Below are 1,153,433 nucleotides of genomic sequence, written 5' to 3' on the forward strand. Positions count from 1 at the left end.
CTTCTAAAGGTATTCTTAACATCTCTCTAATCGAGGCCAGCCTCAAGGTACTATTCAGGTGGTACTATGTTCCTTCCAGGCTGGCTAAGATATTCCCAGGTACTTCACCAACTTGTTTCAGAGGATGTGAATTGAAAGGCTCCATGATCCATATCTGGTGGTCTTGTCCTCGCATCCAAACATTCTGGCGTAAAGTATTCCGTGCGGTCAGTTCCCTGATGGAGGTTAGAATAACGCCGGACCCCAGCAATGCATTGTTCAATCATACCATACTGGACTTACTTAAAGTCTCTCAGATTTTGTCATTTTTCCTTCTACTAGGGGCCAAAATAACGATAGCCAAAGCCTGGAAGAAACATTCTGTCTCCTTCAAGATGTTTAGAAAGATGGTTACATGGATTATGGTGCAAGAGCAAATTGTAGCTAAACTGAATGACAAAACTGAGAGGTTTAGGACTATCTGGAAACCCTGGGCCACATTGTGTAATATTTCCCTTATACCTGGGGTACAGCCTGGTAGTATGGACTCCTGAAGCTCTTGGTAATGGATTAGCATACTCTCCACCCCCTCCCCCCCCACACGTTTTCTTCTTTCCCTCTTATTGTCACCTCCCTTGGTGAAGATTGACGCTACCCTCTTTGGCAGATTGGCAAGACAGCCGGCACATTTCAGGCAGGATATTTGCTCTAGGTGATAACCGGCATTCTGTCTCTACAATCATAGTTGACCATGGCACAAACCACATGGTGGGAGTGTGCGGCACCGAACACTGGTCTGCAGCAGGATCCCATTTGGGGTGCCTGGGGGCCTGAGAGCCGTGGGCTTTATCCAGTTATGTCCACAATTTAGAGGTGTTTTAAGTGCCACGGGTATAAGACTCTTAGAGCGGATTGCCAGCTCAAAGAAGGTTAAATGTGAATATCGCGTTCCAGGGTATAAACAGACCTGACTTTATTTTCTTACATTTTCTACACAATGGAAATGTTGATGATATATTTGTTATGACGCATTTATTCTTCTATTGTTGTGAAGAAAACTTTTAATAAAAATTATTCAGACAAAAAAAGCAAGCAACATAGAAATTCTACTGCCATATTTATTAGGGCAAAGAGCAATGTGCAAAGCACAAACCATAGCAACCATATGTTTAGTAACCTGACTTCATTAAAATAAAATCTGATTGATTAGAATGAAAAAAAAAAACACCACTGCTGTCTCACACTTGAGGATTTGTTGAATACAGCATCCCCTGCTGGACACTGTAGTTCCCCCTGCTGCCCCTAAAGTCACTACGGCACACAGTGGTGAGGTAGGGATCAGTAGGAGGAACCACAACACTCAACAGGGACACACTATCAAATACAACCGGAAGCACTCCTTGCTGAAAAGATAAGTAATAAGCTTCTTTTCCAGACAAAGGGTGAATTCTGAGTTACTATGCAGATGTAATATATTTTGATGGGATGAAGCTTTGGTACCTTCACTCAGAGAGGCTCTGAGGAACACAGAGAATGTGTGGATGGTGGCTCCAAGTGATGTTTAGGAATACAGTATATGTCCCGCAAAAACATTATTATTTTGTTTTGGTTAGAGAGATGTAGACTCCCTATCAAATTTTTACTGCTATCTGGGGTTAGAGAGATTTCCACCCACTTCCTGTCCTGGTGACAATGGTTTTACCAGTTAGAAAGTGAAGGAAAGTCTCAGACAGCAACATAGACAGAAATAAAATGATTTTTATAAGTAGGGTAGAGGAAGACCAGAATCCTTGTCATCTTTTTATTGCTGTCTGTGTCTCTGTTGTAGACTTTTGTAGACTTTCCATAACTTCCTGACAAAAGTCGTAATCCCTCCAGCTCTAACTAAAACTGAAAAAAATGTTTTAGCCAGAATTTACTGACACAACACTCAACATTTACTGCACAGCCAAGTTTATACTGGCATTTCCAATAGTTACAAAATTACAGTTATAGGTGCAAATTTCAGTATCTAGGCTACACACAAGTACAATATGCAATTAGCAATATTATTTAAGGTAGATATTAGGGCAAAAACATGTTTCTTATTTTATTTTGGCTATTGTAAGTAAGTAGCTCAGGGGCAGGACTCATAAGGGCAAGAAATTAGAGTACACATAAAATTGTCTCTCAAAGTGACACTGAGCAATGTGCAGCAGCACAGATGATGATGACACCTCATCAACATGACACGTCCCCTCCTGAGTCACAGTGACAGTCTCTCTCCAAGCCAGGTGGTCCCTTCAGCCTACTCCAGTGCAAACAGCACTGACAGTCCCACTCCTGGCTTGCCTTGCCCCCAACCTGCAGATTTGCATGCGAGGCTCCAGCCGCTCCATAGAGCTCCCTTGCACTATGACATCACACGACACGCTCAGATACTGCCTCTGCCAGATCCGCCCCCCCTGCTGGCACTGCCAAACACATTGTAGCAGATACTCAAATGGTCTCGTCCAGCTCCAGACTAGAACTGCGCTTGACGAGCGTCACAGACATATTTTTTACTGGCAAACTTTTCCTGTCACTGGCATTAACTTGCAGGAGAAAAGAGCACAGTTTTTACTGGCTGATAGTAAAAATACAGACGGTTGACAACACTGTTTGGGACAAGTCAAGATATCACAGACTACACATGTTAGCCCTTGTAAACACGGTCGGAGAATCCGTCGGAATGTGTCCGATCGGACCGTGTTGTCGGATAATCCGGCTGTGTGTAGTATGCATCGGACTGATTCCGTCGGAATATCCGTCGGACCAAGTTTTCCAACTTGCTGGAAATATTTTCCGACAAACTGGTTTGATCGGACATACTCCGATCATGTGTAGCCTACTCCAACGGACGAGGTGCCACACATGCTCACATTCAAATTCCGACACGGAAGTGCTCGTTCAGGTAAAACTACTGCTCGTAAGCGATATAGCACATTCGTCACGCTGCAATGTTAAAAATTCTTTCATCAAGCGCATTCTCTTGTTCTTTACAATGCTGCAAGAACAAACTTCTTTTGATGCTCATAGTCACACACACTTCTCCCGAACGTATTTCATTACTCTTTTTTAACCATTTCAGCAATACAATTTTAGTTTGCGTCACATCTACACAAATTTAGATTTTGTTTATTCTTTTTTGGATGCTTTTTTTTTTGGATTCCCTAAAAATCTCCTTTAAAGACAGTTTGCTCATTTATACTTTTTTTGGTGTGTAAACTTACCACAACAACATTATTCTATTTTTGATATTTTGTTTTTCTTTTTTTAATCTACAGGAGGTTGTTTAGTGTTGGTACCCCTTGTTATTTATTTCACTTTGTATTTTTGAAATGTACCTGCCTGCTCACAAATAAACTGGCCTTTTGGAAGGAAAACACATACGCAATTATTTCTTCAAACAAAAAAAATACCTTTGATTCGGTGTCAGTAACAGATAAAGAGGGAAGCAGCAATGTTGAAACTGGGGAGATTAGCGAAGCCTTTGGCCACCAGAGCACACATCAACTATTTTAACACAAAAATTGGTGGCCTGAGGAATACATGTCTGAGGGAGAGAAGTCTGGTCCTGAAGTCCAAGAAACCCGGAACAGCAGCAGATGACATCTATGTTCCCAGGCTGTGGTACTACAACAGGCTGCATCTTCTGTCAGACCAGACTGAACCCAGGTCATCACACTCTGGTCTTCCTTCCACGCTTCCTTCCAGGCTGTGGCTGTGGTGCTGGAGGTGTGGCAGAAGGAGGAGGAGGAGCAGGGGCATGGGCCAAATCACACAAGTGTGTTTCTGGTGTCATTTGGCCCAACAGACCCTTGTGGAGGGTGTGGAGAATAACCTCCTCACACAAGATCTGTTGCCCCTGCTCCATTTTATCAAGCTTGCACGCAACCATGGCGGCAAAGGCCTCTTGGTCGGTGGGTTTTGCTTGGAGTGCCGCAGAAGCCTCACCAATCAGCCTCAGGGCCGACTCCTCAACATTCCCCCCCTTTCTCGCCCTTTTGTGTGGAAGGCGGAGGGGAGGGACCTGGCATTCTGTGAGGCTCCTTTGGCTGCCCACCGCCTGGCTGCCGCTTACCCCCGCCTCCTCCTGGCTGCCACTTTCCACAGCCACCTCCTGGCTGCTGCATTCCACACCCTCCTGTTCCTGGCTGAGTTCTTCCTGTGTATGAAAAAGGGACATCGTTTTAGTTTTTGGTTCATCAAACACACACAATTTTCACATCAACACTGTTGCAAATTGTTAACCAATAGAAAAGACTATCATTCTGAGCCCAGCATTTTTCTTTCTTCTCCCCAAGGTTTTGGCCACTACTGTCTATTGATATGTGAAACACTTTCTAAACTCAGCAATTAGTGAGCAAAAATCAAGTTAACATCATTCATTTTGACTCCACAAATATGTACAACAATACTATACCTGGCTCAAGCTGGGCTCCTACAGTTCTTCCTGAGTGGAAGGCCCAGGTTGGGCGTCGGAAGACTCATCGAGTGTGGAATGGAGCATAGAAGGACGCATGGAAGGAAGAGTAGAGAGTGATTCCCTGACATCAGCCTGGTCTGCCAGAAAATGCATCCTGTCATAATACCACAGGGTGGGGACATAAACGTCATCTGCTGAAGATCCAGATTGCATGGACTTCATCACCTTGCTCCTCTCCCTCATATATGTACTCCTGAGGCTACCAATTTTCTTTTTTAAATATTTGACGTCTGCCCTGGGGACCACCGGCTTCACAAACTCAACCAGTTGCAACATTGCTGCCTGCCTCTTTTGTCTGTTACTATATAGTGGGTGTGTTGCTTGCCACAGGATGGGCATGTCTCTGTATTTATCGATGAACAGAGGGAGGAAGCTATGGTCATTGAAGCCGTCCATAATGTCTGCAAGACGCAACACAAGACAAACCCTAATGTCAGTCTAAACTCCACTAATGCAGGCCTCAATCTAGAAGCAGTGTAGCCTAGTGATGTACCAAGTTCAAAATGTTACCTTTGTTTGCACGTTCGTCGCGTCAGCTTCTCCCTCTGTTCACCGATCAGAAGGACGACACGCGCGTGTTGCATTTTATATACAGTGCGCATGAGTGAAACTCCACCCGCCCCTGACGTTCTTTCTAGACTATTCCCCGCCCCTTCACTTCCGGCGCAGTGGGGAGAGCACATGGCGGAGAGAACACAGGTGCGCACTAATAATAGTTCCACTAACGAGGAGGAGGGTGAGGAAAGCCCGGTGCCTGAAACGTCCCGATCCAGGAAGAGAAGATTTAAGGCCTCAAATATGTCTTTTGGAGAGATGTTGGAGCTGGTCGACATATTGAACAGGACCGACTATGATAGGAAGTATGGACCTTACCCAAACTCAAATATCAGAAAGGCCAAGATCATGAATAAAGTTGTGAAGAGTCTTCATAAGAATTTTGGGGTACACCGATCCATGGATCAACTGAGAAAACGCTGGTCAGACCCGAAACTAAGGGAGCACAAGCAGTACCTAAGGATCAAGCATGTTCTTAAAAAAAGTAAGTAGTTGTCGTGTGTTCATATGATTATTATTGCTTGCATCCTGCTCCATGTGCTTTGATTTCATGTTGTGCATTTTAAAATGGCCACTTTCAAGTTCATGGTTTCATTTGTTCGTAGGAAACATCGTTCTGCAGATAAGTATTCTAGCTGAACACAATGTCCTCAATAATGTTATGACCTTGAAGCTCGTCCAAAATAAACAATTGGACAACACTTCCAAACAATGTTTCATATTGTTAATTCTGCCCTCTGTGTGCTAATTCTTTATTTTTTCTAATTATCATAGGGGAGAGAAGACTCGGCAAGTATGAGGACACCAGGAACCACACCACTCCCAAAGAAGGCCGACTTCCTAAAGCAGAAACAGAGGAGCAGGAGGAGGAGGAAGGAGAGATCGTGGAGGTTGGGCAAATTGTCACCACAACAGGTGAGTGTCGGAGAACACAGCTTCCGGTAAGCTCATCAATGTATGTCACCATATTTTTATTACATAGTGTGTTTTTTTGCTTTGTTTTGTAGGTGATGTGGAAGAAGATTCCCGTTTTACCAGTGAAAGTGCCCAGATCCAGATTGGGGAGATAATGGGGTGCAATCGGGATTTGGAAAATATCCTGCAAAACATCAATGATGTTAAAAATAAAATGAAGAACATCATTGATATTTTGGGGGGAGTGTGAAACAACAAAAACTAGATAGGGTTTTATTTTTGCTATTTTAAATACAAAATGTTGTATTTCTTGAACTTACAAATTTGGAAGATGCACAGAGTGTTTAAACATGTGCTATCTCCCTTCATGGGGGATCAATGTACGTGTTTTGTGTACAGTGTCTGAGATGAAGGGGTTGCAGCCCCAAAGCATGTACATTGATCCCCCATGATGGGAGATAGCACATGTTGACACACTGTGTGCATCTTCCAAATTTGTTTTTTTCAGGGGTGACACCCCATGGAATGAAGGCAATATCAGCCCAGTTTGTACATACTCATGTCTGATATTGTCTTCACTTTTCAATGTTGAACTTTGTAAGTTCCTGTGTTCTGTATTTTAGAGTTTGATACATGCCTGTTTACCCAAAAACACCAAGTAAACCAAATTTTGACTAAACTCTGTTTTTAAAACACACAATTTCTTGGTTTGTTGTAAAATCCTTTTCGAAACGCACATGTGAATGTGCTTGGATTAAAAAGTTTAATTATCAACAATGTGTGGCTTCCTTTTTCATTGCACCAAAAATGTATTTGTAGTACAATTTTAGTTTGTGCTGAGAAGGAGTGTGATTTACTAAAGGCAACTCCACTTTGCACTCCAAGTGCAGTTTCAGGTGTACTTTTTCAGTGCACTTGTAGTGCATAGTGGATGTGCCTTTAGTAAAAAACACCCACAGTGAGGTGCAAATTTGGACAATCATGCCATTTTCCTGCCATGGTGCAGAAAATGAGCACAATTTTGGTCAGTAATGCACTACATACATTAGTTACAAAAACAAGGTGTGTGTGTAGCAGACCCACAACATAATAATATTATCTGAAGAAGAGTCCCCTCATCTCGCTCTGAACTTGGGTTTGCACTGTTGGTGAAAAAGGCACAACTTGAAAAAACATAAATATACCTAGGAGACACCTAAAACCAAGCCAAGCAGTAAATGAAGGAGTTTCAGATAAAAATGTATTCTTAAAATGCCGCTCAGACATTGTCTGCCATATCAATAGCCCCCCTACCCACAAAGTAGTCCATGTATTGTGTTCTAACCTCACGGGAACTTTGGGGGGGGGGGCAAGCCAGGATGAGCATGTTCAAGGCCCGTGAGGTTATCTTCATTTTCCAGCAATTCTGCTTCTTGTTGGCCAACTGAGACCGCATAGTTCACAGAAACTTTTTTCATACAATTGTGCAGAACACAGCACGCCAGCACTATGTGATTCAGTTTGTATTCCGCCATGTGAATAGGCATAAGAAAAAGGTGGAACCGGCTGGCCAGTACACCAAAAGTGTTCTCCACCACTCTTCAGGCTCTGGACAGGCGGAAATTAAAAATCCTCTGGTCTGGGGTGAGGGTCCTCATGGGGAAAGGCCGCATCAGATGGTTCGCCAGGGCAAATGCCTCATCCGCGACGAAGACGAACGGGAGTCCTTCCTGATTCTCCTCTGGGGGTGGCAAGCCCAGACTGCCACTCTGGAGACGCCAGTAGAACTCCGTCCGTGAGAACACTCCATCATCCGACATCTGTCCATTTTGCCCATTGTCCACATACAAAAAGTCATATGTCGCAGACACCACCGCCAACATCACAATACAATGAAACCCCTTATAATTATAATAGTACGACCCCGAGTTGGGTGGTGGGATGATGCGGACGTGCTTCCCATCTATTGCTCCTCCATAATTGGGAAAGTTCCAACGACTGGCAAAGTGGGAGGCCACAGTCTGCCATTCCTGTGGCGTTGAAGGACACTGTGGAGTGAAACAAGAACAAAAATTAGTAATTAGACAAATCAACATTGCAAGCAGATTAGACACCAACGTTTTTGGTCAAAATTAATATAACATTTTGGGAACTGAGTATTTAAAGCCTAAAGTCTAAGGTCCCCTTATGAGAGTCATCACCCCCCCCCCCCCATCCCTCCCGCACCCCCCATCCCCCCCATCTGATGGGCCCTTGCTAAAAAATGAGGGGGGGGTGGTTAGGACAGGTAACCCTCTCCACTTGATTGAGAGCTGAATGGCTAAATAATGTGTGCTACTTTGGGAAGCCCCTCCTTAGTTACACTATTGGCAGCCCACCGGACAGGTAAGATGTGTCATAATAACAAAAAGAAACCAAAATTTAAGCACTTTTTGACATTCTGCTATTACATATCCAGATAATTAATAGGTTAAAAAACAAAAAAAATAGCATTTGAAAGTATTGAGGCAGGCCCTTGCACTACATGCTTTGGCGAATTCATCCATAAATGTGAGCATCAAAAAGGTAGGTAGAGTGTGTATTGGGTTTGCTAAAGTCATCAGATAGAGGATTGCTATCAGCTGAGCTAGCAGCTGGGGGGAGGGGGGTTCTTAATGAGTTTGGCCCCAAAAAAATAAAATGTCACTCTGCATGAATTGAAGCATACACATCACATTTGTAGACATTTTAGGGGGTGTTTAGGGTACTACAGTACATAGGGTTGAGTGAGGTACAGTCTGCTATTCCTTAAGGACTGGTATAGGTCCACAATAGATAGGGTTGAGGTGCACTACTGCTGACTGCTGCCCTTCTGCTGCAGTAGTCCTTTATCAGTATAGGGACTGAGGTACAGCCTGCTAATCATTCACAACCTACTTGTTCCACAAAGGTCCTTATAAGGACTGGTAAGGTATAGGGTACTACAGTACATAGGGTTGAGTGAGGTACAGTCTGCTATTCCTTAAGGACTGGTATAGGTCCACAATACATAGGGTTGAGGTGCACTACTGCTGACTGCTGCCCTACTGCTGCAGTAGTCCTTTATCACTATAGGGACTGAGGTACAGTCTGCTAATCATTCACAACCTACTTGTTCCACAAAGGTCCTTATAAGGACTGGTAAGGTATAGGGTACTACAGTACATAGGGTTGAGTGAGGTACAGTCTGCTATTCCTTAAGGACTGGTATAGGTCCACAATACATAGGGTTGAGGTGCACTACTGCTGACTGCTGCCCTACTGCTGCAGTAGTCCTTTATCAGTATAGGGACTGAGGTACAGTCTGCTAATCATTCACAACCTACTTGTTCCACAAAGGTCCTTATAAGGACTGGTAAGGTACAGGGTACTACAGTACATAGGGTTGAGTGAGGTACAGTCTGCTATTCCTTAAGGACTGGTATAGGTCCACAATACATAGGGTTGAGGTGCACTACTGCTGACTGCTGCCCTTCTGATGCAGTAGTCCTTTATCAGTATAGGGACTGAGAGTTTTGTCACAGGGTCATTTAAAAAATGACAGGCAGAGGAAGAGGCAGGCCCTTCCGCAGGGGTGGTAGGGGTAGGGCAGGAGCAACAGGCTTGAGCCAAAGTGGGAAGTTGCAGAAGGTGTGTTCAATTACTTTAAAGGACGCACCAGACTTGGTTGAGTGGCTCACTCAGCCTTACTCTTCTGCACCCTCCTCATCCTCTCGATATGCACCCTCTTCTTCACTCTCTGCTATGTGCACCCCCAAAGACACTACCACCAACAACACCACCACCACCACCACCACATACCTTCTGCTTGAGTCACAGGAATTATTTTCCGATCCATATCAATTCAAGACATTTCTGATGCGCAGCCACTCTTGGTATCGGATCTGGAAGAGGAGGTAGCAACAACCGCTACTCAGCAGTCTGACGACAGTACCCAGATCAGCCCAAGGAGGAGGTTGGTCCCCGGTGTTGCTGCCTACTCCGAGATCTCTACTTACAGTGGTGGGGAAGGTAACGTCGATGATGACGTGTCTAGTGATGTCACGTGGGTGCCCACAAGAGAGGAAGAGGAGGGGAGTTCAGAGGGAGATATGGACCAGCAGATAGGGAGGAGAAGCAGGAATAACTTACATTGCACAGGAGGGACAAAGCAGACTGCAAATGTATCAGGAGCGAGTCATCGACCATGTACGGTAACATCTGGCGCTCCCAGGACACCGGCACATGGCTCCGCAGTGTGGACTTTTTTAACGTGTCCGCTGCTGACAATAGCGTTGCCATCTGCAATCTTTGCAGTCAACGCATTAGTCGCGGTAAGCCCAACACTCACCTAGGGACGACCGCCTTAAGAAGGCACATGAGCAGCCATCACCGAGCCCAGTGGGAGCAACGGAACACACAAAGCCACACTCCAGGCTCTCACCGTCCAGCCTCATCTTCTACTTCTCCTTCTCCTCTCTCCTCACAATTGTCCTCCACTCCACCTTCCATCACGCCAAGCTCACGTTTTTCTACAAAAAGGCAGGCTTCCGTGGGCCTAATGTTCGAGCGTAAAAAAATGATGACGCCGGATAACCCTCTTGCCCAACGGTTGACGGCTGGCTTGTCAGAACTCATAGCCTGCCAACTACTGCCATATAAACTGGTGGACTCGGAGGCCTTTCGAAAATTTGTGGCCATTGGAACACCACAATGGAAGGTCCCAGGAAGGAAGTATTTCTCACAGAAGGGCATCCCAGAGCTATATGACCATGTTCAGCGGCAAATGAATGTATCTCTGGCACACAGTGTCGGTGCCAAGATACATCTGACCACAGACACGTGGTCTAGCAAACACGGGCAGGGAAGGTACTTTTACTGCCCACTGGGTGAACCTTCTGACGGCCGTCAAGTACTACTCCATCCTCCTCCCTCTCCTCCTCGGCTGACTCCTCCTTTTCCGCTGCTAGCGTCTCTTCCGCTGCGCCGCCCAAGCTCCCCAGAACCTATTCGACATGCCAGGTGAGACGTTGCCATGCCGTGCTGCGTCTGTTGTGCCTGGAAGCCAAGAGCCACACTAGCCCGGCACTCCTTTCAGCTTTGCGTTCACAGGCAGATCAGTGGCTAACACGACTCAATTTGACAGTTGGTAAAGTGGTGTGTGACGATGGTGCCAATCTGCTTAGCGCATTGAAACAGGGCAAAATTACGCACGTGCCATGCATGGCACATGTCTTAAACTTGGTCGTGCAGCGATTCGTTGTCAAATACCCTGGGGTCCAGGACATCTTGCGGCAGGCAAGGAAAATCTCGGCCCATTTCAGAAGATCTTACACGGCCATGGCTCGCCTTGCTGACATTCAGCGGCGACACAATCTGCCGGTCAGACGTCTTATTTGCGATTGCCCGACGCGATGGAACTCAACCTTCTATATGCTTGATAGGCTGCTCCAGCAGAAACGTGCAGTTAACGTCTACCTGTATGAACTCTGCGGCAGAACAGGTTCTGGGGAGCTGGGTTTTTTTTCACCGCGCCAGTGGCTGCTCATGCGCGACGCATGCAGAATTCTGCGGCCATTTGAGGAGATCACCAAACTGGTCAGTCGCAGCCATGGCGCCATCAGTGACATGGTACCTTATGCCTTCTTTATGGAGCGTGCATTGCATCGTGTCATTGATCAAGCTGTGGAGGAGCAGGAGCGGGAAGATGAGGTAGTCGCAATGCTGGATGAATTCCCAGGGGGGGCTACTCTATCTGAGACAAGTGAACAACAGGAGTCTGAAGAGGAGTCAGAGGAGGATGGTGCCGGGGCGGATGAGGAGGAGCAAGAAGAGCATGCTTTAAACCTTTTTGGGATCCCTGTTGTTGTGCGTGGATGGGGAGAGGAGAATGAAGAGGACGACATTATCCTGGATGATGAGCAGGAGCCAGGTCACCACACCGCTTCCAGTTTAGTGCAAATGGGGGCCTTCATGCTCCAGTGTTTTAATAGGGACCCCCGTATAAAAAGCATAAGGGTCAAGGACCAGTACTGGGTGGCAACGTACTTAGACCCCCGGTACAAACACAAAATAGCGGAAATGTTACCGCCATCACAGAGGGCTGTCAGAATGGAGCACTTCCAGGCCTTGCTTCGAGAAATGCTGCATTCTGCTTTTGCGTGCGCTGGCAGAGGAGCAATTCCCACTCCCAGAGAAGGAGTTGCGGGTACCAATCCAACAGCGCCTGCAAGAAGAGGCCAGTTTGAAGATGTGTTGGTGACTTCGGATATGAGGTCATTCTTTCAGCCGACCCATCGACAGGTGTCATCCGGATCCAGCATCAGGGAACGTCTAGACCGTCAGGTGTCCGACTACATCGGGTTAACGGCCAATGTGGACGCTCTGAGGAGTGATGAACCCCTGGACTACTGGGTGGGCAGGCTTGACCTCTGGCCAGAGCTTGCCCAATTTGCAATCGAAATTGTTGGCTTGCCCCTCGTCCAGTGTCCTGTCCGAAAGGACGTTCAGCGCAGCAGGGGGGATCGTGACCGATAAGCGTACTCACCTAGCTCACGACAGTGTTAACTACCTCACATTTCTAAAAATGAATGAGGCATGGATCTCGGAGGAATTCAACACATGTGACCAGTAGACCATGTATATGTCTATAAACAATTTTTTTAATCAAGCACACAGACCTTCTTTCTTCATTTGGCTCACTTCCTTGTCCAAAAAAAGCACACCGTACTATATGCCCGTACCCTCCTGTTTGAAGAGGTTGAGCAGTGTCATATTTCTACTAGGGCTGCTTATTATGAGGGGCTCCCACCATCCCTGTGCTGTGCTGACTTCCTCCTGGGGCTGCTTATTATGAGGGGCTCCCACCATCCCTGTGCTGTGCTGACTTCCTCCTGGGGCTGTACCTCTGCTGTGCATATTATGAGGGCCTCCCACCATCCCTGTGCTATGCTCATTATGAGAGGCTCCCGCCATCCCTGTGCTGTGCTGACTTCCTCCTGGGGCTGCTTATTATGAGGGGCTCCCACCATCCCTGTGCTGTGCTGACTTCCTCCTGGGGCTGCTTATTATGAGGGGCTCCCACCATCCCTGTGCTGTGCTGACTTCCTCCTGGGGCTGTACCTCTGTTGTGCATATTATGAGGGGCTCCCACCATCCCTGTGCTATGCTCATTATGAGGGGCTCCCACCATCCCTGTGCTGTGCTGACTTCCTCCTGGGGCTGCTTATTATGAGGGGCTCCCACCATCCCTGTGCTGTGCTGACTTCCTCCTGGGGCTGCTTACTATGAGGGGCTCCCACCATCCCTGTCCTGTGCTGACTTCCTCCTGGGGCTGTACCTCTGCTGTGCATATTATGAGGGGCTCCCACCATCCCTGTGCTATGCTCATTATGAGGGGCTCCCACCATCCCTGTGCTGTGCTGACTTCCTCGAGGGGCTGCTTATTATGAGGGGCTCCCACCATCCCTGTGCTGTGCTGACTTCCTCCTGGGGCTGTACCTCTGCTGTGCATATTATGAGGGGCTCCCACCATCCCTGTGCTATGCTGACTTCCTCCTGGGGCTGCTTACGGTGCAGGTGTCAGTGCTGTATATCACGGTGCTGGTGTCCATGCTGTATATCACGGTGCTGGTGTGAATGCTTTATGTCACGCTGCTGATGTCAGTGCTCTCTATCACGGTGCCAGTGCTGTATATCACGGTGCTGGTGTCAGTGCTTTATGTCACGGTGCTGGTGTCAGATCACTCTATCACGGTGCAGGTGTCATTGCTGTATGTCACGCTGCTGATGTCAGAGCTCTCTATCACAGTGCTGCTGTCAGTGCTGTATATCACGGTGCTGGTGTTAGTGCTTTATGTCACGCTACTGATGTCAGTGCTCTCTATCACGGTGCTGGTGTCAGATCACTCTATCATGGTGCAGGTGTCATTGCTGTATGTCACGCTGCTAATGTCAGTGCTCTCTATCACGGTGCTGCTGTCAGTGCTGTATATCATAGTGCTGGTGTCAGTGCTTTATGTCACGCTGCTGATGTCAGTGCTCTCTATCACGGTGCTGGTGTCAGATCACTCTATCACAGTGCAGGTGTCATTGCTGTATGCCACGCTGCTGATGTCAGTGCTCTCTATCACGGTGCTGCTGTCAGTGCTGTATATCACGGTGCTGGTGTTAGTGCTTTATGTCACGCTGCTGATGTCAGTGCTCTCTATCATGGTGCTGGTGTCAGATCACTCTATCACGGTGCAGGTGTCATTGCTGTATGTCACGCTGCTGGTGATCATCTCCTGCACCCTCTTCTTTGCCTACCCTGACCTTCCCTCTCCTCCATTGCCTTCATGCGCTCCACAGTCCTGAATTGTCACAACAATTTCACATATAAAAAAAGAATGCTTGTAGTTGTCAATCCCAGATTCACCTCATACATGTGTTATGTCATTGGCCATGTGGTGGGACTATGTTTGCACAGCTAGTAATTATTTTGTGGCTGCAAATTTGACCTGTAGGTTTGCAAAATTCGCCTCCCATTGAAGTCAATGGGGCCTGCCGCGAACGTTACGGTTCGCGAACTATCGGCCGCGTTCGCGAAACGTCCCGTCGGAAGTTCGTCCATCACTACTGACAAAAGACATTGGTAAGTGAATAGACTATTGTTTTATGGGCCAAGAAGAGCATGGTGGGGAAGTTAGTGAGGCAAATATGCATGAGGACAAAGGGGCAGAGTATATTAATTAGAGCATATTGCAATGATGGTAATTAGGGAATGAGGAAAGAAATGCAAGACATTAGCAATCATGAAATACATAGAATGTGATGTTAAAGCGGGAGTCCACCGGGACTCCGCATTTTTTTTTTTTTAAAAGCCAGCAGCTACAAATACTGCAGCTGCTGACTTTTAAAATAGTGACACTTACCTGTCCAGCGCGCCCGCGATGTCGGCACCCGAAGCCGATCGCTAGGTCAACTGTCGGGTCCTGCCACCGCCATCTTGGGTATGGGAATCAGGAAATGGAGCCTTTCGGCTTCATTTCCCGGTTCCCTACTGCGCATGCGCGAGCCGTGCGGCGCAATCCAGACGGTCCCCGCTGCCTCTGGGAACTGTGTGTTTCCCAGCAGGCAGCGGGGCACTTGCGCAAAGGGGCGGGCAGTTGCGGAAAGGGGCGTAATCTACGCCCCTTTCCGCAGACAGCTATCCCGGAAGTGGGTGCAGTTACCTGGATTATCCAGGTAACTGCACCCCCCTCCCCCCTGAAAGGTGCCAATTGTGGCGCCGGAGGGGGGGGGATTCCGATGAGCGGAGGTCCATTTTAGGGTGGACCTCCGCTTTAAAGGATAAAACTTACCTTCATAGTCCTTCTGCAGGACCTGAATGATGGCAGAACAGGTCTCTGGAATAATGATCCCCAGAGCCTTGGGGGAGATGCCTGTAGAGAACTTGAGGTCCTGAAGGCTTCTCCCAGTCGCCAAGTAGTGCAACGTGGTGATGAGCCTCTGCTCCGGAGTGATGGCTTGCCGCATGCAGGTATCCTGCCTGGTAATTTAAGGGGTCAGCAAAGCCAGCAGACAGTGAAAAACGGGGTCCGTCATCCGGAGATAATTCCTGAAATCATCAGGATTATTCTCGCGGATCTCACGGAGCAAAGTCATGTGCGAGAACTGATCACGCTGGCGCAACCAATTCTTGGTCCACAAACGCCTCCCCTCCCTGTTCATGGACCGGGCTTGTGTCAAAGTAAGAACCCCAACACGAAGCCCCTGCACAGCATAAACTCTATGACGAGTATGTAGACGAAACATGGTTTGAAAACGGTCGGCTCGTCAGAACGGACACCAGAAAGCACCGATAAACAGCAAGGCCCGAAAGAACGACCTGAATAGCAGAAGCAAGCAGACAATAAGAAATGCCTTTCAAAGCGTACTATACCAAGATATAGTCCACAATGATCAACAAATACTTACTGACTGCACGCACTGATTATCAGATACGCAAAGACAAGCACAAACCGAAGAGCAGTAGCGATCTGAATCACAAATCTAAAAAGCGCGAATCGTCTCTCACCAAACTTCTACTAACACAAGATCAGCAGAAGGAGCCCAAAGGGTGCCGGACGTGGTGCTGAACTTCCCTTTTCTAGTCCCGCCCTACACGGCTTACGTCACCGCGTTCTTGGCAACCGCAAAATCCGACAACTGGGTCCGACCGTGTGTATGCAACAGTTTCGGACACAATCTGTCGGAAAAAATCCGACCGTGTGTACGGGGGCTTAGATTGGCAGTACAGCTTATTGCAATCAAGCTTCATTGGCTGTCACCAATGGCTTTTACTCTCATTGTCTGGTCTAGGAAATACCATAAGTTGATATAATGTGAAATTCAGGCATTTATCCCCACTGTATTTAAAAATACATTTAATGTTTGTTTTTTTTATGAGCACATAACTGCATTAAATGGTGTTGTTTAAGTCTGCCTGCAGTTCAGTTTTCTGTACTATTTATTTTGTTATAGGCTCAGGGCTATGTTTATCATAAAGCCAAAAAAGGCATTTGCTTATGGCAGCACATTTTCTATAATGAAACACTTTTATTATAATTACAGTGTTTCTGCGTTAGGGTAAAAGAAAAATTCTTTCTGAATATTGTGGAATATTTCGGAATCGAACTGGGATGTTTGCTGGAAAATTCAGTGGGCTTTAACCAGGGCCTCTGAAGCTGTAAAATGAAGAATTTGTTCTTTCCCATCACAATCTTTCCCATGTTGCCCACAAAGCCGCATAAAGTGGCTCCTCTTCTCCGCTGTACACATTTTTCTCCTTTTTTTAAAGTTTATCTAATCGTCAAAATGTAAAAATAAATATTGATTTCCATGCTGTATTTCAATTACTTTTAACCTACTCCAATTAATTTAAACAATTTTAAAGTTTGTAAACTTACTTTGTGAAGATCCCTACACATTTACTTCCTTGAATTCTGTGACACATATTCACTGTACCCTGTAAGTAGGCACTGTTGACTCACACGATGTTGAAAAAAGGAGATTCAGGAGGCTGAGTCAGTTCAGTAATCACTGCATGCAGGCAGCAAGGTACCATGGGATATGTAGTTCTTAGAAATTGAGAGTAAACAACAGAGGAGAAGCTGAAAAGCATGCTGGAAATCCAGGAAGTTGTGGAAAGAGATGATCAGCAGACAGGCAGAACTCACAACAAGAAAGGAGATTTTTGAAGTAAGCTTATATCGGATTGTCAAAAATAACTTTTGTCTGTATTTTTGTTACAATGCTGATGTTATAAAATGAAAGTGCTGTCACCACATACATCCTGGTATCATGTCCCTTACACATGTCGTGAGCTTTCCATAACACTTTGTTACATTCGACTGCTATAGCTGCCCTTCGAAGGCCTTTTTTCCCAATTGAATTCAATGGGGTTTGGATCAATATCTTACAGCTTGATTTGTTCGGCCAAATTGCCTGCAAATTAAAGAGAGGCATGTCCAAGCAACCCTTATAATTACTTATTTCTTTACAATTTTTGGTGCATTGTTTTGAAAAAAAAAAGGAGCTGCTCAGTTTATGAAATAGAATTAATTATCACTTCTATCTATCACTCCTGCGCTTAATAAGAAAAATTCCTCAACGGAATCAAACAAGTCTCTCTGAATGTGTCTTCTTGTATGTTTAATTCATTAGACGCTTACCAGATTTTCTGACCCTTAGTGAATATGGGTTTAATAAAGGCTTAATCTTAAACAACCAATGTGTCTTCCCCATCATAATGATCTCAAAAGTAAAACCACAAAACAAAACTATATAGTGCAGTATCCTCAACTAACATCATAATTGAATAACTTATTGTGCTCACATACAGTATATACGTGATTACGTGCCACTCAACACCAAGTTCTGTGCAGTTTTCTTCACAGCCACATGTCTATATACTCTTACCAAATATCAAATCTTTAGCTAATTTATGTCTCAACTCCAGTCTTCTTCTATTTGGAAGATCCTATCATTCTTCCACTCCTTATACCATGTGAGACTCAAATATGAAAAACTCAGTAGTGTAATGTACAGTACATAAATACTGTACCTAGATATAGCGAAATGCAGATCAGTAAATTAAACGTTCCCCTAATTAAAATAAATTATCTAAAACTATCACAAAATATATATTAACACAAATAAAATGTCCATATATTGCAATCCTATGAAGAAAGTACTCCACCAATGTGCTGTGAAATTCTCAAAAATCCTCCTCTTAAAGCGGAGTTCCCCCCACTTTTAAGAGGTGGTCTTAAATGAAAGACCACCTCTCCACCACTCGTTTTTTGGATAGTTTAAAAAAAAAAATTCTTCTAACTTACCTTTTTATAAAATATAGCCTGTACTTCTGGTCAGCGGTGCAGCACGTCATATCCTCTTCTTTGGTGAGCCCCCCTCCCATGTCTTCTGGGACATGTGTGTGTCTCAGAAGACAGCTGGCCAGTCACAAAGCGATGAGCGACTCGTTCATGCGCAGTAGGAAATGGGCAGTGAAGCCGCAAGGCTCCATTGCCTGTTTCCCTTAATTCGAATGGCAGTGCCTGCAAATGATCCGATGGACGGATTGGCCTCGGGGATGCCGACATGGTGGGCTCCCTGGACAGGTAAGTATCCTTATTAAAAGTTAGCACCTACAGTGTTTTACAGCGTTGACTTTAAAAAAAATATTATAATAATTTGTAGGTGGGACAGCGCTTTAAGTGCAATCCATGTGATACATGCAACCAACCACCCAGTGCTCGTATTAAATTGTCACCTTAAGGTCAAGGGAATAATAACAAATCAAGGTCATATATATGCTTTTTGCCCCTGTATGGGCTAAACTTTACTCCGCCATTGGCTAAAGTTATCCCCTGGAAGTGCCGCACTCACAGGCAGATTGCATGTAAAAACAGAATAGGACCAATAGTGCTCTCTGTATAACACTCTTTTATTAAAAATGAACACTCACATTAAAAAAGCACTCAAAGTACTATAGATCAAGCATTTCCTAAAGACATGGGTACATCAACCATTCTCCTTCATGCCACAAAGCTTGAGGGCTTCCAGACCCCACTTAGAATTTCAGCTCCTAATAATTAATGAGTTTCATCAGTAGGCTACAACTAGTATAATATGTTAGGGCGGCACAGTGGTGTAGTGGTTAGCACTCTCACCTAGCAGTAAAAAGGGTGGCTGGTTCATATCCCAAACATGACACTACCTGCCTGGAGTTTGCATGTTCTCCCTGTGCCTGTGTGGGTTTCCTCCGGGCACTCCGGTTTCCTCCCACATTCCAAAGACATGCAGGTAGGTTAATTGGCTTCTGTCCAAAATTGGTCCTAGTATATGAATGGGGACCTTGGATTGTGGGCTCATTGAGAGTAGGGACCAATATGAGTGTACAATGTACAGGGATAGGGACAATTGTAGACACTCGCTCAGGTTGAACTAGATGGACTGGTGTCTTTATTCAACCTAACTAACTATGTAATTATGTTCCCAATAATATTTTCAAAAATGCTAAATTATATTCACATTTAATTGTACAACAAATGCAAACAAATGAAGTATTCACATCCAAAATCTAAAAAGTAACCATAGAGATTTTAATTTTTCATTAAAGTGCTTACAGTAGCAGAGAGGTACAAACTGGCATTATCCAAAATGGCGGGACAGGCACTTCTGGGTCCAGGGTACGTGCGACTGACGTCCCTACTGAATGTAAATATTCACCAACACACCAAGGATTTTCAATTGCGTCCAAACGTTTTTTATTGAAGAAAGATCACATTCAGAAACAGTGCAGTGCAATGTTTTTATATTTTGCATGTGAATACCTGTTTTGTATGCAACGAATACTCCATTGAAGCATATTATGTAGATCTAAGAAGTGAATATCATTGTGCTGTTTTAGCCCCGTGTTATGTGTGCAGAAGCTTGGGTAAGATATATTGATCATATATTGATCATGTGGGAAGGGTCACATTGAATTGAGCGAGAACAGGATTTTTGGTTTGCATTTGCATTATAACAATATATCTTAGATGTTGTAGTCATCTTCGTTTTCTTTTTCACAAATAACTCACTTCTTAGATGTTGTAGCTGCAAATAACTCACTTCTTTTTCTAGGCTAACAACTGTACTAAGCAGCATTGGCACCCCAGGACAGGGAGTGTGTTAGGTCTACATAACACTGTGTTAGGACCGCATATCTCCTCTCTTTCTTTTCCACAAGTTTATGAGTGAATCTAAAGCATTCTTTGATTGGATGAGGTGGAGAGGCGATGTCACACTCTCCACCTTGTCCAATCAGAGAACTTTTGCATTCATTAAGAAAATGCAAAGCACTCTCTGAATGGCACTCATGCTAAGCAGCTGACCTCCTGTGGTCAGAATACATCAGGCCAGCCGCTCAGCATAGGACACAGAAGCAAGTGGAGATCTTTGGAGTAGCGGTGTCTGCTTCAGGGATTTCCAGCTTTCAGGGGCATTGGCCAGGTATGGTGTATATATATAACATACCAATGCTTACTTGAGGTGATTGTAGCTGTATTAGTGCAATTGTGACAGAGAAAATTGAGTACTGTCCGTGATAATTTTTTTATTTGCACTTACATCATTTTTCATGGACTTCAGGGCGGAGGGGGCCCTTCTTCAAGGTCCAAGCAGTACTCAAATAAAAAAAGTATCCCGGACAGTACTCAATTTTATATATACCAATGCTTGGAATTGTTCTTTAAAGAGGATCTTCACCCTGGAAAGAAAAAAAAATAAAAGTCAGCATTTACAAAAATTGTAGCGTCTGACTTTTAATAAAGGATACTTACCTGTCCAGTGATCCAGCGTTCTCACCCAGGTATGTTTAGTCTTTTGGTCCCTTGTGGTGGCATGTTTACTGTAGGAAGCTAGAATTGACTCCTTCTCACTTCACAGCTAGCTTCCCACTGCATATGCGCAAGCCGTGCTGCACTTTGTGAATGGTCCCTCAGCCTCCTAGGACCTGTGACATGTCCCAGAAATCTGCAAGCAAAGAGGGAGGGGCGAACTATCAAAGCTAGGTACTCGCTCCCCCCACCCAAAAAAATATAATGTGCCAAATGTCAGATGTCCAAACCTGCAAAAACTAATTTCAGGGAGGTGGCAAGCTCATTTTTAGGGAGGTCACACTCCATGCCGAGACCCCCCCCCCCCCCATTCATAATAAAATACTATAATAAAATAATACTTTAAAAATAATTAATAATATAATGCCATAATAAAATAATACTTTAAAAGATAATGTTGTGTCACACTCACCAACAATGCACCCTCATGGTGCTCATTTGCAGCCTCATCAGTGCCAACAATGCAGCCTCACTGTGCCCATCTGCAGCCTCACTGTGCCCATCTGCAGCCTTACTATGCCAACAATGCAGCCTCACTGTGCCCATCTGTATCCTCATCAGTGCCCATCTTGAGCCTTGCTGTGCCCATCTGTATCCTCATCAATGCCCATCTACAGCCTCACTGTGCCCATCTGTATCTTCATCGGTGCCCATCTGCAGCCTCACTGTGCCCATCTGCAGCCTCACTGTGCCAACAATGCAGCCTCACTGTGCCCATCTGCAGCCTCACTGTGCCAACAATGCAGCCTCACTGGGCCCATCTGTATCCTCATCAGTGCCCATCGGCAGCCTCATTGTGTCCATCTGTATCCTCATCAGTGTCCATCTGCAGCCTCCCTGTGCCCACCTGCAGCCTCACTGTGCCCATCTGCAGCCTCACTTTGCCCATTTGCAGCCTCGCTGGGCCAATAATGCAGCCTCACTGTGCTCATCTGTATCCTCATCAGTGCCCATCTGCAGCCAGTACCTTGATTACACACAGCGGGTGTTTCTCGCTGTGTCATGCAGCTGCAGTCTTAACTGTTTGGGGGCCGTCCACTGTAACATAGCCCCGCCTCCTTATCCATGATATAAACGGCCAACTCAACACTGATACAATGCTGGGAAATTGAATCAGTGTTCCGTCTATTATGGATGAGGAGGTGGGGTTATGTTACAGTGGGCAGCCCCCGAACAGTTAAGACTGCATCGGCATGACACAGTGGGAGTCACCCGCTGTTTGTGATTACTCCAGGCTTAGTGGAGTGCATGCTCAGCTGGGAGATCGTGCCGTGCTCACGGGTGTCCGCGAGTCGCCTTCAAATGCAGGAGTATCTCGCGAGTCGCGGGAGTTTTGAGATGTCTGAAATGTGAAAGTGAAGTAAACATGGGGGAGGGGAATGACTTAAAGTGAAACTTTCCCTTTCAGGTGAAGTTCCATTTTACGCTTTTACCCGCGACAATCTAAAAAGCATACTAATATGTTTTCCAAAATTAAGTGAAGCCTTCTGTGGTGTGCAAGGCTTTCTGTTCCAGTAATGGAGCTCAATTTTCTATGTAAATACTTTCAGAGTGTCCATCAGGGTTTGTGCCCATCCATCTGTCCTTATCTGCCAATATCTTTAACTCTATGTCCAATGTGTGGTGTGTCTGTTCCAGTATGTGTGTGTCAATCTGTGTCTCTCAGGCAGCGGAGGGGGCTTTGACGTAATATAAGGAATAACTACACTCTGTCGCTAAATTATTAAGAATATTAGAATTCACCAAGGAGGCCAATTACCTTACAAATGCATTCAGCCTTTGGCCTTGTACATTTATGTGGACACTGACATGCTAACATACTTAGCAGAATTTATTAGCCTGTTAACTGCCTGACCTCACATACAGTTCCTATATTCTAAGTGTGCCAGGTCGGAGGGCAGAAAAAAAAGGCAGAAATTGTCAGACCTCACGTAACCTCTGACCCCCTGAAGCTGCAATGTAAGTGTCAGGTTTAAACTACAAAGTAAAATTAACTAAACGTATAATATAAAATATAATTCTTTTATAAATAAGTCTGCACACCAGGGGCGTTGCTAGGTCTACAAAAGATCTGGGGCTAGAGCCCATAGCAGCGTAGTAAAGAAAATCTTACGCTTGGGCGGACATACAACTGTATGTACAGTAATATACGTGTGTGTGTGTTTATATATCCCCAGAGAGCCCCCCACTTACATCAGGGTCCCCAGAGAGCCCCCCCCCTTATATCAGGGTCTCCAGAGAGTCTCCTTCTTACATCAGGGTCCCAAGAGAGCCCCCCACTTACATCAGGGTCCCCAGAGAACCCCCCCCTTACATCAGGGTCCCCAAAGAGTCTCCTCCTTACATCAGGGTCCCAAGAGAGCCCCCCACTTACATCAGGGTCCCCAGAGAGCCCCCCCTTACATCAGGGTCCCCTGAGAGCCTCCTCCTTACATCAGGGTCCCCAGAGAGCCCCCTCACTTACATCAGGGTTCCCAGAGAGCCCCCTTTAAATTGTGGTCCCCAGAGAGCCTCCCTCTTAAATAAAGGTCTCCAGGTCTCCAGGTCTCTGCCTTAAAATCAGGGTCCCCAGAGAGCCTAGCCCTTGCATCAGGTACCCCTGCAGAGACTCAGGGCTATGGGCCCTAAATTCGGGGCTATAGCCCCAAAAGCCATCCCCTAGCGACACCACTGCTGCACCCATTTAATATTCAAAGACTGGTTCTCTTTGAACTTTGGTACATGGTTCACATAACAATCCGGATTGCAATTGCAATTTTCAATGTGTATTAGGGCTCGTTCACACTAGCAGTTGAGGGTCAGTAAATCCCTGCGGTTGAGCTGTATTTTTACCACCCGCCACAGTTTCTCCTTTAGCCGCACAGGCAGCATCATGAATTATACCCGATTCTGCTTTAGATGGACTAGGGACACTGCAATACGGGGCTCACGGGGTTAACCACTTAAGGACCGAGCCTCTTTCTGAGATTTGTTGTTTCCAAGTTAAAAACTGTTTTTTTTTTTTTTGCTAGAAAATTACTTAGAACCCCCCAAACATTATACATTTTTTTTCAAACACCCTAGAAAATAAAAAAGCGGTCGTTGCAATACTTTCTGTCACATCGTATTTGCGCAGTGGCGTTACAAGCGGTCTTTTTTGAATAAAAAAATAAGAAACAGTAAAGTTAGCCTATTTTTTTTTATATTGTAAAAGATAATGTTACACCGAGTAAATTGATATCCAACATGTCATGCTTCAAAACTGCGCCCGCTTATGGAACGGTGACAAACTTTTACCCTTAAAAATCTCCGTAGGCAACGTTTAAAAAATTCTACAGGTTGCATGTTTTGAGTTACAGAGGAAGTCTAGGTCTAGAATTATTGCTCTCGCTCTAGCAATCGCCCCAATTCCTCACGTGTGTGGTTTGAATACCGCTTTCATATGAGGGCACTGCTCACATGTGCGTTCGCTTGTGCACGTGCTTAGCGATACGCTAACGTCACCTCGTGTTTGGGAACAGTTCCAGGAGAACGGGTCTGTCCGTATGCGTCCGGCCAGCGCAACAGACTCAAGGCTGATGATTTCTATATACACTGTAAGTGCAATTTTATTCTTTGGTTTTTAGTAATAAAGGGTTTTACACTATCTGGAGCTCTATTTCTCTTCTATGGTTTTGGTACATCTACCCTGAGCCCCTTTAAATTTATGGGAAGAATTTTTGGAAGCATTTTCTACAATCCTCATATTGAAGTGGTGGTATAAGGAGAGCATCGAGGACCCCTTTGGATTGGGAGACAACTATATATTCATATGCCTTCTGTGACACTCTGTAGTGGGGGGTCATGAATTTCCAGTAAGCGGCAAATTGAATTGTTCGGTGGTGGATCAAGCACTGTTCAACCGTGCCATATGGTGGTGGATTGAGCACGATTCATCTGTGGAGGACTTTATTCACATTTGATTTATTATACAAGAACTTTTCTGATAATTATATATAGACTTGCTGATTTATACACTGGGTGTTTTTAGAGTTTGTATTATTTCACATAGGGGTGTGCGGCTTGGTCCCATATTGTAAGGGGCAGGCAGCTGCTATGGTTTAGGATTGTAGCATTTATATGCACTTATCACCTATGGTTGGATCTTTATTAATTAATGTTTAGAGGCCGGTTAAAACCCATAATCTATTGTCACTTTATATTATTCACACATATTTTGGTGTATGTGGAATTTAGTGCAGCTTATATTTTTTTCTTTCGAGATGATAGAAAGGCAACCTTAACTCAAATACAGTAACCACTCACTAAAACCAAGGTATGCAGACTACATCTCTGAACGCACAAAACATCCAACTTTGAACCGGATGGGCTACAGCAGCAAAGACCACACCGGGTGCCACTCCTGTCAGCTAAGAACAGGAAACTGAGGCTACAATTCACACAGACTCATTGGACAATAGAAGATAAAAAAGTTGTCTGGTCTGATAAATCTCAATTTCAGCTACGACATTCAGATGGTAGGGTCAGAATTCACAATATAAAAGTATAGATCCATCCTGCCTTGTATCAATGCTTCAGGCTGGTGGTTTAATGGTGTGGGGAATGTTTTCTTGGCACACTTTGGGCCCCTTAGTAACAATTGAGTATTGTTTAAATGCCACAACCTACCTGAGTACTGTTGCTGATCATGTCCTTCCCTTTATGACTACAGTGTACCCATCTTCTGATGGCTCCTTCCAGTAGGATAATGTACCATGTCACAAAGCTCTAATCATCTTACCACTGGTTTCATGAACTTGACAATGAGGTCACTGTACTCCAAAGGCCTCCACAGTCACCAGATCTCATCCAATAGAGGACCTTTGGGGTGTGGTGGATTTGCGTAATGGATGTACAGCCAACAAATCTACAGCAACTGCGTGATGCTATCATGTCAATATGGACCAAAATCTCTGAGGAACGTTTCCAACACCTTATTGAATCTATGCCATGAAGAATGAGGGAAGTTCTGAAGCCATAAGGGGGTCCAACCTGGTACTAGCAAGGTGGGCCTAAAAAAGTGGCCCAGTAGTGTAAATTGATGATTGTTTGTTATTATTTATGTTCATATATACTGTATTTATCGGCGTATAACACACACTTTTTTCCCCTTAAAATAAGGTGGAAATCGTGGGTGCATGTTATATGCTGATCCCCACCTATCCCAGCTGATGTGAGGGGGAGAGGAGCCAGCGCCACTGAAATACACATAGCCGAGTGTACTGTGTACTGGGCTACGCTCGGCTCCTTTCGGCTCCGTTCTCAATCGTGCCCAGTCCTGACATTGGACCTGTGTTATGTCCATCATAGGAGCTGGGCTAAGGGGCGGGACTGGGCAGGACTGCGAGAGGAGCCGAGAGGAGCTAAGTACACAGGACACAGGCTCTGTGTATCTCAGTGGTGCTAATTTTAAAAACGATCAGGCTGCAATGAGACTGGGCCAGGCTGCAGATGGACACTGATCATTCTACAAAGATGGACAAGGCTGCAAATGGTCTCTGATCATTCTATAATGATGGACAAGGCTGCAGATGGACACTGGTCATTCTATAATGATGGACAAGGCTGCAGGTGTACACTGATCATTCTACAATGATGGACAAGGCTGCAGATTGACACTGATCATTCTACAATGATGGACAAGGCTGCAGATGGACACTGATCATTCTACAATGATGGTCAAGGCTGCAGATGGACACTGATCATTCTACAATGATGGACAAGGCTGCAGATGGACATTGATCATTCTACAATGATGGACAAGGCTGCAGATGGACACTGATCATTCTACAATGATGGTCAAGGCTGCAGATGGACACTGATCATTCTACAATGATGGACAAGGCTGCAGATGGACACTGATCATTCTACAATGATGGTCAAGGCTGCAGATGGACACTGATCATTCTACAATGATGGACAAGGCTGCAGAAGGACACTGATCATTCTACAATGATGGACAAGGCTGCAGATGGACAATGATAATTCTACAATGATGGTCAAGGCTGCAGAAGGACACTGATCATTCTACAATGATGGACAAGGCTGCAGATGGACACTGATCATTCTACAATGATGGACAAGGCTGCAGAAGGACACTGATCATTCTACAATGAAGGACAAGGCTGCAGAAGAACACTGATCATTCTACAATGATGGACAAGGCTGCAGAAGGACACTGATCATTCTACAATGATGGTCAAGGCTGCAGATGGACACTGATCATTCTACAATGATGGACAAGGCTGCAGATGGACATTGATCATTCTACAATGATGGACAAGGCTGCAGATGGACACTGATCATTCTACAATGATGGTCAAGGCTGCAGATGGACACTGATCATTCTACAATGATGGACAAGGCTGCAGATGGACACTGATCATTCTACAATGATGGTCAAGGCTGCAGATGGACACTGATCATTCTACAATGATGGACAAGGCTGCAGAAGGACACTGATCATTCTACAATGATGGACAAGGCTGCAGATGGACAATGATAATTCTACAATGATGGTCAAGGCTGCAGAAGGACACTGATCATTCTACAATGATGGACAAGGCTGCAGATGGACACTGATCATTCTACAATGATGGACAAGGCTGCAGAAGGACACTGATCATTCTACAATGAAGAACAAGGCTGCAGAAGAACACTGATCATTCTACAATGATGGACAAGGCTGCAGAAGGACACTGATCATTCTACAATGATGGTCAAGGCTGCAGATGGACACTGATCATTCTACAATGATGGTCAAGGCTGCAGATGGACACTGATCATTCTACAATGATGGACAAGGCTGCAGAAGGACACTGATAAGGTTGCATTGATGGGCATTTAAATGTAAGTTTTTCCTTAAACTTCCCTCCTAAAAGTTTTTTTCCTTAAAAGTCCCTCCTAAACTTGGGGTGCGTGTTATACGCCGGAGCATGTTATACGCTGATAAATCTGGTATATCGAATTATTTTTTATTTTTTTTGGCGCTGCACATTTCTTATTTCTTATGGTGTTATTAGGAGAGGTTGTACTGACCTTTTGCTGCTAGTTTCCAGTGATCTTCTAACGCTGACTTCTTTCTATATGCCATATGTTAACATGGATTTGTTAATATATTGCAGTACAAAGATGTGCCTGGGCCCTTAGAACATTAGAATTTAACCTTCAAGTTCTATAACTTTTATACATAATCTAGGCTTATGGATTTGTGCGTTTATATGGTCACAGAACCTTGATAACCCTGATGCCCTTATTATTTACAGCAGGGGATACTTTGTCCTATACTATGGAGGTTTACTGACAGGAGTTCTCTTCTAAATACCTTATAGTAGATGTGACCCTGCCTGTGAGGTCCAACATATATACAGTAAGTGGTCCTTGTCCTGGCAACATCATGTGCTCGTCCACAGTAACAAGCTGCTATATTAAGAATGCAGTGCTAGCAACTCACGATTAGATGACAAGCGTTTCCACTTGCAGGATAATAATGGCTATACCCATTCTTCAGGCACACACAGGCGAAGAGCCACTTGTCAATTCTGCTCTACATTCCACAAGCCTTCATAAAACCTCCTTGAAAATAAAAGTTGTCTCATATCATAGGAATTATGTATAGGACATCACTTAATGTCATTATAATGACACCATTAACTAGTATCAAACATGTTTCTCAACCCTCCGAAGGACTGCAATAAGCCTTTAAAATCTTAAGAGCCCGACATTTTATGAGTTTTCAAAAAACACGGAATGACTTAACCCTCTGCCTGCTTGATTGGTATGGCATTAAGTCATGTTCCAATGTGTTTTCTTCTTTCTCCCATAACAATTGTAGCTTTGTGTGCATATTTTTGGACTACCAGGACTTTATATACTATAGATCTGCCTTTAGTATACCCAAGGCAAACAGATACCAAGTTGCACAGGCATACATCAACTGCTCTACCTATCAAAAGGTTTGTAATTCACCTCTGGTAGTTTTGTCAGCTGGGCATCCCTGTCAGCTGGTATACTTGGGTGACCCCACTTTCCTCTTCTACTAGTAGGTGGTTGTCAACCTCTGAAATGAAAAAAATAGCAGAGCATATCTTTTTATAGTGTGTACTAGCCCCAATCCAAAGTTCTTATTGTGATTTCAGTCTGCTGTCTCCTTCCTCTGCTATCTGCATGAATCACTTCTGTTAGGTTATGCCGACTCCATGGGGACAGGGAGAGGAGCACCATTTTTTATTGAAGGTAAAAACAAGAAACCTCAACAGGATGCATCAGAAATAAATCTTCCCTCTGGATAAGGGGCGGCAATAGTGGTAGAGTAGCTCGCTGCTAAGGTAGGGACGCAGCCCCTTGCATCACACCATACAGAAAAAATCATAGGGCTACACAGTGTGTGTTAGTTTGGGGATGTTTAGGGGATTATTGATAAGTGAAAGCCAGGAACCAATTGATTCCTGTGAACAAAGGTTAGTTACTGAGGGCTCCAGATGGAGTTACCCCGAATACACAGGTGCCTAAGACCCTCGTAATGGATAAATATGAAATTGTGTGATAAACATTGAAAGCGTTTATAGATCTTAACTTGGGGGGGGGGGGGGGGGGTTGCAGTTAGTGGGGAATGCCTAGTCTCCGCATGATGGGCAGTTAAGTTGGTTGGAGCTGAGAGGTTTACATCTAGAAGAGAAGAGCTGAAAGGCAGAGGGAAGAGAGGAGAAGAGAAGGGGGGAGTTGAAAAAGAAGGGGAAGGTAGCTCAGGAGAAGGTGAAGGACAAGGTGGGAGCTCACCAGGAGGAGGGGGTGGAGATAGAGGTCTGGTCTCTATGGGTAAACAAAATGATAAATAAGCTTATTCAAGGTAGCAGTTAAGCGTTATCAAAGTCAGGAGGTAGGTAATGGTCGACCCAGGGTTTCCAAAGGCGTTCAAACTTTTTGACCCTGTCTAGGAGAACTGCTTCTATTTTGGAGTGAATCATGGCTCTGTTAACTCTATTCTTTGTTTCCAAGACAGTGAGGTGGGGGGTTTTCCAGGCTTTCACAATGGTTTGCTTTGCAGCAGTTGTAACCTGCAGGAGTAGTTTGAATTGGAGATTGTGGGGTTATAAGGGGGGGGGGGGGTTCTTATTGAGTAGGGCTATGGCTGGAACAGGGGAGCTGTGCATGTTTTCTTATGAGACTGTGTAGAGGGTAGAGTGTACATCTCCACTACTCAGGTCTCAGATTACAATCTGCTATCTTCTCTATGTAGTGTATGATATCAGGTCCAGGCCCCTGCCTTCTGATAATTAGAAATTATAAGTAAAATGTGTGTTTTAATAGGCTGGAGAGGAGAGAGGGAAGCAGCTGAACAGGTACAACTTACAGTAACCTGCAAAAGTATTCACCCCCTTGGCATTTTACCTATTTTGTTACATTACAGCCTTTAGTTCAATGTTTTTTTTATCTGAATTATATGTTATTGACCAGTTTATATAGAAAAATATATACATAAAACAATTTTTCAGAAATAAAAAACTGATAATTGGCATGTGCGTATGTATTCACCCAACTTTGTTATGAAGCCCATAATAAGCTCTGGTGCAACCAATTACCTTCAGAAGTCACATAATTAGTGAAATGATCTCCACCTGTGTGCAATCTAAGTGTCACATGATTTGTCATTAAATATACACACCTTTTTGAAAGGCCCCAGAGGCTGCACCATCTAAGCAAGAGGCACCACTAACCAAAAATGGCCGTGAAGTCCAAGAACCTTTCTTCATAACTGATATATTCCAGTCCATTTAATAGCTTTGTTGCCCTTCTCTGTACTCGCTTCATTTACAGTACATCCTTCCTGAGGGCTGGTGCCCAGAACTGGTCACCATACTCCAAGTGCGGCCAGACCAGAGTCTTGTAGAATGGGAGAATTTTCGCTTTATCTCTTGAATTCATCTCCTTTTTAATGCATGCCAATATTCTGTTTGCTTTGTTAGCAGCAGCTTGGCATTGCATGCCATTGCTGAGCCTATCATCTACTAGGACCCCCAGGTCCTTTTCCATCCTTGATTCCCCCAGAGGTTCTCCCCCCAGTGAGTAGATTGCATTCACATTTTTGCCACCAAAATGCATTATTTTACATTTTTCTACATTAATCCTCATTTGGGATGTAGTTGCCCAGCCCATTCATTTGTTCATATCTTCTTGCAAGGTTTCCATATCCTGCAGAGAAGTTATTGCCCTGCTTAGCTTAGTATTGTCTGCAAACACAGGGATTGAACTATTTACCCCATCCTCCAGGTCGTTTATGAACAAATGAAATAGGATTGATCCCAGGACAGAACCCCGAGGGATCCCACTTTCCACCCCTGCCCATTTCGAGGGACCCCATTTATCACCACCCTCTGAACTCACCCTTGTAGCCAGTTTTCAATCCATGAACTCACCCAATGGTCCATGCCAACGGACCCTATTTTGTACAGTAAACGTTTATGGGGAACTGTGTCAAATTTTTTTTGCAAAATCCAGATACACCAGGTCTACGGGCATTCCTTTATCTAGATGGCAGCTCACCTCCTCATAGAAGGTTAGTAGATTGGTTTGGCAAAAACGATTCTTCATGAATCCATGTTGATTACTGCTAATAAAATTGTTTTCATTACTAAAAATCCTGTATATAGTCCCTTATCATCCCCTTCAAGAGCTTGCATACTATTGATGTTAGGCTAACTGTTCTGTAATTCCCAGGATTGTGGCCCTTTTTTAAATATTGGTGCTACATTGGCTTTTCTCCAATCAGCTGGTTCTATTCCAGTCAGCATACTGTCAGTAAAATTTAGGAATAATGGTCTAGCAATTATTTGACTGAGTTCCCTAAGTACTCTCAGGTGCAAGCCATCTGGTCCCAGTGACTTATTAATGTTAAGCTTTCCAAGTCTATTTCTAATTCTGTCCTCTGTTAGCCATGAGGGTGCTTCCTGAGATGTGTCATGAGAATAAACACTGCAGTTTTGGTTACTGAAGCCCCCCGATTCCCTTGTAAAGACTGAGTAGAAGAATTAATTCAATATCTTCTCCATCTCTCCATCTTTAGTAACCAGATTCCCTTCATCATTCTTTATGGGGCCAATAAGGTCTGTCCTCCCTCTTTACTGTTTATATACTTAAAGAATTTCTTGAGATTTTTTTTGCTTTCTTATGCTATGACTTTAGTGTTGTATCTTAGCCACCCTAATTGCAACCTTACATTTCTTGTTGCATTCTTTGTAAAGTCTGAATGCTGATAATGATTCCTCAGCCTTGTATTTCTTGAAGGCCTTCTCCTTTTTTTTTATGCATTTTTACATTGGAATTAAGCCATCCAAGACTTTTGTTCGTTGGTTTAAATTTAATTCCTAATGGGATGCACTGGCTAATGCCCTTATTTACTATGCTCTTAAAGCAAACCCGCCTCTCCTCTGTGTTTTTTGTGTGTTCTGTTGTGTAGAGGATAGCAGAAAGCTAATGTAAAGACAGATTTAGGTGCTTTCACAAACTGTTAATTTAAATCTTTATTTTTTATTTTTTACTTATTACGTAATATTACTAGATTAAATTGTGATTTATCAATGCCAGCTTTGAAATAGTACCCACTCCACAGGTAAACTTTGTTTAACCACTTGCTTACTGGGCACTTTCAGTGCTGTCGCACTTTAAAATGACAATTGGGTACAGTCATACAACACTGTACCCAAATTACATTTTTAACTTTTTTTCCCCACAAATAGAGCTTTCTTTTGGTGGTATTGGATCACCTCTGCGGTTTTTATTTTTTGTTAAAAAATGTTAAAAAGACCGATTTAAAAATAAATAAATCATATTTTAAAAATAAAATCATATTTTTTTATATTTTGTTATAAAATTTAGCAAACAGGTAATTTTTCTACTTCATTGATGTACGCTGATGAGGCTGCACTGATGGGCACCGATGGGCTGCACTTATGGACACCAATAGGGCGGCACTGGTGGGCACTGATAGGTGGCACTGGTAGGGACTGATAGGCAGCATTGGTGGGCACTGATAGGTGGCACTGAGAGGTGACACTGCTGGTGGCACTAAAGGGTATTGATACGTGGCATTGGTGGGCACTGAGAAGTGGCACTGATAGCTGGCAGTGATGGGCACTGATGGGTGGCAGTGATGGGCACTGATGGGTGGCAGTGATAGGCACTGATGGATGGCAGTGATGGGAACTGATAGGTTAAACTGAAAGGCAGCACTGCTAGGTGGCACTGATGAGGCACTGATTGGCACCAATGGTGGGCATTGATAGGTGGCACTTGTGGGCATTGATAGGTGGCACATATGGGCACTGATAGGTGGCACTGGTAGGCACTGACAGGTGGCACTGATGGGTGGCACTGAAGGGCATTGATAGGTGGCATTGGTAGGCACTGATAAGGGGCACTGATAGGTGGCACTGATAGCTGGCAGGTGTGCACTGTGGGCAATGGCAGGTGGCACTTGCAGGCACAGAGGAGGAGGCCAATGTGCCTCCTTCCTCTTCGGGACCGATGTCCCTTGAGCATAAGCCGGTGATCGGCTTTATTTCTCCTCATGCTGTCAACGTGAGGAGAAAAAAAAGCAGATTACCGAGCTTTTGTTCATACACGTGATCAGCTGTTATTGGCTGACAGCTGATCACGTGGTAAGGGGCCGGAATCGGCCCAATACTCGGATTGGTGATCATCCGTGACTCGGTGATCACAACGCGCGCGGGGAGCGCGTAAAGGGGAGGACGTCCTATGACGGCCTCCCGGAAATTAAGGTCCGTGCTGTGGCTGTCATTCGGCAATAGCGCGGACCTCAAGTGGTTAAATTTCAATCCAGAATATGCATGTTTTCCTGGACTTTTAAATGACTCTATTATAGCATAGTTGTCTGATAATGTGAATGGGCAGCAGTGATTAAAATGCAATTTTCATTAGAGAATGTGGGCAACACAGGCACAGGCACTTCTCATTTTGTAAAACAAAAAAAAAACAACTGCTTTATTACAAGTTCTTAACATTTTCCATTCTAGAGATGCTAATTGAAGCCTTATGAACATTTTTCTAAAATGGAATGCTATGTGGGAGGGTCTGCCTTCATTATGCCCACCTGAATAGTCTTAGTGTTGTGATAAAGTGTGCTGCCTCTTCAATTTTTTTAGACCCCTTTCATTCGAACAATCTGATTGGGTCTACCTGTCCATTTTTCAGGTGGACCTGATTGGACCATCCATAGCTCTCTATGGAGCAGCGGACACCCGACGGTATCCGATCTGGGTCGCCAAAAAACGGATGGGCATTTGTTCCCCATCTGTCCGGTGCATTGGATCGGATGACAGTCGGATGGAAATGGATGGGTGGTCCGTTTCCATCCGACTGTCCCATAGAGGAGGTAAATAGAGGTAGGCCTCGGATAGTTAATGCATTTCAAAGATGTAGATGGGCACCATCATACTAATAATAATGGTCATCGAAGGAAATTAGAGAGTAAAATCCAGGTTGACACCTTCTCCTTCTGGGGTATTTTCTCCTTATTTTAATTCATTTCAGGTTAGTTTATTTTTAGGGCATCCGATCCTTTCAATTATCCACCTTCACCTTACCCCCCTCCTACTTCCTATTTCCTTTTCTCCTGTTCGGCCCCTTTCCACATCCTTTTTCCTCTCTTTATTCTTCCCCCCCCCTTTCCCCTCTCCTCTCCTCTCCTTCTCTCACCCCCCCCCCCCCTTTCCCCTCTCCTCTCCTTCTCTCTTTCCCTTTCCTTATTTCTTTCTCTTCGCATTCCCCTCCACTCCTTTTCACACTTTATTCTGGCACTTCCCACTTTGACCCTCTCTCCCCTCTATCCCCTTCTCTCCCCCTTTTTTTATTCCTATGGGGCGCACAGTAGGGGTGCAGTACAGTGAAATGTACGTCGGAGCGGGGATTCATCAATTCCGGGTCCCATATGTGACATTCAACTAACCAACTCATCCAGACCGAGGCGTGGATCGCACGTCGCCGAAAGCTTGATATACCCATCCCACATGCTGTAGACACCTTAGTGCCGAGATCGGCACAGTCACATGTGAGTGCAACTTTTGATACCATTTTTAACCATTTAAAAAAAAAAACAGTACTATATACCATAAGAGCTCTTATTTGTGTCTCTGGTGGAGTCTGTTCCCACACCCTCAGCCTATGCTTTAGAGAGATGTTTACCCAGGATCTATCTGGTTCATTCAAATAAAGCGCATTTTGACCTACCTTAAAAAGTGGTCAAACACCTCTAGTGAGTTGTCAGCTATCTCATGAGCACTCGTGGTGAAGCATTTATTTGAATATACATCAAACCAGAAGAATTTATATGTTTTTATGGTGTTGGGATTGTAACTTTGGACTGTAATAGTTTGCTATTTGCACATGGTTCACTTGCACCATTATTTATGTTGAACTATTTCATGTATGATGTTTTGTAGCGCCAACACCTTTACCTTTGTTTGTCCACAGTTGCATGATAGTTTACGTTTTTGGGTGTGTATTTGAGATGTGGAAAGAGAGATCAAATAAACACTTGGGGGTATAACATTTAATTAAGTAATGGCAGACACAGATAACACATGTAATAATATTAGAAAATGTAGCAAGAATACCTAACTAAAGATGCCGTTTCCGCCACGGGTCCCTCCATCTTATATGGCGTGGCGCAGATGACCAGATCAGATGCAGTTCTGAGATAAGACAATTATGACAAGTTCTAGCTGTAGGCTCGGTTCACACAGGGGCAACTTGTCCAGGCGACTTAGCCGCCTGACAAGTCGCGCTCCGTTCTGTACTATGGAACTGTTCTAATAGGAGCGACTCAAGTCGCTCCGCCTTAGAGAAAAGGTTCTTGTACTACTTCAGGCGACTTGCATTGACTTCTATACAGAAGTCGTTTTGCAAGTCGCCGCTGATCGTGTACAGGTTGCGGCGCTGCAAGTTGTGCCGCCCCTGTGTGAACCGAGCCGTAGTATATACATATTGAGTTGGTAGGATTTGAACAATACCTTCTAAGGAAGATAGCACATTCCTAAAAGGAAATTAGTGGGCTGGCTTGTCCATATAGTCAGTTTAAAATTACATTCCTATAGCATGAAGTCATCTAAGGAAACTGGACTTCTTAGATATTGTGAGAAAACTTTACCAAGGAAATATGAAATATGAAATGTCCCCATCATCTGCACGGGAGATTCACCCTCTGTATTTCTTCTGATGACCATTGAAAATGATGGGAAATCCAAAAGTTTACAGTTGTCATTTTCTTTTGAGTTTCTGGGTTGAGAAGTGAAGAAAAATCTCATATGTTACATAGAAAGCAGAAAAAACAAAACAAAAGCCAAAATAAAAATATAACTTAAAACAGAACTAAACTATCAACATTAGCATTAATGAATAGATAAGAAGATATTTTCTATTTACTTATTTTAAACTTTTTTCGTCAGTTGGGTTTCTGGTTTCTGGCCAAAATTATGTCATACATCCCATAAGTCTTCATGGGCATTTTTTTCTTTCATCTGGAGTAGGGGCTGTACCAGCCATGTGCACCTTTCTTGTCTGCCTGACTGAGCTAAGGCCAGATGAATTCCAGGAAGTAAATGCTACATAAATCATTCACCCTTAGGCCTGATTCACACCTATGCATTTTTAATGCTTTTTGCATTTTGCAGATTTGCACTACAGTCCATTTAACATGGTTTCCTATGGAACACGTTCTGTAATGCAAATCTGCAAAATGCAAAAAGCACTAAAAATGCATAGGTGTGAATCAGGCCTTACTCAAGATGGCTACAGCTAGCAATTTTTGTGATTTCTCAACAAAATAAAGCATGGAGACATGGATGGGTGATTTTGCTTTGAATATTAAAAACAAATTACATAGCATTTTAGGTTTGTGGTGCTTAGACACAGTTTAGTTCCAGTTTAAGGATCTGCTTTAAAAAAAATGTGACAAATATTCAATTTTCATCTGGCAAAACTGCTGTACACAGACAGCCAAGCTACTAGCCACATTTGTTTTGACAATTTTTTATTGAACCCAAAAATATTTTTACATTTTTCAATCACATAATGAAGTAAAGATAGGTGTAGCACTTTCCTAGTATAGGATTCTAAGTAGTGTTGGGTGAACAGTTCGGGGACACAGGGAACACCCGAATTGAAATCATTAATGTCAATGGATTTACATCGTTGGACACTGTTTTTTTATTTTTTAACCACTTCCCGACCGGCACACGCCGATGTACGTCGGCAGAATGGCACGGGCAGGCATATTGGCGTACAGATACGTACAATCTTTAATGCCGCCCTGCCATCGAGAGCGCTCTATCGGCGGCGCACTCGCGTGCTGGTCGGGAACCCCCGTGAGTCCGGTCGCGGGTCCTGCGGACTCGATCGCCGTGGGCATACCCGCAATCGTCTCACGGGGTGGCTGAACGGAGAGATGCCATTGTAAACAGCATCTCCCCGTTCTGCCTAGCAACAAGTGACGCTGATCTCTGCTCCATGTGATTGGAGCAGAGATCAGTGTTCACTAAAAGAAAGCCCAACTCCCCACAGTTAGTAACACGACCCTAGGAACACTTAACCCTTACACTGCCACCCACTGGTTAACCCCTTCACTGCCAGTGTCATTTACACAGGAATCACTGCATTTGTATAGCAGTGATTGCTGTATAAATGACAATGGTCCCAAAAATGTGTCAAAAATGTCCGATGTGTCCTCCATAATGTCGCAGTCACAATAAAAATCGCTGATCGCCGCCATTACTTGTAAAAAAAAATATTAATAAAAATGCCATAAAACTATCCCCTATTTTGTAAACGCTATAACTTTTGCGCAAACCAATCAATAATCGCTTATTGCGATTTTTTTACCAAAAATATGTAGAGAAAACCGTATCGGGCAAAACTGAGGGAAAAAAAAATGTTTATATATATTTTTGGGGATATTAATTATAACAAAAAGTAAAAAATAATGTGTTTTTTTCAAAATTGTCGCTCTACTTTTGTTTATAGCGCAAAAAAAAAAAACAGCAGGGGTGATCAAATACAACCAAAAGAAAGCTCTATTTGTGGGAAAAAAAGGATGTCAATTTTGTTTGGGCGCCACGTCGCACGACCGTGCAATTATCAGTTAAAGCGACGCAGTGCCGAATCGTAAAAAGTGGTCTGGTCTTTAGCCAGCAAAATGGTCCGGTCTGTAAGTGGTTAATAAAGGAATTGTCAAAAACTGTCTCTGTGTTTTTAATAATTTTTGACACTCATTCACATGGGGGTGGGGCATCTGGGATCTTTCAGATTCTGATAAGCCCCCCACCCACAGACCCCCACAAGCCCAGAGTTGTGCCGAAGTGACCCTTGTGGGCAAGGTGCTTTGGGGAGGGGTGCAGAGCTCCTCCATCCCAAAGTACCCCCCATGTTGGAGGCATGTGGCCTGGTATGGTTCAGGAGGGGGTGCTCACTTACCCCCCCTTTCCTGACCTGCCAGGCTGCGTGCTTGGATAAGAGTCTGGTATGGATTTTGGGGGGACCCCACATCATTATTTCTACATTTTGGCATAGGGTTCCCCTTAAAATCTATAACAGACCCGAAGGGGACTCCACACCATTTTTTTTTTCATGTGATTTGACTCTTTTTTTTTCTTTAGAAACCATTGCTGCAGCATGTTCTATACATGCTACAGATGTGCCTCATAACAGGCAGACTAAGGGGATCACCCCAGGCACTATACAGGGGGGTGTTCGATTCATCTCTAATTTTAAGTAAATCTAATTTTGGCTAATTTATCTTGCTTCAGCCAATCCCTGGAGAAGAGTGTTCAGAAGGGGTTTGGAAGTTACATAGTTATATAGTTATAATGTTAAAAAAAAGACACAAGTCCACCTAGTTCAACCAATAAAAAAATAAAATAAATACAATCCCACATACACAATCCTATACCCACAGTTGATCCAGAGGAAGAGGAAAAACCTCAGCAAAGCATGATCCAATTTGCTACAGAAGGGGAAAAAAATCCTTCCTGATCCCCCGAGAGGCAATCTGATTTTCCCTGGATCAACATAAATAAATGTTAGTACCCAGTTATATTATGTACATTTAGGAAAGAAATCAGGCCTTTTTTAAAGCAATCTACTGAACTGGGCAGAACCACCTCTGGAGGGAGTCTATTCCACATTTTCACAGCTCTTACTGTGAAGAAACCTTTCCGTATTTTGAGATTAATTCTCTTCTGCTCTAGACCTAAAGATTGTCCCCATGTCCTCTGTAAAGACCTTAAACTGAATAACTCAATACCAAGTTCACTATATGGACCCCTTATATATTTGTACATGTTGATCATATCCCCCTTTAATATCCTCTTCTGAAGAGAGAATACATAAATAATCTAATGCACCGAAGAGCTGGGTTCTTTCTTCCCAGGAGGGTTCCAGAGCCTTAGAGCCGGTTCACGCAGGGGCGACTCAGATCCGACTTCAGGTCACCCTAGTCGCCTCAGATAGGACAACATGTAAAAATCAATGTAAGTGAATGAGAGCCGTCTTAATGCACACTACTGAAGTCGCTCCGACTTCAGAAGAGGTTATGAAGTCCTCTGGGACTGTGACATCATAATGGGCGGGGACATCATCCGGTGATGTCCCTATATAAGTCGCCGCACGCCAAGTCCCTGCCATTGTGAGCGGAGGCAGCAACGAGGCAACATCTGAAGAGGAGAAGAGAAGAAGAGAAGAACAGAAGACGGCGACAGCGGCGACAGAAGACCGGGCCACCGCGTGTAAAAGAGCTAGAAGAAGGCGCGGTGGCCCGGCAAGAAGAACCGAAGAGGGGGACAAGACCCTCGAAGTCGGAAGAAGACCCACGGGTGGCGGCGAAGAAAGAGCTAGCAAAAGAGCAGGAGATAGCGGAGGAATCCAGCGAGAAGACCCCCGAAGACGGAAGACCCCTGGAGCTGTGCAAACTATTTTAACCCTTGTGTGTTGTGTTTTTTTTTTACTTTTTTTCACAGGTGAATGGGTAGGGGTACATTGTACCCCATACTCATTCACATAGGGTGGGGGGCCGGTATCCGTGGGCCCCCTTATTAAAGGGGGCTCCCGGATTCCGATAAGCCCCCCGCCCGCAGACCCCGACAACCAATGGCCAGGGTTGTAGGGAAGAGGCCCTTGTCCTCATCAACATGGGGACAAGGTGCTTTGGGGTGGGGGGGCCGTGTTGCCCCCCCTCCCCAAGGCACCCCCCATGTTGAGGGCACGCGGCCTGGTACGGCTCAGGAGGGGGGGCGCTCGCTCGTCCCCACCCCCTTTCCTGGCCGGCCGGGTAGCGTGCTCGGATAAGGGTCTGGTATGGATCTGGGGGGGACCCCCATGCCGTTTTTTTTGGCGTAGGGGGTTCCCCTTAGAATCCATACCAGACCTAAGGGCCTGGTATGCTCTCGGAGGGGGAACCCACGCCAAATTTTTTTCATAAATTTGGCATGGAGTTCCCCCTTCAGAGCTCATTCTCTGATTGGCCACGGCAAAAGTCGCCTGGCCTGGGGCGACTTAAAGTTGTGTTGTAAGTCGCCCCAGGTCGTGTCTAAGTCGTGTTCAAGTCGTCTCCAAGTTGCCTCACAAAGTCGTCCTGGAAGTCGTGTCGCCCCTGTGTGAACCGGCTGTGTAGCTGTTCTGGAGGCCTCAGTGGGGTCAGAGCTGAGGGTCAGGATAAACTGTGCTAGAAGCTGATTGTAGGACCTCAGTACTAGGGATCTGGTGGGAGAAGGACTGTCTCATTCCCCGGACTGTATCCATGGGAAGCTGAAAGATGGCAGCTGTTCTGGGGACTTCTGAGTAAAGACCATAAACTGATCCCTGTGATTGTGCAGTGTTCTGGAGATCTCACTGGGTACCAGCAGTTTCACATTGGCACAAGATAACCAGATGCCAAAGATAATTATTAAAGTCATAGACTTCATCTGTATGACTTTAAACTGCTCAAAGCCTGGCATTGCCAGCTATGAGACATTAGACTGTACAACACTCACAAATAAGGATTTAGTTAAGGATAACATTGTCCTCTAATTGGTATGTATTAATTGTTTTGGAGTACCCCATGCTCCAACCCCTTTCCTGTTGGAGTTTCTGCAAGCAATCTTAAAAAACATCCTGACTATGTTATTGGAGCTGGTGTGAATGGACTGGTGCTTGCGGTGGTACACATCCTCTGTACCTTTAGGCAAGAACCAGATAATACCAGTGGCCCCTACAGGGGTAGTGCTCCAGCCTCCATGGGTAATACAGTATATATATTTATTTAGTCTTTAATTGTGTTGTATATGTCAGTTTTTGTTTTGTAAGGTGCTCAAAATGCTTCATTGATCCTTCAAATCTATCCTGTGTGTATCCCCACTAGGTAGTCCATGGAGAAAATAATTAGTTGTAGATAACTTGTTTTATATGCAGAACAAAAAACGCTAAGTCTGTTCTGAAAATATACGATACTTTTATTTCTTTTATTAGAAGTCAATTTTTTCTTTAACAAAATGCATTGGCACTTTCGACAAATACAATAGCACCAGAAAATAATATAATCCTCCTCCATCCTTTCCAGTCAGTGGCAGATGTGTCAACTAAGGAAAGGCTTTTAATAAATCACCTTTAATGCCACTTTCCTCTGGCCATCCTGTCTTAGACCATCGTTGCAGCTGTTACAGTTTAATGTGCTGAACACGGTTCACCATATTAAATGTTTACTCACTGTATAATAGGGCTTGGATACAATGTCTTCTTCTTTTATTATGACTTCTTTGCGCAGCTCCTGTGCAAATACAGCCTGTCATTATTATGCTGAAGCATTGGCGAGCCATTTAGGGGATAGAGGTAACCATGATTTTGACGCCAATCATTTTATGAAAGCATTTTATTAGTATGTAAACACTTCCTAAAAGAAATAATGGGTCTGTTATTGCCAAACTCATTCTGAAAATGTTAGTTGCTTGACTGTTATGCTGAACCTCTGGTTTTAGTACTTTCCAAATGTAGCGCTACTCCCAAAGGAGCTGCAGGAATTTCTTGTCCAGGTCTTCCCAACTTTAGCCCTTCAGTAAGGCACACAACAGGCTTGTGCACTCTTTCTCCCAAAAAATTCTAGGGTTCTGTTGTTTTCTTGTTTTTGTTCGGGACACTTTTTTGCCAGTAGGCGGAGTTGTGTTATAATTAGGGGGTGGGCATGCGGTTATAGGTGTGGCATAGAAAAAGGTGAAAATGCGTCATGATTGTTATAGTGTCAGGATGATTGAAGCGAATTATTTCTATTATTACATTGTAATATGAAATGAAACCATTCAACTCACCATAATGCAGAATCAGTGGGAGCCATGAGCGCATCACTAGCCATGTTGCCTGCCACCAGATTCCATCAGGTGCCCCCAGCAGAGTCCCTCCTTAAATCAGGTGCCCCATCAGAGGTACCTTCCTCACATCTGTGTCCATCAGCGGAGCCCCTCCTTACATCTGTGTCTCCATCAGTCCTCCTTACATCTGTGTCTCCATCAGTCCTCCTAACATCTGGTGCCCCTCTGACATCCAGACTGTGCCCTCTGACATCCAGACTGCGCCCTCTGACATCCATACCAGCCCCTCCACATCCATACTAGCCCCCCCACATCCAGACTCTGACTGGCCCCCCTGACATCCACAGACTGGCCCCCAACATACACAGACTGGCCCCCGACATGCAAAGCCTGGCCCCCGACATACACAGACTGGCCCCCGACATCCAGACTGGGCCCTGACATCCAGACTGGCCCTCGACATCCACAGACTGGCCCCCACATCCGCAGACTGGCCCCCGACATACACAGACTGGCCCCTGACATCTCCTCTAGACGTGGCACGGCGTCGTTGCTGCGCGAAATGACTTTGAACTGCGGCGCCGCCCACTGACTTCACAGACACTGGCAGCGGGGGTGGGCAGCGCCGCAGCATCTCTATTGAAGACCAGCTTCTGGTCTCCGCCGGCCGCGGACCTCTAGTGGCCGGCGGCAAAAAACGCGACAAACCGAATTTCCCAGGACATTTCCCGGGACAAAATTAAATCGGGACAAATGTCCTAATCCCAGGAAATTCGGGACAGTTGGCAACTATGCCCCAAGAATGAGAACTATGTACAAATGAGGACTTACGGTAATCTCCTTTCTGCTTAGGTAGTAGTAGATCCAGTAGAGCAAAGTCCCTTCTCTTTAGTGGACAATATATGGACAGAGCTCTTCGGGACACCAACCAGTGTCACCATTAACAGATTCACATCCGACTATACTAGGCACTAGAGGGGTAGCTAGAGCACAAGGCCAGCAAGATCCATCAATGCCTGTGCTCACAAGGCCCAAGGACAGATTAATGCCTCCTTTTAATCTTCCAAGCAATGTCCTTCAGTGATACCAGACAGATCTGTGGCAGAAAGCTCCCCTCAGTCAGCTTCTTCTAAGCTCCAGAGTCTCTGCTTTCCTCCCTCAGGTCACCCACCTGAGGCCCCCACATGGCAGCCTGTGCCTGAGAGGGCAGCATGCCCCCTCAGGCTGGACTCCCCCACTTTGGGATAAGACCCAGTGCTCAGTGTGTTCATTGAATAAATACAGTCTCCAAACACGCCATCAGAGCCTGCCTCTCTAGGATAGGCTGGGGCTATATTCATATTCATGCTGCAATCTGCATAGCTTCACACCTACTAACTAGAAACTTCTCGTCTCCTGGATACTGAGGAAGCTATAGACCAGACTGGCAGAAGATGAGCACACTGAACAGACCTGACTAGCAGATTGCAGCTTCACTGATTACAGTGAGCAGAATATGCTTTTGCCTGTCAAACCAAATACAGCCACACTGACTACAGCGTGGCAACTACATTTGCCTATCAAAACACAACTAATACTACCATATCTAATCCTAGCATCTACCTAGGAGGGTGCCACACAAGTTACTGTCCCAGAACAAGTATTCAGATCGGAAAAGTCAGTAAATAGTCCGCATTTCTTTTCTTTCTGCATGCTCCAGGTCATTGATACCAATAATTGATGCAAGAGAATCAGCAATGATAAACTCTATTGTTCTCTCAGTAAAAGCCTTTCTTTAAAGAAAAAAACAACTTGTATTTAAAGTAAAATGCCAGACAAATATAAAAAATAATAGCCCATTAAAAGATAAAATAAAAAGCTTTTGCTGCTATACTCACATTCATTCAAGAGCTGATCCCTGCAATACCTATTTGCCACCACTAGATGTCATGGTCAGCATCATTGTGCCTACTTTCTCTTAGCTCAGATTGTCATGGCCTTCCCTCAGCCTGTGATTGGACAGTGAAGTAAAATTAGCATAGTGAGGAACTCATCTGTCTCCTCTGTTTTTTTGTTTGCACATGAACTCATTTGCTCCTTGTGCTGCTTCTCCCTCCCCTGGACTGAGCTCTGCTGTACATGCAAAAGGCTGTAATCAGGTGATATTTAGATACTTACTAATTACGTAAATACGTGCATGTATTAATAAAGATAGAACTAATATATTTTGTGTTGTTTATATCTAACTAGAATTTTGTTTTAAGATTATTTCTAGCCATTCTTTTGGCTGGAGTAAGGAAGGATTAGAACCCCTGTTTACAGTTTCATCAGACAGGAAGCAAAGAAAAATCTGCAGCAGAGATGTAGACAGCAACATAAAGCTGACAGGGGTTCTAGTCTTACGGTTGGTTACATTAAAAATGTGGCTCAACCGCGTGTTTTTTACATCTTTCAACTGCTAGTCCAAATGAGGCCTCAGTAAGGGAACATTTGACAGTGCTCCATATAGCAGAGGTTCAATTTTTTCCCATCCCTATCCAAAATTAAAAATGAAAGGGCTGGACGTATGCTTTAGAAGTTATGGGGGCGGCTATTACCATGTAGTGCGAGGGCCTGCCTGATTGCATACACATTGAAACTCCTAAGGTTTGACCTCATATTATATGGTTTTGGTAAATCTGAAGGAAAAACTCAGCAGACAATCTGATAGTGTGTACGGGGCTATAGGCAGATGCGGACTTTTGACTGTTTAATCTGTATATTTATTCAGTGTCATTGATACAGCCAGGCAATTCACTTTCTGAGAAGGAAGTCAGCAATGGCAGCCCATATTTCTCTTCTTACAGATTTCCTTCAAAGGAGAGTTCCAGAGGATATGCATATCACCAGGGAACGTTTATTACAGGCTGTACACATTTTTTTTTTTTTCTATGATTCTCTGCCCCAACAACGCATGCACGCCATTTTTCACATACGCAATGGGAACTTCCTCTAATAAAGAAGGGGATGGGGGAAGGATGACTCCGCATTGAGTTTAAAGGCAGCGATACTGTCCACCACTTATAGAAGCAGAACATAGCTTGAGGCAGACGTTACTGCTAGAGACCAAAATCTTTGCAGACTTTATTTATTTTTTTCTTCCTAACAACGCATCAAAAATCAGACATGAGTAAGTAACTTCATATTACATATTTATTACTGAACTTTTTCTTTCAACCTGAGGTTGTCTTTTAAATTTTGTAAGAAAAAGATTATATGGGAACCGTATCTTCCAGCATCCTGTTGGCGGCTCCCTGTTTCATCTTCTTTTCCTTCTATCCTCTCCCTGCTTCAGCAGAGTGCTATGCTTTGATGTGTGCTGTGCCACCTGCTGGCTGATGCTCAGTACTGCAGCACAGGTACACTGCAAATGGCTGACATCGCCTGGAATCAGTTTAAAGGCAGTGTGGCAGACTAAGGTGTGCGCAGCCTATTGCATTAGGGTGTGCACCGAAAAGCTCAAGCCCTCTCACTTTTGAGACTCTGGACAGTGAATGAATGGGAAGTGTTTTGTGCTGAGCAGCTTCCTGTTCATTCACAAATGGAAGCATTTTAAACACAGTTTACTATGCTTCAGTTATGAATGAACACAGTGAGTGATCAGTGCCAATCACGCATTGTGTATGTTTAGAAAAGGAAGGGCCTAGTAAATTACATATGTATTGGACCCTTCTTCTGCTCTCCATCCTGAAATGATACTTTGGACCCTTGTGATGTATGCTTTATGTTGTACATTACATAATCGCATAATACTGACCGATCTGTTCATTGTCTCAACAGTAGACTCCAACTGTGTTAATGATGTTCTGCTGGGATCAGTAGCCACAGGAATGGAAGCTGGACACTGATTTTGCTACACAACCAATGGGCCTATGGTCTGTGCCTGATGTGCTGGAGGAAGCTGAGGAGTGTGTACATAGACTGTACATAGGAAAGTTGTCCTTGAAGAGTTTGCTAAAGTCAAGTGGGCATCCCATAATAACCCCATCCAAGTTATCAAGACCCTAATAAAACACAAAAACAAAGCCGCTGGTCTGTTTCTTGACTCTACACATGATACATTTTTTGAAAACGTATAATAGATGTCTAAATTAATGTGTCCTGTTTTTTAAATAAGAATTTTGATCAGGTTGATTTTATGAACAGGTTTTTTTTTTTTTACATTTTATTGCTCTGTGATTTTAGAGTTATGTTTCTGTCATATGTTCTAGCTAAACCAGAAGCAGATATAAACTACCAGTTTTTCATTTACTAATCAGAAGGCTGGGGTTGGGCATGTGACACCATTGTATTCCTTAATTCAGCAGCTGATCTTATAATTTACAACCTGATTGTGCAATCTCTGATTGTACCAACCCCTATGGGTCAAGGAGTAAACAGACCCAAGGCTGTGTGATGGCAAGTCCCCAGAGGACATGTACATGACAGCCTGGGTCTACAGGAAGTGGGTCAATGATGCTGGCTGTCACCTAAACCAGAAGACGATTGGTACTGGACCTTAGTGAGGTCTGTCAGGGGACATACTTGCTTTGTACAGTCTCTGTAAATCTCCTTTAGATCTACAAACAACTTTGTAGTGAAAAGAACCTACCTTACTGAACCAGATTAATTAAGTAGGTCCTTACCTCACAAAGTATTAATAAATCTAAAGGAGATTTACATAGACTGTACAAAGCAAGTATGTCCCCAGACAGACCACACTTATGCCGCGTACACACGACCGGACTTTTCATCAGCAAAGGTCCGACGGAACGAATCAGCCGGACAATTTGATCGTGTGTGGGCTCCATTGGACCTTTGCTGTCCAAAAATCTGACGGACTTTAGAAATAGAACATGTTTCAAATTTTTTGGCTGGGGCAGCTATTGGCTACTGGCTATGAACTTCCTTATTCTAGTCCGGTCGTACTTCATCACGCTCAAATCTGTCGGACTTTGGTGTGATTGTGTGTGTCCAAGTCCGTTCGTTTGGAAAGTCCGACGGAACTCCGCCAAAAGTCCATCGGGAAGACCGTCCATCAAAAAGGTCGTGTGTACGCGGCATAAGGTTCAGTGCCAACCGTCTTCTGGTTTAGGTGACAGACAGCATCATTGGCCCACTTATTGTAGGCCCAGACTTTCATGTATATGCCCTCTGGGGTCATCACACAGCCTTGGTTCAGTTTACTCCTTGACCCATAGGGGCTGGTTTACTAAAGGGCTGTTCACTTTGCAAGAGAATTTTATCTTAGCTTAGTGAATGTGGTGAAAATTCACTTTACAGGGAATACCCAATCACATGCAAGGAATCTAAAAAAAATTATTTTTTCTTGCCCATGAGTGGATGATGGATGTCAGCAGAGCTTCACTACATTCATCAAGCTAAAGGAAAATTCCCTTGTTAAATGGACAATCTAGTTTCTTTTATAAATCAACCCCTCAGAGTTCTTGATCTGCAGCCTTCCTGACTACTTCCACAGAGATTCTGAAGATTTGAATGCAGAGCTGCACAAGAGCTAAGCAATTCTAAGCTAAGCCTAAGCAGAGGACATTCTGGAATGGCAGTCTATTGATTTACATTCTGAACTGGCCTGCAATGCTCCCAGGCTCCCAGTACGAATCAATGGCAGGACAGGCGGGTTTAAGCTTGTTTTAAAATGTGCCAACTACCTTTTGCTATTTTTAGCGCAAGGAAATAGGGTGGATGTAATAGGGAACTTTCCACATTTGAATGCAATGCATTATATTTGAATTGAGTGTGTGGAATATGGAGAACCTTTATGGAGTGGGCGAGTCTAACCAAACTACTAAATGGTTTTCTGTCATAACTGTTTTAGGATTACTGTAATAACAAAATACTGTTTTTTTATATGTCACGCTACCCCTGTAGGAGCCACTGGATAGGATGGGCCCTCTGTTCTTTGCCTCAACCTTCTTAAGAATGGTAGCCCCTCTCACGTACAATATCTGAAGACGGAATTACGAAACGCGTCAACCCATTGCAGTCAGACTCAGCAGGTGCCTCCCGGGACTCATCACGGAGATCGAGCAAAAGAAACGCCGGTCGGCGGTGAGGTAGACGCGGTGCTGTAGTAGATGACACGCTGATATGCTGATTTTTATAATATATAATGTAAGCGCAACTTATATGTGGGGGAGTTAACTTTTCAATAACAGGTATAACACTATATCAGCCTTTATGTGTATCCTTGCATGTGGTTGCCCTACGATGAGAACTTGACCATATTTGGAGGAGAGAGAGGTCGCAACTAAGAGAGCAGTATAAATAATATCCCCAGTAAAGCCTGAATGCATATAACCTTTGGTAAGCAGCCATCCACTGGAGAGTGCACAAGGTGAATACGGTGATGGTGTAGGACAGGGATATGCAATTAGTGGACCTCCAGCTGTTGCAGAACTGCAATTCCCATTAAGCATTGCAAGACTCTTAGAGCCACAAGCATGACAGCCAGAGGCAGAGGCATGATGGGACTTGTAGTTTAGCAACAGCTGGAGGTCCGCTAATTGCATATCCCTGGTGTAGGAGATCAGAATTGTTACCTTCACAAACTTCGCTGGACTGAATACTCCTCACATTTAAGCTTTGCCACTTATTTCCTCTACATATATGGACAGTGATATATACTTTTTATAGACTTAAAAAAAACGTTCTCTGGTGAATATAGGTGCTGTCTAATAGATCCTACATGCAAATGTAGGGACATATATTGCTTCTGCACAGTTTATTTGGTTTAATATTATCTGTAAACTGATTGTGGAGGAATACATAGAGGTATTAGACAGGAATTATCTCATATGTTGCTCTACTAATAAGCAATATTTTTTTATAGGAAGTGCTGTTAGTGTTTGGTTTTCAATCAGGCATTTTTTTAATAGATTTAATATATATTTACTTGTTTTAACTTTTTTTTTCAGTTGCTTTCTGGTTTCTGGCCTAGGTAAATAAAAGTATTCTTGTGCCATTTTTTTGTTTCATCTGGGGGAAGGCAGCAGGAGTTTTCATAGTTAAGCACATCCTCCTGCATGCATGCCTGAGCTAAGGGCAGGTGGATTCCACAAAGTAAATGCTACATGAAAAATCTGTTCTTACTCAAGATGGCCATGGCTAGAAATGCTAGGGGGATGTTTTTCAAAGTGAATTTTCAACTAAATAAAATGTGGAGACATTAATGGATGGGAGAATTTGGATTGAATAATAAAAATGAATTAAATAGCCTTTTCAGTTTGTGGAGCTCAGATAGAGCAGAGTTTTGCTTTAATGACTGCTTTAGTAAACATGCTCCTGATAGGGACCTGCCCCTCCTCCCTCCTTCTCCATTGAGAAGAATTGTTCTTTTGTACAGCATATAACCCAATCTCCAAATAGGGAAGAGGATGAATGAATCGCAAGATTCTCTCCCCATTCACAGATCACATTAGCAGTGTACACTAGGAAATATTTTTTTCTCAGTGGAGGAGGAGGAGCTTCACAGAAGATTCAGAGCTATTAACTATTGCGGCACTAGATGTTCAGCGACGGGAAGATGACGGAGCGTCCCTGCACAGAACATTTTTACAGGATCCAGCTGCCTGCACATTGTGGGACATACAGTACTTCTTTAGAAGTAAGTTAGGTCACTAAGGCTATAGAGAATCTTTTTTGTTTTTTTGCCAATCCTGAGCTTTAAAACACAAAATGTAAAAAAAGGAGATTTACAGTGCAACCGCCACAGTAAAAGTAGGACATTATGAACAGGAATAGGAAGTTGTACATTGTGGTTATAATGCAAAAGAGGTGGCATTGTGTTGTATTCATGAATTTGCAATGGCAGCAGATAGTGAGAATTACATCCAACATACAAAACAAGAAGCATGCTACTGTGCAGTTCCTTACATACAGTACAGAACAAATACTGAGAACTACACCCGACAAAAAGAAAACATGAAAAATAGTATCTGGCTTCAGTAGCACTTGGAATCTGGTCATGGGGCTTGGGGGGGGGGGGGGGGGCGGGAACTTAGATCTGGGAGGGCAAAGCCATGTGACACAAAATCTGAAGCCTGCAGTCATTCAGCAGCCCCCCCCCCCCAAACACACACACACACAGGGCTGAAATCACATTCCTATACACACAGTCTGTCAGTCTTCACAGGGTGTATCTGGCTTTTATGTTGTCCTCCTGACCTGTGAAATTCTCTGGTTGGAATGGCAGTGTGGTTGTAGTAGGCAGATACACCCTGTGCAGATCATGGCCAAACTGGCTGTGTTGTAAAGGAATGTGATTTCAGCCCTGCGGAGGAGGTACAGTATAGAGTACTGTAAGGAGCTCAGCAGCCAGGCATAGCATGCAGGGTGGTGGGTCTGGTCATGGGGCTTTTGGGGGGGGGGGCTTAGATCTGGGAGGGCAAAGCCATGTGACACAAAATCTGAAGCCTGCAGTCATTCAGCAGCCCCCCCCCCCAAACACACACACACACAGGGCTGAAATCACATTCCTATACACACAGTCTGTCAGTCTTCACAGGGTGTATCTGGCTTTTATGTTGTCCTCCTGACCTGTGAAATTCTCTGGTTGGAATGGCAGTGTGGTTGTAGTAGGCAGATACACCCTGTGCAGATCATGGCCAAACTGGCTGTGTTGTAAAGGAATGTGATTTCAGCCCTGCGGAGGAGGTACAGTATAGAGTACTGTAAGGAGCTCAGCAGCCAGGCATAGCATGCAGGGGTGGTGAGTCTGGTCATGGGGCTTTTGGGGGGGGCTTAGATCTGGGAGGGCAAAGCCATGTGACACAAAATCTGAAGCCTGCAGTCATTCAGCAGCCCCCCCCCCAAACACACACACACACAGGGCTGAAATCACATTCCTATACACACAGTCTGTCAGTCTTCACAGGGTGTATCTGGCTTTTATGTTGTCCTCCTGACCTGTGAAATTCTCTGGTTGGAATGGCAGTGTGGTTGTAGTAGGCAGATACACCCTGTGCAGATCATGGCCAAACTGGCTGTGTTGTAAAGGAATGTGATTTCAGCCCTGCGGAGGAGGTACAGTATAGAGTACTGTAAGGAGCTCAGCAGCCAGGCATAGCATGCAGGGGTGGTGGGTCTGGTCATGGGGCTTTTGGGGGGGGGCTTAGATCTGGGAGGGCAAAGCCATGTGACACAAAATCTGAAGCCTGCAGCCATTCAGCCCCCCCCCCCCCCAAAAGAGATGTTAAGGGATTTGTTTTAGCAATTTCTGTAGGTTTCTCTGTCGGTGTTGGCAGGTGTTGGGGGAAGGTCACCACCCGAAGGTGTGTGTTTTTTCCAGTTGTCAGGGAAGTGGGGTAAGTAGACTTCCCCGGTTGGGGGAGTACAGAGAATCCCAGCTGGTGACTAGGAGACACTGAGCAGTGTCATACCTCACCAGTGACATCAGTCCCATCGTGGCTACAGGATGGCACTCTCCTCCTCTTACCTCGCTGACCTTGGTTACCATTCCATGTTGTCAGCACACAGCACAGACACTTCCCCATCCTGGGCTGTTCTCACCTTGTGCTCCTCTCCATTCAGGAAATGGCTCACAGCTTCTCCCCAGCCAATGGGAACAGAGGGGTGTGGACTGTAGAAAGCAAAGTAGAAGCCCAGTACTGGAGCGTGGCTGTGGGGTCCTAGGGTAGATCGGAGCTGGATTTTGTGGAGGATATGATAATATGACAGGGAGCCTGCAGGGGCCCCCTGGAGCTAGGGGCAGGGTTGCAATTGTGACCCCTGCAACCCCTTATGCTACGCCCATGCTGTCAGAGCTAGGTTTGTTTGGAAGCAGTTGAGTCATCGGGGGACTAATGTCATCATTAAGAAGACCTGTCATCTGCACTGTGCTATTATATAATGGCTTGTCGGCCTCTTTTGAGTCTATGAAAGTGCTTTTAAAATAAATAAATACCTGTGTTAAAAAAAAAAACACTGAATAAAATGTGTAAAAAGCAATATTTAGGATTACCTCTGAAATAATGAGCTTCAAAGCAGTTCCTATCTGAGTATTGTAATTTATCAGTTTTACAGTTCAGTTTTCAGTTCAGTTTTCAGTCTCAGTTTAACAGTTTTGCGGCAGCAAGCCATTTTAGGGCTTACCATATTTGGTATCTATTTACTTTTTTTTATACTACTTTCTTTTTATTATATTTTTCTTTCTTTCATACATATAATACAAGTACAACGCCTCTCCAGAGGCTCATACAATTTGATCAAATACATACAGAAAAGGGAACATTCAACCTTGCCATTTTTGCCTCCCCTCATCAGTCGACGGAGCCGGGCAGACCCTCTATAGCTTATAGTAGCCCCTCCACTCTTTGCTCATCCCCCCTCGACTGATACTGGGAGCAAATCATTATGGAGCATATCAGGAAATAATCCCTTGCACAGGGATGGCGAACCAAAATTTATGTGCTGCACCTATCATATTTCCCTTCCCGCATTTAGTATCAACTCCCTCTTTTAAACCACCCCTCCCTGTTACCCCCTCCCACCTTCCCGTGCAACCTAAACTAGACTTCCCCGTCTATCACGTTATTAGTTGTTTTTAGAGACAAAAGGTAATTTTTAGAGACAAAAGGTAATGTTTATTAATGACCCACTCTCTACCACCTATTTTCCCATCCCAGTCCTCGCTAGATCCTACTCTCTCCTCACATTTTCTTTATAATCTCCCTTCACCTCTATAATGGGCACCCCATTTTATCCAGTCATGGCGTCCACATTTTTAAGAATTTATCCATTGTCTTCCATCTTGTAAATACTACTTTTTCCCTCCATACATTAGCATCCATCACCCTCCCCCATTCCCCCATTGTGGGGGGTTTTACAGATTAATTTTTGTGGTTGAAATAATCCTCTTATTACAGTGGTTTTGATATTTTTAGATATACTATTATCTTCTATTTTACCCAGCAGACATAATGTGACATCCATCTCCAGCTTGATCCCAAAGGTACTTTTAATTTCTTCGGGTATATCATTCCAATACCTAAATAGTTTTGGACACCTCCACATCAGGTGGACCAAATCCCCTATTCCGTGGCATCTTGGGCATTTATCATCAGCTCTATATCCATACCGGAAAAGTTTTTTGTGCAGGCAATACTGACACTTGGGAACTCATTTCCATTATCCTTTTCCATTGTTCTTCAGTAATTTTTACTCCCAAATCTACCTCCCATTATGTTTTTATTTTTAGCCAGTCACTTTCACTATTAACTATTTTGCCACTTATTTGTTCATATATCTCAGATATCAAACCTTTAGACAGACCGGCCTTAACTATTTTTTGTATGAGGGGGGTTCTACACCATTCTATTTTTGTTGTAACTTGAGCGCTCAGGGCGTGTCTGACTTGGAGATTCAGATAAAATGAGTGGTTTGGGACACCGTACTCCTCTCTCAGCTCAGCAAATGATTTGAGGGTACTCCCCCTATACAGTTGAGGGAGTTTTTTGATGCCACAAACCTACCATTTTTTTTATTTTACCCACGGGGATCAGCTCTGGGAGAAATGTATCACCTCAGATAGGGGCATCCTCAGATATCCCCTGATATCCCATGATTGTTTTAGCTGCCTGCCATACCTTAACCATCAATTTTAACGTAGGAAGTCCAGAGGAAAAGGAGTCTGCTTCCAAAGTCTCTACCAAATCACTATGCAAGGCTCCTTGCAGCATCAATCGTATATTTGCATTCCTGTCCTCTGCAATACTACCTCCCCTCAGATGTTGCAACTGGGCAGCCAAAAAATAGCTGCTTGTGTGTGGAACCGCCACTCCTCCTTCTTTTATAGGCAACTGCAATATCTGTAAGCCTATTCGTGCCTGTCCCTTCTTCCAGATCAATTCCCTAAACAGGGTTTAAATTTTCTTAAACCAGTCCATCCTAATCCAGACCGGGGAATTGTGTAACTGGTACAGCAATTGCGGCATCCAGATCATCTTAATCAAGTTAATTCTACCAGCAGATGACAGAGGGAGGCGGCTCCAGATATCACACTTACGTCTAAACCTAAACACCAAGGAGGGCGAGATTATCCTCTATATATTGGTTGGGGTCCTTTGTTAGCCATATCCTCAAATATTTTACCCTGTCCACCACCCTTAATTGCCCCGCCAAAGGTGGTACTGTCTGCATTGTGTCTACCGGCATCAAGGCAGATTTCTTCCAATTAATTGATAAGCCTGAGAATTGTCCGAAATCTTCTACAATACACATAGCTGTAGCAAGAGACAAATCCATATCTCCTAGAAATAACAAAATGTCATCTGCATAAAGTACGATTATTTCATCACCGGACTCTCTTTTAAATCCCTCTATCCCCCCTACTGCTCTAATCGCAATTGCTAATGGTTCTATTGCCAATGCAAACAGCAGGGGTGATAGGGGACATCCCTGTCATGTTCCCCTCTTAAGTGGTATCGGGTCAGAATAGCTGTTATTAACCCTTATCCTCGCCCTTGGAGTAGTATAGAGGGCCTTTATCCACCTCACAAAATTAGTTCCACACCCAAAAACCTCCAGAGCCCGCCACAGGTAGCTCCACTCAAGGCTGTCGAATGCCTTAGCAGCATCCAAGGCGACCACAGCTTGCGTTCCCCCACCTTGCATCGGGGTCTGGAGGTTAAGATATACTCACCTTATATTAATGTTGGTAGCTCTGTTAGGGATGAACCCTGATTGATCCGGGTGTATAATATTTTGTATATACTTGTTCAATCTGGCCGCCAATACTCTTGCCAGTATTTTAGCGTCCGTACATATTAATGATATTGGTCTGTAGGAAGAGGTCTCTAGTGGGTCTTTCCCCTCTTTTGGCAGCCGCTGACATTGAGGTAGACAACTTCCCCCCTGCGGCCACTTCTTCTAACATCTTAAGCATTTTCGGGAGCATTACCGCATTGTATCACCTATAGATTTCAGTGGGTAGACCATCAGGACCGGGGGAATTCTGATTTGCAATCCCGGCAACAGCAGAATATAGTTCCTCCAGGGTTATAGGGGAATCTAACTCACTTTTTTTCCTGTTCAGAGAAAGCAGGTACATTGATTCCTTCAAAGAAAATATCCATCTCTCTCGTCCTTTCTTCTGCTCTGGCTTTATATAAATTTGTGTAGTACTGTGTAAAAGCATCCAGAATTTCAGGAGTCCGAGAGGTAATCGCCCCTCAGGAGGCCTAATTGCTGCAATCACTGAAGGAGTGTTATTTGTCTTCACCAGCCGGAGAGCATGCGCCCTGCACCCTCACCCTCCGCGAAAGCAGATTGGCTCTGGAAAATTCATTTATTTTCAGCCTTCCTAGTAACAATGTTTTTATACTTTTGTTGACTTTTCAGCCGCCTATCTTGTTTTTCTGGAACTGGATCTTCTACATATTGTTTTTCAAGTTTTATAACTTCCTTCCCAAACTTATCCTCCCATTCCCTGGAGTTCCTTTTGATCTTTGCAACCTGCTGTATTATTAACCCCCTTAGAAAGGCCTTAAGAGTATCCCATATAATCCTGGCAGTAGTAGAGCCCTCATTTATTGTTACAAATTTCTTTAATTTCAATGTCATCTGTCCTGGTTCCCCTATTAATTCCAGCCAGAATGGACCTATACTCCATTCTCTCATGGGTTTTTGGCCCGTGAGCTGGGTTCTAACTATTAAAGGTGAATGGTCCGATACTCCCCTGGTTGCATACTCTATACTTCCTTTTTTCCACACAAATAGAGCTTTCTTTTAGGGTCCTTTCACACGGGGCGGATCAGTTCTGATCCGCCCCGTGGATGTCCGTTTGCTCAGCGGGGATCACTCCGCCGATCCCCGCTGAGCAGGGAGATGACAGGTCTGTCTCTGCACACTGCGCAGGGACGGACCTGTCACAGCGCCGCTCTCCCCTATGGGAGATCGGATGACGACGGACCGCAGTGCCCGTCGTCATCCGATCCGATCCGCAGACGGATGGAAAAATAGCTTTTTCCTCCGTCACACTTTTTCGGATCGGAGCGGGTCGGATGTCAGCGGACATGTCACCGCTGACATCCGACGCTCCATAGAGCTCTATGGAGCACCCGTTCAGGTCCGCCTGAAAAACTGACAGGCGGGCCTGAACGGCACGTCGGTGTGGAAGAGGCCTTAGGGGTATTTAATCACTAGTGGGTTTTTTATTTTTTTTGTGCTATAAATAAAATAAAACGTACATTTTGTGAAAAAAATGCCTTTTTCTTTGTTTCTGTCATAAATTTTTGCTAATTAGTAATTTTTCTTCATACATTTTGGCCAGAATTTATACTGCTACATATCTTTGGTAAAAATAACCCACATTAGTGTATATTATTTGGTCTTTGTGAAAGTTATAGAGTCTACAAACTATGGTGCCAATCGCTGAAAATTTATCACATCTGATCAGGCCTTCGGTACATCAGGTGTATCTCATTTCTTGAGACACTAACAAATCAGGAAAGTACAAATACCCCCCAAATGACCCCTTTTTACAAAGCAGACATTCCAAGGTATTAAGTAAGTAGCATGGTGAGTTTTTTAAAGTTGTAATTTTTTCCCACAATGCTTTGCAAAATGAAGGTTTTTTTTTTTATTATTTTTTTTTACAAAATTGTCATATTATCAGGTTATTTCTCACACACAGCATATGCATACAACAAATTACACCCCAAAATACATTCTGCTACTCTTCCCGAGTACGGCGATACCACATGTGTGAGACTTTTACACAGCCTGGCCACATACAGAGGCCCAACATTGATGTAGTACCTTGAGACGTTCTACGAGCAAAAACTACGCATCTCATTTCTCAACCACCTATTACATTTTTGAATGCCCTGGAGTACCAGGACAATGTAATTTCCCATAAAATGACCCCATTTTGGAAAGAAAACACCCCAATGTATAATCTTTGAGGCATAATGAGTCTTTTGAACGGTTCATTTTTTTCCAGAAGTTTTTGGAATATGTGGAAAAAAATGAAAACACATTTTTTTTTATACAAAGTTGTCAATTTATAAGATATTTCTAACACATAGCATGTATATAGCAAAAATTACACCCCAAAACACATTCTGCTACTCCTCCTGAGTATGGCGATACCACATGTGTAGGACTTTTACACAACCTGGCCACATAGAGAGGCCGAAAATTGAAGTAGTACGTTCAGGCGTTCTAGGAGCATAAATGACACATCTCATTTCATTCCTACCCATCACACTTTTGAAGGTCCTGGACAGTGAAATTACCCACAAAATGACCCCATTTTGGAAAGAAAACACCCCAACGTATATTCTATGAGACATGGGCTGCAAATAGGTACTCGGGTACTCTGATGGGCTAGAGATAGGTACTCTGGTACTCTGATGGCCTGGTGACAGGTACTCGGGTACTCTGATGGCCTGGTGACAGGTACACGGGTACTCTGATGGCCTGGTGACAGGTACTCGAGTACTCTGATGGCCTGGTGACAGGTACTCTGATGGCTTGGTGACTGGTATTTGGGTACTCTGAAGGGCAGTGACAGGTACTCAGGTACTCATATGGACTGTGACAGGTACTCGGGTACTATGATGAACTGTGACAGGTACTCAGGTACTCAGATGAACTGTGACAGGTACTCAGATGGACTGGGACAGGTACTCAGGTACTCAGATGAACTGTGACAGGTACTCCGGTACTCAGATGGACTGGGACAGGTACTCAGGTACTCAGATGGGCTGTGACAGGTACTCGGGTACTCTGATGGGCTGTGACAGGTACCCGGGTACTCGGATGAACCGTGACAGGTACTCGGGTACTTTGATGGGCTGTGACAGCTACTCGGGTACTTGGATGAACCGTGACAGGTACTTGGGTACTTTGATGGGCTGCGACAGGTACTCGTGTACTTTGATGGACCGTGACAGATACTCGGGTACCATGATCGACCGTGACAGGTACTCAGGTACCCTGATGGACTGTGACAGGTACTCGGGTACTCTGATGGACTGTGAAAGGTACTCGGGTACTCTGATGGACCATGACAGGTACTCGGGTACCCTGATGGACCGTGACAGGTACTCGGGTACTCTGATGGACCGTGACAGGTACTCGGGTACTCTGATGGAACGTGACAGGTACTCGGGTACTCTGATGGACCGTGACAGGTAGTCGGGTACTCTTATGTGCCGTGACAGGTACTCGGGTACTCTCATGGGCTGTAACAGATACTCGGGTACTCTGATGGACTGTGACAGGTACTCGGGTCTTCTGATGGACTGTGACAGGTATTCGGGTAGTCTGATGGGCTGGGACAGGTACTGAGATGAAACTGTGACAGGTACTCAGGTACTCAGATGGACTGGGACAGGTACTCAGATACTCCGATGGGCTGTGACAGGTATTCAAATACTCTGATGGACTGTAACAGGTACTCTGATGGACTGTGATTGACAGGTACTATGAGGGGTGGTGACAGGTCCTCTTTATTGGGGGGGCAATCAGTGTGATTGGTGTACACTGTAGGCAGTAACGAGATGTTACCGCAATCTCCTCCTCACACACGATCGTTGTGTGAGGAGGAGAACCCGGTAACATCTCGTTACCGCGGTTTGTTTACATTTTAGTGATCGGCTGTGAAAGGATCACAGTCGATCATGTGGGTGAAACAGCCGGCCAATGGCTGTTTACCAGCGTCAGTGACGAGCAGTGTTCCTGGGGAACACGCCGCCACCGACGTGCACGTGCAGCTTGCTCGCGTGCATGCGTCGTGCACAGTGGGGTGTGACCATCTGTGATCGGCTGTGACTTCATCACGGCCGATCACGTGGTAAACAGCCATAACCAATGGCTGTTCACCCCCTTCGGTGGCGAGCGGTGTCTCATGCCGCCACCGAAGAAACAGGGATGCGCGCGTACAATCGCGCGCATTCCCTGTTTAAACGGGAGGCCCTCATATGCGCTCAGGTGCGCCGCCTGGCCGTCATTTGACTGCCAGCAGTCAGAAAGTGGTTAAAGTGCCTCTGATTAACCCCAAACAAAGTTCAGCTGTTCTAGTAGATCTTTCCTGACAATTTCTTAGTCCCATCCTACAGCAAAAGCCATGGTCCGCAGAAATCTTCAGAGGGATCTCATTGTTAAAAGGTAACAGTCAGGAGAAGGGTACAAAAGAATTTCCAAGGCATTAGATATACCATGGAACACAGTGAAGACAGCCATCATCAAGTGGAGAAAATATGGCACAACAGTGACATTACCAAGAACTGAACGTCCTTCCAAAATTGATGAAAAGATGAGGAGAAAACTATTCAGGGAGGCTGCCAAGAGGCCTACAGCAACATTAAAGGCGCCACAGGAATATCTGGCAAGTACTGGCTGTGTGGTACATGTGACAACAATCTCCCATATTCTTCATATGTCTGGGCTATGGGGTAGATTGGCAAGACGGAAGCCTTTTCTTACGAAGAAAAACATCCAAGCCCAGCTAAATTTTGCAAAAACACATCTGAAGTCTCCCAAAAGCATGTGGGGAAATGTGTTATGGTCTGATGAAACCAAGTTTGAACTTTTGCAGGGCCAGATTAACATAGGGGCTATTGGAGCTGCAGCTCCAGGCCCCTTTCTCAAGATAGGCCCATTTGCCCAAAAAATAAAAAATAAAATAAAAAAAGAAATAAAAAAAAAAGAAAGAAGATTGACTTCGAGGATTGTAGCTCGGCGATCAGGAGCCACAGAGACCCCAAATTTAGGGGGTAGGTAGCTAAATACCCACTCCAGCACTGGTTAAAATATCGGGCTGCTATCATCTATGGTTCCGGAGATACGGGGCTCCTTGCACAGCCTGTCAGAAGCTACATACAGAGTGGCAGTATAAATACAAGCTGGAACACTCTGCAGCAGACGGAGAGGATGACCTCACAGTGCTTATAATAATTATTTGTATATTACTTATGATAATTAACCCCTCGCCACCCAGGCCCATTCTGAGACCTCTCTCCTACATGTAAAAATCATCATTTTTTATGCTAGAAAATTACTCAGAACCCTCAAGCATTATATATTGTTTTAGCAGAGACCCTATGGAATAAAATGGTGGTCTTTGCAACTTTTTATGTTACACGATATTTGCGCAGCAATTTTTCATTCTTTTCTTTGGGAAAGAAACTGTTTCATTCATTAAAAAAACACTAAAGTTAGCACAATTTTTTGTTGTGTACTAAGCGATGCTTTACATTTTTTTTTTTTTTTTTTTATTCTTTATTTACGGATTGCAGGTAATACAAAGATAAACTATAAAAGACATAGATCACTCAGTTTTCCAGTTTAACAAACGTACATAGTCAACCAACACTTTGAGGGGGGTCAGGGGAAACCTATCAGCTTGCGACAGCCGTGGCCCCAGCCGTGGCTAAACCATCACGTTTACTTAGTCAAATGTTCTGGCACCCCAGTGACCACTTAGAAATCAGGGCAAACCCTGGGGCGATGCCCCTCCAGGCCCAGGCCGAGGGGCTTCTGACATCAGTCCCTTCCAGTTTGTCCGGCAAAAAACAAAAAATAAAAAACTCAGCCGGGACCCCACCGAGGGTCACCAACTCCTGGCTGGGAAACCGAGGAAACAAAAAGGGCAGGTTCGTGCAATCACCTGGTATTTTAACTATATGGGGGAATTAGGGGACAGGGAAAAAAAAAAGGAAAAAAAGGGGGGGGGGGGCAAGAAGTGAGGAGAAGAGGATGGGGGTAGAAAGAGTGAAAGTTATGGGGGGTTAAGAGTGCTACGGATCAGATAGGAGAAAGTGAATCAGAGTGGAGTACGAGAAGGGATAGAAAGAAGGAGGACTCTGATGGACTCCCACGGCCGGGCCCCCCCCCCCCCCGTATACGTGCCAGAGCCTACAGATAGGATCTGTAAGCGTCGGAAAACCTGAACATGCTCCAGGGCAACCATCGAGCAGTGTGTTCTTCCTCCCTATCGCCCAGTGCCGAAGTGAGCTGTTCCATACGGCAGATGTCGCAAACTCTCGCAAACCAGTGAGACACCATTGGAGCGGCTTGGCTTTACATTTTTTTACAGGTTACATGTTTAGAGTTACAGAGGAGGTCTAGTGCTAGAATTATTTTTCTCGCTCTAACGATCGTGGCGTATGTAACCTGTGTGTATCTGGCTCTGATACTAACCAGTGCCTACCCAGGGACTGACTAGTATCTCTCCCCAGCCTGTCCCCACACACCCTCTCACCCGCTGATCTGTGAATGGGGCGATCACTCCCGCAGTGTTATTGTGTTCTGCCAGTGAATACAATGATTAGTGCTGCTAACTATAGCTGGCAGCACTAATTGTTTTGGGGAAAACCTGACAGGCTGGTTGTACTCAAGTCAGCTAATAGGTTGACTTGTGTAAAACCAGCTAGCCCATACATAAATCGACTATGGCTGGTCTCTGCTTAATTTGTGTCATTTCAATCCATGTCTGGTCCGCTTAACCACTACGCAGTCCCTAAACATCCTTCCACAAACCTTTACATTTTTCCTTCCCAGATTACTTCATCCTCCTCTCCTATACATAGTGCCCACTGTCATACTCTCCACACTTCTCTCCTATACATAGTGCCCACTGTCATACCCTCCATACTCCTCTCCTGTACATACTACTCACTGTCATACCCTCCACACTCCTCTCCTATACATAGTGCCCAATGTCATACCCTCTACACTCCTCTGCTGAGCATACTGCCCACTGTCATACCCCTCACACTCCTCTCCTGTACATAGTGCCTTCTGCCATACCCTCCACACTCCTCTCCTGTACATAGTGCCCACTATTAGACCCTCCACATTCCTCTCCCTCGCCTGCACATACTTCATACTTTTATACCATCCATACTCCTCCCCTATGCCTCTTGCCCACAAAAACTGTTCTTTAAAATTATACTGAATATCCTCAATGTTTCCAGCTCTAGAATGGGCACTTTTGTCAGTTCAACTAAAGGAAATCTCACAGTCCTCATATTTGTTCTTCCCCATTATTAGTACTTATTTAATTTTGTAATTACTATTGTGATGTATAGAGGAACACGGGGGATGTCAGCTACTCTAAATATAGCACTTGTAGAAAAAAGTGTCCCTGAAATTATTTTTCAAATGTTGACAACTCTGCACTTAGGCACTGCAAAAGGGCCACAGGGTAAGTAGGGGCCCCATGAGAGGCTCCTGTGATATTAAAGTAGTAGTAAACTTTTCTAACATTACTACTTTTTATAGGCCCTGGGGTAGGTTATGCCATAATGTACAAGTATGCCCAGCATATTAGCACATTAGGGTACACTTAAATTGTCAGACTGAGCCCTCCAGTGCTGTGCTGTGATCAATCCGGCGGGGCCCGGGCACTTCCATCTTCACCCGGTCTTCCTTCTGGGTTGCGTTGATGTCATTCCCACACATGCTCATGTGCATATTCTCTCTCTCTCTCTCTCTCCCTCTCTCTCTCTCTCTCTCATTGAATTTGTTATAACAAAAAATAGTTTGCATATTTATTTATTGTTCATAAAAGGCCCCACCAAAATCCTCAGCACCAGGCCCATGATGTTCTTAATCTGGCCCTGAACTTTTGGGCCATAATTCCAAAAGATATGCTTGGCGCAAAAACAACACTGCACATCACCAAAAGAATACCATACCCAGCATCAGCAGCATCATGCTTTGAGCTGGAACAGGGGCCTTAGTTGTAATGGATGTGATCATGAGTGTTATAAGTGAAATGCCTATTTCTGGTACTCTTATAGATAAAATGCTTATCTTTCACTATCAGCTATCAACCTTAATCATACTCAGTTAAGATGTCTGCCAGCTTCTCCCTTCATGTGGAACGAAACTGCAAGGGTTAAAAAGAGCAAAGTCAAAAAGAAGATTGCGCCTGTTTTTGGCACCATGAGACTACACCCAAGAGGAAGAAGGGGCTGAAAATAAGACCCTAAATAGCTACAATAGTCTGCTTTTCCCTTTTTAAGACATAACCCAGCTAAAAGGCTTATACTCCGTCACAATAGGTAGAGGGAATTATGAACAGTTCCAAATACCAGTCAATATTGGCACAAAATCTTCAGGCTTCTGCTAGAAAGCTGAACCTGTAGAGGAACTTCATCTTTCAGCATGACAACGACCCAAAGCATACATCCAAATCAAAAAAGGAATGGCTTCACAAGAAGAAGATTAACGTTTTGCAATGGCCCAGCCATAGCCCAGTCCTGAATCCCATTGAAAATCTGTGGGGTGATCTGAAAAGGGCTGTGCACAGGAGATGCCTTCACAATCTGACAGAATTGGAGTGTTTTTGCAAAGAAATGTGGGCAAATATTGCCAAGTCAAGATGTGCCATGCTGATAGACTCCAAAAAGACTGAGTGCTGTAATACAATCAATAGGTGCTTCAACAAAGTATTAGTTTAAGGGTGTGCACACTTATGCAACCATATTATTTTAATTGTTTTATCTTTACTTCCCTCCACCTAAAAGAGTTCAGTTCGTTTTTCAATTGAGCTATACAGTTTATAGGTTACATAGTTACATATTAATCAGGTTGAAACAAGACACAAGTACTACTCTACTTCAACCAAAAAAATAAATAATACAATACAATATACATCAGACTTTCCCTGGATCAACTTTACCTATATATGTTGGTAACCAGTTATATTATGTACATTTAAGGAAGAATTTAGGCCTTTTTTAAAGAAATCTACTGAACTTGCCAGAATCACCTCTGGAGGGAGTCTATTCCACATTTTCACAGCTCTTACTGTGAAGAAACCTTTCCGTATTTGGAGATGAAATCATTTTTTCTCTAGAGTGAAAGAGTGCCCCCTTGTTCTCTGTGATGACCTTAAAGTGAATAACTCAACACCAAGTTCACTATATGGACCCCTTATGTATTAGTACATGTTGATCATATCCACCCTTAATCTCTTCTTCTCAAGAGGGAATAGATTCAGTTCCTCTAATCTTTCCTCGTAGCTGAGCTCCTCCATGCCTCTTATCAGTTTGGTTGACCTTCTCTGGACTTTCTCCAGTTCCCCCATATCCTTTTTGAGAACCGGTGCACCAGCAGAGTATAGATAAAAGTTGGCAAAGATAATCAGGTAATGCAGAGTGTGTACATCCAGGTCGGCATGCAACAGGCAGCTTGAAACATCCAGGATGTACACACATCCTGCATGTGTGTACATCCAGGGCTGCCTGTTGCATGCCGCCCTGGATGTACACACTCTGCATTACCTGATTATCTTTGCCAACATTTATCTGTACTCTGCTGGTGTATACACTGAGCTAGGTTCTCTTACCTTCCCAGTTGTGAGAGCTTGTCACCACGGCAGCCTATGACACCATTGATTCCACAATACTATTATGGCAACAAACTGGCTTATTTGACAACAGGCACATCTCTGTATATTTTGCCAATCATTGATTGTACTATATTCGCACCCCCTGCTGGTTTTCATTGGTATTAATGCTTGGCTGCCTATGTACATATGAGATATAATATATGCCTTTGAAAAAGGACGGCTGGTCTGAAACATGTCGGCATCTTTCTCCAAAGCTACTTAAGTCACAAGTTTATTGTTCATACCATCAATAACCGGCTTCCTAACTTTTTTATGTATTGCCATTATATGTTTATATACGTTTTTATATGTACGCAATATATATATTTTTTTGGTGAATAATAAATTGATTATACTATACCTGTTTACAGCTTGGTATTTCTAAATATCCCTAGGGGTACTGGCTGTGTGATTCGCACTAGGCCAATCAATTTTTGCAACTCAGGTGGAAGAATCTGTCCATGGGACAACTATTAGTTGTGCACTCCTTAAATCTGGCCTTTATGGAAGAGTGGCCATTGAAAGAAACCCATAAAAAGTCCAGTTTTCAGTTTGCAAGAAGCCATGTGGGGGACACAGCAAGCATGTGGAAGAAGGTGCTTTGGTCAGAGGAGACCAAAATTGAATTTCTTGACCTAAAAGCATAACGCTGTGTGTGGAAGAAAACTAACACTGCACATCACCCTGAACAAACCATCCCCACCGTCAAACATGATGGTGGCAGCATCATGTTGTAGGAATTCTTTTCTTCAGTAGAGACAGCGAAGCTGGTCAGAGTTGATGTGAAGATGGATGGCACCAAATACAATCTTAACATTTTTGAAAACCATTTATCATTTTCCTTCCACTACACAATTATGTGCCACTTTGCATTGGTCTATCACTGGGATCTCCAAACTATAGCCCTCCAGCTGTTGCAGAACTACATGTCCCACGAGGCATTGTAAAACTCTGGCATTCACGGACACGACTAGGCATGATGGGAAATGTAGTTCCTAAACAACTTGAGGGCCGTAGTTTGGAGACCTCTGATCTATCACATAAAATCCCGATAAAATACATTTACGTTTTTAGTTGTAACATGACAAAATGTGGAAAATTTCAAGGAGTATGAATACTTTTTCAAGACAATGTATACACACACACACGTGTTTGAGCTTTAGGGTGCACACGCCAATCAAATAGGCTGTTCACTCCTATGTACTCGACATAGTCTTATTTTTTACATTTAGCCCAAAATAAAGTTACGTTTATTGTGTTTGTGTGAACTACAATTTGTTTTAAAGGTTATCTCCATATTTAGCAACATGTTACATGTTACACTTGTACTTAGGGTGTAAGATATAACATGTTGCTAAGCAACCCAATATTTACCCCCCCCCCCCCCGCGTGCGCAAGTTCCATTTTCCTGCACACCACTGTCACATTTAAAATTGATGCGGCTATGCACAGCCGTGTCCTTCATTATATTCTGTATCTGTAATGAATATAATTCAAGACTTGTAGTTCTCAATGGACTATGAGTACGCTGATCAGTGATCACTCATAGTCCATTGACACTTTCTGCAGCTCAGTAAAAGCCTTTTCACACTGGGCATCGGCGGTAAAATTCTGCTATTTTTAGCGGCGCTTTACCATCGTTTTTTTGCCGCCATTCAGCCACTTTCGTCTGGACTACACGTTGATTTCAATGGGCAGGGGAACTTTAGGAGTGGTGAGTTCACCGCTCGTAATGCGCTCCAAAGAGGCTGCTGGCAGGACTTTTTCTGACGCCTTGCCAGCGCACCGCTCCAGTGTGAAAACCTTCGGATTGGAGTGAATGGAGCCGCTGTTTCAGCGTTCGTTGCATTTTTTACGTTAAAGCGCCTGCAAAAGCGCATTCGTATGAAAGGGGTCTAACAGAGAACACAAACAGAAGTACAAGCGGAGAGATATAGGCAGTGTCTTCATGAGCCTGACATTGCACCCCTGATCCACTGGTTGCGGATGCAATACTTTGCAGGCAAAAACATGTGCATTTCTTATTTTTTGTTAAAGCTAACCCGAGCCTTTAATGCAATTTTTATGAATGGTTGTGCAAATATTGTGCAAAATAAATATTTCCAATTACATAATTTCATTTTACAGGTTCTCTGCTGTATTCAATATATAATGCATAGGTCAGTAAATGGCAGACAAAGTGACAGTCCTGTCTGGACCACGGCCATACCACTGCCACAGCTGGGTGCCCTCTTCCAGGTCTACGTCTGGCCACAGATGTCATCATCACAGCAGATTGGGGTGGTAGGTGCTGCAGATCGGGACAGAGAGCGGGAGCCTTTTCATATTAACAAGTCGGGTAATCACCCACTTGTTAACCTAATAACTTGAGCAGCTCTTTCCCTCCATCCAGATCTGTAGCTCCTCTCTGCCCTACTGATAGGATGACATTGGTGGCTTGTCGGGAGACCCGGGACAGGATACTCCAGAATGATTAGTGCCTCGGTCCTGCCAAAGGTAGCGTAGGACTGCACAGGGGAGGCTTGCATTAAAAGGGCCCCTGTGGTGTGTTAAGGGCCACTGTGATGTATTATAAAGGGGCACTGTGATGTGTTATGGGGCCGCTGTGTTATAAAGGGGCAACGTGATGTGTAAAGGGGCACTACAATGTAAAAGGGGGACTGTGTACACTAATGTAAAGAGGGAACTGTGATGTAAAGGACACTGCCATGTAAAGGGGCACTGCCATATAATGAGAGGCTGTGATGCAAAGGGGAACTGAAAACACTGTGGGATAGCTTTAAAGAGGAGACCGTGATGTAAAGGGGACTACGATGTGAAAGGTAGGCTGGAGACAATAATGTACTGGGGGGACCGTGATGTGTTATAGCACTAACATGATTCAGACCTCTACCGGAAGGGATTTTTTTACCCCAGACCTCTGTAAATTTTAATTCAAGACCCCTGATATAATGTTTTGTATTTGAAGTAACTTTCAGGCCAAAAATGCAAGTTTCAAGATGTGTGTTTGAAAAAAAGAACTTTTTTGCATATTTTTCAGGAAGGAAACAAGCAGAGGAAGGAGGAAGGTTGATATTTTTTGCAATCATTTTTAATCATGACATCTTCTTACAATAAAGTAGAATTTACAATATGTTTAAACAACATTATATGAACAATTTAATCAATGTTTCATGTAAAAAAAACATTAATCTAATTAATGTGAATAATTAAAAATTATCTTAATTTTTTATTTATTTTTTATTTCAGAGTTTTATTTTCAATTGTGTTTGGCAGCTTCTCAAGAGGTTTCCATTTCGGTTTTTCACTCTTCTACTCTGAAAAGGAGGGAGGTTTAAAAACCTGTGCACTGTCATATATACCTAAATGGCCAACACACCATGTTGTAATGTCAATACATATTCCTGCACTTTGGTCTATATAGAACTACACTGGTGATGCTCACTTTCAGCTATCTCATTTATGTATACGAGTATACTCTTCCCATCCATCATTTATAAAATAGGTATTCCCACTGCAACAGAAAGACAGTTACAAATATGGATGGATCTCACCTGTCTGATCTGGGGGTGCAGTAAAACAATTGGGGAGCATGCTATGAACACACCTTTGTTTTCTCCTCTCCAGCTAGCTCTCTCTATTTTCCTTCTCTCCAGGTCTCTCTGCTGCCAGTGGCTGTGTGTGAGTCACTGACAGTCTGCCATACAGTGTGACAGAAGTGCAGGGAACCACCATACCATGAATCACAACCCAGACATTGTTTCAAGAATGAACAGGACATGTTAGTTCCCTAAATCTCCATGTGGCTGTGACACAAATGCATTAGTCCAGTGTTTCCCAACCTTTCCTTTTTTTCAGTCACAGGACCCTTTAAAGTATGCAAAATCACAAGGCACCCCAGTCCTGAACTTTATTTATTGGACTGGAGGATACTGACATCTGCACTGGACAATGATGTCATCCTCCTTCACATCAGAGCCCCCTTTACATTAGAGTTCCCTCATCACACCAGTGACCCCTTTCACATTAGAATCCCTCCCCATGAAATTAGACTCCCGACATTCACACCAGAATCCACCCTTCACATCAGAGCACCACCCCCCTCCCCCTTTCAAACTGGAGTCCCCTCATCACACCAGAATCCCCTCATTACATTGGAATTCCCATTCACACCCTTCTTATTAGAGCCCCATCATATCCTAGTTAGCCTCCATCAGATTAGAGTCTCCCTTTACAACATGGCCCTCAGTCCCTCCTTCACAAATATAGTCCTACCTTTAAATTTTCATTGCAGTTGTAACTTCAGTTCAGAAATGGGAAGAGGGGCAGGTCTTCCTCTTATGAATACCTCTCCGGATCAATGTCACCCATCTCTATGGTGCTGGCCATTGGCTCCTCACCATGGAAATAAATGATGTGGTGCAGGTGAGAGGGGCAGGGACCCAGGCAATGCCCCCTAGCCCCTCCACTTTATAATACTGACTTCACTTTTCCTAGGGGGGACACAACTTTAAACCTTAGAGGACACTAAACCATATCCTTATTCTCCAAAATGAATCCATACATATCTACTACTGAATGGTCCCATAACCTATTTTTCATTAAATCATTTCTTACTGTGTTTTCCTTGTGACATCCTCCACGAGCTCCCAAACCTCTCTCTTTTATCCCCTCAATGTTAGTTGTGGTCATGTGCTCTGCAAAGTTCATCTCGGAAGCAAACAAGAATGGGTGGCTATATTCCTACATACAAGTGTTGCCAACCATCAGTATTTTTTCTGGCAGCCAGTAAAAAATGGGCACTTTTCTCCTGCCAGTAAATGCCAGTGACAGGAAAAGGCTGCCAGTAAAAAATATGGACGTGACACTCATGCACAGTTCCAGTCTGGAGCTGGCCAAGACCATTCAGGTGCCTGCTATAGTGTGTTCAGGCAGTGCCTGCTGGGGGGGGGGGGGGGGGTCTGGCAGAGGTGGTGCCTGAGTATGATGTCATTGGGCAAGGGAGCCAAGTGGAGCTGCCAGAGCAAGGCAAGCCAGGAGCAGGACTGTCAGTGCTGTTTGGACTGGAGTGGACTGAAGGGACCACCTGGCATGGAGAGAGACTGTCCCTGTGACGAAGGAGGGAGCGTGGCACATTGATATCAGTGTCACTGTAAGAGTCAATTTCATGAATGTGTGCCCACCCATTCTAATTTCTTGCCCTCCTGAGTCCTGTCCCTGAGCTACTTACTATATCTAAAATAAAATAAGAAATTTGTTTTTTACCTTAATATCTACTTTAAATCACATTGCTAATTGCATTTTGTACTTGTTTGTAGCAAATTTCAATCTAGTAGGTTGGCAAATTTCAATATACAGTGAGACCAAGGAGAATGAACACAGGAAGTCAGATTACAGCAACAAAATAAAAAGAAATGGATTTGGAGGATCCTGGGAGCAATAAGAGGGGCTTTTGTGAGTTAAAAATATATTTGTGAAAGGAATTGCCTTTTTTTAAAACCGGTTTAGTGTCACTTTAATGGTGACAAATTGCCTTTATCAGCTGCAGACTGACACTGACTCATTTACACTTCAGTCCTGGGAAACTTTCACTTGCCCCATTTACCTAGACTATATACAGTAGCTGCAGCAACAGCAGAAACACAGCCCTGTAGTGTGAGGGAGAGCCAAGCAGACAGTGGACTTTTGTGGCTCCTAGTTGTGTGAGGACATCTCTGTGTTCCCTGCACTTGTCTCAACATGAATACGCCTACTGTTATTTCACATGAGTTCATTGATTAACTGTTTCATCTTGCTTGAACTAATTCCATTTCTCACTAAAATTAATTAGCATCCTGTTAAGCAGGACTTCTGTACAGTGGATGAACTCTAATGACTTTTCCTAGTAAAATCAGCAGCCAGAACAATGTATTGTTATATAATGCACACTTTGCTTAATGCACCAAGATACATTTACTGTATAAGTGCCAGCTTGGCAACCCGGGATCTCCTTATATAAATGTATACTTACATTCTGCTATTTGGGCAAATTAAGCACCTTAAACTCCAATCTTATCTATCTAAAGGTTTAATGCTTAAAAGGGTAATGGCTCATTTATGGTATATATTGAAACACCTTATTTTCCCTATCTGAATTGCTAACATCTGCCTGCTTTATATGTCTGCTTTATTAGGATATAGATTTGAAATAAACTTTACTGGCAAATGCAAATAGAAGGCTCAGTGGAAATGCTATATCTGAGACAGATATATTGAGCAAAGCTTTTCTTTTTTATAATTCAGTGAGTGGCTGAGCAGTGGCTGAGATGGAGAGGTAAGTCAAGAAGACTGGAGGATGGGGAGAAAGAGAAGGAAGGAGAGAGAGGGAGAGGGAGAGGGAGAGGGAGAGGGAGAGGGAGAGGGAGAGGGAGAGAGAGAGAGAGAGAGAGAGAGAGAGAGAGAGAATGGAATAGAGGAAAATAGAGAGGGAGAGATTAAAGAAAGGAGAGCAAGAAGAGAGAGAACAAGGAGGTAGAATATGAAGGAGCAATAGAGAGGAGAAGATAGGAAAGCAATGAGAAAATATAAAGGGGTGCAGTGTATGAAGATTGCTGAGCATTACAGAGACCAATAATTATTGAATCCGGTTAGGGCTCATCTGCACCTGGATTTTACTGTATGACACAGAAGGGACATTTCTGAAACGACTCAGATTAAAAAAAATAGACACTAGACAATTTAGAATGCAATGAAAAGTTACAGTCCCATTTAGAAGTTTACAACAAGCTAGTGTTCCCCAATTATATGAAATTTAGATGACCTGTTGCCAGCAGCTAATAAATGTGAGATTAGGTTTTTATAGTAGTAACCTCCATGTTTTATAACATTCTTGTTTGAAGTTTTTTCTTTTCAAAAAGAAAGCACCCTATGGCATCCCCTATAAGAAATAATAGCGCAATGCCAAGATGCAGGCTGGTATAAATATGGGAGCAGTTAACTTTAATATCTTTAAAGAAGGAAAAAACATATATTTTACCTCTTCCAGTCTGAAAGGTTGACTCTGCATATATGGGCTCCGATGCAACACCTAATATTAAAAATAATGTATGGTTGTATCACTGATATGTGAACCACACTTGGAAAATGAAAAACTTGGTGTAGATAAAAGGATTGAATTTTCAGGAAAGTTCACTTCTGACCAAACAGTGATATAAGGAGAAGAGAAGGAGATGTGAAAAGCAAGAGGCAAAGCTGACTGAACTGATCTGTACAAAGCAAGCAGATACACCCAGGATTGCACTAACCCTGTTGATCAAGAATAAAGCACATCTCAGATCTTTAACTTGCCTGAAATAAGTAATGTGATGCTCATAAATTCTAAATTCTGATTTATCCAAGATCACATATCCCTCTGGTCAAGATTTAAACAGGTTGGCTTTTCAAAGATTTGGCAATAAAAACCCTAAGGCTGTGTGTGTGTGTGTGTGTTTATATCCTCCTAAAAGGGTAAGGAATGACTGTGACATGAGTATCAACAGTGTGAAGTGAGAAATAAATGCTAAAGAATACACAGGTTCTTAAAACAACAAGTGAGTTTGAGATGGGAAAAAAGGGACAACTGTGAAAAAGGGGTGCTAGAAGGGGGGCTCACTAACATGAATGAAAGCTATAAGATTGAAAAGCTTTTTAGACAGAATAATAGGAACTGATCAAAGTAGCATAGAATATACAATGCATGAATAGGGTAAGGAAAAGATTAAGGTTACAAGTAGTGGAAAGGGTCAGAAATCGGAATATGAGTTAATAGGGAAGGGAAGAAGAAAGCGAGGAAAAAACTAAAAGCAAGATAGAAAGAGAGAGAGAAAAAAAAAGAAAGAAAGAAAGAAAGAAAGAAAGAAAGAAAGAAAGAAAGAAAGAAAGAAAGAAAGAGAATTAGCATGAAGGTAGGAAGGAAGTAAGGGAGAAAGAGAAAAGGAAGGAAGGAAGGAAGGAAGGAAGGAAGGAAGGAAGGAATGAATGAGGGAAGGAAGATAAGACAGATAGATACAAATGTAATAGATGAAAAACAGGGAGAGAAATATCCTAAAACAGGGAGAGGAGATGGATAGAGAGGCGAATGCATGGCAAAAGAACTGGAAAGAAGACAAACAATTGGAGGGAATACAGAAGAAGAATGAGGGTGAGGCAAAAAGAGAGAAAGATAGAGTAGGGAGAACACAGGGAGAGAACATGAATAAAAAGTGGGAAGGGGAAGAGAGAGAGGGAGTAAGTGGAGTATGGAAGGAAAGGGGAAAGGGAGGGAGAGCTAGACAAGAGAGGAGACTGGAGACTAGAGAGGAGTAGTCCAGTAATATAGAGCCAGTATAGGCAAGTATTCAAAAGAGTTTTGGTAGAAATAGAGGGAATGGAGAGTAAATAGAGTAGGGGGCTGTCCAGACACCTGTAAAGACCCAGACAGTACATGAACCTTACACCAGGAAGAAAGAAAGAAAGAGGGAGAGTCTGCAGGACAAATCATAAAACAATGAGCAGAAGAAAAAAATAGAGGAACAAAATGCATGAAAAAAGCATGTGCAACCATTAATAAAACTGGAAGAAAGGTAGTGGCGAAACGCACAGCAGTAAAAATAAGTTTATGGGGAAAAAAAAGGAAAATTTATAGAAAATTAAAACATTAGCTTCAAAAGGCAAAAAACAAGTTTGGAAACCAGTGACATAAAAAAAAAAAAGCATAGCACATAGAATGTCTCCATGAAAGTGTTTCTTATGATACAGCTACAACAGGGGTAAAATAGAGAGAAAGTAGTGCATGTAGATGTAGAGAAGAAGTAATGATGAAGAAGACAGAGAGATGAGAATTGCAGTGAGCCATTAATAACCAGGGAGCGGGTGGTGTGGATAAATCACAGTGGGTCTGTAGTGGGAAAGCTTGGTTAAAGGGGCAGTGGGTGGAGGGACGATGTTCACACTGCAGATCTATTTGCTCATCATCATCATCATCTCTCAGCTCTTTGGCAAACACTTTGACTAGGAGCCCCTATGCTTTAACTTCACATTACGCCCCACTGAATCAACATGCTGTTTAAGTTACACCTCCTTCCCTTCTTTCTCCAGGACTCCCCGCAATAACCCCTGAACAGCCACCAAGAATGTGCTCCATCACCCCCTCCGACAAAGAATGTGCTTCTACCTAACTGCCACTGCAAACGCTCTCCATCCCAGCTCCTGTGCACAGCTGCCTGCAGTCCAGGAGAGCCGGGGGTGCCGGCGGCAGCTCTCCATCATCAGCACTGCCTCTGAATTAATCACCTTGCATTGAATGAAGCTTTGAGGTCCTTTGCTTGACGCAGTGAGGAAACTGCTGCGGCTCTTTTCTCAGGCCAGCCCTTGGATCTGTCTATAGAAGGCAGCCCTTCTCCCCTGTGCTGGAATTCTCCGCTGTCCTGAAGAGACCTGATCGCCAAGGCAAGAGGAGCCCCAATGTTTCAGGCAAGGTAAGTGACATCCTCTCCTTCCCCCGGAGCTCCCTTCCCTTGCCGCAGTAGACTGTAGAATGTGGCCGGCAATAGACCAATGCGAGCTTAGGCTATGGATCACCCTTGCAGCTTGGCTGGATGACTGTCTTTGGATTATAGAAATGCCAGTGATGCTATTGCTCTAATGTGGGAAAAAAAGCTGCTAGAGTTCAGAGCACAGCTAAGCTTCTGTTCAGGCAGCGAGGGGGTTAATTTCCAGCTCCAGATGTGATAGGAGCCGGGCTGGCTGGGGGGGGGGGGGGGGGACAGGACTGATGGAGGGGATCTGTAGACTCAACAGCCCAACTCCTAGATCGCCAATCCCAGGGATCGGTGAGTTCTGGGATGCTTGCAGTGCATTGGGGTTGTGATCAGCAGAAAGCTAGTAATAGGGACGTAACCTACCTGATCGCTAGAAGACTAGTAGTAGGGTTCTCTGGCTGGTCAATGGTCAATGGCATTGGCTGTCTAGAGGGTTAATATGGCTGATCACTAGTAGTAGGGTTCTCAGATCACAAGAAGACTAATAGTAGGGTTAACTGTCTAGAGGGTTAATCTGGCTAATCACTACAAGTAGTAGGGTTCACTGGCTGGTCACTAGTAGACTAGGATTTGCGGTCTAGGGGGTCAATCTGGCGGATCACTGGAAGACTAGTAGTAGATGGGTCTGGTTGATCACAAGAAGACTAGTAGTAGAGTTGGCTATCTAGAGGATTAATCTGGCTGATCACTAGCAGTAGGGTTCTCTAGCTGGTCACTAGTAGACTAACATTATGATTTTCTGTCTAGAGAATTAATCTGACTGATCCCTAGAATACTAGTAGTAGGGTTCTATAGATTATCACCAGAAGACTAGCAGTAGAGTTGTCTGTCTAGAGGGTTAATCTGGCTGATCATTGAAAGACTAGCAAACGGGTTCTCTAGCTGATCACCGGCAGACTAACAGTAGGGTTGGCTTCCCAGAGGGTTAATCTGGCTGATCACTAGGAGAAGACTAGTAGTAGGGTTGTCTAGCTGATCACCAGAAGACAAACAGTAGAGTTTGCTGTCTAGGGGGTTAATCTATCTGATCATTAAAGGACTGGTAGCAAGGTTGACTGTCCAAAGGGTTATCTGGCTGATCACTAATAGAAGACTAGTAGGGTTGGCCGTCCGGAGGGTTAATCCGACTGATTACTAGGAGAAGACTAGTATTAGGGTAGGTAGCCCAGAGGGGTTAACTGGCTGATAACTAGGAGAAGACTAGTAGCGGGGTTGCCTGTCCAGAGGGTTAATCTGGCTGATAACTAGTAGAAAACTAGTAGTAGGGTTAGGCTGTCATAGGGTTTATTTTTCTGATCACTAGTAGAGGACTAGTAGGGTTGGCTGTCCTGAGGATTAACCCGACTGATCACTACTAGAAGACTAGCAGTAGGGTTAAGCTGTCTATAGGGTTTATGTGTCTGATCACTTGTAGAAGACTAATAGTAGAGATGGCTGTCCAGAGAGAGGGTTAATCTGGCTGATCACTAACAGAAGGCTAGTAGTAGGATTGGCTGTCTAAAGGGTTAACCTGGCTGATCACTAGTTTAAGACTAGTAGTAGGGCTGGCTGTCCTGAAGGTTTATGTGGCTGATCACTAGTAGAAGACTAGCTGTCCTGAAGGTTTATGTGGCTGATCACTAGTAGAAGACTAGCTGTCCTGAAGGTTTATGTGGCTGTTCACTAGTAGAAGACTAGTAGTAGGGTTGGCTGTCTATAGGGTTAATCTGGCTTTGAAATGGCTAAGAACTAAGACTATTCCTGCGCAGAGGCTCCTTCCCTTTGACTTGCCTTCTTCTCCTCTATTAATAAATGGCCGGGGTCTAGTCTGTAAAACAGATTGATGGGCAGCCTCGTAAAACTTTAACACGTAGCCATCATTTACCAAACCCCATCCGTCATTAGACTGACAGGCAAGGCGGTGGACTTTTGGCTGGGTGTCAGGGAAGGGAAGCGGTGGGGGGTAGTAGTTGAATGCCTAGTGTGTACCCTTGTGTCTTTTTTCTTTTCCTCCTGAAGAGGGATCCTGTGACTGTTGTGTGATTCCGGTTGTCCCGGGTGAATTGGTGGAGCTGGCGATGTCCTGAAGGTGGCAGAGGAGGTTTCAGCACCATCGGATGGCGGACAGCTCCCGGCTCCACTAGGGATCGCAGCCCGGAGTCGTCAATCCCATCCCCGGAGCTGTCCAGCAACGTCTCTCCCCATGACAAGCACTGCAAGGAGCTTTCCACTCGCCTATCCTCAGCTGGACTTTAATCAGGTATAGAATCTATATACCTCTCTATACATAGCTATACACTGCTGTACATGCCTACAGTGCTAATGCAATGCCATGTCTATAATATTAACCTAAGCAGCATGCATTGACTTTCAAGGCTCCATTTCCCATGCTCCTAGTCCATTTTACAAATTGTATTTTTTTTCTTTTCTAGCAGCAACGGTTCTATATATAGCTCTTGCCTTAAAACCAGCTCAGTGATATCTAGCCACTAGGAGGGTTAATACAACTGTTGCAATTTAGAATCTACGCATTTTCATTGTCTGATCCAAAGCTGTGAGATAGAGAGATCTGAGATGCCTGTAGGCTGAAGCTCATCTTTATATGTTTTTTTTTTTTTTTTCTTCTTCTTCAAAGCAATGAGAAAGGCTGTCTATACTGTGCCAGTCTAGCCAGCCTTAATTTTTTTTTTTTTTTTTTTTTTTTTAGTTTTTGTTTTTAATACAGATTAAGCTGTTTGCTGATCAGTTTAGAACTTGTCGAAAATGAGTAATGGCCTTGATTGCATGCAGTCCTCTAGAGAATGAAATCCGCCGCCTGCTGATCCTGAATACTAAGCTTTGCCTGGTTTTATTCACCCTTTATTGGAAATAAAGAGATTCGGCTTGGTTTAATTTGCTCTGTTAATTTCCACTGTCAGATATGTCTTGTTATATCTCATTAAAGGGACATAAAGTACAGTCCATTGTGGAGGACTTAGAGTAAGGGGAATGCAATGCTCAATAAAGTAGATAAAACGGTAGCACTTTGTACTGTTAAAGTTCTTTGGAAAGTAAAGCACAGCTGATATAGTGAATTGTGTCGTTTCCTTATAATGTATTGCTCCATTATATTTTACCCTTCAAGCATTTGGGGAGATGCTGGTGGGCTCAATCATGCACCAATATCCTATACCTCTTGGGACTCCAGTAGTAAGATCTCTGCACATGGGTTTCTATAGCTGCCCACCCTCCAGTTACAAGAAGTCTCACTCTGCTTGCTTTTCAATTATTTTGTGCTATGGAGGAAGCAGAAGCAGTAGAAAACATTCTCCATCTACAGCATGGAGAGTGAGACTTTATACTGGAGTGAAAAACTTGGAATTCCAGGATGGAGTTTTGCATACTGAGGTTCCTGAGAGATATGAGAAGTTAAAGAATGATCCAAGCCATCAAAACTCATCTGTATCTAAAATAGAAGATCTTGGTGCACTGGACCTTTCAGAACAATTTTGCTGCAACGCATTAAATGGTATTGATTTTAAAATATCAGTACATGCTAGAATATAATTTTTTAGATGTTATCTAGTTACTGTGATATATGTTTTATTTATGTATAGAGGGCACCCATGTTACAAAATTGGTGCCATGGCCAAGAATTTATTATGATATGGTAAGCCAGTTGGCCTTAGTATACTTCGGTACTGACTGTTAGGATTTTGCATGTCATTTGCCATTATATGCTTCATATATTCCTTTCAAATGCTGTCTACTTGACATATTTGACCCATAGCTCATATGAGTGCTGGACTTACCCTACACGCATGTCATATTTTGACACACAGTAAGTGGAAGCTTAAACACAGCAGACTGTTCTGTCACTTTAATAAGTATACCCTGTGGAACCTAGGATGTCACTTTAATAAATTAAATGGAGCGTGGTATTGTTGCTTTAACAAATCTGTCCAATGAAGCATATCAACACGGACTGCACTGTGGCAAATTGAACACAATATCACTTTAACGGATTTGATGGGCAAGGTGTGTTGTATATTCTTAGTAATGATTAGATGCGTCGTGGGGTCAGTGTAGAGTCACAGCCTTAACAGTCCAATGCACCAACTTTCAGTTAATAAATCCCACAAACTCAATCTATATGTTGATATATCTTCAGTGACAGTGACTTTTCAAATTCTCTAGTTATTTGCTGCCATCCAAAATAAGACCAAGAGTCAACAGGGGTTACTTTGATCACCCGGTGATTAAATTTGGCCTTGGTCGATGATGGGGAACTGATGGTGATGTCACACGTGAGGTCATTATGGAATTCCCCTCTAGGCAAAGGGTTTCCCGTGGATACCCAAGCACTCATTAATTCCCATTCCTTGATGGATCCAAACATACTGGTGGTATCCACTTTGAGGAGACTTTAAAACCGTTCACAGTTTTCAAATATTTCTTTCTGATGAAAGCCATTTAGTTTTACTATGGCAAGCTAATTTTAGCAATAAGCCTTAATTCCTTTTTTGATTATAACTCTTATTAAGCATTGGTATTAATTAAAATCCTCATTCTCTCAAAATTCCGTTCAGTCATTTTTTAATCGCCTTGCCATTACCACGCAGTATAAGCACATAAAATGATTTGCTTGCCAATGTGTCGATTGGAAGGATTCATTTCACAATGAAGAAGTGAACCAGATATACAGCGATGATGCGCATATGTCTGGTGTACAATTTTTGCGTGTGTGTTTCATTTACTTATTTGGGGTTTAGGTCGCAAAGGAGATTTCAGTATCATCCACTTGATGCATTGCAGCCACAATTAGAATGACAGATGCTGCTGTAGCTTCCATTCGAGTAAAAAAATTAATGATAGGCACGGGAACAAAATAGCTTGCCAATCAGAAAGACCATTGTTTAGCGGCAAATTCAGTTGCCAAAGCATCCTGATTGCATTTTAATGAAGCGAAAATAATATCTCACATGCCTTGGGCAGCCACAACCCATTGCAACATGAAGAGCAGGTTAATGTAAGGGGAGAGGGGGAATACAACATATGATTATGTTGACTCTACAGGAGGGAATTGAACATGTGGTCAAAGATTAATGACCTATTCTACATTGAACACTTGTCCTTGCTATCTCCCATCCATTGCATTGTTAGTTTGAATTCTCTAATTAATCTAGTTATGTCTCCTTTGTTCTGGATAATTTAAGTAATTTGCTGATATTTGGGCAGCGGTGACATCCCAGGTAATCTCCACTGCTTGTAGGAATGGAGTTGAACACAGCAGGTAGACTCCCTTCTTTAATGGCACTTTTAATTTGTGAAACATAACGCAGGTACAGCTCCATGCTCCTGTTTGCTTTTCTTCTCAAAATGTCACATCTAACAGCTTGCCACCTGCTCATCAGAAATAGGGATGTGATAATTATGCAAGGATTCAAAGAAACTGTCTCCCGACCGCTCTGCGCTTGGATTGTTGAACATCACCTCTTAACATAAAGAATTTAATTTAGTTCTGGATTGTGCTGCGTTTCTGTTGCTTACTACAGCGACAACTCTCAGTGAATATATTGTTAGTAAATGAAATTTAGCCTTTTTATGTTAGACAAAAAGAGAAGGTGATAAATAACTTGAAATTACACACCTCCAGTGCGTACTGGAGTACAACACTTGTACACAATGTCCTCTGGCATTACAAGCTCTCAGATGGCTCAGAAAAGACCTCCACCATCAAACAGCAACTGTGCATATTGGGATAATCTGAATTGAATATAGATCTAGTACTGTCTGACCAACCATCTTTTTTCTATTATTATCTATGAGCTGATAGAAGCATTGTCTCTCTGTTAGCGATCATGCGGATTTAAAAAGATCAAAGTTGAGTCCTGATCATCCAAATCAATTCCCTCCTATGGAAATCTGAAAATACTCTTTCACAAAAAGAACGCTAAACTGAAAGAGAAGACCTAATTTCATTCACACAAAGCCAATGGGTCTGTAGTTTTCCTATATCTTTGGAAGTTTCCTAAATTAGACGTTGGAGATGTTTACTTTGTATTAACATTTTTTCTATGTGAATTGTATTATGTTAATGAACAGTTATAAGTTAAGGCAAGACTAAATGGGGTGTCCTTAAATGATATTACGGCACAGAAAATTAAATGTGCATAATGAATTATCTTTTCCAACAAAGGAAAGTTTAAAATGTTCCTAAAGAATAACAAACTTCTTAAATTGTAACCGATAGGAAAAAGAAAGCACCTCCAGGTTCTGGATCACTTAGTGTTCCACATGAACAACCTAGGAGCCATATAACTTGGGGAATTCTGATATGCAAATTCTGACCTGCTCCTGTGGTCAATAACCAAGCTTCACCCACCCCACCTTCTGCACTGTATCATTGATTGACCCATCACCAGTAATATGGGCAATCTCACTTTCCAATAATGAGGTGCAGAAGGTGCAAGGGGATGGAACCAGGCAATTGACAATGGGAGGAGAATGACAATTTCATGCTAGTGTGCCCAGGGATTCAAGCAATACTGAAGGCAACTGGAGGTGCCAGCTATATCTCAGCACGTTTAACCAGTTTCAGGTTTGCATTGATGTTAAATAATGTACATAGTATATGAACTTTAATTTAAAGCTGAACACGACAAACACGTCTTTTATTTTCTTTTTTGCCGTAGCTATGAAACTGCGTAACTGTTTTTTGTTTTTTTTTCAAACAAGACAACTTACGCTTTATGTTTACTTCTATTTAAAATGTATGTTATGTGATTTAGTATTAGTTAAGACCAGACTTACTATAAAATAATAACATAATAATATAATATATAATTAAACAATACCTTTAATTTAGTAAATCTAAATTAAATGTTTGTATGTGTAAAAAAAAATCAGAATAGCATTTATAGATACATATTTTTGACTGTATTCTTGGATGTACTTTAAAGCCAAGAAGAACTAGGTGGCAGCACAAAGTTGTCTTGCTCACTAGTGATCCCACATGGGTCCTCCATTAGCTTGAAATGGCAGCTAACATAATATTCATTGCCAATAGTAATGTAAAATACCTAATTTTCACCTTAAATTTAGGAAACTTTGCACACATATTTACAAATCTTAATAGGAGGATATATTATTTAGACCTACGGGTTCTTTTAACAGAAGCCAGATCTATGGTTTCTTTAAAGGAAATTTACAAAATAAGGCTGTACACATTTATTTTTTTCTCTCTTTATAACTCATTTAATATCATATAGCTGCACGATGTCTGAAGTAAGCGACAATCCAACCGAAGTGACAATATATGCAGTGTGGATCATTTGACTTATCTTTTTATAGTACTTAGCTTGGTGTAAAACTTACTGTGTTGGTGTTTTAAACTGCTCCCAGTTTGCTAGTGCCTGTTATTGTTTCAGCATCCCCTCAATAATTACTGTCTTTGATATTCATTATTCATGAACACTGATCAATATAATGACATCGCTCTCTCCTTCTTTCCAGATAGTCATGTTAACAAGTTGGAAAATTCTTAATGGCAGTAATAGTATTTGCACAATAAGGAGGGGGTTGGGAATGTAATCCATCAGTAGAACTGCACAATAGGGACATCGGTGCTAAATGTTTAATTCCTGAACAGTGCTTTTCCTGGAGCTTGTTGTCTTTTTCTGTTGGTTTGCAGAATTTATTTTCTTGTAGGGACTCTGTATATAACTATTTTGGTGCCCGCATAAGCTGTAGTAGTGCAATGTACGCTAAGCTGTTGACGGCTTGTTGTCTCAGATGGCATTCCTACGTATTGACTATGTGACAAACTAAGTTCAGCACTTTGTCACTGCTCGCTGTTGTAGCAAACAGTATCATGTGCATTGTGAAACGTATGTCTGATATACATGATACATTTGTTCTCGCCATCAAGGGTTAGTGCCGATAGTTTTCTGTTTAGGGCTCCTGATAACAACAGGTAATGTGCACACAGTAGCTGCTCAATGTTTTACTAAGCAAGTAAATATCCCCTACACACGCCACTAGCCCCTGATCCTCCTCTGTCTGAACATTTAACATATAACCTGCCTCTTAGCCCTTGTACACACGATCGAACATTCCGACAACAAAATCCGTCTGATTTCTTTTCCAATTAATTTTGTCCGAAACTGGTGTTGCATACACACGGTCGGACAAAGTTGTCGGAAAATCCAATTGTTCAGAACATGATGACATTCTTATATTACAACAGGACTACGTTCAGGCTAGTAGCCAATTGCTTTGATCTCGTAATTTGATCTGAGCATGCGTGGCACTTTGTCCGATCGGAGTTCTCTAAAAATGATCGGATCATGTTGTGGGAAAATTTTATATCCAGCTCTCATAACTTGTTGGTCGGACATTCCAACGGAAAAAGTCTGATGTAGGCCACACACGGTCGGATTATACGACAACATAGTCCGATCGGACCTTTTCCGTCGGAATTTCCAGCCGTGTGTACAGGGGCTAAGAGAAACCCATAATACTTAAAACACCCAAGCCTTAAATACTAATCCCTAAACCTATCTGTAAACACTTGAAAGTCTAAAACCCTAACACTTTAACCCATAACACCTAATCTCTCCCCTAACACTTAACCCATAAAGTGACCCTTAAACACTCAACTTCCTCCCAACAATTGTTTTCTAAAGTCCTGAGCCTAAAACTGAATCTATCCCATAAACTACACCCTGTATCTAATTAAGACTTATTCTGCTCTATACTTACCTCATCTTGCATCAGGAATTTCTGCGCTGATATTCTTTTATTCCTGAGCCGAAAGTCTGAAGGGCCATTGAATAAGATGGATATATATGAACTTTATTTTATGCCAAAACATATGTCATTTTGTTCAACTATTGTTATGATCCAGACATCCCCATGAGACAGCATAGCCAGGTTGGCAACCTTATTTTCTTCTTCTTTCACCACCCCAGCTTGTGAATGGACAAAGAAAGAGCAGCAGCTCACTAATGAGGTCACCCCTGTGATCCTTAATAACGAACAGTACTGTACATTGAACTAGAGTCTGACTGACTTCAACTGGTGTTCTTCTTCTTTCAGCCAGAGTTCAGTTGTGCAGTTGTGCAGGCAATAAAAGGTGGCTAATATAAAGGAAGAATGAGATATTATTTAAAAAATACATTTAAATAATTTTAATTTTAATAATCAAAGCTGGATTGAAAGTAGATTTTTTTTATATCTGTTTAAAGCTTTGCTTTAATGCTTCTGTCACTCTAATCTTAGATGTAAAGCATATGTAAGTGCAATCAAACTCTATGACAGTCATTTTCATCCGGGGGTTCCATGAAACCCTGGATTTCCTCATACGGTTACTAGGGGTTCCCTAGAGTTGTGGTTGATTGATCTCCAACTTGATGCTGTCTGCATAGTGCTGGGGCCAAGGCCACATGGCAGAGTTGGCTACAATGATCTATTTTAAGCTGTCTATATGGCTTAAGAAGGGCATTCTTCCCAATGGCCACCACCGTAAGGGGTGTGTTTCCCAGTGACCCACAAACAAATATGTTTTAGCAGGGGTTCCCTGGAACCTAAAAATTATTTTAATTGTTCCTCGGGGATAAAAAGGATGAGAAAACCTGCTCTAATCCATTAATCAAATATGCATATTATTTTCGTTGGAAGAGGCTTTTTATGCTCTTGTCTTAAGCTTGCATCTGGTTACTAATGTGAAACAACATCCAAAACGTTCTTTCTAGTCTAGGATAGATTAAGGAAGTGTTAGAACCTCTGTCAAGTTTTTATGGTTTATGAAATCCCTCTCTGGGTAGGTTTTCTTGTCCCAAAGATACAACAGGAAAGGAAAGGCAATCTTCCCAAAATAAGGAGAACCCCCACCTGTAAAGCTTTCACTCGAATGGGCATTCATGGTGGAGGATTTTATTTTCTGCTTCTCTTATGGTGACAGCTCTAAAATATTAGACTGCCCCTCACCTACTGTGAAAACAGTCACCAGGACAATAAGTGCATTTGAATCTTACTAAAAAAAAAGGACAGGTGTTGTTACACTTTCCCAGCCTTATCAAAACTAGAATTTTTTTTTTGGATGAAGCCCCATTTTAAAACCGGACTATAACCACCTTCTCTCCTGCATTGCAAAATCCCAGAGCTCCCCAGCAGCTGTTGACATCTTCAGCTCGGGTATTAATCCCCGGCTAAATGGGGAAAAAAATGTGGATCTGGTGCTGCTTTGACAAAGTGAATTGTAAACACATTTACACCCTTGAATTAAAGTGCTTATTAGTAGACAAAAAGTTGACAAGAGCTAAATTTACAAATTCATAACTGTGATGGTAATAGGTTCAAATATTATAGTTTATATATATGCAGTAATATCCTCTGAAGATTGTTATATGATATCACAAACATAAAAAAATCTTATGCAATTAGCGCCAATGTAATTTCAGCAGTTTAATAAATTCATGAACAAATACACATTCAAACAAAAAAGTGACAAGAGCTAAAAGTATATAAGAGTCCACTATAGTGCTATATAAAGTGCTTCAATATCAGTGCATAGTTTCACAAGGGCATGCAGTGTGCCGATGTCTCCACTTGTTATTTCCCTCCTTTACTGCACTTACCGAAAAGCTCTCCCCACAAGGGGGTAACCAGCATTCACAGCCCACAATGGCTGCTCCTCTCCACCAGCAGCCTCATACACATGTGGAAATGACAAAGAATGAGTCCTATTGTGTGAATCTGTATGTTAATTTATTAGAACTTATTTAGGAGTGCAGATATATGGTATTCAGTAATTACAAGCAGAAAAAAGAGGAAGTCTGGGCCGTGATGCGCTCCACGGATGGAAACCCAAAGTGACGCAATGATGCTGGAAGCGTCGCCCTATATGTTTCGTCAGAACAACGTCCTCAGGAGCGGCCTGCGGGAGTTTTATATATATTTACTATTTTTTAAGCACGTGAGTTCTACATTTAATAGCAAACCACTCTGTCAAAGCAGTACCATATCCACTTTCTATTCCCTATTTATCTTGATTTGACTATGGTTGTTCTTTCATATTGATCCCCAGTTGGTTTCATTGACTGAACTCCCACGGAATACGGGGGAGTTCAGTCATCTCAGCTTTGCAGAAATCGCCCACATAGTATGTCTATTCTGCATTAAAAGTTCTGTCTGTTTGCCATTAGTTCTTTGTTATGTTCCACTTCAAAGAGCAACAGGAAACAGTTCAACAGTATTAAAGTGGTTGTAAAGATTTTTCCGTTTTTCACCTTCATGCATTCTATGCATAAAGGTAAAAAAACCTTCTGTGTGCATCAGCTCTCCCAGCCCCCCTAATACTTACCTGAGCCCCCTCTATCCAGCAATAAGAGCCACGGCATTCCTGATTGGCTTTTGGCAGCAGCCATTGGCTCCTGCTGCTGTCAATCACAACCACTGAGCCTGTTAAGGAGATGAAGTGGGTGGAGCTGCGCTACGGCTCCATGTGTGAATGGACACACAGAGCTGTGGGTCGGGAGCGTGCCTGCTTGGCTGCTTGCTGTGTGGGCACTCGGTAGGAGGGACGGACCAGGAGTGCTGGCCTGGGACCCAAGAAGAGGAGGATCTGGGCTGCTTTGTGCAAAACAATTGCACAGAGCAGGTAAGTATAACATGTTTGTTATTTTAGAAAAAATGAAGCTTTAGTATTACTTTAAAATGAATGTAACCCCCCACATATACCCACTGAAGTGAACAACCTCAGATGATACACAGGGATGAAACATATCCCCCTACATAAGTTTTACATGTATATCTGCTGTTTTCACCTTTATATACTGTTTAGAAAGTGCATGTTGTGTTAGAATTTTCTCTTCCTGATTCCCCTGTAGGAGTGGATTATTGCTAGACACTGTGAGACAGCTGATTGGAGGAAAGGCACACAGCCCCTTCCCACACATGCAGAGCTGTGTGCTAATCTATTCATAGCAACCTCCCTCAACACACACTTCAGGCTCCCATCTCAGAGAGCTTGTCAAATGTTATGAGGCTGATAACAGAGGAGCGTAGCAGGACAAAGCTACGGGACATAGTGCTTTGAAGAGAGATAAAAAAACACTGCAGATATATGTGCCCAACTCTAATTTAATTAATCGGGTTTACATCCACTTTAAGGTCAGAAAGAATACTTTAAAAGTTTAGCATGATCTGAGTTTTATTATGGTTTTCTCTACTTTCAGTCAGAACTACATTCAGTTGCCATATAAGTAAGCTTTGTGCAACCTCCCTCTACTGGTCCAAATTAAGTGGGTAAAGGCTTGGCCAAGGTGTCCGTTTATGAAACTATAATCAGCTGTGATCCTGAAGTTCACCGCTGATCACAGTCCAATAACGGTTTATGAAACAGAGATGATCAGGGAAGAACATGCTATCCGCCGATGATCTCCACACAAAGTGAAGCTGTCATTAACTGACCTAGAATCGGCCAGTTTATGAAGCTGCAATATGAGCACTTGAATGGCGATCTGTGTCAGAATTCACCCTCCCCAACTCACCAGCTCAGAGGTGAAGAATCGGGGAGTGACTGGGGAAGGCCACTACCATGTCCCCCTGCCATGTTTATGTATATATATATATATATACAGGGCTTTTTCAGTGGGAACGTGGGGGAATGCAGTTCTGGCACCTCCAACACTGAATGTATGTAAAGGCAGTGGGTGCTGGGGTGTGCTGCAAGGGCTATTGATATTAGCTGCTGGGGGTATTGTCACTGGAGGGGATTTATTTTTTCTGGGGGTCTATTGTTGCTGGGGAGGTCTATTGCTGGTGATGGATTTATTGTTGCTGGGGGGGTCAGTTGTTGATGGGAGGGATCAATTGCTGAGGGAGGAGTCTATTGTTGCTGGCTGTGAGGAGATTTGTTGTTGCAGCCAGGGGTATATTGTTGCTGGGGGTTATATTCTTGGAAGCGGTCCATTGTTGCTTGAGGGATCTGTTGTTGATGGGGGGGGGGGGTCTATTGTTGCTGGCTACAGGGATCTATCTTACTAATTTTCTTGTTATCATTGACAAATTCCATACAAATTACTTAGCACCACAAAATGATGCTTGTTTCTGTATTCTCTAAAAGGGGTGATACTGGGAGGTGGATAGGGACTGGAACCATGGGACAGTGTTCGAAGGTGGGTAGGGGGCAGAGACAACTCTAAAAAAGGTAGTTCCGGCACCTATTCTCTGAGAAAAAAGCCCTGTGTATATATATATATATATATATATATATATATATATATATATATATATATTTATTTATAAATAAATATATTTTATATATATATATATATATATATATATATATATATATATATATATATATATATATATATATATATCCCGGGGAAGAAAGAAGATTTTTGACTTCCTCCTTCCTCGTTCAGACCCCCCCCCCCCCAAAGCCACTATCATGTTACCATGTCCCCTTGCCATGTTTATGTATATATACTGTACATATAATGTATGTTTGTGTATATATATATATATATATATATATAATGTGTGTGTATGTATATATAGTGTAGTGGGACAGATATTTTGTTATTAAGGTAGGCGGTCTCCTCCAGGAATGTCCGTGTACTGAGCGGTTATACAGTAATTTATCACTGCTTAATAAACAGACATCTCTGTGTTTTGGTGAATTTCTGGTACTTTATTCTGGTTAGTCTCATGAGATTCCAGTATCAGGGGCTGTTCTCCACTGTTTGAAGCATTTGTAGATCGCTTCACTCCTCCAAAGGAGAATCGATCTACACCGATTCATAAACTGGCATCCAGAGGAGAACAATCTCCACTGTGAATGCGGGAGAATGGAGCAGTGATCATTTTTCACTGCTTCATAAACGGACAGCTATGTGAGCTTAGATAAAGTGTGATACTCAAATCAATGGACATTCTGATCAGCATTTGCACGAACGCACAGTGCTAGCCATTCAGTCGGTTAGGTATTTAGCATCCAAAAAAGTTAGGTGGTGATGATAAATGTCAAAATGTCACTTGCATGCATAAGCATTGTGCAACCTCCCTCTCTTGCTCTAAAGCAGGGGTCTCAAACTGGTGGCCCATGAGGCACTACAAGGCTGACAGTTACAATCATGACTTCCACAGGCAGAGGTATGATGGGACTTGTAGTTTTGAAACAGCTGGAGGGCCACCAGTTTGAGACTCCTGCTCTAAAGTATGTGGGTAAATCCTATATGTAAGCTTAGAGAGAGAGTGGTGCTTAAATCAATGGGCATTCTGGTCTATATTTGCACAAATTCACCTTACTAGCCATTCAGGAGGTTGGGGATTTAGGATCTGGAACAGCTAGGTGCAGATGATGAATGTCAGAATGTCCCTTAGAACCTTGGAACATGCCGGATGTACTGTAAGATTAAATGCATACATTTTCTGCGTGAGTGCGGTGTACCTTTAAGTCAAATCAATGGATCAGACAGCGTCCCGGTTACTCTATCTCATTTCTAAGGAAGAAGTGGCTTAGGCTCAGCTCAGTTATGCTAAGTCACGTTTTTCCAATAGAACATGCGTTCGCTAGCAGCATGAAGTGCTCGTAAGGTGGCTTTACCTCTCTAGCTCAGAACTCAGTGCACTGCCACTTCTCCTTTCCCCAAGACATAAAAAAGGTGTTTTATCAGATTTTCAATTTCTAATATCAACAGGATTTCCCAGCTGGAGAGGCACAAAAAAAAAAAAAAAGAAATCCGGCTTTGAATGACCTTTGTACTAAGTCTCCTTTGGAGTAGAGTTTACTTGCCCTTTCTGTAATTATGCTGCTTAAGATCCACTTGTGGATATATTATTGGTTACAAGGGTTTGCCTGTCTCTGTTAGTTTGGTGTTCTTTGTTGCTTGTTTGCACTGTATTAAATATTTAGACCTTTGCAGTGGTGAATAAAGAGATCATTAATATAAATTGATTCCAGTGTTCCAGACGGAGGTTCTGCTGCCTCTATATAAATGGTATCTATTAGGCAAAGATGTAGAGTGAGCAGTTTGTAGATGTGAATGGTAAGTTATTGCAGACACTTACGATCCACGAATAGATGGCTCATTGTGAGTTTAATGTCTCTAGCCGGATGGAAGCAATGAACGTTGAGCTCCAAGATGTAAATTGTGTTGTATTGTATAGATATGTTTGTTTATTAGGTAGCGGGACATATTTGCTCAGGCTGAAAATGATTTGTTAAACTCTTATCAACCAACTGCATGGCTAGCTTATTAATGGGAAACTGCTATTTTCCTGCAAGTATTTCTAGGTAATTATTATAAAATAGATTTTATCTAAATTTTGTATTGTTGACATGGCATATATTTTGGCTATATTTCACATACAGACTCGTTGGTACATTTCAGACGGTGCAATCTCATTAGAAAATTTGTTCAACCAAACAAGATTCATAGTGAATCAGGTCCATGCACCATGATTAGAGGACCACCAAAAATGACTAATTTCCCAGTGGAGCTCCTCTGCTCTGTGAACTGGACACCATTTATTGGATGGTCCATCCTGGTGGACCTGCCATCAACTTGTTCTTCCTTTAAATGGGATCCAATGTGGTTCTTGCTTTATTTTAGTTACTGTGGGGTGGAATTACTTTTGCCTGTAATGGGGAATCCTAATAAGGACATTTCTTATTAGCAAAGGAGAGCATCTTGTTATATTTGCTCATTTGCTAAATGAATACTGTGAGAAAATCAATTGGTAAATAGACCACCTAGCTGAGATTTCTTGCATATTTGTGATGTCATATATTAATAGGGAAAATCCTTATTAGCAAAGGAGAACATCTTGTGATATTTGCTCGTTGGCTGACTTATGGAAGAAAATCAGCTACAGAATAAATCACCTAAAGAGTCTAGTGTTTTCATTGAAAGTCTATGTTCATAGTTCTGCTCTGGTATAAGTTCAGCAGTTAACCATTTTGTCGGTACTATACTACTGAATAGAAAGACAATATGGATATGTAATGGCTGCTTCTGTATAATTATATAAATAACGCTAAATTGCAGGCAAACGTATATATATATATATATATATATATATATATATATATATATATATATATATATAGAGATAGATAGATATATATAGATAGATAGATATAGATAGATATAGTATTGTGTTTTCTGTAGCATTCAGGACCATCCATCACTGAGGACAGATGAGGCAGAAAGGGACCCCATGTTTCAAGTGACTAGACCAAAGACACTGTCCAAAGCTTAAACTTGCTTAAGATCTTGGGGGGAAGGGGGTAGGAGGCAGGGTATATTGCTAGAGCTTATGTAAATCCTAGCAATATACTTCTCTCATTTGCTCACTGTTAAACAATACAATTCTAAGCATTTTTGTTATATCTGTTCATGTACTCATGTCAAAATTTCACAGCTACAGCCCATACAGCTGCATCATCCATTCACAGGGACCTGATGTCACCACATTTGCAGTCCATTGCTTACTTCCTCCATCCCCATAATAGAAGGTCCATACCTTCGTACAGACCTGGGGTTGAAGGTATATAGCGCATATCCTGTGTATTGCCCATGCGACACACTGATTGCAATTGCAATGCACTGCAGGTTTCAAGCAAGTTTTATATAAATGGACAGCTTTTAATTTCTTAATGTGGGTGCATTTATTGCATTTTCGCAAAAGGTGGACTATGCCTTTAATTATTTAACTATTAAAATGAAAACATGTGCAATTTTGATGGTAATGTATTTATACTATGTGAACAATTAATCAATCCCTGGCACACAACATACAACTTTATGCTCCTTTCACATAGGGATCCATGAGAAAATCCACTGCTGAAAAAGATTTGAACATTTGTGACATCTCCGTTCAGTTTTTTGTCCACACTTTGACAGCAGACTTTGATGGACCCATTTTGGATCTTTGAGCTGCGCACTTGTGTCAGTTTACATCTGGCTACCTCTGATCTATCATGTTAAGGTGAATTTAGGTATTTTTTCTGGAGATGAGTGGGCTTGGAAGTAGGCAGATATAAATGGTCATAAGTCAGTTTACATCTGCCTGCCCATAGACCTGCATAGATCTTCTGACCAGGTCCACCTGAAAAACTGGAAAGAGCAGAGGGATGGAGAAAGGGTTAATCTGTCCAAAAATTATATTTTTGTTACAAGTTGGAGACTGGTTGGGCTTCTGGCTTTTTATATCCCCTTGATGCCCCAGAAGCTGGATCTCCCTTGCCATCATTCTTTACTACATAGAAGGTTTAGCAGTTCTTGAACTCCTTTGCCTCTTCTAGCTCCTCCTGATGCATTATCTGTGTTAAAAAAAAAGAAGAAAATGCACTTCATACTGGCCAAAGCAGTTGTGAAGATCCAGTAGATCAAGTACAAAAGTCTTACCAATATAATACCTGACAGATATACATAATAATAAACTTTAGGCTCGGTTCACACAGTAGTCGGCACGACTTGCAGCGCCGCAACCTGCCGCGACCTGCACACGATCAGCGGCGACTTGCAAAACGACTTCTGTATAGAAGTCAATGCAAGTCGCCCGAAGTCACCGCAAAAGTAGTACAGGAACCTTTTTTCTAAGTCGGAGCGACTTGAGTCGCTCCTATTAGAACGGTTCCATAGTACAGAACGGAGCGCGACTTGTCAGGCGGCGAAGTCGCCTGGACAAGTCGCCCCTGTGTGAACCGAGCCTAAAGTGCCATGCTAAAATATAAACAAAATAAGGTATAGACATACTTTTTCAATAACTGTGAAATGAATCCAGTATGATAAAAAATAATAATAAATATATAGTCCCACAGATAAATATCAATGATCTGAGTAGTCCCAAAGTGAAAAAGTCAATCACTAAAGGGAATCTTGATCAATATAACTAGTTCATATTTCAGACACAACAACACCCTTGAGTGTACCACTACCTCAGTGTACAATAAAAACTCTTATCAAAGATAGTGGATTCTTTAACTAGGAAAGAGTCAAAAAGGCATTTGAATCTCAATGGTCACCAGTATGGGAGATGGACATCTTCTGAGTCACCGCCATATCCGTATAGGTGTCACATGTGCAAATGGAGATACCCCATGTGAACATGCAAAGAAGCCGGGGAAACCACATAGCGTAAAACTGTATATAATGTTTATTAAAAGCATGTACAGACTACTTAAAGTGGTTGTAAACCCTTACAACACACTTTGACCTACAGGTAAGCCTAGATTAAGGCTTACCTGTAGATCCAAGAAATATCTCCTAAACCTACACGGTTTAGGAGATATTTGCAGAAAAAGACAGGCACCTCTGTCTACGGCGCATGCACCATAGACAGCGGCGCTCAGGCGCAAAGAGCGCGGCACCTGTCAACGCCGATATGCTGCGCGTGGCGGCTCCTGTGCGCATGCGTGGGAGTGACGTCATCGCGGCTTCGCCGAATGACAGCGGCGGAGCGGCGAGACCCACCGAGAAGATGGATGCGCCGGACTACAGGGGACAGCGGTGACTTCGCTGGCTCCTGTGTCACGTAAGTGACACATAATGGGCTACTATGCGATGCATAGTAGTCCATTATGCTTTACCTTTGCAGGGAATGAAAGAGGGATGGGTTTACTTCCTCTTTAAAAATGTCATGGTACAAAGTGCTTAAATGAACAATCAATCCCTGGAGATAGGTAATTGTCAGGTAGTTTGTCTCTCCAGCATCACCTAGAAACGGAAACGTCAGGTTTAGGTAGACTGACCCTTTAAGTCCCCAGGAGGGGTTCACCCTCTCAAAAATTTGAAATGAAAGTTCCATTCTCTCCCTGGGTGAATTAATCATAATATATTTTTTCTATGTAGCTCTTACTGTGTTATAATATATTGTCAGCTGCACGATTGAACGATTGAAGTGAGAGCGCCATCTGAATGCTGGATTTTCATAATGGTCAAACTTCTCCGAGAACGAGAGCGCCGAAACAATAGGACTGATTAGTCTGGCAAAATTACATTGTGTCTTTTGTCTAGTGCTGTATTTATTCCTCTATAAATAAACAGAAACACACCAGAAAAGGGGTTCCAGATATAATGACACTTATTGATGTCATCTTGCTGTTGTATTACCAAACTGTCAACAGCAAGCTCAACTCCCCAAACAAGATATTACAGTTTTTATTAAAACCGTTGAATGATGCAACCCTCGCTTGGCTTTTCCCGTCAACAGTCCACCAGAACACAACAAGCAAGCGTCAGACTGGCTGACATTTTATTATGTGCTCAGGGATATTCTGCACTGCCCGTGGACTGAGGCGTAAAATACCATTTAAAGTATTTTTTATTTATTTTCATAACAAGTCCAAGTACTACAGAACGGAAAATCATGGAAGAATGACGCAGTCGCCTCCTTTCTGTTTATTTAGAATTTTTGTCATGTGTACAACAAACATCATAACCAAACCATGGCTTAAAGCTGAACTTTGGGAATTAGACAAGCTCTCCCCTTGCAGTAGACCTCCCCTTTCCTTGTACTGCAAGGGTTTAATGCTTATATAGTCTAGGGGTGCAGGGATAACTTATTACTTACCATATTTCTTGGTGCGGCAGGCTCCGGTGCTGTTTTCTCCTCCTTGAAGCTTCTGTTTTTAAGTGGTCCCTCTGTGTCATCAGGTAAAATTCAGGACTATAAACTCTGCATTGTACATGAAGGAGGTAAGAGTACCTTAGGGAGGCAGCAGTTATGGATGGGTCGCATAGATTTGAAGAGCCTACTTGAACCAGGAATAGGGTAAGTATTACACCGTGTCCCTGCAACTCCATACTCAACGAGGGGGCTAGAAGACCTCAATTATGAGGAATGGCTGCAAACACTAGACTTATTCTCTCTGGAGAAGAGACAATTAAGAGGAAATATGACCACAATATTCAAATCTAAATTGTGATTCTAGCATAGGGAGAAACATGATTCAGTGCTATTCAGTCTCAGGCCACTTTAGAAGATATGTGGCCACTCAAAGAAGTTGGATGAGATGCAGTTTAACCTTAACCCCTTTGTTCCAGTGCTTCCCGGCCCTTTAGGTGTTTCAGATGCCGGGAGGCAAGGTTTATGATCATGCGACTGCTGTGATTGGCTGTTGTCACAGTGGTCACATGATCAGAAAGCTCTCGATCACAAAAGCGATCGGGAGCTTTCCTTTAGCCACCAGTAACTGTGCAGGGAGCATGCAGGGCATGCACTCTTGGCACAGCTGTGTCTGCAAATTGATACACAAATATGCATCCTATTGCTGCCAGGGCCCACCCTCCGAGAGGCTACATATTTGCGTACTGTCTATGCCTAGGGTTTAAACAAGATAGGGGAGTTATTTACTGTTAAAGTGTTAAGGATGTGGAAATTTCTGTCACAGTTGGTAGTGTCGATAACTTAAAAAAAAAAAACTCTCAATATGCAGGGATATGGCAAATGGTAGAGACGTAAATACATTTATACACCCACACAGGTTAAACACAGTATGGATCTTTATTCAACCTTACCAACTATGTAACTATGTTACCCTTGCAGTGCAGGGATTACACTGCAGGGGTTGATTTGGTCTAATTCAGGGGTTTAAAGCTGAACTCCAGGCAGATATAAAATAGACCAATGAATGTGGTTATATATTTATTATATAAATAATGCAATATATTTTATATTAAACTGTATGTTTGACTTCAAGTCTCCTGTAGTATCTCTACAGCAACACTCAGACTGTGGGAGTGCAGTCCTGCATTCTCATATGCTAGCCAAATGCATGCTGACTGGAGCAGAGAGATGACTTCATCAGTCTGTTTCTTCTGCTTCTTTACTCTCCTATCAGAAGCTGGGGTAGGAAGGAAACCTAGATGTGTTGGCCTAATGCACATCTGTAAGGTTAAAAACATTTTTTACAGGAGATTGCAGACTGAAAATGTGGTAAAAAGCCTTGTTTTTGCATGGGCATTAATGCACGTTAACACCCGATCCCATGTCTGGCGATAATGCATTCTATTGGCCAAAGTTCTGGCCATTATAATGCATTAACACAAGAACGTGCCTAGCGTTAATGTGCACTAACATGCGTTAAGGAGCTTTTGAGCATTATTTAAGCTCTAAAGCCCCGTACACACGAGAGGACTTATGTCCGACAGACTTCCGAAGGAGTTCCGTCGGAGTTCTGCTGGAATTCCGACGGAGTTCTGCTGGAATTCCGACGGAGTTCTGACAGACTTTTCGGCTGAGCGGACTTGGCCACACACAATCACACTAAACTCCGACGGATTCGAACGTGATGACGTACGACTGGATTCGAATAAGGAAGTTCATAGCCAGTAGCCAATAGCTGCCCTAGCGTCGGTTTTAGTCCGTCGGAATAGCATACACACGAGCAAATTTTTCGAAGGGACCGGGTCCGGCGGAGTTCCTTCGGAAAAATTTGAAGCATGTTCCATATTCTAAAGTCCTTCGGACTTTGGCGAGTCAAAAGTCTGTTGCAGCCCACACACGATCGAATAGTCTGACGGACTCAGTCCGTCGGACTTTGGATGTTGAAAAGTCCGCTCGTGTGTACGGGGCATTAATCTCCTCTCCAAAATGCATGAGTGATTTTTTTTCTACCTTTAAACCATACCTCCCAACTGTCCCTCATTTGGAGGGACTGTCCCTGATTTGGAACAAAGTCCCTCTGTCCCTCATTCCTCCTCAGTTGTCCTTCATTTTCGTCTGATCTATATAATTGTGTAAAAAAAATTCACTATTTATCTTTCAAAAAGTGTTTCCCGGTGCAAAATCTTTCATCCAATTACTAAATTGCTGCATTTGTAAACCTCAAAAGCCAATATAAAGGAATAGTAGTGGTTAAAATAAAGCACATGTGGGTTTAACTAATATTTTTTTGTATAATTCTCCTTTAAGGGGGGAGTGGCAGGGGCATGTTCTATGCCTACATACACTTGCTAATAGGTGTCCCTCATTCCCATCTCAAAAAGTTGGGAGGTATGCTCTAAACGCCCTTTATACTAAACCCCTGCAAACTCCCTATAGTGTGCATGGACACATAGACCAACATGAAGGGTAGTTTACAGGCAGAGAAAAAAAGCTCAAACGCCTGAAGAAGCAGTTTTTTTGAGATGCAGCGTGCATGAGGCCTAAAAGTAGCAGAGAAAGTTCAGACCACCAGGCTGGCTATGCTGTCTGTTAGGTCTGTTAGGCAAATCTCTGGGCTGGATGGCCAGAATTACAAAACCTTTAGAAGGTAAAATAGCTCCTGATATGGAATACGCAGGGTACGTGAGAAGTGAAAAAAAATAAAAAAGGAAGAGACTATCTTTATGCAGTTCATGTACCACCAAAAAGTTTATTTCCAAAGAATGGGTTTATTAAACATTTTCTCATCTATATTATCAAAGCAAATGTTGATAATTTAACAAGCACCATATGCTGCTCTGTGTTCCTATTAACACCCGTCAAAGCAATAAAACTAAACATGGTAATAACACATGATTTATCCAAAATATAACGTACTAAAGAAAAAGTCATACTGGGCTGTGATTATTATGTGGACCTCATTGTTGTCACACTGGTTCTTGTAATTACAAATATACCTGTATGTTCCCTGGAGTTTGGTGCATATTTTGTTGTATACTCTAGGCTTTACTGTGAATTGTGCACTGCTATTTCCCAGCAATTACTAAATATTGCAGCTCTATATACTTCCTGGGGTGTAATGTGTTTCATGTCCATTTACTGTCAAGGCTTCGAGCTTACATTGCCTTGCTCAAAGGGTTAAGAACATGTTCTTTTGTGTCTAGGTGTTTATTTTAACTTTTTTCCTATATGCTGTTTGGAATCTTTTATTATGTTTGCCTGTATACTCTATGCCAGCATTTCTTAACCTTTTTAACATAGAGGAGCCCTTGAAATAACTTTAATGCCGCGTACACACGACCAGACTTTTCAACATCAAAAGTCTGATGGAATGATTCCGGCAGACTATTCGATCGTGTGTGGGCTGCAGCGGACTTTTGATTTGCAAAAGTCTGACAGACTTTAGAAATGGAACATTTTTCAAAATTTTCCACCAGAACTCCGCCGGACCCAGTTCCTACCGAGAAATCCGCTCGCGTGTGTGCTAGTCCGACGGACAAAAACCGATGCGAGGGCAGCTATTGGCTACTGGCTATGAACTTCCTTATTCTAGTCTGGTCGTACGTCATCACATTCGAATCCTTCGGACTTTGGTGTGATTGTGTGTGGCCAAGTCCGTTCATTCGGAAAGTCCGTCAGAACTCTGTCAGAACTCTGTCAGAACTCCGTCAGAACTCCGTCGAAAGTCTGTCGGACCTAAGTCTGGTCGTGTGTACGCGGCATTAGGTCTCAAGGAACTGCTAATCAATCTTTACTATGTCCAAAACTAACACAAAATTGCTCTTAGTTATACTTTTAGGTATAAGGATACAATAAAAAATAAAGAATGTGGTGTACTTAGGTTTCATAAACCAAGGGCTGCTGCATATGACTACATTATTTTCAGTAATAAAACAAAACACATCTTTTATATCAAGAAAATAAATGTAGACAGTGGAAATTGTGGTCCATGGAAAAGTGCCACCTTATGCCGCGTACACACGAGCGGACTTTTCAACATCCAAAGTCCGACGGACTGAGTCCGTCAGACTATTCGATCGTGTGTGGGCTGCAACGGACTTTTGACTCGCTAAAGTCCGAAGGACTTTAGAATATGGAACATGCTTCAAATTTTCCCGACGGAACTCCACCGGACCCGGTCCCTTCGAAAACTCCGCTCGTGTGTATGCTATTCCGACGGACTAAAACCGACGCTAGGGCAGCTATTGGCTACTGGCTATGAACTTCCATATTCGAATCCAGTCGTACGTCATCACGTTCGAATCCGTCGGAGTTTAGTGTGATTGTGTGTGGCCAAGTCCGCTCCGCCGAAAAGTCCGTCAGAACTCCGTCGGAACTCCGGCAGAACTCCGACGGAACTCCTTCGGAAGTCTGTCGGACATAAGTCCTCTCGTGTGTACGGGGCTTTACAGTTATGATCAGTGAAATGCTCCCTTACGTTTGTAGTCAGTGGGGAAGGGCACTCTTAGATCAGTGGTCAGTGTGGTAAGGATACATTGGTGGTCATTGGTAGAAGGTCATATATGAAATATTATTGCATTACCACGTAGTATATTGTTCTCTCTATTTAAATACTCTCAGTTCCCTTTACAGATGTTTATTAATTTATTAACTGCATACTTATTGACCGACCATATTTTAATTAAACACATTTTATTCAAATTTTATTTTTAGTTTATTTATTTTAATTTTATTCCTATACACTTTTATTCATATAATTTATTTGTATAGATTTTTTTTTTTTGTGATTTTTTTTGCGACCTTTCCGACTTTTTTTTGTGTGAATTATTGAAGGCAACTAACTACTTTAGGTTAGAATGATGATTTTAATAGATTAAGGATGAATTTCAGTAAAAATACTTATATATCATTTTAATATATCACATTTTATAATTTAAATAGTATAGGTAAACACTATTTCTATTTTTGATTAAATTTTATTAAAGTAAACATAATTAATGCATATAGACCTGTTCAAGACTTTTCTTAGGACGTTGTTGCTAAATATCAGGCCCTCCCCTCTTTGAATGTGTTTCTTGTTGTGAACTCCGTGCTCCTGGTCTGTCAAACGGTATTGGCTGTCCCGGGGGGGCTGGAGGGTTCATATAAAGACAGGCTAGAGGTGGTAAGAGCGTGACCTGAAGAAGGATTCCACGTCTCCAAACAACGTTTTTTGTTAGCTAAAGAGGAGACATCTCACTCACCTTGTGCTTCCTCTCTGGCCACGAGTGACGTCACGCAGCCTCGCCTGGACCATGCGCGTGCCCTACAGCAGACACAGCCTGACGAGACAAGGAAATAGAGTCTGCAGTGACTTCTCATACCATCCCCACTCTTTTCCTTGTATATTTCAGATTAAGTCCACCACCCAGTGGATCTTTGAGAGAGCTGCAGCACCTAGAGCAAGAGAACATTTTCTTTATAGACTGTGAACATTTGAGAGTTGGTTGTGGGGTCAGCGCTGACTCTGTTTTTTTTTTTTGTGATTGGTAGAAGGTCACCCTAATTGGTGGTTAGTGGGAACAATGCCCCTTTAGAGATAGTTGAACTCATGTTTAGGATCCATGGTTACGTATCTGAGACATATATATTGTTCATTGCTCAAGGAACCTCTAGTGACCTCTGAGGGAATCTTAGGGTTAGAGGGAACCCTGGTTGAGAAGGCTGCTGTACACTGTCTGGTGGTTTTTGTGTATATACTGTGCTTTCTGTATAATATATCCAGGTATTCAGTGACGCTATACTTTTTTGTGTCTATATACTCCCTCGGTGTAATGTATTAGCTTGTCCTTAGCTTGGGGTGCATTCAGTTTTCTTCAGGGATGCCTTGGCAAAGTGCCTAAAAATTGTAAAAAAAATTGTCCTAAAAAAGACAGCAGGTGGATCAAGCCTGCCTTTTAGTTACACAGTGCCACACGTGTTCATTGTACACCATCACAACCTTATAATCATCGGTGTCCTAACAACCAATGATGTCATCTGTTGATAAGGAGGAGGTCGGGCACCTGCATGGCATCCTTGTTTGCCCCTCCCCTGAACCTCTCCATCAGCACTGGGGCTACATTAGCTGAGTGCGGCAGAGAAACAGAGAGAAACAGAGAGAAGAGAAACACTGGAATGCTAGTCAGTACCAGTGTACAAAGGTGTATTTGCTTTGGAAGAATACATCACCTCCAACGTTGAGTGTCCAATGTATGTGGATGTTGCTGGGTTCTGTAAAACTGTTAGATTTGTTCTTTACATTTTAGAATGGGGTGCCTCAGGATTGTGCATGTTTATTAAAGTATGCCTTTACTAAAAAAAAGGTTGAGAAACACTGGTCCAGGAAACAGAGAATTAAATTATTCTTATGATGTAATAGTTGACCCCTTGCTGGCTTCATTGCAGTTTTCTGAATATAGGAGGCATGTATAACCAATTAAAGCTCTAAGTGGCAACCTGAGGACCCTTGAAATCATGTTCAGGTCTAGGGGATCCTAAGCAATACATTGGAGGTCAATGAGAAAAAATGCGAAAAAAACGCCCCTTACATTTGTTGTCAGTAGGAAGAATGCCCTCTGTATCCTTATACAGTGGTCAGAATTCACCCCTTTCAAACTGATAAAACAATTACATGCAGCTACCTTTGCCAGGTGGCATTGGCCCTGGAACTATGCAAACACTATAATATGGGAGGTCAGTCAGCCACATATCAAGGAACCCCTAGCAACTTCTAGTTGGAAATGGCTGGACAATGTGGTCTACTGACACCTAGAAACCAAGAACGAATCACAATATCAGCCAGTGAGGAATAATGATAAGTTACACTGTATGAAATGAATGACATTTTTACTAAAAATACTAAGAATGTTGTCCAATAATTTTATTGAAAAATTCCTCCCTTCATTTCAGTTTTCAATAGCTACAGGATGGTTCTGTATCAGTTTTCATACTAACATATCAGTCCTACATACATTAACCTGTTCTATAATACTTTCCCATCTACATAACAAAGACATTAAGGGCACCATATATAAACATTGGCCTTGAATGGGGTTGATAAGAATGTCTTACTCTTTCAGGCATCTCAGCCTGAGTCACAGTAGATAAAAATCTCAGGAAATGTCAAATACTCTCAAGAATTGACTTTAAAAAAGAAAAAAAAGAAGGTTGGTTTAAAGATAAGGTGACTTGGAGCTTTGTGTGTCTAAAAGTAAAACTACGCTAGAAATATGTTAATTACATTTTCTGGCTCATTGAATTTTATGGAAGTACATGAAAATGCACATTTTCATGCATTTTATCCATGCTTTTTTTTTTTCAAGCTGTTGTGGGCGAGCACATGACAGCTTGTCATCCCGTGTTTACAAGCACCTCCCATGGATACCCGCCACATGCTCAACCACAATGAAGACTGTGACAGTTGCTGAAACAGCGTAAAACCAGCCACATTGCCTCAACCCCATACACTGAAAACCAGGGAGCACATTCTCTCATATCATTGAAAGCGCAAACACACTATAATACACAAAAGCGAACATTTAAATAAACGCAGGAAAAAAATGCATTACAGTGGAAACAGAGAAATGTGAACAGGGTCTTGGAGTCTAATGACAGACGATATTTGAGGTTTGCCCAAGGCGAATCCCCTCTAGCCAAAATAAAGTTTAAACTCCACACAGTGAGAAATAATGGCATGTGTCTGCTTGTAGATTAAATTAGGTCATCTCAGAAAATGTTCTTTCGGTGAATGAAGCAACACTAGGTTACATGTAGGCAATACATAACCAGCTGTAATATCAGGAAATCAAGGTGCCGAATGGTTGATAAGTTAGAATTATAAACGGTTCTTTAGACACTTAATGTGAGGCCAAATAGTGTGTAAAATTGGCTAAATGATGGAATCCTCAAAGTGCATGCAAACTCCAACAGTTTACATCTCTTATTTGCTCTCTTTTGGTCTATTAGACCTTTACACGGGTGCATAATACAGCGTGCGCCCATGGACAGGTGTTTCGTGCATCCCTATGCAGGTAGTCCTAGAGATGCCAATTGGGATGCAGCGGCTGCACAGACACAGACCCTGTCCCAATTTGACATCTGTGCACGTCCCTGAATACAGACAGTGGGGGTTTGGGGACATGTACCTGCACCCACATGGATACCAAATTGGAGTAGTCGGTGACCATGTAGCCTCTGTCTTCAAATTGACAACACCTGTGCATCCCCGTGCGGGTAAACCTGGCCAGCCATGGGTGTGCACTTTAGCATACCACCCAACTTTTTGAGATGGGAACGAGGGACACCTATTAGCAAATGTATGTAGGCATAGGACGCCACCCCCCCTCCCCCCCGCCATGACCCCTTAAAGGAGAATTATACATTAAAAAAAAAACATTCGTTAACCCATAAGTGCTTTTTTTTTACTACTATTATTCCTTTATACTGGTTTTGAAATTTACAAATGTAGCAATAAGAAATTGTATGAAAGGTTTAGCACTGGGAAACACTTTTTGAAAGTTAAAAGTGCATTTTATATAAAACTATATAGATCAGACCAATTTGAGGGACAAATGAGGAGGAAAGAGGGACAAAGGGACATTGTCTCTCGAAATCAGGAACAGTTGGGAGCTATGACTTTAGTACGCCCCGTGTGAACAAGGCCTTAAATAAACCATAGAAGGTGTTTTTCTACATCAGTTTAAAAAAATGTGGAAAAAAATAGTTGATCCTTACAAAAACCTTGTAAGCTGCCCATGCCCTATACACTCTGCTTGGGCTGCACTGAAATCCCAGGTAGTGTTATTAGCCCTTCCCAGTTCACCTCTGTGAACTACAGAACACTTCCTCTATATTTTATGGAGGCCAGAGTGTCCCATAGCCCTATTCAGGACTGAGTATACTAGTGTGACAATGCTCCATAGATGCAGTACAGTGCATGAGCATTGTCACCCCATGACAGAAAGTTTCTTACTGGCAGGATCACCAGATGAAAATAAAGTAAAAATAGCCCGAGTAAAAGAGAAACCCAATGCAGCCACCACATCTAAGGACTGGTTCACTAATATATTAAGTTCTTTTTCTTCAAGATGTGAAGATCTGGAGATCTAGACCTAAATATGTTTAATGCTCTTTAATACATGACACCTACATATAACCAAATGCTATTAAGCGTTTTGGCAAAGATATCGGCAGTCCAAAAGTACCATTGTCCCAACCACACTCAGTAAGCCTTCCATATCACTTTCCAATTCAGGATTTTTCTATGTGTTGCTAGAACCTTATCAGAAAGTGAGATGTCAGGGAATGCAAAAACTCCAAAGCCAAGGTCATTAGCAGGCCATACATTGATCAAAATATGGATGGTTCAGTAGGGACCGGCTGAATTTAGATTCATGTATGGCCAGAGACATTGACAGAATTCAAACTACTGACCGACTTTTCTACAACCGGCCTGTTGGATTTTCCCCACTTGATCAGCATTGCATGTTATAGTCAGAATCATTGATCAGTGTATTCTGATGGTGGGAAAAAGTCTCCCCACTGTCAGAATAAAATATCTCAGTGGGGAGGACTCCCCTATCCACCACAAGCATATAGATGGAGGAATCTAATTCGTTTTTTTAGTTCAGCCCACTGGTTGAAAAAAAATGGACTTACCCATGGGCTTCTTTAATTTTATTCATCCAAACTCTGCCAAGGAATGATTATGTCATAGGCACAAGTACCTTTGCTATGCGTACCTAGTGGCTTTTGTTATTCAGATAAAAGTACCATACTCAATGACAGAGTCTCTTTATTCAACATGACACAGTGAGGTATGCTAAAATCACAATCATGTAGCCTATATAATACCAGAATGTTGCAAATACTCTTGAGCTCAGAATACCAGTATTGATGAAAATGTTGTATTAGCTCCTAATAATAATCTTCTTTATGCAGTAAAGACTTTCTTTTTATGACATTCGTACCAAGTATGGTAATATTGGCTGTAATAACTGTTTCTGGAACACAAGCATGAAGAGTTGCATAAAAAAAAAGTTTTTGATGACAGAATGAAACTGACTCCATTACAGCAAAGTAATCAATGCTATTGTTTCACTCTATACAGCTCATCAATGCAAAATGAACATGTTTCTCAAAAGCTATAGTATGTGTTACGCATTGCTATACATTACAAATGTTTCTTATAGAGAGCACATTAGATTTGCTGAAACATTTTGCTCTAGAGCTTAATTTCATCAATATTTCTCCTAGAGGCCTAACTATAAATGAGCAGGCCCCATTGTGGAAGCATGGTAGGGTCCTCAGAACCTTCAGGTCTCATCTTATAGTTAGCTCACCTCCAAGGTCTCTTCCCCTCTGCTAAACTGCAGTGTTCAGTATGGTACAATCATAAATCCATAGGTGGTGGGTGGGTGAGATTGTAAAAAAAAAAGTGGTATCACATCCAAGTATATGAAGGCAAAAAAGACAGAAATTGGAATGGGTGGATGTTACAGGTACCCAAGGATTACACAGAAATCACATAAAGTAAAGATGTGTCAGAAACCATGAAATCAGGCTGAGACAGAAGTACAGTTAAATCACACTTGTATAATAATAAAAGTAAAACGAACAAACGTAGTCAAAACATAGCCAAAGTTCAGTAACCGGAATGGATAGTGAGCCAAGCCAGAAGTCAGGGATCAATTTAGTGAAACAGCAAGCAGGATCTGGAGCCAGAAGGTATGTCAGCAAAGCAAGTCTTAAACAGGATCGCAGGAGATGTTTCTGTGATGCTGACCAAGGGGAAGGCAAAGCTCCTCTGTCTGGATGGCTTAAGTAGGCAGGAGTGACGAGCAGGATATCATCAACAGCTGAGTAACTGTGGAGAGATAGGAGCTAGCAATTAGCCATCAGGTGAGCGGCCATCTCAAAAAGGAAGGGCTGAGGCCTGCCCTGACAAGATGACAGTATTTATTGATACCACTGAAATAAAGATAGATAAAATACATTATTGCAAAAGTATAAGCTAGAGGAAAATATTCTCCTCCACATATAGGGATCCCCAATAAACAGCAGTATGTACCATACTAGACCCAACTGGGCACTGAAACCATATTGGCTGCAGTTCTTGGTATAAGGAAGCTGTTAGAAAGATCCAGGATTTCGCAACATGTTTCGCAGACTGAATTGCTTTTTCAGGAAGGTGGAAGGTTTGGAGAATGAATATCTAAGCCAACATATAAATACACTAATTACATTATAATGTGGCAAAAACATCTACTATATGGAGGCGCCACACACTATCAGCTCCATGTGTATCAAATAAAGAAAAACTGCCTCAGCTCCTCCTGAGACCATGCCCCTGAAAAATGTCACCCCTCTTCCTAGGCTTAGTCATAGAGAGACTAAGCCCCAGAGAAAGGGCGAAATGCATTAGAGCGAGTGGTCTCAGAAGGAGCTGAGGCTGAGGTCTCATTTCACTATTTGACACACATTGAGCTGATGGTGTGCGGTGCCTCTATATAGTATACCTCGTTAGGCATTTGATGTGCATTTTAGATGCCAGCAACCCCTTTGGTTATGGATTGTTTGAGCAGCATCTTTTGGTACTTAGAGGGGCACTCCAAAAAAGTCTTTACAGGTTGCAGTGACAAAACGGTCAATGATATATGCAATGAACAAATCATCATAGATCAGCGAGACTCATTAAAAGTTTAGCTGCCAGTGCCCCAACAAGATAGATTCACAGCGTGGGGTCACTCTGGGGTGGCGTTCAAGGGACACTAAAGAGGGAGAGAGGCCCCCATAAACAACGAGGGATGGGAGGGGGTATTGTGCAATACCAAACCAACATACGCAGATTTATTGTGAGATAATGTTATTTTATTCAGTACTGTACTTGCATTCTGATGCCTACTTACCAAGGTAACTTTGGCTATAGAACTACTGCAATGTATATCTAAATTCACATTTTTTTTTCTTTAGTTTTGAAAAGAGTGAGGAACATTTGAAACACCAGTTAGGTTTACTGATGGGATTTCGCTCAAGCTGTCTTGCGTACACACGGTCACCCAAATTTTGACCGTCAAGAATGCGGTTACGTACAACACGTACGATGGGACTAGAAAAAGGAAGTTCAATAGCCAGTAGCCAATAGCTTACATCTCATAGTTGAATCTGCGTGAGTTTTTGTGCATCGGAATTGCATACACGCGAACGGATTTTCGGATAGGAACTTTCTCCGACCGAAAAATTGAGAACATGCTCTCAATCTTTTGCTGGCCGAAATTTGGCCAGCAAAAGTCCAGTGGAGCATACACGATCGCATTTTCCAACCAAAAGCTATCATCGGTCTTTTGCTGACCGAGTTTCCCATCGTGTGTACGTGGCATAACTCTCTGCATATAACTTTGCAATTTAATGTACCACTGCAAGTATAGAGGGAGTTAATATTACCTTGTATAAAAAGATATATTTTTTGAATCCTCAATAAAAAATATTGTTACTGGGAAACACTACTGTAGTTACTAATCAGTTCATTTACATAACGCTAGCTTATATATGGGTCCCTCTATGCTCTCAGTAACCATTAATATATCATTTATAATGATATTCTTACGCATAACATCACCCTACACACCTCAATTATAACACCACATATTGTATGCAGAGGATATAATCCCTTTGGAGACACAGCATATATATCTCCACAGGTGAGGTGTACAGCACTCAGAGATGTTCTTGGCGCATGCAATCAGGCCCTCCCAAAGGTCACATATAGAAGAATAAGTCCGGAATTGCTGCACTTCGACTTTATTGAAAAAGAAATAATGATATACAAAATTAACAAGTAGCAAAATGTTCCATTACAACAGTTTCAGGCTGTAATCGTTCACAACCTTCCTCATGTAGAAACATACACAAATTGCAAACTTATTTCAATCCAAATATATAGTAATTTTATACCAGGAGCCAAATAGGCATTTTATTCACAATTAAAAAAAATAATTAGGGGTTATGTATATATGAGTGAGGGCTGAATGAGACGTTTTCACTCTCCACGGTCCTAAAGGTACGTACTTTCTGGTACATACTTTATCTATCAGCAAAAAATATACATATGGCTAATAAGTAAGTACATAAAAAATTCAGATACAAAAAGAAGAAAATGTTGGAAAAAAAAAAAGAAAAAATAAATATGTATATATTAGACATGTGCAGACTGAAATATTTTGTTTTCGGAATTTCGTTTTCGTCCGAAAAATAAATTTATTTAGTTACTCCTGAAATTCGTTTTTATTTATTTTGTTTCGTTAAAGAATGCATTCGTCCAAAAATCTAAAATAATTAAGGTCGAATCTGTCTTTGAAGGCTTATGGTGTCTGTTGAATGTTCTAAGAAGATTCGACGTAGCAGCGAAACTGTACGACCCCGCAATCGTACATTTCCGATCGAATGTTCCGCCTACAAGCTATAGAAGAATTCTAATGTATGACACTAGTAATAATTATATTTATTAATTATTATTACTAGTCAACTAATATTAGAATTCGTCTGTAGCCTATGGGTGGAGCATTTGACCATAAATGAACGATCGCGGCGACTGCTTCGTTGAATCTTCATGTCAAATCTTCATGTCAAATCTTTTCTCTCTATGTTGAATTTTTTCTCTCTATGTCGAATAGACATGTGCAGAGTAAAATATTTTGTTTCGGAATTTCGTTTTCGTCCGAAAACTTAATTTATTTAGTTACTCCCGAAATTCGTTTTTATTTATTTCGTTTTTCGTTCAAAAATTGCATTCGTCCGAAAATCCACATGAATTACGGTCGAATCTGTCTTTGAAGGCTTATGGTGTCTGTCGAATGTATAAAGAAGATTCGACGGAGCTAGTAGATAGCATACTTTGTGTGAACTTTAGAACCGTATTAAAGTCTATGGGACTCCAACGTTCAAAATCTAAAGTGCTAATTTTAAAGGCTAATTTGCAAGTTACTGTCCTAAAAAGTGTTTGGGGACCCGGGTCCTGCCCCAGGGGACATGTATCAATGCAAAAAAAAGTTTTAAAAACGGCCGTTTTTTCGGGAGCAGTGATTTTAATAATGATTAAAGTGAAACAATAAAAGTGTAATATTCCTTTAAATTTCGTAGGGGGGGGGGGGGTTGTCTATAGTATGCCTGTGAAGGGGCTCATGTTTCTGGTGCTTAGAACTGTCCCTGCACAAAGTGTCATTTATGCAGGAAAAAAAGTCCTTTAAAATCACTCCCAGCTATTATGAATTGTCGGCTTCGTAATACAGAGAACACTCATTGAAAGTCATTGATAAAAAAAAAAAAAATAAATTTAAAAAAAAGCGTGGGGGTCCCCCAAATTCAATTACCAGGCCCTTCAGGTCTGGTATGGATATTAAGGGGAACCCTGCCTCAAATTGAAGAAAAAATTTGACGTGGGGTTCCCCCTAAATATCCATAACCAGACCCTTCAGGTCTGGTATGGATATTAAGGGGAACCCCGCGTCAAATTAAAAAAAAAATTGACGTGGGGTTCCCCCTAAAAATCCATACCAGACCCTTTATCCGAGCACGCAACCTGGCAGGCCGCAGGAAAAGAGGGGGGACGAGAGAGCGGCCCCCCCTCCCTCCTGAACCGTACCAGGCCACATGCCCTCAACATTGGGAGGATGCTTTGGGGGTCTGTGACCCCTCAAAGCACCTTGTCCCCATGTTGATGAGGACAAGGGCCTCATCCCCACAACCGTGGCCGGTGGTTGTGGAGGTCTGCGGGCGGGGGGCTTATCAGAATCTGGAAGCCCCCTTTAACCAGGGGACCCCCAGATCCCGGCCCCCCCCCTGTTTGAAATGGTAAGGGGGTACAAAAGTACCCCTACCATTTCACAAAGAAAGTGTAAAAAGTGGTTAAATAAAACAAACACACTTTTGAAAAATTCCTTTATTAAAAATAAAAAAAATAAAAAAAAGATTCCAGCGGCGGTAATCCACTCTTGCTATCCAGCGACGGACGGTCATCTCTCCAGCGATGGCTCATCTCATCCAGCGCAGCGAATCCATCCTTCTTCTGTCTCCGTGGAGGAGACACTGCAGGCATTCCGGCAGCTTGACGTTTCTTATATACGGAGGGCGGGGCCACCCGTCACCTGACCCCGCCCCCTCTGACGCAAGGGGAAACCCGGGGTTCCCCGTGACGTATGGGTGACCCCGTCCCCCACTGATGTAACGGAAACCTGCCTGTGTTACAACAGAGGGGTGCGGGGTCACCCATACGTCACAGGGAACCCCGGGTTTCCCCTTGCGCCATCGCTGGAGAGATGACCGTCCGTCGCTGGATAGCAAGAGTGGATTACCGCCGCTGGAATCTTTTTTTTATTTTTTTATTTTTAATAAAGGAATTTTTCAAAAGTGTGTTTGTTTTATTTAACGATTTTTTACACTTTCTTTGTGAAATGGTAGGGGTACTTTTGTACCCCCTTACCATTTCAAACAGGGGGGGGCGGGATCTGGGGGTCCCCTTGTTAAAGGGGGCTTCCAGATTCTGATAAGCCCCCCGCCCGCAGACCTCCACAAACAACGGCCACGGTTGTGGGGGTGAGGCCCTTGTCCTCATCAACATGGGGACAAGGTGCTTTGAGGGGTCACAGACCCCCAAAGCATCCTCCCAATTTTGAGGGCATGTGGCCTGGTACGGTTCAGGAGGGAGGGGGGGCCGCTCTCTCGTCCACCCCTCTTTTCCTGCGGCCTGCCAGGTTGCGTGCTCGGATAAAGGGTCTGGTATGGATTTTTAGGGGGAACTCCACGTCAATTTTTTTTTTAATTTGACGCGGGGTTCCCCTTAATATCCATACCAGACCTGAAGGGTCTGGTTATGGATATTTAGGGGGAACCCCACATCAAATTTTTTCTTAAATTTGAGGCAGGGTTCCCCTTAATATCCATACCAGACCTGAAGGGCCTGGTAATTGAATTTGGGGGACCCCCACGCTTTTTTTTTTATTTATTTATTTATCAATGACTTTCAATGAGTGTTCTCTGTATTACGGAGCCGACAATTCATAATAGCTGCGAGTGATTTTAAAGGACTTTTTTTCCTGCATAAATGACACTTTGTGCAGGGACAGTTCTAAGCACCAGAAACATGAGCCCCTTCACAGGCATACTATGACAACCCCCCAGCTACGAAATTTAAAGGAATATTACACTTTTATTGTTTCACTTTAATCATTATTAAAATAACTGCTCCCCAAACACTTTTTAGGACAGTAACTTGCAGAATCTTTTCTCTCTGTCAAATCTTTTTTCTCTGTCGAATATTTTCTCTATATAATCTTGGACTAATAGAGGTAAGGTTAGGCACATTCGACCATAGGTTCTATAGACAGATTGTTATTGTCAGAGTCACGTCGAATCTCCTATTCTATATCGAACTGTTGTAACAATGAAAACGAAAATAAAGCATTTATTTATGTCGGATCTTTCGTTTTTCGGATTTTGTGCTTTCGTTATCGTTTGTCAAAACGAAAATAGCTGAAATTCGGACGAAAATGCATTCGGACGAAAACGAATGCACATGTCTAATGTCGAATCTTTTCTCTCTATGTCGAATAATCTTGGACTAATAGAGTTAGGTTGGGCACATTCAACCTTTTTTGCTATCGTCTCTATAATGTCAAATCTTTTTTCTCTATGTTGAATCTTTTCTCTCTATGTAGAATAATCTTGGACTAACAGACCTAAGGTTAGGCACATTTGACAACAGGTTCGATGGACGCAGATTGCTATTGTCAGCGTCATGTCGAATCTCCTATCTATATCGAACTGTTGTCACAATGAAAACAAAAATAAAGCATTTTTTTATGTCGGATCTTTTGGTTTTCTGATTCTGTTTGTTAAAACGATAACGAAAATACCGGAAATTCGGACGAAAAGGAATGCACATGTCTAGTATAAATCTGGATTGAAATACGTTTGTCATTTGTGTGTGTTCCTAACATTTTGCTACTTGTATATGTGTATATCATTTTTATTTTTCAATAAATTTGAAGTTTGACGTGCACGGTCGGGGCAGGGCGGTGCATGTGCAGCTCAGGAGGCGATCGGAAGGGCGGACCTGTCAAGAGACAGATCTGATTGCGGTCAGTTGTGCTAACAACGTAATTAGCTATGGGATATAACGCACAGGGAAGCACATTTATGGCATTTGCTATGCAGTAGCCGGATGTCCGGACACTGTGTGCTCTCTAAACCCCCTTTTTAAGGTAACAATCCAATTTAAACTTTTGAACTAACGTTTTAGCAGACATAGGAAGTTTGCTTATATATTGAATGCTCTTGGGTACATTCTAGATTATAACTGGCTGCTATATGAATGCAGATACCTACCTGAGCCAATCTCTGTTTATTATATAGATACTGGAGGCTTATATAGAAACTTCTCTGTCTGCATTTTGGATCCACATATCGCTCAGGTAATAACCCTGTGGCATTTTTTGCACTCTTTGCATTTTAGAAGTGACTAATAGGTCATGTATATTTATCAGTACTCTCTACATTAATTTTCAATTTCAGGCCTACCTTCCAATTGTTTGGCCTCAGTGCTCTTGTCTGTCCTGTCCTGGAGGTTCTCCTTTGGGAGGCGGAAGGCCTGTTATTCCTGGCTTCTCGATTTGTTTTTCCAATACAGGGGAAACTACCCTCTGGTGGGGTTACCTTATTTCTTTACGAGATACAGCTCTCCTTTTTCATGTTTTTAAATACAAATACGGAATATTTTATCTGTGACACCATCACAGTACATGTAAGTGCATCTAATATAATATATATAAAAAATAATGTTTGTTTACAAAGACATATATACTCTTTTGAAATAATGTGTATTGACAGTACATGTCTTTTGCAATGTCATAGATGTACATGTGTTCTCCTTGAAGAACACCCCTGAGGAAAAAATGTATCTGAAACGGGTGAAGGATCACATTTTAATGTGTGCTGCAATATCGTTGTCTATGTATACAGATTTGTATACATTCCAAAAAATATTTTTGATGTCTTAACCATCATGTTTTTAACATGCTTTGTTAAATAACTATTTTTGTTACACTTTAATTACGCTTCAATACTTTTTGTATAGATACCAATGCCTTTAAAGTCATTTTTGGGGATGCTCATTGTTTGTAACCATGCAAATCGTCTCAGCAGCTTGACACCCTTGTTGAGACCCTTGCAAAACACAATATCGTCTCTGTAATATCGTCTCTGCCAAAAAAAATACATAAATAAATAACCCATGCAAGTCACCACGCAAACTCGGCCCAGCAACCTGACACCTGTTGAGACCCTTGCAATCATGCAAAATCGTCTCAGCAGTCAGACACCTTTGTTAAGATCCTTGCAAAAAGCAACATCGTCTCTGCAATTGTCAAAAAAATGAATTCATTAATTAATAAATTTAAAAAAACCTTTGTCACTATGCAATCGGCAACCTGACACATGTTGAAGCCCTTGCAACCATGCAAAATCATCTCAGCAGCCTGACACCCTTGTTGAGACCCTTGTAAATGCAATACCATGTTGAGGGAATGTGGACTGGTGCAGTTCAGGAGGGGGGGGGGCCCTCTTTTCTTGCAGCCTGCCAGGTTGCGTGCTTGGATAAGGGACTGGTATGGATTTTGGGGGGACCCCTACACCATTATTTTTTTAAATTTGGCACAGGGTTTGCCTTAATTTCCATTCCAGAGCTGAAGGGCCTGGTATGGATTCTGGGGGGACTCCCGTGCAATTTTTTTTGTTTCGGGGTCCCCTTTAATATTCATACCAGATCCAAAGGAACATTTCATTTTTATTGTTTCACTTTAAGCATTATTAAAATCAGTGCTCCTGAAAAAACTTTCTTTTTTAAAACTTTTTTGCATTGATAAATGTCCCCTTGGGCAGGACCCGGGTCCCCAAACACTTTTTATGAGAATAATTAGCAAATAAGCCTTTAAAATTAGCACTTTTGATTTTTCATGTTAGTGTCCCATAGACTTTAATGGTGTTCCGCGGATTTTGAATTTGCCACAAACACCGCATATTGTTCAGTATTCCCCCCAAACGTCCAAACAACCAAAGTTTGGCCCAAACTTATGCTTAGGCCGAACCGTTCGCCCATCCTTAGCAAGCGCAATATCATCTCTGCAAACCCAACACCCATTGAGACTCTTGTAGTCATGCAATATTGTCTCAGCAGCCTGACACCCATTCAAACCCTTGCAGCCATACAAAATCGTCTCAGCAGCCTGACACTCATTTGAGACCCTTGCAAAAGGCAATATCCTCTCAGTAACCGCTCACTTGTCGAGACCCTTGTAACCATACAATATAATCTCAGCAGCCTCACAGTCACTGAGACCCTTGCAACCACGCAATATCGTCTCATAACAACCTCATACTTATCGAGACCCTTGCAACCACGCAATATTGTCTCAAACAACCTCATACTCATCGAGACCCTTGTAACCACACAATACCGTCTCAGTAACCTAACTGAGACCTTTGCCACTATGCAATATCATCTCAGCAAACCAGACTGAGACCCTTGCAGCCACGCAATGCTATCTCAAAACATACCTCATACTCATTGAGACCCTTGCAACCATGCAATATCGTCTCGACAAACCAGACTGAGACCCTTGCAACCACGCAATGTCATCTCAAAAACAAACCTTCATACTCATCGAGACCCCTGCAACTATGCAATATCGTCCCAGCAACCTGACACTCACTGATACCCTTGCAACCACAGGATATCTAAACGATGTCTAAAACACTTCATGGCACGCACCTACGTGCAAACCCGCATTCAAACTAACTTGCAAACACACCTCAGTGGCAGTGGCATAGAATGCATTAAGATAAAAAAAAAAACTTCTGTCTTCCTGGAGTTCAGCTAAAGTCATGTGAATAACAAGTCACCATTGTAAGCACCTCTGGTAGTATTACAGCTTGTCCGAAACACTGTCACTGTCACCTTCGCTTGACATAAAGACGTGAAATGTAAAAGGAAATAACTTAGTAAATACTTTTATATATACACGTATAATAACTAGAGCTGCACGATTAAGCGTCAAGAATCGTTATTGCTCTTCTGAAGCCACAGCTGTCAAAAGAAAGGAAGGAAAAAAACAGGCAGTCCGCCAAGAATCACAACATTCTTTAACAGTTGAACTAAGTATAAACATTGTAAGAATTTGCCAATGGAACAGACTTTGTGTGTACGTAAGAAAAGTTAGCCACTTAAACACTAAACCTTTTTGTTGGTTTCAAGTTAAAGCAGAGGTTCACACAAAAATTGAACCTCCGCTTTTCGGAACCCCCCCCCCCCCCCCCCCCCCGTGTCACATTTGACACCTTTCAGAGGGGATGGGGGTGCAGATACCTGTCTAAGATGTCTCAGGTATTTGCACCCACTTCCAGGCATAGACTCCCATAGGAGTCTATGCTTCTTCCTGTCCCATTGCGCTGTCTGCTGGGGAACACACAGGTCTCAGAGACAGCCCGAACCATTCTCATTGCGCTGCGCCACTTGCGCATGCCTAGTAGGGAACCGGGAAGTGAAGCCGCAACGCTTCACTTCCTGATTCCCTCACCAAGAATGACGCCGGCAGAAGCCGAGAGCTGAGAGATTGCTCGGCTTCAGCTGCCGACATCGCTGGACTCCAGTTAAGGTAAATTTCCATTTATTAAAAGTCAGCAGCTGTATTATTTGTAGCTGCTGGCTTTTAACCACTTCCCGACCAGCGCACGACGATGTACGTCGACAGAATGGCACGGGCAGGCATATTGGCGTACAGGTACGTCCAATATTCGATGCCGCCCTGCCATCGGGAGCGCGCCGTGAGTCCGGTCGCGATCGTCTCACGGAGCGGCCGAATGGAGGAAATGCTGTGTAAACAACATTTTTCCATTCTGCCTAGCAACTAGTGACGCTGATCTCTGCTCCATGTGATTGGAGCAGAGATCAGTGTACACTAAATGAAAGCCCAACCCCCCCACAGTTAGTAACACACCCCTAGGAACACTTAACCCCTACACTGCCACAGTAGAGTAAAAAATAATGTGTTTTTTTCAAAATTGTCGCTCTATTTTTGTTTATAGCGCAAAAAATAAAAACCGCAGGGGTGATCAAATACCACCAAAAGAAAGCTCTATTTGTGGGAAAAAAAGGACGTCAATTTTGTTTGGGAGCCACGTCGCACGACCGCGCAATTGTCAGTTAAAGCGACGCAGTGCCGAATCGCAAAAAGTGGTCTGGTCTTTGACCAGCAAATTGGTCCGGTCTGAAAGTGGTTAATTCATCTTTTTGAGCTCTTTAAAATCATTTTTTTTCTAGAAAATTACTTAAACCCCCCCAAACATTTTATATATATATATATATATATATATATATATATATATATATATATATATATATATATATACATTTTAGCAGAACATTTTATATATATATATATATATATATATATATATATATATATATATATTCTTTTTTTTTTTTTTTTTTTTTTTGTAGTAGAGATAAAATGGTGGTTGTTGCAATATTTTATGTCACACTGTATTTGTGCAGCGGTCTTTCAAATGTAATTTTTTTGGAAAAAATTACTTTAATGAATTAAAAGAAAAAAAAAAAACTAACCAGTAAAGTTAGCCCGATTTTTTTTTTGTATAATGTGAAAGATTTTATGTCGTGAGAATCGTGAGAGAATTGTAATTTTTTTACTCTAAGCAAAAGAATAGTGATTCTCATTTTGGCTAGAATCGTTCAGCTCTAATAATAACATATTATCCATATACAGCTATTAGAATACAATTTTCATGATAGTGTTTCTTTAACTACACACAGTTATCAGAATACAAAATTTTAATCAGATCTAATGACCCTAGCTAATATCTGATTAGTTCTTATAGGTTACAGTTTATGAATGCTCTTTGTACTCTATAATAAACCTTATAATTAGGACATTTGATAGAATAAGATCAAAGTGTTCAATATTCTGTATTCTTAAGAAAATCACCCCCCTGTGTACAGTCAGCTGGTGAGTAATACCTCTTTATCATTTTCCCACTGCGCGTTCTATGAATACCATTGTATAGCCAATGGCCATGGGATTGAATAGCGTCTATGTGAAAACTGATTAAAAAGAGACCTATGTTGACGTTTAGTGAATTCCAGGTCACATTCAGCATAGCGATAGCTGTCAGTTTCCTGGAAGGTGTCAGCTTGCAGTATATTTACATCTTATTTTGTGTGGAGGCCATTTCTCGAATGCTGACCCGCCACCTTTCAAGGTAACAGCTCCTTGTTACAATAAAATGCTAAGGGGTTTGCCCAAATCCGCATCCTTTAACTGCTGCCCTTAAGTGCGGTGCCACACAAAGGAGCGCTGGCCCTTGTGTGGCTGCAAGCTGGTAATTCTCACTTGCTAGGAAGTCGCTAACAATGCCTTGCTTCCAGAAATCTGGCGTGTTTCTGTACAGCTGACAATAGCCGATGCGTGAACATGACGTGCATAGAATAGAGAGGCGTTATTGAAATAGGGCAGTCAATGCAGGGCTGGTGTACTCATACTGCCCGCTTGCTATGCTGGTATGAAGCTGCTAACGGTATCATGAACAAACCACAGCAAATTCTAATCTCAGTGTTCTGTGTGAGTTTAAATAGCCAAAATGCCTTAAATAATTCTCTTTCATAACAATAATATAGGGAATGGATAGATTACACTTTGTTCCCTTGGTTTCCATTAATCATTTTTTAACAAATATTATGAATAGCGGTAAAAGGAGAGACTAGTGTCTATGACAGTTTGAATCACTGTATATCCGAATAGGCAATCGGTGTTAATTGATCCCCCAGGAGCATGCTCAGAGATGTAGTTCTGTAAATGGTATGTTGATTCATAGTCCAAGCAGGTCTTTTAGACTTCCTAAAATTTTAAGATATTTACAGTTCATTCTTTTATATTCTTGTTAAAGTTATTCTCTCTAGAGATGAGTGGAATGATTTTGTCATGGCTTTCACTCATGTAGCTGCTTAAAGTGTCACATCATAAAAAAAAAAAACGATCAATAGATAATGTATGACATTCTGTTCATACTCAGTCACTATAAAATTAGTTTTCTGTTTTCTGCAAAAAAATAAAATAAAATCAGGTTGCTCCTGCTGCTCTCTATCTCCCCCTTCTGTTCATGTCCCCAATTCAGCTAGGGATTTTGCAGCTGTAGTGGCAACTCTGTACATGCTCAGTTTACAGTGAGTTTCTATGCTGAACATGTTCTCTTCTATCACATCTGAGCAGCCCATGTGACTATAGTCACACATGTGGGCGTATACACAGTGGTAAATGACAGCCCACTCCCTCCCTCCTCCTCTATGCCCACTAACCAGCTCAATACAATGGGAGCGGGATATTACATGTAGATTAATGGAGACTTCAGGTGATTGTAAAGTCTTTTCTATTAAAATTACAAACTTTTTATGCTCTGTTATGTTATGTTATGCTCTGTGCAGTGGTTTTGTCCTTCTCTTCTCGGTTCCCTGGATGGAGCTCCTGGCCCCTCCCTCCTGGTGATTGCGGCTTGCTATGGGGGTACCCGAGCTGAGCTGGAGCTCTGTGTATCCACTCAGACATGGAGCTGTGATTCGGCCCCACCCCCTCTCCTGATTTGCTAACTGAGTTTGATTAACAGCAGCGGGAGCCTATGGTGCCACTGCTGTGCCTCGGCCAATCAGGATGGAGAGTCCTGGACTGCCAAGGCACTCGTGGACATTGCTGGATAGAGAGGGGGGCTCTGGTATGTATTGGGTGGGGTGGGCTGAGGGGGACTGCTGCACACAGAAGGCTTTTTATTTTAATGCATAGAAAAATCCTTCTGCCTTTACAGTCATTTTCACCTCCCTGTTATTCTAATGCCGCCTACACGTGACCGGTTTTCCCATCAGAATAAACTCAGACGGTCTTTCCAACGGAGTTCCGATGGAGTTCTGCTGAAACAGACTTGCCTACACATGATCACTCCAAAGTCCGTTTGTTTAGAACACGATGACGTATGACTGGACTAGAAAAGGGAAGTTCAATAGTCAGTAGCCAATAGCCGCCCTTGCGTCATTTTTGGTCTGTCGGAATAGCATAGAGACGAACAGTTTTCCCGATAGAATTGATTCCGTCGGAAAGATTTAAAACATGTTCTATTTCTAGGTCCGTCAGAATTAAAAAAAAAAAAAGTCAGATGAAGTGTACACATGATTGGAATATCCAATGAAATTATTCCGTCTGACATTTTCTGCTGGAAAGTCAGACCGTGTGTACACGGCATTAGACACAGGCTATGGTGGCAGAAATCCACCCACACCATGTTATTGCCAAAAAATAATAAAGATTTGATGTGAAATATATTTGTATGATCATTTAAAACAGTTTATTAATATTAATGATTTATTTTACTCCATATTTCAAAGGCTGTTTATTTTTTATTTTTGAGGATGTGACCAGCAGCAGAGAACTAGAAGCTCCTCCTGCTTATGTTCCCATGCAGACAGGCTGGGGAAGATCTGGGTCATGTGATAGCTTTATATTGATAAGGCAAAAGGTACTTAGATTTTTTTTTTTATAATAACCACTTCAGCCCCGGAAGATTTGGCTGCTGAATGACCAGGCTATTTTTTGCAATTCGGTACTGTGTCGTTTCAACTGACAATTGCGTGGTTGTGCAACGCTGAAACCAAACAAAATTGATGTCCTTTTTTTCCCACAAATAGAGCTTTCTTTAGGTGGTATTTGATCATCTCTGCGTTTTTTATTTTTTGCGTTATAAACAAAAAAAAGATGACAATTTAGAAAAAAATACAATACTTTGCACTTTTTGCTATAATACATATCCCCATTTTTTTTTTTTTTTTAAAAAGCTATTTATTTCTCAGATTAGGCCGATATGTATTCTTCTACATATTTTTAGTAATAAAAATAGCAATAAGTGTATATTGATTGGTTTGTGCAAAGGTTATAGGGGATAGATATATAGCATTTTTATTATTATTATTTTTTTTACTATTAATGGTGGCGATCTGCACTTTTTATTGGGACTGCGACATTTTGGTGGACACATTGGACTCTTTTGACACATTTTAGGACCATTAGCATTTATACAGAGATCAGTGCTATAAAAATGCACTGATTTAAAAAAAAAAAAAAAAAAATGCACTGATTACTGTGTAAATGTCACTGGCAGAGAAGGGGTTAACACTAGGGGTGATTAAGGGGTTAATTGTGATCCCTGTGTGTATTTCTAACTGTGGGGGAGGGGACTGACCTAGAGGAAATGACAGATCATGATTCCTAGCTATTAGAAACTCACAATCTGTCTCTCCTCAGAACAGAACAGGCATTTGGGTGTTTACACAAGTCCCTGTTCTGCCTCTCGTGCCCACGATCTCTTGTGACTGTCGACCATGAGCATCGGCACCCCTGCAGTACAGCAGCGTGCGTCTTCTATCCTGCTTAAGGGAGCCAACGTATAGCTACGAGGGCTCGCGGGAGTGTGCTGTCCTTCTGCAGTATAATGACGGCAGCTGGTCCTCAAGCGGTTAAAATAATTACTGTGCCATTATCCATATAAAGAAGTAGAAGGGATAATGTAAAGTAAAAAATCAAAGTAAAATTTGCTCATCTCCCCTTCAGGATTGCAATGTCCATCCCTAAAGCTTTACACTTTAAGCATAAAAGACTATTCCAAAGTAAAATATATGAGGACATGGGGGGATGGGTCTCTTCTGATATCCTCTCAAAAGGGTACTGTCCCCTCCACCCATGCACATGCAGATACATAAATAGGTGCCTCGGTTGGTTTGCTTTGATCTACAGCCTTTTTCAACCAAGGTTTCAAGGAACCCTAGGATTCCTCCATAGGTTTCTAAGGCTTCTTTGAGCAATGATCAAATTCTGCCTCTCAGATAAGTAACTACTGACAACTGTGATGTTTGGGGGGGGGGGGGGGGTTATTCGCAATGACCACAAATGTAACCACCTCCTGTCTGACTATAGCTGAACCTAATTTGCCGAGAGGGCATCCATAGACGTCCTCCTGTGCCCCTGCAGGGCGCTGCGGCACGCTCTGTGATCAGTGAGTCTATGAGACTCGGCTGATCACAGATCGGAGTAAGGGGTTGATCCCGACCCTTGCCACTGGATCAGCTGTCAGCCAATGACAGCTGATCATGTGATGTAAACAGAGCCAGTAATCGGTGAGGAGAAAAAAAAAGCAGCTATCATTTACTGATGTTTAAAACTTCAGCACAATGAAAAATAAAGGTGAAAAATAGAAAGAAATCATGTATTGTATAATATTTCATATCGGTTGTGATCCTTGTTGGGTAACTGCAATTCTACTTCAAATATCCATTTCTGAGAATGCATGAGCTGAAACGAAGATTGCTGAATGTCTTTTAGTGATTACAGTAAAGTAGGACTGTGTTTCTTTGTGATGTGTATTGAACAGAGTGAGTCACTGAATCACTTCCATCTCTGGCTTAATTACTCATGGCTGAGACAGGGGTGCTGCGAGGGTATAAGTCAGCAGTAGCAGGACAGCATTAAGACGCTGCTGGGTCCAATGAAAAGATCATGCGAGTGGACCTTATGCCTCATTTATTACATTTTCCTAATATATATAGTGGTTAATTTAGTAGGGTTAGAATATGTTATGGCTTAAAAAAAAAATCACAAATTAAATCGGAGATAAAATGTATATATATAGCATCTTCAGTGCCTGAAGTAAGATCACTGTGTGTGCTAAGGATGGTCACACATGGTCCAACAGCTGCAACAGCTGCAAAATAAATTAGCTAATTCCTACAGCATTAAGACACTGCAGGGTCCAATGAAAAGATCATGTAAGTGGACTTTGTGCCTCATTTATCACATTTTCCTAATATACATAGTGCTTCATTTAGTAGGGGAAGACTGTGTTAGGACTTTAAAAAAATCTAGAATTAGCAAAGATAAGATAAAATCTATAAAATACATCTTTACTGCTTGAGGTAAAATCACACTGAATGCCAGTGGCGGCTGGTGCTCAAAATGTTTGGGGGGGTTCGCAAACAAACTGAAAAATTCTGAAAAAAAAAAACATCAATTGCAGCCTCACTGTACCATCAATCTCAACCACTGTGCCCATCAATTGCCACCACTGTACAATCAAATGCAGCCACTGTGCCATCAAATACAGCCACTGTGCCATCAAATGCAGCCACTGTACCCTGTAGGCACTGTACAGTCACTCCAGGCTCTGTAAGAATACTTACAGTAATGCCGGGATCCACCCAGATGCCTGATATGCAGCTAGCACAGCCACTCAGCATGCCACTGAGAGCCTGAGCCAGCCACACCTGTCCCATCCCCAGCTCAGTGCTCCAGTGAGCTCTGGAAGAGAAGAGCAGAGGTTAAAGCTGCACAATTAATCATTAAAAAATCGGGATCTCGATTCACCCCCTCTGATGATCTCTCCTGCAGACGTTGCCGATTCTTTCATATAAACAAGTGGAGAAACTATCTGCTCACTCAGTTGTCAAAAGAAAACATTGGGCAGTCTGACAAGTTTTTTTAACTTGCAACATTGTAACTAAACTTCCCTCTTAGCCCTTGTACACACGGTCAGAGATTCCGAGGGCGGCACAGTGGTCTGAGGGCGGCACAGTGGTGTAGTGGTTAGCACTCTCACCTAGCAGTAAGAAGGGTCACTGGTTCAAATCCCAACCACGACACTACCTGCCTGGAGTTTGCATGTTCTCCCTTTGCCTGCGTGGGTTTCCTCCGGGTACTTCGGTTTCATCCCACAATCCAAAGACATGCAGGTAGGTTAATTGGCTTCTTTCAAAAATTGGCCCTAGTATATGAATGGGCACCTAGGATTGTGGGCTCCTTGAGGGTAGGGACAGAAATGAGTGTGTACAGGGATAGGGACAATTGTAGACACTCACTCAGGTTGGACTGGTGTCTTTATTCAACCTAACAAACTATGAAACTATGAATGTGTCCGATCGGACCGTTTTGTCGGATAGTCCGACTGTGTGTGGTCTACATCGGACTGTTTCCGTCAGAGTATCCGACGGACCAAGTTTTCCAACTTGTTGGAAAAATTTTCCGACAAAATGCTCCGATCGGACATACTCCAATCATGTGTAGAGAATTCCGATCGGACAAAGTGCCACGAGTGCGCAGATCAAATTCCTACACCAAAGCTATTGGCTACTAGCGTGAACGTAGTCCCGTCGTAACGAAATAACGTCATCACGTCGGATTTTCCAACAACTTTGTCCGACCGTGTGTATGCAACAGTTTCGGACAATATCCGTCCGACGGATTTGGTTGTCGGAATCTCCGACCGTGTGTACAAGGGCTAAGATCAAAGGGATATAACTTCTGTGTGCATAAATAATCCAGGCAGACTGCCAAGTTTTCAACAACGTGTAAACGCATGACGTTTAACCACTTTTTCTGACACTTCTTTCTTAAGTTAAAATCAACATTTTTTGCTAGAAAATTACTTGAAACCCCCAAACATTATATATATTTTAGCAGAGACCCAGGGAATAAAATGGCAATTGCTACAATATTTTATGTCACACTGTATTTGCCCAGCGGTCTTTCAAATGCAGTTTTTTGGGAAAAAATTCACTTCAATGAATAAAAAAAAAAACGATACAGTAAAGTTAGCCCAATTTTTTTTGTTTTAATGTGAAAGATGATGTTACGCCGTGAGAATCGTGAGAGAATCATGATCTATCTTCTAAGCAAAAAAATCGTGATTCTCATTTTAGCCAGGATCATAAAGCTCTAGCAGAGTGCAATGACTAATGCCGCATACACACGACTGGACTTTTTTGACAGCAAAGGTGGGACGGAACGAGTCCATCTGACAATTTTGATCGTGTGTGGGCTCCATCGGACCTTTGCTTGCCAAAAATTTAGTGGACTTTAGAAATAGAACATGTTTTAAATTTTCCCGCTGGAACTCTCCCGGACCGCAGGGCAGGGCAGCTATTGGCTACAGGCTATGAATTTCCTTATTCTAGTTTGGTCGAACGTCATCACGTTCGAATCTCGTCGAACTTTGGTGTGATTGTGTGTGTCCAAGTCCGTTCATTTAGAAAGTCCACTGGAACTCCGCTGAAAGTCCGTCGGAAAGACTGTCGGACCTAGTCCGTTGAAAAGTCCGGTCGTGTGTACACGGCATAACAGTCAATGCTCTCTCCTAAGAGAAGACCGAGATCTGAGTGATCAGCGGTCATGTGATCACTCTGTTCCCTAAGAGCCAATGTTTGGGGGTATTCTATTTGAGTGGTAACAGCCTTACCAAAATAATCCATCTTAATAATAGAAAAGATGAAGCTATGAATATTGGTAATGGTGAATGAATATTGGTGGTGAAATCAAACCTTCTTATGCACTAGCCATATGCATATTATCTTTATACATATCGACTAAACAAAAAAAAATGGCTGCTTTATCCTGATTGGTTGCCATGGACTGCATCCCTTTTGTTCTTTAGCCCTAATTTGTTTTATAGCAGCCACAATATATGAAAGACAGTATATTATCTTACCTATTACAACACCATTGCTTTTCTTAATGAGCCTTTTTTGAAACCTCCAAGAGAGAGATGGCTTCATTGTATAGAGCACTGGCACCTCTGACACTGAATTCTGGGCTTTGAGTTTGTTGAAGGGATAATTTATGCACTCAGTGGCTCAATATATTTCCTACCAGAGAACAGAGAATAGAAATAACAGCTTTCTAAGTTAAAAAAGGGAAAAAGGGACACCATCATAAAAAAATATGCTGCAAAAGTTCATTAGGGTTAATTAATATACATTTCTCAAATAGCTTGACTAGCTCTGCCTCCCTATTCCTAATAGGAGTGTGGGGTTGCTGGTGTGTCAGTCTACTTTTAAATATTGGGAATTCTTGTCTGAGTCTTAAGCCTGTGTCTATATGATGATGAGCTGGGAGAATTCTCTTCATTTTTAATGAGAAAATAGATCCCGATGCAAGAGGTGTAATTCGCTTTGCACAGAGGCAGTCACCATGCGCAGGGATCGATGACAGACACTCTGTGAATTTCAATAAGAGTCAAAAGTTAAAGTCGCTAAAAAAATCATAGTCAAGTTTTTTGACGGTTTAGGCTGATCAAAGCTCTTTGTCAGCAAGGATCAATATGTTTTGGAAGATACTGGGACTGCCTAAAAAATAAAAGACGGGGATATAAGTTTAATGTAAAAATGCATATATTGGGGGCAATTTACCTGCCAAAGGATTTTTATTTCTTTCCATCCAATTCTGAGATTATTAGAGCAATGCTACACAGCACAGCCCTGTATGACAGAGAAGGAGACCAGATTTCTTTCTTTTGTATATGTGTATCCACAATTTCTGATTGTGGCCCTGTTTACAGCCAGTCACTGGTCACCATTGCTGGGGAAGTGGGGTTATCGTTACAGCCTGGCACTGGGCACCTGCTGGGCAATGCTGATTGGGAGGTTATTTTTTACACCCAGCCGCTGATCACCAATGCTGGTTGGGAGGTTATTTTTTACACCCAACCGCTGATCACCAATGCTGGTTGGGAGGTTACTTTTTACACCCAGCCATTCACCACTAATGCTGGTTGGGAGGTTATTTTTTACACCCAGCCACTGATCACCAATGCTGATTGGGAGGTTATTTTTTACACCCAACCGCTGATCACCAATGCTGGTTGGGAGGTTACTTTTTACACCCAGCCATTCACCACTAATGCTGGTTGGGAGGCTATTTTTTACACCCAGCCACTGATCACCAATGCTGATTGGGAGGTTATTTTTTACACCCAACCGCTGATCACCAATGCTGGTTGGGAAGTTACTTTTTACACCCAGACACTCACCACCAGTGCTGGTTGGGAGGTTATTTTTTTACACCTAACCACTGACCACCAATGCTGGTTGGGAGGTTATTTTTTACATCCAGTCCCTGATCACCAATGCTGGTTGGGAGGTTATTTTTTACACCCAACCGATGATCACCAATGCTGGTTGGGAAGTTACTTTTTACACCCAACAACTGACCACCAATGCTGGTTGGGAGGTTATTTTGTACACCCAACCGATGATCACCAATGCTGGTTGGGAAGTTACTTTTTACACCCAACAACTGACCACCAATGCTGGTTGGGAGGTTATTTTTTACACCCAGCCAAAGACTACCAGCATTTCTGACCAAAGTTTATTGTCACAACAGTTGCTGGTTACTAAGTAAGTTCAGATTATTGCATTAAGTTCTCCTTTAAAATAGGAGGCTGAGAAGCATATGTTAGGCCCCTTACACACGGACAGACCGATCAGGTCCCCCTGTCAGTTTTTCAGGTGAACCTGATTTGACCATCCATTGCTCTCTATGGAGAGGCAGATGTCAACGTTGACACCGATCTGGTCTTGTCCGCTAAAAACAGACATTCCCCAACCATCTGTCGGATCGGATCAGATAATAGTCAGATGTAAATGGACAGGCAGTACGTTTCTAACTGGCAGTCCATAGAGGACTCCACCAGTGTGAAAAGGGACTAATGGAAGAGTTACATTTTTTTTTAATTATTGTACTGAGTGTTTTACATCTCTGTGGAACTCTTGCTTGTGGCACAGTAGTTACCCCGTTCCTGCCAGTTGTACGCATATATGACTCATATATATGGTGGCTAGGCGAGTGGGCTTTAACCCCTACGTGACACATATGCATCTGTGGGTAACAGCCCAGTCACTGTTTACTCTCAGCATAGTAACTAATATGTCCCAGATGGCTCCTGATGCATACTTGCAATCAGGAAATTCCAATCATGTGACCATTGTGACAGCTGATAACAGCGGTCACACAATTGGAAAGCATTTAGATCCGTTTAAAGGGCCAGAGAGCAGCAGAATGGGATAAAAGCATACTGTGTGGGTACAAGGACTGTGGAATATGTGTACTGTACATTTAACCATGCACTTTTTACCCCCTGCACGCATTTCGACCATTCTAATGCCTTGTACACATGGTTGGACATTCCGACTACAAAATCCATCTGCCTTTTTTCCAACGGACTTTGTCCGAAACTTGTGTTGCATACACACGGTTGGACAAATTTGTCGGAAAATCTGATCGTTCGGAAAGAGGTGACGTTCGTTACGTACGACGGACTACGTAGAGGCTAGGAGCCTTTGGTCTCGTAATCTAATCTGAGCATGCGTGGCACTTTGTCCGTCGGAATTCTCTACAAACGATCGGAAAAAGTCCGATCGGATTTTGTTGCCGGAAAATTTTAAGTCCGATTGACCCCACACACGATCGAATTTCCTGACAACATAATGCGATCAGACCTTTTTAGTTGGAAACTCCGTCCGTGTGTACAGGGCAGAAGCAATGCACACCATCCACAGCATAACAAATAAGATAATGTAAAAAAAAAAATAAATAAATAACCACATAAACATTTAATTATTATCCTATTAATTATTTATAGTGATAAGTTATAACGCACAATGAAGGTTCACTGAGAATTAAAGAACTATTTCCCTTTAATGCTATGATCAAAGCCAATTTGTAAAATATGTTAATTTTAGTATCAGCAAAAATGCAAACCTAAATAGACATATATAGACAATAATGAGTGAAAGTGCCTATTAGTTTGCAAGACAAGCCAAAGTCTGATTTCCCTGTAGACAAGCTCCTTATCACATATTATTAATGGTCATCATTAAATTTAGAACATTTTAGCTTCCCTGCTGTTTCACATGTGGAAATAGTGGAAAAGAACACCTATGGGAATCATTCAAAGAGTTCTTTCTGTAGAATAGTGCATTTCTGAAGTCTGGATAATCACTCATCCATGTGGTGGTTAACAAGGGGGCAGATTCCTTGGTTAGCATTTTTTTTTTTTTACTTTAAAAAAGGAATAAAATGACCTGCGACACGAAAAATGAGCACCCTGTCCCAGGATTGCTGCACTGGCATAGATGTCAAGGTTTTGAAATAATTGACGAGAACTCTTAACGTTAGAAGAAGTAGTCAACCTTAGGTCTTATCTCCCAACTGTTGGAGGGAATGTCCCTCTTTTTTCTAACCAAATCCCTATGTCCCTCCATCCGCCTTAGATTTCCCTCGTTTTTGTCTTATTTATAGACCTCTATTAAAATAATGCATTATTAAACTACTGAGGGTGTAAAACTACACTAAGCCTTTCATTCCACCTCTAAATTATTGCATTACAAAAAGTCGATATAATGTAATAACTCCCCTTAGGAATAATAAAGCATTCTGAATCTGCATTTAAATAGGGAAGAGTAATGGTAAAAAAGAAAATACTTTTAACCAACAATTTTTACTTTGTTCATTCTTCTTGATCTGTGTACATGGCGGCATGGCAGGGGTGTGTCCTTTGCCTGCATTCTTTGCGGTATAAGGGGTCCTTCTTTCTCATTTTGGAAGGTTGGGAGGTATACCTTATAGTTAATGCACAGTAACATCAAAAAGGGAAATGGTATGCTACGTTATGGTAAATTTGTAGAATTAAATTTAACCATATGCCGACCAGCGCACGACGATATACGTGGGCACAATGGCACGGCCGTCAAATGGACATACAGGTACGTCCCCATTGTGGCCGTGAACGTGGGTCCCATAGACTCGATGTCTGCCGGGTGCCTGCAATCGTGTCACGGAGTGGAAGAACGGGGAGATGCCTTTGTAAACAAGGCATTTCCCTGTTCTGCCTAGTGGTATGACAGAGATCACTGTTCCATGTCATCGGGAGGAGTTATCGCTGTCATGTGAGTACTAAGTAGCCCACCCCCCCTCACATTTAGAATCACTCCCTAGGACACACTTAACCCCTTGATTGCCCCCTAGTGTTTTACCCCTTCCCTGCCAGTGTCATTTACACAGTAATCAGTGCATTTTTATAGCACTGATCACTGCATAAATGACAATGGACCCAAAATAGTGTCAAAAGTGTTTGATGTGTCCACCATGTCACAATAAAAATCTCAGATTGCCGCCTTTACTAATAAAAAATAATAATAATAATATAAATGCCATAAAACTATCCCCTATTTTTACCAAAAATATGTAGAAGAATAAACTAAACTAAAGAAGAAAAAAATTCTTTTTTTTTTCAAAATTGTTGCTCTATATTTGTTTATAGCGCAAAAAATACCACCAAAAGAAAGCTCCATCTGTGGGAAAAAAAGGACGTCAATTTTGTCTTGGGTGCAACGTCACACGACCGCGCAATTATCAGTTAAAGTGATGCAGAAAGTGCTCTGATCAGGAAGGGGGGTAAAATCTTCCGGGGATAAAGTGGTTAACCTGGACTCAAGTCTACACAAATGATGTAGCTTTTTTAAGGCATATCCAAAGTACACAAAGGCATTGTGATAGTCAAAATGACCTTGCTGTAGCATACCTCCCAACATTTTGATATGGAAATGAAGGACACCTATTAGAAAAAGAATGTGGGTATAGGACACACCCCCTGCCACACCCCCTTAAAGGAGAATTATACAAAAAAAAGATTAGTTAAACCCACAAGTGTTTTTCTTCTTTTTTTTTTACTTTTTTTACTACTATTATTACAATTTAACATTGGCTTTTAAAATATACAAATGCAACAAATTAGAAAGGTACCTCTCTCTTCAGCTACCATTGCACTGTTTAGGTGGGTTGTTGGCAGGGGTGGATTGGGCTGGGGGGCAGGGTGGCAAATGCCCCCTGGGCCACTCTGATGCTGGGTAAAAAGGCTGTATTGATTGATGGGCACTGATCAGGCTGTACTGATGGGCACTGATCAGGCTGTATTGATGGGCACTGATCAGGCTGTACTGATGGGCACTGATCAGGCTGTACTGATGGGCACTGATTCAATGGGCCACATGACTGAACTTGCCCCCCAGGCCTAAGGTTGCCAGCCCTCCCCTGTCGGGGAGTAGTAAAAATGTGGATTAACTGCTTGTTTTTTGCCTGTTGGGAATGAGACTTCAGGAAAATATGAAATATGACATAATAATATGTTGCTTTGTCTTTTTGAGTAAGCAGGAGAAGCTTTAAGTTCTTTTCACATTCATTTTTTTAGTCTATTTACAGCCTGTTGTCAGAATCCTTGTTTACAGGTCCTGTAGCTCAAGCTGCAATTTAAAAGCAGAAGGGGAAGACTGATTAGCGGTGACTCATCAGTAATAGTAGCTCAGTCTGAACTTGAAAAAAAATTAAGGCAGTGAAGTAGGTTGTATTTGCTGTGTTGGCTGTATTCAGTTTGTCTGATTAAAACTTTACCAACTCCTAGCTCTCTGGGAATGCTCTTTGATGTATTAAATGCTTATTTGTAGAAAAGAAAAAACAAGAAAAAAAGGAAGTTGCGGAAAAAGTGAGAGAGAAAAAGAGAGGGAGGGAGAAATGAGTGACAGTCCGCATGTGGTGTATTAACACACATTATGCCATGTGATAACATGAGTTATGATGACGCAGTCACTTCATTTGAATGCACTGCCTAATGCACCAAAACACAACAAAAAGGTAAATGCACTATTTTTAAAGCATAGCCCGCCACAATGCAGGGTAGTGTGTCACTGTGCACTGTTTCTCAACTCCAGTCTTCAAGTACCCCCAACAGGTCATGTTTTCAGGTTTTCCCTCAGATGAAACAGCTGTGATAATTACTAAGGGAGTGAAACTGATCAAATCACCTGTGCAAAATAATGGAAATCCTGAAAACATGACCTGTTGGGGGTACTTGAGGATCGGAGGGGTTGTAAAGATTAGTTTTTTATTTTCTAAATAGGTTCCTTTAAGCTAGTGCATTGTTGGTTCACTTACCTTTTCCTTCGATTTCCCTTCTAAATGTTTTTTTTTTCTTTGTTTTCTTTGTCTGAATTTCTCACTTCCTGTTCCTCCTCAGTAAGCTGTTCAGTAAGCTGTTCTGGCTGACTAAACACCGCTCGGAGGATGGTGTGAAGTTTACTGAGGTGAAACAGGAAGTGAGAAATTCAGACAAAGAAAAAAAAACATTTAGAAGGGAAATCGAAGGAAAAGGTAAGTGAACCAACAATGCACTAGCTTAAAGGAACCTATTTAGAAAATAAAAAATGAAGCTTTACAACCCCCTTAAGATAAAAGCCTTCTGTGGGCAGCAGCCCCCCTTAGCCCCCTCGAGGTCCCTCTCTGTCCAGCGATGTCTTTGGGTGTTTCAGCCGTCCGATATTCTCCTTTCTGATTGGCTGAGACACAGCAGCGGCACCTCTGCTGTCAATCAAAGTCAGCTAGCAAATCACGGGAGAGAGGGGGCGGGGGTGGGGGTGGGTCTGACATCTGCTCTCTGTGGCTGTCATGGTGGTGGGCCGTCTTTAATATTGATTGGACCCTGGACAAAACTTTTCTTGCCCCCCCCCCCCCCCATGCAGTTTCGCTCTCCACCTGCTCTGAGACATACAATAAATAGCAGCTAGACTCATAATCATTTTATTGAATCAGATCAGGCAGCTATTGCCATTGGTTGCCAGAGATTACAGTATATCATTATGGTTCACTGACTGGTTGCTAGAGGTTACAGCACACAATATGGTTCACTGATTAGTTGCTAGATGTTACAGCACATGGTTTCTGCTTGTTGATTGGTTGCTAGAGATTACTGTGGATATGACCTCAAGGGGCATGATATACATGTAAACACAGGGTCTGCAGGTGAGTCATCTGTACAAAACAATAGGTCAGAGCTGGGCAGCATTAGTAGCAGCATTAGTAGCAGCACTTCACACTGAGATATCGGGACACAGCACAGGACTAAAACCTCAAGGGATGAGGGAATTTAAACCAGGATAAATGGCAAGTATGAGACAGCTGCTTTGGGCCCCACAACAATGGCAGGGCACAGGGCAGCTGCCCCTGTTATCCTGCCTTAAAAACGGCCCAGGTGGGCCATGATCTCTTTGTCAAGGAGGGATGTTAATGCGGACCTTCAGTCATTTTTTCATCTTTCCCTCTATTAAATCTTCTGCCCTTGTTGTTTTAACTTTGAATAGTAAAACATTTTTTTTCTGCCAGTAAATACCTAATACAGCCCACTTCATGTTTCTTGTCTCGTAAAAAGCCTAGGCTTATGACATCATGCACAGCTCTCTCTCTCACTCTCGTGAGCGTTTGCCAGGAAGGCAGGGGGGTGAGTCATAAGAGTGCCAATGAGAGCTGCAGAGCTGAAGGTGTGTCTGTGTAAATCCAGAAATTGAACAGGCAGCAGCTTCAGCTGCCCACAGTTAAAATGGTTGCAGCCAGACTCAGTGGAGGGAAATTTCTGCAGCATATTTGGCAAGTACAGGATCAAAGTATATATAAAATAATATGCAAAGTGGTTGGAGGGAAGCTTCAGAATGGCAAAGATGTTTTTATTACAAATTATGTGAGCAGACTGCAGTTCTTCTTTAAAGGGGTTGTAAAGACAATTATTTTTTTAAAATAACAAACATGTTATACCTACCTCCACTGTGCAGCTCGTTTTGCACAGAGTGGCCTCGAACTTGCTCTTCTGAGGTCCCTCAGTGGCTGTCTCAGCTCCTCCCCGCAAGAACTTACCACCTTCATGCGAGCTCTCTCACATGGTGGTTAATTCTTGCGGGCGCGCTTCTGTGATACGGGCCGCAGCTATAGCCGCTCACTGTATCACTCGGCCCCTCCGCCCCGGTGCACCGAATCATAGGATGTGATTGACAGCAGGGCGAGCCAATGGCTGCGCTGCTTTCAATCCATCCACTCTAGCCAATCAATGGCCAGGCTGAGCGGCAAAGAGGACATTGGGGGCGAGCGCAGTAGGTGAACGGGCTCAGGTAAGTAAAACGGGGGGCGGTATTGGGGCGGTATTGTTGGATGTTTTTTCACCTTAATGCATAGGATGCATTAGGCCTTTTTCACACGACCGATCCTTGTAGGTTCGCCTGTCAGTGTTTTAGGCGGACCTGAACGGATGCTCATAGACCTCTATGGAGCGTCGGATATCAGCGGTGACATGTCCGCTGACATCCGACCCGCTCCAATCCAAAAAAGTGTGACAGAGGAAAAACCTACTTTTCCATCCGTCTTCGGATCGGATCTGGTGACGACAGACTTTGCGGTCCGTCGTCATCCGATCTCCCATAGGGGAGATTGGCACTCTGATAGGTACGTCCGTGCACAGAGTGCAGAGATGGACCTGTCATCTTCCTGCTCAGCGGGGATCGACAGAGCTTTCCCCGCTGAGCAAGTGGATGTCCACGGGGCGGATCATCACAGATCCGTCCTGTGTGAAATAGGCCTTAAGGTGAAAAAAATGTGAACCTTTACAACCCCTTTAAGGCAGATCTAGCCAATCAGTAGCGCAACCTGACCTTGGTAAGAGAGAGCCCCTCTACCATCCATCTATTATGGCTGTGTTGGGGAAACTTGGAACCATTGATATTTTTAGCCTTAGTTTGGATACACATTATACTATTTTCTTGTGCAATTTTCCTTAAGATTTACCAAAACCATATAATATGAGGTCAAACCTAAACACTTTCAATTTGTATGCAATCGGGCAGGCCTTTGCACTACATAGTTGAAGGTAAATCTGGATGAAATTGAACAAAAAAGTTGTATAACGTGAAGCCAGCTTTAGTGTATTATTTCGCTCTTCTTTAAGTCGTACAACCAGCAACCGGATTATTGCCAAAGCTACTTCTTACAAATGACAGTTTACACGTATTGTAACCACCCTTGCTGACGTCTCCCTAATTGGTCCTACTGTGTATGAATTCTGAGTTCTGTCTTAATTAAATGTAATTTACAAAATGAAAAATGACCAATGGAGTATATTTCAGGTAGAAAATGTGGAAAAGGTGAGTTCTTATTACAATCATAAGCTAAAGAATACAGCACAGAGAGCGAACAAGCTCCCAAGCGGAATTGATTTTTGTCTTGTTGCAGGCTGTGTTCTTCATTAAACACTAGAGAGCACTTTCTGCAAAAAAAGCTTGGATGAATGGATAAAAGGGCTTGCTCCTGCCTACGTCAGCCAGCTAAAATCCATCCCTGCTGTATTTCATAAAACACATTTCCAGTGGTGACAGGAAGAGATGGACAGTGTGAGCCTTTCCAGGGCTTATAATCACAGCAACCCCATTCTGCATTATGGAGAATCAAATACTTGTTGATGGCAATAAAAATGCAAATCGCCGCGCGGATATTTTATAGCTGTTGCTGGTCATTTTTATCAAACGGCTGTTAGGGTATAGGAGGAAGAGTGAGTGTTGCAATTAACTCATTTAGCTTGCATTGGTAAAATTCCAATTCAGTAAAGAGGATGTTTTGCAAATAGTGAAGAAAATGAGGCATTTTTCTTCTATCTTAGCTAGTGAATTTAGATGTTTTTCTCTTTAAAGGCCAACTTCAGGAAACTTGAACGTTCTCCCTTGCAGTGGAGCTGCACCCGCATTACAAGAGTTAATGGTTTGTTTAGGTCTAGGAGGCATGGAAAAAATTTATGTTACCCAATTTTCTGCTTCTCCGCACTACTAGACCTGTTCATGTTGCATCTGGCCTGTAGAAGGAGCTGACGCTCCGAGCGCGTAGCCTCGTTCATCCAACCCTTCTCCCATGGTGTATCTCTGCTCCTTCTGATGTCATTTGCTTGCACTCCATGGCCGCCCAGACCGACTTCCTGGTGGCCACAGGACGTTTTGCAGCTTCTTCACATCTCTTCACATATCCGTGGACACTCGTTTTGGATGGCAGACCACACCACCCCATACAGATGAGCATAGGTGCACGCAGCCTATTGTATTAGGGTGTGCACCTCAAAGCTCCAACACATGCCTTTGTGACATATTAACCGCCCTCTTCCCCACTCATCATTCTAAAACAATGGGAGGAGCAGGTGAGCACACAGGAGGGACCTGGACAACAGAAAGAAGAGAAACTGGGACAAGAGGGGTGGCTTACATTGGTACCAATTCCCTGTATTTTCCTCCCATGGAAGCTGAAGAGGAGGAGAAGCCTACTTTCAGCTGCTGCAGAAGAAAATACAGATCAGTCCATTCATTTCCACTCCAGCTGCCTATCCTGTCCAGGTTCAGGAGGTCGGCAAGTAAGTATCGTGGCTTACCTGTCACCTGCCCACAATTGATGGGTTGACAACTCCAGGATTAGGGTGCACCCAGGGACACCTGGCACACAACTTGCACAAGCCTATGCAGATGAGCTTGCTTTTAATTAGTTTTTTGTAAGTGCATTACCTACCTTGCCAATAAATTTTATCTAATATACTACACTCAGGTGGCGCTTCCTGTGTCTCCCCTTCCTGATGTCCTGAAGTCCTGATGTCCTCCAATGCAGGGTAGATAGACCTATATTGGAAGTGAGGATGCCGAGGGGCAGTCCACCGTCAGAGTATGGAGGAGTGTTGTCTGCCGGGGTGCAGAGAATCGCTTTTAAAGTGCTTTTACTCTCCCCTAGACCAAAACAAGCAAATGACCCTTGAACAACCCCATTAAAAGGAGGAATTTTCATATTTGTCAGAATTGGGATTTATTATAATTTATTACAGATATTTGTATAGTGCCAACAATTTATGCAGCACTTAACATCTATATTGTAAATATTCATCAGTCTCTGCCCTCAAGGAGCTAATATGAGGTTCCTAACTCATATTCTTATATACACATACGAAAGCCAACTTAGACAGGAGCCAATTATCCTACCGGCATGTCTTTGGAGTTTGGGAGGAAATCCACACAGGAATAGGGAGAACATAAAAACTCCAGCCAGGTGGTGTCATGGTTGGGATTCAAACAGGTGACTTTAGTACGTGCAAGCATAGGTACTAACTACTTAGCTACTGTACTGCCCGCTTTATGGATACATTTAGCAATGTTCTGCACATTCTCCCAAACCAACCCTCTTCCTAGCCCCTTAAATACACTAAGCTATACCATATTGCCCACAGGTGTTTAACTTCTTCGACAGCTGCGGTCTCCTGGGTTGTCTACATCACAGCCAGTAAAGATATACTAATAAGCTGCCCATGCCGGCACGCTACCATAGACTTGAATGAAGCATTGCTCCTGTGGTATGAGTACATATTTCGATGTTCTCTGTGGAGAACAGTCAATTGCCACTGTTTGTACTGTTCATCCTACAGACAGGGATACAACACCATTATTAAAATGAACTCCTATGTACGTACCCTGATGATTTTGATTTCACAAAACCAGCATGAAGATTTGGGAAATTTACATTTATACCAAAGTCCACACAAGAAACCAGGGACCAATCAACTGCACATAATGCTTTTCCACATTGGGTAGTAATGGCAAAAACAATAAGGGGACTTTAAAAAGAACTGTTTTTGTGAATAATATCCAAAGTTGAAATAACTAAAGGCTAAGTGAGCACTACTTTGATCCAAAGCAATGAAAAGACCTCCCTTGGGAAGTCAGGAAGAGATTTTTATTCCTTCTGTGTGGCAAAATTGGAAACAGCTGCCCCTGCAGGACTGTTATGTCCTCTTCTAGACCAAAACTGCAGGACAGCAGTCTTTCTTTTAACATTTTTTTTACTATGCAATGATTATTTTCCTTGAACTCTTTGCAAGTTTTATGATAATAATAGTGATAGTAATAGTAATTGTAATAGTGTGTCCTGTTGGACAGTATACCTGATGACCACTTTTTTTCTTTATTGAAATTCCACAATGTTGCTTAATCCCTAACACCGTCATGTAACCGATTTGACTACACACTAAACATCACTACATACACTATATTGTCAAAAGTATTGTGACGCCTGCCTTCACACGCACATGAACTTTAACGGCATCCAAATCTTAGTCTGTAGGGTTCAGCCAGGCCTTCTGGTCCAAAATCAATGTCTGGCCTCACAAATGCACTTCTAGAAGAATGGTCAAACATTCCCATAGACACGCTCCTAAACCTTGTGGACAGCCTTCCCAGAAGAGTTGAAGCTGTTATAGCTGCAAAGGGTGGGCCAACTCAATATTGCACCCTACGGCTAAGCCTGAGATGCCATTAAAGTTCATGTGCATGTAAAGGCAAGCATCCCAATACGTTTGACAATATAGTGTATGTCCAGTGCCTGATACTGTAATGACAGCACTGTACAATACACTAGAGATGCCCCATCTTCTCAAAGTCCTGTTCTTTATCAATGGTAAATAATTCAATGTCATACAGGTGTTTTCATATTTATGGACTAACTGGTCTGTTGCATCCTTGCTTCTGCTATTGCTACAGCTTTCTCTATCTAATGACAGTTTAAAATATTTTAGCAGTTTGCATTTATGCTTTGCTGCATATGCAACACCCAGAAATATATTCATGAATGTGCAATGATTTGGTTTGACTAATAACTTTTCTTTAAGAACCAGGCATTCCATAATTCCTTTTACAAACCATAATCTGGCCATAGACAACTCAGATTTTTGCTGGTTCCTTCTGAATTGGCCACAATTTGAGAGATGGGTGGCCACCCAAGCACTACCTGGTGGAAACTATCAGCTGAATATATTGAATCCTATCAGATGCAATCACTGTTTGGCGCCACTACTGCATTAAGGCAGCTGAGGGTGCAGCAGATGCGTAATACAATAGCCAGTAGTGTAGATTCCTCCATTCACACTGTTAAGAGTGGGTATGGTTATCAATTCATTTTCATGTTTAGTCCACATGCTGAATGGGAGTACATGTCTGTGTATGACTAGCTTGAATAGCAATGTTCAAACAATTATTTATATTTTCTGGATTTCCTCTAATGTTTATGGCCATCTTTACACTCCATTGTGAATCCAACCATGTTTACTAGTGTTGCTTAATAATTGAGTTTTGTGATAGGCACCATTTCATTTGCTTCACAAAAGAATGTACATGAGAGACTATCACTCTAGTAAAATATTAATTGACCTACTTTCCTTCCTGCCATTGTACCCTCAGTGAGGTAAGAGCGCAAGTGGCCCATTACCACATCTGTTGGGTGAACTCCACAAGGCTGTCTAGTGATACCATGTATCTATGTGATCTTTAATGACAGTTGACACCACTAGCTTTTTTGCTGGCTACAATGGTACGTTAGGTCAGATTCCCCATCTTTACAGATCAGTTACAAAGGGCTGCTTAATTTACTGATCAGTGACAATTACTTCTGTCAATAGGAAAGACTACCTGGCAAGCAGAGCTCAGCAAGGACATTAACATCACAGTCATTACTTTGCATTTGAACAGTGCTGTTATCAGCAATTAACCAGGATGAGTTCATTTACTTTAGCATTTTTACTTGTGTGACGATTGTGCTGCAGTGTCAAATGGATTGAACCTGTTGAATTTCCAACATGTGCCTTTATTCTTCTGGGCACAAAAAGGTTAATGTCATGCAGGATGGATTTCACTGGTTGCAGATACAATGATCATCAAGTAATCTAATGACTGGATTAAATCCAATTCATGAATCACTGACCCATTACTATCTGGTAGAATCTAGGTGGATGGATGACTAACAGGCATAGATGTTCGATATTGGTCAGGAGGTAACCAGAGTTGTATTTATGTTAAGGCCATTATTGACTTTTGCCTATATCATGGGCAGCAATGTGACAGCATTTGTAGTAATTTATTTTTATTCTTGCCTTGTTTGGTCACCAGACAAGAGAAATAAATGACACTTGGGTGTACATTCAATATGAAGACCAGTCACAAGGCTATCTGTAATTCATAGCAAACCAGTACTTTGATGAATTGGGGTAATGTAACAGGTTTGTCTAGATCAGGGGCTGTAATGAGCACATACCGGTACTTACCCTCTATCACATACTTGGTGGAGAATGGGTAGATAAAGGGGCTTCTCTTGCACCTCCTGCCCAACATTTAAAAAGGTGGTGACATAGAGTGTGAGGTCATCGAGTAGAATGAGTGTCGGGGCTTGGAGGCAAAACTGGATCTGTGCTGTAGCCAGGTAAGGGGAACTGGAAGCTACAGATCACCAGCTAGAAACCGGACACTGAAACAGCTTGGTGCAAAAACAGGAGACAGAAGCAAGCCAAAAAACACCAACAACTGTGAAATGTGGTAGCAGAATCAGGAGGCAAGACAGTTCAGGATAAGATGTGGTGAACAGCTGGGCAGCGTGGTAGCAAAATTAGGAGGTAAGGGCAGAAACAAAGGATCAAGATAGCAACAAGCAAGTAACAACTGATCAGTAAGGCATAAGGCAGTAGTGAAGTCCAAAAGGGAAGGCCAGGTTATACACAGGAAGGCAGGATCAACACATCAGGTCACAGATAGGTAAGTATAAGCTGAAGACCATTCAGCAATTTATCTCTGCTGAGCATCAGTTTACATAAGCCACTGGGCACCAAAACCAGTGCCAAACATGTATGCTAATTCCTGTGAACGTGCATTCTAATTCCTGCAAGTGCGTACATACACGTGCCTGCACCTTCCTACTGTCGTACAGTATGTTTAGCTTTTCCCTTGTGCCTGGAAGTGTGGGCAGCATAGTGTGCATGCACATATTTTCATACTGGATTTCTACTGCCTCCAGGAATCCGGCATTCTTTAAACTCTCATTTGCTCACTGGAACCCCTGCCAAATCACTCTATAAGTTCCAACCCAAGCTATTGTTGGCTGTTGGCTGCCTGGTCATCAAATTCTATAATGTGGGAAGAGGAAAGCAGAGGAAAGCATCTCATGCATCTAAATATTCTCCAAAATCAGCAAGTGGATGGAGGCAGGGAGTAAGTGGAAGTACGTGCTTTTTGCCCTTCCTGCTACTAAAGAAACTGCTGCTTTGTGCCAAATTGAGGGTGGCTATAAAGCAGAACTCTGGAAGCTGTGCACAAAAAATGGCAAGTAGAGGAGCAAAGACTAGTCATCAGTATGTGCTTGTGGTCTACCTGCAACAAATCCCCCCCCCCCCCCATTACTTGCCTTCCATGCCTTGCACACTGTGGGTCTAATTTACTAAAAGCAAGTAGTCTGTTCACTTTGCAAAGTATGGTAAAACTTTACTTTCAAATGATTGGATAATGGAAGTCAGCAGAGCTTCACCACATTCATTAAACTCTGGGGAAAATTCCCCATGCAAAGTGAACAGCCTATTTGCCTTTAGAAAATTGCCTTTGTGTGGAGATGACTATCCTGGTAGGCACAGGATTTTGCTTCTTTATGTCTAACGCCGCATACACATGATTGGATTTTCCAATGGGAAATGTTGGATGTGAGCTTGTTGACGGTAAGTCAGTCCGTGTGTATGCTCCATCGGACAATTGTCGGACTTTCCGTCAACAAATGTTGGCTAGCATGTTCTCAAATTTTCCGCCAACAAATGTGAATTGTCGGACTTTCCGATCATGTGTACACAAGTTCGTCGGACAAAAGTCCAAAGTACGAACACGTATGCTCGGAATCAAGGACGAGCCGGATGCGGTTGGTCTTATAAAATTAGCATTCGTAATGGAGATATTACATGACTATTAAACTTCCTTTTTTTTATTTTTTATTTTTTTATTGGGGTTATCTTTTTACATACAAGCATAATACAGTATTTCTGAGGCAGATGTACACATATGCATACAGTTAAAGACACTTCTGTAAAGAAAGTGAACTAAATGGGGATGAGTAACAAGTGGGTCATATCTATTACAACTACAATTTCCTTTTTATCGGCTTGCCGTACGTCTTGCACATCACTACGTTCATAATTGTTGGCCAACATTTGAGTGACCGTGTGTATGCAAGACAAGTTGGAGCCAACATCCTTCGAACAAAATTTCATGGTTTTGATGTCGGAAAATCTGATCATGTGTACGAGGCTTAAGACTAGCAGCCAGAAGAATGATGCCTTAGATCTGATATTCATCTTTTAGGGTATTAGCACAGATAAGCCTGGACCCTCTAACACACCAGCATGTGCACTGCTAAATTTCAGGAGAAATTCCAGAAAAAAAGGGCATTTCTAAATTATCCCTGTAATATAAAAAAATCTTCAGTTGCACTTTTAGGAACAAACTGCTATGTCTGAAGGTTCTTATACACTAAAGTGGTATCTCTACATGTAAATATGACCTCATGCTCCAAAAATTCTGCCTTTGATGTTCATTATAATAATCATAATTAAGTTTAGTGGCATTATGTACAACTGCAAAGCAGCTCTACATATAGTTCTTCTGGGAAGGTTCCTCCATATTGTAGTAAACACCCTTTTCCATTCATTATCAGCCACTTTGGAATTTTATATAGACAGACAACAGTCATTGTGTGTAGCATTTTTCCAATATAGCTTTATAGTACAATGTAGTCATAGCATCAGGAAAACTACAGAGGGTCCTGTTTTTAGACTGTTTGAGAAAGAATGTTTGGATTTTTTTCCCTGTTTAGCCATCCTGAAGAGAATGTGTATTTTCAGTGGCCATATAATTTAACATAGTATTTTTGTGTTTACCTTAAGGCCAAATGCTCACGAGTAATTTTTGCTAGGGCGATCATCACCTATGATTGCCTCGTGATTAATTACTAGTGGTTAGCGATTGATTGCCACACATAGGTAACAATACATTGTAGCATGTAGTAGTGATTAGTCACTAATGATGGCACTATTCTCCATATTTGTGTGATCGATCGCTGCTACATGCAGTTGCATGTGTAGTGTTCGCTAGTGATTAATCATGGGTACTTTTAGTAGCCTAAGCTCACCCTATTGTCATTTTTGATGTGACAATTGCACTTTTTCATGCTTGCCCTTCCAATTTTTTCCAATCATAAATGCAAATGTTTGTACAGTAGTTTAGCCAACGGAGCGAGAAAACACATTTACAGTGACCATGGCTCTTTTATTTTTTGAGATATGATGCCAGGCAGTCACACAGTCAGAGACTTGCGTTGTGAGATGGTCCAGTTAAGCACTGCACAAGCATTGTGTAGCACTACAAATCCAGAAGCAGGGGGTGAGTAATGTAATATGGCTCTACCCATGTATGTATATATCTACAAATCATGCATAGAAACAAGGGGGATATTTACAAAAGGCAAATCCACGTTGCACTATTTTAAATACAAATGTTTGTAGTTAGCCACCAGAGTGAGAAAATGCATGTACAGTGACCATGGCTCTTTTAATTATTGAGATATGATACGATATGAGCTACACAGTCAGAGACTTGCATTGTGCAAAGACCAAGTTAAGCACAACCATTGTGTAGCACTACAAATCCGGAAGCAGGGTATGAGTATGTAATATGGCGGTACCCATGTATGTACTGTATATACAGTATATCTACAAATCATGCATAGGAACAAGGTGAATTTAAACCTTCACTTAAAGTGGTTATAAAGGCTAGTTTTTTTTTACCTTCATGCAATCTATGCATGAAGGTAAAAAACCTTAAGAGTGCAGCTCCCTCCTAATAGTTGCCTAAGCCCAGTCTCGATCCACCGAAGTGCACTAGACCTGAGGCTCTCCTGGGTCTCTCCCTCCTGACTGGCTGAGATGCAGCAGTGGGAGTCATTGGCGCCCACTGCTGTCAATCACAGCCAGTGAGGCGGGAGTGGGGCTGAGCCACGCTCTCTGTGTCTTACGGATGCAGAGAGCCAGCTCGGGATGGACCATGCACACATGAGTGCCCCCAAAGCAAGCGGCTTTCAGGACCCGAAAAGAGGAGGATTGGGGCTGCTCTGTCGAAAAACCACTGCACAAAGCGGGTAAGAATGACATGTTTTTTTTTTTGTTATGACATATTTGTTATTTTTCTTTTACAATCACTTTAAAAGTGAAAAAAATGTTTTTCAAATGTGCTAATCTGCTTCTCCTGTTCCTCCTCTAATATCTTTGGAAGTGTTTTTATTTTTTTGGTGTTGTGGGAGTGCGTACCTTTCCGCTCCTACTTCTGCAATTCTCACCTAGATGAGAATTACGGAGGTTTTGCTTGCCCCCCTCCACACCCAAAACCTCTTGGGACATGTCACATGTCATAGGAGGCTGCAGGACTACTCTGGCAGCTCAGTGAGCTCTCGCCTTTGTGCAGTGGGGAGCCGACTGGGGAGCAGGAAGTCACAGCTGGCTCCCACAGCCAAGATGGCGGCACCAGGCATCTGAAGACTGGTGAAAAACCGGCCCGGGTGAGCGCTCGACTCGTGGACTGGTGAGTGGCTGTTTATTAAAAGTCAGCAGCTACAGTATTTGTAGCTGCTGACTTTTAATATCTCACAATGAATACCTCTTGACCCCCCCTCCCAAGTTAAAGAGAGCTTTGACTGATGGGGGCATGGGCAGGTGCCAGACAAAGGAGATGATTGGTGAAAACATGGGGATGGGATGGGCCTGAGCTCAGGGAACGTGTGCCCCGGGGAATTCTGGGTCTTTCGGAAGAAGTGGATGGAAGAGCTGCCTACCCTCCTGCCCCTTTTTTCCTCGGTCACGGTATGTGACAACTTGCTGCAGTTTCTTGACCTTTGCCAGCATTTAAAGTTGCTGTAATGGGCTATGCCATTGAGGAAAAAAATTGGAAGTAGGCTGTCTGTCCAGCACTTATGGTAAGGACAGGCACCACTTCCCCCTTTTGGAATTCTTGCTCACAGTACGACTGTGACTGGCACTGGTTAAATGTGTTCACATTTAATAAAGCTGTGGCCTTGCCCTTTGCAACCTAATGGTTGTAAGTGTTTTATTTAATGGGGTAAAAGGGCAAGGGTGGTGGGGGATTTGATCCCTTCGTGTTACATTAATTTGTACCTAGGCCCATTGCGCCTCAGCAGTCACGACTGTGGTTCCTCTTTAACACATCAACACACACTGATGGCATTATTCACCCCAAGCAGATATTTCTCACATTTAAAAAAATAATTGGAATGCCTGTACTTTTCATCTATCCTCTATCCTCTGTTTTCCTATATCTTACATGCAGCATTCCTGCAGACAACACTCATCAAGCCAAGAGAGCTGTTTTCTAAATCCTATTAAATCATATATTTCTTTCCAAATGGCTGAACATTGAAGTCTCCAGGAAACGACATCTGGCAGCTACAGTCAGCCCATTATATGGTGGTGGAGCACTATAGGTCATACATGTGACACAGGTAGCATGACGCAAGTGACATAACCCTCTGCTCTACTTGGCCATCATGTCTGTAGCCCAGTCTACGCCACTGCTGATGGCTGCAGATGTTAAAAGCATGTTTACGATAACATCCAGAGAGATATTTTCATCTTGCAAGTAATAACCAGCTGCCTGCTCCATTCCTCGTTACTGTGTATGCTACTTAGAAGCACTGCAGTCAAATAGGATTTGACAGGCCTGGAACAATGCCAGCAACTTTAGCAATTCCTTTGTACATAGGAAGAGCATATAAAAATATGTAATATAGCAGATAACGTAGGTACTGGCTTTGTCCTCGCTTGTCCTATCCCTGTATCCACTTCATTACTCAAGGAGTCTAAATTTACGACAATGGTATATAAACTACAAGCATTTTCGTAGATGCACGTGTCATACCGTGTCTTACTGAATGCGAGTTTTACTCTTGAATTTTTCATCAGTCATGCTGTCTGTACAGTGCATACACATTATGTACGGTAGAATAAACACCGCTACTATATTTTAGCAGCTGCAGGAAGGATTAAAAGCATCTTTGATCAAAATAAGCCCACACGTGTCTCTGTCAATACCGCTGGATTTACATTCTTTATATCCACTATAAATACAAAAATATTTTATTCTTCTGATAGGTTTTACTTTCATTGAATGCAAATGTATTCACTGTAGGCACGTCTATTCAAATATGTTTGGTCAGTCTGAATTATTCAGATGTGATATTTTGAAGGTTGGTTGTATAGGCAGAGAGAAGAGGAGACCTGTGATGACAGCCGGGTCTCCAGCTGGGGGTTGAATAAGCTGGGAATGTTCTATTTATCTGTACTGATGTATCAGAAAGAGACCGACACCATGAGGTTGATTTACTAAAACTGAAGAGTATAAAATCTGATGCAGCTCTGTGCAGAAATCAGCTTCCAAGTTTTTTTTTTGGCAAAGCTTAATTGAACAAGCTGAATGGCTACCATGCACAGCTGCATCAGATTTTGCTCTCTCCAGTTTTATTAAATCAACCTACATGTGTACTGCTCAGTGGGGATGTTACAAAACATGGGCAGTGCAAGTGGAGTTCTACTCTAAAATCCAAATCCTTGTGCATTGGTACATTTAACTTGTTTTGTGGCCAAGCTATTCAAGTATTTACATATCCTTAACAAGCAATAAATTAACTTTAAATCAAGCCTTTACTGACTCCTGAAACTGCAGGTACTATGCAGCAATTCATTCTCAAATATTACAACTGAGGCACAGAAGAACCATCTAATTTCCCCTTGCTTCCTCTGGCAGACTGCAGCCTGCCAGTGCTCTTATTTAAACCAACTAGCAGCCTGCCAATGTTCTTAAGTAAACCAACAGCAGGTGTTGTAGACAACCAGCCAATGCCAGTACTTCCAAGTCTTTGTTGTGAACTTTGAGGATTAATTACTCCCCAATGCCCGCAACTTGAGGTCAGTGAGGGCTTGTAGACTGCTTGGTAAAAACAGGTGCACCCTAAAGGTTATCTTTGTCTACGGCTAATAATGCAGTTGTGTGTACCTAATGGCTAATTAAAATGCATACCGCCTCATATATTTCAGTTATGAAGCTGTCTTAAAAACCTCACAGTTCTTTTTTGGTACAATAGTCATAGTAAACCAAATCATTGTCACTCACCCTATTCTAAGTTTTGTATGAAGCAAATAGAAAATTCAGCCACAAAAATATGAATAAGTCATAAATGTATTGCAGGAGTATGGGATAACACATAATATTTTAGAGGAAGCAATGTTTTATGAAGGCATTGTTGGTCAACTTGGGATATATTATTATTCATTTTATTATACAGGACTGATATAGCGCCAACAGTTTGTGCAGAGCTTTACAATATATACAGGCATATCCCACTTTTAAGTACACAATGGGGATTATTTACTAAAGCTAGAAAGTGCAAAATCAGGCTCACTTCTGCATAGAAACGAATAAGCTTCTAACCCCAGCTTGTTCAATTAAGCTTTGGTAATAAAACCTGGAAGCTCATTGGTTTCTATGCAGAAGTGAGCCTGATTTTGCACTTTTCTAGCTTTAGTAAATAAACCCCATTGTGTACTTAAAGGTGGGGTATGCCTGTATGTGGAACACATGGTAATCTTTAATAGCACCACTGATATTCTACTTTATCATGCAACTCTAATATCCAGGGGCTAGATCCTTTTGAATGCAAGGGGCCTAAGGCATATTTAATTATACAATAGTCACAGGTTTTGGATCTTGAAAGAAAGAAAAGTGGGAATGTTGTTCTGTTGACCATTCCTAAGGCTTTATGTACTCTGCTGCTGGTAAACAGACGTTTAGGAGCAGTTAGGAGCATTTTTTTTCAGCTGCCCCTGAAACTCTCCTCTATGTGATCTTATCTGTACATGTACACAGAGTGGTTCATAGTCATTTCTAGGCACTTTTCTTTTCTATAACATAGAGAAAGGTTCATAGTTACATAGTTAGTCAGGTTGAAAAAAGACATAAGTCCATCCAGTTCAACCAATAAAAAAAAAGAAAATCATACAATCACACATACAGAATCCTTCACCCACAGTTGATAGAGGAAGGTGAAGCGGAGAAAATGCATTAAGATACAAAAACTTTTTAGCTTTAGTATCACTTTAACAGGCCAAAAAGGAACAAAAGTTCAATGTTAGGGATAACATACACTTTAATGTTTCCCCACATTTAAAAAAAAAAGGTTTGTTGTAGATATATTTAAGTCACAAAGTGTAACTTGCACACCTAGCACACCTATATATATATATATATATATATATATATATATATATATATATATATATATATATATATATATAATATTTTAATTAGAGATCATAGAGGAGAATATGGTTTATGATGTGATATGACTATAGGACGAGCCCTTAACTACTATTGCACCTTATACATAAAGTTCATTGTGAAGAAAACCTGCTGAAAAACACAGTTATAGAATTTTAAAACCATTCAAAAAAGATACAAATGATTCAAGGAATTAAAAAGCAGCCTGGCCTGTTTTAATACAGCTCCAAATAGAAGAGCGAAGGAAATCCAACAATTGGCAGGATATTACAGATGAAAAATTCATAATGTCCTGTCAGTTATATTCCTTCTACAGCCGGACTGTGATAGGAGGGTTTTTGATAACCATCTGGCTGGATCCACAATGTGAAAGTTAAACGTGTAATTTAAGGTTATGCAAAAGTCAAAATATAATGTATTGCTTAGGGAAAAAAAACCTCAGTGAGAAAAAGTGTGAACACTTGAAGTCTCAAAGACCTCGTAGCAACTTTACATGTCAGCATGAATAAATTCCTGGCATGTTACATTACACAGCAACAGTATAATTGTTAAACGATTGTACCTTTTCATAATTAAAAAGCAGTCCTTGAGCTCTTGTCCAGTGAATTTGCTTAGGCTGAGATTATGTTATCAGTTATCTGCAGGCAGGAAGGAGCATTTCCTCGGTCTCCTCTCCCACACTTATCAAAATGTGCATTTTACCTTTGTCATCACTTTACCATCATAAGTTTGTGGTATCTGTTTGAGACTCATCATTTAGAGATCATTTAGAATGTACTGACAGCTTCCTGTGATGGGGTGGCAATGATGCTGCACTGCTCCTGAATTCAGAGCAGAGTTGCCACTCTTATGTAGGCTGTTCCTGCTTGCACTATGGTGGGATGAAAATTTTTTGCTGGGATATCAGTATTGTCACTGCTGACTCGGCACCTGGACACTTCTTGTCCAGCCCACTGCTTTGCTGAAACCATCTCACTGTAGGCTGCAGTGTCTGGGAGGGGGAGCATGTGAGACACAAATAAAGTAAGATTTCGCTCAGTCATAAAAAGTAAAGGCAATATTTATTTTATTTTATGAGGCGTGTGCTTCACATAATACAGGAGGAGCCCTTAGCTAAACTTTAGGTTCCTATTAGTTGTCATATCCAAGCATTCTACCTGGAGATGTAAGTACCTACCCTGCCATGGTACTTCCCAGGCTCCACCTGCAAGAATAGGTGCCTACATATTGCAGGCACAGATCTTGCTATAGGAGTACAGCATACCTTCCAACTTTCTTAGATGGGAGCAAGGGACACCTATTAGTAAAAATATGTAGGCATAAGACAACCCCCTGCAACGTCCCCTTAACCGCTTCAATACAGAACACTTTTACCCCCTTCCTGTTGAGGCCAATTTTCAGCTTTCAGTGCTCTCACACTTTGAATGACAATTGCGCGGTTGTACAACACTGTACCCAAATTAAATGTATATAATTTTTTTCACACAAATAGAGCTTTCTTTTGGTGGTATTTATTCACAAACTAAAAAAGAACAAAAAAAAATTGAAAAATAAAGTTCTTCTTAGTTTCTGTCTGAAAATTTTGTAAATATGTAATTTTTCTTCTTCACTAATGTGCACTGATGAAGCTGCACCGATGAGCACTGATAGGCTGAACTTATGGGCACTGATGGGGAGGCGCTGAAGGGCTATGATAAGGTGGCACTGATGAGGAGGCAGTAATATGCAGCATTGATAGGCACTGATAGGTGACAATGATATGCAGCACTGATAAGCACTAATAGGTGGCACTGATGGGCACTGCTAGGTGGCACTTATGGGCAAAGATAGGCGGCACAGATAGGTGCCACTGATGGCAACTGATGGGCAGCACTGAGGAGCAGGCACTGATGGGCATTGAAAAGCAGCACTGACTGGCATTACTGATGGGCACAGATTGTCATCACTGATGGGCACAAATTGGCATCACTGATGGGCACTGTTGGGGCTGCATTGATAATCAGGTCTCCCCTGTGGGGAGATGCCGCTGATCAGCTCTCCTCTGTCAGTGTGAGGTGAGGAAAGCCGATACATGGCATTTCCGCATTTACATGTGATCAGCTGTGATTGGCCACAGCTGATCACATGGGTAAAGAAGCGCATCATCAGCTCTTTACTGAGATCCCAGTGTGGCGTGCCACCCAAGAGAGCGGCCCAGAACAAGAGAGGATCCCACCCACCGTAATTTGTCTATACGGCTGATGGGAGGTAATTAAAGGAGAATTATACAAAAAACAATTAACCCACGAGTGCTTTCTTTAACACTAGTATTCTATTATATTGGCTTTTGAAATTTACAATTGCAGCAATTTAGAAATTGGATGAAAGGTTTAGCACTGGGAAACACTTTTTGAACTGTAAATTGTGCATTTTATATAGATGAGACCAAAATGAGGGACAAATGAGGAGGAAAGAGAGACAGAGGGACTTTGTATCAAATCAGGGACAGTCCCTTGAAATTAGGTACTGTTGGGAGCAAGGGCAAAAGACTTTGCTCCCTGGAACATTTCCAGTACACTGCACACTGATCTCATGCAAAAAGCCCCCCATGGATTCTTCATATAACCTGCAAATCCTACGTGGCCAGAAGAACCTGCTTCATGCAGCAATTTCCTTCAGCAACCATCCACCAGTCAGCACCAGGCTACAAAATGTCTCCCCCTTGAAACTTTATGTCCTTGCAGAACTCTTCCAGCTTCCTGTTACATTGCCGTAAGCAAAATAATCAATCACATCTTTTTTTTTTTAAAACACATTGCCCATTATTTATTTAAAAAAAACATGTTAATATTTGCCTAGACTATCATGAACGTTTTAAGTTTTTTCAGATAGAATTATGTTCAGAGTAGTAGCAGTTTACCTGTTCAATTATATCAAAATGAACACCACATTTCCTGCTGTTTCTTATAATAATATGTAGTCCCGAGACACAGCAGGATATTTCCTATAGAATCATTTGTGTATAGATAACATGCACCATAGTAAACCTAGCATAGGATACCATTAAAGAAAAATATCTCTAAGGACAGAAATATAATTGAAGTGCAGATATTTTTTTAGAAGAAGCATTTTAAAGGAAAGCATTGTAAGCACTGTCTGCAAACACTGACAGATGTAAATCAAACCTGTTATCTATATAGTGTCTGAGCGCCGGAGCCGATTGAGGGCATTGCCTGAGAATTGATTGAACTTGTTTGTACAACCTGGCCAGGAACAACCTGATGGCAGGGCTGGCCATGCATGACTAAGCCCTTGTACACACGGTCGGACATTCCGACGGAAAATGTCAGATCGGACCGTGTTGTCGGATAATCCGACCGTGTGTGGTCTCCATCGGACTGTTTCCGTCGGAATATCCGATGGACCAAGTTTTCCAGCTTGGCTATAAAATTTTCCGACAACATGATCCGTTTGGACCTTGTCCGATCATGTGTAGAGAATTCCGATCGGACAAAGTGCCACGCATGCTCAGATCAAATTCCTACACCAAAGCTATTGGCTACTAGCCTGATGGTAGTCCCGTCATAATGAAATTATGTCACCACGTTCTGAACGATCGGATTTTCCGACAACTTTGTCCGACCGTGTGTATGCAGCAGTTTCGGACAAAATCCGACGGACAAAATGCAACGGATTTGGTTGTCGGAATGTCCGACCGTGTGTACAAGGGCTAAAGGATTAATCAACCTCAATATTTCGAACCCTTAAAATAATAGCATGGACTATGTGAAATTAGTTCAAACAGCCACAGCAGTCATTTTATTTACAGAATAAAAAAACAAAAACGCCCCGTTAACCTCCCTGGCCTAATGATTATGTCATGATTATGACATAATTGTATGATTACGATCAGAACCGCAGTTCCACCCTGCCCATCTGACATTCAGCCTCCAGTCCGGTAAAGACCTACACCTCCTCCACATTGAACTCACATTTTCTAACCCTGTTCTGACTTGTTCCTCCCCTTAGTCATGAAGACCCTCTTTGCTCTTCTCTAGGTCTCATTTTATGAGAATTTGAGCCAGTTCCTGATGAACCAGCTGAAATTCGCTACTGTATGTTGGTGGCCCTGTTGGCCCCCTTTTCGCCCAACATCCATCCATTGAAAAATCAAAGAAGTCTGGCAGACAATTTTGAGCCGAAAAGCAGCTTCGTCTAATCATATGTAGCAGTTGTTCAGGTGATCCGACTGCCAGAATACAATGGGCATAGTGGGAGATTTATCCTTCCGAAATATATAATGTGGATAGAAGAATCTGATCTTTTTTTTTCAGCCCGTGGGCTCTTATGAAAAGGAATGAACAGTGTATGGCCCACTTATGTCTCAGCCTAGCAATAGACAAGGGACTCCTCTAGATACAGTGGAGGTTACAGTTCAAATCTCAAAAATTGTATTTGCACAACCTTCAGTGCAATAAAGCAGTGTAACTCGTCAAAGTCTCATCCCTAGCCTCCTGGTTGGATAACGCAGGAGCAACAGCACACTTATGAGGTCATCCATGTGCTTTATCTTTCTGTAAGTATGTTTACAGTGTTAGACTCACAATATACCACAACACAATACGCATACCTCCCAACTGTGCCGGATTCGCCGGGACTGTCCGACGATTTGATCTAAGTCCCGGCATCCCAGAGAATCAAGGCTTTGTCCTGGCTCCAGTGGCTTGCCCGCAAGCACACACTAGCATGGGCACCAGTAACACCTGCCCTGCACCTTGTGCTGGTGTTTCGGGTTCCGCACTACTGTATATGTGTGACAGGCAGCTGGCTGCTGCACGCATATACAGTGCATGGCAGAGCAGCTCCTCCCAGTGGCGTACAGGGGGCGGTGGCCTCAGGTGCAACATCCAGAGGGGCGCAGAATTAGTCCCTCACGCGCCCTCCCTTCTCTCGAGCATGCTGTGTGGTGTGTCCTCACTTTAAAGCCCTTGGTGAACTTCACAGTTATGCTAATCCTGGCCTGGATTGTCAAGAATTGAAGTGCAAGCACTAGGAGAGAGGAGATCAATGCCACTGTGGGACAATGTACAGGCGAGGAGCAGAGCTCTTTACAATGCATGGCAGAACGGCTTGTGGCTTCTCCTTGGCTGTAATGCAGACATGTCATGCCCGGATCTATGGGGTGGGCTGCTCCTCCTTCAAGATTTCCCCTGTGCCCTCCCCCCAAATTTCCCCTGTTCCCTCCCCCCAGATTTCACCAGTGCCCTCCCCCCCAGACATCACCTGTGTCCTCCCCTCAGATTTTACCTGTGCCCTCTCCCCAGATTTCTCCAGTGCCCTCCCCCCCAGACTGCTCACCCATGGATAGTGTATCTGGCCGCTGAGAAAAGTGACAGCGGCTGTGCTCTGCCTCTCCTGTCATTACTGTGATCCTCCATATGGCAGGTGACACCGGATCCATAGATCTGACTGACATGGTGACCCTTGTACCCTTCCCTACGGACTCCTGTCTTCCCACCTAGTGACCCATGTACCCTTCTCTAATGACTTCTGTCCTCTGTCCTGCTGAACCCTGCATCCTTCCCTACTGTTTCCTGTCCTCTGTCTTGCTAACTCCTGTACCCTTCCCAACTGACTCCTGTCCTCTGCCCTGCTGATCCCTGTACCCTTCACTACTGACTCCTGTCCTCTGCCCTGTTGACCCCTGTACCCTTCACTGCTGACTCCTGTCCTCTGCCCTACTGACTCCTGTCCTCTGTGCTGATGACCCCTGCATCCTTCCCTACTGATTCCTGTCCTCTGTCCTGCTAACTCCTGTACTCTTCCCAAATGGCTCCTGTCCTCTGCCCTGCTGATCCCTGTACCCTTCCCTACTGACTCCTGTCCGCTGCCCTGTTGACCCCTGTATCCTTCCCTACTGACCCTCTGTCCTCGATTTTGCTGATCCCTGTCCTCTGCCCTTGTGACCCTTCTTCTCTGCCATACTTACCCCTGGGCCCTGCCCTGCTGACCCCTGTATAGGTACACGGAAGCCAAGGTTTTGTTTAACCACACTTCTTTAACCCCTCCCACTGTTAAGAGTTTGGTCACACCTACATTTTGCTGCATGCGTTGCAAATCACTTACTCCATTGGGTGTCCATCATTCTGAAGTTCAAAAGTTAGGAGGTATTAATATGTACCTAACTGACTCATTAAATAACTACCCTCCCTCTTAGAGGTGTACAGGGGATTAAAGGAAGCTAAAATAAATACATAATTCTGATACATATATGAGCTGTATTTAAAACTACACATTTAGAAATAATGCCTCCCCACAGAGACCACTCAATTATTCTGTTCTTAGCAATAGGCCTGATCACTGTTTTATGTACCCAAAATTCCACACAGATCTTTATGTGTGCTTGTGCTATAGGCAGGGCGTTTTTTAGTGGGAACACGGGGGACTAGTGCAATAGGCAGGGCTTTTTTTTAATGGGAACATGGGGGAATGCAGTTCCGTCACCTCCAGCACTGAATGTATGTGCCAAGGGTGCTGGGATGTGCTGGGGGATCTATTGGTGTTGTCTGCTGGGGACACTGCTGTCGCTAGGGAGAGCTGTTGTTGCTGGGAGCTCTATTTCTACTGGTGGGTGATCTATTGTTTCTGGGGGCTTCAATTGTTGATGGGAGAGATATATTGTTGAGGGAGATGTCTATTTGTTGCTGGCTGCTGGAGAGTCTATTGAAGCTGGATACTGGGAGATCTATTGTAGCTGGATACTAGGAGATCTATTGTAGATGGATACTGGGAGATCTATTGTAGCTGTACTGAATCTATTATTGCTTGGGTTTTTTTATGGGCATCTATTGTTACTGGGAAGATTTATTTTTGCGGGGGTGATTTATTGTTGCCGGAGGGGTCTATTGTTGCTGTGAGGGATCTATTTTTTCTGGCTGCATGGGACCTATTTCACTGCCATTAGCAAATTCTATGCAAACTAATTTGCACTAAAAAATTATACTTTTCTGTATTCTCTAGTTAAAGATGGAACCAAAGGATGGTGCTCGGAAGTGGGTAGGGGGCGGAGACAAGGGGTGACTCGGAAAGGGGGAGTACCTGTACCTAATCTCTGAGAAAAAAAGCTCTGACTATAGGTGTGGCTTAATGATCAGGATCCCATTGATAACCACCATTAATCAGCTAATCCTCCCAAGCCTGCATGGTAAAATACTGAGAGTTCTTCACTGTGTGGCCCTACATGGTGCTGCAATGTCCTAGATAGATCCTCTTCCTAGTGCACTGCTATTCATTCCTATGGATTTTTCATACTCATCATGGCCTCCAAGCTTCCATTTGAGAATAAGGACTCTTTCACACAAATGGCTGGGGGATGACGGAAAAACAGGAGACTGATCTTCTCGCCTGGCTGCCCACCTGAATGCTAATGTCACAGCATGACAGGGCTGTACACATGCCACAGCAATTTTAGCTCAGGGTGAAGAGTTTCACAGGTGGCACCACCTGTCAGCTCACCTACTGATATCTATAGGACCTCACCGTAACTGTCAGCCAAGTGCTTGGTTTGCAGTGGCAGCGTGGAACTGCCATGTAAAATACGTTTTAGACTTTGAACAAGTAATCTAGGTTGAAGCTACTAGTGTCCGGAGCTACAAATTAAAGGGGACGAATGAAAAAAAAAAAAACACACAAGGCAAAGGTAGGAAAGGGAAGGAGTAAAAGTTGTTCAGTTGTTTAAGGTTACTTTAGTTAAATGGTGTAATCTCTCTCTCTCTCTCTCTCTCTATATATATATATATATATATATATATATATATACACACACAAAATATATACAGCATATATAGGGTTCCTTTATAGCAGTATGTCATTCACCGACTACTTTCCCCAATTTCTTCCTATTTTATAGTATAATGAGCACTATTAAATTAGAGGTGTAAGGTGTCGTTTAAGTGCATTTCATATAAGAACATATGGTGTAGACGGATGATACAAGTGGTTATCTTGCCCTTTTCAAGTAACTAAAGTAACTAAAGAAGAAGATTGTAATAGATCCTAATACCCCTCTGCAGGCTGTCTATGGCACCATGGTCACGTACAGCGGCTGATTGCATGTAGTCTCCCTTTGCATTAAGATTGCTCTGAATACATTTGCTCTGATTACATCCGTTCATACAGCGAGCACAAGGACGGAGGGATGTAAGAACAGCAGGGTTCTCAATCCAAGGGACATCAAACAGGATCCATCCTAACAATTACTGTGCTGTCTCAGCATTCACGCTCTTAATGTGAATTGGCTACATGGTAATTAGGACAACTTACTGCAGTAACTATAGAATATTGCAATACAGAGCCCTGTAATTCATATTTATTCAGCCATATTAAAATTAAATGCTGACTACATTTGCCCGCAACCTATTTTGAAGGCACAGGAGTAGCACTTTTATATATTGTTTATTTTTTGTTTTTGGTCCAGAGCCAATTAATTGTAATGACATATTAGAGAAAGTTGGGTGTAGAATGCAATCTGGGTATTTGTAACGGCATTAACTGTTTTTCTAGTTAACATTGCAGCAAATTGTTAGCCAGTTGCCTGCAGACAGTTGGACTGATTTTGTGGTTTTCCTGGTTTATTTTTATCCATTAGTGATGAGAACGGATGGCATCAATAAGTGGCTGCCATGCACAACTGGGTTTATTAACCACTTGCTTACTGGGCACTTAAACCCCCCTCCTATCCAGACCAATTTTCAGCGCTGATGCATTTTGAATGACAATTACGTGGTCATACAACACTGTACCCAAATTAAATTTTTATAATTTTTTTCCCCCAAAGAGAGCTTTCTTTTGGTGGTATTTGATCATCCGTGTGATTTTTTTTTGTTAACAAAATGTAAAATTACCAAATTTTCTAAAAAATATATATTTCTTATTTTTTTATTTTGTTATAAAATTTTAAAATGGGTAATTTTTGTCCGTCATTTATGTACACTAATGAGGCGGCAGTGATAGGTATTAATGGGTGGCAGTGATGGGCATTGATGGGTGGCAGTGATAGGCAGCACTTCTAGGTGGCACTGATTGGTGGGCTTTGATAGGTGGGCATTGATAGGTGGCATTGATAGGTGGGCATTGATAGGTGGCACTTGTGGGCACTTTCAGATGGCATGAATGAGGCATAATTGTTTCGGGACCAATGTCTCTTTAAGATGAGCTGGTGATAGGCTTTTTTTTTTCTCCTCCACTGTCAGCGTGAGGAGAAAAAAAAGCAATCACCAAGCTTTTGTTTTGATCATGTGATCAGTTGTCATTGTCTGACAGCTGATCACATGGTAAGGGGCAGGGACCAGCCCCTTACTCGGATCAGTGATCACCCGAATCTCAGTGACTCTGTGATCACAGCTCGCTCCGCATGCACCCTATAGGGCGCGCGCAAGGAGCGTGCACAGGGCAGGCCGTCATATGACGGCCTCCCGGGAATTCACATCCACGCTGTGGCTGGCAATCAGCCATAGCGCGGTTGTCAAGTGGTTAATAAGGCTACGCAAATGACAAGAATTACATGAAGACTGTGGTAATCCACGGTAACCAATTTATTTTTATTGTAGTCAGGTCAGTGAAAGGTGAATTCTGATTGGTTGCTGTGGATTATTGTGGTTTATAATATATTTGCTCTAAAACTTTTCGGACAAATTTGAAGTTTTCATACATTAAGTTCCAATTATAAAGCTTCTTCATCCTTAAAACGGTATTAAACCTCAAAAACGAAAATGTAACGTATTTCAGCTTACCAATTCTTAGATGCGGTGGCTGCATTAGGCTTTTTTTTTTTTCATTGTTTTATATCAAGAGGACAGACCTGGGAACCAACATCTGGCTCCAAAAGACTGGCCTGTCTAACACTAGAGCAGATATTACTAGTGTGTGCGCACATTACTGTTTCAGGTAAATTGATTGCATAAAGGTCTACCACTGGTATATAGAACATTTTTTTATCAGTATTCTCCAGCTGCAACATGTAATTTTAAGCCTAGTGGACTAAATGTAATTTCACTGAATGTTATTAATGTAAAAGCAAGCATGGTTCTGCAATTTGTAGACAGCCCTTATATGATCTCTGTTCATAGGTTGAACTGGATTGACCTATGTCTTTACCTAACCATATCAACAATATGACCTGTCTGGCATTCCAAGCCTGGGCCTACATGGATTTTTTTGCTAATTCAGGCCTAACTGTTGTTGGAAGGCTGTGTACAAATTAAAAAGAAATTATTTCGGTTGGGAATTCCTTGTGGCTAGACACCAAGATATCTAGCAGATATTCTTGATCTGTTTCATGCTCTAGCCAATGATCATATATGAGCAAAGAAAGACTGAAGGAGAATAGGGAACTGGGTAACACAGCCATTTTGGATTCGCTATCCCTTCAATTGACATGGATGAGGAATGTAACAGCTGTGACCAATAGTTCTATTCCTACTGGTTTACTACATGGAACATGGAGCTTGTGCAAATTTGACTTCCCAGGCCTCTAAGCTGATGATTAGGTTGCCTTGTGGATGACTCAGCTCGGTATATAGGACGTAAAAAACTGCAAACTCCTCAAGAGAGGTGATCATTAGAGGGCCTCTAAACTAAAATTTACAAGTCAGTTTCCCTTACAATACCATGAATAGGCTATGCTCAGTGTCCATTTACTTTCTGTTCATTAAAGAGCAACACGCTTGTTTGGCTTTGGAACAGTAATGACAATAGACAGCTTGGAAGTTGAGAAAATGTTGACCAGAGAGGAGCTCAGGAGTGTTCCATTACTAGTCCAAACTAGACATGTGCAAAAGGAAAAAATTAGTTTAGTTTCGTTTCGTTTTAATTCGTTAATTCATTAATTTCGTTTAGTTATATTCGTTAACTTCCTTAAATTCGTTTTCGGATTTCGTTTCGTTTTCTACCGAATTCGAAAAATCGGCCACATTCGAAAATATTTCAACCAAATTCGAAAATATTTCTACAGGATTCTAAATGATTTCAACATGATTCGACATTATTTCAACCACATTCGAAAATATTTTGTGACCCGACTTTAGGGCCATGTATCTCGGGGTCACTTAGTGCTAGAAACTCCAAATTTGGATATGTTGTAGTGCTATTGTGTTTGCATACCAAATTTGGGGTTTCTAGCTATAAGTGACCCCGAGATATGTGGCCCCAAAATCGGGTCGCAAAATGTTATTAGTTATTAGAGCAGAGAATGACATTTTGCGACCCGATTTTGGGGCCACATATCTCGGGGTCACTTATAGCTAGAAACCCCAAATTTGGTATGCAAACACAATAGTACTAGCACTACAACATATACAAATTTGGAGTTTCTATCTCCAAGTGCCCCCGAGATACATGGCCCTAAAGTCGGGTCACAAAATATTTTCGAATGTGGTTGAAATAATGTCGAATCATGTTGAAATAATTTAGAATGCAGTTGAAATAATTTAGAATGCAGTTGAAATTATTTCGAATGCAGTTGAAATAATTTTGAATCATGTCGAATTCATTCAAATTCATTCGTTATATATCTTTCGTATTCGTTGTAATTTGTTATTTTTTTATTCGGACATTAGGATGCATCCGAATGTCCGAAAGATGCAAAATTCGGCCGAATTTCGATTCGTTACGAAACAAATTGCACAAGCCTAGTCCAAACCCAACTGGGCAATCCCACCAGGAAGCTGTCACTGGGGGCTGCCTATCATAAGTGGCTAAGGCTTTCCCCACCCAGCCGCTGTGCATTTACCCTTTGTATACTCTATGTGAGGCTGTAGGGATGTAGGGTGGGGAATGGCTCAGCTGATTATCATTGAGGGTTTATAGTTACAGCTTCCTAGCAGGATAGCTCAGACAGGTTTGGAATAGCATCTAAACATGCCTGAGCTCATCCATAATCTTGACAATGGGAGATGTTAAAGAAACCTCTGTTAAAAATGAGAGATTTGCATTGCTGATCTTCTTCTGAAAATGCTAGTGGCCTGGCTGTATTTTATGCCACTGACTGGGAACAAGCAAGCAAAGTAAAAGTGAGTCAAGTCAGAATTTCGAATCTGTTCCAGGTCCATAACTCAAAAAATAATGTAAGTTGAAAGGTCAGAATTAAGTGGTCAGCGTTAATGATGCAATAGCAACTTCCATTTTCCCCTTATTACAGATTTCCATTAAATAGCTAATTAAAGGTAAAATTAAAAAAATGCAGCTTCAATACACACTTTTTAGTTCTTTTCTGCCACTAGATTGTCATCTGGGTTGGATGACAACCTGTATCATTCAATTCACTTTCTCTGAGCCCATGCTATCATGACTTTGACTGGACAGTAAGGAGAAGCAGCAATGTGATGAGATAATCTTCCCATCACTGCATTGGCAGCACATGAACTCTTGTGCTGTACTTTCTTTTGCACTCTGAGCTCTGCTGTGTGATACTTTTAAAAAATCAAATAAAGTTTCATTGAGCCACCTCAATAAAGTACAAAAACTTACAGTACAGTTCCATCATACAATAGATAAAGGAAAATCACACTATTAAGGTTTACCATATTACATGACAGCAATTTTCACGAAGGTTATCAAAATGCAAATGTATATTATATATATATATATATATATATATATATATATATATATATATATATATATATATATATATATATATATATATATATATATATATATATATATATATATATATATATATATATATTATTTTTGCTATTTAACATTTTAATATTTATTACAATTCTCTTTTTTTTTTATCAGCCTTGTTGGGGTTGGCTTTGGTGATATATCAGGGTTCTAAACACCTGACATCTCCTTGTTGAGACAGGGAAAGGGACAGAGGACACAGATTCCCAGTCCCTTTCTCTGCAGCTTCAGCTGCACTGAAGATGAATGAACAGAGACACTGTTTACAATGCTCAGTTATGGATGGACAGTCAGTGATCACTGTTCATTTAGAAAAGGAAGGAGCTAGTAAATTACATATTTACCGGCTCCTTCCTCTGCTCTCCATCTTGACAGATCTGGGATGAGGGAAGGACCAGAGGAGGGCCCGGAGAGCCGGAGGAGCACACAGAGGACCCGAAGAGCCAGAGGAGGACCCGGAGGAGGACACCATGAGCCTGAGGAGGACAGGGGGAGCTGGAGGAGGACACAGATGACAATCAGGGTGAACGGTGCAGCAGTGGGGACAGTTATAGGCACTGATGCTTAATCCGATACCGGTGCTGTGGTGGGAGCAGTTATAAGCACCAATCCTCCAGTATAGCTTTCAATAAAGCAGCTGACAGCCGTGGAAGAGGAGAAGCGGCTGTCAGCTGCTTTATTGAAAGCTATACAAGGAGATTGGTGCTTATACCTGCCCCCACCGCTGCAACGGTATCAGATTAAGCATCGGAGCATTTGCATGAGTACAAGTACTCATGCAAATGCTCTGTATCAGCACTGATACTGATACAATTAGTATTGGTACAACCCTAAATTAGACATACCCCCCTCTACACAGATCATAGGGAAGGATGCACAGCTGAGGCTGTCAATCACATGTTGTGTGCTGGAGACCCCCTTCCCTGTTACCTGTAATTGTTTGGAGTCAGCACAGCCTGTCAGACATGATTCATGCAGATAGCAAAAGAACTAGACTGAAGACAGAAATCACACTTAGTGATTGTGATTGAGGCAAGTACACACTACCGAAGGATATGTTTTGTAAAAAAAAAAAAATTATTTCAGAGGTTTACAACCACTTTAAAAAGGATCTCCAGCCCCCCCCAAAAAACATAAATGTCAGCAGCTACTGTAGCTGCTGACTATTAATAAGAGGAAGCCTGGGAAGCCGGCTATAACTCCTTGCAGCTTCACAGTTGGCTTCCTACTGCTCATGAGCGAGTAGCGCTGCACGTTGTGAATTGACCCGCAGCCCCCTGGGACCTGTGACATGTCCCAAAAGGCTGCAAGCAAAGGGGGGAGGCTGAACTACCACTTGGATCACCTAGGCCATCAAAGCGCAAGTGGGCGCAAGTACCTATGAAAGATAGATACCCCCTCCCCCCCAAAAGTTAAAGAATGACACTTCCCCTTTTGGGTGAAGTTCCTCTTTAAGTACTTACACCGGTTGCGTTTAAAGAAAAATACAATTAATGATGGACTAGTGAATGCAGAGCTGCACGAATTTGTACCTTTTATATCTGCCTAGAATTTAGCTTTAACTATTTCTTTTAGCCAACCAGTGTCCATCTATAACTGAAATTTTTATTGCTATATCGAAAAGGCTTTTTAGCTACAATGCAACTATACATCTGCTAGATTTCAAAGATAGGGCAAATGACTCACTTGGCACCAGATGTATTATTCTGCTTAACTTTTTTCTTTTTGTCTGCTTACTTCAAAACACAACTACATTTTCTGATAGTGTTTTGAGAAATGTCTTGTGATGTTTCTAAAATTGGATTCTGTAAAGTTCAAGAGCTATAATGCAGGAAGGGTCTGAGGGCACTTTGTAGACTTCTCTAAGCCTCTGTGAGTAATGTTTAGCTAAATCTCATTGCTACAATAAAGAGAACTTGTTATCAGATATTGTGTTTAACCCTAGGTGGCAGTCCACTGAAAAGATCTGCTGACACATATGGAAACGCGTTAAATAATGTCATTTTTCCAAAGGTTGTCTATTGAATTATGTTATCACAGGACATGGACTGCAAACATGGAGCTACGGCTGTTTGATTGTATAGAGGTTGTTACTGGTATGAAATCTCATCTGTGTTTCGATGTCTCTGGACTGCATGCTCAATATACATAAATGTGCCAACCTGTAGTTAGATCATTGGCCATTAGAGTTCATTTTAGACTGGTTATACCAATATTTAGATTTGTGGTGCACCTTCAAAAGCAGACGTTGCACCAAAATCTCAAGATTAGCTTATATGTATACTGTGCTCCTCCATGCCAACCCCACTGCAAAAATAATTAAACAAAAGCTTTAGCGAAAAGTAAATACACAAATACACTTACTTTCTCCCAGCATCTGTCCTTGGTGCCTAGGTGAAGGTGACATCATGATTCTTTAGGTGGGATCCCAGAGAATGTTGAGTAGCCCAGATCTCAGGAATGTGTATAATGGTACGCAACAGAAGATAGGGTGCTACAACATTTTTCTATGTGTATATCAATTGTCAGACAATCCCTTCTATTGTTCAGCAGATGTAGTAAATGCCCATTTCCTACCCCCCAACATGGATCACACCAGTAGGTACAAACATTGTTATAGATCATTTTTCTGCCTTCCTCCTACATGCATCTAACATTTAACCTCTGCCCTTTAGCAATCTGTAGACTAACGCTCCTTAAACATGATGCACTGTGCTGTAGTAGCATTAATCACTACTCTGTTTTACAGCTTGACCATGCAGTCAGCAGTCTCTATTAATAAGAGTGATCCCTGATCATGAATGAATGAATGAATGAAATACTTGTATAGCGCACAATGCGAACTGAATCGCCTCAGCTATGACATGGTGATTGCATGGCTTTCTTTGTGAATATCTGCCAATTTATTGGAAACATCAGCAGGGTATTATAGGAGCACATTGAGCAAGTGTTAACCCTGAATGTTACTTGGGGGGAACCATTTTTACAGAGTAACCCCAGGCCAAGAAAGACTGTACATGGGGTAACCGCTAAAAAGGTTGGATTTAAGGATGGCAAAGCAGGGAGTGGATCTGTTGAACATCCGTTTGTCAGTCCTCCCAATTTTCATGTAAAACCAGAAGTGCTCTGAGCACTTCAGGGTTGACGACTGTCAGATTTCTCCCGCCAGTGGTCTGGGTATAGACAGACCCAGAACTGTCACTACCTGAATTGTTTGCAGGCAGAGCAGTGGAGACATTTGGGGTCTAATAGGCCCTTGGTGTTTCCATAAAAATTACCTGTCACATAAAATATACTATCACATAAGAGCTTGTCAGCCCTTTGGTGATAGTAACAAAGTAAAGTAAAAAAAAAATACAATCTAAATCATTAGATGACTGTAAAAGCTTTTAAAGTGTTAACTATGGACAATGTTGAGTATCATAATTTTTATTCAACACAGTCTCGTCTTTTAAATTTTACAAAAATAAAATGTGAATTATTTCGTGTTTGTGTGCACTAAATCTATTTTAAGTGTATTTTTTTATGAAAACATAGGTTTACAAATAGTTGTACTGATATCATGGGACATAAAAATTTGCCACTACCATCTACAAGTTCTACAGGTTCCCTACTTTCAGAAGAAATATGTTTTAGGTTTTTAAGTAATTTGCCAGCCTAAAATGCACATTTTAACATGCAACACATTTTAAATACAACTTTTTTCCATGTTTTTATGGGGGAACGTAACGCTAAGGGGGTAAACAAGCTTTTTATTAAAAGTTCATCAACTAAGTTCTGGATATCTTAATTAGGCAGAGAGGCAATGTGTCTTGTACCTACTGGAGTAAGTCTTGTTGGATAATTTTCCCTACTGGTCAGATTCATCTGCCAATCTTGATAGCCAAATCCTGTGAAAGATAAAGTGCTCGGCTGGTCAGTGTGTCTAGGTATAGTCAGCTTTAGATTTTGTGTTACTGCCGTCTACACATAAATGTTCATTTTTCATGGTGGTAATATGGTTAACTTATCAAAGACATTTGGACATTTGTATAGTGAAGTGCAGGTGGTAATAATGTACATTAGAGATGCAAGACTCCTCAGAATTATATTTCTATAGTAGACAATAGCGTTCATCGTCTATAAGTAGACATTATACATCTTTTGTGAAAAAGGAACGCAGCCAACACAAAACCCAAAACACACAAGACCAGTGCAATTACCAGAAAACTGATCACTTCAAATTGTGTACTATCTACATCCCCATTCCCCACCAGTCTTTCATTGCGTGCACAATTTTTCTCTTGGTTTGAAGATCCAAACATTTTTATTGATATATGAAGGAAGGATTACATTTTTGAACATAACACTGAATATGGATTCTTGGTTAGTTGGTTTGCCAGGATTACATAATGTTTTTCCCCCGGAATGCTTTTTTTAACCTGGCAGCTCCATTTTTTTCTAGTTGAACAATTGTGATAATAGGACACCCGTATATGGGGACATATGTACAATTGGAAAAGTATCTACAAGTGTTGAAACTAGTGCTTTTTAATATATATATATATATATATATATATATATATATATATATATATATATATATATGTATGTATATATATATATATATATATATATATATATGTATGTATATATATATATATATACACAGTATATGCTATTATTATTCTGTATTAATCTTTGTTGATATAATACTTGCTTTATACACTGTATATTTTTTTATGAGTGTGATCTTAATTTCACATTAAATGCCCCCTCTACCAATTTATCTTTTTGGTCTTTCAAAGAATGTTGGTATGTGGTGCATTGAAGCTTATTGTTAGCCCCATATGCCTTCTTTTTAATTTAAATTCATTTATTTGATCCACCAAGACCTCTCTTCCAGTATTTCACTGCTATTCACTAGTAAACTATAAAGACATCTTAGTAATTGGATTGCGTTAGTGCTAAGTAGACCTATAAACAGTGGCTTATCCGGCTTCTACCTGGCAGCATTTATGCATCTCGATAATAAAATAAAGTCTCCCACTAAATGACCAGATTAACCTATGTATTTATGGCCTAATTAAAATTTTCACAAAGTTTTACAGCGTCGAATGTGAAGTCAGTGCCATGCACAGTAGAAGAGAATATGTCTACGTTATCTTATATAAGGGAATTATGCAAGCGTCTTTACCTAAGATAATTAAGGAAGGCATAGTGGGAAATTAATTGAACAGCACCAGTCCATCTGTGGTCTGGTAGGACAGGATGGCCTACTGCTGAAGTGATCATCTGCATCTTAAGCCTGGAACTAAAAACAGAAATATGGACTTAAAAGAAAAGTTATAAAAAATCAAAAATCAAAAAAAAGGCTATTTACCATTTTCTCTCTATTGTTTTTATTTTTTTTTTCCAGCCAGGCTTTTTTGGGCTATTAGGTCCAAAGTAGTTGCCTACATATTTCTTTCAGTATAAGTGTTCTACTTGAACGTACAATATTTGTAACAACATCCCATACACGTCAGCTTACATTTGAAAGCAGGTTCACTTTTTCCATTTAAATGTAATGCATTTGGAGTATAGGTGGGGATAAAATGTTGCAAGTTTCCTACTGCATTGTACAAGAGGTAACAGCAGGAGGGATAACAGTAAACCAAGTCAATAATGTATCAGTGTACTCTACTGTCCAAACAGCAAGCTAGAGCATGTTCCTAACTAGGGATGAGGTTCAGGTTCACTGCTACTTTGAGTTTGTAATGATTCTTCGAGATTCACAAAAACTGTGAATCAGGAGATTTATTTGCAGGTTCACTGCCAGAAGCATGTAACAGCCTAAAATACATTTTCAGTTTTACCTTACTTGAGAATGACTCAGCCCCCTCTCCATAAAAGGAGGGGGGCTCTCAGCAGCCATATTGACAGTGTGTATTGAAGCTGTCTGGAATAGCTGACAATTCTGTGTGGGGATAGGTTCTCTTTTTTTATTTTATTTTTTATTTATTCAATTCTTTTATTTTGGCATTGGTACCCATGTCCCCATAGGTGTGCTCATAATCCAGTAGCTTGTGATTGACAATAGCTTGCTTGTTAGTCCCACAAATGGCCAGAATTGAATAATTTGATTTGTAGATTTACCCCATTCCCCAATGCCCCACCTCCCAGGAAATAGTTTTCATTTTGAAAAGAGTTAAAGAGGTTTTGAGAGGAAATAAAAAATGTTAGCTAGGGTAGACTGGGAAGGGAAAGTCCACCAATGGTCCAGTGACGACCGATGGGATTTGCTTTAATTTTGGAAAGATTTCCTCTCCTTTCCTGTTGAGTCTCCAGAGCATGAAATAAACATAAATCTTCCGAGTGAGACACAGGCAGCATAAACTAACCTGATTGGGTTTTTAAGCCTTCTATATGCCATCTAAAACAAAAAATGTTTTTCTTTTACATAAACTTTGAAACTTAATTCTGGGATAAGAAAACAATACTAAACAAGATTTGTATATTCTTATATACATCTCAGTGTATTTTGTGCATTTCATCCTAATCTTTACAGTTATTAAAGTATAACTAGAGGCAATTTTTTTTTTCTTTGATAGAGTAGTGAGGGATTAGAATCCCAGTCAGGTTTGTATTGCTGCCTGTGCCCCTTCTCTATCATTTCTCATCAGTTCTCATTATCATTGAAAGTGAAAGTAAAACAAAATACCAAATTTTGGGTTGTCCCCAAAAAAGTAAAGGGGAAATATTACAATGGGCACGCTAGTTCTGGTGACCTGAGGGTCCCCAAGGAATTCCCTTAATTTGCAGGGATTTCCTCTCACTTCCTCTTTGACTATGGGACAGAAAGTGAAGGAAAGTCTCCACAATGGGGCACAGATGGCGAAAAAAATCTCAAAGGCATCATTACCCCTCCCTTAATCTATTGAAAAAGAAAAAAAAAGTTTTACCTATAGTTCTACCTTAACGTTGCCTTTGTGCAGGAGCTTCCTGTAATAAAGACCTGTCACTGCTGCTCTGTCTCCTTGTGTAGAGTGACTGGTCTTGTCTCCACCCCCTGCTGTAGATTTTTGTCGGCAGCCTGTAGTGGGTGGAGCCTACTGCTTCCCTCCCACAGCTCTGCTTTTTGCACGGGCTATGTATAGAACAGTGGTGATGTCACTGCTATTTTTCAAAGTAATACATGGGTTTGCAATACATGATTCACACAAATTGGATCTATATTCTTTGTGGTTATTGAGGAATTTAAATATAAATTAACATTTCTGTGCTTAGAGTTCACCTTTAATACTTTTTCTTTTGTATGTTTATACCCTCGTGGGCCCGTACCTAACTACAAATTAGCTCTAAACTTTATGCTGGAGCACATCTGCTTCCCTAACCCCAAATACCTATCATTGCTTTACTGGTATTCCTCTTTTCCAAATGATCTAGAACCTCAGCCGGTAAAAAAAGTTAGGCAGCCTTCGGGGGGGGGGGGGGGTTTGGGGCACAAAATGCTTGTAAGAAGAGGATGCAATTCTGTTTAGATGTTAAAGGTCTGTTGAATCTGGTTGCAAGGAATTCTATCAAATTCAGAACGATGTAAATAATTGAGTGAACTTCCTTTTTTAGCACTGCTGCAGGATTTGATGGATATTCTTAGCAACTCGTTGATTGATTAAACTTGCTACCTTGAATTTTATTTTGAGTTAGTAAAAGCAGCAGACTTCAATTCATTAAATATACATAGGAAATTGCTATTTGACTTAAGGGGGTCACGTGTGATAGTCATTATTGCTTCATGCAGTTATTTGCTCAAAACATTTTTCTTAGTCATTTCATATGCTAAAAGACAATTGCAGTTACTAGCTATCTTTTTAATTATCTTTGGCTGGCCTGCATAGCCCAGGAATGTGGAGATCTGAGCCGTACTGTATATTTGTCACTCATGCCACAATGGGCTTGGAATAAATAGTGCTCGCCGTAAAGAAGTGATGTATCAGGAGGGAGGCATCAGTGCATGCTACAGGCGTTTGCAGAAAATAGGCGCCTCCAGCAAATAGAAATTGCAGGCGGCATTACTCAAATTCAACTCAAAGAGAATAGCGGAGCAGAGTGAACATAAACAGATCTTTCTGCTTCTTCACTGGAAATCATTGTCAGAATGAAATACTTAGCAGCCGTCTTGCCTTGTACATCTGTCTCTATCCAGTTGCATTCAACTAAATATGACTGTAACTGCATTATGCTTTAGACCTTTTTTTCCCTTTACATTTCATGCCTCTAAAATACACAATAAGGTTAAAGGTTTTTTTGATATCCAACTGTTACACTCAATCCCATTCAAATTGTTGTAGACTATGGGTCTATTCACACCACAGCACAATATGTTAAATTGTGTTTTGGTAATTTGTTTAAGTGCAGTTTTACAAACCCATTGCATTTTTTAAAAAAATGGCATGAAGAAGTCCTTTGTTACCAGCTCCTGTGAGGTCCTTTCATCCTTCCATATCATGCATTTATTTCAAATTATCTTAATACTGCCTATGCCAACCTTTCTCAGACTTTTTTTTAACAGGTTTTGTTCTTTCTCAGTCTTTTTACCTTAGGGGAACCCTAAAATTATTTTTAGGTATCAAGGAACCCTTGCTAAAACCAATTCATCTGGAAAAATCCCCCCTTAGCCCTTGTACACACGGTCGGACATTCCAACGGAAAATGTCCGATCGGACCGTGTTGTCGGATAATCCGACCGTGTGTGGGCTACATCGGATTGTTTCCATCGGAATATCCGACCGACAAAGTTTTAGAGTTTTAGAAATTTTCCGACCAACATGATCCAATCGGACTTTTTCCATTCCTTTGTAGAGAATTCCGATCGGACAAAGTGCCACGCATGCTCAGATCAAATTCCTAGACCAAAGCTATTGGCTACTAGCCTGAACGTAGTCCCGTCGTAATGAAATAACGTCATCACGTTACGAACAATTGGATTTTCCGACAACTTTGTCCGACCGTGTGTATGCAACACGAGTTTCAGACAAAATCCGTCGGACAAAATCCGACGGATTTTGTTGTCGGAATGTCCGACCGTGTGTACAAGGGCTTACAGTGATAGTCAGAATACCATGGGTAAAAAAGGTTATTGTTGCCACGCTGCTGGGTCAGACAAGTGGTGCTGGCCCCAGAATTAAGCAGCTTCCATGCACAAGAAAGCCCTAGCAACCACTGAAAGAACTCCAGTTGAGAATTGCAAGCTTATGCCAAAGATCATGCAGCATGGGGTGATCTTGCAATATGGTTATCTGCATATCTGTGTCTGTATCTTTATCTGTATCTATCCTATGCTGCTCATTTTGGCACAGCTCACTTTGTATGGTCCTGCACAAACCTTTTTCAGGAATTTACAGATGATGTACAGATTGTGAGAGAAAATATATTTCAGAAGACCAGGGCTTTTTTTTTTCAGGGGGAACTTGGTGTAACTCAGTTCCACCACCTCTGTCTCAGACCCTCTGCTCCCTGCCCACCACTATCACTTGTAAACACAGAAGTCCGGTTTCTGTGTTTACAAGTGACATCTCTGCACTCTGCATGTAATGCAATCCTGGTATTTAATGACCTTTAAGACCCACCTACTGTTCGTGAAAGTTGACTGACCACACCCACTATTTGATGTGATTTGGAGGGTGTGTGTAGGGAAGTGGTTTTGGGGGGTCGTGGTTGAGTTCCAGCACCTATTGTTTGAGAAAAAAAGCCCTACAGAAGACTATGGGGGCTATGTACTAAATGAAAATCCACTTTGCACTGCAAATGCACATGTAAAGTCGCTGTAGATCCGAGGGGAAAGTGTGAGGAAAATAGAAAAACAGCATTTTAGCTTGCACGTGATTGGATGATAAAATCAGCAGAGCTTCCACTCATTTCAGATATACCCCTTAGATTTAGAGTGACTGCACCTCCAAATGCACTTTCAGTGCAAAGTGGATTTGCCTTTCGTAAATAACCCCCAATGTCTTGGCTTTCAGTGCTTTGCGTTGCATTGACACACATTTAAGACACACTGGGGTTGATTTACTAAAACTGGAGAGTGTAAAATCCGATGCAGGTCTGCATGGTAGCCAATCAGCTTCTAACTTCAGCTTATTCAATTAAGCTTTTACAAAAAAAAAAAAAAAAAGGGAAGCTGATTGGTTTCATGCAGAGATGCACAAGATGTTGCACTCTCCAGTTTTAGTAAGTCAACCCCAGTGTGCTGAAAAAAATACAACTTGCTAACTTAAATAGTATTTAAGTATTGCAATGTGCTGATGGGAGGAACATTCCTTAGGAAATATTGCTTTTTACTGTACATGTATTGGGAATGCATCGGAAAGCAGGGATTTGGGAATACATTGAAAAATGCATCCCCGTGCATATGGTGTGAATATCAATTACATCTATATATTTTTCCCTGCAGCTGACACCCACCCTTTAATTGATGTGCCTCAAAACCCTTAACCCCCACAATCCCTCCTTCCCACCTAACTCTTAACTTTCCCAATGGTAGAATGCCCTTAACTTTGTATAGTATGTGCTGTCTCCTCTAGGAGCAGCAGCTTAGCTGTGCATTTATTCAAGGTGATGGTAATAGAGAGGATATTTGGATATGGTGAGGTAGCCCTATGTGTCCTCCAGGAGCAGGGGCTTGGTTGCAACCACAACCTTTGCTGTCCTTGTTCATACAACTCTACTACTTGTCATTGATACATAACAGGAAGAGGGGGGAAACATCCCAAACTCAAATTCAGACAGCAGTAAAAATCTAACAGAGGTTTAAAACCTTAAAGTGATAGTAAACACCACTTCCTTACTTGTACCTACAGGTACACATATAATAAATAACCTGTAGGTGCAAGAAATATCTCCTAAATGTGCACTGTTTAGGAGATTTTCACTACTTCTGCAGTGACGTCACTGGAGCATGGGCACTGCCGTCGGAAGGGACCACATGCCACCCCTTCAGAGCACTATTCTCTGGCGTGACATCATTATAGCTCAGTCATTCAAAGGGCCGGAGCCCCCAAATCCACAAAGGAAGACCAGGAGATAATGGAAGCTCTGTCATCGTAGGGTATTGTTTTATGGCAAGTCTTTTATAATGTGCTAGTATACATTGCACACTAGCACATTATGATATTAACCTTGCAGGGGAACATTTTTTTGTTGTTTGGACATTTTAAGTAAGTCAATGCCAATGAGTATTTATTTGCACCATAGTTACAGTACTTTTCTGCCTATACACGTCAATAGGAATGCAAAAGCAATTCACAGCAGGTTGATGAAGATTAGAGGGAAATCAAATGCAGGTCAGTAGGAGGTTAACTGCAGTTCATATGCACCTGTCAATGAGCTCTGATGTATGTATGAGACAGAGATGTGCGGTGAGGTGAGTGGCTGGTGAGACTGGCTAGTAAAAAAGCCAGATACACAGAGGTTACATACATCGGGAATGTTAGCGTGAAAGCAATAATTCTAGCACTAGATCTCCTCTGTAACTCTAAACATGTAACCTGTAAAGATTTTTAAAGCGTGGCTTATGGAGACTTTTAAGTACTGAAGTTTGGCGCCATTCCACGGGTTTGCGCAATTTTCAAGCATTACATGTTAGGTATCTATTTACTTGGCGTAACATCATCTTTCATGTTAAAAAAAAGTGTGTTTGAAAAATTGCCGTGCAAATACAGTGTAACATAAAAAGCAACGCGCACCATTTTATTCCCTAGAGCTTCTGCTAAAAAAATATATATATATAATATTTGGGGGTTCTGAGTAATTTTCTAGCAAAACAATTATGATTTTTACATGTAGGAGAGAAGTGTCAGAATTGGCCTGGCCTGGGGTTAATTACAATAAGTAAATAATATATAAACAATTATTATATATTATAGTAAAGGTCATTTACTATATTATCAAAAACTGTACTCAAGCAGGTAGCTTAACCGACAAATTACTGAACTTTGAAGTTATAATTTCAAACCAGTAAATAGATAAATAATAAATTATTATGTTATAATATATAGCATAATAATATATGATTTAGCTTGATTAACCTCCTTAGCGGTAATCCCGAGTCTGGCTCGGGTTGGGAATTTCATTACAATAGCGGTAACCCCGAGCCAGACTCGGGCTTGCACCGCTCGATGCAGGGGAGGACACAGGTAACGTCACTTACCTTGTCCCCTGGATCCAGCGATGTCCGCCGCGCTGTGTGATCGAGCCGTCCTGCGCTCGATTCACAGTGCCGAATGCCGCCGAGCTCCGTTCCCTGCGACGTTACGGCGCATGGGAGCGGAGAACGGCGGCAAATTCAAAAATGTAAAAAGACACAAAAGACACACAGCACTGTAATCTTACAGATTACAGTGCTGTAGTAAAAAATACACACCCCCTTTGTCCCTAGTGGTCTGTGCAATGCCCTGCATGCACTTTTATATTATAAATACTGTTTTTTACTGCTTGTAATTTGGAGATTGTCCATAGCAACCAAAACATGTCCCTTTTTCATCTTTTTTTGGATTTGATTACATTATTCAATAATTTTTATTATTCTTTATTATATTATAAACTTTATCATACCCGGGATGTCCGCTAGACTCTGGTTTGAAGAGATTTCAGAGCGTTATTCCTAAGAATTACAGGACTACAAAATAAAAGCCAGATTTCCATGCAAAATAATTGTACCGCTTTCAGCACCTTATTCCAGACTGAATCATACCGCCAGGGAGGTTAAAACAGTACCTTTTCAGCAGCAGCAGATTCTCATTCTCCCTCTTAACTGTGTGAGAAAAATATGGGATTGTGGGTAAATCTTATACCCATAAATGTATGATTTTTCCTTCTAGTTAAGAGGGCTGGTCTTTTAGACACGTGTCCCCTTCTATGACACTGCAGTGAGAGGACGGCCTCTACTGCAGCATTTTTATTGGACAGCTTGTTCCAATGGTGCTTTGCCTTTGGGCCAAGGCTCTAAGTTGTTCATTGAGCTCAGTGCTTCTGACAAGAAGTGAAGAGAGGCATTGTGAGCTCATCCTCTCAGGCTGCTGCAAACAGAGTGTGCCAGCTTGTATTAAAACTGGCCGCTCTGTATGTAGCTTCTGACAGGCTGCACAAGAAGCCCAGTATCTCTGGAACTATAGGTGGCAGAGCCCCAAATTTAGACCAGTGGTGGGGTAGGACTTCAGCTACCTACCCCCAAATGTGGGGTCTCTGTACCCCAAGTCGCCGAGCTATGACCCTCAAAACTCAATCGTTTTTTTTTTTTGTATATATAGGAAGGCCAGTATGGTGGCCTGAAATTATGGGAGTAGCCCGGAGGGTATTTAAGCAGACCACCCACACTGGTCTTTATTGGTTCCAGTGCATGATACCCATCCACCCATTCCCCTTCTTAGGGCACTTCTCTTAAAAACACTTTCTCTACAAAACCATCCACTCACTTATTTTGGGTATGTCCCCTTCTCTTGGCATACCATCCAGCAGACCAGGACACACTTTATGTTGTTAGTCTTGTGACGTGCTAGTGGTTCACATCTCTCCCGGACATAGGGCTCTGACCATAATATATATATATATATATATATATATATATATATATATATATATATATATATATATATAGATAGATATATATATATATATAGATAGATATATATATATATATATTATTATTATTATTATTTATTTTTTTATTTTTTTACTGCACCTCCCTGACAGGAGAACTAAGGTCTGAGTAAAGGTTGATCCCCTGTGTCGAACATATGTAAACTTTTCAATTTAGCAAACATGGCCATAAATGTAATATATTTGGATGAGCAGCTACATGAAAATTATTTCTGTCAACTCTCTTTTACATTTTAATGTTCATAAAATATTTAAAAACATGAATTTAGAAATGCAAAAATTGCCAACAAGCAAAAAAATCAAACTGAAATATTAGTTTTGATTGGATTTACATAACATGGTATATTTTTAAGTAGTTCGTTATTTAATAAAATTTGTTATTTGGCCCTCTGTAGTTTGGGGACTGCAGAATTTAATTGAAAAGTGTAAGATACAATTTGTAAACTAGCCGCTGATGATTTAACTCATCAGTAAAGTTACAAATAGGAAGACCTGAAGGTATAATGAACTACAAGTCGATTCCCCAAACTCTATTCCCCAAATGAGAAGCAGGTTTTCCCCTATGCCACGTACACACGATCAAACAATCCGGTGGAAAAGTCCGGCAAACTCAAGTCCGCCAAACAATCCCTGCGTGTGTAGCCTCCGGCATACTTTTTTGACCCGAAAGTACGGCGGACTTAGAATGCCGTGTTGCACACCAATCTTTCCGCCGGACTCGCATTTCGGCGGACAATCCGGCCGTGTGTATGCCAGTCCGCCGTACTTTTGAAATGAGCGGACTTTTCCCGCCCGGAGAAAAGTCCGCTGATTTCGAGCGGGTCTCCAGGTAGGCGGGGCCCGCGAAGGAGACGTCGCTGGCCCCGCCGCCTGGTATGGACTTAAAGGGCAACCCCAACGCCGAAAAAAATCGGCGTGGGGGTCCCCCCAAGTCCACAACAGACCCTTGTCCGAGCACACTACCCGGCCGGCCAGGAAAGGGGGGGCGAGCGAGCGCCCCCCCCCCTCCTGAGCCGTACCAGGCCGCGTGCCCTCAACATGGGGGGTGCCTTGGGGAGGGGGGCCGCGCGGCCCCCCACCCCAAAGCACCTTGTCCCCATGTTGATGAGGACAAGGGCCTCTTCCCGACAACCCTGGCCGTTGGTTGTCGGGGTCTGCGGGTGGGGGCTTATCGGAATCCGGGAGCCCCCTTTAATAAGGGGGCCCCCGGATACCGGCCCCCCACCCTATGTGAATGAGTATGGGGTACAATGTACCCCTACCCATTCACCTGTAAAATAAAAGTACAAAAAAAACACAACACACGAGATAAAATACTTTATTGCACAGCTCCGGGGGTCTTCCGTCTTCGGGGGTCTTCTCGCCGGACTCCTCCGCTATCTTCTTGTAGCTCTTTTGCTAGCGGAGTAGTCCGGCTTTCTTCCTCGCCGCCGGCCTCTTCTTCCGACTTCGGGGGTCTTGTCCCCCTCTTCGGTTCTTCTGCCGGGCCACCGCGCCTTCTTATAGCTCTTTTACAGGCGGTGGCCCGGTCTTCTGTTGCCGCCGCCGCCGCCTTCCGTTCTTCTTCTTCTCCAGGAGATGTTGACTCGACGATCTCTCCGGGCCGCAATGCCAGGGACGCGCTGCGCTGCCATTTATATAGGGACAAGGGGCGGTGTCACATGGCTTTATGTCACATGGGTTGGTGTCACATGGTGACCCCGCCCCCTTACGATGTCACAGTCCCCATGTGACATCAACCCATGTGACCAACCCATGTGACATAAAGCCATGTGACACCACCCCTTGTCCCTATATAAATGGCAGCGCAGCGCGTCCCTGGCATTGCGGCCGGAGAGATCGTCGAGTCAACATCTCCTGAAGAAGAAGAACGGAAGGCGGCGGCAGCGACAGAAGACCGGGCATAAGAACCGAAGAGGGGGACAAGACCCCCGAAGTCGGAAGAAGAGGCCGGCGGCGAGGAAGAAAGCCGGACTCCTCCGCTAGCAAAAGAGCTACAAGAAGATAGCAGAGGAGTCCGGCGAGAAGACCCCCGAAGACGGAAGACCCCCGGAGCTGTGCAATAAAGTATTTTATCTCGTGTGTTGTGTTTTTTTTTGTACTTTTATTTTACAGGTGAATGGGTAGAGGTACATTGTACCCCATACTCATTCACATAGGGTGGGGGGCCGGTATCTGGGGGCCCCTTATTAAAGGGGGCTCCCGGATTCCGATAAGCCCCCCGCCCGCAGACCCCGACAACCAACGGCCAGGGTTGTCGGGAAGAGGCCCTTGTCCTCATCAACATGGGGACAATGTGCTTTGGGGTGGGGGGGCCGCGCGGCCCCCCCTCCCCAAGGTACCCCCCATGTTGAGGGCACGCGGCCTGGTACGGCTCAGGAGGGGGGGGGCGCTCGCTCGCCCCCCTTTCCTGGCCGGCCGGGTAGCGTGCTCGGACAAGGGTCTGTTGTGGACTTTGGGGGGACCCCCACGCCAATTTTTTTCAGCGTTGGGGTTCCCCTTTAAGTCCATACCAGGTGGCGGGGCCAGCGACGTCTCCTTCGCGGGCCCCGCCTACCTGGAGACGCGCTCGAAATGAGCGGACTTTCCTCCGCGTGTGTGGGCGAGTCCGTTCATTTCAAAAGTAGGGCGGATAGTACGGCGGACTTAGTACGCCGTATTAGTCCGCTCAAAAAGTGCCGTGTGTGTGGGCAAGTAGCCCGTTCGGAAAGTCCGACGTACAGTCTGGCGGGAAGTCCGCCAGACTAAGTACGTTGGACATACCGCTACGTGTGTACGCGGCTTTAGACATGCAAGACTACAGTTTACTGACTGACTGATTGAATGCGTGTTCTGATTTTTTGTTAACCATACAGAGCACAGTTTATCAGTTTATCCTTTTTTTAGGCACTTCAGTAAGTACTGTGCATGTGTGTACACCCTGACTATCAACTGCCATTTAGTAGCTAGTTAGGGAATGTTCAGAAACCAAGGATGAAACAGGTCCAGTCATCATTAAGGATGCCAGCACTGAAAACACCTATCCTTGGTAATGAGCCCCACTTCATAACCAATAATATTTTGAGATTGCGGGTGGTATTTTCCAGTTATTATCTCCAATCCCTATCTCAGGTTCTTCTTAATTTTATACAGGTGATTTATTGTGTTGCTGCCTCATCTTTATATAGGCCATAGGAGAAATAAGAACTCATGTCACACCTAGGCACCCATTGAGATAACCCAATGTCCAATGACAGCAGGGATTCTACAATATGATCTTAGTTTTGGTCATGTTGTAGAAATAGAAATCTGATGCCGCGCACACACGATCGGAATTCTTGTCGGAAAAAGCTCTGATGGCTGTCTTGCCTACACACGGTCACATCAAATTCCAATCGGTTATAACGTGGTGACATACAACACGTATGACGGGACTAGAAAAAGGAAGTTCAAAAGTCAGTAGCCAATAGCTTCTGTCTCGTAGTTGAATCTGAGCATGCGTGATTTTTGGCGTGTCGGAATTGCATACACACGATCGGAATTACCGATAGAAAGTTTTTCCGTCTGGAAAATTGAAAACATGCTATCAATTTTTGGCTGGTGGAAATTCGGACAGCTAAATTCCGATGGAGCATACACATGGTCGCATTTTCCAATGAAAAGCTCTCATCGTTCATTTTCTGGCCGGAATTCCGATCGTGTGTATGCGGCATGAGGCTATCTTTTGTCTCCATCTAGACTTTACACACAATTTTCTTTGAGCATTTGACCCTTCCAAATCCACCCATTTGGGGTTCTAAATCTGTATAGATTTGCTTAAATCTGATTATTGGGGTGGAATTTGAGGAAATTTTGTCGAATTATGGATAGAGTGAAAATCCTGGTATCATGTGAATAAGGATCCTAAATCCTCCTCATTCTGTTAGGCTATTGTTGACTACACAACTTTGTGGTTGATAACTGGCCTGCTGCCTCCAATCCCAATGCCTTTGTATTGATTCCAAATGCAATGATCATCCTGGTGCATCAACAGAACTGTACGGTGATGGCCACACTGGCCAGCATGCTGTTTGGCTAATCGTTTTTGATAGGGCAGGTGGGTTTTGAGGATCTGTAAATACCCTGAAGATAAAGTAAACCAGTTAACATTACAAGTAATATAGAAGAGGTCTCTTCTACCGTAGACCTTGAACTGTGGTTTTAACCAGTTAACGAGCATCCGGATGTGCTTAACTAGGGTCAGCTAACAAAGTGAAGCTCCCTGCTTCCTTGAATGAATCCTAAAATAGTCTCAGTTAGCCAGTCCATTGTTTTCAATCAGGTAAACACTGACATATAGGGGGTTATTTACGAAAGGCAAATCCACTTTGCACTACAAGTGCAGTTGCAGTAGATCCGAGGGGGACATGCAAGGAAAATAGAAAACAGCATTTTAGCTTGCACATGATTGGATTATAAAATCAGCAGAGCTTCCCCTCATTTCAGATCTACCCCTCAGATTTACAGTGACTGCACTTCCAAGTGCACTTTCAGTGCAATTTCAAGTGCAGTTTGAAATTGTAGTTTGCACTTGTAGTACAAAGTGGATTTGCCTTTTGTAAATAACCCCCATAGACTTCTAATAAAGGCAAGGACCAGAAAGGCACAGTCATTGTGCAGCACTGCTAGGCGAACAGCAGAAAAATTTAAAAATGTGTGTGTGTGTATATATATATATATATATATATATGTATATATATATATATATATATATATATATATATATTCAATTTTTTAAATGTGGTTTGTAAAACATTTGTTGATGAAATAATTTAATTTTGTTTAAAATTATCATATTTACGTACAGGGCTTTTTTTCTCAGAAAATAGGTGGAACTCTTCCTTTTACCCTCTGTCTCCACCTCCTACCTACCTCCTATACCATTCCTTGGCTCCACCCCCCACCGACCTCCCAGTACTGCCCCTTTTAGAGAATACAGAATCAAGTAACAAATGTGGTACTAAATAATATGTATGGAATTTGTTAATGATAACAAGAAAAGCAGTAAAATTGATCCCATGCAGCCAGCAACAATAGATCCCCCCCAGCAACAATGGACCACCCGCAACAAAATACCTCCTCCCCCAGCAACAAAAGATCCCCATCAGCAATTACAGATCTCCCTGCAGCCAGCATCAATAGACTCTCCAGCAGCTAGAAACAATAGACCCCCCCCCCCCCCCAGTAACAATGAATCACCCACAACAAAATACAGATTTCCCCGCAGTTAGCATTACTAGATCCCTCCCAGCAACAAATGAACCCCAGCAACACAAAACCACCTCCAGCAACAGCATACCCCTCTCCCTCATCAGCAACAATAGACCTCCATAACAACAATAGACCCCGTCCCACAAAAATTGATCCCCATCCAGCAACAATAGATCCCCCATAAGCTAGCATCAATAGACCCTGAACCTCTTGCCATTACATACATTCAGTGCTGTAGGTTATGGAACTGCGTTCCCCTGTGTTCCTGCTGAAAAAAAAGCCCTGTTTTCGTATATATTACATATATATCAACATGCATACATTTAGACATTGTAGTGTCCCTTTTGCTGTTTTTCTTTTGTTACCAATTCTGAAAACATTTCCACAGTTAATCCCTTTCTGTGTCTGAATTGTTTATATTTTTTCAAGAAATCCACAGTTTAATCTTGGAAATGCACATGCTCCAAGCTGACTAGAAAATGATTCACTCATTTGTAAAAGCTGCTTGAAGGATCAGACTAATGTAAAACCAAAGTGCGTTAATAGCACTGATGTGTTTAATGGTTTAGCGGCCATAGAGTTGGAAAGTGCATTCACTCCACAGCGAAATGTCCCAGAACACTCACATGCAGCATGATATGATCACATACTGGCTTATTTATGTGATACATGTGAATATAAACATTAATGCATCCTTATAACATAGCTCTGCTGAGAGCCAGAGTAATAAAGACGAGGAATCTTCTCCCATAGCTCCAAATGCAACTGTACAATACTCTGTCATAGAAAGATTAGTATTTTTATGCTTCAACTGCAAGTGAACCTGTGAAGATAAAAGCCAAGGGATTTTCTGTTCAAGAACTACCTATACTTGGATAAAAGCAATGGGGATAACATATATCCTACTTGGTGATGCAGGTACCCAGATCCTCTTCCTTCACAGCCAGGTTTGGGGCAGTAGAGATCCTACAACTTGACACAATCTCAATGACTGAGTCAAGAGAAAAAAACAAAATAGTGGCGGCGGTATCAGTTTTTTCGTTTGATTTACTAGGTAGCAACTGCATTAGACTGATTAACATACACTGGGCACATGCCATCCATTAGTGACTTACCATTAACATTTTATCATGTTAAGTGCATGCATGCTAAGTATAGCACTAAAAAGTATTTATTACCTCTCACAGAGATCATAGTATTTTCCCTGACCAGTGGTGTAACTATAGCCATAGCAGCACACGTGGCTGCTATAGGGCCCGGAAGTGGGAGGGGGCCCCCATTTAGGGATTTTGTGGCAACAAATTCAGATAATCAGTGTGCCTGTAAAGATGACACAGATCCAGTACTATGTCATTAGCCATGATCCTTTCAAGCCTCCAATCTAGAAGAGCTGACTGTAAGGCAGGCCATAGATGGTGCAAATTGAAAAAAGAGATTGAAAAGCAAATTCACACAATTCCCCCATCAACACTCCCTCCTGCCGAGGCAGTGTCTTTTACCGGGGAGGTGAGAGCAGGCAGGAGAAGCCGTCCCTGCCAGGAGAAGGCAGTGTTTATTGTTAGTGGCTATAGCAAGCAAATCTGACAGGCTGGTTGTACCCATGTTGATCAATTGATCAACTTGGTACATTCAATGTTTCAAATCTCAGCTGTTTCCTGCCAAACCAGACAAGATTCGAACCATGTGTGGCCGGCCTTATATGCAAAATAGAGTCATTGGGATCATGCTAGTCACAATTCTCCATTTCTTACCCATCTGTAAGTAGATTTATTACCTTCAGAGCTTCTGATCATCCTTTGATTCCAACTGACACTGCCATGTGTCACACAGAGAGGTTGCTGTGAAGCCCCAGTAGCATTTTCTATGAAATGTGGATTTTGAATTGTGGTTACACACCTGTCCATGATAATACGGTCTTCTGCTTTTCCTCTGAAAGACTGTGCGATCTTTGTAGGCATCATCAAGAGTCACCATCTAAATCTTGGACTAAGATGTTGGCACAGAGATGACACAATAGGGTACATCCTAGTGCCTATGTGGTACTTGGTTGTGTCCACAAATATCTGGCATAGATCATCCCCACTGCTGCAGCCTCCCTCCCGGTAACTTGCTGCAAAATTTCAATAATATTGTCTGATCAATAGGATTGAGGAGACTGAATAAATTAGCATGCACCAAAATAATGCCATCTTATCCCAGGCAACTACTCACTTGACTGAAGCTAAAAGACAGCTTTTTTTCTTCTTTTTTTTTATAGTGTCTATTTTATTTTGTATGAGAACAAATTAAATTTGAAGAATGCCAGGTATGGAATTGTTTACATACCATATTTATCGACGTATAACACGCACATTCATTTTAAGAGGGAAGTTTCAGAAAAAAAACTTACATTTTTGTATTGGCGTATAACACGCACGCGCTATTTGCACCCGACTTTCATGGTGAAAAAGTGAGTGTTATATGCCAATAAATACAGTACTTACATTGGTCCAGCTTACCATAACTGTGGGATCCCTCTATCACTGTAAATCACTATAGTAGAGACTGCTACTCCAGTGTTCTTCCCTAGTTCAAATCTGGACAAATGTAATTATGTAAAATATTCCATACCTCGAATTCTTCTTTTGTACCAATGTTGCAGAGCCCTGTGCCACAGGACATACTGGAAAATGAATTAGGGTTGTGCAGGATGAACACTCAGATCCCACACACACACACAACATTCACACCTGCTCCTCACCTCTACATCAACAATATATAGAACACATGGACAATTTTCTCTAAGAGGACAACTCAGAAAGTACTTTCAAGAATGGCATTTTAGTCCTTTGTGCTTCAGGAGAGTCAAACCACAGTTGACATATCTTCTAGAATGCATAGGAGGCAGGCTCTCTTAGCCCTTGTACACGCGGTCGGACATTCTGACAACAAAATCCGTCGGATTTTGTCCGAAACTTGTGTTGCATACACACGGTCGGACAAAGTTGTCAGAAAATCCGATTGTAGGAAATGTGATGACGTTATTTCGTTACGACAGGACTACGTTCAGGCTAGTAGCCAATAGCTTTGGTCTAGGAATTTGATCTGAGCATGTGTGGCACTTTGTCCGATTGGAATTCTCTACACACAATCGGACAAAGTCCGATCGGATCATGTTGTCAGAAAGTTTTATAGCCCAACTCTAAAACTTTGTCCGTCTGTATTTTCCGATGGAAACAGTCCGATGGAGCCCACACACCGTTGGATTATCCGGCAACACGGTCCGAACGGACATTTTTCGTCTGAGTGTCCGTGTACAAGGGCTAACAGGATAGATAATTTTATCTGTTGGGAGGTTTGCATTCATTTGGCAGGACATCTAAAGACAGTAAAAGATAGACCTTTTTTGAAAATATTTACAGTATTGCTGCTGTATAAATGTCAGGAATTTATTTATAAAGACTTGTGAAGTTACTAAAAGGTCCTCTTTTAGAGGGCAATGCTCAGTGAGTGTTCTGTTGTTCCTTATAAAGATATTGTGGTAGGCAAATATTCTTTGGTGTTACTAAAGGCAGACGAACCATCAAATCTCCTTTAACATAAAGTAAAACCCTCCATGCAAGTGGTGTAATCAGATTTTATCCCCATTGATTTTTTTTCTCCTACTTTTAAAGTGTAACTTTAAGCAAAACCTTTTTTTTTTGTTCTAGATTTTAATAAAGTAGAAGCATGCTTAGATCCTTGGTTTTCTAAGTCTACAAAAAAAAACTACCTTTAATGTTGTTTTGTTTTTGATTCTCCAATTGAATTTCCCCAACCTCTCCAAAACTAAGGAAAAAACCTTTTTCTAGAGTACTCCTTTAACTATTTTAGGCTATTTTGTTCATCTGTTTTTAAGCACGGTCGTTGATAGTAAGAATCCCAAATGTAATTTAAAGAAACTCCTACAGTACGGCTGATTACTTGACCATCTGCTCATGGGTACGGTGTTCTCATTATGTATCGTTGGATGTCATGATGTCAGAGGAATGAATCATAGGTGTGAGCAGATGTAGAGCAGACCACTGATAATCCACCTAATTGTACATTGCTAATATCAGAAAATATACAACATGCGGGTAAAGTCAGAATTATTACAGTGTTTATGTTTGTCGATGTAAAAATAAAATGATATAGCTGGAGCATGTGTTAGACTTATTTATGCTGTATTAGCATAATGTATACATTAGCATTATATCTAAATCTTATTTACTGCTCATTTGTGCATTTATTGCTGAATTGGAACTAAACCCAATAAATTAGCTCTTTTATATAAATACTTAGGCATGTGTTTATATTTTATGGTTGTCAATAAATAGCTTAGTGGTTGCTAGGTTAGGACAACCTGGATCACCCGTGTGTCCAGTGGAGCGCCTAGAGTGTTTGGCACCCAGGGCGGATCCAATATCTGGCACCACCCCAGCTCTAAAAATTAAAAACACCCTCAAAAATGTGTAATGTTTTCAAGATTATTTATTGTGCAGATTTCACAGCCCCCATCACAGTGTCTCTTGCAGTCTGCCCCCCTCCCCCCCTCCCCCCCTCCCCCCCCCCCCCCCCCCCATCCCTGATCACAGTGGCCCCTTTTACTCTCTACCTTCCCTGCACAGTCCTGCCTCTGACATAAACAGATAGCTAATACTATTAGCAATGTGTTTAAGTTTAAGAAAGGGATTGCAGACATACTACAGGAGGTGGTTAGAGAATGGGGACATGATACAAGAGATGGTCAGAGACTGCAGACATGATACAGGAGATGGTCAGAGACTGCAGACATGATACAGGAGATGGTCAGAGACTGCAGACATGATACAGGAAATGGTCAGAGACTGAGGAAATGATACAAGCGATGATCGGAGACTACAGACATGATACAGGAGATGGTCAGAGACTGAAAAAATGATACAGGAGATGGTCATAGATGGTGGACATGATACAGGAGATGGTCAGAGACTGCAGACATGATACAGGAGATGGTCAGAGACTGCAGACATGATACAGGAGATGGTCAGATACTGAGGACATGATACAGGAGATGGTCAGAGACTGTAGCAATGATACAGGAAATGGTCAGAGACTGCAGACATGATACAAGAGATAGGCAGAGGAGGGCGTGGCCTACGCATGGCACTGAGCGAACATGTCTGAGGAGAGCTCCGTCCAACCATCGGCCTTAAACCCTCTAGCGATGCCATCTAAAGGGATAGCCTGATTACTTAATTGCACTAATAATATGCATAAATGAGCACTTGTATGTTGAAAATGACTTCCCCATAAGTAAGCTCTGGGGGGCCTCAATGGGAGCATGGCCTGGCGGGTTACTCAGGAGGTCTTAATCTGCTGTGCAGCTCCCAGGACACCTGTCATTTTTGGTATGGAGAACTTATAGTGTGGCACCACATCTGTGAGTCTACTGGTTCCTTGCAAAATATTATTTATTGAATAATGTTGTGCTTATGTACTTATTTATGCTCCAAACTGTTACAGAACATCTAGTTACTACCCAATGTCAGTGTAGAATGTTCATACTTTCTGGTTAGAAGAAAGGAATGTCTGCACATCCAGAACGCCTGATAGCCTTTTATTGATCGTAGGGATAACACCAAATACACCAACAATGGTGATGTAGACGCATTTCACACATACATCTTGTGTTTAATTATTACAATGATGAAAAAAAGCTATCAGGAGTCTGGATGTGCAGCCATTCCTTTCTTCTTTCCAAGTTTCCCACGGAAGTGGGCCGGGCTAGCACTCTACGAGACTCCCTCAGTCTCTCATCACACACCTTGAGCAGCGATTTCTTCTCTTGTATATTACTTTCTGGTATATGGCCAGTCTAAGGTGTTAAAGCCCAAAGTAGCCAGTGCAGCACTACTATCTGATATATTCTGCAGAATTTGAAAATCACCAAAACCATTCTAGGAGCTACACACATAAAACAGGGTATGACGTGGGAGGTCATTTCCCAGTTATGTACTGTATGCCAACCACAGGACTGTCCAAGCCATTTCTCCTGAGTAGTTGTGGCAGGTTGACAGACTTTTTATCCCTGAAGAAGTGAGTGTTTAAAGACCTCCAAAACATGTTATGAACAGATTTTTTGAGTGAATCAAAGAACAAAACCTAAAACATTTCGATGTTTGACATTGGCCAATCCTACACTTGACTTCATCTTCCAGTAAGGACCATGTGACAGCAGCAGGTCTGTAGCAACTACAAATCTCTCTGCTTATTTTCTTTGTCCATTTGTAGCTGGCTTCTGCTGATTGCAATGCTTATCTAGGCAGCCAGCTATGAATTGCTGGAGTGCCGCAATCACAAGCAGCTGCATTAGACAACATAAATAGCTACTAAAACCGGTGAATGCTGCAAAAAGTCAGTTGTTTGAGCTTGGAAAGAAGCTTGTTATTAGGTGAATATAGTGGCAGCTATTGCTGACCTCTCTTTTTAAAAATGCTAGTTTGCCAGACTATCATATTGAACCTCTTGCTTCAACTTTTTGAGTCCTTAACCTAGAAAAAAAATGCAAATAAGGACTTCTAGCCTTTGCTTGCCGTGTTTTTGTGACCCAGACAGTGATGCAGACAGAGGGTTAGTATAACAGCCACAGGGTCAGCATTTGCACAAAGGTCACTAAGGGCAGCCTCCATATTAATCTCATGACAAGTTTTCTATAACTTCCAACATGATGTTGGTGATATGCAAGGATTGTTTTACCTTTATCATTTAGTATAGCAAAGCCCCGGGCTGCCTTTGCCCTTTTAAAGAAAATCTAGCACAAAATGACTTCATGAAATCCTACCATGCATCATGTTGGATAATTTGTTGGGTGTACGTGTGCACTGTTATAGTTTGAGACAATCTGTGTAATGCCTGAGATGAGACAAAAGATGGAGAAGTAAGCATCATTTGCTTTATGAATTAGAGAGAGAGCTCTTATGTACAAAAATGTGCTAGGTATAATTTATCATTTTTCTGAATCCTTAAATAGTTTTTAAGCTACAACAAAATGTTCCTGTTAGCATCCTTGAGAGGAGAACAGAATAAGACACGCATGAGAGATATTGTCAGGAAATATGAATAAAGTAAACTTGTATTAAAAGAAATGTTGTTTGTCTATACTGAAATTTACCTGGAAAATATACTCATTAAAATCACACTTTAAATGGTAAATAAAGATGTTTTTTTTTGGATAGAGTTGGGAAGGGTGAGCTTCTCCGTCAGATTTTTATTGTTGTATCCCTGCCAGAAAGCTTTATTATATCCATATGTTCTGTGACCATCCGTCATTGAGTCTGAAAGGGAGGGAAAATCCAAAATGTTGGGTTGTCACCAGAATGAGAACAGAGGGGAACTCTTCCAATGAGAACAGTCTAAAAGAGGATTTCCTTTACTTTACTATATATAGTACTTTGTGTTTTGTCTCTGAGACAGGAAGTAAAGTCTTTCCAATGGACGCAAAAACAAAACAAAAAGAACTGACGGGGGTTTTAATTAATTATTGCCTTTTCTATCTAAGCCAAATGAAAAACATTGGTCTCTGATATATTATAAAGGGTATCTTAACCCAAAAGTACATTGTAAAAATGTATTATATTGCAGATTATCCTTTAAGGTAGTGGTTACGTTATTTTTTCTGACTTTTTCCACCTTTATTTTCACTTGGTGATCCTGTGAATAACACATTTCCCGTCTGTTTGTGGTTATACTCATTTCTCCATTGTATCTGTGGAAGGAGCCCCGATTGTCAATATAGACTAGATTTCAAGCATGCACCAATGAAAGGAATGAGAGACTAAATGATAAAAATTTCCAAATGAATTTACTTATTTGTACTAAAAACAGCCAATGTTTTGGAGGCCAGAAAACACTTCATCAACATGGATTGCTCAAGAAGTTACTGCTGGCTAGTAACTCTAGTCCAACGCTAGTTCTAGTCCATCAAGTAACTTTCCTACATACAGTAGATTCAAAGGAAAATCCCATTAAAGTTTCTCTGAAGATCTTATGAAGGGGGGAGGGGGGTTACAAAAATGGGGGGGGGCATTAGCCTTACAAAATTAAAGCTAATGCAGGCACCACATCGACAGACTGGTAAACTGCAATATATTACAGGTTTGTGTTTGGATTTAGATAACCTTTCAAAAGAATGAGATTTTTTTAATCTCCAGGCTTACGTATTGTTTTACTTTACGTCTTCATTTATTTAAATACAGACTTTATCATGCATAATGGCATCTCTAAATAATATTGATTTTCCATCACAAACTATTTTCAGATGAGATTTTTTTGAGATGGTTAAGACAAATAAATAACGTCTACTACTATTTTCCAACAGACTTGAAATAAGTATTGATCATGACATAATAGAGAATGGCTGTTTTGATCTCAGAATATTAGGCATGGGGACAAACCAACATACTTTATGGTACATTGCCTGTGGAATTCATGTGTTAACTGACAAGCACTGACAAGATATCTTTATATAGATTAAATAAAACATATGCTAAATAATTGTGACTAAGTGGGCCACTTAATCTAATTCTGCTTTGTGTCATTAATGGAACAATAACCCTAGACGGAAAGATTTTAAGGTAGTGCTCCCAGAGAATGATATGCTAAAATGCCTCTTCATATGCAAAAAAGAGACCTGTGGTTAATTGAATATGTAAATAAAAAATACCCAGAAGCCTTACTTATCTATATACAGTATCTCATATTTTTTTTTAAATATGTAGATTGAATTATAGGATGGTCTTCAGAAAATAGCAATTTAATATCTTTTCTGGTTCTTTATCATCTGAATGCATTGAATTCATGATAGGGAAAATGGCCGCCATGATATGGTCTCCAGCAAAATGGCTGTTTAATATCTTTCCTGGTCCTCTATCATCTGAATGCATTGAATTCGTCATAGGAAAAATGGCTGCCATGATATTATCAACACAGTCTACAACAAAATGGTGACTGCCACACTATAGCAGATAAATAGATTGATTTAAAAAAATACGGTTTCCCTGAGGAAGTCATGTGACATAACGTGTGGAGCAGGACTGGAGCGGATATCAGACTGGAAGTGACGTGTATTTACAATTTCATGTACTTTTTATTTTGCTTTGATGTAAGCATGTTATCGTCTTTTAAATAAATGGATTTAGTTTAAACACTTTACACTATTAGAGGCATATTGTCTATTTCATTCCCACATATGCAATTGGAGCCCTAGGAGCCTGGATCCTTGACTGTAGACAAAGGAGATACAGAGGAGGTCCTAGGAGGAAGGATCACTAGCCCCAGTTTGGAATTTGATCAAGGGCTCTTGATATGTGGTTATGAGGTGAGAGTTCTGTGAGGTGTTAGTGGAAGTACAAAGAATTTGTGGGAGTGTTCCATAAAAGGACTGATCACTGGTTACAATCTGTTACAATCTGAGCAGTTGATCCCTATCAGCTTATTGGACATTAGATGTTTGGATAGCAATCACTTTTGTTTTTTGGATTTTTTGATTATTTGTATTACATATATTTGAACACGTTCATATTGTACGTTTTATTCACTGATTATTATTCACTGAGGAATAGCGTAAGATCACTTACAAGTTTTTTTAATATGTGTACATTTAAAACAAGCAATCTACCCTGGGAATGCCTATCCAGGGCTCACTCTGGTTGCTTGGGATTGGTTACTTTACTTCCTTTATTTTCAATTTTTTATGTAACACAGTAACAATACTATAGCTTTGTTCATGTTTGACCTTAAGGGACAGTTAAAGAGAAGGTGAACACACCTAGCTGTATTCAGAGAATGAGCAGGTGATGTTATAGTTTTTGTAAAGGGTTCAAGAGTAAGAATCACCATACATGACTTTTTTTTCTAATGAGATGGATAGTTAAGTGTTTCTTAACCTTTTTTCAGTCAAGGCAGCCTTTAAAATGATGTACAATCTTGAAGTACCCCATTCTAAAATGTTAAAAAATTAAACTGATATTTTTATATAGCACAGAAACATCCACATGCGTAGGACACCGAATGTTGCAGGTGATTTATTCGTCCAAAGCAAACACCCCCTTTGCACTAGTGTTCCAATGTTTCTTTTCTCTCTCAGTTTCTCTCCCTGACTCTGCTAATGTGACCATAGTAATGGCAGAGAGGGGCAGAGGAGGGGCAAACAAGGATGCCGTGCAGGTGTCATTGGTTGTTAAGAGGCTGGCAGCTGAAAGGTTATAATGGTGCACAATGCAAACCTGTGGCTTTATGTAACCAGAAGGCAGGCTTGATCCACCCGTTGGCTTGTATACAATTTTTGGGCAATTTTTAGGAATTTTGCCAGGGGCACCACTGAAGAAACCTAAAGGCACCCTGGTTGAAAAGAGTTGGGATAGTATAATTCACCCTATTCTGCAGCTTATGATTGAATGACATTTTTCAACATTCCCATTCGATCAAATTTTATGGTTAGATCGTCTTCTTTTGAGTAGAAACTGCCATACATGGACCAGAGTTTGACCTGTCCTTGCTGAACTGGCTGAATTTCAATCCATGGTCAGCTTAAGTCTATGTCTTTGTGTTTGTTGTTCTCATTGAAACATCTACCTGTGTATGGCCTAATAGCAGAAACAGCCCTGTTCAAATGGTTATTAACCTATGCATAGTGAATAGTGAGGGTGCTGGTGAGTGCTGAGGAACATCTAGAAATCCAATGAGCCAGGTATAGTTCCAGTGTCAGTCAAGTGCTATGGGACACCAGGTATTTGCCTACTACATTTGGGCCAACCATGGCTGGCAAAAGTAGGCATGCATACTGTGCTAAACAGAGATGAGTAAAACTAAGAGTTTTAAGTTGCCTAAAATGACAGCAAAAATTGTGAGATTTTGGTAAAATGCTTTGGAGTCACAGTGGCTATTTAACAAAAACACCTCCCAAACTATTCCTGACTTGTACTGTGTCAAAAAAGCCTCTTATTAGCCTTATTATTATAATTCTATTTTTATAATTTTATATAAAGTGGCAGTACACAAATACCAATCAAATATACAAAATAAAAGCTGCAAACACAAACAAAAGAACACTTAAAATGTAAAAATGTAAAAAAACACCTTATTAGGGCTATGCTTGACTGCATTCTAAGCTGGTTGCAGAATGAATAGTATTTACAGAAAAGCTTTGCCATGCCATAACAATCAGCCTCAACAAACTTTAACAAATAAAAATCTTGTAATCATTAAAACTAAATTAAGTCGTTAATAGCGTTACAAAATAACCTATTATGAAGAATATGAAAAATAAATTAGAGAACAATATCCAGACTGGTCACTATGACAGTGAATATCTCATTTACATTAAAAATAAATAATACCCACTTTCTATTGATCTTCTATAACCTTTGGTATAGAGATATTTCGAAGCCATTACGTAGGTTACATCTAATTTCCCACACAGGAATTTTAATTAACGGCACTTAAGAATATGATAATTGAAAATATATGTGAGATTTAGAGAAATGTTTTAAACAAAGATGCAATTATACAAAAATGACTTCCTATAGTAGGCTATTTATGCATTCTTTTAGAGATGTGTTAAAGGGCAAGAACATACAAATGAGAACTTCATTTCAAAACAGAACATTTATTAACATGTATAGAAAAAAATCTTCTGATGTTCATTACAAATGAAGATAAGTGAGAGGAAGTTCTGGTCATGGGGATAGATAGAAATCTTCACAGGGAAGATTTCATATTCATTAACCCTTTAAAGGACAATGCAGGTACCTTCTGGTAAATTTATATGATATTATATTATATTGTACAAGGTTGTACCCAATATTTTAGACTTTTCTTACATTGCAGAATAGACACCACTCTTGGGTCTGATTTTTCATCTAGCGTCAAAAGTGGTTCCTAAGATACCTAAAGAGCAACCAGTCTCTTTGTGTGCCAGCTCCCCATTTAATTGCCCCCATAGCACACGCACACTCATTCCTCATTCACTTTAACAAATGGCCTTACTAGCTAATAGTGGACAAAGAAGGTGGCAGGGAATAGAGATTGCTGGGGACCATGGATTTGCTTTCACAACCCAGTTTTGGGTTCTTGAGTGCTCTGTATAAACATACCCGATTTTAGGTACATAAAGTTGTCTGCTCTAAAACATTAGTGTCAGTCTGATACCAATTACAATTTAGGCACTTACATTTAAGGAAATAACAATGTATCCACTTCAATACAGGGCATTTTCACCCCCTTCCTGCCCAGGCCAATTTTCAGTTTTCAGCGCTGTTGTAATTTGAATGACAATTGCGCGGTCAAGCAACACTGTACCCAAATTTAATTTTTATTATTTTTTCCCCACATATAGAGCTTTCTTTTGGTGGTAATTGATCCCCTGTGGTTTTTATGTTTTGTGCTATATACAAAAGAAGAGCGACAAGTTTGAAAAAAACTAATTTTTTATAATAAATATCCCAATTTTATTTTTAAAAAACTATTTTTTTCCTCAGTTTAGGCCGATTCTTATTCTTCTACATATTTTTGCAAAAAAAAATAAAAATAAGCTTATATTGATTGGTTTACGCAAAAGTTATAGTGTCTACAATATTGCGGATAGTTTCATAGCATTTTTATTTTTTATTTTTTACTAGTAATGGCGGGATCTGCGATTTTTATTGTGTCTGCAACATTGTGGCGGACATATTGGACACTTTCAACATCATTTTTGGACCATTCACATTTATACATACATCGGTGCTATAAAAATGCATTGTCAATGGCAGAGGAGGGGTTAACACTAGGGGGCGATCAAAGGTTTAACTGTGTTACCTAGGGAGCGATTCTAACTGTAGGGGGAGGGGACTCACAAGGGGAGGAGACCAATCGGTGTTCCTCTGTACACAGAACACATGATCGGTCTCCTCTCACCTGACAGGACGTGGATCTGTGTGTAACTAGGAAATCTCGGGTGCCGGGCACGCACATCGGCTCCCAAGTGACGCGGCAGCATGCGCGCACACCCCCAGGCAGCCGGGAAGCCCAGGATGTCATATGACACCCGTAAAGGATGGGAGATCCCTCTTGCGGATGTCATATGACTATGGGACTAGGGGCAGAACACAGAGCAGTGACTGTAAGTCAGGGCTGACTGAGATATGAGTGATCAGAGGTTCAAGGGCAAAATCAGCTTGCTTGATTTGGGATGTTCTTGTTAGTTGCTGTCGTCCCCCTGTTACAAATCTAGAGCCAGTGGATAGCATATAAAAACATCTGTTTGTGCATTATAGTCTTGTCTATCCACCAACCATCTGTTGGGCAGATCAGTCAGGAATTTCAACATACTATATACGGTATGATATGATTCAATATGATATATAAAGTGGTACAACAAAGTCGTTTTGTAAGTCATCATTACCCGAAGAAGTTTCTTGCATTAATCGCTATACTTTTTTTTTTTTACGTACTGGGATTAGAGAATTTCGCTGTGCATTAGCAAAACTGTCAGCGTGTTTGCAGGCAGCTAATGAAAAATTTTCTATTCTTTTTACATCTAACAAACACTACATTACATTTGGTGTGATCACAGATTCTTTCTGTGAACGTTTCTGAATTCAGTATTAATTATGCAGTACGAAAGCGTTTCCAAAATCTCTGATTTTTGAACAGTAAACTGCAACTATGAAATGTGAAATATTGAATTACTAAGCTAAGATACGCTTTTTTGTACCAGTTGTACAGCAGCCGTGGAGCCATGGAGAAAGATTATTATGGAGAGAATAAAGTAATAAATATGTGAGTGAATATTGTAAGCAAATCCTAAAGTGTTACTAAACCCAGAACCGGCATTCCCTATATCTGGTCTCACACAGTACACAGAACATGAAAATGCAATTGTTTTAGTAAATATATACTGATAAATACCTTTTATCATCAGCTGTATATAGCAATTACCAGGGTTGGCCCAAGACACTGGGCTGTCTGAGTCAAAGAATAAAATGCTAACACCCCCCCCCCCCTTCAGAAAAAAAAAATCACGCTCACCAAAAGGCCCCCACATCCATTATTTTATATCATAATAATTAAAACTAAAATTTCATTTATCAGGAAGCCAGATTTATATGCAAAAGCACCTTGTCTATATGCAAAATTATATGACATACCGTTATGTTCAATTCCAAAGGGCAGGCTAGGGCAGTATTTAGACAGGCTAGGGCAGTATATAGACAGGATAGGGCAGTATATAGACAGGCTAGGGTAGTATACAGACAGGCTACGGTAGTATATAAACAGGCTAGGGTAGTATATGGACAGGCTAAGGGGGTATAGATGCAGGCTGGGGTAGTATATACACAGGCTAGGGTAGTATATAGACAGGCTAGGGTAGTATATGGACAGGCTAAGGAGGTATAGGGGCAGGCTGGGGTAGTATATACACAGGCTAGGGTAGTATATAGGCTAGGACAGTATGGGGATGGGCTATGGTAATATAGGGGCAGGCGAAGTGGCCAGGGGGCAGCTGTCATCATGACACACAAAACTGCTAGAAAAAAATCTTGGTCGTCAATTTGCTGGGTAAATATAAAAGGAAGGGAGGTGGCTGTGGGTCAATTTGCTGTCCCTCTCAAAGTGCTGCCTGGGTCCAATGGACCCACTGGGACCCATGGTAGGGCCGGCCATGGCAATCTTCTGACTTCTATTAGTGTGTGCTGAGAGCTTGTAGGAGCAGTTTTCATTTCTCTCACAATTGTCCTATGAGGCTTCAAGACCCCTCACCCTCTGTCTGGACAGTGCTGATTGGATAACATGCACCCTCCCAAGAAAAAAAAAAAAACCCTCTAGCAATACACACCAAACTTTACACTCCATAGACTCTGCAAATATCAGTTTATTTTTTTGGAGTCTGTGGTAGAAGGGGAGGATCAGAGAAGACAGGATCAAACAGCCTTTTTACACAATGCGCAGGATTAACCTCTTTGGTTCCTCACTAAGGGGTATAACAAGCATGCTTTACTGCATACACAGACTGATTTTTACTGTTGTAGTTTTAGTAACACTTTAATCATTCACCTGAAATGACATATTTATTGTTAACATATATGAAAAAGAACCACTGCTCCGGGTGTATAAAGATCAGGCTGATTGGAGTATCTTGCAGAGTGCTAGCCCCGGCCCGCCTCCATGGGAAACTTGGAAAGAAGAAAGAAATGGCTGTACATCCAGAACTGTGAAACACGTCTACATGACCACAGTTTGGTATCTTTGGTGTTATCTTTGTGAAGCATAATAAAAGGCAATCAGAAGTTCTCGATGTGTAGGTGGGAGGAGGATGAGAATGAGAATGGGTGTTAGCAAGGTGGCAGTGAGGTGCCAGGTGTGATGAGGATTGCAGAGGGTAGGGTGTTAATAAAGTTGCAGTGGGGTGCCAGGTGGAAGGAGGATGAGAATGCCAGGGTGTAAGGTGTTAGCAAGATTGCAGTGGAGTGCCAGGTGTGAACATAAGGATGACAGGGGGTGTGTAGAGTGTTAGCAAAGTGGCAGTGGGGTGCCAGGTGTGATGAGGATGGCAGAGGGTAGGGTGTTAATAAAGTGGCAGTGGGGTGCCAGGTGTGATGAGGATGGCAGAGGGTAGGGTGTTAATAAAGTGGCAGTGGGGTGCCAGGTGGGATGAGGATGACAGGGGAGAAAGAGGAAAGGCGCAGAAAGAGAAGGAAGGATCACAAGTATGAAAAAAGAAAACACATTTTTGGCACAATCTGTATTATTTATGAATTTAGAAATTGGGAAATAAATGTATTTTTAAAAGTTTAGAAACATCTATCCCCCCATATGCAGGTCTGCAGGCTGTAACTGATGCTTGGAGAGGTCAAAACAGAACAGTGCAGTAGCACGTACAGTGGTTTTATCTCTTTTATGGGAATCACTGCCTCTTGAAATCCACTTTAGCCTATGTGCTCATATTGGTATGGGAGGCGGAGCCTCTATCAATCAAGATGTGACATCCCACCCACTGTGTTCTTTTTTAGTTACTGGGCTGTCATTTAGGATCCCAAATGTGTGATGTCAATATCATGTGACCTGAAAAGCTCAACTGAAACAGGAAATGTTCTCTCCGTCAATAGAGACCAAACTGAGCATGTGCAGCAGGACTACTCTGACTGTGTCTTATCTGGACTTGTGCAGAGTGACCATGCAGGAGGGGGAGGATCTGTGCATACAGGATCAAACAGCCCTATTACACAATGCAGAGGATTAATCACTTAAAGAGGAACTGCAGTCTGCTCACATAATGTGTAATAATATGGGATAGAGTAGAGAATGGATACAATTCTTGTCTGAGTTTATCTAACAGGTGCATGTAGAACCCTAAACTTTGGCTGGGGACAAATGGGACCCTCTTCCTTGAGGGATTCAACTCCTTTGCTTTGACTGTTAGGCATTAAAGTGTTACTAAACCCACAACAGTGAAATCAGTCTGTATATGCAGTAAGGCATGCTTGTTATACTCACTGTGGAACCTAAGGTGTTAATCCTCCACATTGTGTGAAAAGGCTGTTTGATCCTGTCTTCTTTGATCCTCCACTTCTTTTACTGTCCCCGATCCATCTGTTGGAGAGCCCTGGAGACACTCTGCACATGCTCAGTTTGGTGTGTATTGCTAGAGAGTTTTTATTTTTTATTTTGGGAGGGTGCATGTGAGATCAGCATTGAGATCATACTGCTATATCTTCTACTGATAGAAGTCACTGATAGAAGTCACAAGACTGCTATATACTGCTGATGAGAAAGGGTATTTAGCAGTTTATATTTACTAAAATAATTGTATTTCCATGTTCTGTGTACTGTGGGAGGCCAGATATAGTGAATGCAGGGTCCTGGAATGAGGAGATGAATGTTACATATTGGAGAAAAATATATGCTATGTGTGTTGTCTCTTACGTTGATTCCAAATTAAAAAAACATTTGAACGAGAAAATCCTTGTCAGACTTATTTAATTGCCTGTGACCTGTTGGGGAGATTTGCCTTTCTGTTCTGCCCTGGAGGCACAACAGGAAGTGAGAGGAAATTTCCACTGAATTAGGGGAAGTCCTCTCTTGGACACTAGTCACCAAAAAAAAAAAATGTTCCTTCTGGATAATTCTACATTCTATTCTTGTTCAAATGACTATAGCTATAACATTTATATAGAATATATAATATATATTCATATATAATATATACATATTCTATATATTCATATAGAATTTTTTATAACATTGTGCCAAAACAAATAGAGGGGTTGAATTTCCCAACTGGGTCACAGAGATAAACAAAAAAGGTTATAACCCTTCGCCATAACCCTCCCTTAACCAAACCTTTTGGTTTTGGAAATACTTTAAGTTCCAGTTCATACCAGTGTGTGGTGCGAGATCACATGTGATTCGCATCGCACTGTAGTGCAAATCACATGCGATGTCCATGCGATGCAATTTCAGCCATACAGAGACTATGACTGAATTTGCATCGCATTCAAACCAAAGTCGCATAGGACCCCTTTTTTGGTCCGCAACAGAATCGGATCTCATGGGTGTTCACACCCATGCGATCCGATTCATGTCTGAACTGTCAGTTTGCAAGTGCAATACGCAAGTTGAAATGGGGGTGGCATTCACATTGATTGACACTCCCCGCAGTTCGCATATGGCAATGTGAACTACCTTGCAAGTCGGGTGCGATGCGGGAAACCACAGTGGATTCGCAGGGTTCTCGCATTGCACAAGTATGAACCGGCACTGAAAAGCCATAGTCAGCTGTGATGAAACTTATAATTCGTAGGACACTGATTTTTTTTCTGTAAAATTCTCACTTTCCTGAACAATAAAATGTTGCCTACCAAGAGGATTCACCCACTGGCTCTTTTTATCTCTTGGGGCTCCGGTGATGTGATTCCCCTGCTATCTATTTATCCACCACCTTGGAATCCCACTACAGTGCAGAAAGTTTTACTAGTCTATTCTACATAATATCAACCAGCTATAACAACAACATAATTCAGCCCCTAACCATTAAAAGAGAAGTACAGGCATACCCCACTTTTAAGTACACGATGGGGTTTATTTACTAAAGCTGGAAAGTGTAAAATCAGGTTCACTTCTGCATAGAAACCAATGAGCTTCTAACCTCAGCTTGTTCAATTAAGCTTTGGTAATAAAACCTGAAAGCTCATTGGTTTCTATGCAGAAGTGAGCCTGATTTTGCACTTTCCAGCTTTAGTAAATAAAATCCATTGCATACTTAAAAGTGGGTTATGCCTGTATGGGTTTTTTTCAGATTCATTCCTAGCTGGATGCAGCATCGGTCCCCTGCCAGCTCTAACATTGAGAACCGAACGATCAAACACTGCCAATCGCTCGGTTCTCACAGCTCCCTGTGCAGAGAACTGGTGACGGTCAGTCAGCAGATCTCTGGTCTGCCCCGCACTCACTGGAGAGCTTGGCTGTGGAGGGGGCAGGGGCGGGAGCTGCCAGCTCAGGCCTCTGGCTGAGAGGCTGAGCCAAGTGTTGTTCCAGGCATGTGGAAGGATCCTGACCATATGGTCGCCATCCTTCCTGAGCCTGGACTGGCACTGTGGCGTCAGCCGACAGCAGGCTGAAGCCCGATGTCTGCTGAAAACTGGTCAGGGGAGTGCAAAATGAACTGCACTCCTGTTATCCACAGGTGACGTACAGCCAAACAAGCTTTGGCTGTACTTCTGCTTTAAATGTTTCAAAGTCCTTCAAGTAGGGTTGCCACCTCATTCCTTTAAAACCGAACACATATTCATTACACAGATTCTGTGGCTGATTAAGGTGGTAATTGAACTTGGTGCCTTATCTGCATTAAATTAGCCTCAGAACCTGTGTAATTCAGTAGTTTACATAATAGTTTGGGTTTAAAGGGATGAGGTAGCATCTCAACCTTCAATGTGCTGGATTTTTCTATCAGGTGCTCCTCAGTACACGTCCAAGAATTTACCATCTGGTAAGTGATTCCTTTGTCACTATCAGAGAGGCATCAGCCTAGGGCCAGAAAAGGGTCCACCTATATCACAAATCTGCTTCCTTGAAGGAAAAATCACTTTACAGTGAATCCATCAGAACCAGTTTTCACTTGTATTAGTCCAGCGCTATCACACACACACATTAGGCAATAACATAAAGAAAGAATAGTAAGACTCCTTGGAATCGATGTGAAAGATGGGTGGAACAGAACAGGATAGCGTTTCACATTGATCACCTCTGATGTCCATTGCAAATTTAGGAAGCAGGCTTTGAAACCTTGGTTTGAAAGTAACTTGGTTTGAGAGTGTTTTGCAAGGCAAGCAACATTTTTTAATACATTTTGACTTGATATACAAGTAATGTCTTCATATACAAGTAGAGTCACGTCACAACTGAGTATAAAAGAGAAGAGAGGTGCCTCTAAGTGTACCATCCTCCTCATCGCCATCAATGTCACCCCTTCCACTCTGCTCTCCCCGAGTGGTTCAAGTCTCGCTTTCAGATCGCTCTACTGCAAGGTAGTCTTCCCAGTCACGATAGCAGACTGACAGCGCTGAGAGCCGGCGGTGTGGAGGGTGTTCTATGTGGATAGCTTTACCCCAGATACCTACATACTTAGATGTACCTATTTTAATCATCAGCCATGTGAGTTGCTAAATGTTGTACCTTCATAAAATGTAACCATATTGCTAGACTTCGAGGTGCCTCTCTTATCTTTTATACTCTGTAGCTCCGGCTGGATTTTGCTTCCATTTGTGGATGGACATTTTATGGTTACACAACCCATCACATTGCTATAATCTTTTTATATGGACTATAAACTGAAGGAGTTATAAATAAATGGTTGTGGAACGAATCATCTGAGTTTCCATTATTTCTTATGGGGAAATTCACTTTGATATACAAGTGCTTTGGATTACAAGCATGTTTCTGGAACAAATTATGCTTGCAATCCAAGGTTTTATTGTATCAATTTTCCCTGAAGGAAAAAGCATGCATATTTTGGAGAATAACTAATATTCTGTGTAATAAATGATACCATAATTTGGGTGGCAGTGTCTCTTTAAGAAAAACAGCCAAGCTCTTTCCTCGGAAAATAAAATGAACAGAAAGAGAGATAATGTTTACAATCTGGAGGTTTATATAGCTGAAGGTTTGGAAATGTGCAATTATTTATAGATTCGGGTAAACAAAGCAACCCTATTTTCACAGGGTGTACAATCCAAGGAAGCATAACGAGGTTCATTAGGACCAGCGGATCTCATTATCCTTTCTTGCCTGATCCAACTCGCTTTTTGACAGCACAAATGGCTGATTTCTGCAACATTGGCTGGAGATAAAATGTAATAGTGATATCTAGAGATGGAGGTCTGAGAGATTAAGTTCAGAACGAATTGAAATGATAGCAAGATGGTTAGGCTGATGATATACCACACAGACTGATAAATGGCTTTGTACTCTGCTAGATGAAAACATACAAATAGAGCTTAGAAGGAGATCACAACAAGCTTAACCAGTGGCCAGAGGAGGGTTTGGAAGGTTCTAAAACTGTAAAGGAGAGAATCGAAATGTTACTGTGCCAGTATTATAACGTCTCTATTTTAGGAGCTATGCCAGATGGAAAAAGAAGAAAAAAACTGCTCTCGAGTATCATAATGGCCGTAATCTTCTTGTTAAATTTTATCTTTATGTGAGCAGCTTGTCCTTGGATTCATCACTGTCCTTTATGTTGTTTCGCTTTTTTTCCCTGAAGATTGAGACTCCCTTTTTTTTTTTCCCGAGAATCTGTCATTTTTTTGTCATTCAGAGCAAGGTCACAACAAAAGGAACACTTTTCCATCACCTTGTTGCTCTTGCCAGAGCTTTTGCAAATTTTCTTTGCTTACGGGTATGGCTGAGCATGTGACCCCCTCCCAGCGTGCCCCGAGTTGCCTATCACCAAGCCCAAATATTGTCACGTGAAGAAGGGGGTTCCATCATCGACCCTGCATAACCTCTAGGATTCTAAAGGGGTGTGGGGAAGGTTAATATAAGTCAGTTGTGTATTTTCTATCCATAATAAATGGCTCAGTGATGGAGTCTCATTAAAGGCAAAGATGGGCAAATTACTAAGTACACAGTCAAAATAAATAAATGGTAAAGCCAAATCTGGGACTAAGAAAAAAAACAACGAATCTTGCATTGGCAATTCTCCCACCCCACCCACCGCGCAAGGGGCTACATTCTCATTAGGTCTAAGGGTAGTGGAATAAGGTGTTACGTACCTTACTCCTCGCTATGGCAGGCCCCTGTGCTCCTATGAACAGTTCTTTGCCATTCTCATGTACAATGGGCTGCCAGCCTTGTATTGTACTTGACAATGTCGTTGTGTAACTAACCCCAAGAGCATCTTAGAAAAGAGGCTTGGGCGACCAATTGCACCGAATGAAGGAACCCTTCCAAAGTGAGAAGAAAGTAAAGATTCATCATACCTTGCAGAGCAGGGTTGGGGGTGCAACCCAAGAGTAGATTTTTTGGAATTCCCGAAGTTGACCTGTAGCCTCCCTGGTGGTATGATTATGTCAGATTTTCGCGTCTCAAAGCGGTACAATTATTTTGCATAGAAATTTGGCGTTTTATATTGTAGACCTGTAATTCTTAGCAATAACACGCTTAAATCTGTTCAAACAAGAATGTATTGCCGCGTACACAGGATCGTAAATTCAGCCAGCAAAATACAGATGATGTGATCGTAAATTCAGCCAGCAAAATACAGATGATGCCACGTACACACAACTGGACTTATCGATGGACTAGGTCCGACGGTCTTCTTGATGGACTTTCGGTGGAGTTCTGATGGACTGTCCGAATGAATGGACTTGGCCACACACAATCACACCAAAGTGAAACCGATGGATTCAAACGTGATGACGTACGACCGGACTAGAATAAGGAGGTTCATAGCCAGTAGCCAATAGCTTCCCTAGCGTTGGTATCGTCACAAACCTCAGTGGGATCGGGGCGCAATCACCCTTATTTGAAGCCTATTAAAGCCTCTGACTCTAATCACGTGCTTCAACCCCTCCCCCCCCCCCCCACCATTGGAATCCATAGTCCAACTCCCTGTATGTAGATCAGGGAGCCGGATGCATTTATGGGGGGGGGGGGGGGCTGGTGCCTGTTAGCCCCTAATGGATAGTCTGCCATTGGAGGATTTAGTTCCACTTTACAGCTCCATTTACTCTTGTGTGTTGTGGCAATGTGCACTAAAATACACATGTTAACGCACATTACCACAGTACAATGCATCTTATTTATGTGCATTTATTATGAATGGCAGCCCAAAGTATAGTAGAGCATTACGCACTGTAGCACACCACAACAAATGTCTCATGTATTGCGGTGCCCTGCATTTTTTTTTAAAAAGTATCATGCACATTTTTTCATCCATTATACATAGTTACATAGTAAGTGAGGTTGAAAAAAGACACAAGTCCATCAAGTCCAACTTATGCGTTTGATTATATGTCAGTATTACATTGTATATCCCTGTATTTTGTGGTCATTCAGGTGCTTATCTAATAGTTTCTTGAAACTATCGATGCTCCCAGCTGAGACCACCATCCGTGGAAGGGAATTCCACATCCTTGCCACTCTTACAATAAAGAACCCTCTACGTAGTTTAAGGTTAAACCTCTTTTCTTCTAATTTTAACGAGTGGCCACAAGTCTTGTTAAACTCCCTTCTGCGAAAACGTTTTATCCCTATTGTGGGGTCACCAGTGTGGTATTTGTATATTGAAATCATATCCCCTCTCAAGCGTCTCTTCTCCAGAGAGAATAAGTTCAGTGCTTGCAACCTCTCCTCATAGCTAATATCTTCCAGACCCTTTATTAGCTTTGTTGCCCTTCTTTGTGCTCGCTCCATTTCCAGTACATCCTTCCTGAGGACTGGTGTCCAAAACTGGACAGCATACTCCAGGTGCGGCCAGACCAGAGTCTTGTATAGCGGGAGAATTATCTCTTTATCTCTGGAGTTAATCCCTTTTTTAATGCATGCCAATATTTTGTTTGCTTTGTTAGCGTCAGCTTGCCATTGCATGTCATTGCTGAGCCTATAATCTACTAGGACCCCCAGGTCCTTTTCCATCCTAGATTCCCCCAGAGGTTCTCCCTCCAGTGTATATGGTTCATTAGCAGCTAATGCATGTTAATGCTTGTCATACCATGTGTTAATACGTGCATTATTGCAAAGCAACAGAAGGCATAAGCATGAATAGGGTCTAGGTCTTTACCTTCCTGTTCGCACCCACATGGTACATCTCTGGAGACTTAGACGGGGCAGTCTCTCCAGGGCTGACTGTAACCCTGGATGTACAATTCATAGGGTTACATCATTTTGTCTGAAGGTATGTTTGTGTGTACCGTATTTTTCCATTGTGCTTAGTGTGATTTTCCCAGTTTTGTACAGTTTAAGGCAGGCAGTCATAAAAACAATCACTTATGTTAGATCCACAGTATTCTTCTATTGTAGTGACTTTCTGTAACCTTCTACAAAACCAATGGCATTCTGCATTCCAAACATCCTTAAAGCATTGGTCAAGGGAAACAACAACCCTAACAAAGAAAGATTTTAAAGAGGTTGAATCAACTATTTTTTTATAGCACAGGAATAGGCACACAAGATTTATTGTTAATTCCTTTTGCATTCATCGGCTTTGTATGATACACTAGGCAAGCTTCAAAAAATGAGTATATTAAGTTCTGATAAATGTTGTTGATGCAGTCATGCTTACTCTTCGCATGTATTCCGGTCATGTTTAGTGATAATGAGTTACTGCCAACAAATACATTCTCGCTTGGTATCTAAATTGGGTTTTGCAGTTCCATGTAATCCTGAAGTATGTTTATTTGCTATCATAAGTTTCCATGTACGGCGGATCCATTCAAGGACTTTACCCCGTCTGCTCCTCTTTTATGCAAGAAAAGCAATCCTCTTACAGTGGAAAGACTCCCAAGCCCCCAACTATATTCATTTTGTTAAATGTGTTCTTCCAAGTTGAGCTTGTCTCAATTTGATAAAATATGGTGTTCTTGGTTAAAGCTGCACTCAATGCATAAAAATAAATCCGCCATTAAAATACACATAAGGGAGCTGCTTTTCTACAGAAGGATTTTCTGTCTATCTAGTCCTGAGATTTATATTGTCTTACCAGACTGTACAGCCATACAGGATGCCATCGCTTTCTCTGTTACATTTAAGGTTGCCACATGTCCGGGATTCACACGGACAGTTTGGGTTTGGAATCACATGTCCGGGTTTCAAAGTGCTTGAAACCCAGACATATTATTCAGACCGGACTTTGGCTTCCCAGCAGGGTTGCTGGCTGCTGTTGTCTAAGCTGATAGTGCCTGTTATGCCGCGTACACACGACCGGACTCTCTGGCAGAAAAGGGCCGACAGAATCATTCCGTCGGATATTACAATCGTGCGTGGGCTTCATCAAACTTTTTTCTTCAAAAACGAAATTGATTTCCATCTGGAAAACCGTTAGTCTGTATTCTTGTCCAACGGACCAAATACGATGCAAGGGCAGCTATTGGCTACTGGCCATTGAACTTCCTTTTCTAGGCTCGTCGTACGTCATCACATTCAAAACGAACGGACTTTGGTCCGTTCATGTGTGGGCAAGTGCGATTGGTCGGAACTCCGTCGGGAAGACCGTCAGACCTTTTCTGCCAGAAAGTCAGTCATGTGTACGCAGCATTACACTCTCTTTCACACTGCCCAAAGCTAATGCCTTGTACACACGGTCGGACTTTCCGACTGAAAATGTGCGATCGGAGCGTGGTGTCGGAAAATCTGATCGTGTTTGGGCTCCAACTGACTTTTTCCGTTGGAATTTCCGACCCACAAAGTTTGAGAGCTGGATCTAAAATTTTCCGACAACAAATCCCGATCGTGTGTAGACAAATCCGACGGACAAAGTGCCACACATGCTCAGAATAAATTACGAGACGAAAGCTATTGGCTACTGGCGCTTTATAGTCCCATTGTACGTCTTCTAACTCACCTCGTTCTGAACTATTGGATTTTCCAACAACTTTGTGCAACCGTGTGTATGCAAGACAAGTTTGGGCCAAAATCCATTGAAAAAATCTGAGGGATTTTGTCATCGGAATGTCCGACCGTGTGTACACCTGTACAGGCGATAGGATTTTCTGACAACGAAATACATGGGATTTTTCCCGACGGATGTTGGCTCAAACTTGTCTTGCATACACACAGTCACACAAAGTTGGTCGAAAATTCCAAACGTCAAGAACACGGTGACGTACAACATGTACGACGAGCCGAGAAAAATGAAGTTCAATAGCCAGTGCTGCTCTTCTGCTTGATTCTGAGCATGCGTGGAACTTTGTGCGTCGGAATTGTGTACACAGGATCAGAATTTCTGACAATGGATTTTGTTGTCGGAAAATTTGAGAACCAGATCTCAAATTTTGTGTGACGGAAATTCCTATGGAAAACGTGTAATGGAGCATACACACGGTAGGAAATTTCCGACAACAAGGTCCTATCCCACATTTTCAATCGGAAAATCCCATTGTGTGTACGGGGCATAACAATCGATTTTCCCTTCTTTTTTACCTGCTATTATTTATATACTGTATATAAGAACACATTTTGCATAGTGTACTTTATTTATATATCGTTTATTGAATGCACTACATATCCCTCAGGGGATACTTTGTATTTAGCTCTGCACTTATTTTGATTTTAGTCAGATGTAAAAGGGGAACTCTGCAGATTCAGATGTAAAAGGGAAACTCTGCAGATTCAGATGTAAAAGGGGAACTCTGTGGATTCAGATGTGAAAGGGGAACTCTGCAGATTCAGATGTAAAAGGGGAACTCTGCGGATTCAGATGTTAAAGGGGAATTCTGCAGATTCAGATGTAAAAGGGGAACTCTGCGGATTCAGATGTAAAAGGGGAACTCTGCGGATTCAGATGTTAAAGGGGAATTCTGCAGATTCAGATGTAAAAGGGGAACTCTGCGGATTCAGATGTAAAAGGGGAACTCTGCAATTTCAGATGTAAAAGGGGAACTCTGCGGATTCAGATGTAAAAGGGGAACTCTGCGGATTCAGATGTAAAAAGCAAACTCTGTGGACTATGATGTAAAGGGGGGCTCTTGTGATTAACTTAATATGATTAGAAGTGTTATTTAATTGCTAAATATATGCATAGTTTATACTATTAAAAAAAAAAATTGCTGTATGTCGCTAATGTGTTCGGGTTTTGACTTGAAGAAAAAGTGGCAACCCTAGTTACATTTCACAATGCAGTGGTGCCATTTCCCTACCTCTAGCATGTTGATTGGATGGAAAAGTGCAGCGGCAGACTGATGGGGTCATCTCTATGCTCACTCTACTCTCTCCTCCTATCAGCGTGTTCCTTGTTAGCAGATTTGCTTGCAGCACACCTTATTGGCTATCAATGCCCTTTACTTTCCCACTGTGAGCTTTTATACAGGGCACTGAAAGCGGCTGATACCAAGTTACAGTCAATTCAAGGGCTAGCACTAGCTGCATTCACAAATACATTGAATTATCTATTATTGAATACAGAGCTGCATTCTTTTACATTTGCCTAGAAATACAATTTAGCAGACGCTTTGGTTGACTATGTGCAATCTATAAACAGTTCTGCTGTTGATTTTTAGGATACTAAGGAGCTGAATGGAGGATGTTTGTGCTACGAGTAATGTGATATGAATGCATAAGTCAGATTTGTGCATTGATGTACTGCATACCAAAAAGCAGATAGAAAACGCTACAACCTATAAACTCTATTAGATGGGGATAAAGTGCCGATGCTTGTGCGCAAAGGCCAGAATGTAGATGTTCTAGGCTGCTGCAGACTTGTTAAAGGGGAACTAAACTCCAAAATATATTCACCTCAACCTTACCCTACTGTAGATCTCTCACACTGCCCGCTATTATCTTCTTCCCAGGTGCCGGGTTTTTAGCCTTTTGATTAACCAGTAGGGGATGACATTATTCAATGCATGGGTACAGGAGTTAGTCAGTCTGACACAGCCAGGGCGTGGCAGGAATGCATGCTGAATTGCACATGCAATTTTCTTGTTCCTGTGATGCTGGGGGCACGCTAAACATACAGTGTGCCCTAGATGTTAGGCAGAACAGGGCTGATCCCTTACAGTGGGAGTTTTTGGTCAGGACCTGGGGAAGCCACCACTGACATTTAACCACTTAAGGACAGAGCCTTGTTTTGAGATTTGGTGTTTACTGGTTTAAAACATTTTTTTTTTTGCTAGAAAATTACTTAGAACCTCCAAACATTATATATAGTTATTTTCTAACACCCTAGAGAATTAAAATGGCTGTCGTTGCAATACTTTCTGTCACACCGTATTTGCGCAGCGGTCTTACAATCTCACTTTTTTTGGGGAAAAGATACACTTTTTTGAATTAAACAAATAAAACATCAGTAAGGTTAGCCCAATTTTTTTTATATTGTAAATGATGATTTTATGCTGAGTAAATTGATACCCAACATGTCATGCTTCAAAATTGCGACCGCTCGTGGAATGGCGACAAACTTTTACCCTTAAAAATCTCCATAGGCGATGTTAAAAAAAAATCTACAGGTTGCTTGTTTTGAGTTACAGAGAAGGTCTAGGGCTAGAATTATTGCTCTCGCTCTAACAATCGTGGCGATACCTCACATGTGTGGTTTGAACACCGTTTACATATGCGGGTGCTACTCACGTATGCGTTCGTTTCTGCACACAAGCTGGGTGGGACCGGGTGCTTTAATTTTTTTTTATTATTATTTATTTTACTTTTTATTCTTTATTTTTACACTGTTCTTTTTAAACAAAAAAAAACACATTTGTGTCACTTTTATTCCTATTACAAGGAATGTAAACATCCCTTGTAATAGAAAAAAAGCATGGCAGGACTTCCTAAATTTGAGATCTGGGGTCAAAAAGACCTTATATTTACACTAAAATGCAATAAATAAAAGAAAAAAATGTCGTTTGAATTTTTTTTTTTTAAATGTCCCTTTAAGAGCTATGGGTTGAAGTAACATTTTGACATCGCTACCACCCTGCAATGGTATAGAGCCGGATGGGGGCCATCTTCCCCTCACTCAGCTCCATACCCCACAGGGAGAAGGATCTGATCTCCTCCGTCACTGCCGGGGGCTCCAGTAAATGGCGGGGGGGGGGGGGTTCTCACCCACCACCGATAAAAGTGATCTCACGGCAAATCCTTTTAGACCGCTGAAGAAGTGGATACCGGGATTATGGCATTAAACTGCTGCCTTAACAACAATATTCCTTGTCAAACAGCCGACGTATAACGACAGCGGGTGGTTGGCAAGTGGTTAAACTAAGCACCAATTCTGAAATCTGCATAGTATTTTTATTGCTACTGTGGCCCCTTGACTGCAAGGTACATGTTATTACAAAGGTGAACTTAGCCTTAAAGTGGTTGTAAACCCCATTCATGAAATCTGAGCTGGGCACATATATTGGCAGTATTTACTTATCTCTCTCCAAAGCCCTAAGTCCTGTGCCTTGCTGCTGCTCTGTTCTGCTGTTATCAGCATCATAAATTCTGACAAGCTCTCCCATACCGGAGATAAAAGCAGCAATTTGTGTTGGGGAGGAAACTTATAAATAGGTTAGCAGAGACCTAGTCTATTCATAATACAGCTCTGCAAATTTCTTTGTTCCTCTGCCTATGTGGAGGGGGGGGGGGTGCTTTTTCGCCAATTAGCTCACACACAGTGTATGCCCAGACTGCCCTCCCATTGCTAAAACAGGAAGAAATATTTGTAACACAATGTGCACTTTCTAAAGAATGTAGAAAGGCAAAGACTGTAGATTAGGGTTGCACCAATACCGATACTAGTATCAGTACTGGTGCCAATACCGAGCATTTGCCTGAGTACTTGTACTTGAGTCTTGCCTGTTTATATCTGTTCATATTTTTGTGAATTCAATACTCTTCTGTACCATTGTATTATAGTAACTTTTATAAAGCAAACCATAAATATAATAATAAAAAATAGACCAGATTTTAAGCACATGTAATTACTGGTTTTAAAAGCTGGCATTATTCTCTAAATATACCTATATAGAATTTAAAGAATTTTATTTTGTTAAAAAAAAAATGGAAAGAGTGACATGCTTTCATCAACAATGAGTCATTCTGTGCATTATATTGTGTCAGCTGGCAACGCGTTTTTAGTTTATTTGCATAGAGCAGTATTTTTTTTCTAACGACACCAACTGTCAATAGATGAAATGAGCTCTGCTCCACGGCTCCATATACACTATGAAGCTTCTCAGAGGGATCTCAAAATTACAAAGTAAAACAGCAAGCTATAATTCAAAAAACAAATTAAACTAATCGATCAATGCCTGTTAAATGCAGAGTATACCTGTAAGATCAATTTCTGTGTCATTTTCTCCAGTTCTGTGCTGAAGAACATATGTGTGCATATTGATGGCAGTCAATCAGAAAATAGAAATTGATGGGTTTAAACTGTATCTTGTCTATTATCAGGAGGCTTGTGAATATTTACTAGATAAGGCAGTGACAGCGCATCAAAGAGCGATGAGTGTGTTTATTCTCCAGTGGCGTAAACCATGTGGTTTTTCTAATTGAGTATATGGATACAATATGTCAACATTTTGAAAATAAAATGTTGAAAATGAGTCCACCAGTTGTTATCCCAATTCAATATTTGTCCAGTAATCCCTAGGGTAGCAGGGGACACTAGATTTATTGCTGCCATTAGGCACATGTATGTAGCTCATCAGGACAGCACAGCCATTAGAATTCGGTACCTGCTGTCTTTTTCTGTTCCCCTAAAGAGAACCTGTTGTCAGCAGGCCCTCAGTGTGCAAAAAAGTCATACTAAACACGCCCTGTTTCATTTACATTATCCCTTCTGTTTCTGTATGTGGATGATGGCACTGTAATTATCATAACCACTTGCTACCCACCATATAGCAAAATGATGGCGGCAAAGTTGTTTCAATATCCTGACCAGACGTATGACATAGCCAGGATATCAAGCCGCTGCGCGTACCCGGCAATCGGTGTTGCGGTGTGTCAGTCTGACACACCACAACACCTATTTAGGTGAAGAGTCTCTCATGGAGACTCTTTAGCACGTGATCAGCCGTGTCCAATTACAGCTGATCACGATGTAAACAGGAAGAGGTGTTGATTGGCTTTTCCTCACTCAGTGTCAGATGCGAGAAGAGGAGAGCCGATCGTCCGCTCCTCTGATGGGGGGGGGGTCTTTGCTGAATGATTATCAGTGCAGCCCCCCGAGGATGCCCACACTAGACCACCAGGGCCACCAGCGATGCCATTAGGACCACCAGGGATGTCACCACCAGGTATGCCACCTTAGACCACCAGGGATGCCAATCAGTGCCCACAATGGATGCCAATCAGTGCCTACAATGGGCATCACTGATTGGCAGGCGTTATTGTTTGGCACTGATTGGCATCCATCTATACCATCAATTAGTATACATCAGTGCCCATCCATGCTGCCTATCAGTGCCCATCCGTGCTACCTTTCAGTGCCCATCAGTGCCACCTATGTGTACCCATCAGTGCTGCATATCAGTGCACATCAGTATCCGCCTATCAGTGCCCCATATTAGTGCCCATCATCAGGGCTCATCAGTGCCACCTCATCAGTGCCACCTCAGCAGTGCCCATCAGTGCTGCCTTATCGGTTGCCGTCAGTGCAGCCCCATCAGTGCCCATCAGTGAAAGAGAAAACGTACTTATTTACAAAGTTTTGTAACAGAAACAAAAAAATTGGGGATTGCAGCAGATGGTAGCATCAAGCCAGAAGCTCTTTGGAGAGCTCACCACGTCCCCCAGCCCAGGCCCTATAAAGAGCATCGTGACACTGGATGCAGCAAAGTTGGAGGACAGCACCACAGAATTTTACAAGACCATTCTCATTCAGTAAAAGCTTTAAAGCAACCACTGTGAAACAGAATTTTCCAATAAGACGTAAAGCCCCATACACACTATCATATTTTCTGCAGATTTTTTCCTTCAGATTCACCAAAACCATGTAGTGTAAGGGCCTGCCTGATTGCATACACATTGAAACTCCTAAGGTTTGACCTCATATTACTGTATATGGTTTTGGTAAATCTGAAGGAAAAAATCAGCAGAAAATCTGATAGTGTGTATGGGGCTTTACGCTGCCTGCTCACTTGATTGCCTCTAATTTGCATCCATTTGAGCTGGTAGATAGAAGGAAGGTTTTGCCGTCACCAGTTGTTCAACCGCGTGCATGTTTTATGAGTGTACATAACTGCAGGAGATCAAATCACACAGAATATTATAGCCATTCACACCATAGCAGTAAATTACTGCAGAAAATCTGCCATTCAGAAGCCCATAGCATATCATCAGCCGGTGCTAAATGCTAAATATGTTATATGCAACATTTTAGATAAGAGAATAAGAAATGTACTTAACCTTGTTTGTTTGTTTGTTGGTTATGTAAATTTCTTAAAATTTTCAATAAAATCAGAATGAAAAGATAAAAGAATAAAAAAAAACAACGTTCACCAGTAACAGGACTCAAACACATACTTGGCAGCACAGTGTCTTAGTGGGTAACATGCCTGTCTTAGAGCTCTAAGGGTCCTTAACCACTTAAGGACTGAGCCTCTTTTTGAGATTTGTTGCTTCAATTTAAAACTGTTTTTTTTTGTTAGAAAATTACTTAAAACCCCTCAAACATTATACATTTTTTTTCTAACACCCTAGAGAATAAAATGGCGGTCGTTTCAATACATTCTGTCACACCGCATTTGCGCAGCGGTCTTACAAGCACATTTTTTTTGGAACAAATACACTTTTTTTAATTAAAAAAATAAGACAACAGTAAAGTTAGCCCATTTTTTTTATATTGTGAAAGATAATGTTACACCAAGTAAATTAATACCCAACATGTCATGCTTCAAAATTGTGCCCGCTCGTGGAATGGTGACAAACTTTTACCCTTAAAAATCTCCATAGGCGGCATTTAAAAAGTTCTACAGGTTGCATGCTACAGAGGAGGTCTAGGGCTAGAATGATTGCTCTCGCTCTATCGATCGCGGTGATAACTCACATGTGTGGTTTGAACACTGTTTTCATATGGGGGCGCTACTCACGTATGTGTTCGCTTCTGCACGTGAGCTCGGCGGGACGGGGCACATTTTTTTTTTTTTATTATTATTATTTATTTTACCTTTTATTTTTTATTTTTACACTGTTTAAAAAAAAATGTGTCACTTTTATTCCTATTACAAGGAATGTAAACATCCCTTGTAATGCCGAGTACACACGATTGGACTTTCCGTCAGACTAAGTCCGACAGATTTTCTGCGGATGGACTTTCTGAACGAATGGACTTGGCCACACACAAACGGACTAAATCTGTTCGAAAGTCTTTTCATTTTGAACGTGATGACATAAGAAACTTCAATAGCCAGTAGCCAATAGCATCCTTTGCGTCGTATTTGGTCAGTCGGACGAGCATAAAGACGAACGGTTTTCCCGATAGGAATTGAGTCCGTCGGACAGATTTGAAGCATGTTCTATTTCTAGGTCCGTCTGATTTTTTTAAATGAAAAATGATTGGATTAGCCCACACACGATCGGAATGTCCGATGGACTGATTCTGTCGTACCTAGTCTGCCAGAAAGTCCAATCGTGTGTACGCGGCATATTAGAAAAAAAGCATGGCAGGACCTCTTAAATATGAGATCTGGGGTCAAAAAGACCTCAGATCTCATATTTACACTAAAATGCAATAAAAAAAAAATCATTAAAAAAAAAAAAAAAAAAAAAAAAAAAAAAAAAAAGGCCCTTCCGCCCTGCTGCAAAGTTATGGAGACATGTGGGTGCCATCTTCTCTTCACTCATCTCCATACCCAGCAAGGGGTAACATCCGATCGCCTCCACCACGGCCTATGGCTCCGGTAAGCAGCGGAAGTCACTGGGAGCCCCTTTCCCGCTGCTGATAAAAGTGACCTTGCAACGAATCTGCCGCAGAGACCACTCTTATCGGAAAGCGGACCGCCGGCCAAAGAAGAAACCGGGGTTATGGCAGCTAGCTGCTGCCATAACAACAATATTCCTCTTAAAACTTAGGACTTATATTGGCGTGAGGCGGTCCGTAAGTGGTTAATTTGAAGCCCAACCAAGAAGCTACCTGCATAGGATTTGCATGTTCTCCTTGTCCTTGGGTGCATGGGCTTCCTTCCACATACCAAAGACATGCAGGTAGGTTAATTGGCTCCTGTTTAAATTGTCCCTAGTATGTGCATAAATGCGAAATAGGGACCTTAGATTGTAAGCTCTTCGAGGGCAGGGACTGATGTGAATGTACTTTTTGTAAATTGTTGGCATTATGTAAATACCCACGATAGGTAAATATTGAGGATGTACAGTTGTGGTCACATGAATGAAACGTATGATACATCATTCATATACCAGTGTGTGCATCAACCCTGGGAGTTAGGTCAGCAAGCACATGGGAGTTAGGACAACAAGCACATTTGTACTGGAGCCTGAGAATAGATAGTCCAGTCTAATATCAGTGGTGAGATTTTTAAAAAGCATAGATGATGGACTATAAAACACAAGCTTTGCTTTATTTTATTTCCTGACTCAATCATCATGTATTAACTATTATGCTTAAATTACAGAGGCGCATCATTAGTTCTCTGTTGACTGGTCTTCACTTTGCCTGCTTTCAGTATCACTACAATGTGGAACACATTGAGCAGAATACTTACATAAGGCTGAACACTATAAAAACGGAAAGCTTTGTCGAGGGGCTTTTAGTGTCTGGCATGGAATCCAGTTCTGGAACTAGAGACCGAGGCTGCTATTGTAGGTTAAGCTGGGATAAAACCATTGTGAGATAGCACTATTGTCTCCTGAATTCTGCTGGCGGCTTAATGGGAACAGTTCAGAGATCACAGGGCTCTTGGTGCAGTTTTTTTTTATTATTGCATTATTAGTTTTCGGGAAATGTGCCATCTTTATATGGGATTTGCTGGTTAAATATTTCAGCTTTTTAATTCTAAATTTTCTTTATGGCCAATATTTGAACTCTCAGTGCAAGCTGACTGTTGGGACCTCGACACTTTAAATGTCAGAATCCACTTGAAATATTAAGAGAGCTCTCAACGCATTTATTGTTTTGCTATAAGGTACATAGTGGTTTTAAAAAAAAAAAAGATCCAAACTACTACAAACTAAGATGATTTGAAGCCCAACTGAACATGTAGTTTAAAACAGAGCAAAAACATTCCAGGTGCATGGATACAAAGTTTTGGATTCCCCACACACTTTACAATCTGACTATACAGTCTTTGTACGATCAACCTAAGATTTAACAAAACTATGTATGATGGCCTACCTAAGCTGTCTGTTCAATTTGTATCCAATCAGGCATGGCCCTTGCACTACATAGTTGGTAGAGCTAAAGGATCTTGTATAACTAGATTGTACATGTATGGTGACTGTGAGCTTTACACTTGGTTTTCTGCAAAATGCAGCCACAACCTGAGTATAAATGTCTTATGCAGAGAATGACCTTTGCTCCCCGTGTGGAAGCTGTGGCCTCTCTGCAGAGGTCTGACCCCCTGCTGAGAGCTGCTGAGAGCTGCTGATTGGAGAATTCTATCTCTGACTTGGTAACAGGCTTGTCAAGCCCCTGCAGAGAGTCCACTGCTTTCACTCAGAGTTATTCCCCGTAAACGTGGTCAGAATTTCCGACAGAAAAAGTAAGACGGGAGCTTTTCATCATATAGTCTGTGTGTATGCCCCATCTGACTTTTTACGTCAAAAATCCTGACGGACCTAGAAAGAGAACATGTTCTATATTTTTCCAATGGAACTAATTCCTATCGGGAAAACTGCTCGTCTGTGTGCTGTTCCGATGTACCAAAAACTATGCATGCTCTGAAGCAAGTGTGAGACAAAAGCTATTGGCTACTGGCTATTGAACTTCCTTTTTCTAGTCCCATTGTACGTGTTGTACATCACTGCATTCTTGACGGTCGGAATTTGGTGTGATCGTGTGTACACAAGACAGCTTCAGCGGAATTCCGTCGGAAAAACCTTCAGAGTTTATTCCGATGGGAAAAATGGTCGTGTGTACAGGGCCTAAGGATCCTTCTTCACCATACTGGCAGGGAATAGGCTTGTCTCCTCATTGTGTGACAGCTTTCTAAAGAAAATCAACTGTAATGCCCCACACACACGATCGTACTTTCTGACAACAAAATTGTGGATTTTTGTTCAAAGGATGTTGTCTCCAACTTGTTTTGCATACACACGGTCACACAAATGTTGGTCAACAATTACCAAGGTGGTGATGTACATGCCGTACGTGATATCTCCATTACGAATGCTAGTTTTACAAGACTGAACGCTTCCAGCTCGTACTTGATTCCGAGCATGCGTCGGACTTGTGTGCACACGATCGGAAAGTCCGACAACAAAGTTTTGTTGGTGTAAAATTTGAGAACCTGCTAGCCAACATTTGTTGGTGGAAAGTCCGTCAACAAATGTTTGATGGAGCATACACACGGTCGGACTTTCAGCCAACAAGCTCACATCAAACATTTCCTGTCGGAAAGTCCGAATCGTGTGTACGGGGCATAAGACTTTCCATTTTAGTGTTTTTCAGCCAGCTCCTACAAGTTCATGGACATGTGTTTATGTTCATCGACCAATAGTGGGAGGTATTTAAGGTGGAAAATGAATGGGCTTAACTTCAGTTTTCATTAATGTCTGAAGCTGACAATGAAGCCCACCAGGTTCTGAGACCAGTGGTGGACAGTCACCAAAAAGTTATTTGTGCAAGATCAGTTGCCAGGCCCCATGCAATACTTATTCGCTGTGTATCACTTGAATGCTAGAAAAAAGTGAGCCATGTCCAGGTCTATGTGGCAAAAGGGATTGTGGCACCTATCTGACCAAGATCTGGCATAAACGGGCACTGAGTCCTATGGGACCTTTGTGTAGCTACGTAGTCTGCACAAATGGTGCATCTGCCACTGTTTGGGGCTATTGGGTCCTCTATAGAGCCCGTAGATTTAGGTGTGTTAATAAACTAGTACTAGCCCTTTTATCATTTAGAAGACAACTTTAAGAAATTTTGAAAAACCCAAAGTTAGCGTCTGAATCTGTAATTATATTTCTATGCATTCACATCTACTTCTGTTAAATTATAACTAAAGGCAAAACTTTTTTTTTTTTTTTTTTGGATAACGTGCAGAGGGATTTTAGTTTTTTTTGCTGTTTGTGCCCCGGTTAAGGACCTTCACCCTCTATATTTGTCCTGTTTACCATTATCATTGCAAGTGAAAGTAAAAGAAAATCCTATATTTTGGATGATCCCCAGAAAAGAAATAGAAGGGACATCTTTCAATGGGGCCACTAGCTCTTATGGTCTGGGGATCCCCAAGGAATTACCTTAATTTGCAGGGATTTCCTCTCATTTGCTGCTTGGCTATAGGACAAGAAGTGAAGGGAAATCACAATGGAATACAGATGGCGAAAAAAAAAATCTGACAGGGGTTATAACACTCCCTTGCTCTATTCAAAATTAGTTTTGCCTAAAGTTCTACTTTACGTATGCTAAACTTTCTATGCTACCTAAATTTCTTCATCCTCAGTTTCCCAAGCTTGAAATACGAGGCGGTACGATTTACTCTCTGTAACAAACCCATTGAGGCTGCAGGATAGTAAATGTGTCATTCATTCTTGTTCTTTTACTGTTCTAGCAGTGCAGGTACTTTCAATCTAAAGTAGATATATAGAATAGGGGTCATTGAGAGAACCAAGGGCTAGGCTCACAGAAGACTTTACAATTAGCTTTCAATAAAACTACTGAATTTTTTATAATTAAAATAATTGTAATTCTTGCACAATTTCAAGTAGAAAAGAATGTACAATATGTCCTTTAATAGGTGATTCTCCCTTTCAACCTGTACTAACAAAATGAGTGATTGAATATGATTGGTTACTTTAAGGGGGGAAAAAAAGCATAGGACTCAGATCATTAATATACTGTACGTGAGTTATTTGAATGCTCTTCATTACTTTTCCTCATAATACACAATTCACAAGCATAAATATCACTTAAGTGTTACTTTTTCTCAGGGCAAGGTTCCAGATCATGACCTTGGACCATGCCTGTGTCACCTGTGAGAAGGTGACAATGCAGGAGCAGAATTAAAAAACAGGAAGGAGCACTGTGACCCTGTAACAGGAAATGTCTGAACAATGAGCTTTATGGCAGGATCACAAGGTATCTTTCTAATGGAAGCTGAAGAAAACTCATTTTGAAACTACAAAAGCATGTTAAGCTAAAGGCAGACTAATGTGCAAAACCAAGTTGAACAGCCAAAGCAAATCCACCCAGAACAACAGAAGCTGCAAAGTCAATGTAAAACAAGGAAAACGTGCAAAGTCCAATCAGTGCAGTAAAGTGCAAATGTGAATGTACTGAATCTTCATCAAACAGTTCATATAAAAGGCATAAAGTGCATGTATAGAAAGTGATCGATTTCAGATTCCTCCAATCCAGTCAGCAGCAATCCATGGAGTGCCACACGTTTCCCCCAGCCTCTTACCTCCAAAGGAGACCCCTAGGATCAGAATGAGCCTGTAATCTGAAGGCAATGGTAAGCCAGCAGTCGATCGATCTCCTCTGATTGTCACATCACACGACGGATCTCTAGTGGGGAACTTCAAACTCAGCAGATGGGGGGAAGGCATGTAAAAAAGAAAAGCATCCCCATTGTGCAGTAGTTTAAAACAAATTGAATAGGTAAAAAAATATATATGCTTACATCAAAAGTATAGGTAAAACAGCCCTGAACACAGTACTTCCTAGTCTCGGCCGAGACAGGAAGTGATGACACCTGACTCCTCCTTGATGCGTTGCAACACTGCTCACGTGACTTCATCACATTCTATGTGATTGTTATCCATTCCTTGCACTTTATGTAAATACGTTGGCATTATATGCGATTTTATGCGTTTTTTCTCACTTTATGCGATTTTTGGTTAATTATTTTGCTTTGTGATTGCTATCCACTCCTATGCTTTTCTAGAGCATTATTGGTTACGTTTGATTATTGGTTTCTTTTATCATATGGATTTAGTCAGTCTGGTGATGTTACACTGCTGATTCTTTTGTTTATTTATTTTATTCAGCTTGACCACTCACCTTTCCTTACTGCAGTTAGCGCCACATATTTATTTTTATTTGATTACAATAGCATGTTAATGCTCCTAGGAAATTTAATATATTGGGTTTATTTATACTTTAAGTACGTTATCTTTATTTTACTGTTTATTTCTTTTTTTATCACCTGTCAACCAGCAGTTTAACTTTTACTGCTGGCTGGCGGGTCTTTTGTTCCCCCACAATGTGCCCGTACATTGCAGAGGGGCTTTGGGGTTTACAGGTGCGTGTGCGCACGCCACCTACTGCTCGTGCTGTGGTTGTTCACAACACAAGCTTGTCAGCAGGCTGTCAGCCAACATGGAGTGTCACCCATGTTTTTATTTGCAATAGATTTTTCTGTTATGTGTTATGTATTGATAAACTTTTGTACTATTTTATACAGTTGTTCATATATGTGAATTTATCCTCACTGCACTGTACCCGGATAGTCCATTTGCCCCTGTTTTCCTCTTGGGGAAACCTGGATGGGAACCAGGTTTCCAACCGCTTTATCTCCAAAATGAGGGACAAATGAGGAAAGAGGGACAGAAGGACTTTTTCCAAATCGGGGACAGCCCCTCGAAATCCGGGACAGTTGGGAGCTATGCTAAACTGTAGCCTGATAGCCATTGGCATATGGTTCCAGAGTGGTTAATAGAATACCAGTCCGATAACAAGGCCTCATGAACTGTAGGGACAATAAGGACTGAGCTGCACTGCCAGGTAGTTGACAGGCTAGAACCTATTCTGTACAGGAATGTGGTACCTACCACAGCAAAATGTGTGCCACCCCCAGCAGCCCTGCCATGTAAGGCCACAGCTTATGTTGACTATGCAGAAATTTGGCCCAGCATATAATGTGGGCCTGTTTAGATTAGAGTACTTGGCAAGTTTTGGAATGCTTAGATGACCGTTCCATTCCTACTCATGGAATGTCACTGGTGAATAAAGGCTAATATTGATTTCTCACCGAGAATGACTAGGGCTGTGCGGCCTACCAACGCTCATACTGGCTCACAGATATTTTCTTACACCCTAGTCCTTCTGACATATGTTCAGATCTGCCAGAAAGTCATGAATGACCTGCTTTCCCGTCATCCAGTTTTCATGAATTTCCCTTGTAATGCTATCAGATGTATTTTATTGGAGTCCCACACAAGGAAACATTGCAATAAACAATGTAAAGGGCAAAAACATTTGCAGCTGAGCAGTGCACTAAGATATCTATTATTTATCAGCCTAAACATTTCTTCTGTCTGTGTTTCTTTTTAAGTGGCTTGCCCATGGCCTTAAAAAGCAGACATTACACTTTGAATTATATTGTTATAAATCTTTTCTCTGACTAAACCTGACTCATGCTTGCAGTTACTATATTTATATACTCACAACGTTTTATGAACCAGCAGATATTCAGCTGGCAGGGAACTGCTGGGACTTGCAGTTACAGTATATGACAGATGAGAGTTCGTGGATTGTCTCTGTCTATTTAAAGTGGACCTCTCACTTGGTTACATAGGGGGTTATTTACTAAAGGAAAATCCACTTTGTACTGCAAGTGCACTTGGAAGTAAAGTCGCTGTAGAGCCGAGGGGGACATGCAAGGAAAATAAAAAACAGCATTTTAGCTTGCAAATGATTGGATGATAAAATCAGCAGAGCTTCCACTCATTTCAGATCTACCCCTTAGATTCAGAGTAACTGCACTTCCAAGTGCACTTGCAGTGCAAAGTGTATTTGCCTTTTGTAAATAACCCCCATAGTCTCACTGGTCAATTTATCAGGTGCACCTTGCTAGTAGCGGGTTACTTTCCTGTCTTTTCACTGGATGATAGTGATCATAGCAGAAGTTCAGTGTAAGAAACACACAGGAGAAAATGCATATTGACAAGGGGAGTGTAGAGGTGGGCGGGGAGTCTACTGACATCACGACTCCACCCACTGATCTCCAGACAACAGACCCACCCACAGAATCTGCAGTTTTCCGGATCTCATAACAGACAGAGGGGAGACATTTGACAGGTAAAGATATATGCAGGAGTCATGCATATCCTTATAGATAACCCCTATGGCTGTAGTTTAGAAAGGATGATATTGGGTTTACATCCACTTTAAGTCAGCTCACATATACTCACCGGATACTGTTATTAGGTACACCTTGCTAGTTCCAGATTGGACCCCCTTTTGCCTTCAGAACAGCCTCAATTCTTTGTGGCCTAGATTCAACAAGGTGTTTGAAATATTCCTCAGAGATTTTGTTCCATATTGACATGATAGCATCACGCAGTTGCTGCAGTTTTGATGATGCAAATCTTCCATTTCACTAAATCCCAAAGGTGCTCTATTGCAGTGGTTCTCAACCTCAGTCCTTAAGTACCCCCAACAGGCCATGTTTTGGGATCTTCTCATAGATAAGATAGCTGTCCAAAATTTTTCCAATCTTCTATTGTGCAATTTTTCCTGTTCTTAGCTGACAGGAGTGGTACCCCTGTATGGACTTCTGCTGCTGTAGACCATCTGCTTCAGGGTTAAAGGTGTTGTGTGTTCAGGGACCTGACCTCTGACATCAACATGGCATTTTCATCCACACAACTGATGCTCACTGGATATTTTTTTTTTTTTTTTTTGGACCATTCTCTGTAAAGATGGTTGTGCGTGAAAATCCCAGTAGATCAGCAGTTTTTGAAATACTCAAACCAACCCGTCTGGCACCAACAACCGTGCCACCTTCAAAGTCACTTAAATCCCCTTTCTTCCCCATTCGGATGCTCAGTTTGAACTTCAACAAGTCTGCAGTTGCTGCCATGTGATTGGCTGATTAGCAATCTGTGTTACCAAGCAATTGAAAAGGTGTACCTAAGAAAATGGTCAGGGAGTGTATATTTTAAAGTGGAAATCCAGATGCAGAAAAAAAAAGCCACCTTTTTCCTGCAAACTTCTAGCCAGGAGCTTCCTTTACGTCATCTGATGGCAGCAAGTGGGCATTCTTCCTGGACTGAGTGGTGTTCATGTAATGGTGTATGAATGCCACTCAGTCCTGGAGTAATGTGAACCCAGCCTGTGTGATGATGCACCCAGTAGGAGGCATGTAAATGACATGTAAATGACATGTAAATGACAGGGTGGAGTTACAGGAAATGCCATAACTATACTTTGAGCTCAGCTATTGTACTTCGCATTGCTTTAATAAATAAATGTTAAAGGCTTTCCTACTCCATGCTCTTTGCGTCCCATAAGTTGACTTTTGAAGGGATAATAAGTTTAAATGCGAAAATGGAGAGTATTTTGATTTCCATTTATGAAGAGTAGAGATTTTATTTTTATTTTGGGCCATCTGTGTTCCATTTGGGTGATTTTCCTTCACTTTCAGTCATGTAGATATAACAGCAAAAATTAGCCTAAAAGGACACCAAACAATCACCTACAGTGCCTTGCGAAAGTATTCGGCCCCCTTGAACTTTTCAACCTTTTGCCACATTTCAGGCTTCAAACATAAAGATATACAATTTTTATTTTTTGTGAAGAATCACCAACAAGTGGGACACAATTGTGAAGTGGAACGAAATCTATTGGATTTTTGAAACTTTTTTAACTAATAAAAAAATGAAAAGTGGGGTGTGCAAAATTATTCGGCCCCCTTGCGTTAATACTTTGTAGAGCCACCTTTTGCTGCGATTACAGTTGCAAGTCGCTTGGGGTATGTCTCTATCAGTTTTGCACATAAAGAGACTGGAATTCTTGCCCATTTTTCCTTGCAAAACAGCTCAAGCTCAGTGAGGTTGGATGGAGAGCGTTTGTGAACAGCAGTTTTCAGCTCTTTCCACAGATTCTTGATTGGATTCAGGTCTGGACTTTGACTTGGCCATTCTAACACCTGGATACGTTTATTTGTGAACCATTCCTTTGTAGATTTTGCTGTATGTTTGGGATCATTGTCTTGTTGGAAGATAAATCTTCGTCCCAGTTTCAGGTCTTTTGCAGACTCCAACAGGTTTTCATCCAGAATGGTCCTGTATTTGGCTGCATCCATCTTCCCCTCAATTTTAACCATCTTCCCTGTCCCTGCTGAAGAAAAGCAGGCCCAAACCATGATGCTGCCACCACCATGTTTGACAGTGGGGGTGGTGTGTTGAGGGTGATGAGCTGTGTTGCTTTTACGCCAAACATATCGTTTTGCATTGTGGGCAAAAAGTTTGATTTTGGTTTCATCTGACCAGAGCACCTTCTTCCACATGTTTGGTGTGTCTCCCAGGTGGCTTGTGGCAAACTTTTGACAAGACTTTTTATGGATATCTTTGAGAAATGGCTTTCTTCTTGCCACTCTTCCATAAAGGCCAGATTTGTGCAGTGTATGACTGATTGTTGTCCTATGGACAGACTCTCCCACCTCCGCTGTAGTTCTCTGCAGTTCATCCAGAGTGATCATGGGCCTCTTGGCTGCATCTTTGATCAGTCTTCTCCTTGTCTGAGCTGAAAGTTTAGAGGGACGGCCAGGTCTTGGTAGATTTGCAGTGGTCTGATACTCCTTCCATTTCAAAATGATCGCTTGCACAGTGCTCCTTGGGATGTTTAAAGCTTGGGAAATCTTTTTGTATCCAAATCCGGCTTTAAACTTCTCCACAACAGTATTACGGACCTGCCTGGTGTGTTCCTTGGTCTTCATGATGCTCTCTGCGCTTTCAACAGAACCCTGAGACTATCACAGAGCAGGTGCATTTATACAGAGACTTGATTACACACAGGTAGATTCTATTTATCACCATCAGTCATTTAGGACAACATTGGATCATTCAGAGATCCTCGCTGAACTTCTGGAGTGAGTTTGCTGCACTGAAAGTAAAGGGCCTTTTTTTAAAATTTTGCACGCACCACTTTTAAGTTTTTTATTTGCTAAAAAAGTTTAAAGTATCCAATAGATTTCGTTCCACTTCACAATTGTGTCCCACTTGTTGGTGATTCTTCACAAATAATTAAAATGATATATATTTATGTTTGAAGCCTAAAATGTGGCAAAAGGTTGAAAAGTTCAAGGGGGCCGAATACTTTCACAAGGCACTGTAAATAATCCAAAAGCCCTTTAATAAATACCACAAGTATGACAGGAATACAAAAGTCTGCCAATGTATTTCTGGGCCAAAAATCCCCCCCCCCCTTCCTCAGGGCTACAAATATAAAGGAAATTATAAAAAAATAAAAATCCATTTGAAAATAGTAATATATTAAAGTGATATTAAAGACAGTTTTCTATGGTTAAAATAATTGAGTAAAGCAATACATTAAAGAGGTTATACTTACCTGCTCTATGCAATAATATTGCACAGAGGGGCCTTTTACCTCTTCTTTCCCCCAGCTGGCGCAGTCCACTCTTTCTTCCTGCTGGTGCCCCTAAAGCATGGGTGCTAAACCTGTTGCCCTCCAGCTGTTGCAGAACTACATGACCCATCATGAGAGTCCCTTTGAGAGTCACGCTTGTAACTGTCACCCTTGCAATGTCCCATGGGACTTGTAGTTCCGCAACAGCTGGAGGGCCACAGTTTGAGCACCCATGCTTTAGGGGCACCAGCAGGAAGAAATAGTGGACTGCGCCCGGAAATGCATCAACGCATTTCTGGTTTTATGTACCAGTGACGCAACTTCCGGTATCCGTGGAACGCACACTGCAGATGCGAACCCGAAACACACTGATGCCTGTTTTCTCAAGCCGTCTCGTGAGTGGCAGTTGTTAAATGCTCAGTAATCCAGTGCCGGTAGTACTTCACTATGCTACTTTTTTCTCTTTTTCAAACATATATTTTCCTCCTCGGTCCGCATGAGTATTGTCTGGGGAAGCATTTCTGATTCTGGATCTATATACCACAACCCCATTAAGCTTTTCTGACCCCTGGACTGCAAAGCTGAGGGTCCATTAGTTCTGTGATTGGCTACAAAGTGTCGCTGAATTTGCGCTGAGGTCACCTCCAAATCGCCTTGTAATTTGGGTTGCCCCTCTGTGAACCAAGCCTTATATTGCGCTAGCGCTGTTAAATATTTGTACACTGCTTACATTTATAAAATACATTTAAGGATATAAAAATAATTCCAGAGTTGCATTATTTATTTATTTTTTTCCCATCTGCCTGGTTTTCAGCTTTAAATTATTTGAACATATTTCCATCATTTTACAAAGCTGAGTGGATAATGACGATTATAATGTTAAAAAGTTTTTTTCTTTGTGCAAGGTCAACTTTAAACACAATTATTTTGCATTTGCTGTGATGCAAAGTTTATATTTGCCTCAAGAAACTGATCAAATTAGACGTACGACAAGTTTTGATCTGCTTGCAGTCTGATCTTTACCATGATCATCCTTTTAACATCTTGACAATGCATAACTAATGAACACAATAGAGTTACAGCTCATTCAGGCAGGATATTATACAATGCCAAACACATTACAAGGAGAAGATGAAAAATCATTATTTAAAAAAAAAAAAAGAAAAAAAATGTAAAGGTATTTTACAAGACGTCTACCATGTTAACAGCTTCCAACCATTTGATCTAGATTAACACGTGAAGCCGGCAATCATTTGATATTTTTTTTACGACTCTGGCAAAAAGTTAACATTTCCACTACAGTAGGAAGTAAAGTCAGCGTTGTGTGCTTTTTATCTCGTATCAAAGATGGAGTGAGATGCATGTGGACATCAGGCTTTAATCATATTGATGTGCACAGCATTCAAGAAGCGGAGGAATCCAAAGGCTTTCACAGGCGTTAATGAGTAAAATGTGATTCTGCTGACGGTTTGGTGGAGAGCAAGGTAAAATCCATTATGGCTTGACAAAGGAAGTGTGACATTTCTTCTTTAGGGGATTTTTATGTCCACTAGTAATAATAGTAATAGGGCAGTTATCCGCAGTCAAAATGTCATTATTCTCCAATGTTAATACTCTGAGATGCGTTCAGAATATTTTTTTCTAGCTCCAATGTGAAGTGTTTATCAATTTCCTCAACTATCTGATGAAATGAAATGACAGGCATCCCCGGTGTGTATGTAGTCCAAGGCTAGAGTTTATCCATGTTACCATTCTTATTGTAGTCCCTAAGGGTGGGATCATGGTTAACCACTTAAACTGCGGAAGACTTTATCCCTTTCTTTTCAGTTATTTTTTTTATTAGAATATAGCGTTTTTATTAGAATATAGCATTTTTATTCCAATATAGCATTTTTATTAGAATATAGCATTTTTATTCCAATATAGCATTTTTATTAGAATATAGCATTTTTATTAGAATATAGTTTTTTTATTAGAATATAGCATTTTTATTAGAATATAGCATTGTCACATAAAGTACAACAGTAGCGTTGCATTTTTTTTTTTTTTTTCAATTTTTTTTTTTTATTAAAATAAAGCATTGTCAACAGTACAACAGTAGCATTGATTTTACCCCTTTTATAACCAGGGCATTTGCTATTCGGCACTATGCTGCTTTAACCTCCCTGGCGGTATGATTATTTCTGATTTTAGGTGCTGAAAGAGGTACAATTATTTTGCATGGAAATTTGGCGTTTTATATAGTAGTCCTGTAATTCTTAGGAATAACTCTCTTAAATCTGTTCAAACCAGAGTCTAGCAGACATCCCGGGTATGATAAAGTTTATAATATAATAAATAATAATAAAAATTATTCAATAATGTAATCCAAAAACACAGAAATTTGCTCATTTGCAGAATTGTCGCTGTCATTAGATTTAGTGTTTGATGACGAATTTCCCCACAAATCGCTATCGCTCAATTCTGCAAGTGATTATAATTTATTATCGCTGTTTTCTAGTTGGTCTAAAATCACTTTGGACATAAAGGGACACTTTTTGGTTGCTATGGGCAATCTCCAAATTCCAGGCAGAAAAAAACAGTATATATAATATAAAAGTGCATGCAGGGCACTGCACAGACCACTAGGGACAAAGGGGGTGTGTAATTTTTATACAGTACTGTAATCTGTAAGATTACAGTGCTGTGTGTGTTTTGTGTATTTTAACTTTTTTGAATTTGGCGCCGATCTCCACTCCCGTGCCCCATAACATCGCAGGGAACAAAGCTCGGCGGCACTCGGGCACTGTGTGAATCGAGCGGAGGACAGCTCGATCACACAGCGCGGAGGACATTGCTGGATCCAGGGGACAAGGTAAGTAACCTCTCCCTGTATCCAGCGATGCGATCCCGAGTCTGGCTCGGGGTTACCGCTTACGATAGTAAAATCCTAACCCGAGCCAGACTTGGGATCACCGCCAGGGAGGTTAACTGGTAATTACGCGGTCATGCAATGCTGTACCCAAAATAAATTTATATAATTTATTTCACACAAATAGAGAGCTTTCTTTTTGGTGGTGATCACCTCTGGGTTTTTTAGACTTACAAACTAAAAAGTTTGAAAGTTTGGGAAAAAAAAGACAAGAGGGGTTATTTACGAAAGGCAACTCCATTTTGCACTTGGAAGTGCAGTCGCGCTAAATCTAAAGAGTAGATCTGAAATGAGGGGAAGTTCTGCTGGTTTTATCATCCAATCATGTGCAAGCTAAAATGCTGTTTTTTATTTTGCTTGCGTGTCCCCCTCGGATCTACAGCAACTGCACTTCCAAGTGCACTTTCAGTGCAAAGTGGATTTTACTTTAGTAAATAACCTTTCAATGTTTTTTACTTTCTGCTATAAAACATATCCAATAAAAAAATGTAAACTCAAATTTAGGCCAAAATGTATTCTGCTACATATCTTTGGTAAAAAAAAAAAAATCCCAATAAGTGTATATTAATTGGATTGATTGAAAGTTAAAGCATCTCTAAATTATGGTATTTATACTGGAATGATTTTTTTAATATTTCTAAAGGCGGCGATCAGTGATTTATAATGGGACTGGCTAACTGACGCTGGGGGGAACTGACCAACTGCCACTAGCATCACCAATTGACACTTATGCCCCATACACACGGTCGGAAATTCCGACAGAAAAAGTCTGATCAGATTATGTTGTCGGAGAATCCGATCGAGTTTCTGATGGAAAAAGTTTGAGAGCAGGATCTAAAATTTTCCAACAACAAAATCCGATTGGACTTTTTCCGATCGTGTGTAGAGAATTCTGAGGCACAAAGTGCTACGCATGCTCAGAAAAAATTTGGAGATGAAAGCTATTGGCTACTGGCCTCTACAAAGTCCCGTCGTACGTTTTGTACGTCACCTCGATCCGAACAATTGGATTTTCCAACAACTTTTGCAAAAGTGTGTATGCAAGATAAGTTTCGGACAAAATCCGTCGGAAAAAATCAGATGGCTTTTGTGGTCGGAATGTCTGACCGTCTGTATGGGGCATAAGACAGTTATCAGTGTTAAAAATATGTACTGTCACTGACTGTACAAATGACACTGGTTGGGAAGAGGTTAACATTTAGGGGAAAAAAGCAACCAACTGCCTCTGAATGTCAGTTTACCAGCAGCAGTGTACATGAGGCCTTAGCGATGTGCCAGTTAGCACACCATCACTGTCAGAAGGGAGCTCTGTGTTATTTACCTACACAGAGCTCTCTTCTATCATTCGCTCAGCTGAGCAGCAAGTGCTAGCCATAAAACCGATTTATGGCTAGGACCCACTGATCGGCTTGTGCTGCAGCGAACAGCAGCAAATCCGGAGCGGAAGGCGCACCTATGCATCCCTACTTGGAAGAAGTGGATCACATAAATGTACGTGAGACGGTGCAGGGAGGCAGCTCTGCACACAGTATATCTGCGGTAGGTCGTCCCCAAGTGGTTCAAGTGTATCTAAACCTAAGAACAGAGATGTTATGTATTGCAGCTCAACAGTGTTTAAACAGAGCCCTAGCCAAAAATACCAAGATAAAAAAATGAACAGCCCATTTAAAAATTATTTTTGCTGCAAGGTTTACCTACAATGCAGAGATTTTAACTGAAGTACCCTTTTCTGCCACTAGATGTCCTCAGTCTGAGAGCCAACATCATTCAACCCATACCCCAGGTCTCACCCCAGCCCGTGACTGGACAGTGAAAGGAGAAGCAGCACAGTGAAGAGCTTATCATTCTCCTCTCTCCTCCTATCAGCATGCTTCTTGACAGCCGATGAACTGATAAGCTCCTTGTTCTGTTTCTTCTTCGCACACTGTAATGGTTGTGAAAGTCAACTTTACTGTACTAGAATCTCTTAACCCGATTTCACAGCACACTGAAAGCTTCTCACAATGTACGATGGAGGCTCAACATTACACCACAGCTTAATGTTTTCGGGAAGCTGTGTACAGCACCCTGCCAGCTCCTTCTAGCAGCCATAATCTGCCTGAATTGAATAGAGAAACAAAGATACCCAGTGATAATGTCACTGGATCTGAAATAAGGTGTGTAATAAAAAAATAAACATTTTAGTTCATATTTTTGAACAGGTTTATAGGTAAAGGAAGGAAGAACCAGGTTAGACAAAATATAAACAGATTAAACTTCAAATTCAAGAAGATGCAATTGCTTATTTCTGCTTTATCTGAGATTATTAGCCACTGCAAGACATTTTTTTAATGTTGAAATCTGCATTTTCTGCTATATAAATTTTCTGAAAGCAGAAGCCCTGTAGAATAAAATGGTGGCTGTTGAGATTTTTTTTTTTTATGTTGTATGATATTTGTGCAACTGTTTATCTTTACAGGTTAAATAAGATGCTAATTTTTTTTTAAATTTTTTTTTAACAAGAGCTTTTATTTAAATAGAAAATCCAACAATTGCAACAATATTTGCAATACATAAGAAATCATTAGGAGCAGGTTACAGTAACACTAAAATAACATTTAGTGCTCACAAACATACTGTATAAGAATACATTTTTAAAATTAAAATATAAAAGATGGGGTTGCATTGAATAAATAGATACCAAACATGTTAAGTTTTAAAATTGTGCACGCCCATGAAATAGCAAAAACCTGTCAGCCATACAGGGAACGATGCACAGCCTTTGATGCAGATATGCATCCATCCCTGTACATATGCAAACACTAGGATGTGCAGGAAGATCCATACAGCCACTGCATCTGTCAGTCTGTCTTTTATATTTAACAGGCTACTAGCTGCGGCTGTAAGGAATATCTGTGCCTCCCGGGTCCATAGGCATGGCCCATCTACATGTTGAAAGGGCCTCTGCACCCATGTTAACGAGCCCTTAAGCAGAGAGGTTTGGAGGACTACAGTGAAACACAGAGCTCCCTCTAGTGGGTAATCTTAAAATCTCTATATTTAATACAATTGCAAAATATGGAAGCGCAAACATGTAAACAGATTAACATTCAATCAAAAATTGCTTAAAGTGGTTCTAAGACCCCTTTCACATGGAGCCGCCTAGGGCATCAGTGGTTTACCGTCATTTTAGCAGCGCTATTTGGCCGCTAGCAGGGTGGTTTTAACCTCCCTCTAGTGGCCGAAAAGGGGTTAAATCTCACACAAAACACCGCCGGAGAGTCGTTTTGCTGGCAGTATCGCAGCGCTGCCCCATTTATTTCAATGGGGAGCAGCGGTGGAGGAGCGGTGAGTACACCGCTCCTTCACCACTCCAAAGAAGCTGCTGGCAGGAATTTTTGTGACACCCTGCCAGCACACCGCTCCAGTGTGAAAGCCCTCTGGCTTTCACACTGGAGTGACTGGAGCTGCTTTTTTCAGGCGCTATGCAGGCACTATTTTTAGCGATGTAGTGTGAAAGGGGTCTAAAGGCAGAAGGTTTTTTTATCTTATAATTAAAAAAGATAAAAAACCTTCTGTGTGCAGCAGACCCCTTCAGCCCCCCTAATATTTACCTGAGCCCCATTTCGATCCAGCGATGTTGCACGAGAGACTCGGCTGTCTAGGACTCTCTCTCCTGATTGGCTGAGACACAGCAGTGGGAGCCATTGGCACCCGCTGCTGTCAATCAAAGTCAGTGAGCCAATAAGGAGAGAGAGGGGGCGGGTCTGCATGGCTGCTCTGTGTGTTAATGGACACTCAGAGCAGCAGCTCAGCTCAGGTGCCTCCATAGCAAGCTGCTTGCTGTAGGGGCACTCAGCAGAAGGGAGGGGCCAGGAGCACCAGCAGGGGATGATCGGGCCTGCTCTGTGCACTGATCAGATAAATATGACATGTTTGTTATTTTAAAAAAAAAATACTTTAGTATCACTTTGAAGCAAACAGTGAAATAGAAGTTCAAGGTTCTCTCTGAACACTATAGAGTTGATTTACTAACACTAGATTGTGCAAAATCTTACAGCTCTGTATAGAAACCAATCAGCTTCCAGGTTTCATTGTCGGAGCTTAATTGAACAAGCTGTAGTTGGTAGCTGATTGGCTGCCATGTACAGCTGCACCAGATTTTGCACTCTCCAGTTTTAGTAAATGAACCCCAATATCTTCTCTTTAAATCCTTACCTTCACTTGACATGTGACAAAGAACAGATTAACAGGATTAAATAGTAAGCAGCATGCTGTCTAAAGTGTCAGCGTGCAGCTCTCTTTAAGCGTTTCACTCTCCCAATGAATCTTTCCAGCGTTGTCTGATAGATGGAAAGCATCATGGGGACCCAGCCTGAGGCTTCTACCAGAAACATGCAGATCTTCATGTGGATCAATAGCACCTGATTTCTTCCAAGGTTTAATCAATAAATACAAGGAATCATCTTATAGGCAAGTTTATTGCAACAGGAAAATGACAGGCTCAGCAGAGAACCACATTTTTTTTTTTATTATATACAATGTCGCCTTAAAGCGGGAGTCCGCGTTTTTTTTTTTTTTTTTAAAGCCAGCAGCTACAAATACTGCAGCTGCTGACTTTTAAAATAGTGACACTTACCTGTCCAGCGCGCCCGCGATGTCGGCACCCGAAGCCGATCTCTCGATCGTCTCTCGGGTGCTGCCGCCGCCATCTTGGGTATGGGAATCAGATAGTGGAGCCTTTCGGCTTCATTTCCCGGTTCCCTACTGCGCATGCGCGAGTCGCGCTGCGCAATGAGGATGGACCCGCTGCCTCTGGAATCTGTGTGTTTCCCAGCAGGCAGCGGGGGACTTTCGGAAAGGGGCGTAATCTACGCCCCTTTCCGCAGAGAGCTATCCCGGAAGTGGGTGCAGATACCTGTACTGTACAGGTACTTGCACCCCCCTCCCCCCTGAAAGGTGCCAATTGTGGCGCCGGAGGGGGGGAGGATTCCAATGAGCGGAAGGTCCACTTTAGGGTGGACCTCCGCTTTAAGGTGCCCATACACCAGGCTTTACTTCCTTTAAAGCAATTTTTGTTTCTTCATTTAAGCCCCTTTTCACATCGGGCTGATTTGACATGCGATTTGACATGTCAAATTGAACATCAAATCGCCGCCTTTTGCCGGCAACGGCACAGTCCAAATCAGTTTCGACACTGACTTTCCCAAAAGTAGATCCTGCACTACTTTTGGTGACTTCGGCAGTGATTTCAATAGACATCTACCGGCAGGAACCGGCACAGATGTCTCTGAAATCGCTCCCGAAGTCCAATTGAAATGCGGGTTTGAAATTCAGCTGAACTCGCATGATTTCAAACCCACCTTCAGTGTGAACCCAGGCTAAAACCTTCTATGAGCATTTTTGTTTCAAATTACTGCAGCAATTAGCTTGCAGAAAGGCGGTTGGTCCCTAGTCAAAACTGACCTTTGTATACCCCGCTTGCACATTTTTACCTACAAGTAAGCCTATAATGAGGCTTACCTGTAGGTAAAATGAATATCTCCTAAACCTGTATGGTTTAGGAGATATTCACCTTGCATGCAGCCCCCGACATCAGTGGTGCAGCGGATAGTGACGAAAATTCAGAGATCCTTGCCGGAAATCGAAGACTTACGTGTGCATGCTTAGGTGTGACGTCATCACTGCTCCGGCCACTCACAGTGCCGGAGCCACAAACCCGGAAGAAACGCTGAGGGAACATGTCAGCTCCCTCCGCTGTGACCGGGAGGTGGTGCGGGTGCTTCGTTCTACGGTAAGTATTCTATAATGAGCTAGTATGCATTATAATAATATATATAATAATAGCTACTTTTATAAATATTCGGCACATTTAGTGGCGTACACAAAAAGTAGGAGGCAGCTGTGCCCATGGCTGAGTATACATGTGTAAATGAGCAATGATGCATGCATGTATAAACATTTAAAGTAATTTGAAGAACTGAACGTATCTAAATGCTGTACGTATCTAACCGCATCTAAAAATGGATACTTTAGGTGCGTATTTTACTTTCTGCTAGCTCTGCCAGCAAGAACCTGCATTTGGTGCAGAAAATACACAAACAGTGGGGAAAATAATTATTTGATCCCCTGCAGATATTGTAAGTCTGCCCACTTACAAAGACATGAATGGTCTATAATTTGTTATCATAGGTGTATTTTAAATGATAGAGACAGAATATCAAGCAAAAATCCTGAAAAAAACACATAATACAAATGTTATGAATTGAGTTGCAGTTCAGTGAGTAAAATACGTATTTGATCCCCAAGCAAAATATGACTTAATACTTGGTGGAGAAACCCTTGTTGGCAAGAACAGAGGTAAGACATTCATTTGTAGTTGGTGACCAGGTTTGCACACATCTCAGGAGGGATTTTGGTCTACTCTTTTTTACAGATCTTCTCTAAATCCTTAAGGTTTCTTAGCTTTTGCTTGGCAACTCGAAATTTCAGCTCCCTTAATACATTTTCTATAGGATTAAGGTTTGGAGACTGGCTAGGCCATTACATGACCTTAATGTGCCTCTTCTTCAGCCACTCCTTTGTTGCCTTGGCAGTATGTTTTGGGTCATTATCATGCTGAAAGACCCACCCATGACCCACCTTCAGTGTTCTGGCTGAGGGAAGAAGGTTCTCGTCCAAGATTTTACAATACATGGCCCCATCCATTGGCCCCTCAATGGGCAAAGTCGGTCTGTACCTTTAGCAGAGAAACAGCCCCAGAGCATAATGTTTCCATCTCCGTGCTTAATTGTAGGGATGGTGTCCTTAGGGTCGTAGTCAGCATTTTTCTTCCTCCAAACACTTCCTCAAGAAGGCACATGTACAGTCATGCCAATGAACATCTTTACATTTTTGCATTTCATTAATGCAGCCTTTTTCAACCAGGATACCCAGGCATACTAGGGTGCCTTTAGGTTTCTTCAGGGGTGCCTTGGCAAAATGCCTAAAAATTGCCCCAAAACTGTATACAAGATAGTGGGGGAATAACGCCCGCCTTTTAATTACACAAAGCCACAGGTTTTCATTATGCACCATTAGAACCTTCCAGCCATTGGACCGCTGCACTGCATCCTTATGTACCCCTTCCCTGTCCCTCCCCATCAGCACTGGGGTAATTTTAGCTGAGTGAGGGAGAAGAGAAGCATTGGAATACTAGTAAGTGCCAGTGTGCTTTGGAAGAATAAATGACCTCTAACAGGTGTGTGGATGTTGTTTAGTTATGTAAACTTTTTAATTTAGTTTTTTTTTACATTTTAGAATGTCCCAATATTGTGTATAATTTTAAAGGGTGCCTTGACTGTAATAAGGTTGAGAAACACTGCATTAATGCACTTGCATTACCATGTGTTATGCAGCACCTTAATGTGTTGAGTTAAGGTAGCCTATTGAAAATATTAGTCTAACAATATTCCAAATCTTCCCAAACAATTTTAAACACAACGCACCACAATAAACTTTAATTGTCATGGGTTGTGGTGAGCTGCAAGCCATGTGTGTTGCCTAGTGTGTTTAATCCTAGTTATAAGGTCAGACTTGCCACCTTCCTTCCTGCTACAGCCAGTAGAACAACAGCTATGAAGGAGACGGCTGATTCATAGTTTCAGGTTGCCTTGGCTGTGAACACTTTCCTAAAACTAAGACCCCTTTCAAACTGGGATGGTTTTTAGGTGCTTTAGCGCTGGATATAGCCTCTACTAATTGCCTGAAACCCTCCTTCCATTCATTCCAGTGTGTCTTTTCTCACTGGGGCGGTGCGCTTGCTAGACGTTCCTAAAAGTCCTACGAACAGCAGGGTTGGGAGCACGGTATTTAGCGCTCCCAAAACGCCCTGCCCATTGGAATGGGAGGGGGGGTTAAAAACAGCCAAAAAGCAGCGCAAAAGTGCTGCTAAAACAAGCAGTGCTTTAGCGTGAACGGCCGGCGCTGTCATAGTGAAAGGGGTCTAAAGAAGATTGCCCCCCCTCCCCACCCATCCCTCTGCATTCCACTTGCTGTTGCTTTTCTTGTTAAAGTGCTCACAACCAGCACAAGCCACAGCTTGGATCAGCCGTCTCCTTCATAGCTGTTGTCAGATCAGAGGTGGGCAGGTCGGACCTCTAAACTATAGTTAGAAAGCACTTAGAAATAGGGGACAAATTACTATGTGTACTTCATCCCATAGGTGGCAGAACTGTAAAAAAATATTCAGTAAAACCTTGGATTGCAAGCATAATTTGTTCTGGAAGGATGCTTGCAATCCAAAGCACTTGTATATCAAAATAAATTACTCCATAAGAAATAATGGACTCAAATGATTCGTTCCACAACCATTTATTCATAAGTCCCTCAGTTTATAGTCCCTATAAAAAGATTATAGCAATGTGATAGGTTGTGTAACCATAAAATGTCCATCCACAAATGGAAGCCTCAACAAGGGATTAAAAGCAAAATCCAGCAGGAGCTACAGAGTATAAAAGAGAAGATAGGCGCCTCTAAGTGTAGCATTAAGGTTACATTTAATGAAGTTGCAACATTTAGCAACTCACACGGTTAATGATTAAAAGAGGCGCATCTAAGTATGCAGGCATCCAGAGTAAAGTGGATGCACAAAGTTCCACGGAGGTTCGTAAGCAAGCAGAAGAGCTGCACTGGCTATTGAACTTCATTTTTCTCGGCTCGTCGTATGTGTTGTACGTCACCACGTTCTTGACGTTCGCAATTTCCAACCAACTTTGTGTGACCGTGTGTATGCAAGACAAGTTTGAGCCAACATCCGTCTGAAAAAATCCATGGATTTTGTTGTCGGAATGTCCGAGTAATGTCCGATTGTGTGTAATAGGCATTAGTATGCAGGCATCTGGAGAGTCTGCAATCGTGACCGGGAAGAGTTCCTTGCAGTAGAGTGATCTGAAAGCGAGGCTTGAACCGCTCGTGGAGCTCAGCGAGGAAGGGACGACCCCAATAGCGGTGAGGAGGAAGACTGTCTATGTGGACAGCTTTACTCCGAATGCCTGCCTGTTTTAATCATCAAACAGGTCAGTTTCTAAATGCCGTACCTTCATTAAAAAGGAAACCATTTTACTATACTTAGAGGCACCTCTTTTCTCTTTTATACTCAGTTGTGACATGAAGCTACTTTTATATCGAGACACTGCTTGTATATCAAGTCAAAATTTATTAAAAAGTTTTGCTTGTCATGCAAAACGCTCTCAAACCAAGTTACTCTCAAACCAAGGTTTTACTGTATAACAATAGATCTTCTTTAATGAATTAGACAAATTATTTGCTACCAAAAAGTTCCACGTTTTTCATTCAATGGTAATGTATAAAGTATCATTGGAGAAGTTCTATTGTTCATTTGATACTCCTTTAACTTTCCTTGACTTCCTTCTTTGCCAAGCTTGATTAAACACTGCCTCTTTTTTTCCCGTACAACACATAATGACAAATAGAGAATCACATAATAGCGAGGCTGATAGAACCTTGGTTCTCCTGCACGGGATAATGTGAAACTTGTAACACATCGCTCTTGAGTTATGGACTGCCTTTAATATCTGCAAATGATTAATTTAAAAGCTTTCACTTCCCAATATTTCATCTTCCATCATTCACCTGCACTGGAATAAAAGAAATTACAGGACCCTTTATCCTGATGGCATTACAAATGTAATTTGCACTGCATTATGTAGCAATAATTTTCTAATCTGTCTTGTAAAATACCCAATAAAACTTAACCCCTTCATTAACTTCCTTTTCTTCAAGAGTGAACTTTAGACTGAGAGGCGAGTAATGGATTTTTAACACTTACCTTGGCCTTGTAGATGTAGCAGGGTCAATTTAGAAAATGTTAATCATAGGCAAAGTAGGACAGCTGAAAGGAGAATATCTTCTCACCGTTAAGGCATTAGTGTAGAGAGGATGACAACACTGTCATTGACTTTGCAACATCGTCACTGTTATTAGTGTCACTACTAACTGATTACTAGAGGAAGGCTCCCCAAGCACAAAATTAAAGTGAAACATCAGCCAATGTTTTCTGGTTTTAAACGGTGTAAGGAAATTGTTAGAATCTATGTCAGGTTATTATTGATGCCTGTGTCCCCACTGGGAAGATGTGTCCTTGCTACCTCTCCTGGAGTAATGAAAAATTCCAACTTTTGTGGCTTTCTACAGAAAATAGTTCCATATTGGGAAATTTCCCCCTCTATTCCTGTTTTGGTTCGGTTGGTTACAGTGGTAATATTTTATATCCACTGCTACGGCAGAGAAATGGAGCATGCTGATAGGGTGAGAGACCAGGGTGACTACTCATGAGCCTATTGCTTCTCAATGTCCAGTCACAGGCTGGGGGAGGAACAAAATCTGTAAGTGCTACTAAAATGCCGTAGAGAAAATTCAGGTCATTTGCATGCTAAGCAGGACTGTGCTGTATAAAAGGGCTGTGTATATCCTAGGATTAGATGGACAGAAATACAAATCATTTGGTTAAAATTATTGTAAACGATCACCTTGTAAAGCAATACATTCAATTTAAAATAGTTATGAAAGGCAGACTAATTGTGTATAGATATAAAAAACAAACAAAAAACAAACAAAAAAAAATTATAAATACCCTTTTCCCTTTTTTTTTTTATAAGTGGTTACATTCTCTCAGTTCTCAGCTGCATAGGAGCTGTGGAAGGAGAAGCAGCAGCACACTGAGATTCCCAGTGAAAGGCTGTGCAGGGAAGGCTTGTCAGGACAAATCTGATCATTAGAGGAAAACAAACTGAGTTCCCAGTATAGATAGAGAACCGACCACACTGTTCTCTACTACTTAATGTGGTCAGTTTTTAATAGGAAAGCACAGGGACTGGCAGAAACGCCAGAGATTTCATATAAAGGAAGCAATACAAAGAGAACCAGATACTTTCTCATACAAGTACATGGTACAGCAGGAGTATATCAGGAATATGAAATGTTGGGGTAACAAACTCATGTATTGGTTCTCATGTATGTATATACAGTATGTTTTTCATTTATGTGGTTAGCTGTTTGCCTGGAGTTCAGCTTTGATTTATTATTTTAAATAATAATAATGATGATGATGATGATAATAATAATAGCAACAACAATAATAATTATTGTTATAATTAATATTACTACTATCATTATTATTATTTTTCTTATTTTGTTTTACTTTTATTTTTTAAGAAAAGTATTATTTTCTAGGTGCACATTGAATGTCAGCTGTCACCGACATGACTTTATCAACAAAGCCATGTGATCACTATGTCAGCACTGACATGGTGATGGGGAGGACTTGTAAGTAAAAGTGAAACTACACCAGAAAAAAAAAAAAATCAGGACTCTTGCCCTGCCAGACAGGGATGTGCTGTGTAGCAAGGTTATGTCAATTTCAGAACTAGTGTCATGTACCTGACTGTGGAGCCTGAGATGACTAGGGTGGCCTCTTGAGCAATTCCCATCCAAGCACCCCTGCTAGTGGAGACAAGGAGGGACTACTAGGGCAATGGAAGGGCGCAGGTGCATGGAAGCTGTGGTAGTAAGCTGTAGGATGGAGGCACAGCAGTCCTTCCAGTGGTGGTATGCCATCTGATCGCAAACCTTGTTCAGTGGCAGCCAGGCAGACAGGTGTAGGGTTAGGTTCAAGGTCAGGAACAACCAAGTTGGTAATGTGCTGGTGGTGGGGTACCAAATCAGGAAGTAGTGACATAGTCAGAAATCTAAGGTGAGGCCTTTAATATAAGCAAGTAGCGAATATAACAGGCAGGAGTGATCCAAGAGAGGTGTCAGATGTAGCCAGGTCAGGAACAAGGTTAGCAGACTTGGATTAGAATCAGGAACACAGGAACCAAAGCTGAAGCACTGAGGCCAGGCAGGCCCTCAGTCTAAATAGGCTGCTGGGTGCCAGAATCTATGGATGTACGTGCACAACGCCCGCACCATGTGCATTCTAGCTCTTGTTCCTCTTGGACTTCTATGCTCATGACTCTGCATATGCGCATAAGAATGAGCATCTGCTGCACATGATCCCTGACAAATGGATTGACAGAAACACAAATCCTTTGGCAGGTAAAATTGATCCCTTATAAAGTAATACCTTGGGTTGCGAGCATAAATTGTTCCTAAAACATGCTTGTAATTCCAAGCACTCGTATATCAATGCAAATTTCCCCATAAGAAATAACGAAAATGTTAAACTTCTGATGATTCGTTCCACAGCCATTTATTCATATAAAAAAAAAGATTATGGCAATACAAAATATACTACAATTAGTGGTGGCTCGTCCATAGGGGGTGTCCCCCCTAATCCATGCGCCGGCCCCTAATCTATATGCAGGGTGCCAAACTCATGGATTCCAATGGGTATTTTTTTTATGAAGAAGAAGAAGAGCATGATTATAGCCCGAGGCACTAATTGGCTTCAAAAAAGGGTGTGCACCCAGTTGAGTGACAATAGCAAATTATTATTCGCTATTGTCTTTCTGATTCTCCTCCCAGCCAGTCAGGAAGTGGGTCCTAAGACCACACCTCCTGTTCATCCAGGAGGAGAAGCAACAGCCTGGGCTCTTCCTTCTCCCGGGCTCCACAAGGGGGGGTTGGGGTGGCGGTGGATCGTTGCCCCTTTCTTGTCTGTCTAACACTGGGGGGAGGGTGCTTGTGACAATTGCCACCTTCCCATCCATCTCCCTATTAATTTGACACCCCCCCCCAAAATATTTAGCATCAACTGCCACTGAGTACAGTATAAAGTGTATGGTGTATACAGTACGTGGTCAGAGGTCCGGGGGCAATACGAACAGTAGAAGGATAAAAGTTTTAATGTTAAAAAAAGTGGAATTACACTCATAATGTTAAAAACAATATCCCATGTTAAGGAGTCTGGTGTTCATCCATGTAAAGCCGCTGGTGAGTACAGTACTGTATGTGGCCAGAGGTCAGGGGGCCCGGGTGGTTCCGAGTGTCTCTGAGTTCTCCAGGATATGGTGGGAGCCACCAGCGCCCGCACCTCTGGCCACATACAGTACTGCATACACCAGCAGCGTTACATGGATGAGCACCAGACTCCTTAACGTGGGATATACATTGTGAGTGTAATTCCACTTTTTTTTTACATTAAAGCGGAGTTCTGCCAAAAAAAAAGATAATAATTAAAAGTCAGCAGCTACAAATATTGCACCTGCTGACTTTTAAAGTATGGACACTTACCTGTCCAGGGCGTCCATGATGTCCTCACCCAAAGCCGACCTGTCCCTTGGTTCCCGGGTGCAGGCGCCGGCATCTTCTGTAAGGGAATCAGGAAGTGAAGCCTTCACAGCCTGGTTCCCTACTGCGCATACGTGAGTCACGACTGGTCTCTGCTGTCTTCTGGGACCTGTGTGGGGGGTCCTGGACATGGCGTAGATCCCACAGATTCTGCGGCGATCTATCGCTGGAAGTGGGAGAAAATACCTGTATTACCTCCCCCCTGAAAGTTGCCAAATGTGACATCGGAGGGAGGGAAGAACCGGATAAACGGAAGTTCCAATTTTGGATGGAACTCCACTTTAAAATATAAACCTGTGATCCTTTTACTGCTCGTCTAAGACAGCGCTCGCATATCACGTTACAATTTAAAAAAGAGTTTTACTCGTTTTACAAAGCTCTCGTATACCGCAATGTGCCCGTATACCGCGTTGCTCGCAAACCAAGGCATTACTGTATTTTATCATACTTTGTAGCTGTTTGCCTGGAGCTCAGCTTGAAGAGATTCCTTTACCAGAGACCAGCAGTACACAGGAATCTATATAATAAGAGACACGCTGTATATTGTGTTTTAGCACTTGATGGCTCCCCATATGGCTCCATAAGAAATAATTGCTGTCCTAATTGCAAAAATAAAGACAAGGTACTCTTGAAGGTGCACTTCGAAAGGACAAGAAAATATCCTTATCTGACTCTATTGTTGTTGGGGAAGGAATATTCTCCTTCCTTATGCCAAGGAACAGTTTGAATCCCTCAGACAAGACAATTTCTTACCGCAGCAGATTTGGCTTACTTTAGCACAATAGCAATTTATAGTTAATAGACCAACCCGCTAGAGACTGTCGCTTAATTAAAACAGGGATAAAAAAAGGAAGATAAACCCATAAGTGAGGAATGTGATGTCATCCAGTGCTCAAACTCACATTGGCAAATGACTCCAAAAAAGAGTTCATTTACATGAAGCCATGTTAGCTTGCTTACCGTATAATGATGATTATATCATCAGATTAGAACAATAATTCAAGGCCAGATAATAGTGACCTAATGCATAGATGCTACTCTGCAGAAAAAATAAAAGCAATTCTCTTGCAATGACTACAGCAAGTTTAAAGAGAATATTATGGTATATATTTGTTTTCTTATTATGTTCATGTCTGGAAAATTCAATTTTAAGTCATATTTTTCTTTCTTCGTCAGGAAATACGAAATGTGTTTACCAGGCTAATGCTAACTGGTTTGCTTAAAGATGAACTGTAGTTAGCTTAAAAAAATTGTTTGGGTGCCTCCTCCCTTCCCATATAATAAGAGTCTAATGTTCCTTTCAGTCTATGGGGTAACAGAAAGGAATACATATCTTATTGCTCACTCCCTGGACAATCGGTGCTCTTCTCCACTCCCACTACAGCCCTAGAATGTGGGCAGGTCTTCAATCTCCTCACATACAATGATGCTGCAATATACAGGATGATGTATAGGCGGCACAGTGGTGTAGTGGTTAGCACTCTCGCCTAGCAGTAAGAAGGGTCGCTGGTTCGTAACCCAGCCCTGTTTGCATGTTCTCTCTGTGCCTGCGTGGGTTTCCTCCGGGTACTCCGGTTTCCTCCCACACTCCAAAGACATGCAGGTAGGTTAATTGGCTTCTGTCCAAAATTGGCCCTAGTATATGATTGGGGACCTTGGATTGTGGGCTCCTTGAGGGTAGGGACCAATGTGAGTGTGCAATGTACAGGGATACGGACAATTGTAGACACTAACTCAGGTAGAACTGGATGGACTGGTGTCTTTATTCAACCTTACTAACTATGTAACTATGTTGGCAAGGAAGCAGTTGTTCAACCAGAGAAGAAGAGCAATGGGAGAGAAGCCTGTGGGAGGGAAGAATAAAGTAAGTGTACCTCTGTATTACACCCCCTTTGACAAAGCAAACATTAGGTCCTTATTATATAAGAAGAGGGCACCTAAACTATTAAAGTGTTTCTAAACCCACAACAGTAAAATCAGACTGTATATGCAGTAAAGCATGCTTGTTATGTTCACTGTGGAACCTAAGGGGTTAATCCTCTGCATTGTGTAAAAACGCTGTTTGATCTTGTCTTCTCTGATCCTCCCCTTCTTCCATAGTCCTCAATCCATCTGCTGAAAGTGCAGAGCCTTGGGGACACTCTGCACATGATCAGTTTGGTGTGTATTGCTAGAACTTTTTTTGTTGTTTACATAGATCAATAGCTCATGCTTATATTGTGCATACATAAGGAGCCACTCATTTTACCTCCCACCTCTTCGCCTGCTTTGGGGGATTCAGCTTAAAGTAGGTTAGGGAAAGGAATTTGGGGGACTTTTTATCAAACCTGAACTTGTTCTTTAAGGATTAAGTGTTAAGTTCCATACCCTCTATCAGATTTTCTGCTGATTTTTTTCCTTCAGATTTACCAAAACCATATAATATGAGGTTGAACCTTAGGAGTTTCAATTTGTATGCAGTCAGGCAGGCCCTTGCACTACATGGTTTTGGTAAATCTGAAGACAAACATCAGCAGTAAATCTGATAGTGTGTATGGGGCTTTAGGGTCAAGTTAGGGGTTTATTTCCAGAATTAGGTTTAATAGGGAAAATTAAGTGTTAAAGTGATTCCAAAGGTTCCAATGTTTTTACCTAAGATAGAAAATACATTATACTTGCCTGCTCTGTGCAATAGTATTGCACAGAGCCACCCCAAACCTACTCTTCTAGGGTCCCTCACCAGCCCCGTTTACCCTGCTTTTTCTCCCTTCGCGACTATAACAAGTACGGGCGTGCTCCCAGGCCAGTACTTCCTGAGCAACATGATATCTTCATATATGAGCTGTAACGCAACTTTTTATTCCACATCTTATTTCTATCGAATGTGTGGTTTAAAAATGTGCCCATTCTTGTTCTCCTCCTGAGGCCTGCTACATTTTTTGTGTTCCCAGGCTAGGTCCCTAGGTACTCTGTCGTGAGAATGGTCCCATTGTGTGGAGAACTGGTCACCAGTAAAAAAGGCAAGCTTCAAACCCCTTAACTACCAGAGTCTCTGTCTCCCATGCCATGTCACCCACTTCCTGGCTGGTTGGCTGATAAAAGCACTGGGCGCAAGTATGATAATCATAAGCAATGGCAATATAGCCTCCTTAGGATAGCTTCTCTGCTCATTAGACCTTTTACTTCATTTTCTCTGACTTCTTTGGCCTCCTTAAATAAGCCCTGTTCTTTGATTTACCATGCATGCACCCCTTTAATGACTTCAGACCAGGCAGTTAAACCAGACAATCAAGTTATTTTACTAAAGTAATTGAAGGTAACAAAAGTACAGTTCTTCCAGACATCTCCAACACATTTCCCTGACAAATTTCTCTAAGTGCCCCTGTGATAGTACCCCATGAGGTAGTCAGTCATACCTTATTTAGCTGGTAATTGCAAAAGCCATTCAATTGTAAGGTCCATTACTGGCAGTAACCCCATAATTGACAGCAATAATCCACAAATAACCATAATCTGATAGTATAAGTCCATATCCTTTGGGCACCCAGACTAAGGCTCCCTCAGGGGGTGCTGAGCAGCAGAGTGGTGGCTACATCTTGACCTCTAGGAACTCTCTGAGACACAAGGAGCCCCTTATTTATATGATGTGACCAGGAAGGGGTGGTGTTCCTCTGAAAAGCATGGGAAAACCTGTCCAGCAGCATTACCCTTTCAGAACAACCAGCTTACATGCAGCCCTTATAACAACATGTACGGTGTAGAAGCATCCACCAGTACAAGTGTACGCACAAGCCGGAGGTATAACAATATAGGTTACTAAGACAGATAACACATTTAATTAGCTCAGTGCAGAAATACAGTTTGGTTTAAAAAAAAGTCAAAAGTGCGATGTACCAGGATGAGAACATCAACGCGCCCTACACCACAACGCACACTAGCTGCTAGGTTGTAACACAGAGGCTGGTGTGAATGGACCCTAAATGTAAACTGACAACATAAATTTAAAATTGGATCTTTATCTTCATTGGACACAAAGGGATATAATCCATCTGCTCATACCTGTACCATCATATCTTCGTATATGAGCCGTAACACATATTTTTAAATACACAACCTTTATGTCTTATTCCTATCGAACACATGGTTCAAAATGTGCCCACATCCACCTACATACAGCCCTTATAAGAAGAAGCACAGTATACAAGCAGCCGCCAGTAATAGTGTAGGCACAAGTCAGAGGTATAACGACATAGGTTACTAAGGCAGAAAACACATTTAATTAGCTCTGTGCAGGAAGGTGAAACGGAATATAAAAAAAGCACCACGCACATGAAAAACTTTGGTTCAACTGCGCTTTTGATTCCAGCTGGGATTCAAATATGCAGATGTCAGGATTTATTCAGCATTCACCTAAAAATTCGGAGGATATGATTTGGGTATTGCCTTGGTTACCGTCTCCAAGAATCTTGAGACTTCATTATTCAGCTTGGGGAAAAAGCAATACAGTTACGTCAAACAAAGTAGGCTAAAAGGAGACAATATTTACTGTGATTACCCCAAACACTGTCAGATTCTGTGAATGGAAACAAAGTGAATTCCTGAAAGTAACAATCATTCTGTCTTAGAAATGACTATTAGGTTATAATGGGCCTTGAAGTGTTGCATAAATGTGTATGGCATTATGGCTGATTTCACTGTGCAGCTGTATTGCTGCGTATAAATGCTTTTGTTAAAAACCATTAAAAACCACGCTCCAACTTTATTCTTTAGTCTTATAAGGCTGTTTCACCCCTCCTAGTCCCAAATGTCAAACTAAAGAGGATGGCTGATTACATATATTTCACCATACTTTCTGTTAAAATTGATGTGGTTTATAATGAGGTTTGCTTTTTCTAAAAATGGCAGTAATTAGTTTTAGGTTGAGTTGAACTTTAACAAAGAATAAAGTAAGTAAAACACATGAACTCTTTTGTATTGGGGAACTCTGCGGCATTAGTTACCTCTGAACAAGCACTTGTTTGATTTTCACCTCCATATAAAAGGTCACCTTTAATACTGTGCTCCCCAGCTCCACTTCTTTAGTTCCACTAACAGTCCAGAAAGCCCAGACAGGCAATCATTTCTACTTAGAGATGAGCGAATAATGGGTAATCAGTTACGCCAGTGATTCAATTCCATTATTAGTGAACTGGGAATAACAGATCCAAAGGATCATTTAGCAGTTCACTTCCAAGTAGCAGAGTGTGCATTGCCCACCACATCTAGACGTCTGGACCTCTAAGGCTTCTAATGCTTTCCCTGGGTGACATCACCGTCCTTATGAAGACAAACTATATTTATTATTATTTATTTATTTGTGATATATATCCAGTGTTCTTTGGTATGCTATATATTAAATACATTTCCTAAGTCCAGCCCTTCGACTACTGCCTCCTAAATTGTATGTAAAGTCAAAACCTAAGTTTGGAATGGTTAAGACCCTTGCCAGGCTAAGTCCCAGAGACACATTAGGAAAAAAAATATCTCTCCAAAGAATGGATATCTCTTCTAGGCCATTGTCATCAAAACAGATTTAGGCTCATTTCACGTGGGACGGACTCCACCAGGAGTTCCCTTGCTCAGCAGGGGATCTGTCCACTGATCACCACTGAACAGGCAGATGACAGGTCCATCGGAGCACACACAGACATAACCCATTCTCCTCTATAGGTGGTTGGATGTAAATACACCTGACTGCTATCCAATCTGATCTGTTGGATGGAAGGGGAATGGATTCCCATCTGTCTGTTTTTAGCAGATCGGATTTAATGTAAGCGGGTGTAAATAGACACATGTCCACTTACACCCGCCGCGCCACAGAGGAGAATGAAAGGACTGATTTGGTCTGCCTGAAAAATGGACAGGGGGACCCAATCAGACCACTAGTGTGAAAGAGGCCTAACACAGGAGTTCCCTTCACTTCCTGTTCCTGTAACAGTTCAAAAAGGTTTGTTTTTCCATCACTTTCTGAACCAGAGACAGTGGTCACCAGGACCAATAGTCAAGGTGAATCTTGCCAGCAGGGACACAAACAGCAATAGAAACCTGCCAAAGGTTCTCTTTCACACTCTGTATAAAACTTAAGAACAACATTTTGGCCTAACATACCCTTTAAACTGAATCTGTGAAGTGTGGTCAGATTTGGACTGTTTTGTTATGCAATATATAAATAGACATAGACAAAGACAAAATGGCCATATGTGCGGCAGCCCAGAGAGCTGATAGTCAGGGAGGGATGTAAACAATGTTTAGGCAGTGGCACAGATGCTGTCTACATATTGCTGATGTTTACATTCACACACTGGTCCTGAATAAGCCATTTACTAGGCAGCAATGCAGGGGCAGAATAATCTCAGCCTTCAGTTATCCAGAATCAGTCTTAAATCACACAGACATAAGCACATTTATGTCCATATGAGATGCACTATGAACCATTTTTACTCAGGAATCGGATCTTACTGCCTACTTTTCTGCCTTTCTGCTGTAAATGTAGATGCCCATGTGCATGAGGCCTAAGCTGTTGGTAACCGACTGAAACTCAACTCAAAAGTCTTTGTTGTGATCTTTGAGGTTATTTGAGAATTAATAATGTCACGTTAAATTCATCTAGAGAGGCCAAGGATGGGTTGTTCTGTGCTACTTGTTGAGAACATGTTTACTGTCCATAGTATGGGTACAGGTGCACTTTATGTCTAATTATTGTTCCATTGATGGAATAGAAAGCCTCTTGAGCCAGTAGTGATGGAGAATAAAGAGGGAATGGGACAGCCTCTAGAGCAAATTTCCTCAACTAGGGTTCCTTCAAAGGTTGTGAGGGGTTCCTTGACCAAGGAGCAATTTCTACTACTCAGATAAGTTACCACTGAAACCAATGATTTTTTTAGCTATCTGTAAGAGGGGAATTATTCCCACTGACCACAAATGTAAGTCAGAGTCTTCTTGTTGACCGTCACATTAATGTACAGTGAGCTGTAGATGCAGTAATTTGTAGCTGGGGTTATGTGAGACCTGAAAATTACTTCAAGGGTTCATACATTTAAAACAAAAGTTAAGAAAGGCTGCTGTAGAGTCAAAAAGTTTGATTAGCATGTAATTGCATTTCTCCATTTTTAATATATTAGCCCCAGTCCACATAAACCATGTAATACTTTGCATTTGTGCTTTTTCTGTGTGGGTGACAAGTCCTCTTTAGAAAAGCATAAAAATGTCAATAAATATTAAGAGGAAAGACACAGCATATCTCTCAATATTTCAATCAATACGACAAGCGCACCCTTCGAATCGTATCATTTTTATCTTCTGTCATTCCATGCTTTACCTTTTACCCAAATAGTGGATATATTTGTATAAGCCAAGAACTAAAAGGGGAATAGTTTAACGTAACACAGGCTTGAGAGTTTTAGCTATCGGTGCAATCCACAAAGCCCCACTGACCTTTGGAAAAATAGTAGATTGAGCAAGAGGAAGGAATCATTACAACATTTTGACAAGGTCTTTAATATTTAATGTCTTGCACAATAGAAGCAATGCTGGTGGTGAATGAACGGCTCAACTGCAGAAAATGTCACCCATACTTTAGCAGGAAAAAGAGCCGTGAACTTAGCATAATTAATGCTTGGCTTAGCCACTACCTGATTTCTTTTGTAGACTGAAAGCGGTTCTGTTATGTTTGTTTGGGAATCAATGCATGGTTTGAAAATAAAGATATGTTTAACTTTTCTGTAAATTTGTGAAACCTGTCAGCTTTAGGGCTCAAATTTTACACAAGCAATCACGCAATTAATGTCAAGAAGTAGCAATTTATTTTTAACATGTAAGTAGGGGCTTGTGAATGGCTAGTAAAGACGCCAAGAGCACAAGTCCCTGCCCCACTCCTTCTCCTACCAGAACAACAACCCACCTGCTTGAGGGTTTAACCCTCCACCATCTTGTGTCCATTAGACTTGTGCACAATGGGAAATTTAATTTAGTTTCAGTTCGTTGTCACTCGTAAGATACACAATTTCGTTCTGTTATATTCATTATGTTACGTTAATTTGTTTTTGGATAATTCGTTATTATTCATAGAGTGTTGATATTCATTATACAGAATCTCGAATCATGTCAAATTCATTTGTTATATCCGCTATAATTTCTTTCATATTAGTTGAAATTCGATATTTATATATGTATATATATTCGTGATAATGATTCTTAGCTTGGAAATTTGTTTGTTTATTGAATCTATTAACACACACAATGACAATATCTCTTCTCCTCTGCTCAAATACAATACAACACCCTTCTCACTCCGTTCTCAGGAATGCACTTTGCCAGTAATCCAACCTCCAGCACAAAATGAATCAGCTGATTGGACTGTAAGATTTACTTTGAGTTGACCTTTTGTTTCATTAGATCTTTAACGAATTACCGAATCACGTTGAATTCATTCGTTATATTCGTTATAATTTCTTTCATATTAGTTGAATTTCGTAATTTTTTTATTGGGACATTCGGATGCATCCGATTGTCCGAAAGATGCAAAATTTGGTCGAATTTCGTTTTGTTACAAAACAAATTGCACACATCTAGTGTCTATCTCCATGCCAGATGCCTCCTCATGACATTCCCAGCAGGTGACATTTACATCCCAAGGAAGGAATCTCCACATAGAAAGTTGGGATTGATGAACTTTACTTTTAGATGGCATTACAGACACATCACATAGACATACTTCTGGCGTCAATTGGCATCATTTTGTCAATCGCATATTGTGGATTAATTGCAACAGTCACTTGTGAAAGCAGCACATAGTACATCTTCGTAAGCCATCTTCTCTGCGGTCTCTCTCTTCCTGGGGTCACCAGTAGTCACTTAGAAGTCCTGGGTTGCCTTAGGCTTTCTGTGTCCAGCTCCCTGCTTTTTGCATATGGTCTTTCTGAGACAGGATCACTGCAATAACCTCTGATTTGGGTGCACTTCACCAGTCTCACTCCAGGGAACACTTGGCTTGGCCTAAGCAGCCTTTTGCAACCTGTCTTAGCCTCCACCACCAAAAGGGTTTGGGAAGTCTACAGCTGGTTCTTTTGGGTGCTGTTCTACCTCTCCCTGTCCTCCTGCCCTATTCAGGGCCTCCACTCACTGACTACATCTGCCTGACAATGGGGTCTCTGGCTCACATGCCCAACTGCACGAAGGCTCCTCCCAACATGGGCCTGACTCACCCATTACATCACTACAGGAGGGCTCTCACTAAAAGGAGCGTAGCACCTCATGACACTTCTCCTGTAACCAGACAGTATTCTGGCACAAAGCCACATAGTGGAAGACTAGCTAATTGCCCCTGCCTACAAACTGATTGAGCAAATTACACCCTATGGAGTAAGCTACACAAGTAGCATGCAGTAACATTTTATAGTTGTTATGCACACCTAATTGGTGCATGGTGTGATCACACGGTATTGATCCATACTGTATATCAGCTTACTCCATAGGAATCAATTTGTTCCATATGTTAGCAATGGGTTGCTACTCCTTGAAATTAATTGTGATTTTTATAGTGCTAGAGATTTTAGAAGCATACGCTTCTAAACATCTCCTGTGTAGCACTGACTTGTAAAATTAGTTAGCTGCATGTTGTCTTACCTATCAGTAATAAGGGATTAGGCAATTATGCACTGCATAAGTTTTTTAAACAGCAAAATGGTGGTTGCCTAATCACACTTTGTGGCTATTGTGCACAATAATGGCTGTGAACTGAGCCATTGTAAGATGCCTCAGTTCAGACAGTGTACAGAGCCAAACCAAGTCACAGTGTGACACAGACAAAGTGCACAGAGCCAACCAGAATAACTCTGTACCACATGATCCCTGGGATGACCAATTACAGTGATCACAAACGTAAACAGTGCAGTGTTTACATTAGGGAGCCAAACCCCTTCCTCTTACAATAAAAGAAAAAGGAACTAACATTTGAATGAATCAGATCAGCGAATCCCTAGGTTGTGGGAACATTTTTAACCCTTTCTCCACTTCCTTTCTTGTATATTGCCGTTGTCTCTGCAGTGACCTGTAGATTAACCCATTCACCTCCCTTATGCTTCACATCTGCACCTTAACTACTTCCCACCCGGCCAATGTACATATACGGCCGGGTGGGAGCTCTCTACTTCTGAGTGGACGTTCCTGAACGTCCATCAGAAGTAGGGGGATCGCGTGCGGGCGCAGCGGAACGATCCCGATGCGCCCGTGTCACCCGGACGCGGCGCATCTTGGATCGGCAGGAGGCCTCTGTGATTGGCCCTCCTGATCACATGATGGCCGTGTCCAATCACGGCCGTCATGTGATGTAAACAAACAGCCGGTTGTTAGGCAATCGGCTCCTCCTCTCCTCACACAGAAGTCATCGCTGAGGAGAGGAGAGCAGATCACTGCAGCCGGCTGATGATCAGTGAGTATGAGCTGTTTTTTATAGCTTTTTACTCACTGATCACCAGTCTAGTGTAAAACACACAACACACCACACAGTATAAACACAATGTCCCCACATTTGTCCCCAAAACACACGTCCCCAAAACACACATGTCCCCAAATAATAAAAACACATGTCCCTAATAATAAAAACATGACCCCCACATATGTCCCACTAAAATCACATGTCCCAATGATTATCTGTACACATATGTCCGTGATCACCTGCACACATATGTACATGATCATTTGTGTACATATGTCCGTGATCACACAAACCAATAATTATACAATTTACCAATATTTTTTTACCAAAGACATGTAGCAGAATATATTTTGGCTTAAATTTATGACAAAATTCGATTTTATTGGATTTCTTTTAAAATAGAAAGAAGAAAATATAGTTTTTTTTCCAAATTTCCGCTCTTTTGTCACTTATATCACAAAAAATAAAAAACAGAGTCGTTAATAAATAACACCAAAATAAAGCTCTATTTGTGCAAACATAATGATAACAATTTAATCTGGTTACAGCGTAGCATGACCACGCAATTGTCATTGAAATTGTGAGAATGCTGAAATCTGAAAATTGGGCTGGGAAGGAAGGGGGCGAAAGTGCCCTGTATTGTAGTGGTTAAATCCTTGCATCTCCAAACTTTTACTGTATGTGACCTGCACATTTTTCCCTTTGTGTATGAACTGTTCGTTTAGTGTGCCATTACCAAGATCCATGTTTTATCCTCCTAACTACCAGCATGTTTCTTTATTTGCAAAAAAATGAGGATTACCTTGGGTGTCTACTTTCCCAAAAGGGATGTTTTGGGGAGTTTTTATACCATGCTGCCAATTTTATTTGATGCGTTGTAACAGAATTGCTATTTTTTCCTTTATATAGTAAAACAATTAAAATAAAATCCCAGTGATTATTAAACACCACCAAAAGAAAGCTCTAATATAAATTTCATTTGGGTACCTGGTAATGAAGAGGTGTTACAGGCTAGTACTGAAGTGGTTAAAATAGACTGTGTATCATAGCCCCTAAGGGACACTATTATGCAAATGTAAAGTAACCTTACCCTGTCTTCATGTCTGTTTTAATTAAAGTCTATAATTACTGGTATAATCTATCATATAGATCTATATATGTGATTGCATGGTGTCTGCTTTCCTCCCACCCTCTCACTTCAGGACAGGTTTGCTGAAATATAAAAAATAATTTCTCAGTTGTTTATTAAATTGTGTTGGATTTTCATTACGCCAGCCAGCTATAGTTATAGGGGTACCCCTCTAGTGTATACAAAAATAAAAGCTCAGTTGCTATCATGGGCTTTCTTAGTCAGGTTAATCTCAGATGACATTATTTGTCTTTATGGCATTTGTAAAACGTGCTACTTGAAAAGGGACTTATCTTCAGTCAAGGTAACCCATCACATTGGCGTTCATTTTTTTTTTTCAGAAGCTTTAGAAACAAGTACAAAAGCGGCATCTGTAGTGAAAGAACACTTATCCTTTAAGAGCTGATGTGTATGTTGTGCGGAGAATACAAAAACTGTTCACTTCATTAAAAAGTCCAAGACTGTGATGAGCTCTCTGAAGCCTGCAGCCTTTTACACTGGTGGTTTTCCCAGTAATGCAAAAAAACACGTAATGCGTTGTGCATAAAGATTTCCATTGTCTGAAAAACAGTAGTTAAATTAGCAAGGAGCAATTCCAGGTTGCTTACATATCCATTAATGAGAAACCTCATTTGAACCCCCCCTGCTTACACATCTATTGGTAGGAAACAAGGAATCATTATGTGAACTTCTACAAGTGGTCAGCGTGCTGGAATCATTGCTGTTTATTACCATATTAATTGGGTTCTAATCCTTCCACACTCTATGCAAATCTGAAAAAAATTTTTTTGACCTAACATACACTTAAAGTGGTTATAAAAGCCTTTCTTAAAATAACAAACATGCTATACTTACCTACTTTGTGCAATGGAATTGCATAGAGCGGCCCCAAACCTCCTCTTCTGGAGTTCCCTGGTGGTGCCCTCGACTCCTTCTCTTATATAAATAAATAAATGAAGTTTAACTATGGCCTATGGGTCACCCACTCCGCGCCACCTCAATCCTACAGTGCAAGGAGGACTTTAGCTCTGGTGATACTACTGTAATCCTTCTCTTATATGTTTGCTACCATAGCAACCTGCTTGCTATGGGGGGGGCAGATGTGTGAGCTTGCTCTCGAGCCGGGATGTGTGCATCCATAGACACACACAGCATGACTGGGTCCCACCCCCACTTTCTTCTCACAACCATTGTCCCCCGCCGCTGCCACTATGTCCTGTGAATGAAGGAGAGAAGAGAGCTGGTACAGATAGACACAGAATTGGATCAACTGCTACTGGGACATTTATTACCCTAATGCAGGGAATGCATTAAAGTGGTTCTAAAGGCTGAAGGTTTTTTACTTTCATGCATTTTATACGTGAAGGTAAAAAACCTTCTGTGTGCAGCAAAAGAAATAATAATATTAATAATAATAATGCTTTGTGCATAATTTCCATTGACTAAAGAATAATAGTTAAATTAGCCCAGAACAGTTGCAGGTTATTAAAATACCCAGTAATAAGAAACCTCACCCGAACCTCCACTGACATGTCTATTGGCAGGAGACAAGGAACCCTTATGTGAGCTCTTACAAGTGGTCAGCTTGCTGGATTCATAGCTGTTGGTAACCACATAAATTAGGCCTGTTGATAGGCAGTGGAAGACAGCAGTATGACCTCATATTATATACAGTATACCATTAAAAATCAGACAGCAGGGAAATGTCAGATAATCTAGAAGTCAGAATAATGAAGGCTTTAATGTGATGTGTTATTTTTTAGGAATGCAAAATCTATCTCTTCCTATGTCTTAGTATTTACTCCATAAGCTTTTTAAAGTTATGTGTTAAAGTCAAGCTGACATATTTAAAGTTCATGCTACCCCTAAAATTATCCTTTTATAAATGTGTCTGTGTTTCCTTCTAAGTGTGTATAACTGTAGTCAAGTTTTATTTTTTACTTTTATTGGAAATATCAGATCATCCTGCCTGTCTGTCATCTTTGCTGTTTCAATTTGAGCACAGCAAAAACAGAAGCAGATCCATGCTGGCATGGTCAAAGCGTCTGTGTTGGAGTTACTACATTGTATCTCCGCAAGTGGTTTACTGGGGTCCTAGGCTGGGATAGGCAAGGTGTCTGTGAGCAGTCCTTGCAGGGTCCGTGGCCGCCGGTCAGCTTGACATGGCACTGCTCCCGATTTTTAACATTGGCATCTATGGAGAATCTTGGTCAGCTTGACATGGCACTGCTCCCGGTTTTTAACATTGGCGTCTATGGAAAATCTTGGTCAGGTTGACAAGGCACTGCTCCTGAATCATAAGTGACAGGGACGCCAAACTTGAGGAGCACCGAGAGGGGACCCAGGACTACAACATATCTAATTTTGGGGTTGGCCAGCTTGCCTAGGCAATCTACCATGTCATAGTCCTGTGTCCCCCTAATGTGTTCCCCAAGTTTGGTGTCCCTGTCACTTATGGTTCGGGAGCAGTGCCATGTCAAGCTGACCAAGATTTCCAATAGAACTAGTGTATTTACATCCATTGAGAAGTGAAAAATGGTATTGATTCACTCAAATATATTTTCATTTTACATACATGCTCTGGTCCCACTGTGTACTCAAAAGTCAGGTATGCATGTATATATTCTTTGCAGGGGGAGAGCCTGGAGTGTGGTGCAGGAAAACCTGGGGAAAATAAAGGTGCAAAGGTAGGAGTGAGAAGACTAAAGGAGGATCTATTCTATGGGGGACCTGCTGCCCTGGCCTGCTCAAAAGGGGGATCTATGGGGACCATGCTCTAAAGGGGAATCTACTGGGACCTTGGCCTGCTCTAAAGGGGGTTATATTGGCTAAATATATATATTCTTTGCAGGGAGAGCCTGGGGTACCTGATGGTGCAGGAAAAACTGGTAGCACAGGGAATATAGGTGAAAAGGTAAGATTAAAGGGGTCTCTGTGGGGACCCTGGTAAACCCTGCTAGTAGACAGAGTGTTTTTGATGGATTTCGTTTGAAATGTACCTTGGTGTTCTTCCCTAAGGTCTGTATTTTGGAAAATGTCCACAACAGCCTTGGTCTATGCCTATCCCTGGTCATGGCTGAAGCTATAAGCCTTAACCCCAGTATTTTGTTTTCAGCCAGTGGTTGGCTTTCTCATGAAAGCTCATTAGCCGCTGGATCGCTTTCAGAAGCGGCAGGAGTTGACGTCCTCCCTCTCCTTGTCGGTGTTTCTCTGGCCTACCATTTTTATCGGCGCACCCAAGAAACAATCTGACAGTTCGGCTGGCTGGTCACAGAGGAGATATTTGCCAGCACACCATGGATCAACGTAGTAGTGTCCAACGGATTGTTTATTGCATGATTACATCACAAGAACAGTGCAACGTTTCAGAGTCATGCAGGACCCCTTCGTCAGGCATGCCAAATTTTGTTGAAGAACGAATTTGGAACAAAACTAATTGCACATGGCTAGTTTGTATCTCTCTTTTTGCTGCCAACTTTCCAGGAGTGTTTAGAGCTACTCTTGGTCTGACCCAGTGTCCCATGGCATTCCATTGATATGGATCAAGTCACCTTATTGCAAGTGCACTCTAACATTTTTTTAAATTAAAATCTTTTTTTATCTTCACTATCCAGTGCACACTGTTTTCTGTTTCTCAGATTAGCCATTAGACATAGCAGCCCTACACCTATAGGCAGCAGACACAACGAAGTGGCATTTCCATGTGTAGTTATCATACACACATTTCTTTTTTCCCAATCATCACTTGAGATACAGTCATTTAATATAGTAATTATATAATATAAATTACTTAGTCTCAATTTACTAAGATATAACAATCATTGTTTGCCAACAGGCATGGTCTACCGCCCATCAATTGCCGCTACTATGCCCATCAAGAGCAGCCACTGTGCCCATCAAACGTAGCCACTGTGCCCATCAAACGCAGCCACTGTGCTCATCAAGCACAGCCACTGTGCCCATCAAGTGCAGCCACTGTGCCATCAAACGCAGCTACTGCACCCATTAATTGCTGCCAGTGTGCCCATTAATTGCCGCTACTGTGCCCCATCAAATGATGCCAGTGTCCCATCATTTGGCAATAGCAGCAATTGATGGGCACACTGGCAGAAATTGATGGGTGCAGTAGCTGCGTTTGATGGCACAGTGGCTGAACTTGATGGGCACAGTGGCTGTGCTTGATGGGCACAGTGGCTGCGTTTGATGGGCACAGTGGCTACGTTTGATGGGCACAGTGGCTAAGTTTTATGGGCACATCAATTGCCGCTACTGTGCACCATCAAATGCTGCCAGTGTTCCCATCAATTGCCGTTATGTGCCCCATCAAATGCTGCCAGTGTGCATTGCCCGGCACTTACCTGTCTCGCAACGGGTCAACGGCAGTGTCCTGCACGCTCCTGGATGTCTTGTTCCATCCTCTCTATCAGACGTCCTATCACAGCTCCTGACGTTTCAGCCAGGTAACAGACCTGAGCACCTTATTGGCTGAGAGGCGACTCAGTGTTAGCAAAGCGAATTCATTCGCTTTACTAGCACACAGCTGAGTGAAAAGTGAACGCACAGCATTGCGCCCACTGTTCACTTCTATTAATCTGTCTTAAAGGGAAGAATTTATTTATATATATTTCTTTTAACAAACAGTGAGCTATTTTATTTTCTAATCTTTAGCACATTATGCATTCTCGTTTCCCCCTCTACTGTGTCTTTCATCCGTCGTAGGCAATGCATTACTTGGTGAGATGATCGTGGATTCTCTATGATTCAGAATCAAAAAGCTTTCACTGAAAACACACTATGACAAATGCCTTCAGTTTTCTGTGAGGGAAATTAAAAATCCGTTCTTGGCATCAGAGAAATGGGATCAGGACTGAGGCACAGAACATACTTTAGAGCTCACAAAGGCAAGTCATTTTTAAAATCCTTGCAATAGAGGAGACACTTTAACCTCTGAGACCCAGGCTTGGTTTATGGAATGTCTGAGCTGGCTGCAATATGAGGTGGAAGCTAGAGAGCACTGACCCTGAGCTATTTACTGGGTGACCTCGGCATCCTCCATTGCTCTGATTTCCCTGGCTGGCTGGCTCAATAAGCCTGTAAATTTCACTCTACTCCCATACTGTCATGTTATTGTTGCACTCTGAATTCTACTTGCTGTCTGTTGGGCTACACCAAATGGAAATACATTGTACAAGTATGTAATTACTGTCTGCTTATACATGGACAAAAGGATAAAGGGTAAGGGTGGTGCATATATGGCTTGGGCAAAATTTATTAATGGATATTACTAATGTGGTCACAGTCCATAAAAATATTTCTAGTAAATATAGCTAATGATCTTGTTGAACAAAGGAATAATTTATAGAAACTTTGGTTTTAGTGCCTGTCTGGGCCAAATAAAGCTGTTGATTTTTAGGTAAAGGTTTTACTCCTTAACCACTTTCAGACCGGACCATTTTGCTGGTAAATGACCAGAGGTCTTTTTACACTTTGGCACTGCGCTGCTTTAACTGGTAATTGCGCGGTCATGCAATGTTGTACCCAAACAAAATTTGCGTCCTTTTCTTCCCACAAATAGAGCTTTCTTTTGATGGTATTTGATTGCCTCTGCGATTTTTATTTTTTGCGATATAAACGTAAAAAGACCGCAAATTTTGAAAAAAAATGATATTTTCTACTTTTTGTTATTAGAAAAATCCAATAAACTCAATTTTAGTCATACATTTAGGCCAAAATGTATTCAGCCACCTGTCTTTGGTAAAAAAAAAGTCAATAATTGTATATTTATTGGTTTGCGCAAAAGTTGTCACATCTACAAACTAAGGTACGTTTTCTGGAATTTACGCAGCTTTTAGTTTACGACTGCCTATCTCATTTCTTGAGGTGCTAAAATGGCAGGGCAGTACAAAACCCCCCCAAATGACCCCATTTTGGAAAGTAGACCCCCTAAGGAAATTGATAAGAGGCATGTTGAGCCCATTGAATATTTTATTTTTTTGCCTCAAGCGATTGAATAATGACAAAAAAAAAAATTTTTTTTTTTTTTTACACAAAGTTGTCACTAAATGATATATTGCTCACACATGCTATGGGCGTATGTGAAATGATACCCCAAAATAAATTCTGCTGCTTCTCCTGAGTATGGGGATACCACATATGTGGGACTTTTTGGGAGCCTAGCCGCGTACGGGGCCCCGAAAACCAAGCACCGCCTTCAGGCTTTCTAAGGGCGTAAATTTTTGAGTTCACTTCTCACTACCTATTACAGTTTTGAAGGCCATAAAATGCCAAGATGGCACAAAACCCCCACAAATGACCCCATTTTAGAAAGTAGACACCCCAAGCTATTTGCTGAGAGGCATGTTGAGTTCATGGAATATTTTATATTTTGCCACAAGTTGCGGGAAAATTACAAACTTTTTTTTTTTTTTTTTTTTTTTAACAAAGTTGTCACTAAATGATATATTGCTCATGCATGCCATGGGCATATGTGAAATGACACCCCAAAATAAATTCTGCTGCTTCTCCTGAGTACGAGGATACCACATATGTGGGACTTTTTGGGAGCCTAGCCGCGTACGGGGCCCCGAAAACCAAGCACCGCCTTCAGGCTTTCTAAGGGCGTAAATTTTTGAGTTCACTTCTCACTACCTATTACAGTTTTGAAGGCCATAAAATGCCAAGATGGCACAAAACCCCCACAAATGACCCCATTTTAGAAAGTAGACACCCCAAGCTATTTGCTGAGAGGCATGTTGAGTCCATGGAATATTTTATATTTTGCCACAAGTTGCGGGAAAATTACAAACTTTTTTTTTTTTTTTTTTTTTTTCACAAAGTTGTCACTAAATGATATATTGCTCACGCATGCCATGGGCATATGTGAAATGACACCCCAAAATAAATTCTGCTGCTTCTCCTGAGTATGGGGATACCACATATGTGGGACTTTTTGGGAGCCTAGCCGCGTACGGGGCCCCGAAAACCAAGCACCGCCTTCAGGCTTTCTAAGGGCGTTACAGTTTTGAAGGCCATAAAATGCCAAGATGGCACAAACCCCCCCCAAATGACCCCATTTTGGAAAGTAGACACCCCTAAATTTAGGGGTACACTAGTGAGACTAGGTAATAAATGGCGGGTGCCCTGAAACTATAAAAAAATAACTAACCAACCAGCGTCACCTGTAACAGTTATATGGTGATCACTGGTGAAAGGGTTAACTAGGGGGCAATTAGGGGGCTTTATGCGGTAGTATATGTGGGTCCCTGGCGCTATAAAAAGCTGCAGCGAACCTAAATACCTACCTGCCTAACTAGCGTCACCTGTGACACTAATACAGCGATCAGAAAAACGATCGCTTATTAGGCTGGGTTCACACTGGAGCGATGCGGGAACGCCACGAATGCGCGGCGGGTTCCCGCATCGCATGCCTCCCGGCGGCAGTTCACACTGCCCTATGCGAACTGCTGGGAGTGTCAGTGAAATGTTACTGACACCCCCAGATCAGTTCGCATATCGCAGTGCGATCTGCAAACTCGGATCGCATGGTGTGAACACCCATGCGATCCGATTCTGCTGCGGACCAAAAAAATGGTCCCGTGCGAATTTGCGGCGGGTGCGGCGAATGGCTGAACTCGAATCGCACAGAGATCGGATGTGATTTGCACTGCAGTGCGGTGCGAATCACATCCGTTCTCATAAACCGCTGCAATGTGAACCCAGCCTTAGTGACACTGGCGACGGGGGGTGATCACGGGGTTAAACCTTTATTGGGGGGGTTAGGGGGGTACCTTAGAACTAAAGGGGGCTAACCCTAACTGCCCTAACAGTTATTAGTCACAAATGACACCCGCCGGGTGATCAGGGGGTTAAACCTTTATTAGGTAATAAATGGCGGGTGCCCTGAAACTATAAAAAAATAACTAACCAACCAGCGTCACCTGTAACAGTTATATGGTGATCACTGGTGAAAGGGTTAACTAGGGGGCAATCAGGGGGCTTTATGCGGTAGTATATGGGGGTCCCTGGCGCTATAAAAAGCTGCGGCGAACCTAAATACCTACCTGCCTAACTAGCGTCACCTGTGACACTAATACGGCGATCAGAAAAATGATCGCTTATTAGGCTGGGTTCACACTGGAGCGATGCGGAAACGCCGCGAATCCGCGGCGGGTTCCCGCATCGCATGCCTCCCGGCGGCAGTTCACACTGCCCTATGCGAACTGCTGGGAGTGTCAGTGAAATGTTACTGACACCCCCAGATCAGTTCGCATATCGCAGTGCGATCTGCAAACTCAGATCGCATGGTGTGAACACCCATGCGATCCGATTCTGCTGCGGGCCAAAAAAAGGGTCCCGTGCGAATTTGCGGCGGGTGCGGCGGGTGCGGCGAATGGCTGAACTCGAATCGCACAGAGATCGGATGTGATTTGCACTGCAGTGCGGTGCGAATCACATTCGTTCTCATAAACCGCTGCAATGTGAACCCAGCCTTAGTGACACTGGCGACGGGGGGTGATCACGGGGTTAAACCTTTATTGGGGGGGTTAGGGGGGTACATTAGAACTAAAGGGGGCTAACTCTAACTGCCCTAACAGTTATTACAGTCACAAATGACACCAATGCAAAAAAAAAAAAAAAAAAAAAAAAATGACATTGGTGTCACTGTGACTGGGGGGCAGGGGTAATTGGGGGGGTGATCGGGGGGTAAAGGGGGGGTGTGAGTGTGCCTGGCATGTTCTACTGTGTGTGTAGAGTGTTGGTGCAACTTACTGATCCGCTCTCCTCCGTGTCGGAACGAAAAATACCGACACGGAGGAGAGAATACATCACTTCCTCTCCTGTGTTTACATTACAGGAGAGGAAGTGATGTCACCGGGGATTTCTATTCGTCGGGAGCGATCGCGAGGGGGTGGCCATGAATGAATGGCCGTCCCCTCGTCCGGGATCGCTCCCGTACGAATACCGACCGCCGCAGGCACCGGGCGGGGGCCCGATCGGGCCCCCGACCCGCGGGAGGCAAGGGACGTACATGTATGTCCTTATGCCTGCCCGTGCCATTGTACCGACGTACATCGGCGTGCGGCGGTCGGCAACTGGTTAAGACGATTGAGGGCGAGAATGACAATTAATCTTTCGCCACGGGAACACCCCCACATTTAAAAGGCTTACAAGAGAATGAGTTGAGGAACCTACCCCAAACGAGGCATAGCTTGTGTAGTACTGACGCGTTCCCAAAGGCTTTATACTGCTAGCTAATCATCTTGAAATATATCCCTACGGGCCTCTTGCCTCAAGCCACAGAGTGATGATCAATGGATGACTTAATGTTTTGTTCTGGATAAATGTTATGCTCACCTTCTTTTATTTTTTGTGTACGAACAAACGCTTCTATATCACTGTCAAGTAAGCTGTATTCTCGGTACTTTCAATAAAAATTTTCATGAAAAAAAATAAAATAAAGCTGTTGATTTTAGTAAGGCTTTGTGATAATTGTTAAATCAATGTCTTCCTGGCTGATCATGTTTGGTGAAAAGTCAGTCAGACATGCTGGGCTTTCATAAAGACAAGAATGTAATGATAGTGCCACACCACTGGTCCTTAGAGCCCAGAGTAGAAGTCCTTTAAGTCATAAGCAAGATGATATGGAACAAGAGAGACAATGTGTTTGGCTGTTTTGTTCTATATCATCATGTTTTAAATGAAATGACTTTTACTTTGAATTCTAAGGACCAGTGGTAGGCCATTATCATAACTTTCTTTGCATTAGGCCCAGTGAAGCCCTCAGTCAAATGAGAGCCCCCTAACCACTGGCAATGAGCTTTACCAACTGTGCCATTGATTCTGAATTAGCCCAGAATCCAGTGCCTTATACTCAGATCCTTCGACTGTTGGTTTCTCATTTGTTTTTTGGGGGTAGAGATCACGCTGGACTGACTTGTTCAGTCACTGTTGGTAGATAAGAAGTCAAAGGGGCAGATAAGATTTTTTTTTTTGCCCAGCCTCTGGGGGGCCTCTGAAGATCCAGCTGGCATTTGGACAATCACCGATTCGATCTATACGTCTCAGATAGACCATATCAAGATCCTTTCCCATTAATATTCATATATTTACATCTACTGGAAACAGGGTTCTCCTTTACACCCACTTTTTTCAATCAGATGTTAATTTTTCATGACTGATTTATCCTGCCCTTTTAACCACCTGTTATCCTGGAGTCTAAACTCTCATTTCAGCTCCACATCCAAACACTGTCCGAAGCTTGCCACCTCAACCTATGCAACATCTCAAAAATACGCCCCTTCCTAACCAATGACACCACAAAGCTCCTAATCCACTCCCTGGTCATCTCTTGCCTCCATTAATGCAGCTCCCTCCTCATTGAATTGCCTATACATAGGCTATCCCCCCCCCCCCCTCAGACCATCATGAATGCTGCTGCCAGACTTATCTACAGTACCTTACCAACCATTCATTGTCTGCTACTCCTCTCTGCCAATCCCTCCACTGGCTTCCTCTCAACCAACAAATTGAATTCAAAATACTATCTACAACTTACAAAGCCATCCACAACTACATCATTAACCTAGTCTCAAAATACCAACCAAATTGTTCTCTTCATTCCTCCCAAGACTTCCTGCTCTCTAGTTCCCTTGTCACCTCCTCCCATGCTCACCTCCAGTACTTCTCCCACGTCTCTTACATCCTGTGGAGCTCCCTACCATAATTTGTCCAACTACCTCCTACTCTGTCCACTTTTAGGCTATCTCTGATAACCCTTCTCTTTTCCTTCCTCCACCTAACTGTTCTTTTATTTTCTCCATCAGCGCATCTCCCACAGTTGTCACCCTTTGTTTCGCTTGAGGCTCCCTTTAAAATGATAAGCTCTAAAGAGCAGTGCCCATCAGTTCCTCCTGTATTAAATCATATGGTAACTGTACTGTCTGCCCTTATGTTGTAAAGAGCTGAGCAAACTGTTGGCACTATATAAATCCTGTATAATAATAAGATTAATAATCTGCAGATAAGGCTACTCAGTGAATAGACAAGTATTGTTTGCGCAGGATTTACTGTAGTGGGCATATATCCTGTAAACCCAAAAAATCTACTTCAAGATTGTACTTTCATATCCAGTGTGTATCCAATGTAGTGATCTTTATTTAATAGCATGAGATCTGATTGGTAGCTTTAGTTTGCCTAACTTTGCTATAGTAAGCATTACCAACTATATTTAAGTGAATGATACTCCCACTACTCACATTTTTTTCCCATAGATATCTACAAATGACATGTGTTACACCCAAAAGTATATCTAAACCCAAGAGCAAAAATATAATATATTTCAGCTTACAATCCCTAGATGTGGTGGCTGCATTCCTTTTAGTTTACTAGGCTTTACTTTAACCCAGTGATCTTGCCAGTAACGTGCTTCCTAGCCTCAATCTATCTATGGAGGATAAATGTTGTCATCCTGGGACGGCAAGTGTGTTAGGACTACAAAAAACCACCTTCTCATTTTGTTTTGTGTTCCTCTCAAATTGCTGCTGTAAGATTTTATTAAAGCAGAACTACACTTTCCTATCGTTTTTAGCCAAGGAAGCTGCCATCTTAGCCTCTCTTTTATCTCCAACTGCCATGATGCTGCACATTTGATCAGTTAGGACACCGGCCGTTTGATGGTTTGATAGTTGGTTGAGAGCACAAGCAAATGGGACAGCATGCACCGGAATGTAACTGTTTTTTGAAACTGTTAAATCGATGAGTTTAGTTCCACTTCCCTTCTGGGGTCATTCTTTTACATAGTGGTCTTTGTTCCCAGTGGTCCCTTTGTCTGTATTTGTGATCTGAGAAATGTTAGTGAGAAGGCTATTTCCTTGTGATTTGTTTATAGTGAAAGCAACAAAGTGCCATGGAACAATGTCAGAGTTGCACTGTAAGCTTTTGTGATCAGTAATACCTAATAAGGTTGATTTACCAAAGGCAAATAGGCTATTCACTTTGCAAGGGAACTTTCCTTGGGGCTTAGTGAATAAGGCAAAACTGTGTTGACTTCCATCATCCAATCATGTGCAAGCAAAAATGCTGTTTTTTTTTTCTTGCAAGTTATTGGGATCACTATGCAAAGCAAAATTTCCCCACATTTACTAAGATCTGGGGCAAATTCCCTTGCAAATTGAATAGTCTATTTGTTATTAGTAAATCAACCCCAGTATGTCAATTAATAATATGTATGTAGTGTAGAAATAACCCCTGAAGGAGCTGACAAATTTTGCAGGTCCCTGTAGCTGTGCTGTTGGTGATTTTCCTTGTCACCTCATCCAGACACTTACCAACCCGCTGACAGCAACAGACAGACCTCTCCATGAATCTTCTCTATGCTATTTCAGTGCCTCAGTTATCCAGGGGAAGAGGCTTGGGAATACAGGATACCTATAAATCACAGCAAAAATTCCCTCTCCTTAGTATTATCTTGTAGCATCTTTAACCTCTGCAGATTCAATAGATCATACGAACAGTTACCTTTAAATATCTTTGACTACTCTCACAGGCTAGTAATGGTCCTTTAAGCCCAAAGTGAAATACGTTGAAATAAGCAACTTCAACCTCACATTTTGATTCAAATGGCTACAGTGTGAAATTCAAATATATTGAACCAAGAATGGTCATTGTGTAATCTGTAGCTATAAAAGTATATTTATATGCCAATTCTGTATAGGTTGGAGGTAATACTCAGAGGTAGTAGAACAATCAATAGCCTTTAAATCATGGAGGTTTTCTGCAACTAATGAAAAATTAAAAAAATCTAAATACATTTCTTTATTCGTTACAAAAAAGTAAAACATATGTTAAACATATGAAATGTCATTGCTCTTTAATTTTTGATTCCCATATTACAATATGTATATATATATATATATATATAGACATATACAGTACATATATGTATTTTATCTGTGTATTTAACTTATTCCTCTACCCTAGATATAAGGAGTATTTTATGCCCTGTACGCACGACTGGACTTTCCAGCAGACTAGGTACGATGGACTTCCCGCCGGAATTCTGGCGGAGTTCCGACGGACTTTCTGAACGAACGGACTTGCCCACACATGACCGGACCTTCCGGCAGACTAGGTCCACCGGTCTTCCCGACGGAGTTCCGACGGACTTCCAAATGAACATACTTGCCCACACGCGGACTAAGGTCCGTTCATTTTGAACGGGATGTGTTATGATGGGACTAGAAAAGGAAGTCAATCTAACCGCTTTTATCAGCGAGATTGACACCTCGCAAGCCCCGTTGCCTGGTATGGATATTAAGGGGAAGCCTCTACGCTGAAAAAATGGCATGGGGATCCCCTGAAATCCATACCAGACCCTTATCTAAGCATGCATCTGGCCGGTCAGGAAAGGTCAGGAAAGGGGTGGAGATGAGCGAGCACCCCCCCTCCTGAGCCGTACCAGGTCGCATGCCCTCAACATGGGGGGTGGGTGCTTTGGGGAAGGGTCTCTTCCAACAACCCTGGCTGTTGGTTGTCGGGGTCTGCGAGGCGGGGGGGCTTATCGGAATCTGGGAGCCCCCTTTAATAAGGGGGCCCCCAGATCCCGGCCCCCCACCCTATATGAATAAGTATGGGGTACATCCTACTCCTACCCAATCACCTGGGGGAAAAGTGTCAGTAAAAGAACACACTACACAGGTTTTTAAAGTAGTTTATTAGCCAGCTCCGGGGGTCTTCTTCCGACTTCGGGGGTCTCTTCCGACTTCTCCGTGCTTTCTGGTTCTTCTCCCCCTCTTCTGGCCTCTTCTCCCGCTCTCTGGTTCTTCTGCTGGGCTCCTCCGCTATCTTCTGCTCTTTTGCCGCTCTTTTGCTAGCAGTGTGAGTATACCCCTCACATTTTTGTAAATATTTTATTATATATTTTCATGTGACAAAACTGAAGAAATCACACTTTGCTACAATGTAAAGTAGTGAGCGTACAGCTTGTATAACAGTGTCAATTTGCTGTCCCCTAAAAATAACTCAACACAGAGCTAATAATGTCCAAACCACTGGCAACAAAAGTGAGTACACCCTTAAGTGAAAATATCCAAATTGGGCCCAAATTGTCAATAGTTTGTGTGACCACCATTATTTTCCAGGACTGCATTAACCCTTTTGGGCATGGAGTTCGCCAGAGCTTCACGGGTTGCCACTGGAGCCCTCTTCCGCTCCTTCATGATGACCTCATGGAGTTGGTGGATTTTAGGGACCTTGTGTTCCTCCACCTTCCATTTGAGGATGTCCCACAGATGCTCGATAGGGTTTAGGTCTGGAGATATGTTTGACCAGTCTGTCACCTTTACCCTCAGCTTCTTTAGCAAGGCAGTGTTGAGTTTGGAGGTGTGTTTGGGGTCGTTATCATGTTGGAATACTGCCCTTCGGCTCAATCTCTGAAGGAAGGGCATCATGCTCTGCTTCAGTATGTCACAGTACAAGTTGGCATTCATGGCTCCCTCAAGGAACTGTAGCTCCCTAGTGTCGGCAGCACTCATGCAGCCCCAGACCATGACACTCCCACCACCATACTTGACAGTAAGCAAGACACACTTGTCTTTGTACTCCTCACCTGGTTGTCGCCACACACGCTTGACACCATTAGAACCAAATAAGTTTATATTGGTCTCATCAGACCACAGGACATGGTTCCAGCAATCCATGTCCTTAGTTTTCTTGTCTTCAGCAAACTGTTTGTGTTTTTTTGTGCATCATCTTTAGAAGAAGTTTCCTTCTGAGACGACAGCCATGCAGACCAATTTGATGCAGTGTGCGACATATGGTCTGAGCACTGACAGGCTGACCCCACACCCCTTTAACCTCTGCAGCAATGCTGGCAGCACTCATATGTCTATTTCCCAAAGACAACCTCTGGATATGACGCTGAGCACATGCACTTATCTTCTTTGGTCGACCATGGTGAGGCCTGTTCTGAGTGGAACCTGTCCTGTTAAACCGCTGTATGCTCTTGGCCACAGTGTTGCAGCTCAATCTTCTTACAGTCTAGGCCATCTTTATGAAGAGCAGGGTCTCAAACTGGCGGCCCTCAAGCTGTGGTGAAACTACAAGTCCCATGAGGCATTGCAAGGCTGACAGTTACAAGCATGACTCCCACAGGCAGAGGCATGATGGGACTTGTAGTTTCGCAACAGCTGGAGGGCCACCAGTTTGAGAACCCTGATGTAGAGCAACAATTCTTTTTTTCAGATCCTCAGAGAGTTCTTTGCCATGAGGTGCCATGTTGAACTTACAGTGACCAGTATGAGAGAGTGAGAGTGATAACACCAAATTTAACACACCCGTTCCCCATTCACACCTGAAGAGTCACATGACACTGGGGAGGGAAAATGGTTAATTTAGCCCAATTTGGATATTTTCACTTAGGGGTGTACTCACTTTTGTTGCCAGCGGTTTAGACATGACTGTGTGTTGAGTTATTTTGAGGTGACAGCAAATTTACACTATTACACAAGCTGTACACGCACTACTTTACATTGTAGCAAAGTGTCATTTGTTCCGTGTTATCACATGAAAAGATATAATAAAACATTTACAAAAATGTGAGGGGTGTACTCACTTTTGTGAGATACTGTATATATATATATATATATATATATATATATATATATATATATATATATATATATATATATATATATATATATATATATATATATATATATATATATATATATATATATATATATATATATATATATATTACAGCGCTGCATTCATATTTTTTTTAGATCTGCCTGGAGTTCAGCTTTAAGTGTAGCTTTTGCTTTTTCATACTTTGTTGAGTGTGTTTTATATAACTTATAGTTGTGGGTGCTTTCATGAGCCATATATATTGACATGCAGGGACGGTTGAGGCCTCTGTCCCAGCTTTTACAGTAATAGCCTCATTCGATACTTGCTACCAGACTGTGAATTGCTGATCCCACTTCATGTGGCCCCACTGAGTAAATGAGGTAAACGCAGTGATTAAATGGGATCTGCTGAAATCTGTCTAAAGTAGGATTAACAGCTAAGAACAACCAATGTCAGCAACAGGGTCAATCCTTGCACCAGAGTCAAACCTCCCCCCTTGCTCATCACAGGTTCCCTTAACACTGATACAGTGACAATTCTCAAAGAATATGTCCATGGGAAACACATATTCCGCATATCATTTCAGGCCTTTTAGGAATATGCTATCAATCAGCACTGAGCTTGGCTCACACTCTGCAAAAAGCAGAATAGATTGCGGCCATAACATGGCACACAACCAAATGTAAGACACCCTAAATTGTACTTTAGATTCGCTATGCGCCAGATTGCAGTATACTGAATTGTTATCAGCCATTTCAGACAAGGACTGGCTTATCCTCTAACAAATATTCATACATTGATATTTGTGAACGCTGTTGCAGTAGTTCATGGTATAAGGGTTTTGCAATTTATGAGAATGCTTTCTACATAAATTTGGACCAGCCAATCTACCCACTATGGTATTTGAAAAATATGGCCCTCAATATAATGCAGGGAACACAGTAACATGATATGTTAATGTATATATTTTAAGGCATGGTCCTTGAAAGGTGGCCTTATTGAAGAGTTTTGTACCTGTGGCACTCTCCTAGTTAGGTGCTAGGACAGATGGATACATTTTAGGGTTTGTTTTATTTTTATAGGTGAATTTAGTTGCCACACTGTAGTCATTGTGGCTGTAATGTTGGTTAAGGAAAAAGCATAGTGGCTCACTGTACTCAATGGGCTGCAATTGTTTAGTTAGGCCTGATCTGTGTGCGCTGCTACTGCTAGTCTGCTGCATGGCTTCCTCTATATCCAGGTAGCTTGAGAAGTTTCTGGATGATAGATGTGGAGCTATCCAGATAGCAGCATGAATATTGATAACGCCCTGGCCTATCCCAGAGAGACAGGCTCTGAAGGTGCGCTATTTTTTCTTAGAGCACACAGAGCTCTGAGTCTTGTCCCAGAGTGTAGGAGTCCAGCCTGAAGGGGTATGCTGCTGAGGTGGGCAACCTGAGGAATGCTGAGAACCAGGTGCTTTGAAGAAGCTGACTAAGGGGAGTTGTCTGCCATAGATTTGCCTGGTATCACTGGAGGGCATTGCTTGGAGGATTAGAAGTAGTGCATACCTTTAACAGTGTTGCTTACAGTATATTGGTAGTTTTTGCATTGTAAGAGGAGTGCTCCAGTTTGTGGAACATTACCTTTCTTTCTCCATAGAATATTCAAGGTTGGTCGGTAGAGTGGCACATCATTGCACTGTGATACCATGGGGCGTATTTTTATAGGGGCATGGTACTTGCAGTTTTGGCATGATTTCCCAGCAGGGTGCTCTGGGTGCCTTTAAATTACTAGATGTACCTGTGCTTGGTGTCAGGTGGCACAACAATTAACAGTTTTTGGGAGTTTTCTCCTCTGAGTCGTTATTGTGAGCCTGTTAATTTGTTCCAAAGTTTCAGTGCTGCCAGAGGGTTCTAGATGATCACTACAGTTATGTACATGTAGGCAGGTAGGATTCCCCCTTAAGGGTTGCTCCTCCTGGAGTTGCAGTGGTGACACAGGGTGCCCCTTTATAAGGTGAGAGGAGCCAAATTCATGGGCCTGAAATGCAGATCTTCTAAGAGAAGGCCTCTGTAGGATTGTTCCATGTGATCTCCCTTTCAGGCTGGCATACTACAGGGCAATAGCTAAATGAGAGGAATAGCTTGGATTCAAGTACCACAATGTTCCTCTTATGCTGACTGAACAATGCAAATATATAGTGTATGGTTTAAAAATTAGTTGTAATCCATGATGTGATCCGTGTCCAGAATTTGGACTGTTATATTCTGCTTTATTTTGCTGATTCAGAGCCAAGTAAAGAAGTTTTATTGCAACAAAGATCTTCTCTGTGATGATCTAATGGAGTAGATCATTGGGTGAATTGAGTTCTAAGCTTTGCTGTTTTAAACTTGGCCGGCTCTTGAGTGTGTGGTGATGGAGTTCTATGCCTGACGTTAAGAGAAAACCCTTGTTTACCATACGTCAGGTGGCCTGTGGCCTTGGGTGGTCAGCTGGATTTTTAGAGCTTCTGTCTGAATTATGTTTCAAACATGTACATGTGTGTGAGTATTCCAGGCGGAAAGGGGTTTAAAGGTGAAGTGACCAGAAGGATAGGGAGAAAAGCTCTAGAATGTAAGTGCACGTGACAGTATGTGATTTGGAATGAACACCTACAGGACTCCTCACAATCCTGTTTGTATAAGCAGAGCCCAGCTGCACTTGTTGGTCCACGTGGAAATAAACTAGTTCCCCTTTACATGTAGACACCTCAAAGTGGGAAGCACAAGGACACCAAAAACAGAAAGTTTGTTTTCACAAAAATGTTGCTAAAGTATTTTCTAAAATAAATTAGGATGTTATCATTTGGCCAAATAAATACCTATAATGCATCTTGAATGTATTTATGTTTTCATTATTTCTATTGGAATAAGGACTTTTGTACGCAAGGTTCGCGTTTTAAGCTTTCATCCTCTGATCTAAGCAAACCCATTCTACCAATTGCACTTATTGACTGCTTCCTCCAAACATTTTGTTTTCGATAGGACTTCTTTGGTGGTGAAGAAAGTTCTGTTGAGATGAAACATTGAGTTGTAGGGCTTATTAGACCATATTCTTTGTTCTAGTCTGACATACGAGTAGATGTCTCAAACTGTCTTTGATTCCTCCAATAATGAATACTGTGCTCCGGGGGCCCCAAGTCATATTTCTTTCATCCATAGCTAAGAGACTAGAACCGCAAGAAAATGAGATTCCCCCATTTGAATTACAAACTCCCTGCTTGCCTTTTTTTTAAAAAAAAGGCTGTGAGCTCCACCGCAGTCATAACAAATGATCTGCATCCCTCTCTGATCTTGACGTAGTTCTTCCTGCCGAAACCAAGAAAAAGAACGGTCACAGCAGGCAGACTTTCACAGATCATTAGGCACGAGTGTCCAACTTCACCAAGTCATCAACCCCAATCAAAGCATTTACAATACAAAAAGTTCTCTTTAATCATCCACAGGCTCTTCAGCTCTCTACGCTTTGGCATGCCCACTGTGAATTGATAAATCTCAATTGAAAGGGTAGATAAAGCCGACATAACACAAACAAGTGAATTATGCATTAATTATTGTGTATAGCCACCATCATGTCTCTGTTTGGGGATAAAGATGGCATTGCTTGAAGCAGATTTTCACAGGCTAAAACACTATAAGACTTGTTTGTATATAATTCCAAATGACGAAAAACAACGCCTACAGAGCAAGTTGATCTAGAAAGAAAAAATTATGAAAAAGACTTTAAAGAAAAAAGTAAAAACCCTTATTCACATCATGTCTAGGTCTTAACAACCTATTTTTTTAAAGTAATGCTTAAACTGTTTCCTGGATTTGTTGGCTTGCCCTTCATCTGCCAAACTTGTAACATTTATGGATAGTCTTTTAAAGATTTGGTAGATGCATGAGCAGGCAAATGGATCCTTGACTTTACTTACACTAGTTAATGAAAGCTCATTGAGTTCAACCTAGTTTAATGCTGTTCTAATGCAATTATTTGGCAAAGTGATGTATAGAAATGCTGGTCATACATGAGCAGATATTACATCACCTGTCATTTTCAGGAAATATTTGCCCATTTGCGGGCAGCCTAAAATTCAACTCAAATGCCTGGAGTTCAGAGGCGGATCCAGAGGGGGCAACAGGGCAATTTTCCCCCCAAGAAAATATTACTGACTCCAAGTCTCACACTCAGAATAAGCAGCAGCAGTGCCGAGACGCTTTTGCTGTTGCACCATTGCTGGCCTGCTCTCTACTGGCCACTGCACTGGTTGCTATTGCTTGCTGCCTGGCATCTAGCAACCAGTGACATCATGTCCGAGGAGGAGAGAGAGGCCCCAGCATTCAGAGTGGAGGAGGATTTAACTTCTTCCCCCCCACGCCTAGTGAATGATGGCTCCACCTATCTCCTCCCTCCATCTTCTCCAGCGTGACATGAGGGAAAGGAACTGCGCCAGCCAGCCTGCCAGGATTAGAGCAAAGCACGTCTGAAGAGTTGCCTGGGGACTTGTATGCTGCACCTGCCTGAGGTGGGGATGAGGCAGATAGTGGAAGAATTAAAATGACATTCATTATTATTATTATTTAGCATATTGTCATTATTTAGAGATTTAAACAAGGTTAGGACTGTATGAGACGTTAAATACAATTCTGTAAGCAACACCTTATTTTCTGGCATTGCCCCCCCCCCCCCCCCCCCTCCGAAACTAGACTCTGGATCCGCTCCTGTTGGAGTCATCTACCTCCCTGGTGGTATAATTAGTTCTGATTTTAGGTGCTGAAAGCGGTACAATTATTTTGCATGGAAATTTGGCGTTTTATATTGTAGGCCTGTAATTCTTAGGAATAACTCTCTTAAATCTGTTCAAACCAGAGTCTAGCAGACATCCCGGGCATGATAAAATTTATAATATAATAAATAATGATAATAATAATAAAAATTATTCAATAATGTAATCAAATCTAACACAGAAATTTGCTCATTTGCAGAATTGTAGCTGTCATTAGATTTAGTGTTTGATGACGGATCTCCCCACAAATCGCTATCGCTCAATTCTGCAAGTGATTCTAATTTATTATCACTGTTTTCTAGTTGGCCTAAAATCACTTGTGACATAAAGGGACAGTTTTTGGTTGCTATGGACAATCTTCAAATTTCAGGCAGAAAAAAACAGTATTTATAATATAAAAGTGAATGCAGGGCACTGCACAGACCACTAGGGACAAAGGGGATGTGTATTTTTCTTATACAGTACTGTAATCTGTAAGATTACAGTACTGTATGTGTATTGTGTGTTTTTACTTTTTTGAATTTGGCGCCGATCTCCGCTCCCGGGTGTCATAACGTCGCAGGGAATGGAGCGATGCGATCCCGAGTCTCACCGCTAGGGAGGTTAAAGTCCCAGGATCCACCAATATACCTGGCCAATGCCCCCATGTGACGTAGCTGTAATATTAAAGTAATAATATGCGTGCTAGAATAGTACCAAAAAGAAACATACTTCCTTCATATTAGGTAAATTACATTTAAGAGGGTGGGGATTTCCATCCCTTAAAGTGACAATAAACAACGCCCTTAATCACTAGAACCTCTCCTTTCCGTCTTACTTCAGTTTGTTTGCAACAAGCAGTGCATGTTTGTTGTGGTCATCAACAATGCTCTATGCACACTATATATCCCATAGTTCAGGAATGCCTAACCTATGACGCGTCTACAACACGTGTCTCGCGGAGCCCTCTGATGTGACCTGCGGCTTTAAACCAGGGAAGCGCATGTCCATGTTCTGGGATGGCGGGTCAATAAACCCAGATTGCGATCAACAGGTTGCTGACCTGCCATCCCAGAGCATTAGGCCGCGTACACACGGGCGGATTGTCTGCCCAACTTTTTCAGCGGACAGTCTGACGGACTAAGTCTTTCGGAATTTCCGTAATTTTGTCCGTCCAAACTTGGTTTCAGCGGACAGTCCGCTCGTGTGTAGGCAAGTTGGACGGACTAAGTATGGCGCATGCTCAGAAAGGATTTACACGCCGAAGGTTGCATTGCAGTGTATTGGACGTCGAATTTCTAGTCCCGTCGTAAGTGCTGTACACGTCATCGCGCAAGCTTTCAGCGGACTGTCTGTTCATCGTGTGTGGTCAAGTCCGTTCATTTAAAAGTTGGACGGACTGTCTGTCGGATTGTCTGACGAACTTAGTTGGGCAGACAATCCGCCCGTGTGTACGCGGCCTTAGAGTGCATGGAGCCGACAACAGCAGCGGAAGAAGCAGGAGGCCATGGAAGGAGCAGGAGCTGTATAAGCCGATATTTCTTCTGCAGCACCGACTCTTGTCCCAGGCAGGTTGGTACCAAGTGCATTCCGTCTGGGACCTTTTTAACAGCCTGGAGAATGATGTCAGCAGAAGCTGGAAAAGGAAAAGGTCAGCATAATAAACTATCCAACCACCAAATCATATTCACTGCACTTTGCAATGGACATATTAGTACTTATAAAAAGAGGGTTATTAGGCTGTTTTCATACTGATCTGCAGGTGCAGCGCTTTTCACCAGCAGCTTTCCTGTGGGTTAGTGGCACTGTGCCAAATACTTCTATTATATCCTGCAGGGTGGTGCGCTTTTTGAAAGTGCCCCGAAACTGCTGAATGCAGAAGTTTTCAGAAAGTTCACCACAACTGCAAGACATAATAGAAGTCTATGGCAAAGTGCAGCTAACTCGCAGGAAAGCTGCAGATGCACTGCGCTGCACCTGTGGTGTGAATAAACCACAGCACATTAGTGTGAAAGCAGCCTTATAGTGGGCTCAGGACAGTAAAGGCTCATTTACATTTTCGGTTTGGGGGGCAGTAAAACCCCATAATCATGGCCTGCAACAAGTTACCAGATTACTTAACTGGCCATCACTCTTTAAAAGGTTGAGCCCCTCTGCCATAGTCCATAGACCATAGTCCATCTCAGGAGAGAGCAAGAGGGAGGCTGTGTTCTTACGTACAGTCGTACTATGAAGGATAAAGTATCCACCACCTAATAGTAGGTCAGATTACAAAGAAAAGGAATTTGGAGATTGGCAAGAGAAGGTTGGCTGTCCCCTGACAAAGTGGGTTGTCACAAAACATGTAGGGCGGTTCCTTCCGTGCCACTGTCGGGCACCTATGTTGTTGTTTATGCTTTGACTTGAGATTGTGAGTATTGTACTATTTTAATAAACAAGTTATTTGGAAGATTTTGGGCTATGGTCTGGGGTTTATGTTTCTTTTGAGTGACACGTATGGTCCTTCTCTGGTGGTGTATTGGAGCCATGAAGTGAACTGGGTGCCGTCCATTGGAGGTTCAGATGATTATGTTGAGTATTGCTAGATGTATAAGCTTTAGTAACCTCTTATAATCTGGAGGTTAACGTTCTGGTAAGTGATTAGCATTGGTGGAGGTGATCATTCACAACTTAGTGCATCTTCAATACATATGATCACGGCATCAGTCTGCTTTTACACTTTTTGCAGTGGTTGGATTTTTCTTTTTTATTTATTTATTTGTTTCACACTTTCTGAAATTGAATGCATTTATTGATGTATGAATTTGTACACACAGAAGCACTTTATGATTTATGAATTTATTATGCTTGAATTTGTTTTGCACATGAGGACTATATATTATATATTTATAGCACATATCACTTTATAGGATTATTTAAAGAGACAGCACACTTATTTTGGTTTACAATAGAAGGATATTTTTTGAGTTAAGAATACATTTGTTTTTTTTTAACAGTGTCACCTTAGTGTTACAAAGCTAAAGTGGGATCCTACATGTAAAAGTTCAACTGCTACTAGTTTGCATATCTCTACAGAAGAGAGAAGAATTGGGCCTTGCATGCTTGTAGAGCTTCCAACATGTTAAAAAACCTCTATGCCCAAAATAACAAGTACCTTGGACAGCCCTATTACACCACAAGTAGCTCATAAACTGTGTCATTATCAAGCAATTTATTATGATGTAATTTACATATTAAATCTGATCTGTCAATTTCTGATGATTATTTGGTTATTCAGTAATGTGTTCTGGGCTAAGACGTCTGTTCATTTTGAATGGGCTGCCAACATACAACAATGGATTAAAAAAACGTGCATGACCCCCTTTTTTTAAACCACAGCATACCACAAAACACAGGATGTGTTGCGTGTTGAGTGTGTGTTACACTGTACTGTAGAATGCATTGGGGTGCCATTGAAAATGAATAAAGCAGGTGTATTGGTGCATTGCTGCAAGCATTTTCAAAGCACAGAGGTGTCAAAAGGGTCTTTAAAAGATTCTGAACTGTATTAAAACTACATTTACTGCAGGCTGCAGAGAAAGGGACCGGGGAAGCTCTGTCCTCAGTTTCTTTCTCTTTCTCAAAAGAGAGACATCAGGGGTCTGTTTATACCTTTGATATTTCACCAAAGCCCAATGACGGGGGTCATAAAAAAAATTGTAAAACATGTATAAAGAATTATATTGTAAAAGATTATTAAAAAATAATAAAAGTAAAAACACTACTGACCGTGCACTGCCCTATTGACACCAATCCTTGCTCTACTGACACCGTCCACTGCTCTGCTGATATTCACGCATGTGTGTTTGTGCTCTGGGGTGCACACCCTAATGCAATAGGCTGCACACACCAATGGATAGGTGTGCTAACTGGAGGAGTGGTCTTTCTCCAGGCATACCTGCCTTTAATTTATCCAATAATATATATGTGCCCCTACTATTAAGGCTCTCAAAATGTGCAGCATTAGGACTTCAGATAATATCAGGGTGCCCTGTCGCAGCTTATGCATGCATGTATTTGCAAATGTGTGCAAACTAAACCCCTATTTTTAACATGAACTGTTAGTCGAGACAAGGCTTCATATACACTAGCAGCAAATCAGATGAAGGTTCACTTTGCAAAGAATACCCAGTCACATGCAAAGAAAATAAAATAAAAAAACAGCATTTTTGCTTGCACATGATTGGATGATGGAAGTCAGCAGAGCTTCTGCTCATTTACTAAGCTCTGAAGCAACTGTACTTGCATAGTGAAACTGCACTTTGCAAAGTGCACAGTCTTTTTGTCTTTAGTAAATTAACCTCATTATGTCTTTATGGACCTTGTTTGTGCACTGGTGCACAGTCATGTTGGAACAGAAAAGGGCCACCCCCAAAAAGATGGGAGCATGAAATTGTCCAAAATGTCTTGGTATGCTGGCACCTTAAGAGTTCCTTTCACTGGAACGAAGGGGGCCAAGTCCAACCCTTGAAAAACAACCCCCCACCATAATTCCCCCTCCACCAAATGAATTGGACAAGTGCACAAAAGCAAGGGCCTGACCTCAACCCGATAAAACACCTTTGGGATGAATTAGAGTGGAGACTGTGAGCCAGCCAGGCCTCCTTGTCCAACATCAGTGCCTGACCTCACAAATGCACTTCTGGAAGAATGGTCAAACATTCTCATAGACACACTCCTAAACCTTGTGGACAGCCTTCTCAGAAAAGTTGAAGCTGTTATAGCTGCAAAGAGTGGGCCAACTCAATATTGACCCCTACAGACTAAGACTGGGATGCCATTAAAATTCATAGGCGTGAAAAGGCAGGTGTCCCAATACTTTTGGTAATATAGGGTATCGCTGTGTTAGAGATTTTACACTGGCTGGTCACAGAGTGAGAGACAACATATGGGGGTGTTATCTGCATGTAGAAGATGTTACACTGACTGGTCAAAGAGTGAGAGGTAGCAGCAAAGGGCTGAACTGTGTCGGACATGGGTACAACCAAGTGCATAAAAGCTTCTGCACAGGCATCAGAATAGACTTTACATGACTATGATCCCTAGACCTTATTCCTAAAAGTAAATATTGACCCTGGATAGCAGTGAAACACACAGGTTTTGGCCTTCTGGGGAGGGAGGCAGCACGTCAGTGGGAGAACTGTGGCCTCTTTGAGAAGTACTGTAATAAATACTGGTAGGTCTTACACTTACACATTACTAAGCATGCATGCATGTAACAGGCAAAAATACATTTGATTTTAGATATATCTAAAAGCAAAAAAAATAAAAAATCCCCCCATGTCTAAATTTTTTCATTATAACCTGACAAAGGCACAGCGTCATAAATCAGTGGTGTAAATGGACTGCCTTTGTGCCGTGCCTCGACCGAAATAGAACCCAATTGTCTGGCAGAAAACAAGTGAGCGACTAGTCCTTAGGAGATTGTGTGTGTGTGCCTGTATTATTTTTTAGTCTATCATACCAGTAATCCTTTTCATACAGTAACAGTGTCTATTCTGTGTCAGACAATGAATTCTCTCCAACATCTGAGATCCCTGATATAAAGAGAAAGAACAAAATACACAGTAGCAGATACCGTATAACAGCAAAACAAGCTCAATACTGGTTAACACTGAAAACAAAATACTACGGATTTTTTTTCTCTAACATCTTTATATCCTACCTGTTTTATACCTAAGTGACTACAATTTTCCTTATTTACAATGCTATGCTTACACCCATTTTCTTTAATACTTCTGCGCGTGTTGAAAGATTTTCCAATGTTTACAATAGCTGTCAAAGAAATGCTGATCTAACCCTGAAAACAACACGATGACAACCCAAAATTATATAATAGAAGCAAAATAAAGTATAAACTTCTCTATACAATTTATAAATCAAAACAGCTCAAAAGAAATTTGAGTATAAAAGCTTGAACTTTAATGTCACCACATTGACAACAGATATGCTGGTAAGGGGTAAGAGCAGCGTATGCAGAAGGATAACCCTATTAGTGTTCTACGGACTATTCATTGTCCAATCAGCAGAGGGTGTGCCCAAGTCTTTCTTTAATGATATACGTAGCTACATTGGAGGTATTAGACTTGTTGTGCATTCTGATAGGATTGGCTGGATCACAAGACTGGCAGCACAGCATTGAAAATCCTTTGGAAGGTAGAACTGTACCCATCAGGGCTGGTGCATAGATTTTTGACATCCTAGGCGAAACCTAATTTTGCTACCCCATCCTTGGCTCCCCACCTGGAGATTTTTTTTGGCGTCTTTCCACCTATTTCTTCTGCCTTGGTCCACTTCCTCACACCAGCCGTGGTCCGCTGGTATACAGACAGGCTAAGGTAGTATACAGACAGGCTAGGGTAGTATACAGACAGACTAGGGTAGTATACGGACAGGCTAGGGTAGTATACGGACAGGCTAGGGTAGTATACAGACAGTCTAGGGTAGAGGGGGTGGGAGAGGGGGGAAAGAGAGGGGGAAGTGAGAGAGAGAGAGAGTGGGGGTGAGAGAGAGAAGGGGTGTAAGTGGGGGTGAGAAGGAGGAGAGAGAGGGGGGGGGTGAGAGAGAGGGGTTGAGAGAGAGAGGTTGTGAGAGAAAGAGAGGGGGTGATAGAAAGACAGAGGGGGTGAGAGAGTAGGGAGGAGGGTGAGTTAGAGGGGAGGAGTGTGAGAGAGAGGGGAGGAGGGTGAGAGAGAGGAGAGGGGGTGAGAGAGAGAGAGGAGGAGGGTGAGAGAGGGGAGGAGGGTGAGAGAAGGGGAGAGGGTGAGAGAGAGGGGAGGAGGGTGAGAGGGTGCGGGGGTGATAGAGTGGGTGGGTGAGAGGGGGAGGGTGAGAGAGAGAGAGGGGTGGAGGGGGGTGAGAGAGGGAGGTGAGGGGGTGAGAAGGGGGGTAAGAGAGAGGGGGTGAGAGAGTGAGGGGGGGAGAGGGAGAGGGATGTCTGCAGCCCCCCCTCCTGTATCCCTCTGTCCCAGTCCGTGTCTGCAGGTAGGTATGGGATCCCCAGTACCTTTCTACCAGCAGTAGGGGACGTTCAATACCAACATCAGGCAGGGCCCGTTCTCATTCTGGTGATGATGGGGGCACTGTGCTGTGCTCCTTCCAGCGGATCCATTAGTATGATAGCAAGACTGTCCCTCCTGAGTAGCAGTCCCTGACTGCTTGTGTCCCCTGCATGTCCTCCTCTTCCGGGCCCTCTGTAGAGATCATGGTGCTCAGAGCTTGGTGCTGTCATCCTACCCACGCTCCAAGGCCTTAGCTGCCTGCTCCCCACCACCAGACCTGAACTCCATGAACCGATGGGTCAGTCTGCCCCTGCCCCCGTCTCTCGCTAAACACACACCGTGTGGAGTGGAGATGGATGCCCGGCCGCACACTGCCGCCACCGATCCTGCACTCCTGGAACCTTCCTTCCCATCCACGTAATGCTATGCTACTGGTGTCACCGCCAACTGACGTGCGCTGTAGGCTGGCGCCTACCTCATCTATAGGTAGCGCCGACCCTAGTACCCTTATAGGGAAGTCTGCTGTACTTCCCTGGATATGTACGTGGCTGGCTGAACTCAGAATAACCGGTAGTTTCCTGATGATATCATGCAAGAAGATGGCGACGCGGGACCGAGCAGGGGATAGAAGAGAAGCGGAAAACAGACAATGCTAGATCTGCTGGGTGGGTGAGTATGCAGGACTCATACAAGTAAGCACGGGTTAAAAAAATGAGGGGGGGGGGGGTGAAGATCCAATTTAAAATAGATTAAAACCCCAGCAATAAAATCTCCTAAACACTTTAACCAGTCAATATAATTTCAAAAGCTTTTTAAATCAGTAGCTTTTATTATTTTAATTAATGTCTAGTGATCTTCTCCTTGTTCAGGCACTTTCTGTTAAAAAAAAAAACACTGACAGGTCTCCTCTCTGCCCCCAGCCTGTGATTAGACAGTAAATGGGAAGCAGCAGACTGATTAGCTCATCTTTCTGTCACCATGCTCTCGACTTCTGTCACCATGGTCCTTGTGAACATTGAACGTGAATTACTCCACAGTGACTGCAGCTACACAGGGCACTGGAGACTTTTATTAAAAGATTTTTACTGCTTGTTATGAATGTTTAAATACTTAAATGTTTCACAGGTTCAAAGCTTTATTTTATAAAATGATTCTATACAATTTGTATAAAATATACACGTGACAAAAAATCTAGAACTGTCATTTTATATATAACAAATTGTACTATGATGTGAAGCAATCCATTCCAATCTATTTGTCTTGTAGATAGGTCAGTAAAGGTTTCTGATTGGTGGCAAGTGGTCACTGTATTTTGAATACTGATGTTTTCATTTCTGAATAAGCCTGTTTAATGTAAAGCTACGGAATTCAAACTGATCATAAACACAAGTGGGAGACACATGTGAAATGAGCAATAGTTACAAAAACCTATAAGCCTCTGAAATGATATGCAATCTTTGATATTTCCTGAGCTACCATGTTGAGCTCAGAGGCCTACCACCATGTGACAGATTTTATATTGAACTTTTTTTTTTATTTTTTTTATTACAGGTATTGATATATTGCGCCAACAATTTACACACCACTTTACATATATATTGTACATTCATATCAGTCCCTGCCCTCAGGGATTTTACAGTAAAAGGTCCCTACCACACATATACTAGGGCCAAATTAGACAGGAGTATGTATTTTGAGTGTGGGAGGAAACTGTAGTACTCAGAGGAAACCCACTCAGGTACAAGGAGACAGGCAGGTAGTGTCATTGTTTTGATTTGAACTGACAACCCTCGTGCTGCCAGTCAGAAGTGCTAACCACTTTGCCTGCCTGTGAGGGGTGTGGACAAGCTATACTTTACAAAAAAAAGTCATCGTTTGCATACACAGTAAAACCTTGGATTTCAAGCATAATTCGCTCTGGAAACATGCTTGTAGTCCAAAGCACTTGTATATAAGCAAATTTCCCCATAAGAAATAATAGAAACTCAAATGATTCATTCCACAACCATTTATTTATAAGTCCTTCAGTTTATAGTCCATATAAAAAGATTATAGCAATGTGATGGGTTGCGTAATTATGCGTAAATGTCCATCCACAAATGGAAGCCTCCACAAGGGGTTTGGAAGCAAAATCCAGCAGGAGCTACACAGTATAAAAGAGAAGTGAGGTTCCTCTAAGTGTAGCAATGTGGTTAAATCTAATGAAAGTACAACATTTAGCAACTCAGACAGTTGATGGTTAAAAGAGGCACATGGCACCCAGGGGAAAGCTGTCCACATAGACCATCCCCCGCACCGCTGGCTCTCACCACTGTCGGTCTGCAATCATGAACGGGAAGACTACCCTGCAGTAGAGCGATCTGAAAGCGTCTCTTGAACTGGCCATGGAGCACAGCGTGGAAGGGACAATGTCAATGGCGGTGAGGAGGATGGTCTATGTGGACAGCTTTACCCCAGATGCCTGCATACTTAGATGTGCCTGTTTTAATCATCAACCATGTGAGTTGCTAAATGTTGTACCTTCATTAAAAGCAACCATATTGCTAGACTTAGAGGTGCCTCTCTTCTCTTTTATACACAGTTGTGACATGACACTACTTGTATATCAAGACATCGCTTGTACATCAAGTCAAATTTTATTTTCAAATTTTGTCTTGCAAAACGCTCTCAAACCAAGTTACTCTCAAACCAAGGTTTTACTGTATATATTTAACTGCCTTGTCCTTAAATTTCAACCAATCTGTCCTCTCCACTCCTTCCAAGGCCTCCTGTTCTTTAGCTCCCTCATCATATCCCCCCATTCTTGTGTTCAGGACTTTTCTAGAGCATCTCCCATCTTCTGCAACTCTATACCCCATCCCATGTGATGATCTACTGTTTAGGCAAACCCTGAAAATAAATCTCTTCAAACAACCCTATCTTGCCTCTAGCAAACCACTGAATTTTACTTTCTCAAATAGCTCATCCCCACACAATTATTACCTTTTGTATCTCTTGCCCCCTTTAGATTGTAAGTGTTCAAACGTAGGGTCCTCCTAACTAGTGATGGACGAACTTCCGACGGGACGTTTCGCGAACGCGAAACGCGAACGGACACAAACGTTCGCGAAAACGACCGTTCGCCGCGGGCTCCATTGACTTCAATGGGAGGCGAATTTCGCAAACCTTTAGGTCGAATTTGCGGCCACGGGGTAATTATTAGGGGGTAGCACGTAGTCCCACCACCTGGACAATAGCATAATACATGTATGAGGTGAATTTGGGATCGATAACTACAAGCATTTTTTTTTTATTTGGGAAATTGTTCTGACAATTCAGGACTATGGAGCTAATGAAGGCAATGGAGGAGAGGGAAGGTCAGGGACCAGGGTAGGCAAACAAGAGGGTGCAGGAGATACAGAGCACTGACAGCAGCACCGTAATACAGAGCACTGACATCAGCACCGTGACATACAGCGCTGACAGCAGCTCCGTGACATACAGCGCTGACAGCAGCTCCGTGACATACAGCGCTGACAGCAGCTCCGTGACATACAGCGCTGACAGCAGCTCCGTGACATACAGCGCTGACAGCAGCTCCGTGACATACAGCGCTGACAGCAGCACCGTGACATACAGCGCTGACAGCAGCTCCGTGACATACAGCGCTGACAGCAGCTCCGTGACATACAGCGCTGACAGCAGCTCCGTGACATACAGCACTGACAGCAGCTCCGTGACATACAGCGCTGACAGCAGCTCCGTGACATACAGCGCTGACAGCAGCACCGTGACATACAGCGCTGACAGCAGCTCCGTGACATACAGCGCTGACAGCAGCTCCGTGACATACAGCGCTGACAGCAGCTCCGTGACATACAGCGCTGACAGCAGCTCCGTGACATACAGCGCTGACAGCAGCTCCGTGACATACAGCGCTGACAGCAGCTCCGTGACATACAGCGCTGACAGCAGCTCCGTGACATACAGCGCTGACAGCAGCTCCGTGACATACAGCGCTGACAGCAGCTCCGTGACATACAGCGCTGACAGCAGCTCCGTGACATACAGCGCTGACAGCAGCTCCGTGACATACAGCGCTGACAGCAGCTCCGTGACATACAGCGCTGACAGCAGCACCGTGACATACAGCGCTGACAGCAGCTCCGTGACATACAGCGCTGACAGCAGCTCCGTGACATACAGCGCTGACAGCAGCTCCGTGACATACAGCACTGACAGCAGCTCCGTGACATACAGCGCTGACAGCAGCTCCGTGACATACAGCGCTGACAGCAGCACCGTGACATACAGCGCTGACAGCAGCTCCGTGACATACAGCGCTGACAGCAGCTCCGTGACATACAGCGCTGACAGCAGCTCCGTGACATACAGCGCTGACAGCAGCTCCGTGACATACAGCGCTGACAGCAGCTCCGTGACATACAGCGCTGACAGCAGCTCCGTGACATACAGCGCTGACAGCAGCTCCGTGACATACAGCGCTGACAGCAGCTCCGTGACATACAGCGCTGACAGCAGCTCCGTGACATACAGCGCTGACAGCAGCTCCGTGACATACAGCGCTGACAGCAGCACCGTAAGCAGCCCCAGGAGGAAGTCAGCACAGCACAGGGATGGTGTGATCCCCTCATAATAAGAACCCCCAGGAGGAAGTCAGCACAGCACAGGGATGGTGGGAGCCCCTCATAATAAGAACACCCAGGAGGAAGTCAGCACAGCACAGGGATGGTGGGAACCCCTCATAATAAGCAGCCCCAGTAGAAATATGACACCGCTCAACCTCTTCAAAGAGGAGGGTAGGGGCATATAGTACGGTGTGCTTTTTTGGGTCAGGGAAGTGAGCCAAATGAATTAAGAAGGTCTGTGTGCTTGATTCCAAAAATTGTTTATAGACATATACATGGTCTACTGATCACATGTGTTGAATTCCTCCGAGATCCATGCCTCATTCATTTTTAGAAATGTGAGGTAGTTAACACTGTGGTGAGCTAGGCGAGTACGCTTATCGGTCACAATCCCCCCTGCTGCGCTGAACGTCCTTTCGGACAGGACACTGGATGAGGGGCAAGCCAACAGTTCGATTGCAAATTGGGCAAGCTCTGGCCAGAGGTCAAGCCTGCCCACCCAGTAGTCTAGGGGTTCATCACTCCTCAGAGCGTCCACATCGGCCGTTAACCCAATGTAGTCGGACACCTGACGGTCTAGGCGTTCCCTGATGCTGGATCCGGATGACACCTGTCGATGGGTCGGCTGAAAGAATGACCTCATATCCGAAGTCACCAACACATCTTCAAACCGGCCTCTTCTTGCAGGCGCTGTTGGATTGGTACCCGCAAATCCTTCTCTGGGAGTGGGAATTGCTCCTCTGCCAGCGCACGCAAAAGCAGAATGCAGCATTTCTCGAAGCAAGGCCTGGAAGTGCTGCATTCTGACAGCCCTCTGCGACGGCGGTAACATTTCCGCCATTTTGTGTTTGTACCGGGGGTCTAAGTACGTTGCCACCCAGTACTGGTCCTTGACCCTCATGCTTTTTATACGGGGGTCCCTATTAAAACACTGGAGCATGAAGGCCCCCATTTGCACTAAAGTGGAAGCGGTGTGGTGGCCTGGCTCCTGCTCATCATCCAGGATAATGTCGTCCTCTTCATTCTCCTCTCCCCATCCTCGCACAACAGGGATCCCAGAAAGGTTTAAAGCATGCTCTTCTTGCTCCTGCTCATCCGCCCCGGCACCATCCTCCTCTGACTCCTCATCAGACTCCTGTTGTTGACTTGTCTCAGATAGAGTAGCCCCCCCTGGGAATTCATCCAGCATTGCGACTTCCTCATCTTCCCGCTCCTGCTCCTCCACAGCCTGATCAATGACACGACGCAATGCACGCTCCAGAAAGAAGGCATAAGGTACCATGTCACTGATGGCGCCATGGCTGCGACTGACCAGTTTGGTGATCTCCTCAAATGGCCGCAGAAGTCTGCATGTGTCGCGCATGAGCAGCCACTGGCGCGGTGAAAAAAAACCCAGCTCCCCAGAACCGTTTCTTTCGCAGAGTTCATACAGGTAGACGTTAACTGCACGTTTCTGCTGGAGCAGCCTATCAAGCATATAGAAGGTTGAGTTCCATCGCGTCGGGCAATCGCAAATAAGACGTCTGACCGGCAGATGGTGTCGCCGCTGAATGTCAGCAAGGCGAGCCATGGCCGTGTAAGATCTTCTGAAATGGGCCGAGATTTTCCTTGCCTGCCGCAAGATGTCCTGGACCCCAGGGTATTTGACAAGGAATCGCTGCACGACCAAGTTTAAGACGTGTGCCATGCACGGCACGTGCGTGATTTTGCCCTGTTTCAATGCGCTAAGCAGATTGGCACCGTTGTCACACACCACTTTACCAACTGTCAAATTGAGCGGTGTTAGCCACTCATCTGCCTGTGAACGCAAAGCTGAAAGGAGTGCCGGGCCAGTGTGGCTCTTTGCTTCCAGGCACAACAGACGCAGCACGGCATGGCAACGTCTCACCTGGCATGTGGAATAGGTTCTGGGGAGCTTGGGCGGTGCAGTGGAAGAGACGCTAGCAGCGGAAAAGGAGGAGGCAGCTGAGGAGGAGAGGGAGGAGGATGGAGTAGGAGGAGGAGAAGAAGAGTCAGGCCTGCATGCAATCCGTGGCGGTAAAACCAAATCTACACGGGTGCCACGGGTTACATGCTTGACGGCCGTCAGAAGGTTCACCCAGTGGGCAGTAAAACTGATATACCTTCCCTGCCCGTGTTTGCTAGACCACGTGTCTGTGGTCAGATGTATCTTGGCACCGACACTGTGTGCCAGAGATACATTCACTTGCCGCTGAACATGGCCATATAGCTCTGGGATGCCCTTCTCTGAGAAATACTTCCTTCCTGGGACCTTCCATTGTGGTGTTCCAATGGCCACAAATTTGCGAAAGGCCTCCGAGTCCACCAGTTTATATGGCAGTAGTTGGCGGGCTATGAGTTCTGACAAGCCAGCCGCCAACCGTTGGGCAAGAGGGTTATCCGGCGTCATCATTTTTTTACGCTCAAACATTAGGCCCACGGAAGCCTGCCTTTTTGCAGAAAAATGTGAGCTTGGCGTGATGGAAGGTGGAGTGGAGGACAATTGTGAGGAGAGAGGAGAAGGAGAAGTAGAAGACGAGGCTGGACGGTGAGAGCCTGCAGTGTGGCTTTGTGTGTTCCGTTGCTCCCACTGGGCTCGGTGATGGCTGCTCATGTGCCTTCTTAAGGCGGTCGTCCCTAGGTGAGTATTGGGCTTACCGCGACTAACGCGTTGACTGCAAAGATTGCAGATGGCAACGCTATTGTCAGCAGCGGACACGTTAAAAAAAGCCCACACTGCGGAGCCATGTGCCGGTGTCCTGGGAGCGCCAGATGTGACCGTACATGGTCGATGACTCGCTCCTGATACATTTGCAGTCTGCTTTGTCCCTGCTGTGCAATGTAAGTCATTGCTGCTTCTCCTCCCTATCTGCTGGTCCATATCTCCCTCTGAACTCCCCTCCTCTTCCTCTCTTGTGGGCACCCACGTGACATCACTAGACACGTCATCATCAACGTCACCTTCCCCACCGCTATAAGTAGAGTAGGCAGCAACACCGGGGACCAACCTCCTCCTTGGGCTGATCTGGGTACTGGCGTCAGACTGCTGAGTAGCGCTTGTTGCTACCTCCTCTTCCTGATCCAATACCAAGAGTGGCTGCGCATCAGAAATGTCCTCTTGATATGGATCGGAAAATAATTCCAGTGACTCAAGCGGAAGGTATGTGGTGGTGGTGGTGGTGGTCGTGTTGTTGGTGGTAGTGTCTTTGGGGGTGCACATAGCAGAGAGTGAAGAAGAGGGTGCAGATCGAGAGGATGAGGAGGGTGCAGAAGAGTAAGGCTGAGCGAGCCACTCAACCAAGTCTGGTGCATCCTTTAAAGTAATTGAACGCACCTTCTGCAACTTCCCACTTTGGCTCAAGCCTGTTGCTCCTGCCCTACCCCTACCACCCCTGCGGAAGGGCCTGCCTCTTCCTCTGCATGTCATTTTTTAAATGACCCTGTGACAAAACTCTTAGTCCCTATACCGCTGAAGGACTGCTGCAGTATAGGTGAGCGGTCAGCAGTGGTGCACGTCAACCCTATCTATTGTGGACCTATAGCGGTCCTTACAGAACAGCAGACTGTACCGCACTCAAGCCTATGTACCGTAGCACCCTATACCAAGTTACCAGTCCTTATAAGAACTTTTGTGGACCAAGCAGGTTGTGTATTAGTGTTTAGCAGACTGTACGTCAGTCCCTATACCGCTGAAGGACTGCTGCAGTATAGGGCAGCGGTCAGCAGTGGTGCACGTCAACCCTATCTATTGTGGACCGATAGCGGTCCTTACAGAACAGCAGACTGTACCGCACTCAAGCCTATGTACCGTAGCACCCTATACCAAGTTACCAGTCCTTATAAGAACTTTTGTGGACCAAGCAGGTTGTGTATTAGTGTTTAGCAGACTGTACGTCAGTCCCTATACCGCTGAAGGACTGCTGCAGTATAGGGCAGCGGTCAGCAGTGGTGCACGTCAACCCTATCTATTGTGGACCGATAGCGGTCCTTACAGAACAGCAGACTGTACCGCACTCAAGCCTATGTACCGTAGCACCCTATACCAAGTTACCAGTCCTTATAAGAACTTTTGTGGAACAAGCAGGTTGTGTGTTAGTGATTAGCAGACTGTACGTCAGTCCCTATACCAATGAAGGACTGCTGCAGTATAGGGCAGCGGTCAGCAGTAGTGCACGGCAACCCTATGTATTGTGGACCGATAGCGGTCCTTACAGAACAGCAGACTGTACTGCACTCAGGCCTATGTACCGTAGCACCCTATACCAAGTTACCAGTCCTTATAAGAACTTTTGTGGACCAAGCAGGTTGTGTGTTAGTGTTTAGCAGACTGTGCGTCAGTCCCTATACCGCTGAAGGACTGCTGCAGTATAGGGCAGCGGTCAGCAGTAGTGCACGGCAACCCTATGTATTGTGGACCGATAGCGGTCCTTACAGAACAGCAGACTGTAACGCACTCAGGCCTATGTACCGTAGCACCCTATACCAAGTTACCAGTCCTTATAAGAACTTTTGTGGACCAAGCAGGTTGTGTGTTAGTGATTAGCAGACTGTACGTCAGTCCCTATACCAATGAAGGACTGCTGCAGTATAGGGCAGCGGTCAGCAGTAGTGCACGGCAACCCTATGTATTGTGGACCGATAGCGGTCCTTACAGAACAGCAGACTGTAACGCACTCAGGCCTATGTACCGTAGCACCCTATACCAAGTTACCAGTCCTTATAAAAACTTTTGTGGACCAAGCAGGTTGTGTGTTAGTGTTTAGCAGACTGTGCGTCAGTCCCTATACCGCTGAAGGACTGCTGCAGTATAGGGCAGCGGTCAGCAGTGGTGCACGTCAACCCTATCTATTGTGGACCGATAGCGGTCCTTACAGAACAGCAGACTGTACCGCACTCAAGCCTATGTACCGTAGCACCCTATACCAAGTTACCAGTCCTTATAAGAACTTTTGTGGACCAAGCAGGTTGTGTATTAGTGTTTAGCAGACTGTACGTCAGTCCCTATACCGCTGAAGGACTGCTGCAGTATAGGGCAGCGGTCAGCAGTGGTGCACGTCAACCCTATGTATTGTGGACCGATAGCGGTCCTTACAGAACAGCAGACTGTAACGCACTCAGGCCTATGTACCGTAGCACCCTATACCAAGTTACCAGTCCTTATAAGAACTTTTGTGGACCAAGCAGGTTGTGTGTTAGTGATTAGCAGACTGTACGTCAGTCCCTATACCAATGAAGGACTGCTGCAGTATAGGGCAGCGGTCAGCAGTAGTGCACGGCAACCCTATGTATTGTGGACCGATAGCGGTCCTTACAGAACAGCAGACTGTACTGCACTCAGGCCTATGTACCGTAGCACCCTATACCAAGTTACCAGTCCTTATAAAAACTTTTGTGGACCAAGCAGGTTGTGTGTTAGTGTTTAGCAGACTGTGCGTCAGTCCCTATACCGCTGAAGGACTGCTGCAGTATAGGGCAGCGGTCAGCAGTAGTGCACGGCAACCCTATGTATTGTGGACCGATAGCGGTCCTTACAGAACAGCAGACTGTAACGCACTCAGGCCTATGTACCGTAGCACCCTATACCAAGTTACCAGTCCTTATAAGAACTTTTGTGGACCAAGCAGGTTGTGTGTTAGTGATTAGCAGACTGTACGTCAGTCCCTATACCAATGAAGGACTGCTGCAGTATAGGGCAGCGGTCAGCAGTAGTGCACGGCAACCCTATGTATTGTGGACCGATAGCGGTCCTTACAGAACAGCAGACTGTACCGCACCCAAGCCTATGTACCGTAGCACCCTAGACAGACCAAGTTACCAGTCCTGATAAAGAGCTTTGTGGAACAAGTGAGTTGTGAATGATTAGCAGACTGCAGCAGAAGGGCAGCAGTCAAGTATAATATTCTTTCTATATTTGGAAGAAAGAATATTATACGTGTACAAGCCTATTACCGTACCACTGATACCAGTCCTGAAAAGAACCTTTGTGGAACTAATAGTAACAGCAAGTCTTTAAAATTATCCTCACTGCCTGACACACTGCTTCCTGCCTGTCCCTATACAAATTGGCAAAAAAGAGTAGGCTGGAACGATTAGCTGGAACAGCTCTTTTGTGGACCTGATAGTAACAGCTAATGATGATGATGATGATGATGATGAAGAAAGACTAATCTGGCTGAGCTGTCCCTAAAATAGCAGCATACAGCGCTCTGTCCCTTTATCTAAACTGACAAAAGAAACTCAGGCTGCTGACCTAACACCTATACCAGTCCTGAAAAGAACTTTTGTGTACCAAATAGCTAGCGTTTTCTCTGTCCCTACTCCACACAGGATCCTTTCCCTACAGTGACAGAAGAAAGAATGTAAAATGGCCACCGGATCGGGTGTATTTATAGGTTAGGGGGAATGTCCAAGTGTCCATGAGCTGTCATGTCTCAATTGGTTGTCCTGTAACACATGATAAACGTGTCACGAAAGGTTAAAGTTCTTGTATACATTAAACACGTAAGTCCGCCGGGGCGAACGACGGAAAAAGGCGTTCGAACCCGCGGACGGCGAAAGTCGGAAATTCGCCGCGAAACGACCGCCGGGCGAACCGTTCGGCCATCACTACTCCTAACCCTCTCGTCTTGAATTGCATTGAAACTGTACTTTTTACTTTTATTTTGTAAAATATTGTACAATCTGTTGGCGCTATATAAATCCTGTATAATAATAATATATAATGATTAGGCCCAAATAACAGGAGTGCCTAGGCACAGGAAGTATGCTGATACTTTTTAAAGGGATTGTTCACCTTTACCACAAAACTGCCTATGCGAATAAGGGGTGTCTGTAGATAAAAACAAACTGTGCAGCTCTGACTAAAGTTGAAAAAAAGCCCTTGCTATAGGTGTTGGCCATTTACATACCTTATGAAACCTGACTGGAATACTCCCAGGACGTTGCTAGGTGAGGCCTAGTCATTATTGCTCACCTTCACCATCACAAGACAAAGCATCAGGGAAGAGAAAGAGTATGTGAGCGGGTTTGAATCAGAGAAAGAGATCACTCCTGTGATGGTGAGGGTGAGCAGTAATGACTAGGCCTCACTTAGCAACGTCCTGGGAGTACTTAGCAACATCCTGGGAGTATTCCAGTCAGGCTTCATAAGGCATGTAACTGACCTACACCTATAGCAAGGGTATAATTAATCTTTAGTCAGAGCCTCAGTTTGTTTTAATCCACAAATACCCCTTACCATCATAGGCAGTTTTTTTGTAATTGTGAACTATCCTTTAAAGGAGGAACTCAAATGTAACACTTGTAGATGTTTCCTGTAACATAGCAATTCATTTTTTTAATGCAGAACCACTTTAAGCTCTTTTTTATTGTATATTTAGTTTGAATTGCTCACATTTGTGACAGGTTTACTTTAAGTAAATTTCAGCTCAGTTTTTCTTACCTTATGGACATCTGTTTGCTTACATATTTAGATAGAAATGATACAGGGCACAACAATAATCTTGTGTGCTTATGGAAAGTATAATCATGATAAAGCTGGTTATATCTCATAAAATCCAAAATGCAATATTTACAAATCGTATAAGTCCTGGAAATGTTTCTTCGGTAATGTGCTTTTCTTAAAATTGCATTTCATGCTCAAGGCACAAAAAAGGCCAAATAATTGTAACTCACTTTTTTTATATTTAAGTAGGTGATTTTTTTTTTGATGAGGAAAAGCAAGATTAGGATTGTGGTGTGAATTAGAATATATGATTTTATGATTAATAAGTGTTTTCTGACTCGAGGCGCAAGATGGCGGATGCATGATCTGTGGGCTCCAGTCCCGCTCTGTGTTCCGCAGCCCCTGCATAGCTACAACGCCAAAAAAACAGGGTAAGCTGCCAAGACCCCTCAGACCTCCTAGCGCTACATGGGCAAAATAGGGCACCAACGATCCTATTACAGAGCCACACAAACAAGTAATTGCCAGACCAGTGTTCCTAATTTTTACTGACAGTCTACTGACTGGAATGGTACCAGCTGATTGGAGAAAAGCCAATGTAGCACCATTATTTAAAAAGGGCCCAAAATACATCCCTGGGAATTAACTGAATTAATAGACTAACATCAATAGTATGTAAACTCTTGGAGGGATGATAAGGGACTATATACAAGATTTTAGTAATAAGAACGGTATCATTAGCAGTAATCAGCATGGATTCATGAAGAATCGTTCTTGCCAAACCAATATATTAACCTTCTATAAGAAGGTGAGTTGCCATCTAGATAAAGGAAGGCCCGTGGATGTGGTGTATCTGGATTTTGCCAAAGCATTTGACACAGTTCCCCATAAACGTTTATTGTACAAAATAAGGTCTGTTGGCATGGACCATAGGGTGAGTTCATGGTTTGAAAACTGGCTACAAGAGCGAGTTCAGAGGGTGGGGATAAATGGGGAGTACTCTGAATGGTCAGGGGTGGGTAGTGGGGTCCCCCAGGGTTTTGTGCTAGGACCAATCCTATTTAATTTGTTCATAAATGACCTGGAGGATGGGGTAAACAGTTCAATCTCTGCATTTGCAGACGATACTAAGCTAAGCAGGGCAATAACTTCTCCGCAGGATGTGGAAACCTTGCAAAAAGATCTGAACAAATTAATAGGGTGGGCAACTGCATGGCAAATGCGGTTCAGTGTAGAAAAATTTAAAATAATCCTCAGGAAGGATGTACAAAGAAGGGCAACAAAGCTAATAAAGGGTCTGGAGGATATTAGTTATGAGGAAAGGTTGCAAGCACTGAACTTATTCTCTCTGGAGAAGAGACGCTTGAGAGGGGATATGCTTTCAATATACAAATACTCTACTGGTGACCCCACAATAGGGATAAAACTTTTTTGCAGAAGGGAGTTTAACAAGACTCATGTAACTATGATGACTCCCAGCAGGTCAAGTATGTAGCCTGGTATGTTGAGAGCGCTGAGGCATGAAGTAGGCCCTCGGTCCCCTTCCTCGCACTGGTGTCCCCATTTTAGAAGAGCCGACGGAGGGCGTGGGGTGGCAGGTGAGAACTATTCATCTTCTGCAGGCATTGGTGGATGGCCTAGGCAATGGAGGAAGACAATCTCCTTTCTGCAGGTCTCGGAGAACATGAGTTCACTAAGTACCCTTGGGTGCAAGCCATCTGGTCCCAGTGATTTATTCATGTTAAGTTTCCCAAGTCTAATTTTAATTCTGTCCTCTGTTAACCAGGGAGGTGATTCCTGTGATGTGTCATGAGGATAAACACTGCAGTTTTAGTTACTGAAGCCCCCCGATTCCCTCATGAAGACTGAGGAGAAGAATAAATTCAATACCTTCACCATCTCCCCATCCTTTGTAACCAGATGTCCTTCCTCATTCTTTATGGGGCCAATATGGTCTGTCCTCCCTTTTTTACTGTTTACATACTTAAAGAATTTCTTAGGATTTTTTTTTTGCTCTCTTCCGCTATGTGTCTTTCCTATTCTATGTTAGCCATCCTTATTGCACCCTTACATTTCTTGTTCCATTCTTTTTAAAGTCTGAATGCCGATGATGATCCCTCAACCATGTATTTTTTGAAGGCCTTCTCCTTTGCTTTAATATGTATTTTTACATTGGAGTTAAGCCATCCAGGACTTTTGTTCGCCCTTTTAAATGTATTACCCAATGAGATGCATTGGCTAATGCCCTTATTTAATATGCTCTTAAAGCAAACCCATCTGTCCTCCGTGTTCTTTGTTCCTAAGATTTTATCCCAATTTATACCTTCTAGCAAGGCTCGTAGTTTAGGGAAGTAGGTTCTTTTGAAATTCAGTGTCTTTGTACTCCCCTTATGTTTGTTATTTGTGTGATTTATACTGAAGCCAATTAACTTGTGATACCTGTTACCTAAATTGCCCCATATTTCCACATCCGTGATCAGGTCTGTATTGTTGGTAATCAGTAGATCCAGTAACGCTTTATTTCTAGTTGGTGCGTCTACTATCTGACCCATAAAATTGTCCCGCAAGACATTTAGGAACTGGCGAGCCTTAGATGAATGCACAGTTCCCTCCACCCAGTCTATGTCTGGTTAAAATCCCCAATTATGATACCACTTCCCATCCTTGCTACTAATACAAATTGTGATAGGAGATCTGTCTCCCCTTTCTCCCTCAGGTTAGGGGGCCTATAGCATACTCCCAGGATTATTTTCCCCTTAGCTTCATCCCTTTGTAGCTCTACCCATAAGGATTCCACCCAAACCCCTCCTTACTACACCAGCTCTTCAGCCACTTGTTTACTTTCCTAATCTCCCTCTGCCTTTCTGGTGTGGCTCAATGTGCCGGTAGTATTCCTGAAAATACTACCTTGGCAGGTCCTTTTCCTCAATTTAGCTCCTAAGTCCCTAAAATCTTTCTTTTTGTCTCCTTTTTGTGCTTTTTCTTCCCACATGGGAATCCAACTCCCGACTTCTTCAAAGAACTGTTTCACCATTTTTTTCTTCTGTACCCATGGAGGCGCTTTGAACTGTTTTGAACAGTTTTTTTCTTTTTCTATTTGCTAATTTCTACAAAGTTCTGAGGAGTTCTAGGTTTGATAATGCTCGATGCAAAACACAGTGGCGGAACGTTCTGTCTTTCCCCTTCTTGTAGATCACTCCCCCACATGTCCTCTGGCTGCAGCCAAGGATTCCTGAGACGCGGATGCCTTACGGGCCTACATTGTGGAATTTAAGAAGCAAATCTTCACATGGTATGTTCAGGTCCACTTCATGATAATATTGCCTTCCCTTCTGCCAGCTAAAGTAATTCATAAAGTTGAACTGAACTCTAGAAGTTTAGTCAAGCAAGACAGGCAGAGGGCAAATGACTAGTCTCATGTATTGCCTATGGTATCCCTGCACTTACCAGTCCTTTGTTTGCACTGTGTCTCTGTGTGGAGGAGGCCTTTTTGGTGGGGAGTTGTTTCCTCAATTTCAGGCCCCTGCCAAGGAGAACAGTGAGAAGCACAGTAGTGACATCACCAAATCCTACTCCAAATATTCTAAGGCTAGCAGTAAGAGGAACCTTCGATCTCACACTGCAGATAAACAGATATGAGCCTGCGGAAGTGGGTGCCTAGGCACCATCACATATTGGGAAGTGCATTACTATTTTTTCAGGAGGAATTCCAGAGAAAAAAAGGTACATTTTCAGGGTACTGCTTAGGCACAGTTACAATTTCCACATATTCCCTAATACATAGCACATTTTCAATTTTATTCCAGTTTAAATGGATAACCTATGCCTGAGCCATAATATAGCCTTCTCCAAGGCATATTTCTACTGGCATTGATAGTATTGCATACAATGGTAGAAAGGGTCTAGGTCAGTGAGATAAGACAAATGTTTCCTTTCCTCTACTGACTACCAGAATCGTGGTGTCATGTACCTGACTGAGATGATGACAGAGGCCTCTTGCACAGTTCCCATCCAAACACCCCTGATAGTGGAGACAGGGACTGCTAGGGCAGGGGAAGGGTGCAGGTGCCAGGAAGTTGGTTTGGCAAACTTGAACTTGGAGATGCCAAGGTTGAAGCAAATTGAGAAGTCAGGTCAAAAGTCAAGTTTGGTAACAGCCAAGGTACACACAGAATCATTATCAAAATCAAGATCCGAGACAGACAGGGGTCGGCATTGTGATGGCAGCGAGATCCAAAATCAACAGGCAGAATATTAGTCAAAAATCGGTAACATGGATCAGTAGCAGACATAACAGGCAAAATGAATCCAAAGAAAAGTATCAGATGTAGCCAGCCAGCTCAGTAGGAAGGAAAGCAGGAGTACAGAAACCAGGGAACAGAGCTAGCGTTAAAAGAGAAGTGCGGGATGGTTTTTTTTTCTTTCAGAATCATACTTAGGTGGATGCAGCATTGGTCCGATGCTAAAATGTGTCCCCCGCTGGCTCTAACACTGAGAACCAAGCAATCAAACACCGCAGATTGCTCGGTTATTGGATCACTGTGCTGTGTGGAATGATAAAACAAAAAAAAATTCTTTCACCCATGGTTAGTGTTTGGCTGAAGCCATTTATTATCAATCAACTGTGTTTGCTCTTTTGAAGAGAGCCTGATTCGGCAGCTCCCGCCCCCTTGACAGCACAGGAGAAGTACAGCCAAAGAAGCGTTGGCTGTACTTCTCCTTTAATCCAACAATGAGGCTAGGTATACCTCAGTTTTAAATAGGCAGCCAGTCACCAGGATCTGTGGTAGAACCTGGGCACTTCACGCATTCTTGTCCTTGCACATCTTGTTAAACTAACATCACTGCATATGCACTTGCTGCACCAAAATGGGCACTTGCTACACAAGGTTCCTGACACCTGATGTGGTTACAAGTGGAGAGGGCCTTATTATGCCGCGTACACACGATCAGATTGTCCAGCGTACTTAGTCCACCGAAACGCATTTCAGCGGACAATTCGATCGTGTGTGGGCTTCAGCGGACTTTTCCAGCGTGAAGTCCGGCGGACTAAGAAAGTATTTTTGCACTCCAATCTTCCCGTCGGACTTGGGTTTCAGCGGACAATACGTTCGTCAGTATTCTAGTACGGCGGACTAAGAATGACGCATGCTCAGAAGTAAGTACGAAAAAGGAAGCTATTGGCTACTGGCTATTGAACTTCCTTTTTCTAGTCCCGTCGTACGTGCTGTACATCATTGTGCAAGCGAACGTCGGACTTTCTGTGTGTCCGTGTGTGGCCAAGTCCGTTCGGTAGAAAGTCCGCCGGATTATCCGCCGGATTGTATGTCGGACTAAGTACGCCAGACAATTCGATCGTGTGTACGCGGCATTAAAGTGACCATAGATATTAGAGAACTTTGGCAAATACAAGACATTCCCAATTTTCCAAACGTGCACATTCATTTCAGTGGATATTTGGACCTCTGAGAACTAACAACAGAAAAAAAACTGATCAGAATAAATAGAATCCATTTAGTTATATCAAATAAGACTTTTCATGACAATGCTTTTTGGAGATAAAATATTCAATGATGAAGTGGCATTATGGTGAATAGAGATTGGAATTTAACTCCAGTCTTATGTGATGGCTAAGGGAAAAAAAGACCATATGTAAGTTGAGTAAGTATCTGTAGTCTTTATATATACTAATAAGCAATAGGTGACAGTATTTTTTGCCATTACGTTTTAAATCTCCACCATTAGTCTCTGTCTGACTCATTTTAATCTCAAATCTCTTTAATAATTAATTGTAGCTAACATTCCATTTCCACGTTACACCAGGAAACAACCTTGTGACACCTTCTTAGAAAATACCTAAAAGATTTTATGTTAATTGCGTTCGTGTTTGTCTAATCAGAGATATCATTCCTTGCAAAAGATATTAAAACCTGCACCGAGATCAAATGGCAATTTTATCTTCTAATTTACATTAGTTGCAATTATACATTGTGTATATATAACTGCAATCTGTCAAGGTAATGTATCTGATTTAAAGAGCCATAAATATAATGAGGCCATACAAATATTGTATTCAGTGCTAAAGGCATGCACAAGCGGAGGACTTGACAGTTATATTCCAGTAAATTAGGAAAGAAAAGCTAGTGACATGTTTACCTTAGACTACATAAAATAATGTAATTGTTGGGAAACAGCATGAAGGTTTTATTTTCATGTTCGGATGACCTTTTTCTAATGTGTTAAAACATGGCTATGCTGCTAGACGCTGGAGGGATGATAGACTTTTAGATATAGTGGAATTCAGTACGAAAAATTGCTTCGCCTTTTCTGTATACACACCGGCTATAATAAAATAAATATTTAGAACATTCTGGTTTGGCTAATGTAATAAATCAAAGTTTTTTAATTCAGTTTTCCTTCAGTTTTTCTCCCTTCCAAAATGTTAGTACAATGCAATTTTATTCGGGTCAAACTGAATATTCACTTTTTTCAATTATAAAAATACAGTAAGACGTGCCAGACCAAAATTGGATAAAACAGTGCAAGATCATTTTAATTGTTGATTAAAAAAAGTAATATAAAAAAGTAGTATAAAAACAATCTACAACTAAAATGATATTGGACTTTTATTCTATTGTGGTTGGGCACTTCTTTTTGTATTTTTAGGATTTGAGCTACAGTTAAGTGCCCATCGAGGGTAGCCTTGCTGTGTAGAGCTGTTGGACTTGCTTGAAGTTTTCCTTCATCTGACTACATTTGCAAGTGTAAAAAATCTCAACGCCTCTTTGAGTATGTTGTTCTCGAGCACACAGTATACTGTTTTTTATGGCATTTTCAGTGCTCAGTAACATTATGAACAATAATGTACAGTAAATATTATAACTATATCACATACCATGAATTTAGCATTCCTGCATACCTCATCAATGAGACTGTATGCTCCTTTGTCCTTTTATTAGTAATCTATCTTGGTCAAATGAATGTCCAACACTTTGAAATTCCTCTGACAACTTTAACTTCACTTAGTGTTACTGCCTATCAAAATTATATGTTGGCTGTTGTTGGCTGTTGTTGGCTGTTGGGCAAATCTCTGGCATCAAAGCATGTAGCAGTTACATAAACCATGAGGATAGTTGCCAAAGTAATTGTACATTAAATCTTTATAGATAAGTATAATTTTTATGCACATTCCCACCCTCGCCTTCCACCAGTATTTATACTACATTACTTCAACACTAGATGCTTGTTGGTTTCCACCACAGTTTCTTTGGGATGGTGGTTTTTGGTACAATGACCTAAGCGGAAAGCAGCTTGTTCATAGGAAAAGTAATGAGGGAAAGTGCAACCTGTGGCCAGGTTATAGACATTGAAGTCTCCACTATGCTTTGTAGCTGAAGACCCAGCAGCCACCAGCACATAGGACATGTCATTCATTTAAGTATCATACCTGATTCTGATTAAAAAAAAAAAAAAACTTCAGCTTTAACAATGTATTTGGTTTAGATGACTTAGTGCTTCTTCTGTGAATTTTGAGAATGAATTGCTCTGCAGTGCCCAGGGCTACAGAGGGCATTTAGGACTTGTCTTTCCGGAAAGGTTTTATTTCTTAGTATTATAGACATGTTTGCAAAAAAAAAAAAGAATATCCTTTGTTAAAACCCAGCTGCTTGATGTTATTATTTTAAACACTGAATTTTAATCTCAAGCTGCCATATTAGCAATCCCCTTCAACTAAGAGGTGCCGTTTGTTTGTGAACCCTCCCATTTACAACACACACAAAAGGTTTTGTGTGTCATTTGAGGCCTAAATAAACCAGCTTTTTATCAGCTAAAACTTTGCTCAGCAGCTGCACTATATGGAAGCCTAATGAGAATTTTTCTTTCTTTTTTTTTTGTTCAGGCAGATGGCAAAATTGCTATTTTCTGTTACCTAATAAATACCATTAGCAAGCTAGAAAATGTTCAATCTCACCAAGTTTTTATTAAAAAAAAAACACTATTTACACATCGCCTCTTATCTGTCAAGAGATCAGGTCCAGAAAAGACAATTCCCAGCTGTCGGGTTTCAAAGCGCTGCCTTACGCCAACCGCTATGCAGCACCAGGGAGTTTGTGATTAGATAAATCTGCAGAATCTCTTCTGGTATTCAATTCTCACTCCATCTGATTGAAATAATAACAACTTGTACATATTTTGTGTGCCTTATCCTGAAATCTTCAGACCCTTAATGCAAATATCCGGCTGTGTGATGATTTTAATAACACCCTGTTTTGTTTTTCCTGCGTGCCAATGACAGTTGATGGCAAAATGTGACAGAAAATGCAGGAGAAGACTGATAGCTTCATGATGGTCCATGTCTGCCACATTTTGAAGGACAAAACTGTTTAGTCTAGAAATATGACCTAGGACATATTTTCTCAAAATGAATGTGTCTGGAAATATTTTTCCTTTTGTTAAGTGTTTAAAGGAAAAAAAAAAGTCACAGTCTGATTTAAAAGCAGAGGGGTATAAATAAATAACTCCTAAATTGTATCTAAATTACATCTACTTGTATCTAAACATACAATCATATTACTTTATTGGAAGAGGGAGAACAGCTGAGATACCCTGCACCAGACTTTTTCACCCTTATTACCCCAAGAGAACTCTTTAAGTAATCAACAGGAACCTCTGTTAAAAATATATCTGCAGCTAACTCATTAACATGATAAGTAAATTGTAAAATGTTTTCAACAAAAAGAGTAAAGAATGGGGCCCACCTAGAGTATCTGACAACCAGGTTAGATCATTTTAACACCTACCTGTTCTATATAGTTATTTTTAAGCAGTGGTCACGAAATGAAACAAATGATAACAATTGCTAAAACGCTGCAAACAATGAAACGTGTAGTGCCCCTCACATTGCTGGTCTTTGAACAAAATATATACTGTATCCTTACATTGGTTGTGGATAGGTTCACCCTTGCATTAGTGGTCAATGTCACAGTAGTACCCCTTAACAGTATAGAAGTGACTCCTTACACTAGTGGCCAGTGGGAAATTTGCTCCCATACATTGCTGGTTAGTATAGGTAGGATACTACTCAAGAAACCCCTAGCAAGCTCTGGAGGAACCATGGGGATCCACAAAACCATGTTTGAGAGAGGCTGCCCTACACCTTCGCAAAGTATGATACTGGTGATACTATCTCTCCTGCATGAGGCAGATAGACAGTGAGCAGCATGGTTGCTAGTATTAGCACCATTACCTTCAAATACTGAGGTCCTGAGTTTAATTATAGAAGTTCTGTGAGGTTTGTATGCTGCTTGTATGTTTGTGTAGATCTCCTGAGGATACTGTAGTGTTCAACAAAGAACAAAATAGTAAGAAGCTCTCATGTTTGAAGGTGTGGATAGTGTGGAAATATTTTGGTGGTGCATTGTCTACATTTCTCAAGGTACAAACACCAGTTGCCATAAACCCAAGTCAATATCATATTTAACTGACATAACCTGTAAGCACTATTATGGTCCCTTATTTTATATCACTCTAGGAGCTGCACCGAGTGTACTAGGTATACTCCTAGTCTACTGTGTATATATAAATATAAGTTCATGTGTCTGTGTTTCAGTGCTTGCAGTAGGGACATTGGATAGTAAGAAACTGAGGCAGGGAGTAATATGACCGTTGTGACACGTCAAGGTTTCTTAGCTCAATGGTAGCCTCAAAACCACGAGTTTACTATACGCCAGAAATAGTTTTCAGGGCTTTTCATGCCCACTTCTATTTAAACAGACATCAAAATTCACACAGGTATGTCTTTCCAAGTATCACTGCAAAAACATGCATTGAACCTCCTGGCTCTCTTGTGACAGATTTACTGCTCCAAGTACCTCTTTAGGTGCCCTACTGAACTCTAGTACCGTTGTTTGGTCCACTTGACCATGAAACACATCCCAGTGTTTATGCACAGATGCTGCACCTCAGCTCTGCATTTCCTTACTGCTTCCATGCTTCTTCTGTCCCACACAGACTTTCTCTCAGGCTCGGGCCCTTCTCTGTCCCAACCTGGACACCTTGATGCACAACAGCACCTCACATCGCTTTCTTTACACACACTGACCTCCCTCAGGAGGGTGGGTCTCTGAGCTCTAACTCTGGCTCTAATATAAATGCAGCACACACCTGTATCATTAATGTGCTTGTTTCCTCCAAAATCTGGCATAAAGCACCATTTTGCCCAGTGGCACGGGGTTACCCTGCTACACCGTGTATATCACATTGTGCTGCTAAACGAGTTTCAGCAATATAGATATATTTAATAACTGCAGAAAGAGACCAGAAAAGTTACATTTTCATCTTAAGAGTAGACCTTTTATTTACTGGGTAGAGATTATTTTTAGCTATAAGGTGAGGAAAAGGAGGCCTACAGGTTTAACCTCACATATTAATCTATCAGGTCTTCCTGCTTGAGTTTTCAATACACCATGGTCCGGCAGACACTAGGATGATACACTGAACAACACATCGTTCATGTCAGCTACTCTAGATAGGTGCAGTATCGCAGCTATTGTATAGCTACCTTCTGGATTCAGTTGACACATTAGGCTATGCTCCCGAATTGTACTAACACTAACTCTCTATGAAGAGGATGGTGCAACAGCTGCAGCCCCACTTTCTAGATGTGGAGAGTATATGGACCTACATGTGTCATAATGGGATTGAAAAGCAATGTACTGATTATTATGTATTGGCCAAAGAGATGAAAAATCTATCTTTGTATGGTTGGGTATAAACTGACCATAGACAGCAGATGGTCAATGGGCATTTACGCATTTACGGAGATGCTTGATGCATAAACTAGACTTGAAAGTACTCAAAAATATCTCAAATATAAAAAATCTAATATATATTGAATTACATTTCTAGAAGTGCATTTAATCAATAATAATAATAAGCTGGAAGGAAGCCAACTTGGCAGTCTTGCAACTGACATAACCACTGATTTTTTTCCTTCAACAGCCAAATAGATGCTTGTATTCAGCGAGCTATACCCAATGCTGGCTTTAGTATTCATGCCAAGTAGATCTAGCACCATTTGGGAGGGATGGGAAGCAATACATGACACATGACACCCAATCACCTAATATACCATATACTGTACATAATCATATAGGAACACATTTTATATAGTAACGTGTCTCACAATTTAGTGTCTGTCTAGTTTGGTGAAACACTGCAAAATTTAATGTGACTAAATGCTGTAAGCCATGACAATCTACCAGGACTTAATAAAAAGTAGTGAATAAAAATAAATCCCCCAATTCATCACACATCACTAAATATAAATCTTGTGAGTTTCAAGTACAAGTAAATAAATATAAAATACATCACTGCAATACGTGCACATTTATCCATGTCTTTTCAGAAAAATACTTCTTGACCTACCATAAATCAAGGGAGCTCTTAACTTAAAGGGATTGTAAAGGTTCCAGTTTCTTTTCATAAAAATATCAAACATGTCATACTTACCTGCCCTGTGCACAGAGCAGCCCCAATCCTCCCTTTTCTGGGGTGCCCCGCTTGCGCTCCAGGCCCCTCCCCTCCATCTGGTGCCCCCACATCCAAGCCTCTCCCCTCCATCAGGTGCCCCCACGGAGAGCCGCTTTATGCTGCGTCCATTGACACAGACAGCAGGAATGGCTCCTGCTGCTATCAATCTGTCCAATGATGAGAGAGACAGCGGCTGAAGCTGTTGGGCTCGTGCCCATCACTGGAACAGATCGGGCTCAGGTAAGTAAAAGAAGGGCTCTGGGGGGGACAGCTGCAGCAAAAAAGATAGTTCACCTCAATCTATTATGGTGAAAAACATTGAGACTTTACAACCCCTTTAAGCCAACCACTGATGGTTCGAATCTCAGCTAGTTCTGCAGGGACCGGCCAAGATTAGAACCATGTACTGTATGGGCAGTCTGAATGTACTTAAGTTAATCGATGGAGCCTGCTGGATTTTATATGACATTAATGTTAGTGGCTATTAGAGCTTACTGTGTTCTCCCGGCGGGGAGGCCTCCCCCCCGCTGGGAGATCACAATGGCCTCACATGAGTGATTCTCCCATCAACACAGACTGTGGTTGCAGAGAATAAAATCACTCCATCTATGGCCGGCTTTATTGCTTGAACTGAGAACTCTGTCTCTTCTTCCCAAGCAATTAATCAGCTCTGTGTTTGTTCTACCTTGCTGGACAACAGAACATGTTCCCCTTAGGCTATGCTGACTTATGCTATGTATCTGTAGTCCACCTGGAAAGACCCAGGCAGGGTTAATAAAACCATTTCAGTTTTCAGTTCAGTAGAGCAATTGTTGTCAGCTTACTAGAGGAAGTTAGGAGCTCACTGGATTTCTGGCAGAGTCAACAGATCATGTTGTGTGCTTGTAGCAGTTTTAAAGAGACAAAACATGGAAACATTTTCATGCACTGCAGAAAAATACTGAATATGTTTTTCTTCTTTGCCCAGTCGTACCTTAGACATAGGGGATTGTGAAGACCAATAAGCATATGAAAAGTGCAGTAAAGGTGACCAGGGCCGAGACAAAGGATGGGCAGAAGGGGCGGCTGCCCTGGGCACTGTGGGGTTATATGAGGTGGGGGGGCACCTCGAGGAGATTAGGGGGGGTATTTGTGTTGAGAGGGGGAGTTTGGAGAGTGATAGGGGATACAAATTGTTCTAGGAGGGGAAATTAGGGGTGTGCGCTAGGAGTGGTGATTTGGGTGGATTTGTGTTGGGATGGGGGTTGTGAGGATTTGTTGGGTTTGTGCTAGAAGAGGTAATATGGTAGAGGGGGAGAGAATTCGTCCTAGGAGGAGTTTTATTTTGGTGGGGGGGGGGGGGGGGGGTGGGGGATGTGTGCTAGTAGGAATGATTGGGGGGTATTTATGCTGGGAGTAGAATTTTGGGGGATATTTGTGCTAGGTGGTGGGATCGGGGGGGGACTTTGTGGTGGGAGGTGGGATTTGTGCTTGGAGGGTAAATTTGAGGGGTAGTAGATTTGTGCTAGGAAAGGTGATTTTTTTGTGGGGGGGGGGGGGTTTGTGCTGAAGGGATTCAGAGGGAGGGAGGATTTTACCTTGGAGGGGGGATAGGGGGTTCAGATTTGTACTGGCAGGGGGATAGGTGGCCATATGAGTCTTCTTGTCTTAGAACTCATTCTATATTGTGCATCACTGGGCGAGATTGAGGTGTATAAGGCACCCATTAATGGCTTAAGCTAGAGCTCCTAGTGGCCCCTTTTTTTTGGATTCATGCCATGGCTCCTAGTTAACAGTGTAATGTAACAGTGCTTCATTTTTCTTAGGATTCTGCACACATATGCATACAAAATATATACAATGCATACTGTAAATTTGTTTCACATGCATTTTAATGTACGTGACGGCACACAAATCATTCTCCTACATGGAAATTGCATACAGAAAACGCATCTAAAGCATATGTAAAATGCATTGGAAAAAGAATGCCTATTAAAACATAGAATTATTTATCATAGACATGTGAATGAGTCTCTATTTTATGACTGCTAGAAAATAAGTGGTTGCTTTGGCTTATCTTCCTTTAACGCACCTTCACCGATACAGTATCTGCCCTCTAATACTGAATAGGAGGTGGGACCCTCCACCTCCTTAATTTACAGTAAGTTATACAATACTAATATCTATGACAGTGTTTATTTTGCTGGGCATGTCTTCAATGTTAATGCAACGCTCTACTCAAATATTCTGTAGCACCCTCTCAAAAAGGTTGTTAAGTAAATGTAGTTCTTTTGAATCCTTCATAACGATTGTAGCAGCTATTGATTGCTTTGGGCTGATTTGGAAAGTTGCACCGGTATATCAGGATAGACAAAGTTATATAGCCCAGTCTGCACCTCTGCCAGGACAGGAACTCTGTGTCTGTACTGCAGAGGATACTTTTACCCAGGCACAGTTTAGAGAGGAGAGTACTGTTATTGTCGAATTATGCAGCCAGTGCCAAGCCTTCCCTCTACCAAAGAAGGATGCACATAGGACGTGGACTGCAAGGATTGTGGGAGATGTAGTTCTGGTAGATCAACTAGCTTGCTAAGCTGGAAAGATGAGCCAGAACATTTCTCAAGGCACTGGGGCAAAGAGGAGAGGTTGTTCCCTGCTGATTTGGGCTGAGGAGAAGAAATGTGGAGGTTGTTTTGAGAGGGCTGATTTCACCATTGGCTGCTAACAGACTGGTCACTGCTGTATCTGAGAGGGAGGGAGGCACAGACATCTTGTGGTATCTGGGACACACCATGGAAGTTGCTAGAGCTTGCTACCTGATCAAAGGGGGAAAAATTCTGTGCACACAGACCGACTGTGTTTTACTCAGTATATAGAGGGAGACTACCTGCTAACACAGGTAGTTGGTGAGAAGCTGCAGGCCAGATCCACCCTACACTTTGACAAAAAAAGGGACAGTGTTCCCTGCAAGTGCACCAGAGCCGGTGCTATTCTCAGTGTTTAACCTCTTGACGCCAGCGCTTCTTGGCCCTTTAAGAGGTTTATGTTGCCGGGAGGCGGTGCGTGGCTTAAGGTCATGTAACCTCCCTGATTGGCTGTCAGAACAGTCACGCGGTCCGAAAACTCCAGATCGCAATGAGCTTTCGGGAGCTTTCAGTTAGTCTACGGTAGCTGTGCTGGGAGTGCACAGCTCAGCACAAGTGCATAGGCAGCAATTACTGTAAATATGCAGCCCTTCGCCGCTAAGGACCAGTTGCATACTGACAGTGCCAAGAGGTTAAAAGGACCAGACTTTATCAGAACTTAAAGGAACCATAGTCACTGTCATCATCAGTGCTTAAAGGGACATTATCCTGAGTGCTCTGACAAAACAGCTGTGCTCCAATGAGCTGGTGAACAGTTAAGACTGCTGAATTAATAAGAGTTAAAATAAGAGTTGTAATTCTCCTAGGAATTGCCCCAGTATACGGTTTAGGGGAAGTTGCTCTGTTGCTTGACTTAAACAGTATATTTCTTTCTACTATTCACTTATTTGCAATGTATTTCTTTCTATTGTTTATCTTTTTGTTTTATCGTTGTTGTTTCATATCCCTTTTACTATGGGGTACTGCATATATAGTACCTCTGTAATAAATATTCCCCACCCAACCAGGTACTGTATGTCATAGTGCATGGTGCTATTTGGGAAGAGGAACAGGTGACCCAAACAATACAGTTGCACCTTTGGGCCTGAGCGCTACAACTGATTTTGACAACTTGACACATTTTTCCCATTTGTCCACCTGCTAATTCCCCAGTGAGCCTCCACAGGTGCCATTAGATTATTACCCAATCCAACTAAAAATGGTCAATCAAAAGACTGTTATCTATGGTCAATTTATGACAAAGAAATAGATCATAATAACACAAAAAGCTTTTTTTCAGAACATTGGCTGTATTTTGCTTTACGTTCTCTAACATGCTAATTGCTGCCATGTGAAAGAAATGTCCATATAAAAACTTGCCTGAAATGTCCCCTTAACAGAGACGTATGCTTAAATCATGTTATCTTGGCTTTCTGAGATAATTACAACAGTTTACCGCATCCCCCAATTGCTGCTATCTGACCTTCTCAAAAAGCCAATAACGAAGTTGTTACAATCAGAATGAAGTCTGGTGACTATTAATGAAGGTCAGAAGGGGGCAGAGTTGGCTGAAGAACAGGAGACATAGATGAGATGGCTTTTCTACACTGATTAGTAGTATATGGACAATTTGCTGAAAAATCTGTGTGCAGTACAATAAACCCTGACCATACTGCAGGCTTTCTGGCTTGTAAAGATTTGGTAGAAAATACAATCTGCATGAACACATGGGGAAGGGCCCAATGGGTATCTGATGCTGTCATCCGCACAGCAAAGTGGCATCAACAAGCTATGATCTAATAATTTAAAGATAATTATTGTTTGGAAATGCTGAAAAATGCTGCTTCCTACTTGTCTCTACTGTGGTCTGTGCCGGTGGAGCTCAGTAATAGCCACGTTGCCCATCGCAATTGTCTTAAACCACTTGCAGAGAAGAATAGATGTGCCAGCTCTAATACTGAGTGCACTGGGTCCAACTTTGGTGCCTGTGGTACAGTACAATAATATATAGATAGCCTGTACCACTAATGCAACAGTATAGTGTAGATTAAACTATTTAAAAAAAAAAGGAAGTTAGTACATCATGTCAGACTGCATTTTTATTTTTGTGTGTTTTTGAACCTTTTGAAGACTTGACTAAGACTTTTGGTCCAGCCTCTGCAGAACAACTAGATAAAGAGTGAGAAATCCCCTTTCTGAGGCTGAAAAAAAAAAAAAAAGACTGAAGCCCCATCAGAGGGTGAGGCTCCTGTACAATTCATGTACTATTCCCAATGCACCCATACCTAAAAAGTGTCTGTGTAAATGGATGCTGCAGCCACCACTGGCAGGAACCAAAGATAATAGTGAGAGAATATCACCAACACACCATGTATCTCCAGAACAGGTCCAAAGCTTTATTCGACATTCACATCATTATAGCAGAAACGACATTTTGGAACCTCACAAGACCCCTTCATCAGGCATGTGACGAAGGGGTCCTGTGAGGCTCCAAAACGTTGTTTCTGCTATAATGATGTGACCGCTGAATAAAACTTTGGACCCGTTCTGGAGATCCATTGTGTGCCATTCTATCGCCCCTGTACAATTGTCTGACATGTTGCTGGCACTGCCGTTAAAAGGACAGTCCAGATCAATTTTGGGTAGGTGTCAGAACTGTCTGATAGCTCTTTAAAAATTCCATACACAGCAGGGTTTCTACCAAACATTATAAAGCTGCCCATTATCACATCTCTCACATATTGTTAGGCTCACAATAATCTGGCCACAACCACATTTCTCAAATATAAAATTGCTATTTGTGAGATAGGGCAGTGCTGTTACTAAGATAGGTAATTATTTTTTAGTTAAGCCCTTAATGGTCTTATCCTCTACATTGCTTAATGTTTTGGACCATGTGTGACCAACTTATTATCATTGAAGCGCCCTAGCTGGCTTTAAAACCTCCCCACCAAAATTCCAAATTCTGCTTCCTGTCTTGAAAGTGGTTGTAGCACAGCAAGATGAGACTTACTGAAAAAATATAAAAAATCCATCAAGTATAGGGGTCTCCTAGTCTCCAGAGTTATGGGTCTCCTGACCTTAAAAATCACTTATCACATTGAGAAAAATTACATTACTGTTTCAAAATACATTTATTTTGCTAAATTAAAATGCAAAAAATGCATATTGTCTTACCTATGAAGCTGTAATGTGTCGACGTTATGCTAAATGTGTATGTAACATTTAATTTACAGACTGATTAACCCAAGTCCCTGTCTTCCTCGTTATTGCAATTTGCAACGCAAATCATTGCACTTTCACGATGCATTTCATAAATACAGATTAACAAATTAATTCTAGTAGTTGTCTTCTTACAAGGAATATGGATTTTACATCAGTGTAAGCTCCATCGTTATATATACACTGTCAACAATGTTTTGCTATCTTCATATATAATACAGAAGGGGTTAGAGAGGCCAAACACAATAGAATCACAAGTTTATGGGGTTAAATTATGGAATAGAACAAAGCACATAATACTTAATTACTAGTGTGGGCTTAATGAATTTATTTCAGTGAGTCAGCTAGTTTCCTCAGTGGCCTAACGCATCTCGTGTAACATTCTTCAATCCATTCTGATGATCTCATCAATGTGAACCATTTATGGACTACAAGATAGGCAGGTCTTTCACAGGGCTCCAAATCGATGACTAGATCTAATGAATAAGATATAGGAGGGAAGAGCAGAGGTTGCTGTTAAAAATTCAATGATCACTGATGGAAAAATATGTCAGTATGAGCAAATCAATACGTGTTTCATGCTATCATGAACACAGAGGATTGTTTTTTGTTCTCTGGTTTATTTATTTCATATCCATGCTTTTTCCTATTTATGCCCTACATGTATGGTTTTTGTTATATTTTTTTCTTTTTTTTTTTTTTAAATGTATTCCTTTAACTGCTTCAGCCTCAGAAGATTTTACCCCTTTCCTGACCAGAGCACTTTTTAAGTTGGTACTGCGTCGCTTTAACTGAATTGTGCGGTCCTGCAAAGTTGCACCCAAACAAAATTTGCATCCTTTCTTTCCCACAAATAGAGCTTTCTTTTGGTGGTATTTGATCACCTCTGCGGTTTTTATTTTTTGCTCTATAAACAAAAAACTAACAACAATTTTAAAAATATATATATATTTTTTACTTTTTGCTATAATAAATATCCCCAAAATGTTTTAAAAAAAACTAATTTCTTCATCAGTTTAGGTGAATATATATTCTTCTACATATTTTTGGTAAATAAAATCACAATAAGTGTATATCGATTGGTTTGTGCAAAAGTTATAGCGTCTACAAACTATGGGAAAGCTTTATAGCATTTTTATGGCATTTTCTTTTTTTACTAGTAATGGCGGTGATCTGCGATTTTTAGCAGTTCTACAACTTTGCGGTGGACAGATTGGACACTTTTGACACATTTTTGGGACCACTAACATTAATACAGTGATCAGAGCTATAAAAAGCATTGATTACTGTATAAATGTCACTGGTAGAGAAGGGGTTAAATGTGCTTCCTAGTTAGTGTTTATAACTGTATGTGGATAGGACTGCCTGGGGTAGGAGACATATCGTTGTTCCTACCTAGTAGGAACAAACAATATGTCTCCTCTCCCCTGACAGAACAGAGATTTGTGTTTACACACACAAATCCCCATGCTGGCTCTCGTGCACGCGAAAGTGGGTGACTGGCAGCGATCGTGCCTGACAGCCACGTGCTTTGGGTACCCTGGCGTGGTACACGTGTTGCACACACGTACCTCTGACGGCGCACGAGCACCTCCAGCGGCTCTTAAAGGGAACAACGTACCCATAAGTTGTTTTGCGCACGCGTGCCATTCTGCCAACGTATATTGGCTTATCAAGAGCCCCCTCTTTCTTATATACAGTATATACCTTGACTACTTTGACTACCATGCTGTCTTTATGGTGACTTACTCACATTGGGTCTGGATGGCTCCCTATTGGGAAGTTGGTCCTTTTATTTTAAGATTATGTGTACAAGACCATTGTCTGTTTACTGAATGTACCTACATTTTCCACCCGAAAGGCAGTGGCTTCACCTTGGCTTACTCATTTGCAACTCGATGGGCAACATACACATGCTATGAAATTCAGTGTACCCTATTGGGTGATATTACTCTATTAAGGATTTACCCCCTTCCTGACCAAGCCTTTTTTTGCTACACGGCACTGCGTTGCTTTAACTGACAATTGTGAGGACGTGCGATGTTGTACCCAAACAAAATTGATGTCCTTTTTTTTCCCCACAAATAGAGATTTCCTTTGGTGGTATTTGATCACCTCTGCGGTTTTTCTTTTTTTGTGCTATAAACAAAAAAACATCAACAATTTGGAGAAACAAAGCTATATTTTTTACTTTTTGCTATAGTAAATATCACCAAAAAATATATAAAAAACAAAAACAAATTTCTTCAACAGTTTAGGCTAATATGTATTCTTCTATATATTTTTGGTAAAAATAAATTGCAATAAACGTATATTGATTGGTTTGCGCACACGTTATCTCATCTACAAAATAGATTTATGGCATTTTTATTAAAAAAAAAGTTTTTTTACTAGTAGTCTATGATCTGTGATTTTTATTGTGACTGTGGCATTGCAGCGGACAGATTAGACACTTTTGACACTATTTTGAGACTATTGGCATTTATACTGCAATCAGTGCCATAAAAATGCACTGATTACTGTGTAAATGTCACTGGCTGGGAATGAGGTTAAACATTAGGGGGTGATCAAGGCCTTAACTGTGTTCCCTCAGCATGTTCTATTTGTAGGGGGGATGAGTTCACTAGAACACAGGACATAGATCGCTGCTTCCGATCACTGGGAGCAGCAGCTCCCTTTCATGTTGCTAGGCAGAACAGGGAAATGCCTTGTTTACATAAGCATCTCCCCGTTCTGCCTCTCTGTGCCACGATCGCAGGTCATTTGAGGACATTGAGTCCACGGGACGCATCTAGCCGTGGATGACGCAGCGACGTACAGGTACGTTGTTTTACACACTCATGCCACTTTGCTGACATATCTTTTATATGAGCTGGTTGGCAAGTGGTTAAGACATCCCTCAAACATTTAAATTATTTAAAGTTATTTAGAGGATTATGTATTTTCAACATTGTCCTTTAAATTGCATTAAAAAATCCTCTCCCTATTAAAATTGCATTTTTACAAAAGTTTGTATGCATGGGTATATGTCCCTCATGGCAATGCCCAGCTACATATGTCCTTTTTTCAATAATATCTTGCCTACTAAGCTACTTGGACCTCCAGGCTTAGACTTTAAAGGGGTTAGGCGCTAAATTTGGGGCTTCCAGACTTCCCAGTGGCAAACTCGGCTAGAACCATACCTGACCAGGTTAGCTCATCCAGAAATAAAGAGAACACAAACCAGGAGTTGGGAATAGCTTATACATACCAGATCATATATTTGATTGGTCTTCTCCCCATAAGCTGCTAAAAGCTAATATTTGATTGGCTGCACTTTTTTTAAATAAGCACATTGGTACTTAGTACTTGTTAGCTCTCATAAAGCAGACACATCTGTTGCATGCATTCATAAGATAAAATGACACTTATTTTTCTATGTAGCCTTCTTGACACTTTGCACTAGGTACTGTAATCTAGTTAAAAGCCAGGTATTGCAGGATCTTAGTGACGTGTTGCACTTTGACCAGAGGGTCCAAACTGTTTTTTGGAGTGATATTTCACTGCACAACGAGATCTAAGGCAAAAACAGCAGAGTTGGAGGCAGCTTTGAAGGGTGAAAGTAACATGATCTGAAACTTTAGCCCTCTTTACTGATATTAAATGTGTGGACTTGCAGTTGGATGTAATCAATAATTCATGTGGCTTTTATTCAATACCTGGGGTTGAACTTTAACTCTACAACCGACAGTTCAATTCACAACACAACTAGCTAGTGGCATTCTGCATCTGCTGTCTGTTTATGTGGAATACATGGAAGGTTCTAATAACAGAGGTTTTAAAGGCGGCTAGGCTTGACACCAGGGCATTGAAGCTTGAAAATATGGAAGCACAGTTTTCTTCCTGTGATACATGTAATCTACCTAGTGCATTCCATTTAGGCAAAGTATAGCCATTAAGGACACACACTTGGTAGGTGGATTTATAATGGAATAAAGAATAGAAAAACGCATATCCGAGAGTTAAAAGAGCTGCACACCCCAAATAATTGAAAAAAATTGAAGGATTCCCCCAAGGGTTTTTTAACAGCTAGATATTCTAGTCAAGAAAGTTTATATAGTTTATAATATTGTAAAATCAATATTGGACAAAATTAGTACAACAATGGAAAAAGGATTTAAAATATGAATTCTGGCTACAGGTGTATACAATCATGTTCCATTATAGCCGTCAATTATTATACAGTACAACTATCAATTGACAGTACATTACAAAAACGATATCCACACGAACATCCCAACGCGTTTCAACTTATTCAGTCATAGTCTTCTTCAGGGTTTTTTTTTGGGCTCTAAAAGATATCAAAACATCCATATGTGCAATACCTCATATTCTGTGAGCATTTGTGCATGTGCTATATTAGTAAATTGATAATTACAGCTCAGGGAATGGAACTCTACCCTATATATTCTAAGTGGCAGCTTTAGGTATCCCAGTGTTCTGATCCAGGAGCGCAGTGGTGGGACTACAAGGGCAGGCGGTTTTACTTGTTGACCATCAATTTTTTAAGTTTTGGTTCATAGACAATCAGTCTTGCTCTGAATATCAAAATGGAGTGGCATCTGAAATGTCCATTGGACATAGCAGAGATCATACAGGCTTTTGGATATTCCTGGGAGTGGACAGGATGATGTGACACAATCAGCATTTAACCTAAACATGCTGCTGTAGTAGAGTAATATTTGTTATCTTTATTTTATATGCATGTGATATGCATTATGCTTAAGGTAATCCCAATACCAGTTACAAATTTCCATATATTAAGAACTAGCAGTACAGCCACTTTACAAGTTCTCATTCACTCCTGTAGCTATAGACATTGTGAAGAACATCATTTTCAAAGTTTACAACAGAGGCAGTAAAATGCTAGTGCTTTTCCTGTTACCACAGAATCTTTGCAGCCTTTCAGTCCCCTAATGTACACATAGAGCCAGTGATTCTAAGCTGATGGAAACCACCTAAATCTGACTTCAGAGTCTTTGTTGTGATCTTTGAGGATGAATTATTTAACAACATAAGAAGCTAGAAAGGTCATGAATAACTTTTTTTACTACTCCTTTACTGCTTGTTAAAAATATGTGAATACTTTTATGTTCATAGTGCGGGCAACTTCTACTTTAAAGTTTGTGTATTTGCAATTTTAATTTAATGCAGTTTATTCTAAACTTGATTTTGATTCTTTTTCAGATAATGTCAAGTGATTTGGAGGGCCTGTTAGCAAAGGAAAGGAAAGAAACAGGTTAAAAAGGTAAAACAATATACTTTAAAGCTAATGTTAGCAAATAATGGTTTATGTGATTTTATGTGGCTTAAATAATAACATGGTGCGAAGAAATATGCAATGTTGTAAAATATATTGGTCTGTGAATTAACGTGTCATGAGCCTAATTGCTATTGTTAAATACTTACTACCGTATATATGTTGTATTATTGACTATAGTTCATTGTAGCATTTTTATGCTTCAATCTTAGGCTTAGGTTGTACCAGCAATCTTTTAGCTGGCAGGAATTCCTCAGCAACAGGATCTCCAAGTGAGCTAGGGGAACATTTGCCATCTCCTATGCTGTTGCCCAATTGCTGGCCAAACTAGGGAGGTGTCACTCCTGCAGTATTTAGCCAGAAAGGGAGTAACCCTCCAGAAGAGGGGACCCCTTGGATCCCTGAAGTAAGCAAGTGTCTTGGACTAAATACCTTTTTTTCAGAAACAGTTGGACTCAAAAAGACTGATTCAATTATATGGATGAGCTGAAATTCAACGTTAAACATGTAGATGCTCAAATCTAGGGGCTGGGAGTCTAGATTTAGCTTCTTTGGAGCCAGTTTGCACCATGCTATTAAACAGCCCATGTTTTGTTTTATAATATAACAAAATGTTCTCGTAGTATAGAGACATATGTATATTATTACATTTTTCAATGTGAGAATATACATTTATTTAGATATACATTTAATTTGAAAACTCATGTCTAATTTTCATTATGTTTAGAATTTTTTTTTCAAATGTAGACTGCATGTTGTCTCAGACTTTTGGTAAAGTCAAGCTTACTCAAATGCCACTATCTGAGCTCATTACAAATAGAAAACACATCTGGGATAGGATATGATTTACTATAGAGAGAATGCTCATCGGACAAAGACGTTTATCTTGAGCAGTCAGTCAGAAGCTTGTTATGAGTTTGGTCCCAAAACAATAGCAGCTTATAAAGAACTTTTTACTGAAGGGTGCCATTAATGGGTTATCCTTCTTACGATGTTAGTTCTCTGGTTATCATGCTGACCCAGAAGGATAAGGATTCCTGAGACTTCACTGACTTCCTGACTTGTATAGTTGTTCTGAGTATTGAAGTCAGAGAGTGAGCTTAAAGCAGGACCAAAGTCTGCAAATACTTACCTCCCCTGTAATGGCCCAATGTCTGCAAGGTCCCTCGCTGACTCCGGGACTCCTCTCCCCAGCTACTTGGTGGCAGGATGACATAACTCACATGCATGTGCAGGAATTCCGTCATCCCAGTACCACGGCAAAAGTGTAAACTGTTGCTCGGAGTACACTCTATATAACACTGCAAGCAGGTAGGTATGTTTTATTGCATGTATCGTCTGTGATAAATAGCCAGCTTGCTCGTAAGCTGTTCAATTCTTCTTTAAGAGCCAGGCAACTAGCATTTCCAGTAGGAAATCAGCAAGCACAAACCATATTCTTTTCAAGACAGGTTAACTTTAAAGCAAATTTAGAGCAAAGCAACAAGTTTGCTTTAACACTCCCCTTCCACAGGAAGCATATACTCACTTTTCCTTTATTTGCTTTAGTACCAGGAACCAAATGACATACCTGGAATCCCCAGGCATAGAGAAGCAAATGATTCCTCCATGTGATAGCACAGGGCCAGTCAGAACTGTTGCACAGGGAGTTCATAGCCCCATGTAACAAATGACTCTAGCGGCTTGTAGCCAACACAGGACTTTCTTTTCACTCCCAGTGGATGAACAGAGCAGCAGTGGAGTGAAAGGAATGGAAAGTGAATGCTATTGTCAATGAAGAAGCTAAAGGAAACCTTGCATGGGCAATTCACAGGTTCACAAGCTTTCTGTCTGTCATAAGGTGCTATTGGTCCTTCGCTTCATGCATAATGTAGTCAGTCTACCTAGTTTATAATAGCAAAACTGTTGTAGCCACTTTGGTTGTGAGTCTCTATTTTCCTTTTCTGATTGAACAGTGGCATACAATGTAGGGAAACCAATCTGTGCACTTGGGGTTGAACAGCATAAATGCTTAATAGATAGCTGTGGACAATTACTTTATTTATTTATTTCAGGAACTCGTATAGCGCCATCAATTTACTTTACATATACGTTGCACATTAGTCCCTACCCTGAGCTTACAATCTAAGGTCCCTGACTCCCATTCATACATACACATACTAGGGCCAATTTAGACAGGATCTAATTAACCTACCAACATGTCTTTGGAGTGTGGGAGGAAACCCAGGCAGGCAGAGGGAGAACATGCAAACTCCAGGCAAGTAGTGTCAAAATTGGGATTTGAACCAGTGACCCTTTTTGCTGCTAGACGAAAGTGCTATCCACTACACCACTGTGCCACCCAAACCACAGTGAATATCTATCTGGGCTAGATATTAACAGCAAGTATGATAATGCTGCATGATTCACAGATCTCTAAGGATCCGCTCAAGGTCCATAATGCCCTGGACACTTTCAGTGCAGAAGCAGGTATTACATCTCATTCACTTTGGAAGGTTCTCAAAGCATGTATCCAAAAAAGTGAAGACCGCATACCAAGATGTCTCACTGTAACACTATTTACTTTCAGCAACCTTGCATAGACTTTATTCATAGAAGGTACACACGTTTGCTTGTCATACTTGCTCTTAACAACTGACCCTAAAAGCATATAAGAAGGTATGGCAGGGGAGAGATGCAAATGTGGAGCCTGGTGGCATCATAAGAGAGTTTGATGTTGACAGGAATCTAAGGATAAGGGTTTTTCCAAAGGATGGTCCCTTTGATATTTTTTTCGTTATAGAAAGCAAGCATATGGCTATATCTGGTTATCACTATGCAAACTATATCTATTTATTTCACCTGAAGTAAACTCTGCAAAATGTTTTCCCTGCCTCACCATCTCAAGTCATGATTTAACTTTTCTCATTATTTCGTAAACCGTAAGCGACCTACTGTCTGCCCTCATCATTATTGCTAAGCGCACAGCTAAGAGTCACAGATAAAACACTTTAAATTCTTTAAACCTCTTCAGTCATAATTAGCACATTTTGAGCTGTAAATCATTTTTTATGTTTTTTTCTTTTATAACATCACCAGTATGTTCACCTGGATTTAAAATACAAGTGACCCTGTTCACTGCTGACCTATGTCTACAGAAGGCTATGGGTCTGAATTACTAGAAGGAAATATACAATTCTGGGGAGAAATTGCTGTGAAGAAAATTACAGTAGCAACCTTTCTCTGTGGTTTTACATTAACACTTGGATATGTATGCACCCGTAGAACACATTTTCTTAACTTATTAGTAGTTGTTAGTCATATTTAACTGGGCTTGTTGTGTAATATATAACAAGTTTTGCTGCTCATCCAAGCAGTTTGTTCAGTCTTAATGTATCAGGAATATACATTAGAATTTATAGTTACATAGGTAATGCTGTCAGCTTAATTCAATGACCATAGAATGTGTCAAGACAGATGTTTATTGTCCAAGAGCACGGAGATATAAAGTTTGTAAAAACACCTTGTCCCAAACATATAACCCAATGGCCATGGTGCCATGAAATTTGGAACCATTGTTAATTTTTTGAGTTATTCAGCTGAAGGTACGAATTGCCAGTGTGTGAAGGCGCACGTTGATTGTCCAAGAGCATGACAGGAGGTGGGAAAGTTTGTGGAAACACCCATTTCTAGTTACATAATCTAATCACCATGGTTCCCCAAAGTTTGGGACAATTGGTAATTGAGTTTTACAACTAAAGTTGCAAATTGTTGTTGCTGGGGAGAGATTTTAAAGCATCATTATATGTGGGTTATAAATGGTGCTGAAGGTCCTCTATCCTATTTAGGGATGGTTGTTCAAGTTTGATATCTATCAAGTCACTTGCCAACTGCTTGCTGTTAGTGTCCAAAATCTGCACCTCATTGCCCTTGTAAGAATGTCCCTTTCGCATAATAAGTCGTTTAATGCAACTAAGCATTACTAGTTATATATAATATAATAACTACTATGTAATTTTTTATTGTACATAAATGTGCTGCACGCCTTAACAAAATATATTAAAATTGCAAACAACAAATAATATTAGGAACTCATATAAAAATGTGTAAAAAATACAACGTGTAAGTCAAGCAAGATAAAACATGAAACAATAGCCCCTATCTCTTCTACTGACTGTACCAAGGACCTAGTTAAATAAGATCCTTCTCAGGATTTTTTTAAAGTTATCTGCTAAAGCCTGCATTCATGTTCAAGGCATATTCTGCATTCTCTTTTTGTACTATGCATGAAGCATGAACATTTTGATGTTTTTTTTGCGCTTTGAGTAGATAAGTAAAACATGCATTCAGATTCTGTATTTAAAGCACCATAATTAACTAATCAGGTATGAAAGGCACATGTGCCATACAAAGGACCAATTAAGTCTGCAAAATAGACAGCACTACATGAACAGTGAAATTCAGTTGACTTTATTCAGATGGTCTCACCATCTAATCCAACATTTCAAGACCTTTTAGGATCGTTTTTTAAACAGGACTCCAAAATATTATATTACCTGAATAAAAGCAATTGCTTTTGGTATTTACAGAGTGCTTTGTGTCTTGAGAAATTTGGCCTTGGGGCTTATGTAGGCACATTATTTTTATATGTGTAGGTGGATTTTTGTTTTCCATAATTTTTTTATTGAAAAAAAAAAAGGGGCAAACACGCAAGGGAAAAAATGGTGACTATGGCACAAAACATGGTACAGTATACAGGAAGTACAGATACATCACAAAAAAATAAAATATAATTGAACATAAGCACCTCTACCATCGGTGAACCTTGCATCATCAGCGAGTGATGGAAGAGAATGTGTTGGAGGATTTTTTCTATAAAAAAGCTAAAAAAAACATATGATATAACCTATGATCGAAAAATGTATAGTAGGTATTGATATTTATCATTACTGAAAGTATTTAAAGGCAGTATATGAAATTATTGCCAGCATGGCTATGGCACACAAGTACATTTTCATTGTGATACCCCTGCAAAACACACACTAAGTTTTTTTTTTTTTTACTTTTAGTTTTTAAGTCATCTTTAGTCAGAGTATTTTTTTTTTCTCAGAGAATAGGTGCAAATACTTCCTCACAAAATAACCCTTGTCTCTAACACCTACCCACCTCAGAGCAATGCCCTTGTCTCCAACTTCAACCCATCTCAGAGCACTGTCCTTTGTCTCCATCTCCAACCCACCTCAGAGCGCCATCCCTTGTCTCCAACTCCAACCCATCTCAGATCACCGTTCTTTGTCTCCAGCACCTGCCTACTTTCTAGTACCACCTCTTTTAGAGAATACAGAACCAAGTATAATTTTTGATGCTAAGTAATTTGTTTGGAATTTGCTAATGATAACAAGAAAGGCAGTAAAAGGCAGTAAGGATAACAATCATACCACGTAATGCAGCAACAATAGATGCCCCAGTAAATTAGACCCCCAGCAACAATAGATCCTCTCCAGCAACAATAGACCCCAGACGCCAGCAACACTAGACCCTTCCTTATTCCTCCTGCAACACTAGATCCCCAACAGAAATAATAGACCCCCAGCAAGACAACACTACTCCCCCCCTCCCCAGCCACAATAGATCCCTAGCAGCCAGCATTAATAGACCTTCCAGCAATGGCCCAATGCAGCGTTCCCGCTGAAGAAAAGACCCATCTGTAGATATATTAGTGCCCACCTAATGCAAAAAAATGTTCCTTCATGAAATTCTCTTGCAAAACAATTAACATATGTGTGTACAATACGGCAGTGGTTGTGTGCATCTCTGCGAACAATGCATTCTTAATAATATGAGAGAGAGTACCCTTTGGCTGTTCAATTGGGTTTGCATAGATGCAATGGCCATGTAGTGTTGGCTTTTGATATTTTGTTTCTACAGTATATGGGTTATCTGTGTGATCTATAAAGGCAAAATCCACTTCAGCAGCAGGTTCAATTAGATGCTACTACCACCTCTTATGCCTAGCTAAACAAAAAAACAGAAAAGATTACTCAATGTTGATTGTACAATAATTATATATATTTTTTAGGGCCTATGTTGATTGTTGCAGTCCATGTAAAACTAGCGTCAAAACTTGTAAGGGAGAGTTATAACCCTTGTCAGATTTTTCTACTATCTTAGTCCCATTAGTTGAGTTTTCTCTTGACTTCTTGTCCCATGGACAGAACAGGAAGTGAGAGGAAATCCCTCCACCAGGGTCACCAGAACTAATGTCTCCATTGGAAGATTTTCTCTCTATTCCTCCTCTAGTGGCAATACAACATTTGGGATTTTCTTTTACTTTCACGTTCTAATCCTTAAGATAGTGGTATAAGGGCACTGAGCGTGGATTTTTACAAGTTATTAAAGTGTGGACAAAGCTATTACTTGAGCACAATTGGCCTGTGTTCGGCAGCTCACCACAAAGACAAGGATCCCCCCAAGAGAAGTTATTCACCATAGCTGATGGATCCAAGAGTAATAGGTCAAAGAGCACACCAACTGAAAAATCCTTAGGAGTCCAAAGTCTTTATTTTTCATCTGGGTACTGGTTTCCTGTTCCTGTTGGCTGTCCTATGCCCTGTTTGTTGTAACCTGTTGAACAATAAAGACTTTGGACTCCTAAGAATTTTTCATCTGGTGCTCTTTTTGATCTATTACATTTAGGGTTCTGATCCTTGGTTGAGAAATTCTTGCTGCAGGGCTTTCTAGGACCCCCAGACACCAGGTGCATTATGACAATTCCAACTTTTGGAAAATCCAGCATTAAGGTACATGCAGTGTATGGATATACATAAATAAGAGGAACGTGCATTGTTATGTGGAATGCAGTGACACGTTTTTTGTTTCTGGGATGTTGCTTAGAGCTGTAACTCTGGGGTACTGAGTACTCCTGGGGTACCCTGCAGCAATAGACTTGCAAATCCTAGGCAGCAATCAGAACCTGGCAGTGGCACGTCTTCATTTGAAAGGTTATTTCTGGCGATTGGGAATAGCATCAAGTTTGCTTTAAAGAAGTCTGAGTAGTGCTCGCTAACCAATGGCCTTTCTCTTCTCTTTTCACGACCATGATCAAAAGCTATGATAATATATTCTTTTGCCGGAAGTTCACACAGTGTTCCAATTGACATTTTCCTTTCTGTCTGCCTATGACTCTTATTCCCGCCTATTATTCCTGCTTATGAGGATGCTGGTTTAAAGTGACTAAGTGAGCCGGCTTCACCTTTCAAGTGAGCTCCGTGCTTCAGAGAGCTTCATGCCAGACGGCTGCCTGCAATTTTATTTTCAGCTTTCTTGTGCCGCTGTGTTTTTTTTTTTTTTAACTGTGAAATGAATCCTGTGATATAATGAAAAACCTGTGTTTAATATTTCATACATTTCCCCTTGCAGAAGAGTCCTGTGAGACCAGGCTAAGGCTCTCGAGTCTGTATCTCTCATCTCTTCCAGTGCTTCAGCCATCAACAAATAAAATCATCTAGAGAAGAGCTTAGCTGTGAAACACCTTCACTTTTCATTATCAGCCCTGCTACTGCTATTTAAGGTAGCAGGAAACACGTGTGTTCCCTTAAAGGGGAACTTTAGTAAAATAAAAATTTTTTTATTATATCTTTATATAGAAATAAGATTTTTTAGGGTATGTAGACCCTAACAATGAACCTCTCTTATTTGCTTCTTACTGGACTACGAAAGTATTTTGTTATACTGAATATGTTTGATAAATGCCGAATCTTGGCCAAAATCTTGCAAGCTGATAAGTTCCTGTGCCCTTTGCCTGTGCATCATTATCAATTGTTCTCTAAGAGGACTACAGAAACCCACTCTCTATGTTATGGAAAGGACTACAGTATGATGTGTCTGTAGTCCTGTCCTAGGGTGACAACCATGGCTCCCTTCATAGATACAATGGATTGATGAGCATTGTCACCCTAGGGTATGAAGTGTGTTAGTGGCAGAATTGCCAATGGGAAAATAGATGAAGAAAGACTGTGATAAGGAAAATAATGCAGCCACCACATTTAAGGGCTTGTTCACACAATATGCTTTAGGCTTCGCTGGGCAGCCTTGCACAACACAGTTTCCTTGCATAAACAGGGCAATTTGCCTTGATTTCAGTGTCTACTGAAAAAAAGTAGGACATGCACTAGGACAGTACAATGCATCCCAGCCTGCTGCGGTAAATAAACAAATCAATAAAGTTGAAAAATTAAATATTTATGGTTTATAGGCACCTTTTTCTTTCACAGCGCACACCAGGGGCCACAGTATAGCGTGCACTGATGGCCGCTTGTCAAAATTCTTCCTGGTCAGCCCAGGCCCCCGTATATGCTCAGCATTCCTATTTATTTCTATGCACTTCCAAATACAAGCTCATCCAGAGGCTTCATTCAGATGAGTGCTGACACCCATCCATGCTGCATGCAGGCTCCCTTTGTGCCTGCATCTGCCCCTGACTACATGCAGACAATGCAGACACGTGGCTTCACAAACATAACTGCATATCAGAATTTGACATGTGTGTAGGAGCGAGTGCATGGTGTGAGCGCACACTGCTATGCATGTGTCTGGGAAAAAAATGTTTTACAAGAGGCTCTGTTATCTAGAAGGGTGAATGGGGGAGACTACTACTATGTAAGTGTAACTGCACCAAAGAAGCTTGTGAAAATGGTAAGTTTGGGCCAGAATCAGGTAAGCAAAGAGATCTACTGTATGTGGGTTTCTACATCGCTAGAGCTCCTGTGAAAAACACCAACTGCTCTGGCAAATGCTAGAAGTTCCTGATAGCTGTCTCAAGCCTATTTTTCACAAACATGCTTTGTCTGTATATCAGTGTAGCCAGGTGCTGGATACAGCAATATTGAGAAGTAGACATTGCCTTTTATTCCTCTCTCCCTCCACTGAGACACTAATGTTATGCAGGGGGAGATAAAGCCAAGCAAGCCCATAGATTTCTATGCAGCATGCTGAGACTCCTGGCAGTTGTAGTTTGAGATGACAGCCATATAATGGGATACATAGAATCCTTACACTGCAGATCCCAAAAGACACTGTGCAGTAGAGCAGTGGAGAACTGATTTTTTTTAATCTGCTTGGGAAAGTTCTCCCTCTTGCCAGTAAGGGAGTTAAAGAGAAAGCACCTCTGTCTGGATATTTGCCTGTTAGCGGGAAACTACAACAGCGAAGATCGTAGCCTGAGACTGGGAGTGAGGACACCTGGGGGTATGGTAGCACTGCCCACACCACAGCACCTGCACTGCTGCTGCAGAGAGACTGGAGCCTCCAATCACTCTCTGCCTCCCACTACTGAATACTGGAGGCTTTTGGGGAGGGATTGAGGGGGCTCCTTCTACACTGAGAGGTCACTACAGTATCCCGGGGACTGGTGAGGGGGCTAATCGTCCATTGCTGATACTGCTAGCAGGGACTAAGCCACTAGTAGCAGGACACCAAGTGTACTCATTCCATACTTCCCCCATACTGCACTCTATACCACACTTAATTCAAACCTAGACTGCACCTATACCTACCCTATACCACATTACACCAAACTGTTATGATATTTACCTTGGTAAATTGTGTTATTACCATTGTTAACCCATTTTATGGTACTCTAGTTGCCAAACATATTTGGTGACAATAAGTTTACTTTGCCTTTACTACCTGGTTTGTTGCCTGTGATAGTGATATAGCACTATTATTGGGTACCGAGTGTTACTTTCGGTGAATTCCTGTGATATTGTACATCTGTACACTCAACCTGGTGTATCAGAGGGGCTAAAGGTTCTTGAGAAGATCAAAGCAAAAAATAGAGGGCCCATACTATTCAGTGGCTCCTACATGGGTAGCGTTACACGAGCCTCTGCTTTTATGCTCCTTTATTACTAAACTGCAATTGTGATCAAACCCAGTCAGCAGGCTCCTGAAAACAAATTCTTTGTGTAAAGTGTAACTCATTTACATTACTTTTTTCTATCTAGAATATACTATCAGGGTAACAGCCAGAGTTGGTTTTCTAAAAGAGTCTATAGATCTGCTTATGCCTCGTACACAAAAAGGAAGTTCAATACCCAGTAGCCAATAGCTTCCATCTCGTAGTTGAATCTGAGCATGTGTGAGTTTTTGCGCGTCGGAATTGCATACACACAATCGGAATTTCCAAAGTTTTTCCCTCAGAAACATTGAGAACATGCTCTCAAATTTTTGTTGGCAGGAATTCGGCCAGCTAAATTCTGATGGAGCATACACACAGTCGCATTTAACAATGAAAATCTCTCATCTGTCTTTTGCTGGTCGAAATTCCTATCGTGTGTACGTGGCATTAGCGTTAGAGATGTGCATTTAAATACTTTAAATCTCTTCCCAAGTGTTCCAGTGCTTTAACACAGCTCGTTCACAGACAGCAATCAAATTCTAAACTCTCAAGGAAAGTTGTGAAAAGTGCTGTATGACTACTAGTTCAGTGGAACAGATGTATTACAGGAACGATGGCCAATCCGATTAACAAACCAGAACTACTACTCCCCTTCTCACTAGGCCTGTCCACTCAAAATTGCTCCTTTAAAATGAAATAATTCCTGAAGTTGTATAAGCATTGTAAAATCAGATTGTAATGCGTGGCCAGCTAGATGCTTCCTTTGTTTTTTGTTTGCTTTATTCAAATATCTGTATTGAAAGCAGTGACTCTCATTTGTTACTGAGGACTTGCAGGCATTCAGCTGGCCAGATCCCAAAAAATCAAAAGCCCAGGAGTGAATACAGTTTTCATTGTTCTAGTAATTATTTTGTAAACTGGAACTATAGAAACATTTTTTAAAAGTTAATAGTGCCTAAGCTGTGCCCTAAATATCGTTTTTTTCTGGGATTCCGCCAAATTCACATTCTTTTTTTTTTTCCTCCATTGAGCTATGGGTTGGGTTATTCCCACCCCTTAGCCTCCTCTTTGTTTGCATGAGCTTCTGACCCATAGCTCATTGGAGGAAAAGATGAGTGCAAGTTTAGAGTTTAGGTAGAGATGAGTTTGAAGAATTCCCAAAAACAGCATTGCATTTCATGGTAGGTGAGCGTGCCTAGACACTCCTGTTCTTCCTATTCTTATAGCCTTATATGTATTGTAAGTGTAAATGTCTTGGTATGCTGATGCCTTAAGAGTTCCTTTCACTGGAAATAAGTAGCCAAGCCCAACCCCTGAAAAACAACCCCACACCATAACCCCCCCTCCACCATATGATTTGGACCAGTGTACAAAGCAAGGTCCATAATGACATGGATAAGGGGTGGAGGAAATTGACTGACCTCCAGCCAATGAATAAGAGCAGAGACTGCGAGCCAGACCTTCTTGTACACATCAGTGCCTGACCTCACAAATGTGCTTCTAGAAGAATGGTCAAACATTCCCATAGACACACTAAATCTTGTGAACAGCCTTCCCAGAAGAGTTGAAGCTATTATATCTGAAAAGGGTGGGCCAACTCAGTGTCCCAATACTTTTGACAGAATAGTGTATGTGTATATATATATATATATATATATATATATATATATATATACAGTATCTCACAAAATCAACATACTGAAGCAGAGCTTGGAGACTGGGCTGCAGGGCAGTATTCCAACATGATGATGACCCCAAACACACCTCCAAGATGACCACTGCCTTGCTAAAGAAGCTGAGTGCAAAGGTGATGGACTGGCCAAGCATGTCTCCAGACCTAAACCCTATTGAGTATCTGTGGAGCATCCTCAAAAGGAAGATGGAGGAGTGTAAGGTCTCTAACATCCACCAGCTCCGTGATGTCATCATGGAGGAGTGGAAGAGGACTCCGGTGGCAACCTGTGAAGTTCTGGTGAACTCCATGCCCAAGAGGGTTAAGGCAGTGCTGGAAAATAATGGTGGCCACACAAAATATTGACACTTTGGGCCCAATTTGGACATTTTCACTTAGGGGTGTTCTCACTTTTGTTGCCAGCGGTTTAGACATTAATGGCTGTGTGTTGAGTTATTTTGAGCGCACAGCAAATTTACTCTGTTATACAAGCTGTACACTCACTACTTTACATTGTGGCAAAGAGTCATTTTTGCCATGTTGTCACATGAAAAGGTATAATAAAATATTTACAAAAATGTGAGGGATGTACTCACTTTTGTCAGATAATGTGTGTATATATATATATATATTTATATATTGCACACACACAAGCTGCCATAGGCAATACTGGTGACTAGAACTTTGCTCTCCATTCTGTGATCAAAAGGAATAATCTCTAAAGTTATCTCTAGCCATAATTTTCTATATTTCATGCACCCATTAATATATTGTAATCTTCCTTTTTTATAAATGAGCAGCTTTTTTGTTAATTTCAACAAAGAAAACATGATTGCATGTTTTGGCAAGACATAGGCTCTTCATACACACTAAAGTGTGCAACAATTATGTAGACATTCTTACACGGACACCTTTTACTCGGCTGTTTGCACCTGTTTTTAATCAGGGTTTACTTCCTCTTTGATTCCCTGCAAAGGTAAAGCATAATGGACTACTATGCATCGCATAGTAGTCCATTATGTGTCACTTACCTGACACAGGAGCCAGCGAAGTCACCGCTGTCCCCTGTAGTTCTGAGCGTCCATCTTCTTGGTGCTTCAGCGCTGTGATTCGCCGGAGCAGCGATGACGTCACTCCCGCGCATGTGCACGGGAACCGACACTCACGGCATGCGCCGTAGACAGCGGTGGCTGTCTTCAGGTAAATATCTCCTAAACCATATAGGTTTAGGAGATATTTATTGGACCTACAGGTAAGCCTTAATCTAGGCTTACCTGTAGGGCAAAGTGGTTTGTAAGGGTTTACAACCACTTTAAGTCAATGTGCTTTGCCAGTGCAAAGGCAATTGGCAGATGTGTTTGAATTTTGTTTTTGTTGCTGGTGTTTTGCACCCAGCTTTTTATGTTTAGAGGTTTAAAATGGTTTCACAGACAATTGCACATCGGTATTGCTACCTAAATAGGATCAATACTAATTTTGTCTTAAAAAAAAAAAAAAAAAAAAAAAGGTGTATGAAAATGACAACCCAGAGACCTCCGCCACGTCCAAATTCCAAGTATATTTCTGTTCATACCGACATTCAAAAAATAATGATTAAATGAGGTTTACATTTAAAATATCACATACACAGATGTAGCCTTGCTTACCTCAAATCACATGAAATGTCTCTTAACTAGCTGTGACAAAGTGAGAGCACTATACATACATATGTTCTTTAAAATAGTTCCCCACTGAGCGTAATGACTATGCTTGTGTAGGCTATCAGGGTTGAATATTATAGTATCTGAGACCAAAGAGAGAAAACAGCCCATCAAAATCAATCTAGCCTTCTATAATCTAGCTGTTTTCAGGGTTTTGAAGGGACAAGCTGCTATAATCATTATTATTAATGTTTATATTCTGAATAACATTTCTAGGCATTGTAGACCACACGGCCATACCAGTATCATCACATTATAACCCTTTTCACCAAAGACTAGCCTGTTGTTAAAAGACTTATCCCTCTCTGAAACGAAATAATTGTGGATGCACTACAGGGTTTGAGCAGTCGTGATTTATCTTGGTTACCAATTCAAATGTGAAGAACTACATAATTAAAGAGTACCTTACAAAATATGTTTTTGCCAAACTGAATATTGTTTGTCAGTCAATGAGATTGTTAAACAATATTCATTACCTATAGCTTCCTTTGTCAACCTGTTTTACTTCAAAGGAACACTTGCAATAATCTTAAGGGCTTAGGAACCCCCTGTTTAACTCAATTCATTGGGGGTCAGTGAAAAAGATGTTGCTAACGTTGGTGGCCAGTGGGAAAGTGGGAGACAGCTAAAAAGTTCATTGGTGTCTGGCAGCTGAGTGCGCCAAGAGGCATTGGCCCAAGAAGTATGCAAGCACCATTCAAATGGGAGGTATATTAGCCAAAGTTCAAGGAACCCCTAACAACCTCAGAAGGAACCCTAGGGTTCCACAGAATCCTGGTTGGCCCATATTGTCAGGTTACATTTGTACAAAAAGTATTAATTATATCCATTGGGATATGTTCAGGAGTTTTCTAGCAGTTATCTATTTGAAGGTGTTAATAAGGTCCAAAGGCACATTTTGGCTTCCCCAGAGAAACCCTTAAACTAAATTTCAGGTCTCAGGGAATCCCTGCTAAAATTACTTATTCAGGGGTCAGTGGCAAAAATGCCCCTTACATTGGTGGTCAGTGAAAACAATGCCCCCCTAAAGTGGTTGTCAAAATGCCACCCTTACCAACAGCTAAAAAGATCATTGGATTCATGCTGCTGGCTCTTCCAAGTGGCGTTGGACTCAGAACTATGCAGGCACTATCAGTTGAGAGGTCCCACAGCTCAAGGAACCCCTAACAACCTCAGAGGGAACCCTAGGGATAGAAAAAGAAAGCCATATTGGAAAGAATGGCATTTAAATGGCAATTCCTTGGATATGTCAAAATATATTACATACATGCATATTGAAGATAAAAATATATTTTATTTAAATTGGTATATAAAAGACCATACAAGACAATGAGAGCAAACAAAAGCCCATATACATATAAAAGATACATAAGTATTAAAAGCACCATTAAATATGTGAGAGCATAAGCCACATGGAATTTGCCAACATGTTTTGTGGCACTAGCTGCTTCTTCAGGGCTTCAAAAACCGTGTCTGGTTCAATATCTCAATACAGTGTATCAGATGTATTTGGGCTAAGGGGAGACTTCTATCAACGTTCCAACCAACTGATACCAGGTGCCTTTAAGAGACCAATTAGGTCCAGACTTCACAAAAGGTGTCTGCTCAATAACTAAAGGAGCATACAAAAATGAATGAACAAATAAGCTGGAAACAAATAGTGGACAATGGCACCACAAGTAGCAAAAGTTAATGTCTGGGTTTCCTGAGGACCCACTAATCCATAGTGGGTCCTAGGGTTATACAGAACCCTGGTTGAGAATGGGTGACCTACATTGTCAAGTTACATTTGTACAGGAAGTATTCATTGTATTCAATGGGAAATGTGCAAGAGTTTCCTGGCAATTATGTTATCTGTTTGAAGGTGCTAAGATGCTCTAAAGGCATAGGAAAACAACAGGCTGTGCATATAAGATCTGAATTTCTTGAACCTCTGGCAGCAACATCAGTGAAAGGAGAGGGTGGTAAGAAGAATTGACAGGCATGGACAGGCACTGTCAGCGTTATCACACATATTTTTAGCATTAGCTTCATACAGTGCCTGTACAGTAGAGCTCAGAGATGGGAAGGGAGAAGCAGAACACGGAGCCAATCAGCTAAGCAGCCATCATATACTCTATTTATTTAATGTGTGTATTTACAGTGCCTTGAAAAAGTATTCATACCCCTTGAAATTTTCCACATTTTGTCATGTCACGACCAAAAACGTAAATGTATTTTATTGGGATTTTATGTGATAGACCAACACAAAGTGGGACATAATTGCAATGTGGAAGGAAAATGGTTTACAAATAAATATCTAAAAAGTGTGGTGTGCATTTGTATTTCGCTCCCTTTACTCTGATACCCCTAACTAAAATCTAGTGGAAACAATTGCTTTCAGAAGTCAACTAATTAGTAAGCTGAGTCCACCTGTGTATAATTTAATCTCAGTATAAAAACAGCTGTTCTGTGAAGCCCTTGGAGGTTTGTTAGAGAATCTTAGTGAACAAACAGTATCATGAAGGCCAAGGAACACACCAGACAGGTCAGGGATAAAGTTGGAGAAGTTTAAAGCAGGGTTAGGTTATACAAAATATATGCCCAAGCTTTGAACATCTCACGGAGCACTGTTCAATTCATCATCCAGAAATGGAAAGAGTATGGCACAACTGCAAACCTACCAAGACATGGCCGTCCACCTAAACTGACAGGCCAGGCAAGGAGAGCATTAATAAGAGAATCAGCCAAGAGGCCCATGGTAACTCCGGAGGAGCTGCAGAGATCCACAGCTCAGGTGGGCGAAACTGTCCACAGAACAACTATTAGTCATTCACTCCACAAATTTGGCCTTTATGGAAGAGTGGCAAGAAGAAAGCCATTGTTGAAATAAACCATAAGAAGTCCTGTTTGCAGTTTGCGAGAAGCCATGTGGGGAACACAGCAAACATGTGAAAGAAGGTGCTCTGATCAGATGAGACCAAAATTTTACTTTTGGCCTAAAAGCAAAACACCATGTGTGGTGGAAAACTGCACATCACCCTGAACACACTATCCCCACTGTGAAACATGGTGGTGGCAGCATCATGTTGTGGGGATGCTTTTCTTCAGCAGGGACAGGGAAGCTGGTCAGAGTTGATGGGAAGATGGAAGGAGAAAAATAAAAGGGCAATCTTAGAAGAAAACCTATTAAGCCCCATACACACTATCAGATTTTCTGCTGATTTTTGCCTTCAGATCTACCAAAACCATGTAGTGCAAGGGCCTGCCTGCATACAAATTGAAACTCCTAAGGTTTAACCTGATTTTATATGGTTTTGGTAAATCTGAAGGAAAAAAAACAGCAGAAAATAGATAGTGTTTATGGAGCTTAAGAGTCAAAAAAAAAGATTTGAAACTGGGGTGGAGGTTCACCTTTCAGCAGGACAACGATCCTAAACATACAGCCAGAGCTACAATGGAATGGTTTAGATCAAAGCATATTCATGTGTTAGAATGGTCCAGTCAAAGTCCAGACCAAAATCCAATTGAGAATCTTTGGCAAGACTTGAAAAATGCTGTTCACAGACGCTCTCCATCCAATCTGACAGAACTTGAGCTATTTTGCAAAGACAAATGGGGAAAAGTATCCTATTCTTGATGTGCAAAGCTGGTAGAGGCATGCCCAAAAAGAGAAAGTTGGTTCTACAAAGTATTGACTCAAGGGGGAGGAATACAAATGCACGCTACACTTTTCACATATTTATTTGTAAAAAAATGTAAAAACCATTTATAATTTTCCATCCACTTCACAATTATGTGCCACTTTGTGTTGGTCTATCACATGAAATCCCAATAAAATACATTTACGTTTTTGGTTGTAACGTGACAAATGTGGAAAATTTGAAGGGCACTGTAGCTGTTTGCCTGGAGTTTGGCTATAACAACTTATTCAGTGCCTTTGATGGTCAGGTAATTTTGAAATTCCTTGCTTCATATGTTAGAATTGCATTGCTATCCTCGTAGTTCCTTATTCCCTCCATTGTAAATCTATATGTGATCAAAACTTTTAGCCGTTGTCCTGTGCTGTTATCATTCAATAACTTCTCATTGTAGCCAGCAGAGCAGATCCGTGACTTAGGTGAAGACTGCAATAAAACACATCTGCCTCTTGCAACACCGCAGCCAAATGTGTTGTCCCAGGATACAACTGTCTGTCTGATAGATAGTTTTCTCAACATAAGTGTGAAACAGACGGCCATGTTAGGATGCCAGAATGAATGACCTTTCTGGAGAAAAAAAGACCAGATTTACCATTTGTCTACTGGATACAACTGTAGATAAGTCAAATAAATGCAATTCGAATATGGAACAGCAAAACAGCTTAGCAATATAGCTCAGTAAAGTACGCTTTCCTTTCTTTTTTTTTTCTGGAATGAGCAGTCATCTATTGTAAACACTTAAAGTGGTTGTAAATCTCCGACATGAAATATGAACAAGAGATATCCCTTTATGGCGTGTACTTATCTTATTAAGAGCACTACGTGTCATTTCTGTCTGCTGCTTTGTTCCTCTGCTGTCTATATGAATCCTAGAATCACTTCTGAAAAAAAAAATCCTGATACCAAGAGGCGATGGGGAGGAGCTCCAGCACACAGCCTGTGATTGTCTGCCTTAGCTCTGTTCTTATGTGTTGTGTGAAGGGGGGTTGTGTCCCTTACCTCCAATCAGCTCTCAAAGCTCCCTTCACTGAGCTCTCCAGAGTATGACATCGGCTCTCTGTTCCTATGTGCTGTGTGAAGGGGGGGTATCCCTTACATCCAATCAGCTCTCAAAGCTCCCTTCACTGTGCTCCGCAGAGTATGACATCCAGGGCCATTTTTAAGGCAGGGCAAAAGGGGCAGCTGCCCTGGGCCCTGTCATTGTTGTGGGGCCCAAAGCAGTTGCCTCATACTTGCCAACTATCCCAGTTTAAATTCCCTCATCCCTTGATCCCTTTAGTCCTGTGCTGTGTCCCAATATCTCAGTGTGAAGTGCTGCTACTAATGCTGCCCAGCTCTGCCCTATTGTTGTGTACAGATGACTCACCTGCAGACCCTGTGTTTACATGTAAATTACCGGCATTCACATGTAAATAGCGGTGTCATTCATATGTAAAAAGCGGCGGCCGGCGGTATTGATATGTATATCATGCCCCCCGACGTCATATCCACAGTAATCTCTAGCAACCAATCAACAAGCAGAAATCATGTGCTGTAATCTCTAGCAACTAATCAGTGAGCCGAAATGTGTCCTGTAACCTCTAGCAACCAGTCAGTGAGCGGTAATGATACACTGTAACCTCTGGCAACCAATGGCAATAGCTGCCTGATCTAATTCAGTAAACTGATTTTGAGTCTAGCTGCTATTTATTGTATGTCTCAGAGCAAGTGGAGAGCGAAACTGCATGGGGGGGAGGGGCCCAAGAAAAGTTTTGCCCAGGGTCCAATCAATATTAAAGACGACCCTGATGACATCAGCTCTCTGTTCCTATGTGCTGTGTGGAGGGGGGTCTGCCCTTACCTCCAATCAGCTCTCAAAGCTCCCCTCACTGAGCTCTGCAGAGTATGGCATCAGCTCTCTGTTCCTATGTGCTGTGTGAAGGGGGGTCTGTCCCTTACATCCAATCAGCTCTCAAAGCTCCCCTCACTGAGCTCTGCAGAGTATGAGGTCAGCTCCCTGCCCCTTGTTTTCTGACAGCTCAGACAAGCTTTAAAAAATTCTGCACTTTGAATGGATGTAGAGAAGACTGCGGATAAACAGGTACAACAAATGTAGGAAGATTTGTTTCGTATTTGTGTATCGCCTGTGGCCAGTAAATTCACTGGGTATATATAAGGGTTTACAATCACCTAATCAACCAATTTATTAAAAACTCACGCTGATTCCCTATTGGACAACCTACATTATTGGACACCACTGATTTATGCACAGTCTGAAGCAGATAACAGAAAGTGGAGAACAGTTGGACATACGCGATGGAAGCTTTAGGATCTTTAGGTGCTATGGACAGACTTCTGTAGGCTAAAGAAAGTACATCGTGCTACGTATGCCATAGTGCCTTGTTGATTGGAGAGCATGATGAGAGACAGGCCTTTTAGGGTCCATTTACATGGGCATATGCATGAACGGAAGTACTTGGGTTAAGGCACATGTAAATGCACACAGCATTTAGACGTATACAACTTTTCTTTAATTCAAATGAATGGCTATCCAATTGGATGCTGGTGCCCCATGTGATTTTGTGGCCATTTTGGGTCAGGCAGAGTCTATTAAGGATTCTGTTGGGAGCAAACAAGAGAGAGTGGATACATTCCTACATACAGTGGGACCATGGAAAATGAATGTAGCCACCCTCTAACAGGAAGTCGAATTACAGCAGCAAAAAAAGGAATTTGTGGATTTGGAGGCTGAGAGCAATAGAAGGTTGTTTTTTTTAATTAAGAATACGTACTTGAATATATTTTTTTTTGTCTCACTTTAAGTGTTTGAAAACATTAAAAGGGAGTCAGCGCTGAAGAAAAGAAATGGGCAGCTTGCAATAGGTAAATATACAGTAGCCAAACAAACCCACAAAGAAAACAATGCAGGCTTAAAGCATGTGCTATCAACACAGCATTCATAATGTGCAAAAAGCACCCAAAATATAAAAACATGATAATAAAAAAATCATTGTGAATTAAGTCCAAATAGATTAGATAAATATCACTGCAAAGAAAGTGCCTTCCACCAGCTAATGATAACCTTTCAACCACGCACGAGCAACACAATTCAAATGCCAGAGGAAAGCAGCAACATGTGCATTTGTGTCAACAGGGTCTTTCACCTGTGAGCAACCAGCTTCATTCTCACAATGGGGGACACGCCACCCTGCAGTACTGCTTCTCACCACTCGGGACAGTCAGAAGGTTTGCTTGATATTGTCTGGGGAAAATGTGCTCACCACACAGAGCCACAGGCAGGGGACCACATATAATGTAGTATATTTATTAAAAAGTATAGATTCCACATAAAGTACAAGGCTTCATTCAAATGCCAGTAAAATGATTGTTGTGACAAATAAAACAGTGCACTTACAAAGAGAGCCGTGAGACGTTAGCGTATAGCCCCTGCCCCAACGCGTTTCATGCAAATGCACATCTTCAGGGGACACTAGTTTAAGGCTTTGATTGGCCTTGAAAAAAATGATCATTCCTGTGACTCAAAATGAAGCCAGGGACAACAATCTCTCAACCAACATTCTGAATTTTCCAACTCATTCCAACTCAAGATCATTTTTTACCTTGGATTCAATTCTACAAAATAGTTTGAAGGTGATTAAAACAGTGCTTAAAAATGATTAATAACCAATAGCTTGATTAAAACAATCATTTGTCAATTGATGAGATCAATACATGTATGGTCAGCATAGGAGCTACAAAGCCAAATTCAGAGCATGCCTCTAAATGAAATGAAGTCAATTTTCCCAGCTTGTCAAATTCCAATATCCTTGATACACGGCCACATGATTCATACCATTTCCAATATCCCCTTGCTATTTACTCTGAAATCAGTCCTATAGCACAGGCTCAGCAATACGCCAAGGCATATGTCTTCTGTATTTAACAATTTGTATGACAACACAACTTAACACAGCCACATGTATTTCCCGAGCAGATGGCTTGCCTGCACTGTATTGTGAGTAATTAGACTTTGATTTCCATTAAATTTAAGAGTACATTTGGAGCAAAATACAAAAAGATAAAAGGCCTCGTTATTATTGAAAGCCTGAAAGGAGCTGTATGCATTATGTGTCAATTTTGATCAAGAAATGTAGCAGAATATGAAAAGCTTATTCCAAGCTATGGGGAACTGACAATAGCCACTAACTGCACTATCCAAAATCACAATTTAATTGGCAAATAAACGAGAGCCATCGTGTAGGGAGAAGCGTAAATACTGGAGGATGATTATAATAATAATGGTATACAATGCATCTTCTCTATGCGTTCTCTGCTAATCAGCAGCAATGCAGGCTTTTCCGATTCCCTCGTTTTCACTGCTTTGAATATTAATGTCCACCTGTAACCATAGTCTATGTAAAGAGTCATTCTGTCATTTAGGTCTATGTCCTTACCATACGGGTGGATGCGGATGCACCAACTCCAAGGCCAGAAATAATTTATGCTCTTATTTTGCAATAGACCAGACTTATACACCATGAGTAGGATCGGATTTGTTACCAGGCATTTGTTACCAGGCAAATCAGGGTTCCATGGAACCCTAGAGGTTGCTAGAGGTTCCCTGAGCTATTGGAAAATGACCTCCCATCCGATGATGCCTGCATAGCTCTGGCAGAGCCAACAGCATGAACCCAATCATCTTTTTAGCTGTTTGTAAGGGTTGCATTCCGACCCCCACTTTAAGGAGGGCATTTTTTCCACTGACTATCAACGTAAGAGGCATTCCTGGCTCCTGAAAATTTTATTTTACCAGGGCATCCTGAGACCTGGAAATTATTTCAAAGGTTCCTCTGGGAAAGCCAAAATATTTTTAGTTTTTGGTTTTGGATAGAGCAGAGAATGATTAGAACCCACCAAGATTTTATTTTTGGTCTTGGGTAGAATAGGGAATAGTTAAAACCCCACTAAGATATAATTTTTTTGGTTTTGGAAAGAGTAGAAAACAGTAAGAAACCAATCAAGTTTTTTTTTTTTGTTTTTTTCGTTTTGTATAAAGGAGGGAATGGTTAGAAGCCCACCAAGATTATTAATTTTATTTTGTTTTGGATAAAAGTAAGGAAGGGTTAGAACCTTACTAGGATTGTTTTGCTGTTTGTATCTCCACTGGGAAGATTACCTATCGCTATCGTTCCTGGTAATCAGTGTCACCATAGCTTAAAGTGAGGGAAAAATCTAACATTTTGTGTTGTTATTGGAAATGGTGTCTTCTAATAAGAGAGTATTTTCTTTACTTTGTAGAAATCTCCTCTCACATTTTTTCAGAATTTTAGGAATGGAAGTAAAGGAAATTCTCCCCAGTGGGATGCACACAGCAAGAAAAAATTTTTTTTTTTTAGAGATTTTAACTATTTCTTACTCTATCCAAAGCTAAACAGACATATTATTTATTGTAATATTATTATTATTATTATTATTATTATGTATCTAGCGATTATTGCAGTTGGCCTTCCATAAAGCTAAGTTCCTTCTATTATTTTAGGGCTGGGAAAATTAAAGATTAATTCCTCGATTAATCATTAATTTTTTTAATCGATCAAAATTCTACTCACCTCTCCGCCGGCTTCCGGGTCTTCAGGGAGTTCCGTCGGAGATCCGGTGATGTCACGGATATCAACGTCATCGGACTCCTCCCCCCTTCCCCAAGTGCCTCCGTCTGCTAACGAAGGGAAGGGGGGAGGAGTCCAGTGACGTCAATGTCTGTGACGTCACCGGACAGCCTGGGCAGTGATGATAAATATGGATGTGGTTAACTGGAATCATTCAGTGAGCTGTAGGCAAATTTGATAACCTCCGTTTTTAACATTGTTGTAAAAAAAACAGCAAAATATAAACACTCTGGTATGTCTGCATGACTGGCTAAAGTGATGCTTACTTGCTTACTATAAAGTGACTGATAGTCAATTTACTAGATACGTTTTATAATTAAAGTTAAAATAACTTTCTACGTTTTTCTTAAAGTTTAATAATAAAAAAAAATGACTTACGTCAGTGCTACAGTTGGAATTTAAAACTTATTTGTGTGAACTGTGAAGTTAAGTCATGGATTGTGGAAACTAACTAGTGTCGGGTGATTGTATATAGTATATACCACATTTACCACTGACTAATGCAGAGTTGCAATGCAAAGAGATCAGCTAAAAGTAGTTGGATCTGTATGTGCGCTATAATCAATTGAAATTAGTCGATTAATCGATTTAAAAAAAAATCGATTAATCAAACACGAAAAATGTTAATCAGTAACAGCCCTATATTATTTTACACAGTACTGGAAATGAAAGGAAAGTTTTGATTGCTGAGGTGTCCACCTAAACAGCCTCTTTCTTTGGACACCTCAAGAAATGATATTGTTGTAGCTGAGTGGCCATTTATTTACCATGCTCAGATGCAGGTACAGGCCCCTTTAACTCCCTTTCTCACAACTCACTTGGTTCCTGGACATGCCCAGGGAAGATATATTTCTCACCTTCCCTCCCTCAGCAGTTTAGGGATGAAGCAGAGGTTGTTGGGAAAGTAATATGTAGCCAAGTGAGACGCTTTCCACTGTCAGAACCAGAGTGAGGGAAGCAAGGCCAAGTCCAACATCCTTCAGCTTCTCAGTACAGCCCACCTATGGTTAGGAACATCCAACTGCTACAAGAGTACTACAGTTCCAGTGGGGTTGTGCTTTGTCTTTGGCTGTTGGATCCCTCCAGCTGTTCACCTGTTCTGGACTGCACTGTGTGGAAGGCTGTCTACAGGAGTAATTGCACTTACCGTATATACTCGAGTATAAGCCGAGATTTTCAGCCTCTTTTTTGAGGCTGAAAGTGCCCCCTCGGCTTATACTCGAGTCACCGCTGTCTGACTGCTCGATCAGCGTATCGAGCAGACAGACGGCGGACATTAAAATTTAAAAGCCGCGCCTCCTTCTCCGCCTCCGCCTGTGATAGGCGGAACACTGAATTTCCCAGCAGTCAGTGTTCCACCTATCACGGACATCCGCTCATTCTCATACTACGGACGAGTATGAGAGGATGTCCGTGATAGGCGGAACACAGGCTGCTGGGAAATTGAGTGTTCCGCCTATCACAGGCGGAGGCGGAATTTTGAATTGTAGAATGGCCGCCGAGAAGAGCGGCGATCCATCGGCACGGCACGGGACGGAGGAGGCACGGCACGGGACGGAGGAGGCACGGGAAGGAGGAGGCACGGCACGGGACGGAGGAGGCACGGGACGGAGGAGGCACGGCACGGGTCGGAGGAGGCTCGGGACGACGGCGGCTCGGGACGGAGGCTTGGGACACAGGTAGGCTGGACACACACACAAGGCTGCACGGACACACACACACACACACACACACACACACACACACACACACACACGGCTGCACGGACACACACACACACACACACACACACACAGGGATGGATGGATGGATGGATGGATACACACACACACACACACAGGGATGGATGGATGGATGGATACACACACACACACACACACACACACAGGGATGGATGGATGGATGAATACACACACACACACACACACACAGGGATGGATGGATGGATGGATGGATACACACACAGGGATGGATGGACGGACACACACACAGGGATGGATGGACACACAGGGATGGACGGACACACACACAGGGATGGACAGCCATGTCTCACCCTCGGCTTATACACGAGTCAATAAGTTTTCCAGTTTTTTGGGGGTAAATTGGGGGCCTCGGCTTATATTCGGGTCGGCCTATACTCGAGTATATACGGTAGCTGTTCTGAACTTTTTAACTGAAATAGTATTTCCCAACTCTCTGTTGTTTCGTTTTATAAAGACTATGCTATGCAGTTACTCGTTATGCCCTGTACACACGGTCGGAAATTCCGATGGAAAAAGTACGATCGGATTATGTTGTTGGAAAATCCGATCGTGTGTGGGCTCTATCAGACTTTTTCCATCGGAATTTCCGACGCACAAAGTTTGAGAGCAGGATCTAAAATTTTCCGACAACAAAATCCGATGGCATAAATTCCGATCGTGTGTAGACAATTCCGACGAACAAAGAAGTGCCACAAATGCTCAGAATAAGCTAAGAGACGAAAGCTATTGGCTACTGGCCCGTTTATAGTCCCGACGGATGTGTTTGACGTCAACTCGTTCAGAACGATCGGATTTTCCGACCACTTTGTGCGACCGTGTGTATGCAACACAAGTTTCGGACAAAATCCATCGGAAATTTTTTTACGGATTTTGGGGTCGGAATGTCTGATCGTGTGTACAGGGCATAACTCTGACTGAGTCATAGTGATATTGCTATGAAGAGTCCATGTTTGTGCATCTTTTATTAAGGATTCAGCTTTTATTATTTGCAGTGTTTTTTTATTTATTTTTTGCTTTCTTCAATCTTTTTTGCAATGATTCTAACATTGCATCTGTTTAGTAAACTGCAAGTTACAGGTACTCTGTCTGATCATTCAGCACATTACCTATTCTTTTAATAAGTCAGGCTGCCTTAGGCACACATGATTTCATATGAGATCCACCATTTTTGCCAAAAGCCATGTTACTTGATCACTGCAACATACAGCCACAGGCAGCTGTCTACGGTAAAAGGAGAGATGTGATTAGACTATACCCCTGCCTGAACAAAAGACTGAAGATTAAAGTATATGTCTGGGCAACACAATACAATACATATAGGTTTTCCCATGGCTTGTCACTTTAAAATTGCTCCAAGTACAGAAAATTACCTCTTTCTCTGACAGAAATTAGGTGATACCCTAAATTCCTGCTTGAGCTGAAAATACAGTGTCTCTGCTGCATTAGGAATCTCAAACAGTGTTGTCGGTTTGGACTAGTTCTTTTACATTGGGCTACAAAATACCTTTTCCTTTCTCTCTATTTTCATAACATGGGAGGGGTAATGTTCTGCAGTCAATAGAGGCGAATTTGACAGGGCTAAAAAAGAGATTTCAGTGCAGCAGAAGCAGAATGCACAAGAGCTTAAGAGCTCACCAGATTTCTGATAGGATCAGCTGTCAAATTTCTATACTTAGTTACAGTCTTTGTAAAAGGATAAAATAGGGAGCAATCTGTACATATTGTAGAGATATGGTATGTTTTTATTTTTTGCCCCCACATATGACCTTTACACTTATGCTGACTAACCTGTGCAAGAAAGATGTATATTCTTACCTATTTTCAGCCCACTCACATGATCCAGCTCCCCTGTGTCAGCCAGTAGCAGCTGCAGGGGAGAGGAGGAAGCGCAGACCACAGAAGGACCATAGGAGCCTACACCCAGGGAGTAAGCAATTGAGCTTCAAATTTGTGGTTCAGTTATGTTGTGCAATAGTCATTGTGACTAAATTGTCATGCTGTAGACTTGTGTAGCTCTTGTTGTAGACTCACCACTGCAATGTTGCTCTTGCTTGAGACTTGCAAAGCAAATTTGCTACAAATTAGAAAAGTGCCAACTAGAACTTGTGCTTCAAGTGCTCTGCAAGTGTACAACTTGCCAGTGAAAATGTGCAGCAAGTTAACAAGACTAAAGCCTCGTAACACGATTGGATTTTCCGCAGACAAAGCTTTCGGCTTTACCGAAAGCCACCGAGAACGGCCGAGTGTGGCGAAAATAGCCAAGAATGGCTGAAAAAAGCCAAGAATGGCCCAAAATACATGTAAGCCGCTGAGAGCGGCAGAGAAATTTAGGAATGGCGGGGGATCAGCGATTTTCCCTTGATTTTAAGGGGAAAAAAGTGTGTGTTATACGCCGATAAATACGGTACTTTTTATGCAGGCAATTTATTCGGGAGAAATGGCTGGTGTTGGCGCTTCAGTCATCCATGGTGATTATGATGTCAGCATGATTGAAGCGCAATATTTATATTATTACATTTATATAAAATGAAATAGTCCAACTCACTATAATGCAGAATCAGTGGGAGCCCTGGGCGTGTCCCTTGCCACGTCACCTACCACAAGTTGCAGATTGTCACTTGCCACGTCGCCTGCCACGAATTGAAAATTGTCACTTGCCACATCGCCTGCCACACGTTGCGGATTGTCACTTGCCATGTTGCCTGCCACAACTTGAAGATTGTCCCTTGCCACACATTGCGAATTGGCACTTGCCACGCCGCCTGCCACACGTTGCGGATTGTCACTTGCCATGTTGCCTGCCACAACTTGAAGATTGTCCCTTGCCACACATTGCGAATTGGCACTTGCCACGCCGCCTGCCAAAAGTTGCAGAATATCACTTGCCACGTCACCTGCCACAAGTTGCAGATTGTCACTTGCCACGTTGCCTGCCACACATTGCGGATTGTCACTTGCCACGCCGCCTGCCAAAAGTTGCAGATTATCACTTTCCACGTCACCTGCCACAAGTTGCAGGTTGTCACTTGCCACATTGCCTGCCACACATTGCGGATTGTCACTTGCCACATGTTGCAGATTGTCACTTGCCACGTCGCCTGGCAGAGGTTGTGAATTGTCACTTGCCATGTCACCTGCCTCACGTTGCGTATTGTTATGTAATCTTTCTGCTGCCTGCAGCTGCCTGCACAGTGAGAGCGGAACTGCAGAGATGTAGGGCGGGCGCCAGGCAGTGAGAGATGATGGCCAGCCACCTGCTCACCCACTGATCCGCCGTGCTGCCATCCCTCTCACCCACCAAGCCGCCCACACTTTAACCCGTCTGCAGTGCTGCCTGCTCACTTACCCACAAAGATTTTTTTTGGGGGGGGGGGGGCAATTGCCCTGTTGCCCCCCCCCCCCGTATCCACCCCTGAACTGGACTAGAGTGCCCTGAGGATAGGTAATAGGCATCTTCCTTTACCGAGGTAGTTAGCATAGATGTTAGAATGGGGATGGGAGTGGTTTTAAGCTTTGTTAGTTCTAGCCTGGACTTCTGCTTTAAAGCACTGATTCCCGAGGGCCCATTAGCATGTGCAGTTCAGTCCAGCCCGGTCACCTTCCTATTTCTAATGTGTGGATGGTGAGCCCGATCCCCTCCATTGTGAGTAAACCTGACAAGGAACACTTTAGAGGCAGCATGCAAAAACCCGTCAGAGTGTTAATTATTTATCAAGAGAGATGAGTGAGATATGACTTCCTGAATTATTTCTAAAGATGCTGTATTAGATCTTGTCAAACTATCTTTCTTCCACAGATATGACAGCTGAGAGACGAGAGGGAATAAGCCTTTTTTTTTCTGAAACAATTTCATTGCCTTGGCTACAGGTTTTTGTCTTAAAAATACACCGTGTCCCCCAGGGGACAGTCTGTGATTGACAGGCTCAGAGCAATACTACGCTGCGCAGTAACAAGCTCTCCATTAAAAAATTAGTAGGTATAAAAGCCGGGATCTCGCTGTTTGTGTCTGCTGTCCGTACCTGGATTTTAAATAAATCTGTCCTACAGGAAGCACAATCACAGTGTTGCAGAATAGTTGGAAACAATATAGGTATTGCTATTGCTTTTTAAATTAATTGCGACATAAGCAAGTAATTAGGAACAAAAAAAATAAAAAATTCTTATGGGGTAGCTTTTCTTTTTTTATGCAATCAGAATTTGTTAACACTACTTGTAAATGATCTAATTTAAGGGTAAGTCCACCCAATAGTTATAAATGGAATCTGACGGATAGAATCAGTTTCTTGCTTTTTATTTGTCCAACCTGAAAATGTATCATCATTTGCATTTCTGTTGCTATCTACCTGGGGGTTTTGGGTGTTCTTATCCACCTTTGTGTGTTATGGCATCTCTTGTGTTTGTAAAAGCCCTTTTTTTTTTAATTAACCACTTAAGGACTGAGCCTCTTTCTGAAATTTGTTGTTTTTATTTATTTTTTTTGCTAGAAAATTACTTAGAACCCCCAAACATTATACATTTTTTTTCTAACACCATAGAGAATAAAATGGCGGTTGTTGCAATACTTTCTGTCACGGTCTTACAAGCACACTTTTTTTGGAAAAAATAATTTTTTTGAATTAAAAAATAAGACAATAGTAAAGTTAGCCCAATGTTTTTTTTAAATTGTGAAAGATAATGTTACGCTGAGTAAATTGATACCCAACATGTCACGCTTCCAAACTGCGCCCGCTCGTGGAATGGAGACAAACTTTTACCCTTAAAAATCTCCATAGGCGATGTTTAAAAAATTCTGCAGGTTGTATGTTTTTAGTTACAGAGGAGGTCTACGGAATTATTGCTCTCGCTCTACCATTCGCGGCAATATCTCACATGTGTGGTTTGAACACCATTTTCATGTGCGTTCGCTTCTGCGCACAAGCTCATCGGGACGGGGCGCATTTAAAAAAAATATATATATATATATATATATTATTTATTTTGCCTTTTATTTTTTATTTTTACACTGTTAAAAAAAAAAAATTGTCACTTTTCTTCCTATTACAAGGAATGTAATGAAAAAAAAAGCATGACAGCACCTCTTAAATATGAGATCTGGGGTCAAAAAGACCTTAGATTTCATATTTACACTAAACTGCAAAAAAAATAAAAAAAATAAATTGGCATGTAAAAAAAAATGGCCCTTTAAGAGCTGTGAGCGAACGTGACTTTTTGATGTTGCTTCCACCCTGCATTGTTATGGAGACGGTGGGGGTCATCTTCCCTTCACTCGTCTCCATACCTAACAAGAGACAGGATGTGATCGCCTGTGCCGCTGCTGATTGCTCCGGTAAGTGGAAGAGGGCTCCGAATCCGCCGCAGAGACCACATTTATCTTGTAACGGACAGCCCACTGAAGAAGAGGATACCAGGGTTATGGCAGCTTTCTGCTGCCATAACAACGATACCCTCCTACAAACACCTGCCGTAATACTGCGACGGGAGATCAGTAAGTGGTTAAAGTAATAAACATACAGATAATGAAGTACAGCGCTAGGTTATGCACAAAATGACCCTATGCATGAACAACGTATATAAAAAATACAAGTGTAAACAATAATATAAATGTGCAGTGTAGCCTAAAGCCGCGTACACACGAGAGGACTGTCCGTCCAACTTAGTCCGCCGAAACACAGCGGACAGTCCGCTCGTGTGTGGGCTTCAGCTGACTTTTTCAGCGTGCAGTCTGGCGGACTAAGTATTTCGGAATTTCCGTAATATTGTCCGTCCAACTTTGGTTTCAGCGGACAGTCCGCTCATGAGTAGGCTATTTGGACGGACTAAGTATGGCGCATGCTCAGAAAGGATTTACACGGCGAAAGGTTGCATTGCTGTGTATTGGACTTCCGATTTCTAGTCCCGTCGTACGTGCTGTACACGTCATCGCGCAAACTTTCAACGGACTGTTTGTTCATCGTGTGTGGTCAAGTCCGTTCATTCGAAAGTAGGACGGACTGTCTGTCGGATTGTCTGACGGACTAAGTTGGCCATACAGTCCTCTCGTGTGTACGCGGCCCCAGACATAAATGACATATGTCCAATAAGGTACAACTGTGCAGTACTATATACAATCAGAAAAAAGTGCAAAAAATGAGTGCAGTTCTATGCGACTATGTATAATAAAAGCCAGAATTGTATACAAAACGCACAAGCACGCCAAAAAAGCAATATAAATGAAAAAAAATTTATTGTTGATAACAAAAGTTCATATATTGCTGGAAACCAATAAAGTGACTTCAAGTGCAACATGAAACGTAGATCGGGTGCTCGACATCGTGATTTTCATCACCTTATTAAGATAAAAGGCTTACCAGAAAGCCTGCGACCTGCCTTACTCAGGAGGGTCAAACAGCGCTTAGAATCAAAGATTCGCTGATGGAAAACTCTGGCGTTACCCTCCGGAAAGATCCATAGACATCAGATGGAAGCCCAATGGTGTAAACAGCAAGAGATGATAATATGTTTGAGAAAAGAAGAAAAATACTCCAATAGTGTAGAGTGTCCTCCCAAGGCATTTTATTTAAAGAAAAAAGGGGGAATTGCAAAACATAAAAACTCCAATGTGGGTGTAAAAACACAGCAGTATTCCTTGCAAGGAAAAAAGACATACAAGTCTGTTTGAATCAAGTCGCGCATGCACATAACGTCTGTGTGTAGCGTCCCGACGATCGTTTCCCTGATGATGTCACATGTTTTTTTTAAATTTATATTGATTTTTCAGCTTGTGCGTAATTTGTATGCGATTCTGGCTTGTATTATACAGTCACGTAGAACTGCACTAATTGATTGCACTTTTTCTGATTGTATATAGTACTGTTTATCATATTATACTGCACAGTTGCACCTTATTGGACACTGCACATTTATATTATTGTTTTGCACTTGTATTTTTTTTATATACGTCATTTTGGTCATTTTGTGCATAACCTAGCGCTGCACTGCATTACTATCTGGTGCCCAATATCTGGTTTATAGTGTTCAGCTGCAGGTCATAAATTGGTCATTTTTATTATTGTATATCACTTAACATCAACAAGCCCAAATATAAATCTTTTACTTTTAAGTAATAAACATGTTATACTCACCTGCTCTGTCAAATGGTATTGCACAGAGCAGCACCAAATCTCCTTTTCTGGGGTCCCCTGCCAGAAATCTTGGCTCTTCCTCTTCTGTGTCTGCCCTCCACTTGCTATGGTGGCAGACGTATGGCCTAGATCCTAAACCAGGCTGTGTGGGTCAATTGACACACACAATGTGGCTCAGGCCCACTCCCCATCCCCCCACTGTCTGCTTACTGGATTTGACAGACAGCAGCAGGCGTCAATGGCTCCTGCTGCTCTCACCCAAGCTTGTGAGAGCAGGGAGGGAAGAGAGAAGACAGGAACAGTGCTGGATCGATATAGGATTCAAGAAAGGAGGGATTGGGGGGAAACAAACAGCAACATTTTTTTTAGCTTAATGCAGGGAATGCATTGAGGTTAAAAATAGTTTACTTTTAGAACTGCTTTAAACATCCAAGGGGGGAATTAGGACCACTCATAAGGTCACAACAGGGTGTGCAGACCCAAAAACTCAAGCCCATGAATCTATCAGAGTTATGAGAAAAAATCTTTTGGTTTAAAGTGTAAATCCACCTTTCAGAAAAAAAAAACAATGCCCTCCAGGTGATCTGTGCCAATTGCATAGATTCTACCAAACTTTGTTGCCGAGAAATCGTTTTTTTTTCTCCCTCACACTGCTGTAGACTGATACTGAATGAGATGGCCTAGTTTATTATTAATTAACTAATTGTTGTATTTATTATATGATTATAATAAAACTGGTGTATTATAATCATCTCAGTGTTCTGGTGAGTAAAGGTGCAGTGTCTGCATCCCCTTAGAAGTACATAACCCTTAGGGAGTATCTCACCAAAACTGAAATTGCAGGGATGCCTAAAATATGACTTGCATCTTTGTGCAGACTTCTGGGAAAATCAGTGAGCCAATCACATAAGCAGGAAATTACTTTTCTGGGGGGTTCCATATACCAATTGTGTACAGAAGGCTGCCAGGTCACCATAGCGCAATGGATTTTTGAGAATATTACAGCAGCAGATTGAATAGGAAAGGTAGCTGCTATATTATTTTTTGTTAGATTTTTTGCTATAAAAGGAAGGTTACCATTTACCTCTCCAGCATCTACCAAAAATAGAAATCAGTTTCAAGAACCTGTATAGTAATGGACCGATAAACCATTGATGGTGCACAAAATATTTGGAAAACTGATTTATGTAATTAGTAAAATAATCTATGTTGGAGGGTTTGAAAAATATAGAACTAGTTTGCCAGAAAAAAAAAAATGCAACATGTCGCACAAAGATCTATATACCAAATAAATAATGGTTCCAAAAATGGATTTGTTAATATTTAGCACAATAGAGGTGTGCAGTGTGTGCCTAGAGGATGATGGCGCAAGATAGCAAACCCTTATAAATGTATTGTACTGTGTTATGACTCCAGTTCACTTTTTCATAAAAAGTGAGACTGTGAACTACAGTGAGGGAAAAAAGTATCTGGTCCCCTGCTGGTTTTGTACATTTGCCCACTGACAAAGAAATGATTTCTATAAGTTTAATGGTAGGTTTATTTTAACAGTGAGAGACAGAATAACAACAAAAATATCCAGAAAAAAAACGCATTTCAGACAAGTTATAAAATGATTTGCATTTTAATGAGTGAAATAAGTATTTAATCCCCTATCAACCAGCAATATTTCTGGCTGCCAGGTGTCTTCTATACAGGTAACAAGCTGAGATTAGGAGCACTCTCTTAAAGGGAGTGCTTCTAATGTCAGATCGTTACCTGTATAAAAGACAGGTAACAATCCGACAGAAGTCCACAGAAGCAATCAATCAGTTTCCAATCTCTGCACCTTTGCCAAGACCAAAGAACTATCCAAGGATGTCAGGGATAAGATTGTAGACCAAGGGTCTCAAACTGGTGGCCCTCCAGCTGTTACAGAACTACAATTCCCATGAGGCATTGCAAGGCTGAGGGTTACAAGCAAGACTCCCCATAGACAGAGGCATGATGGGACTTGTAGTTCTGCAACAGCTGGAGGGCCGCCAGTTTGAGACCCCTGTTGTAGACCTACACAAGGCTGGAATGGGCTACAAGGCTATCGCCAAGCAACTTGGTGAGAGGGTAACAACAGTTGTTTTGATTATTCGCAAATGGAAGAAACACAAAATAACTGGAAATCTCGCTCGGTCTAGGACTCAATGCAAGATCTCATCTCGTGACCGTTCAGTGATCATGAGAACGGTGAGGAATCAGCCCAGAACTACACGGGAGAATCTTGTCAATGATCTCAAGGCAGCTGGGACCATAGTTACCAAGAAAACAATTGGTAACACGCTACACCATAAAATCCTGCAGCACCCGCAAGGTCCCATTGCTCAAGAAAGCACATGTACAGCCCTGTCTGAAGTTTTGCTAATTAACATTTTAATGATTAAGAGGAGAACTGGGTGAAAGTGTTGTGGTTAGATGAAACCAAAATTTAGCTCTTTGGCATCAACTCAACTTGCCATGTTTGGAGGGGGAGAAATGCTGCCTATGACACCATACCCACCGTCATACATGGAGGTGGAAACATTATGCTTTGGAGGTGTTTTTCTGCTAAGGGGACAGAACAACTTCACTGCATCAAAGGGAAGATGGACGAGGCCATGTACCATCAAATCTTGGATGAGAACCTCCTTCCCTCAGCCAAGGCATTGAAAATGGGTCGTGAATGGGTATTTCAGCATGATAATGACCCAAAACATAAGGCCAAGGAAACAAAAGAGTGGCTTAAAAAGTAGAACAGTAAGGTCCTGGAGTGGCCTAGCCAGTCTCCAGACCTTAATCTCATAGAAAATAGAGTTTAATTATCACCTTAATCAGCCACAGAACCTGTGTAATTAATATGTGTTCGGATTTAAAGGGATGAGGTGGCAACTCTAGATCTCTCACTGACTCTCAAGCTAACCATCTGGTCAGCTGAAATAAGCAAAGCTAAATATGGGGACATATAGAAATCATTAACACATATGCCTGCACTGTTACATGTTTAATGATTTAAGGATAAATATTTAGGTTATTCTATCAGTGCAATTGGGACTTGTCCTATATGAGTCTCTGGCTGTATGTCAGAAAGCCATAAAATCTCTCAACATTGCCTTTTTTTTATGGAGCGTGCTGACAGCTATTCCACATGCCAGTGACTATAATTTATATAGTATTACATTATAATAATAGGCCTAAACAGGAGATTTTTTTTTTATTATAAAGTCACTTGAGATTAACCCCTTGCTGACAAATGGCTCATTTAAAGCACTTGTAGCAGTGAGGTGCCATCATAAGTGCGATCTCAAGCTGCTGAGCAATTAAAAAATTCCCTTGTAGTTTTGGCCTTAGGCTGGCTGTAGACAGTCTCACTGAGAATAAAAGCCTGGCAGGTTTGGGGAAATCTTGTTACTTTAATTAATTTGGGAACTGCTGTAGTCCCAGATTCGGATTTATTAGTAATAGAAACCTGTTAACTCCTCTATTTAAAGCTAAAGTGCAGGTATGACAATTTTTACATACAATAGTTTAAATAACGGAAATAGAGAAGGAAAAACAAATGTGGTAAAGCAGAAGTTTAGGTATAGATATTTTTACATAGTTACATTAGACCAGCTTCAGCTTGGACAATACTATATAAGTATGTATGTGCAAAAAACCAGTGGGATCACCCTGGAAGCTAGAAATCACTGTAGTAGGCACCACTACTATAGTAATTGTCGCTAGCCTCTGGGTTCCGTACCGAATGGCTGCTCTGCTGCATCTCGGACAGAGGAGGTCACGCACTCAGCACTGGTGCCATTCACAGATCGCTTTGCATTTTCTAAATTAATGCACATTTAATTTTATGATTGAACTATGCGGACATCACAATCTCAACCTCAACCAAACAGAGAACGCTTTGCATTCATTGAGATTCAAAGCGATCTTTGAATGGCACCAGTGGCAATTGAGCATCCTTCTGTGTTCACAATGCAGCAAGACAGCCAGTTGGCAAGGGACCCAGGATGCCTACTACAGTGATTTTCAGCTTCCACAAGGTTGGCCGGCCAAGTATGGTACATACATACTTACATTGGTGCAAGCCTGACCAATGTAACTATTCAAAAATATCTATACCTAAACCTCGGCTTTAATTTTTTTAATTCTCTAACTCTTAGCCCTTGTACACATAGTCGGACATTCCGACGGAAAATGTCCGATCAGACCGTGTTGTTGGATAATCCGACTGTGTGTGGGCTCCATCGGACTGTTTCCGTTGGAATATCCCACCGACAACGTTTTAGAGCTGGGCTATAAAACTTTCCGACAACATGATCCGATCGGACTTTGTCCGATTGTGTGTAGAGAATTCCGATCAAAGTGCCACGCATGCTCAGATCAAATTCCTAGGCCAAAGCTATTGGCTACTAGCCTGAACGTAGTCCCATCGTAACGAAATAACATCATCACGTTACGTACGATTGAATTTTCCGACAACTTTGTCCGACCGTGTGTATGCAACACAAGTTTCGGACAAAATCCGAAGGATTTTGTTGTCGGAATGTCCGACCGTGTGTACAAGAGCTAACACATATGTTTTGTCTTCTCCAATTTCAATATATATATATATATATATATATATATATATATATATATATATATATATATATATTAAAGCTGAACTCCAGGCAGATAATATAAAAAGGGAAAATAAATTCTGCCCTATATTCATTGATAAATCATTAAATTTATTTTTGAATGAAGTTAGTGTAATGACCTGAATTTGTTCTAAATATCAGCCTTTTGTTATCCCCTGTACAGTAGTTCTCTGCTTCTCTGCCTGCAAAAGGGAAGGGCAGGACTGGCAGCCAATCAGGGGTCTTGCATGCAAATGTACTGACAAGGAACATGGTGATAGGGGGAGAGTGTATTGTGAACAGAAGGATGGCATTATTGGTTTGTGACTACTCTTTCAATGTCCAATCAGAATACTGGGGGTGAAGAGAGTCCACCTTTTTATTCCTAACTGTAAATTGTATCATCCACTTGGCTGTAATGAGTGAGAGGGCTATCTAAATTGTAGGACTGGATAGATGAAATACAAAGGAAAAATAGCTCTGAGATATACTGTATTGTCAAAAGTGTTGGGACGCCTGCCTTTACATGCACATGAACTTTAATGGCATCTTCCGTAGGGTTCAATATTGAGTCGGCCCAACCTTTGCAGCTATAACAGCTTCAACTCTTCCGGGAAGGCTGTCCACAAAGGTTAGGAGTGTGTCTATGGAAATGTTTGACCATTCTTCCAGAAGCGCATTGGTGAGGTCAGGCACTGATGTTAGACAAGAAGGCCTGGCTCGCAGTCTCCACTCTAATTCATCCCAAAGGTGTTCTATCAGGTTGAGGTCAGGACTGTGCAGGCCAGTCAAAAATCCTCCACCCCAAACTCACTCATCCATGTCTTTATGGACCTTGCTTTGTGCACAAAGTTGGGAGCATGAAATTGTCCAATTTGTCCAATTACGTCCTGAGAGTTCACTTCACTGGAACCAAGGGGCCAAGTCCAACCCTTGGAAAAACAACCCCACACCATAATCCCCCATCCACCAAATGATTTGGACCAGTGCACAAAGCCAGGTCCATAAAGACATGAAGGAGCGAGTTTGGGGTGGAGGAACTTGACTGGCCTGCACCTCAACCCAATAGAACACTTTTGGGATGATTTAGATTGGAGACTATGAGCCAGGTCTTCTTGTCCAACATCAGTACCTGACTTTACAAATGCACTTCTGGAAGAATGATCAAGCATTCCCATAGACACACTCCTAAACCTTGTGGACAGCCTCCCCAGAAGAGTTGAAGCTGTTAAAGTTGCAAAGGGTGGGTCAACTCAATATTGAAACCTACGGACTAAACCTGGCCATACATGGTCTAATTTAAAAAAAATTTTTTTTGAAAATCAGAAATTTTGTGCGTTTTGTGATCCAATTGTGCCACCATTGATTGCGACAATTGCCCTTCAATTTCACCTCCTGGTGCTACAGAAAAGAGTTTTCATGGCTGGGAATCTTTTCTTTCTGGGAATTTTCTTTTCTTGCACATGCGTAATTTCTTTTTCGAGTACATTTCTCACATGATTCTCTCATCATTGATTAGAAAATCGTTCACTTTTTTAAAAAAAATCCATCATGCCCTATTACTCAAATTCGATGGCTGCACGAAAATCGGCTGCTGCTGCAGCCCACTAATTGTGTGAAATGCAAACGAAAATTCAAAGATAAGATTTTGAAAAGAAAATTCTTTCGAAATTTGACCCATGTATGGCTTGCCTTAGACTGGGATAACATTATAGATCATGTGCGTGTAAAGGTAGGTGTACGAATACTTTTGACAATATAGTGTATGTATTGAGCTGTTCACCTGGGGTTCAGTTTCATATTTTATTTTTTACTTTGTTGTGTTGTTTTGGTCACAGTACTTTGTCAAATATTGCTGGTTGTCATGAGCAATCAACCCTCTCCGTGTACCGTCATGGCATGCTAACCTGCTTGTCGCTGCATATCATGTGTAGGCCTCAAGTATATATCAAATTTGATGTGACAGGTTTTTTATCAGCTTGGGGTTTGCCAGGTTTTTTTTCGGTGAACTGGACATTTTGCAGAAAATGCTCAGAGGTAAGGTATGGTGGGAGGAGAAGGCTCTTTGGAATTTAGGACACATGAAACAATCTCTCCTTTCTGAAGTTCAGTGTTCTGAGGAGTTAAAATATAGTTCTATAGAATATTAGGCAGACAGCATGCTTCCCCCAATAGCACATCCTAGCGTTGCCGCTAAACTAAGCAATCACATGACACAAGGGGTGGAGCGAGTACAAAAGGATGTTGTCATATAGGTGTGCCTAGGACACCATGATGTCGAAATATAGCCCTAGGTAGCTGCAGGAGTATGGGTATGGTTGAGGGGATTATTTGGTTACAGAGTTCGGTAAAGTGTATGTAAATCTTAAGGCTTCTTTTACACAGGCGGCTAGGGGGCAGTGAAAAACAGGTGGTTTAGCAGTTGTTTTACTGCCTCTCATCCACCTAAACCCTAACATACAGCCAAAGGGGGCTATACACATGCTATGGTGTCGCTTGTCAAATTCACTCATTCAAGTTAGTGGGGCTGTGCCACAACCATAAAGTGCTTGGCTCACAGTTTTGGCATGTTAGCAAAAGGAAAAAAAAGCACAAAATACAAGATATTCAGCAGGTGGCAGGGATCGCCTCCTATACACCTGTAAACCACTTCTTAGCCACTGTGTATAGCTTTGCGGGCATTGCTGCAGTGTGAAATTAGTCTAACAATGAAAGTCCCTTATTTGCTCCCTTTTGTTTGTTTTTTAAATATACAACTGAATATATAAACATTACCCATTAGTCATATCAGACATACAGAGCTGTCCTGTGCACACTTCCTGAGTCAAATTAGCTCCCTCAATTCTTATCTTGGACTATAGAATAGTTGACATCTTTATGAAGAGATTCATGAAAGTATGAGTAGTTTAGCAAATGACAAATGGGCAGGGCTGTCACCACTCAGTCCAGAAAATTGACATTTGTTGTCAGCTTACAACAGGACTTAAAATCAATTTCTGGCAGATCAACTTGTATTTTTCTCTACTTATAGGGCCCTTAAATTGATAATATATGGGCAAGTGTGCATCAGTTGCAAAGATGTACTGCACATGTTTTTTTTGTTTTTTGTTTTTTTGCATTTACATACACTTTACATTTAAAGAATAAGGATGCCAGTTTTGGCAAGTTACATGTTTTCAGTAAGACTCAGAGAGGGAGATTTACTAAAACTGGTGAATACAGAATCTGATGCAGCTGTGCATAGTAACCAATCAGCTTTCAAATTGTATTGTCAAAGCTTTATTGAGCAATCTGAAGTTAGAAGCTGATTGGATACTATGCACAGCTGCACCAGCTGTGTACTAGTTTTAGTAAATCTCTCACAGAATATGGTCATGTTGTGGCTGCATGGATAATTTTATCCAAACATGTCAAGGGTTATAGTTGTTCATCTAATCTGCAGTCTGTGCTTTTTTTAAATTAATAGAAAAAACACAGGCCTCGGCACATCTGGGCAATTGAGCCTGTGCAATGTAAATGCTGGCGTCATTGACAGCTGGAAAGCCCAGGCGCAGTTTACAGCCTTTCATAGACATGATTGGCTGTGGGCCGAAATGCTCGGGTATTCACCGGTGCTATTGTAAACACAAGTACAGCCAGCAGGCCTTTTGGAGATGAGAATGAGGGACACCTATTAGCAAAAGTAGGTAGGCATAGGCAGTCAAGGCAGACATAGCCTCCCCACCCCCACCACCAATTTTACACAACTATATGATGATCAATTGAAATGGAATCAGTATACAGAGGTTTACTTCTTCTGAGAGATATTAATGGATTATTCTAACCACCACGACCATCTTCATCCCTCTCAATAGCCATCTTCATCCATAAATTCCATCTCCAGTATCATCCTCATTCTATTTTACACTGTACCCAAGTCTTCCTCATCCCTGAATTCTTTAAAAAAAAATCTGTCCTCTTTCTCTCCAAATTGTAACCTCATCATCCACTTCAATCTCCATAGCCATCCTCATGATCTTCCTCATTCCTTTCATAATCGCCCCCATCATCCTCATCCCTCTCCAGAATGATCCTCATCTCTCTCCACATTGTAACTCCATCATTCTCATCATTCTCCATAACCATCTTCATCTCCAACTTCACTCTCCGTAATCACTCCCATTCATTCCTGCTTTGTAACTGATCATCCTCATCCTTGTATTCTCTATGTGCTCTTTCCTCTATTTCCTCTCTCTATCACCACATGATCCATCTTCATCCTCATGTCTCAAGCAGCCTCTATCCTTCCCTCGCTCCATAATCACCCATCATCCTCATCCTTTACATCATCATCTTCTTCGTCCCTGTAACCCCCCCTATTTCTTTATGACATAGGACACTCTCCTGAGGTCAGGGTATATGACCTGCACTGTGATGTAATCTATGGTATAAGATGTGTTCTTAGTACAGTCAGAGGAAGTAGCCCCCACAGCACACTTCCCTCTCTCCGTGTTGCTCTTTCCTGCACCAGAGAAGACAGGCTGGGTGTGACCACCTCCTATGCCACCCACAATCCTCTCCGAGTCCCAACCAATCAAAGATGTGATCCTAGGAGAAGGCTCCGCCTCAGGGGTGTACTCAGTAGGAGTGAGTCCCCAATGAGAGAGCGCTGATCTGACACGGAGGGGGGGGGGAATTAGGAAGTGGAATTTGTTTCCTCTGCCTGTATTCCTCTTTGACTGTGGCCACAGACATTCTTCTTGTGCGGCTGGGGCTGGCAGCTGGGATATCGTGTGGCACTTGTGGGTGTGCCGCAGCCTAAATGTGAGAGACTCCCGCACCTCACGGGAAACTTGGGATGTCTGTAAAGGACGCACACACCCCGCCGAGCCACCTTAAAGGAGAATTCTACAAAAAAAAAACAATAGTTAAACACACAAGTGTTTTTTTACCACTGCTATTCCTTTATATTGGGGTTTGAAATTTACAAATGCAGCAATTTAGAAATAGGGTGAAAGGTTTAGCACTGGGAAACACTTTTTGAAAGATAAAAAGTGCATTTTATATACAACTATATATATCAGACCAAAATGAGTGACAAATTAGGAGGAAAGAGTGACAGAGGGACATTGCTCCAAATCAGGGACAGTCCCTCCAAATCAGGGACAGTTGGGAGGTATGCATACCTTGCACTTAGGCGTGCCAGGTGGGGAAAAGACGCCAACATTTACATTGCATAGGCTCAGATGCCTGTGCACAAGAGGCCCTACGGTGTTGTGAAATCTACTAGTCCTGGACTAAGATTGACTTCTATGATGTTAGGTCACAGATTTGTAGGACCTAACAGGTCAAAAGGTGATGGTTGAGCAGAGATGACCAGGCTGAAGCAAGCAATAACAGATCGGTCCCCACTGTGCAATTAATTGTACACCTTGTTACAGTTGTGCTATAGTTAACATTCCATATATTACAATAATCTGACAAATTTCTAGTGTTTTGTCTTCATCCATACAGGCACATGCATACTTTCTGAAGGTAATACATGCTGTTAATGGCAGAGCCAGCAGAAGATTTTGTGTAAAATATGCGCCTAAACTACTCGCATTTAAGCCCCGTACACACGATCAGACTTTTCAACAACAAAACCGTGGAATTTTGTTCGAAGGATGTTGGCTCCAATTTGTCTGACATACACATGGTCACACAAATGTTGGCCAACAATTACAAACATAGTGACGTACAAGACGTATGTGATATCTCCATTACGAATGCTAGTTTTACAAGATCGAGTGCTTCTGGCTCATCCTTGATTCCGAGCATGCATGTTTGTACTTGTGTACACACGATCGGAAAGTCCGACAACACACATTTGTTGGCTGAAAATTTGATAGCATGCTAGACAACATTTGTTGGCGGAAAGTCCGACAACAAATGTCCGATGGAGCATACACATGGTCGGACTTAATGCCAGCAAGCTCACATCCAACATTTCCTGTTGAAAAATCTGATCGTGTGTATGGGGCATAGGATGCATACATTGTTTACATGAGTACCATTCTTCTAATGACTTTTTGAATATGTCACACATTGCCTGTAGACGCAGCTCTGTGTGTGACCCCATTGTTTCCTATACTGTTGTTTAGATGCATGCAAAACGAAATGCTATACATCTCTAAATGCTGCGTTTTAGATGCCCATGTGAATGAGCTCCTTAACACATGATATAAACTGTAAATGCTTTTGAAAACCCCTTAAATGAATGAAATTGCATTGTCTGGTTTAATTTTCCTCTCAGAGCAATCATGCAACACTGCTTATGTGTTAAATATAATCCTACTAAAGTGTGAGTGCTGATTCTTTTCTGAAGTGCAGTCAAGATATTATTGTTACTCTCTGGCTGCCTTCATATCCCTGTCTCATATATCAACATGGATAAATCAAAGTCACTACAGGTGGAATCTGAGATGATGGCTACCGGAGAGCTGCTGATTAGTGATTTTATATTTAAACCAATATAGGCAAAGCAGCAAGTTCACATAAAGCAGAGTTTCACTTTTCCTTGTATTCTTTTTATATAAATGCTCCTTCCCACCTCCTACCTTTTTTTTCACCAGCTGAATCTTCCTTCTAGGAAGCTCCAGCTGTCTGCATCTTCCTGGGATACTTACGCCACACATTCCAGGTAGGTTCCAGGCAAACTATACATTACTGTGCATGGGTCTGGTCAATCTATACTTTACTGTGCATGGACCTGGTCAATGTACACCACAATGTGCATGGACCTGGTCAATGTACACCACACTGTGCATGGACCTGATCAATGTACACCACACTGTGCATGGACCTGATCAATGTACACCACACTGTGCATGGACCTGGTCAATGTACACCACACTGTGCATGGACCTGGTCAATGTACACCACACTGTGCATGGACCTGGTCAATGTACACCACACTGTGCATGGACCTGGCCAATGTACACCATACTATGCATGGGTCTGGTCAATCTACACTAAACTGTGGGTGAACCTGGCCAATGTACACCAAACTGTACATGGGTCTGGTCCATCTACACCATATTGTGCAAGGGTTTGATCAATATATACCATACTGTGCATGGATCTGGTCAACCTACACCACACTATGCATGGGTCTGGTCAATCTACACCAGACTGTGCATGCAAACAGGAAGAGATAGTCAGCTCTCTGATGACGTAAATGAGAAGATGCTGGCATGAAGCAACAGAGTGGTGGAAAAAAAACAGGCAACAATGTATTGGCTGGGCTTGTGAGTGTGATTTTTGTTTGCAGAAGCCATCCGACAAATTTGGGGGGAAAGGAAAAAAAAATGGGGGAGAGATGTTTTTTTTTTTAAAGTATGTACAGAGTGTAAGGTTGGCTTTTTTTCTGTACCCCATTCCCCTTCACTTCCTGTCCTATAGGCACAACAGAAAGTGAAGGGACAAAAAGAAAAAAATGGTGGGATTTTTGAGGCACACCTTTCACAACAATATATTGTAAAATTACGAATATTTTATTGTACAATTCCATCAAAATTAAAAGAAAACGTCATGACATATTAAAATCAAACAAAGGCAATAAGAAAATATCCCAATTGTCATGTTCTATCACCCATCAGTCAATTAACATAATAGCACCTTGGTAGATAATACCACCCATGACTTTTTGAAGATTTGCCACATGACAGTTTAAGTTCTCTACAGATCTATGTTTTTTTTGGATAATATTCTGCTTCAGGAGCAAACAAAAAAGGAATAATTGCTTTTTAAACATCAAAAAAATAATGATTAATGTTCACACAATATTTGAGTATAGCAATCATGTCATGGCATCCTCATGCATTGGCTCAAAGTACCTGGTGATCCTCCAGAGAAATCGAAACCACCCAGCTTGAGTCGTCCAAAGAGGGGACCAAAATGGGGGACTAGGGGTTTACATAACTGGTCCCTCATTTTGGTTCCCTCTTTGGACCGAAGGCCGCCAAACCAGTACATTTCAATGATAGGTTGACGCAAAGAGGTTGATTTATTAATGACTGTAAACTTTGCAAAGTGCAGTTGCGGTTGCTCCACAGCTTAGTAAATGAGGTAAGGCTTCACTGTACAAAGAATACTCAATGGTGTGCAAGAAAAAAAAAAGAATTTTTGCTTACACATGATTGGATGATGGAAATCAGCAGAGCTTCTGCTCATTTACTAAGCTCTGGAGCAACTGCACTTGCAGAGTGCACAGTCTATTTGCCTTTATCAAATCAACCCCAAAGTGTGTACACCAGTGATCACCGCAGATAGTCGCTGGCTTTGTGGACAGCTATGAGTAGCTGCATCCACTGACAACCTGTCATTGAAGTGGCTTGGTGGCTGCAGCTAGTCCTCAGCTAGCCGCAGCTAGCCACTCACACCGGCCATAAACAAGAGTAGGACTCCTATAGCTGCCATTCTCACATTTTCACTGTGGCTAAATGCCCATGGTAGTGTAGCCTTTGAATGTTATTCCTCCTGAATACCACAAGTATGTGTGCATATAGTCCATAGTCCATCTTGGAGAGTGGCTATGTTCCCACGAACAGTGGAACAATGGAGAATGCATGTAGCCATCCACTAAAAATAAATCAGATCACAGCAGCTGCAAAATAAAGGTAATTTATAGATTCGGAGGAGGCTGAGAGTGACAGAAGGGACCTTTATAGTTAAGCATACATACCTGATTAGAATTTGTTTTCTTTAAAACAGATTTTAGTGTCACTTTAAGTTTGTTTTTCCTGTTGGGATTTGATAAATACAGAGGAGCAGTCTATGTGAAAATAATGTGATTTACGGTAAAGTAAAACATCGAAATGTTACACTGTACCTATGGTACTCTCGAGTCTAATCTTGTGCAACCCAGGCGCTCTTTAGAATGAGGGTCACACAGTAGCCATTTCAACCTGAAAGAGATTGAAAATAGATTTCTGTGGAAGAATGACATGAAAAGCAAAGAGTTTTCTAAGTGCTTTTGCTATCAAGGATCAGAAGAGGAACTCGTAAATCCTTCTAAACAATCTACAAGTTTCAGGAGGTTTTTTTTCAAGAAGGAATCACTGGCAGTTAAAGCCTTCTTGGCAGTATGGAAAGCTCCGGGGATTGCTAAAACAACTTCTCCTCCTGTCTTGTGAATTTCCTTTTTAGAGAACACCACTGGCAATACTGTGTTGACAAACACAAAGAGAATCTGTCACCATTGCAGACAGTCTCCAGCAGAGATGAGATTTTTCACTCCACAGTGGAAAACCCCTTTAAGACAACAGTTTATATGATGTGAAATCATTGTGTTCTTCTAATGCATCTGCTAGTTTATATATTGAAGAAACAGTGGGCTTTATGACTAAGGGCTTGTTCAAACCAACCATATTGTCTTGCGGTTTCCTGTGTTTGATAATGCAGGAAAAATGCACTGGATTTAGCAATACCTTCAACTTACATCCATTCCCAGCAGTAGGCAGTGGCCCATGCTGCTTTTTTGCCAATCAGTTGGAGCTGAACTCAGCCAGCTTTGAATAAAACGGGAAGGGTTAAAACCATTGTCCAGATTTATACTTATTTTACTTATATAGCAGGCCCGGTGTGTGGCTACGGAGGTACTGAGGGGTTGTCCTCCTTTCCCCTTCTCCCTCAAGGCCAAGTTGGAACTTCATTAGGAAACAGCTCCTTTACACATTGGAAGATTACGGTTTCTACAACCTTTTCCCATTTCCTTGTCCTATATTTTTGGAGTCTTCGTTTCCCTTTGTGCCTTTTTTACACGATATATGGGCTATACTACTGCCTTACCTCTGTAGAGACGCTTTTTTTCTCTCTGGCTATCCATAGGCAACAAAAAGATATAAGCTCCTGATGAAGCATTGTAGAGAATGCGTAACATGTAGAGCATCTCTGAGCTGAGTGGTCCATGATACACTGTCTGTATAAATTGTATTCTCTGTATTGATGGTTTCTTTTCTCCCCATGTTGGATGCATAAGGGAATATATGTAAAATGTGATGCATTTATATCATACTATACAGTGAAACTATTATGCTCTCAATGAGGCATTGAAAATCTGTTTGTTTTTAGAAATAACATTTGTTTAAAATTATTCTTTTTTATCTATATATATGCCTAAAAAGGCCATCATTTTCAACACTATTTGCTGTGTTTTCTAGTAAATCTAAATATCGGGACGTGGCATGTGTTTTATGCAATGTATCCTCAGGACCACCCTGTGGTAGATACATACCAAATTTCATTGTCCAGATTTGATTGCTGCCTGTGTCACCACAGAGCTGATTTTTGACCTCCCTTCCTGTTTTGTCTGATACCCACCACTTAGAAAGGAAGTGAGGAGGAACCTCCCTAGTGGCAGAAATAAAAGCCTCTGAGACGTTCTAATTCTTCCCCCAAAGTTGGCTGAAATTGGACTTAACATGGACCTGAGTTTGACTATGTGGTATAAAGCAATAGCTTCACTTTACTGCCCAGGCTCAAGGTCAGGGTGGGTAGTGGCGAGCATGGTCAGTGACCAGAGAATCTGGAATTCAGGAACACAGGAACTAACATGGATCAGGGCCTCAGACTAGGGAATGAACAGCTGGCTCTACATGTACTGAAATTCAATCCATTTATGGGAATTTCAATCCGTGTAGGCAGGGAGGTTGCATAAAAGTCAATATACCAATTGACTTGTACAGTCAACCTGTTGGGTTTTTGCCACTTGATCAGCACAGTCAGCAGTGCTGATCAGTGTATTCTGATGGCGGGGAAGTGTCCCCAATGTCAGGAAATAATAGCTCAGCAAGAAGAATTCCCTCATCCACATTAAGTGTGTGGATAGAGGAATCAAGTCAGTTTTTATTCTTTCAACCCATTGGTTAAAAGAAAAAAACTGACTCGTATATGGGCTACTTGAATAGTGAAGTTTTTTAAGGGGCTGGGTGATGAGTGACTGGCTGTAGTTGCCATATCAATCGCTATCTGGTGGAATCCAGCCTATACCTCCCTGTGCTGTGCATCAACAAGGTGGTAGAACCACAAATAGCATATTAGCTTTGTTGCTGATCTCTGACACTTTCGTGTAATAAAGCACCATTGATTATTTTGGGTACCTAGGCAATAGCTGAATAAAAGAAGAGTATGTTGGAAGTAACTTGGTTTCAGTACAACTATTAATCAGAAAGCCACACGTTCACTTTAAATAGCATGCATATACACAGGAGCATCAGAGGACAAGTTGGGATATGTAGGTCAAAACATATTTATGAAAAAAAATCCACATAAAATCCAGTGCATTGCAGAGATTAAAGGTTCACGCATTGATTGGGGTCTTAAACTGCAAGTCAGAATTTGTTTATTAAAAAGTCCACAGAAAATCCAACTCATTCCAGAGGTTGAAGGGTCCCCCTTTCATCAGGGGCTTTAAAAACAAACAAGCATGCAATGCTCAACAAAGATGACATTTGGACAAAGATGACATTTTTTATAAAATTCATTTTCAACTACACATCACGACATGTCCTCTGGTGCGCCTTGTGTTTGTATTACATTTGTTAAACCTAAAAATGCCATGGTTGGGGGTTCTTCGGCCCATGAGCATCCTATTTAGTTGTCAAATAATAATATCCTGTATGCTATGGGCTGTACTTTAAATAACCACAGCCAAATCAGCACCCAACGCCACCCAGCATACTTTACAGGTTTGCTTGAAGTCAGAAAATGGCGTCTCCATCAATATGCTTTACATTTTGATTAAGTCCTTCTAAAGATATGCGTATCGTAAAAGGCAAAACCATAAACTCTTTCCCTGATTAAACCAGGAACCCAAACTGTAATGATTTTTTATTGGCCTCATTTTCAGTCTGCCATATGAGATTTGATATTGTTTCCTATTAGGTAGAATATTTTTTTTTCATAAAAGTTTTTTGTATTATGACATCTGAAAACGTAAGTAAGCTATTTGCCAGCTACTACAGACTACATTAAAGAAATATGAATGATTGAAGTGAGCTTGAAAAGATTTAGCCATGCTTGTGAAAGTCAGAAAAGCTTATTCATGTTGCATAGAAAAAACAAAAAAATAGTGGGCTTTGTGGGAAAAAAAAGGCTTCAAACAGTCACATCTGGCACACATATTATACAGATGACCAGGGCTTTTTTTCAGCGGCAATGTGGGGGAACACAGTTCCGGCACCTCCAACACTGAATGTATGAATGTATGTAATGGCAGTGGGTGCTGGGGTGTGCTACAAGGTCTATTGATATTGATGCTGGTGAATCTATTGTCACTGGATAGGATCTATTTTTGCTGGGGGTCTATTTTTGCTGAGGAGGTCTATTGATGCTGGTGGAGGATCTATTGTTGCTGGGGGTAGGTCTAATGTTGCTGGGGGGTTCAGTTTTTGCTAAGTGGGATCCATTGCTGAGGGAGGGGTCTATTGATGCTGGCTGCTGGAGGGTCTATTGAGGCTGGCTGCGAGGAGATTTGTTGTTGCTGCCAAGGGGTCTATTGTTGCTGGGGGGGGGGGGGTATATTCTTGGAAGCGGTCCATTGTTACTTGAGGGATCTGTTGTTGATGGGGGTCTATTGTTTCTGGCTACAGGGATCTATCTTACTGTTTTTCTTGTTATCATTGACAAATTTCATACAAATTACTTAGTACCACAAAATGATACTTGGTTCTGTATTCTCTGAAAGGGGGTGATACTGAGAGGTGGGTAGGGACTGGAACCATGGGACAGTGTTCGAAGGTGGTTAGAGGGCACAGACAAGGGGTGACTGAAAAGAAAAGCCCTGCAGGTGACATTCCACATATGTACAGTATATATTATGTGCCTCTTTGACATGAATGAGTGAATATTCTGACACATGCTTAAAACAGGCAAAAAAGTTAGGAGAAAGCTGCAATAAGGAATGGGAGAGAAGTAATATTAATGCCTGGTCGGATGTGGTTGATATGCCATGGCTCATTTTACTCTTTGTTGTAACTTTTTTAGTGGCAGGATACACCTCCCAACTTTCTGAAATAAGAAAAAGGGACACATTTTATCACATAGTATGTAGGCAAAGGACCCCAACCTGTTACAGGGATCAGAATTAATATGCAAAAAATGATCAGTGAAACCCACAAGTAGATTGTCACCACTGCTTTTTCTTTATACTAGTCTCAACAACGGTAATAATATACTGCAGCATTTTTCAACCAAGGTTCCTCCAGAGGTTTCTAGGGTTTCTTGAGTAGTGCAGCACAAAGCCATTCCATAAAATCAGCAGTATAGGACCAGTAGATCTTCTCCCCCTGTTTCTCATGCGAGTAACTACTGACACCAATGATTATATTAGCTGTTTCTAATGGCAACATTCTTCCCACTGACCACCAATGTAACAGGGTATTCTTTTAAATTACCAGCAGGGTAAGGGGGTCCTTCTTCCATTGAACACTAAAGTGGTGTGGCTAGTATACAGTTTGTAGATATGCAGTTTTTTAGCAGGGGTTCCCTGACACCTGAAAATTATTTATTCTACAGTAAGAAGTAAAAAAAAAAAGAAAATTGTTTAAAAATAACAAACATGTTATACTTACCTGCTCTGTGCAGTGGATTTACATAGAGCAGCCCAGATCCTCCTCTTCTCAGGTCCCTCGCCAGCGTTCCTGGCCCCTCCCCCCTGCCGAGTCCCCCCACAGCAAGCAGCTTGCTATGGGGGCACCCTGGCTGAGCCGCTGCTCTGTGTGTCCATTCTGACATAGAACCGCAGCTCGGTCCTGACCCCTCTCTCTCCTTATTGGCTTACTGATTTTGATTGACAGCAGCAGGAGCCAATGGCGCAACACTTCTTTCTTAGCCAATGAGGAGGGAGAGTCCCAGACAGCCGAGACTCTTGTGCTACATTGCTGGATTGAGATGGGGCTCAGGTAAGTATTAGAGGGGCTGAGGGAAGCTGCTGCACACAGAACGTTTTTTATCTTAATGCATAGAATGCTTCAGGCTAAAAAAAATCTTTGGACTTTAAAATCACTTTATTTTAGAACCTAGTTGGAAGGTTTAGGGTATCAAATTTTGATAGTTAAATGGTACTTTTTTATAGCGGTCTATAAATTAGACCAAAAAGAAGAACAACTGAAGAGCAAAGAGGGAAAGAGGGATTTTGTTCCAAATGAGAGTCAGTCTCCACTTTGAAACAAAGCTGAAGCAAAACATTCAGGAGCCTTATGTGAGGTCATTTTCCTCTTTTAGGACCTTGGGTTCTATGCCCAGGTGCTCTAATATGTAAAGACATCATGGGTCAACTGTGGTGTGCACCTGATAGCCTCTCCCTCCTACCTCCTTGGCCTTGCTGTTGGCCAGTGAGGCTACTCTTCCTTATTGGACCAGTCCTAAAACGAAAAATAAGACCCCAGATGCCAAATGTCTGGTTACAGCACTGGAGTAGGTAAATATTTTCCATGTTAGGTTTGTTTTAGTCTAATAATGAACCGAGTGTACAACTACATTATTAGCAGATTAATCACAGCTCATATTATCCCATTGTTTTGCTGGGAACAAGAGATGCAGTCTCACATTTTGTCGACTAGTACCTAATAATGTTAGAATAATTTCTAAATAAAAAATGTAAAAATAAAAAAGGTCCATCTGCTGAGCTACTACACCTTGAACAGTGACATTGAGACTCCAGCCCAACATAATTACTGTAATGGTATTCTGTGAAAGCTACTGGCCTATTTTCAACCTTCATCCCATGGATGATTTCCTCTGCTTGTAGTCAGAGTCTTCAAGTGGGAAATGCGATACTCCTAAGAACCAAGGCCTGAGGTGTGCCTTGGCCTAGCTGGTCGGTATGCCTGAGAAGAGGGCATACCCTGAATGTAAGAATAAGAACAAAATACTATGAGAATGTATGAAACTGGGGAACGGGTGGGTGGGAACCCAGAAAACCTACCGACCCTGGCCCTGACGGAGGAGGAGGTTTAAATAGCCCTCTCAGGCTCCTCCTACAAATACAGGCTGGCCTGCGGCCAGCCTTCAACTTGTCGTTCAATCTGGGGAACCATTTAAACAACTTGTGATCACTCTAAAGTTTATTAATACATTTTACTTTCTCCTTATAATTTCATAAAAAATATAAGTTCTTAAAATGTGAACTCCATTCATCAAGGTTTCATTAATGATTTATAAAAATATGTTCTAAGGATTTTTTTTATTTCTTTTTATGAGTGAGTAAAATCCCCATAAAATTTCAAATCCACTCTACAAGGTCTGTGCCTCATGCAAAATTCAAATTAACACATTTTACTTTTTCCCTCACTTTGCCTATGATTAAATAAAAAATACACATTTATGGTATATGAAATTAATTATTAAAGTTACTATTAAAAATTTAAAAATGGCTCCCCCTTTACACACCGTTCTGGTACATGCGTTATATTAGGACATGTTTGAGCAATAATAAAGTAGATCTAAACTCTAACTGGACGACAATGGGCTTTATTTCTAAATCAGTTTATCTGACATTCACCAAACATTTACTGCAGGTAAATCTTCAAGGTTCGTGTGTTTTAAATGGCAGTAATTGGCTCACCATCGGTGAAGGGTTGGTAAAAGTAAAAATGATTGAAATAGTTGGCATCTCCAAAGCCATATAAATGTCTTTATTAGTTCACATGACAGTGAGTATAAAAAGGGTTAACGCGTTTCGGCAGGTAGCCTTGCTCACAGCTGTGAGCAAGGCTACCCGCCGAAACACGTTAGCCTTTTTTATACGTGCTGTCATGTGAACTAATAAAGTAATTTATATGGATTTGGAGTCGTCGGCTTTTTCACTCGCTTTGAGGCTATTATGATGGTTGGAGGACATCCGAGCCCGAGGATCCACTTGTGGATTCAATCACTGGTCTGAGAGTGGTTCTCCTGTTCTGAGCGCTGTACCTGTCTCTCATTCCCGTTGGTAAAAGTCACATTCACTTCTTTTTAAATATGGCCCTTAATGTGCTAAAGTACTGTGTATCATAAACTATTGCCATTTCCATTTTTTATCATTAAGATATAATTTTCACAGTTTTGCATCTCAGTACTGCTGATGTCCTACAGCCTATGTTAGCCATTTACTTTATACATGCACTCACTGTCGGCTGCTGATCAATTGGGTACCATCTTCCTGATATAAACGTCAACAATAAACCAGGTCTGCGCAATGTATGTCAGCACGGCTGCTTGTAGTTTCCACTAGGGGTCATTAGTTGCATGACAGAGTAACAACAGTGGAGCAAAACTGGGTAAAAGTTGTCACCCCAAAGGATATGCCTTTAACAAGGGCCTTAATAGCAAGAGCACCAGATATTCCCAAAAAACTTTTTAATTATACATTACATAGTTACATGTTTAATTGAGTATAACAAGAAATAAAGAGAAAGCCTCCATATACCGAAAGAAAAACCCCTAAAAAGCATGGCCCAATATGCTTCGGGGGGGGGGGGGGGCTTTCTCATCCTTGAAGGCAATCGGATATGATCATACAAAACAGGGAGTTGGTTTTGGGAGCCCAACCACTAGTATAAATAGATGAAGTGGTGCCACAATACACAATCTTGGTTGTTTATAACCAACAGAGCACACAACAAGAAGAAGTGATGTCGGTTGGATGGACCTAATATTGTGAGTACCACATGACCCAGCGGACCACATCCTGACATACTGTAATATACATATCCAACCAGTTTCCCACTGTATGAGCCACACTATCATAGAATCTTTTGCTCAGAGGTTTTTCCCATAGTCATTTCTACTTAGCCATATACCTTTTGGGATCAATGCTGCTGTAACTTCCTGTCGTTATTGATATTTAATAAACATTTTGAGGAGGTAACCTTTTGGGTGTTATACAGTTTCTTCTCTTCTTTTTGTTGTTAATCGGATATGATCACTTTGTACAAATATCTCATTGTCACCCTTAAAGGCAATCTGATATTTATACAAGATGATCATATCCTCCTAATCACTTACAATGAGAATACATTCAGTTCAGCTAATCTTTCCACATTGACAAGATCCTCCATGTTTCTTATCAGTATGGTTGCTCTTTCTATGCATCTTTAGCTCCTACATAAGGAATTTGCCACTGCCTTTTTTACTGTATGTGTCATTGACATGGTATTCTACTCTGCACCAAGACTAGGAATGGCCCAAGCATTAAATCCAACATTTAGAAAAAGTCCACCCACTGCCCTTATGTTAGTATACTCTATTGCACTCAGCATTTTGGGTGTCAAGACTACCTAAAAGATAGAAAAGGCATGTGAGTGATGACTAGAATGGAAAATAATATAGGGCAGTTAGACATCAGCCTTTAATGTTATAAATTGGCAACATGGCACTTGGTACCTATTATAGCCATGGGTTCACACCATGTGAGCAATTTACACCCTACAGACCCCATGCTACTTTATCAATCCTGTCTTAATAGATTTCTCCTTTAAAGTGTATTTAACCTCTAATGCGTCAACCAAATATTTTGTTAGTAGTTCCTGTAGTGTCAAAAAAAAAAATGTTTATGTTACACTTTAAATAAAAGCATGCCAGCAGAGTGTATTCATAGAAACTTAGTTTTAGGGTGACAACTCTTAGTTATTTCAGCTACAGAGTTGTCACACATTCTCAAGTTGGAAAACAAGCAGCCAACACACAGTGCACTAGCACCTTCTGCCGTAGTTATCGTACTAAACCTTATTTTAAGCTGCTGTTGGAGCAAGCACAGGCCTGCATTAGGCACACACAACAAGTCTACAGCCCTGGTTCTCATCCTGTGGCCCAGAAGCTCTTTGGCACTTTTTGTGTGGCCATTGGGGCCCCACAGACACTAATCTGTGTTTCCCCATGGCCCTATTATAATAGTGATTTTTAGCGTTTATTAAAGTCAGATAAATTGTATCACCATAGGGTGACACTGTGGATACACAGATAGACGTGAGCCAATGTCTTAACTATTGGGAAATATTTGTACATTTGTTGAAAATGGACTTTATAGCCACACCCATACACATCATATTTCTTAAAATATCGTTAAAAACAATGTGTGTATTCATATGATTAGGGATGAGCCCAATGTTCGAGTTGAACGTAAGTTCGACTCAAACATCAGGTGTTCGCCTGTTCAATGAACAGCGAACATTATGCGGTGTTTGCTTAAAATTCGAAAGCCGTGGAACACCGTCAAAATCTATGGGACATTAACATGAAAAACCTAAAGTGCTCAATTTAAAGGCTTATATGCAAGTTATTGCTATTAAAAATTTTTAAAAATTTGACGCAGGGTTCCCCTTAATTTCCATATCAGACCTGAAGTGCCTGGTATGGATTTTAGTTTTTGGTTCGGGGTTCCCCTAAATATTTATACCAGACCCAAGGGGCCTGGTAATGGACTGGGGGGGGGGGGGACCAATGCTGTTTTTTTCAATGAGTTTTATCTATATTGCTAAAACCCGGCAATTCATTACAGCCGCAATCAGTTTTAAATTACTTTTTAGCTTTATAAATGTCATTTTGCTGTGGTACTGTTCTAAACACGAGACAACATGCGCCACTTTACAGCCATACTAAGGACACCCCCCAGGCACGATATTTAAAGGAATATTTAATTTTTATTGTTGCACTTTAAGCATTATTAAAATCACTGCTCCAGAAAAAACAACAGTTTTTGAAACTTTTTTTGCATTGATACATGTCCCCTGGGGCAGGACCCAGGTCCCCAAACACTTTTAATGAGGCCGCGTACACACGCGCGGACTGTTCGCCCAACTTTGTCCGTCCAACAGTTTCGGCAAACAGTCCGCTCAAACTTAGCATGGACGGACATGGCCACACACGACGGACGAACAGTTTGCTGAAACCGTGCGCGATGACGTGAACGGCACGTACGACGGGACGAAAAATACGACGTCCTATACACTGCATTATAGCTTTCGGCGTGAAAATCCTTTCTGAGCATGCGCGCAACTTTGTTTGACGAACAAGCCTACACACGAGCGGACTGTTCGCTGAAACAAGGTTTCAGCGGACAGTTTTACGGAATTTCCGAAAAACCTTGTCCGTCCAACTGTCCGCTGAAAGCCCACACACGAGCGGACTGTCCGCCCAAACACTGTTCAGCGGACAAAGTTGGACGAACAGTCCGCCCGTGTGTACGCGGCCTGAGAATAACTTGCATATAAGCCTTTAAAATTAGCACTTTTGATTTTTCATGTTAGTGTCCCATAGATTTTAACGGTGATCGCATGTTCTTTCAAATTTTTTGCCTGTTCGCATGTTCTGGTGTGAACCGAACCAGGGGGGTGTTTGACTCATCCTTACATATGATTAATTGGAAAATCACATTCTGACAAATTGCCTACATAGCACTGACACCACCAATTACATCAATAGTACCATGTACAGGAATAAAGAGTATCCTGGAATGGACAAATGGTGTTCCAAGTATTTTAATGCTATTATGGTTTGAGTAAACCTACACTATGCCTCAACTATAATCACATCAAAATACTTGGAACACCATTTGTCCACTTCAGGACACTATTTATTCCTGTACATGGTACTATTGATGTAATTGGTGGTGTGAGTTTTATGTAGGCAACTTGTCAAAATGTGATTTTCCAAACAATTATATCTATACACACGTTGTTTTTAAGAATAATTAAATTAATGATATTTTTAAAAATATGATGTGTACGGGTGTGTCTATAAAATCAAGTTATTTTTACCAGCCTAATGTAATACGTCTCCAGCCTCTGTCTCCTGAAGCATGTCTCCAGTATCCAACAACTCCTATACTATGTTTTTAGTCCCTGACAGTCGCCTGCAACATGTCTGCAGTCTCTGATTATCTCTTGTATCATGTCTGCAATCTCTGATCATCTCTTGTATCATGTCCGCAGTCTCTGATTATCTCTTGTATCATGTCTGCAATCTCTGATTATCTCTTGTATCATGTCTGCAATCTCTGATCATCTCTTGTATCATGTCCGCAGTCTCTGACCATCTCTTGTATCATGTCCGCAGTCTCTGACCATCTCTTGTATCATGTCCGCAGTCTCTGACCATCTCTTGTATCATGTCCGCAGTCTCTGACCATCTCTTGTATCATGTCTGCAGTCTCTGACCATCTCTTGTATTGTATATGCAATCTCTGACCATCTCTTGTATTATGTCCTCTGTCTCTGACCATCTCTTGTATCATGTCTGTGATCTATGACCAGCTTTTGTATTATGTCTGTATGATGCCAGGGGCCACACTTGAGGCACCCCTATATCAAGAAAGTTGACCACCAGTGGCCTACAGGATATGCACATTTCAGGGATAAACACATGATCAAAGTATAGGGAAGCTGTATTTTTTTTAAAACAAAAAGATAATAAAAAAAGAAAAAGATAATAAATCAGGTTTTACTGTCATTGCTCTACAAAACACTCCTTTGTAAAAGTTTAGATCTGCTTCTAGTATAGCAATGCAAGCTTGCAGACTGCAGTAGAAATCACACACATCGGAAACATAAAGCACATACAAGACACACTATGACACTTCTATTTTTGCTCTCTTTGTTCTCAAGATCTTTACACACCTCTGCGTGTCATAAGCGTCTTTTCTGCATAATATCACCATTTACTCACATGGCTCTTATGGGGGTTTCTGCCGTGTGTCGGCAGTGTTTCAATAGCTGAGCATTGTTTTTGCATCTCCAGCAAGCAGCTTGAAAAACACATTAGCCGCCTGACCTGGTTTCAGCCAGGTGTGAAAATATTCCATGGCTTGGACTCAGTTCTACCTTTTTAATCCCAGGGAGGGCTGTAGAGACAGAGCATTGGACCCTCCAAAGGCAGGCAAGAACCAACAGCCTGGAGGCATAGAAAATGACACACAGGAAGTTGTAGGGTTGTACTCTTTGCCTTTACTTGTTATATTGGCAGCACATTACTTTTATATATATTCTATTATATTCTATATATTTTTTATTTTGCGCAAACCAATTCATATACACTTATTGCGATTTTTTTTACAAAATATATGTAAAAGAATACATATTGGCCTAAACTGATGAAGAAATGTTTTTTGTGGATATTTACTATAGCAAAACTAAAAAATATTGTGTTTTATTCAAAATTGTAAATTTTTTTTGTTTATAGCACACAAACTAAAAACCACAGAGGTGATCAAATACCAAAAAAAAAGCTCTATTTGTGTGAAAAAATGGACTTAAATTTTGTTTGGGTACAACGTCGCACGACCACGCAATTGTCAGTTAAAGCGACACAGTGACGTATCGCAAAAAATGGCCTGGTCGATAAAAGGGCAAATCCTTCCAGGGCTGAAGTGGTTTAAATAGAACTGAAAGGCAAACCATCTGTGTATAGATATAAAAAAAATATATACTGTAAATGCCTTTTTTTCCCCTTTTTTTAAGTGATCACATTCCCTCTGTTCTCAGCTGTATAAGTACACTGAGATTCCCAGTGAATGGCTGTGCTAAGGGGGTGTGTCAGGACAAGTCTGATCATTGGAGGAGAGCAGGCTAAGTTCCCAGCAGTATGTTGTTCTCCTGCTTAGTGTGGTCAGTTTTTAGTAAAAAAAGCAGAGGAACTGGCAGGAACCCCAAGAATTTTATATAAAGGAAGCAATACAAAAAAGAAGAGGGTACTTTACCTCCCCCTCTCCATCTATTTATATATATATCTGCTTCGCTCTATGATCACATAGAGAAAAGGTGTTCATGATACCTTTACCCTTAAGGCTGGGTTCACACAGGAGAACGCAGGAGTCCGGTGCGTCTCCACTTTCTGTTTCAGGTCCAATTTAAGCCCGAATTTTGGGCTGAATTCAGATCTGAAATGGACAAAAAGATGCACAGGACTCCTGTGCAATTCACACCGGAGCCATGGTGTGCATAGAGAGCAGGTCCCAATCTCCTTCTGTGCGAAACCCACATCCAATTAGCACTGGTGTGAACCCACCCTAAAGAGATAGTAAACTGCTGGAAAAAAAACAACAACCCTGCAAGACAATGGCATAATGTGCTAGTATGCATCACATACTAGTACATTATGGAATACTTACCTTAGAATGAAGCTAACAAAGCGACGCCCAGGCACCACTGAGGAGGCTGACATGTTCCACCGGCGTTTATTCCGGGTTCACAGCTCTATGTGATTGGTTGGAGCTGCGATGAAGTCACTCCCGTGCAAATTAGGAACATGGCCATAATGACCCTGTGATTACTGACCAACTCCTTTCAATTTCTTACTAGAAATAAACACATACAGTACATCTGCTAGATGCTTAATTCATCAGTTACTGTCATTTATATAGATTTAGAAGATCTAATGCTTCCAGTGAATGGGGAGTCATGGTGTTGATCTAAATGTTGAAGGCCTGGACAGATCAGAGGTTGAATATAATGATACAAATTGGTTTCCTGGTGTGTAATTCAGCTTACATATCTACTCACTTAGCACTTAAATAGGGAACCAGTAGTTAAAAAAAAAAAAATGATGTTAATTGAACACATAACAAATAAATGGGGTGTCATCCCAATTTGGCTGTAAAAGTAGAAATACCCTTTAAAAAGAGAGGACATCACATAGTAGATAAAAAAATATATTTCCTACAACAGCTTTTCTTTTCAAATTACTTTCAGTGGATTTGTGATTGTGTTTGTGTACACTCTTATTTAGAGATGAGTGGAGTGATTAGCGTTCTTGCTTTCACTGACATGTAGTTGAAATTAGCTTCAAATTTCACCATGCAGAGTGCTTAGGTAAAGTTTACTTGAGAAAAGAAATCGTGGCTTTATTTTCTAAGAAAGCGTTGGCATCACTGTGTCATGTCGGTGACAGCTGACATTCATTGGGGTGGATATACTAAAGGCAAATAGGCTGTTCACTTTGCAAGGGAAGTTCTGGTTTGCAAAGGAATTTTCCCTAGAGTTTAGTGAATGTGGTAAAATTTCATTTTACAAAGAATAACCAATGAAAAACAAAACAACATTTGATGATAATAGTCAGAAGAACTCTGCCACATTCACTACATTCTGCGGAAAACTCCCTTGCAAAGTGCAACGGTAATTTTCCTTTAGTAAAACAACCCCAATGTGCATCTAAGAAACAATACCTTTCTTAAAGAAGAACATACCCCTTGTAAAATAAAAAATTGGTAATTAAAGATTTAAAGAATATTTTAGCCCTTGTACACACGGTCGGACATTCTGACGGAAAAGGTCAGATCGGACCGCGTTAATAATCTGACCGTGTGTGGGCTCCATCTGACTTTTTCCATCGGAATGTCCGACCAACAAAGTTTGAGAGCTGGATATAAAATTTTCCGACAACATGATCCGATCGGACTTTGTAGAGAATTCCGATCTGACAAAGTGCCACACATGCTCAGATCAAATTACGAGACCAAAGCTATTGGCTACTAGCTGTAACGTAGTCCCGTTGCAACGAACGAACGTCATCACGTTATGAACGATCTGATTTTCCAACAACTTTGTCCGACCGTGTGTATGCAACACCAGTTTAGGACAAAATCCGTCTGAAAAAATCAGACGGATTTTGTTGTCGGAATGTCCGACCATGTGTACAAGGGCTTAAAGATAAACACCAGTGAGAGAGGTAAAAACAGATAAAATACATACAGTATGTGAGTGGAAATTTATCCTGCCCAAGGATTCGTGTTTCTACCTATCCAGTCCTGGAATGTACACAGCTCTGGAATCCAGTGTAGCCCTGTATAGCAGATATAAGACCTTAATTTTCTCTGTTGTAGTACATTAGTACCTACAGGTCTTGTCGCTCTCCAAGCCTGTGACTGGACATTAACTGAAGAAGTAGCACACTGTTGAGCCTATGGGGTAGATTTACTAAAGGCAAATAGACGATAGCAGTTGCTCCCTTCGCATTGCAAAGAATACCCAATCACATGCAAGGAAAAAAAAAATGTTTTTGCATGCACATGATTGTATAATCGAAATCAGCAGAACGTATGCTGACTTACTTATGGAGCTTATTTCAAAGTGCACAGTCTTTTTAACTTTTAGCAAATCAACCTCTATCTATCAGCCACTCAGCATGCTTCTTGTACTGCAGCAAAAAATAAAAAATACTTTGCCTATTGACTTAAATGCAAAAATTTACCAACATTTTGATATTTTGCAAGATCTTCCAATTTTCACTAACATTTTTGCAGACTTTCAATTCCTTCTCTGGTGGTATGCATTTTCTTAATTAAAACAGCAGTCACAAAGTTGTTACTAATCCTAAAGTACTTAATTGCTGACAGTCTATGGGGGTTATTTACTAAAGGCAAATCCACTTTGCACTACAAGTGCACTTGGAAGTGCAGTCAATGTAGATCCGAGGGGGTCATGCAAGGAAAATGAAAAAACACAATTTTTAGCTTGCATGTCATTGGATGATAAAATCAGCAGAGCTTCCCCTCATTTCAGATCTTCCTCTCAGATCTAAAGCGACTGCACTTCCAAGTGCACTTGTAGTGCAAAGTGGATTTGCCTTTAGTAAATCAACCCCTATGTGTTTAATGCCTTGGCTTCCTGGCCATATGTTGCTTATATTCACTCATCACTTGTTTCCAAATCTGAATACTCTTGCCAGATCCCGAAGTCTAAGGAGTGTTTCTATATTTATCTTTGTATTTCTGATATAAGGTATGAGCTCAGCTGTGAACTAGAGAAGGTACAAGTCAATGCCAGGAACTCAAGGGTCTCACTTTTCTGCATTTCGCCAAGACATTTGTCAGATATCTCAGTAAAGTGCCTCTTGACAAGTGATGTATTTTACACCGCGCACCTTGTCTGCCTATCTCTGCCTGTCTCTACTACACATTTAAGAAGTGCCAGGAGGCATTCTGCTGGCATGTTGACTCTTGAGAGCTGGTTAAAGAAGAATGTGAGTTCTAATACATTATAACCAGTAAAATATGACCCTGATGGGACATTTCTCTACTCCCTGACTGTTCTACTGCAAAAACAATGCATTGTGAGCAACAGACATCTTTAATGGTACTAATGTAGGCCATGCATAGTTATTATTGCAAACTTTATTGCAGATTCTTATCTCTCTCTCTTTTCCAAAAAGAAAATGCTTGCATGACCCTAGTAATACAAAAAACCTGACTCTAGTAACCCTATGAATGACAGAATCTGAAACCAATATACATGTATTCACCCACTATATTATATACAGTGCCTTGAAAACGTATTCATACCTCTTGAAGTCTTCTTGAATTCCACATTTTGTCATGTTACAACCAAAAACGTAAATGTATTTTATTAGGATTTTATGTGACTGACCAACACAAAGTGGCACATAAAAGTGGAAGGAAAATGCTAAATGGTTTTCTATTCTATTTTTTTTAAAGTAGTTGTTAACCCTCTGGGACCACTTTAACCTACAGGTAAGCCTAGATTAAGGCTTACCTGTAGGTGCAAGAAATATCTCCTAAACCTACACAGTTAAGGAGATATTTTACAAAAACCGGGCAACTGAGGATGTGGACGAGGGTCGCTTCGGGGGCTTCGATCTCAGGTAAGTTATTCATAATGAGCTAGTATGCTATGCATACTAGCTCATTATGACTTTGCCTTGCAGGGTGTATTTTTTTTCCAGGCTTTACTTCCTCTGTCAGTTTAGATGGACGGCCATCCATGTCTTGGTAGGTTTGCAGACAGTTGTGCCATACCCTTTCCATTTTCTAATTATGGATTGAACAATGGTCCATGAGATGTTAAAAGCTTGGGATATTTTTTTTATTATCTAACCCTGCTTTAAACTTCTCCTTATCCCTGACCTGGTGTGTTCCTTGGCTTCATGATGCTGTTTGTTCACTACAGTTCTCTAAGAAATCTCTGAGGGCTTCAAAGAACAGTTGTATTTACTTTTGAAGGCAATTGGTTCCACTAGATTTTAGTTAGGGGTATCAGAGCAAAGGGGGCTGAATATTAATGCAAACCACACCTTTCACATATTTATTTGTATAAAAAAAAAAATTGAAAAACATTTATCATTTTCCTTCCACTTCAAAATGATGTGCCACTTTGTGTTGGTCTATCACATTAAAATCCCAATAAAAGACATTTTAGTTTTCGGTTGTAACATGACAAAATTTAAAAAAGTTAGATATGAATACTTTTTCAAGGCACTGTATATACCCCCTCCAGCAGTGACAGGTCCAGTATGCTGTTGCCGCACTTTTTGCCAATTCCACCAACTCTACTCTCAATTCTGGGTCCTACAGCGATTGCATGGCCACAGACAATGTAACTCACATGTGCACCGGAGTTACAGAGTCCCTGGTACCTGGCTCTAATCTCAAAATGGGGTGCATGAGCCAGGCTGTACAGTGAATAGTGCATGTGCCATATAGTGTACATAGGTAAAAGTAATACTGTAGGTAACCTGCTAGGGGTATGGGGGAACAGTTTTCTTGGCAAATGAGACTGCGCATGTCACTTTTACCAAACAACTCTAGCTTCTTGCAGTGTATAAGGCTAGGGTCTCACTACTGCGTGTCAGGAATGACGGCAAAACTGTGCACTTTTCTGACACACACTAAAGCATGCCAAACCACATAGTGCTGCAGCAATATGCAGGTCGGTGTAGCAAGTTTTTAGAAAAGGGTCAATCGCATTAAGGGTACCCAATTAAAATAAATGGGCTGCCCTACATAATATACGCATGCAAGCGCGTTAATGTTAATTATTCTCCATGAGGGTTTATTTATAAGGAAAAACATCTTAGCTGGAGAAATTGTCCTGAGAAGGCGATCCGATTTTGACTTTCATATTCCAACGTTTTCCTCTTTTCATATTATCTTTGTATTCATTTTGAAGATTAGACCAACTATTCTTGTGGTTTGATTGTTTGCATTTGTAGTATAGCATCAATGTAATGCAAGCAGTTTAGAGAAAACACTGAACCAATCACATCAGTCCCAGCCCATGAGGAGCATATGGTTTACGTTCCCAATGGCAGTTCTTTTCTTTCACACTCTTTTTCTTACAACCCACACACATATGCACATCCTTGTGCCAACACATATGCTAGGTCAAAGACTTGACCCAGCAATACTTAGGGTAAACTTTTCATTACAGAAATGTTATAAATATGTAACATTAATAAGCAGCAAACATCAGGTGCCTGCACAAAGCCTTCCATGTCTTCTTAAACACCCTGGGCACAAAACTGAGGGTGCACAGTTATGTAAATAGTGACTTTAAGAAGCGAAGACAAGAGCCAGCTTTCCTCCCAAGCCTAATTTGGTACTTAAGCACAAAGGTTGTGCTCAGTACATGGATACAAGAGACTCCCAGCTAGTTCTTGATGTTATTTCCCAAAGTCTTTTTTTTTCATATAAGAACTCATTGGGTTTAAGAATTCTAGTGCATTCTGGAATACATTGAAAGTTTTCTGAAGGTGTCTGCTTTTTATTAATGTTGCTTTGCTACATTGATACTAAGAAATGTGTATGATATTTATTTTTTTGCAATAAGGTTTATGTAAATGCTTCATCTTTAGACATTATACAGTGGATACCAGGGGTGGACTGACCATTCAGGCAGCTGGGCACTGCCAGAGAGCCTGTGGTCAGTAGGGCCCCCGCCCTGCCCCCCCCCCCCCCCCATATCACCAGTTTCATGTGCTGAGAGAGCCAGTAGATGGAGCACAATTTAGCTGAGTTTTTTCTGAGGAGAGCCTCCAAAATTTCAGGAGGGTTTGTTGTGCAGGTATTGCAATAAACGGTTAAGGTGACAAGGAGGATAGAAGAGACAGTGAGTATGTATGTGTGTGCGTATGTCTGATCCTCCTCTTCTTCCTCTTCTTACACTTTCTCTGATATTTACAGAGCCAGTAGATAGACTGCACATGCTCAGTTTAATGTGTATTGCTAGAGAGTTTTTTGTTTTTTTGGGAGGGTGCATATGATCAGCACAGGGCCAATCAGCACTGTCCAGACATGTCCAGACAGACGATCAGTGCAGTATAAAAACTCCTCCTACAAGGTTTACTAAGAACAAAGTCACAAGGCTGCTATATACTGCTGATGAGAAAGGGTGTTAATCAGTTTATAGTTACTAAAATAATTGCATTTCCCTGTTCTGTGCACTGTAGAAGACCAGACATAGTGAATGAAGGGTCCTGGGTTTAGTAACACTGTAATTCTTTACCCTATGTTTATGTGGTGAGTTTACACGTTTGATTGTACAGACTCCGAGCTTGGATCAACACAGGGTTAAATGAATGGTCATAAATTATCTTCACATTTTCTGGACATACTGTACACAGAGTGCTAGGAGCTGGCTTAAATAGATATATATTTGCATCTTATAACAGAGGGTTATTTTTATTGAGTAGTAATTTTGTATGATATGTTGTATATATTAGCGGACAAACACAATAAATCTTTTTTTGATTATAGACATTGCTATTTGACCACTTCTCAGCCCCCAACCCCCCCTAACTTGCATCATCCCAAGGACACTTTATACATCCAGTTGATGGAGCTGTGGATGGGGGGGTCGGGGGGGTACAGGGATGAGCTGTGGATGGAAGGGATCCGAAGTGAGCTGTTGATTGGGGGTACTGAGGTGAACGTGGAATACAGAGGTGTACTGTGGATAGAGGCATGGTACAGAGGTGGACGGGGATACAGAGCTGAGCTGTGGATGGACGGGTACAGAGGTGAGCTGTGGATAGAGGTGGGTACAGAGGTGAACTGTGGATGAGGGTGCAGAGGTAAGAAAAGTGGTGTGCAGAGGTGACTAATAGATGGTTACTTTGGGGGAGGGGGGAGAATATGCAAGTACTGCCCCTTGTGCTGATTTTTTTTCTGTGCCATGTATGATAAAAACACTTCCCCTATCTCCTCTTCCCCCAATCATCCTGGACTCCCCTATCTCCTCTCCCTCCAATCATCCTGGACTCCCCTACCCCCCATCATACTGGACTCTCCTATCTCTTCCCCCAACCATCCTGGACTCCCCCATCCCATTATCATACCCGCCACACTCTTTTCTTGTACATACTGCCCATTAATGTACCCTCCACACTCCTCTCCTGTACATACTGCCCACTGTTATACCCTCCACACTCCTCTCCTGTACATACTGCCCATTACCATACCCTCCACACTCCTCTCCTGTACATACTGCCCATTACCATACCCCCCACACTTCTCTCCTGTACATACTGAATATTACCATACCCTCCACAATCCTCTCCTGTACATCCTGTACATACTGCCCACTGCCGTACCCTCTGCAATCCTCTCCTGTACATACTGCCCACTGCCATACCTTCTGAACTCCTCTCATGTACATACTGCCCATTACGATACCCTCCATGCCGCTCTCTTGTACATAATACCCATTGCCCAATACCCTACCCTCTGCACTCTTCTCCTATACATATTGCCCACTGTCATACCCTCTGCACTTCTCTCCTGTACATACTGCCCATTGTCATACCCTGCACACTCCTCTCCTGCACATACTGCCCACTGCCATACCCTCCGCACCCCTGTCCTGTACATACTGTCCACTGTCGTACCCTCCGTACTTCTCTTCTGTACATACTGAATGTGTTCTCAGTCCCTTTCTCTATCTCAAAAGTGAGACTTCAGGGGTCTATTTATACCCCCCCCCCCCCCCCCCCCAACAGTGGAAAAAATTTAAACAATTATTTAATTAAAATTCATTAAAATAAATGAATAAAAGTTTAAAATTGTCAAAAAAAAGTGTAAAAATGCCAGACTGAAATTTCTACACATACAAAAAAAAACTAACACCTGGTATAATTTAGCTACATTCACTGTCTGCCACAGGTCACCATCTCCTTGGTAGAGGCTCCAGTGCATTGCTTTGCTACTATGCACCACGGGTCACCATCTCCCTGGTAGAGGCTCCAATTAATTACTTTGAGAAGGGGTCCATAATGCTATTGAGGTGCAACTGCCCATGAGAAGCTCCTGGTACTTTTTTGGGTTCACCCGCTTTAAGTGTCTTGCCACTCTGCATGCCGCTGAGCTCAGTGCCCCTCTGCTTGGGCCTATCATATTAATGTAGCATCATAAAGATGGCTGCAATGTGGGGCCCCATGATCTCCAATTGCCCAGGGGCCACATGAATTGTCAGCCTGCCCCTTGTGGACACTATCATTTTTTCGTTTAGTGTCACGTCATTGCTTGTTTCATCCTTTTAGCATTTACACATAGAGAAAGCTACCATGGAGTTGACTTACTACTGATTAGTCAAATGAAATGTCATTTGATTGAGCTTTTACTAGCTACTTTTTCTTTACACTGACGGTTGGTTTAGAATACAAACGATAAAAGGGTGGGGGGGGACACATTATACAATGATAAAGACTTGGACAAGGACTTGAGTTGAAAATATTTGTTTTAACTACTCTCTGAAACCAGAGTTTGCTGTTAGGAAGCACAGGGAGGTAACTAGCAGCTGCTCTTCCATGTGTGTGTCTATAGCTTTTTTTTTGTGCTCCATCTCATGCTGTGCTGTTATATTACTCACTCACACCTGCAGCTCAACGACCCTTTTGGAATCTAAACTTGACTTTCAAAAATTGCTGGCTGACCGACATGTTTAATCAGGGAACCTCGAAGCAAGAAACTGTTAAAACCAAAGTAAACACACAACAAAAAGTCACGCAGGTTTGCGGCGAGACCGAAGAGAATCCGAACCCTCACCGAAGCAAACCGTTAACTCCTTCACTGCTGGAGTGGACATCAATGCATTATTTTGCAAGGCGTTGTAGGCCTCTCCAGCACTGAATGGGTTAAGCTACCCCGGTCACCACATTCTGAGGATTCGCAGGTTTTTTTTTTTATCATCATGTCCCTTATTCTTTTTTTGATCTCTGGCCTGTCTGTGGAGATCCTCGTTCCATTAACTCTGGCTGCCTGTAGTTCTCATCACTCTCCGTACAAGTGGGAGTTATTTGATGTGTCTGCAATCACTCACCAGGAAATTCTCTCACACCCTGTAGGACAATAAGAAGAGAGTTAATGCTGCGAAGGGTGAAGGACTTTTATTTAGACCTATGACAAACTACCCAATTATTTCAGACTCAGGCCTCCGTCCACTTGGAGCTGACAAGAGTGAATCATTTCTCCCTCAATGCTGAGGAAGTCATCATGTAACAAGTTATAGAACATCATGCAGATGCTGAATGATTCTTGAATGGAACGTCTCGCACTGGGATGCTGCAATCAGAAAGGAGCAAGTTCATCTTCCACTGGAATATAATTACAGACTGTTGCCGATGTGCAAAATAGTTCATCCGTCAATGTGATACCATCCTTTTGTATTAAGGAATGACTCCCAGTTTTATGGTTAACTGTGTAAAGTATGAACTTTGCTGAAGAACTCAACTGCTGAAAATCGGAAAAGATAACACTGTCTTCTACGCATTGCATGGTTATTTGGACCAAAGTCATATGACACTGACTATCCAGGAGACGATGACGCCATATTCATGCCCATCATGTCATAAGCAATCTCGTTTTGTCCTGTTCTTTTGCTCATAGCCCCTCCACCATACCACTATTGCCATCATGCCATATATAATGCTTGCTAAGCTAGTTACATATAATAATAATACAGCATGTTCTTTAGTAAAAGTTACAGGTAGGAAAACGTTGCATTAGATTACATGTATAGCACATTACAAACTACACAACAATACAAATCACTAAATGGCAATCTCAAATGTAGTTGGTAACTCCTATGTTATTGATTTTTTTAACATAAATTCCCCCTGTGAATTTAAAAAATAGTTATGTAAAGCCTGATTCTTACTGAATGTATTGGGAAATGTAGTTGAGATATCAGTGCTTCTGTTGTGAACATTGAAGAAGAATTTCTTCACAAAGCCTGCAGCTACCGAGGTAAATGGGGGCTTGTTTTAAAATACTTTTGCTATGTGCTCATAATGTATGTTAATACTTCAAGTACATAGTCTGAGCACAGGTTCATTTTAAAAAGTTTATTATAGAGATCTTTTTCTCTGGTCTAACACCCAAATCACAGCCATTATCCATGGATTGCTCCCTACTTGCAATTAATCTTTGAAAACCACTACTACCACAACCCAACCTGATTTGCAAACTGTTATTGCAAAAGAGACTGCCAAGCAGAAAGAGAATGCCCAGAAGGCCAACAATGAAACACCATTATGACAGAGACATTGCTACTAGGGAGACTACCTTTAAAGGTACTTACTTCAATTGCTCATTTCAAAGGTGTGCTCACATCTTTCACTGCAGAGCTATGCAGAGGACAACTGAGAGATAGCTCAGTTATGCTTCTCCATTCAATACTTAGACTTGTGAAATGTGATTATCAGTCACAGGGAATGCATGGGGGAGCCTCATAGACTGACCTTCAGCAGTTTCCTGGTAATGAAGCATATGATGGCATTTCTTCTGCATACACTTTGCAGTTTAAGGTATATATAAACACATTCACTAAAATCTTATATAAGCGTTATCGTATTCGTGGAATCTCAAAAGTTATTTTCAATATTTTTTAATCTGAAGCATTCATAAAAGTAATAGCTGGCAAAACTGCCATAAAGACACATGTTTAGCTATTTCCTGTTATAGGGTAAAAATCCTCTGCCCTTATCTCCCAATTGTGCTCCTGCATTGCCATTCAGTAACACACACTTTCAATAGACTTCAAGTAACTGTTTTTACATACATTGCACAGGCATGGTCCACTGTTGTCACTATAAGGGAACCCGCCCTGAAAAATACCATGCAGCCAGTGGATGCGAGAGGTGGTCAGTAACACTGAGATGCAACCAAAGATGCAAAAATAAGTAAAATCAAGATTTTTTGATGAACAATGCTTGAGCTAAGTAACTGACATTCACCAGAGTTTACATCTACTTCTAAGTAAATGTCACTCTAGAGAGTCTTTCTTCCGTCTGAACTAGACCCAGAAGTTTGACATAGCTCATATCTCAGACAACTGGAGAGAAAGACAAATGAGCCCTTGGTACAACTTTAATATTGAGGTTTCCATTAAAAAAATTGGTTAAATACAGTAAGAATTAAGCCTAAACACTAATAAAAAATCCTATACAAAGAGCTAAAACCCTCATACCCTGATCTTAAAATTCAAAGATCATAACTATACGCATAGTGTTATTTTCATACCATTAGAGGTTGTTTCTAAGTTAATAAAAAAATAAAAAAAAAATAAAAAAGCACTTTTATTTTTAAAAATAGGCCCACTCATTGGTATACTTGCCCCAGTTTCGACTATGTCGATCCTCCAATAGGGGACAAACAGATGTCAGTTGCGGATAAAAAAAAATAAAGCTCTCAAGGATGAGACCTGAATTTTTGTTCAAAAGAGCTTTTAGGTCTTTAACACACATACATGAGAATATGTTATTTTATATGTAATCAAGGTTATTATTCAAATTTACTGGCCCTTTAACATGAATATTTTACCCCCTGTACACATTGAGATGATTCAATAAATTTAATATTGAATAAGTAATCTGCAACAGTTGCACAAGTTCACATTACTTAAGACAGGGTCAAATAGGGCCCATCTCATGTTACTGGCGAGAGTGCAATTAGCTTGATCGAGCAAAAGAGAACTGTCAAAGAGCCTTAATTTGAGCATTCATCATGCTGCAACATCCCACGAGATGCTGGATATTCAGCCTTTTCAATAATGGTCAATTTACAGAAGACATGCTCTTTATTTTTCAAGGGAATATGCGGTTTTCAAAGATTTTTTCTTATTTTTTTTTTCTCTTCTATGAAATATATGTAAATGATCAGCTTTCAGAGTCAGTCCATCCAAATATGATATTTTAGTTTGCTGGAGTCCGGTTGGGTGAGTCAGTTCTCCTTCTTGTGTATCTTGGATACTCCAAAAACAAGATTGTCCTGTCATAATATCTGACCGTTCTTGTCTATCAGGGAGCCTTGGGGGTTCTCGCCAACCTTTGTGTGTTCTAGCACTTCTTTTTGCACTATCCATAGTTTATAATAACTAAGAATTATAAGAACTCACACTCTGGCATAGTTTACTTGGCTCAGTATACTTAGAGCTCATGAGACGGGTGATTAAAGAGAAGGGTAATTAAAGATTACCCGGCCTCCATGAACCTTACTTTCCTAATAAATAACAATAATAAAAGAAAAACAAAACAGATGACACAGTAATGGAGCATTAATTTCCATAGTATTCTCTAATTAACAAAACTGTATGAATAGCACAATTTACTGGCTTGGAGGCGATTGCACCATTGACCACAGATACAGCCATAATAAGGGATGCTGTACTTAATATGGGTCCCTACTCATTTTGCATTTTGACTAGAAAGAGTGCATTCAAGTACCTTACAACCTCATTATCTCTTATGCCTCTGATAAAAGCCCAAAAATCCAGGTTTACATAATGTTTACTTCACTACTCCTAATGTTAACTCTACTTCACTACTCCTCCAGACCACCCCTGAAGCTCCTCCTGATGCTTTTCAGCTCCGCCAATGACATAAGTGCCACCTCTTCAGACTTTGCTTCCTGAGCTGCTCAAGCTCTTTGTTTGCCAAATGCAATGTAAACCCAATAATGTAGACCCTGTTCCTATGCTTCTTGTCCTATGCTCTAGGACGATAAGAAGAAAAACCCAACTAGATTCCAATGGAGGGTTGAGTGGTAGTCTAAAACTATTATGCATTCTTACTGACAGTCAAAACATCATCTGAGGGTGACTGTCCTGGCAGTCCTTCTATTCTAGATCACAGTCTATTTTGGCTATGCAGAAATCAGACCCTGAGTGAATGGGGATTTCTACATGCAGCTGAACTGAAGATAAGGAGGAGGCACAATAGGTTCCAGCTTTTGCCCCTACTATTGCTCTTGCCATTGCCAGGGTATTGCCATAACTGCCTATGGGTTGACTGCATAGTGTAATGATTGCCTATTTTGTACCCCCATATTGTAACTGCCAAATATTATTGTGCTAGTTTGTTTGTAGCCATTTGTATTGTGAAGATTGCCAGTTTTTTGACTACCTATTGCCATGTCAGTACATGGTTGTTTAGAGCAGTGTTTCTCAAGCTTTTTTCCATCAGGATACCCTTTAAAATTCCATATAATCTTGAGGCTAAATTAAAAAAAACTAGACTAATAGTTTTGCATAATGTAGCAACATCCACATGCGTAGAACACCCAACATTAGAGGTGATTTATTCTTCCAAAGCAAATACACTTTTGCACACTGGTACTGATTAGTATTCCAATGTTTCTCTTCTACCTTGGTTTCTTCCTTCAATCAGCTAATGTGACTCAAGGAAAGGGGCAGGGGATGGGCAAATAAGGATGCTGTTCAGGTACTTGACTTCCTCCTTATCAATCGATGACATCATTGGTTGTTAGGACACCTAACCTGTGGCTTTGTGTAACTAATAGGCAGGCTTGATCCACCAGACTTGTATACAGGTTTTGGGCAATTTCTAGGTATTTTGCCAAGGCATCCCTGAAGAAACCTGAAGGCACCCCTGGTTGAAAAAGGCTGGTTTAGAGGACATATTACTATAATTTAATCCCCTGCAGGCCAGTCAAAACACACTGACATTATCCCTTTTTACCTATTCACCCCTTCAATTAAATCAACATAATCAATGTGACATTAAAACCATCAAAATGTTTATTATTTCAGTGATGGAATTTTTTTTATTTTTTTGGCAACAGCTCTAGTTCTCTTCTTTTAGTATTATCTGCAGCCTTTCTAGTCTGATGACATTTATCACCTACCAATGCCACCATCATTGTCCTCCTGGATCAAAATGTCTGCAAATAAATGACCTGCCTATAAGATTTTGCTTAAATCTGTCCTAAAAATGAGTTAATGGAGAGTAAGGGGAGGAAGACCTCTAATTGGCCATCATCTGACATGCTAAACATAAAGTAGCCAATAAAAATATGCATAATCACTGGTTTGGGGCTGGGGTCATTTAGGATGTGTGATAACATGAACACCTGAAGCCATTAAAACAAGCCTGTAGCTTCTGAGTGCAATAGAAAGAAAGGGTGAACGCATTGCAAATAGAACTCCTAATCTCTTTAAAGGAAAAAACGCTGCAGTTTATCTTTGTGTGAGATGGTGTAGGTGTTGGTGATTGCTTGTGCCTGGCTTGCAGTTCCCCAGACTCAGCAGTACAGGAAAAGTGAAATAGCCCAGGCCGCTTATTGCGATGACATCAGCAAGTCAAGACTATCATTAAAAGGAGGATTGATATGTGCATTATAAAAATGCTTCCCAGTTATCCAACGTGTGCACAGGAAGCAACTATCGGAGAATTCTCTGCAATCATCAGTAATTGGTAGCGTGTTAGAATTAGATAGGCGTTAGTTTAAAGCTAGTGTCACATTACGCCGCCTGTCCTGCGGACGTTCCCTTCTCAGGCTGACATGATGAATAAGATTCATGCATGTTATTTGGTTTTACCCAACTGTACCTTAGGTAATGTTACCTTCTAAGGAATTACCTTAGAATCTAGGTGAAAAGTGTCAAAATATTACAGCTTTTAAAGTAAAGTCAATGACAATGATTATGTAATGGCAAATATACACTGCTGCTTGTCTTGAATTTATCAACTTTATACTCAAAAACATCATACAAATAATGATAATTATAAAGTGTCTGTGTCTTGTTTATTACAAGATTGTAATGTCTGAATGTATTTTCCTGTTTTTCATTTATAAAAATATATTTTTTATATATATTATGTTTTCTTCATGTGGGTTTTTATTACATTATGTTATATACTATATCTGCATATGGGCAGCATTATAGCGGTTGTATACCCCGCTTTGACATTTTTACCTACAGGTAAGCCTATAATAAGGCTTACCTGTAGGTAAAATGAATATCCCCTAAACCTACACAGTTTAGGACAGGGGTCTTCAAACTATGGCCCTCCAGATGTTCAGGAACTACAATTCCCATCATGCCTAATCATGTCTGTGAATGTCAGAGTCTTACAATGCCTCATGGGATGTGTAGTTCCACAACAGCTGGATGGCCGTAGTTTGAGGATCCTTGGTTTAGGAGATATTCACCCTGCATGCAGCTGCTGCAGGCAGTGAAGTATGCGCAGTGAAGGACCGGCGAAGGTCTGGCGTAACGTTCCCGGAACTTGCTGGAACGCAGGAGTCAGTGTTGGTCATCTTTAAAAAAGTAATTAGTTAAGTTACAAATTACTTCTACCAAAAAGTAATTGCGTTAGTAACTCAATTACTACACTGGAAAAGTAATTAGATACTCAGCAAAGTAACTGTGACTTTTTTTAAATATTCAATAATGCAATTACAATCTATAACATCTTTAATATCAAATATCAAAGATGTTTATATTAACTGAAGAATAAAAACACTATATACAGTATTTTAGAACATTTGGTATTTATTTGAACCCAAATGTTGAGGGGGGTGGCAGCAGTGGTACTTGAGGGGTGGCAGCAGTTGTACTTGGAGGGATGGCAGCGGTGGTACTTGAGGGGGTGGCAGCGGTGGTACTTGGGGGGGTGGCAGCGGTGGTGTTGTACTTGGGGGGTGGCAGCGGTGGTACTTGGGGGGGTGGCAGTGGTGATGGTATACTTGGGAGGGGTGGCAGGCAGCGTGGTACTTGGGGGGTGCTGACAGCAGTGGTTGTGCCATCCTCTCCCACCGCCACCACCTCTGCCTCTTACTGATCCCATCCCCCACCACCACTGATCTCATCCCTACCCTATCCCCCCCATCACCTCTGTTGTAGAAGTGATGGTGTTCAGTAGGGATGGGATCAGTAAGAAGCAGAGGTGGTGGAGGACTAGGGATGGATCGGTTGCACTGCAATTCAAATCATCAGTCACTTACTTGAATGCCTCCAGGGATGCATTTCCTCATGGGGAGAGAGAGAGAGAGAGACCCTCCCCTTCACTCAATTGGTGTCAGCTGGTCAGCTGACTTAATTTTTCAGTGTCCGCCCCATCTCCCTACATTCTCTCTCTGGATAGGCGAGGCGGGATGGGGCGGTCCAGACAGTCTCTCTGAGTCTCAGCCTCTTCTCAGCTCAGCGGGCGAAAGCCCCCCTCCCCTCAGCAGAACGAATGGCCAGGCAGCGTGGCCACGGAGGGGCCTCCTGGGCGGTAGATGTAATTGAGGTAACTCTGACCAAGTAATGGGAACTGAGTTACCATGAGGGGAAGAGTAATCAGTTAGATTACTCCTTACCCTCTAAAGTAACTCCATTTATTTTCAAGTTACTTACATCACTGCGCAGGACTCTCGCATGCATGCACATTATGCCATTGACTTGAAGGGTTTAGTAGCGCTTTAATAATAAAGTGATTGTAAGGCTTCAAATTTTTTTTATTGAAATAACAAACATGTCATACTTAACTGCCTTGTGTAATGGTTTTGCATAGAGCAGTTTCGATCCTCCTCTTCTGGGGTCCCTGCCGTCACTCTTGACTCCTTCTCCTCGCGAGTGCCCCCATATTAAGTCGGTTTGGTCCTGAGCTGCCCTGTCTGCATCTGTCTGTCTGCATCTGTAGACACAGATAAGGCGTCTGGGCCCTCATTGCAGAATTTGGTTGACAGCAGCTGGAGCCAATGGCTAAAACCTAAGGCTTTGGAACCATTTTATTACTATATACTACATATATATATATATATATATATATATATATATATATATATATATATATATATATATATCAGTGATGGTCAACTTTCTTGATATGGTGGGCCCTTGACATCACTAAAGGGTCACACATTAAATCAGTGAATAGTCAATGTCAGGGACGACAGAAACACAAGGCCATAGTCAAAGTTATAGTCAAAGACTATTGACATGATGCAAGAGATGGTCATAAACTGCAGACTTGAAACAGAGATGGTCAGAGATTGTAGACATGGTATAAGAGAGTTTCAGAGACTGCACATATGATACAAGAGATGATCAGAGACTGCACACTTGCTGCAAGAGGCTGTCAAGGACTGTAAACATGCTAAAGGAGTTGTTGGAGACTGGGGAAATGCTTCTAGAGGCATATTGCATGAGACTACTAGAGATCACATATTTAAAATGGCAATTGGGAAACACAGAAAAGTGCCAGAGGGCCGCATGCCACCCCCGGGCTGTAGGTTGGTTGCCAGGGCTCTAGATTATTACCATTATACTTTGCAGTACTACACAAGTAGTAGGTTTTAATCTAACATCAATTTTAATCAAACATTTTTGTTTTGGATAAATTGTTTAATAGTTAATCATGGCAAAGCAAAAAAAAGTTTAATGTAATCCCCTCCTATCATCAATAGCCTATACTTTCCCTTTAAAGCTGAAGTCCATGCACACACAATTTGAAATTTAAATATAATCCACAATAACCACAATACTTTGTCTGCACCAAATGTCTTTGAAAGCCCTGTTTATACTTACAAGTAGCAGTGGCATCATGTTGTGCTGTGAATAGTCTGTGCAGAGGGCACAGCTGTGGGAGGGACCCGGCATGCCCCACCCACCACAGACTGCCTGCAGAAAACTACAGGGGGGCGGAGACAAGACCAGTCACCCTGCACATGGAGAGAGAACAGCAGTGACCGGTCTTTAATACAGGAAGCTCCTGCATAGAGGTAAAGTTTCACAGGGGGCTATACACAGATCTGGAAGAAATACACAAAGCAGAACATGAAGGTAGGACTATACATGACTCTTGTACTAAGTCAATATTTGCTTATCCCAGGGTTCAGCTTTATTAATCTAAAATGATTATTTATCTAAAGTTCACAATACCTTTAGAGCCCCCTTGCCCCCATGGTAATTGTATGCTCTGCCAGGGATCTGTAACTCACCATTGATAGTCTTTATACATTAACATTCTTGAGAGCTTATTGCAAATGTTTGTGTCACTGCACTATTCCCCATTCACAGGGAGAAGTAAAAGGTTCTAGCTAGCCATCGCTGTCAGAATCTCCAAAATTAGAGACCTTTTTTTTCAGTCCCATTACTCCCACTAATCGCCCCCTCTGCATAATGCAGACAATTATTGAGATTAAGCTGCGCAACAATTATGCTCTTTTAAACTCATGCCAGGACATCAAGCCAAAAGCTGCGGCACAGAAGAAACAGCACGACGGATAGTGAGCGGCACCAGGAGAATTTATGTGTGCTCTCGGCATGTGAAGTAGCCCTGACAGCGGCAAGAGTAAACATCGTGGTGTACTCTACCAGCACCTTCATAATGTTCTGCATTCTTAAAGCCTGTGGACATGCTAATTAAATGTGAAGCTTAGTTACATTACACAGAACCATTAGTTCTGCAAAAAAGGATGTTTTTCAGAAGTAGTCTTGCTGAGCAAACAATACACTCCCAGGGTTAAGTATGTATAGAAAATGTTAGAAGAACTCCACAATAAATAAAAAGGGGCAAAAGTCAGTTCAATCCTGAAACAATGTCTCTGAGTCTTATGCCGCTTACACACGATCGGACTATCCAGCGGACTTAGTCCGGCAAACAATCCAACGGACTTTGCAGCTGAGGTCCTCCAGACTTTCAAGCGAACGGACTTAGCCACACACGATCACTCAAAAAGTCTGGCGGATTTGTACGTGATGACGTAGAATAAGGAAGTTCATAGCCAGTAGCCAATAGCTGCCCTAGGGTCGGTTTTAGTCTGCCAGACTAGCAAACAGATGAATGGATTGTCCACTAAAAGCCGAGTCCGGCGGACAATTTTGAAGCAAGTCTTATTTCTAAGTCCGCCGGACTTTTGGGAAGAAAAAGTCCACTGGAGCCCACACACGATCGAATTGTCCGGCGGACCACTAAGTCCGCCGGATAGTCCGATCATGTGTACGTGACATAACTTAGAGTTCAGTGGTCAGGCTCGGTCTGAAATTCACCCTACTGATGCCTGAATGTATTAACAGTTCTGATTGGTTGTTATAGCTTAGATTACAAATTTAGCAATTTTATTGAATCGCTATATTTTTATATATATATATATATATATATATATATATATATATATATATTTTTTTTTTTTTTATATATATAAAAACCAGATGACCAGTGATGTCATGTGCGTTCCACGCCGGCCATCTTTCTGATGGCCACAGGAGGTACTTTCTGCCGATAAACATCCATTTGCAGCCCGACATCTCTGCAGCTTCATTCGGATTGGGAATTGAGGAATTTTCCACGGATCACTGATTAACAGATGAGGCCTTTTATGGTTGTTGTCTTGTAAGTGTAACTTAACGTTGTGTCATTAAAACATGCATTTTAATACTTCCCCTTTTTACCCTTTTCTTGCTTACTACAGAGCCAGCACTCTGAGGACAGTAGCCGCCTTTTTGATCAGCCATTATACTTTGCTTTTAACCCCTGAAATTCCAGATACCAGTCTAACCCTTGGACTGCCAGTTTGAGTACTATGGACTTAATACTTAGTCAGCTATAATTGTCCAATTACTGTATGCACATTTTGTATTTGCACTTACAGTTACTATCACATTTAATAGATCCCCCAGCAGCCAGCAACAATAGAGCCCTCCCTCAACAGCAGATCCCTTCCAGCTACCATTGACCCCCCCCCCCCATCAACATAAGACCCACCCTCAGCAGCAATAGAACCCCCACCAGCAACAATAGACCCTCCCACAAAAATAGATCCCCTTCCAGCAACAATTGATTTTCCAGTAGCCAGCATCAATAGAGCCTCCAGCATACCCCCCAGCACCCCTTGCCATTACATACATTCAGCGCTGGTGGTGCAGGAACTGCAATCCCACATGTTCCTGCTGAAAATTTATATATATATATATATATATATATATATATATATATCTTCTCAGAGAATAGGTGCAGGTACCCATCCTCCCCAGTCAACCCCCCACCCCCACCTCTGTCAACGTGTCACCTTCACACTCCCCCCATCCCCAGCTTACACCCCCAGTCCACAACCACCTCTGCATTCCCAACCACAACTTATCTTTCCCCCCTTCCTTTTGCAGCTCTCTCAACTGCAGTTGCATTAGAGCATTGCAGCCAACTCTGTTCTATTGGGCACAGCCCTAGAAAACTTCCTCTACCAGCTTCTGTGTTATGTGACAAGCTGCAGAGGAGAGGACTGCCAGAGGTTGCAAAAAAAATCCCTACATATATATATATATATATATATATATATATATATATATATATATATATATATATATATATATATTAATTTTTATTTATTTTTTTACATACATTTTTTTTTTTTTTATTGTAAATGGAATTTTCTTATAAAAAAAAAAAAAAGGAGAACCAGAGTGTCATAATTGAATTTTGAGGATTCTTTGAGAACACATAACTCTGCCTGTGCAAGAGTTTTGTTAGCTAAGTGCCAACTGACAATTTAGAAAGAGGCTGGTAGCCATTTTGCATTATTAAAATGAAGAAAATAAAACACAAGGTGTCTACAATTACATTTACTGAACAGAAAGGCCCTTTGTTACTAAGTACTTAACTGCGTGGACCTAAGCCTTCTGTATGCACAGTCCCCCTGTTTAGTGAGAGCATCACTGAGGCCTCTTAGGTGCTAACTCTAACAGAGAAAGTCAAAATCTGGAAAGGAAAACTGAGTTCAGAGGATCACGCAGAAAAGGTTTTTTCTGGCTCTTTATTTTACATTATTCGTACAACATCTCAAATGGACAAGGGGACAGCAGGTGCACAGGGCTGAAATCCAAAGTCAAGGATATCAAACCCATAATAAAGTAAAACCAAGATCACGGAAATACACACAAAAAAAAGACTTAATGACTTGGGTGATCTGCTCTTAGGTAGGGCACATTTCAAATGACTAATAGGTTCCCTTTGAAATGTGCAACGGGTAGAAACTGGCCCTGCACTTGCACAGTTACATAGTTAGTCAGGTTGAAAAAGACACAAGTCCATTTAGTTCCAATAATAGAAAAACAAATAAATAAATCAATAGAATAAAAAGAAACCCTCCATATACCAAATCCTATGCCTATAACTGATCTAGAAGAAGGCAAAAAAAACATAGAAAGCATGATCCAATTTTCTCTAGCAAGGGAAAAATACAATCCTTCCTGAACGCAATTGGATTTTTATACTTGGATTTGTATATTAATAGGTTGCAGCATGTCAGCAATCTATTGAAATGCTTTAACACTTTATACATATTGAACTACACTAAATTCAACTGCATCTGATGTGTGTTAGGATACAGAGGAGAGGAGGAGGATGCATTATATAGCAGGGAGAAGGGTTTGTAAACTATCATATGGAATCTACTCAGCCGTATTCCAATCTCTGTCTCTGTGCTAATCTTCTCTGTAAGCCTTTTAAGTTAGATGCTGCCTCTACATAGGTAAAGACAGGTCATTGTGCTGCACCAGAGTCTGTTCCAACATTCATAATGATATTAATGTCTCACTAAGCACCGATCACTTAGCTACGCTTGAGATGAGTGATCACCACTGTTCCATACCCAGCCAATGAGTGTTGTGAAAGTTTTCCTGAAGACCCTAAGGTAAAATTCCAAACCAGGAACAACCTGCTCCCAGCCCCCAGCCAAATGTTCAGATGTCTCTACATGGCAAGGAATTAGTTTAATCTCATCACCATTTCGTGTAACAGCGAGGACCCGGGGAGAGCACAAACATCTGTTCCCTTCTAAGCTGTCTTGTGTCAGTTTCATCCTTTACTTCAGAACCGCAGATCCGGTTAACTACTTGTTTACAGAAAAAAACTTGTCAAATTAGCACAGAACAAGATATCCTTAACTAGCTTCTGTTTGTAATGAAGGGCTTTATTTAAAGAGGAACTGTGTCTGGATAAAGGCAGGCAGAGGCAGAGGGCTAGCCAACAAATTTGCCTGTGGTCCCTGCAGCCGATCCTTCCCCCATAACTGATTTGCCATGCCTTGTTCTGCACAATGTCTCAGTGTGGAAGTAGTCAATTTTGTAGAGGCAGGGGTTTGCTTCCGTATGTCAGAGCCTCCAGCAAGAAGAACAGTAAGCAACACATTATTAATATCACAAAGTCTTACGTGAAACCTCAAAACTAGCATTCAGAGACAGCAGTGCCCTAGATCTCACATACAGATATAAAGCTAAGAGGCTGCAGGCACAGGAGTGCCTAGGCACACTCACATACCAGGAAATGCACTGCAATTTTTTGGGGGGAATACAGACAAAGGGTAGATTTTTGGGGTTATTGCTTACACACAAATTAACATTTCTAGATGTTCCCTTTAAAATAGCAGTTCTTCACATTTGCAAGCTCAGGTTAACTGTCTATTCTAATTTCATGTAAACATACCATTTTATAGAAGTTCCACCACTTTTGAAACAAAGAAACCTTGTTGCTATTGCTGTGTAATACTCAGCTAATACTCTTGGGGGTATGCTGTCCTGTATATATGTAAAGCTACAGTAAGATCACACCTTTTAGCAATTAAATGCTCAGAGAGAGAGAGAGAGAGAGAGAGAGAGAGAGAGAGAGAGAGAGAGAGAGGGAGCGACATTGGGGGGCAAGGCAATGCTGAGCAGGAGCCGCAAAATAGATTGAAGTTGATTTACTAAAGCTGAAGAGTGCAAAATATGGTGCAGCTGTGCATGTTAGCCAATCAGCTTCTAAATTATGCTGGTTCAATTAAGCTTTGACAAAAAAATCTGGAAGCTGATTGGTTTCTATGCAGAGCTGCTCCAGATTTTGCACTTTCCAGTTTAAGTACATCAACCCCATTGTGTCACCTTCTTGATTGAAAGATTGTGAAACAACAGATTTTTTCAAGGACACAACCTAAGCCATAAGTTCCTCCCATGACTGCTCTAAAGTAGCAACCAAATGAAACCTGACCCTGACCACGTTGTAACTATGTAATACTGCTGCAGTTGGCTGCCCAGTATTTCTGTTATAATTTATGTAGATTAATCAGTAGGGAATCACAAATACCGTAACATTAAAGAGGAACTTTACCCACCTTTATAATGTTGCTTGTGCATTTAAACCCATTTTTTCTTTTTTTTTTACTGGGTTATTCTCATTTACACTCACACCCCATATTCACATTCCCCCATGATTATACCCCAATGAATCCAGCGTTTTTCTGAAATAATCAGTTTCTGCACTTCTGCACAGTGAGTCCCACACTACCATCTTCCTTCCTTATGTCTTCCGGAGCTGTCTCTCCAGCCTCTGTCTCTGTCAGCCTCCTGATGATGCACTGCCAGGTCCATCCTTCTCCAGCCATTGTGTGGATGCCAATTCCTCCTGGAATATCTGATGTGGATATTCCAGGATACTGCAGGTGCAGAGTACATGTTACTCTTCCCCTCATTTGTTTACATGTCACTCTTCCCCTCATTTGTTTACATGCCACTCTTGCCTAGACAAGCATGGAGGCAGGGGGTGGGGTCAAGTGTAAAAGAAGAAAAAAGGTAAATACCCTCCAAAGAAGGCAGCTTTTAAAGTGGTTCTGAAGACTCAAGGTGTTTTACCTTCATGCAGTCTATGCGTGAAGGTTAAAAACCCTTCAGTATGCATCCCCCCACAGCAGCTTGCTATAGGGCACTTGGAGAAGAAGAGGAGCTGGAAGCGCAGGCGATGGGACCCAAGAAAAGGAGGATTAAGACTTCTCTGTGCAAAACCATTAAGCAGAGCAGGCAAGTATAACACATTTGTTATTTTTTTTTAAATAAACTTTTAATATCACTTTAAGGTTGTGGAGGGGGCACAGTGATGCAAAGTTTTTTTTTGTCTGACAGTCTGCTTTAAAGAATAAATCCATGCAGGGGTAAAAAATATCACAAAAAAAAAAAAAAATAAGCATATACAAATGTTACACAAGTCACATTGTAATCGAATGTTATTAAACTCACCTTTCCTTTTCAGTCTCCAGCCACTGTAATTTTCTGTAAATTGCAATGCAGTACAGCAACCTGGAGGTGTTCTGTACACAGATGGTGTATGGAATGCCCCCCCAAACATGTCATTTTTTGTTTGTGTGGTTGGCTTACTGATTACAGAAGTCTGCACTAAGATACAAATCAAATTTTGGGCATCCTCGTATCATCTGCAAAAAATATTTCAGTTCTTTAAGAACATGCAAATGTACAGATTCATTAAGGCATTATTTTTGATTAGTAGGTACTGCTTGGGAGGGGTTATATACTCCTTTCAATTCTTTACATGCCAGGTGGTCTTTATAAGGCAATATCTACACTTCTAATAAGTAAAGGTAACAGTTGTTAATTTTCTGCTCTAGTTTTTACACCCACCTTTTACACTACAGTCACTTAATTTAGCCCATGTTAAAATAGCAAGTTAGTGTTATGCAGTCTCTCTGTACAGAACGCATTAGCTAACATCGATTCTTCAGTGTAAAAGGTATATTTAGTGAGGCATTCCACCTATTGCAATATACTGTAAACTGTTGCTTAACCCTGTTGTCTAAAAATGACACAGAGGATTCAATGACAATTTGCCAGTGTTGCAAGACTCAGATTTTGTAGTAATGGGATTTAGTAATAACTCTGCAAGCCATTATTAAATGTGAGAAAGCATAGGTGCCAAGTGCTAATAGCTTAAAGGTAACCTGTCAGAACAGATATACAAGTGTTATCATTGCTGACTTGTTTTTTATAGATAGAAGCAATAGAGATGCCATGCTTATGTTATCCCATCACTACTTATTTAGTCTCTCACCTGGAACAAGTGTGCAACCAGTGAAGTATCAGGACAGCTGATATGCAGATGCGTGTTCCAGGTCAGGGACCCATCCCAGATAGCCCTGGTCCTTACTCTACCAACAAGTCAAAAATCTTTAGCCATTTGAAGATGAGATTCATCATTGATGCACAGAAGCCCAAACAAAATTCAGCTGCATCAATAAGCCTTGATTAAGCCCCTCCCTACCGCTTTTTTGTAAAATAAAAAAAAATGCGGGGATCTCGACACCTGTTTCTGAAACAAAAATAGCCCTCGGACAGGCAAGGAACTTGTTAATGATTGTGAACCTAGTCAGTTCATGAATGACTTGGTTCATAGACACAATGTACAGAGCCAATGTGAGTAGCTCTGTACCTTGTGATCACTGTGATGACCAATATTACAGTTTACTTCTAAGAGCCTGTCCTTCCCACTTACAATGGAGGGAGAAGAAGGAGGGGGAACTAATAAATCATTTCTTAGCTCCAAAGCAAAAGCAGCAGCAGATACAGGATGGGGGCTTGAATTTGGGATTTTTTTAATCCTTTCTCCTTCCCCAGAAAGTCTAAAGAGACCAGTGCTGACTGTATGTAGCACAAACTACTACTATAAATGTCTGTATCCTCAGCAGTCTTCAGGAGGTGAGATAAGAAGAATTAGATGTAATCAATCTAGACCAATGTATGTTTAAGTAAAAAAAATGTTCAGCTTTAACCCCCTCATCCCCATCCCCCCACTGTATGTGACCTGTAGATTAACAATTTAATTTCCTCCTCCCTCTGTGTATGACCTATGATGCTGCTGTATCTAGTACACTATTACAAGGCTGCATGTTTTAACCTCCACAGTGCCAACATGTTTCTTAATTTCCGAAAAATTTAGATCACCTAGAGATGTCTACTTTTGAAAAGGTCTTTCCAAGGGTGTTAGTACTGTCCTGGCATTTTTGTTTAGCTATGATTTATAACAGAAAGTAAGGGAACATTTTGTTTTTACTTTGCAAAAGTCTTTGGTCTATTTTCTTTATATAGTAAAAAAATAAAAGTTAAAGAAAAAATCCATTGGTTACTAAATGCCACCAAATAAATGGAACATCTGTCTAGAAAAAAATGATTTAGGATGCATAATTGTTGGTCAAACTATCAGAGCAATGAAGAATGGCCTGCAAGTTTAGGGCTATATACAGAAGTCGTTAATTTGGTGATAACTCTAAGTATGCCATCCATATTTACATCATTTTGTAAAGTATTTATTTATTTAACACTATAGCAGAATGAAATAGAAAATATGGTGATAACACTAATGGGATTGACATGTCACAGTCCTTTTTATGATCACTGTAGGAATTTTATGTTATAATCAGTATTATAATGCTAAAGAAGTTATTCTAAAGTCAAAAAAATAGTTGTGTCATTTACTGTTACATCTATAATATTAAAGTGACAAGTCTCTATTTTTTTCAAAGTAACTTTTGTGAAGTAACTGCATTTTGGTGTCGCTAATTTTTCTGACGTTGCAGTCAATATTATGGTGCCATAATAGTTATTGTGATGTCACGAAAAATTGTTTGATACTTTTGCCGAAATTTAGACGTGATCAAACATTTGCTGCTATGGCATTTTTTGTGATATCACTGTCAATATTATGATGCTAATGCAAGTATTGTGATGTTATAGATACTATATGATCTGATGTAGAAAAAGTTAGAATTTATACAATTATGTTTTAAACTTGTGAATAATAATTGGGGAGACACAACTTACTTGATAAGGTTTAGGTCTACTTCATACAGTTATTATAATATAGATTGTTGTTAAATTTGTCACAGCATTATACAGAGAGTTGTCATTCGTTTTCAACAAATGCTGAGAATTCTCTTGTTTGCTATGTTTTTATGTTGCATCTGGATTAATTTGTTAAAAAGTAAGTTCAGTATACAGAAAAGAAGTAATTATGAAAGGTACGGTAATCAAATCATTACAATAAGTATATTTACCAATGCAATGAACCACTGGAAAGCATCTACGTATTGTTCCATTTGGATGGGCTGAGGCATTTGACAAATGAATATTAACACCTGTCTAGTAAATGAAAGAACTATATTATGGTATTTAATGTTCCAGATTTGCCTGAATAATCCAGCCAGTAATCCTAAAATGTATTAGCATACTCCATTATATAGACTTTTTTTCCATCCACTGCATAACTGTCTTTATTCTGAACTACATCTGGTCTTTAGAGACGGGAGGGGAGTACACGTGTGATGCTGTAGTCTATAAAGCAGCACTAATAATATGTGAGACAAATACTGTATACTAATACAGAATTTACATTTTTATAGAAGTTTTACCTACGTACTGTCGCAAAAACCTAATATTCTATTTCCCTGCTTGGGGTCTGTGGAGACAGAATTTGTGTTTTGCTATGTGGCATTGTAAAAAGGATCATGTCATCAGGATCATTTTTGTAAGATAGAGGTAGTCTTAGTAGCATTGTGTGCCATGTTTAAAGATGCAAGCTTTTGGGACCCCTTAGAGCTATTCTTCAGGCATTAGAAACAAGCTTTTGGGACCCCTTAGATTCCTTCAGGCTTTAAATTTAACTTTTCAGGACCTCCTTATTGGCTAACTTAAGGTATTAAAGATGCAAGCTTTAGTGACCTCTTAGATCTTTTCCCTGGGCTTTAAAAGCAAATTTTCAGGATGTCCTTATTGTTCAAGTTGTTCAATATACAATCTTGTGGTCTTCCTCAGGTTTTAGAAGCAAGCTTTCAGGACCTATTTATTGGCTAACTCAAGCTATTAAAGATGCAAGTTTTCGAAGCCTCTTATATCTGTTTCTCAGGATTTTTAGGCAAGCTTTCGAGACTTTTTTATTGGCTAACTTAAGTTGTTAAATATACAATATTGTGGGAACCCTTAGATTTCTTCCATGGGTCTTAGAAGCAAGCTTTCAGGGCCTCTTTATTGGCTAACTCAAGGCTAAGTTCACCTTTTTTCTAACTTGCACTATGTACCATTATAGCATTAATGTACATATTTTGCAAAAATAAAACAGCTTTCCATTAATTATACACAGGCTTACCTCACTTTCTTCATAGCTGTTTAAACACACTACTCAACAGATCTTGTTAGCACACACCCTGCATCATGTACCCTCAGCTGGTCAACTCCTTATTTTATTGTGCAAAATAAGTGCATTAATGCTATATTGGTACAAAGGGGAACTGGAATTTAGAAGAAAAAAATGTGGACTTAGCCTTTAAATTGCAAGCTTTTTGCATAAGCTAGGTTTACAAAAGGAGGTAAGCCATTCAGGACCCCCAAAGTACATACATACTATTAATACCTTAGCTCAAAGGCTGGGTTACTCAGCCAGAATTGTATGGGTACCTCACTGGCTATGTGAGAGACCTCATTACATTGGGGGCAATGTTAGTATCTTCATAACACAGGGGACCCATGTTTTGTTAAGGTGCATTGCACTAAAAAGATTACAACAGTATCATCCTTTTTTTTTGGGGGGGGGGGGGGGAAGAATAATCTAAATATATTATTTTGATGACAAGTTTGCTTCAACTTAAACATTTTGTCCTTCACTCAAATCAAGTTAGGGTTTTTTGTCCTACACTGGTAACCTTTGTTTCTATGTGCTCCTATGCTTGCCAAAATTTTGTTCTCAGTAGTTTTAATTATAAAGGTAAAGTAGAACTTCACCACATTTTTTTTGTAGTTGACAAAGTGGCAGCTTTAGACCTTCCCATCCCCTCTGCACTTCAGATCAGTAATTACAGCATCCAGTGCAACATTAGTAAAATTTATGAATCCCATTCGATTCCCTGCTGAATTTGTGAAACTATAATTTCCAGTGTTCCCTGTGGAACTATGGACAAAATAACAAATGACAAATAATGCAGTTTTCCAATTGCATTAACAGTTTAAATCTGCTCTGTAACAGTTTTATGATCTGTTCATCCTACCCATAGACCTTTTGATTACCCAATTCCTTTAACAAGGACTCAACATTGTTCATTCTGCAGTAAAATCACTGCAGCATTATCACACTCTCATCACAATAATCTTGGACAGACATATTGTTTCAAATGGACACAAACAAAACAAATTAAAGCCCAACACTTTTTGAAAAATAAAAAATAAAAAAATCTAATGAATAGAAACTGATCACTGTATGAACCCCTGACAATGTTCTATGCCCTCTAACTATAATTGCCTGACAGCTTGGTCTGCATGTTAAAAAATATATAACAAACAAAAAAACAAAAACAAAAAACAATTCAATATTTTTTGCTGTACTGATCCTTTACGTAGGGTGTAACTTGTTATTTCAAAACTTGGATCGAACAAATCCAAAGAATTAGTTACTGTCCAGGTAATGAATAACAGAATATTATCTACATGATAACAGTGGTGACATTTTCTTTCTCTATCCTTTTTTACGGTGGAATTACTTATAAAATCTATTAAGAAATGTTTAATGGTAACCAGGCAGAAAAGATAATATTACATTTTTTTCTGCAGCCAAATATTGAGCGCTTGCTAGACATATATGGATAGGTGACAGACTCAAAGGCCTTCTCGGTGTCTAAATAAAGAAATAATTAATGAGAGTCTGAGATATTAGCATCCTGAATAAAATTTGTGGCTAATCTAATATTGTCAGTGTCCTGGCAGGTGGGAATAAATCTTATTTGTTCAAAAGAAATGAAAATTTTAATTGGCCATCCTGCTGCAGACATATCTAAAAAATGTTACAGTAAAACTAGAGTCTTTTTAATGAATTTTGGATACTAAGAGCTTAATGTAAGTAATTATTATTATACGGGATTTATAAAGCACCAACAGTTTGTGCAGTGCTTTACAACATGAGGGCAGAGAGTACACTTACAATACAAATTAATACAGGAGGGATCAGAGGTCCCTGCTCATTAGAGCTTACAATCTAGAAGGGAGGGGTATCTTACGAATGGGTTTTCATTTGTAAAAACCTTGTTTCTTTGGTTTGTAACTGGATGTAAGCCATATTTGCCATTGGCTGAGAGCGCTGGTTGGGAACTGTAGGGCAGACCTTTTTCGGTCATGCTCCATCGACAGAAGCTCGCTAAACGACTGCCTTCTGTCGGACCAGCACCAGTGCATACATGCCAAATGTTGGCCATTTTCTATTGAACTGGCCAATGCCGCCCGATATTCAGCCCATGTGTATTAGGCTTAACGGATGGAAAAGTTTTCCAACAGGGAGAACAAAATAGCAGATACTCAGTAGTTTTAAGGCCTTATGCATGCTGAACATTATAAAAACGCCAGTAGCGTTAGTTGTAGAAAACTATAGCTGTAGAATGAGTTTTGCAGCATTTTTGCAGTAGTGCTTTTCAGTGTTTGCGTCTTTTAATTTTTATTTTTTTTAGCAAGACTATGCTCCCACAAAAGCTTACGGCTCAAAAACTTTAATGAACGCAGATTAGCTATTTCTTTAAATGTTTTTCAGCTTTTTTCAGAGTTAGAGCATTTTTCCAGCTGAAAAACTTCTCTTAAAACGTAGTTGTGTGTTTTTTTCCAACCAGAAAATGCCTCTGCCAAAAAACGCTGATAACAGCCTATGTGTGCATGGGCACATAGAATAACATGCTGGGGAGTTTACTGGCTGCAGAAAAAAAGAGTGCAAGAGACATACTCAAACACAACATAAGGCTTCCAAAAATGTGGTCTATCAATCAATTAGAGATCTCAGTTAAATATGTTTTCACATATATGTGGACACTGCACAAACATATGAAGGTGATTTTGTACCCCTATGGGGACAGTGAATTCAATAAAATCTTGACAGAGGTTATAATCCTTCCCTGCATTATCTAAAACAAAAAGAAATGGCCTACAGTTGGGTTTTCTTTTCATAAGACTGGATGGAGTAGGGAAGAGTAAAAACCCATGTCACCTCTTCTGGTGTTGTGTCCAATTGGGGAAATGTTCTGGTACTTCTTGTCTTACAGACCCAGTTGTGAGGGAAACCTTCACAAAGTAGTCAGTTGTCACTGTGAAAGAAAAGATTTCTCCTCACCCCCTGTTCAGTGAAAAACCTCAAAATGTTGGATTTCTCATCTCTTCCTCTCCTGGTTGCAATGGTCATCAGGACATACTGAGAGGGCAGGAACACAAGTGGCAATTAAAATGTGATAGAGAAAACAGTTGTCTCTCCTATTTGTAAGTTTGTCAAATTGGTGTAACAGTCTTATAAGATACAGGCAGCTCTCTAGAATGTCCTGGCCATAGACCTTTAAAGAGTAAGTAAACCCTGATGGGTTTACTTTCTCTTTGATTCCCTGCAAAGGTAAAGCATAATGGACTACTATGCATCGCATAGTAGTCCATTATGTGTCACTTACCTGACACAGGAGCCAGCGAAGTCCCCACTGTCCCCTGTAGTTCCGAGCGTCCATCTTCTTGGTGGGTCTCGCTGCTCCGGCGCTGTGATTCGCCGGAGCAGCAATGACGTCACTCCCACGCATGTGCTTGGGAGCCGACACTCGCGGCATATCGCCGCGATCTGTGGCTTGCCCAGTGCGCCTGCGCGCCGCCGTCTACGGCGCATGCGTCGTAGACAGCGGTGGCTGTCTTCAGGTAAATATCTCCTAAACCGTATAGGTTTAGGAGATATTTCTTGGACCTACAGGTAAGCCTTAATCTAGGTTACCTGTAGGTCAAAGTGGTTTGTAAGGGTTTACAACCACTTTAATAAAGGAGAAGGGAGTACTGCTCTGTGCTTATGCACCTAGTTAATATTTAATAAAGTGTTGAGAAGACTTAAGTCATGTACAGAACATTCCTTTGGAATTTTTCAAAAGAGAAGAGGACGTCACAAGGTTTTATTATTCCATAGAAAGTTTACTAGTTGCAAAGTTCTTTCGTACATTTCAACACGTTTCAGGGTTTCAAAAGGCCTCCTTCATCAGTGCTTAAAGTGTATTTCCACCCTTGCAGCCAAATTGGGATAACACCTACTTTATAGTTGTTACACACAGACTTGAGTCATGTACAGAACATTCCTTTGGAATTTTTCAAAAGAGAAGAAGACTTCACAAGGTTTTATTATTCCATAGAAAGTTTAATAGTTGCAAAAATCTTTCGTAAATTTCAATACGTTTCAGGGTTTCAAAAGGCCTCCTTCATCAGGGCTTAAAGTGTATTTTCACTCTCGCAGCCAAATTGGGATAACACCTACTTTATATTTGTTACAAGTCCCCATTCAAATAGCAAAGGTTTAAAAAATGATGCTCTTTTCTAGAAAGTTCAACAAAGAAAATCCTACTAAACAATTATGATAGTTTATGATTGTCATAGTGGACTCTAGATTTAGAACATTCTGTCCTAATAACGGGTTATAGAATTAGAAGCTGGACTCCTGTATTATATGTTAATGGGGGATAGCTCAGTGTGTCCCCAAGTCTGTGTGGCAACTCTCACTATGAGATTGACCACAAATGCTTGCAATCTACTACAAATTCTACTCCTACAATTTCCTTTTTTCAATTTCCTTTAGATTTACCTTCAGCTATGTAGTACAAGGGCCTGCTTGATTGCATACTAATTGAAAGGTTTTAGGTTTGATCTCAGATTATATGAATTTGATAAATCTAAAGGAAAATTGTAGAAGACAATTTTATAATGTATGGCTAGCCTAAGATGCAACATCATTTTTTAACTTATGTTGTGTGAATAAGAACACATGACAAACATAAAATGAGTTTTTTTCAAATTTGACTGCAAATTTGGACTTTTAACTCAAATTGATCTGGATGCAAGATAATTAACGCAGAGGAACATACAAGCAGCAGTGATCAGTAACTTGAAAGCCTACTCTTAAGCAATAAAAATCTGACAGAGGTTTTACCCTTTTCATACCTTATTCAAAACTAGAAAGAAGTTTTACCTTGGCATTTACACTTTATACTTCTTTGGCTTTTCTTAGATATGTTTGCATGTAGATAACAGATATCTAAAAATGGCTATAGACTTTAGAGTTGGATCTTCCTTTCAAAGCAGATTAGAAGCTTATTAGACAAGAAAAGATTCAAACAGTTCATTAAACATTGTCAAGAGAATCAGCCAATTTAATTGCAGAGTCGGGCAAGGAGCACACAGAAATAATGCTAGAAAAAGATAACGTAAATGATAAAAGGGATCTTTCTAACACAGAATTATACCTGTTTGCTGTTTCACAATTTCTCCATTTATTTTATAGGTTTTTTTTTTAGAACACAACTGCTCACAGTCTTCAAGCACATCCAATCAATGTCTTCAGACAATATATCCAGATGGAGGTCATTGGTTAACAATTGCTCATACATAATTAACGTAATTAACATACAGGTGTTCGAATGATATAGTCTAAATTCCCTGCATGTGTTAACACCTATTTCATGTCAGTGGGCACCATTACAATTAAGTGATATTAGATTCCATTATGACCATGGAAAGGGTATATAACTCACAACATGATATAAAATGGAAAGTACTGCACCTCTTTACCCAACAAAAACATAAAATATTACAATTAGCAATCCTTGGATGTGGTGCTTACATTTGTTTTCATTTTTCAGGCTAAGAACATTTTTTTGAGCAAGAACAAAAAAATTACCTTTTGATTTGGTCAGAAAAGAAGTGCTTGTGTAACGGCTTATGAGCTAAACTGGAAGCAAAAATATTATTATCTTTCTTGATTAAACTACTACTCCCATCATCCCCAGGTGATAGAGATGAACAAAGGCAGATATATCTGAAGTCTAAATAAGGAAAATAACCTGCGCTAAGTTTCGTGATCTAAAATCAGTGATTATTGATTAATAAACAGTGGCACTCTCTGCATTGCACATCCCAATACTAAAAGATAATAATCAAAAAAATTGTGTTGTGCTGTCAATGTACTCAAACAAACATGTATTCAAATAATCAAAATCATGTAGGGCTCATACACTGATGAAAATAAAGTGTTATAAGTTCAAAAAGAATTTCATCCATATATACGTGTAAAGCTGTAAACATGTGCATTCATAAATTATATTATTCAATAAAGTGCCAAGTCGGGTATACAGATTGAATATTTTCAAATAAAGTGCCAATTATTCTGTGCAAAATATGAAAAAAAATCAAACGATGTTCATTTAAAATGACAAATATTCAAATGTGGCATAAAATTGCTAAAAGATATAGACAGAGGAATCCCAATTCCAAATACTGGATGCGTACCAGATGAGGAGACCCCAAACGAGGTCTATCCACGCATTAGTGGGTAAAACCCCCCTGGTGGTATGCAGGTAACACTCCCTTCACAGGACCCTTATGTTAGATGTGTCATCAAAAAGATCACCTGATAATACGTCCAGTTAGTTATCATTCATTAACCACTTGCCACCTGCCCCGCTGTCAAATGACAGCAGGGTGGTGCGGTTTTCGTTTTGGGTACATGTCACATGACATCACCCAAAACGGCAGCTCTCACGCACCCCAGAGGGCACACAGTGTGGTGATTGTAACAGCGCCGTGTTGTTAGGACACGGTGCGACCCTGATCTCTGTAAAGAGCTGCGTCTGCGGCTCTTTAACCATGTGATCGGCTTCGTCCAATCACAGCCGGTCACATGTAAACACGGAGATGCTGGTAATCGGTGCTCCTCCCCTCACACTGACAAGTGTGAGGAGAGGAGAGCCGATTAGTGGCATCTCCTCACAGAGGACATCTAGGCATGTAATCAGGGCACTCATTACAATAAAGCTTCCACAGTGCCAGAAGTGAGTGCCCACCAGTGACAGTAGTGAGTGCCCCCCAGTGCCAGCAAACAATGCCCACAAGTGCCAGCAATCAGTACCCATTAGTGATGCCAGTCAGTGCTGGCTATCACTGCTACCCATCAATACCTATCACTGCTGCCCATCAGTGCCATCCATGAGTGCCCATCAGTGCCAACTATCCATGTCACCTATCTGTGCCACCTATTTGTGCCCATCAGTGCCACCCACCAGTGCCCACCAGTGCTGCCTCTCAGTGCTCATCAGTGCACCTATGAGTGCCCATAAGTGTGGCATATTTGTGCCTCCTCATCAGTGCCACCTAATCAGTGCTCAATAAGAAAAGAATTTCAGCCTTTTTTTTTTATGAAAATATTTAAAAAACCTAGAAGTGATTAAATACGACCAAAAGAAAGCTCTATTTGTGCGAAGAAAATTATAAAAATGGCACATGGTTACAGGCAATTGTAATTCAAAGACAGAGCTGAAAGCTGAAAAATGGCCTGGGCAGGAAGGGGGTGTAAGTGCCCTGTATTGCGTGCCCCCTCCCCACCACCCCTCTCTCCACCCCCTTTTTGGGTATAAGAGCACACAGTGCATCGGTGCAATGCTTCCCGCTTCACGTATAACGTCATTAACGTCACGTGGAGTGTGAGTTTTTCCATCTGGTTGACACAGTAAGGGAATATGGGCGTCCTCTGTGGGCAGTATAGGCCATCCGCGTCGGAACGCCTCCCCGTCTGTGCCAGACCAGCGTGACGCGGTGGCGGATTGCGTGCACATGTGTGGTGCGGTTATATCTGGCCTTCCCTGACCCAGTCTTGACGCTACAACTTGTAGATGCCACATCATACCACTACATCCAACTTTCCTTTCATGGGACCTCAGGACGCCATCTTAAGGTTACTATATCCATTAACCTGACTACCAGTTATTTGCCCTCAACTATTTAGGGTGAATAACCTATATGACACTAGAATATTGTCCTTTCTAGATTTCCTCTGGCTGTCCCCATTGGTCCATTATCTGGTTCCATCAGAAATATCAGTCATTTTTGGTTTTATAATTTTGTACTTTTTCCGCAATATTGTTCAGATGACTTATGTACATAGATTAATTCATCAAATTTAATTACTTATTACTGTAGACCACTATGTGGCGCTTGGTTGTTATGCACTGTCATACCCGTGATGCCTGTATTGCATGCGTGCATACTTATGAGCGTGTGGATATTTGTAGGATTACATTCACTATAATGTTATTCCTTGTATGTGGTTCTATCTTTGAGATGTATTTTGCATTTTTTATGATTAATAATTATGTATTTCCATTCAGTTTACCATCACTATGTCTACAGCCTCCCAAAAATCCCTTTTCTAGTTTCTGTATTGAAGTACAGCAAGTAAAATGAATACATCAGGCATTCAGAAGTTATTGTCCTGCACCCCATGGGGCGTGCTGGCATCACCGTATGTCCTCCAACGTACGTTTCGTCTCAATAGATATCGTCACAGAGGCAATGGAGATTCAAGGTCTAGCCAGTAATGCGTGGCTAGACCTCATTTGGGGTCTCCTCATCTGGTACGCATCCATTCATTATTTAATATGGTGGAGCATGGACAAGGCATCACTTGGAGCACTTTTGGACTATAATTAAGTACGTGTGGAGCACCTGTGTCACCACCAGTATTTGGAATTAGGATTCCTCTGTCTATATCAGTGATGGCAAAATGTTTTATAACTACATTTCCCATGATGCTCATGCACTTTGCAGTGTAGTAGAGCATCATGGGAAATGTAATTCCAAAACATCTGAGGTGCCAAGGTCTATATCATTTACCAATTTTTGCCGCATTTGGTTGTCATTTTGAATGAACATTATTTGTTTTTTTTTTATGCTTTGCATAGAATAATTGTCACATTAATTGAAATTATTCAGTCTGTATACCTTACTTGGCACTTTATTGAATAATATATTTTATGAATAAACATGTTTACAGCCTTATACTATATGCATATTTGGATGAATTTATTTTCTGCACTTATAGAACTTTATTCTCATCAGTGTATGAGCACTACATGTTTTTGAATATATGTTTGAGTATATTTACAGGGCAACACGATTTTTTGGATTGTTATGTCTGAAGTCTAGCCTGGGTGCAACCATAGAGTTAGAGAGGCAGACCAAAAAAAGTCCAAGATTGTTGATAAATGCGTCATATAAAAACAACCAACACATTTTGGGAGCAACACACTCCCCTTTTATCAAGACTACAAGAATAATCAAAAAAACATAGTCATAGTGATGACAAATTGTGTCTAGATATGCATATAAATATATACAAGAAAATGCATATCTAGACATATTTTTCCATCACTATGATTATAAATTGTTTATTCTTGTAGCCCTGACAAAGGGTGAGTGTGTTGCCCCCTGAAATGCGTTGACTTTGATTTTCAACAGTTAAAATGATATTGGACTTTTTTATCCAATTTTGATCTGGCACTCCTTTCTGTATTTCTATGATTTGAGTTACTGTTGGGTGTCCACCAAGGGAAGCCTTGATGTGTGGGAGAAGCTTCATTAGTGAAATTGAGCTTGGTCAAAGTTGTCCCTCTTCTGGCAACATTTTAATCTCTAAAAGTTCCTTGCCCTTGTACACAAGGTCGGAAATTCCGACGGAAAATGTACGATCGGATCGTGTTGTTGGATAATCTGACCGTGTGTCGGCTTATCGGACTTTTTCCGTCGGAATGTCCGACCAACAAAGTTTGAGAGCTGGATATAAAATTTTCTGACAACATGATCCGATCGGACTTTGTCCGATTGTTTGTAGAGAATTCCGATCGGACAAAGTGCCACACATGCTCAGATCAAATTACGAGACCAAAGCTATTGGCTTCTAGCCTGAACGTAGTCCCACCGTAACGAACGAACGTCATCACGTTACGTACGATCGGATTTTCCAACAACTTTGTCCGATTGTGTGTATGCAACACCAGTTTCGGAAAAATCCGTCTGAAAAAATCTGACGGATTTTGTGGTCAGAATTTCCGACCATGTGTACGGGGGCTTTGAGTATGCAGTTCTGGGTGGCATCCATGGCGCCCTCCATACAATAGTTTATACAATTTTTGGTTTAGGAACGCAGTAAGGTTTACATTGGTCTCTAGTATTTTGGCATTTGGATTTATTGAGTGGTATGTAAGACTGAGCTGAGCTTCTAGCAAACTCAGTTCTCATTTTGTTTCCTTGTGGATAAAATTGATTATAGTCTACCTGGGAGCTTCCAGTGTCTGATATGAATGCAATGAAAGTAATACAAACCATTTTTTTTCCAACAAAATCATAAAGTGGTGGAACGTTTGCTGTCATCTGTCTGTCATTTACATCAATGCTGTTAAGGATGCAGGGTCTGTAGTGTCATATATGCTCAAAGTGAATTAAATTCATTTATGTAATGGTTTCACTAGTGCCCAGCATGCAACAAGACAGATCTATGTGTTTTCTTGACTGTCAATCTGTTTGATTGACAAAGGCATGGCGATGTAATTAGATTAATTAGTGACCCCTATCCTTCACATTGAGCAATTAAATTGAGAGAATTAGATAAGAGGGGTGTAAGGCAGTAGAGTTTTTTTTTTATATAATTATTTACAAACCATATACACATTTCTCACATTTTATTAACTTACTGAAAAAATCTTGAGTGACATGACGTAGTGAGAACATGAGGGTTCTTTCTCATGATCACTACCAGCAAAGCAGAACAAAGGTTATTTGACTTCTGTGTCAGGATCCCAGTGAACATATACATCTGTATACTGAAGCACTTTCCAGGTCTCTTTGACAAGAACATTGTTGCTAGCATGCATTTAAGGCTTAACTTCATGCAAACAGCTTAATACACATTTCATATATGTATGAGAACTATTTTAGTAGCCATTTTATTGTATTTTGCCAGTCTTGTGATAGGCACTCCTACCAGATAGCATATACAGGTTAGTGACCTCACTTTTAAACACAGCATTTAAAGTGTTACTAAACCCACAACAGTAAAATCAGACTGTATATGCATTAAAACATGCTTGTTATACCCACTGTGGAACTTAATGGGTTAATCCACTCCATTGTGTAAAAAGACAGTTTGATCCCGTCTTCTCTGAATCCCCCCCCCCCCTCTTCTACTGTCCCCAATCCATCTCCCGATAGTACAGAGCATCGGGGACACTCTGCACATGCTCAATTTAAAGCGTAGGGCTAGAGAGTTTTATTTTTTTGCTTTTTTTTGGGGAGAGTGCATGTTATCAGCACAGGGCCAATCAGCACTGTCCAGACAGAGGGTCAGGGGTCCTGCAGCCTCATAGGACAGTCAGAGTAGAATGAAAATTCCTCCTACAAGCTTTAACCAGACACTGATAGAATTTATAAGATTGCTATATACTGCTGATGAGAAAAGCTATTTAACAGTTTATATTTACTAAAACTATTGCATTTCCATGTTCTGTGTACTGTGGGAGACTACTGTCGTGGGTAAACCCACTATAATCTTGCGGTAATAAGCGCCCATTCAGCCTTTTGGTATAATGCATCCTTAAATAACCCATGTCTCCCCCTTTCCCCAGTAAACAGACATTACCACATTCTTACGTCCTCATCTCAGCACGACTGTCCATCCTGGGCAGTGGCTCTTGCTTTTATTCAAACACAAACAGGAAGCCACAAACTGGAAGTCCTGCCTCCAACAGCCAATTGCCTCCTACACAGGACGTGACCTCACAGGATATGACCAAATAAGGATATAACAACACAGAATGTGAATGTCAACACAGGGGAAATTAATTTATACAACAACCAATGTAACAATGACTAGGAGAGTCTTATGGGTGTGTCTGGGTGGGGGCAGCGTGTACAATCTCCCCCTGTCTCTGTAAGCTATTTTCAGCATGATCACAGGAAGAATGAGATCATGGACCACAATGATTCAAAGAATCCCTATCGTTTTTTTGTTTGTGAATCCTTATTCTGCGTTGTTCAGAGAACAAAGCATACCCGGACTATACTACTGTCTCTGTGGACGAGAGATTATCTGCAGGTGTATGCTCATGACACCACAAATATGTTGATCAGGCACATAGGGGTGACACAAGCGCACATCCACTAAACCCATAATGTCTTTGCAGAGTGAACACATCCCCCCCAGACGATTGTTCTGTGCATCGCACACGGGGCCTTTGCTGGCAGACATGTCCCAATTCCTCACACACTTCTCTACATCCCCAAGGAGCTTTCCACTACCAAACGGATCTCAACCAGCGTCAGTCTGCCCCAGTCAGCTCTTTAGATCGGGTTGTAGGAGTACTAACACTGGGAGACACTTATGACAATACATATTAAAATACATCTTCATAAAATTTCCACAACACTAGATATAGTGAATGCAGGGTCCTGGGGTTAGAACAACTTTAAAGAAATATTGAACACTCATTGGGTACATTTACAATAAAAGGATATCCTTTATTTGGCCTCAAACGTATATTTTAGGTGTAGATTTATATCTTGTGTGTCGCTTTCCCGAACTTCTAGTCAGGGAGCATGCGCTGTTCAAATCAGGTCATCTACAATTTGCATGCCTGCCCTATTCTTGTAAAAACCAACAGCAGAGAGTCAGTTGTCAATCTAAGCACTGGTGGTTGGAGCAGTGGTGAGACTTAGAAAGGACTTCTGTTCTGTGGCGAGACAGATCGTTTGCACCTACCTAATGGGGGCACACACGCCAGGGTGGCTATGCTGGGCATCCAGACAGAACCTGCAAGGCACTATAGGCACTAAAGATTTTTAAGCGCTCATAGGCTAGAGATGCCATTCACAACCTGGCTTCCTCCAGAGGTTGTTAGGACATCCTTGAGCTGTGACTGATTGACCTCCCATTTGATGGTGCCTACATAATTTCAGGTCCAGAGGCACTTGGCCGATCCAGTGGCACAACACCAATGATCTTTTTATTCTGTCTGCAAAGGTGGTATTGTGACCACCACTGTAATTGTGGCATTCTTTCCACTGACCACCAATGTAAGGAGCATTCTTCCCACTGACCCCTGATGAATTCATTTTAGCAGAGGTTCCCTGAGAACGTAAAAATATTTCAAGGGTTCCTCGTGGGTAAAAACGTTGAGAAAGGCTGGACTAGAAACATCATGTGTGATATGCTATTACATTCATGTTTCTTGTTCGAGGTTTTACCAACCCTTTCATAAATACAGCTTGGTTCACATCCTGCCCCCAGACAAAAATAACAAAAATGGGAACTTGTTCAAATGGTGATTGACAAGTGGAAAGCAGCAGAGCCCTCATTGGCTCATAGTGCTACTCTTCCGTCTCTCTCTCCTTGTGAGTGCTGCTGTGCAGAGGATTACAGTAGCATGATATCAGGTGAAAATATGTTATTTATGCTAGTTCTATCAAAAAAGAACTAACTTTGATAAATAGATATTTGCTTGTATGGTGTTTTTAAATATGAGCAGAGTCCTGCTTTAAACTACATATATGCATTTATTAAATTGCCATTGCTAACAACTTTGCATTATATTAACAGGAGAGTTAACCAGTGTGCTCACTAATTAAGACAAGGATAAAAATGCAGTAACCTACAGTATCTTTTCTCAAACTTAATGAAATATAGTATGTACCCCTTTTTAAAAGGTATTATTTATATGACCCTCCCCCATATTTTTCCAATTGATCCCTTATGGGGTTTTTTTCCCGTACATTCACATACTAGGGCCAATTTAGACAGGAGCCAATTAACCTACTAGCATGTCTTTGGAGTGTGGGATGAAACTGGTGTACCTAGAGGAAACCCAGGCAGGCCATGCAGGCTGCGTGCTGGTAGTGCTGTGGTTGGTATTGGGGTTCAAACCAACAGCTCTAATGCTGCCAGCTGGAAGTGCTAACCACCTGGCCACTGTCCTGCCCAGTTATTAGCAAGATTAATTGCTTTGCTTTGGGCAATATTTTTCATAAAGGGGTAAAAGTAGTGGTGGTGGGGGGGGGGGGGGGTTATTGCTATTTAGTCCCCTTTACAATGTTTATTAAAAGGTAAGGTTTACCTGAAACTTATTGAGTAATTTGCTCCGAGCTGTACATTTTTTTGTGTTATTATTGCCTTTTACAAAGAAAATTACTTTTGTTTGTGGTTTGAGCAACAATATTATGCTATTTTATATTATAGATGTTTGGTATCCAGTATACTGTAGTTTGTCGGTTGCTGGAATATATAGAATGTATGCATGAAAATGTACCGATTCATTCTGAAATGTGCTATTGATCAGCTGAAGAGTTCTACTTTGGCCTAATTCCCCGTTTTGCGGTGTTCTATCACTGTTAGAATTGCGTTGATTGCCGCAGTGGATAGCATGGGGTTAATGTGCTGAATGGACAGCTGATAAATTCAGAGACACAGCGGCATGTGGCCATGCCCTTGGACGAAGTCGTAATGACGAAACACGTCAGTAATGACGAAACATGTCCGGTGAACTGTTAGAACTGCGGCGATTGCTGCGGTGGATAGCATGGGGTTAGTGTGCTGAATGGACAGCTGATAAATTCAGAGACATAGTGCCATGTGGCCATGCCCTTGGACGAAGTCAAAATGACAAAACATGTCCGGTGAATATGGTAGCATTTAAATATACAATGCGTGCTTTTTACCTAAGTTTATAAGCGCAATTTGAAGGGGTGATTTTAGAATAAAAACATTTTGTTTGAATGGGCTTAGGCTATGTGGAGCTCTTGGATCCTGGTTCAAGCAACCCCCTTAGGGACGGATAGAGCAGAACTGTATAAATTAAGTCGTACGATATCCGGTGATTGGTGCATGAAATACAACAACTTATCAGGATTGTATAATTATTTATTATTATCATTTACTTATTTCCTGCACAGATTCACAGGGTGCCAGCTATCAAGTCTCATGTGGCTAACACATGAAAGCCGGTCATTAATTTAATTACCAACAGGAGCGCGGCTACCAGTGTTGGAATTTTCTCATGACATGATGTTTGATTTTATCTAATGCTAATGTATTGATATTAAAGATGCTACAAAATAAAAAATCCACCTGGGTCATAAAATTATTATTTAAACGTGTTAAACATTCTGGCGTTACACAGCAAACACAATTATTTATATACAAGCTTTTATAATAAATAACTTCTTTTAATGTTTACTAAATCTTTGGGCTGCATGGAAATGATGACAATTTGATGCATTTGTTGTACAAAATGTACTGGCACAGACAAGCTCCAATTAAAATGTAAAGCACCTAGATCATCTGAAGGATAATTATTAATGGTAATCTAGTATATAGATCAGTTTTTATAGCCGAATTGGGATTCGATCATTTAATCAGAGAGACAGAAGGATTCTCTTGAAGTATGGACACTACAGCTCATTTGAATGTACCACTGAATGGTCCCTAGACGTGAGCGTGTCTAAGTGATTGAAAACTCTACCTGTAACATCGCTCTTCCTTCCAAAGTCCCTTTACTGCAATATTGTCATATGCAAAGATCCTATTAACCTTATCACGGAAAGTGCAAACCAGCCATGGCACCTCACTAGAAATGGTACATTAACCACTTAAGAACCGGAATGATTTGCCCCCTTAGGCTCGATTCACATCTATGCATGTTGCTTTTGAGCGTTTTTGCAGTGCTTTTTGTGGTGCTAGTCACGTTTTTGGACACGCGTTTTTACCGCAATTTTGCCGCGTTTTGCATTTTGCGTTTTTTTTGTTTGTTTTTTTACACTGTGGTTGCTTAGCAACCAGCTATATACAGTGAAAAACGCAAATCGCGGCAAAAACACTGTGAAAAGGTGGTACTTGCGTTTTTGATGCGGGTTCATCGACTTCTATTACAGGCAAAACGCTGCATTTTGGATGAAAAATAGTCCACGACCCTTTCCAAAAACGCAGAGGCACAAAAATGCATTGATGTGAACATGTTCCTTAGTAACCCATGCTAAAAAAAATTCCCTGCATTTCTGCAAAATGCAAAATGCATCAAAAACGCGATAGTGTGAATCAAGCCTTAATGACCAGGCCATTTTTTGTGATATGGCACTGCGTCGCTTTAACTGACAATTGCGCGGTCATGTGGCGCTGTACCTAAACAAAATTGACGTCCTTTTTTTGCCCACAAATAGAGCTTTGTTTTGGTGGTATTTGATCACCTCTGCGGTTTTAATTTTTTGCACTATTAACAAAAAAAGCCGACACCTCTGTGGTTTTTATTTTTTGCACTATAAAAAAAAAATACAGACAATTGTGAAAAAAAAAAAAAAAAAAAAATATATATATATATATATATATATATATATATATATATATATATATATATATATATATTTTTTTTTTTTTTTTACTTTTTGCTATAATAAATATCCCTAAAAAGTAAAGAACAAATTTCTTTATCAGTTTAGGCCAATATGTATTCTACATATTTTTGGTAGAAAAAAAAAATCCCAATAAGTGTATATTGATTGGTTTGCACAAAAGTTAAAGGGGGTTATTTACGAAAAGGAAAATCCACTTTACACTGCAAGTGCACATGGAAGTAAAGTCGCTGTAGATCCGAGAGAGACATGCAAAAAAAATAAAAAACAGCATTTTAGCTTGCACATGATTGGATGATAAAATCAGCAGAGCTTCCACTCATTTCAGCTCTACCCCTTATATTTAGAGCGACTGCACTTCCAAGTGTACTCGCAGTGCATAGTGGATTCGCCTTTCGTAAATAACCCCCAAAGTGTCTACAAAATAGGGAATATATTTATGGCATTTTTATTATTATTATTATTTTTATTTTATTTTTACTAGTAATGGCGGGGATCAGCAATTTTTAGCGGGACTGCGACATTGCGGCAGATAGATCGGGCACTTTTGACACTTTTTTGGGACCATTGACATTTATATAGCGATCAGTGCTATTACTGGATAAATAATTCAAAAATACACATAATAGGGAGAATAACAACGCTGAGAATTTACAGAATATGTATATTACTGACTCAGCTTAATAGGTTGGGGTTCCCAAAGCTAAACAAAGTATACAGAAAAAAGGAAAAAAGCCAAGAAAGTTAGCAAAGGGGCTTCAGTATGGAACTCTCAGCTGTAGGAGTCCCATACTGAAGCCCCTTTGGCTTATTTCCTTTTCTCTGTATACTATATAAATGACACTGGCAGGGAAGGGGTAAAGTGTTCCCTAAAGAGTGTTCCCTAAAGAGTTTCTAACTGTGGGGGGATGGGACTGACTGGAGGAGGAGAGAGATGTCTGTTCCTGATCACTAGGAACAAACGATCTCACTGCACTCCCCTGACAGAACAGGGATCTTTTTTTTTAATTTGAAAGATCCCTGTTCTGGTTCTCTACAGCCTCAGCTGCACTGGACAGTGAATGAATGGGAATGAGCAGCTTCTTTTTAATTCACAACTTGAAGCATTATAAACAGTTGGCAGTGCTGCAGTGGGGCAAAGGGAGGACAGGGGTGGGGGGGGGGGGCGTGTTATCCTACAGCTTTTATTAATGGGTCTCATCCAGCTAATATTGGCAAGACTGGCCCGGCCACCCAGAGCACAGTGATGTGGAGGGTCAGTAGTAGAAGTCCCATGAGAAGCAGTAGTTCACTAGCCAGCCTCACTATCCACTTGTCCACCCAGCTTTCAGTGCCCGCTAAATCGAGCCAGCTGCACCCCACTCTCGAGGTCTAGCATGAATGGTCATGTTCAGGAGCTGGAGGTGCCACAACCAACACCTTGTGCACCTTCCCCTCTCCCCACCTTGTGCAGCTTCTCCATACGCCCTCCCCCCCCCGTACACCACCACCTTGTCCTCCTCAACACCCCCCACCTTGTGCAACTTCCTCACTTTCTATAGCTTTCCCATCCTCTTCCTCATCCTGTACACCCCCTGACACCCCCACCCTGTTCTTCCCCCACCTCACTTTATGCAACGTCCCCCTGCTCCTCCCTCCTTGTGCACCCCTTCCGCCTTTCCCCTTCTGCACCCCCTTCACCTTGTTCTCTCCCCTCCCCCCCCCACTTTGTGCACCATTGCCAACTTGTGCAGCATCTCCATTCCCCCTTGTTCCCCTTTACCTTGTGCAGACACATGGCCCCCAGAGTCTTAACCTTGTAGCTGTGGTGCCGACCCCTCCAGACACTGGTAGCATACACCCCAGTACATGCTGTGGTTTTCCAGCTCATGTCGATACAGGTGGAGATCTTTGAGGGACTCAATCTCCAGCTCACCTGGCCCTGGGCAGGCGGTACCAACGGTCCTCAGGGGTTGGGGAGAGCAGGGCCTTGAAGGAGTGATGGTGAGGTTGGTGTGGGGCAGGCATGGCTAGGGGGAAAACAGCACCCCTTTCTGGGATTTCTGGTAGCAGTGCCTCTCCCAATATCGCCCCCTCCCAGGAGTTTCAACCCTGTATATAAACCATATCATTAAAATCGCATATAAACTTTACCATGCTAATGTAATTTTCTAAATTATTTTAAGTCTCTTATATCTGCAACTTTCATCAAAGCAATACCTGGTGATCCTGCCATGAAGGTCCTTGTTCAGACACTTCCTGTTATGTGGTGACAACTGTCTCCCAACTGTGGTCCAGCAGTGCATGACCACAGAGATAAAACAAATCCTCTTACATAAGATGTACCTGTTTATTCGCAACCATTCAAAGTACACAAGTCAAAGGGTATTTCTCAGCTGTCAGGAGGCAGGGGCTGGGGATCTGATGCCACACTGCACAGCAGAGAGCTGAGTGTACTCTGAAATCTGAGTGGAGAGAATGGACATATCCCCCTTTACACATTCTCATAGAGAAACATGCACAGCTGAAGCTGTCAATCACCTCCTATATAGGCTGGGGGGGGGGGGGGGGCATCTCCCAGGATTGCCAATTGTTGGAAAAAACTGACAGAAGTGGCTCATACAGATGGTAGAAGAAGGAGAAAGCAAACGGGTCCCACACTTGAGTGTCATGGACTGAAGCAAGTACAAATTTATGAGGATGTGTTTTGGTTAATTGTTATTTCAGGGATTTACAACCACTTTAGGATAAATAACATTTTATTCAATTAGGTTAAATGCCTTTTTTTTTAATTAGACTGAAGTATTTGAACAAGTTACTAAAGAAATCAAATAAATCAAAATACAAGGTCTGTTTATTCTATAGACTCCTCCATACAAAAATACAACATTACACATTTTATTCTATTTTGTAAGGTTATTTAATGGCTCATTTTTACAAGGGATGCTAAAGAATAAGCAGAACTTGCATTTTGATAACAGGATCATTTTAACGGGATGAAAATGTAAAGCTTTTTTACTGAGCGGGAAATAAAATGACAAATGAAAATGAAATGCTTTCAGTGATAACAAAGCCCGGGGTCAGCGAGATCAAATCTGCAGCTTGTTTCAATTTTAAAACAGGAAGTAAATTGTGATCTAATAAAAATATAATTCTAGCATTCATGTAAATAAAAAAATTAGAATCCTGCATATCGTTTATAAAATCATAAAATTTAAGATGAATTTAAATAACATTATATAACATTGTTTTGTTTTCAGCTTTCAGTGCTGTCACACTTTGAATGACAATTGCACTGTACCCAAATACAATTTTTATCATTTTTTTCCCCACAAATAGAGATTTCTTTTGGTGATATTTTATCACCTCTGTGGTTTTTATTTTTTGTTAAAAGAATTGAAAAAGACAAAATTAAAAAAAAAAATTATATTTTTTTATATTTTGTTATAAAATTTTGCAAACAGGTATTTTTTCTCCTTCATTGATGTACGCTGAAGAGGCAGCAGTGATGGGCACTGATGGGTGGCAGTGATGGGCACTGATTGCTTACAATGATAGGCAGCACTGCTAGGTGGCACTGATTGGCACCACTGGTGGGCATTGATAGGTGGCACTCATGGGCATTGATAGGTGGCACTGGTGGGCACTGTGGGCACTGGCAGGTGACAATGACAGCTGGCACTGGCAGCGGGTACTGAATGTCACAGAGGAGGCAGATGTGCCTCCTTCCTGTTCGGGACCAATGTCCCTTTAACATGAGCTGGTGATCGGCTTTTTTTTCTCCTCACGCTGGCAGCATGAGGAGAAAAAAACGATCACAGAGCTTTTGTTTACATCATGTGATCAGATGTCAATGGCTGACAGCTGATCACATGGTAAGGGGCCGGGACCGGCCCCTTACTAGGATCGGTGATCAGCCGAGTCTCAGTGACTCGTGATCAGAGGGCGCTCCCCACGCGCCCTGCAGGGCGCATGCGGGGTGCGTGAACAGGGGAGGACATCCTATGATGGCCTCCCGGAAATTGAGGTCCGCGCTGTAGCCGTCATTCGGCTATGGCCCGGACCTCAAGTGGTTAATGTTGTGGCTGTATTTATTATCTTTTTTTAGGCTTTTTTCCATCTGTTTTAACCTGGTGATCTGTCCTGTAACACACCTCCTGTATTAGAGTGCCTACACTTTGGATGAAGGAGCACAGAGGGCACCTTTGAACAGAAGTATAATGTTAATTTGAGGGGGAGGGTAAAGTTAAATGTACTAGCAGACTTAAATACACTAAAAAATTGAAGCCAAACTCCAGTTAATTTTTAAGCAGTTACAGCAAGTTTTGTTCCTTCTAGGATAAATGTTTTTCATAAATGAATAAAAGCTGATCATTGTAAGCACCCTTTTTAGTGGTAAATGGTTTGTCTCAGACATTTAATTGCTACATCTGCAAAACAGCTTGTCTGCTGAAAAACACCAGGTGAAAATAAATGAAAGAAAGCCTAAAAACGAATGCAGTCATCACATCTAAGAACTGGTAAGCTGCATTATAGTAAATGTTTGATTTTGGATTTATTACTTCTTCGACCACTTGCTGACTGCAATATAGCCAAATGATGGCTATAGCTCAGTAGTTCAGTTCTGGGAGAGCATCATATGACTTCCTGCCAGAACCGCACCTGCTGTGGCATGCACCCGGAACGCTCTATGATCGCTGTGTCTTTCGAACACAGCTGATCATAGATTGGGGTAAAGAGCCAATTACAGCGGCTCTTTACCATGTGATCAGATGTGTCCAATCACAGCTGATTATGATTTAAACACACTTGCAGGTAACCATATAGTGTGAAAGGGGACATCCGCACTGATATTCATGGCACTGATCATTAGTGTCCTGATTTTCAGTGCAGCCCCAACAATGCCTATCAGGGCTGTCTGAGTGCTAATCAGTGCCCATGAATGATACTAATCAGTGTCCATTAGTGCTGCAAATCAGTGTCAATCAGTGCCCATCAGTGCTGTCAATCAGTGCCTCCTCATCAGTGCTGCCTATCAGTGCCCACCAGTGCCACCTATAAGTGCCCTTCAGTGCTGCCTATTAGTTCCCATTAGTGCCCATCAGTGCCACCTCATTAGTGCCCATCAGTGCCGCATCATCAGTGCCCATCACTGCAGCCTATCAGTGCCCATCAGTGCCACCTCATTAGTGCCTATCAGTGCCCATCAGTGCCATCCCATCAGTGCCACCTCATCAGTGCTCATCAGTGCAGCCTATCAGTGCCGCCTCATCAGTACCTATAAGTGCACCCTGATCAGCGCACGTCAGTGAAGGAGAAAAGGTACCTGTTTGCAAACTTTTATAACAGAAACTAAGAAAAACTTTTACAAAATTGTCCTTTTTTATTTCTTTAACAAAAAATAATAAACCCAGTGGTGATTATCACTTGGGGTACAAGTGCCCGGTAGGCAAGTGGTAAAGCGTATTTCCACTTTTCAGTAAAATTTGAGTAAAACCTCACTATACCTCCACTATGTTTTCCCATCCATACTGCATACCTAAAAAAAAATAAAAAAAATGTCTTCCCTTTTGAATGTTTCTAAGGAGAAGGTGTCATAGCGAATTCTAAGAATATCTGGACAGTCTCAAAGTGTCTTTATCCCCACACAGAGGGAGCTATGCCGCAATGGGAGGATGTTTTCTAAATGTTTAACCCTTTGTTAGGACAGTGTTCAAATCTAGTTTACAGCTGGTAATGAAGAACCCTGAACACCGTACAGACGGGGTTAATTTTTAGTACTGTTTTTGGTACTTTTTTCTCCCCTTCTAAATAGGGAGCATGTTCATTTTTTTACCCAAATAAAAAGGACTTAAGCAGCAATTTTGAAATATTATAAGTTCCGATGCGTTAATAGAAACAAGTAACAAATATAAAATAGGTGTTATTCCAATTTTGGCTGCGAAAATGGAAATACACTTTAAAGTATAACTGAAGGCAAAACTTTTTTTTTAGTTTTGGAAATAGTGGAGAGGCATTAGAGCACCTGTCAGGGTTTTAGTTATCTGTGTCCCTGTAAGGGAGATTCATCCTCTCTATTTGTTCCACTTACCGGTATTACTGAAGGTGAAAGTAAAGGAAAATCCTACATTTTGGGTTGACATAAGAACATTAATGCCCCCTACACACGGTAGGATTTTCCTATGGAAAATGTTCAATGGGAGCTTGTTGTCGAAAATTCTGACCATGTGTAGGCTTCATCACATATTTTCCATAGAAATTTCTGTCACACAAAATTTGAGATCTGGATCTCAAATTTTCCGACAACAAAATCCATTGTCGGAAATTCCAATTGTGTGTACACAATTCCGACGCACAAAGTTCTACACATGCTCAGAATCAAGCAGAAGAGCTGCACTGGCTATCGAACTTAATTTTCTTCAGCTCGTCGTACGTGTTGTACATCACCGCGTTCGTGATGTTCGGAATTTCTGACCAACTTTGTGTGACCGTGTGTATACAAGACAAGTTTGAGCCAACATCCGTTGGAAAAAAAAAACATGGATTTTGTCGGAAAATCCGATCGTGTGTACAAGGTTAGGTTCACACATGTCGACTGTGGTTTGCAGTCTGGAGTCCGGTGCGGTTTTGTTCACTGGTTTTACTTGAATGTATTACCTAAACCGGACCCACAAATTGCACAGGACCCCTTTCAGAAATGGACCACGGACAAGTGTGAACAGGCTCCATTGAAAGCTGGTCCGATTCACATGTTATGGAAATCAGAAGCAGTTAAAACCGCATCCAAATTGCATATATGGGAACCAAGCTTAATAGAGAGGAAATCTTCCAATGGGGACACTGGTTTCGATGACCCTGGATTCCATCACATTGGATGGATTTATTCTCATTTCCTGTTTTGGCTTTGGGGCTGGACCTGAAAGGAAATCACCCCAATGGGACACTGGTAGCAAAATTAAAATAACAAACTGACAGGGGTTATGACCCTCTCATACTCTATCCAAAATGAAGAAAAAAAGTTTTGCTGGCCCCCCCATGTACTTTTACTGCGGGGTGGTCACTTTGGTCAGAATCATGTACCTGTACGTGATTTTGCACTTCCGGGGCTGGGACGCGCACATGCCCCACCGGTAACCTGCTTCCAATGTAACTGGACACAGCGGTAGCCAATCAGCAGGTCTAGGGGATGTGATGTCTGCCAGGACCCGCCAATCGGGAGAAGGCAGAATGGCAAGCTGTTAGAGGGGGAGGTAGAGATCCTGTGTTTCTGCTAAACAGGAACACAGATCTCTGCCTTCCTCTAGTACAAGCAACCCCCACATAGCAAGCACTCCCTAGGAACCCATTTAACCCTTTGATCACCCCTGATGTTAACCCCTCCCGGCCAATGTCATTAGTACAGTGACAGTGCATATTTTTTAGCACTTATCACTGTATTAGTGTCACTGGTACCCAAAAAGTGTTGAAAGTTTTGGTTAGGTGTCCAATTTATCTGCTGCAATATCGCAGTCCTGCTATAAGTCACTGATCACCGTCATTTCTAGTCAAAAAAAAAATACATGAAAAATCCAATATCCCATAGTTTGTAGATGCTATAACTTTTGCGCAAACCAATCAATATATGCTTATTGTAAAAAATTTTACCAAAAATATATATTTTGACCTAAATTGATTTAAAAAAAATTGATTTTTTTTACATTTTTTTATTGGGTATGTTTTATAGCAGAAAGTGAAAAATACATATATATTTTTTTCAAAATTGTCAGTCTTTTTTTGTTTATAGCACAAAAAATAAAAACCACAGAGGTGATCAAATACCACAAAAAGAAAGCTCTATTTGTGGAGAAAAAAGGGACATACATTTTATTTGGGTACAGTGTCGCATGTATGCACAATTGTTAGTTGAAATAATGCAAATTCAAAAGGACCCATCTAGGAGCACTCTAGTATTTTCTCCTCTCACCATTTACAGTAGTTGTGACCAAATGAGCCCATTCTTGTTACAATTATAAGGCATATATCCCAACTGTCCCTGATTTAGAGCAATGTCCCTCTGTCCCTCATTCCTCCTCATTTGTCCCTCAATTTGGTCTGATCTATATAGATGTATAGGAAATGCACTTTTTATCTATCAAAAAGTGTTTTCCAGCGCTAAACCTTTCATCTGAATTCTAAATTGCTGCATTTGTAAATTCCAAAAGCCAATATAAAGGAATATTAGTGGTAAAAAAGCACTTGTGGGGTAAACCAATTTTATTTTTTTGTACAATTCTCCTTTAAGGGGTCTTGGTAAGGGGTGTGTCCTATGTCTGCATACGTTTGCTGATAGGTGTCCCTCATTCCCATCTCAAAAAGTTGGGAGGTGTGCATAAGGCCACACGTAAGTGAGCTTTACTTTATACCTATATTGAACATAATGCTGGGAAATGTATACAAGAGAATTTTTGAATTTTTCCAAATTTTCACAAGCTGCACCTTTATCTGCTTACACATTGTCAATGTAAAAATTAGGACAGCACAGTGGTGTAGTGGTGTAGTGGTGTAGTGGTCAGCACTTTTGCCTAGCAGCAATAGGGTTGCTGGTTCAAATCCCGACCAAGACCCCATCTGCCTGGAGTTTGCATGTTCTCCCTGTGCCTGCGTGGGTTTCCTCCCACACTCCAAAGACATGCTGGTAGGTTAAGTAGATCCTGTTGAAAAATTGGCCAAATATATGCATGTTTTATGTGTATGTGTTTGTAAGCTAGTTGGGACCCCATGGGGCAAAGGACCACACTATACTACAGATGGACACTGGCAGCAAAAGCGCCCTGAGGCAATTTAGTTTGCATAGGTAGCGCTATACAAGTCACTCATTCATTCATATATGAAGAATTACATTTCCAGATTTTCACATAAAAAGATGATGTCCTTTTAATCCTATAGCAGTGAATGCCCTTCTAACTCTCCCAAGCATTTACATACACAATATGAATTCAGTGCTTACACTTGGGGCTCCATTACCAGCTGCTGACAACCTTCAGCAAGCCATTTTGCATTCAGTACTTGGATAAACACCTCATTCGCCCATAAACATTCTACTATTGCTCTTGTTGGAATGTTGAATTGCGCTTGGAATGATCAAACTCTAGGTAATAAAAACGAGATGTTATCTTAATTGCAAGGAGGAAAAATCAGATGACTTATAGCAAATGTCATGCCTACGCAGTCTCGTATAATTGGTGCAATTGGGATTTACCAATCTGGAGTCAATAAGTATGGCTTATAAGAAGTTCATTAAACTTTGTCTTTGGACAATTACTGTTTGATAGAGCGTGTTCCTGCTGGAATTGTCACCAGGCATATGCACATTACAATAATACATGGAACCTGCTGATGGCCAATTATAGATCGGCATTCAGAGCTCCGCAGCCAGCGCAATAAACATGTGTTTACTTTCCAATATATGTCATCCATCTCACATCTATGTATTGTATTCCGATCAGCAATTCTTGGGAATATGCTGGATGGGGGGCAAGTCATTAAAAACTGGTACATCCCTTTAAGAACGTGAAACCACTTGAAAATAATAAGGTGACAGCTCAGCGTGCATAACAAGCAGTCAAATACAGCATGATGTCATTGGGATGTAACAACCAAACAAATGAAAGGACAATAATACCTATTGTTATTTTTTACATTTTATTCTAACAGTTCTATTAAGCATTCCTGTAAAGGAACTAATGTTATACAGAATAGTAGGCAATTTTCTATGGCCTGTAATGCATTTCACAAATGCAACATCTCTTGTGTCAAAGAGAACTGTTAGCCTTCATTTTTCTTTAATACATAGGTGAATGAGATTAATGTAATGTAAACCGATTTATTAATGTGTTTTAATATATTGCAATACTTGTTCCTATGAAGAATGTGTAATTATCTTCGCAACCTACGTGATCCTTTTTATCTCAGTGTTGATTGAAGACAATAGACTCTGTAGTGTTAATTGATAGGAACCATATGATCCAGGCTGGGAGCTGGGAAACATGCATTTTTATTTATGGCAAAAATAATAATAATGATAGATAAATATACAGTAGGTAAAGTGTGAATTTTAAAGAGTGATCCCCTTTAAAGCATAGGCCAAGGCAAAAAAACTAAACAAAAAACAACATATTTTGTACATTTCATACACTAAGATTTCTCAATGTTCTATCCCTTTTATATAAACACAGTAACAAAATGTAATATATTGAAGTGTAAAGTGATATTAAATACTAGTTGTTTTTTTATTTTATTATTAATATGAAGGAGATGTTATACTTACCTGCCAAGTGTAATGGTATTGCACAGAGCGGTCCAGCACCTCCTCTTCTGGAGTCACACCGGTGTTCTCCCCTCCTTTTCCTTACAAGTTTCCCCATAGCAAGCAATGTGCTTAGGGGGCTCCTGTGTGAGTATGCTCCTGAGCCAGCCTGTGCGCATCCATAGACACACACAATGTGGCTTGACCCTGCCCCCCAAACCCTTATTACAGGATTTGATTCCTCACAGGATTTGACTGGCAGCAGGATCCAATGGCTCTGGCTGCTCTCAGTCTGCTCTGCTCTGCAGATCGATGTGATTCTGGGATTCTGATGGGAACTCTAATGTAAGGGGATTTCTGATCACCAAAACCTCCACTTACATCAGAGTTTCAAGCATTTCACCTTAAATTAGGGTTCCCAAAGCCCCCCTTACATCAGAGTCCGCAGAGCACCCCTTCCATCTGGGTCTCCCTTACCTTTGTGTAGTGTACTCACTCGCTTGGAGACAGGGAACAGAAGGAGGGAGGAGGGAGACTTCAGTCACAGACATTGAATGGTGAACTCACTCACCCGAGAATGAAGGCTCAGGCACCTTTCTTCCATGATGTATCTGCTGATTGCTGAGCTTCAAACTTCCAGCCCACCCATCCCTGTGCTGAAGCCCAGAATGCCAGGCATTGGAGTGTGGGTGGGCAGACAGAGGGGTAGGGGTGGAAGTAGGAGGAGCAGATCAAGCCCTCTCTCCTCTCCTGTCCATGTATGGAGATGGAGCCCATGTGCACACCTATGCACTTGGCGTTTGTGGTACTTGGTTACTTGGGGAGCCACAGTTCATTCTGAATATTGTGTCCCGGTTTAAGGTGGTCTGAAACCACATGATTCAAAACCCAGACTGTCCGGGTTAAAGTGGTTGTAAACCCTTTATAACCACTTTAAACTACAGGCAAGCCTATAATTAGGCTTACCTGTAGCTGTACTGGATAGCTTCTAAATCTACACGGTTTAGGAGATATCACTGTATTTGCATGTGCCGACGTCATGCGGCACATGCGTACTTAAGCTGTGGTATGTAGGTGCCATTGCTTCAGTTGTACTGTGCCGTTCCCGTCGGCTCCCGCACATGCAAGGGAGTGATGTCATCGTGGATCCAGCCAATCACAGCGACGGAGCTGCGATAGTAACCTCCAGGATAGATGTCGCTGGCCGGAGGGGGAGATGAGGACGGCTGTGGGGGCTTCGTTCTTGTGTAAGTAATTCATAATGAGCTAGTATGCCATGCATACTAGCTCATTATGCCTTTATCCTGGTGGGTGTCTTTTTTTTTTCAGGAGGGTTTACATCCACTTTAATCCCGGACAGGTGGCAACCCTATATACTATCCATTTTGTAATTATTCTTTTTGTACATTGATTTTCCCAATTCTTGTTCCAAGCCATTTTATTTACTTTTCATTATGCTTTTTAATCAGTTGTCAAACAAAATGACCAATGAAAATTAATATAACACATTTTTTTCTGCTGTCTTCAGTGTTCATAAAACATGGGATCCATAAGAACAAATCAGAAACATGTTTCAATTTTAAAACATGAGTTAAAAATAGGACGGCTGTAAAAATATTATATTAACATTCATGTCGATAAAGAACTTAAAATACTGAATATTGTCACACTGTACTTCCTTAGGTATTTAAAATGTAAAATTGATTTAAAGCTGAAGTCTAGGCAGATATAGGCCGGGTTCACACCGCTGCGATGCGGGAACGCCGCGAATCCGCGGCGTTTTCCCGCATCGCATTACTCCCGCCGGCAGTTCACACTGCCCTATGCGGACGTCAATGATATGTTAATGACACCCCCAGATCCGTCCGCATATCACAGTGCGATCTGCCGACTCGCACAGGAATCGGATCGCATGGTGTGAACCCCCATGTGATCCGATTCTGTTGCGGACCAAAAAAAGGGTCCCGTGCGAGTTTGCTGCGGGAGCGATGCGAATTCAGCCATACTATCTGTATGGCTGTACTCGCATCGCTACGGAGATCGGATGTGATTTGCGGTGCGAATCACATCCGGATCTCCCCCCGCAGCAGTGTGAACCCAGCCATAAAAAGCACAAACAATGCAGCTCAGTAACCAGGTAACCAGTAATACCCATTAGACTTTCTCAACCTTTTCAACACAGAGGAACGCTTGAAATAGTTCTCCGGTCTTGGAGATCCCCTGCTAAAAATTAGAGCTCTACAACTCATGATACATTAGTGTGATGGTCAGTGGGAAGAATGGTCCTCACACTTGTGGTCATTGGGAAGAATTACCCCCTTACAGATAGCTAAAAAGATCAGTGGTGTCAGTGGGAGCTTATCTGAAAGAACCCCTAGCAACCTTTGGAGGAACCCTAGGGTTCCACGGAACCCTGGTTGAGAATCACTGCATTAAATGTATTTTTAAATGCAAGCAGGGTACGTAAATTAATTTGAATTTAGCATCACCATCTTGCAGTTTACTGTACGGCAGAGCTCGGGGAGAAGCAGCCCAGGAGCCAGTCCATTGTGCTGCAGTGCAAGAAGCAGGTGGAAGATAGAATGACAAAGAGATGAATTCTTCTGTGCAATGCTTCTTCTTTCACTGTCCAGTCACAGGGGGTTGATTTGAGGAGGAGACCTGTATGTGAAAGTGAAACTGCAGCAGTCAGAACTGTGCTGTGAGGTAGAGCTGTGTAAATATAACAGCTGGATGGACATGAATACAAATCCTTTAGCAAGTAAAACGAATCTCATGTATTTATTCAGTCTTTCTACTTAGCTGCTTGCCTGGGGTTTAGCTATAAACAGAAATATGTATATTACATATATAGCAGTATCCACTCATGTCACTTCTTCAAAATATAAATGCAAGAGTACACCTCCTGGTCTCACCTAAAAGCACCCACTCATAAGCTCATGCTGGTAATTATATTTAGTCATGCAATTCAACCTATGCAGCACACAGCTATGGGCAAAAAGCATTATTCATGTACATTGTACCACCTGGAGCAAATCGTCTCATTTCCATAACTCAGACATATGAACATACACTCTGAGGTCAGTTAAGTTATGAGGCAATTAACCTATCAGCATGTCTATACCTGGTGCGAGGAAGCCAATGTAAACAGAGTAAATCCATGCTAATGCGGGGATTAGGTACATACTACCTTGCACACATAGAATCCTGCTCTGAAGAACACAAATGATTGAGCACTACAGCTATAAGTCTAAGCTGAAGTTTTAGTCATTGCTGGAACAAGGTCCTCTACCTCTCAAGGTGAACATGCCAAAATGTACAAATGTGCTGTGATCGATCACAATGTATGGGAATGTTACTTTTTAACTTTGCTTTGTTTAAAGCAGAAGAAATTTTCATTTGGTATGTAGACCTACTGAAGGTCTCACCCAATAAATACACACGGGGAGCATGTGATTCACAGCCTACCCCAACAAACAAGAATTTCCCAGCACACTTACCAGCTAGCCTGCAAAAAGACCAACGTGACCCTCTCTAACAATTCACGTTAAAGTCAGAGGGTAGTTGCACACAATTGCAAATACCCTATATTGTCAAAAGTATCGGGGTGCCTGACTTTACACATGAACTTTAATGGCATCCTAGTCTTAGTCCGCAGGGTTCAATATTGAGTTGGCCCACCCTTTGCAGCTATAACAGCTTCTACTGTTCTGGGAAGGCTGTGCACAGGGTTTAGGAGCGTGTATGGGAATGTTTGACCGTTCTTCCAGAAGCGCATTTGTGAATTCAGGCACTGATGTTGGACAAGAAGGCCTAGCTTGCAGTCTAGGCTCTAATTTATCCCAAGGGTGTTCTATCAGGTTGAGGTCAGGACTCTGCGGGCCAGTCAAGTTCCTCCACCCTAAACTCGCTCATCCATATCTTTATGGGCCTTGCTTTGTGCACTGGTCCAAATCATTTGGAGGAGGAGTGATTATGGTGTGGGGTTGTTTTTCATGAGTTGGACTTGGCCTCTAAGTTCCATTGAAGGGAACTCTTAAGTCCTCAGCCTACCAAGACATTTCAAATAATTACATGCTCCCAACTTTGGGGGAACAGTTTGGGGATGACCCCTTCCTGTTCCAACATGACTGTGCACCAATGCACCAAGCAAGGTCCATAAAGACATGGATGAGTGAGTTTGGGGTGGAGGAATTTACTGACATTCCCATAGCCTCCCCAGAAGAGTTGAAGCTGCTATAGCTGCAAAGGGTGGGCCAACTCAATATTGAACACTACAAACTAAGACTATGCAAAGATGTGCGCGCAAAGACAGGCATCCCAATACTTTTGACAATATAGTGTATATGTGTAAACTGCAGTGCCCACATCAAGGCTCCTCTGTATACTCTGGCCCTAACTCTATAGTTTTCAGAGTCTCCAAGTTGGAGCACATATAGCAATGGCTAGATAAAGGGCAGGCTTGCCTGAAAGGAGCCTACTCCTTAGGGACATGTTGAACTCCCAGAGCACAGTGGCAACTAAGGGCATTTAGCATGTCCCTGCGCCAAACTGTGCAAACAAGAGACAACCGCCTAATCCATAATTAGCCTTAGCAGTAAGGTGCACATAGAAGGGCAACTAACAATTATCTTGTGTGTACATGCACACAGGTTCGTTTAATGTCGTTTTTAGGCAGTTGAGTTTAGAGGCCTTTTTTGGAAAGCAAAAAAATTAGTTCAGACACTAAGTTTAGAGGCATTTCAAGTGCCAAACGCTTCTAAATGCAACTAAACGCGGTAACTCGCATTTAGCCGCGTTTCGTTTACAGACATTTTTCATTTTTGCCTATTTTGAAAAAAAAAAAGGCCTAAATCTTGGTGAAGGAGCAAGGAATATTCAGCTGGTGGGACTGATATGTGCAAAACCCAGGTTAACTTTAAAGGCCTGTTACCCACCAAAACACATGCATTATGATCTAGTCTATGTTACACCAAGGTCCAACTTTCTGGTATTTGACACCCAACCAAATGTCTGTTTCCTGTCCCTGCATTACATTGTATTAATTCACAACACAATGCAGGGAGAACTCATGTTGTGTGTGTTTTATATTCCTGGTTCAGTCCTTTTAGACTATGGTGTTCACAGGAATTGGGGTGGCCATTTAAGCAGGTCTCTGGGTACAGTGCCTCATGACACTGCTGGATATAGGGTTGAAGCAGGGGAAACTTTGGTGGAGACGCCAAACCCTTTCCCACCTTGCTGCTGATCGGTCCCGACAGTCAAGTTGGTGTAGCTTGAGAGCCAGGAGCCTAAGCAGATTTCTGCATAGCCAACATAGGTTATGGCCTTCAGTGGCACACAGCCACCCATGCATAATCTTGCTGCTTGGATCTGTATATGTAGAACCAATCTGCTATCAAAATAGAGCCACAGTTTTTCCTGCAATTTTATTTCAGGTCCACTGGCACAAAGCAGGCAAACTCTCTCTTTCAGCCTCTTTAAACCAACTGTACCTTGGTAGCTATGATAGCTCATCCTGTTCAGGTGGTACGGTTGTTAATTAGCAAAGGGGGGTAGAAGGATGGGGCATACAACTTCTGGATTAGCAGGAAAGTATATATAAATGTAGCCCTGAGCCTCAGTGTTGTCACACAAAAAGTGGTGCTACCCAGAAGCCCATTCAAGGCATAATGTCATGCAGGGCCGATGCTACCACTAGGCAAACTAGCCAGCTGCCTAGGGTGCAATGTTGCCTTGGGGCACCGGGCCACTGGTGTTCCTACTCTTTTCTCTCTGTAGCAAGCAACTAAGTCTCAGTATCAGCAGGCAGAGGACTGTGTCTGTGCCCTATCTCCTGAATTAATAGAAGCAAGCAAACATTCATTGGTAGGCTGTATTGATGGGCGCTGGTGAGGCTGCATTTGATGGATGCTGGTGAGCCTGCAATTGATGGGTGCTTCATTAAAAAGGTGGGGTATACATGGCAGGGTAAAGGGGATGGAGTCAGGGGTGGAGCTAAGGGGGGCAGCAAAATGAGGTTTCGCCTAGGGTGTCAAAAATCCTTGCACCAGCCCTGATGTCATGTTCTTTTCATAAAAATAACACCCTACCTAAGGATACTATTTCTGTGCCCTTTTGGGTATCAGAAAGCAGGTGATCGTCTCCCATTCCATCCAGCAGGTAGTGGTCAGGCCTGGACACTATCAGCTAAAGAAAAGGGGAGAAGTCATTACCCTGTATAAGCTCCAACACTATCTAACACAAAGCTTACACAGGATTTAGACTCCCAGATCTGAAAGTGCGGTGGGTAAGTGCAGTAAGATAGGCATCAGTAGGTGGGGGGCATTTATTCCAAAGGAAACTGTAACTTTGCACTAAATGCGCAAAGTTAAAAAGCTTCTTTTTTTTAAAGTTCTATTTATTTAAATGTTAGTACAAGAAACAGTACAGTTCAATTGGTCAGTGAATAAAACAGGCGCTTCCTAGAACTAGAGTAAGCTCAACACTTACAATGCAACCAATGCAATACTTTGGTGCATGGCTGTCAATAGAGGTACAATAGTAGGATTACAAAGAGAACACATATATACAGTATGCAATTGTTCATGGGGGCAGGAAAACCACAGTCCAGACCTGACTCACAGAGGGGCCATTGAATGTAGTAGGTGAGCTGCTGAAGCCGTTTTATGAGAACGGGAGAAAATACCTAAAGTCCTGGGGGCACTGTTACAATGTGAAGAGAGAGGTGTTAAAACGATTATGTAGCTGGGTCTTAGGGGGTCCCAGTATACAGTAGCTGAATGAACTGTATACATTTCCATGCCCCCACCTTTGGAGACCCAAGTGGCCTGGAACTCTCTGTGTTGTGTTCATCAAGCAAACTAGGAACCCTGATAGCAAGCTCCGTTGCTTAGGGGATAAAGCAATGTGACCAAGATTAAGGCGGTAGGTTTTGTTATGGTCTTTTACTATACTAATTTCATAGACAAAAGATAAGAGCAGGCATTATCAAAAGCCCTTTACCTGAATGATTACACTCCTTTTCTAAAGCACCAGGCTGGGCATATTATGTTCTGAAATCTTTTTGCGTTGACAATGAAGCCTGCCTGACCATTACTGATAAGCCAGAATCTCCACGGGAAGATAAGTTATCCTGAAATTTCATTTCAACTTATGCTCCAAAAATCCAAAATCAGCAAGTGCATTTTCTCCTTATTTGGTGATATGAACAAATTATGAATAATGTACTCTGCTGTACCCTTACCTTGCAAATAACACTGAATGAGACAAAACATTCCTACTTTTGTGCATTTCTATTTACCTCTTATAACCTGGTATCTCTGCTGTGATGTACAGGGCTGCTTGTGCCCGACTAGTCTGAATTCAAAGATAGAAATGAAAATTATACTGCTAAAGGTACAGTATGCTCCATTCAAGCTTGGAATATCTGCATGTAAAGCAGAATGATATTATGCTGTGAACAACACCTACAGTATATAGTTATGGATGGTAGTATTGCTTATTTAAAATCATTGTAGCAACTTTGTCACTTTAAAAACAAATTCTAAAAAATAAACCCTACAAAAGAATTCTCCTAAAACTTAGGCTCGGTTCACACAGGGGCGACTTGTCCAGGCGACTTCGCCGCCTGACAAGTCACGACCCGTTCTGTACTATGGAACCGTTCTAATAGGAGCGACTCAAGTCGCTCCGACTTAGAAAAAAGGTTCCTGTACTACTTCGGGGCGACTTCAGGCGACTTGCATTGACTTCTATACAGAAGTCGTTTTGCAAGTCGCCGCTGATCGTGTGCAGGTCGCGGCACTGCAAGTTGTGCCGCCCCTGTGTGAACCGAGCCTTACCATTGGGTGGCGAAGCCTGTCTTCACTCTCTGGAATATTGACTATGAAACATTACAATGTACCAATAAACACGTAGTTTAAAAATTAAACAACTTTATTACAAAAATTCCATTAGAATATACATACATTGCTAAAAAAAGCATAATATACAAAAATACCCACTAGACATAAGTCACACCACCAATTACACCAAAGATATATCCTGAATGAGAGCATCCAAGGGGTAGCAGTTTAACAATATCCCAGCCATCAGGCTTGGTGTAGGTCGGTATGGCATGATGTAGCTACAAATTAATTTGCTTGCTTTGTATTTCACCTTATTCCACATTCTTAAACTGCAACCTACCATCTTCTCTGCAAGTTTGACTACTGGTGGTGTGAGAGATTGAAAGCGAAAGTAGGTAACATCAAAAAAGGATGGGACTGGGGAACCTACTTCTTGGACTGAGATGAGAAATCATGTAGTTGGGTGCATATGCTGTTCATTGCTGAGTGAACATATGGTTGTTGCATGTAGATCAATCCAGCTGACAGTGGCGAAGAAAGGAAACTACCTTCTACTGTATTTCCTACAGACTGATAGCATCCATCTTAGCCTAAACAAAGTCTACTTGAGCTTGAGCAACCATGCAACCAAAGACTAAAATAGCAGAACCCTGCAAAAAGATTACTAATACCTATTCAGCAAGCGATGACTCCAGGCTTTCCTCTCTCTTGCAAGACTGTGGCCGCCACTGGTGTCTGACACCTCCGAGTGTGTCAAATAGCATGTCCCATACTGTGTACTTTGTGGTTTCATCTTCCAGCTGTTATATCACAAATTTGTTACTCATAGGATTTTTAACTTTCATTTGCCCACTTGAATGAACATAATTTAGCAGCTGCCACTGACAGCAGCCTCCAGCAAATACTGCTATATTTTGCTGCTTAAGTTGCGGGTGGCGCAGTGGATAGGACTGGGAAGATATTAGTGGGGTTAGGAAGGAGTAAAAGGGGCCTGGAGCAGGGGGAAATAAAAAGATTTTGCAAAGAGTATAGATGCAGTGTGAGGCAGATTTTACAAGGTGGTGCAAACCGTAGCGCAGCCTATGGGTGCACTTTCATATCTAGGACCCATATGTACAAGCCTTTACGGACTTTACACTCTTAAGACTCATCGTTGGCAAATATAACATGATTGGTTAGATATTGATAAATTACCAAAGCTCTAAAATAAAGGGACTTTAGAAAAATGTACCAGGAAGATAATGGAAAACAGACAAAAAAATATGGAGACATTTTTGACACTTAGGCCGCGTACACACGGGCGGACTATCCGTCCAACTAAGTCCGTCAGACAATCCGACAGACAGTCCGTCCTACTTTTGAATGAACGGACTTGACCACACACGACGAACAGACAGTCCGCTGAAAGCTTGCGCGATGACGTGTACGGCACGTACGACGGGACTAGAAATACGACGTCCAATACACTGCAATGCAACCTTCGGCCGTGTAAATCCTTTCTGAGCATGCGCCATACTTAGTCCGTCGAACTAGCCTACTCACGAGCGGACTGTCCGCTAAAACCAAGTTTGGACGGACAATATTACGGAAATTCCGAAAGACTTAGTCCGCCAGACTGTCCGCTGAAAAAGTCAGCTGAAGCCCACACACGAGCGGATTGTCCGCTGAAACACGTTTCAGCGGACCAAGTCCGTCAGACAGTCCGCCCGTGTGTACGCGGCCTAGGGCCTCATTGCTGGTATCTTTTGGCATGGTTGTGTTAGTTTTCATTTAGTACAAAGGATCCTGATAGAGATCTGAGTAGTCAGCCAAGGAGATACTTTTAATGAAGGGAGGGTTAGTGCTAGATTTAGGGTTACAGGGTGGATTAGGGCTAGACTTACAGAGCAAGTTAGTATGAAAGAGCTTTTGATTGGGCCACGGAGTTATTGTCAAAAACAGTGCCAATTTTCTGACACCGAATACTTAAAGAGGAAGTAAACCCTAATGAGTTTACTTCCTCTTTGATTCCCTGCAAAGGTAAAGCATAATGGACTACTATGCATCGCATAGTAGTCCATTATGTGTCACTTACCTGAAACAGGAGCCAGCAAATTCACTGCTGTCCCCTGTAGTCCGGCGCATCCATCTTCTCAGTGGATCTCCTGCTCCGCCGCTGTCATTCGGCGAAGCCGCGATGACGTCACTCCCGCACGGGAGCCGCCACTCGCGGCATATCGCCGTTGACCGCGAGCCGCTGTCTACAGCGCTGTCTTTCGGCAAATATCTCCTAAACCGTGTAGGTTTAGGAGATATTTCTTGGACCTACAGGTAAGCCTTAATCTAGGCTTACCTGTAGGTCAAAGTTGGCTGTAAGGGTTTACAACCACTTTAAATTGGTTCTAAAACCTTAAGGATTTTTTTTTTTTACCATAAGGCATTCTATGCCTTTAACCTTTTGTGCTTCAGGATTGGGAGTTAAGGCTATATGCAAATTGAGAGAACTAGAGGGAGATGGAAGGTAGGTGGAATTCTGTATCCCAGCAGACAAGGCAAACAATGTTCAATGCTGGATGGAGTTTCAGTGTAGTAGAGGCACTGTGTTATCAGCTCATATTGGAAGATAGGAGCACAGCAGATCAACAGTTATTTTTCTTTGGTTGTAACATTTTGAAATAGGTAAAACTTGGGGAAATGTGCATGTAATGCAAAGATGTACTGATGTTTTATTTTATTTTACTCAGACATAGACTCTAAAGGGACACAGTCAATACAGAACAATTTATAGACCATTCACGTAATTTAAATTTTTGAAATTAGCACTTGTGGATGCTGTGCTTACTATAGCAATTCACATACCTTTTGTCAGTAACAGTGATGTCAGTTTCTACAACCTCTGACAAATCTGTCAGAGGCATTTTGTAGCAGAGACTTTTCCCCTCCTTGCCCTGACCTTATCAGGATGCCTGGTTGATGCCTGTGAAGCCCTCAGAACCTGAGGCCATGTATGCAGTAGTGTATTTAGATTTTGTGCTGCCCTAGGCCTGACTAAACCTGTGTACCCCATTAATTAAATATGACCCACCCCTTCCTGTCAAGGCCACACCCCTTGCTATTTAAGACCTGCCCTGAAATTTTCGAGTGGGGACACTAGTTCTGAGGGCCTGGGGGGGGGGGGGCAATGGATTCCCTTAATTTGCATAGATTTCCTCTCACTTCCTGTGTAGCTATGCGGCAGGAAGTGAAGGGAAATCTCTGCAATGGGACAGGGACGGTAAAAAATAAACTGACTGGGGCTATAACCCTCCCTTACTCTATCCAAAATGAAAAAAAAGTGTTGCCTATAGCTCTACTTTAAGCATACATTTCTTGGAGAGGACTAAGAAGATATAACCATGCCAATGGTTCAGCAGAAAACATATAGCACAGTGAAGAAGGTTTGTGGTCCCCCCCAACAGTTGTGGAATGCCGCTGGCTGGCTGCCTGCATACTGGAAGCAGTGTGGCTGCTTTATGGGGGTGTTTCGTCACATATGGCGACCCATCACATTTGGCTACCTGCTGGAATGCTCATGCGTGATGCAGCCATATGCGTTCCAACACTGTGGAGATCTGCGCTTGCTCAGAATTTTGTGCCCACACCCCTGAGTCCAGGTTCAAGCCCCACCATCCAAGTGGACATAGAGTTAGATTATAATTATGTCGAGCAAAGCAAGGCCGTGCCCTGAAGCATGGCAAGCGAAGCGAGCCTGCAAGGGGCCTTGTGTTGGAATGCATATGGCGGCGTCATGAATAAACACTCCAGCGGGTAGCAAAATGTGATGGGTAGCCGAATGTGACGTGACAGGGGCGTATAGACTAATTTGCCTCTCAGCCCAGTATGCCCCATAAGACTGGCGCTACACTAACAGTGTAGTGCAAGCCGGCAGTGACTCTTTCCATGCTGTCTCCCTGCAAACTGCTGCCCTAGGCCTGGGCCTTGTCGGCCTAGGCCAGGGTACAGTGTTGCATGTGTGGGCGAGTGCCTGTACATTATCAATGATGTCAGAGTTCTGACACAAAAAAAAGCTCTGCCTAAGCACTGCCGTCGCTTACAGAATACCAGAAGGTTCACAAGTAAGAAGAGGGAGAGAGTAGTGCAGGCTATCCAGTAAAGAAAGCTTCCAACACCCGCAGAAGGGTCAGAGCTTAAATAAAACTACAGAACTGTTACAAAAGCATGACCAATTGCTATATCAAGGAGAGCATTGGAAAGCACAAATTTTAAACAATTTATTAATGTAAGTAGCCAAAAAAATGTTAATTCATGACAGTGTCTCTTTAGGCCTCATTCACAAGGGCGCTGAGGCTTAACAATTCTGAAAGGGTCACATGTTTATGCAACTTGAGCTGCCAGGTGATGTGTGAAAGCACCAGACCAAAGGATAAAAGAGTACGAATTCATTTATTGGTTTAAATAAAAATAAAAAAACAGCCAACACATTTTGGGGGTCAGAAAAAACCCTTCATTAGAGCTTCAGTTGAAATAAGAACCTTGAATGGACTCAACAGAATTCCTTGCTTGATTGCTCACAGAAGTACTGCTGGCCAGAAACTCTCCTAATCCAGCAATTAGCTTCACTACATAGATTCACACAGGAAAGCCCTATTTTGAGTCCATTCAAACTTTTTTTTTTTCCCCAAATTAATTTGGACTCTTTCTATCCTTTGATCTGGCATTCCTTCCCTTGGTGCATGTTTTTCCTGGTAACCTGCTGCAGGGTAGTCCTCTCTGTTGTGAACAACCTAACATGAGCAAGTGAGCTCTTTGAATGTTTTTGTCCTCTCATTACTTTTCATGAACTCATATCAAAGTCCCAGCACCTCTTCAATATTTTTCATTGCAGGTGCTATTCTCAGGCAGCCCATGTGAGTGCATGGGGGACACAGCTGCTACGTGGGCACTGATGCACTTTTTAGGTTTACAGACATTTGTGTGCAGACAGTGTGCTTTCGGGTTGGATCACCCGTACCAGCATGCCGGTCAAATAAGGACGCGTGCCTGTGTCTATGCAGCCAGTGTCCTCATACACTTACAAGAGCGGCCTGCTTGTGTCACCTGTTGGCTGAAGTTGCATAAACACATTTCCCATTCACAATGTACTGGCCTCAGCACTGATGTGAATGAGGCTTTAATGTGCTTTTTTTGTGTAGGTTCTCATAAAAGACCACTCAAGCAAGTGTATGCAATAATATCAAATTGCTATTCCATTTCTTGTAGAATGACTGTAAAATGTACATCCCATTGTGTTAGCTCCTGGGCTGCTTCAGTCCCATTTAGAAGGCAGATCATAAATAATGCATCTCAGGAGCCAGCTTCCAAAAGATAACCATACTTCTTAAATCTTAAAGCTTATAATCATCCGATAAACAGTTTTGAAAATCTTTGGAGACAGCTGGCTATGCAGCACGGTGGAGATGTACAAGACATCTCCACTCTTAAAGATAAGGCCAATGATTTTCACGATGGGTAAAATACCACAGATGTATTTATGAATGCATCCGGAATAGGTTGAGGTAATGGAATCTTTCAGACTTACAGATATGAACTTTAATTTCAGTACAACGCTTTCACGGGTTGCATTTTGAAAGGGAATATAATGTATTATAGGGGATGATTGTGAAACCTGTGACTTTTTAGATATTCTGCATTGTGTTATGTGATTATTGCTGCAAAAATAAAGGAAGTAGGTTCTTCCAAAGACTTCGTGTCGTCGGATAATATACAGGGATACCACCAAGGTATAGAATCTGTTAAAGGGGCTTCTGTGAAGGAAGAGATAACTGGATATCACTTGACTTAAAGGCTCATCGACTGCTTCCCCACCCCTTTCCCTTTCGGTTGTGATACTGGATTTGTATAAAAACATTTAGAAGTTCCCGAAAAAAAAAATACATCCACGTAAAAGTACAACTGTGGCTAGGGTTTGGACATTCAAATATTTACAAACGTGATAGAAATAAACTCTGGAATCTGTGGCCAAAAATGCAGGCAAAAAGCAAAGGACTAGTCACCAGCATTGCATGCTGATATATTTTCTCAATTACCGACTTGCCATGCCTTGTTCTACACTGTGTCTCTGTGTGTGAAGGCGGCCATCTTGGTAGAGGCAGGGCTTTGCTTACTCATGCCAGAGCCTCCAGAAAGGAGAACAGTGAGCAGTACTGTAGTGGCATCATCAAATCTCACTCTAAATCTCCTAAGGCCAGCCATAAAAGGTGCAAATTTCTATCCTATACAGGTTGCACGAGAGAAATTCACACGATTCCCTCATCAACACAGACAGTGCTGACAGGGGACTTTCTCCTGCTGAAGCATTGCCTGCTCCCAGTGGGTGGGGGGGTGAGGCTGGTGAAGCTGGCCTCACTGAGGGAAGACATTGATCATTGGTAGCGGCGATAGCTGCTGCTAGCAATAATCATAAGAAAATCTTGCAGGCTGGTTGTACCTGATCGATCCATCAACTTGGTACATTCAGCCTGCCCATTATCTGTTCAAATCTCGGCTGGTTCTTGCTGAGATTCTAACCATGTATGGCCGGCCTAAGGCTAGCAGTCAGAGGCAGCAGTACCTTAAATCTCACACTGAAGATAAAAAACTATGAGGCTGTAGGCACATTTCCATATCATTGAGTGCAAATCTATTGTTTAGGAAAAATTCAGACAAGGGTAGTTTTTTTTTTTTTGAGGTTACTGTTTAGGCATAATTATATTTTTTAGGGCAGAGCCCTAGTTGATATCACCATCTCCCTCGTGTCCCGACGGAAGGGTTTTTTGGTTGTGTGCCAGCCAACACAGGTGTTTCATTTACTTACTTACTGTTGTAAGTGTATTTATCTGATAAACCCACCAAAGATTTTATACTATGTGGAGCCTCTCATTTAATTTTGGTACCCAATCTCCATTCAACTCACTGAGTAATATCGGAGGCATGGAGAAACCCATGAAATTCGGAGAAAGACCCCGGCTGGGTTTAAAGCCACAGGCGTACACCAATACCCTGTAACAAGGGGTCTACAGGAGCTGGTAAGCGGTTTCTACAGCTGCTGGTGGATTCACTGCAGTTTTGGTGATGGATGGATACTACTATTAGGGAGATTTGACCCGCTATCACATTACTTATGGACTTAATTTGCTCCGATGAATTTATTCACGTGGACTTTATAATTAGATTTTTATTACGATTCTTATGTATATTTATATTTTCTAAATGTTCCCTGTAAGAAAATCTTTTTTTTTTTAGATCAAGTCCACTTTAACAAACAGTGCATAATCTTCAAAGCAAGATTTTGCTGACCTCTGTAGCTGCAGGCACTGTGAAGTAATACATCCTCAAAGTTCACAGAAAAATGTATTTTTTATTTTCTCTCAGTAGCTCTTTTTTGCAGGCCTTCTCATCAGGTACACAGAACAAAGGTAGAACAGAGTGCTGAGACCAGACTTGAAGTATGGTAGAGCTTCTCTTGTGAATTTGGAGGACTAATCTCTCTAGTATTAGACATGACATGAGAGGTCAGTGTACAAATGTGCGGGATAAGGGAGGTGAATGGGTTAATATACAAATAGCTACCTACTGTTCCTGATTTTGAAGGACCATCCCTGATTTAGAACAAAGTCCCTCTTTCCTCCTCATTTGTCCCTCATTTTGATCTAATCTATATAGTTGTATATAAAATGCAATATTTAGCTTTCAGTGTTTCCCAGTGCTAAGCATTTCATCCAAATTCTAAATGGCTGCGTTTGTAAATTTTAAAAGCTGGTATAAAAGAATAGTAGGGGCATGGCAGGGGGTGTGTCCTTTGCCTACATACTTTTGCTAATAGGTGTCCCTCATTACAATCTCAAAAAGTTGGTATAGATATCAAAGGCGGTATATGTACAGGTCACTGCAGACAGGATGGAGCTGAGATACACAGGAGAGGAGGGTGTGGTGGTGAAGGGGTTCAAAACAATCCCACAACCTTGAATATCTGCTGCAGCTGATCTGGAAAGTGTCATTTATTTGTTAGTTCCTCATCCTTCCCCTTTCTCCATTGCAAGAGAAATGGGTGGGTGTAAACAGCAGCACTGTTTACATTTTGCGATTGCTGTGGTCATCACAGTGATCATAGGGTACAGAGCTGCTTGAATTGGCTCTGTACACTGTTTCTGTTACCATACCATGCAATGGCAGTTTTGTTCATGACACTAGCTGCCTGTGGGTGATTTATCCAGTGGCATTTATAAATGGTGCTGCAGTAATGAGTGCCCACTACTTTGCCATTCATAAATGAATTGCAGTAGATAAATGATTATTTACTCTATAGCAGTGGTGGCCATTTCATTAGGGGCACCACCCCCTAATCCACGCGCTTGGCCCCTAATCTACATGCAGGGTGCCAGACGCATGGATTTCAATGTTTTTTTTTCTTTGAAGCACATGATTAGAGACAGAGGCTCTAACTGGCTTAAGAAAAGGGTGGGCTCAGGGTGCAGAGCACTGCACCCTGAGCCCACCCAGTTGTGGGACAATAGCAAATTAATATTCCTTATTGTCTTCCTGATTATCTTCCCAGGCCAATCAGGAACCGGGTCCTAAAACCTGATTGGCTGAGAGGAGAAGCGACCATATTGGCTGCCAAGGAGGAGACGCAGTGGGAAGCTGCTGAGGAGGAGACGCAGAGGAAAGCTGTCGATGCTGCCCACAACCTAGATGGGTTAAGTGCATAGCTGGTGGGTGGACGGGCAAGCGACGGGGAGGGGGGGGGTTTGTGTGTTGTATTGTCAATCGACGGGGGGGGGGATTTTAACTGATGATCCAACCAACTGAACTGGGAGGTTTAACTGATTGACCGACCGAACAGACCGACCAAAATGGAGCACCAGCAAACTATCGTTTTTTTTAGCTACAGAGGTTAGTGAGTTTTTTTTTTTTTAACTGATTTACTGCTTGTTGAAAATATATAAATATTTTAATGTCATAGCCTGGCCACAGTTCCTTATTTTGGAGACCTTCATAAGGTTGGCTATAGTGAATAAAACACTATTTAGATTTAGGACTTTCAGATTTGAACACAGCTGCATACATGGTGCAGTTTTAGGTCTCATTCACACAAGGCAGATCCACTCAGTGGAGTCTGCCAGCTCAGCAGGAGATTGCTCCATTGATCTCCACAAGTCCACAGGTCCGTCTCTGCTCGCTGAGTGGGGAGGGGCTTGTCAGAGAGTGGCTGATTCCTGTGGAGATATCAGACAGCATGTCTGTTTTCATTGCCATACGTCTGATTTTAGCAGATCGGTTAGCAGACGGGTGTCAGTGGACACATCTCCACTGACATCCGTCTCCCCATAAGAGTCAATAGATGGCCCGTTCGGATCCATCTCGAAAACGGACAGGCAGATCCAAACGGGCTTGCAGTGTGAAATTGGCCTAAAGTGGCATTAAAGCTTTGTTTTTTTTAAATAACAAACATATTATACTTACATGCTTTGTGCAGTGGTCCTGCAGAGAGCAGCTCTGATCCATTTAATTTCGGATCCCCTGCTGGCACTCCTGGCCCCTCCCCCTCTAGCAGTGCCCCCAGAGAAAGCCGCTTACCCTGAACCGCTGTGTGCTTGCTCCCAAGCCGCTGCTCTATGCATCCATAACACATGTAGAGCCGCGGCTTGGCCCTGCGCCCTGTTCTCTCCTCATTGGCTCACTGGCTATGAGTCCTGGGACAGGTAAGGCTATCGTGAACATCTCTGGATCGGAGGGAGCTCAGATAAGGATGGGGGGGGGGGCTGAACACAGAAGGTTTTTCACCTTCAGCCTTTAGAACCACTTTAAGAGATGGAAGTCATCTGGTGACCATACATGTTTCGATAAATGATGACTTTCTTTTTGTCCCGATCGATCTCTTCTGATAAGAATAATCAATGTACAGCTCATTTAATTGATAAGCAAAATATTAGGGAATTTGATTTTGATTGACAGTTAAGATAGGACGTAACATCCATTTCCACTCTGTAATCTCATAATCTGATCAATGCAGATAAGTTTGTATTCATGAACAAAGTATGCCAGTGCTGCTGATTGATGGAAAACAATCAATAATATTCTGCCCTTGCCGAACATCTAAGTTTGATTGAATTAAATTGAATTTGAGTCTATAAAAATCATAAGGGAAGTTATGACTATTTGATTGTTTGTAGCTTTGATCATTTTAATCGTATCGCACTGGATCAGAAAAAATCAAAGCGTGTATGGCCACCATAACATACATTTTACTCTCACTTTTTCCACTAAGTTTATCACCTCTAAGTAGTATTGCTCTTTAAAACCAAGATGACATTTTAATATTTTAGGCACCTTTTAGGTAAAGGTGGTTAAAATCAATAGATGTTACAAGTGTTCCAGGAAAACTCAATTCTCAGCAGGTTAAGGATTTTTATGAGCAAGCAATGAGAACCCTCAAACTTAATGAAATTATACTTGATATAGCTTTTATAGTCTCTGCTGGCCTGTTACCGTGCCTCATAGCCAAGCATCTCCAACCGAACCTCCAGCTTCCCATCTTCTGTACTGTTGTTAAAAATTAAAGTGTAAAGAAAATCCTTCACTTTTGCCGTATTTATTTTCCTAATAGACCTTAGAGACTGCAGTGCGGAGCACAGATTGTTGCTCTCATAGAATGCTGCTGGTAGGTTTTATGGTAAGGTAAAAATGCTCTAAAATGAACAATATTTTTCATAAGTTCTCTATACAGTGATTATTTGCTCTTAAAGGGAACTATAGCTTTTATGATTTTTTTCTATGTATACCTCAAAGTGATCAGCCTCAAATGGTAATGTAGTTCCCGTGCTGTCTGCCCTCCTGCAGTATGGAGAGATCATAGCTGTCACTTTTCGATCTGCTCACCACTGCCGCAACCTGTCTTCTCCTGGGTTCCCGGAGTTCCTTTTCAGCCAATGGATGGGCCATGTGCAGGAGTTATGTCATTCCAGAACTTGGCAACATTCTCAACATTTTACAGATGCCAGGAGTGGGTTGGCAGTACACACGGCACTGTGCATCTGCTGCAAGAAGTGTTCAATAGAAAATATTGCTAAGAGATAGAAGAAAGGATTGTTATTTTAGCAATAGATATATGCAAATTCTCCTCTGCTAAAAACTCTATCTTATAGCATTTTTAAAAATTGTATTTCCTCTTTAAAGTGCATGTAAACCCTCACTATGTGCTTCCCCCAATGCACTATTGTGCATGTTTTTTCATATAATGCTAATAAGATCTTGGCAGTAATAACACAATAATCGATTTCTCAAGATTTTCTCCTATGTAAAACAACCCATTCAGATTAAAATAGAAATAAAAGGCAAAACATTTGTGTATAGACATTATAAATACATTTTCCCCTGTTCTTCTGCTTGGTGTGGCCAATTTTTAATGGGAAAGTAGAGGGAATATCGGGAACACCAGGGATTTCACACAAAGGAAGCAATAGAAACATAACAGAATACTTTTTCATACAAGTACATGGTACAGCAGTCACATACCAGGAATATGAAATGTTGGGTTTACATACATTTGAATGTAGATGTAAACACTCCCTATCCTAAACCCTCAATGTTGTACTTGTTATGCGTGCTAAAGTATAAAGTATTATTCTTCTTATTTTTACTAAGTTTATGTGTTTTGGATTCTAAATGCTTCCCGTGTTAAAGAGCCAGACTGCTGCTCCCATATAAAGTGCAGCAGTCTTGGTTCGCAGCTGTCCATTTCTCTCCCTGTACAATAATCCATTTAACAATGCTTATGCTTCGTGAGCAGCATTGTTGGATGGAGCTCTGTGCAGGAAGAGAGACCACTGGAGACCCGTACTGCTGAGCTCTGTGTGAGAGCAGTGGTCTGACTCTCCAGTGTGTTGCCGAACAAAAAGATTTTACATTTCAAAAACCATACTCTCGGTAAAAATAAAACATTAAAAAATACTATGTTCTTTACTTATTATACAGCCAGTTAACCCAAGATTCAGCTGGGCTTTAATGATATCTGGAGGCCAATTTTTAAAGCAGTGAATGTCACATTCACCCTAACATCCACATTTAATGCTTTATCAATATTCAGGAGAACTAATGGGGGACAGAGACAGAGCGTTGTCACCCTAAACTTGCATGATTAACCCCTTAGATCTGGCACCTGCTGGCCTTTTAAGGTTTTCAGAATGGCAGGAAGTGGACTCATGTGACTTCCCCCAATTAGTCACATAATTGGGAAGCTCTCGATCCCAAGCTGCCTACGAGAGCCTTCTGTTAGCCACTGGTAACTGTGCAGGGAAGGCGCAGGCTGTGCGCTCTCGGGCATGGCTCTAGCAGCACTATTACACGTCAAGGCCCAGCTGCTGAGAGGCCACATAATTGCACGTGCTTGGCGCATAGAGGTTCAGAACCAACATGGCAGGTATTATTTTAAGGAAAGCTTAAAATGTTAAAATATTGAAAATGACCTTTGAAATTACATTAAAATGTTAAATTGTATATGAGATCTTAGTGATTTGTCTACATATACTTTAATGTTAAGAAGTGTAAGCAAACTATTTTAAAACCTTGTTTAGATGTTTTGTATGTAATTGCATATATAAAGGATAGGTAATCTCATTACATTTAAAGCCTCTGCTTGCTGGTTGTGCCTTAATGATCCTCTTTTGTCACTGCAAGTCTTCCAGATAAGGTCTGATTGATTTATTATAACTGGAGAGTACAAAATCTGGTGCAGCTGTGCATAGTAGCCAATCGGCTTCTAACTTCAGCTCGTTCAAATAAGCTTTGACAAAAAAACCTGGAAGCTGATTGGTTTCTATTCTATGGTTTCTAGCTGCACCAGATTTTGCATGCTCCAGTTTTAGTAAATCTGTTTGAAAATGATACATTCTCTATAGTAGCCTTTCACTACTTTATTACGATGGGGGAATCCTTGAAAAGTTTTAATTTCTCAGGGAACCTCCTCTAAAACGTATTATATATACAGCTCACTTTACATTTGTATGATCAGTAGGTTGTAGAGTGTTTTATATAACAGAATAAAGAATGGAATGTACTTAATAAAATGATATTCGGTAATATATAATCATATAATATATAATAATCATATAATGTCTCTATAGAATCTTGGTTGAGAAAGTATTTTCTGTTGTCTCTAATGACATAAAAAGCCCATATTGCTTCCAGTAGAGACAATGTAATATTTTGCCTAGGCTTTAGGTCACGTAATGGCAATTGCAAAGAGAATTTTCTCATTCATGGCAAGAAAGTGGTACATTTTTGTTCATAATAGTTTCTGATATTAGTGATACTAATAGGTCATCTGCTCATTCACTTGAAGTGTGTGTTTTCATAATAGTTTATGGATTTATTTCCATCACACTCCTCCCTGCGTACTGCCTAGAATGTAGCCATGCCGTAGTATTGACCAATTGGTTAATTGGTTAATTGGTAATCAGTGTACCAGAAAGCATATGTCACCAGTACACCATGGATCCATTTAAAAGTCTAGAGCACTCCCCACCCTTCCGAGCTCAGTTCAACCTTTACCATTATTTTTTTCTTTTGATGTGCGATGATGGTCCTCACCAGTCTTTTCTCCCCTCTCCTTTCTTCCTTCTTCCCCATTCCTTTCTTTCCCTAGCCTTCTTTTTTCCATTATTTTCTTTTCTATTGTTATATAATTTGTACTTATCTATGTTTATGATGTTCCACGGCGCAAGCACTGCTGCAGGCGATAGCCACTTGGCCCACTTGCTGCCACTCTACTTTATTTGATATATCAGTCCTGTCATTGTTACGCTGTTTACACTACCAATAAAAATATTTTCAACCCTAAAAGTCTAGCGCAGCCTATCTCATCCTTTTCAACACAGGACAACCCTTGAAAAAACGTTCTGGTCTCGGGGAACCCCTGCTGATAAATACTATATCTACAGCTTGTGATGGCCATTGGAAAGTATATTCCTTAAATTGGTGGTCAGAGGGAAGAAACTTTATCTTACAGATAACTAAAAACATCATTGGTGTCAGTGGAAACTTACCTAAGAGGCAGATATTGGTAATTTCTCAAGGAACCTCAAGTAAGCTCTGGAGGAGCCCTAGGGTTCCACAGAGCCCTGGTTGAGAAAGGCTGGTCTAGAGTTTTATTCAAGCAATCACATCACATGAACTAATGTGCAATGTTCCGGAGTAATGCAAGACCCATTCATCATGCATGTAAAAATAACGTTTTTTATATAGGTTCACTTAGGAACCCACATATAATGGCAAAGCTCAGTAATAAATAGAAAATTGTTGAATGTTAATATAAAAGGTGCATTTACTTTGAATACCCAATCACGTGCAGGATAATTAAAATAAAAAGCAAAAAACAAACAAAAAAAAAACAGGAATTTTGCTAGTGCATGCTTGGGTGTTAAAAATGAACACATCTTCAACCTATTCACTGATGAACATCTTCCAGCTCTTCAGTAAATTAACCCCTCCCCAATGTATGGTTGGGGAAATGTAATGCCATGTACATCTAATAGTCAAGCAAATCAGTCAGATTATTATTGTAGAAGTCTTAACAAAGTACACATATTATTTTTGTCCCATCCTGTCTTAAAGTACCCCACCCTTCTACACGTGCACCGGTGTAATTGATTCCCATAGACCTCTATAGGACTTTTCCCCAAACATTTCTAGCCTACAAGGCTATGGGGATGAGACCACCTTACGTGCATCTCCATTCTAGAAATATATGGGGATCTACTGCACAGGTTTTGACAGTGCACATTTTTTAACATTGGGGTAAACCACGACCAATGGATTGAGGTAGAAGGGTAGGGGAAAGAATAAGCAATTTTTTTCTGAAAATGCATTTATCCTTTAAACAACGGCCGATCCACCAGGTCAGCACCCACATTATAATGGGCATCTATCTTCTAGCAGGAAATGACAGTGTACTGTACCGTGTAGCCACAGTTGATTCAGAAAGGACACAGCTTCTGAGAATTAAAATTCCTATAAGCACAGCACATGGATAGCATCAAACAATTTCACCCTGAAGAGCCTCTGAAATTTTCACAGCCCTACGAGCAGCAAATATAAAATAAAATGAATCATTGAGAATTCAGCAATAAATTGAATGAAAGCACAAGATTGATCTATTTGGCAAAGATAAGTCCATAGGCATGAAAGTCACTTGCTGCTAGAGATTGGTAAAGGGCATTTTACATATTAAGTGGCAAGAACAGCAGTGGGTCAACAAGAGAGATGCATAGGTATACATTTATGTATGGATACAATCATTATGCCATTTGATCTCTTCAGGTGAGTTAACTAAATTGCTGAGCACCGCGTTAAGCAATTTGGCTCTCGTAGTCTGTTCTTCCCATTTTAGAGAGCATTTGTCCCTTAGGTGTCAATTTAAATTTTATCCTGCAAAGACAGTAAATCATGCAATTAATCTAGCAATATTATTACAATATTATTTTTGAAAAGTGACAGGTTCAGCAATTCCGCACCACAGGAATATAAACCAAGTGTTTTCTGAAAATAAACAGCGGTTTAGATGATGTATTGCATTCAAAGAAACGGAATTCACTGCACAGGCAAAAATCATGCAGCTACCGAAACAGATGACCTGTATTATAGCAATCAATATCTTAAAGTGGAACTTCAGGCTAAACCTACAGTGAGGAAAAAAAAGCATTTGATATACTGCTGATTTTGTACATTTGCTCACTGACAAAGAAATGATCAGTCTATAAGTTATAAATTGATTTGCATTTTAACCACTTAAGCCCCGGACCATTTGGCTGGCCAAAGACCAGAGCATTTTTTGCAATTCGGCACTGCGTTGCTTTAACTGACAATTGCGCGGTCTTGCGATATGGCTCCCAAACAAAATTGACGTCCTTTTTTCCCACAAATAGAGCATTCTTTTGGTGGTATTTGATAACCTCTGTTTTTATGTTTTGCGCTATAAACAAAAAATAGCAACAATTTTGAAAAAACACTTTTTTTACTTTTTGCTGTAATAAATATTCACAAAAAATATAGAAAAAAAATATTTTTTTCTCTTAGTTTAGGCCGATACATTAGCTTCTACATATTTTTGGTTAAAAAAATCACAATAAGCGTTTATTGATTGGTTTGCACAAAAGGTATAGCGTCTACAAAATAGGGGATAGTTTTATAGCATTTTTAATTGATAATTTTTTTTTTACTAGTAATGGCGGCAATCAGCAATTTTTATCATGACTGCGACATTATGGTGGACATGTCAGACAATGTTGGCATGATTTTGGGACCATTCACATTTATACAGGGATCAGTGCAATTAAAAATGCATTGATTACTGTGTAAATATGACTGGCAGTGAATGGGTTAACCGATAAGTGGCGCTGTAGGGGTTGAGTGTGTCCTAGGGAGGGATTCTAACTGTGGGGGGGGGGGGGCTGTGTGTGACACTACACTGATCACTGCTCCCGATTACAGGGAGCTGTGATCAGTCACACTGTCATTGGGCAGAATGGGGAGATGCTTGCTTACATTAGTATCTCCCCGTTCTTCCTCACTGTGAGACGATCGTGGGTATCCCTACGGACATTGAGTCCGCGGGGGCCCGCAATCATGGTCACAGAGCTTCTGGTGCGTGCGCCACCCGCAAGCAGCCTCTTAAAGGGCAACATACAGGTACGTTAATCTGCCTGTACATGCCCTTCTGCCGCAGTATATCTGTGTAAGGCGACCAGGGATCGGTTAATGAGTGAAATAAGTATATGATCGGTTTACAAAACATGACTTAGTACTTGGTGGCAAAACTCTTGATGGTAATCACAGAGGTCAGATGTTTGTTACATTTTTGGGATTTTGGTCTCATCTGACCATAACACTTTCACCTGGTTCTCCTCTGAATCATTCAGATGTTCATTAGCAAACTTCAGACGGGCCTGTACATGTGCTTTCTTGAGCAGGGGGACCTTGTGGGCGCTGCAGGATTTCAGTCCTTCACTGTGTAGTGTGTTACCAATTGTTTTCTTGGTGACTATGATCCCAGCTGCCTTGAAATCATTGACAAGATTCTCCTGTGTAGTTCTGGGCTGATTCCTCACCGATCTCATGATCATTGAAACTCCATGAGGGGAGTTTTGCATGGAGCCCCAGACCGAGGGAAATTGACAGTTATTTTGTGTTTCTTACATTTGTGAATAATCGCAGCAAGTGTTGTCACCCTCTCACCAAGCTGCTTGGTGATGGTCTTGTAGCTCATTCCAGCCTTGTGTAGGTCTACAATCTTGTCCCTGACATCCTTGGACAGCTCTTATATTATATATTATTGCTACAACACCTCAAATGTGTTTTATTCCATTCCTTCTTTTTGGTCAACTCTTACTGAAAATCACACTGACGTTGTACTATTCTGTACTGATTGTCTATTTTTCTTGCTTTAATTCAATAAAAATTTTGAAACATAAAAATATTGAAACATAAAAACATTTAAAAGGGTAAAACACCATTTTCCTTTTAAAATTCTACTCAATTCTTGGCTGCATGAAACAAACATGGCTCCAAGAACAATTTACTTACATGTGTAGTAACTGTATGCATACAGTATCACTTTGTATTTAGCCTTTCAAGCCAGACCAAATATTTTTGGAATAGCCAAATAATTGCTCTAACAATAAATTATGTAAATTATACTCATTTGATGTCAGGTTTATGGAACTGTCTAGAACAACTTTTTTTTGTCACAGGCAGGTTTTTGTTATTGTTATGGGCTGAAAAGTGGAATATTTGGTGTAAGTGAAAACTATAAACCATAACACCTGTACTTATGTAATATGTGATATTTAAGGGAAAACTTACAGTGCCAACTTCTGGCATTGGATAAAACATGGCTGCTAAAGCATGAGATTGCACATTTTATGACTGGTAATTCTAGCTCCCCCGGATACCAGCCTCCAATAAAGGATACAGAGATACATGCCACTCAAAGCTGTTCCTACTTCACTCATTGCTGACACTACCACATACCACTAGTCAATAAGCAGTGAGAAATTACAATATCTGTTGGCTATGACCTTTAAAGTGACCCTAAACTCTGGGGGGGGGGGGCAGTTCAAGTATATATTCATAACTCAGAGAGTTCATTCCATTGCACTCAGCCTCCTCCAAATCTCCAAATTATGTATTTTTTGCTGTTGTAATCTGACTTCTTGTTCCTTGTACACGCGGTCGGACATTCCGACAACCAAATCCATTGGATTTTGTCCGACGGATTTTGTCCGACGGATTTTGTCCGAAACTGGTGTTGCATACACATGGTCGGACAAAGTTGTCGGAATATCTGATCATTCAGAACGTGATGACATTATTTCATTATGATGGGACTACGTTCAGGCTAGTAGCCAATAGCTTTGGTCTAGGAATTTGATCTGAGCATGCGTGGCACGTTGTCCAATCGGAATTCTCTACAAACGATTGGACATGTTGTCGGAAAATTTTACAGCCCAGCTCTAAAACTTTGTCGGTCGGATATTCCAATGGAAACAGTCTGATGGAGCCCACACACGGTCCGATTATCCGACAACGCGGTCCAATCGCAAATTTTCCGTCGGAATGTCCGACCGTGTGTACAAGGGCTTAGATTAGAGGATGGCTACATTTGTTCTCCATGGTCCCACTGTATGTAGGAACATAACCACCTCCTTTTGCTCGGTCCTAAGATGGACTATGAAGTATGGACCCCGGGGGTTTATAGTGTGCATATAACAGAGCACATCACCGCAAATAATGTACACTGCTCATTCCAAACAAAATTGAGTGAGTTGGAAAAAAAAGATTTCATGAAATATAGATTATGGTAGTAAGCAGTGGATGGTGTTTTTGGAGAATGAGTAGACTCTGTAGTGTCACTTTATGGTAGGTATACTGCCCATTGAGGGCAGAGCAAAAACTTTGATTTTTACCCTCTCCAGTAGTAGTATACACTTACATGTCCTTCACTTCTCCACTGGCTCGTTTAGTGCAGGGAATGGAAAAAAAAACCTGATACTTTGGGGTATGGAGTACAGGTAGTCCATAGACTAGACTAGTGTGCAATAAGACTCTAGTGACTCATAAATCACACTAGACTTTCCTTTTGTTCCTGGTGCCTGAAAGGAGCAGCAGGAGAGCAAAAGAAAGGTAAGTATGCCTGCAAAGGTCTGCATTTAAGTGAGCCTGGTGCTTTGTACTGTCTTGGCAAAGCACATATTCACTTTTTTATACTTGTATGTACAGGGCTTTTTTTTAGCTGGAACATGGTGGAAAGAGAATTGAGGAGAATGTGGAGGAGATCATTTTTGATAGTAAACTGGTCTGAACCCTTGGGGTAATGCCCCTATTCTCGGACAAAAAAAAACGGTGCATGTATAAAATATGGGTATGTGTTCATAAACCATAAGTGGTTCACAAATTTAATTTCTATAAAGATACAGGTATGCCTTTATTCCTAAAACCCGTTTGTCATCGATTTTTATTTATTTTGTCTTATTTTTCTACTATATTATATTTAATCATTTTCAGCTGTGATCTTCTTTGTTTAACCTATTCTTGATTGCAAAAAAGCTTCCATTAGAAAAATGTTCGCAGCACCGGACTTTGAAAAACATGCTTAACCATAATATATTACAAATGTAATTTTTCATTTTTTTTTCCCATTTAATTTTTTCTAGGCACTTTATGGAAAGCTTGCATATAATACGATGTTGGCAGCTGTCTTAATGCACTCTGAAAATGAAACATATTTAAGTACATAATATAGACAATTTCATAATGATAGCAAGCCTCATTTTGTGCTGTCATGTTGAATCACCATACCATTATTCTGCTGTTTGTGTTATTGATAAATTAGAGCAAGCACAGATCTCCTAGTAATATCTCCACACTATGGAAAGGTCATCAAATCTTTAAAGCAAGTGTTGTTAGCAAAGAAAATAATAGGTTTAAAGAAATATGCTTGTCTCCTTGGTAATCAATGAGGTAATATGAAAACACAATGTTGGTAGAATCATCTGCTTGCTTCTAAAGCTGACTATAGACCCTCTTGGTGAGAAAATGGTCATCCCGACAGTCTTGAAAACCTTGCCCAGTAATTGTCCCCCCTTGAGATAACCAGTGTTGATGCACCTGGCCATCCCTCCTTTCTCTCTGTTCTATTTACTATACATATACTATCACTTGATCTTAGTATACACGCATTAAACTCTTCTGGCCAATCAAAGTGCTTCCAAGTGGCCAGAACCTACCTGCATGTATGACCCCCCTTAAGGGTAATGGTCACCTTTAGACATCCTAAAGACTCCAATGTTAATTTTCTCTCACAGTAATTTATAATCCTAGCCCTATTTTACAAATCTTTTAGAAAGGTGCAGCCAGACATCCAAAATATTAAAATACACGATATTACCAAAAGTATTGGGACACCTGAATTAACATGCACATGAACTTTATTGGCTTCTTGGTCTTAGTCCATAGGGTTCATAATTGATTGGCCCACCCTTTGCAGCTATAATAGCTTCAACTCTTCTGGGAAGGCTGTCCACAAGGTTTAGGAGTGTGCCTATGGGAATGTTTGACCATTCCTCCAGAAGCGCATTTGTGAGGCCAGGCACTAATATTGGACGAGAAGGCCTGGCTTGTAGTCTCCACTCTAATTCATCCCAAAGGTGTTTTATCGGGTTGAGGTCAGGACTCTATGCAGCCCAAACTTGCTCATCTATGTCTATATGGACCTTGCTTTGTGCACTGGTCCTAATCATGTGGTGGAGGGGGATTATGGTGTGGGGTTGTTTTTCAGGGGTTGGACTTGGCCCCTTAGTTCTAGTGAAGGGAATTCTTAAGTTGTCAACATCCCATGTCATGCCCTCAACTTTGTGGGAACAGTTTGGGGATGGCCCCTTCCTGATCCAACATGACTGCACACCAGTGCACAGAGAAAGGTCCATAAAGACATGGATGAGTGAGTTTGGGGTGGGGGAACTTGACTGGCCTGCACAGAGTTCTGACCTCAACTGGATAGAACACCTTTGGGATGGATATCAGCAGACATTGAAAGCCAGGCCTTCTTGTCCAGATCAGTGCCTGACTTTCACAAATGCACTACTAGAAGAATGGTCAAGCATTCCCATAGACACACTCCTAAACCTTGTTGACAGCCCAGAAGAGTTGAAGCTGTTATAGCTGCAAAGGGTGGGCCAACTTGAAAATTGAACCCTACGGACTAATGCCCCGTACACACGGTCGATGAATCGGAGCTTGATGACCGACCATGTGTAGGCTCCATCGGACAGTTTCCATCGGCATTTCCCTTGCACAAAATTTGAGATCTGGTTCTCAAATTTTCCGACAACAAAATCCACTTGCGCAAATTCCAATCGTGTGTAGGCAATTCCAACGCACAAAGTGCCACGCATGCTCAGAATCAAGTAGAAGAGCAGCACTTTTTTTGTCGGAATGTCCGATCGTGTGTACACGGCACAAGACTGGGATGCAATTAAAGTTCATGTGCATGTAAAGGCAAGTGTCCCAATATTTTTGGTAATATAGTATATGCTCTAAAATCTACTGGAAGGGAGGAAGGAACAGCAGGAGCCTTCCTGAAGATTACCAAAAACTCTTTCATTCTAAGAAAGAGAGAGTATATGAATCTTTGCTCTTTATATTTTACTTTTGCAAATGATCATCAGCGAGAGTCTGAATATACAAATCTATAGACCAATGTCTCTGCCATCAGTTTGTTGGGGGTTATGTTCTTTTTTCAAAACCAAAACAAAATACATCTCCCACAAACAAAATAAATAGGGTGCCAATATTGCTAAATGAAAATAAAAATATTCCTTTAAAAAAATTGATGGGTGAAAATATATACTGCATATAAATACTTAAACCACTATGTGATAAATATTGGGGTTGATTTACTAAAATGGTAGCGTACAAAATCTGGTGCAGCTCTGCATAGAAACCAATCAGCTTCCAGGTTTTTTTTTTTTTTTTGCCAAAGCTTAATTCAAGAAGCTGAAGTTAGAAGCTGATTGGCCACCATACAGAGCTGCACCATATTTTGCATTCTCCGGCTTTAGTAAATCAACCACACAGTGTCCATAAACAAACTACAGGCATACCCCACTTTTAAGTACACAATCGGGCTTATTTACTAAAGCTGGATAGTGTAAAATCAGGCTCACTTCTGCATAGAAACCAATGAGCTTCTAACCCCAGCTTGTTCAATTAAGCTTTGGTAATAAAACCTGGAAGCTCATTGGTTTCTATGCATAAGTGAGCCTGATTTTGCACATTCCAGCTTTAGTAAATAAACCCCATTGTGTACTTAAAAGTGGGGTATGCCTGTAAAGTCCATTAATAAAAGTGCATTGTGTCTTCAATATACACCCTAACAATGAATCTGTGAGTGTGATGTTAAGCGCTACTGTCCGAATTCCCTTTATGCCGGCTTTTAAGCTATTTTTTCTTTTGAAATTGTTGAAAGTCAGCATTTATTTATTCCTTGCTAGCTGCCTGGTTGCTCATTAGTGTAGACTGGTTTTATGTATTTTCTTTTTATTACTTTAATAAAAAAAATGCTAATTTGGGCTATTTTTATTGTCCAGTATCCGGTGTTTTGGTATTTACTGAAATGTTTATATAAATTATTAATTAATTAATGATACGCTTTTGCTTAAAACTGCTTGCCTGTGTTGTCACAGTCCAATCGCATTACAAAGAATCTAGCATATAATTTAGCTTACTTGAAACCATGGAAAATTGGCTAAATAGATATTTAAAGAACAACTCTGATCTAATTAAAAAAACAACATTTTAAAATGGGAAGTTGTTGACATCACTAGCCAAATTGTTTAAGACTGTTACTCATTTCCCTGCAGTAGGAAATACAGTAAGTTATGCACACCTAGTAATCTGTGCTTATGGGACCTCATTTTGTACCTTATGCTGGTTTATAAAACAGTTCATGAAGGCCTCTTTTTCCCAGTTTAGGCCTACTCATTTATAACATTTTGAGGATTATTACATGCATGAGCAAATTAAATGCGTGCACATGTGCTTAACAGAGCTGTGGGACCCTATAAATGATAAGTATAATTTTACAGGCATCTAGTTGTTCTTAAAGTGGTTGTAAACCCTTACAAACCACTTTGACCTACAGGTAAGCCTAGATTAAGGCTTACCTGTAGGTCCAAGAAATATCTCCTAAACCTATACAGTTTAGGAGATATTTACCCGAAGACAGCCACCGCTGTCTACGGCGCATGCAGGCGCACTGGGCAGGCCGCAGATCGTGGCGATGCATAGTAGTCCATTATGCTTTACCTTTGCAGGGAATCAAAGAGGAAGTAAACCCATTAGGGTTTACTTCCTCTTTAAATTGCATTGGGATTATATTATGTGTCTACTTTGATGCTCCAGTGTTACTGAAAACAGCTATAGTGATGTACAATTGCAGTAACTCATATAGAACTGCCACCTTTAAGTCCAAGTGCTTCAAAAATAGAGGGCATGACTTATCTAAAATTGGCTTAGCTCAATAGGTGTGGTTAAAACAATGTAGTTTAGTCATAATTAGCATGGCAAAACCTGGACAGGTTTTTACTAATATTACTATAAACAAAATATTTTCATCTATCTGGAATTAAGGTAACTTTTGCAAAAGTTACAAAAAAGTTGGCAATTTTATTCCGTTTTACCTACACAGATATTAAAATTAAGTTTCTTGTACAAAGCATGGTTAGGTAATTTACAAAGTAATTTTAGGTTTTTATTTTTCTTATATATTTCTTACATGAAACAGGAATTAATGAAATCTACAAAAAAGAAGAAAAGAGATTACATAACGCCTTTCTTTTAGTAAATTGAAACGTTTATCATCTAGAGCTGTATAAATATAAGTTGCAACTAAACAGAACAATGAAGGATAGAGAAACAAACACTAAATAGAAATATGTAATTAAATATTCTGCAACTGCAAAACTTGAAATCAGATTTTTTTTTAATTACTTGCTAGGGGCAACCGCACATAATTGCTCTTGCCACTATATTGGAAATTTAATGTTATAAGGTTTTTATTTAATTTTAAAGCAAAGAGCAATGATGAGTTAGATATCAGTTTTTAGCAGCTTAGGCTAACCACAATACATGTAAGTATTTCCAAGATTGATGGGAGAAAGACATCGGCCTGTTTCTGAACAACACTAAAGCTTCTTCATATTGTATGACTTCCTCCATGAGAAAGAGCAGTGCATGCGATGTCTACGCCCTTGTACACACGGTCGGACATTCCTACAACAAAATCTGTCGGATTTTGTCCAACGGATTTTGTCCGAAACTGGTGTTGCATACACACGGTCGGACAAAGTTGTCGGAAAATCCGATCGTTCGTAACGTGATGACGTTATTTAGTTACGACGGGACTACGTTCAGGCTAGTAGCCAATAGCTGTGGTCTAGAAATTTGATCTGAGAATGTGTGGCACTTTGTCCGATCGAAATTCTCTACAAACGATCGGACAAAGTCCGATCAGATCATGTTGTCAGAAATTTTTTATATCTAGCTCTTAAACTTTGTTGGTTGGACATTCTTGTTCAATATTTTTATTGAAAATTTTCCATCAATATAACAAAACAATGAAGTAATAAATATCCCCAACCGGGAGCCAACATGGCCCTTCAGTAGGGTTTTGTTGGTCGGACATTCTGAGGGAAAAAGTCAGATGACGCCCACACACGGTCGGATTATCCAACAACATGGTCCGACCGCGTGTACAAGGGCTACCACCTATTTCACACCTTTCATTTTTAAGAGGAAAAGATTAGCTCTGTTGCACAGTCAACTGTGCTCATCAACAAGGACTCTTGCAGTCCCTCTTGCTACTTTCTCCTAAACACTGCATTGAGAACCAGATTTGGGCATTTTATGGCTTGCTTTAGTCCAACCTGTCCACTAAATGATAACTTGTGATATGAGCAGGCGGTGAGTCACTTCATTTTTTGCATATTGTCTTATTAGGTGAAGTCCCATTTGTCGTTTACAGACTGTAGATCACTGGTCTCCAAACTTTCTAAAGAAAGGGCCAGTTTACTGTCCTTCAGACTTTTAAGGGGGGGGGCAGACTGTGCACAGTGGCAGTAAAAAAAATCCTGATCTTTGGTATTAAGGTAGAAATAGTTGGTATCAGTGGGAGATATAGTGTCCCATTGTTGTTGTCAGTGGAAGGAATTATGCCCCATTGTTGGTGACAGTGGTAAGAATTATGCCCCATTGTTGGTGTCAGTAAATGGAGTGCTTGAGGTTCTGCTTAGCAAGTATTTTGTCAGAACTCTGCTGAAATACCACTGCTTTCACACAGAGAGCAAGGGTCCTTTACTACAGTATGCTGGCAGGGGACAGACCTTCCTACTCAGACTTTGGTAAGTGAGGTTTAAGGGCTCACAATAAAACTCAAAAAAACCCATAAAAGTGTATTCAGCCTAGTTTAATACCATAATGCTGTAGCATTCAGTAAACCCCAAAAACAAATCAAAAACTTGCTTTCAATTACCTGTGATCCAGCTTCAAAATAAATGCTGAAATATAGTTGCTATAGGTTATTTCATGCTAACATTCTTAGTAGAAGATTGTTAGGGTTCACCAGAAACCATTTAAAAGTGCTATATCACAGAAATACAACATGTTTTCTGCATATCCACTGACGGTGGTTAAAGGCCTAGGCCCATCTCTCCTGCTTGCTGAGGCTCACTTTTGGACATCTTCATTGGGAGATGAAGCAAACAGTTGCTGAAAAAAAAAAACTGAGCCATATTCTTGACCATACTCTAGACCAGCCTTTCTCAACCAGGGTACCTCCAAGGGTTACTATGAATTCCTTGAGTACTGAGCAATTTCTGACTCTCAAGAAACCTTTAACATCAGTGACCTTTTTAGCCATCTCTAAGAGGGACATACTGTTTACTGATCTCAAAAGCAAGAAGCATTGCTCCTGCTGACCACAAGTGTAATGATACCCTTCTACAACTGACCACCGTAAGTGGGTCCTTCTCCACTGACAACCAATGTAAGAGGGTCCTACTCCACTGACCACCAATGTAAAAAGGTCCTTCTCTACTGACAAGCAGCTTAAGGGGGCATCTCTCTGACTGACCATCAATGTAAGGGGGTCTGTCTTCACCCATCACTGGCCACCTTTGTATTAAAGTCCCTCCCCCATTGACTGCCGATATAAGGGGGCCCTTGTCCACTGTTTACCATTGAAAGGGGGCACTTTTCCCACTGACGATAATTGAATGGGCCCTTATCCACTGACCACCAGTGTAAGGGGTCAATTTTCTATAAACAATAAATGTAAGCGGATATTACTCCACTCACCAACAGGATAGGGAACCTTACATTTTCACTGTCTGTTTTCTTTACTGGTCATTAGTATTTCTTTATTTTTATTATCATTACTAATTCATTTGTCATATAGAACAGGATTGGGTATCAAATTTGGGAAGTATGTCACATTTCTTATTCTTTTTATACATTCTTATATCTACAACATACTGTTTGTGGTAATGCACCATGAGGTGTATATATTATAAATACTAGAATAGGCCTTCCTGAACATTATTTCATAGGTTCTTCTGTGAAAAAAAGGTTGAGAAAGGTTGCTGAAGACTGTGAGAGCTGATTAAAACTGGATGATATTTTCTTAAAGGATAACTCCACAAAAATATTGCAAATAAAAAAAAAAATATTATAGCATGTACAATTGCGACACAAGCCATATTGTAATTTTATGTTACAGAAATTACCTTTTCAATCTGTAACATTGTAATTTTCTGAAAATATTCAATGTGATATTGCTACCTGGTGTCCTGTACACAGTTAGTTTACGGAACAGCCCCAGGAAATGTAATTTCCTGCTTGTGTGATTGGCTCGCTGATTTTTCCAGAAGTCTGCATAAAGATATGATTTAGATGTCAGGAATCCTCAGCAACAAAAATGTAGTTTCTTGTGAGATGCTCCTAAAGAGTTAAGTATTTCTAAAGGAATGTAGACCCTGCCACTCTCCTCATTAGAACCCTGCAAATGCATCAGCTGATCAAAAATGAAAAAGTCACTCCCATTGAAAAAGTCACTCCTGCACAAGACATGACCTAACAAAGAGCTATTCCTTCAGAGCAGTAACAGGTAGGACTCTACAACAACACATGTTAAAATACTTGCAATGGTCACCCAGGGGGAATGTTTTTTTTCTCAACAAAAGTGGAGTTACTCTTTAACAGGAAAATTAACAGATATTAAAGATGCTGGAGGTGTCGTCTATGGGGAAATACTGGTGACGTAGTATCTTCCGGATGACTTCAGGTTTGCAATACAGAACAACTGGTAAAACACGTTTTATCACTTGTTGTGCCCCCTGTTCCCTCCCCCTCTAAAAATGTATCTGAGTTCTTTCTCGATCCAGCACTGTGCCCATTTGTATCTCTTCTCTCCCCTTTTCCTAGTCTCAAAAGAGACTCAGGCAGCAGTGAAAGCCATTGACACCTGCTGCTGTTAGTTAAATTATGTGAGAAGGGAGTGGGGGGGCGTGACCAAGCCACTCTGTGTGTGTCTATGGATTCACACAGCCTGGATCTGAAGTGTGCCCGCACATGTGCCCCTATAGCACAGAACTTGCTATGGGACACACGTGGGAGAGAAGGCGAGGAGAATGCTGGTAGGGGACTACAGAAGAGGAGGTAAGGGGCTGCTCTGTGCAATACCATATGCACAGAGCAGGTAAGTGTAACACTAGATATTTTAGTTTACAAATAAAATAGCCTTTACAACCGATTGAAATCAAGATAAAAAAATGTCCAATAAGTTTAAATAGTCTAGAAATATGTGCACTTGGAGCTTATTTTAATTGATTGTGAACTTCAGCAGCATTGAAGCAAAAGGTTCTTCACATCCATCTGCTTGGTGGATTGAGGCAATCAATAGCTAAAGTGAATAGGATGAATTCGGTAGTGGTTTAAAAAAAAAACGGAATGTCTCTGCTGGAGAAAGGCTCGTTTCTCAAAATTTGGTTACTTAAAGTACCAAGTCATGCAAATGCAGACTTGAGCTAATATATTATTGGTAGTTTGAGGAATCTTTTGAGCAATAGTCAACGTTCATAAAGGAGGCATGACCTTGGCCATGACGATAAATGATCAGGTATTTCAGGAGCAACAGTTTACATAAACCTAAACTCTTTTATATGTATAGCTAACAATCATATAAACAGTATAGTTCTATAAAACAATTTGGGAAATTTTGATATTAAAGAGACTTTAACAAAAAATAATTTTATAAGGTATAACGTTCAGGAACTTGGAAGTCCCTACACATACCTGCAGTAGCTTTCAATCAGAAAAAACCTTTGACACTTTCTGATAGCATTAAAGCTTGCTCACATCCTCCTCTCTCACATTTCCATTGACCAGTGAGGCAGTAGAACATATAGATCTTCTTCCCATCCCCCACAAAGTGAAAAAAGAAGCACCAAACTGAAAAGTCCATCTTTATGTGACTCTTCTCTCTTCTGCTTAGCATGCTGCTTACACTGCAGCACAACTGATAAGCTTGCTGTGCCATTTTCCCTCCCTCGGTCTGAGTTCTGTTGCACTATAGAGGGACTACAAGAGGCTGATACCAAGTCGAATGCAGGCTGTTACACTGCTTGCAATTAGGAAAAATGCATTTATTGACATAATGTAATTTTATTATTTATTGGTGTGTTAATGAATATATAGCTGCGTTAATTTATGTATTTTATATTTGCCTGGAGTTCGGCTTTAATCTGGTATTCCCATGCATTAAAGGGGTTATAACCCTATGGATCCTGTTCATGTGTCCCCCTTAGTGTGCTGACCACTGTAATTATGGCTGCTGATCAATGATACTGTGGTCTCCCCCTTCCTCCCTGCCTGTCAGCTCGGCAGTCTGTGTGTGAGCCATCTCCTCCCTACCCCCCTCCCTTTGGCTGCTTTGGCTGTAAAATCATGAATCCCTAAATCTGGAAGCCCCTCTTTTATTGAAAGATATACTGTGCAGTATGTGTGTCTTTAAAAAGTTATGCAGGGTAATACTTTATTTCAGAGTGCCGCTGTATGCTCACGTGACCTCCCGTCACTCCTCTCCTCTCCTCCAGGCTGACGTCAATGGGGAATCTCAACCCCTCCCATGGTAGTCCTTAGATCAGAGAAGCTGAACGTCGGGAGGTCACGTGTGCGCACAGAAGCGCTCTGAAATAAGGCATTTAGCTGCATAATTCAAAAATTTAAAAAAACAGATACTGCACAGTATATCTTTCTGTAACAGAGGGGCTTCTAGGAGTTGGAATTTGTGACTTTACAACCACTTAAAAAAAATGAAGGTTAGGTTTCTGAGCTTTCAGCTTCCCATCTGACTCTGTATATCCTTTAGGAATTGCCTTAGTACATCTGTATGAAATAAACCTCAAGCTAGTAAGGTAAAGTTTTATAAATGTAGATTGTGAATTAACCATTTTATCTGATATCACATAATGCTGGTCACACACATGGCAATTTTGGTAGTTGAATGAAAGAAGAATTACATGGAATTTAATAGTTTACATTAGACTATTAGAAATTCCTTTGAACTAACACTATAATGGTTTTAATCGATTTCTATAATGTGACCAAGTGCCATCCAAAATCGAAAGTAGATCTACTATGCACTGTGTGCAATGGCTAGTTGGCATCATGATTAGAAATTGTTTCACGTTACAAATAATATTACGGGGTCTAAACCTTATGGACCATTATTTTATTCCTCCAAATGGTGCATTTAACACAAAATGCACAAAAATACAAATAGCCCTCAACTTTTGTACATTTCGTGATTTTGTTCCTTGGCTGATATGTGACTTTAAATGAGTAATTTGTCTTCTCATGAGCAAATGGTCAGCAAAATGAATAAATTGGCATCACTGCTAAAGACTAATGACCTACTAATGTCTTACATTCCTCCACACACATCTTTTTCACCTTGTTATGTTAAGTAACAAGGGGTTACCTCCCCAAGTCTCCAGCCTCATTGTTAATGTTAATCTAGTTGTAAAATTCAGTGAGAAATGGATCAGTCACATATCCTACAGTGCATCCTATTCTTTATAGAGAAATATTTATATTCTGCATTTTAATGAATAAACATTTTTAGTTATTATTACTAAGTTTGCCTGCAAATCATTTTTTGACACGTAAATACTTATGTATTACTTGAATGATTATACTACAGATTATTGATTTAAATTTTAAGAGTATCTAAACCCAAGAGAAAAAATGTAATATAATGCAGTTTATTTGTCCATAAATGTGATGGCTACATTAGCTTTTTTTTCGCCTTTATTTTTACCTCTTAATCCAGCTAGTTATACATTTCCTGCCATAGCATGACAAAGATTTCCTTACTTTGCCTATGGAGTGGCAGTGTTGTTATCCTTGGATAGCGTCTGTTTTAAGACTACAGAACAACTACCACCCTTCTAACATACCATAGGAGGGAAGTGTTCTGTAGTCAATTGAGAAAACTGAAAATAATGAGAAGTCATAACAGTCAGCAGAAGCATGGAGCTCAGGAAGTTATCAGCTGACACGATTTCTGCCAGGATCAAGGGGTATTTGTTAGCACTTAGAGATATAACAACTTTTTTTCAATGGTATATTAAATGGACCAAAAGGGGAACAATACAGAAAAATCATTTTTAGTGTTTACATATAACTTTAATGGAAGGATAAGCCTTCTATAAAGTATTTTGTTTTGAATGGATAGGGTTCACACATCAAACCATTTCCTTCCTATATTTCTAATCTACCTGACCAAGGCTCGGGGGGGGCCTTCATGGTTTCTTGCACCGGGGCCCTGAAGGATGTAGTTATGCCTCTGGCATGTAATATTTTTCTATAAAGAGAGACAGGCCAGTTGAGCCCATAAGTGTTTAGGGAAGGCGTTAGATGATTCTGTCAGGGTCGTAGACATTAACAAAAATACAGCACAAGTTCAAACCCTCATTCCATTCAAAATTTAGGAAAATGTTGTGAGCAGAAGAATTTAACACTTTCATATATATTGTATGTCTAACTATACTAAAATGATCCCCAGCTTGATTCTGTTGCAAGCTTTAAAACCCCATAAAATGACACTTCACAGTCTGCTATGACGTTCTGGGCCATGCTTGTAACAGAATCAAGTTGGAAACTACCCAGGATGGAGACATGATTTCTGGGGAATTGCAGAGCCTACTCAACACATCTCGTGAGGTTATCAAAGATGACCTTTGTGGATAGAGTGCTGTTGCTCTGGTGCAAAAAACATTTGCAGCTCAGTCATTCCAAGATTTTTTTTTTAGGTGAAAAATTGGAACATTTTAGCAAAATACTTTGGGACAGGCACACATTTTCATGATTTTTTCATGATTTTTATGGTTCAATCAGCTTCAAATGGCACCTGAGAGTCTAACCTGTTCTACTACCAAACAATGGCACTTCCAAATGCTAGGAACATATTGCAGAATGAGAAACAAGGAAATCTGTATCCTAACTCTAGCATTTCATACAAATGGAAACAAAATGTTGAAATATTTTTCTAAACGTTTATTATTATTTCTTTAACTGGTTGTTGTTCTCTTTAAAGTGTTACTAAACCCCAAACTGTCAAATCAGTCTGTATATGCAGTAAAGCATGCTTGTTCTACTCACGGTGGAAACTAAGGGGTTAATCCTCTGCATTGTGTAAAAAGGCTGCTTGATCTTCTATGCTCAGATCCTCCCCTGGATATGGATAAAGGTACGTCCATGATATAGTGTTTGTAGAACATGCTGGGTTTTCAAAGAGAAAAGTCCAACACATAGATCAAGGGGTCAGACTGGCACCTCTAGTAGGAGAGAAGGAGGGCGTGTTTGATTTCCTACTTACATGTATGTAATCTGATAGTCACAACACGGGTTATTCAGGCAGGGCCATTGATGGCAAGTAGAGCCAGCCCTCCCATACCAGGCCCATCAGTTTAGCAGAGGACAGAGAGGAGACTCTTTACCTTTGGGTGCAGGCAGAGTAATCCCGCAACTCTCAGCAATTAAAGAAAAGTTCCCCGGGTCCCATCAGCTCACCTAGGGGCCTGAGGGTAGAGAGGTGACTCAATCATTTTTGGGTGCAGGGGTAGTAATCCTCTGTGTTGTGGCTTCCAACAATTAAATTGAAGTTTTGACTTTCCCTGGTAGATTGATATAGAAAAATAAGATAGACTTTTTATTTAATTGTCAGGAGCTTCACAGAGCCCCATGATTTCTAATGGCGACCCAGCTTTCAGTTTTATTGACAACATAGTAGCTGTTTTCTGAAAGCTTTCTGAATCCAGCCTCACCGTCCCACCAGCTGGCTTATATTTTTTTTATTCAATATTTATATCACAAATTGTAATTTAACTGGTTTGAAAGAAAAAAAATGTTTTCTTTTAAGTCTCAAACTAATTATTAGGAACACTATAAATTTGCTTTTGGAAAGAACTAAATGTGTGTTGACTTTAATTATAGTTATACCATAAATAGATTTATTATTTTTTATATCATACAGTTTTTAAACTCAACATTGCAATTGCTTAGAGGAAACACATAGCCTACATAGCCTATAGCCAGTTCAGGTAATCAATATCTACATTTCTGGTCTCTGCTGGCAGACTGACAAATGGAATTAAAATATATCTCCCACTTGCACTAAGTGATATGTCTACATCACATTCAGGAAATTCTTCATCTTGAAGAAATTAATGCAGAGGTATTTTTAAAACCCTCAGTAATGGCCACTGCCAAGCACTTATCCATTGCACATTTCCGCCCAATACTGTGTTTCTACCAATTCATAGACTGATTTTTACCTTCCATAACCAATACAAACAATCCTTCCTCTACCCGGCTGGGTAATTTAACAAGGTAGGTAAATAATTCAGCAAGGGAGCCTAATCTTATTCAGACATTTTTTAAGGAAGCTAAAAACCTATGTCAGATCTTTATTACTGTCTATATCCATATCATTTACATCTAAGATGCAGTAAATGAGCTTTATAGCAAGCCCTTACTGACCTCTGTAGCCACAGGAAATGTGGAGCAAATAATACTCAAAGCTCACATCAGAAGCACTAAAGTCATCCAAGTCATTCTCTCAGCAGCTCAGCTCCCCTTGCCCCTCAGCTCCCCACTTTCAACAGTAAAACAGGAGGGGCCTTCCAGTCCTTTCTTCTCTATTATAAACACATAGCAGGCCTTTTGGGAGAATGAAGCAAGAAGAGCTAAGCTGCTGAGAGAATGATTACGGTATCACTTTTGCTGTGATCTTTAGGGATGAACTGCTCCACAGTGCCTTCTGTTACAGAGGTCAGTGAGGGCTTTTAAATAAAATACTTAAATATACATTGGGGTTAATTTACTAAAACTGGGAAGTGCAAAATCTGGTTCAGCTGTGCATGTTAGCAAATCAGCTTCTAAATTTAGCTTGTTCAATAAAGTGTTATTAAACCCACAACAGTAGTCTGTATATGCAGTGAAGCATGCTTGCTATACTCACTGTAGAAATTAAAGCGGTGTTCCACTCAAAAATGGAACTTCCACTTTTACGGTTCCCCCCCCCTCCGGTGTCACATTTGACACCTTTCAGGGGGGAGGGGGGAGCAGATACCTGTCTAATACAGGTATTTTGCTCCCACTTCCAGGCATAGATACCCTAGCCACCTGTGGGTATCTACGTCACATTCCCCCCCCCCCCCTCGCTGTATTCCAGGAGAGACACGGGTCACAGAAAACAGTAGGGACCAGTGGGATAGCGCAGCGCGAGTCGCGCACGTGCAGTAGGGAACCGGCAAGAGGAGCCACTTCCTGATTCCCTTACCGAGAATGGCGGCAGCAGCAACCGACAGCTGAGGGATAGATCGGCTTCGGGTGCCGACATCGCGGGCATCCTGGACAAGTAAGTGTCCATATTTTAAAAGTCAGCAGCTGCAGTATTTGTAGCTCCTGACTTTGAAAAAAAAAACAAAAAAAAAGGAGGAACTATGCTTTAAGGTGTTAATCCTCTGCGTTGTTTTAAAAGGCTGTTTGATCCTGTCTTCTCTGATCCTCCTTTTCTTCCACCGTCCCCAATCCATCTCATGACAAGATAGAGCCTTTGGAGTCACTCTGCACATGCTCAGTTTTGTGTTGATTGCTAGAGAGTTTTTTTTTTGGGGGGGGGTGCATGTGATCAGCACAGGGCCAATCAGCACTGTCCAGGTTGACGATCAGGGGTCCTGCAGCCTCAAAGGACAGTCACAGGAGAATGGAGAATGAAATATCCTCCTACAAGCTTTAACGAGACACTGATAAAAGTCACAAGACTGCTATATACTAACGATGAGAAAAGGTATTTAGCAGTTTATATTTACTGAAATACTTGTATTTCCATGTTTTGTGTACTGTGGGAGACCAGATATATTGAAAGCAGGGCCCTGGGTTTAGTAATACTTTAAGAGTTGAGGGAAAATACATTTGGAAGCTGATTTTGCACGCTCCAGTTTTAGTAAATGAACCCCGTTGCCTGGATAAAGGTTCACTTTTGAGCCCAAAGTGGTGTAAACAGAGACCATAACTTTGTATTCAAACAGGCTACTTATTACTTAAAAAAAACAAAATGTTTGACTTTAAGGCCCCTTTCACACATGCGGACAGTATGTCCGTATTTCATCCATCCGTTTGCGGATGAAATACGGACATACATGCATCCCTATGGAATAGCAGGTGTCTGCGGATGAACATCCGCAGACACCCGCTATTGTCCGCCTCCGCTATGGTCCGATTCTGCAGACGGAGGAAAATCCAGTTTTTCTATCCGTCTGCAGAGCGGATCGGATGAACAGGGACAGACGATCCGTGCTCATCCGATCCCCATAGAGGAGAATGGAGAGCTGACAGGGCGGTCCCTGCACAGTGTGCGGAGACCGCCCTGTCCGCCGCTGGCTCAGCGGGGACAACGGAGCGATCCCCGCTGAGCGAGCGGATCATCACGGGGCGGATCATTACTGATCCGTCCCGTGTGAAAGGGGCCTAACACGACATGAAAAAAAGGAAGATCTAGGCTTTTTGCAGCACATCATTACTGAGATATTGTTATACATTTCACTAACTTTATTAAGCTGACTGAGCACTGTAGAGTAAATTGTTAGAATGTCATTGTTCATGCAGGTCTGCTTTAACCGATACACCAATACACTGGAGATTGGCTATTTACTATCTACCTTCAGTTGAAAACAAAATGGCAATGAATAATCTGTTTCCCACTGTCAAAGAGAATTTCCAGCTAAACTGAACAGCCGTCTGTCCAATTATCTGGCTCTAAGCTCATCTTTGCCCACACATACTTTATACAATATTTGCTGGAAACAGTTGGAATCTACTGAGTTGTGCAAAATGGGAGTCATCCAGCGGTGAATTATTATAGGGCAGAACGGACATTTGCAGGAGCTAAAACTCCAAGGGAAACCATGGAGATACTTAAAAGTTCAGCACTTTGTTGCTGTTTAAAACAAGCCATTTTGAGCTTTGCATGTCTGCACTTTTTTTTCCAGAAGGTGATTAGCAATGGTAGCATTTGTATTGCGTTATCTCATTGAACTGATGGGGTGGGCTCATAAACTGAAGCTAGCTTATTGCCCTGCAGCACAGTATATCTAAGCCCTAGAACAAAAATAAATATATTGCAGCTTTCTAGTCCTTAGATGTGGTGGCTGCATTCGTTTTCTTTTCTCCGTTTTTTCTCTTTGTTTTATCATGAGAATCCTGCTACTATCACACATCCAGACCTATGGTGAGTATTCTTACTCACTGTACTGTATATATGGAGCACCGGCATGTAAGCAGGGCCCTGTTTCACCGCCAGCAATGTTCATGTCAGCCAAGTGGACCTCCCATCTTTCTCCTGCAATGGGTATGTGGTTGAGTACCATACACCGCTAGAATGGAGGAACTCCACCATCTTGATTACTCACATGCTCCCAGCCAAAGGCCCACCTCTAGAAATAAAGGAAAGTCCATACAATTAGTGTTCTTAACGCTTTACTGTAATGTGAACACAGTGTAAGGTTCTTTCCCAATACAGAAGTATGCTTCTTCCTCTTTCTATCAGACATCAGCATTGCTGTATGGTCCAATGCAAATTTATGTGAGAATGTCAACCAGCACTTTCATTTTCCTAAGTTGTAGGTTCCCTTAGATGGATCGTCTTCTGGGGCCTACCCTGAAGGGCATACTCCCCCTAAAACTGTAACCTACTAAATGATGTTCTGCAGGATATCACTTCCCATCAACCTCTCTGCTCTAGTTCTTCCAGCCCAAGCTTATAAAGGAATAAGCTAGTCCAACCCATATCACCCACCCCAGGGGCGAGGTTTCCTTAAAAGGGTTACTAACCCCTGCATACAATATTTTCTCTACTGATTTGGAGTACAACCCCCCCCCCCCCATTTTACTCACCTCCATTACATGGAGTGTGACGTTCAACAATCCACTAAAGAGAACTGAGAAGGCTGTTTGTGAAAAAGGTTTGAGATATAATTTAAGAACACAAAACGGTACACAGTTAAGGACACTGGATTTCTGACAGGATCCATAGCCATTTTTCTGTAATTGCAGACAATGGCTGAAAGAAAAAACGAATACAGCCAACGCTTCTAAGAAATATATAACATTTTTGTTCTTGGGTTTTAATACACTTTAATTTTCTGATGATGCCTGTGTATTGTCATCTTTGCCAAAGAAAGTGGAATTGATCTATAAAACATGCATTTCAGGAGAAAGCTGTCAAACCCAAGGCAGACTTGTCTTAACCATGGGGTAGACATACAGGGGTTGATTGACTAAAGGCAAATAGACTCCAGAGTAGTAAATGAGCAGAATCTCCTGACTTCCATTATCCAATCAAGCAAGAATGCTGTTTATTTCAATTTTCCTTGCACTTACACATGGTTGGGTACCCTTTGCAAAGTGAAGCTTTACCTCATTTACTAAGCTCTGGAGCAACTGCACTTTATAAAGTCCACAGTCTATTTACCTTTAGTAAATCAACCCATAGACTCAACCCTGGAAATGTGAGTTGTGAAGAAAAGGGCTGACATTAACACATACATTCAGGGTTCTGTTTATCAATGTTTTCACCCAAGATTCACACATTTTTCTCATTTAAATGCATCGGGGGGGAATGGGTGAAACTTGGGTGACAGGTATTAAAACATTGACAAATAGCCCTTTAGTATTTAATAGAATTATGAAATAATGTGAACCTAGACCAGAGGGCTGACCATATAGACTGTGATCATATACTGGAAACGTGAAAATGTATTAATACATTCAAAAATGTTTTTTGTAGACACAGGTGTCCTGGTGGTGTAATGGAAAAAAAATGTAAATGATGCTGTCTAATTTCTGAAATCTGCAGCAAAATGTGAATAGAAAGTATCTTTACCAAATGTAAAGTGTATGCAGTACATATATTGAAGGATGTTATAAATGTAGCATCATGCATTTGTGTTTTCAGGATGCTCACTGTTTTTTTGGCTCTAGAGATACTTTTCCCATACATTTTATATGAAGAGCCTGCCAGTCATAGTACTGTGCAATGGGCTTCTTGTAGAAAGGTGACACCAATAATTTACTGCCTTGTAATGCAGGAGCAGTGTTGTCATCTGGCCATTTACATTCCTTTGGAGGGAGTACTGGATACAGATGCACAGCATGAACAAAAAAGAAAAGTTGGGAGAACCTTCAGATGGGGAGGTCCCAGAAAACAATGCGGCTACCAAGGCGGCCAAAGGCAGTGCTTGAGTCTGGGGATATCATACAAAAATGTTTTATTTAAAACATATTCAGGTAAAATTGAATGATACGCTAAAAAAACAATGAATGTGCACACTGGTAATTGTACTGCAAAATTGAAGTGTGCAGCTAACACAATAGATGAACAAACAAAGAAAGAGGAACTAACAAAACAGAGACAGGAAAAGGTGTAATATGTAATAAGATTATTTGCTTTATTGCCACAAGAAAGTGCATGTGCAGGTAATAGAAGAATAGAGATGAAGGAAAAGGATCATTACTAGGACAATTTAATCATTAGAGAAAAGGCTGCATATTCATCTCAGTGTTTAGGCCCTGGGGGATGAGAAATTTCAACGTGAAGATCCACCACTTCTCTTTTTATAGTAGAATGTGGTTGAAGTCTCCCCTCCTTGGTGGCAATTTGAGGATATATATATATATATATATATATATATATATAATATATATATGTGATATATATATATATATATATATATATATATATATATATATATATATATATATATATATATATATATATAATATATGTGATATATATATATATATATATATATATATATATATATATAAAATATAATCCACTTCACCTTTAGGCCACCCGTTTTGCCCTCATGGAATTCAGTAAAGTGTTTTGCTACAGGCCAATTTCGGGATCTCTCTTTATCTCTTTTATGATGTCACGTAGATGTTCTTCTATCCTAATTTTTAGTGATCTCTTGATTTTGCCAATATATGTATATATATCTTGGGGAAGGGCAGGTATACCTTGGGGCAAGAGCAGGTAATCATCTAAACAACCCTAGATGTCGAACAGTTTATTAAGTCCCTGATCTCATATTGGTTCTGTCCAGCAGCATCTGTGAAGACACTGGTCCTATCAACAAAGGAACACAGTTGGCATATCGTACAAGGGAACATTCCCTTGCTGTGAGGATATTCCGATAACCAAGAAGAGCATGGATGTTTTATAATCCTTGCGCTTTAATATCCCCTGGGGGCCATGCACACACAGTCCGCCCAATAGGACCCTTTTTCCTTGTTGCCTTTTTTGCTTCACCTTTTCATGTGGTTATTATCACCGGCGGTCCCTGTGTGCATGGTTATTTGGTGTCCGGACCTTGTTATTTATATTTTGTTAGTTCCTCTTTATTTGTTTGTCTATTGTGTTAGCTGCAAACTTAAATTTTGCAGTGTGCAACTTAACATACACTTTAATTGTTTTTTCAGTGTATCCTATTCAATTTTACCTGAATATTTATTAAATAAAACATTTTTGTATGATATCTCCAGACTCAAGCACTGCCTTTGGCCGCCTTGGTAGCCGCTTTGTTTTCCTTGTTTTCTCCATAGAGGTGTTATTAGTGGACCCGTCACCTTCTTTGTTTTTAGTGAAAAATACCAGAGAAGTATGGGACTTCAGGGAGCAGCAACATAACTGCAGTGGCAATGCACTTGGCCTTCTCCACAACCACAGCCCTGCAGTTATGGAAACGATCTGATAGGGGTTATGGGACTATGAAAAAGGGAAATTTGTTACAGAAAAATAAATGTGAAACCATTGCACCATTTTATTGAGACAGGCCTCCACAATACCCTGCACGGTCATATTAAGGCTGGGTTTACATATACTTCAAGTATAACTTCTCTTTCAAAAACAATGAAAATTGAACCCAGTTGCTTTTATAGTGAAGGCCCAAAAGTCAGAACTTGGTTTTCTTCCTTGTCTCAATACATTGATGATAGCATTTTCTCTCATACAAGATAAGGAGGAGGGAGGGGGTGACATTAATGATGCTACTGCTGTATCTATTAATGTACAGTATCTGTGGTTGCTTCTTTAAAAGGTGTTAGATGGGTGACATGCATCTCTCATGAACAGGGTTGGATTTCTGCATAACCAGCATAAGTTGTCACTTAAGGAGGAATAAGATGCCACTACTGATCCTCATTATTTTCCTGCATAGTTTGTGTAATTTTGACTGGGGTTTGCCGCTACTATGGGTTTGAGGCCATTCCTGCAGGTTTAAGATTCAGGTCCAGGCTAATGTTATGTGTAGATTGGGCTTGGAGAATTTTCTTTTTAAAACCACAATGCAGTCCATGGCCTTTGAACTATGCTTAAAAGGCCATAGGAGGTTTTGCATTAACCAGGAATTTTGAATTAACCAGAGGCCCTTTCTATATAAAAGGTGGTATTTGTTAAAAATGGTACTGTTTCTTAACAATATGCACAGCTTTAACCACTTAATAACCGCCCTATAGCCGAATGACGGCTACAGGGCGGTTTCTTAACTCTGGGAGGCCGTCATATGACGTCCTGCCAGAATTCCGCTCTCGCGCGCCCCCTGGGGCGCGCACTCGAGAGCATCCGTGACCGCCGGGTCCACAGGACCCGGCGCATCACTGATCACGGTAAACGGCCGCTCATAGCGGGCGTTTACCACGTGATCGCTCCGTCAAATGACGGAGTGATCACTTGTAAACAAACCTAACATGATGCCGCTTCCTCCCTCCCCCTCTCTGTACCGATCGGAACAGCGGAGGGGGAAGAGATCGGTGTCAGCAGCGATGTGGGCTGCATCTGCAGTGCCCACATCGCTGCTCACTGAAAATTAACCCCTCAATTCCCTGCAAATACTCTGCAATACCCTGCCATTACTCTACATTACTCTGCAATACCCTGCAATACTCTGCAATACCCTGCAATACTCTGCATTACTCTGCAATACTCTGCAATACTCTGCAATACTCTGCATTACTCTGCAATAACCTGCATTACTCTGCAATACTCTGCATTACTCTGCAATACTCTGCATTACTCTGCATTACTCTGCAATACTCTGCAATACTATGCATTACTCTGCAATACCCTGCAATACTCTGCATTACTCTGCATTACTCTGCAATACTCTGCATTACTCTGCATTACACTGCAATACTCTGCATTACACTGCAATACTCTGCAATACTCTGCATTACTCTGCATTACTCTGCATTACTCTGCAATACCCTGCAATACCCTGCAATACTCTGCAATACTCTGCAATACTCTGCAACACTCTGCAATACCCTGCAATGCTCTGCAACACCCGCCAATACCCTGCAACACTCTGCAATGCTCTGCAACACTCTGCAATGCTCTGCAACACCCACCAATACCCTGCGACACTCTGCAATGCTCTGCAACACCCGCCAATACCGTGCAACACTCTGCAATGCTCTGCAACACCCTCCAATATCCTGCAATGCTCTGTAACGCAATACTCTGCAACGCCATACTCTGAGATACCCAGCCATACTCTGAGATACCCAGCCATAGTCGGTGATACCCTGCAATACCCAGCCATAGACACCCCCCCCCCCCGCCGCCCTCCGGTGCTTCTACCGACTCGCCAATACGGTCAAATCCAGAATCTTTTTTTTTTTTTCAGGCTTCCCAGCTTAGAGATGAGATGCGGGGTCTTATTGACCCCATATCTCACTGTAAAGAGGACCTGTCATGCCATATTCCTATTACAAGGGATGTTTACATTCCTTGTAATAGGAATAAAAGTGATCAAAAAATTTATTTTTGGGGAAAAAAATGTCAAACTAAAATAAATAAAGTAAAATAAACAATACATTTTTTTTTTTTTTAAAGCGCCCCTGTCCCCATGTGCTCGCATGCAGAAGCGAACACATACGTAAGTCCCGCCCACATATGAAAACGGTGTTCAAACCACACATGTGAGGTATCGCTGCGAACGTTAGAGCGAGAGCAATAATTCTAGCCCTAGACCTCCTCTGTAACTCAAAACATATAACCAGTAAAAAAAAAATTAAATCGTCGCCTATGGGGATTTTTAAGTAGCGACGTTTGGCGCCATTCCACGAGCCTGTGCAATTTTGAAGAGTGACATGTTAGGTATCGATTTACTCGGTGTAACTTCATCTTTCACATTATGCAAAAATTGGGCTAACTTTACTGTGTTTTTTTTTTTAACCACAAAACTGTTTTTTTTTCCAAAAAAAAGCATTCAAAAATTGCTGCGCAAATACCTTGCGAGATAAAAAGTTGCAACAACCACCTTTGTATTCTCCAGGGTGTTTGCTAAAAAAACATATATAATGTTTTGGGATTCTATGTAATTTTCTAGCAAATAAATGATGATTTTTACATGTAGGAGAGAAATGTCAGAATTGTCCTGGGTGCTCCAGAACGCCTGATGGCGCTCCATGCATGTTGGGCCTCTGTATGTGGCCACACTGTGTAAAAGTCTCACACATGTGGTATCACCGTACTCGGGAGTAATAGCAGAATGTGTTTTGGGGTGTAATTTGTGGTATGCATATGCTGTGTGAGAAATAAACTGATAATATGACAATTTTGTGAAAAAAATAAAAAGTAAAAAAAATCTTGATTTTGCAAAGAATTGTGGGAAAAAATGACAACTTCAAAAAACTCATCATGCCTCTTACTAAATACCTTGGAATGTCTTCTTTCCAAAAAGGGGTCATTTGGGGGGTATTTGCACTTTTCTGACATGTTAGGGTCTCAAGAATTGAAATAGGCCGTCAGTACTTCAGGTGTGATCAATTTTCAGATATTGGCACCATAGCTTGTGGACTCTATAACTTTCACAAAGACCAAATAATATCCACCAATTTGTACTTATTTTTACCAAAGATATGTAGTGGTATAAATTTTGGCCAAAATTTATGAAGAAAAAATTACTAATCTGCTAAATTTTATAACAGAAACAAAGAAAAATTCATTTTTTTACAGAATTTTATGTATTTTTTCTTTTATAGCACAAAAAATAAAAAACCCAGCGGTGATTAAATACCACCAAAAGAAAGCTCCATTTGTGTGAAAAAAAGGACACAAATTTCATATAGGTCCAGTGTTGCATGACTGAGTAATTGTCATTCAAAATGTGAGAGCACCGAAAGCTGAAAATTGGTCTGGTTATTAAGGGTGTTTAAGTGCCCAGTGGTCAAGTGGTTAAGGATACCCCAAACATGTTGTTTAAAGTATTCTGTATTTTAAATGTTTCAAATGTTTCATGTTTTCTTTATTTTTTTCCCATTGGTATGTGTACCCCTTGGCATTCCCCTGCAACCCATGTCCTTTTTTGACAGCCATTTGCTTATAAGCACTAAACATCAGATCTTACTAACAATGTTTGAATCCTATAGAATTCAATGGAATTTACCACTGAGTTTTAGTTTGCCGAATTTCAAACAGATTTGCTGAATCTTTCTCAAATACAACGCAGGAAGATTCGCTCATTCCTAGTTATGATATTGTCACTGTGAAAATGAAAGCCTGTGTCAACTTTCTCTTAGGCTTGTACCGATAGGCAAATCCAATTTAATTTCAGTTGCTATCTATTTACATTTGATATTAGTTTAAGAAACGTTCAAATCTCACTGACAGGTACATTTGATCCTCAGACTACGTCCTACTGACCTGCATGTGATCTAATTCTTAGCTACATCAACCTGCTTCAAGCTATTTTTCCATCCTATATATTTATATAGGGAAATAGCTGTTCTAATGGGCCCAATGATAGCCTATGAATTGGAATATGATGGGTACGGGGCACAAAAAAGTTGGCCTGGGAGGGCAGGAAGCATACTGTAATTTATGCCACCAAGCATTAGCAGGGTACAATTCCATCATGCAGCTATGAGCTCAAACAAAGAGCATGAAGTAGAGCAGGGGTCTCAAACTGGCGGCCTCCAGCTGTTGCAAAACTACAAGTCCAATGAGGCATTGCAAAGCTGACAGTTACAAGCATGACTTTCACACGTAGAGGCATGATGGGACTTGTAGTTTCACAACAGCTGGAGGTCCACCAGTTTAAGACCCCTGAAGTAAAGTGCCTTTGTTTTATTTTGATCTACTTCAACACCAGTCGCTCTTTAAGGGCCCTTTCACATGGGTGGACCGATCGGGTCTGCCTGTAAGTCTTTCAGTCTTCTTTAATAAGCTGCAGGTGTTAACGTTGACACCCACTGACATCCAATCCTGTCCGCTAAAAACAAACTGATGGGGATCCATTCCTCATCCATCTGGCGGATCAGATGGCAGTCAGACATAAATGGACATGTGGTCCCTTTACATCCAACCGCTCATTGAGGAGAGTAGACTGTGCATAAGAGGAACGGCCACGGAGCAGCCATCTATCTTCTCAGTGGGGGGATCAATGGACAGATTCCACACTCAGCAGGCAGACTCCAACAGAGAGTAAGGGGCCTTAAGAGTTATATATATATATATATATATATATATATATATATATGAATATAATATCCCTAATATCCCCAAAAAACTAAGTTGAGCTCTGGGCTTCTTTTTACATGTATACCAATTTCTTCATCTCTACTGTGCTGAAAAAAAAGACCATTGTTAACAGAGCCCAATAGATCAAGCCCAGATTCACACAACTGAATGCTTCAAACTCATGACCAGATGGAAAACATGTGCAACATCTTCTCATTATTAATACCACCGTAAAATGCAGGACTGCTGTCGAAGGGTAAAGCAACAGGCATTCATCAAAATTAGAACTAGAGCCATGAGTCTGGTAGCAGTGGCTGTCCCTGTTTTAGAGCTGCAACTATGGGGGTTGATTTACTAAAGGCAAATAAACTGTGCAGTTGCTACAGAGCTTAGTAAATAAGGTAAAGGTTAACTTTGCAAAGAATACTCAATCACGTGCAAGGGAAAAAAAAGCATTTTTGCAAAGTGCACAGTCTATTTGCTCTTAGTAAATCAACCCCAATGTATGATGGGGTCCCATAGCAAAACAATTAAAGCGGAGTTCTGCGTAAAAAAAAAAATTTATGTCAGCAGCTACAAATACTGCAGCTGCTGACTTTTAATAATCGAACACTTACCTGTCACATGGTCCAGCAATGCGAGTGTATGAAGCCCTGCTTGTCTCCCCCCAGGGCTGGTGCAAGGATTTTTGACACCATAGTGTAAACCTCATTTTGCCACCCTATTGGCTCCACCCCTGGCTCCACCCCATTTGCCCATGTGACAAAATGCGCCACTTATACAGGAAGCATTGGCTCTGCTTCCTCTAGCACTGGCTTCAGTGCTGCGCTGCACCTGTAATTACACTACTGGTCGGACTGAGTTAGCTACATGCTGCAGCCTGCAGAGAAAGCAGATGTGGAGGGAAACCAGTGCCCGGGTGCCCCTAGGCATCAGTGCGCCCTAGGTGTCTGCCTAATTTGCCTAGTTGTAGCACCTGCCCAGTCTCCCCCTCCTCTCTGTGGCGCTGGCATTGTAACTGTGGATGTCTGGCTGCGGCTTCACAGCTGGGCACCCACTGCGCATGTGCGAGACGCATGCCGTGACTGGCCAGGCAATCGTCTGGGACCTGTGACGTGTCCCAGATGATTGCCGAGAGGAAGGGGGGGAGAGCTGATCTCCCTTCCGGTGCCGCTGTGCGCTGGGAGGAAGTGGGAGCTGGTACCCTCTGAAAAGAGAGTACCGGCTCCCGCCCAAAAAAATGACATGCTAAAATGCGGCATGCCAGGGTGTCACCTCCCTTAAAGCGGAAGTTCCATTTTTGGGTGGAACTCCGCTTTAAGGTGTCCTTTGTCTTTCTAAGCTCCAGCTTAAAAAAAGTCCTTTAGTAATACAGAGTACTAATTGTTTTGAGAGCAATCTTATAAAGGTTCCCATACTTTATATATGGCAATTTTACCCAAAAGCATTTTCCAATGCTAACTATGCAGTTCTGGACTCCATTTGCTTTGGGACCCCCAAAGCAGTCACATGGTCTTGTTTTCCTATAATTACACTGTAGCCTGTCACCAGCACTGTTACTCAATTAAATGAAAGCAATTCAAACTCCATTACAAGGCGACTGCATCTTTTTTCCTTCATCTATCCCCATTATGATGGCTTTTCTACATAATGGTGACATTTCATTTATTGTCAGTATACCCGAGCGTATATTAATAAGGGAAACTCTGCTGTTTTATTTATACTCTTCCCATGTTTGTTTAAATTAGCTTTTTAGAGGCACCTTTAGCATTATTAGCACACGATATTTAAATGCTACCCATTATTAATTTAATTATAAGTTAATTAAAGTGCCACAATTCATTTTCTTGGGCTTTTATCCTCGCTTTCAGCCAAGCCAGCATTATCTTGCTAAGTAACGGTACAGCTTTGCGATGATTACATGCCAGTCATTGCCAGCACTTGCACATACATCAGCAATAAGTCATATTCCTTTATTATTTCAAAGAGCTCTTTGAATCCCTTTGTATAATTGTCCTTTTTTTTTTTTTACCTGAGAATCTGCGTTTGTGCTGCAGAGAGCTTAGGAATGCTTTCTCTGATCAGATCTGCGATTTGTTCTCAATTTTAATTTTCTTTCTTTCTTTCTTTCTTTATATAATTTGTATATGTGTCTTTTTTCCATCTTAAAACATAAAAACGCCTTTAAGTGTTTTGAAAAGGTATAATCAGCAAGGTGAACGGTCCTAGAGAAAGAGAGGCTTGAGAATTGGAGTTTCGTCTTTTAGAAACTTAAAAAGTGAACTCCTATGAATATAAAAGACGCAAATTAATGCAACTTTGTATTAATTAATGGTTTAATTTTGTATTTCTTATGTAAGCAGTGTAAGTACCTAGATTTGATTTTAATCAACTTCTTGTAGTCCACTGTACAGAAAAACTCAGAATGAGAGAGGGAAAAGCAGCAGCTGTGCTGCAGTACTTAACGTGCTAACAAGGTGTGTTCTGAAAGCAGGACAGAGCAGAGTGACAGAGAAATGGGCTGATCAATATGCTGCTTCTCATAACACTGTCCAGTCACAGACAAGACCTGAATGTTTTACTTAAAGTGGAGTTCCGCTTAAAGTGGAGTCAACAGCTACAAATGCTGCAGCTGCTGACTTTTAAAATAAGGACACTTACCTGTCCAGGTCGCCCGCGATGTCCCCATCTGAAGCCGACCTGTCCCTTGGTTCCGGGTGGAGGTGCTGGCATCTTAAGTAAGGGAATCAGGAAGTGAAGCCTTGCAGCTTCACAGCCTGTATCCCTACTGTGCATGCGCGAGTCGCTCTGCGCATTTTGACTGGTCCCTGCTGTCTTCTGGGACCTGTGTGTCTCCAAGAAGATAGCGGGGGGGGCAGAGGAGGGGTCGGACATGTCGTAGATCGCCGCGGATACTGCAGCGATCTTTTGACGGAAGTGGGAGCAAATACCTGTATTAGGCAGGTATCTGCTCCCCCCTCTCCCCTGAAAAGTGCCAAATGTGACACCGGAAGGGGGGAGGAACCGGATAAGCGGAGGGTTCATTTCTGGATGGCACTCCGCTTTAAAGTAGTTTTAAATTAAAAAATTGCATACAGTATAATATATTATGCAGTCACTAGCATTACCCAAGCAGTCTTTGTTTTTCTGATTCCCCTCTGTAACTTTTTTTTGTACCTGTTGATTCTGCTGTTATTTTTGACTTTCTTTAACCACTTGCTTACTGGGCACTTTTAGCGCTGTCACACTTTGAATCTCAATTACGCGGTCATGTAGCAAACAGGTAATTTTTCTCCTTCAATGATGGGCACTGATGAGGTGGCATTGATGGGCACTTATAGGCTGCACTGATGGGCACTAATGAGGCAAAACTGATGAGAACTGTTAGGTGGTACTGATTGGCACTGATAGATGGCACTAATGGGAACTGATGAGGCAGCACTGGTTGGCACTGGCCATAAGGCACTGATGATGCTGCACTGATGGGTGGCACCAATAAGTGGCACTGATAGGCACTAATAGGTGTTACAGAGAGGGGGCACTGATAGGCAGCACTGATGGGCATTGATAAGCACTGGTAGGTGGCACTGATAGGCAGCATTGATAAGTGACACTGATGATGAGGCAGTGATGGGCACTGATTGGCAGCACTGATAGGTGGCACTGGTGGGCACTGATTACCAGTACTGATGGGCACTGATATATGGCACTGGTGGGCACTGATTATCAGCACTGGAGGGCACATAGTAGAGGCACTGGTGGACACTAAGGGGACCGATGTCCCTCTAAAAGAAACTGGTTAACGGCTTTCTTCTTTTCTTCACGCTGAAAGCGCGAAGAAGAAACAAAGCCAATAATCTGCTTCTGTTTACTTTCGCAATCAGTTGTCATTAGCTGACAGCTGATCACATGGTAAAGGGCTCGCTGTGATTGGCCTTTTACATCGATCAGTGATCAGCCAAGTTCCAAGGACTGGCGCCCCAGGGGAAGGCCGGCAGCGTGAGAACGGGAGGATGTACATGGACACCCTCCTGACATTTTAAGCCCACGCTGTAGCTGTCTTTCAGCTATAGAGCAAGCACTAAGTGGTTAACAGACCAAGTTGGGCAGCAAAAGTGCAAGTTAGAGGGGTGCTTACAATAGTCTGCTTTTATTTATTTAGTTACAACTTTGATCCCAAGATAAGAAATTCAAATTTGTAATTGTTTAATAAGTGTTAGCTGGAGTTCAGCTTTAATTTGTTAGCTGCATATGGAAAATCCATCTATAGCTACCAGTTCTTCTAACAGTACCCATCTGAAGCTGCTGTCTAAGCCCTTGTACACATTCGGTCGGAGATTCCGACGGAATGTGTCCTATCGGACCATTTTGTCGGATATTCCGACTGTGTGTGGTCTCCATCGGACTGTTTCCGTCGGAATATCCGACGGACCAACTTTTCCAACTTGCCGGTAAAATTTTCAGACAAAATGCTCCGATCGGACATACTCTGATCATGTGTAGCCTACTCCGACGGACAAAGTGCCACGCATGCTCAGATCAAATTCCTAGACCAAAGCTATTGGCTACTAGCCTGAACGTAGTCTCGTCGTAACGAAATAACGTCATCACGTTATGTACAATCGGATTTTCTGACAACTTTGTCCGACCGTGTGTATGCAACAGTTTCGGCCAAAATCCGTCGGACAAAATCCAACGGATTTGGTTGTCAGAATGTCCGACCGTGTGTACAAGGGCTAAGGGTTACTTTGTTGCTCCACCATAGATAGAGACACTGGGAAGTGTGTTACCGGGCAGATCATCAGTTTAAAATAAAGGATTAAAAAAATTAAGAGAAAATGAATGCAACCACCACATCGAAGGATTTGTAAGCTACAATATATTACATTAATGTTTCTGGGTTTAATACTGCTTTAACGGCAGAAGAGAAAAATGAGGTCTTAGACAGGGCTATGCTGTGGGCAGAGCTTTATAAATCTCAGGACTGGATGGAGAAAATACAAATCCTCTGGCAGGTAAAACATCTCATTTATATGTATTTCATCTTTGTATTTAGCTGTTTGCCTGGAGTTCAGCTTTAAATAGGATTTCACTTCCAAGAAGATTTTTGTTGTTCAAAGAGAAGTTTAAGGTATTAAAAAAATAGATCTAAGAGAACAGCAGGATATAAATCTCACTTATTGATCTGCTAATGTGATTTTTAAAATAAAAAATTACACCGTGGCTTTATTAGATTTGTTGAAACAAATATGAATTTATGATATAATAGCTTTTTGTTCTATATATTAGCATTTACATTCTGCTACATGTCATAGATCAACAAACCATAGATTGCCTAATCACGAGTTATCTGACTATACATTGACCCAATGCACATAGTTCTTTTTTTTTTCTCATCAGTTTGTTTTTCTCTTATTCAACTGGATCTTTATAAAAGAACTAAGAAGTAACACGTGGGAAAAATAATTTACTGTTGTCACCACTGCAGCTGGGCCCTGGAGAAGGGCCAAGCTGGGATCCCTCAGGCTTACAGTCATAGAATATATCTTTTATCAGAGACATGCTATTGTAGCTGTAAAGGCAGCCATATGCTGGCTAATATTGTTGCATGGTACAGCCAATTGTGAAATGATTTGTCCATAGTACATGAATGATTTCACTGAAAGATCACCGCTGGTTATATGATGCATTTATGTGCATTGGGAACATCAAGACTTGTATGTTCCAGCCAAGCATAAAATACTGCACATGCACTTAGCTACAACTAAGGCTATTGCCAAAACGCGTCAGCTTTGTTTTACTGTCACTCCGATGTACCAATAAACAGCACTTCAAGGATTACAGTGTTGCCGGCTCTTCTTACTACTTATTTTTTGGATGCAGTGCACTACAGCGTGTTACTGTGTGTTGGGGTGTGCTGAAAATGCATGAGCTTTGGAGATGTGGTTTGTTACTGCATTAAGGTGCCATTGAAAATGAATGGCTCCATGTGCTTTTCAGAGGAAGAGGTCAACAATGGCAGTCTTACTTTTTCACTCATGGTGGATTTATTTTGTCCAACATTTAGGCATTAGGTCATGTAATGCTTGAGGAAGGAGAGGATCATCCATTCTGAACTCTCATCCTCAGCAGACATAACATAACTAAATGTCTAGGCTTCTGGCTTTGTACTAGAAGAAAACTAGAACAGCATTCTTTCCCCCACCATGAAAAGGAAGTACACTATTTATAACCCAAAGTATGTGGGCTACCCTCCTAATTCCTGATTTCATGGGTTTCCAGTGAAGGGTACTGTTAGTTCCACAGCTTTTAAAGACATTTTAGACAATTGTGTATTTTAAACCTCGTAGCAAGTGATTGGGGAATGCAAAATTGTCAGGTGAACTTTCCCAATCATCAGTGTCCAGTGGAAATGTCTCTTCTCCCGGAGATGTTTCAAGACCTCTGTCACCTGTCACAAAAAACTGGGCAGGTTTGTTGCCCAAACCAGGGGTCCTGAGGCCTTCAAAATTGATGCCCTTGTGACGTAGTGGGATCAGTTCAACTTGATCTACGCTTTCCCTTGCTAAAATTCTTCCTTTGTCTGCTTAACATGATAGAGGTGAAAGGCATTCAGCTGATCCTCTTTTAACTAAACTGGCCCAATAGCATGTATTACTTTACAGACTCTCCCAGATCATCCACACCTTCTATCCCGGGTTTCATTCCACCATTCTGCTTCTCATTCTCACTCTACCTTTTTTTGGTCTTAACATCAATAACGTCAGGGGTACCATTATGGCCCTAGCCATTTTTCTTTTTGCCTCCCACTCCTTGGTAAAACTTTATGGCCAGGGTTTTGCACACATTGTTCTCCCTGTATGTTCCCTGGTGACACTGTGGGACCTCAACCTGGTTTTATGTTTTTTCAGAAACTGCCCTTTAAGCCTATCAGGGATATACTCATGTCTTCCCTCACTTACAAGGTTCAGTTCCTCATTGTTATCAGCTTTGTGATTAGTGTCTCAGAGTTAGCTACCCTATCCTGTAAGCCCTCGCTAGGATGAGGTTATCTTGTGGCCATCAACCTCCTTTCTTCCCAGGGTGGTTTCCTCCTTTTACTTTAACTAGGACATTGTTCCTTCCTCTCTGAGTCCTTCTTCAAAACATTCCAGGAAGCTTCTTCTCCACTGGGTGAATATGGTACACTCTGTGTGAATCTACCTCTCGTGTATAGCCTCTTCGGATTTTTTTTTTGTTATTCCTGAGGGTCCTCATTATTGCTTGCTACTAAACTGAGGCTTACTCAGAGTGGGAGGGCTGTCTTTACAGCTTTGTTTGCCTGTGTCTAATAACCTGAAGGTATCTGCATAACCCATAAACTAAGACCCTGTGCCTTGTAATATATTGTACTCCAAGAAAACGTTTTGACAGGAAGACCAAAAACTCTATTTTCTGACTGAATGGACACAACGTCCAATACTCTTAGACTTGTGCACAACGGAAAATTTAGTTTAGTTTCGGTTCGTTGTCATTCGTAAAATACATAATTTCGTTCTGTTATATTCGTTATGTTACCTTAATACGTTTTCGGATAATTCGTTATTATTCGTAGAGTGTTGAATTCATTCGTTCGTATTCGTTGAAATTCGATATTTATGTATGTATAGACATTCGTGATAATGATTCGTAGCTTGGAAAGTCGTTTGTTTATTGAATCTTTTAACACACACAATGACAACGCCTCTTCTCCTCGGCTCAAATACAATACAACACCCTTTTAACTCAGTTCTCAGGAATGCACTTTGCCAGTAATCCAACCTCCGGCACAAAATTAATTAGCTGATTGGACTATAAGATTTACTTTGAGCTGACCTTTTGTTTCATTAAATCTTTAAAGAATTACCGAATCATGTTGAATTCATTCGAATTCATTCGTTATATTTCTTTCGTATTAGTTGTTATTCATTATTTTTTTATTTGGACATTCGGATGCATCCGAATGTCCGAAAGATGCAAAATTCGTCCGAATTTTGATTCGTTACGAAACAAATTGCACAAGCCTAAATACTCTAAAATGTGTTGGGAAGCCTTTTTCAGAAGAATGGAAGCTATTAGAACCACAAAGGGCGGAGACTCTATATTAATGCCCATGGTTGTGGAGTAGAATGTCCAGCAAGCTCATATAGTTGTTATGGTCATATATCCACGAATTTTTGGCCATATAGTATATGTTATTACTCATTCATTCCAGATGACCTAAGATAACTCCCCATTAAAATATAAATACAGGTCCACTTTAAAAAGTAGGCTTGATCGGTGGGTGGTCTATGTACTCAGGGTTGTGCCGGGGGTAGATGTTTCTGTAAAATAAGCAAAAATGGTTTATCCATTATCTAGAAAACAGAGCATATATTTCCCCATGATATTAACACCGAAAAACAAATTAATGTCGCTCTGGCAGTTACTGTTGATATGTTGGGATGTGCAGCATACTGCTGTGGTGATATCCTCAAAGGCATTTATGTCATTAAAATTTATTTAAGGTCATTAAAATGTTGCATTCTGTTTAGCTCTATGTACAGTCTTTAAACTAACAAAAGGATTTAATGAAAATCAGTATGTAGTTTACACTTCTAGCATTATTCAAACAAAAATACTGTATACATGATTTTGCATACTACAAGGCTCTTTCAGAAACTGTAGCAGGGCAAAACAGTGAAGGTGCCAATGACAACCAATTAGATAGTATTTTTTTATTATTTCTTTTTTGTGTAAAACACTGCACTTAAAGGTCTATAAGGTGCTGTAGCATCTTTACACAAAACTATTTGGATGGTTATAAATGGTTATGATATAGATCTGAGACTACTGTTTTATTTTAAAGAGAACTATTATACCATGGGCAATGATAATAGTCTAAGGCCGGCCATACACCGTTTGAATCTCAACTGTTTCAGCAGTCAATAAGCTAATCAGTGTATTCTTACAGCAGCAGGAGCAATTTCCTCCATTCACCTAGCTTGTGTGGATGGAGAAATCTGTACGTTTTTTTTAGTTCAGCCTACCAAACAGTGTATCTACAGCTTTAGTTATCAGCTCTGAACACAGACAATTCAGGGGTCCTACAGGTTGACAATGGGCTGCCATTTCTACTTTGACACAAAGAGAATCCAATTAAATAACAACACACACTCCTATACTTGAGAGATAAGTATGCACATAATAACACTTGAGAATGAATATTCAAATGTATACAAATAGTAATTTATAACCAGTTCACTTTAATCTTGGAATGGAAGTTACATTTTACATAATCAAATGCCAAAACAAAATCTGTGGATTTTATACTTTGGTACAGTAGCAGCTAGTGATCACATTTTAGGCACTGAAGTTCTAGAATTTACACTGGTCACATGAGTGTTTAGACTATTTTTTTTATCATAAGTTCCATTTTTCTTTATTTTTAATCACTTCAGCCCCTGAAGATTTGGCTGCTAAATGACTGGGCCATTTTTTGCGATTCGGCACTGCGTTGTTTTAACTGACAATTGCGCTGCACCCAAACAAAATTATTTGAATCCTATTTTTCCCACAAATAGAGCTTTCTTTTGGTGGTATTTGATCGCCTCTGCGTTTTTTATTTTTTGCGCTATAAACAAAAAAAGCGTACATTTTTAAAAAACACAATATTTTGTACTTTTTGCTATAATATATATCCCCATTTTATTTTAATTTTTTTTAAAAGCTATTTTTTTCTCCGTTTGGGCCGATATGTATTCTTCTATATATTTTTGGTAAAAAAAGCATATGTTGATTGGTTCATGCAAAAGTTATAGCATCTACAAAATAGGGGATAGATTTATAGCGTTTTTATTATTATTATTCTTTTAAATAGTAGTGGCAGCAATCTATGATATTTTTTTTTTCCATAAATTTTATTGGGAATATGACATTACAATCACATTGAACATTGAACAGGTGTTTATGACAAGCAATACAGCTCGGAGTCAAGAAAATCTCCATTGTGAATTCATAAACCAATAATAACAGTGTTTAACAAACAATAAAACATGAACATTCTTGTTGATGTGAAGTGGTCAAGTCTTCTCAGGTTGTGGACCCATCACTATGGTGTCCGATTTCGGGCCATGAATAATTACGTCGATTATCTGGTAAGGTTGAGTGTTCCAGTGCTTCTAGGGTCAAATATACATTCAATGGTATCCTTGTTGGTATGGATCTTAGGTTATGGTAATATCATAATATGCAATAATTATGAAGTTATTCTGTGGTTAGGTAATATTCGCGATCTATGATTTTAATTGGGACTGTAACATTATGGCGGACACATCGGACACTTTTGACACATTTTTGGGACCATTGGCATTTATATAGCGATCAGTGCTATAGGAACACACTGATTACTGTAGAAATGTCACTGGCAAGAAAAGGGTTAACACTAGGGGGCGATCAAGGGGTTAACTGTGTTCCCTATATGTGTTCTAACTGTAGGGGGAGGGGACTGACCTAGAGGGGATGACAGATTGTGAATCCTAGCTATTAGGAACTCACGTTCTGTCTCTTCTCACAGAACAGAACAGGGATTTGTGTGTTTACACACACACGTCCCTGTTCTGCCTCCCGTGCCCGCGATCGCTCGTGGCTGACGGTCATCGTGACCATCAGCCACGAGCATCGGCACCCCCGCTGAGCATGCGTGCCTGCTATCCCAATCCCTATAGCTGCGACGGCTCGCAGAATCGTGCCGATCTGCTTCAGTAAAATGATGGCGGCTGGGCGGCAAGCGGTTAAAAAGTACATTCAAAAAGCAATGTGGAATATGTACATTTTTCAAAGACTATATATTTTCACATAAGAAAAGCAGACACTTATTTTACAGTAAATGTTTCTGTGCCAAATATTAGCGATTACACAGAATAAAAGGGGAAGTTACGTAGAAACTATCGTCAGGTTTAAAGTAAACCCCATACGATATATGTAAACCCAATTACTAAACTCTTTTATAAGTTTAACATGGTAAGGCTATGTTAAAAGTATATTTTAAGATACAAGAAGGGATTAAAAAAGGTGAAACAAGATTTTATAAAAAAAAAAAACACAAAAAAAACAAACACACACACAGTTGTTTATTATACACAGGGATTGGTTTACTAAAACTGGAGAGTAAAAAATCTGGTTCAGCTGTGCATGGTAGCCATAGTCAATCAGCTTCTAACTTCAGCTTCTTGAATTAGGCTTTGACAAAAAAAAAAAAAAAAAAGACACTGGTAGCTGATTGGTTTCTGTGCTAGTATAGGTATAGATGCTAGGGAGTAGGGATGAGCTCAGGCCTGTTCGCATGGAACACATGCAGAGCTGCCAGGAAGTCGGCGCAGTGCTGCGCTAATTACAGGCAGCAAGACATCGCCCAAACTCTGCAGCCGCACATTGGGGCAATGTCTCACTGCCTGTGATTAGTGCAGCACTGCACTGACTTCCTCTGCACGTGTTCCATGCGAACACGCCTGAGCTCATCCCTACTAGGGAGTAGTAATTATTGAGTTCCGTTTTTTAACTTCTGTTTGGAATCTTGTGAGCATAATGACATTAAAGTGGAAGTAAACCCTCCTATCATTTTCAGCCAAGGAAGCTGCCATCTTGACACCAGCCACTGGATGGTTTAACAGTCTGATTGAGAGCACAACAGGGGTGGACTGACAACTCATGGGGCCCCCAGACAATAGGAGATTATAGGGCCCCCCAGGCAATCTGACATTAGGGGGCCACACAGTATACACAAACACACACATACACACAGTATACAATCACACAGTATACACAGATATGTTTCTATTGGCTGAGAAGGTACTGGAGAGGTGGGGCAGCTATAATCTCTGGATTTTTAGACCAAAATGATGTCAGTAAGGGACATTTCAGAGACAGATCTAAAAAAAACACAGGTTTTGACATGCTGTCCCTGGTTTTACTGAGGCTGGCAACCCTGATGGGGCCCCCTAGTGGCATGGGGCCCTCGGGCAGTGCCCGAGTGGCCAAATGGTTAGTCCGCCCCTGGAGCACAACCAATGTGACAGTTACATTTCTGGCATGCCGGGAATGTAGCTGTTTTTTGAAACTGTTAATTTAATGAGTTTACTTCCACTTTAAAGGACATCTAGACTGGTGACCATTGGAGTTCTGTCTGCAGTGGTTTAATCGTCTTGGGTTGCTCTGCAAGTATTGGAGTCTAGGTCTTCCAGCATTTCCAGACAAAGGTCAACAGTCACAGTCTGCATATTTCTTTTAGTACAGGTTACCTTAAAAAATAAAAACATTTCACAGAGTATTATCAGAAAATCTCTGATGACGGAGAGAGGTACAGATGTTGCCACTGGCAAAAATAGTTTAGAACCACCGAGATAGAACCTTCAGCACAAGTGGAGTGAGCTGTAGAGATTAAGCATCCTCTGCGCGTTGTCAGTGAATCAACAATTGCACAATTTGATGAGAAGGTTAGGAAAATGTCATGATTGCCCTGCATAACTGTCTAATTTAGCTAAATAAACCCTCCCAGCAGTCGCTACCATTTAACTTGTCATAAAACACATCAGGTACTGGCATAGAAATCACAACAAACATTTGAAAGGATTATAATTTAATACGGTTACATGATACATTGAGAGCTTTGCCCTCTTGTCATTTCCCTGCATTGTGACATAGATCAGAACCCATGTTCCACTTATTGGATTATGAACCAATGTTCTTTGCAGGTGAGAAAGGAATCAAGCTTAGTAGATAAAATATCATATTATTCCATACAAAATGAGATGCAGGAGATATATGAGATGGCACATAATGTTAGATAAAGCTCATTCTGACATTGATTCTGACAAGTTGATATCATTACCTGTAGTCATATGAAAGGATCTAAAGTGTTTTCAAGTTTGTTTTTGCAAGTGAAGATCTTTTTTAAAATGGAGCTCCAGCCCCCCACCCCCCCAACAAAAGTCAGTAGCTACAAATACTATAGCTGCTGACTTTTAATATTAGAACCCTTACCTGTCCAGGGATCCCACAATGTCGGCATTGCAGATGGTTTTTCAACCGGCTCTCATAAGACTTCATGCCGGTTCCCTACTGCACGTGCACAAAGTGAATGGACCCGTAGCGGTGGAAGAAGGAGGGGGGCCAAACTTTCGGGGGACCTCGCCAAGGTGAGGTGTCCCGGAAGTGGGGAAGCGTGCCTGTCAAAAACAGGGACCAGCTCCCCCTCCCCCCTCCCTAAAAGGTGCCAGATGTGGCAGCGGAGGGAGGAGAAGCAAAGAAGCGGCGTTTCCCATTTTGGGTGGATCTCCACTTAAAGTCTTGTTTAAGGGTAATTTCACACAAAAAATGGCAAGTGGAACCTGGTGGGATGAATTGAGATGACTTAACCTCAGGTAACATTTTCTAGGTTACTCCAACAGGCAGAAGTCTCCATACCAGGGAGTAAATTACCTAGGAGTAATGAGTGCTCACCCTAACCTCCAACAACCTCCAACCCTCCTCCCCCCACAACCCCAATGTATGCACATTCCAGCATTTCATGATTTCTACAAAACTAAAAAAAAAATAATGCATTCTAGAGCCTCATACACACGATCGGACTTTGTGCAAACTTTTCTGTGGATTTTTGTACGAAGGGCGTCAGCCGAGAACTTGTATTGCATACACACGGCAGGACTTTTTCAGCCAACTTTCACCAAATCATGTGGTTTTTCTGCTCTTTACCGCCACCTTTGGTCAACTTCCGTATTGTTGTCTGATCTTTTGCATTGGTTCTGAGCATGCATGTTTGTACTTTGTACAAAAGGCCTATGGTTTTCTGTACACACAATCAGACTTTGCTCCATCGGACTTTTGTTGCCAGAAAGTTTGTCCGTTCGCACAGCCAACAAAAGTCTGATGAAAACCGAAAAAGTTTGTCCGATGAAGCGTACACACGGTCGGATGTTGCTCCAAAACAGCTAATTTGCACGTTTGTTGTCAAAAAGTCTGATCGTGTGTATGGGCCTTAAGAAAAGATTGCTACAATTGCAAGTCTGGCACATTCTAAAAGCCCATACACACGATCAGACTTTTTGACAACAAACATGCAAATTTGCCAAACCATGTTTTTTTATGGAGTTGGATTTGGGCACAGAGACACAGTCATGCTGAAACAGAAAAGGGCCTTTGCCACAAGGTCCCCTTCACTGGAAATATTTGAACTCCATATATTAGTTGTAATGATCAGATATCAATAAAGTTTTGCTCATAAATTGTATTTGGCCAGAAAGTTTGGGGTTGTCCATACACAAGCAAACAGCTTTTTTTTTTTTTTTTTTTATAAATTCTTTTTATTCAAGGTTTTTTTAAACATAGAAAAAGATACATACAAACATTGAACATAATACAAATTCAGCACTACAATTACCAGCACCAGTGTACAATGCAACTCTCATACCAAATAATAGCAGACATCAGAAATACTTCCATATTAAACCCTAGTAAAGGGGGGGAAAAAGGGGGAAGGGGGAGGACATATATAATGTTCAATCATTATATACAGTATGATATCCCCAAATAGCATTAGTAAAAGAGGTTATAGGTTTCCATCTAGGCTTACACAAGCCTCACTATCCGCCACATAGTTCATCTATTCACCAGGAGGCAATTCATCTGATGCAGTTGAATTGTCATCTATCCAGCCACCCCACACCTTTTTAAACGTATCTGGTACTCCTTTACTGAGATATGTAGCTTCATACAGCGGTAGAGCCTTGTTAATCAATGCCTTCCAGGCCATAAGGGTAGGAGCCAGTGGTTTCATCCACAATAAGATAATCACGTTTCAAGCATAGTACAGGAGCAATTTGAGTAGAGTACGGATCACATTTTTGGGTGCTAATATGTCCACCAAGCCCAACAAGCAAATTTCAATAGATGGTGCAATAGCAATTATAGTTACCGACCTAACACAGTCCATCACACCCACCCAGAACTGCTGTACGTGCAGGAAGAGCCAAAAAATCTGCAAAAAATCTGCTCCAGGTGCATCACACCTCCAGCAGTTCAAGGGGTGCGCTGGAAAAATCCTTGCTAATTTAGCAGGGGGTGTAGTATAACCTATGAAGAAACTTGAAATGTGTCAGGTGATCACGGGCCCACACCAGTCTGGCAAATGTGGTGCTCCAGACATCATCCCAGTCATCATTGTCAATCCAGCGTCCAGGCAGCATGACAGGATGCAAGAATATTTGTGAACAGTGCCTTATATATAGTAGATAAGGCTTTGGGTAGTTCCTTGTCCCTGAGTAGTCATTCCAGGTCCCCAGCCATTTAGGATGGAGGACCGAAACTGAGCCGAAAAAGCATGCCTGAATAGCAGAAAACAGAACAGGTGCGAGCTAGGGAGCTGGTGCTTACTTCTGAGCACATCAAACATCAATAACACCCCATTTCCAACCACATTTCCAACCACCGCACCCACTGTTTTAATCCCATATCTGGTCTAGACTATTGGATGTGGATAGGCAAAAAAATGGGATAAGCTTGGATTGTGCCACAGAGGAGTATAAGGTGACACTACTCCGTCCTGAAGTGTCTCCCTTCTAGTTAGGTCCCATGCTCTGATAACTGAGCACATTGACCCCCTCATGGGATAGGGGGCCCCTCTTCCCCTGTATAGTAGGTTAGATAGTGCCTCATATGAGCCAACCACTGCAGCCTCCAAAGTCACTGCAGCATCATCCTCATGGATCCTCATGGCCATCTATGTGCAAAAACCAAATGCCCCATGAAAAAATACCTAACAAAGTTAGGTACAACCAACCCCCCTTGTTTCCAGGCTGCTGTAGCACTTGCAATCTAATGCGTGCAGTCCCCCCACCCCAGAGGAAGTCTGTAATAACTATCAATGGACTGGAAAATAGTCTGAGGTATCCAAACCGGGGAATTCCTAAAGATGTAAAGGAATAGGGGCAGAAATTTAATTTTTAGCAAGTTTATTTTCCCAATCACGGACAATGGTAGGTTACGCCAGGCCTGTGTGCACAGCTTAAGCATCTGAACGATCAAAGTAACATTAAGGGGGATAAAGTCAAATACCAACTGGGTAATATGCAGACCCAGATATTTCACCTTATCCACCCACTGGAGTGGGCAGACTGTTGGGGCCCTAAGGGTTGGGGAGGGAACTTGCAATGGCAGAATTTGTGACTTACCCCAATTTACCTTAGGGCAGTGGTCAATGAGTGGTCATGATCCCCCAGGAAAAGCACCATATCATCCACGTATAGCACAGTTTTTTCCTCCAATACACTCACCCGTATTCCCAACACCCCAGAAGATGCACGCAGAGCTGCAGCTAAAGGCTCAGCCTGAAATATTTAACAAGAAACTATTTGTGCTTCTATAATTCATTTCATCACACCTCTAATTTCTGCAGTTTTGATTGAATTTCACAGCTAGGATGTAATAGTTGGTGCAAAAAAAGCTTCAGAAACCACTGTTGCGTATGGAACCATTAAACTAATAATTCCTTGTCTGTATTTTCTGGCAAATAGTTTTTTTAACTGGCAGGATTCAAAACAAATGCTTAGTTCCGATTTAGATTTTTGTTGTATAACATAATTTAATGTGACAAGATATCAGACTATTTGTAAAATTTCATTTTTTTTAAAGAAGCTTGTTGGAAAATAGTATTGGCAAATACATCTGTGTTAATTCTACAAGTAAATTGGTCCTCTAATCCAGTGTTTCTCAGCCTTTTTTCAGTCAAGGCACCCTTTAAAAATGATGGACAGTCTTGAGGCACTTCATTCTAAAATTTAAAAACTAACTCTAAAGCCGCGTACACACGTGGCGGACTGTCTGGCCAACTTAGTCCGTCAGACAATCCGACGGACAGTCCGTCATACTTTCGAATGAACGGACTTGCCCACACACGGCACTTTTTGAGCGGACTAATACGGCGGACTAAGTCCGCCATACTATCCGCCCTACTTTTGAAATGAACGGACTCGCCCACACACGCGGAGGAAAGTCCGCTCATTTCGAGCGCGTCTCCAGGTAGGCGGGGCCCACGAAGGAGACGTCGCTAGCCCCGCCGCCTGGTATGGACTTAAAGGGGAACCCCAACACCGGAAAAAATCGGCGTGGGGGTCCCCCCCAAGTCCACAACAGACCCTTGTCCAAGCACGCTACCCGGCCGGCCAGGAAAGGGGGGCGAGCGAGCGCCCCCCCTCCTGAGCCGTACCAGGCCGCGTGCCCTCAACATGGGGGGGTGCCTTGGGGAAGGGGGGGCCGCGCCCCCCCCTACCCCAAAGCACCTTGTCCCCATGTTGATGAGGACAAGGGCCTCTTCCCGACAACCCTGGCCGTTGGTTGTCGGGGTCTGCGGGCGGGGGGCTTATCGGAATCCGGGAGCCCCCTTTAATAAGGGGGCCCCCGGATACCGGCCCCCCACCCTATGTGAATGAGTATGGGGTACAATGTACCCCTACCCATTCACCTGTAAAATAAAAGTACCAAAAAAAACACAACACAGTCTTCGGGGGTCTTCTCGCCGGACTCCTCCGTTATCTTCTTGTAGCTCTTTTGCTAGCGGAGGAGTCCAGCTTTCTTCCTCGCCGCCGGCCTCTTCTCCCAACTTCGGGGGTCTTGTCCCCCTCTTCGGTTCTTCTGCCGGGCCACCGCGCCTTCTTATAGCTCTTTTACAGGCGGTGGCCCGGTCTTCTGTCGCCGCCGTCGCCGTCGCCGCCGCCTTCCGTTCTTCTTCTTCTTTTTCTTCTTCTCCAGGAGATGTTGCCTCGACGATCTCTCCGGCCGGAATGCCAGGGCCGCGCTCCGCTGCCACTTATATAGGGACAATGGGGCGGTGTCACATGGCTTTATGTCACATGGGTTGGTCACATGGTGACCCCGCCCCCTTACGATGTCATAGTCCCCATGTGACATCAACCCATGTGACCAACCCATGTGACATAAAGCCAGCGTGCTCGGACAAGGGTCTGTTGTGGACTTGGGGGGGACCCCCACGACGATTTTTTTCGGCGTTGGGGTTCCCCTTTAAGTCCATACCAGGCGGCGGGGCCAGCGACGTCTCCGTCGCGGGCCCCGCCTACCTGGATACCTGCTCGAAATGAGCGGACTTTTCTCCGGGCGGGAAAAGTCCGCTCATTTCAAAAGTACGGCGAACTGGCACACACACGGGCGGATTGTCCGCCGAAATGCGAGTCCAGCGGACAGTATTTCCAACATTCCGAAATACTTAGTCCGCCAGACTGCACACTGAAAAAGTCCGCTGAAGCCCACACACGAGCGGACTGTCCGCTGAAATGTGTTTCGGCGGACTAAGTAGGCCAGACAGTCCGCCCGTGTGTACGCGGCTTAATAGTTTTACATAATGCAGCAACATCCACACTAATAGGACACCCAATGTTATTCTTCTAAAGCAAATACACTTTTGCAAGCTAATACTGACTATTCCAATGTTTTTCACTGACACTCAGCTTATGTGACTCCAACGCTGATGGAGAGGGGCAGGGGAGGGTCAAACAAGGATGCTATGCAAGCGACTGACATCCTCCATATCAACTGATGATGCCAGTGTTTATTAGGATGCCGGCAGCTAGAAGGTTGTTATGGTGCACTATGAAAATCTGTGGCCTGTGTACCTAAAAGGCAGGCTTCATCTATTGCTTGTATACAATTTTTGGGGCATTTTGCAAAGGCACCCCTGAAGAAACCCCAAGGCACCCCAGGGTGCCTGAGCACCCTGGTTGAAAAAGGCTGCTCTAACCAGCAACAGAAATCTGGCGTCACTAGGGTTGGTGTCATACGGTGTAGTAAAAAAGGTGGCACCACCAACCCGCCCTCCCCCCTTCCTTGGTAACCTTCCACAGGGCTCTGTCCTGCTGCTGTGGATTCACAACAGGACAGGCAGTAGGGCACTGTAGGGCCATTTCACTCTCTCTATTATGTGGACACCTGTGCAGCCTGAGAGTTGTCACCATCCTCCTCTCCGCTTACTCGCCATACTCTCAAACTATAGGATTCCTGCACAAACGCTACCAGTGGCCATCTCTGATGCCCTTCATGAGCTATCATTACTTTTTACCAGGTCTAACAAACCCTACCTTCCTCAAATAGATAAATACACTTTTGCAAGATATTCTTGAGGACATTACCCATCAATCGCTGGATGCACCAGAGATATGCCCCAGATATGGGGCATATCTCCAATGGGTTATTAAAATTATTGACAGCTGTCCCACTTTATAGCTTCACTACCAAAGCCCTTGCCATTCCTCTGCTTACTTCACCCCATTTGAGCATTTATTCAATTCACAAGAGACTCCTACCCCCTGCCTCTCATATCTATAAAATACTCTTTCACACTGACTCTCCATTCTTTTCAACATACATTATATGTAAGTGCTTAGGAATATGACTTTTTATGAAAACGCATGGAAAAAAGTTACTGTTTTTATCTCTAAAGCACTAAAAATATACATGATTTTGTACATATGTTCAAGAGGAAACTTGATTGTGTTTATGCTTGTGGCCACTCGTGTACTCTGCAGGACTGGGAAGTCATTTAGACAGTTTGTTCCTGCAGAGTACAGGACACAACTAGCCAGCACAGAGGCAAGAATGACTCCTGTTGAAGCTGAGTCTACCATAGTCACTGCTAGAGCTATACAATCAACAAAGCATGCGTTTTCTGCTGATTATACAGCTCTAGTTGTCACTGAGTGAGGTACATGTCAGACCATGGCTGAGAGATCAATGGCCTTACACAGGGAACAGCAACCCTTCTGTGAAGCCTGCAGTCTAGTGGTGAAGGTTTCCAACTGGCACAGAGGATCCCTTATAAAAAAACAACAGTAACACACGTAGAAATCATAGATTTTTGGGAACATGCTTTTCCTGAAAGAACAGTTGAGCTTTAAAGTGTATTCCCAATTTTGCTGTCAAATTTGGGAAACCCCCACTATATGTTTGTCATGTATTCCCATTCAAATCATATCTAAAAGATATATTTCTTAGGGGAAGTTGTCATGGCAGACTGCAAACACTTCTGAACAAGTAAGTCTGTCCCGAAAAAAAAAAAAAAGCTTAGGACAGGTTTAGGACAGAGTTAAAATAGAATTCAGAAACTCAGTTCAAATTTAGTATACAACTGATAATGAAATCTACCAGCATAGTACAGACAGGGTTATTTATGGAAAATACAGAGAAATAAATAAGTATACACTGTTTTACCTACCAACGGTTTTGTAAATTTGTCCAGCTAGTATTTAATTTCATTGAAAGGGCAAGCCATAAAAAGCATCACAATGGTGGTTTCAAAACATCTGCTTTATAGTATAGAAACATTAGAATTAATAGCCCTGATGGAGGGAGCTTCTTTGGCCCAATAAACATGTTGTTTTTCACTTTTAATAAATTTTTATTGAAATTTTGTAAGATAGATAGCATAACCTGTACAAATGTATAAAACAGTAACCATCATGTCGAAGAATTCCAGAGAGTGTCCGTAAGTCATTAGGGACAACAAAGGTAGTTAAAAATATGTTGTTTTTCTAATATAAAGCATACTTTTTAAAAACACCAGTTGCTGCATCTCCAATTGTGGTGTTTTTCTTGACTTGCCTTTACAATGCAATAAACTTGAGAATCCTTTAGGTTTTTTATGTTTGATTCTTCATGCCAAGAGCTGCCTTGGGACAAAGACCCTTCCAAACTCGGGGGAATTAAACACCATTCTTTACACACTAGAGTCCTGTGATTCGGCACCAATAAATAAAGCATAGACCTAACTATTTGTTACTGCAGATAAACAATAAAGATTGGTTACCAACCATACTACCACCAGGCTGTGATGGAGAATAAAAGAGAAGCAGTACTCAGAAGTTACCACTTTCTACTTTCCAGGAAGAATGATGGGATTGTTATAGAACAATATTGCCACCACTCTATGGGGTTGATTTACTAAAGGAGACTGTGCACTTTATAGTACATAAACCACTACTACCCTTATAGTACAAAAGGCACATTTTTTTTTTTTAGGTTTCAGACAAAACCTGTTGGGTTTTTATTGCTGTCTTTCTTTGTCCCCATTAGGGAGATTCACGGAAAAGTGAAAGTAAAAAGAAATCCCAAATTTCAGAACAGGAAATCCCAGCAATTCAGGGGAAATATTCCAATGGGGACAACCAGGAATTCCCTCAATTTGGATGGTTTTCCACTCGCTCTCTTTTATAGCTATGGGACAGGAAGTTAAAGGAAATCTCTCCAATGGAGCAGATGGCAAAAAAATAAAAAAAATGCTTTTAGTTCTAGTGTGAATACATATATATATATTTAAAGAGATTGTAAACCTACGTGTTTTTTCACCTTAATGCATCCTATGGCAGTGACCGCCCCCCCCCCCCCCCCAGCCCCCTTGTTTTACTTACCTGAGCCCTAGAACTTGACCCACGGGGATGCTCTGTATTTCTGCCTGGGGTTCTCAGCTCTTGATTGGATAGATCGAAAGCAGCGCAGCATTTGGCTCCCACCAGGGGCATTGCTAGGTCTACAAAAGATCTGGGGCTAGAGCCCATAGCAGCGTAGTAAAGAAAGTCATACACTTGGGTGGGCATACACATGTATATACAGTAATATTTGTGTGTGTGTATATATAGATCCCCAGAGAGCCCCTCACTTACATCGGGGTCCCCAAAGAGCTCCCCCTTGCATCAGGGTCCCCAGAGAGCCCTCCACTTACATCAGGGTATCCAGAGAGCCCCCCCTTGCATCAGGGTTCCCAGAGAGCCCCCCTTACATTAGGGTCCCCAGAGAGCCTCCCCTTGCATTGGGGTCCCCAGAGAGCCCCCCACTTACATCAGGGTCCCCAGAGAGCCTCCCTCCCCTTGGGGACCCCTGTAGAGACTCAGGGCTAGGGGCCCCAGATTCTGGGCTATAGCCCCAAAAGCCACCCCTTAGCGATGCCACTGGCTCCCGCTGCTGTCAATCAAATCCAATGACACGGGGGTGGGGCCAAATCCTGCATTCGGCTTCTATGGACGTGGAATGCTGGATTCAGGTGCGCGCCACAAGGTAACCCCCATCCCCCGGAGATCTCCCAGGGGGTTATCTGATGTGGGGAGGAGCAGCAAGAGCTACTGAGGGATCCCAGAAGAGCAGGTTCGGGGGCCACTCTGTGCAAAACGAGCTGCACAGTGGAGGTAAGTATGATATGTTTGTTTTGTTTTTTAAAAAGAACCTTTGGTGTCACTTTAAGGCAACTTTGCGGTAACCTTGTTACATTGTTGTGTTTGAGCATGCCATAGTTTTCCAGACAGAGGTTTAGAACCTATTCCTGTTTTATGCAGTGATCGTAGGCCACATCTGCTGGGCTCGGGGCAATTTCCAATTTGTTCTTTTAATTAAAATGGCTTAGTATTTAGCCTAACAACAAGCCTATGCCTATCAAGCCTTATGCCTTGCGTCTCTTGTTCTGAATAGCATACCCATCATGTCCATATTATTTATTGTTAGCAGTCAAAAAAACAACCAAAGTCCATATGACGATATCAGACGAGGGGCTGGCGGTGGTTGTCATAGAAGAGATAATCAATTTCACTGAGTAAATGGTCATATTTCAATTTTTGAAGTGCACAGGCTCATTTAATAATCACATGTCATTCATTACCATGCGTTATCACCCTGTCTTGAGGATGGGTTGGATGGAATTCTATATTGCACATTCAACCTCCCTCATTAGACAGTGAAAACATCATTAAATTCAGACGCTTTCATTATTTTCCATATGTAGGTTGTAAGGTAACAGACTGTTTGCACTATTTTTACCAAGAAACATTTAATTTCATTTTCAGCTCAACAGCTGTGACTCATAAACATTATCCTATTGCCAAGGAGAGCGCTAATCTCAGGCCCCTCGTGGGTTAATGCGGGGTAATCTTCTTGTATATGTTCCTGAACTCTCCCTGGGTTCTTAAAGTTCTATAAATACCGTGGTTGTGTCACAAGTCAGGCAACGTAGGGAGCTACAGTATGTAAACATACATTAGCAAGAAAAGCTGTAATCCACTTAATAATATTGCTAATTGACCACACAGTAGTCGGCTGGATACGCCAGTGAAACCTTTTTTTTCTAATTTTCCAGTACTTTTTTTTTCTGCCTGCTTGATGCTAGTAATTTATCAAGAATTCAGATAAAAACTACCTAGTCATAAGCAGAGCTTCAGATCATTTATTTTATGTAAACATTTAGCCAAACATATGGACATAAGTTACCAAGCCCAGATAATTTAAAATTTGCTGTAATTAACATTGAGCTTGGGTAAGGTAAAGTGGAATATTATCTACTGTAATGTTAATAAACTTTGATCCTTAAAGCAGTCGTTTCCCCAGTATTTTTTTTTTAACCGCTTGCCAACCAGCCTCCATCATTATACTGCGACAGGTTGGCTCCCCTGGGCGAATCGCTGTAGGTATAGATCGAGCGCTATAAGAGCGATATCAATAGCGTGACGTTGGAGCCGATGCGCTTGGCCGGCGGCCACGATGGCCACCGGCCACCCGCGATCGCTCCACAGAGAGCAAGAACAGTTCTGACAGGGGAGTAGAGAGAGATCTGCTGTTCCTAGTGACCAGGAACAGCGATCTCTCTACTCCCAGTTAGTCCTCTCCCCCCACAGTTAGAAACACCTCCCTAGGGAGCACTTAACCCCTTGATTGCCCCTAGTGTTAACCCCTTCCCTGCCAGTGACATTTATACAGTAATCAGTGGCTTGTTTTAGCTCTGATCGCTGTATAGGTGTCAGTGGTCCCAAAAAAGTGTCAAAAGTGTCTGATCTGGCGCAGTCCCACTAAAAATCGCAGTCCCGCAAAAAATTTGCGTGTCCCATTTGTACCATTTATATTTTACAAACTGTTTAAATAAAGAGGAATCAATTATACTAATTCGTGTTTTGCTCTTCAGTGAGCCTCACTGTTTGGTCTCTTTCTATTTGAGACCTTTTTTCTTTGATATATAGTATTTTTTTTTGCAGTTGGAAAAGCCTATTTTTTTTTTTTTTCAAATCATCACATTGACCTGCTTTGTTTCATTATGTCGTTATTTTAAAGGTTTTTTTTTTCAAAAAATGTATAGTGTTTTAATTTATTTATATTTTCTTTATTCATTTCGGGAATAAAAACTTCCTATTTAAGGACATTTTTATTCTTAGCCAGATAATAATGAAAATTGTATGTTAAAGTATATTAATGTTCAAAAGTTAGGATCATTATATTCAGTTCTTCATTGTTTTTCAGTTATCTCTAGCCTACTCCTATTAATCTAAGTGAGTTTTAAGTTTGTAAACTTAATTTGTGAAGAACCCCATACATTTACTTTCTTGACATGTATCCACTATGCCCACTGGTGGTGTGTCACACATTTCTATGAGCTTGCCTTCTAAACTACAGAGATGCTGAGAGGAGGAGTCTCAGAAGGCAGAGTCAGTAGAGAAATCACTGCTTGCAGGCAGCAAGGTACTATGGGATATGTGGTCCTTAGAAATTGAAATTGATAAGGGGAGCTGCAAAGCATGCAGGGAATCCACAAAGTTGATGAAAGAGATGTCTATCCAAAAAGCTGAACTCATATCATGAAAGGAGATTTCTCAAGTAATATAGTTATAGTAATCTAGTAATTGGATTGTCAAAAATAACTATTGCTTGTATTGCTATTACCATGCTGATGTTATAAAATTAAAGTATATGCTGTGACCATAATTTTCCTTTTAAGATTTCTTCATTAAGACCAGCAGAAGGAGCTCTAGCCTATTTATTACCTCTTTATTTTAACTGCTCTTATGAGAAAAATCCTTTTTAACAGAACACAATAGATCAGGCTCAAGCCTACTAATACATCTGAATGATTCAAATGAGGACCACATTCCCCCTTCCTGCCTCTATAACTGCTCTATACAGACAGCCATAAAAATGTGCATTTAGAAAGAGAGAGCCAGAAGGCAAACATCTCCAACTCTGCTTTCTCTTTAGAAAGCCCAGAGTGCTTTGTAAAAGCTGTGTCATTGTAAAATACAAACCTAATACACATAGATATACAAACATTTTTCACATGATTCACATAATGTTTACCAAGGATTCACAATGGAATCAAGTTAGAAAAACATGTGAATCTTGGGTAAACATTGAATAAATCTTGCTTGAAAACATTTACAAATAGATCTCACAGTAAAAACAAAGATATAAATAATTGGTTTAAGTGCCGATTCACACAGAGGTGGCTTCAAAGTTGCCCAACTCTGAAGCTGCCCCGTACAGCTCGACTTCAGCACGGCTTGCAAAACAACTTCTATATAGAAGTCAATGCATGCCGCTCTGAAGTCGCTCCAAAGTAGTACAGGAACCTTTTTCTAAGTCAGAGCGACATGAGTCGCTCCTATTAGAACGGTTCCATTGTACAGAATGGAGCACGACTTGTCAGGCGGCTAAGTCACCTGACAGGTCGCCCCTAAAAATCATTTAAAAAAAAATTGGCCCAAATGCCAACTACAAAATATAAATGGGCCCTGTCAAGTCCCTACCATGTACCTTCCCTCCATTCCAGTGATGCAGCCTGCATCAATCTTTTTAGCATTCAACATTTCTGGATGTTGGATGCTTGTGTTCTTTACTGTCCGATGTTAGTTCCTTCCCTCTATCACTGCCATTATTACAGGACACAACAGTGAAGTAGGGGGTAATAGGAACAAATCATGATGCGTGGCTGTCGACACAGACATCCATGACACTTGAAAGTGTTCAATACTGTCAGAGGTTGTGGCACCAGAATGAAGGCAGGGCAGTACACAGGGCTACTGGAGAAGTGTAAATACGACCTCTACTTTTGCAGGGGAATGAATACTGATTTAATTTCTTTAGAGACCTGACAGGATCTCTTTAAATTTATTACTGGGACTATGCAAATTGAAAACATTTCTTTACACCAAAAGATAATTATGCCAGTTTCTATTTTAACCCCCTACCCACCAACATAACACATATATGTGGCCCCACTGCACTGGGCTTTTTTTTTCCATGGGGCTGCATATATGCACTCCCAGCACAGAGATCGGGGTTTCATCTAGAACCCTGGGCCCCATACTAAGGTTGGTGTAGTAGCCTCTGATTGGCTATCGCAGTGATCAGTCCATGTGAAGCCCGCCCCTGTGTTTCTCTCTCTCTGAGTGGAGAGAAAAGATACAATGTATCTTTCTCTTTCTGTGTACAAAAATACATGATAAAAAATAAAATAAAACATGGTTTGATCTAGGTTAGTGCCGGGGTAAGTGTTTGGGTCAAGGTCACGGTCAGGGTCAGTATATCTTGGGAAGGATTTATTTTTATTTTTTTTAATTAGCATCAGTGTCAGTTAGTGTGTTTTAGGTAGGACTATTGCTTCTAGGCTATACTACGGGTACAAACAACAAATAACATACAAATATGTGGTATTGCTTCCATCGTCAGGAGAAGGAGAATTTATTTTGGGTTACTCTTTGGTGGTAGCTTATGGCAGTTTCAACAAATATACAACTAAATTTAAAATTCTATAATAAAAAAAAAGAAATCAGGAGATATCCAGAACAATTTACTACCAAATAAAAGCCCAATTTATCCTGAAAAAAAACAAGGTATAATCCACCTGGATGCACAAAGTAGTTGTGATGATATGTACAGTTTCACTAACACATGTCAAAGTTGCAAAATTGTGCTTAGGCGTTAAGATTTTTTTTACCCTTACACATGAACTAGTCACCTAACATAGGAAACTAAGGCTACACAAATTAACTTATAGCGTCTTGTCCTTCAAGGACAGTTGAGAGTAACAAGTGACCGGACAGGTGAGAAGACCTTAAAGCTTGCTGTTCCCCCTGACAAACCAGCACCAGCCTTTTTAGTCATAGCTCCTTTTTCTCTTACTTCACATAAGCATAGCAGATATAAGCCGACACGTTCATGGAACTCCCTGCAGTGCTCTTCAGATTTTGTGCCTGGAGGCCAGTAGAATCATACGTGCACATCCATCCATCCTAAAGTCTGCAGCCAGCTTAACCTTGTATGGAAGATTAGGCACCAGCAAGTACTGATCTGTGCTTTCAACTTGTTAAATAACTGCTGCAGGACTCCCGGGAAACCATGACCTCTGGCAGCTGCACCATGCAGATTTTGAATTATAGGAAGTATATATTCAGAACCAACTCCACCACATCTCACAGCGTAATGCCAGACATCAACAACCTATGAAGAGGCACCTTGCATGGTAATGTGTAGTACAAGCTATTTAGTGTATCCTGCAACAGTGGATAGCATTGCTTGGTACCTAGTAATGCCCACCCATATTTTCTAAGATTAGTTTCCTGTGTCCATGTACCAGTGTTACTTTAAAGTGTAATCCAGCTAAAACTTTTTTCCCTTTTATCACTGTCTGAAGTCTTGTTGGAGAGATTGCTCCTCACTTTCTGTCTCATGAAAAAATTATCTCTCTAGGCTCTGTTTATACAGCCATCAAAAACATATGGTTTGGCTGCATTTTTGCTGGTTTCTGACCACCTTTGCATTGGTTTTACAATGTAAAATGGGGATTGGATAGAGCTGCACAAATGAATGTGTTTATGTTGCCTCACGTTGTGGCAATGCAATAAAGGAAATGCTGCCCACAATTATTAGGCATTGAAGCTTTGCAACTGTCTCCATCTACTTTTTTTTTTTAGAACCATACCTACCTAGGTGGATGCAGCATCTGTTCCCCACCAGCTCTAATGCTGAGAATCGAGCGATCAAACACTGCTCGGTTATCAGGGCTCCCTGAGCAGAGAGCTGGTGACAGGTGTCAGTCACCCCTGTCTGCCCTGCCCCCCTCCTCCCCCCGCACTCACTGGAGCTCTGGGCTGTAGAGGGGGCAGAGGTGGCCGGCTCAGGCTCTCTCAGCAGCTAACTAAGAGGCTGAGCCAGGTGCAGGTCCAGGTGGGCGGATCTTTCCAGAGCTTGGACTGGCTCTGTGATGTCAGCCAACAGCAGGCTTCAGCCCACTCTCTACAGAAAACGGGTCACAGGAGTGCAGAACAAATTGCATGCCTGTGATCTATAGAAGTACATAGAAGTGCAACCAAACTAACTTTGGCTGTACCTCTCCTATAAGAGCATCTTCAGCATGTTTATGGTGTGGTTGCAAAGTGTTAAAAAAACAGCACAGAGGGAGTTTAGGGAGCATTGTTTAAAACATCTTAAACGTGTGCAATACATGGCTTTTTTTCTCAGAAAATATGTGCAAGAACTCAACCACAACCACCCAACCCCCCCCCCCCCCCCCCCCACCCCACACACACACCATCTAAACCGCATCAAATAGTAGGTGTGGTCAAATTTCACCACTAACAGTGGGAGGGCCTTAAAGTGGTTGTAAACCCTTCCCCACAACTTTGTCCCATGTAAATCAGCATAAAAAACCCTAATGAGCACTGCTTGTAGATACCTCCTTACTTGCTTAGTATTGTTGTAATCCTTTTTGTTCTTTAGAATGACGTCACTGAGCATGCCCAGATCTGCCCTGATTTATGGCACACTCTCTATGTGCTTGTCTATCTGTTATCAGGACTTCCTACGGCACAACACTGATAAGCCAGGAGGCTGCATAATCATTCAGAGCTTCCTCCTACACACTGTGTGGCCATGTGACATCACATGCAGTTTAAAGCAGGGCATGGGACAGCATTACTGCAGTCTTATCAGCTGAAGCTGATAGGACTCACACAGACAAACAGTAGATAATCAGCTCAAGTAAATACTATGAAATAAAGCAATTCAGCTATGAACAAGGAAGCAGGGTTGCCATAGAAATGTTGGATTGAGAAGGAGGCTTGGTTAACAGTGCAGGAAGTGCTTAATGTAAGGGCAGAAATACACTCCACTGTGGACTCAGAAAACAATACTTAAGATGGCGCTGCCTTACCCTTGGAAACAAGTTTTTTAAAGTTTCTTTAAACAGTAAGCAATATGCAATTTGGGCTGGATTACAGTGACTATAGTTTGATAATTACTTATTATAATGAACTAAATGGAAAGAAGCATCAGAGTGGGAGAGCTTACTTCCTCTTTAAAGGGGCATTAAAGTGGAAGTAAACCCATGGATTTAAACAGTTAAAAAAAAAGGCATGCCGGGAATGCTAACTGCACATTGGCTGTGCTCTCAGCCAAACTATCAAACCATCCAATGGCTGGTGTCATAACTAATCACATGTGCAGCACCATAGCAGTTGAAGATTAAACAGAGGCAAAGATGGCAGCTTCCTTGGCTGAAAACGATAGGGGAGTTTACTTCCACTTTAAATACCAGGAGTGCAGAGTTCAGGAGTGCACTACTTGCAGAGTTTGGGGGTGCTTTATGTACGCAGTGCCAAGTTCTGGGGTGCGCTGCATATAGAGTGCCGAGTTCAGCATTCTTTGACAACTGCTCACCTCTGCATCTCCCATCCACATCTCACTTTCACCTCTCTTCAGGTCTGACCTCTGCATGCAACCTTCCCTCCTTCTTAAAAGCTCCACCATCTTCCACGTGTCTTATTTTTTTTTCTATATTAAACTGAAGCACCCAGCTAGTTCTAGTACCTCTCGCTGTAGGTGGCACCTCCTTGCTCGCTTGCAGATCATCTAGTGGGGGTGTCAGCATCCACAATAAACCCCGTGCTCTTGCATATCCCTTGATCCCATCCTGCACTCTGTAGATCTGTTGGAGACAAGCTATCACTGGTAAACATAGAAGACTTCTGTGTTTACCAATGATAGTGGTCAGCAGGAAGCAGAGGGCTTGAGCCAGAGGTAGTGGAACTGAGTTTCTACCAAGTTTCAGCTGAAAAAAAGCCCTGGTGCAATATATCTAAAATGTGAATCAATACTATAGGTGCACCTTCATACACTTAGCCGGGAAATGTGTTATTGAGGCTAAACATGAATGATCCCAAATACACTAATACCACGTACACACGATCGAAATTTCGGCCAGCAAAAGACAGATGAGAGCTTTTCATCGGAAAATGCGACCGTGTGTATGCTCCATCGGAATTTAGCTGGCTGAATTCCCGCCAGCAAAAATTTGAGAGCATGTTCTCAATTTTCCCGAAGGAAAAACTTTCTATCGGAAATTCCGATCGTGTGTATGCAATTACGACGTGCAAAAACTCACGCATGCTCAGATTCAACTATGAGGTGAAAGCTATTGGCTACTGGCTATTGAACTTCCTTTTTCTAGTCCCGTCGTACATGTTGTACATCACCACGTTCTTGATGGTCGGAATTTGGTGTGCCCATGTGTATGCAAGACAGCTTGAGTGAAATCTGGTCGGAATTCCGTCGGGAAAACCATTTTTTTCCGACTAAAATTCCAATCGTGTGCACGCGGCATAAGACAATCAATGAGCCAATCAAGTACTGTGCCCACTTACCCTATCTTATTCCTTAAAGGTTTCTTTTAACCAAAAACTAGACATTTTGTCATATGATGATTGCTGAAAGGGAGAAGCATCTGAGTTTCAACTTTGCACTTTCAAATGCCCTCCTCCCCAGTAACCTATACTTCCTCCCTTTCATTTGCCCACCAAGAGTAAAAGGAAAGCCATAGGCTACAAATCACTAGCATCATAGCTTACACAGAGTGTGTGATTGCACTTATTGGCCCATTGTTATCATATGGAGTGAGTACTGGTTGTATTCTTTGGCTCATGATGGTGAGCAGAGTGGTGGCAGAACTAAGGAAATAACCAGTACCGTATTTGCTCCATATGACAACAATGGGCTGCTGGAGATGGGGGGAATAAAGCAAACCAGTTGCCTTGTTCTGGATTTCCTATCTACCCTAACAGACATTTATAAAAATATTAAGCCCCCGTTAACCAAAACCCAGGTATCTGATTATATGATGTTTTGCTAAGGCGAAGGATCTTTAAACTCTAAAACAAAGCACTTCCAAAATATACTTAAACCATTACTGCACCAACCAGGTACATATACCTATTCTAACAGGCTTTTCCGCAGTAGTATCACAAAAGTAAAAGGGCTCTTTAATACAACAAACAAGATTACATTTTTATTTTTTAACACCTAACTAAAAAGGAAAGCCTAGACCTTCCATTTCTGCTTTCTTGTGATCTTCTTTTTCAAGCTGCATGCATGATGAAACAATTATTCCGTATCTGCTATTCCAAATGGCTGCTTTCATAAATTCTGATAGGATTCATGGAAATACACAGAAAGGTAGGATGAAATAAGAAAAAAATAAATAACAACGTCCTCGCAGCCATCCTCTATAAATCAGTGTATAACTCAATATGACATCCAAAGTAGCAATTTGATACTAAACAGAGTTAGAGCAGCCATCTTTTGAGGAATGATTGGTGTTTATTCAATTCCTGTGACATCTGCCCCCTCATCCTGATATCTGTTATGATATCAGCTTTGTCTCGGAGATGGTTGATTTTTATCCTCTCCTCTTGCCTCATTTGTCTTTAGCATTTATATTTATGCACTGCTTTCTCTTCTCTGTAATCTTCTCCACGGCCATGCAAGTGAAGAATTATTTTGATTTATTGCAGCGTTCCTGGGCTGCTTTGGCTTGCTGAAAGGTCCTCTTTTATGTATATTAAAAGGTCTGCTGGTTTTATATTTATTTTGGGTGTTAGAGAGCAACTAATTTAAAGGGATTTTCTGGTAGGCCTATAAATATATCAATAATAAATAATTTTAAAAACGTGACAGTTCCACCAGGACTTTTCTCTATTGTCATTCAGATTCGATAAGACCTACTTGGAGTTTCTTCTGCTGATGGTGGGTAGACTGAGCTCAGAGAAATATATGTAAGATCTATCGGCAAAATCTCATATAAGCTTTAATATATTAATGTGATCTTTAAAATATTTTGAAAATTTGCAGCTTTCTTTAAAATAAGACCTGGTGATCCACCATGAAGGTGGAGACAACTGCCTGTCTGTCATGGTTATGCAGTGATCTTCCTGTGTTTGCTTACCTTCCCTCATGTGTTCAGACTAAGAGGTCAGCCACTTCCACCTGGTGGTTTTTATAACCTCTCCTCTAAGCATGGCTCCACCCCAGGCCCTATCAGGGAGCCCTATGTTAACCTGTGCACTGCAGGCCCACAGTGCTGATCAACCATTGTGTATTCCTTTGTGTGTTAGCTTCCTGTTTCCTGCCATGTGCTCTGCTTCTGTTTTCCATTACCGACTTTGGCGTGTCTTGACTATGCCTGTTTGCCTGTGATCCTGACCTTTTGGCGTGTACCTGACTATTCTTGTCTGCTTGTGGCCCTGACCTTGGCTTTGTCCCTCACCATCCCTATCCTCCCGTTGCCTACTGTGGGTGTGAGCTGGGGGACCCTGGGGGTCGCGACCTGGAGTCAGTTGCAGCCAAGTCCATCCTCACCACTAGAGGCGCTGGTAAACACCTGCTGGCTCTTAGACTCCGCGCCCCAGGGAATCTTACGCTCTTACCCCAGTGGGATCTGTCCCCCGTCTGCAGCAGTCAGCCGTAGGGTCCACAACCTTGCGGTGCACTCCTGATCCCTACGGTGTGCACCTGTCACCTCGCCAAAAGGTGACCTGACACTGTCCCTGTCTCCATGTTGTGCTCCTGAGTTTTTCGCTCTATCATATCAGTTTAGAACAGGGATATGCAATTAGTGGACCTCCAGCTGTTGCAGAACTACAAGTCCCATGAGGCATAGCTTTACTCTGACAGCCACAAGCATGACACCCAGAGGCAGAGGCATGATGGGACTTGTAGTTTTGCAACAGCCGGAGGTCCGCTAATTGCATAACCCTGGTTTAGAATGTTGAATACAAGTTGCTGTTTCAGCACACATTACAGAGGTGTGGTCCAATATTGCCACATTAAGGAAGTCCCCTCTAAGAAGTGGCATGCAGCCATCACTGGAGTTCATTAGGCTAGGAAATGGCTACAAATGGACTGCAAGAGATTAGAAGCACTGAGATGCAAAAATGGTAAAAATTGGCGAAAATGATTTAATTAAAAGAATTACAATTGTTTTTATTTACGGTGCTTTAGCCAACTAAATAGCATTCTGTGTAGGCTTACAGATTTACAGATTATGACCATTGGGACCATCCCTGGGCTCTGATGGTCTCCCAGCAGAGATATACAAGAGATACAATTAATCCCTTCTTCCCTTTCTCTTAAATACTCTCATGCTGCTCTTAAATGTGGATGTCTCCCTCATTCAACGAATGAGGCAGTCATAGTAATAATCCCAAAACCTGGAAAGGACCCGTTGTTGCCCGATTCCTATAGGCCAATTTCTCTTCTTAATGCCGACATTAAGCTGTTGGCTAAGGTATTTGCAACCAGACTGGCAGGTGTAGTTTCTGGCCTGGTACATCTGGACCAATCGGGCTTTATACCAGCTAGATCCACAACCTTGAACATATGCAGGTTATTTCTGAATATTCAACTTCCAGTAGATAATCCAGGTAATAGAGCAACTGAGAGTCAGCAGCTCTCTAAACTGGGAGCTTGGAGAACCGAGCCAGCGGCGATGTTCAAACGCTCGGTTATCAGTGTAGAGGCGCCGGGGGACTGAAGCTGCATCCACCTAGGTAAGTATGATGGGGGAAAAACCTGAAAACCCATAATTCTCTTTTAAGTTTTTGCATCAAGTTTCTCAAGCCTTTGCATGTCTGAGCTTTATGTGATAATGCCTAAGCCCCTTCCCTTCATGACATTGTCGAAAACTATTAACTATCAAAAACACATGAACTACTCATTTCTGGTCTATGAACACTAATAATTAACCTATAGGGTTGACATACTTTATATCAAAAATAATTCTAAGACTACACATAACAATACAGTTAGGTCAATGGTATATATTTCATAGGATATTTGCCCATAGCCTATTTTTAGCCTATACTATTTTAATTAATTTACTTATTTTTAAAGTATTTCTTGTTCAATTTTTTTTTATTGAAATGGTACAAAGTTACAAAGACAGAACAGAAAAAAATTAAATAAAACAGAGGGGAATAGCCCCATACATCGATAAAGAGGAGTTACAGGTAACATATCAACAACAATAACAGGAGATGGTAAGCATGATCAATACAGGGTCTGTGATACAACAATAGTTCAATAATGTGGCAATGCGGGGTATGGATTAGGAAATTTTTTAGGAGTGCTTGAAATCTATGTGGGAAAAGAGCTCACAAGTATCCACAGGCAGCACCCTGGAATCAGGTTAAAACAAACTAGTAACAGTAGTAGATGGGGTCCGTGGGCAAGCAGGCAGCACTCCACTATGGGAGACTGAATGTGTTATGACAATTTGGGTGAACTGATTTATGGGGGAGATCACCCCTATGAGGGAAGGTACCATAGTTTCTTCAGAGAGAGAGGAGGAAAGGAAATGACAAGAAGAAGGAATGAGAGAATAGGTAAGGGGGAGAAAGTGGGAAAAGATGGGGAGTCACTGGGAGAAGGGGAAAGGTGGGGTCCGGTGCCAACAAACCTTTGAGTCCTGGAAGACAGAGTTAGGGGAGGAGGAGGATGTCGTCAAAGTCGTCAGGGTTACAAAACATGCTCATATTTGGAAACTTGTCAAGGACTACAGCTTCAACTTTGGCATGGATCATTGCCCTAGTGGCTCTGTGTTTGACTTCAAGAATATGTAGGCTGGGGAATTTCCAGACCTTTGCAATCATTTGCTTCACGGCTGCTTCACGGCAGTGGTAACCTGTAGGAGTAGTTTGAATTGAAGGTGAGATACCTCAGGGGGCTTTGTATTAAGTAGGGCGATAGAAGGAGCAGGCTCGATGGTCACGCCTGCTAGGGCAGAAATAATTTGAAAGATTTCACTCCAGAACTTTTGAGCTATAGGACAATGCCACCAGATGTGGAGATGGGTGCCTCTGTCTGTGCAGCCTCGAAAGCATATAGGTGGGTAAGATGGGAGGTATTAGAAATCCGAACAGGGACCAAGAACCAGCGCAATAGCACTTTTTAACTTGTTTCCGAGGCCACTACATTCTGGGAAGCCAACTTTGTGGCTTGCCATATATCTGACCAGTCTTTGGCCTCTAAATGGAGGTCCAAATCTGTTTCCCACTTGGTGACATAGGGGAGGGAAGCGTGAGCAGGGGGTATAATAGATGGGCATAGAGGAGGGAAATCAGTCCTCGTGCGTGGGGTTTGCAAGAGTCCTCGAAAGGAAGTCATATTGGGTAAAGATGGATCCATACGCAAACACAGGGTAAAGAAAAATTTGCGCTGAAGGAGGTGTAAAATTTCAGAATCAGGAAAACCTGACGCTTCGCATAGCATAGGAAACATTTTAAAAGTGTCAAGAGTGGTAAATGGGTGGGCACGAATGAGAACGGCGGTTGACCAATTATGGAAGGAGGAAGGTATGGACCAGGGTTGCGTAGATAGGACAGAAGGGGGTTATGAGGGGATTGGAGTTTGTATTTGAATTAGAGATTGTCCCATACCTGTAGGGAATGACTGTTTTGCAGTCTTTGGGGCAAAGCCAAAGTAAATTTGCAACTGAAAACGGGTCGCAATCAACTGATTCTAAAGCTACCCATAGAGGGATCTCGTATGTGGCATGATATTTGATGAGGTGGGCCAATTGAGCCACTTGGTAGTACTGAGCAAAGTGGGGTAGACCCAGTCTGCCCTGGAGTTTATGGAGATATACATACATAGATACATAGATATAGATTTATAGATATACGGGGTCTGATTTTGAACCATATATAGGTAAGGACTCTACACTGCAAAATACGTAGGAAGTTTTTTAAAGTATTTCTTTATAGATTTAAATCACCTGCTCCAAGAAAGATGTATAGTAACAGTATTGTTGGTAAACAAAGCCACGTGTCACTGAGTGGTTTGGAGCATGGTGATCTATGCCTTTGTTGGTAGATAAAGCTATTAAATTTGCGCAGCTGGTGGTGAAGGGATTTATTTATCAGAAAAGCTATTCATCATAACGTCAGCACCGGCATGGAGTTAATATGGCTCTGTTAGGAAAGTAATTACAAAACAAAGATTTAGGGTTACCATTGAAATTATCAGCACTGCATGAGCTAGGGGTGCAGCTAGGTTTAACATTAAAGTTAGTTGAGTCAGAGTAAGGCCCGGTTCACAACATCATTTTTGCATTACTGGTGCATTTCTGCATACACAGTTTTATGCGTTACAGCGCATTTTTTATGTATTTTTGATGTGTAGCGGTGTGCATTTTACCCTCTTTTTTGCATTTCAGTTCAGGACATTTGTGTTCCGGTGCATTTTTATGTGTTTTGGTGTGGGTTTTTTTTGTTGACTGCACTGGTGTGAACTAGAGACATTGGAATACATGGAAAAACACTGTGCATGCATTTTTCATGCAACTGGTGTGAACCAGCCCTAAGGGTTAGTTGAGTCAGAATTTGGGTTAGCACTAATGTTATCTTTAGAAATAGGCTGGGGTTGTTGTTTTTTTTAACCTGTTCTGACCATGTCACGCAGATATATTGCAGCACAATGGCTCTCCTGGGCGAAATCCCATAAGGGTATGTCCTACCCATTTTCGTCCACCAGAGGGAGCATGCGCGTGCCTGCTGCATGGCAGGGGGACCTGATGCGTGTGGCTGGTGGGCACGATAAACACACAAATCCCTGTGCTGTCAGAGGAGAGGAGCCATATCGTTTGTCGTTTGTCTCCTCTCCTAGTCAATCCTACCCTGATACAGTTATAACACACAATTAACCCCTTGATCATCCCCTAGTGTTAACCCCTTCCCTGCCAGTGACATTTACACAGTAATCAGAGCATTTTTATAGCACTGATCACTTTATAAATGCCAATGGTCCCAAAAAAGTGCAATTGTTGCAATGTCGCAGTACCGCTAAAAATCACAGATCACCACCATGACTAGTAAAAAATAAAAAAATTATAAAAATGCCATAAAAATGTCATAAATCTTTCCCATAGATTGCAGACACTATAACTTTTGCGCAAACCAATCAATATGTGCTTATTGCGATTTTTTTAACCAAAAATATGTAGAAGAATATATATTGGCTTAAACTGATGAAGACATTTTTTTTTTTTTATTGAGGATATTTAGTATAGCAAAAAGTAAAAAATAATACTGTAGAAAACATTGTCAAGTCATTGCATGACCCTGGTCTGTTCAGCATTTAGGACCCCCCCACCATGACCTTCCATAATCCAACTGAAGACACATGACACATGACAACAAATGACCAGACTGAAGACCCATAGAAGAAGGGTAGATATTTACAATGAAAGACAAAAAAACTATGTGGGGGTTCCCCAAAGTGGACGGGGGTACATGGTGGGGGAGTAACCTGGAATTGGGCTTTAACCCTTCCCTAGTCAATTCAGAACTGGAAAAAGCTATTCCTGGATGTCCACTTTGTCAGCTTAGAAGAAGGAGGACTAGGAGCCAAACAAAGCACTCAGTCTTTTTATTTCTTCAAATATGAATGACTGATAACAGCAATGAATTATGACAGAAGGATCTCTTTTTGGAACTCTTCTGGAGCTACTTTATGTTACCAGTTTGGAAATCAATGGAGGATGGCAGAAATCTTCTTTAAAGTCAATGGTCCCTTTTATCTAGTGCGTGTTTGGCTAGTAAAGAGAATTTCTATGGTGCATGTTCACATTTTGCTTGTAATTAACCCTCATTGTTGGGAAGCAAATCTAAATTTGGCACAGGCTCTGTAAGTCAGGATGTAGAGACAGTTGGTGACTAGTGATGGCCGAACGGTTCGCCCGGCGGTCGTTTCGCGGCGAATTTCCGACATTCGCGGTCCGCACGTTCGAACGCCTTTTTCCGTCGTTCGCCGCGGCGGACTTACGTGTTTAATGTATACAAGAACTTTAACCTTTGGTGACACGTTTATCATGTGATACAGGACAGCCAATTGAGACATGACAGCACATGGACACTTGTACATTCCCCCTAACCTATAAATACACCCGATCCGGTGGCCATTTTACATTCTTTCTTCTGTTACGATAGGGACAGGTTCCTGTGTGGAGTAGGGAGAGATAAACCACTAGCTATTTGGTACACAAAAGTTCTTTTCAGGACTGGTATAGGTGTTAGGTGTTGATAGGTTTGCTGTGCTGCTGATTCTTGCAGCAGCCTGAGTGTCTTTTGTTAGTTTAGAGAAAGGGAAAGGACGGTGTATGCTACAGGGACAGCCAGATTAGTCTTTCATCATCATCATCATCATCATCATCATTAGCTGTTACTATCAAGGTCCACAAAAGAGCTGTTCCAGTAACCACTAATCGTTCTCTTTTTTTGCCAATTTGTATAGGGACAGGAAGGAAGCAGTGTTGTCAGGCAGTGAGGGTAATTTTAAAGACTTGCTGTTATTATTAGTTCCACAAAGGTTCTTTTCAGGACTGGTATCAGTGGTACAGTAATAGGCTTGTACATGTATAATATTCTTTCTTCCAAATATAGAAAGGATATTATACTTGACTGCTGCCCTTCTGCTGCAGTCTGCTAAACATTCACAACTCACTTGTTCCACAAAAGTTCTTATAAGGACTGGTAACTTGGTATAGGGTGCTACGGTACATAGGCTTGAGTGCGGTACAGTCTGCTGTTCTGTAAGGACCGCTATCGGTCCACAATAGATAGGGTTGACGTGCACCACTGCTGACCGCTCACCTATACTGCAGCAGTCCTTCAGCGGTATAGGGACTGACGTACAGTCTGCTAATCACTAACACACAACCTGCTTGTTCCACAAAAGTTCTTATAAGGACTGGTAACTTGGTATAGGGTGCTACGGTACATAGGCTTGAGTGCGGTACAGTCTGCTGTTCTGTAAGGACCGCTATCGGTCCACAATAGATAGGGTTGACGTGCACCACTGCTGACCGCTGCCCTATACTGCAGCAGTCCTTCAGCGGTATAGGGACTGACGTACAGTCTGCTAATCACTAACACACAACCTGCTTGTTCCACAAAAGTTCTTATAAGGACTGGTAACTTGGTATAGGGTGCTACGGTACATAGGCTTGAGTGCGGTACAGTCTGCTGTTCTGTAAGGACCGCTATCGGTCCACAATAGATAGGGTTGACGTGCACCACTGCTGACCGCTGCCCTATACTGCAGCAGTCCTTCAGCGGTATAGGGACTGACGTACAGTCTGCTAAACACTAATACACAACCTGCTTGGTCCACAAAAGTTCTTATAAGGACTGGTAACTTGGTATAGGGTGCTACGGTACATAGGCTTGAGTGCGGTACAGTCTGCTGTTCTGTAAGGACCGCTATAGGTCCACAATAGATAGGGTTGACGTGCACCACTGCTGACCGCTCACCTATACTGCAGCAGTCCTTCAGCGGTATAGGGACTGACGTACAGTCTGCTAATCACTAACACACAACCTGCTTGTTCCACAAAAGTTCTTATAAGGACTGGTAACTTGGTATAGGGTGCTACGGTACATAGGCTTGAGTGCGGTACAGTCTGCTGTTCTGTAAGGACCGCTATCGGTCCACAATAGATAGGGTTGACGTGCACCACTGCTGACCGCTGCCCTATACTGCAGCAGTCCTTCAGCGGTATAGGGACTGACGTACAGTCTGCTAAACACTAATACACAACCTGCTTGGTCCACAAAAGTTCTTATAAGGACTGGTAACTTGGTATAGGGTGCTACGGTACATAGGCTTGAGTGCGGTACAGTCTGCTGTTCTGTAAGGACCGCTATCGGTCCACAATAGATAGGGTTGACGTGCACCACTGCTGACCGCTGCCCTATACTGCAGCAGTCCTTCAGCGGTATAGGGACTGACGTACAGTCTGCTAAACACTAACACACAACCTGCTTGGTCCACAAAAGTTCTTATAAGGACTGGTAACTTGGTATAGGGTGCTACGGTACATAGGCTTGAGTGCGGTACAGTCTGCTGTTCTGTAAGGACCGCTATAGGTCCACAATAGATAGGGTTGACGTGCACCACTGCTGACCGCTCACCTATACTGCAGCAGTCCTTCAGCGGTATAGGGACTGACGTACAGTCTGCTAATCACTAACACACAACCTGCTTGTTCCACAAAAGTTCTTATAAGGACTGGTAACTTGGTATAGGGTGCTACGGTACATAGGCTTGAGTGCGGTACAGTCTGCTGTTCTGTAAGGACCGCTATCGGTCCACAATAGATAGGGTTGACGTGCACCACTGCTGACCGCTGCCCTATACTGCAGCAGTCCTTCAGCGGTATAGGGACTGACGTACAGTCTGCTAAACACTAATACACAACCTGCTTGGTCCACAAAAGTTCTTATAAGGACTGGTAACTTGGTATAGGGTGCTACGGTACATAGGCTTGAGTGCGGTACAGTCTGCTGTTCTGTAAGGACCGCTATCGGTCCACAATAGATAGGGTTGACGTGCACCACTGCTGACCGCTGCCCTATACTGCAGCAGTCCTTCAGCGGTATAGGGACTGACGTACAGTCTGCTAAACACTAACACACAACCTGCTTGGTCCACAAAAGTTCTTATAAGGACTGGTAACTTGGTATAGGGTGCTACGGTACATAGGCTTGAGTGCGGTACAGTCTGCTGTTCTGTAAGGACCGCTATAGGTCCACAATAGATAGGGTTGACGTGCACCACTGCTGACCGCTCACCTATACTGCAGCAGTCCTTCAGCGGTATAGGGACTGACGTACAGTCTGCTAATCACTAACACACAACCTGCTTGTTCCACAAAAGTTCTTATAAGGACTGGTAACTTGGTATAGGGTGCTACGGTACATAGGCTTGAGTGCGGTACAGTCTGCTGTTCTGTAAGGACCGCTATCGGTCCACAATAGATAGGGTTGACGTGCACCACTGCTGACCGCTGCCCTATACTGCAGCAGTCCTTCAGCGGTATAGGGACTGACGTACAGTCTGCTAAACACTAATACACAACCTGCTTGGTCCACAAAAGTTCTTATAAGGACTGGTAACTTGGTATAGGGTGCTACGGTACATAGGCTTGAGTGCGGTACAGTCTGCTGTTCTGTAAGGACCGCTATCGGTCCACAATAGATAGGGTTGACGTGCACCACTGCTGACCGCTCACCTATACTGCAGCAGTCCTTCAGCGGTATAGGGACTGACGTACAGTCTGCTAATCACTAACACACAACCTGCTTGTTCCACAAAAGTTCTTATAAGGACTGGTAACTTGGTATAGGGTGCTACGGTACATAGGCTTGAGTGCGGTACAGTCTGCTGTTCTGTAAGGACCGCTATAGGTCCACAATAGATAGGGTTGACGTGCACCACTGCTGACCGCTGCCCTATACTGCAGCAGTCCTTCAGCGGTATAGGGACTGACGTACAGTCTGCTAATCACTAACACACAACCTGCTTGTTCCACAAAAGTTCTTATAAGGACTGGTAACTTGGTATAGGGTGCTACGGTACATAGGCTTGAGTGCGGTACAGTCTGCTGTTCTGTAAGGACCGCTATCGGTCCACAATAGATAGGGTTGACGTGCACCACTGCTGACCGCTGCCCTATACTGCAGCAGTCCTTCAGCGGTATAGGGACTGACGTACAGTCTGCTAAACACTAATACACAACCTGCTTGGTCCACAAAAGTTCTTATAAGGACTGGTAACTTGGTATAGGGTGCTACGGTACATAGGCTTGAGTGCGGTACAGTCTGCTGTTCTGTAAGGACCGCTATCGGTCCACAATAGATAGGGTTGACGTGCACCACTGCTGACCGCTGCCCTATACTGCAGCAGTCCTTCATCGGTATAGGGACTAAGAGTTTTGTCACAGGGTCATTTAAAAAATGACAGGCAGAGGAAGAGGCAGGCCCTTCCGCAGGGGTGGTAGGGGTAGGGCAGGAGCAACAGGCTTGAGCCAAAGTGGGAAGTTGCAGAAGGTGCGTTCAATTACTTTAAAGGATGCACCAGACTTGGTTGAGTGGCTCGCTCAGCCTTACTCTTCTGCACCCTCCTCATCCTCTCGATCTGCACCCTCTTCTTCACTCTCTGCTATGTGCACCCCCAAAGACACTACCACCAACAACACGACCACCACCACCACCACCACATACCTTCCGCTTGAGTCACTGGAATTATTTTCCGATCCATATCAAGAGGACATTTCTGATGCGCAGCCACTCTTGGTATTGGATCAGGAAGAGGAGGTAGCAACAAGCGCTACTCAGCAGTCTGACGCCAGTACCCAGATCAGCCCAAGGAGGAGGTTGGTCCCCGGTGTTGCTGCCTACTCCGAGATCTCTACTTATAGCGGTGGGGAAGGTGACGTTGATGATGACGTGTCTAGTGATGTCACGTGGGTGCCCACAAGAGAGGAAGAGGAGGGGAGTTCAGAGGGAGATATGGACCAGCAGATAGGGAGGAGAAGCAGCAATGACTTACATTGCACAGCAGGGACAAAGCAGACTGCAAATGTATCAGGAGCGAGTCATCGACCATGTACGGTCACATCTGGCGCTCCCAGGACACCGGCACATGGCTCCGCAGTGTGGGCTTTTTTTAACGTGTCCGCTGCTGACAATAGCGTTGCCATCTGCAATCTTTGCAGTCAACGCGTTAGTCGCGGTAAGCCCAATACTCACCTAGGGACGACCGCCTTAAGAAGGCACATGAGCAGCCATCACCGAGCCCAGTGGGAGCAACGGAACACACAAAGCCACACTGCAGGCTCTCACCGTCCAGCCTCGTCTTCTACTTCTCCTTCTCCTCTCTCCTCACAATTGTCCTCCACTCCACCTTCCATCACGCCAAGCTCACATTTTTCTGCAAAAAGGCAGGCTTCCGTGGGCCTAATGTTTGAGCGTAAAAAAATGATGACGCCGGATAACCCTCTTGCCCAACGGTTGGCGGCTGGCTTGTCAGAACTCATAGCCCGCCAACTACTGCCATATAAACTGGTGGACTCGGAGGCCTTTCGCAAATTTGTGGCCATTGGAACACCACAATGGAAGGTCCCAGGAAGGAAGTATTTCTCAGAGAAGGGCATCCCAGAGCTATATGGCCATGTTCAGCGGCAAGTGAATGTATCTCTGGCACACAGTGTCGGTGCCAAGATACATCTGACCACAGACACGTGGTCTAGCAAACACGGGCAGGGAAGGTATATCAGTTTTACTGCCCACTGGGTGAACCTTCTGACGGCCGTCAAGCATGTAACCCGTGGCACCCGTGTAGATTTGGTTTTACCGCCACGGATTGCATGCAGGCCTGACTCTTCTTCTCCTCCTCCTACTCCATCCTCCTCCCTCTCCTCCTCAGCTGCCTCCTCCTTTTCCGCTGCTAGCGTCTCTTCCACTGCACCGCCCAAGCTCCCCAGAACCTATTCCACATGCCAGGTGAGACGTTGCCATGCCGTGCTGCGTCTGTTGTGCCTGGAAGCAAAGAGCCACACTGGCCCGGCACTCCTTTCAGCTTTGCGTTCACAGGCAGATGAGTGGCTAACACCGCTCAATTTGACAGTTGGTAAAGTGGTGTGTGACAACGGTGCCAATCTGCTTAGCGCATTGAAACAGGGCAAAATCACGCACGTGCCGTGCATGGCACACGTCTTAAACTTGGTCGTGCAGCGATTCCTTGTCAAATACCCTGGGGTCCAGGACATCTTGCGGCAGGCAAGGAAAATCTCGGCCCATTTCAGAAGATCTTACACGGCCATGGCTCGCCTTGCTGACATTCAGCGGCGACACCATCTGCCGGTCAGACGTCTTATTTGCGATTGCCCGACGCGATGGAACTCAACCTTCTATATGCTTGATAGGCTGCTCCAGCAGAAACGTGCAGTTAACGTCTACCTGTATGAACTCTGCGAAAGAAACGGTTCTGGGGAGCTGGGTTTTTTTTCACCGCGCCAGTGGCTGCTCATGCGCGACACATGCAGACTTCTGCGGCCATTTGAGGAGATCACCAAACTGGTCAGTCGCAGCCATGGCGCCATCAGTGACATGGTACCTTATGCCTTCTTTCTGGAGCGTGCATTGCGTCGTGTCATTGATCAGGCTGTGGAGGAGCAGGAGCGGGAAGATGAGGAAGTCGCAATGCTGGATGAATTCCCAGGGGGGGCTACTCTATCTGAGACAAGTCAACAACAGGAGTCTGATGAGGAGTCAGAGGAGGATGGTGCCGGGGCGGATGAGCAGGAGCAAGAAGAGCATGCTTTAAACCTTTCTGGGATCCCTGTTGTGCGAGGATGGGGAGAGGAGAATGAAGAGGACGACATTATCCTGGATGATGAGCAGGAGCCAGGCCACCACACCGCTTCCACTTTAGTGCAAATGGGGGCCTTCATGCTCCAGTGTTTTAATAGGGACCCCCGTATAAAAAGCATGAGGGTCAAGGACCAGTACTGGGTGGCAACGTACTTAGACCCCCGGTACAAACACAAAATGGCGGAAATGTTACCGCCGTCGCAGAGGGCTGTCAGAATGCAGCACTTCCAGGCCTTGCTTCGAGAAATGCTGCATTCTGCTTTTGCGTGCGCTGGCAGAGGAGCAATTCCCACTCCCAGAGAAGGATTTGCGGGTACCAATCCAACAGCGCCTGCAAGAAGAGGCCGGTTTGAAGATGTGTTGGTGACTTCGGATATGAGGTCATTCTTTCAGCCGACCCATCGACAGGTGTCATCCGGATCCAGCATCAGGGAACGCCTAGACCGTCAGGTGTCCGACTACATTGGGTTAACGGCCGATGTAGACGCTCTGAGGAGTGATGAACCCCTAGACTACTGGGTGGGCAGGCTTGACCTCTGGCCAGAGCTTGCCCAATTTGCAATCGAACTGTTGGCTTGCCCCTCATCCAGTGTCCTGTCCGAAAGGACGTTCAGCGCAGCAGGGGGGATTGTGACCGATAAGCGTACTCGCCTAGCTCACCACAGTGTTAACTACCTCACATTTCTAAAAATGAATGAGGCATGGATCTCGGAGGAATTCAACACATGTGACCAGTAGACCATGTATATGTCTATAAACTATTTTTTTAATCAAGCACACAGACCTTCTTAATTCATTTGGCTCACTTCCTTGACCCAAAAAAGCACACCGTACTATATGCCCCTACCCTCCTCTTTGAAGAGGTTGAGCGGTGTCATATTTCTACTGGGGCTGCTTATGATATCCCTGTGCTGTGCTGACTTCCTCCTGGGGGTTCTTATTATGAAGGGATCACACTATCCCTGTGCTGTGCTGACTTCCTCCTGGGGGTTCTTATTATGAGGGGATCACACCATCCCTGTGCTGTGCTGACTTCCTCCTGGGGCTGCTTACGGTGCTGCTGTCAGCGCTGTATGTCACGGTGCTGCTGTCAGCGCTGTATGTCACGGTGCTGCTGTCAGCGCTGTATGTCACGGTGCTGCTGTCAGCGCTGTATGTCACGGTGCTGCTGTCAGCGCTGTATGTCACGGTGCTGCTGTCAGCGCTGTATGTCACGGTGCTGCTGTCAGTGCTCTGTATTACGGTGCTGCTGTCAGATGCCTCTATCACGGTGCATGTGTCATTCCGGTATGTCACGCTGCTGGTGATCATCTCCTGCACCCTCTTCTTTGCCTACCCTGGTCCCTGACCTTCCCTCTCCTCCATTGCCTTCATTAGCTCCATAGTCCTGAATTGTTAGAACAATTTCCCAAATAAAATAAAAATGCTTGTAGTTATCGATCCCAAATTCACCTCATACATGTATTATGTCATTGTCCAGATGGTGGGACTACGTTTTACCCCCTAATAATTACCACGTGGCCGCAAATTCGACATGAAGGTTTGCAAAGTTCGCCTCCCATTGAAGTCAATGGGGCCCGCGGCGAACGTTCGGTTTCGCGAACGTTTGGGTCCGTTCGCATTTCGCGTTCGCGAAACGTCCCGTCGGAAGTTCGTCCATCACTATTGGTGACAGCAATAAAGCAGCCAGATTCATGTTGTAAACCTGAAATTTAATTATGTGCTCTGAACACTAAAATGCTATATTTATATGTGATACCAAATGAGACTGCAATTCAGCACAGGCAACTAAACGAATCACTTTCATATTCTGTATCTCATCTAGGCTTAAATTACTTTAGCAGAGAGTAGTTAATTTATATGGGGAAAAGTGTTCTTTATGTGGATACAAGTGGTACCCTTAGAAAGGTGTATGCACAACTGTCGAAGGTACCAAATGTGTCTTCCTGACTGAAATGCTTCCCAGTAACGGATTTCTCTATAAAGAAGACAATGCTACCAATTATGTAACCTGGCAGTAATGTGCTGTTAGAACATACTTAAAGTAGAAGTATGGCCAGAGCTCTTTTGGCCATACTTCTCCTGTGGGTCACAGGAGAGCACCTAGATCTGCACTCCTGGAACCAGATTCCACCAACAGTGGGTCAAATTCTGACGGCTCATGCCACAGGGACAGTAGCTGGCTTAGCCTCTCAGTGCATTGCTGAGAGCCTGAGCCAGCTGCTCCTGGATACCCCACAGCCCAGAGCTCCAGTGAGTACTGAGCGGTCCCGAAAACCTAGCAATCAATGGTCTTTGATCACGTGTTTCTTGCTGTAGAGCCAGCAGGGGACAGCTGCAGCATCATATCGATGCTGAAGTCATTCAGGTGAGTATGAATGTTTGCTTTTTCTTTTTTCTTTTCCCACACTTCTCTTTCATGTATAGCTAAAGCCAAAACATTTTTAGATTTTGATAGAGGTGATGACGGATTAGAACCCCTGTCAGATCTTCATTGCTGCATTTATCTGTGCTTTGGAGATTCGCTCTCCTAATTTGCTCTAGCGATTATTGCCACCAAGACTATTAGTGAGTGAAAATCCAAAATGTTGCTTTTTGGCCAGAAGATGAAAGGAGGGAAAATGTTTTAGTAAGCACACTTGTTCAGATGCCAATTTCTGTGGCTGCACATTTGAACAGACTGAATATAATCGAAATCAGTGATTCCCAAATTATGCCCTGTACCAGATGTGGCCCTTCACTTGTCTTTAACTGGTCATTGTCATACTATTACTCCGAAGGTTTCCATTGATAGGCCACTGTTTCTTCCACTGAAAGCAAATATGGGGTATTAGTCCTTCCACCACATATCAATTTGCAAACTTCGAACCTACTTCCTTACTTTAGGTAATGATGGCAACTAGGTTTGAGTACATGGGTGTGGCCAAGCTGAGTTTCCTGCTAGATTGGGTGATTGCCACTGGGCAAACCAATCTGCTTGGTTAACTGATATGCCATATACCTTAGCCTTACTGGAAAGTATAATACTTCCATAATGGGGCAAAGATGTCCCATAGAGCAAGGAATTTCACCCTGAAAATCCCTCTGTATCTAAATAAATGTAGGATCCCCGTTAGATCATGCAGCTGATGGCTTTCCCAGCAAATTATTGATGGGTGCACAGGTTCAAATTTTCTAGATTGCCACCACCTACTGTATACTTAGCATGCTTTGTTTGCTGGCTACTTCAAGTTGCCTTTTCAAGACCTTGCTGTAAAAGGAAGACATGTTTTGCCTTCCTCTAAATGGGCTATTTTTGACTCTGGGTATATATAATGGTAGAAAATTGGGACAACCCCAAGGGATCCACATTGTAATATGCTGCAGTGGATTTATCTCCAGGTAGACTATCTTGAGCTGCTTCAAACCTGCTGCATAAAGCCTTTGGGGGTTATTTACTAAAGGCAAATCCACTTTGCACTACAATTGCAAACTATAAGTGCAGAGTGCACTTGAAATTGCACTGAAAGTGCACTTGCACGTGCAGTCCCTGTAGATCTGAGGGGGACACGCAAGCGAAATAAAAAACTGCATTTAAGCTTGCACATGATTGGATAATAAAATCAGCAGAGCTTCCCCTCATTTCAGATCTACCCCTCAGATTTACAGCAACTGCACTTCCAAGTGCACTTTCACTGCAATTTCAAGTGCACTTTGCACATGTAGTTTGCTTTTGTAGTGCAAACTGGATTTGCTTTTCGTAAATAACCCCCTTGTGTCGTTGGCAAGCTGTTCATTGTTGCAAAGTCAAGGTGCATGCATGCTAATCAGTATTGAATATAAGCGTAACACTCAGTACTTATCACCCCTCAGAGATCACAGTACTTCCCCTGACAAGACACTTTCTTCAATCCCCCAGATGTCTGGCATTGGAACTATTAAGGTTTTATCTAGGTTCAGCATCTCCTTCATTGATTGAGGTGCTGGCTTAGAGGTGACATCATGTACATCATGATAATACAACTCCTGGTGTCTTTGCAGTATCCTTTATGATCTGGGATGTGTATGCAAATGCTCCAACTAGATAAGGCCCCTACTGTGTCCTCTCACCTTGGCAGCTGCCAGAAAGTTATGTTACAAAAGTTATTACTGTGGAGACTGAGGAGATTCCCCCCTTCTGCTTGCAGCAAACCAATGACATAATTTTCCCTGGTTTCTGCACTCAGTTAAACAAAAACTTAACTGGAGGTGAAGGACATCTATTAAAGGATAAAAGGTACAGTTGTATTGGAATATTGTACTGTTGCTGTATATTGTGACATGTCAGAAATGTATTCATGTGGACTTGAGAAGTTACTGATGGGTTCGCTTTAAAATGAATCCATTAATAAAATGTATCCAGAAATAAAGTAATATGCCTGGAACTGCATGCACAGCATAGGTGGAGGGCAGGCATGACTGAGTTGCTGGGCAGCCTACAGTCAGGCAGTTAAAGAGGTTTGGCTTGAAAGTCTGGGTGGGCTTACTTAATTGGATGATCAAGGAGGGTAGGGTGTGGCTGGGGTATGGCACCAGTTGTCTAACAGAAGGTTGGGAGATGCTAATGGTTAGTGGGGGGCCAGGTCAGTGACTAAGACACTTGCCCGCCTTCCCTCCCCTCAGTTTTCTAAAGTTTGCAAGGGCCATTTTTCTCCTATGGTTGTTTTTCTTAAAGAGGCAATTGGTGCTGTAGGGTGGCTGTTTTTCAGGTTGTTCTTTGCATATTGGTTTGGTTTTGTCATAGCAGTAGGCAGGGCTCTTAGGTTTTTGAAAGTGAACATGGTCAAAAACAGTAGGTGAAGTGGAAAGGGTTGGGTCCATCTCGGTATGGGCGTACCTTCCCTACTCAGTGACGTCAATAAGGGGCTATTGGTCCTCGGGCTGCATCAGGTGGAAAACTTGCATTAAATTGTCCCTGAGCCAGTGTAACTGTGGCTGGAGGCTGACATATGAATGTGGTGGTTTTTACAGCCAATGCGATAGAGGAAAACATGCCTTTAATAACTTAAAGCTCAAGCAAAAGTCAGTTAGGTACATTATGGTTGAGATATATGTTGTTTACGCAGAATGGAATTAATATATTATTTTATTAGTCATGGTTTGTTAATAAAAGGCTGCTATGGACATTTAAATCCAAACTATGTGGTTGTTTCATTATTGGGGTTGTTGGGTGGTATGGATTAGAGAGGTAAGGTTATAGCAGCCGTAACATCAGCAATACCTCAGTCAAGTGAAACTAAATCAGTGACGGGCACAGAGCAGGCTTCTCTGGCTAACAAAGCAGCTCTTAGGCAGTAAGTGTAAAGCTTAAAGGCTTAGTTCACTTTTTTTTTAATTTCAGCTCCCCTATGAACCAGTATAGCATTAATGTACTTCTTTTGCAAAAATAAAACAGCTTTCCTTTAATTCTATACACGTTTACCTCACTATTTTCAAAGCTGTTTAAACACATTGCTTGATTGCTTCTGCCTTACTTCCTGGTCAGGCTTTAGGTCATAACACAGGAAGGAGTTGACCAGCTGATCTCATTAACACACACCTGCATCATCTACCCTCAGCTGGTCAACCCTTTTCTGTGCCGTGACCTAAAATCTGACCAGGAAGTAAGGCAGAAGTAATCGTGCAGTGTGTTTAACCCTTTCGCTGCCAGAACCGGTTTTACATTTTTTTTCACACATGTTTAAAAAATTATTTTAGGCCTGAAGATTACACAAAAGCCATAAATATTATATATTTTCTGAAAGCAGACATCCTAGAGAATAAAATAGTGGTAGTTGCAATGTTGTATGTCACAAGATATTACCACAAGGGTCTAGGGAACACAACATTTAAGTAAAAAACACACTAACATGATTTTAAGGCAAACAAACACAATAAATTACCCAATTTTTTGGTCAAATATAAAAGACGAGACTGCACAGAGTAAATAGATACCCAACATGCCAAACCTTAAATTTACGTGCACCTGTGAAATGGTGACAAACTTCAGTACCCTATACTTTCCATAGACGACATTTCAAAAGTCCCCTATAGGTATCCGTTTAATGTTATGGAGGAGGTCTGGTGTTAAAATTATTGCGGCATACGCTACGATATGTAACATGTGTATCGCAATCTAAGTTTTCATGTGTAGACGTCCTGACACATGCAATTACGTTTGTGCGGGTGTATATATGGGGATGGGGGGCTCAAAATTTTTGGTGGGGGTTTATGTGCTTGGGTGTAACTTAATTATTTTTTTTGCAAAAAAATTTTTTTTTACTTAACTTTTTTTTTCATCACATAGGAGACAAACAGTCCCCTATGTACTCGCTGATGGGCAAGCGCAGGGCGGTAAGGATGTCAGGGTGCGGCAGCGGGGGGGCAGTACTGGGGGGTGTGTGCGAACGAATTGGGCAGCAGCAGAGCCGCCCGAATGCTCTTAACTGACAGGCAGGAGTATGCCTATCAGTTTCACACACAATCCCGTTGGCTGCAGCATACGACATAAGGACCTGGCGGCGAAAGCTATAAAGAGAGTAAGGTAAACCTCTGTAGAATTAATGGAAAGCTGTTTTATTTTTTTTAAATAAGTACATTAGTGCTATATTGGTACATAGGGGAGCTGGAATTTAGAAAAAAAAAAGGTGAACTTAGCCTTTAAAAATGAGTACAGTTTCGCTTTATTGGAGTAATATGTTTTAAATACAGTTTTTGATCTCTGTGTGATTAACCTATAAGCCCTTGTACACACGGTCAGACATTCTGACAACCAAATCCATTTTGTCCGACGGATTTTGTCCGACAGATTTTGCCCGAAACTGTTGCATACACACGGTCGGACAAAGTTGTCGGAAAATCTGATCGTTCAAAACATGATGACGTTATTTCGTTATGACGGGACTACATTCAGGCTAGTAGCCAATAGCTTTGGTCTAGGAATTTGATCTGAGCATGCGTGGCACTTTGTCCGATTGGAATTCTCTACACTAAAACTTTGTTGGGTGGACAGTCCGTCGGAATGTCTGACCGTATGTACAAGGGCTAAGAGGTTATAAGCTGCAAACATTTGATGTCAACTGTTGCACCATGCTTTTGCATTTTTATATATTATATTTTAAACAACTGGATTATTGTTGATTCTAACTTGTGTGCTGAAATGTTTGGGTGTTTCTTTAGCACTGTAAGCTAAGCACAGAAACATATAAAAGATAAAGAAAAAAGAAAAATGTCATATCTATCTTTGGTATCTTCACTACAAAATTCCTCATAACTCACTTTGTAAGCCTTCTCCCTGCTATAGTGTATACCCTTATAAATGCAGTCATGAGAATTGAAGTCTATGTAAACATAATGTATTTACTCAGGGCTATGTACGTTCTTCGTCCTGTGTGTCAGGTATGTATCACATATTCATGACTGAAGTCATGAAACAGTATTGAAAAAATAATTTCTCAGTGGCAGCTGAGAAGGGCCTCCTGCATAGAAATACCTGAAAGGAAATTGTCTATTTAGACCATAGCAGTTCATTGCTTACCTATAACAAATGACAAGTGGGATGTCATTGATCATTGTACTCCCATATATTGTATGTATTTATACACATCCTGCTTAAAGCTGAACTCCAGACAGATATAAAAAATTTATATAGTTATGTATGCAGCTTGTTTCACCATGTTCTTTCTCAAATTGATTTGTGAACGGGAGGTTTTACTTTCTTTATAAAAATCTGGTGAATCTCAGTGTAATGAGAAAAGTTGCAGCATCTGTATTCCCTAATGGTAGAAACCAGGAAATTATATTTTGTGTATTCTTTTAACCAACTGTATAACGCCCTTGGATTTGTCAGGAACCATAAACCAAGTGGAGACAGAAAATGCAGTTAAAATCACACCTTTAATATAATAGCAAAAAATAACACAGTTCAGGAACGTAGTCAAAACTCAAGCCAGGGTTTGGATGCCAGAGCGGGTAATCAGATGAGCCGTGATCAGGAAGCCAGAAGTCAGCGTAGCAAGGAGAAAAAGCAGGAACAGGTATTGGAAGAGAAGTCAGCTAGGCCAAGTCATACACAGAAACACACTGGAGATCATAGACCACTCGAGGGCAGGGAGGAAATGAGAAAAGCTGTTTAAATAGCTAAAAGGTGCTGGCTGAAGGCTGGATTAATGAGGTGGATAATGGTAACCAGGTGACTCACTGTGGAAACATTGAGTAGTTGGTAATTAACTGACAGCTGAGCAGCCTCTGTGCACTAAAAAAAGAGCTGCTCTTAATAACAGGAGCCCAGCCCTGACAGGATTCCCATATTGCAAGCAAAGCAACCTAAAGTATTTCATTTGGTTGACCTATTCAGTTTTAGAAAATTACATTGTATATTGAAATATTACTATTACATTATCAGGATTTTTTCTTTAAATAATTCTCCCCTGAAAAATTGGCAATGCTTGATTCCTGGAGTTTGAGAACTATTAATATTGTTCATATGTTGTGCATCTGTTGTTCAGAGCAGAGCTAAAACAAGGTACACTTTATGACCAAAAATATGTGAAGACCCCTCCAAATAATTTAATTGGGGTGTTTATAGTGGTGTGTATGGTAAATTGAGCATGTCCAGGCTTGTGAAAATAATTTGGGGAAGCCTCTTTTCTTTTCCATTAAGACTGTACTCCCGTGCCGCCAGCTCTATAAAGACATGGTTTGACAAGTCCAGAGTGGGGAAAACGTAGATGTCCTTCAAAGAGCCCTTACGTCAACCCTATTGAAATCCTTTGACATAAATTGGAACACTGATTGCGAGCCAGGTTACGTCTTCCAACATCAGTACCTGACTGTACAAATGCTGTGTTGACTGAATGGTCACAAATTCCAACAGACAGTTCTAATTCTTGTGGAAAGCCTTCCCAGAAGAGTGGAGGCTGTTTTAGCCATAAAGAGCGAAGAGTATCTGCTACATTTTAATGCCCATGGTTTTGGACTGGGATATCTAAGAATCTCACGTAAGAGTGATGGTTAGGTGGCTATATGGTATAAGTGGCACCCCTCAGCATTCTTTTGACTCAGGAACATCTTCACAAAAACATTAGGCACTTGATTTAAAGAAAGAATTGATTTTGCCAATGTAATTGAGATGTGCAGTGTAATTCACATATACTTCAAAAGGTATATTTCTTTTTTATACTGAAACAAAGAATTATTTCTTCTATAAAGCAATGTCTTATCACGTTCAAATAAATCAGATGCTCTAGAGATCGGTAACCCACAACCAGTATGCCCTGTGATGTGGGTTAGAAAAAGCATATTAGAAAACAAACTCAGCTTTCCATAGAATTAGAAATCTGACACACCAGATAAATTTATGTCCAGAGCAAGTAACTGGAAAATTAACTTTCTATCTTAAATTCAATGAAACACCCATGCAGGCACCGGCTGCCGAAATAGAAGCATTGATGTTTAAAACATATGAGAGGCTTTAGACACTGGCACTCTTGTAATGTGAAATACCAAGGACAAACCAAAACGCAGATGCCTTTAAAATGCACATATCAGTAAATTATTCTCTTGCTTATGAAAATATTTGCATCATTGAATGTATAATGTAAGCGGTAATATACCATTCCAGAGCACGGCACTGAAATCAAACCCATTTCTTGTGCAGCGAGGGAAGTATTGCGTTTGCATATGACTGTTAATGTCTCCTTATAGTGTCAGGGGTTAGCCAATGAAATGAGCAATGTTAAATACAGACAGCCATACAGAATTGTTAATATCCCATTATGTATTAAGCTTGGTGATATGGATTTTATCCTTTCCCTTTTAGAATGGCAAGTGACAAAAAACAAGGAAGAAAATGATGGAGAGATGGAGGGAAAAATAGAAAGAAAATGGGAAGAAGAAAGAAAGAGAAAGGGATGGGGAGAGTGAGAGAGCATGGACAAGAGAGAGAAGAAGGAAAGGGGAAAGAAAAGGGCAAAAGAAAGGGGTGGTAGGAACAGAAAGGACAAACCAGAGCTGAAAAATTCATTATGGAGAAGCTATACAAGACAAAAAAAATACCAGCAAGGAATTGTAGGTTGCCTTTCTTCTCTGAGAAATGTCAAATACTGTACATCTGGGGCTACCATTGAAGACCTCCTTTTAAAAATTCATTTTGACTGGCTAGTATGCTGACCCCTTGGCATCAGGGTTTTCTGCGTCACAGACACAGAACATGTATGCTGATCAGTAAAGTCCACGAAGTGTCAAAAGTTCCTTATCTTCCTATTTGTTCTGGGCCAGTGTCTCAAATTATTGAAGCCAACAATTTGCATTTGCAGAATGAGAGGTTCACAGTGGCAGCTTCACTTGTTCTTGCAGTAAAGGGTTTCTTTATTTATATAAGGCTGACTGTGTACAGGAAACTGTTTAGTTACAGTGGGAGAGCAAGAGTGTTAGGCGAGCCAGCTGCTATGTTCCATATCGTGATTCATCTAAAACATCAATTTTATAAGTCGCATATGAACCACTGGACTTTACTGTATATTGTACTTTATGGAAGTGTGGTTCTGCTGATGATGTTCTCTCCACTCTAAGAACATTTCTAATCTTGTCAGTTTCCGACAGTGAATGACATGAGTCACTGATAACACAGCATCAGGCACCCAAAGATGCATCACTCTTCACATAGAAATTCAACACCTCCTGTAGATTTATGACAAGCCAGTGTTTTTTGTCTTGTAACTTTTCGAGGCTGACATTATGGTGAAGGTACCTATTGTAATTAATTTCAGTGGAGTAAAAGAAGAACCGAGGATAGTAGCAGATCCTATTTAGCTTCCAACAACCATGTTCATGGACATGCTCATGGAGTATAAATGTCTTAGCTTTCTTCCCAGGGAGGCCACACCTGATGAGGGAAAGGTAGCTGGGCATGTGAGCTGCAGCCAGGTGAGGGACCCCCCACTGTCAGAGCCAACACACAAGCAGTGGGTCCAAAGGCCAATAGCATGCAGCTTCTCTAGATGACCAAGTTACTGTGTGGAGCACTACCTTGATGTCATTCTAGTGGGGTGGAATTGTGTACCTCGGGAAATCTCTCCTGCCATTTGTTGGTTGGGTGCTGCATGGTGCATTGGAATATCACACTCACAGTACAATGCAAGAACATGTATTGAAATAATGCAGAAACAGTTCACAAATAAGCTGGTGGGAAGGTAGCCCAACCAGGAACACTCACAGTTCCACCAGCATGAAGACAGGAGAGTGCAGCCAAACTGACAGCTTGAGTAGAGAGTACAAGAATGTGGCCTGGCTGTCTTGTTAACAACAAGCAGATGTCCAGAGAAGTTGTGAGCGCTACGCTTTCCCTCTTTGTCAGGAACCTTTCCCTGACCCTAGTACTGTCCCTACCAGATAGGGTACCTATTCCTACTCTACCAACTCACAAATGCACATCAAACCTGAGAGCCAGGGCTTTTTTCCTAACCCAAGATGGCTGCCAGAGTCACATGGATTGGTAGCATCCAATTGGATTCTCCCAAGTGACCCAAGAAATCATAGAGGAACTTCCTGACTTCCTCTCCAACTGTAGTGGAGCTGCGGAAAAGCACCACCTGCAGTGGAGAAAATAAACCGCACCTGCCTACATATTAACCTGTGTTACTAGAGATAGCCTGGACCTTTCTGTAAGTGATCCTTTTTTGTTGTTACGGAACTCTGCGGTGCCGTGCTGGTTAAAACACTATGAACAAAAAAAAGTGAACCTTGAAATCATTGCACACAGGAAAAAGTGCACAATGGCACAGAATTATCAAACCTCCAAAGAGGAAGGGTCTCCGTCCCTGAACCACCAGGGTGCAAGGTTTCTTCTTTTCAGATCATATAAATCTTTTTTCCTGGAATGCTGGTTATGAGGATAATCACAACTGCATGTTTTCTGAACTTTTACTGAAATAGAAATAGTCATTCTCAGATAGACTCTCTGTTGTTATAGAGTCCTAAAGAGACTTTGCTATGCAGCCACATGGTACCATGTTTGAACCACAGAGACATTGCCCTGAAGTCCACGTTTGTACAGTTTTCATAATCAAACTGTGCAGTGCTTGCATATTCTTTACCATTGTCAATCTTTTTTTCCTTGTTCTGCAGTGTATGCATGTTTTTACCATCCTAAAGCTTTGCTCCTATTCTATTAACTGCACTTTTAATTACCCCAAGATTAGATGCAGTTAAATAAGACCTGCAAGTAAATGTTGAAAAGCACCATTTAGTTCACCCTTTTATTCCTTCAAAGGTTAATATGAAATAATTTTTACTTGACTGCTGAGGTGCAATGGCCCTAGGTATAAATGAATGTAACACCATGGGATCAAATCCCCCACCACCCTTGCCCCTTTACCCCATTAAATAAAACACTTATAACCATTAGGTTGCAAAGGGCAAGGACACAGCTTTATTAAATTCCAACACATAACATGTGAACACATTTAACCAGTGCCAGTCACATTTGTACTGTGAGCACTCAATACCAAAAGGGGGAAGTGGTGCCTGTCCTTACCATAAGTGCTGGACAGACAGCCTACTTCCAATTTTTTCATCAATGGCATAGCCCATTATACCAACTTTAAATGCTAGCAAGGTCAAGAAACCGCAGCTAGCTGTGACATACCATAACCGAGGAAAAAAGCTCTTCCATCCAATTCTTCCGAAAGACCCAGAATTCCCTGGGGCACATGTTCCCTGAGCTCAGGCCCATTCCATCCCCCCTGTTGCCACCAATCATCACCATCCACCCCTTTTTCCGGCATCTGGCCATGCCCCCATCAGGCAAGGCTCTCTTTCCCTAGGGGGGCTCAAGAGGCCTTCATTTTAAGTAATTTGTGGTTACATTGACCAGCTACCCAACAGCTAACAGGAAAAGGAGTTCAAGGTGAACTTTACAGGCAGGGGCTGGTGTAGTGGCACAAGAACAGCCAAATTTGAGGCTTTGAAAAGTGGTGTCACCCTTCTACTGCTGGGCCACAAAGCCCAGCAAGTCTAGGTGGATTATGTTACAGGTAAGCCATTACCTGTTTTTCTTTATATTCTGCCAGCTGCTTAGGAAAGAGTAAATAATATAAAACAAAGAGTTTTGTGAAAGTGATAATAAACCCAAAACTAAAAGGTTAATATATTGTAGCTTACAAGTCATTAGATGTGGTGACTGCATTTGTTTTCTTTTTTAGTTTTTTCCCCCTCTGCTTTCACCTAATGATTTGACCAATAATACATCCCCTGTATTAAATAAAGTGCCCCTGCCCTAGATGGAGTACAGGGGGTAGATACACTTGGACAGCAGCATTGTCAGTTTGGGGGAGATGGAGTTTTTGATGTACTAGCAGATTCAGATACACTAATACATTTATTTTGAGATAAAGGTTTTACATAAATAAAATTAATCATTGTAAGCATCCTTTCCAGTGTTGTATAATTTGCCTCAACTTTGTAACTGATACATTTAGCAAAATAGCTTGTTCTTTTGAAAAAAAAACAGACATACTGGCTGGATCACCAAATCAAAATAGAAGAAAGAAAGCCTAAAAAAGAAAACGAATGTAGCCATCACATCTAAGAATTGGTAAGCTGCAATATATTAAACATTTGCCTTTGGGTTTAATATCATTTGAAATCCTTACTTCTTACCAAAATAGGTGTTGTCCATCTGACCAACAGAAAGTTTGTAAATGCAGACTTCTAGTGAGTGTCTTATGTGGTGCACATGGTGGATGGAGAAATCCCCCCGCCAGGACATTGTATTCTGACAGTGGTACCTGCTACAGTCAGAATACACTGATCAGTGGCTGCAGCCATTGCTCAATGGAAAGTTTTCCAACACCTCCCTTCTGTAGCTTTCTGAAGGGTCGACACATATCGATCCACATTAGGTCACCCTCTGGCAGATGTAAACCCTTGAATGGTCCATCGCTTCCTAACCAGTCAATATGGATATACAGCAGTGGCGGCTGGTGCTCAACAATTTTTCGGGGGGACAGCAAACCAATGCCCCCCCAACCCCCCCCCCCCCCGCAGGATGGACGGGAAGCTGGAAGTCCTCCCTACCTTATTATGGGATGGCACGCCAATCTCCCCTGTCGGGTGGTTTGGGCTTCTCCTCCTCTCTTGACATGGGGCTTGGCTTTGAGGGAGCCGGAGCCCTGGACCGGCATGGACACCAGGGTCCTTCAGCACATGGCCTCCCAGATACAGACGGGGAACCTCTTATCCATGGTCCCGCCTTCCGGTCCTTCTTGGAGATCCCGGGGCCCCTGATCGATCCTCACCCCTCCGAGCCAGACCGGGACAGTGAAGAGTCCAAGTTGAAGTCCGAAATGTGCGACATGGAGCTGGCCGGTGTCTGGCCCTGCATCTCCTCCCTCTAGGCCCGTGATGGCAAACCTTGGCACCTCAGATGTTTTGAAACTACATTTACCATGATGCTCAGGCATTCTGCAGTGTAGTGGAGCATAATGGGAAATGTAGTTTCAAAACATCTGGGGTGCCAAGGTTCGCCATCACTGCTCTAGGCCAATAGGGTCATAGGACTTGCTTCCTGATTGCTCGAGAGGAGAATCAGTGTGAGAATAGCGAATATTTATTCGCTATTCTCACAAAACTGGGTGGGCTTGGAGCACAGTGCTTTTTTCAAGCGTATTAGAACCTTTGGCTCTAATCACGTGCTTCAAATCCCCCCATTGGAATCCATGCTCCAGTGTCCTGTATGTAGATCAGGGGGGTCGGATGCATGGATGGGGGAGGCGACCATGCACCCCTAATGGACGAGCCGCCACTGATATACAGTATATGCCATTTTTTTATGAATGATTTCATCTTTTCTGCACACGTTAAAGCATATCTAAGTCCAAGAAATGTTTTAATATATTGCAGCTTACCAGTCTTCAGCTGTGGTGGCTGCATTCGTTTTCTTTTTCAGACTAAGAATAAGTTCAACAAGAACAGAAAATACCTGTTGATCTTGCTAGAAATGCAATGACCATGTTTCTTCCTGTAAGCTGGACAGACAGCAAACAATGTAAACTACTATTCCTATCAGCCTTAAAGCAGAATTCCAGCCTCAAAAAGTTATTTTTTTTTAAAGTCAGCAGCTACAAATACTGTGGCTGCTGACTTTTAATAAGGACACTTACCTGTCCAGGGAGCCCACGATGTAGGCCCAGCCCTCCGAAGCCAATTCTGTCAAAGGAGTTCTGCCGATCAGATCTCATTCAGAGTTCTCAGTCAATGGCCATAATGTTCTGATGGGGAGCCGTCTCTCTGTTAGAACAGCAGGCGACTCTTGTTGTATGGTTAGTACAGCCACTCCTCCGGAGCTCTCAGTCTTTTATTGTTTGACACTGCTGGGTTGAACTAAAGAAAACTACTAATGTGCACTAGGCTTAAGCCCAGAAGGATGGTTCTTAGGTGGAAACAAGCAGGATATGGTGTCCCCAGCAATACAGTTGGTCAGATGAAATTATGTCATTGGTTTACAGCCCACGGTTTTTTATTTGGTTTCTCATACAGACCTGGAATGGGCTCCAGGAACCAGCACCTGGCATGCCTATACTGAGGAAATGAGACATAGAGAAGCTTGGGAGCAGTGGGATTAAACAATATTGTTTAACTGTACATATGATGCTTGTTCTGTGTTAGTGCATTCAAAAAGGCCTGAAGCCAGTGGTCAAGAACTGAAGCCAGTGGTCAAGAACTGAAGCCAGTGGTCAGACAACTAGTATTTTCTGCAGTCCCTTTATGTCTCTCATGACAAGTCACTCCAATCTAATCTACCCAGGGTGGAAAAACGTAATGAGATTTAGATGATAGCATAGAGGAAAATTATCAATGCATTGTCCCTTAGTACATTCACTGATTTGTGCTGCTTTCATGGTGTCATGAAATGATCTACAGTAGAGACTTCCCTCTGCAACCGAGACACGTAAAACTAACCTGAGACCAATATAATAAGCACTGGAGTCTGGAGCTCACTTATAGAAAATGGAGTATAGTGTAAATAGAGTTATTTTTCGTAGCAACCAACCACATTTTAGTGGATATCTGTGCTGGTACAACAAAAGTGCAGAATCGGAAAATTAGCTCTGGGCATTTTCACCTTTAATTTCTCCAGTTTTTATAAATCACCTTTTGTTGCTCAGATAAAACGTCCTCCTGGTACCTCAGAACTTTCCTAGTTATTAGACATGTGCAATTCGTTTCAGCCCAAATATAAATTCAACAAATTTTGGTTATTTGGAGATTCGTATGTATTCCGAACTTCTGAATGAAATAGTAATGAATTTCATTGAAATTAGTTTAATTTTGTTTCGTATGTTCATTTTCTAACCGAATGGGCCTGGAATAGATTGGAGGGGACCCCACGCAGGTTTTTTTCAGAATTTTCTATTGCCAGCATTCTTTTGTTTGCATTTCAGCTCTCAGTAGGGAAGCCCACTGACAGCTGATGAGCCATCGGTTGTTATGGACGCAGCAGCAAGCTTGCCGGCCGCCCCTTAACAACCAGCTATTCTTCACACAAAATTTGAATCGGTCGATCATTTTTCGACCGAATCGAATTGTTCCGAAAAATAGGAATTTTGGTAGAAAGTTAATGAACTTGATAAAATTTAATGAAATTAAACTAAATTAAACGAATTCCTAAATAAATCAACAAAACGAAATTAGTAACATACCTAATCTATTCAAAACAAAATAAACTAATTTTTCCATTCTACACGTCTGCTAGTTATAACTCTGTCCTGAGCCTCCCTGAGTCTTATATTTAAAGTGACACTAATCAATATCCTTATTCTCTATAAATAATCCATACACATCCACTACCTAATCACCCTGTAATCTATTTTTCATTAAATTATTTCCTATTGTATGTTTCTGCCTCTGTAAACTCCAGAACCCCTCCTGTTATCCCCCTCACTTCAGTTTGTTTAGAATGAGCAGTGCACATTGGTCATGTTCACTGTTCTATACACACTACACGTCCCATAGTCCCTAGTCCATCTTGGGAGAGAGCACGAGAGGGTGGCTACATTCCTACATACAATGGGACCACAGAGAGTGAATGTAGCCACCCGCTAACAGGAAGACATATCACAGCATCAAAAAAAAAAAGAATTGTGAGATTTGGAGGTGCCTGAGAGCAATAAAAGGGACTTTTATAAGTTAAGTATACATACAGTACTTGAGTAGAGTCACTTCAATCCTTTGCAAGCGCCCAACACATATGTGCAGCAGCAAAAGGGTGGACTTCGACATCCACATGCCACACATATGTTTCCCTAGGTCAGGGATCTGCAATTAGCGGACCTCCAGCTGTTTCAAAACTACAAGTCCCATCATGTCTCTGCCTCTGGGTTTCATGCTTGTGCCTGTCAGAGTCTTGCAGTGCCTCATGGGATTCGTAGTTCTGCAACAGCTGGAGGTCCGCTAATTGCATATCCCTGCCCTAGGTAGTCGATGTTTATGTACTGAAACACTCACTGTGCACTCTCAGCATAAAGACCGAGCTGTTTAAGACAGCTCTCAGTCCAGGATAAAGATCATAGCCGGCGGGGCGTGCTTCTGGTCATAAAAAAAAATAAAAGTTTGCTTGAAAAGGTATAGCAGTGTGCTGAGGGTTCATCCAGTATTTTTAGGGCTTCTGATCATGTGAACACTGTGTGAGTGGTCACATGATCACCGATCCTTCCCGTCCTCCCAGGCATTCCAAACTGTTACAGAAGGAGTAAATGTTTTCCATTGCCATCAATCACATTCCTGTTTCATGTATCCAATTCGTGCCTCAGTATTTAGCACTGTGGCCTTGCAATGCTGGGGTTTAGGTTTTATTTCTTGCCATGTTTTTTATTTTTTTATTTTACACCAGAGGTTTTGAATTCATTCCATGATCCAAAATCATAAAGTTAGATAAACTGTCTTAAAATTATTTGTATATCTGCGTCCCCTGGACACTCTCACCCCATACCAATGACCCAAATCTAACACACCCACCTTCCCGACAATCCAGGCCAGATTCTGTCCACCTTTAGGTCCGGCCTCTAATTTTGCAGTAACCCCCCCTCTCTCAGCCCCTCATTTAGTATATTTTTTTGAGTTCCTGCACATGCTCTGTAAATCAAAAAAGGGGTAATGCTGTGATCTCAGGATGAAGCCCAGGGCACTGCATCATCAGGACAGAGTGACTATCTGTGGGACTAGTCACAAAAGGCAATAGTTCAGTTTCCTTCTTTTTTTTTAAATGATCACATACCCTCTGTTCTCAGCTGCATTAAGGGCTTGGAGGCATGGGCGGCTAAGGAAGGAGAAACAACAGCACATTGGTTTTCCCAGTAAATGGCTGTGCAGGGGGGTGTCAGCACAAGTCCGATCATTGGAAGAGAGGAGCCTAAGTTCCCAGCACAGCCAGAAAACTGACTTAGCTGTGCTCTCATCCCTAGTGTGGTACATTTTTATTAGGAAAGCAGGGGGCTGGCAGGAACACCAGGTATTTCACCCAAAGGAAGCAATACAAAGTGAACATGATACTTTTTCATACAAGTACATGGTAGAACAGGCACATATCAGCAATATAAAATGTTGGGGTAACATATTCTTCATTAAAAAAAAGAAGCTGTCTGCTCCCCCCTAAAATCTTGCTTTGTTCATCTCAGGCCAGCAATATACAGTCCTACTTCTATTCACAAAGCTCTCTGCCACTACATTATTGTACATTCTAAATTAATAAGCGGTGGGGCTTAGCGTGTCTGCTGAAATGTAAGCTTACTTTTTAAATTCAGCTTTATTTTGTTGAAAGTCTGTAAATACATGTCAACCCCCTTCCATGCTAAAATGTACATTTACAGAACTTTTAAACACCTCTAATAATGGAGCTGAGTGCTGTTATTGTAATACGTCTTCTATAGAAAAGTCAGCACATTCTACAGCCATATTTAAGATCATTTAGAAAATTACCTTTATGGTTTTGTTAGTGTTTTGTGAATATGTTCTAGTAATGACAGTAATTATTATTTAGCGTTTAATATACTTAGTCAAGAAACGATAAATCCTGTCTGACGCAAGAGCCATAGGGAATGCACACCAAGCCATCAAACAATGGAAGATTAGAGTAATAAGCCAAACTATTGCCATATGAAGGAATGCTTATTGCCTACGCTAACTAAGGGGTTGTTGAAAAATGTGACTTGTCGCACTACATCTTTTTTTTATGTCAAATAAAACATTATGAAAGAATATACTAAATATAAACTCACGCTAGTGGTATACAAAACAACAGGAAAATAAAATAAAAGCAGCTGCCATACACAAGGTGCCAATCACTTGAAAAAATGCAAAAATATATAAATATGGCACTCGGAATCAAAATATACATGAAAAAGGAACAAACTGTATAAATATATTTGCTGAACAAAAACAAAGTCCAGATAAAGTGACCAAAAAAGTGCTCCAATCCAAAGTGAAGGAAATACAAGAAGTGCTTCAGAAAAATTCAGGTGTGCAACACCCCCTCATGTATCCCCACTCACTGGATCCAGATAACCCCCAGCTTTGCAGTCTGGGGGTCGCTTCAAACTTGGTAGTAATAGCAGGTGGATTAAACGCCAGATCATCAGATCAAAATTTCTTTTGTGAAGGTTCTCAGCCAGACAAACAGGTACCCCAAAAAATATAAAAAGGAACTGATAGTGAAGTACCATTAAAAAATATTTATTGCACAGGGGAATGGGTACTTAATTTAAAATCAGAACGGGCACAAACATGGAGCTGTAGATAGGAGAAACGCTGTTCTCAGCATGCGTTCCAGGAAACCGGAAGTGCGTTCCACAAGACGGGAAGTGCCATTACTAATGCCGGAAATTGTGTCAATGTGTTTCGCCCTCCCGCCGGACATCATTAAAGACCATCAGGTGGGAGGGCGAAACCCGTTGACGCATTGACCAAGTTTGAAGTGACTGCAAAACTGGGGGTCAACTGGATCCGGTGAGTGGGGACACATGAGGGGGTGTTGCGCACACCTGAATTTATTTGAAGCACTTTTTGTATTTCCTTCACCTTGGATTGGTTGTATTTATGCAATTTGTTCCTTTTTCACCTATATTATGATTGCGAGCGCCATATTTATATATTTTTGCCAATAAAATATTATGTTGACTCCTTTGAAAAGCATATTGATTCATGTGTTGTGTTGACTGTGGTCTTTTTGTGTTTTTTTTTATTTATTTGTTATATATATGTATAAGTATTGTATATGGATGTTTATGTATAAGAATTTGTAATAATGTGGAATGTTTTCTCTATATGTGAAAAATGTATTAATAAAAATAATTGAAACACAAAAAAAAAAAAAAACATTATGTTGCAGGCATATAAATTATTTGGTGCATATAGTAGAATGTGTAACAGTCTTGCCTAATCATCCTTTTGATGCACTTATGCACACTGCTATTGCGGCAAATATTGGCATCCTCATTTGCTGTACTATTTGTTTATTTAGTGCAGACTGTTGAACTTTTTGAGCACTTTTTGAGCAAAAAGTTAAACTTAGAAATTCTTTACAATTGCCTCATTAGTCTCATCTTTCATTTCAAATCCTTTGGCATCCAAAAAAACAAATCAGGTTTCTGTGTACCAAATATTAAAAATTGTTTATCTGCCCATACTGTACCTGTAAATCTTTTTGGTTTTCATTAAACTTTTTTTTAGATGTGTTTATTAAGGCAGTTAATGGGAATGTTGTGATGTACAATGTACTGTAACCACTAATAGCCAATAAAATTGCATTACTTCAACTAGTGTAAAATATAATATTTGATTGGTTGTTATGGTGTACTGCCTTATTGAATAAGCCCAATAGCATTCAGTCAAAAACAACAGAAAATATCATCTGTTTAATCAGTAAGGACCAACCCTTCTCAACCAATCAGAAATCTTTTATCTGATATGACAACAGTAGCCTTAAAGTGGTTGTAAACCCTTATATATACCCTGTGAAGTGACTGGCCTCAGGTGATACACAGAGATGAAACAAATCCTCCTACATAAGTTGTACCTGTCCATTTGCAGTCCTTACTTTTCTACATCTGTTCAAATTGCTGATTTTTAAAGCTTGTCTGAGAGTCCAGAAAAAAGGAGGCGGAGAGCTCAAGTTACACTCTGCAGCTCTGACAGCTGATTGGAGGGAGAGACACCCACCCCCCTCCCCACCCCTCCCCACCCCTCCACACAGCACACAGGAATAGAGCTGAGGATGTTAATCAGGTAGAAGTCCCTCCTCTGTCACCATTTTTTCTCTTGGTGGCAGGAAAACTGGTCAGAAGTAATTCATGCTGATAGCAGAGGAATGCAGCAGCAGACATGTCTGAGGTTCACAGCCACTTTAAGCATGATTGACTAGTTATTGACTGATGTGGATTACTGTACTCTGCACACCGTCAGTGCTCCTTTTATTGCCTTCCTCAATAAGTTTCTGTGCAGGATTGTCAAACCTACCTGTATGGCCAAAACGAGACACCCCCTCTTCCCTGAGTTCAGCTATTTCCAGTGAGGGGTCTTGGTAACACTACAGTATGCAAAGACATGTGAGACAATCGAGTGCTTCCAACCTAGTAGCAATAGTTTAGGGAAGGCTGCTTGCTGTTGCATCATGGCTGTGTCCTGTGCTCATGTTAACTTCATAAAGACATGCTTTGATGAGTTTGGTGTGGGAGTAACTCAAGTGACCTGCACTGAGCCTTGACCTTGATCTTACCAGACACCTGTGGAATGAATTGGACCACTAATTGCAGGAGAGGTCTTTTCTTTCAACATCAGTACATTTTTTTTTCAGGACAAGGAAAAAGTACAAAGAACCTACAGGGGGTTATTTACGAAAGGCAAATCCACTTTGCACTGCAAGTGAAAACTACAATTGCAAAGTGCAATTGAAATTACACTTGGAAATGCAGTCGCTGTAAATCTGAGGGCTAGATCTGAAATGAGGGGAAGCTCTGCTGATTATATCAACCTATCATGTGCAAGCTAAAATGCTGTTTTTTATTTTCCATGCATGCCCCCCTCAGATTTACCGTGACTGCACTTCCAAATGCACTTGTAGTGCAAAGTGGATTTTCCTTTCGTAAATAACTCCCACAGTAAGCCAAAAAGGCTGGAGTGTACAACATTGGCATACATATGGATATACATATGGATATAAAAGGAGCGGAAACAGGATCAAGAACAGAAAAAACAAGAATGTCATATACAGTACACAACTCACTTAAGATAGTATCAGATCAATAGCCAATGGACAGTTGATCCAAGTCCCATAAGCTGCCAGGGATGATATGACATAAGATAAACAAAAGAGAGCAAAAGCAATTCTGTCCATCAATGCCATAGTCGATGTCATATAACGCTGGAGTGGGTTCATTCTAGGGGATAGAAAAAAGGGGGGGATTGTTATGAGTCAAGGCTCACGGCCCACCAAAGAGATCCCAACTAAAAAGGCCACGATTTACCCTCCTTCTCCCCTGGGCCAGAGGATCAATACCTTTTTCTTGAATGGGCACACATTCCCTTCGGCACACTTCAAATTCTGATAGAGTGTGGGCTGTTATAATTTCAAAGGAGGGAAGGGTTACTCCTTATTAATGAACAATGCACAAAGGAGCTGTCACACAACTTTTTGTCAACTTTAATAAATTATGTAATCGTTATTATAATTTTTGATTAAAAGAGCCCGCAAATACATCATACCAATCCTTGTAGCAAAGACCAGAGTTGCCTGAATGGCAGAATAGGTCTTTACAACCCACTAAGCCACAATATGTTCTTGATTACTGTGCGGTTCTTCTTAATTTATGAATATCTTACTCAGACCCAGTTGTGTTGGCCTAAGAAACATTGCTTTCTGGCAAGTGGCATCTGATTAAGCTACCTCTCCAGCTTCTGATAAAGTCTGAGTTACACCTCAGAGGTTCTTCAGAAATGTGCCCTCAAACATGCTACTAGCACAAGTCCTTTATCTCTGACACCTGTCCTGGATCAAAACCAACTTCACAGATGTATAATTTAGTATTTTGAAGTGACTCCCTTCTAATATTAATCTCTTATCATTTTATACCCTTTGATATCTCCCTCCTGTCTTGCCAGTCCACCTGCGGTCCCAGTCATCTGATGTTTCTAGCTTTGACAGTTCCATCTGCCAGGTGTCTGATTAGCTGTTTTGATGTCTTATATTATGAATGCTGATTTTCTCTAGTTGCCCTTTATACCACTGTTTAATCCCCACTGCCCTGTGCTTTTTCCTCTTAGTGGTCCTCAGCAGGGAATAGCGATTATGATGTCCCTAAGTCTAGAGCACAGTTTGATATCCTAATTCCATGACGTGATTATATCTTTCTTGTTTTATTTTGTAGTTTGCATTCTGGATTTGGAGTTTGATCTGAGAAGGCTCTTAGGCTGTAGACTTCTCACAACAACAGGCCCTTAAATGAAGATTTTTATAACTGCCACAAGGAAACATAATTAAAAACTCAAGTACAAGTTTATAATACCCGCTAACAGAGCAACATAAACGAGGTAAACATCTTGACTTGTTTTGATTTTCCATGTATTGCTGCTGACTGCAATTAGGCAATATTATTGGCTCTGTAGATAAGTAGACAAGTTGCTATAAGCTTGAACACTTTCAGCATAAAATTACTAAAACCTAAAAGAAAAATAGAAAAATATAAGTTAAAAGCTTATTTCAAGGTTGTTATTTATATATATATATATATATATATATATATATTCTGTATATCTGTGTGTGTGTATGTGTGTATTTGTGTGTCTTACCTGCCTATATTATTTCATTTTGTTTGCCCTGTTTTCTGATTCAAACATTAAAGGGTCTAGGTAGCTATTAAAGAATCACTGTGCCAATATCTCAACATTAGCACAGCCATCATAAATAATCTCTGTAACGTACCTCCTATGTTTATATCAGCTCCATCTAGTGGCCATAATGCAGTATTTTCCTGAGATATCTCAATCAGAAAAATACTGTATTATGGCCACTAGATGGAGCTGATTATTATAGGGAATAAACATTTAGGACACATTAGAGAAATTATTTGCAATGGCTCTGTAAATGCTAGACATTTGCACAGCATTTTTTTTTAAATAAATAAATGAATCTCCATAGAGTCAACCTCTCCTGACCTCTCCTTTCTCTTCTGCAGTTATAGCTTGGTCAAGCACTGCCCTAGTCTTTAATTAGATAGTGAAGGGGCAGCAATGCACTGATTAAATCAGCCTTGTGCTATCATTTTATAAGCCAGCGCGCTCTGCACGTCCGTAAAGCCTGATTGGCTAAAGCTGACTACACATTATGGGTTTATAGGTTTACCAAAACCATATAAACACTTTCAATTTGTATGCAATCAGACAGGCCCTTGCACCACATAGTTGAAGGTAAATCTAAAGGAAATTGAACAAAAACAAATGTATAATGTGTAGCCAGCTTTACCATGTTGCCTTTTCCTCTTGTACACAGAACAAATTTCCAGTTTTCCATTCACAAAAGTCAGATTAGCTGGGAAGTTTCTTGGTTTGTGGTTGCTATGGGACATTTCACTCTGTACATTATTACTGTGCCCTCCTTATTGGAGATTACCCTGTACAGTAAAGGGTGCACTGAAATAAGTATGCTGGCACAGAGATATTTCCAGGAATAGTGAATGGGAACAATGTAAATGAGAAATGATGTTAAAGTTTATTTTTTTCTTCTTTCTAATACAAGGGCACCATGTTTTGTCTTCTTTTTTTACTATTCTTGTTTATCGGTGATTTCTAAAAGCTGGTTTGTTGTCTGTACTACTGTACTACTTCAGTCTTGGAACGGCAATAACTTAGCCCTAATTTACACTTGAGAGATTTTGCACATATTTTTGCTCCTAAGCCTACACATGACAATGCTAAGCAATAGGAATCCTAATTTTTTCAATACAGTATGTTCACATCTCTTTGCTCAGCCCCTCGAACCTCAGCACCCAAGGCTTGAAATATATGAGTTTTTTTGGAGCTTTGTAATATGTTTTTGGCCCCAAATACTTCAATACAATAAAAGTGCACAAAAATATAATCATGCTAAAACACGCGAAAATGCTTGAGTCGCAGATTCTAAAAGCATTTTTGTGCATTTTTTGCATAATTTAAATAGTTAAATTAGATAAATAGTTCTCCTGTTCACTCCTCCTCCTCCTTCATACATGCGCATGCAAGCTTACAAACACACACACACAAAAAAAAAAACAAGGCTGTACAAGCATAATGTAAATGCAGGTTTAATATTATTTATTGACCATCAGAGTTATTGGGGTCTCAACAAATAGATTTTTTAAAAGTAGAGTAAAAGAATTTGTGAATATAAATTATTATCCATATTTCGAACGTAACATTAAGAAAGCAAAGTTAAAATACACTCAATGGCCAGGCCAGGGATAAGGACCCCCACAAGTCTTAGCTTACACCAAGGAGAGACCCTTACTCTCAGCATAAGACTTGGAATTTAAAAACCACAATAGAAGCTACCTCGAGTATACCACAGAGAGCTAAACTAGTTGCTGTTTGTGATTTTAAACACCATTTTAGAGGATTTTTGTTAAAAAAAAAAAAAAGCCTGTATACGTGTTGACGAAGTGTGAAAGCAAGCTTAATATTGTTTATTTTGATTTTGACCATCATGGGATTTGGGGGATCTCAACAGATAGATTTTGTGAAAGTATAAAAAACATTTGTGACTACATATTTCCATGTTCAGACATTTTGAAATGAACAGGGCAAGTTAAAAAATTAAAATATACTGAATGGCCAGAACCAGGGATAAGGCCCCTCAAAAGTCTTAGCTTACACCATTTAAAGACCCTTATGCCACTTACACACAATCGGACTTTCCGGCAGACTTGGTCCGGTGGACCGTAATCCGTTGGACAATTCGATCGTGTGTGGGCTCCAGCAGACTTTTTTTCCCCAAAAGTCCGACACACCTAGAAATAAAACATGTTTCAAATCTATCCGACGGACTCAAGTCCGATGGACTAAAAAGCCTGAAAACTGTTCATCTGTGTGCTAGTCCGACGGACCAGACACGACGCAAAGGGCAGCTATTGGCTACTGGCTATTGAACTTCCTTGTTTAGTCCCGTTTACGTCATCCCGTTCAAAATGAATGGACTTTTGAACGGACTTAGTCTGGTCAAATGTGGCCAGGTCCATTCGTTCAGAAAGTCCGTCAGACCTCTGCCGAAAGTCCGTCTGGAAGACAGACGGACCTAGCCCATCGGAAAGTCTGGTCGCGTGTACGCGCCATAATTCTACGCTTAAGCCTTGGAATCTCTAAACTACGATAGAGTACCTGGAATATACTAAAGAGAGTTAAACTAGTTGCTGGTTGTGAATTTAAACATCAAAAAATAACAGATTTTGCTATTTGACATCATTTTTAGTGGATTTTTGTTGCATGACTGTAGAAAGTCTTTTGATCTTCAAGCTTTTTGCCTTTTTTTCTTATTGCTTCCTTCAGTAATCAATTACTTGCATGGTAATGGTTGTTTGTGCGTATGTTGGAGTGGTTGCTCATTGTAGCTCTTTATAAAATCAAACAGGTATGCCTTCCGTGAAAAGGCACTGATATATTTTTTCCAGCTCATTACTCTTTTCATGTTATTGCTTTTAATGTGGCAGGGTGATAACTATTAGACATGAATAAATCTTTAATATGATGATACATCATCTGTGATCTGTCAGTAGGAGAGATCTAGGGTAAATCTATATTAGTGTGCAACTACAGTACTCACATGTCATTAGGCGACAATGTGTATACAATATTTTACCAGACACGATTTTATGAAAATGGTGTACAATATGAACTCATTATGTTACTAGTATATTATGTCATTATTATCATTGTCATATTTTATATATCCCAATGAACTGTGCTCTATATATTGTTAACATTATGAACTTACTATGTCAATATTTTATCATGGTATTATTATTATTGTTATATTTTTAAATCAATAAACCAATGACTGCCAATTGCTGTATTGCAATGCTGTCATGGAATGCCCATAGTTCTATTATACGTAGTACCGCCCATCTTCATTTATATTGTGACATCTCCAGGGGTGTATGCTTCATATAAAGTCTCACCTTCCTTCTTTTTTATCAAATATGTATAAGCAGATAGAAGCAAATATAAAACAAATATGGAGATGCCCACTGTTGCCCTTCTTCTTAAAGTACAAGTGGTCTGGTTACTGTGCTGATTCTTCATTTTTTTCCAAGTCACCAACCTAGAACAAGTGTATCAGTCAGGTATTCTACAAGGAATTATATATAAGTGAAAAAAGTTGCGCTACTAGTAAATGTGAAAAAATGATCAATCAGCAGCTAGCATCAACAATGTAGTGAATTGTGTAATAAAATGAAAAATAAAAAATGCAGCGCTACAGGACGAAACAAATATGTGAAGATCCCAGGAGTCACCTCATGAACTAGTGCACTTGTATATTGGTGGTAGTCACTAATTCAGCACTCATCCCATGAGGTGACTCCTGGGATCTTCGCATATTTGTTTCTTCCTATAGTGCTGCATTTTTTATTTTTCCAAAAATTATATATGTTCTTGCCTGCAAAGCAAATGGGTCAGCATGATGGGCAATTAGTATTTGCAGAGTGGGAAGTCAACAACGGTAGGCTCCATGTTTTCAATGGGAAAGGTTTCCCTTCTTTTTGATCCCCCTTTAATGGGTATATAATAAAATAGTGATGATCAAGGCCAACAGGTTCCCTTGTTCTAGAGCAGTGTTTCTCAACTCCAGTCTTCAAGGTGCCCTAACAGGTCCTGTTTTCAGGATTTTCCTCAGACGAATTGGCTGTGGTAATTACTAAGGCAGTGAAACTGATCAAATCACCTGTGCAAAGTAATGGAAAGAATGAAAGCATGACCTGTTGAGTTGAGAAACACTGTTCTAGAGAACTAAAGTCATAGCAGTTTATTTATGCAAATGATTTAGTCTTAACAGGAAAATGTTAGCTGTTGTGTTGGATTTTCTGTGGATAAGGAAGAGTAGGCTGCCAATAATAATCATAATTCTGCAATGTTTCACTGTATATAGTTACACTTCTCACTGAACCCTCACAAGATTTCCTTTCCTGGCCAGTGGCCAGTGACATAAAGTATTCAGCTACATGGAGCACCATCAACTTCCCTTTGTCAGGCCTAATTTATAAAAATGAAAACCGTTTGGGGAAGTTTTGTGGATATTGTAGAAAATCTAGCACTTAGACTCAGGTATCCTTAAAAACACCTTAAAACATCCTTAGGAAACTGATAACCACCACAATCCACTTTTGTAAACAACTGGGCTCCAAAGTACATCAAAGTAGGTCCAATGGGGATTCAATACAAAACTATATTACCATTGTGTTATTGTCACATTTTCTGAACATGGGTCATCTAGAGCTTGATAGGAATTTTCTTCCGTTCTGGTGGTCTAAGCTGATTAACTCATTGATGAGCTGACTATAACAGGGGAACTCAGACATTTGTTCTTTCGGGTACTTTTGGAACCCCATAGACATAGGATGATAATCAGAAAATTTGACCACCACAACATTTTTACAGGGAACGGCAATGGCATAAATAATGTCATCCACATCGGATTAGTGGACATGATTATGGAATATGCAGGCAGTGTGCAGATGCCCCATGGTACAGTACAGGTCCTCTTTAAGAAAAAAACACTGACAATTGAATTAGAAATGCATCCTAACCCATTGATTCTTTCCCCAAAATTGGTCTCCCTGAAATAAAAAAAAAAAGATTCTCAATTTCCAACCAACCATTTCTGTCCACACCAGATGTCAATCGCTTAGCATCTATGATACCTTTATACTTATTGAATCAATTAGACTAGATATTCTTCTCTAGTACTCACCTTTACATCACATTTCTTTAAACACTTGTATTTCCTGCATGGTTAAAGAGAAGATTTGTGTGTCATTTGAAATAATGCGATGGCTGTAACTTAAATCTAATTGTTGCAGAAATGACAAATGCATTTAATTAGAAGATATTTATGGGGAAAGATGAAGCAGTTGCACTGTAATAATCCAGCAGGAAGAAGCCGTTTTCTACATTTCTTTCTGGCTTGAAATCATAATAATCAGATCTCTTTGAAGGTACACTCTAAACAGAATTAACAATGAAGACTTGACATGCATACAGCCACCCCCCTAGTACTTAAAGCTTTAGTTTAGTTCAAAATAAATAAAAAAATAAAAATTCTAAATAAATAAAAAAATCAGCACAAGCAATGATGGTAAGCAGTGTGTCCCTTGTTCTACTGGCTCCTGGTTTAGGTGAAATATTCTTCCTCTGAATCCCCCCCCCCCCCCCAAATCCCTACTGCTGTAATCTTTTGGTGCTGCAGGAGCCGAGGAACCTATCAACAAGAATGCCCATTATGCCTGCCCTTTACTCTCCTTTCTCCATCCGTAGAAGTCATACTAGAGCTTCTATGTATGAAAAATTATCTATGAATGGAGAGAAGACTGGCCTTTCATTCATCCACCCCTACTAGATCATTAGTGCAGTAAGGAGTTAATGGCCCTATTGTATTTCCCCTATGAGTGTGTCTCACTACGTCATATTATGTATCAAAGTTGGTCTCTGCCCTTCCAAAGTACAATACTGGTGTCCATAGCTCCCAACTGTCCCTGATTTCGAGGGACTGTCCCTGATTTCGAGGGACTGTCCCTGATTTCGAGGGACTGTCCCTGATTTCGAGGGACTGTCCCTGATTTCGAGGGACTGTCCCTGATTTGCAACAAAGTTCTTCTGTCCCTCTTTCCTCCTCATTTGTCCCTCATTCTGATCTATATAGTTGTATATAAAATGCACTATTTATCTTTCAAAAAGTGGTTCCCATTGCTTAACCTTTCATCCGATTTCTACATTGGTACATTTGCATATTTAAAAAGTCAGTACAAAGAAATAGTAGTGGTAAAAAAAAAAGCACTTCTGGGTTTAAATAATATTTTTTTGGGTTTTAAGGGGTGTGGCAGGAAGTGTGTCCTATGCCTACATACTTTTGCTAATGGGTGTCCCTCGTTCTTATCTCAAAAAGTTGTGAGGTATGCTGGTGTCTGAGCAGCAAGTTACTAGCCACCATCTTTGCTACATGGATGGCAGGTGGTGTCCCCAGGATTGTGCAAATACTTGCTGTTAGTATAAGTACTGCTCGTCCAGGATCTTCAGCAGAGGCTTCAGCAGGGATCAAGTTAATCTAGGTTTCCCACTTGTTGATTCTTTAAAAAGTGATTTGCAGTGGATAGTTTTTTTTTTACAGTGCACATAAGCAGCCACCATTATTCATTCAAAAGACGATCCTTTTTTATTTGCTTTTATTTTTTGCAAAGCAGTAATTTTCAATAGGGCTAATGTGCTGCAACCACGAGCCAAGTGTGCGGTAGACCCATTGATTTGAATAGGCACGTTTAATCATCAAGTGGGTAGAAGGAGGGGTAAATAGTAAAACCATGGCTCAATTGTAGGTTTTTGCCACCCCCTTGCTGCATGTGTGAATGTGGCCAAAGACAAAAGGAGCAGAGTTGTGAATTTCAGACTCCGGAGAGTTCCTGCTGTGTTTTTTTTTTTTTTTCAAATACAGGTTTACTATAAGGTTACACTCAATCTTTTAGATGACTGACATGATCTGTGAACCAGAAGAATATGACATGTTTTCAATATACAATATGTTGCTGTTTTCTTAAAGTGGAGGGCCACCCTGAAAAAAAAAATACATAAAAAATTAGAAAAAAAATCATTAAAAAAAAAATAAAAAAAAAATTTTTTTTTTACTTACCAGAAATGCCTGTTGCTAGGCACATCATCCTAATCTGCCTCTTCCTCCTCCGCGGAGATCTTCTTTCTTCTCTCCTCCGTGCGGCGTCTTCTGGGTAATGGGTCGTGCTGTTTTCTGGGAACTGTGTGTCCCAGAACACAGCGCGTCCCATTCACAAAGCGTTGCGCGACTCGTGCATGCGCAGTAGGAAACGGGCAGTGAAGCCGCAAGGCTCCACTGCCTGTTTGCCTTAGATCGAATGGCGGTGCCGGGACAGGTAAGTCGGCTTATTAAGTCAGCAGCTACAGTGTTTGCAGCTGCTGACTTTTAATTTATTTATTTTTTTAACCGGCCCTCCTCTTTAAGGATATTTTGAAATAACTTTATTTATCTTACAAGAGCGGTATGCATAAGAATGAGCCCTAAGAACTGAATATACACTACCTTTCTTAACTTTACATAGTGTATTGTAAGATAATTACATAATAAGGATATTATTTAACGCTTATTTCCCAAAATAGAACATGACTATTACAAACAAAGATTGTAAGCCACGAAACTTCAGAAAGTAGCAATTTGCCATCAAAAGGAAAGTACTTTAGTGTTTCTAATGGGAAAAAAATTATTTTTTTGTCAATGCTAAAAGGTTTGCTTTTATCTAACCTTTTGTAGATATTATAATAATGGTAAATTTTGGCTGTTGCTGAGCAACTGATAAACTTTTAAATAAGCACAGGGATATGATATTTGTAGCTTGTCATGCTCTTCTTTCTTTGTGTTTTCACTCTAATTAGGGAAGGTTACCAGTTGTGTTACTTCGGTATAGAGGGTGTGGGTCCTACAGCAAGATTTGTAGAGGGTCCCACAAACAGAGAAACCACTTGGTTAAAAATGTGAACTGTGAGCCCCTTATATACTAAAGAAGTCTTGTTTTAATACTTGTTAGGCTGAATCTGGCTTGTTTGTGTTCATACTTGAAACAGTCCGTGTTGGCAGCACACTGGAGAGCCTGACCGCTGCTCTTACACAGAGCACAGTAGTTTGGTTCTCTAGTGGTCCAACATGCCCCCATAAAGAGTACTACATACGTACTGCTAGTAGTACGTACTAGCTCCCAACTGTCCCTGATTTCGAGGGACTGTCCCCGATTTAGAACAAAGTCCCACTGTTCTTCTTTCCTTGTCCTTTGTCCCTTATTTTGGTCTGATCTATATAGTTGTTTATAAAATACACTAGTTGTTTTTCAAAAAGTGTTTCCCAGTGCTAAACCTTTCATCCAATTTCTAAATTGCATTTGTAAGTTTCAGAAGCCAATATAAAGGAATAGTAGTGGTAAAAAAAGCACTTGTAGGGTTTACCTAATCATTTTTTTCTGTTTAATTATCCTTTAAGAGCGTGACAGGGGGTCTGTCCTATGCCTACATACTTTTGCTAATAGGTGTCCATCCTTTACATCTAAAAAAGTTGAGAGGTATGTTATTAGACGCTACAATGCTGCTCTTAGAATGTATTTGATTGAAGTACTGTGCAGAGGCTGTGTTGGGCAGGCCATAGATGATTCATTTTTTTCATTCAAGCAGCGGGTTGAACGGAATAAAAAAAGAAGATGTGATTCAATGGAGCTATTGTATTCTGACAGCTGGTGGCACTTGTCAAGCGAAACCCAACAGGCTGGTTGTACAGAAATCGATTGAGAGATTGAGTTCAGGCACTTCCTGTGATGATGTGCCGTCCCTGTCCCCCAGCTTCTGCATTGCCACCCTGTCACATGGGTGACTTGGAACCTTTGCAACACATTATATACAGTATATTATATACTGTATACATTATATAACAGTACATTATATACAGTCATGGTCCACTGCTACTATCACAGGAAACCTGCCCTGGGAAATGCCATACAGTAATCACTGGAGGGAAACATGTAGTCATGAAGCTGCTGCAAACAGGCTGCAGGAGTTTAGCTGCACTGAATTGCAACAAAGACTAAAAATAGGTTAAAGTGTATCTAATGGTAATGCTTTTTTTTAGTTTTGGAATGGAGAATGGAAAAATGTTAGACCCTCTGTCAGGTTTCCCAGTTGGGGAGATTCAACCCTCTATTTGTACTGGCGATCATTGTCCCCAAGAAAAGAAATTGCAGTGAAATCCCAAATTTTTAAGATTTCTTCCTTATTCTTCTCCCGCGTCTTCATCTCATCTGCCCCATCTCCTTCTCCCTCTTCTTCTTCCGCTTTTCTTCTTTCTCCTGTCTTCTTTGTCCAGTGTTCTCCTTCCTCTGCTGCTGCTGACCCTCCTCTGATGCTTAGTCCCACTCCCGCCGCTGACCCTCCTCTGATGCTGTGTCCCGCTGATCTGTCTTCACCTATGTCAAGCATGTCCTAGATAACAAAGGGAGACCCCACCCCATTGTGACATCACAGACCCATCATGCCCCGGGCGGTGATGCCATGGGGAGGGGTCTCCGGATGATGTCATATGATGGCCACGCCCCCATCATTATCTAAGGCATTCTTGACATTGGCACGGACAGATCAGCGGGACGCAGCATTGGAGGAGGGTCGTTGGTGGGAGCGGGACTCAGCAGAGAGTTGTCAGCGGCAGAGAAATTATAACACCGGACAAAGAAGACAGGAGAAAGAAGAAGAGCGGAAGAAGAATCGGGAGAAGTAGAAGCCCGGAGGAGGAAGATGCGGGAGAAGATGGAGGAACAACAAAGGAATAAGCGGGAAAGAAGATATTTTTAATAAAAGACTTGTCAAAAACTGTGTACTGTATTTTTTCACACTACAGAACTTTTTTTTTGGTCAATGGGTAGGGGTACAATGTACTCATTCACATAGGGGAGGCCGGGATCTGGGGGCCCTGTTGTTAAAGGAGGTTTCCATATTCTGATAAGCCCCCCCACCCACAAACCCCGATAACCTCCAGGCAAGGGTTGTCGGGAGGAGGCCCTTGTCCCCGTCAACATGGGGGCATGGTGCTTTGGGGTGTTGAGGGTACGGCCTGGTATGGTTTGGGGGGAGTGCTCACCCCTGCCCCAAAGCACCCACCCCCCATGTTGAGGGTATGCGGCCTGGTATGGTTCGGGGGGGAGGTGCTTGCTCATCCCCTTTCTTTCCTGACCTGCCAGGCTGCATGCTCGGATAAGGGTCTGGCATGGATTTGGGGGGGACCCCACACAATTTTATTTTTAAATTTTGCCGAGAGGGATTCCCCTCTAAATGCATACTAGAACCAAGGGCCTTGAATGGACCTGGGGGGACCCCACGCTTTTTTTTCACAAATTTTAGTTTTTTAGCTGGTGTTTCAGCCGAAACTTTTTTTCTAAATTCGGCAGCTGCAACGCTTTTAATAAGGACACTTACCTGTCCAGGGAGCCGGTGATATCAGCCCACGGAGGCCGATCTGCCTATTGGATTGAGTGCAGGAGCCGCCATTCCAACTAAGGGAAACCGGAAGTGGAGCCATGCGGCTTCACTGTCGTTTTCTGACTGTGCATGCACGAGTCGCGCTGTGCTTTGTGAATGGCCATCTGTCTTCTGGGACACACACAGGTCCTAGAAGACAACAGGGGGCTTGCCGTACAAGAGGATGTGGTGTCCTCGGCCACGGCCCGACTGGAACGGAAGTACTCTTAGCACTTCCAAAAAAGGTAAGATAGAAATGAAAAAAATGTAAATATCCAAAAACGAGGAGTAGAGAGGTGGTCTTTTGTTTAAGACCACTGCTCAAAATTGGGTGGAACTCTGCTTTAATGCATAGAATGCATTAAGATAAAAAACCTTCTAACTTTACAACCACATTCATTTTGCACTGACAGCCGGTGCAGGTCACAAGGGCAGTGCGACTTGAATGCAGAACAGGAATCCGACAAATCCGACACGCAATGTGGCCTTCCTGCACAATGTTCTAGTGTAAAGTGGTCTTAAACAAGCACAAGTATTTTTAATTTTTATTTTTTCAAAATGTCAATGGGTTATGATAAACAAACGGTGGGTGTTAGTTTCTGGCAGTTACTTTTGATGGTATGTGGATGAAAAGTGGTGGAAAACGACCACATGTGGCCAGCTTTAAAGTTTGTGCTCACTGACTATACATTACAGTTTTTCTTTCATTTTAAAGAATAAAGAAAAAGGCATTTGCTTAAAAATGGAAAACGAGTCATTAGATCCACGTTATCGGCAATAAATGCCTGCGATAGTCCTAGCAGAGTCTGGAACAGCAGGTGTCAGATCAGAAAGACGGATCTAAAGCAAAGAGTCCTTTGTCACAATGAGAGCGTTGTTTCATTCATCTCCGCACACAGAAAACGCCGTCTCAGTCACTTTATCCTTTGCATTTTATCATAGAGTCCAACGTACACGTTGCATTTTTCCGGGTCACGTATGACCAAGGAACACCATCCTGGTATCACTTGTGTATCCATGGAAACAAACATGGTAAAAAAATGCTGGTAAAAGTCAGGAGCACAGCAGAGATGAAAGGGAGTGGAAAAAGAGAGCAACAGGAGTGACACACAGAGAGCCCGCAAGGAAATCGAGAGTGATGGAGATTCACAGAGCTGACATTTACCCAGAGACCCTTTCTCTGCTTCCCATAGCACAGTGTCATCGCTGTCACATCCAATACTGCCAGCATCCTCCTATACACAGGGGCAATTTCACATCATTTAAATGCAACATCCTCTAAGTGTCCAACATGAGACTTTCCTTGGTTTCAAGCAGATTGAAAATGAGCTATGCACTCAGGCATCTGAATCAGGAAATGTCATTGCTAACCATGCAGACAGAAAATCCCACAGTGCGTCTGCTAAGGTCCTTAGTTGTATTTATTTATTTATTTCGCATATCACCGTAGGATGAGCTGGAAAGGTCTAGACAGCCCTGGGCATTCGGTTATTGCAGCACTATATATATCATGATGAGTAGGATCACTCACCTAAATACACCGTAAGGCATTGTGGGCATCTAGTTCATTGAGGGAGATGAGGATCTGCAGGACAACCATCCCACAAATTTAGATAGTTAAATATAACCAGTATCACAGTTTTAAAGCTGAACTCCAAGCAAGTGGCTAAATAAACAGTTGGAGTATATTTATTTTCTTACAGGGACTTATATAGCGCCATCAATTTACGCAGCGATTTATATCTATATACTGTATATTGGACCTTCACATCAGTCCCTGTTCTCAAGGAGCTTATGATCTAAGGACCCTAACTCGCATTTGTTAACAGGTTGAACTAGCCAGATAGGTGCTGTCCCAACCGGGAGAGTTAATGTCTTTCCTAGTTCTTTTTTTTTGGCAGGTTCTTCTTTGGATCTGGGAGAGATAGTTGCAAGAGTAATTTAGGAGAGTTCAGGGATTGATGTTCGCCCTGAACACAGCAGCACAGGAGTATTCCTCTGAAGGGCTTACATCTGCACGAGGGTGCGTCTGGAGGACTAAAATTGCTGCACTTCACCTTTGCAGGTATGCCGGGGCAACACAAGCCTGTAGCTAGGAGTAGGGATGTAGGAAAGGCCATGTACTTGTATGTTGGACTTTGAAATGTCTTTTCTTAACCACTTGCTTACTGGGCACTTAAACCCCCTCCTGTCCAAACCAATTTTCAGCTTTCAGCGCTGATGTACTTTGAATGAAATTACGCAGTTATACAACACTGTACCCAAATTAAATTTTTATAATTTTTTCCCCACAAATAGAGCTTTCTTTTGGTGGTATTTGATTAAAAAAATAGAAAAATACCAAATTGAAAAAAAAAATGTTGTCATAAAATTTTGTCATAAAATTTAGCAAACAGGTAATTTTTCTCCTTCATTGATGTATGCTGGTGAGGCAGCACTGATGGGCACCGATAGGTGGCAGTGATGGGCACTGATGGGTGGATTACTAAAGACAGTGTAGCAGTATCCCGTGTTAAAGTAATACACTATTTTGGGTTCTCTTCTCTCTGCATGTCCGCGAATGGTGGAGTGAGTTCCAGATAAAGATGAAGGAAAAACGTTACACCGGTCATAGGCAGCAATGAGAATGTATGGATAAGATTGGAATGATTGTGGTTGAAAAGATATATTATCAATTGCAGAGCATATATGAAGTTATCAGCACACTATGTTATGATGTTATGAAGTTTTAAAGAGACTAGTGCACAAGAAATGAATTGCATCTGGCTGCAGGAACATTGGTTTTTTAAGTATCAATGAATTTGGTTTGATTAATTTGGTATTGTTTGTGTATTGGGCAATTAATCATTGAGTTATAGGGTTTTTTACATACAAAGGCACCTTATTATTCTATATGCAAACAATCAGAAGGGTTAAGTTTTGGGTAGTACTTTACCATCGTTTAAGCACTTATATCACTTTATATTTGTATGAAGTTTATGTAGTTAATCACGAGGATTAATTTGGATTGCACATATTTCCATGAACATAAGCACTTTATATGGATGAATTTGTTTTTTGCACATATCCTTATGCACGTAAGCACGTTATATTGGTATTATTATATATCAATTTATCACATGTATTAATTTTGTTTATTTATTATATGCACAGGGATATAATATTATATTTTGAAGATTCGGATCATTGTGAATTTATATTGAGTATAGACACAGGGATATTTGATTTGATCTAAATATGCAGGTTTGATTTTAGTGCACTAATATATTTTATTCGATTTAACTACTTTGAAGCTTGCTGAAGGTCTGCTAAAGCGTGTTGGAATATGATTTGAAGTGAAAACCATTCATATAAAGATCTGCTTCCTCAAACTACAGCTAAAGTGTGCTTTAAAGGCCTAATATATGTAAAACTTTCTAAATGCTTTGAAAATGCTCTGTAAAAATTGACTGTATGTGTTGCTTATAGAAACTGAAGCCCCTGTATAGAAAGCTTAGTTGATTTTGTGGATCTAGTATTACTATGAAACCACAGACCTGTGTCCAGGTATACCAAGAACCAATTGTAATCTATAGTCTTTATTTTTTATTTTTTTATCAAGGGATGTCTTATATCTGTTCCGCAAGTTAACCTAACTACAGTAAAACCTTGGTTTGAGAGTAACTTGCAAGACTAGCAAAATGTTTTAATACATTTTGACTTGCTATACAAGCGATGTAGTGTCGTGTCACAACTGAGTATAAAAGAGAGGCGCCTCTAAGTGTAGCAATATAGTTACATAGTTAGTAAGGCTGAATAAAGACACCAGTTCAGCCTGAGTGAGTGTCTACAATTGTCCCTATCCCTGTACATTGCACACTCACATCGGTCCCTACTCTCAAGGAGCCCACAATCCAAGGTCCCCATTCATATACTAGGGCCAATTGTTGGACAGAAGCCAATTAACCTACCTGCATGTCTTTGGAGTGTGGGAGGAAACCCACACAGGCACAGGGAGAACATGCAAACTCCAGGCAGTTAGTGTCATGGTTGGGATTTGAACCAGCGACCCTTTTTACTGCTAGGTGAGAGTGCTACACTTAGCCCTTGTACACACAGTCGGAAATTCCGACGGAAAAGGTCCGATCGGATTATATTGTCAGAAAATCCGATCGTGTGTGGGCTCTATCAGACAACAACAACAAAATCCGATCGGAATTTTTTCGATCGTTTGTAGAGAATTCCGATCGGACAAAGTGCCACGCATACTCAGATCAAATTAAGAGACACCCAAGCTATTGCCTACTAGCCGCAATGTAGTCCCGTCGCAACGAACGAAGGTCATCACGTCCCGAACGATCGGATTTTCCGACAACTTTGCCCGACCGTGTGTATGCAACACCAGTTTCGGACAAAATCCGTCAGAAAAAATCAGACGGATTTTGTTGTTGGAATGTCCGGCCGTGTGTACAAGGGCTTAGAGGCGCCTCTCTTCTCTTTTATACTCTGTAGCTCCTGCTGGATTTTGCTTCTAATCCCCTTGTGGAGGCTTCCATTTGTGGATGGACATTTTATGGTTACGCAACCAATCACATTGCTATAATCTTTTTATATGGACTATAAACTGAAGGACCGATGAATAAATGGTTGTGGAACAAATCATTTGACTTTCCATTATTTGTTATGGAAAATTTGCTTTGATATACAAGTGCTTTGGATTACAAGCATGTTTCCGGAACGAATTATGCTCGCATCCAAGGTTTTACTGTAAATGAATAAGTATGGTTTGGCAGAGACAAAAAAATAATAATAATAATGATGCTTTCCTTTTTCTCTTTCCTGTCACTGGATATCCCAGCATCCTTTTTTAAATATATTTGTTAACTTGCTTCCAGTGCTTAGGAGGGGGTTAATTGAGATTTGCTGAAAACCACAATTTGTGCAACTTTCTTGGACGCTTAAACTTAAACAGCCTCAGGAGCCCTGAGATGTATTGATCACAATTACATGATCTCGCTGAGCTTGAAGTAGATGACTCAATTGCAGTGTGTTTCAGGGCATACAAGGCACAGCCAGATACGAGGACGCTGCCTTTATTTTTTTTATTTTTTACAGTCATTTTTTTTCAAGGATTTTTCTTTTTACATTGTATTATTGTTTATTTCGCTTTGATTTATTGCAGCCTTTATATTTCTGAAAAATGTATAGATTTCTAGGAAATAGTGGACAGATACAAGAGTGCTGTTGGTGGAAAGCAGAACCGGTAGTTACGTTAATACAGAAATTGTCATTCAATCACAGTCAGTAATGCCTCTGTGAACAAAAGACTTCAGTCGTGTTCCTGGTTTGCTGTCAGTCATTTAGTGGAAGTGCTCCATTGAAAATCTCCTCCACTTAATAACCACTAGAACTATTTCTGGCAGAAGCAGAAACGTATCCATCCTATATGTCTTCATCTCTGCCTTGAAAGATACCCTTGTTCATCATTTGAATATAGTATTGTCTGTTTCTATTAGGGCTCATTCACACATGCTTTGACCTCTAAAGAGCAATTTGCGTTCGGATCGCTCTTCAAAGGGCATTTGGCAAGAAGTGAGGAGGCGTTATATCGCCTCCTCACTACGTGCTTTATCCCCTTGAACCCTACACTAGCACGCCTCAATTGCTTGCAGAGTGGCCCATTGTCTCAGAAGGGTTGCATATGGTAGGCACTGCACACCCCAATAATGACAAGGGGTCAGTGGCGGCTGGCGCTAAAAAAATTTGTCCGCACTTACTCTACAAACAGCGCCCTCCAGTGGTCACGGCCCCCATGATACCCAGCGCTGTGGCTTATGTGTTAACCCAATCTTCTTTTTGGGTTCTAAATCTTTAGCCTCCTGTCCTGATTGGCCAGGAGGGGAAGCCAGAAACTGATGGTGAATATTGATTCGCTAATATCACAAAGGGGGAGGGTTTGAGGCACAGTGCTCTGCACCCCAAGGACAACATAAAACAAGCCAATTAGAGCCTCAGGCTTCAATCACAAAAATGACATACCTAATAATGAATGAATGAATAAATGAAGGAATAATTTGTATAGCTCACAAAGCAAACTGAATCACATCAAGGCACTGTGCAGAGCTTTGTTGTCCAGCTTCTAGAAGAGGAAGGTCTTGAGTTTTTTCCTGAAGACCCGGAGGCTTTCTTCCAAGCGGATGTTGGTTGTTAAAGCGTTCCATAACCGTGGTCCCTGGACAGCGAAACTCCGTTCCCCCTTTGATTTGTACCGAGATTTGGGAACGAGGAGGAGGTTTTGGTTAGAGGATCGAAGACTACGGTTGGGCGTGTAGTGTTTTATTCTCGAATAGGTATTGAGGAGCCTATTAGTCTGGCTGCCCCACACATTGCACAGCCACACACATAGAACAATTGATTTTTAAATAAATGATAATATGACTAACATTTTTTAACTTTAAGATGTTAAAAAATTTTAGTCATATTATTAATTATTTAAAAATAAATAATTTTAATATTCGATTATGCAAACTGGGGGGGTGGATTATGCAAACTAGGGGTTGGTGTCCCTGCCCCCTTTATGGACTGATTGCCACTGCAGGGGGTATAATTCCTTCCGTGGCCATGAAGCAATGCATTTATAACGTGACATGAGTACACCCCAAAAAGCTGGGAATGACAGTTGGGGATGGGACAGACAGTAAGCTTACAGCTCAACTGCAGAGTTTTACCGCTCCCCAACTCTGAAGGGAATGTCAATGGGTATGTGTGTTAAAAGAAAAATGTGCACCATCATCCAAGACTTAATGAGATAAAGAGTTTTGGAAGTCTGGTCCCCAGCCAGAGCTTACAAAGAAAAAGAGGAACAAATGTAAAGAGGGATATAATTGATATATATATAAACAATCATATAAAATTTTGAAAAAGTTTATTAATACATAGTACATGACAAGAATTAATACATAGTACATGACAAGAAGTAGTAAATTAAAAACATAGGTGACTTGGTCATGGACAGTGTTTCTACTAGTTTCGCGGACTAGGCCACTTCATCAGGGAAAACATCTGTAATTTAATCGACACAAGATCAATAACAATATAGACAATCATATACAAAAATAATATATAAAAATACATACAGCTAAAACAATGTGAATTGTACAGGAGGGAAAAGAAAAAAAGGGGAGGGGTGTAAGGCTGCCTATCCAAGTCCTGGTGTGCACACGGCGTCACCAGTGGGGTCTCCCGCGGCAACTGGGGGAAAATGAACAATTCAAGGGGCTGGAATCTGGGTAGAATAGAGTACATAAGATGGATGAACCAAAAACTAAGTAACAAATGAAGGGAGAACACAGGAATGAAGGTGGAATGAATGAGGGTTGAGTGATGTGAAATAGTGAAAAGTTGTCAAGCAAAAAAGATGGTGATAAAATTATGAAAAATGTGTGAAAAAATATATATGAATGCAAACCAAACAACCAAACTAAATTGAAGTGAGAGACAAGAAAATTGTAATTGCACCACTGTGAAAGATGGAAAAACGGTAAAGAGGGATGAGAAGTGTCCCATTGGGGAGATTTTCCTTCACCTTTTGTCCTGTCCTCTAGACACAGCAGGAAATGAATAGAAATCCCTCTAATGTGAGGGAAATCCTCTTTTTGACCATTATCGCCAAAAAGTCCACCTAAGAATCACTTTTTATGTACATTGAATAAAGACAATATGGCCTTTTTACTAAAGGCAACTAGTCTGGGTATTTTCCAAGGGAAGTTGCTCTTTGCAAGTAAATTTTCTCCAGATCTTAGCAAATGTGGTGATAATTTACCTTGTTAAGAATACCCAATCACATGCAAAAAAAATAAAGAAAGAAAACAGCATATTTGCTTACACATGATTGAATGACGGAAATCAGCAGAACTTTGCCTTATTCACTAAGCACTGGCGGAAAAATTCCCTTGAAACGTGCAACTTTCCTTGCAAAGTGAGCAGTCGTTTGGCCTTTAGTAAATCAACCCCATTGTTTTCTTCTTTTTCCTTGGTAAAGGATACACTTAAAGGTTGATTTACTAATACTGTGCAAAATCTGGTGCAGTTGTGCATGGTAGCCAATCAGCTTCTAACTTCAGCTTGTTCAGTTAAGTTTTGACAAAAGAAACTGGAAGCTTGTTGGAAGGGGATCATGGGGTGGTGGTCATCCTCCTCCTCCATGTTTCCCTCAACATTGGGCTTCAAGCGAAGGTCACTTTAGAGCAGTGATTCTCAATCAGGTTTCTGTGGAACCCTAGGGTTCCTCCAAAGGATGCTAGGGGTTCCTTCAGCAATGGGCAATTTCTGCCTCTCAGATAAATTCCAACTGACTCCATTGATCTTTTTAGCTATCTGTAAGGAGGTAATTCTTCCCAATGACCACAAGTTTAAGGACCATTCTTACCACTAACCATCACACTATTGTATTATGAGTTAAAGATTTCTAATTTTTAGCAGGGGTTCCCCAAAACCAGAAAACGATTTCAAGGGTTCCTCTGTGTTGAAAAGGTTCAGAAAGGCTGCTTTAGAGGCTAGACACCTGTAACAGGATTGCTTTACTACACATGGGGTACCTTTACTTTGTGACATTTTCATCAATGCCCTGGGAAAAGACTAAGGCTGTCATGGAGGAATACTCAACCTTAAATGCCATTGGGGGACCCCAGAAGAAGATGATGATCAGGGACACTCTGTGCAAAATCAACTGCACAGTGGAGGTAAGTATGATATGTTTGTTTTTTGGTTTTTAAATGAGGGTTTACAACCCTTTAACAACAGGCTCCTTGCATCTTCTGTTATTCTAGGTAACCCTCTTGTGCTAATATCTTCCTAGCCCAAAGTACATCAGGGACCTGAACTATCGAATGGTGCTAGTTATTTTCATTATGGCCCTTTTAGTAACTTCAGACCAGTTGGGAACAAGGTTTCAAAAGCTTTACTGGTAAAAGTGTATAAAGAGATTTCAAAAGTCCAACATGCAGAAACATTATTCCTTCCTACGTCCCTAAGTCAGGCTAGTGCTGCCCGGCATATCTGCAAAGGTAGAGTCCATGTATAATACAGAGTTCATCAGTGGCATACTCCTGCAGCTGGTGCCCTCAAGTTTCTGATGACTTTTACATCATGGCAGTAGTAAGAGATATGCTTTTTCTCATCCCAGGTGCTGTTCTCTGACTCTTTCCCTCATGGGCACTGGGCCCTTAATCTCTGGGGAAACTCTCTTCTCTACCCACGTAGGCCCCCTCCTTCTTCTCTTTCCAGACCACTGTCCCACTTTTATAACACTGAATAAGTGGGTTGGACCCAGAGAAAAAACAGCCAAAACCAAAGAACCTGGAAAGTACTAGCTCCTACCCTCCCGTCCGGGACAGCACCTAACTGCTGTATAAATAGATGACTCCCGCACTGTCAAAAAATAAGAATATAAGAATGTGAAGACCTAGAGTGCACACCAGCAAACACCTGATAAACTGATCCTTGACACAAAGAAAGAGAAATTAATAAATAATGATGTTGCGCTGTGTAACCGTAGATACAAAAAGGGCAATAAATGTCAAAAAATGACATTACCATGTGAAAAAATAGCATAAAAGGTGTGCTAATAATAATTATAAAACATATAACATGAATCAACCAATTATTAAACAAGTAAAGCAAAGCAGTGACAAAGTCCATGTGCACAGCCAGGCAAATGAAATCCAAATTGTAGAAAATCAATGTGATCCTGAAAAAAGTCTGTGACAGTCTAAACGATTTTTTTACATACTAAGTGAATCCTTCCACCGTAAAAAATGGCAAATAGCCGGTGATGAGCAAATCTTCTGTGATGGCACCTGGGTGTGTGCAAGCCTCTCACCTTACAGGGTCTTCAGTAGTTCCCTCTTGATTTAATGACATACCATAATCTTTCTCTAAAGGTCTCAATATGCAGAGTTTATGCACAAAATAACAAAATTCCAATCGTGTGTACACAATTCCGAAGCACAAAATTTCACGCATGCTAGGAATCAAGCAGAAGAGCCACACTGGCTATTGAAATTCATTTTTCTCGGCACGTCGTACGTGTTGTACGTCACCGTGTTATTGACGTTCGTCATTTCCGGCAACATTTTGCGACCATGTGTATGCAAGACAAATTTGAGCCAACATCCATCAGAAACTAAATCCAGGATTTTGTTGTCGGAATGTCAGATCGTCTGTATGCAGCATACGTCTAGGTGAGTGTATCCCATCTTCAATAGCATCAGTCATGAATGTTCCTGTTATATTACCATTTCTTCACCACCCGTCCAGCTTGCTGAAGAGTAAAGTGGCCTGCTTGAAGCCTCATAGCTCTTTAGAACGTTCAAGGCAAGTTTACAGTGGACAGTGAAACCTTCTTCAATGCTGAATGCCAATGTGCTACAGAAACTTGCTGTTATTTGCCTTACAGTTGTGGAGAGGCAATTGAAATGCTGCCCGGTTTAGGAACATGTTCACTTTTACAATATCTGCCCCTAAAATTGTCCACATAATCTAAGACACCTTGTTTGTCCCTTCCCGTACCTGGTCCTACTCATTAGATCATTTTACCTCCACAGGCTAAGAATGACTTTTAAGCCTAAAAAATAACAGTTGCAGTCTCTATGGAAGAAATACACATTTTAATTTTCGGACACATTTAAGAATTCAGCAAACCGCCTGAGGGAGACATATATCAAAGCAGTAGAAGTGCTGTCACGAAAGGTCACACTGTGTAGTTCGAAGATGACAGACTCCAGGGAGAAATCCGGGGAAGTATTCTTTTGAAAGAAGAGTTTGTGTTTATGCTGAACCGGGTCCTGGATGAGTTAGTTGGGTATACAGCAGCACAGAAGATTAAAACACAATCAGTTATGGGTAAAGCAAGATAAGGGAAGTACAACTCTTTCATAGGTTATTCTGCAGAGTTGTTATAATTTAAGACTGAACATTCTTGCATAAAGCCTCTTTCACGGGGGGGGGGGGGGGGGGGGGGTGCACTACAGTGAACGGTCGTATTTGCCTGCACAGGAAGAAGAGGTACTCCGTGCATCTGTGTACAGACAGTGCCTTGCACGTCTATTGGGATGCAGTGGTAGCATAGACTGCTCCCAATTTGACATCTGTGCAGGTAGTCAAACTGTCTGTTTTCAGGGAGAGGCACCAACATGCAACACTCACCTAAATGTTAAAATAGAAGCAGTTGCTGTGTTTATGCAGCTGCTATGTCCCAATAGACGTGAATGGTATGGGACTGCCTACACCCGGATGCACAGAACGCATCCTGTACGGGCAAATACGGCCCTTCGCAAAGATGTATGCTTAAGTATGCCCTGTATGAATGAGGCTTAAGCTCACTTGTGACTGAATTTATTAATTGTTTTATTCTTTTTATTAAGTTTTATGTTAAATCACTTTTCTAAAAAGTATAAGTGGACTCTACTGTGTCCAGGGTAGATCAGAGCTCACCTCCATACCCCTTAGAGCTGGTGGCTGCTGGCCAGGAGACAAGGTGGGGCTTATTGCCCATCACGGGGGTCACATGATCGGAAAGCTTCCAATCACAAGCAGTGAACGGGAGCTTTCAGTTAACCACCGGTAATTGTTGGGAGTGTGCAGGGTGCACACTCTTGGCACAGCTCTATCGGTGCTATTTCATGCAAGACCCGGCCTTTGGGAGGCCTCAAATTTGCATGCACTCAGCGCAAAGAGGTTAACCTCTTACCCAAAACTGCACACAACTACACCTCCCTATAACGCCTAGAAAAAAACACACTACTCTCAATTAAATGGCCGAATCAACCTTTCATTGAACATAAGCTTATAAATAACAAAACATAGCAATAAACATATCAATCCAGGTAACCATAGTTGCAGGTCCTTGATAGTATATGCAGGTCCATATGACTAAAACTTTGTGTCTGTGGCACCAGTTAGCTAAGTTATGACTCCAGGCACCAAACACCTCCTTGGGGACTAACCCAGCTGACCTCAGACACCCACTGGTCTTACCACTAACCAATCACTATAAAATGTACCAACTAGAGGATGCCACACTTATGGTGGGTCCCCACTGTTTCACCAATAACACCAGATTTAGACGCCATCAAGGACTCCAAACCGCCAAAGAACAACAACAAAAGAAGTATAAGGCCCCATACACATGGTTGGACATTCTGACAACAAAATCCATTGGATTTTTCCAGACGGATGTTGGCTCAAACTTGTCTTGCATACACACGGTCACACAAAGTTGTCAGAAAATCTGATCATTTAGAACGTGGTGACATAGAACACGTACGACAGGACTATAAAGAGGGCAGTAGCCAATAGCTTTTGTCTCGTAATTTATTCTGAGCATGCGTGGCACTTTGTCGGTCGCAATTGTCTACACATGATTGGAATTTGCTGTCAAAATTTTTCAGATCCTGCTCTTAATTTTTGTGTGTCAGAAATTCAGACGGAAAAAGTCAGATGGAGCTCACACACGATCGGATTTTCCGACAACAAGATCCTATCTAACTTTTTCCATCGGAAAGTCCGACCGTGTGTACAGGGCATAATATCACTAACTGAAAAAATAGGGTGGGAGGGAGGGATGTTCTTCTGACGATTTCTTCTCTGCAGGTGAGCCTGAACCACTCCTCCCCAACACAATACTCTCCTGCTCCTCCTGCAGGTTGAAGTGATACTTTCCGGGAGAACACACTGATTATAGCTAGTGGCTGTTATAGCATGTACAATCTGATTGATCAACTTGGGTATATTCAGCCTACCCATACATGCTTCCTGCTGAACCGGCCGAGATTCAAACTGTCTATAGCCGGCTTAAGTGCGCTTTGTTTTAAAGAGCATTACCCAAACAAAACAATAAACATGAATTACTCCCTTTTTTCTTTGAACCTTCACCCTACCCAAAAAAGCAGCCCTCAGAGTCTGAAAACCAAAAACTCAAAATTAATTAAACTGGCCTGAATGATTGATGAGCATAAGGAAGAGGTATTTGTCAAGTTTATAAATGAAAACGATATGTACCTAATGTATCAAAGGTATGAGGGCACTGAAAAAGATTCAGTGGGGCTGATTTACTAAAGACAAATAGATTGTTAATTTTTCAACAAAAGTTTCACTTTGCAAGGGAATTTGCCCCAGACATTCGTGAATAAGGGTAAACTCTGCTGACATTCATCATCCAAACAGATGCTCTCTTTTTATATTCCTTGCATGTAATTGGGTATTCTTTGCAAAGTGAAACTTTACCACATCCACTAAGCTCTAGGGCAAACGCCTTTGCAAAGTACAACTTCCATTGCAAAGTGAACATCCTGTTTCCCGTTAGTAAATCCACCCTATTGCATGTAGTCTCTTAATCTGGAAGCAAGGTCATGTGCATGGTGCTCTTAGCTACCACTCAGAATCCTGATGCAGCCAGAGTCCTTATGGTCACAGTAAGACTCCAATCTAGTTGAAATGGTATTATTATTCAATAACTTACTTTACTTGTAATGAGATCTGTTCTCCGTAACCTAAGGTTCTCCTAAACGATGTATGTTTGCTCACACCTCTACCACATCATGCTGATTGATAACACAGTTCATGACAAGAATAAGCAGAGAAGGTTCTATTCATCATGGGAGTTGAATTTTTGCTCCTGATTCAAACATATTCAGTTATGACATATGGGAAGAAGGAATGGCCACTCACAGGAATATGAAGTATTGTATAGCAAGTCTATACTTGCATAATAGTGGATATAACATCCCAAGTAGCATGCATTTCTGCATCCAGCTGCAATGTTCTCCAGCATCTAACTAAACCGATATCTTAAAACACCAGTCAATTTTCCCCTAATACCCATCAGAATCCTTTAATACCAATTCATCTTTGTGGTTGTGTGACAATCCAGCTCCAGGCAAGTGATTTAGCCTGTCATATCACCGTAAGAGAAAGGCATTGTAAGAAATAAACCAAGAAAATGATCATTAGGGCATGATGTGCTGCTCTTTTACAGACAGACAGTTTACCTGGAAGTAAAAAATCATGTCCAATCCAAGCTGATATTTCCATATCAGGTGGTTGCTGGTATGCTGCAAACCATAGCGCTGCTGTGGATATCCATGCTTTTAAGCAGCAATATCTATAAAATTAGGATTAGAATTAGTGGTTCACCCCCCAGTGTCATATCCTATTACTATCTTGCCTGGCTTGGTTGAACAAAAAGGTCAGGCTTCTTCTGCTGGAGAATTTAGTTGGCAGAACTCAACAATCTCATTAAGATTTTACCAGGTAGGTAATTATTGGTGGAAAGGGGGGGGGGGAGGGGAGGACAGGTACTCAAGAAACCTAGAGAAATCTAAAATCTAATAACCTCTGTGCTGTAATAATATGGTCTTTGACCTACAATGTAAGTTCAGTGTGAACACAATACAGGCATACCCCACTTTTAAGTACACAGTGGGATTTATTTACTAAAGCTGGAAAGTGCAAAATCAGGCTCACTTCTGCATAGAACCCAAGCTTGTTCAATTAAGCTTTGGTAATAAAACCTGGAAGCTCATTGGTTTCTATGCAGAAGTGAGCCTTATTTTACACTTTCCAGCTTTAGTAAATAAACCCATTGTGTACTTAAACGTGGGGTATGCCTGTACTACTTTGGCAATTCTTCACTCTTCTGCCAACCATCTAATTCCAGAAGATGGTTTTCTGCATCACCCAAATCCAGTCAATAAAGACACTTGTGCTCTGTCCAAGTATTTCCTGTATTGACTGCTGAATATTATGCTTTGCTCCCAAATTTTATGCTTCTGCTCCCTGACTATGTCTACATGTCCACTGGACCATTTGCAGTCGACTGGAGCAGGGTTTGGAATGATGCTCTAAGGCCTCATGCACACTGGTTGTTTTTAACACTGCTATTGGGGGGTCTGGAATTTTTTGTTTTGCCTCTAAACAACCCTGTATGGTTGCCTATGTGTCCATGCACAGAGGAGTTAAGAGGCAGGGGCATTTAGAAGCAGAAAAGAACCCCCCTATGTCAGGAGTAGCAACGTATTGGCAGAAAAAATTATTGACGCACATAAACGCATCTAAATGTGCATTAAGGGGTTGTAAACCTTCATGTTTTTTTCACCTTAATGCATCCTATGCTTTATCCTCCCTGGCGGTATGATTATTTCATATTTTTGGTGCTGAAAGCGGTACCATTATTTTGCATGGAAATTTGGCGTGTTATATTGTAGGCCTGTAATTCTTAGGAATAACACCCTTACATCTGTCCAAACCAGAGTCTAGTAGACATCCCGGATATGATAACGTTTGAAAAACAAAATCATAAATTATAATATAATAAATAACTATCAATAATTATACCAAATAATAATATAATAATAAAAAAAAATATTCAATAATGTAATCAGATCAAAAACACTGAAATTTGCTCAGTTGCAGAATTGTCGCTGTCATTACTTTTCAGTGTTTGATGACGGATCTCCCCACAAATCGCTATCGCTTAATTCCTACGAGTGATTCTAATTTATTATCGCTGTTTTCTAGCTGGTCTATAACTGCTTTTGATGTAAAAGGGACGGGTTTTGGTTGCTATGGACAATCTCTAGTTTCCAGGCAGAAAGAACAGTATTTATAATATAAAACTACATACGGGGCACTGGAGAAACCACTAGGGACAAAAGGGATGTGAAATAATTACATACATACAATCTGTAAGATTACAGTACACTGTATGTATTGTGTGTGTTTCACTTTTTGGATCTGGTGCCGTTCTCCGTCCATGTGCGTCGCAATGCTCGCAGGAAACGGAGCCCGGCTCTGTGATGAATCGAGTGGAGGACGAGCCGCTCACACTGCGGGGAGACATCGCAGGATACTGGGGACAAGGTAAGTAAGCTCTTCCTGGATCCTGAGATGCGATCCTGAGGGATCGGGATTACCGCTTTTGGTTCTGAAATTTCACCCCAAGCCAGACTCGGGAATACCGCCAGGGAGGTTAAGGTGAAAAAACTTCTGGCAGTCACCCCCTGTTTTACTTACCTAAGCCCCTTCATCCCCTCGGTGGAGACGCGCTCTCCCTCTCTGTACGGGGTTCTCGGCTCTTGATTGGATAGATTGATAGCAACGCAGCCATTGGCTCCCACAGCTGTCAATCAAATCCAATGATGAGGGTGCCGGGGGGCAGGGCCGAGTCCGAAATTCACGTCCATGGATGTAAATGCTGGACTCGGGAGTGCGCCTGCAAGCTTACTCCCGGAGATGTGAGGAGGAGCCGCGAGAGGCGCCAAGGGATACCAGAAGACGATGATCAGGGCCAGGTTGTGCAATACGAGCTGCACAGTGGAGGTAAGTATGACATGTTTGTAAAATGTAAAATAAAAGACAAAGCTTTACAATCAGGGAAATTAATTAACACTGAAGTGCTTTATGCCTCCAAACATGCTACACGCGTTAACAAGCTTCAAGCAAGTTTCCTACCAAAACATCTCTGCCAGGAGATAAGGCATCTAGGAGAGATGGCCAAAGCATCCAGTGTGCAAGTGGCCTAAACCTTCTTTACTCACAGTATGCTATTGTAAGTCTTTCTCTTCACAGTTACATAAAAGATAATACAGAGAGAGGGAGCTTCTGTTTTCTTACTTAATTTTTCTTGCCTAGTCCTCCTGACCTACTCAAATTAAGCATGGCAAGGAGATTACGCACAAAAGTAACGTTTTAAAGTCTGTGGATGGATGGCAGACACCACAAAGAATTTATTTGGAACTTCACTCTCTCAATCAGCATTGATTATTTTTAATCCTCATGCTCTTAGCATTAGTAAATAGACGGTAAAGTATATCATATTTACTTGTTTTAAACTTTTTTTTCTACATTTCTTCAGTTACTTCCTGGTTTCTTGCCTAGTCAAATTATATCATACATCCTAGGAGTCTTCAGGAGGGGAGACGTTTACTCAGCAAGCTCTTCTGCATGCATGTCTGAGCTAAGGGCAAATGGATTCAAGTAACTGCTACATGACTCATTTGCCATTTCTCCAGATGGCCACGGCCAGAAATGCTAGGGTGTTGTTTTTCAAAGTGACTCTTGACAAAATATAGCATACAGACATGAATGGATGGGCGAGTTTGCTTTGAATATTAAAAATAATTAAACAGTCTTTTTTATGTTTGTGGTGCTCAGATGCAGTGAAGATCCACTTTAAACAACACCATGAAGAATTCTCTGCCTTAACCACTTCAATACCGGGCCTATTCTGGCACTTCTCTCCTACGTTTAAAAATCATAATTTTTTTGATAGAAAATTACACAGAACCCCCAAACATTATATATGTTTTTTTTTAGCAGACACCCTAAGGATAAAAATGGCGGTCATTGCAACTTTTTATCTTGCACAGTATTTGCCCAATCATTTTTCAAACGCCTTTTTTTTGGAAGAAAAATGGTTTCCTGAATTAAAAAATAACAAAACAGTAAAGTTAGCCCAATTTTTTTGTATAATGTGAAAGATGATGTTACGCCAAATAAATAGATATCTAACATGTTTAAAATTGCGCACACTCATAGAATGGCGCCAAACTTCGGTACTTAAAACCTCCATAGGCGACGCTTTGAAAATTTTTACAGGTTACCAGTTTAGAGTTACAGAGGAGGTCTAGTACTACAATTGTTGCACACGCTCTAACGCACGCAGCGATATCACACGTGTGGTTTGAATGGCGTTTACATATGTGGGTGGGACTTACTTGTGCGTTCCCTTCTGAATGCGAGCTACCGGTGACATGGGCGTTTTAACTTTTTTATTTTTTTTACTTAATTTTTTTTATTTTTGCACTTTTTAAAAGAAAACATTTTTTTTGATCACTTTTATTCCAATTACAAGGAATGTAAACATCCCTTGTAATAGGAATCTATGTGACAGGTCCTCTTTATGGAGAGATGCGAGGTCAGTAAGACCCCACATCTCTCCTCCAGGCTGGAAAGCATGAGATTGAGAAAAAAAATTCACAATCTCATGCTGACAGCCACGATCATGTCTTTGTTTATTTCCAGGGCCTCCGACGATCATAGAGATGATTGGTGACCATCTGGTCACCAGAAATCTCTATCGTCCTCATCCCGCGGCTGGGCGATTCTTTCTCAGGGTCCCCAATGGCACGGGAGAGTCTGGAGAAGCACCGCATGGGGGCGGGAGGGGGGGTCACCTATAAGAACAATCAAAGCGGTGGAACTGCCCGCTATGATCATTCTTATCATGCACAGAATCGCCTGCCAGAAAGCTTGATATCTAAATGATGCCTGTAGCTGTAGGCATCACTCAGATATTCCCACTCAATGTCAAGGGGCGTCAAATGACTCCTTAGTATTGAAGTGGTCAAACAATACTTTATTTTAATTTTTAATACAAGATGATAGTCCTGTAAAAGTTCTAGACAAAAAAAGCAGGGCTTGAAGACATTTGGCTTTGAGCAGGCGTATTTTTATAGACTGTAATATTTTTTTTTTTTCTTACAAGATTTTCTTCCTTGGCTATCTTAGCGTATCCAAATGAATAACTGGCATTATTCATTAACAAGTTCAGCAATTTCTTGAAGGAGAACTGTATTCTAATTAAAAAGCAAAGTATTTTTCCTTAAGCCCTATTACTTAAAGAGGAGTTCTGCCCCATCGTGAAAACATTAAAAGTTACCAGCTACAAACACTGTAGCTGCTGACTTTTAATATTAGTACTGTCACCACCATTCATATTAAGGGAAACAGGTCCCCATTTCCACCTCCCCCTGAAAGGTGCCAAATGTAGCACCGAGGGGGAGGGGGGAGGCACATAAGCTGAGGTTCCACTTTTTAAAGTGTTACTAAACCCAGGACCCTGCATTCACTATATCTGGTCTCCCACAGTACACAGAACATGGAAATGCAATTATTTTAGTAAATATATACTGCTAAATACCTTTTCTCATCAGCAGTATATAACAGCCTCGTGACTTCTATCACTGTCTGCTTAAAGCTTATAGGAGGAGTTTTCATTTTCCCCGATTGTCCTATGAGGCTGCATGACACCTGACCCTCTGTCTGGACAGTGCTAATTGGCCCTGCGCTGATCACATGTACCCTCCCAAGTAAAAAAAAAAACCTCTCCAGCAATACACACCAAACTAAGCATGTGCAGAGTGATTCCAAAGGCTCTGTCTTATGAGGAGATGGATTGGGGACAGCGTAAAAGGGAGGATCAGAGAAGACAGGATCAAACAGCCTTTTTACACAATGCGGTGGATTAACCCCTAAGGTTCCACAGCGAGTATAACAAGCATGCTTTACTGCATAAACAGACTGACTTTACTGTTGTGGGTTTAGTAACACTTTAACCACTTGCCGACCTCCACATGTACTTATACGTCAGCAGAATGGCACAGCTGGGCAAATGGGCATACAGGTAAGTCCTTTTGAATTTGCCACTGTGTGGTCACATGCACGCTGCCGGTGGCGCATGTGTGACCCTGCTGGGAGCTCCGTGAGTAGGATCGCGGGTCCCGCAAACTCAATCACTCCGGGAATACCCGCGAACATCTCACGGAGCCGAAGAACGGACAGATGCTAATGTAAACAAGCATTTCCCTGTTCTGCCTGTGATCAGGAGCTATGATCAGTGAAGTGTCAATCGTAGCCATGCCCCCCCCCCACAGTTAGAATCACTCCCCAGGACACACTTAACTCCTCCCTAGCCCCCTAGTGCTTAACCCCTTCACTGCCAGTGACATTTTTATAGTAATAAATGCAGTTTTTTAACATTGATCGCTGTATTAATGCCAATGGTCCCAAAAATGTGTCATAAATTGTCCGATGTGTCCGTCATAATGCTGCAGTTACGATAAAAATCGCAGATTGCCACCATTACTAGTAAAAAAAAAAAAAGATTCATAAAAATGCCATAAGACGAAACCCTTATTTTGTAGACGCTATAACTTTTGCGCAAGCCAATCAATAAACACTTATTGAAATATAAATCCTGTATAATAATAATAATAATAATATTTTTTACCAAAAATATGTAGAAGAATAGGTATCGGCCTAAACTGAGGGAAAAAAAAAATGTTATATATATTTTGGGGATATTTATTATAGCAATAAGTAAAAAATAATGCGTTTTTTTTTTTCAAAATTGTTGCTCTATTTTTGTTTATAGCACAAAAAATAAAACCAGAGGTGATCAAATACCAACAAAAGAAAGCTCTACTTGTAGGAAAAAAAGGACGTCAATTTTGTTTGGGAGCCAAGTCACACGACTGTGCAATTGTCAGTTAAAGCGTCACAGTGCCGAATCGCAAAAAGTGCTCTGGTCTTTGGCCAGCAAAATGGTCCGGGGCTTAAGTGGTTAAAATTGTCTTTTCCTTTCCAATGATTTTTTAATGAAGAGAAAATCTGACAGATAATAAGGTACTTAACAACACAGATACGAGTTCAATAACAGTGTTATAACATTAGGTTAAAACTGTCTTTTAACCGCATACATATTCTTTAAGGAACTCCCTGAATACGTATGATGTTATCTGGTCTAGATGGCCTCAGTCTATGATTTCGGTACCATGTCAACCAATGGGTACTGTGTACTTTGTAATACTGGATAATATATATATATATTTTTTTCGTGTTTCATTTACGTGAGCGGGGGTGGTGGAATGGCGGGGTTTATTGAAGGGGGGTGGTCTGGGGTTTGTTTTGTTTTTTGGGGGGGGTTTGGTTTGGTGTGATTTTCTATTTTTTTGGTTTTGTCTGTATCATGTCAATGTTGTTTTCATATAAAATAATAAAAAATATTTGATTAAAAAAAAAAAACGGTGTTTTCAAGGTTTTTATTTTAAAGGCATTAAAACGTCTTACAGTACCTATTTTTCCTTTATATAGTTTTTAAAGGTTAGCCTATTTGGTGGAGTTATTCTTCCACAGGCCATAGTTATAGGATGACAGTTCTCCTATTTCACATATAGTTTTTGTAACTTTGGTCTGGTTTGTATTCTGTAAGAAGATTCGTATTTTAAAAAATATATACTGAGTGCTGACCTTGTGTTCTAACAAAAGTCGTATGCAATGCCTCAGATGTGTGATAATGAAGGATATTCCAAAGAGCAGGATTGAATCGAAACCCGAATATGACATTAAGACAAGTCCAAAAGGTTAGGAATGGTGAGCCGCACTGATCTGCCTTTTCAATTTCTATGTCTGCATTGGAAAAATGTCAATTTCTGTCTCCCAGCTTGGCACAAACTAAAGCAGAAGCTCACATTTTAATTGGCGTGGGGCATTCTGGGTAATACCTGAGGCTGTCTTTAAAACTGATGTATAGAAAGTCAGACCTTCTTCAAAGGATAGAAGAGCATCTCATTTATCAAGCTCCCGCTGCGTGCCCGCTTTACTTCAGAGCCATCCTGTATAAAAACTATTGATCGGGATGGGAGAGCATGGGGGGGGGGGCTGTTTTGTCTCAGGTCAGTTTTCCGTAGCAGGTCTAATGAACAACTAAAAGTTCTTTTACATTTTAGACTCTCATCACCGGTTATTGCTGTCCAGCAGGAGCAAATATCGAACATCCCCAGTTTCTAATAGTTTTTTTCGCTTTCCCTTTGCAAATTTGTTGGTTGAATGTCTGTTGAGCTGCTAAAACAGTAGGGCCCCAACGTGAAGTGCTCCAACATCAATACAGCCGCCCTGAGTAGTTCCACTTGCTCTAAAGTCCTGCTTTTTCCCCTAATCAATGCTTTACTCAAGTTGAAAGAAACTCTATGTCCTAAAATCTGAACTATTCCATTACCAACAACTCTTTATTTGTTATGTCCTCTTTTTGTCTGTCTTGCCTTAATGAAACGTTTTTTTTTTTTTTTCTTTATAAAAAAGAAACCAGTTTTTTCCCTAAGTGCTAAAGTAATTTCTTCATTTGAAACGACTGCCTCAAAGGGGGCTTATATTAAGGCTGTCGCGAAAAGTTCATTATCTCTGATTTTCTGCTGTACTTCTGCAGGGCGGTATTTAGACTGTATGCAGCCCAAGGCCATAGCCAATAATTACTCTCCCAAAATGATTAATTGTGCAAGCGGCATACTCATTGTAAAATATCAATGCTTCCTTGCAACTTATTTTAAAAACAAAGTTCAAGCAAAATATAATAGTAATATATAGTAGATCTGAAGTGAAAAGCCTCAAATTTGTGTTTTTGTTTCCAGATTCCCCATTTGAAAAGGCTAAAAGGATACTGTGAAGACTAAACCTATTTTAACCTCTTGCTTACTGGGCACGTAAAGAGGAAGTAAACCCTGATGGGTTTTACTTCCTATTTTGTTCCCCGCAAGGCCTGCAAATGAAAAACATAATGGCTAGTATGCATCGCATACTAGCCTATTATATGACGCTTACCTGCAAACAAAGCCTGTGCTGTCCCCTGAGCAGGCCGCATCCATCTTTGTCCCTCTTTGTTCTGGGGCCGCGGACTCTGGCTCTGTGACTGGTCGGAGTCGGGTGACGTCATGCGTGCGGGAGACGTCAGTCATGGCAAATGCTGGGGGAAGAAACGGCGCGGTGGTCCGTTTCTTCATAGAGCATGCGCCGATGATGACATTGGCACACTACAAGTGAAATATCTCCTAAACGGCGCACATTTAGGGGATATTTACACTACCTATAGGTAAGCTTATTCTAGGCTATAGGTAAAAGTCACCAAAAAGGGTTTACAAGCACTTTAAACCCCCTTCCTGCCTAGGCCACTTTTCATCTTTCAGTGTTGTCATACTTTGCATGACAATTGTTTGGTCATGCAACATTGTACTCAAATGAAATTATTTGGTCCCCTGCAGATTTTGTAAGTTTACCCACTTACAAAGAAATGAAGGGTGTATCATTTTTGTCTTAGGTGTATTTTAAATGATAGAGACAGAATATCAACCAAAAATCCAGAGAAAAAACGCATAAAACAAATGCTATAAATTAATTTGCAGTTCAGTGAGTAAAGTAAGTATTTGATCCCCAAGCAAAGCATAACGTAGCTTAGTACTTGGTGGTGAAACCCATGTTGGCAAGCACAGAGGTAAGACATTTCTTGTAGTTGGGTATCAGGTTTGCACACATCTCAGGAGGGATTTTGGCCAACTCTTCTTTACAGATCTTCTCTAAATCCTTAAGGTTTCTTGGCTGTCACTTATCAACTCGAAGTTTAAGCTCCCTCCATACATTTTCTATAAGATTAAGTTCTGGAGACTGACTAGGCCACACCTTGACCTTAATTTGAGCCACTCCTTTGTTTCCTTGATGGTATGTTTTGGGTCATTGTCATGCTGGAAGACTCATCCATGACCCATCTTCAGTTTTCTGGGAAGAAGGTTCTCTTGCAAGATTGTACAATACATGAACCCGTCCATTGGCCCCTCAAGGCAGCAAAGTCGGCCTGTACCTTTAGCAGAGAAACAGCCCCAGAGCATAATGTTTCCACTGATTCCAATGTTTTGTAAGTGGGCAAGTGTACAAAATCTGCAGGGGATCAAATAATTATTTTCCCCACTGCATAGAGCAGATGTCTGTGGCCAGGATCCCAGGTGTTCTGGTCACTGGTGGCTTGCTCCCACCGTGAGTACATGCAGCGAGAGCAACATTGGATCAACAGCACATGTCACTTTATGTTGAACCACTAACAGACATTAATTATAGCTTTCTGGCATTTTATATTATTGTATTGTGAATGTTTACTGAACACAACTGTTATAGATGTTTTTTTATCTACCAATTAACTATAAAAGGGTATAACATCCTGAATGATCACATGTTCATTTTTTGAAACACGCGAAACATGCATTAGCACGTTTTTCCACATGTAGCGCCACATCCACTTGTTCCTTCTATTCTGACTTCTACCTTGGTAGCTGTTTTAGTGGCGGCAGCAGCTATAGAGATACATATCATTAGCTCCATACCACGGAACTACCCTTTCATTTTCTTAGATCTCCATTCTGCCAGGGGGGAATAAATTCCATCTTTTCCCCTAGTAAGAGCACCTCACACATTACAGTAAAACACTGGTTAGGTACACAGTTAACCCCTTGATCGCCCCCAATGTTTAACCTCTTCCAAGCCAGTGTCATTAGTACAGTTACAGTGCTTATTTTTAGCACTGATCACTGTATTAGTGTCACTGGTGCCCAAAATGTGTCAAAAGTGTCAGTTAGTGTCTGACTGTCTGCCGCAATATCGCAGTCCCAATGTGAGTCACTGATCACCACCAATACTAGTAAAAAATACAAATAAAAAATAAAATAAACTCAGCGCTCGTTTGAGGAGAGACCCTGGAGGTGTACACAGATCAAATAAATGTGATTAGTAAAGTCTCTCAATAGGAGGGACGAAGTCCATAGCAACAGTCTCTAAGATGAAGAGGGACAGGAATCCATGTACCAGCACTAAGGGCAGCCAGTGTGAAGAGCTAGAGGCAGTCTCTGCAATGCAACAAAGGAAAAGAAACACTGCACCTCTAAGTGCAGTACTGGAAAACCATTTAATAAGTCAAAAGTAAAACTACTCATAAAGGGAGCATAAACACAAGCATGATAGTAATCCTGCAGCAAAATCCAGAGGTGGTTTTCTCCTAAACGTCCGTGTCTCTGAAGTGCAGCTGACAGCTCGTGCAGGTGGATTCCAGCATTCGCAGCCTATGAGAACAGCAGGGAACACAGGGGCGATTGGAGATGATGTCGCTTCTGGGTGCAGGATGAGAGGAGGTGGCTTCACACTCGGAGCATGCTTGCTCCTTCCTCAGGCCAGGCCGGATTTTGCTGCAGGATTACTATCATACTTGTATTTATGCTCGCTTTGTGAGTAGTTTTACTTTTGACTTATTAAATGCTTTACCAATACTGCACTTAGAGGCACTGTGTTTCTTTTCCTTTAAAAAAAAAATATCCCATAGTTTGTAGACGCTATAACTTTTGTGCAAGCCAATCAATATACAATTATTGGGATTTTTACACAAAATATGTAGAAGAATACATATTGGCCTACATTGGTGAACAGATTTGATATTTTACATATTTTTATTGGATATTATTTTATAGCAGAAAGTAAAAAATATTGTTTTGTTTTTTTCAAAATTGTTAGTGTTTATTTGTTTATAGCGCACAAAATCAGAGGTGATCAAATACCAGCAAAAGAAAGCTCTATTTGTGGTGGGGGGGGGGGGGGGAGACATACATTTTATTTGGATACAGTATTGCATGATCGCGCAATTGTCAGTTAAAATACCGCAGTACCATATGGCCTGGTCATGAAGGGGGGTAACTCTTCCATAGGTCTAGTGGTTAAAATCTGGTCATAGGAGAAAAACAAATGCACATACAGAGAGCCCAAGTACTGTAACCAATATGAACACTCACATGGGTTAATCTTAGACTTCTGTTCCTTCCTTTGTGCTAAGGAAAAGTACAGCTTTAGAATGGTTTTACCATTCAAGGGACAAGCAAAGATTTAAATTGGTTGTTCGTTTAAGGGTGCTTTATTATTTATGCAAATATATGACTGTTTCACATGCTATCCTCTCAAATTATCAAAGGTCTCTTCCTTGATGTGTGCGAGTAAAAAGATCATTGGACCGTGTGATTTACCTGTCAGTTGTTCCCGGTTTTATGGATCATGGATTCATGATAAAGCACTGTTTAAATGGACTACTAGAGCAAGACTTTGCTTGTTCCTTTGATGGTAGCTGTGCACAGGGAACCCCGCTCAGGCCCTGATCCTGAAGAAGCTTCGGCTGTAAAGTGGCCTAATACTCAACAGCTCTACTGTTATGCATTATTGGGTTGATTTACTGAAGGCAAATAGATTGTGAACTCTGCAAGTGCAGTTGTTTCAGAGTGTATAAACGAGGTAAAGCTGTACTCTATTACATGTAAGTAATACAGAAATAGAAGGGACAATGTAAATGAAACAGTGTTTGTTTAGCATCACTTTAACTAAAGTTTTGCTTCTAGAGGTTGCCCACCAATAAGGGCTTGTTCACAACAGGTCTTCCTTACAATTTTTTTTCCTCTGGTGTCAGTTCACACAACTGTTGTAGTGGTGCAGTGTTGTGCACTGTAAAAAAAGTACTGTATGCCAGTGGCAGCTGTCGTTTTCTTTTTAGGGGGGGCAGCAGACACCACCCACCACGAGCAGCCAGTGGTGCCTGCCCCCTGCTGTTTGCTGGTCGGTCCGGCACTTACTCCATCTAGGTGGGTAGTGGGTGGCGGGCAGCGGCTCCTTGTCCATTGGCGACTTCCAGCATGTGGCTCCTCCCCTCCTCCTAGGCATCCAATAGGATTGTCTGTCCTTTAAGCCAATCGGGTGATGGGTGTCAAACCTCACTTTCTGATTGCCCGCGAAGAGGATCAGTGTTACAATAGCAAATTTTCATTCGCTGTTGTAACACACCTGGGTGCACCATGCATCATAAATATGAATGTTCAGTACAATACTATTTTCAACTTATTTATCCTGGTTACCATTTTATTGTTACTAATATCTTCTAGCTTATTTTATCCATTTTTGGTCTATATGCACTCACTCCACTTTTGTCTGCACATCATTGCTCTAGAATGGCTCCCTGTTAGTAATAGTGACACGAGTAGATCATGGCTGCACAATATATGGGGATTTATTAAAACTGGAACACGCAGAATCTGGTGCAACTGGGCATGGTAGACAATCAGCTTCTAACTTCAACTTGATCAATTAGGCTTAATTAGGCTTTCATAGCTCCCAACTGTCCCTGATTCTTCTTCATTTGTCCCTCATTTTGATCGGATCTATATAGTCGTGTATAAAATGCACTTTTTCGTTTTTAAAAGGTGTTTTTCTTTGATAAACCTTTCATTCAAATTGTAAATTGCTTCATTTGTACATTTAAAAAGCCAATATAAAGCAATAGTAGTGGTAAAAAAAAAAACACTTGTGGATTTAACTAATATTTTTTTTGTATAATCCTTCTTTAAGGGGGCATGGCAGGAGGTGTGTCCTATGGATACATACTTCTGCTGATAAAGGTCCCTTTTTCCCATCTCAAAATGTTGGGAGGTATGGGCTTTGACAAGAAAAGCTGATTGGTTTATATGTAGAGCTGCACCAGATTTTGCACGCTACGGTTTTAGTAAATCCCACCGTGTGAGAACGTGGGGCGAGAGGGGTCCCCCCCCAAAAATCCATACCAGACCCTTATCTGAGCACGCAGCCCGGCCGGTGAGGAAGGGGGTGGGGATGAGCGGGCGCGCCCCCTCCTGAACCGTAGCAGTCCGCATGCCCTCAACATGGGGGGGTGGGTACTTTGGGGAAGGGGGCCATTGTCCCCAAGTTGATGAGGACTAGGGCCTCCTCCCGAACAACCCTGGATGTTGGTTGTCGGGGTCTGCGGGTGGAGGGCTTATCGAAATCCAGGAGCCCCCTTTAATGAGGGGGCCCCCGGATTCTGGCCCCCCACCCTATGTGAATGAGTATGGGGTAGATCGTGCCTCTACCCATTTACCTGGGGGGGGGAAAAGCGTCAATAAAAACATACACTAGACAGGTTTTTAAATTAATTTATTAGGCAGGTCCGGGGGTCTTCTTCTGACTTCGGGGGTCTCTTCCGACTTCTCCGCTCTCTCCGGCCTCTTCTCCCAGTGTCCAGTTCTTCTCCTGCTCTCCGACCTCTTCTTCAGGTCTTCGGTTCTTCTGTCGGGCTCCTCCGCTATCTTCTGCTCTTTTGCCACTCTTTTGCTAGTGGTGGCCCGGCCTTCTCCGTCGTCTTGATCCCTCTTCTCTTTTTCCGATGTTGACACAACGCTCTCTCCTCCTGTAATGCCATGTGCGAGGTGCACAATTACTTATATAGGCACGGGGCGTGGTCATATGACGTCACAGTCCCATCATGCCCCGGGACTGTGACGAAAAAAAAAAAGCACTTTTGCTTGCACATGATTGGATGATGGAAGTTAGGAGAACTTCTGCTCATTTACTTATCTCTGGAGCAACTGCTCTTGCAGTTGTTTTGCCTTTAGTACATCGACCCCAAATTGTGTCCTTTTTGTCACTCCTTTTCTTCTACACTTTTTGCTTTAACTCTTTCCTACTGTATGAATATGTCTGCGTTGGATCTCCTGTCTTGGTGGCAATTGTCATTGAGACAAGGAGTGAGAAAATGATGGTATAAAACCTGACCGAGATTCCAACCTTTTCTGACCCTATTCAAAACTAGAATGGTTTTGGCTGGAGCTCTACTTTAACAGTTGACTGACTGATCATCATGCTTATTATCTGGAATTGCTATTTAAGATAAGATCAGCTGTCAAACCTACATGAATGCAGGATGTGAATTTGGTGTAAACTGGCTACCCAAAATAAAAAATAAATAAACTTTTTTTCATTACCCAAAGATCTTTAGTGCTTTGCAGAAATTCTGATTAAACTGCATTTTTTCTGTGAAACAATCATCCTTAGCTGCAGTAAATCAGCAGGTAGTGACAGGAAAGTAGAAAGGTAATAGTGCATTTTATATGGTTTGTGGTTCAGCGCCAGTGAAATTTTAACATGGGTATAAAATAAATGGATCAGAAAATAAAAAAATGCAATGGAGAAAATGAAGTCCAACAAAGAGATGTGTGCCATACAAGGTGAAGCTTCTAAGCTTTTGGCTGGAATACAATATAGTAATTGGCATAACAATATAACACAAAGTTAGTACACACACTTGGCCATCTGCTAGTACTAATTAACCACAACAACAGGCAACAAGTAAAAACAGTTATGGAACAGCTAATGGCCTACAGGAAATACGGAAAAGTCTGCTTAATTAGTTTGCCTTTATTCTTGGCTTTATATATTCCTCTGAAGCCTGATTTACAAAAGGTGATCAGAAAATTCATAAAATTACTTACCATCTCCAGCCAGTTTCAGGTAGGGTGGGGAGAGTTTAAAACATTGTTAGCTTTTTTGTTTCCATCTATGTGGACATTGATTGGAGATGGTGCTTTTCAGTCTTTTTCTCGCCCTTCTCTTAAAAGAAAGGTATGTTTTTTTTGTTTTATTAAGAATCATACTTACCTACAGTGCCTTGAAAAAGTATTCACACCCCTTGAAATTTTCCACATTTTGTAATGTTACAACAAAAACATACCGTATTTATCGGTGTATAACACGCGCCGGCGTATAACACGCACCCGAAGTTTAGGAGGGAATTTAAAAGAAAAAAACTTTTAGGAGGGAAGTTTAAGGAAAAAAACTTACATTTAAATGCCCATCAATGCAGCCTTATCAGTGTCATTTGCATCCTTGCACTGCAGCCTTGTCAGTCAGTCCATTGCAGCCTAGTCAGTCAGTCCATTGCAGCCTTGTCAGTCCGCCGTTTAAAAATGGCGCCACCGAGATACAGAGCGGATGTCCTGTGTATCTCGGAGGCTTTTGGATATTTTCGGCCACACTCTGCTGTTCTCGGCTATTTTCGGCCATTCTCGGCTATTTTCGGCCACACTCGGCTGTTCTCGGCGGCTTTCTGAAAACCGCCAAGAATGGCCGAGTGTGGCCGAAAATAGCCGAGAACAGCCGAATATGGCTGAGAACGGCCGAGTATGGCAGAAAGAGGTAGCAAAAGCAGGGGATCGGCGTATAACATACACCCCCGATTTCCCCCTGATTTTAGGGGGAAAAAAATGCGTGTTATACGCCGATAAATACGGTAAATGTATGTATATGTATGTATATGTATGTGTATGTATTAAATAGAGTCCACCTGTGTGTAATTTAATCTCACCCACCCCCACCAGAAATTATCCAGTGACAGTCACTGCGCGAGGACCGGGTAAGACGCCAGTCACTCGGCGTGAGACCGAAGGAAAGCTGACATGCAATGATGGACATGATTATTCATCTTTAGCACTTATCTTAGTTTGCTTGTGGGTAGTTTTTAAACTGGCTGAAATAAATGTATCTTATTTAATGAGATTACACTATTTGAAGCATTCTTCTTTTTTCATGGTAACCTGTATATACTAGTGAAAGGTGGAGATGCAATGATCTTGAGCACTGGGGAGCTGATTGATTAAAACAAGTAAATTTGCTGATCATTTATTTAAGAGGCGAATCCATCTGGTAAGTAAGACGGAGTCCCTGGGAGCGGTTGCACTACATAGTGGGTATCACAAGAGATTGGTGGCGGAAATTGTGGGAGCAATATCACTGAGGAGCAGGATTTTTCCATCACTAGTGTGGTGTTCTCTGGGCTTTATTATTGAAAGGACTATCATTATATGGACACTCAGATTAATGTATTTGAATTGATTGATTGATTGATCACAACGCTGCTTCACATTCAAATATTGGAGAATGTGCTGAATGTTGAGGCAATTTAAAGTAAACTTGTCATCACAGAACTATGAGACCATTGTTAACCTCTTACTAAAAATACTAATTGAAGGTTGTTATGTTGACCTATTGGATTCGGTACTTTCTGTGTCATTGACACAGAACAAGTAAGCAGCTCATGAAAGTCAGCAAAAAAATCTGAAGTCCTTAACTAAATATTCATTCTGGGTAAGTGACTCAGATTATTAAATTAAAGGATTAGCATGGCAGCCAGGTAACTTGAATGTGCAGAATAAGAAATCCACAATGGCAGCTTTAATTTTTGTCTTAAGGCCCATACACACTTTTTGACAACAAACATGCAAATTAGCTGTTTAAGGCAACGTCCGACCAAGCTTGTTTGGTATTCATTGGACTTTTGTTGGCTGTGCGAACGGACAAACTTTCCAGCAACAAAAATCTGATGGAGCAAAGTCCGATCGTGTGTACAGAAAACCATAGGACTTTTGTACAAAGTACAAATACTCATGTTCAGAACCAATGCAAAAGATCAGACAACAATATGGAAGTTGACCAAAGGTGGCGGTAAAGAGCAGAAAAAACACGTGATTTGGTGAAAGTTGGCTGAAAAAGTCCTGCTGTGTGTATGCAATACAAGTTCACGGCCAACGCTCTTTGTACAAAAATCCTCGGGAAAGTTTGTACAAAGTCCGATGGTGTGTATGAGGCTTTAGACTGGGAAAATAGGAAGGTAGGAGTGCCCAGTGTCCAAAGGAATACAAGTTTGGTGGAAGAAAAAAAAGGTGTTTATTGACAGTAGTGACAAGTACACCAGGTCAAAACTTTTTGGGGGAAAAGACTCCCCCTTCTTCAGGTCTACCAAACAAACACAAAATATATGCAAAGAACAGACATATAAAATCAAAGTGTAAAATTGCAAAAGTGCAAAAAGATCATGTCAAAACTGTAAATATGTTTTGATAATATAAAGAATATATTTACAGATTCAATATGATCTTTTTGGACTTTTGTAATTTTCCTTTTATACTTTGTTCTTATATATATCTGTTCTTTGCATATTTTTTGTGTTTATTTAATAGCCCCGAAGAAGGGGGAGTTCTTTCCCTCAGAACGCATTGGCTTGACGTACTTGTTGCTACTGTCAATAAACACCTTTTAATCTACCACCAAACTTATATTCCTTTGGACCCTGGCCACTCCTACCTTCCTTATTTTCTAGTCTACATGTGGGAATGACCATAAACCCGAACCAAAAAGGCGAGCAGCTCACACCCCAAAAAGGTTCACTGCAATTATCCAACATTGGGCACAACGTACTGGAGGAACTATCTCCACCCGTCCACATTTATCACCCATCCATGACTTGTGACTGAGCTAGTCAGTCTAGCACAAATTAGGTATTTTTGTCTCAGATAAGGTTTTCCAAATCCCTATTTTTAATGCTTTTGCTGATCTATAGCAAGTGTGCAAATCAGGAAGATCAGAGGATAACTAGATGCATCTCAATATTTTTTACTTTAGACACCTTCATGAATGAGGCACACTGGGGTTGATTTTCTGAAGGCAAAAAGACTTTGTACTTTACAAAGTGCAGTTGCCCCAGAGCTTAGTAAATGAGGTAAAGCTTCACTTTGCAAAGAGTACCCAATCACATAAAAGTAAAATAAAAACAGCATTTTTGCTTGCACATGATTGGATGATGGAAGTCAGCAGAGTTTCTGCTCATTTACTAAGCTCTGGAGCAATTGCACTTTACAAACTGTACATTATATTTCCCTTTAGTAAATCCACCCCATTGTGTTCTTTTCTATCTCCAATGCCAGACGCATTACCGGCGTGTTTCATTTTCCTGAAATTGTTGGCACTATTAGGTTACCTAATTTCTCCATCTAAAAAAAGTATAGTTTTTTTTTATACAGGGATCACCGGAAGCCCAAGCATAGAATAATCAGTGGAGATCCCAAAATTAGATATTTAAGCAGAGAAAGGGTGGCAACCAAGCAGAGGAGGGATTCGGGCTCAGAGGTGTTGAATCCTGTTGGCCGAGGAATTACTGCCATCAGTGGTTATACAAGGGATCTAGAGCAAAAAGGGATTGTGCAACCCTACTGTCTCAGCAATATACCTGTTATCCATATCAACCAGTCCTTTATGGACACTAAATTATGTGGGGCTATCGTTATTCCACTGATAAAGTACACAAACAGAAGTGATGGTTGTATCGCCACAGTTCCTAAGGTTCATTTAATTAGAAAAAAGCTGGTGGGAAGCATTAATTTAATTGAAAACAGCCAGAGAGATAAACAAACCATGGTTCAATAGCTGGTTGGACATGCTGCCCAATATTTTGTATACAATACAATTATCTGATGGACCTAAAGCAGCTTTCCCCAACTGCGTTCTCACTAGGAGTGAAGTTTTATACTGAACCTGTTTATCTGTCTAGCGAGACTTTGTGCGGCACCGAGCATTAGAAGTTTAAAAGAAAAATGTGCCTTGTTTTAATTTATCATTACATTTAAATGTGCTTTATTATGTAGACTTTAATAAGTTTGTGCATACTATTGTAAGAAAGTGCCATTTTGCATTACAGCCCGTTCACAACATTTGCGTTGGGTTGTGGTGGACAGCCATGCCCGCCACAGTTCTAATGCAAAAGACAATGCAATTTTAATTGAATGCTGTGAGATCAGTTCACACCATTGCATTGCGGTGGTGTGCAGTGTGTGCATACAATACTTTTTTTTTTTAATACAGTATGTTGCGACACAAGCTGCCACATCACAAAGTTGCTGCAGTAAATAAAATTCAATATAAGATCAAAGATAATCTGTTCTAGGGCAAAAATTTACAGAATAAAACTGCTACTCTACAATTGTGATACCAGTTATATAAAAATGCAAATTTACTTTAAAGTGGTTGTAAAGTGTGAAGGTTTTTTACCTTCATGCATTCTGTGTAAGTACAACCTAGAAAGATTCTATTTTGCCCTATATATATTCCAAGGCTGCTTTTCAAGTTTAAATCTGGCACTCCCTTTAAAGCTGAAGTTTAGTCAGAAAAAAGAAAAACATCTTCTCTACAGTTCTGATGGCCTAATTTACTCATAATAAAGTATGTCTCATGTTGTGCAGCCAACTGCACTTCTGGCGCTGAGGCAGTTAAACAGTATGTAAACACAACACTTCATATTTCTGATAAGTGCCTGCTGTACCATGTACTTGGTACCATGTACTTGTATGAAAAATGATCCTGTTCTCTTTGTATTGCTTCCTTTATGTGAAATCCTTGGTGTCCCTGCCGGTCCCTCTCATTGCTTATTAAACTGACCACACTAAGCATAAGAACACAGCATGGTCAGTTCTCTAGCTGCTGAAAACCCAGCCTGCTCTCCTCCAATGATCAGACTAGGAAGTTTAGTGTGCTCCTGTTTCTTTTCCCTTATCTCCTATGTAGCTGAGAGCAGAGGGAATGTGATCAATTATAAAAAAAAGGGGGGGGGGGCAAAAAAGTGTTTATAATGTTTTTTTATATCGATACCCAAATGTTTTGCCTTTAATTTCTATTTTACACTGAATGGGTTGTTTTACAAGGTGAGAGTTTACATATACTTTAAAGCGTTAGGAAACGGCTGGAATAATAAAAAAAATTGTGGCCCCCTGCAGGTTTAAGTCAGAATGTACTAGTAGGCACTGCATACTAGCACATTATGACAGACTTACCTGGACACAGAGCCCTCCAGGGCAGCGCTGTCCCAGCCCCCCGACGCTTCCATCTTCACCCAGTCTTCCTTCTGGGTTTGCAGACTCCATCTGTATGAATGGCCAAGGCTGGGATGATGTCACTCCCTTGTGCATGCCCTGGCTCCGCCACAGAGCTTTGAAGGTACGGCATTGGTACAGCTGACTTGCTTAAAGGGGAAGAACCTTTTGACTGAAAGCCACTATTTCCACTGGACTGCTTTCAGAACTACAATGATGTTTTACTAATGCACTTGTAGGTATCTCTGAACTGAATTGTGACAATCATGTGCTTCTACCATATATCTGATGGAATTGTAACTATTTTCTATTTGCCTCCAATGTTCTTTGTACCCTCCCTTACTCATACCTCCCAATTTTTGGAGATGGGAACAAGGGAGACCAATTAGCAAAAGTATTTAGGCATAGGACACACCTCCTGCCACGCCCCCTCGAAGGAGAATTATACAAAAAATAATTAATTAAATCCACAAGTGCTTTTTTTTTACCACTACTATTCCTTTTCGAAGTTTTTTATAACAATTTACAAATGCATCAATTTAGAAATTTTATGAAAGGTTTAGCACTGTGAAACATGTTTTGAAAGATAAAAATATACATTTTATATATAATTATATAGATCAGACCAAAATGAGGGACAAATGAGGAAGAAAAAGGAACAGAGGAACTTTGTTCCAAATCAGGGACAGTCCTTCAAAATCAGAGACAGCTGGGAGCTATGCTTAATGTATATCAGTTTGTTTTGTACAACCCTTTTATAACATAAAAAAAAAACATAAAAAAACACACAAAAAAACTAAAAACTCAGTAAAAACTTTGTAAAACAAAGACTGAGTTACATGCAGTGTGCACTATGAAAAAGCTTTTCTCAATAGAGAAGGAGGGAGGAGGGGGTGTCAGAAGCTTGCTCACTGCAGTTACACGGAAGAGTTAGAGCTTTTAAAGCGTTTGTTTCCCTAACACTTCATATTCCTAATATATGCCTTCTGTAGCCACTGAGATTGTGTGTAAAACTGATAGGCAGACTCCTGCCTATCAGGTGGATGTATTCAGATGGCTGTCCGATTGCCTCCACACACCCCCGGTACTGGGGCACCCTCTGCGTGTGCAACCCTGCCAAGTAGTCCAGGCTCCACTTGCCCATCTGCAGGCCAGGGACCAACATGGTGGGTGTCGGTGGGTGGAGGGGAAGGAGAAGAGCGGACACACTTCTTGTTGTGACCCGGAAAGCAACATGGATGACGTCACGTCCGGGTCAGGCTCTCAATGTTCCCAGCTAGCATAGGCAGGGGGGGACATATTGCAATGCGATCTACATTGCAATCCATTCAGTGGCACCAAGAGGAGATATGCAAGGTCTTTTGGAGTCTAAAAGACCCGGCATGTTTCATTAAAGAAAACCTGTTGCCTAAAAATTATCACTTAGCGGACTATTTGTTCCCTATGTAATAAAAAAAAGTGAAGCAAACACCCAGGCACATACAATCCCCCTGCAAAAATGTTTTGATGCCCCCTACCCCCACATACATGCAAGTACAAATGTAAACTCATGAGTCGGGGGTGCCTATGTGTGAAAACATCAATTACGATACATGTTACATATCACTGCACAGGCCTGGTTCACACATATGCGAATTGGATGTGGGTTTACCCTCATCCAATTCGCATGGCAGGAGAGTGTGACCGTCTCTTAATGAAGCCGGTTCAGACAGCTCCAGGGCGGCCGCGGTCCGCATTTAAAAACCGCTCTGCGCAGCTTTGGTTCCGGTTCAGGTGCAAATTCAGGCAAAAATTGATTGGCACCTAAATCGGTGAACAGAGATGCACCGGACCCCATGGTGTGAACTGTGGCCGCAGCATATGTGAATCCAGCCTTAAAGTGATATATAAGTGTTGGATAGGTACTATTAGGTTTAGTCCAATAGGTAATAATATCTCCTGGATGGTAGGATCCCTGATCCCAAATTCACAAACCATCCCTTATACTGAAGCCACTTTGAAGGGTTTCTTCACATAAGCAGGAAAAAACACATTGAATGTAATTTGCAAAGAATGGAGCAGGCAGAAACTAGAGCAGCTAGGCATGGCAACCAAACAGCTTTCTTGTTTTCATTTCAACGTTTAACTGAATAAGTTGAAGATAGATTGATTGGTTGCTATGCACAGCTTCTCCAAATTCTGTCTACTCCAATCTTAGTAAATTTCCCACACTGTTTTCAGTAGGTCCTGTTTTCTTTAATGAGTTAATGTCCTATATGCTGCATCTTGGGTGTATTGGCCAACTTTTTGCCACTTTGCTTACCCCCGAAATTCAAAAATGCCTCTGAATTTTTTTTTTTTAACTACAGAGAAAGTAGCTGCAGTAATACGACTGTTTGTATGACTTCCTAATGGCTACAGCAAGGGCATAGCCAGGAATGCAAGTTCAAGATCTATCAGAAGACTCTAAATAAGATATAAGAGGCCATCTCGCCACTGTCGCCAGCAGTCAAACAAACATGGAACATCAGCTTTAAGTGCTTTAGCTTTTGAAAGCAGTATGCTCTTGCAATGGAGCTCATTGTTATCAAAAGAAGTTCTGAACCACTCCACAGCTTTTTTTCCACAGAGTACTTGTAGGCCTACTCTTAGGGGTGTTTTATGAGGTAAGGGAAGTGGAAAAGTTCGACTTTCATAAACCATATTTACTTCTTTCGTTTGGCTTGTCTGATAACCTCTGGATATTTCTCCGGAATAATCCACCAGTATGTGTGGCATTATGTGAAGGAAGGGAGGGAGGCCTCACCCAAAGAGTTGCAGGGTATAGGTTAAGTTGAGGGTGGGATTGCAGTTGGAGGTCATAGATTATTATTCTAGTTTGATGCCACTGTGTGTGTGGAAAATATTGTGCACTTGATTGTTGTCTGTCAATTGATAAGGTTTGAATAAATGAAGCCAAGATGTCAAAATGTTTTCTTACCTATGTTTCTTTTTGTTAGAAGAAGTTCATTACCTATCCCATCTGAAATACATACAATAGCTTTTCTGTTTATCTATAGGTTCTAGCATAAAAAGGTCACATACAAGCAGTGGCGGCTGTCGATCGGTCGGTGGGCAGGGGGGTCTGGTGTACTTACCCCATCTATATGGTGCTTCACCGGCAGCTTCCCTTGCTCGGCAGCTGTGGGGGAAATGGCAGCAGTGACAGCTTTCCCTTCCTCTGCTCTCCACAGGCATTGGCGGCTTCTGTTTCCTCCCTCCTCCTCAGTGGCCAATCGGGAATAATCATTCGCTGTTGTAACACCTGGATGGGCTCATGGCGCAATGTGTTGCGCTCTGAGCCCACCCTATTTTGAAGCCTATTAGAGCCTATGGCTCCAATCAGGTGCTTCAAAAAACACCCCTGCCACTGTAACTCAGGTGCCCCGGCATCATGAAAGGGGCTGGACGCATGAATAGGGGGTGGCCGTGGCGGCTGTGGTTAGATTCATACTATGCAGGAATCTATCCATTATTCATATAGGGGGTGGCGTGGATAGAGGGGGTGGTGCCCAGATGCCCCTAATGGATGGGCCACCACTGCATACAGTGCTGAACATGAATAAAATCATACTGTGGCAGAGAAAACATCCTGTCTAGAAATGTTATATATATGTTATATACAAACATTTTATACAGGTGTGAAAAAATGCTGTAAATTAAAAATGCTTTCAGAAGTGTTAGTTGTATAGAGGTTGTGCTAAAAAATTCCACAAACTATGGGACATTTGGGTGGAATCCCCATCTACAAATGTAGACTCTCTAGATGACTAGAATATAGAATATACTCTGTATAGTAAATCACAAATTCTTAGTTAAAAGGACTTTGAACTCATGTTACATTAAATCGATAACTTTCTGGGTATCTAAATTCCGAGAGAGTATTTATTTTCATAGTGAGCTAGGCTCTGAAGATTAGTTGGGAAAATCATTGTTTCAGCCTTCATATGTGGTTCGAGCGTACCAAGTTTTTTATTGGTTATTTTTAGTTGTTTTTGTTTTAGTTATGTTCGTAGTTTGTATGTTCAAGCCTGGGTATGCCCAATAGGCTCTAGTTTGTACCTCATACTTGAAATTTTGCAATAAAAACTATTTTCAAAAAAGAAATAGAAGTGTTAATATTTTTTTTTCATCAATTAACAATATAGAAAGTAATTAAACAGAAGAGGAATTCAAATCAAATCAATATTTGGTGTGACCATCCTTTGCCTTCAAAGTATAATCAATTTTTCAATTCTTCTAGGTACACACAGTGCTTGGGCACACCGTTTTTGAAGTAACTCAGTAGGTAGATTGTTCGAAATATCTTGGAGAACTAACCACAGATCTTCTGTGGATGTAGGCCGCATCAAATTCTTTTATACCTTCATGTATATCCAGACAGACTCTATGATATTGAGACTCAACCTTATTGAGTCTATCGGGATTACAGGAAGAGACAGATGGATTTGAGACAGCCTACATCCACAGAAGATCTGTGGTTAGTTCTCCAAGATATATAGAACAACCTACCTGCCGAGTTCCTTCAAAAACTGTGTGCACAAGTACAGTGTGTACCTAGAAGAATTGATGCTGGTTTGAAGCCAAAGGGTAGTCACGCCAAATATTGATTTGATTTTTCTTCTGTTCGCTCACTTTGCATTTTGTAAAGTGATTAAAATAAACAATTAAAATATATATTTTTTAAAACTCTCCTACTTTACAGTATTTCTTCATACCTTTCTAAAACTTTGGACAGTACTGTATATATATATATATATATATATATATATATATATATATATATATATATATATATATATATATATATATGGGACATCTGCCTTTGCACGCACATGAACTTTAAGGCCGCGTACACACGCGGGGACTGTTCGCCCAACTTTGTCCGCTGAACAGTGTTTCGGCGGACAGTCCGCTCGTGTGTGGGCTTTCAGCGGACAGTTTCAGCGAACAGTCCGCTGAACAAGGTTTTTCGGAAATTCCGAAAAACTGTCCGCTGAAACTTTGTTTCAGCGAACAGTCCCCTCGTGTGTAGGCTTGTTCGTCAAACTAAGTTCCGCGCATGCTCAGAAAGGATTTACACGCCGAAAGTTATAATGCAGTGTATAGGACGTCGTATTTTTCGTCCCGTCGTACGTGCCGTTCACGTCATCGCGCACGGTTTCAGCAAACTGTTAGTTCTTCGTGTGTGGCCATGTCCGTCCATGCTAATTTTGAGCGGACTGTTTGCTGAAACTGTTTGACGGACAAAGTTGGGCGAACAGTCCCCGCGTGTGTACACGGCCTAATGACCCTAAAGGGGTGGAATTTTCATACCAAAAGCGGTAACCCCGAGCCAGACTCGGGACTGCATCGCTGGATCCAGGAGGAGGCTTACTTACCTTCTCCCTCGGATCCAGCGTTGTTTCCCCGCTGTATGAGCGAGCCGTGTCTCGCTCGATGCATCACATCGCCGATCTCCATTCCCTGCGAGCGTTGCGACGCACGGGGACGGAGATCGGCGCCAAATTCTAAAAGTGAAACAAACAGTATACATACAGTATAATGTAATCTTACAGATTACATTGCTGTATGTAATTATTTCACATCCCCGTTGTCCCTAGTGGTCTGCCCAGTGTCCTGCATGCAGTTTTATATAATAAAAACTGTTCTTTATGCCTGGAAACTGGAGATTGTCCATAGCAACCAAAACTGTCCCTTTACATCAAAAATGGTTTTAGACCAGCTAGAAAACAGCGATAATAAATTGTAATCACTCGCAGAATTGAGGGATAGCGATTTGTGGGGAGATCCGTCATCAAATATTGAAAAGTAATGACAGTGACAATTCTGCAACTGAGCATATTTCAGTGTTTTTGATTTGATTACATTATTGAATAATTTTTATTATTGTTATAATGTTATTTGGTATAATTATTTATAGTTATTTATTATATTATAATTTATTATTTCATTTTTCAAACTTTATTATACCCGGGATGTCTGCTAGACTCTGGTTTGGACAGATTTAGTTATTCCTAAGAATTGCAGGACTACAATATAAAACGCCAAATTTTCATGCAAAATAATGGTACCGCTTTTAGCACCTAAAATCCGAAATAATCGTACCGCCAGGGAGGTTAAAGGTGAGAAACTTGGGGATCTGCCCCAAAACTAGATATAAAGATTAACAATAAAAACATAGTAGAGAAAGAGGTTGAGAACCACTCAGCGTGCCTAACATAGGTTATGGTTAACTCTTGTTTAGATTTAGGTAAATATCCTAAGTGCTCCAGACAATGTTAAATATATCCAGTGTAATTTGTATCCTCGCTGTAAGATGCTCCATATGCCTCACCTTTTTAACTGAATTTAGTAGGTCAGACATAGTAGTGAGAGTTGTTTGTTTACATCTAGTGGTAATCAGGCAACACATTGCTGTAAGGATATATTGTATTTTTTTTCCCCACACCTCTTATAAGGCCCAGGGAGTGTGTCAATGGTTCAAGGGATTTCAAAGTCTCAGCCAGTTTTGAAAGTAGGGAGTTAACATTCTTCCAAAAGGGTGTGATACCTGAGCAGGTTCATAAGATATGATACAAAGTACCCACTTCCAAGTGACACCTCCAGCATAAGTCACTTACTGTGGAGTAGATAGAGTGCAGTAGCTCTGGGGTGTAATAGAAAATTGCAATCAAAATTTTGTATGCATTGTAAGTTGTGTTCCTGGAGCTCTTATGGGCCTGAGACCAATCTCGAAGGAAAGCTCATGTCCCAGCATGTGTTCCCATTTCAACATATAGGAATGTTTAGGAAACGGCTCTTCCAAGACTGTACTTAGCATTCTTGATATATATCAGAGAATAAAGCCTTCCTACATGGTCCTTCTGCCCATTTTGTCTTAAAGGGAGTGAGCTGGGTAAATGCAAGATCCTTCATAAGAGACTGGGCAAAATGTCAGATTTGATGATAACTGTAGAAAGATGAAAGAGAAAGGTCAGATTTGTCCTTGCAACAGCAAGAGCCTGTGTGTGTGTGGTCTACTAAATTTTTTAATCAAAACAAAAAGTTTGTTCTTTATGTCTGTATCACTGCATAGACTATCAGGGATATTTGGGGTACCTAAAAAGGAAGTCAGTAGTGATTTCATAGATTTTAGCCAAACTTTGTCCTAAGTGCTTCTCCATATGGATTTAGTAAATTCCATTGGAGCATGGAGAGCAGAATCTGAATCATACAGCCTGAGCTCCAAAGCAAAGAGTTTAGGTTGATGGGTTCCAGCCAAAATTTCTTAACTTCTGTCCAGTGATTACAATAGTGTTGCCCAAGAGGCTAAGGGGTTAATTTACTAAAGGCCAGTAGACTTTGCACATTGCAAGTGCAGTAGCCCCAGAATTTAGTAAATGAGATAAAGCTTCACTTTGCAAAGAATACCAAATCACATGCAAGAAAAATGAAAAAAAAAACAGCGATTTTGCTTGCACATGATTGGATGATGGAAGTTAGCAGAACTTCTGCTCATTTAATAAGCTCTGGAGCAACTGCTCTTGCAAAGTGCACAGTGTATTTGCCTTTAGTAAATCAACCCCTAAGTGTGTTGCATGTTTCACATAATACTATTTCAATATACCAGAAACTCCCAATCCCCCAGGGATCTTATGCCGCGTACTCACGGTCGGACTATCCGATGGGAAATGTTCGATGTGAGCTTGTTCTCAAATTTTCCGCCAACTTCACTTTGTTGTCGTAAATTCCGATCGTGTGTACACAAGTCTGTAGCACAAAAGTTCACGCATGCTCGGAATCAAGCAGAAGGAGCCACACTGGCTATTGAAATTTATTTTTCTTGGCTCGTCGTACGTCTTCTACGTCACCGTGTTCTCACATTCAGAATTTTGGGACAACATTTGTGTGACCCTGTGTTTGCAAGGCACGTTTGAGCCAACATCCTTTGGAAAAAAGTCCATAGTTTTGTTGGCAGAAAGTATGATCGTGTGTACGTGGCAGGTAAAGGGGCGGAGCATGTTTAAAACCCAACTATGGGTCCCCCACTTTGCTTGGAGCATCTGTTAAAGTAAAATAACAAATCGATATACAAACCTTTTTACTATTGGTCTAATCCCTCTTTGCCTCTTTTTTCTCTGGCAGTGAGTTTATCCTAAATGCTCCAAAAAGCCGAACCACGTGACATTGTCCTGGTCACTGCAGAATTCTCCTGTGACTCTAGGGAGCCTTGTCCCCTTGGGCTCACAGGAAGTGAACTGAATCACAATGTGCACCATTCAGGCCAGAAGAGGAGCAGAGCCACTTCACTTGGTTAATAAATCTGGGGGGGGGGGGGGGTTCAGTTTCAGAAATCAGGTAAGAATAGTGGAGCTGTTTTTTTTATTTATTTATTTTATTTTTAGAAGCCAGGGGAAGCCATACATTGATATTTTTCCTAAAATGTTATGGGCTTTACCACATCAGTTATGTGTGCTTAGAGCAGCATGACTTCTACATACAGCCCTGGGTCCCATCTACTGGGTATACAATTCATAAACATTTTGCCAAAATTACCATGAAGCGTGATCATAAACAGCATTCAGAGGCTTTATGGTGGCCGCACAGGCTTTGATTATTTATCTGATCGATGTGTGATTTGATCAAATCCGCAAACAGTCTAGTTTTCAAATTTCACTTCCGATCTATTTAGAGTCAATCTAAATAGGATTTGATTCAATTAAGTTTGTTGTCCAGGGTATAATTTTATAGATTTTTTTGCATCAGTGGGCAGCACTGACGTACTTTGGTCATGAATACAATAATCTTTTGATCAATCAAATTATGAGATAACATGGTGGAAACAAAGATGTGATCGATACCTTATAAATGCAAGTTAGAGTCATATCTTAACTATTGATTGAAATCCACTTCCCTGTTTACAGCATATTGATCAAAAGGGTTGTCGACTATAGATCAATTATTCCTAGACATCGTTAGGATAATCAATCAATCATTTATCAAAGTGTGTATGACCACCATTGCAATGATAGATGGCAGCATAAGGTAATATACAGTGGTGTGAAAAAGCGTTTGCCCCCTTCCTCATTTCCTGTTCCTTTGCATGTTTGTCACACTTAAGTGTTTCGGAACATCAAACCAATTTAAACAATAGTCAAGGACAACACAAGTAAACACAAAATGCAATTTGTAAATGAAGGTGTTTTTTATTAAAGGTGAAAAAAAATCCAAACCATCATGGCCCTGTGTGAAAAAGTGATTGCCCCCCTTGTTAAAACATACTATAACTGTGGTTGTCCACACCTGAGTTCAATTTCTCTAGCCACACCCAGGCCTGATTATTGCCACACCTGTTCACAATCAAGGCATCACTTAAATAGGAGCTGCTTGACACAGTAAGGTCCACCAGAAGATCCTTAAAAGCTACACATCATGCCGAGACCCAAAGAAATTCAGGAACAATTGAGAAAGAAAGTAATTGAGATCTATCAGTCTGGAAAGGGTTATAAAGCCATTTCCAAAGCTTTGGGAATCCAGCGAACCACAGTGAGAGCCATTATCCACAAATGGCGAAGACATGGAACAGTGGTGAACCTTCCCAGGAGTGGCCGGCCGCCCAAAATTACCCCAAGAGCGCAGCGACGACTCATCCAAGAGGTCACAAAAGACCCCACAACAACGTCCAAGGAACTGCAGGCCTCACTTGCCTCAGTTGAGGTCAGCGTTCATGCCTCCACCATCAGGAAAAGACTGGGCAAAAATGGCCTGCATGGCAGAGTTCCAAGGAGAAAACCACTGCTGAGCAAAAAGAACATCAAAGCTCGTCTCAATTTCTCCACAACACATCTTGATGATCCCCAAGACTTTTGGGACAACATTCTGTGGACCGATGAGACAAAAGTGGAACTCTTTGGAAGGTGTGTGTCCAAGTATATCTGGCGTAGAAGGAACACTGCATTTCATAAAAAGAACATTATACCAACAGTAAAATATGGTGGTGGTAGTGTGATGGTCTGGGGCTGTTTTGCTGCTTCAGGACCTGGAAGACTTGCCGTGATAAAAGGAACTATGAATTCTGCTGTCTACCAAGAGATCCTGAAGGAGAATGTCCGACCATCTGTTCGTGTACTCAAGCTGAAACGAACTTGGGTTCTGCAGCAGGACAATGATCCTAAGCACACCAGCAAGTCCACCACCGAATGGCTGAAGAAAAACAAAATGAAGACTTTGGAGTGGCCTAGCCAAAGTCCTGACCTGAATCCTATTGAGATGTTGTGGTATGACCTTAAAAAGGCCGTTCATGCTCGAAAACCCTCTAATGTAACTGAATTAGGACAATTCTGCAAAGATGAGTGGGCAGTTGTTGCTGCTAAGGGTGGCCCAACCAGTTATTAGGTTTTTCACTTTTTCACACAGGGCCATGATGGTTTGGATTTTTTTTCACCTTTAATAATAAACACCTTCATTTACAAATTGCATTTTGTGTTTACTTGTGTTGTCCTTGACTATTGTTTAAATTGGTTTGATGTTCCGAAACATTTAAGTGTGACAAACATGCAAAGGAACAGGAAATGAGGAAGGGGGCAAACACTTTTTCACACCACTGTATTGAAAAAATTTCCCCAGGCCTCAAAGTGCCAGAGCAGTCCTCCACTGAAATCTGTGTTCAGATTATCACTTAAAGTTGAAGTAAACACCCATGCATAATTTTTACCTACCCAGTGACGTCACTGGCAAATGCGCTCTTAAGGCTGGGTTCACACTGCTGCGGGGGGAGATCCGGATGTGATTCGCACCGCAAATCACATCTGATCTCCGTAGCGCTGCGAGTTCAGCCATACAGATAGTATGGCTGAACTCGCAGCGGTCCCGCAGCAAACTCGCACGGGACCCTTTTTTTCGTCCGCAACAGAATCGGATCGCATGGGCGTTCACACCATGCGATCCGATTCTTGTGCGAGTCGGCAGATCGCACTGCGATATGCGATCGGATCTGGGGGTGTCATTAACATATCATTGACACTCCCAGCCGTTCGCATAGGGCAGTGTGAACTGCCGGCGGGAGTGGTGCGATGCGGGAAAACGCCGCGGATTCGCGGCGTTCCCGCATCGCAGCGGTGTGAACCCGGCCTTAGGAACGGCCGCCCAGGCTATTCCTTCAAAGTCCTTTGCCATAAACGGCAGCTTCTGTGTGCTTGTGCCAGAATTACATCATTGCGGCTCCGGACACTCACACGAGTCCGGGAACCTGGAAGGAAGACCAGGTGAAGATGGAAGCGCCTTCAACGGCGACAGTGCATCACTGGAAGGCTTTGTTCTAAGGTAAGTTTCACATAATGTGCTAGTATGCAATGCATACTAGCACATTATGACATTGCCTTGCAGGTTGCAAAAAAACAAACAAAACCATAGCTGTTTTCTACCGCTTTAAGCTTTCTGAAAAAGCTGAACTTTCACATTGATGGTGAACAGACACTCCTCCTCTTAGCTCCTACAGGGTGGTACTTGGTGCCTGAACTACCTATTACCATCCTCCATCATTATGAATTAGAGATTGGCTTAGGAAGGGACAAGGTATCCTAATACCTAGGGCTATGCAAACACAAACTGCAAATTATGGTGGCATGAATGCTAACTGTAGTCTTAAAGTATAAAAAAAGGCAACACTTTATTTTTTGCCTTTGGATAAAGTGAAGAAGGATTAGAACTCTTGTCTGTTTTTTTTTTTTTTGCTGTCTTTGTCCCAGTTAGGGAGCTTCACCCACTTTATTTGCCCTGTTTACCATTATTACCGTGAGGAAAAATAACCCCAAATTCTGGGCTGTCATCAGAGCAGAAATTGAGGGGAATTCTTCTAATGGGAACACTAGTTCTAGGGACCCTGGGGGGAACCATAGATTTCCTCACTTTAGAGGGATTTCCTCCCACTTCCTGTTTCGGACAGGAAGTAAAAGGCAATCTCCCCAATGGAACACAGATGGCAAAAAAAAAACCTACAGGAGATATACTCAATCAAAAAATGGAAACTATTTTTTGTCTTTAACCACTTAGGGACCACCCACCGCAGTTTAACATCGGCTGTTTGAAGGAAGATATCGTTGTTTTGCCAGGAGCTGGCTGCCATAACGCTGGTATCCTCTTCTTCAGCGGGCGGTCCGATACAAGATAAAAGTAATCTCTGCTGCAACATCACTTTTATCGGCGGCGGGAGAGGGGCCCCCCTCCCGCCACGAACCAGTGCCCTCTGCCGCTTACTGGAGCTATCGCGTCTTGTCTCCTGTTAGGTATGGAGACGAGTGAGGGGAAGATGGCTCCCACCCTTCTCCATACAATTACTGGGCAGAAGCGACGTGTCAAGTCTCAGGTGTGAAGCTGTGCAAAGAGGAGTCCTGAGTAAGAGACAGCAGGGCAAACCAGGAACAGGGTCAGCAGCCAGGCCAGGGGTCATATACCAGGAAACAGTTTGAGAAGAGTACAGGAACAAGCAGGATCATCAACAGTGGACAGAGGATCGAGGAGTAATCAACCAAGCCGGAGTCAGAGCGAGGAGATAGACAGGATCACGTAGTCAAGGCAAAGGCAGAGGTTAAGCCAGGGGTTTCAGGGTATACAAGGCACAGGAACACAGGACACAACTGCAATGTCAGTGGCAATGCGTACTCTGCTTTGCAGGCATCATCCCATTACTGTTTTTTAGAGCCGGTGATTGGCTTTCCAGCAATAACAACCGATGCAACTAAAAGCCGCTCGGCTGTTATACCAGAGGAGCAGGAGGGGATGCCCTCCTCCCGCCGCCTCCCGACGCTCTTACAGGGGCTCCCGCTTCACTGGGAGCCCCGATCAACAATCCGCCGCTTCTGGCAGCTAGGGACAGACTGGAATGAAGCTGTAAGTGGCTTCATTCCAGTCTCCTGATTGTAAACACAGAAGCGACGTCATGACATCACTTCCCGTTTACTCGGCTGCCAATGGCGCCGGTTTAAAAAAAATATACAGTATTCAGAATCGCCGAAAATGGCAATCTGAATACTTTGAAGTGCAAAGGAGAGATTTGAGGTATTTTAGACCCCTGATCCCTCCATAAAGAGTACCTGTCACCACCTATTACTGTCACAAGGGATGTTTACATCTATTAAAATAAATCAAATAAATAAGAAAAAAAATTTTAAAGCGCCCTTGTCGCTGCAAGCTCGCGCAGCAAAGAAAACGCATACGGAAGTCGCGCCCGGATTTGTAAACGGTGTTCAAATACCACATGGTATTGCCGCGATCGTCAGAGCGAGCGCAATAATTCTAGTACTAGACCTCCTCTGTAACTCTAACCTGACAACCATAAAAACAATTTAAAGTGTCGCCTATGGAGATTTTTAGGTACCGTAGTTTGTCGTCATTGCGTGCAATTATAAAGCGTGACATGTTTGGTATCTATTTACTCGGCGTAACATCATCTTTCACATTATACAAAAAAAATTGGGCTAACTTTGCTGTTTCGTTTTTTTAAAATTCATGAAATTTTCCCTTTTCCCAAAAAGTTGCGTTTAAAACACCGCTGCACAAATATCGTGTGGCATAAAATATTGCAATAATCACCATTTTATTCTCTAGATTCTCTGCTAATATATATATATATATATATATATATATATATATATATATATATATATATATATATATATAATGTTTGGGGATTCTAAGTAATTTTCTAGCAAAAAATATGGATTTTAATGTGTAAACACCAAATGTCAAAAATAATCTTAGTCTTGAAAGGGCTAAAAAGGCCGGAGTGTGCACCTATAATTGTCACTGCGTGCTTCGGCGCACACAGACTGGCATGTGCGCGCATGCGCACGAGAACACGTCTGGCACAACCATGATGAGTACTGGCAGAATTGCCCACACCACTCCTATTTTCCTGACACGACGTCAAAACGTCACTTCTGCCCACAGTTCTTAAAGGGCCATTTTTTTAAATTATTTTTTTAAATGACATTTTTTTTTTCCATTGCTTTTTAGTGTAAATATAAGATCTCAGGTCTTTTTGACCTCAGATCTCATATTTAAGAGGTCCTGTCATGCTTTTTCTATTACAAGGGATGTTTACATTCCTTGTAATAGGAATAAAAGTGACACTTTTTTTTTTAAACTGTAAAAATAAAAGGTAAAATAGAAAAAAATAATTTAAATCCCCCCCCCCCCAACAGGCTCGCGAGCAGAAGTAGCACCCACATATGAAAACAGTGTTCAAACCACACATGTGAGGTATCACCGCGATCAGTAGAGTGAGAGCAATAATTCCAGCCATGGATCTAGCTCTAGACCTCTGTAACAAAAAACATGCAACCTGTAGAATTTTTTAAACATTGCCTATGGAGATTTTTAAGGGTAAAACTTTGTCGCCATTCCAGGAGCAGGCACAATTTTGAAGCGTAGCATGTTGGATATGAGGCATGATGAGTATGTTTACTCGGCGTAACATTATCTTTCACAATATATAAAACAATGTAGCTAACTTTACTGTTGCCTTATTTTTTAATTTAAAAAAAAATTATTTTTTCCCAAAAAAGTGCACTTGTAAGACCGCTGCACAAATACGGTGTGACAGAAAGTATTGCAACGGCCGCCATTTTATTTTCTAGGGTGTTAGAATTTTTTTTATAATGTTTGAGGGTTCTAAGTAATTTTCTAGCAAAAAAAAAACAGTTTTTAACTTGTAAATAACAAATGTCAGAAAGAGGCTCGGTCCTTAAATGGTTAATATATTTATTTCATGTTTTATTTTAATTTGTTTAATTTATTGTGTAATGCCTTGTTATAGGTTCACTTTACACAGTGTGAGCCTTTTTCTAACATTACAGATCTGCTGTACGATGGTATTTTTTTAAATAATCTCTTGCCATGTTGTTCCTGCGACTCCATATATTCAATAAGAATAAACCGTTATATGGTGCATTGAAGAGAATTTTGCTCTGCCGGTTCCATCCTCAATGACAAGTTCAACGAGGTATTCTGATACATAAGCTTCCCTGACACGAACCAGCATGCTCCAGATTTTTATGTGTGTTGGCTTGGATACAAAGTACTATAGACTGAGCCACACCGAGCATTGTGCCAGAGGATGAGACTTGTATATTCACTGTCAGAGATTAAAGTGGCACTACCTGATCCATCCAATTATTTGTTTTTCATTCTGCTTAACTCTTGTGTAACAGAGATTCTGCTTGTTTGCTTTTTTCTTCGAAGCTCATTCAACGTTTGTCTGCCTTTTTTTCCCCAAAGGAACCAGTGTTGTATATATGTATGCGCTAAGAGGAATTTCTCATTTTTTATCCATCACTCGGTTCCTTGCAAGGCCAAGATTGCAGCGTTCCTGGCGCCCTCTTTGTAATGTGCAAACATTCTACTTGAAAGGCGTAGAACATTTTCTGAGCTTATCCGATTTCCCTATGGGCCCTAAAACATCAGAACAGGTTTAGCCTTGTTTTCGAATACTATACATATATAATTGATTTCTATGTAGCTTTCATTTTGGAGAGGCTGTTTCGCGTATTTAACAGTTTGTTTATCAAAAGGCTTGGAGAATTTTCTGTGGTGGTGTTTATTGAAGTGCAATTTGGGTGCTTAATAAAAATGTTGGTGGCAGAATCAATTCTAGGAAAATAATGTTGCAATGTTCCATGTGATTTGGACAAAATGAAAATCAGAAATCGTTTTAGCAAAAAATAAATAAAAATACAGAAGAACCCAGATAGCAAGCAATTGAGCTGCAAGTTTTAAAATGACTTGCTAAGCTCTAGCTAGACTTGACAGGCTTCACATGTTTGTTGCACAACTGCAGCAAGTCGGCTTTGCATAACTCCAGACCAACATTCTTTGCAAACATTCTGCAAGTCTGCTGCAATTTCTGGATCAGTTATGTTGTGCTGTGACTGAATGTTCATGCTGTAGACTTGCAGAGCTCTTGCAGTAAACTCACCACTGCAACTTTGCTCTTGCTAGAGACAAATTTGCTATAAATTGGAACTAGAACTTGTGCTTCAAATGCTCTACAAGTGTACAACTTGCCAGTGAAAATGTATAGTAAGTTAACAAGACTTACAACTCAACACTGCCACAAATCTGTGGCAAGTTATCCTTGCTATCTGAGAGGAAGGTGACTGTTCTATGCAAATAGAACTGTATTTCTACCATTTAAATGATAAAGAATAACAAAAGCCAACAAAATGTGGTAAATTCCAGCTTACTATCTTTAGATGTGGTTGATGCAATGGTTTTCTTTTTATCAGGCTAAGAACATTCTTAGCAAATACAGAAAAGACCTACTGATCTTGCCAGAAATGTAGCGTCCTTCTCACTTTCTGTGAGCTGAAACAAAGAATATCTTCCTAGTTATCCTCTGTAAACCACCAATTGCCCTAACCCCCATATAATGGAGATGCAGACTTGTTTCCATAGCAGGAGAGCAGCCTAGGGTGACAACCATGGTTTCCCCCATTGATAAAGTGGTGGAGTGATGCAGCCCCCAATGGACAGGAAGTGTTTTATTTGCAGGATTACCAGGAGAAAAGAAAGCAAATAAAGATTGAAAAAAATTAAATAACAAATGAAGCTACCACACCGATAACTAGCAAGCTGCAATATATTGCATTTTTGGTTTTGAGTGTAAATACACTTAGGTTCTACTTATGAGAACACAAAAGCAGACCCAAAAGCTGCTTTTCACCTGTGCTCCGGCAGCCGCAGGTCCTCTGATGTCATTGTGCAAAACCTTTAGCCCTGCATTAGGAATGAGAACGCAGAGGGACAGCCCATTGCCACAGTGTAGGGGAGTAGAGGAGAGTAGTTGCTGGGAGGGGGTGTAAGATCAGGTAATTAAAACCACTGTTATCTGTCCCCTACATCTAAATGAGCCTTTAATCCTTTCAATGAGGTGGCAGCCCCACCGAAAGGCTATATTTTTACTTTGAAAATCATAAAAGCTTGTTACTGTAACAAAGTCAGCCTAAGGCCCCCATTCGCACTTGTGTACTTAAGCATATGACCATGCGAAAGGCCAACGTTTGCCTGTATGAAGTGCAAGCAGTCTCATTCATGTCAATTGGGAAGCAGCTACTGCTTTTAATTTGACATCCATGTAGGTGCAGACGCATGTCCACAAACTCAAACTGTCTGCTTTCAGGGACAAACTGGGAGCGGTAGTTGTGTCCGTGCAATATTTGCATCCTGTTTGACATGAAAAAGGGACTACCTGCACACAGATTAACCTGTGCATCCCATGCCGGCAAAATATGGCCTTCAAACAGGTGTACTCTTAAGTACACTAGTGTAAATGAGTCCTTAAAGTAATTGTTTATCAGCAAGGTCCCAGTTCTGCCACCTCCTAAAACCATGTCATGGGGTCTGCACTTATAATTGAAGAACATGAGTGAGACCCCATCATAATGACAAGGGATTTACAAGAAAACATTGGATCCCAAAGATTTATAAGATGTCACTGGATCATTCAACCTGCATCCAGTAGGCTTCAAGGAAATGGTTCACACCCGTGTATAATCCCTTTGTGAATGGTTAGGGGTAGTCATAACTATATTTAACCAGGAGGAGTGTTTGTTTAGGTTGAAGAGCTACTCAGAGAGGAGAATCCCTATTCTGAAGGCTCTCTGTGATATAGATATGACAGAACGCTTTATTTGAACCTTTTCCAAAACAACATGAAGCTTTTATGGAAACCACATCAGAACGAAAATAAAAAATCCAGGACAGACTGTGTTCCTCTCCATCCTAAATTATGGAATGCACCTTTAGGATCTTTCGTCCGAAACCTGTAATTCTGATGAAAAGACTATTGTTCTCAGTCTAGCATTTCATTCTATCCTCTCCCCATCCCTTTCTTTCATTTTACCTCAGCTCCCTCATGCCTGAGGCCCATCATTTTAATCTGTCGTTGGCTTCTCATTTGCCTTTTAATTTAATTACATTTTATGTCAGATGCATGATCGTAACCTGAAAGCACTAAACATTAACATTGGGCAATAAAATACAGCTTAAAAAGGATAGACACGTAGGAGAATAGGAATGCAAATAATTGGAAATGTTTGGAGCCATGACAGAGCGACTTAGCCATAACTGGCTTACATCAGTCCTGAGCCACAAATTAGATCTGTCTATACCACTTTATCTGCACTGAACTAATACAAGCTGGATTATGTAAGCCTTGCTGCTTTAGCCAGCTATCTAGAGCACTAGTTTTAAATCATGACCCAGTTTCTTTTCAAAGCCAATAACAAAGCTTAAGTGATAGTTATTTTGTATTGCCACTTTGCATGTCAGTAAAGAACTTTGATATATATTGTTTGAATGATTAAATCCCTGGAAATTGCCCTTCAGATGTTTCTCTATTGCTAACATACTACAGCTGCAGAACTAAAACTACCAGCAGCCTCTTGTGCAGAATCTGCAACCTGAGCATATTCAAATGTAACACCATGATATGTAAAGGAGATTTATAACAAATGTAATCTCCTCATACTCTATCCAGACCATTCATCCCCTTTGCAGCCACTGCTGAAAATGTTCTTCTGAGCCACACTTGTGGCTGGTCACATGAACAGATGGTAAAATAATCTCATTTGGATGTCTGGACTCTAAATGGTTAGCTGTACCTGAATGCCAGTTCCCTAATCCATTCAGATAAGAGCAAGTAACTAATGCCTAAGCATATGGCCACGTGGTTAACCACCATGGGAGTCTACAGCATCACATTGTGCAACACATTATTATTGTTATTGGACTTTTTCTTTTGATTATGTTTGTATGGGGAATAATGGTCAGGAATGGAAAGAGGGAAGCATATGTAATAAATCTCTTCCCCAAAGAAGAAATTTTGGAAGTAACTGCACACTTACCATCACTATACCACTGGGTGGTTATATTTCTTTTGCAAACCAAGGAAACCAACAGCACCCACAATATGACCTGTTGGTCATATTGTAGGTGCTGACCTACAGGTCATATGACCTGTAGGTCACTGCATGCATCCTCATATGACCTCCCAGCTCAGGACACCACACATTTCTCAGTATTACCTCCCTGCACAGAACACTTCACCTCCCAGTATGACCTAACAGGACAGGACACTTCATCTTCCAGTATGACCTACCAGCACAGGACACTACACCTCCAAGTATAAGCTCCCAGCACAAGACATTTCATATTCCAGCATGACCTACCAGCACATGAAACTAACCCTCCCAGAATCACCTCCCATCACAGGATGACCTTTCAAGGAAAACTTCGCCTTCCAGTATGACTTACCAGCACAGGACATTTTACCTCCCTGTATGAGCTACCAACACAGGACACTACACCTCACAGTATGACCTCTCAGCACAGGACATTTCACCTACCAGAATGACATCCCAGCACAGGGCACAATAGCTCCCAGGATGACCTACCAACATAGGTCACTACACCTCTCAGTATGACCTCCCAATACAGGACACTTCACCTCCCAGAATGACCTCTCATCACAAGTTACTACACTGATCTGATCTGAGGGTGCAATATAGAAAGTCAGGGGGCATAATGTCAACACTGTGTCACTGACAGTCTGTCACAGAGTGTCATGACCTGGGAAACACTAGTATGTATTAGACTGTAACTAGATTAGGGTCAATAAACCTGTCATACAAAAGCAAGAAGGCTATTCCTGGGAGCCTTGCTCATTAACCCGTAAGATGGGGGGAGAGGTACTTACCTCCATAATATGAGGAGGGTGATAATCTGCAGAACAACTATCAAAAAACAAAAAACAAAAAAGGTACAATACACATACCCTGTTGAGCAAGCTTCTCCAAAATATTTATTAGCTAAAACTGCATAAAAATATCAGCATCATGCCCAGAGATCCTAGTTTTATAGTTCTATACTAATTATGAGGGGGTGGCATTTTTAAAGAGAATGGGGCCTGCTTTCAAAATGTAAATAATGTAGACATGTATAGGATGTTCTTGCGTTTTATGCTACCCTTCACTGAGGACCAGTTTAAATCACTGTGTACATATTGCACCATGTTCTTATAAGATAGGATGCTTTAGCATTGTTTTGATTTCTCTCTTCCAGGTGTTGTCGATTTGGTATGTCTTCCTTGGCCAAGGAGACACAGGGATCTAGCCAGATAACAACACTAACCATTTGTTTATCGTTATGACTATATATATATATATATATATATATATATATATATATATATATATATATATATATATATATATATATATATATTTTTTTTTTTTTTTTTTTTTTTTTATGGTCAAAGCCCTTCAACCAGGATGGATGTGAACCACATAAACAGGCCACAAAACTTACAACATGAAATGGACCTGATGTGTGCCCTGGTCTACTGGTCAGTATACCAAAAAAAGGGGCATACCCAAAATAAGTAAAAGATGTTTGTGGAGATAAATTAATTGAGAAATGCCCTGAAAAAAGGGAATGGGAGAGAGGGTATCGTGCACAGGAACTGACAAAGACCACAGATGAGTGGGCTGCTTAAATACCTCCCGGTCTCCTCCCATAAATTCAGGCCACCATATTGGCCTTCTTATTTATGGTCGAAGACCTTCAACCAAGATGGAAGTGAACCACACAAACAAGCCACAAAGATTTACAACATGAAATGGTCCTGAAGTGTGCCCTGGTCTGCTGGTTGGTATACCAAAAAAGGGGGTAAAAACATGCAGATTGGGGTGAAAGTAGGCGGATTTCCACCTGCCTAATCTCTTGATGATATGGTCTTGAACCCTGTGCTGGGATGCTCCAATTCGGAAGAAGTGTCCAGAGTACTGACTGGGGTCGGGGCTAAGGTTGTGCAGGAGGATCCTGATGTGCTTGATGAACAGGCAACCACTCAAGGGGTTGGTTGGGAAAGGTAGTAGGGGACTTGAGTTTGACTGGATGGTTAGGAGCGACAGTAGGCACTATTGGACACCAGATGTTGTTTGTTTTGAATAGATGGATGTTTTGGATACTGCGAATGGAATGAAATGACTAAACATGAATCGGTGCATCGCTCAGGTGACTTGATTCAAACCGAGGTGAAAGGTATACAAAATAACAATGGATGCCATGACAGAGAAATTAATCAGTGTGCCGCGATTGCGTCTGACAGCGAACCGGATTGCGGGGCATGGTATGAGATGACATGACAAACTAGCCGGGATGAATTGGTGAGTCGCTGATGCACCTGGATTTGGAGCGGAGCCTGGATTTGGAGCGGAGTGTAGGGTAGCATGCAAACTATAACTGAAGTTATAGACAGTTTTATTTCTTTTCTTTTTTTGAAAATGGGCCGACTATGTGGCGTGTAACAACAAAGTACAAGAATGTACGAATGAAACCAATGATTAAACGGCTTGGTGTTTGTGCTCACAAACTGAGCCACGAGTTTGTGGTTTTGCATGAGGCAAAATAAGGCTGCATACGAAGACTTGACATATGACTCGTGAGTTCCGTAGCGGGGTCTCGGTGATAAGGGTTACCTGGCAAACAATGATGCATGAATTGAAGAAATTATATATGAATCCTACCTGCGACAGTAGAGCAAGACTTGATCTATGAAAAACCACAAACAGAGAAATGAAAGCCTCTGCAACTTACGAACACCGAATGAGTTGGAAGGGTTGGCCTTGTGACATAACGAATCACACACAGGAACCGACAAAGACCACAGATGGGTGGGCTGCTTAAATACCCCCCAGACTCCTCCCATAAATTCAGGCCACCATACTGGCCTTCTTATATATTAGATAGATAGTCAGGTAACAGTGTTATTACTTTGCTGCCTTTAAAGTGTAAATAACTATTCACACCTGACTATTCGTGTTTGATACTAATGCTTATTCATGTGATCCGCCACTAACATTTTGTTATACTGTTATACTGTTAACCTTTTCCCTGTTTCCCTACCCATCCCAGTTTTTGCCAGGACATCTGCTCTCAGGCTTGGGAGCTTAAATTGTTTTACAAACTCTGAGACGCAATTTCTTGGGCAGGGGGAGGATGTATCGCTCTGGGGTTTAGTCAGGGAGAGCCTCACCAAATTCCTTGTCAGGAGTAGCTACTGTAGATAGTTGTAAGAGATCCATTGATTTCTCCCTAAGTTTGGCCTTGTTGTACTTTTCTCTTCTGCCATTAGGTGGCCGGGCACTTGGTGGCATTAGATGTGAGAAGGACATTTCAAGGTCAAATTATGGGTATATGGGATATCTCAGTCAATGGGCAGGAGTTTTCTTGAATCCCTTAGCCTGCTGGGAGAACCTATATATTCAGGTGGAGTCAGGTGATCTCTGTTCTGTGCCACCTGGACAGCTGTCTGGGTGTACGGGTGCCGCACGCACCGGGCTGCTAGGCCGGGGGTTGGGCCTATCATGGGGTATCTGGCTGCCAGGCTGTGTGAGGGCCTATCTAGAAGTAAGAGGGCAGCACAGGGTTGGGACTTCAGCTTGTAGTCCAGCCAAAAGTGACTGTTCTGCCGGCTGGAGAACCTGTCGTGGTCGGAGGTAGAAGAGAATCTGTCACCACTAAGGGACCATCCACCATTACCAGGGACCACAGTGAGTAACTGAAGCAAGTACCAGAGCAATTTTCTGTCCGAACGGGCACAGTGGAGAATCGGGAAACTTCAGGCGGTGACCAAGTCAGGAACCCAACCAGCGCAGGTGACACTTGCAGAGCAGCCTTGTGTGTCAAGCCAGGGACTGAGCCAGTTAGCAGGGGTGAAGCTTGAAAAGTATCTAGAGTACCAAGCTAGGGACCCAGGAGGGAAGCGTGGGTGACGCTTGAGGGAGATACCACCGCAAAAGCATTGAGGAGCTCACAGGATTCAAAGTCAGTGAATCAGAGACCAGTGAGAGACTAGAAACTCAAGGGGCTGAAGAACTACAAGTAGAAGTTGTAGTGAAGCTGAGTGAACTGTTGAACTTTGTGTTAGGAACTGATAAATACTGTTTCCATAGGAGACAGCAATCCTGCACGTGCAGAAGTGGTGCCTTGCTGGGGCCTTTCCCTGTACGGCTGTCCTCCTATTGAAGTCTCTAAGTCTGCTGATTGAAATTGCAACTACTTAAAGCGGGGTTCCCATTTAAAAAAACAAACTAAAAGTCAGCAGCTACAAATACTGCAGCTGCTGACTTTTAATAATCGGACATTTACCTATCCCAGGGTACAGCAATGCGGGGGATCGAAGCCCCGCTCGTCTCCCCCTCCGTTTGACGGTGCCGGAATTGTAAATGTGGGCGCCCGGCTGGGGCTTCCCAGCCGGGCACCCATTTCGCTCGCCGTGATTGGCCGTGCAATCATCTGGGACCTGTCACATGTATAAAAAGGACTGGCACCCAATGACTTTCACCATCTTTGTACCCATTATGCCTCACAACCCACTACATATTGAAGGATGTCAGCTGTCTTTGGCCTTGAAAGTCCTCATTAGGCTGGAAGAGGTTAAAGACTTTTATACATAAAATCCAGTAAATCATTCAGTAAGAACATGTTCTGTCTGTCACGCTGCAATCCACTGAGCAATAAGATTGAAAAACACATAGGGGTCCATTTCTTAAAGCTTCTTTTATAGACCGAGTGACAGAAATAAGAAGCCTTGCTATTTACTTCTAGGGGACTTGTGTAAGCCTCGTAATATTGCTGAGAACTTCATATCCTTAGCCTAATAGGAGATAATGAAGAATTCTGATGAACAAGCACAGGGAGCTTAGCATCTGTCAGGCATATTTAAAGTATACTTTTGTCCATTACTAAGTTAGTAAATTGCTCCTGGGATCTTATACCAGACACTCACAGGTTCTTTCACTTGTAGAGTGTGCCAGTGAGCACCAGTATGTAAATAATGAGTTCAGCTAGTAGTTCAGTGTTTTGGCCCACCCTCCACAACTTCTATATGCTATTGGATAATGAAAGGAATCATCATATTAACCAACCAATAGTGAGGTGCCCTAGAGTGTGGGTCGGAATTCTGACATCTTGGATAAAGTTTGGTAATAGAGAATAGAAGCAGGGCTCCTAGGCCACTGTAGAAAACAGCTGAAACATGCATGCCGGCTTTGGTGGTTGCTATAACTTCCAATTTCACTCACAAACTTGATATTTCAATATATCCACTTCGGCCCCGGAAGATTTAGCTGCTCAATGACCAGGCCATTTTTTGCGATATGGCACTGTGTCGCTTTAACTGACAATTGCACTGTTGTGCGACTCTGTACCCAAACAAAATTGACATCCTTTTTTTCCACAAATAGAGCTTTCTTTTGGTGGTATTTGATTGCGGTTTTTATTTTTTGTGCTATAAACAAAAGAAGAGTGACAATTTTGAAAATAAAACAATGAGAGTTATGTAGGAAAGGCAAATCCACTTTGCACTGCAAGTGCATTTGGAAGTGCAGTTGCTGTAGATACAAAGGGGGCATGTAAGGAAAATAAAAAACAGTATTTTACCATGCACATGATTGGATGATAAAATCAGCAGAGCTTCCCCTCATTTCAGATCTACCCCTCAGATTTACAGCGACCGCACTTCCAAGTGCACTTGCAAAGCAAGTAAGTAAAGTAAAAGATATTGGGGGTTATTTACGAAAGGCAAATCCACTTTGCACCACAAGTGCAAACTACAAGTGCAAAGTGGAGTTGCCTTTCGTAAATAACCCCCAATATCTTTTACTTTTTGCTATAATAAATATCCCACATTTTTTCCTCAGTTTAGGCTGATATGTATTCTTGTACATATTTTTTTGGTAAAAAAAAATGCAATAAGCGTATATTGACTGGTTTGCACAAAAGTTATAGCATCTACAAAATAGGGGATAGATGTATGGCATTTTTATTATTTTTTTTTCTTACTAGTAATGGTGGCGATCTGCAATTTTAATCAGGACTGCGATATTGCGACGGACATATCAGACACTTTCTGCACATTTTTGGGACCACTGACAATTATACAGCGGATCAGTGCTAAAAAATTGCACTGATTACTGTCAGTCACTGGCAGGGAAGGAGTTAACACTAGGGAGCGATCAAGGGGTTAACTGTGTTCCCTCACTGTGTTCTAACTGTAGGGAGGATGGGACTGTCTAGGGGGAGAGAGAGATTTCTGTTCATACATCGTATGAACACACAATCTGTCTCTACTCCCCTGAGAGAACCGGGATCTGTGTTTACGCACACAGATCCCGGTTCTCGCTCTGTCACGAGCGATAGCGGGAGCCCGTCGGTCATCGCGCCTCCACCGGGCACTCGCATTGGCTCCGGGTACATGCTGCAGGCGTTTCCCCTAGTGGCCAAAAGGCAAAGCGACGTAAGGTAATGCCTTTTTCCCAGCCGTGCCTTTCTGCTGCAGTAAAACTGCAGCGGCTGGTCGGCAAGAGGTTAAAGTGTTTTTTTTTAGGTAGAAGCATCCACTTTTCTAATATATTACTTGCAGACTGTTGGAAGATTTCCCAGCTCTACCTGCTTGACATGGCTAATATGACGGACGAAAGGCCATCAGGGATGTTTTATTTATTTTATATTACAGAGTAATATCCAAAAGACTGAGACACCAAGCTTAAGGCACCGAGCCAAATTCAGGCAAGGAGGCTTCAACCCTTGACTTTCAGTTCATTATAAGAACCTCTGTGGTGATTTAGCTCACTAGCATCTGCCCAGAAACAATATATTAGTACTGGGTTGCATGTAGGTGATATACACAGTAAATCATAGCCACGCGATTTCAGTTTATTGAAGTATTAGGAGTATAATTTGATTAGTGATTATATATTAGGGCTTTGCATAATGTGCCTTGTTGCAAAAGACCTGGAGGAAATCAACAGATAGGCTGCTTTGAATAGTCCCTAAAAAAGAGTTAAAGGGTAAGAGAGAAAAAACAGTGATTGGTGGTGTAGGTCAAGTGGGAATGAGCCACATGAGTAGGACCTTCAGGGGCTGCTGGAAGTTCTTTTCAGAACAATAGACAAGGGAGATTAAGAAAGTTGTCCCACCTGCTCACCTTCATGTAATGTTAGTAATCGTATTGGTTTTCTAGTTGATTTTCACAGCAGCTTGCTGGGTTAGAGGGTCTTTGAGGGTCTGTAAAAAGGTGAAATGGTTATAAAGCAAGAGGGCTCATTTGGTGGTATGGGCTTGCCATGCTGGTGCCAGTTGTTTAATGGGGCTAGATCACCCTGGGTAATCCGAATTAGTCAATTTGGGCCTTTCCTCAAGCCAGTGGGTTGCAGCTGCAGATAAACCAATGGACCCTTATCGTAATTAGCAGTTGTTTTATGAATTATTTGGTATATATTAGTTTTGGTTATTGTAAATTGAAACTGTGAATTGATTTGTAATAAAATAAAGGTCCATTTAAACCTATATCGAGCAGTCTGTGTGTTTATAAAAAAATTCACAAAGAGAACGGAATTAACAAATTCATCAGTCAAGTGTATCTCTAGCTGTGTTTTTGTTGCTGTTGTGGTTGTTGTTGTAGTTCAACGTTTTGGATAGAGTAAGGAAGATTTACAACCCCGTCAATGTTTTTTCATTGTAGTAAGTATCCTAAACCCACAGCACTGCTCCAGACCCGCTCCCCTGTCCTGTCATGGATTGGTAGGATGCTAGCGGAAGGTTTTTCATGGTCTGCATCAAAATTAGGCAGATTTTTTGTTCTGGATACACTAAAAAAAGCTGGAGAAATATTCTGAAAAGAGGGCAAATCCTCTTAAACACATTACCAGATTTGATGTTAAGGTTTATTCTTAAAGTGTTTGTTAACCCCAAAAAATAGAGATCCTGGTCCCTTAACCACTTAAGGACCAGGCCTCTTTTTCAGACTTGGTGTTTACATGTTTAAAACAGTTTTTTTTTGCTAGAAAAATACTTAGAACCCCCAAACATTTTATATATTTTTTCTAACACCCTAGAGAATAAAATGGCGGTCATTGAAATACTTTTTTTCACACTGTATTTGCGCAGCGGTCTTACAAGGGCACTTTTTTGGGAAAAAATTTACTTTTTTGAATAAAAAAATAAGACAACAGTAAAATTAGCCCAATTTTTTTTACATTGTGAAAGATAATGGTACGCCGAGTAAATTGATACCCAACATGTCATGCTTCAAAATTGCGCCCGCTCGTGGAATGGCGTCAAACTTTTAGCCTCAAAAATCTCCATAAGCGACATTTAAAAAATTCTACAGGTTGCATTTTTTGCGTTACAGAGGAGGTCTAGGGCTAGAATTATTGCTCTCGCTCTACCGATTGCGGCAATACCTCACATGTGTGGTTTGACCACCATTTTCATATGCGGGCGCTACTCACGTATGCGCTCGCTTCTGTGCGCAAGCTCGTCGTGACGGGGTGTTTTTGAAAAACTTTTTTTTTTCTTATTTATTTTAATTTATTTAATTTATTTTTACACTGTTTTAAAAAAAAAAAAAATGGATCACTTTTATTCCTATTACAAGGAATGTAAACATCCCTTGTAATAGAAAAAAGCATGACAGGTCCTCTTAAATATGAGATCTGGGGTCAAAAAGTCCTCAGATCTCATATTTGGGCTAAAATGCAACAAAAAAAGAAAAAAAAAGAAAAAATGACATTTAAAAAAAATATACCTTTAAGAGGTATGGGCGGAAGTGACGTTTTGACGTCGCTTCTGCCCTCCTATGGTATAGAAACGAGTGGGGGCCATCTTAGCCTCACTCATCTCCATACCCAGCAAGGAAAAGGACCCGATCGCCTCCGCCGCTACCGACGGCTCCGTTAAGCGGCGGAAGATGCGGAAGGGCGGCGGGAGGGGGGGTGGCACCTCTCCCGCCGCCCGATAGCGTTGATCTCGTGGCAAATCCGCCGCAGAGACCACCGTCATCGTACAGCCGACCGGCACCTGAAGAGATGGATATCTCGGTTGTGGCAGCAGCTGCTGCCGTTACCGAGATATCCCTCTTCAAAAATAGGACGTACATCGGCGTGCGCTGGTCGGCAAGTGGTTAAAGCAGAATGTGCTGTGTAATCTGCCCCTCTCTAAACTGTAAAAAACCTGCCTGTTCCTGCCACTTCCTGTAGTCCCCCCTCTGCACTGATGAGCCCTGACCACCATAGTCAGCGTACATACCTTCGTCATCTGCAGCCCTGCTCTCAGCTTTCCTCTCTCCACCTCATCCCCTCCTCCCTGCCTGTCAGCTCTGTGTCCCTGTCTCTGTATCCGCCCCCCACCTCTATTAGTAAAATAAAAATAATAAATGCTCACTGCCAGCCCCTCTGTTATAGCCTGGTATGAGCGTGTGACCCCCCCCCCCCCCCCCCAGCTGACGTCATAGAGAGATCTCGTCCCTCCAGCAGAAGTCATCCATCAGAGCTGTATAGCGGGTGCAAATAACTTGACCGGCCTGAAAATAGCTTTAAACAGGAATTGACATGCCTAGTTTTTATAAAAGACCAATAATAGATCAATACAATGTGCTATGCCAGGCTCTAATAGAGGGGCTGGCATAGACTTAAATTAATGGGTTAACAAACACTTTAATCCCTGTTATGGTGGCAAATGTAGAATTGCACATTTCCCTTAAAGTGTTACTAAACCCACAGCAGTAAAATACGTCTGTATATGCAGCAAAGCATGCTTGTTATACTCACTATGGAACCTAAGGGGTTAATTCTGTACATTGTGTAAAAAGGCAGTTTGATCCTGTGTTCTCTGATCCTACCCTACTTCCACAGTCCCCAATCCATCTGCTGATAGAACAGAGCCTTGGGGCACTCTGCACATAGTTCCGTGTGTATTGCTAGATTTTTTTCTCTGGGAGGGTGTATGCGATCAGCACAGGATCAGCACTGTCTAGAAAGATGGTCAAGAGTCATGCAGCCTCAAAGGACAATCAGGGTAGAATGAAAGCTCCTCCTATAAGCTTTAACCAGACACTGATAGAAGTCACAAGACTGCTATATACTGCTGATGAGAAAAGGTATTTAGCAGTTCATATTTACTAAAATAATGTAATTTCCATGTTCTGTGTACTGTGGGAGACCAAATATAGTGAATGCAGGGTCCTGGGTTTAGTAACACTTTAGACTTTCTGATAATGGCCAATGGGGCAAAATAGATATGGTGAATTGTCCTTGTGGGGATGCAGACAGTAATAAAAGCCTGATAAAGGTTCTTACCCCCTCACCATTGCACCCAAAGCAAAAAAAAAAAATTTAAAATGTTGCACTTAAATATTGACATCTATTTTAGTACTCCTTTATAATTTATATCTGTTTTGCAACATAATTGAATGCCATATTGTGGCATTTTTTGTAGAACCAACTGAGACGGATATCGGTGGCACATAAACATCTACATGACCAGCTTGACCATCTTAATGAAAATTCATTTTTATATAATCGGTTGCCAGGAATTAGGAGGGGTATATTAGATTAACAGGGATTCTCATGCCTAGGGTGGAGCCTGGAATTCAGAAAATGTCCTTTATGAGTCAATGGGGGTTATTTACGAAAGGCAAATCTACTTTGCACTACAATTGCACTGCAAGTGCACTTGGAATTGCACTTGGAAGTGCAGTCACTCTAAATCTAAGGGGTAGATCTGAAATGAGTGGAAGCTCTGCCGATTTTATCATCCAATCATTTGCAAGCTAAAATGCTATTTTTTTTTATTTTCCTTGCATGTCCCCCTCAGATCTACAGCGTCTTTACTTCCAAGTGCACTTTCAGTGCAATTTCAAGTGCACTTGCAGTACAAAGTGGATTTGCCTTTAGTAAATAACCCCCAATGTCTAAATGGTTAGCCATTTTGCCTTGAAGCAATAGGGTCATTGTTGCAAATACAAAAAAGCAAACTGCCTACTTAGACTTTGTATGTTCTTCCTGTACTTGTATGGTTTTCTTCCAGGTACTCTGGTTCTCCACTATACTCTAATAACTTACTGGTAGGTTAATTATTATTATTATTATTATTACAGGTACTTATATAGCACCCTCAATTTACGCAGCGCTTTACTTATACTGTATATATTGTACATTCACATCAGTGCCCTCAAGGAGCTTACAATCTAAAGTTCCTATCTCACATTCATACATACATATACTAGGGCCAATTTAGACAGAAGCCAATGAACCTATCAGCATGTCTTTGGAGTGTGGAAGAAAACCGGAGTACTCAGAAGAAGCCCAAGCAGACACAGGGAGAACATGCAAACTCCAGGCAGGTAGCGCTGTGAGTGGGATTCGAACCCACAACCCTAGTGCTACTAGGCGGAAGTAACCAAGGCTCCTGTCTAAATTTGCCCTAGTATGTGTATGTATGAATGCGAGATAGGGACACTAGATTGTAAGCTCCTTGAGTGCAGGGACTGATGTGAATGTATAGCATATGAAGTACTACATAAATTGTCAACTCTATGTATGTCTGTAATAAATACATAATAATAAATACCCTGATCATGTACAATAGGGAGTAAACTATCCCATATATAATGCACAAAGTACCCCCCCCCCCCCCTCCTCCATCTTTGAAAGCAGCTTTTCTCTCCCTCCCTGTTTTTGTTAGAACAGCAGAGCAAAATCAATCTTCATTGACAATCACTGCATAACATTTCTCGTGTGGCTGTGGCCAATGCACCTGGAGCCGATCCCAAATGTCTCTCTGCGTATTAATGCCCCCTCGGCAGCTTTCGCAGGTCCTGCTTTCATCCGCAGGAGTCAAACTTTTCATTTCGGTTTGATGGATGGCCATGGATCCATGCCAGTGGGTGTGAGGAATGACAGAGCAGCAAAATATATTCACCATTGCCTTGCGCTTTTTGCCTTCTTCCATTTCTAATAACTATGAGAATCTACGCAAATAATTCACTCTTTATAGTACTGACTATGTACACAGCACTGCCCAAAAGCCTTTAAAATCTAATTGATGATGTCGGAGGCAGACTTCCTTACAGTCGCAAGAGGTTAGGAAATATTTTTCTGCAGAAATTTTAATGCTATTTTTGCTCTACTTTTTATGAGAAGAAAAAAAAAAAAGGTGCTCTGGCCAGCAACAACCAGGGGACACATTGATAGTAGTTGTTTCTGTAAATTGTAGTAAACGGTTATGTTACTTAAAAGAGTTCTTAGGGATTTTTAAAGCAGAACTAAATTGTATCTGAGCACCACATACTAAAAAAAAGCTATTTAATTCATTTTTAATATTCACAGTGAACTCCCCCATCTATCTATGTCTCCATGTTTTATTTTGTTGAGAAATCACTTCTTACATCACATCCCTCTAGCATTTCTAGTCAAGGTCATCTTGAGTAAGGGCAGATGACTTATGTAGCATTTACCTGCCCTTAGCTTAGACATGCATGCGTACCTCCCAACTGTCCCTGATTTAGACTGACTGTCCCTGATTTGGAGCAATGTCCCTCTCCCCCCCCTCATTTGTCCCTCATTTTGGTCTGATCTATATAGTTGTATATAAAATATACAACTATATAACGCTAAACCTTCCATCCAAATTCTAAATTGCTGCATTTGTAAATTTTTAAGTTCAATATAAAGGAACAGTAGTGGTAAAAAAAAAAGCACTTGTGGATTTAATTAACCTTTTTTTTGGTTAATTCTCCTTTAAGGGGGTGTGGCAGTGTCATCTCAAAATGTTGGGAGTTATGATGCATGTGTTCTGACAGATTAGGAAACATGTCAGTTCAGGTAACGGAAGTGGTGTTCCCTCAGTTGACTGACCAAAAATACTTACTGCACATGCGTTCCACCGCTAATAGGTTTCCTAATCTGACAGAACACTTTGAAAGGGAAATTGCTCTTTGCAAGGAGAATTTCCCCAGAGTTTAACCACTTTCAGACCGAACCAATTTGCTGGTCAAAGACCAGACCACTTTTTGCGATTCGGCACTGCGTCGCTTTAACTGACAATTGCGCGGTCATGTGACGTGGTTCCCAAACCAAATTGACGTCCTTTTTTTCCCACAAATAGAGCTTTCTTTTGGTGGTATTTGATCACCCCTGCGGTTTTTATTTTTTGCGCTATAAACAAAAATAGAGCGACAATTTTTGTTATAATAAATATCCCCCAAAAATATATAAAAAAACATTTTTTTGGACATTCCGACCGCAAAATCTGTTGGATTTTTTCAGATGGATTTTGTCCGAAACTTGTGTTGCATACACACGGTCAGACAAAGTTGTCGGAAAATCCGATCGTTCGGAATGCGGAGGCGTTCATAGCGTATGACGGGACAGCGTAGAGGCTAGTAGCCAATAGCTTTGGTCTCGTAATTTGATCTGAGCATGAGTGGCACTTTGTCCGTCGGAATTCTCTAGAAACGAATCGGAATAAGTCTGATCGGATTTTGTTGTCGGAAAATTTTAGATCCTGCTCTCAAACTTTTTTTCTGATGTAAAGAGTCCACACACAATCAGATTTTCCGACAATATAATCCGATCGGACCTTTTCCGTTTGAATTTCCGACCATGTGTACAGGGCATGACTCATTCATTTATGTGTGGAAATTTCAACTTGAACTCTGTGAACAGACTACTTTTAACAAAGCAACTAAGCAGATGGAGAAAAATATGTGAAAAGTAGTTCATAACGCCCCCTGCTGGCTTCATATGTAAATACTGACTATTCACAAGCAATATTTCATTTTACCTAACTGAAAAAAGATTAAAAATGAAACAAAATGTTTCTAGGCATTGCCATAATACATGAAGAGTATATATATATTTATAAAAAAAACATTGTACATTCCCTTTAGTGGAAGCTTTCCACATTAGGTGGGTAAAGAAAAAGACAAGGGGCTTGCATCTACAAAAGTAGCTATAATTTAGGAAAAAAAGGTGTAAAGGGAAAATAAGGCAGCTGTCCTTAGCACCTAGTTAGCTCTAGGCTTTCATTTTTGATTTCTCTTTAAACAATAAGCAAGGCATCTGACTGGTTAATATGGGCAATGGGCCTGTTTTGCAAATGACACCATATATCCAACCTAAACAATTTTCTATCTGCAAATGAATAATAATGGAGGTCGCATATGCTGCATGTATTAAGCATGTATGCGGTATGTATTAAATGTTTAATATACAGTAGCCGGAGGACACAGTAGTAATTATCATTACCTCCACTTTTTCCATGTAATGCAATCTATATTTTAATATATGTTGCAGCACACAAAAAAAAACACCATAAAATGCTCGTAATATGTTAATCCTGAATCATAAAATGTCCACTATTTATTGTACTTTTGTTACTTTGATCCTCTTTTGCTTGCTGAGAATCAGCTTGGCACGGCCTTTGTTGGCCCTTGTGGTGCCAGCTTTCAGCTGAGTTCCTGGTAATGCCAGTTTACGCTTCATATGCTGCCTTGCGCTGGTAAATAATCCAGTTTTATCGGTTGTATCAACATGATTGAAAGGCGCCAGGAGCTGCAGCTTTCCCACAACAGGGCACAGTTGGTGCTTTGTGAGATTTCCGCAGTCGGAGCTTCCCCTCAGCTGCTTCAAGTCAATGCCAGTTTATAATTCAGCTGTTCAACCCTTCCAGTTTAGGAATGCCATCAATTGCTGCTAAGGAGAAGTGAGAGCAGCTTCACAGCGGCACAATATGGGGATTGCCCCAGGTAATATTCCAATAAAGTAAGATTTCGTGCAGTGGTGCCCTTCTGCTTGGCAAGTGGGATTCTTGCAGAGGCATTCAAGGCTTGTTCCAGCTGCCTACCTTTCTGTCATCGTACCAAGGACGGCATCATCACTTAACTCTTTACTTATGGGAGCCTGAAAAATGTTTCTTCCATATAGCACATCTACAACATAAGTTGACGATCATATAATGGGTAGACTATGTTACAATTACTATTGTAAGCTGCATAATGAAAATACATATATAGGAGTTGTTTTAACTACCAAAGGACTTGTATTTCTGTATAGCCAGTTTGGAGAGTTATAACCAGTTTGGAGATTTATGCAACTCTACACTACAGTACAGCAAGCCTTCTGACCTGCCTTTCCCTACTACAATTGCTTACTTATGCCTTACTACACATACTTATGCCAAATTGGCTGTTGAATTTGCAAGTTAAGATATATTTTACAGGGAAATTTTCCTTAGAGCTTAATGATTGGTGAAAATCAGGTTAAAATAATAAAAATAATTTTTTTTATTTACACTTGATTGAATGATAGAAGTCAGCATAGCTTCACCTCATTCACTGCTTTTGGAGATTACTCCCTTGCAAAGTGCAGCTTCCCTTGCAAAGTAAACAGCCCATTTGTTCTTAGTAATCAATTCCAATGTGTCTTTCTGGGTAAAAACCCCACAATATAAAGCTTGGAAGAACAAAGAGCCTTTAAAAGTCCCCATATGTGCTCATAGTTGAAATGACATTGAAAGCGCTTGTTGATCATGCTGTTTCTCTATTGATTGACACACGATCGGAAATTCCACCAGCAAAAGTCCCATGAGGGCTTTTGGTCGGGAAATGCAATCGTGTGTATGCTCCATCAGAGATCGGAAAGATCGTAAAGATCGGAAATTCCGATCGTCTGTACAAATTCTGATGCTCAAAATTCTTACGCATGCTTGGAAACAATTCGACACATGCTGGGAAGAATTGAACTTAATTTTCTCGGCTCGTCGTAGTGTTGTACATCACCGCGTTCTTGATGGTCGAAAGTTCAGAGAACGTTTGTGTGACTGTGTGTATGCAAGACAGTTTGAGCGGAATCCCATCGGAATTCCGTCGGAAAAACCACCAGAGCTTTTTCCGACCAAAATTCAGTTTGTGTGTGTATTAGCGTTGTGTTTTGCTTGCATCTATCGGACAAGGTTACTTTGCGGTACAAGCAAGGAAGCTTAGACTTCTGCAGTGTACAAATGTGCTTTTACAGGAACAAAAATGCTGTACATACAAAATTATTATAACATTAGCAATAGAAATCAAGACTGACAGATATCTATAGCAAGATGTCTAGCAAATAAGCAGAAACTATGGCCTTTAGCAGTAGAAATACTATTAAAATGTACTTAACTCTGATTACTGTGTGTCCATGATCTCCATTGACAACTATGACTCAGGATTCTTCTTTAGGAGATCAGGTACTTTCTTCTTGGATGATTACAGATTGTCCTTCTTCTGGTTCTAATGCATGACGAAGTCCCTCATGTTTAAGGCATCATAAGTCCTTTTATATGTCAGATTATTTACCATAACAACCGACTAACAAGCATCTCTTTAGCTTTAGGCCCCTTTCACACTGCAGCAACTTAAAAGTCACACAATTTTACCACAATTTTGCCGCAATTTCAGAAAATGCCTATGTAAACTTGAGGTCTGTGGATCTCAACTCGCATGAAAGTCAGACCAAAGTAATACAGGGACTACTTTGAAATCAGCACGACTTAAAGTCACACATATATGAATGGTACTCAGTAGAAATCATGGGGAACTACTTGTCCTACAACTTTGCAGTCCCAAGTCACAGGACAAGTCGCACAAGTGTGAAAGGGGCCTTACGTTTGAGAGACACTGTCTTACCTGTTTACTATAGCTATAGAGACAATAGACTGTTAAAACTCTCAATTGAATACAACAATGGTATCTACGTTTCCATTGTATCCAACAGCATTTGTTTGAGAAGTTCTGTGTCTGTGAAACCAGAAAGCTGTTCCAGTCTTATAATAAAAAATCATATTTTATATGAAATGCAACACACATTGTCAGCATTCAGAAGCTTCCTGTCCCATTAAAGTGGAGTTCTGCTGGAAAAAAAAATATTAAAATCAGCAACTACAAATACTGCAGCTGCTGACTTTTAAAATAAGGACACTTACCTGTCCAGGGCACCTGCGATGTCCTCACCCGAAGGCGACCCATCCCTCGGCTCCCAGGTGGAGGTGCTGGCATCTTCAGTAAGGGAATCAGGAAGTGAAGTCTTGCGACTTCACAGCATGGTTCCCTAATGCGCATGCGTGAGTCGCACTGCTCATCCTGACTGGTCCCTGCTGTCTTCTGGGACCTATGTGTCTCCCAGAAGACAGAGGGGGTAAGGAGGAGGTGCTGGACATGGCGTAGAAGTAAGTGGGAGCAAATACCTGTATTAGACAGGTATCTGCTCCCCCCTGAAAGGCAGGGCCGCTGATAGGCCAGTACGACTGGCCCTGTTGTACTGGGCCCCGGCCAGCAGGGGGGCCCGGGCAACCTGAACAGAGACCTAATTAATGTTAAAAAAAATAATAATCCCCCAGCCACCTTGACTGAACACTATCTGTCTGCATACACCAAACCAACTGAACACTAGCCGTTCTTTTTACATTTTTTTTTTATGCCGATAGCTCAATATGCAGGGGGAGGGACTATTTTTTCTATTTCGGACACGGAAGAATGTCCTCTCCGCACCCGCTCCTCATGCTGGCTCAAGTTCCGGCCAGCGCGTCCTCTATATTGCCTTCCCTGGCGCGGAGTGATTCCTCCCCTTCTGCTCTGTTCTTCACTCGGACAGAGAAAAAGCAGAGAGACGAGCGGCGGTGGCGGAAGAAAAAAAAGAAAGGGCTTGATCTGGCATCTGACTCGCACTCCAGTCCAGACAGCAACCAGCAACAGGATGAAGGAGGAAGTGACTCCTGGGGCCCAGCTAACACAGAACACAGGTGTGTGCTTGTTTGGGGGGGTGGATTCAAGATCTACTACTACTGCAGCAGCATCTTTACATTATGCCATTGGCAACATGGTTGGCACTGTCTGCAGGTAGCACATGCATTATGGGCAATAACGCATGCGGCATGGGTGGCACCGTTACAGCAGAATATGGCATTGGCGTCATGGGTGGCACGGTCTCTGCAGGCAGCACATGCATTATGGGCCATAACACATGTGCTGCCTGCAGAGACAGTGCCGCCCATGCCGCCAATGCCATAATCTGCTGCAGACAGTGCCACCCATGACGCTAATGCCATAACGCATGTGCTGCCTGCAGAGACAGTGCCACCCATGCCATTATGCCATTGGCAGCATGAGTGGCACTGTCTACAGCACAATATGGCATGGGTGGCACTGTCTGCAGCACATTATGGCATTAGTGGCATGGGTGGCACTGTCTGCAGGTATCATGTGCTGCCTGCAGAGACCGTGCCACCCATGCCGCCAATGCCGTAATGTGCTGCAGACAGTGTAACCCATGCCGCCAATGCCATATTGTGCTGCAGACAGTGCCACCCATGCTGCGCATGCCATATTGTGTTGTAGACAGTGCCACCCATGCCGCAAATGCCGCAATGTGTAGCAGACAGTGTCACCCATGCCGCCAAAGCCATATTGTGCTGCAGACAGTGCCACCCATGCTGCCAATGGCACTTTGCCATCGGCGGCATGGGTGGCATTGTCTGAAGCACAATATGGCATTGATGGGCAGCATGGCATTGGTGCCACTGTCTGCAGCACAATATGGCATCTGGGGAAGGGCCAGGGATGGGGCTAAAGGAGGGACCAAGGGTGGAGCTAAAGGGGGGCCCCGTCAGGTAGGCTGTAGGGGGCCCCATGATTTCTATCAGCGGCCCTGCTGAAAGGTGCAAAATGCACCACTGGAGGGGGGGGGGGGGACTGGATATGCGGAAGTTCCATTTTTGGGCAGAACTCCACTTTAAGCTTTTCATGTATCAGATGCTTCATTCCTGTCATTCCTGAGGATGCTCCAACAGTGCCTTGTTGGGATTGGCTCCATACAGCTTATGTCACTTACAGGCCATGCTGTTGAGAGTGGGACATATTATCCAGAGGGTGAGAAGTCATGTGACCACAAAGACATCAAATAAAGGTATTTAGTCCCAGGAATGTCCCCGTTTTTTTTTTTTAAAGAATTGAACATAATATTTTTACACATTTATGGGGTTATTTCTTGTAAATTGCTTTTCCAACTACTTTAAAGTGTAAGTTCAGCTTTACAGAAAAAAAAATAAAAGGTGAACTAACACCCTACAGCCTCCCCACCCCATAGGTCCCTGTTGTACTTACCTCCATGGGTGATGAGCAGTCCCCTTCCCGATGATGCAGCAGTCCCGGGATTGGAAATATCCGCTCTTCTCCCCTTCTTTCTACAAGGATTCTGGATTGAATAAGAGTGATTCTGATTGGTCAGCGCTGGCACAGAGCATTTCTTTGATCCCTCCCAGAAACCTTGCAGAAAGAAGGGGGGGGGGGTTTAAAATACCTGGACCACTGCCTTAGCTGCTTGAGCACTGACAGCTGATCACCCATGGTGGTAAGTACAGCAGTGATTGGGTGGGGAGGAGGTAATGGGGAGGCTGTAGGGTATTAGTTTGCCTTTTCATATTTTTTTAGATAGTGAACTACTAACCCTTCAAGCAGTGTAGCTGGATCAGCTTCCTTAGTAAAGGAGCAACAATAGACTGATGCTCTCTGCTCTTTCTGAAATCAAATAAAATTCAAGTATTTACAGTAGTTGTCTTTAAAAAATATAAAAAAAATTGTTAATGATTTATTAAAAATACACAGCTGTGTTCATTGTTTTTTTACATTTTTAAAACATTTTTATATCTGCCTTGAGTTTAGATTTACAGTAAGCTACGCTGTATACTTTCCCTCTAGTGCTTCTAGGTCAAAAAGTGTTTTAGGGATGTGATTGTTCTGTGAAATAAAAGCTGCTTTCTTGTAAATATTAGCATAGAATGTATGAAAAGCCTAACTAAAACTATCGGTGAGCGTGCACAGTAGGAGGGGGTTGTTAATTACGCACCAAATGCAAAGTATCCCAGCCCTTTCTCTGTTAGAGCCAGGAGGAAATATAATTAAATACGTTAGTAAAACAACAGGTCTCAGCTGATTTTTGCAAATAATAGGCAAACCCCATGCCAACTGCAAGGTATGGAACAATTATTATTATTAATTATTCTTTTTTTACCCTAACGCATTCTCTGCATTAAGACAAAAAACTTCAGTATGCACCCCCCCCCCCCCGTCCCCCTTTATACTTATGTGAGCGTGATCTTTTGGTTCTCTGCCTCTTCATTGACTCAGACCCAGCAGCAGGCGCTGTCAATCAGAGTCAGTGGGGGGGGGGGGGCGTCTCTGAGCCACACTTTGTGTGTCTATGGACACACATAGCCAGCTCTAGATCAAGCCTGCAATGAATGCCCCCCATAGCAAGCAGCTTACCAGTGATGGGCACTCAGCAGGGGGAGGATCCAGGAGGGTCGGCAGGGGACCCGAGAAGAGAAGGATCAAAGCTGCTCTGTGCAAAACCATTACACAGAATAGGTAAGTTTGGCCAAAGTAGGTAAAACTTTTTTTTTGTTTGTTTGTTTTTTAACTTGAAGGGTTACAATCATGTTGGGTATAAACTTGCCTGTATGCCTGTTAAATTTAAATTTAATTTAAGTAAAATAAAAATCAGCAGAGCTTCCCCTCATGTCAGATCTCCCCCTCAGATCTTCAGCAATCTACAGCAACTGCATTTACAAGCGCACTTGCAGTGCACTTATAGTGCAAAATGGATTTGCCTTTAGTAAATAAACCCCAATGGCTGTACATAGCACTATGCATGTGTACATGTATGGGCATAAACATGTGTATGGGTGTACAACTCTGTATGCAGATTCATTGTTCCATGTAAGATCTTATTCAAGAGCTGTATACAGTAACTAAAAAAAGTTTTGAGTTTAAATACACTTGCAAAGACCAGGCATTCTTAAAGGGGAAGTCCACCCTAACACTAAAACCTACTTGCATCCATGATCTAAGACTAACCTATCTAACCCTGTAAAGAAGAAATCGGTATACATAACCTTTTTGTAGTCGATCTAGGCTGATCTCCATTGGTGGAAGCTCTGCAGAGGAGACAGCCAACACACAGCTGTGAAATTAATGGGAAGTGATGTCACCCATAGACTTTCTATGGGGCTTCCATTATCCGCTGCCTCTTCTGCACCCGCCTGCACAGTGAAGCCACCGCTGACAGCTCAGCGTGGGACCGGAGCGGCTTCAAAAAAGGTATGTAGAGTGATTTCTTCTTTACAGGGCTAGATAAGTTAGTCTTAAGCCGCGTACACACGGGCGGACTGTATGGCCAACTTAGTCCGTCAGACAATCCGACGGACAGTCCGTCCTACTTTCGAATGAACGGACTTGACCACACACGGATGCACAAACAGTCCGTTGAAAGTTTGCGCGATGACGTGTACAGCACGTACAACGGGACTAGAAATAGGAAGTCCAATACACAGCAATGCAACCTTTCGCCGTGTAAATCCTTTCTGAGCATGCGCCATTCTTAGTCCGTCGAACTAGCCTACTCACGAGCGGATTGTCCGCTGAAACCAAAGTACGACGGACAATATTACGGAAATTCCGAAATACTTAGTCCGCCAGACTGCACGCTGAAAAAGTCCGCTGAAGCCCACACACGAGCGGACTGTCCGCTGAAATGTGTTTCGACGGACTAAGTTGGCCAGACAGTCCGCCCGTGTGTACGCGGCTTTAGATTGTGGATGCCTGTAGATTTACCGATTTTAGTGTTAGGGTGGACTTCCCCTTTAAGTTTTCTGCAAATGTTACATGTCTATGCATCTGATAAAGTGTTTCATTCATACACAACTAACATGGGAGGTGCACAGTGCAAGGGGTCTTTATTTTCAGAAATATCAGCACAGACCTGTCATGACAGGTTCTTCTTAATTATCAGCATCTATTGGGTTGTCCAGAGCTGTAGTCAGTCTCGTGCTGACTGTCCCTTAAAGTAGATGCTTGCAAGCTTTCTGCGTTGCCGTTCGCTGATTATGTTAACATATAATAGCACAGTTTAAAATTATGCATATAAAGTGTATGCTTATCAAGGCCTGCAGGGTAACGACAGAAAAGTCCTTAAATAAACTGCATTACTGTGGCACTAAGTAGCTTGAACTATACATCAGCTTTAATCAGTTTCTGGTCTAATGCAGAGTAGTCAGTACTAAGCACAAGGTTGTTTTTGAAAGAAAGCTTCAGAAAAATAATTAACATTCCCAGAGTACACGCTGGGCTGCAGGACTTTGCCGTAATAACATTTTCTTCTACAGAACAGTAATATAAGGTGTTGTAGCCTCACCTGCTGCAGTTATATTATTTTACAGGGCTGAACTGCTCCCGCAATGTTTGTACAATGCAGCCAATGAAGTCTTGCTGTGCTTTGGCCAGTACGTTTTACCCGGGGCTGTAGAGACTGTTCTAAAAGAGTTCCTACTTCGTGATCACAGACATTGAAAAAGTTGGATTGAGGTTGTTATGAAAGTCAATATTTTATATTTTTTTCAGTAGAACAGTTAAAAATGACCAAAAAGTCAATGGTGCAACAAAGTTGGGTTTATTTAACATCCCAACCAGGGACGCCATGGCCATGGTTCCTATACCAGTGTTTGCAGTATATACAACAATCTACAGGTTATCAGTTTAAAGGTATGAAGAAAGTTTAAAGCTAGAATTATTCGTCTCACTATAATTTTTAAAGCAAAACCTCATACTGTATGTGTGCGAACCCTGTTTACATATATGCATAGGCAACCTATGTATGTGTTTGTCTCTGTGCAAAAGCTTGAGGAGGAGCTTTAAAAAAAAAGTTATTATTTATTTTATTGAAAAAAAATGTATACACTGTTTAAATTTGTTTTTTTCATAGGCCCCTTTCACACTCATTACTGATCCGTCCCGTGATGATCCGCTTGCTCAGCGGGGATCGTTCCGTCTGTCCCCGCTGAGCAGGCGGATAACAGGGCGGTCCCTGCACACTGTGCAGGGACCGCCCTGTCAGCTCTCTGCTCTCCTCTATGGGGGATCGGATGAATACGGACCGTCTGTCCGTGTTCATCCGATCTGCTCTGCAGACGGATAGAAAAATAGGATTTTCCTCCGTCTGCAGAATCGGACAATAGCGGAGGCGGACGATATCGGGCGGGCGAACATCCGCAGACACCCGCTATCCCATAAGAATGCATGTATGTCCGTATTTCATCTGCAAACGGATGGATGAAATACGGACATACTGTCCGCATGTGTGAAAGGGTCCTAACTCACTTTTATTGCTCCTCTGTCCTTGAAACCATAAGATAGAAAAGGAAAAAAAAAATTATTTCATGCCCCAACCCCCAAAACAAATTTGGTTACGTTTACATTTGCCCTAACCAGAAGTGCCAAAAATGCTTGTCACTTCAGGTCTCCTAGACCAGTAGTTCTCAACCTCAGTCCTCAAGTGCCCCCAACAAGCCATGTCTTCAGGTTTTCCTTTACTTTGCACAGCTGCTTTAAATCAATATCAGTGACATGGTATTGATAAGAACTATTTTATCTAAGGGAAGTTCCCAAAACATGGCCCGTTGGTGGTACTTGAAGACTGAGGTTGAGAACCACTGTCCTAGACCATAGAGAACATTGGAGATGATCTGGTCTCCGGTCATCTCTATTGTCATTGGCTGCAACCTCCGGATCAGATTCCGGGCTTCTGGTGCACTGGAAAACAAGGTTCGGCAGACGACCCCCTGCTTAAAAAAGTGATCCAGTGGCTAATCAGCTGCTCTGATATCTTTTATACGGTAGGGAATGACTGGCTGAAAATTTTGATACCGGGGTTATGGCTGACAGCTTCAGCCAAAACCCCATTATAACCACTTGAAGTCAATCACAAACATGTACTATGCGATTTGGTGGCAAGTGGATAATATCCTAGACCAAAACAGAGATTAAAAAAAAATGCAGAGTTGCGTATCTGAAAATGTTGTCAGGCCATAGATGCCAACTGTACCAGATTTGCCCCACATTTGAACCTTTGTCCTATTAATGCTGTGTCTGGACGGTGTACTTAGATCACTATTTGAGTCTCTGTGCATGTTTAGTAACACAATAGGGCATTCATTTCAATGGTTGGGGACTATGAGTGGGCAGTTACCACATAATTAGAGGAGGGGTTTGGGTAGGCCCCTTCAGTAGGTGAGTGGTCCTGGGCAAGCCCATTCATCACACGACAGGCCTGAGACAAGCCTATATATATATATATATATATATATATATATATATATATATATATATATCCATCATATATTTATATATACACTATACAATAATTTCAAGCTTAATAAGTAAAGACGATTCATCCTTTAAAATACTCCCCAGGCATTTCAGTAAAGGCAGTTAATAATTAATGTTTTGTCTTTCCTCACTATGATAGACCTCCTTATTGGTTTGAAAAGTGCCTGGGGATTGAAAAAAATTGATTTGATACCAGCCATTGCAATATCATTAAATGCATTAATAATTCAGCCACATTCTTAGAAATTAATATATGATCAAGTGACGCAGCAAAAACATCTCTTATGACACACTCTGCAGACAGAGAGTATTAGCAGCTAAGAGGGGATGTCAGTGAGATCTAAAATATCATCTTTTTGCCTTAATTTAAAAAAAAAAAAATATCCCGGTATATTAATATATGCCATATTAGGCTATATCATTTAGTAATAAGCTTTTTAAAATTAAAGCCGCAACTAGTTTTCCGCTTTTTAGCATTACAAGTTATTGCTTATTGCCAGAGGAGACAGCCTAGAGGTTTCCACTTTTGAAAGCAGAACACTTGCACAATCTATGCATTCATTACCTTTATGTACAGTTCCACAGGGAAGGACATACTGCCTGTAGAGCTAATGAAATGGGAGCCCAAAAATATAAAGGGGAAACCATGTTAAAGGCAAAGAGGTTAAGAATGCTGTGGCATTGCTAAATTCAACTGGGGTCCAATGTAAAAAATATAAGCCAAGCATACATGACTTTTGCTGATGGCCAATATTAACCACAACATCCACTAATAACACACATAACAAAACAAAAGCATTAAATCATTTTCTTATTACAAGAAGCATTGATAGATTTAGGGAATTGTGCAGATAGAGATAGTATTGATGTTGAGACATCTTATGATGTAACCCTATTAGTTATCATATAGATCTATCTATCCCATTGCAATAATTTGAATTCCGAAACCAGAATGCATACAAGAACTCAACATTTTTTTAAGAATCCCCAACTCTGCCGTATTGTTTAGATGTCAAAGGCTTCAAAGCCTCTATTGTCTATTGTGGTTCTGGCATTTGACAAAAGAAAATAACAGGGGAAGAGCATATAACCAGTAAGGTCAGGACATATGGAGGACTGTAAAATTCCTACACTTTCTGGCAGGCTTTGGAATTATGGCAGGATGACAAGTATGTATGTACATAAAAAAGCAATGAAAAGCCAGCGGTGCCTTAATTGTTTCTTTATACAATGCTATCTACATTTTTTGACAGCCTAGCTCTAAGAACAAATAGGCTACACTGGTTCTTTTAAGAAATTGATCACTGCCAGTGGACACTAATGAACTACAAACATAGAGATAAAAAAATAAAATGAACAAAGCAATTATGATGAAGAATGAGGTAAGTGCTAATGTTTACAAAAATTGAGTGTTGAAAATACTGGCAGATGCCGTGAAATCTTGACTAGGAAAACCATTGCTCCAGGATCTCATGGTGGGTAGTGCCTACATACCTGGTGACATAAAAGGATGACCATAGATTGACTGATCCTCTCCTTTATCAGAGATCACTTGGCATTTGGTCACCACAGGATCCAAGAGCAGAAGTTTGTTAAGCCAACATAACTATAGTATTGCTATTGTTATAAGGTATACTTAAGCAAGTGGATTAGGCAGAGGGTTTGGAGATGTTACTTTGCCAACAGGTTCACCTTAATGCACACAAAAAGAAATGACATTTTCGGAACTTTACCCAAACTCCTGCAATTTTTTTTATTTTTTTGGTTATCTGCTCAAATAAGCTTCCTAGAAATGATAAGAGCAGTCAGGCCCTGGATCAAAATGAGCCCATTGAAAACTGATGTGATTTTTCATTTCCTAGACGTTCGTAATTCTCTAGAACAGGCCTTAAAGGAATTTCCATGTTTATTATACGAACATTCATAACATTGTAATAGCCTTTTTATGCCGCCGTCCTGTTGGAGCGTGTTGAGCATTGTTCGGCTAATTGCATGCACCTGGTTGGGTGTTGCAAGAGAGGGGCCATTGGCACTCTCTGACATCATTTCATTACCAGAGAATAATAGACTCAATTGAACTCAACACATTCTTGCACTCAGCTATGAATAAATATTTCATACAATGAAAAAGAAAAATATTCATTGCTTCGAACAACTAACTATCAACATTGAGAGAAAAAACGTACGCAGGTCAATCTAGGAAATATACCAAAGAGCTAAATATTGAGAGTATAATAACGCACACAGGTCAATCTAGAATGCATTCAGCGAATTCTGTACAAAACAAAGCGGGTCTTCGTACCGTGTAACAAAAGTTTTTATATTTGCATTACTAGGCGCATGCTGGATTTTTTTTTAATGATAATTATTTTCACTTAGAGAAAATGCATTTTTTTTCTCTCTCTCCTTAGAAAACAATTATGTATTAGTTGCTTCTAATGGAGCTCCAGATTACCATAAAATACCAGTGGATGCTTTATTTTATTTTCGATTTTTAACAGTGGGAAATGTTATAATAGTGCCATTATTATCATAAGTGCTTTTTTTGTTTGTAGTGTTATTAATTCTGACGCTGTTGTTAATGAAATTGATACAAGCAGTCGGAGTATAGAAGAATTTAGAATGTAAGGAAAGGAGGTAGGGAACAACCGCGTGTGAATGGAAGACGTAGATTAGCACACTGCTTACATGGGAAGCTGTTTACACGACCCACAAATAGAGTGAAGTTCCCTTTATAGATCTTTATGATCAATGTACAGTAAGTATAAACTGCATGAAAAATCACGCTCAGTGTTATGGCTCAGTGCAATGAATTGCTGCAGCTGAAACTTTTATTCCAGGGTTCTGGAGAGAGGAAGGTCTCTGGAAGAGATACGGCACATGCACCAAAATTACACATGCTGGATAAGTGAACTTTAGTTTGTAAAGATGTCTACAAGGAGATAAGGTAAATATAATTATGTGCATAATACTGATTCCGTTCTAGATCCAGATCATCTACAAGGCAACCTACACAAGAGCCTAGGGCTTGGTTGATGTCTAGTAGACAGTAAATGTGTTTTGAGAAAGACCTTTGTCAATGAGACATTTCAAATAGACTTCTCTGTTCCTATTGTAATCTTTATCAATTTCACTGGAAGGGAATGGGGAACCCAAGTTGTCTTGCCTAGGGCCCATTCTACTGTAACTCACCTCTGTTCTATTCCCTCAGATCGAGGATCATGCACAGTTACTCACATCCCTTGCAATCTATAGATATGTATACAAGAAAAAACGCTTTAAAGGCAACACAAAGTCCCATCTATGAGGGTTTTTTTCTTGTGTGTGTATATATATATATATATATATATATATATATATATATATATATATATATTGCAGGGAGCCATAAGCTTCTGCTAAAAAACACTTTACTATATAGCTTAAACCAGGGTCGGCAACCCGACAATCACAATCTACCAGTTGATCATGGCCACGTCACTGGTAGATCATGCCCTTGACTTGACTACCCACCTTCCGCAGAGCCTCAAACACAGTGGAGTGATATAGAAGCACTGGGACTATTTATTTATTTGCACCGTGGAGAGATCGGGTAGCCGCATAAGCAGATGCTTCTTTTGTAGTTCTAGCTGCAGTTCCAGGTGGAGTGATATCAACTGCACTCCACCTCACTGTATCCTTGCAAAGGCAGGGATACAGAGATATGGGTGCAGTTGACAGCACTCTGCCTGGGACTGCAGCCAAATCCTTGCCAGAAGCAGCTGCAAGAGAGAAAATATAAGAGCTCCATGAACTGAAAACAATACCATCTATAACAGGGAAGACAACTATTATAGGGTGCTTAGGACAATAGGGACATTTGCGGGTCAGGGGAGGTAACACCCCAGTTGAGCTGCAGCAGGGATTATACTCCCTGTCACACTTAGCGGGTTTAGTAGCACCCTTCAAGCAATATCCATTCAATTAAATAGGGCAGCTCTGCAAGCGCCCTGCAACCTTGTGCAGTACAGCGAGCAAAGGGTTAAAATTGGCAGTGAGGAGGTGTTGTATCACCTCCTCACCCCCTTCTCATCAGCTCCTTTACCCCCTTGGACCCTGCACGAGCAAGTTGCAGGGCTCTTGCAGCGTGGCCCCATTAAATTGAATGGGTTGCAATCACCCGCCGAACGTGACAGGGGGTATAATTCCTGTGCCCAATGATCTTTGACTTCTCCCATGTTAATTAGGCAGATCTCCACCTCTCTAAGGTTGCCTACTCCACGGTTAAACAATTCATCTTGTATTTAAAGTCAAGCAGAGTGGGTCAATATCATCATATTAAAGTGTATGCATACTAAAAACTTTTTTTATAGTTTTGAAGTTTTGCAAAGAAGGGTTAAAATTAGGGCTGTGGAAATTAAATATTAATCCCTCGATTAATTGATACATTTTTTTGATCAAAATACTTCCGGCCGCGCCGCGCGGCCCCCCCTTCCCCAAGGCACCCCCCCATGTTGAGGGCACGCGGCCTGGTACGGCTCAGGAGGGGGGGCGCGCTCGCTCGCCCCCCTTTCCTGGCCGGCCGGGTAGCGTGCTCGGACAAGGGTCTGGTGTGGACTTTGGGGGAACCCCCACGCCGATTTTTTTCGGCGTTGGGGTTCCCCTTTAAGCCCATTCCAGGCGGCGGAGCCCGCGATGTCTCCTTCGCGGGCCCCGCCTACCTGTACACGCGCTCGAAATGGGCGGACTTTCCGAGCGGGAACAGTCCGCTCATTTCGAAAGTACAGCGGACAGGCCCACACACGGGCGGACTGTTCGCTCAAACACAGTTTCAGCGGACAGTTTTTCGGAATTTCCGAAAGACTTTGTCCGTCCAACTGTCCGCTGAAACTGTCCGCTGAAAGCCCACACACGAGCGGACTGTCCGCCCAAACACTGTTCAGCGGACAAGGTTGGGCAAACAGTCCGCCCGTGTGTACGCGGCCTTAGTTAAAATGCATGTCAGTAAATTTTTTCATGTGTACAATCGGGGAGTTTATAGTGTAATGTCACACATTATCTGAGGACAATTTTTGTAGAAACAGTTATCTGTAAAATAAAGAGTGCCGTCTCCCAGGTCCACCTGGGACCATGGATTTGAATTGGCTTCATACCCCATCACCAACAATGATGTTATTGAAGCCTTTGATAGTGGGATCTGGAATTTAGCCTTTTTGACCACTTATTATATAGGCCATTCAACATTTAATTGATTGATACAGAAGGCACAACTAATTTCCTTAGTTTTGCATTACTAAAAAGCAAATGAAAGGTTCTTTAGATACCTTCAAATTTGCCATGCACTTACTAGTCAACAGAAAGATACTGATCTTAGCATACACAAGACAGATCTCACTCGTGACACAAATACAAAAGGGCAAGAAGGATCTGATCTCTCAATTATATACTGCATTGCACACGTCAGTTATTACTGCTACCCTGCTACTGTTCAAAGCTAATGGTTGCAAAAAATGGGTCAGTTAACTGAAGAACTGAATGGGCAGAGGCACTTCAGTTCAATTTGTTGCTTTGCCCATCTCTAACTTATTTATCCCTAAAATATTTTAATAGCCAGTGAATGCTAGGATATGTGACCATGATTCCAAATCTCACTGGGAACATAAGTAACATTAGTTCCTGCCTCGAAACGTTGTTTATTGCTCAACTTAATGAGTCACTTAATTGCAGCAACGGTACAGCACTGATATTGCCTCTATATATAAAAAGATATGCATGTGTACATATTGTTCTTAGCGCGTTCAACAGAATTGTGGTGTGAAGCTAATTCCACAGCGGAGACAATTTACATGTCTTCACTGCAACATGCTGTGGCTTGTAGATTTTATAGTCAAGTTTGCATCTTTAGATTTGTAATGTAAATGAGAAATTGCACCGCTACGGTAATTGACTATATATGTTTATGCATGAATAGAGGGACACTTAGATGGATAAGTCCACGGGGGGTTATTTGCTATGGGCAGAATAAGTAGCCTGCAAATTGAATACATTTTTTTTGTAGAGATACAAGTTTGTTGCCACTATAGAGCAAAGTGACTATTTTGTACTAGTGGTACCCCCTTGCTGATGGTATGCGAGATGTGGGAACTGCAGAGTTGCAGGATCCATAGCCCTACACTTATTGGTTATTTATTAACCTGTCATTTGCTGGAAAATGTTGTGGGGGCATTTTTAATGCTGAACCAGGGAACTTGAATATTCACCCTTGTATATTTACCATTGGGTGCATATAAAAGAAGATTTACTTACCCAATTCTCCACTCCTCTACACTGATAGACTGGTCCCCACAGCATCTTTTTTCCCATGCTTCAGCAGACTAAGATCCTCTACCTTCATCAAGACCAATGAAGGATCAATACCCTTGCATTGAACATGATGACACAGACAGTGGCCGCCGGTGGTAATTTTCTTCGAGGGGGTGGCAAACAGTACCACCCCCCCCCCCCCCCCCACGTCGGTCCGCCAGCTGGTCGGTCGGGACAGGTGCACTTACCCCATCCATGTGGCGCTTTTCCTGGGCTCCCGGCGGTGGCACCTCCCATTCCCCTGCTCTCCTCTTTCCTCCCTCCTTGTCGGGCGTCTTCTCTTTTTGGCCAATCAGAAAATATTCCTCTTTTAATTGGTAGTGCCAGTTATCTCCTTATTTTTATCCATCTATGACACAAATCTGCAGTGGACTGGGAGGAAGTGGTTGTGCGGATGGCTGGCTATGCTTGCAGATTTGTGTCATAGATGGATAAAAACTGGAGATAACTGGCACTACCAATTAAAAGAGGAATATTCCCTGAACATGACCCTTGGAATTGTACAGAGCGGGGCCTGAGGCTAAGGGAGTTGGGCCGGTAAACATTTAAGAGAGTGGATTTACACGCACACTACCCCTGCAGGGGTGTGAGGATCCAGTGAGTAGGGACCCTTGTGGGGGAGCACTCGAGTCCCCTGGATATATCACGAGCACGAAAGTCACTTTATAAACTTGTGTTGGACTTTTTGTGCACATTAAGGATTATGTTTATGGACATAGTAGATTTTTGTTTTTTTGAGTATTTTTGAGGTGCTAAATATTATTATTATTTTTTACGGAGATTGTATACGTGCATCCGCATGATAGTCACAGTAGTGTTTGAATATATTGTATTGTATAGCACTTATGTGGTATGTCTTTTTAAAGTTTAAGCACTTTTTGCGCTTACACAGATACTTAGTTTAATATACAGCACAGCACTTGCACTTTTTTGTGGGTTTAGTTTTACACTATTACAAAATTTGATATATCTATAACCACACACTTTTTTCAATAAGCACATACATGCTTGTGTATGAATTTTGTGGTGTTTTTCATTGCATGTTAAACCCCCTCCAATTTTTTCCTATAATAGGCATACAGTTCTGTGCAGTATAATTAAAAATATCTAGGCTATAATAGCAATATATGCTCCCATATAATAGGTAGCACCATTGACCCCATCTTAGTACAGCCTGTTTATACAATGATCATGATCGATTTAACAAAAATATACATTTCTTACTGCATCTTTTCTGCCTCCTGTTGTGTCCATTGCCATCATGATTATGGGCATGTGACACCCAATCAAGATCTCTTCCTGGATTAGCTTTGGAGAGGTGCATGCACCTCTCGATCTCGCACATGCCGTAGTGCCGATTGTATTTAAAGTTGCCATAACTACAGGCGGTGACAGTGGAAGGTCCCACCCCGTTGTTTTTGCAACATTATAGTACTGCCCACAGACTCCTGGGAAATGATGACACATCATTTCCCAGGAGCAAAGGCAAGGGAGGAAGTGAAGAGGAGCTCCGTGGACCAAGAAGTGGCAGATTAGGAAGACTACATAGCAACAGGGCGATTCTTTTAAGTATAAAACATTTTTTTCCTCCAAATGTTTTTTAATAGGTTTAGAGGAGTCCGATTCTGAAAACAAAAAATATTAAGGGTGGAACTCTGCTTTAATGCACACAAACACAATATAATACCCATGTCTTTGGTAAAATATAAAAGATGGTGTTACGCTGCCTAAATAGATACCTAACATGTAACGCTTTAAATTGGTGCTCATGGAATGGCATCAAACTGCAGTATTTAAAAAATCTCCATAGGCAAAGCTTTAAAAGCCTTTACAGATTACCAGTTTAGAATTATGCCACTTATACTCGATCAGAATTTTGGTCGGAAAAAGCTCTGATGGTTTTCCCGACGGAATTCCAATGGGATTTCACTCAAGCTGTCTTGCCTACACACGGTCACACCAAATTCTGACTGTCAAGAATGAGGTAACGTACAACACTTACGATGGGACTAGAAAAAAGAAGTTCAATAGCCATTAGACAATAGCTTCCATCTCGTAGTTGAATATGAGCATGCGTGAGTTTTTGCACGTCGGAATTGCATACACACGATCAGAATTTCCAATAGAAACTTTTTCCATCTGAAAAATTGAGAATCTGCTCTCAATCTTTTGCTAGCGGAAATTCGGCCAGCAAAATTCCGATGGAGCATACACACGGTCGCATTTTCCAACGAAAAGCTCTCATCGGTCTTTTGCTGGCTGAAATTCCGACCGTGTGTACGTGGTATTAGTGTCTGGTGCTAGAGTTATTGTTCTCACCCTGGCGTTCATGGCAATACCTTCTTCTGTGTGGTGCGATTGATGTTGACATGTACAAGACCAAGCGTGCGTTCACCTTTGCGCTCAAGCATGGGGGGAACGTTTTTTTTGTTTTGTTTTTACACTGCTTCTTACTTTTTTTTATCACTTTTATGGCTGTTTACATTCCTTGTGACAGCAATAGGCAGTGACAGATACTTTTTATGGTGAGACCAGGGGTCTATAAGACCCCAGATGTCTCCTCTGCCCTTAAAAGCATCTGATCACACCAAGATCGGGGTGATCAGGTGCTTTCACAATTTAAAAATGTCCCTATTTACATTAGGGTAAACCACAAGTGATAAAATACCAGCTTCCTGTTTCCTATACCATAAGTGAATGCAAAGATCTAAGTATCAACAGAAAAGTAAGAGGACAGATGAACAGTAGGGAAAACAATAGAGGCAGAATCATAGTCAGGAAAGGTAAGGGGTCTCTAACCAATAATATAACCAGAGTGAGGTATAAAATAAAAGCAAAGTGAGGTCAGAAGCTAGCGAGGGTCAGTGCAGGCAGCATTCAGGATAAGGTCAGGCAAGAAAGTAAGGTCAGCAGCAGGTAATCAAATGAAACATACCCTACAATCAATGAATGAAGCTTTGTTACCAGTAGTGTTTACAGGGCAAAGGGTCCTGTGAAGTCCACAGCAATCACATTGTGTGCTCAAGGTATAAATGGCACGGTCGCATATGGCTTTTGCACCCATAGACATCTTGCCAGACGCCGATGGATGAGCGTCGTCTGATGCACTATTTCTTTCAAAGGAAATGCAGCAGACTGTTGGAGAAGAGCCAACTGTATGTGGCTGGTGCTGTAAATGCCATGTGACAACGTATAAATAATAAACAGGTAGCATATGTTGACAAAGCGTTGTGACAAGTAATACAGTAGCAACTGTTCCCACGGTGTAGATGATGACAGGAGTGACCATGATCATGAGGAGCAAGGTTTAGAGCCAGTGTAATGGATGCCAATTTAAGTGCTGCCTTAGGCAGATCAATTTCCGGATTCAGTGGAGCAAGGCATTGGTACTACACCTCTTATCCTTGTAGGAAAATTGCTGCCAAAGGTAAGACAAATAATACTATATGCAATGGTGTGATTAGTGGATGTGCCTATAGACAATGTCCGTTTCCTGTCATCCAAACATCTCATGCTTGGGGGTAACTGAAGGCACTGCTGACTAAGAGTTTCAAGAGAAATATTGATCAGACAGATTGGAAAAAATTTCTAGTCACAACAGTTTTTGGTCTTATGGCTAGTGTTGGACACTGGTCAAGCAGTGTCTCTCCTAGATGGCTTCTATCTTATGGTGACTGAACTAATGGTTACTAAAATGGAAATGGAACTAACGTTTAATGCATGGCAGCTAACTAGTGCTCATATATAGGGTCTGCATAAGCTTTCTTATTTCAGGCTCATTATCCTTATTTCAACCTGGTGATCTGAACAGTAACACACCACCATGCTTAGTGTACTGTATCTATGGAGGAGCAGAGTTACTTCTTAGGACCCTGAGGGTGTTATGACTACAGAATCCCCCCTCTCCTAATCTATTAAACATGATGGGGATGTGTTCTGTAATCCACAGAAGGGAACTGGGCAGAGCTGATAACCTCTTTGAATTTGATAGCAGTACAAGCAGGGTTGGGGCAAGGGTTGGGCAGGAGGGGTAGCTGCCATGGGCACTGTGGTATCATGTGAAGTGGGAGGGTGCCGTGAGGAGACTGGGGGGGTTGGGTTGGAAAGGGGAATTTGTGGGGTGGCAGGGTAAATTTGGGTATGTATGCTAGGAGTGGTGATTTGGGGGATTTGTGTTGGGAGAGGGAATGGGGGAAGAGGATTTGTGTTAGGAGGAGATTGGGGGGTTTGTGCTTGAAGAGATGATATGGTAGAGGGGGTGGGGGGATAATTGTGATAGGAGTGGAGGTGGGGGAGGGGGTGTTTGTGCTAGGAGGGGAAATTGGGGGGATTTGGAGTGGAAGAAGAGGATGTGTACTTGGAGGGGAAATTTTAGAGGTTGAGGATTTGTGCTAGGAGGGGTATTTTTTTTGGGGGGGGGGGGGTTGTGCTTACGGGATATGGGGGATGGGGGCTTAGATTTGTACTGGGAGGGGGATTTCAACAATGAGGCAGATTTGTACTGGGAGGAGGGAGAATTTATGCTTAGGAGATAATCAAGTAGATTAGTGCTCAGTTTTGAGCACTTGGGGGATATTTGCTGATACATAATGCTCATGCATCTTGGTGGGGGGGGGGGGGGGGCGCAGTTTGGCATGTTCATTGTTAGGGTTACCTACACTTTTATGCAGAGCAGAAGGTATACAGGGTAAAGGACCCACAGGCTTATGTCTTCTTACTGGTTGTTAAAGTGGTAGTAAACTCACATGCATAATTTGTACCTGTATCTTACCTATAGGTAAGGCTTACCTATAGGTAACTGTAAATATCTCCTAAACGTGTGTCATTTAGGAGATATTTACTATTAATGCAACCAGTGATGTCACCGGCGCATGTGCTTTGAAGGAATGGCCACCCGGACATAGGGGGTCTGTTTAAGCCCCTCTGAATGCCAGAGTTCCTGGCAGGAAAAAGCAGCTCTAAAAAACTCAGTAAAAGTATTGCACGTGCGTTTGGGTGCGTTTAGGCACGTCTATCATTTGAGCATTAATGCATTTGGCCAGCTTATTCATTTATTCTGGCCACTGGAATACATTAACGTTCAAACATTAGAGAAGTCTAGAGTATATATGTGCTCCACATTTTTTTCTGCTACTCGGCTCCTCCCCTGAAAACGCCTTTGGAGTTTTTTTTTTTTTTTCAGTTTTTTTTCGATTATTAATATGCCTGTAAACGCCTAGGTGTACATGGACACCTATACTAACATAGTAAAGTGATGAGAGTACCCGTGCTATGGTTGTGTGTTTCCAACTAACAATAAATTATATTGTATAAATGATAATGATGTTGCAATAAAAAATAATATATAACAATTCTAATTGAAGCTGCTGCTATCGTGTAAGGTCAAAGACCCCTTAATTGACAATAAACTAAATTAAACTTAGCGCTGCTTCTATATCAAACATTTGTACTATAATTAGTGAAAAGTTGATCCAGGGGGAATCCCATCCAGGATTACGTTTTGCATGCATGGATGAACTTTTCACTTATTATTGCACTATGATGAACTGGAGATTGCACAAGCACTTTATATATGTTTATTTAGTACACATGTTTGATATAGAAGCAGCGCTAATTGACATAGGCTAACATAGAAGTGCTTTTATAGACTGAAAACGCTCAATGCCCGTAACCAGGGCTGCTGTTAGAAATCACAGGCCTTATACAGCCTACTTGACAGGGACCCCTTCCACGTCTGAAAGGACATTGATTGATCAGCCCCTTTCTCTGCAGCCTCAGCTGCACAGATGAATAATAGGAAGCACTCTAAGCCCTTGCACACACGGTCGGAGATTCCGACGGAATGTGTCCGATCTGACCGTTTTGTCGAATATTACGACTGTGTGTGGTCTCCATCGTACTGTTTCCGTCGAAAGTATCCGACGGACTAAGTTTTCCAACTTGTTGGGAAAATTTTCCAACAAAATGCTCCGATCGGACATACTCTGATCATGTGTAGAGAATTCCGATCGGACAAAGTGCCACGCATGCTCAGATCAAATTCCTACACCAAAGCTATTGGCTACTAGCCTGAACGTAGTCCCGTCGTAACGAAATAACGTCATCACGTTCTGAACGACCGGATTTTCCGACAACTTTGTCCGACCGTGTGTATGCAACAGTTTCGGACAAAATCCGTCGGAAAAAATCCGACGGATTTGGTTGTCGGAATGTCCGACCATGTGTACAAGGGCTAAGGCTTCTAGCTCATTCATAAACTGAAGCCAGCATCGTAAACTGTGTTTACGATGCTTCAGTGATAAATGGAGAAAGGAGTGATTGGTATCAATCGCTCACTGTGTTCATTCAGGAAAATAAGGGACCAGTAAATGACATATTTATCAGCCCCTTCCCCTGCTCTCCATCCTGAAACATCCCCCTGTGTGCCCAAGGCAGCTACCTGTGGGAGAGGAGGGAAGCTGGCAGCGCTACTGGGGAAAGAGGCACACAGGGGGGCCTGGACAACTGCTAGAAGCACCCCTCTTGCAGTGCAGCCAGAGGGAAAAAAAGGATTAGAAGCTGGCAGCACTGCAGGGGGAAGCAGGCAAGGACGGTGTCTGCAATAAGACAGTACAGCTGGACCATCTACTCAGCAGGTGCCAAGACCCCCCCTTTTGAAATGATGTGGTGTGGGCCCAGTACAGGAGGATTGGCTGTACTGTCTTAGCAACTCTGCCTATAGCAGGGGCATTTTTTAAGCTCTCTGTGCATAAGGCCTTATACTTTTTTTATTTGCACTAGCAGTTCATTTTTAAAGACAAGCTTTTGGAGAACTACCCCCTTTCTCAAGGTCCAAGCTATAGAGTGTATCAGCTTGTCTTTAGCAGATAGCTGTTATGCCGCATACACACGAGTGGAATTTCAAACAGAAAAAGTCCTGCGTGAGCTTTTCATCGTATATTCCGATCATGTGTATGCCTCATCAGACTTTTTACGCCGAAAATTCTGACGGACCTAGAAAGAGAACTGACGGAACCAAATCCTAGCGGGAAAACCACTTGTCTGTATGCTGTTCCCGACAGACCAAAAACGACACATACTCTGAACCAAGTATGAGATGAAAGCTATTGGCTACCGGCTATTGAACTTCCTTTTTCTAGTCCCATCATACGTGTTATGTACGTTACAGCGTTCTTGACAGTCGGATTTTGGTGTGACTGTGTGTATGCAAGACAGTTTTCAGAAATCTTATGAGTTTATTCCGACGGAAAAAACGCTTGTTTGTACACGGCATTACTAGTACTGATAAATATAGTATCACAATACCTCTTATGCCGCATACACACGACCGGTTTTCCCATCAGAATAAACTCTGAAGGTTTTTCCAACGGAGTTCCTCTGAAACGGTCATGCGTACACACGATCACACCAAAGCCAATCGTTAAGAACGCGGTGACGTACAATACGTACAACAGGACTAGAAAAAGGAAGTTCAATAGCTAGTAGCCAATAACTGCAATAGCTTCAGAGCATGCGCCGTTTTTGTTCCGTCGGAACAGCATACAGACGAGCAGTTTTCCCAATAGGAATTGGTTCCGTTGGAAATATTTAAAACATGTTCTATTTCTAAGTCCGTCAGAACTTTCAGAAAAAAAGTCAGATGAAGCATACACATGATCGGAATATAGGATGAAAAGCTCCAGTCTGACTTTTGCTGTCGGACATTCCGCTCGTGTGCACGCCCATTCGATTGTAAGCTCTAAGGAGCAGGGCCCTCTGATTCCTACTGTATTAAAGTGTATTGTATTTGTACTCTCTACCCTCAAGTTGTAAAGTGCTACGTAAACTATTGGTGCTATGTAAATCCTGCATAATAATAATAGTACTCAGAATCATTGTAAAAACAGCTGTGTTGTCCTTTACACATTACTAACTGTAGCACATTTCTGACTCCAGCTGTTTAGTCTGGTGAACTCTCTATGGCTGCCTACATATTATTTGGAGGGGGGGGGGGTAAGAAATGAACACAGGCTTCACTCCCCAGCACTCGATGCACAAGGCATGCATTAAGCCAGAAGGCTCATTACAGACAGGAGCTCAGTGAAGCATCTACATTGTGCTACTTTACATTTTACTGATGGCAGCCTCTGATGCTCATTCACTGGTGTTTGTTACCCCATTGGAATGAAAGTCCATACAGTATATGTAGGGGATTTGTATCTACATCCAGCACCTGAGTGCACTCAACCTAAATTATTTAATGAAGGTTTCACATACACAAATTTAGCAAAAACAACTGAATATTTGACCAGTTTAATCTCTTAAAGCCCAACAGTTTTTTGTAAAGGGGAAGGAAAAAACCTTTGTCTTGTTTTATCGTGGACTCTGCATTAGGAAGATATATCCTCCCATACCATACCAATCATAGGGAATCAATAGGAAAAGACAAGATAGGCTTTCTCTCTGCTAGCAACACATATATGTTTATATATTCTTATATGTGTCTTTTATCATATCAAAAATGTTATCAATTTTTATATTGTAGACATATTACCGTCCTGTTGTAACCACATACCCCTAAAGAAGAGAACTATTATCGCAGACTCGAAACGCACTGGCTTATTTCTGTTGCTTTATCTTTTCAACAGAGTATTGGTTGTTTCTCAACTGTATTTTCAATATTGAATATCTTTGTATCTGCATCCTGAATTTTCTATGTATTGTATATCCAACTATTTTTTAACTTTTTCCAATAAACAACATTGTTTTTCTATAATTACGGGTTAATTTGTAGAGAAGTACTGCCCCTTCAAAGTTCCAATTAGAGGTAAATGTTTTTTATTGTTAAATGATGGCAACAAAAACACATTTATTTAGTAGAGTAGAGAAGGGAGTAAGAGAAGCCATTCTTAACCTTCTTAACATGGAAGAACACTTAATATAACCTTAAGGCTGGGTGCACACTATTTCACTTAGGATGCGGGTTCTCTGCATCCAATACGCAATAGCAGGAGATTTTGACTGGCTGTCTATGGAGTCGGTTCACACATCTCCACTGCAGGTCCGATGCAAATTTGCACAGGAGTTCTGCGTGTCTTTTGGTCTGTTTCAGGTCCGAATTTAGCCAAAGTTTCAGGCTGAAATCAGAGCTGAAACGGTGAACGGGGATGCTCGGACACCCCTGCTGTGAGCCGCATGTGAAGATAGTGGGAACCCAGCCTCAGGTCTCAGGAATTCCCTGCTAATAATTACTATAGCTATAGCTCATGATAAAATAGTGTAATCTGTAAGTTGTATTAAAGGAATAAGCAAAGAAATTAGGAAATGTTAGGTACTTAGCACATTTGACACCCAAGACTGCTCTATATGACAAAGTTATTTTCAGTAATACAGTAAAACCTTGGTTTGAGAGTAACTTGGTTTGAGAGTGTTTTGCAAGACAAGCAACATTGTTTCATAAATTTTGACTTGATATACAAGCCATGTCTTAATATACAAGTAGCATCAAATCACAAGTGAGTATAAAAGAGAAGAGAGACGCCTCTAAGTGTAGCAATATGGTTATATTTAATGAAGGTACAACATTTAGCAACTTACATGGTTGATGTTCACATAGAACATAGAACTCCGCACCATCGACGACATCCCTTACACACTGCGCTCCATGAGCAATTCAAGTCTCGCTTTCAGATCGCTCTACTGCAGGGTAGTCTTCCCGGTCACGATTGCAGACTGACAGCGGTAAGAGCCACCAGTGCGGAATATGGTCGATGTGGACAGCTTTACCCTGGATGCTTACATACTTAGATGTGCCTCTTTTAATCATTAAGCATGTGAGTTGCTCAATGTTTTACCTTCATTAAATATAACCATATTGCTACACTTTGAGGCACCTCTCTTCTTTTATACTCTGTAGCTTCTGCTGGATTTTGCTTCTAATCCCCTTGTGGAGGCTTCCTTTTGTGGATGGACATTTTATGGTTACTCACCCTATCACATTGCTATAATCTTTTTACATAGACTATAAACTGAAAGACCTATGAATAAATGTTTGTGGAACAAATCATCTGAATTTCCATTATTTCTTATGGGGAAACTTGCTTTGATATACAAGTGCTTTGGATTACAAGCATGTTTCTGGAACGAATTATGCTTGCAATCCAAGGTTTTACTGTATTAACCACTTGTCATCCGCAGGCCGTCATATGACAGCCTCGACTTTGCAGTGGTATATCTGAATGATGCCTGAGGCTACAGACATTATTCAGATATCGGCATTTTTAGCGATTCTCTACACCATTAGAATGATCATAGCGGCTGTTACACCGTGTGATTGTTCTTACGGGCGGCAAAAGGGGACGTCCCGGCGCCCTCCAGTGCTTCTACCAACTCACCGCAGCAATCGGTGAGTCGGACAGAGGATCCGCCGGCCCCGGATGTTGATCATAGAGTCTCTATGTTCGTTGGAGGCCTGCCGCTATGTTATGACGTCACGCCCGGCCTCTGCATTCAAAATACCGGTGCCGCCTCGGCCGGGAAGCAAGGATAGTTTTTTTTTTTTTTTTTTTTCCTTTGAGGCTTCCCAGCCCATATCTCCCTGTAAAGAAGTCCTGTCATGTCATATTCCTATTACAAGGGATGTTTGCATTCCTTGTAATAGGAATACAAGTGATAATTTTTAAATTTAGTTTTTTAAATGTGTTTGAAAAATGACTGCGCCATTGTATTCTCTAGGGTATCTGCTAAAAAAAATATATATATCACGTTTGGGGGTTCTTTGTAATTTTAGAGCAAATAAAATTATGATTTTTATATGTAGGAGTGAAGTGTCAGAATTGGCCTGGATGCGAAGTGGTTATTAAATGAAAGAAAAAATAATGATGTCCAAAAAAAGAGATTTAGACATTGAAAATGAAAGTGCTTCCTGACATTGGTGGTCAGTTGAGGAGTGCAGCCTTGTTATAATTGATAGCCTTTCATTGGTCAGTAAACTGCAACCTTTCTTTGGTGGTCAGTGAAATTTAACCTTACATAGGTTGTCAGTAGAAAGACACCCTCACCTATATGGTCGTTTAGAGCGTGAGTAACAGAATACATTGGTGGTCGGTGGAATGAATGCTCTTTAAATGTGTAGTTACTAGAAAGAATGTCCTTTTGCAAATAGCTACAGAGATTTTTGGTATCCTTGGTCATTGCTCAAGGAATCTCTAGCAAGCTCTGGAGGAGCACAGAACCCTGGTTAGAGCATCTGAGCATCTGTTTACATTGCTTTCTCTGCCTTCCTGTCTCATTGACACCCATACCATCTTGTTTCTTTTCCGGGTGTCACCTGAAAAGGAAATCTGTCCAAGCAGTGCACAGACAGTTATAAATACATATCTTAGAATTCTTACCCATTCTGTAAGAAGTTTTAATTAGAGTTCAGTTTTAAGACACATCTGCGTCTGCTACAAGCAAACAAAATGAGCTGAAAAACCTTGCAAAAATCTGAGTCTAATGTTTAATCAGATCGCTCCACACATATTATATCTAGTCACTATTAATGATACAATACAATGTTAACGTTTAGGGTCCAGTTATAGCCACTAAGGGCATGCAAATAGTTCCTGTACCAATTGCCCTCACATTTACAGTAACTGGCCAACTGTTAAGACAAAGCAGAGTGCCCAAGGGTATACACCTTTTAAAGTGAATGTCTATTACCAGAATTTACCCTCAGACTTTATTCTCTCTCTTTCTTTAGAGCCGGGTTCGCCAGCCCATCGATTGCAATCTACCTGTTGATCACAGGAAGCAGAATAGTAGATCACAATCAGGGCTGTGTCGATGCTTTCCTTTCCCCCAGCCTCCGCCACTTTCCTTTTACTAGCAGAGTGGAGTGAGAGGCAAAAGAGTGCTGTATGGAGGGCGGGAGCACCGCAGCTCCTTTAGTTAACTTTGCAAGTTAACCAGCAGGTGATTGGTTGCTAGGTGGTCCGAGCAACCAATCAGCAGCTTGTTAACATGAAAAAAGTTAGCTCTGGCAACTCCTACTCCCACCCTCCATCCAGCACTGTGTTGCCTCTCACTCTGCTCTGATGTACAGCCGCTGTAATGCAAGAAAGAGCTAAATTTACACCTCTTTAGGGCGGGGCGGGGGGGGGGGTAACAGCTATAGAGAGGCAGAGGACAGTGCTTTACTGGGGGGGGGGGCAGAGGACACTACTGTGGTGGGGGTGCAGAGAGCACTACTATGTGGGGGGAGGGGTGACAGAGGACACTGCTATAAGGGGTGGGGCAGAGAAAACTACTTTGGTGGGGGTGCATAGAGCACTACTGTGGGGGGGGGGTGGCAGCGGACACCTCTGTGGGGGGCAGATGACACTACTGTGGGGGGGTGGGTGCAGAAGACACTGCTATAGGGGGAAGCAGAGGACACTACTGCGGGTAGAGGATGACAGAGGACAGTGCTGTGTGGGGGAAGAGGACAGTGCTATACCAGGGAGGGCAGAGGGCACTACAGTGGGAGGGAGGTTTCAGCGGACACCACTGTTGGGGGGGTGCAGAAGACACTGCTATAGGGGGGAAGCAAAGGACACTACTGTGGGTAGGGGATGGCAGAGAACAGTGCTGTGTGGGGGCAGAGGACAGTGCTATACCAGGGATGGCAGAGGGCACTACAGTGGGAGGGGGGTTTCAGCGGACAGCACTGTTGGGGGGCATGGCAGAGGACATTCTATGGGGGGCAGATGACACTACTGTGGGTGGGGGGTGCAGAAGACACTGATGGGGGGAGCAGAAGACACTACTGTGGGTAGGGGATGGCAGAGGACACTTCTATGGGGGCAGAGGACACTACTGTGGGTGGGGGGGTTCAGAAGACACTGCTATGGGGGGGGGGAGAGCAGAGGACACTACTGTGGGTAGGGGATGGCAGAGGACAGTCCTGTGCAGGGGGGCAGAGGAAACTACTGTGGGGGGAGGGGGTGCAGAGGACAGTGCTATACCAGGAAGGGCATAGGACACTACAGTAGGAGGGGGGTTGCAGAGGACACTACCATGGGGGTGGGAGCCAAAGCAACTACAGTGTATAGTAGAGTGGTAGTGATACAGAGGACATTACTGTGGGGGGGGGGGGGGTATGTGAAAGAGGGCAGAGGACACCACAGTGGGGGGGGCAGAGAATACTACTGTGGGGGGGCAGAGGGCACTACTATGACACACTGTGTGCTTTTATAGGGGGGCTCTTCTTTTTAAACGCGACAACAATGCACAATCCCCCTGGGGATCTTTGTTTTCCTCCATGTTGTCCAGGTAGATCTCAATCTCAACCTGAAAGGTTGCCTACCCCTGCTTTAGGGCATGCCACAATATTACCCCCAAACCTCATTCTCCCTTTAGAAAGTGTTTCAGCATGATTTTTTTTTTTACCTTGTTCCTATGGCAAGAAAAAAACAAGTCAAATTCTTGCAGTTGCTGGGATCTTAGTTCCTAATCCCATAGGCCCACCACCAGAACCACATCTCCCAAGAGCCCTTTCCGTACACACAGTGTGTGGACAGGCCGTTAGAATTCAAGGCAGCAGCATTGTTTAACTGAGAAGGAACTTAATGCAAGCACATAGAGAGGGACAGTGAGGGGTGTGGATAGGTGGCGTTCTCCAGTCCAGGTAGAAGAACTGACAACGCTGCCTGTGATTCCAATGCAACAGAGCCGACAGGAGGCTAGGAGCATATTGGATTTCAGAGAAGTTCAACATGCATTTTTTTTTTAAACCCAAGGAAATGTTCATATATTGGAAAGATTTATCAAACATATGTTTTTTTTTTTTTTTCTTTAGCTCTGACACAAGATATAGAGATGTAGAGAAAATCTCCTACTCCGTGTAACACATGTGCCAGCTTGTGTGGATTTTTAAACCCGCCTTGCAGAAAGCTGACCCTAATACTTTATCAGACTCCTCCACACACGCTCATATCTCTTGTAGGATCTAAATGAAATACATGATGGTTTGCTCTTTGCTGAAGGATCTGATTACAGGGAGAAGGATCAATCGGCAGACGTGCTTATCAAGGTGCTAAGCTTTGTTAGAGCCTTCAGTCCTATCTCCGTATGTGGTTCAGCAGGGCACTCTAGTCAAGCCAAGCCCCCCGGAGTAACATAGAAAACATAGTTTTCTCCCTTTCCCCGCTCACAGCATAGAATGTGAAGTGTTAAAGGATAAATCTATGACGCAGCCACTTAAATCCAGTTGACTTGGGGACAGAATGCTGATGTTGTATCTAGAGAATAGAGCCATAGACAACGCTGACTCAGCAATTTGAGCAGATTATGCGAATGTGATCATTAGTAGGATTAATATACACTAAAATGTGTGCGCTGGTTTGGGTAATGCAAACAGGCTTTGTAATTGCTAGGAAACCCTTATGGGAAAATTGCAAAGAAAAAAATAACACTGGCCCCATTTTGTAATATTTACAAATACATTGCATAAATAGGCAAAATTTTCAGGAATTGTGCAGAGCAGAATAGTTATGAAAGCAGTTCTTGCCCACAGCATTTCGAAGCTAATAGAGGCGCACATACTATTGTCATATACGGTATTATTTGTGTGATGGCTGCAGGGAACTTCAAGTGTTTTATTCCTGGAATCCTGATGAGTAGGTCTTCTAACTACCCAGGTCTTCTAACTACGCGTCTCAAAGCATCAAGGGACTTTCCAAAGCTTCATGCTAAAGGTATGAAATGATCATTCACTTAATGAAGAATTCTAATGCTGTCCAATTATGAGTTGGAAAGAAAAATCTTCTATGGTAAACTGCATGCAAACCAATAATACTGTTTTACCTGCCAAAGGATTTGTATTCATGTTCATGCAGTCCTGAGATTTACAGAGCTCAGCGACACACACAGCACAGTCTTTTCTGAATGGGCAGAAGATCTATGTTTTTAGGGTGCTATTCACTAAAACTTACAGGTCATGTTCTATCCCAATCCTGACTGGACAGTGAAAAGAGAAGTAGCAGAGTGATGCATTAATCTCCTTGTCACTTTCCTCTCTTCTTCTACTAGCATGCTCCTTGTACTGCAGCGCAGCTTATTGGCTCATTGCGCTGTTTCTCCCTTTTGTGGTCTGATCTCAGCTGTATAGGGACCACAAGAGGCTGTTACCATGTATAATTCGAGTAAAAAAACAACAAAATACATTTAATGATGTATCAACATATTTTATCTACTATAGAGATGTGAGAAGTGTCTGTGCAGTGCCAGATCTTGACATAAAATGATAGTATGCACAGCACATTATGGCAGACTACTCCAGTGCTGATGAATCCTGATAGTTGCCTATGCTGCTATCCTCTACGCCGTTTTTTTCACATTTGATGGTTCCGTATCTGGTGCTGCTCCGTCCTTGGCTGTTGGGTGGCCACTGTTGATGTAACCACATACTATGAGGTTGATTCACTAAAACTAGAGAGTGTAAAATCTAGTGCAGCTGTGCATGGTAGCCAATCAGCTTCTAATTTCAGCTTGTTCAAGTAAAGCGATACTAAAGTCTCTTTTTTTTTCCTTTAAAAATAACAAACGTGTTATACTTACCTGCTCTGTGAAGTGGATTTGCAGTGCACAGAACAGCCTGGATCCTCCTCTTCTCAGGTCAGTCTTTAATGCTCCTGGCCCCTCCCTCCTGTCGAGTGCCCCTACAGCAAGCAGCATGCTATAGGGGCACCCAAGCCGAGCCGCAGCTCTCTCCTGATTGCCTGACTGACTGCAGCAGGAGCCAATGGCTGAGGCACTTGTGCAACATCGCTGGATAGAGTTGGGGGCCCAGGTAAGTATTAGGGGGGCTGAGGGGGGTTGTTACACACAGAAAGTTTTTTTTTTATCTTAATCCGTAGAATGCATTTATGTTTTCACAAAAAGAGTTGCACCAAATTTTGCACTCTCCAGTTTGAGTACCTCAACCATATTGTTTTGACACTTCTCCAAATTGTCCATGCATACACTGCACTGCACAGGTGCCATATGCAGTGAAAAAACAATAAAATATGCTAGGAGAATGGAAGGAATTTTTCAACAGAAGATATGTGTAAAATCTCCTTTAACAAAATGTTACCTCCTATCAATTTTGGGGGGGGGTTCTGGGCTGTATTTAGAAATGAATGTGCCCTAAGAACACCTGGATGGTGATGCCCTCTTGCACATGTTATATACAGTAAGTAAAACTAATACTAAAATATGCTTTTGGAGAAAGCATGCAGTTTGCCCACACACCTGTGCCCTCTCCTAGTCCTGGCACCGAATTATCACCTGCAGCTTGTGGTTTCAGATTAGCAATCAGGAAGCAATCAGCATGGTTCTTGATCATGTGATCACATGACAGTTAGCCATGGTGATCACATAAAGTTTGTTTACAACCAAACATTCTGGTTACAGCTGTCACTATGCTTCTTCTTTTTGGGGGGTTAATACTATTTGCAACTATTTGCAAGTTAGCGCTATATAAAAGAGGAAGATAAAAAAAGTGCAATACAACCAACCAGATTTAAGAATACTATAGTTAAAGTAGGAAATAGAAAGCCGGAAACCCATTTATCTGACTATGATGATTTTATTAATGCAGGTAGAATACAATAAATTCTGTAGTTTAAAGAACCAAATGTAACATTTTTGCAAATTATTGCAGTTTATTTCAAATTACTGTTTGTTTTATTAGGTTCTGTAAGCCAGAGAGTACAATAATAGACAATCACAATTTATCAATTTGATTTACGTTGAAACAAACAGTACACAGAATTAAATTTAGCAATGTTGGGAATTTTCCCCGTATTTATCACAGGACTTCTAATTTGCTTTTGCAGTTGCGTGACGGTCATGTATTTTTACCAGCTGAAAAGTGCAGATTGTTGGTTTCAAACATTTGTCTTTAATGCACATCTACGATTCTTATTAGGCTTATGGGGAAAAGCTTTTAAACTTAGTACAGTGTGCCTATATACACTAAATAAAATCCATATAACATATGAATAATATTACATGTTGTAGGAGAGGATATCTGAACATTAGCACTGTTCTTTTCAGTTTATAGAAGCCATTAAACACGTGACACTTGATAGATAGGACGCCTGGCTGTACATGGTTGTCTCCATAGCACAGCAGAAAGCACATTTGTGATCTCAGCCCTGTTTGCAGGATGGTCATTTCAGCATGAAACTTCGGATATATTATTATCGTAAAGTAAAAGAGTAAATGGCCTCTTTTGTGGCGCTAAATAATATGTTACTTCACATTAACTTCCCTGCAGGGTATAGGTATGAGCTGTTATTGAGAACTGGGCAGCTTATGGACATAAATTTAGCAGGAACAATATAAAGTGAAATAGTACGGCTTTGTGCTCACTGGTGGTAAAATAGATTAGACAACAGAAGGCAATAGCACATTAAAGGGCCAATCTAGCCAAAACTAAAATTTTGGCAGATGCTGGAGAATTACCATATTCATTGGCATATAACACGCACAGGCGTATAACACGCATCTTAATTTTAGGAGGGAAGTTTCAGGGGAATAAAGAACTTTGAAGCAAAATAAGGGTCAGTGCCCATCAATGCAGGCTCACCATTGCCCATCTACAGTCTCACCATTGCCCATCTGCAGCCTGATCAATATCATCTGCAGCTTCACAATTGCCCATCAATGCAGCTTGATCAATGCCCATCTGCAGCCTCACAATTGGCCATCAATGCTGTTTGATCAATGTCCATCTGCAGCTTCACAATTGCCCATCATTGCAGCTTGATCAATGCCCATCTGCAGCCTCACCATTGCCATGAATGCAGTCTGATCAATACCCATATGCAGACTCACCATTGCCATGAATGCAGCCTGATCAATGCCCATATAAAGTCTCACCATTGCCATGAATGCAGTCTGATCAATACCCATATGCAGACTCACCATTGCCATGAATGTAGCCTGATCAATGCTCATCTACAGCCTTACATCAGATTACTTTTGCCTCAGAGGGCACAGGGAGAGGGGCAGGATGAGCACCATCCGAATACATACAGCGAGAAGCTCTTGTTTACCCGGTGGCCTCTTTAATACAAATTCCCTCCTCCAGGAGATGGAACTTCCTATTACATAGGCCGCTGAGTAAACAGGAAATTCTCGCTGTATGTAATCTGATGGCGCTCGTCTCGCCCCCATCCTTGTTGCCTCCTAGGCAGCCCAAATTGCAGTATTGGTGTATACCATGTACACACTATTTGCACCGGATTTTCAGGCACTCATGGCACTCCTGTGGTTAGGTGGAGGAGAAATAGTTCCCAATCATAGATATTAGTGGATTAGTGGGAGGAATAGTACCCCCATTGTTGGTGTTAGTGGGAGCAATAGTGCCCCATTGTTGATGTCAGTGGGAAGGTTAGTGCCCCATTGTTGGTGTTAGTGGGAGGAGCAATGCTCCATTGTTGGTATCAGTGGGAGGAATAGTGCCCCATTATTAGTGTCAGTGGGAGGAATAGTCCCATATTGTTGGTGTCAGAGGAAGAATGTATGCTCCATTGTTGCTGTCAGAAGAAGGAAGAGTGTTCCAAGGGCAAGATAAAGGCAAGCAAAGGGCTGCAGTTTGGAGACCACTGGTATAGAAAAACCCTTATAACTAAAAACAAGTGAACACCTGAACATCGCAGCTGAGTTTGTTCCACAACCAAGTCCTAGCTTTTGTAGAGCCACCCCCGGAGCCACTGGTAATTTGGGCCTATTTCCCTCCACTCACAGCAGGCAAATCTAGGCACACTGCGTTTTTGGCATGCTTCCTTTTGCTCAAGAATTAGTCTGCACTTAGGCAGTATGGCAAGCTCCTAGGTGTCTTGCACAACATCCAGGTGCACTGCAGTGGATTGTAAAGTAAAACATCCCACAGTCACTTCTTAGCTGTGTAGCAGGAATAAGTACCTACACTTGCTCTTCTGGCTCTATCCAGACACTGACCCAGGCTTTCTCCAGAAGGTCCCCAGCTAAACCTAGCTGGAACCTCAATGCCTTCACAGGACTTCCTCTCTGTCTCTCCCTTTCCCTGCCCTAGGGGCAAAGCCCCCAGCACATGGGTCTCTTCCAAAAATCTGGACCCTGGAACTCTGTGCTCTGCTGCCAGGCCTCAGAATATTTATGGGCTCTTTCTCCACCTTCTAGGTACATCTAACCAGGGATTCTCCGAATACCCCTCAATATTCAGTCTATCAGCCCTCCCACTATACCTCTAGAAAACTCCAGAAGACGGGGGGGAGTAACAGAACAGTAGCCTGTGAGACACTGAACAGCCCCACACAATCAACCCCTGCTCCACGGTTTAAAGAGCAGCTAACTAAATTTGCCTAGCAGCCGACTGTCAACTAGAAGTGTGCTACACCTTCCACAAGATTATGGAGTATTTTGTACACATTTAGCCAAAAGATCATTTGTGAGGTCAGGTACTGATATTGGAGAAAAGGATGTGGATCACATTTGGTGTTCCAGGGCATTCCAAAGGTGTCCTTTAGGGTCTTTTCATATCAGAGTTGGTAGCTATTTCCAGCAAATCCCCAATGCATAGACAAGTCTAAATGTCTTGTTCCTATGTTGTCATGTATTATTTTCTTTTTTCAGAGAAGCAGGTTGTGACACAAAACACTGCAATGCAATGTCTCTGTATTCAATAGAACTCTATTGAAATGTGCATTTTTAGTAAGGTTCTGCAAAAAAAAGTAAATAGTGTGATATGTCAGAATCCATGCATTGGCACAGTGTCACATGGTGCACACCAGCGGCTTGTGATTGGGTCCTTAAAGTAATTGTAAAGTCAGAAGGTTTTTTATCTCTTTTTTTACCCCAAAAGCTTTATTTGAAGCAAAGGAATACAACAATTTGTATAAGTGGAGGAAACATTAGTGCATCATCACAACAGTTTATGCACTATTCTTTACAGAAATTGAAATGATAACAGTTAAACTGTGGTTTGAAATATCAAAGTTCTACATATTTCACATGTATAGTATTCTTTTTCTTTGAACATAAGTAAGCCTAGTAGATGGAACGCATGTGATGATAACCTAAAAAACTAGGAGATAGATGTTAAGTATATACATGTGTTAATAATTGCTGACCATTGAGGCAGTGTTTAGCGCAGGTATTTGTATCTAATGCCCCGTACACACGATCCGAATATCGTACGACCGATCGTACGACCGTTTTCGGATTAATAATCGCAAGTAGAAATTGAATAGCTAAATAAAGTCACGAAAATTCTCGTACGATACAAAAAAAAATCGTAAGTGATGGCATGTGTTGTAATGTATTTGTATTGTATTTTCGGACGACAACTATACTGACTAAACGAAAATCGTAACGATCTGGAATCGTACGAGGAAAATTTCCGTGCATGTCCGATCGAATAATATCGGTTGAACGGTCATGATCGGCTGTTGAAAGTAGTATACACACGATCCAAAAATCGTACGATCCTTCCTCGGACGACCGTTTTCATATGATATTCGGATCGTGTGTACAGGGCATAAGTAACTATTTAGGGGGCTCCTGTATCTAGACCTTATGAAATAGGGGTCTATCTTTGCCATAGGGAAAAGTACCCTTGTAGATGGGTATTTAGTTGTTAGGAAACTACATGGCAAGTATTTAACCACTTGCCGCTCGCCCTATAGGCAATTGACGGCTGCAAAGTGGTTTCATAATCCTGACCGGACGTCATATGACGTGATCAGGATTATGAGCCGCTGCGCGCCCCCGGGGGCGCGCATCGCGGCGATCGTTGTTGCAGGGTGTCAGTCTGACACCTGGCAACTACGATCTCGGTAAAGAGTCTCCGACGGAGACTCTTTACCACGTGATCAGCCGTGTCCAATCACAGCTGATCACAGTGTAAATGGGAAGAGCCGGTGATCGGCTTTCCCTCACTCGCGTCTGACAGACGCGAGTAGAGGAGAGCCGATCGGCTGCTCCTCTGACAGGGGGGGTCTGTGCTGATCGATTATCAGCACAGCCCCCCCGAGGATGCCCACACTGGACCACCAGGGACACCACCAGACCACCAGGGAAAAGGTAATCCTCCCGAGACCACCAGGGATGCCAGTCAGCACAATGGATGCCAATTAGTGCCCATAATGGATGCCAATCAGTGCCCACAATGGGCATCACTGATTGGCATGCATTATTGTTTGGCACTGATTGGCATCCATTACTATAGTATAACACCAATGCCGCCTATGAGTGCCCACCTGTGCCGCCTATGAGTGCCCACCTGTGCCGCCTATGAGTGCCCACCTGTGCCGCCTATGAGTGCCCACCCATGCCCATCTGTGCCGCCTATCCATGCCCATCTGTGCCGCCTATCCATGCCCATCTGTGCCGCCCATCTGTGCCGCCCACCCATGCCAATCCGTGCCAGCTATCAGTGCCAATTTGTGCCACCTATCAGTGTCCGTCCGTGTCGCCCATCCGTGTCGCCCATCCGTGTCGCCCATCCGTGTCGCCCATCAGTGCCGCCTATCAGTGCCGCCTATCAGTGCCACAGATCAGTGTCCATCAATGCCACCTCATCAGTGCCACTTCATTGGTGCCACATTGGTGCCCATCAGTGCCGCCTTATCAGTGCTCATCAGTGTAGCCCCATCAGTGCCCATCAGTGAAGGAGAAAACGTACTTATTTACAAAGTTTTGAAACTGAAACAAAAAAAATACATTTTTTTCTCCAAATTTTCGGTATTTTTTTATTTGTAGCGCAAAAAATAAAAACCGTAGAGGTGATCAAATACCACCAAAAGAAAGCTCTATTTGTGGGAAAAAAATGATAAAAATTTCATTTGGGTACAGTGTAGCATGACCGCGCAATTGTCATTCAAAGTGCAACAGCGCTGAAAGCTCAAAATTGGTCTGGGCAGGAAGGTGTTTAAGTGCCCTGTATTGAAGTGGTTAAAGAGTTTGTATGTATTAGGTAATAGAAGAGCTGAACGTTAGGGCCTGGTGTGACCAGGAAAATGATGACAGTGGGACAGGAATAAGGGAAACAAAGACTCCGCCTAAGGATGTCATAGATAATGCGGATAGGTTTAGGTTAAGAGTTGGGAAAACTCATCCGTGGTAACAAAGTGATGCCAACATGACCAACATTTTTTAAAGTTTGTTAAATTTGGACTGATTTTTCCTTGCCTGATGTACAAGCTCCTCCATTTCAGCATTTTTTTTATACGTTGAAGCCATTCTGTTATTGTTGTGGGTTTGGGATCCCGCCAACCGAATGGAATGCAAATTTTTGCTGAATTAACCATATGCATGGCTAAGGAGTGAAAGTATGCTTTTCCGGGTATTGATGAGTGTTGTAGCAAGAATTGTGCTGGAGTAATAATCTAAAGTATATGTCGTTATTTGTCTGGTAAGGCGGTGGACTTCCTTCCAGAAGGATTGAATTAATGAGCACCACCACCATATATGTAACAGTGATCCCTCGGCTTCCTTGCATTGCCAACAGTTGGACGAGACTGAAGGATGGATCTTGTGTTACTTAATGTGGGTCCTGTACTGCCTGGAGAAGATTTGAATTAAATGTATCTGTGTTGAAACATTAATTGTTCCCTTGTGAATGTATGTATAAATCTATTCTATTCCCATTCCTCCTTTGTGAGGTCCAAAGATAGCTCTTGCTCCCATTCATGGCTCACTTTATTAGATTTGGGATTATGGTCAGAAAACAGCATTAAGTATGCATCAGAAATTAAATGTCTTTGCGGTTCCTGTTTACTACATATTGCTTCAAATGGCATGCGTTAGCAGGACCATGTCGGGAGTAGTTTAGGATTGCTTAGGAAGTTTTTTTATCTCTATGCATTAAGATAAAAAGCCTTCTGTGTGCAGCAGCCCCCCTCAGCCCCCTAATACTTACCGGAGATCCATCTAGATCTAGCGATATTGCAGGAGTGTCTCGGCTGCCCGGGACTCCCCTCCTCATCGACTGAGGCAGCACGTGGTGCCATTGGCTCTTGCTGTTGTGAATCAACGTCAGTCAGCCATTGAGGAAAGAAAGGGGCACACAGAGCGGCTCTGGTGCCCCCATATCAAGCTTCTTGCTGTGGGGGGACTAAATAGGAGGGAGGGGCCAGGAGTATAGACAAGGGACACAAGAAGAGGAGGATCTAGGCTGCTCTGTGCAAAAACCAACTGCACAGAGGAGGTAAGTATGACTGGTTTGTTTTTAACAAAAAAAAAGACTTTAGTACAGGGGCGGACTGACCATTCGGGCACTCGAGCATTGCCCAAGGGCTCCATGCCACTAAGGGGCCCCATCAGGGTTGCCAGCCTCAATAAAACCAGGGACAGTATGTAAAAATCTGTGTTTTTTTTTTAAATTCCAAGATTATAGCTGCCCCCCCCCCTCTGGTAACTTTTCAGTGTGTGTATGTGTATTCTGTGTGTGCATACTGTGTGTGTATATTGTGTTTCTGTGTGTGTATACTGTATGTGTGTGTGTATATTGTGTGGCCCCATAATCTATTGCCTGGGGGCCCCATAATCTCCTATTGCCCGGGGGTCCCATAATCTCCTATTGCCCGGGGGCCCCATAATCTTCTCCTATTGCCCGGGGGCCCCATAATCTTCTCCTATTGCCCAGGGGCCCCATGATCTCCTATTGCCCGGGGGCCCCATGAGTTGTCAGTCCGCCCCTGCTTTAGTATGACTTTAACCACTTTCAGACCGGACCAATTTGCTGGTCAAAGACCAGACCACTTTTTGCGATTCAGCACTGCGTCGCTTTAACTGACAATTGCGCGGTCGTGCGACGTGGCTCCCAAACAAAATTGACGTCCTTTTTTTCCCACAAATAGAGCTTTCTTTTGGTGGTATTTGATCACCCCTGCGGTTTTTATTTTTTGCACTATAAACAAAAATAGAGCGGCAATTTTGTAAAAAAAGCATTATTTTTTACTTTTTGTTATAATAAATATCCCCCAAAAATATATAAAAAAACATTTTTTTCCCTCAGTTTAGGCCGATACGTATTCTTCTACATATTTTTGGTAAAAAAATCGCAATAAGCGATTATTGATTGGTTTGCGCAAAAGTTATAGCGTTTACAAAATAGGGATAATTTTATAGCATTTTTATTAATAATTTTTTATTATTTTTTTTTTACTAGTAATGGCGGCGATCAGCGATTTTTATTGTGACTGCGACATTATGGCGGACACATCGGACATTTTTGACACATTTTTGGGACCATTGTCATTTATACAGTAATCACTGCTATATAAATGCAGTGATTCCTGTGTAAATGACACTGGCAGTGAAGGGGTTAACCGGTGGGTGGCAGTGTAGGGGTTAAGTGTTCCTAGGGGCGTGTTACTAACTGTGGGGGGGTTGGGCTTTCATTTAGTGAACACTGATCTCTGCTCCAATCACATGGAGCAGAGATCAGCGTCACTAGTTGCTAGGCAGAATGGAGAAATGTTGTTAAAGCGGGAGTCTGCCGGGACTCCGCGTTTTTTTTTTTTTTTTAAAAGCCAGCAGCTACAAATACTGCAGCTGCTGACTTTTAAAATAGTGACACTTACCTGTCCAGCGCGCCTGCGATGTCGGCACCCGAAGCCGATCTCCCGATCGTCTCTCGGGTGCTGCCGCCGCCATCTTAGGTATGGGAATCAGGAAGTGGAGCCTTTCGGCTTCATTTCCCGACTCCCTACTGCGCATGCGCGAGTCGCGCTGCGCAATAAGGACGGTCCCCGCTGCCTCTGGGATCTGTGTGTTTCCCAGCAGGCAGCGGGGGACTTTCGGAAAGGGGCGTAATCTACGCCCCTTACCGCAGAGAGCTATCCCGGAAGTGGGTGCAGATACCTGTACTGTACAGGTACCTGCACCCCCCTCCCCCCTGAAAGGTGCCGGAGGGGGGGAGGGATCCGATGAACGGAAGGTCCACTTTAGGGTGGACCTCGGCTTTAAGGGGATGCCCACGGCGATCAAGTCCGCGGGTCCCGCGACCGTACTCACGGGGGTCCCGACCAGCGCGGGAGCACGCCGCCGGCGGCTCGCTCCCGATGGCAGGGCGGCAAATTTAAAGGGACGTACATGTACGCCCATTTGTCTGCCCGTGCCATTCTGTCTACGTACATCGTCGTGCGCTGGTCGGCAAGTGGTTAAGGTTAGGGCTCAGTGCAATGTTACTTCAGTTCTTCCCAAACTTATCAGATCATGTCTTTATGGACCTGACTTTGTGCACAGAGGCACAGTCATGATAGAACAGACAGTCTTTCCCTAAACTGTGGCTACAAGGTTGAAAGTGCACAATTGTCTAAAAATAATCTTTGGTATTGGTAATGCAACAGCATACATAGGATGTATTTTTTTTTCTTAATTTTGTCTTTGGTCTTGTGCCCTGTACACACGGTCGGACATTCCGACGACAAAATCCGTCTGATTTTTTCCGACAGATTTTGGCCCAATCTTGTCTTGCATACACACGGTCACATAAAGTTGTCGGAAAATCCGATCACTCAGAACGATTGTGACGTAGAACACGTACAACGGGACTATAAAAAAGGGCAGTAGCCAATAGCTTTCGTCTTGTAATTTATTCTGAGCATGCGTGGCACTTTTTCCGTCGGAATTCTCTACACGATCGGAATTTGTTGTCGGAAAATTTTAGATAATGCTCTCAAACTTTGTGTGTCGGAAATTCTGACGGAAAAAGTCAGATGGAGCCCACACACGATTGGATTTTCCGACAACAAGATCCAATCGCACATTTTCCGGCGGAAAGTCCGACCGTGTGTAAAGGGCATAACTGTTTCTTTTATTGTATTCATATACTGTACATCTGATTTTGATAAGGTTTTGAGGAGAATGTAATATCAATTTAATATTCGAAATATACTTTTAAAACAGGATAAGCAAGAGACAATTAAAATGTTTCTACTTTAGTTTTCTTTTTTTTTTCTTTTTATGTCATTATGCAAATATTTTACTAAATATAAATATATAGGAATAAAAAAATAGTACTGTCTATTGGAAACATTTGGATTCAACAATGTGGACGGTGTTCACATCATTTAGGCCATAAAGTATAGGTGTGGTGCAAACATTTGGATGTAGGCATTAACCGAGGGTTCTATTTATTTAAAGAAAGCTGCTTGGCCATTAAACTGCATGCCCATTTGTGTCGATTTGGACATAAACTAATGTTGCTTAGGCTAATTTCCCTTCAGAACAGGCAGCACAGTGGTGTAGTGGTTAGCACTCTCACCTAGAAGCAATAGGGTTGCTGGTTTACATCCCAACAACGACACCATCTGCCTGGAGTTTGCATGTTCTCCCTGTGCTTGTGTGGGTTTCCTCCCACACTCCAAAGACATGCAGGTAGGTTAATCAGATCCTGTCTATAAATTGTCCCTAGTGTATGTGTATGTATTTGTAAGCGCGGCGGGACCCTACGTGGTAAGACAGCTCTATATCAAGATGCAACTCAACAATTTATATATTTTTTATTTATTGAACAAATCAAGTTTACAAGAGCTAAGGTGTGTGAAAAACCCAAGGGGGGGGAGGGGGCGACTCTCTTTTTCACCATTTTTACAAATACAGGAAACATTAGCAAAAAAAGTAGAGGTAAACCATACTAATAATGTCAGTACATATGTAGTGACTGCATGTCTAAACAAGAAATAAACACCTTGGTAAACAAGAGAATACAATAATACGGGTAAACTGGATGGATCATTTCTAGTGAGCAAGAAAGGGGGGGATAAAGAGAAGATATAGGGGAGTACTAATATTTTGTTGTACGCAGTATTGAAAATACCACATTATGGCCATTAGATGGAGCTTAGGAGCATAGAAAACATACATCCTTGTAACAAGAAATAGAGCATAACAATTCTAGAGATCCTCATTGAAACTATGGCCTGGTAAATTATTCACAAACATTTCATTCCCAAAAAAAGTTTATGCTCAATAAAAGTATAGGAATGCTGGAGGGCTCTCAATGGGTTTGAGTGTCGATGTGGGGTGGATGGGGAATTTGAATAGGATTAGGGGTAGGATTAGGGGACTCTGCAGCAGACTTAGTTGGCCTGTTGGGGATGAGGCTTTTGGAGGGTGATGGGGTCTCTCCAGGAGGCTAAGAACTTTGCTATGGCACTGTAACTGGGGGGCTTTATAAGGGAATTGGGGCTTGGAGGTTCTGCAGCAGACTGAATGGAAACGTGAGTGGTTGGGGGGCATTGTGGAGTTGAGGAGCACTGTGGACAATCATAGGAGGTTGGAGGCACTATGGAAGCTAGCAGACACTGTGGTAGGTTAGAAGATCTGCAGCTGGCTGGAGGCCCAGGAAGAGAGAGGGCACAGTCGGCAGCCATCACGACCCAGTGGTTGAGAACCACTGCACTGGAGAGTATTAGAAAATAATTGTAACCACTAGCAAATCAATGTAACCTTTGTAGGCAATGAAACATTGGGAATATCCAAAGCTTGTTGCCTGCGAAGATTTGTAGCTCCCCAAAAGCTAGAGAGCCATGCTTCTTGCTTTATTTAAAAAATGAAGGTCAAGGCATTTCATTCGCACAGCCAATCAAATATATCTCAAACATATTGCAGTAGTGTACGTGAATTGGTTTGACCTATTCAGACAGCAATAATAAATTGTGCATCTCTGGTCACTAAAGGAATAATGCAAAAACAAATATAACCAAGCTGTCGCCCACTGCATTGCCGCTCTTCTTCATATCATATAGAACTTTTCGCAGCTGCTAAATCCCAGAGATCAAAGTTCACATCTTCTGCCTGACCCTTTTTCTTCTGCACAATAATAGAACGGGTATAATAGCGACAATAGTTACAACGGCTTCACACAAGAGGCATTAATTATAATAGGAAGTAACTCTTCTGTAGAGAATGTTGAAATTGTAGCTCTTACAGCACAGTGAAAAGAAAGAAAATCACTCACAAGCACATTTGAATGTCTCAAAAAGACTGAAGAATACTTAGAACTTGTAGAAACATACTATAAACTCAAGATTGCAATACAACTGAGGATTCTGGGTAATACTTTGCGCAGCTGCCAGTTTCAGGCCAAATGAAAGCCGCCGTGCCAAAAAACCTCAATAGAACACTTTTCATGCACAAAACTAAATATGTTTTGTTTATCACCAAGGCACGTAGTTATAAGGTGCCTGGGGACTTATGGAAGTATAATAAAATAAAGCAGAGCTTAGAGAGCTACAGTGTGTACAGCAAGTCATGACTACCAGTCAGAATCACCTTTTATTACTAAGCCTATGAAATGTTGAAAACTGATTTTGTATTGGTTGCTGAGGGATACAGCAGTGAATTAGGGAATTAAAAAATGTAAAGCTATTGGCAAGTGAAGTCATAGATTCCAATTTTTAATGCTTTACAAATTCGGAATCAGTTCTGTACAGCCACAGTGATGTTTTATTGTACTTAAGAACCACTTGTACTTTTCAAGGTCAGTCCACTCAGAACTGATGTTTCTGCATGTAGTTAATGGTGAATAGTTAAATTAATATTAAACTCTAAGCATTTTTTAAGCTTACCACATTGAGCACAATAAAATAAGCCTCCCTTGACCAGGTACAGTCTATTGAAGAGATGATGCATATAAGAGATGATTCCTTAGTGAAATATCATGCTATCTGGGGGAAATGGATGAAGGGGGAATATGGATATGTTGGACATATGATATCAAGGGTGGCCTAGCGCTATAGCGCAATGACATTATGACTAGGGACTCAAACATCGGGTTTTCACCTGTTCGCTGAACAGCGACCAATATGCTGTGTTCGCGGCAAATTTGAAACCCGCCGGAACACCATTAAAGTCTATGGGACACTAACATGAAAAATCAAAAGTGCTAATTTTAAAGGCTTATATGCAAGTTATTGTCATAAAAAGTGTTTGGGGACCCAGGTCCTGCCCCAGGGGACATTTATCAATGCAATTTTTTTTTTTTAAACTGAAGTTTTTTTTGGGAGCAGTGATTTTTTTAAATGCCTAAAGTGAAACAATAACATTTTAATATTTCCTTGAATATCTTGGCTGGGGGGTGCCTATAGTATGCCTGTAAAGTGGCGCATTTCTCCCGTGTTTAGAACAGTACAACAGCAAAAATAACATTACTAAAGGAAAAATTGTCATTTAAAACTGATTGCGGCTGTAATGAATTATCAGGTCTTGGCAACATAGAAAAAACAGACCTGAAGGGTCTGGTATGGATTTGGGGGGGGGGGAGGGGCTATGACATTTTTTTTTGAATCTGGTGCTGGGTTCACCTTAATTTCCATATCAGACCTGAAGGGCCTGGTATGGATTTTAGGGGGACCCTCACACAATTTCTTTTTAAATTTTGGTTCCCTTTAATATTCATACCAGACCCAAAGGGCCTGGTAATGGACTGAGGGGGGATCCCATGCTCTTTTTTCAATGAGTTTTATCTATATTGCTGAGACCCGACAATTCATTACTGCCGCAATCAGTTTTAAATGACAATTTTTCCTTTAGTAATGTCATTTTGCTGTGGTACTGTTCTAAACACAGGACAAATGCACCACTTTGCAGGCATACTATAGACACTTCCTAGGCATGATATTTAAAGGAATATTTCAATTTTATTGTTTCAATTTAAGCATTAAAAAAAAAAGTTTTTTAAAAATTTATTTGCATTGATACATGTTCCCTGATGCAGGATCCGTGTTCCCAAACACTTTTTATGACAATAACTTCCATATAAGCCTTTAAAATTAGCACTTTTGATTTTTCATGTTTGTGTCCTATAGACTTTAACAGTGTTCGTGTGTTCTGCCAAATTTTTTGCCTGTTCGCATGTTCTGCTGCGACCGAACAGGAGGGTGTTCAGCTCATCCCTAATTATGACACTTGGCGTATGTAGTGGATATGTTAGCTGGGATAGATTAGGGAAGGAACAAGATGGGGTCTCTGAGGGAGGAGGATAAGAGAGGGATATGATTTGATTGTTTTTTTGTTTTTTTGGGGGGTGGCTTGAGGGTAAAGGTTATCAGAGGATCTATGGGTTAAAGTTTTTATGGAATGTGATTTGATTATTAAAGTTGTGTGTGATATATAAAGAAAATTAATAAAAAAGAGAATATATACAAAAAAAATTAAATAAAATAAACCTTCCCCAGTAAACGATGGTAAATTCTTACCCAACACTTGCAGTTTACAACTTTCAACGCTGCTTCTCTGAACTTCTAGTCGTCACAGTGGACAGTGCATTCCCAAGCCAGTCAGCTTGGAGAAGGGAGGAGCAGGGGAGTGCCTTGCCGTCCTAGGCTACAGGATTGTGTGTTTCTATTGATGCACACAGTGTAATGTGACACAGTTCTATAAATTGCATGCAAGGGGGGCTCCATAGGTTCCTGCAAGTGAAAGGATCCACCCTGACACAGAAAACCCGGGCAAGAGGTTATGGCAGCAGCTGCCTGAAAGCAATAAAAAATACTGAAGGTTTAATATATATTTAACCATCTAAGGATTGCTTATCTCTCCTGAGGATCTCTGTTACCGGTATCTCTGCATTTGAGGTCTTAGGCCTGCATACCTACTGTCTTTTTTGTATACTTTAGACATTTTAAATTTTCCAGAAAGCAGCCTGATAAGAGGAAACACATCAAGGTGGTCCCATAGACTCTGTCTATAAATAAAGTAGCACTTTCTGTTGGATAGCAACTTCAGGGTTCACTTTTTACAATAACTGGCCTATGCAGGCAAAGGGCCCCAGTTGTTTCAAATACACTATGCTAGTTGCAAAAATATTGTTAAATGCAAATGCGTTACCTCTTTGCCTGTTCTGTCACCCATAACCCTGGGTGAAATACTCTGAATGTTTACATTCCTACTTCCTGACTTATTTCCAGGATATGGGCTACAACAAAATGGCCACTAAGCCTGCATCTCTGGGGAAAACTAAAGTGATATTCTCTTTAGTGGTCCTCAATGAAGGAGTCTCTGTGGCCATTTTGCTGTATGTCATATCCTGCAAAAAAGGGAGGATATAGGAATATAAAAATTGGGAGTATTTTGGCCATGCTTTATAGGTGACAGAAATAGCCTACAGGTATGGTATTTGCATCTAACAATATTTGTTTACAATGTATTCTAAACTACTGGGGCCCTTTGCTTACATGGACCAGTTTATGTAAAAATTTGAACTAAAGCCTAGTACACACAGGTCAAATGCCCACGTGTACTAGGGCTACATCGTCTGTTTCGATATAAACCTGCCAACTTTAGGCCTGTGTGTATGGCCACAGGTCCGACAGAAGCCAGCCATTTAGCCAGCTTTTGCGGTTTTTTTTTCTGTCAGTATTTTTTCGTTCAACCCATTGGGCTGAACGGAAAAAGGAAACTAGTTGTGTGTACCAGGCTTTAGGTTTTAAAATTTGTCAATAATTATAAAAAAATTAAATTGAGTTGCAATGTACCTCTGCTAGGGAAATGACATTACAGAAAGTATAAATTCCCTAGCACACGCACCCATATACTTCTTCTTTTCTGGGAGTGTGTAATTACACAATAATATCATGAGTGCAGTGCTTTCACATATAGTCCTTTTAATTGAATATTGCAAATCCTGAGTATGAAATCCAAGCCGTGCAGTTTTCACACACAAAGGGTGCAGTAGAGGTTCTCCACCAAGAGTACAGTACACACTGACCCTCACCCTCAGTAGTGGAAATTTAATATAATGGTCAAACACGTTCAATTAAGCCAATGCCAAACCACAAGATCCACAGGATCCACACTTTTACCAATGGAAAAAGGACCTCAACTCATGCAGGGTACAAAGATAAATAGAGGACTCTTCATTGTGCAGTATTACTGACATTCAAAAGGTTTATGAAAAATAATCCAATGTACTCACAAGCATAGGTATAAAACTCCATAAAAAGCTGCAAGAAAGTTTCAAACCATAAAGATGGTCGACTTCCACGGTGCGGCGACGCCACAGGACCAAGCTCCATCCAATGCGCTTCATCATATAGACGTTATCTGTACTGGTTGTTATTACAAATGCAGTGCAGGACTCTCCAAATACATACATTTATTAGAGCCCGGTGTTACCGTCGTTTTAGCGGAGCTTTTCGGCCGCTTGCGGTGTGCTTTTAACCCCACTAGCGGCCGAAAAAGGGTTAAATGCGCCCAAAAAGCGATGCTACCGAAGTGCTTTGTAGGCGCTTCGGCAGTGGTGCCCATCCATTTCAATGCCCCAAAGATGCTGCTTGCAGGACTTTTTCTAACGTCTTCAGTGTGAAAACACTTGGGCTTTCATGCTGGGGCTGCAGGGGAGGCGTTTTTCAGGTGATTTACAAGCGCTATTTTTAGCCCTTCAGCGCCTGAAAAATGCTTCAGTGTGAAAGGGGTCTTAAAAATATGTAAAGGAAATGTTGCAATGGAGTGTTGCAAAATGGCACTTGAGCGTCCTTCATTGGTACTGCAACGTCATTAACAGCCCCACCATTGGCCATAAGGAGGGCTTAGTTCAATTGTAAAGACATTGTTCTAAGTACATGTCAAGCATTATTTATGGAATGTGGTTAAATAATGTGTCTTTTGATAAAGAAGTTTATGAGCAGTAACTGGGTGCCATGGCTGCTTTCTTGTCTTTATTGTTTGTGAGGTTATTTGCAGATCTTTGTCAAATACCCAGTCACCTAATATCTAAGCATTTTGGTTATATATGAAAACAACATTATGTTAGTGATAAGATTAGAGACATTCCGGAGAGAAATAATGGTTTCAGTTACATAGAGCAGATTGACTTTCCTAGTTGCTACAGATACGCCAGTATCAAATAACATGGAATAAAGTCAATGAACAGTGAGTTTTATGAAGCATTGCTTTTATTATTGAGATAGCATTAGGGCATTTTCATTGTCAAGCAATATCCTGTTTGCTCAGTCTGCACACTAACGCAGTTACTCTTTACCGCGCTCATTTGACACGACTAACTGAGCCCAGAGCTCTGAAGGTCCAACAAAGGACAGGATATCCTGCATGCTGGCTTTTAGAGTCTAAGAAACAGAGCTCAAGATTATCAGGGCTTAAAGGACCCTTAGCAGTGTTCTTTGTCATAGTTGAAGGAAATATCATCATTTTTAGACATGTGCATTCGTTTACGCCCGAATGCATTTTCGTCCGAATTTCAGGTATTTTCGTTATCGCTTTGACAAACGATAACGAAAGCACAGAATCTGAAAAACAAAAGATCCGACATAAATAAATGCTTTATTTTCGTTTTGACACAGTTCAATACAGATAGGAGATTTGACGTGACTCTGACAATAACAATCTGTGTCTATTGAACTAGTATCATAATAGTCCATTCACACAGGAGCAACGCGACTTCCAGCGCGACTTTGGGAGGCAACTTGGACACGACTTGAGTATGAATCACAGTGCGACTTACAACGCGACTTTAATGTAAAAAAAAAAAACAGCATACCAGGCCCTTCAGGTCTGGTATGGATATTAAGGGGAACTCCGCACCAAAAAAATGGTGTGGGGGTCCCCCTCAAAATCCATACCAGGCCCTTCAGGTCTGGCATGAATTTTAAGGGGACCCCCGCCGCCGCCGCCGCCTTCTGTTCTTCTCTTCTTCTTCTTCAGATGTTGCCTCGTCGAGTCCTCCGCTCACAATGATGGGGACTGGGCACGCGGCGACTTATATAGGGACATCACCGGATGATGTCCCCGCCTATTATGATGTCACAGTCCCAGCATCCTCTGGGACTGTGACACCATAATGGGCGGGGACATCATCCAGCGATGTCCCTATATAAGTCGCCGCGCGCCCGGTCAGAGCCATTGTGAGCGGAGGATCCGACGAGGCAACATCTGAAGAGAAGAAGAGAAGAAGAGAAAAAGAGAAGAACAGAAGGCGGCGGCGGCAGCGGCGACAGAAGACCGGGCCACCGCCTGTAAAAGAGCTAAAGGAAGGCGCGGTGGCCCGGCAGAAGAACCGAAGAGGGGGACAAGACCCCCGAAGTCGGAAGAAGAGGGCGGCGGCGAGGAAGAAAGCCGGGCTCCTCCGCTAGTAAAAGAGCTACAAGAAGATAGCGGAGGAGTCCGGCGAGAAGACCCCCGAAGATAGAAGACCACTGGAACTGTGCAATAAACTATTTTATCTTGTGTGTTGTGTTTTTTTTTTACTTTATTTGTACATTGTACCCCATACTCATTCACATAGGGTGGGGGGCCGGTATCTGGGGCCCCCTTATTAAAGGGGGCTCCCGGATTCCGATAAGCCCCTTGCCCGCAGACCCCGACAACCAATGGCCAGGGTTGTCGGGAAGAGGCCCTTGTCCTCATCAACATGGGGACAAGGTGCTTTGGGGTGGGGGGGCCGCGCGGTGCCCCCTTCCCCAAGGCACCCCCCATGTTGAGGGCACGTGGCCTGGTACGGCTCAGGAGGGGGGGCGCTCGCTCGTCCCCCCCCTTTCCTGGCCGGCCGGGTAGCGTGCTCGGACAAGGGTCTGATGTGGACCTGGGGGGACTTTTTCGGCGTTGGGGTTCCCCTTTAAGTCCATACCAGGTGGCGGGGCCAGCGTCGTCTCCTTCGTGGGCCCCGCCTACCTGGAGACCCGCTCAAAATGAGCGTACTTTCCTCCGCGCGTGTGGGCGAGTCCGTTCATTTCAAAAGTAGCGCGGATAGTACGGCGGACTTAGTACACCGTATTAGTCTGATGAAAAAGTGCCGTGTGTGGGCAAGTAGCCCATTCGGAGAGTCCGAAGGACAGTCTGGCGGGAAGTCCCCCAGACTAAGTCCGTCGGATAGTCGGCTACGTGTGTACGCGGCATAAGTGAGTTTCGCTGCTCCGTCGAATCTTCTTTAAATATTCGACAGACAGCATAAGCCTTCAGTGACAGATTCGACCTTAATTAATTTGGATTTTCGGACGAATGCAATTTTTTTACGAAAAACGAAATAAATAAAAACAAATTTTGGGAGTAACTAAATATATGTATTTTTCAGACGAAAAACAAAATTCCGAAACTAAATATTTCAGTCTGCACATGTCTAATAATTTTCAGTAAAAATGGCAATTTTTCAAAGCACAGCATTCTTTCTGGCCAAATGCTTAAAAGATAATTTAAGGCCAAATGCAAAATAAAGTATACAAAATACAGATTGTGAGAGTATTTGCATTTAGCAGTGACTGGATAGGTCTGGTATGCTGTTTTACGATTAGGGATTAAAATAAGGGTTATGCAGAATTCCGACGGAATTCCGCTCAAGCTGTCTTGCCTACACACGGTCACGCGGTCTGAACTTTCAACTGTCAAGAACATGGTGACGTACAACACTACGACGAGCCGAGAAAATAAAGTTCAATACTTCCGAGCATGTGTTGAATTGTTTCCGAGCATGTGTAGGAATTTTGTGCGTCGGAATTTGTACAGATGATCGCAGAAAGGGGAGATGTAAACATGTAAACTATGTAAACAAGAACTATGTAAACAGTGCGGCTCCTTCTGCTTGATTCCAAACATTCGCAAACTTTTGTGCATCGGACTTGTGTACACACGATCGAGCTTTCCAACAACAACGTTTTGTTGGCGGAAAATTTGGGAAAATTTGGGAACCTGCTCTCAAACATCTGTTGGCGGAAAGTCCGGCAGCAAATGTTTGATGGAGCATACACATGGTCGGACTTTCTGACAACAAGCTCACATCCAACATTTCCCATCGGAAAATCCGACCATGTGTATGCCGCATTATAAGTATCCTCCCCACCCCCATCAAGTGGATGGTGAAAGGCGACAGTTATGCCCCGTACACACGAGAGGACTTATGTCCGACAGACTTCCAAAGGAGTTCCGCCGGAGTTCCGCCGGAGTTCCGACGGAGTTCTGACAGACTTTTCGGCCGAACAGACTTGGCCACACACGATCACACTAAACTCCGACGGATTCGAACGTGATGACGTACGACCTGACTCGAATAAGGAAGTTCATAGCCAGTAGCCAATAGCTGCCCTAGCGTCGGTTTTAGTCCGTCGGAGTAGCATACACACGAGCGGAGTTTTCGAAGGGGACCGGGTCCGGCGGAGTTCCTTCGGGAAAATTTGAAGCATGCTTCATTTCTAAAGTCCGTCAGACTTTGGCGAATCAAAAGTCCGTTGCAGCCCACACACGATCGGATAGTCTGACGGACTCGGTCCTTCGGACTTTGGATGTTGAAAAGTCCGCTCGTGTGTACGGGGCATTAGGCTCATCTCCCTGTCACTCTACATTTCTATCAGCATGCTCCTGCACTGTAGAACAACTAATTGGCTCTGTGTGCTGTTTTCCTCTTTACTAATTAGACCCCTTTCACACTGGGGCATTTTTCAGGCGTTTTTCAGGCACTTTAGCGTTAAAAAAGCACCTGTGAAGCGATTGAAAGAAGCCATCTGCAATCCCAATGTGAAAGCCCGAGTGCTTTAAGAGCCCTTTCACAATGTCAGTGCCCGAAAAACGCTGGTAAAGCACCGCTTTACCAGCATTTTTCGAGCGCTATAGGGGTGCTTTTAACCCCTGCTAGTGGCCAAATAAAGAGTTAAAAGCGGCAGGCGCTTCCCATTGATTTCAATGTGAAGGGGCGCTTTAGGAGCGGTGTATTCACAGATCCAAAAGCGCTGCAAAGAAGCTGCTTGCAGGACTTTTTTTGACGCCCTGCCAGCGCAGTGCCTCAGTGTGAAAGCACTCGGGCTTTTACATTGGGATTGCAGTTGCGGCTTCTTTCAGGCGCTTTACAGGCGTTTTTTTAAAGCTAAAGCGCCTGAAAAATGCCCCAGTGGGAAAGAGATCTCAGTGTGAAAGCACTCGGGCTTTTACATTGCGATTGCAGTTGCGGCTTCTTTCAAGCGCTTTACAGGCGCTTTTTTAATGCTAAAGCGCCTGAAAAACGCCCCAGGGGGAAAGGGGTCTTAATGCTTTGTTGTACAGGGACTGCAAAATACTACACTACTGACATTTAAAAAAAATTAAGGCTGTATTAACCACTTAAGGACCGGTAGAATTCTCCCCCTGAATGACCAGGCCATTTTTTTGAGATACGGCACTGCGTCGTTTTACAGTAACTGACAATTGCGCGGTCGTGCGAAGTTGTACCCACACAAAATTTTCATCCTACACAAAAAAAATTCCCCACAAATAGAGCTTTCTTTTGGTGGTATTTGATCACCTCTGCGGTTTTTATTTTTTGCACTATAAACAAAGAGCGTCCATTTTGAAAAAAACATTTTTTTGTTTGCTTTTTGCTATAATACATATCCCCAAAAAATATATAAAAAACAAATGTATTCATCAGTTTAGGCTGATATCGATTCTTCTACATCTCAATAGGCGTATATTGATTGGTTTGTGCAAAAGTTATCACGTCTACAAACTATGGGATAGATTTAGGGACTTTGTTTAATTGTTTTTCCTGTTAATGGAGGCGATCTGCGATTTTTAGCAGGACTGCAACATTGCGGCGGACAAATCTGACCTCACTTTTTGGGGACCAATGACATTATTACATTGATCAGTGCTATGAAAAAGGACTGATCAATGTAAAAATGACACTGGCAGGGAAGGGGTTAACACTAGGAGTGATCATGGGTTTAACTGTGTTCCCTAGATGTGTTCTAACTGTAGGGGGATGGGCTGCCTGGGACATGACAGAGATCACATTTCCCGTTCACTGGGAACAGTAGATCTCTGTCATGTCATCTGTCAGAATGGGGATCTACCTTGTTTACAAAGACAGATCCCCATTCTGCCTCTGTACTAGGCACGCTCATGCAGCCGGCGGTGGTGGTGCGCACCAGCCCGCAACTGCGCCTGCACGAGACGACATACAATGACGGCGATTCGCATAGAGGAGCCAACCTGCCGCAGTACAAGTCCTTAAGTGGATAATAAATACAAATCTGCATTCATTTTTACCTGTTGATTTGATCTGTGAGCTGAAATGAAAACACAAAATTCCTTATCTTTCTTTTGTTATCTACTAGTCCCATGAATCCACTGTTTAACCACTTGCTTACTGGGCACTTAAACCCCCCTCCTGTCCAGAACAATTTTCAGCCCTGATGCACTTTGAATGACAATTGCGTGGTCATACAACACTGTACCCAAACTTTTATAATTTTTTTCCCACAAATAGAGCTTTCTTTTGGTGGTATTTGATCACTTCTGCGGTGTTTATTTTTTGTTAAATTTTTTTAAAAAGACCGAATTTTTTTTTTAAAATATATTTTTTAATATTTTGTTATAATATTTTGCAAACAGGTAATTTTTCTCCTTCATTGATGTACGCTGATGAGGTGGCACTGATGGGCACCGATAGGTGGCAGTGAAGGTCACTGATGGGTGGCAATAATGGGCACTGATCAGCAGTGGTTGGTTACACTGCTAGGTGGCACTGATTGGCACCACTGGTGGGCATTGATAGGTGGCACTTGTGGGCATTGATAGGTAGCACTCATGGGCATTCATAGGTGGCAATGTGGGCACTGGCAGGTGGCAATGGCAGGTGGCACTGGCAGGGGGTACTGGTGGAACAGATGAGGCAGAATTGCCTCTTCCTCTTCGGGATCAATGTCCCTTGCACATAAGCTGGTGATCCTGACAGCGTGAGGAGAAAACAAAAAACTATTACCGAGCTTTTGTTTACATCATGTGATCAGCTGTCATTGGCTGACAGCTGAGCACATGGTAAGGGGCCGGGATAATTAAATCGTATGTGGTAAATGTATGGTTGAAAATTGTGATGTAAGTCTTATCTCTCTTATCTGTGATCACCCGAGTCACAGTGACTGAGTGATCACAACGCACGCGCGCAGGGTGCGGGCAAAGGGGAGGCCGTCAAATTCAGATCCATGCTGTGGCCGTCATTCGGCTATGTGGATGCCAAGAGGTTAATGGAGATGAACAAAGGCAGAAAAGAAGTCCAGTCTATGTGACAACCGTGGCTGCTTTCATAGATACAGTAAATAAATGAGTGTAGACACAATGGAACAGGAAGTGTGTTATTAGAAGGTTCAACAAAGGGGAAATTATTCAATGCAATCTATTCGATTGTGTTGTTTGTTTGTTTTTTGGGCTTAAAAAACACTTTAACTTAACTCTAAAAATTTCTTGAAACAAACTGGATGGGAAATTACTCCCCACACTCATTCTTGGACTTCAAAAATAAATGTCTTTATTTTTTAGTTAGTATTTTCCACATTTTATAACACGGGAAGAGACATATTTGTCAGTTACAAACAGAAAGTACAGAAAACAAAAGTAGCAACGCAGAGCAGATTCCCAGGTGAGTTACATTTCTAAAATATTTTTGATGCACTTAACCTCATATATTTACTAGCTGAAAAGTTGAAAGTTTCAAACAATACTGTACAATTACATTTCTTTCTAGTCTCCTAGGGAAAAACTTACAAATTTAGTGTGTGAAGTTTATATACACTTAATGAAAGCCATTTACTATAGAAATTACATTACAAGCTGCCGTAAAAGATCTCTAGACATCGATTTTTTGGATTTCTGTATATTAAAAGCCATTAAACATTATACACGTTGTAGATGGAATGCGATGCATTGTCTACTTTAAGACTTTAGGTCCGCTTTAAAGCAAACCTATATTTTTCGCATTCGCGATAAAGTAACAGGACCCCAGAATAGCAGATATGATAAGGAATTTATACATATCTTCATATTGCTCCACCACTCACCAAGCTACATATCCTAATTTTGTCGAAAGCAGCAGAAAAAAAGTTGATGCCCTCCCCCCCCATGTCCCAAAGTCCTGGAATTTTTTCCAGGCTACATTGGGTAATTGGGAAAGTAGTAAAGGTTTTTTTTAATACCTGCTGTCAGGTAAACCTATTACTTTGTACTGAATGCTCTGCACAAAGCAGGAAGATGATTATTTTATAAAGCCTTTTCAGCACTCTGGCCAGCTCCATAGCAACTATGTTGCCTTGCTTATTGCCCTTGTATATGACTAGTGTATATATTGGATGAATGTGCTTATTGTTTTAATAGCACATGTTTTGTATGTTTCAGTAAATGTGTTAGTTGGTATTCAGTGTTTAATATTATGCATACCTCCATTATTACTCGATCTACTCCATGTAATTCCTTTATATTTTCTTTAGAGAAGATTTGATTGATTTGCTGCATTTAACATTTACAGCATAACTTTTCTTTTTTTTACAAACGCAACATGTCAACCCCCCCCCCCCCCCCCAACTCACAGTAATGCCAGCCTGGCACACCAGTCACACAAGGCTACAATTGTTCTGGCTGCCAATCATGGTAATACTGCATTTTGAATGTCTGTTGGCACTTCTTTAAGGACCCAAAAGTGCGAAGGCTAGACCCTCCATCAACATTTCATTGCTGCTTGTGTTCCCCTTCATTCGGGTCTCAAGGACAATGCAACCAAGTCAGGATGTGACGGGACATCTCCCCAGGGTGCCACAGACATTATTATCCAAAGAAATTTTGCTAACAATTAAAAGATAATCTAGTCCCACAAACTTAAAAAGGGGTTTCTGATACCAACAAAGCAGCCCAACCACTGCTTCCAGCATTTTGAGATGCAGTCCATACATAAGTCCCATTAGGATGTAACGTTGGCTTCATGCTCCCCTATTACCTTGCCCATCCATTCCTTCCTCCTGCATATTCCCATTGGCTCATGAGGTATCTCCATCATAGGCCAATAAAAAAGGAACGAGTCCGTCTGACAATTCGATCGTGCGTGGGCTCCATCGGACCTTTGCTTGCCCAAAATCCAGCAGATTTTAGAAATAGAACATGTTTTAAATTTTCCCACCGGAACTCCCCCGGACAGAGAAATCCATTTGTGTGTATGCTAGTCTGACGGACAAAAACTGACGCTAGCGCAGCTATTGGCTACTGGCTATGAACTTCCTTATTCTAGTCTGGTCGTACGTCATTACGTTCGAATCCGTCGGACTTTGGTGTGATTGTGTGTGGCCAAGTCTGTTCATTCGCAAGTCCATCGGAACTCCGCCGAAAGTACGTCGGAAAGACCGTCGGAACTAGTCCGTTCAAAAAGTCCGCTTGTGTGTACGCAGCATTAGAGTTAGGAACAGGTTCTAACACTACCTGACTACATGTCGGTGGTCTGCCTATTATAACAGGTCATTGGGCAGCAAAGAATGCAGTGTATCAGAGTCTGCTGCAGGCATCTGTGCTAGGTACCTATAATGCCCCGTACACACGAGAGGACTTTTCAACATCCAAAGTCCGAAGGACCGAGTCCGTCAGACTATCCGATCGTGTGTGGGCTGCAACGGACTTTTGATTCGCCAAAGTCTGACGGACTTTAGAAATGAAGCATGCTTCAAATTTTCCCGAAGGAACTCCGCCGGACCCGGTCCCCTTCGAAAACTCCGCTCGTGTGTATGCTACTCCGACGGACTAAAACCGACGCTAGGGCAGCTATTGGCTACTGGCTATGAACTTCCTTATTCGAGTCAGGTCGTACGTCATCACGTTCGAATCCGTCGGAGTTTAGTGTGATCGTGTGTGGCCAAGTCCGTTCGGCCGAAAAGTCTGTCAGAACTCCGTCGGAACTCCGGCGGAACTCCGGCGGAACTCCTTTGGAAGTCTGTCGGACATAAGTCCTCTCGTGTGTACGGGGCATTAGAGCAGTCTTTTATGAATTTTGAAAAGTACAGCAATAAAGCTTTAAAAAAGGCCAAAAAGTTTCAACTTGTCTTTGTCTATGCTAGGAATAAAATGTAAAGTATCTCACTGAGTTAGGCTGACCATACACAGAGCAATTGTTTTTCCTGCAACCAGGTTGCAGAAAAGACATTTGCTCAATTCCCCTATCAACACAGACAGTGTTGATGTGGGAATCCCTCCTGCCAGGCCATTGTCTTCTGGCGGTTGGGCAAATCAAGCAGTCCCCACCAGGAGAAGACAGTGATTATTGCTAGTGGCTATAGCACCCGCTAGCGATAATCGCAGGTACAATCTGGCATGCTGGTTGTACCCCAGTTGATCTGTTGATCACCTTGGTACATTTAGCCTGCCCATACACAATTTGAGTCTCAGCTAGTTTCTGCTAAATCGTCTGAGATCCGAACCGTGTATGACCGGCCTTAGCCCATGATTCTCTGAGTCTGCACAAATATAGTTGTGAGATGTTTGCATACAATACTTTACCTTTAAGGCATTATTAACCACTTCAGCCCCAGAAGAATTTACCCCCTTCCTGACCAGATCACTTTTGCTCCCAAACAAAATTGACGTCCTTTTTTTCCCATAAATAAGGCTTTCTTTTGGTGGTATTTGATCACCCCTGCGGTTTTTATTTTTTGCGCTATAAACAAAAAAGAGCAACAATTGTGAAAAAAACGCATTCTTTTTTACATTTTGCTATAATCAATATCCCCCAAAAATATATAAAAAACGATTTCTTTCCTCAGTTTAGGCCGATATGTATTCTTCTACATATTTTTGGTAAAAAAAAATCACAATAAGCGATTGATTGGTTTGCACAAAAGTTATAGCATTTACAAAATAGGGTATAATTTTATCGCATTTTTATTAATATATATTTTTTTGTTAAATGGCGGCAATCAGCGATTTTAATCATGACTGCGACATTATGGCGGACAAATCTGACATTTTGACACATTTTTGGTACCATTGTCATTTATACAGCAATCAGTGCTATACAAATGCACTGATTCCTGTGTAAATTACACTGGTAGTGAAGGGGTTAACCACTAGGTGCCAGTGTAAGGGTTAAGTGTGTCCTGGGGAGTGTTTCTAACTGTGTGAGGCATGGCTGTGTGTGACACGTCACTAATCTCTGTTCCGATCACAGGGAGCAGAGATCAGTGACACTGTCACTAGGCTTGTTTACATTAGCATCTCCCCGTTCTTCCTCTCTGTGAGGCGATCATGGGTATCCCCATGGCAATTGAGTCCATGGGACCCGCGACCTGACTCACAGAGCTTGCCTCGGGCATGCGCGTGCACCCCCTGGCCATCTCTTAAAGGGCCACGTACAAGTACGTGATTCTGCCTGTACGAGCCCTTCTGCCGACGTATATCAGCGTGAGGCAGACGACAAGCCATTGAACCTCAAATGAAAAATGCAATATATTGCAGCTTAGCAATCATTAGATGTTTTCAATTTTAGGCCCTCTTCCTCTGTTTTTTACCTGGTGGCCCAGCCAGTAACAAGTGCCTACCCTCTTGATAAATGAGCACTGGGACACCTTTGGACAACACACTTTTTTGGGGAGGGGAAGTGTTAAATGTACTAGTAGATTTAGTTACGCTAACAAATTAAAGCTAAGTTCCAGCTCATGTTTTACAAGCAGTTACAGCATTTTTTTGGGGGGGGGGGGGGGATAATGGTTTTACATAAATAAATAAATAAATAAATAAAAGCTGATCATTGTAAGTGGTAAATGGTCATCCTACAACTGCAAGAGGGTTGTTCTTTTGAAAAACAACATACTCCAGATCACCAGGTGAAAATAGAAAAAAAGAAAGCCTAAAAAAAACAAATGCAGCCATCACATCTAATGCCGCGTACACACAATCAGAATTCTCATCGGAAAAAGCTCTGATGGTTTTCCCGACGGAATCCCGACGAAATTCCGCTCAAGCTGTCTTGCCTACACACGGTCACACCAAATTCCAATCATTTAGAACGCGGTGACGCACAACACGTATGACGGGACTAGAAAAAGGAATTTCAATAGAGAGTAGTCAATAGCTTCCGTCTCGTAGTTGAATCTCAGCATGCGTGATTTTTGTCGTGTCGGAATTGCATACACATGATAGGAATTTCCATATGGCGGAAATTCGGACAGCTAAATTCCGATGGAGCATACACACGGTCACATTTTCCGATGAAAAGCTCTCATTGGTCTTTTTCTGGCCGGAATTCCGATCGTGTGTGCGCGGCATAAGGGTTAGTAAGCTGCAGTATAATAAATATTTGGTGTTGGGTTTAATACAGTTTTATGAATGAAGGTTATTACATGTACCGTAGTTTAAACTGTTTTGGCACGCTATATTGCAATACGGTATTATATCCTTAAAGTGCATAAAAGTGTACTGATACATTCCAAGTAGCAGTCTGTATAGGAATCTATAGCTATACTGAGCAACTCACTGATGGATGAAATAGCTATGAATTCTCCATAAGACAAACGTCTATCCTATTGATTCACATTTTCCTCTTCCCTCCATAGCAGAAGATGCAATTATTCACAGATTCGAACTTTAATGGAGTTGACTAATGTAAATACAGTACAATTGTATCTACTGTTCCAAGCTATTTAACCTGGAACTGTGCTTAAAATGTAACTCCTTTAGAAATATTTCCCAAATAGAGTACTGGACTCACATCATCAGGTCGGACCCCATATTAATTCAGCGCTAGGCTTTGTTTGGAGGTAATTCTGTATAATCAGAGCTGAAAGTTGCATCTATTTAGTAGTCAAGTCAAAAGTCAAGATTATATATGCTGCATCCGGATATGGAATAGTTTAGTCTTTAAACCCAATCCCAAACTGTGATTTAGCTTTGCATATTAAAAACCGAGCTCCAGAAAACACCAATATTGGTAGTTGTGTACTACTTAATTTTTTATTTTATTTTTTAAATGCAACAAGTGTAAGCTTCTTAATTTAAAGCAGAATTAAACTCTCTCAAGTAACATTATCTATTGTTAATCCTTATGTTGCTAGCCTTATTAAATCGATAAGAAGATATCATATTTATTTGTTTTAATTTTTTTTTTTTTTTTTTTACGTTTATTCAGCTGCTTCCTGGTTTCCGGCCTAGGTCAAATGGGCATTTTGTTTTACTTTCTTCTGCAGGAGCGGAGGAGGGACTTTTGCCTCCTGCTTGCCTTGCATGCCTGAGCTAAGGGCAGATCGATCCCAGCAAGTAAATGCTACAAGAATCATCTTCCCTTACTAGGGTTGCCACCTTTCTAGGATTCACCTGGACAGTTTGGGTTTGGAATCATGTGTCTGGGTTTCAGACTGTCTGAGACCCGGACACATTATTTAGACTGGACTATGGCTTCCCAGCAGGATTGCTGGCTGCAGTTGTCTCAGCTGAGAGTGTCTGTTACACTCCTTCACACTGCCCAAAGCCAGCACCAACAACCTCATACAATCTGCATACAAATTTAAGCACTTAAGTCCTGGACCAGCTAAAGGACCAGGCCCCTTTTTGCGATTCGGCACTGAGTTGCTTTAACTGACAATTGCGCGGTTCTGCGACGTGGCTCCCAAACAAAATTGGCATCCTTTTTTCCCCACAAATAGAGCTTTCTTTTGGTGGTATTTGATCACCTCATTTGATTCCGCTATAAACAAAAATAGAGCGACAACTTAGAAAAAAATTCAATATTTTTTACTTTTTTCTATAATAAATATCCCCCAAAAATATATAAAAAACTTTATTTTTTTCCTCAGTTTAGGCCATATGTATTCTTCTACATATTATTGGTAAAAAAAATCGCAATAAGCGTTTATTGATTGGTTTGCGCAAAAGTTATAGCGTCTACAAAATAGGGGATAGTTTTATGGTATTTTTATTAATAATTCTTTTTTTACCAGTAGTGGCGGCGATCAGCGATTTTTATTGCGACATTATGGCGAACACGTCGGACAATTTTAACACATTTTTGGGACCATTGGCATTAATACAACGATCAGTGCGATTAAAAATGCATTGATTACTGGCAGTGAAGGGGTTAACACTAGGGAGCAGTGTAGGGGTTAAATGTGACCTAATTTGTGTTTTTTTTAACTGTAGGGGGCATGGCTTGGCATCACTGATCGTTGTTCCCTATGACAGGGAACAGACGATCAGTGACAAGCTCACTAGGAAGCACGGGGAGAGGTTTGCTTAGGCCGCGTACACACGCGGGGACTGTTCGGCCAACTTTGTCCGCTGAACAGTGTTTCGGCGGACAGTCCGCCCGTGTGTGGGCGTTCAGCGGACAGTTTCAGCGAACAGTCCGCTGAACAAGGTTTTTCGGAATTTCCGAAAAACTGTCCGCTGAAACCTTGTTTCAGCGAACAGTTCCCTCCTGTGTAGGCTTGTTCGACAAACTAAGTTCCGCGCATGCTCAGAAAGGATTTACACGCCGAAAGTTATAATGCAGTGTATAGGACGTCGTATTTTTCGTCCCGTCGTACGTGCCGTTCACGTCATCGCGCACGGTTTCAGCAAACTGTTCGTACGTCGTGTGTGGCCATGTCCGTCCATGCTAATTTTGAGCGGACTGTTTGCCGAAACTGTTTGACGGACAAAGTTGGCCGTACAGTCCCCGCGTGTGTACGCGGCCTTACACTTACCTCTCCCCGTTCTTCAGCTCTGCGGCCCAATCGTGGGACACCGGCTGCGATTGGGACCGTGGGTCCCGCGGCCACGATCACAGAGCTCAGGACCGGGTCGTGAGTGTGCCGGTGGCAGCATGTGCGCGACCCACGTCTGGGCTCTGAAAGGGCAACGTACCTGTACGTGCTTGTGCCCAGCCATGCCATTCTACTGACTATATCGGCGTGAGGCGGTCCTTAAGTGGTTAGACTCTTAAGGTTTGGCCTCATATTATATGCTATTGGTAAATCTGAAGACAGAAATCTACATAAAATCTAACAGTGTGTATAAACACACACTTCCCTGTAGTCCTAACACTGACCTACTTGAAACACTACTAACCTTACCACTAACCCTACCAACTTTCTTACAACCCTATCACTAAGCCTACAACTAACTCTTCCCTTAACCATAACACTAGCTCTTCTTAGCGCCAAGCCTACAACTAACTCTTCCTGTAACCATATCAGCAACCCTACCAATAACATTCCCTGCATTCCCAACACTAACCCTTTTAATACCACTAACAATAATCCTACCACTCACCTTTTATGCAGCCCTGTGTATGGAATCTGTATGACTGACCGTAATAAGAGGTTTATCCTGAGTAGGTCCATAAATGGTTTGTCATGGTCAGAGGATGGTAGATGGTGCATGTTGTTAAAGTGTGTAAGGTCCACAGAGATTAAACATGCATTAGATAGGGTTATTAATATAACTGGGATACAGTAAGGGTTTTGTTAGGGCTGCATAAAAGGCCAGTGGGATTATTGTTAGTGGCATTGAAAGAGTTAGTGTTGGGAATGCAGGGAATGCTATTGGTAGGGTTGCTGATATGGTCCATGGGAAGGGTTAGTTGTAGGTTGGTCTTAAGGTTATAGTAAGGGTTAGTGGTAGGGTCTCAAGTAGATCAGTGTTAGGACTATAGGGAGGTTTGGTTTAAGGGTTACAAGTAGGTTAGCGTTAGGATTACAGGGATGGTTATTGGTAGGGTTAGTGTTATGGTTAAGGAAAAAGTTAGTTGTAGGCTTAGTGTTAGGGTTATAAAAAGGTTGGTAGGGTTAGTGGTAGGGTTGGTAGAGTTTCTAGTAGGTCAGTGTTATGCAGGCCATACATGGTCGAATTTCAAACAAATTTTCTTTTCAAAATCAGAAAGTTCGTTTTTTTTTGTGATCCGATCATGCCACCATTGATTCGGCCGACCAAGCCTTCAATTTCACCTCATGTTGCTAGAGAAAAGAATTTTCGTGACCGGGAATCTTCTTTTCTCTCCGTAAATTTTCTTTTCTTATTACATTTCTTGCACGATTCTCTCATCATTGATTAGAATATCGTTCGTTTTTTCCAAAAATTTGATTTCTGCACGAAAATTGGCTGTTGCTGCAGCCTACTAATGGTGTGAAATTCATATGAAAATTCTTAGATACAATTTTCGAAAGAAAATTCTTTCGAAATTCGAACCGTGTATGGCCGGCATTAGGATTACAGGGGAGTTTAATATAAGGGTCACAAGTGGGTTAGTGTTAGGATTACGGGGATGGTTATTGGTAGGGTTAGTGTTATGGTTACAGGAAGGTTAGATAGCAGGGTTATGGCTACAGGGAACATCAGCGTGCAATATAGTCTTAGCCGTTGTACACACGGTCGGACATTCCGATGGAAAATGTCCGATCGGACCGTGTTGTCGCATAATCCGACTGTGTGTGGGCTCCATCGGACTGTTTCCGTTGCAATATCTGACGGACAAAGTTTTAGAGCTGGGCTATAAAACTTTCCGACAATATGATCCGATCAGACTTTGTCCGATTGTGTGTAGAGAATTCCGATCGGACAAAATGCCACGCATGCTCAGATCAAATTCCTAGACCAAAGCTATTGGCTACTAGCCTAAACGTAGTCCCATCGTAACGAAATAACGTTATCATGTTACGTACGATCGGATTTTCCAACAACTTTGTCCGACCATGTGTATGCAACACAGGTTTCGGACAAAATCCGTCAGACAAAATCCGACAGCTTTTGTTGTTGGAATGTCCGACCGTGTGTACAAGGGCTTAGGGTTACAGCGAGAGTTGGTGTTAAAATATAACTCAAGGCAAAACTTATTTTTTCATTTTGGATAGAGTAGAGATGTATCAGAACATCATTTAAACATCACGTCATTTAAAGTGAAAGTAAAAGAAAATCCAAAATTTTGGCTTGTCCCCAGAAGAGTAATAGAAGGAAATCTTCTAATGGAGATGCTAGTCCTGCTGACCAGGGGGTCCCCAAGAGATTCCCTTAATTTGCAGGGATTTCCTCTCACTTCCTGCGTTGGCTATTGGACAGAAAGTGAAGGTAAATCTCCCTAATGGGACAAAGAGGGCAAAAATAAACCTTACAGGGGTTATAACCCTTGTTCTAGCCAAGATGGAAAAAATGTTTTGCCTATAGTTCATGCACTGTCACTCCAAAATTGTTGATATCCATGCACAAATAGATTCTGGTATATCAAAATGCCTGAACATGTTGGGGTCACTGTGGTCTTGATGTTTTTAATAAGAAACAGCTGCTTTCCGCTTCCTCTACCCTTTAGAATTACCTTTTGCAACTGTCTCCAGAGCAGCAAATTACAAGCTTCCCCTTTGAAATCACCATACAGACTAGTTAAATTAAACATTTTTTTTTTTTTGTTTCTGCACATTCACTTGTTATAATAATATATTCTACTGATACATTATGCAGAACCACGTTCTAATCCTTGATAAATCCACAGCCAACAAGACATAAATGTAACAAAACACCCAAAAATAAAAAATTTTCTCTCTGTCTGCTAATCCTCTAGCATACGCAGTTTATGCACACTGGGACCGGATGGAGCGGTGACATTGATCCCAGAATCCTTTGAGAAAATCACTAGAGAACAAATTAATAGCATCCTGGTTATGTTTCTTCTTACAAGAACATGTTGCAAATAAAGTAAGAGAAAGACCTGCAGAACTTCAAACAAAACCGTCAAGCAAATTGGGTCCTTCAAAAAAAAAAAAAAAGAAGAAATGAAAAAGAATATGTTGTAGATAGTAAACCAATTAAGGGCAGAGTTTGTGCTGAATCTTTGTCTAGAAGGCACATTAAGAACATTCCATTTATCTGCTATATAGTTCCATCTATTAGTACTGCATGACTGGTAATGGTATAAACAGATCTCCTGTACGTATTAACTATATATTACCAAGACAGGTTGGATTGAATGCCAATATTATTATAGTATTATTGCCTTTTCTATTTAGAGATTGCCGTTGTGTTCATTGTTTTTTAAAATAAGGTATATAGTACACGCATGTATAATGATAACAATACAGGGCATATTGAATGAAGGTTCTAATTGTTAGATAGAGCTTACAGTTAAAGATCATAGTTTTTCCTTTGTGTATATTCTGGATACAATTTTTACCCCAGAGGTAGCACACCACCTCTATCCCTCTAGCACCAATCCTACCTATGAGGTTGATCCTTGTCTCCTCTCTATATCCTGGAGGAATCCTAAAACTCCATGAAAGCTCAAAGCTTTATACTAAGTGCTCCTAAAAATAAAACTTGTTCACTTTCTATAGAAGGCAAAATAACAGTTCTACATGCACAGTACACAGCCGTAATAATTTACTGATGTCTATATGTAGGATCTTTCTGGCAGAAAGATCCTTAGTAAAATGCTCCATAAAGACCATACATATACACATATAAACATGCATATGTGTGTACATGCAAAAAAAATGTTTTCATCCTCTCCAAGTTGCCAGTGTTGCAATACACGCTTGTATACGCACATATACACATGTATGTGTGTAAATTACTGCACTCAAACATAAACCTTTCTGTTTTTATTTTACAGCTGTAAACTAATTGCTGTATTAATGACATTTACACAACTGTGGGCATTGTTCCATAGACAACAATGCACCTGTGTCCAGAAAAAAAAAAAGAATATGGTGTTTTTTTTTTACCCGTGTGCAAGAAGCCTAATGCCACGTATACACGATCAGACTTTCCGGCAGACTTGGTCCGGTGCAATTCGTTCGTGTGTGGGCTTCAGTGGACTTTTTCTTCCCAAAAGTCTGGCAGACCTAGAAATAAGACTGGCTTCAAATTTGTCCGCCAGACTCAGCTTTTAGCGGACAATCCGTTTGTCTGTGTGCTAGTCCGATGGACTAAAACCGACTCTAGGGCAGCTATTGGCTACTGGCTATGAACTTCCTTATTCTGCATGATCACGTTCAAATCCGTCTGACTTTTGGAGTGATCATGTGTGGCCAAGTCCGTTCGTTTGAAAGTCCGGCGAACCTCAGCTGCAAAGTCCATTGGATTGTCCGCCGGACAAAGTTCGTCGAAAAGTCCAGTCGTGTGTATGCGGCATACGTGTTTTGCACTTTCATGAACTTTCTAATTCTTTGTTAGAGTCCCAGTGAAAGCTTGAAACTTACATTGGCAATGCATGTGACAGCATCTGAACCTGGTGATTGGCTGCTTGGCAGTGTAGTATGGGAGACAGTTAAGGGTACCTTTCATACCTGAAAGTACTGGGAATTTCTTGGGTGTCTGGAGGCAAACCAAGGAGGCAATGAAGTGCAGAACGGTAACTACAACTTGAGTAATGTGCCCACTTCTTGTATCACGGTGACGTGATTGTTTATGTTTTTTGGGATTGTATTCAATATGTGCAAAGAGCGATTACACAAATACTTATAATATTTAATTTATTATTTAATAATACCACTTATTAAACGTAATGACAAATACAGATAATATTAGAAAATTTAGCAATAATACTTAGCTAAAGATGCTGTTTCACCACAGAGTCCCCCCATGATGGCGTGGCCAGATAATCAGACAAATGCATGCCTAATGGCTGCTCTGTTATGAGATTAAGGTCTTACAAGTTTTGGCTATAGATGGTAATATAGAACTTGAATGTAAGGAACTGACCAACCATGAAGAAGAAAGTGGGCTCGGTCACATCCTATTCAGTTAACAATAACATTCATTTGAAATAAGGTAAATCCATGGTTATGTCCTTATATGGCCTCCCTAATCAAGATTTGGGGACTTAGGATTCATTCTACCACAATATTAATAAGGAAATATTTAATATGCAATTTCGAATTTGACTTTGCCTCCTATCTATTGGCATTATAGAAATTGCCTTTAGACATATTTTAGAAGTCACGTAATAATGATAATCCACATATCTCTCATGGCTGTTTTTTGTTAAGGTGCTGCAAGGAGACTATTAATATTCTATAAATGTATACCTTAAAATGGAACTGAATTCAAAAAGTAAAGAGTTGTTGAGTTATAGGGAATAGTGGTAATGGTGACAAAGCAGAAACAATTATCTTTTATGTGGAATTCCAGTTGAAAAATAACAGAGCCTGTTCTGGACACTTTGGTGTCTATAGCCTCGTAGCTGAATTTCTGCAGTGTAAGAAATAAGGCGTTTCTGCCTCTGACTGCTAGCCTCAGGAGATTTGAAGTGATATTGGATGATGTCACTGCTGTGCTGCTCACTGTTCTCCTTGCTGGAGGCTCTGACACAGGGAGACAATGCCTGGCCACTATCAAGATGGCTGACTCCACACAGAGACACAGTGTAGAAAAATATGCATTTTAACCAAAGTGGGTACCAAACAAAAGTTCCCAGAGTTCAAAATGGTATTCTATTGATTCTGCAAATGACAACAGAAAAAACACCAGGTATCAAACTCGTTTCGGGAGCTCAGCACTCCCCCTTCATCAGGACTCTAAAATATACTAAATATTTGTTGGAACAAGAGCAAAGCTCCTGGAAAACATAAATCCAAATTGAGAGGCTAATCTTTAAAAATGTGCCTTTGTCTTGCCTTTTTAAATATTAGCCACCTGATGAAAGGGGAGTGCTGAGTCCCCTGGTGTTTTTTCTTTTTTGTTTGTTTTCATTTGCGGAATCTATAAAATACCACTTTGAATTCTGGGAACTTTTATTTGGTGCTATCCTTGGTTGAAATGCATATGGACTTCCCAAATTGGGTGACCTCTGGTATGCCCCAGTTTTGTGGAGGGCTAGTGAACACAATCTATCTGGATTTATAAGGACTTCTCTCAATATATATCAGGGATTTGTAGCTAGTGCGTCATCTTCAGCTCTCTTTAGGACACCATATAACAAGGCATAGTAAGTCATTAATGGGGAAGAATCAGCAGCATGGAAATCATAGGTGATACTGGTAACTACTCCTTTGCTGGGGGGTCAATTGTAGCTGATAGGGATCTACAGTTGAGGAAGTTGAGAAAGGGGTCTATTGTTGCTGGCTGCTGGATGGTCAATTGATGCTGTCTGCTGGGTTGGATCTATCTTTGCTGGAGGTATTTTGCTGTGGGGGTCTTTTGTTGTTGGGAGAGATCTGTTGTTGCTGGAGGGTCTACTGTTGCTGGTTGCAGGGAATCTAGTTTACTGCTTTTATGACATGTGGTTCTGTATTCTCTAAAAGAGACAGCAGTGGGTGGTGGGTAGGGGTGGAACTATAGGACAGTGCTCAGAGGTAGGTAGACAGTGGAGACAAGGAGTGAAGGGGATGAGTATCTGCACCTTTTCTCTGAAAAAAAAGCCCTGATCATGCTTCATGTTTCTGCAGGCATACTAGTGAAACATTAATATTGACTAATTGTCCTGGGTTACTCTGTAAATTTCTCATTGTGCGATTAAACATCTATATTTGCTATTTTATATTTTCTATAGGAGGCAATGGCCTAATTCGCATCAAACATTTTGTAAAAGTAGCAGTGGCAACATTGGTAGAAGATGGGGGAAATGGCTCATGTTGAATAGTTGATATGATATATTCTATTTATGGTCTAGTTGTCCTTTAGCTGTAATGTCAAGAATAGCTCAAACCAAGTGTAACATGTAAAAAAACCCTCAATCCAACATATTGAAGTCAGCCACAAAATGGTATTGAAGTTAAGCAGATCCAGATGTTTATTCATCGTTTCAGATCCCAGAGGAGGTTTTGTCAGGAGTCACCAGTGAATCTTGGCATTGGCTCCTCAGGGAACTCAAAGCTCAGATATACATCTCTGTCTGTTTACATTTAATATCACTGTGCGGTTGCCCTTCGCTATATAGAATGTCTGCTTCATCATACAAGACTAGGAGAACTACTAATATGACTGCAGAACTGAAGGTGACTTGTGGAATTGTGTTTTTTTAATGACAGTCTTAAATTACTTATAAAATATATGTTTTTAATACTATTTTACAGTGGCATATTAATTTCCTAAATACAATATTTTTGGTCTCTTTCTTTGCCTATTTGCTTTCAATGTGCTGCATCCTTTGGGCCCATTCATTTATTCCCCTTGCTGATTGCCTTGGGTGATCTGTCGACAGATAGGGCACCAATGTCGACAAGCAAAATGACTGCTAAAATCTCACAGACCTGAATGTAACTACCAATTATGCATTGCCTAAGGAATATAATAATAAAACCGTAAATGTGATATTTCCCAAACATTTACTGCAGGGTGTACAGTATATTCCAGCTGCTTGTGTTACAGTGATTGATTCACCTGCCGTATATGTACTATAGGGATGAGCCGAACACCCCCCGGTTTGCACCAGAACCTTCAAACAGACCAAAAATTTGTACGAACTTTAGAACCCTATTAAAGTCTATGGGACTCGAACATTCAAAATCAAAAGTGCTAATTTTAAAGGCTAATATGCAAGATATGCAACAGACAACACCAGAAATAAGGGGTATCTTCAGGTGTATACTGTGCTGGAGGCACAAAACACCCACTTTAACTCCTGCAGATGCCTGTATTAGAGAACATCAGCAATAAAGGGTATATACAGGTGTATGCTGTGCTGTGCTGGAGGCACACAACATCCACTAATTCCTGTAGATGCCTGTATTAGAGAACACCAGCAATAAAGGGTAGATACAGGTGTATACTGTGCTGGAGGCACACAACACCCACTTTAACTCCTGCAGATACCTGAGAAAAGAACACACTGTCCCTGCCTATCTAGCTCATTCCCTGCATGCCAGAACACACTACACAAGGCCACCGCGCTGGCGGCCTTATATAGTGTGGGGCGTGTACTAAACCCCCTGAGCTATAATTGGTCACAGGCATCCTGCCTGTGGCCAATTATGGCTCTCCTCGCTGCCGGCGCTGTGATTGACCAAGCATGCGGGGTCACAGTGCATGCTTGGCCAACCATGAGCCAGCAATGCACTGCGATGGCGTAGTGCATTGTGGGCCACACAAATTTGGTGCGAACGGTCCACAAAATTCTGAATTCGATGAACGGCCGATGTTCGAGTCGAACACCGAGCTCATCCCTAATGTACTAATAAACCTCTAAGTGTATTAACCACAAAACATGATTATGTATGCTAAAAGCTTATGTTATAAATAATCAGGCTGGTCTTAGGTTACATGAAATCCTGGGTGACTCTAGTATGCAACCTTTTTTTTTTTAATCAGAAAGTAAAATTAAAAAAAAATTGTATGTTCCCCAAATTAGGATTAGTGTTTTTGGGCACACTTGAAAAACCTTCCCTTGCCACAATATCCCTGTCTAACTTCAACTCTGGACTAGATTTTGCTTCCATGAAAGCTGTAGTGAGCTGGGAGCTACATAAGTTAATGCATTGGGCTTCACTCCAATCATTTCTCATGGGTAGAGGATGAACATCTTTATTGGCCCCTTCTCTCATGGTCCCCAGTTAGTGGATGAACATTTTTATTGGTCACTCCTCTCATGGTCACCTCTAAGAGGATGAACCTAGGTCATTGCAAACAATAGTTGAGGTACAGTATGCAAACTACTGAACGTTTTTTACACAAGTTTAATAGATTTAGCCGACTCCTGGAAAAGTATGGAAAGTCATCATGAAACTAAGGAGCAACCTGTGGTTAGTATTGACTAAGGCAATGCTTGTAAAAAAGATAGCCCACTGTGTAGGCAACAAACCCTACCACACGTCTTCTTCTCAGTCATCAACAATTTTGCTGGTATGGCCATTGGCAAGCTGAAGGTCTCAAGGCTTAGTGAGAAATTTGTTTCATGTGGCCCTGAGATGACACCACCCGAGACGAAATTGTACCTTTCCAGATGGTAGAAATGACCCTGTTGGGAATGTATCATTTCTCCTGTATGTTGAGGAATCACACACAGATCATTGCGTTTTCTTCATTAGCCACTGGGGGAACTGGGAACTGTACATCTGCAATTTAACCAAATGCATGGTACACTTTCTAATCAATGCTTTAATCCATGCCTGGTGTTCTGGACAAATATCCTGGAAATGAATAGTTTGCTTAAAAAGGAATCCAGACATGAGAATGCTGTTACAGCATAATTTCCCCCTAGACAAGTTGATCATGTGACTTCCTGTGTCTTTTTTACTTTCACTGTCTTGTTCAGTTTTCATACAGAACAACAGAATGGCAAGCATAGTGTATGCAGTGCATTTTGCTAAATAGTTTTAATAAACAAGTACTGGAACAAAGCTACACAGTTGTGTTGCTTCGGGCCAAATTTTATTACAGTATGAATATTTTAGATGTAATATAAACACCAATAACGTCATGTTTATACAATATTCGTGATGCTTAACAATGATCCAGGAAAGCAGTCTTTGAAGCCAAACACACCATAAGTGCCGATTTGACACTTTAAAGAGCTACCAGCGATTATGTAAAATTTCCCTTTTTGCCCATAAGCCTATATATACATTTATTGAAAAACTGCAAAACAGAGCCTGCCAAAAAAGTCTTGCCCATAAGCCTATATATACATTTATTGAAAATGTATTGAAAAACTACAAAACAAAGCCTGCCAAAAAACAAACAATGATGCTACTTTTGTTAGCTTGTCTTTCAAAATCTTAGCACCCTAATCGTTGCTTCCCTAAATAACAATTACGGTAGACTGTTCTGGGAACAAGCCTGCTGAGAGATCTGACTTTACTGGTTGCATACTTGTTTTGAATTAGGGACTCGCTAAGTGATATAACAAATATTAAAATTAGCTTGCACTCCTAGGCCTCTTGCACAAACTCAGTGTTTTTAGGCATACAGGTAGTGGCATCACTTGTGGGGGGGGGCAGGGGGGGCAAAGACCCTCCGAAATAATCCTGTGCCCCCCATGTGCCCCCAATTAAATTAAACTGACATTGAGAGCATGGGCGTCCGCAACTCAGGGCCGATAATGGGCAGAAATGGGGATTATTTAACCATTTTCAGGTGCCGGAGGAGTGATCTACCACACTGCATCTCCTGACAAATTAAAGTCCCGGGCCTCTAATATATATCTATGCTGAGGCAGGCTAGGGCTTTAATTTAATTCTTGGGGACACAGTGCAATAGATCACTCCGCCGGCATCCGAAAGTGACCTGTATGTCCCATACCACGTTGCCCAGCTTGGTTCTCAAGAAGAAAAGACACCATTGGTCCCTGGCTCTCGGCTTCAGAAGAAGCACTGCACCCAATTCTTGGGCCCCAGATAGGAGAAGTTGGTCGGACCAGGCTTGGAGGGAGACAGGATTGCCACCTGTCTTGATTCCTTCCCCCCCGTGATGGCTCCCTGCAGCTCTGATAGCTTACCTCTGTCCTCTCCTTTCAGCAGGTGTGGGAAAGGGGGAGTTTGCCACTCAGCACAGAGCATTTCCCATTCATTCACTGTGAAATGCAGCTGAGGCTTCAGAGAAAGGGATTGGGGAGTCTGTCCTCTGTCCTTTTCTCTGTCTCAAAAGTGAGATATTAGGGGTCTGTTTAGACCCCTAATACTTCACCAAAGCCCCCAAACAGGGCTACCGGTCCCTCCATGAACCTGTGAGATATAGGTGTTACATCTTTAGATCTCAGGGGTTCATGCTGGGACTTGTAGTCCTTCAATTTTGGATGGCGTCACATCCAAAGATCTGAGGAGTTAATGCTGGAATGTGTAGTCTTTCATGTTTGTTTGGGGGATGTGCCCCCCAAAAAGTGAAAGACTACAGGTCCCAGCATGAACCATTTAGACCTGAGATGTGACCCGCCCCCCTCCCCTAATAGAGGGGGTAGGACTCAGGTAGGTCAGTGTAATATCAATGTAGTGGACAGGTAGGTCAGTGTATTGGTCAGCATAGGAATCAGGTAGGTCAGTGTAAGGGTCAGTGTAGGGATCATGTAGGTCAGTGTAGTGGAGAGGTAAGTCAGTGTAGCACAAGTCAGGTAGGATAGTGTAGTGGTCAGTGTATGAATCAGGTAGGTTGGTGTAGTGGAGAGGTAAATCAGTGTACTGTTCAGTGTAGGAATTAGGAAGATTAGTGTAGTGGAGAGGCAAGTCAGTGTAGTAGTCAGTGTAGGAATCAGGTAGGTCAGTGTAGGAATCAGGTAGGTCAGTGCAATGTTCAGTATAGAAATCAGGTAGGTCAGTGTAGGGGTCAGTGTAGGGATCAGGATAGACAGGTAGGTCAGTGTAGGAATCAGGTAGGTCAGTGCAATGGTCAGTATAGAAATCAGGTAGGTCAGTGTAGGGGTCAGTGTAGGGATCAGGATAGACAGGTAGGTCAGTGTAGGAATCAGGTAGGTCAGTGCAATGGTCAGTATAGAAATCAGGTAGGTCAGTGTAGGGGTCAGTGTAGGGATCAGGATAGACAGGTAGGTCAGTGTAGGAATCAGATAGGTCAGTGTAGTGGAGAATAAAACAAAGGTGAATTTGTAAAAAGACCTCTAGAGTGCATTCTATTCTTGATATATATATATATATATATATATATATATATATATAATTTTATAGTTGCCCCCCCCCTACTTTTGTCCCTGTCCTTCCATGTGTTCCCCCTAAATATGAAAGCTAGAGACGCCACTGCATACAGGAGGTGTTGTGTTGTCTAAATGCAGCCGATTGTTTTCAATGTGCCTATACACATATCAATGTATAGATGAGTAAAAAATAAATCTGAGTTGCTCGTTATTATTTTACATGCGTATGCTCAGAAAATTTTAATTTGAAAAGGTTAAAATTGCACTCTGGGAGCTAAAATTTACTACTCGTGTACGTGCATGCGCACAAATACCCACTAAATAAGCACAAGAAATTCCGTCCAGGTATACTGATGTTCAAACATCAGTACCATGTGCAAGTATCCAACTTTTGTAACTCTATCATGATGGGTTTCCATAATTTAAAACAGAAATTTAGACAAAACAAATATTGCTTAAATACAAAAGATGTGCATTCTTAGCCCTTGTACACACGATCGGAGATTCCGACAGAATGTGTCCGATCGGAGCGTTTTGTCGGATATTCTGACTGTGTGTGGTCTGCATTGGACTGTTTCCGTCGGAATATCCGTCGGACCAAATTTTCCAACTTGCCGGAAATATTTTCCGCCAAAATGCTCCGATCGGACATACTCCGATCATGTGTAGAGAATTCTGATCGGACAAAGTGCCAGGAATGCTCAGATCAAATTCCTACATCAAAGCTATTGGCAACTAGCCTGAACATAGTCCCATCGTAACGAAATTACGTCATCACATTCTGAAAGATCGGATTGTCCAACCATGTGTATGCAACAGTTTCGGACAAGATCCGTCTGACAAAATCCGACGGATTTGGTTGTCGGAATCTCCGACCGTGTGTACAAGGGCTAACTTGCGCCTTTGTCTATGTCCTCCAGATCTGTGCAGTAATCCAGAATGAAACAGCTCCTACACTATGCTTATATGTGGGAGTTTCCTATAATAAAGACTAGTCCCTGCAGTCGCTCTCTCCATGTGCAGGGTGACTGGTCTTGCATCCCTCTCCCTGTAGTTTTCTGCAGACAATATGTACTAGATGGTCCTACTGTGTCCTTCCTTATGCCTCGTACACACGGGCCAAATGTGGGGCAGCAGCTGGTGGTTCAACAGAAACCGGCCAACATTTGGCACATGTGTACTGCAGCTGGTTCTGTTGAAGGGTCATGAGCCTGAACATCCACAAAAGATAAAAAGTGTGAGCCAACTCAATATTAAACCCTACAGTCTAAGACTGGGATGCCATTAAAGTTCACGTGCGTGTAAAGGCAGGCGTCGTAATACTTTTGGTAATATAGTGTATATACAGTATATATACTGTATATATTTATCATAGTTATCATTTTTTCACACCAGTTGACATATTTTATCATATTGACATTGAATTTATCAACATGAAAATAATCTACTGTCAAAATAAGACCTCCAGTAGCCTAGGCATTTGGTCACATGATCTCTGTTGAAGTATTTTTTATTTGTATGGATTATTTGTTATGGTATGAATTATCAGTTCTTCATGTATTTATTTGTGGGTAGCGCTGTATGTTGCATTTAATATTTTTTCACCTATTGGCAGCCAGGATTAGCTCTGGTTTTGATTACAACTCGTCTTTAACCTGTTAAGAATGATATGTATGATATTATAAAATTGTACTCTTCATTAATTTTGTTGCTTTTATGTTATTTTGAATTAGTGTTCAAATGTTATTGATTTAAACCTTAAATTATCCTAAATTCTTTTTTTTTTTCAGCTCAAACTTCATGTACCAAGTTACTGAAGAAAAGTCCCTGAATTTTATACAAAATTGGAACATCGTTGTACTCTCTTCGTTGTTTGCCTTCAGCGACTTTGTGAATTTCTACAGTCTGAGCTTTCCACTTTAACGGTAAGTGGGGTTTCCTTAGGTCCCATTGCTCAGGGAGCTAAAAAATGCCATGAAGATTTAATTATCTTCTTTTGTTTCTGTTCTTCCTTTTACCCATCGTTTAGTATTTTTTTTTTTGTTAATTAAATATAAATCTTGGTTCCGGGAATTAACAGACATCATTTATTCATGGGTTACTTACATTTAAATTGGCTTTCCGACCTGACCCTCATTTGGAGTCTCTGATGGCTCTGAAAAAATCTGTGTTTTGGGACATTAAAATCATTTGATTTTGAGGCAATGGAAATTTGATGGTTTTATACTAAAATATGTGTCTCCGGTTACCATTTCTTTACTATCTGCAGGGCTTTGAAGTGAAGCTTTATTTTCCACTGAGCCTTAGTAGTTGTCATGGAAATTGCAAAACCAGTGATTAGTAGAGGCTGCTGGAATAAGGCCTAATATTCGCCTTTTTTGTTTAGGACTGGATGGACCATTGGAGGGTGTGATGGAAGTTATACACTTCATCTTAGATAAATATAATGCGTTTTGGATGGAATTCATAGCTTTGTTTAAACTTACACTCCAGTGAGACATGAACATTTCGCATTTGAACTCAGTACTAAGAGAATATAATTTTCTCCCTGCCACTCATCTTCTGCTCCTGGCCTTTCTACTCAATAAATCCTATTATTTATAAAAATTGATCTGAAATGGAGTCTAAACAAATGCAGGTCCCCATGGTCCCGGGTTTACACAACCAGTTGCAAATTTGAACAGTTTGATGGATTGCATCAAAATTTAGTGGAAGGGCTTGTGTAGATGGAAAAATGCAGCGTGCTTTCAGGTGCATGCAACTTGCATTTGAAATCAATTTGAGAGGCTTCTGAAATCCATTTGAATTCTTGCACAGGTGTTTTGACCTTCATGAGGCTTCCTTGTAAGCTATATCAGAGTGCTTTAGCCTTCATTGCAGGTAGAGTAAAGCAGTGCTGATGGAAACAAACGTCCCCGTACACAGGCCCTAACTGTAAATGAGTCTTTTTGACCTAAGCTGTATCTGCAACAAATTCAGTGAGCTATTATTCCTGTGATGTATACTTCCTGCACATATATTTATTCTGTGTGAATGGGGGCAAAATCAAATGTTCTTAGGTTATTTTCTCTCCAGGTCAAGTGTTATTCAGCCCCCGGAAGATTTTACCCCCTTCCTGACTAGAGTACTTTTTGCGATTCGGCACTGCGTCGCTTTAACTGGCAATTGCGCGGTTGTGCGATGTTGCACCCAAACAAAATGAATGATCTTTTCTTCCCACAAATAGAGCTTTCTTTTGGTGGTATTTGATCACCTCTGCTGTTTTTATTTTTTGCGCTATAAACAAAAAAAGCGTACATTTTGAAAAAAAAAGCAATATTTTTTACTTTTTCCTATAATAAATATCCCCCAAAAATATATATAAAAAAACGTTTTCCTCAGTTTAGGTCGATATGTATTCTTCTACATATTTTTGGTAAAAAGAAAATTGCAATAAGCATATATTGATTGGTGTGCGCAAAAATTCTAGCATCTACGAAATATATAACGTTTTATGGCATTTTTATTATTTTTTATTTTTAATTAGTAATGGCGGTTTCTATCGTGACTGTGACATTGCGCGGACAGATGGGACACTTTTGACACAATTTTTGGACCATTGTCATTTATACAGCGATCAGTGCTATAAAAAGGCGATTGTAACTATGGGGGATGAGCTTCAACTCACATGACAGCGATTACTGCATGTCGCAAGGCAGAACTGGGAAATGCCTTGTTTACATTTCCCCATTCTGCGGCTCCGTGACACGATCGCCAGGAGACCGGCGGACATCAAGTCCACCAGTCCTGCAGGCACGGTCACGCTGTACAAGGCGGTTGTATGTGTCTCCGGCAAGGGTCCTTACCCTTCTTACAGTCACATCTACATTTTATATTTAATAGGTGAACAAAATGAGCTGCGCTAAAAACAATGAAACTAGAAAATAATCAAACACCAAAAAACCTAATCAACCTATACCAATAGACGTAAAAACAGTATTAAATTGACAGAAAAATGTGATTAGTGAATAGTATACATGAATACTAACGTATCGTCATAAAGTGAATAAAATGTATACTAGACCTAAATTGACATTAATGTGAATATTACAAAGAAAACCCCCACAATAATTAATGTAGATTGACACAAAAAAAGAGTTATAATGTGTGCTAGATTTAAACGAATAATATTAACTAAAATAATATTCAAAAAACCATAAAAAGTTCATATGTGATGAAAAAAATATTATTTATATAGTCCCAAGATTAATATTGGTTCTTCAAACTTGACATAAAGGTGCAAAAATATCCACAAATGCGTGTATATAAAAACAAAAAAAATTTTTCAAAACAATCCTCCACCAGTGAGAAGAGGGGCCGCTTACCAGAGCTTTAGATCCCAGTGTTAGTGAGATCAGTAAGGCAACAGCACAGAGGTTTCTGGGTGAACCGTCACAGGCATCCCACCATCTCCATCTCCAATATGAAGCCTCCAATCAAGAAACGAAGGTGTCGTAGATTGCTGACACCACGCTGTCTCTATCTCCAATACGAAGCCTCCAGTCCGGGAACGAAGGTATCGTGGATCATATAAAAAATCAAAGACACTCGCATAGCGTAAAACCACTTGGTTTAATAAAGTAAAGTTTAAAAGATTTACACTCACATGCGTAAAGAAAAAACGATCATATAAAAACGAGCCGGCCGGACTCGTGTGCCGCCCGCACTTCCTGGTTGGGCGTAGAACGCGGAGACGTCAGAACGCCTCTGACGTCAGACGTTCTGACGTCTCCGCGTTCTACGCCCAACCAGGAAGTGCGGGCGGCACACGAGTCCGGCCGGCTCGTTTTTATATGATCGTTTTTTCTTTACGCATGTGAGTGTAAATCTTTTAAACTTTACTTTATTAAACCAAGTGGTTTTACGCTATGCGAGTGTCTTTGATTTTTTATATGATCCACGATACCTTCGTTCCCGGACTGGAGGCTTCGTATTGGAGATAGAGACAGCGTGGTGTCAGCAATCTACGACACCTTCGTTTCTTGATTGGAGGCTTCATATTGGAGATGGAGATGGTGGGATGCCTGTGACGGTTCACCCAGAAACCTCTGTGCTGTTGCCTTACTGATCTCACTAACACTGGGATCTAAAGCTCTGGTAAGCGGCCCCTCTTCTCACTGGTGGAGGATTGTTTTGAAAAATTTTTTTTGTTTTTATATACACGCATTTGTGGATATTTTTGCACCTTTATGTCAAGTTTGAAGAACCAATATTAATCTTGGGACTATATAAATAATATTTTTTTCATCACATATGAACTTTTTATGGTTTTTTGAATATTATTTTAGTTAATATTATTCGTTTAAATCTAGCACACATTATAACTCTTTTTTTGTGTCAATCTACATTAATTATTGTGGGGGTTTTCTTTGTAATATTCACATTAATGTCAATTTAGGTCTAGTATACATTTTATTCACTTTATGACGATACGTTAGTATTCATGTATACTATTCACTAATCACATTTTTCTGTCAATTTAATACTGTTTTTACGTCTATTGGTATAGGTTGATTAGGTTTTTTGGTGTTTGATTATTTTCTAGTTTCATTGTTTTTAGCGCAGCTCATTTTGTTCACCTATTTAGTTTGATATCGGAGTATTACGATTAGGGTTGCTGCTTATAGGTTGCTTTCTTTTGTTGTTTGAGTAGCGCGGTTTACCTTTTGTACTACATTTTATATTTGTCTTTTATTTGTTGTGCAATGAAATAGTCCAAAAATTGATTTTGTTCTCGGTGAAGCTTGGCATACCTGTGTTATTTAGTGTGGTTAATTTGTGTTGCTGTCTCTTTTTAATGCAGCATGTCGTTTTTGCATCAGCAGAGAGGAGACATGAACAATGAATAACAATGAGACCCACTTTAAAAATGCCCACAGTGTGTTTGAAGTGCCTTTAATTACTTTGCTTTGTGCTTTGACCATATGAGCACCTATCAAATGCAAATCATCTAAAACACACAATAAAACATAAGCTTGATGAAATGCAGGTGAAGGCATTTAGCTTCAACAAGGGAGAACAGATGCATTATAAAAGAAGTTGGGTTTTTCTGATGTTTTGATTGATAAATGCCAGTGTGTATATACCCTAAAGCCCCATACACACTATTAGATTTTCTGCATAACCATGCAAGGGCCTGCCCGATTGCATACAGATTGAAACTCTAAGCCCTTGTACACACGGTCGGATATTCCGACGGAATGTGTCAGATCGGACTGTTTTGTCGGATATTCCGACTGTGTGTGGTCTCCATCGGACTGTTTCCGTTGGAGTATCCGACGGACCAAGTTTTCCAACTGGTTGGTAAAATTTTTCCGACAAAATGCTCCGATCGGACATACTCCGATCATGTGTAGAGAATTCCGATCGAACAAAGTGGCACGCATGCTCAGATCAAATTCCTACATCAAAGCTATTGGCTACTAGCCTGAATGTAGTCCCATCGTAATGAATTAACGTCATCACGTTCTGAACGATCAGACTTTTCGACAACTTTGTCCGACCGTGTGTATGCAACAGTTTTAGACAAAATCCGTCGGACAAAATCCGACGGATTTGGTTGTCGGAATGTCTGACCGTTTGTACAAGGGCTTAGTTGGTAAATATTTTCCGACAAAATGCTCCGATCGGACATACTCCGATCATGTGTAGAGAATTCCGATCGGACAAAGTGCCACGCATGCTCAGATCAAATTCCTACACCAAAGCTATTGGCTACTAGCGTTAACGTAGTCCCGTCGTAACGAAATAACGCCATCACGTTCTGAACGATCGGATTTTCCGACAATTTTGTCCGACCGTGTGTATGCAACAGTTTCGGACAAAATCCGACGGATTTGGTTGTCGGAATGTCCGACCGTGTGTACAAGGGCTTAAAGTTTGACCTCATATTATATGCTTTTGGTTAATCTGAAGACAAAATTCTTCAGAAAATCTAATAGTGTGTATGGGGCATTACTGAGACGCATATTCCAAGAAAGAGATTTTGATTCAGCTGTGTCTGATGCTGTATCAATACCTGAGCAAGGTTTTAGCTAACACAAGGCAGAAGTGCTCTGGTCAAATCTGTTATTTTCCTAGGCAGCGGCTTATGAAAAAACCATAGCAATATTACATTGCAAATTGCCTTATATTCTCTGTAATTTCACCAGATACTTGTCTGCGGAGCCGCGCTCGGAATGCTGCATGACTTAGCTATTTTATCTCATTTGGGTTTTATTACATTCCGTAAGTAACTAACAGGCCTTTTCCTCCTCTCTCCCGGAGGTGGCTACTCTGGCAGAAGCATTGTAAATTACTTAGTCCAGTGCAAGATTATTGTCATAGAAAGGGTTGTAAAACTGATACAACAAATTAAGAAAAATTCATGTTGGCAGCACCGTTATAGAAAGTAGAGGGACCGGTGCATGGCTTCTCTGCCAATTTTATGTGATACGGGCCCACAGATGAGTTGGACACCAGCAAAACAGGCTGTTCCCTCTGCTGCTGCCAGCAAAGCTTTAGAAGGATATTGAGCAGCAATTTATCATAGGCTGTAGCTTAAACTGTGAGACTGGCAGCCGTTGTTTTATGAGCAATCCAGAGAGAGAATTGTTAGGGGACCACCTCTGCCACCAATGTATTGCTGTATTCGCACCCCTGCGTTTACTGTGCGTTTAACTACATTTACCAGTGCCTTATGAATTTAGCCTTAAAGGGGTTGTAAACCTTTTGATTTTTTTCACCTTAATGCATTGGATGCATTAAGGTGAAAAAACACCTGGCAGTGATCGGCTCCCCAGCCCCCCTGTTTTACTTACCTGAGCCCTGGAACTTGACCGGGCGGGGTCGTGCTGTCTCTCTGTCCAGTGTTCTCGGCTCTTGATTGGATAGATTGATAGCAGCGCAGCTATTGGCTCCCACTGCTGTCAATCAAATCCAATGATGCGGACACTGGGGGCTGGGCCAAGTCATACATTCGGTAGGGCTATGGACGCTGAATGCTGGACTCTGGCCCACAAGGTAACCTCCTCAGTAGAGCGCTTCTCCTAGGGGGTTATCTGATGTGGGGAGGAGCCGCGAGAGCCACCAGGGGACCCCAGAAGAGTAGGTTTGGGGCCACTTTGTGTAAAATGAGCTGCACAGTGGAGGTAAGTGTGATATGTTTGTTATTTAAAAAAAAAACGAAAAAAAAACTAGCCCTTACAGTCACTTTAAGTATGAACCATCTGATCGTTATTATCATTATACAGGATTTATATAGCACCAATAGTTTTACAGCGCTTTACACTATAAAGGGAGACAATAAAGCAACAATGCAATCCAATACAAGAGGGTTAGAAGGACCCTGCTCCTGTGAGCTTACAATCTAATAGGGAGTGACTGTTGAAACAAAAGGTAGTAACTGAGAGGGATGAGCCGAGAAGTTTTGGTTGTTAGCTGAAGGCAGAATATGCCTCCCTGAAGAGATGAGTTTTCAGGGATCGCCTAAAAGTGGACAGAGTAGGAGATAACCGGACAGATTGGGGTAGTGAGTTCCAGGGGATGGGAAAGGCTCTGAAGAAGTCCTGGAGATGAGCATGGGAGGAGGAAACAAGGCAGCTAGAGAGCAGGAGGTCATGGGAGGAGCGGAGAGGACGGTTTGGGTGATATTTGGAACTAAGTTTGGTGATGTAGTTTGGGGCAGAGTTGTAAATGGCTTTATATGTTATTGGCAGTGTTTGAATTTTTTTCATTGTCCAATGAGAAGCCAGTGGAGTTATTGGCAGAGAGGGGTGGCAAAAACTGAATGGGTGGTAAGGTGGATGCATCTGGCAGTGGCATTCTTGATAGACTGAAGAGGGGATAGCTTGGGGAGAGGTAGGCCAATGAGGAGGGAGTTACAATAGTCAAGGCAAGAGATAACAAGGGAGTGAATAAGTTGCTTAGTGGTTTTAACGGTTAAGAAGGGGCATATATTGGAGATCTTAAGTAGATGAAGTCTGCAAGATTTTTGGTCATTGATTGTATTTGGGGCTGAAAGGACAGGTCAGAGTCCAGGATTGCACCTAGCACTCTGGTATGAGGGGAGGGATTGATGCTTGTATTATTGATCTTGATGGAGAAGTTAGGGGAGGGGGCACAGGGCAGAGGAAAAATTATGAGCTCAGTTTTAGAAAGATTGCGTTTGAAGAAGTGGTGTGACATCCATGCTGATATGTCAGTTAATAAGTTAGTAATGCGAGAGGAGACTGAGGTTGGGTTCCCACTAGTGCAAATTGGATGTGGATTCCCTACATCCAATTTTACAATAGCAGGAAATTGTGACTGGCTCTCTATGGAGCTGGTTCACTTATCTCCACAGCGGGGCAGGAGCCCCGTGCGTCTTTGGTCCATTTCAGGTCCGAATTCAGAAAAAAATCTGGGCTGAAATTGCACCTGAAATGGTGAACGAGGACACACCAGACTCCTGCTGTGAGCCACTGCATTCTCATATGTGAACCCAGCCTTAAGGATTGAGGTGAGGTGTAGAGAGATAAAATTGTGTATCGTCAGCATAGAGAGGGTATTGGAGACCATGGGAGTTTATTAATTGACCAAGAGAAGAGGTGTAAGTGGAGAAGAAGAGGGGTCCGAGGACAGAACTTTGGGATACCCCTACAGAAAAAAGAAGTGTAGAGGAGGAAACTGATTTAAAGGAGTTGTAAACCCTTGTGGTTTTTCATTCTATGCATTAAGGTGAAAAACCTTCTGTACTTTTTCTTACCTGAGCCTGATCGTTCCAGTGACGGGGACCAGAACATGAGCTCCAGTCGCTGTCTCGGTTCCTCATTGGATAGATTGATAGCAGCAGGATCTAATTATCTTATTTCCCTCACAGTGTTGTTTTTTTTTTGTATTGTATTGCTGAGATGCATATTACAGATGAGAAACAGACAAGATTTAGCACTCCAGATGCTAGTGAGATATTTGTCATCAGCCAGGAGCATGGTTTTTGGTAAGAAACAAGGGGATTTTTGGAAACTTAAAGTAGAAATATGTGCAATTTGATTCTTACAGTGCACTGGAATGTAATCTGTTTGTCCGTTACACTGTATAAAAGAAGGCTGCACTCCAAAGATCTCCAACGATCTCAAGATCTTTATTAAACTGACAGTGCACAACCAGGTCCCTGCCTGACACACTTCTGTAATGTATTTCACCGATCTTAGAGAAAATCTCCATGATTAAGCCCAGAGGGGGGCAGGTCTCTCAGGCAGGGAATCAAACGTGCATTGTCAGTTCAGTAAAGAACTTGGAAGACATGACGTCACCGGAGTGTGTCCTTACTGTATATAGTGTGTGTACGGAGCGGGATCAGGCTTCAGCAGCAGCACCTGGCATGTTCGTGGTGAGCTATGACTTTGTTTTTTAATACACCATCAAAAAGTAGACCCAACCATATTTACTAAATTTTAGTCCTTTAGTTTCCAAGTGAAAAGTGCCACAAGCAGATTTTTTTTTGTCATGAAAAACAATTGTATTTCAGGAGTTTAGAGGGCCTACTTGATTGAGGCGTGTTACTGTTGAACTATGTGTGTACTGGACTGATAAATTTGGAGGGATCCTGACAGGTGTTAGTATGATCGCTTCACATGCCTTTTAAGGACAACCACCCATTATTTACACATAATGTAAATCAATCTAGCATTGACACCCCAAACCCCCCCCCCCCTCCCCACACACACACACACACTAAGCCCTTGTACACACGGTCGGGCATTCCGACCACAAAATCTATCAGATTTTTTCAGACGGATTTTGTCCGAAACTGGTGTTGCGTACACACGGTGGGACAAAGTTGTCGGAAAATTCGATCGTTTGGAACGTGATGACATTCATTCATTACGACAGGACTACATTCAGGCTAGTAGCCAATAGCTTTGGTCTTGTAATTTGATCTGAGCATGCTTGGCACTTTGTCCGATCGGAATTCTCTACAAAGGATCGGACAAAGTCCGATCGGATCATGTTGTCGGAAAATTTTATATCCAGCTCTCAAACTTTGTTGGTCGGACATTCCGACGGAAAAAGTCAGATGGAGCCCATAGATGGTTGGATTATCTGACAACACGGTCTGATCGGACATTTTGCATCGGAATGTCGGACCGTGTGTACAGGGGCTTACAGTGCCTTGCAAAAGTATTCCCCCTTGGCTTTTTACCTATTTTGTTACATTACAGCCTTGAGTTCAATGTTTGTTTTTTAATCTGACTTAAATGTGATGGATCAGAACACAATAGCCTAAGCTGGTGAAGTAAAATTAGAAAAATATATACATAAAACTATTTTTCAAGCATGCGCGTATGTATTCACCCCCTTTGTTATAAAGCCCAAAAAAATCTCTCGTGCAACCAATTACCTTCAGAATTCACATAATTAGTGAAGTGATGTGCAATCTAAGTGTCACATGATCTGTCATTACATATATACACCTTTTTTGAAAGGCCCCAGAGGCTGCAACACCTAAGCAAGAGGCACCACTAACCAAACACTGCCATGAAGACCAAGGAACTCTCCAAACAAGTAAGGGACAATGTTGTTGAGAAGTACAAGTCAGGGTTAGGTTATAAAAAATATCCAAATCTTTGATGATCCCTAGGAGCACCATCAAATCTATCATAACCAAATGGAAAGAACATGGCACAACAGCAAACCTGCCAAGAGACAGCCGCACATAAAAACTCACGGACCGGGCAAGGAGGGCAATAATCAGAGAGGCAGCACAGAGACCTAAGGTAACCCTGGAGGAGCTGCAGAGTTCCACAGCAGAGACTGGAGTATCTGTACATAGGATCACAAGTCGTTCTCTCCAGTCTCCATAGAGTTGGGCTTTATGGCAGAGTGGCCAGAAGAAAGACATTACTTTCAGCAAAGTACAAAATGGCACATTTTGAGTTTGCTAAAAGGCATGTGGAAGTCTTCCAAAATGTATGGAAGAAGGTGCTCTGGTCCAGTGAGACTAAAATTTAACTTTTCGGCCATCAAAGAAAATGCTATGTCTGGTGCAAACCCAACACATCACATCACCCAAAGAACACCATTCCAACAGTGAAACATGGTGGTGGTAGCATCATTGTGTGGGGATGTTTTTCAACAGTTGGGACTGGGAAACTGGTCAGAGTTGGGGGAAGATGGATGGTACTAAATACAGGGATATTCTTGAGCAAAACCTGTACCACTCTGTGTGTGATTTGAGGCTAGGACGGAGATTTACTTTCCAGCAGGACAATGACCCCAAACACATTGCTAACGAAACACTTGTGGCAAGTTCATAGAGACTTATCCAAAGTGGCTTGGAGCTATGATAGCCACAAAAGGTAGCTCTACAAAGTATTGACTTTAGGGGGGGTGAAAAGTTAAGCACATTGACTTTTTCTGCTATTTTATCCTATTAAAAAAATCTTCAAAGTTGTGGGCATGTTCTGTTAATTAAATGATGCAAATCCTCAAACAATCCATGTTAATTCCAGGTTGTGAGGCAACAAACCATGAAAAATGCCAAGGGGGTCAATACTTTTGCAAGGCACTGTAAGCACTGTACACATGAATGTTGGGAGACATCGGCCAGTCCAAAAAAAAAAAAAAAATGACAGAGATTTAGCCCATGTGTAGGGCACTTTGTTCCAAAAAAGCCAGCTGTCTGGCTGCTATTCTGTTCCAGGGATAAAGAATGGGGAAAACCTCCCTTAGTAGGGTCACAACCTGTGATAGAGACCCAAGCAATCTTAACCCTTCCGCATTCTATTCATTCTAAAACAAAATTAGTGAAGAAAAAGAAAGAAAAAAGGGGGACACATATGCTCATCCAAACTAGTCCTAATTGGGTTTCAGAAACATTTATATCACAGATTCTGACAACCTAGACTACAATTTTGAATACACCGTCCCCTGGAGATATTTTATCAATCAAAAAACTCCAGGGTGGCAATCCTCTGAGTATACAAACACATATAAACAAAAAGCGGGAAGGATTCCCAAAGGTACTCTTCGGAGAGGATAAACCAGTTTAAAGAACTAGATATTTTATTTCGTTATCCATCTTTAATTACTTATATAGAAAAATGTATTTAAAAAAAAAAAAAAAACCTCCAACACAAATAATTAAAATTAAGACAGAGAAAATCTTAATGAGACACCGATGTCCACCACAACCTGCTATACACAGTTCACATCCATCCCATACATACGAATCTACTCAAAGTGTTCTCATAATTTGAATTCCAGCTAGCCAGAAATTTCCGATTCTAGTGGGTAATAAAGTTTTTTGTGCACATAGTTAAGAGAGAGTTAGTTGATTCCGCTTAATAAAAGTACTTGTGCCTAATATAGTGTTGCTAATTTCCAAAAAGTAGCAAAGTGATGTAAACCAGGGAAGAAAGGGGAGAACGAAAGTTCATCCGTGGGGGGCTTTACCTCAAGGCCGTGATTGGAAAGTTATTCATGAAAACAGATCTTGGACTAATATATATAAAGGTAACGGTTTTGATAAAAAGAACTCTGAATAGACATCCCCTTAGTTAGGGGGACAGATACAGATCACTGTTTGACGTCCTGCTCTGGGTCCCTTGTTCCATTTACTTCAAGTCTGTTTGTGTGTAACCCAATCACTGCGATGATACAGTGTAGCAATAAATCATCAGTATGGATTCAACAAAAGTTCTGCTTCACACATCATGTATTTTTCTCAATCATTTGTCTCATGGACATATCCCAATAGCCTCCTCACACCATATAGGCAATACCGCACTTATCCAATCCAAGTCTCCCAGTCTGGCTTTAAGGATGTGTGTTCATGGAAATTCAGGGTGAGTAGAGATGGTCCGGTGTAGGGATGGACAAACCAGTGCTCACACTACAAGAGACAGCGTCTTGCTTCTTACTTACATGTTTCGCTTGTAACCAAGCTTCCTCAGAGCAACTTTGATTGGATAAGAGCAACTTGGATCTCTTTGCTACTTTTTGGAAATTAGCAACACTATATCTGGCACAAGCACTTTTATTAAGCGGAATCAACAAACTCTCTCTTAACTATGTGCACAAAAGACTTTATTACCCAGTAGAATCAGAAATTTTCGGCTAGATGGAATTCAAATTATAAGAACACTTTGAGTAGATTTGTATGTATGGGATGGATGTGAGCTGTGTATGGCAGATTGTGGTGGACACCGGTGTCTCATTAAGACTTTCTCTGTCTTGATTTTAATTATTTGTGTTGGAGGGGGGTTGTATATTTATAAATACATTTTTCTATATATGTAATTAAAGGTGGATAACTAAAAAAAAAAAATTGAGTTCTTTAAACCGGTTTATCCTCTCCGAAGGGTACCTTCGGGAATCCTTCCCGCTTTTTTTTTATAAAACAAAATTAGGTTGGACTTGGCCATTACAGGGGGTTGGGAGAAACCAAATAACACTCCTAAGGGGGCTTACAGTGGTCAGCTTTTATAGTCATATAGTTATTTTTTTTCCCAAAAAAATGGAGTTGGGATTCAATTTATTTGTATTTTACTAAAATTATATTTAAAGTTACATATCTATCTACTACTATTCTGTTCACATGGTGAAAACACTACTGTGGGATTTCACTGTAGATCGAAGATTGTTGTCACTGTGTTATAGAGAGTGCAAAAATCATGGATCTACTGGCAGGATCAACAGGTAATAAAAATAATGTTAGAGGGGACAAAGAGAAACAAAACTGCTATGTTAATGTTAGTGACAGGCTGCATCATACAGTATATGTCATTTTATATTTTGCTCGTAGCTATACTTTAATTGAGCCCCAATGGATGCAGGCCGTCCTCTGAGTGAGGTTGATCTGCATCCCAGTGTGATAAAGCCCTATGGTATTAGACGGTATTCACATTCCAGTATTGTTCATTGCAGCCCAGGACACAGCATGAAAGAGAGGTGGAGCAGCATGGAACCGTGAGTCGAGTGCCTGCAGACCGGAGCTGCTCTTTGATATCACTTTCTCATGCTAACCTATCCATTGGCTAATGTAACACTGCCAGCAGCAGCTTTAGAAATAAAATAACTATCTTATAAAGAAAAAGATCATTTACAATAGGCACGACCTAGGCTGAACTTGAACATGAATAATAGAGTGTTTTGACATCTCCACTGCAAATGCATAAGGATTTCGAAACTAGCTTAAAAAAATGCTGATCTCTTTTAAATCTGAAAACCTGTGAAATGTAATGCCTGTAATCCTTAGGAACCAAATATGTTCCCATCCGTGTTGAGGATTTTAAATGAAATATATATCAGCAATGAAAATGGAAATAAATCTATGAGTGGTTATGATAAAGCCAAAGAAGCATCTCTTCAAATCTGCAAGTTCTTTTCTTAAAAGAATGTGATTCCACGGAGGAAGGGCACCTTTCTGATTTGATCTGCATCAAATAGTTCCATCTTCTCAATTAAGAGTTGCTGTATTACGTTATTTAAGTAAATGTAAATCCAAAAAATAAAAATAAAAACAAGCTTGGTGCTATGTATCTCCCCAATCAATAAAATATCCCTACATGGGAATTTATAAAAGCCACCCCCCCTACTATTATTAGACCAAGATGCCCCTGATTCCCTATTTACTTGACCCTAAAACATATTCCTTCTACAACCTTAACCTGGCACTCTACCTAAGCCAAAACTCTAACATTACAGAGATTCTAAAAGAAAGAATAATAAAAAAAACACAAAATAAAAACAAGTCATACTTACCTGTTTTGTGCAAAGGTTTTGTACAGAGCATCCCTGATCCTCCTTTTCTTGGGTTCCCCCTCCCGCAGTCCTGGCTTCTCATCCCTGCTGAGTTCCCCAGTAGCAAGCTTTTTGCTAGGGCACTCGATCAGGCTCACTCCCGATTCTCACTATGTGTGTCCATTAACACACAGACTAATAAAACAAAGGGTTCGTCCCAGAACTTTAAATGAAGTGGCTACGGTTTCCATCAGTAAACAAAACAGTAGTAAATACAGTATATGGTTTATTCAAGTAAAATTGTTTACATGCATAGATATCACCAACAATTGCCGAATTAAAAAAGATACATAAACAAGGAATATTGATACATTGATGTAATAGCAGTCATAGTACACGGGCATCATACTACCCGACGTGTTTCGCCAGATCCAGCTCGCCCTTCAGGGGTGGATGTGTGTAACAATGTGCCACTGAGCTTGACCATGGCTACAGGTGTGCGGCTCCAAGATGGCGGCAGCAGGTGCCTCACCAGGGAGCTGAGGGGGCACAGTCCGATGGAACCCCACCAGGGGCCAAACGGGGAGCAGGCATGGATATAGTGATGTATCCCTAGAGACCTCGTTAGTCCATAAAGAGTATAGGCTGAGTATGGTGAATATCTTTAGTATAAGAGTAATAGATCACAGCAAGCAACCTGCACAGCTATGTGTGTCCTCAGCGAAGAGTGAGATATGGCTCGGCATTACCCTCCCCCTCTCCCCTTTGGCTCGCTGGCTGTGACTGACAGCATCAGTAGCCAGCGGCCCATGAGGACAGAAAGACCCTGGAGATCTGCTGTTCTCATGCCCATCGCTGGATTGGGATGGGGCTCAAGTAAGTATAAGGGGGGGGGGGGCTGGGGGAGAGATGCACACAGAAGGTTTTTTACTCTAATGCATAGAATGTATTCAGGTAAAAAACCTTAAGCCTTTAGAACCACTTTAACTTTTAACCCCTAACCTCACCCTTAAACGTTACCCTTACAGCTAAATTACAACCAAGCAAAAAACCCTCCCCAGGGTCTCCATCATCAGCTTTTAAAGTGTAACTATTGGAAAAATGAAAATCGGGACATATCACCAGCACTAACACAGCAGTTAGTTTGTCCTAATACTCCCTGTAACATATTTTATTAGTGGTTGATCCTGCCAGTAGATTCACTAACTGTACCAAGCCAAGCTGTCCAGGAAAATGGGCAGTTGCATTAATATGTCAATCAGCCAGAAGTGGGCATGGACGGCAGCAGATTGGATGAAAACACAGGGAGATCACCATCCTGCAGAAGCTGGAGTTGGTGATCACCCTATTGAAAAAAGCAAAATATCAGGTGGCAACAGGATTGTTACTTTCAGAATCAGCATCAGGTAAGAAACTATGCGAAAGACAACAAAAAATTTGCTTTATAAATGTGTCTTTTTTTGAGTGATGGCAAATGATCATCAGATGTATCTTGGAAAATTAATACTTTTTGTAGCAGCCACTTACTGCTGCTCCTCCTGAGATAAGCGATGCCCCAAGTGTACCCTTGAAATGCGTAGCCATGCCCACCTAGATTTTCTGGATCTGATGACATCACAGGATTTCTCTGAGCTGGTTATAGTCTAATACATTCTGTACTCTTTTGTATCTCAGAAATCTTATATATGTCTTTACATTTCTACATGTTAGTGGCCATTTTAAGTATTTTTTACAGATTTATAATACTACACTTAGCTGCACCCTCTCTTTCTTCATTGAAATGCTTTGAATATGAATTTCTAGTATGGATATTTTATACACACAGTAGTTACATTGCTCCAGCCTGGACCAATGTAACTATGTGTATACCATACCTGGCCAATGCCCTGGAAGTTGGAAAGACTCCACAACTCCAGTGATCTCCACTTGCTTCTGGGTCCTGTGCAGAGTGGTTTGCTCTGCTGTTTTCTGAACACGGGAGGTTGGCTGCTGGGCACAGATGCTATTCAGATATTGCTTTGCATTCTCTGAATAAATGCATAGTGTTCTCTGATTGGACAAGGTGGAGAGGCAGGGTAGTGATGTCACACTGTCCACCCTGTCCAGTCAGAGAATGCTTTGTTTTCATTCCAAAAATGCAGAAGCATTCTCTAATTGGCATCTGCGCCAAGTAGCGTTCAGAATGTAGCAAGAAGGCCGATAGCATATCAAGAGGAAATCCCCACATTCCACTGTAAGAGTGAGTGTGGGAAAGCAAGGGGGATTTTAAAGTGTCAAAAACAATATCAACTACTAGTATAGATTTAAAAAGATTTCTTAAAAATTTATTTATACAAAAAATATGAAAAAAAAAACATGTATGAGTTCACAATTACAATGACTTGAACAGTATATGGTCATTCTGAACAAACAATGTGTGAGGAAGAATTAATGGATCACGGATCAACGTATTTCGCCCTCACTAGTAGAGAAGGCTTCTTCAGGATCCAGCTTGCAATGTTGGCAGATATAATGAATAAAAGACAACATCATATTAATTATACAATAAAAAAAACAACCATACTATAGTTTATATATCAAAATGGTTAAAAATGACTGCTCTGTCTTGAGAATTATGTGAGAAAAAATTGGTGAATTACAGTGAAAATTGAAATAACTATGGAAAAACAGCTGCAACTTCCTGCGAGATGCACACATCAATCAACAACTTCCAATATCAAGTTGTGCTATTATATAGCGCAACTTGATATTGGAAGTTTTAGTTTATAGATGTATACATGTTCTCCCTCATTATCGCTGAAAAAGGTTTTCTGATGGGAACTGTTCAAAGAGGTGTGCCACATCCCAATAGGACATAGAAAAGGAGGAACCCCCTAGGGGTGCGACTATAGAGGCACTACCACATGAATAAAAAGTTGTAGAAAAAATAGAATACATTTATTGAAAATATCATACATAAAAAAATACATATATAGCACATAACCATGGATGCAATAGAATATACAGAAAGATTGCAAAGGAAAATGATACAACTTCCTTAACCCAATCCTTCCTCATTATCACTTGGGGTTTCCAAGTCTTTGCTTTGTAAATTGTATGATTTATGGCACTGAATGTTCTTTATTGTGGTTAACAGTTGATGTTTCACTTACATTGAAAGATAATGTACCATGTTTTTAGTATGCCTTTGTTGGGATCTTTTTCTTTCTGCATTGCTTGATGTAACCACCACACTGGCATACGAATCTGCTGATTTTTTTTCTTTTCCTACTAGTAAAATAATTTTGTAAAAAAATAAATAAAATAATACATATCAAAAAAAATAAAATTAGCAGCAAATATATTATTATTACATCTGCTGGTGAGTCATATCTGAACGGGGGGAGGAATAAAAAAAAGGGAGGGGGGGAATAAAGAGTGAACCATGCGGAGGACGATAATGGAGTCAAAATGTTGGGGGAAATCAGAGAAAGAAAGAAAAAACAATGGAGGAGCTAGTATATACAGTGGTGTGAAAAAGTGTTTGCCCCCTTCCTCATTTCCTGTTCCTTTGCATGTTTGTCACACTTAAGTGTTTCGGAACATCAAACCAATTTAAACAATAGTCAAGGACAACACAAGTAAACACAAAATGCAATTTGTAAATGAAGGTGTTTATTATTAAAGGTGAAAAAAAATCCAAACCATCATGGCCCTGTGTGAAAAAGTGATTGCCCCCTAAACCTAATAACTGGTTGGGCCACCCTTAGCAGCAACAACTGCAACCAAGCGTTTGCGATAACGTGCAATGAGGCTTTTACAGCGTCCTGGAGGAATTTTGGCCCACTCATCTTTGCAGAATTGTCCTAATTCAGTTACATTAGAGGGTTTTCGAGCATGAACGGCCTTTTTAAGGTCATACCACAACATCTCAATAGGATTCAGGTCAGGACTTTGGCTAGGCCACTCCAAAGTCTTAATTTTGTTTTTCTTCAGCCATTCGGTGGTGGACTTGCTAGTGTGTTTAGGATCATTGTCCTGCTGCAGAACCCAAGTTCGTTTCAGCTTGAGTACACGAACAGATGGTCGGACATTCTCCTTCAGGATCTCTTGGTAGACAGCAGAATTCATAGTTCCTTTTATCACGGCAAGTCTTCCAGGTCCTGAAGCAGCAAAACAGCCCCAGACCATCACACTACCACCACCATATTTTACTGTTGGTATAATGTTCTTTTTATGAAATGCAGTGTTCCTTCTACGCCAGATATACTTGGACACACACCTTCCAAAGAGTTCCACTTTTGTCTCATAGGTCCACAGAATGTTGTCCCAAAAGTCTTGGGGATCATCAAGATGTGTTGTGGAGAAATTGAGACGAGCTTTGATGTTCTTTTTGCTCAGCAGTGGTTTTCTCCTTGGAACTCTGCCATGCAGGACATTTTTGCCCAGTCTTTTCCTGATGGTGGAGGCATGAACGCTGACCTTAACTGAGGCAAGTGAGGCCTGCAGTTCCTTGGACGTTGTTGTGGGGTCTTTTGTGACCTCTTGGATGAGTCGTCGCTGCGCTCTTGGGGTAATTTTGGGCGGCCGGCCACTCCTGGGAAGGTTCACCACTGTTCCATGTCTTCGCCATTTGTGGATAATGGCTCTCACTGTGGTTCGCTGGATTCCCAAAGCTTTGGAAATGGCTTTATAACCCTTTCCAGACTGATAGATCTCAATTACTTTCTTTCTCAATTGTTCCTGAATTTCTTTGGGTCTCGGCATGATGTGTAGCTTTTAAGGATCTTCTGGTGGACCTTACTGTGTCAAGCAGCTCCTATTTAAGTGATGCCTTGATTGTGAACAGGTGTGGCAATAATCAGGCCTGGGTGTGGCTAGAGAAATTGAACTCAGGTGTGGACAACCACAGTTATAGTATGTTTTAACAAGGGGGCAATCACTTTTTCACACAGGGCCATGATGGTTTGGATTTTTTTTCACCTTTAATAATAAACACCTTCATTTACAAATTGCATTTTGTGTTTACTTGTGTTGTCCTTGACTATTGTTTAAATTGGTTTGATGTTCCGAAACACTTAAGTGTGACAAACATGCAAAGGAACAGGAAATGAGGAAGGGGGCAAACACTTTTTCACACCACTGTATATAGGAGAAAAGATTATATCAAGTACCTTATAAGATGATCAAATAAATATATATCAGCACATGCCATAAGCCTGACACAGGAGCGTCCAATCAAAAATATGTGTCCAAGATCATAATTCATGAATATTAAAAACAAGTAAAAAATGTTCTCACATAATTCTCAGGAGAGAGCAGTCATTTTTAACCATTTTGATATATATAAACTATAGCAGGGATATGCAATTAGCGAACCACCAGCTGTTGCAAAACTACAAGTCCCATCATGGCTCTGCCTCTGGGTGTCATGCTTGTGGCTGTCAGAGTCTTGCTATGCATCATGGGACTTGTAGTTCTGCAACAGCTGGAGGTCCGCTAATTCCATATGCCGGAACTATAGTATGGTTGTTGTTTTTTTTTATTGTATAATTAATATGATGTTTAATATGATGTTGTCTGTTAGTGATTAGATCTGCCAACATTGCAAACGGGATCCTGAAGAAGCCCTCTCTTCTAGTGTGGGCGAAACACGTTGATCCATGACAAAAAGGCTTATACCTTAGAGATCACTGGAATAGTGGGGCCTACGTTAGTGATTCCCAGCTTCCAAGGGCATCAGCCAGGTATGGTATATACAGTACATAGTTACCTTGGTCGAAGCTAGAGTACTATAACTATGTATAAAATATCCATACCTGGAATTCAACTTTATTATGTCTTGTACATGCATTTTTTTTCTGCGTTTAAAAATGCGTTTGACTGTGTTGTAAACAAGCCCTAAAAAAGAGATTTACAGCGGTTGTTTGCCACAACAAATGTTTAAAGTAACTATTCTTTCCATGAGAAATGAAAAACCAAATCCAAATTTTATCCATGTCACGGGGAATTTGTAGACACAGCTGTTTGCAGTTATCTACAGAACGCTTATATCAACACGATATTCTTTGTGTGCGTTTTTTTTTTCCATGGCAGCCAGCAGAATTTGTACACTTTAACTAGGCACAATGGTATCTCCAAGACTCTGCCCAAGTAAATAAACAGGAAAATACGATAACGTGATTATTTCTTTTGCCTTAGTTGCTTAGGATGCCACCCTTCTTTCCTTTATCGAACACAAAGTAGAGCATTAACATGAAGAAATCCGAAATTTTAGGGCTCTATTATGCTAAACCCTCCTGCGGTACTTTGGATCACAGATTTCAATTAGAATATCTTTTTAACCTTAGCAAATGGGTTACAGTAAAACATTCGTGACAGATTGAAATGCCATTTTAATGGACTCCAATCCTATAAAATTTACTTTTTAGCAGCTTTAAACATGAATTGTCGAGAACACAAACAGTATCTATAAAAAAAAAAAAAAGACTTTTTTTTTTTGTCTACCTGTCTGAGCGCTAGAGATATATAAATTAATAGCTGCTATTTGCTTTATATGAAGATAATAGCTTTGCTCTGTAAAGATTAATTTGGTATAACATTATTTCTGAGGATAAATGATTAAACATAAAAGATGGTCCGGTTATTGAAAGCGCTTTGTTTGCTTGTGTCAGATTTAAAGATGGCATTTGTAAAATTCCGTTTTTATGGGAGACGTTAAAGCCCATTGCTGAAAAATGCTAATGAAGGCGATGGAATGTTATGATTACGATCGGGATTTTTTGCTTTCATAAAACATGCGGCAGATTGAACACAGTTTCAAACTTCTGCTTTACAGTCTTAGACGGCTGTTGATGGGGAAAGTCCCTGTGGATTAAAGTACAAATACCAACAGCATCTAAAGAGGAACGTCGCTCTAAACAAAAGCCGCTCTGTGCTTTCTAATGGCACAGCTCTTTAGATCTTTATTATTATTATTATTATTATTATTATACAGGTTTTTTAGATCTTTAAATATAATCTGTTTTTTTTTTTACAATTTTTTTCCATTTCTAAATTTTGGGGGGCTACTGACATGGAAATGAGGTCTCCTAAGCCAGAGATCCAGGATGCTTTGTTGTCAGGGCTTGTCCTACTTTAAAGCTGAACTCCTGGCAAACAGCTAAATACACAGATGAAATACACACAGTAGAAGGGAGCTATTTTACATTCCAAAGAAATTGTATTTCCGTCTATCTAGTGCTGAGATTTAAGTAGCCCCGTCACTCAACACAGCGTAGAGGATGACACATCAGGTCTGCTGCAGTCAAAGGCATGCGCACAGGGTGTGCCAGGTGTGCCTGGGCATACCCTAATCCCTTGTGAGGTGCTGATTTCCCCTGCTTCTTGGCACCCCCTGGCTCTCCCCCTCCACAGTGCTAGCAGTTTCCTTCCTCTCCTCTCAGGCTGGCTTTTGCGGATGGATGTTTCAGGATGGAGAGCGGAATAAGGGGCTGGTAAATATTTAATTGATCATCCCCTTCCTTTTCTAAGTAAACACAGTCAGTGATCTACACCTATTACTCCTGTGTTCATTCTTAAAGCTGAGTTTCACCCAAAAGTGGAACTTCTACTTTAAGCCCTCCTCACCCCCTTACATGCCACATTTGGCATGTCTTTTTTTTGGGGGGGGGGGGGGGGGGGCTGGTGGGTACCTGGTTTTGACAGGTACTTCCTGTCGCACTTCCTCCTTCTGTATTTTGGCCACCTAGGCGACACCTCCTCTCCCCCCTAGGCGGCCCCTCCCTCTCTGCAATCTTGTGGGACAGACACGTCACAGGTCCCAGAAGATTGCCTGGCCACTAGGAGAGCGCATGCGTAGTGTGTGCCTGGCTGTGAAGCCGCAAGCTGTCACAGCCGGGCGCCAACAATTGCAATTATAGCGCAGTGGAGAGGACGGGAAGAGGAGCGAGGGTTCGGGCGGCCACATAGCTGCACCATGGCAAAGGTGAGTGTCTGTTTATTAAAAGTCAGCAGCTACACTTTTTTTTTCCTGGAGGCCAAGGAAGAAGCTAATGGAGCATGATCTGCACACCATTAGCTTCATTGAAAGACAGGTGAGACATCAAGAGTCTAAAAGACTCCTGATGTCTCAGTAAAGATAACTCTTTTCTCCCCTATGTGATATAAATAATGTTTTAGTGAAAGTAAAAAAAAGAACTTCAAACTCCCTCCAAAAAATGTGCACACACACACACCAACAGTCACAACCGTCAGAGGTGCCTACGTACAAAAGCATCACTTGATATACACATGTTACATATCACCAAGCATTCTGGAGTGAGCAATAATTTTAGAGCCACTATCCACAAGTAAAGTGGTTCTAAAAGCTTACCCAAGTCCGATTACATTTCAGCAATGTGCACAAGAGCGGCTACTCTCCCGGGTCTCTGCTTCCTCATTGGCTGAGAGCTACTGGCTCCCGCTGCTGTCAATCACAGCCAGTGAAGAGGGAACAGGGGCCGAGCACTGTCCTATGTGTCTTATTGACCCAGAGCGAGGCTCGGGAGCAAGCACGCTGGAACTTGGAGAAGAGGAGGAGCCAGAAGTACTGCCCTGGGGGACTTGTATCAATGTAAAAAAAAAAATGTAATCAGTGATTTTAATGATGCTTAAAGTAAAACAATAAAAATGAAAAATCCATTTAAATATAGTGCTTGGTGGGGGTCCCCTTAGTCTGTCTGTAAAATGGCGAATCTGTAGTGTGTATAAAACCTGCTGCAGCAAAACTGACATACAGTATATGAAGAAAAAAATGAAATCTAAATTGATTTTCCCGGCTGCAAACCATTGACGGCAATAAAAAAATGTTAAAAAAAACAGCATGGAGTCCCCACCAAAATCCATACCAGAACCTTATCTGAGCATGCATGGTGGGGAAGATCCCATGCAAATGAGTAACAATTTATGACAATTCATTTTTTTCTAATTTTTCTATTGTTGACAATGTTTTTCATTTCAGCTGTCAACGGGGAAGCCTGCTGACAGCTGATGACTCATCTGTTGTTAAGCTTACCCAAGCCCGATCACATTTCAGCAATGTTCACAAGAGCGGCTACTCTTCCCAACCCGCTGTTTAACCACTTCAGTCCCAGAAGGATTTGCTCCCTTCCTGACTAGGCCATCTTCAGGCTTGAAATGATTTGTTAAATACATGTGCAAAAAAAACTCAAAAATTGCTCTGGCAGCAAGAAGGTTTATTTTTTTCCTGTTATTTTTAGCATCGATGCTGGATTGTCACTCCGATACCAGTATGGATGGAATCCATGACTCGTGGTCTAGTGGTCAGGACAGTGACTCCGTGAACAGAACTAGCATATAGTACTCAGAGCCAGCTGCTTTCATCAGAGCATTGCAGGTGTTGTGCTTTGTGACAGATTTCCTTTTACTCTGAAGCATCAGGCCACAGCTTATCATTTACTGACATCTAATTCTGTTCCTCCGCAGTATATTTCCTGTGTGAAAATAGGATATTTCATCGGCGCTCGAGTCCTGTTTGGCAAGCGGCTATGTGGGAAGCCCAGCGCTGAGACTCTGTTCCGTAGGCCTTTTAAGTAGGTGGATCTGATTGATGTTGTGATTTCAGCTCTCCTGTCACCCACGAGATTACTTTTCAAAGAAGTCTTTTGTTCCTATCCATTTTGATAATTTTCAGCTGACTCTAATGTACCTAATTAAAGTCTGTGTTATCTGCTGCAAATCTTCCACTATTTTGAATATATATTAAAATTCAAATAATTGCCATTGTTAATGAAAAAAAAATATGATTTTTTTTTCTAATCAGATACTTCGGCATAATACAAGCAAACTCCTCTCGGCGTTTGAGTAGTGGCCTGGAAAAAAAAAATAATGTACAATTTACGACTTCTATAGAAGAGCGTAAAGTTGTTGGCACATTTAAAATTACTTTGTAATGTCATTTATATTATTACATTTGTATGAGGCTGATTAAAAAAGGAAGTTGGTATTCAGAAAATTTTCTGCAGGTACATTATTTGCTATTTAAAGCGGTAGTTAAAGTGTTTCTTAAGTCTGAAGGTTTTATACCTTCAAAACCTTCAGTATGCAGCTCCCCCATAGGCCCCCTAATGCTTACTTGAGCCAAAATATGATCCAGCAATGTGCATGAGAATGGTTGCTCTCGAAAGTAAATGATCGGTTTAGAAACAATCTACCCAAAGTTATGTTAGGGGTGTTTTGGTGGGACGTCCATTCATCCGGGAAAAGCCGGGCCACATAGCCGGACCTTTACCCTGGTTGTGTGGGTGTCTCTCCAGGACATCCCAATACAGACCGATTTATCCAACATAGTTGTATCTCTATGTCTAATTCTTTAATAGATGACATATTATTAATTTTCCTTTATGCAAATTATACCAGGTTTATTAATTGTTATGATTATATTCTTCGCATATATTTACTGATAAAAGATTCCCATATTACTCTCTATATGGTAACTGTACTATTGTTATTCCAAATTAATAACTGAGAAGTTCCTTTTATTCAAGTTTGTTAGCTCTATGCAATGTTAAAACTTGTATTATTAACATGTATTCATGTATATCATTCTCAATAAATTATTTTAAAAAGAAAGAGAATGGCTGCTCTCCCAGGTCTATGCCTCCTGATTGGCTGAGAGGCAGCCGCGGGTACCATTGGCTCCCACTGCTGTCAATCACAGCTCACAGCCAGTAAGAAGGGAGTGGGGACTAGCAGGTAAGTATACTGGCCAAGCCTGCGAACCCGAAAGGAAGACCAGGTGAAGATGGAAGCCCCAGAAGCAGTGACATCACACCATTGGAGGGCTTCATTTGAAACCTGTGTTTGTTATAATGTGCTACTATGCAATGCATTATTGCATAAACCTGCAGGGGGCACAGTTTTTTTTTTTTTCTAAGCCAGTTTACTACCGTTTTGATTTATGTTGACTCTTCTTTCTTTTTTGCTATTTTCTTGGTTATGTCCTGACCACCCACTTTTTTGCATTTTTTTGGGCTGCCATATGAGATCAGCACACATGTAGGTAAGGGAGTGTTAGGACACCCATTTCTCATATTGGGTGTAGGCGGTGACAAGGATGGCTTCTCTTCAGAGTGGGCTTTGACTGGGCAATCTCATGATATAAAGGTCATGTGAAAAGTATATAGGGGTGATGGCTGATAAAAGAAGAATATATATCCACCTGCACACAGTGTACTTCCTATACAAGAAATGTTTGCCTTTGGGAAATATGTTGTACGTGTATGTGCTTTTACTAGAGTGTGACTGCATACATCAATTCACTTGTATGACAGTTTGTACAGGTGTGGAGAAATGGACAGAATTTGGGTATATTTTTTCAAGCTCTCACTGTCCATGTGCATGAGGCCCAAAGCCTTGAAGGACCTTTAAGGACCCGTTCACAATGTTGTAGTGCATTGCATGAGCATTCATTCAAATGGGCTGGAAATACACCAAACTGCACTAAAAATCTGACATTTGTACTGCAATACAATTTTGGGGTAGTTTGGGTGCTTGGGTAGTTCATTACCGTGTGCTGCAATACAGGAGCTTTGCTAAGATGTGTTGGGGTGCTAATAAAGCACCCCTCCGGGACAAATATTGTAGTGTGTGTAGTAAGCTTTATTCTGGATAGTGTATTCCCGACAATGAATTACTCAACTTTTTGAATTGCTATCTTTATTCCTACTTCCATCACTTCCTGTCCCTCTGACTCTAGGCACTTATTCAGGAAGTGAAGGGAAATATCCTCAATGAGGAGGCAGAGAGCAAAATAAATTGAGATTTGAACCCATTTCCCAGAAACGAATCTTTTGCTGGAGGTGGGCTTCATCTAAGTCAGAAATACTTAAAATGCAAATGTACATGATAAAGGATAGATTTAAAAATACAAAAAAAAAAAAAAGAAAAAATATTGTATTCGGTTTTGACAACCCCATAACTAACTGCAGATATGTGGATTGTGTTATTGGGTGGAGCAAGCTTTGGTCAGGGATCAGTGGATCAGCAGTGGGAAGAGACCTATTAATTTGCATGCATGCTGGACAATGCAATGGTACTTTTTGCAAGACACCCCATGGCTGTCTGATGCTAAATTAGCGTTTATTGTAATTTTTTTTATTTATGTTATTTTTTTATGTAAATCTACTTTATATATTCTGTACACGTAAAAAAAAATAAAAAGGTGGGCAAATAAAAAGGTTCTGTAAACTCAGAATCTGTGGTGCAATGTTAAGGTGTTATAATGAGTGTAGATGCTAGACAGTGCCTGGCGCACAAGTCATTTATTTTTAGTACACTGCTTCCAAAAAACAAGTCGAAGTTATATTTTACCAACCAGAGCCTATTCTTCTTGCGAAGCTTGGACTCCTTCCAGCACAAAGGTAGAGGGAATTTAGCCTGTCAATACCCCGTAGATTATTTTTTTTAATAGCAGAATACCAATAAACAGGATTTATTTAAATTAAACGTTCTGTGCTGTAAATGTTTTCCCAAGGTATTGAAAATCCAATTTTCATTTTAACTCTTGTTTTAGGCTATTTCCACATCTGGTACAACCATATTTAATCAGTCTGTGACAGCTAACAGGGCAAGATTTGAATTGGGAGGTTGTCATGTGATCATTCTGTGCGGGGTAAAGTTGTTGGTGGATTCAATGGATAACATGGAATCAGAATTCATCCTACATTACATTATTAATATTGCTCTTTAAATGATTGGCCTCATTCAATGGAGAGCTTTTATTTCTAAAAAGTGGGGTTAGCATAGAAGCTTAGTGGTTAGCATTTCTGTCTTTCTGCACTAGGGTCATTGGGCTGAATCCCAGACACAACACTACCGCATGTTTGTATGTTCTCCCTGTGCTCTACCTGTAATTTGTTAGTGCTATAAATACCTGTAATACATAAAGTGGACCTCTCAGTAACTTTACATTAATCAATTCCTAACCTCACTGTATGCAGTAACAATATAGTTTTTTCACTAAAACTTTACCTTTCATTATTCAATGCACTTGAGGACCTTTCCACTGACATTGCCCAAGCCAGCCAACCCTTTTACTTGAAGCCCTTCAAAGATTTCAGTGGGGAACATGAGGAACAAAGGACAAGGGAAACCCCTGCTAAAAGTTGTGTGACACAAGCAAATTAATATTCCCTAATGTTTTCCTGCTTCTCCTCCCGGCCAATCAGAAAGTGGATCCTGAGACCCGATTGGCCTGGGGAAATCTAAGGACCCCCGGCCAATTGGGTCTCAGGGCCAACTTCCTGTTCAGCCAAGAGGGGAAGCAATGGCCCCGGATCTTTCTTCGGCAAGCTGGTGTGAGGAGCAGCAGACGAAGGGCCAGCAACAGCCATTTCGAGGAGCCCTACCCCGGATCCAACACCATTCATTTGAGGGTAAGGACACGGACCGCCTCCTTCCCGCCCGACCTGCCCGGAGCAGTTGTTTGGTGCCCCCCAAAATATTGGGCACCAGACGCCACTACTGTCCCTAGATTATGGTAAGTATTTTATATTACATTCCTAGAAAGCATCTAGACACTTCCCTTGACTAGTTTTAGCACATTGATTTCCGATAATGTTGATCGCTCAGGACTAATCATGGACTTAAACTGTGGATGGTGTTCCCAAAAGCAGAGGGCAATGCATTAGTTACCAGTATTGCCTGTGGTTCCCCTGTAGGTGATCTGCACCCTTTACATACCATGTCTTAGTCTGCATTGTGTCCCCGCATGGAAGCATGCATCTTTTGGTATAGAAACAGGGCTTTGCTTCCTCATGTCAGAGCTGCCCCCTTGATTACGGATAGTCTGATGGCTGGTGTAGAGTAATCAAGCAGCAGGGAGATCCTTGCACTGCAGTTTTCTATCCAGCAAGGAGAATGGGGAGCAACACAGGAGTAACATTACCAAATTGCATATTAAAGCTCGTGAGCCTAGCAGTCAGAGGCAGGAAGGCCTTAGATCATCTACTACACATACACAGCTAGGAGGCCTCAAGGCACAGGGAATGCAGTGTTCTTTTGAAGGCAGAATTATGACAAAGGGTCATTTTTCAGGCTACTACTTAGGCACAATTAACATTATTAGATTTTCCCCATGAGATAACAAATAGCCAGATTTTCATTTCAGGTCACTAGATGCTAAACAAAGGCAGCTAATATTTGGCACAGTTTTTGTCCCCCTGGCCATATATCAGCCCCCATGAGGAGGTTACCCTCTCACCCCAATCCCACCAAAGCTGATGATTCTGTCAGTCTCAAGAACTGAACCAGGCACCGGAGCTCTTTCCCTTAAAATCAATCCTTTTCGATGGTCTTTCAGCTGTAATTAATGTTCCCTGTATAATTAGATTGATTTTTTATGTACTGTGCAAGAGGAAGAGAATTTATGGACTAAATGCAGCAGGACAGATGCTGAGAATGCAAAGCTGTAGAGAACGAGCTTTCTAAGGGGGGTGCATGTAAGGGGCAGGGGCACCTTCCTCCGGCTTCGCATTGTCTGCCTCAGACATCTGTCTCTTCACTGGACTGTTCCTGCAATAGGGAAACCACAGAGAGATTGTTAGCCTGGAGGGTTAACAGACTATTACTTTTGGCAATTTTCTAGCTTTATATTATGCTTGCAAGTTTAAATCTGTTAGCTTGGGAAGCTTAGTCTGTTTTCTGTCTCATCTATTTTATGTCTTACAAGATTTAAAAAAAAGGAAATAATTGTTAAAGCTGTACTCCTAGGCACACCAACTTTCATTTAAACCAATTCCATATAAATCCACTTTGCAGACCAAGGTATTACATTGTAAAAGTGAAATGAAATATGAAGTACAATCTGTTAACGTGATGCCACATGTGATAGGAAAAATGTACAATACCTCTATAAAGATAGAGAAAGGAAGGACTTTAAAGGCTGCCACTCATAACCCCAATTCAAAGGGAAAAAAACACTAAAGTATGTCATATAGTAAAACAATATACAAAGTTTATTAAGCATACAGTAAAACATAAAAAAAAAAACTTTTAACATTCATATAGGAAGTTTGAAAACATCCCAGAAACATCCAAAAAACATCCCATACTGAACTCCTATATCCACCATAACTACAATGTCTAGCCCAGACATTTACATGTGGTACATGAATATTGACGCTCAAGTATTCAATGTGATATACAGGTATAAATGAACTGGATGAAGGAGGATTCAAACAAGGATCTTGATCTCTACGTGTTTTGCTAAAGTTAGCTTCCTCAGGAGGTCATTCAAGTGAAATGGAAGGGGGTTCAGGAGTGCTCACTCTAAGAGGTACAGACCAACCCAGGGGCTTATATAATGTAGCACCAGGACCACACACCAGGCTGTGGCCAAACCTCCCCAAAAAAAGGAAGAGGGTAGTATATCACTTTAAATTGAAAAGGTCACAATAGGCAGATAGTTTAATGCTCAGCTCAGGCCAGGGCTGGTCTTTTCTTTTACCCTATTTTTATTGAAAGTTTTCATAAAATGGATGTTACAAACAATCAAAAAGGACATTGTCCAGATTTTGTCAAAAGAAGGGTAGGAACATGGGAGCGTGGCTTAACATAGTCAATGTAAGTAATGCAAAAACAGTCAAATCAAGCTATATAAACATTAGGTAAAATTGATTACACAATGGGTCAATGACAATGATCATGCCCACGGCACTTCCGGACACCCCTAATAAGACCAAACTGTGTCCAGGTGGGGGCACACCCAGCCCCCCTCCTCCGATGCAGATCCATTTCCACCATATTATGATAGCATTTGCACAAAAAACATAAAGAAAGGTTTTCTAAGCAGAATTGTGAAATGAAAAAGAAGGGTTTTCAGATTGAAGAGGTTAGTCTAAGATTTCAAGTGTCAACATCCTAGTGTTGGGATCTGTAGGATAGAGACCTACAGTTGTGTATACCATTGAATTGAGATTCTCATACAATCATGGTATTAAGTAAGGAGTTGTCTTAGAGTCTCCAAGTGAAAGCCAAGACCTCTATGTTCTGTATAGGTTGGGTTGGATTTAGATTCTGTTTTTACTGTATTAGGGGATGAAACATGTGGGGGTAAAGATTAGAGAAGGGGTTAGGCATGTGAAAGTGGGGAGAGAAAGGAGGGCGAAGGAAGGGTTTTTTGGGGAGGGAGTACAAAAGGGTGGGGGGGTATGAGTGGCTAATTGAAGTCCACATCTTTTTCGAATAAGGTTGAAGGGGTAGAATGTAAAATAGAAAGAGAGTGGGAAAGAAGAAGTGAGAGGAGCTTCCCTACCTCTCAGGTATCTTTGGATAAAGGGTTCCAGTCACCAGTGCTGGTCTTATATCGATAAAGAGTCCAAACTTAGTGGAAAACGAGTCTCTGTGCACCAGTGACCATCTAAAAGAGTATTTGTCTAGGTGCGATCATGCAAAATCCCAAGATGTGGCTGAAAAACCTTGTAAAACTAGTGATGACATCATCACTTTGCAGTACATAGCCCGTGAAGAGAACAGAGTTGTGGGAGGGGGCACAGCATACTCCACCCACTTCAGGTTGCCTGCAGAAAACTACAGGGGGCGGATACAAGACAAGTTACACTGCACAAGAAGGAGCTGCTGTAACTGGCCTATATTAGAGGAAGTTCCTGCACAGAGGCAAAGTTTTATCCTGGATTACTGCCCATATCGCCCATATCTTGAAAAAATATATAAACGACATAAAAAATTCAAGTAAGAATACATGTACTGCTTGTATTCAGACATCATTTGCTTTTTCCTGGAGTTTAGTTTCAAGAGAAAACGGTACTCATGATGAAACTGTAATCTTACATAATAAGAAACAGTTTGTGTTGTTGTGTCTATGTGTGTGATAAAAAGGCACAGCACCCACATTGAATGTTGCAAATATTTTCTCAGTAGCTGGGAAGTATCGAAATAATGCAAAAAAAAAGCTGCTTATACACTAAATCAAATGCTTTGTCACTGAAATAAAATCAAATAAAAAATGCTTAGATCCTTAGGATATAAAAATCCTGCAATAAAGTGCTCCTAATGCCGGAGCACATTCTTGCGGTATGTGGATGGAGTACTAATTTTTCCCAGGATCCCTGGAGCATGCCTAGTCATTGGTGACTACTGGAAACTGAAGTTAAAGGTAAGTACCTTTTACTTTTTATTTTTCATACTTTCGCCTGAGTTTCTTTTTTTAAATCTGTGTGTAGGGGCTTCCCAATAAATGGACCTTTGCAACACTTAGCTAACTGAAACACACGCTTCATTCAACTCAAATTGAAGGGCAAACAGGTTTAGCTGAAATAACATAAATCTGCTTTTTCTGATCTCCCCTAGTTTTAGAAAGTGGAAAAACCAAATTAGTGGTACAAAGAAAAACTGTGTTGATAAGGCAAAAGTAATTAAGACCTGTAGGAGTCCAGCTAGTGCAAGTTGGCAAGGTTCTTGCCTATTAATGAAGCTAGATGGAATTCATAACCTAAACCTCAATATTCAGAGAAACCTGGTGCTGATCGTCTCCCCACCTCAGTCTTCAATAACCATGCTCACATTTCACAAATCACACTCCAAACCTATTTTTCAAAGTGTGCCACTGTTCAGTAGCAGTCTACATTGAATTTTATATTCACCGTATATTTTGCATAAAATTATATTTGGTAAAAAGAACTTGTCATCTAAGGAATACCAAGACCAAAAACTTGTCATCTAAGGAATTCCAAGACCAAATACCATTTTGTATCCTGATAAATATACAAACATTTACAATTTATACAGTGATTAGGGTCTGTAGTAGCTAATTAGTCACATTTTGACAATTCTCATTTCTCATAGTCACCAGTGGAGGTTTTGTTGTCATTGCTTGTGGGATAGTCATATCGTTATAGTTCTTTCACAGTGCAGTATGCAATACAGAACTCCAACTAAGTTTGTACTTGTGCCCCATAATGGCAATTCCTTTATATTTCCAGCTCTGGAGACACAACGAGAAGTGCGCACATCTCTCCAAAGTAAAGGCAGATATTACTAAAACAATTCTTCTGTTTAGAAGATCATCAGTTTCTGACTTGATGTCAATGGTCAAAGGGGCAAACCGAGATAGCGAATATTCTCGGCAGAGACATAGACAGCAATAACATCCTGGTAGAGGTTCTAACCCAGGGGTGCCCAACCTTTTGAAGAGCAAGGGCCACTTAAGCAACTTGGTAACCAGTCACGGGCCACAATGAGCAGAGCAGGTGGATGACAGGTCCATGCAGAGTGGACACGGACACAGCCCACTCTACTCCTATGGGTCCTCCGATCCAATCCGCCCTAACCGAAGGGGATTGGTCCCCTCTGTTTTTTGTTTTTTTAGTGAATCAGATTGGTGGTAGGCAGGTGTAAAAGGACACAAATCTGTTTACATCTACCATTTCCTAGAGGTGAATGGAGGGTTCGATTGAGTTGGACAGATTGTGTGAAAGGGGCCTTTCACACTAATACAGAGCAGTACACCTGTGTCTTTCCTGCGGGTTAGCTACACTTTGCCATAGACTTCTATTATATCCTGCAGGTGTGGTCTACTTTCTGAAAGCTCACCAAACCCGCAGGTAACAACAGAAGTCTATGGCTCAGTGCAGGTAACCTGAAGGTGCACTGCACCTGCGGATAAGTTTGAAAGCAGCCCAGTAACCACTGCGTAGATATGCCCATATATAACTGACCTATAATAACAGTGTTCCATTCAGGTATTGCCTGCTGTTGCTGTCCCTGGCAGAGTGCATTTGGTATCACTCCTCCTGTGGCAAGAGACGGCACTATACAGGAAGCATCAGCTTATACAGCTCTTCTCCACAGCTGCTTGCTTTGCCGGCTTCATTAACAACACAGATGCTCTGGGATGGTGGGTCTGCAACCCATGATCTGGGCTTGCCAATCTGCCATCCCACAGAAGGAGGTCGTGGGCCACATTAGAGGGCTCTGTGGGCCATATGTGGACCCCCGGGCCACTGGTTGGGCACCCCTGTTCTAACCCTTCCATACTAATGCAGAAAACAATGACAATATCCTTTAATTTGCAATGGATGCAAAAGGGCCAAAGAGAGTGAACAAGCAGCTGTACCTTCTTCCTGTTTTCAAATACCCATTTATAGCTGACAGTCCAGCATACTTAGATAAATCTATATAAATTTAAACTTTTTACCCCCATCAGAATAGATTGGACACTTGGCCTTAGGTCCTATCTGGAGATTTACAACATGCTGTAGTGGAAAGTGGATCCATCCAAGAAGGAAAAATGCCAGTAAAGAAGATAGGGAGGGACTGTCTAAAACTGCATTGCAGTTGAAGAATAAGGCTTGTTAAGGGAGTATTTCTAGGCAATGCAAGGTGAATATTCTGGCTACAGACGTTAGCTTAATATTTGTCTAGGGCCGGGTGCCCAACAGTAAGAGATTTAAGACTTTGGATATAAAACTGACATTTTAATGGAATAGAGAAGAGTATGTAGATTTTGCAATGGTGCAAGATTAACATCTGCAAAGGACTAGTACAGAAATCAAGGTTCTGAAAGACACAGATGTAGAAGACTGAAAAGAAGAGTTTATGCAATGCTGATGATTGCTGATGCATTGCAACCAGGAAACACTGCACCTCGCATATGTTGGTGTAATTAACAAATGTTTCCTCAATAACCGTTATGGCTCTGACCCCTCTATGGTTACCACTCTACACAACTCTAACTGTCTCCGTCATACAAGCATTTGACAGGTTTTTTCTTTACATCATTCTGATGTCCGTCGTGAGGACCTAAAATTGGGTCTCCAAAGGCACAGAGTGCCATGTCCTACTATCTACATGGAGACAGGGGAATTCTCCAAAAGTCTACCTAGATTGTTGGGTTTACCATTACACCTGGTTATTTGCCACTTCATCATTTTTATTCTATTTTTCAAAACACAACATATATCAAATGGCACTGTCAACTTACTGGATCATAAGGGTTCTCCCACCTCTCCTCTTATTTTCTTTTTTCCAATTGATACAGGGGAGCTTATACCTCCATAACCCACTTTGAGGACTATCATCTTACAGATGCTACTTAAAACAACTTTGCCACTGAAATAAAAAAAAAAATTATTTGTAAAGGAAGAGGTCTATTTACCTGTACCATCACAAGGGCATTTATACACCAGCTGGAGAATCTTCAGCATCTGACACACGTCTGGGTCCCAAACTGAGTTTTGTGATTCCATTCGCCAATCCCTGCTTCCCTATTACATCCTGTAAGTTTTGATTACAGTAAAAATTTGAGGCACGAGTTGTAGGACATGTAAGTGCATAAGAAGTCTTCTTTCAGAACATTTTTTCCTATGATAAATAATTTAACTTACAGGCATTGCCTTGTATATAGTGTTTGCTAGCAACACCAAGTTGGATATTTGTGGGTTGGGGTGTCCAACAGCATAACATAATTTCTTAAAATCCTTCCACCTCACTTTATTCTCTATGCTTCTTATAGATTAGTAAGAATCATTACATTGTCTTTTACATCTCTTCTTAGCAAATGTATACATGGAGTTGTATTCATTAAGGTATTAGAGGAAAAAATGTGCACTGTGGCCCATTGTGTTTTTGCATCCATTAAATAGGATAATGTTGTAGATCCAATTGTGTTACTATAGACCAAGATTTTTGGGGTAAACTGACTATAAATAGCTATCCATGTCAAATCTAAACACTTTCTAGATTAGCATATGTTGATAAAGCAATCAAATTCATCATAACCTAATTATTATGAGAGTTTGACAAACTGATAAGCTGCCATGGCAACCAATCAGATTGTATCAGCTTACAACAGGCAGATAATCATTTTTTTCCACATACTTATGAAACATTTAAAAATAGAGCATAAAGACTGACATAAAAATGACAGACATGTTGTCAAATATTCAGAGCAAGTCATTAGACAACAGCCTAATATATTGATACATTATGTATTTTTAATGGGGTTGTATGTATTAATTTTGCTCAAGACAGCCTACACGTAGTCTAAATAATTTCAGAGAAGTGGAGGGGGAGTAGACTGAAGAATAACTTTGGTTTAAATAATGCAGATTAAATTATTGTTATACTTTATTCGTATGGCACTAATGTGCTCAGCATAAGTTTAGATAGGGGTAAAATTGGGGTTTTTGGTGCTATCTTACTGCAAGAGTTATTGAAGTAGTCTTCCAGCACTTTAGTATACATAGATACCTGTGGGTATCAGATGTAGATACATCCTATTCACTGCCTCCTTTATCTGCTCCTTGCATGTGTTAGATAATTAATTTTCCATCTCAGCTCCAGTGTTTATGTACTATAGACTATAATCTTAGAACATCTAGTCTTAAATACAATGGTTTATGGTTAAATACAATGGTTTTCCAAATGTAAACAGATTTTTGGCAATGCACCTTCTACATATGGAATTACATATTTTAAATTTACCCAATTTATAAAGCATTAAAGTGGTTGTAAACCCTTACAAACCACTTTGACCTACAGGTAAGCCTAGATTAAGGCTTACCTGTAGGTCCAAGCAATATCTCCTAAACCTATATGGTTTAGGAGATATTTGCCCGAAAACGGGCACCGCTGTCTACGGCGCATGCGCCGTAGACAGTGGCGCGCAGGGGCACTGAGTGCGGCATTTCCAAGAATGGAATGCCGCGCATGTCGACTCCCGTGCGCGTGCGCGGGAGTGACGTCATCGCGGCTTCGCCGAGTGACAGCGGCGGAGCTGCGAGACGCCACCAGCAAGATGGATGCGGTGGACTACAGGGGACAGCGGCGACTTCGCTGGCTCCTGTGTCAGGTAAGTGCCCCATAATGGGCTACTATGCGATGCATAGTAGTCCATTATGCTTTGGCTTTGCAGGGAATGAAAGAGGAAGTAAACCAATCAGGGTTTACTTCCTCTTTAAAGTGTGCTATTTGTGCTAATAAACCCCTGCATACAGTATATCCTGCATTTTCAGTAGAAGTCGTGAAGTCATTCAGTAGAAAAGTCTTTGCAGGTCACACATGGCTATGTATCTAGTGAAATTGGCCCTAGATCCCCCACACGTTTGCTATAGCATCACACAAATTTAAAAAAACTGAGCAGATCTGTTATTACTATTTTAAGTGTAAATGGCTATTATGTGTATTATGAGGCTAGTTCCCTCTCCATCCCAATGTAGTTACCATATTTCCTGTTAGTTAATTACTACATTGATGGGTATCAGGAGGTAGTTGATCATGTCCCATAATGTACTAAGTGGCCTATTCACAAGTTACGATTGTCACAGGATGTATACAAACCCATTTCCAATGTCTAAGCTACCATTACTGGACTACTACAACAGCTTTAATGTTTTTATTTCAATTTAATTTAATTTTTTTAACATGTATTGCTGCTACAAATAGTGTTTATTGACAAAGTCAATGTAAGAACCTTTACAACATCGAATATGTTTACACAACAGTTTGGGGCGCCCTTGCCCTCCCTCGTGTGCCATAAACTGTTGTGCAATTATACTTAACTATCTCCTTTTTCAGGCAAGTTGTCTCTTATTGAAACCTCAGACAGAATACTCAGTAAATGATGACTCGTTCACTAATCTGTGTAAATTTGCAGCTTGAGCTACTGAATTTTGTAAACAACAGGATTTTTTCAGCAGGGAGTAAAGACATGGGGGGGGGGGGGGGAGAGAGAGATAGGCTGAGAGTGACACCTATTGACTGTCTGTAAATTAAATTTACTTTACTGATTGCATTTTTAATTCTGATAATAAAGAAAACTCAAAACCACTACAAATTTTTTTTAAATTCTGAGGAAATAGACTGAGATCACCTAATTCTGATAAACAGGCGGACAAACTAGTAGTAGCCCATTATGTGTCACTTACCTGGCACAAGAGCCCACAATGTCACTTACCTGACACAGGAGCCTATGATGTCACCGCTGTCCCCTCTTCCAAAAAGCATCCATCTTCCTTCCGGGTATCACTGCTGCGGCGCTGTGAGTGGCCGGAGCAGTGATGACGTCACTCCGGCGCATGCGTGCGGGAGCCATCAGTTACGGCATGTTAGCCTTCACTAACGGCAAGCTCAGTGCACTTGCGCCATTGTCTACGGCATGCATGCGCCATAGACATCAGTGCACGTTTTTTGTAAAATATCTCCTTAACCGCGTAGGTTAAGGAGATATTTCTTGCACCTTATTTAAAGTGGTTGTAAGCCTAGATTAAGGCTTACCTGTAGGTTAAAGTGGTCCCAGAGGGTGTACAACCACTTTAAATAAGGAATTCACAGGACTCTTATTACATTGTTAGCAAAGGTGAGAAACAATGAAAGCCATCTATCAAGCAGCAGACCAAGATAACACAAGGTAGGAGAGCAGAATTACAAGGAGTTCATTTAAACGTCCTTCTCTGCTCATATTTGAATTTTCAGGTTTGAATGGTTCCTCCCTTTAAGCTCCTACTTCACATATAACTTACATGGCATTTTGTGCACTAGTTTAATTTGCACTGAGGAACCCAAGACTTTGCAACTACCAGCTGAATGCTGATAAGAAGGGAATCCATGATTTAATGAGTGCACACGGTGTCTAGTACAATTGCACAAAGTCATAAATATTTATCTGCACTGCAGTTCCTTTAGAGTCATTCAATATGGAAGGTTCGCCTCCTGCGTGATTTACAGGCTCAGAAACAATATGTAAATGGAGCAATGGAAAAGCTCATTCTGTCATTTAACATCAAATGGAAATCACTTGCTTTTTGAACCTGTACACCCACTTACTTATCTGTGAGAAACCGAGGGTGGCCATCAGCGCAGAGCAGGGTTCTAGGAACGTTACAGCGTGCCAATCAGGAGACTCAATAGCTGCCACCTGTATCTCCAACATAATTCCAGGAGAGTTTTTTTCTTTTTTTTTTTTTTGTAGACTTTTCCTGAATTGCTTCTGCTGCTGATTTTTCAAATAACTGAAATCTCCTGCTATATCAGCAGTTAATGTATAATACGAACATTTTTATTCCATTGGCGTTCATTTTACATATCTATTGATCTCAGTAATGTGAAAATATGTAATGGCTCCAGTCAATTCCTGATTTAATGGGATGAATCACTTGCCAAGTGTTCACGTACATATTCAGCAGCACTTTTTCAGGATCTTCTGTCTGTGTGCTGGATAGGGATTTCCTGCAGGAGTCATCAGACTCCATTGTAATAAACCGATGGAGGGCTGGCCTCTTCTTTTTATTTAACCTACAAACACCGGGGGCCTATTCATATTTATGCATAGCATGTAATAAAGTTCACCTTTTGCTGCAATGCGTGGAGTTATGCCAAACCACGATGTCTTTTAGTAACATTCATTTTAAGTGGCACCCAGATACATATTAGAGTAGTGAGCAATGTACTCACACTGCAGCATACCACCGTGCACGTGCCAGGTGTTGTAGTGGGCTATGTAAAAGGGTCATGTCCAATTTTTCATGGGTAAGGGTGAGCATGCCTTAACACGCAATAAGGTATTGTATTATCACTCCTGCATTAATGTAACATATGATGTTAATAGGGCCATAAAACATTGGTGAAGCAAGGGTTATTTTTAGCTCTAGACAAACTATATGCCGGTATACAGCTGAAAAACATGTATAAAACCTTTGTATTATGACCTCAGCTCCCGAGATAGACATCTATTGCGGCCCCTTTGTTTTACAGTATCGCATAGGCTGAACTTGATACTGCATGTAAGTCATTTCGGGCTGGATAATTCTTCTCCTCCCAATTTTATTTCTCTTTCACAATTTGGGTTTATACCTAGATTACAACGATGCTCATACGCATTTTTTAAAGATATGCCCAGCATCCACTCCTGATGAGTGGAATGTATCCACGAAACACGTTGAGATTTATAGGTTGCAGTTCTGACCCCCTACAGGGCTTCGACAATATATGTACAAGTCTTGACTCTAACATACGATCTGATCATTTTATGTAAAGGTTTATTATATTACAGACCCTTTGACACGCTATATTATAGCTTATAATACGGTCAATTGTATGTATATTCTTTTATCTCCATGCATTTATTGATTCACTATGTATTTTTTTATATGAGGTAATGATTGATATATATCGATGGTAATAAACATGTGATTACTCTTTTATTTAGACTGTTAGTACTTGCCATTTAAAGTCCCAACCCTCTCCATTGTATTTGTATTTCTGTCCATACAGTCCACAGCTCTACCAGACAACAGAGCCAGTTGGTGAGCTTTATTTTCTCCACTGCAGTGTTACTAAACACACAACAGTAAAACCAGTCTTTGTATGCAGTAAAGCATGCTTGTTTTACTCACTTAGGAACCTAAAGGGTAATCATCTCCAATGTGTAAAAAGGCTGTTTGATCCTGTCTTCTCTGATCTTCCCCTTCTTCCACTGTCCCAAATTAATCTCCTGATAATACAAAGCCTTTGGAGTCACTCTGCACAGGCTCAGTTTAGTGTGTATTGCTAGCGAGTTGTTTTTTCTTGTGTGGGTTTATGTAATCAGCACAGAGCCAATCAGCACTGTTCAGACAGAGAGTCAGGGGTCATGCAGCCTCATAGGACAGTCAGAGGAGAATGAAACCTCCTCCTACAAGCTTTAACCAGAGACCGATAGAAGTCACAAGACTGCTTTTGCCAGCACGTCCCCCCCTCAGAAGTGAGTGAAAAATTAGAGGATCAGGAGGTCTTGGGGGCAACAATAAGAGTTAAAAAAACACAGCAAGAAATGATTTAATGAAAAATAGATTACAGAGCCATTAAGTAGTGGATGTGGATGGATTTTTATGGAAAATACGGCTCTTGTTCAGTGTAATTTTAATTGAAAATGTGTATAATTATTTTCACTGTGTGTTATTGCCCATACCAGCTGACATTTTAATTCAAGCCTGTAATTTCCTATACTGGCTGGCAAAATTAAAAAAAAAGGCAAAGAGCTGGAGAAATTTCTCCAGCCCTCTCTGCTCATCAACTACAATTCTTAATTCAGAATCCAGTGTTTCATATTTCAGGCACTGGGGAAGGATGTGACATGTGCTTCAGCAAATATAGAGTTTAGGCAGTTGTGAGAGAAAGGAGAAGTGACCACAAAGAGAAACAATTTAAAATTTCAGACTCAGATACCGTATATACTCGAGTATAGGTCGATCCGAATATAAGCCGAGGCCCCTAATTTACCACAAAAAACCGGGAAAACTTATTGACTCGTGTATAAGCCGAGGGTGAGACATGCAGCAGCTACTGTTACATCCCTGTGTCCCGTCCATCCCTGTGTCCCGTCCATGCCTGTGTCCCGTCCATGCGTCCATGCCTGTGTCCCGTCCATGCGTCCATGCCTGTGTCCCGTCCATGCCTGTGTCCCGTCCATGCGTCCATGCCTGTGTCCCGTCCATGCCTGTGTCCCGTCCATGCCTGTGTCCCGTCCCTCCCTGTGTCCATCGCAGCCTACCTGTCTCTTTGCCTTCTGCAGCCTCTGTGTGCCATGCCGCGCCGCGCCGCACCTCCTCATCTGACAGACGGCGGCCATTCCACTGTTCAAAAGCCGCGCCTCTCTGTCTGTGATAGGCGGAACACTCAATTTCCCAGCAGTCAGTGTTCCGCCTATCACGGACATCCTCTCATTCTCGTCCGTAGTATGAGAATGAGCGGATGTCCGTGATAGGCGGAACTCTGACTGCTGGGAAATTGATTGTTCCGCCAATCACAGACAGGGAGGCGCGGCTTTTGAATAGTGGAATGGTCGCCGATCTGCGTGACTCGAGTATAAGCCGAGGGGGCACTTTCAGCCTAAAAAAAAGGGGCTGAAAATCTCGGCTTATACTCGAGTATATACGGTATACAGTGCCTTGCAAAAGGATTCACCCCCTTGGCTTTTTACCTATTTTGTTACATTACAGCCTTTAGTTCAATGTCTTTTTTATCTGAATTATATGTGATGGATCAAAACACAATAGTCTAAGTGAAGTAAAATTAGAACAATATATACATAAAACTATTTTTCAGAAATAAAACATTTATAATTGGCATGTGCGTATGTATTCACCCCTTTTGTTATGAAGCCCATAAAAAGACTACCTTCAGAAGTCACATAATTAGTGAAATGATGTCCACCTGTGTGCAATCTAAGTGTCACATAATCTGTCATTACATATACACACCTTTTTCAGAGGCTGCAACACCTAAGCAAAAGGAACGACTAACCAAACACTGCCATGAAGACCAAGGAACTCTCCAAACAAGTAAGGGACACTGTTGTTGAGAAGTACAAGTCAGGGTTAGGTTATAAGATATATAAATCTTAGATGGTCCCTAGGAGCACCATCAAATCTATCACATTCAAATGGGAAGAACATGGCATAGCAGAAATCCTGCCAAGAGATGGCCACACACCAAAACTCATGGCACGGGCAACGAGGGCATTAATCAGAGAGGCAGCACAGAGACCTAAGGTAACCCTGGAGGACCTGCAGAGTTCCACAGCAGAGACTGGAGTATCTGTACATAGGACAGCAATAAGCTGTGAGCTCCATAGAGTTGGGCTTTATGGCAGAGTGGCCAGAAGAAAACCATTACTTTCAGCAAAAAACAAAATGGCTCATTTTGAGTTTGCGAAAAGGCACGTGGGAGACTCACAAAATGTATGGAGGAAGGTGCTCTGGTCTGATGAGACTAAAATTGAACTTTTTGGCCACCAAAAAAAACGCTATGTCTGGCGCAAACCCAACACATCACATCACCCAAAGAACACCATCCCCACAGTGAAACATGGTGGTGGCAGCATCATGCTGTGGGGATGTTTTTCAGCAGTCAGGACTGGGAAACTGATTTGAGGCTAGGACGGAGATTCACCTTCCAGCAGAACAATGAAATACACTGCTAAAGCAACACTTGAGTGGTTTAAGGGGAAACATGTAAATGTGTTGGAATGGCCTAGTCAAAGCCCAGACCTCAATCCAATAGAAAATCTGTGGTCAGACTTAAAGATTGCTGTTCACAAGCGCAAACTATCCAGTTTTACAAGGAGGAATGGGCAAAAATCCCAGTGGTAAAATGTGGCAAGCTCATAGAGACTTATCCAAAGCGACTAGGAGCTGTGATAGCCGCAAAAACGTGGCTCTACAAAGTATTGACTTTAGTTATGCACATTGACTTTATCTGTTATTTATTCCTATTTGTTGTTTGCTTCACAATAATAATAAAAAAAAAAATCATTTTCAAAGTTGTGGGCATGTTCAGTAAATTAAATGATGCAAATCCTCAAACAATCCATGTTAGCCCAGGTTGTGAGGCAACAAAACATGAAAAATGCCAAGAGGGGTGAATTCTTTTGCAAGGCACTGTATGCTCACAGTAATAATATTATGTAATATAAAAATAAAGTCCCTAAGCATTCTGAGCAAAAACATGGAAGAATAAAAGATTTTGTCATCTTCCAATTAAATGATCTATTACAATAATTTCACAGAACAAGGTTTCATAAAATTACCCATTGTGAGTAACGTACATTTAATTAATCTGCCAAATGAGTTTCAGCCATTCATTAAAATTTAAGCTGTCCAAAACAATTTCCCACAAAGCAGTGAGCTATTTCTTAGCATTCTGTGCATGCACCCTGCTATTAGTTTGGGGGTCAAACCAGACAGTACTCTGATCTGCAGGGTGAGGGTAACTTCACTTTGTTTTTGTATTTTAATTACAATATTTTTTTGCCATTTTGCATGTTTTTTTCCATGTGTTTAAGAGCAGTTTAACCACTTCAGCCCTGGAGGATTTGGCTGGCCAAAGACCAGAGCACCTTTTGAAATTCGGCACTGCGTCGCTTTAACCGACAATTGCGCAGGCGTGTGACATGGCTTCCAAACAAAATCGACATCCCTTTTTTTTTCCCACAAATAGCGCTTTCTTTTGGTGGTATTTGATCACCCCTGCGGGTTTTAATTTTTGCGCTATAAACAAAAAAATAGCGTCCATTTTGAAAAAAACACATTATTTTTTACTTTTTGCTATAATAAATATACCCAAAAAATATATAAAAAAAACATTTTTTTTCCGCAGTTTAGTCTGATATGTATTCTTCTACATGTTTTTGGTAAAAAAAAACAATAAGAGTTTATTGACTGGTTTGCGCAAAAGTTATTGTGTCTACAAAATAGGGGTTAGTTTTATGGCATTTTTATTAGTTTTTTTTTTTTTTGTTACTAGTAATGGCGGCGATCTGTGATTTTTATCATGACTGCGACATTATGTGGGACAGCTCAGACAATTTTGACACATTTTGGGGACCATTCCCATTTATACAGAGATCAGTGCAATTAAAATTGCATTGATTACTGTGTAAATGTGACTGGCAGTGAAGGGTTAGTTAACACTAGGTTGCGCTGTAGGGGTTAAGTGTATCCTAGGGAGTGATTCTAACTGTGGGGGGGAGGGGCTGTTTGTGACACGTTACTGATCACCGCTCCCAGTCACAGGGAGCGGTGATCAGTGACAGTGTCACTAGGCAGAACGGAGAGATGATCTCCGTGAGACAATTGCGGGTATCCCCATGGACATCGAGTCCACGGGACCCGCGATCTGACTCACGGAGCTCACGGCAGGCGCACGCCTGCTATGCAAGCCCTGCGAGATCACGTATACCGTGATTTTGCGCAGTAGAGTCAACCTGCCGCAGTGAAACTGCGGCGGATGGTCCACAAGTGGTTAAAAGCGCATTTCAAGCATTTTACATGTATATACAAGCTTCAAGCTATTTTTTTTCTTTAGCAAATGAATAGCACTAGGGAGAAGGGCTTAGAGGCTAATTCAATTCTTAGAGGCTAAATACACCTGAAACAAATATACAAAACGCTCCATTCTTGCATTTTCAGGCATTCCCATTCAGGTCTCTGGGGCTAAAAATGCCCAATTCTGCCTTCAAATGATCTCATGTAGCTTTAAGAGTACCAGCCCTAAAGCCACAAGTGTCATATGTGAACAGCCACTGTTGAGATACTTGGGCTTTGGGATTTTTGGCAGTACAATGGTGTAGTCGGTAGCACTTTCCCCTAGCAGGAAAAGGGGTCACTGGTTTGAACCCCAACCACGACACTATCTGCCTGGAGTTTGCATGTTCTCCCCATGCCTGCATGGGATTCCTCCTACACTCTAAAGACATGCTGGTAGGTAAATCGGATCCTGTCTAAATTGGCCCTAGTATGAATGTGTGTTAGGGACCTTAGGTTGTAAGCTTCTTAGTCTGTTAGGGACTGATGTGAATGTACAATGTATACAGTATCTCACAAAAGTGAGTACACCCCTCACATTTTTGAAAATATTTTATTCTATCTTTTCATGTGACAACACTGAAGAAATGACACTTGTCTACAATGTAAAGTAGCGAGTGTACAGCTTGTATAACAGTGTAAATTTGCTGTCCCTTCAAAATAACTCAACAGAATTGACTACACCCCTAACTGAAAATTTCCAACATTATTTTCCAGCACTGCCTTAACGCCCTTGGGCATGGAGTTCACCAGAGCTTCGCAGGTTGCTACTGGAGTCCTCTTCCACCCCTACATGAAGACATCATGGAGCTGGTGGATGTTAGAGACCTTGCGCTCCTCCACCTTCCGTTTGAGGATGCCCTACAGATGCTCAATAGGGTTTAGATCTGGAGACATGTTTGGCCAGTCCATCACCTTTACCCTCAGTTTCTTTAGTAAGGCAGACTTAGGCAGTGGTCCTCTTGAAGGTGTGTTTGGGGTCGTTATCATGTTGGAATACTGCCCTGCAGCCCAGTCTCTGAAGGGAGGGGATCATGCTTGGCATTAGTATGTCACAGTACACGTTTGCATTCATGGTTCCCTCAATGAACTGTAGCTCCTCAGTGCCGGCAGCACTCATGCAGCCCCAGACCATGACGCTCCCACCATCATGCTTGACTGTAGCCAAGACACACTTGTCTTTGTACTCCTCATCTGGTTGCCACCACACACGCTTGACACCATCTGAACCAAATAAGTTTATCTTGGTCTCATCAGACCACAGGACATGGTTCCAGTAATCCATGTCCTTAGTCTGCTTGTCTTCAGCAAATTGTTTGCGAGCTTACTTGTGCATCATCTTTAGAAGAGGCTTCCTTCTGGGATGACAGCCATGCAGACCAATTTTATGCATCCCTTTTTTTTCCCACAAATAGCGCTTTCTTTTGGTGGTATTTGATCACCCCTGCGGGTTTTAATTTTTGCGCTATAAACAAAAAAATAGCGTCCATTTTGAAAAAAACACATTATTTTTTACTTTTTGCTATAATAAATATACCCAAAAAATATATAAAAAAAACATTTTTTTTCCGCAGTTTAGTCTGATATGTATTCTTCTTCATATTTTTGGTAAAAAAAAACAATAAGAGTTTATTGACTGGTTTGCGCAAAAGTTATTGTGTCTACAAAATAGGGGTTAGTTTTATGGCATTTTTATTAGTTTTTTTTTTTTTTTACTAGTAATGGCGGCGATCTGTGATTTTTATCATGACTGCGACATTATGTGGGGCAGCTCAGACAATTTTGACACATTTTGGGGACCATTCCCATTTATACAGAGATCAGTGCAATTAAAATTGCATTGATTACTGTGTAAATGTGACTGGCAGTGAAGGGTTAGTTAACACTAGGTTGTGCTGTAGGGGTTAAGTGTATCCTAGGGAGTGATTCTAACTGTGGGGGGGAGGGGCTGTTTGTGACACGTTACTGATCACCGCTCCCAGTCACAGGGAGCGGTGATCAGTGACAGTGTCACTAGGCAGAACGGAGAGATGATCTCCGTGAGACAATTGCAGGTATCCCCATGGACATCGAGTCCACGGGACCCGCGTTGTGACTCACGGAGCTCACGGCAGGCGCACGCCTGCTATGCAAGCCCTGCGAGATCACGTAGTATTCCGTGATTTTGCGCAGTAGAGTCAACCTGCCGCAGTGAAACTGCGGCGGATGGTCCACAAGTGGTTAAAAGCGCATTTCAAGCATTTTACATGTATATACAAGCTTCAAGCTATTTTTTTTTCTTTAGCCAATGAATAGCACTAGGGAGAAGGGCTTAGAGGCTAATTCAATTCTTAGAGGCTAAATACACCTGAAACAAATATACAAAACGCTCCATTCTTGCATTTTCAGGCATTCCCATTCAGGTCTCTGGGGCTAAAAATGCCCAATTCTGCCTTCAAATGATCTCATGTAGCTTTAAGAGTACCAGCCCTAAAGCCACAAGTGTCATATGTGAACAGCCACTGTTGAGATACTTGGGCTTTGGGATTTTTGGCAGTACAATGGTGTAGTCGGTAGCACTTTCCCCTAGCAGGAAAAGGGGTCACTGGTTTGAACCCCAACCACGACACTATCTGCCTGGAGTTTGCATGTTCTCCCCATGCCTGCATGGGATTCCTCCTACACTCTAAAGACATGCTGGTAGGTAAATCGGATCCTGTCTAAATTGGCCCTAGTATGAATGTGTGTTAGGGACCTTAGGTTGTAAGCTTCTTAGTCTGTTAGGGACTGATGTGAATGTACAATGTATACAGTATCTCACAAAAGTGAGTACACCCCTCACATTTTTGAAAATATTTTATTCTATCTTTTCATGTGACAACACTGAAGAAATGACACTTGTCTACAATGTAAAGTAGCGAGTGTACAGCTTGTATAACAGTGTAAATTTGCTGTCCCTTCAAAATAACTCAACAGAATTGACTACACCCCTAACTGAAAATTTCCAACATTATTTTCCAGCACTGCCTTAACGCCCTTGGGCATGGAGTTCACCAGAGCTTCGCAGGTTGCTACTGGAGTCCTCTTCCACCCCTACATGAAGACATCATGGAGCTGGTGGATGTTAGAGACCTTGCGCTCCTCCACCTTCCGTTTGAGGATGCCCTACAGATGCTCAATAGGGTTTAGATCTGGAGACATGTTTGGCCAGTCCATCACCTTTACCCTCAGTTTCTTTAGTAAGGCAGACTTAGGCAGTGGTCCTCTTGAAGGTGTGTTTGGGGTCGTTATCATGTTGGAATACTGCCCTGCAGCCCAGTCTCTGAAGGGAGGGGATCATGCTTGGCATTAGTATGTCACAGTACACGTTTGCATTCATGGTTCCCTCAATGAACTGTAGCTCCTCAGTGCCGGCAGCACTCATGCAGCCCCAGACCATGACGCTCCCACCATCATGCTTGACTGTAGCCAAGACACACTTGTCTTTGTACTCCTCATCTGGTTGCCACCACACACGCTTGACACCATCTGAACCAAATAAGTTTATCTTGGTCTCATCAGACCACAGGACATGGTTCCAGTAATCCATGTCCTTAGTCTGCTTGTCTTCAGCAAATTGTTTGCGAGCTTACTTGTGCATCATCTTTAGAAGAGGCTTCCTTCTGGGATGACAGCCATGCAGACCAATTTTATACAGTGTGCGGCGTATGGTCTGAGCACTTACAGGCTGACCCCCCACCCCTTCAACCTTTGGAGCAATGCTGGCAGCACTCATACGTCTATTTCCCAAAGACAACCTCTGAATATGACGTTGAGCACATGCACTCAACTTCTTTGGTTGACCATGGTGAGGCCTGTTCTGAGTGGAGCCTGTCCTTTTTAACCACTGTATGGTCTTGGCCACCATGATGCAGCTTAGTTTCAGGCTCTTGGCAATCTTCTTATAGCCTAGACAATCTTTATGTAGAGCAACAATTCCTTTTTTCAGATCCTCAGTGAGTTCTTTACCATGAGGTGCCATGTTGAAGTTCCAGTGACCAGTATGAGAGAGAGTGAGAGCGATAATACCAACTTGAACACACCTGCTCCCCATTCACACCTGAGACCTTGTAACACTAATGAGTCATGTGACACCAGGGAGGGAAAATGGCTAATTGAGACCGTTTTGGACATTTTCACTTAAGGGTATACTCACTGCCAGCGGTTTAGACATTAATGGCTGTGTGTTGAGTTATTTTGAAGGGACAGCAAATTTACACTGTTATACAAGCTGTACACTCACTACTTTACATTGTAGCAAAGTGTCAAAAATGATAAAATATTGAACAAAATGTGAGGGGTGTACTCACTTTTGTGACATACTGTATGTAAAAGTGCTGCGTAAATTGACGGCGCTATATAAGTACCTGGAAAAAATAAAATGTTGAGAATTTTGGAGTTTCGAGCTACAAAACTATGAATGGGCACTGAAAGCTGTGTGAAAATATTGTTTCTATTTTGGGTTGCACTCAGATTGGCAGTTTTAATGAGACCCAGTTAAGGTGTACCCCCTCATAGTCTGGTTCCTTTGTGTGGTGTAAGTACTCTGAACCATGCCTGGAACCACCTGGACGAGGTTGTCTGGGGCATGGCTGATTTGTAATATAATACAAGAGTGCAAACCATGCCTGAGTCTAGAACTCTCCATAGATCATTGACCGCTCACAGAGCACAGAAGAAGGGGTCACTGTGGTCTGGCTGCCAGAGGTGATCATTTATGCATGCCTGGAAACTCTACTTTTCAAAAACCACATGATGTAATACAGCAGGAGATTGAGATGGGGGCAATTAAACTCAGACATGGTTTGGTTCAACCACGACTAGTGTGAGTACAAGTTAGATGTATGTTCCAGTCACAATAAAAACTGCAGCTTTGAAATGCATACAGAAAAACCCTACTTGGGCTTCAATTTTTCATCCAGACATTGTAGCAGTCCATCAGTTTGCCCCAGTTACTGTACTTCTGGCTGCTTGATAGGGGAACCCCATTTCAGGAACTCAAGTAGTCACACCTACACCACAAATCTGTATAGAATGGGTGACATAGGACCCAGATTGAGGTAAATTGAGAGAACATTCTGGCTTCATACAGCAGTAATATTTCCATTTAAATATTAGCGGTGCACTGAGTGATTTCATTTGTTGCCTGAAATAGCTTGTTTTAGTATCAGCCCATCCAAAACGGGTATTTTAGTCTTGGCTAGATGTTAGAGAGTTGAATCCTTTATCAGCTTATTACATACCTAACGCTCTGTTTTCCAACAAACAGCACCTGCTGTCATTTTGCAGATAGGGACCCTTCAGAGAATGGGAGGTTGACCAGTTTGCCCCCACTCACCCCAATGCCAGCCCTGTCTAAGGGACACATAGAAATTTCAGGATTAGAATTCCTAGCTCCACATACTTATAGGAGGATATACAGTATTGCAGTCTATTTTGTACACAGTCACATGCATTCTTTTAATTTGAATTATTTAGGAAATGACAGGAGGAATAAACGCTATAGGTGGTCAAAGACAAAGATCTTATTGGAGTCCCTAAGTGAGAAGCCAATAGAAAATGAAAGTTGAACTCCATGCAAACAACTCAATACATAGATAAAATACACATAAGGTCTGTTTTATCTACCAAACTATTTGTATTTTTTTCCATCAAATCCTGGGATTTATACAACTGTGCCATACCACATAGCCCTATCAGGCAGGACAGAAGACTTGATTCTTCTGCTGCGGTTAAGGAAGAGCTATCATTATATTTTTCACAGTTCTCTTCCCTATGGATCATTGTCCCATGTTGTTTGGTGCTTAACAACCCTAGCTATAGGTTTCAAACTGCATCCCTCCCCTATGCAAGAGAAGGCCAAAAAGTCTGCATGGCTGCACCCCAATGAAAAACTATTTCTTTATTAATGTAAATCCCTACTGCAAGGATAAAACCAGTAATGCGTTTCACACCATCGAGGTAGGTGCTTATTCATAGCTAATTTTTAAAGAAATAACAAAGACATATATATATTCACACAGACAAAGCCGTAGATTGGCTTGATTGAGTATCGTGTACACCCACTAAAGGTAATGCGCTATTCTAAATTAAGATTAAGGAGAGTCAGCTGGACTTCTCCTCCATATGGACATCAACTTAACTCCTTAAGAGAAACAATCACAAAAGAAACCCTAGTATTTGTCTGTAACAGACATATAACATAATGAAAACCTAAACTAGTGGAAAACATTCCACCTGAAAAATCAATTAAGAACAAAAAAGTCATTTTAAAAGCTTTCAATAAACGTGAACATATGTATACATATTCTTTGATAAAAGACCCGTGGAGTTTTTGGCAGAGATGCTTGTGTGTGCCTAGCATGCGAGTCTTCAAACATACATGTGCATAAGAAAAATTATAAAGATAAAATAAAAATGAAAAATTAATGTCACTCTCGCGCACACACAGGTGAGTGAAACAACCCTCAATGGTTGTTCTCTGTCAAAAACACCCACAAATTAAAAGAGATTCTTATCACACAGTACAGCAAAAGGCTGTTTTTGACCCCAAGACCAATGTAACCAGAGAAATATGTAGCCCAGAACCACAGTCATTATCATCATGACCGTGAATATGACTGACCCAATTGGATGTGGGTATGCATGTTAACTTTGTGCGGACACATAAAGCACATTTCAAAATACATATTTTTTGTATAAACACTAAAGATAGTGAGAGAGTAGAAAGACTTGGATAGACGTAGTTATTTAAAAAAAAAAAGGGTATCGGGAAACTATACAGTATCGCTGATCTTTAAACACCATCTGTCTCTCCATCTTATCCTGAATTCCCATAGAAAATGTATTCTCATAAATATCTGAGTTCAGGGTATTAGAATCTAAAATAAACAGACATAAAAATGGGAAGTATCCCATTCATGATTCATGCACCCCGGCTTCCTGGTATTGCATCCCTCCCCTCCTGCCATGAAGGATCCAACAACAGCCAGGAAGGAGATGGATGCTAAATAATGGCAGCTTGTCTCATTAAACTACTCAGAGCTGAAACAAGCTACTGTTATGAAGCATCTGTCTACTTCCTAGTTGTTGCCAGGTCAGCCATGGTAGGAGAGGGGGGGGGGGGGTGCAGGTAAAACCTTATAACTAGGGTTAAAAAGCACATAGCATCATGAAACAAAGTGCTAGAGAACTGTAAAAAAAAAAAAAAAAGATAGTTCTTTATGTTACCCTTATGCCCCATACACACGATCGGATTTTCCAACAACAAATATTGGATGTGAGCTTGTTGGCTGAAAGTCCGATCGTGTGTATGCTCCATCAAACATTTGCTGTTGGACTTTCCACCAACAAATGTTTGACAGCAGGTTCTCAAATTTTTCCGCCAACTAAACTTTGTTGTCTGAATTTCCGATCGTGTGTACACAAGTCCGATGCACAAAAGTTCACGCATGCTCGTAATAAAGCAGAAGGAGCCACACTGGCTATTGAACTTCCTTTTTCTCAGCTCGTCGTACGTCTTGTACATCACTGCGTTCCCACGTTCATAATTGTTGGCCAACATTTGTGTGACCATGTGTATGCAAGACAAATTGGAGCCAACATCCTTAAAAAAAAAAAAAAAAAAAATGGTTTTGTTGTCGGAAAATCCGATCATGTGTACAGGGCATAACAGGTCCTGTCCCTCCCCCAGTTTGTGACTGGACAGTAAAAGGAGAAGCAGAAGACTGATATCCTCATCATTTTTTGCCAGCTATCACAAGGGTCAAATAGTGCATGAGCACTGCAGCACAAATGGCTGTCTCGTTCTCATAAATACCTCCAAGACTCAACTTGTACATAGACTGCAAGAGACTGATATCAAGTTAACCCTAGGTACTATAGCTACCTTAACGGCAACCAACATGAAGCCATAACTGTGAAATACATTTCTTTATAGTTGTAAAAATGTGCATTTAGAGGGCAGAGAAGTCTTGCAACTCATGGTTTAGTACAGTAATAGCATCTTTACTGAATTGTCGTTTAATTTGAAACACAAACCCATACTGTCATCATGCTCTTCCTAAGACATAAGCATTCATTTACATATAGGAACCCACTGGCAATCTCCAACCTCCAACGCAAGCTTTTTCTCTAACACTTTTGTTTCCTTTTTATCCCTGGAAACAAAAGAAAAATGTTGATTGCGCTTCACCAAAGCATAATGACAACAATAATGAAAAGTGTTATTTGTAATTACCATAATTTCCTGTTCTTCCCGCCACTGGGGTTTGCTATGCTGTTTGCCTGCTCTAGATGAAGGAATGGACTGCTTTTTTTTTATTCTTTGGGCTCAGGCCCATTTTTCACCTGTTGCCCATTTGATGATGTCATCTAGGGTCTGCCAAAAGAGACATTTACCATTATAGAGAATTTAACAGAATTCCTTACTGGATAATGCATTGATCAACCAGCGTTTACACTAAAGAGCTCTCCCCCCTGTCACTGCATGTGCCACAAGATGAGCAGACAGCCACACTGGATTCATTGTTGCTTCCATCACAAAGTTGGCAGTCAGCTTCAGTTCATCTCTAATCAACTTTCATTCCATGTAAGCCCTTGTACACACGGTCGGACATTCCGGCGGAAAATGTCCGATCGGACCGCGTTGTCGGATAATCCGACCGTGTGTGGGCTTCATCTGACTTTTTCCATCGGAATGTCTGACCAACAAAGTTTGAGAGCTGGATATAAAATTTTCCGACAACATGATCCAATCGTACTTTGTCCGATCGTTTGTAGAGAATTCCGATCGGACAAAGTGCCACGCATGCTCAGATCAAATTACGAGACCAAAGCTATTGGCTACTAGCCTGAACGTAGTCCCGTCGTAACTAAATAACGTCATCACGTTACGAACGGTCAAATTTTCCGACAACTTGTTTTGTGTATGCAACACCAGTTTCGGACAAAATCCGTTGGAAAAAATTCATCAGATTTTGTTGTCAGAATGTCCGACCAGAATGTCCGACCATGTGTACAAGGGCTTACACATCAATGTTTCTTTAACAGTCCCTGGCTGATATTTTAAGGACTCTTACTACTGATATTATAGTGGTTCTAAAGTCTAAAGTTTTTTTTACAATACTGCATTAAGGTAAAAAATCTTTCAGTATATATTTTTGCCCCCTACCCCTAAACACTTACCTGTCTCCTCTGATCGATCCAACCCTGTGCTCTGCTGCATCTCTTCTCCCTTTACTTTCTGGTCTCACAGGAGACTCTGGCAGCAGAGGGAGCCATAGGCTCTTGCTCCTGTCAGTCAAATCCTATGAGGAGGGGGTGGGGAGCATGGCCAATCTGTCTATGGATGTACACAGCCTGGCTTTGGAGCGTGCCCACATGAGTGCCTTCATCACACAGGGCTTGCAATGGGGCACTAGCAGGGAAAAAAGAGAGAACAGACCTGCGGGGACCTCTAAAGAACAGGTAAGGGACTGCTCTGTGCAATATCGTTGCACAGAGCAGGTAAGCATAAACCTCTTTTTTATTTTCTTATTTAGAAAAAGATAAGCTTTGGTATCGCTTTAATGCCACTGAAGGTTTGCAAGCAAATCCTGAAGCTGAATAAATCTTCTTGACAATTGAATTGATACAGTGGTTCATTGCATCTATAAAGGGGAAGTATCTTCCAATAGGAAAGTGACATGTTATGCAAGACTCTAAAGCAACACATCCATGCCAAGGGAGGTTTCCTAGGGGGTGGAGTGTGCAGTGTGGATTGGGTGAAACTTGGAAAAGCGGTTTTGGAATCCCACCTTCTTTTTTGTTTATGCCCATTCATCTAGAATTATTTCTATTTTTTTAATATATATATATATATATATATATATATATATATATATATATATATATATATATATATATATATATATATGCATCGTATCTTAAATATCATTGGGAAGTTCAAGTTGATGTATTATTTCCTTAGCACTTTATGCAATGAGAGATGTGTTAGAAAAGGTCCCGAAATGCTGCAAAGGCTTATTATATTTGTGGATTTTGCATATGGAGACAATCAGAGAGCTCTTGTGTCCACATTAAAAATCTATTTTATCGCTGTAGTCACATTAAAATAATAGTGCTTTTTAGGAAACTTGTGCTCGAGAAATGCTTTAGTATTTTTCTTAGTCACTGATCCTAACCAAGAACAAGTATGCAAATTGAGTCTTTTGACTTCACATTGACTTTCTCAGTCTGCCTGCTTGTTCCAGGTCAGTGGCTCAAAGTAGTGAAGCCATGAATCGACTTTTCAGAAAGAGGTCAGTAAAGGCAGCCTACACATTTGTCTCCTATAAAATTACCAGTAACCTGAATCTATTGTAGTTTTACATTAAAGTCGAAGACTAACTTACTTATGCTCCTTCCTTACCTAATATCTTTCGCCAAAACTACCTGTGCACTTTAACAAGGGCTTTGTACTATAATAGTGTAAGGTATTTTCTGATTGGTTGTTGTGGATTACTGCATTATGCTCAATTTCTTAAGTTTGCATGTTTTTGTACCATATATAACCCATAGTATATCTCTATCTATCTATGTATCTATCTATATACTGTATGTATATATACACTCACTGACCACTTATTAGGTACACCTTGCTTTTACTGGATCGGACCCCCTTTTGCCTTCAGAGCTGCCTTAATTCTTATTGGCATAGATTCAACAAGGCGTTGGAAACATTCCTCAGAGATCTTGGTCCATATTTGAAAGATAGCATCACACAGTTGCTGGGGATTTGTTGGCTGCACATCCATGATGTGAATCTCCCATTCCACAACATCCCAAAGGTGCTTCTATTAGATTGAGATCCGGTGAATGTGGAGGCCATTGGAGTACAGTGATCTCATTTTCATGTTCAAGAAACCAGTTTGAGATGATTTGAGCTTTGTGACATTATCCTGCTGGAAGGAGCCATCAGAAGATGGGTACACTATAGTTATAAAGGGATGAACATGGTCAGCAGCAATACTCAGGTAGGTCGTGGGGCCCAAAGTGTGCCAAAAAAATATCAACCACACCATTACACCACCAGCCTGAACAATTGGCAAGATGGATCCATGCTTTCATGTTGTTTACGTCAAATTCTGAGCCTACCATCTGAATGTCGCTGCTGAAATCGAGACTCATCAGACCAGGCAGCTTTTTTCCAATCTTCTATTGCCCAATTTTGGTGAGCCTGTGCGAATTGTAGCCTCAGATTCCTGTTCTTAGCTGACAGGAGTGTCACCTGGTGTGGTCTTCTGCTGCTTTAGCCCATGTCCTTCAAGGTTCAGTGGGGGTTATTTATGAAAGTCAAATCCACTTGGCACTGAATGAGGGGAAACTCTGCTGATTTTATCATCCAATCATGTGCAAGCCGAAATGCTGTTTTTTATTTTCCTTGCACTGGACCTTGGATCTACAACGACTGCACGTCCAAGTGCACTTTCAGTGCAATTTCAAGTGCACTTTTCACTTGTAGTTTGCTCTTGTAGTGCAAAATGGATTTGCCTTTAGTAAATAGCCCCCAATGTGTCCTGCATTGAGAGATGGTATTCTGCATACCTTGGTTGTATCGAGTGGTTATTTGAGTTACGGTTGCCTTTCTATCATCTCAAACCAGTCTGCCCATTCTCCTCTGACCTGTGACATCAACAAGGCATTTTCGCCCACACAACTTCCGCTCACTGGATATTTTCTCTTTTTCAGACCATTCTCTGAAAACCCTAGAGAGGGTTGTGCGCAAAAATCCCAGGAGATCAGCAGTTTTGGAAATACTCAGACCAGCCCGTATAGCACCAACAACCATGGCCACTTAAATCCCTTTTCTTCCCCCTTTTGAACTTCAGGAAGTAGTCTTCACCATGTCTAGATGCCTAAATGGTTTCAGATGCTGCCATGTGATTGACTTATTAGCAATTTATGTTACCAAGAAATTAAACAGGTGTGCCTAATAAAGTGGCCGGTGATGGTATATCTTCAGTACGTCTTTTTATTTTGCTGAATTGCTGTATTTTAGTCAACATTGGATACCTTTCTGCAGTTAATACCTAAAGAAGATTCACTTCTTTAATATGTAATAAATTTGCTATCATTGTCATAGTACGGGGAATAAGATTGCCCCAAGTTTGTTAATGTGCTAAGAATGGTACGGAAGAGCGTATTCCACAGTCATCTTGCACTGTATTCAGGGCGCGTAGACTGTTTGTAAACCCACTTCACGTCCTCGGCCTGCGATTGCTCACAACCACATTAAAAACAGACTAGAGAAATAGCGAAGCAATTTATCTTGTGATTTATGCTGTGGTGGAGTCTGGAAAGAACGTTTCTCTATCACACAAAGGGTTATTTACGCCGAGAGAGGGAGGGAGGAAAATTGTCCAACGTATGCTGTACTCGTATTACAGGATTTAGGATTAGAGCGCTCGACATTTGGAACCAAATTCAAAGAGACAGATGTAGCCAAGTCTGGTTATTGAAATTGGGCTGGGAGTATTAAAGTCTCAAACTGGCTTGTCACGCCATATGGTCCTTTCTCTGGTCCCTTTAGCATTGCATGGGTTAAATGGAGAGCAGAACTACCCACCGTTTATTTGGTGCAGCTATTTGGTGGCCGCAAGGCTTTGTAACGTAACTAACTCACCTTTGTGTTTCTTTAATATATGTAATTTTACCTATTTTGGTTGCCCTTGTTTTTAAACTGCACCCCTAAAACATAAAATAAAAATTGTCACCGGTGTGCATTGGCCCAGTAGGTCAATGCATATGGTGACATTGATTTGAAGGGCTGCTGTTCAGGGTTCCTTGGTTGCACCTCTACCACTTTAGCATAATACACATGCCATAAAACATCACTGTTAGTGGCTTCATTGGTTCATAATCTTTTCTTTTCAATTTGTTCCCTATTACCGATCCAGGGGTTACCTGTAATGTCCAAAATAACAATTGTTCAAAATGTGCCACAAATAGTCAAACTCCTTCTAAAAAGCAATCCAAGGTTAAACATATTTAAAATCATACACAATATAGGAAGATGCTTAGCTATTTCCTAATTTTACAAGGATCATTTCTGGCAGAAGAGATATACAGGGGTTCAGTTACTAAAGGCAAATAGAATGTGCACTTTGCAAAGTGCAGTTGCATTCTGCAAGAGCATTTGCTCCAGAGCACAGTAAATGAGCAGAAGCTCTGCTGGCTTTCATCATTCAATCATGTGCAAGCAAAAAATGCTGTTTTCTTTTTCTTCTTGTATGTAATTGGATATTCTTTGCAAAGTGAAGATTTACATCATTTACTAAGCTCTGGAGCAACTGCACTTTACAAAGTGCACAGTCTATTTGCCGTTAGTAAATCAACCCAGATGAGTCTTTTGAACATGTAATTTTTTCCACAAGTTTTTGGAAAGTGTGGAAAGAAAATGAAAATATATATTTTTTTACTATATATATATATATATATATATATATATATATATATATATATATATATATATATAGTCAATTTATAGAATATTTCTAAAACATACATGTGTATAGCAAAAATTACACCCCAAAAAAAAAAATTATTCTGCTACTACTCCTGAGTATGGCGATACCACATGTGTGAGAGTTTTCCACAGTCTGCCCACATACAGAGGCCCAATATGCAGAGAGTACCATTAGGTGTTCTAAGAGCATACATTTCAAATCTGATTTGACTATGCATTACACTTTTGTGAGGCACTGATGGGTACTGTAGTGGCATGGATGTGGCATGGATGAGCACTGATGTGGCATGGATGAGTACCCATGTGGCATGAATGTGGCACGGGTGAGCAATGATGTGGCATGGATGAGTACTGATTTGGCAGAGATGAGCACTGATGTGGCTTGGATGTGTCACAAATGAGTATTGATGTGGCATGGATGAGTACTGATGTGGCATGGATTTGGCACTGATGATCACTTATGTGACACATCCATGCCACATCAGTGCTCATCTGTGCCAAATCAGTACTCATCCATGCCACATCAGTGCTCATCCGTGCCACATTCATGCCACATGGGTACTCATCCATGCCACATCAGTGCTCATCCATGCCACATCAGTTCTCATCTGTGCCACATTAGTGCTCATCCATGCCACATCCATGCCACTGATGCAACTGATGTGGCACGGATGTGGCATGGATGAGCACTGATGTGGAACGAATGTGGCACGTATGAGCACTGATGTTGCATGGATGAGGCACGGATGAGCACAGATGTGGCATGAATGGGCACTGATGTAGCATGGATTTGCTTTAATGAGGCATGGATGGGCACAGATGAGCATGAATGAGCCATGGATGAGCATGAATGAGCCATGGATAGGCATAATTGAGCATGGATGAGCCATGGATGGGCATATATGAGACACAGATGAGCCATGGTTGGACACAGATCAGCGCTGCACTTTAGATCCAGCCCACAGCACTGCTGCTCCAGCTCCCTACTTTCCTAACACACTGGTCTGATCAGTGTGAGGAGAGGGGAGGAGCCGAACGCTCCAGTTTGTTGATAAGTGATCACTCTATCATTGGACCGAGCGTTAACGTGGTAAAGGGCTGCTGTCATTGGCCCTTTACCCCGTTCCATGACGCGCCAGGTCTAGAGAACCCGACAGTCACGGACATTCCGGATTCTGGGAGCACGTCATTGTACGCTTACCCAGACTGCGCTGTAGCCATCATTAGGCTATGGCCTTTTCGGCAAGTGATTAATGTAATCTCAAACATTTTTTTTTTTATATTTTTAAATCTGCAGATTTCATTAAAATAATATCTGGTGAGCCTGCTATGAAGACCCTTGTCTGTTAAACGATGACGATGATCTCTCTCTCGGGTTGATTTACTAAAGGCAAATAGTTTCTCTCTGCAAGTGCAGTTGCTCTAGAGCTAAGTAAATTAAGTAAGGCTTCACTTTGCAAAGAGAACCCAATCCCATGCAAGGAAATAAAAAATAAAAAAATAAATTTTTGCTTCCACGAGATTGGATGATGGAAGTCAGCAGAGCTTCTGCTCATTTACTAAGCTCTGGAGCAAAGTGCACCATTTATTTGCCTTTAGTAAATCAACACTTTTGCCTTCTGGTTGTGCTCCTGTGTTGTCACCCTATCATACAGGTTTGCAATAGATACTACAATTAGCTGTTTTAACACAGATTACATAGGTATGGTCCACTGTTGTCACCATCAGGAAGGCAACCATCACTGACACGCAACCAGTGAGTGGGCTAAGATGCTGCAAGAGATCAGCAGTGGTATGATGCAACAAAGATAAGAAAAGAAAAAAAAGTAGAAAACAAGTACTTTAATTTTTTTTTAAATAACAATTGTTTATGATGCCACGGGGGTTATTTACAAAAGGCAAATCCACTTTGCACTGAAAGTGCACTTGAAAGTGCAGTCGCTCTAAATCTAAGGGGTAGATCTGAAATGAGTGGAAGCTCTGCTGATTGTATCATCCAATCATGTGCAAGCTAAAATGCTGTTTTTTATTTTACATTGTAGGGATTCCTCAAATGATACAGATCCGCCGACAACCGCCACCATGCCAAATTTGGGATAAACCCTTTAACCTCTTCCCGCCCGCCCTATAGCCGAATGACGGCTATAGAGCAGGCGCTTTCGTCCGGGAGGCCGTCCCTGGACGTCCTGGTGTTTACTTTCGCAATGCACGCCGATGCGGGCGCGCATCAGGGAAGTTCTGTGTTTGCCGTGTCCCCCAGAGACAGGCAAACACAGATCGCTGTAAATGGCCAATCATAGCGGCCGTTTACAGCGCGATCGGCGTGTCCAATGTAAGATGATCTCATATGTAAACATATGAGATCATCTCTCAGCGCCGCTCTCGCCTCCTCACACAGACAACGTGTGAGAGGGGAGAGATGAATGGCTGCAGCGGCCGTAAGTGGGAAAAAAAAGTTAATTAAAAAAAAGTGCCATCCGCCCCAGTGCCATCCTCCCCCAGTGCCATGCTCCCCCAGTGCCATCCACCCCAGTGCCATCCTGCCCCAGTGCCATCCTGCCCCAGTGCCATCCACCCCAATGCCATCCACCCCAGTGCTACCTGCCCCCAGTGCCACCTGTTAGTGCTATCTGTCCCCAGTGCCACCTGTTAGTGCTATCTGTCCCCAGTGCCACCTGTTGTCAGTGCCATTTGTCCCCAGTGCCATCTGTCATCAGTGCCACGTATAAGTGCCATCTGTCATTAGTGCCACGTGTTATCAGTGCCACATAGTGCCATATGTCATCAGTGCCACATATTAGTGCCATCTGTCATCAGTGCCACGTATCAGTGCCATCTGTCATCAGTGCCACCTGTCAGTGTCACGTGCCATCTGTTGTCAGTGTCATGTGTCATCAATGCCACTTATCAGTGCCATCTGTCATCAGTGTCACGCGTCATCGGTGCCACGTATTAGTTCCATCTGTCATCGGTGCCACGTATTAGTACCACGTATTAGTGCCATGTGTCATCAGTGCCACGTATTAGTGCCATGTGTCATCAGTGCCACATATTAGTGTCATGTGTCATCAGTGCCACGTATAAGTGCCACGTGTCATCAGTGCCACGTATAAGTGCCATCTGTCATCAGTACCACATATTAGTGCCATCTGTCATCAGTCCCAGGTGTCATCAGTGCCACGTATAAGTGTCATCATTGCCACGTATCAGTGCCATCTGTCATCAGTGTCACGTGTCATTGTCCTGGTGCTCCAGGGCCTTCAAAAGTGTAATAGGTAGTCAACAAGTTAGATGTGTAATTTATGCTCCTAGAACATGTGATGGCGCTCCCTGCATGTTGGGCCTCTCTATGTGGCCAGGCTGTGAAAAAGTCCCCCACATGTGGTATTGCAATACTCAGGAGGAGTAGCAGAATTTTTTTGGGGGTGTCATTTGTGGTATACACATACCATGTGAGAGAAATAACCTATTACAATGACAATTTTGTGGAAAAAAATAAAAAAAATGAAAAATCTTAATTTTGCAAAGAATTGTGGGAAAAAAATGACAACATCAAAACGCTCACCATGCCTCTTACTAAATGCCTTGGAATGTCTACTGTCTAAAAAGGGGTCATTTGGGGGGTATTTGTACTTTCCTGGCTTGTTCGGGTCACAAGAAGTGAGATAGGCCACCAGTACATCAGATGTGATCAATTTTGTGCGATTCGCACCACAGCTTGTAGACTCTCTAACTTTCACAAAGTCCAAATAATATCCACTAATTTGGGTTATTTTTACCAAAGACATGTAGCAGTATAAATTGTGGCCAAAATTTATGAAGAAAAATTAATAATTTGCATACTTTTGTCACAGAAACAAAGAAATATGCGTCTTTTTTTCAAGATTTTCGTTCTTTTTTCATTTATAGCGCAAAAAATAAAAACCCCAGAGGTGATCAAATACCACCAAAAAAAAGCTCTATTTGTGGGAAAAAAAGGACAAAAAATTTATTTGGGTACAGTGTTGCATGGCTGAGTAATTGTCATTCAAAATGTGAGAGCACCGAAAGCTGAAAATTGGTCTGGGCAGGAAGGGTGTTTAAGTGCCCAGTAAGCAAGTGGTTAAAAATTATTTCCAAATCCATAACAGCTCATTACAGCCTATGCCTGGCTTATACCCCCTCCCCTGGTCTACCCCCCTTCAACACACAATAGACCTTAGGTCCACATTACACTCCATCCTTTGATACTCCGTACTATACCATACTATACCATACCTTCACATAGACCTAAAAGACCTCCAGGATACTTGGAGGATCCATGCATAGATACCGTACCGTTGATTAGGGGCACGCCTTGAATTCAACACAAACTGACTATGTTTAACACTCCACAATACAAACATTTTGCCCCCGCCCACAGTTTTGATCCCCTTAGGGGTGATTTGGTTTTGTGGTTGCGTACCTCGGTTTACAGCCTAATAGTACTTGGAGCCCCGCTCATATATTGAACTCAACCCTTCATCACAGGGTCTTTCGAGACCACCATAATACTTATGATGCCATCGTTACTATCGCCTGCTGATAGACGCAGAAAAGTTCCACTATTAATGTTCCACAATAAAATCTCCAGTTATTGAAATCTACATTGTATCTTTATACCACTGTTACGGTTGTACTGTTTGATATATCTTGCACATTACCGCTTACCGTCTGTAATTTCTTTCTTCTTGCAATCTCTGTAATATTGAAAACTTTAATAAAATTTCATGGAAAAAAAAAAAGTGCTTGGTGGAGGGCTCCTTAAAAAATAACCCATATTTTTCTGCCCTTCAAATATCTAGAAACACAAAAAGGACATCTAGCAGGCCAATATGTCTTTCTTGATCATGGTTAACCTTGAAAGTATAGAAAAAAATTATCTTGGTCGCTCATGATAAAAAAGAAATGTTCTCCATATACATATAAATATAAATCATTATCTCTTGTTTGAGACAAAGCAGCGAGCCTGGTAGTCTGTGCATGGCAGCGTTTGCATACAAGATTCTCAGTAGGCTGGGATTGCTATCATAGACAAACCCTGTCATAATTATGGCAATATAACACAGCATTCTAGGATGGAGGCAACCTCGCTGCATACTGTAACATGGGGCCGCTTGTGCCTCATTAAGTGGCAGAATGCACGTCTAAAACCAAATAAAGCCAAACGTCTCTCCCCACGCATGTGACACGCTCAGCACAGACGACCTCCTCTCCCTAGCAGGGAATAAATCAACTGAGATGTACAGGCTGTGGTGAAGAGTAAAAATGAATGTAAATCTAAAGTACACGGGCTAGGAGAAAATATCTCTTCCAAATAGATATAGAGGCAATAGAAGAGCGATACGCTCCCAGAGGGGAAAAGGAATGGCCCCTTACTCAGTCTATTACTATTCCTATTGTTTCAGTCTGTTACAAAGCATCACTAATTAACCATGATTTGGATCATGTATGGTTAGTTATCAGCAGGGCTTTTTCTCTCAGAGAATAGGTGCAGGAACTCCACCCCCCTTTCTAAGTCACCCCTTGTCTCTGACCCCTACCCACCTCTGAGCACCATCCCTTGGTTCCACCACCTACCCACCTCCCAGTACCGCCCCTTTTAGAGAATACAGAACCAAGTATCGTTCTGTAGTGCTAAGAAGTAATTTGTATAGAATTTGTTAGCAGCAAAATAGATACCCCAGCAACAATAGACATCTCTCTCAACAGTAGATTCCTCTCAGCAACAACGGACCCCCCAGAAATATAAAACCCCCTTCCAGCAACAATACATCCTCCACCAGCAACAAAAGACCCCTGTGCAAAAATAGGACCTCACCAGCGTAGTTGCTATAGACTATAGATCCCCCAGCGGCAATCATCAATAGACCCTCCAGCACATCCCCAGCACCCCTTGCCATTACATAAATTTAGTGCTGGAGGTGCCAGAACTGCGTTCCCCCACGTTCCCCCTGAAAAAAAGCCCTGGTTATCAGTAAGGTTAATATGGATTTGTAGGGCTTTGGGGTTGATTTACTAAAGGCAAATAGACTGTGCACCAGGAATGTGCGGTGAGGTCAGGGGCTGGAGAGGTGCTGGCTAATACCAGAGCCAGATACACACAGGTTACATACACCGCGATCATTAGAGCGAGAACAATAATTCTAGCACTAGACCTCCTCAGTAACTCTAAACATGTAATCTGTAGAGAATTTTAAAGCGTCGCCTATGGATATTTTTAAGTACAGCGGAACCTTGGATTACAAGCATAATCCGTTCCAGGAGAATGCTTGTAATGCAAAGCACTCGCATATCAAAGCGAGTTTCCCCATAGAAGTCAGTGGAAGCGAAGATAATCCGTTCCACATTGACTTCTATTACATGCAATATCACATGTAGCCAGAGGTGGGGGTGGGGCACCGGAGAGCCTTGGAAATACTTGGGGAAATACTTGGGGACAGCTCGGAAAGCCTCGGAAACACTAGTGAACAGAGTATTTCCAAGTGTTTCCAAGTGTTTCCGAGTCATTATGAGTATTTCCGAATATCTCTTAACCATTCTGAGTGTCCCCGGCGCCCCCGTACCTCTGGCCAAATGCAGTACTGCACCACCCATTAGCTTGAATTCTGCTCATTTTGCAAGACAACACTCTGAGTGAGGCCGCGTACACACGCGCGGACTGTTCGCCCAACTTTGTCCGCTGAACAGTGTTTGGGCGGACAGTTCGCTCGTGTGTGGGCTTTCAGCGGACAGTTTCAGCGGACAGTTTGACGAACAAGGTTTTTCGGAAATTCCGTAAAACTGTCCGCTGAAACCTTGTTTGAGCGAACAGTCCGCCCGTGTGTAGGCTTGTTCGTCAAACTAAGTTCCGCGCATGCTCAGAAAGGATTTACACGCCGAAAGTTATAATGCAGTGTATAGGACGTCGTATTTTTCGTCCCGTCGTACGTGCCGTTCACGTCATCGCGCACGGTTTCAGCAAACTGTTCGTCCGTCGTGTGTGGCCATGTCCGTCCATGCTAAGTTTGAGCGGACTGTTTGCCGAAACTGTTTGACGGACAAAGTTGGGCGAACAGTCCCCGCGTGTGTACGCGGCCTCAGAATAAAAAAAAAAGTTGCTCATCTTTCAAACTGCTCCTTAACCGCGTTACTCGTAAACAAAGGTTCCACTGTCCTGAGGTTTGACACCATTCCACAAATATATGCATAATTTGAAATGGTGACCTGTTAGGTATCTATTTCCTTGGCATAACATCATCTTTCACATAATACAAAAAAATTGGGTTATCTTTAGTGTTTTTTATATTCATGAAAGTTTTCTTTAAAAAAAAAGTGTTTGAAAAATTGCTGCACAAATACCGTGTAACATAAAAAGTTGGCTACCAATTTATTCCCTAGGGTGTCTGCTAAAACAATATATATATAATGTTTGGGGGTTCTGCGTAATTTTCTAGCAAAAAAAATATGATTATTACATGTAGGAGAGAACTGTCAGAATTGGCCTGGGTGGTAAGGGGCTAATTACCATAACTAATATACAAATAATTATTATATATTGTTTTTAAGGTAATTTACTATATTTTTAAAAACTGTACTCAAGCAGTTGGCTTAACGGAGAAATTACCGAAGTTTGACGTTATAACTCAAACCAGTAATTTCACAGTAAATAGATAACATAATTTATTATGTTATAACATATAGCATATAAATATATGATTTATCTTTATTATAACAGTAGCAGATTCTCATTCTCCCTCTTAACTATGTGTGAAAAACATGAGATTGTGGGTAAATCTTATACCTTATATAGACACATGCCCCTTCTATGACACTGCAGCAAGAGTTGTGCCTCCACTGCAGCATTTTTATTGAACAGCTGGGGCTAATGGTACTTTACCAATGGTCCAAGACACCAAGCTGTCCATTGAGCTCAGTGCTTCTGACAATAAGTGAGGAGAGGCAACGTGAACTCATCTTCTCTGGCCACTCTTTATGTAGCTTCTGACAGGCTGTGCAAGGAGTCCCGTCTCTCTGGAACCATAGTTTGTAGGAACCGCACATTTTTGTCAGTGGTGGGGTAGGACTTAAGCTACCTACCCCCCATTTGAGGTCTCTGTGACCTTAGGTCGCTGAGCTACGGTCCTCGAAGCTCCTTTTTTTTTTATGTTCATGGCAAGTGAGGCACTGCCTCAGCTGTCTCCCCTGTCTGTATGTCCCTGCTATGCATGTGCAGTTGCCCCATAGCTTAGTAAATGAGGGGAAGCTCTTCTGACTTCCATCATCCATTCATGTGCAAGCAAACATGCTGTTTTTTTTTATTTTCCTTGCATGTGATTGGGTACTATTTGTAAAGTGAAGATTTAGCTCATTTAAAGGCATACCCCACTTTTAAGTACACAATGGGGTTTATTTATTAAAGCTGGAAAGTGCAAAATCAGGCTCACTTCTGCATAGAAACCAATGAGCTTCCAGGTTTTATTACCAAAGCTTAATTTAACAAGCTGGGGTTAGAAGCTCATTGATATCTATGCAGCAGTGATCCTGATTTTGCACTTCCCAGCTTTAGTAAATAAACTCCATTGTGTACTTAAAAGTGGTGTATGCCTGTACTAAGCTCTGGAGCAACTGTACTTGCAGAGTGCAATTGAACTTGCAAAAGTGCACAATCTATTTGCCTTTAGTAAATCAACCCCTTTGTGTCACTGGGGTTGATTTACTAAAGGCAAATAGATTGTGCACCTTGCAAGTGCAGTTACGCCAGGACTTAGTAAATGGGCTAAGGCTTCACTTTGCAAAGAATACCCAATCACATATAAGGAAAATAAGATAAAACAAAATTTTTGCTTGCACGTGATTGGATGATGGAAGTCAGAGAGCTTTTGCTCATTTACTAAGCACTGGAGCAACTGCCTTTAGTAAATCAACCCCACTGTCACTATAGTCAAACAGCAGTGGTAGTTTTTCCTGTATAACCAAGGAATGAAGACATGTTTTTGAATAAACCCCTTTGACTACATTGTACATTTTTAAAATCGGTTAATTGAAAGAGGTAGCATGGACTTCATTATTAATACATCAGTGAAACTCCAAAAATTGGCATGACCATACAGAAGGGGACATAGCCAACCAGCCCACAGGCTACATTAAAGATAACCTGGCAGTCTAGAAATGTTTAATCAAGAGCCAATCCTGTTGGCCCAAGATTTACAGCTTCATCCACACATGTCTCTCTGCAGCCAAAGTATGTACACCCCATCTTATAAAAGGCATCTCTGAAAAAATTGAAACTCAGAAAAAAAAGATTAAAGTTGATGTTTAGTTATGGTGATTTTTACATACATCCAGCTTGGACCAATGTTAGTATGTGCCAAACCTGTGGGATTTCCCTTGAGGCTGGATATCACTGTAGTAGGCATCACTATTACAGTGATTCCACTACCTTCTGAGTCCCAAGCCAAGCATCTGCCTTGCTGCTTAACGAACACAGAAAGTTTCTCACTCGGCATGGGCACCATTTAGAGAACACTCTACATTTTATCAATAATTGCAAAGTGTTTTTTCTTATTAAACAAAGTCGAGATCATGATATCACAGCCCCGCGTCTCCACCTTGTCCACTAAGAAAACACTTTGCATTAATTGAGAAATACTTTAAATGGCGCCTGTGCCTGTGTTCTGCTTAAAGCGGATATCCACCCATTTTTGAGAGGTGGTCTTAAATGAAAGACAGCCTCTCCACCCCTCATTTTTGGATATTATTTTAATTTTTCATTCTATAGTACCTTTTTATGAAGTACACCCTGTTACTCCAGATCTATCCAGTCTGTGCCACAAGACATCATATCCTTTTTGAGCAACAGCCCCCCCCCCACTGTCTCCTGGGACCTGTGTATGTCCCAGAAGACAGCTGGCCATTCACAAAGCGCTCTGTGACTTGCACAGTAGGAAATGGGCAGTGAAGCTGCAAGGCTCCACCGCGGCTTTCCCTTAGCTAGAATGGCAGCGTCTGCACCCGATCCGATGGACAGATCGGCCTCGGGGGGCGACATCGAGGGCTCCCTGGACAGGTAAGTGTCCTTATTAAAAGTCAGCAGCTACAGTGTTTATAGCTACTGACTTTAAAAAAAAAGAAATTGTGGGTGGAACGCCGCTTTAAGCAGGGCAGCCGCTCAGTAAGGGAATGGGAAGCTAGTGGAGATTATTGTAGTAGTGGTGACTACTACAGTGATTTTCAGCTTTCACAGAGCTCACACAGCTATGGCACATCCATACTTACATTGGTCCAAGCTGGTTGATTAGTGTAGGGACAAGTTCTCTGTCTGGCAGGTACAGCACTTAGTGACAGGGAAAGGTTCCAGAGGAGTAGGGAAAGCGCTGGGACTATGCCATCTCCATCTTGGAAGCCTCCCAGTTGAGTAGGACTGACCAGGCCGCATTCCTCATTGCAGAAGCTGTCACCATTGTTCCTAGCTACAGGACCACTCCTACTGACTCTGTAAAGGACTCCGGTAAAATATCCCTATCTAAACATCAGCCTTAAATTTACTACAATTAAATCCAAAATAAAGGTCTGAAGACCTGTAAAGAGAGACTGCACTGAAACCTGTTAAATTCAATTTGATTCCAAATTTTATATGCAATGTGCATTTCACATTAGCAAATTGTGCATGGTTTTCATTAGGTTCTATACTGGAGTACAGTACCTCGCCAGTTCCTTAATGCTATGCAATCTCCCTTTCTCAGGATGTTAAAGTGATTGTCACTAAAACTAAATACATGATTAGGCTGAAATTACTGTCCACAGGTCTGATAACAGAAGTTCATAGCATGGGAATCATAAGACTTCCTGAGCCACATGGACCTCTCTTGTTATTCTTTAGAGCAGCCTTTCTCAAACTTTTCAACACAGAGGAACCCTTGAAATAGTTCTCCGGTCTCGGGGAAGCCCTGCTAAAAATTAGAAATGTACAACTCATAATACAATAGTGTGATGGTCAGTTGGAAGAATGGTCTTTACATTTGTGGTCATTGGGAAGAATTACCTCCTTACAGATAGCTAAAAAGATTAATGGTGCCAGTGGGAACTTATCTGAGAGGCAGAAATTGCCCAATGCTGAAGGAACCCCTAGCAAACTTGGAGGGACCCTGGTTGAGAATCACTGCTTTAGAGAAACCTTTTTCAATGAGGGTACTGTGGCACACCCGGGTGCATTCTGGATTATTCAGGGATGCCTTGTAAAATGCCAGAAATTGGCAACAAGCCAGATAGGTGGATGAAGACTTATTTTTTTAACTTAAAGCCGCAGATTTTTGATGTGCAGCATTACAACCTTGGGCACTGTGCGAGCCACCTCTTGGCATCTTAACAGCTGATGCCATTGATTTATAAGGAGGACATCAGGCACCTGCAAAGCATCTTGTTTGCCCCTCCCCTTTAGCCCTGAGCTCACATTAGCTGGTTGATGGGAGGGCAAATGCTGAAACACTGGTCAGTACCAGTGTCCAAAGCTATATCTGCTATGTAAGAATAAATCCTCTCTAATGTAGGGTGACCTACATGTGTAGATACTGCTGCATTATGTAAAACGATTAATTACATTTTTCACATTTTCTAATGGGGTACCTCAAGACACTGCTTTAGACCACTGATTGCTGAATAATCACCCTGAAGAAAATCATGCAAACTCAATGCAAGTAAGTGACCACTGATTATGAAGGATTAAAGCTTATTCTAACCAAGAAAGCTCAGGGCTTACGACGAAAATCTAACACAAGTTAAATATAACCTTGGCAACAATACTCATTGGAATTAGAATGGATATATGGAAAAAAGCTGGAAGAGTGCCATCATACCAGGCTTCAATAGTAAAAAGAATGCACTTCAGAATTGTAGGCACAACAGACAATATGGACACTGGAACAAAAGCAGTATACAAAAATATTTTATTACATATCAAAAAAAAAGTTAAAATAAATACAATCATAAAATGAATAGAGGTTTGTGAATAATGCATCAGCAACACAATGATATTTGTTGCCAAAAGAACCTTGACCATGTAAAACACAATGTTGAGAGATCGGAAATGGATGTCTCAACATGTTTTACATGGTCAAGGTTCTTTTGGCAACCAATATCATCGTGTTGCTGATGCATTATTCACAACCCGCTATTCAATTTATGATTGTACTTTTGTAACCTTTTTTAATATGTAATAAAATATTGTTTTATATTGCTTTTGTTCAAGTGTCCATATGTCCATTGTAATTGGAGGGCACCAATATTTCCTAAGATGTCAGCACAACTACAAATCTGTTGTTAAGTTTTCTTACTTTCCCTTTGATGGAACCTGAATGCAATGGACATCACCTCCACTTGCCAATAAAATGTACAGTATCTCACAAAAGTGAGTACACCCCTCACATTTTTGTAAATATTTTATTATTTCTTTTCATGTGACAACGCTGAAGAAATTACACTTTGCTACAATGTAAAGTAGTATAACAGTGTAAATTTGCCGTCCCCTCAAAAATAACTCAAAACACAGTCATTAATGTCTAAACTGCTGGCAACAAAAGTGAGTATATTTTTTAGCACTGCCTTATCCCTCTTGGGCATGGAGTTCACCAGAGCTTCACAGGTTACCACTGGAGTCCTCTTCCACTCCTCCATGACAACATTACAGAGCTGGTGTATGTTAGACCTTGTGATCCTCCACCTTCATTTGAGGATACCCCACAGATGCTCAATAGGGTTTAGGTCTGGAGACATGCTTGGTCAGCCCATCACCTTTATCCTCAGCTTCTTTAGCAAGGCAGTGGTTGTCTTGGAGGTGTGTTTGGGGTTGTTATCATGTTGGAATACTGCCCTGCAGCCCAGTCTCTGAAGGGAGGGGATCATGCTCTGCTTCGGTATGTCACAGTACATGTTGGCATTCATAGTTCCCTCAATGAACTGTAGCTCCCCAGTTCCGGCAGCACTCATGCAGCCCTAGACCATGACACTCCCACCACCATGCAGGACTGTAGGCAAGACACACTTGTCTTTGTACTCCTCACCTGGTTGCCGCCACACATGCTTGACACCATCTGAACCAAATAAGTTGATCTTGGTCTCATCAGACCACAGGACATGGTTCCAGTAATCCATCTGCTTAGTCTACTTGTTTTCAGCAAACTGTTTGTGGGATTTCGTGTGCATAGTCTTTAGAAGAGGCTTCCTTCTGGGACAATAGCCATGCAGACCAATTTGATGCAGTGTGCGGCGTATGGTCTGAGCACTGACAGGCTGACCCCCCACCCCTACAACCTCTGCAGCAATGCTGGCAGCACTCATACGTCTATTTCCCAAAGACAACCTATGGATAGGACTCTGAGCACGTGCACTCAACTTCTTTGAGTGACCATGGTGAGGCCTGTTCTGAGTGGAGCCTGTCCTTTTTAACCACTGTATGGTCTTGGCCACCATGCTGCAGCTTAGTTTCAGGCTCTTGGCAATCTTCTTATAGCCTAGGCAATCTTTATGTAGAGCAACAATTCCTTTTTTCAGATCCTCAGAGAGTTCTTTACCATGAGGTGCCATGTTGAACTTCCAGTGACCAGTATGAGAAAGTGAGAGCGGTAACACCAAATTTAACACACCTGCTCCCCATTCACACCTGAGACCTTGTAACACTAATGAGTCACATGACACCGGAGAGGAAAAATGACTAATTGGACCCAATTTGGACATTTCACTTAGGAGTGTACTAACTTTTGTTGTCAGCGGGCTAAACATTGATGAGCTATTTTGAGGGGACAGAAAATGCACACTTTTATACAAGCTGTACACTCACTACTTTACATTGTAGCAAAGTTTAATTTCTTCAGTGTTGTCACGTGAAAAGATATAATAAAATATTTACAAACATGTGAGGGGTGTACTCACTTTTGTGGGATACTGTATATCTGTTATTATTGAGAATTAAATTCCTGATTCTTAACCAGTGATATATGTACTGCAGAGAGTCTTTGGAACTGCTTTTGCATAGCTAGTTCATTATTTATGAATGTTACTAGATAAAACTGTATATTATACACAACTGATTATTTAATTACATTTACATCCTATTAAATGTATAATTGTCAAGTAGTACTTGCGAATAGATATCTTACACTGGCGGTAGTCAGTAAATATAGCTTTTTTTTAAAGAAGAAAATGTTGCTGACTTGAGATTTACAGTACTGTACATGTACAGTAATGTAGTCGACAATGGTAAGTTCGAAATCTTCAATCTTTTCTGATTGGCTACAAAAAATCAAGAGAAGCCTGGAGGGTTAGGGCGGCAGGGCAAAATGGCAGTGAGAGGGGTTAAAATGAAGGGAGTGTAGCTGGCCAGGGTAGGGGATGGTCTAGTAAGTTTATTCCTGGGGGTAGGAGGGGCCAGGGTCTGGTGGTCAGTCTCTGGTCACCGGTTGAAGAAGGAGCTCCCACCCTCCCACCCTATTGTTTATGTTGTAGTGTATATATGTTCATTTGGGGGTAAGGGGTAGCGGTTGGGGATCTTTGGAGGCATTAGAAAGTAATACCAATATGGCATAAATGGGGAACCATCATGGTATGGGATCCTCGGTTGATGTCAGTTAACCAAGGTTTAACTGGCATTGGGAGATGGATATTAGCTTTGGAAGGTGCAGAGCGGTATTGTCCTTGAGTCAACGTGCTGCGAGTGGGGACTTTGTGTGGCCACACTGATACGAAGAAAATTTGGTCAGTGCCTTTAATGATCCTTAACATGGTTACGATGCATCTGGGAGAGTATTGTTTTAAATAAATGGTATGGTTAAGATATTAATAAAATGGCCGGTACGGCCAATTTACTTCAAAATGGGTGTCATCTGTTTATATAAGAGGGTGTGTAGGGTGTATGGTATTATAGGTAATAACCAGTTTACATCTGCCTTACCATAGTCATGGAATATGATGAAGCAGCCAGTTGACAAAAGGTTGACGCAAGTGGGTCAGTCTAGAGCGAGTTGACCTTTCCAAGTAAACATGGTGCATGTCTTTGAGTATCCCTGGGCTATAGTGAAAACACTGCTGTTTAAACATTTAGTCAAAGCAAGACAAAAACCAGATATCATTAATGTACGAACAACCATTTCCCAGAAAGATTTGAATTCAATTTGGTAAGTTAGTCACTCGATGAACAGTTACGTCTAACAGATGCATGATTCCTATATTTGGATACAGCGACAAAGAAAGCATTTACTTTCCACTACAAGCCAACAATAGCTCATGTAATAACATTTGGAATGACGAAGAGAACAAACACTCTTGCTTTTCTTTCCATACCTGAAACTTATAATAATCACCATATTATTATGATCTTGCTGTATGATTAATGTTCATTGTACATTGCATCCAATGACTCCGCTGGGTATTGTATGCATACAATATCACTGCTCCGCTGTGTATCCCAGATTTTGCAGAATTAACATTCAGCCGGAGCCGCTGTACATATCTGGAACGTCATATTATTCTCAGTCTCAGCCTATTCCCAGCCATGTCTTTGCATTTAGCTGGCATTGCCCTGCTTGCTTCATCCTTCAAGCACAACCATTAATATCAATTGTAAGCGCGTGATAGACGAAAGTCTGCTTATCAAAGAAAAACATAGAAATTCTAGTGAAATGGGTTTGAAAATGTGATTCCACTGGCTTCCTAGTTTTAATAAAGTAGTAAAGACATCATATTATGCCATAATGAATGCCATAGAAATTCCCTTATGCTTTTGCAGTATTATATTAGAATAATGGCATTCTTCCATTAATATTAGAGGAAAAACACACTGGAAGTGTGTAACAGTAATATGTAGTACATTTGCTGTTAGAATAAAGCTGGCTATACACTGATAGTTTTGTTTTGTCATTCAGCCTGTGGGCTTAAAGTGTTTGTAAACCTTCAATTTTTTTTTGTATAAAAATAACAAACATGCCTATACTTACCCTTATACAAAACCATTGCACAGAGCAGCCACGATCCTCTTCTTCTGGGGTCTCCCGCCGGGCACTCCAGGCCCCTCCTCTTCATCGGGTGCCTCCACAGAAAGCCGCTTTCCATGGGGGCACCCATACGGGATCACTCCCGAGTCCCGCTGCTGCATCCATTGACACAGACAGCGGAACTTGGCCCACCCTCCACATCACAGGATTTGATTGACAGCAGCGAGACCCAATGGCTCTTGCTGCTATCAGTCTGCCCAATGAGGAGAGCAGCAGCGGCTGGAGCCACAGCACTCATGCACATCGTTGGATCGAATCAGGCTTAGGTAAAAATAGAATAGAATGCATTAAGGTGAAAAACCTTAAGGCTTTACAACCACTTTAATGAAAGAAAACAAGGCAGGTCATACATTATACATCTTTTCTGTTCAACCAGCAGGTTGAATGAAAAAAAAAAAAGGTGCTGATTCCCCCATCTTTACATTCAATGTGGATGGGGGAGTCACTGCAGTTGTACTATTGTGTTCTCATGGTGGGGAGCAGTGGCGTTGCTAGGGGTGGCTTTTGGGGCTATAGGGGCAGGAGAGGCTCTCTTTGGACCCTGATGTAAGTGGGGGGCTTTCTGGGGACCCTGATACAGGGGGGAAACTCTCTGGGGACCCTGATTTAAGGGGGAGCCTCTCTGGGGACCTTGATTTAATGGGAGGATCACTAGAGAACCTGATTTAAGGGGGGCTCTCTGGGGACCCTGATTTAATGGGCAGGCTCTTTGGTGACCTTGATTTAAGGGGGAGGCTCTCTGGGGACCCTAATGTAAGGGGGCCCTCTAGGAACTCTGATGTAAGGGGGGGCTCTCTGGGGATCCTCATGTAAGGGGGGGCTCTCTGGGGATATAAACACACACACACATGTATTATATACATGTGTATGCCCACCCAAGTGTATGACTTTCTTTACTACGCTGCTATGGGCTCTAGCCCCAGATCTTTTGTAGACCTAGCAACGCCTCTGGTTGGGAGCCTTCCCCGCTGTGAGAACACAATGATCCATGTTGCTGGTTATAGCCGGTGGCAATGATCGAGCAAAAAAAAAGAAAAAAACGACAGGCTGGTTGTACCGTCAAGAGATCAATGTCTGTACAACCAGCCTGCCCGCAGATAGATTGAAATGCATCCAGTCCCTGCTGAACTGGATGTAATGAGGAAGAATTTAAGCATCCTACAGAAAGTGGCTCAGGGGCTCTTTATCTTTTGGGAAAAGCACCGTTATAGCACAAAGCATATTGATATGACAATGGACTGTTGGCACAGAAAATTCTGAGAAGTAGCAGCCATTATAGCTAATCGAATATACACTTTTCCTTTTTTTTTCGACAGAAATTATTTATTTCTAAAGAAATAGAACTTTAAGATTACATTGGTGTCAGACTTGCTCCCTGTGATATTTAGAAAAAGCACTTATCTCCAGCCAATCATGCACAAAAATATATTTTAAAATAATAATTGTTTTATTGCACACCAGGACATGGTGAGATAAAGCACACGCTTTTCTTCTCTTAGATCTCATTCTGTGCTTAACCTTTTGTGGCTGCAATCTAACTAATGAAAATAAGAGATGTCTTTGAAAACTAGCCCCATGCTGTATGAACTGCACTTAATATTTCCACTCCATAACAATCACCATAGGTGGAATTCATGAGAACAAAAGTGTAAGGTAATGAACTGATATCAGCCTTGTCTATGTATTATAAACAGTTCAGCTTATTTAAAGGAATCCATAGCCTTTTAAAACATACTGATGGGGTTAATGTAAATATTTACATTGATGGGTTTTATGCTATTACTGAATAGTCAATTCAATTTTTTTGTTTTGTTACAATAACATGTAAAAGAGGACAGCATCTTGGAAATTATCTTATCAATGTTAGAGTTTGTAAATCTTATTTTTTCACATATTTTTTTTCTATGTAGCCATGGTGTTGCAGCTACAGTAATAAACAATTTGCCAAATCAGCCCACTGCCAGACTTCATACATCACTTCCAGAGACAATAAACAGTCTTTTGCGAGTTTTGTTTTTGTTGTTTTATTGGGGGGTACACCTTGGATAGGGATAGGGATATGGGATGCCCATAGGATAAGTCATTGCCATCATATTTTTAGGATTTGGGTACACTCTGATAAAGTTAGAGTCAGAAAATTGAATGTGCAAATTGAATCTCCATGCAGACTGTTGCTCCTTCTCTGCTCAACCTCAGCAGACTATTACATCTAATGCCCCGTACACACGATTTGAAATTCTGCCAGCAGAACTCCAATGGGAGCTTTTTGTCAGAAAAGCAGAACTCCAGCCAGCAAAAGATTGAGAGCAGGTTCTTTATTTTTCGGTTGGGAAAAGTTCCTACCCCAAAATACATTCGTCTGTACAAATTTCGACGCTCAAAATTCCTACGCATGCTCGGAAACAATTCGACGCATGCTCGGAAGCATTGAACTTCATTTTCTCAGCTCGTTGTAGTGTTGTACGTCACCGCGTTCTTGGCGGTCGAAAGTTCAGAGAACTTTTGTGTGACCGTGTGTATGCAAGGCAAGCTTGAGCAGAATTTCATCAGAAAAACCATCCAATTTTTTCAGACGGAAAATTCGCTCATGTGTACGGGGTATAAGAGTTCTCTTACCATCACCGTGTGAAGGACAGAGACATCACTTTTGACTGTGTAAAAATGATGGTTTTAGATTTCTTTCACCTCCTGCCCAAAACGTATTTTCTCCTGTACAGACTTGGTTCCTCCTGCACAAAATTTGTAGTTATTAATTGAAGTATGTCACATCCTCTTCTGTTAGGTAATAGGGGCCCACTCTGAATAAGTCCCTTTACTGGCTCTGGTTGCTCGCTGCTACTAGACCTGAGGCCTGCAGAACCTCTCCTCGGAATCCTAGTATGTTAAAAGCATGTTTTTAGGAAATGGACTACTGTTCCCAGCCAGCCCAACTTGCAAATCATGTGCCCTCAGGCCACACTGACTTGACACAGATCCCCACAGTCTCTTCTCTGATTGAGGACTCCCCATCATGCACTGTGTGTTTCATAGAGACTCTGCTAATGACAGTGTAAAAGCAGAGTTCCCTCACAGACTCCTTGGCACCTCCAGCCCTCCACTGTGGTAACACTCACCGACCTTCCAACAGCCCTGAGTCCTTGATGAGGTACTTGACTGGACCATGCATACCAACAGCTTCACCTGCCCCTCTGCTCCAGGAGTTCCTTACCATCTGACCGTGTGGTAGAAGAGACATTGCCAATGACTGTGTAGAGGCAATGTTCCCTCACAGTTCTCCCTGGGCCTCCTCCTGCAATTGGCGCACCCCCCCCCCCAGATGGGCATGGCCTCCTACCGCTGCCTAACATGCAATTCCTCACTTCACTCAGCCGACTTCTCCCCCCAGTGGCATATCACCTCAGCTTATATATGAGACCTGCCCCCAGCAAATACTGATTGGGGATTGGTCAGGACTCACACACAAGCTGCCTACCACTTCAGTTCCAGGCCCAGCCCCTCTTCTAGAACATTCTCCCTAGAAGCAGGGGAGGCGCCTCAGAACTGAAGTGCAGGTGGACACACTCACTGCTACTTTGACCACTCCCAGCCCCCAGATCAAAACAGACAGGCCTAGCTTGCAGCATAGGCCTACCTTAATTTGCCTGTGCTGATATCCCTAGTAAAATAACCCTTACTAGCACCTATTTATTGGTAGAGGGTGCTACATTTATATGGTATGTTCATGGGGGGGCAGCCATATTTACTCATTACATAAGCAAGATCAACATCTTGTTTTTTAGTCCTATACATTAACTGTGTCTCTAGCTCCTTCTCACAATACACTATGGGTTGGCTAAAAAACAACAACAATGCACTGTTTTGTTGCTGATCTCTTATCTTAGACCCCTTTCACACTGAAGCATTTTTCAGGATCTAAATGGCTAAAAATTGCGTCTGTAAAGAGCCTGAAAAACGCCTCCCCTGCAGCCCTATCATGAGAGCACGAGTGCTTTCACACTGGAGTGGTACGCTTGCAGGACGTTAGAAAAAGTCATGCAAGCAGCATCTTGCGGTGCCCTGCCCATTGAAATGAATGGGCACCGCTGCTGAAGCTGCCTGCAAAACGCTTTGACAGCAGCTCTTTTCAGGAGCTATTAACCCTTTCCTCAGCAGGTAGCAGGAGTTAAAAGTGCCTCACTAGCGGCCGAATAGTGCTTCTAAAACAGCGGTAAAGCAACGCTAATGCTTCTACATTCTTGAAAGCTAGGAAATCCACCTCTCATAAAGTCTACCATCACCCTGGGGAAGTGTATTTCTCTTGGTGCGAGATAAGGAAATTCAACCCCAGGAAGTTCTTCATTGAATGAATCTTGTCTTTTCACAAGTCTGATCTGGATCAATGTTTGGCCTTGACTACCATCAAAGTTCAACCCTCAACAATAGCAATTCCTTTACAGAGACCGCTTGACTCTCACTCCTTGGTACAGGATGTTTGCTCACATTATTCATCCTGTACATTTCCAAGGACCTTCATGGGATCTCATCCTGGTTCTGTGGGTTTTTGAGAAACCGCCCTTTGAACCTAATAAGGATATTCCTCTGTTGAAACTTGCTCAAAAATTTGTCTTGCTCACCACCATCACTCCTGCTGGGTGAGCTTCTGAGTTGGTGACATTAACTTGTAAAGAACCTTTTCTTGTGTTACACATAGACAAGTTTTTTTTGGGACACAAGGCCTCTTTTTTTCCCAGGTGGTTCTTTTTATCCCAAGCAGGACAGAAGGAAATTTCCACCCATTGTCTGAATGTAGTGCTCACTGTTTAAGTTTATCTCTCATCTACAGCTCCCTTTAGACAGCCTGACTAGCTTGCCGTTCCTGAAAGTTTCTCAGTCTATTATCCCTAGATGAATACAACAGCTCATGATTCAAGCTTATGACCTCATGTCCAAGGCTCCACCTTTCCCTGTCAAAGCATATCTCACCAGATCAGTCAGTGCTTCTTTTTTGGACTCATTGCATCGGGTATCTGTTATTCAAATTGCAACGTTACCACATAGTCTTCTGTTTATACTTATAATACCTTTTTTCCAGGTGAACCTTTAGGCCTCAGCTGATGTTGGCATTGGCTGTAGGGCCCTTCAGGTGGCTCTATAGACTCTGTTGAGCTACCTCTATTAACCTGTTATATTTTTGTGTAACACAACCAACCCCTCAGTTGGACTATTTTTGGACATCCCAATGTATTTGAATACTTCATCCTGTGCCCTTTAATGTACATCTAGGAAAATAGGATATCTGACTTGAAGTACATTAAGTGTCCCTCCACTCTTTTCTTGTGATCTACTTCTAATTTTGCTTGCTACAAAACTAAGAAAGACTTGGAGTAGGAAGGGTTATACTGTGCTGTCCTTACAGATTTGTTTTGCCAATGTCAAATCCCATGAAGGTAGCAGCATAACCTAAAGTACCTGAATATTTCATCCTGTGTCCCTTAAATTAGAACTATGGGCAAAACTTTTTTTTTTTTCATTTTGAATAGAACAAGGGAGGGTTATAACCCCTGTCAGATATGTTTCAGATATGTTACATTGTGGAGATTTCCGTTTACTTCCTGTCCAGTAGCCTAACAGGAAGTAAGAATAAATCCGTGCAAATTAAGGGAATTCCTTGGGGACCCCCATGTCCCCATTGGAAAATTCCCTCTCTATTACTGTTCTGGGGAAGACCCAAAATTCAGGATTTTCTTTTACTTTCACTTTCATTGATAATGATAAACAGGACAAAGAGAGAGGGGGGATCTCCTTAACAGGGCACAGACAGCAATAAAAACTGACAGGGTTTCTAATCACTCTCCACTCTATCCAAGCTAAAAAAAAAGGTATGCCTTCAGCTATACTTTAATGTACTGCAAGAAAAGGATTTTAAGTTAAGTCAAAAATCCTCTTTACTTGCTAAAAAATAATACCTAGCTCCCCCTGCTATGTAATGCCAAGGAAGAGGCTGGAGAGTTACATATGTTTACTGTAATTAACATTGTCTTTACTGTGCTGGCAGCTTTTCATTATCAGATGTAAACTAAATAGGCACATTGTCATAACAAAGATTAAAAGCTCAAGGTTTGGTGATACAATGTATGTTAATACATTAAAAAAAACCTGTTCCTAGGTCTGTCTCCTAACCAGGGGCGGACTGACCACTCGGGAACTCAGGCACTGCCCGAGGGCTCCATGCCACTAAGGGGCCCCATCAGGGTTGCCAGCCTCAATAAAATCAGGGACAGTATGTAAACATCTGTGTTTTTAAAAAAAATCCCAAGATTATAGCTGCCCCGCCTCTCCAGTACCTTTTCAGCGTGTGTATGTGTATTCTGTGTGTCTATACTGTGTGTATATTGTGTGTCAATGTGTGTATACTGTATGTGTGTGTGTGTATACTGTGTGGCCCCATAATCTATTGCCTGGGGCCCCATAATCTCCTATTGCCTGGGGGCCCCATAATCTTATATTGCCCGGGGGCCCCATGAGTTGTCAGTCCGCCTCTGCTCCTAACTGCCCAATGCAAGCTTTTTTTTTAAACAATAGAAGCTATAGGACACTTTAAATTTATATGCAATCAGGCAGACCCTTGCACTTGCACCATATAGTTGAAGGTAAATCTAAAGCAAATAAAACAAGAAAATTGTATAATGTATAGCCAGCTTAACACATAATGCAGGAGTCCATCTTGGTCTTTAACCTTTTGTTGGGACAGACAATGCTCAAATCTGGTTTATAACTGTTAATGAGATGTGCCAGGACAGTACATACAAAGTTAATCATTGTATATATTAACCCCCTAACCATCTCACAAACATTACATACAAATGAGAAATAGGATTTTTCCAGCCTAGAGTTTTCAGAAATGAGCATACAAAAGGTAAGCAGCAATTTTTAAATATTTTAAGTTATGTTATGCGAATGAGAGAACATATAGCATATATAAAGTAGGTGTTATCCCAATTTGACTGCAAAAGTGGAAATACACATTAAGTCTCCGCTCCTTTCTGAATGAATTGGGGCAGTACCTAATTTCCTCCTTTCCTAATATTATGTTAGCAAATGGCATTTCATCAGCAGAAATCCTTCAGTCGATCTGATTCATTCCATTACGCAATAGGGGCAAAGAATAGTGGGGAAATGTGAAAGAAAAATCCTATATTTTATGATATTTTATTTCAAAGAATGAGACACTTCCATTATGTAAATCAGGCCCATAAGAAGTTTAAAAGTCTGGAAACCTCGTATTCCTTTATTTCATTAACATAAATACAAGAAAGAGAGTTAATAAGACAGACTGGAGTAATTCAGAGTGTTCTAAAAGCTGTTCCCATATAATTTAACAAGACGGGCGATTACGGATGGAGAATGTTGGGACGGCTGAACAGAAAGATCGCTGAGTCACCGGCTCACATAGACACCGTACGTCTGCCTAGATCAGTCTTAGATTACGTCATTATAATTATGAAAAGTTATGCATTGAAATCTATCAAAACGATCGGTTTCAGAAAGTAAAGCTACAAATCTGAATTTATCACTCACGGTGAACTGAAATGTGGCTGCTAGTACTTTCTGGACCCTACCCCTGGTTCCCACTGTTTGTTTCATTTTGTTTTTCTTAGTTAGATGAAGCTATAGCCCATTACAACACAGGTACCTAAGGCCCCTTAGTTGTGTGGCAAAATTTCAGTGTCCAGCTTGCATCAATCCTGTGGCTGCTGATCCCAGCACAACCTCCTCAGGCACCACCAACCCGCCCGGCTGCAGCCCTCCAGGCCAACTTCTCTCCATAGTCCTCCAGACTGACACCCACTGGCCCTCCCAGCTGACTCTCAGGAGATCTCCCAGATGTGCTGACCTGCTCCTGCTATCCTCTCTCCTTGCTCCCATGCCTCCCAGAAAGAGCCTCCTCTGTGTGTCCTGGTAGGAATGCTACAGCAATGGGGGCACTCTCAAGGGCCACCGTCAGCACTCCATCTCCATTTTCCACCGGCTGCCCCTCCCTGGCTTGACTCATGCCTATTTATGAGGTGGCTTGCCCCCTGCCAGCCCTTTACTGGGGATTGGTTGGGGGCAGCCAATGGGATATCCCAAGCAGCCCCTTCTAACCTCCACCCACTATGCCAGAACAGTCTCCAATGTTCCAGAGAACAGGGGGCGGTACCAGAGAAGCTGCTAGGATGAGTTGCCCAGCCCTGAGTCACTAAATATTTACCCACATTCATAGCCCAGGCTTTGCCCTGAGACAAAACAAATGTTTACCTATACTAACAAAAATCTACATTCTAGCACAAGGGGTGCTACATAAATAACAAACATGTTATACTTACCTGCTCTGTGCAATGATTTTGCACAGAGCAGCCTCAGTCCTCTCTTTCTTGGGTCCCCTGCTGGCGCTCTTGGCTCCTCCTCCCTGCTGAGTGCTGCCATAATAAGCCACTTGCTATTAGGGGCACTAGTGTGGCCTTGAACTCAATTAGCCGTGAATGACAGCAGCAGGAGCCCATGGCTGCTTCCTCTCTTATCCAGCCACTGCTCTCAGCCACAGAGCTGGATCAAGATCGGACTCAGGTAAATATAAATAGGAGAAGCTGCATACAAGAGGTTTTTTACTGTAAAGATTAGCGCTCTTCTGACAGGAGGAGGAGAGAGGAACACAGCGCACCTCCTCCTGGCTCTTCATCTATCTATCTCCAGCCTCCAGGCTGCCGTCTCCTTGTCCTAGCTGTAAGTGCAGGCAGGGGGAGGGGGCAGGGTGAAGGAACCCAGTGGTGGACATCCATGGGGGCAGAACTGAAATCAACCCACCCCCTACATTTGGCCTTCTGTGTCTCTCACTCAGCCTGAAAGCCAGCAGGAGGGAGAGGGGGAGAAACTGGCTTTGAGTTGCTGGGTGAGAGGCGATGTCATCCTTCGTTCTCTCCTCCACCGATCCTCCTGCTGTTTGGGCCCTCTGTGTTTCCGGGCCCCCTACAGGAGGACCGGTGGTCCCCCTTATCAGCGGTCCTGTGTATATACCATACTCTGCCAATATCGCTGAGTGTCTCCAGTGATCTCCGCTTGTTTCCGGGTCCTGTGCTGAGTTGCTGCTCTGCTGCATTCTGAACACAGGAGACTTGCCATTTGACATGGATGTCATTTAGAGAATACTTTGCATGTTCTGAGTGACGGCAAAGCATTCTTTGATTGGATGAGTTGCAGAGCATGATGTCATTGCCCTGCCTCTCCACCCAATCCAGTCAGATAATGATGGTTAAGCTCCGATGGGCAACAACCCTATGGTTAAGCTCTGGTGGACAGAGTAAAACATGTCAGGGGGCTTGGCTTTAGCACAGACTCATGAGCTGAAGCCATTTTCAGGTCTACACTAGGTTGGCTGGATGGGAGTGTGGCGCTTCTTTGATCTTATACAGTCAGATAACAATTTGCAGATTCATACCTTTCTGAATAAAGACAGACAGGCTCTTTGTTGCACAAGATGCATTCTATGCTTGTAATCTTCTTTAGAATGGACATTGGTGCGTGGATAAATAAACTCCCATACACATGAGTGAGAGTTACGTCATACAGTTCTGGTCAATCAAGGCACCCAGAAGAAGATAGGAGATGCTGGTATTGGCAAGGGAGTTCAACATATATAAATATACACTCGAGAAATAATCAGTATTCAAGGGTGAAGGGATGACTTTATATATATCTATAGAGAGAGAGAGAAAGAGTGCTAAATGTTTATCTAACAAACACAGGTTGAACTGGATGGACTGTTGTCTTTATTCAACCTCACCAACTATGTAACTATACACATACTATATATTTATATATACAATATACAGTGTATATATACACTGTATGGTCAAACGTATTGGGACACCTGTCTTTACACGCACATGAACTTTAATAGCTTCCCAATCTTATCATACAGACAATCAGATTGTTGGCCAAGAAAACCGTGGAATTTTCCCCGAAGGCTGTTAGTTCAAACTTGTCTTGCATACACACGGTCACACAAACAATTATGAACGTAGTGACTTACTAGACGTATTAATTGGTTTTTCATCTCTTTAGCGCCACCCTTTGTGCTCCTTCTGCTAATTTCGTGTTAGTAAAAGTTTGGTGAGTGTTGATTCACGCTTTTCTTTTCACGTTTTTCATTTAGCGCTTTTCAGTTCGCGTTTTTCATTTTGTGCTTTTCAGTTAGTCAACCAGACATGTTGCAGAATCGGAGGAGATAGCGGGTTATTTATTATTGGCCTTGGAGCTATTCCTTTGACATTCTTTTTTTGGTTAAATAATGATTTGATTTGGTATATTTTCTATATTTTTGGATGCATAGAATGCACTTTTTGGTAAAGTTCTATTGGCAGATAGGATGTCTATTTTTTTTTTAATGCACAATAAAAAAATTGTGGAGAATAATACTTGGCTATGTGTTTTACTTCAAATTACAGTTTGGAAGTAGGCAGTTACATTTAAAAAAAATACAATGTAAAATGAACAAGGGACACCAACATAGTTGTATCTTTGAAATTAAAAACTACGGGATAATGGTGTTGTGGTAAATAAAAAAATAAAAAAACATAATAATATTATTCATGATATCACTAGAAAAAAAAGCCTTTGACAATTTGTTTGCAATAACTCCATCAGTATCACCAGCAAAGCAGCTTCATTATTATTCCATTAAAGAAAAGATAATTGTGCGCTCCATTTGGAGATTTCATAATTTGCCATGTCACAAATGTTAATTCTCTATTACAAACGCTAGTTTACAAGACCGTCCACTTCTGCTTTCGAGCATGCGTGTTTGTACTTTGGACTTTTGTCCAACAGACTTGTGTGCACATGATTGGAAAATCTGACAACACACATTTGTTGGTGGAAAATTTGAATACATGCTAGCCAACATTTGTTGGCAGAAAGTTTGACAACAATTGCCAACAGCCTGACATCCAACATTTCCTGTTGATAAAACTGATCATGTGTACAGGGCTTTAGTCCGTAGGGTTCAATATTGAGTTGGCCCACCCTTTGCAGCTATGACAGCTTCCACTCTTCTAGGAAGGCTGCCCACAGAGGCTATTTAGGTGTGTTGACCACTATTGAACAAGAATTCCTGGCTTACATTCTCAGCTCTAATTCATCCCAAAGGTGTTCTATTGGGTTGAGGTCAGAACTGGCTCATCCATGTCTTTATGGACCTTGCTTTGTGCTTTGTGTTTTTCAGGAATTGGGCTTGGCCCCTTCGTTCCAGTGAAAGGAACTCTTAAGGCATCAGCATACCAAGATAATTTCTTACTCCCAACTTTGTGGGAATAATTTGGGGATGGCCCCTTCCTGTTCCAACATGACTGCACACCAGTCCACAAAGCAAGGTCCATAAAGACATGGATGAGTGAGTTTGGGGTGGAGGAACGTGACTGGCCTGCACAAAGTCCTGACCTCAACCTGATAGAACACCTTTGGGATGAATTAGATCTAACATCAGTGCTGGAGCTCACAAATGTGCTTCTTTTAGCCCTTGTACACACGATCGGAGAATCCGTCGGAATGTGTCCTATTAGACCGTGTTGTCGGATAATCCGACTGTGTGTGGTATGCATCGGACTGATTCCGTTGGAATATCTGTCGGACCCAATTTTCCAACTTGTTGGAAATATTTTCTGACCAACTGGTTTGATCGGACATACTCCGATCATGTGTAGAGAATTTTGATCGGACCAAGTGCCACGCATGCTCAGATCAAATTCCTACATCAAAGCTATTGGCTACTAGCCTGAATGTAGTCCCATCGTAACGAAATTACGTCATCACGTTCTGAAAGATCGGATTTTTCGACAACTTAGTCCGACCGTGTGTATGCAACAGTTTCGGACAAGGTCCGACGGACAAAATCCAACGGATTTGGTTGTCGAAATCTCCGACCGTGCGTACAGGGGCTAAGAATGGTCAAACATTCCCATAAACATACTCCTAAACCTTGTGGACAGCCTTCCCAGAAAAGTTGAAGCTGTTATAGCTGCAAAGGGTGGGCAAAGTCAATGCTGAACCCTACGGACAAAGATTGTGATGCTATTAAATTCATGTGCGTGTAAAGGCAGGTGTCCCATTACGATTTACAATATAGTGTATATATATAGATGTATGTGTATCTATCTATCTATCTATATATATATATATATATATATATATATATATATATATATATATATATATATATATATATATATATATATCAGCAATGCAGTAGGCATTGTTTGTGGTTTACCATTAAGACAATGAATAGAGACATCACTTATAATTTTCAGCCGTTTCCAACTTTTTCCTTTTTCGCCAAGCTTTATGCGAGGAAAGGTCAGCGGCATCAATCAGGTTTTATCAGCTCAACTACATCCAGCCTATTCCGTGAGCGAGTCAAAGAAAATATCTGCCCCAAAGACGGGCTTTCAGTCTGAGTTTGTTTCTAAATGGATTAAATGTGTTTACAGAGATTTCTCTGGCAAACACATCTAACGGAAGTAATTTAGCGGGGGTGACACCGCTGCAGGGAAGAGAGGGGCAGGTGGCTGCAAGAATGTTAATATTGAGTCTGTTTTCTGCATATAATTTGAATTTTGAGTTGTGATTTGCCATCAGAGTGAGAATGAGGTCTGCCTCTGTGGAACATATGTATATTAGAAGGCATTGTATGGTAAAAACATTAAAGAGAAACCCCAGCCTAGTATAAAATAAATCATTCAGTAGACAAAAAATATTATTAAATGTATTTTTAAATGTTTTCCTAATATTAATAGCTCACATTTATATAGTAGGTGCTCCCTGATGGCCAAAAATCAGCCTGCATTTGTCAGAATTAACACTGCAAGCCATGTACTCTGTTCCACTGCTGTCAGTCTAGTACAGTGATGGTGAACCTTGGAACCCCAGATGTTATGGAACTACATTTCCCATGATCCTATAACTACACTGCAGAGTGCATGAGTGAAGTAACCGATACAATAATTACTATTATATCTGTGTACTAATTTGTCTAGTCCCTATAGATTAGTTAGTCTATTAAAACTGAGCATATGTTACTGTTAATATCACAATAATACAAGGTTAGCTATGAAACCAAACACACGGTTTATGAGTAATCAAGTCTTATTTATTTCCCAAGGAAATAAGAAAGCTTACATAAAAGTATTAAAGGTAGTTACAATAATACATAGCTTACAATCAGAACACAATAAAAGAATATACTTAGCACATCCTATCGGCTGGCCTCCTGGTGTAATAAGAGGTCTGGGCCACATGGAGTTTAGGCCCAAGCCATCAGTCAGAGCAAGGTCCCAAGATGGCAGCGAGACAACCTCATAGCAAGGCTGTGCAGCGAAAAAAGACTGAGCTCTCTGAAACAATCCTTTTTTACAAAACTCACTCATTCAAACTCGCCCCATTGTCAGTCCTATTTGCTTTGAACCAATCAGTGTTCACATAACAACAATCCTCCTTATATTACTGACTGTCCTGCCATACTTGGCCTCTGAGGACAGTATTGCAGTCCGTGCGCCCTGGGCCATCTTTATCATCAATCTGTTTGAAGCTTCTGCACACAAGGTGGGCCAAAGGTAAGTCCTTTTGCTATGCAGATTCTGTTTGGGGCCACATTCCTCTGTACCTTTTAAAACTGTGGGACTGCAAGTGTCAGTATGGCTGATCTTGGTTGTAAAAACAGATGTGTAGAAACTTTAGAAATATAACATTAATTCATGTTGTATTCCAACAATGAACATCATGGGAAAAGTAGTTTCAAAACATCTGGGGTGCCAAGGTTCGCCATCACTGTTCTAGTATAATAAAGCACTGGTAACTGGGGGCAGGTTTTTATTTTGTGCTTATAAGAGTGATAGAGCACAGGGAGGACTGTAGAAGTGGGCTGATGTTCATTTACAGTCCAATGAGCCAGTTGGAGTCAAGATGCAATGTCTGGCTCTGTGGATGGCATCTCATGAATTGTATGCCTTGAATTCTAATTGTGTTTTTAGATATTTTGGTGAAGTTTAGCTTTCATAATTGAGTAACCACAAGCACATTTCTAAATTATAGAAAGTTGCCTGTGAGGCATCTACCTGCTACAAATTTATCACGGTAGAGTCAACTGTCTCCCTTCCTGTGTCCCAATATGTGCATTCTATTTATGCCCTCAGAAATATTATACATATGGGAGCATGACATAGCATGGACACATATCAGCGGGTCATGGCAAGTATCCTGATTTCCTTTCAAAACAGAACTCATTCCATGCTCTGGCTGTCTATTGTAGAATCCAGTTAGGTCATTAAAGCAATTATTTTTGCTGTTTTAGATTGTCCTTGTTGCTGGCCTTATTGGTCCGTGGCCTCACTTAAACTCTACTTGCCCTTATCTTGCTGTAACCCCTAGCTTTGCTTTTGGGTATCACAAGGCAAAAAGCCCAAGCACAATTGTTGACTATATGCTATGTCACCCTTTGTTACTTTCCATACTCTGTGATCTAGGCAGTTCCTGCCGCCTGTTGCTCCCATACTCAACTGAAATAAGTTTGGCCACCAAATATTTTTATTGATGCAGAAGACCAGACTTAGGGCATCCTACTTAGATCCCTCTCCTCCACTTGTCAGACTTGATTGTAGGCAGTGGTCAAATTGCTCCTATCCTTCCAGCTGTTGGAGAATATTCACCTTACCCAGATATCATAATTAGCAGTGAAATTCCTGGGGACACCTGAGCATGAAAGATCCAAAATGTGCCTGCAGGGGTGACCATAATATCTCAGTTAAGAGATGACCCTTGTGTTTCTGCTATCAATAAAAAAAGCTGCTATATAGTACATTCAAACTTTACCAGTTTTGCAGGTTATAGTCATTTATTTTTGAAGACACATGTGCCCCCATTTGCTCAGGCCTGAATGCAAACTACAAACGCTGGAGGAGATAATTAACTAGAATTCAATACTGTCATTGCAGGCTCTTGCTATTCGCAAATGTACTAACTGCACACTACCAAAAAACATATTAGGCTCCACTCATATAACACAAAACATGAATACTTTTATCAGTTTTCAGCCATGTACCAAACATGTTCTTCCATTTTTTGGGACCTGTAAATTGAGACTGTATTGATGGTGGTAATACTTCTGCTCATATTGAGAACCTACCATAAAAGATAATCATTAATTTGTTTACCTATATGGTCTTTATGTTATTTGGCAGAGTATGATGTTTAAAGAGGAAGTAAACCCTGATGGGTTGACTTCCTCTTTCATGCCCTGCAAAGGTAAAGCATAATGGACTACTATGCATTGCATAGTAGTCCATTATGTGTCACTTACCTGACACAGGAGCCAGCGATGTCACTGCTGTCCCCTGTAGTCCGGCACATCCATCTTCTCGGTGGATCTCGCCGTTCCGCCGCTGTCATTCGGCATGCGCACGGGAGCCGCCATGCGCGGCATATCGCTGTTGACGGTTCCCGCGCTCAGTGCACCTGCGCGCCGCTGTCTACGGCACATGCGCCGTAGACAGCGGTGCCTGTCTTTTGGCAAATATCTCCTAAACCGTGTAGGTTTAGGAGATATTTCTTGGACCTACAGGTAAGCCTTAATCTAGGCTTATCTGTAGGTCAAAGTGTGTTGTAAGGGTTTACAACCACTTTAACCTCCCTGGCGGTATGATTCAGTCTGGATTTAGGTGCTGAAAGCGGTATAATTATTTTGCATGGAAATTTGGCGTTTTATATTGTAGTCCTGTAATTCTTAGGAATAACTTTCTTAAATCTGTTCAAACCAGAGTCTAGCAGACATCCCGGGTATGATAAAGTTTATAATATAATAAAGAATAATAAAAATTATTCAATAATGTAATCAAATCCTAAAACACTGAAAAAGGGACACTTTTTGGTTGCTATGGACAATCTCCAAATTTCAGACAGAAAAAACAGTATTTATAATATAAAAGTGCATGCAGGGCACTGCACAGACCACTAGGGACAAAGGGGGTGTGTAATTTTTTTATACAGTACTGTAATCTGTAAGATTACAGTGCTGTGCGTGTTTTGTGTGTTTTTACTTTTTTGAATTTGCAGCCGTTCTCCGCTCCCGTACGCCGTAACGCCGCAGGGAACGGAGCTCGGCAGCATTCGGCACTGTGAATCGAGCGGAGGACAGCTTGCTCACACAGCACGGAGGACATCGCTGGATCCAGGGGACAAGGTAAGTAACTCTCCCTGTGTCCTCTCTGTATCCAGCGATGCGATCCCGAGTCTGGCTCGGGGTTACCGCTCCTGTCAGTAAAATCCCAACCCGAGCCAGACTCGGGATTACCGCTAGGGGGGTTAAAGCTGTGTTACCTATTGAGATTCATGGTTTATAAAAAGAATTCAAAGGGGGTTATTTGTGAAAGGTAAATCCACTTTGCACTGCAAGTGCACTTGGAAGAAAAGTTGCTGTAGATCCAAGGGGGACATGCAAGGAAAATAAAAAACATCATTTTAGCTTGCACATGATTGGATGATAAAATCAGCTTCATTTCAGATCTACCCCTTAGATTTAGAGCAACTGCACTTCCAGGTGCACTTTCGGTGCACTTTTAAGTGCACTTGCAGTACAAAGTGGAGTTACCTTTCGTAAACAACCCCAAACTGTCCTAAATTTTCTAAGGAGACACAAGAGCCAATGTGGTTGATTTACTAAAGGCAAATCCACTCTGCACTACAAGTGCACTTGGAAGTGCAGTCGCTGTAGATCTGAGGGGAAGCTCTGAAATTAGGGGAAGCTCTGCTGATTTTGACATCCAATCATGTACAAGCAAACATGCTGTTTTTTTATTTTTCTTGCATATCCCCCTCAGATCTACAGCGACTGCACGTCAAAGTGCACTTTCAGTGTAGTGCAAAGTGGATTTGACTTTAGTCAATAACCCCCAGTGACTTCTGCAGACTTCATGCTGAGATCGTTGAAAATGCCTAATAGTAATGCACCTAAATTAGTGTTTGAAGCTTCTGGTAAATCATCCACAGGAACATTATGCCTAACGATATTCATCAATCACTTAAACTCTGGATATTCAGCTGGGTTCTTGAGCAACTTATACACAGAGCTTAATTATTTCCTATATATTTCATCTTGCTCTAAGATACATTGGCTAAGAAACATTCAATTCTTCTATTTCAGAATGTTTATTCCATAGAGAAATGCAAAAGGTATGATTTGTGAGTAACCATTTAACTATCATTTTGAAGACCTAATGCAACTAGTTTCCAAAGTTGAATTGCCTGCAGAGGTCTCAGATGCATACAATTGTAAATATATGTGGAAGCCACATGTTAAGGTGCACTTGGGGTTCTGTTTTCCATAGGAACAGCAACTTTAGGACACAAAGGGGTTGATTTACTAAAGGCAAAAAGACTGCGCACTTTGCAAAGTGCAGTTGCACTCCACAGGAGCAGTTGCTCTAGAGCTTAGTAAATGAGTAGAAGCTCTGCTAAAAGCCATCATCCAATCACGTGCAAGCAAAAATACTGTTTTTTTAATTTTCCTTGCACGTGATTGGGTATTCTTTGTAAAGTGAAGTTTTACCTCAATTACTAAGCTCTGGTGCAACTTGCACTTTGCAAAGCACACAGGGGGTTATTTACGAAAGGCAAATCCACTTTGCACTACAAGTGCACTTGGAAGTGCAGTCACTGTAGATCTAAGGGGGACATGCAAGGAAAATAAAAAACATAATTTTATAATTTTAGCTTGCACATGATTGGATGATAAAATCAGCAGAGCTTCCCTTCATTTCAAATATTCCCCTCAGTTGCAGTGCATTTGTAGTGCAAAGTGGATTTGCCTTTCGTAAATAACCTCCTATGCCTATTTTCCTTTAGTAAATCGACCCCATAGAGCAGGGATATGCAATTAGCAGACCACCAGCTGTTGCAAAACTACAAGTCCCATCATGCCTCTGCCTCTGGGTGTCATGCTTGTGGCTGTCAGAGTCTTGCTATGCCTCATGGGACTTGTAGTTCTGCAACAGCTGGAGGTCCGATAATTGCATATGCCTGCCATAGAGCAAAGCACAGAGTAAAGGCAACTTTACTTGGAGGTCACCCCATCCACCTTAATGTAAACTTTTCAAGACAGAATCTTGAGGCCTCTGCTACTCACTTTATGAAAATAGTGATTACTTAGCTTTCTGTGTTTATTGAATTTTACAAGTTCTAGAGACCAATAACTTGAAGGCACTTGGGTATCAGGATGTTCAGGAGATATTACAAAGGTACAGTCAAATGCATATTCAAATCAGCATAGTAAAGTAGGTTTATGAATTGCAGGAGTTCTGATTTCCAGAGAGGAGAAGCTCAAGGGTACAATAGTGAGCAAAAAGAAAAAGATATATAGTGCCCACTGAGATGGTTACTTGACTTTTATGCTTATCATTGTCTTAGTTTCCTCTAGAATGTTAGTAACTGACTTGAAACAAGTACGCTGATCAGAAAAGTCTGAGCTATTTATCTGCAAAGTCTGGGCTGGTGACTCAAAGTATTGATGCAAGGGAATGAAAATTACAGCCAGACAATTAGAGTGTTTAAAGGGAGAGATCAGCAATGGATGCCAGCATGTCCCCATTCTTCTGACATTCTTCCTAAAGGGTAACTCCACTTTCATGGGGAAAAAAGCAAAAAATATATATATATATATATATATATATAGCATATACAATTGCGACACAAGTCATATTGTAATTGAATGTTAATAAAAATGACCTTTCCCCTTTCAATCTGCAGCTCTGTCATTTTCTGTGCAATGCAATATGGTTACCTGGAGGTGTTCTGTACACAGAATGTATACAGAGCGCCCCTCAGAAACATCATTTCCTGCTTGTGTGATTGACTCACTGATTTCCCCAGAAGGCACAGACAACCTTAAAAGCATCTTTAGAAGTTCTAGCGCAGCTTTTTTCAACCAGGGTGCCTTGAGGTTTCTTCAGGCGGTGCCTTGGCAAAATGGCTAAAAATTGCCCAAAAATTGAATACAAGATGGCGTGTGGATGAAGGCTGCCTTTTAGTTACACACATTAGGGGTTAATTTACTAAAGGCAAAAAGACTATGCACGTTGCAAACTGCAGTTGCTCCAGGGATTAGTAAATGAGCTGAAGCTCTGCTGATTTCCATCATCCAATCATGTGCAAGCAAAAATTCTGTTTATTTTTATTTTCCTTGAACGTGATTGGGTGACGTGCAAAGTGAAGCCTTACTTCATTTTACTAAGCTCTGGAGCAACAGAGGGCAACTTTGCAAAGTGCACAGTCCATTTGCCTTTAGTAAGTTAACCTCTAAGTCACAGGTTTTCATTGTGCACTTTAACAACCTTCTAGCTACCGGCGTCCTAAAGATAATGCCATGTAACTGATGATGCAGTTGGTCCTAAAGACCAATGGCATCATCAGTTGATATGGAGGATGTCAGTGACTTGCATAGCATCCTTGTTTGACCCCCCCCCTGCCCCTCTCCATCAGCGGTGAGGTCACATTAGCTGAGTGATGGAGAAACATTGGAAGACTAGTCAGTACCAGTGTGCAAAAGTGTATTTGTTTTGGAAGAATAAATCACCTCTAATGTTGGGTGTCCTACTTGAACTTGTAGATGTTGCTGCATTATGCAAAACTATTAGAATCATTTTTACATTTTAGAATGGGGTGCCTTGAGATTTTCCATAATTTTTAAAGGGTACCTTGACTGAAAAAAAAGTTGAGAAACCCTGGCCTAGCCTTTACTTACCATTTAAAACTATGCTATTAGTTTTCTCCTATTTAAGAGGATAGCCATCTCTTTCTATTCTAAGGCCGCGTACACACGGGCGGACTGTTCGCCCAACTTTGTCCGCTGAACAGTGTTTGGGCGGACAGTCCGCTCGTGTGTGGGCTTTCAGCGGACAGTTTCAGCGGACAGTTGGACGGACAAGGTTTTTCGGAATTTCGGAACAGCCCGCTCGTGTGTAGGCTTGTTCGTCAAACAAAGTTCCGCGCATGCTCAGAAAGGATTTTCACGCCGAAAGCTATAATGCAGTGTATAGGACGTCGTATTTTTCGTCCCGTCGTACGTGCTGTTCACGTCATCGCGCACGGTTTCAGCAAACTGTTCGTTCGTCGTGTGTGGGCATGTCCGTCCATGCTAATTTTGAGCGGACTGTTTGCTGAAACTGTTGGACGGACAAAGTTGGGCGAACAGTCCGCGCGTGTGTACGCGGCCTAAGATTAAGTATAATCTGCCCAATGAGGGACACACAGCAATGGAATCCTGGCATAGTTTTTTACTCATTCCTATTCAAGAATTTCCAGGTCTTGTAAGTAACAAAAGTGGTTGGTATTCACCCACCTGTGTCTAGGGGCGTACTAAGACCACATGTTGGCTTCTCATTATTGAGGTGATCGAATGTCATGTACAGTATATTTTCTATTTAGAAAGAAGGGGGCTTTCCAGTGTGGAAGTTCTGAGTGTGTTCAAAAAAGATGAAACCACCACTTATTGTCTGTAAGCCCCCGTACACACGGTCGGACATTCCAACAACCAAATCCATCAGATTTTTTCAGACGGATTTTGTCCGAAACTGGTGTTGCATACACGCGGTCGGACAAAGTTGGCAGAAAATCCGATCGTTCGAAACGTGATGACGTTATTTAGCTACGACGGGACTACTTTCAGGCTAGTAGCCAATAGCTTTGGTCTAGGAATTTGATCTGAGCATGCGTGGCACTTTGTCCAATCGGAATTCTCTACAAGCGATCGGACAAAGTCCGATTGGATCATGTTGTGGGAAAATTTTATATCCAGCTCTCAAACTTTGTTGGTCGGAAATTCCGACGGAAAAAGTCAGATGAAGCCCACACACGGTGGGATTATCCGACAACACGGTCCGATCGGACATTTTCTGTCGGAATGTCCGACCGTGTGTACAAGGGCTTAGACTCCTTAAAGAGACACTAATATTAGGAAGCATGTATTGTTATGACAGTGGGGGTTATTTACGAAAGGCAACTCCTTTTTGCACTACTACTTGTAGTGCAAAGTGGATTTGCCTTTCGTTAATAACCTCCTGTGTCTCTTTAAAATATTAATATTATGGATTTCTAAATTTTACCAGTACCTCCACCTCTAAATCCAGTCTTCACTCTCCTGCAAAGCTAGAAGCACTTGGACCTTCAGCATCCAGTACTGTCTACCGTCTGTACACTGTAATTCCACCCAGAGACCACTAGGTCACTAGTTTGACTCTGCAGGGCTTGATAGTATTTAGATGACAGTATATCTTTAAATAGATACAGTACATGCCAAATTTTATTTGGTAATTTCTTTTATATGGATGACTCTTTGTGAGTTTTTACTTTTTTATGTAACACACAAAAAAAGAAAATCAATCAGTCAATCAATTAGTCAATCAATATTACACTTTGATTATCCGTGCTCAGCAATTAACATTGAACTTTATGTCAAGAGGCATGTCAAACTAACAATACAGCTCAAAACCCTATTTGTAATAAATGCTTTTTGAGAAATAGACTCATTTTATATTCAGTGTCTCCTTATTGGGAAGTTTTTGCATTTTCTAAAGCATCGAGCCATCACTAATTACTGTCTGACATTTGCGTACTGACATTTAAAACATTGCTGCTTGTTAGATAAGTATGATATTATAAAGCAGGATAGTGAACTTCTCTAGTTTATAAATATGTTCTTTATCTATCTTATTCCCTAATATTTGTACAGGCTCTTGAAGGATGGACTGTGCCCAATACCATGTCAAAAAAAAAATATATATACTAATTGCTAATTGGTAGACTTACAGCAATATCTCTCAATTTTACTAGTGTAAAGTCAGCTGTGCATTGAAGCTGACTGAAATAAGAAGTTTATTTCAAATAAATTCAATTATGATGCCCTTCTGAAGCCTTTAAATATAGGGTTGAATTATGACTTGTGTGTGTATATATATATACATGCAAAATGCACTTGAAATTGTGCTGAAAGTGCACTTGGAAGTGCAGTCGTTGTAAATCTAATGCCGCATACACACGACCAGACTTTTCGAGGGACTAAGTCTGACAGACTTTCGACAGAGTTCTGACGGAGTTCTGACAGAGTTCTGACGGACTTTCCGAATGAACAGACTTGGCCACACACAATCACACCAAAGTCCGACGGATTTGAACGTGATGACGTATGACTTGACTAGAATAAGGAAGTTCATAGCCAGTAGCCAATAGCTGCCCTAGCTTCGGTTTTTGTCCGTCGGACTAGCATACACACGAGCGGATTTCTCAGTAGGAACTGGGTCCGGCAGAGTTCTGTTGGAAAAATTTGAAACATGTTCCATTTCTAAAGTCTGTCAGACTTTTGCAAATCAAAAGTCCGCTGCAGCCCACACACGTTCGAATAGTCTGCCGGAATCATTCCGTCAGACTTTTGATGTTGAAAAGTCTGGTCGTGTGTACGGGGCATAAGGGGTAGATCTGAAATGAGGCGAAGCTCTGCTGATTTTATCATCCAGTCATGTACAAGCTAAAATGCTGTTTTTTATTTTCCTTGCATGTCCCCCTCGGATCTACAGCGACTGCACTTCCAAGTGCACTTGCAGTGCAAAGTGGATTTGCCTTCAGAAAATACACCCCAGGGGTAAATTTCGAAAGGCAAATCCATTGTGCACTGCTAGTGCACATGGATGTGCAGTCACTGCAGATCTGAGGGGGACATGAAAGGAAAATAAAAAACAGCATTTTTGCTTGTACATGATTGGATGATAAAATCAGCAGAGCTTCCCCTCATTTCAGATCTTCCCCTCAGATCTACAGCGACTGCACTTCCAAGTACACTTTCAAGTGTACTTGCAGTGCACTTGTAGTACAGAGTGGATTTGCCTTTAGTAAATCAACCCCATAGGGGGTTGATTTACTAAAGGCAAATACACTTTGCACTACACTGAAAGTGCACTTGGAAGTGCAGTCGCAGTACGGTAGATCCAAGGGGACATGCTAGGAAAATAAAAAACAGCATTTCAGCTTGCACATGATTGGATGATAAAATCAGCAGAGCTTCCCCTCATTGCAGATCTACCCCTCCGATTTAGCGCGACTGCACTTCCAAGTGCACTTTCAGAGCAATTTCAAGTGAACTTTGCACTTGTAGTTTGCACTTGTAGTGCAAAGTGGATTTGCCTTTCATAAATAACCCTCGGTGTGACCACGAGAGGCGCAACAAGTCACCAGTTACATGGGGACAAGTGCTTTATCTTCTTTACCATTTAAATCATCAGATCACACATCGTAAATCTGCCTGGGGCTAAGAACAGTAGGCAACCAGATGTATTTCTTTCTTCGCCTCCTGATTTAAAAACTGAAAAAAAAAAAAATAATGTGTTTACAGCTCACCTCTCCTTCCCGAAAGGAACAGTGACATTCAGAGACACAAAGGAAGGGACTTCTTTTGTCAATCAAAAGCAGTATTTTACAAGCGTTCTAAGCTGTGAACACATGTAGGATACAAGCAAAGCTTTTTCATGGTCCATTGTGTTTAGTGGACAGGAGGGTTTTGTCCTGAGAATCCCAGGTATATTATTTACTAGAGCAGCTCTTGTGTTTATTAGAGAGTCTTGTTTCTTTGATTGCGTGTTACATGTAAAACCCTGCAGTGTAGCTGTTGTTTTGTTCCTACAGGTGAGCTAATGTTATTCTGTTGCAGTCTTACTACATAATAAGCTGAAAACAGGTTGCAGAAATTGTTTTTTTTGATACATGTTAACTTTTCTTGTGGGTACAAGACATTTAAACAACAGCTGCTCCTTAAATGCCCTTAACCAGTACTCCTTTAACTGCCATTGCCTAAATATTATACCGCGTACACACAGTCAGACTTTCCGATGGCAAACATGCGATCGGAGCTTGTTGTCGGAAATTCCGATCATGTGTAGGCTCCCTCGGACATTTTCCATCGGAATTTCCATCACACACAAAATTTGAGATCTGGTTCTCAAATTTTCCGACAACAAAATCCGTTGTCGGAAATTCCGATCGTGTGTACACAATTCCAACGCACAAAGTGCCACGCATGCTCGGAATTAAGCAGAAGAGCCACACTCGTTGTACATGTTGTGCGTCACCACGTTCTTGAGCAACTTTGTGTGACCATGTGTATGCAAGACAAGTTTGAGCCAACATCTGTCGGGAAAAATCCATGGATTTTGTTGTTGGAATGTCCGATCAATGTCCGCTCATGTGTACGGGGCATTACACTGCATATAAACAATACAGTTAAAGTAGAATTAAAGGCACAATCTTTTTTTTTCCATTTTGGAAAGGGAGGCTCATAACCCCTGTCTTTTTTTGTCATCTTTTTACCATTGGGGGGATTTCCCTTCACTTCCTGTCACATGTCCAAAGCAAGAAGTGAGAGGAAATCTCTGCATGGTAAGGTCATTTTTTTCCATTTTGGAAAGGGAGGCTCATAACCCCTATCTTTTTTGTCATCTGTGTCCCATTGGGGGGATTTCCCTTCACTTCCTGTCCCATGTCCAAAGCAGGAAGGGAGAGGAAATCTCTCCATGGTAAGGGATTTTTTTTTTCCATTTTGGAAAGGGAGGCTCATAACCCCTATCCTTTTTGTCATCTGTGTCCCATTGGGGGGATTTCCCTTCACTTCCTGTCACATGTCCAAAGCAGGAAGTGAGAGGAAATCTCTCCATGGTAAGGGAATTTTTTTTTCCATTTTGGAAAAGGAGGCTCATAACCCCTATCTTTTTTGTCATCTGTGTCCCATTGGGTGGGATTTCCCTTCACTTCCTGTCACATGTCCAAAGCAGGAAGAGATAGGAAATCTCTCCATGGTAAGGGATTTTTTTTTTCCATTTTGGAAAAGGAGGCTCATAACCCCTATCTTTTTTTGTCATCTGTGTCCCATTGGGAGGGATTTCCCTTCACTTCCTGTCACATGGCCAAAGCAGGAAGTGAGAGGAAATCTCTCCATGGTAAGGGAATCCCTAGTTGTCTCCGGGTTCCCCAAAATGACTGTCCCCATTGAAAAATGTCCTATTCCTGTTCTGGCAACATTTTTCTTTCGCTTTCGTTCTCGGTGATTATGGTAAGCAGGACAAATAGAGAGACTGGGGGGATTTTTCAAAACTGGAGCAGCTGTACGCGGCAACCAATCAGCTTCTAGCTTCAACTTGTTCAGTTAAATTTTGAAAATTAAAGATAGAAGCTGATTGGTTGCCATGCACAGCTGCTATAATTTCTGGCTACTCCAGTTTTGATAAATCCCTCTCAATGAAATGTGATGGGGGGCACCTGCAATGAAGGAGGAACTCAAATGTTATATGGGAGGACTCTGATGTAAGGGGGGAAGCCCGATATGAAGGTAAGGACTGTGATGTAAAGGGGATAGGATTCTAACTTTAACTTTATTCTTAACTATTTTTTACCTTTCACATTTTTTTAACTGTTCATATGTCAACTTTTTTAAATTTTTATTTGTTTTGTTGCAGTTGGCTACTGCAGAGAAACCACAGCAAACATAGAACAGTCATATCTACCAAAACCTCCAGAGCCAACCAAGTTCCCAACTCAGCCCCCCTCCACTCCTTTCTTCACCAAATCTCACTGTGCCTACTGCATTCTAAGTAATGTAAGTAAAAAAATTCACAGTTCGAAAAAAATACAACCTTGTACAGTCTGTAAATCTTACCTGTGTGCTGTGTACCTTTGTAAGATATTCTTCACCTTTGTAAGAAAGAAGCTTGCTTGCTTCCTTTCCTGCCATGGAACTAAAAGACAATCAGAGCTGCAGAAAATCCAAGTAAAATTGTTGCCTCTGCGTCCCCCAGAGGGAACTGCCTAAGATTGTCTACTACACTGTCCAGATCTAGCTTTTCTTTTGATCAAATTTTAATCCTTACTTTCAAGTAGAGTTGCACTGATACCTTTTTTTTTAATTTGGTGAGTACGAGTACTGATACTTGTGCTCATATACTCGCTCATATACTCGCCAATACTGGTTACCTTTGTGGTGCAATACGAGTCCATACAAACTGAATGGGCTCATATTGCATGGCAAAGAATCGCATATGATTTGAACAGTAATGCGGTCTGAATCACAGGCAGTTTCCCCCGCTGCTCTGTTCCTGTGTGAACCCAGGCTGAAGTCTCTATGACAATCCTGGGTTCACACAGGAATGGTGCAGGAAACTGCATGTGATTCAGACAGGAATCGCTCCGCATCTCTGTTCAAATCACATACAATTCTTTGCCATACAATTTGAACCCATTCGCACCACATTCCTGTTCAAACCGAGAAGAAATTGATTGCACACTCGAATCCAAAGGATGCTCTTCAATTTTCTTTATTGTCATAAGCCAGACACGTTTGCAATGATTAAAAACTGACGCGTTTCACACGAAAGAACCTGAAAAAGTTAATTCATGTGAAACGCATCAACTTATCATCCTTGCAAACTTGTCTGGCTTATCGCAATAAAGAAAATTCAACAGCATCCTTTGGATTCGAGTGTGCAATCAATTTCTTCTCTTCTTGATATTACTTACACTAATGAGCCGTGATTAGCCCCTTGGACCGGGGGTGTCCATTTTTTTGCCTGAAGCGGTGTGTGCACCCTTGTTTTGTTTCCTGTTCAAAATGCATGCGATTCTTTGAAGTGTGATTTGAGGCCATTCATTTTGTATAGGCTCAAATCACATCAAAAAGTTATTGGTATAGGTACTGACAAGTACTTGAGCACAAGTAGCGGTACTCGTACGCACTGATATAAAACATTTTTTTTATTGGTGCAACCCTACCTGAAGTTCTTCAAGGGATCAAAATTAGATTAAAAGAAGGGCTAGATCTGGTCAGTGCAGTATATTGTATTTAAAAAGAGCTGGATACATTCATAATTGTACAAAACATAACTGGATATCAAAATGTATAGGTAACAACAGAGATTGTTGATCAAGGGAATTTTCCATTGTTTTCAGGGGGGCTAATTGAAGCATGCTTTATAGGATGTTTTTTTGTCTTCCTCTGGATCAACTCCAAGCCCCTGTACACACGGTCGGAGATTTCCACAACCAAATCCGTCGGATTTTGTCCATCAGATTTAGTCTGACGGATTGTGTCTGAAACTGTTGCATACACACGGTCGGACTAAGTTGTCGAAAAATCCGATCTTTCAGAATGTGATGACGTAATTTCGTAACAATGGGACTAGATTCAGGCTAGTAGCCATAGCCAATAGCTTTGATGTAGGAATTTGATCTGAGCATGCGTGGCACTTGGTCCGATCAAAATTCTTTACACATGATCGGATTACGTCCGACCGTCCCAGTTGGTCGGGAAATATTTCCAACATGTCGGACGGAATCAGTCAGATGCATACCACACACAGTCGGATTATCTGACGTCACGGTCCGATAAGACACATTCCGACGGATTCTCCGACCGTGTGTACGTGGCATAAGTATACAATTCTGTATATGGAGGTTTTTTTGTTTATTTTTTGTTCTGTTTCTTGAATTAGATGGCCTTGTATCTTTTTTCAACCTAACTATGTAATTATGGGTGTAAACTCTCCTTTTGGACTGTAAATGTGCACTTAGTTCATAGGTGCTCACAGGGCTGCTGTTAGAAGTCACGGGGCCCCATCTGACAGGGCCCCCCCACCTCCAAAAATATCAAATGATATTTTCGCCATGGCTGCGATGCTATGCTTCTAAGCCATGGCAGAAATTACATAGATCCCGACTGTCCCTGATTTCAAGGGACTGTCCCTGATTTGGAGCAATGTCCCTCTGTCCCTCATTCCTCCTCATTTGTCCCTCATTTTGGTCTGATCTATAGAGTTTTTGTCTATCAAAAAGTGTTTTCCAGTGCTAAACTTTTCATCTGATTTCTAAATTGCTGCATTTGTAAGTTCTAAAAGCCAATATAAAGGAATAGTAGTGGTAAACAAAAAGCACTTGTGGGTTTAATCAATCTTGTTTTTTGTACACTTCTCCTTTAAGGGGGTGTGGTCAGGGGTGTGTCCTATCCTGCATACTTTTGCTGATAGGTGTCCCTCATTCCCATCTCAAAAAGTTGGGAGGTATGAAATTATACCCTTATCGATAAATACCTATTCAGTTGAATAGTGCTACATGCATGTGCAAAGCATGTAGTTGTGTTGTGCTAGTGTGGGGTTCAAGCAGGGGGTGAGGAGGCATATTAAAACATTTGAACACGTTCGTAATATTTTTAAAATACATTTTTAGAATTTAAATTTTTTTAGAATTGTATTTTTTATTTAGTGTTTGCATTTTTTTTAACTGTCCTGTTGGGTTGTAGGAGGCTTTGGTGAACTATTGGGGGGTCTAAACAGACCCCTGATGTCTCACATTTGAGATAAAGAAAGGGACTGAGGACAGAGATTCAGCAGTCCCTTGTTCTGCAGCCACAGCTACCATACCATACCATATATCCATACCTATATCCATACCTATATCCAACATTTTGAGATGGGAATGAGGGACACCTACTAGCAAATGTATGTAGGCATAAGACACGCCCCCTGCCACACCCCCTTAAAGCAGAATTAACCAAAAAAAGGTTAGGAATGTGAAGAGAAAAATTGACTTTTCAGGCACATATAATAAGATATCAAAAATTCTTTATTAATTCCCAATATAGAATATACACATCAAAATACAGATTAATTAGACAATACAAAATGAATAATAACGAAAAGAGAAATTTGAAGAATAAAGAGGACCCATTGATCAACCCAAAAAAGGGGTAAAGCTACTTAATTATGCTTCCTATGGGGTATTGGTATTGGAACAAGAAAACCTCCACTAGGGTGTGACATAAGTTGATGGGATGTTCATAGATCCTAATGATTAAAAGACAGATGGATGCTCGACATGTTTCGCGATTTACATATTATCGCTTCCTCAGGAGCGTCTGTTAAATTAAGAGAAAAAATGTTTTTGTTAAAAAACAAATACCAACAATATAGATATCACACATACAGTTTACAATATCAAAGTGCATTTTTGTATGCTTCTGATGTTCACTCACCACACTTAGTGTTTAACCACTAGAGATCCGCGCTATAGCCAAATGACGGCTAATGCGCAGACCTCCTTTGCCGGGACTACGTTTATTGACGTCGTCCCATGCACGAGCAGCCTGCGCGCCCCCTGAGGGGCGCGCGCGGCGCGCTCTGTAATCGGCGAGTCTACGAGACTCGCCTGATCACGGATCCGAGCAAGGGGTCGATCCCGACTCCTTACCACGTTATCAGCTGTCAGCCAATGACAGCTGATCATGTGATACAACGGAGCCGGTAATTGGCTATTTTCCCTCCTCGCGCTGATAGCGCGAGGAGAAAAAAAAAAGAGCCTATCACCGGCGGCCGTGATCGGGACATCAGTCCCGATCACGGCCAGCTTACCAGTGCCCACCTGCCCCCTGCCAGTGCCACCTCTGTAATAAAAAAGTGGCCCCCATTAGTGCCACCCATCAGTGCCCATAGTGCCACCCAGCAGTGCCCATAGTGCCACCCAGCAGTGCCCACAGTGCCACACATCAGTGCCCACAGTGCCACACAGCAGTGCCCACAATCTGCCTCAACAACGGTGCTGCACCCCAGTGCCACATATCCGTGCCCATCAGTGTCATCTACCAGTGCCCATCAGTGCCGCCCATCAGTGCCCAGCAGTGCCACCTATCAGAGCCACCTATCAGTGCCACCTATCAGTGCCCATCAGTCCCATCTATCAGTGGTTCCTATTAGTGCCACCCATCCGTGCCATCTTATCTGTGCCCATCTTTGCCCATCAGTGCCGCCTTATCTGTGCCCATCAGTACTGTTTTATCTGTGCCTATCGGTGCCACTTTATCTGTGCCTATCGGTGCCACTTTATCTGTGCCTATTATTCCCGCCTTAACTATGCCTATCAGTGCCCACCAGTGCAGCCTATCAGTGCCCACCAGTGCCGCCTCATCAGTGCACTTCAATGAAGGAGAAAAATGACCTGTTTGCAAAATTTTATAACAAACTATTAAACATGATTTTTTTTTTTTGCATCTTTTTTTGTTTGTTTAGCAAAAAATAAAACTCCCAGCTCTAATTAAATACCACCAAAAGAAAGCTCTATTTGTGGGAAAAAAATGATAAAAATTTCATTTGGGTACAGTGTTGTATGCCCGCGCAATTGTCATTCAAAGTGCATCAGCGCTGAAAGCTGAAAATTGGTCTGGGCATGAGGGGGGTTTAAGTGCCCAGTAAGCAAGTGGTTAAAATAGGCTCAAACTTGCCCAGCAGACACAATACTATCGCTACCACACCACAAGCCCTCCAGATGGACCAAAGGGGTGACCTCAAGGGACACGTGGGGATCCTCCAGAAAAAAGGTTAATTAAATCTACAAGTGCTTTTTTTTTAGCACTACTATTCCTTTATATTGGCTTTTGAAATTTACAAATGTATCAATTTAGAAATTGGATGAAAGGTTTAGCACTGGGAAACACTTTTTAAAAGATAAGAAGTGTATTTTATATACAACTATATAGATCAGACCGAAATGAGGGACAAATGAGGGGGGAAATAGGGACAGAGCGACATTGCTCCAAATCAGGGACAGTCCCTCGAAATCAGGGACAGTTGGGAGCTATGCTAGATCCACAAGTGTCAGCAATAAGGCAGTAGAGCCAGCCTTCCAGCTCAGCAGGTGCCTGGGCCCCCCCCCCCCCCTTTTGAACTGATGGGGCCCAAACTCAGTACGGGAGGGCTGGCTGTATTGCCTTATCAGCGGCCCTGGGTGCTGAACCTGTGCTGTTGCGGAACTACAACTCCCACCATGCCTCTGGCTTTGTGAATCATGCTTGTAACTGTCAGCAGTTTGCAGTGCCTCATGGGACTTGTAGTTCTGCAACAGTTGGAGGGCCACAGGTTGAGCACCCATTTTAGCTCCTTAATCTTTTGGATTGGTGCCTTTTTCTTTATATTCATACTTTGACTTACCGCAAAGAAAAATGTATGTGTGCAAAGGTTAAAGTGATACTAAACAGAGAAATGCTAATTGTAATAATTCATTCACATAAATCATATCATGCAACTGTATCTTGTGTGGATTTTTTTTTTTTTCAAAAAATCCTGCAGCACTGTTGTGTGGTCACATGATCTCTCCCCGTTCTTTAGCATCTGCAGGGAAAGATCTTTGGGAGGGGCTTCTATTACTGCAGTATGAGTCTGTGTCTGCACAGCCCTGATTGGTGCTGTGCCAGTCACATGACAAGAAAAACAGTTTCAGAAGAGCAGTTGAAATAAAAATATAATCATAGTGTTTTTTCCTTTTCTCGAATTCTAGGCTAATGAGTATAAAACAAAGACACATTCTTGCAAAATCTGCAGTAAACCACTTAATTCTGATCTCCGTAATCTGACAAAAGAACATTGTACTTTTTGTTTGATTAATCTTTTTAAGTGCCGTGAAATTTTAATCATAAATTTGTTGGTGCTAAAAGATAGTTTTTGTGTTTTTTTTTTTTTTTTTTTTTGCAATCTCTTTAAAAAGAAAAAAAAAAAGAACCTTATGCAAAAGCAAAAAAAAAAAAAAAGGCTTTAATTAAACAGAAAAATAACTTAGCAGGACTTTTCACTTGCCAAGCTGAGGTATTCTTAACAGCTTTGCCAGCTAAACACATAATGAGACCTCTGCTACAACTGATTTCTCCTCATTATTCAGTCAGTGAGAACTAATATATAGTTAGCCAATTAGTGTCAAATCGGTTCGAATTTATAGTCTTTTTTTTTTCTTGAACTCGAGTCTTTTCCTATTTGGTAGTCAATGTGTTACACGTCTGCTTTACAAAACAAAACAAAAAAAAGGCAACTGTTTTTTTCTTATCAGCTGATAGTCTATTTCCCCCGAAACCATTCATGTTTCACATTATGTACCTAAGAATTTCTTCTGACAAGTGCTTCCCACAGGAGCAGGTCCTTGACGTTACAGCAGCCATCTTGAGCTCTGAACCATGCATTCTATTACCTTGCAGTGTGCAACCGTCTCAGTCAGTGCAGCACAAAACATTGCAGCGCTAGCAAAAGACGCTCTATAGTAAGAGAACAAAAGACCAATACAAGAACCAACACAAATTCAAACAGACAGCATGAGTCAGTTTACTTTTTTTTTTTTCTTATTTTTTTTTTTTTTTTTTTGCAAAACGGTATTTTACCTTTCTCAGGCAGTGAGTAATTTCTTTAGAAGTCCCTGTAAAGAAAGAATTTGGCTTTTGATGAAATACAAAATAACTTGTTTCTTTTCTCATTGATGCAATTTAACCCAACAGCCTACTTTATGACAGCCGTATGTATTTTGATATGCCATATATAATAAAACCACATGTTCAAAGATTGCCTAAAATGTAACATAAAAGTGCGAGATTGAGATTATATATACACAGTGGAACCTTGGATTACGAGCATAATCCGTTCCAGGAGCATGCTTGTAATCCAAAGCACTCGCATATCAAAGCGAGTTTCCCCATAGAAGTCAATCAAAATGAAGATAATTAGTTCCGCATTTACTTCTATTGCATGCAATACCGCATGTGGCCAGAGGTGGGGGGGCACTGGAGAGCCTCAGAAACACTTGGGGACAGCTCAGCTGAACTCAGAAACCTTCGGAAAGGCTTGAAAACACTCGAGAACGGAGTATTTCCAAGTATTTCCAAATGACTTCAAATATTTCTGAATGGTTCCGAACCATGTCACCGGCGCCCCAGTACCTCTGGCCAAATGCGGTACTGCACACCCCATTGGCTTGAATCCTGCCCATTTTGCGATACAACGCCCGCAAACCGAGTCAGGATTTTAAAAAAGAGTTGCACGTCTTTCAAAATGCTCGTTAATCACGTTACTCGTAAACCAAGGTTCCACTGTATATATATATATATATATATATATATATATATATATATATATATATATATATATTATACTCACCTAGATGGCTGCAGCTGTCCCCTGCTGCCTCTACCCAGAGAACTGAGCGATCAAACACCGCTGATCGCTCAATCCTCCCCCTTCACTCTGAGCAGAGAGCCATGTCTTTCAGTTACCAGCTCTCTGCTCTGCTTCTTCAGCACACAGGGGGTGGGAGGGGACGGCTCAGCCTCTCAGCAGCTCTCTGAGAGGCTGAGCCAGCTGCTGGTTCAGGCTTCTGGGTGGATCCTGACTACATGGTCAGGATCTTTCCCAAGCCTGGACCGGCTGAGTGATGGATCACAGGAGTGCAGAATGAACTGCACTCCTGTGATCCAAGGGAGAAGTATAGCTTAAAAAAAATGTCTATACTTCTAATATGTTATAATGCACCAGTCATTTTTGAATTCATGCTTACATCTAGTCTGTTGGATGTTTTCAAAATCACAGAAGCCTCTATTTATTTGGACCCATGATGTACCTTCTCTGCACAACACAGTACATTGCTGGAAATCCTCTACATGGCACCTGTTTTGTACATGGGAAGACTTATGGATAAGTGGAGACTCTGAATACCACTTTCCTATGACCATAAAGAGTAAAGTCCCATACACACGATCAGAAATTCTGCCAGCAAAAGTCCAATGTGAGCTTTTGGTCATAAATTCCGACCGTGTGTATGCTCCATCTGACTTTTGCTGGCAGAATTCCAGCCAACAAAAGATTGAGAGCAGGCAGGGGCGGATTGACCATTCGGGCACTGCCCAAGGGCCCCATGCCACTAAGGGGCCCCATCAGGGTCAATAAAATCAGGGACAGTATGTAAAAATCAGTTTTTTTAAAAAAATCCCAAGATTATAGCTGCCCTGCCTCTCCAGTACCTCTTTCAATGTGTATATTCTGTGTGTGTATACTGTGTGTGTATATTGTGTGTCTGTGTGTGTATACTGTATATATGTGTGTGTATATACTGTGTAGCCCCATAATCTATTGCCTGGGGCCCTAAATCTCCTATTACTTGGGGGCCCCATAATATTCTATTGCCCGGGGGCCCCATAATCTCCTATTGCCCAGGGGCCCCATAATATTCTATTGCCTGGGGGCCCCATAATCTCCTATTGCCCGGGGGCCCCATGAGTTGTCAGGCCACCCCTGAGAGCAGGTTCTCTATTTTTCGGTCAGAAAAAGTTCCGATCAGAAATTCCAATCGTCTGTACAAATTCTGACGTGCAAAATTCCTACACATGCTCGGAAACAATTCGGACGCATGCTCGGAAGCATTGAACTTCATTTTCTCGGCTCATCGTAGTGTTGTACGTCACCGCGTTCTTGACGCTCAAAAATTCCGAGAACTTTTGTGTGACCGTGTGTATGCAAGCCAAGCTTGAGCAGAATTCCGTCGGAAAAACCATCCAAATTTTTTCATACAGAAAATCCGCTTCTGTGCGTGAGGCATAACTCCACTTTTGTTGAGAAAAAAATACAAGTGAGTGATCAATGTACAATATAATTTAATAAAGTTCAAAATAGCCGCTCCAGGCAAGTTTAAAAGAAACATCTTGCGAGAATGGTTCAAGGGTGCCCGTCTATACATGCACATAAAAGAAAAGTTCTGAAATTGCTGCACTTCTTTAAATCCTTGAGGAAGCGCTGCTACTAGCCTGAAACATGTCCCATCTGTTAAAACCCCCATGGTGTCTGTGATGTTTGTATGATATACAATAAAGGATTTTGAGGACTGCAGCGATTCCAGAGCTTTTCTTTGATAGGGATTTTAATAAACTTTGTCGATGATTTCTACCTTTTGTTGCCGTGAAGAAATAACTATTTATTTCACCAGAATGACTGCCTTCTGACTCTGAATGGGAGGGTCTGGTTCATCATAATCAGCTGATGAACTTTCTGTGTTCCAATGAGAAAAGCTGTAGTGTCTGCACCCTTTTACAGGTATTTCTCCCATGGGGAAGATCTTACCAAAACCTAAATTCCTATTACACAAGATATCAAAAATCTGACTTATATCTTAGTGCAGACTTCTGGTAAAATCAGTGAGCCACTCACACAAGCAGGAAATTGCATTTCCGGTTAGCCTTCTGTACAGAACACCTCCAGGTTGCCATATTGCACTGAATATTACAACAAAAAAAATAAACGACAACAGCTGCAGATTGAAGAGTGAAGGTAATTTTTACTATACCATTCTACCTGTCTTCTTTCGGGTTCCAGACTGCGGCCGTGTTCATTGGCTGTCACTAGATGACATCACGCCTGAGCATGCTCAGGAGTGCAGTCATCTCAGCACCTAGGAGCTGTGCTAGAATCTAAACTGAGCTGTGCTTATGCAGTTCAGTGTACATTTCAAAGAAGACTGTGAGTGGGCAGGTACGTTTATTTGATTGTAAATGTCATGCAATAAAGAGACTGCCTGCTTACAGTCTTTGAAAGCAGGAATTCAGTTCCAATGTAAGAGAAAAGTACCAATATTGCCACTAATACTTGACCATCAGGCTGTAGAGTCAGGCTCAGATGAAGTTAAGCTACTGTATATATTGAAATCAAAAACAAAAGTAGAGTGAAGTGGGACTTTGTATGTACCCCTGTAAGGTTTGCATGAAGGTATATACCACAAGGTAAAAATAGTTCAACTTTATTTTCCATATATCAATGGTTAAATTAGAACATTTTACAATTATAACAGGTTAAAATCACAGTTACTATTATTTGGTCCAGGATGTGCTGGTTCTGATGGGAAGGATCAAAACAGATGGCCTACATGTTTCGCGGGGAACCCCACTTCGTCAGGGCCTTAAAGTACCATGAATTTGGTGCAAATATTATAATAACCTATGAATGGAATATTGATAAGGTTATAAGTAATCACTAATAAATTTGGAAATGTATGGGGCATTCACACAGATGCCCAAATAGCATTGCAGTGCGATATAGCATAAAACTTGACAAATTAGTTGAACTCTATTTGTTTGATGTCCAACAATGTGTCAATAAACCAAGAGCGAAGCAAAGGAACAAATAGATCAATTAATGCCTATAGCTCAAAACTATATTAATATATTGTTCTTTCATCTGTATAATGTCGATGATACAGTCAGTCCAATGGGGATCACTTCCGCGTCCTCACCGGGAAAGCAGAGCAGACTCCTATGTAATGGTGATAAAAAGAGAAGGGAAAGGAGAAAAGAGGAAAGAAGGAAGGGTAGGCAGATAGAGAGAAGGAAAGAGGGAAGAGAGGAGGGGAAAAAGTAAAAGGAAGAAATGATAAATGAATAAAATAAATGAAAGGAGAGAAAAGGAAAAGGGGAAAATGGTGTATGTGTATGAATAAGAATGAATAAATAGGTGTATGTGGGTGAAAGTAGTATGGAGGGTGGAAGGGGAGAGAGAGGATTTGTAGGTATTATAGGGTCTTACCTTGCACTAGCAGGGAAACCAATGTGGAGTTTAAGATGTTCCATAAAAATATATATAGATATATATACTCTTGGTAGAGGATGGATTGAGTACTGTATATATTGAGTATATATTATTTTCATGAGTTAACGTGTACCAGCATAATATGTTAGGGCTAACATTTGCACAGATGTTTATGTCATATTCCACCCTTCATCCCTTGCTAACATACCACAGTAAGCTGCAAAACAAAACCATTAGGAGAAAAAAGTTGGGAAATTCACCTACCTTTCCCCTGACTTCTGCCTTGGTGAGAGTGATGTCTTCCTCCTTTCAGAGAGATTCTGGGCAATGTTAGGTAACCTAAATCTTGCAAGAAGAATAACCTGCACTATGGTGCAGATTCTTCTCACAGGATTTGGAGTACTCAGCATTCCCTGGGATCCTGTCCACAGGATGTGACATCACTCCCTGCACTATCAAACCCAAAGAAAATGTAAATATATTATTTAAAAACATTTTTTTTTTAGTTTTTTTTGTTTTAAAGTGGTTGTAAACCCTTTATAACCACTTTATACTACATGCAAGCCTATAATTAGGCTTACCTGTAGCTACACTGGATATCCTTGTATTTGCATGTGCCGCTGTCATCGGCACATGCGCATTTAAGCAAACTGAAGCAAAGGCACGTACGTGCCGGTGCTTCAGTTGTACTGTGCAGTTACCAGCGGCTCCTACTCGCATGTGTGGGAGTGACGTCATCACGGCTCCGGCCAATCACAGCGCTGGAGCAATGATACCCAGAGGTAACCCCCGGTTAAAGCGGTAAAAGAGAACCGCTGCAGGGGCTTCTGATCTCAGTTAAGTGATTCATAATGAGCTAGTATGCTATGTTTATTAGCTCATTATGCCTTTGTTTTGCAGGTTTGTTTGTTTGTTTTTTGGAATTTGTTTACATGGTTTACAACCACTTTAAGTTTAATGAAGTGTTTATAATACAAGGTCCACTTTAAATGTATTTTGAATTATTTCAGTTGCATGTAATCCCCTATACAGTATAATTTAGATTGGGAAAGGCAGGGGCATCACCAAGAGCCATTAACATGTCTTACATTATGATTTGTTAATGAAACACATACTGACAGAAGGAAAGCAGAGAGATCATCCCATCATTTTTTTGCTGCTCCTTTTCTGTTTAACCTAATGATAGGGGTGGGGAGGTGACACGGCTGTTTTGCCTAACTGCAGTAAAGAAAAACCCAATCACAAGCTTTGCTGTGTAGTAAGACTGTGTACATTTCAGGACTGGATGGACAGAAACACAAATTATTTGGCAGGTAAGACAGCTCCTACGTTTACATTTCAGCTGTTGCTTGGAGTTCAGCTTTAAAGTAGTTGAAGATTGGCTGACAATCTTATGTCTATGTGTAGCTGCATACAATGTCTGGTGGCAATTATAAAGGAGAATAATCATCCAGCGTCCCCTTCGTGTCATAGTGGCCCTTTACACATCACAACACCCCAATTTTATTGCAGCCATTGTCACATTCACATGTAGGTGTTTTGGCAGCCCACATTTGCGCAGGCACAGCAGCCCATTCATTTGAATAGGCTGCCATGCCTTTGTTTCCTGCAGAAAAAAGTGCATGCAGCATTTTAAAATTGCACTGGCCTTGAAATCCATTCTGCTTTTGCACCATGCGACTTACCTGCAGTTCCTGCACACTCAAACGCACAGTGTTTTTAAAAGTGGGGCCTAAAAATCTAAAAATGCAGCAAGTTTACCAATGCACGAACTGCAGGTAAGTCATATGTTGCAAAAGCAGAATGAACAGACAGTGTTGTATTTCACTGCTTGATGAGAATAGGTGTGCTGCATGCACATTTTTTTTCTGCAGGAAACGCAGGCATGGCAGCCCATTCAAATGAATAGGCTGCTGTGCCTGCGCAAATGTGGGCCGCCAAAACACCTACATGTGAACATAAGCCCATCAAGCAGTTAAAGAGGAAGTAAAGGTACTTTAAAAAAAAAAAAAATGCAACCTGCAAGGCAAAGGCATAATGAGCTAGTATGCATATACTAGCTCATTATGAATAACTTACCTGAGAACGAAGCCCCCAAAGCTGTCCTCCATCTTCACCGCTGCCAGTGACTTCCGGGTCTCGCTGCTCCGGCGCTGTGATTCGCCGGAGCCGCGATGACGTCACTCCCGTACATGCGCACAGGACCCGACACGAGCAGCATATCGCCGTGATCTGCGGCCTGCTCAATGCGCCTGCACGCCACTGTCTATGGCACATGCACCCTAGACAGCGGTGCCTGTCTTTTTGTAAATATCTCCTAAACCGTATAGGTTTAGGAGATATTTCTTGGACCTACAGGTAAGCCTTAATCTAGGCCTTAATCTAGACTTACCTGTAGGTGAAAGTGGTTTGTAAGGGTTTACAACCACTTTAAATACACTAATGTTATCTATGTGTTGTAATGCTGTGTGCTCGGTAATAAAAAGATACAGCTACAGCCTCACTCAGTAGCGGCTGGTGCTCAAAATTTTTAGGGGGGGGGGGGGCGCAAACATTTTTTCAAAATAAAATCATCAGTTGCAGCCACTGTGCCATCAAATGCTGCCACTGTGCCCATCAAACGCTGCCACTGTGCCCTCAAACGCTGCCACTGTGCTCCTCTAACGCTGCCACTGTGCCCATCAAACGCTGCCACTGTGCCCATCAAACACTGCCACTGTGCCCCCAAACGCTGCCACTGTGCCCAATAAACGCTGCCACTGTGCCATCAATTGGAGCCACTCTGCCAAATGCTGCCACTGTGCCCATTAAATGCTGCCACTGTGCCATCAAACATTGCCACTGTTCCCATCAAACGCTGCCAGTGTGCCCATTAAATTTTAAAACTTTCTAATCTTTTCCAGTTCTACACATGGGTGTACGGCGTGGGAGCTAGGGTTGAAAAAAAATACCTACCTTGTCCTTCTAGTTAGCTCAGCTCCGAAACCGCGCTGTGGTCTGACTCCTCCTACCAAGGCCTCTGCTCCCCTCCGAGTCAGATCATGTACACATGCTTGCAGGCAGCATAGCAAGGGGCGGGGCCAGAGCATCAGTGGAGCTCAAGGCCCCGCCCACCCGCGGCCGGTTCCTTGACACTGGAACTGCTTGCTGCACTGTGTGTGCGTGCTGCTGAGCTGATCCCAGCTGATGTCTGTCTGTGACAGTGTGAGATTTTCATTGCCGATTTGCAGGCAGCACATGGGCTTAAGGGGCATCTCTGCTTTGAGCCCCAAACAGTGAAAGGGCCCTGGGCAGCTGTCCAGTTTGCCTTGCAATAAAGATGGCCCTGCCCCACCATACAGTTCTGGTTGTGTTCTCTCTGCTCTCTATATCCTAAATGACATTTTCAGCAAGGAGAGTAAAACCCTGTTATAATTACTTATTTGAATTGTGGTGTCAACAATAACTCCTCTTTGATATGAAGTCTACAATAAAATCCTGGAGTCCCGCTTTAAGATTGTTTGTTTTAGGTTATTGCTAGTTCCTCTATTTTCACCACCACATGGCAGCTATTTTGTAAAATGATAAAATGTAGCTGGAAAGTTTACCTGCCAGCTGAAATCTATATTTGTCAGCAGTGTGTTCTCTTCCTGAGTTATCATCGGCAAACATATTGAGTCAAAGCATGCCGTCTGTGTGTTACACTGTAGAAGCTTCCCCGTCTGCTAATAACACATAAACAGTAACTAATCAATGATTTGTATCAATAAATTACACGTTTCCATTCATATTAAATATAAGACAGTTTTTGCATTTTGCATACGCTTTATTGGCAGCGACAGGAAACCTATGACGAATTATTTTCTCACTGAGTACAGTAACAAAATATATTTGCGCTTGCAAAAGAAAGATGTCTTATGATATTTGGAAATGACAAGCACAATTCCATTCAAAAATTGCAGCGTGCTAAAAAATGTTGATGTGAGCCACGATATGATAGATGGATGTGAGACCCTTTTGACTTTTGTCTTAACTGATTTTATATTAAAGATTCATTCCAAGTATGTTTTTTTTTTAGGTGCAGCAGGTACTCCCCCTTCCACCTCCAAGTATGTCCCTTGGTTCCACCCTCTACCCACCTCTGAGTATGTCCCTTGGTTCCACCCTCTACCCACCTCTGAGTATGTCCCTTGGTTCCACCCCCCTACCCACCTCCGAGTATGTCCCTTGGTTCCACCCCCTACCCACCTCCGAGTATGTCCCTTGGTTCCACCCCTACCCACCTCCGAGTATGTCCCTTGGTTCCACCCCCTACCCACCTCCGAGTATGTTCCTTGGTTCCACTCCCTACCCACCTTCGAGTATGTCCCTTGGTTCCACCCCCTAACCACCTCAGAGTATGTCCCTTGGTTCCACCCCCTACCCACCTCCGAGTATGTCCCTTGGTTCCACCCCTTCCCCCTCCAAGTATGTCCCTTGGTTCCACCCCCTACCCACCTCCGAGTATGTCCCTTGGTTCCACCCCTTCCCCCTCCAAGTATGTCCCTTGGTTCCACCCCCTACCCACCTCCGAGTATGATCCTTGGTTCCACCCCCTACCCACCTCCAAGTATGTCCCTTGGTTCCACCCCCTACCCGCCTCCAAGTATGTCCCTTGGTTCCACCCCCTACCCACCTCCAAGTATGTCCCTTGGTTCCACCCCCTACCTACCTTCTAGTACCGCCCCTTTCAGAGAATACAGAACAAGTATAGTTTTGCGGTGCTAAGTAATTTGTATGGAATTTGTTAATGGTAACAAGAAAAGCAGTAAAATAGATTCCCTGCAGCCAGCAACAGTTGAACTCTTCAGTAATATCCCCCCCAGCAACATTAAATCCACCAGCAACAAAATACCTACCAGCAACAATAGATCTCCTAGCAGCCAGCATCAATAGACCCACCTAGCAGCCAGTAAAAATAAACCACTCCTTCAACAGTAGGTGCCTCCCAGGAACAATTAACCCCCCAAGAATATAAGAACCCCCTTGCAACAGTAGATCCCCCACCAGCAACAATAGACCTGCCCAGCAACAATAGATCCCCCAGCAGCTGGCATTAATAGTACCTCCAGTACACCCCAGCACCCTTGCCAATACATACATTAGTGCTGGAGTTGGCGGAAATGCATTCCCCCACGTTCCCACTGGTTATATATGTATGTATACATATTCCACGAGTAATAGTTGTCCTTTGGACAGATTCTTCCACCTGAGCTGTGGATCTCTGCATCTCCTCCAGAGTTACAATGGGCCTCTTGGCTGCTTCTCTGATTAATGCTCTCCTTGCCTGGCCTGTCAGTTTAGGTGGACGGCCATGTCTTGGTAGGTTTGCAGTTGTGCCATACTCTTTCCATTTTTGGATGACGGATTGAACTGAGATTTTCAAAGCTTGGGATATTTTTTCATACGCTAACCCAGCTTTAAACTTCTCTACAATGTTCTCCCTGACCTGTCTGGTGTGCTCCTTGGCCTTCATGATGCTGTTTGTTCACTAAGGTTCTCTAAAAAATCTCTGAGGGTTTCACAGAACAGCTGTATTTTAGCTGAGATTAAATTACATACAGGTGAACTCTACTTATTAATTAGGTGAATTCTGAAGGCAACTGGTTCCACTAGATTTTAATTATGGGTATCAGAGTAAAGGGGGGCTGAATACAAATGCACGCCACACTTTTCACATATTTATTTGTAAAAAAAAAAAAAATTAAAACCATTTATCGTTTTCCTTCCACTTCCCAATTATGTGCCACTTTGTGTTGGTCTATCACATAAAATCCCAATAACATACATTTACGTTTTTGGTTGTACTATGACAAAATGTGGAAAATTTCAAGGGGCATGAATATTTTTTAAGGCGCTGTATATATGGGTTCTTTAATTTTTGCGCTATAAACAAAAATAGAGCGACAATTTTGAAAAAAACGCATTATTTTTTACTTTTTGTTATAATAAATATATAAAAAAAAATGTTTTCCCTCAGTTTAGGCCGATACGTATTCTTCTACATAATTTTGGTAAAAAAAATCGCAATAAGCGATTATTGATTGGTTTGCGCAAAAGTTATAGTGTTTACAAAATAGGGGATAGTTTTATGGCATTTTTATTAATCATTTTTTTTTACTAGTAATGGCGGTGATCAGCGATTTTTATTGTGACTGCAACATTATGGCGGACACATCGGACATTTTTGACACATTTTTGGGACCATTGTCATTTATACATCAATCACTGCTATATAAATGCAGTGATTCCTGTGTAAAGGACACTGGCAGTGAAGGGGTTAACCAGTGGGTGGCAGTGTAGGGGTTAAGTGTTCCTAGGGGTGTGTTACTAACTGTGGGGGGCTGGGCTTTCATTTAGTGAACACTGATCTCTGCTCCAATCATATGGAGCAGAGATCAGCGTCACTAGTTGCTAGGCAGAACGGGGAGATGCTGTTTACAACAGCATCTCTCCGTTCAGCCGCCCCGTGAGACGATCACGGGTATGCCACGGGACCCGCGATCGGACTCACGGGGGTCCCAACTGGCACGGCACCGGCAGGGCGGCAAATTTAAAGGGACGCACAGGTACGCCCATTTGCCTGCCCGTACCATTCTGCCGACGTACATCGGCGTGCACTGGTCGGGAACCGGTTAAGGCCATTCACACTGCCCTGCAACCCAAAATGCTACTGCCCGCACAGTATTTTCAGCTGCAGAGCCATGCGGCATGGGTGGTGTAATGCATGTTTTATCACAGCACACAGCTCCCTTTTTTTTGACAGAACTTTATATGAAGTATACAAAGTGACACTTCATTCATGTCACTACACATCAGCGTGGTGCGCTGTGCTTTCTTTGTAATGACACACGGGACCATGCAGAGTGCTGCGATATTATGAAAACATGTTGCCCAATATTGCATAGCACTGGAATGCAGTGTAACACTATGGGGTTGATTTACTAAAGGCAAATCCACTTTACACTACAAGTGCACTTGAAAGTGCAGTGGCTGTAGATCTGAGGGACAGACCTGAAAGTAGGGGAAGCTCTGCTGATTCTATCATCCAATCACATACAAGCAAAAATTTTGTTTTTTATTTTCCTTGCATGTCCCCCTCGGATCTACAGCGACTGCACTTCCAAGTGCATACCTCCCAACATTTTGAGATGGGAATGAGGGACACCTACTAGCAAATGCACATAGTAATAGGACACGCCTCCTGTCACACCCCCTTAAAGCAGAATTAACCAAGAAAAAGGGTTAATTAAATCCACAAGGGATTTTTTTTACCACTACTATTCCTTTATATTGGCTTTTAAAATTTACAAATGCAGTAATTAAAAATTTGGATGTAAGGTTTAGCACTGGGAAACACTTTTTGAAACATAAAAAGTGCTTTTTATATACAACTATATAGATCAAACCAAAATGAGGGGGGGAAGAGGGATGGAGGGCTATTTCTCCAAATCAGGGACAGTCCCTCGAAATCAAGGACAGTTGGGAGCTATACAGGTGCACTTGTAGTGCAAAGTGGATTTGCCTTTAGTAAATAAACCCACCATGTTCTGGTCTGAACCTGACACACAAAACTTTTTAGTTTTTTTTTTTACTGTTATACCCTGTTTCCCCCGAAAATAAGCCCTACCCTGAAACTAAGACCTACAAGGACTTTAACTAGGGCTTATTTGGGGGGTAGGGCTTATATTGCAGCCATTACGACAATCACGCTAGGTCTTATTTTCGGGGGAAACAGGGTAGTGTGAATGAACTCTTAATCAAAGTTTTTATTGTTACTTAGATTTCATCTTTACATTTACCACCGTGTTTTTTTTTGCAGCACTTCAGAATTTGTAGCATTAAACTAAACAAAATGAAATCTAGATGACAGTTCAATAATAAAACATTTTTTAGCAGTAAATAAAATGATGGAAGGAAAGCCATTGACTTATACATTCTGGACACACATCAAGCCCTGTATAAGCAACACGAACTGCAGACAATTATTTAAATATCCAGCTCAGAAATCTATGGGCAATTAAATAACTGCCACATTTGATAGCTGTTTCAGAGAGACGTTCAGTGAAGCAAGGAAAGTGAAACAAATGCCTGTAGAGCAAGTTAAAAGATCTTTCCAAACCTCCTTCATTTCGGAAGTACAAGTTAATTTATTTTTACAGAGTGGAAGCCATAGCAGGCCGAGCAAACTGCTGAGGATCCAGACAACATGCCGGGGCAGAATCTGGAGAAACAGACCCTTCTGTATAGGTCTGCTCATTCCGCCAGCATATAGATTTACTCAGGAGATGATGGAATTAGGCAGCGGCTGACATTGCTGCACATCGGATGTATAGTTCTGATTCCCAAGGCTGCCATTAAAGATATCATTTAGTGAAATGGGGTTTTCTTATTTAAAATAAAAAAGGCACTCAATCCTCTTCTTAACATTTGAGACAGTTTAATGAGATGTAAACCCTAACCATAGTAAATGTCATTAAAGCAGAACTACAGATACAACCCCCCTCTCCCCACAAACCCAGGGGGCTTGTAAAAGTTATGCTGGGCTTACAGGAAATAGGCAAAATGGCACGACTGCTGGAGCAAAGCCTGAGCACCTTTTTCTCCAGTACAAAGAGGGGAACTATGACTCACCATCTGATGACCGTACACATGATCTGAAATACCGCCAGCAAAGCCTGATGTGAGCTTTTGATCGGAAATTCCGGCCGTGTATGCTCCATCGGAATTTTGCTGGCGGGATTTGCGCCAACAAAAGATTGAGAGCAGGTTCTCTATTTTTCCAACGGAAAAAGTTCCAATTGGAAATTCTGATCGTCTGTAGCAATTCCGACGCGCAAAATTCCTACGCATGCTCGGAAACAATTCGACGCATGCTCGGAAACATTGAACTTCATTTTCTCAGCTCGTTGTAGTGTTGTACGTCATCGTGTTCTTTACGGTCGAAAGTCCAGAGAACTTTTGTGTGACCGTGTGTATACAAGCCAAGCTTGCGCGGAATTCCGTCGGAAAAATCTTGGTTGGTTTTTCTGACGGAATACTCTGATTGTGTGTACACGGCATAACAGTAGGAGAACTTCTCATGGGTCTATCACTCTCACCCTTTCATATCCTGATATTTAAAATTTCTCCCCTTATGCACCACCTTTGTATTGGTTTATCTACATTATGCTTATCCTTTTAGGTTTACCCCTTTTATTTCGATCTTTTTTTTTTTAAGGAAAAAAGTAACCCAAAGAAACAGCATTATACCTGTTTTATATTTCATTCTGTACATTTACCTTGTACTTGTTAATATTTTGTATTGTGTGTTTATTTTTTTCCCTTATTTTAACTATTTAAAAAGTAATGCATTTTATTGCATAACAAAATATATAAAAAATAGAAATAAAAGTGCAATTATATTTTAGATTTGCTAAAGCACTGAATACCATTAACAATAGCATTTCTAAAATAATGTTTTTTTTTTTTTTTCATGCTTTGTTGCACCTCTTTGCCATTTCTTCCTGTCTATTTTTTTATTTATGTATTCCAGTGATGGCTTCATCACATTTCCAGGGGTGGGCTTAAAGCAGAACTTTACCTTTAAAAAAAACTAAAAGTCAGAAGCTATAAATACTGTAGCTGCTAAATTGTAATAACTAGACACTTACCAGCCCATGCAGTCCAGTGCAGTGTCTTCCTCAGAGCCGATTCTTCATCAGGCTTTGCCTCTCTGGCTCTTGGCCTGCTGCCATCTTTGATATGGAAGCCGGCTGTCAATTCCTGAGATCTCACAGACAGCTCTCCACTGTGCATATGCAAGACATAGCAGTCATGTAGGACTGGTCTTGCAGCCTTCTGGGATGTGTGACGTGCCCCAGGAGGTTGAGCAGGGACAAGCTGTCACAGTAAGGTACCTACTCCCAGGAAAAAAAACACCATAAAAGTGAATCAAGGCTTGTCATAAACCCATATAGACCTCCAAAGGATCCCCATGAGGCTGCAGAGCTCTGCAGGCATGTGGCACAACTTTCAAATGCATGCACATTTCCTCATAGTGTGCCTTATTGAAGTACTGCAAAGTGCGGACAAATAATTGTTGATCCTGACAGAAGTCCATAGGGCTCCCTGCTTCCTGTAGTTGGCTTACAACACTGCCTCTGCTACACTTAAATTCAAAGCAGTGTGGTCAACCATGCATGAGTTCTCCTTGCTGGACTACTCTTTTCATAACTCCTGGTTTACATTCTCAGTACTTGCTCCCTTCCCACAATAGCTGTCAGCTTTTTTTCCCCCTCTCCTGCCATTTGAGTGCAACAGATGCCATGCTGTCAGCCCCCTATAGAAAGCAAGGTGCTCAGTAAATCTCTGGCATGATTACTAGGTATTTGTCTTTTTACAGCATTTTTAAAGAGACAAAACTTGTGATAAAGTGCACGTATTGAAGAGGTGTACTCCGTAACGAAAATTCGTATTATGTACGAATCCAAATTGAATTTCGGACACCAATTGCGAAATTCAAAATTAATTCTAATATGAAACAGAACAGAACTAAACAAAACACATTTATTGACGGCATACATGTCTAGCCATGACCAGTGTTGCCAACCTACCAAATTTAAATTTACTGGCACAACACCCAAAATATATTGGCACCACCAAGTTTTTACTGTTATTTCCTAAACTTAAAAAATTACAGTTTTAGGGGCAAGTTTCAGTATTTAGGCTACATACAGATACAATATGCAATTAGTAATGTGATTTAAAATAAATATTAAGGCAAAACACGTTTCTTATTTTATTTTTGATATAGTAAGTAAGTAGCTCAGGAATAGGACTCAGGAGGGCAAGAAATTGTCTTACTGTGAAACTGACAGCAGGTGCTCAGCACAGATGATAAGGACACCTCACCAACATGACACATCCCCTAGTAATAGTAACAAATATACACACAATGGAACCTTGTATTATGAGCATAATCCATTCCAGGAGAATGCTTGTGATCTAATGTACTCACATATCAAAGCGAGTTTCCCCATAGAAGTCAATGTATACGAAGATAATTCGTTCCACATTGACATCTATTGCATGCAGTACCGCATGTGGCCAGAGGTGGGGGGCGCCGGAGAGACTTGGAAATACTCGGAGACAGCTCGGATGCACTCGGAAATGCTTGGAAACACTCAGGAACAGAGTATTTTTGAGTGTTTCCCAGTATTTCCGAGTGTTTTCAAGTATTTTTGAACAGCTCCAAGCGCCTCTGGCCAAATGCGGTACTGCAAATAGAGAGGCTTGAATCCTGCTCGTTTTGCTAGACAACACTCCAAACTGAGTCAGGATTGGATTTAAAAAAAATAATTGCCCGTATTGCGAAACGTTTGTTAACCGCGTTACTTGCAATCTGAGGTTCCACTGTATTGTGAAATATAACCTAAAGATGTGAATAAAGGGCACCATAATGTGCCAGAATGTATCTGTCCTAATAGTAAACTTATTCTGCAAATACTTTCAGAGCCCCTTGAATTCCGGTGTATGGAAAGAGAAAGCGTGTCCCCCTCCCTGTTCTGAAAAGTACAAGTGTTTGGTGGAGGAGAAACCTATTGTCAGGCCCAAGTTCAGTCATGTGGGGTGTTGGATTACATATTTAAGCCTTTCTGACATTAACTGCACTTCTATAGTGGTCTGCCAGAATTATCAGAGATAGTTCTTACACCTTTGGGTGCCTACAGTTCTGCATTTACAGTATATCTTCTTTATGTTTCTTTTTAGTAAGCAGCAGGGGGGAAAATACACCCTTACATATACCGTAAGTAGAGAGGGAAAATAATTGCTATATAATAGACATCTTTGTACCATCCAACACGTAAATCATACAGTGGGCATCCATCATAAATCTCCCAAGATGAATTTTCTGTCTGACACCAACATACTGCATGGTAATCCATTTTTAATACAGTGCTAGAATGTATCCTATGGCCAGGAGACACGAGCAACCTTTCCATTTGAAATTCACTCTCATGAGTGCCACTTCTTTGTTTTATATTCATAAAAGATGCAGCCATTTGCAAAATTTCTGCATAAGAGAAAATTTCTGTCAAACCTTCTGGTCTCTTGATATTAAGGAACAACACAACCTGGGACAAAATGTGCTACTAAATGTACATGTTGTTAGGTTGTACTGTATATACTATACTTTTTTTTTCAGACATATCAGCAATACATTTTATAATTAATTTTGCAATTCTTTCATCTGGGTGAGTCCAGTATTGGAAACAAATACAAGCAATATTTGTCCTTCAGATTATTGTAGGCCAATATCTTATGTGTGGCAGTGCCTTTTCTGTCACACAATGAATCCAAAAGCAAAATGAAGACATTGCTAAATATGTATTTGTGAAAGTGAAAAGATGAACCAGGTGTAAGCCCAAAGGCATCATTTGGACTTAAGCCAGGACCTTTCTCCTCCAACCTCATCTAATGGCACTACTATCTATGACCTCTGCTTTTCTGATTCCTTCATCACATATATCTGGAATATGATAACCAATGAATCCCAGAACTATTTATTTCAGGTACTTATAGCACTTCCAATATATGCAGCGCTTGACATATATATACTGTACATTCACATTAGTCTCTGCCCTTAAGGAGCTTACAATCTAAGGTCCCTAACTTAGTGCCATGCATACACATATCAGGGTCAATTTAGAGAGGAGCCAATTAACTTACCAGCATGTCTTTGGAGTATGGGAAGAAACCAGAGTACCCAGAGGAAACCCACACACGCACAGGGAGAAAAAGCAAACGCCAGGCAGGAAGTGCCGTGGTTGGGATTTGGACTGACGACCCCAGTGCTGCCAGGCAGAACTGCTGACCCATTTGCTGCTGTGCTGCCCCACTTGGTAGCTGCATGTACTGGTGGGTAGATAAGTTCAATCTAGGGGACTACTACCTGTTTGAATAAGATTAACAGACAGAGAACAGAATCATGGGTATCGACTCACAACTTTGCATGCACTATAACGAGCATGCAGGTTGCTGTGGAAGGAGTTCTGTAATGCCTAAAGAAATTGTATATTACAACTGTCATTTCTTTAGCCATTACAGAACTCCTTTCACAGCAAACCACGTACTCGTTATAGTGCATGCCAAGTCATGACTTGATTCCCATGATTCAGTTTTTTATCTGTTAATCTTTACTCATGAACTTAGCTACGTGTCACTTGGGATATACAGAAATACCCATTAATTCTGGGATTCATTGGTTACCATATTCCAGATATTTCTGATGAATGAATCAGGATCGCAGAGGTCATACATTTAACCAGACCTAGGTTCCTAGGGCAACTGAAAGACTAAGTGACCCAGTGGATTGACACCTACCAGTACCCACTGGTGCCACTGATTAATTTGATTTCCAGTTTTTTACTTAAATCTTAAGCAGGGGCTTGTGCTCATGTGGAGTTCTGTGCTTTCCATGCTATGCCCCATGTCTTAAAGTTGCATGCAAAAATCCAGCTGGGACTTTCCTGCAATAGAAGACTGTTGAACTCTTCAGAATTAAAGACTTCTGTGAGTGTCAAAAGTCTGTTTTTCCTTCCACACACTGTGGTTGCAATCTCCAATCCAAATGTTGTGTCCTGAAATGATGTAGGGTTGTAAAAAGTAACTACAGTATGCGATGAGACACATTGGTATATGTTGAATGCTGAAGAGTCCAATGGAGGCTGCAGTATTGTAAATGAGGGGAAGTAGAAGACACTGGCCACTGGAAAGGTGAATATAATTCCCCTTCTATTGAAGGGGAGCTCTAGTTAGATTGTTATGGGACCAATGGGGTCACCATCTACAAATACATGAATTAATTACTTTTTTTTTACCATGCACATAACCCTATCATCTGATTTGTCATTCAGTGTTACATGATTTCATAGCTAGAAAAAGGTAACAAAACCTTTCAAAGCTTACAATTTCAGAGTATCGCTCTACTTCCTGCCTTCACTAGCTACTCCCAAGGAAGCTCCAGTACCTACCTTCTTTCTTCCTACAAGCTTACTTGACTACTGTACCTCCTACTCACTCCCATCAGATCAGGCATTCCCACTGTACATCTGATTTGAGCTTTCAACTCATGTAAGACCATACAATTATGAAGACATTATATATAATTACATTAGCTTAACTATATACACTGTATATATACAGTTATACATAATATATATATATATATATATATATATATACCTATATACCATATTACCAAAAATATTGGGAACACCTGCCTTTACACGCACATGAAATTTAATGGCATCCCAGTCTTAGTTTGTAGGGTTCAATATTGAGTTGGCCCACCTTTGCAGCTATAACAACTTCAACTCTTCTGGGAAGGCTGTCCACAAGGTTTAGGAGTGTGTCTATGGGAATGTTTGACCATTCTTGCAGAAGCGCATTTGTGAGGTCAGGCACTGGTGTTGGACAAGAAGGCCTGGCCCGCAGTCTAATTTATCACAAAGGTGTTTTATCTGGTTGAGGTCAGGACTGTGCAGGCCCATCAAGTTCCTCCACCTCAACTTCACTCATCCATGTCTTTATGGACCTTGCTCGGCATAGAATCAGTGTTTGTTATCACCTCCTCCACTCACTAATGCCACGTACACATGACCGTTTTTTCCATCAGAATAAACTCTGATGGTTTTTCCGACGGAGTTCCACTGAAACGGACTTGCCTACACACGATCACACCAAAGTCTGATCGCCTGGAATGCGGTGACGTACAATATGTACGCTGGGACTAGTAAAAGGAAGTCCAATAGTCAGTAGCCAATAGCTGCACATGCGTCGTTTTTGGTCCTTCGGCACAGCATACAGACGAACAGTTTTCCGATAGGAATTGATTCCGTCAGAAAGATTTAAAACATGTTCTATTTCTAGGTCCATCAGAATTTAAAAAAAAAAAAAAAAAAAGTCAGATGAGGCCCACATGATCGGAATATCCAATGAAAAGTTTCCGTCTGACTTTTTCTGCCGGAAAGTTCGACAATGTGTACACGGCATAACTGTTCTTCTAGTTGTTATCCTTCAATGGTTTTCTAACATTTAACGTAATCCAGAGTATATCTGACACAAATGCACAGTGTCGCTTTACACAATTAGGCTGTTGTCATTTGAGAAGAGGTATTCCTGGGATGGTATTACAAGCGTTTGCATCCAATCATTTCGAAATCTCCATAAATTACAATCCATTTAAATATCATGGACTATTTAATTTTCTCATCCCGCATGCAAAAGAATTCTTACATTCTTGATTAAATCTAGCCTGGCTGATTTATGAAAGGCCTGTGGCAGGCTCCCTTCATTTCCTCCAAGCCTGAGCTTTTTAATTATAATGAATTCATCCCATCTTTCTGTACTTTACACACTGTAATCTATCCCTGCTTCCTCCGCTGTAGACTTTATTAGAAGGAAAGCCGCCTGTTTATAATGCAGGTTGCAGAGGTGATCTTGCTACCCAAATCATATCAGGGCAGCCTTGCTCTCTGACACACCGTATGACTTACTGATGATACACTGAGAAGAACACTGATGGACTGGCTGACGCTGATATGAGGAGCTGTCTGTTTTGATCTTACTAGGCGCCTTGCTGAAAACAAAAGCTGAATATGTTGAAGAGACAGACCGTTCATAGCAACCAATCAGTTTCCTCGTTTTTTTTATATTTCAAGCGTACTACGGAAGAATGCTACAAAAATACTGAGTTCTTTCCGGTCATGGCTGCATTTCATTTTTATAATTCTCATTATTGTATGTTTCGATAGTTGATTACGAAACACAAAGGAAAATCTTTAGTTCTATGTAAGAATGAAAAGTGGTATTCTGGTTCTTACATGGTAGACCCTGGAGCTAGAACAGTTCAGCAGCAGCATGAAAAGGGGTCAGCTTAGAAATTAGTAGGTAGTCAAACAAACTGTGATCAAACCCGAACGAAGTCCAGTTTAACGCAGGATAATTACAGGTCAAGCAAAAGATCAAATCATCTCAACAAAGAAAAAAGCTAAGGGAATAGACTGGAGTGAAATCAAGGATCAAGCCATGGTCAAAACCAGAAGTCCACATACAATATGTCAGAGTCAAATTGTAGAGCAGGATGAGAGCTCGAAGAAAACCCTATGGTAGGCAGAATTCAAACAAGGTTGGACAAGAAAACTAATATATAACAGTAAATAACAAATTACATCACAGTTTGCTGATCAAACAAGGGGCAACCAGAGTCTAGGTACAGTGTTCTTCAGTAAGCCATTCGGAAAGCAAACAGCCAAAACTAGGTTAAAAGCTAAGACCCTAGGAAGGAAGGAATGAGCTACTAACTGGTGAAGCCACCAGGAACTTGTATGAAGTAGGTATATTTTTTACAACAGTACTAACAAGACTAATAAAACGTTTTTAAGTTTGACTAGAGTGTGGAAGAACTAAGATTGTATAGTAATAAGCTGAGCCTAGGCTGCATGATAATGCCACGCCACAGGTTTCTGATGCGTTTCATGCTATAAACAGCGCTTAAAATAAGCGCTGTTTATAGCGTGAAACGAGTCAGCTCCTTGTTCTAATTTTTTGCTTCCCTTTGCTGTGATGTTTTGTTCAACTTGGAGTTTTTGCATTTTTAAGAAATAAAGGCACTTTACTTTTTACTCAATCCGGAGTGCGGCTATCCAGAGTTTTGTTAAGTTTTTGTATACTTGGCTTATGCAATCAGCCTGCACCTGGAACCCCTACCTACTTGGAGAGTCAGTAGCCTGTTAGTGGATCGACCTGGAGCGGTGAAATCTCTGTTCTGTTTGTCGACTTTCTGGATCTTTTGCGTAGTTTTTGGTCCATCGGAATAGCATACAGACAAATGGTTTTCCCGATAGGAATTGATTCCATCGGAAAGATTTAAAACATGTTGTATTTCTAGGTCCGTCAGAATTTTTGAAGAATAAAGTCAGATGAAGCCCACACATGATTGGAATATCCGATGAAATGATTCCGGCAGATCTTTTCTGCCGGAAAGTCTGGTCGTGAGTACGGGGCATAAGTGTAATTTCTGTTTGCTGCTTCATTCCTCTGCTGTCAACATGAATCCTTTCTGACAAGTTTTCCTGACACCAAGAGAAAAAAGAGGGGAGCTCCAGCACATAGCCTGTGATTGACAGCATCATCTCTGTTCCTGTGCGCTGCGTGAAGGTGTGTCCCTTTTCTCCAATCAGCTCTCAGATCTCTCCTCACTGATCTCTACAGAGTGTAACTTCAGCTTTCCCTTTTTTTTTTTACAGTTTTATAAATTCTGGACTGTGAACAGCTGTAGAGAAAAGAATACTGCATATAAACAGGCACAACTTATGCAGCAGGATTTGTTTAATTTCTGTGTATCACCTGATGCCTGTCACTTCCCTGGGTATTTGTAAGGGTTTGCAACATATCAAAATGGCACTTTGTATTTTGACCTACTGAAGCCCCTTGACTGTCTAGTCCAGTGATGGCAAACTTTGGCACCCCAGATGTTTTGGAACTACATTTCCCATGATGCTCAGCTACACTGTAGAGTTCATGGGCATCATGGGAAATATAGTCCCAAAACATCGGGGATGCCAAGGTTCACCATCACTGGTCTAGTCCATTTTATTCAAAAGGTATTGCAGCAAAAGATGTTTTTTTTTTATTCTCTATGGGCTATTTATCTATTTATTTTCTTTATTTTTGAGCTTGAGTTCTGCTTTTAATACTCCAGACAAATTTAAAGAGTGAAAGGATTAGAAACCCCACCAGGTTTTTGATGCTGTCTGTGTCCTTATTGGCTGCTTATCTCTTATGCCGCGTACACACGATCGGAATTCCGGCCAGAAAAAGACCAATGAGAGCTTTTCATTGGAAAATGTGACTGTGTATGCTCCATCGGAATTTAGCAGTCCGAATTTCCGCCAGCCAAAAATTGATAGCATGTTCTCAATTTTTCAGACGGAAAAACTTTCTAAGTTCCGATCATGCCAAAAATCACGCATGCTCAGATTCAACTACAAGACGGAAGCAATTGGCTACTGGCTATTGAACTTCCTTTTTCAAGTCCCGTCGTATGTGTTGTACGCCACCGCGTTCTAAACGATTGGAATTTGGTGTGACCATGTGTAGGTAAGACAGCTAGAGCGGAATTCCGGTGGGAAAACCATCAGAGCTTTTTCTGACGAGAATTCCGATCGTGTGTATGCGGCATTACTAGTACAGAAAGTGAGTAGAACTTTCCCCAGTAGGGTTGCAGACAGAAATAAAAACTGTCAGCACCTTCCTATTCCGATAAAAAGTAGCAAAAATATTTTTTTTTGCTGGGTTTCAAGGGAATGTTACTTGCGTTTCATAAAGCCTGACATTGATGCTGAATGATGCCTTGACTGATACTACAGCACACCACCGATGACACCTAACATGACTGCAACACTAACTTGACTGATAGACAAAGCAAAACCTAAACAGACCATCATATAACTACACTAAATGTGTCACAAGACCTACTGTATCCTCGCTGATATTAGAGCCATAACTACTAATCACAAGTCATTGCAAGCTGTTGTATAAAATGAATAGGTCGTTTTTAATAACATTAAACTGCCAAATGGCAATTATACGTGTTATATTATTTTATTTTTTATTTTTTATTTTTTGCTATGAAATCCAAGTTTCCCTTTAACACTGCAGCAAAAATAAACCGCGTGTCTAAAGCGTATAGCGTGCCAATTAATGCCTATTAATAAGATCTCAAGTCACCAGCCCTGATAAATTCTCTGAATAATATGAGTATTAAACGTTACGGTGAATATTATTTAGAGCACGGACATAAAAATCTGTATGCTATTTCAGGTGAACGGCTTCCATTTGCACAGCAAAAGCCTTGCAGTCAGCACTTTATTAAACTGCAATGGTAGGGTGCAGTATTATTGATGTATGTATATAATAAATACGTAGTAATAAATTGGACATATGGGTGCTTGAGTGCTGCGGCTGATTGCTATTGACGAATTAGTTCTGAGAGATATTGTAAGAAATGGCAGCCATTATCCCTTCCAATAATAATCCAAGTTTAAGCACTTTAGATAGAGCCTGAAATAGCCTGCCTCTTAATATAAAATAATATAATCCTGAAAAGGCAGTTCCCGGAGGAATAAAAAGATGTTTTTAAATTCTGCAGGCTGGGAGATGAAAATGTCCACTGAGCAAGTTCTTATACAGCCGCTCACAATGACATGCTGTCTCCCCCCCTCCTCGCCTTTGCAGCAAACGCTAGCCGCTGGCCAACTGTTTGTGTAATACAAAGGTGATAACATGGGCTCAGACTTTATAATCCTCCTTTGACTTGGAGCTGGGCCATGTGGAGCAAGAGATTAAAGGTGATTATCAATGTTACTGGAGAACGTGATGGCTTTAAATAGGGGGCTTGTTGTGACTAATTGAAAAGCCCTTGTAAATAGCTATTTTCTTTCTATGGTAAAGCTTTTGCATTTTTTGCTTTTTTTTTTATGAACAGCTCCAGGCAGCATGTAAAATCAATAAGTGGGCTGAAAATGCTACCCAGGAAACATTACTACTGAGCCTAAATTGGAAAAAGCTCTACGTTTACTTTAATATCTCCGTTATTTATTCCTTTGCATGCATATAAAAAGGAGGCTTTAATGGTTTTGGGTCAGTCTGTCATTTTTATAAGTTTGTTTAAAAGTTATAAGTGTTTAAGCTGATGCCTGTTTTCTTTTCTTTCTATCCTTTTTTGTGCTGTATGCATAAAATCTTCATTTTCTAAATAAACATTTAATACACACCAAAGGATTCCCAGAGCACTTTGGCTTATCTTAACCACTTGCTTACTGGGCACTTAACCCCCCCCCCCCATCCAGACCAATATTCAGCTTTCAGCGCTGTCGCATTTTGAATGACAATTGCGCGGTCATACAACACTGTACCCAAATGACATTTTTATTATTTTTTTCCCACAAATAGAGCTTTCATTTGGTGGTATTTGAAAACCTCTGTGGTTTTTATTTTTTGGTAAAAAAAATTGAAAAAGACCGAATTTAAAAAAAATTTTTTTTTTTTTTTTTTATATTTTGTTATAAAATTTTGTAAACAGGTAATTTTTCTCCTTCATTGATGTACGCTGATGAGGCGCCAGCGATGGGCACCGATAGGTGGCAGTGATGGGTACTGATGGGTGCCAGTGATGGGCACTGATGGGTGGCAATGATGGATGGCAGTAATGGGCACTGATTGCTTAAATTGATAGGCAGCACTGCTAGGTGGCACTGATTGGCACCACTGGTGGGCATTGATAGGTGGAACTTGTGGGCATTGATAGGTGGCATTCATGGGCATTGATAGGTGTCACTGGTGGGCACTGTGGGCACTATGGGCACAATGACAGGTGGCACTGGCAGGGGGTACTAAATGACACAGAGGAGGCAGATGTGCCTCCTTCCTCTTTGGGACCGATGTCGCTTTAACATAAGCCGGTGATCGGCTTTTAAAAAAAAAAAAGATCGCCGAGTTTTTTTTTACATCATGTGATCAGCTGTCATTGGCTAACAGCTGATCACATGGTAAAGGGCCGGGACCGGCCCCTTACTAGGATCGGCGAACAGGCGAGTTTCCGTGACTCGTGATCACAGAGCGCTCCCCGCACACCCTGCAGGGAGCGTGCACAGTTTAGGATGTCCTATGAAGGCCTCCCGGAAATTGAGGTCCGCGCTGTAGCCATCATTCGGCTATGGCCCAGACCTCAAGTGGTTAAAGGTGAAATATAGCCAAAGCTATTTTGGCTATACTCCTCCTGGGGATCACAGGAGTGCACAGGATCTGTGATTTGTTCTGCACTCCTGTGATCCGTTTTAAAGGTGACCCGTTTTCAGCCATGATGTCTTTCAGCCACTCCAAACTTTGAAAAGATCCCAACTATATGGTTGGGATCAACCCAGAAGTTTGGACCAGCATCTGGCTCTGCCTCTCAGCCACTCAGCCACTGAGAGCCTGAGTCAGCCACTCCTGCCCCCTCAGTACCAGCGCTCCAGTGAGCACTAGAGGGGAAGAGCAGAGAACTGGTGAGTGACAGTCACCGCTCTCTGCTCAGAGCAAAGGGGAGAACTGAGCGGTCAGCAGTATTTGATCACTCAGTTATCAGTGCAGAGTGCAGAGCCAGCAGGGAACAGATGCAGGATCTGATCGATGCTGCATCCACCTAGGTGAGTTTAAATGTTAATTTTTTTCAAAAGCCATACTTCTCTTTTAATAGTTTGCACAGCAGATACTGACTGCTATGATATTCTGTTTATCTGTTGGGCATTTTGGACAGGGCTTTTCCATAAGGGATGTGTTACTGGAATTAGTAATTTACTTGCTTATATACATTTCAGCTTGAGCTATTGAGTTCTGTCAACAGATTAACCACTTGCTTACCAGCCGCCATCATTATACTGCGGCAGGTCGGCACATTGAATCAACATAGGTATACGTCGGCCCTTTAAACAGCTCTAGCAGGTGGCGGGGGACACAATGCGTGTGGCCGGCAGCCGATGTCTGCCGGCCACGTGCGATTGCAGGCACAAGAGCCAGAACGGGGACGTGTGTGTACACACACATCCCCATTCTGCAAGGAGAGGAGATACAGATTGTGTATTCCTACTAAGTAATAACAGCGATCTGGCTCCTCCTGTAGTAAGTCACATCCCCACACAGTTAGAAACACCTAGCAGGGAACACATTTAACCCCTTGATAGCCCCCTAGTGTTAACCCCTCCTTACCATTTGATATTTACACAGTAATCAGTGCATTTTTATAGCATTGATCGCTGTATAAATGCCAATGGTTCCAAAAATCAAAATTGTCCGATCTGTCCACTGCAATGTTGCAGTCCTGCTAAAAATCGCAGATCGCGGCCATTACTAGTAAAAAAAAAACTATAATAAAAATGCCATAATCTATTCCCTATTTTGTAGACACTATAACCTTTGTGCAAACCAATCAATATTAGCTTATTGCGATTTCTGTGGAAGAATTTTTTTTTTTTTGGGGGGGGGAGTATTTATTACAACAAAAAGTGAAATATATTGCTTTCTTTCTACAAAATTGTTGCTATTTTTTTGTTTATAGGGCAAAAAATAAACATCATAGAGGTGATCAAATACCACCAAAAGAAAGCTCTATTTGTGGGGAAAAAAGGACATCAGTTTTGTTTGATTACCGTGTTTCATGACCGCGCAATTGTCAGTTAAAACGACGTAATGGCGTATTGCAAAAAAATGGCCTGGTCATTAAGGGGGAAATACTTCCATTCCTTAAAGTGGAGGGCCACCCTAAAAAAAAAACAGCATTAATATTCGTAAAAACTAAAAAAAAAAAAAAAATGTTTTACCTTGCCAGAAACCCCTGTTGCTAGGCAGTCTTCCTAATCTGCCTCTTCCTACTCCAAGGTGATCTTCGGTCCTCCTCGCGTTGTCTTTTGGATAATGGGGCACGTTGTGTTCTGGGAACTCACAAAGCACCGTGCGACTTGCGCATGCGCACTAGGAAACGGGCAGTGAAGCCACAAGGCTCCACTGCCTGTTTCCCTTAGTGAGGATGGCGGCACCGGGAACCAAGAGCCGAGGGACGGGTCAGCCTCGGGCGGCCGACATTGCAGGTTCCCTGGAAAGGTAAGTGTCCTTACTAAAAGTCAGCAGCTACTTTTTTTTAGCCTGTGTCTCATGGTGGGGCCATAGCATATTGCAGTTATGTGTAACACAACATTTATGCTTCAATTTGTTTGAAAGAGGATGCCATGGGCACACATTTTGAACCAGATAGCAAATTTGCATAATTTTAACAGATTCATTCACCAGACCAAGGAAAGATCAAATGCTAAGAGGAAAATGATAACAAATAGGTGTGTTTTGTTTTCCAAGACAGTTATGATGGAAAATGTATTGTCATGTGTAAAGTGAAAAAAAAATAAGATACATACAGAATACACCAATCACAACCATAACATTAGGATTACTGACAGATAAAGTTATCAACATTGATATCTCATTACTATGGCATCTGAAAGTCGGTAGAATATATTAGGCAGCAAGTAAATAAGTTATCCATGAAGTTGAAGTATTGAAAGCAGAACAAATGGCTATCATAGTTTGTTGTGTATGGGGTTGTGTAGCTGCAGACCAGTAAGTGTGCCCATGCTGATCCATGTCCACAGTCAAAAGTGTCTACAATGGGTATGTGATAATCAGAACTGGACCACAGAGCAATGGAAGGAGGTTGCTGGTCTGGTGAATCAATTTTTTTTATATATCATGTTGATGGCAGGATGTATGTGCATTGCTTACCTAGGAAATGGATGGCACCAGGCTGCAGCTTGGAAAGAAGGCAAGCGGGCAAAGGCAGTGTGATGATTTGGGAAATGGTCCGCTGGTAAACCTCAGGTCCTGCCATTCATGTGGATGTTACTTGACATGTACCATTTACCTGAAAACTGTTGCTGACCAAATACACCCCTTCATGGAAATGGTATTACCTGATGGCAGTGGCCACTTTCAGCAGAATAATGTGTTCTGTCACACTGCAAAAATGGTTCAGGAATAGCTTGAGGAACACAACAACAAATGTGACAAATGTTCACTTGGCGTACAAATTCTCCAGACTTCAATCTATCAAGCATCTGTGGGATGCACTGATAAAACAAGTCCAATCCATGCAGGCCCCATCACGCAACTTATGCAACGTACACACAAGCGGATTTTCCGTCAGAAAAATCTTGGATGGTTTTTCAGACTGAATTCCGATCAAGCTTGGCTTGCATACACACGGTCACACAAAAGTTTGCTGGACTTTCGACCGCCAAGAACGCGGTGACGTACAACACTATGACGAGCCGAGAAAATGAAGTTCAATGCTTCTGAGCATGCGTCAAATTGTTTCCGAGCACGCGTAGGAATTTTGCGCGTCGGAATTGCTACAGACGATCGGAATTCCCGATCGGAACTTTTTCCAACTGAAAAATTGAGAACATGCTCCCAATCTTTTGCTGGCTGGAATTCGGCCAGCAAAAGTCCAATGGAGCATACACACGGTCGCATTTTCCAACCAAAAGCTCTCATCAGTCTTTTGCTGGCCAAATTTCCGATCGTGTGTATGCAGCATCACTGGAATTAAAGGATCTGCTACTTATGGCTTGGTACCAGATACCACAGTAGACCTTCAGAGGACTAGTGGCATCCATGTCTTGATGTTATAGGGCTGTTTTGACTGTAAAGGGGGCTGTTTTGGTGGCAAAAGGGGAAGCTACTCAATATTAGGTGGGTGGTCATAAAGTTATAGCTGATCGGTGTATGTATGGATGTTAAAAGAAAAAAGTAGGTTATAATGAATAATAATTATATAATTAAAAATCTATAAAAATCTAATTATGAATAGGGCATATAAACATTTATTAAATTAAAGGAATACATGACAACATATTAACAGAAAAAAACAATATATTTGGTTCTAGTACAAGATGAGAGATCTTCAAAATTCAACAAGTCAGATGCTCCTACATAGGAATAAGTGCTGGAAGGTGCTGTCCATGGTGCTGACTGACAAATTATCTGCAGTTCATAGACTGTTGTAATGGAAGAAGGAGATTATAAAGGACAAATAATGTCCCAACTTAAATCTGTCTAATGCACATTTAAATTAAAGGTGTATGCCAACCAGAATGAATATTGCATTTTTACTCCAGGTATGCACCAGCTCTAATTTAATTCTTGCTCTGAATTTGACGCACCGGCTAAAATTCTTATACTTAATTCCTTCTAAATTACACTGAACGTTAGCTGGAAAAAATTGAAAAAGTCAGTTTTCATGGCTTCAGCATGCCACCACTACCACCAATGCATCCTCTGGCACATGCACTGCAGCATAAGAGAGGATACACAGCACAGAGTCATGTGAGAAGTTGCTGCATGACGAAAACATTTGTTTAATTTCATTTCGTTTAGATTCGTTAATCGAGTTATTTGGTTTCATTAAATTTGATTGATTCATTCATTCGTGTTCAGAATTCATCTTTTTCAAATTTACCCATTATTTTCAATTCAAAACGTTCAAACCGAATCGCTCTAATCGAAAAACTTTTTTTTTTTTCGATTTGAATGTGGCAAAGTGAACAAACAAAAGAAAAATCTTCATCAAATGATTACAATGGGGGTTATTTCCTAAAGGAAAATCCACTTTGCACTGAAAGTGCACTTGGAAGTAAAGCCACTGTAGATCTGAGGGGGACATGCAAGGAAAATAAAAAACAGCATTTTAGCTTGCACATGATTGGATGATAAAATCAGCTAAACTTCCACTCATTTCAGATCTACCCCTTAGATTGAGAGTGACTGCACTTCCAAGTGCACTTTCAGTGCAAAGTGGATTTGCCTTTTGTAAATAACCCCCAATGACTCTTTAAGTCACCTTTGGCTTAACAAAAAAAGCATTATTTTGAAATGGTACTCTAATAACACACACAGGGGGTAATTTACTAAAAGAAAATACACTTTGCACTACAAGTGCACTCGAAAGTGCACTTGGAAGTGAAGTCGCTGTAGATCCGAGGGGGGCATGCAAGGAAAATAAAAAACAGCATTTTAGCTTGCACATGATTGGATGATAAAATCAGTAGAGCTTCCAATCATTTCAGACCTACCCCTTATATTTAGAGCGACTGCACTTAAACGTGCACTTGCAGTGAAAAGTGGATTTGCCTTTCATAAATAACCCCCACAGTCTTTGATTTCAGAAATATGTTTACAGTTAGAATACAACTGATTCAAAATTCAATTCGAACTTAGGAAATTCGGACCAATTTCTTTTCGTTATTCGGAGCATTCGATAAATCTTGTTTGTACGATATTCGGGTATTCGGATATATCCAAATCTCCAAATAATGAAAAATTTGTCCAAATATTTATACGGAACAAATCGAACCACACAAGTCTAGTTTCTGCCATCTTACTTAGAAGCATGGTGAAATCCTGCTTAGTCAGATGCTATTGATTATATAAAACTCAGCTAACATAAAGAAAACAGGCTTTTTGGCTTTAGCACAGTTGCAGCATTACCAGAATAGCGTTCAACAAGTGATCTTGCTTATTGCATGGAGTTGCACTTTATTATTCGTTTGGCTGCTGTGGACAACCAAGTGCACTTCTTCTCTTCAGCTGAAAGCAAAAAGTTTTATGCCACCAGAAACCTTGGGTTGTCATTGACACATATGTGCCTTCTTTGAGTCCATCCTGTGCTGAGTATTTCATAAGAAGTTGGATCTCAGCATCTAGTTGCTTGTTTATATACAGCAGCTTAGGCAAGGGTCTGATTTCCACATTGCTTGACAGAAGCCTGTTGAGAAGAGTCTAAAGGATCTCGCGCACGTACGTATCATAACTACCTAAGGCTAACATTTTCTCTGCAAACTCCGCTAGGCTCAAATCCATCTGCCACTCTGGAAATTAATAGCAATCATTAAACAAAGTGAGCTGGCTAAAAGATGCCTGATGTGAAAAAAACAGCTTTTTCTGCCAAAACAAAAATTAAAACTATTCAGATGCAGAGCAATTCATTCATTACTACATAGTATTCCCCACCTGGGGTTTAAATCTCATTACAATTTGTCCAAAACAGATGTTACCCTTTTAGCAGTCGATTATTAACGATAAACTCGATTTCCCATGAGACGTGTTGGATTTTTTTTTTCTCTTTATTTCAATATGCCCTTAAGAAATCTCAAAGGGAAAAATATGTCTGAGTTATTCCACATATGTTTAGTAAATAAGCCTTACAACACATCATGCTCTTTATCTGGACAAAACATCCTTTATTAATTTTTCTCTCTTTCATCTTGAGCGTAAGAGTGTAACATTATCCTGGTTCTTTTATTTTAAATAGGGTTATGCGGTGACTGGTCTTTTATGGCTTATTTCAGCGCCATTACTGTGTTTTCCATCATGTTTTCAAAGACTGAGATGGTCTGTTTCCTGTAATGCTGACCTTTATATATATATGTGAGAAAATATGTATGTGTTGGTATGTATAGCCAAAACCTTTTTTTTTTTTTTGGATAGAGTACCTGGAAGACGCCCTCGTTCTTGTGTCAACAATTTTTTACTTTTATGGCTCACACACTGTTTTCTTGAAAAGCTTGCTACGTATCAAAAATACTTATTCCTAAAACTGGAAAAAAGGAAAAAACTGCGCTATGATAAAACTATTATACTAATCGTCCACAATGGAACTTTGATCAGCTGCGGCTTGACTGTATTACATAATTACAGAAAAAACACATGAAAAATTGAGTAAGCTGCGCTAAATCATAAACCCACATAAAATTCAATGAAGTAAAAAACATTAGACAAAATTTCAATAATAATGTGCAAAATTAGGCCTATTACCCCAGTCCTAAAGAATAAGGGTTATAGGATAATTGATCACAGTGAACAACGGAAAAACAAAAAACAAAAACAAAAAAATATAAAACAAAATAGTGAACACCCAATGTGTAATTATATAGACATTTAAATTCCAACAGAGTCCAATATAGATGAAATCGTCAAATCTTCTACTGTGTAGCAAGTGCTTGATCCACCACCATACAGCCAAAATTACTCCTTACCAGAATTTCATGGCCCCCCCCACTACAGAGGGTGACCAACAGCATGTAACAATAGATATCTCCCACTTCAGAAGGGTCTCAGCTGTTCTCCTCCCTCCACCGATATCATGACCAGGTTGTCAAACAAGTATCTTGTGACCATTATCACCAGCTCAGAAAGCAATAGAAAACCAAAAAATGTGCAGTTATCACCATAGGTGAGGGAAAATTGTCCCCCTCACTTCACAGAGATTTCTCTCTCAGTTCCTGTTGCACCTCCAGGACAAGAAGTGAAGGGAGTTCTTCCCAATGGGACATGGACAATAAAAAGTAAAGGGACCAAGGTTTTAATACTGTATGCAATATATCTTAAACGTGTCTTTGTATTTATTCTGAAGCCAGCTATGGGTTTCTCAAGCCTCATACACACGATCAGACATCAGAATTTTCCGTGGATTTTTGTCCGAATGGGTGTTGGCCGTGAACTTGTTCTGCATACACACAGCAGAACATTTTCAGCCAACTTTCACCAACTTTCACTTCTCTGCTCTTTACCGCCACCCTTTGGGCAACTTCTGCTATTGTTGGCTGATGTTTAACATTGGTTCTGAGAATGCGTGTTTATACTGTGGACTTTAGTCCAATGGACTTGTGTGCACTCGATCGGATTAATCTCCATCGGACATTTGTTGTTGAAAAGTTTGAGAGCATGCACAGGGAACATTTATCCATTGAAAAAGCAACAACAATTGTCCGATGGACCATACAGACGGTCGGAATTGTCCGATAAAACAGGTCTGCCGGACCGTTGTTGTCAAAAAATCTGATCGTGTGTATGGGCCTTAACACTGCCAAAAAAAAGTTATAGTAATCATTGGTAAAACATCACAGAATTTTTATCTCGTTGCTCAGGTCATTGGATCACTGCTTTTCTCAGATGTTTGCACAGGACATGAAGTCAAAGGCATTCATGCATTAAGAGATTCGTCTTTTGTAAGATACATTTAGCCCTTAAATGCAATCCAAGAAGCTGGGGCTGCAGTCTTTCTTGTTGCAACAGTGAGACTTTGTAGCAATGACAACAGATAACAGTCCATATTCCCATCGCACACATTCCTGGAATGTGCTCTTAAAAGAACTGGGTGCTGCAGCAACCACCAGCTGGATACTGGCACATGCACAACACAATACATACTCGCCTGCACATCACGGATCTTCAATTAGGTCCAAATATTTTTTTAATGAAGAAAGATTACATCACAAACAGGGTAGTGCAACGTTTTGGGAGCCGTGACCGACTGTTTCGTCAGCCATATGAATTACAAAAAAAACGCCTTTGTGGTGACTCCCACCCTTGTATTTTCTTTTTATAATTCCTGGAGTTCAGGTTTAAGTACGTCCCAGAAACCACCGTCATTGCACGTCGGTGCTTTGACGTAGAATACCGTTGTTATGGCAGCAGGTTTTTCTTCAACGGTGGGCTGTCCGCTTTCAGATAAAAGTGGTCTCTGTACCCCCTCCCACCACGCTCCAGTTGTCTCTGCCACTTACTGGACCCGCCGGTAGCAGCAGAGACAATCCGATCCTATCCCCTCAGTAGCATGGAGCCAAGTGAGGGAATGATGGCCCCCACTCAGCTCCATAACATTGGATGACAGAAGTGACGTCAAACGTCACCACCGACCAATGGTCTTAAAGGGGAATTTATACATTTATTTATTTTTATTTTTTATTGCATTTAAGTGTAAATGTGAGATCTGAGGTCTTTTTGACCACAGATCTCACATTCAAGAGCTCCTGCCATGCTTTTTACATTTCTTGTAATAGGTATTAAAGTGACCTAAAAATTGTTTTTAAAAGGACAGTGTAAAAAAAAAAAAAGTAAAATAAGACTTTTTTTTTAAAGCGCCCTGTCCCGCCGAGCTCGCTCGCAGAAGCGAATGCATATATAAGTGGCGCCCGCATATGAAAACGGTGTTCAAACCACACATGTGAGGTATCACCGCGATCGTTAAAGTGAGTGCAATAATTTTAGCAAAAGACCTCGGTAACCTAAAACTGGTAACCTGAAGACATTATTAAACATTACCTATGGGGATTTTTAAGGGTCAAACTTTGTCGTAATTCCACGAGCGCGTACAATTTTGAAGCATGACATGTTGGGTATCAATTTACTCGGCATAACATTATTGTTCACAATATAAAATAAATTGGGCTAACTTTACTGTTGTCTTATTTTTTAATTAAAAATTGTGTATTGTTTCCCCAAAAAATTTGCTTGTAAGACCGCTGCGCAAATACAGTGTGACATAAAGTATTGCAACCACCACCATTTCACCATTTTATTCTCTATAGTGTCTGGAAAAAAAATATATAATAATAATGTTTGGGGATTCTAAGTTTTTTTTTTTTTTTTGCAAACAAAAACTGATTTTAACTTGTAAACACCAAGTGTAAAAAATAGGCTTGGTCCTAGAAAGTGTAAGCCCATTCACTAAAATCACATTGCTTGTTAATCTAGGGTAGTGGTCTCTAAACTGCAGGCCGGGGGCCGGATGCGACCCTTTGCTTGCATTAAGCCAGCCCTTGGGGCAATATTCCTCTAACACCAATGATAGGGCACAATTTTGTCCATTGACACCAACGATGGGACACAGTTCCCCCCAGTGTCACCATTGATGGGGCATGATATTTCACACCAAATTACACCAATGATGGGGTACAATTCCTTCTAGTGACACCATTGATGGGACATGATTCTTCACATCAAATTACACCAATGATAGGGTACAATTCCTCTCACTGACACCAAAGATGGGGCATTGTTTACTCCTACTTATGCCAGGACATTTCTACTTCCAATTGCCACAGTCCGGTCCCTCTAAAGTCTGAAGGACAGCAAACTGACCCTTTGTTTAGAACGTTTAACTACTTCAATACAGGGCACTTTCACCCCTTTCCTTCCCAGACCATTTTTCAGCTTTCAGCACTCTCACACACCCAAATGAAATTTTTATTTTGTTTGCACAAATAGAGCTTTATTTTGGTGGTATTTATTCATGACTCCGTTTAATTTTTTTTTGCGATATACTGCAAGCGAAAAAAGAGCAGAAATTTGGAAAAAAAACTATATTTTTTCTTTATATTTTAAAAGAAATCCAATAAAATCGAATTTTGTCATAAATTTATACCAAAATGCATTCTGCTACATTTTTTTGGTAAAAAAAATTCCGTTAAGTGTATAATAATTGGTTTGTCTGATCACAGACATATGTACACAAACGATCATGTACAGATGTGTGCAGGTGATCACGGACATATGTATGCAGATAATCATTGGGACATGTGATTTTAGTGGGACATATGTGGGGGACAGGTGTTTTTATTATTTGGGGACTTGTGTTTTGGGGACATGTATGTTTTGGGGACATTGTGTGGGAACATGTGTGTTTACATGTATTTACACTAGGTTGGTGATCAGTGAGTAAAAAGGTGTTAAAAGCAGCTCATACTCACTGATCACCAGCCGGCTACAGCGATCTGTTCCTAGCAACCGGCTCTGTGTTTACATCACATGACGGCTGTGATTGGACACGGCCGTCATGTGATCAGGAGGGCCAATCACAGAGCCCACCTGCCGATCAGAGATGCACCGTGTCCTGTGACACAAGCGCATCTGGATCGCGCCGCTGCGTGGGCACACACACACGCGATCCCCCTTCTTCTGAAGGACGTTCCTGAACGTCCACTCAGAGGGAGAGAGCACCCGCCCGGTCGTATATGTACATTGGCCGGGTGGGAAGTGGTTAAAGGCCCCTTATTTAGGAGATAGAGGGAAATGCTGTAATTTGTACCTTATCCGTTGTTCCTCCAGAGACCAGCACTCTTCTCTACAGTGTTCTGGGTTATGTGAAATCATTTGAAATCTCATATATATAAATAGCCAATGCAGTTGGGAGGCAACTATCCCCTGTTCATGGGACTGCAACCGAAATGTTTTGGCAATTTTTAATTACTGTTTTTTATCAACAATTAAAATTATCTTGGATTATTTTATCCAATTTTGGTCTGGTGCTCCTTTCTGTATTTCTATGACTAGAGTTTTTGTTGGGTGCCCATTGAGAGAAGCCTTGTTGTGAGGGAGCCACTTTGCCAAAGTTATTGAGCTTATTTGAAGTATTCCTTCCTCTGATTACAATTGCAAGTCTAAAAGTTCCCAGTGCCTCTTGCTGTCCTGTTGTAAAATAAGCAGCAGACAGAAAGTCTAAGCCCTTGTACACACGGTCGGAGATTCCGACAACCAAATCCGTCGTATTTTGTCCGTCGGATTTTGTCAGACGGATTTTGTCCGAAACTGTTGCATACACACGGTCGGACAAAGTTGTCGGAAAATCCGACGTGATGACGTTATTTCGTTACGACGGGACTACGTTCACGCTAGTAGCAAATAGCTTTGGTGTAGGAATTTGATCTGAGCATCCATCGGAATCTCTGACCGTGTGTAAAAGAGCTTAGAGAAAAGGGTGCGGGGAACCGCATGGATTAAGTCTGAGGAGCAGTGAATAAAGTAAGTGTTACACCTTATTCTTTAGTCCTTAGATCTAATAAGCAATTAAACCTTACAGCGCTGGAAAGCCCCAATACAAGGGTATTTGTTTTACTGAGGCCTGGGGTTGGGCTTTATAAGGAACTCAAACACAGGTGTTTACCATAGAAAAAAATAAAGATGTAATCTTTACCAGCCAGGGGAATGCTTGTTACCTACATCAAAAAATGACAGCTGAAATGTGGCATGGAGATCTGGGATCATCCCAAATGTGAAGTCACTTTATAGGACAGAAGCAAGGTGAATTGTGAACTCATGAAGGTTGTCCCTAAAGGACGCTGCCTGAGACAAGATTTTTATCTTTCATATAGCTGCACATTCCAACAGTCAGATTCTGATGGATGCTCTAGGAATTTATGAACTGCCCCGTTTCTATATTTCAGTCCAGGTTTCCCCCAACACTTACAAATACATGCAAATTGCAGCCATGGATTTCAAAGCTTGCCATTATTTGATAAATTGTGTCCTTTGAAACAAATCAATATTGTGCACAAAACTATTACTTTTTTAACTGTAGTGTGAAAAATGCACTTCTCTTGCATTGTGTCATTCATTTCACCTTTCTCCAGAGAGAAGCCAAACTTTTTTTCCCAAGCTAACATTTTTCAGTGAGGTAAAAACAATCCGTTAAAGGATGAAACATGCATGGCGGCTGCCATCTTTTCATAAATAGGTATCTCAAAAGCTTGGAGACTGAACACTGCCCTATAACATCGGACTCAGAAAAACATTTACAAAAATTAGCTTGGAAAATTACAGAGTACTGCTACAAAATTCAGACAAAGTGTGGAGGATCATTAAGGCTGTAGATAGATCTTAAAAGGGGATTTCAGAACAGGAATTCTAATGGGCTCTGCCAATAAAGCAATACATAGAGCTCTGATAATGAGCTAAGTGCAGTAACCCACAACAAGCAATCAGACCATTACAATATGTAGCACATTGTTAGTGTATTTTTAGTTTATATTCATAAGTGTATCTTTAGTTCTCTTTACAACTGACCTCAAACGAAGCAGCTAATTATACATCTGAAATACATACTGTATATGTAAACTGCTTTACTTGCTAAAATATTTGTGATTCTGTTCAGCTTGTAGGTAGGGTGCAGCATGGTGTGGCAGCAATAACACACACAGTCCAAGTGCGATAAAAGAACTTGTGTTGAAATAATGCAAAGACAGTTCAAAATAAACCCAGCAGAAGGATAACCAAACCAGGAACACTTATGCAGCATACACATGATCGAATTGTCCGGCAAACAATCCGCCGGACTTTATAACGAATGGACTTGGCCACACACGGACACTCCGAAAGTCTGGCGATTTCTAACGCGATGACGTACAGCACGTACGACGGGACTAGAAAAAGGAAGTTCAATAGCCAGTAGCCAATAGCTTCCTTCTCGTACTTGCTTCAGAGCATGCGTCATTCTTAGTCCGCCGGACTAGCACACTGACGAATGGATTGTCCACTGAAAGCCAAGTCAAAACTACTTTATAAGTCTACCGGACTTTACGATGAAAAAGTCCGCTGGAGCCCACACACGATCGGTGTACTGTGGTCCAGCGGACCTAGTCCGCCGGACAATTCCATTGTGTGTATGCGGCATTACAGATCCAGCAGCTTGTAGAGAGCAGGTTGCAGCCTAACTGACAGTGCCTCTTAGGAGGGGCAGAGTGCAGTCTGGCAGTCTCATGCCCAAACAGAAAGATTTCCAGAGAAGTTGCGAGCCCTATGCTTTCCTTCCTTATTGGAAACCTTCCCCTGCCACTAGTTCTGTTCCTACCAGGCAGGGTACCTGCCTCGACCCTACCCACTCACAAAATGAATGCCAAGCCTGGGAGCCAGGGCCTTAAATAGGCTCTGCCTGATCCAAGATGGCTGCGAGAGTCACATAGGGTGGCAGCATCTGATTGGATCACTTACCCATGATCCAGAAAACCATAGAGGAACCATGATCCTCTTAACTTCCTCTCCAACTGCATTGTCACTATGGAATAGGACCACCTGCAGTGGAGAAAGTAAACTGCACCTGCCTTTAAGCTACTTTTGTGATTGCTTAGCCAGGAGGGTGACATCACTTTCTCTTTGATTTATTTTTAAAGAAATGCTGCAGCGGTTGAGGGACAGTAGAAATACAGCCAAACCATAAATATAATAAATATGACTAAAAGTAAACTCCAGGCAAGAAAGCAAATACATTTTTGAAATGCACATGTTGATTTGTTACCCCTGCCAAAGTATAAATCTTCAGGATGTTGATTGGATAGTGAAGAAGAGGCACACTTATAAGGGGTCACCCCTAATAGCTGTCTCTGCCTTCTCCTTTTGTCAGCAATCAGCATATTTACTTTCAGGACATGAGCACTGCAGCAGAGCTTCTAGTGCTGGCCCTGCATTTCTCAGTCTGATTATTGCTGGGATTGCAAGAGGTGTATACAAAAAAAGTTACTTATACTAACTGAATTTAAAGCTACGTTTGTCTGTTTTCATGAATACCTAACTGAATTTATTGGTGTTATTTTCTATATGCATAGCATTCAGCTTCAAGGATTTTAAATGGAGATCCTGTCCTTGTCATTACTTTTATGTGTAGATATACATGGGAAATACATTACTGTATTAAAGACAATATTTTAAATTTATATCAATCTATTACCATTTTTCTTTTTAGAACAATTCACAACTACCTACTGTATGTACATTAAGTAGACATTTGATTTAGCATGATACAGCTTAATGGCTAACGTGATAGATTGCAGTACCAGGTTTAAAAGCTAGCGGGCCTCTTCTTTGAGTAATATGAATTGACAGTAGGGCTAGCCTTACACATATCCATTTCTCAAACCATGCTAAACAGCGTGGATGAAATAAACTGCCCTGCCGGCTATTGTTTTCTGTTAGTCGGCACTTGTGGCACTTATGCTGCCAACAATTTTCCAACTGGCTACTTTGGCAAAAAGTCAATTGTTGAGCCAGGTGGTGCCTACAGGCCCATTCATGGCTGAAATTTCTGTCAATTTAGCAAAAGAGTTGGCAAAAATTCTATATATTGTATATTTAGTTTGTCAGCAAATGGTATTACCCTAAGGCCGCGTACACACGCGGGGACTGTCTGCCGAAACTAAGTTCGTCAAACAGTCCGCTCAAACTTTTGAATGAACGAACACGCCCACACACGGCACTTTTTGAGCGGACAAATACGGCAAACTTTGTTCGTCGTACTAAGTCCGCGCAACTTTTGAAATGAACGGACTCGCCCACACACGAGGCAACAGTCCGCTCATTTCGAGCGCGTGTGCAGGTAGGCGGGGCCCGCGACGGAGACATCGCGGGCTCCGCCGCCTGGAATGTACTTAAAGGGGAACCCCAACGCCGAAAAAAATCGGCGTGGGGGTCCCCCCAAAGTCCACAACAAACCCTTGTCCGAGCACGCTACCCGGCCGGCCAGGAAAGGGGGGCGAGCGAGCGTGCCCCCCCTCCCGAGCCGTACCAGGCCGCGTGCCCTCAACATGGGGGGTGCCTTGGGGAAGGGGGGGCCGCGCGCCCCCCCACCCCAAAGCACCTTGTCCCCATGTTGATGAGGACAAGGGCCTCTTCCCGACAACCCTGGCCGTTGGTTGTCGGGGTCTGCGGGCGGGGGGCCTATCGGAATCCGGGAGCCCCCTTTAATAAGGGGGCCCCCGGATACCGGCCCCCCACCCTATGTGAATGAGTATGGGGTACAATGTACCCCTACCCATTCACCTGTAAAATAAAAGTACCCAAAAAAAAAACACAACACACGAGATAAAATATTTTATTGCACAGCTCCAGGGGTCTTCCGTCTTCGGGGGTCTTCTCGCCGGACTCTTCCGCTATCTTCTTGTAGCTCTTTTGCTAGCAGAGGAGTCCGGCTTTCTTCCTCCCCGTCGCCGGCCTCTTCTCCCGACTTCGGGGGTCTTGTTCCCCTCTTCGGTTCTTCTGCCGGGCCACCGCGCCTTCTTATAGCTCTTTTGCAGGCGGTGGCCCGGTCTTCTGTCGCCGCTGTCGCCTTCCGGTCGCCTTCCGTTCTTCTTCTTGTTCTTCTTCTTCTTCTTCTTCTTCTTCTCCAGGAGATGTTGACACATCGCTCTCTCCGGCCGGAATGCCAGAGCCGCGCTGTGCGGCCACTTATATAGTGACAATGGGGCAGTGTCACATGGTATATGTCACATGGGTTGGTCACATGGTGACCCCGCCCCCTTACGATGTCATAGTCCCCATGTGACATCAACCCATGTGACCAACCCATGTGACATATACCATGTGACACTGCCCCATTGTCACTATATAAGTGGCCGCACAGCGCGGCTCTGGCATTCCGGCCAGAGAGAGCGACGTGTCAACATCTCCTGGAGAAGAAGAAGAAGAAGAACAAGAAGAAGAACGGAAGGCGACCGGAAGGCGACAGCGGCGACAGAAGACCGGGCCACCGCCTGCAAAAGAGCTATAAGAAGGCGCGGTGGCCCGGCAGAAGAACCGAAGAGGGGGACAAGACCCCCGAAGTCGGGAGAAGAGGCCGGCGGCGGGGAGGAAGAAAGCTGGACTCCTCCGCTAGCAAAAGAGCTACAAGAAGATAGCGGAGGAGTCCGGCGAGAAGACCCCCGAAGACGGAAGACCCCCGGAGCTGTGCAATAAAATATTTTATCTCGTGTGTTGTGGTTTTTTTTTGGGTACTTTTATTTTACAGGTGAATGGGTAGGTGTACATTGTACCCCATACTCATTCACATAGGGTGGGGGGCGGGTATCCGGGGGCCCCCTTATTAAAGGGGGCTCCCGGATTCCGATAAGCCCCCCGTCCGCAGACCCCGACAACCAACGGCCAGGGTTGTCGGGAAGAGGCCCTTGTCCTCATCAACATGGGGACAAGGTGCTTTGGGGTGGGGGGGCCGCGCGGCCCCCCCTTCCCCAAGGCACCCCCCATGTTGAGGGCACGCGGCCTGGTACGGCTTGGGAGGGGGGGGGCGCGCTCGCTCGCCCCCCTTTCCTGGCCGGCCGGGTAGCGTGCTCGGACAAGGGTCTGTTGTGGACTTTGGGGGGACCCCCACGCCGATTTTTTTCGGCGTTGGGGTTCCCCTTTAAGTCCATACCAGGCGGCGGGGCCCGCGACGTCTCCTTCGCGGGCCCCGCCTACCTGGAGACGCGCTCGAAATGAGCAGACTTTCCTCCGAGCGGGAACAGTTTGCTCATTTCCAAAGTGGCCTACACACGGGCGGACTGTCCGCTCAAACCAAGTTTCAGCGGACAGTTTTTCGGAATTTCCGAAAAACTTTGTTCGTCAAACTGTCCGCTGAAACTGTCCGCTGAAGCCCCACACACGAGCGGACTGTCCGCTGAAACACTGTTCAGCGGACAAAGTTGAGCGAACAGTCCGCCCGTGTGTACGCGGCCTAAGTCTACACTTCTACTTTTGTTGATGGCTAACAAGTATAGCACTCTGCTCCTATGTCCATTGAGATGCATCTTTGCTCCTCCTAAAGCAGAACAAAACCCTCCTCTCCTTTACAACCATGAAAGCTGCCATCTTAGCCTCTGTTTGATCTGCAGTTGCTATGGCGCTGCACATGTGATCAGTTATTACACAAAACATTTGATGGATTGACTGTTCAATTGAGAGCACAAACAACTGTGATAGTTATCATTAACAGCATGCCTTAAATGTAACTGATAAATAGAGGGGTTTCGTTCAACTTTAGCTCCCTGATGACAGAAACCAGTAGAATATGGTGACCAAAACACTATAAGTATATGGCACCAACATCCCTACTATACGTAAATATATGGCACCAGTAGAATGTTTGAAGTAATGATTGGTGGCCAGAGACTCGTGGTGAATAACTAGCTTAAACAAAAAATCAGGCAAAACAAATTGTTTTCATTGTCTGAAAATGGTGAATCGGTCAATTACATTTTAAAGCCTCCTTAATATATGCAAACAGATTTGTGCAGTGTGTAGATAACCATAAAATTCATGAATCACAAATGTCTGGATTCCTGAACTGTGAGCATGTTCATAGATCAGAAGACTCGCATGCAAATATTCAAGCAAAGCAAAAATCAGCAAATCCTGATTCAAAACCATGTGATATAGGCTGTCTAGTCTGGAAACTGGACCATCATTTTTCTATACAGGGCAGGAAAATGATATTTTAATGCTGGCATTATCCTCATTGATTCAAGTGGACTGTGTACTGTAATATCAGATCTACTAGAAAAATAGTTATAGATTTGTGGGTACCATCTGACTGCTGGATGGGTTTTTCTTCTGGCTGTGGTAGTGCATTCATGTAAGCGGGGGGTTTTCCTGCACAAATGGAGGAGGGAGGTTGGGATTCTTCACTTTTCACCCCTCAACAGTTGGGGAGTGGATGGGTACTACATGTTCCAAGGCTACAGTGCACTCCAGACAGTGCACCATACCCATGATGCTTCTACTGCCATGGGCAGGACCTCACTAGGAGTTGTACAATAATAGGAATGATGAATGTAGCCACCCTCTAACAGGAATTTAGATCACATCAATGAAAAAAAAAAGGAATTTGGAGATAAGTGTGAACAATAGAAGGGTCTTTTCTGAGTTAAGAATCCATACTTGAATGGAATTTTCTTTTTTTGAATCACAGTTTAGTCTCACTTTAAGAAGTTCCATAGACATTGCATGTTTGTCCCATGGTCTTCCAATAGGGGTGAAGAGAGAGCAGGCATTTTTCCATTTGATGCTCATGTCAGAAATAAAAACAATATCTGACATGGTTTTCAAATAAAAATGTATCCATATACTTTTTTACTTTCTAAGCAGTTTCTGATGGTGCCATAGGCATAAGACAGTTGCCCAGTCAGACCAAAAACAAGCAGTTTCGGGAATGTACATCTTATGTCTGTGGCCACATCAGTGAAAGATTAATTATTACTTATATGTTTTTTTTTTTCTATCTTAGTGCTCTTGCACATAGCATGATAAGTGGTACTAGTTGACTTCTCCAAAATACTGGTACATTTAGTGGTGAAATGTTTCCCAAATGTATAGTAAAGGATTAGATAGTTGAATACAAGCTAGGTTATTATTTCTGCAAAAATTGTTGACACTATATAAATAACTGTAATAATAATACAACGTTTTTTGGTTCCAAAGGATTTACTATGTAAAGAATGTTATCTCAGGTGACCTTCTGAGGAGCTTCCGAGAAGCAGAGTCATCACAGCCTTAACTGCTCAGTGTGGCTCTATTCCCTGTCATTACCAACCCTTCAGATTGTGCCTGCAAAAGGAGAAAATATAAAGAGTAGGGGAGACAGGACAACAATGGTTACATGGGGGGTCAGGAAGGCATGTATCCTTGCTGGCGGCCCAGGAAGCAATGAACAACCAAATCTGTTTAATACTACATATATTGGACAATAATTGACTATAATGTTCGTAATAAATTTTGGAAATACTTTCTAACCTCCTCTGAACTCAAAACACCACTGTTTACCTTAGAGCTATTACATAGAATTGACTGCAACATGACTATAGCCTAAAATGGCTGCCATAAATGTGGCCAACAAACACAATGTACAGGATCATTTTCTGCTCTGAGGTGAAAAATAGTGCAGGTATGCATGATGACTTTTTTTTAAAAACAAAATGCTGCAAACAGCATAATTTCCTACAGTGTTTCTGCCAAATACTATTATAATATATGCGTTTTGGTTTGCTTCGTTTGCATGTTCATTAGCATTTTGATTATGCACACCTGCATGGAAAGATATATCAAGAGCAACTAGGAGACCTGAGACACAGTTATTAAAGGCTGCTTTGGTGGAGAGGACGGAGGAGCGAGTTAACAAATCAATTCCTTCTTACCCGTATTGCAATGCTTTATAAATCTGTGCATAGCATGGCTTTTCCCTCCATATATCTTGCTAGCAAAATGTACTTGGCATGTCACACAGATATTAAATAACATTTTATCACTGAAATGAGCAACACACTGCTACAAATATATCAACATGTGAGGGGAATATTTCACGTGTGTGCCTCTGGAAAAGGCAGACTTTATAGGTATTCACATTGAGGCAAGAAACATTATGGCTCTTTAATTTACAAACCCCCAAACACTTCCATTTTATTTAGGAGCCACTTGGGTCCATCCATCAAAATACCTTTTTTGTCTCATGCAAGGCTGAGGGAACTTTTTTGATCTTCTGTCAAGCTTTTTTCTGAATGTATAATAGTTATTGGTCCACTGTTTTTAGGACAACCCAACTTTTGGAAGATCTTTCCTTGGGGATTTTTGTCATTGGAGATGTCAACAGCCTTAAAGTAAATTGGTAAAGATCAAGAAATGTACGGCCCATCATCCCACATTTTTGTAGACACACATCGGAGTCTGTATTAACTTTATCACCATTTAATTTTTATTTAGATTGCCTATGACTTTGATATGTAAAAATACAATTACATTCGGGTATGGGGAACAGGTGACTTGTGACCATTTTCCCCATATTGCAGCTCTTGATTCAATAGTGACTATTTGCCAAGCTGTATCGCTATCACATAGGGGTAGATGGATACGCCCAGTATACAGAGCAGAGAGTGTACAGGGTTTTGGAGTCAGTTCAGTTCAGTTTTTTTTCTAGTCAATGGTCCACTAATTTTAGGATAACCCTTTTGGAAGATTTCTACCTAGGATTTTTTGTCTCTGTGAATGTCACCAGGCTTAAAGCAAATCCATTAATTAAGAGAAATTCCTAAGCCACCTTTCCACTGTGTTCCAGACACACACCTGGGCCTGTATTAACTTTATCACCATTTCCTCTGCCATTGCTATGTAAAAAATTTAATTACACCCAGGAATGGGGAGAGGGTGACTTATCTATAATGCAGTACTTAGAGCAGTAGTGACTATTTGCAAAGCAATAGTGCTATTGCATGGGGGTAGAGAATTTATAGGAAAAGGTATTGGAATGGGTTTGTGTTATTCTGGTTTTGACAGTTTAATATAAAAATTTGCAAAGGATCCCCATTCCTTACACCCCCACCCCATGTTTGTGTCTTAGTGTGCTATACACTTTTGGATGGTTGGAATTGGACTGATGGCAGACCATTACAGAAAATATATTCCATAATGGCATGTTGTTCATTGCCTACATAACTGGCCGTTCACTTGATGTTACTACTACAGCTTGCAAAATCATCTTGAATATTTCCAATTTCTTGTTATGCCCTGCTGATATATCCAATTTATGTGTTGTATTCTGTTATTAAAACCATTAAAGAGGAAGTAAAGGCACTTTTTTTTATTAAATGCAACCTGCAAGGCAAAGGCATAATGAGCTAGTATGCATAGCATACTAGCTCATTATGAATAACTTACCTGAGAACGAAGACCCCAAAGCAGTCCTCCTCCTTTATCTTCACCGCTGCCATGTATCCCGGAGTAACTTCCGGGTCTCGCTGCTCCGCCGTGATGACGTCACTCCTGCGCATGCGCACGGGAGCCAACACGAGCGGCATATCGCCGTGATCTGCGGCGTGCCCAGTGCGCCTGCGCGCCGCTGTCTATGGCGTATGCGACATAGACAGCGGTGCCTGTCTTTTTGTAAATATCTCCTAAACTGTGTAGGTTTAGGAGATATTTCTTGGACCTACAGGTAAGCCTTAATCTAGGCTTACCTGTAGGTCAAAGTGGTTTGTAAGGGTTTTCAACCACTTTGAAAAAATAATTTTCTAAATAAATTGGCAAAGGTTACCCCTAAGCTGTTTCAAGCATCACTTGCAATTATCAGGCCTAAAAGGAAGATAACAAGCACTTCTAGTACATAAATACAGCACAAACAAAAATAATAATGCTCTTTTTTTTAATATACTCTAGTAGGGGAAGGGTATAATCCCCAAAAAAATGATAAAGGTACTGATAACCACAATATAAAGTACAGGAGAACTGCTGAAAACTCATCCACTCATTATTCAAGGAAAGTGAGGCTCTTCGGCAAACAGAGCTGCATAAAAAAGAAGGCTGTACCAGAAATGGGGCAGTCAAAAGGGGACATAGTAATCATATAATAAGAAATAAAATGTATTAGTAAAAAAAAAGTGTCATAACAAAAACAATAAAGGTAACCTTAAAAAATAAAAATGTTGGATTTATAAATTAAATGCACTGTTGCCAAAGGAACTAAACAAGGAACTTAACCTACAGGCAACTTAGATCCCCTTTGGACTCTGTTTCCCAGGAATACATACTCCACACTTGTGTACATTTGTCTGTGTATATATATATATAAATATACTACAGTAATTTGGCATAATGGCTATATCCTAGTTATTTAAGATGCAATTAATGTACATAGGTGTGGATATGTATTTCTGTATATATGACTACTTTTTCACATAAGCCTTCCCCCACCCCCTTTTTGTGTGAATGTTTTGTTATTTAGAATGTTAAGTAATTTGTTATTCATTTTTTTTTCAATTTTTTGTTTATATTTATTTTAATATTATTTGTGGTGGCTTGCTGTGTGTGCAATGCATAGGCAATTTCTTGTCTAGGGATCCTTCAAAATGGAGAGAAGATAAAGAGCCATATATCATCCACGCATCTACTTATTTGAATAGTCACATTGTGTTATTGGTTACCTGTTGAAGAAATAATAAAAAAAGAGGCTGGGTCTGAAGGTGAATTAATTCATGCCTCAGCTAAAGGGTGCCACATCCTGACAAAGCTGGGGACTCCCAGCAAAATGCGTTGACATCATGCCTCTGTACGTCTGATGCCATCTGTTGCATCCCTATGCTTGCATTGCAGCATGACCAACATGGCATGGATCTAACTGCAGTACTGGGAAGCTTGAAGCAGCATCCAGCTATAGACACTCATGAACCCTCATGATACCCCTGGTGGGGTGTCTTCTTAACTAGATTGTTGTGCTGTGCCACAAGGAGAACAAACAGGAGGCTGGTTCCATTTCCCTGGCTGTAGGCTTTCATCAGATTCATGAAACTTTCAAGCCGACATTTGGATACGTAAATATGCCCCATCACTGCTGTGCATTGTTTCCCCTGTCTGCATAGGACATTGCTTGTCTACTTTGTCCACGCATAGCTCCACGCATAGCTGCCTGTGTACTATTTGTACTTGGAGTTTCTCTGACCCAGTCATCTAGCCAATACAACTTCTCCTCCTCAAAGTCACTCATATCCTTACGTTTGCCTATTTTGTTTTACTTTCAACACATAAGCTTCTGGGACAATATGTTCATGTGGTGCCTAAAAGTTTCCACCCACTTTCAGGTGCCATTGTCACATAATAATCAATAGCATTCACTTTACCTATCAGTGGTCATAATGTAGCTGATCGCTGTGTATTTTATGTATTTCATCTTTATTTAGCTGTCAGCTGGGAGCTCAGCGTGAAGCATTTTTAGTACATGTGACATTAGCATGTTAATTCAAACGCCTTTCAGCTTTATTCTCACCAAAGGTATATGAACAAGGTTTATTCCTTTTATCCCTATTGGATTCATACATTCACATGTGGTAGCATTCCATTCTTTTTTATGCTGCTACCATTTCATCCTATTAGTGGGAGCCACATGAAAAAGGCCAATTCTGTGTGCGTTTTATGCTGCAAATTTAAATATCAGTCTTTAAGTTTAATTTAAGGGGATTACATCACAGCATCCAGAATTAAACATGACTTTACCCTTTTAATGCAAAATTATAAACATTCAGTTATCAATGTAATTACCTCCACTAATCTACGGATTAAGGCTCACTGCACATGGATATATGTGGCAGTTGGGATGGGATGTTTGAGTCAGCCAAAGCAATGTAAATCTGTCTTCACCTGTGTATAAGCAATGCCTTGAAATGGGCTTAGCTGGTACTTGTATTCAAGAAATTCATTTACACAGAAACACAAGGCCAAAGCTACAGCCTCCACATAATTGCAGGGAGAAGAAAATGATAAAATACCACCATGCATCATTACAGAAACACTATGTACTTTCCTTAATTATAGGACTACGCATTTATGTATTTACTTATTTCTGGAACAAAAGTATCAGGTATACAAAGAGAACTTTATGTTAGGTATAGGTGGACAGGTGTAGCTATGTTAAACTTAGCAATGAAGTTCTCTCTTTTGAAGTAATTATAATAGTTAATAATTTACTTTGGTTCTAAAAAAAATAAAAATAAATTGCCAAATCTCAAATGCTTAACGAGGATCTGCAGTCTCCTAACATAATATGTAATAAAAACATCTTTGCCATTCTGAAGCTTCCTCCGGATCTCCTATGTACTCGGCTTGGCTCCGGCTCAGTCCTGCCTCCTATGATGGATATAAGAGTAGTCCAATGCCGGGACATCAACACTAGGAGACATCCAGGGGGTGGCAATGGGCGTGACTGCGAGCCGAGCAGAGCCGAGTACACAGGAGATTGCGGCTCTGTGTTTCGCTGGCACTCGTTCCCTCCTTCCCCTCCGAGGCAGCCTATATCGACGTATAACACGCACACATGATTTTCCCCCTATTTTAAGGGGGGGGGGGGGGGAGTGCTTGTTATATGCAGATAAATACAGTATATGATGATGTCAAGACAGAGCCCAAACTCTGGACGCACCTAAATGCATTTGCAAAAACGCTGCTTAGGCGCCTAAAACTCATTGTGTATTTTGCCTTTAGTTACATTTTAAAATTCCAGACAGTTAAAACAGAACTTGACCCAAAACCTCTCCCATATATGGCAGGTCATTTTTGGATGAGGGGAGTGGGTACCTAGTTTTGACATTTATCTACTGGGGTGACTCACAAAGTGGCGTTACTTTGTGGAATTAGTGGCGTTACTATTACTACTACTACTGGTTACTTACTACTAGAATTCTGATGCTTTCCTTTTATGATATACCTTTTTATTTGCCATATAGATCACAAGTCACTCCTGATGTCTCTTTGCTTCTGCTTGTGGGACTTTCTACACAATTTTTTGATCACGCATAACTTTGTTTGTATTTCAAGCATCATCATTGTCATGTTAGCACTGTATAACATTTATGTCACATTTATTCTAATTTATGAGCGCTGCACTTTTGTGTTTAATTGTATGTATGCCTTGTATTAGCCCTTGTACACACGGTCGGACATTCCGACGGAAAATGTCAGATCGAACCGCGTTGTCGCATAATCCGACTGTGTGTGGGCTCCATCGGACTGTTTCCATCGGAATATCCGATGGACCAAGTTTTCCAGCTTGGCTATAAAACTTTCCAACAACATGATCCGATCGGACCTTGTCCGATCATGTGTAGAGAATTCCAATCGGACAAAGTGCCATGCATGCTCAGATCAAATTCCTAGACCAAAGCTATTGGCTACTAGCCTGAACATAGTCCCGTTGTAACGAAATAACGTCATCACGTTATGAACGATCGGATTTTCCGACAACTTTGTCCGACCATGTGTATGCAACAGTTTCGGACAAAATCCGTCGGACAAAATCTGACGGATTTGGTTGTCGGAATGTCCGACCGTGTGTACAAGGGCTTAGGGTATTGTGACAGCAGCTATTCACTTTCTATATTTTTTTGGGGTATCCAGACCTTTTTTTTTCTTTTTTAGTTTTAACAATTAACTACTCCCACTTACGTTTGGATCGCCTAGGTGATCCGAGAAAAAGTTGTCCTCCCCCTCCCTCCATGCAGTTTTCTGGGATACATCACAGGCCCCAGAAGACTGCAGGACGATTCACAAAGCACAGCACGGCTCACACATGTGCAGTGGGCACCCAGCTGTGAAGCTGAAAGAAGCATAGCCAGCTGCCCACAGTTAGGATGCCAGCATCAGATGAAGAACTAGCCTGGTTTAATTCCTGGATACGTAAGTGTCCTTTTATTAAAAGTCAGCAACTACAGTATTCATAGCTGCTGACTTGAATTTTTTTTTCTAAGACTGGATAACTGCTTTAAATACACAGTTGGATTACCCATATGTGACTTGTTTAGGCCAGAAGAATTGGTGAACTCTGGTCTGCAAATGTGTCAGTTCATAAAACCATGCATTATATGACTTGCCACATTCAATTTTACAGAGGCAGGATTTTAGAAGTACTAACAAGGTTTTTTTTTTTTTGCCAATGGTCACAATCTGACAGTGAAGTGATCTTAGAATTTATAAAATGGCTAATAGATATATTAAGACCAAAGATGAAGAAGTTTTCCTTTAATTCTGTTTTCAATCTGAATTTCTTTCAGCATCGAGAGTCTAAAAACTCTCATATTACTGAACTTTTTCTTTTATACATTCAAATTAGAAAATATAAAAATGTCATAGACACATTTTGCATATAATACCAATATAGCATAGCCATATGAAATGTTAATTTAAATAGTATTTCCATACAGCAACCGAGCAAGAATTTAATATATTTTGCGTATACTGCCAAACCTTCATAAAAACCCATTACAATCACCAGGCAGGTCTGGAATAAAGTCTGCAATGTCAAAATATTTTGATCTTTCCCTTGTAAAAATAAGTTCTCATACATATTTGAGAGACACTTGCAGTAATATTAACATGCTTTAATCAAAGTAACATCCTATGTAGTTATCATCTTTTTATATTTGATTGGCCATTAACAGTATAATAATTTAATATGGAAGTTTTTGCTGAAGTTGTCAGTATAGATATAGCAAAAGACTATGATATTAAATTCATTGCTTCTTTTTTTCTGGGGCTGTAGCCAGAGATTGTCTCTAGAAGGCTAAAATGTACAATGGTCCCGCAGAGGTCCTTTGTTGGCTTAAAGGGGGTTTTTGTATTTTTTCAGGGATTGGCTCAGACACCACTATTGAGCTGTTTTTTGGCTATGGCATTGTAGTCCCAAAACAGCTTGAGCACTCAGAAATGCGTAGACATTTTGGCAAAAGAATCCAAGAATTCAACTTCAAAAATGCACATGTTGGAAGCCAATAATCTTTTCAAAGGGTCCATCCAAAAATCAAGTTCTCAGTGACTAAACCCACTGACATAGAAAATCCAACTCCCTACATGCCATGATCACAATTGTAACTTATCTTGCTTGGGTTTACTAAGCCCCGGTGATAGATTCTGCCGTTTTTATTATGAAGCATGAAACCAGCCAATCACATGGCAGAATCTAAATGATTTCTAGAAATACTGCACCTTATATTACTTGCATTGTTTCATTCAAAAGGGTAATTCAAGTTTTCTATAATGATTGCTTTCCCATAGAAAACCTAATACTTTGCTCTATAATGTAAAGTGTGTGTAAACCCCAAGCACTAACTTCTCTTATTGTATCCCCTTTGGCCTGTTAAATATACTATTGGAAGCATTTTGTTATATCTGCTTATTAAAGAGGGATTCCGCCAAAAAAAAAATATTAAAAGCCAGCAGCTATAAATACTACAGCTGCTGACTTTTAATAAATGGACACTCACCTGTCCCGGGTTCCAGCGATGCCGGCAGCCGAGGCCGATCGACCGCTCGGGCCTCGGCTGCTGCCGTCGCCATTCTAGGTGAGGGAATCAGGAAGTGAAGCGAATCAGCTTCACTTTCCGGTTCCCTACTGCGCATGCGCGAGCCGCGCCGCGTAATAGGAAATCTCCGCGCTGTCACTGGGACCCGTGTGTGTCCCAGCAGACAGCGCGGCAGGGCAGGAAATGGCGTAGACTCCCGTGGGAGTCTATGCCCGGAAGTGGGTGAAAATACCTGTCTTTGACAGGTATCTCCACCCCCCTCCCCCCTGAAAGGTGTCAATTGTGACACCGGAGGGGGGGGGGGGTTCCGATCAGCGGAAGTTCCACTTTAGGGTGGAATCCCGCTTTAAGTGCAAATAAAAACCTGTTGACCTTGTCTTCCTGCCTTATCTCAAAGAGCCTTCCTAGGTCTTACCTTGGACTAGAGGCTTGACAAAGGAGCTGGGAAGCTCTGAAACACATAGCCATGCCCCCATTCTGGCCCCGGACTGACATCACTTCAGACGGCTCTGCTCTGTGCTTCACGACCCCCTATTGCTTCTTGTTTGCTGAGGCTTTCCATTCCATTAAGCCAGTGGTGATCCCCTTTTACCTTCTTGACTGCATTGACCAATTTATATGTAGAGGATACTTTTATCATTTGCACCTTATTTCACTACCACATGTGAATTGCCACTTTGTTTTTATATATTAAAAGAAAGGCTTGAGATTCATTCAAAAAATATATATATATATATATATATATATATATATATATATATATATATATATATATATTTGCCTAGGCGGATGCAGCATCAGTCCACTGCTGCATATGTCCCTTGCTTGCCCTAAGTCTGAGAACTGAGCGATCAAACACTGCTGACTGCTCAGTTCTCAGTCTTCAGACTGCAGAGAGCTGGTGACTGTCAGGTGGCAGCTTCTGGCTCAGGCTCTCAGCCGCTCACTGAGAGGCTGAGCCACCTGCCAGTCCAGGTATCTGGGAGGTTGGGATCTTTTCAGAACCAAGATCCACTCTGTGACGTCAGCTTCAGTCCACTGTTGGCTGAAAAATGGGTCACAGGAGTGCAGAACTAAATGCACTGTGATCCATAGGAGAAGTACAGCCATAAAAAAAACCTTTGGCTAGACTTTTCCTTTATTAAAGTGTTTTTTTCATTACTCCATTCAGATTGTTCACTTACATTTACAGAGATTTCTTTAGTCTCCGAAGAGCTGCATCTAGTGTATTCAACCGCCTATGCACATTTTTGGACTTTTATCATCCTGCTCAATTTAACTACACAAGCTGTGTGCCATTTTGCATTTTTTTGTAATGTTGAAGATATCTTAAGGTGAGAGTGGTAAAGTAGTTTTGAAAAAGACATTGGACAGACATTGCTTTGTGTTGTGAGCACACAACAGGATTTAAGAGCTAAATGCATTAGTGGAAGATCAACAGGTGTTTTATTGTGCTTGCTGGTTTTTAAAGGAATAAAAGATGGGGAAATATACATATAATGCAAATATGTACTATATAAGCTTTTTTTTTATTGTGTGTGTGTGTTGACATAAGCTTTGGTTGTCTATTATAAGAGAAGTTTGGGAGAGAGGACTTTATAATGCATATATATATTTTTTACACAGTTTGGCTACATGAAGCTGAAATAAAGAGAATATTTAAAAAAAACTGTGGGCAGGTAGACTCTTTATTGCAGATGAGGCTTACCTACCTATTTGCAATCATCTATAGAATGTACAGCTCAGTGTACATTCTCAGCATGCCTTGGTGCCAGGATGAGGACATTTCCATGTGCATGCACAGGAGTTACATCATTTCCCATTGGCTAATTAAGATGGCTGAAGACCCAGCACCTTGAAGAAGCCAGGGGGAAGTCAGCACCAGCAAGTTAGCTTGTGCATATTGCATCGCTGGACCAGAGGTGAGTACTTGCAGACTTTCTGCTTTAAAAATAATTCAGCAAGTAGTTCAGTCTGTATAAAATGTGTAACAAAAATCTCCCTTTAATGTTAGTCTGCTGGAGACAGAGGTGAAAAAACAGAACTTTTAATGTGGAGGTTTGGAATGGAACATCAAAGTGTACCAACTGTGCATTTGAAAATATTTATAGGTATGCTGGTGAGGTTTTTTGTAGCAATGCCACAGATACAAGAGTTGCTTGTGATTATTGGGTCATGTATGGGTTAAAATCCAGCCTGCCTTTTAGAGCCTGCAACTGTTGCAGTCACATAAGTCTTTCTAAATGCAAAAATGTCTACCCTTCAAGGAAAAAAAATGTATTGAAGATATGAGTACAAGATAGTTACAGAGCAAAGAAATCTATGACAAGTATTGAAAACCAAACAGGGAATGAATAGTCAAGTCAAAAAATGATTCTAAGAGTGGACAGCGGTTATTGGAACCAGTGGCGGCTGGTGCTCAAATTTCCTGGGGGCAGCCTGCCATCCCTCCACCACCAAACCCCATTCCCCCCCACCCCATCACTCGATCGATCACCGCTACCCATCTCATCAGTCAGGAAAAGTTTCACCTGCTGGTGCCACTGTCTGATCTTTGGGCGTCACCTGAGACTGATTGCAGGATATGTGTATTTATACCTGGCAAGCACTCGCACACTTGCCTTGGAATTGTCCTTGAGCCCTGACCTGTACCTGTGATCCTGTGAACTTGAACCTGAACCTGAACCTGAACTTGAACCTGTTCCTGTCCCTACTGTAATCCCGTTAGCCTGTACACCTGCCCTGCAACCTGGTCCCTTCCACCTTCTCCCTGTCATGTCTAGCTCCTTGCCCCCATCTGCTAATCTCCCATACATGACCCTGTCCTGGCTATTATAATTCTGGTATTTCCTATCCTCTGTATACACTAGTCTAATTGGTGTTCTTTGTGGGTCACTGTTTGGTTGTTGAGTTGTTTTACACTGTTTTACACTGTTTTACACTCTGTTTGCAGTCCATACAGTTCTGATCACACCTGTTTATGAAATCATCAAGCACCACTTTGCTTGCTTGCCCCTCGCCCTCCATCCCCACATGTACCTTCATCTCTTTGTCTCTCTTCCCGAGTACCGCCAGTCTCCTCCCGGCCAATCAGGAGTCCTGGAATACGGTCAATGGGTTCTTAGGAATGCCAGTCAATCCTATCTCAGGACCTGCTGATTGGCCAGGAGGAAAAACAGGAAACCTTAGTGAATATTAATTTGCTAATGTCACACAACTGGGTGGGCTCAGGGTGCAGTGCTCTACTTCCCAAGCCCACCCTTTTTTGAAGTCAATGAGAGCCCCAGGCTCTAATCACATGCTTTAAAAAAAAGAATAAACCCATCGAAATCCATGGGTCCGGACGCATGGATATGGGGGGGGGGCACCTGTGTGCCCTGCATGAACAGTCCCATCTGATTGGAACTTTTTTTGTAATGGAGAGGGGACTTTATAGGGTATAAATATTGTACAGGATATGTAGCTTTTGACCAAAGGTAATAACACTATCTGAGGTCCAGGTAAATTTATAAAGCAGTAGACATCCTCCAGTTATCAGATGACCAGGGCCGGTGCTACCACTAGGCAAACTAGGCAACCGCCTAGGGCGCCCGGCCACTGGTATTATTACTCTCTTCTCTCTGCAGCAAGCAACTTATGCCTTGTACAGGCGGCCAGACTTTGACAGCAAAGGTCTGACGGAACAAATCCGTCGCACAATTCAATCGTGTGTGGGCTTCATCGGACCTTTGCTGTCGAAAAATCAGACGGACTTTAGATGGACTCGAGTCTGGTCGAAAAATCCATTCGTCTGTAGGACGAAAACCGACACTAGTGCAGCTATTGGCTACTAGCTATGAACTTCCTTATTCTAGTCCGGTTGTACGTCATCACGGTCGAATCCGTCGGACTTTGGTGTGATTGTGTGTGGCCAAGTCCGTTAGTTCGGAAAGTCCATCGGAAGTCTGCCAGAAAGTCCGGTCGTGTGTACGCAGCATAAGTCTCAGCATCAGCAGGCAGTCACCCCTCCGTTCACACATAGCGTCAGAGGTGCAGCAGCGGAGGAGGACTGTGTCTGAGTCCCGACTCCTGAATGAATGGAAGCAAGCAAACATTCATTGATGGGCACTGGTAGGCTGGATTTGATGGGTGCTGGGGAGGCTGCATTTGATGGGCGCTGGGGAGGCTGCATTTGATTGGTGCATCATTAAAAAGGTGGGGTATACATGGTTAGGGCAAAGGGGGTGGAGCTGGGGTGGCAAAATTAGGTTTCGCCTAGGGTGTCCAAAATCCTTGCACCAGCCCTGCAGATGACCAGAAGGATAGATGTGATTATGTAATAACTACATGCGTACATGAATGTGACCACCATCTAACTTCTCTTCACCTCTGCCTCCCACTGACAGAATCCATAATTTGGCCATGCCAATGTAATTCTTAAATTGGGTTCAGTAGACTGATCTTTTCATTTGTGTGGGTTTGAAATGGCTGCATATGTTATTGGTAAGGTGTAAACCATGTTAACAGTAATATGTAATTAACTCTCAATTCAGAAGGACATTAGAGATAACCACAATACAAGCACACTGGAACTGTTTTAACAGGAAGCAATGTAAATCTAATTATGGAAGAATATGTGCTGGGGGAACAGTCGCTTCAGAGAGGTGATAGCACTTAAAGTGGCAGCAATATGCCAGAAGAAACAAGAACACTTCAGAATCCAAGTATCTCGCGCTTCATCATGTCCAGTGCTTCATGTAAATACCTTATAACAAAATACTTGAGCTTTCTAAGTATTGAGGCTGACAATTTGAGAATTTCTGTAGAAAGAGTAAAGTTACTTTGAGATAAACAGAGTTTGCTTTTAGTTTGGACCAGCTAACCCAGGCCATTTAAAGTGAAACAATGGGCAAAAGTAAAAAAAATGACATACAGTATATGCAGTATACCAATAGCATTAAGACCTCATGCACACAATCACACAGGGGCTGTACAGCACGCAGAACCTCTCCTGGGACCCGCTGCTTCTTCATACAGCCGTCCATTGAAATGCATTAGAAGATGCAGGTGTATGTAGTTATGCCCCAGTGGTTGCGAAAAGCAACCACATGCACACGAATGTATGCTCTGAATGCACACTAATTGCATTAAGAGGCATATGTCAGTGCACACGAGGGTTCTTTATGCAACCCTAGCACATCACTGAGTACAGACACATCTTCTAATTCAACCTAATGGGTGACTGTATGCTTTGGCAGCCAGTCCTGGAAACATGATTATGCAGGCTCTGCACGCTGTACAGCATCTGTATGGCCATGTGCATGATGTCTAATGCAGGAGTTTTTGTTTTTCCAAGTCCCTTCATAACATTGTTTTATTACATGTTGATCCGGCCAGTATAAGCCGTGCTCTTTGCAGTGAAATCACACAACAGTGTTGTCATTGTGTGGACATGTAGTTTTAGATATACTTTCATGCTTCTGTTTTGTAAAGGAACAGATATTTTGTGGACATTTGGAGACCAATTCTAGCTAACACTATAGTTTAAAGCATTTAAAATAAAGCTGACCATTGCAGTCACTTCCTAAAGACCCCTTTCACACTGGGGCGCTTTGCACAATGCTAAAAATAGCGCCTGCAAAGTGCCCTGAACGAGTCGCTGCTGTCTTTCCAATGTTAAAGCCTGAGGGCAGGATGGTAAAAAAAGTACTGCTAGCAGCATCTTTGGAGCAGCGAAGGAGCAGTGTATACACCGCTTCTTCCCTGCTCCTGCCCATTGAAATCAATGGGGCAGCATGGCAATACCATGCTGCAGCAGTGCTTTACGGTGGTTTTAACCCTTTCTCAGCCGCTAGCAGGTAAAAGCACTCCACTAGCGGCCGAATAGTGCTGCAAAATTGACTAAAATTTACGAAACTGACTAAAAAAATAGCGGCGCTTTACCGCCAATGCATCCACTGCCCCAGTGTGAAAGGGGCTGTAGTGTTATTTGTTTTTTCCCAACCCTATGTCTGCAACTGTTGTGTGACAACTTTGTCTCCAAATAAATGAGGAGAAAAATATAAATTAACCACTTTCAGACCGGACCATTTTGCTGGTAAATGACCAGAGGTCTTTTTACACTTTGGCACTGCGCTGCTTTAACTGGTAATTGCGCGGTCATGCAATGTTGTACCCAAACGAAATTTGCGTCCTTTTCTTCCCACAAATAGAGCTTTCTTTTAAAGGTATTTGACTGACTCTGCGATTTTTATTTTTTTATTTTTTATTTATTTTTATTTATTTTTTGCGATATAAACGTAAAAAGACCGCAAATTTTGAAAAAAAAAATGATATTTTCTACTTTTTGTTATTAGAAAAATCCAATAAACTCAATTTTAGTCATACATTTAGGCCAAAATGTATTCAGCCACATGTCTTTGGTAAAAAAAAAGTCAATAACTGTATATTTATTGGTTTGCGCAAAAGTTGTCACATCTACAAACTAAGGTACGTTTTCTGGAATTTACATAGCTTTTAGTTTACGACTGCCTATCTCATTTCTTGAGGTGCTAAAATGGCAGGGCAGTACAAAACCCCCCCAAATGACCCCATTTTGGAAAGTAGACCCCCTAAGGAAATTGATAAGTGGCATGTTGAGCCCATTGAATATTTTATTTTTTTGCCTCAAGCGATTGAATAATGACAAAAAAATTTTTTTTTTTTTTTTTTTACACAAAGTTGTCACTAAATGATATATTGCTCACACATGCTATGGGCATATGTGAAATGACACACCAAAATAAATTCTGCTGCTTCTCCTGAGTACGGGGATACCACATATGTGGGACTTTTTGGGAGCCTAGCCGCGTACGGGGCCCCGAAAACCAAGCACCGCCTTCAGGCTTTCTAAGGGCGTTACAGTTTTGAAGGCCATAAAATGCCAAGATGGCACAAACCCCCCCCCCCAAATGACCCCATTTTGGAAAGTAGACACCCCTAAATTTAGGGGTACACTAGTGAGACTAGGTAATAAATGGCGGGTGCCCTGAAACTATATATGTGGGACTTTTTGGGAGCCTAGCCGCGTACGGGGCCCCGAAAACCAAGCACCGCCTTCAGGCTTTCTAAGGGCGTAAATTTTTGATTTCACTTCTCACTACCTATTACAGTTTTGAAGGCCATAAAATGCCAAGATGGCACAAAATCCCCACAAATGACCCCATTTTAGAAAGTAGACACCCCAAGCTATTTGCTGAGAGGCATGTTGAGTCCATGGAATATTTTATATTTTGCCACAAGTTGCGGGAAAATTACAAACTTTAATTTTTTTTTTTTCACAAAGTTGTCACTAAATGATATATTGCTCACGCATGCCATGGGCATATGTGAAATGACACCCCAAAATAAATTCTGCTGCTTCTCCTGAGTACGGCGATACCACATGTGTGGGATTTTTTGGGAGCCTAGCCGCGTACGGGGCCCCGAAAGCCAAGAACCGCCTTCAGGTTTTCTAAGGGCGTAAATATTTGACTTCACTCCTCACTACCTATTACAGTTTTGAAGGCCATAAAATGCCAAGATGGCACAAAACCCCCACAAATGACCCCATTTTAGAAAGTAGACACCCCAAGCTATTTGCTGAGAGGCATGTTGAGTCCATGGAATATTTTATATTTTGCCACAAGTTGCGGGAAAATTACAAACTTTTTTTTTTTTTTTCACAAAGTTGTCACTAAATGATATATTGCTCACGCATGCCATGGGCATATGTGAAATGACACCCCAAAATAAATTCTGCTGCTTCTCCTGAGTACGGGGATACCACATATGTGGGACTTTTTGGGAGCCTAGCCGCGTACGGGGCCCCGAAAACCAAGCACCGCCTTCAGGCTTTCTAAGGGCGTTACAGTTTTGAAGGCCATAAAATGCCAAGATGGCACAAACCCCCCTCCCAAATGACCCCATTTTGGAAAGTAGACACCCCTAAATTTAGGGGTACACTAGTGAGACTAGGTAATAAATGGCGGGTGCCCTGAAACTATAAAAAAATAACTAACCAACCAGCGTCACCTGTAACAGTTATATGGTGATCACTGGTGAAAGGGTTAACTAGGGGGCAATCAGGGGGCTTGATGCGGTAGTATATGGCGGTCCCTGGCGCTATAAAAAGCTACGGCGAACCTAAATACCTACCTGCCTAACTAGCGTCACCTGTGACACTAATACAGCGATCAGAAAAGCGATCGCTTATTAGGCTGGGTTCACACTGGAGCGATGCGGGAACGCCACGAATCCGCGGCGGGTTCCCGCATCGCATGCCTCCCGGCGGCAGTTCACACTGCCCTATGCGAACTGCTGGGAGTGTCAGTGAAATGTTAATGACACCCCCAGATCAGTTCACATATCGCAGTGCGATCTGCAAACTCGGATCGCATGGTGTGAACACCCATGCGATCCGATTCTGCTGCGGACCAAAAAAAGGGTCCCGTGCGAGTTTGCGGCGGGTGCGGCGGGTGCAACGCGAATTCAGCCATACTATCTGTATGGCTGAACTCGAATCGCACAGAGATGGGATGTGATTTGCACTGCAGTGCGGTGCGAATCACATCCGTTCTCATAAACCGCTGCAATGTGAACCCAGCCTTAGTGACACTGGCGACGGGGGGTGATCACGGGGTTAAACCTTTATTGGGGGGGTTAGGGGGGTACCTTAGAACTAAAGGGGGCTAACCCTAACTGCCCTAACAGTTATTACAGTCACAAATGACACCCGCCGGGTGATCAGGGGGTTAAACCTTTATTAGGTAATAAATGGCGGGTGCCCTGAAACTATAAAAAAATAACTAACCAACCAGCGTCACCTGTAACAGTTATATGGTGATCACTGGTGAAAGGGTTAACTAGGGGGCAATCAGGGGGCTTGATGCGGTAGTATATGGGGGTCCCTGGCGCTATAAAAAGCTGCGGCGAACCTAAATACCTACCTGCCTAACTAGCGTCACCTGTGACACTAATACAGCGATCAGAAAAACGATCGCTTATTAGGCTGGGTTCACACTGGAGCGATGCGGGAACGCCACGAATCCGCGGCGGGTTCCCGCATCGCATGCCTCCCGGCGGCAGTTCACACTGCCCTATGCGAACTGCTGGGAGTGTCAGTGAAATGTTAATGACACCCCCAGATCAGTTCGCATATCGCAGTGCGATCTGCAAACTCGGATCGCATGGTGTGAACACCCATGCGATCCGATTCTGCTGCGGACCAAAAAAAGGGTCCCGTGCGAATTTGCGGCGGGTGCGGCGAATGGCTGAACTCGAATCGCAGAGATCGGATGTGATTTGCACTGCAGTGCGGTGCGAATCACATCCGTTCTCATAAACCGCTGCAATGTGAACCCAGCCTTAGTGACACTGGCGACGGGGGGTGATCACGGGGTTAAACCTTTATTGGGGGGGGGGTTAGGGGGGTACATTAGAACTAAAGGGGGCTAACCCTAACTGCCCTAACAGTTATTACAGTCACAAATGACACCAATGCAAAAAAAAAAAAAAAAAAATGCATTGGTGTCACTGTGACTGGGGGGGCAGGGGTAATTGGGGGGGTGATCGGGGGTAAAGGGGGGGTGTGAGTGTGCCTGGCATGTTCTACTGTGAAGTGTTGTGTTGGTGCAACTCACCGATCCTCTCTCCTTGGTGTCGGAACGAAAAATACCGACACGGAGGAGAGATTACATCACTTCCTCTCCTGTGTTTACATTACAGGAGAGGAAGTGATGTCACAAAGGATTTCCATTCGTCGGGAGCGATCGCGAGGGGGTGGCCATGAATGAATGGCCGCCCCCTCATCCCGGATCGCTCCCGAATGAATACCGACCGCCGCAGGCACCGGGGGGGGGGCCCGATCAGGCCCCCCACCCGCGGGAAGGCAGGGACGTACAGGTACGCCCATATGCCTGCCCGTGCCATTCTGTCAACGTACATCGTCGTGCGGCGGTCGGCAAGTGGTTAAGGTATACAATAAAAAAAGGATGTCATTAACTAAATTACTGAATTACTGTCATTGCAGGTATTTATGTAGAATAGTTTTCACTATAGTGGGCTTTTAAAGTGGTTGTACACCCTTACAGACCACTTTTTTCTACAGGTAAGGTTTATAAGGCTATAATAAGGCTTACCTATAGCTACCTCAGGATATCTCCTAAACCTGCATGCTTTAGGAGCTATCCCCTGTATTTGCATGTACCGACGTCATTGACACATGCACACTATGGCAAACTGATTGCTTAAGTGAATGTGCTCCCAAGCACTGTGATTGGCTGGAGCCGCGATACCTGGAGCTAACCCCTGGGAGTGATGTCACCGGCTGGTGATGTCTACGGGCACCGCAGCAAGGGCTTCGATCTAAGGTAAGTATTACATAATGAGCTAGTATGTTATGCATACTAGCTCATCATGCCTTTGTCTTGCAGGTGTTAGTTGTTTTTTTTTTTCAAAGTCTGTTTACAACCACTTTATCATACAACAAAACCTTTGCTGTATGGCTGTGTTTACCATAGAAACAGTCTAGACAGTATGTTTCTGATTATACCTCCCAAGACTATGACATTCAGCCTTCAAAGGTACACTCCTGTCAAATGTGAAAATGTTGTAGTTTAAAATGACTGAGGAAACACCGCTGACCCGTTGAATGGCTAATGTTTATCTGGCATTTATCTAATGGTTGCCTCTTTATCTAAAAAAATCTTAAAATTGACAGTACTTTTATGTGTTAAATGTTTTTATGGAAACACGTGGGTAATAAACTCCATGTTTCCAGCACCATTCTCTTATTGGGGCAACTTAAGCATCACATACAGTATGTTGATGCTTAAAAGAGAGGTTGTATATTAAAGTACTTTGTAGCAAGAACTGCAGTCTCTACCCAAAAGCATTGTGAGAAAACTCATGAAAATAGTAAGCGACGTGTCCATCTTCAACATGCATCTGAGTCATGGCTTATCTCTGGGGATATGAAAAGATCTACTGTATGTAACTCCTGATAACCCCAACACCTCTAGTACATAGTGTTTTCTTATTCGTGCTGCAGATCATGTTTTTGCTATGTGGACAGCATGATCTAAAGGCTGATGGAAAAATCAATGTCTATGGGGTACCAGAATTCATCTATTTTTGCAATGGCTGCAGATGAAGAAGTTGAGTAACTAACAAATTACACATGTTTTGAGGTTTGAGGTTTTCTTCAGCTCAGTGAATTTTAGATCCATTTGGGTTCAAAAAGCTAACACCCAGATAGCAAGCATTTGAGCTGCAAGTTTGAAAATGACTTGCTAAACTATTGCTAGACTTGCTAGGCTTCACACGTTTGTTGCACAATTGCAGCAAGAATTGCCTGACTCCAGATCAACTTTCTTTGCAAAATTTCTGCAAAAAGTCTGCAAACATTCTGCAAATCTTTCTGGTTCAGTTATGCTGTGCAATAGTCATCCCGCCACAGGTGTCACTGTGACTTGCAGAGCTCTTGCTGTAGACTCACCGCTGCAACCTTGCTCTTCCTAGAGACTTGCCACGCAAATCTGCTACAAATTGGAAGTGTCAACTAGAACTTGTGCTTCATGTGCTCTGCAAGTGTACAATTTGCCAGTGAAAATGTGCAGCAAGTTAACTAGACTTAACTAGACAAGCTATCCTTGTTATCTGGGCAAGTGTTGTAACAAGGAGGTTGTTTAAGACCTACCATGCTAGTGCACATTAAGTGTTCTGATGATAAAAGTTGCAATTTTTGCAGTTGCACCCCTTTAAAAGTGATTAACCCTTAGGGAGTATCCTACTAAAAAAATGACATGTTTGTTGAAAAGGATGCCTAAAACCTGACTACTTGTATCATAGCGCAGAGTTTTTCACACAAGAGGGAAATTACATTTTCGCGCTGAATCTTACAGAAAAGTACAGAGCTGCGGCTCTGTATATACACATTGCGGTTTGCAAGTGGTTTACCAGGATTATGGCTGAGGATATCAGCCATAACCCCGGAGTCGCTTTTTGCAGCCGGTCCGAGTGGCTCAGGAGCCACTGGAACATTTTCTGAAGCAGCAGGAGGGGACACTTCCCACCACTCGCTGGTGTTTCTCGGTCTTGCCATTTCCTCCGGTTCAACTATACAACGGTGCGGCCGGCTGCTCCCATAGGTGCTCAAAGAGTTAATACTCTTTGATCGCCTCTATGGCCTTGGAGGACTAGAGCGATGTCATGGTGTCATTTCTGGGCCAGGCTGAAAGTAAATAAAATATATATATTTATATTTTTTAAAGCAAACAATCTATTTATTTTTTCTTTTTTTCTTTTAAAAGTAAAGAAGTGGGGTCTTTTTTTTCTATTACAATAGATGTTTACATTCCTTGTAATAGATATAAAAATGATCAAAAAAAATAAAAGGACAGTGTAAAAATAAAAAGTAAAATAAATAAGAACGAAAAAAATCTAAAGCGCCCCCATCATTCCATGATTGAGTGCAGAAGCAATCCCACACGTAAGTCATGCACACATATGTAAACGGTATTTGCACAACACATGTCGGATATCACCACAAACATTAGAGTGAGAGCAAAAATTCTAGCACCATACCACCTCTGTAACTCTAAACAAGTAACCTGTAAAGGCGTTTAACTGCTTGCTGCCCACCCACCGTCAAATGACGGCAGGGTGGTGCGGCTCTCATTCTGGGACGACGTCATATGACAGGGTCCCAGAATGGCCGCTCTCTTGTGCGCCCGTGGGGGAGTGCAGCGTGGCTCTTTAACCATGTAATCAGCTGTGTCCAATCACAGCTGGTCACATGTAATCAAGGAAATGTCAGTAATCGGCGCTCCTCTCCTCACACTGACAGAGTGTGTGTTGAGGAGCGCCGATCAGCGGCATCTCCACACAGGGGATCATCTAGGAATGTAATCAGGGCACTGATCATCAGTGCCCTGATTACAATATCGCAAAATATTGTCACAAATCAGTACCCACCATTACCCACCAATGCCAGATATCAGTGCCCACCATTGGCAGCAATCAGTGCTCACCACTGCCCACAAGTGCCACCAATCAGTGCCCATTAGCGATGCCAGTCAGTGTTGGCAATCAGTGCCGCCTATCAGTGCTGCCCATCAATGCCCATCACTGCTGTCAATCAATGCCCATCAGTAATGCCCATCAGTATCGCCCATCAGTGCCACCCATTAATGCCCATCAGTACCACCTATCTGTGCAACTGATCAATGCCCACCAGTGTCGCCTATCAGTGTTCACCAGTGCTGCCTATCAGTGCCACCTAACAGTGCCCATCAGTGCCACCGAAAATGCTTATCAGTGCCATATATCAGTGCCACCTATCAGTGTCCATAAGTGCAGCATATTAGTGCCTCCTCATCAGTGACACCTAATCAGTGCCCATAAGTACCACCTCATCAATGCCCACCAGTTCAGCTTATGAGTGCCCATCAGTGCCGCCTCATCAGCACACATCATTGAAGGCAAAAATTACTTAGTTACAAAATGTGCTGACAGAAAAAATGTTACAAATATTTCAAAACTTTTGGTCTTTTTTAAAAAAAATATATAAAAAACCCAGCAGTGATTAAATACCACCAAACGAAAGCTCTATTTGCGTGAAGAAAATTATAAAAGATTTGTTTGGTTACAGTGTAGCATGACCGCACAATTGTCATTTAAATTTCCGACAGCTGTGAAATCTAAAAATGGCCTGGGCAGGAAGGGGGTGTAAGTGCCTGGTAGGCAAGTGGTTAAAGTGTTGCCAATGGAGATTTTTAAGTACCGTAGTATGTCGCCATTCCTTGAGTGTGCGCAATTTTAAAGCGTCACCTCTTAGGTATCTATTTATTATTATTATTATTATTTTACAGGTTTTATATAGCACCAAGAGTTTGCACAGCGCTTTACAACATAAGGGCAGACATTACAGTTACATTACAATTTGGTACAAGAGGAATCAGATGGCCCTGCTCGTTAGAGCTTACAATCTAAAATTTACTCAACATAACATTATCCTTCACATTATACAAACAAATTGGGGTAAATATTGTGGGTTTTTTTTATTATTAATTAAAGTGTATTTTTTCCAAAAAAAATTAGTTTGCAAAACTGCTGCGCAAATACCATGTAAAAATAAAAAATTGCAATGATCGCCATTTTATTCCCTAGGGTCTCTGCTACAAAAAAATATATAATGTTTGGGGGTTTTAAGTCATTTTCTAGCAAAAAATACTGGAAACAAAAAGTGGCAGAAAAAGGCCTGGTCAGCAAGTGCTTACAAAGGAAAGTTAATTTAAAAAAACAAAAACATAAAATTACAATATGGCTTGCTTAGCAATTGTATAGGCTTTATTATCTCTATTTTATTTGCTATATTTTTCTTCCGCAAAAGCGGAGTTAACCTTTAACAAAGGGGTGTTATAGGTTACTGCAGGTATGTACTTGCAGTGTTATTTTTATGAGGGGGTCCGGAGTCTTGAGTATTAAAAAGGGCCTCTTTTTTTAAAAGTGTCTACTCTGCAGAAAATAAAATGATCTGCATTACCTTTAGGAACTAATCAGAGCCTTTCATTTTCTTACAAGCAATAGACAAATGACTACTGGAATCGCATTGCTTGCAAACCCAATGTTAGTATTTATGCCTCTCTTTATAAATGAAGCCCAATATCTCCCACCCAACTAGTGTTTGTACATGGTTGCGTCCTATCTCCATCTAGTTCATATACAAGTTGGATAGCATCCACTCTCTTGGCGCCTGACAGTTGATGAATGTACACTGAGCTGTTTCAGGTATATTTAATCATTAATAAAGGTTTTCTGTGCCATCTTAGAGCTGTCTGCTTGAATTATTGCAGGCAAATGGATAGCCTGTGCTTGCCTTAACTTTTGGTGCCTTTTTACGATTAAAAAATATACAAATCCCCTCTCTTTGTGCATGCCTGATTAAACATTTATAATTTGTAATTCATCATTTTAATTTCTCTGTTACTCTGCTTGGGTGAGTCTTCCATTTTGTTTCTAATAGCAAAGCAGCAATTAGGTCAGAGAGTGGAGCTGGCTTTAACCATCTAACTTCTGCACAGGATTTTCCATGATGAATTATCTACCTAAATAAACAATGGCTATGACTTTGAAATAGAGAAACCGCTGCAAGAAAAATGATTCGAAAAAAAGGCTGACAGACTGAGGCCAGCCGTGAAAAACTGTGGTTTGGTAGATTGACTTTGGAATGTTAGGAGCTGGTCTTATTGAAAAGCCAGGAATCATACATGTTATGGGCAACATTTAGGACAACCTGTTACTTTGACCATTTTGGGCAAAGTGATGGGTTTTCCTAGAAAAGCCACCCCACTTCCCCAAAAAAATCGATCCTTACCCTCTTTGCACTGTCCTGATTCCCTGTTTTCCTGCCCTAGCCCTGAGTCGAATCCGTGCTTGAGCTCTACGTCAATATCAAACGTGAAATTGATATATAAAGCAAATAAGTGACAAAGAAATTAAATAATGAACATATATAGCAGTGATGGCGAACCTTGGCATCTCAGATGTTTTGGAACTGCATTCCCCATGATGCTCATGCACTCTGCAGTGTAGGTGAGCATCATGGGAAATGTAGTTCCAAAACATCTGGGGTGCCAAGGTTCGCCATCACTGATGTATAGTGACATATATTGAGTAGTATTAATATAAAGTCCACAATAACCAAAGAAGGCCCTGGAGGGGTCTATAAAAACAATGAAATGGACACCAATGGTAAATAACAAATAGTCCAAATAGTGAAATCCAATAAGACATGAATAATAATCATGAAAAATCTTGAGTGAATGTCCAAACAAAGAATGTGTAGCAAGAAGAGTCCACCACCAGAAGCACTAGCCGCTTACCGGAAAGCATAGACCCACACAGGTATATACCTGGTGAGCCAAACAAGCTTTAATGATGACCTAAGGGATACAGACTCTCTGGATGGATGAGATCTCCAAACACTTCCTCTCATGGACGTTAGATTTAAAAGGTTCATGATACATAGGTGAATGAGCCCAACCAGGAGAATATGGACGAAGGAGAGAGGGGCACATAGCGTAATTCTGTAAAGAATATTTATTAAAAAATAGTATAATGTCGCGTACACACGATCGGAATTCCAGCCAGAAAAAGACCGATGATAGCTTTTCATCGGAAAATGTGACTGTGTGTATGCTCCATCGGAATTTAGCTGTCCGAATTTCTGCCAGCCAAAAATTGATAGCATGTTCTTAATTTTCCCAACAGAAAAATTTCCGATCGTGTTGTGTATGCAATTGCTGAATTCAGATTCAACTATGAGACAGAAGCGTTTGGCTACTGGCTATTGAACTTCCTTTTTCTAGTCCTGTCATACGTGTTGTACATCTCTGCGTTATAAGTGATCGGAATTTGGTGTGACCATGTGTAGGCAAAACAGCTTGAGCGGAGTTTCGTCGGAATTCAGTTGGGAAAACCATCAGGGCTTTTTCCGACGAGAATTCTGATCGTGTGTACGTGGCATAAGAGTTACACTTACATACTCCAAACAAGATAAGCACTTCAAAACAAACCAACGGTAATACGATTTCTTCATAATAAGAAAATGTAGGAATCTGCAACAAACTTTGGTAAAATCCTTGCAATGTACATAGACCACCTAGAGGGGTATGTTTTTTTTCCTCAACAAAAGTGGAGTTACGCTTTAAGGAAACCTGTTGCTTTGTCCCGATTGGGCAAAGCACAGTACTGTTTTAGGTGAGTCAGGGGAGGCTTCAGCAGTGTCTACTGACAAAAACATGCTCTGAGATACACCAGCCCTTCTGGTATATGTCCATACCAACTTTTTGAGATAGGAATGAGGGACACCTATAAGTAAAAGACAAATCCCTGGTCACACCCCCTTAAAGAAGAATTGTACAAAAAACAAGATTGGTTAAAACCACAAAATGATTTTTTTTACTACTATTCCTTTATATTGGCTCTTGGAATTTACACAATTCAGAAATCAGATCAAAGTTTTAGTGCTGCAAAACACATTTTGATAGATAAAAAGTACATTTTATATACATCTATATAGATCAGACCAAAATGAGGGACAAATGAGGAGGAAAGAGGGACAAAGGGACATTGCTCCAAATCAGAGACAGTCCCTCGAAATCAGGGACAGTTGGGAGCTATGTATGTCAACATTGCTAGATGGGCAGTCAGGTCCTGCTACAGTGTCTTGTGGTAGCAGACCACAGTTTCGTAGACTATATTATGTTCATTCCATTGTTATGACAATTTACAGTCATGCACAGCTTGCTGTAATTAAGCTTAAACTTTTTTAGTGTCATTTAGCTTTAATATAGAAAGACAAATCCATTTCTTGCTGTCTGTGAAAGCAATAATTGCTACTAGCTGGCTGGCTTCCCATAACGGGACGTAACTGATCTCCTCAGAGTATGTGTTCCTCGGCAAAACAGAAGTATGAAAGAAATATCCTTTGGTCTGAAACAAGGTCTGCACTCCCCAGACATGTCACAGCAATCCAGTAAACTGTGAGATTAGCCTTCTTATGTTTCTCTTTTCTTAATGCTGCCATTCCATTCACACTTTGGAAAGCAAATAACCGTCAAATTGCTTGCTCTAATGAGCTGAAATTAAACTCTACTCCTGATAAAATGTGTTTATTACACTAGTCTGTGTGGCGAGCGAAAGTCATTTTGAGTGAGGGATAGACCTTGTATATACAACACGAAGATGTAAATTGCCTAAGATTTGTAACGTTAGGGATTAAAGACATTTATGTCAGCATTGGAGGTCACACTCAAGGTCATTCTACGTGGTGTCCATTAACCACATGCTGTAAAATGTGTCTTTTTCTTTTAGTACCAGATTCTAGACCTCTCAGAAGACTCTGTAAAGGCTATTGTAGACTATGTAGGCTATTGAAATGTTGGATCGACAAATATTATCCTGGCACACTTACTTGCAAGTACAGATTTGTGTTAAAGTGTCATTAAACCCACATCATTAACCACTTCCAGACCACCGCACGCCGATATACGTCCTTACTTTGAAGAGGAATATCATTGCTATGTCAACACAGGTTAAGTCAACAGCATACATAGCTAGTTCTTCAAACAAGGTGTCCACTTTAATGTGCAGGACATTTGAGAATTTTTGCAATGCTGTGGAAATGGGTTCCATCATCATGGTGCACATACTGTACGTCCATTCTATGGGCTTTTTTCCATGACAAGTTTTACCAACACCCCGTTGCCCTGGTCATCATAAGGGATCTGGAGACGTGTAAATACCCTGTGAAGATTAATGTCAGTTGATCTGTGGTCTGTATCATTTAGGGTATCTATGACTTTCCTGGTTACCAGGAACTTTATCCTTATATCATAGTTCGGCAATGATATTGTTTTGTACCAGCCTTTCTCAAACCTCTTACCATGGAGGAACCCTTAAAATTATTTTCAGGCCTAGGGGAACCCCATCTCATGGTGTATTAGTGTGATTGGTCGTTTCTAGAGACTTTTAAATAAAATAATAATTTACAGAATAATCATGAAACTAAATGAATAATAATAAAATTCTGAAAATAAAAATAAAGCAAGCCCATACATTGGTGGTCAGTGTAGAAGTGACCTCTTAGATTGGTAGTCAGTGCAGACGTGACCCCTCACATTGGGCTTCAGTGTAAGCAGGAGATCAATCTGTCACTGCTGCCTTATCAAGAAACCCCTAGCAACCTCTGGAGAAAACCTGGTAGAGGAAGACTGGTCTATATTATGTACATAGGGAGGTATCTGTTCCTGGCTTGGGAATAAGAACAGCAGTATATGAACTACAGTGAGGGGTAGTTCTGAGGACTTGTAATAATGGTCACAAAGAAGTTTTTTATTGTAGGGAATATCTCATGGGTGTTTTTTTTTTTTTTTACAGAAGAAGACCAGAAGACCATTTCAGGTTAACCTGAATAGACCAGTGTCTTTATTAGATCTTACCAACTTTATAATCATCAGGTCCTGGGAACTTTTGACTAGGGGAGGATTTAATAGTTGTATTTTATCTGTGGAAATGTGTGCCTCCAAGAGAGAAATCTCCACTGTGGATAGGATGGGAAGAAAAAGATTGTTTAGAAGGTGTGTTAATTCTCTATTGTAAAATGGGACATAAATGTTGTAATGGGAAATTTTGAAACTCTTGAAATATGGCTTGCCAGTAAGTGGTTAATGTCCTTCTCATGTTTGTATGCATATGATATTAGTATGAAGTTGTAACTGTCATTCAGTTCCAAAACCTTGGCAATGTTTCTCCCCACCAGTACCTGAACCGGATTCCGGATCCACCTAACTCCATGACCTCAACCCAATTCTGAAGATTAGGGTTACAGGGGTGATGGGGGTTAGATGTGAAATCTCCCACTACAAATAGTGAGTGACAAGGGGCAAGTTTTTTTCACATATAGAAGGAGCCATGGTTGAAGTGGGGTGGGGGTAAGTAAACACAACAAAAGCATATAGATATTCTCTGATCTCAAATATTTTGGTCACATCTAGTCAGCAAGTGACTTTGGATTTCTAGAATCCCTTTCCGGGTTGTAGTATGGTTAAGTGGTGTTTGGAAGCCATGGCTGGCAGCACTCTTCCCAGAGTAAAATCAGGCAAAATCGATCACACATTTTATTCAGGCTGGCAGGAGCTAGACAAAAACAGCCTGTTCCTCTTTAAATTGCAGCCGTGCCACCATGAGCATATGTCTTGAGTTGATGTTGCAGTGGTTACTTCATTTTTCTACCGGAATATATTATTTATGGATTAGTATGTGGTACAATACTTTAAAACTAAACTCAAGGCAAATATATAAGACACAAATAAAGTGATTTTAAAGGTTCTTTTAAAAAAAAAAAAATAACAAATGTGTTATAATTATCTGCTCTGTGCAATGGTTTTGCAAAAAGCACCCTTGAGCCTCTTCTTCTGGGGCCTTCGCAAACTCACTGGGCTACTCCTCTTCTCCGAGTGCCATCATAGGAAGCTGCTTCTTATAGTGGCACATGTACAGGCTTGATTCCAAGCCAGGCTGTGCGCATCTATTGACACAGACAAGGCAGCTTGGCCCCATCCCTGCTCCCCCATCACAGGATTTGATAGACAGCAGCAGGAACCAATGGTCTTGTGAGAAGAGAGAGCGAGACAGATGTCGGGGACAGCGCTGAATCAAATTTGGGTGTGGGCAAGTATTTAGGAGGGGGGGTGGGCTGGAAGATAATAATTATAGGTTTTTTACCTTAATGCAGAGAATGCATTAAGGCAGAAAACCTTTAGACTTTACAACCACTTTAATATATCTCAAGAAGCCAAATCATGTGATAACGAGGAGCATGCGAGGAGGAGAGATCAGAGTAACAGAGAGATGAGCCTATCAATTTGCTGCTTCTTCTTTCACTGTTCAGTCACAGGCTGGGAGAGAGGCAACATCAGTAAGTGATACTAAACTGCAGCAGGGAAAAAAGAGGCGTTTTTTTACAGACAAGACAAGGATGTGGACTCCGGATGTGTGACGGGCCGGAGCAGCGATGACGTCACTCCCACAGTGATGTCATTGGCTGCATGAACAGTAAATATCTCCTTAACGATGCATGTTTAGGCGATATTTACAGTACCTATAGCTAAGCCTTATTATAGGCTTAGCTATAGATAAAAGTCAGAGATGGGCGTTTACTCCCACTTTAAGCATGTTCTCTTTTATGTATTAGGTACACTAAACTGAAATTCGAAAATAAACCATGAGTTGCATTCATGAGACACAGGCTACTTGCTCACCACTTAAGTTTATCATCTAGGCATTTCTACTGTGTGCTGCCTCTCCCATACACAAAAACCTAATGGAAAAAAATCACAGTACAAAAATATTTCTCACAGCAAGCATTTCTAACTTACTTAGAAGTTTGAACATAATTGGTGATACTAGAAAAAATTGTAAATTACACAGCACAGGCTTCAGGAAAGGGTGAAAGGTCCGTGGCTGTCCGTCTATCCTATCCAACCAAATGGAGAGGAACAGATCCCCTTGTTTGTTTTTTCCAGATTGGATCAGCGGTAGCTGGGTGTAAACAGACACAAGCCTGTTTACATCTGACTACCCATAGAGGAGAATTATTATTATTATTATTATTATACACGATTTATATAGCGCCAACAGTTTATGCAGTGCTTTACAATGTATAGGGGGGACAACACAATTACAGTACAGTTCAATACAAAAGGTACAGAAGGGCCCTGCTCGTAGAGCTTACAGGGAGGGGGTGGTGGTACAAAAGGTAATAGCTACAGAGAATGATTTGATGGGGGTGGCTCAGGGGCAGTTGTTAGGTGGATGTGGGATAGTGGAATGGAGGGTCTGATTGGGTCTGCCTGGAAAACAGAGAGGTGAACCTGATCAGACCTGTTTTGTGAATGGGGCAGTGGCGGCCTGTCCCTATCTACATGCGGGGCACTGGACGCATGAATTTAAATGTTTTTTTTTTAAGCCAATGATTAGATCCTGAGGCTCTAATTGGTTTAAAAAAAAGGTGGGCTCAGCTCCCTGAGCCCACCCACTTGTGTGTCAATAGTGAATTAATATTTGCTATTGTCTTCCTAATCCTCCTCCCGGCCAATTAGGAAGCAGTTTATGAGTCTTAGGACTCCTGGCCAATTGGGTCTCAGTCAGGACCCACTTCCTGTTCAGTCTGGAGGAGAAGTGATGGCCCTGGAGTGAGGAGCTGCAGCCCGGATCCATTGTCTGTCTGATCTGCCTCCTTCCTAAGGTAAGGAGGCCTCTGATCGCCACCGCATTCCCTTCCGTCTCCTGGAGGGGGTTGCCGTTGGTTTTCCCCCCCAAATATTGAACACCAGCCACCACTGGAAAGGGGCCTTAGATTAAAGTAATAGCAATAGTAGCTTATTGATTGCTTTCACTAGACTCTAATGCCTTGTACACACGAAATTCAGACGGAAACGGCTCCAATCGGATTATATTGTTGGAAAATCCAATCGTGTGTCGGCTCTAACAGACTTTTTCCATCAGAAATTCCGACAGAAAAAATTTCAGAGCAGGATCTTAAATCTGTTCGGACGTTTTCCGATTGTAGAGAATTCCGATCGGACAAATTGCTACGCATGCTCAGATCAAATTATGAGACCAAAGCTATTGGCTACTAGCCTTTACGTAGTCCCATCGTCACCACGTTCCGAACGATCGGATTTTCCGACAACTTTGTCTGACCGTGTGTATGCAACACAAGTTTCGGACAAAATCCGTCGAAAAAAATCTGACGGATTTTGTGGTCGGAATGTCCGACCGTGTGTACAGGGCATAATACAGCATTTTCACCTAAGCTCTCTGAAAATGGGGGCAGAGACATGCATTTCTTCACGTTTTCAGAAACAACCGGGTTAACATGCTAAAATGTCTTAATGGCACCCCAAATGTGGTTAGCAATCCCAAAACACATGAAAGATGCACGAAAATGCAGAATGCTAAATGCACCTGGCTCAGTGGCTTAAAGGGTACTTGGGTGTCTTTTGCATGAAATGCAGCCCATTCTAGTAAATGAGCTGGCCTATGCTGTTACATGAAAAGCACGCTAGAAAATGCAGCAAAAGAAGCAAAGCAAGGGTAGGCCTGGGGCTCAGAGCTTAAACTTTGCTATCCTTTCATTAAGCCTGGAAGCATTATATCAGCTATTATAACTACTTTTTTTTTTCAATTTTCAAAATGTTAGCCTCCAGTGTGTTTTTACCTAGCATATATATCTATGCTTGAACAAACTTACTTTTTTTAAATATGAACTAAATACAAAAAAGAAGCTGAAGGTTTTATTGTTTACTATATTATGAACTGCTGGGTAATTATCTTTATTGCAACAACTCCATCTGAATGTTAGATTTGCAATGCATCATCAGTTAATATCTGTACTGAGACGTTTCTATTATTTTTCAATCACTAATGTTTTGAAAGATAAAAAGAAACAACCATACACACTCATATGTGGATTTTTATTTTTTTGTTTTTCAGGAAGACTTCTGGAGCACTGTGAATACTTCAGTTACTGAGAAGAAAAAAAAAGCTTGAAGATGGAATGCCAGTGGCTGAAAAAGAAGGGCCTGCAAATTACTGAATAATTTTAGAGATCAACCAGCAAACGTGTCTTCGTCTTTAGGGACTCCAGATTCAGACTTCAATATGCACAAGGAATTTGCTTCCAACACACCTACAGAGTAGACTGTTCGACTCATCCCAAGTCTTCCTCTGGCAAGAACTGACATTAACGCTCAATGTTCAGAACACTTTATATTGTACAGATGCGGAGAAAAGTGAAAAGGGACATTCTCCTTCATTTTATAATTTACTATATTTCTCAAAACTAGAACATACCAAGGAGTTTAGGTTCTGGAGCATAATTCACAATGGCAGTTCACAAAGAAATAGAAATGCCAGAACTCTGTTTATGGATGTTTGTTCTATTTGCCCTTTTATATACTGGACAAGTACAGGGAGACTGCTGGCTGATCGAAGGAGACAAGGGTTTCGTTTGGCTGGCTATTTGCAGTCAAAACCAGCCACCTTATGAGTCTATACCACAGCACATTAATAGCACCATTGTGGACCTTCGGCTCAATGAGAATAAAATAAAGAGCGTCCACTACTCTTCACTAAGCCGTTTTGGCAACCTGACGTACCTCAACCTCACCAAGAATGAGGTGTCCTACATTGAAGATGGAGCCTTTGCTGGTCAGTTCAATCTGCAGGTGCTCCAGCTTGGCTACAATAGATTAAGAAATCTCACAGAGGGAATTCTTAGGGGGCTGGGCAAGTTGGAGTATCTCTACCTCCAAGCGAACCTCATTGAAACTGTGACTCCTAATGCCTTCTGGGAGTGCCCAAACATTATGAACATTGACTTGTCAATGAATCGGATCCAGAGGCTGGACAGTAACACCTTTGCAGGCCTCAGTAAGTTAACTGTGTGTGAGTTGTACAGTAATCCTTTTTATTGCTCATGTGAGCTTCTGGGCTTCCTAAAGTGGCTGGACATATTCACAAATATGACACGTACCTTTGACCGAATGCAGTGCGATTCCCCCCCGGACTACAGTGGTTACTTTTTGTTGGGTCAAGGAAGATCCAACTACCGCAATGCTCTTGGCATGCTATCTGCTCTGTGCAAGGATGGTTCATATACTATGATGCCATATGTGATATCTCCAAGGTACCAAGCCACCACTGGCCCTCCTGAAAGTCCTTGCTCTGAAGAAGACTGTTTTTCTGGAGATGGGACAACACCACTCATTAATGTCTATACTCCTCCTGCCAATTCCAAAGTCAGCCTCAGTGTTAATTTAAACACAGAAACACATTCTGACGCAGTTCTAGTTGCAGAAATTCCATATCCTTACAGCAAGATGTACATCCTAGTTCAATACAATAATAGCTTCTTTACTGACATTCGGAACCTGAAGTCAGAAAAAGAGTCCATTAGGTTGGATGGGTTGAAACCCAATACAAATTACACTTACTGCGTTGCATCTATTCGCAACTCTCTCAGGTTCAACCACACCTGCATAGCCTTCTATACACGCAGCCATACCAAACAAGAACATGTGCCTACGCCTTCCACCGCCACTCACTATATCATGACTATCCTTGGCTGCCTGTTTGGTATGGTCATCATTCTGGGGATCGTGTATTACTGCCTGCGCAAAAGGCGCCAAAAAGAGGAAAAGCACAAGAAAGCCAGTAGTAATATGAAGAAAACAATAATTGAACTGAAGTATGGTCCCGAAATGGAGACCCCCAGTATCAGTCAGCTGTCTCAAGGTCAGATGATGGGTCCCGAAACAATGTCACGCATCCCCTATTTGCCGTCAGTGGGGGAAGTGGAGCAATACAAACTTATAGAAACCAGTGAGACACCTAAGGCCACTAAAGGGAATTACATGGAGGTACGAACTGGTGAACAGTCTGAGAGAAGGGATTGTGAGATGTCAATGGCCTCAGATACACAGAGTTCAGTGGCTGAGATATCCACTATTGCTAAAGAAGTGGACAAAGTTAATCAAATCATTAATAACTGTATAGATGCTTTGAAATCAGAAACCACTTCATTCCAAGGGGTGAAGTCTGGAGCTGTGTCTACAGCAGAGCCCCAACTGGTATTAATATCAGAACAAATACCCAGCAAACATGGCTTTCTTTCCCCAGTATATAAGGAAAGTTATAGTCACCCGTTACAGAGGCATCATAGCATGGAAGGGCCAACAAAACGCTCTAGCACATCTTCCAGTGGCTCTATCCGCAGCCCCAGATCTTTTCGGTCTGAAGGGTCAGCACACAAATCCGAAACAAAATACATTGAGAAGACTTCCCCAACTGCTGACACCATCCTCACTGTGACTCCAGCTGCTGCCATCTTGAGAGCAGAAGCTGAAAAGATTCGCCAGTACACAGAGCACCGGCACTCTTATCCAGGCTCACATCAGTCTGAGCAACAGCAGCAACAACAACAGCCACTTCCTCAGCATGAAAACATGGGAGTGCGTAAAACTTCAATATTGGAACCTTTAACCCGACCCAGACCCAGGGAACTGGCTTATTCCCAACTTTCACCTCACTACCATAACCTAAGCTACTCCTCCAGTCCAGAATATACATGCAAACCTTCCCACAGCATCTGGGAGCGTTTCAAACTCCACCGAAAGCGCCACAAAGAGGAAGAATACATGGCAGCCGGCCACGCCCTGCGCAAAAAGGTCCAGTTTGCCAAAGATGAGGATCTTCATGACATCTTAGACTACTGGAAGGGTGTCTCTGCCCAGCACAAGTCCTGAGTCCTCAACTCTTCCCTTTGCCTCCAGCTACCCGTGACTTAATTTTTCTGTTTTCTTTAAGAATTCCTAACCCTGCCCTAGCCAGAGAGCCCAACAGAGCATTGTGAGTACGGCCCTGTGCAGGGCTCTAGTGGAAAAGAGGTTAACAGGACCAAAATCAAACTAGCAGCAGCTAATTTTTATTCTAAACTGTCTTAAAGAACGGAAATGAAAAAATATATATACATATATATATATATCATATTATGAAAACAAAGCGGCAGAAAAAAACGTAACTCACTCTCACAAGTGAGAGTATGCACCAAATCAGAGAAAAATATATACACTAAAACTGTGAAGAGGAATTACATTTTTTTAAACAAAAGTATATAAAAAAAAACAATAAAAAAATAAAGACTTAAAGAGTGTGCTAGCGGGAGTGGTCTGAACTGTACACCTAATCGCATGTAATTTCATATTCCGACTTGCGTGGTTTGACTCGTGTGGAATTTCGTTCCTTCCCTTCATCTCTGCAGGACAAAGCAAAATTGAATACATTAAATAACAGCAACAGGACTGGAACATAACTCCTTTCGTTTACGTTAATTTTAATTTCAACTGAGTCTTCCAGTGCAGACTTTGAGGAGGCTCTCATTGAACACCTACAGCTGCATTTAAAACTGTGATCACTATTACACTGTACAGATACAAATTTCTATATTTGCAATGATTGCTGTAAAGAGAGAGAGAGAAATTAAATATGAGAATATATATATATATATAAATATACTTATAGCTTAACTCTTTGGCAGCCTGCGGAACTTGAGGCTTCTTGACAGTCACTGCTAAAGGGTTAAAAAAAAAATACCCTGTTTGTATCAGGTTTTAATCATGGGTTTTAGAAACAAAAAAAGTTTTTTTTTATTATTTCACTTTATTTTGTTTAAAAAAAATATAAGAATTCTATGTTTGTTGTTTTCAGGATTGGTTTCATTATCTCTTTGCTGAATGGCTGTTTTCTGAAAGAGGTAAACTGCAATGAGAAATAGATGACACTCTTACAAAAATGAATCGGTATTCTTGTGTGTTCTTTAACATTAAAAAACCTGAACTGAGTTGTGCCCAAAAGGCAAGCAGAGGGAAAAAGACAGGTATTGCCGGTAGGTTACCTGCAGCTGAACTTTTGCCCATTACTGACTTGCCAAGCTTTGTTCTGCATGGCTTGTCCTTCTCATAGCAGAGATTGGCAACTGATGAGTTTAATTAATATTGGTATATTAATTACAAGAGGTGGCGGAAGCACAGATCCACAGGATGAATAAAACACAAGCGGGGAGATCCTCATATTGCAGGTACAGCTTCCTCTCCAGCAGGAGAAAAGTGAGCAGCACAGTACTGACATGACCAAATATTTCTTGAAATCTCATGAGATTAGCAGTCAGAGGCAACAGTGCCTAGGCACAGGAAGTGCATTGCTATTTTTCAGGAGAATTTCATGACATAGGGTTAGATTCATAACCCTAACCCTAAGGTTAATCTTTTATGGTCCAGCCGAAGCACAAATAGCAATTCTAGATCATCCCTATAAGATGGCAAATTTTCACTATTTGAGTTCAGGTCCACCTCAACTTTTGGTGCCTATTTACACTTCTGTAATACAGTGCCTTGAAAAAGTATTCACACCCCTTGTAATTTTTCACATTTTGTCATGTTACAACCAAAAACATAAATGTATTTTATGGGGATTTTATGTGGTAAACCAACACAAAGTGGCACATACTGTAATTGTGAAGTGGAAAGAAAATGACAAAATGGTTTTCAAACTTTTTTATGAATAAATATCTGAAAGTGTGGTGTGAATTTGTATTCAAGCCCCTTTACTCTGATACCCCTGACGGAAATCCAGTGGAACCAATTGCCCTCAGAAGTCACCTAATTAGCAAATAAAGTCCACCTGTGTGTAATTAAATCTCACTATATATACAGCTGTTCTTTGAAGCCATCAGTGATTTGTTAGAGAATCTTAGTGAACAAACAGCATTATGATGAAGGCTGATGAACATACCAGACAGGTCAGGAATAAAGTTGTGGAGAAATATCCCAAGCTTTGAACATCTCACGGAGCACTGTTCAATCCATCATCCGAAAATGGATAGACAACTGCAAACCCAGATGGACAACTGCAAACCCACCAAGACATGGCCGTCCAGCTAATCTGACAGGCTGGGCAAGGAGAGAATTAATCAGAGAATCAGCCAAGAGGCCCATGGTACCTGCAAAGATCCAAAACCTATTAGAGTCTGCAAAAGACTTAAGACTGGGGGGGGGGGGGGGTTTACCTTCCAGCAGGATAACGACCCTAAACATACAGCCAGTGCTACAATGGAATGGTTTAGATCAAAGCATATTCATATGTTAGAATGGCCCAGTGAAACTCCAGACCTAAATCCATTTGAGAATCTGTGGCAAGACTTGAAAATTGTTGCTCACGGACACTCTCCATCCAACTGACAGACAAAATGTAATTCTCTAGATGTGCAAAGCTGGTAGAGACATCCCCAAAAAGACTTGCAACTGTAATTGCAATGGAAGGTGGTTCTACAAAGTATTGACTCAGGGGGGCAGAATACAAATGCTCCCCACACTTTTCACATATTTATTTGTAAAAATTGTTGAAAACCATTTATCATTTTCCCTCCACCTTACAATTATCATTTTTTTGGTTGTAATATGACAAAATGTGAAAAAAAAATTCAAGGGGTATGAATACATTTTCAAGGCACTGTAAAAATGCAATGCAGTTTCCACAAAGTGTTCTGATACGCTTGTACACATGCTATGGGTAATTATAGTGCCATTTTGTGCATTTTTTTATGTGCATTGAAGTTTTTTTCTTCTGTACTTTTCCTTTTTTATTTTTTATTTCACATTTTAAAAATGAAAATGTGCAAATACATGTATTTCGTTCATTCCAATTTAGTTCTCTGGGCATGAAACCTCATATCAGCAGGAACAGTTTTTATAAAATAGTCATTGCACCTCCATTGACTTTATTGTTCCCATTGTCCTGCCCGGGGGCAAACACAGGGATGACCACAATTTGGATTAAACAAATACATCTGTGTTGTCTATAGCATCCTCCCATACTACAACTCTAATTTTCCATTGTACACTAGCGGAATAGCTGGTATATAATTGGTTGTCACAAACAATGTCTCCGTGTTTTTTATGCTACTTTTAAAGTGACCCTGTCATTAAGAGCACCGACATAAATGAAACACAACTTGTAAAAGAAGAAGGATGTATGCTTTCCTGTGGCCCATGTCTTAAGAACTCTGCTTTGTCGCAAAACTCTAGCCACTGCAGGTACCCATCACTTCTGACATGTCAAGTGCCTGCCCCCCCAGCCACGTATTGTGGTACCTATCTCTGGCTTCCATGCTCTGTAGAAACATAAAAGCCAGCTAAAGGAACTACAGATAGCAGAGAGGAAGCAGGTACTCAACACATTTAGAAGTTTTGGATAACTGCAGAGACCTCAGAAGAGTTTTGACCCACACAGTAATTGTGCTTTACTACATGCCAATCCCAGCCTTTCTAACTGCTTTTAATGTGAAGTTATTCATTCTGAAAGATCCTCAAAGATCACAACAATACATGACAGAAAAGGTGAGTTTAAATCCATTTCCAAAAGCTTAGAAACACCCACTGTGTGTTAATTTAGATGGCCGGCAGGCTGCCAAGATCTGCTCTCATGGAAAAAGCTGAGATCTCAGAGCCTGTGTTTTGAACCTTGGAAATGATTATTCTACAATGCCTATAGATACGAAGGTGAGTGGGGGCTTGTTTTAAAGTGCTTTCACTGCTTGTCAGAATATGTAAATACTTTAGTGTGCACTATCCGGGACAAATGTTCACTTTAATGAAAGGTCTTACTTCAATCAATTTTGAATAGAGCTGGAAATGCTAATACTCTGTTTTTTAAATGTTGTTTAATGGGACTTGTAATTTAAAAGCTTTACCCATCGACAATTTTTTGAGGTAGAATAAAGATTTCTTTTCTCAAATATCTGTTATTCTTTGCTCCAAAAGTGCACACCTCATTTTGTATTTCTTATTAGCGTAACCACATGAGGTATATATATATATATATATATATATATATATATACAGTATCTCACAAAAGTGAGTACACCCCTCACTTTTTTGTAAATATTTTATTATATCTTTTCATGTGACAACGCTGAAGAAATTACACTTTGCTGCAATGTAAAATAGTGAGTGTACAGCTTGTATAACAGGGCAAATTTGCTGTCCACTCAAAATAACACAACACACAGCCATTAATGTCTACACCGCTGGCAACAAAAGTAAGTACACCCCTAAGTGAAAATATCCAAATTGGGCCCAACGTTTCAATATTTTGAGTGGCCACCATTATTTTACAGCACTGCCTTAACCCTCTTGGGCATGGAGTTCACCAGAGCTTCACAGGTTGCTACTGGAGTCCTCTTCCACTCCTCCATGGTGATATCACAAAGCTGGTGGATGTTAGAGATCTTGCGCTCCTCCACCTTCCATTTGAAGGTGCCCCACAGATGCTCAATAGGCTTTAGGTCTGAAGACATGCTTGGCCAGTCCACCATCTTTACCCTCAGCTTCTTTAGCAAGGCAGTGGTCATTTTGGAGGTGTGATTGGGGTTGTTATAATGTTAGAATACTGCCCTGCAGCCCAGTCTCCGAAGGGAGGGGATCATGCTCTGCTTTAGTATGTCACAGTACATGTTGGCATTCAAGGTTCCCTCAATGAACTGTAGATCCCCAGTGCCTGCAGCACTCATGCAACCCCCGACCATGACACTTCCACCACCTGCTTGACTGTAGGCAAGACACACTTGTCTTTGTATCTTTGTACTCCTCACCTGGTTGCCACCACACACGCTTGACACTATCTGAACCAAATAAGTTTACCTTGGTCTCATCAGACCACAAGACATGGTTTCAGTAATTCATGTCCTTAGTCTGCTGATCTTCAGCAAACTGTCTGTGGGCTTTCTTGTGCATCATCTTTAGAAGAGGTTTCCTTCTGGGGCACCAGACCAATTTGAGGCAGCGTGTGATGTATGGTCTGAGTACTGACAGGCTGACCCCTCCCACCCCTTCAACCTCTGCAGCAATGCTGGTAGCACTCATACGTCTATTTCCCAAAGACAACCTCTGGATATGACGCTGAGCATGTGCACTCAATTTCTTTGGTCGACCATGGCGAGGCCTGTTCTGAGTGGAACCTGTCCTGTTAAACTGCTGTATGGCCTTTGCCCCTATGCTGCAGCTCAGTTTCAGGGTCTTGGCAATCTTCTTATAGCCTAGACAATCTTTATGTAGAGCGACACTTCTTTTTTCTGATCCTCAGAGAACTCTTTGCCACGAGGTACCATTTTAAACTTACAATGACCAGCATGAGAGAGTGTGAGTGATAACACCAAATTTAACACACCTCCTCCCCATTCACACCTGAGACCTTGTAACACTAACGAGTCACATGACATCAGGGAGGGAAAATGGCTAATTGTGCCCAATTTGGACATTTTCACTTAGGGTGTACTCACTTTTGTTGTCAGCGGCTTAGACATTAATGACTGTGTGTTAAGTTATTTTGAGGGAACAGAAAAGGTACACTGTTATACACGCTGTACATGCACTACTTTATATTGTAGCAAAGTGTAATTTTTTCAACGGTGTCACATGAAAAAGTATAATAAAATATTTACAAAAATATGAGGGGTGTACTTACTTTTGTGATATATTGTATATCGATATATGAGATACTGTATATGTAAGAATAAAAGTCTTAAAAGCAAAGATCTGTTAGACATGTATATTTTTTTGTACAATTAAAAATAAATTAAGATGTACAGTGTGTTTTAAAGTAAATAAAGGATAATAGATTTCCTTGCGTATGAGAAAATATGTAAAAATAAATCTTTATTCTATCTTATACAGTACAGTCACTGATGGGTAACATAAATTAGAAATTCCTATAAACTATAATATTAAACACACTGGGTTGGCGATTAATCTAGGCACCACATTGCCAATGAACCATAATATTACATAACATTTTTTTTATATATAAGTGCCCTAGTAACATCTAAATATAATAAATTATAACGTAAATGTATTTTTTAATTCAGGCAAATCTTAAAATCACATAAAAGAAAAAGGCCAATGCAATTACACATTTAGATGTTTCATGTATATCACGTTTATACCTCCATAAATAACCTCAACCAGCAAGCTAAGATATCTTTACAATTATACACATGGTAATTTCTATTCATTTGAATGAGAATAACTCTTAACTCATTTCTTAAATATACTTTATCAGGAGCTATGGAAGGTGTTTCTACATTATTATATCAAAAGAGACGTTTGTAACATATAATCATTTTTGTACAGTTGAGACATGATGTCATGTGTACAATATGGCTTACATACAGTATAAATAAAAAAATATATATACAGCCATTCACGCAATGTGCCAGGGAATTTTTCCCATGCAGGAAGACACTATGGGGTACAAAAAGGGTTCTGGAATGCCAATCTGATAATGAACTTAAATAAACTTGAGTTGATTTAACAAGTTGGGGGCTAAGGTCAGGTACTGTGTAGGCAGTGCCATCTTAAAAGCATTATTGGCCCCCGGGCAATACAGTGCACTGGGGCCCTATCTACACAATCACGCACGATTGCACAAAGTTTGCACATTTTCTCTTTCTCCTCTGCTGCCCTTTTCCTCTTCTGTGCTCCACTCAAAACATTAAGTTTAATTTCTGCTCTAAAGGTTATTTTTACCAACACATAATACATTTTCTTTTTCCTCACCTTTCTTACACTTCCTCGAACTAGTGGTACCTCTAAGATTGAAATATAAGGGGGACACATAAGATATTACAGTCAAAACATGGGGAGGGGGCCCAGGCACTAACAACTTTCACCACTAAATCATACAACTAAAAAAAACTAAATAAATATATATAAATGTACACACTCACACTCTGGTGCTGCTGGTGCTGCCTGGTGGGTATTAATGCTGTCGTGGGTACTGCTGGTGCTGGTGGGTATTAATGCTTGCGTGTGTACTGCCGCCTGGCTCCTCTGAGACACGAAAGTGTGACAGGAAGCTGCAGCATGCGGCTGCAGTTGAGAGCAGAGTCAATGCTTCCTGTATCTGTCACAGGCGGAGTGCATTTCATATCACTCCACCTGAGAAGAGGCGGAACTACACAGAAAGCATCAGCTCTGTTCTTCACAGTGACAGCTGAGACTCACACTGCACACTGCCCGTGAACTTTGTGACATCTGAATGATCCTTGGCTGGGGGTGCTGGGCAGGTGGGGCCCCCGGCAACTGCCCAGCGTGCCCGTGCGAAAAGACGGCCCTGTGTGTAGGGATTCTGCCTATGTTGAAGCCAAACTATGTATGGACTTCATCTGGCAAGTCGGGCAGGTGGCATAGATTGGTACGCATACATTGGCCCATGGGACAAGAACATGCCATGTTATTTGTGGTGATTGTGACGGTATGGTGGAGAAATATAAGGAGAGAAATGTAGCTCCCAGTAGTGACAGGGGGATCTTAAGATTTGGCAGTAATAAAACCTTATTTCACATTTTTATGTAAACATGGAAGCGAAAATGTGATTGATATAATAACATGAGTGAGCATTGTCACCCTAGGACAGGAGACAAGAAGTATGATACATGCAAGCTCACCGGGTGAAAATAGACAAAAAAAAAAGTGAATATAGATATCACATTTGAGGACTGGAGGCCTTCAATATATACATTTTTGTTCTTGACTTACATAGTTTTTAAATTTATCGCACAGTATCTCTTCAGGAGACCATAAGGTACAACACATTTTTAAAATGTTGGAGATTATGTTTTTTTAATGCACCACAGGTTTTTTTTTTTATGTGCCTATTCATATTTTTTATATCTGATTTTTATTTGATTCTGTTTGCATCCCCATAGAGAGGGGTTATTGGGTTTTAAAGCAAATCTGTATCGTTTTCAAAGGTTGTAAATAATCCACAAGTGTTTGATCAATTTATTGTCAGACTTTCCAGGGGAACAAGGGATACTTTATTATGAAAAAAAGTAAAGTTGTCATGATCACATTTGAACTGTCAGGGTAAAGGAGAATCCGAAAGGGGAGTTCCCCTCAATACAAGAGCTCTTATACTCAACACTCAACACACAGGTGAACGCATGCATCCAACACTCCCAGAAAGTGTTGAATGCTGGATACTAGAGGCTGCAGTCTTTGAAATGAATGTAAAGTAAGAGATGAGGGCAGGGAATTCACTTTTAGGGCTCGTTTACACTTGCTTCAAAACATGGCTTCAGACACACTTTTTTTAAAGCTCTCTGAACACCAGTCAAAGCCCCTGTGATTAAATAAAGTGGTTAGCTTACAGTCCTGTTTACACCTTGTTTTTGCTTTGCTTTGGCTTCGCTTCAAAGATAATACCCTATGTCGCTTTAGTGGTGCTTCAAAATGTCTTCACTTGAAACACCTGCAGCTTTTGAGAGGCTTTTATTCAGCTTTAGCTTTGCTTTGTTTTGAAGGTATTGCAGGTATGAGATATCAACACACACAGGGCATCTGCCAAGCTTCATTAAGGCATTAAAAAAGCACCACTGAAGCAACATCGAAGCACCACAGAGGCATTGCGGAAGCGTTAAAAACACATTAAAAAAAAGCATTTTGAAGCAAGTGTAAATGAGCCCTTAGGGTTGGCTTTTTAACACGTGGTCCAGAAAGAGACAAACCAAAAAAAACACCATGCCAACTCTGGTCACAGTTTTGTATAACTAAATGTCCTGGGATTTGAGGATCCAAGGGCACCCTGGAAGTAAGCTAAGCATGCATGCTTATACCTGGAGAGACTGGGGAACAGTTTACAGCTTTTGCCTTGGACACATTACACTTTAAAGCTGAGCTTTTTCCCTCTTCCCTAAAACAGTAATGGCTGTCACATCAGCAGCTTATAAACAAATCTTCAACAATCCTACATTTGCACTGTTATATGAAGGTGGGCATGTACAGAAAAGCTTAAGGACCAGTAAAGGGTTTTGAGAATAAGGTAAAGTTTGAGATCAGCTTGAGATCAGAGGCACCTCTGGATGTATTGAGCCCACTAAAGTGTGTAGAGCAAAGAATGCAAATTCCAGATAAGTGTTTTTGTGATGAACAAAAAGTTCAGTTATTTTAAGTTGATCACATTTTTTTTTTTCATCATGGGAACACTCATTAGGAATTTGGTTCTTTCTATGTGGTCCACATTTCAGTGAACCCAATCCATGCATGGGTGCATCTGCCAAACCAACCAATATCAGGATTTTTTCCACCAGTTGTCACTGTACTTTACCATTATGTTGTCCCCTAAGTGGAATTAGGCCTGGGTTCCTTTGAGCATTGAGAGTGATCAGCTCTACTGCCAGTGCGGAGAAAGATACTAGTAAAGGTTACGTATACCATTCGTTTATGGTTACTCAGAAGCTCAACACATGTAAGTTATACAATTCTTATGCTCCATTTTAGACAATTGCTTTTAAGTGTTGTATTCTTTTAAATGACTACACTAGAAGGGCATACTTGTCCTCTTTCTTTTTCTTGTGGTTATCCCTTTGACTCTTCTTTCTCCCACTATGAGAGCCACATGACCAAGATTTGCATAGTAAACTTTAAAAATCAGAAGTTTTCTGTTACTGGACTGGACACTGAAAAAAGCCAAGCATCTATTAGAAGGGACTGCAGAGCAGTTAATGTAGTTTGTTTTCATGGATGTAGATCTATACCAGATATCAATGATCCATAAGACTTAGGAAGTCTAATGCCGCGTACACACGGGCGGACTGTATGGCGTACTTAGTTCGTCATACAATCCGACGGACAGTCCGTCCTACTTTCCACTGAACGGACTTGACCACACACGGATACCCAAACAGTCCGTCGAAAGCTTGCGCGATGACGTGTACAGCACGTACGACGGGACTAGAAATAGGAAGTCCAATACACAGCAAAGCACCCTTCCGCCGTGCAAATCCTTTCTGGGCATGCGCCATTCTTAGTCCGTCGAACTAGCATACTGACGAGCGGATTGTCCGCTGAAACCAAAGTACGACGGACAGAATTTCCAAAAATCCGAAATTCTTAGTACGCTGGACTGCACGCTGAAAAAGTCCGCTGAAACCCACACACGAGCGGACTGTCCGCTGAAATGTGTTTCGACAGACTAAGTACGCCATACAGTCCGCCCGTGTGTACGCGGCATAAAATTCACTAGGTATGTGACATGAAACACATATCAAGCGATCAGTAACAGCAGAACACACAAAAAGTGTAATAGTTGACTTTATCCTCTCCCGAAAAAAAAAGACCTCTCCTGTGCATGTGCCCCTTCCTTGTTAATGTGAATAGCAGCTTGCCAGCAGTTGGCACTAGCGCTTTACAGTATCTGTGCATCTTCCATGAACCCTGACTCTTCTTTAGAACTCCTGCAGCCCTATGATCTACTTGTTACCTTCTTTTGTTACACCTCGGGTTTCCTGCTGCAATACTGTTTGAAGAAGTCTGAAGGCACTTTTATCAGCCATCACAAGGAAATCTTAACTGACAGGGTAATTGCGGTATCCTGTAAAGCTCCCAGGGAACAACACGAGTACCGGAAAAAGGTTATACTTGCAAACTTGCTTAATTTGCTAGGACGTATTAAAGAAGATATTGTGTTAAAATTTATTTTATTTTTGACTATGAACATTTAAAGGCAAAACACTTTTCCTTTTTTATTTTGGTTTTGGTTAAATTGGAGAGGATTTGGAACACTTGTCAGGTTTTTATCGCTGTCTGTGGGAGATTTCTGTTTGTCCTGCTTTCGGTATTATCAATGAGGATACTAGTTGTGATGACCACCAGGGATTCTCTCAAATTTCAGGGATTTCCTCACACTTCTTGATTTGGCTATAAGACAGGGAGTGAATGGAAATCTCTCCAATGAGACAAAGACGGCAGAAAAAAACGGTAGGGTTTATGACCCTTTCTTACGCTATCCACAATTAATAAAATAGTTTTGCCTTTAGTTATACCTTAAAGTGGTTGTAAACCTCAGTCAATGAATCTGAGCATCTGTAGAGTTTACTTATCTCTCTCCAAAGCTCTAAGTGTGGTTTCTCTCTGGTGCTTTGTTTCTCTGCTATCAGCATCCGTCACTTCTGAGAAGTTTTCCTGACACGAGATACAATTTATGTGAGGGAGCTCAGCATGAGAGCTTGTCTATTCACAACACAGTTCCTCTGCTGGGGTGTATGTTCCTTTCCACCAATCAGCTCTCACACACTGTAACTGCACCCTCTCTGCCCCTTCTCTGTGATAGTAAAAGATGAAGACAGATTTTAACATGTTTCTGCCCTTTTGAAGGGGCGTAAGGAAGAGAGGGCTGCAGATAAATCAAGTAAAACCTATTTAGGAGGATTTGTTTCATCTCTGTGTATCATCTGAGGCTGATCACCTCACTGGGTATACATTATGTGAGAGTTTACAACCACTTTAACCCAAAAACAGAAGTGCCATTTTTTGAAGCTTACCAGCCCTTGGGTGTGGTGGCTGCATTAGTTCACATTTTTCCATTATTTTCCTGCCAGTAACATATTTCCCATTCTAGGGTGTCCAACACTCACTCACTGTGTGGTATCTATGCAGGAGCAGCATTGCCACCCTAGGCAGCTATCCTGATTTGGACTAGAACCGTCCCTTCTTCCTCATCTCCATTGCATAGGGATGAGGGGTTGTATGGTTCACAGAAGATATATGAGATTGCTGATAACATTATTTGAGATTTCAGCTCAGCTCACAGGAAGTGACATAAACACTGCATTTCTTTCAGGATCAACAGGTATTTTACTGTATTTGCAGAAAATGTACTTAGCCTGAGAAAGGGAAGCTAATGCAGCATCTAAGGACTGGTAAGCTGCAATACAAAATATTATTATGTTTGGGCTTAGATATATTTTATGTATGAGCATCACCAAAAACCATTGTATTCCATGTGACTGTGAGGGAGTCCGGAAGCACAACAGGTTCAGTGGCATCATAACTAGCATCCTGGGCACTGGGCAATCAGGGTTGATATGCTTTTTCATACAGCCTCAAGCCATGCTGAGACCAAAATCGACCAACTGAAGTACCATATTTTTCTGTGTATAAGACACTACTTTTTCCTAAAATCATTAGACTGAAAATCGAGGGGTGTCAGTCAGCCAGGGAGGGAGCCGCACAGGTGCTTAGCTGCCCATAGCTTGTCAAACAGGCTTCCTCCAATCACGAGCCATATGTTACTGACGTCAGCTGGAGGTGGAGAGTGCCGAGATGCACCAGGGACCGGAGCGTTCTGAGCCCAAGATGCATAATATACTGGTGTGTAAACCTTACCTGCGGTAATTACTAAATAAAAATGTGTTGTGTTTTATGTTTAAAATATTGATTTCTTAATTTTGCGTTGGAAAAGTGTGTGGGGGGGGGGGGGGGGGGTCTAATACATGGGGTCATCTTATAGACAGAAAAATACGGTAGGATGCTTTATATGTTGTGCTCCCATATTTATTATTGGACAATCTACAAAGAATAAGAAGATGGGTGTATATTACTCAATTGATGAACAGAAAGGCAGGTACAAATACCCAGATTTGTTAGAACTAAAAGTGTCTGCGCTAATGGATGAATTATATATACAAATAAGAATTTACAAGCACACTATGAGATATTTTCCATAGCAGAAGAACAAGTTAAATCAAAGTGATGCACTACTATAAATGTAATAAACAACCAATAATCAATCAAACAAAAAAGTGCATAATCAAATGAATGAATAAGCATTCGGTGCAAATAAAGTCAGTGCAATATAAGTGAATCCAATGCAAGAGATGTCTCCACATCCAGATAAAAACTCCAGGAGGCTTACCAGATGTACAGTATATGACCCTCAGTATCAATATAACAGCTGTCATGCCAGATCTCTCACTCGCCACCGGCATCCGGACATGCCAGCAAGATTGAACTTCACAAAAACCCACCAGTCCAAGCTCAATGCATGCACGCATGTCAAGAAAAAAGGGAGACCAGGCACTCCAAATAGTGTAAAACCCCAAATAATTGTTATTATAAAAAAGTGATTGCACTTACTAATAGTATAGAAACAAACAGCACTGTCATAAATGCAATATCAAAGCTAAAAGCCGCACTTCCGGGGATTGTTCCAGTATGTGATGATGATGAATATGTTTCGTCATAGATGGAATCTTCCAGGCCACAGACCCAGGTACAACTACCCACAGACTCCTCTCACAACAAAAGACTTGGGGTTAATTCACAACACAGAGTGCATGTTATTGTGCACATACCACACGTACGTTAGTGTGCACTGTAACATGTACTGCAGCGCATTGTTAAAATGCATTGCGGTGCTTAAATTTTTTTTTCTTCTTTTTGCCCCCAAGATTATAAGTTATTGTGCTGAGCAGCACATCGCAATGAGTTACAGCATGCCAGTGCATCGTGATTTGTCACAGCTGTTCTGATGCACAAATGTTGCATATTTTTTTTACAGTTTACTTCAAACTAGCATGTTGGTGTAAACTGAAGTTATAGGACAAAAGGCAAATGGAGAGATTTCTATATATTTCCTGTTTGGGAGATGGGCTGAATTATTTTTTTATAAATCAGAGATTACTGAAACCAGGAGTAGCCAAGCTGCTAGCATTTTTCAGAAAAGGTTCAGGAATGGCAGTATCATGTCTCTGTTCAAAGTGCTGCAGAACATATTGGCATAGTACAATACTATATACTGTATAGTCATGTACTATATATATATATATATATATATATATATATATATATATATATATATATATATATATATATATATATATATATATATAGACTGTATATATATATACATGCATACATATAAACATATACATTATATTGTCAAAAATATTGGGACACTTGCCTTTATGCGCACATGAACTTTAATGGCATTCCAGTCTTAGTCCGTAGGGTTCAATATTGAGTTGTCCCACCCTTTGCAGCTATAACAGTTTCCACTCTTATGGGATGGCTGTCCACAAGGTTTAGGAGTGTATCTATGGGGATGTTTGACCATTCTTCCAGAAGACGAGAAGGCCTGGCTCACAGTCTCTGGTTTAATTCATCCCAAAGGTGCTCTATCAGGCTGAGATCAGGAGTCTGTGTAGGACTCTTAGATTTAGGTCAGGCAAGGGGGCCATTTAATGGTATCAATTCCTTTATCCTCCAGGAACTGGCTGCATACTCTTGCCATATGAAGCCAGGCATTGTCGTGCACCAGGAGGTACCCAGGACCCACTGCACCATCGTAGGGTCTGGCAATGAGCCCAAGGATTTTATCCCGATAACTAGTGGCTGTCAGAATGCCATTGTCTAGCCTGTAGAGGTCTATGTGTCCCTCCAAGGATATGGCTCCCCAGACCATCACTGACCCACCACCAATCCGGTCATGCTGAATGATGTTGCAGACAGCATAACATTCTCCACAGCTTCTCCATAAACTTTCACATCTGTCCCATGTGCTCAGCTTGAATCTGTGAAAAGTACAGGGTGCCAGTGGCAGACCTGCCAATTCTGGGGTTTAATGGCAAATACCAAATGAGCTCCACTGTGTCGGGCATTGAGCACAGGGCCCACTAGAGGACGTCGGGCCCTCAGGCTACCCCCATGAAGTCTGTTTCTGATTGTTTGGTCAGAGACATTCACACCAGTGGCCTGCTGGAGGTAATTTTGTAGGGCTGTGGCAGTGCTCATCCTGTTCCTCCTTGCACAAAAGAGCAGATACAGATCCTGCTGATGGGTTATGGACCTTCTACAGCCCTCTCCAGCTCTCCTAGAGTAACTGCCTGTCTCCTGGAATCTCCTCCATGCTCTTGATGTGCTATCCTGGAGGAATTGGACTGCCTGTGTAACCTCTATAGGGTCCAGGCATTTCCTCATGCTGCCAGTAGTGACACTGGACCTAGCCAATTTCAAAACTAGTAAAAAACAGTAAAAAAAAAGTGAGTATTTTTGGCGTGTCTTTGAATTCAACCCTCTGTAGGTTGATCATTTTTATTTCCATCAAATGATGTGGCATCCTTTTGTTCCTAAGACATTTCCCATTCAATATCAGTGTAGATATCCTGCATGATATTTTTCCCCATTGAGATTTGATGTGTTTTCAAAGTGATCCTTTAATTTTTTTGAGCAGTGTATATATAAACCCACATTTGTAATTGCAGCAACTGTGAAGCTACTAGTCGCAGGATACTGATGAACTACAAGCATGCTTTTCCTAACATGGTCTCTGAGGTTATAGTGGACCAAATGATTGAAAGAAGAACTGTCTGTCTTTGAGAAAGCGCAGGTGCGAGAAACATGTAGTCATGACAACTCGGCAGCTTGCGGTCTATGGTGCATCATGGGTTTCCTGTTCCTCTTGTCTCCAGCGCAACGCTGACATCATCCAGCGCACCTGGTCCCTCTGGCTCTGCTCGGCTCTCCCATTTCTGACAACTCCTCATGGAGGTTGTTACATCTTACCGTCCGCAGCACAGTCCGGCCCCTCCCTGCCACCAGCCCAGGATTTGACAGCGTTTGGTACAGTGTCCTCCTGTACTTTGCAACTTTACCATCTCTGAACACAGGACCAGTCGGACCATCAGTCTGCAGACAGTGGAATGCAGCCCTCTCTACCGGGCTTCCATCAAACCCAGCATGGCTAATGGCGTCAAGTTTCCATGACACACCAGGAAGAAATTTGGATGGTTTTAACAACTCCTCAGCCGGATATTACCAGTAGTACCATTTGCTTTTCATTATACTTGTGAACATTTTTTGTCATATACTAACGTATTTAACTATTGCAGTTTTCCCAAGTTTTTACATTTTTTGCAGTCCAATTAAACTTGGTTTGGCCAATAGTGCAATAAACAAGTTCTTTCATTTAACCAAACATTTTTATGTGCATTTTTTGGAGTTAACCCATAGATCGCTGATTTCAAGTTTTTATTTCCTGTATATCCATTATTCCAGTGGTTGGCGGCTGCACTGGGTTCCAGTTCATTAACCTTGTGTCAGGGCTGGCTAAGCCCTTCCTCCTCTGGGCTGGCCACTCAGCTGTCGGCTAATTGCCAGCTCTCTTCTCTTTCCACAGTTACCAGCTGTTCCCGATGATGCTCGTCTGACCTGCCTATTTAAAGCCTTCCTGCTCACTTTTTAATTTGCCTTCGCGTTGGTCCCATCACAGGGAACCATCTCCTGCTGTTTGTTTCAAGACTGGCTTGCTGACATCCCACCTGGCTTCTTATCCTGCTTGCGGTTGCTCTCCTTGGATCCCTGACTTCCGGCCTGGCTGATTACCCGATCTGGTTAATGAACTTTGGACTGGCTGACTGCCCGGTCTGGCTACAGGACTCTGGCTATGCTTGACTACGCTTTTTTCTATTTACCTTTTTATTTTTATTAATAAACAAGTGTGATTTGATTGTACTTCTGTCTCAGTCTGTTTCATGGTTTCTGACACCTTGTTAGTTTATGACAACTCAACATATGACTTATGCTGCATACACATTACCGGACTTTTCAACAGCAAAGGTCCAACTGAATGAATCCATCGGACAATTCGATCGTGTTTTGGTTCCATTTGACCTTTGCTGTCCAAAAATCTGACGGACTTTAGAAATAGAACATGTCAAATTTTTCCCTTGGAACTCTGCCGGGCCCAATTCCTATGGAGAAATCCACTCATCTGTATGCTAGTCCAACAGATGAAAGCCGATGCTAGGGCAGCTATTGGCTACTGGCTATGAACTTCCTTATTCTAGTCTGGTCATACGTCATCACATTCAAATCCGTCTGACTTTGGTGTGATTGTGTGTGGCCAAGTCCGTTAATTCGGAAAGTCCGCCTGAACTTCACCGAAAGTCAGTCGGGAAGTCCGTCTGACCTTTTCTGCTGGAAAGTCCACTTATGTGTACACGGCATTACAGCTTTTAGCACTCAAAGACTTTGCTGTAGTTTTTGTATTTTGAAATTCACACGAGTCAATCCCATTGACTCAATTTAAGAAGAATACATGGCAGCTCGGAGGATGCGTTTGACCTGTTTTGCCTTGCACATTTACTTGTACACAGAATTTTTATTGATGTATATTTGAAATACAGGCAAAGCAAGTCAAATGCAGGGTTTTGCTGAATTTGCCATTCGAACACGTGCCTTTTGAAAAGAACGTCTGTCAGCATGAGCCCTTATGTTCCTGAAATGTGAAATTATGTACCTGATTGCACCCTATTATGGGAGTTGTAAATACTTTTTTCAGACACTTTGATAAACGGGGTCCTTTGAGGTAACGTTAGCACAAAATAAAATGACTGTTATGATGCTTCCATGACAGAACTTAGCACAAGCTTGGTACAGCTGGAGACATAAGTAGCAGACAGAGTCATTATGAATTCTCCAGTTGGGAGCAGTCAGGACGGCTGAAGTGTTCTTATGGGAGACACGTTTTAAAGCTTCTGAAGTAATTTACCGTGTGACTGCTTGGAAGTGCCAGGAGCATCCTCCCTCTCTACCATGAATGTATCCTAAATTATCACAATAAATATCACATCAGAAGGCCCAAGCCTTTGGATCACTAAAATCACAAGCAGTACACACAGCACTGCCCAGTGCTTGCTCTATGCTCGTTTTAGATGGGTTATTTAAAAGAAAATTGCCATTAGGCAAATACCTTGGCTGCCATATGTGTCTGAAATGCTAGCTTCCCAACTCTTTTGCTTTCTTTCTTTAAAGTGATTCTGTCGCTTCTAAAAAAAAAAAAAACAATCAAATCTGCAAGCAATCGAATAAACATAAGCTCTCTTTCGATTGTTTTAGATTCGGTTTCAATCAGATGCAATTTAACTAAGTTGATTGTCCAGGAAGAAAAACCATTGACTGTTTTGTGTCAATCAGCAGCAATGTCATACTTTGTTCATAAATACAACTGTATTTTGAGTGATCAGATTATGAGAATGCAATCAATACTTTACGATTGTATCACAAATGTGCATTTATTTATTTTATTTTTTTTAAAACCTGTAAAGCATTGCACCAGAGATCAGCAGATTGCTGGTGCCATGCAGGTCTCCTGCAGACCTGTCAGTGTATTTGTGTGCCCGTACGTCCCATAAGGACAAGCAGATACAATCTGACAGGAGGAGAGAATGACTGCGCCATAGTAGTTTATTGAAAACTACAAGCCAACAGCCACAAAGGCTTCCAGACCTTGTAGTTTTCCATTCACAGGATACTGTGAATGAGTGACGGGGCCAGCCATGCTCGGCCACTTTTTAAAAATTGTGACAGCTAGTGGGGGGGCATCCCTACTAGCCAAAAACGGTCAAATCTGCAAATGAAATGTAGTTCATGTAGGTTTTGGAGTGTCGAGCTACAGGTGTCTATGCGCTCATTTGTGAATAGCCACCATTGACATACATGGAGTGTTTGTTGTGAGATTGGGAGCTTTGAGCTTCGAGTTATAATACCCCCAGCTGCTCTGTGCCTCGATATAAATTAGCATATTATATATGCAAAACCTAAAACACAGTTCCCAATATTTAACCACTTCCAGCTTGCTGTACGTCATATGACATCCTGGACTTTGAGTGGGGATATCTGCATGATACCTGCAGTTTCCGACGATTCCCTGCACCATAAAAACAATTATAGTTCAGCCGCTTGATTATTTTTACAGGTGTCGGGAGGGGACGTCCGCTGCCCTCCGGTGCTTCTACCGGCTAACTCAGAGAATGAATCGGCTGGCAGTGGAAGTTTACCATAGAGAATTCCACAGACCAGATGGTCCCTGGCAGTCTCTATGACCTTTGGAAAACGGGCGTGACATTATTACGTCATGCCTGGGCTCAGCAGATATAAACACTGTTGTTTTTTTTATCAGGTAAGGCTGATATTCGTTTTTTTTTTCCAGGCTAAAGACCCCACATCTCTCTGTAAAGAGGACCTGTCGTGCCCTATTCCTATTACAAGGGATGTTTACTGTGTCATGTAGAGATATAGGGGTCAGCCAGAGGAAGCACAAAGCACAGAGGGAGACCAGGCCTTCAGCACTCCCGAATCAGTCAAATGCAGACATTCTCCAGGCAACGATAATTCTACAATAGAGTGAAGATAAGGACAGGGACAGTGGGAGAGGTGTTTATTAATTGTGTTTTTTCACAAGCACTTCTTTGTTTAAAGTGACACTTAACAATGTCCTTATCCTAAACCATACACATTCACTACTTATTGGTCATGTAATCCATTTTTCATTAAATAGTTTTGTGCTGTGTTTTTCTGCTCCTGTGATCTCCTGAATCTCATCTCTTTTCCCTCACTTCCATTTGTTTGGAAAGAGCAGCATACGTAAGTTGTGGTCATATACACTGCTCTATACAAATTACAATCTCATAATCCCTCTCAGAGGCAAGCAAGAGAGGATAGTTATATTCCTACATATATTCCATGGACGACAATGGTAGCCACCAGTGGCGGCTACCCATATGGGGTGCAGGGGCGCCGCCCCTCTAATCCTTACAGGGTGCAAGGGCGCCACCCCTCTAATCTCCATGTGCCCATTCCCTAATCTCCATGCAGGGCACCAGACGCATGGATTTCTATGAGATTTTCTTTGTTGTTTTTTTAGAAGCACATGATCAGAGCCTGAGCCTCTAAGCCCTTGTACACACGATCAGAGATTCTGACAGAATGTGTCCTATCGGACCGATTTGTCGGATAATCTGTGTGTGGTATGCATTGGACTGTTTCTGTTGGAATATCCGTCGGACCCAATTTTCCAACTTGTTGGAAATATTTTCCGACAAACTGGTCCGATCGGACATACTCCGATCATGTGTAGAGAATTTTGATCGGACAAAGTGCCACGCATGCTCAGATCAAATTCCTACACCAAAGCTATTGGCTACTAGCGTGAAGGTAGTCCCGTCGTAACGAAATAACGTTACCTCACGCTCTGAACGATTGGATTTTCCGACAACTTGGTCCGACCGTGTGTATGCAACAGTTTTGGACACAATCCGTCGGACAAAATCCAACGGATTTGGTTGGCAAATTGGCTACAAAATGGGTGGGCTCAGGGTGCAGAGAACTGTGCCCGAGCCCACCCACTTGTGTGACATTAGCGAACTTATATTTGCTAATGTCTTACTGCTTCTCCTCCCGGGCCAATCAGGAAGCAGGTCTTAAGACCCGATTGGCTGGAAGGAGAAGCGACCAGAATGGCCAGCAGTAGAAGCAATGGGGAAGCTGTCAAAGCTGCCCAGGTAGCCGCAGAGGAGGAGAAGCAGCTGGGAAGCTGCCGAAACTGGCAAGGAGAAGAAGCAGCTGGGAAGCCACCAAAGAGGAGAAGCAGCTGGGAAGCTACCAAAGCGGCGCGGGAAGCCGCCAAGGAGGAAAAGCAGTGGGGAAGCCGCACCATTCAGATGCAGTGCCAGCAGCCTGTGAAACTGTATGAGAGGCTGGCAGTTTTTGCGGCTAAACGAGGCTGGATGGTGAAGCAAATGGTATAAATATTTAGGGCATTGTGTGCCCAGGGATGAATGCCCGCAGCACTGCTTGGCACAGTGTGTCTGTGCCTTCCACCAGCACCTAAACATCAGAGTCTCATGCACTGGCCTCTTCCACTCAGAACAGGCCTTGCCATGGTTGACCAAAGAAGTTGAGTGCATGTGCTCAGCGTCATATCCACAGGTTTTTTTTCAGAAATAGACATATGTGCTGCCAGCATTTCTGTAGAAGTTGAAGGGATGAGGGGGTCAGCCTGTCAGTGCTCAGACCATATGCCGCACACTGCATCATATTGGTCTGCATGGCTGTCATCCCACAAGGAAGCCTCTTCTAAAGATGATGCCCAAGAAAGACCACAAACAGTTTGCTGAAGACAAGCAGACTAAGGACATGGATTACTGGGACCATGGTCTGTGGTCTGATGAGACCAAGATAAATGTATTTGGTACAGATGGTGTCAAGCGTGTGTGGCTGCAACCAGGTGAGGAGTACAAAGACAAGTGTGTCTTGCCTACAGTCAAGCATGGTGGTGGGAGTGTCATGGTCTGGGGCTGCATGAGTTCTGTCGGCACTGGGAAGCTACAGTTCATTGAGGGAACCATGAATGGCAACATGTACTGTGATATACTGAAGCAGAGCATGATCCCCTCCTATTCGGACACTGGGCCCCAGGGGAGTATTCCCACATAACGATACCAAACACACCTCCAAGGAGACCACTGCCTTGCCAAAGAAGCTGAGGGTAAAGGTGATGGTCTGGACACGCATGTCTCCAGACCTAAACCATATTGAGCATCTGTGGGGCATCCTCAAACAGAAGGTGTAGGAGTGCTAGGTCTCTAACATCCACCATCTCCGTGATGTCATCATGGAGGAATGGAAGAGGACTCCAGTGGCAACCTGTGAAGCTCTGGTGAACTCCATGCCCAAAAGGGTTAAAGCAGTGCTGGAAAATAATGGTGGCCACACAAAATATTGTCATTTTGGGCCCAATTTAGACATTTTTACTTAGGGGTGTACTCACTTTTGCTGCCAGCGGTTTAAACATTAATGGCTGTGTGTTGAGTTATTTTGAGGGGCCAGAAAATGTACACTGTTATACAAGCTGTACACTCACTACTTTACATTGTAGCAATGTGTCATTTCTTCAGTGTTGTCACATGAAAAGATATAATAAAGTATTTACAAAAATGTGAGGGTCGTACTTGTGAGATATTGTATATTTCTCATGACAGGTTCCCTTTAACTACTCAACACCGAAGTGCCATGCCTACTGCAAAGCTGTAAACAGAAAAACAGGTAGACTAAATAAATAAACCAAAAGTAGCAGAAGCCTTACCTAAACAATCTATTAAATGTGTATCCATTCAGGTAGGCTCTCATACTACTTACCGTAAGTGTTGGTAGATCTAAAAGAGATCCTGCAGTCCTACTGTGTGTAGCTAGCTTAAGCCTGGAGCATATTGGTGTGCAGCCTATTGCATTTGGGTGTGCACTCCAAAGCTCAAACACACAGTACTGATCACTCACTGTGTTCAGAAAGGGAAGTGGCCAGTAAATGACATATTTACAGGCCCTTTCCCCCCCTCATTCTAAAACATCCCCCTGTGTGTGTCCGGCTGTCCGCATCAGCAGCTGGTGGGAGAGAAGAGCAAGGAAACCGACAGCGCTGTGGGGGGGGAGTCAGGGCAGAAGGTGATTAGGGTGTGCCCAGGAACACCTGTGCGCACGCCTATGGCATGGAGGCTTGATCGCATCATTGCGACACAGTTCCACCCCCCATTTTGCTTCTGGGTTTTGAGCAAGAAGCGGCAGCAGTCCACCATTGTTTATGGGCCGATTTCCCCATAAAATCACCTGATATTTCGGCCACAGGCACCCTTACATGTGAGCTGAACTATTTTGTTTTAAAGATTTAAAAAAATTTTTTTTAAAAGGTATTGCGCAATGAAGTGCCTCCTTTCATATCTACTTGCATGAAGTATACCCACTCCAGGAACCGTCAGCCCAAGGAAATATTCAGGGGTCTCCCCACACGCTTATCTGACCATAATAGAGATAGTTGGTCCATATTGATTTTACATCCATGTGGGGGCACCTTGTCTGAGCACCAAGCACCATGGATCTGGCGGACTAAGTCTTTCGGAATTTCCGTAATATTGTCCGTGCAACTTTGGTTTCAGCGGACAGTCCGCTCGTGAGTAGGCAAGTTGGACGGACTAAGTATGGCGCATGCTCAGAAAGGATTTACACGGCCGAAGGTTGCATTGCAGTGTATTGGACGTCGTATTTCTAGTCCCGTCGTACGTGCTGTACACGTCATCGCGCAAGCTTTCAGCGGACTGTGTGTTCATCGTGTGTGGTCAAGTCCGTTCATTCAAAAGTAGGACAGACTGTCTGTCGGATTGTCTGACGGACTTAGTTGGACGGACAGTCTGCCCGTGTGTACGCAGCCTTACAGTGTTATCATACAATGTCATGTTATCTGTTTATTCACTAATATTTAGCATTTAGGGAAGTGTATTGATTTCTTGGGCCCTGTTGCAAGAAACCATGAAGGGCCCCCCTGACCCATTCCTCTATCTGAGCCCTGGGCTTCCATTTCCGGGAGGGCGTCCATGGACATCCTCCCAGGACCCTGCCTCCAATGTGCCCCCTCGGGTGCGCATCCAACGTGCTCTGTGATAACTAATCACAGTAAAGGGCCAATCACAGTTGCCCTTTATTCTGTTATCAGCTGATCACATGTAAACAGACTTACCAGTTATCTGCAGTCCTTTCCTCTCATGCTGTGTCTTTGTGAGGATATGTGAACTGTTAACTGGCAAGACTGTCAGTACATTGCTTACACTGACTGGGGCACTAATCATCAATGTCCTGATTATTAGTGCAGCCCCATCAGTACCCATCAGTGCAGCCTATCAGTGTGGCCTATCAGTGCCGCCTACCAGTGCTCATCAATGCTGCCTATCAGAGCTCATCAATGCCACCTATCAGTGGCCATCAATGATGCCTATCAGTGCCACATATCAGTGCTCATCAATGCCGCCTATCAGTACCATTAGTGCAACCTATCAGTGCTGCCCACCAGTGCCGCCTATCAGTGCTGCCTATCAGTGCCTCCTCAGCAGTACTCTGAGCTAAGAGCATCTCTCTCATACAGTCCATAGCCTGCACTGATAATTCCCCCTTCCTCGCACAGTTGAGAGAAGAGAGAGCCAATCTCCTCCTAATCCTCCTGTCCCTCGCCTACTGTGTTTGCATTGTAGGAGGTGTGAACCCCAGCAGTTATTTAATCAAAGTTAGCTGCTTAGCTTCAGACTTCCAGCAGTGCACACAGAAGGAAAAGAGCGGGAAGAGAAGGATTGGATAGACTCTCTCCTATCCCATTCGTGCAAGGGAGGATGGAGAGGGAAATCTCAATGCAGGCTTTGGGCTGTATGAGAGAGACACTTTCATCTCAGAATCTGCGCTGGTCCCCTGACAGTGGCGGAACACCAGGACCCGGTTGCAATGAAGCCTTTGCAACCCTGGTAGTACTGCCACTGATGATGGGTCTTCTGTTCTGGCATTACTCTTTTAACTGCTCGATCCTCACTGATACACTGGGACATACACTAGCGTCACTTATACCTGTGGATTTACAGGTTAGTAGACTACCACTCTAAGGGTTCACAGGAATCGGACCACAAACAGCTGAGAGATTACTCAATTACTTAAATGTATTAAGGCAAGCAAACAAACAAGGAGTAAAAATAAAACCAGTGTGAAGGGTGAAGTGGTTGATTAGCCACTAGCATGTACTCAAATGTTATAGCAAGACTACATCAACTTACTATCGGTAAATAAAGTGACCACCAATGTTAAAGAGGGTAGACTAGTGCAACTGACCACCAGTGTAGGAGGGAGCATTCTACCTATCATCAGGGGAGTCAGGGGTCAATTGAATAGAACAAAGTTCTGAAAGGATTTGAAATATGTCTGCTCAGTATCTGAAATTGTTTATGACATCAACATACATACCATGTGGGTTAAAGTGCCCATATTTACAATACAACGGGGAGCAGTTGGCCTCAGGAAAATATTTTTTTTCCATTCTCTATGGAGAATGAAAAGCTAAGTCAGCTTTTGGGAGGGAGCTAATGAAACTTCTGGAATAAGTGTCAATGCCTGTGTCCACTAGTCCTCACCTAGGTCACCTATATCTTGACTCCATTTCTGCCTGCAACTATTCAGAATTTTAGAGCTGGCTGTCGTTAATAAGGCAAGTTCTAACCGATCCTGCGACTACTGTGGGTGATGACAATGTAGGTACTGGAAGAATACACTATTAGACAGGTGGCACGGCTGTACAATATGGTCGTAAGGCAATAAAGTTCCTCTATTATACAATCAGTGAAGGAACACAAGACCAGATTGTTTCCAGTGTTAAAAACCAGTGAGTTTTTTTCATTTCCAGGAGATTGGGATTATTCTGAATGGGCATATCCTGTGTGAAGCCTGTATGACCAAGTGATGGTACACCACAATTTTTGCTAAATAGGAAGTGCCTTGACATCATGGCCACGTAAACAGGGACACATCCTGTGACTCCAGCATGCACACTTAGACAAGGCAGAGCTGGCAGATAGTGACAGATATAGGAATAGGTCTCCTTTTCCTTATGTTTAAAAGATATGCTTTATTTAATTTAAATTAAAGGGATTTATGTGATTAACCACTTACAGACCGGACCATTTTGCTGGTCAAAGACCAGACCACTTTTTGCGATTCAGCACTGCGTCGCTTTAACTGACAATTGCGCGGTCGTGCGACGTGGCTCCCAAACAAAATTGACGTCCTTTTTTTCCCACAATTAGAGCTTTCTTTTGGTGGTATTTGATCACCCCTGCGGTTTTTATTTTTTGCGCTATAAACAAAAATAGAGCGACAATTTTGAAAAAAACGCATTATTTTTTACTTTTTGTTATTATAAATATCCCCCAAAAATATATAAAAAAACATTTTTTTCCCTCAGTTTAGGCCGATACGTATTCTTCTACATATTTTTGGTAAAAAAAATCGCAATAAGCGATTATTGATTGGTTTGCGCAAAAGTTATAGCGTTTACAAAATAGGGATAGTTTTATAGCATTTTTATTAATCATTTTTTATTATTTTTTTTTACTAGTAATGGTGGCGACCAGCGATTTTTATTGTGACTGCGACATTGTGGGGGACCCATCGGACATTTTTTACACATTTTTGGGACCATTGTCATTTATTCAGTAATCACTGCTATATAAATGCAGTGATTCCTGTGTAAATGACACTGGCAGTGAAGGGGTTAACCAGTGTGTGGCAGTGTAGGGGTTAAGTGTTCCTAGGAGTGTGTTACTAACTGTGGGGGGGTTGGGCTTTCATTTAGTGAACACTGATCTCTGCTCCAATCACATGGAGCAGAGATCAGCGTCACTAGTTGCTAGGCAGAATGGAGAAATGCTCTTTACACGGCATTTCCTCCATTCAGCCGTCCCGTGAGACGATCGCGGGTATGCCCGCGGCGATCGAGTCCACGGGTCCCGCGACCGGACTCACGGGGGTCCCGACCAGCGCGGGAGCGCGCCGCCGGCGGCGTGCTCCCAATGGCAGGGGCAGCATTGAAGATTGGACGTACATGTACGCCAATATGCCTGCCCGTGCCATTCTGACGACGTACATCGTCGTGCGCTGGTCGGGAACCGGTTAAAGACAGATAAGACATGTAAAGGAAGTTTGTAAGTTCTGTATAGAATTGTATGTATTACACACTGCACTCATTGTGCACAGGGCACTGATAATGTTTTCAGTACATGTTTGCATTCTTTTGAGTTCTGATTAGAATTAGCCTGCCTATGTTACGCCTCTTGTTTCCATAAAAATACAATTATAATATTAATGTGATACCTACATAGTCATGTGTATAAAAACCTTCAATTGCATCATAATAAAGCAGTGCAGTTATTTTGGAAAGATGCTGAGTGTATCTTTTGTGTCTGTTCCCTACTGCAGTAGTTATGATTAATTGGTAACCACTAATCAACATGAGGATAGGACTTGCCTATCTATAAAATATTCAGGACAGATGGCGAGCCAGCCAGGAAGGGATTTACAGGTGACCCTAATATTCTGAAACAAGCTTGAGACGATCTGAGAATTTCTGATAATCAGCCGGCTGAGGTAAGCCCTTTGCTTACATTTGAGTTATCAGACTTCCTTGATTGGTAAGGCATTTTTGGGAGAAAGGGTACCTATGTTACTCCCCGTAATCATACTGTATTGATTGTGGTTATATGTTATGTTGTCACTGTCTACTGTCCATCGGAAGTGTTATAGATAAGAAAAGAAAGAATAGTGCTGGTCACAGGCATCTGCTAGATAAAGTAGTTTAGTGGCGATATTGTGCTTATAACTGGTAGAAGGTTGAGGAGTATGTTATATTAGAACTTAATGTATAAAATTTTGTATGGCCCTAGCTCTATACCAGATTGTTGAATGCTAAGTGACCATTTTCAGGGATTTACAGTATAATACATTTCACCTATACTGCTATGTTGACATGCATCATTCGCGTTAAATAACCTATAGCATATCCACTGGCATGTTTACACATCTGCACTGGGAATTTTTTAAGAATTGTAGGGGTCAGAGTAGGGAACACTTTTATAATATTTACGGGGGAAATGTTGGTTTAATAATAATAATATTTTTGACTATGCTACTTGAATAGGACAGGTAGAAAATGCAAGTTGCCACAGATATTTTACTGAAAAGTGGGGAGCAGAGCATTGGGGAGCCCTTAAAGTGGTTGTAAACTCTCCCCACAACTTTGTCCCATGTAAATCAGCATAAAAAACCCTAATGAGCACTGCTTGTAGATATCTCCTTACTTGCTTAGTATTTTTGTAATCCTTTTTGTTCTTTAGCATGACATCACTGAGCATGCCCAGAACTCCCCTGATTTACGGCACACTCTCTATATGCTTGTCTATCTGGTATTATGACTTTCTATGGCACAACACTGATATCCCAGGAGGCTGCAGAATCATTCAGAGCTTCCTCCTACACACCATGTGACCATGTGACATCACATGCAGTGTAAACCTGGCCATTACTGCAATCTTATCAGTTGAAGCTGATAAGAGTGACAAAGGAAAACATTAGACAATCGGCACAAGTAAATACTACGAAATAAAACAAGTCAGCTATGAACAGGGAAGCAAGGTTGCCATAGAAACGTTGGATTGAGAAGGAGGCTTGGTTAACAGTACAGGAAGTGCTCAATTTAAGGGCGGAAATACACTCCACTGTGGACTCAGAAAACAATACTTAAGATGGTGCTGCCTAACCCCTGGAAACAAGTTTTTTTTAAAGTTTCTTTAAACAGTAAGTAATATGCCATTTGGGCTGGATTACAGTAGCTATAGTTTGATCATTACTTATTATAATGGACTAAATGAAATGAAGCATCAGAGTGGGAGATTTTACTTCCTCTTTAAGATTGGAACATTGCACTGTGTAATTATGTCCCTGTGTTTCTCTATTTTCCTTATGTAGCACCCTCTAATGTGTGCTACTAGAAGTGAGAGTGTCTAAAAGCCTATTTATTGCCAGGAATAAGTCTGAGTCACTGAATTGGGTCAGAGTTACTAGATGCCAGGGCTGGGTGACTCATCCTGGCAGCTCTCTTGTGCCTCCCCCTGGTATTTGGAAGGTTGGAGAATCTCCTAGAACTAGAGGGTGGGGTTTAGGAGTGGATATCTTGAATATTTATGGTCTCTTACCCAATCCCCAGCGGTGGACTGACAGGAAACTGGGATCCCTATAAATAGACCTGAGCCATGCCAGCAGGGAGAGTTGGGTGGAAGATGGAGAAGCAGTGCTGAAGAAAGGCTGTAGGTTGCCCTTAAGGGACCCCTTACCGGGGTGGGTGGGTTACCTCAGGCTGGGTGCTCAAGCTGCACTTGAGGGACCCTATACCGGGGGGGGGGGGGTTACCTCAGCCTGGGTGCTCAGGAAAGCTGGCTTGGAAGGATCCTAACACAGGAAGTAGTGGAAGGATTTATGCCAGAGCGGCAATGGGAAGGAGCAAGGAGAGACAGTGAGCAGATCAGCACAGTGCAGGGAAAAGGGAAAGACTGTCAGATGTTATAGTGCAGCGATGTTTTGGAACTACATTTCCCATGATGCTCATGCAATCTGCAGTGTAGTTGAGCATCATGGGAAATGTAGTTCCAAAACATCTGTGGTGCCAAGGTTCGCCATCACTGTTATAGTGCTTTCTTGAGTCTTCATAAAACCTTGCCCTGGAAGGTCTCCATGTGTGTGTACCAGTCGGGGAGGACTGGGGCAGAAAGTCAGTCGGGAAGACTGAGAGGAAGATCAGCCAGGCATGGCTGGCGGCATCCAGGTGAGCTGGGATCAGTGGCCACAGGGAAGCAGAAGGAAAGATGTCTTGCTGTTCACTCAAATAGTGTTACTTTTGTCAAGGGACTAAGAGTTCCTACCTGTAATGGACCTTTGCTAAACTAGCAATATTCTGCTAGTTCTAATAGGAGTGTGCAGCAGGTGCTGAACAATGGAAACCAAGTTTGTGCAGGTGGAAGGAAGAAGAGGACTTTTGTAAATAGGGAGAAAGTTGTCGCTGGTTCTGTGTTTAAACATTTTGAAGTTATCATCCCCTAATAAAAAAAAACAAAAACAAGCCAAGGACTGTTTTCTGAGTTGGAATGAATGAAGGAAATGTTGTGTGACTGCCTGTGCAGCAGTGGGGACCCAGGACATCAGCAACTCCAACGGGGGTAGTGCTACACTTTTATTTACAGTATATATGAGGTTCTCAGTTTATCACATAATTGGTATTAGCATTGTTGGTTGAAAAAATTGAGCAGTTTCCAAGCATTAACAACTGTGGCCAAGGGTTAGTATTTAGAAAGGGAAAAGCAATGTGTTGAATCAATTGGAAAAGCAGACAAACAGCTAAATACGCAATTGAAATATACATTAGGGAGCCTGCTTACCTGCCAAATGATTTGTATTTATGGCCATCCATTTATGAGATTTCTATAGCTCTGTAAATCGACACAGGGCAGCAGGCCTGTTTTTTACCAGGGATTTTTGTCAGATAAAGCTACAGGGGTTGATTTACGAAAACTGAGCCCCGTTTCACACTTTTGTGAATTCTATGCAGATCAGATGTGATCCAAAAAGCATAGATTCCCATGTCATGTAAAAAAAAAAAATGATTTCCAATGAAGGTTGTTCACATATATGTGATTCAAATTTGACCTGGTTCAAAAAAAGGTCTTGTGCAAGTTTAGTGTGGTGCGAATTAAAGCTCCATAGACTTCTATGGGACTGGATGGAAATCATAGTCCAGTGTTCACATCACTGCAAATTCTTTTGTTTTTTTTTGCCTAGATTTTATAGAACATAAAATTGCAGATGTGGCCACTCCTCTCACAAATTTGCATTAGCATTGTGATGTACAAAATGTGCAATGCGAATTTGCACCATGTACCGCTTTAAATTGCCACCCAATTTGCATTGTATCAGTGTGAACCGGGGCTCCAGAGTTCAAAATCTGGTGCAGCTCTGCAAAGAAACCAATCAGCTTCCAGGTTGTTTTGTCAAAGCTTAACTGAACAACTTGAAGTTAGGGCTCTTTCACATGATCCGTTCAGGTCCGCCTGTCAGTTTTTTAGGCAGACCTGAACGGATGCTCCATAGACCTCTATGGAGCGTCGGATGTCAGCGGTGACATGTCCGCTGACATCCGACCCGCTCCAATCCGAAAAAGTATGACGGAGGAAAAAGCTACTTTTCCATCCGTCTGAGGATTGGATCGGGTGACAACGGACTCTGCAGTCTGGCGTCATCCGATCCCCCATAGGGGAGAGCGGCGCTCTGACAGGTCTGTCCCTGCACATTGTGCAGAGACAGACCTGTCATCTTCCTGCTCAGCAGGGATCGACAGAGCGATCCCCCTCTGAGCAGAGTGGGCTCCGTACACAGACACGTCCATGTAAAGGAGCCCTTAGAAGCTTATTGACTACCATACAAATCTGCATCAGATTTTGAACTCTCCATTTCTAATAAATCAACCCCACAGTGTTTCTGATCAGCTGAGTTGAATACTTTTTAGCCAGTCTCCCTTGGTTTGCCAGATTAGTCCAGAAACAGATTCTGAAATATTAAAAGACATGTGCACATTTATGGAAAAGTTGAATGATGCAGGTTTACACATAAATATAAAAATTGTCTGAAAAGAACACCTTTAAAATTCTACAGCTAGATTTAATAAATAAACCTGTTTGCGTGCAACTGTTATTCTTCAAAATAGCTTTAATTAAGTGGATTAACTGAGATGAACAAAACTAATCTAAACTCTATATTGTGTCTGTTGATGATCTTCCTAGGAACAGTTTCAACATCACCAGAATGCTGCAGACCCTAGAGGAATATGTTGAATACTGTGAATATTTTATATGTGCTCTGGCAGGTTTTCACATTTACAATTTTTTTTTTTATCTGGGAGAAAAGAAAACGGGGCTGCTAATATAAGGTAAGAATAGCATGATTCCATTTTACTATGATGGACATTTTCAAGAAGTTAGACAACTTTTAAAAGTTTTTGTATATAAAATATATATGCAGTATAGCTAATAAACGCATGCAAAAAAAAAAAAATCTATATCATGAAGATCCATAGCTCATACTGATCATTAGCATGCTACACATATATTTATTTAATCAGATGTACCATCTGTCATTTTTCTGGTTCTTGCTTAAGGAAACTCAAGATGGTGACATTTCGAGCTAATCAATGAGTGATAGTTCTGAACTTTACATGTGGATAATAAGATCATAGTTTGACTCACATGTATAAGTTCAAGAAATTACTGCACATAAATTGTAACTTAAGTTGTTGCTACTATTAGGGTTTTAGGCTTTGCAGTGGATGCAAAGGCATTGGCAATGTGGCCCAGTAGCCCTGGATTTAATTAAATAGAGGGCTGGTATGCATAATGGGCCTATTATACCACTGTGTCAACAGGGAACCTGTTTAAAAAGCTATGTGTTACCTACAGCAACAGGCATATTACTGTAACTATCCCAAACTGCACTGAAAGAGAAAAAGCAGGAATCTGATTGGTTGCCACAAGTCAATAATGTCTTTAGATCTTTTACTGTTACACACTATTGTTACACATCATAAGTGTGCACAGCCTATTGCATTAGGGTGCACACCCTGAAGCTCAAACACACATGTGTGTGTATGTGCTTCTACATTAGGGTCAGGCTGAACACTCTCGGTTCGATTCGCACCAGAACACCTTAAACAGGAAAAAAGTACTGGCGAACTATTAACGTCTATGGGACACGAACATGAAAAATCCACAGTCCTCGTTTTAAAGGCTTATATGCAATGTATTGCCATAAAAAGTGTATAGGGACCCGGGTACTGCCCTAGGGGACATGTATTAATGCAAAAAAGTTTTTAAAACTATTGTTTTTTCAGGAGCAGTGATTTTAATGATGCTTAAAGTGAAACAATAACATTTAAATATTCCTTTAAATATCGTGCCTGGGGGGTCCCCTCAGTCTGCCTGTAAAGTGGCTCATCTGTGTGATGCGTAGAACATGCCACAGAAATAATGAAATTTCTAAAGTACTTTAAACTTGCTTGTGGCTGTAATGTATTGCCGGCTCCCAACAATATAGATGAAAAATCTATATTTGGGGTCCCCTGCAGGTCTAGTGTGGATTGTAAGGGGAACTCCACACCAAAATGTCCCCATGTTAAGGGCAAATGGCCTGGTATGGTTCAGGTGGGGGGGGGGGTGCTCGCACATCCCCTCCATTTGCTGACCTGCCAGGCTGTGTGCTTGGCTAAGGGTCTGGTATGTATTTTGAGGGGGACCCCACGCCAATTCTTTTTAAAAATTTTGTGTATAGTTTCCCATAAAATTTATGCCAGATCCAAAGGGCCTGGTACGGATTTTGGGGGGGATCCCCACACTCTTTTAAAAAAAAATTGGTGTTCAGTTCCCCTTAAAATCTATACCAGACCCAAAGGGCCTGGCATGGATTTTGGGGGGACCCCACACAGTTTTTTTCTTAATTCAGTCACAGGCTTCCCCTTAACCACTTCAATATACATGTATTATATACTCTGCACTGCACTATATACCCTGCACTGTATTATATATACTACACTGACTGCACTATATACTTTGCAATGCGTTATATATACTATACTGACTACACTATATACTCTGAACTGTATTATATATACTACACTGACTGCACTATATACTCTCCACTGTATTATATATACCGTATATACTCGAGTATAGGCCGACCCGAATATAAGCCGAGGCCCCCAATTTACCCCCCAAAAAACTGGCAAACTTATTGACTCGTGTATAAGCCGAGGGTGAGACATGCCTGTCCATCCCTGTGTGTGTGTCCGTCCATCCCTGTGTGTCCGTCCATCCCTGTGTGTCCGTCCATCCCTGTGTGTCCGTCCATCCCTGTGTGTCCGTCCATCCATCCCTGTGTGTGTGTGTGTCCATCCATCCATCCATCCCTGTGTGTGTGTGTCTCCATCCATCCATCCATCCATCCCTGTGTGTGTGTGTCTCCATCCATCCATCCATCCATCCCTGTGTGTGTGTGTCTCCATCCATCCATCCATCCATCCCTGTGTGTGTCTCCATCCGTGTGTGTGTGTGTGTGTGTGTGTGTGTGTGTGTGTGTGTGTGTGTGTGTGTGTGTGTCCAGCCTACCTTTGTCCCGAGCCTCCGTCCCGTGCCTTGCCTCCTTGCCTCCGTCCCGTGCCGTGCCTTGCCTTGCATCCGTCCCGTGTCGTGCCTTGCCTTGCCCCCGTCCCGTCCCGTCCCGTGCCGTGCCGTGCCTTGCCTTGCCTCCGTCCCGTGCCCTCTTCGTCGGCGGCCATTGTAAAATTCAAAAGCTGCGCCGCCGCCTTCGCCTGTGATAGGCGGAACACTGAATTTCCCAGCAGCCTGTGTTCCGCCTATCACAGACGTCGTATCATCCTCGTCCGTAGTACGAGGATGATACGATGTCCGTGATAGGCGGAACACAGGCTGCTGGGAAATTCAGTGTTCCGCCTATCACAGGCGAAGGCGGAGCCGGAGGCGCGGCTTTTGAATAGAATGGCCGCTGTCTGTCTGCTCGACACGCTGATCGAGCGGGCAGACAGCGATGACTCGAGTATAAGCCGAGGGGGGCACTTTCAGCCTCAAAAAAGAGGCTGAAAATCTCGGCTTATACTCGAGTATATACGGTACTACACTGACTGCAATATATACTCTGAATTGTATTATATATACTACGCTGACTGACTGCACACTACACTACCTGCCTAATCTCTATTCATTTACAATATACGGCCGCCGTGTAACTAGCAGCACTATATAGTGTTGGGTGTGGACTTAGCCTCTGAGCCATGATTGACCAAAGGCACCCTGCACATTGCGCTGTGATTGGCCAAAGCATACAGGTCAGGTGCATGCTTTTGCCAATCAGCAGTGCACTATGATCTTACCATGTTACGCTACATGTGACCCTGTAGTGTAACGTTTAGGGAAGGGAGTTGACATCACAACGCTTGTATACTAGATGCCGAGGGTTTGTGGTAAATTAATACAATGGAGAATAGTGTTGGTGTATACAGAAATTATACTACAAGTGATTATGTGTGTTTACAGTTTGGTGCACTGGGAGCATCAGTAAAATGTGAGTTTGATACCTGAAGTTGTTTGTCCATAAACTATTGTGTTTTTAGGGATATAGCACTATCGGTGCTCTTTTTTGTTTATATGTATGTGGCTGACTGTACGTACTATTAGAAGGAGGAGGAAGCCTCTGTGTTATTGATACTCGGGAGGATTACCTCTAGTCCCCTTGGGAGGGACAAAAGCAGTATTAGATTATATTAGTGTATATAGTCCATTATCCCAGGTGAGAGCACACACCCGGTGAAGGGGTTGAACGCAGCATGAAGCGTGTTTGATACTAAGTAATGAAGTGTGACCAGAAGATTACATAACATTATTGTGGACTGTACAAATAGTATCACTACAGATAGGGATATCAAGGACATTATTTTATTTTTCTGTTTATGTTGGCACTAAGGGTCACTTTAGTGTATATTATATGCACTTATCTGCAGTGTTTTGAAATATTTTTTATATATTTTTTTTCATTTATTCGTTTATATATATATATATATATATATATATATATATATATATATATCACTATAGCACATATTGAGTATTAGAATACATTATGGAGCTCAACACCATATAAATTTAATTTAAGGAATTACTCATGGTTGTTAGCAGTGGCTGCCAGCTTCTCAACAACCATACCTTTATAAACATTAAGGACTTTAGGTGTGTTCCCAGGAGCCATACACACAAAACATGTTATACATATATATCATAAAATTCTCATATGAGAGGTAACATTCATAAAATACATGGGATACATGTATATTGGTATATATAAATTACTCTATGGATTAGAGCCCATATATACTGTTTGTCAACAACGTATTTCAGGACTGTGGCCAATTCACAAATATTTTTAATAAATCTTTAAAAAAATCAATATACTAATACAAAATATAGTGTATAAATGCACAAAAGCACAAATGAATAATAATCATAACATCTGATTAAAAACATTTATTTGTGCCAGTTGCAGAATAACCTCACTCAATACTAGGAGAGACATCAGGAACTGGTTAGGAGTTTATTAATACATGTAATGTGCTTGATTATCTAACATGTGGTGTTTTTCTTAGATGGGCTGACATCGTGTGTGTACCTGTATCCTTAGTAGAACTCGTGCCTGACATGGGGCCCAAAAGTACAAAGGAACACAGAACTCTCTAGATACACTATATAGTGATTTATACAGAGTAATTCTTCCCCCACCCCTCGTTGAGTCAGAGCTTTGCAGCAGGGAGAGAGAGCTTTTCTGGTTGGAGAGTTCTAAATCTGACTCACAAGAGTGTGTCAGACCACCGCAGAGAGACTGCTGCTTCCACTAATGTCACGTACACACGACCGGACTTTTCGACAGACTTGGTCAGGCGGACAATCCAACGTACTTTGCAGCTGAGGTCCGCCGGACTTTCAAACAAACGGACTTGGCCACACACAATCATTCCAAAAGTCCGACCGATTTTAATGTGATGACATAGAATAAGGAAATTCATAGACAATAGCCAATTGCTGCCCAAGCGTCGGTTTTAGTCCGTCGGACTAGCACACAGACGAACGGATTGTCCGCTAAAAGCCGAGTCCGGTGGACAAATTTGAATTGATTTCTAGGTCCGCCGGACTTTTGGGAAGAAAAAGTCCGCTGGAGCCCACACACGATCAAATTGTCCGACTGACTCTGGTCCCGGAAAGTCCGATCGTGTGTACGCGGCATTAGAGTACACATATCTCTTCTGCAGCAGTATGCCAGCGAACCAAATTCGAACTGAAACAATGACTCTATTAAACTACAAAAAAAAAAGACTATTAAAATTAAGCTTTTCTGAGCACATTCACTGTATTTACATACTTTACCAACTTTACCAAAAAGCTTCAATTACACTTTATATTTACTAAAGTTGGGTCAGAGAAATATGGTAGATTTCTATGGGTTAAAACACATCAGAAGAACCCATTTGTGTGGGCCACTTTGGACTATGCAGGCACGATGAAAGTAAACTGTTATGTCAACAGCACAAACGTATCTCACAGTTGACAAATACAACATAAGACAGCCAGCCCTACTTGCCAACTGGATGGATGATCACCTACTCTTCTATTGATTGAGAGTGGCAATATTGTTGGGGGCACATTGTATGATCATTTGGCTAATCTGCATTGGTCTCCGTTCATTACTGACCCTTTGCTATAAAAGTATTACTGTTCAGAAACTCTGTTCTGCCATAGGGCCCTCTTCAGGTAGCAATAAGAAATTCAATTTGTCTTTCCTTCTCATTAGGAAAGAGTTAACCTTAATGATGATGATTGCTGCGGTAATTCTGAACTCTTTTGTAATTTTAATAAGGCCAGTAATTGACATTATTACATTAATACAAAGGATAATGGTTCCCGAACCATGAATAATAGAGATGTAATTGCATGTAATAGTCACAGTGACCTATCCAACTTAGTACCAGATACAATGCCAGATCTCGAAAATGCAATTACTTATGATTCCTTTCCCTGCTGGTGATTGGTTAAATAAAAAATAAATATAAAATGGATATTACACATTACTATATATTTCCAATGAAATGTAACAAAGGGGAGCTATCCTGATAGCATCACAGCAAAATTACTGCTGTTGAAGTGCAGATAAGAGGTACTCAGACAGGCTCTTATACTCCTGTACAAGATTGCAGTATGAATTCCTTGGGAAATGATCTATGTGATGAGTTGAAGGTAGACTTAGGGGAGCCAGTATCAGACATTACTTTTGGATACTGTACAACTTTTAAATGCAATCTTAACATTGAAGCCTGAATTGTACTTTAGTATATTCTTTAAAAAGGCTCATTTTTAACCCATCATGTAAGTTTAACTTGGGTAAATCACATATCACAAGCTTATGTGTAGCTCTGTCATTGCATTCTAGTATTTAGGGTAGGTTCACATATGTACGTGCTCATGCACGTCACCGGTATAGCAGCCTAGTCATTTGAATGGGCTGCTGTCCCTGCCACAAATTAGGGGAAAGAAGTCCCTAACCCTTTCTTAAAAATGTGCCGCACCATGAGGTTTCACACACATTAAAAAGTACAGGTGCCGAAGCATGAGGATGCTACTAAGAGTTAATGTTACCCCCATATATCTGATAATAAGCAGCATGTTTTTTAGTGGGTTAGGAACTCACACAAATATGCATGCATTCCTGACCTCCATATATGTGAACCTAGCTTAAAGATTTAAAGTAGTTCTAAACACAAATGTTTTTTTTTTCCTTAATGCATTCTCTGTATTATGGTAAAAAAAAAAAAAAAAACACTGCAACAACCGCAGCCCCCATCACTAACCATTTCTAAACATTTACCTGAGCCCTCTCTCGATCCAACACTGTGCCTGCCTGAAGCCTTGATCTCCTTCTCTTCCTTTTCTCACAGGTGACTATGAGAGCAGCAGGAGCCATTGGCTTCTGCTGCTGTCAGTCAAATCCTGTGAGAAGGGAGCGGAGGGGGGGGGGCATGTGTGTTTCTATGGATGAGCACAGCCCTGCTTGGGAGTATGCCTGCACAGGTGCCCTCTCAGCATGCTGCTTCTTGTGGGGGCACTTAAAGAAGTGGAGGAGCAGAGAGCGCCAGTTGGGGAACCGAAAAAGAAAAAACGAGAGGCCACTCTGTGACATTTCCTTGCACAGATCAGGTAAGTATAACTTTTTTATTTTTATTTAAAAAAAATAGACTTTAATACCAATTTAAAGTAAAAGTGGATGCCATTTGGTTTGCTATAGCACCATGTATCATTTACAGATACTAGTTTTGTTTAAGCACTTGCCAACCGCGGCATGCCGATATACATCTGCACAATGGCAGCGGTGGGCAAATGGGCGTACCTGTATGTCCCCTTTAATTCGCGGGGTTAACGGGTTAGTGGGCACAGCATGGCCATGCCCGGAGGACCCACAGGCCCGTAGACTCGATGTCCGACAGTCTACTGGCGATCATGTCACAATGCCGCAGAACGGGGAAGTACCTATGTAAACAAAGCATTTTCCCATTCTGCATTGTGACATGACAGAGATCACTGTTCCCTGTCATCGGAAGCATTGATCGCTGTCATGAGAGTTGTAGCCCATCCCCCCACGATTAGAATCACTCCCTATGACACACTTAACCCCTTGATCGCCCCCTAGTGTTTAACTCCTTCCCTGCCAGTGTCATTTACACAGTAATCAGTGCATTTTTATAGCACTGATTGCTGTATAAATGACAATGGTCCTAAAACGATTTCAACGACCTCAAGAAAAGCTGTTTGTTTGTTAACCAAATAATCAGGTGATCTTAAGAGTCCATTCACACAGGGGCAACACGACTTCCAGTGAGACTTTGGGAGGCAACTTGGACACGACTTGAGTATGAATCCCAGCATGACTTGAAGCAACTTATAAGGAAACTTGAAGTTGCCTCCAGGACAGGGGACTTTGCCAGTGGCCAGTCACATAGTAATCAGCTCTGTGGGAGGGAGGGGTTTGCCTAGAAAACTATTTTTACTTCCTGGAAAGTTGCTTCAGTTAAGACAGGAGATCAGACTTGGAGGCAACTTCCATTGAAATCAATGGGTACAAGTTGCCTAGAAGTCGGATTGAACTAGTACAGGAATCTTTTCTGAAGTCGGAGCGACTTCAGTAGTGTACATTCACTTACATTGATTTTATCATGTTGCACGACTTGAGGCAACTTGGGGCGACTTCAAGTCAGATCCAAAGTTGCCCCTGTGTGAATGGACTCTAAGCCCTTGTACACATGGTCGGAGATTCCGACAATCAAATCCGTCGGAGTAATTCCGACGGATTAATTCCAGAAGAGGTCCAGAAGTGATGTTGCATACACACGGTCGGACTAAGTTGTCAGAAAATCCGATTGTACATAACGTGATGACGTTATTTCGTTACGATGGGACTACGTTCAGGCTAGTAGCCAATAGCTTTGGTCTAGGACTTTGATCTGAGCATGCGTGGTACTTTGTCCGTCGGAGTAGGCTACACATGATCGGAGTATGTCCGATAGGAGCATTTTGTCTGAAAATTTTACCGGCAAGTTGGAAAACTTGGTCCGTCGGATATTCCGACGGAAACAGTCCGATGCAGACCACACACAGTCGGAATATCCAACAAAACGGTCCGATAGGCCACATTCCGTCGGAATCTCCAACCGTGTGTACAAGGGCTAAGACAAATGGCATCATGTATTATTTGTAAGAACTGCTCTATATTTCCTTAAGGCCACCAATCAGATCACAACTTGCACTGAAAAAGATAGAGAATTAAACTTTCAATCTGATCAATGAGGCAACACAGTATATTACTTACTTAACCCCTTCCCGATGTCTCCTACAGTGTAAGTAAACTCTAACAATGGACCTCTCTTATTTGCATCCTGATTTGAATTGATAAATATGCCTTTAAAGCATTTTGTGATATCTGTTTGATAAGTGAAAAAAATACCTGCTCATCCTGTCAGACATTCCGAGCTGCCCATTGTCCTGGTCTCTCTGCTTGCGTTATATCTAGGAATCAGGATTTTGCAACAATCCTACTATAAATTAATGATGCCTGAGGCAGGTAAGTGAACTGCTAGAGAATGAAGAAGTCACGTGCAAATAACCCAAAACCCGTCCACCCGCTATTTGCCTCATATACCCCCCAAAAAGTACCAATTGATACTCCCAGGAATTCAGAATGTCCGTGACAAGGTGAATGCTGCTCCAATCAAAACTGGCTGACTGGAGTGGTTGTGGGGCAAAGCTTAAAAATCAAGGATCATCAAATGAAGGAATGATAATCAAATGTAGAATATTCCGTATGGTGCTAAAGAGCAATTCAATGGCAAAGGGCTATTCTTCCTGCCACTATTGACATGTTTTGGGGTATCTAACTCTTCATTAAAGCACAAAAGATGTCCCACTATGGAATATGGGGAACTCCTCTGTTGCTCTGATGAACTCCAAATAAGAAATGTCAATTTATTTTTCAGAAAACCACTTTACTTGCTCTCTAATATACAGATATACCTACATGGTACAAATAAAAAGAAGGCAACTCAGCCGTAATTATACTACTAAACCTGGATCCTGAAGGACAGGTAGGCCCTTCAGCAGTCTAATACTCTGCACAAATAATTGTACACTCTTTCATCTCATTACCCATACAACCTCTTCTAAGACAAATGATTCACAGGTCCCATTATACTAACATCATAACATATCTCAAAAGGTCTGCTCTAATAGAAAAATTCATAAAGAATAATCCCTTGCTTGAGATAGTCATCTGGGAACATAGCTGGAAGCAGTGGGACATTCTGACATAGCCTTTGTTTCTTTTATGAGAGCCCAAGTGTCATCAGACTAACTTCACAACTTCTAACTTCACAAAAAACTTTGTTCAAACACAGCAAGAGAGCGACAAAGCAGCAATGAACTTGAATAAAAGTATAAGGTGAACAGAAACTCTTCACTACAACACTAGTTTTAGGTCTGTAATGAATAATGTTCAAAAAGGTATATTTAATAGATAGCAGCAAAACTGTTACTTGAAAAGTGCACTCTAATCAAATATGAACATTTTTGCATTTAAGTGGATTCAGAGAACACAGTCTACTCCCTGAAGAGATGTCATTTTCATCATGGTGTTAATTTACAATGCTACAATCTTTAGAATTGTCCAATATCTAAGATTGTGAAAATGCAGACCAATGTATTCAGTGGTTCTAGTGCACCATCATTCTAAGCTCCCTGCAATCTTAACTGCACAATAAAGGGACATTTCACAGCTTTGGGTCATGTGACAAGAAGCTACAACCCTATCCAGTAGTACTGAGAGAAGCATGGCACTTCTGGTTTCAAGATTTTACATATCAAATCACACTTGCTGATTATAAGTATAATGCAAAAAGCGTAATGCTGCATACACATGATCTAATTGTCTGGCGGACTAGATCCGCCGGACCACAGTACGCCGGACAATTTGATCGTGTGTGGGCTCCAGCGGACTTTTTCATCGTAAAGTCCGGAGGACTTAGAAAGGAGTTTTGACTCAAAATTTGTCCGCCGGACAATCCATTCGTCAGTGTGCTTGTCTGGCGGACTAAGAATGACGCATGCTCTGAAGCAAGTACGAGAAGTAAGCTACTGGCTACTGGCTATTGAACTTCCTTTTTCTAGTTAGTTAGAAATCGCCAGACTTTCGAAGCGTCCGTGTGTGGCCAAGTCCATTCGTTATAAAGTCCGGCGGATTGTTTGCCGGACCAATTCCGCCAGACAATTTGATCGTGTGTACGTGGCATTAGGGTGCAATAAACATGACAACCAATCAAATTTACTACTATCGGTTACTGTGTCTTATAAGATTAGATTAATTAGAGTAATAGTACACTAATGCATTCAACCGCATGTTCCCATAAATCTAGTTCAAATAGAGGTACGTTGGTGGAGCATTGAATCCAAATCTAGGTGGATATTTCAATTTTAATTTGGAGACACAATGTACAGGGATAGGGACAATTGTAGACACTCACTCAGGTTGAACTGGATGGACTGGTGTCTTTATTCAACCTTACTAACTATGTAACTATGAAACTATATGGAACTTAGTGATAGTGTTAATTTCAATTTTAAATTTTAACCGCTTTCCGACCAGCCGCCATCATTTTACGTCGGCTCGCGGGATCAGGATAACAGGCACACGTGCTCTGCCGGGGGTCCCGACAGTCACGATGACCACCGGCCATGAGCGATCCTAGGCACAAGAGGCAGAACAGGAACAAGTGTGTGTAAACACACAAATCCCTGTTCTGTTCTGAGAGGCTTGACAGATCGTGTCTATTAGCTAGGAACCACGGTCTGTCACTTACTCTAGGTCAGTCCCCTTACCCTACAGTTAGAAACACAAACAGAGTTAACACAGTTAACCCCTTGATCGCCCCCAGTGGTTAACCCCTTCCCTGTCAGTGAAAGTTTTACAGTAATCAGTGCATTTTTTATAGCACTGATCGCTGTATAAATGCCAGTGGTCCCAAAAATTTGTCAAAAGTGTCCGATGTGTCCACCATAATGTCGCAGTCCCAATAAAAATTGCAGATCGCTGCCATTACTAGTAAAAAAAATGTAATAATAAAAATGCCATAAAACTATCCCCTATTTTGTAGATGCTATAACTTTTGCGCAAACCAATCAATATACGCTTATTGCGATTTTTTTTAACAAAAATATGTAGAAGAATAAAAATTGGCCTTAACTGAGGAAAACAAATGTTTTTTCATATATTTTTGGGGGATATGTATTATAGCAAAAAGTAAAAAATATTGTGTTTTTTTTCAAAATTGTCGCTCTATTTTTGTTTATAGCGCAAAAAATGAAAACCAGAGAGGCGATCAAATACCATCAAAAGAAATCTCTATTTGTGGGAAAAAATGGATGTCCATTTTGTTTGAGTACAACTTTCAACGACCACGCAATTGTCAGTTAAATCAACGCAGTGCCGAATCGCAAAAAATGGATTGGTCATTCAGCAGCCAAATCTTCCGGGGCTAAAGTGGTTAATTTAGTTCTTAGTGATAGTTGGAGTCAGCTCTTAGACCCCTTTAGCCTAAAAGAGGATCCTCAAAATGACAGAAATGCTTTTAGAAAGAGGGAAGTACCACAAGTAAAGTTATCATCCAGTTCTATTTTATTAGTAGCGATAGAAAAAATTATAGCCCAGTGGATTTCAGGGGCTTCACTGATCCTCCTTTCCCCATCAGGGCTTTAATGGTAAACTTTATTTTTTTATTTTTTTGGATAAAATGGTGAGGGATTAGAATAATTAGTTTATATTGCTGTATGTGACCTCATTAAGCCACATACACACGTTTGGAGAATCCGTCGGAATGCGTCTTATCGGACCGTGTCGTCAGATAATCCGACTGTGTGTGGTATGCATCGGACTGATTCCGTCCGAATCTCCGTCCGACCCAATTTTCCAACATGTTGGAAATATTTCCCGACCAACTGGGCCGGTCGGACGTAATCCGATCATGTGTAGAGAATTTTGATCGGACCAAGTGCCACGCATGCTCAGATCAAATTCCTACATCAAAGCTATTGGCTACTAGCCTGAATCTAGTCCCATCGTAACGAAATTACGTCATCAAGTTTGAAAGATCGGATTTTTCGACAACTTAGTCCGACCGTGTGTATGCAACAGTTTTGGACCCAACGGATTTGGTTGGCAGAATCTCCGACCGTGTGTACAGGGGCTTAGGGAGATTCACCCACTCTGTTTCTCCTGTTTACAATTATCACCAAGAGTGAAAGAAATCTAACATTTTGGGTTGTCACCAGAACAGGAATGGAGGAGAAATGTTCCAATGGAGATACTAGTTCTGGTGACCCTCATGACAACCAGGGATTCCCTCAAATTTCAGAGATTTCCTCTCACTTCCTGATTTGGCTATAAGAATGGAAGGGAGTGGAAATCACTCCAACGGGACACAGATGGCAAAGAAGCCTGATAGGTGTTATCATCAAAAGTGAAAGTAAAAGAAAATCCCAAATTCTGGGTTGACACCAGAACAGTAATAGAGGGGACATCTTCCAATGGGGGCACTAGGTCTGGTTACACAGGTGACATCCTGGGATTCCTTCACTTTAGAGGGATTTTTTCTCACTTCCTGTTTTGGGTATAGGACAGGAAGTGAAGGGGTATCTCCCCTATGGGACACAGATGGCAAAAAAACTGACAGGGGTTTTAACACTCCCTAACTCTATTCAAAATGAAATGTTTGCTCTTAGTTCTACTGTGTAAAAGGCTAACTGCTATACTAGCAACCCAAGACAGCCTTCAAAATGGGTATACCTAATTCACTTACGAATTCTAACCTTTGTACACTTACTTTACCTCTATAAGCGGGAACGCTGAGCCCCTGAAAAATAGTATGCCATTCTTCTTTTATACTATATTCTTTAAATGTTGTTTGAGCTATTGACCCATACTTAAGTGACCCCAGTGCATGAATTATCCAGGTATCATTATCTTAATGTAGACTAAAATGTTGTATTGATGTGAGATGATTAGTCCTACTGATGATAGGAAAATAATGTGTGCCTAATATTTGGAGGAGGGAATGTCACTTTGTTCCCTTTACCACCTATAGCCACCTCTGCTATACATCTAATTGTAAATCTTCCCTAACTTTAGCATGGCATTTTAATATGAATACAGCTTAATTACCAGCTTTACTCTGAGCTGTAAATCCAGGCAAATTGTAAGCATCACTTTTGCTCATACCAACACCTGGTCCATCAAAAAAACAACTGAAGGCCGCAAGTATAACTCTAAAGCAGTGTCTTACCAAGTCATTCATCATTCTGACAATTTGAACAGTTTTGGTTTTTGCCTTCAGTGGTCAATGAATTCTGCAGATTTATTTTTCTGCCCAAACAATGAAGATAATAAATAGCCAAAATATCAACAATTTTAGAAATCGTTTTATAACCAAGAAATATAAATTGATGGGAGCAAAAGCAAGATTTTGCTGCCTCTAAGAGTCAACCTCTTACACATTTTAGATTTTCCTTAAAAGGTACTCAATAAAATCGGTAGTACTGACATTTCAAATTCAACAGGAGATCTCTACAAGGGGCACATAGACAGCAAAGGGTCTCTGAGCAAAGAATTGTAATTAGGCCCCATTTGACATTCACCGTTGCTCCATGCAGGCACTTGAGCTCTCGCTATGGTGCCTGTGGAAAATGTGTGCATGTTGTGTTCAATCGTCAGGAACCATTAACAAGTTTTATTCTGCTCACAGATTTAAACATGACCATATGTCATTCATGTCAACGTGGACAGGAAACTGCCATAGATATTGAAACAAGTGTAAGACAAATCAGAAGAAAGAACATGCATACCAAGACATAGAATATAGAGCTCCATCTTTTGATTCATCACTCCTTCTTTCAACTAACATAAACCACCAGCAATGCTAGAGGCATCCCATTGTGTTGTGGACAATCATTGGTACTCTTGTGTGCAGTACTCTTGCTAATGAGTTTGAATCTCTTGAAGAGCAATGTTATTATCAGATTAATGCTAATCATTAAATCTCAAAGTGTAAACCAAAGCTTTGATAATGAAGGTGGATATTAAAAACACATTTTATTGAATCACTTTAAATGTGTTTAGGCAATTGTTGTTCCTGAGTAGGGATGGGCAAACGGTTTGGCCCGAGCATAAGTTTGGGGCGAACTTTTATTGCTCGGTCATTTGGCAAACATCTGCACAAACGGGTCGTTTCGACCATTTGTTCGCCCCCCCACCCAACCGACCACAATGCATTATGCATTGCGGCGCTGAACAGTGCATTGCAAGCCATGATTGACTGAAGCAGTGAAAGCTTCAGCCAATGAAGGCACAGAGCACTGTCAGAGTCGTGATTGGACACTGTCATCATGACTTTATCCAATCATGGCTCATTCCTGCCCCACAGTATAAAAGTATTACTTCAATGGCAGTCATTTTCAGTGTGATTTTGGCGGGGAGATAGAGAACAGGGCTCTGCTCAGTGCTATTAGTGTGCTATACCATGCTATTTTGCTTCAATTGTCAGTGTAGAATATTAGTTTAGTGTCAGTCTAGGGATAGTGTGAGTGTAGTGAGGAGGACCATCATTCAGCTTTGCATAGTGTGCAGCTAGAGTAGGAACAGCTCAGATAGTTTCACTGTAGTGTAGTGAGACTGTGTCATTCATACATACATTAGTGTAGAGTAGGGACAGCTCACATAGATTCAGTGTAGTCTAGTGAGACAGTGGCAGTAATCTTTACATTAGTGTATAGCTAGAGTAAGGACAGTTCAGATAGCATCAGTGTAATGAGGGTTGAACACCTTCTATTTGATTGCATTACTGCCAGTTTAATGACATTTACTTCTGTGTGCTTTACTGACAGTTTAACGCCATTTACTTCTGTGTGCATTACTGCCAGTTTAATGCCATATAGTTCTGTGTGCATTTTGTGTGCGTTACTGACAGTTTAATGCCATATAGTTCTGTGTACATTACTGCCAGTTTAACGCCATATAGTTTTGTGTGCATTACTGCCAGTTTAACGCCATATAGTTCTGTGCATCACTTTTGGCGCAGTATATTGTAGTATATTATAGTGTATCCGTGGAGTGTGTCTGTGTAGTGTGTGTGAGTACTCAAATTAAAGTGCACCAAACACCTCTTTACATTGATTAAAGTGTATCTACGTACAGATTTCAACTTCTTCTTTACATTTGCTTATAAGCACCACCCCCTCCCTCCCAATAATGTCTGTGAGGACAACAAGGAGAGGCAGACATTCCCTCAGCACTGTAAGGGGGCTAGCAACAAATGTATCCACAGGCAAAGGTGGACTTGGTGATCAGTCCTCAGGCAGGGCATCATTTCCTCTGTTTAGTGAGTTTGCCTGTGCTATCTAGCCTCAGCTACTTGCACCTTGATGATGCCAAGCCATTACTGGATTCAGATGTTGGTTCTGAGGTTGAGGAAGGCAAGAACATGAGCCTAAAGAGAGGGAGGAACACTAGTAGACAAATTGGCATTCATGTTCCCCAAGCCGCAGCATATTGCCAAGTTGTCTCCAGTGGTAATAATGAAGATGGAGGAGATGGAGGTGATGATATGAGGTCACTGATGCGACTTGGGTGCCAGATAGAGCAGAGGAGGAAACTGAAGGTGAGGAGGCACAACCCCAAGGAGGCCGACATCAAGAAAGAGTAGAGAGCAGCCATCCTATTCCATCACATTTTGCAGCTGTTATCTCCCAGCCCACTCCCCAAAACTCAGCTGTCTGGGCCTTTTTCAGCACATCTGCAGCAGATCGCACTGTTGCTATCTGCAAACTGTGTCTCTGGAAAAGGTGGCAAAAACACCAATACCACATGCTTAACAAGGCATTTAACATCCAACCACTCAGCCCTTTGGCAAGAGCACATAAAAGCCACATAAAAGGGGCATAAATCTGTCCCTCCTCCTCCTCCTCCTTATCCACTTCAGTCTGCCCCTGCTATACCGAGTCATTACCTCTCAGCAGCCTCCATTGGCAGGGATGATAGTATAGCACAGGGTGTCCTAGCAGCCCATCTGCCAGCAGCACACCACCAGCTGTAGACTGTAGCTAGCAAATTCCTCTGCCCCATCTGCTGCAGCGGAAAAAAAAAATACAGTCCCTGCCACAGCGTCTAAATGCAAGCTTGTCAAAGCTGTTGGCTCTCCAATTTCTGCCTTTCAGCCTGGTGGATTCTGCCCCCTTCCGTGAATTTGCACAATGTGCTGTACCACAATGGCAGTTTCCCAGTCGCTACTACTTTTCACGTAATTCCATTCCATCTCTCTACCATCACGTGGAAGGGAATGTTCTGGCATCGTTGGGCAAGGCAGTCAGCCTTAAAATCCACCTTACTGCTGACACGTGGTGCAGCAAGCATGGGCAGGGACGATATATTTCGTTCACAGCACACTAATGCCCCGTACACACGAGAGGGATTAAGTCTGACAGACCTCCAAAGGAGTTCCGCCGGAGTTCCGCCGGAGTTCCGACGGAGTTCTGGCGGACTTTTCGACCGAACGGACTTGACCACACACCATCACACCAAACTCCGACGGAGTCGAACGTGATGACGTACGACTGGATTCGACGTAGGAAGTTCCTAGACAGTAGCCAATAGCTGCCCTAGCGTCGGTTTTAGTCCGTCGGAGTAGCACACACACGAGCGGATTTTTCAAAGGGGACCGGGTCCGGCGGAGTTCCGTCGGGAAAATTTAAAGCATGCTTCATTTCTAAAGTCCGTCAGACTTTAGCTTCGCTAAAGTCCGTTGCAGCCCACACACGATCGGATAGTCCGCCGGACTCAGTCCGTCGGAGTTTGGATGTCGAAAAGTCCGCTCGTGTGTACGGGGCATTAGTAATGCTACTTGTAATTTGAAAGGATGCAGGACAGGGCTCAGTGCTGCAGCTTGTTGTGCCCCCACATCTCCATACAGCTGGTGGTGATGATGCCAGAACTGTGAGCTCTACCCCCTCCTCCTCCTCCTCCGCCCCTCCATGCCCTCCTCTGCAGAATTGTTCTATGAACATCAGGTACACCCTAAGCATTCAAAGGGCTATTCCCAGAGTCAGGCTAAAGGTGCCATGCAGAGCTTCAGCTGGTGTGTTTTTAGGGGACAGGAACCACACCGCAGCAGAGATTTTTGCAACTCTGCAGGGACAGGCACAAGAATGGTGGTGTGCGATATTGGCTCAAACCTCCTGTCTGCCCTTAGACAGGGAAAGTTAACACATGTGCTATGCCTGGCACATGTCCTCAATTTGGTGGTGCAGCGTTTCCTAAATACATACCCAGGTTTGCAAGAAGAGTCTCTAGCCATTTCAGGTGGTCATACACAGCCAGTGCTCGGTTGTTTGAAATTCAGTGGGAAATCCAAAGCACCTGATTTGTGACATGCCCACCATGTGGAACTCAACTTTGGCAATGCTGCCGCGGCTATACATGCAGCAGAGGGCTGTCAACGAGTACCTGTGCGAATACGGCACGACGACAGGCTCAGGCCGCCTCTGCTTTTTTTGCCCACACCAATGGCTGATCATTAAGGATGCATGCACTGTATTGGCACCATTTGAGGAGGCCACAAGGATGGTGAGCCATGACAGGGCATGCATCAGTGACACAATCCCAGTTGTGTTCCTGCTGGAGCAGACACTGCATGGCATTATGGACAGGGCATTGGAGGCAGAGCAGCAGGAGGAGGACTTTGTTTCCTCTCAAGGCCCACTTTATCCAGACACCATCATTCCTATGTCACAGAACACACAGGAGGATAGAGGGGTGGAGGATGAGGAGGAGGATTCTGGCACTTCCATAGGCTTCGAAGAAGAGGAAGACATGCGTCAATCTGTAACCGATGGCTTTCCAACCCCAGGACCCTTAAGAGTAGTACGTGGCTGGGAGGAGGAAGTTCTAGCTGCTGTCATCCTGAGTGACCCCGAGGAGTCTGCTTCTCAAGCCTCTGCAAATTTGAGACGCATGGACAACCTCATGCTTCAAAGCCTGCGAAAATACCCAAGAATATGTGGCATAAAGGAAAAGGATGATTACTGGTTAGCAACCCTCCTTGACCATCGTTATAATGGGATGGTCTCGGAACTCATCCTGTCCCCACAGAGAGTGCAGAAGATAAAATATCTTGAGGACACGTTAACCGCTTGCCAACCACCTCACACCGATATACGTCGGCAGAAGGGCTTGTACAGGCAAACAAACGTACCTGTACATGGCCCTTTAAGAGGCAGCGTGTGCCCGCGATCGCCTCGCGGAGAGGAAGAACAGGGAGATGCTAATGTAAACAAGCATCTCCCAGTTCTGCCTAGTGACAGTGTCACTGATCTCTGCTCCCTGTGATCAAGAGCAGATATCAGTGACGTTTCATATGTAGCCACGCCCCCCACAGTTAGAAACACTCCCCAGGGTACACTTAATCCATACACTGGCCCCTAGTTGTTAACCCCTTCACTGCCAGTGTCATTTACACAGGAATCAGTGCTTTTGTATAGCACTGATTGCTGTATAAATGACAATGGTCCCAAAAATGTGTAAAACATTTCTGATGTGTCCGCCATAATGTCGCAGTCCCAATAAAAATCGCTGATCACCGCCATTACTAGTATATAATATAAATAATAAATATCTATCAGCCTAAACTGAGGAAAATACATTTTTTTATATATTTTTGGGGAATCTTTATTATAGCAAAATGTAAAAATAATGCGTTTTTTTTCCGAAATTGTTGCTCTTTTTTGTTTATAGCGCACAAAAATAAAAACCACAGGGGTGATCAAATACCACCAAAAGAAAGCTCTATTTGTGGGAAAAAAAGAATGTAAATTTTGTTTGGGAACCACTTAGCATGACCACGCAATTGTCAGTTAAAGCGACGCAGTTCCAAAACAGGATTTTATTGAATGTTTTTCCCGACTCCAGTTGGTTACAGTGTTGTGGAAAACATTGTTCTGAGTCTTCTGTTGGTCAAGAGAGGAGTGTTGGAGAAGCTGTCCACCTAAGTGAGGCATTTCGGAATTTTTTTAGTCCTCGCCGCCCAGGACTGTCAGCTTCCACATCCCATTGGCAGCATCTGCATCACATGTTGGATGATTACCTCTGGGCCATAATAGAGATGGAGAACTTTCCAGCTGACAATCCACTGACTTACTGAGTCATGAGAATAGACCGCTGGCCAGAACTTTCCCAGTATGCTATTGAGTTGTTGGGCTGCTCTGCATCCAGCGTACTTTCAGAATGGGCATTCAGTGTTGCAGGAGGTTTCGTTACTGATCATAGAATGTATCTGTCCACAGACTCCGTGGACCGTTTGACTTTTATAAAAATTAATCAGTCCTGGATTACCAGCTATGAAGCCCCTGATGCCGATGTCACTGATTACATCTTTTTGGGATGTGGAACCTCTGCGGGACTTCCAGGCTGCCTAGCTTTGAGGGTGTTCAATCATTTCATCTGGAAGAATGTTTTTGGTATAGGTTTCATGGGCACAATTAACACCCGAAGACCAATTTTTCAGCACCTGTTTGACAGGTGCATATCATTGCAATTTTGTTTGATTTCATCAAGAGCTTACAGTAGGGTTACAGTGGAAAGGCGCCCCCGACACCCAAAGACTAATTTTTCTGCACCTGTTTGACAGGTGCATATCATTGCAATTGTTTACAGCAAGGCCAATTCTTGCTTTCATCAAGATTACCTCTATGGGGTTACGGTGGGAAGGCGCCATCGACACCCAAAGACCAATTTTTACGCACCGTTACTGCTATACAAAGTCAAAGTGACACCAGAATGTATCCAACAAAAATCTTTCATCTTGTTCCCAATGCACTACATTGTGGCCTCATCATACACACGGGCTCTCCAGCTGTTCCTGAGCAAAATAAAGGCAGCTTGCAGGCAAAATGTAATTTTGTTGGGGCTTTATAAATGCAATTATTGCTGCTGCAGATTCTAGACATGGTATAGATCTGCCACTTTACAGGTAGAGTAAGCCCCTAGGCACTATTTTGGAAGGAATTTTTAATTTTTATGCTTTCACTTAAAAAAAAAAAAAAAAAATCACTGCTCGTTTAAAAATGGCGTTTTTCACTACCATTTTTTTTTTACTGATACATGTCCCCCAGGGCAGGACCAGGACCCCTATAACCATTGTATGTCTAATTACTTGCATATAAGCCTTCAAAATTTACTTTAATGGAGTTTGATATTCCGGTCCGAACTTCTGTGGGATGTGCTAGAAAAACAAGTTTGCTTAATGGAGTTCCCACCTCGCAACTTATAGTAATTAATTTATCTGCTACTGATGTCTTGGGGCCAGATACGACAGCAACCTTCAGAGTTAGTGGCATCCATAGCTCGACAGGTCATGGCTGTTTAGACAAAAAGGGGGGACCTACATAATATTATGTGGGTGGTCATAAAGTTATGGCTGATCGGTGTTTGTAAAAGCACTGCATAAATTGTCAGCGCTATATAAATACCTGTAATAAATAAAAGAACATATAAAGTGCAGCTACTCACAACTTTTCCCTTAGCTGCCTATTAGTATAGTGGCATCTGATCATGTTACTGCGCCTTGCATGCCATCACAACTCTTGGCTTGAATAAGCCTATTTCTGGTATATTAGGATGGTATAATTGGTAGAAAAAAATATATCATCCATTTAATCATCATTACATCTCTGCACACATTTGAACACATAATGAAATAATTTAAATGTTTCCAGCAAGCATATTAGCATTTTTAAATTAATTCCATAAATTTTGCTAGCCAGCCCTGCTGTCTAAAACTGCTTCCTAATTTGTCTTATTATAAAAATCGGAAACTAAGCACGCTTACAAAATTATAAAAGAGTACAGTAAACAAGTTCTGCTTCTCAGTAAGAAAGAGGACAGGGGGTTACCCATTCTCGGAGCAGAGCAATAATAAAAAAGAAACTTTGATTACTTGCATCAGGTGTGTTGCTGCAATATTTATCTCTAAAGCTGAACTCCAGACAAACCGCTAAATACAGTACACAGATGAAATACATATAAGGAAGCTTTATACCTGTCAAAGGATTTGTATTTCTGCCCATCCAGTTTTTAGATGTAAAAAACCCTGCCAGACAAGAGACCTAATTTTTCTTTGCTACAATTAAATAACATATACAGGTCTTGTTCTCCCCTTAGCCTGTGAGAGGAGAAGCAGTAAACTGATGAGATCATCTCACTACACTCTGCTTTCTCCTCCCATCATCATGTTAGCATATGATCACTGCAGCAAACCATCTCTCGCTCAGTCTTGCCCTTTCATAGTCTGAGCTCTGCTGTACGATGGATTGCAAGAGGCTGATATCAAATCCCATTCAATTACTTACACTGCTTACATTTAAAAATGCTTTTCATGATGTAAATATAAATACAGATATTTATTAAAGCAGAGGTTTAATCTGCAGATATTTAGCCTTCCCTGGTTATTCCATATCTTCTCAGTCCCTCAATAACATGCTAATGACATGTTGAAATTGAATAACCTCAAAAAGATCCTTTATGTGTCGGGCTCTATTGGTACCAAGAAGGACAGACATATTGAATATATATATATATAAAAATGACAATGAATTTTATTACAAAGCATAAAAGCATATGTAAAAAAATACGGATCGAAATCCCTAGAAGGCAGTGTAGACCATATCTAGTATCAATTAAAAATGTCTGCTGAATTATCCTGAGAGGTCGACGCATTCACATCAGTTAGCGTTAATTATCTTCTTCAGGACCTTTAACCACTTGCTTACTGGGCACTTAAACCCCCCTCAGTCCCAGACCAATTTTCAGCTTTCAGCGCTGATGCACTTTGAGTGACAATTACGCGGTCATACAACACTGTACCCAAATGAAATTTTTATCATTTTTTTCCCACAAATAGAGCTTTCTTTTGGTGGTATTTAGTTACAGCTCGGAGTTTTATTTTTTGCTAAACAAACAAAAAAAGATGCAAAAAAAAAAAAAAAAAAAATCATGTTTTAATAGTTTGTTATAAAATTTTGCAAACGGGTCATTTTTCTCCTTCATTGAAGTGCGCTGATTAGGCGGCACTGATAGGCTGCATTGGTGGGCACTGATGGGCTGCATTGGTGGGCACTGATGGGCTGCATTGGTGGGCACTGATAGGCTGCACCGGTGGGCACTGATAGGCATAGTTAAGGCGGCACTAATAGGCACAGATAAGGCGGCACCGATGGGCACAGATAAGGCGGCACTGATGGGCAAAGATGGGCACAGATAAGATGGCACGGATGGGTGGCACGGATAAGTGGCACGAATGGGTGGCACGGATGGGCACTGATAGGTACCACAGATAGATGGGACTGATGGGCACTGATAGGTGGCACTGATAGGTGGCTCTGATAGGTGGCACTGCTGGGCACTGATGGGCGACACTGCTGGGCACAGATGGGCGGCACTGCTGGGCACTGATGGGCGGCACTGGGGTGCAGCACCTTTGAGGCAGATTGGGCGGCACTGTGGGTGGCACTGTGGGTGGCACTGTGGGGTGGCACTGTGGGTGGCACTGTGGGTGGCACTGTGGGTGGCACTGTGGGCACTATGGGCACTGACGGGGGGCACTTACTTTTGCTTTTATTTTACTTCAGGATGGCACTGCGGGAGGCAGGTGGGCACAGGCAGGTGACAGGTGGTCCCTTGTATTGATGGCCGTGATCGGGACTGATGTCCCGATCACGGCCGCCGGTGATCGGCTTTTTTTTTCTCTCCTCACGCTGTCAGCGCGAGGAGGAATAATAGCCGATTACCGGCTCCGTTCTATCACATGATCAGCTGTCATTGGCTGACAGCTGATCACGTGATAAGGGGTCGGGATCGACCCCTTACACGGATCGGTGATCAGGCGAGTCTCACGGACTCGCCGATCACAGAGCGCGCCGCGCGCGCCCCTCAGGGGGCGCACAGGCCGCTCGTAACCGGGACGACGTCAATAGACGTAGTCCCGGAAATGTAGGTCCGCGCTAATGCCGTCATTTGGCAATAGCGCGGATCTGTAGTGGTTAAATGTTGGTGGCAAAGAAATGTCGCCTAAATGAAAAAAACATATGGAATGAATATATTTCTACTAACATAACAACTTTCTCTACATCATAAATTATTATCTGTGACACTTACCCATTGCTTTCAGAAAAACCGGGCAATGTAGACGGTGCTAGCACAGTGAACATCAGCATTTATGTGGTCAACAGGGCGGCCATGATAGTTATGGTGGTACAAAATCTTAACAATATATCATATATAGGTGGACCAGGTGAAAACCAAAACCCAACCTAGCTTCACTTACTCCAAAATCTGTAATTTACTTCAACAGATATGGGGGGCAAAGCAAATTCAATGAAGAAGTACTCGATATGCTTTTATTATATCACATGGAGTCCTTTACATATCTAGTATTAAGCTATTTAACTAATCAATCCCATCAAAGCTACCTGCAACTGGCATTGATCCTAAAATCAATGAAATGTATATGTGGCCTGCTAATCCACTCCACCAGAGTGAACAGCACACCCCCAGTCTTAGCAGGTGATAGAGACTACACAACTACACACACCAGACCACCTAGAATTAAAGACCAACTATACTCATAATCCTGCCCCCCCCCTACTATGCAAAATACATTTGCTCTTTGTTAGGGACCTACCTTATCCACCTCCAGAACTGCACACCATCAACTAGAGGCTCATACTTCCTAGGCCCTATATATATATATATATATATATATATATATATATATATATATATATATATATATATATATATATATATATATATATATATATATATATATGTAGCACTGACTCCCGAAGGAGCTGCTGGTTTTATTTGGGCTTACCGTTACCTCCTTGCTTGCTTCTCCATCCAGGGATTCCCATGATAGATGGCCCAAAGAGTGTGGAAACTGACACTGAATTTTCTTTTGGGTTATTTATTTGGAACAGAAACAGAGTCTTTCAATAAAGGGTAGAGGGTCAGGAGTGAGTTCAGGTACTTAGATTGCAAAAAAAAGTATTTTATAGGAAAATTGGTAGGGCCGGTAGGGTGCTCGACAAAGTCTCTGCACAGAATTGTGATGTACACTTGAGCGTTACTGAGGGACATAGATAAATTTAAAGAGCTAACATACGGTACCAGATTCTCTCAGCCGATCCGGCAATACCATATGAGTGTTGATCCAGGTTGCGTCCTTCAACTAAGCCTCCAGGCTACTTCAGAGAAGCTAGCCTTGCGCACAGCCTTCTCCTGAAGAGTCCTCCCCTGGGCTTCTTCAGTTGCTGGGCCTCTCCCTTCAGATGAGACGGCACCGGACCACCCTTGGATCAGTAGGCACCGAAATCCAGTCAGGCCTGTCCCTGCAGTTGCGTCGCCTCGGGCCAGCCAGCCCCGAGACTCGGGATGCATGGTTCCAAACCCCAGGTCAGGAGGGACATCCAGAACCGAACAGACAGAAAATAAAGATGGAACCCCGAATCACGTGGTGTCGTACCTTAAATACCACCCCTCATAATGCACAGCAGGAAAACACTCCCACTGGGCTGGTTCCGAGAGAATAATGGCATTCAATGCACCCAGCTAGACTGCATTTCTACTCTTGCCGGCAGTGACAGCAACACCTGCAGTCAAGGAGAACCCAGTGCAACCCAGCTAGACTGGTACTGAAACCAGAAATTTAGAGAAATATTCCTGAAACCCAACTGTGGTTTCAGGCAAATTAACTTAAAAACATAGCGCCTGCTCGTCAGGAGCCAGCGCTACATATATATTTAGCCACCATTTTTAAATGAAACTTTTCCATTTTTTCCATTTTGCATTATGTGCATGCCTTTTTGTTGACCCAGTAATGTAATTACTGGGTTTCAGAACTTTTCTATAAAATGTAGGGAGTTAGGGGCTAGCAGGGTGCTGTAGATAGTTTCCCTCTTGAGAGGAGCTATGCAAATATCAAGAAATTACTTAATGGGTAGATATCAGTTTGGAGAAGAAGGCATTCCCACGTAATGCACCTATGTCATTGGTGCTCAACCTGTGGCCCACCAGCTGTTGTGGAACTACAAGTTCCATCATTCCTCTGCCTTTGGAAGTCTTGCTTGTAACTGCCAGCCTTGCAATGCCTCATGGGACTTGCATTTTTGCCATAACTGGAGGGCCATAGGTTGACCACCCATGACCTATGTGATGCTGAGCTTCCATGACTGAAAGAACTGAAATCCAATAAATTAAAGGGGTGGGCCAGCAACAGTAAGGCTGGGGAATAAAGGGCTAGAGATACTGGGCATCCTCCAAGAAGCAACTGAGGTAGTATCTAGCTGACTTGCTTCAGTGTACAATGTGGAATCACAGTATGCTGTTTAAATACAGGAGAGGAGCCTGTGCCTGTGCCTTTGAGTTCAGCCTTTTTAACAACAATGCAAGAATTTACCCTATCTGTACAATGACTGCCCTGCAAATTATATACATCAAAACAGACATTTCTGATATCAAAATGTACAGTTTACAAAGTCTCTGAATGTCAGACTAAACCCCACCCACTGTTGGGTTAAACCCTTAAATCTGTCTGCTTGATTACGGCTGTTTTAAAGTAGGTGGGTTTTTTCAGGATGAGTCTGGCTTGTTGTGTAGTGTGTCGGCCTATCCATCAGTGTCAGCTGGTGATGCTTTGTGTCCCTCCGATATGTTCTATTAATCCATCGATGTCATACGGTGCCCATCTGTCATTATTTATCTCCAAGTTTGTAGTTTGTGTCTGTTCATCAGTGTGTCTGTCCATCAGTGTCTCCCACATAGTTTACATTCAAATTTAAATGCCATAAAAATGAATGGAAGACTTTCAACAAAATGTGCAAAATTTCAGTTCTGCGATTCTTTTTTGATGCGTTATTTATTACAGAGAAGTGGAAATCAATTAGGAAACAATACAATGTAAAGCAATGACAAAGGTCTTTAAAGCGTAACTTTTGTTGAAAAAAAAAACATTTCCCTCTGGGTGATCTATGTACATTGCAAGGATTTTAACAAACTTTGTTGCAGATGCTTACCTTTTGTTATCAACCAGCTGCTGCAACTGCAGGACCCTAATGAGGAAAATTGCAGAGTCGGCATCCCTTTAGATGTTATTTTCACACAAGCAGGAAATTATGTTTCTGGGGGGCATTATGTACACATGCAGTATACAGAACACCTCTAGGTAGCCATATTGCATTGTACTTTACAGAAAATACAGCTGCAGATTGAAAAGGAAAGGTAACTTTAATAATATCTGTAGCAGGCATGTTGTAATGCAATTTCTCCTTTTGGCCACAAGATGGAGATAGGGAGATGCTGTCGGGTCCTTCCAGAAAACTCTGAAACACAAAACACACTGGAAAAAAAGAGGAGTGTCAGGAAATACTGACAGGAGACTGAAGAGAGGGAAGGCTGAGGTGATTGAAGAGAAAGACATGTGTTTCCAAACAGCATTACAGACGGAGGGTTGTCAGCAGAAGAAAAGAGAGTGGAGGAGAGGTGACAGGACTGTGTGGCAAAACTCCATCTGAAAGAGAGAGAGCCACACTGTCTAGTGGCACCTGCTAGCCACACTTTTCCTGAGACTACTGTGAGAGTGCTGGCAGGAGGCTGAGGGGAGCCAACAGTGACAGCTACACGGTTCACCACCGTTCAGCCCAGGCACCCTGCTCAGCAACCCAGTGCTGCCCAGCAGAGACAACCCACACTGCTACAGGGATCACAATATCTATTCAGGTGTTCAGTCGGCCACTGTCTGGTTTAGCTACCAGCCATCCTGATCGGCTGACCGAAGGCAATACGGTGCCTTACAACATTGCCAGGAGCCTGAATCAACATTGGGAATCTCTACTGTGTCATCGCACAGAGGATCGGTGAGCGGGTGTAAACCCAAACATCCTTCTTAACACAGTACAGAGACTGCATGCAGACACCTATTCCCCTTTCTAGTATCAGTGGACGATTGTTTGGAGCTGCCACATTTAGCTACTACTTAGTGGAATATCCTAGATTATTACCGTCTCCATTTTTCTTGATTAAATCTACTCTCTTTACAAAGGGCCCCGACTTTTGCTAGCAAAGGGTAGTAGTACTCTTCACCCCAGGACCTGTAATGAACTGTGCTTACTGTACCTGTTAACCCATTTCTTCATTTTTTTTGTGTTGAGTGTAGCTGGTTGAGGGAAGTGGGGGAAGAGGACTATCTAGGTAAGTCCATGGGCCAGAAGAAGGAACAGAAAAAAGTGGGCATGCCAGATGGAGGGAGCCTGGACCAGCTTCGGTGGGGAAAAGTAGAGGGAAGGGTGGGGTGGGAGGCTGAGAGAGGGGAGAACGAAGTGAAAAGGTGGGAAAAATAACCATGTGGATGGGAAAATTGGTTATGTGCTGCTTAGTGAGGACGGCACCCAGACAGAATTAGAATGAGTTGAACCAGAGAAAATCAGTTTGTATTCCTCAGTGCCTTAAGGAGAAGTCTGTACAATAGAAATATGTGGTTTGGAACTTGGAGTCTGTGCCATTCAGGAGGCTAGTCAGGTCTTCTATATCTTTAACACAGTGAAGACATTTTGAGTGGACAGTGGGCAAGAAGACTTTCCTGAGATTGCTGGAAAGCAGTAATGTACTACATTAACCAAATGTATTATGACTGATTTTTGCACACCTTAAAAGGTACAGTGTTGTGATGGAGAAGGAAGAATCTAGGTTCTTTTGGAATGGCACTGTTCATAATTTTTTCCACAATTGTGGAAAAAAGAGTAACCAAAGATGTGTATTATGTCAACTAGCCACATGCCTACCAAGTCTCTGGCAAGAGGAGAAGATGGAATGTAGTATTGTTGGAGTATGTTACCAGCTGGTGCCAATTTTGTAGCTCCTGGTAGTGCTTATAGAGAATCAATTGGAGAGAGTTAGTATTTAGAATCATGCTGTGTGTGAGAGAGATAATTAGAGATTTGACTCCCACTGGTTTAGAAAGCAAAGCAGGGTTTGTGACATCTCTAAGAACAACAATTTGTAAATGAAGGAGAGCACATATCATACCAGCTTTAAAATCATAGATGTCCATGAAAATGCTGCACTTTGTGAATGGTCCTGCAACCAGCTGGGACCTCTGATGTGTCCCAGAAAGTTGAGGACAGGGAGGGGGAGGAAAACCTCCGCTCCAATCGCCCAGGCGGACGGAACGGGTACCTGCTAAAATGAGGTACTTGCTCCCCAAAAAAATGAAACAAACCTCCAAAAGTGGGAGAGGAGGTGGAAAGGGGGTGTTAAAGTGGAACTTCCCATTTAAGGTTAAAGTCCTTCAATTATAATGTTGCAGCTTACCAGTCCTTAGATGTGGTGGTTGCATTCGTTTTTTTGTTTTGTTTTTTTGTTGTTTTTTTTTTCATGCTTTTTTATTCATGCTTTTTAATTTTATTTTGAACAGGCATTAACCAAACAACTATAACAGTGGTATACTTAACAGACCCAAAGGGAGAAAATAGGAGTAGTTATTTGTTTAGAATTTAACCCCAGTGGTGTCTAGGATACCATTCCATAGGCAATGATATACAAGTAAAGACAGACCCCTGATAATACTGGAAACAAGTTGTCACAGCAGTGACTATTGAAATAAGGCAGTCACCTTTCGTTTTGACCTGTTCCACTTGAAAAGTTTGACTTTTAAGGTCTTAAAGATCTGCATGCCATACAACCCACCATTATATTTTACAAACATAATGAGATATTCACCACTGGTTTTACAGTTTGACCAAGCCAAAGACATTATGGTTATATTTACACCAATAAGCCCTGTGGACCTTGAAATTAAGTGCTCATATTGCAAGTAAATCTAGGAAAAGTTTTCCTCTAAATCATTTTAATGGGTTCTAGGTCATCAGATGATGCTAAACACCATCGTTTTTTTCTCATACACCAGTGGCATTAATAGATAAATCTAAGATGGAAAGGCAAGTTCTCTCTTCCTTCTGGGGAAACTACAAATCAAGAAGAAGGTAATGTTAGATCGTATATTCAGCCAAATATTCACTAATCTACAAAACAGTATGTGAAGCTCAAAATAATGAAGACCTTTTTAATTAAAAGTAATGGGAAATTCTAGTCACACATAGTAGCCAATTACCTTTTTCATTGTTTTGATTTCTGAAAGAGGAATGTATTTGTTATTGATAACTGCACATTTTTTTGCCTTTTTGCAGGGAAAATTCAGCAAAGAGTGAACTGCTATTCAGAACATGTTGTATCTGTCCTGAAGTAAAAAAAAATGTATCCATAGTGGCCAGGTCAGCAGATATATCTGTCAGGGCTCTAGAGCATGACAGTAGCATATTGCCACATGATGCTGTGCAATACAATCTTGTCACGCCCCAGGGTATACATCAGGCTACAGTAGCCAGGAGAGGGGCATGGTGCTTGAACCAGTGAACATGTTTGCCTGGATTCTGCTAAGTTCATATTTGGGGTCATTCTAAAGATCAGAAAATGGCAACTGTAATGAGTTATGTAATCAACATCACTTATGTCATCAAAGTCACTTTAAAGCAGACAATTCCCCCAAAAAACTAAAATGAACAGGTGCATGCTGATCTGTAATCAGGTTACATATATACAGGGTTTTTTTTTCTCAGAGAATAGGTACAGGAACTCCCTCCTTCTAAGTCACTTCCTGTCTCAGTCCCCTACTCACCTCCGAGCACTGACCCTTGGTTCCACCCCTACACACCTCTGAGCACCGACCCATGGTTCCACCCCTACCCAGCTTCCATTTTATAGACTATAGAGCCAAGTATCATTTTGTAGTGCTAAGTAAATTGTATAGGATTTGGTGATGATAACAAGAAAAGCAATAAAATAAATCCCCTGCAGCCAGCAGAAATAGACCCCCCCCCCCCAGCAACAACAGTCCCCCACCAGCAGCAACAGATCTCTTAGCAGCCAGCTGAAAAAAATCCCTGCATATATACACTGAGCAAAATTATAAACACAACACTTTTGTGTTTGCCCCTATTTATCAACTTAAAGTATTAAAAACTTAAAAGAATACAGATTGGTATTTATATATATATAAAGAAGATAAGTGCAGCGCAAAAGAATTAATTAGGAAAAAAAGTTCATATGCGAAATAAATTTGTAACATGATGTGGATGAGAACACCTAGTGGCTGTTGTAATTCTGATCGATATCCCAGTGAAAAATCCTCCACCATACGAAAAGGGTACTCTTACCAAATATGTAGGACCATACTATGGTCAAAAACACATGGACCCAATCATGGGGTGAAGAGGAAAACTCCGATCTGACCAATGGATAACCAGAGAACATAGGCAGTAGGATGTTCAGGACACAAAATTTCTCTTTAAAGGATGAAGATTCAACTCCAATCCAACGTATATTCCACCACAGGAATGTTCATGCAGACACAGTGTCAAAAGAGAAAAAAGGAGGACGATCTCAGTGTAGACTGTTACGATCGTATTTATTGTTTACAAAAATGTATATACACTGGATAACCAGTTAAAATAAAAGGAATTTAAGCATAAAATAAGGTATACAAGCCTCCAAAATTGCACAGCAATAAGCGGTTTAAAAAACAGAGGTGTAATGCCGCTGTATACAATACGATGGAGCGCGGGTGACTAGCATGTACGATAGCTCCTCCCCCATAAGCACGTTACGCCCAGTCTGGACTTCGTCAGTGGTGGGTGGAGCTATCTCCTCACCTCGCATAGTAAATATAGCAGCCCGATGTCTTACTAGCAACGTGATAAGTGCGTGAGATGCCGTTGGCAGAAGTTCAAGCAGCGGACATTCTCTGGTGACACATAAACACGTCATTGCTTATGGAGACACCAGTGGGCAGGAAGCACAATACCTAAATCAAATTAATCACATAATAAATAATAGATTTATGTAATATGCACAAAACGTACATTTAATATATAGCTCATATACAAAAGGCAACTTAATGATAAACCTTTTTATGTGGAAAAATTTAGTTTTTATAATGAACCAATTAATATAATAAATAGGCCATTATACATCCCTTAATATAATAGATATTGAACCCGCGTCCATCTTAAACTAATACAATATATAAAAAAACTTAGTAGATACATAAAAATATATATAAATACATGAATATATATAAAAATATATAAAAAAACATATAAAAGGGTATAAAAGGGGCAAGAAAACAATCAAACTGGTTTATTTATCTGAAATAAAGCAGTTAAGATCAAAGTCGACGTTCATCCCTCCTTGAACTAATACCCGCATCTCATGAATCCAGAAGGATTCACGTCAACTTAACTGCCATATAAAGTTCCCCCCTCTCCAGTGTTGAGTTAGCCCTTGTACACACGGTCGGACATTCTGACAACCAAATCCGTTGGATTTTGTCCGATGGTTTTTGTCCGAAACTGTTGCATACACACGGTCGGACAAAGTTGTCGGAAAATCCGATTGTACATAACGTGATGACATTATTTCGTTACGACAGCACTACGTTCAGGCTAGTAGCCAATAGCTTTGGTCTAGGAATTTGATCTGAGCATGCGTGGCACTTTGTCCGTCGGAGTAGGCTACACATGATCGGAGTATGTCCGATCGGAGCATTATGTCGGAAAATGTTACGGACAAGTTGGAAAACTTGGTCCGTCGGATACTCCGACGGAAACAGTCTGATGGCGACCACACACAGTCGGATTATCCGACAAAACGGTCCGATAGGACACATTCCGTCGGAATCTCCAACCGTGTGTACAAGGGCTAACAGTTTCAAGTCCCCAACATTTGAGACATTTAGGGTCTCTGTTGTGAAAATGTCTGAAATGTTTGGAGACATTATGTGTTTTTAAGCCCTTTTTAATGTTATTCACATGTTCTCCGATGCGGACACTGAGCAGTCTGGAGGTCCTCCCTACATATTGAATACCGCAATCGCATTCAAGAACATATACTACACTAATGGTGTTACAGGTGATCAGACTTTTGATCGGATATGTAACACCAGTGGTGAAAGCAGAAAATTCCTTCCTCCTTTTGACATTATGCCTACATTGTCTACAGGGAGGACAGCGACCACAAGCATAAAATCCAGTCATAAAAGAAAAAAAAATATTTTCTTTCAAAATGGGGGGATCTACAACACTGGGGGCTAAGACGTCCCTTAAAGTTGGTGCCTTCTTATAGATAAATCTGGGGCCTGAGGGTAGCACCTTTCCCAAGACTCTATCTTTCTTTAGAATATCCCAGTGTTTCATTATAATCTTCTCAAATTTTTTATGCTGGATGTTATAATCGAGAATGATTCTAAATTCAGATCCAACTTTCTGTATTTTTTTAGGCTGAGAATCTAACACCAAAGTAGCTCAATCCATATTCCCAATATTATGGATCTCGCTGGTGATGGTTTCTTTTTGATACCCTTTTTGAAAAAAATGTTCTACCAAGATCTCAGACTGAGAAAAATAATCAACCTCAAGAGAACAGTTACGTCTCAGATGTATAAACTGTCCTCTTGTTATATTACATAACCAAGATTTATGATGGCAACTGTCCAAGGGTATGAACCCATTTCTATCTGTGGTTTTGAAATAATTTTTTGTTTTAAAAGATGAACCAACCTTAAAAATTTCTAGGTCAAGGAATGTTATGCGAATAGCATCAGCATTCCAAGACAATTTAATATTTTTGGTGTTCCCATTGAGTTTAGACATAAAAAGTTGGAGACTAGTCATATTGCCTTCCCATATGATGATCAAATCATCAATATACCTATAATATTGTTTCAATTCTATAGGCCTATTGTGGAAGACGGTTTCCTCCTCCCATAAGGCCATAAACAAGTTGGCTACACTCAGGGCAAAACGTGCCCCCATGGCAACACCGAGTATTTGTAAGAAATATTTGTGGTCGTACCAAAAATAATTCTTAGCTAAACAAAACTCAAGGGCTTCCAAAAGAAAATTCTTATGTGTAATGGATAGATTAGATCCGTCAAGGGCCCATTTGATTTGATGGCATCCTGATGTCCAATGATTATATACAGAGAACCCACGTCTGCTGTCACAAGAATACTGTTGTCATTAGCAGGCGTGGATTAAATTATTTGGATAGCATGTTTCGTATCCTTTAGAAAAGCAGTGGTGGTAGTAACCAATGGTTTAAGGAAAAAATCTATATATTGGCCCAAACGGGCGAAGACTGAATCAATCCTATTAACAATGGGTCTTCCCGGAGGCCTCTGTGCATCTTTGTGCACTTTGGGTAGAAAATATATTATAGGTCTTCTACATGCACTAGGGTCAAGATATAGAGATTCCTTCTTGTTGAGAACTCCACTATTCTTTCCTGACTGTACAAGAGTTTGTATTTATATATGTCAAGTGATATTAAAGTGAGACCCACTTGCTGAAAAACCTAACTCGCCCGGAAATTCCATTAAAAGAGAGAACCCCTTGTAAGGGCCATAGCAGGTGAGTGGAGCTGGGCGCAGTGATAGCTAAAAGCACATGGGACAGTGATTAAAAAAAAAAACATTTGTAAATCAAAAAACAAAAAAAGCATAAATTTGCAAAAAATTATACATTTGATAATAAATGTATACATTTGCAAATTAAAAGATTTTGCACATCAGTCATGCATATACAATGTGTGCAAATTATTAGAATTTCTGGTTTCAATAGCACAATGTCAATGTCACCAGAACATGAAGTGTGGGAATTCTCCCCAACACAATCTGCACAACACAGTAAAAACACTATAGAGGTTCTGACACTTCCATACTTTACTTAAAATCAACAACAGGGTTGGAGATAAACCTTAAAGTGCATGTAAAAGACATTTTCTTTAGTTTTGGATAGAGTGTGGAAGGGTTAGATCTTTTGTCAAGATTTTTTGCTGTTTGAGCTCCTGGAGGGGATATTCACCACTATATTTCCTTTTGACCAATGTTACTGAGACAAAGAAGGTATATCTTCATTTTAAAATTGATACTGACACAAAAGGGGAAATATTCCAATTAAAGCACCTGTTCCAGTAAAAACTGTATAAAAGGGAATATCTCTAATTAGGTGAAATTTCTTCTCACTCATAGTCAGATTTCACTTCTTTATAACAGGACAAAGACAGCAAAAATAACCTGACATGGGTTTTAGGCTGGGTTCACACTATTGCAAATTGGATGTGGATTTCTCCACATCCAATTTGCATGTCAGAAGACTGTGACCGGCTCTCAATGGAGCTGGTTCACACAGCTCTGGGACGGCTGTGGAGCAAATTGCACAGGAGTCCTGTGTGTCTTCTGGTCCGTTTCAGAGCCAAATTCAGACCGAAATCATCGGGCTTGAAACAGTGAACAGAGATGCACCGGACCCCTGCTGTGGGCTGCTCCACACGGCAGTATGAACCCAGCCTTAGCCTTTTCCTACTCTATCCAGAAACCAAAAAAAGGTTTGGCGTTACATACACTTTAAGTAGAAGTTTGCATTTAGGGTGATACCATTTATTGGTTAACAAAATAGTTCATAATAAGGTAAGCTTTTAGAAGCTCATTGGCCTCTTCACACAGTATAACACTCTGCTGCTCATACACTTTTAAGTAAATATCACACATACCATGGGAGGGGTTCTCCAACTCCTACTGCACATTACATATCTTTTTTTCTGCCAGTACTAAGCAGTTAGAAACTCTTCCCAGTAGACTGTGCCCAGCAGCATATCCTGACATTGGGAGCCTAAGTTTTCCCAAGTCTGTGTAGAAAGTTCCGAGAACTTTTTTGTGACTGTGTGTATGCAAGACTGGAATTCCCTCGGAAAAACCATCAGAGCTTTTTCCGACCAAAATTCCAATCGTGTGTACGCGGCATTACACATACAAGCTCCAGGTTCAAAAATGGGGCTGAAGGTAGAAGGTAGTTGAGGATGTGTCTGCCCTGGGAGCTGAGGGAGCGTAACCAATGGAAGTACAAGGCACACACACAACACACTCCTGGAGGGGATAGGTCCCAAAATGAGAATTGTAAATGATGCAAAAAGCAGCTTGAAACATTGTCTGTAGAAGATATAAATAGTAAATATAGTAGATATGGTAATTGGATACTACTGCTTGCATATAGGTATAAGACCTGGGAATCCTAATCAAAGCAAAAAAACAAGTATGGAAAAATAATTCAACCAAAGAACCAACAACCAAGAAGGCAAAAAGGCAGAAAGTGATATGGTTTAGGGATGTGAATGGAAAAGAATAGACCCCACAAAAGGGGTTATTGAAACCAGCAGGGGGCACACCCAGTGAGGATGTATGTCAAGAACAAAATAAACGAGAGGGTATAATAGGCCGTGCAACAAAAACCATAAAAGGTAATGTGTATGGCTGCTTATAAATTAGTATAAGACTTGTGCTAATGAAAAGTCAAAAATGTTAGTGGTAAAAGAGAAATATATATGATTGACACCTGTCAGAAGGAGAGTACAGTAGTGAGAAAAATTGAGTGAGACCCAAGGTTTGGCTTTGCATACACTTGAAGTAGAAGTTTGCATTTAGGGTGACGCAATTTATTGATTAACAAAATAGATCATAAGGTAAGCTTTTAGAAGGTCACTGGCCTCTTCAATCACTACAATCTATTTGGTATAACCCTAAATCCCAAAGGCTACTTTTGTTGATGGCTAATCAATCTTACACATATCATGTGAGGGGGGTCTGTATCATATAAATGTACTCACCGAGGCCAAGATGCCGAGAGCGGTCGCTGTTGCGACTCGGCGCAGACCACCCCTGAAGGTGGCACAGAGGGTGGTTGCACCAAGAGGCACAAGCCACCAGTAGGACAGTCACTTGCTAGAAGATCAGCAGGTAGCTTGAGCAGAGCTGAAGGTGATGTCCCGTGGGAAGGTCCAGAAGCAAAGGTAACAAGTCCGTAAAGCAAAGAGAGAATCCAGGAGACAGGCCAGGGGTCAAACACAGTCCAGACAACAAGTACCAGGAACGCTGAGACAGAAGGATAATCCAAGACAAGCCAGGGGTCGGGTCAGGAGAAGATCAGTGAGGTCGATGAGGCAATCCGGGTCAAAAACGAGTAATAGAGATCACAGGAACAGACGTGGGAAACACAGGAAGCTGAAGACAAACCAGCAGTGTGTCTGGATGACCTCACTTCCTTTATAGGTCAGCGAGGGGTCACACCCTGTGTGTGTGTGCTTGTGTGCTTTCGTTTATTCCTATTGCACACAGCTGTGCGCCAGAGCGCTTTACCTGTGCGCATCCTATGACAGTCTGCAACCCCTACTGTGCATTACATTGTTTCTTTTTCTGTCAGTAATAAGCAGTTAGAAACTCTTCCCAGTAGACTGTGCCCCAGCAGCATATCCTGACACTGGAAGCCTATGTTTTCCCAAGTCAGTCTTTAGTGCTCACTCTGGCACAGGTTACACCTTCTTTCCCTGAGACCCAACTCCCAAGTTCCACCTTACCAAGACTTCGAACACAGAAACCAACTGTCCCAAATCACAGTTGGCCTTCCCATGGGTGCATACACCAGCTTTCTCAAGCTGTACCAAGTAGGTACTGTGAAATACCAGAGTTTAAACTCTCATGTCTCTAGCTAAACCATACTTCCTAAGAACATGCCACTCACACACCAGCAGGTCGAACATAATGCTCTGATCTTTTCTTTAATCCGTGTCTATGCTGAATGACCAAGACAGGACCATCCTCCCTTAAAGGGTCCTCCTACATTTAGGCAAGGTCACAGTATAATAGAGCAGGCTGTGAAATGTTTACTTTTCAAATACATGTTGCCATTTATGCATAATCAGCAGTTATGGTGCTTTTTATTTAAAGTAGACCTCAAGACAAATTTTCTTTTTTACCTGAGCATAAACAACCTAGGAAGACAAACAGAAATTGTGATTCAAGGGCAGGGGTCAGTCAGAAGCAAGGCAGGGGTCACGGAGTAAGGTTTAAGGTAAATCTTTAATCTTTTTTATAGAAATAAACTTTGGACTTTTGTTGATTTCAACCTCGAAAAGTGTACATTTTGATATTATGCTGTATATGAGGAGAAGAGTTGTTAGATTTATCACTGAATGCACCAGACATTGCAAAGACGGTAAATACATTTATAACATATCATTTTTAGATATCAGGCATACTCTTATGTAAGGTCTGGGAAAATGAGCATCTCCCAGAGAAGAAATTGAATAGCGGACTGGTTTAATAATGGTAACACAGCTATTGACTGTGATAGAATGTGCTACATTCAAGTCTCTGACAAGGCTATTAAGTATATATTTGATCCATTAAGGCAGAGCCAGAAGGACATCCAGCTTTTGATATACGATACAAATATTGTTATATTAGTAGTTCTGTGATTCTATGAATTTTAATACTTCTTACTGCAGGCACAGAATAAAGACATGTTAAATGCATTTATACAATAGATTTATGTCTTAGAATTGTCCTTCTATAAAATCATTACAATGTTGTATTAACTTTTCATTTTAGCCAGTATCAGCTTCTCATTTTAGCCAGTGTCATTCAGAAGTAGAGTTATGACACATTCCTGAAAAGCCGAGAGGCAAGACAAAAGATTGGAGGACATTTTGTAAAGCGGTAATCCAAATATAAGCTCTATGGATGCCCTGGAGTTGGAAAAAGGTATTACAAGTTGTGGTGAGCAACAGGTCTTGCAATGAATAGTCTGCCTTTAAATTTTAATGTGGGAGACAGATGGGAATGCAGCAATCACAGCGGGAGACAACAATGAAGGCAGTGATGAGAGACCTCCTTACCTTAGGAGCCAGATGAGGAGGATCTGGGGTAGGGCTGCTGCTCCTCGCTCTTGAGTCATTGCTTCTCCTCCCAGCCAAACAGGAAGTGGGTCCTAAGACCCGATTGGTTGGGAGTCCTAAAACGCCCCGGTAATCGGGTGTCAGGTCCTGCTTCCTGATTGTCTGGGAGGAGAATCCGTAAAACAATAGCGAATATTAATTTGCTATTGTCACACAACTGGATGGGCTCAGGGCATAGTGCTCTGCTCCCCGAGCCCACCCTTTTTTGAAGCCAATTAGAGCCTCAGGCTTTAATCATGTGCTTCCAAAAAAAAAAAGATGATTGAAATCCATGCGTCCGGAGCCCTGCGCCGCTGAACCCCGTATGGACAGGCCACCACTGGTAACACTTTAAAATCTACTTTAAAAAAGTGTACCTATGTTAAAAATCGACAACAGTTCCATAAATATTGCATATTTTTACTTACATCAGCAAAAGTAGTGACATGAATACAACTGTTGCAAAATCACGGGACTGTTATCAGGCTCAGCTATACAGGAGTTCAAGATCTGTCTGCCTGTCAGTTTACCCAGGAAGTAATAGCAGATGACAAATCCTTTTGGGCACAATACATTCATATACATTTCAGACTGATCTATGAGTTTTTATTAAAACTAGTCAGCATTCTGCAATGTATATCATACATCCTTCCTATCAGTTCTGAAGATTGCAGGAAGGTCCTATAGGCAGGCCTTAAAAATCATATCCTTTCATTTTTCACTCCAAAGATCTTAATACAGGCATCTGTTGCCAATAACTTGTAGTACTGTTAATGGAAATTAAACTTGTCCTGAAATTTGCCCCAGAATATTTGACAAACTTAACAAATCCCCTTTATTTCAGACAGGAAGTTGGGTGTTCCTCAGGAACAATAAATCTATCTGCTCTTCTGAATTGTAAATTCAGAGTACATAAGTCATTTTATGTGTTTTATGAATGCTTATATAATCATTTTATGCTGAATAAGTATTTAATTAAGTATTGAAAAGTAAAACTAGTGGCATCCAAGCAATCTCTAAAATGCACCATTTCATTGCAGCATTAATGCTATACAGTAATTGCTTTATAAACATTGATTTTCAAAGTAAATATATTTTTAAAGGCTAGCAAGTGAGTTACAGGATGGAAATGTTGATAATGCAGTAAACATTCAGCAAATGATTGGAATTTTAATGAAAAATAAATTAACATATCCTTATATTAATTCTATTAAGTCATTATAGACAGTTTGATAGGTGTCAAGGGAGCCTTCATCCAGCTCTTGATTGGAGCTTGGATATCAGTATATTCTCCTTGTAATCAATGACTCGTTATGTCGGGGAGGGGGATGGAAGCCTTGGGGAGGAAGAGTTTGCATTCTAATGTATGTGACGTTTTGAAAATCAAATGAAATATGTTGGATATTTGCTTAAGGTTTCTTAGTTACTGGCTCAAATACCACAGTTGTTTTAATGCTGGTGAATTCAGGGGTTGTACAGTATGCACACCTAACAGAGGCAAATATAATTACTGTGCAGTCTATGTTACTACAGCCAATATAGCTCAACAGATGGGTATAGAAGGAGTATGGTGGGAAAAGTGGTTAGGAGGTATGGAAAGAACAGTGCAATGTATAAATTAAACATACCTCTGTGCTGTCCTTTTCAAGATTAACCACTTGCTTACTGGGCACTTAAACCCCCCTCCTGCCCAGACCAATTTTCAGCTTTCAGCGCTGATGCACTTTGAATGACAATTGCGCGGGCATTCAACGCTGAAATTTAAAAATGATAAAAATGACATTTTTATCATTTTTTTCCCACAAATAGAGCTTTCTTTTGGTGGCATTTAATTACAGCTGGGAGTTTTATTTTTTGCTAAACAAACAAAAAAAGATGCAAAATAAAAAAAATAAAAAATCATGTTTAATAGTTTGTTATAACATTTTGCAAACAGGTCATTTTTCTCCTTCATTGAAATGCGCTGATGAGGCGGCACTGGTGGGCACTGATAGGCGGCGCTGGTGGGCACTGATAGGCGGCACTGGTGGGCACTGATAGGCACAGTTAAGGCGACACTAAAAGGCACAGATAAGGTGGCACCGATAGGCACAGATAAGACAGTACTGATGGGCACAGATAAGGCGGCACTGATGGGCAAAGATGGGCACTGATAGGTGGCATGGATGGGTGGCACGGATGGGGGGCATGGATGGGTGGCACGGATGGGTGGCACTAAGGGGCACTGATGGGTACCACTGATAGATGGGACTGATGGGCACTGATAGGTGGCACTGATAGGTGGCTCTGATAGGTGGCACTGCTGGGCACTAATGGGCAGCACTCATGGGCACTGATGGGCACTGGTAGATGACACTGATGGGCACGGATATGTGGCACTGAGGTGCAGCACTGTTATTGAGGCAGATTGTGGGCACTGATGTATGGCACTGTGGGCACTGATGTATGGCACTGTGGGTACTGATGTATGGCACTGTGGGCACTGATGTATGGCACTGTGGGCACTGATGTATGGCACTGCTGGGTGGCACTATGGGCACTGATGTGTGGCACTTTATTGATCATCTGGGGGTTACTGGCAGGAGGCAGGTGGGCACTTATACGCTGGCCGTGATCGGGACTGATGTCCCGATCACGGCCGCCGGTGATCGGCTTTTTTTTTCTGACAGCGCGAGGAGGAAAAATAGCCGATTACCGGCTCCGTTGTATCACATGATCAGCTGTCATTGGCTGACAGCTGATAACGTGGTAAGGGGTCGGGATCGACCCCTTGCTTGGATCCGTGATCAGGCGAGTCTCATAGACTTGCCGATCACAGAGCGCGCCGCACGCGCCCCTCAGGGGGCGCGCAGGCCGCTCGTGCACGGGACGACGTCAATAGACGTAGTCCCGGCAAAGCAGATCCCTGCTTTAATGGAGAGCAAGCCCAACAACTCTGCAGATAAACTTCTACCATTTGTACTGTCATTCTGTGCTGTCTACCCAGAGTGCAGAGATGAAAACAGAGAGATAAGGTAAACTAAAAGGCTTCAAAACTCATTCCATGTTTTACTCCAATCCGACATAGTCAGATCTTCAAATATTGACTTAATCCATTTGTCAATTTCATGTCTCCCTTGAACGGAATCCAATGACCTGAAGGTTCTTTTCTCTTAAATCAGACACTAGGATTATATTCCAGTAAAACCTTTTCTTAGGCATGTTTACTGTATACGCATCATCCTGCAAAATCTCCCCTTAAGCCAGACAGCTATCAGAATCCCCGTCCTGGGACATATTATACTTTCTCGTTTTAAGGGATGACTCTTTTCCAAAAACTGAAAAATAGAACAAAAACTTTAATAGTTTCAAGATATTATTCTGCAATACTTGATATGAACAAGGGAGCTAGAAGGGATGGAACATACGTTGAAAAAGAGAGCACAGATGTTTCTTCACAATGAAATCCTCTCTTGAGATATGAAACCGCAGACTATCCAGCCGGAGAGGGAAGGCAGAGAGACAGAACAGTTGTTTCCCTTCAGCTATTACAGAGCGAGCTCGGAGATAGGACAATCCCTTATGAATTCTGCCTGGAATCATCGAAATGTACATGGGACACAGATGAGAAATGCTCCTCAGATGCTTGGCAGATACATGTTTTGGTAGGTGTAAGGGGAAGCATTCTACTGTCAGTTTCTGAATCATTTAGAACTCTTTTCTTGCTGATTGTAGAAGCCAGGAAGTACAGGCTGAATCCTTTAAATAACAACAAAAAATTGTAATGTGGACTTGCACTGTGGAACCTGTGCACAAGTAGGCAAGTGGAGGGCACAGAACCAGGCTTCAGTATTGCCTGTAGGCTACATGAAGCTGATCTTATCCTAATTATGGATTTACCATACTTTGTTCCACACATCATCTCTGTATGTGGGTGTGGGGGAATCTTGGTAGAAAGAAGGGCTTTGCTTCCCTATGTCAGATGATAGGTGAACTGATGACTGGTGGGTAATGATCAAGAAGCTTCAAGGGTAGTTATGATTGATGTAAGGCAGACTCACAGTTGCAGATATACCTGTATCAATTATTGTTCAGATGCATTTTGCTCTGTATCTCTCTGTTGTTTTATGTACTCCGGGGACCGTCTTCCCCTGTTTGGAGATGAATAAAAATTGTATTTGAAAAAAAAAGAAGCTTCAGGGGTAGAGGAAGCCGAGATCCACAGAATGAATAAGCCAAAAGCATGGAGATTCTTGCAGGAAATTAGGTTCAGCTTTCTCTCCAGAATGGAGAACAGTAAGCAGCACTGTGGGGACTTGGCCAATTTCATGAGACTTGCAACCAGAGACAGCAGTGCCCAAGACAATCTCCTACTGTAAATGCACAGCTTTTAGACTACAGATTAAAAGGGCACTGCTATTTTTCAGAGAGATTCAAAGCAAAAGGTAGATGTTTTAGGGTACTGCTTAGGCAAAATCAGCCTAAAATTAGTGGCTAATGTTGGCGCTGTTTGGAACATGTGCACTCCTTGGACAAAATAAAGAGACATTTTATTAATCCTCACCTGGTTGCCACTTTACCTACATGGAAGGACTCTTATTTTGCGGGGTGAAGACCGCGGGTCAGTCATGGTGAGTGGAAACAGAAAAACACTTGCCAGCCCTGATTGCATGATTGGATTGCCGTGCCATTATCTTGTATGTGTGTTTGGATAGTCTCAGTACATACTTGTGAAATTTTTTGTTGTCAAAGGAGTTGTAACTCTGCCTGGCCAGATACAAAACACTAATTTATGTTAAGTGGCCTATTTACAGTTAATGTGTCACCTGTCTGTTCATTGTTCATGAGTGTCGTGATAATGATGTTGATTCATTGCTAAGTAAGTCGGCTGGAGGTGGGGAGGTGACATGAAATGCTGTAGAGTTAAACCAGGAAATACAGGTGTCATCTGTCTGGCTGCATATTGTGGCAGAGGTGTGTGAATCACAAGAATGGAGGAAGAGCGTTCCAAATACTTTGTCCAGTAAAACAATTCATATACATGTGTTCTACAGCTGTCTATTTTAGCTATTTGATCCTGTAGCCAAGTCCCAGGGCCCCTGAGGCCTAATGGTGGCCTCCAGGGTTAGGGACAGCTGACATCCTTCTGTGTAGAGTGGGTTACAAGGCATGGTGGGTGTAATGCAAAGTAGATTGATGGGCGCCAGGCACTTCTTGAATGCAAAGAGATTTATTGTCTCTTAAACAGAACTGTGGGAGAGAGGGTTGGGGCCAGAACACCAATAAGTAGATGCAATTTTAATTGGCAGACTCTGAGACTTCTATATGTAGACAGCCATGCAGGGAAATGTATCTAGCCAGACACCACATCTGCATGAGTAGGAACGCTGTCTCCTATTGCAACAGTCTTGTAACAGTTTCTAACAAAGGTTGCAATGAACTCTTTCACTTCATCTACATTCTCCTATTGTAGAACTTCACATCCACTGAACCCACAATCTTTCTCTAGATTTACTGATCCACTGCCACTGGATCCCCTGAGTTCTTCCAATTTAGCACTCAGTAATTTCCTCAAACATCCCCCCCGCTTCACGGCAGGGTCCCTGGCTTGGCACTCACAGATACTCCCGAAGCTTCACCCTTGCTGACACTTTAGGTCCCTGGCTTGGCACTCCACAAGCGTCACCTCTGCTGTCCTGCTGGGTCCTTGACTTGACACATGCTGATGTTTTCCCACTGCTTCAGCGCCCCCGGCTGGCGAAAAGTATGCTCTGGTACTGCCCTCAGCTTATTCACAGTGGTCTCCGGTGGAACCGATACTTATGGTTGGACTGCAAGCAGCAGTCCCGACCCTACGCTGCTCTCTTGCTTCTGGATAGGCCCTCAGACAGCCTAGCAGCCAGATGTCCCCAGGATAGGCCCAAGGCTAATGGCCTAGCAGCCTGGGGCATTACAACACACGTCCACCCAGACAGCCATCCAGGTGGCACAGAACCCCGATCACCTGACTGCACCCAAATAAATAGGCTCTCCCAGCAGGTCAAGGGACTGCCCATTGGCTGAGACACCCCATTCATTCCTAATCCGTCCTTGCAATGCCCTTGTCTTATCTAATGCACCCAGATACCTGGCCATCTAGTGACAGAAAGGAGACGTGCAGCAATTCCACAATTAGGGTGACATCAATTGACCCCCTATCAATTGACCAAGGCAACTATCACTTGGAAGATAAATTTAGTAGCCACTCTGCCTAAACATCAGGGTGCTACATTCCAATTTAGTGCAAAACAATATAATCTTGAAACAATAAAAAAGAAAAACAATATACAAAATCACATGAAACAACAAAACAAGTACATGGAAATATGGTTACATGTGGACTTTTTTTTTCAGATGTCAGAAATTAACCAAACATATATCAGAAAGAAAAGATGTTCTACTATTTTCAGTTTTGGGTGGTTGTTAGCAAGTTAAAAAACACTATTTAAAGACTATTTATTTGGTTCCTAGGATTTGAGGTGAGATCTTCTTGCAGGAGTTTATGGGCCTTTAGCTATGGTAAGACCACTGTGGATACAACTAAAGCTCCCCTGCTAGCTATTCAGAAATATTATGGTATAAATAAACCAGCCTTTAATGCCAAACAAAGTTCAGTAGCTCAAACAGTGACAACAACATTTAAAGAACATATTTATCTATCAGTCTAAGCACAGAAAAAAGAAAGTGAAGATCAGACATGTGAGTTTATACTCAAAATATGTTCCCCAAATTATGGCAAACTTACCTGTACGAAACTTACCTTCCTCTGATCAATCTAGTGTACCTGTATACGATGGTAGATTTGCATTAATTAGACACTAATTCAGGGAAAATTGATAATGCTTCCTGATAGCCCATCCCCCAATCAAGGGATACTTACCCAACATCAGAAGAAGAGAAGAAGTGAAGAAGAGAAGAAGTGAAGAAGGACACAGAAGACCGGGCCACCGCTAGCAAAAGAGCTGGAAGAAGATAGCGGAGGAGTTGGCAGAAGAACCGGAGTGTGCGAGAAGAGGCCAGAGAGCGCGGAGAAGAACCGGAGAGCGCGGAGAAGAACCGGAGAGTGCAAAGAAGTCGGAAGAAGACCCCGGAGTTGGAAGAAGACCCCTGCAGCTGCCTAATAAAATTACTTTAAAAACCTGTGCTGTGTGTTTTTTTGTTGACACGTTTGCCCCCAGGTAAATGGGTAGGGGTATGATGTACCCCACACTCATTCACATAGAGTGGGAGGCCGGGATCTGGGGGTCCCTTATTAAAGGGGGCTCCCGGATTTCGATAAGCCCCCCGCCTGCAGACCCCGACAAACAATGGCCAGGGTTGTCGGGAAGAGGCCCTTGTCCTCATCAACATGGGGACAAGGTGCTTTGGGGTAGGGGGGCCACAGGATGCCGCCCTTGCCCAAAGCACCCACCCCCCATGTTTTTTCGGCGTAGGGAGTTCCCCTTAAAATCCATACCAGACCTAAGGGCTTGGTATTCTCCTGGAGGGGAACCCATGCCAGTTGTTTATTTAAAATTTGTTGTGGAGTTCTCCCTCAAGATTCATACTAAAAACAGTGCCTGGTATTGGCGGGAATCCAAGTCAGATTCCCGCACCAGTGTGAACCCGGCCTGAATGTCAGCAAAGCTTGTCACTCATTGGGAAAGGAAAAAAATATTTTCCTTTCCAGATGCGAGCCGGCTCGGCGCTGACTCCCGCGACGGGGCTCGCAGGTTGTCAATCTCGCAGATAAAAGCAACGAGATTGACACAATATCGCGGTCACCTACTGTACGTACTCGTTATACAGTTCGTGCTGTGTGGGTGCTTGGTGTTGGGGTTCATACTTTGACAAAAGCCCAGTCCATGAACAGGGCGAGGAGGAGTTCATGGACCAAGAATTGGTTACTCCAGTGTGACCAATTCTCTCATATGCCACTGCTGTGTGAGATCTAAAAGAATAATCCTGATGATTTCAGGAATTCACTCCAGGTGACGGACCCCGTTTTTCACTGTCTGTTGGCTTTGCTCAGCCCTTATATTACGAAGCAGGACACCTGCATGCAGCAAGCTATCACTCCTGAGCAGAGGCTCGTCGCCACCTTGCGGTACTTGGTGACTGGGAGAAGTGTACAGGATCTCAAGTTCTCTACAGGCATCTCCCCCAGGCTCTGGGCATTATTATTCCAGAGACCTGTTCTGCCATCATTCAGGTCCTGCAGAAGGACTATATTAGGGTAAGTTTTCTCCTTTGACACCGCATTATATGTATTTAATGTTTGCTAATGTATTGTATTTATTTAATCGTTCCCTAATTACCATGATTGGAATATGCTTTATCCTCATGCATGCTATAAGCTTTTAAAAATGCTAATTTTTTGGCCTACATGCATATTTGCCTTCACTAACCTCCCCAGCATGCTATCCTGGGCCCATATACACTTATAGCCTAGACCCTTAACAATGTATTTTGTCAGCTCCATTATAGTGCTTTACCCAAAACATCCCCTAAAATAAGTACAAATGTTATGTGTGACCTTAAATTCAGGCCGAGTGCCAGAGGCTTTTTTTTGGCTTCCAAACTCAGCTCAAACCCTCCTCCCCCCTAAAATTTTTACAATGGGCCATCAGAGGTGGGGGGGGGGGGGAGGAATCTGGTAAGTGGACCTTAGATTTTTATCTTGAAATTAAAATAAATTTTACACTTTTCTCAGCCAAGAATATTTGTGTCCAATCTGCTTGCAATGTTATGTGCAAGAGAGATCCACGCTATACCCGAATGACGGCTACAGCTCGGACCTGCTTTGCCGGGACTACGTCTATTGATGTCGTCCCGTGCACGAGCGGCCTGCGCGCCCCCTGAGGGGCGTGCGTGGCGCGCTCTGTGATCAGCGAGTCTATGAGACTCGCCTGATCATAGATCGGAGCAAGGGGTCGATCCCGACCCCTTACCACGTGATCAGCTGTCAGCCAATGACAGCTGATCATGTGATCGCAACAGAGCCGGTAATCGGCTATTTTTCCTCCTCGCGCTGACAGCAAAAACAGTGCTGCACCGCAGTGCCACATATCCGTGCCCATCAGTGTCATCTACCAGTGCCCATCAGTGCCCAGCAGTGCCGCCCAGCAGTGCCACCTATCAGTGCCACCTATCAGTGCCCATCAGTCCCATCTATCAGTGGTACCCATCAGTGCCCATCCATGCCACCCATCCGTGCCACTCATCCGTGTCACCCATCTGTGCCACCCATCTGTGCCATCTTATCTGTGCCCATCTTTGCCCATCAGTGCCGCCTTATCTGTGCCCATCAGTACTGCCTTATCTGTGCCCATCGGTGCCACCTTATCTGTGCCTATTAGTGCCACCTTAACTGTGCCTATCAGTGCCCAACAGTGCAGCCTATCAGTGCTCACCAGCGCCGCCTCATCAGCGCATTTCAATGAAGGAGAAAAATTACCTGTTTGCAAAATTTTATAACAAACTATTAAACATGATTTTTTATTTTATTTTTTTTGCATCTTTTTTTGTTTGTTTAGCAAAAAATAAAACTCCCAGCTGGAATTAAATACCACCAAAAGAAATCTCTATTTGTGGGAAAAAAATGATAAAAATTTCATTTGGGTACAGTGTTGTATGACCGCGCAATTGTCATTCAAAGTGCATCAGCGCTGAAAGCTGAAAATTGGTCTGGGCAGGAGGGGGGTTTAAGTGCCCAGTAAGCAAGTGGTTAATAGTATAGTGTTAATGGCGGTGGTGTCGGCACAATATGAGTTCCTCTATGTGGACGTGGGGAAGAATGGCCGGATGTCGAATGGAGGAGTCTTTATCCAGACGGAGTTTTACCAACGTGGAAGGACTCCCGTTCATCTTTATTGCTGATGTCTGGGCAAGTACCTGGTGAGGCCATTCCCCCAAAGGACCCTCACCCCGGAGAGGAGGGTTTTTAACTACTGGCTGGCCAGAACGAAAAGAGTAATTGAGAATACCTTCGGGATAATGGCCAGCCGGTTCCGCCTGTTTCTGACAGCAATCCATATGGCAGAGTACAAAATCAACCACATCATCTTACCCTGCTGCAAGTAAGAATGCCCAAAATTATATTGCCTCAGTTGGGCCTGAGGCGGGACTTCCTGAGAATCCCCTGACGGGCCTGGATACTGGCCATCCTGGCTTGGCACCCCCAAAGTGCCTGTGAAGTTCGTCATAAATATGTAAATTATTTTACAGGTAGGGGGGCCATTGCTATGCCAGACAATGTGTAAATATTTTTTTAATTGAAAAAAAATCTGATAAAATCTTGAATTTTCTTTATTGCTTGTGTTTGTTTTTGGTTGTCTCCTAGGTTCTCCTAGTGCACTTGTAGTGCTAAGTGGATTTTCCTTTAGTAAATAAGCCCCATTGTCACTGTAAACACAAAATTACTTCAAAAACTGGTATTGAGCATTGAAAGAAGAAGCCACACATTGTTGATTAGCAATGTTTTTACTCTGTGCACATTCACATGTGCGTTAGAAAATTTTGAGTTAAATCTTTTTTTTCTCAAGTTTTTTACGCCTTTTTTTTTTTGTATAAACACGCATGTTTAGAAACATAACATACAAAACTCTGGAACTTACAAAGTTCAACGTAGAAAAACTGAAGTCAATATCAGACATTATAGTGTCAAAAATCTCTTGATATTGCCTTCATCAGATTGGGTGATGTCACCCCTGTAAAAGCCAAATTTTGAAGATGGGAGTCAAAATGGGTCTTTCCCTCATTATCCCATGCCTAATGTCAACATGTGATATCTCCCATCATGGGGGACGTGTTTTGGGGGTAAAACCCCTTCCTCTCATTTACTAGAGTTACTAGGAAGTGGTTGTACCCACAAAACGTGTACATTGATATCCCCTGATGGCAGATAGCACATGTTGACACACCATGTGCATCTTTAAAATTTGCCTTTTAAAATTTCAAAAAATGTTTTAGAAAAGTCCACAAACAGGGAAAATGGTGGCATTTGGAAGAAATTCCGATTCTACCCAAAACATCAATCATGTTCTGCATTTGTTGTTCTATAACATTGAGTTTCTTCCTTATGCTGTCAATTTCCCCATTCCACGCCATGATGTTGTTGATTAACCTTTGTGCACTTGCACTTGTGAAATGTTCAGCTTGCTCTTCAACAACCAACACATGACCTAAAAATTTGAGTAAAAACATGTATTTAGAAATATGCAGGCATACATATAGTAAGTATAGTATACAATATAGTATAGTAGGGATTGGGAAGTTTCGGCCTCCTGGCTTTCCTTCTCCTCATTCTGACTCCGACCACACACCTGCTCTGTCTCTGCCATGTCGCTCCTACTGCGCACCGAAGAGAAGGGGTGGGGAATATTCTCATACATACATTCTGTGTGTGGAGGAAGGAGGACGAAGGTAACATTTCAACTTGGCCTATACTGATTCAAGATTGAGGCTTATATTGGGATAAGATTATGAGAGTTTAGGCTGACATTAGTGTTTTGGTCTTGTGTATTGTCTTACAGCAAATATGAATCACTTTAAGGACCCAGAATTCATGGCCAGTTTCATAGACAAATACAGGGAGATGAGAAATTTGTGGGAGGGGAAACACATCTTATATTATAATAAACAAGCTAGGAGGTCAACACTGGAGAAACTTCTGGAATTTGTGAAGACTCAGGTGCCCGATGCAACCATTGTGTTCTTGGAAAAGAAAATTGGGATCTTGAGGAACATGTATAAGAAGGAGCATAATAAGATCCAGAAATCACTCTGATCAGGAGCATCAGCAGCACAAGTGTATGTACCCAGGCTGTGGTACTTCATCAAACTGCGGTTTCTGGATGACCAGACTGAAGCCAGGGAATCACTTTCTACCCTTCCCTGCAGCCTTCTCTCCAACCTTCCCTCAACCCCAGCAGAGGCTGACTAGGAACAACCTGGGCCTTCTAACCTGGAAGAAGTGAATGTGCCCAGCTGGAGCCAGGTATATTATTTTTAGACATATTTATTGTCCTAATATTAAGGATGTTAACTAGATGTTATAACTGATAACACATTAATGATTTAAAACAAAGAGATTTACATATCAATAGACAGTAGTTGCCAAAAATGTTTGGGACAAGAATGAAAAATGCTGGGGTCAGAATGATAGTCTTTTCTATTCATTTACATTCAATTTGCAAGTCATGAGCTGAAAATTGTGTGTGATTGATGAAGCAAAAACTAAAACACAGGATGAGCTCAGTCAGGAGCAGGGTCTGGAAAGCAGCAGCCAGGAGGAGGCCGTGCCCAGTGTCAGCCAGGAGGAGGCTGTGCCCAATGTCAGCCAGGAGGAGGCCGTACCCAATGTCAGCTAGGAGGAGGCCGGGCCCAGTGTCAGCCAGGAGGAGGCCGGGCCCAGTGTCAGCCAGGAGGAGGCCGGGCCCAGTGTCAGCCAGGAGGAGGCCGGGCCCAGTGTCAGCCAGGATTAGGCTGTGCCCAATGTCAGCCAGGAGGAGGCCGGACCTAATGTCAGCCAGAAGGAGGCCGGGCCCAGTGTCAGCCAGGAGGAGGCCGGGCCCAGTGTCAGCCAGGAGGAGGCCGGGCCCAGTGTCAGCCAGGAGGTGGGTGGGTCCAGTAGGAGCCTCACCCAATCCCAGGTGCCTCCCCTCCGCCTTACAACAAAAAGGCCAAGGAAGCGAAGATGATGGAGGAGGCAGCACTGGGCTTCATTAGGGAAGCAAGTGATGTCCGCAGAAGCCCCCCCAACACTGAAGAGGCCTATGGCTGCTATCTAGCCACAAGATTGCTGAAATTGCAGAAAGACCAACACCTTCTCTGTGAGGGAATTACTGGTGAGGCCCTTCAGAAAGGATTGAGGGGCCAGCTGACTAAGGACAGCCACATATATAAGCTTGCCCATCCTCCTCCTCCTCCTCGTCCTGCCACAAGTCCACCACCAGAGGCACAGCCTTCAAAGAAGGCTGCAGGGAAGCGTGGAGGGAAGGCTACAGCGAAGAGAAGAAAGCGATGACCTGGCTTCAGTCTGGTCTGACAGAAGACACAGGCTGGTGTAGTACCACAGCCTGGGGACAGATATGTCATCTGCTGCTGATCCTAATCTCTGGGATTCCTGGACCAGATTGTGCTCCAAATTATATGGACTCCGCAAGATAACAATTTTATTTTCCACAGACTTGATGTGTGCCCTGGGGACCAAAAGGCTTTGCAAATTCCAAAAGTTCATCCAACGTCACCTTCCTCTTTATTTTGTTATCAGCCAGAATAAAAGGAGATTTTATTTTCAGAAAATACTTGCCTATGTGTTTTTTATACAAAAAGGACAGTTTGTTTGTGAGTGGGCAGGTACATTTCTAAAAGACAACCTCCTTGAGGTTAATAAAAAATACAAGATGATAATAATGTTATTGTGGTAACTTGACACACAACAAATTAAATTATATATGGAGATCACTAGAAAGCATTTTTTCAATAATCCAAAAAAAAGGAGATCTTGATGAAATAAAATAAAAAAAGACTATAAAAATGAATTCTAAACATTATTATGGAGGTCGGGCTTTTAAAAATTAAAAGATTATTCATGAGATCAGGAGAAATAATCAGGAAATAATTTTTTGTGAATATGAGCAGCAAAACAACTTCATTATTCTAGCATTAAAAAGAAGAAAAGATTGCACTGCATTAAAAGATCACAGAATTTGCTGCGTGAGGAATGTGCTAGCTCCATTACGAATGCTAGTTTTGCCACACCGAGCTCTTCTGTCTCATACTTGCTTCAGAGCATGCGTCATTTTCAGTACGTTGGAACAGCATAGGAATTGGTTCCGTCGGAAATATTTAGAACGTGTTCTATTTCTAGGTCCATCAGAATTTTCAACGTAAAAAAGTCAGGTGGGGCATATACATGACCGGAATATACAATGAAAAGCTCCCGTCTGACTTTTTCTGTCGGACATTCCGCTTGTGTGTAAGCGGCATTAGAAGCTGATTTTCACAAAACCTAGTGCACAGAACACACACATGTTGACTGCTAGATATGAAAGATGCAAGTGTACTTTGTAAAAAGATTAGCTTCTCTGGGGTAGACACTTATTTCTACTGGAGGACGTGGAGATGTTTTGTGGAACGGCTCTTTGCAGCAAGCTCTTTTGAACATTCTTTAAGCACAAGATGATGTGTTGTAAATTCCATTTGCCTTCCAGGGTATACAATTTTTTTTGATCATCCATTCATATTTCTCACCATGTATTTAAAGGGTAACTCCACTTTTGTGGGTAAAAAAATAGCAAATAAAGAAAAAATAATATAGTGCATATGATAGCGGCACTAATCATATTGTAATTAAATGTTATTAAAAATTACCTTTCCTTTTCAATCAGCAGCCAATGTAATTTTCTGAGAATACACTGCAGTATGGCTACCTGGAGTTTTCTGTACACAGAGTGTGTACTGACCACTCCCCACTCCCCAGAAACATAATTTCCTGCTTGTGTGATTGGCTCACCAATTTTCCCAGAAGTCTGTCTAAGATACAAGTCAGATTTCAGGCATCCCTTGCAACAAAAATGTCATTTTTGAGAGATACTTTTAATAGGAACCCATCTAAATTGATGCAGGCCCAGCAGATTTCTTCATTAGAGCCATGTAGCTCCACACCTGACAGTTAATTATGAATAGGGATGAGCCGAACGCCGCCCGGTTTGGTTCACAGTAGAACGTGCAAACAGGCAAAAAATTAGTTCGAACACGCAAACACCTTGTTAAAGTCTATGGGACACGAACTTGAAAAATCAAAAGTGAAAATTTTAAGGGTTAATATGCAAGTTATTTTAATAAAAAGTGTTTGGGGGCCATGTATCAATGCAAAAAAAAGTTTTAAAAATGGCCATTTTTTTGGGAGCAGTGATTTTAATAATGCTTAAAGTGAAACAATAAAAGTGAAATATTCCTTTAAATTTCGTACCTGGGGGGTGTCTATATTATGCCTGTAAAGTAGCACATTTTTCCCCTGTTTAGAACAGTCACTGCACAAAATGATAATTTAAAACTACTAGCTGCTATAATCAATTGTCAGGTCCCGTTGTTGTAACATTTCCTGCGACCTATAAAAACCGCTCACCCCGTCACTTCCGGTGCGGCTCCGTCACTGAAACAGCTGACAGCGGGCCTGTACCGCGCATGCGCCAATCCCCTGACTTTAACAGCGCATGCACAGTATATTTATTTTCACGGTGAAGAAAAATTCTAGCCTCAAGTGGGCGGAGACTTGCGATTTTCTTCACTGGTCAAGAAAAATTATGGCTTCAAGCTGTATTAGCGCATGCGCGGGATATTTGTTCAGCGGTCGACCAAAATGATGGACTCAAGCGGGCAGAAATTTGCTGGGAGGGAGAGATAGAGCGGAGCTTAGAGAGGGGGCGGAGCTTTGAGAGGGGACGGGGCCCCGTGCATAGCACTGACTACATATACAGTACATTGTTCTGCCAATAAATACGCCTCACTGTGCCCAGAAATCGCCACCTCACTGCGCCCAAAATATTCCGCCTCACTGTGCCCAGAAATCGCCGTCTCACTGCGCCCAGCAAACGCCACCTCACTGCGCCCAGAAATCGCCACCTCACTGCGCCAAGCAAACGCCACCTCTCTGCGCCCAGAAATCGCCACCTCACTGCGCCCAAGCAAATGCTGCCTCACTGCGCCCAGAAATCGCCACCTCACTGCGCCGAAAAAATGCCGCCTCACTGCGACCGGAAATCGCCGCTTCACTGCGACCAGAAATCGCCGCCTCACTGTGCCCAGCAAACGCCACCTCACTACGCCCAGAAATTGCCACCTCACTGCGCCCAAAAAATGCCGCCTCACTGCGACCAGAAATCGCCGCCTCACTGCGACCAGAAATCGCCGCTTCACTGTGCCAAGCAAACGCCACCTCACTGCGCCCAGAAATCGCCACCTCATTGCACCCAAAAAATGCCACCTCACTGTGATCAGAAATCGCCGCCTGACTGCGACCAGAAATCGCCGCCTCACTGTGCCCAGCAAACGCCACCTCACTGCGACCAGAAATCGCCGCCTCACTGCGACCAGAAATCGCCGCCTCACTGCGACCAGAAATCGCCGCCTCACTGTCCTCAGCGAAAGGCCACCTCACTGCACCCAGAAATCGCCACCTCACTGCGCCCAAAATATGCCGCCTCACTGTGCCCAGAAATCGCCGTCTCACTGCGCCCAGCAAACGCCACCTCACTGCGCCCAGAAATCGCCACCTCACTGCGCCAAGCAAACGCCACCTCTCTGCGCCCAGAAATCGTCACCTCACTGCGCCCAAGCAAACGCCACCTCACTGCGCCCAGAAATCGCCACCTCACTGCACCCAAAAAATGCCGCCTCACTGCGACCAGAAATCGCCGCCTCACTGCGACCAGAAATCGCTGCCTCACTGTGCCCAGCAAACGCCTCCTCACTGCGCCCAGAAATCGCCACCTCACTGCGCCCAAAAAATGCCACCTCACTGCGACCAGAAATTGCCGCCTCACTGCGACCAGAAATCGCCGCCTCACTGTGCCCAGCAAACGCCACCTCACTGCGCCCAGAAATTGCCACCTCACTGCGCCCAAAAAATGGCGCCTCACTGCGACCAGAAATCCCTGCCTCACTGCGACCAGAAATCGCCGCCTCACTGCGCCCAGCAAATGCCACCTCACTGTGCCCAGAAAACGCCTCACTGTGCCCAAAAAATGCCGCCTCACTGAGCCCAGCAAATGCCTCACTGTGCCCAGAAAATGCCCCTCACTGTGCCCAACAAACGCCACCTCACTGTGCCCAACAAACGCCACCTCACCATGCCCAGAAAACGCCTCACTGTGCCCAGCAAACGCCTCACTGCGCCCAAAAAATGCCGCCTCACTGTGCCCAGCAAACGCCTCACTGTGCCCAGCGAACACCGCCTCACCGTGTCCAGCATACACTGGCTCACTGTGCCCATCAAACGCAACGACTGTGCCCATAAATTGCCGCCACTGTGCTATCAAACACAGCCACTGTACCCATCAATTACTGCCAGATTGTCAAGCCATAGCTGTGCTCCCTGGGGATATGCTGATCACCCATCTGTGCTGCTGGAGGGAGCCCAGACGGGCATAAATGAGGGACCTGCATGTCATGGTAAGTGAGACCATCCCATATCCCACTCCATCTTTCCCGAGAACAGGGACCCCCTTCCAACCCCCCCCCCCAGGAGAGGGAACCCCTCCCCCCTCTTAGGACAGGGACCCCCTCCCCCCAAGACAGAGACGCCCTTCTCCCCCTGAGGACAGGGAAACCTTCTCCCCCCTGAGGACAGGGACCCCCTTCTCTCCTGAGGACAGGGGCCCCTTCTCTCCTGAGGACAGGGGCCCCCTTCTCTCCTGGGGACAGGGACCCCCTTCTCTCCTGGGGACAGGGACCCCCTTGTCTCTTGGGGACAAGAACCCCCTTCTCTCTTGGGGACAGGGATCCCCTTCTCTCCTGGGGACAGGAACTCCATCTCCCCTGGGAACGGGGACTTCATCTCACCTAGGGACCCCATCTGCCCTGGGGATCAGGACCCCACCTCCCCTAAGAACAGGAACCTGATCACCCTGTGTGCGCCAACCTCACTGCCCTGCCGGCCATGTGTCCTGTGTGAGGGCCCTCCTGTGATCCCACTACATGACTGATCCCTCTGTATCCAAAACTTACACGGGGAACCCCTCTGTTTGCTCCCCCTACATGTCTGCATACTCTGACCACCACCTGTACCATTTCCACATCCACTGACTGCCTCCTGTATTCTGTGCACATGTTCCGACCCCCTCTTGTACCATGTCTGTAGCCTCTAGCCACCTCCTGTGTCCTGTCTGCAATCTCTGACTATGTCTTGTCTTTTAACGTGTCTGCAGTCTCTTAGGGGGAGTCTGGAGAGGAATCAAGAGTGAGAGCACCACCAGGATTGGGATTACGGGAGGAGTCAGATGTGTATGGACTGTGGAGAAGAGACTATAGAATAAAAATCAGAACCACCAACCTGGAGCCGTCTAACTGAGCCCTGCACGCTGCACTGGAGAGGAGGTCAGTGACAAGAGGGCATTGATATAAAGGTTTCCCATCATCTCAGTAACACCCCCCCCCCCCCAGTGTATTCACTCTGCGGAAGGTGCTCTCTGGTCACCAGAGTTCCCCCCCCCCCCCCCCCCACATAACATTTCCCAGCATTCTCCTTTACATCAGAGTCCGCAGGATTCTTCCCCAAGGCAAAGGAAAATGCTACAGAGGATGATCTAAGTAGGAACTCTGATGTAAGGGGTGCTCTGGTCACCAGAGACCACCTTATATCAGAGTCCACTGCATTCCCATTTACATCAGAGTTCCCACTTACATCAGGGTCTGCAGCATTGCCCTTTGCATCAGGGTTCGCAGAGTTCCCCCTGTTAGATTAGAAGGGATGGAGGCCCAGAGACATGTCCAGAGTACACAGAGGATACATGGGATAGATTAGAAGGGATGGAGGCCCAGAGACATGTCCAGAGTACACAGAGGATACATGGGTTAGATTAGAAGGGATGGAAACCTACAGACATGTCCAGAGTACACAGAGGATACATGGGTTAGATTAGAAGGGATGGAGACCCAGAGACATGTCCAGAGAACACAGAGGATACATGGGATAGATTAGAAGGGATGGCGATTTCTGGGCGCAGTGAGGTGGCGTTTGCTTGGCGCAGTGAGGTGGCGATTTCTGGTCGCAGTGAGGCAGCGATTTCTGGTCGCAGTGAGGCGGCATTTTTTGGGTGCAGTGAGGTGGCGATTTCTGGGCACAGTGAGGTGGCGTTTGCTTGGCGCAGTGAGGTGGCGATTTCTGGGCGCAGTGAGGCGGCATTTGCTTGGCGCAGTGAGGCGGCGATTTCTGGTCGCAGTGAGGCGGCGATTTCTGGTCACAGTGAGGCGGCATTTTTTGGGCGCAGTGAGGTGGCGATTTCTGGACGCAGTGAGGGCAGGGCCACACAGTGACGTAGACTCGGGTAACCCGGCCCCCCTGATGCACGGGGACTTCCCAATGGATTCCCTGTGGCGTCATAGGGGGTGGGGCCACCCAGGTACGTAAACTGTCACCTACGAGGACGCGTCAGATTACAGGTATCTCCCATGGAGGCGGATCAGTGTCCTTTGTCCGTCGGAATTTAAACGATTGGATTTTGTTGTCAGAATATTTTAGATCCTGCTCTCAAACTTTGTGTGTCGGAAATTCCGACGGAAAAAGTGTGATGGAGCCCACACACGATCGGATTTTCCGCCAACAAGATCCGATCGCACATTTTCTGTCGGAAAGTCTGACCGTGTGTACAGGGCATTAGATTTAGAGCGACTGCACTTCCAAGTGGCAGCTGGTGCTCAAAATTTTTGGGGAGAGCAAACAAGCTGAACAATTCTGAAGAGTACTGAAAAAAAAACATCAATTGCAACCTCACTGTACCATCAATTGCAGCCACTGTGCCCATAAAATGCAGCCACTGTGCCTCATAAAATGCAGCCACTATGCCCATCAAATGCAGCCTCACTGTGCCCATCATATGCAGCCCCTGTGCCCATAAAATGCAGCCACTGTGCCCATCGAATGCAGCCTCACTGTGCCCATAAAATGCAGCGACGGTGCCCCATAAAATGCATCCTCTGTGCCCATCAAATGTAGCCTAACTGTGCACATCATATGCAGCCATTGTGCCCATCAAATACAGCCACTGTGCCCATCAAATACAGCCACTGTGCCCATAAAATGCAGCCACTGTGCCCCTCATATGCAGCTACTGTGCCCATCAAATGCAGCTACTGTGCCCATCATATGCAGTCACTGTGCTCATAAAATGCAGCCACTGTACCATCAAATGCAGCCACTGTGCCCATAAAATGCAGCCACTGTACCCATCATATGCAGCCACTGTGCCCATCATAAACAACCACTCTGCCCATAAAATGCAGCCTCTGTGCCCATCATATTCAGCCTCTGTGCCATAATAGGCAGCCTCTGTGCCCATCATATGCAGCCACTGTGCCCATAAAACACAGCCTCTGTGCCCATAATATGCAGCCTATGTGCCCATCATATGCAGCCTCTGTGCCCATCATATGCAGCCACTGTGACACCCCTCACCTACTCGCTCTCGGTCTGACCAGCACTTACCCCATCCTGGTGGCGGGTCAGGCAGCGGGTGAAGGCGGCGAGCTGTGGGACATGCAGCTCGCCGCCTTCACCCGCATACAGGGGATTGAAGGGGCTAATATAAACTAAAATCCAGGTACCTACAACAGTAGTTGCATTTCATAATGGTTAATTAACTACTACATCAACTAGGAGTTTAAAATTATTATTGTGCTGTGTATTTCCTGCAGATTTGTTGCCGATTGCATAAGACGTCCCATCCATGGTGGAGAGATACATCTAGACTGACGGAGACCATCCCAGATGCAAAGGTACAGATTGTAACCAGTGCAAGTTCTGATTTTTTCTGGTGAGTGTGCGAGACCAAAGGAGTGATTACTCACGCGGTGTGGTGACGGGATTCTAATCTGGAAAGCATTCCCTTTATGAACATTTCAATCGTTCCCAATTTGATCAATTTTGGACAAATAAACATTCACTTGTTCCCAATTTGATAGATTTTGGACAAATTAATATTCACTTTATTTATTTATTTTGGATTACTTTAAACCACTTAAGGACTGAGCCTCTTTCTGAGATTTGTTGTTTACAAGTTAAAAACATTTATTTATTTTTGCTAGAAAATTACAAGCACACTTTTTTTAGAAAAAAAAAACACTTTTTTGAATAAAAAAAATAAGACAACAGTAAAGTCATCTAAATTTTTTAAATTGTGAAAGATAATTTTACACCGAGTAAATTGATACCCAACATCTCACGCTTCAAAATTGTGCCCACTCATGGAATGGCAACAAGCGCTCACCCTTAAAAATCTCCATAGGCGACATTTAAAAAATTCTACAGGTTGCATGTTTTGTGTAACAGAGGAGGTCTAGGGCTGGAATTATTTCTTCCGAATCTAATTCGAATCGCGGCGATACCTCACATGTGTGGTTTGAACACTGTTTTCATATGCGGACGCTACGCACGTATGCGTACACTTCTGCATGCGAGCTTGTCGGGACGGGCGTGTTTACATTTTTTTTTTTCTTATTTATTTTACCTTTTATTTTTTATTTTTAAACAGTTAAAAAAAATTCTATGTTTACATTCCTATTACAAGGAATGTAAACATCCTTTGTAATAGACAAAAGCATGACAGGACCGCTTAAATATGAGATCTAGGGTCAAAAGATCTAATATTTACACTAAAATGCAATAAATAAAAAATGTAATTTCATTATTTTTTTTTTAAATGGCCCTTTAAGAGCTATTGGCGGAAGTGATGTTTTGACGTCGCTTCCGCCCTGCAGTGTCATGGAGTTGGGTAGGGGCCATCTTCCCCTCACTCGTCTCCATGCACAGCAAGAGACAAGAAGGCTCCGGTAAGCGGCAGAGGGCACCGGATCACAACGGGAGTGGAGGGGGGGCGAATATGCCGCAGAGACCACTTTTATCTTGTAGCGGACCACCCGCTGAAAAGAAGGATACCGTGGTTATGGCAGCTAGCTGCCATACTTCGGTGGGAGGTCCGTATGTGGTTAAGCGCTGCTAATGTTATAGTTTGTCTGTAGTATATGTTTGAATGTTAAAATTATTATAGCATTCAAAGAGAAACAGTGGCATTTGTGGCCATGAGCTTATTGTTATCCTTGACTGACCCACTGTAATAGCTTTGGAAGTGAAAGGGTTAAAGTACACTAGCCATAAAAGTATGGCAGCTTTAATATTTACAGTCAATAAAAATCACTATTAAAAACTGAGCTGTGTACCCATTTTTAAGAGACCTTGATCTATTCCGAGTATAACTGTGGATTTAATTTGGCCGCACAAAGCATTGATGGCTATCTACTACATAATCTAAGGATTTAAAGTAAAAAAATAGCACAAAAGAAATAAAGCTAGCTGAAGCAGACAGTGAAAAGCTTGTTTCATACTGGGATCTGGATCTTTTGATCAAAGTCGCAGCGAGCAACAAAAGGTCAATACAATAAATTCACCTACATGGTTTGCTTTGTTATTGAGTTGGGTATGCAAAAAATTAAGTTTTAAACTGAAATTAGACATGGACCTAAATATAACAAGCCGCAGAAAATAAACTGCCTAGACTAATCTCTCTTGGACGTCCATATCGATTTATTTGCCTAATGTAGAACTCCACAAAAAAAAAAATGAAATACACAGATAAATACAGGCATATGAAAAGCTTTATATGCCAAAGGATATGTAATTCTGTTCAGCCAGTCTTGTGACCCCTCCGGCCAGACAGCACATCAATCCTGCGGCTCTCTGCTGGCTCATTCACAACACTGGTGGTGGTGTGGAGGGGCACAAAAATAGTCAGTTGAGCTACTGTTTTACTAACCCCCTAACTGCTCCCCTTAAAAGCACCCAGAAGGGTTAAACACACAATTATACCCTCATTTAGCATGCAGTACCACTATCAAAGGCGATCCATTGAAGTAAATTGGGCCACGCCACAACCACCCTGCAATCGTGTGCAATGCATATGGTTACAGGGGAGCAAACCTTTGAGGTTAAATCAGGCAGTGAGGAGGTGATATAACGTCACCCAGTCACCTGTCAAAAGCTCTGCACACTGATTTTCTGAGGGGCACCCTCTACCAATATGTAGGTGCTAGTAATAGGTTTTTTCTAGGAACTGTCAGGACACGCACATTTAGGTAGGCCTATGCTGCAAGCTAGGCCTGTCTGTTTTAATCTGGGGACTGGGAGTGGTCAGAGTAGCAGTGGGTGTAACCACCTGTGCTCTGGTTCTGAGGCGCCTCCCCTGCTTTCAGAGAGAATGTTCTGGAAAAGGGGCAGGGCCTGGAACTGGAGTGGCAGGCAGCTCATGTGGGAACCTTGACCAATACCCAATTGGTGTTGGCAGGGGCGGGCCACCAATATAAGCTGAGGTAATATGCCACTGAGGGGGAGATGTTGGCTGAGTGAAGTGAGGAATGGAATACTAGGCAGCAGCAGGAGGGCACCCCCATCTGGGGGTGGGGGGTGTATCAATCGCATGAGGAAGCTCAGGGAGAGCTGTGAAGGAACTTTGCCTCTACACGGTCTTTGGCATTGTCTTTGTCATCACACGGTCGTGATAAAGAACTCCTCATCAAGGACTCAGGGCAGTGAATGGTCGGTGAGTGTTTCCAAAGTGGAGGGCTGGATGTGCCAGGAAGTCTGTGAGGGAACTTTTCTTCTACACGGTCATTAGCAAAGTCTTCATCATTTACACGGTGAATGATGGGGAGTGCTGAATCAGAAGAAGAGACTGTGGGGATCTGTGTCAAATCAATCTAGCCTGAGGGCACAGGATTTGCAAGTTGGGCTGACTGTAGTCCACCATCCTTGAGAAAGCTTTTAAACTACTAGGCCTCCCTCCAGAGGTACTGCAGGCCTCAGGCCTAGTAGCAGCGAGCAACCAGAGCCTGCTTAAGGACTCATTCAGTGTGGGTCCTTCTTGCTCAATAGAAGATGTGACATTACTTCAGTTAAGGATAAATTTGTGCAGGAGGGGAACGAGAGGGGAAGCCTTGTGCAGGAGGAAAGAAGTTTCTGGGAACATCATTTCTACATGGCCAGAAGTGATGTCTTCATTCTCTACACGGTATTGAATGGGGAATTCTTGGAAGCACATAGTCTGTGGGAGTAGAGCAGAGAAGGAGCAACAGTCTGCATGGAGATGCCGGAGAACAATATAACATTTAAAGACGCACATCATATCTTCTGGCTCTAAATATGTGCTAGTGTGTACAATCTCTAAAATATGATGGCAATTGCAATTGAAATATCTTATGGGCATCCCATACACCACACCCTCCCCCCCCCCCCCAATAAAACAAAACAAAACCAGAAAAAAGACTGTTCATTTTCCCTGCAAGTGATGTATGGAGTCTGGCAGCGGGGTGAATTGGGGGATTGTCTGTTACTAGTGGCAACTACACCTCTACATACTCTTACGAGAAAGTGTTGACCACATATTTAGGGGGGGGGGAGGTCAAAAGGGGCTCTTATATCTCATATGCTCCATCCACGGTCACTCCTAAGCATCAAAAAGATGAGGGGGATCATCCAAAAGTCATACCGAAACCAATATTGCTCAGGTCTTTTGGATCATGGTGCTCAGTGGAATATGTCAGCAAAGAGATAAACTCCAAGATAGTGTGAAATCCTTTAAAAGTTGGGCACGCTCAGAATAAATTACGAGGCGAAAGCTATTGGCTACTGGTCCGTTTATAGTCTCGTCGTACGTGTTCTACATCACCACGTTCAGAACGATCGGATTTTCCGGCAACTTTGTGCGACCGTGTGTATGCTGGACAAGTTTGGGCCAAAATCCATCAGAAAAAATCTGACGGATTTTCTCGTCAGAAAGTCCTGTGTTATTATTGTGCTGCTTACCATTATCATTGAAAGTGAAAGTAAAAGAAAATCCCCACATTTTGTGTTGTCCCCAGAAAAGTAATAAAGGGGAAATGTTCCAATGGGTCCCCAAGGAATTCTCTTAATTTGCAGGGGTTTCCTCTCACTTCCCATTTGGCTATGGGACAGGAAGTAAAGGGAAATCTATGCAATGGGACACAGATGGCGGAAAAACATTCTGACAGGGGTTGTAACCCTCCCTTGTACTGTCCAAAATTAAAAAGAACATTTTGCCTATAGTTCTACTTTAAACCCTCCTATAAGCTCATTACTTTGATGGGCAACCTCCCTGTCTATTAAGAATATTTCGGAGGTAGAAAGTTCTTTGCTTACTGAGTGCTACTGTAATAATTATTCATACTAGCTCTAATTAAAAATACGTTTATTATTTTCTAAAAACCTATTAGCACATTTATTTTTTTTTTAAATGAGATGTATTTTCAATAAAGTGCTTTGCAAATGGATGAGTTATTTTGCATACGGTAGGATGACTTTACTAATGCTCAGGAGGGATGCAGCATCTCTGAAGATCTGGCTGCCAATATACAGAGAGAATGGGGGAGCTTGGACTTCTGAGAATAAACGCACTTTAGCTGTCATTAAAATAACAATTATTCCGCTCCAGCGCTGCTTTGTTCCAGATTCCTAAGGACACAGTAGTGTGTATTGCGATGTCCAAGGGGAATATTGGCTCCAGTGTAAATATTTCAAGCGTATGAGGCACAGCTGCTGCTGGAACTATCCGCCACATCGACTCTCTATACAGTCACCCCACAACGCATATGGGAATAACCTGGAAGAGAGCAACAGGCATCAGAAAAAGTAATATACACCCTGCTAATCTGAGGAATGGGCATACCACTAAACATACTCGCGTCTTAAATTCCCCCGTCGTACTTTCAGATATACTACAAATTCAATTCAGTATTTTATTTAACCACTTAAGTCATTTGGTTGGCCAAGGACCAGACCACTTTTTGTGATTTGGCACTGCGTTGCTTTAACTGGCAATTGCATGGTCGTGCGACGTGGCTCCCAAACAAAATTGATGGCCTTTTTTTTCCCCACAAATAGAGCTTTCTTTTCGTGGTATTTGATCACCTCTGCAGTTTTTATTTTTTGCGCTATAAACAAAAAAGAGCGACAATTTTGAAAAAAAACGCATTATTTTTTACTTTTTGCTATAATAAATATCCCCAAAAAATATATTAAAAAATGTTTTTTCTCCTCAGTTTAGGCTGATACATATTCTTCTACATATTTTTGGTAAAAAAAATTGCAATAATCATATATTGATTGGTTTGTCTACAAAATAGGGGATAGTTTTATGGCAATTTTATTAATAATTTTTTTTTTTACTGGTAATGACAGCGATCATCGATTTTTATTGTGACTGTGACATTTTGGCGGACACGTCGGACAATTTTGACACATTTTTGGTACCATTGGCATTAATACAGCGATCAGTGCGATTAAAATTGCATTGATTACTATAAAAATGTCCCTGGCAGTGAAGAGGTTAACACTAGGGGGCAGGGGAGGGGTTAATATGTATCCTATTTTGTGTTCTAACTGAAGGGGAATGGGACTGTGCAGGGAAACTCTGTATGAACAGACGATCTGTCAGTTCCCTGCTCAGAGAACTGGAAACTGTGTGTTTACACACACAGCTGCCGGTTCTCCGTGTGCCCCGAGTGATCGCGGGAGCCTGGCACCGATCTAGACCTCCGGGCACTCGCATCGGCTCGGGGAGCGAGCGGGGGCGATTTTATGCTACCGACGTGGCATAACGGAGGGAGGTAAAAGCTTCCAGAGCATTTCTAGTTCCTTTATGCCTCTGTATCAGAATTTCTGTCCTTCTCTGTGGCCACCCCATTCTAAGTTCAGTAATTAAAGTATATGTGAACCCTTCTCTTGTAAAATAAACCATTCAATTTAAAATAGAAATTAAAGGCAAAACATTTGCGTGTGTGTGTGTGTATATATACAGTATATATATATATATATATATATATATATATATATATATATATATATATACAATGGTGTGAAAAAGTGTTTGCCCCCTTCCTCATTTCCTGTTCCTTTGCATGTTTGTCACACTTAAGTGTTTCGGAAAATCAAAACAATTTAAACAATAGTCAAGGACAACACAAGTAAACACAAAATGCAATTTGTAAATGAAGGTGTTTATTATTAAAGGTGAAAAAAAATCCAAACCATCATGGCCCTGTGTGAAAAAGTGATTGCCCCCCTTGTTAAAACATACTATAACTGTGGTTGTCCACACCTGAGTTCAATTTCTCTAGCCACACCCAGGCCTGATTATTGCCACACCTGTTCACAATCAAGGCATCACTTAAATAGGAGCTGCTTGACACAGTAAGGTCCACCAGAAGATCCTTAAAAGCTACACATCATGCCGAGACCCAAAGAAATTCAGGAACAATTGAGAAAGAAAGTAATTGAGATCTATCAGTCTGGAAAGGGTTATAAAGCCATTTCCAAAGCTTTGGGAATCCAGCGAACCACAGTGAGAGCCATTATCCACAAATGGCGAAGACATGGAACAGTGGTGAACCTTCCCAGGAGTGGCCGGCCGCCCAAAATTACCCCAAGAGCGCAGCGACGAATCATCCAAGAGGTCACAAAAGACCCCACAACAACGTCCAAGGAACTGCAGGCCTCACTTGCCTCAGTTAAGGTCAGCGTTCATGCCTCCACCATCAGGAAAAGACTGGGCAAAAATGGCCTGCATGGCAGAGTTCCAAGGAGAAAACCACTGCTGAGCAAAAAGAACATCAAAGCTCGTCTCAATTTCTCCACAACACATCTTGATGATCCCCAAGACTTTTGGGACAACATTCTGTGGACCGATGAGACAAACGTGGAACTCTTTGGAAGGTGTGTGTCCAAGTATATCTGGCGTAGAAGGAACACTGCATTTCATAAAAAGAACATTATACCAACAGTAAAATATGGTGGTGGTAGTGTGATGGTCTGGGGCTGTTTTGCTGCTTCAGGACCTGGAAGACTTGCCGTGATAAAAGGAACTATGAATTCTGCTGTCTACCAAGAGATCCTGAAGGAGAATGTCCGACCATCTGTTCGTGTACTCAAGCTGAAACGAACTTGGGTTCTGCAGCAGGACAATGATCCTAAACACACCAGCAAGTCCACCACCGAATGGCTGAAGAAAAACAAAATGAAGACTTTGGAGTGGCCTAGCCAAAGTCCTGGCCTGAATCCTATTGAGATGTTGTGGTAAGACCTTAAAAAGGCCGTTCATGCTCGAAAACCCTCTAATGTAACTGAATTAGGACAATTCTGCAAAGATGAGTGGGCCAAAATTCCTCCAGGACGCTGTAAAAGCCTCATTGCACGTTATCGCAAACGATTGGTTGCAGTTGTTGCTGCTAAGGGTGGCCCAACCAGTTATTAGGTTTAGGGGGCAATCACTTTTTCACACAGGGCCATGATGGTTTGGATTTTTTTTCACCTTTAATAATAAACACCTTCATTTACAAATTGCATTTTGTGTTTACTTGTGTTGTCCTTGACTATTGTTTAAATTGGTTTGATTTTCCGAAACACTTAAGTGTGACAAACATGCAAAGGAACAGGAAATGAGGAAGGGGGCAAACACTTTTTCACACCACTGTATATACATACATATATATACATTATAAATACAGCTTTTCCACTTTTTGATAAGTGATCACATACACTATGTTTTCAGCTGCATAACGAAATCAGAGAGCTAGGGGAGGAGAAATAGCAACACACCGATCTTCACAAGAGAATAGAATTGTAGGGGGAGTGTCAGCAGAAAACTGACCAAACTGTGCTCTTATGCCTAGTGTGGTCGATTTTTAATAGGAAAGCAGAGGGACTGGCAGAAAAATCAAGTGTTCCACACATAGGAAGCAATACAGGGAGAACAGGATACTTTTTAATACAAGTACATGGTACAACAGGCACATATCAGGTATATGAAATATTAGGTTTACTTGGAAAAATTGTTCAACACCCAGAATGACACCCTGTCATAAAAAATGTTGTTATTTTATATTAACGAAGGAGTAGGTCAATACTGTGCATGGCAGTTTATGGCAAGTAAAGTAGAGAAAAGTCTTGGCTGATTAAAGTGGCTCTTAAGTCTGAAGTTTTTTTTTTTTTATATTAATGCATTCAATGCATTAAGATAAAAAACCTTCTGTGTGCAGCAGCCCCCCTCAGCCCCCCCCCCCCCCAATACTTTACTTTGCCCAATCAGGGCACAGTAAAAGCTGGTTGTTAAAGAAGCGGGCCACGGCATCCTTAACAACTGATGAGTCATCAGCTGTGAAAGGGCTTCCCCACTGACCAGACCCTTTGGGTCTGGTATGGATTTTAAGGGGAATCCCACATCAAAATTACAAAACGGGGACAAGGGCCTCATCCCCACAATCCTGGCCGGTGGTTGTGGGGGTCTACAGGCAGGGGGCTTATTGCAATTTGGAACCCCCATTTACCAAGGGGACCCCGGATCCCCCCTCCCCATGTGAATGAGTATAGGGTATTCAGCCATTCAACAAAAAAGTGCCCCCCCGATGTAAATCTATCGTTAATCGCTGCCCGAGCACCGCCGACTTGAAAAAGAAAATCCTTCCGCCGTCCATGAAGGCTGACCACCTACTGCAGGCTTCTTCATTTAACAGGTCTTATACAGGTAAGGGGCGGGCCACATAGTGACATCACCTGGTGGCACCGCTTACTTGTGACATCACTGACCGCTGCATGCTGGTCAAATGAGTGCTGAAGGGATATAAGGATGAGATGAGTATCTTACATGGATGCTGCAAGCTCTAATATTAGCAATCTCCTTTTTATAGCACCTATTCTTACTGGGATACCATTAGTATTCAATATTTTCCAAACTTTTAAAAATGCAACCATTTATTTTATATAAAGCTTTTATTACATTATATAAATAAAAACACACATGAAGTAGGTATTCCTTATAAAATCCACCTCTAATAATGATCTCTTTAATTAAAAGGAACACAACATTCACAAAGATAAATACTGTATATAATCTCTTTATCAAAAGGAAGCTTTTACATTTTTCTTAAAGGACATACACTTACAGACTTTTATATATATATATATATATATATATATATATATATATATATATATATATATATATATATATATATATATATATATATATATATATATATATATATAGGAAAGGGTTGGGCCTCTTAAAGATAATTCAAATATAACGTATTATTAAAAAAAAAAGCCCCGATATGTTTTGCTTGCACAGCTTCTTCAGAAGATATAGGGGTTGATATACTAAAGGCAAATAGACTGTGCACTTTGCAGTTGTTCCAGAGCTCAGTGAATGAAATAAAGCTTCACTTTGCAAAGAATATCCAATCACATGCAAGGAAAATAAAAAAAACAGCCTTTTGCTTGCAGATGATTAGATGATGGAAGTCAGCAGAGCTTCTGCTCATTTACTAAGCTAGAGAACCTGCACTTTGCAAAGTGCACAGTGTATTTGCCTTTAGTAAATCAACCCCATAGTCTCTGACTGCCTCCTAATGTCAGCTTAAAAGTACCAATACTCAAGGTGTTGTGACAGAACATGGCTTGAACACACCACAGCCTGGAGGGGAACATTATTGCCACCCAACCTACCTATTGTCAAACAACAAAGGTGCAATAGGTAAAATTGGCAAAATATAGAATTACTTATAAAAAAGAGGTAAGTATACACATAGATTAAAGTGATTGTAAAGGTTTGCATTTTTGTTTTTTTAAATAGCAAACATGTCATACTTACCTCCACTGTGCAGCTCGTTTTGCACAGAATGGCCCCGAGCACTGACTTCTGGGGACCCTCGGCAACTCTTGTGGCTCCTCCTCTTATCTAGAAGAAGTGGGGTTACCTTGCGGGAGCACTCCCAAGTCCAGCATTTGCATTCATAGACACAAATGCTGGACTCTGCCCCGCCCCCTGCTTCATTGGATTTGATTGACAGCAGCGGGAGCCAATGGCTGCACGGCAATCAATCTATTCAATCAAGAGCCGAGAACCTGGGGCAAAGGAAGAGCGTGGCTCTTCCAGGTGAAATTCCAGGGCTCAGGTAAGTAAAACAGAGGGGATGGGGGGCCGGTGACTGCTAGGTGTTTTTTCACCTTGATGCATTGGATGCATTAAGGTGAAAGAACACGAGGGTTTACAACCCTTTTAACATATACACTAGCAAATCATGGGTGACCATCCATTATACTAAATCCTATATATCTATATAATAAAAATATATAGATAATAAAGAGGTAATAAAGAATAAAACAAAAATGTAATTACAAAAATATACTGAAAATATGAAAGACAAAGCAAAACAATAACAAAAACAAAAAATATTTCACAGAACTTTAAAGAACACAAGAAAATTGTGTGAATCCTTAAAAGAGGGAAATGTATATGTATTTATGCAGCATGTATTAGGTGACTTCTAGCTGCAGAAACCTTTTATCCAGATAACCACTTCCAGAAGTCTTTTATCCGGGTCACCACCTCTATTGAGTGTATGTAGACAATCTAAGATTGTGAAAATTAGATAATTATAATAGTACTGCCTTGATGTTAAAGGCAAACGTGTCTTGATACTGGAGATCTCAGGTTCCATTCTTCAATATCCTAAGAATGGTCTCTGAATCATGTACAAAATTCATGTTTAGTCTTTACCAATGTAAAAACCATTACATGTTCTTAGGAATATGTATACTACAAACTTTGCACTACCATGCAAAGCGCTTGATCTGGAATAGTTTGTGACCAATCACTATCACTTTTCTAACCAATTTTACAATTCTGTAATAACTGCAGCATTGGAAGATGTTTTTACCTAGGTCCTTGCAACATTTCCCTTCCCTAGCAGAAAAATATCTGAAATTTGTCTTCTATCAATTTGTCTTTTATCAGTGGTGTCAGAGGGTCAAATAAAACAGAACATGAACATTGTTTCTTAAAGGATGAACTATGGCCATTCTTACAAAAATTTAAAATCAGCAGCTATAAATACTGTAGCTGCTTATTTTTAATAAACAGATACTCATCAGCCTAGGGATCCAGCACTGTCTTCACCCAGTCCTGTTCTTCACTTTAGATCCCCAGTGCTACCAGCTTGACTGTGGGAAGCAGGCTCCCCACTGCGCATGCATAAAACAAAATGCTCTTTCAGACTGGCTTCACACCCTCTCGGGACATGTGATGTGTCCTAGGAGGTTATGGGCGGTCAGGGAGAGGTGGAAGTGGTAGCAGCACCTATCAGATAAAGGTACCCACTCCCAGAAAAAAAATTCAATAATTTTAGAGGATGAGGGAGGAGGAGGGAGGAGGAGAATGAGCAGAACTTTCACTTTTAAGTGAAGTTCTGCTTTAACAAGTACCAATATTTTTCTAATACCTTAAGTATTGTAGAGTGTTGTTGGGAATACTGGAAACAGGCATAAGACAGCGTAGGTTCACACCACCTGAAAAATGTTCCATGTTTCTCTCCACGTAGTGACCACAGCTGCCAGAGAAGGGGCCCGGTGCTTTGTGTTTTTACAACACAGGCACTGTTTCCCCTTTTAAACTTTTATGGAATATCACAGGGTGCCACAGGGTAGGCTAGAGATCTGCAGAGCAGTGTGGAAAAATGCGGAAATGTTTCACTTTCCACACCACACTGCCCCACTGGTAGAGTCCAATCTAATGTAGCATACAGCGCCAAATGTATGGACCCTTAAATGACTCTCAGTGCATAATTTCAAAGGTAATTTGGAGCTGTTAAGCTGTGGTTGCACCAGCTTTTTGTGGCCCTGAGGAGGGCAGTTTGAGAGATGAAAAAAACAATAAAAGGGTCTTAGGAGGGGCTGGGGGGTATGGAAATGTTCAGTAGCCATCAGGAGACCTTTCCTACAGATACAGCTTTCTTGCAATATTCCTTGTTCCTTAGGATTACATGCTACAATCTAATAGACAATATTTCATCATGCAGCATGATCTAAACTTAGAACGATAGATAGATAGATAGATAGATAGATAGATAGATAGATAGATAGATAGATAGATAAGATACAAACCCTTCTGCCTTTAGAACCACTTTCAGTGAGTCCACGTCAGACAGGAACTAGAGTTAAAGTGGAAGTAAACCCATCGATTTAAACAGTTTAAAAAAAAAGGCATGCCGGGAATGCTAACTGCACATTGGCTGTGCTCTTTTGGGCAAGAAGTCCCCCTAACATAGGGTCTACTCTCCCAAGAAGGTCACCCCTCCTGGCTGGAGCACACCACTATCTTCACACAATGGTTGTATCTCCAAATGGCAACAACTGCCCTGAGCTATCCTCCAGCGTGTCTTATAAAGACCATGCACACCTGTGTACTCACACAGGCTGCAGGCGTCCAGTAAAACATGGACATGGACATAGGATTGAATTTTCAATCCCACCCAAGACACTTTGTAACCCTCAAACTCAAGGCCCCAATACAGGAGTATCAAACCTGGCGAAAACTTACAACACAGTTTTCTCCACTCATCATAAACATGCCAGAACGTCACATCCTGAAAGTTTAAGAATCTTGTGTAATCTATATATACCTTTCCTAATCTCACACAGTTGCACAGCCTTGCACTGTCACCAGACAGGTGAGTTTTGTTTCATTATGATTAATTTTTTGGACAAAAATCGAATTTTCTGAGATTCGGATGAATTCGGATGGACATAGTAACAAATGTAAATGAATCCAAAAAAAACTTATAATGCAATTAACTAATGTACTTGTTACATTCAGATTAATTTGGGTTCAAAGGAGAATAGCTGATTGATAAGGAGAGCTACATCCTTAACGACTATGACTCCTCTGCTGTAAATAAATTCTGGTTCTTCGGTCTAGTATGGATTTTAAGGGGAACCCTACACCAAACTTTTTTTTCAAAATGGAGTGGTATTTCCCCCCAAAGCCTATACCAGATGCTTACTTGAGCATGCAGCCAAGGGGGGGGGGGGGGGGGGACGACAAACAAGCTCTCCCTCTCAAACCACACCAGGTCACATGCCCTCAACATGGGTGGGTGCTTTGGGGGAGGGAGCCCTTTTTTGTATAAGTGTTTCTTCATGCCCCACATGTGTTTCCCAGAACCAAGGTTCTTTTGGAGTATGCTAGAACCAACAGGCACCATGACAATGCAGCATGACAGTACAAAATGGAAAACATCCTTTCCCTGATCCTAACTAAGATAGTGTAGTGGCCCAGGCATACCTCCATGAGTGCGAGAGTCCACAATGGCATTGTTCATGGCTGGGTGTCTGTACATGATTCCTGGTTTCTTCAGCACCACTCTGCAATACACCTGTACCCACATTCCCATTCCCCAGAGCCCTCAGATCTCAGCAATCCCCCTTTTTATAGCACAAGTGGGCCGGCCAGAGCCAAAAGCCTGGGAACTGACCTGAAAATGTTTAACCTTTCCCCAGCCTAGGCCAGCTGCTGGAGAACTAACTGCACACACATATTCAACCTGCCTGCATGTGGCTTGGGAGATGGCGGACTAATGGATTTAATTACTGTTTTTTTTGCAGACTCTGTCTTAAAAATATTAAAATATGTTTTGCAGGGCACCATGGCTAATTATTTTCTTGTTCTGGTTTGGGTTGTGTTTCTGAGATAAATGCACAATCTAAAAATCTGATGTCCTAATATGAATTTGATTATGACATCCACTTCCCCAGACCTCAATGCCCTCATGGCTCAATGGCAACTTGTTGGAGCTGAAATTTGTTTGCAATATCAAACCTGAAAAATTGCCTTTTGTAGTTATCTACATTTGTAAAGCCAAGAATGGAGAGATTTTCACTGCCCTATTCAAAAAGACAACAGTTAATACAGCTCTTGAGGCCTCAAGCTGTCACACAGCTTCACGCATCAGAAGATTCCCTATTGGTCAGAACCTTCAAATATGCAGGGGAGCTTTAAAAGAGGAAGCAAAACATTTAGATTTAGATTAAAGAATAGAGGTTATGTAGATAAAATCCTTCAAACATGACTTTCATATGTGCATCAAAGACTATATCTATGATATTGAATAATGGAACTTGATATCTCCAGTGGTAAGACACTTTTGCCTTTAACATCAAGGCAATACCAATTATCTCAGTTTTACAAACTTATATGGTCTACATACAAACAAACGAGGTGGCATTTCACAAAAAAACACTTCTGCAGCTAACATATCATCTTATACATACGTTTTAAACATATACAATTCTGGGTTTTAATGATTCCCACAATGTTGATAGTTTCCTTTAATATACTGTCAAAAATGTACTGTGAAATGTACTCAAATTTAGTCAGAAACCATGAAATCAGGCCGAGACAGAAGTACAGTTAAATCACACTTGATTAAAAGTAAAAAGAACAAACATAGTCAAAACATAGCCAAATTTCAGCAACGGGAATGGATAGTCAGGGATCAATGTAGTGGAACGGCAAGTAGGATCTGGAGCCAGAAGGGATGTCAGCAAAGCAAGTGTTGAACTGGATTGCAGGAGATAGTTTCTGTGATGTAGACCAAGGCGAAGGCAGAGATCATCTGGACTGGACGGCTTAAGCAGGCAGGACTGACGAGCAGGATATCATCAACAGCTGAGTAGCTGTGGAGAGATAGGAGCTGGCAAATAGCCGACAGCTTCGTGGCCAGCTCATAGAAGGAAGGGCTGAGCCCAGCCCTGACAAATTAACTGAGAACTGTTTTTCATTATTGACTTTTGTTGTTTTTGTTTTGTTTTGTCTGAGGTTTTCAGTAATTTTTTTATATTTATTATTTTGTCTTACTCATTATTAAACATAGGATTTAATGTAATGGCTGGTTGACCAGTATTCAATACACATGCCCAACCTGTAAATTTTTTGTGTGGGCATACATACACAGATAAACAAAAAGGAACATGCAGGTAGGTCCACATGTAAATAAATAAAAAAAAAGCTGCGCTGAAACCTACAAAGTATATGTGAAAAACGATATACTTATATATAAATTGAATAGATACTACATATTCAAATGCAGTATATTAGAATAGTACTCCTAACGTGCAGTAAAAAACTATCAACCTTAATACATTGTATACATATGTATTCTCCAAAATCAATATACAACGTGATGTTAATTATGATATGTCAAACTAACAATAAGAGAGAAAATATATAAAGTGTAAATAGATAGTCCACAACTAAAATAGAGAGTTGATTCTTCAACCCTCAATAGTAACACTACACACGACACCCTCAAAGATGTGACAGGGTACACCAAAGGAAGATCCTCCACCAATAAAATTACAGCCGCTTACCAGCTGGCTAGATGTCTTTTTTAAGGAGATCCAATGTGCCTGTGGCTTATCCCCCAGCATGGGTCTCTGTACAGAGATGTATGCGATATATCCCAATGTTCCGCTTGAATCAGCAAAAATACTCCCGACTTGTTCCAGGTATCAAGATGTTGCCAACCATTTAACCTCTCCTCTCAGCCATACTGATAAGTGCTCATCAAATAGATAGAAACAGAAGAGATCCCATAGCGTAATTCCGTAAAACGAATTTTAATCAAACCAAAATGCGTCAATCATGCACTTACGTTATTATATAGATACAAAGCGTTTATCATGTATTCGAGCCGGCCAGCTCTCTCTCGCTGCCCGTCGCTTCCGGGGCAAACATGGAATAGTGGTGACGTCAGCACGCCTCTCAACCCTACGCCGTTTTGTCAAAAGATGACATCTTCCAGGTCCACATGTAGGCAAGGGTTAGTGCCCCACTTGCTGTGGTCATAACTCTTGGTGATACGAGTGAGTGGAGTCTTGTGATTCTTTATAATCTGGTGTGGGAGGAGTCAGACAGGACTATGGGAAAAGGTTACCCTTGACTTACAATATGTAGATGTGTAGCCTGGAAAGGAGTGCACCCTTCGGGGCTGGGCTGATCAGAGACTTTAAGAAGGTCCACGGCTGAGGTGACTCAGGATGGAGAGGAAGTGGTAGAGATGGCTGGACTTTCTGAGTTTAAGGTTACCGCACTGAATTGCACTGTACCATTTACAGGTGATTGCATTCCCTGTATGAAGAAGAAGTGAGGCAGAGTCCTTGGCCAGCTTGATAGGAAGCAGCAGTCAATCCAGGTCACTTACACACTCACCTTAGTGTGTGTGCCGATCAGCCATTTAATTAAAATAGCTAGTAGTAAAATAATGAATATATTGTCAGATGTTTTCTAGAGTATATATTTAATTTTTGGAGTTCCCCTTTCACATCCCACTGCCACCGTTGTGTTATTGTGTTCTGACAGTGGGGACATCCTCCACTGTCCAAATACGCTGATCACCACTGCAATGCCAGTAGTGTTGGGGACATACTATACAAGTGTGTGTTGCATACGTCTACTACGGCGCAGTTGCCGGTGGTAACAGTCTGTCACTTTTGCTTGAAAGTGTACAAGATCACTGGAGACAACTTTTAGCATTTGTTCAGCTGCTATTAGAAATTACAGTTTGCAAATAGTGGCATATGATTATTGCTGTATGGATTCCTCTATATGATTGATGTTATCACTGTTGGACACGACACCATCCATGTTATGTGGACTGTGCTGGGTCAGTAACAGCATGATATCAGTATTGATATACCTCACAAAAAGGTATCTGAGATTGGAAGCTGCAGTATTCTGTCGTCCATACTTTCAGATTAATTTACCCGTATATACTCGAGTATAGGCCGACCCGAATATAAGCCGAGGCCCCCAATTTACCCCCAAAAAAACTGGCAAACTTATTGACTCGTGTATAAGCCGAGGGTGAGACATGCCTGTCCATCCCTGTGTGTGTGTCCGTCCATCCCTGTGTGTCCGTCCATCCCTGTGTGTCCGTCCATCCCTGTGTGTGTGTCCGTCCATCCCTGTGTGTCCGTCCATCCCTGTGTGTCCGTCCATCCATCCCTGTGTGTGTGTGTGTCCATCCATCCATCCATCCCTGTGTGTGTGTGTCTCCATCCATCCATCCATCCCTGTGTGTGTGTGTCTCCATCCATCCATCCATCCCTGTGTGTGTGTGTCTCCATCCATCCATCCATCCCTGTGTGTGTGTGTATCCATCCATCCCTGTGTGTGTGTGTCCATGTGTGTGTGTGTGTGTGTGTGTGTGTGTGTGTGTCCAGCCTACCTGTGTCCCGAGCCTGTGTCCCGTGCCTTGCCTCCTTGCCTCCGTCCCGTGCCTTGCCTCCTTGCCTCTGTCCCGTGCCGTGCCTTGCCTCCGTCCCGTGTCGTGCCTTGCCTCCGTCCCGTCCCGTGCCGTGCCTTGCCTTGCCTCCGTCCCGTGCCTTGCCAGGATCGCCGCTCTTCGTCGGCGCCTCGGCGGACATTCTACCATTCAAACGCCGCGCCTCCGCCTCCGCCTTCGCCTGTGATAGGCGGAACACTGAATTTCCCAGCAGCCTGTGTTCCGCCTATCACGGACATCGTCTCATCCTCGTCCGTAGTACGAGGATGAGACGATGTCCGTGATAGGCGGAACACAGGCTGCTGGGAAATTCAGTGTTCCGCCTATCACAGGCGAAGGCGGAGGCGGAGGCGCGGCGTTTGAATGGTAGAATGTCCGCTGTCTGTCTGCTCGACACGCTGATCGAGCAGGCAGACAGCGATGACTCGAGTATAAGCCGAGGGGGGCACTTTCAGCCTCAAAAAAGAGGCTGAAAATCTCGGCTTATACTCGAGTATATACGGTACTGTGTTTTAAATGTATAAATTGTTTGAAATATCATGGCTTTGCGGCCCCCTGCAATTATGATTCTATCTGTAATATGAGCGCATAGCTCCTAACTGTCTCTTATTTTGAGGGACTGTCCCTGATTTGGAGCAATGTCCCTCTGTCCCTCTTACCTCCTCATTTGTCTCTCATTTTGATCTGATCTTTATAGTTGTTTATAAAATGCACTTTTTATCTATCAAAAAGTGTTTTCCAGCACTAAACCTTTCATCTGATTTCTAAATTGCTGCATTTATAAATTCCAAAAGCCAATATAAATAAGTAATAGTAGTGGTAAAAAAAAGCACACGTGAGTTTAACCAATCTTGTTTTTTGTACAATTCTCCTTTAAGGGGGCGTGACAAGGGGTGTGTCCTATACCTGCATACTTTTGCTGATAGGTGTCCCTCATTCCCATCTCAAAAAGTTGGGAAGTATGTGAGCATAATATTTGGAGAAGTGCCCTGTGAGTGTTTAAATGAGTATGTTGCACACACAGAGACTTTTTTTTTGAGAGTTTGTGTGGAAATATTAGAGTTTGTTTACCACTGTTTGGGGATCCTAAAGCATTTGTCAACCCAATATTTCATATTCTTGATATGTGCCTGCTGTACCGTGTACTTGTATGAGAGTATCCTGTTCTCTTTGTATTGCTTACTCCCGAAATCCCTGGTGTTCCTGCCAGTCCGTCTGCCTTCCTATTAAAAACTGACCACACTGGACATGAGAGCACAGCGTGGTCAGTTCTCTAGCCATACTGGGAACTCAGTGTGCTCTCCACCATTGATCAGACTTGCCCTGACATCCCCCCAAACCCACCACCCCGCAGCTGCACAGCCATTCACTGGGAACCTCAGTACGATGCTGCTTCTCCTCCCCCCACTCTTACGCAGCTTAAAACAGAGGGAATGTGATCACTTATAAAAAAGAGAAAAAGGATATTTATAACGTATTTTTATATCTATACAAAACGTTTTGCCTTTAATTTATCTTTTGAACTGAATGGCTTGTTTTACAAGCTGATTGTATACAATCACTCTAAAAAGGGGTTAAAGGATTTGGAAAGTTCCTACTGATTTGATTTTATTTACATGTTGCATATTAGGCCAAAAAAAATAAAAATGATGAGGATTTAAAGGTGACATTTTCTGTATTCCCAGATTTCCTTTTGCATATACTCTTTAGTCATTAATTGGTTAATTAATCATATGTATTTAATATTTTAAAGCAATAGTTCTGGCACTAAAATAGCACCGTCTGCTTATGTACTGGGAGTCACAATTCCCCAATCCAAAATGCTGCACTAAAAAAAAAAAACTGTAGTGAAAACAAATCTGTTAATATACCGACCTTCTCTCCAGCTTCCACTTGTAATGCCTATGCAAGGATAACATCACCACCCTTCCAAGATCCCAGGGAATGTTCAGTAACTCAAATTTTGCAAGACAGTGTTCCTGCAATATGTAAGAAAGATGTACGGTACGCAGCATTCAAAGGTGGGTGACCTTGCCCCTTGCAGTCCACAGCCCAATGGTAAGGTAAGCCAGTTAGCTACAAAAAAAAAAAAGAGCATTGTCTGCTTCAAATCAAGGTTCTGCTTTATTTTAAACTAGAGCTATTCTCTTTAAGGGCTTCTTCACACCTGTCGCAGCCCTTGTCAACCCCCTGAAAAGCAATCCATGGTGAAAAGCAATCCATAGTGAATCACTTTTCAGAGGGCAGCAGAGCAGAAACTGTCAGGCATTCAGGAGACAATACTACTAGCTCTTTTTTTGAATGGGCATTTTATATAATTAATATATAATGTAATTGTAAGCCAAGAGTGTGGCTCGCTGTTGCAACGCTGTCCCAACCACTTGAATGGGTCATTTTTAGCAGCTTTACTGTCTGCTAAAAGCTACAAGGGATATAATTTTTGATGCAGACTGCAAAGGAAAGCATTGAGGTATGTCTACAGCTCTGTGCGGCTGCATGTTTTTTTTAGGTGGGTGATCAGGGGACTCCTGTTTTTACCTCAGTCCAGCCCCCCATATGAATGAGACCTAAATCAGTAAAGGTGTAACGTTTATGTAAATATTGATTGCGCTTTCAATTAATATAGAATCAAAGTAAAACAATTATTCTGAATTCTGAAAGGTGTACCGCCCCTGCCCTGGGCCAGCAAAATTTAGTTTAAACCTCTAATTTATCCAGCTGAGTTGCAATTCATTTTTTAGGACCGTTCAGACCTTCCATAAGCCTATGCCCTTGTACACACGGTCGGAGAATCTGTCGGAATGAGTCTTATCGGACCGTGTCGTCAGATAATCCGACTGTGTGTGGTATGCATCGGACTGATTCCGTCGGAATCTCCGTCCGACCCAATTTTCCAACATGTTGGAAATATTTCCCGACCAACTGGGCCGGACGGACCTAATCCGATCATCTGTAGAGCATTTTCATCGGACCAGATGCCACGCTTGCTCAGATCAAATTCCTACATCAAAGCTATTGGCTACTAGCCTGAATGTAGTCCCATCGTAACGAAATTACATCATCACGTTCTGAAAGATCGGATTTTTCACCAACTTGGCCCGACCGTGTGTATGCAACAGTTTCGGACACAATCCGTCGGACTAAATTCGACGGGCAAAATCCGACGGATTTGGTTGGCAAAATCTCCGACCGTGTGTACGTGGGCTTTGAGTCATTGGCTCCTGCCTGTCTCTAGAACAATATTCCAGAAATGGAGTAGGAGGACCAACTACTGTGTTATGAATATTTATTGAACCCTGGCCAAACCTTGGAGGATTGAACCAGAAGGTGTGGCTGGGGAGAAGATAAATATTTGGTAGGGTCTGATCAAAGCTCTCTCTCCTGTTACGGCTATTAGGCCTCAGTAGGTGCTATGGCCGAGGGCCTGAATGAAGCTGGACTGAAGGAAACTTGATGGAGGACACTACCTGCAGAAGCTGGGCTAGAAAGGAAACCTTTCACTGAAGAGTATTGCAGGGGAGCTGATTGTCAGCTGCCGCAAGACATTGTGAGTAGGACCTTTCATCTAATGGCTCCAGATGTGCAAGCACTTTGAGGGTTAGACACCAGATGTTGCTGCAAGGACTGTGGCCACTCATATAGAGTCTCAGGTTAACTAGCTGCCACCTCTACTTCCAGCATTACTTTGAGACTACTAGTGAAGAGTCCAAACCTGCTGAAACAGGACTTTGTTTAAAAATCTGTCCTTCAAGACCTGTGTGTGTTTTTGAGCATTCTGCACCCTCAAGATCTTCAATAAAACTTCAAAAGACAACCCTGGCCTGAATTTTGGATCAAAAAATAAATAATCCTGTGGGGATTTTGTGTCCAGTTCTGTATGACCCCAGCCTTGTTTTCTTGTCCGGGTCCCGACTCCCTGTGTGAGAGAATGGCGCTTCAATGTAATATACATACATAAACTGATTGTATTTCAATTAGATGTAATATCAATAATGTGATTTTTGTGTTGAGTGTTTTTAGTTGTTGACCCCCTCCCTCTTCTTTTTTCTCCAGATTAGGTGGAGTTGCTTAATCTGAGAATCACGTTGAGCTTTACTACAATCCATCGCATCCAAAATAAGAGAATCCACTAATATTGTGCACTATGGGAGGATTTTATACCTGTCTCAGTTGTCACAGCATAATGCCCTGTACACAAGATCGGAATTTTGGTCGGAAAAAGCTCTGATGATTTTCCCAATGGAATTCCGACGGGATTTCGCTCAAGCTGTCTTGCATACACACGGTCACACCAAATTCTGACCGTCAAGAACACAGTGACGTACAACACGTACGACGGGACTAGAAAAAGGAAGTTCAATAGCCAGTAGCCGATAGCTCCATTTTGTAGCTGAATCTGGGCATGCGTGAGTTTTTGCGCGTCGGAATTGCATAAACACGATCGGAATTTCTTCAATCTGAACTTTTTCAATAGGAAAAATTGAGAACCTGCTCTCAATCTTTTGCTGGCAGAAATTCAGCCAGCAAAATTCCGATGGAGCATACACATGGCCGCATTTTCTGACGAAAAGCTCTCAGCGGTCTTTTGCTAGCCGAAATTCTGACCACGTGTACACGGCATAAGAGGGCGATAGTTGATACAAAGGGGGTGAGGTTTATAACAATTTTAATGTTAGTTAAACTCTGAGTAAGCTTGAGCTTTTTATAAGATACATATAAGTAAAAACTTGTGTTTTATTTACCTTCTATTGTACATTCTGTTGTACAATGCCTCAAGTCCTGTTTTTTTTTTTTTTTTTATCTATTGGTCCAATATTTGTCTATGAGGATATGGCACTGTATATAGATCCAGTTTTAACCAATCAGCCTGAATTTTGTCGGGGTGCTTCTGGTACCTGGGTTGGCAGCCTTTAAGGTAAGGGAGACCTGGTTTATTATTAGCAGTCCCTTTCAATGGTTAGCACTACATACATTATTTTAATTTTCTTGTTCTCTATATCTGCAGATATCCAAATAAAAGCAACTGGTTAACCATTACTTGGACTTTAAATCTGAACTTTAGACAAACAAATAGTAAACCATTGCACCCAACTTTGTGACCCAAACACCCTTGCCATACAGAATAGTCATACTGTAACCTCACCTCTCTCTACTGCAGTTAAACCATACAAACGTGGTCATGTTCTTGCACCTAGAACTTGATTGGATAATAATTTGGGCAGCAAAGTGGCTAAGTGGTCAGCACTTCCCCCTGGCAGCAATATGGTCACCAGTTTGTATCCCAACCATGGAGTTTCACTGTTCCTCCTATGCCTGTGTGGGTTTCTTTCCACACTCCAACAACATGCTGGTAGGTTAACTGACTTGTTTCTAAATTGGCCCTAGCATGTTTATGTATGAATGTGAGTTGGGGCCCTTAGATTGTAAGTTCCTTGAGGGCAGGGACTGATGTGAATGTATAATATACAGTTTATGTAAAGTTCTGCGTAGATTTACAGCTCTATATAAGTACCTGTAATAAATAAATAAGACTTTCATCACTCCGTTACGTCATCCTGTTGGCCGAAAGAGTTCTGTGAAGCAACAAAGCCTTGGCTAACCCTGAATGCTACCTCCATCAGACTAATTGCGGTTGTGCAGGGGAAACTAATAGGGCTAATATTGAGAGAGGTTTAGGAACTTATGCTAGTTCTATGTAAACATATTTTTAATGATTTTTAATTAAATTGAGCTTTATACATAACTGATTTGCCAAATGTATCCAACAGGGCAAACAACAACCGGTAATGAGCACAGCATGCCTGCGGGAAGGATGATATAGCTTCCAACTGTCCCTCATTTAGGTGGACTGTTCACATTTTGGAATCATGTTTCTCGTTGCTTCTCAGTTCCTCTTTCCTCTCTTTTATCTGAGATATAGACCTCCTAGTGTTATATTGCATTACACCTTTTATCCAACCTCTACAATATTATATTTATTATTTTGACAAATTAGTTCCATCAGGTAGTGATGAAAGAAAAAAAATAGTGATGAAAGAAAAGCACCTATGGGTTAAACCAATTATTTTCTTTTGTATTACAGTTTATCTATACCCATTTTTTTTTAAACATTTGAATAGAATTGGAAAAAGATAAAACCTTTTCGGGTTTTTCTGCTATCCAGGGCAGCAATAAAAAGAATTGTTCTTATTTTCTGTCCTGGGGAGAAGATTTTATCAAACTGGAAGCCAGCGAAACAGGAAAATATACAACAGGGAAACAGAACACAATAAACGACTGACAGGGGTTCTATTTTACATAAATAAATAAAAAATTTGCTGCTAGAGAGATTGTCCCTTACTTTCTGTTCTGGAGACAATTCTTGACAGTAAAAAACAGATGAAAGTTCCAATCCTTCCATGCTCTATCCTAAACTAAAAAAAAGAAAAAAAAAAGAAAAAAGGTTTGGGCTATAGATACACTTTAATCCTTTGTGGTCTGCTAACTGGAGGCATTTATTTTGCCTACAAAAGGGTTAAAAGTCCCACTCCTTTACATCACATCTAAGAACACTGAGATGTATTGAATGAAAAGTAGGGAGTGGGGAATACAATTGTCCCCCCACCCCTACCTATGGGACCATGGCAGACTAAGGAAGGTTCTAGATTCAAAAAGCAATTTGCATACTTACTGGTTATTGCCAGTAGTTGTTCTAACAGTTTTGAGCACAAGCTATTACCTATATAAAATAGATGTGTCAGTAGTTGAGCAGTCAGTGGTTGACAAGAAGAAGCGCATTACACCCTTCCACCCCTTGTCGCAACCAGGGATATACTAGCCATCGGGACTACTGGGAGTTTCCCGGTGGGCCGATGGCTCAGTGGGCCGGTTGTCACTCTACCTTACTCTGAGTCTGACTGTGTGTGTGTGTAACAATGTACGGTAATACTCCTGCACCTGGCACACAAGCACCAGCCAATAGCTATCATCACTGCCACGACTTCACCTCCCCTAAGGCACTTTGTAGTCCCGTCCCGGTGGCGTGACATCACTCACAGCCGGAGGCAGGATGGGTTCATGGGAGGAGCGAAGAAAGCTGCTGCCCAAGCTCAACTGCAACCAAGAGGAGCCAGCACCGCTGAGGAGGAACCAGCAACTTCCTTGAAAGTTAAGACCGCACAGGAACAAAGTCAGTGTGTATTGCATTTGCAAGTAAGCAAGCACTAAGCTAAACTTAAGCTGCTGCCATACAGGATGCAGCCATCTGACTGCAGTCTGCAGATTAATAATGAACTGTGACTGTCTGTCTGTGATTTCTGTAATATGCAGCATGGTGGGGGGAGGAGGAGGGGGTAAATATTAGTATTGTCACTGCTGGTCACAGTCACTGATGAATGAATGTACTGCCACTGCTGGTCACAGTCACTGATGAATGAATGTACTGCCACTGGTCACAGTCCCTGATGAATGAATGTACTGCCACTGCTGGTCACAGTCACTGATGAATGAATGTATTGTCACTGCTGGTCACAGTCACTGATGAATGAATGTACTGCCACTGGTCACAGTCACTGATGAATGAATGTACTGCCACTGCTGGTCACAGTCACTGATGAATGAATGTATTGTCACTGCTGGTCACAGTCACTGATGAATGAATGTACTGCCACTGCTGGTCACAGTCACTGATGAATGAATGTACTGCCACTGCTGGTCACAGTCACTGATGAATGAATGTATTGTCACTGCTGGTCACAGTCACTGATGAATGAATGTACTGCCACTGCTGGTCACAGTCACTGATGAATGAATGTATTGTCCCTGCTGGTTACAGTCACTGATGAATGAATGTACTGCCACTGCTGGTCACAGTCACTGATGAATAAATGTACTGCCACTGGTCACAGTCACTGATGAATGAATGTACTGCCACTGCTGGTCACAGTCACTGATGATTGAATGTACTGCCACTGCTGGTCACAGTCAATAATGAATGAATGTACTGCCACTGGTCACAGTCACTGATGAATGAATATACTGCCACTGTTGGTCATGGTCACTGACGAATGAATGTACGGCCACGGTCACTGATGAATGAATGTACTACCACTGGTCACAGTCACTAATGAATGAATGTACTGCCACTGTTGGTCATGGTCACTGATGAATGAATTTACTGCCACTGGTCACAGTCACTGATGAATGAATGTACTGCCACTGTTGGTCATGGTCACTGATGAATGAATGTACTGCCACTGTTGGTCATGGTCACTGATGAATGAATGTACTGCAACTGTTGGTCATGGTCACTGATGAATGACTGTACTGCTGGTCATGGTCATTGCACTGATGAATGAATTTACAGCCACTGCTGGTCATGGTCACTGATGAATGAATCTACTGCCACTGCTGGTCATGGTCACTGTTGTATTAATGTACTGGCACTGGTCATGGTCCCTGATGAATGAATGTACTGCCAGTGCTGGTCACTGATGAATGAATGTACTGCCACTGCTGGTCATGGTCACTGATGAATGAATGTACTGGCAGTACATTCATTCATCAGTAACCATGACCAATGGCAGTACATTAACTCATCATCAGTGACCATGACCAGTGGCAGTACATTAATACATCAGTGACCAGTGGCAGTACTGATAGATTGGCAGCCCCCCCCCCCCCCCCCCCCCCCGGGCAGTTAAAAAAATGAATTTTTTTTTTTTAATGTTGGCCCTTTAAAAAAAAAATCCACAAAAGGTCCTTAAGTGCACTGTGTTCAGATGCCAGATACAGTGCGACGCTGGACACGGTGCACTTATGGGAAGCGTCACGTCTATGCAGTCACAACATTGCAGACGCAGCGCTTAATTTGCGGCCGTTTATCCCACCTTGCGGTGCTTTCTGAAGCGTCGAGTAGCTTCCACCCCGGTGCTTGTGGTATCTATTACCACAGCCGGGCTGTTTGATTGACATCTCAGTTTGATGTCACTTCCTGTTGTCTCTCTCCCATTGCGCCCGGGAGAGAGGAAACAGGAAGTATGAGAGGAGCGGACTCCTCCATCGCTGCTGCCAGTGCCCACACAGTAGGAGAGGACACCACACAGCAAAGTAAGTACCACTGTGCTGCTCCCACGGAGAACGGGGGAGGGGGTTCGATGTGATAGACAAGGCTGCATTTGGGGGACACAGGCTGCATTTGGGGGACACAGGCTGGCCGCATTTGGTGGACACAAACTGCATTTAGTGGGACACAGGCTGCATTTGGTGGGACACATGCTGGTTGCATTTGGTGGACACAGGCTGCATGTGGTGGGACACAGCCTGCATGTGGTGGGACACAGGCTGCATGTGGTTGACACAGGCTGCATTTGGTGGACACAGGCTGCATTTGGTGAGACACAGGCTGCGTTTGGTGGACACAGGCTGGCTGCATTTTGTGTGACACAGGCTGCATTTTATGGGACACAGACTGCATGTAAGGACGGACTCCGCTGGGGACACCTGATGGCATCTGGTGGCAGGCGACGCGGCTAGTGACATGCTCGGGGCTCCCACTGATTCTGCATTATGGTGAGCTGAATGATTTCATTTTATATTACAATGTAATAATAGAAATAATGCGCTTCAATCATAACAACCATGGTGTCGGGATGATTGAAGTGCTAACACCAGGTGTTTGGAGGATCTTTATATGCTGATTGTTAAACTTTCTAGAATACACATATTTCTATTGTTGTTTAGGATCTGGGCCTGCTATCCCTCCATCCCTCTCTCCCTCTTCCTTCATCCCTCGTTCATCTCAGACGCTAACCACACCACCTTAGAGCCACACCCACTAATTTACTGAAACCAAGCCCATTGTCACCAAGTGGGAGGGGTCAAAAAGGAAGCGTGGGGTCTGGTGCCCCCCCCATCCTAAAACTTCCCCAGCTGCCACTGCTGCTTGATGAATAACTGCTTGGTTGGCTGAGAGCTCATCCACCACTGAGCTGATATCTCCCTGAAAACAGGGGAACAGGACACATCTGGAGATAATGTATTCAGCTTCTGGAGGGCTCTACTTCTCTGAGCTGCAGTCCTTTTCTTTAATATTGGCTGGGGTATGGCTGGAGAAGGAACACAGGAGCTAGATATACTGTCTGCTCACAGAATGGTTATGGCAACACATGAAAGTCTTAAAAATATGTCAAGAGATTTTGCCTTGGTTAGTGCAGCTGCAGAGAAATTTGTTCTGTGGGCAAATGAAAAATCCAGGAGCAGGACAAAGAGGTAGAACTGGAAGTCCAGTCTACATTGCCATCACAAAGAAAAAAGAAAGAAGAAAACCATGCCTGGAGAGATTGCTCATGCTGAAACTATCACAAGTCCAGAAAAGGCTTATGAAGTCACAGTACACAATCATATAATGGACACGGCTACAGAGACATTGCACAGGAGGTTCCTGAGTGGCACACTGAGTGCTGACCTTGCATTTCTGGATCCAAGAAACTTCACTCAGTTAAAGTCCTCTTCTCTTTCACCATTAATGTTCCAAGAACTTAGCAAACGTCTGTTGAAGTTTGACAGTGAAGCAAGTGCTGAGAATCTACAGTGTGAATTAAGCAGTTTTGCTCTTCAGTGAGAAAGATTAAAAATGTATCCACTAGCTAGATGAATACAAGGTGAAAACATTGGAGAATGAGAGAATGAGAGTGAAGATGGGCAGGTTGAAATCCAATGTAAGAAGTGTTCCTAATGTAAAGAATGCCCGTTGTGTTGCTACCAGATTCTCAATAGGTTCAATATAATGCCTACCACTTCCTAGGTCTTCCATACCAGTTCCTTCTCACCCTGTCCATCACTCAGTTTGCTTGTGAACGTACATTTTCAACACTCAAGTTCATCAAAACCAGATTCAGAACCAAGTTGTCACAAGAGCATCTTGAAGCTTTTATGTTGAGGTCAATAGAAAAGGACATTCTGCTCTCTTGACTTTGATGTGATCATTGACAAAGTTGTAGATAAAAGTGAATTGTTTTCTAAGTTTCTTCTATAGGCCTCTAACAGTGATTTTGGACCTTTTTGAATGGTTAGCCATTTTTTTTAATATTATTTACTGCCTTGTTAATTCACATTGTATGTTACAGTGGATTTCTCCCTGTCCTTTTATGTTTGTGATTCCCACAAGTTATTGATTGAACTGTTTCTTGTTAATATTATATTATAAAATAAGATGTTATTTATAACTGTTTTCCTTATTTATGACACCTGCCATTGAACGGAGTATAACGTACACATGTCATTCCAAAGGCATCTGTAGTGTTGGAATGCATCTTTCTCTCTAAATAAAGAATAAAAAAAAAAAAAGTTGTTTATTCTTACAGTGGAATATTTTTCCTTTTTTTTTTTGCGCAATTGCATATAATTTATATACTGTTTTTGTGCGTGTTTTCAAAATTAAAGTGGGCCGGTCTGGATGAAGTCCAGGGCCAACTTTTTGTTCCAGTCCAGCCCTGGTCACGACTCTAATTATAAAGCTTTGTCCCTTTCTTTTCAAAGGGAACTATAAGTTATAGTAGTTGTTAGTAGTGATGGCCGAACGGTTCGCCCGGCGGTCGTTTCGCGGCGAATTTCGGCTGTTCGCAGTCCGCCCGTTCAGCGGACTATTGGCGCCGTTTGCCCGGCGGACTTCCGTGTTTACGTGTAAAAGAACTTCGACCTATGATGACACATCCATCATGGGGTACAGGACAGCCAACCCGATCCGGCGGCCATTTTACATTCTTTCTTCTGTCACTATAGGGAGAGGTTGCAGTGACCCAAATCGCTAGCTATTTGGTACACAAAAGTTCTGCTGTAGGGACAGTCAGTTTAGTCATTAGCTGTTACTATCAGGTCCACAAAAGTGCTATTCCAGTTATTGTTCCAGTAGCCTGTTTTGTCAGTTTATATAGTGTGAGGGGGTTCGCTCGGTAGCGGGTGTGTGTGACCCCCTGGATGGGTTCACAACACAAAGTCAGGCACAGCAGACAGCGGTGTAGGTGCAAAAAACAAAAGGTCCGGTTTATTTAGGCTACATGCAGTGATACATATAACAGCCAAACAAAATAAAACAAGAAAATAAATCCTGGTCAGCTTGACCTCTAACTACACAGGTAGACTCCCTGTCTAACAACTGGGTGCAGCCTTGTGCTGCCCCAGTCCCTGTCTCTATTGTAGGGGTTTGCCACACAGGCGTTAACTCACCGCACAGAACAGATCTCAGACTCCCCAGTCTATACACACAAAACTGGTTCCAGGATGGAGCATCTCCCTATGCATGCTGGGGTTTTTTGTAGAGGTCTTAATGAGCCCACTTACTTCAGCTGGGCTCATTAACTCTTCCCCTCTAATTGTAAAAGTCTGCATAAAGCCTGAATCTAGGACACACATATTTCCCATCCTGAATACAACCAGGTGATTTTACCTGCGTGCTGCCACATACCCCCCCCCTCTTGTTTCAACCTTGGGGTTGTAACACAAGCAGCCAGACACGCATGTATCCCAGACAAAGCATCCACATTCCCCATTTTAACACCAGGGCGATGCTTAACTGTAAAGTTAAATTCCTGTAGGGCCAGGAACCACCTATTTACCCTTCTATTGGTCTCCTTGTTTTGAGCCATCCACTTTAAAGGAGCGTGATCAGTCACCAGGTCAAAGTGCCTACCTAGCAGATAGTACCGAAGGGAATCTAGAGCCCACTTCACTGCTAAACATTCCTTCTCAATCGTGGAGTAATTTACCTCATGGGACTTCAACTTCCTGCTGAGGTAAATGACTGGGTGCTCTTCCCCGTTCCAGACCTGGGATAACACTGCTCCTAACCCAACGTCTGATGCATCAGTTTGTACCACAAAGTCCTTAGAGAAGTCTGGTGAGTACAACACTGGCTGGCTACATAAGGCTGTTTTTAAGGACCGAAATGCTTCCTCAGCCTCTGGGGACCATTTAACCATAACCGACTCTTTCCCTTTTGTCAGGTTGGTGAGGGGCACAGCCTGAGAAGCAAAATGGGGAATGAATCGTCGATAATAGCCAGCGATTCCCAGAAAGGCCCGTACCTGTTTCTTGCTGTTGGGACGTGGCCAACTCTGTATGGCCTCGACTTTATTGACTTGGGGTTTTATCACCCCCCTCCCAATAGTGTACCCAAGATATTTGGCCTCCTCCTGTCCAATGGTACACTTCTTTGGATTGGCCGTAAACCCAGCTTCCCGGATAGAGTCTAGGACTGCTTGTACTTTTGGCAAATGTGAGACCCAGTCTGTGCTATGGATAATCACATCATCCAGGTAAGCTGCAGCATATTTATGATGGGGCCTCAGAATCTTATCCATTTTCCGCTGGAATGTTGCCGGTGCATTCTGTAACCCAAACGGCATTCTCTTATATTGGAATGCCCCATCTGGGGTTACAAACGCAGTTTTCTCCTTGGCCGACTCGGCCAGGGGAATTTGCCAATACCCTTTGGTGAGATCAAGAGTTGTCATATATCGGGCTGTTCCCAGCCGGTCAACCAACTCATCTATACGTTGCATGGGGTAGGTGTCAAATTTTGTAACTTTATTTAATTGTCTAAAATCGTTACAAAACCGCCAGCTCCCATCAGGTTTGGGCACTAGTACAATAGGACTGGACCAGTCACTCTGGGACTCCTCTATCACACCCAATTCCAGCATCCTTTGAACCTCCCCACGTATTGCCTCCCGTCGGGCCTCTGGTATTCTATAAGGTTTTAGTTTTACCCTTTCTCCTGGCGGGGTGATAATGTCATGCTCTACGCCAGATGTTTGTCCCGGAAGCTCAGAGAAAATCTCTTTGTTACGAAGTACAAACTCTTTAACCTCCTGTTGTTGGGGTTTCGATAAGGTGTCTGCTATTCCAACCTCAGGAACTAAGCAATCAGGCTGTACTTGTGACAAAGTCTCTGCGACTAGGGATTCCCTATCCCTCCAGGCTTTCAGCAGATTGACGTGATAGATCTGCTCCGGCTTTCGCCTTCCTGGCTGTCTAACCCTGTAGTTCACCTCACTAATTTTTTCAATTACTTCATATGGACCTTGCCATTTGGCCAGAAATTTGCTTTCAACCAGAAGGGACTAGCACCAAGACCCTATCCCCCGGGGAAAAAGTACGTGTCTTGGCCCCACGGTTGTACACTCTCTGCTGTGCTAACTGCGCTTGGGTTAAATGTTCCTTTACAATTGGCATTACCTGTGCAATTTTATCTTGCATCAGGGCGACATGCTCAATCACACTCCTGTGAGGAGAACTCTCATTTTCCCAAGTTTCCTTGGCGATATCCAGCAGCCCTCTTGGGTGTCTCCCATAGAGCAACTCGAAGGGTGAGAAACCCGTAGAGGATTGGGGTACCTCCCTAATGGCAAACATCAGATAGGGTATTAGACAGTCCCAATTCTTTCCATCTCTATCCACCACCTTCTTTAACATTTGTTTTAGGGTTTTGTTGAATCTTTCAACCAACCCATCTGTTTGGGGGTGATACACAGATGTACGCAATTGCTTCACTTTGTACAACTTGCATAATTCTTTCATAACCCGGGACATAAAGGGTGTAGTTTGGTCCGTAAGCAGTTCCTTACAAATACCCACGCGGCTAAAAACAAGGGATAGCTCTTTGGCTATGGTTTTGGCCGAGGTATTTTGGAGAGGAATTGCTTCTGGATAACGGGTGGCATAGTCCAATATAACCAAAATGTACTGATGCCCCCTAGCAGACTTCATTATCGGACCTACCAAATCCATTGCGATCCTCTCAAAGGGGACCTCAATGATAGGAAGAGGTACCAGTGGGTTACGGAAATGTGGCATAGGTGCCGACTTCTGACACACAGGGCAGGAGGAACAATAATTTTCTATTTCCTTCATGACCCCAGGCCAATAGAATCTCTGCAATACCCTCTCTCTGGTTTTCTCTGTCCCCAGATGACCTCCCAGAATGTGTCCATGAGCCAATTCTAACACCAACTTCCTGTAAGGTTTGGGCACTACAAGTTGCTCAATGGTTTCTTCTGCCCTTTGAGCCACTCGATATAGCAGGTCCCTTTCCATAGTGAAGTAAGGATAAGGGCAAGTCTTATCTGGGTTCACTAACTCGCCATCTATTTTCACCACATTTTCCCGTGCCTTTATTAGGGTGGGGTCTTTTAACTGTTCTGTGGCAAAATTTTCCCTGTGAACCTCAAGGTCCGAAAACTCCACAGACGGCATGTTTTCATCTGAGGATGTTGGCTCCTCCCCAGTTTCTCGAGTTTCCCCCGCCAATACCGACAAGGGAAATTCAGGAGGGTCCTCACCACTCCCAGAGGAATTCTGGTCATCTTCCTGGTTTATAGGGGCACCAATGGGGGCCTCAGGACAATCCCAGAGTTCCCAGAATTTTGGAAAATCCCTTCCCACAATAGCATCATGTGGTAACTGAGACACTAACCCCACCTGATGAAGAGGTTACCTTTGGGGGTCTCAAAAAACACTGAAGTTACAGGATACTCTCGGGTGTCCCCATGCACACAAATAACAGCCCCCCTGTTCTTCCCAGAGACCTCTGTAGTAACTAATTCAGCTTTTATCAATGTTACCAGGCTACCTGAATCTAGCAACACATCAACATGTCTACCATTAATACACATTTTACATAAATGTTTCTCAGGTCCCCGAATGGCAGTGCATGCAACTGTCGCAAACAGCGACTGACGTCTCTCCCTTATAAAGTCACATTGCATAGGCTCATCCACAACTGGGCAATTGGCTGCAATATGTCCCTCTTGCCGGCAGCGGTAGCAAATAATTTTTTTCGCTGCCTCTTGCAGCATGGGCTTCCTGGGCTGCTCCCGCCAGACCTTAGGTAGAACTCCCACCCTCTCACTCTCTCCACCCTCACCCCTTGGAGTCATCTTACCCGCCACTGGGGATGATCTGGTCTTAGGGGGGAAAGTCCGTGAGTCCCTGGAAGAGGTGGTCAAGTTCTCTGTAGCCAAGTACCTCTCAACCAGATCCACAAGTTTATCTGCATTTTCTGGGTCTCCATGGCTTACCCATTTTTGGATGGCAGTAGGAAGAGCTCTCAGGAAACGATCCATAACCACACGTTCCACAATGTTTGGTGCGGTCAAAATCTCTGGCTGCAGCCACTTCCTGCTCAGGTGAATGAGATCATACATTTGAGACCTGGGAGGTTTTCCAACCTGAAAAGTCCAGTTATGCACACGCTGAGCCCGGACTGCCAGGGTGACACCCAGCCGTGCCAATATTTCTGCTTTTAGCACCACATAGTCTTTTGCTTGGTCAGGCTCTAGGTCATAATAAGCTTTCTGCGATTCCCCAGTTAACAGAGGGGCCACCAGTCCAGCCCATTGCTCCTTAGGCCACTTTTCCCTTTCAGCAGTCCTTTCAAATGTGGTCAAAAACACCTCCGGATCATCCTCTCCAGTCATTTTTGTCAGTAAATGGCTCACACCAAAGGTTGCGGTATTATTGTACCCACTTGCTTCATTGGTCTGCGGACGTTGCTGTATCAATGTCTCTATTTGCTGTTGAAAATTCTGCTCTTGCTTCTGCAACAGGTCTATGAAGCGGGCTTCAGATCGCTGCTGGGCTTGTTGCTGAGCTTCCAAACTCTGCTGCAAAGTTGCATTTGTCTGCTGCTGATTTGCATTTGCCTGCTGCTGGGCTTCCAAACTCTGCTGCAAAGTTGCATTTGTCTGCTGCTGATTTGCATTTGCCTGCTGCTGGGCTTGTTGTTGAGCTGCAAGGCTCTTTTGTAAAGCTGCATTTGTTTGCTGCTGATTTGCATTTGCTTGCTGCTGGTTTGCATTTGCTAGAGCCAGCTGTCTCAGTATCTCCTCCATGCTGGCCTTAACAAAAAAAAAAAAAAACTGCCAAAATTCTCCACCAACTGTGAGGGGGTTCGCTCGGTAGCGGGTGTGTGTGACCCCCTGGATGGGTTCACAACACAAAGTCAGGCACAGCAGACAGCGGTGTAGGTGCAAAAAACAAAAGGTCCGGTTTATTTAGGCTACATGCAGTGATACATATAACAGCCAAACAAAATAAAACAAGAAAATAAATCCTGGTCAGCTTGACCTCTAACTACACACGTATACTCCCTGTCTAACAACTGGGTGCAGCCTTGTGCTGCCCCAGTCCCTGTCTCTATTGTAGGGGTTTGCCACACAGGCGTTAACTCACCGCACAGAACAGATCTCAGACTCCCCAGTCTATACACACAAAACTGGTTCCAGGATGGAGCATCTCCCTATGCATGCTGGGGTTTTTTGTAGAGGTCTTAATGAGCCCACTTACTTCAGCTGGGCTCATTAACTCTTCCCCTCTAATTGTAAAAGTCTGCATAAAGCCTGAATCTAGGACACACATATTTCCCATCCTGAATACAACCAGGTGATTTTACCTGCGTGCTGCCACAATAGGGACAGGCAGGAAGCAGTGTGTGAGGCAGTGAGGGTCAGTTTAATCAGTAGCTGTTACTATATTAGGTCCACAAAGGTTCTTTTCAGGACTGGTATCAGTGGTATGGTAATAGGCTTGTACACGTATAATATTCTTTCTTCCAAATATAGAAAGAATATTATACTTGACTGCTGCCCTTCTGCTGCAGTCTGCTAATCATTCACAACCTACTTGTTCCACAAAACTCCTTATAAGGACTGATAATAACCTGGTGTAAGGTGCTATAGTACATAGGGTTGAGTGAGGTACAGTCTGCCATTCTATAAGGACTGGTATAGGTCCACAATACATAGGGTTGAGGTGCACTACTGCTGACCGCTGCCCTATACTGCAGCAGTCCTTCATCGGTATAGGGACTGACGTACAGTCTGCTAATCACTCACACACAACCTACTTGTTCCACAAAGGTCCTTATAAGGACTGGTAACTTGGTCTGTCTAGGGTGCTACAGTACACAGGGTTGAGTGAGGTACAGTCTGCCATTCTATAAGGACTGGTATAGGTCCACAATACATAGGGTTGAGGTGCACTACTGCTGACTGCTGCCCTATACTGCAGCAGTCCTTCATCGGTATAGGGACTGAGAGTTTTTTCCACAGGGTATTTAAAAAAATGACAGGCAGAAGAAGAGGCAGGCCCTTCCGCAGGGGTGGTAGGGGTAGGGCAGGAGCAACAGGCTTGAGCCAAAGTGGGAAGTTGCAGAAGGTGCGTTCAATTACTTTAAGGAGGCACCAGACTTGGTTGAGTGGCTCACTCAGCCTTACTCTTCTGTACCCTCCTCATCCTCTCGATCTGCACCCTCTTCTTCACTCTCTGCTATGTGCACCCCCAAAGACACTACCACCAACAACACCACCACCACCACATACCTTCCGCTTGAGTCACAGGAATTATTTTCCGATCCATATTAAGACATTTCTGATGCGCAGCCCCTCTTGGTATTGGATCAGGAAGAGGAGGTAGCAACAACCGCTACTCAGCAGTCTGATGACAGTACCCAGATCAGCCCAAGGAGGAGGTTGGTCCCCAGTGTTGCTGCCTACTCTGAGATCTCTACTTATAGCGGTGGAGAAGGTAACGTTGACGATGACATGTCTAGTGATGTCACGTGGGTGCCCACAAGAGAGGAAGAGGAGGGTAGTTCAGAGGGAGATATGGACCAGCAGATAGGGAGAAGAAGCAGGAATAACTTACATTGCACAGGAGGGACAAAGTAGACTGCAAATGTATCAGGAGCGAGTCATCGACCATGTACGGTCACATCTGGCGCTCCCAGGACACCGGCACATGGCTCCGCAGTGTGGGCTTTTTTTAACGTGTCCGCTGCTGACAATAGCGTTGCCATCTGCAATCTTTGCAGTCAACGCATTAGTCACGGTAAGCCCAACACTCACCTAGGGACGACCGCCTTAAGAAGGCACATGAGCAGCCATCACCGAGCCGAGTGGGAGCAACGAAACACACAAAGCCACACTCCAGGCTCTTACCGTCCAGCCTCGTCTTCTCCTTCTCTCTCCTCACAATTGTCCTCCACTCCACCTTCCATCACGCCAAGCTCACGTTTTTCTGCAAAAAGGCAGGCTTCCGTGGGCCTAATGTTCGAGCGTAAAAAAATGATGACGCCGGATAACCCTCTTGCCCAACGGTTGGCGGCTGGCTTGTCAGAACTCATAGCCCGCCAACTACTGCCATATAAACTGGTGGACTCGGAGGCCTTTCGCAAATTTGTGGCCATTGGAACACCACAATGGAAGGTCCCAGGAAGGAAGTATTTCTCAGAGAAGGGCATCCCAGAGCTATATGGCCATGTTCAGCGGCAAGTGAATGTATTTCTGGCACACAGTGTCGGTGCCAAGATACATCTGACCACAGACACGTGGTCTAGCAAACACGGGCAGGGAAGGTATACCAGGGAAGGTATATCACTTTTACTGCCCCCTGGGTGAACCTTCTGAGAGCCGTCAAGCATGTAACCTGTGGCACTCGTGTAAATTTGGTTTTACCGCCACGGATTGCATGCAGGTCTTCTTCTCCTCCTCCTCCTACTCCATCCTCCTCCCTCTCCTCCTCGGCTGACTCTTCCTTTTTCGCTGCTAGTGTCTCTTCCGCTGCGCCGCCCAAGCTCCCCAGAACCTATTCGACATGCCATGTGAGACGTTGCCATGCCGTGCTGCGTCTGTTGTGCCTGGAAGCCAAGAGCCACACTGGCCCGGCACTCCTTTCAGCTTTGCGTTCACAGGCAGATCAGTGGCTAACACCGCTCAATTTGACAGTTGGTAAAGTGGTGTGTGACAACGGTGCCAATCTGCTTAGCGCATTGAAACAGGGCAAAATCACGCACGTGCCATGCATGGCACACGTCTTAAACTTGGTCGTGCAGCGATTCGTTGTCAAATACCCTGGGGTCCAGGACATCTTGCGGCAGGCAAGGAAAATCTCGGCCCATTTCAGAAGATCTTACACGGCCATGGCTCCCCTTGCTGACATTCAGCGGTAACACAATCTGCCGATCAGACGTCTTATTTGCGATTGCCCGACGCAATGGAACTCAACCTTCTATATGCTTGATAGGCTGCTCCAGCAGAAACGTGCAGTTAACGTCTACCTGTATGAACTCTGCGGCAGAACAGGTTCTGGGGAGCTGGGTTTTTTTTCACCGCGCCAGTGACTGCTCATGCATGACGCATGCAGACTTCTGCGCCCATTTGAGGAGATCACCAAACTGGTCAGTCGCAGCCATGTCGCCATCAGTGACATGGTACCTTATGCCTTCTTTATGGAGCGTGCATTGTGTCGTGTCATTGATCAAGCTGTGGAGAAGCAGGAGCGGGAAGATGAGGAAGTCGCAATGCTGGATGAATTCCCAGGGGGGCGCTACTCTATCTGAGACAAGTCAACAACAGGAGTCTGAAGAGGAGTCAGAGGAGGATGGTGCCGGGGCGGATGAGGAGGAGCAAGAAGAGCATGCTTTAAACCTTTCTGGGATCCCTGTTGTGCGTGGATGGGGAGAGGAGAATGAAGAGGACGACATTATCCTGGATGATGAGCAGGAGCCAGGCCACCACACCGCTTCCACTTTAGTGCAAATGGGGGCCTTCATGCTCCAGTGTTTTAATAGGGACCCCCGTATAAAAAGCATAAGGGTCAAGGACCAGTACTGGGTGGCAACGTACTTAGACCCCCGGTACAAACACAAAATGGCGGAACTGTTACCACCGTCACAGAGGGCTGGCAGAATGGAGCACTTCCAGGCCTTGCTTCGAGAAATGCGGCATTCTGCCTTTGCGTGCGCTGGCAGAGGAGCAATTCCCACTCCCAGAGAAGGAGTTGCGGGTACCAATCCAACAGTGCCTGCAAGAAGAGGCCGGTTTGAAGATGTGTTGGTGACTTCGGATATGAGGTCATTCTTTCAGCCGACCCATCGACAGGTGTCATCCGGATCCAGCATCAGGGAACGCCTAGACCGTCAGGTGTCCGACTACATCGGGTTAACGGCCAATGTGGAGGCTCTGAGGAGTGATGAACCCCTGGACTACTGGGTGGGCAGGCTTGACCCCTGGCCAGAGCTTGCTCAATTTGCAATCGAACTGTTGGCTTGCCCCTCATCCAGTGTCCTGTCCGAAAAGAACGTTCAGCGCAGCAGGGGGCTCGTGACCGATAAGCGTACTCGCCTAGCTCACGACAGTGTTAACTACCTCACATTTCTAAAAATGAATGAGGCATGGATCTCAGAGGAATTCAACACATGTGACCAGTAGATCAGTGCTGTATATCACGGTGCTGATGTCAGTGCTCTGTATCACGGTGCTGCTGTCAGTGCTGTATATCACGGTGCTGGTGTTAGTGCTTTATGTCACGCTGCTGATGTCAGTGCTCTCTATCACGGTGCTGTTGTCAGATGACTCTATCACGGTGCAAGTGTCATTGCTGTATGTCACGCTACTGGTGATCATCTCCTACATCCTCTTTGCCTACCCTGACCTTCCCTCTCCTCCATTGCCTTCATGCGCTCCACAGTCCTGAATTGTCACAACAATTTCCCATATAAAAAAAGAATGCTTGTAGTTGTCGATCCCAGATTCACCTCATACATGTGTTATGTCATTGGCCATGTGGTGGGACTATGTTTGCACAGCTATTAATTATTTTGTGGCTGCAAATTTGACCTGTAGGTTTGCGAAGTTCGCCTCCCATTGAAGTCAATGGGGCCCGCCGCGAACGTTCCGGTGGCACCCGTGTAAATTTGGTTTTACCGCCACGGATTGCATGCAGGTCTGACTCTTCTTCTCCTCCTCCTCCTACTCCATCCTCCTCCCTCTCCTCCTCGGCTGACTCTTCCTTTTCCGCTGCTAGCGTCTCTTCCGCTGCGCCGCCCAAGCTCCCCAGAACCTATTCGACATGCCAGGTGAGACGTTGCCATGCCGTGCTGCGTCTGTTGTGCCTGGAAGCCAAGAGCCACACTGGCCCGGCACTCCTTTCAGCTTTGCGTTCACAGGCAGATCAGTGGCTAACACCGCTCAATTTGACAGTTGGTAAAGTGGTGTGTGACAACGGTGCCAATCTGCTTAGCGCATTGAAACAGGGCAAAATCACGCACGTGCCATGCATGGCACACGTCTTAAACTTGGTCGTGCAGCGATTCGTTGTCAAATACCCTGGGGTCCAGGACATCTTGCGGCAGGCAAGGAAAATCTCGGCCCGTTTCAGAAGATCTTACACGGCCATGGCTCCCCTTGCTGACATTCAGCGGTGACACAATCTGCCGATCAGACGTCTTATTTGCGATTGCCCGACGCAATGGAACTCAACCTTCTATATGCTTGATAGGCTGCTCCAGCAGAAACGTGCAGTTAACGTCTACCTGTATGAACTCTGCGGCAGAACAGGTTCTGGGGAGCTGGGGTTTTTTTCACCGCGCCAGTGACTGCTCATGCATGACGCATGCAGACTTCTGCGCCCATTTGAGGAGATCACCAAACTGGTCAGTCGCAGCCATGGCGCCATCAGTGACATGGTACCTTATGCCTTCTTTATGGAGGGTGCATTGTGTCGTGTCATTGATCAAGCTGTGGAGGAGCAGGAGCGGGAAGATGAGGAAGTCGCAATGCTGGACGAATTCCCAGGGGGCGCTACTCTATCTGAGACAAGTCAACAACAGGAGTCTGAAGAGGAGTCAGAGGAGGATGGTGCCGGGGCGGATGAGGAGGAGCAAGAAGAGCATGCTTTAAACCTTTCTGGGATCCCTGTTGTGCGTGGATGGGGAGAGGAGAATGAAGAGGACGACATTATCCTGGATGATGAGCAGGAGCCAGGCCACCACACCGCTTCCACTTTAGTGCAAATGAAAAATAAATAAATAAAAATAAATAAAAAGCATAAGGGTCAAGGACCAGTACTGGGTGGCAACGTACTTAGACCCCCGGTACAAACACAAAATGGCGGAAATGTTACCGCCGTCACAGAGGGCTGGCAGAATGGAGCACTTCCAGGCCTTGCTTCGAGAAATGCTGCATTCTGCCTTTGCGTGCGCTGGCAGAGGAGCAATTCCCACTCCCAGAGAAGGAGTTGCGGGTACCAATCCAACAGTGCCTGCAAGAAGAGGCCGGTTTGAAGATGTGTTGGTGACTTCGGATATGAGGTCATTCTTTCAGCCGACCCATCGACAGGTGTCATCCGGATCCAGCATCAGGGAACGCCTAGACCGTCAGGTGTCCGACTACATCGGGTTAACGATGGCTGCAAATTTGACCTGTAGGTTTGCGAAGTTCGCCTCCCATTGAAGTCAATGGGGCCCGCCGCGAACGTTCCGGTTCGCGAACTATCGGCCGCGTCCGCGGTCCGCGTTCGCGAAACATCCCGTCGGAAGTTCGTCCATCACTAGTTGTTAGCTTGAGCTTTAAAAACTGAGCTTGGTATGTATAAGTAAATAGTATTTATTGGTGTTGAATTGTATGTTAATTTAAATATTTTATTATATTGTCATGTGATGTTTTAAATATTTAAAACAAATACCTATAATAAAGGGCTGCAGCCTTCTCAATCCACTTTTTCCAGACCAGTCCAGTGTTCTTTTATTATTTATGTTTCTAGTTCTACCTTTAGTCCCATGATCTGTATTGCCCTTAGTAGCAAGGGAAGAGTAGAGTACAAGCCACTCTGGCACCAGGCTGACCTTCCGTATATATAGACATATATAAGAATAGATACAATATGTCTAATATTAAACCTAAGAATGGACTATCCACATCACTTTACGTGCACTTGAGCTATAGCTTTAAAGGTAACATGTCATGAAGGTTGCAATTGCTGACCTCTTCCGAAAATGAGTCACTGACCTGGAACAATTATGCCGATACAGACTGATGTTTTTCCTACTTTGTTGTATTCTGTATTAGTTCCAGACGGCTGAAAATACTAAAGTCAGAGGGTCAGTATAGCTGCCGGGAAACTTGCATTTTCAGAAGGAGGTCAGCAATGGCAGCTTCAACGTATAACATTTTTACTTTAAAAAGCTATCAAAGTAAATGGTATAAATAGTAACTGGAATCTAAACTCTACGGTGCTGCTTATATTTTACTATAAATTGGGCCTTATTAGTCACCAGCATCTTTATGTCTTGACTGCGGAGGTAAAACTGCCGGTGAACTTTGTCTCCATTAACTGTACTTGACTCAGTACCCCCAGACAGATGGCGGTGAAAAGAAAATCTTAAATTCATATTAAAATGCTTAACATTGAAGTAAATGCCATTAACACTGCTGACTTGGCCTTAAATTTTATTGAAATTAATTGTGAGCCTTTCACACTGAAGCAGGCTTCATTTTACATGGAAAAGATAAATGTAATTATTTGCAATTTATCTAGACATTTTTTCTGCCTAAATGGACTTGGGAATATGGACATGAAGTTAATGATCATATATTTGGTTATTACTGTCTACTACTGTGGTTGTTTCCTTTTGACACTGCAAGCAATTAAAATTTCTTGGAATTATGAGATCTGACTACTGCCCCCCCCCCCCCCCCCCCTCCGGGCTACTCCATAAGCAATTCATTTCCTTTATGTGGCATTCAATGAGACAGAATTTTGGGTTAGAGAAACGGATAATAGAAAGTGTGTTGCCAGGTTTACAGGTGGCAGTTTGAGTCCAAATTAATATAAAAAAGGAACTCTATCCAAATCTTTTTTAATTGTTTTGGATGAAGTGGAGAGCGGTTTAGAACTTTTTTTATTGCTGTATTTGTTTGGGAGTTTCTCTCCGCATTGTCACCAGAAAGTAAGGGGCAGTCAAAAATGTTATAGTAACAAGAGGTGACATGTTCTCCAAATGGGAGCTGCTTTTCCAGTGACAACTGTCAGATGTGATCTCTCCTAATTTTGGGGACATTTCTTCTCAATTCCTGTTGTGCCAAAGTGTCTACCTTCTGTCTGATAAGTCTCAAATGACCAGATTATTAAATCTTCAAATGTACTGTGCTTCACAAAGCAAATCTGCTTACCCTTGCAAAATATGCATATAAGGCTATATAAACATGCATGAGAGAAACACAAGACAGAGCACACTCTGTCTTGTGCAGATGAAAAAAACACTTTTAATAAATGAGGTACCTCTAAACTTGACATTTTTTTTTTTTACGCTGGTTCACCTTTATGTATTTTTTTAAGGAGATTTGTACACAGGTCATATTAGCATGTTACGTTACCAATATGTGACGTGCACCTTGTTATAATTATGTAAAAAGACTCTAGCTCCTCCAGCTCCTGCTAAAACGGCATTTAACCTTCCCCATCAAATGCATATGATTTCCTTGGGCTAGCTTTTGCTTTTAAATGGGAACTCCACACTCCATTCTCCAATGATCTTGTCGCCCCCCCTGCAATCCCTTGGATTTTCATGGGTTAGCTTTTACTTTTAAAGTGAAACTCCACACTCCACTAAATTCTCAAAAGGCTGTGAGCAGCCTTCACCAATCCAAACCACATCCTTTTCCAGAGCATACAAAAGGGGACAGAAGAGCGATCGCCCAACCCCCTCCTGAACCATACAAGGCCACATGCACTCAACATAGCTGGCTACCTTTGGGGCATGTTGGGCTCAGCCCAATACCAGCCACAAAGTACCTTGTACCCACTAGTTTAAAGGGGCTTGCCACATTCTGTAAAGCCTCCTGTCTGCAGCCCTTCACAACTCCAGCCTAGGATTGTGTGGAAGAGCCTTTTGTCCCCCTGAATATGGGAACAAGGTGGTTGACTTTTGGGGTGCCCAAGCCCCTCCTGCCCCCAAGCATCCACCCCCTTTCATGGGCTGGCTTGCTGCGTGTTTGGCTAGGGGTTTGTTAGTGTGTGGGAGGGGCACAATCATTTTTTAGTTTGGGGTGGTATTTTTCACATGGGGGTTCTAATTTTAAGCCTTAACAGACCCAAGTGACCTTTTTGTTTTGGGTTAAAATCTTGCAGCTGCAATGTAGATTTGTAAGTTCATCTTTGAAGTATTTTAAGGCCAATAACTAGCAAAATGACTAGCAAAATTAACAAGTCAGTTCCCATAGACTGAAATGATACTTGTATAACTTTTGCCCAAGTTAGGCTCTTTGTTTTCCCCCTGGACTGGGGGGCGTTTTTCCCATCTGTAATTTTGTAGCATGCTGGATGATTTGCTTAATATTGGATAGGGGTGGCTTATTTTGTGCTAGCCGCATTTGGGTTGTTCTGGGCATGCTCAGGGACTTTGCTTTTTTTGCTGTGGCTTTTGGTGTGTGAACAGAACTTGGATTTTTCTGGGCATGTTCAGAGAGTGTTTTTTTGGATTTGTAATTTAAGGACATCCTTAACAGGTGTACCTACTTTGAATTTCTGCCTCCACACTGGGTGAAAATTGCATTTTGTGTGTTTCATGGACTGTGCATGTGTTTTCAATTGCCTCATTAGCACACAAACCTATGTCATAGAAAGCTTGCAGATAGCATTCTTTACCTTGCTCTGAAAAGAGGCAAAATTGCTTGATGGTGTGTGGCAAGAGAGTACATTTGGGTGTCCTTATAGAGTTTGTAACACATGTATTTTCTCTTAGTATTTTGTTTGTTATGTCTTTGCAAAACAGATGTGTTTTAGAGCAAGTATTTTTACTGAAATATTTTTGATGTTGTCAATGTTTGTTGTTTGTAGGTTGTTGGTTTCACTTTAATTTAATTTTCTGTGCTGCATTATTTTGCAAAGTCTTCCTCAAGATGTTGTGACTAACAAATGTTTAAATCCTTAACAGACTGTCCGTTTGTGGGCGCAGTCCTGTTAATTTCCTCTGCAAAATGGTCAGACCTCAAAACCATATTCTGTTAGTGTCTCAAATTGACATAGACGTGTTTTTTGCTTTCCTTGCTCTTTTCCAAGTCCTGACTTGTTGACCAATAAAATGTGTAGCATTTGTTTTTATGTTTTATGTGTTTTGTTAATAATTTGTTTTGCAGATGCATGCTCAATCCAAGTAATGCATTTTACACTCCCCCCTCATGCAACGAATTTCCCAGCTGCAGCTTAACTAGGTTGATTGCCAAAACAAAAAAAGGTGTGATTTGTGTAAAAGCTACCTTCCTGGTAGCTTATGCATGGATTGTGCATATGGTGCCATGGATAGGCACCAGTAAAGGAAAATTACAGAGAGGTAAGTATTCAGTTTTTCATTTTAGCACAGTGGTTCTCAGCTTCAGTCCTCAAGTACCGCTGACAAGACATGTTTTTGTGAATTTATCTTAGCTCTGATTTAAAGCACCTTTGCAAGATGAAGGAAAACCTGAAAACATGGCCTGTTGGGGGTACTTGCGGACAGGGTTGAGAAGCACTGATTTGGAGCACTGAGCTAAAACCTAGCTCAAGCTCAAGACAATCATATTCTAATTGTGGGAATTTGAGGGAAACCAAGTGAGTGTTAGAACCCTTGCTTGTCTCTTTTAGGTTGGACTTTGCGTCCCTTTTCTGAAAATTGGCTTCACTACCTATCACATAGCCAAACAGAGTGCAATTTACCTAATGGGCAAACTAATTAGATTGACCTGTGTGTCCCCAAGGAAAGATATTGGTAGGGTTTTACCCTCACTTCTTGTTTGGCTTTGTAACAAGAAGTGAATAAATTCGAAGGAGAAACTGGCAGAATTTGTGAGGTGTCTTCACCCTATCAGGGGTGTAGACATCCCCAAAAACTGACAAGACTTCTAATGATTTAATTTAGTTTAACTTTGCAAAGACCCATTCCTAAGTTCAACTGGGATGCATGTCAATGTCCCATTTAGACCTTGTTTAATAGAAAAACACCAGTTGCCTTTCACTATAAATGATTGTTAGTCCAGTCCTGGAAATCTGCATCTTCTTTAATATTAATTTCCATAAAAATTGGGTTCCTGCAGCTAGATGCGTCACGCTGTGTATTTGAGATGCACAACTGCTGTGTGCATGGAGGTATGTACCCGTGGTGCATATCTGGTTCCCGGAAGTGGCGACCAGCACACAGGAATGACATCACGCCCCTCCAGGAAGTTGCTTGTACTGCTGCTAATTAGTTCCCACCACCACCCACTCACTGTTCTCTGAGGAAGAGATGATCCATATTTGCAATTTAAGATTGGGTGATGTCTAAATGATTTGGCCTCAAAACACACATACTTCCCCTGTACAGATTCCCTTCCAGGCCAATGTATATTGCTTCCTGCTTCAGTGTGTGTGTGTGTGTGTGTGTGTGTGTGTGTGTGTGTGTGTGTGTGTGTGTGTGTATATAGATATACCTATAGATGTAGGTTCTTGTGTCCACCAACAGAGATAAGTTGGGTAGATACCACATTCCCAATTCTGGAAGTATAATAATGGTCTAGCACAGGGGTCTTCAAACTATGGTACTCCAGTTGTTCAGGAACTACAATTCCCCTCATGCCTAGTCATGTCTGTCAATGTCAGAGTTTTACAATGCCTCATGGAATGTGTAGTTCCACAACAGCTGGAGAGTCGCAGTTTGAAGATTGCTGATCACTGAAGCATGTCTTGAAAAAAGGTGTTTTTTCATGTTCCCAAGAAATATCATTTGGAAAATACAAGTGGGTCATGGCACATCTACATTCCAAATTTGGCACTTAAAATGGTCATGCATTAGGCAATCTGATTGGCCAATCTCTGTACAACTCAATATTTAGGCAAAATAGGCAATAGGAAGACCAACTTGAACAATTAATTCAAATTATAGGAAATCAAACAGGCTCTTGCACTAAATCTAATATATTATTATTATTATTTAAGATCTAACTGATTGCAGTGTATGGTAACCTTTATAGATTGGAAAAAAAATAATTTATTGGATTTAGAAACACTTCTCTGTTCTTTGTAATGTATTGAAAGATTTGGGTAAAAAAAAAAGAAAAAAAACACGTTTCAAAGATATTAGAAGTGATAGGAATGAGATTAGCTTCAAAAGGGTTACCGTATTTATCGGCGTATAACACGCGCCGGTGTATAACACGCACCCCAAGTTTAGGAAGGAATTTTAAAGAAAAACACTTTTAGGAGGGATGTTTAAGGAAAAAAACTTACATGTAAATGTCCATCAATGCAGCCTTGTCAGTGTCATTTGCAGCCTTACATGTCATTAGCAGCCTTCCATTACAGCCATGTCAGTCATTTGCAGCCTTGTCAGTTTCTTTTGCAGGCTTGCCTTTTAAAAATGATTTTCCCCTGATTTTAAGGGGGGAAAAGTGTGTGTTATACACCGATAAATACGGTAATTAACTGAGAACACCTACTAATTGCCTAGCAAGACACATCCAATGAGATGAAATTAACCAATTGTATTGGGCGTGCGCTATTATCAATGAGAAAACCGCAGTTACCCTAGTGATAGTTGCAGTTACATATGCAGGTATTTATTATCGCTATTTGCTCTTCAATGTGTGGCGGTTCGCACACATTGTATGAACTGGTACAGTGCCTTCTTCTTAGTAAATCACCCCCTAGGTCACACCAATAGTTTAAATATATAATTTCTGTCTTTGCAGATGTCACCAAGCTATACAGTAAAATAACATCCTTAGAGGATGTCTTCAACTTGCAAGCTGACCTTAGTGCACTTTAATTGGGCAGCTACAGTCATGGCCAAAATTGTAGGCACCCCAAACCCAAACCCGCGCAGCCCCCCTTCCCCAAGGCACCCCCCCATGTTGAGGGCATGCGGCCTGGTACGGCTCAGGAGGGGGGGCGCTCGCTCGTCCCCACCCCCTTTCCTGGCCGGCCGGGTAGCGTGCTCAGACAAGGGTCTGACGTGGACCTAGGGGGGGCCCCCATGCCGATTTTTTGGCGTAGGGATTCCCCTTTAAGTCCATACCAGGTGACGGGGCCTCCTTCGCTGGCCCCGGCTACCTGAATACGTGCGCAAAATGAGCGGACTTTCCTCCACGTGTGTGAGCGAGTCCGTTCATTTCAAAAGTACGGCGGATAGTTCGGCGGACTTAGTACACCGTATTAGTCTGCTGAAAAAGTGCCATGTGTGGGTAAGTAGCTCGTTCGGAAAGTCCGGCGGGAAGTCCGTCAGACTAAGTCCGCCAGATAGTTGTACGCGGCATCAGAAGTACTTTATTCATCATTGGTTAGCAACAGCATAACAACGTTATTAAAAAGAATTCAGAGGTCATGTCATGTTTGGCAACTTTGCCGTATTTCTTTGTTCTGTGATTTATCCCTAAAGAACACCTGATTGTTTAATTCATAAACTTATTGTACTTTAAAAGTGTTTGGTCTTACATAAAATGCACACATTTACTAGTATTTAGTTTTAAACGTATTGTATGGCTCTCACGGAATTACATTTTAAAATATGTGGCGTTCATGGCTCTCTCAGCCAAAAAGGTTCCCTAGCCCTGGATTCGAGGAACTGAATTTATTCCCTCTTGAGAAGAGGAAATGAAGGGGGAATATGATCAACATGTAAAAATACATAAATTGTCCATATAGTGAACTTGGTGTTGATTTATTCACTTTAAGGTCATCAGAGAGGAAAAGGGGGCACTCTTTACGTCTAGAGGAAAAATGATTTCATCTCCAAATACGCAAAGATTTCTTCACATTAAGAGCTGTGAAAATGTGGAATAGACTCCCTCCAGAGGTGGTTCTGGACAGCTCAGTAGATTGCTTTAAAAAAGCATGGATTCTTTCCTTAATGTACATAATATAACTGGGTTCTGACCCTTATAGGTAAAGCTGATCCAATGAAAATCCAATTGCCCCTCAGGGGATCAGGAAGGAATTTTTCCCCCCTGCGGTAGCAAATTGGATTATGCTTTGCTATGCTTTGATCAGCTTTTCGCCTTCCTCTGGATCAACTGTGGGTGAAGGAATGTGTATATGGGATTGTATGGGTTATTTTTTTAATTTTTTTTTATTGGTTGAACTAGATGGACTTGTGTCTTTCTTCAACCTGACTTACTATGTAACTATGTAAACAATAGTTGCTTTAAACACTCTCACTAGGTAGCCAGCATAAGGAGAAATGTTAGCATGGATGGAGACTATTGAAGTGGACACATCAACATCCATGGAGCAGGGAACTACCAATCTATTAAAAGGAGAAGACTGGAGCTATACCCTGCTGAGGTCAGTGTTTCCACTGTTTTGGGGTAATGCCCCTTTATCAGAGTGAAGGGTGGTGAGGTACTAAAAAGTGAGTGAGTTTCAGTGGGGAAGGTTTCTGTACTGCAGAAGGGGTCTGTATTGTGGGGTGGGCTGGGGGTGTGTACTGAGGGTGTGGGCTGGTAGGGAAATTCTATATGGTCAGGGGGTTTGCACTGAGAAGTCTGCCTGGGAAGGTGGGTCTGTACTGATGGGGTAGGCTGGGAGAGGGGTATGTACAGCAGAAGGGTCTTTACTGCAGACTGCAGGGTGGGAGGGGAGACTTTACAGGGGGTGGGTTTAGGGCTGTGGGAGGAATTCTGTACTGGGTGGGTAACTGGGCCTATGTGTAGGGGGGAGAGATTTGTACTGTGGGGGATATGGGCTGAAGGGGAGGGCATTGTGCTGGGAGGAGGGGGGGTTGTTTGTACTCTGTATACTAAACTGTGTGTTACAGAACCCTGGCCCTTGCACTCGCTACATCTTGCATTCCTGACCACTGCACTCTTTGTGTTACTCACCCCTTCATTCTGTGTATCACACACTCCTGACCCCTACACTCTGTATTACACCCCCCTGAGCCCTGCAGTCTGTATATTATACATTCTAGATCCTTGTACTGTGTGTGTACAAATTCTCTGTGTAACACACTCTTGACCCCTGTACTCTGTGTGTTATGCTCTTTTGATCCCTGCACTCAGTGTGTTATGCGCTCCATAGCCCTTCACGATAGACACTGTGTAGTAAATTGTATACTCCTGACCAATGCACTCTGTACGCATGCATTTAAATGACATACTCTTGATCACTGCACTCTGAGTACATTATGTATTGCTACCCCCTTAAAAGCCACTGGATAGAATGGGTCTACTGTTCTTTGCCTTGACTTTCCCAAGAGCCTCAGCCTCTCTGACAGTCTAGGTTGAGTGTACAAACATACAATATCACAGAAAATCAATAAAAAAGTAATAGTACCCAATAGTAGTGCTATATCAAAGAAAAAAGGCACCAAACCAGGTAGTAAAGTCAAAATGTATATATTATCACCCAGTATGGTTGGTAGCTAGGCAAACATAAAACGGATTAACAATGGTAATAACACAATTGTAAATACAAAGTGATTAACAGTACGGGCTATGCATAAGAGGACATTTGGCATCCAGAGCTGCATAAGTTGTAAGGCTGACCTGCGGTCAGCCTGTATTTGTAGGAGGAGTCAGGCTGCATAAAGCCTGCCCTCCTCTGCCTTCTCCTCTGGTGGACATTGGCCTCGCGTGGCTGACGTCTCTTCCGGCGGGTCGGAGGAGGACTTTCTGACGCTCGTGGACGGGGGTGCTTTTGGCCCCACCGGCTCCGTTTGTGGGCATCTGGGGGGGTGCTTCACCCGCCGGCGGCTGTCTGCACGGGGGAGGCTTTCTCCCGCCCGCCTCCTTCTCCGGCTGCCTCTGCTGGAGGGGAGGGAGGAGGGAGGTTTTCTGTCTCAGACTTCCCCCGTGTGGTTTCTGCTGTAGCGCTTGTCCACTGGGGAGCTTGTCGCCCGCCCGCCTCCTTCTCCCGCTGTCACTACCGGAGGGGGGTGAGTGCCTGCCACAGGCTTCCCCAATGTGGTGCTGCTGGGGGGGCAGCTCTTGTCTCCATGAGGGAGCCCTTCTCCCGCCCGCCTCCTTCTCCAGCTGCCTCTGCCGGAGGGGAGGGGGGGTGGGAGGTTTCTGGCGGGTTTCCCCTGCGTGGTTGGGGTCACAGATGTGCAGGTGAGGTTGAGCAGATTGTCCGGCTGTTTTCTGCTCTGTTGGCGTGCTTCCTTGGTTCTGTTATTCCTGGGTCCGGTGGCACCCATGGGCCATACGGGGGGGGGGGGGGGATGTGCCGTGTTTGCAGTGCATCTGTGGGGGTGAGTGGAGTTGGGGCTTTCGTGTGCAGTTTGCTTGGAGTTCAGATGTCTCATGATTAAAAAAATAAATAAAATATTATACTTTCACTGATTGCATCAGGGTCATTAGCTGGAGTTATGGGTTACAGGTTCACTAAAAAAAAAAAAAAAAAAACTTTCTCCAAGTCAAACTTTGGAGAAGTGGAATGCAGGCTGAGCGCATGGGGGCGGATCCCCGCTGTGCGGCGGCCTGACAGCCAGCCAATGGGCTGCGCAGGCCTCCTGCCAATCCTGGTAACCCGTCCAATCCCGGCCGAGTACAGATGGTATCCAGTTCAGGCACTGTCCCCTTCTTCCATTGTGTCCACCAGTATATCATCATCACTATATGGGAGAACCTGTGCTGCTCCTAGTAGATGCCTTGATGGAAATTCAGAGGGTAACATTTTCCTCTTATGTAGAATGGATAACAGTAGTAGTAGTGATGGTAAAATTTTGTGCAAATGCAATGACCAGGCTAATCATGAGCACTCGCTGACCTGAAAGCCCTTTGAGCAAGAGGAGTCAGACTCTGAGGGTAACGGATTTGGCAGCGGCTCAAACCCATCCTCATCGGGCTATGACAGGCTTTCCGGGGTTGGGGAGTCATCAAGCTCACTCCCACCCTGCCCACATCCACCCTGGGGAGTTGGGGGAGTGACCTGGAGTTGCCTTGACTCCTTTCGGACCTGAGCACATGGCACAAGCCAGTGCTCTGAAACTTAGTCCCTCGCAGCACATGCCAGCTCATCCCGAGGATCAGACCGCTGCCGCCTTCACCTCACCAGCCACGGTCAGCTATCCCGCCGTGGCTCATTCCCACACTGACTACAGCAGCAGCCCCAGGGACTTTCTCCTTAGGAGAGAGCTATCCACCTCGGCCATGTTGGCAGAACAGCATCCGGCCACCGGCTCCCCCCTTCACCACCACCACCCCCATAGCATGTTCATCTCCTCCACTGGCCGGGTGGCTCCAGGGAGCCATTTTCCCACGCATGCCTCCTTCTCCTGGGGGTTTTTGTTGGGGGGGAGGATTTGTCGCCTGGTTCTGTCAGGGGAGGGAGGGGGTCTGTCCGCCTGATGGGGGTCCTCATGCAATTTTTCAGGTTCTCATGCATGTTCAGTTTCTCATGCAATTTACGGTTTCTCATGCTATTTTTATGATCTCATGCAATTTATGGTTTCTCGTGCAATTTACGGTCTCAGGCATTTGTGGGTCGTTGCACTTCTTTTGTTTTGCAATTTACGGGTTATGCGATTACGGTTGGCGCAATTTACGGTTCGCATGTAAAATTTGGGTGTTGACATTTCATGTGGTCATGGTTTTCTCGTGCGGTCCATGGTTTCATACGGTTTTACGTGCTCCCATGTAATTTACGTGTCTGATGCAATTACGTATCTGTTGTATTTTACTGGTCTGATGCTATTTATGTGTCTCAGGTAACTTTTTATGTTTTCATAAGTTTTCCGTATTTCTCATATTATTTTTTATTTATCTTTTCCCATGTTTCTTACGTCTTTCCCATGTTCACGTTTTCCCATGTGGTTACGTTGTCCCATGTGTCGTATATTTCATGTTGCCCTTCGTTTGCGGCATTTCCGTTAGCTGGTACTTACATCCAGGATCTGTCACGTCTACAGGTCCATACGGGCTGAGGTTTCGTTGTTAATTGATTGTCATCCCACAATCTTCTCGCCTGTAGTCCACACATCATACGTATATGTTCACCGTTACACCTTTTACTGATACCCACCACGGTCTGTGGATACCTTAGCCCTGAGTGTTCATTTTTAATTTCCTGTCTTAGCACTGCAGGTTGCTCGGGCTTACTTCTGCATTCATCAGGGTGGTGTCGTCAGGTTCACATTCATGCGCTGTTGGTCCTGTTTTTTTTTTTTGGGGCACCCATGTCCTTACACTTTAGGTCCTATGTCCTTTACTTGTCAGGTATTAGGGGGTTTGTTGTGTCACAGGCGGGTTGTTATTAGGTTTTTTGGTGGTCACAGACAGTTGGGTTGTCCGTGTTCTTCCACCGTGGGTTACCCATCATGTCTATGGGTTAACAGATTGAGGTGATCGTTTTTAATTGGCTTGGTCGGTGGCAAGTCTTCTCATCTGTTTCTTACACCACTCACATTTTGTTCTAACTCTCGTTTCTCATGCAGTTAGTTTCTCATATGCTTTGTCTTCATACAATTTACATTTCTCGTGCAATTTACGTTGTCTCATGCTATGTTACGTTGTCTCATGCTATGTTACGTTGTCTCATGCTATGTTACATTTTCTCATGCTATGTTACGTTTTCTCTCGTTTTCCAGGTTTGCTCTCGTACCCCCAGGGTTTTTCTTTTGGTTACCCCCAGGGTTTCTCTTGTGGTTTCATTGATTTGTGTTTCTCATGCAGCCTGCATTTCCTAGGCAGGTCGTGTTTTCTAGCAGCCTCGGTTCTTATGCTGCTCACGGTTATCAGATCACGCTACTTATGTTTCTCGTATATTCACGTTTCCTTCTCGCAGGTTACGTTCTGGTCACAGGTTTTCTTTGTCTGCTCAGAGTTTTCTCGCTAGTTGTGTTCTTGTCCAGTTGGGTTTCATTCCTCACTATCTTCTAATTTCCTAGCTGCATCCGGGCAGGAGTTGCGCTAGGGTATAGAATGATTGGTTAGTCAGCCTTTCGCGGCTCCGCAGCTTCTACTGGCTCAAGGGGTTTCGAGGATCCCGGGGCCCTCTCAGGACCCGGGCCAGTATCTGTGGTCTCGGTAGCAGGTACCAGCGTCGCACTTTCTTTTCAGTTCCAGTTGTGGTAGATTGGTTTTCTATTTGGCTGGCGCAGCAGCCTTGATCATTGGGTTTGTTTTGCATGCCAGGAAGGCTCATGACACTGCTTGGCATGTTTCCTGGGCTTTCCAGGTTAGGTTTCCAGTCCTGATGGTTGACATCCAGTGCCTATTTGCTTTTCTGTTTGTTTTGTTTTCTTTTTTGCCTCCTCCAGCTTGTATCGGCCCTCAGCACTGTCTGGGCGTGTCGAGTTAAGTCTCAGCATTTCATGTTGAATGATCCGTCAGTTTGTTGTTTTTACCCGGACTTACGTTTGAGGCAGTCAAGGGTTCCAGCGGAGTAGACTCCCTGCTGTGCTCAGCTGTCTGTCCATTGTGGGTTTATTTTGGTGATGTTTTGTCGTTCTCTCAGGTCTCCTTTTGCATTGGTTTCCGGCTTGGGGCTCAAGGGGGTGCTATAGCTGGCTCGGTGGTTCCTAAAGCCAGGGGAGTGGTGCTTCTGGCCCAGGGTCTCACTTACATTAGCCAATCTACTGATCTTTATGGCTTATTGAACCACCGCTCACCACATTGTCCCATTATATGGCAGCCATCTCAATCTACCAGGATTCTTAGTGCTCTGCATAGAATTCTGTGGGCTTGCTTGGCTTTAGCTCTCCCCCTGCTGGAGAATGGTGCAGCATAACATCCATATTTCAGTAGAGGGAAAGAAGAATAAAAAGCAGTGTCTCCTTCTTCACATTGCTGTAGCCCAGCACCTGGCTACAATTATATACTCCTGGAGTCATTTTAAGGCAGGCTCTGTGCAGAAAAGCATATGCAATAGAAGAGGGAAGATGAAAAATAAGTGTGCTAAGGTTTGCATATGTTTGTTAGACTCTTGCCTGTGGCACTAAAGCATATTTCATAGGTAAAAAGACAGTGGCATATGTGTGCTGTGCATACAGTGAGTAGGTTCTGAGGTGTTGCAGTACTCAGCAGAAAGGTCAGTGTCAAATGATGTTCTCAAAATATTTAATGCCAAATGTGTTTGCAGTGTTTTTGTTTTTCACTGTATTCTCTGCAAGAGCTTTTGGGTTTTCCAGTATATCTTTATACCACATCCAACTGACCATACCCACTATTCACCACACCACTCTACACATGCCACAGTACACCCCTTTGCAAATTGTCCATCCTAGTCATGTTCAAAAGTTGGAAGACATGCTGACTCTATACCCTGCATAGGTAAAGTGATAATGCCTCTTTATGCTGCCCGCTCTGACCCCGCTTCCCTTGGCTCAATCATATTTAGGTGAATACAGCTCTTCTTGAAGATAGTTACATAGTAGGTGAGGTTGAAAAAAGACCATCAAGTCCAACGTATGTGTGATTATATGTCAGTATTACCTTGAATATCCCTGTATGTTGTGGTCGTTCAGGTGCTTATCTAATAGTTTTTTTTAAACTATCGATGCTTCTCGCTGATACCACCACCTGTGGAAGGGAATTCCACATCCTTACTGCTCTTACAGTAAAGAACCCTCTACGTAGTTTAAGGTTAAACCTCTTTTCTTCTAATTTTAACCACTTAACAACCGGCTTATAGCCAAATGATGGCTACAGGGCGGTTCGATAACTCTAGGAGGGCATACTATGACGTCCTCTCAGAATCGCGCTCCCGCATCAGGGATCACGGTAAATGGCCGCTGATAGCGGCCGTTTACCACGTGATCGCCCTGTCAAAGCCATGCCACGTCCGATTCCTCCCTCCCCTTTCTGTACCGATTGGTAGAGGAGAGGGGGAGAGATTGGTGGCAGCAGCGCTGTGGGCTGCATGTGTAGTGCCCACAGCACTGCTCTGTGACACAGAGCCACTTCCATCCCTGCATACTCTGCCATCAATCCATCCCTGCATACTATGCCATCCATCCATCCCAGCATACTCTGTCATCCATCCATACTCTGCCATCCATCCATCCCTGCATACTCTGTCATCCATCCATCCATCCCTGCATACTCTGTCATCCATCCATCCCTGCATACTCTGCCATCCATCAATCCCTGCATACTCTGCCATCCCTGCATACTCTGCCATCCATCCATACTCTGCATACTCTACCATCCCTGCATACTCTGCCTTCCATCCATCCCTGCATGCTCTGCCATCCCTGCATACTCTGCCATGCCTCCATACACTGCATACTCTGCCATCCATCCATACTCTGCCATCCATCCATGCTCAGCCATCCATCCTATCCACCCCCATACTCAGCCATACTCAATGATACTCAGCCATACTTGGCCATACTCGGTGATACCCAGCCATACTCGGCCATACTCGGTGATACCCAGCCATACTCGGCCATACTCGGTGATACCCAGCCATACTCGGCCATACTCAGTGATACCCAGCAATACCCAGCCATACTCAGTGATACCCAGCCATACTCAGTGTTATCCAGCCATATTCGGCCATACTCGACCATACTCGACCATACTCGGCCATACCCAACCATACTCGGCCGTACCCAGCCATACTAAGCAGTAAACAGCCATACTCAGCCATACCCAGCCGTACCCAGCCGTCCCATCCACACCCAGCCATACTCTGCCATACCCAGCCATCCCATCCATACCAAACAATACTCAGCCGTACCCAGCCATGCCATCTATACCCAGCCGTACCCATCCGTACTCGGCCGTACTCAGTCATACTCATTCATGCTCAGTCATCCTATCCATACTCAGCCATCCCCATCCACGGCTCATCCATCCCTATTCATGCTCATCCATGCCACTACAGTGCCTCACACAAGTGTAATAAGTAGTCAAATTACATTTGAAGCTTATGCCCCTTGAACACTTGATGGCCAGACTGTGGAAAAGTCTTCCACATGTGGTATCACAGTACTCAGGAGGAGTAGGAGAATTTATTTTGGGGGGTAATTTTTGCTATGTACATGTTATGTGTTAGAAATATTGTGTAAATGGACAACGTTGTGTAAAAAAAAATGCTCCAAGAATGCCTGATGGCGCTCCCTGTGTGTTGGGCCTCTGTATGTGGCCACACTGTGTAAAAGTCTCACACATGTGGTATTGCCATACTCAGGAGTAATGGCAGAATGTGTTTTGGGGTGTAATTTGTGGTATGCATATGTTGTGTGTGAGAAATAACCTGCTAATATAACAATTTTGTGGAAAAAAAATTGAAAAAAATCTTGATTTTGCAAAGAATTGTGGGAAAAAAATTACAACTTCAAAAAACTCACCATGCCTCTAACTAAATAGCTTGGAATGTCTACTTTCCAAAAAGCGTTAGGGTCTCAAGAAATGAGGTTGTCATTACATCAGGTGTGATCAATTTTCAGAGATTGGCACCATAGCCTGTGGACGCCGATTTGGGTTATTTTTACCAAAGATATGTAGCAGTATAGATTTTGGCAAAAATTTATGAAGAAAAATGACTAATTTTAAAATTTTTATAACAGAAACAAAGAAAAATTATTATTTTTTACATAATTTTCGGTTATTTTTCTTTTATAGCGCAAAAAATAAAAAACCCAGAGGTGATTAAATACCACCAAAAGAAAGCTCTATTTGATTGAAAAAAGGACAACAATTTCATATAGGTACAGTGTTGCATGACTGAGTAATTGTCATTCAAAATGTGAGAGCACCGAAAGCTGAAAATTGGTCTGGTTAGGAAGGGGGTTTCAGTGCCCAGTGGGTAAGTGGTTAATGAGTGGCCACATGTCTTGTTAAACTCCCTTACATTCCCTTCCATGAAAAAATCCCTATTGCGGGGTCACCAGTACGGCATTTGTAAATCGAAATCATGAAATCTCAAGCGTCTCTTCTCCAGAGAGAATAAGTTCAGTGCTCGCAATCTTTCCTCATAACTAATATCCTCCAGACCTTTCATTGGCTTTGTTGCCCTTCTGTGTACTCACTCCATTTCCAGTATATCCTGCTTGTCAGTCCTGCCTACTTAAGCCGTCCAGTCCGGAGGAGCAGTGCCTTTGCCTTGGTCAACATCACAGAAAGGATCTTCTGTGATCCTGTTCAAGACTTGCTTTGCTGACATCCCTTCTGGCTCCAGATCCTGCTTGCTGTTCTACTACATTGATCCCTGACTTCTGGCTTGGCTGACTATCCATTGCGGTTATTGAACTATTGGACTATATAGCTATACTTGGCTATGTTTTGACTATGTTTGTTGTTTTTACTTTTATTATTAAACAAGTGTGATTTAACTGTACTTCTGTCTCGGCCTGATTTCATGGTTTCTGACACAGCAGCTTGGCATTGCAAGCCATTGCTGAGCCTATCATCTACTAGGACCCCCAGGTCCTTTTCCATCCTAGATTCCCTCAGAGGTTCTCCCCCCCAGTGTATGGATTGCATTCATATTTTTGCCACCTAAATGCATTATTTTACATTTTTATACTGTACATTAAACCTCATTTGCCATGTAATTACCAACCCCATTCATTTGTTCAGATCTTTTTGCAAGGTTTCCACATCCTGCAGAGAAGTTATTGCCCTGCTTAGCTTAGTATTGTGCGCAAATACAGAGATTGAACTGTTTATCCCATCCTCCAGGTCATTTATGAACCAATTAAATAGGATTAATACAAGCACAGAACCCTGGTGGGACCCTACTACCCACCCCTGACCATTCTGAGTATTCCCCAATTAACACCACCCTCTGCCCTCTGAACTCGTCCTTGTAGCCAGTTTTCATTCCATGTACTCACCCTATGGTCCATGCCAATGGACCTTACTTTGTACAGTAAACGTTTATGGGGAATTGTGTCAAATGCTTTTGCAAAATCCAGATACACCACATCTACAGGCCTTCCTTTATCTAGATGGCAACTCACCTCCTTATAGAAGGTTAATAGATTGGTTTGGCAAGAACGATTCTTCATGAATCCATGCTGATTACTGCTAATGATATTGTTCTCATTACTAAAATCATGTATATAGTCCCTTATCATCCCCTCCGAGAGATTGCATACTATTGATGTTAGGCTAATTGGTCTGTAATTTCCAGAGATGTATTTTGGTCCCTTTTTACATATTGGTGCTACATTGGGTTTTCTCCAAACAGCTGGTACCTTTCCAGTCAGTAGACTGTCAGTAAAATTAGGAAGAATGGTCTGGCAATTACTTGACAGAGTTCCCTAAATACCCTCAGGTCTGTTATTTTTTGGTTGTTTATGTCTTTCTGTATTACCTGTTTTGTGTTTGTTCAAAATTTTGTTTTAAGAAATTGTCATTATGGAGTGAAGGAAAGAATTTCACCAGATTTTAGACAGACATGTTTTCACAACCATTAAGCAAATCTATAATTACAATGGAAGCCTTCAGAATGAGTTGAAAAGCATACTACATTCGTTTTATTGCTGCTTAATTGAGGCTGCTAATTTAAGTGAAGTTTAATAACACCCATCTCTCACCAAGAGATTAACTTCTTCACACGAAAAAGAAGCACAAAGAGCTGCAGAAACATTAACACAGGAAATGTATCACGTTAAAAAAAAAAAAAAAAAAAGCCAACAATAGATTGTTTTTTTTAATCTGAGCGATGCATTTTCAAGCATTAAAAGACCATTATAGAATGCAGGACATTTTGGAATCCCCATTATCAACAACATTTGTGTATATTCTAGCAGCACTGGAAAAAAGAAAACACAAATTGAAAATTCATCAATGAGAAAATATTTTTTTTTCTTCAGATGACTTATATAAAAAAGAGTCCAAGTCATTTAAATTGGGATCTTCAAAATCTTATCGCCATAGCTGCACCTCTTCTGAAATTGCTAATTGTCTGGTTGTCACATGGATTCAATGGCTTCAATACTTTAAAACACCGACCCAGATCTAGTATTACTCATTTAATTTTACTTAATATTTATGGAAACAGTATATACAGTATACACACACCGATCAGTCATAACATTTTGATCCCCAATACTAAGTAGGTCCCCCTTTCGGCCATCAAAACAGTCTTGACTCATCAGGGCATGGACTCTACTAGACCTCTGAAGGTATGCTGTGGTATCTTACACTAAGCCATCAGCAGCAGATTCTTTAAGTCCTGTAAGTTTTGAGGTGGGGACTCCATGGATCCGACTGCCCATAGTGCATCCTGGTGTCATCTCTTCCCAAGGTAAAAGACACACACACACCTAGCAAGCCTCATGATGTAAAGGAAAACATGTTTCACCAAACCAGGCACCTTCTCTCATTGTTCCGTGGTCCTTCTGATTTTCACATGGCCATTGAAGGCACCTTTGGCTGTGGACACCGGTCAACATGGACACCCTGTCTGTGACTACACCTTCCCACACACAAGAAACTGCAGTACGCTGTGTGTTCTGACACATTTCTATTATTATCAGCATTAACTTTTTCAGAAATTTGGGCTATGGTAGCTCTTCTACTGGATCATACTGCATGGGCCAGCCTTTGCTTTCCATGTGCATCAATGAGCATTGGCAGCCCATGGACCTGATGCCGGTTTGCCAGCCTTTCTTACGTGGACCACGGGGAACATCCCACAAGAGCTTCAGTTTTGGAGATACTCTGACTCAGTTGTCTAGCGATTACAATTTGGCCCTTGTCAAAGTTGCTCAATTCCTTACTCTTGTCCATTTTTTCTACTTACAACACATCAACTTCAAGGACAACATGTATGATACGTTTGGATAGGCCACAAACTGGATATGGTGCATTTCTGAGATATCCCCTAAAGGTAAAACTCTGGGTCTCAAGGGGGTTATAGGAAGAAAAATGCTGTGGGACTCAAGTTATTATGACCAGGAGGGTTAAACAGGATAAATAAGCTCTTGCACAGTAAGGAAAGGCTCTTGCCTGGTTGGGTTCATGGCTTTGTTTAAAGGAGAAGAGTGGGAGTACAAAAAAAAATAAACATACATACTTACCTGCTGAAGCTGTCCCCTGACAGCTCTAAGTCCCAGAACGGAGTGATCACATGACTGTCAGTCACTCAGTGTTCTTGATTATAGTTTCATATTGAAAAGACCGGCTTCCTGAACCTTATTCACCCCCTTGATGTATTTAAAGATTTTAATCATGTCTCCCCCTTTCCCATCTTCCCTCCAGACTGTACATAGTAAGTTCCTGAAGTCGCTCTTGATATGTTTTATCCCTCAAACCTTTCACCAATTGTGTAACCCGTCTCTGGACTTGTTCTATCTTATCAACATCTTTCTGCAAGTGAGGTCACCGGAACTGGACACAATATTCTAAATGAGGTCTCACTAAAGATCTATAAAGGGGAATCAGGACCTACTTCCTCCTGCTGGTGATCCCTCTAGTGATGCATCCTAGTATTCTATTCGCTTTTTCCACTGCCTGGTCACACTGACCCAAAAGAAAAGTATGACCAAAAAAGCATTGTAGCAGAGAAAGTATCTAATAAGCTGCACATCACTGCAAATCCACTGTGGAAGAGTATGTGGCAGTCTCAGACGTGGCCTGGTCAGAGCCCAGGAGGTGACTGCCACATACTCTTCCACAGTGGATTTGCAGCAATGTGCCGCTCATGGGATACTTTCTATGTTAGATATTGGCGACTGGAGCCGAGACTTGACCAGAATTCCTAGCAGTAGGCATTGAACTAGGACCTTCCAGAGCCTGTGCAGCACCTATATATTTTTACAAAAAAAGCTTTGGCTATACTTCTTATTTAAGGATAATCTGGCCATGGACAGACAGGCAGAGCACCCCCATAACTTTGATTAGCATGGTTAAGGCAAAAAGTATACAAAAGTGGCTGCGAGCCTGAAAAAACAGTTTTCTTTGACTCGTTCCCTCCCATATATAAGAAAATAAGTGTTGTTGCTCTGTTGTCACAACTTTATTGGGCAATTTGTAAACTTGCCAACTACAAATATATCTGTTTAATCCCTCCTGTGGGTTGTATTTAGATGGTGCTTTGTGCTGAACCGATGGTTAAGACAGGCAGGAATGCTATTTAATGGTAACTGGATGCTCACGGTGACTGGCATATTTTGTTCCTGTTAGCCTAGATGTGGTTGGTTTTTTACTTTAATTCAGTTTAAAACTGTAAATCAATCAACTGTGGCCTTGCCCCTCCAACCAAGTTTTAGTGTCTTTACTAAACAAAGAGGGGACAAGGTATTATATTGTAAGTGATATAAGAGTTAAAGTGTCACATGTTTATGTGTTCCCATTTACACATCATACCTAAAAAGTGTTTTAAAAAATATTTTTTACCTTTTGATGTTTCTAAGGGAAAGGTGTCATGGCTGACTCTAAGGGCCCTTTCAGGCATGCGGATCCGTATCCAGCCATCTGCTTGCTCAGCGGGGATCGCTCCGTTGATCCCCGCTCAGCCGGCAGATGACAAGTCTGTCTCTGCACACTGTGCTGGGACGGACCTGTCAGAGAGACTCTATGGGGGGATCGGATGATTACAGACCGCCTCTCTGTTTTCATCCGATCCAATAGACGGATGGAAAATAGGACATGCATCTGTCTGGATTTTGCGGAGTGGATCAGATCGGGATGGATCGGATGTCAGCAAACATGTCAATGTGACATTCGTCGCTCCATAGAGATGTATGGAGTGACCGTTCAGATCCGCTGAAATTCGCTTTTGGATAGTCTTAAAACTGGCCATAAATGAGTCGAAAACAAACACTTTGTTGATTGTCCCATCATTTGTTTCATTCTTCTAACAAAAATATCCAGCATGTTGGATCAGTCTCTTCCGATTGTGACGTGAAAATTATGCAACATAGCTGCACACTAATGATGTGAAACGTGTACGAACCGATGATCGACAAGAATTTTGGTTCAGTTTTTGACTCATCTATGGCTGGTTTTAGTCTCCTTGTCCCCACGCTATTCCTCATTAACATATAATACAGGAGGTGAGTTTCTAAATTTTTAACGCTATGTTAGAACAGATAATGTTCAAATCCAGTTTACAGCTGATAATGAAGAACTGAGAACACAGTAAACACAAGATGAATTACAGTGCCTAGCAAAAGTATTCACTCCCTGGCTTTTTACCTATTTTGTTACATTACAGCCTTTAGTTCAATGTTTTTTTAATCTGAAATATATGTGATGGATCAGAACACAATAGTCCAGTGGTTCTCAACTCCTGTCCTCAGAACCCACTAACAGGCCAGATTTTAAGTATTACCTTGAGGAGATGCAGACTAGAATAGTGCAATCACTGAGCAGCAAATTATATCACCTGTGATGTATTTCAGTTATCTTGCAAACCTGGCCTGTTAGTGGGTCCTGAGGACAGAAGTTGAGAACCACTGCAATAGTCTAAGTTGGTGAAATAAAATTAGAAAAAGATATACATAAAACTATTTTTCAGAAATTAAAAACTGATAAATTGGCATGTGCGTATGTGTGAAGCCCATAAAAAGCTCTGGTGAAACCAATTACCTTCAGAAGTCACATAATTCCTGAAATGATGTCCACCTGTGTGTAATCTAAGTGTCACATGATCTGTCATTACATATACACACCTTTTTGAAAGGCCCCAGAGGCTGCAACATCTAAGCAAAAGGCACCACTAACCAAACACTGCCATGAAGACCAAGGAACTCTCCAAACAAGTAAGGGATAATGTTGTTGAGAAGTACAAGTCAGGGTTAGGTTATAAAAAAAAAAAACATTTTTGATGATCCCTAGGAGCACCATCAAATCTATCATAACCAAATGGAAAGAACATGGCACAACAGCAAACTTGCCAAGGGACGGCTTCACACCAAAACTCATGGACCGGGCAAGGAGGTCATTAATCAGAGAGGCAGCACAGAGACCTAAGATAACCCTAGAGGAGCTGCAAAGTTCCATATCAGAGACTGGAGTAGCTCTATATAGGATGACAATAAGCCGTACACTCCATAGAGTTGGGCTTTATGGCAGAGTAGCCAGAAGAAAGCCATTACTTTCAGCAAAAAACAGAATGGCACATTTTGAGTTTATGAAAAGGCATGTGACTCTCACAATGTATGGAGGAAGGTGCTCTGGTCTGATGAGACTAAAATAGAACTTTTTGGCCAGTGAGGTTATCGCTTCGCTCAAAGAAAGTGATATGTCTGGCGCAAACCCAACGCATCACATGACCCAAACACCATCCCCACAGTGAAACATGGTGGTGGCACCATCATGCTGTGGGGATGTTTTTCAGCAGTCGGGACTGGGAAACTGGTCAGAGTTGAGGGAAAGATGGATGGTGCTAAATACAGGGATATTCGTAAGCAAAAGCTGTACCACTCTGTGTGTGATTTGAGGCTAGGATGGAGGTTCACCTTCCAGCAGGACAATGACCCCCAAACACACTGCTAAAGCAACACTTGAATGGTTTAAGGGGAAACATGTAAATGTGTTGGAATGGCCTAGTCAAAGCCCAGACATCAATCCAATAAAAAATATGTGGTCAGACTTAAAGATTACTGTTTACAAGTGCAAACCATCCAACTTGAAGGAGCTGGAGCAGTTTTGTAAGGAGGAATGGGCAAAAATCCCAGTAGTAAGATGTGGCAAGCTCATAGAGACTTATCCAAAGCGACTTGGAGCTGTGATAGCCACAAAAGGTGGCTTGGCTCTACAAAGTATTGACTTTAGGGGGGGCAAATAGGGGGGCAAATAGTTATGCACATTGACTTTTTCTTTAATTTTGTCCTATTTGTTGTTTGCTTCACAATAAAAGTTCTTCAAAGTTTTGGGCATGTTCTGTAAGCTTAAATGATACAAATCCTCAAACAATCCATGTTAATTCCAGGTTGTGAGGCAACAAAACACGAAAAAAATGCTAAGGGGGTGAATACTTTTGCAAGACAAAGTCATTTTTGCAAGTAGGCAATTTTTGCTCCAAGGCAAGGCAAATACATATGTTAAACATTGCTCCACAGTCCCTCCTAAAATTACAAAGCAGCGAGAGCTTGTAAAGATTTTATAGAAAATAAAATGTACTTTAAAACGCTAACCAACAATTTTTTTATATTTTTTTAAGTTATGCTATGTTAATGGGAGCAAGTAACAAATAGTACACCCCTCAAATTTTTGTAAATATTTTATTAGATCTTTTCATGTGACAACACTGGAGAAATTCTACAATGTAAAGTAGTGAGTGTACAGGTTGTATAACAGTGTAAATTTTATGTGCCCTCAAAATAACTCAACACACAGCCATTAATGTCTAAACCGCTGGCAACAAAAGTGAGTACACCCCTAAGTGAAAATGTCCACATTGGGCCCAAAGTGTCAATATTTTGTGTAACCACCATTAGTTCCCAGCTCTGCCTTAACCCTCTTGGGTATGGAGTTCACCAGAGCTTCACAGGTTGCCACTGGAGTCCTCTTACACTCCTTCATGACGACATCACGGAGCTGGTGGATGTTAGAGACCTTGTGCTCCTCCACCTTCTGTTTGAGGATGCCCCACATATGCTTAATAGGGTTTAGGCCTGGAGACATGCTTGGCCAGTCCATCACCTTTACCTTTTTTAGCAAGGCAGTGGTCATCTTGGTGGTGTGTTTGGGGTCGTTATCATGTTGGAATACTGCCCTGCGGTCCGGTCTCTGAAGGGAGGGGATCATGCTCTATTTCAGTATGATCCCCTCCCTTCAGAGACTGGACCGCAGGGCAGTATTTCCTGCCCTGTCCTGCGGTATGTCATGTTGGCATTCATGGTTCCCTCAATGAACTGTAGCTCCCCAGTGCCGGCAGCACTCATGCAGCCCCAGACCATGACAATGCCATCACCATGCTTGATTGTAGGCAAGACAAATTTGTCTTTGTACTCCACACCTGGTTGCCGCAATCTGAACCAAATAAGTTTATCTTTTCTCTCATCAGACCACAGGACATGGTTCCAGTATTCCATGTCCTTAGTCTGCTTGTCTTCAGCAAACTGTTTGCGGGCTTTCTTGTGCATCTTTAGAATAGGCTTCCTTCTGGGAGGACAGCCATGCAGACCAATTTAAAGCAGAGTGCCGCGTATGGTCTGAGCACTAACAGGCTAACCCCTCACCCCTTAAACCTCTGCAGCAATGCTGGCTCAGGTGTCTATTTCCGAAAGACAACCTCTGTATATGATGCTGGGTACGTGCACTCAACTTCTTTGTAAAAAGCAGCAAGAGTTCCTAGGAGCGCTTAGATTAGCCTTTCTCAACCTTTTCAACACAGAGGAACCCATGAAATAGTTCTCCTGTCTCAGGGAACCCCTGCTAAAAATTAGAAATTACAACTCATGATACATTAGTGTGATGGTCTTTGGGAAGAATTACCTCCTTACAGATAGCTAAAAAGATCAATGGTGTCAGTGGGAACTTATCTGAGAGGCAGAAATTGCCTAATGCTGAAGGAACCCCTAGCAACCTCTGGAGGAACCCTGGTTGAGAATCACTGGCTTAGATCCACAACTGTTGTCTCAAGAAGGCTTATAATTCGTGGAGGGAGCAATGATTATGTGAGCCACACCATAGTCATTTAAAAGCTTGTAGTTTATTTAATTAAAAAGGATAATCTTGATCAAACAATTGCCAGAGGTGTGTACTAACATCATCTAACCTTCATGAGTGCTCCACGAGAGTGATCCGGGATGTGTCTAGATGGATGGCGGGTCACGGTGATGGTGAGGGTAGCTGGACTGGATGGTGACTGCCCAGCAATCAAAAGAAGCTGATATGCCGCTGTATGTGACCACAATAGACCAGGACCAAGGGGGGCTTGTAACAAGCAGTAGCTAATTTCAAGAAGATGCCAATGTCTGGCTAGTAGCGATGACGTCACTCGCTTTGCCAAAACTGCTAGGGACGGAAGCCACTGGTGGAATGCACACCTCACAGTGCCTGGGATGCAAGCTGATGTCGATGGTCTTGTCACAATGACAAAATTTTTTGCGTGCCTGCACCTTGTCAAGTCATGTGACAGGGCGGACCAAGGGAAATTTAAAATCCTGAGCACCAGAGTGGGAGGGGCCAGGAATTGATAGACACATCACGGACCCTTCACTTGGAATGGAGCTATATATAATTGATTAATATCAGCTCATAATTATGTAACTGTGAACTAAATCTATTATGCACTATTTAGGCACGGATTAAAAATTAATTACAAACTGTAACATTAATTGATACTGTGCATGTACAATAATAATGATAAAAAATAGAAAAATGTAAAAAAGATGTAATAACCAAAAATGAATTGTAGAATATATTATATATATAATATATTATTATAAAAATATACACTTCCAAAAAACAGATTTGTGTAAAAAAATGATATATACATAAAATGAATTACAATAAAAACCTATACTAGCGATATGAGTAATGCTCAGTCAGGAGTTGCTAGTTCCACAGGAACTTCCACTGACACACAATTAATGATCCTTATTAGGTGATCTATGGAAGCATGGTTATACCGATACCCAACCAACAGATTGGTACGTAGCTCCTGTTATCAAGCACACTGGTCTCAAACTTAAATCCTCTTTTATTTTCCAATTAAATCAAAAGATCCATATATTGAAAAAAAATGTCAAGCAGTATATCAGGAGTTTGTAACAATCTGCAAGGAGAAAAAGACAGGGCCAAAGAATTTAACTCCTATAGAACAGAAAGCCTAATAGAGATAGAAACAAATGCTAATATTATTATAAAGTTAGCTGACAAAGGAGGAAGTATAGTAGTCCAGGATAAAAAAGATTATTTAATGGAAGCAAATTGTCTCCTTTAAAATAACAAAACATAAAAATAAAGTAGGACCCCTTGCCGGAGTACCAGTAGGCATTAAAGATAAAACAAAGCCTTTGATAATGGTGTGTTAGACAAAAAAGAGAAACAGTTCCTATTACCAAGTATTAATAGTACCCCCTACTTTTATTACCTCCCGAAGGTGCATAAGTCCCTGATCCACCCCCCAGGACTTCCGATTATTGCACGTATGAACAGCTTTATTAGTGGGCTTTCACAGTATATAGACTCTTTCTTACATCCCATTGTATCTCTAATATCCGTGCCTTTATTAGAGATTCTAGCCAAGTTTTGGACTCATTACAACATTATAAATGGGAAGAAGGTTATCTATAGGCTTCCTTAAATGTGTGTTAAGGGCTCTACAATGCTTCCTTTATAAAGACCTAATGATCAATTCATAACAGGCTCAATTTGAGATTGAAGGTACAGAATTTTGCCTGCAACGTAACTATTTTATCTTTTTAGACCAGTTTTATCTCCAACTCAGCCTACTGCGATGGGAGCAAATTTTGCCCCCTGTTACACCAACATTGCAATTGTATACTGGGAGGAGTTTTCAATTCGGAACAACAATCCTTTTGCCCGACACATTGTGTACTACAGTAGGTACAGTGATGATCATCTGGCACAGCGCAATTAAACAATTTTCCTCCGTTGTGTCCCATTGCAATGTCAATGACCTCGGTCTGAAGTTCACCTATGTTATAGATCCAATTAAACAATTTTTTTGGACCTAGAACTATCACACGAGCAGGGCAACATAATTTCCTCAATTCACTGCAAACCAACCAGTGGTAATTCCTTTTTGCATTATTCTGTACGAATGACCTATAATTTATGAATGAATGACAAGCCGGGTCTTTATCACAGGTAAGTATTTCAGATCAGGTTCTTGGGCACACAACACTGTAGAGCAGACAGCAGGGACCGTCTGGTGCCAACAGGGGCGTGCGCTCGCTCCCACGCACGGACGCGCATTCCCGCACACACGCGATGGCACCCGTGGATGCGAGCCATTGAGCCTGTGGTGCAGATTTCTGGCAGGATCTTCATGACAGGAGCATTAATGAAGTTTAGCTGATGTCAGTACACACCACTGACATTGTTTCATCAAGCTTATCCTTTTTAATTTAATAAACTGCAAGCTTTTAAATGACTGTGGTGTGGCTCACATAATCATTGGTCCCTCCACCAATTATATGCCTTCTTGAGACAACATATTATACTCTCCCATGAGTACTTCCCAGCAGCTATGATCCACAAGACTAACATTCTTTTTTGCTCTATCACTTAACGTCTTTGGTTGACCATGGCGAGGCTTCTTCTGAGTGGAAGCTGACATTTTAAACTGCTGTATGGTCTTGGCCACCATGCTGCAGCTCAGTTTCAGGGCCATCTTAATATAGAGCAGCAATTATTTTTTTCAGATTCTTAGAGAGTTCTTTGCCATGAGGTGCCATGTTGAACTTCAAGTGACCAGTATGAGAGAGTGAGAGCAATAATACCAAATTTAACACACCTGCTCCCCATTCACACCTGAAACCTTGTAACACTAAAAAGTCACATGACACCGGGGAGGGAAAATGGCTAATTGGGCCCAATTTGGACATTTTCACTTAGGGGTGTACTCACTTTTATTGCCAGTGGTTTTCAGACATTAATGGCTGTGTGTTGAGCTATTTTACACTGTAAACTACAAGCTGTACACGCACTACTTTACATTGTAGCAAAGTGTAATTTCTTCAGTGTTGTCACATGAAAAAATATAATGAAATATTTACAATATGAGTGGTGTACTCACTTTTGTGAGATACTGTAAATTAGGTGTTATCCCAAGTTGGCTGCAAAAGTGCCCTATGCTTCTCAGCAGTCATTGGTATTTTAATATGGCTAGGCAGGAGGGCCAAGTGTACTTCTGTCTGAAAGCACACTTACCCTTTAAAACATTAGCAATCATGTACTGAATACATATAATTGTAAACTTCTCAACTTTTTCCCCAATGTCATATTAAGTGTCGCTCATTGAAATCCATAATTCACTTTCTTAGCCTGTGAATCTCCTTTCCCATCTGTCAGAGCTCAATTCAGCTCTACTTTAATAAGTCAAGTGAAAAATGAAGCGCAAATGTAATGTAAAAGGTGCTTGCGGAAGGCAAATGTGGGAAGATTCAAAATCTCTACATCTGGTTTGCAGATTCTTCGTTATTGTGTGATTGTCTTTTTAAAGTTTAATTTCCTCAGCCCTGACCAGCACCGTGACAGCCGAGCTATATCCCCGGGGTATACATTATTAATTCTATTTCACTTGGGCGCTGAGAAAGCAGGAGAGAGAGGTAGGAAGACTCAGAGGCAGACAGTGCATACAAACCGGCGGCTTACTTCACCAAACATGGATACTAATTTAGAAAAGAAAATCTTTTATTATCTTTCTTTTTCAAGTTATACTAAGGGAAGAATTGATATTTGCTGCTGGTATATTGTATGTTTTATTTTATTCCGTCGCCCTAACCAACATAGCTTCGTCTGTCCTATAATCTGACAACTTTTACTGACTAGCTGGTTTTATGAGCTTCCTAAAAGGATACTCAATCTTTGTGTGAATTTGGTATTGTAAGGTAGGGCAGTAAAATAGCATCCCTTACAATGAAAAGGCAGAAATCTGTTTGTCCCAAATAACTCAAACCGAATCTTCTAAGCCCTTGTACACACGGTCGAAGATGTTGCATACACACGGTTGGACTAAGTTGTCAGAAAATCCGATTGTACATAACGTGGTGACGTTATTTCGTTACGACGGGACTACGTTCAGGCTAGTAGCCAATAGCTTTGGTCTAGGAATTTGATCTGAGCATGCGTGGCACTTTGTCCGTCGGAGTAGGCTAGACATGATCGGAGTATGTCCGGTCGGAGCATTTTGTCGGAAAATTTTACCGGCAAGTTGGAAAAGTTGGTCCGTCGGATGTTCCAACGGAAACAGTCCGATGCAGAACACACAGAGTAGGAACATCTGACAAAACGGTCCTCAACTGGATTTAGATCTGGACTTTGACTGGGGCATTCTAACACATGAATATGCTTTGATCTAAACCATTCCATTGTAGCTCTAGTATGTTTAGGGTCATTATCCTGCTGGAAGGTGAACCTCTGCCCTAGTTTCAAGTCTTTTGCAGACTCTTATGCCGCGTACACACACCAGGACTTTTTGACAGCAAAGGTCCGACAGAATGAGTCCGTCGGACAATTCGATCATGTGTGGGCTCTATCGGCTCCATCAGACCTTTGCTTGCCAAAAATCTGATGGACTTTAGAAATAGAACATGTTTTAAATTTTCCCACCGGAACTCCGCCGGACCGAGAAATCCGTTCGTGTGTATGCTAGTCCGACGGACATAAAACGAAGCTAGAGCAGCTACTGGCTACTGGCTACTAACTTCCTTATTCTAGTTCGGTCGTATGTCATAACATTCAAATCTGTCTGGCTTTGGTGTGATTGTGTGTGTCCAAGTACGTTCATTCAGAAAGTCCGCCGAAAGTCCGTCGGAAAGACTGTCGGACCTAGGCCGTCGAAAAGTCTGGTCGTGTGTGCACGGCATAACAGGTTTTCTTCTAAGATTGCTCTGTATTTGGCTCCATCCATCTTCCCATCAACTCTGACCAGCTTCCATGTCACTGGTGAAGAAAAACAATCTCACAACATGATGCTGCCACCACTATCACCATGTTTCACAGTGGGGATGGTGTGTTCAGGGTGATGTTCAGTGTTAGTTTTCCGCCACAGATAGCATTTTTCTTTTATGTCAAAAGTTCAATTTTGTTCTCATCTTACCAGAGCACCTTCTTCCACATGTTTGCCGTGTTCCTCACATGGCTTCTCTCAAACTGCTTTCTTCTTACCACTCTTCCATAAAAGGCCAAATTTGTGGAGTGCACGACTAATAGTTGTCCTGTGGACAGATGCTCCTACCTGAGCTGTGGATCTCTGCAGCTGCTCCAGAGTTACCATGGGCCTCTTGGCTGCATCTCTGATTAATGCTCTCCTTGCCCGGCCTGTTAGTTTTGGTGGACGGCCATGTTTTTGTAAATTTGCAGTTGTGCCATACTCTTTCCATTTTCGGATGATGGATTGAACAGTGCTCCATGAGATGTTCAAAGCTTAGGATATTTTGTTATAACTTAGCCCTGCTTTAAACTTCTCCACAACTTTTATCCCTGACCTGTCTGGTGTGTTCCTTGTCCTTAATGATGCTGTTTGTTCACAAAGGTTCTCTAACATTAGGGCTTCAGAGAACAGCTGTATTTATATTGGGATTAAATTACACACTAATTAGGTGACTTCTGAAGGAAATTGGTTCCACTAGATTTTAGTTATCATAGTAAAGGAGGCTGAATACAAATGCACGCCACACTTTTCACATATTTATTTGTAAATTATTTTGAAAAAAATGTATAATTTTCCTTCCACTTCACAATTATGTGCCACTTTGTGTTGGTCTATCACATAAAATCCCATTAAAGTACATTTATGTTTTTGGTTGTAACATGACAAAATGTGTCGAATTTCAAGGGGTATGAAAACTTTTTCAAGGTACTGTATTTATAAAAGAGCCATACCTGGAATTCTTTAAACAGTGGCTAGGTTTCCATCAAACAGTGACCATTGTAGTTAATTGGGGAGAAGAAGGCATTTCTATGAACCAAGGAACATGTGCCCAGTATTTTCTTGTTCAAATATACTTATTAACAGCTTACATATGATACAAAATCAGTAAGGATGGAGCCCCATAATGATTTCACATAACAGGGTATGCATGCCCTGCATTTTCACAGGGAAGATCCAAGGCCCCTAATAAATTAGGGTTACTAAAAGAACAGTTTACCAAGCAAGATACACTATATTGTCAAAAGTATTGGGACATAACAAATATACAGTGGTGTGAAAAAGTGTTTGCCCCCTTCCTCATTTCCTGTTCCTTTGCATGTTTGTCGCACTTAAGTGTTTCGGAACATCAAACCAATTTAAACAATAGTCAAGGACAACACAAGTAAACACAAAATGCAATTTGTAAATGAAGGTGTTTATTATTAAAGGTGAAAAAAAAAATCCAAACCATCATGGCCCTGTGTGAAAAAGTGATTGCCCCCCTTGTTAAAACATACTATAACTGTGGTTGTCCACACCTGAGTTCAATTTCTCTAGCCACACCCAGGCCTGATTATTGCCACGCCTGTTCACAATCAAGGCATCACTTAAATAGGAGCTGCTTGACACAGTAAGGTCCACCAGAAGATCCTTAAAAGCTACACATCATGCCGAGACCCAAAGAAATTCAGGAACAATTGAGAAAGAAAGTAATTGAGATCTATCAGTCTGGAAAGGGTTATAAAGCCATTTCCAAAGCTTTGGGAATCCAGCGAACCACAGTGAGAGCCATTATCCACAAATGGCGAAGACATGGAACAGTGGTGAACCTTCCCAGGAGTGGCTGGCCGCCCAAAATTACCCCAAGAGCGCAGCGACGACTCATCCAAGAGGTCACAAAAGACCCCACAACAACGTCCAAGGAACTGCAGGCCTCACTTGCCTCAGTTAAGGTCAGCGTTCATGCCTCCACCATCAGGAAAAGACTGGGCAAAAATGGCCTGCATGGAAACCACTGCTGAGCAAAAAGAACATCAAAGCTCGTCTCAATTTCTCCACAACACATCTTGATGATCCCCAAGACTTTTGGGATAACATTCTGTGGACCGATGAGACAAAAGTGGAACTCTTTGGAAGGTGTGTGTCCAAGTATATCTGGCGTAGAAGGAACACTGCATTTCATAAAAAGAACATTATACCAACAGTAAAATATGGTGGTGGTAGTGTGATGGTCTGGGGCTGTTTTGCTGCTTCAGGACCTGGAAGACTTGCCGTGATAAAAGGAACTATGAATTCTGCTGTCTACCAAGAGATCCTGAAGGAGAATGTCCGACCATCTGTTCGTGTACTCAAGCTGAAACGAACTTGGGTTCTACAGCAGGACAATGATCCTAAACACACCAGCAAGTCCACCACCGAATGGCTGAAGAAAAACAAAATGAAGACTTTGGAGTGGCCTAGCCAAAGTCCTGACCTGAATCCTATTGAGATGTTGTGGTATGACCTTAAAAAGGCCGTTCATGCTCGAAAACCCTCTAATGTAACTGAATTAGGACAATTCTGCAAAGATGAGTGGGCCAAAATTCCTCCAGGATGCTGTAAAAGCCTCATTGCACGTTATCGCAAACGCTTGGTTGCAGTTGTTGCTGCTAAGGGTGGCCCAACCAGTTATTAGGTTTAGGGGGCAATCACTTTTTCACACAGGGCCATGATGGTTTGGATTTTTTTTCACCTTTAATAATAAACACCTTCATTTACAAATTGCATTTTGTGTTTACTTGTGTTGTCCTTGACTATTGTTTAAATTGGTTTGATGTTCCGAAACACTTAAGTGTGACAAACATGCAAAGGAACAGGAAATGAGTAAGGGGGCAAACACTTTTTCACACCACTGTATATTTTGCGCTCACCATAAACAAGTGTGTATAATTTAAGGTGCTACTACTTATAAAGTTCAAATACATGACTTACTAAATATACCAAAAATGATCTGAGTGTGCAACCCATGAACACTCTGTATCAAGCTCAATAATCAATATATATATATATATATATATATATATATATATATATATATATATATATATATATATATATATATAAATCATAAGTCCATAAGAAAAAGAAAAAAAAATGAAATAAAAGACCCATCAAATGCGCTTTTATGAGTGAAAGGTGATTTACAGAACATGGTGCTTCAAAGTGCTCCTTCCCACATGCAATATGCACTTCTTACCAGAAGGGCTGGATCCCAAATTATAGAGATGAAAAACTCATCCGCACAGGTATCCACCACCAAATTCCACCATATTCCACTATGGCTCTTACGAGAGCGCTCTCTCCTTTTAAGAAGACTGCTCCACTTTGTAATAAAGTATCCCGTGTATCCATGATGTCTATACAGAACATCCACTATAGGTTCTCCCAAGCATGAAGGATTAAGAAGGAAGAGGCTTCATGGTGCAGTACTTAAGATCAACATTTATTAAAAGTAACTATTGGATACCCACAGGTGGATATCTGTGCGAGCGAGTTTGATCTCTATAATTTGAGATTCAGCCCTTCTAGTAAGAAGTGCATATTGCATGTGGGAAGGAGCACTTTGAAGCACCGTTTTCTGTGAATCACCTTTCACTCTTAAAAGCACATTTAATGGGACTTTATTTCTTTTATTCATTTTTTTTCTGGTTCTTATGGACGTAATATGAACACATTTTAAGATGTTTCTATATATTGATTATTGTGCTTGATACAGAGTGTTAATGGGTTGCACACTTATATAATTATTGGTATAAAAGTATTGGGATACCTACCGTTACATGAACATGAACTTTAATGACATCCTAGTCTTATTCTGTAGGGTTCAATATTGCATTGGCCCACCCTTTGCAGCTATAACAGCTTCAACTCTTCGGGAAGGCTGCCCATAAGGTTTAGGAGTATGGGAGTGTTTTGGCCATTCTTCCAGAAGCGCATTTGTGAGGTCAGGCACTGATGTGAACAAGAAGGCCTGGCTCACAGTCTGCGCTCGAATTCATCCCAAAGATGTTCTATCGGGTTGATGGCAGTACTCTGTACAGGTCAGTCAAGTTTCTCCACCCCAAACTCACTCATCCATGTCTCTTGGTTTGTGCACTGGTGTGCAGTCATGTTGCAACAGGAAAGGGCCTTCCCCAAACTGTTCCCACAAAGTTGGGAGCATGACATTTTCCAAAATGTCTTGTATGCTTGACGCCTTAAGAGTTGCCTTCACTGGAACTAAGAGGCCAAGGCCAACCCCTGAAAAACAACCTTACATCATAATCCCCCCTCCACCAAATGATTTGCACAAACTCGGTCCATAAAGATATGAATGAGTGAGTTTGGGGTGGAGGAACTTGACTGGCCTGCACAGAGTTCTGACCTAAACCTGATAAAACACCTTTGGGATGAATTAAAGCAGACACTGCGAGCCAGGCCTTCTCGTCCAATATCAGTGCCTGACCTCACAAATGCACTTCTGGAAGAATAGTCAAACATTCCCATAGAGCACACTCCTAAACCTTGTGGACAGCCGTACCAAACGAGTTAAAGCTGTTATAGCTGCAAAGGGTGGGCCAACTCAATATTAAACCCTATGGATTAAGACTGGGATGCCATTAAAGTTTATGTATGTGTAAAGGCAGGCGTGCCAGTACTTTTGGCAATATAGTATAGGTGCACAGGTACACAAGCAAACCAATAAGATGCAGGTGCTTATGATAAATACTAGATTGGCAGTTAGAGCCACTGTCAGCAAAATGGTTAAAGAAGGACTGGCAATTCCGCCCAAGACAATCATGCCCGCTGTGGAGCACAGTGTGACTAATGTGTGCGGTACTTCCTCCTTGTAACCGGAACAGATCACATGACTTACTTCCTTGTTTACTTAAGCCTGCTGCTGGAGCTGCTCATTGCTGCATTATCTTCAGATTCTCCTTGATCTTGTGTTTCCTGATTGAACTTCTGTTATTGACCCTGGCTTGCTCTAACCTGTGATCCTGATCTCCTGATTTTCCCTTGGCTTGTACTTCTGACTTTTCTTTGACTTGTTCCACCATGTCTGACCTTGGCTTGGCTTATTGACTCTTCTACAGATCCATCTTCCTCTGTATAACCCAGGATATCCAACCTTATCATCTAAACTGATCTTACCGTGTATGACCCCGGATATCGAATCTCATCATTTGGACTGATCTTACCGTGTATGACCCCTGGCCTGGCTCTCGTTTCTGTCTGCGGTTGCTACTCTGTCAAGCTTAACTTGTACTCCGCAAGCACACCAGCCTTACAGTTCATCCAGCCTGTTTCTGCTACATCACGGTGACCAGCTCGTCTCATCTCAGTACCTGCCAAACCATGCTTCTCTGGGCACTGCTCTCCCTGTACCACTTTCAGGGAAGCGCTACACTTAGTCGCAAGGGGAGCCCTCTCAGCATCTCAGCCTCATACCTGGTACGTGACAGCCACTCAGTAGATAAGTAGGGTTATTTTGAAATTAGAATTTTACAGTTTGATGCAGTGTAGCTTTAAGTTCGGCTTGAGCTTTCCATTCATTTAACACATTTTACTCTGCCTTGAGAATGTTTTATATTGTGCCGTCTATTCTTGGAACATAAAGTATAAACAATTCCCAATCAACAAGCTGCTGCTGGTCTCATAACACTCATTTCCATGTGCTCCAGGAGATGCATTTCCACTTCAATAGGCAAATTAGGTCCTAAATGATTAGTCCAATCAAAACATCCGATGAAGACAAGGATCTGAGCTAAGGAGTGAAAAGTCAATATTACTGCTTCAGGAGGTGGCACTGCCGGCACATAGGATGCTTATTTCAAGTTAAGAGCTTGTAGTGGCAATCTGACTGGTGTGGCAATTGCTAGAAGCACTGGTGTGGCTGACAATATCGAAGGCTATAGAGAGCTATTGTAACATCCCTTGAACCTCTTTCATTGGAAAGGGAACTCTAGACAAAACAGAAATATTATAATTAATAAATGGGTTTCCATTTGTGTTTTGGATACAGAGATACGTTATCTCCTCAGATTCTGCAACATGTCTGGTTGACAAACGGCCGTTCAGAAACTAACTGAAACGCACAAAATGAAAAGCGCAATCTGAAAAGCACTAAATGAAAAGCGTGCAATGAAAACTGCGAAATAACACTTACCAAACTTTTACTAACACAAAATTAGCAGAAGGAGCCCAAAGGGTGGCGCTGAAGAGCTGAAAAACCACGTAGTAGGTCACTACTTTGTTTGTTGGCCGACAATTCCTTGCCGTTTGTATGCAAGACAAAATCCCAGCACGTGCCTTCGGACAAAAGTCAGAGGTTTTTTCTGCGGAAAATCCGATTTAGTCAAGGTGCTCTTAGCCCTGGTAAATGGAGCTTTGTGATACCTCACTGTATTCTCTTCTCCTCCCCTGGAGAATATGATGTGAATGTAATGTTTGACATTGGAATAATACGAAATTGTGCTACATTATGTGATTGGCAAGCTTTGCCTCTAAGTTATTTATATTATTTTGTTGACAGATGTCTTTAAAGAGGAGTTCCACCCTAAAGTGGAACTTCCGCTCATCAGAACACCCCCCCCCCCCCTTCCGGTGCCAATGTTGGCACCTTTCAGGGGGGAGGGGGGTGTAGATACCTGTCTAAGACACGGGAGTCTATGCCTCTTCCTGTCCCGCCGCGCTGTCTGCTGGGACACACACGGGTCCCAGAGACAGCGCAGACCATTCCCATTGTGCCGCGCGACTCGCGCATGCGCAGTAGGAAACCGGAAAGTGAAGCCGCAACGCTTCACTTCCTGATTCCCTCACCGAGAATGGCGGCGGCAGCAGCCGAGAGCCGATCAATCGATCGGCCTCGGCTGCCGACATCGCTGGACCCCAGGAAAAGTAAGTGTTAATTTATTACAGCTGTAGTATTTATAGCTGCTGGCTTTTAATAAATTTTTTTCGGGTGGACTACCTATTTAAGTTTGACCTTGTTAAGTTATGGTTTCTTATGCGCATGCTGCCTATGTTTTAATTTGAGTTAGATTTACTTTACTTATGATATTGTCTGTGACTGCACTGTGGTGTCCGTTTATGAAGGAGTGATCAGTGGAGATCCAGAGGATCGCCGCTGATCACAGCCCATAAACAGTATATAAACCAGAGATAATCGGGGGAGAAGTGTTTGAATTTGTTCTCCCGCCAATTATCTCCACACATGGAGAATCCTCATAGACTGACACAGTAACGGTCACTTTATGAAGCTGTGATCTCAGCGCTTCACTGGTGATCTGTGTCAGAATTCACATTCCCCGATTCACCAACTCAGAGGTGGAGAACCGGGGAGTGAAGAGAGAATGTGGGGGGATCTGAGGAGGAAAGAGGAAGATAATTTACTTCCTTATGCCTCGTTCAGACCCCCCAACACTGTAACCATGTCCCCCTGTCATATGTATGTGTATACATATATATACATATATATATATATATAATGTGTATATATATATAATGTGTGTGTATATACATGTATATATAATGTCTGTGTGTGTATACATGTATATATTATGTAGGGGGACGCTTTATTTCACTAACATTAATCACACCGCGTGTCAGTGTATTGAGCTGTGATAATTTATCGCTGCTTAATAAATTGACATCTGTGTGTATCTGTGAATTTCTAGTACTGTAATCTCGTAAAGTCTCGCGAGATTCCAGTATTAGGGGCCGTTCTCCAGTGTTAGAAGCGTTTGTAGATCGCTTCACTCCTCCAAGGGTGAAGCGATCTACTCCGCTTCATAAAGTGGCACACAGAGGAGAAAGATCTCCTATGTGAATGCCGGAGAATGAGGCAGTGAATAGATTTCACTGCTTCATAAAAGGACACCTGTGACACTTACTTTTACATATGTACTTCTGTTTTATATTGAAATCTTTTCAATAAAAATATTGGAAAAGAAACATTTAAATAAAAATGCATTTAAAAATCCTTTATTATAGTTAAAAAATATCACAATAATATATTGTATTCTGATAATGCTATACCATTAAACTTGCAATGAGAAAGCTAGTTGTAGTTAATCAAACTCAACTAGACGTGTTCTGTGATGTTTACAGTTCCTCAGTTCAAATGAGTCTCAGGAACATACCCCAGAATTTATAGCCACATGGTCTTCTCAGTCACCTAAATCCAATCAACATAGTGCCATGTGATACGTTAAGCAGATTCTGATTGTCCAAGAACAAAACAGGAGGTGTGAAAGTTTGTTAACCCTACAATTCTAATCACATAATCTAATCACCAGCATTGTACCTGCAGACATTTAGCCCCGGTGCACACTGTCACATAGCATGGTAATTCACATAGGAATTGCAGTGCATTCCTGCGCAAATCGCATGTGATTCTGTGCAGTGCAGTTTGAACCCATTCATTTTTTGTCTGCGCTGGAACCGGATTGCATGGGTGTTTTGCAAGCTGCTTTTGGGAACACCTTTGGGGTGAATTAGGGCAGAGACTGTGAGCCAGGACTTCTCGTCCAACATCAGTCCCTGACCTCACAAATGTGCTTCTGGAAGAATAGTCAAACATTCTCATAGACACACTCCTAAACATTATGGACAGCCTTCCCAGAAAAGTTGAAGCTGTTATAGCTGCAAAGGGTGGGACAACTCAATATTGAACCCTATGTACTAAGACTGGGATGCCATTAAAAATCATGTGTGTGTGTGTAAAGGCAGGCATTCCAATACTTAATATAGTGTAAATTAAGGGCCTAATCACATCTCTCTTTAACACACATGTGTGTGGTGTCATGAGTTGATTATTATGCTTTGTGTTAAGGCAGCCTATTAATTTTGACATAGGAATAGACCAAAAACAGACATGCAGCATTCTTTTCAGACACAACGCACCAGTGGGCTACCATGCATTATGGTGTGCTGCAAACCATGAACCCATACACACAGTCGGACATTCCGACAACAAAATCCATCAGATTTTTTCCGATGGATTTTGTGCCAAACTTGTCTTGCATACACACGATCGGACAAAGTTGTCGGAAAATCCGATCGTTCTTAATGAGGTGACGTACAACACGCACATCGGGACTATAAATGGGCCAGTAGCCAATAGCTGTGGTATCTTAATTTATTCTGGGCATGCGTGGCACTTTGTCCGTTGGAATTGTCTACACACAATTGGAATTTAAACAATCGGATTTTGTTGTCAGAAAATTTTAGATCCAGCTCTCAAACTTTGTGTGTCGGAAATTCTGACGGACAAAGTCCGATGGAGCCCGCACACTATCGGATTTTCCGACAACACGATCCGATCGCACATTTTCCGTTGGAAATTCCAACCATGTGTATAGGGCATTAGTGTGTTGGGGTACAATTCAAAAAACCCAGCTAAGGTATGTAGCGTGGTTGTGATCAGGGCCATAGATCTTTTTTTTCCTGGGGGGGGGGGGGTCTGGTCTTTCAAACTTAAAGGCATCCTTTACACTTTTATGTTGGGGGAGGTACGGTAAAAACATGTGACAGGAGAGTGGGGCCTTGAGACTTTGCAATGCAGCGCAGCAAAAATTATCCCTATTCAACTGAATAGAACGCAATGCAAGCAGTTGTGTTGTGGTGGTGTACTCATTAGTACAGCGAGCTCCTCCTAAGCTCCCTAGTTTTTTTTTCGTTCAGCCTGCTGGGTTGAACTAAAAAAAACTTACCATGTGAACCAGGCTTTAGAGCTCATTCATACACCCTAAATGGCCATGAAATCGCAAATATACCATGAATACCTATGGCCAGGATCCCAGATGTTCCAATTTTTTTCAGCTGCTCAGCCTGTTCACCTGAGTGATGGGCTGAAAAGAGTCACTACTGTTAACATGTATCTGTACATCCAGTGGTCCCCATGTTTAAGCTCCGGGGAACAAAGCAAAACACATTGAGGTGTGGCCTGGCGGGAACCCAGGTTGAGGTCTCTCCCATCATTACTACATTACCATAACACTTTGTGGATGAGTGGCATCAGGGATTTTTTTTTCTCTCTCTTCCCTTTAGTGATTACAGGAGCTGGGATGAACTCCATCCCTCGCCGACACTCCAGTATCATCTACATTACTCCCCACACCGATTAAGCCTGAGCAACACACTAACAAACCGTGGGTCACAGTGGTTACCTGCTGTAAGGACAAATTTCTGACCCTGGATGCAGAGAGATTTTATCCAAGGGCAAAAATGTATCCCTACCTGCAGGTCACTACTAGGGATGGGCTCGGGCGCGTTCGCACACTCCACGGGCAGAGCCCGCCAGGAAGTCGGCACAGCGCTGTGCTAATCACAGGCAGTGAGACATTTTGCTGATGTGCGACTGCAGAGATCGGGAAATGTCTCACTGCCTGTGATTAGCGCAGCGTCGACTTCCTGGAGGGCTCTGCACGTGGAGTGAGCAAACACACCCAAGCCCATCCCTAGTCACCCCTGGATGTGCAAATACAGGTGGATACATATTTACAGCAGCAGACAGCCTTGGCAGACAGCCCATCACTCACGTGTACAGACTGAGCAGAGATTGGAACCTCTGAGATCCCGGGTACGGGTATTTGTAGTATACTTGCTGCACCATGGTCATGTACGATGTATGAATGAGACCCAAGACTGGATTCTAGATACCCTTACTGTGCAAGTTTAGCAGGTGCAAGGGGCAACATATTGTGGTGGGCAGTAAAATCAGTGATGTATTTAAACCTTAAAAAACTGTGTTTTATTTTATGAAATGTTTTAAAACATGAAAAAAAAAATTATGTATATATATATATATATATATATATATATATATATATATATATATATATATATATATATATATATATATATATATATAGTGCACTGCCTACCACAGTATAGTGCCCTTTGCACCTGGTCAATATGGTTGGTTTTTATTCAAAAGCCACCATGTCTTAAACTGTAGCAAGCCCAGCTTCTGAACTAGTACCTACAAGTAAGCCTATAATAAGGCTTACCTGTAGATACAGTGAATATTTCCTAAACTTGTGGTGTTTAGAAGATATTCACATGAAAAACAGCCAGTGATGTCACCGGTGCATGCGCTCTGAAGGGACAGGATACTGCTTGGTTGTACTTCTCCTGGGGAGGAATGTGGTTCGTTCTGCACTTTTGTGACCCATTTTTAGCTGATAGCCAGCTATAGCCCACTGTCAGCTGACATCACTCAGCAAATCCTGGCTATGGAAAGATCCTAACTTTAAAGTCAGGATTCACCCAGATGCCTGGACCAGCAGCTAGCCAAGCCGCTTCTGCCCCCTCCACAGTAGGGATGAGCCGAACACCCCCCGGTTCGGTTCGCACCAGAACTTGCGAACGACCCCCGCGTTCGGTTCGAACGTTAGAACCCCATTGAAGTCTATGGGACTCGAACGTTCGAATTGGAAAGTGCTAATTTTAACGGCTAATATGCAAGATAGTGTCCTAAAAAGGGTTTGGGGACCTGCCTCCTGCCTCAGGGGCCATGGGTCACTGCAAAAAAAAGTTTTAAAAACTGCCGTTTTGGCGGGAGCACTGATTTTAATGACGATTAAAGTGAAAAAAAAAAAAGTGAAATATTCCTTTAAATATGGTGCCTGGGGGGTGTCTGTAGTATGCCTGTGAAGTGCCACGTGTTTCCCGTGTTTAGAACAGTCCCTGCACAAAATGACATTAAACGGAAATAACACCATTTAAAACTGCTTGCAGTTTTAATGTTATATCTGGTTCCTGCAATATGGTTGAAAATCATTGAGAAACATGGCATGGGTAGCCCTCCCTGCCCATTACCAGCCTATTTGGGTCTTGCACGCATATTAAGGGGAACCCCGTACCCATATTAAAAAAAGGAAATGCGTGTGGCCCCCAGGCCCTATATACTCAGAACAGCAGTATACAGGCGGTGCAAACAAGACAGGGACTGTGTAGGTTTGTTGTGTTAAGTTGAATCTGTTTGTCATTTTCAACCGGTACATTTTTAAAGTGTAGCTCCAGTCAAAAGATCTTTAAGCTTTTTGGAAAACATAGGGAAGGGTTATCACCCCTGTATAATTTGTTTTGTCGTCCATCTTTTTTCATCTCACTTGCTGCTGTCTCCTTGCGTTTGCAAGTAGGAGATGTTTGTAAGTTGGATGTTTGAAAGTAGGGGCCTGCCCTATATTATAGCGGTATGTACTGGGTACAGAGCACGCAGACAGCACGCACTATCTCCTAACACTACTGACTGCAAGCTCTATTATTAACCACTTGTTAGCCCAATGTTTGCATAAAGTGAAAGATGAAGTTATGCTGAGTAAATAGATATCAAACATGTCACTCTTCAAAATTGCACATGCCCGTGGAATAGCGCCAAACGTCGCTACTTAAAAAATCCCCATAGGCGACGCTTTAATTTTTTTTTTACTGGTTTCATGTTTTGAGTTGCAGAGGAGGTCTAGGACTAGAATTATTGCTCTCGCTCTAACATTCTCGGCGATACCTCACATGTGTGGCACATGCGAGCACATGGGGACATGGGCGCTTTAATTTTAATTTTATTTTTTTATTGTTCATTTTACTTTATTTATGTTAGTTTGACATTTTTTTCCCCAAAAATATATTTTTGATCACTTTTATTCCTATTACAAGAAATGTAAACATCCCTTGTAATAGGAATATGGGGTGACAGGTCCTCTTTACAGTGAAATCTGGGGGGTCAATATGACCCCACATCTCACCTCTAGGCTGGGAAGCCTGAAATAAAAAATAAAAAAAAGATTCTGGCTTTGATCGTACTGGCGAGTTGGTAGAAGCACCGGAGGGCGGTGAGGGGTGGGGGGCGTCTATGGCTGGGTATTTCAGGGTATCACCGAGTATGGCTGGGTATCTCTGAGTATGGCTGGGTATGGCAATTTATGGCAGGGTATTACAGAGTATTGGCGGGGTACTACAGAGTAATAGCAGGGTACTGCAGAGTATTGGGGGGTACTACAGAGTAATGGCAGGGTACTGCAGAGTATTGGGGGTACTGCAGAGTAATGGCAGGGTACTGCACTGCAGAGTAATGGCAGGGTACTGCAGAGTATTGGGGGTACTGCAGAGTAATGGCAGGGTACTGCAGAGTATTGGGGGTACTGCAGAGTAATGGCAGGGTACTGCACTGCAGAGTAATGGCAGGGTACTGCAGAGTATTGGGGGTACTGCAGAGTAATGGCGGGTACTGCAGAGTATTGGGGGGTACTGCAGAGTAATGGGGGTTACTGCAGAGTAATGGGGGGTACTGCAGAGTAATGGCAGGGTACTGCACTGCAGAGTAATGGCAGGGTACTGCACTGCAGAGTAATGGCGGGGTACTGCAGAGTAATGGCAGGGTACTGCAGAGTATGCACTGGTATTGCAGAGTATTGGCAGGGAATTGAGGGGTTAAATTCGGTGAGCAGCGATGTGGGCACTGCAGATGCAGCCCACATCGCTGCTGACACCGATCTCTTTCCCCTCCGCTGTACCGATTGGTACAGAGAGGGGAGGGAGGAACAGGCGTCATAACATGACGCCGGTTTGTTTCCAAGTGATCACTCCGTCATTTGACGGAGCAATCACGTGGTAAACGGCCGCTATGAGCGGCCGTTTACCGTGATCCGTGATGCGACCCGGCGGTCACGGATGCCCTCGAGTGCGCACACCTCGGGGCACGCGAGAGCAGAATTCTGGGAGGCCGTTAATTAACGGCCTCTCAGAGTTAAACAACCGCCCTGAAGCCATTAATCGGCAATGGGCAGTTGTTAAGTGGTTAAAGCTAGATCACTAGCTATATAGGTGAGGTGAATATAGTGGTGTATACTGCAGTCAGGGCACAGACAACAACCACTACACAGCAGCAAGATAGGAAATCAGCCAAAAACGATTGGTGTGTACTGTGTTGAAGGTACACAGAACACCCACTGCTTCAGATGCTAAGTAACACACTACACGAAGCCGCCTCAAAGGCGGCCTTATATAGTGTGGGGCGTGCACTACACAGCCTGAGCTATGATTGGCCACAGGCAGGATGCCTGTGGCCAATCATGGCTCTCCTCGCTGCCGGCGCTGCGATTGGCCAAGCATGCGGGGTCACAGTGCATGCTTGGCCAATCATGGGGCAGCAATGCACTGCGCCACCGCAGTGCATTGTGGTCCGCGCGCGCGTCACTCGAATTTTGACGCGAACGGCCCAAACGTTCGGAATTCGGCGAACGGCCGAACAGCCAATGTTCGAGTCGAACGTACGTTCGACTCGAACACGAAGCTCATCCCTACTCCACAGCCTGGCATTCCAGTGAGCTTGGGGGGGCAGAGCCAGGGACTGACAGTCACCACTCTTTGCTCGCTGAAGGCTGAGAACTGAGTGATCCGCGGTCTTTGATCGCTCTGTTGTTTGTCTTAGAAGCAGCTGGGGACAGATGCAACATTGGATCAATGCTTCATCCACCTGGGTAAGTATAATTTTTTTTTAAATGTATTTTAAAGGGAACAAAGTCCTCCTCTCCCTCCTAACAACCCTCTTCCCCAAGCAAAGATTCCTACTGTAAAATGCCTACTTCCCTCAAATATCCCCCAAAAATGAAACCGACCTACCTCAAAACAAATATATCTCCCACATTCAACACCTTCTCCCCAGCAAAGATTCCTCATTATGAAGAGAACCCCCCTTCATCCAATCAAACTCCCTCCTTGAAGCAAATCCTTGCCATTAACCACCCCCTGTAAACTTCTCTACAAAAAACTCCCCCCTTCGCCAAAAGCAAACCCACCCCCCCTGTTCTTAACCCCCCACCAAAAGAAACTCCCCCTGACTGGAATTCTCACTTCCTCCTTTCCGAAACAGAAAATGTATGCCTTCCCACTTACCAGACCTCAGATTCAGCACGACACAGAAGTAGGAACATTTCTGCACCCCCAGTCTCCCTTCAGCTATGTCATATGATACCTTGAGGAGGAGTCTAGGAATTCCCTTAACCGTGCACTGCCAATTGCCGGCATCTGAGACCTCGCAGTAATTTCATACTTTTCAGGGGACCCCTTATTAAACTGAGGGGGTGGGGCACAATAGAAGGGGGGCTGGCTGCTGCACTCCGAAACTCTGATAGCTTCTACTGTGCTGATGCTGAGGCTAAACAGCAGGGACACTGTCTGTGCATTTTGCCAGGATACTCTGGGAGGGGGGGTTTGAACGCCCCTGCCCCCCCCCGCCCCTTATCTGTGCCCCTGGTTACGGTAACACTCGTTAGTACACCTGATCACAAAGAAGTGCTTTAGCCTAAAATGCATACTGTTATCAAAACACAATGTCTGGGTTTTTTGTTTTGTTTATTTAATTTATGTAATGCATTTTTAAATACAGCTAGTATAAATACATGGATCCAGTGCTTTTATTAGCTTGCATATTTCCTGCATACCAGGACTGGCCTAAGAAGAGGAGGGCCAGAACAACAGTGACCTAGTCTACACCGTGCTTCCAATCTAACAGCAGAGGGAGTCTGCTTAGGAGGGAGAATAATAGGAACACTGCTACTCCTTCTCCGCATCATTTGTCTCCTACAGTTTCTCATCAGTGAGTGTGATTAGCACAATTTTGGAGTTTGTGTGTGTGTGTGTGGGGTGTGTGGTGTGTGTGTGTGTGGGGGGGGGGGGGGGGGGTGTTGGGGCATTTAATGCATATTAGCTTGATGATCCATACTGCACTGAGTCTCCAGTGGCACCTCTACAAGCGGTAGAAATAAAGAATGCAGCATACTCTATATTCTCAAATTTCAAACATTTGTCTAATCCATTTTAATACCTAATTTGTTATCACATTTTTATCGCATTTTGAAGTAATGCTCAAAGCATTTAAGTTATAATGTAATTTACATTTTATTCACATTAAAAGTGTTCTGATCATTTTTTAAAGTTTGTTTCATTTACAGAAGTGGGTAGATTATTAAACAGGGAAGAAACCCATATTAACAGCTGTCTGAGTTCAAAAGGGCTGGATTCTTGGCAGATCTAAGGCTGCTGTCACATTGTGAGATCTGAACTCCAGGAAGGTATAAAATATACAAACAGTTCAGATCTGTATCCATTAATGCTTAATTATTAGATTAGGAATCCTTCACCCTAATATGTAGTTGCTTTAACCACTTAAGCTCTGGAAAGTTTTACTCCCTTCCTGACCAGACCATTTTTTGCAATACGGCCCTTCGTTGTTTTAACTGACAATTGCGTGGTCATGCGACGTTACACCCAAACAAAATTGACGTCCTTTTTTTCCCTCAAATAGAGCTTTCTTTTTGTGGTATTTGATATGCGCTTTTTATTTTTTCCGCTATAAACAAAAAAAGGCCGACAATTTAAGGGCTCTTTCACACACGCAAACCGTTCAAGTCCGCCTGTCAGTTTTTCAGGCGGACCTGAACAGACGCTCAATGCATCTCTATGGAGCGATGGATGTCAGCGGTGACATGTACGCTCGAATCCGATCCAATCCGCTCAGCTAAATCCAGATGGATGGAAACCCTATTTTCCATCCATATGGTGGATCGAATCGGATGAAAACGGAAAGGCGAATCTGGTTTCATTAGATTCCCCTATAGAGGAGAGTGCGGCTCTGAAAGGTCTCCGTCCCTGCACAGTGAGCAGACACGGACCTGTCATCCGCTGGCTCAGCAGGGATTACCAGAGCGATCCCTGCTGAGCAAGCAGGGTCCGTCAAAACGGACAAGGATGTGTGAAAGATCCCTTAAATAAAAAACTATATATTTCTGCTCTAAAACATTCACAATAAAAAAAAAATTTTAAATCGAATTTCTTCATAAATTTAGGCCAATATGTATTCTGCTACATCATTTTTTGTAAAAGAAATCCCAAAGAGCGTATATTCACTGGTTTGCCCAAAAGTTATAGTGTCTACAAAATAGGGGCTAGATTTAGGGAATTTTTATTTTTTGTATTGTTTTTACTAGTAATGGCGGCGATCTGCGATTTTTAGCAGGACTGCAAATTTGCAGTGGACAAATCTGACACGGAGTGACACTTTTTGGGGACCAGTGACACCAATACAGTGATCAGTGCTATAAAAATGCACTGATTACTATATAACTGGCACTGGCGGGGGAAGGGGTTAACACCCGGGGCGATCAAAGGGTTAAATGTTTCCTTAGGGAGGTGCTTATTAACTGTGTGGGGCAGTGTCACAGTGAAGGAAAAGAGAGATCAGTGATTCAGCTTAGCTGAATCACAAGATCTCTCTTTCCCTTTCGGACAGATCTGCTGTTTGCCTTGTTTACACAGGCAGGCGGCTGATCTGCCTCTCCTGTGAATGATCGGTGGGTTCCCCTAAACTGCGTGCACAAAATCACGTACAGGTATGTGATTTTTGTGCACCCGGGCTGTTCTGCCACAGAAAATGTACGTGTGGCGGTCCGGAAGCTGTTAGTTAAAAAATAATACATGTAGGGATAAAAGCTAATATGCTTCTGTACTGCAAGGGGGTCACGTCTGTATCCCTCTAATAAAATTATAATGTCACCCTTTACCAGCTGTGGCCTGAAAAAAAAGTGGGTGTATTAAGGATATTTAATACATTTTTCCTTTAAAGTTTATTTATTTATTTATTTTTTTAAGTTATATAGGCGCACTATTTTAGACAAGATTGTCCATATTTTAAATTGAGTTCTGTTCGACTATTGTCATCCTAGGCCTAATTGATTTCTCTGCTTTCTGTAGGTTTTCCTCCAAATTCAGATTAAGCCTTGCTTCTGCCTGCTGCTGGGGAGTGACTGTAGCAAAAGTGTGAGAGGATCCAAAAACCTAAGTTATAAATATTTATATCTCCTCGGTCAAAAACTAGGAGGGTCATACCAGTGATGCATGCTGGTGGAAGGTATAATTATTTGTGGGAACCTTCTGGAAGCTCTTTCTCCCAGGCTTGGCTTAGAGAGGAAGTGTGTAGCTTTTCTTTGACCTCCCAGGCCTGCTGCTTGGGGGTAGTGGGATGGGTACATGCTTGAAGAAGGAAGGCCTGAGTTTGGGGCCTGAAAGTATGCTCTGCATGGCAGTAAAATTTTACCTAGGAGGACTGAAGCTTGTCTCTCATTCGGCTACTTTAAAATTATTCAGTTTTGTTAATGGTTGCTTTCTTCTGTTTCAAATGCATTGGCTTACCTACATAGACCCAGTCTGTCCGGACAGTATGGTCACCTGCTAACTTGGCACTAGCCACAGACAGCTTAACTCTTCAGTAAAACACAGAAGTTGAATCCAATGCAATTTTACTTTAGATTATTGTAGGACAGAGAATGTTTTTTCCAGTTTTTTATGTGTAATGTCGCGTACACACGACCAGACTTATGTCCGACAGACTTTCGAAGGAGTTCTGCCGGAGTTCTGACAGAGTTCTGACGGACTTTCCGAATGAGCGGACTTGGCCACACACAATCACACCAAACTCCGACGGATTCAAACGTGATGACGTACGACTGGACTCGAATAAGGAAGTTCATAGCCAGTAGCCAATAGCTGCCCTAGCGTCGGTTTTTGTCCGTCGGACTAGCATACACACGAGCGGATTTCTCGGTAGGAACTGGGTCCGGCAGAGTTCTTGCGGAAAAATTTGAAGCATGTTCCATTTCTAAAGTCTGTCAGACTTTTGCGAATCAAAAGTCCGTTGCAGCCCACACACGATCGAATAGTCTGCCGGAATCATTCCGTCAGACTTTTGATGTTGAAAAGTCCGGTCGTGTGTACGGGGCATAAGAAGACATTGATTTTCTTAAGTCTTGCCTTTGCGCAAAACTAGTACTGACGTGGGGAACAAGATTAAAAATCTGATTAACAAAATGGAAGAGCTAGAACTTCTGATACCCGTTGAGGATTATGGCTTCATGGGAGCAACAGAAACCTGGTTAGACAGCTCACATGACTGTCCAAGGGTACATTGTGTTTCAGAGGGATGGGGTAAATGTGTGCCTGTATGTCAAGAAAAATCTAATAAGGAATGTCAGAGATGATATCACCAATGAAACCAGTGACCATGTGGAATCCTTATGACTGGAGTTTCAAAGGAATAAAACAAATGGTAAATTCATTGTGGGTGTCTACTAGAGGGCCCTAAACTCAAGAATAATGAGGGGATGCATCTCCTTTCACGGTTAAAAATGGTGAAAAAGCAGGGCAATGTTATTATTATAGGGTACTCCAACTCTCCTGATATTGATTAGGCAAACAGAACCACACACAATGCTGGAAGGCCTTTTGGATCTACAAATTTCAAACCACACCAAGCTCACTGCACGTGTGGAAGTTAGGCTGCTTTCACACTGGGGCGGGAGCAGCGTCGGCGGTAAAGCGCCGCTATTTTTAGCGGCGCTTTACCGTCGTTTTAGCGGCGGTGTGCGGGCGCTAGCGGGGTGGTTTTAACCCCCGCTAGCGGCCGAAAAGGGGTTAAACCCGCCCGCAAAGCGCCGCTGCAGCGGCGCTTTGCCGGCGGTATTGCCGCGGTGTCCCATTGATTTCAATGGGTAGGAGCGGTATAGGAGCGGTGAATACACCGCTCCTTCACCGCTGCAAAGATGCGGCTAGCAGGACTTTTTTCACCATCCTGCCAGCGCATCGCTCCAGTGTGAAAGCCCTCCGGCTTTCACACTGGAGTTAAAGGGGCCGGTTTTTTTCAGGCGTTACACAGGCGCTATTTTTAGCGCTGTAACGCCTGAATACCGCCCCAGTGTGAAAGCAGCCTTAGAGATAGTTTAAGTAACAGTGATCACAGAGTAATTCCATTTGCTGTAAATTACAGAAAAAAAGCTCACTACACCTAAATTGTGCTCCTTGCTGTATAACATTAAATGGGACCAAATTCTCATGACAAAGAACACTGGAGAGAAGTGGGAGTGTTTTAGGACATATTAACCACTTCAATACAGGGCATTTCCACCCTTTTCCTGGCTAGGCAGCACTTTAACATTTTGAATGACAATTGCGCGGTCATGCAGCACTCTACCCAAATGAGATATCTTTATTTTTTTTCCCCACAAATAGAGCTTTCTTTTAGTGGCATTTGATCACCTCTGCGGTTTTTATTTTTTGTGCTATAAACAAAATATTTTTTACTTTTTGCTATAATAAATATCCCAATGAAAAAAAATGTATTCTACATATTTTTGGTTAAAAAAATGCAATAAGCGTATAGTGAATGGTTTGAGCAAAAGTTATAGCGCCTACAAAATAGATTATTGATTTATGGCATTTTAAATTTTTTTACTAGTAATGGTGGTGATCTGCGATTACCAAGGCCAATACGGCTTTTAATTTCTCCAACTTAGCCATACTGCAGGTATTAATCTGGATGCCCTAAATTCCAATGACAAGCTAGCAAACATGTTTTCTCTTCTGCCAACGGAATACCAAACTCATGGGCCATAGCCCAAAAAAGCTTGCAATAAATTAAAACAATAATTATCCCCTGGCAGCCCTATAAACAAAAAATTGTCCAGATAGTGAACCATGCTATTCCGACCTAATTGGTAACCAAGCACCCAGTGCAGAAAGGTGGAAAAATGCCTCAAAATATGAATAGGACAATGAGCATCCCATGGAACAAAAAAATAGCAATTGTCAAAACAAAAACTCAACAAGTTGAATGCCATGAGGGAAATAGGCAGGAGGCAAAAAGCCAATTTGATATTGGCTTTAGCCAATAAAGCTCCAGTACCGAACTACCTAATTTTGATAGTTGCCTCCTCAAAAGTCGCGAATGATACCGAACATAACTCCCCATTGATATCTTCATTCAAAGACCAGCCTTGAATGATCCCCCCCCAACTGTGGGGGTATGTGCTGATAAAGAAAATAAATGTACAGTTGTTAGGTGGGGGCCAGATAGGCTTCTCTGAAGAGATGAGTTTTCAGGGACCGTCTGAAAGTGGATAAAGGAGGAAAAAGTCTAACAAATTGGGGGTAGAGCATTCCAGAGGATGGGAGAGGCTCTGGAGAAGTCCTGGAGGCACGCATGGGATGAGGCGACAAGGGAGCTAGAAAGCAGGAGGTCTTGGGAGGAGCAAAGAGAGCGATTTGGTTGGTATTTTGAGACTACTAGACTACTAGACTTTTAAACTGCAGCTCAGCAGTAGGGATGAGCTTCGTGTTCGATTCGAACATACGTTCGACTCGAACATACGTTCGACTCGAACATCGGCTGTTCGCCCGTTCGGCGAATTCCAAACGTTATGGGCCATTCACGCCAAATTCGTGTGGCGCTCACGGCCCACAATGCACTGCGTCATCGCAGTGCATTGCTGGCTCATGATTGGCCAAGTATGCACTGTGACCCCGCATGCTTGGCCAATCACAGCGCCAGCAGTGAGGAGAGCCATGATTGGCCACAGACAGGATGCCTGTGGCCAATCATAGCTCAGGCTGTGTAGTACACGCCCCACACTATATAAGGCCGCCAGCGCAGCGGCCTTGTGTAGTGTGTTGGCGTCTGAAGCAGTTAGTGGGTGTTCTGTGTACCTTCAACACAGTATACACCGATCGTTATCAGCCGATTTTCGATCTTGCTCTTCTGTAGTGGTTGTTGTCCTGCATGCCCTGACCGCAGTATACACCGCTATATTCACCTCACCTATATAGCTAGTGATCTATCTTTTATAATAGAGCTTGCAGTCAGTAGTGTTAGGAGCTTGTGCATGCTGTCTGCGTGCTCTGTACCCAGTACATACCGCTATATCCACCTACATAGCTCTTCTCTATTTGAGCCATCTGCCATCTGCAGGAGTTATTGGAAGTTGTGTGTGCCTCCAGCACAGCACAGTATACATCTGTATATACCCCTTTATCTCTGGTGTTCTATAATAAAGGCATCTGCAGGAGTTAGTGGGTGTTTTGTGCCTCCAGCACAATATACACCTGTATCTACCCTTTATTGCTGTTCTCTAATAGAGCCATCTGCAGGGCTTAGTGGGTGTTGTGTGACTCCATTACAGTATACCCCTTTATCTCTGGTGTTCTATAATAAAGGCATCTGCAGGAGTTAGTGGGTGTTGTGTGCCTCCAGCACAATATACACCTGTATCTACCCTTTATTGCTGTTCTCTAATAGAGCCATCTGCAGGGCTTAGTGGGTGTTGTGTGACTTCATTACAGTATACCCCTTTATCTCTGGTGTTCTATAATAAAGGCATCTGCAGGAGTTAGTGGGTGTTGTGTGCCTCCAGCACAATATACACTACCCAACTGCTGTTTTATCCAACTCCCTTCAGGCCATTACCATGTCTGGAAGGCCAGCAAGGAGAGGCAGACAGGCTCGAGCCGATAAAAGAGGGCAAGCAGGCTCTGTGTCTAGAGACAACAGTGCTGGTCGTGGACGCGGTGCATTGTCATCAGCACGTGGCCATGGGACACGCTTGTCCTTCTTTTTGGCAGCTGGACATGTTGAACCGCAACATGCCAATGACTTGGTAGAGTGGATGACCAAGCCCTCTTCATTCTCCTCATCCTCTCTCACCCAGTCTCAGGGTACTAGCAAAGCAGCTGCCAACACATAGTCTTCCCTCGTCTCAATGTCATCATCAGTGACTCCTTCCCTAGACCCACCACGTCCTCCTGAGGAGTCTCCTGAACTCTTTGAGCACAGTGTTGGGTACATGCTCCAGGAGGATGCCCAGTGTTTTGTAGGCTCTGATGATGACACTCAGCTAGAGGAAGGCAGTAGCGTGAATGCAGAGAGAGGGGATGCTCAAGAAGGACAGCAATCTGGCAGTCATGTTCCACAAGCTACAGCATATTGCCAGGTTTGCTACAGCGATGAAGAGGGAGGGGATGATGAGGGCACTGACTCCACGTGGGTGCCTGGTAGGAGAGAGGAGGAGGAGGAGGAGGAGGCACATGTCCAACGAGGCAGGATGCCCTCCGGGGGCCAGCTTAGGGGCAGCACACCGACTGAATCACACAGCAGAGCTCCGCCTGTTCTTTGGTGTGGGCCTTTTTTGAGACGAGTTCATCAGATCGCACCGCTGCTATTTGCAACATATGTCTCAAGCGTATCTCGCGTGGCCAAAACATCAGCCGCTTGGGCACCACATGCTTGACCAGACATATGTTGACCTGCCATGCAGCTCGTTGGCAAGCGTACCTCAAAGACCCACACCAAAGAACAAAGCGGACCTCTCCTTGCTCCTCATCAGCTGGCATCTCCAACCCCACTAGACCTTCAGTCCTCTCTGAAACCTGCTCTGAGAGGAATGAAGGTGTAGAATTAAGTGTGTCACAGCCAAGTGCTTCCGGGCACTCTGCTAGCAGTACACCCACATCCGATTATAGCAGGCAAATGTCCCTGCCCCAGCTGCTGGACCGGCTAAAGAAGTTCACTCCCAGCCATCCACATGCCCAGCGGTTGAATGCTAGCTTGGCTAAATTGCTAGCACTTTACTGGCATGTGGAAGGCAATGTCCTTGCCTCGCTGGACAGGGCGGTCAGCGGTAAGGTGCATATTACCGCTGACTCATGGTCCAGCAGGCATGGACAGGGTCGTTACCTGTCTTTCACGGCCCATTGGGTCACTCTTCTGGCAGCTGGGAAGGATGCAGGACAAGGTGCAGTAGTGTTGGAGGTTGTTCCGCCACCACGCCTCCAAAATGCTACTATTGGTTGTGACACACCTCTCTACTCCACCCCCTCCTCTTCTTCTTCCTCCATGGCCTCTTCCAGTGCTCTGTCCTCAGAACTAGCGGTGCTCCGTAGGCGTTCCAGGGGCTACGCAAGTACGCAAGCAAAACGATGCCATGTCGTGCTTGCGCTGGTTTGTTTGGGGGACAGGAGCCACACTGGGGCAGATGTTTTGTCTGCTCTGCAGGGGCAGGCCGAGAGGTGGTTGACACCACGCCAGCTTAAGCCAGGAATGGTGGTTTGCGACAATGGCACCAACCTCCTCTCCGCCCTCCGACAGAGACAACTGACCCATGTGCCCTGTGTAGCTCACGTCCTTAACCTGGTGGTGCAGCGGTTCTTGGGCAGGTACCCCTGCTTACAGGATGTCCTGAAGCAGGCCAGGAAAGTCTGTGTGCATTTCCGCGGATCATTTAATGCCTGTGCTCGGCTGGCTGAGCTCCAAAAGGAGTTGAACCTGCCCAAGAACCGCCTTATATGTGACATGCCCACCAGGTGGAACTCAACGTTGGCCATGCTGCAGTGGCTGCACACGCAGCAGAGGGCCATCAATGAGTACCTGTGCGACTACGGCACCAGGACAGGGTCAGGGGAGCTTGGTTTTTTCTCACCACGCCAGTGGGGCATGATCAGGGATGCATGCACTGTCCTGTCACCGTTTGAGGAGGCCACAAGGATGATGAGCAGTGACAGTGCATGCATCAGTGACACTGTACCTCTTGTCCACCTCTTGGAGCATACGCTGCGTGGAATAATGGACAGGGCACTTGAGGCAGAACAGAGGCAGGAAGAGGAGGACTTCCTTGCCTCTCAAGGCCTCTCAAGGCCCCCTTTATCCAGACAGTGTTCCTGCTGTGCCACCCATCACACAGGAAGAGGATGAGGAGGAGGAAGAGGAGGAGGAGGATGATTGTGTCAGCATGGAGGTGGAGGCTGGCACTCAGCATCAGCAGCAGCAGTCTTGTAGGGATGATTTACAGTCCCAAGAAACACGTGGACTTGTACGTGGCTGGGAGGAGGTAGCTGCGGATCATGTTGTCCTTAGTGACCCAGAGGACTCCGGACCGAATGCCTCAGCTAACCTACGCTGCATGGCCTCCCTGATCCTGCAAAGCCTGCGGAAGGATCCTCGTATTCTTCGGATCAAGGAGAGGGACCATTACTGGCTGGCCACTCTCCTTGATCCACGGTACAAGGGTAAGGTTGCCGACCTTATCTTGCCATCGCAGAGGGAGCAGAGGATGAGACATCTCCGGGAGGCCTTGCAGAAAGGTCTGTGCAACGCGTTCCCAGAGACTGGGAGGTTACAAACTCCTGGTCCTGGACAACGTGTTGCTGAGGCATCGGTCAGAAGGAGCGGTGGAGAAGGTGGCCGTCTGACTGATGCTTTCAGACAATTTTTTAGTCCGCAGCCCCAAGGTATGATCGGTTCCAGCAACCATCGCCAGCGTCTGCTTTACATGGTGCAGGAATACCTAGGGGCAAGGTCAGACTTGGACACCTTTCCCACCGAAAATCCTCTGGCTTACTGGGTCTTGAGGATGGATCACTGGCCAGAGCTTGCACAGTATGCAATTGAGCTACTGGCCTGTCCTGCATCCAGCGTTCTTTCGGAACGCACCTTCAGTGCTGCTGGTGGCTTTGTTACCGATCACAGGGTGCGCCTGTCCACCGAAACAGTTGATCGACTGACCTTCATCAAGATGGATCAGTCTTGGATCACCCACAGCTACCAAGCACCTGAAGCTGATGTAATCGAATAATTTTTTTTGAAATATCACATCCCTTCAAGACTGCCTATGCTGATGCTGAGTGACTGTCCTGTTATGTTGATTGTCTATCCTCTTCCTCCTCTGCTGATATGTTGAAAGAACATTTCTGGTTCTGGGTGATGCCATCAGCCCTATTTTTCTGCCCCTGTTTAACAGGGGCGTTTAAGTACAATTTTTGATGCAATGCTTTGCAGCAGGGCTAATTCCTGCAATAAAACTAAAGTATATGGGAGAGGTTGCAGTGTGGTGGCACCAGCACCAGTGCCTAAGGCACAATTTTTCTGCCCCTGTTTAACAGGGACGTTTAAGTACAATTTATGATGCAATGCTTTGCAGCAGGGCTAATTCCTGCAATAAAACTAGAGTATATGGGAGAGGTTGCAGTGTGGTGGCAGCCAGCCCCAGTGCCTAAGGCCCAATTTTTCTGCCCCTGTTTAACAGGGGTGTTTAATTACAATTTATAATGCAATGCTTTGCAGCAGGGCTAATTCCTGCAATAAAACTAGAGTATATGGGAGAGGTTGCAGTGTGGTGGCACCAGCACCAGTGCCTAAGGCCCAATTTTTCTGCCCCTGTTTAACAGGGGCGTTTAAGTACAATTTTTGATGCAATGCTTTGCAGCAGGGATAATTCCTGCAATAAAACTAGAGTATATGGGAGAGGTTGCAGTGTGGTGGCAGCCAGCCCCAGTGCCTAAGGCCCAATTTTTCTGCCCCTGTTTAACAGGGGCGTTTAAGTACAATTTTTGATGCAATGCTTTGCAGCAGGGCTAATTCCTGCAATAAAACTAGAGTATATGGGAGAGGTTGCAGTGTGGTGGCACCAGCACCAGTGCCTAAGGCCCAATTTTTCTGCCCCTGTTTAACAGGGATGTTTAATTACAATTTTTGATGCAATGCTTTACAGCAGGGCTAATTCCTGCAATAAAACTAGAGTATATGGGAGAGGTTGCAGTGTGGTGGCACCAGCACCAGTGCCTAAGGCCCAATTTTTCTGCCCCTGTTTAACAGGGATGTTTAATTACAATTGTTGATGCAATGCTTTACAGCAGGGCTAATTCCTGCAATAAAACTAGAGTATATTGGAGAGGTTGCAGTGTCGTGGCACCAGCACCAGTGCCTAAGGCCCAATTTTTCTGCCCCTGTTTAACAGGGACATGTAATTACAATTCTTGATATGATATTTCACAGGAGGGCCCGTTCCTGTGCCCACCCAGAGTAACTGTGAGGACTTATAGTGTTGTGGCACCAGCACCACAACCACCAAAGGTCAATTTTTCTACCACTGTTCAACAATGGCATGTAATTACAATTCTTGATATAATCGTTCACAGTAGGGCGCTCCAGCGCCCACCAAGAGTCACTTTGAGGGCTTATAATGTTGTGGCAAAACCAACACCTTGTTCCGCCATTTCTGCAGAGCATATAGGGCAGGCCTCTACAAACATCCAACTTACAAACATCTCCTACTTGCAAACGGAAGGAGACAACAGCAAGTGAGATGAAAAAAGATGTACGACAAAACAAATTATACAGGGGTGATAACCCCCTCCCTATGTTTTCCAAAAAGCTTAAAAATAGTTTTTTTGACTGGAGCTACACTTTAAAAATGTACCAGTTGAAAATTACAAACAGATTCAACTTAACACAACAAACCTACACAGTCCCTGTCTTGTTTGCACCTCCTGTATACTGCTGTTCTGAGTATACAGGGCCTGGGGGCCACACGCATTTCCTTTTTTTAATATGGGTACTGGGTTCCCCTTAATATGCGTACAAGACCCAAAGGGGCTGGTAATGGGCAGGGAGGGCTACCCATGCCATTTTTCTCAATGATTTTCAACCATATTGCAGGAACCAGATATAACATTAAAACCGCAAGCAGTTTTAAATGATGTTATGTCCGTTTAATGTCATTTTGTGCAGGGACTGTTCTAAACACGGGAAACACGTGGCACTTCACAGGCATACTACAGACACCCCCCAGGCACCATATTTAAAGGAATATTTAACTTTTTTTTTCACTTTAATCGTCATTAAAATCAGTGCTCCCGCCAAAACGGCCATTTTTAAAAACATTTTAGGCATTGACCCATGTCCCCTGGGGCAGGAGCCAGGTCCCCAAACCCTTTTTAGGACAGTATCTCGCATATTAGCCATTAAAATTAGCAATTTTAATTTCGAACGTTCGAGTCCCATAGACTTCAATGGGGTTCTAAAGTTCGTACGAATTTGGGGTCCGTTCGAAAGTTCTGGTGCGAACCGAACCGGGGGGCTGTTCGGCTCATCCCTACTCAGCAGTAAACCTTAAAATAAGTACTACACTTATTCTTTTTACAGGCAATTCCCTATTATCAGGTTCACAACTACAACCCAGCAGGGCTCCTTGTGACAGTGGGCAGCTAGTATCAGTCAGTTGCTAATACATTATAAATTGTAAATAGCCACTCGCTTTCTTCTCACACATTTGTAATGACACACTATCAGTCCTGCAGGAGTTAAGCTATTTAACGTATAAGATGCTTTCATTATCCAGAAAGTTTATTTTATCCCATCTTATCATGACACCTGCTAACATACAATGTCTCAATTGCACAAAATGAACCATTTATCATCAAGCTCCATTCTATAGCTCACTTTCCTAGACAAAGACCGCAATGGCCCATATGTTGCGTTGTGCTTAGGGGAGTACAGGAGGAATGCTTCTTCCAGGTAAAAATCTGTACGTGGGAGTCTGAAGCCTGGAGAATTAGAATATAATAACGCACAGGTCTGTAGTGGCCAAAGAAAAAGAAAAGTAAGCTTTTGTCCAAACATTGAAAACTTATTTCAATAGTATGTATCTTATATAGCCAACAAATGCTGCACAATAGCTTATTTGGAATCAGCTGAATTGCTTTATTGGCCAATTGGGTCAACCATACCAACCACCAGAACCAATATGGAGCAGAACATTAACATTTGTGAATTCTGTATGCAAACAAGAAATAAACACTGAAATCGTAATGCCGTTTCTAGGTTGCACCTGTGGGGGTTCTGTTGTCTCCTCTTATGGAATCCACTTTGGAGGTCCAAACATCTTACCTATTGCTTTGTGCAAAACTCCCCATGCAAACTCTTGCACTGTTTGTAGGCAGAGTGTTACTAAACCCAGGACCCTGCATTTACTATATCTGGTCTCCCACAGTACACAGAACATGGACATGTAAGTATTTCAGTAAATATAAACTGCTAAATACCCTTTCTCATTATCAGCTTTTGATACACAGTTAGAGTTTACATCTGTTTTAAAGCATAAGCAGAACTAAAGAGCTATATATATATATATATATATATATATATATATATACACAAACACAGAAATTCTGTTCAGGCAGTCTTTCAATCTAGACACCCTGCCAAGCACCATAATCAGATCCTGATCATCTACATTATTTCACTGCAGTTAAAGCAATATGTTTGGTCAAGACTGTGATTGGATAATGAGGAACTAACAGCTCTGATAAGATGATATTTGTTCTTGTTCAGAAGTCTTTATTATAATTCAGGAAAATCCGACTGGCCCCCACAGCTGCCCTTATTCCCTCTCTATCTGAAAGCTGGTGTATTGTGAATTAAAGAAGGCTAGTACAAAAACATATAAAGATACGATTTAAAATACAAGCCAAATTAATTATTACATATATTTCAGAAGCATCAAAACAAAAGGTGTGCAACAGGGGTGTTGCTAGGTGGGAAAAAGACCAGGGGCTTCAGTCCGCAGGTAAAGCGGGGGTGGGGGGTGGGAGTGAGGTGGGGTGGTCGGGGGGTGGGCTCGGGGAGGGTGATAGGCTCATTTGCTTAACAAATCTACATGACTTACACTAACCTACCTGACACATACACTGACCTATCTGACACATACACTGACCTACCTGACACATACACTGACCTATCTGACATATACACTGACCTACCTGACACATACACTGACCTACCTGTTACACTGACCTACCTGACACATACACTGACCTACCTGACACATACACTGACCTATCTGACACATACACTGACCTACCTGACACATACACTGACCTATCTGACACATACACTGACCTATCTGACACATACACTGACCTATCTGACACATACACTGACATACCTGACACATACACTGACCTACCTGACACATACACTGACCTATCTGACATATACACTGGCCTACCTGACACATACACTGACCTACCTGACACATAAACTGACCTACCTGACACATACAATGGCCTACCTGACATACACTGACCTATCTGACACATACTCTGAAAAAGCGGGGGTGGTGGGTGGGAGTGAGGTGGGGTGGTCGGGGGGTGGGCTCGGGGAGGGTGATAGGCTCATTTGCTTAACAAATCTACCTGACATACACTGACCTATCTGACACATACACTGACCTACCTGACACATATACTGACCTACCTGACACATACACTGACCTACCTGACACATAAACTGACCTACCTGACACATACACTGACCTACCTGACATACACTGACCTATCTGACACATACTCTGACACATACACTGACCTACCTGACACATACACTGACCTACCTGACTGACCTGACTGGCATTCATGACTAACCTACCTGACATATATGACTGACCTACCTGACATACATGACTGACCCGACTGACATACACAGATTGTTGCTGTTCAGTGCTCAACCTAACACATACACTGACCTATCTGACACACACACTGACCTACTTGACACATAAACTGACCTACCTGACACATACACTGATCTACCTGACACATACACTGACCTATCTGACACATACACTAACCTACCTGACACATACACTGACCTACCTGACACATAAACTGACCTACCTGACATATACACTGACCTACCTGACACATACACTGACCTATCTGACACATACACTGACCTGACTGACATACATGACTGACCTACCTGACATACATGACTGACCTACCTGACGTACATGACTGACCTGACTGACATACATGACTGACTGGCATACATGACTGACCTACCTGACATACATGACTGACCTGACTGACATAGATGACTGACATACACAGATTGTTGCTGCTCAGTGCTCAGCCTTACCTGTAGTGTGCGAGTACACTCATCCCGGGCCCAGCATTCACCACCACTCAGACAGCCCTGCAGGCACCAGGCAGCCAGAGCCAGGACAGAAGAGCCGCCCACCCATTTACACAGCGAGTGGCTCTGCGTGGATCTCTCAGTGCCCAGCACGGCCGCAGTGTCATTCCCATGACTTTTTGTACATCACTCAGCCATGCTGGTGGGAGACCATTCCCTGTTGCCGTGGCTTGGGGTTAATAATGCATTTAGGGATTTTGAGACCTGGGGCTTTTTGGGGGCACACTCGGGGCTCCAGCCTCCGTCGGCCCCCCCTCCCGACGCCACTGCTGTGTAAAGTCTTGCTGTTTGCCTTCTTTGTAAAGCTGCCATAACATGAGTGAAAAACCCTTTCCCATACTACTGTTCTGCAGCGAAAAACCCTTGCTTTCCATGTCGAAAAAAGATTTATCTCTGCAGATGTCCTACATGAGCAATCAGCAATTATCATGGTCTTTACCTGAACTCTATAAAGCCTTTTGACGCCTGCCAGCATCCCCTACACCCCCTTTCAGCTTTTCTCTTGCAGAATTTATCCACAAATGTCCAGCAGTTGCCAGAAAAGGAAAAGAAAATAGGAAATGTACAATTTATACATTATATGGCTTGGTTTGGTAAATACAAGCCTGTCCCACTATAATGGATAAGTACAATAAACATACAACTAATATTATGTATTATGCCATTTGTGCTTCCCATATGTACACTTCTCCCTCTGTTCTTGCTTTTTCTCAATTTTCCAGCTAGGACAATTTTAAAATTAATCTACAAAATATATTATGCCCTCTGGTTTTTCCAATGATGTCTGCAGATTTTTTCCTCTGTATATGACGATGCAGTTATTTCTGTAATATTCAGTTTATGTCATAAGGCACCATAATGGATTACTGTAGAAAGAAACATTCATTATGGGGCATTTCAACAGAAGGGACTCCATACCAGAATCGATGCTGAATTAATTCGGTATAATTTAATTAGGTGGCCAGCTCAGCTTAGTCTATTATTAGATGACCTGTGATGCAAGAGCTATTTTTAGATGACTTGCTGAACTCTATGTGGAGTAAGATGCTGACAACTTCTCATCCAGATGGGCTCCTGGAGCTCAGAGTCTTTATGCAATTAAATATTACCAAACAGTGTATGCAGCTGTACTAATGAACAAAGTCTGGTGGGAAGCAAACAAGGCGGCCAATGGCCAGACACAGTAATCGGGATTGCTTAAGGGGTGGATGAGATTGGGTTTGTGCCTGTACTGATGAGACACAGAAACAAGGATATGAGTAAGGGCTCATTTACACTTGTGGTTGTGGCAAGGGGGCAGCTGACAGGCATTCGAGAGATGAAACTGCCACCTTCCGAAATGCCTGTTTTGTTTTTGACAGCTTAATGGGCATTGGGCATTTTGGATGGGTATACCACACAGCAACTGCAAGCCTAGTGTTAGGCTTGTGTATGTCATGCAGGCCAATTCACTTGAATCCAGTGGGGAAAATAATTATTTGATCCCCTGCAGATTTTGTAAGTTTGCCCGCTTATAAAGAAAGGAAGGGTCTATAATTTTTATCATAGGAGTAGATTGTAAGCTCTTCTGATTATAAAAGGGGGGCGGAACCACGTGAGACAACAGCGTAGTGAGGAGAGGAACGGGAGGAGGCAACTTTCCCACCCTCCCTCCCCATTGTTGAGTTTTTAGGATCCTGTTGTTGGTTTTTCTCTTGCTTGTGTTTTTTATTTCAGGGGAAGATTGACGGTCGTCACAACAGTTGAAAACGGCCCTTTTGGGGGGCTGCAGCGTTATCTTTCTGGTGGTCTTTGATGGTGGCGGTAAACAGAGGTGATCTAAAAGGGGTGGGGGGCTCATTGGTAATATAGGCCCCTCCGGTGTAATCCTGAACGGTGGACGGAATACTGGGACGGTTTCACTGCAGGATTTGGTTGTCTCCGAGCGGTCACAGCTGGATGCCTGTTATGTTAAACGTACCGCAGTGAGGTGGTGTTATGTGGTAAAGTGGGTCACCGTCAGAGATCACCAGACTGGGTTTTAGTAAAAGTTTTGTTTAATGTTTTTGTTATGGTTATATATATCTTTGGAGTGAGTAATTTTTTGGTTGTGTTAATAAAGGCTGTTGTGGCCAGTTTACTGCAAAGAGAAAGTGTGGTCTCATCATTATTATAAGGGGTAATGAAAAGGTTGGAAATGGTAACACGTTAAGAAGGGGACATTTGGACTACACGGGTCATGACCTGCTCCTCTGTTATCAGCCTGATAACTCCTGACAGGAAGAGAAAATTTCCTTACACAATCTGAACTTTCTAAATAGTACTGTATATAAAGCTGAAGACAGCAGATATACATGTAAAACTTATGTAGGGAGATTTGTTTCATCTCTGCGTATCATCTGAGGCTGTTCACTTCATTGGGTGTATGGAGGGTTTACATCCACTTTAAGCTTTAAGATATATGTAGAGACCCCACATCTATATATAGGAGGTTACAAATTGAAGAATGTTTATTTCTCAATTAACTTTATGAGTGTTGAAGTTCAGACGCACGCTCTGCCTTTTATATAATGTGTAGATTTTAGCTACAATGATTTTGTTCACAAATTGATTGTAGCTTCTGTTCCACGATTACCAGCACAGCACAGTGAAATAATGTACACGTTTAGTAAGCTATTGACCAGCCTCCAGTAAAATGAGATATAAAGCATGGTTGATCGCTCTCTCTTATATTACAAAGTCCTCTGGACTCATAACACAGTGTATACTGCTATGCAGTTAGCCATAAAGCCCAAGAGCTTGAATCACTGGTTTGTGACATCTGTATTTAGGAACCAAGCTGAAGCACATGAGTACGCCAGAGAAATCAGTAAGCATGTCAAAGATCCATGTTCCACACATATAGGCATGGCTTCATACCCCTGTGTACTGCAGTGGCTTTTTCTGTCTATGATTTTCTCTATACAGTTTTCAGAGAGAGGGCTAGTGTTCCAAAATGGAAATGATAAATGCAGTGCTATAGCTAATTTTGCAGCCCAAATACTGCGATAACAGAATTTCTAAGTGGAACTAAAGCTTCTATCACTTGTGCAGAATCCCCATAGCCCTGGGCAGATAAGGAGGACCTTCAAGCTACTCGGTGGGTAATATTTCAACCCTCAGAACAGAATCCTTGGCTTGTTGTGAGGCAAACCGAAATTATGTGCCAGTCGCTTTGGAAAGTTTAAAGGGTTTATTTAGCTTTATAAATTCCGGGAGAGAGGGCTGGGAAACAACAGGAAACATTTAGCTCCAGATTCCTTTTCTAGTAAAATAAGTAGCTTGCCCTTTAGGAGCGGCCAAGTAGAACCCAGTGTAATTCAAAACATAACCTATTGCCCTCAAGTGTGGTGCTTAGTGGTAAGATGGACTCTCTTCTTGGCTGATCTTGTATGTACAAAGCCCTCTTAAGACAGTTGGTATAGTTTGTGCAGTCTCCAGTTGTTTTTCTACTTTCTTAATAGCATTTGAGTTACGGTAATGCACTAGGTCAGTGCATCCTCTTTTTTTTGTTATGTAGAACCCAGGGGTGGACTGACAACTCATGGGGCCCCCGAGCAATAGGAGAAGATTATGTTGCCCCCGGGCAATAGGAGATTATGGGGCCCCCAGGCAATAGGAGATTATGGGGCCCCTTGGCAATAGGAGATTATGGGGCCACACAGTATACACACACACACACACACACACACATACAGTATACACACACACAGACACACAATAAACACACACAGTATACACACACAGAATACACATACACACACTGAAAAGGTCAGTCTGCCCCTGGTAGAACCCAGTCCCTGTGCAACTGCTTGCAAGAACTGTATAGCATGAGCAGTGAGAACTTCTCACAATGTCCACTGGCAGCAGCTTGTACCCAGCTGCCCAGGACACTTTACAGCTCAGAAGCCTTCTCCTAAGGTGCTCCATACAATCAGCTATGCAGGCGGACATTTTTGTACTCTGCTTGCTCTGGATGTACCCACTAACAGGACATAAAAAAAAAATATTCAGACCCCAAGATAACAGGTTGAACAAGAGGGGGTAAGGCTGCTGGCCCACCTTTTGTGGTGGTTGTGGTGGTTGTGATGGCGCCCTGTGCATGGCTCAAAGTTGATCATCTAAACTACCCCACGCCCCCTCCCTACCAGAGGTGGGAGATTCTGGGACTTGTAGCCAGAGAGGGACCTAAAGCAGAGAGAAGGGGGACCCAGCTATGGAGGATATACTGTATGTACCTCTTACCGTACCTTGGCCCCCACTGCTGATTTGATGGGGCCCAGACCCAGTATGGTAGGGCTGCCTGAACCCCGACCATTGGCGGCCCTGATTATACATGTTAACATATAATTGCATAATCAAATATCTGTATCAGATTTACATAGGGGCTATTGGAGCTGCAGCTCCAGGCCCCTTACATTAAGAATATCACAAAAAAATAAAAAAAGAGATTTACTTCGAAGGGGTGGGTAGCTGAAGGTCTACCCCACTACTGGTCACAATTTGGGGCTCCTATTACTTATGGTCCTGGAGATACGGAGCTCCTTGCGCAGCCTGTCAGAAGCTACATAAGGAGCGGCCAGTTTAATTACAAGCTGGCACACTCTGTTTGCAGCAGACAGAGAAGATGAGCTCACAGTGCCTCTCCTCTCTTCTTGTCAGAGGCGCTGAGCTCAATGAATAGCTTGGAGCCTGCAGCAGCGTTTACAGTCAGCACTGCCTGTCAAACTCGCTCACAGTAGCAGCATAGTCCAAAAATGTAAAACTGCCATTCAGCAATGTAAAAAAAAAAAAAAAAAAGGAGGCGGCAGTAGCACCTCATGAACACCTGTCAGCTGCTGCTATACCACTCGTTGAAAAGCAATACAACCACAGATCACTTTTCAGAGAGCAGTAAGTATTACTGCAAATGTGAAAATAACTTTCAACACATCATCCATTTCACACTCACCACCAACCAGGTCACTCCCCAGCTACTTTCCATGTTAGCCACTTCCCTTCAACTTATATCACAGGTGACCATTTTCCAACCTGTAGATGACAGATCCTACTCCAAAAGATATCACTCCCAGTTACTCCCCCCACCCGCTAATTGATATCCCTCCATGACCAATTCACAACCCCCCCCCCGCTGACAGACCTCTCTCCCCAGCCTGTCCCCACACACCTTCTCACCTGCTGACCTGTGGATGGGGGAATCACTCTCACAGTGTTATTGTGTTCTGCCAGTGGGGAGCCTTCACAAACCACAGAATGCAATCATCAGTGGTGCTAACCATAGTTGGTAGCACTGACTGTTTTGGGAAAGACCTGACACGCTGGTTGTACTCAAGTTGATTAATTGATTGGCTTATGTACAACCAGCTAGCCCATACATAGATCGACTATAGCTGGTCTCTGCTTTATTGGCTTAATTTCAATACATGTATAGCCCACTTAACCACCATTCAGCCCCTAAACATCCTTCCACAAACCTTTACATTTTCCCTTCCCAGATTCTTACATCCTCCTCATCTGTACATAGTGCCCACTATCATACCCTCCACATTCCTCTCCTATACATAGTGCCCACCGTCATACCCTCCACACTTCTCTCCTATACATAGTGCCCACTGTCATACCCTCCACACCTCTCCTGTACATACTGCTCACTGTCATACCCTGCACATTCCTCTTCTGTACATACTGCCCACTGTGGTACCCTCCACACTCCTCTCCATACTGCTAACTGTCATACCCTCCGCACTCCTCTCCTTTACATACTGCCAACTATCTTTCTCTCCATACTCCTCTCCTGTACATACCACCCTCATAATACCCTCCACACTCCTCTCCTGTACATACTGCCCACTAGCATACCCTCCACACTCCATTCCTGTACATAGTGCCCATTGTTGTACCCTCCACATTCCTCTCCTTCACCTCCACATACTTCCCACTTTTATACCATCCATACTCCTCCCCTATGCCTCTTACACACAAAAACAGTTCTTTAAAATGATATTTAATATCCTCAATGTTACCAGCTCTAGAATGGGCACACTTTTGTTCCATCTTCACCCTGTCTTCCTTCTAGGTTCTGTGCCTTTGGTCACTTGCCTTGGCCAGGCTGTGTTGCTGTCACTCCCACGCATGCTCATTCGCATCCTCTCTCTCTAATCCCCCCTCTGTCTCTGATCCTCCCTCCCTTACCCCTCACCCATCCCATTTCTCTCTCAGCCTCCATCTCTCTATTTAATTTAATTTGTTATAATAAAAAATTGTTTGCATTTTTAATTTTATTTAATTTTTTTAATAAAAAGCCCCACCGTAATCCTCAGCACCAAGCCCATGATGTTCTTATCATGCCCTGTCAGTATTAGGAATTGAACCATGTATAATAATATTGTAGCGCTGGTATTTTCAATACCGATGCTAGAATTTTTTTCTAAATGTAAGTTTGTCTGAAACTGCAGTTTGGTTCAGACTAATTGTGTTGAGGTTCTGGCTTCTGTACCAGTTTGGCTGGTTTGTGCTAATTTCCACTTGACCATGGGTGTCGCTGTCACCACCGGTAAGTGTTGGAAATACAACGAGCCAAATGTATTGGGTACCCCTTTACTCAGAAACAGCCCAGTGGGAGTGGTCTCCCCGCTGTGCATGCTGGGTAAGGGTACTTAAGGTACTGATGCCATTTTCTGGGGTCTCTTCTTGAGGTTCGTTTTCCCTGACCTCATGGCCCTCCTGGCCTGAGGTGTGTGCTGCCTTAATCAATGTCTCAGGGCCGGTTGGCCTGAGGCTCTGCAACTGAAGGGTAGGCCCAGAGGCTCTGGGGCCTACTAATCCAAAGATGATCCTGTGCTGTCTTGCCTGCGGGGAGAAGCCAAGCAACTGGAGGAACCAGGGGAGGACTTTTCTGAGGAGGACCAAGCACTAAGGCTGGTGCCTCATGGAGAAGCCTGCAGATTCAGTTGGAGGATGCACCCTACAGTATCGTCGGGTCGGCTGAAAGAATCAGGTACTGTGGGTTAACTCTTTAATCTTTGCAACCAGAAGCTTATCGTGCCTTCCTGTGGCAGAGGATTGCATGACAAGATCGCTAAACTTATCAAGTCTGTAGCATCTCGCCGGCTGCTAGGTCAGTGAGAGAGGCCTATTGTTTGTCTTCTGGATCAAGGAAATACCTCTAACCTGCAAAACTATGAAGATACCTGAATCCCTCTTATCCTCTACCCCTCTATTGCAAAAGTGTGTGTTTATGTCAAATAAACACCCAAAAAAAAAAAGTGTCGGAGTCATACTCTTTAATCCATTCTACAACTGGACCCCTAAGATGGACACAGTGAGCAGGTGAGGTAACGGTAAGCCCAATAAAAAACAGCAGATCCTTCGGGGGTAAGTGCTACAATATAATCACAGATACTCAACTTTCCATCACCTCTCCATTGCAGTTTGATATACTGTATGTTAATATCTTTAATGCATAATTGTAATTGATAACCACTTCCCGACCAGCGCACGACGATGTACGTTGGCAGAATGGGACGGACAGGCATATGGGCGTACAGGTAAGTCCCTTTAAGAATGCCGCTGTACCATTACGTGCGTGCCGATGGCGGCACATGCTCGCCAATGGCGGTGCGTGCACGCACCGGTCAGGACCCCGGTCGCAGGTCCCGCGGACTCGATCGCCCCAGGGATACCCGCGATCGTCTCACGAGGAGGCTGAACGGGGAGATGCGGAAGTAAACATCATCTCCCCATTCTGCCTAGCAACAAGTAACACTGATCTCTGCTCCCTGTGATTACAGCAGAGATCGGTGTTTACTAAACACACAGCCATACCCCCCACAGTTAGTAACACGCCCCTAGGACACACTTACCCCCTACACTGCCACCCCCTGGTTAACCCCTTCACTGCCAGTGTCATTTACACAGGAATCAGTGCATTTGTATAGCATTGATTGCTCTATAAAATGACAATGGTCCCAAAAATGTGTCAAAAATGTCCGATGTGTCCGCCATAATGTCACAGTCACAATAAAAATCACTGATCGCCACCGTTACTAGTAAAAAAAAATGATTAATAAAAATGCCATAAAACTATCCCCTATTTTGTAAACGCTATAAATTTTGCGCAAACCAATCAATAATCGCTTATTGCGATTTTTTTTACCAAAAATATGTAGAGCGAATACGTATCGGCCTAAACTGAGGAAAAAAACGTTTTTTATATATATATTTTTGGGGGATATTTATTATAGCAAAAAGAAAAAAAATAATGTGTTTTTTTCAAAATTGTCACTCTTTTTTTTGTTTATAGCGCAAAAAATAAAAACTGCAGGGGTGATCAAATACCACCAAAAGAAAGTTCTATTTGTGGGAAAAAAAGGACGTCAATTTTGTTTGGGAGCCACGTCGCACGACCGCGCAATTGTCAGTTAAAGCGACGCAGTGCCGAATTGCAAAAAGTGGTCTGGTCTTAAGCCAGCAAAATGGTCCGGTCTGAAAGTGGATAATGATGTGTCAGGAGGCTGTTGTTGATGGGTTGTAAATTGAGATGTGGATAATACTTTGACGATTAAAATGTTTTACTATATTTAAAATGGTTATTAAAGAACTTAAACATTTTACCAGTATCTAAATTGGTACAATCGTTATACCTTAAAGCCCCATATTGTTTTTTTCCTTTTTAGTTACATCTTGTAGTTCCCCATAGATTGACATTGAACCTAAAATGAAACCGGCCTAGCATAGCACAATATAACTGTTTGGATTATTTCTTCAAAACTATACACACAAAAGCAGAGGTATAAAAACATTATATTAAAATGAATGTGCAGAGGAGATGGCATGGTAATAAAGATTTTATTCTGTTTGTAAACCAACAAATCTGTGCACTTTTTTTTGTTTTTGCAGAATATAGTTTATTACAATTTCTTGAGTTACTAAGCAACTTCTTCCCCCATCAACAATCTTAATGTGATTTCACTTTTAAAAACTTTCTCATTTGACTGCTAAAATTTAAATTTATGCTAATTTTGTTATATAGTTGTTTGCAACTACATCACACATTTCATATTTCTGCTTAGTTGATCAATTTCATTGGCATTGTGCCGTCTGCAATGAGCAAAAAAGAAAACCTAAAGAAATGACAGATAATGTCTGAGTTATTACAGAGTTGTGGTTAAAGCTGAACTCCAGGCAGATATAAAATCATTAATATATCCCTTTTTTTTTTTCTAAATGCGAGCAATGTAAGTATCTGACTTGGTATCAGCTTCTTGCATTCTAATTAGAACAGTATAACTCATAAATGGGGAAGGAGAAGCAGTACAGGGAGCCAATCAGGTGTGCTGGAGTGGAAATAGCATGCTTATCGAAGGAGAGAGTGGTGTGACTGATGAGCTCATCAGGGTGTTGCTTATCTTTTCACTGCCTAGTCTGAAGTGGGTATTAAGGAGCACCTTGTACAAAATTTCATATCACTCACATCACTCAGAGGTCTTTTTAAAATCTTTATTACATAGAACCCCCAAACATTATCTATGTTTTTTTAGCAAAGACCCTAGAGAATACAATAGTGGTCGTTGCAACTTTTTATCTTGCACGGTATTTGCGCAGCAATTTAAAAAAAAAAAAAAAAAACTTTCATTCTTTAAAAAAAAATAAAAAACATTAAAGTTAGCCCAATTTTTTTGTATAATGTAAAAGATTAAGTTACGCTGAGTAAATGGATACCTAACGTGTCACACTTCAAAACTGCACATGCTCATGGAATGGTGCCAAATTTCATTACTTAAAAATCCCCATAGAAGACGCTTTCAATTTTTTTACTGGTTACATGTTTTGAGTTACAGAGGAGGTCTAGGGCTATAATTACAGTGGTGTGAAAAAGTGTTTGCCCCCTTCCTCATTTCCTGTTCCTTTGCATGTTTGTCACACTTAAGTGTTTCGGAACATCAAACCAATTTAAACAATAGTCAAGGACAACACAAGTAAACACAAAATGCATTTTGTAAATGAAGGTGTTTATTATTAAAGGTGAAAAAAAATCCAAACCATCATGGCCCTGTGTGAAAAAGTGAAAAACCTAATAACTGGTTGGGCCACCCTTAGCAGCAACAACTGCCCACTCATCTTTGCAGAATTGTCCTAATTCAGTTACATTAGAGGGTTTTCGAGCATGAACGGCCTTTTTAAGGTCATACCACAACATCTCAATAGGATTCAGGTCAGGACTTTGGCTAGGCCACTCCAAAGTCTTCATTTTGTTTTTCTTCAGCCATTCGGTGGTGGACTTGCTGGTGTGTTTAGGATCATTGTCCTGCTGCAGAACCCAAGTTCGTTTCAGCTTGAGTACATGAACAGATGGTCGGACATTCTCCTTCAGGATCTCTTGGTAGACAGCAGAATTCATAGTTCCTTTTAATCACGGCAAGTCTTCCAGGTCCTGAAGCAGCAAAACAGCCCCAGACCATCACACTACCACCACCATATTTTACTGTTGGTATAATGTTCTTTTTATGAAATGCAGTGTTCCTTTTACGCCAGATATACTTGGACACACACCTTCCAAAGAGTTCCACTTTTGTCTCATCGGTCCACAGAATGTTGTCCCAAAAGTCTTGGGGATCATCAAGATGTGTTGTGGAGAAATTGAGACGAGCTTTGATGTTCTTTTTGCTCAGCAGTGGTTTTCTCCTTGGAACTCTGCCATGCATGCCATTTTTGCCCAGTCTTTTCCTGATGGTGGAGGCATGAACGCTGACCTTAACTGAGGCAAGTGAGGCCTGCAGTTCCTTGGACGTTGTTGTGGGGTCTTTTGTGACCTCTTGGATGAGTCGTCGCTGCGCTCTTGGGGTAATTTTGGGCGGCCGGCCACTCCTGGGAAGGTTCACCACTGTTCCATGTCTTCGCCATTTGTGGATAATGGCTCTCACTGTGGTTCGCTGGATTCCCAAAGCTTTGGAAATGGCTTTATAACCCTTTCCAGACTGATAGATCTCAATTACTTTCTTTCTCAATTGTTCCTGAATTTCTTTGGGTCTCGGCATGATGTGTAGCTTTTAAGGATCTTCTGGTGGACCTTACTGTGTCAAGCAGCTCCTATTTAAGTGATGCCTTGATTGTGAACAGGTGTGGCAATAATCAGGCCTGGGTGTGGCTAGAGAAATTGAACTCAGGTGTGGACAACCACAGTTATAGTATGTTTTAACAAGGGGGGCAATCACTTTTTCACACAGGGCCATGATGGTTTGGATTTTTTTTCACCTTTAATAATAAACACCTTCATTTACAAATTGCATTTTGTGTTTACTTGTGTTGTCCTTGACTATTGTTTAAATTGGTTTGATGTTCCGAAACACTTAAGTGTGACAAACATGCAAAGGAACAGGAAATGAGGAAGGGGGCAAACACTTTTTCACACCACTGTATTGCCCTCGCGGCGATACCTCAAGTGTGGTTTGAACACTGTTTTCATATGTGGGCGGGACTTACGTATGCATTCGCTTCTGCGTGCGAGCACACGGGGACAGGGGGGCTTTATATTTTATTTTTTATTATTATTGTTAATTTTACTTTTCTTTTTTTTAGTTTGACACGTTTAAAAAAAATAACTTTTTTTGATCACTTTTATTCCAATTACAAGGAATGTAAACATCCCTTGTAATAAGAATATAGCATGATCAGTCCTCTTTACAGTGAGATGTGGGGTCAATAAGACCCCACATCCTCACCTCTAGGCTGGGAAGCCTGAAATAAAAATAAAATAACTATCTGAGCGCCATTCATTTGATTGCAGAGGGCAGGCGTGATGTCATAACATTGTGCCCAGCCTCTGAACGATCATAGGAGACTCCGGGAACCATCTGGTCCACCAGAAATCTCTATGGTCACCATCCCGTGGATCCTGCGTCCGACTCACCAATGGAAGCCGGTAGAAGCACCAGAGGGTGGCAGGAAGGGGGTGTCCCCTCTTGCCGCCCGAATTGTCAAGCGGTGGATCATTCTTATGGTGTAGGGAATCACCGGCTGAAAAAGCCGATATCTGAATGATGCCTGTAGCTGCAGGCATCATTCAGTTATACTCCCGTCAAGGGGTACCTTGGGCGGGAAATAGTTAACTAACAATTGCACAGGCATGTGACACTCTACCCAGATCAAATGTATGTCCTTTTTTTCTCCCCACAAATAGAGCTTCTGCATATTTTTATTATTTTTTACTAGTAATGGCGTTGATCAGCGATTTCTAGCGGGACTGTGACATTGCGCTGGACAGATCAGACACTTTTGACCTTTTTTGGGCATCAGTGACATTATTACATTGATCAGAGCTAAAAATATGCACTGATTTAGCTTTAAAGCTAAATAATAATGTTTTTACATTTTCTGCCTGCTGCATACTAGTTCCATGTTGCTCGCCACTGTATAAAGTCTTTTTCACAAAAGTTGTCAGGCAGGAGGTTTTAGGGCATTTTTAATGGTTAATACTGGCAAATGAAGAGCTTGGTTTTTTTTAGTGATAGAGTAGAGCACAGTGGGAGAGACTGTTTTCTTAACAGGCTCAGAACAGCGGAGCAGAGGATGGTGGCATCTGCCACCAGTCTCAGTGCAGGGATGTTTGGCTGGGCCAAATTGTGGGAATAGTATCGGAGTCCTGGGACAGTCCCATCTGCTTGTGCTTTTGACTTTTGTCATTTAAGGTCAATTGCTCTCTGCTGAGTTCATTTTAGACTGGTGGTGGATACATTTATCTTTCATTTAAAGAGAAGCAGTGTCTGATTTTTCCCAGCTGTTTATAATTCAATTGAGGGAAGCCATCCGAGATTTTATATACAACATTTTTCCACTTTGTATAATATTTGAGTATATGTTCTTTTATGGTGGCACACAGTATTGCCATTATTAACTGATATTTATTTAACTTTTTTTTTTTACAAAGGTATGTAAATGTTTAATAGGATTAAATACTTGACTATAAAGCCTAGTACACACTAGTATATATATTTTTTCAACCCTGCAGGTTACCTCCTCTATGCAGTTGGTTTTGCACAGAGCAGCCCGGTTCCTCCACTTTTCAGGTCCCTCTTTGCTTCTCCTGGCCCCTCCCTCCTGTCCAGGGCCCCCACAGCAAGCAGCTTGCTATGGGGGCACCTGAGCCGAGTCACAGCTTGGTGTGTGAATTCAAACATGGAGCTGCGACCCGGCCTGCCCCATCTCTATCCTGATTGGCTGATTGACTTTGGTTGACAGCAGCGGAAGCCAGTGGCGCCAGTCAATCAGGAGAAAGAGTCTCGAACAGCCAAGACACTTGTAGACATCGCTGGACAGAGATGGGGCTCAGGTAAGTATTAGGGGGTGCTGGGACGGCTGCTGCACACAGAAGGCATTTTATCTTAATGCATAGAATACATTAAGATAAAAAAGCTTTTGACTTTACAACCCCTTTAAGATCTCATGCAGTGCATTTACATCTTTTGTGTATTGAATGTAAAAACACAATAACACATATAACATGGAGGGGTTGACTTTTGCTTCAATATGTTGGTGCTAAAAGATGTCTGTGTTTTCCACCAGCAAGCTACAGCTGTGACTATTCAGTAGAGTACAGCAGATTGCATTTATATTTATCCTTGGGAGTGCAAAGGGTACAGTACTATGCAAGGATATTTGCTGAACTTGCAGACATCCGAAAGGAACAAGATGGTCAAAAGCACATTGTGCAGCTCACCCATGAACTTTCCGTATGCTGTCAAGATGTAAGATCACCTGAGGTGTGTGTGCACTTTGTTTCATAAAACTTGCACTGCATATCTAATGTCTATAAATAGGCATTCCTGTGTGAAGACCAGAGCATTACCAACGATGGTGTTAACCATACAATACATACATACATTTGGAACTCTTATATTTGCTTTGTAATCATTACTAGGGATGAGCTGAGCACCCCTCAGTTCAGTTCGCAGCAGAACCTGCAAACATACACAAAGTTTGTTCAAACACCCTTAAAGTCTATGTGACATAAACGTGAAAAAACAAATGTGCTAATTTTAAAGGCTTATATGCAAGTTATTGCCACAAAAAGTGTTTGGGGACCTGGATCCTACTACTAAAGTTTTAAAAACTGAAGTTTTTTCAGAAGCAGTGATTTTAATAATGCTTAAAATGATACAATAAAAATGAAATATTCCTTTAAGTATCATGCCCGGAGAGTGTCTATAGTATACCTGTAAAGTGGCACAAGTGGTTAGATCAATAACACAGCAAAATTACATTTCTAAAGGAAAAAAAGGAATTTAAAACTGATCACGGCTGTAATGTATTGTCGGGTCCCGGCAATATTCATGAAAATCATTGAGAAAAACTGCATGTGTCTCCCCCCCCCCCCCCCCCCCCAGCCCATTACCAGGCCCTTTGGGTCTGTTATGTACATTATGGGGAACCCCGCACCAAAATTGAAAAAAAATGGTGTGGGAGGCCCCCATGCACTATATACTCTGAACAGAAGTATATATACTATACGGCCTGCCCTATATACTCTGCAGAAAATTGGGCCTTAGGTGTTCGTGGTACCAGAACACTGTAAGCCCTCACAGTTACTCTTGGTGAGCGCAGGAGCAAGCCCTGATGTGAAATACTATATCACAAATTGTACTTACATGCCCCTATTAAACAGGGACAGAAAAATTGGGCCTTTGGTGTTGGTGTTTTTTTTGACAGTGGTCCATCCTCAAGACCCAGTAACCCAGTGGATGGTCTGTTGGAAAGGTCTCCAAGTCTGCTCTTGCCCCTAGATATTCCTGCACCATGTAATGCAGACGCTGGCGATGGTTGCTTGAATCGATCAGACCTTCGCGCAGGATGAGTTCTGCAGCCTTACCCTTGTAACCTGGATTAAGAAGTGTTGCCAGCCAGTAATGATCCCTCTCCTTGATACCACGAATCCTAGGGTCCTTTTGCAGGCTTTGCAAAATCAGGGAGGTCATGCAGCACACGTTTTCAGAGGCATTCGATTCTGAGTCCTTTGGGTCACTAAGGATCACTGATCCGTAAAAACCTCCTTCCAGCCACATACAACTCCTTAGGTTTCTGGGGACTGAAAACCATCCCTTGAAAACTGCTGCTGAGTGTTATCCTCCACGTCCATGCCGACACAATCCTCCTTCTCCTCCTCCTCTTCTTCCTGTGTGTGTTGGCGGGCCCGCCGGAATACTATCTGTATAAAGGGGGCCTTAAGAGGTAAGGAAGTCCTCCTCTTCCTCCCGCTGTTCTGCCTCAAGTGCCCTGTCCAGTATTCCACAAAGCGTGTGCTCCAACAGGAAGACAAGAGAGACAGTATCACTGATGCATGCATTGTCGCTGCTCACCATCCTCATGGGGCCTCCTCAAATAGTGACAGGACAATGCATGTGTTAGGGTCCTGGTGTTGAAGCCCGACTTGTAGGAGGAGACCTCTCTTACAACGCTGGTTCAGGAGCCGCTGGAATGGGAACAGCGGTCTCGAGAGCACAGTGGGTAGGAGTGCCTGCTGGATAGGGCCGCTGGAGCTGATAGCAGAGCGGAGATTCCTCTGGAAGGCTGAGCGACTGGAGGTTGCTAGAAGGCTGAGAAATGCAAGTAGTAGCTTCAGAAGCCGAGGACTGAACAGGCAGCAGGCTGGAGCAGGGTCAGACGGTCCGGGTCAGCAGGCAAGCAGACAGGTGGAATCAGTAGGCAAAAGAGGTGTCGGTAAAACTGGCAGAGGTCGGCAACGGAATCACAGGCAGGAGAAGTAGCGAGGTCAGGCAGGCCGGGTCGGGTTTGGAGAAGGCAGAGAAGTCAAGCGAAGCCGGGTCGGTAACGGTAGCAGGTAATCAGGTTCAGGATCAGGTATGCAGGTACACAGGAGCTGAGACGAAACAGCGCCGCACCAGCGCACTTGGGGAACTTTTAAGTGTTCAGTGGCGGCAAGTAGCGCACGCACACCACTCACGACCACGCAAATGAGCACGCGCACGAACGCTCGCGCGAACGTGCACATTAACGCGTAAACGAACGTGCACGCGAACGCGCAGGAAACACACGCCGACGCCTGTGTGCACGCAGCTGTGCCTGTCCATTGCTGGTAAGTTCCTGACATTGCCCCCTCCCAAGGGGCAGCCTCCGGATGCCCAACAAGTCCCTCTTTTCTGGATGGGCAGATAAGTATGCACGAATTAACCGCCTGGCATGGATATTGCTGTCAGGTTCCCAGGAATTGTTTTCCGGCCCAAACCCCTTCCATTTAATCAAAAACTGAATACGTCCCTGTCTTCTTCTGCAATCGAGGATGGCCTCCACCTCATACTCTTCGTTTCCATCCACTAAGATGGGCTCTGGAGGTCTAGTTCCTCTATCAGGAAAAGGGTCAGGGACGGCAGGTTTCAGCAGTGACACATGAAACACTGGGTGAATCCTAAGCGACTCGGGCAGGGTTAACTCATAGGAGACTTCATTGATCTTCCTCTTTACCGGGAATGGTCCCATAAATTTAGGTGCAAGTTTCCTGGAAGGACAAGCCAATTTAATGTTATTGGTAGAAAGCCATACCTGGTCGCCAGGTTGTAGGGTCAGTTCCCCTCTTCTTCTCCGGTCAAAGGCTCTCTTGCTGTCTGCCTGGGCTTTAGCCACTGCCTCCTGCAACACCCGGTTATTGTGGCTGAGGAAGTCCACTGTCTCCTGGACCGCTGGAACTGAGGTTTCTGAAAGAAAGTCAGGCAGAAAAGTTAAATGAAAGCCATAATTGGCGAAAAAAGGGGACTGACCGGTGGCCGAATGACAAGCATTGTTGTAGGCAAATTCTGCCAAAGGCAGCAGGGACACCCAATCATTCTGTACGAATGATGTGAAGCACCTAATGTACTGTTCAAGAGTCTGGTTGGTCCTTTCTGTCTGCCCGTTAGTTTGGGGATGATAGGCCGAGGACAGGGCCAGCTCAATTTTCAGGATCTCACACAGGGCCCTCCAGAAACGTGAGGTGAACTGCACTCCTCTGTCGGAAACTATATTTGCTGGGATTCCATGTAACCTCACAATCTCCTTAATGAATACGCGGGCAGTCTCCACAGCAGATGGGGTCCCTTTTAGGGGTAAAAAATGGGCCATTTTGGACAGCCGGTCTACAACCACAAAGATAGTCGAGCACCCCTCAGAACATGGGAGCTCGACGATAAAGTCCATGCTAATCATTCTCCAGGGTCTATCGAGCACAGGTAAGGGTTTCAGCAGTCCCCAAGCCCGATTTCTTGGCGTCTTGTTCTGAATACAAACAGGACAGGAGCTGACGTACTTCTCGCAAAAGTCCTTCAAATTGGGCCACCAGAACGTGCGTTGTACGAGCTCAAGGGTCTTGCGGACCCCAAAGTGGCCTGCCAGCGGGTGGTCGTGAAGAAGGGACAACACTTTGACTCGAGCATTCTTGGGGACAAAGATTTGACTTCCCCTCCAGAACAAGCCATCTCTGGACATTAAGGTGATCCCGGGGGGTTTTGAGGAGTCGGAGGATGCTTCTTTGATCACAGAGAGAAGGCCTGACTGTAAAAGTAAAAAATTTCCGGCAGGCAGGATGGTATCAGGAACAGATGAGTCCTTTGGATTGTCATACATACGTGACAGCGCATCCGGTTTCACGTTCTTCGATCCGGGCCGGTACGTGATATGAAAGGAGAAACGTGAGAAGAACAGAGCCCAGCGGGCTTGTCGGGGTCTCAGTCGTTTGGCAGACCTTAGGTACTCTAAGTTCTTATGATCGGTATATATTAGTACCGGGTGAGCAGCGCCCTCCAATAGATATCTCCACTCCTCCAAGGCAGCTTTAATAGCGAGCAATTCTCGGTCGCCCACGTCATAATTTCTCTCTGCGGAAGAGAGTTTCCTGGAGAAGAACCCCACAGGGTGCATTAGGTCCTTGTTGCCTCGACGTTGGGAGATGACTGCTCCTACAGCCACTTCAGAAGCGTCTACTTCGAGGATGAAGGGTAGAGACGGGTCCGGATGACTGAGAATTGGGGCAGACGTGAAAAGTCGCTTAAGTTCTTCAAAGGCACTCTGGGCCTCCTGAGTCCAGCAGAAGCGAGAGTTTTGTTTGGTCAGTTGCGTGATGGGCGCAATTATAGCTGAAAAGCCTCTAATGAATTTCCTATAGAAGTTTGCGAAGCCGATGAAGCGTTGTACGCCCTTCTTATCCAGAGGCGCTGGCCAGTCTAGCACAGCAGACACTTTCTGGGGATCCATCTTGATGCCCGTTGGGGAGATCACTAGTCCCAAGAATCGGATGCTCTGTAACTCGAATTCGCATTTCTCAGCCTTTGCGTAGAGTCGGTGTTGACGAAGACGGTTCAGGACCTTGCGGACATGTTCCCGATGCTGATCGAGAGAACTGGAAAATATTAAGATGTCGTCCAGGTAGACAATCACGAATACATCAAGAAAATCCCTGAATACGTCGTTAATTAGGTGTTGGAACGTGGCCGGGGCGTTGCAGAGCCCGAAGGGCATTACCAAGTATTCATAATGCCCGAATCGGGTCCGGAAGGCTGTCTTCCATTCATGCCTGGCCTGAATGCGAACTAGGTTATACGCTCCTCTTAGATCAAGCTTAGTGAATATGATAGCGGACCTCAGTCTCTGGAAGAGTTCGGGTATCAAAGGTAAGGGGTAGCGGTTCTTAACCGTAATCTTGTTTAACTCCCTGTAGTCCACACACGGTCGGAGGGTCTGATCTTTTTTAGTGACGAAGAAGATTCCGGCTCCTGCTGGGGAAGTTGAAGGGCGAATGAACCCCTTCTCTAGGTTCTCATCCAAGTAGGTCTTAAGTGCCCCCTGCTCCTTTTCTGATAGAGGAAAAATACGTCCGAAAGGAATCTCGGCCCCAGGGAGTAGTTCAATCGGACAATCATAGGGGCGGTGAGGAGGTAGAGTGTCTGCTCCCTTCTTACTGAAAACATCAATAAATTCGTGGTAGTGCTTGGGTACAGTCTGAAGTAGATCTTGATCAGAGTCTACACATAAAAGGGTGGCAGAAGGCTTGGTGGAGTCTGTTAGGCAGTGCTTCAAACAATAGGAAGAAGGAAACGTGACTTCTCTAGTAACCCAATTGATGTAGGGGTTATGGGCTTGGAGCCAGGGTATGCCCAGAATGATCGGAAACATTGGAGAGGAAATTACATCAAGGGTCAGGAATTCCTTATGCTGAGAGGAGATGATGACAGGCAGAGGAAGAGTCTCTTGAATTACCTTCCCAGAACTGATGCTAGATCCATCAGCCAGAAAAACTGAAAGTCCATGAGCCTTGTCTCGTAACGGGATGCCCTGTTGGCCCGCAAAGGTGGAATCAATAAAGCAGCTGCACGCCCCGGAATCAATGATAGCGTTGACTGTCACCGTCCTTCCTTGGAGCTGTAGTAAAAGAGGAACAGCAAGGTGGGTTGAATTGGCAGACAATGCAGAGAGACTAGTAGAGGCAGACGATAGACACTTACTTGTCTTGACAGGGCAGTTAAAGACATAGTGACCCGAACCACCACAGTAGAGGCAGAGATTCTGCTGCCGGCGACGTGCACGTTCTTCTGGAGGTAAAGCAGGCCGCATTAGACCCAATTGCATGGGCTCAGAGGTGTCAGGAGCCGGGCAGGGCGGAATAGAGCTGGGCGGAGGTAAATAACGGGAAGCAGGCATTGGGGCTTTCGCTGTCATCCAAACTGGGCGGGCTTGCTGGGCGGAGCGCTCTGATCTTCGCTCCCGGAGACGACGGTCAATCTGGATTGCCAAGGAGATCAGGGCCTCCAGGGTTTCTGGTATGCCGACTCGAGCAAGTTCATCCTTAAGCCCCTCGGATAATCCCATGCGGAATTGATGCCTCAAAGCCGCATCATTCCATTCCGTGTCTGCGCTCCAGCGTCGAAAGTCTGTGACGTAGTCCTCGGCCGGTCTACGGCCCTGCTGGAGCGCAAACAGGGCAGATTCAGCTGTGGCAGTCCTTTGGGGGTCCTCGTAAAGCTGGGCCATGGCCTCAAAAAAGGATTGCAGAGAGAAAGTCGAGACTGAATCTCCTTCAAGTAGACGGTGGGCCCAGGTCTGGGGTTCTCCTTGTAAGAGGGAGATTACAAATCTTACTTTAGTGACTTCCAGGGAGAAAGTCCGTGGTTGTAGGGCAAAATAGAGCTGACAGGCGTTCCGAAAAGCCCGAAATTTGGTTCGATCCCCAGAGAACATCTCTGGGATGGGCACCCTTGGTTCAGGTGGAAGCATGACAACGGATGGTGAGGCGGCAGGCTGTACTGGTGGGGGGGAAGGAGCAGAAGCCGCGTGACCAGTATCAGTAAGGTTCTGGACCTGTCCTTCAAGTCTGGCGTAGCCATCCTGCAGCGATTTTACGGCTTGGGTAAGGGCCGTCAGGTGCGTGCAAATCTCCTTCATGGGAGAGGTCTCTCCTGCGGGCTCAGTCATGGCTGTTTCGTACTGTTAGGGTCCTGGTGTTGAAGCCCGACTTGTAGGAGGAGACCTCTCTTACAACGCTGGTTCAGGAGCCGCTGGAATGGGAACAGCGGTCTCGAGAGCACAGTGGGTAGGAGTGCCTGCTGGATAGGGCCGCTGGAGCTGATAGCAGAGCGGAGATTCCTCTGGAAGGCTGAGCGACTGGAGGTTGCTAGAAGGCTGAGAAATGCAAGTAGTAGCTTCAGAAGCCGAGGACTGAACAGGCAGCAGGCTGGAGCAGGGTCAGACGGTCCGGGTCAGCAGGCAAGCAGACAGGTGGAATCTGTAGGCAAAAGAGGTGTCGGTAAAACTGGCAGAGGTCGGCAACGGAATCACAGGCAGGAGAAGTAGCGAGGTCAGGCAGGCCGGGTCGGGTTTGGAGAAGGCAGAGAAGTCAAGCGAAGCCGGGTCGGTAACGGTAGCAGGTAATCAGGTTCAGGATCAGGTATTCAGGTACACAGGAGCTGAGACGAAACAGCGCCGCACCAGCGCACTTGGGGAACTTTTAAGTGTTTTCAGTGGCGGCAAGTAGCGCACGCACACCACTCACGACCACGCAAACGAGCGCGCGCACGAATGCTCGCGCGAACGTGCACATTAACGCATAAACAAACGCGCACGCGAACGCGCAGGAAACACGCGCCGACGCCTGTGTGCACGCAGCTGTGCCTGTCCATTGCTGGTAAGTTCCTGATAGCATGCATCCTTGATCAGTAGCCACTGGCGTGATGAAAAAAAGCCAAGCTCTCTTGACCCTGTCCTGGTGCCATACTCACACAGGTACTCATTGATGGCCCTCTGCTGCGAGTGCAGCCACCGCAGCATTGCCAACATTGAGTTCCACCTGGTGGGCATGTCACAAAAGAGGCGGTTGGTGGGCAGGTTGCATTCCCTTTGAATGTCAGCCAGCCGAACACTGGCATTGTATGACCGGCAAAAATGACCACAGACTTTTCTGGCCTGCCTCTGGAGATCCTGTAAGCCAGGGTACCTGCTCAAGAACCACTGCACCAAATTCAGGACGTGCCAAACATGGGACATGGGTCAAGTGTCCCTGTCGGAGGGCGGAGAGAAGGTTGGCGCGTTGTCACATATAACCATTCCTGGCTGAAGTTGGCATGGCGTCAACCACCTCTGAACATGCCCCGTTCAGAGCTAACAGAATCTCTGCCCCAGTGTGGCTCCTGTCCCCTAAGCAGACCAACTTAAGCACCACAGGGTGTAGTTTTGCCTAAGTGCTTGTATAGGCCCTTGAACACTTATGGAGTACCGCTGGTTCAGAGGAAAAATCTGCAGAAGAGGCCATAGAGTAAGAAGAAGAGGAGGGGGTAAAGGAGAGAGCTGTGGCAGAATCACCACTAGCATTTTGGAGGCGTGGTGGCGGAACAAGCTCCAACAATACTGAACCCTGTCTTGCATCCTTCCCAGCTGCCAGCAGAGTTCCCCAGTGCACCATGAAGGAAAGGTAATGTCCCTGCCCATGCCTGCTAGACCATGAGTCAGCAGTAGTATGCACCTTACTGCTGACTGCCCTGTCCAACAAGGCCAAAACATTGCCTTCCACATGCAGGTAGAGAGCCGTAATGGCCTTCCATGAAAAGAAATGGCGTTTTGGAACCTGCCGCTGAGGTACAGCACATTCCACAAATTCAGGAAAGAGGGCAGAGTCTACCAGCTGAAAAGGCAGCAGTTGCAGCGTTAGCAATTTGGCCAATTTAGCATTCAGACGCTGAGCATGTGGATGGCTGGGACTGAATTTCTTCATCAGATGGATGTGTACCGATAGCAGATTGGCTGCAAGTACTTGGGACACCTATTGCTATACTTTCATTTCTCTCAGTGCAGGTTTTTGAGAGGACTGAGGGTATAGTGGGGTTGGAGATCCCAGATGAGGAGTAAGGAGAAGTCCACCTTTTTCTTTGATGTGGATCTTTCAAGTGCTGTTGCCAACGGACATATGTCTGGTCAAGCATGTGGTGCCCAAGCCGCTGCTGTTCTGGCCACACTTGATCCGCTTCAGACATAGGTTGCAAGCAGCAATGGTGCAATCTGCTGTACATGTGTCAAAAAAGACCCACACCAATGAACTTTTCAAAATCAGCGGGGAGTCATCAGCGCCCTGCACCTGCGGAGCTCTGCCGTGTGATGCAGTAGGGTGGCTGCCCCCTAGAGGACATTCTACCTTGTTGGAATTGTGCCTCCTCCTCTCTTCTATCAGGCACCGAAGTAGAGTCAGTGACCTCACCATCCCCTCCCTCCTCGTCACTGGAGCAAACTTGGCAGTATGCTGCAGCTGGGGGAACATGACTGCCAGTTTCTTGTCCTTCTTGGGCACCCCCTCTCTCTCTAGCCTCAAGTAACTCTCTTCCTCAACCTGGGAACCAACATCTGCGCACATACCCGACACTGTGGTTGAATAGTTTGGGGGACTCCTCTGTGCATGATGGTGGGGCTACGGAAGGAGTGACTGTGGACTAGGCCACTTTGACAGCTACATTGGAACACAAACTACTCTGCACCTGGGTAACAGAGGATGTTGTTATCCACTCCGCCAACTCTTCTGCATGTTCTGGCTCAATAAAACGGGCAGCAGCAGAAAAAATGGACACGCGTGCCCCACGGCCACCTGCAGAGGATGCACCATGTCCACAACCAGCACTGTTGACTGTAGACACAGAGCCTGCTTGCCCTCTTTTAGTGGCCTGTGAGCATCTGCCTCTCCTTTGTGGCCTTCCGGACATGTTGTATATTTTGTTTTGCAACACCACACTGCACTGTATTGTGTACTGTGTACACCACCATAAAAGTAGTAGCAACTACACGACGGCTGCACTGTAGTGTGTAATGTGTAGTGATGGACGAACGTTTCGCCCGGCGGTCGTTTCGCGGCGAATTTCCGACATTCGCGGTCCGCACGTTCGAACGCCTTTTTCCGTCGTTCGCCGCGGCGGACTTACGTGTTTAATGTATACAAGAACTTTAACCTTTGGTGACACGTTTATCATGTGATACAGGACAGCCAATTGAGACATGACAGCACATGGACACTTGGACATTCCCCCTAACCTATAAATACACCCGATCCGGTGGCCATTTTACATTCTTTCTTCTGTTACGATAGGGACAGGTTCCTGTGTGGAGTAGGGAGAGATAAACCACTAGCTATTTGGTACACAAAAGTTCTTTTCAGGACTGGTATAGGTGTTAGGTGTTGATAGGTTTGCTGTGCTGCTGATTCTTGCAGCAGCCTGAGTGTCTTTTGTTAGTTTAGAGAAAGGGAAAGGACGGTGTATGCTACAGGGACAGCCAGATTAGTCTTTCATCATCATCATCATCATCATCATCATTAGCTGTTACTATCAAGGTCCACAAAAGAGCTGTTCCAGTAACCACTAATCGTTCTCTTTTTTTGCCAATTTGTATAGGGACAGGAAGGAAGCAGTGTTGTCAGGCAGTGAGGGTAATTTTAAAGACTTGCTGTTATTATTAGTTCCACAAAGGTTCTTTTCAGGACTGGTATCAGTGGTACAGTAATAGGCTTGTACATGTATAATATTCTTTCTTCCAAATATAGAAAGGATATTATACTTGACTGCTGCCCTTCTGCTGCAGTCTGCTAAACATTCACAACTCACTTGTTCCACAAAAGTTCTTATAAGGACTGGTAACTTGGTATAGGGTGCTACGGTACATAGGCTTGAGTGCGGTACAGTCTGCTGTTCTGTAAGGACCGCTATCGGTCCACAATAGATAGGGTTGACGTGCACCACTGCTGACCGCTGCCCTATACTGCAGCAGTCCTTCAGCGGTATAGGGACTGACGTACAGTCTGCTAATCACTAACACACAACCTGCTTGTTCCACAAAAGTTCTTATAAGGACTGGTAACTTGGTATAGGGTGCTACGGTACATAGGCTTGAGTGCGGTACAGTCTGCTGTTCTGTAAGGACCGCTATCGGTCCACAATAGATAGGGTTGACGTGCACCACTGCTGACCGCTGCCCTATACTGCAGCAGTCCTTCAGCGGTATAGGGACTGACGTACAGTCTGCTAAACACTAATACACAACCTGCTTGGTCCACAAAAGTTCTTATAAGGACTGGTAACTTGGTATAGGGTGCTACGGTACATAGGCTTGAGTGCGGTACAGTCTGCTGTTCTGTAAGGACCGCTATAGGTCCACAATAGATAGGGTTGACGTGCACCACTGCTGACCGCTCACCTATACTGCAGCAGTCCTTCAGCGGTATAGGGACTGACGTACAGTCTGCTAATCACTAACACACAACCTGCTTGTTCCACAAAAGTTCTTATAAGGACTGGTAACTTGGTATAGGGTGCTACGGTACATAGGCTTGAGTGCGGTACAGTCTGCTGTTCTGTAAGGACCGCTATCGGTCCACAATAGATAGGGTTGACGTGCACCACTGCTGACCGCTGCCCTATACTGCAGCAGTCCTTCAGCGGTATAGGGACTGACGTACAGTCTGCTAAACACTAATACACAACCTGCTTGGTCCACAAAAGTTCTTATAAGGACTGGTAACTTGGTATAGGGTGCTACGGTACATAGGCTTGAGTGCGGTACAGTCTGCTGTTCTGTAAGGACCGCTATAGGTCCACAATAGATAGGGTTGACGTGCACCACTGCTGACCGCTCACCTATACTGCAGCAGTCCTTCAGCGGTATAGGGACTGACGTACAGTCTGCTAATCACTAACACACAACCTGCTTGTTCCACAAAAGTTCTTATAAGGACTGGTAACTTGGTATAGGGTGCTACGGTACATAGGCTTGAGTGCGGTACAGTCTGCTGTTCTGTAAGGACCGCTATCGGTCCACAATAGATAGGGTTGACGTGCACCACTGCTGACCGCTGCCCTATACTGCAGCAGTCCTTCAGCGGTATAGGGACTGACGTACAGTCTGCTAAACACTAATACACAACCTGCTTGGTCCACAAAAGTTCTTATAAGGACTGGTAACTTGGTATAGGGTGCTACGGTACATAGGCTTGAGTGCGGTACAGTCTGCTGTTCTGTAAGGACCGCTATCGGTCCACAATAGATAGGGTTGACGTGCACCACTGCTGACCGCTGCCCTATACTGCAGCAGTCCTTCAGCGGTATAGGGACTGACGTACAGTCTGCTAAACACTAATACACAACCTGCTTGGTCCACAAAAGTTCTTATAAGGACTGGTAACTTGGTATAGGGTGCTACGGTACATAGGCTTGAGTGCGGTACAGTCTGCTGTTCTGTAAGGACCGCTATAGGTCCACAATAGATAGGGTTGACGTGCACCACTGCTGACCGCTCACCTATACTGCAGCAGTCCTTCAGCGGTATAGGGACTGACGTACAGTCTGCTAATCACTAACACACAACCTGCTTGTTCCACAAAAGTTCTTATAAGGACTGGTAACTTGGTATAGGGTGCTACGGTACATAGGCTTGAGTGCGGTACAGTCTGCTGTTCTGTAAGGACCGCTATCGGTCCACAATAGATAGGGTTGACGTGCACCACTGCTGACCGCTGCCCTATACTGCAGCAGTCCTTCATCGGTATAGGGACTAAGAGTTTTGTCACAGGGTCATTTAAAAAATGACAGGCAGAGGAAGAGGCAGGCCCTTCCGCAGGGGTGGTAGGGGTAGGGCAGGAGCAACAGGCTTGAGCCAAAGTGGGAAGTTGCAGAAGGTGCGTTCAATTACTTTAAAGGATGCACCAGACTTGGTTGAGTGGCTCGCTCAGCCTTACTCTTCTGCACCCTCCTCATCCTCTCGATCTGCACCCTCTTCTTCACTCTCTGCTATGTGCACCCCCAAAGACACTACCACCAACAACACGACCACCACCACCACCACCACATACCTTCCGCTTGAGTCACTGGAATTATTTTCCGATCCATATCAAGAGGACATTTCTGATGCGCAGCCACTCTTGGTATTGGATCAGGAAGAGGAGGTAGCAACAAGCGCTACTCAGCAGTCTGACGCCAGTACCCAGATCAGCCCAAGGAGGAGGTTGGTCCCCGGTGTTGCTGCCTACTCCGAGATCTCTACTTATAGCGGTGGGGAAGGTGACGTTGATGATGACGTGTCTAGTGATGTCACGTGGGTGCCCACAAGAGAGGAAGAGGAGGGGAGTTCAGAGGGAGATATGGACCAGCAGATAGGGAGGAGAAGCAGCAATGACTTACATTGCACAGCAGGGACAAAGCAGACTGCAAATGTATCAGGAGCGAGTCATCGACCATGTACGGTCACATCTGGCGCTCCCAGGACACCGGCACATGGCTCCGCAGTGTGGGCTTTTTTTAACGTGTCCGCTGCTGACAATAGCGTTGCCATCTGCAATCTTTGCAGTCAACGCGTTAGTCGCGGTAAGCCCAATACTCACCTAGGGACGACCGCCTTAAGAAGGCACATGAGCAGCCATCACCGAGCCCAGTGGGAGCAACGGAACACACAAAGCCACACTGCAGGCTCTCACCGTCCAGCCTCGTCTTCTACTTCTCCTTCTCCTCTCTCCTCACAATTGTCCTCCACTCCACCTTCCATCACGCCAAGCTCACATTTTTCTGCAAAAAGGCAGGCTTCCGTGGGCCTAATGTTTGAGCGTAAAAAAATGATGACGCCGGATAACCCTCTTGCCCAACGGTTGGCGGCTGGCTTGTCAGAACTCATAGCCCGCCAACTACTGCCATATAAACTGGTGGACTCGGAGGCCTTTCGCAAATTTGTGGCCATTGGAACACCACAATGGAAGGTCCCAGGAAGGAAGTATTTCTCAGAGAAGGGCATCCCAGAGCTATATGGCCATGTTCAGCGGCAAGTGAATGTATCTCTGGCACACAGTGTCGGTGCCAAGATACATCTGACCACAGACACGTGGTCTAGCAAACACGGGCAGGGAAGGTATATCAGTTTTACTGCCCACTGGGTGAACCTTCTGACGGCCGTCAAGCATGTAACCCGTGGCACCCGTGTAGATTTGGTTTTACCGCCACGGATTGCATGCAGGCCTGACTCTTCTTCTCCTCCTCCTACTCCATCCTCCTCCCTCTCCTCCTCAGCTGCCTCCTCCTTTTCCGCTGCTAGCGTCTCTTCCACTGCACCGCCCAAGCTCCCCAGAACCTATTCCACATGCCAGGTGAGACGTTGCCATGCCGTGCTGCGTCTGTTGTGCCTGGAAGCAAAGAGCCACACTGGCCCGGCACTCCTTTCAGCTTTGCGTTCACAGGCAGATGAGTGGCTAACACCGCTCAATTTGACAGTTGGTAAAGTGGTGTGTGACAACGGTGCCAATCTGCTTAGCGCATTGAAACAGGGCAAAATCACGCACGTGCCGTGCATGGCACACGTCTTAAACTTGGTCGTGCAGCGATTCCTTGTCAAATACCCTGGGGTCCAGGACATCTTGCGGCAGGCAAGGAAAATCTCGGCCCATTTCAGAAGATCTTACACGGCCATGGCTCGCCTTGCTGACATTCAGCGGCGACACCATCTGCCGGTCAGACGTCTTATTTGCGATTGCCCGACGCGATGGAACTCAACCTTCTATATGCTTGATAGGCTGCTCCAGCAGAAACGTGCAGTTAACGTCTACCTGTATGAACTCTGCGAAAGAAACGGTTCTGGGGAGCTGGGTTTTTTTTCACCGCGCCAGTGGCTGCTCATGCGCGACACATGCAGACTTCTGCGGCCATTTGAGGAGATCACCAAACTGGTCAGTCGCAGCCATGGCGCCATCAGTGACATGGTACCTTATGCCTTCTTTCTGGAGCGTGCATTGCGTCGTGTCATTGATCAGGCTGTGGAGGAGCAGGAGCGGGAAGATGAGGAAGTCGCAATGCTGGATGAATTCCCAGGGGGGGCTACTCTATCTGAGACAAGTCAACAACAGGAGTCTGATGAGGAGTCAGAGGAGGATGGTGCCGGGGCGGATGAGCAGGAGCAAGAAGAGCATGCTTTAAACCTTTCTGGGATCCCTGTTGTGCGAGGATGGGGAGAGGAGAATGAAGAGGACGACATTATCCTGGATGATGAGCAGGAGCCAGGCCACCACACCGCTTCCACTTTAGTGCAAATGGGGGCCTTCATGCTCCAGTGTTTTAATAGGGACCCCCGTATAAAAAGCATGAGGGTCAAGGACCAGTACTGGGTGGCAACGTACTTAGACCCCCGGTACAAACACAAAATGGCGGAAATGTTACCGCCGTCGCAGAGGGCTGTCAGAATGCAGCACTTCCAGGCCTTGCTTCGAGAAATGCTGCATTCTGCTTTTGCGTGCGCTGGCAGAGGAGCAATTCCCACTCCCAGAGAAGGATTTGCGGGTACCAATCCAACAGCGCCTGCAAGAAGAGGCCGGTTTGAAGATGTGTTGGTGACTTCGGATATGAGGTCATTCTTTCAGCCGACCCATCGACAGGTGTCATCCGGATCCAGCATCAGGGAACGCCTAGACCGTCAGGTGTCCGACTACATTGGGTTAACGGCCGATGTGGACGCTCTGAGGAGTGATGAACCCCTAGACTACTGGGTGGGCAGGCTTGACCTCTGGCCAGAGCTTGCCCAATTTGCAATCGAACTGTTGGCTTGCCCCTCATCCAGTGTCCTGTCCGAAAGGACGTTCAGCGCAGCAGGGGGGATTGTGACCGATAAGCGTACTCGCCTAGCTCACCACAGTGTTAACTACCTCACATTTCTAAAAATGAATGAGGCATGGATCTCGGAGGAATTCAACACATGTGACCAGTAGACCATGTATATGTCTATAAACTATTTTTTTAATCAAGCACACAGACCTTCTTAATTCATTTGGCTCACTTCCTTGACCCAAAAAAGCACACCGTACTATATGCCCCTACCCTCCTCTTTGAAGAGGTTGAGCGGTGTCATATTTCTACTGGGGCTGCTTATGATATCCCTGTGCTGTGCTGACTTCCTCCTGGGGGTTCTTATTATGAAGGGATCACACTATCCCTGTGCTGTGCTGACTTCCTCCTGGGGGTTCTTATTATGAGGGGATCACACCATCCCTGTGCTGTGCTGACTTCCTCCTGGGGCTGCTTACGGTGCTGCTGTCAGTGCTGTATGTCACGGTGCTGCTGTCAGCGCTGTATGTCACGGTGCTGCTGTCAGCGCTGTATGTCACGGTGCTGCTGTCAGCGCTGTATGTCACGGTGCTGCTGTCAGCGCTGTATGTCACGGTGCTGCTGTCAGCGCTGTATGTCACGGTGCTGCTGTCAGCGCTGTATGTCACGGTGCTGCTGTCAGCGCTGTATGTCACGGTGCTGCTGTCAGCGCTGTATGTCACGGTGCTGCTGTCAGCGCTGTATGTCACGGTGCTGCTGTCAGTGCTCTGTATTACGGTGCTGCTGTCAGATGCCTCTATCACGGTGCATGTGTCATTCCGGTATGTCACGCTGCTGGTGATCATCTCCTGCACCCTCTTCTTTGCCTACCCTGGTCCCTGACCTTCCCTCTCCTCCATTGCCTTCATTAGCTCCATAGTCCTGAATTGTTAGAACAATTTCCCAAATAAAATAAAAATGCTTGTAGTTATCGATCCCAAATTCACCTCATACATGTATTATGTCATTGTCCAGATGGTGGGACTACGTTTTACCCCCTAATAATTACCACGTGGCCGCAAATTCGACATGAAGGTTTGCAAAGTTCGCCTCCCATTGAAGTCAATGGGGCCCGCGGCGAACGTTCGGTTTCGCGAACGTTTGGGTCCGTTCGCATTTCGCTTTCGCGAAACGTCCCGTCGGAAGTTCGTCCATCACTAGTAATGTGTACACTACCAGAAAAGTAGTAGCAACTGCACTATGGTTGCACTGTATTGTGTACTGTGTACACCACCAGAAGTGTAGTAGCAACTGCACTACAGCTGCACTGTATTGTGTACACCACCAGAAAAGTAGTAGCAACTACACTATGGTTGCACTGTATTATGTACTGTGTACACCACCAGAAGTGTAGTAGCAACTGCACTACAGCTGCACTGTATTGTGTACTGTGTACACCACCAGAAGTGTAGTAGCAACTGCACTACGGCTGCACAGTATTGTGTACACCACCAGAATGGTAGTAGCAACTGCACTACGGTTGCACTGTATTGTGTACTGTATACACCACCAGAAAAGTAGTAGAAATAGTACACCACAGAATGCACTGTAGATATAGGCTACACTGGATGCTGCAGAGTATATATATATATATATATATATATATATATATATATATATATATATATGGTGGTAGTGTGGTACCCCACTGGTGTATAGGTCCAGGATATTCTGTGGTTGTGATAGTGTTACTGCTTCCTTATGGCTTCTTGTCTCCCTGTCAGTTTAATTGCCTGATCTAGATCTGCTATATCTGTCTTGGATTCATGTGTTGCCAACCTCTGCCTTGTACCAGGATTACTCTTTTGATTGCCCCCTGAACTTGGCCTCAGATTGTTTACTGGTCTATGTTTGCTTTCTACCTGCCTTGACCAGTCTCCTCTTCCCCAGCCACCAGTTACTGAGTGGGCTCATCTTCCAGGCCATTTGAGCATATATATTATAAATAAAGTATCACACCAACTATGCTGTTCAAGCTTAGGAGTTCTATGTCGGTATGAAGACAGGCCGTTCATAAAAACTCTTTTTATCTGCTTATCTATAAGTCCCCCCTCAATATAAAACAATAAAGGCCCCTTCATACTTCAGAGTTGTTAACACTCATGCATTAACGTGTATTGCTTTATGGCAGCCCAGCCATTCTGAATTTATTTACAGTATCGTGCATTACCACTGAGAGCATTAACTTCAGGAAAATTCTGCACTTTAGCAAATGATACCACAACACATAGGTGTGAAGCCAGCCTTATTAGAAGAAAAAAAGACAAACTCTGACCCTGGTTTTTGACTGCTTGCTTTAGGTGAGGGTGATGTAACTGAACTTCACTGCTGTCTCCTGGGAAAGCCTTGTGCTCCAAATCTCAGAAGAATGCAACCTATCACTGTACACATGCTCCCTCTAGTACATGAGCTCTGTGAGACATATAAAGGTATGCACAGGACTACAAATTTTAGGGTATGTTCACACCAGCTGCTGCGCTACATTGCAGCGGTTGGTGTGCAGCGTTCTTGCCTCATTGCACTGTTCACCTTTTTTTCTTTTTTTTATATGTTAAAAAAGTTATGAATAATAAAAAAGAGCTTTAAAGAAAAATATAAAAAGGAAGGAACACTGTAATCATTTAAATGTTAAAGAAATATAACAGAATATGTAAAAAGGAAATTAAGGCAGAACAAATTCAAAATGAACTACAGATTGCAAAAGATATAACAAACCCCCAACAAATTTTAAAGTATATTATTAGTACAAAGGGCAGGTCTGAGCATGTATGTCCTTTACAAACTAATCTGGATTGGGTGACTGGGAAAAAAATAGGGCACCTTTAATAAATACTTTCTTCAGCTCAAAGGAGCTTAAGGGAGCTCATGTCCATAATGGGAATGGTATTAAGACAGCCCCAAATGAACCACTATGTCTCAAAATTGATATGGTCCAAAAACATTTAGACAGAATAATGGCAAATAAGGCACCTGGACCGGAAGGCGCTACCAGGGTCCTAAAATAATTGAGCTGTCATTTCAAAACCATTACTTCAAATTTTTCGGGACTCTTTAATTACTGGCATAGTACCGCTGGATTGGCGTAAGGCCAGTGTGGTGCCTATATTTAAAAAGGGGTCAAAGTCTTTACCAAGTAACTACAGACCTGTTTAACTTCTATAGTTGAGAAGATACTGGTGAGCTTAATAAAAGACCACATAGATGATATTTTTGCTAGAAAAAAAACATTTTAAGCATTAGCCAGCATGGATTCATGAAAGACAGAAGTTGTCAAACAAACATGATTTCTTTTTATGAGGAGGTAAGTAAAACCTTGGACAGAGGGGTGGCTGTGAACATACAGTGGTGTGAAAAAGTGTTTGCCCCCTTCCTCATTTCCTGTTCCTTTGCATGTTTGTCACACTTAAGTGTTTCGGAACATCAAACCAATTTAAACAATAGTCAAGGACAACACAAGTAAACACAAAATGCAATTTGTAAATGAAGGTGTTTATTATTAAAGGTGAAAAAAAATCCAAACCATCATGGCCCTGTGTGAAAAAGTGATTGCCCCCCTTGTTAAAACATACTATAACTGTGGTTGTCCACACCTGAGTTCAATTTCTCTAGCCACACCCAGGCCTGATTATTGCCACACCTGTTCACAATCAAGGCATCACTTAAATAGGAGCTGCTTGACACAGTAAGGTCCACCAGAAGATCCTTAAAAGCTACACATCATGCCGAGACCCAAAGAAATTCAGGAACAATTGAGAAAGAAAGTAATTGAGATCTATCAGTCTGGAAAGGGTTATAAAGCCATTTCCAAAGCTTTGGGAATCCAGCGAACCACAGTGAGAGCCATTATCCACAAATGGCGAAGACATGGAACAGTGGTGAACCTTCCCAGGAGTGGCCGGCTGCCCAAAATTACCCCAAGAGCGCAGCGACGACTCATCCAAGAGGTCACAAAAGACCCCACAACAATGTCCAAGGAACTGCAGGCCTCACTTGCCTCAGTTAAGGTCAGCGTTCATGCCTCCACCATCAGGAAAAGACTGGGCAAAAATGGCCTGCATGGCAGAGTTCCAAGGAGAAAACCACTGCTGAGCAAAAAGAACATCAAAGCTCGTCTCAATTTCTCCACAACACATCTTGATGATCCCCAAGACTTTTGGGACAACATTCTGTGGACCGATGAGACAAAAGTGGAACTCTTTGGAAGGTGTGTGTCCAAGTATATCTGGCGTAGAAGGAACACTGCATTTCATAAAAAGAACATTATACCAACAGTAAAATATGGTGGTGGTAGTGTGATGGTCTGGGGCTGTTTTGCTGCTTCAGGACCTGGAAGACTTGCCGTGATAAAAGGAACTATGAATTCTGCTGTCTACCAAGAGATCCTGAAGGAGAATGTCCGACCATCTGTTCGTGTACTCAAGCTGAAACGAACTTGGGTTCTGCAGCAGGACAATGATCCTAAACACACCAGCAAGTCCACCACCGAATGGCTGAAGAAAAACAAAATGAAGACTTTGGAGTGGCCTAGCCAAAGTCCTGACCTGAATCCTATTGAGATGTTGTGGTATGACCTTAAAAAGGCCGTTCATGCTCGAAAACCCTCTAATGTAACTGAATTAGGACAATTCTGCAAAGATGAGTGGGCCAAAATTCCTCCAGGACGCTGTAAAAGCCTCAATGTATGTTATCGCAAACGCTTGGTTGCAGTTGTTGCTGCTAAGGGTGGCCCAACCAGTTATTAGGTTTAGGGGGCAATCACTTTTTCACACAGGGCCATGATGGTTTGGATTTTTTTTCACCTTTAATAATAAACACCTTCATTTACAAATTGCATTTTGTGTTTACTTGTGTTGTCCTTGACTATTGTTTAAATTGGTTTGATGTTCCGAAACACTTAAGTGTGACAAACATGCAAAGGAACAGGAAATGAGGAAGGGGGCAAACACTTTTTCACACCACTGTAGTATATTTGGATTTTGCAACAGCGTTTGACACAGTTCCCCACGCAATGCTAATGTATGAGGTAAAGTCTACAGGCTTGGAAAAATCCATTTGTAAATGGATAGAAAACTGGTTAAAAGACTGAATTCAGAGAGTAGTGGTTAATGATTCATACTCAGGTCTAAAGTTATCAGTGGTGTACCCCAAGGTTCAATTTTGAGACCCCCATTGTTTAATATAATTATGAATGATATAGGGCCTGGGATTAAAAGTACCATTTCAGTCTTTGCAGATGACACCAAACTATGCAGTGGAATAATGTCCTTACAGAATGTCTTTAACTTACAAGCTAACCTCAATGCAATGTTTAACTGGGCAGCTATGTGGCAAATGAGGTTTAATGTTAATACAGTTTTGCACTTGGGGGCTAAAAATATGCATGCATGATGCATACCAGGGCAGGCATGCCCAAAGTCCAGTTTCAAACGGCCCCACTGGTAATTTGGCTATATATCTTTTGTACCCCCCAAGAAATCCCAGAGCACTGTGGGGGGGAGCCACAAACAATATATACGTTGATTCCTGCTGTCCCTGAGTGAAAGGAGGGGGCGGGCGCTGCCGGTTTTCACAGAGCACCGATCTCCTGTGTACCCAGCAATCACACACAGTCACGCCTCCTGGCCCAGGATTGGACCACTGTTCTGTCTATTACAGGCGGCACTGACGAGGCTGCAGATGAGCAAGGATGTGCAGGCGACATTAATTTACAATGGTGAGGCTGCATTAATGGGCACTGTGCAGGCTACATTAATGGGCAATGGAGAGGCTGCTGATGGGCACTGTGCAGGCTGCATTAATTTGCAATGGAGAGGCTGCTGATGGCCAATGTGCAGGCTGCATTAATTGACAATGGTGAGGCTGCTGATGGGCAATGGAGAGGCTGCTGATGGGCACTGATCAGGCTGCATTGATGGACTGTGACCCTTATTTTGCTTCAAAGTTCTTTATTTTAAAATTTAAGATTTTTTCCTGAAACTTCCCTCTTAAAATGTAGGTGTGTGTTATACGTCTGTGTGTGTTACAAGCCGATAAATGGTGGAGGGGATCCACCGATAGGCAGAAAACTCCTAGAATCTGTTATTAGCAATGAGCAGAGCACGCACAGCTATGAAAGTTAACTGAATGCAGGTAGGAATAGAGCCCAATATAAGCAGCATCCCCAAGGATGTACTGCTAATGCCTCGTACACACGATCAAACAATCCGGTGTCAAGTCCGCCGGACCATCCCCCCCGTGTGTAGGCTCCGGCGGACTTTTTTTTACCCAAAAGTCCGGCGGACTGAGAAAGTATTTTTGCACTCCAATCTGTCCGCCGGACTCGCATTTCCGCGGACAATCCGGCCGTGTGTGTGCCAGTCCGCCGTACTTTTGAAATGAACGGACTTTTCCCGCCCGGAAAAGCACCTTGTCCCCATGTTGATGAGGACAAGGGCCTCTTCCCGACAACCCTGGCCGTTGGTTGTCGGGGTCTGCGGGCAGGGGGCTTATCAGAATCGGCCCCCCCACCCTATGTGAATGAGTATGGGGTACAATGTACCCCTACCCATTCCCATTCCCATACAATGTACCCCTACCCATTCACCTGTGGAAAAAAGTAAAAATAAAACACAACACACAAGGGGTAAAATAGTTTATTGAACAGCTCCGGGGGTCTTCTGTCCGTCTTCGGGGGTCTTCTCGCCGGACTCCTCCGCTATCTTCTGCTAGCTCTTTTGCTAGCGGAGGAGCCCGGCTTTCTTCTTCGCTGCCGCCCTCTTCTTCCGACTTCGGGGGTCTTGTCCCCCTCTTCGGTTCTTCTTGCCGGGCCACCGCTCCTTCTTCTAGCTCTTTTACAGGCGGTAGCCCGGTCTTCTGTCGCCGCTGTCGCCCTCTTCTGTTCTTCTCTTCAGATGTTGCCTCGTCGCTGCCTCCGCTCACAATGGCAGGGACGCGGCGCACGGCAACTTATATAGGGACATCACCGGATGATGTCCCCGCCCATTATGATGTCACAGTCCCAAAGGATGCTGGGACTGTGACATCATAATGGGCGGGGACATCATCTGGTGATGTCCTTATATAAGTCTGGCGAGAAGACCCCCGAAGATGGACAGAAGACCCCCGGAGCTGTGCAATAAACTATTTTACCCCTTGTGTGTTGTGTTTTATTTTTACTTTTTTCCACAGGTGAATGGGTAGGGGTACATTGTACCCCATACTCATTCACATAGGGTGGGGGGCCGCTATCCGGGGGCCCCCTTATTAAAGGGGGCTCTTGGATTCTGATAAGCCCCCCGCCCGCAGACCCCGACAACCAACGGCCAGGGTTGTCGGGAAGAGGCCCTTGTCCTCATCAACATGGGGACAAGGTGCTTTGGGGTGGGGGGGCGCTCAGGAGGGGGGGCCCAGGAGGGGGGGCGCTCGCTCGTCCCCACCCCCTTTCCTGGCCGGCCGGGTAGCGTGCTCGGATAAGGGTCTGATGTGGACCTATGGGGGACCCTTACGCCGATTTTTCGGCGTAGGAATTCCCCTTTAAGTCCATACCAGGTGACGGGGCCAGCGACGCCTCCTTCGCTGGCCCCGGCTACCTGGAGACATGCTCAAAATGAGCGGACTTTCCTCCGCGTGTGTGGGCGAGTCCGTTCATTTCAAAAGTACGGTGGATAGTCCGGCGGACTTAGTACACCGTATTATTCCGCTGAAAAAATGCCATGTGTGGGCAAGTAGCTCGTTCGGAAAGTCCGGCAGACAGTCCGGCGGGAAGTCCGCCGGATAGTCGGCTACGTGTGTACGCGGCATTAGAATAATGACTAGTCATGCAGCCTGCAGTAGAAGGACCAGCCAGGAATAGAGAAGTCATACAGAAAATGAGACTTGGGCCTCATGTACACTGCTGCTGGTAAACAGACATTTAGAAGCAGTTGGGCATTTTTTTTCAGCTGCCCCTGATCTCTCCTCTATGTTATCAGTACATGTACACAGGGTCATTTATAGTCCTTTCTAGGCAGTTGAGAAGCATTTTTTGGAACGCAAAAATATGCGTTCAGGACGGATGTTCAGAGGCCTTTGAAATGCCAAATGCTTGTAACTGCTTGTAAACTCATGTAAAAACTGTACCCTACGTTTAGGCATGTTTTTGTTTATAAGTCTTCCTAAAGAGGAACATGTAAGTGTAGCGCCCTGATCCTAATGAGCAGAGACTATTGTTTTTCAAATTTAAGTTGTCTGAAGCTGTAGTTGGGCTCAGACTAATTATTCCAAAAAGTTCTGGTTTCTGTATCAGTTCAGCTGGGTTGCGCTGATTTCCACTTGACCGTGGGTGTCGATGTCACCGTTGGTGGGTGTAGAAATGCAACACGCTGGATGTATTAAATACCACCTCTTGCTCGGAAATAGCTCAGTGGGAATGGTTTCTCTTCTGGGCATTCTGGGAGAGGATATTTAAGATACCGACGCTATTTTGTGGAGTCTCTTTTCTGGGGTTCACTATCCTGACCTCATGGCCATCCTGGCCTGGGGTGTGTGTGTCGCATGATCCTGTACCTCTGGGTCGGCTGGCCCGAGGCTTTGCAACTGAGAGAGTAGGCCCAGGAGTCTTGGGGCCTACTGATCCAGGGGTGGTCCTGTGCTGTCTCGCCTGCAAGGAGAGGCCAAGAAAACTGGAGGATCCAGGGAAGGACTTTTCTAGGAGAGGACCGAACACAAGGTTGATATCTCTGGAAGAGCCTGGGAACCCAGTTGGGTTTGGGAGGATGCAACACCCATACAGTATCGCAGGGTCAGCTGAAAGGAAACTGGTACTGTATGGCAGTTCTTTAAATTTGTTCGGAATCTCTTAAGAATATTTTAGTTCAATATACAAGTCTGTGGCAGAAACTTTGAGCATCCCACCAGCTGCTAGGTCAAGTGAGAGGGGCCTATCCGGTGGTTGCTGGATCCAGTCTGTGGAGCTGTTTGTCCTCTGGATCTGACCAATACCTTTAACCCGCAATTATCAGGTGCCTGAACTCCCCTTAACCCTTTGACCCTCTATTGAAGGACTTTGTGCTTATCCGAAATAAATCTGTGAAAAAGGACTAAGTGTTGGATTTAACATTCTTTGGGCTATTTTCCAACGGGACCCCTGAGACGGAGAAGGAAGTAGGTGAGGTAACGGTAAGCCCAAATAAACCAGCAGCTCCTTCGGGGGGGTCAGTGCTACATAAGATATGGATGAAACACAATTTTCACCACATGCTGTTGCCTGCAAGGGGGGGGGGGGGAGGCAGGCAGAGAGAGAGAGAGACAGGCACACAGAGGGACAGGCAGAGAGAGAAAGTGACAGGCATAGAGAGAGACAGGCAGAGAGAGAGAAAGAGAGACAGTCGGAGAGAGACAGGCAGAGAGAGAGAGAGAGAGACAGGCACACAGAGGGACAGGCAGAGAGAGAAAGTGACAGGCATAGAGAGAGACAGGTAGAGAGAGAGACAGTCGGAGAGAGAGACAGGCAGAGAGAGAGAGAGGCAGGCAGAGAGAGAGAGGCAGGCAGAGAGAGAGAGTCAGGCAGATAGAGGCACACAGAGAGGCAGGCAGAGAGAGAGGGAGACAGGGAGAGAGAAACACAGACAGAGAGAGAGAGAGAGATTGGCAGAGTGCGAGAGAGAGACAGAGAGAGAATCCATAGTTAAAGCACGCTGCTCTCTTGTCTCTCACAGAATGGCTGAAATAGTTCATAATTTACATGTTTTCGCTGCATTGTGGACATTTGGCAGGGTCTCTTGAGGTTATCTTTAAAAAAAGCTTCTAACCTCAATTGCTGATAACTGCTGCTAAACTCAGTACGTAAAAGCTTTAATATGGAGATTTTTCACTGTCATTTATCAGCTGTCAGTTTCCAGCATTCAGAAGAGGTTTTCAACTGCCCCATGTACATGAGGTCTTACACAAGTTTGTCCTCCCTGTGCAGTTCGTTGTTGGGTTCCAGAGGCAGCCAGCACCTCTCTCTCTCCTCTGCCATCACCTTCCTTCCTCATCGCTGGCTCAACCCACAAAGGTCAGCACAGCTCCAGCCAGGCACAGCAGCACTTCAAAGCCTCCCCACTCTGCCAACACTGGCTGAAACCACACTGCTATCTGAGACAGGCCACTGCTCTTATTGGCCCTTTGCGCTGTCTATCTACTATTGGGCCACTTCTGATTGGGCAGTGCTGTAGACTCCCAGGGTGGAGGCTGTATGTGTTGTGTGTTCGCACATCTTAGCTGTTGCACACATGGTCGGACATTCCGACAACAAAATCCGTCTGATTTTTTTTTGACGGATTTTGTCCGAAACTGGTGTTACACATGGTCGGACAAAGTTGTCGGAAAATCCAATTGTTCAGAACGTGATGACGTTCGTTCATTGCGACGGGGACTACGTTGCGGCTAGTAGCCAATAGCTTTGGCCTCGTAATTTGATCTGAGCATGCGTGGCACTTTGTCCGATTGGAATTCTCTACAAACAATCAGACAAAGTCCGATCGGATCACGTTGTCGGAAAATTTTGTATAAGCAGAAACAAAACAGCGCCAGCCTAAGTGCAGCAATATAATCCACATTTGTTTATTTCAAAAGTAATACACTCACTCTTTATAGTAAGTAAGCAGGCACATCGTATTTAAAAGAGTTCCGATGGATAAGCGACACAGGACTCCAAGGGAGAGGTGATCCTCTCGCGCTACACAGTCTCATCCGTTGGCGCCAGTGGTTTCCAGCGTCTCGGGCTCGGGTCAGCACAGCGCCATGGAGGTCAGCTGATGGAGTGTATGAAGTCACACTGGGATGATGTAGAATGCGTGCACGCATTCAGAGCATGCGTGCTCCTTCGTCAGGCATCCAGCTCTCAAACTTTGTTGGTCGGACATTCCGACGGAAAAAGTCAGATGTAGCCCACACATGGTCGGATTATCTGACAACACGGTCCGATCGGACATTTTCCGTTGGAATTTCCGACCGTGTGTACAGGGGCTTAGAGTGTGAGCAATGGAAAACTATTTGCGGGCAGCAGGTCTTTTTTTTCTTATAGAACAGGTGCAGGAACTCAACCTACCTCCACTCTGGGAGGGGAAGAGAGTTGGGCGGGGATGGCCCTCTGCATCAAACTGTGGGTGTGACCAAACTGCACTAACAGTGAGGCATTGTTACATACCAGGTGTTCATAAGTGCACTATATATACAGACTGTGGGATTGAGGAGTGCACTACATACAGATTACAGGGTTAAAGAGTGTGCTATGCACAGAGTGCAGTGCTAAGCTACTTACAGAGTGCAGGGTTGAGGGGTGCGCTACATACAGTCTGCAGGGCTGAGGGGTGCACTACATAAAGAGTGCATAGTTGAAGGGTGTGCGCTACATACAGACTGCAAGGTTGGGAACCCCTATGTGCAGAGTGCAGGGTTGAGGGATGCGTTGTGTACAGAGTGCAGGGTTGAGGGGAGTGCTATGTACATAATGCAGGTTTGAAGGGTGCACTGTGTACAGAGTTCAGGGTTGAGTGGTGTGCCATGTGCAGATTACAGGATTGAGTGGTGTGCCATGTACAGACTGCAGGATTGAGTGGTATGCCATGTACTGATTGAAGGATTGAGTGGTGCTCTATGTACAGAGTACAGGGTGGAGAGGTGCACTATGTACAGAGGGCAGGGTAGAGAGGTGTGCTATGTACAGAGTGCAGGGCTGAGGGGTGTGCTATGTACAGAGTTCAGGGTTGAGGGGTGTGCTATGTGCAGAGTGCAGGATTGAGTGGTGTGCTATGTGTAGAGTGCAGGGCTGATGGGTGTGCTATGTACAGAGTGCAGGGTGGAGAGGTGCGCTATGTACAGAGTGCAGGGTTGAGGGGTGCCCTATGTGCACAGTACAGGGTTGAGGGGTGCGCTATGTGCAAAGTGCAGGGTTGAGGGGTGCGCTATGTGCAAAGTGCAGGGTTGAGGGGTGCGCTATGTGCAGCGTACAGGGTTAAGGGTGTGCTATGTACATTTTGCCTTGTCATGCAGCGGACTGTGCTGGAATAGGTACCCAATGCAGTCCCACTGCATATGGTGTGAATGTACCCTTAAACAGTTAAAAATTGCCAGTGTACATCTATACATGGAATGCACAGAAAAATAGAGAGTAGGCTTACAATGGCTGGTCATTATGTAGTTAAGCTTCTTAAATTCATATTTATATCTGGCAAAAAAAGAAATGTAAAACAGATTATAGGTTTCCTTTTAAGGGATATTTCCCATGTGTAAAACTAAGTACAATTTAATAAGAGATCACATGACTAATACTAATGTAGCTATTTTCTATCCTCCACCTACACATTCATTGATATCAGAGGACCACATTTTGATGGCTGTAATGTGTGTTTGCTCCCTTTTATTAACAAAAAAAAAAAAAAATAGAGGAATAAAGGAAAGGCGGATGCAGTAATAGAACGGGTGGGTAATCATTGCAACACCTTCATTTCTCATTGTAAGCGGCTAAATACATAGCTGAAAAATACATATGGGAACTTTTTTACTTATGTAGAGCCCCCCTGGATCTCCTGGGAGCAGAAATGTACTTCCAGAGACAGGGAGCGGACCAATGCTTCGTACACATAACCGTTTTTTCTGTCAGAATAAACTCAGGTGGTTTTTCCGACGGAGTTCCGCTGAAACAGACTTGCCTGCACACGATCACACCAAAGCCCGATCGTTCAGTGACATACAGCACATATAATGAGACTACAAAAAGGAAGTTCAATAGCCAGTAGCCAATAGCTACCCTTGTGTCGTTTTTGGTCCATCGGAACAGCATACAGACGAACGGTTTTCCCGATAGGAATTGATTCCTTCGGAAAGATTTAAAACATGTTCTATTTCTAGGTCCATCAGAATTTTAGAGAAAAAAAGTCAGCTGAAGCCCACACACGATCGGAATAACCAATGAAATGATTCTGTCTGGCTTTTTCTGCTGGAAAGTCCAACCGTGTGCACACGGTTATATATTCACCCCAGGGCTATAATTGGAAGTTAGAACAAATATTTAATTTTCGTTTTCAATGCTTTAATGAAGAACTTGAAAGAAGTAGTAGTAAAGAGGCGGAGGGGAGGTTGCAGATACATTTTTGTAGCAGATCACTTACAGACTCCTTAGGTTAAAGGACAAAAACACAGCTTCCTTTCTAGCAGATCATGAATATCTGAGTAGGTCTCTCACACAGACATAGCAATCAGTAAATGCTTGGATAAGTCTCTCTCACAAACTTAGCAATCAGGAGTTTGTTACCTTGAGTGGATTGTAGAACAGCTTTGCAGTACCAGAACTTTTAAGCCATCTGGCGGTACTGTGAGGGTAAGCTAGATGTAGGTGCGTCCTCCAAGTAAGTCACCAGGCCTTTCTGAGAGACCAGCCTTCATCCTGGCTCTCTCCAGCAAGGGTACTCCCCTGGATATTTTCAGCTTGGCTCGACTTCTTCCAAACAGGCAAGACAGCCTAAGGACCACCTCAGAAGTAGTAGGCCCCAGACAGGCTTCTGGGCCTACTTGCACAGCTTGCAGCAGTGTAGCCTCAGGCCTGAAAGGCCACGAGATCCGGATTCGCAAAGCGCATGGCATCTTCCAATAAATATCCCCTCCCAGAATGTACAGTGGCAAGAACATCCTACTGGGCTGTTTCTGAAAAAAAGAATATTCATTACAGCTTAACTTAGTTGTTATTCTCCCACTGTGCTGTGGTACCAGTGACACCTACTGGCAACAGTGGGAAATGCACAACACAGTCAGGTTTAGAACAGAATCAATAAACTGTGAACAATCAATCTGAGCTGGCTACAGCTCAGCCAAAAACAAAATTTACAATATAGCACAATTTTTGGGAACAGGGGGCTACACTTACAAAAGGATTTATAGTTCTTTACACATAATTTTGCAATACAGATACCCTGTCAATCAGTACAGCCAATGCATTGATCTACACAGCAGCAAATTAGAAAAGTAAAAACACGTCTCTGCTAATTGGATAGTGGAGTAGCATCTGCATAATGGTAAGATCATCCCTCTTCTCCCTCTGCTCTGTCATACTATCTGCATGTTACATAGTTACATAGTTAGTAAGGTTGAATAAAGACTCCTGTCCATCCAGTTCAACCTGAGTGAGTTTCTACAATTGGCCCTATCCCTGTATATTGCACACTCACATCTGTCCCTACCCTCAAGGAGCCCACAATCCAAGGTCCCCATTCATATACTAGGGCCAATTTTGGACAGAAGCCAATTAACCTACCTGCATGTCTTTGGAGTGTGGGAGGAAACCGGAGTACCCAGAGGAAACCCATGCAGGCACAGGGAGAACATGCAACCTCCAGGCAGGTAGTGTCATGGTTGGTATTTGAACCAGCGATCCTTCTTACTGCCAGGCGAGAGTGCTACCCACTATACTACTGTGCCGCATGTGTCCAACTGAAATCAAGGAAACAAATTTGCAGTCAGATAGATGTTGTTCTAACCACCTCCATTCTTACCCCCACAGAAACCGCTGTTGATGATGGGTTCTCTGTTTTGCCGCGACTCTCTAAATGGCTCGGTCCCCACTGACACATCTGGTTATAGGCCTGCCCACACCTGTGTGACTTAAGCATTAGTAAGCTACCACAGGCAATTTGGTGATAGATTAGTTAAATGTATTATGGCAATGCAGTTAAACAGTCAATGAACAGGTAATAAATACATTTAAAGTACTGGCGCCTAATTGGCAGTTTTTGCTGGCTTTCAGTGGGGTGCTTCTCTGGGTGGTGCACATGAAGTTGTCTCTGTCCTTTTTAAAAAGTGTGGGTAATGAGTGTCTGATGAACTACTAAGTAAGAGCATTCTCCTATAGATTAACAATGTGTAGTAAGAGTTTAGGATGTGTAGTTCAGCTTACCACTCCTGGCAGGCAGCAGTCCTAGTCCCCTACACTTAGCAGTTAATTGTCTCAGAAGTCTCAGTCCTCACGTGAAAATCTTCCCAATCAGGACCTCATTGGCAGTAGGCACACACACTGCAACTGGTCCCTTGGCTTTGGGGTTCCAACACAGCAAGAGTACCTCCAATGTCTCAGTCCATAGTCTCTGACACAGCACTCCCCAGTGATTGATCGACTCTCTCTCTGATCACTTAAGTCACCAGGTCATCCCTTCATTGCTCTCTCTGGCTCTGGTCCCTCCAGTGTAGGGTACAGACCTTAAATGCAGGGTCTTTTGGAAGTTGAAGTTCATAGCTCTATTCACTGTTCTGAGAACTCCCCTATGGTCTACACATCCCATGATCCATGGCATCTGCATAGCAAGTCTGCTTTCGGCCTCCTATTGGTTCAAGCTCTCCTGCTCTGATTCAGGATAGGGGGTGAAGGAGCAGCCCCAAACCTACTCTTCTGGGGTCTCCTTCCAGCACTCTTGGCTGTTCCTCTTCTCTGAGTGTCCCATAGCAAGCCACTTGAGGGCACTCAAGCAAGCTTGATCCGGAGCTGGGCTCTGTGTGCGTCTTTAGACATGCATAGTGTGACTCTGGCCTGCCCCCTCTTTACAGGATTTGTTTGACGGCTGCAGCAGCCAATGGCTTCCACTGATGCTGATTTTCCAGAAGAGAAGAGAGAGGGAGGAGAGAGGGGCTGCTGCAGATGGTTGGTGGATCCAGAATGGGCTTAGATAAGTGTTTTAGGAGGGGCTGGGGGGCAAATTTTGAGAGATGTTTTACCCTAATGTAGAGCGCATTACGGTAAGAACACTTATAATTTTACAACCATTTAACCCTACCCAACACCATTAGATGGCCTGGCAAATTAAACTGTAATCTAATCCTCACTATGAAAACCTGACTTTGGCTCATTTATGTAAGGCTTTTTTTTCCTAAAATAATACACATAGTATACTTACCTGATCTGTGCAATGGTATTTTATTGACAGCAACAGGGACCATGGAGAGAAACAGAGATCAGTACCACTTCAGATGGGCAGGATCAAAATAGGGCTCAGGTAAATATACAAGGAGGAGGGCGATACAACTACTGGGACATTTTTTACCTTAATGCAGAAAATGCATTAAGGTAAAAAATGTCTTGCCTCTGTAATCACTTTACTTTCCTGCCAACTTCTTGCCACCATTACTCATTTCATGGCTTCCAGGTATACTGTTTTAGTTCTCTTTCACAGTGGTGGCAAAGGGATAGTAAAACAGATGGTTGATCCTCTGACCACCTACCTAAAACCCAACACACAGTCAGAGGGGCTGTACATATGCCAATGTGACAACTCCATACCGCCTGTTTTACTCCATATTTGCCACCCAAATGCGCCACAACTGCATGCATGCATTGCATTGGCATTTGCAGTGTTTCCTTGAATGGCTCACGCTTGGTAGGCTTGCCACCCTTAGAGCATGTCAGATAATTTTTGCCACGGGCATGAATTGAAGCACAATGACTGTGGCATGAGAACACTCCCATCTGCAGTCACTGAAGATTGAGGAGGGGGGCCTAAAACATGGCTCAACTGCACATACAGTATATTAACTGCCCCCCAACCACAAATCTAAATCTGCCCTTAAAATGTCAACATTAAGATAACTGTTCTCTCTAAAAAAAAAAAAAGAAGACATGTTGTTTTTAGAGCTGGATGTACCAAAATACTGTAAGCAACATCTAGTGTGCATTCATGAATATTGCCCCCCACATCCTCCAAAAAAATAATAGTTTTTTTATCTTCAAGATGGTAGACACATCTACTCAAATGGCTTCAGATGAGTGTCAGGCTTTAGTATACAGTGGTGTGAAAAAGTGTTTGCCCCCTTCCTCATTTCCTGTTCCTTTGCATGTTTGTCACACTTAAGTGTTTCGGAACATCAAACCAATTTAAACAATAGTCAAGGACAACACAAGTAAACACAAAATGCAATTTGTAAATGAAGGTGTTTATTATTAAAGGTGAAAAAAAATCCAAACCATCATGGCCCTGTGTGAAAAAGTGATTGCCCCCTAAACCTAATAACTGGTTGGGCCACCCTTAGCAGCAACAACTGCAACCAAGCATTTGCGATAACGTGCAATGAGGCTTTTACAGCGTCCTGGAGGAATTTTGGCCCACTCATCTTTGCAGAATTGTCCTAATTCAGTTACATTAGAGGGTTTTCGAGCATGAACGGCCTTTTTAAGGTCATACCACAACATCTCAATAGGATTCAGGTCAGGACTTTGGCTAGGCCACTCCAAAGTCTTCATTTTGTTTTTCTTCAGCCATTCGGTGGTGGACTTGCTGGTGTGTTTAGGATCATTGTCCTGCTGCAGAACCCAAGTTGGTTTCAGCTTGAGTACACGAACAGATGGTCGGACATTCTCCTTCAGGATCTCTTGGTAGACAGCAGAATTCATAGTTCCTTTTATCACGGCAAGTCTTCCAGGTCCTGAAGCAGCAAAACAGCCCCAGACCATCACACTACCACCACCATATTTTACTGTTGGTATAATGTTCTTTTTATGAAATGCAGTGTTCCTTCTACGCCAGATATACTTGGACACACACCTTCCAAAGAGTTCCACTTTTGTCTCATCGGTCCACAGAATGTTGTCCCAAAAGTCTTGGGGATCATCAAGATGTGTTGTGGAGAAATTGAGACGAGCTTTGATGTTCTTTTTGCTCAGCAGTGGTTTTCTCCTTGGAACTCTGCCATGCAGGCCATTTTTGCCCAGTCTTTTCCTGATGGTGGAGGCATGAACGCTGACCTTAACTGAGGCAAGTGAGGCCTGCAGTTCCTTGGACGTTGTTGTGGGGTCTTTTGTGACCTCTTGGATGAGTCGTCGCTGCGCTCTTGGGGTAATTTTGGGCGGCCGGCCACTCCTGGGAAGGTTCACCACTGTTCCATGTCTTCGCCATTTGTGGATAATGGCTCTCACTGTGGTTCGCTGGATTCCCAAAGCTTTGGAAATGGCTTTATAACCCTTTCCAGACTGATAGATTTCAATTACTTTCTTTCTCAATTGTTCCTGAATTTCTTTGGGTCTCGGCATGATGTGTAGCTTTTAAGGATCTTCTGGTGGACCTTACTGTGTCAAGCAGCTCCTATTTAAGTGATGCCTTGATTGTGAACAGGTGTGGCAATAATCAGGCCTGGGTGTGGCTAGAGAAATTGAACTCAGGTGTGGACAACCACAGTTATAGTATGTTTTAACAAGGGGGGCAATCACTTTTTCACACAGGGCCATGATGGTTTGGATTTTTTTTCACCTTTAATAATAAACACCTTCATTTACAAATTGCATTTTGTGTTTACTTGTGTTGTCCTTGACTATTGTTTAAATTGGTTTGATGTTCCGAAACACTTAAGTGTGACAAACATGCAAAGGAACAGGAAATGAGGAAGGGGGCAAACACTTTTTCACACCACTGTATGCACCATGCAAGGAGGTAACGGGTTGGTTCACCAAAAATGTATATTATAGAAAATGCAGTGGATAGTTTGAAGCACAATAATGAGGTTGTGTGGGATCTCCAACCCTATTTGAGTATGAGGGAGTGATTCAACCAACCAAGTGTCCTTTCATGACTTACATTTGAAATTTGTGTAGGCTGACCCTTTAAAAAGAGAGTAAATAAATAATTATCCCTAGCACCAGAATAATAATTAGGCACATATGGTGGATCATGAGAGAAAGTTCTAAATAAATAAATAAATAAATAAATAAATAAATAAAAGAGAGCCTTTAAAACATCCATTGTAAGACTTCTGCTATATTTTTGGATTCTAGTACTCAACAAATAATTTTGCCTGCCTCAGTTTAAATAGTGAATTAAACAGACAACTTGTTCCCCCCAGTGTACTGCTGAGCCATCAACCGCTAAAGAGGTCAATATTAAATATGCTGACCACTCGCCTCTCAGGGTCTACATGAAGATAATGAGATGCAAACAGAGGTCCTCTCGGGATAAGGCTGTGAGCCCAGGTGTCAACTGACGACGACAAGTAAAGCCGAATATCTGCACGTGGTCACAGGCTACAGGCGTGTAGCGGTATACATTATACAGCACTAAGCATTGCCTGTGGCAGGGAGCCAGAAGAAGACAATCCGAATATTATTCAATAACCCCCAGCCGCAGGCCGTCTTATAGAAACCTTTGCTGCTTTCAAAATGTATTCACATTTAACCTAAAGATGAGACTCTAAAAATGACTAGTCTTCTCTTAGCCTCTAATTCCAGTTCATCAATTAAAGATGTACTCGTGCTGCTGGAACCAAAGATGTGGAATGTAAAGATGCATCCTGTTCTGTTGACTCTGCAATTAAATAACTGAATCAGGTACACTGGTGGTCCCCAGGCAGTGATTGAGCTCCTTGTTATGTGGCCCATATCAGCCCCCCCAGCAGGTGCTCAGTACAAGTTAAAGGAAAAGTGTACTTAGGCCTTGCGAACAGTTTATACCTCTGGAGCACCTAGATGCTGTTATACTTCTTCTCGTCCTTAGGAAAGATATGGCCACACAGAAAAATATACACAAATTCACAAAAAAAAATAAAAGCAGCCAGGGGGAAAAGAACATGGAAACTACGGTATGTGCAAATAATAATAAATTAGCAGAGCTGCACTTAAAGAAACCCTGTCGCCTTGATTTGTGCAAACAGACACATAGGCCTCTGGCACTAATTGTAAAGTGCATGGGAAGAGAAGCCTCTTACTCTTCCAGTGGACTTACTTACATTTATAAAAGTGCTTACTTATCTTCCTTATTTGTGACATTGGCTGAATCTAATGTGAAGAGTGCTGACTCTGATGTAATGAGGTGACACCAATATAAAGGGGGTCTCTGGTGTGATGGAGGGACTCTGATGTAATGAAAGGATTCCAGTGTGATGGTGGACTCCAATGTGAAAGGGGGGGCAATGGTGTGATGGGGGGACTTTGATGTCACGAAGGAACTTGGATGCAATGACAAGGCTCTGATGTTAAAGTGGTTGTAAACCCATACAGACCATTTTGGCCTACAGGTAAGCCTAGATTAAGGCTTTCCTGTAGGTCCAAGAAATATCTCCTAAACCTGCATGGTTTAGGAGATAATTGCAAAAGATAGGCACCGCTGTCTACGGCAGATGCACCATAGAGAGTGGCGCACAGGCGCACAGAGCATGCCGCTGCTAACGGCGATATGCCGCTAGTGGCGGCTCCCATGCGCATGTTTGGGAGTGAAGTCATCGCGGATCTGGCCAATCACAGCCACAGCCAAGATACCCAGAAAGAAGACAGACGCCCCGTGGAAGAAGGGACAGCGGTGACATCTCTGGCTCCTGTGTCAGGTAAGTCACACATAATGGGCTACAATGCAATGCATAGTAGCCCATTATGATTTACCTTTGCAGAGAAACAAAGAGGAAGTAAACCCATCAGGGTTTACTTCCTCTTTAAGGGAGGCTTACTTTGATGACATGGGGGGACTTTGACGTGATGAGGGGACTCTGATGTAAAGGTCACTGATTTTGATATTATTAGGGGACACTGATGTGAAGAGGGGATTCTGATGTAAAGTGGGGGCTCTTATGTAATGGGGGGAGTGTGATGTGATGGGAGAGGGTACTCTGATGTAATGGGAGAGCGTGACATCATCATCCAGGGCAAATGTTGGTATCCTTCAGCCCAATAAATAGGACTGGGGTGCTTTCTCATACTTTTAAAGAATGCTGTGAATAAAAAAAGGGTTGAGAAACTCTGGAATAATACATGCAGTTTTCATTGTAGCCATGTAGGTGTGTTCATAGTATGCCCGCTGACTTTTTTATTGCACCCCAGATCAGACAGGCTAGATCCAACCCTGCTAGGCGGTCCTTGAGCTGTGACTGATTAACTTCCATTTGATGCACCTCCAAAGTTACTACTCCAAAGCACCCTCCCCATGTTGAGGGCATGTGGCCTGGTATGGTTAATGAGGGGGATGCTCTTAGTACAGCTTGGATGGCCTGGAATGGTCCCCCCTCTTTTCCTGCTGCCTGCCAGGTTACGTGCTATAGCTATAGGGTTTGCTATAGATTTTGGGGGTGGCTCAAGCCATTTTTTAATTTTGGTGCAGGGTTCCCCTTAAAATCCCCCCAGACCTGAAGGTGACATAAATATGTACTTGTATATCACATATACATATACATAAATACATATAATACATTTTTTGCCATCTCTTTTATTTCCTTCAACAAGCTTTATCCCTAAAAAAGAAAAATAAGTGAGGCCCTAAAAGTTTGCATCTTCAAGGTAGTCAATAAATGTTACAAAGTGACTGATGAGCAGGTACTTCAGTACTTTCACGAAACAGAGAACATTCTGGAACCACACCAGAAAAGAACAAGTGCCTTGCAGTGCTGGGTATTCTACGCAGTAGGTAGACAGTAGGAGTGTATGGAAAGACACAGACACAGGGGAGGAACACAAGCTGGGAGTACACAGGTGCTGATAATGAGGGGCTAACTGAGACTACAGAGAAACACACTGGTGCAGAGTGCAGAGGGTGAAGGAAGATTACATACTGGAAGCAAAGCATGGGATCACTGGGGTACAAAACAGATGATGGGACACAAGGATCACAGGCACAAGCTAACAGGTAGGAGTACACAATACTGGATGCAGACTGGAAATGAAAGACACTGTGAATGCTGGGATACTGAGACACACAGGAACTGGGTGCAGGCTGGACAGACATTGAGACAATATTAAGAAGCACAAGAGAATATGTAGCAGAACACAGGGGGTCTGGCTGCTAGAGCATGGATGGGTTGCTCAAACACCAAGCAACCTGCATGCTAGCATTTAAAGTCAATGGGGGTTATTTAAAAGGAAAATCCACTTTGCACTACAAGTGCAAAATGCATTTGAAATTGCACTTGGAAGTGCAGTCGCTGTACATCTGAGGGATAGATCTGAAATGAGGGGACGCTCTGCCGATTTTATTATCCAATCATGTGCAAGCTAAAAAAAAAATGTAAAGTGTTTTTTTTTTTTTTTCCTTGCATGCCCCCCTCGGTTCTACAGCGACTGCACTTCCAAGTAGTTGCATTTGTAGTGCAAATCGGATTTTCCTTTCGTAAATAACCCCCAATACCTACCTGCAATTAGCTGTAAGTCAACGGCTGCACACAGAGCCACCCGTCACATAGGTGAGGGTGACGGGGTGGCTCCTTTCCTTATGCAGGTTCCCATTTAGCCCTGCCATAGCCACCCTTTTATTGCAGGTATGGAGCTCAGATAAATACCGAATACTAGACAAAAAAAAAGTTTTTGAAATTGTTTAAAAAGGAGTTGTTTACTGTACTGCACTAAGCTCGTGAATACTGATTTGTCAGTGTTAAATAAATAAATAAAAAGGCTTTAGTACAACTTTCATCTACAAACTTTCTGCATTGATTCATGGCTAAAACAGAGCAAAATCAGTTCATCAGTTCTGGAAAGCTGAACAGAGAGTGGGGGAACTCCCTTGTACAGCATAGCATGACAAACGAGGTGCCTTAGTGCTCATGCACACGGACGTTTTAAAAAACTGGCTGCAAAGCTAGCTCCGATGCCTGGAAAAATCGTTGTTAAAAACGTGATTTTTACCCCGTTTTGCTTTAGCGTTTTTGCGCGTTTTTTAGCGTTAGCGTTAAGTAGCGTTTTTTAAGAAACACATCTCTTGGCTATAGCACTCAGAAAACAAAGAAAATATGTTGCGCGTTTATGCGCGTTTTTGCGCGTTTTCCCGCGATTCGCGTTTTTACAGCTCTAGCTCCACGCCACGGAACGCACTGGTCCTGGGTTTTTTTTACAGCTTAAAAACGCCTATGCCATTTGCAGCTCAAAAACGCCTAGGTGGGCATGAAGCCATAGACTAACATGGACAGCCGTTTTTAAGCTGCAAAAAAAGCTCAAAAAAGTGGCTGTAAAAACGTCCGTGTGCATGAGGCCTTATATTGTATATACACAATACTGTGCAAACATTTTAGGCAGGTATGAAAAAAAAAATGCTGAAAATTAAAGTGATTGTAAAGTCGTGATTTTTATTTTATAGTTACCTCAAAACAAATAATGCTGTGCTAGTGATAATAAATGTATCCAATCACTTAGTGTATCAATTCTCCTGTGCAAATATGAGTCCCAACATAATGACATGAATACAATACAGTACAATAATATGATACATTCATGTGTATTTCTTCTTGTAATAATATAAATCCCGTGCATGAGTGCAGTCAAATATTTTAATTAATCAAAATGTCAGAAAATAGTTATAACTTGTTGAGTCTTCACCAGTTCTCAAAAATCCTTGCTTTGTGACCTCACACTTAAGTTTGGTCAAATAAAGCTTTTTAGTCACCCCGGAATAAGGATGGGCTCAGGCGTGTTTTCAGCTCCACGTGCAGAGCCCTCCAGGAAGCTTACATTGCACAGCGTTAATCACAGGCAGTGAGACATTTCTCGACCCGCGGCTGCAGAGATTGGGAAATGTCTTACTGCCTGTGATCAGTGCTGCACAGTGTCAGCTTCCTGGCGGGCTCTGCACATGGAGCTGAAAACACACCTGAGCCCATCCTTACCCCGGACTAACAGATCATGCTTTCCTTCTCGTTGCGCCATTGACTTTACTTTCACATTTATATTGGGAGTGTATTACTTGCTGCTTGCATGCATTATTCAGATTGTATTTTAGTTGCTCGCAAGACTACCTATTTAATGTTATTGTTACCTGCTCTGTGTAATGGATTTGCATAGGGCAGCCCAGATCCTCCTCTTCTCAGGTCCCTCTTTGCTGCTCCTGGCCCCTCCCTCCTGTCGCGTGCCCCCACAGCAAGCAGTTTGCTATGGGGGCACACAAGCTGAGCTGCAGCTCTGTGTGTCCATTCAGACACGGAGCTGCCATTTGGCCTGCCCCCTCTCTCCTGATTGGTTAACTGACTTTGAAAGCCATGGGAGCCAATAGCACTGCTGCTGTGCCAATCAGTAGGGAGAGTCTCGGACGGCCGAAGGACTTGTGGACATCACTGGATAGAGATGGGGCTTGGGAAAAGTATTAGGGGGTGCTGGGGAGGCTGCTGCACACAGAAGGCTTTTTATTTTAATGCAGAGAATGCATTAAGATAAAAAAAAAACCTTCTGCCTTTACAACTTCTTTAACCACTTCCCGTCTGGCCTATAGCAGATTGACGTCTGGGAAGTGGTTCTGTTATCCTGACTGAGCGTTATGACATCCAGCAGGATAACATGCCAGTGCGCGCCTGTGGTGGTAGTGCAGCGATCGCGTTGTGTCAGTCTGACACGCCACAACTCCGATCATGGTAAGGGGCCTCTGACAGAGGCTTCTTACAATAGGATCAGCTGTGACCAATCACAGCTGATGATCGTGTGAACAAGGAAGTGCGGTAAATGACATTCCTCGTGTTTGCGCTGACAGGGAGAGCCGATCAGCTGCTCTCCCTGTCGGGGAGGGGTCTGTGCTGATAATCAGCACATTGATTATCAGCACAGCCCCATCAAATGTGCCAATTGGCTGCCAATCAGTGCCCATTTGCCAGTCGATGCCCCTCAAATTCTCCCAGTGCCCACCACAGTGCCCAGCAGTAACACCTGTCAGTACCTCATCTTCAGTGCTGCCTATCAGTGCCAACTCATCATTGCCGCCTAATAAAAAAAAAAAAACCCAGAGGTGATCAAATACCACCAAAAGAAAGCTCTATTTGTGGGAAGAAAATGATAAAAACTTAGTTTGGGGGCGCATGCGCGGCAGCTCAATGGACGGTCGCATGTCCTGAGAGCTCCGTTCACTCCGACCGTGATTGCCCGCCATAGAGCCATATGGAGAAGAGCTCCTCAGCGCCAATTCGCCCCCCACACCGCGGCGGACCAGTGCCTCCCGCTCGGCGAACGATCAACACGGCGAGATGCAGCTTATCCCGGCAACTTACTGCGCAGATCCAGGCCGAATCCGCCGCCATGATGGCGGAAGCTGTTCCCTCCGCACAAGGCCTGCCTCACAATCCGATGCAATCCATCGCGGATCGGGTCCCGTCTGACCCACACTCCAAGGATCCTTCTCTACACACCGTGAGTTACCCTCAGATGTCCCTGTCATCCCCAGCATCTACTGAATCTTTGCTGGGGAGATTTCATGGGAGATCCCCTCTCACTCCTATGGAGGACTATCTCTCCTCTCCAGCTGCTCACGGGGCTGCCTCATCTATCCACACTAACCCCACTGATCTCCCTTCCCTGCTTGAGACATTCTCCCAAATGCTTTCCAGAGGCCTGGCACAGAACGCCTCCCATATCACCTCAATTATTCAAGCTGACCTACACCAGCTAGGTGCCAGGATTGAGGCGATTGAAATTAAAACTGATCAGACTGTTGCCAGAACCATACAGAATACTGATAGAATCTCTGAACTACAGGAGCAGCTGGACACTGCTTATTCTAAATTAGATGACCTCGAAAACAGGAATCGACGGTACAATTTCAGGCTCCGAGGTCTACCTGAGTCTTTTAAAGATACTGATACCGTGGTACGCGCTTTTATTTCGTCACTGCTACCAGATCTACCAGACCACCGTCTAGAGCTGGACCACGCGCACAGAGCACTTCAACCCCCACGCCAAGATGGCTTACCTAGAGACATTGTGGTCAAACCCCACTTCTTTAAAACGAAGGAAGAGGTCATGCGAAAGGCCAGAGAGACTGAAAATCTATCCTTCCAAGGTCATCCAGTCCAAGTCTTTTCGGACTTATCCTCATACACGATCCAACTGCGGAGATCCTTAAAACCGCTCTTACAAGTTCTCACGCAAAACTCTATTGCTTACCGTTGGGCTTTCCCGTTCAGACTAAACTTCACGTATTCCAACAAACCGTATGGTTTCTCCAACTTCACCGATGGTGAACGCCTACTCCTAAAATTGGGCCTCATCTCCCATTCTCCAGCTGACCCCGCAGACCCCAAGTCTTCAGGTTCTTCGAAGAGACCGCCCCCGGCAAGCCCCGACAAACCCCTCTGGCAAAAGCAGAAGGCTAAGCGATCTAAAGACGGACGTCCAACCTGAGAGAAAGATGTTGGTTACGACTTCTGTGTTAATTTTTTCTGATACTAACTCTTTAATTTGCTCTCCTTGGTGATAGCGCTTATTTTGCGCATTTTCACTTTTTTTTGGGTTCATCCCCCCGCAGACGGGTGCGATCCGCACTACCACGGACATCCTCCATGACTTTCAACAACATTTTTTTTTTATGTATTTCTGGTTTTTCCTTCCCCTACATCCCCCACCCCCCTTCTTTTTTTTTTTTGTTTTTTTCCTTCCCCTTCAATGCCATCGCCTGGCTTTGACACTGTGAGCTGCGGCACTTCTCCACATGGCTAAATATAGCTATTGCAAGCTTATGGCTCTCCCTATGTTGACTGTTTTGTTATTCTTAAGTTTATGTTTGCTGTTTTTCATTTTTCTTATGCTGGCTATTGATGCCTCCCATTTCTATTTAATGGGTATTGGGCCTCGGGTGGGGTCCGGTCGGAGTGGTTTGCACTGCGCCCCCACCAGTCTCCGAGTGACGGGCTGTTCCTTCCCCTCACTCAGACTCCCACACTTCCCCCTTTGATGGGAATTTTTCCCGAGACGTTGATTCTCGGGCCTTGCATGCAGGGGACTGACGTGCGTCCTCCTCCCCTGCAGATAGTTTCATCTGTTATACATGTTTTATTTGTTTGTATTCTTTCAAAGCTAACCGTAGTTCTCAGGTGGTTAAGATATCTTCTGTCTTTTCTCCACAGGATCAGTCAACTCCTCCCTTCCCCCTTTTTCCCTCTGGGTCTACCAGGGTCCCTCTCCGCTGACGGCTTCAGTTCCTTTTGGCTGAGGCTTTTCTGGCCTGGGATGAACCATGCCTTCGCAGGGGTACGGTAAGAGATCCCTCTATGAAATATTTGCTAATCCCTTTGACTCGCGATGCCTGACCACGAGCCCCCTCCTACCCTCTGCATAGCAACACATAACGTGCAGGGGATAAATTCTCCTATCAAAAGGAGAAAACTATTTCAATTTTACCAATCCCAAAAGATAGATGTAGTCCTCATGCAGGAAACTCACTTTAAAACCTCTTATAACCCCTCCTTCCTACATAGTCGTTTCCCCCAGTTCTTCCTGTCCAACGCCAAAAACAAAACCAAGGGGGTAGCAATATGCCTATCCAGGAACCTTAGATTCACTTCCACAGAAGTATTTAGAGACAAGGAAGGCAGGTTTATTTTGGTTAAGGGATCCCTGGAAGGAATCATTTATTCATTTGTATCCTACTACGCCCCTAACAAGGGACAATCAAATTTCTTTCACTCCATGATGTCCACGTTGGACCCTCTATTGGAGGGTAAGGTAATAATGGGGGGTGACACAAACCTTCCATTCGACCATTCTCTGGACAAAGCAGGGAAAGGTTCCACACGAAACAGAAAACCCCCTAAGCAGAGCACTAAGATTGCTGATACTTTGCACTCGAGGGGTTTAGTGGACATCTGGAGGGAAAAAAACCCCACATGTAAAGATTTCACACACTACTCAGCCCCCCACCAGGTATATGCCAGGATTGACCACATTTTTGTTCAATCACACACTATACCAAAGATCAGAAATCAGGGACACATCACTATCTGACCATTCTCTTGTACTCCTATACCTTCAGTCCACACACAACTCCAGCACTAGATTCACTTGGCGTCTTAATGAGGGTCTTCTTAGTGACCCTGCTCATAGTGCGGCCATCTCTACTGCCATAAAAGAGTACTTCTCCCTAAACAAAGATTCCGGCACTGCCCCGGAAATTGTCTGGGCTGCACATAAAGCTGTGATTAGGGGAAAAATCATCCAAATTTCCTCTCAACTGAAAAAGGGAAGGAAGGCTCACATAGATTCTCTATCCAAGGAATTCCGTTTGCTAAGCAAAGCCCATAAACGTAATCCCACTAGAGAATCCTTGGAAGCCCTGCACGCAGCCAGGACTGCCCTCAACCTAGCTCTCACTACTGAGGCTGAAAAACATTTACGATGGTCTGGAGCGCGGTTTTATTATCAGAGAGACAAGATAGGAGCAAAGCTAGCAGCCAAATTATCCCCGAAGCTACCACCCTCCACGTTTCCGAAAATCAGGGACCCGGACGGAGTTCTAACACAGAATCCCCTCCGTATAATGTCTTCCTTTCACAAATGTTACACCTCCCTCTATAAGGATGATGAGGCTAATTCACGGACCTCAGTGGATCGATTTTTGGACGCTATCCCCCTCCCAAAAATATCCCCAGACCACTCTAGCCTACTAGAGGGACCAATCTCAGTCCCCGAAGTCCTAGAGGTGATCAAACAACTTAAAAACAATTCTGCCCCGGGTCCTGATGGGTTCTCTGTGGGATATTATAAGAAATTTGCCTCGGTCATTGCCCACTTCATGGTTGAATTCTTCAACTCTACCCGGTCTGGCTCTCCCCTGGATAAAGCCCTGAACTTAGCCTATGTTTCTGTCATCCCCAAACCTGGCAAAGACGCATCCTTGGTACAAAACTATCGTCCGATTTCGCTTATTAACAACGACCTCAAAATCTTAACTAAGGTGCTTTCCAACAGGATCTCAACATTTATTTCACGATATATACACAAGGATCAGGTGGGCTTTATCCCGGGGAAGACAAGGACCGGATCAGATTCGGAGAGCAGTGGACATCATCTCTATTCCTAACTCAAACTGGGATGGCAGTCCCCCACAAGAAGGCTTTTTGCTGTCTATTGACTTGCAAAAGGCTTTCGATACACTTACGTGGCGTTTCCTTTTTCAGGTTCTGGAAAGATGGGGCTTTGGTCCTCTCTTTTTGGGGACCCTTCGAGCTTTGTATTCTACCCCAAGCGCCCAAGTCCGCTTACAAGGCTGTTATTCCGAGACGTTTAGCATCGAAAAGGGCACCAGACAGGGGTGCCCTCTTTCACCCCTGCTGTACGCCATAGCAATAGAGACCCTAGCTATTGCCATTAGAGCCCACCCAGACATTTGAGGAGTGCGTTGTGGTCATCAAGAACATAGATGTGCACTATTCGCAGACGACCTGCTCCTCTTTGTAACTGCCCCACTGATTTCCACACCTAACATATTTGCACTCTTAGATACATTCGGACAAGCCTCGGGCCTGAAAGTGAATGCCTCGAAATCCCTAGCACTAAATGTCTCAGTACCCCTGAATCTAGTACATACCCTACAGAAACACTTCCCATTCACATGGTGCCCCGATTCGTTGCCCTATCTGGGCGTTTACTTAACACCTAGTGTGAACACTCTCTACTCGGCCAATTTTCCCTCCGCCATATCGAAATTATCTGAAGATCTTTTAACCTGGTCCCGACTTGGCCTCTCATGGCTAGGCCGCATCTTTGCGATCAAGATGACCCTCCTTCCCCGTCTCCTGTACCTGTTTAGATCCCTCCCTATCCCCGTGAAGAAAGCCCAAATCCAGCCACTTCAATCAAAAATCCTTCAATTTATCTGGGGTTCCAAGGGCTGTAGAGGCTCGAAACAACTACTATATAGACTTAAAAAGCAGGGAGGTCTAGCGTTACCTAACATTTGGTGGTATTACCAGGCAGCACAATTGGCCCAGATTTCAATGGTCTATGCCCGGGGCCCCAAACCTGATTGGGTTTCTATAGAAAGACAGGCTACCCCCCATCACACCATCGACTATCTCATATGAGCCCCCCCTAGAAGCAGACCCCCTATCATGTCTCCCACCCTCTCTCATTCACTAGCCCTGTGTGATCAGCTAAACAAAAACCTTGCTTTGATCTCGGAACTCCGACCTTTAACGCATATATTCCACAACCCAGACTTCCTGCCAGGTATGAATATACTGGCTTTTAGTTGGTGGCTCAATAAAGGCCTATTTAGGATTGGCAACCTTTTTACCGCTTCGGGCCCTGTCTCGCTTTCTTTCTGCATGAAGAAACTCGAGATGCCCCATACCGAAAAGTTTAGATTCTCCCAACTAGCCCATTTCCTACACTCTAGATGGCCCAATAGACCAGACCCTCCGGTTGTCACGACATATGAGTCTTGGTGTGCAGACATCGTGAGTCAGAGGGGGGGGATATCAACGATTTATACATCTCTAGCTTCTTCAGTGGCCTATGCGTTAGCCTGGGAAAATTATCTTAATATTTCATGGGATAGCGACTTATGGTACTCCTGTTTCCAAAGATCCTTCACTGGGATCCTCAACGTTTCCCTGATTGAAACTAGCCTTAAACTTATCACTAGGTGGTACAGGGTTCCCGCTTGACTGGCCCAGATCTTTCCCGAAGCGTCCCCACTTTGTTTCCGTGGCTGCGGACATATAGGATCTTTAATCCACACGTGGTGGACTTGCCCACATATTAGGGGCCTTTGGAATAGGGTATTTGCCCTAATCCGTAAGATAGTACCAGTTCAGGTACCCCAAAGCCCGGAGGTGGCGCTGCTCAACCTCAAAGTGGAAAAAGCCAATAAACCATCCCAGGCGCTCATATTTTTTATCCTTCTGGGTACCAAAATCACCATAGCAGCATACTGGAAACAACGTACAGTCCCATTCGCGGCAGTTAAACAAAAGATCTCCTGGATTATGACACAAGAGAAGTTGGTCAATCGCATATGGGACAGAGCCTGCTTCTTTGAGAGAGTTTGGGAACCCTGGGCCACCTTCCACAAAATCCCCCTCTTCCCGGGTTTATAGCTTTGATTTTTGCCCCAAAACCCTGGTAGACCCCCCCCCTTCCCCTCATGATTCCTCCTTGCCTTCCTCCCCCTCCCCCTCTCTTTCTCCTCTTTATCTGTCCGATCTATGTTAAGCTTCGAGTTGACTGATCTCATATCTTCCATGTTACATGCATAGTCGGAAGATCTTCTCATCCACCTCTTGGTTAGCATGGTCTTTCAGTTTTAATGGCCGGAACATAGCACAACCATAGATCCTGTCGGTTATAGGTGCTGAGCACATAGTGGGTCCAGCTCCGCTTTGGATCACCGGGTTTTTCTGAGGAATTCAGTCTTACATACCATTAGTGCATAAACAGTTTGGCCTCGGTTATTCTTCAACTCGTCCAGACTCAGTCTGACTATCGAGGTCTGGGTCGGGTGGGGGGGAACACCTACCACAGCAAGTGCCCTTTTCGGGGTGGTGGGGGTCCTTCAGTCACTCCTCCCGGGGCCGCTTGGAATAGGGTGTAGGTGTGAGATGCACCCCCAACAACATTAGTGAGCAGTGACGAATAATTATTTACACCATCTCTACCGAGCCGACTTACCTGGATAGCTGGGATCCACACCCGGTAGTTTACCTCAAAGTTTTTCTTTTTGGGGCTCTTTTGTTTTCGGCTGCGACCTATTCAGATCCCGGCCTCATTTTTAAAACATGTTAGGTTCTGTTTCTCTTTTTTCAGTTGATATATTGCCTAAATTTTCTGACACCATATGTCTCTCACTTGCAGGTTATAGACTGTAAGCTCTTATCTACTGTAATACTGCTTGATGTTGTAAGATTGATGTGTCTTGTTTTTCTTACTGGCTGCATAAAACCAATAAAAATATTGAAAATAAAAAACTTAGTTTGGGCACAGTATTGCATGACCGCACAATTGTCATTCAAAGTGCAACAGTGCTGAAAGCTGAAAATTGTCCTGGGCAGGATGGGGCGAAAGTGCCTGGTATTGAAGTGGTTAAGTATGCTTTTAAATAAAGTGGTGTTAATTAACAACATGGAAAGTAAATGAACAGAAGAGAAATCTAAATGAAATCAATATTTAGTGTGATCGTCATTTACCGTGGAAACAGCATAAATTCTTCTAGGTACACTTGCACACAGTTTTTGAAGGAACTCGGCAGGTAGGTTGTTAGAAACATCTTGGAGAACTAACCACAGATCTTCTGTGCATATAGAGTGCCTCAAACCCTTCTGTCTCTTCATGTAATCCCAGACAGACTCCATGATTTTGAGACCAGGGCTCTGTGGTACCAAACGATAACTTCCAGGACTCCATGTTCTTTGTTAAACTGAAGATAGTTCTTAATGACATTGGCTGCCTTCCTGATGGTATGGCCAGGGGCGTACCAAGCAGGGGGCGGGGGGGGGGGGGGCGTACCAAGCAGGGGGCGGGGGGGGGGGCGTTCCGCCCCAGCTGCCACACATTGAGGGGGGTGTAAGTGGCTGGGTGGCATTGCTATGGGGTTCACTCTGCACTCAGACACTGTCTGACAGAATCCTGAAGGGAATCCCTGGCTCTGGCTGCTCTGTTTTTTGTGAGCTGGAACACCCCCAGCACTGCGGCCAAAATAGTATGGTCTAGTTTCTGTTTTCACCTGCTAGCTCCACCCACCACTGCTGAGCAGCCGAGCGTGTCATCATTCAGCGCGGGGGTGGCTACTGTTACACACTGTGTCCACACCATCTTCTGGAGTCTAAACCTCCCCAGCTGAAGCTGAGAGCCGAGGTGAGCTGGTGATAGGGGTGTTTGGGTTGTGAGAAGACGCAGGAGGAGTGTGTCTGTCCTGCCATCCTTGCTGTGCTGGTCTGTCATAGAAGGGGAAGGGGAAGGGGGGGGGGGGGGGGGGGGTTGCTTGCTTGCTGTGTCCACCACCACCCAGGTATAGTGTACCTGACCTGATGGGAGGGTTGCAGAATGCAGGCGTGTGCTATGTACAGGTTGCAGAATCCAGGCATGTGCAGTATATTGCTGTGTGACCACCACCCACCTATAGTAGCTGAGCTGTGAGCTTACCTGGTAAGGGGAGGGGGCTGGTGTTGCTGTGTTCACAAACCAGGTATAGAGTAGATGAGCTGATCTGATAAAGGGGGGACTTACACCCACATCTTGTAGCCATCAGATCCGTCCAGCAAGCAGCAGGTCACAGCAGCATCTTGCCATCTTCCCTGGAGCCATCAGATCCCATCCATGGTCCAGCAAGCAATACGCCTTGTCAGCAGGTTAGTTCCCAAATCTGAATCAAATCATCAATGCCAATGCTGTCCCCAGGGACAGATCCGATCCAGAGATCGCCATACAGTGGGATCTCTGGATCAGATCTGTCCCTGAGGACAGTAGATAATGCAAAGTATGGGCCATACTTTGTATTGTCAGCTGTCTCCCCGTCTTACTCTGATGTCTCCATCATAGCAGCTCCAGTCCAGCTCACCACTTTCCTGACCGTGGCACGATCTGTCCAAAAATGTGGCATCTGCTCACACCTGAATGACTGACACCTCTGTCCTGTCCTGTCTATTGTCACTGGCTACCATGGATGAACAGCATCGGCTGTTATTACAAGGAGCAGGAGGGGACATCCCCATCCCCCACAGCTCCGCCCAGGTCTCCCATCCCACCCGCAGACCTGAGCCACCAGCCAGCTGGCCAGAGACCCGAACAAAGCCGAATTTGCCTTTGATCAGATCTCCGATGTAGAAAACTGGAAGCGACAGCACAGTGTCACTTCCGGTTTACTCGGTAGCCAACAGCGCCATTTAAAAAAGAAAACAGAATTTAAAAACACTGATCTTGGCAGAGGAAAGTGTTTTTTTGTGGGTGTTTTTACAGTTGGGGGGGGGGGGGGTGCCAGATATAGGATGGGCCCTGGGTGCCACTGCCAAATGCTCTAGGTACGCCCCTGGGTATGGCATGATGGAAAAGTATACATCATACTTCGATAAGTATCCAATATATTTGCTGTGAAACGATAAATTTGGACTTTTAAAAAATGGCCACCGGGCCTGGAAGGGTTCTGTGCAATGGCTGCCAAAAATGGAGTTAGTGAGGCCCTCCATAGTAATAGATACAGGAAGAAATAAAATGAATTTGTTAAAAATTAAATAGTTACAGAACTTTTACACCATGCAAGCGAAGTGAAGTTCTGGTCTGTCACTATCCTTCATAGCAGCGTGGGACGGCTGACTGAGTCAGTGAGGCCGCGTACACACGCGGGGACTGTTCGCCCAACTTTGTCCGTCAAACAGTTTCGGCAAACAGTCCGCTCAAAATTAGCATGGACGGACATGGCCACACACGACGAACGAACAGTTTGCTGAAACCGTGCGCGATGACGTGAACGGCACGTAAGACGGGACGAAAAATACGACGTCCTATACACTGCATTATAACTTTCGGCGTGTAAATCCTTTCTGAGCATGCGCGGAACTTAGTTTGACGAACAAGCCTACACACGAGCGGACTGTTCGCTGAAACAAGGTTTCAGCGGACAGTTTTTCGGAAATTCCGAAAAACCTTGTTCGTCAAACTGTCCGCTGAAACTGTCCGCTGAAAGCCCACACACGAGCGGACTGTCCGCCCAAACACTGTTCAGCGGACAAAGTTGGGCGAACAGTCCGCCCGTGTGTACGCGGCCTGACAGTTGTTGCTGGAGATGGAGAATGACTTCTTCTTATATAGGATGAAGTTACCTCATCAGGGAAAGTGTACAGCGTGGATTATCAGCACAGTAGTCATATACTGTTACACCTCTTCTATCCGAGGTAATGTGGTAGACACATACACATTATCTTTGTGTCATCAAATCCCTGATAAGAAGGTAGGTGATTTAGATGTTGTATTGGATCAGTCTGGGACACTCTGTGACGCTGTTATCAGTTTGTAAACTCTGCAGATTTCCTTTATATTCAAAGTCTGCAAGGATACATAACCGTCTGCTAACTGCCCCCTATGGTCACTCTTGGATGACATTTGTTTTAGGCAGTTGAACCTCAGAGTGTTTATTTGCTCTGTCTGTACCCTCTATGTCTTCTCCAACATGCATGTACGTCGGCATAATGGCACGGCTGGGCAAATGGGCGTACAGGTACGTCCCCTTTAAATCGCAGCATTGTGGGCACGCACCGTGTGCTTCGTGCCCATGGGTCCCACAGACTCTATGTCAGCCAGGGCCCGCAAGCGTGTAACAGAGTGGAAGAACCGGGCGATGTAAACAAAGCATTTCCCCGTTTTGCCTAGTGACATGACACAGATCTACTGCTCCCTGTCATGTCAGTAGTAGCTCCTCCTTCCCACCCCACCACAGTTAGAATCACTACCTGGGACACACTTAACCCCTTGATAGCCCCATAGTGTTTAACTCCACTACCAGTGTCATTTACACAGTAATCAGTGCATTTTTATATCGCTGATCACTGTATAAATGACTGGTCCCAAAATGGTATCAAAATTGTCCCATATGTCTGCCATAATGTCACAGCCATGATAATAATCGCAGATTGCCTCCATTACTAAAAAATATATAATCTAATAATGCTATAAATCTATCCCCTACTTTGCAGATGCTATAACTTTTGTGCAAACCAATCAATAAATATATGCTTATTTTTTTTCAGAAAATATGTAGAAAAATACTCATAGGCCTAAACTGAGAAAACATTATTTTTTTATATAGTTTTTGGTGATATTTTTTATCGCAAACCGTAAAAAAATGTTGCTTTTTTTTTTTTTTTATTGTGGCTCTCTTTTTTTTGTTTATAGCGCAAAAAGTAACTGCAGAGGTGAAAAAATACTACCAAAAGAAAGTTCTATTTGTGGGAAAAAAAGGACGTAAATTTTGTTCGGGAGCCACCTCGTACGACCGTGTAATTGTCAGTTAGAGAGATGCAGTGCCGAATCGCAAAAAGTGCTCTGGTCAGGTAGGGGATAAATCCTTCCGGAGCTGAAGTGATTAAAGTGGAAACTATAACTTTGGTCGATGCTAGCATTGATTTAGAATTTTAAGATGTAGCTCTTGCCCCTTCTTATGCCCTTCTTATCCCCACTCTCCCCACCACCACACCCCTCCTCACTTTTAAGACTTTATCAACACAACCAACCCCACCTTGCTCTACTACCATCTAACCCCCATCCTCCACACCAGCGATTACCATTGCATCTGACCTTCTGTACATCCCCCTGCTTTCTACACTACACTTACTCCAGCCAACATCTTGTCTGCATGTCCCACCTTTGCACATGCACACACCTGCTCTTGACACCATTTGATAACACTTATGCACATGACTCCTTGCCACCACTGCACTAACACACACTTCTTCACTGATGTGCATTTATTTATTTGGCACTACTGCACCGAAATGCATGTATTCAGTCACTGCAACTACAACAATGCACACAACTCCCCTCACAGCCAATGCACGCTACAGCTTGATCAAGAGAGAGATTGAGAGACTGTAGCCTGGAAAAAAGCAGAGGGCTGAGTGCTACAGGACAAAGAACGTGGAGTGTGCTGGGTGGAAGCCAGAGAGAGAGACACGCTGCCCAGTGCCATCAGAGAGAGAGACACGCTGCCCAGTGCCATCAGAGAGAGAGAGACACGCTGCCCAGTGCCATCAGAGAGAGAGAGACACGCTGCCCAGTGCCATCAGAGAGAGAGAGAAACGCTGCCCAGTGCCATCAGCGAGAGAGAGACACGCTGCCCAGTGCCATCAGAGAGAGAGAGAGAGAGACACGCTGCCCAGTGCCATCAGAGAGAGAGAGAGACACGCTGCCCAGTGCCATCAGAGAGAGAGAGAGACACGCTGCCCAGTGCCATCAGAGAGAGAGAGAGAGGGACACGCTGCCCAGTGCCATCAGAGAGAGAGGGACGCGCTGCCCAGTGCCATCAGAGAGAGAGAGACACGCTGCCCAGTGGCATCAAAGAGAGAGACACGCTGCCCAGTGGCATCAGAGAGAGAGAGAGAGACACGCTGCCCAGTGCCATCAGAGAGAGAGAGACACGCTGTCCAGTGCCATCAGAGAGAGACACGCTGCCCAGCACCACCAGAGAGAGTGCCAAGCTACCAAGTGCCACCAGAGAGGGAGACACGCTCCCAGAGTCAGCCCAGGGAAACCTAGAGCGAGCGATCATCCAGCCAGAGGGATCACTGCTGTAGTCTGGCTGGGAGTGGTAAGAGGGCCTGTTGGCAATTATCCATTACTTATCCTAGGGACTGTACTATGTCTGCAGTCTCTGACCATGATAATGTGATAATGACATTGTCAAAAAGGGGCGGCGCAGGTGTGACCCTAAAATGATGCCCCCCCCCCCCCCTGAAAAAAAATTCTGCGGACACCCATGCTTCTGTATTCAACTCTATGTGGGAGATGTACTAAAACGGCTTCTAGGTTATTGTGAAAGCTTGATTGGAGTTAGAATCTGGCTACTATGCACAGCTGCACCAGATTCTGAGTGCACCAGAGTTTCCCTCTATGTGTTGTATGTGTGTGTGTGTGTGTGTGTGTGTGTGTGTGTGTGTGTGTGTATGTATGTATAAAATTACACCATTTTTTTTTATTCCGATTGAAATAGCTATTTACTGTAATTAACACTTGACCATTTTACATTTTTCAAGAGGTTAACTATATATATATATATATATATATATATATATATATATATATATATATATATATATATATATATATATATATATATATATATATATATATATATATATATATATATATACAGTGGTGTGAAAAAGTGTTTTCCCCCTTCCTCATTTCCTGTTCCTTTGCATGTTTGTCACACTTAAGTGTTTCGGAACATCAAACCAATTTAAACAATAGTCAAGGACAACACAAGTAAACACAAAATGCAATTTGTAAATGAAGGTGTTTATTATTAAAGGTGAAAAAAAATCCAAACCATCATGGCCCTGTGTGAAAAAGTGATTGCCCCCTAAACCTAATAACTGGTTGGGCCACCCTTAGCAGCAACAACTGCAACCAAGCATTTGCGATAACGTGCAATGAGGCTTTTACAGCGTCCTGGAGGAATTTTGGCCCACTCATCTTTGCAGAATTGTCCTAATTCAGTTACATTAGAGGGTTTTCGAGCATGAACGGCCTTTTTAAGGTCATACCACAACATCTCAATAGGATTCAGGTCAGGACTTTGGCTAGGCCACTCCAAAGTCTTCATTTTGTTTTTCTTCAGCCATTCGGTGGTGGACTTGCTGGTGTGTTTAGGATCATTGTCCTGCTGCAGAACCCAAGTTGGTTTCAGCTTGAGTACACGAACAGATGGTCGGACATTCTCCTTCAGGATCTCTTGGTAGACAGCAGAATTCATAGTTCCTTTTATCACGGCAAGTCTTCCAGGTCCTGAAGCAGCAAAACAGCCCCAGACCATCACACTACCACCACCATATTTTACTGTTGGTATAATGTTCTTTTTATGAAATGCAGTGTTCCTTCTACGCCAGATATACTTGGACACACACCTTCCAAAGAGTTCCACTTTTGTCTCATCGGTCCACAGAATGTTGTCCCAAAAGTCTTGGGGATCATCAAGATGTGTTGTGGAGAAATTGAGACGAGCTTTGATGTTCTTTTTGCTCAGCAGTGGTTTTCTCCTTGGAACTCTGCCATGCAGGCCATTTTTGCCCAGTCTTTTCCTGATGGTGGAGGCATGAACGCTGACCTTAACTGAGGCAAGTGAGGCCTGCAGTTCCTTGGACGTTGTTGTGGGGTCTTTTGTGACCTCTTGGATGAGTCGTCGCTGCGCTCTTGGGGTAATTTTGGGCGGCCGGCCACTCCTGGGAAGGTTCACCACTGTTCCATGTCTTCGCCATTTGTGGATAATGGCTCTCACTGTGGTTCGCTGGATTCCCAAAGCTTTGGAAATGGCTTTATAACCCTTTCCAGACTGATAGATCTCAATTACTTTCTTTCTCAATTGTTCCTGAATTTCTTTGGGTCTCGGCATGATGTGTAGCTTTTAAGGATCTTCTGGTGGACCTTACTGTGTCAAGCAGCTCCTATTTAAGTGATGCCTTGATTGTGAACTGGTGTGGCAATAATCAGGCCTGGGTGTGGCTAGAGAAATTGAACTCAGGTGTGGACAACCACAGTTATAGTATGTTTTAACAAGGGGGGCAATCACTTTTTCACACAGGGCCATGATGGTTTGGATTTTTTTTCACCTTTAATAATAAACACCTTCATTTACAAATTGCATTTTGTGTTTACTTGTGTTGTCCTTGACTATTGTTATCATATATCATAGAAATGAAACAGAGTGTGTACATAGCATAATACTGTTTTATTTTTAAAAGGTTTGACACACATCAGCAAAGTCACCCACTTCAATATATGCGTACATTAACAAAGAGTAACATCAGCGTTAAAAACGTGTACTTCACCGAATTTTCGATCCCAGAACCATTCACCAGTGTTCCCCTGTATGCACTGGGTATCACTTCCTGGTCCGTGGTTAGCGGTGGAGCGCACACCTCACTTCCGGTAGCGTCGTGTAGTGACTTTGCTGATGTGTGTCAAACCTTTTAAAAATAAAACAGTATTATGCTATGTACACACTCTGTTTCATTTCTATGATATACTTGGAGGACTACTTGTGACTGCAACGCTAAAGGGGGATATGTATGAATATTACTATATCCAATGAAGTGACTACTACTTAAGGCTTACCTTATCAGCAGTGTCTGGTGAGTTTAACCCCCGAGGGGGATATGCATCGCATGTGGTGAAGCACTCCCGGTTTATGGTGGAAGAAAGTTTGGCAGCACTTTGATCACCTTACAACGCTGATTAGATCACTATAGGCACTTTATCTGCACATTTGGAACTGTCTAGTGATTTTTTCGTATATTACGACTTCTACAAAGGACTTTTTTGTTATAAAAATAAGCGCTGTTTTTATACTGATATTCTCATATATATATTGATGAATTGTTCGTATAACTTTTTTTATATATTTTTATTATAAAATTTTTAATGGCTGCTACTATTGTCCGCACTGCTGGGTTTTAATATACTCAGCAGTTACCATTAAGTATAGTGTGGTTCTAGCATTTATTACATATGCAGGTATCCGCTTAAAAGGAAGTGTATATGTGTATGCATGTGTGTGTGTATGTGTGTGTGTGTGTGTATATATATATATATATATATATATATATATATATATATATATATATATATATATACTCTTTTATTCACGTGTGTGCGTTCACTTTTTAGGAGGGCTCATATACGTGAGTATATATATATATATATATATATATATATATATATATATATATATATATATATATATATATATATATATATAATTTTGGGAGGTGTGTGAAGGTCCTAGTTTGGCGCAGAGAGGTATATGATAGGCCGTTTTAAAATATACCTGTTGTTGTTTTTATATATATATATATATATATATATATATATATATATATATACAGTATGTATGTGTATGTTTGTTTTGTTTTTTTCACTTCATGGAGTTTCCTTGGATACTTTTACAGCCCTTCCACAAATATTCCCTATATAAAAGATAAAGGGCATTTTTTACCGCTCGCTCATTATCCCCCATGTTACGTGTGCGCAATTCAGATGCGTGTTCCTAATTATCGTCCTGTGGTAAAATAAATCATTTTCTATGTCACAGATGCCTCAGGGAAGAGAATGTCCTATTGTGACATTTGCTTCATCAGGATTCCATCAATTTTTATCAAGTCACGTTGATTGCATATACAATCTGGAAAGCTTCAGGACTGTGTGACCTTAGCCTTTCTATATGGATCTGATCTCAAGACTGAGATTATACTACCCTCTGCTTCAAGAGCCACTTCAGGAGCACCTCCGGGGCTTCATTTCTAGCCTGATTATGGTGGATCATGTAAAGAATAAAAAATGGAATAGATAAGCAGAGTTTCAGTTTGTTTAACATATAACTTTATTAAAGTAAACCTGCCTTTAACTTGGGTAAATGAAACCAAAGGGTTACATGTGAAAATTGCATGTCGCAATGATCAGCAAATTCTGATATACAGGCCGCTGACTTTATATGCATAATTTAGCCTTTCCTTTAAAGGCTAAGTCCACCTAATACCAAAAAATAAAAATAAACTTAATGAGGTTTTTAGCAAAAAAAAAAAAAAAGGACTTATTTAAATTATTTTATTTTTTTGGCAAAGCATTGCAACAGCAAACAGTGAATCGCGGGTGCAATGACAGGCTCCTGCAGACTCTTCCTCTAATTTTATGCCATTCCAAGGTACAGGCTTTGTTACTGATCTGGAAGAAGTGCCAGTGGACTGTGATGCAGTAATCCCTGTACTTGTGTTCCATTGAGAACTAAAAGGCTTCTTTCACGCCTGTGGTAGGCTTATCGCTCCCTGGTGATCTGCAGTGAATCAGACACACAAGTCTAGTATTCCCCTTTTATCATTGGTCAGTCCCCCTGTGAGGTGCTCCCTTGGGTTGGCCCAGCCCACTGCCTATATATATAGAGATGAAGAGTTTGTCTGGTTCCTCTTGGGATTTCAAAAGTGTGAAGAGAAAATAGATTTTCTTCCAATAGGATGAACGTCCCCTTTGCCTGGTGGGAGTTAAAGGGGCCAGAGGAGGCCTACGGCCTATTTAGCAATGAGCAGCATGCCATGAAGTTTGCCTAGTGTAAAAGAGAGCCTGCATGATGGGAGTTAATGGAAAGGAAAGTTTAATTGTTTTAACCCTGGTAAGTTCATTGTGCCTGGGGATAGACTTTGAACGCAAGGCTTGACCACCTCCCTCAACTCTTTACTGGTTAGTGAGGAAACTTTCATTAGAACACCATTCTAAGATAAAATAACATATGTAACTTACAGAATAGACTTTAAATGATTTTCAAATTGCAATACTTTTTTTTTATATATATATATATTATATATATGTAGAGCTACTCCCGTAGGAGCCACAGGAATTACTTTTCCAGGTCTTCCCAACTTCTGCCCTGCAGCCAGGCACACAACAGGCTCCAGTAAGCTTTAGCGAAGTCCGGGGCTTGTAGCAAACAGACTTCAGCTTACCTCCCTGATGGTATTCCCGAGTGTGGCTCAGGGTAGATTTTCAGTATCAAAAGCGGTAACCCCCGAGCCACACTCAGGATTGCAACGCAAGATCCAAGTACAGCTTATATACCTTGTCCCCAGGATCCTGCGATGTATCCCCACAGTGTGCATGGGCTGAGCTCCATTCCCTGCGAGCGCTGCGATGGAGCACAGCGCCAAATTCAAAAAGTAAAACGCACACTATCATCTTACAGATTACATTACTGTATGAAATAATTTCACATCCCTTTTTGTCCCTAGTGCTTTGTCCAGTGCCCTGCATGCAGTATTATATTATACTGTTCTTTCTGCCTGGAAACTAGAGATTGTCCATAGCAACCAAAACCGTCCCTTTACATCAAAAGCGGTTTTAGACCAGCTAGAAAACAGCGATAATAAATTAGAATCACTTGCAGAATCGAGCGATAGTGATTTGTGGGGAAATTCATCATCAAACACTGAAAGTAATGACAGCAACAATTCTGCAAGTGAGCAAATTTCAGTGTATTTGATCACATTATTGAATAATTTTTATTATTATTATATTATTTGTTATAATTATAGTTATTTATGATATTATAATTTATGATTTCGTTTTTCAAACGTTATCATACCCGGGATGTCTACTAGACTCTTGTTTGGACAGATTTAAGTTTGTTATTCCTAAGAATTACAAGCCTACAATATAAAACGCAAAGTTTCTATGCAAAAGAAAGTACCGCTTTGAGCATCAAAAATCTGAAATAATCATACCGCCCGGGAGGTTAAGTAGTAGTAGAGCCATTAGAGCAAAGTCCCTTTTAAGTTGGAAAGCATCTGAACAGCACTCTTCAGGACACCAGCCTTTGTCCCCTTTAATAAACCCATAGCTGACTATAACTAGGCACCAGAGGGGTAGCTAGAGCACAAGGTCCCTAAGATCTTGCAATGTCTGTACTCATAAGGCCCAAAGACAGATGGATACCATCTTCCAAGCAATGCCCTCCAGTGATCCCAGACCATGAAAGACAGCGCTCATCAGTCAGCTTCTTTCAAACATCTAGGTCTCAGCATTCCTCCCTGAGGCCTCTTTATGGCAGCCTGTGCCTGAGAGGGTAGAGTGCCCCCCCCTCAAGCTAGACTCCTCTGCTCTGGGACAAGACCCAGAGCTCTATGTGGTCCCAGAATAAATACAGTCTCCCAGAATGTCATCAGAGCCGGCCTCTCTTGAATAGGCTGGGGCTGTATTGATATTTATGCTGCCATCTGCATAGCTTTACAGCTATCATCCAGAGACTTCTCAAGTTGCCTGGATGCAGAGGGAGTTATCCAGCAGACTGACAGCAGCAGAGCACACAGATCAGGCCTAACTAAACAATCACAGCACACAGTACAAGTGAGTCAGCCAAGTTATGCTTCTACCTTAACCAACATTTAAAGTTTCACTGCCTACAGTGTGGCAACTAAATATACCTATCAAACACACTCTAACACTTATCTATCTATCCTAGCCCCTACCTAGGAGGGTGCTACATATATCCTAAAATGCCCTTATACTAAAATATGGATGGACAAGGTAGAGATCATGACATAATCCGACACTCTTCTCCACCTCATTCAATCAGAGAATACCTTGTATTCATTGAAAAAAGTAATGGTGGCAGTACTGGGTCAGTGTGCAGGGGGGAAACCAGTGGAGCAGCATCTAGAAGTTCACAACTATCTCTGTATGTAGCAGAGACTATGACAGTGAATTTCAGCATCCCCAGCAGCCCTCTTGATATCAGATATGGATACTTACCTTGAGTCAAGCTGGATGTAAGTATTATTAGCAGGTTATTGAATCATGCGCTTGGAAGCTTGTTGTATGCAGAGAATACTTTACTTTCATGGAGGCTTAGCAATGCATGTCTTTATCAGGAACCGGAACAAGGAGCATGCAAGTGGATGCTTAGTTACAGAAGGTACATCCTGTGATTACCACAGAGAATATACACTATAATACTGCAGTGCCACCTACTGGTATAGATGGGTATATTGCATACATATAGTTCACAATATAGAAATCTGTTGCTTCTTTTCCAACACCCCTTCTCAACAGCATGTGCTTTGTCAAATTATATTCAGCATCTTCTGTAAATAACAATGGTGTTCCTTCAACAATGACTTGGTGAGTGCATCAGCAGTCTTCTCTGACAGGCAGTACTGAATGTCAATAACACCTTTCTCTTGATTGTCCCTCAGTAGGTGATACTTGACATCGATGTGTTTGGTCCCAGGATTGACCCTTGTTGATTGTGTAAGCTTCATACAACGCTGGTTGTCTTCAAAAATGGGAATTGGTTTTGACATGTCTATTCCAATGGCCACAAAAGGTTGACAAATTCATATTGCTTCTTGACATGCGTGTGCTGCTGCAATGTACTCTGCTTCAGCTGAAGATAGAGCGACAGTTGCTTTCTTTCGACTCGCCTTATAGTTCCTTCCCCATACTAGAAGATGAATCCACTTGTGGATGTGCAGTCCACATATCTGACCAGTTTTGAATGTAACTTCATCTGAATTGTTCCTTTTGAGGTACTGCATCACTCTCTTCACTGCGTTCCAGTCACACTGACATGGAGCTTCAACTTTCCTGCATAGTATGCCTACTGCTGTGCCTATGTCTGGTCTTGTCACAGTGGCAACATATAGCAACTTACCAATTGCTCTGCAATACATGTCATTGTTGAGTAGCAAGTTTTCTGCTTCATTGCTCTTTTGATAGCTTGGTTCCATAGGAGTTTTCATTTCCTTTGCATCTTACATATGGAATTGTTCCAAGATTTTGGAGATTTTCTGAGACTGATTGAGAAGATAACGTCCATCTTCTTCTCTCTCTCTCTATTTGGATTCCCAGATAGTAGCTAGCTCTTTGATTTCAACATTTTCTATCAGCTTGGGAACTATCTGATTGTACTCCCCTTTTTGTTCAAAACAGGCTATGGTGTCATTGACATAAGAATGTATATCCATCCATCTTGATACTTGGAGTAGAGACAGGGGTCTGCTTTACTTCTTAAGAATCCCTCTCTAGCAAGTACTTTGTTCAATTTCTCATTCCACATCCTTGCAAATTGCTTAAGCCCGTAGATGCTCTTCTGAAGTTTACAGAGAAGGTTGTCTCCTTGCTTAAACCATGGCGGTTACTCCATGTAGAGATCTTCCTTAATGCCGCCATATAGCAAAGCAATTTTAACATCTAGGTGTTTCATTTGCATGCCCTTGCCGGCTACAATGCTAAGAAATGCGCTGATGTTGGCGTGTTTTACGACAGGAGCCCATGGTTCATTGTAATATTCACCAAATTTCTGGGAGTAAGCCTTGGCAACTAGTCTGGCTTTGTATTTTCAGATATTCCCTTCTGCATCTGACTTTATTTTGAAAGTCCATTTACGGAGGGAGCTCTGTGAGTGTTCAGGTTTTATTTTCTTAAAGTGACTTTAATTCTTCTGCTGCTGCCTTTCTCCGTTTATTGGCTTCATGCTTTGGCAGCTTTTCTATGTCTTCCCAGGATGTTGGTCCAAGTATGCTGTGTGTATTGACAGTGTATGACAGCTTGCGAGGTGGCATCCCCTTTGTAGTCCGAGTGGATCTTCTGATTTCAGGCAGTTCAGCAGGATCATGTGGGAAACTTGGTTTAGGCAACGTGAGTTCCAACTCTTGTTCTGACTCTTGTACAAGTTTGCTGTGGTTGACTTTTTTTTTTTTTTTGCTTGGCATATTCACGTCACAGCTTTCAGGGATCAGTGTTTCTGGTTTCTCATCAAAATAAACACTACGGCTTATTGACACTTTGCCAGTCTTTGGGTGTAGGATTCTGTAACCCTAAGGCCGCGTACACACGCGGGGACTGTTCGCTCAACTTTGTCCGCTGAACAGTGTTTCGGCGGACAGTCCGCTCGTGTGTGGGCTTTCAGCGGACAGTTTCAGCGGACAGTCTGACGAACAAAGTTTTTCAGAAATTCCGAAAAACTGTCCGCTGAAACTTGGTTTGAGCGGACAGTCCGCCCGTGTGTAGGCTTGTTCGTCAAACTAAGTCTCGCGCATGCTCAGAAAGAATTTACACGCCGAAGGTTGCATTGCAGTGTATAGGACGTCGTTTTCTAGTCCCGTCGTACGTGCCGTTCACGTCATCGCGCACGGTTTCAGCGGACTGTTCGTTCGTCGTGTGTGGGCAAGTCCGTCCATGCTAATTTTGAGCGGACTGTCCGCTGAAACTGTTTGACGGACAAAGTTGAGCGAACAGTCCCCGCGTGTGTACGCGGCCTTAGTTTACTCACTGTAGCCTACTAGAATTCCCTCTGGCTCTGTTCTCCAGCTTGGAACGTTTTTCACTTGGAATATAGGCATATGCTTTACATCCAAACACTCAGATGTGCCCTATGCTAGGCTTTGATCCATGCCGCATTTGAATGGAGTACTTTTAATGGCTCTTGAGGGTAGTCTGTTCTATAGGTAGGTTGCATTAATAACTGCCTCTCCCCTGTACTTGTGAGGTAGGCTGGCATCCGACAACATGCATCTGATAATTTCTATAAGAGTGTGATTATTTTTTTTTTTCCTTTCTGCTACACCTTTTTGTTCAGGAGTGTATGGTGTGGTTGTCTGGTGTACTATTCCTTGTCTCTAAAGTTATAAGGCCACTTCTTTGCTTATGTATTCTCCACCATTGTCAGTGCGTATTATTCCTGGTTTGTGTTGGAATTTGTTGCTAGACATGGCAACGAACTCTTGAAGTTTCCCTGATGTTTTATTCTTGTGTTTCATCAGATAAGTAGTTGTGTACCTGGAATAATCATAAATGAAGGTCAGTAGATATCTGTCCTTTTTACAGCGAAAGCAGGCTCTACTTTCTTTGTTGTGCTTTGTACCTTTGTACATCTTTAGAGCTTTGTCATCATGGTCCATATTTTCTTTACTTCTGTCATATTCATAGATTTAATTTGCTTTTGACATATCCTAGTGTTAGCTCCTGCTCGGGTCTGGTTTCTAAAGTTTTAATAAGAGCAGTATACATCTCTGGAAGGCTGCAGAGGAACAGGGCAACAATATGATTATCTTTTTCTTCTCCGATGGCATGCAGCTGTTCTATGATCTCTAGCATAGCATTCACATGGTCACACATTTGCTGGCTTCCTTCAAGTCTCATCTTGTATAGCTTTCTTAGCAGAAATAACTTGCTGTTTAGACTTGAGTGCTCATGTAGTTTCTGTAATGAAGTCCACATGCCTTTGGCCATTTTCTCTGTTCTTATGTGTATAAGCTGGTCATCTTCCACAGGTAAACTTATAATTGCTTTTGCTTGTCTACCCTTCCTATTCCATTCCTCCGTCTCTCTGTGTGTGGGTCTGTCTTTTTTTCAGCACTTCCCACAAGTCATCCTTGTCTGTAGTTCTCATCATCTGTAGTTTAAACTTCCATAGCTGTTAATTGCCATTGTTCAGCTTTGCTATTGCAAACTTCACATCTAAACTAATTGTCATCTTTCAGCAGGTTGCAGTTAGTACTCAGACTTGCTGTACTCACTGACTATTCTTTCCAGTGCTGCTGGGCGCCTAGGATATCCCCCCCCCAATGCCTGGGTGTGCCTGGGACCCACAACCTATAAGCAGGTTATTAAATCATGAGCTTGGAAGCTTTTTGTTTGCAGATAATACTTTACATTCATGGAGTAGTAGCAATGCCTGTCTTTATTATGAACAGGAACAAGGAGGATACGCATGCATGCTTAAAAACAGAAGGTACATCCTGTGATTACATTACCATAGAGAATACACACTATAATACTGCAGTGCCACCTACTGGTATAGATGGGTATAGTGTGTGTGTGTGTGTGTGTGTGTGTGTGTGTGTGTGTGTGTGTGTGTGTGTGTGTGTGTGTGTGTGTGTGTGAATGTGTATATGTATGTATGTATGTGTGTATATATGGCCACCACAATAGTTGCTCGCAACTTGGCGGTCTGGCTGGAACAAATGCAAAGCCATTTGGAAGGGGGAACCTCCAGAAAGGAAATCCTGGATTCCCTTCCTATGCTACATAAAGCAGCAGGTTATATGGCAGATGGCTCTGCGGAGTCGGTCAAATTGTCCTTGTAAACGCATCTCACAGGGCACTTTGGTTGAAGTCTTGGTCAGGAGACTCGGCCTCAAAAGTGAGGTTATGTGGCATCCCCTTTGAGGGAGACCTCTTGTTTTGGCAGGATCTTGAGAAGGTCCTGGACCATACTGCGGACAAGAAGAAGGCCTTTCCTGTTAAACCCAAAAAGACTACAGTTAAACGCTTTTTTCGTCCCCAAAGGCAGGGACAGTCACAAGGACCGACCTCTAAGGAATCAACCCCTAAAAAACGGTGGATGGGAGGAAAACAGAAAAGCAATCTTTTTTTCCTCTTCTAAAAAAAACACTAAGTCCCAGTGACTTGGTTCCTGTGGGGGGAAAAGACTACCCCAAATACTTTTATTCTGAGGATCATCAGGGAGGGTTACAAAATACAGTTCAAACACACCCCACCTACAAGGATGTGTCTGACCAAGCCTCCCAAGGATCCTCAGAAAGCGACAGCTTTGCTGTCGCAAATTGGCGATTTTAATAGACCAGAGGGTTCTAGTGCCAGTTCCGTCACAGGAAATAAACCACAGTTTCTACTCGCATGTGTTTGTAGTGAAGAAACTGTCAGGCAAATTCCGGTTAATTTTGAAACTAAAGTTACAAAACAAGTGAGTAACTTTACAAAAAACTCCGGATGGAAACAATTTTTACAGTGAGGTCAATACTCCCTCCAAATTGTTTCATGGCCTCCCTCGATCTGAGGGATGTGTACCTACACATCCCCATTCGAGAGAACTCTCAAAAGTATTTGAGGATAGCGATTCTTTGGGGAAGGCAGATCCGATACTTCCAATTCAGGGCTCTGCCATTTGGTCTATCTTCCTCCCCCAGGATATTCACCAAGGTCCTGGCAGAAGCATTGGCTCCCCTGAGACTGAAAGGGGTCGCCGTCATACCATACTTGGACGACCTTTTATTCTTCGCCCCCTCAAAGCTCCAACTGCAGGGAGATCTGAGGGTAGCCCTCTATTGCCTAAAAAGGCTGGGGTGGTTAATAAACAAAGAAAAGTCGCACTTGACACCAACACAGGCCATACAGTATCTATCTAGGTTTCCTAGTAGATTCGGTGTCACAGAAAGTCTTCCTCACAGAGGAAGAAGTAGAAAAGGTGAAGGAGACAGTAACCTTTTTGCAGACCAATCGGGCAATTTCCCTTTACTCAGCTATGGCAGGGTTGGGCCTATTAGTGGCAACAATCCCTGCAGTTCCTTGGGCAAGGGCTCATTTCAGGTGCCTTCAGGCCAATATTCTGAGCAGCTGGGACGGGGCGCAAGAATCCCTGGATATGAGTACCCATCTATCCTCAAAGACCAGAAGGTCTCTATGGTGGTGGATGAGAGAGGAGACCCTAGTACGGGGTCTATGGTAGTCTCCTCCAGTGTCTGTCCGCATCACTACGGATGCCAGTGCTTGGGGCTGGGGGGCCCACTTGGGGTCGAAAGTAACCCAAGGGTTCTGGGGGAAGACACAGTCCCAGAGGTCAGCCAATTGGAGAGAGTGGCAGGCAATCTGGGAAGCCTTAAGAGCGTTTGCCAAGGATCTGAGGGACCACCATGTACAGGTCCTCTCGGACGGCGTAGTGGCGGTTTCCTACCTAAACAAACAGGGAGGAACGAGATGCCCGTCCTTGATCAAGCTAACAAGTACAATCATGTATTGGGCCGAGGAAAACCTAGAGTCTGTTTCAGAGGCCCATCTAAAGGGGGTGGACAACCACCTGGCGAATTTCCTGAGTCGACACCGGGTGTACGAATCAGAATGGTCCCTGAACAGGGAGACTTTCCAGCTGATAGTGCGGAAATGGGGTCTCCTGGAGGTGGACTTGTTCGCCAGGAAAGCGAACACCCAGGTCCCAGTATACTTCTCCCTAGAGAGGGAGGCAGGGGCAAAAAGGATAGACACTTTGGCACAAAACTGGGCGTTTTGCACTTGCTACGCCTTCCCCCCATTCAGCTAATTCCTCTAGTCCTGAGGAAATTTCTGCAGGAACGGACCACATTAATACTGGTGGTTCCGTATTGGCCGAAGAGACCATGGTTCTCAATGCTGCTGGGCCTGACAGATGAGCCTGCCCTCATGCTGCCCGAGAGGGAGGATCTGCTGTCCCAGGGTCCAGTTCTGTTGCCAGAAATACAGACCCTGAAGTTATCGGCCTGGCGTCTGAAGAGAGACTCTTGAAGTCTAAGGGGCTCTCAGATAGGGTGATTAGAACACTCCTTTCTAGTAGAAAGAAGGTAACCCAAGCAATTTATGTTAAGTTTTGGAAGGTTTTTTGTTCATGGTTAGACACTAAAAAGGTGTCTGTAAGTATCCCGACAGTCTTGGAGTTTTTACAAGATGGTGCGGATAAGGGGCTGGCCATTAGTACCTTAAAAGTACAAGTTGCGGCCCTGTCCGTTTTTCGGGTTTTTTTTTTTGATCAACCTCTGGCGGCAGACCCGCTAGATAGCAGGTTCTTTAAGGGGTTGACCAGGATTAAACCTGTCCCTTTCAAAATTTTACCCAAATGGGACCTGTCAATTGTTTTACAAGGATGGGTAAAAAAAGTCACAGGAAGAAGACCTCTCCTTGAAATGGATCACGCTCAAAACAGTGTTCCTAGTGGCTATTTCCACAGCCAGACGCATTAGCGAGCTTCAGGCACTTTCGGTGAAAGAGCCGTTTTTGCACATTTTTGAAGAAAGACGTATTGTGCACGGACCCTGGGTTTTTACCCAAAGTAGTGACAAAGTTCCACAGAACACAGGAAATTGTTTTACCTTGTGTGGATCCCCCACTAATCCTAGGGAGGTAGAGTTTCACCAACTGGATGTGAGAGCCTGTGTCTTACAGTATCTGGAGATGTCGAAAAGCATTAGGAAATCAAATGCATTATTTGTTTTACATGCGAGTAAAAAATTGGGGTCACAAGCTTCAAAGAATACAATTGCAAGGTGGATCAAACAAGCTATTGTAGAAGCTTACAAAGTGATGAAAATGGAATGTCCTTTTTCCCCCATGGCTCACTCTACATGGGCACTATCGACCTCTTGGGCAGAGCGAGCTGGAGCGACACCAGAACAAATTTGTCGAGCAGCAACTTGGTCAAGCTACTCGACGTTTATGAAGCATTACAGATTGGACCTTATCTCAGCGCAAGATCAGGCATTTGGGAGAAAGGTCCTTCAAGCGGTAGCCCCCCCCCCCCCCCCCAAATCTGGTAAGTTCTTGTTGATCCTTTCTAGTGCTGTCCTGGACAGACGACTATAGAGAAAACGAGAGTTAGACTTACCGGTAGCTGTTTGTAGGAGTCGTCCAGGACAGCATGGATTCCTCCCTATATGCTGTTATAATGCTGGACAAGTGTTTTTGTCATTACAGAAGCCGTTCCGGGGAAGTTCTCGGTTACAAGACTGAAGCGGAAGGGACGGAGACCGCCCTTTAAAGATCTGGATTGTGTTTTCTGCCTCTGAAGGTGGAGCCTATCTCTCTAGTGCTGTCCTGGACAACTCCAAGAAACAGAGTTACCGGTAAGTCTAACTCTTGTTTTTTTTTTGTGCTCGTGGATACCTACCGCAACTGTTTAGTTTACACTTCAGCTGTCGGCAATGGTACAAAGCATTGAAAAGTGAAACAAATTAAATAAATTGATTCTGTTTTTTTTTCATTTTGTGCTTTTTTTATGTGAAATGTGAAAATAAACAAATCAAACAAAAAAAAGGTTTTAATTGTTTATTGTTTGTAAAATGTGGACACAAAAAAAGCAGGATAATAATAATTAAACGGAGGAGAGTAGGGAGTTAATTAAGGTTGATTAGAGTAAATGAAAGGTTAATAAGGGTTTAAACAGAGGAACATTTGTTCATCCTCACTGACAGCTCAAAGAACCGAGCCTGAAAGTATTGGTTTCAGGTATCCGTGCTTTTGCACGAGTATCGATACTTGTGTAAATACTCGGTATCTGCACGGATACCGATACTAGTATCGGTGCAACCCTACTTACAAGTGTAGCCGCCTGTACTTTAATGGGTGCATACATTTTTCTTTCCTGGGTGGTAACTAACCTGGTACAATTGCAACTTGCTTATTGGGTCTCTCCCTTTAGCAATGGGGCTCAGAAAATCTTTTGCTATTGAGCCGTATGTCCCTTCTAGCCCCCACCAGTAGTTTCCTGCAGTGGTGCATACTGGGAGCAGTTATATATAAAAAAAAAAGGATTGGCCCAGTGAGAACTCTTTCCCCCAGGCCTCAGCCTGGAGAGGATGTGTTCCGAGTTTGCACTG

At 42.2% G+C, this 1,153,433-nt stretch overlaps 1 protein-coding gene across 6 annotated transcripts; it reads left to right on the forward strand.

Annotated features, from left to right (window-relative positions):
• Positions 1 to 73,489: 73,489 nt before the first annotated feature.
• ELFN1 (extracellular leucine rich repeat and fibronectin type III domain containing 1) lies at positions 73,490 to 881,894 on the forward strand. 6 transcript variants are annotated; one of them, XM_077449130.1, is made up of 8 exons: positions 73,490 to 74,033; positions 76,095 to 76,335; positions 310,714 to 310,774; positions 542,972 to 543,134; positions 697,389 to 697,523; positions 720,805 to 720,911; positions 796,295 to 796,434; positions 878,032 to 881,894. In XM_077449130.1, the coding sequence occupies exon 8, from the start codon at positions 878,424 to 878,426 to the stop codon at positions 880,842 to 880,844; it is 2,421 nt and encodes an 806-aa protein (XP_077305256.1). In that variant the 5' UTR covers positions 73,490 to 74,033; positions 76,095 to 76,335; positions 310,714 to 310,774; positions 542,972 to 543,134; positions 697,389 to 697,523; positions 720,805 to 720,911; positions 796,295 to 796,434; positions 878,032 to 878,423; the 3' UTR covers positions 880,845 to 881,894. The 6 variants fall into 6 exon arrangements, with proteins under 6 accessions (XP_077305256.1, XP_077305254.1, XP_077305257.1 ...); XM_077449128.1 differs by lacking the exon at positions 720,805 to 720,911; XM_077449129.1 differs by lacking the exons at positions 73,490 to 74,033; positions 720,805 to 720,911 and adding an exon at positions 74,336 to 74,387.
• The last annotated feature ends 271,539 nt before the right edge of the window (positions 881,895 to 1,153,433 follow it).

The sequence above is a fragment of the Lithobates pipiens genome, unplaced genomic scaffold (assembly GCF_037356315.1).
Source record: "Lithobates pipiens isolate NorthernLeopardFrog02 unplaced genomic scaffold, aLitPip1_a1.2 Scaffold_22, whole genome shotgun sequence".
Classification (NCBI taxonomy): Eukaryota; Metazoa; Chordata; class Amphibia; order Anura; family Ranidae; genus Lithobates; species Lithobates pipiens.

What these genes read in the sequence shown, in the direction of transcription:
- ELFN1 (XM_077449130.1), top strand. Translation starts at nt 878,424, where the DNA reads ATGGCAGTTCACAAAGAAATAGAAATGCCAGAACTCTGTTTATGGATG.